Below are 1,153,433 nucleotides of genomic sequence, written 5' to 3' on the forward strand. Positions count from 1 at the left end.
GCAAAGTTACAAAGATATTTATAATTGAGTTTCAGGCAAATATTGTTCCAACACCAGTCCCTTCATCAGTGCCCAATACACCAGAACAGTGTCTCCAGTTTCTCTTCCACACTGCAGCCTGCCTCTCTGCCAAGCACTTTTCCCTTCTCCCAGTGACTGTTTTGTATTCTTGTGTATATGTACCATAGTTACTTTGTTTAGTCATCTGCTCATAGGCATTTTTGTTGTTTCCATATCTTGGCTATTGCATATTGTACTGATATGCATATAGAAATTCAGCTGTCTTTTCTGCTTTGTGCTTTTTGACCCTTGGGGTATATTCCCAGGAGTGGAATTGTTGGGTCATATGAAAGTTCAATTCCTAGTTTTTTAAAGAATGTGCATGTTGTCTCCCATAAAGACTGGACATTCCTACCAGCAGTGAATTGTGGGTCTCTTTTTCACCATATCCTCTCCAACATTGGTTGTTGGTCTTTTTGATGTGTGTCAGTCTCTGTGTTGTGAGGTGGTATCTCATTGTTCTTTCGATTTTCATCTCCCTGATGATTAGTGATGCAGAGCATTTTTTCATGTACTTCTTGGTCATTTGTATTTCTTCGAAGAGGTTCCTGTTCATCTCTTCTCAAATTTTGACAGTGTTTGATGAATTTTTTCTTGTAGAGTTCTACCAGTGCTTTTTATATCTTGGCTATTAACCCTTTGTTGAAGAGTGGTGGGCAAATAATTTCTCCCAGTCTGTGGGTTGTCTTTGTATTCTGTTCATCATTTCCTTTTAGGTGCAGAAGCTTCTCAGCTTAATGTAGCAACATTTGTTTATCTCTGTTTCTACTTCATTGGTCAGTAGCATTTTATTCTTAAAGATGCCTCTAGCTTCAATGACACAGAGAGTTCTGCCTATATTTTCCTCTATGTACCTTATGGATTCAGATCTGAGATCTCGGTCTTTAAACCATTTTGATTTGACTTTTGTGCATGGCATTAGAAAGAGTACTAAGTTCATTTGTCATATGTGGCCAACTAGGTTTTCCAACATATTTTGTTATAAAGGTGTTTCTTGCACTATGTCATATTTTTCCTCTTTTATCAAAGATGAACTGACTGTACACCTAAGGGTCTTTAAACTGGGTTTTCTATTTTATTCCATTGAGCTGAGGGACAGTATATATTTAAAATTATTTTTATGTCATAAAAAAGGGTAAAAACTTTGCTCTTCTGGTTTAGTTCTTCTATTAAGTGCTAATATGACCATAGTTTCAGTATATAGATGATACATACAATAATATGACAAAATATGGTTTTCCCTAGCTAAAACTCTTAAATAACTATAGAATTTGTGACCTCTAAAATATGTTGTTTTAAGGGGAATGCCCTGCCATGGAGGCAGGGTGAGATGGGGGGGATGATGAGGGGTGGGAGGGATACTGGGATCCGTGGTGGTGGGAAATGGGCTCTGGTGGAGGGATGGGTATTTGATCATTGTATAATTGAGACCCAAGCACAAAATTTGTAAGTCTACAACTGTACCTCATGGTGTCTCACTAATAAAAATTTTTTAAAAATTTATTTATTTATTTATTTATTTTTTTATGTAGGAGTACTGCTATTTATTTAGCCACCGATTAGGCTGACTGACTGAATTGGGCATGAACTACACATTACTATTTTTTTTCATTTTTTATAATTTTATTTATGGAATCACTGTGAGAGCAGTTACAAAGCTTTTGGGTTTAAGTCTCGGTCATACAATGAAACAACCGTAACTTCACCAGTGCCCATTCTCCACCACCGAAAACCCTAGTATACCCCCATCCCACACCCTCCCCCTACCTGTGAGTCAGATGACCTCCACATTACTCTCTACTTTGATCACATTCAATATTTTGACACCAGACCCACCATTATTATTTGGGATTTTACCCCAACACTTAGATCTGCTGAAAAGGCAACCATGGACAGTTTTCTATTGCTGGTTATGGATAGCATATGATGTCACGCAGCTGCAGTAGTGGCTGCATGATTTTGAAATTCTGAAATTTTAACAACTGAATCTGGAGCAATTTCTGCCAAAACCTGCTGGGTTCTGATATTTGTTCCAGAGTCTCTGGGATCATGGCTGTTAAGCAGCTTGATCGGGAGCCAGAGAGGCCGTTTGTGCGCGGCAACTTGGGGACTTGTTGGGACAGGGAGGAAAGGGCCGGCTCCACCCCCATCCCGTGAGGCCCCACGTGTCTCGTCACTGTGGACCCAAACCTGACTGTCCAGTGGCCTCTGGAGGATGACGGCCACTGGATCACCAGGGGGAACAGGCCTAGGCAAGAAACCTTTTCCCACCTGGGGTGGCCTGGTGCTGGTAACCTACTGCAGGGACTGAACGCATTTCTGACAAAAGCTTTTTTCTGACAAAACACTTTTTCTGCCAAAAGATTTCGAGATTTGTTTCTGAGTCTCTGGGATCATGACCATTAAGCAGTTCAATCAGGTACTAGAGAGGCCATGCCTTCAATTATATAGCTGAGCCGGACGTGGTTCGTGGGTGTGTCTCCCACATACCTAACTTTTTACTGTTTACTTTCTGGTAAACTTTGCCCCAAGTTTTTGGGGTTTGGCCAAAGGCACAGCAGCATTTTGGGGGTATCTGGAAGTCTGAAGGCACCATCAGGCTGCTGATGCACTCGCCTCACAGGTACAGATTGACCAGCTGGCAGCACCATATTCCACTAAAATGTGTTTTTTAAACACTTATTTATTCAATTTATTTATTTATAAATTCAATGAGATTTCAGGTAAAGAAGTCAATGTATGTTTGACAATGTGTTTGATTTTCTTATACATTTTAGATCATCTGTAATAATCACTTCTCAGTAAGTCCTATACTTCTTATTTTGGGGGACAAAACTAGTGTGGTTCTGTGTAATTTATCCTTTTCTTATTCATATGATGGGATCTTTTAAATTTATTTTTAAATGTAAAACCAGTCTTTCGTTTCTAGTGATGTAAAAGTCCTGAAAGTTTCCTCAAATGATGTTGATGGAATAAGTGGGGAGGAAGGGAGTTGCCTCTGGACAAGAGTGCTATTGCCCTCAAGACAACTTAACCTTGGTAATTCCTGGGGAAGTACAGGAGCTGGGTGTTAGGATGGGTAAATTCTATCAGGAGCATCAGCTCCACCACAGGGAGATGTGGGTGGCCTCAGGCTGCAACAAGGGATGGTTATTTGACAGAAAAGGAAAATGAGTCCCACCCTGTTCAGATTCCAAGGTCTGTCCTTTACTATCACAGAAATGTATCAGGAAGACACAAAAGTAAAGTAAAAGATATATATATATATTTTTTTTTTAATATTCCTTTTTATTTATTTATTTTTTTGTTTCTTTCTTGTAAAAGATATTTTTTAGGGGAGAAGATAAAGGGGGAGAGATCCCCATTGGTGATCAAAAAGTGAAAAAACGGGCGTGCTTGAAACTTGCCTTGGATTTTGTAGGTTTTCCCTCACACTGCTCCTACTTGGGGCATTCTATGTAGAGATGAGTCTGTTGCTAGATGTTGTCAAGATGAAGAGCTAGAAACCTTTTTTTTCAAATGGAATCACCATGAGATACAGTTACAAAGCTTTCATGATTGAATTTCAGTCATAAAATAATTGAACACCCATCCCTCCACTACTGTGCATTTTCCACAAGCAATGTCCCAAGTAGCCCTCCCACCACCCTCACCCCATCCCACCCTCTGCCTGTATGGCAGGCAATTTCTTTCTTACCATCTCTCCACTTTTGGTCATCATGCTTTGCAATACAGATACTGAGAGGCCATCATGTTTGGTCCTTCATCTACTATCAGTACACATCTCCCATCCGGAGCAATCCTTCTAATCATCATTGACTTAGTGATCTCTTCTCTATCGCAATTGCCTTCTCCCCTAAGAGCTAGAAACTTTTGATGTTCTTTTATGTATGTGTGTGTGTGTGTGTGTGTGTAAGTATATATTACACACATATAAACACACACATATATATACACTCACATACAAACATACCTTTTTTTCAGTAAAGCAAAATAGGTTTTATTTATTTATTTATTTATTTACTCTTTGGTTTTTGGGTCGCAGCCGGCAATACACAGGGGTTAAACCTGGTTCTGAACTCAGGAATTACTCCTGGCGGTGCTCAGGGGACCATATGGGATGCTGAGAATCGAACCTGGGTTGGCCGCATGCAAGGCAACACCCTACCCACTGTGCTATTGCTCCAGCACCCAAAATAGGTTTTATTTAAAGAAATTTAGTTAGGGAAGTGTGAGACAGAAATATAAAAAAATACATACTCAAGAGAGAATATAGCCTTCCCCAGAGTGGAAATAATATATACATATTTCAGCACCCTCCCTTTCTTCTCTGGAAGGGATCCAGCCTTCACAATTTTGGGCTGGCACCAGAAGTATTTTCTTTATTCCACATCTTGGTCTGAGGAACTCATTGCCAAGGGCCCTCTGTCTATTTTCCTGTTATATAGAGATAAATTATTTCTGGTCATGATATATTATCCTTTTTATATATTAGTAGATTTTACTTGATATTATCTTATTAGACTCCCTCTTCTTTCCCCCATATTTTCATGTGTCTGTGATTTCCTTGTAGCTCTGTTATCACTGTAATATTAGCCTCCTGAAGTGTTGGCCACTTGCCCTTAATTTTCAGAACTTTCAATAGGATTGCTATTATCTCTTCTTTAAATGCTGGGCATATGGTGCTAGTTAAGCCATTGACTTGGAGATTTTTATATCACAAACTTTTTTTTGTGTGTGTGTCTTTTTACTTTGACATAGGAGATCTGGTGTCATAAACTGAAATATGCAAGTTCTTTTATGATAATGCAATGACTCCCATAGACTTCCTTCTTTTATTTTACTTTTATAAATATTTTAAGAGTACAGGATACTATGAAGCTACAGCATCCATTTTTTTCTCACTTTAAAATATATTATGAAGGCACTGTGATTTATAAAATGGATTTGTATTGGATTTCCATAATAATCAGTGATGGTGATTATTTCTTCCTTGTGTCTTTTGGCCATTCTCAGGGAATTGTGCATTTCCTCTCCCTATTTTTTTTTTTTTTTTTGCTTTTTGGGTCACACCTGGCGATGCACAGGGGTTACTCCTGGCTCTGCACTCAGGAATTATCCCTGGTGGTGCTCAGGGGACCATATGGGATACTGGGAATCGAATCCGGGTCGGCTGCATGCAAGGCAAATGCCCTACCCACTGTGCTATCACTCCAGTCCCTCCTCTCCCTATTTTTGATGGGGTATTTAGTTTTTTGGTTTTGTAAATCTATATCCTGCATATTATTATAACCCTGTATCTGATGGGTTAAGTGCAACTATTTTCTCAAACTCAATTGTCTATTAGTTTTAGCTCATATTTTTTTGTTGTTGTTGTTGTCGACAGGCACAATTTAAATTTTGGTTATTGTAGTTTTGGTCTCCCGCCTGCAGTGTTTTTGACTCTGTGGCTTAGATATATACACATTTCTACAGCGCCCGTATGTCCCCTGCTCCTGTAACCTCCCATTTGCCTGTTCTCCCAACTCGCCTTGATTTTTTCCCATTTCTGTCTTTATTTCTACAATCTGAGTTCCAGGATAATCTGGATACCACCACCCTGCTCCTTTGATACTTTGCATTCCCTTGTCTTGTCATTCTATATACCACAGATAAATAATATCCTTGGGTAAAGGTAAAGATAAAGGTAAACGCCCTCCCGTTGATCATCGATTTGCTCGAGAGGGCCCAGTAACGTCTCCATTGGAGATTTTTGTTGTTACTGTGTCTGGCATATCGAAATGTCGATATCCTTGGGTATTTTTCTTTTTACTGGTTATACTTTTGTAGCCAGGGGAATACCATGATCATATGCCAAAAAACTTAAGAGTATGAATTACAGTTTCTTTATTACATACAGGGCCATTCAGACCCTTTGGTTTTGATAACCCTGGTGATCACTCCTGGTGGTTCTTGGGGGACCATATAGGATGCCAGGGATTGAATCTGGGTTTGCCACATTAGTGCCTTACCCACTATACAATCTCTTCATACTATACTATCTATTTCATGAGTACACTTTAGTAATATATCTGTTAAGGAATTTTCTTTTTTTAAATTTTCTTTTTTTATTAAGAAACTGATTTACAAAGTTATTTGATAGTTAAGTTTTAGGCATATAATATTTCAACACCTATCCCAACATCAGCATCAACTTCCCTCCACCAGTATTTCCTTATTCACTTTATAGCCCTAACCCCTATCTGAAGGATAACACTGTTTTGTCCTTCCTTAGGTAGCTTAGGTGTATCTGGTCACACCCATCCCAGTGCTCCAAGTCACTCCCATTCTTTTGTTTATTTGTAAGTACTTCTCTATGCTTTTTTCCCCAAACAGTTAATCAGCTTATTCTCCTAATCAGATTCTGTTAATTTGTAAGGTCAGATCTTCTAGGATTCTGTTAATTTGTAAGGTCAGATCTCTAAGTATAGTATCATATCATCTGTGCTGAACTTGTCAGCACAATTTGTTGAAGAGGCTTTCCTTGCTGCACTTCACATTTCTTGCCCCCTTATCGAAGATTAGATGCTTGTATGCTTGGGGGAGATTTCAGTATATTCGACCCTGTTCCATAGGTCTGCAGCTCTGCCTTTGTTCCAGTACCATGCTGTTTTAATTATGACTGCTTTGTAGTAGAGTTTGAAGTTAGGGAGGTTGATTCCTCCCATTTTCTTTTTCCCCAGAATTGTTTTAGCTATTCGTGGGATCTTATTGTTCCATATAAATTTCATGAGTGTTTGCTCCATTTCTTTGAAGAATGTCATGGGTATCATAATAGGGATTGCATTGAATTTGTACAGTGCTTTGGGAAGTATTGCCATTTTGACAATGTTAATTCACCCGATCCATGAACAGGGGATATTTTTCCATTTCTTCAAGTCCTCTTTTATTTCCTGAAGTAGCATTTTGCAGTTCTCTTTGTACAGGTCCTTTACTTCCTTAGTTAAGCTGATTCCTAGGTACTTGATTTTCTGGGGCACAATTGTGAACAGGATTGTTTTCTTCATGACACTTTCTTCTCTTTCACTATTTGTATAGGAAAGCCATGGACTTTTGGGTATTGATTTTATAGCATGCAACTTTACTATACAAGTCCATTGTTTCTAGGAGTTTCTTGGTAGAGTTTTAGGGTTCTCTAAGTATAGTATCATATCATCTGTGTATAGTGAAAGCTTGATTTCTTCCTTTCCTACCTGGATGCCCTTAATATCTTTTTCTTGCCTAATCACTATTGCAAGTACTTCCAGTACTATATTGAACAGCAGTGGAGAGAGTGGGCATCCTTGTCTCGTCCCTGATCTTAGAGGGAAGGCTCTCAGTTTTTCCCCATTGAGGATGATGCTTGCTATAGGCTTGTGGTAGATGCCTGTGTAAACTCAATAAAGGGGCATGGCACACAGTGGCGGTGGCTCTATCTAACCCACCGCCCGCGTTCGGTAGTCTCACCCTTCTTCCCCCACCCCTGGGAGGTCGATGGCGATGGGCAGGCAAAGGAAGGAACGAGGGTAAGACTGGTTGGTCTCAGTCGTAGTTTATTCCAATCCTCTCTCTGTCCACACCAGTCTCCCTTCTTTGCCTCTGCCTCCGCTTCTTCCTCCCCCATGCAACTTCATTCTCCTTCTCCATCCCCCTTCATCCTCTTTCTCTTCCTTCTCATCCCTTAGCCTACTCTTACAGTCCAGTTAAGCCCCAAAGCATGAGGGGTTGGGGTACTAATTACACATAGGTGTGGTCACAATCAATAGGGGTAGAAATCTTAGCCTCAGGGAAAGCTGCTCCTAGGACAGATCCTTTCTCAGCAGGACGACCCACCTTAGAGCACGATCCTATGGGTCTGTCTCTCCTCTCCTTGTCCGACAAGCATATAAGCATATATAATATAAATCATTTTGTATGGATACAGTAAGAAATATCTTAAACTTATAGAATTGCTCTCCTAGGGCCATCTCGATCTCAGACTACAGTGCTCAGGCCAGATAGTCTTTCCCACCCCTAGCAGGATCCTAGTCTCGTCGTTACTTTTGGATCATGACAGCATTTGTCTATGATCAAGCTCTTAACTTATAGTTAAGAAATGTGGCACTTTGTCCTGGCCCATTTTGATGCCAAGGTAGCTTACCACTTACCCTGAGTCCATTCAGTCCCTCGTTGGGACCCTGCTTTTGGGGTGTTAAGAACTAAGGGCAACTGAGGCTTAAATTGAGAAAGCAGATGCCCAGGAGTGAATAATATTCAAAGCCAATCAAATCCTAAGTTACAAAGCATAATGTTAATGGTCTTCCTGTATCTATACAAAAAGGATATTGCTTTAAAGTAAACTGTTCATAAGGCATAAGGAGAGGAGAAAGGCAATATTTCACTCATACATATAAAATCATAGATTTCTGAGGAATCTGACCTTACAAATTAACAGAGTCTGATTAGGGGGAAAGCTGATTAACTGGGTGGGTAGGAGAGCATAGGGAAGACCTTTTACAGATAAACACAATGGAATGGAAGTGCCTCAGGAGCACTGTGATGGGTGTAACCAGATAAACCTAAGCTTTTTGTGGAGGAAGGACAAAGCAATGTCATCCTACAGATGGCTTTAACTATATTGAGGAAAGTCCCCTCTATCCCCATTTTGGCAAGGGTTTTCACCATAAACGGGTCCTGGATCTTGTCAAATGCTTTCTCTGCATCTATTGATATGATCATTTGATTTTTATCTTTTCTTTTGCTGATATGATGGATTATGTTGATTGATTTCCAAGTGTTAACCATCCTTGCATCTCTGGGATGAATCCCACTTGGTCATAGTGTATGATCTTTTTGATGAGTAGTTGAATTCTATTTGCTAGTATTTTGTTAAGAATCTTTGCATCAGTGTTCATCAGGGATATAGGCCTGTAGTTTTCTTTTCTTGTGGTGTTTTTGTCTCCTTTTGGAATTAGAGAGATATGGGCTTCATAGAAACTATTTGGGAGAGTTTCTGTTTTTTCAATTTCCTGGAAAATCTTGAGAAGGACTGGCAGTAGGTTCTCTTTAAATGTTTGGAAAAATTCACTTAGTGAATTCATCTGTACCTCGGCTCTTGTTTTTGGGAAGAACTTTGATTACAGTTTCAATTTCCTTGATATTAATTGGTTTATTCAGGTACTCTAGATCTTCTTGATTCAGCTTTGGGAGATGATAGGAATCCAAGAATTTATCCATTTCTTCTAAGTTCTCTTGTTTCATGGCATACAGACTTTCAAAGTAGTCTCTGATGATCTTTTGAATTTTTTGGTTTCTGTTGTGATATCCCCCTTCTCATTTCTGATTCCGTTTATTAGGGTTCTCTCTCTGTTTCTTTGTGAATGTTGCTAGTGGTTTATCTATCTTGTTTATTTTCTCGAAGAACCAGCTCTTGGTTTCATTGATCTTTTGGATTGTTTCTTTGGTTTTCATGTTGTTGATTTCTGCTCTAAGTTTTATGATCTCTTTCCTTCTGTCTGATTTGGGCTCTTTCTGTTGATCCTTTTTCTAAGGTCTTGAGCAGTGAAGTCAAGTTGTTTATGTGCATCCTTTCTTCCGTCCTGAGAAAATTGCAGAGCTATAAATTTTCCCATTAATATGGCTTTTGCTGAATCCCATAAGTTCTGGTAGCTCGTGTTTTCATTCTCATTTGTTTCCAGGTATCTTTTGATTTCCTCCTTGACTTCATTCCTGACCCACTCGTTGTTCAGCATTGAGTTGTTTAATTTTCAGGTGTTTGATTTGGTTCTCCGTGTCTGTGTGTGATTCAATTCTATCCTCAGTGCATCGTGGTCTGAAAAGATGGTTGATACTCTTTCTATCTTCCTGATTCTATTGAGGTATGTTTTGTGGCCTAGCACACGATCTATTTTGGAAAATGTTACATGCGCACTGGAGAAGAATGTGTATTCTTTCTTTTTGGGGTGTAAAGCTCTGTATAGGTCTTTAAGCCCTTTCTCTTCTATTTCTTCTTTCAAAGCCAATGTTTCCTTGTTGAATTTTGTTCATGTTGATCTATCCAGAGGTGACAAGGTGATGTTGAAGTCTCTGGCTACTATTGTGTTGTTAGTAATGTCCTCCTTAAAATTTGTTGGTAGTTGTTTTAAATATTTAGCTGTTCCCTCATTAGGTGCGTATACATTTAAGAGTGTGATTTCTTCCTGTTGTACGTATCCCTTGATGAATAGAAAATGGCCATCACTGTCCCTTCTAATCTTTTTCAACCTGAAATTGATGTTGTCGGATACTAGTATGGCTACCCCAGCTTTTTTGAGGGAGCTGTTTGCTTGCAGGATTGTTTTCCATCCTTTGACTTTGAATCTGTGTTTGCTCCGACTGTTGAGATGAGTTTCTTGTAGGCAGCAGAATGTTGGGTTCTATTTCTGAATCCATTTTGCTACTCTGTGTCTCTTAATTGGTCAATTTTTAGACTATTGACATTGAGAGATATTATTGTTATGGGGTTTTGTGTCATCTTTCTGTAAAGGTCTGTTGTGCTTGTAGGGTTTGTCTTATCTTATAGTAGCCCCTTTAGCCCTTGTTTTTGGTTTGGTTTTGAGTCTTTGAAGTTCCTGAGCTGCTGTTTATCTAGAAGATAGTGTACCGTTCCTTTGAGTTTGAGCGAGAGTTTAACTGGATAGAGTATTCTTGGTGAAGCATTCATTTCAGTGAGTTTTTTAAACTATATCCCACCATTGCTTTCGGTCTTGAAGGGTTTCCTCTGATAGGTCTGCTGTGATTCTAAGGGGTGCTCCTTTGTATGTTATTTCCTTCTTTGACCTTGCTGCTTGCAGTTTTGTGTCTCTATCGGTGGCATCCATCATTCTAACTATGATATGTCTTGGAGTGTTTTTGTTAGGGTCTCTTTTAGCTGGCACCCTTTGGGCTTCTTGAATCTGAATGGCTGCATTGTTGAATTCTGGGAATTTTTCAACAGTGATTTGTTTGACCATGGGTTTTTCATTGGGATTGTTTCCCTGAGCTTCTGGGACTGCTATGATTCTAATGTTGTTTCTCTTGGAATCATCTCCTACGACTCTGATTCACTCATGTACTATTTTGAGGTCTCTTGCCATTGTTTGTTGTTGCCTGTTGGCTTGATGCAGCTGATCTTCCAGCTCACTGATTCTTTCTTCAGCTGTGGTTATTCTACTTTTGAGGGCACAGACTGAGTTTTTTATTTCATCTACTGAATCTTTGATTCGTGCTTTTTCTGTGCGTAGCTTTCCAATTTCTGCTCTCATTTCTTCCTGTATTTTTTCGATTGTGTGATCCGTTGTTTCTCTCATATCCTCTTTCAATTTACTGGATATCTGTTTGACTGTTTCATTGAGTTCATTGAACATCCTCATGACTTCATATCTGAATTGTTCATCAGAGAGGTCCCTTAGGTGAATAGCACCTACTGAGGCTTCTGGACTCTTTACAACGTCCTCTCATGTGGTGGGGATTTGCGTTGTTTCTTCATATTGGTGTGGAGGTATGTGAACTGTGATGTCACACTAGATGTGTTGATATAGTAAAATACCTGCAGCGACCTGTCTAAAATTAAGCCACGCCCATTTCTACCAAAGCCACGCCCCTTCTTAAGAGTCCACGCCCCCACAGGAACCAGGTGTGAGTGAGGGTTGAAGGCTGGGTTGGGGAGAAGACTGGCGGAGCAGCCTTGGGGGCGGCGGAGGAGGAAGGAGCTCAGGTTCGCTTTTGTCCCAGGGTCCGAGAGGACCCCTGGGCCTTTGCAGGGTGAGAGGCAAGTCCTGCAATCGAATGCTGGTGGGCGGAATGACCTGGGTGAGGAGAAGACTGGCAGAGCACCCTTGGGGCGGGCGAGGAGGAAGGGGCTCAGGTTCGCTTTTGTCCCAGGGTCTGAGAGAATGCCTTGGCCTTTGCAGGGCGAGAGCCAAGTCCTGGATTCGAATGTTGGCGGGCGGACTGACCTGGGTGGGGAGGATGGAATTTTCTTGTTTTACTTAAATTATCACATTTCTGTACAAAAAGTTATTTGTACCAATTTCTTATTTTCACTACTGTATTGTTCTACAGTTTTATCAATTTTAATAGATTTTCCCACCTAAAGTTACTTTTTGGTTCCATTGATCACTCTGTATTTTTTTTTTTCCTTTTCTTTTCCTATTGTTTTAATTTATACTGTTAAAATTTCTTTTGGTCTACTTGCTCTGGTCTTATTTGTTGCTATTTTTTATTTTCTAAAGAAGAAAAATTATTGTTTGGGGTCTTGTCAGGTGGAAGTGTTTTATTGTGTAACTTTTCCCACACAAAACTACTTTAATTGCATTCCACAAATTTTGTTATTGAATGTTAATTTTTATTAAATCAAAATATTTTCTAATTTCCTTTAAAACTTCATTTTTGATGCATATAATAATTGGAAGTGAATTTTTTAATTTTCAAATATTTGAGGATTTTCCAGCTATTCATGAAATAGAAGATAGTCTATTTTGGTGTGATCTAGTCTATTTATTGTGGATTTGAAAATAATGTATAGTTCCCTGTTCTGGGGAGAGTTCTATATGTGCCAATTACATAAAATTAATTGAAGATCTTGTTGAGGTTGTCTGTATCCCAGTTGATTTCTTATCAATTTGTTTTATTGACTGCTAAGTAAAAAAGTCTCCAAATATGATGTTCTTTTTTGTTCCTCTTATTTCAGCTTTGTGTTATATATTTTGCAGTTCTACTTATAGGTGTAGTCATCTCTTCTTGGAGATTGACCCTTCTATTATTTGTAATGTGCCTCTTTATTCTTGTTTATGTTCTTGAGAATATTGTTTATGTTTTGCTTTAGGTATGTTCTAAACTTTTTTATTTTTGCTTTATTTTATTTTTTAATGTAGGAGTACTGTTATTTATTCAGCCACTGATTAATCTAATTGAATTGGGCATGAACTCCACATTACTTTTTTTTAATTAAAAAATTTTAATTGAATATCTGTGAGATAGGCCATTACAAAGATGTTCAAAATTGGATTTCAGTCATACATGATCCAGCACCCATCCCTCCACCAGTGTACATTTCTCACCATCAATGTCCCCATTTCCCACCATCCCCCAACACCCCATGCCCCCAACCCGCAGCTTTTATCTATGGGAGGCACTTTCCTTCTCTCTCTCTCTCTCTCTCTCTCTCTCTCTCTCTCTCTCTCTCTCTTTCTTTCTCTCCTTTTCCTTTCGTGTATTATGGCTTGCAATACAGATGCTAAGAGGTCATGGTGTATATTCAGTGCATTCAATATTTTTTATCGGGATGGTAAGGCTGGAGTAGCTTTTCAACTGGGTGGCCACTTTGAGATGTGGATGTGACTGCTGAGGCTTCCAGAAGTACAGGGAGGTGTGTGTGTGTGTGTGTGGGGGGAAGGTAGCCCATCCCAAACCCAAGAAATCCTGGAGATTTCAGTCACAAAAACCACATACCTGAATTTTTAGCAGATTATATCTTGGTGAGAAATATCCTAAGATGGTGGAGTCAGGCCAGGGGTATGGTGGCAATTTTGGACTGTGGAAGCAAGTGGCTGCTGGGGGATCTGCTTGGGCAGGCACCAGGATAATCCATGCCCCCTCCAGTTTACCCCTGTATGTTCAGCCATGTGTGGGTCCGAGATTAACTGCGTCTTTTGATCTCTTCCAGATTTACTTATGGGTCTCTGAAACAAGGCTAATAAATGAGCTTGTATAGCTGAGCCAGAAGTGGTTTGTGGACATGGCTCCTAAACACCTAACTTTTGGCCATTTTATTTCTTGGTAAACTGGGCCCCAAGTTGTTGAGGTCCGGCCAAAGCACAGTGGCAATTTTGGGGTATCAGGAAGCCTGAAGGCATCATCAGGCTGCTGCTGCACTTGCCCCACAGGTACTGGCCCCCTCAATGATTTCATTTTTAAATCACTAGTCTTCTTTTACTTTTTGTGGAAAGGGCTTCTAATTTCATGTCTTAGTATGATTCTCTTGGTCTGTCTCACACATGCACACCTGAATCAGTTCTAATATGAATTGTAGAGAATGTGGTTTGAATTTTAGTTTCATTCCTTTTTTACTTTGTGTGTGTGTGTGTGTGTGTGTGTGTGTGTGTGTGTGTGTATGTGGGGGGAGGGGTGGTGACATCACCCAGCAATGCTCAGGGCTTACTCCTGGCTCTGTGCTCAGGAATCCCTCCTGGCATTGCTTGGGGGATCATATGTGTTTCCAGGGATCAAACCCAGGCTGTATACATGTGGGGTACTGCCCTACCCGCTGTACTATTATCACTCCAGTTTATTAGTTCCATTCTTTTAGAAAATATTTTTAAATCATGGCACCATGATTTACAAAGTTATTTGTAGTTGAATTTCAGGCATATGATGTTCCAACATTAAATCTACCATCAGGGTCAAAGAATCTCTACTTCTTGTCGCCTAATTCCAATTTTAGACTCAAATCCTTCCACACTGCAGATATATTTCCTGCATGAGTAACTCAAGTCTTAGTGTATAAGATTCTTCTTTATTTTTTTATTATTACTTGTTCCATTCTTAAAACCATTTTTATTCCATAATTTTTTTAAATTTTAATTTAATTTTTAATTTAATTTTTATTAGTGAAACACCATGAGGTACAGTTGTAGACTTACAAACATTTTTGCTTGGGTTTCAATTATACAATGATCAAATACCCATTCCTCCACCAGTGCCCATTTTCCACCACCATGGGTCCCAGTATCCCTCCCACTCCCCATCCCTTCCATCCCACCCTGCCTCTGTGGCAGGGCTTTACACCTCAAAAAGAAAGAATACACATTCTTCTCCAGTGCACATGTAACATTTTCCAAAATAGACCATGTTCTAGGCCACAAAGCATACCTCAATAGAATCAGGAAGATAGAAATAGTATCAACAATCTTTTCAGACCATGATGCACTGAGAATAGAAGTTAATCACACACAGACATGGAGAACCAAATCTTAAAACCATTTTTAAGAATGTAGACTCCTTCTCACACATGTAGACTCAGGGGTGAACCTTAAGTTTGTGTATTTATCTTTATTATAAGAACATCCTCTACTTCAGCCTTTTCCCCTCTTAATGCTTCCCTTTCTCATCTCCTCCCTCTAACCTGTATATAGAAATTTTTCAAGCTGACAACCCCTTTATTCCAGTCCTGTTGCCAAAGATATAGTTCACTGTTCACTGTTCTCCCGTTCTTCATTGATTTGCTCAAGCGGGCCCAGTAACATCTCCATTTTGACTTGTTACTGTGTTTGGCAGTGTGAGCGAGATACTCTCGGTAGCTTGTTGGGCTCTCCGAGAGGGGCAGAGGAATCGAACCCTGCTCAGCCGGGCTGGCTGTGCACAAGGCAAACACCCTACTGCTGTGTAATGCTCCAGAGCACTGGATATATAGCGCATCTAACTTTTTGCTTTAAGCACCACTACTTAATGCTCTTGGTTCCACCCCTCAATTCTGACTTTCCCCTACAGTTCACCACCTTTTGTTCATTTTTAAGCCTTCAAGAAGCTTCATTCTTTATTTTGTTAAGTAGTTTTACATGTAATCAGAAGCATACAATAGGTTATAGTGGAGCTTTCTGACCATGCAGAAGAGAAACATTATTATTTTAAAAATGCATCAGAGGCAGGCTGAAAACACTTATTATTATGGAATCATCAAAAAAATGGAGAAGCTTTTGTGATTGGGAGAGCATGGAGAAGAATAATGGAAAACCTTAGAAGCAAAGGAATATAAAAGTTTCAGGCAGTGTTTTCTCCTTTAACTACATGTTTCTTTTCCCCAGACTGCTCCAAGGAAATTTACTTATTTTTGCCTGTGAAACTCTATGAAGAAACTATGAGTTCCATATTTTCACAAAAGCTATAAATCTATTCTTCAAAAAAGTCTGCTGCCCAAATTTGAAATTGTTCATTCAGTTGGTATATTGCCCCTGCAGGACCACTCTTTCATTCTTAGGGTGGGAATTGATTTTTCTTCTCTTATTTTGTCATAGGAGAGTACTAAGTATATTACAACCTCTGAATTTTCACACATTATTTAAAAACCTGTTCACAATGTGAGAAGGTCTTGCATAGGCTTGTCTATACCAATGTGTAAAAATCTCCAGCTGCCTTTGAAATTGTAAAGACAAGCTATGTTCCTCATTAAGTGTGCACATTAATAGCTGAGGAAAGAGGAAGCTTTCTATAGATACTTTTCAAAATTCAAAATTTTAATTTAAAGTGACTGTATTCTAACTTGATTGTATTCTAACTTCTAAGTTTATGTCATGTGAATAGGTAAATTTTTTCTATCTATAATGGCATTACTTTTATAAAAATTAGAAGTCACTTAAAATTATTCAAAAGCTTCATGACATTTTAATTTATATAAATACTCTTTGTTTTTTTTTTTGTTTTTTTTTTTTTACGGTTGGCCATGTTGGCTGCGTGCAAGGCAAACGCCCTACCGCTGTGCTATCGCTCCAGCCCCGGCAAGCTACCGAGAGTATTCAATATGCCAGACACAGTAACAACAAAGTCTCCAATGGAGATGTTACTGGGCCCGCTCGAGCAAATCGACGATCAATGGGAGGGCCTTTACCTTACCTTTTTTTTACGGTTCACATTGTGTTTATTGTTTGAACACTGTAAGTATTTGAGTCTACATTGATTTGCTAGTCCTGAGGTTGTCTTGCAGAAAATCTGGAGAAGTTATTTATCTTTAAAAAACTCAAATATAAATACTCTTTGAATAAAAAAATAAATATTTACACTCAGAAAATTTGTTTGCACAAACCTTCCATATATTAAAATTAGAATGAGAATGTAAAGACAGATATTCAAGTTTGTATTCTGTATGAACTCCTTCCCTTCATACTTTCTTTGATGATCAATTTTAAAAGTTAGACTGTTCAAATGTTTCATTTTGTATTAGTGAAATAAATTGAAACGTTTGAGAAGGAAAGAAAAAAATATGTTGGCATTTTTATGTTATCTGTGAAATGGGCTTATGGGAACATAATACAAACTGGATTGTGGTTTGCAGTAGAGGTATTGAGACAATACCACTTTTAAAAGATTTGTTTACCCAATTCCGGGTTTTGATCTGAGCTATTCGAGTCCAGGGATTTACCTTTATAGCATCCATTTTACTAAGTACACTGCCTGTATACCAAAGGCACACAGACATGGTATGAAATGAATGAACAAATTAGGGTCACTCCCTGAGGTTTACTTATCATAACCTTGCCTAATGTTCTAGCACAGCAGTACCACATAATTTTTCAGAGTTCAGATGCTGGCCTGATGAGTTTTTTCTTTCACAGTAATAGAAATTCCAATAGGAAAAAAATGGAAAATAGCCTAGTCTGGCTTTCTTCAAAAGCAAAACCAATCAGTAAAATTGTAATGACCCATGGTTTACATAAAATATGAATTCGACTAGACATTACCATTTATCTCACTTACCTTCCTATTTTTCTCTTTTAAAGAAAAAATAATTTATTTAGTGAGATTTTCAAGAAGTTTTGCTTGGCCTGTCTGCTTAAATCAATGAGGTTTGTTTATCAGTTTCCAACTAAGTCAAGTTATATTGGAAAGAATTGATAGATGAACTAAGCTGATGCGATTGAAAGGAATCCTGAAATTATATATATATATATATATATATATATATATGCATATGATATATGTGTGTATGTGTGTGTTGCATATATATATATGTGTGTGTGTGTGTGTGTGTGTGTGTGTGTGTATGTATGCATTGTCCACTGTCTGTAGCACTGTCCTCCCATTGTTTATCAATTTTCTCAATACCAGTAACATCTCCATTGTGAGACTTATTGTTACATTTTTGGCATATTGAATACGTCAGGGGGAACTTGCCAGGCTCTGCCGTGTGGGTTGGATACTCTCAGTAGCTTGCTGGGCTCTCTGAGAGGGATGGAGCAATCAAACCTGGGGCGGGCACATGCAAGGCAAATGCTGCTGCGCTATCGCTCTAGCCCACAGTGGCTTATTTGTTTGAAGAGGAAATGATGAAACTCCAGAAGAACAGAAATATTTAAGAAATAGGAAATACTGAAACTATGGTACAGCAATGATCTTTTGAGGGGAATGAGATCCATTGTTTTTACTGTTTGGCATACTGAATACGCCACGGGTAGCTTGCCAGGCTCTGCGGTGTGGGTGAGATATTCTCGGTAGCTTGCCAGGGTCTCCAAGAGGGATGAAGGCTTTTAGGGTGGCCTTTAGTCACCCTTATAGGTGTTCCCATGGTTCACACCATATTTGAACCCCATCAAATATGGTGTGGTAATCTTAGCACAGCAGTAGGGCGTTTGCCTTGCACACAGCCAACATGGCTGACCCGAGTTCAATTCCTCCGCCCCTTTCTGAGAGCCCGGCAAGCTACCGAGAGTATCTCGCCTGCATGGCAGAGCCTGGCAAGCTCCCCATGACGTATTCGATATGCCAGACACAGTAACAACAAAGTCTCCAATGGAGACGTTACTGGGCCCGCTCGAGCAAATCGACGATCAACGGGAGGGCCTTTACCTTTACCTTTTAATCTTAAAAGATGGGTATTAAGTGTCTTATGATGTGTCTGGAAAGTGGCCTGGAGCATGGCGGTGGCTGGGTAGTAGAGGTAATGGAGGTAGTGGATGTCGGCTGATAAGGTATTTATCTGGCACCAGCAGGGTGGGGCTTCTAGGTGTGATCTGTTGGGGCTAGACTCAGCAACAGTGATCCCTGGGTTGCTGGAAATTGGTGGAAGCAGACAGAGGATCTCTGTTTCCAGGTTCCACTGAGTCTGGAGTCCAAGGTCACAAAGTTCCGCTGACCTGGTTCTGTGGGGCTTCTCTCATGTGTGAGGGTTGGCCCAAGTGTCTGGGAAAGAGGCCTGAAGCGTGGCAGCGGCTGGGTAGTGGAGATAGTGGAGGTCAGCCAATGAGGTATTTATCTGGCACTGGCAGGGTGGGTCTTCTGGATATGGAAAAATATATATATATATATATATTTGCTGAAAGGTATGTAATTGGTTAATGGTGATGCTGACCCTGCTCTAACACAGACCTGAAATTAATTTGTTAATATGTTTTGAGCAAAAACTCTCCTGTGATAAGAGGAAGACAAGGCAATGATCCCACTAGAAAATGTATTTCTAATATAGGAGTCACCAGCACATGCAACTATTTTAATTTAAATGGACTCAAATGTAATTTTTTAAAAGTCCAGTTCTTGCACTACCTCACCCACATTTCAAACATTTATCAGTCACTTATGACTAGTTCCTTTATTGAACAACAAGAACATTTCATTACCACAGAAATTTATATTGGTCTGGAGTCTATTTAAAGTTATTTGTGGCATTTGGTGCTATTGCCATTGATTCTAAAACCAATCAGATTTGGATCATTTGATGAATTTTAAATTTTTTCTTTAATTTTACTTAGGTTCAATCTAAGTCAATTAGAATGAATTGATTAGTAATAATCAATGTGAATTACTCTAACCGGCATTTTATCTTGAGTTGTAGAATATTTTCATTTGCAAGGCCAGCTGCAAATGGACAGATTTCCAGTAGAGCGCTAATGTCCTGTACATGATTTTTTTTTTATTTGATGCTCTAGTCTAGTCATCTGTGTCTGTTGTAATCTTTGGGGTTTCTTTGAACTACATAATGTGCTTCAGTCCTACTTACCAGTTTATGTTGAGCTTGGGTCTTTGGGAGCAGGAACATGAGTCACATTTTTATTCCTGGGAAAGAGTGTGCTCTGTATGGCCCCGCATGGTAAAGAGATGGCATGAGAAACCTAAATGTGTTCCCCAAGGTGCTGCCTGCACATTGGATTGCCCTTACAATCCAATATTTATTCTTTGTACTTTTTCTGTAATAAAAATAAGTCCATGAGCACTCCTCTGACTGAATCCTGTGAATTGTTCTAGTGAACATCCAAACACAGGGTAGGCCTGGAGGATCCTGACACATCATCTTTTTTGTTTGTTTGTTTTGTTTTGAGGCAAACTTGGAGGTATTCAGGGGCTACCCTGGGATTTGAGTCTGGGTGTTGCTCCAGGCAGTGCTCGGGGAACCATGCAGAACTGGACATCAAACTAGGCCTCCTGAATGCGAAATATGCACAAAAACCCTTAAGCTACCTCTCTAGCCTGGCACAACATCTTTTTAGTTTCATTTTAGGATCAAAGCCAGCAGTGCTCAGGGTTTACTCTTGGTTCTGCAATCAGGAGTTAATGCTGGTTCAGTCAGGGGATGATAGGGAGTGCTGGGGATTGAGTCGGTTAGCTGTGTACAAGACAAGTGATTTACCTATTGTATTGTCTCTTTGGCCCAAGACACATCATCATTAACAAGATTTCTGTTTTGTTGTTAGAAATATGATAAAAAAGTCTTTCTCTGTGGACAGCTAGGAAATCTCGATGCTGAAATTAGAACAGACTTTATTATTATTATTATTATTATTATTATTTGGCTTTTTGGGTCACACCCAGCGATGCTCAGGGGTTACTCCTGGATCATGCACTCAGGAATTACTCCTGGCAGTGCTTGGGGGACCATATGGGATGCTGGGAATCGAACCCGGGTTGGCCGTATGCAAGGCAAAATACCCTACCCACTGTGCTATTGCCAGCCCCAGAAAAGACTTGATTTCACACAAACTGAAAATATTTTCCTGAGGGACATAGAGAAAATTAATTAATTAACTTCTAGATCAAGGTACCCAGCATATAGTAGGCATTCATATAGGGTTGGATTGTAGCCCAATGTTAAAGCAGTTTCTCAGCATGTGAGGCCCTTGTCCTCCACCCTCAGCAACAAATACTATTATTTGTATTTTGATTTCTCATTTTTCTACCCTTCTAAGTCCTGTGGGCATTGTGACACAACACATTTATGTCTTTGTGACACATTATGCCTGTTTTCCTTCTACTATTTTCTTTGCTAGAAAGCACACAGTATATTTTAAAGTTAGATAATTAATCAGGTTTGTTCTTTGGGCATATGGTGTTTAAGAGAGTTTCAGATTTCACTACAATTTTTCCATCTCCATGTTCCTACCAATGAATTACCTTGCTCTTTATAAAAGGAAATATATGAAACACAGAGAGGGGTAATTTTGTGATTTCAAAGCCATGATGGGCAAGCAGGAGAGCCTGTAATTGAAATCAAACAAGTGTGCTTTTTTTTTCTTCTTCTTTTTTTAAAGCAAAAGAGAATAAAAGAAACAATGACTCAAACACCAGCACTTTTATTCATGAAACAGGATAGACATTGAGCCATATTAAATTTTAGAGGAGAGGTTAGATTTTGAGTCTGGGCTATGTAGAAAGGCACATAGACACCACAGAAGAAAATGTTATTTGGGACATTTTCTTTTTCCCAAACTGTAGTCTTAGTGATTTAATATTTTAACTGCTTACTTATTCTGAAATGTAGACAAATACATGTGGTCTATAGTTGGGTTATTGTTCAACCAATGATCAAAATGTAACTTACATGGTTAAGGATGAGCAAGGTGAAGCCCAGTCCTGAGAAAAAAAGATTTTGACCTTCAAATATACAGTTATCAGCAGTCCATTTCTATTTCCTCCCCTTTCTACTTTTACAAACCTATCCTACAACAAAATAAAAACAAAACCATGTCTTCAGTCATTTTTTACTGAATTCTCCATGTCATATTCCTTTGGGTATCTCAGGTTTACTATATGCCAAAACAAATTTGATCCCAGTAAGACCTCAACATTCACTTGCTGTGCTGATGATGTTACATATATGTTCTCATTTGACCTAGTTTCATATTTGAAATATAAATCCATGTCCCTCTAGAAGCACTGACTTTGGCAGAAACATCTATGGAATAAGAAAGCCTCAGTCAGGCATGTTGGAATATTCCTTCAGTGATCTGCAGCTTGCATAAGTGAAAACTGACTAATGACCATCTTCTACTTTCATGAGGCCATTCCATAGAGAAAGTAAGGGCTTTCATCTCTGTCTGTCTCTGTGTCATCCCTGGAAAATTGTAAGTACCTTGCAGTCAGTGGGAAAATCACTCAGTGTAGCTGACCATTTCTAGTGTGGCATCTTTGAGAAATGACACAATTATAAAAGGGTCAGAAATACTAAAACTCTGTGCTACAGATCCCAGTTCAGCAAATACCCAGAGGCCATCTCCGAAGTCTGGGGTGTTGTTTGATGCTTAGTACTCCTTATCTATTTTCCTGCTGCTGTTTCTTCTGGCTTCTGCCATACTTGTTGATCACATATTGAGTTTCCCTCCCTGCCCTGACCAGGGCTTCGGCAGCCAAAGACCTCCACAACCAGCCACCACCATGCTGAGACCACTTTCCACGCACATGAAGGTACCGGCCGAGGAACAAAGGCATGCGGGTCCCGGGGCTGAGCTCTCTAAGCCTGCTCAGATCGGGGCTGAGCATCCTCCACCCAGATCCTCCAAATTCCAGTAGGCAGGGGGTCACACCCACCAACTGGGCCCCTGGTGCCTTGTAATCCCATCAACGGCCAACACTCAGAGACTATAAAACCCAGCTCCCGGAAGCGTGCAGCCACATTTGCGGCCGCGCAACATCTTTTTTTTTTTTTAATTTATTTATTTATTGAATCACTGTGGGAAAAGTTACAAAGCTTTCAGGTTTAGGTCTCAGTCATGCAAATATCAAACACATTTCCCTTTACCAATACTTATTTTTTACCACGAAGAACCCCAATAAAACCTCACCCCCCACCCCTCCCAGTCCCTGTGAGGCAGATGAATTCTAGTTAGCACTCTATCTGCTTTGATTAGATTCATTGTTTCAATAAAAGTTTCACCACTATTATTTAGAGTTTACCGCCCCCCAAATCAGACATGCTGAAAAAGCATTGTGAAGTGATTTGCTTTCTACAGCTGGGTTCAAGAATTTAATGTTGGTTTTGGATTTCTGCTATTTTACTTATTAACCCTGGAAGTATTTCTACTGAAAGTCAGATAATTAAGAAATTGGTTTCTGTGCTCTGGAGTCGTGGCCGTGCTGGAGAGCCGCTCCTGGGGGGCAACTGGTGATCTTGGTGGGGCGTGAAGGACGGACCGGAATGCCCCCCTTCCCATGAGGTTTTAGTCACCCCCACACCCCCGGCTCATACCTGCTGTCCACAAGGCTCCCATGCAGCCGCCATCCTTCTTTCCAGAGAAGAGAGGGCGAATGGGGCAACACCCTTTCCCCTCCGGGTGGACATGATGGCCTGGATTAACGCATAATCATTCACTTTACTGCTCCAAGCTGCTGGGTTCTGCATTAAGTCCTTGTGCTTCTGGGGCTGTGGCCGTGCTGGAGAGCCGCTCGTGGGGGGCAACTGGTGACCTCGGTGGGGCATGAAGGACGGACCGGAACGCCCCCCTTCCCATGAGGTTTTAGTCGCCTCCACACCCCCGGCTCATACCTGCTGTCCACAAGGCTCCCATGCAGCCGCCATCCTTCTTTCCAGAGAAGAGAGGGCAAATGGGGCAACACCTTTTCCCCTCCGGGCAGACATGATGGCCTGGATTAACGCATAGTCATTCACTTTTCTGCTCCAAGCTACTGGGTTCTGCATTAAGTCCTTGTGCTTCTGGGGCTTTGGCCTTGCTCCAAACTTAACTCTGATTTTCAGGGAGAAACGTTGGGTGATTTACTTCCCATTGGTCACTTTGTGTATAGAGAGATGTTGCGCGGCCGCATAAGCGGCCGCACGGTTTGGAGGAAAAGGCCTAGTTCCCGCATACTCGAGCTATGCTTGTAGAGGCTTCTGGTTACCGGGGTTCCATCTGGGGGAGGCAGGATGCGGCACCTACCCCATCTGGGACTTCCCGATGATCTCGGCTCTTTTTGGAACCTGGTTTTTTCTCCGGGGGCTGTGGAGCTAGCCCTCCATGTGGCCCTTCTCTTTGGCTGTATGCTGTAAAGATGGCGCTGGGGGGTGGGTTGTGGGCGTGACTTCCGGAATCAGAGGTTACCTGGGAGCCGTAGTCCTGGCAGTTTGGAGGAAAAGTCCTAGTTCCCGCATACTCGAGCTATGCTTGTAGAGGCTTCTGGTCACTGGGGTTCCATCTGGGGGAGGCGGGATGCGGCACCTACCCCATCTGGGACTTCCCGATGATCTTGGCTCTTTTTGGAACCTGGTTTTTTTCTCCAGGGGCTGTGGAGCCAGCCCTCCATGTGGCCCTTCTCTTCGGTTGTATCCGCGCGACATCTTATTGTGACATCTTATTATCTCATTCCTACTTCGGACAAACTGGCAGGCTACCGAATGTAACCTGCCCACACGGCAGAGTCTGGCAAACTCCCCGTGGCATACCAATATGCCAAATACCAGTAACAATGATGGGTCTCATTCTCCTAACCCTGAAAGAGCCTTGAATATGGCACTTTTTAAAAAATCTCAGGGCTCGCCCTCTCCTCTCTGGAAAGAAAGATGGCGGCCACATGGGAGCCTTGTGGACAGCAGGTATGAGCCGGGAGTGTGGGGGCAACTAAAACCTCATGGGAAGGGGGGCGTTCCGGTCCGTCCTTCACGCCCTACCGAGGTCACCAGTTGCCCCCCACGAGCGGCTCTCCAGCACGGCCACAGCCCCAGAAGCACAAGGGCTTAATGCAGAACCCAGCAGCTTGGAGCAGAAAAGTGAACGGACTATGCATTGATCCAGGCCATCAAGTCTGCCGGAGGGGAAAGGGTGTTGCCCCATTCGCCCTCTCCTCTCTGGAAAGAAAGATGGCGGCCACCTGGGAGCCTTGTGGACAGCAGGTATGAGCCGGGAGTGTGGGGGCGACTAAAACCTCATGGGAAGGGGGGCGTTTCGGTCCGCCCTTCATGCCCTACCGAGGCCACCAGGTGCCCCCACGAGCGGCTCTCCAGCACGGCCACAGCCCCAGAAGCACAATGACCTAATGCAGAATCCAGCAGCTTGGAGCAGGAAAGTGAAAGGACTATGCGTTAATCCAGGCAATCATTTCTGCCCAGAGGGGAAAGGGTGTTGCTCCCTTCCGCCCTCATCCCTCTGGAAAGAAAGATGGCGGCCACATGGGAGCCTTGTGGACAGCAGGTATGAGCCGGGGGTGTGGGGGCGACTAAAACCTCATGGGAAGGGGGGCGTTCTGGTCCGTCCTTCACGCCCTACCGAGGTCACCAGTTGCCCCCCACGAGCGGCTCTCCAGCACGGCCACGGCCCCAGAAGCACAAGGACTTAATGCAGAACCCAGCAGCTTGGAGCAGAAAAGTGAACGGACTCTGCATTGATCCAGGCCATCAAGTCTGCCGGAGGGGAAAGGGTGTTGCCCCATTCGCCCTCTCCTCTCTGGAAAGAAAGATGGCGGCCACATGGGAGCCTTGTGGACAGCAGGTATGAGCCGGGAGTGTGGGGGCGACTAAAACCTCATGGGAAGGGGGGCGTTTCGGTCCGCCCTTCACGCCCTACCGAGGCCACCGGTTGCCCCCCGCGAGCGGCTCTCCAGCACGGCCAGGACTCCAGAACACAGAAACCAATTTCTTAACTATCTGACTTTCAGTAGAAATACTTCCAGGGTCAATAGGTAAAAGAGCAGAAATCCAAAACCAACATTTAATTCTTGAACCCAGCCGTAGAAAGCAAATCACTTCACAATGCTTTTTCAGCATGTCTGATTTGGGGGGGGGGGTAAACTCTAAATAATAGTGGTGAATCTTTTATTGAAACAATGAATCTAATCAAAGCAGATAGAGTGTTAACTAGAATTCATCTGCTTCACAGGGACGGGGAGGGGTGGGGGGTGGGGTTTTATTGGGGTTCTTCATGGTAAAAAATAAGTATTGGTAAAGGGAAATGTGTTTGATATTTGCATGACTGAGACATAAACCTGAAAGCTTTGTAACCTTTCCCACAGTGATTCAATAAATAAATTAAAAAAAAAAAAATCTCAGGGCTAGGACAAAGGAGACGTTACTGGGGCCTGCTCAAGGTAATCGACAAACAACAGGATGGTTGTGATCGTGATTGTTTCTTCTGGCTTCTGCCATACCTGTTGATCACATATTGACCTTTCTGATGCTAGGAACTTCTAAGCCAGGAGTTAACTTCAGGTGTTATTATCCTTCTCTGAATGCAAAGTCGCAGAATGTTCTACTTCAAAAAAAATTTGAAAAAAGACACTGGCCAGGAGTCCATCTGGTTATCTTCCACTTGCTTATACATGCAGCTTGTAGCACGTCCATTCTCCTCAACGTGTACCTTTATTTAACACATTATGATCCACTGTCTTGAAGAAAAGAGGAAGCTAGATACAGGTGCAGAATTTAAAAGAGAGAAGAAAAGGATGGTTACATAATTTTTTTATACTCCAGAGCACATTTACCACCAAGATTAAATTATACAATTATAGTATTGCTAGAGTTTTTATAAACTAGAAGCACCACAGTTCTCCAGTATACTATTCCACAGTCATCTCATATGTAGCTGAGGTTACATAGAGATAGAAGGAATGGCACAGAATACAATTTACTGAGCATCTATCATAGCTCAAATCTTTCCAAAGTAAAGTAGTTTTGTTTAAACAAACTTACTTAGATAAATGTCAGAGGAGAAAAAGAAGAGACACATTCAAGAGAGAACATGGGATTCTCTAGAGGGGAATAAAACCTGTAACTCAATCATTTCTTAGGCTATATTTCAAGCTGCATACTTGGTGAGAGTGCTTTTTTAACCTGAAATTAATGTCTGAATTTCTAAGAAAAATGAGTTCTGATGACTCGAAAAGATGATACTTTGGCTGTTATTTATTTATGTTGATAAGAACTATACAAACATTTCTAAGTAAGTTGGATTTCCCCCGTTATTATTACAAAAATAATAATTACAAAATTTTTCCTGGACATATTCTGGACAATTTTGGAATAAAGAAATTGCTGTAATATAATTTTTCCTCTATTCTTAAAGAGTCTTTTTTTTGCTTTTTTTTTTTGGGTCACACCTGGCAATGCGCAGGGGTTACTCCTGGCTCTGCACTCAGGAACCACTTCAGGCAGTGCTCAGGGGACCATATGGGATGCTGGGAATCTAACCCGTGTTGGCTGCTTGCAAGGCAAACACCCTACCCGCTGTGCTATCACTCCAGCCCTAATTCTTAGAGTCTTAAGATAACACTTCTATAATACTTTAGTACCCTGAGGTTTCAATGACTATATGGGAGAATACACACATGCACACACACACACACACACACACACACACACACACACACGTACATATATATGTAATGGAAAATAAAACAATTCTTGAGACAGATGGACTGGGAATTTGAATCTAAGTTCTGCTGATTCTATCTCTTGATCTCAGCAATTTATTTCATTTCACTGAACATCAATTTTCTCAACTTCACAAAACAGCAGGGTGGGGAATTTATATTTTAAGAAATATTGTAAGGAATTAATATAATCTGAGAGCTATTTAGATAGGTGAGGCTTAGAAGAGGAAGATTGCCAACAATTGTAGTATAACAATGGTTTGTCCTTTCTGCCTTGCCACAGGGAACTTAGGTTTATTGGGTTACTCCCATCACAGTGCTCACAATTCCTCTGTGTTTACTTGTAACTTCTTTCTCTGTGCTCTACTTCCTCAACCAGTGAGTCACCTTTATTTCTTAATCAGACTCTATTGACTTGTAAATATTGTTTTTCTCTTCTCCTTAAGTCCTTTGCATAGTTAATTCAGAACAGTATCCTCTTTGTATAGACACAGGAAGACAGTTAATGCTATGCTTTTGTAACTTGGGAGTTAATTGACTCTGAATGATATTCACTTCTGGGCATCTATTCTCTCAATTTAAGCCTCAGTTGCCCTTACTTCCTAGCACCCCAAAAGCAAGTTCCTACTGAGGGACTGGGTGGACCCAGGGCAAGCAGTGAGCTACCCTGGCATCACAATGGGTCAGGCCAAAGTGCCATAATACTTAGCTATAAGTTAAGAGCATGGTCATGGACAAATTTTGTCATGATCCAAAAAGTAACATCTAGATTAGGACCTTGCTAGGGTTAGGAAAGATTAATCTGGCATAAGCACTGTACTCTGAGATTTATAGCGAGATGTCCCCAGGAGAGCCACCCTACAAGCTCAATGTATCTCTTACAGTGTCCATACAAAATAATTAATATTATGAAGTAGAATTAAGATGTTGATTAAGATCTTACTTAAGTTATTGGAATAAGGAAAGGAGAAACATCCCTAGATGATATTTCCCTTTGATTGTGCTATTGGACGGGTTGTGGTGGCTACCCTGAATGATGGGGAGTTGGAGAGAGATAAGAGAGAGACCAAGGCAGCAAGATGGACAGAGAGACTAACAAGGGCAGAGGGAGAAGAATGTAGGGGAAGAATGCAGAAGCAGGTGCCTGGAGAGACGAGAGACGTGGGTATGCGAGGAAGAGCAGCAAAATGAGTGGGAGAGACAGGAGGAGGTGAAACTGAGGGGCAGTGTGAGACTAGAATGAGGAGCTTGGTGAGACTGGTACAGGTGCATGGGGAGAATGGAATAAACGGCAACAATCACCAACCAACCTGGCAACCATATTTCCTTCTTTATCTGCCCATGGCATTGACCATTCAGGCGGGGCAAGAGACCCGAGTCCACTGAAAGCAGGCGGCAACAGGGAGAACTGCTGGGGCTTTCCCTAGTCACCAGGAGATTGCATAAACAATGAAGGTAGGGGAAAGAGAGAAGGAGAGACAGAGACAGAGACAGAGACAGAGAGAGACCACTAAAGGGGATGAACTGAAACTTAGTCTGGTGGGTGAGGATTTTCTTATATTGCTAGATTTGGAGTAGAGTGAAGAGTGGTCTCACTAGGAATATCATGGGTTGACGTCCAAGGGAATACCAGTACTGTCTTCCAGTTGTTCATCAATTTGCTTGAGCAGGCCCAGTAACGTCTCCATTGTGAGACTTGTTGTTACAGTGTTTGGCATATGGAATACGTCATGGGTAGCTTTCTAGGTTTTGCCGTGTGGGCAAGATACTCTTGTAGCTTGCCAGGCTCTCCAAGAGGGGTGGAGGAATCGAACCCATGTTGGCTGAGTCAGCCGCATGCAAGGCAAACATCCTACCACTGTGTTAGAGCTCCAGCCCAAGGGATGTCCAAGGGAAGGGATCTTTATTATATTATAAATTGCATATTTCCAAGATAAAAGTCTCACAACTTGGAATTGGATATGGAGGGGCTAGTCTGACTATGCCACAGAATTACAGAACTTCTGAGATGGAAGGGAATTTATCCTTATGGTTTACCTCCTTGGTTTATAAATGAAGGAACAGGGGCTGCGAGAGGTTAAGTGGCCTGCAGAGGCTTTCAGTAAGTTTGTAACAGGATTACAGTCTAGTATATGTCCTCTGTAATAAATCGCCTACTCCTCTAGACTTTTCTCTTATTTCCAGGTCAGACTGCATGTGGTTCCATAGTCTCCCTTAGCAACCAGATATAATGTTCCTGCTCCATAATAGAATTCTAAAGTAAGAAATTTTGTTCTATACATACTTAAATCTTAGCCAGTAAACATTTTGGTTCTTTTCTAAAAGGCACCTTACCTGAAGTAAATCTACCTTAGATAAATTAGTAGTGTGTTAAAAGAAAAACCCCTTATATCTGAGCAGTATTATCCCTGCTTATCATAGATAAAAGAGAGAGATTTTATAATGATTAGAATTATATTTCAAACCTCTTGTCAAAGAGGACTCATTGCAGTTTGATCAGGAGTAGGTACTTTAAAATATCTCCCCAAATTTAAATAGAATTAAATTATCATTAAGGAGCATATTCTAAATCAATGCAGAAAAAGCACAGAGACTTGTTCATTACTTCATAAAGGATTTTAGAAGACATATGAAATTGAATGTCAAACGAAATGATTACTTTGGCATTAAAAAGCACAGGTTTAAAAATCATGTCTGTTGGAATTTGAGGAAACAATAAATTTCTGGAGAATGGTGATATAATTTATATGATTGCAGGTTCTAGTACAGATTACATAGCTTTGGGGAATAAATATACAATAAAGTTCATAAGACACCAAAAAGTCAGATATAACTTTATTAAATAAAAATGTGTAAGAGCCAGAGAGATAGTATAAGGGTTAAGGAACTTGCCTTGCATATGGCTGACCCTGGTTCAATACAAAGCAACATCTCCAGAACTGATCCTTGAGCACATATCCAGGGGTAAGCCCTGAACACCATTGGGTATTATCCAAAAGCAAAAACACAAAACTAAAATGTAAATATACAGGACATGAAAGTTTAATCTTATATGATACATGATATCCTCAGTGTGGACAATCTCCAGTTTATAGATCTCTATATTTAAAAAACCCAAACCAACCTAGAAAGTGGTTTGTAGAGTTAACTAAAGTCAACACAACAAAAAAATATTTGGATAGTTTTAGTGACCTGTGTCATTAAGTTATAACAATGTTGGGCCTGGGAGGTAGTACAAGGGTTAGTCATCACTGGGAGGTAGTACAAGGGTTAGTCATTGTAGGGTAACATTGCTTTGCCCTTCTTCCACAAGAAACTTAGGTTTATCTGGTTACACCCATTAATCTGGTTACACCCATCACAGTGCTCTTGAGGCACTTCCACTTCCATTGTGTTTATCTGTAAATAGTCTTCCCTATGCTCTCCTTCCTACCCAGTTAATCAGCTTTCCCCTTAATCAGACTGTTAACTTGTAAGATCAGTTTCCCAGAAATCTATGATTTTATATGTTTGAGTGAAATATTGCCTTTCTCCTCTCCTTATGCCTTATGAACAGTTTATTTTAAAACAATGTTTTTTGTATAGATACAGGAAGACCATTAACATTATGCTTTGTAATTTAGGATTTGATTGGCTTTGAATATTATTCACTCCCAGGCATCTGCTTTCTTGACCTAAGCCTCAGTTGCCCTTAGTTCCTAACACCCCAAAAGCAGGTCCCGACGAGGGACTGAATGGACCCAGGGCAAGCAGTGAGCTACCCTGACAGCGAAATGGGCCAGGCCAAAGTGCCACGATTCTTAACTATAAGTTAAGAGTTTGATCATAAACAAATGCTGTCATGATCCAAAGGTAAGGACGAGACTAGGATCCTGCTAGGGGTGGGAAAGACTATCTGGCCTGAGCACTGTAGTCTGAGATCGAGATGGCCCTAGGAGAGCAATTCTATAAGTTTAAGATATTTCTTACTGTATCCATACAAAATGATTTATATTATATATGCTTATATGCTTTTCGGACAAGGAGAGGAGAGACACACCCTTGGGATTCCGCTCTAGGGTGGATCCTCCTGCTGAGAAAGGATCTGTCTTAGGAGTGGCTTTCCCTGAGGCTAAGATTTCTACCCCTATTGATTTCTACCCCTATTTATTGTGACTGCACCTATGTGCAGTCTTCTGCCCCCACGCCTGGCTGTTCCTCGCCGAGGCCCCTTGGAGGGGAGCGGGTTGAGCTTTCCTCCCCCCCCCCCCCCCACCAGGGTTCTGGCAGCCGAAGACCTCCAGGACCAGCCACCACCATGCTGAGACCACTCTCCGCACACATGAAGGTACTGGCAGAGGGACAAAGCCACGCGGGTTCCGGGGCCGAGATCTCCAAGCCTACTCGGACTGGAGTCGAGCATCTTCCACCCAGATCCTCCAAATCCCAGTAGGCGGGGGTCACACACACCACCTGGCCCCCTGGCGCCACCGTGTAATCCCATCAACGGCCAAGACTCAGAGACTATAAAATCCAGCTCCCGGAACCTGGGACATCTTTTTATGACATCTTATTATCTCATTCCTACTTCGGACAAACTTGCAGGCTATCGAATATAGCCTGCCCACAGGGCAGAGTCTGGCAAACTCCCCGTGGCTTACCAAATATGCCAAATACCAGTAACAATGATGGGTCTCATTCTCCTAAAGAGCCTTGAATATAATCTCAGGGCTAGGATGAAAGAGACGTTACTGGGGCCTGCTCGAGGCAATTGACGAATAACAGGATGATGAAATGAAAAAATGAAAATGTGTAATTGTTCCCCCAATTCCTCATGGAGAGAGGATTTAACTGTACTGTAGGAGTGGGCTAGGGAGTAAGAAGGAAGAAGCAGAGGTGAGAAGGGATCAGAAGGGGATCAGAAGGAAGAGAAAGAGGGATCAGAACCCAGACTCCAGAGAAGGAGGATGAAGGGGAATGGAGAAGGAGAATGAAGTAGCATGGGGGAGGAAGAAGAGAGGAGCAGAGACAGAAGCAGAGACAGACAAGAGAGACTGGTGTAGATGGAGAGAGGAATGAAATAAACTGCTACTAATACCAGCCAGCCTGGCCCTCGTTCCTTCCTCTGCCTGACCATTGCCATCGACCTCCCCGGGACAGGAGAAGGGTGAGACTACCGAACACGGGCGGCGGGAGAGATAGAGCCACCGCCACTGTGTGCCGTGCCCCCTTTTGTGTGAGTTTACACAAGTCATCACTGGGAGGTAGTACAAGGGTTAGTCGTCACTGGGTGCAGCCCTGGAGAATGTGGTACCACTGGGAGGCCCAGACATCCCAGCCCTGGGCCTGAGCAGCACCACCTCTCAGGTCCTAGTCTTAAACCATCTGCCTTAATGACTGAAAATCGCTGCTGGGGTCCCCTGGGCCTCCTGAGTACTACCTGGGAGACCTGGGTGGGGATGACCACCCCCAACCATACACACACACACACACACACACACACACACACACATACATCCTCACAAAGAGAAGATGCTTCTGAGTAATGAAGATGCTTCTGAGTAATAAAAGTAATAAAAGCATCTACCGTTATATAACCCCACAAATAGCATATAAGAGATCCAGTTTCTTGTATCCTTACCTGCATTAACTACCACACTCTTGACATCCATAGTCAATTATGTCAACCATAGCAAACTGTATCTTAATATCAGAGTTCCTGCACTTACTTCTTTTTTAGTGCCTCTACACCCAGTTGTGATCAGGGCTTACTCCTTGTTCTGCACTCAGAGATTAATACTGGAAATGACTGAGTGACCATAAAGACTGCATGGGTTTGAACAAGTGCTCTACCCATTGTATTATCACTCTGGGCCTCCTACACTAGCATTCTATAGAAGCTATTTTAGTTCTTCTATTTATTTATGTTTTTTTACTTTTCATATATAGTTCACAATTATCTTGTCTACATTTGCAAAGTTCTTTTCTGGGAAGAAATATGATGGTAGTGACTTTTTTCCCCCACTATGGAGAAACTTATGTTCTCTCTTGAACACATATGTCTCTTTTTTCTATCCTCTCACATTTCTCTGAGTAAAGTTTTAAAATAAAACTGCTTTGCTTCACTAGAAAAAAAAAAGAAATTTGATAATAATCATTTAAGACTGTACCAATCTAGAGAAAATTGATGTCTTGATTATGTTGACTCTATTGATCTATGGACCCAATGTATTGTTACATATTTTTGTGAATAAAACTTTATTGGAAAACAATTATATCTATTAATTTATATATATCATTTACATATATTTGCTGCCTCTCTATAACAGCAGAGCTAAACTGTTGTGACAAGAACTATATGTTAAAGACTGAAATATTTACTGTATGGTTCTTATAGAAAAACTTGCCAACCATGCTATATTATTTTGTGAAAAAGGCATATTATAAAGCAACATATATAGTAGGATACCATTTTCATTAAAATTTCAAAAATACATAGTAATATCACTGTAAGAAAAAATAATAACTTTGGTTCTTTTATGACAGGAATTATTTTCCTCTATACCTTTTTACTTTCTGTACTAATTAAGTAAAGGGGACTTAGCAAATAAGAATTTTCCTTTCAAATATCTTTAATCAATACGCAATTTAAAAATGTAGATGAATCCTTGCTGGTTCATAATTTAAACATACCACTGGTTAGTATACATAGATTAAAAAGCATCATGAGAGATGGAAAGATGTATGCTGACAAGCTGGGTGAGATTTTTCATTTCATTTCATCATCCTGTTAATCGTCGATTGCCTCAAGCAGGCCCCAGTAACGTCTCTTTCATCCTAGCCCTGAGATTATATTCACGGCTCTTTAGGAGAATGAGACCCATCATTGTTACTGGTATTTGGCATATTTGGTAGGCCACGGGGAGTTTGCCAGACTCTGCCCTGTGGGCAGGCTACATTCGGTAGCCTGCAAGTTTGTCCAAAGTAGGAATGAGATAATAAGATGTCATAAAAAGATGTCCTGATAAGATGTTCCGGGAGCTGGATTTTATAGTCTCTGAGTCTTGGCCGCTGATGGGATTACAGGGCGCCAGGGGGCCAGGTGGTGGGTGTGACCCCCGCCTACTGGAATTTGGAGGATCTGGGTGGAAGATGCTCGACTCCAATTCGAGTAGGCTTGGAGGTCTCGGCCCCGGAACCCGCGTGGCTTTGTCCCTCTGCCAGTACCTTCATGTGTGCGGAGAGTGGTCTCAGCATGGTGGTGGCTGGTCCTGGAGGTCTTCGGCTGCCGTAGCCCTGGTCGTCAACATTTCATCAATATTTTGTCAACAAAGGATCAGTTCCTGGCACCATATTTTATCAACAAGGGAGTGATCCCTGAGTGCAGAGCCAGAAGTAAGCCTTGAGAACTTGCAGATGTGAACCTACCTCACCCCTCTCCCAACTAAAATACAAACAAAAAAGATATCATTATTAAGAATCTTAATTCTTGGTTTATTCTTGCAACAACTGAATAATCCACACTTAGTTATTTCCACTAACCACTTGAAAAATGCAATATAATGCTTGAACTTCAAGAGAAGCAATTTGGTTACTGCTGAATGACCATTTCAAATTATGTATAGTGTTAAAATGAACACTTGTATTTTTGCTGTTCTAACCCTCTATTAACTATTCAGAGTGACAGGCTCTTTTTCCAGTTCTAATGGTGGATCAACATAGACACAGATAGATCAAATAGCAAAAGTAACCTGCTATTTGAGAATCTGAGTGCATGGCATAAAACATAGTGATTATAGCTATGCTTTCATCTGGAACGGGCTTTGATAGGGTCATGAAAGACCAAAGAGGTGCTTTGACGGGACATAGGTACCTGACAGGTTAATAATGTACTTCACAAAGTCACAATGCACCTCAAATGACTCCATTCTATCCTTGGAGTGATTATTTCTTAAACCTTAATCTTGATTTTAACCTTACTCTAAATCCATCCTGTAAGTAACTAATTCATATGACATGATTTAAAACAAATTAAAATTATTTTAATAACTCTATGAATTGTGCACTAATAGTTTCCTCACCAGAATCTATGTAAGTTTATATGGGGAAAAATACAAAATTCTAAAAGGTTCTGATTCTGTTCAGAAACAGCAAAAATTTCTCAAATGAAAACATGTTTATTACATAAAGTCTGCAGATGCTCTGAACAGCTTGTCATCTTTGTTTTTTAGGTGGTGCCCACACAGCACTAAGAACAGCAGAGATCTGGCAATTTTTTAATTAAACATGATCAATATTGACAACCAAACGGCATCATTCTGACTTTGGAGTAGATTTCTGGGATATAGTTATTCTATTTGTCTGTGTACATTGCTCACATTAGCTGGTAAATTGGTTGACCAAATCTCTACTTCTGTAATATCAGCCTGAAGGAGAGAGGTTTAGGGATTTGCACAAAGGTGTTCATTTGTTTATCCATTATTTTAGCAAATAAAGGTTGACATCTGCTCATTTCTACTGTACTTGGTGTATGGGGATTAAAATAATGAATAAGACATAGATCCAATCAGCAAGAAGCTTGGAAATTAAAGTGAAAAATAAAGTGTATTGGATAATGTATCAGAACTTTCAGCATCACTACTGTGAAGAAAAAAAATATCAGATTATTGATATGATAGTAGTTAGTTGGAATGTATTTAAGCAGTTTATTTTAAAAATGTCCTATTGGAAAAATAGAGTGAAGGGAAAGGAGAGCAAAAGTATAGGAGAAGCAACGGTTACAGGGATCAAGGGGACTCAGGTACATGGATGGGGTCAAGAAATGACAGAGCTAAATATTCAAACCACAGGGTCAACAGCAGTGAAATCACGAGACCCAAATTTTAATAACCATATTCAAAAGGTGCTGTCAAAATGGCTAACAGGCTGTGGCATGGGGGTTAGGAGAGAGAATCTGGGAAGAGTGGTAGAGGAAAGTTTTTTAAAATTTTATTTTATTAAATCACCATGATATAGTTACAAACTTTCATGTTTGACTTACAATCACACAATGATCAAACACCCATCCCTCCACCAGTGCACATTCCCACCACCGGCATCCCTGGTATATAGGTATACAACCCCTTTTTCACCCTCCCCCTGCATCCAGGGCAGACAATATTCCCCCATACACTCTCTCTACTTGTGGGCATTATGGTTTGCAATACAGATACTGAGAAGTTGTCATGTATGGTCCATTGTCTACTTTCAGCACATATCTCCCATCCTGACCAATTCCTCCAACCATCATTTTCTAAGTGATCCCTTCACTATTACAGCTGCCTTCTCCCATCTGCTCATGAGGCAGGCTTACAACTATGGAGAATCTTCCTGGCCCTTGTATCTACTGTCCTTGTGTGTTATTTTATACTCCACAAATAAGTGCAATCTTTCTCTGTCTGTCCCTCTCTTTCTGACTCATTTCATTTAGCATGATAATATCCATGTCTATCCACTTATAAGCAAATTTCATGACTTCACTGCTCCTAACAGCTGCATAGTATTCTATTGTGTAGATGTACCAAAGTTTCTTTAACCAGGGGAAGTTGACACTGGAAGTAAGATTGATGATGGGACATTATATATCAAAAACCAATTGTAAATAACTTTGTAATTCACAAAATAAAAATTTGGAAAGGAAAAAATTAAAATGTATAAATATAAAAATATGCTCTATGGCAGATATTTTATAAGACATATATAATATGATATGGTAGGAATTCATACGATGAAGACATTGCTTCTGTCTAGAGGGAAACAGAAAGAGCTTTCTGCAGAAAGATACCTTAAGCAGAGACTTGAAGGCAATCTATAGGAAAAGGAAAAGGCAGGGAAAAGGACATAGATTAATTAGTAAATCAGAGAAGAGTAGAATTTGCGTGTGCTTTAGGGGAACCCAAAGGCATATATGATGCCAGGGATCATAAACAAACTGGAATCAGGGTTGAAAAGTAATCAGGAATCCAGTGAAGTTCACTCTACTTCTGTGTCAGTCTCTCCACAGACTTGTTTTTTCAGCTTACCTATCCATATAGTGGACCTTGGCTGCTTCCAACATTTAAATTGAAAGTTAGAAAAACAAATCTTCTTGTCCTATATTAAGCTAATTTCATAAACTACTGCAGGAAGTATGAAGTCACAAATAAGTATTGCTTGCAGAGAAAGATCAAGAAGTTCCTGGATACAGGAAGATGAGTCATACATATTCCCTAATGAGTTTCTATGTACCGTGTGTAGAGAAATACAGAACCATGTAATTGGAATATAGGTTGGATAAATAGTAGAGGAACAATAATAAAGGTCATTGGGGGAACAATTGAGGAGAAAATTAATACAGAATGAACTAAGCTCTGGACAATTTAATTTGAAAGCATTAAGTATGAGATGAAGTAATTTTTACACTTAAAATATTTTTAGCATGATACTCTTCATATCCATCCACTTATAAGAAAATTTCATAACTTCATCTTTTCTAATAGCTGCATAGTATTCCATGGTTCCACATGGAACTGTAGATGTTCCACAGTTTCTTTAACCAGTCATCTGTTCTCAGGCACTTGGGTTGTTTCCAGATTCTGGCTATTGTGAACAGTGAAATGAATTAGAAACAGAGAGACAGACATAGAATGACTGCACCCATTTGTGGAACATAAAATAACATAATATGAGACTAACACCCAAGGACAGTAGAGACAAAGGCCAGTAAGATTGCTCCACAGTTTGGAAGCCTGCCTCATGTGCTGGGTAGAAGGCAGTTGGGATGGAGAATGGACCACTAAGACAATGACGGTTGGAAGAATTTCTCTGGATGGGAGATATGTGCTGAAAGTAGACTAAGGACCAATCATAATGGTCTCTCAGTATCTGTATTACAAACCATGATGCCTCAAAGTAGAGAGAGAATATGAAGGAAGGCGCCTGCCACAGAGGCAGGGGTTAGGGTGGGGTGGGGGTGGCAGGAAGGATACTGGGGACATTGGTGGTGGAAAATGTGTACTCGTGGAGGGATGGGTGTTTGATCATTGTATGACTGAAATTCAACCATGAAAATTTTGTAACTGTATCTCATGGTGATTCAATTAAAGATTAAAAATAATTTTAAAAATATATATATTTTTATGTATTTGGTCACACCTAGCATTGCTCAGGATTTTCTCCTGGATCTGCACTCAGGGATCACTCATGGTGGTACTCAGGGGACCATATGGGGTGCCAGGGATTAAACCTGCATCAGCCTCTATCATGGCAAGTGCCCTACCTGTTATACTATATCTCTGGTCCATAGTTGGACTTACTTTTGTATTTATTGGTCTCAATGTGTGATATGAATTTTATGTCACGTCAGCTTATTTTGGGAAGAAAATGGAAGATTTATAGTAATTGTCAGGTTTTTTTAAAAGGGGTGAGCTATTTTAGATTGAGCTGTCAATTTTTTAAAAAGGATTGAACTACTGAAGGAAACTGCCAGTGTTACTTCAATCAAAAATTCATATGTAGGTTATAAGAAAAATCTACAACTACTGAAATTTTTATGTAAGTCTCAAATTATTTAAAATTGATTTTTCAAAAATGATTTTAGTTTTACAAACCAAATGTTTCTTTTAAAACATTCATGTCTATAACCAGAAAAAAATGAGTATAGATGATAGGTAATAAAACATGTGACAGAATTTATCTTATCTACTAATTTTCTCGAAGCCATTATATGCCATGAATTTACTTTGGTTCAAGTTTTCTAAGTTTACAAAAATGGAAGTTTCAATTAGAACAAACATGGCTTTTGTGTGCCCTTTGTCTTCAACCAGTGATAAATTTCTCTGGCCTCAGACTGGGGCCTTAGAAGTCTCCATTCTCAAGACAGGTCATAAACATGAAGCCATTGTAGGTATCATTTGATGCCAACATGTTCAGTATACCTTGTCTATGCGTCTAAATTGTGAGGTTTTTCTCCTATACCAGGATAAAAAAACTTTTTTCTCTACTCTCTTATTTTACACATGAGACAACTTCGGTCATGAAAGCGTAAGTGTAATCATACTGTCACATAAGCCAGTAAGCTATATCCCTATCTTCTTTTTTAATACTTTTAAAGAAACAGTTGTCTGTGCTGTTATAATTCTACCTCTATGTGATCATTGAACTTTGGTTTGGAATTGCTTCTCTAAATAGATGCAATTGAACTTTCTGAATATTTCTGAATTTAATATTTTCAACAAATGATACTTCATAACTTCTTGGATGTATACTTTATGGTTAATTATATCTGAATTTTAGTAGATTACCACTGACAGTGGAATTTAGCAATTAGGGGAAAATAATTTTCTTAAATTTTGTGAAATAGGCCTTTAAGGTGATAAAAAATATACTTAAAACTTATAAATAGAATAAATAAGTTATTTTTTGGTGGTAGATTTTAAAAATGGTCTTTTATTTTGGTGCATATTGTCTGCTTAGCAAATATATTTTTTAAAATTTTATGTCGTGTACTTGGTGTCTGTAACTCATTATTTTTTCCTTTTTGTCAGTGTGCCCTCAGCTGCCATGGAGTGTAGAATCAACATCTTAGAACTACTAGGTTTCTCCTGAGGTCACCTGATCTTGTCCTTGGAGTTGAGAGAAGGAAAATTTTAGCTAACCAAAACAGAAGAATTACTAAACAATCTCAGTGGATTCTATAGATGTAGACAAAATCAGGAGTTTATATGCTCCTTTGGTAGGTTTATACACAAATATTCCTCTGGTATGCTTAGGCACAAATATAAGCATACTAAATGTTTGAAACACACAAATGTTTGGTACAAACAATAAATTACTTTTCATTGGTACTCACTGTATCAAAATTATTATTTTTTTTCTCTCTCTTTGTGTGTGGGGGAGGGTGTGATAAGGTTGAAAGTGTACTCACACATTAATTCTTGTGTTATCTTTTATATTACTTGTGTTTAAATATTTAAGATGTTTTTCTATATAAACTTGTTTATACCCGATTGAACTACAAATATTAAATTAGAGGATAAAATAGACAAAGAATCCCAGTAAATAATTAAATCATTACTTCTTACACTGGAGTCATTTCTTTTGTATACTGCCAATTAAATTTGGCAAGAAATTTTGAGCATCAGCTGTGGTCAGGCCTTACTCCTGGCTCTGTTCTCAGGAATCACTCCTAACAGGGATTGGACTACCGCATGAGGTGTCAGGGATTGAGTCCATGTTGGCCACATGCAAGGAAAACTCCATACATACTGTACTATTGCTCCAGCTCTGTTAACTCTTATCACCACTTGTAGGCCATAAAGGACTATATGCCAGTCATCTGAGAACAGCATATAGATATGCCATGAATGTCTGTTCATTGCCTGATATGGGTGTTCAATTAAAGTCCACTTCACTATTAAAAAAAAAAGCACAGTGAGAATGTGTTCCCCCCACCATTTTTTTTAACCTGTTCAAAGAGGCCCATATTTTCAGTACCTTAGTATAGGGACAAATATAAGTGACCAATAAGAAAATGTTGAGTAAATGGAAGAAAAATGATATCACACATTTTGAAGGTCTACTCACACATTAATTCTTGTGTTATCTTTTATTTTCTTTACTTGTGTTTAAATATTTAAGATGTGTTTTCCCATATAAACTTGTTTATACCCTGTTGAACTTCAAATATTAAACTAGAGGATAAAGTAGACAAAGAATCCCAGTAAATAATTACATAATTACTACTTATGCTGTAGTCTTTTCTTTTGCATACAGGCAATTAAATTTGTCAAGAGATTTTGAGCATCTCTATGTGCAAGTTATATAGAATGGAGCAGATATTTAAGGAATTTAAATAAAACAAAGACTTAACCTTACCCATATCCCCTCAAATGACCAACCTTTTCTGATTTCTCTCCTTCCTTGTCCTGTTTATTTAAGCAATAGAACCTCAGGTTATTTGACCATACTTCCTTGGTTTTAATCAAGATCACTGCAATCCAGTTGTGCATCCTTAGGCAAGTTATTTAATATATCCAAATCTCATTTCTCATCTGTAAAATAGGTGCAATTAATACTTGGGGAGTCATATAAAATAATTTAAGTAAGGTGCTTAAGTGAGCATTACTTATTTTTATTCTAAGTTTGAAAATTGCTTCCACACATTTCCTACCCCTGTCTTCAAGGCCCGGCTTACATTGTTTTCTCTATGAAGTTTTCTCTCATGACAAATGGATCTTTTCCTTTTCAAATATCTTTTGTATTTTCTTGTATTCCTTTGTTATGTGACTTTATGCTATTCTGTAGTGGCCCATGGTTCACAATATAGCACCTGGGTACAAAATAATCAATGATAAGGGGCTGGAATGATAGTATAGTGGGAAGGCACTTGTCTTGCAAGCAACTGAGCTGTTTGATTCTCTACATTCCACATGGACCTCCTGAGGACTTTTAGGGGTAATTCCTGAGCACAGACCAAGGAGTAACCTCTGAGCATTGCAATGTGTGGCTCCCAAACCACGCAAAAAACCCAAACATAAAAAAATTTAATAGTAAACCACTGTATTCATAATGTAATTAATTACTTGAAATTGTCTTCTCAAATGAGGCTTAACTAGTATTTCAACAGGGGCTATGTAAGGTAAAATGCTCCTGGTTCCAAAAAAAAAAAAAGGCTTTCTAATGACTAAAGGGGTCAGAAGATGCTTCAGCTTTCTCTCCAGTTTTCATCTCTGTTAACCCCTCTGCTTTCAGTTAGCTTTCTGATTTAAATAAGCCCATCTTTCTTTAAAAGAGGCTGTCACAGTCAATTTCTAGGCATAAACACTGTGGCAGTCACTGGTTTGTGAAGGTTTTCTCTGCCAAATTCACATTTCCTCAGTGAGAATGCTCAGCATTCCACACAGCTGTATGGAATTGGCAATTCTCTATCAGCCAATGAAGTCAATTTGAGAACTATTCAAATTCAAGGATTTTATCTATGAATTCAAACAGTTCTAGGAAAATAGCCATAGGATCAGCAGCCATTATGTGTCCTGCAGGACAGAGAGCTTGCTTTCACAATGTAAGGGGAACTTCATTCATTGCTTCACCCACAGTTACCTAAACTGCAGCTAAATGTGTTTTGTTAAGCCATGAAGAGAATTAGACACAGTTGCTCCAGCTGGTGGATAACTTTTGGGGTGGAGGCTGGGAGAAATAAGAGAGGTGGGAAGACAGCAAACGGACTCTCAGATACAGTGCTAATGTTCCCTTACTTTAACATGTTAGTGGTTACTTTGATATGGGTTGTATTATTTTTCATTTCACTTCCCAGAATTTTACCATTTTGCACATTTTTTTAAAGTAGAAGAACTGCAATTTTTAACCTACTGATATTATTCTTCCCTTTGCCGTCATAGCACTCCACAAAAGCTGAGTCATACATGGATTCTAAAACTTTATATTGGAAAGATCATCTTATGGTGTCAAACCAATTAGCTTAGCTTTCTGTCAAGTATGATTCTGATAGAAGTGTCTTAAGTCTCCTCCTACAGGTCTGACAGAAGCCTGCAGGGAGAGTTTGGGCTTAGCACTCCTTGCAACCATATTCAATTGTGTTTTAAGATCCTGTTTTACAGATAAAGAAACAAGGAGGTCAGAACAGTGACTTTCTAATTTCCAAGAATATAAAATAAAATTAGATTGGTGTTTAGAGCTTCAGTGAAAGAATGAAAGTAAACATTCTTAGGAGATAGCTTCTATTCACTACAAGTCAGGGGCAAATACATTGTATTTGCCTTGAGGCAACCGGAGTTTATGCCTTTATGCCTGATGTCTGTTGGTAATTACTAATAGTAGTATCTCTTTTCATGCTCAAATTATACCAGTTTGGGTGATAAACTGTATGATTGCCCTAGCTATAATGAACACTTTTCAAACAATTTTATCTAGAATTACCAAAAACTAGTTTCCAAAGCTGAAGAAATGAAATAAGTGAAAAGGACCAAAGGACCAATTTGGGAGATTTCTGTATTGGTTATTTTAAAAACTTTTTCCCTAAGCATGATCTCCCTCCCCTCTTCTTCCCCGAGGAGGTTCTTTAACCAGATCTCTTGAGGCATTTATTATTTGAAGAATCCTTAACCCATTGGTTCTTTTGCTCATGATAGGTTATCAATCTTTGTTCCAGTATCTCTGGAAATGAAACTATTTCAGATGTGATCTAATCACAGTGGGTCGAAGAGCCTTTCAGGATTATGGAATGATTGTATAAAATAAAAGATTCATCCTAAAAGAAAAACAGTACTTTAACTGTTGGGCATGCCATAAGAATCAATAAAGTAAAGTAAAGTAAAGGCCCTCCCGTTGTTCATTGATTTTCTCGAGTGGGCCCAGTAACGTCTCCATTGGAGACTTTGTTGTTACTGTGTTTGGCATATCGAATACGTCACAGGGAGTTTGCCAGGCCCTGCCGTGGGGGCGAGATACTCTCAGTAGCTTGCCGGGCTTTCCGAGAGGGGCAGAGGAATCGAACTCGGGTCGGCCATGTTGGCTGCATGCAAGGCAAACGCCCTTCTTGTTCGGTTGCTCTGGTATATAATATAAGCAGCTGGAATTTAACCATATGTCCAAACATTCTGTTGTTTGGCTACGTGGATTGTTCAGGAAGTCTACTCATTACAAAATTGTGGACCATGACTCCAAATATGAGTGATATAGATAATTATTTTAGTTATTTTGAAATCCTCATTTTTCATATTGAATAATTATAATGTATCCTTTTCTCCTTAAATTATATTTAATATTTTTCAAGTCTATAGATGCAATTTTGATAATGTTTGAAGTCATTCAAGTGCTAATAGCCCTAGTCATTTTTTCTCAACAAACAAGGAATATTACTGAGAATGCAGACTTTATTATGATATGTATGCTGCCTAGTTCTCATTTATACTTCAATTCTTATACTCTAAAGATGAAAACATAATACAGTTCATTTAATTAATCCCTCACCAGGTCTCCACTTTGGTGAGGGTCAACCCACTTAACTAGGTTTTAAAGATCTAACAGAACTGGTTTTGCAATGCGGTGTCTTTGATGAGCAGTATTAATATCAACTCTATAAACTTAAAAAAAACAGCTTTACTTAATACAGTGGTTTCTAAAGTAAATTTAAAAAAATGATGTTCTGTAAAGATGTTCAGTGAAGGAAAGGGCTTCATGGTCAAATATGAATAGAAAAATTGGCTGTTATACAGCTGTTACCTATAGATCCTTTGAAGGATCAGGTCATATTCATGAGTTCTTGAGAAAGAAATATACTTACTATGGTCTGACATTGCTTTGACAAAATTTATCCAAGCATGAACCTTCATCACTCTTTAAATCCTATGGAATGTATTTTGAGAATTACTGTATTAACCATTTGCAGCAGTCATCCATCTATCTTATGGCATTTTAAAAATCCATATTTTAGGTGAGATTACTTTTTAGCTTCCCATATTGGAATGGTTTCTTTCCTTGTATCATTTCACATGTAGCTAGAAAAGTACTGATATATTCTGACATGAATGTTTGGTTTAGCTATTCAGACTTCTATCTTCCAGAGTCCTTACTCTTTTCTTGGATATCTTACTCTGTTATGATTGAATACCCTTTTTAATACAAAAAAGCCTTTTTTCTAGTACAGAAAAATCACCAGATATTATATTTTTTAAAAAAATTAAGGCATTTTTATTAGAATGGGTGACATAAAATGTGGGATAACAATGAGGATAAAGAAGCTTTGGTATAGGGAATTAGGACTGCTGTTAATCAGAGGAACTTTTTTCTAGTGGCGGCACCCATAGATCTTAGGAACTACTACCAGCTCTGTTCTCAAGGTATACTCTCAGCATCATTTGGGGGAACTATTCAATGTGAGCAATTGAACCCAGACCTCTTGATTAAAAGCATCAACCCCCCAAGTATTCTCCTGTCCTTGAGTGTGAGGATATTACTAGGAAATGAGGGTCATGGAATGTGATTCAAGTAGTAGAGCACATGCCTTACATATGTGAAGCTCTAGTTTTGATCCCAGTTACTACATGGTCCCTGAACACTGCTCAATGAGACTTTAGTCCCTTTGGCTCCCTGTATCCACAATCACAATGGCAACAAAAAGTTTATAACACCAAAGGAGACTACATAGCGCTCTCAATTTCTTTTGATCTTTGTGGATTTTGACTCTTGGAAATTATCTCTGGCTTATGAACTCCTCTTTTTGGTTCTATAACTAAATTCAGGTTTTTCTAATCTTATGAACACTGCCAGAAGTCAGCATCCTCTGCCCACTGGGAGGGAGACATACTGGGCAGCACATGATTCCATACTAATAGCTCAGGCGTATCTACTTATAGTGTGTATTATCTCACACTGAACCAGTCTGAATTCTAGACTAGAATGGGTGCCCTTTCTTCCGTTCTTGAGCAGCTTCTTAAAATAGTGACTTTATTGAAATAATAATTATTATAATCCATTCCTTTGCTTTACTTAGATTACTGCATGGCTTTGAATATGAGTAGAAACACCTAATGTGCACATGTGGCTACTGTAAACTTCTTACTACTATTATACCTTTGCTTGATAACCCTTCGCCTTTTACCTCTTTCTCCCAGGGTGTCCCTTTACTAGATTTACTGCAGCTGTGCCAATGTTCAACTGGGTTTCCAAGTCTTTTCCTTATTGAACAGGGTGATATCCTTGGAGAATAAATACTGCCCTTGTAGAAGAGTAGAGAAGCTATTATTTTTTTTTCATAAGTGCTCAATGGAATCTCGCTACTTTAAATTTTTTGATAAAACTTCTTGTCTTCAGGGCATATCTATACTTTAATTGATTAGATCTGTATCTGCAGACAATAGAAATACTTTACCACCCGTGACTACTCTCTCTATTTTTCTGTCCTTTGAGATAAATCTGGGATCTTTTAATAATACTGTCTTCTTTCACTGCCATAGTGACCCATCTCTGCCTTGAAGAAATACTTCCTGACAGGAGTGCCCAGCCTGCCTCCTCTGCCAACCTGGTATCATATCAATGATTGCCAAACACTTCGGTTCTAGCCTGCTCACTGCTTCTCTTCTTATTCTAACTCCCAAAGCTTCTAGTGTCAAACCACGTTCCCTTCAGTGCTCTTGCAGTGTAGGAGATTCTCAGTTTATTCACCATTTTCATGGGAATTCCTAGAAGTTTGTTAAAATCTAACAGTACAATAATTATTTTCTTGGGTGGGAAACTCCTAGCTCTGTACTCAGGGCTTGCTTCTGGTATAGCTCAGGGTCATATGTGGTGCCAGAGACTGAACCCAGTTTGGCTGTGTGCAGGTGAATGCCCTGTTCGTTGTACTATCCCAGCCCCAGCACACTTACCTTTTTTTTTTTTTACAATAATATCCAGTAATTTAAGACTAAATGTTGAAATCCGATAGCACAGCGGTAGGGCGTTTGCCTTGCACGCAGTCAACATGGCCAACCCAAGTTCGATTCCTCTGCCCCCTCAGAGAGCCCGGCAAGATACCGAAAGTATTGAGCCCGCATGGCAGAGCCTGGCAAGCTCCCCGTGATGTATTTGATATGCCAAACACAGTAACAACAAAGTCTCCAGTGGAGACGTTACTGGGCCCGCTCGAGCAAATCGATGAACAACGGGAGGGCCTTTACCTTTACCTTTACCTTTAAATGTTGAAATCATCTTATTTTTTTTGGGGGGGGTGAATGTACCCCATGATTTAGCTGTTTGTTATATCTCCCAAGAGATCTTTAAGGGAACCATTGTTAGGAATGTTAGATGATTTTACAAACTGTTACATCTGGTATTCCCAAGTGACTATCTGAGCTAGGCACAAAGATATACTTGGTAGACTGAGCACACTGATGTTTTTTTAGACTATAATCCTTCCCAGGTTTTTCCCATCCACCTTCTTATCACTGGTCCTATATTAGAGCTGGCATGCTGACCCAAAGCCCATCTGGAGCACAATGGAGACTGGATGGGGACGACCAGGAAGAACTATTCACAGTAAGAGCTCAAAGTCCCTTTCAATTTATATTGTCCCTACTGCTTTTTGTTCAATTTCCCGATACTTTGATCTCTGACTTTGTTTCTTAGCACTCTCAATTTCTTTTGATCTTTGTGGATTTTGACTGTTTGGAATCATTACTGGCTTATGAACTCTTTTTGGTTCTACATCTAAATTCAGGTTTTTTAATCTTATGAACACTACCAGAAGTCAGCATCCTCTGTTCAGTGGGGCGTGGGACTGGGCAGTACATGATTCCCTGCTAATATCCCAGGCGTATCCATTTATTGTGTGTTTTATCATACACTTTCCAGTCTGAATTTTAGTCTGTCTGATCTGTCTGAGTGCAAGGCTCAAATGGTGAGCTTAACCAGCTGAAGGGGTAGAAGATTGACTTTCCTTTTGTAAGCATTTGTTATTTTAACTGTTCTTCTGCTCAACATCTTTTATTCTTCATTTTAGGACAGGACCATCTGCTGTCAGGCTGTATTCTTTTTTGGCTTGAAGTATTTTTATAGGCCTCTTTAGTGACTGGATTATAAATAATCACCTGTTTGTCATGTGGGGTGTATGTAAATTTGGAGTTCATTTTTTGATATATGGATGCTGGGCAACGGGGAGGACACATTTGACTTTAAGTGATAACCATGATGCTGGGATAGCTGAAGCATGGGGTCCATCTGGAGGCATTTAAATTGCTAATTGACAGATGCTTTGCATCGCATGATGATGAACTCTGGAGAAGGTGTGAATATAAGAGTACCCTCATTTTAGAAACATCAAATTCTTCTGCTCTGACTTCCTTGATAGGTTCTTTAAATTATAGGGTAATGAGAAAAGCAAGAAGGTAAATTGAAAGAGGCTTGTAAAAGAAATTTTTTCAATTGAAGTTTTTATTTATGGAGATAATTGTAGACTTATACGCAATTGTAAGAAATAATACAAAGAGCTCTCTTGTTTGCTTGTCCCGGTACCGTACCCTGCAATGAAACTGCTTTGCAAAATAAAGGAATAATGTCACAACCAAAATATTGACATTGCTAAAACCTGCGGTGTATTGATTGCTCCAGTTTTCACTTATAGTCCGTCATTTGTGTGGGCTTGTCTCAGTGTGTATGAATTCTGTAGAGTCTTATTACCTGTGCAGGTCTGTGCATATACTGTTATAGTCAAGACTCCGAGGGGTTCTCGCACTATATATATATATATATATATATATATATATATATATATATTGTGCTACACTCTAGTCCCACATATGGCTGCTCCAAATCTTTGGCAACTAATCTGGTTTCTATTTCAGAATTTTGTCAATTAAAATGCTATGAAATTAAATCAAACAGTATGTAATCTTTGAAACTTGGCTTTTTGTCTAATTCTTTGAGAGTCATCAAGTTTTCATGTCTATTGTGACTAGTTCATTCCTTTTGCAATTGAGTGGTATTTCATAGTATGTATGTACCCCAGTTTATTTATTTAAACACTTGACCCTTGAGTATGTCTGGACTGCTGCCCCTTCTGCCTATTAGGAGTAAAAATTCTACAAATATTAATGTATATATTTTTGTATGAAGGTTAACTTTTGTCTTTCTGGTACAGATGCACATAAATACCTTTGTTGAATCAAATAGTGTTGCATGTTTAGCTATTAATAAATTGCCAAATATTTTCCCAGAATGGCGCCATTGCACTTACAACTTCATTTTGTGGGCCCTAATGTTGTCAACTTTCTCACTGTAGGTTTCCTTTTGATAGGTGGGTAGTGATATCTCACTGTGGTTGTTTTGTGTGTATTTTTTTGCTTATTTTATTGTTTTTGTTTCTTGTTGTTTTTTGGACCATAACAGAACTATGCTTAGAAATCGCTTCTGGCTCTGTGCTCTGGGGTCATACCTGGTGGTGCTCACAGACCAACTGTATCAAACCACTGATATCAAACCTAGGTCAACTGAGTGCAAGTCATGTGTCTTACATTCCGGCCCTCTGCTTATTTTCGGTGTTTAGTGTTAGGACTCTTTTTGCATCTTTTATATATTTTATCAGTTGGGGTGGAGCAATAGCACAGCAGGTAAGGTGTTTGCCTTGCATGCAGCTGACATGGCCAACCTGGGTTTGATTCCTCTGTCTCTCTTGGAGAGCCCGGCAAGCTATGGAGAGTATCTCACCTGCAAGGCAAAGCCTGGCAAGCTCCCTGTGACATATTCAATATGCCAAAAATAGTAACAACAAGTCTCGCAATGGAGACATTACTGGCGTCCACTTGAGCAAATCGATGAACAATGGGAGAACAGTGCTACGGTTTTTACTGTTGAGTAATTTGTGTGTGTGTGTTAATATTTTAGTTGCTAGTTCTTTGTTGCATGTGGTTTACAAGCATTTTGTCCCCTCAGATTGTTAACTTCATGTAAAATTTCATGGAATAGAAAAGTTTATCTCAGTGAGGTTCAATTGATTGGAACTTTTTGAAAAACACCATAATTTTAGTATGCTAAGTGTAAGAATTGAATAAACTTTTAAAAGTTTAAGAACATTTTGCAAAGGTTACAACAATTTTCCTGTTTACAAGTGAACTTAAATTCCCTTTGTAGACATATTTCTATATGATCCAATATAAAAAATAGCTAAAATAGCATCAGGAAAACGTTACCTTCAATCTGAGCTCTTTTAGTTTGTGCCCATCTTTGAGGCTTTAAAGATCTGTAAGCTTCTGGGATGGAAGATTCTGGTTTACTGTAGCACCATATAGAGGACATTACTTCTAAAAGTTTCTGGGTAAGTTGAAGCTCAAGCAGGGGTGGCTTAGTAACCAGTTTCTGTAAAATATTATCTTTAAATCATAAAATTGAGTAGAATGACGTGAGTAACTAGTACCGATTCAGAAAGATAGGCCTTCAAGTTTACTGCCAGGTCAATTGCACATGCAATGAGACCTCTAGCTTTTTCTAAACAATTTAGTAACTATTTTTTTAACTGAATAACCATGAGATATAGTTACAAAACTTTCAGGATTGAGTTTGCCATACAATGGCCCAACATTCATCCCTCCACCAGTGTACATTGGAGACCTCCAGCTTTAGGGCCCATGTAGGCAGGCACATAGACAAGGAAGGGCTCCATGTCAATGAACTTGTTGGGTAATAAAGTCACCTGGGATTACAGTGAAACTTCTGGGAAGTAAAGTTGTAAGGCTGACCCACCTTCGGATACAGAAAGCAAAACTTGAGGGGACTGGACCCCTCCCCATGGAAAGGACCTGAAGAAAAATCCATGAGAACCCTCAACCCCTTCTCTTAATCTGAGTAATCTTTGCAGTTCAGTCCAAAGAAGACTACAGAATATTCCAAACCAAGGCAACCTGAGACATCCATGTAAAAGCCAGTCTGAAAGCTCATTCAAGGCTCTCTCTTCCTGCTGTTTTCTCTTGAGCACTTTCTCACAATCCCTTCCTCCTTCCCTTCCTGAAACCCTCCAAATAAAATCTATTGTACTTCATGGCTCATCTACTAAAATTCTTTTCTGCAAGTAAAGACAAGAATGTGGTAACCCTGGATGAAGCCTAGGACTGATTTTCCTGCGAAGAGCAATTACTCATCCCAACCTTAGTCTCTGGCTCCCTGAGAAATCAGGTGGTAGAGATCAACTCCTGTGAAGACCAAGCAGATGTGCCGTGGCTTGATTGTCATCTTGTGGGCCTGACAGGGCACTGACCCCACACAGGGGCTCATCACAGACCTTATCAGTCCTGGCCTTACCAGATGGACTTGGGGTGGCAGAGGCAGATAGGGAGAAAGTGACCTTCTCTCTATCTGCCTCACATATGCCATCCGTGGGGATATCTACTTCACAAACAGTTCCCAAGGTTCAAAGGGACAGAACCATTGAACAGTATGGTCAATTTGGCCAGTCAATAGAATGAAAAGTCTCTCCAGAATTCTGCTTATGCTCTGGGAGTTTGGGATGTTATTACACTAACATATCCTATTTTAAATGAGCCTGCCTCCTCTACCACTTCCAATTTTAAGATCTTTCTTCTTACTCAACTGTCACAGAAAAGGGTGGCAGGAATGTATTTTTCACTCTAATGCTAAAAAAAAAAACACATTTTCTTGGAAAGATCTTAATTTAATTGTCAGTTGGACAATTGCAATCCAGCAAAGAGTACCAGGGAGTTATAAGCCATGTGTGAAGTAATGCTAGATTATAGCTCACAGGTAAGGAATCCAGTCCTCATTGAATGGAGAACCTGACCTCTTTTGTACTTCAGTTTCCCTTTCCTCAAAATGGCAATGATATTTGTCACATTAATTTCCATTATGAGGCTCAGATTGAATAATAAATGTGAAAAAATCTTTGCATATGTTGTTTTTCCCAAGTGAAAAGAGCCCTAATACACATATAGCATGCACGCGTGTGTGCGCGCGCAACCCCCCCCCCCCCCGACACACACACACACACACACTCACACATCAGATTTATCAGATTTCCATTACTGCTCAAGAAACTGAGGATGGGCTGTCATGTGGTTCAGCAGTTTGGGTTTAATCTCTGGCGCGCGCACGCACGCGTACACACATGCACACACACACACACACACACACACACACACATTATTTTGAGTGAAAGTGCTACTTTTTTGCCTGAACTACTCCTAGTCCGGGAGTAGTTCTCCTGATGCAATCTACTGATATGATGATTCTTGAAGAGGCCTTAGAAGGAGCGTAGAGGAAGTTTCCCACCTGAAAGAGCAGATTTTCTTTTAACTTCTCCCCCAATTCCTAAATACATAAACCCAGTGGGTGTGCTCTGCAAAACCATTTAACTGACCAGTAAAAAAATGGAGCATTGAATGCAATTATATTGTGTTTGAATCTGTATTGTGGGAGGCTAGGTCTTCCATGCAGTAATTAAAAGGCCCAGGACCCTCCTGGAAATTCTCTAACAATAGGTCCAGGGGTTCAGTACAAGGTTCAGTACAAGTAGAATGTGTCATGGGTTACTCAGACTACCTGGTGGTGTGGAGGGGGCTCTAGTGCAGCACCTAGAAGTGCTTACAAAGCTGTATGGTAGTAGGGATTAAACCCAGTCAAGTATGAACTAGGTTCATTTGCTAACCACTGTGATACCTCCTGGCCTATTAACTTTTCTTCCTTTTAATGTCTTTGCAGTTAATCTATCCTAGAGAAGGGACAGCTCACTGTCATTTCCCATTGAACATGTTCTGGGCATGCTGGAGATACTAGACATGTAGTGCCTTTTTCTCAATTTTTTTTTTATTTTCCCCTTATTTTCTCTTATTTTTTCATCATAATCTGAGAAAAATCAAATTATAATAGTGCCTAAAAATCTCTAGTTCAAGCAAATAAATCAAATAGCTTTTAAAAATACAGTCTTGGGGCTGGAGTGATAGTATAGTGGTTGGGGCATTTGTCTTGCAAGCGGCCAACCCAGGTTCAAATCCCGGCATCCCATATCATCCTCTGACCACCACCAGGAGTAATTCCTGAGTGCAGAGCCAGGAGTAACACCTGGCTTTGGGTCACAGCACTGGGTGTGACCCTAAATGTATAAAAAAAAAGTCTTTAAAGAGTACTAATCTTTTTAAATTGGTTTTTTTTTGTTTTTAGGGCGACCCCCAGTCATACTTACAGATTACTCCTGTCTTTCCACTCAGGATTACTTCTGGTGGTGCCAGACTGGATGCTGTGGATTAAACCTGGGTTAGCCACATGCAAGGAAAGAGCCCTACCCATTGTATTTTCACTCAAGCCCCAGAGTCACTGTCACTGTCACTGTCCTCCCATTGTTCATCCATTTGCTCGAGCGGATCCAGTAACGTCTCCATTGGAGACTTTGTTGTTACTGTGTTTGGCATATCGAATACATCACGGGTAGCTTGCCAGGCTCTGCCGTGCAGGCGAGATACTCTTGGTAGCTTGCTGGGCTCTCCAGAGAGGCGGAGGAATCGAACTTGGGTTGGCAACGTTGGCTGTGTGCAAGGCAAACGCCCTAATGCTGTGCTATAGCTTCAGTCCAAGCCCCAGAGTACATTTTAAAATTTTTTTTAAAAAATTGAATCACCGTGAAATATGTAGTCACAAAGCTGTTCATGATTTGGTTTCAATCATGCAGTACTTTATCGCCCATTGCTCCACTTCTACCAGTGTACATTTCCCACCATTAATGTCCCCAGTATCCCTTTCAGCACCCTAACCCCTCCAGCCTGTCTCTATGGTAGTCATCTTTCTGTCTCTGTCTCTCTTTCTTTTGGGTATTATTTATTTTGTTAAATAAAGTGAGAGTAAACTACAGATATTAGGCATGCCTGCTTTTGAGATATATTTGATAAAAGGGCTTATTTCTACACAAGAGGTATTAACAAATCAAATTTTCTTCATTTGTTTTTCCCTTATTTGTTGTAGTCACAAAAAATAATAAGCTTTATCTTTACTTTTCATTCCTCCCTGAGTTTTTCAAAGCTTGCAGCCACTGGCCTGAAAATCAAGATTTTAGAAAACTTGATTTGAACAAACACAACCTCCAGACCGAAATGCTAAATATCATAGGTATATTTCAGTGGTTGTCACCCCAGCCCCTGAAACAAAAGGAGTCGAGACTTTAGCTCCAGCTTAACCCTTCACAGATCAGTCACAGTCCTTGAAATTGACCTATTGACATGGTTTCCTTGAATAAAGCAGAAGTAATAGTTCCCACATTTGTGAGAAATACATGGAATTTTAGATTGCGCAGATAAATCTACCTGCGTATAAAGCCAGATGTTTCTTTCAAAAGTCCTCCTTGCTAATAATTTCTCTGAAGGAAATTTAAAATACTTTTACCTCTTTGTTAAACCATTTGTCTTCAAGTGCCATTATAACACCATCCATAAACACTTCTGGAAAGATGCCTGAAGAGAGACCAATAGTATATGTAATCTTATGTGTGTTAAAGAGAAACAATAAAGCTGCATATGGAGACAATGGAAAGACATAACTAAGGTACCAAAAGGTAAAAACAACCCTCAAACCAAATTCTATGTCCACTGATAACTTTTAATATCTTTTTGTAGATCCAAGTTTTTGTCTAGTATCACATTCCTGCGGCTTGAGGAACTGAACCGTCATGCATAACAGGTATTTTTTAGATGTTTCCTCAAACTGAAAGAGTCCTGGTGTTAATTTTTAGACAGTGCAGCTACACTAATAACTCCATCTCTTGTAGCAGGAAAAGTTTGTATCACTAACAGGTGCCTCAATATATGCTGCTGTATATATTACTTAATATTTTTTGCCTGTGTCCTAGAATGTTAGTCCTTTCTCAGGACTAACATTCTAAAATGGGAATTTCTCAGCACTTAATGAAGAATGTTTTCTCTGGAAGCCACCAAATCTTTCTTGGCAGAAGTCAGAGACTGGTATTCTGTTGACATATTTGGCTGCTCTACCATTATTTCCATGACATTTACCACATGTCCCTCACCCCTGCTGCAGTCTTGTTAGTGGAATGTTGAGGTGAAAAGGATCTTCTACATATAACTTTCCTGGTAATAGCACAGCAGCATCTGTAAGAAAGAAGCCAACCTCTTGTGAAGAGGAATAAATGGAGTAGTGACAGTATAGAGATGACTCAGGAATGGACAAGAGGAGGGAGATGACAGAGCTAAGGATATCTGAATCACTGGGAGCAGTAAATGCTCTTCAGAAGTAGGTAGTGAGCAGAAGGAGATGGTGTTGAAAGCATTAAGAACGTGGCAGGCTCCCAGGATGGGAGAGGCATGGTGAAATTAGACTTTAGACCAAACATGATTGCCACTCAATGTCTCTTTTGCAAACCACAGCACCCAAAAGAAGAGAGAGAACAAAAGGGAATGCCCTGCCACAGAGTCAGGGTGGAATAGGGGGGATGAGGGGGTGGGAGGGATACTGGGATCTGTGGTGGTGAAAAATGTGCACTGGTGGAGGGATGGGTGCTTAATCATAGTATAATTGAAACCCAAGCACAAAAATTTGTAAGTCTACAACTGCACCTCATGGTTTTTCACTAATAAAAATTAAATAAAAAAAAAAAAAAGAACCTGGCAGAAAGGAGTAGGTGAATGGTCAAAGGTGGTAAGGATAAGAGTGTGTGTATGTGTGTGTGTGTGTGTGTGTGTGTGTGTGTGTACGCACGCGCACGCACTTGTGGGCTTAATGGATTTTGTGGAGAACTGGATGAATGAAAGAAAAAAAATCATATTAATTTATCAGGAAAAAGTAAGAACATCTAGTCTAGTAGGAAGGTATTAGAGAAATTAAGTTGTGTGAAGATCGTGACGGGCACTGCAGCAGGTAAGACCCGACCTTGCAAAGTAGGACAGAAGCGAAGCCTCGCAAGAGGGAGTTTCTGGACAAAGTTGGCAAGAATAGGGTGTCAGCCAGCACTGGATGTTTGGCCTGGACCTCATAGTCACATGAGCCTAAGACACAGAAACTATTGCGTATGCTTAGCAAGTTATCCTAACTGCAACGTTTAGCCTTGATTGGGATTAGACTGGGGTAAATCAAAGTTGGAAAGGTGATAGGCCAATAACGCTAACCTTTCTGTGATTGGACCTTTCTGTAAGCCAAGACCCTCTATAAAAAATGTATGTATTTGGCAATAAAGTGAAAGGCCATCAGCTGCTCCCAGAGGGTGTTTCTCTGTCTGTCCATCATCCTTCATCCTATGTCTGCTCGAACTGGGTGCACAACGTGCCTGGGCACATTGGGGGGAAACTGTTTCCCAACAAAGTTGGGGTCATAGTTTTGTCAGTTATGGATTGTTTAAGCTCTCTAAGGACTAGTTAAATCATCTGAAAGGTGGAAAAGAACATCATCTTTGGTGCTGTTTAATTTTATGTGGAAAATTTACTGTATTACATGATGCCCTGGCCATGTTGGCTGCGTGCAAGGCAAACACCCTACCGCTGTGCTATCACTCCAGCCCTGGATGCCCTGGGCTCGAGCGATAGCACAGTGGTAGGACGTTTGCCTTGCACGCAGCCAACATGACTGAACCAAGTTTGATTCCTCCGCTCCTCTCAGAGAGGCCAGCAAGCTACCGAGAGTATCTCGCCCGCACGACAGAGCCTGGCAAGCCACCCGTGATGTATTTGATATGCCAAACACAGTAACAACAAAGTCTCCAATGGAGACGTTACTGGGCCCACTCGAGCAAGAGGGCCTTTACTTACTTTTACTTTTACTTTTACTTACACGATGCCCAAATACCTATGCTGAACATTATTTCTGGTCACATATATGAAGTTTATTTTCAGAAGAGATAGCATTTGAATTTCTAAACTGGATAAAGCAGATGATCTTTATTATCTGGCCATCATGTACCTTATTGAGGGCCCAATAAAACTAAAAGTTGAAAGGAGGTTGAATTATTTTTACCTGACTGCTTGAGCTGAGACATGAGTCTTTTGTCCTTGAACTGGAAATTAGATGTCAAAACTCCTGGTTTTCAGGGCTTCAGACCTAACTGGATGGATCTTAGCCAGAATCTCTCCAGCTTTGGAACTTTGCCACTGCCTTTCCTAGGTTTCTATCTTACAAAGGTATCATGGGGCATCTCAGCTTTCATAACTGCTTTGAACCATTTAAAATATGCATTAATTTATGTATGAACACAAATATATAATTTGGAATAGTGTACCCATATACACATTCCATATATTTACGTATGTATGCATGCATGTATGTATGCATGTGATACTGTACATTTTTATATCTATATAATGTGTGCATGTATATATGTGCATACATACACTTTTTTCTCTAGATAATCCATAATGTTACAAATAATATACATAAGTGCTATTACTAGCTGTATATACTTGGAAATCACAAAGACTTTTGTCAAAATGATTCATTTGGCGTTTTCTTTCTGATTTTATACTAGTTCCAATAGTGACTGGCTAGCTCAGTTGATAGAGCATGAGGCTCTTAATTTTACTAGATCTATATACTGATGACCTCTCTGGTTCTTTGGGGGCTCATCTACTCTATGTTAACTCCATGTCATCATGTACTGAATTTTGGACATAATTTGCATGCCACCCAGACATAGATAAATGCATGTATAGAAAAGGCTTGAATAGTCTAAAGGATATTTTGATTATTCATCTTGGTGATTTTGTTTCACAGAATTTCCTAGAAGAATTGAGGATCATCATCATTTGTCTAAATCAAGTAAACTCAGAATGTTTGGTAGGCTATTTTACCAGTGTAAATAAAACTACTCAACCGTTACAGAAATAACAGAAAGAATAACTTAGCTCATATTAAGTTGCCTCTCTGCTCCATATTTTCCCTTTCACATTCAGCTTTTATGCCTTACTAAACTCCTACTTCTAAAGCACAATTTGAACATGTCTTTTCTCCAGTCTGGATCTCTAGGGATTCCCTGTTGCCAAATGACTGGGCTTGACATGCCTGACACAGCTTTTTAGCCTTACTCTAATATTTCCCCTCAAAGATCTATGTCCTGGAGAAACTGGGACACACTATATTCCATATCCCATACTTTTCCAGTGAGCATGTTTAAATTCTACCTATACTTAAGGAACAGATAAAATTATACTTCTTATTTATAGCATTCTCTAATATCCATTCCCAGATCTAGGGTAACAAGTCCTGTTTTTAAATATCAAAGCACTTAATTTCACATGAGTTTTTATATATAGAGATATATAATATGTATATGTGTGTTTTATGATGCGTTGCATCATATTTGATGATTTGAACCATGGGAACACTTGCAAGGGCAATTAGAGGCCTCCTTAAAAGTCTCCATCCCTCTCAGAGAGCCTGACAAGCTACCAAGAGTATATCGCCTGCATGGCAGAGCCTGGCAAGCTATCTATGGTGTATTCAATATGCCAAAACCAGTAAATACAATGGGTCTCATTCCCCTGCCCCTGAAAGAGCCACCAATATGGCAGCATTAAGAAGGATGAGGAAGGAGAGGCTGATAAAATCTCAGGGCCGAACTAGGCTGCCAAAACGAAGAACAAAAATGACTGTCTGTACTTTCAATGCACATACGCTGGCATCAGATGCATCCATCAAGGACCTGATGGTGCAAGTGTGAAAGATCAAGTATGACAACATTGTCTGACAGAGACGAGAAGGCATCAATCACATCACGCTGTTTTCAACACTGGAGAAGAACTGTTCCTCGGAACATGCGACAAAAGAGGCGTCGGTGGTGTCGGTGTCCTTCCTTGTCAACATGAACTTGGCCATAAGCATTGATTCATTTGAAAGCAGATTATGCTTGAATAGATGTGACTCACTGCCAGAAGTTTCTACCTTTGTTGTCGACACACCGACATCCAATTATGATGGAGAAATTGAGAAGTTCTACATGGAGCTAGAGAAGTTCTATAAAGAAGACCACACCTCTACAAGATCATTGTTGGTGATTTTAATGTCAAGATAGGTCCAAGAAGATCAGCCGAAGAATTCCACACCAGAACCCATGGCCTAGAATGGAATGAACAGGGTGAGAGACTATCTGAGTTCATCATGTCGACCAAGACCATCCATGGTAAATCACAATTCCAGAGGGCCAAATCTAAATGTCGAACACGGGAGTCTCCTGGTGGATGGTTCCACAATGAAATTGACCACATCCTATTCAATTGACAGTCTTGCTTGACTGATGTCGCTGTTGTCCCAAAATTCTAAACGGGATTGGATTACCATGTCCTTCATGTAAAATTTTACTTCACAGAACAGGCAGAAAGGGCTGCAAAGTTTAAGAAGAGAACTCCCAGAACGACCACCGACTGGGAACTCTTTGGCACTATTGCAGCAACATGGGAAGATGCTGTCGTTGACAATATTGATGAGGAATATGATGAACTGGTTCAGCTCCTCCATGATTGTGCAAAGAATGCCAAGAGAGAGATAGCCACATAAAGATGCCTGTCTTCGAAAACTCTCGAGCTCATTCACCAAAGTGGCTTGGCACAATGAACGTCTGAGCTGGCAAAGCAATGCAGAGAAGCAATGAAGGAAAACCTCAAAAAGAGAAGAGCAGCAATGCTGGCAGATGTAGCAGAAGCTGGGACAAGCATTCACAACGCCTGCCTGCCCTTCGCTAACTATAAGACCAAGATGACTTCCCTCCAATGTCCTGATGAATCTATCACATCTTCCAGAAGGGCAATGGAGAAGATTATCCATGACTTCTACTTGGATCTCTTTAACAGCCATGTTCACCTGCCCACATACCAAATTCCTCAGAATGAATATATTGTTCGCAATGTTCTCCCTTGTTAAATCCCACACGCCATTTCATCGGTAAAGAAGTGTGCAGCACCCAGCCCAGACAAGATCAGACCCGAATACCTGGAGAACCTGCTGTCAGTACTCATCAATACACTGTCTTGGCTCTTCACATGCTACCTGTCTGAATTCAAGATTCCATCCCAATGGAAAACCAGCAGGACTGTACTACTGTGCAAGAAGGGAGAAAACCATGACATTGGCAATTATCACCCTGTTGTCTGTCATCTACAAGCTGTTAACTTGAGTCATCCTGAATAGGATTGTCAGAACACTACATGAAGAACAACCATGTGAGCAAGCCAGTTTCTGAAAAGGATTCAGCACAATCAACCACATCTACATGATAACCAAGCTCATTGAGGTTTCTTGGGAGTTCAAAATTCCGCTCTAACATTCATTGATTTAAAGAAGGCCTTTGATTCTGTTGAGACTGAGGAGATCATCGAGTCCTCGCCAAACAGGGTATTCAAACTCGGTACATGAGGATCATCCGTGAGCTGTATTATGGATTCACTACCAGGATCTCACCATTCTACAGGGAGGTGATCATTGACATCAAGTGTGGGGTTCGGCAGGGTGATACCATTTCACCAAAACTCTTCAGTGGCACACTCGAAAATGTCATGTGACGACTGGAATGGGAAGGAATGGGAGTGAAGATAGATAGTCGTCAACTACACCACCTCTGCTTTGCTGATGACATCATTCTAATAACACCAAACATCAGCTAAGTGGCACAAATGCTGACAGACTTTGACCGTGAGTGTGGAAAGGTCGGACTATAGCTAAATCTCATGAAGACAATGTTTATGAGAAATGGTCTCATTACTGACGTTCTATTCACTCTCAGCAGGACAAACATCTCTGAATGCAACAGTTTGTGTACCTAAGAAATCAATATGACAAATTACCTGGCACCTGAGTTGCGCAGGAGGAAGAGAGTGGCTTGGAATGCCTTCAAGAGCATTGAAGAAATAGCTGAGGGGACAAAGAACCTCCAGCTCCGGGCACATCTCTTTGATTCCACTGTCATTTCTACATTAACATACGCCTCAGAGACCTGGGCCTTACGAAAACAGGATGAGAATGCCGCTCGGGTCTCCCAAAGAAGAATTGAAAGAGCTATGCTTGGAGTATCATGCTTCACTCAAATGAGAAAAAGAATTCGGAGTTCCAACCTCCATCGACAGTTAAGAATAAGGCGTGCTGTCTCATTTGCCAAGGCGTTGAAAATCAGATGGGCTGAACACGTAACGAGATTTGGAGACAACTGCTGGACTAGAGCCATTGTTGACTGGATTCCACAGGAAGTCAGAAGATCGTGTGGGCCACCCACCTATATTGTCAGATTTCTTCGTCAAGACCCTAAACGATTGGTTTGTGGCTGTTCATATTCTTAGAACGAGTTGCTATCATTGAGCTACACTAGCATGTGACGGGGACAAATGGAGACATTACTGGCACCTGCTCAAGTAAATTGATGAGCAATGGGATGTCAAGTGATCAAATGATGTGTGTGTGTGTTTGTGTGTGTGTGTGTGTGTATAGCATATTGTGTCTACCTATGTTATTCTAACTTCTATCTACTTATAAATGCTGTGTGGCATATGGTGTGCTGTCTCCTGAGTTTGCAGCAAAGTATAAAGCAGTAAAGATCCATAGTCTTCCTGGATCTGAAAGTCCAGTTGAGGACAAGAGCTATTAATCAGCCAAGTAGTAAATTCTGCATAATGCATTGAGGAGAAAGAAGGAAAGAACAGTTTACAATAAGGCAGCATAATAAAGGACTGCATTTAGATTTCTAAGAGAAAAAAAAGGTAACTTGATCAGAAAGTGGTGCAGAGTATATAAGGGTGCTAACAAATAAAAATCAAATAACTTTAAAATTGTTTATATTCTAATATCCTAGGCCCTAGTCTACAGCTATCTAGTCCAGCTTTCTGGAGAACTCATTAACAGCTTGTGTGATTTTCTTCAGTGTTCATCCATCAGCCTGATGCTCTCTTTTCTTTGTTGTTGCTTATATTGTTTTTCTAAAACTCATTGTTTCGGGGGTATGGTGCCACCAACAGGTCAATCTATACCTGTGAGGCGAGTGCATCAGCAGCCTGATGGTGCCTTCAGATTTCCAGGTACTCCCAAATTGCTGTTGTGCCTTTGGCCAGACCCCAAAAACTTGGGGCAAAATTTATCAAGAAAGTAAATGGCCAAAAGTTAGGTATGTGGGAAAAACACCCACAAACCACCTCCAGCTCAGGTATGTAATTGGAGGCATGGTCTCTCTGGCTCCTAATCAAGCTTCCTAATGGCAATGATCCCAGAGACTCAGAAACAAATCTCGAAAACCAAAGGCTTTTGGCAGAAATGCATCCAGTCCCTGCAGTAGGTTACGGGCGCTGGGCCACCCCACACCCCAGGTGGGAATAGGTTTCGTGTCTAGGCCTGTTCCCCTGGCGGCACAGTGACCATCATCCTCCAGAGGCCACTGGACAGTCAGGTTTGGGCTCACAGTGACGAAACACGCATCCTCACAGGATGGGGTTGGAGCCGGCCCTTTTCTCCCCACCCCAATGAGACCCCTAGTCTCCACCCACGATCTGCCGCTCTGGCTCCTGATCAAACTGATTAACGGCCATGATCCCAGAGACTCAGAAACAAATCTCGAAACCCAGCGGCTTTTGACAGAAATGTGTCTGGACCCGCAGTAGGTTACTGTCACTGGGCCACTCCAGGGGGAAAGGGTGCTGTTTCTCCGCCTGCTCTCCCTTGGTGGCTCGGTGGCTGCTATCAATCAGAGGCCACTGGACAGTCAGGTTTGGACCTGCAGTGACGAGACACATGGGGCCTCACGGTATGGGGGTGGAGCTGGCCCTTTCCTTCCCACCCCAACAAGACCCTGAGTTGTCACCCACGAATGGCATCTCTGGATCCTGATCAAACTGCTTAATGGCCATCATCCCAGAGACTCAGAAACAAATCTCGGAACCCAGTGGCTTTTGGCAGAAATGTATCTGGACTGTGCAGTAGGTTACTGTCACTGGGCCACTGGGGGGAAAGGGTGCTATCCCTCTGCCTGCTCCCCCTGTGCGGCTTCGTGGCTGCCATCCACCAGAGACCATTGGACAGTCAGGTTTGGGCCCTCAGTGATGAGACATGTGGGGTCTAATGAGATGGGGGTGGAGCCAGCCCTTTCCTCCCCATCCCAATGAGACCCTGAGTCGCCACCCACAAATGGCCTTTCTGATTCCTGATTAAGCTGCTTAAGGACCATGATCAAAAAGACTCAAGAACAAATCTTGGAACCCAGCAGGTTTTGGTAGAAATCCCTCAAGATTTAATTGTTAAAATTTTGGAATTTCAAAATTGTGTGGCCACTACTGCAGCCAGGCGAAATCCTATGTTATTCATAACCAGCAATAGAAAACAACTTGTCTACTGTTGCCTTTTCAGCAGATCTGAGTGTTGGGGTAAAAACCAAAATAATAATGGTGGGTCTGGTGCCAAATTATTGAATGTAATCAAAGTAGAGAGAGTAATGTGGAAATCATCTGTCCTGCAGGTAGGGGAAGGGTGTGAGATGGGAGTTTTTTTTTTTTTTGTGGTGGAAAAGAGGCACTGGTGAAGGGACTGGTGTTTCATTGTATGACTGAGACTTAAACCCAAAAGCTTTGTAACTGCCCTCATGGTGATTCAATAAATAAAATTATAAAAATGAAAAAAAAATAAGGTGGAATTCATGCCCAATACAATCAGCTAATCAGTGGCTGAATAAATAGCAGTACTCCTACATAAAAAAAAAAATCTGAAAACATGAAAAAAATAAAATTCACTGCTTCAAATTGTAGTTTTGCCTTTTCCTTTCTTTCAAGACATCCTGATTCTTTTTTTCTGAATGAAATCTGTTAACAATAAATATTTTTTCTTCTGTGTATAAGTTAAGGATTGTATGCCTTCCAATTATATTTAATCAAGTTACTAGTCTCTGAGCTACGATACATAGCTTTATGTGCTTCATATGGTAGTAGGAATGAAGAATATTCTTATTTATCACAATGAAACTCAAAGACAAACATTATTTTATAAAAATTAAAACTAGAACAGATAGATATAGATCCAGATATTGATACTATCTTGATTGTTCTTATCTCTAAAAACTATTTAGATCAAGTCTTATCTGAATTGTAAATATTAGAAAATTTTATGCCATAATATTTCTAACTGTAAAACTTTTTTGGGGGGAAGCACACCTGGTAGTGCTCAGGGATTACTCCTGGCAGGCTTTGGGGACCATAGGGAATGCTGGGGTTGAACCCAGGTCAGCTGCATGCAGGGCAAGTGCCTTACTAACTAATGTACTATCTCCCCAGTCCCGTATAATTTTCTTGAAGGATGAAAATAATTCCATCCATAGTAAATCTTGATATTTAAAATAAAAAATCAGATAGAACAATCATGTGCATATATGTAGCATATACATATACATGTATATGCTATATATATGCATTACTATATTCTATAAATACAGAGGATCAGGTTGGTCTTTTTAAAATTTAACTTTCATTTCTGGGCTAGAGCAATAGCACAGCGGTAGGGCATTTGCCTTGCACGCAGCCAACATGGCTGACTCGAGTTCGATTCCTCCGCCCCTCTCGGAGAGTCCAGCAAGCTACTGAGAGTATCTTGCCCGCATGGCAGAGCCTGGCAAGCTACCCATGACGTAGTCAATATGCCAAACACAGTAACAACAAGTCTCATGATGGAGACGTTACTGGGCCCACTCGAGCAAATTGATGAATAACGGGAGGACCGTGACCGTGAACTTTCATTTCAGAGAACCCAAATCAGTTCAAATTTTGTTTTCTACAGTTCTAAAAGAATCTACTTCACAAATAATTATATGTGACTTTTAAAGAGAACTGTTCAATCATATTGTGAATGTATTGTTTGTTTTGTTGTCTCTCAGCACTTTTTTCCCTAGTAGATTTTAATATAATTGTCTATTCATGGCCCTTCCTTTCTTTGTATTTTTCATTAAAAAAATTAACACTGACTTACAGAGTTTTTTCATAATACAGTTGGCTTAGCTATTCAGTGTTGCAACACCAATCCCACCACAAATGTCCTCTTTACCAATGTCCCCAGTTCCAACAGTAATCCCACGACCAATGTCCTTTTCTCCACCAATGTCCCCAGTTTCCTACCTGTACCTCCTCCCCAACCCCCGCCCATCCCACAAGCCTGCTCCCTGAATGAGCACAAACAAATTTACTTCATTTCACTCTTACAAAAAAAATGGTAAATGGAATTATCAGAGAATAGGTCAATAAGTCAATTTTTTTTTTATATCTCACAGTGGTGTTGTAGCGATAGCACAGTGGGTAGGGCGTTTGCCTTGTACACAGTTGACCTGGGTTCGATTCCTCTGTCCCTCTTGGAGAGCCTGGCAAGCTACAAGAGTATCTCACCTGCATGGCAAAGCCTGGCAAGTTTCCAGCGACATATTCCATATGCCAAAAAAAAAAGTAACAAGTCTCACAATTTGTTGAGAGGTTACTGGTGCCTGCTCAAGCAAATCGATGAACAATGAGAGGGCAGTGCTACAGTGCTACAATAGTGTTATTAAAGTCATTGAGAATTGAGTTGCTTAGTACTAATTGAAGCTTATATGTTACTGTTTTCACCCATTGAACTTTGTGTAATTCTACAAAACTTTCCCATCAAATTATCAAATTTGCTTTGGCTTTTCTGGATTGTTAGTATTATGAAATTTAGAGGTATCTGACTGGCTGCATGCTCCAGGACCTGTGGATCTAGACTGTTTCTCTGCCAGAAGATGCTGGGTATGGGGCTGCTGAGACTACCTGGAAGAAAGGGGAATCTGTCTGCCTCCATTTTGAGAGAGTCACAGTGTTTTCAGCCTAGAGACTTATCTTCCTGTGACAATTCGGCTGTTCAGTGGCTTGATGAACCTTCCTATCTAGTTATCCTTTTTTCTCATTTAATACACGGAGCAAGGCATAACAGAATAGTAGAAATTTCCAGAAATTCTAAACACTCTTATATCCAAGTATGAATCTTTGTTCATAAGTATTCCCACAAACAAGTTCAGGAATTGGAGTATGAAATAGCTTAGCTGGATACTTTAAGCATCTCTTATTGAAGGTAACATAACTTTATTTGGGAAGGATTTTTGCTTTCTAAAGAAAATAAAGTTCCTGCTTGCCCCACCCCCCACTAGAGATAATTCCTAAGTCTTCAGAAATCACCCCAGCATGGATGAAAAATGAGACCCTATAGTAAATGGTGCACCTGCAAAATTTGAACATTAAGATGCCTATCTGATGCCAGACTTCTACCTCAATAGAATGATAAAATTAACTCCCCAGGTTTGAAATTCCCTTTCTCTGATTAATCCGGAAGATTACCAAGGAGTAGTCATTTAGCTCTTATGTTGGTGCTGTTCTTCAAAAAATAAAAATAGTACAAATGTAATTCTGAACATTTTTGTGGGTTAAGTGTATACATGAATTTGCACGAAGGAGATGGTGGTTCGATCCCGTTTGGAATTTTGTGACAAAGCAACATCGGTCAGGCAAAACCACATATTGAATATGATGTGGTCAATTTTGTTGTGGAACCGTCCACTAGGAGACTACCATGTCCAAAGTTTAGATTTGACCTTTTGAAACTGTGAGTTACTATGGATGGTCTTGGTCGACATGATGAACTCAGATAGTCTCTCACCCTGTTTGTTCCATTTTAGGTCATGGGTCCTGGTGTGGAGTTTTTCGGCTGATCTCAGTCATAGTTTGCACTAAAATCACTGAAAATGATCTTGTAGAAGATGTGGATTTCTTTGTAGAACTTTTCCAGCTTCATATGTAACTTCTCAATTTCTTCTTCATCATAATTGTATGTTGGTGCATAGACAACAAAGATAGAAACTGTCGGCAGTGAGCCACATTATTCAAGTGTAATGGTCTGATTCGGGTTGTTAGGCATTCGAATGAATCAATGCTTATTTGTGTTAACAAGGACACTGACACTGCTTCTTTTGTCGCATTTTCTGAGGAACAGTTCTCCAGTGTTGAACCTGGTGTGATGTGATTCATGCCTTTTGTTCTCAGTTAGGCCAATGATGTCATACTTGATCTTTCATGCTTGCACCATCAGATCCTCCATGGATGCATCCAATGCCAGCATACGTGCATTGAAAATACAGGCAGTCATTTTTGTCCTTCTTTGTTTTGGCAGCCTAGTTTGGCCTTGAGATTTTATCAGCCTCTCCTTCCTCATCCTTCTTAATGCTGCCATGTTAGTGGCTCTTTCAGGGTCAGGGGAATGAGAGCCCTTGCATTTACTGGTTTTGGCATATTGAATACACCACAGATAGCTTGCCAGGCTCTGCCATGTGGGTGGGACACTCTCTGTAGCTTGCCAGGCTCTAGAGAGGGATAGAGGCTTTTAGGGCAGCATCTAATCGCCCTTGCAGGTGTTACCATGGTTCAAACGATATTTGAACCCCATCAAATATGGTGCAGTAATCTTGGAAGATGGATATTAAGTGTCTTATGATGTGTCCTGAAAGTGACCTGGAGCATTGTGGTGGCTGGGTAGTGGAGGTAGTGGAGGTAGTGGAAGTCTGTCAATGAGGTATTTATCTGGCACCAGTAGGGTGAAGCTTCTGGGTGTAATCCCTGGGTCACTGGAGATTTGTGGGAGCAGGCAGAGGATCTCTGTTCAATCGGATCCTATTGAGCCTAGAGTCTGAGGTCACAGAGTTCCTCTTATCTGGTTCTGTGGGGCTTCACTGGTGAGTGAGTCTTGGCCCAAGCATCCCAAAAGCAGCCTGGAGCATGGCGGCAGCTGGGTAGTCAAGGTAGTGAAGGTACGATTGACGGGCTCACCACCTCCATGATTTTGCGAAGAACGCCAAGAGACAGAAAGCCACAAAAAGATGCCAAGAGACAGAAAGCCACAAAAAGACGTCTTCAAAAACTCTTGAGCTCATTTACCAACGTGGCTTGGCGCAAGTCTCAGGCAACCACAAGCAAACGTCTGAGCTTGCAAAGCAGTGCAGAGAAGCGATAAATGAAGACCTCAAAGAGAGAAGAGCAGCAGTACTGGCAGATGTGGCAGTAGCTGGGAAAAGCATTTGCAATGCCCAGCTTGTCCTTCTCCAACTACAAGACCAAGATGACTTCCCTCCGACATCCTGATGAATCTCTCACATCTTCCAGAAGGGCAATGGAGAAGATTATTCATGACTTCTACTTGGATCTCTTCGATAGCCATGTCCACCTGCCCACATGCCAAATTCTGCAGGATGGGTATGTTGTTCCCAGTGTTTTCCCTTCTGAAATCCAACATGCCATTTCATCGGCAAAGAAGAGAATAGCACCTGGCCCAGACAAGGTCAGATCCAAACACCCGAAGGACCTGCTGTCAGTACTCATCAATACATTGTCTCGACTCTTCACACACTCCCTGTATGAATGCAAGGTTCCACCCCAATGGAAAACCAGCTGGACTGTTCTATTGTACAAGAAGGGAGACATCCACCACATTGGCAATTATCGCCCAATCTGCCTGTTGTCTGTCATCTATAAGCTGTTCACTTGAGTCATCCTGAATAGGATTAGCAGAACACTAGATGAAGGACAACCATGCAAGCAAGCCGTGTTCCAAAAAGGATACAGCATGATTGACCATATCCACATGGTAACCAAGCTCATTGAGGTTTCTTGGGAGTTCAAGATGCCACTCTAATATTCATTGATTTAAAGAAGGCCTTTGAGTCTGTTGAGACTGAAGCATTCATCGAAGCCCTAGCCAAATAGGGCATTCAAACTCAATGTATCAGAATCCTCTGTGAGCTGTACTACGGATTCACTAACAGGATCTCACCATTCTATGAAGAAGTGGTCATCGACATCAAGAGAGGGGTTCAGCAGGGTAATACCATTTCACCAAAACTCTTCAGTGCCACCCTCAAGAACATCATGCTATGCCTGGAATGGGAAGGAATGGGAGTGAAGATAGACAGTCAGCAACCACACCACCTCTGTTTCCCTGATGACATTGTTCTAATAAGAAAACATTCGACCGTGAGTGCGGAAATGTTGGACTACAGTTGAATCTCATGAAGACAATGATTATGAGAAACGGTCTCATTCCTGACTTTCCATTTGGTCTCAACAGAATGAACATCTCCAAATGCAACAGTTATGTGTACCTAGGTCAAGAAGTCAACATGACAAATGACCTGGCACCTGAGATGCAGCGTAGGAGAAAGAGTGACTTGGAATGCCTTCATGAGCATTGAAGAAATAGCTAAGAGGATGAAGATCCTACAACTCCAGTCACATGTCTTCGATTCCACCATTCTTCCTGCATTAACATATACTTCAGAGACCTGGGCCCTACGAAAACAGGATGAGTATGCTATTCGGGTCTCCCAAAGTGGATTCAAAAGTGCTATGTTTGGAGTATCGTGCTTCACTGAACTGAGAGAAAGAATCCGGAGTTCCGACCTCCATCAATGATCAAGAATCAGGGATGCTGTCTCATTTGCTAAGGTGTTGAAAATCAGATGGGCTGCATGCATAATGTGATTTGGAGACAACCGCTGGTCTAGAGCCATTACCGACTGGATTCTACGTGATGTCAAAAGATCACATGGCTGCCCACCTACGAGATGGTCAGACTTCTTTGTCAATACCCTGAATGATTGATTTGACGCTCTTCATGTTCCTGGAGCGAGCAGACACCATTGGGCTACACTAGCACGAGACAGGGACCAGTGGAGATGTTACTGGTGCCTGCTTGAGCAAATTGATGACTAAGGGGATGTCAAGTGATCAGGTGATCAAGTGAAATATATATATGCAGGATGGTGGGGTAAAGTATACATGCCAGATTAAAGACATTCTCATAAGTCTTATGAGAATCCAACGATTTGGCACCACTATACAGCACCATTCTCTAGGTAGCTTTTTCACTCCTATTTTGCAGTATAGGGGAGTATCACACTTTCTATTTGTGAAAATTTCTCTCTTTTAAGGTAAAGATCTTCTTACACTATACAAGCATAATTTTAAATATTTTATAGCTGAATTTTCTATGGTTTTTAGTCATTGTTTGTTAATCATTTATAATGTTGACTATTTTGTATTCACTAAGGATAGAAACAGCTTACACATATATGGTTAATGTTTGGTTAAAGTGCTGAGTCTAACAGTGTTTTTTCTTCTTTTTCTTTCTCTTCCCTACCCTTAGATGTTATTGTGATGACTGAAGGTCACACAAATGCTTAAGCATGGTACTTACATACTTGGTCATGGTGCTCATGAGCAGTCTCCTGCTTTAGTCATGTTGCTCGCATATGTGTCCACCTAGAGACACCTTTTTGACTGCAGTGTTAATACACCCAGATGTGGCATGCTCTATTGTGGTGTTTGGGGTCCCAGGCACAAGTGAAACCAGGATTATGTTAGGTACATGTGTATAAATGAATCACTGGGGATTGCATTCACTGTGGCCTCAACTTGCAAGGCAGCACTAAGTGGCACTGAGCCATCCCTTGGGGTCCCTCAAAGAGATTTTGCTTTTATGTTGGTTTCATGTTGACTAAATATTGCCAATTTTAACATTTCACTGCAGCATGTAGTGCATCATGCTTTTTCATCTCTCATTTTTCTTTGATTTTTCTTTTGCTTTCAACTGACTGCTGTCTGTTGACAGCTTGATTTCATGTGAGTAGAAAAGATTTTTATTCCTCTAGATTTACAGCAAATAACACATTTCTTCCCAGTTCTCTAGCTCTTCATTTTCCAGTAATTCAAAGTAATTTGAGTTGGTTTTGCCAGAGATCAAATGTTCATGTATTTCCCCCTCGCACTGCAAAGATGTTTTCAGACCTACAAATTTATTCAAAGAAATTAAATCTGGCAGGATCCTCAGATTATGTGTTCCAGGAAAAGTCCAAATCAGACAGGTAATGAGTTTTCCAACCCCCTCATAATTTCCTCTATTGTAGATGAAGACTGTGTTATGGTCCTTTTTAATTTCTCCTATTTCCGTGCTTCAATACAGCAAGGAGGTTTTTGAACTAGGGAGATCTATGGTTTGAATATCTTTGTTTTTTTCTTAATTCTTTTTTTTACTGGGAGGAGGTTGGGCTACACCCGGAGATGTTCAGGGGTTACTCCTGCCTCTGTGCTCAGGAATTACTCCCGATTTTGCTCTGGGGACCATATGGGATTTTGGATCAAACCTGGGTTGCCATGCACAAGGCAAAACACCCTATCCACCTTACTATCTTACTAGGTCCTTTGGTCTTAATTCTAATGAGGCATCTATACTCAGTATAGGAGTGATATGTGGGAGGAAGAATTGTTAAATGGTTTTGTAAATACATACATACAAATGTTGTAGATATGTGCAAGTGTGGTGTTGAAGGTACATATAAAATATTGAGAGACTGGAACAGGTAGAGCGATTGCCTTGCATACAGCTGACCCAAGTATACTCCCAATATCCCACATAGTCCCTTGAGCACTGCCAGGAATAATTACTGAGTGCAAAATCAGGATTTAGCAATCAATATTTTTCTATAAACAAAACACTATTATGAGTTTCTATAATCTTTCTGTAATATTAAAATGATAATATATTAGGCATTATATTATTGTCATATGACTATAAGAATTCTAAATGAGATTAATGAAATAAAACATCTAAACTTCCTCAACCAGTGCTCAACACACAGTAAACGGTCACAATAGTTGGCTATTCTAGCACTGTGCAAACTATAATACATGATTAAATGTATCACAATACCTTTGATCGCCAATGCTTACTTATAATACTCACTACTTCTGCCAACAATAATATTATTATAGTTGGATAAAAATCAGAAAATCTTTGTATCCATCTTTATCTTTGTTCTTTCTTAGGGACTAGAATTATCCAAGAAATTCCAGATATAGTTTGGCCTTAAGGTTCTAAAGAATTTTAGAAATCTAAATCTTCCTATTTAAGACTAGAGGTCGGGTAATACTTAAAATGATAATGGGGTCTCAAGAAAAAGGAAGCATAATTTTAAGGGACTGGGCTGGAGCGATAGCACAGTGAGTAGGGCACTTGCCTTGCATGTGGCCGACATGGCCGACCTGGGTTCGATTCCTCCTCCCCTCTTGGAGAGCCTGACAAGCTACCAAGAGTATCTCTCCTGCATGGCAAAGCCTGGCAAGCTCCCTGTGACAGATTCGATATGCCAAAAACAGTAACAACAACTCTCACAATTTGTTGTGAGACATTACTGGTGACCGCTCGAGCAAATCGAACAATGGGAGGACAGTGCTACAGTTACCTTTAGGATTATGATAGCATGACATTTATCATTTTTAGTGATCCTTGGGATTCAGATCCTTCCTTAAGCTATTAAATAATAATGTAAGATGGGTGAAGAAACAATGTGTTATTCTAAAATCAGCAGAAGAAGAGTATTATCAACAGCCACACATTTTCTTTCTGTGAATTAGTAGCTTTTAATTGTCAATTTTTCCCTCTTTTTTTGTATCACTAAGTCATTTGCATTTTCTAGCCATCCTTAAAAGATATTAAAAAAATCTAACATGAGATTATGTGGACTATGAGGTTATCTGTAAAATAAAGTCAATCATTTCTAGAGTAAAGACTGTCCTTTCCACTGCTCACATTCAACCTCATTTCCCACACATAAGATAGGATTAGTCACATTTGTTGTTACAATTTTATAACATTTAAATTTTTCGATTATTTTAAAAGTTAACAAAATATACATCAGTATATTTTATTCTCACTATAGCCTTTTCCAATATTTGGTTAAGGAAACTTAGAGACCATAAGCATTTAATTGTCCAAATTCATACTGCGGATTTAGTGACAGAGTAACTCCTAGGTTTGCTCTCCAAATAGAACAAACATTTTTGAACTAGAAGTCAAGGAGTGGTGGAGGTAGGATGGAGAGGGGTGGCCGAGTATGAGAAGAACCAGGGGACAGCAGTGGAAGGACACAAGCACTCTCATGATAGGTATGGTGTGCTGACATTATTAAGAATACTGAACTTATGGGACTGGAGCGATAGCACAGTGGGTAGGGCGTTTGCCTTGCCCGCGGACAACCCGAGTTCGATTCCCAGCATCCCATATGGTCCCCTGAGCACCACCAGGAGTAACTCCTGAGTGCAGATCCAGGAGTAACTCCTGTGTATTGCTGGGTGTGACCCAAAAAGCAAAATAATACTGTACTTGTACATCATTGTCCTAATCATTGTTGTGAATCACAATACTTCAATAAAAAATTCTAGGGTAAAGAATGCAGACTCCATGGGTAAAGAATGCAGTCTCCATGAAACCATTGAATTTTAAGTCTTTTTTAGGGGGAGGGGCTTTGTTTTGAAAATTTGTACAAGAAAACAAGAGCACACATTTTAAAGTAGAAAGATTAGTAGAACAAAAGAAACCATCTTTCACCAGTGTGTCACGGAGGCTCTCAGTGAATGTGAATTTAGTTCCAATGGTTAGGACATCTTCAGAGGCCAGGCAAAAGGATCTCTCTGCTGAGTAACCAACTGACTTCTAGAGAGAAAAGTTAGGGGAGGTGTGACTTGGCCTTTCTTCTAAGATACCCCTTCTACACCTGGTAATTCCCCAGAGAGCTAGAGAACTAGAAAACTTTCCCCAGTCTTTGAAACTCTCCAGACCTGTTAGCAAAAGAGCCCAACCATTTCCTATTTCAGGCAGACATTGACAAGTTGCTAATGATTCCCATAGGACCCCTCACTGCAGGCACTTTAAAAATTGTTTTACTAGAACTTGAATCAGGGCATCTTTTTAAGAAAATCCAGCTTGCTTTTACCAACCTCCTTTGGGATTAAGTTAAGGAAACTAAAGCTATTATCTGCTGTGGCTTTGCTGAATCAATGAATTTTACTCACTATAAACACACGTGAAGGAGTTCTTTTTTCATGAAAAGATGGCATAGGCACTTTTGAGCCTTGAGTTTTGAAGAATACACAGAAGGATCTCATGCTGATAATTAGACCAGACATCAAGGCGGCACATGGAGAGTGTGAGGATTTTCCATCTCTGCCATACTAAAAGACAGAGGCACTGATTCCTTTAAAGTAAAATAATGAAAAGAAGGACTAGATTAAAAATAGATTGATAACATTTGGAAATCACAAACCTGATTTGTCTTTTGGAGAATGCTGTTCTAACTGAACTCCCCCTCAATTTCTTGAGACATCTTTTGTTAGAAGTGTACCAAACACTAAAAAACTTTGATTTCAGAGGGTAAGATTCAGTTTAGGTTCATCAGTCACAGCTAGGAAAAACAACAACATTTTCTTCTAAGGCATAGTCCTTTGTGAGACCCATTCTGTTGGATCTTCCTCACTAAGAAATTAAAGGCCAAACCTGTTAGGAGCTGGTTACACCACACTCTTGTGACTTGGACATGTATCTCTCTCTCTCTCTCTCTCTCTCTCTCTCTCTCTCTCTCTCTCTCTCCTTCTCTTTCTCTCTCTCTCTCTCTCTCTTTTCTGATGGGTTGAATAGTTTCTCTTTTCTTTATTGGATGAAAGACACAAATAATAGCAAAACAATAATAATGTTCCAATAATAGCAAAATATAACACAAGACCCTTTACACATCTTGATTGTGGATGCCTCCATCTAGCAAATTTGTTGCCTGAAAAGAGAATAGTTTCAGTCATTACCTTCACAGTCTGTATTTACCTCACCAAAACTATCAAATTTTCATGCAGTGACTCACTTCAATAAACTATCTTTCATCACAGTGAAACAACATTATGTAGGCTTTTGTGAATTTCAAGAGAAAACCTGAATGTTCTTTATTGAGGCTTATAAATGGCTTATAACATTATACAAATTTCAGGTGTACAACCTTTTAAATATTTGGATGTATAGTCTTATGTTGGCCATGACAATGGTAGTATACTACTGATAGCTGTGAGGTGCCCTGGTGACTTATGTGAAGTGGGAAGAAGAGAGGCAGCAGCTTCAAGAACAGAATCTGCCATTTTCTGTCTATTCACCTCTACCACCTGGGGATCAGCTGTGAGCATTGCTCCTTGCTGGAAAGAAAGTCAGTCCTAGACCATTTGCAAACCTTTTTGGTCCCTGCCTTTCCCATACAGAAAAGAATTTCATAAGGAGACAAGCTGCAAAGTAAAAACATTTTATTTGGAAGATTTTGGGGAGGGAAGGGAGAAAGGGGGAGAGGCGGGGGAAGAGAGAGTAATGCACTTAAGAGAACAAGGTCTTCTCCAGAGTGAACAGAAAGCCCCAGTGTACACCCCAGCTTTAGATATGAAACTACACATCTCAACAGGAGATGGAGGTGACATATGTGCTCGGGTACCACATGCACTCAGTACCAACACATGAACATAGGCAACACATGGATCCAGGCAGCACATGTGCATGTGTCTTTGTTCAAATTGGCTTGTATAGGGTTTCTCACAAGCTGCTCCACTTGGGACTTTCTACCTAGGTTGCTAGGGTGGTTGCCAAGGGTGTAGAATTGGGAATAATTGATGGTCTTTTTTGATTTTCTTTTTCTGTCCTTTGTTCCTGCTGGAGCTTCTCACAAAATGGGGTCCACTATTCTCTGGGTCTGTGCTCGGGCTAGATAATGGTCTTATCAGGCCTTACTTAGTTCCTGTATTGACAGGTGGGTCCTTGTAAGTACCAGTTAGCTTTATAACTTCCCAGGAATTTGTTGCTACAGGGTCTCTTCCATATCTGCTCGTCTTCATGCTTCACAACAATCACTATACAGATGATCTTTTACTTCCAATTTAGTGAAGTCTTTTTGAAGACCGAAAAGTTATGCCACTTGCTATGGTCATCACTGCAACCTGAAACAAAGTGCTTGTAAGACACCATTGATAATATGATACCCTCCTCTCCCAAATAGGAAAAATAAAAGTTGTGGCACAAAAGTGTGGTGTTAAATTCATGACATAATGCTTTGTCAACCTAAGCAGTCATGAGATGAAGGAAGAATTCAACTCAAAGAATTTCAGGTTTCATGACAAGAAAGAATAGAAACAGTTAAAATAGTGAAGAGGGTATTGTCACTTCAACTCAACTAAAGTTTAATTTTATAGGTCCCTGACCTTCTTTCTCTTTTCTTGCATTTGTTGTAGAAAACTGGCTTCTTGAGTTCTTTCTGCTTTTCCTTTGAGACGTAAATGCTACAATTCCCAAAGTGTCTTCTGTAGAATCATACCTTTGAAGGAAGTGTCCCTCCATCTCTCAGTCTCTGTGGGAGGGTGGGAGCCTAGCTTCTGCAGAAACCAATGAATAAACACATAAGGCCTGATTGAATGGATCCTACCAAAGTTCTCCAGTACTTTTCCAGTTCATTCAGTTTTTAAAACTCATTTATTTATCATTTATTTCAGAGAAGTTGAGTTTGTTTTATTTCCTCACAGAAGTCTTTGCCTATTTTTCTGGTTTAGTGATATTTTTCCTCTTTGTATAGCTCAGTTTTGAAGAAATATTCAGCATTAATTAAATTTATTCTTGGTACCAGACCCATCCTACTTTGAATTGTGATTTTTCTATGTTAATGCATATGTTTTGCTATCCCACATAGCTTGCATAGCTTTTGGTGCCCTTTTTGAGAATAACATTGCAGTAGTATATTTTTTCCCTGCTATATTTATCTTTTGTCAATGAGTATGTATTGAGAATGGTTAGTCCTGTTTGTTTTCATTGTTTAAAATCATAGTACTTTAGAGGTAAAGGAAATTTCTAATTCATATATCTAACATTTTTAGACTAATATTGTGGCCCAGAGAGATTAATGTTTTTCTCTGCATCACATAGCTACTTAATGGTTGACCAAGAACAATCCAGTGTTGTTCTACTTGGCCATTGATACATTGAACTATTTATTAGATACCAGGGGAGCTTGGGATAATGTTGATGCACTTCTTAAAATCAGGATCAATTGATGCATAGTCACTGGTATAGACTGAGGCTTTTGTGGTTTGTAAAAGCTTACTAGATCTTTTGAAGCTCATTTAAAATGTAGCCAGATATGAATATCACCAGCAGATGCTTTCTCCCTGGGTGTATGTATAATATACCAGTACCTCATAAGGAACATATTGTTATTTATGTCCTACACAGAGGGGCAGAAGGATGAATTTTGAATATTGATGTTTTGGGAGGTTTTTTGGTTTCTTTCTATAAACATTTATGAGTGAATTCTTATTCCCTTTAAAATTTTATTTTATTACACCTGGTAGTACTCAGGGATTGGAGCAACAGCACAGCAGGTAGGACGTTTGCCTTGCACGCAGCTGACCAGGGTTTGAGTCCTCCACCCCTCTCAGAGAGACCGACAAGCTACAGAGAGTATCCCACCCACCCGGCACAGCCTGGCATGCTACCCGTGATGTATTCGATATGCCAAAAACAGTAACAACAAGTCTTACAGTGGAGAAGTTACTGGGCCCGCTCAAGCAAATCGATGACCAACATGAGGACAGTGCTGCAGTGCTACAGTGGTAGTACTCAGGGGCTGTGCTAGCTCTTGTGCTCAGAGGACCATGTGGGGCAGGGAATCATACTGGGTATCCTGTATACAAAGTATCTGCTCTATCCCATTGAACTGTCTCTCCAGCCTAAATAGGTGTTCTTAAAGCACCCGGTACTTCTTAGTTATTCCTTCCATTGTGCTCTTGCTTTGAAAGTTGAATGTGGCACAGCTATTTGGTTAAGATAGTTGCCAGAATTTGGGAAGTTGACCTTTGTACCAAAGCAAATATGCAGATTTTCCTGCTGGACACAGAGGAAAAATATCTTCAATGAGCACTTCTATTATGTTACCAGTCACTAGATTGTGGGTATACAAATCTATATAGGCAATAACATGTTCTATTAAAGCGAAGATATATTTCACGAGCTTCTAGTAAGATATTTATTATGCAAATTCAATTAATATTGCCAGAACTGTAATTATAAAAAAAGCTAGGCTCTTATGCCCCAGAGAGTAACATCTTTGTAAAGAAATTTAATAAGACCTTTATAACTATTATTATATGCTATAACTGCAAGGCTTTAAGTGAGAACCAAAGTTTGAGGTTTTTTTTTTAAGAGATCCATTAGACATAAATTAAACCAAACCAGGATACTGAAGTGTCTCCTCCCTCTTCCTCCCACATTACTGTGGGCCTAACCTTAATTTGCTGATGTTTGCAGTATTTGTACAAGCACAGCTATCTTCTGGAGCAAAAGCAACGTGACTGTGATGAATCAGGGAAAGAATTAGAAACTATGTATTTTAAAATTTTCCCTTTTATGAGCAATTTAAATTGGCAGGAAAAACACAATTAAGCAATTTCAAAGGTGTAATTTTATGGAGATTTTAACACTCCATCTCTAAACACTGTTTTTTAAAAAAAACTAAATTTGTAATTAAGGTTTTCTATTATTTATAGTTCTAATCTTTGGGAGACAGTGGTGAAGAAAATTGCTAAGAAAGTGATTTTTACAAAGTACAGTTTGAAAATTTCTAGCTTAAACTGTTGAAAGAGAAAATGGTGAGAATGGCTAGATATTTCAGAGTTGGGGAAATGTAAAGGTCCTCTTGGCATCATTTTTGAGATCATTAAAGGTGTCCTGTGGATTGTATTCCTTAACCACTGATAGGAAAATGTCTTACCTGAAAGTTAAAATGATCTTTCAATAGATACTATAGGAGGTACAGAAAATTACCAGATGTCTTTAACCCTTCCATTTTTATAGACTATCCTTGTAACCTTTCATTGCAAGGTTTCATTTTACAGTTACCTCTGACAGCATCCAGATCTGCTTCAATTCCCTGAGTGTGGAGAAACCCAGTTTTTGAATTGGTTTCATTTCACCGCTTTGCTCATCGTAGATCCTTTTTAATTAATAATAGTTTGAATTTGTTTTTCTTTACCCCCTGAAGTTTCCCATCTTCCAAAGTCTGAATTCAGTGACATTATGTTGGAACCTTAAAAATGCTTTTATAGGCTGGAGAGGTAGCTCAAATAAAAAAGCACATGCTTTACCAAATGAGTATCACCTAGAGTGACTCAGGCCCAACTCCCTCAGTAACAACTCTGCTGAATTTACCCTCTATTTAAAATCCCACAAAAAATAGCTTTGGCCTTTCCCCATATTTTTTTCATCTGGTTAAAATCTATATTGTTCTGACTAGACACTGAAGTTAGGAATACATTTATTTGTAACTTCAAGTTGCATCCATTATCCTGTTAGGATACTTGGTCAACAGACGATAACAAATTCTCTTTTTCTTTCTAAAGAGAGCGCCATTCAATTTCTTTGAAGATGTCTGTTCCAATGCATGTCTCATGATAACACTCTGGTCTGAGAAGAGACAAGGATAAGTAGTAATATTCTATTCTCTTTACCTCTGGTTAGTCTATGTCTCTCATAAATGGTTAAGCCCTTTGGTTCTCTTTCCATGATTATCCAGCCTTCCTCTCCTAAAGTTCTGAAACTTCATATCACTCTCCACATAAAATAAAGAATACAACTGTGGTTTATGACATGCTGTAATGGCCTGCAGTTTCCCTCTTCCTAATTACATGTTCTATAGAATCCTCTCCCTTAGAATGTTTGTTGGTGGGAGTGTGAATATGATGGCATAGCCCTCTCATAAGTAAGTTGTGTTATATGCACAGTTGACTTTAAGAAATGTCACACTTTATGTACCTTCTTAATCAAGTTTACCCTTAAAGAGACTGGATACTTCTTGAAGAGATTTGAAACATGAAGCTGATTCCATGTTAGTGAAATTTTGTGATGCCAGCTTTAAGTGGGCACAACTATAAATTTTAAGGTCCCAAGAGTCACCACTGTGATCTCAAAGGACTTCTAGTCTGTGACCAGTAAGGAACTATACATATGGCCTCAAGAAAATGATTTGTCAACAAGCAGAATTAACATAGATGTAGATTCTTCTGCAGAACCTCAAAAGAGGAACTTAACCAGGATGATCTTTTCAGTATAAGAACTTGAGTAAAGAATAGGCAGAATAGTAAAAAAAAATAGTAATTTTAATTTTAAAAATAAAAGTATTTTTTAAAGTAATTTTAAAAATAGAAAAAAAAGTAAAAAATAAAAAATAGTAAAGAGTATCCAGAATGAACTTTTGATTTAAAGGACTGTGATATAATTGTGACTCTTTAAAAAATTAAAAATAATTTTTTATATTGTTTTTCTTAGCCACGCCTGACTGTGTTCAGTGGTTACTCCTGACTTCTGCACTCAGTATCACTCAGAGGACCATACCTAGTGCTGGGGATCGAACCCAGGTTAGCTGTTTGCAAGGCAAATGCTCTATCTGTTGTACTATAGCTCTGGCCCAAAATTGTTCCTTTTTTAAACTGCTAAGCTTATGATGATTTGCTATGCAACAAAAGAAAAACTACTACAATGACTTTCACATGCCTTTAAAGTATTATTTTTAATCTAATAGCCCCCAATCTTTTCATTATATTGCCAGGTATTCTTATCTGATACGGATTCTTTCTTCTGTATTGTTCCTAATTCCCCAGTGTTGCTCCTTAACAACTCAATTTCTTCTGCCTTCGATCCAATGATCAGTCTATGAACAGAAAATGTGCACTAAAATGATCCAAGGGATATTCCAAAATGCAGTAAAAACAAATAGATAAAAGCATGAGGAAACATGCACAAAATACACTAACATGAAAAAAGAAATATTTTCTGGAACAAAAAATAATAGAATAAGAAATCTTCTGGCTGAAAGTTATTCCTTCCTTCTGTCATTTCTTTGCAGCGTACTATGAAATTCTCCATGTTTATCACTTTGGTGATCATCCTGAGGGGAAGGGACTATGCTCTGTTCATCTTGAAATTCCAACTGTAGCAACACATCTTAAACTTGTTCTATTCATGATCCATTTTCACTCCAGAAATGGAATATGAGTGAGTGATTTCAGAAACACCTTGGATTTCATTTTGTTTTTTCAAATAATTTTTGGCTGTAGCATGTTCAGATATCATTTATGGTGGACGTGTGTGTGTATGTGTTTGTGTGTATGTGTGTGTGTGTGTGTGTGTGACCATTACATTCAGTTACATAATCCCATACGAGATTCTGACCCAGTTTAAGAAGCTAGGAACTTTATTAATAATATCATTTGTGCCCAAATGCCTTCCACATTTACATGAAACAGAAACATTTGAAAATGAAGAAAATATATACAGCTTGCTGAGATAGAACTATTTTTCTCTAATGTTGGAAAGCACATGTAAACTATCTATTTGGAAAGATGTGAAGGACCGAGGAATAGACCAGAGAGTAAATGCTTTTCAGAATCAGAAAGCAATTTTTCAGAAGCAGGAGGTGTTGGTGAGCTCTTACCGGGTGGGAGATGAAGAATTGAACAAAAGTAAAAATGAGACACCTTAGGATTTGCCACAGAATAAGCAAGACAGGAGGTGATAACACTGATAGTTGAGTGTCTCTCAAAGCATATTTTCTCTTGTTGGGGAAGGGTAATGTCTGTTGAGAAAGATGGGGTTAGACACTCAGATATAACCAGCGGGGCTTGTCCAAAGTACAATAGCCAAACTAATATTAAGAGACACTCCCTCTCTTCCCCCACCCTCAAATCCACTCACAGTTGAAAGATAAATAGAACAAAGAGAAAGAATCTGAAGAGCTCTAGGCAAGAGGAGGCTCCCCTACAGGGAATCCAATTAGTGCTTTCCTAACTCAGGCTGTCAGTTTCTCTGAGTACAATTTAGGGAACTTCTGAAGGGAGTGCACAAGTGAGGAATAATTACCCAAACTAAAATTGATGTCATTATTTCTGAAGAATATACTGCTAGCCTGTTTATAATGTCAGTAAGTGTCCACTAGTTCTTAGTTAGGGAAATTTAAGTTCAGAAGATAAGTAACAAGCCAAAGGTTATAGAGCAGATAACGGGTCTGGAAACTTGTACAGGATTTACATGGCAGTCTTGTGCTCTTTCAGGCACAAAAGAGTCTCTTCAAGGAGAAACAGAATGCAAGAAGATATATTTTGGAAGTTACACCTAAATTTTTCAGGTTGTTGTAGAATCTGAAGTTTTTTGTTCTTGAGAAGTCATTTAATTTCTCTGAAAATAAGCCCAATATTAAATTCATTTCTGACAACCGTTGACTACCTGACTCTAGCACTTTTTGAGTTATCTAAAATGGATGGAGTTGCAGAACTGAGTCCTTAAAGGAAATACAGAAAAATTGAGACTGTGCATGCATACTCATTTATTTAACAGACATTAATTAAACACCTTATTTGTGTCAGAGAGACACTAAGAAATATTTTACAAGATTCTAGGACATTTTTAATTTTTCTTCAACCATTTATGCAAAGGTTTTTATTTATACAAAGGTTTTTTTTTTATTTGACTTCTCTCATGTCATCCTTCAACAGTGATGTCCTATATATAAACCAGATGTTTTCGATTTATAAATTTCTTTCTAAAAATAAGTGCTTTTTTTGTTTGATGTTAAACCATTATATTTAATGTGAAACTGAAGACCATATTTTTCAATAGCTGTTAATTAAACTTCTGGCTACCACATTGCATTACTAAAAAGATCTCTGAACTTGAGATATTTATATATACATACACATACATACACACATGTATATGTAGCACTGTAGCACTGTCTTCCAGTTGTTCATCAATTTGCTCGAGCAGGCACCAGTAACATCTCACAACAGATTGTCAGACTTGTTGTTACTGTTTTTGACATATTGTCATGGGTAGCTTACCAGGCTTTGCCATGCGGGCGAGATATTCTCAGTAGCTTGCCGGGCTCTCCAAGAGGGGCAGAGGAATCGAACTCAGGTCAGCCATGTTGGCTGCATGCAAGGCAAATGCCCTACTCGCTGTGCTATCATTCCAGCCCACATGTATATGTATAAATATATATCCACCTTTGGGGTGTATTGGGTTACACCCTATGGTGGTCAGTGGATTCTCCTGGCATGGTGATTAGGGGTTTCTCCAAACATTCTTCAGGATATCATCCTGTGTTGGAAATTGAACCCAGGGTTTTTGCATGCAAAGCTTATGCTCCAGTGCTGGTCCTCTTTTATATGTATTTTTGAAAATAAAAATTGCATGATTTATCTTTGAAGTCTATTATTTTAAAAAGGATACATAAGTATTTCCCAGGTTATAGTGAATATCTGTGTGGTAGAAAAAGGTTGCTATGACAATTATTCACTAAATTATTAAAAAGTGTTGTACATGTAGGGATGCTTTTGGGTTACTCCCAGATTTGTATGTCATAGTCATTTCTAGTGATACTCATGGGACCATGTGGTGCTAGGGATTGAATTCTGGCCTAAAATGTACAAAACATGAACTCCAGTCCTTTAAGCTATCTCTCCACCCCTATTACTAGCACTGTCCTCCCGTTGTTCATCGATTTGCTCAAGCGGGCACCAGTAACATCTCACAACGAATTGTGAGACTTCTTGTTACTGTGTTTGGCATATCGAGTATGGCACGGGGAGCTTGCCAGGCTTTGCTGTGCAGGCGAGATACTCTCGGTAGCTTGCCAGGCTCTCCCAGAGGGGTGGAGGAATTGAACTCGGGTCGGCCATGTTGGCCGCATGCAAGGCAAACGCCCTACCCGCTGTGCTATCGCTCCAGCCCCCACCCCTATTTTTTTTTTAATGTTTGAGGAATTGCCATACTATTTCCCATAATGGTTATACAAATTTACATTCTCACCTATGTGTGCAAGAGTTTCCCCCTCTATATCCTTTCTGCATTTGTTCCTTGTCTTTGGGATGATAGTTATTCTTATTTGGGTATAAGATAAACTATATTTTAAGAACTTATTTTATATTTGTTATATTAAAATAACATTTATCTAGCTATTTCATTAAATTCTCATTACATCTAGTACATATTCTAGTGTGTATGTATTACTGGCATTTCTGGAGTTTTCCAGGTATACGGTAAAAGAACCAATATTTATCCCCAATATTTAAACAAATTCGTTCTTTGTAGCTTCTCCAGACCCTTCAGTAAAAAAAAAACAAATAAGGTATATTTAGTGATTATAGTACAACTATATTTCCAAATCTGTCAGTATCCATTGGATTTAATTCTGCATTTATCTAGGTATAGAAACTGCTATGTCCTCTACTTTTCATTGTCTCCTATTTTGACGTTCCTATTTGGTGTTTGTTTGGTTTTATGTTGTTGATTTTAATGCAGTTTTAAGTGAAAAGATTCATGTGAAGCTTAACATAGTAAAAGGATTTGTATCATTTTATTCTTTAAGTGATACTGGACAGGAAGCAGAAAGTAAAAAAAGAAAGAAAAAAATAAGTTTGAAGTAATATCAGCAAGAAGAACCATTTAAAAACCATTTATAAACCATTTAAATATACTTTTATGGTTTAAATTCATTCACTTTTGTTCAGTAAAGCAAGATATAAATGTTGAATATAAGTAAACTTCTCTAACTGAATCATTGATGGTTTCTGAGTCATTGATAATTATGAAGTTTCTAGTGTGTTCTTTACATTTTGACCCCTTTATCAAGCAAAAAGAAATGTATATAAACCCATGACATTGTCAAAGGCAAAGTAATAGACGTGACAATAATAATAGTTCTCAAGCATGAACCTCATACGTGTATATAAGGAATATTAGCAGATAACTTTTAATATGTATGAACTGACTTTGGTACCTATCTCAGTCTACTTTTGTCCATATGATGATTTTGCTATGTTCATTCCTTTTCCTCTATTAATGGAAACAATATGAAAAAGCATTGTTTTGCTCTCATTATCTGGTCTCTGTAAGTAACTTAACAGGAAATTTAGAATATGTCAAGAGTAAGAGTATCTGATTATCTCAATGTTTAGGACTTATAAAGGGCTGAATCAATATTTTCAGAGTCAAAATATTGTTTTTTGCTGCTAAACCGTTTATTTCATTTGCTTGTGCTTCTAGTTATGGAATTGAAAAGATGATTATATCACTTCCTAAGTCACCAACCATTTGCTTTTCCATTGACATAATTCTTTGTATTGTCTCGGTCACGGTCACGGTCCTCCCATTGTTCATCGATTTGCTCGAGCAGGCCCAGTAACATTGTGAGACTTGTTACTGTGTTCGGCATACCCAATACACGGGTAGCTTGCCAGGCTCTGCCGTGCAGGCGAGATACTCTTGGTAGCTTGTATTGTCTAGAAAGTCTTTATGATCTGTGGAAGTCTAGATTTAGCATCATAACTTTGATATACTGTTTTATATGAAAATCCATGATATTGTCAAAGGCAAAGTAATAGACGTGATATGTGCAGTTAATTTTAATATTAATGTGAAACTATTTTTGTTTCTCTGTCCATAAATGACAAAAACTTCCACAAACCCCCATTTTACTCTCAAAAATGTACTCTTCATTTTTTAGCACTTGTTTCTATGATTGGATATCCTCTTCCCCAATCTACTCATTGCCCTGAAACTTTTGAAAGTTAGTTGCCATAATTAGTCCTTTGTATATACTTCAGATATACCATTTAAAAGGAAATATATACAACAGTATAAAAACTAAAAAAACTAGTTTTAACATGGTTTTAAGAGCAGAGATCTGAATTCTAAGTGACTCTTATTTGAATTTTTATAGTATTTGTATAAAGATATGCATATGTTGAAATAAAATGCAGATTGAATGGAATTTATTATTTCTGGCTTAGCTAAATTTTTCCATTATTTTATTTAGACATTAAAATATGAAGTATTCTCAGTCTATGACTTTATCATCTTTATAAATCACTGTAGCACTGTCCTTCCAATGTTCATCAATTTGCTCGAGTGGGCACCATTAACATCTCCATTGTGAGACTTGTTGTTACTGTTTTTGGCATATCAGGTATATCATGGGTAGCTTGCGAGGCTTTACCGTGCAGGCGGGATACTCTCGGTAGCTTGCCAGGCTCTCTGAGAAGAAATAAAACCCAGGTTGGCCACATGCAAGGCAAACGCTTTACCCACTGTTCTATCACTACAGCTTTATAAAGAGTAATAAAAATTATAAAAATTAATAAATGAATAAAAAAATTGTGAGACAGCACCCAAAAGAAGAGAGAGAACAAGAGGGAATGCCGTGCCACAGAGGCAGGGAGGGACAAGGGGATCGGGGGTGGGAGAGATACTGGGATCCGTGGTGGTGGAAAATAGGCACTGTTGGAGGGATGGGTACTTGATAGTTGTATAATTGAAACACAAGCACAAAAATTTGTAAGTCTACAACTGTACCTCATGGTGTTTCACTAATAAATATTAAAAAATTTAAAAAATTGTGAGAAAAGTCTTGGCTATATACAATAAAATACAAGCATTAGACTTATTCCCTCTTGCCAACCACCATTCAGTTGAACATCCAAATTTCCCAGCTTGATCAAAATAGTAGATTCTTCCACTTTGTGAGTACACATGGTTTTCTGAACAAAGAGATTAAAATAAATTTTCTCAAAGAGATGTATATTAGAACATTATATGACTGAAAGCCAAATATGACCAACTTTAAAACTGTGCATCTCACTATGATTTAATAAAAATTAAATATGTGGATGAAAATTTACTATATCATAGGTGTGTTGTGAGAAGCCAACAGAGCCAGTCCCCTGTGCCAACTTTTGCCCCGGTAGACATCTTACCCCCACTGCTTCAAAATCTAATGGTCACATTGCTAGGAGCCTCCACAGAGGCACCTTTTTTCAAGTTCATATAGAGTTATAAAGAAAAATAAGTCCCAGTAAGAGATACCTCTGAATACATCAGTGATGATAACCACATACTAAAAATTGCATAGGCAGATTGCAAGGGGATTCAACCCTTCTCCAACCCGAGGAGTGAGACACATCCCACCAACAAGAGTTTGGAGTAATGAGTGGTCAGGTGGTCAGGAAACCCTTCACTCCTGTCCCCTATACCTCTGCAGAAGAGAGATCATTAGGAAAATGAAAAGACAAAGAAAATTAGTATTAGTAGATACTTGTTACAAAAGTAAAAGAAGATTTCCAACTACATCAGGATTCTTTTTACCTGCCTGAAGAAGACTTTGAAATAATTCTCTCAATGTTTAATGATCTGAAAAAAAAAATAACTCAACAGAAAATCAATAAACTTGGTGAGTATCTGATGAAAAAATGAAATAAATGAAATAACTTATTCCAGTAGAAATAAAGGAGCTAAAAAATATAGTATCAAGTCTCAGCAGAAGAATGGATCAAGCTGAAATTCAAATAACTGCCCATAAAGATAAAGTATGCAACTTCTTCAGTAAAGAAAAGATAATAGAAAAGAGACTGAGAAAAATGTTGAGAATTAAGGATATTGTTGACAATACCATGAGGAACAACTTCAGAGTCATAGGAGTCTTAGAAGGAGAGGATAAAAGTAAAGGGGAAAAATAGCTGATTGAGAATAAATCTGAGAATTAATTAACTTGAAAAGGAGATTAGAACATGATCCAGGAGGTCAAAAGAGTGCCAATCAAAGTAACTCTAAACAGAACACCACCAGTACACATTGTAATCAAAATGGCAAGAACCAAAGGCAGAGATAGACTTCTTACAGAGACAAGAGGAAGATAAAACCTCATTCATGCAAAAACAAAACAAAATACTCCCTCCCACCTCTTCTGATTCACATCAGATTTCTTAAGTGAAACTTGACATACATGAAATGATACATTCAAAGTACTTCATAAAATGAACCTTCAACCAAGAATTCTCTACCATACAAGGTTATTACTTAGAATTAAATGGTAAAATTATTCTTAGACTGAAAATGAGCCAAGGGCTTTTGCAGCATCTAAACCCACTGTTATCCATACCAAGTAGCCTCATTTAAAAAATAGCGAAAGTTAAATGTCAAATAAAAACCATCCCAAATCCTATAAATAAATGCAATAAATTACTTTATATCAATTTTCAGTATCTTGAACTTTTTCATTAATAGGCACAGAATGACTGACTATTCATGAAATAAAATTAAGCTTTCTTCTGCTTTTAAAAGACACTTGAACTCTCAAAGCATACAATAAGCCTGACAAAAAATTAGCTATTTATGAAGGAGTACAGAAAACCCCAAATAAATTAAATCAGAAATGAAAGGGGAGAAATTGCCATGAACAATTTCATGCCACTAAGCTAGAGAACCTAAAGGAGGTGAACACATTTTTTTAGAATATCACAACCTAGAGAGAGTGAATCTGGAGGAAGGAGAATACTTGAATGGACCAGTCATAAGTAAGAAATGTGACAGTAATTTAAAATCATCCCAAGAACATACTCAAGTTCTGATGAATTCAATAATAAGTTTTACCAAGCTTCAAATAAAACTTAGAACTTGTTCTTCCAAAATATTGAAGAAATAGGTAGCATTTATGAAGTCAACTTTACCCTAAATACTGGAAGCAGACAGATATTACTATGAAAGATGTAAATAGCCTCAACAAAATCTAAGCAAACTGAATTCAACTGCACATCAAAAGGATAATAATCCAAAATTAAAATTCATTCCAGGTATGCAAGAATGGTTCAGTATATGTGACTTAATTAAGTTAATTTGCCACAATAGGTAAAAAAGGTAAAGGCCCTCCTGTTGATCGTCGATTTGCTCGAGCGGGCCCAGTAACGTCTCCATTGGAGACTTTGTTGTTACTGTGTCTGGCATATCGAATACTCTCAGTAGCTTGCCGGGCTCTCCGAGAGGGGCGGAGGAATCGAACTCGGGTCGGCCATGTTGGCCGCTTGTAAGGCGAACGCCCTACCCGCTGTGCTATCGCTCCAGCCCTTGCCACAATAACAAAAATGAATATAAGAAAATCATATGATTGCATCAATTGGTGGAGAGAGTTTTGACAAGATTAAATACTATTTCATGAAAAAAAAACCTTAACAAAATAGGGATAAAAGGAATACATTTCAGGATAATAATGGAAACCATTTCCATATGGAAATCCAGAGCCAGCATCATACTCAGTAACAAAAAATTGAAAGTCTTCATTCTGCGGTCAGGCACACACAAGGATGTCTACTTTATCCACTATTATTCAGTATAGTTTTTGAAACTCTTGAAACAACAGGGCTGGAGCGATAGCACAGCGGGTAGGGCGTTTGCCTTGCATGCAGCCAACATGGCCAACCCGAGTTTGATTCCTCCACCCCACTCAAAGAGCCCAGCAAGCTACCGAGAGTATTTCGCCCACAGGGCAGAGCCTGGCAAGCTACCGGTGATGTACTCGATATGCCAAACACAGTAAGAACAAAGTCTCAAAATGGAGACATTACTGGGCCCACTCAAGAAAATCAATGAACAACGGGAGGACAGGGACAGTGACAGTTGAAACAACAAACAGGTGAATAAAAGAATATTTTCAGTTCATGAGTTGGAGGGTTGGAGCGATAGCACAGCGGTAGGGTGTTTGCCTTACAAGCAGCCAACATGGCCGATCCGAGTTCGATTCCTCTGCCCCTCTCGGAGAGCCTGGCAAGCTACCAAGAGTATCTCGCCCGCTGAGCAGAGCCTGGCAAGCTCCCCGTGATGTATTCAATATGCCAAACACAGTAACAACAAGTCTCATGATGGAGACGTTACTGGGCCCGCTCGAGCCAATTGATGAACAATGGGAGAACCGTGATATATTTGAGTTCATGGATTGGAAGGAATGGCATTGTAAAAATACCATTCTAGCAAAGCATTATACAAATTTAGTGCAACCCCATTAAAATAATGATTCTATTCTTCAAGGACTTAGAACAAAATGCCACTAAAATTTGTATGTGGTTATAAACCCCACAAATAGTGAAAGCAGTTCTGAAAAGATAGGAAGTATTGCATTCCCTGGTTATCAGTCATAACTACAGAGCTATAACTAAAGCTAAAATATTGCAAGTAATCAAAATGAAGTGGTACCGGAATAAGTACAGACTCTCATACCAGTGAAATAGGATTGAGAGCCTAGAGATAAACATTCAAATATATAGAGTTAATTTATAATCTGGGTATTGAAGTGGAACACAGAAAGCTTCATTAACAGATGTCAATGGGAACAGTGGATCAGTGGATAGCCACTTGCAAAAAAATGAAATTGAATCCAAATTCCACATCATACAGCAAAGTTAATTGAAAGGCACTTAAAGATCTCAATATTAGACTGGAATCAATAAAATACATTGAAGACATAGTTCCAGAATATAGACCTCAGAGGCACCTTTATTTGATTGACTGTGTTGTAAAACACAACAAAATTTAAAAAAGTGAAATGACATCAAATTTTAAAAAGTTTCATGGCAAAAGAAAGGCTAAAACAGCCTACAAAAAAGAATATATTTGCATATCATGCATCAGACAAAAGACTGATATCCAATATATATAAAATAGCCCAGAGCTCTATGAGTAAAAAATTCAATAATTTAATCAAACAGCAGGGAAAGGAGATGAACATATGCTATCCTGAAGAACATATATGGCCAACCATTAAGCATGTGAAAATCTACTTATGAGGAAAATGTAAGTCAAAATAATAATGGGTCAACTAATTTCACTGAATGGTATATACCGAAACAACTGGAAACCACCAGTATTAGCAAGGATGTGATGTCAGGGATTGTCTGCCCTACCTTGATGGTGCTAGGGAGTCTCCAGGGTTGAACCCAGCAATGCTTATGGTGTCATGTTTTGCTAGGGATTGAACCAATATCAGCTGTGTTCAAGTACTTTGATCCCTGTAATCTCCAGTACTCTATACTTTTCTATACCTTTTTTCTACAAAGTTTAATTTGAAGCTTATGAAATTTAGTTTTCTAATTCCTAATTGCAACATTTCTAAATAATTTAAATGGTTTGTAGAAATATTAACAGCTCCTGTAGTTGGCAACTGTTCCCAGATCACTCTAGTAAGGCATTATAACCATGTGGTGGGTTGTAATCTTTGTTACAGTTGTTGTAAGAATATAAACAGAACAATTCACAGCTTTTCCTAGTGTGGATCCTCAAAGAAACTTAGATAAAAGGGATAAGACAGACATGAAACTAATAATGCAAGCTATCTTCCAGTTATTACCCATGTACTATGCAGAAATGTTTACAAAATTTCACTAGTTTGTGTTTCCCTTACAAGCCAGTTAAGATCAGAGAATAATGAATAACCACAGATTATTATAAACTACATGCTTGTTTATCTTTGAAATGCAGTTCTCGGGTTTGTGTGGGTTCAGGCCACCTTCCTGTGCTTAGCACATCCAAACATGTTCTAACATTTTTGATAAAGCCATCTTACCCTCTCACGTATTCAAAGGCAATTCTCCCTCTCAAGTCAGTAGTGAATAATTTAATCAGGCAAACAATTTATTACGGTGTCTTAGAGAAACTGGATACTAGGAATTTGAGGATTTCCACCCTGTTTCAAAATTCCTAGTGTGCATGATCCATAGTTTAAAGTTCACACTTCAGAGGTCTATATAATCAGCAAAAATAGACCTAGATAATAGATTTTCTCTTGACTATTTACTGGCCAGTCATGGCGAATGTGTACAAGTCCCAAATATTTTGCTGTGCTTGGGTACTACTTTATGAAAAGAAGAAACTGTCATCAACTTAGAGAATGGTTATCTAAACATTTACAGTTAAATGCCGTTATCTATGGGATTGAATCCTTTAGTTTGGTTCAAGCAAAAGAGAAACTACATTTAAACTGGGTTTCCAGTATTTGAATGAGGTTTTTAAAATTGCTCTTTTTATTTCTCACTTCCTCCTCCATCTAATGATGGTTGCTTATCTGTTACCATGCAGCCATGTCCCAAGTGCGCATTCAGTTGATGAGAACTAAATTGAAAACAGAGGCAAGTCCCTATGATCCTGTCAGCTCGGGTCATGTCATATCTGAGGTGAACTTAAAGGGGAAGAGGAATCTTGAGGAAATGGAGTTGCTTAAACTTTCTGGGGGAGGTCATGAGCAGCCAGAGGCCAGAGACTAATGCATTGCCTTCTTGAAATAGCCAGTATTTAACGCTTCAAATAATGGAAATTTTTTTCCTTGACAACTCCATCTACTGTTCAAGAGAAAACTGTCCTCTTTGGTGGATTTCAGCCAGTCAGCCATGCCAAAAGAGTGTGTTCTACAGGCCTTCTGCAATGTTTGCTTGCAAATCTTTACTTTTGTTGCATAAGACAGGTAGGAATTGTCAGGCTTTACCTCTCTCATTTAAGAATCAGTTTTAGTAATAATCTCAATCAACACTGTGAATATTCTAAGCTTTTAAGGTCATAATATATGTTGCAAACACTTGACTTAAATATTGTTGGCAAAAGCAGTCATAGAAGCTATGAATAAACATGTTTTCTAGAAAAATATGAAATGACTTTTAAAATCAATATTAACTCATTAATATTTAGTGGACTATAGCACAGGACCTCTAGCATCATAAATATATGCTTAAGATATAGAACATGACAATATAAATGTGGATTGAATGGTTGTCACAATAAACTTAGTTAACATTCATTAAATCATATAGAAAAGAAAAGTAAAGGTCTTGTGAGGAAAAATGTCAGGATTATCTTAACTTTCACATATGTTATATAATAGTGTTAACTATAGTGATTGCTACACACTACAACTGCAGCATTTAGAGCTTTATTAATATGCTTCTAAATTGTTAGAGTCATATATGGCAGTGCCTAGAGGCTACCAGGGTCACCACCAGTTGGCCTCAGGAAGCTATGCTGTGCTGGGATTAAGCCCAAGACCTTGCATTTATAACTTGTGTTCACCACACGAGACACATTTCTAGCTGCATTATTTTATAACTGGAAGTTAGATCTTTTGATCAACCATTTCTTCCTCTAGTAGGTGGTTAATTCCTACCCCTAGTAACTACAAATCTGACTTAAAAAAATAAATTTAGTTGGTTCAGATATTCCGTGTATAAGATGAGGTCCTTTATCGTGTTTATTTTGACAAACACAATACTGTCAACAATGTTCGCACATGTTATTGTAAATGTTAGAATTAATTTTCATATCTTAACAGTATTCCTTATATATAAATTTAAAAAATTGTGATATTTTTATACGTTGATAGACTTTTCCCCATCTCTTGGCTATTAAAAAAATTTAACAAAATGGGATATATATGTATTTTTGATATAGTATTTTATTTCCTTGAGATATATTACAATATAAATAAGAATATATTTCATGGATGACATGGTGGGCCTACTTTTAATTTTTTGAGGAACCACCATATTACTTCCTATAATAGCTATAGCAATTTGTGACACCACCGGCAGTACACAGAACTTTCTTTTTTTTTTACATCACTAGTATCTTCACCTCCTCGTTGCGGGAGATCAATCCCAGGTTTCAAACATGTAAAGCAAGTGCTCTACCACCAAGCAGAAATCATCTGTTGATTTCATTCTAACAAGCCTACATGATAGACTCATTGTAGTTTTAATTTGCGTTTTTTAGATAATTTGTGGTGTTGGGTACTTTTTTATGTGATTGTTAATCTTCATAAACCTTATTTAAAAATCTTGATATCCAGGTCCTTTGATATTTTTAAAAATATGACTAAAGACATTTAAAATAGAATGGAATTATTAAAGAAAGGAAGTAGAAAAAGTAGGGAGACAACAGAGGAAGGGGTCTTTGAGACATTGTTAGTGTAGAACTGTGGAATAACTCCATGTCTATGGTATATCTACATATCTGAACCACAGAACAAACCAAATGATGTATGAGATCTACACTACTACAACCGAATTTAAGAATATGCCTGTCAAGGAGGCAATTTGGGGGGTGGGAGGATCACTGGGGACCTTGGTAGAGGAAAGGTGACACTGGTGATGAAATTGGTATTTGAACATTATCTTCCTAAAACTTAGCTGTGAGTAACTTTGTAAATCATGGTGTCAATAAAAATATTAAAGGTTTACTGAGTATATTGATCTCAGAAGACCTATAGGATCCTACCAGTGTGCCCAGCCAATACGGACCTGAGAACAGAACAGAACGCGAGAACCTGCTGCACAGGCCCAGTGAAGGGGTTTGATAATGCACCTGATGGTGTTGGGGGCAGGGACCATGTGTACCAGGTATCTAACTAGAGTCAGTAACTCCTGTTACTGTCTCTCCTGCCCTCTAAATATTTTGGATACTAAGTCCTTGTCAGATTGTTGGTTTACAGATATTTTTCCCTTTCTGTTGTTATTTTAATTTTGTTGACCATTTGTTTTACTGTTTAGAAGTTTTTTGGTTTGGTACAATTACATTTATTTATTGTTCTGGCTTTCGGATCACACTTGGCAGTACTCAGGGTTTTCTTTTAGCTCAGTGCTCAGAGATCACTCCTGGTGGGCTTGAGAGGTGATATGGGATAGAGGGCATCAACCCTTGTCATTGAATGCAAAGGCAAGTACCTTAAAATAACCACTGTACTATCTGTCTGCTCCAAAGTTTATTTATTGTTTTGTTACTTTGGGGGCAAGCTGGCTGTTCTTGGGGCTTATTCCTGACTCTGCACAAAGAAATTATCTCTGGTGGAACTCAGGGGACCCTTTGTGGTGCCAAGATTTGAAAACAGGTCAGGTCCATGCAAAGAAAGCAGCTTATTTGCTATATTATTGTCCCCTGATAATTTATTTGATTATTTTTGTTTGTTTGTTTTGGTCACAGCTGGTGGTGCTCAGGGTTTACTCCTGGCCCTGCACTCAGGGATCATTCCTGACTCGCTTGGAGGAACATCTGGGGTGTGAGGAATTAAAACTGGCTCAGTTGTGTGGCAAGTCCCTTACCTGCTGTACTGTCTCTCTGGCTCCAACACTGGTTTATTTTTTATTTTGTTACTTTAGCTCTAGTTTTGATACATAAAAATTATTTCCTGGAGCCAGAGACATAGTATAGAGTTTCAGGTACTCCCCATCACATGACTGACTCCAGTTTTATCCCTAGCATCACATATGGCCTTTGAGGTTTCACCAGGAATGAGCCCTGAACACAAAGCCAAGAGTAAGCCATGACCACCATTGGGTATAGCCAAAAAACAAAACCAAAAGTCATTGCCACAACTCATGAATCAAGAATTTTTTTCCATATATCCATTTTTTTTTCTTTTTGGATCACACCTGGCGATGCACAGGGGTTACTCCTGGCTCTGCACTCAGGAATTACTCCTAGCGATGGTCAGGGAACCATATGGGATGCTGGGGATCGAACCCAGGTTGGCCGCGTGCAAGGCAAATACCCTACCCACTGTGCTATCCCTCCAGCCCCTATATATTTTATTTATATAAGTTTTATGACTCCTGGACTTAATGTTTATGTCTTTAATCCATCTGGGTTAATTTTGTAGATATCAGTTTTTCCCAGAACCATTTGTTGAAGAGACCTTTAGTTTTCCTATATTGACTATTGACTTCCTTATGAAATACTAGCTAATGTATATGCCTGGTTTTATTTATGGGCTTTTGCTTCTCCTGTTCTACTGGTTTGTGCATCTGCTTTAATATTTTTGTATTGTTTTGGTAGCTATATAATATGGTTTGGAATCAGGGACTATCTACTTGCTTTGTTTTATTATAGAATTCTTTTGTTGTTTGGGGGCTGGAGCAATAGCACAGCGGTAGGGCATTTGCCTTGCACGCAGCCAACATGGCCAACCCGAGTTCAATTCCTCCGCCCCTCTCGGAGAGCCCGGCAAGCTACCGAGAGTATCTCGCCCACACAGCAGAGCATGGCAAGCTACCCATGATGTATTTGATATGCCAAACACAGTAACAACAAAGTCTCCAATGGAGACGTAACTGGGCCCGCTCGAGCAAATCAATGAACAACAGGAGGACAGTGGGACAGTGATACAGTGATTTGTTGTTTGGGGGACTTTCATAGTGTCATAGATTTTTGGTTTATTTTTCTACTTCTGTTAAAATTACCTTTGGTATCTTGGAGGGATTGCTTTAATTCTGTAGGTGGCTTTGGATTGTATAGACATTTTAACCAACTTGATTTTTCTAATCCATGAGTAAGGAATATCTTCCAATTTATTTGAATTTTTGATTCTTTTCTTCCATGTATTTAACTTTACCTTATAGGTTTATTTCATCTCAGTTGAATTTGGTCTATGTATTTTATTGTTTTTGATGTTACTGGTAATAACTATTAGGACGACCATTTTATTTTGTTTTCAGAAATTGTTTTCTTTATTTTATTTTATTTTTTAGTTTTGGGGCCGTACCTGGTGCTGCTCAGGGTTTACTACTGAGTCTTCACACAGGGATCACTCCTGGTGGTGCTATAGGGACTATATGGATAAAACTCAGAATGATTGCATGAAAACAAGCTGTTAACTACTATATTACCTCTCCAACCTAACTTGATCACTGCACATCCCATTACTCATCGATTTGCTTGAATGGGTGCCAGTAATGTCTACATTCATCCCTGACGTGCACCAGTGTAGCCCATTGCCATCTGCTAGGAACACGAACAGCCTCAAACCATTCAGAGTTTTGATGAAGAAGTCTGGCAATCTCATAGGTGGGCGGCCACGCGATCATTGGACGTCCTGTGAAATCCAATTGGTAATGGCTCTAATCCAGCAGTCATCTCCAATCTCATTACATGTCCAGCCCATCTGATTTTCAACGCCTTGGTAAACGAGACAGTGTCCCTGATTCTTGACCGTTGTCTGAGGTCAGAACTCTGGATTCTTTCTCTCATTTGAGTGAAGCATGATACTCCAAGCATAGCTCTTTTGATTCTTCTTTGGGAGACTTGAATAGCGTTCTCATCCTGTTTTCATAGGGCCCAGGTCTCTGATGCATGTGTTAATGCAGGAAGAACAGTGGAATCAAAGAGATGTACCTAGAGCTGAAGGTTCTTTGTCCTCTCAGCTATTTCTTTGATGCTCTTGAAGGCGATCCAAGCTGCTTTCTTCCTCTTGCACAAACTCAGGTGCCAGATCATTCATCATTTTGACTTCTCGACCTAGGTACACATAACTGTTGCATTTGGAGATGTTTATCCAGTTGAGAGTGAATGGACATCAGGTACAAGATCATTTCTTATAAACATTGTCTTGTGAGATTTAGCTGTAGTCTGACCTTTCCACACTCAAGGTAGAAGTCAGCCAGCATTTGTGCCACTTGGCTGATGTTTGGTGTTATTAGAACGATGTCATCAGCGAAGTGGAGGTGATGTAGATGCTGACCGTCTATCTTCACTCCCATTCCTTCTCATTCCAGTCATCACATGACGTTTTCGAGGGTGGCACTGAAGAGTTTTGGTGAAATTGTGTCACCCTGCTGAACCCCTCTCTTGAAGTCAATGATCACCTCCCTGTAGAATGGTGAGATCCTGGTAGTGAATCCAGAATACAGCTCACAGATGATTCTGATGTACTGAGTTCGAACACCCTGTTTGGCTAGGGCTTCGATGATCACTTCAGTCTCAACAGAATCAAAGACCTTCTTTAAATCAATGAACGTTAGACAGAGCGGCATCTTGAACTCCCGAGAAACCTCAATGAGCTTGGTTATCGTGTGGATATGGTCGATGGTGCTGAATCCTTTGTGGAAGTCGGCTTGCTTGCATGGTTGTCCTTCATTTAGTGTTCTGCCAATCCAATTCAGGATGACTCCACTGAACAGCTTGTAGATGATAGACAACAGACAGATCGGGTGATAGTTGCTAATGTCATGGATGCCTCCCTTCTTGTACAGTAGTACAGTCCTGCTGGTTTTCCACTGGGATGGAACCTTGCATTCAGACAGGTAGCATGTGAAGAGCCAAGACAGTGTATTGATGAGTACCGAGAGCAGGTTCTTCAGGTGTTCAAGTCTGACCTTGTCAGGGCCAGATGCTGTTCGCTTCTTTACCAATGAAATGGCATGTCCGATTTCGGAAGGGAGAACATTGGGAATGACATATTCATCCTGCGGGATGTGGGCAGGTGGATGTGGCTGTCGAAGAGATCCGAGTAGAAGTCATGGATAATCTTCTCATTGCCCTTCTAGAAGATGTGATAGATCCATCAGGACATAGGCGGGCAGTTATCTTGGTCTTGTAGTTGGCAAAGGACAGGTGGGCATTGTGAATGCTTTTTCAAGCTTCTGCCACATCTGCCAGCACTGCTCTCTTCTCTCTTTGATGTCTTTCTTTATTGCTTTTCTGCACTGCTTTGCAAGCTTGGATGTTCGCTTGTGGTTGCCTGAGGCTTGCACCAAGCCATGTTGGCGACATGAGCTTGAGAGTTTTCCAAGATAGGCATCTTTTTGTGGCTATTTCTCTCTCGGCATTCTTCGCACAATCATGGAGGTGCTGAACCAGTCAATCTTATTCCTCTTCAATGTTGTCAATGACAGCATCTTCTCATGTTGCTGCAATAATGCCAAAGAGCTCCCAGTTGGTGGTCATTCTGGGAGTTCTCTTCTTAAATTTTGCAGCCCTTTCTGCCTGCTCTGTGAAGTAGAATTTTGCACGAAGGAGATTGTGGTCTGATCCCATTTGGAATTCTGGGACAGTATCGACATCGGTCAGGCAAGACTGTCGATTGAATATGGATGTGGTCAATTTCATTGTTGGACCATCCACCGGGAGACTCCCATGTCCAACATTTATATTCAGCCTTCAGGAATTGTGAGTTACCATGATGGTCTTGGTCATTGTGATGAACTCAGACAGTCTCTCACCCTATTTGTTCCATTCTAAGCCATGGGTCCCAATGTGGAGTTCTTTAGCTGACCTTCTTGGTCTTATCTTGGCATTAAAATCACCGACAATGAGGTTGTAAAAAGTTTGGTCTTCTTTATAGAACTTCTCCAGCTCCATGTAGAACTTCTCAATTTCTCCTTCATGATAAATGGATGTTTGTGCATATATAACAAAGATAGAAACTGCTGGCAGTGAGCCACACCTATTCAAGTATAATTGTCTAATTGTCAGATTCGGGTTGTTAGGTTTTTGAATGAATCAATGTTTATGGCCAAGTTCATGTTGACAAGTACAACGACACTACTGATGCCTCCTTTGTTGCATGATCTGAGGAACAGTTCTTCTCCAGTGTTGAAAACAGCGTGATCTGATTGATGCCTTCTTGTCTCAGTCAGACCAATGATGTCGTACTTAATCTTTCACGCTTGCACCATCAGGTCCTCAATGGATGCATCTGATGCCTTCGTACGTGTGTTGAAAATACAGTCATTTTTGTCCTTCTTCATTTTGGCAGTCTAGTTCGGCCCTGAGATTTTATCAGCCTCTCTTTCCTCATCCTTTTTAACACTGCTGTTTTGGTGGCTCTTTCAGGGTCAGGGTAATGAGACCCATTGTATTTACTGGTTTTCGCATATCGAATATCAGACCTGGGAACAGAGATCTGCTGCCTGCTCCCAGCAGCCCGGTGGACTTCCAGTACCTCCACTACCTCCACTACCCAGCTGCTGCCACACTCCAGAACGTTTTCCATTCTGTACACTCAGGCCTAGACTCACGCACAAGTAAAGCCCCGCAGAACCAGGAAAGCGGAACTCTGTGACCTTTGATTCCATGCTCACCAGTCCCAGGAACAGAGGTCCTCTGCCTGCTCCCAGAAGCCCGGCAGACCTCCACCACCTCCACTACCTCCATTACCCAGCTGCTGCCACGCTCCAGGATGCTTTCTGGACTGCGTGACATATCATAGAACACTTAATACAAGATTACTCTACCATATTTGATGGGGTTCAAATATGGTTTGAACCATGGGAACACCTGCAAGGACGATTAGAGGCTGCCCTAAAAGTCTCTATCCCACTCGGAGAGCCTGGCAAGCTACCAGGAGTGTTCCACCCGCACAGCAGAGCCTGAAAAGCTATCCGTGGTGTATTCAATATGCTCCAACCTCAATTCTTTATTTTTATATTGAAGTTTTATTGAGTTTTTAATGTTGAGTTTGTATTATGAAAATTTACTATATTCAATGGTTAGATCTAATAGTCTAAGGTAGAATTCTTTAGGGTTTTCTATACCTAAAATAATGTAATCAAAAAATAAAGATAATTTTACTCCTTTTTTCCCAAATTTTGAAGATTTTTATTTCTTTTTCTTGCCTAATTTCTCTGGGTAGGACTTCTAGTAATATATTCTATAAGAATAATAAAAGTAATGCACCCTGTCTTGTTCCTAATCTTAGAGGAAAAACATAAACCTTGACTGTTAAATATAATGGTAGTTGTGACTTATGTATAGTTTTTATGTTAAGGCATATTACTTTTATTCCTAGTAAGAGGTATTTCTTCTTTTTATCATGAACAGGTGTTGCATTTTATCAAAGTTTTTTCTGTAAGTTGATTATATTATTTTCCTTTTATTCTATTACTGTGATATATCACTTTATGTGGAAAACCATGAAATTATGAATAATTCATTGGATTCTTGCATCCAATGGACATATTACATTTGAACACAGAAGCAATCCTTTTAATGAGTTGATTAAACTTGGTTCACTCATATCTTATTGAGAAATTTTGTATGTCCATTTAATATTTTACATAATTAGTAAGTTGTAGCATTGGTATAAACTTTCAAATATTTGCTAATCTTTGTTTTAATTTTAGTGCAGACATTTAACATGGAAGTTGCCCACCTAAAAATATTTAAGTATATAGTAGAACACTGTCAAATATAAACACAATATTGGAGACTCTTGAAATAAATCATTTTAAATAGCTGGAATATTAGACCACTTGAATAACGATTCAGAAATCTGAAGACAAACTTTTTATGTGAGTAAATCTACTGAATTTGAAGTACATTAGAATTAGATTTACTGCTATCTAAAACAAAGTATAGTCTGTATGGGTCACAAATGTTTTTTTTTTAGTGCAGCAATATAGTTTTTAATGGAAGAAATTTGGAGAAGTGTGAGGGGAGAGAAAGATGACATACAAATTCTAGAGAACATGGGATTTGGAAAAATGTCATACATCTTTTTTCCCAAATTATCTTGGCTTGGAGTTTGCAGGCAACAATTTTAATGTGAAGTTGTCCCTTGATGTGCTGCTATGATCATATTCAAGGAATTGAAGAATAATTCATTAGCAAGTAAGGGAGAGTGAACTTCTTGACTCAGAATAGATGGTACTGTTAGGAGATTAGCAATAGCATGACCAGAGTTATGATCAGCTAAATAATTGCTGACACTTAACACAAGAATTTTGCTAAGAGAAATTCTGTTGTTGTTCATATAATTAGATTTTTTTTTACCTCATTTTTCTAGGGTCATTTTCTGGCCTAGAAATAGGGGTAACGCTAGCCTCATTTAGAAATCTTTGGTAATGCTCTTTCTTCTTAAATATTTTTGGATGTGTTTTAGAAGGAAATATTGGTAAAATTCACCAAAGGAAACATTCTGTCTTGGAATTTTCATTATATATATATATATATATATATATATATAAGTTCATTTTTCTTACAAAGAAATTAAAAAAATAAAATAAAAATTCTTATTGTAATTTAGGTAACAATATTACCTTACTGTTTGTTTATGGTTTTGTTGTGCCTTTATTGTACTTTCACCTCTTTTTTGGGAGATTTTTGATTATTGAATCTTACTAGTAGTTTGTTTATATTTTCAAGTTCTTCCTTGTTTAATATTGGTATATTATGGATTTCTAAGAATTTTCTTAAAACTAAAGAATTGTTATTTTGTCTTCTAACATCAAATTATTAATAGTAGTCATTTTTTATTCCTGTCATATTACAGAATGTTGTTGTAACATTTTCTCCTTCACTTACAGTCTTGTTGATTTGGTCATATCTCTTTGATCTTTAATTAGTCTTGCTAAAAGTGTCAATCTTATTTTTAATAAAAGAAACTGTCAGTTTTGTTCATTTTTATTATTTTTCTGTTACAGATTTATGCTATAATCTTTGTTTCCTTCCCTCTGCCAACTTTGACTCAGTTTGTTCTTGTTTCAGTTGCTTAAGGCAGACAGGTTGTTTGAAATCTTTCTTGTTTCTTAATGTAGATGTTTACTGCTATAACCTGCCTCCTCTGAATTGCTTTCATTGTCTACTGTTAGTTTGGGCATACTGTCTTTCCATCTTCATTTGTTTCAAATTGCTTTCTAATTTACTGTTAAATGTCTTCATTGCTTACTTTAGAAAGTTCTGTAATTTCCATTTATTCATGAGTTTTCCTTTTGTTATTGACTTCAAATTTCATCCTGCTGTGGTCAGAGAAATTTGTTTTTTAAAAAATATTTGTAACACTTTTTGGGGGTGCCTAAAACATGATCTATCTGAGAAAATGTTTTCTATATGTGTGAGTAAAATGCTTATTCCAATAAATGTTCTGTAGCTGCCTGTAGATTCCATTTGATCTATAGTGTTCAAATCTCTTTCTTTACTGATTCTCTATCATGACTATCTATCTATTTTTGGCAGTGCTTTGATAAAGCAGTTTTCCCAGCTGAAAAGGCTATTTGGCTATTGTCTTGACTTGTGCTAACTGTTTTCCAAGTTTTCTGGACAGTACACTGGTTTTTCTCTTCCCTCATGCAGTATTTTCTAGTGAAAGAGTAAACTAGAGTAATTGACTTTCAAGTGTTCTGTCCAGTCCATCTGTTTATGCATGCCAGGAAATATACTCAGCAATGAGCCAGGCTATCCTTCCGCTCACCTATGTCGGTGAAGATAGAAGAGTCAGCAGTTCTGACTTGGTTACTCTTTGAGGATCTGAGTCATGCAGACCTGTACCATGGCCCATTTCCTTGTCATATTGCATACCATCTTCACTCTCCACAAGAACGAAGATACTGGTTGGAAATACTATTTGTATATTGCTACCTTACAAATAGGAAATTAGTCTGCCAAGGTCAAAGTGCTGATGTTTGCAAGTCCCTTACCCCCACAACATCCTGTGGTCTTGCACAGTCAGCTTCCAATGGTCAAGCTACAGATATTTATCCAAGATTAAATGGGGTAAGAGCTTCTAATAAGACACCTAAGATTTGGTGGGGAAGGGAACTCTGTGTCTTCTAGGGACTCTCTCTTCCCATTGGAGTACCATAGACTCGGGAGAATGCTTAGTATGCTACAACGTGAGCCTGGAGGATGGACAGTGCAGTAAGCATGTGACTAGTCCTCTTCCACTTCTAGTGCAGTTCATCTTGACCTTTGTTCTCACCTCTGTTGTTAGGGTTTTCTTTTTTCTTTTTTTAAATTTATTTATTTATTTATTGAATCACCATGGGAAAGGTTACAAAGCTTTCAGGTTTAGGTCTCAGTCATGCAAATATCAAGCACATTTCCCTTTACCAAAACTTATTTTTTACCATGAAGAACCCCAATAAAACCCCACCCCCCACCCCTCCCAGTCCCTGTGGGGCAGATGAATTCTAGTTAACACTCTATCTGCTTTGATTAGATTCATTGTTTCAATAAAAGATTCACCACTATTATTTAGAGTTTAACCCCCCCCCCCCCAAATCAGACATGCTGACAAAGCATTGTGAAGTGATTTGCTTTCTACAGCTGGGTTCAGAATTATATGTTGGTTTTGGATTTCTGCTATTTTACTTATTGACCCTGGAAGTATTTCTACTGAAAGTCAGATAGTTAAGAAATTGGTTTCTGTGCTCTGGAGTCGTGGCTGTGCTGGAGAGCCGCTAGTGGGGGGCAACTGGTGGCCTCGGTAGGGCGTGAAGGGCGGACCGGAACGCCCCCCTTCCCATGAGGTTTTAGTCGCTCCCACACTCCCGGCTCATACCTGCTGTCCACAAGGCTCCCATGCGGCCGCCATCTTTCTTTCCAGAGAGGAGAAGGCGACTGGGGCAACACCCTTTCCCCTCCGGACAGACCTGATGGCCTGGATTAACGCATAGTCCGATCACTTTTCTGCTCCAAGCTGCCAGGTTCTGCATTAAGTCCTTGTGCTTCTGGGGCCGTGGCCGTGCTGGAGAGCCGCTCGTGGGGGGCGACTGGTGACCTCGGTAGGGCGTGAAGGACGGACCGGAACGCCCCCCTTCCCATGAGGTTTTAGTCGCCCCCACACCCCCGGCTCATACCTGCTGTCCACAAGGCTCCCATGTGGCCGCCATCTTTCTTTCCAGAGGGAGGAGGGCGGAAAGGACCAACACCCTTTCCTTTCACTTTTCTGCTCCAAGCTGCTGGGTTCTGCATTAAGTCCTTGTGCTTCTGGGGCTGTGGCCGTGCTGGAGAGCCGCTCATGGGGGGCAACTGGTGACCTCGGTAGGGCGTGAAGGGTGGACCAGAACGCCCCCCTTCCAATGAGGTTTTAGTCGCCCCCACTCCCCCGGCTCATACCTGCTGTCCACAAGGTTCCCATGCGGACGCCATCTTTCTTTCCAGAGAGGAGAAGGCGACTGGGGCAACATCCTTTCCCTTCCGGACAGACCTGATGGCCTGGATTAACGCATAGTCCGTTCACTTTTCTGCTCCAAGCTGCCGGGTTCTGCATTAAGTCCTTGTGCTTCTGGGGCCGTGGCCGTGCTGGAGAGCCGCTCGTGGGGGACAACTGGTGACCTCGGTAGGGCGTGAAGGACGGACCAGAACGCCCCCCTTCCCATGAGGTTTTAGTTGCCCCCACACCCCCGGCTCATACCTGCTGTCCACAAGGCTCCCATGTGGCCGCCATCTTTCTTTCCAGGGGAGGAGGGTGGAAGGGACCAACACCCTTTCCCCTCCGGGCAGACATGTTGGCCTGGATTAATGCATAGTCCTTTCACTTTTCTGCTCCAAGCTGCTGGGTTCTGCATTAAGTCCTTGTGCTTCTGGGGTCGTGGCTGTGCTGGAGAGCCGCTCGTGGGGGGCAACTGGTGACCTCGGTAGGGCGTGAAGGACGGACCGGAACGCCCCCTTTCCCATGAGGTTTTAGTCGCCCCCACACCCCCGGCTCATACCTGCTGTCCACAAGGCTCCCATGTGGCCGCCATCTTTCTTTCCAGAGAGGAGAGGGCGAATGGGGCAACACCCTTTCCCCTCCGACAGTCATGATGGCCTGGATTAACGCATAGCCCATTCACTTTTCTGCTCCAAGCTGCTGGGTTATGCATTAAGTCCTTGTGTTTCTGGGGCTGTGGCCGTGCTCCAAACTTAACTATGATTTTCAGAGAGAAACGTTGGGTGGTTTACTTCCCATGGATCACTTTGTATATAGAGAGATGTCGCGCGGCCACACGGTTTTGAGGAAAAGTCCTAGTTCCCGCATACTCGAGCTCTGCTTGTAGAGGCTTCTGGTCACCAGGGTTCCATCTGGGGGAGGCAGGATGCGGTACCTACCCCATCTGGGGCTTCCCGATGATCTCGGCTCTTTTTGGAACCTGTTTTTTTTTTTTTTCCTTCGGGATCTGTGGATCCCGCCCTCCATGTTGTCCTTCTCTTCGGCTGAATGCTGTAAATATGGCGCTGGGGGGCGGGCTGTGGGCGTGACTTCCGGAATCTGAGGTTACCTGGGAGTTGTAGTCCCGGCAGATTTGAGGAAAAGTCCTAGTTCCCGCATACTCGAGCTCTGCTTGTAGAGGCTTCTGGTCACCAGGGTTCCATCTGGGGGAGGCAGGATGTGGTACCTACCCCATCTTGGGCTTCCCGATGATCTCGGCTCTTTTTGGAACCTGGTTTTTTTTTTTTTTTCCTTCAGGATCTGTGGATCCCACCCTCCATATTGTCCTTCTCTTCGGCTGAATGCTGTAAATATGGCCTGTTGTTAGGGTTTTCTTGTTCTGGTATAATTGTTGTCTTATTCATGTACTTGTGAGAGGGGAGTAAAAATACCTTTGTTGCCATTTGTTGAAATTGTGTTATTTAAATTCAGTTGCATCTGTGCTTAGAATGCTCTGTTATGATATATTCCTTTTTAATTTTTAGCACTATAGCACTGTCCTCCAGTTGTTAATCGATTTGCTCGAACAGGCACTAGTAACGTCTCCATTGTGAGACTTGTTACTATTTTTGGCATATCTAAAACGCCATGGGGAGCTTGCCAGGCTCTGCTCTGTGGGTGTGATACTCTCTGTAGCTTGCTGGGTTCTCTGAGAGGAATGGAGGAATTGAACCTGGGTCAGCTGTGTGCAAGGCAAATGCCCTACCCGCTGTGCTATCACTCCAATGGATTTTTAATTTTTAACTATTAAAAATGTAAAACAAGCAAAACAAAAGGAGCAACAACAAAGATTTCTTAGCTTGTAGACCATAGAAAAGTAGGCAAAGACTGAATTTGGCTTTTGGGCTGTAGTTTGTCAAGCCATGCTCCATCTGAGGATTTCTGAGTTGTTCTTTGACAGGGTGAGACATGTAAGGAAACAAGAGAAACTTAAGGGGAAAATCTCCAAAATAAGCTGATTGTGTGAAAAGAGGGATTGCCTGCTGAGAAATGTTAACCCTGAGGACATTCTCAGTAAAAACCAAGAAATGGCAAGGAAATGAACTGCGAGATGGGTTAGATATTTTTCTCATTTCTCCTTTTATTATTTTTTTATTTGATGGATTTCAAGCTTCACAACAGAAACAGCTACTGGCCTTCTTATTTCATAAATAGACTGCAAAAGAAAGAGTTAGAAATATTGTTTTGAAGTCATCTAACTCTCTGGTATACATGCACTGTAATATATTTATATCTTCCTGATGGGCTTTTCACCTCTCATGTTAATAGTGAATTGGATTTTTGTCTCAAAGAAGCAAAGCAGCATAAGCTTTCCTGAAAAATTGAGATAAACACTGACAGTGTCATGTGAGTGATTTGTTCAGAGAGCTTGTAGGAAGAGGAAGAAATAAATGAACATTGTTAAGTAGATGCAATGAACAGAGCATAACATCAACTTCAGTAGTCTCATATTATATTTAGCACAGAGACAACATTGAATACTTAGGTATATCGTAGTGGTTATAATTATTTTAATATCGTCTTTAATTTTAACAAAGCAACATGACACTGATGTGTTATTATATGTGCTTTGCATTTAGAGCTGACAAGGACTTGTGAGGTATATGTTCCTTGTGCTAGTCATTGCAATTTTATAATATTGGTGGGGGTAGGAGTGTCTATGGAGCAGTGCTTGGGAGATTGTGCCACTCCCAGTGAGAAATGGCGTAGTTTAAAGCTAGATCCAAAGATGCTGCAAGGTGCTTGGACATTCAGTATCAAAGACCACTTGAGACACCCTGGCGGTACTCATGGGCTTCTTAGGAAACCTCTAGTGCCTTGTGGTGTCCTAGACTGAACAGGGAACCACTGCATGCAGAGCATGTGCCTTAACCCCTGTAATAGCTCTACAGTCCCAGGTTAAAATCTTTTAAAAATTAGTAAATTTGGGGCATTGGAAACATATCTACTCAATAAGTAGTTGCTATATTTTTTTATTATGTAAAATCAAAATGAGAACTACACAGTTAAAAAATTAAATGTAAATATATTTCTGTTACTTAGGCACAATTTTGTAGAACAGCTATGTAGAAATGGAACATCCTGAAGAGCTGAACTTTTATAACCATTGAGCATTAATTCACAAATGGGAAGACTTAAAATTTTTATATGAGTGAATCTATTGGATTTAAAATAAGATCTTTAATTATTTTTTGCTGCTTTTTAAAAGCAAACATAGTATATACAGGTGACAATTTTAATGTAAAGTTGCCCCATGATGTGCTGCTTTGGTCCTATCTGATGATTTTAAGGAAAGAAATTCATTACCATCTAAGGGAGAGTGAACTTCTTGACCTAGAATAGATGATGCTGTTAAGGGATTAGCCATGGCATGCACAGAGTTATGATTAGTTAAATAATTGGTGACATTTAACACAGGGTTTTTTCCAAGAGGGGAAAAAAATAACACTATTTGTTGGTCATATAATTAGGTTTTTTTTTTACCTCAAGTGAAAACATAAATTGAGCACAAGCTGCAGACAGATCTGAAGTGGCTACTCAAAGGTTATGTGGGTCTTTAATTACAGGACTCATCAGATGTACTACTCCAGACTCACTAGGCGGTGCTGATTTGAATTAAAAAATGTTAAAACCTCCGAGACAAGAGATTACTGGTCAGCTCTGCAACCACTCTCGTGGCCAGGAAATGCGAATCATTTATACTGGCACTTCATGAGGATGTGCAATCAAATTCCACTTGAGATGCCTTTAAATAATTCGACTGCTCTGCCCTGGAAACTTTTGTCAATCAGTAATCGTGGCTGCCCTTCCTTCCCCTATTGCTCACTCCAGTTTGGCAGTTGCTGAACCTCTGTGGTCAGAGATTTGCTAATGTATTGACTCAAAGACACACATTTCATGTTTCCTGTGCCCTTTCATTTTCTGCCTCTCAAGACTCTGCCTCTCGGAGGATCCATTTCAGTGTTCCTAATAATTACCCTACTCCTGAGACAGTGACTCTGAGACAGACTTCAGTGTGACTGGCCTCTCATTTTCCAAAATATGATCTTCTATTGCCTTGTCTGAGTGTTCTGGAAAATCATATCTTTCCTCTGCCATACAATACTATGACCCACACTAAGAGGAATGAAAGACTAGCAGAGAGAACAATTTTGTACTTGTAGAATGAGGTGAGAGGATTAGGAGTGTTTCATCTTTCTTTAAAATATAACTTTAATAATGACCAATCTTGGGTATAGTTTTCTATAGTTTCTAAGTATAACTGAATTTTCAGATAGAACAATTTAATTCCAACCAGCCACCAACTTCAAGTCTCATAAGTAGAAACAAAAGAATAAATTCTTTTGTTGAAATGATATTCTTGTGCTGTTTCCAAATTTATTTTTGTAGGTCTTTTGTTGTTGTTGTTTTATAACTTAGAATCAGAAACTAGAGAGATAATATAGCGGGTGAGGCACTTGCCTTACATACAGCAGAACCATGTTAGTGTCCTGGTATCACATGTGGTCCCCTCAGCCCCACTAGGAGTGATCACTGAGTCAAGGGACAGAAATAACCCCTGAAGATTGCCAGGTGTCCCACCCCCACCTACCCTGTGTTAAAAAAGTGTCTCAGTCTAAAATGCACTGTAGCACTGTCATCCCATTGTTCATTGATTTGCTTAAGCGGGCACCAATAACGTCTCCATTTGTCCTTGTCACGTGCTAGTGTAGCCCAATGGTGTTTGCTCGCACCAGGAACACAAAGTGAGAATTGTTACTGTTTTTGACATATCGAATATTCCACTGGCTTGCCAGCTTTGCCATGCAGGCAGGATACTCTCGATAGCTTGGCAGACTCTCAGAGAGGGACGGAGGAATCGAACTTGGGTTGACCACATGCAAGGCAAACACTCTACTCACTGTGCTATCACTCCAGCTCCCTCAGTCTAAAATAATAGGATAAACAATTAATGGCCCAAGGTGATAGATAGAATCCAAGAGTAAACCTACTTGAGGGAGGTAGAACTGGGATCTCCTTCATCTTTCTTTAAAATATAACTTGAATAATGACAAATCTTGAGTATAGTTCTTAGAACATTGGTGGAGGGAAGCAGACACTGTGGTAGGTATGGTTTTAAGACATTGCATACATGAAACTATCATTGACAGTAATGTGAATGGTGGTACTTGAATAAAAATTGGGGAAAATGAAAGTAAGATATTAAACTTTAAAAATATTTAAAATTTTCTATGGTTCTTATTTAATTCTATTTTCATTGTTATTAGGGGGCTGGAGCGATAGCACAGCGGGTAGGGCGTTCGCTTTACACGCGACCAACATGGCCGACCCGAGTTCGATTCCTCCGCCCCTCTCGGAGAGCTCGGCAAGCTACTGAGAGTATTCGATATGCCAGACACAGTAACAACAAAGTCTCCAGTGGAGACGTTACTGGGCCCGCTCGAGCAAATCGATGATCAACGGGAGGGCCTTTACCTTTACCTTTACCTTTACCTTCATTGTTATTGTACAATTGTTATATTTGACAAAATTATTATATTTAATGGACTGGAGTGATAGCACAGCAAGTAGGCGTTTGCCTTGCACACAGCCAACCTGAGTTCGATTTCTCCGCCCCTCTCGGAGAGCCTGGCAAGCTACCGAGAGTATCTCACCGCACGGCAAAGCCTAACAAGGTACCCGTGACATATTCAATATGCCAAACACAGTAACAACAAGTCTCATGATGGAGAAGTTACTGGGCCCACTCAAGCAAATAGATGAACAACGGGAGGACCGTGACCGTGACCATTATATTTAATAACAGGTGAACACACCATAACTTGTCTTTCATTACCATGTATTTATTAAAAACTTTGTGATTTACCAGTGTTAACATTGAGGTGATTTGGCTAGATAGGGATTTTCATGAGGAAAAGGGAGTTTTTGTTGTTTCGGGACCATATGCAAAGGTGCTCAGGATTCATTATTGACTCTGCACTCAAGGATCACTCCTTGCAAGGGTTCGGGGTCCATATATGATGCCAGAGATCGAATCCTGGATTGGCTGCATGAAAAGTGCCTTATCCACTGTACTATGTCTCTGCCTCAGGCTAGAAAGTTGTGGGTTTTTTTTTTTTTTTTTTTTTTGGTTTATGGGTCACACCCAGTGCTGCTAGAACTTATTCCTGGCTCTGTGCTCAGGGATCACTTCTGGAAGAACTTGGGATTACATAGGGAAGTTGTGAAGACATATACAACTATACTCAAGATTATTATAGGGAATAAGTAGAAAGGCCACTAAGTTATTCAGATTTCTCTTAAAGAAGTCTCCTGGGTAGTGGCTGACCTACCATTTCCCTATGGATGATGAAATAATATGGATAATACTTTTGTAGCTAAATTTTCATTACATTGTCGTTGCCACACTTGGGGCCCCAAGAGCAGGGGTGTTTACTTTTAGGGGGGATTGATTGATATGAATCAGCAGATCTTAGGAGGATAAAAGGAGATTTTCTAATTAAAAATATATACACCTGGGTTTCCCCCTTGATTTTTATCTTCCAGCTTTTCCTTTTATTTCATCTTGGTATCATAAAAATTGAGTATATTTTGAGTATATATAAATAGAGTATATAAATAAATTGAGACTATTTTCTTTTGGGTTTGCTTAGGGAGGGTACTCTTTAATATTGTTGTCCTAGAATAATTATAAATAGCATTTTTATAATTGCTTTTTCACTTTCAAAAGTATTTTAGTTTGGACAACAAATCATACATACACTCACATATAAGGTAAACATTAGTGATGCACAGATTTTTTTCCTCCCCATAAGAAGAGAAGGAAGCTAGAATGCACAGAGGCACTGCTTGGGCCAAGGCTTAGGCCAGAGACAGTCAGATGAGAAAATTGAAAGCCTATAGAGAGCAAGTTTTTCCCCATGGTGCTGGGTAAATGCAAGAGGGTAGGAATTCATCCTCAGGACAATTGGGGGACTCTGCAGTTTGGGGATCTAACCAGGGTTAACCTCATGCAAGGCAAGTGCCTTAATCTCTCTACCATTATCATTTGTAGTAGTTCTCTGTTACATAACATTGTTTTGTTCTTGCTCCTCCCACAGGGAGTTTAGGTTTATTGAGTTACTCCCACAATAGTGCTCTCAAGATGCACCCAGTTACATCAGGCATGAATAATCCTATATTGTTTTGCTCTTTACATAAAGAGCAAAACTATGTCTTTTGCATAGTTTAGCAGTGTCCATTTTATGTAGACATAGGAGAACAGTTGATGCAATGTTTTTGTAACCGAGGAGTTAATTGAATTTAGATAATATTTACTTCTGGGCATCCCTCATATTTACCTAACTTAAACCTCAGTTGTCCTTACTTCCTAACACCCCCAAAAGGAGGGTGACAATGTGGGACAAGGATGGACCCAGAGCAAGCTGTAAGTTACTCTGGCATCGAATAGGGACAGACTAAACACCATAAGAAGTATAATAATTAAAGAGCACAATCATAAACAAACTCTCATCACCCAAAAAGAAGTTATCGAATAAGGACCCAGCTGGGGTTAGGAAAGACTAACCTGGACTGATGACTGTGATCTGGGATGTATAGCGAGATGTCCCTAGGAAGAACCAACCTTTAAGCTTAATATATCTCTTATTGTGTCCATACAAAATGACTAGAAGTATTAGTATTCATTATGATTGTTTAAATGGATTACTAGCTGAGGAAAGGATAAAGCAATATGCCTTTAGATAGGATCCCTCCCTTGACCAGATTTCCTAGTAATCTAGAGTGCTAAACCCCCAGATGAGACTTTGAGTTAATCTTAGAACTTCCTCTGAAAGAGGAGCTTTCACTTGTATCAGTTGTCATCCCATTGCTCATCAGTTCGCTCGAGTGGGATCCAGTAACATCTCCATTTGTCCCTGTCATGTGCTAGTGTAGCCCAATAGTGTCTGCTCACTCCAAGAACACAAAGAGCCTCAAACCATTCCTTCAGGGTCTTGACGAAGAAGTCTGACCATCTTGTAGGTGGGTGGCCACGGTTTCTTTTGATATCCTATGGAATTCAGTTGGTAATGGCTCTAGTTCAGCAGACTTCTCTAAATTGCACTACGTGTCCGGCCCATCTGATTTTCGATGCCTTGGGAAACGAGGCAGCATCCCTGATCCTCGATCATCGATGAAGGACAGAACTCCGGATTCCTTCTCTCACTTGAGTGAAGTGTGGTACACCAAGCATAGCTCTTTTGATTCCTCTTTGGGAGACCTGAATAGTGTTCTCATCCTATTTTCAGAAGGCGCAGTCTCTGAGGTTTATGTTAGTACAGGAAGAACGGTGGAGTCAAAAAGATGTGCCTGGTGCCAGATGTCCTTCATCCTCTTAACAATTTCTTCAATGCTCTTGAAGGCACTCCATGCCACTCTCTTCCTCCTGCACAGTTCTGGTGCCAAGGCATTCGTCATGTTGAGTTTTCGACCCAGGTACACATAACTCCTGCATTTGGAGATGTTCTTTCCTAATATGACTAACATGACTAGAAATATTAGTATTCAGTATGATTGTTTAAATGAACTTCTAGCTGAGGAAAAGAGAAAGCAAAATATGCCTTTACATGTGATCCCACCCTTGAGCAGATCTCCTAGTAATCTAGAGTGCTAACCCCCCAGATGAGACTTTGAGTTAATCTCCTAGAACTTTCCCTGAAGGAGAGGCTTTACATCTGTTTATTTTTATGATAATGTTCAACTCCACCTCTGTGTTTCTATATAACTATGCTGTAAGAGAAGAAGGAGAAAAGCAAAATAACTATATTCTAAGAGAAAAGTAGGGAGAAGAGAGAAAGAAAAACAAACATCCCTGACTGCCAAAAAACCTGGGGCCTTGTTCTTCCTTTCCCTGTTCCTTTGTTTGTCTGTCGCTGTTGGTGGGCCTGTGAAGGTGGTTCTGGCCATTGAATGCATGCGTAACACGCGCCCATCCTTTTTGAACTTACAGTGAAACAGAATTCTTCAACATCTCTACATTAGTTTTTATTTTTGTGTCACACCCAACAATGCTTCTAACAAGTTCATAGACATTTGCTTCCCCACTCAGTGAATGCAAAAATAAAGCTAGGTTTATGCGAAACCTGTGCAGTTAGCATGCCTCAATTCCTCCTCTTTCTCATTACCTTAGAAAGCCACAACGGAAGCTTCTTTCTACCCACACAAGTTACACAACTCTGTACCCCTTATGCTGCTCTGAGATTTTCAGTCTGTCTCTCACTTGCTGCCTGTGGAGATTTTTGTCATGGGGAAGTGTTCATTGAACTTCCCATAATTTGGCCATCATTTACAAAATTTAATTGTAAATTTTCCTTGCTATGATTCTTAAAGGAAATGTTTTTCTCTTTATACTTGTTTAGTAGGGCACAATGTTGACCACTGTATTTTGTTAAAAGAACATGTGGTGTGAAAGTTTGGCATTCACCTTCTTTATTTAAGAATATTGATACAACGTAATAAAATTCAACTACTTTTTTTATGACCAGCATTGTGTTGTGTGTGTGTAAAGCACAACATAAATGAAGAATTTGTTGACAATTTAATATTTTAATTACTCTTCAGGCATTTATTTATTTTTATTCCTGTGTATCTCTTTAGATGACCCCAGAGACTTTGAAGACTTGGCATCTCACTCAGAGAATATATGTCTATTTTGCTTCTCCAGTTTTATTTTTTAGTGGCTAGGATGAATATTACATGAGAAAATTCATCAAATTATTTTTGTTACTTATAAATTCTGAATTAAAATATTTATACAACTGTACTTCAGCTACCAAAGAAGAAAAAGTATAATTTTGCATTCTGGGTTAAAGTAAAAGCTACAACAATGCATTTTCAATATTCATGGCAAGATTTTTTTTCATGGATAATGATTATGCCACCAATTTTGTATCATTTAAAAAATTGTGTTGGTCTGAAATATGATATGTTGACTGAAATACAGAAGCGGATGTCTACAACTTTTTGAGTTGCTGATTTATGCAATAAAAGCAACAATTCATATATAAATATCTAAGAACAGGGGGAGAAAAAGGCTACAAGACGCATATCAAGAGGAATGCTTACTAATGGAAATCAGGTCTAAAATGGAGGCATTTTAATCTTTTAAATGTCAAATAATGAGAAAACTAACTCATGACAGACATGACTAAATAACAAGTATAATTTAGAACTTATTGTCTAAACGTGTATTTGAATACTAAGTAGTACAGTTTGGTCCAATGTAAAATATATGAAACATGTGGGACATTGTAAGTGAATAAGTTCTCTATGGGGAGGACATTATCATATAGTACTTTGAGCATCTATATTTTTAAGGCAATGCAGTGTTGGTGAAAGCCTATAAATAGGGCATAAAAGAAATATCAGTTCATAAACAGAACTTCAGGAAAATTAGAGACTAGAAAGACATGAGGTAGAGACATTACTACTATGCCAGTCCTACATTGGTATAGGTTTCTAAGACAGAGAATCCCAAAGCAGCACTGTGAATTGAAAGGGTTTGGTGGGAGATACAAGAGACATTGAGAGATGCAATTTTCAGTGTGCAGTGACAAAGATGATAACAACAAGGATAACTCTAAGGGTGATATGGTGCTGCCAGCAAGTCAACCTATACCTTTGGGATTAGTGCATCAGCAGCCTGATAGTGCCTTCAGGCTTCCTGATTCCCCAAAATTGCCACTGTGCCTTTGGCCAGACCCAACAATTCGGGTCTAAGTTTACCACGGAATTAAACGGCCAAAAGTTAGGTGTATGGGGGAAATGCCCACAAACCACCCCTGGCTCAGCTATAGAAGCTCATTACTGGCCTTACTTCAGAGACCCATAAATAAATTTTGAAGGAGATCAAAAACTTCAGTTAATCTCTGACCCGCACATGGCTGAACAGACTGGGATAAATCAGAGGGGAGGAGGGAGGCAGATTGGCCAGGAGCTCTCCCAAGCAGAGCCCCCAGCAGCCACTTGCTTCCACAGTCCAAAATTGCCACTGAACCCCGGCCTGGCTTCATTATTTCAGGACAGACCTCACCAAGATATAATTTGCTGAAAGTTTGGGTATGCAGGTATTGTGACTGAAGTCTTTAGGCTTTCTCAGGGTCGGGTTGGGCTATCTCCCCCCTCCTCCCTATACTTACAGAAACCTCGACAGTCACATCCACACCCCAAAGCGGCCACCCATTTAAAAAGCTACTTCAGCCTTACTATCTCAATAAAAATACCTAATGGGCTGGAGTGTTAACACAGTGGGTAGGGCATTTGCCTTGCACGCAGCCAACACAACCAACTGAAGTTCGATTCGTGTGCCCCTCTTGGAGAACCCAGGAAGCTACTGAGAGTATCTGGCCTGCACAGCAAAGCTTGGCAAGCTACCCATGATGTATTCGATATGCCAAACACAGTAATAAGTCTCACAGTGTTACTGGGCCTGCTCGAGCAAATCGATAAACAACGGGAGGACAGTGACAGCCCTGAACAAACACCATCTTCTCTTAGACCCTATATTGCAAACCATAATGCACAAAAGGAAAAGGAGAGAGAGAGAGAGCGAGAAGGAAAGTGACTCCCATAGAGGGAGACTGGGCGTGTTGATAGGGAAATAGGACATTGGTGGTGGGAAATGTACACTGATGGAGGGATGGGTGCAGGATCATTGTATTACTGAAACCCAGTTATGAAACAGCTTTGTAATGGTTTAGCTCATAGATATTCAATTAATTTTTTAATTAAAAAAGTATTGTGGAGTTCATGCCCAATTCAATCAGATTAATCAAAGTCTGAATAAATAGCAGTACTCCTACATTAATAAGATTTCCAGTACATGATCTAGGAATATACTGAGTATATTATCAAAGGAGAGGTCAAAGGAGAAAGCATTGGGAGGTCCAGTACATGATCTAGGAATATACTGAGTATATTATCAAAGGAGAGGTCAAAGGAGAAAGCACTGGGAGGTTGGGAGGTGCTGTGAATATTTTCATAGTTTCCTAATGAGTGAGTAATTTTCTTTTTCATGCATTAAGTGAATAAGATGGGGCATTAGAATAATATTTTAGTCATTTATTACATCTATATTGTGGGAAAAAACAGCCCTGTACAGTGTCAGAGTTTAACGGTTTGCAAACTGGGTTAGAGAGACCATATAGCCAGTAAGGCACTTGCCTTGTATTTAGCTGACCTGATTTTAATCTTAAGCATTTCCAGAAGTGGTTTGAGTGTAGATTTAGGAGTAAGCTATGAACACAGTTGGATGTGTTCAAACAAAAATCACCAAAATAGTTCACAAGCTGTCACTTTCTTTAAGGGCAAGTGGCAACATCTGTCTGAGTGTCCCATATAAAATAAATAATATGGGAGTAATAAAATATTTTTGTTTTCATTGGGGCTGGAAATCTTACTCAATGGGCTGGAATATCTGTGTGCAGTTTGCATGCAGGTGGACCCAATTTAATCTCTACCACCACATGGTCTCCTGAGTATATCTAGGAGCAATCTCTGAGCAGCGAATTGAAAGTAGCCCCTGAGAACTCCTGAATGTGCTCCTTCTACCTTCAAACAAACAAACAAACAAACAAACAAAAGGCTATGCATATTTTGTAGGATTGTGTGCAAATATAAGACTTAGTTACATGAAGGCAGCCAGTGGTGAATTTGTGAGAGGAGAGCTAATGAGATTGTCAGTAGAGTGAATGTAAGTAGAGAATAAAAGATTCTTTGGGAATGATTGCACAAAGGCCTGGGTGGGGGGGCAGGGAAAGTCACTGGCAATGGAAATAAGAGAGACTGGTCAAAGGTGGAAAATCACCTCAGTGACATTCAAGATAGTTTTAATAGTAGGAGGAAGTCAGTAATAACAAATAGAATCAGAGAGTCTAAGGAGTCTACTGCAAGGAACCTGAAACTGTGATAATTTGATGTCACCAGTGACTTTTTGAATAGTAGTTCTAATGAAGGTGTGACAGCAGAAATCAGAATAAGTGGGATGGAGATCTCTATTAGTACACTTTTGATGTTCATCAGTAGCATACTTAATGCACATCTGGAGATAGAGGTGTTTCTTTGTTTCATACTTCCTTTTTGCTGTGGTACCCTCAGCAGTGAGGTACACGGCATAGATACTGGAAGCAGCAACACAACATGCATTTTTATAACTGTTTTTCTGGTAAACAAATAAATTGAAGTTTTCTTCACTGTTGCTTTCATGATTATGGAAACATTCCATTTACTTCTTCATGAAAGTATTCACATCAAACGCAAAGGGCAAGGCACATTAATATAGTCATTTGTTTCATTCTGATTCTTCACCATTCACCTGTTTTCTCTATGACAATAGCTCTTCATATTCAGGATACTCATTCTAAGAAAGTTTGCAAGTCCGAATGACCTTTATTCTTACTCTTTCTGGTTCTTAGTAAGATTGAATATTTTGTGGTGTTTTGATTGCATATGTTTCAATGTACTTCTAATTTCTTTCATGGAGCAATTTCCTTTTTTAAAGCCATCGTTTTTGATGAACTCAATCAAGTAGTCACCCTTCTCCTTAACCAAATTACACCTAATAGAAGAAAATAAGCTATGGTTTTCAAACTTGTCATAAGTGAAGATTTAAAAAATTTCCTGCTAAGTTAATGTAATTTCTAGAACTGCTTATTAAGAATCAAATTCAAAGTCATTGTTCTTTCTATTTTGTTCATGATAAATAAAATATTTGGGATTTAGGATTTAAGAACCATATGAATAAATCTTCATGTGAGGAAAAATTTGAATTTCTCTTAAGTTTGTCTCTACCCTTCATAATGGATAAATCCAAGATGAAATTAGGAGGGTAAAATAACCTGTATTAGGTGTATTAGATGTATTGAATTACAGTAACCCAATATTTAATCTACTATGTACATTGATAATCTATACCAAGGTTAAGTATCTTATTGAAAAAGCTATTAAAATGTCTATTTTGCAGAAAAAGTCACATGCAAACAAACTGCTTGGCATATAGTATATGTAACTTTCTACATGTATTATAACTAATTGTTTATATTAGTTCTTTGCAGATGTTGACTTTTTGAAGTGATCAGATGCATCTCCATAAAGGTCATCTATGATAGTACATTTTCTCCACTTACCAGGTTTTTATATTTATAGTTATTAGATGAATTTTTAACACATATCAAAATGGATATGTCTTACAAAGAATATTAGACTAGTAGAGGTGACTAGAAGAGGACTAACATTCTAGATCTGTCATGAACTAACCATGTGTGTGACCTTGGGTAAATCACTCCCCCTTTCAATCCTAATTCTCCTTCTTCAAGTGTATAATGAAAGCTTGACTAGAATATCTCTAAGAGCTCTCCCAGCTATTTAAGGTTTCTTTCTAACTGAACACATGATAGGTTGAGGGAATATATTAACGCCGAGATAGAAAAACATGATTTTGTGCCACCTGTCTCTCTAAAAGAGATTACAGTTTGAGATGCAGGCCTTGTCACCTTGACACACTGGTGCTTGAGCTGGATTTCAGGTGCTTTTGTCAGTCCTGAGCTTTTCTTCTCACTCTCTTTTTTTTCCTTAAAAAGTGCCTATAGGCTGGAGTACTGTCATCTCTACTGCCTGAACACCACATGCATTTTTTAAAAAATTTTTATTAGTGAAACACCATGAGGTACAGTTGCAGACTTACAAATTTTTGTGCTTGGGTTTCAGTTATACAATGATCGAGTACCCATCCCTCCACCAGTGCCCATTCTCCACTACCACTGATGCCAGTATCCCTCCCACCCCCCATCCCCTCCATCCCACCCTGCCTATGTGGCAGGGCATTCCCTTTTGCTTTCTCTCTCCTTTTGGGTGCTGTGGTTTGCAAAAGAGGCATTGAGTGGAAATCATGAGAACACCACATACATTTTTAATCAACATTTTTACTAGTTCTCATTACATGGATTATATCCACTCGAGAGTCTGTGCACCATATATTTCCCTATGAATCCAGTGATCCCCCATGTAGCTATTCAGAGTACTTCAATTCCTGTACAGCTGAAAATTGATCCACTTTATTCTTTAGTTTTTGTTTTTTCCATAAATAGTTTTGAATCTTGTCAAAATCTTTTTTTGCATCTTTTGATATGACGCATGGCAAAGCCTGGCAAGCTACCCATGACATATTCAATATGCCAAAACACAATAACAGCAAGTCTCAAAATGGAGATGTTACTGGGCCTGCTTGAGCAAATCGATGAACAACTGGAGGACAGTGACAGGACAGCGATATGATTACATTATTTTTATCTTTTCTGTATGGATGCAATATGCTAAGTCAATCAAAGTGGTATTTGAACTATCCCTGCATCCCTGGAATGAATCTCACTTGATAGTAGTGTATGATCTTCTGATATATTGTTGGATTTGATTTGCTAAGGTTTTATTGATCTGTACTTTAATGTTTTAATATTTGTGTCTGCTTTTGGTATTAGGGTAAAACCAGCTCCAGGAAGAAGAACAGTGCAGTCTCCTGGCCCCGCGCCTGACTGTCCTCGCCACCGGGGCCCCTTGGAGGGGAGCGGGTTGAGCTTTCCTCCCCGCCCCGACCAGGGCTTCGGCAGCCAAAGACCTCCAGGACGAGCCACCTCCATGCTGAGACTGCTCTCCACACACATGAAGGTACTGGCAGAGGGACAAAGTCACGCGGGTTCTGGGGCCAAGATCTCCAAGCCTACTCGGATTTGGGCCGAGCATCCTCCACCCAGATCCTCCAAATTCCAGTAGGCGGGGGTCACACCCACCAATGGCCCCCTGGCGCCGTGTAATCCCATCAGTGGCCAAGACTCAGAGACTATAAAAACCAGCTCCCGGAACCGCGCGGCCGCATTTGCGGCCACGCGACATCTTATTATGACATCTTATTATTTCATTCCTACTTTGGACAAACTGGCAGGCTACCGAATGTAGCCTGCCCACACGGCAGAGTCTGGCAAACTCCCTGTGGCGTACCCAATATGCCAAATACCAGTAACAATGATGGGTCTCATTCTCCTAAAGAGCCTTGGATATAATCTCAGGGCTAGGATGAAAGAGACGTTACTGGGGCCTGCTCGAGGCAATCGACAATTAACAGGATGATTTCATTTGATTTGATTTTTATTTGGTATTAGGGTAACATTGGCTTCATAAACTGTTAGGAATTATTTCTATTTTTATTTGTGATTCTAGTTAAATATTTGTCAATTTTATTTATTCTTCCTTTCATTGGCACTTTGTTTGGTTTTCTTGGTTTTTGTGATTAACGTTGACTTTGTTTTTTTATTATTTCTACTGTTCTATTTTCTTTGAGATTCTCTTGTTCTTTTTATGGTTTTCACATTGTGAGTTTAGACCATTTTTATTTTTTGGCTTTTTGGGTCACACCTGACGATGCTCAGAGGTTACTCCTGCCTTCACACTTCTGCCTTCAAGAATCCCTCCCGGAGGTGCTCAGGGAACTATATGGGATGCTGGGGATTAAACCAGGGTTGGTTGTGTGCAAGGCAAGCACCCTGCCAGCTGTACTGGCAATTTATGTGCCATTTTTAGTCTACCTATACGATTGTTTTCCAATTTTTCACTCTGAATTGTTGTTTATCTTGAGAGGCTAAATGTGTCTTTTATAGGCAACAGTGATTTGGATTTTTTTTATCCTGTTTCATCCAGATCTCCATACTTTTTAGTAGGAGAATTCAGTTCACTCACATTTTTATTGATAAAGATTCCATCACTATTTTTTATGATTTTCTTGCCATTTATTATTTCTTGGGTTGGAGCGATAGCACAGCAGGTAGGGCATTTGCCTTGCAAGCGGCCAACAGGACCCACCTGAGTTTGATTCCTCTGTCCCTTTCAGAGAATCTGGCAAGCTACTGAGAGTATCTCGCCTGTACGGCAAAGCCAGGCAAGCTACCCGTGACGTATTTGATATGCCAAACACAGTAACAGAAGTCTCACAATGGAGACGTTACTGGGTCCGCTCAAGCAAATCGATGAACAACGGGAGGACAGTGACCACAATTACTATTTCTTAAAAAAATAGGAGGCCATTCAGTATTCCATGGCAAAGTTGGTTTAAATGCCACAACTGAGGATATATCTTTATTGCTCTCTGAAATTTGATAACATTATAAAACAGAGTATTCTTGCTGCTTTGAATATGTCATTCCACTCTCTTCATGCTTATAGAGATATTTTTTAAGAAATCTAATTTTATGTTTTATGTTTATGTTTCCCTTAGATTTAAAGTTTCCTTCGACCTCCTGTCCTCCTCCTCTCCCTCTGCTTCTATACCTCCCTCCTTCCCTTCCTCTTTCTTCTCTTTTCTTGTTCACTTACACTTTATTTTATATAAAATATTGATAACAATTTGTCGTTGTTTTCATAACAAATACTTGTGCTTTATCAGTTTATTTTAATGATATTTGTCAAAAAATAAGTTTTTATCCTTTCATTCTTTCATATAGATAATACACCCCCGCCCCCCGGCATTTGTAGAAACATTCTGTACAGACATTGTACACTTTGGGTCCAAATTGTACATAGAATAACTCTGAGTTAAAGTATTAAAAAAATTGGTATTTTCTTCTTAAGGTTGTTTTAAATATTATCAAAAATCTAATTTTCACCTGTATTCTTTTTTTACTAACCTTAGTATTTTGTTGTTGGAGAGATCTGCCACTGCTTTCTGTCTTTTCTCATTCTTGCCATTAAGACCTATATCTTTTCTCGGACAGGCCTAGTCCACTTCTCTGTAATATTGTATTAAGCTAGGTGGTTTCTGTCCTTCAAAGTAAAATTACTAGAGATGGGCACATATTGAGGGATATGGTTTTATATATCTGTGGTTACTCTAAGAAATAAAAGGAAGAAAATTAACATTCATTGGATCTACATTTATTCTGTTATCATCTGTCATCAACATCTGATTAATCCTTTGTCAGCTAAAATGTGTATTACCCATATACTATTAATGATAAATGCTGAGACTTGAGAAGTTGCTCTGATCCCAAAGCTAACATGTTTATTCTATTACACTTTGTTGCCTTAAAAATAATTTGCAACTGAATAAGTAAGTTTGGAAATGGGGTGGGGGGGAAGTCTCTGAGGGCCCTAATGGGAGAAAAATGTAACAGGAGATAAGTGTTAACAATGCTAGAAAGTCTGAAGAACATAATAAAACAGCATAAAAGATAAAATGAGCTTAAATACTAAATTGTATGGAGTTCGTGGTTCTCAATCTTTGATGTGAAAGAGTGTAAACTGTAGGGTGTGATCAAATATAAATTCCTGGCACTGACTCTAACCCTCATAAATCAGAAACTATTGGGTCTGGTGATGACGACCTAAATGATATATTTAAAAATCATTGCAAAGACAAAAAGAAAGAAACAGAGGAAGGTACACTAGGTTAAAAATGTTTAATTAATTATCCATTTTATCCAAATGCTGAGTAAATTACTGAATGGTCCCCTCCTGCATGTGCCATTGCTTGCCCTAATACTTTCCCCCTGTGCTTTTTTGGTCAACAAGATAAGGAAGTTCAGGGTCTTCTTTCAATGTACATGATCACAGTAACTCCCACAAACATCTCACTCTAGGCTTCTTCTTACCACCTTCTTATGGTCAGTTGTAGTACTGTTAACATATGACTCCACATGGAATTGGAAGTTGTGAGTAAAATTTAGCTGTGAAAACTTGGAACAGAACAAAAGAGAAAAAGTTGAAATTAAAATTTCATTTTACTTTATAGAGATAACAAAAGATAATATGCTCACTGTTGGACTGGAACTATAACACAGCAGGTAGGGTATCTGCCTTGCACATGGTCAACCCAGGTTCGATTCCTCCATCCCTCTCGGAGAGGCTGGCAAGCTACCAAGAGTATCTCACCCACAGGAGAAAGCCTGGCAAGCTACCCATGACATATTCGATATGCCAAACACAGTAAAAACAAATCTCACAACGGAGATGATACTGGTGCCTGCTCAAGCAAATCGATGAACAATGGGAGGACAGTGCTATCGTGCTATGCTCACTGTTAGGGAATGGTAACATCATAGTAACAATATGGTGAAATGAAGTCCTTGTTCCTTAAACCCTAGATCTTTGAGGTACCCCATTAAAGATGCACTATAAGGACTGAATGTCAATGGCAAAGCACATAACTTTATCCCCTGAAACCAACAAATGAACTGCAGATTAGAGATCATTTAATTAACATTATTAAGGATAGAAAGTAAACTAGAACGAACCCCAAAGGGGTTAAATTTGGAATCAGAGTGATGGTAGAACTGGGACCAGAGTAATGGTAGAACAGTGGGTAGGACACTTACCTTAGATGCAACTCAATACCCATCACCCAATATGGTTCCCTGAATACTGCCAGAAGTAATTACTGAGTACAGAGCCAGGAGTAACTCCTAAAACCTCTGATTGTTGTCCCCAAACAAAAACAAAATAACTTTTTAAAAATTTTTTAAATTTTTATAAGGTGGTTCACAATATTTGATTATAGTTAATATTCAAACACCAATCCTACCACCATTATACCCTCCCACCACCAAATTTGGGATTTTTCCATCCCAAGCCCCAATACCTGTCCCAGAGCATAACCGAAATAATATATTTTATATTGTCTGTTATGGAAAAACTGTCTTATGATGTGTTGTGTGGCTGCAAATGCAGCCACATGGTCTAAGAATATGTTCACTTGTACTTGAGGCTCGGCTCGAGTGTGTGGGGGAATGGCCTTGAGCATGGTGGTGGTTGGATTCTGGAGATTTTTGGCTGCCAAAAATAACTTTTTTTAAAAAAAGAACCCACAGGGGTTAAAATTTCTTGATCAATATCAAATAACCCCTGAGCAATGATTGAGCTTTTAGGAGAGATTCCTAAACAATGCTGTTAATCCTGAAAATAGGTAAAATATTGGGGAAATTAGAAGTAAAGATGGGAACATGTCATCTGATTTTCTAAGATAGGAATACAGAGGACTCTGAAATATGACCCAGTAATGCAGATCAAGTTGCTAATAAGACCCTTGATGTGATTCTTCATATTAGTTGTCCATAAAACACTAAGGAAGGAGATGATGATCATAACTGTGAGTTTTACAGGAACAAAGTAGGTCAGATCTAAGTGTACTTCTTTTATAGAACCTCTAGTGATTCCAGGGAAGAATAAATTCAGGACATGTCATATGTAACAGTGTATTTGAATTAAAGTCATTAAAGCCACAGGCAATAAAAATTTGGTCATATTTCTTTCCTGGATTATTTAATTCCCCAATCTTATGTCCATTTCCAGTTAGACCTTCAGTTGCAATATTGAGAAAGATGGGTATTTACAGGGGCAGGGATAATTGTGACTTTGCTAGACTGAGTGTCAGAGAACAAATGATTGTATAAATACAAAGTCAACTTTGGCATCTTGGTAAGAAATATGAACAAGATTCCCATTAAATAAAAACCATTTCCACTCACAGTATTCTTCTTTAAGACTGGAAATATGCAACATTCAATTAAAAAGTTAACTTATTTTATAGAGGTATACAAATACAGGAAATATGTCACAGGCACTAATCTCTGACTCTTCAAGAAGAATTGCTATTGTACTCAGGATTTCCTGAAGAAAATTTATATAAACAGTTATACATTATGTAACCTTTTCTATCTTTTTGAATTAAATTTTTATGTTTGAGGGGCTAAAAAATTTGTACAGGGGGCAAGGTCCTTGCTTTGCATGCGGCTAACTTTGTTTTATTTTTATTTTATTTTATTTTATTTTATTTTATTTTTATTAGTGAAACTCCCTGAGGTACAGTTGTAGATTTACATATATATATTTTTAATTTTTATTAGTGAAACACCATGAGGTACAGTTGTAGACTTACAAATTTTTGTGCTTGGGTTTCAATTATACAATGATCAAATGCACATCCCTCCACCAGTGCCCATTTTCCGCCACCACGGGTCCCAGTATCTCTCCCACCCCCCATCCCACCCTGCCTCTCTGGCAGGGCATTCCCTTTTGTTCTCTATCTCCTTTTGGGTGTTGTGGTTGCAAAAGAGGCATTTTGCAAATGATTGACAATCATGTTTGGTCTATAACACATAGTACTTCATTGTTTCTTTAACCATAGACTTACGTATTTTTGTGTTTGTGTTTCAGTTATACAATGATCAAGTAACCATCCCTCCACCAGTGCCCATTCTCCATCACCAATGAACCCAATAGTTCTTCACTCTTCACCCCCTACCCCGCCCCACCTCTATGGTAGGGCATTCCCTTTTGCTCTCTTTCCTTTAGGGTGTTTTGGTTTGCAATAGAGGTATCGAGTGGCCATCATGTTCAGTCTATGATCTACTTTCAGCACGCATCTCACATCCTGAGCAAGTCCTCCGAACACCCTTTACTTGGTGTTCCCTTCTCTATCTAAGCTGCGTTTTCCCCCAGCATGTGCTGCCAGATTCCAAGCCGTGGAGCAGACCTCCTGGTAATTATATCACCTATTCTTAGGTGTTCATCTCCCATTCTATTAGTTTATATTCCCCAGATGAGTGCAGTCTTTCTATGTCTGTCCCTCTCTTTCTGACTCATTTCATTTATCATGATATTTTCCATGTAGAACCACTTGTTTGCAAATTTCATGACTTCATCCTTTCTAACTGCTGCATAGTATTTCATTATGTAGGTACCAAAGTTTCTTTAACCAGTCATCTGTTCTTAGGCACTCGGGTTATTTCCAGATTTTGTCTATTGTGAACAGTGCAGCAATGAACATACAAGTGCAGCTGTCATTTTTACTATACCTTTTTGCCTCTGTGGGATATATTCCCAGGAGTGGTATTGCTGGGTCAAATGGGAGCTCAATTTATAATTTTTGGAGAATCATCCATACTGTTTTTCTATGGGCTGAACCAGTCGGCATTACCACCAGCAGTGAAGGAGGGTCCCTTTCTTGTCATATCCATGTCTACACTGGTTGCTTTTCTTGTTTTAGATGTGGGCCAGTCTCTGTGGTATGAGATGATAGCTCATTGTTGTTTTAATCTGCATCTACCTGATTATTATTGATGTAGAACATTTTCTCATGTGCCTTTTTGCCATTCATATTTCTTCTTTGAGAAAGTTTCTGTTCATTTTGTTACCTGTAGGATAACTCTCTTTTGTCCTTCCTCAGGTAGCTTAGGTTTGTCAGGTCACACCCATCTAAGAACACTGAAATTGTATTGTAAGCAATGTCCTTTCTGTGTGGACACAGGAAGACAGTTAATATTATGCTTTGTAACTTGGGAGTTGATTGACTCCGAATAATATTTACTCCTGTGCATCTGATTTTTTGACTCAGTTGCCCTTAGTTCCTAGCACCCCAAAAGCAGAGTCCCGACAAGGGACTGAATGGACCCAGGGCAAGCAGTGAGCTACCCTGGCATCGAAATGGGCCAGGCCAAAGAGCCACGATACTCAACTATAAGTTGAGGGCATGATCATGGACAAATGCTGTCATGATCCAAAAGTAAGTAATGACGAGACTAGGACCTGCTGGAGCTAGGAAGATTAACCTGGCCTGAGGACTGCGAAATGTATAGTGAGATGTTCTCAGGAAGAACCAAACTAAATTTATATCTCTTACTGTGCTCAGACAGAATGACGTTGCTAGAAATATTAGAAGTAGATTTATTACAACTTAATCACTTAAATTAATCACTTAACTTCCCATTAGTCGTCGATTTGCTCGAGCGGGCGCCAGTAACGTCTCCATTTGTCCCTGTCGCGTGCTAATGTAGCCCAATGGCATCTGTTCACTCCGGGAACATGAAGGGCCTCAAACCGATCGTTCATAATCTTGACGAAGAAGTCTGACCATCTGGTAGGTGGGCGGCCACGCGGTCTCTTGACATCCCGTGGAATCCAATCAGTAACAGCTCTAGTGCAACGGTCGTCTTTAAATCTCATTACGTGACCAGCCCATCTGATTTTCGACACCTTGGCAAATGAGACAGCGTCCCTGATCCTTGATCATTGACGGATGTCAGAACTCCGGATTCGTTCTCTCATTTGAGTGAAGCGTGATATTTCAAGCATAGCTCTTTCTATTCTTCTTTGGGAGATCTGAATGGCGTTCTCATCTTGTTTGCGTAGGGCCCAGGTCTCTGAGGCATATGTTAATGCAGGAAGAACAGTGGAATCAAAGAGCTGTGCCCGGAGCCGGAGGTTCTTCGTCCTCTTAGCTATTTCTTTGACGTTCTTGAAGGCGTTCCAAGCTGCTCTCTTCCTCCTGCGCAGCTCAGGTGCCAGGTCATTTGTCATGTTGACCTCTTGACCTAGGTACACATAGCTGTTGCATTCGGAGATGGTCATTCCATTGAGAGCGAATGGGGCGTCAGGAACAAGGCTGTTTCTCATAAACATTGTCTTCGTAAGATTCAGCTGTAGTCCTACCTTTCCACACTCACGGTCAAAGTCGGCCAGCATTTGTGCCGCTTGGCTGATGTTTGGTGTTATTAAAACAATGTCATCAGCAAAGCGGAGGTGGTGTAGTTGCCGACCATCTATCTTCACTCCCATTCCTTCCCATTCCAGTCGTCGCATGATGTTCTCGAGGGTGGCACTGAAGAGTTTCGGTGAAATGGTATCACCCTGCCGCACCCCTCTCTTGACATCAACGATCACTTCTTTGTAGAATGGTGAGATCCTGGTAGTGAATCCGCAATACAGCTCACGGAGGATCCTGATGTATTGGGCTTGAATGCCCTGATTGGCTAGGGCTTCAATGACCGCTTCCGTCTCAACAGAATCAAAGGCCTTCTTTAAATCAATGAACGTTAAGCAGAGTGGCATCTTGAACTCCCGAGAAACCTCAATGAGCTTCGTTATCATGTGGATATGGTCGATGGTGCTGAATCCTTTGCGGAACCCTGCTTGCTCGCATGGTTGTCCTTCATCTAATGTTCTGCCAATCCTATTCAGGATGACTCGAGTGAACACTCGAGTTATTACAACTATTTAAGTAGATTACTAACTGAAGGAAGAACATACCCTTGTTGGGATCCCACCCTTGGGTGGATCTCCTAGTAATCTGAAGTAATCCCTGTAGATGAGATTTTATCCTTGAGTTAATCTCCTGGAGGAGTGGTCTTACCTCTCTTTGTTGATTCATCAGTATTCAACCCACCTTTATGTCACTGCCTTATGTGACTACTATATAAACTAAGAAGTAAGCTCGGAAAAGGGGTCAGAGGTGAGAGAGCTTGGGCGTCAGAGATCCAGAGTCAGAGCCAGAAGGAGAGAGCTTCCAAGACTGGGGCCCAGGAGAGAAGGAGGCAGAGAAAGACAAGAGTGAAGAGGATTGGAGTAAACTACTATTGATATAGACAGGCCTGGCCCCCGTTTTTTCTTCCGTCTGCCCTTGGCCAACAGCCGTTCCGATCCAGGCCACACACAGTGGCTCAAGAACACCGAACGCAGGCGGTGAAACAGTGCCGTCCAGTGAGCCCGTGAACATACAACCTTTGGCGTGATAAGATTTTACAGTTACCTCATTTTTTGATGGAGTTGGATGTTTTCTTCTTGTGGAGTTCAACCAATGCTTTGTATATCCTTGATATCAACCCCTTATCAGATGGGTATTGGGTGAATATCCTTTCCCATTCTGTAGATTGTCTTTGTATTTTGGCCACTGTATCTTTTGCAGTGCAGAAGCTTCTTAGTTTAATATAGTCCCATTTGTTTATCTCTGTTTCCACTTGGTTGGTCAGTGGCATGTCATTTTTGAAGAAGCCATTAGCCTCAATATCGTGGAGGGTTTTGCTGACCTTGTCTTCAATGTACCTTATGGATTATGGTCTGATGTTGAGGTCTTTAATCCATTTTGATCTGACTTTTTTGCATGGTGTTAAGTCGATGTCTAAGCCCATTTTTTGCATGTGGTTGTCCAGTTATGGGGAAAAACTAAGGGCCTTCCCTCTAAGATCAGGGACAAGGATGCCCACTCTCACCACGTCTGTTCAATATAGTACTGCATGTACTTGCAATAGCAGCTAGGGAAGTAAAAGATATCAAGGGAATCCAGATAGGAAAGAAAGAAATCAAGCTCTCATTATTTGCATATCATGATACTATATCTAGAGAATCCTAAAGTCTCTAATAAGAAACTCCTAGAAACAATAGATTTGTACAATAAAGTCACAGGCTATAAAATCAATACCCAAAAATCCATGGCCTTCCTATACACCTCATTATTTTAATGAAACAGAAGAAAGAGACATGAAAAAAGCAATCCCCTTCACAATCGTGCCCCAGAAAATCAAGTACCTGGGAATCAAACTAACTAAGGAGGTCAAGGACCTCTACAAAGAAAACTACAAAATGCTACTCCATGAAATAAAAGAGGATACGAGGAAATGGAAATAAATTCCCTGCTCATGGATAGGAAGAATTAACATTGTCAAAATGGCAATACTCTCCAAGGCACTATACAGATTCAATGCGATCCCTATAAGGATACCCATGAAATTTTTCAAAGAAATGTATTAAGTACTCCTTAAATTCATTTGTAACAACAAACGCTCATGAATAGCTAAAGCAATTCTTGGGAAAAAGAGGATGGAAGGCATCTCCCTCCCCAGCCTCAAACTCTACTACAAAGAGGTAACGATTAAAACAGCATGGTACTGGAACAAAGGCAGAGCTGCAGACCAGTGGAACAGGGTAGAATATCCCTACACACAACCCCAATAGTATGAACATCTAATCTTTGGTAAGAGAGCAAGAAATGTGAAGTGGAGCAAGGAAAGCCTCTCTAACTTCGTTTTAACCCCCAGCACTGTATGGTCCTCTGAGCACTGCCAAGAGCACCCCCTGAAACAATAGTAACATATAAGCATTGTTGGGTGCAGCCACTCCCAAATTTTTGAGAGTTTTTTTCCTTGTCCTTTCATATGAAAATTTCAGTTCTTTTATCATTTAAATATATGAAATTTTCTGTCTACACAGCAGCTTTCAGTACCTTAGCCATTAGCTACATTAGATATTTGAAATGTGGCTAGTTTGGTACTGTGTAATGAAATACACACCATGCTTTGAAGACCATACAAAAATATATAAAATGTTTCTTAAATAGTTTAGGCATATTGATGATATTGAAATGATTTTTGAATACATCAAGTCAAACAACATATTAAAAAATTAGTCACATCTGTCCTATTTTTAAAAAGATGACTAATAGAAAATTAAAAATTATGCAGGCAGCTCACATTTTTGGCTTGCATGGAATATTATTGAGGCATGCTATTACATATAAACAAAAATGTAATGTATGCTTTATGTGACAAAAATTAAAAGGACACTCCTATTTCCAGGACTATTTGTTATTCAGGTAGTCGGCACTACTGTGACTGTGATGATTATTGAAATGTGTCCTTACTGGTTGGCAAGTTGCTACTAGTCTAAATTACCACAAAATAATGCCTGAGCAGAATTCATTATTTGTGCCCTGATAGATTATGATAGCAGTTGTCTTCTTAGATGTGTTAGTATTTCAGACTGCTCAGATTATAATATACTTTAAATATCAATCCTGTTTATACCTCCTGCCCAGTTTACTAACCAATTAGTGTTGCTATTTCTGAAACACTTTAATTTTCCCCTGGGTATTTTCATTTTGCTCCTTTATCCCTTTGCATATGGTTAGCAATTTTTATTTATAAATTTATGTAATAATTACATTTACAAGTGATAAATTATTCAGCTCCATTGGTTTCAGTATGATATATAAGTACAGTTTCAATGCAAGTATTTTTCTTTTTATTTTCTCCATTTAACATGTTTGTGAAATTCAAATATGCTGATGTATAGAAGAATTATGGTTCATTCTTTTATTATGCTGAATAACATTTCAATTTACAAAAGTACTGGTTTTGTTTTTGTACTGGTGGACATCTGGGATGTTTACAAAGTTTTGTTTTCTATTTTGGTTTTTGGGCCACACCTGGTGGTGCTCAGTGGTTACTCTTGACTATGCTCAGGGATCATTCTTGGTAGAGCTCAGGACACCATATGGGGTACTGGGAGTCAAACTCTGGTTTGCTGTTGCAAGACAAGTGCTGTACCCACTGTACTTTCACTCTGGCCCTAGGAGCTTACACTGACTCTGTGTTCATTGTCATATGCAGAATTAGATATTGAACCAGTATTGGCCGTGCAAAGTGTCTTATCCCAGGTAATATCTTTCTCACCCCAGTATCAGTAATTCTTAATCACTTACTGCTTACTATTCCATATAAATCTCATAGTATGTTTGTCAACTTCCATAAAAGTCCTTGTTAGGACTTTGATTGGAATTGAGACTGTAGATGAAAAACTGAGAAGTTTCTATTTATATCCTTCAGAAAATTCTCGAGTTTAGTAGGTTTTCCCCAGATGATCAACTCTTGATTTTATTGATTATCCTGATCATGCCTCATCTTTTATTAGCTTCTTATCTTAATATCAGCTCTCTCAGTCTGCTATCCAGAGTGCTTCAACAAAAGGCCATACTTGAGTATTTTCCTTACTATACTAAGGAAATATGTATAGTACACAATGGGGTTGTTTTCTAATCTACCTTTTGCCTTCCAACTTTAATTTTAGGCTTAGAAATGTTTGGCAATTACTTATACACTAGAAATCTTAAATGCACATTTTGTCATTTTAATGCAGTACCAAGGTTATTTTTAATGTAATAAATGTATCTTTCATATCAAAGTACATTTTTTCTGAAAAAGAATAACATGCCAACCAAAGTTTTTGGTTATCTTGCTTTCAAAGCAGTATGCTTCTGACAAAAGACTCTCAAATATATAGCAGAGTGGTGTGCTTTTGAAGTGTCCCCCTATTTCATTGACTTTGGTGAGATAATCCCTTTTAAAACTGAGGTTGTTTAAATCTGAATGTTGTCAATCTGGGAGAAAAAGAGCGCCTCTTAACATCTTTTTTTTTGGCTGGGGTGGGGGGGGGAAGTATCTAGAAACTGATCACTTGATTCATTGCAGGAACATCTCTTAATACTCAGATAAATTTTTCTGAGAAGGCTGTTTGGAATTTATTTTAAAAGTTTTGAAATTCTGTATCAATTTGACTCAATATGGATAAAATTTAGTCCCCTGTTTGATTTTTTTTTTACTTTTTTGGGTCACACTCAGTGCTGTTCAGGGGTTACTCCTGGCTCTGCACTCAGGAATTACGCCTGGCAGTGCTTGGGGGCCTATATGAGATACTGGAGATCGAACCTGGGTTGGCTGTGTGCAAAGCAAACTCCCTACCCACTGTATTATCACTCCGGCTCTGCCGCCGGTTTGATTTTTGACTACATTGTGATTGAACTTGATGATTTAATATTGTTTTCACTTGGTGGCATGCAGAAGATGAGTTTTTTAAATAAAAAAGATGAGTAACAAGATTTTGCTGACTAGTCTTATGTCCAGTATCAGGACTTGTGAATGGCTTAAGTTGTCTCCTTTCTCTTGAAATTTTGTGTGAATTTCTATTTTTATTGCCACCGTCTTGAAATTAATAGCATAGTTAGAGGCTATTGTTTCCTTTAAGTTTTTTCTTGCCTAAGGAAAAAACATCCCTTTATTAGTAGTTACGTCAAAGCTTAGATACTTATTTATCTAAGGCTTATCTAAAAGCTAGGTAATAACAGAAGAGAAGAAAAATGGCGATTATTATATAGAGGGTAAGTCTTACCTTGCATGGCTAACCCTGGTTCAATCCCCAGGTTTGTATTGTTCAATTCCTAGTGGAGGACAGAGTCAAGAATAAGCCCCAAGCAGCATTAGGTGCCACCCGAAAACAAAGGAAAAAGACTAAGTCTTAAATAAGATTACAGTGTAGAGGTTACTTCACTATAAGATGCAAATGAAGAGATGATTGGTTTTTATGGTCAGATCATCTGAATTTCAAATATGGGAAATGAAGGCATTAGAGAGGAGGAAAAATTATCTCAGACAATCATTGACCTTCCCAGAAAATTGATGGCAGTCTCCATGTATTCCTACAATGATAGGTAAATACACAGGTACCATAGATTGTATGCATTAACTTAAGTCATGAAATTTTTTCTGTCCTTGAATATTGGTCTTTTAATATGTTTTTTTTTCCTTGCTTTTTATTGGGTCACACCTGGTGATGCACAGGGGTTACTCCAGGCTCATGCACTCAGGAATTACTCTTGGTGGTGCTCAGGGGACCATATGGGATGCTGGGAATTGAACCCAGGTCGGCCACGTGCAAAGCAAATGCCCTACCTGCTGCACTATCGCTCCAGCCCCTCATACTATGCTTTTTTTCATATATCCCACAAATGAGTGCAGACATAAAACTCTGCCTCTCAGTTAGAAGCTTGCTACAAGTAAGTGGGGAGGGGGGAAGAGCAGTTAGGCTAGAGAAGGGACCACTATGATAGAAATAGTTGGAAATGATCACTCTGAAAGTAGGCAAAGGAATATATATGATAACCTTTTAGTATCTGTATTGCAAGCCATATGCCCAAAAGGAGAGAGAGGGAGGGAAAGAGAGGGAGGGAGAGAGAAGAAGAGAGAGGGAGGGAGACTGAGGGAGAGGGAGGGAGAGGAGAGAGGAGAAAGAGGAGAGAGGGAGGGGGAAGGGGGAGAGAGGGAGGGGAGAGAGGGAGGGGAGAGGAGGAGAGAGAGAAGAAAAGTGTCATAGAGGAAGACTGTGGGAGGGGGGAGGGGAGTAAGGGGAGGGTAACTGGGGACATTGGTGGTGGGAAATGTACACTTGTGAAGAAATGGGTGTTGGAACATTGTATGACTGAAACCCAATCACGAAAAACTTTGTAACTGTATCTCATGGTGATTCAATTAAGATTTTTTTTTAAAAGTTACTAAATTTTAGAGCTCTCTGCATCTCCTTGTGTTGTTTACATCTGCTCTTGATCATTAGTGAGACTAAGAAGTTGTAGTGTGTTGGTTATACTACTTACAAAAGTTTCAGAGATGATATCAATGCAAAAATAATAAGAATTAGCAATATGTTTGGGAAAATATGTTTGGGTTGTACAGTGCCCTAAAGTGAGCAAAGAACATATAACAGGAAGTAAATGTGTGAAGAGAATCTCTCTGCATGTTTGTGAACTTTATCCTTCTCCCCCTTCCTTCCTTCCTTCCTTCCTTCCTTCCTTCCTTCCTTCCTTCCTTCCTTCCTTCCTTCCTCTCCCCTCCCTCTCTCCCTCCCTCTCCCCTCCCTCCCTCCTTCTCTCCCTCCTTTCCTCCCTCCCTCCCTCCTTTCCTCCCTCTCCTCTTTTTTTTTTTTTGTGCTACACCAGACTACTGACTCTGCACTCAGGGACTGCTTCTGGAGGGTCTAAAGTTCATATGGAACACAAGGAATTGGGAATCAGGAACAAAGTTGCAGTACCTGGATAGAAGACTGAGTAGATAGGTTGTTTGAAAGATAAAGACACTATTGCCACAGATTTAGTGTTTTCTTTCTTCTGAATTTTATCTGGACACAAACTTTTATGAAAGAGCTGTGGAATTCTGAATAAAATCTGACGAATATTCTGACCTTTAAATGAGAGACTGAAGAGATAGTATAGTGTGTAGAAACCTTATCCTGCTCATTACCGACTCAGGTTCAATCCCTGGCATCACATATGGCTCAATCCTTGAGCATCACCAGCAGTGATTCCTGAGCACAAAACCAGGAGTAAGCCCAGAACACTGCTATATGTAATCTCAAACAAACAAAACAGTAAAATTAAGTAAGATACTTACAATGGATTTTCTTTTTCTTTTCATTTTGGGTCACACCCAGCGATGCATGGGGATTACTCCTGGTTCATGCACTCAGGTATTACTCCTGGTGATGCTTGGGGGACCATATGGGATGCTGAGAATCAAAACCTGGGTTGGCCACGTGCAAGGTAAATGCCCTACCCACTGTGCTATCACTCCAGCCCCTTACAATAGATTTTCTTACCAGAATAAGGTTGGTTTTACTTCCTCTCTATGAAAGCACAGTACCTAAGAAACCCTGATAAGCATTGATCTTGCTGCCCAGATAAACTGTATCACCATTTGGTTCTTTCTCAATGGGTTAGCTCTGGTAAAAAGAAAATGTAAATAAAATTACTGCCCTATATTCTATTTTCTTTAGTATCTAATTAAATGATACCTTTAAATAATAGGTATCAACTTTCTCAATAAAGAATTAGAGATATCTAGAAAAGACAAGGCAATGATAGTGAAGGGCTTGCTTTCATATCAGATGAAAATAGTATTAAGAATATTTAGATTAGAAATGGAAACAGTGAAATCTGTAAGGAAACGAAACCAGATGGCTGGCTTCACTCATAAATGGAACATGAGCTACTAAACCATAAAGATTGCAAAACAACAGCATGATGAATTGCTAGAGTCATGAGAAGTAAGGTGGTTGCAATAGTGAAGAGGTGGGGAGGTGTGAGTAGAGGCATATTTTTTTGTGGTGAGATGGTACTAGAACTTTAGCTGTGGGAGTAGTGAGAATTACACATATATAGTAGTGTGAAGTTAATTCCTTAAAATGCCATGAGTATAAATGACAAATTTACCGTCCGTCCGTCCTCCCATTGTTCATCGATTTGTTCGAGCGGGCCCAGTAACGTCTCCATTGGAGACTTTGTTGTTACTGTGCTTGGCATATCGAGTATGTCACGGTGAGCTTGCCAGGCTCTGCCGTGCGGACGAGATACTCTCGGTAGCTTGCCGGGCTCTCTGAGAGGGGCGGAGGAATTGAACTCGGGTCAGCCATGTTGGCTGCGTGCAAGGCAAATGCCCTACCGCTGTGCTATTGCTCCAGCCCAATGACAAATTAATAAAAAAATTTAAAAATAATAAACGAGAAATATAGACTGGAACTCATTATATAAGAGATGAAACTTTTTCAAGTGAAATTGGATTTTTCTCTGTATGTGTTCCACATTTAGCCTCTCTACCCTTGCCTTCATGGTAAAATTTAAACATTTATAGATAACTCTGCACAAAAGAAACAGACAACTTTGTTGCTATGTGAAACTAGCCAATGTACTTATTAAGATAAAAAGTGTAGGCTTTTGTACCTCTGCTACTTAATTCAATGATAACAGTAACTGATAAATTATTTGGTTACTATTGATTATCAATGCTTGTGATGTGAGAGGTCAGTAGTGAACATAGTGGCCATAGTTCCGTTTTTATCCTTTGACAAAACCCAGAACATGTTGAACTATTGCCTTCAGAATCAACTATTGGGTGATCCTACTCATTTCTATTAGTTTTTGGAATCATATATACTTTCTGTTGTTGTTGTCTTTGGGTTACACCTGCTGGTACTGCTGGTACTCAGGGCTTACTACTGGGTCTGTGTTCAAGGTTCACTCCTGGTTGGGTTCCAGGGACTATTTATGGTCAGCTGCATTCAAGGCAGACATCCTATCTACTATACTATTTCGATTCCATATACACAGTTTTTCCTTTTTTCATTTTTGGCCAACTTGGCAGTGCTCAAGATATATGTATGTATTTGTGTGTGTATATTTCTTATACACACTTAAGAATAAGTAAAATAAAACTCATTTTTTTAAGTTTTAGTCTTAGTTCCAGACATATATCAGGGGTTTTATAAGTGTTAATGAATGAGTGATATCACAAATGAACTTTTATGTCCTAATATTTTTCACTGTCCTCCCATTCATCGATTTGCTCGAGTGGGCACCAGTGACGTCTCCATTGTGAGACTTGTTGTTACTGTTTTTGGGATATCAAATATGCCATGGGGAGCTTGCCAGGCTCTTCTGTGTGGGTGGGATACTCTCCGTAGCTTGCCAGGCTCTCCAAGAGGAATGGAGGAATGAAACCCAGGTCAGCTGAGTGCAAAGCAAACGCCCTACCTGCTGTGCTATTGCTCCAGCCCTATGTCCCAATATACTAGTGTTATTTAAGTGGAATTGCTAATGCTTAGGTCAAAATAAGTAATTTATTTATTTACTTCCTCCAGTGCTTTTTGAGGTCAATAAAAATTGTTTCAATGTCAATACTCTATACTAGAGATATAAGGATTTTAGTGAGAGGAAGTAAACTAAGATCTCACTTGACCTGATGTTAAAGTTGTCTTTATCTGTACTTAAACTTATACTTCATACACTTTATATACTTCATATACTTCATTCCCCAACAAGTTAAATAGTAGCTTTATATACTATGTCCTATGTAATTTAATTCTCACAGCAGCCTATAATTTGGCCCAATACTGAGATGTTGAAGCAAATTCTAAACTATTTTTTCCATTTCCATTCTTGATATGGCTTTTAGAGTCAAAAATTATGGCGTATCATAGAACTGGCATATGTAAGCATATCTTTTAAACTCAGATCATGAAAGCTTCTAAATGGGAACATCAAATAACTCTATCACTTTATGCCTGTTGAACTTTAGTGGAGGTATAAACATTTTTTATAAACCCAGGTATAAACATTTATTATTTAAATTTTTGGAGATGCATCTTTTAATATAATGGAGTGACATTTTTGTTTCAGATTAACTCCTGTATTGATGTCAAATGAAATAAGAATAAATGTAATTTTTTTTCTATTTTTATAGTTGTCTCAGAATTAGTATTTCCTGAAACCTAGATGGGAAAGAAAGCACTTTTTATTATATCAGTGTCACTTTAAATTCTTATTGAGATTGAAATGTGAAAAAAATAACATAATGATTCACTTGATCACTTGACATCTCGTTACTCATCGATTTGCTCGAGCAGGTGCCAGTAATGCCTCCATTCATCCCTGTCGCAAACTAGTGTAGCCCAATGGCGTCCAGGAACACAAAGCCTCAAATCAATCGTTCAGGGTCTTGATGAAAGTCTGACCATCTAATAGGTGGTCAGCCACAGGATCTTTTGACATCCTGTGGAATCCAGTCAGTAACGGCTCTAGTCCAGCAGTCTTCTCCAAATTGAATTAAATGTCCAGCCCATCTGATATTCGATTCCTTGGAAAACGACACAGCATCCCTGATTTTGATCGTCGATGGAGGTCAGAACTCCTGATTCCTTCTGTCACTTGAGTGAAGCGTGATACTCCAAACATATCTCTTTTGATTCCTCTTTGGGAGACCCGAGTAGCATTTTCCTCCTGTTTTCATAGGGCTCAGGTCTCTGAGGTGTATGTTAATGCAGAAGAACAGAAGATGCCATCGTTGACAACATTGGTGAAGAATACTAGCGACTGATTCAGCATCTCCATGATTGTGAAAGGAACGCCAAGAGAGAAATAGCCAAAAAAAGATGCCTGTCTTCAAAAACTCTTGAGCTAATTCGCCTATGTGGCTTGGCGCAAGCCTCAGGCAACCACAAGCAAAAGTCCAAGCTTGCAAAGCAGTGCAGAGAAGCAATGAAGGAAAACCTCAAAGAGAGAAGAGCAGCAGTGCTGGCAGATGTGACAGAAGCCGGAAAAAGTATTCACAACATCTACCTGTCCTTTGCCAACTACAAGACCAAGATGACTGCCCTCCAACATCCTGATGGATCTATCACATCTTCCAGAAGGGCAATGGAGAAGATTATCCATGACTTCTACTTGGATCTCTTCAATAGCCACGTCCACCTGCCCACATACCAAATTCCAAAGGATGGATATGTCATTCCTAATGTTCTCTCTTCTGAAATCTGACATGCCATTTCATTGGTAAAGAAGCAAATAGCACCTGGCCCAGACAAGGTCAGATCCAAACACCTGAAGAACATGCTGTTCTCATCAATACACTGGCTCAGCTCTTCAGATGCTACCTGTCTGAATGCAAGGTTCCATCCCAATGGAAAATTAGCAGGACTGTACTACTGTACAAGAAGGGAGACATTCACAACATTGGCAACTATTGACCATTCTCCCTGTTGTCTGTTGTCTACAAGCTGTTCACTCAAGTCAACCTGAATAGGATTGACAGAACACTAGATAAAGGACAACCATGCGAGTAAGCCAGGTTCCACAAATGATTCAGCACGATTGATCATATCTGCACGGTAACCAAGCTCATTGAGGTTTCTCAGAAATTCCAGATGCCGTTCTGTCTAATGTTCATTGGTTTAAAGAAGGCCTTTGATCCTGTTGAGACTGAAGAGGTCATCGAAGCCCTAGCCAAACAGGGCGTTCAAACTCAATACATCAGAATCCTCTGTGAGCTATATTATGGATTCACTACCAGGATCTCACCATTCTACAAGGAAATGATCATCCATGTCAAGAGAGGTGATACCAGCAGGGTGATACCATTTCACTGAAACTCTTCAGTGCCACCTTAAAAAACATCATGCTATGACTGGAATGGGAAGGAATGAGAGTGAAGCTAGACAGTTGGCAACTATACCACCTCTGCTTTGCTGATGACATCGTTCTAATAACACCAAAAATTAGTCAAGCGGCACACATGCTGGCCAACTTTGACCATGAGTGTGGAAAGGTCAGACTACTGCTGAATCTCATGAAGACAATTTCTTTATGAGAAATTATCTGATTCCTGATGTTCCATTTTATCTCAAGGGAATATAATAATTAATCTTCAAAAATACCTTCTTGCTTTTGGTTTGGGGCCTATATCCAGCAGTACTCAGGACTTACTTACCTACTCAGGAATCCCTCTGGGGGGCAGGGGGGAGCTTAGAGAACTAGATGAGGTGCCAGGGACCAAAACCAGGTCTGTCATATGGAAGGCAAGCCTTCCACCTACTGTACTATTTCTTTGACCCATCAAAAAATACTTCAGTATGAACAGTTGTCAACTGTTAAATTCCTCAAGTCTACCTTAAAGCTAATTAGCAACTCATTGGATTATAAAATCAATAAAATACATGCAATCATTAGATTACTTTTACTAAGACTAATATCAATATTTAAATGATTTTTTTTGTAACAGTGGAGAATTGGGGCAATAAAAGAGTAAAAATAGTGATGGGTGAGACAAAACTTTTATCAACCTTTCCCCCACTTACCTCTTTCCACTGTTGCTGCTATTGTAATATCCAAATTTCCTACACTAGGTTGTGGTGCTAGAAAGCTTGAGCTTGTGGTTCTGGTGTCACCTGGAAGTGTATGTCAAATCACACTGGATTCTACTCCTTGATGTTGGGTGGTATGGTTCCAGAAGTTATATCCATAACACATGCAAGGCAGGCACTGTGCTGCTGAGAAATATCCATGGGTCTTTTAGTTTTTGACCTAATGTTTCTCTTATGTTTCTAAATATGAAGATCAGTATACTTTTCTTATTTTATAAAATATAAGTGAATTTTTCATTCTTTATACCAGTGTTTCTCAACGTTTTTTTCTGACTCTATCCACCCTTTTTTTGTGGGAGGCGGAGGGGAGGGGAACCATCCCAGTGGTGCTAAAGGCTTCCTTTTGGCTCTACACTCAGATCACTTTTGCAGAAGTGATCCCTAAGTGCGGGGATCACATGGAGCACTGGGATCAAAGCTGGTTGACTGTGTATAAAGCAAGTGCCTTATCCACTGTACTATTTTGCTCCCCCCTTCTCCATTCTGATATTGCTTTCTTCCTTTAATTTCCCTATCCTACAAGTTGGCCTCCTAGTCTTATGCCAGGGATCCCATTAATAAGATTTTCACCTGTCACTTCCTTGGAATATTCTGGGTATCCACAAGAGGCCATATGATCCCAGATTGAGAATCACTGCAATAATAATAATAATAATAATAATAATAATAATATAATTCAGTAATTTGCAGTTATAACTGATGAACTTAAGTCTGACATGGATTGATAACCTTACCCAAGAGTATGTGGAGTCCAGCATTAGGATTCCAATCACAATAATTACAAAACAATCAATAATCACAAAATTACTATGATGAAATCTTGATATATACCACATTTTTATGTGGAATGTAAGTCAGTGGTAAAATCAAATCTCCTTGGGGAGAAAATGGACCCAAGTTAGATTGAGTGTCAAAAGCCCAACTACTTAAGGGTTTAAGAGGGAAGGAATATATGACTTAGTGTAGGGACAGAACACTAGGGAGAAATTGTGCCAGAAACTCAGTTTTAGAGGTAGAATAATAGAGTAATAATTCTCTAAGTCTAGGTTTTATTCTTTCTCTGTGTAGCATGTTATACAGTAGAAGCATGTTATACAGTAAACCTACAGAATGGAATGATAAAGATTCCTATATAGTGAATTTCTTCAATGTTAAGAAGGATTATGAAGATTGGGGTTATTTAAGATTAATATACGTGTGGAAGGATTAGTAGCATTCAGACTATACTATTGATGGTGACCAACTTCCTAATAAACTATTAATATTACTCAGACTCGGCCTCAGTTCTGGCAGAGGACATGAGGTCCCGTGGAGGTAAATAAAAAGCATTCTAAAATGAAAGCTTGGCTGTGTCATATACTCCATTTTTATCCCTAGTGTCTCTCAATGCAAAGCTGCTCCTGACTACAAACTGGTCAACGGCTATAACTGCCCTAGTTTTGTAGGACTGCAGTAGTGAAAGATGAGGCACCATGTGGTTTAAGTAACAGATAAATGTTTCCTCATGTTTCTGATATGTAATTTCTATTCCCAAATTCTCTCTTTTTTGGAATCTGTTATATTGGATTAGGTCCCAACCTAGTGACTTAATCTTCTCTATAAAGATCCTATTTCCAAACAAGGTAATATTCACAGATCCTGAGAAATAGGTCATTATGTTGGAGAAGATACAATTCTTACTCAGAGCACTGGTAAACAACGAAGTAAGATTTAGTTAAATCTTAGAAGATGTGAAAGCTCCTATTGTTTCCCCTTGATAGTGGAAGAAGTCAAGTTCGGAACTAAAAGTAAGCCAATATTTGTCACTTACTATCTATATAGTTCCAAGAGATCCTTCAGTTGACTTGATTTATATTTTATCTTCTATTGTGGGAAGTATACTTCATATACTTCATATATCAAAATATAATACATGAGAATATATCAGTAATATTTTAAAACTTTTATACAGGTGATATATAATTATAACTTGTAGTAATGCATTTAATTTATGCTTATTACTTCTAGATTATTCTAAGGAAACAAAAAATTAGTCTAAAGTTACTAAAAAATAAGATTTATCAGGGCTCATTATCGATACAACTAATTCATTAATTAGCAAGTCAGTGAGTTTTATTGTATTAACATGACTTAATAGCTATTTGTTATGAATATAAACTAATATGTTTTTTATGTTCAGCTAGTCATTATAAATATAAACTAAGATGTTTTTCATGCTCATATATTAATTTTTAAATTATTATAATAGTAAGAATAAAAAAAATTTTTAAAATATTGCAGTCCCTTAGAAGAAAGACATTACATTGAACTTCTTGGGGGCCATAAATATGCTGCATTAAAGAATTTATGTATATATAAATTTATATAATTTAATTTATATAAGATATGCATATAATTATATATATAATTTTCTCTGTCTAAAAAATATTGGTACAAGACTACCCAGGGTCAAACTGGGTATTAATTGTCATGAGTTAAACTTTTATGGTTGACTAAATGAGTTTTCTTAACCTTTTATTTTTCATGCCTGGTAAAGGCTTTACTTGCTGATATATTGCCATCGTGACCATTGTAGACACTGAAAAATGAGTTAGGAAAAATAGTCTGCTAGGGAAAGACAAATAGCTTCCCAGGAGAGAGATTCATGCAAAGGGTCATTAGTAAATATTCAAACAATTGAACCTCAAATGTGTGTAGACAATTCAGTATGTGACAGAATAAGTACAGAAGTTGCCTTTCAATGTTTCCTCTTTCTAACCTCTTTTCATCCCATTCACATGTTCTCATACAAATGCCTACTGAACTAGGCACCAACAAAAATTAATAAAGTATCATCTCAGCATTTCTTTCCTCTATATTATAGTACAGGAAACCATATGCAAGACTAAGACCACATGATATGTATGTGTCAACTATATAAACTAGTTAGATTCAGTAAATATTAAGGTATAAACACTAAAACCACAGTTTTGATTCAGAATGGAATTTAAAATCTATATTAATTCTTCTTAATAGTCTAAAAGTTTATTTTTGTTTTATTTAATTTGATTGGTTTCTTGATATAGCATTTATGAATGAGGTTATGTGATGTTTGTCTTTCTCCTGACTTATTTTATTAAGGGTGCTACCCTCTGGATTTATTATATTGTTGCAGATAAAAGTATTTCAACTTTATCTTTGTCTTTTACTTGACCCATAAATTAGTGTGCCCCATCTTCCTTGTCCAATCATCACTTATTAATGGGTATTTGGATTGTTTCCATCTCTTATATATTGTCAATAATGTTGAGATCAACTTGGGATGCATAATCTCTTCAGAAAAGAGGTTAGGTCTACTAAGAGGGTACATGAACCAGTCAATTATAATATAATGTTAAAATTGCAATGACTAGGGCTGTATATGGTGCTCTGGAGTATTCTGAGGCATGCCTGGTGGGCATGATGATGGGTAACAAAGAGTTTCTAAGAAAGCATTTTTATGTTCACATTGAATTGAAGGTGAGAGTGTGAAGGCTTATTATTTTGCTCATTATAATATACAAGGAAAGAAGCATTTGGTTTCTTGATGCAACTGGGAAAAAATTTTAGGTTTAATTTAGTTATAAATAGAATATGTTCTTAAGAGAACTGCAATTTGGTTCTATCAATCTGTTTACTTTAGCAGATTTAAATTGAGGTATAAGCTGTACATGTATGGTGGGTGTCTTTTCAACAACTAGAATTTTTTTTGTATGGTTTTCATATGATTCTTGACTTACTTTTACCTAAGAATAATCTTTCAACAGAAAGCCTAATAAGCCCATCGCATCACAAGTACATCACAACTCATGACAAGTACACAGGATCTAAAGTGTGAGATATGTTGCCTACTTAAATATAAAAATAAATACCTATATCAAGGAATATTGACTGTTATTTTTTATGGTTTTTTGGGTCACACCTAGTAAACCCCTGAATCTGTGCTCAGAGGTCACTCCTTGTGGGACTTGGGAACTATATGGGAGGCTGAGGATAACACCTGGGTCAGCCTTGTGCAAGATAAGCAGCTGCCCAATGTACCATCACTTCATCCTTGAAATATTGACCTTTAATAAGCCAAAGACCTGCAGGGCATCATGATTCTACGTTGACGAAAGCCTGAAGTACCTTGCCATCCCAAGCCAATATATTTTCTTAATGTGACATTTTGCTAGAAGGAGTACCCCAATAAAATGAACTGCATTTTCATTTTTCTGGAAGGATACTTTCTCAGGGATCAGCAGTGCCTGTCTACCTCTTATCATCTGTAATCTATATCACATATTCCAGAAAAAAATATAGAGCTCAACATATGTAATATCTATCATTTATTTCATGCAATTGTAGAGTGCATTTTTTTCTTTGCTCTTTCTTCCACTGTCCTTTCTACAGCATGACTTAAATGAAGGAATATTGATAACCAACTTGAACGACTTAGATTTATAGCGATTTATAGCAGAGAGATACTAAGAGGTAGTCAGAGTGGCTTGGGTAAACTTTTTTTCTTATTTGGCATGCTTCTTTTATATTAAAAATTTTTTAAGTGAGCATATCTATCTAGCTTTTCAATGAATGTTCATTGATTGGTTTATATTAAAATACTGAACCACTGAACTGTTTCGATGATTGCAATTTTGTCATATGTACATATTCAAATTTAAAGTACATTAAAATTGTTTTTCAGAGAGTATATATTAACATACACCATAATTTAATATAAAACTCCTATTTATAAGTATATTTCCTAACAGTTATACTTTTGTTTCTTGGGGGGGGAGGTTATTTTCAACCTGATGAATGAAAACTGACATTCATCATTTCATTTAAGTGTCTTCCATATTAGTGAAGTGTAAAAGTTTTTTTTAATCTGTTTACTGTTTACTTCATCTGTTTACTTTCAATTTATATTTTACTTTGTGAGTTGTCTTTCCTATTCTGACCTTAATAAATATATCTTTATGTGCTTTAAAATTATTGTATATACATTTTGATTAAATCATTTATATTTTAAGCATAATATCATAACTTGTAACTTTTATTTTTTAGTCTTTTGGGGAGCCACACCTTATGGTACGTATGGCTTACTTCAGTCTCTACGTTCAGAGATCACTTCTGGCAGACTTGGGGAACAATATGATGTATGGGCAATCGAACCCAGGTCAGTCACATGCAAGGCAAGTGTCTTGCACACTGAACTTCACTCAGGTTCCTGTGGCTTGCTTTTGAATTTGTTTGTGGCTCTTAGGATAAATGTTTTTAGTTTTAATGTGGTCAAATTTAGGAGCATCCCCCCATAATGTACTTTTGTGATTTTTCATCATATTTAATTTAATTTAACCCTTCCAAAGATATTCTCTTAAATATTGTTCCAATTAAATTTTTTTCCCCCGGAGGAAGAGTCTTTTCCTGTGTTGGTCTTTCTCTCTTTCAAGATTGGCTATATTGTAAACTGAAAAGCTTATATAATTATGACTATTTTGTAAACTGAAATGCTTACATATTATGACTTCACATCTCTCCTTATAAGAATAAACTCTGGAACTCATATAAATGTATGTATATCTATATGAAAAATTATGAGTTCAGTGACTTTATTAGTAAAGTAATGAGATGGTGAGAAATGTTAGATTCAGTGCCTTTAAAAAGAAAATAATATAACCTAATTAAAAAAAAGGTGAAGTGTGACAAAATGATATGATGAATAGAATACAAAAATTATAAGAAAATACACAAATGCAGGTATTATTTAAAATCATAGGGCAAAACTCATAGATTTTAGAAAGTATACAAGGGTAACATTATATCTTCTTATATGGATAAATATCTACATAGGAGTATTTTAGTGTCCTGGAAAACTATAGGTAAAATTAATGATGGCAAAGGCAATATAAAAATCCCAGAAGCTTTGTGAACTCAAAGGAAGTTGAGCTGAAAATGATCCGCATGGAGGTACAGTTGTATACCTAAGACAAAGAATCTTGAAAGTAGTATGAATGAGGTGACTCATTACATACAAGATATTCTCATTAGGTATGTTAGCAGATTTTTTATCAGAAATTTTAATGGTTAGAATTAATTGTCTGCCATATTGAATATATTGAAAGAAAAATATGTTGCCAACAATGCCAGATCTTTAAAACTGTTCTTTAAAAGTGAAAAAGAAACCAATTCATCCCGATAGGAAAACAAAACAAAACAAAACAAAACAAAACAAACAAAACCCAGAAAATACTGAAGGTATTTCAGGTTTCTTCATGACCGGTCATGATAATTAAAACTTAGAGAGTGAGAGTGTAAATAAATGAACAGCTTCTTGGATTTATAACTTCACTTTTTGTCTTCTACATGACTTAGGAAACTAATACATTTAAAACATTAACCTAGGATCTGAGTTAGTACAGTGGTTAAGTTCTTGTCTTGCTTGCATCAGGCACAGATTCAATTTCTGGCACAGCCTATGTTCCCCAAACTCACCAGGACTGATCCCTGAGCACAGAGCCAGGACTATGCCCTGAGCACTGCTGGGTGACTTCCTTTACAAAAACAAAAGACAAAAAACAAACCCCACTTATATAAGATATTATAAAACTGTTACCATAACTTTGCTTTGTGACTGTATCTTTTAAAAATAATTTAGAAATTTATATATAAAACTTATATTTTTGTTTTTTTCCCTTTTTTGTATTTTATATGTATAATGTACAAAGATGTAATTCTGTGACATTAATAACTAAAGGAGGTGGAGACAGAATTACATGGAATTAGAATTTTTGTATGCCATTAAACTTTTAAAATTCAAGTTAGTGTTAAAACTTTGTTCTAAATGTAATTCTCATGGCAACCACAGTGAAAATATAGATAGAATCTACACAAAAAATTAAAGTTTTTGTTGCATAAGAAAAATAACCAAAAATGAAAGCATAAAGCAATGTATGATAAAAGTCTCAGTTTGAGTCTTAAGGCCTAGAATGAAGCAGGGAACTCTGCTCATGAGAGCCCAGGATGTCAGAAGTCCCTAGAGAGCATTCTGTTGTTGCCCTCAGTGGATTGGATAATTCTTCTTTTTTTATTGCTTTCTCCTCTCCTTTACTGGTAATCCATTTAAATGATAATATTAAATTTACTTCTTAATAATATTTCTGGGCTGGAGCAATAGCGCAATGGGTAGGGTGATTGCTTTGCACGTGGCCAACCAGGGTTTGATTCCTCCATCCCTCTCGGAGAGCCTGGCAAGCTACCAAGAGTATTCCACCTACACAGCAGAGCCTGGCAAGCTTCCTGTGGTGTATTCGATATGCCAAAAACAGTAACAACAAATCTCATAATGGAGATGCTACTGGTGTCCCCTCGAGCAAATTGATGAACAACAGGATGACAGTACTACAGTGCTATAATAATATTTCTAGCCATTTTGTATGAACACAGTAAGAGATGCAGACTTTTATCTGTATCCCAGATTAAGCTTGAATGGTTTCTTTGGACTCATGGTAAAGGGTGGCTTTCCTGGGGACATCTTGCTATATTTCCCAGACTACAATTCTCAGGCCAGGTTAGTTTTTCCTAAAAATGAACCCAATAGGATTGTTACACAGTTACTCCTTTTTGGGTCATGTCAGAGTTTATTCCACGACTGTGGTCTCAATTTACTCTTCTTCTATAGACACTCCTATGTCAAAACCAGGGTAGCCTAGCGCTTGCCCCAGGTCCAACCAAGTTCCTTGGAGGAATCGAGGAATCTACCTTTTTAGAGTGTAAGGAAGTAAGGTCAATCTAAGTGCAACAGAGGTTTAAGTCAGGTAAGTATAACAAATGCCCAGGAGTAAATATTGTTTGGAATCAATTAACTACCCTATTATAAAAGTATAGCATTAACTGTTTTCCTGTGTCTATAAAAAAGTGACATTATTGTAGAACAAAAATATGGAACATAAAGGAAAGAGAAAAGCAATATTTCACTTACATATACAAAATCCAGGGTCACCAGAAGGTTTGAGTTTATAAATTACCATGTCTGATTTGGAGATTCTTGTGACTAACAGATAGGGAAAGAAGAGCACAAAGGATGGGTTAAAGATAAACAAGGAGATTGGGAGTGCCCTGATGGAATTGGTTGTACCTCAGGAGTACTGTGGTGGGTGTAACTCAATTAACCTAAGATCCCTAAGGGAGGAGAAAGGACAACCCAATGTTAAACTTAAAATGCTTGGAACTATAATCCAACAATTAAAATAAGCCTTTGGGTTCCAAGTATGACCATATTGATTTAGTAATTTCAGGCTAGCTTGAGATAAAAAGCTTTCTGTCAGAAAGTTGTTTATAACTCCAAGTTACTAGTACTGAGGAATACTTGTACTAACTTTGATCTGCCAGAATAGATGGTGAATGCGAGGGCCAGAGGAGGGAACTGTGAATATTAGAGAACGTGTCTTTTGCAGTGCTTATAAATGGAACTTACTCAATGAACAGCAAAGGCAAATGCAGTTGTGGAATTTCCTGGTGCTTTTCTGCTTTCATAACATCACAGTCTTCAAGGTAGAATCCAGCTGGCATTTGTGTGAAAAAAAATCAATTGCCTAGAAATTCAGCAAAAATGCTCCCAGCAAAAGAAAAAAAAAGAAAACAAACAAAAAACCAGTAAACATACAAAGCATAAATCCAAATGTTCTTAGAAAACTTTTATTTCCCATTCCAGACATGGTTGATAGAAGGCCAGGCATGTTTTGCATCATAAATGTTTTTCCATACAAATCTATGGATTAAACACCTTTTATATTTCAAGTGCCATTTAAATTATTTTAGAAATACCTGCTTTGCTAACCTGTAGTTATTTTTTTAAATAGGGATAAGGCCATTCTTTTTAGATAGAACTTTTTATAGTAGTGGTCGTTTTCTTTTTGAAATAGTTTATAATTCCTGCCTTAGAAATTGTGACTCCTTGTAAGAGAATACGCACTGGTGGAAGGATGGATATATGATCATTATATGACTGTAATGCAAATAAGAAATTTCATAAGTTTGTAATTGTACCACAAGGTGATTCACTAATAAAAATTAAAATAAAAAATAAATTGTGATTCTTGAGAGCTGGCATTTGGCTGGTAACCAAAGAAGGAGGAGGAGTGAAGGGGTTACTCATATTGTTTAGAGTTACAGTCATATGTTAATGAAAATTATTCCATCATCTACGAGTCTGGAAATCGAATTCAAGTAGGAGAAAAGGAGTTAATAGAAGTGTTTCAGGGCATTTTACTCAGTTACTTGGTTATGGACCGAGCATTACTGAATTTGTGTATGTATTTGTTTTTTATGATACACATGAAGGAATTTTGATAGATACCACTAAGTCTATGATATACTCTTTCAAATATTCCATTTACTCCATGGAAACCTGGCAATCAAAACACAAACTTTTAAGATTAAGCAATTTCTCTAAAAACTTTAACATGTCAATGTTCCAGTATGTACCACTGGTAGCTCACACTTGACTGTAGCTCAGTTAACACAACTTGTAGGGCCAGTGTCAACATCGTAAAGTAGACTATAGAAAATATTGCTGTATGAACCAGAACAATGGTGCAGTGGTTAGGGTTTTTACATTGTATGTGGCCAACCTGGGGTTCTATCCCCAGCATCCCATATGGTTCCCCAAGAACTACCAGGAGTAATTCTGAGTGCAGAGCCAGAAGTAAACCCTGAGCATTCCAGGTGTGACCTCTAAACCAAATATATGTATATATATATATGTGTGTGTGTGTGTGTGTGTGTATATATATATGTGTATATATATATATATATATATATATATATATATATATATATATATGTAGCACTGAGCTTGCCAGGCTTTGCCGTGTGGGTGAGATACTCTCAGTAGCTTTGCCGGGCTCTCCGAGAGGGACAGAGGAATTGAACCAGGGTTGGACATGTCGGCCACATGCAAGGTAAACACCTTACCTGCTGTGCTATTGCTCCAGCCCATAAAAATATATAAATATGTATATTGCTGGAGCGATAGCACAGCAGGAAGGGCGTTTGCTTTGCATGCTGCTGACCCAGGTTGATTCCTTTGTCCTTCTCAGAGAGCATGGCAAGCTACCGAGAGAGTATCCCAGAGAGTATCCCACCTGCATGGCAGAGCCTGGCAAGCTCCCCGTGGAGTATTTGATATGCTAAAAACAGTAACAACAAGTCTCACAACAGTTACTGGTGCCCACTCCAACAAATCAATGAACAACTGGGAGGACAGTGCTACAGTGCTATATATTTATATATTTATACATATAGCTATACCTGATTAAAGATATCGGAGATATCATTGTATAAAAATGATGAAATCACTTGCCCCTATTTGCTTGGATGAGTAAGCCATATTAGAAGACTCATTCACTTCAGAGTTGGCCCACAGCACATAATATTCAAAGAACTATCTTTTCCTAAGAGGGAAAAAGCAAACCCTAAAACACACATCAAAACCACTAAAAGAAATAAAAATAGGAGAGAGAGGAGAGAGAAAGAGTGAGTTAGAGAAAGAGAGAGAGAGAACAGAGACAGAGAGGCAGAGAGGCAGAGAGGCAGAGAGGCAGACAGACAGACAGACAGACAGACAGACAGACGGAGACAGAAACAGAGACAGAAACATAGTGCAGATTGATTACACAGATCTGAAAAGTAGACTTGTTCCCTGGGATACATCATTTTTGCAGGAAAAATGTTGATTCGGGAGATACTTTGGAGAGTGCAGGAGGCAAAGTCTGCGGCATACAATGAAATCAGTTGAATATTCAGGCTCAAAAGGTTTAATGAGATCTTTAGAATGCCTTTCTTTGCTTTGGGTACAGTGTTTCTGAAAATTATCTTCAGCTGTTTGCTGATATATGCAGGTCTTTGTTAATTCTGGGTAGCTGGCATCATGGCAAATTGGAAAACTGAATAACTCTGGTAATTTAACATTTTGGCCAACAGACACACCTGCTTTCTCCCAACACTAGAAACTAGAGTCTTCTCCTCCTTCTCCTTCTTCTCCTTCTTCTCCTTCTCCTTCCTCTCCTTATTCTCCTCCTCCTCCTTCTTCTTCTTCTTTTTTCTTGCAAGTTTTCTTCTGCGGTATACATTGAAACAGATACTTTGGAAAGATAAAGTTTGCTTGATTTGAACTTAAAGGACTTCTGGGCAAAAAGGTATATTTTTTATTGATATTTCAGAGCCCAACCATAGACCAAGGAAAAGGAATAGATCAAGCAGAGTTGCTCAGCAATGGGACAGACTATCCTGGTGAGTGTGAGTTTCTCTCATTGTTGGAGCTAGAACAGATAAGTGAAGCATTGCTGGCAGCTTGTAGTTGGGAGATAGGCCACCCTGGTTTAGAATCCTGGCTCCACACCATCACAGCTGTATTACTTGGGTAAGATCTTCACCTCAGGAAAATCACACAAATTATTATAAAATTGGGCTTCTCTTTTTTTCACGAGATAATTGTAGACATTGAATAAAATAAATTAAAATTTCTTTAATGTGACACTTTCTAGGAATGTGACAAACTTTAATCACCTGTTTTTCATTTTCATTTCATTTCATCATCCTGTTAATCGTCGATTGCCTCGAGCAGGCCCCAGTAACGTCTCTTTCATCCTAGCCCTGAGATTATATTCAAGGCTCTTTAGGAGAATGAGACCCATCATTGTTACTGGTATTTGGCATATTTGGTAGGCCACGGGGAGTTTGCCAGACTCTGCCCTGTGGGCAGGCTACATTCGATAGCCTGCAAGTTTGTCCAAAGTAGGACAAAGTAATCACCTGTACCCCTTATTAAAACACTGCCTAAAGAATATACTTCAAGTGACTGTAATATTCTCAAGTGACTATAATATTCTGCTAATCTATTAAGTAAAAATATCGTTCTGGTAATATTTTCATCATTCTATCATGAGAGTTGCCTCTAAGAAGCTGAGATGGTGATTTATTAGAATTTACTAATAAGGGCTGGAGCAATAGCACAGCGAGTAGGGTGTTTGCCTTGCATGCGGCTGACCCGGCCAACCTGAGTTCAATTCCTCCATCCCTCTCGGAGAGCCTGGCAAGCTACCGAGAGTATCTTGCCCACACAGAAAAGCCTGGCAAGCTGCCCATGTTGTATTAGATATGCCAAACACAGTAACAACAAAATCTCACAATGGAGATGTTACTGGGCCCGCTCAAGTAAATCAATGAACAATGTGAGGACAGTGCTACAGTACCACTAATAAACTTATTAGTAGGAGAATGTCAAGAACTGAGATAGTTAGAGCATGTTGAATTTGTCTAGTATTTTGGTATTGACTGAAGGTTCTCACATGCATTTCCCCATTCCCAATATTTTACTTTAGATGATTTCAGACATAAATGTGCAGTATTCTGTGACTTTTGATGAATGCATTCACCTGTGTGGCCCAAACCAGAGTCAACACAGAACATTGCTATCATCCTAGGAAAAGGGTGATTTTAACACACACACAAAATTCTGTCACAATCAGACATGCTTTTCTGGGAACATTCTATGATAGGAAGGGAGTGTTAAATTTTGTTAAATGGTTTTACTCTGTTGTTTGAGATGATCATATGATTTAATCCATACTATATTAATGTTGAAATTTACAGGATTGTTATTTTTTTGGCCTCTGAAGTAGTGTTCAGATGACCTGGGGACCCTGTAAGTCATTTTCAGCCACTGGGTAAGGTTCTTTGGATGCTATTTATGGAGCTGTGGTGGCAGGAATATCTAGGACAACCCAGCAGTGCTAGGGGTGTTCGACCTATACCTGGGAATTCTTGGAGGACCATATGATGCTGGGAATTGAATCTGGGTCTGGCATATGCTTAGCATGCACCATAACTTAACTATTGTGCTACTCTCCAGCACTGCAGAAAAATCATTTTAAAATCTCTAATATTGCTGGGGATAGATTTGATTCAGTAATGATGTAATACTTTTATATATTTCTAAAGTTCATTTGAAAATATTTTATCAACTTATCCTGTAGTATAAACATAGAAAATACATGCTTTACTTAAGTGCCTTTACCTTTTTATTGCTTGATTATCCTTTTTTGAAAAAATATTAAAGACCCACAATTTACAATGTTATTCATAGTTGATTTTTAGACATACAGTGTTCCAGCACTTGATCCTCTCACAGGTGTCAACTTTCTTCCACTAGTGTTTCAAGACTTTCCCCACAACACCCCACAGCTTAACATCTTGGAAACATATTTTAAAGTTTATTGTTAAAGCTTGTATCTAATGATTTCTGTATTGTTGACTCTGTGGTTTGGATCTTTAGCTATACCTCTCCTTTTTCAAATTTTTATTTTTTTTAATTTTTATTAGTGAAACACCATGAGGTACAGTTGTAGATTTACAAATTTTTGTGCTTGGGTTTTGATTATACAATGATCAAGTACCCATCCCTCCACCAGTGCCCATTTTCCACCACCTGGATCCCAGTATCCCTCCCATCCCCATCCCCCCCATCCCATCCTGTCTCTGTGGCAGGGCATTCCCTTTTGTTCTCTCTCTCCTTTTGGGTGTTATGGTCTGCAAAAGAGGCATTGAATGGCAATCATGTTAAGTCCATAGTCTACTTTCAACAAGCAACTTCCCTCCTGGGAGGATCCTCCAAAAACCCTTTATTTGGTGCTACCTTCTCTATCTGAGCTGCCCTTTCCCCTAGAATACCCAGCTGGCCTCGAAGCCAAGGAGTAATCCTCCTGGTACTGATCTCGGCTATTCTTGGGTATTAATCTCCTATTTTGTTACTTTGGGCTGGAGCGATAGCACAGTGGTAGGGCGTTTGCCTTGCACACAGCCAACATGGCCAACCCGAGTTCAATTCCTCTGCCCCTCTCGGAGAGCCCGGCAAGCTACCGAGAGTATCTCGCCCACATGGCAGAGACTTTAAGCTCCCTGTGACGTATTTGATATGCCAAACACAGTAACGACAAAGTCTCCAATGGAGACGTTACTGAGCCCGCTCGAGCAAATCAATGATCATCGGGAGGGCCTTTTACTTTGTTACTTTATGTCCCCCAGATGAATGCAATATTTTTATGTCTATCCCTCTCTTTCTGACTCATTTTGCTTAGCACGATACTTTCCATGTAGTACCACTTGTATGTAAATTTCATGACTTTATCTTTTCTAACAGCTGCATAGTACTCCATTGTGTAGATGAACCAAAGTTTCTTTAACCAGTCATCTGTTCTCGGACACTCAGGTTTTTTCTAGATTCTGGCTCTTGTAAACAGTGCTGCAATGAACAAACAAGTGCAGATGTCACTTTGACTATACTTTTTTGCCTCTCTGGGTTATATTCCCAGGAGTGGTATTGCTGGGTCAAATGGGAGCTCAATTTCTAATTTTTGGAGAATCGTCCATAGTGTTTTCCGAAAGGGCTGAACCAGTCGGCATTCCCACCAGCAGTGAAGGAGGGTCCCTTTCTAGCCAAATCCGTGCCAACACTGGTTGCTTTTGTTCTTTTGGATGTGGGCCAGTATCTGTGCTGTGAGATGATATCTCATTGTTGTTTTTATCTGCATCTCCCTAATGATTAATGATGTAGAGCATTTTCTCATGTGCCTTTTTGCTGTTGAGATTTCTTCTTTGAGAAAGCTTCTGTTCATTTTGTTGCACCATTTTTTGATGGTGCTGGATGTTTTCTTCTTGTGGAGTTCAACCAGTACTTTGTATATCCTTGATATCAACTCCTTATTGGATGTGTATTGGGCTAATATCCTTTCCCATTCTGTAGACTGTCTTTGTATTTCAGTCACTGCTTAGTTTGAGGTGCAGAAGCTTCTTAGTTTAAGATAGTCCCATTTGTCTATCTCTGTTTTCACTTGCTTAGTCAGTGGTGTGACAGCTTTGAAAATACAATTAGTTTCAATGTCATGAAGGGTTTTGCCAACTTTGTCTTCATGTACCTTATGGATTCCGGTCTGATGTTGAGATCTTTAATCCATTTTGATCTTACTTTTGTACATGGTGTTAGGCAGAGTTCTGAGCCCATTTTTTTCCATGTAGCCGTCCTGTGATGCCAGCACAATTTGTTAGAAGCTTTCCTTACTCCACTTCACATTTCTTGCACCTCTATCAAAGATTAGATGATCATATGATTGAGGGGAGATGTCAGTGTATTCAACTCTATTCCATTGGTCTGCAGTTCTGCCTTTGTTCCAGTACCATGCTGTTTTAATTATTACTGCTTTGTAGTAGAGTTTGAAGTTAGAAAGGTTGATTCCTCCCATTTTCTTTTTCCCAAGAATTGCTTTAGCTATTAGTGGGGGGCTTATTGTTCCATATAAATTTCAGGAGTGTTTGCTCCATTTCTTTGAAGAATGTCATGGGTATCCTTATAGGGATTGCATTGAATTTATACAATGCTTTCGGTAGTATTGCCATTTTGACAATGTTAAGTCTCCTGCCCATGAGCAGGGGATATCTTTCCATTTCCTCATGTCCTCTTTTATTCCTGAAGTAGCGTTTTGTAGTTTTCTTTATACAGGTCCTTTACTTCCTTAGTTAAGCTGATTCCTAGGTACTTGATTTTCTGGGGCACAATTGTGAACGGGATTGTTTTTTTCATGTAGCTTTCTTCTCTCTCACTGTTTGCATATAGGAAAGCCATGGACTTTTGGGTATTGATTTTATAGCCTGCAACTTTATTATACAAGTCTATTGTTTCTAGCAATTTTTTGGTGGAGGTTATTGGGTTCTTTAAGCATAGTATCATATTATCTGCGAATAATGAGAGCTTGATTTCTTCCATTCCTACCTGAATGCCCTTAATATCTTTTTCTTGCCTAATAGCTATTGAAAGTACTTCCAGTACTATATTGAACAGCAGTGGAGAGAGTGGGTATCCTTGTCTCATCCCTGATCTTAGAGGGAAGGCTCTCAGTTTTTCCCCATTGAGGATGATGCTTGCTGTAGGTTTGTGGTAGATGGCTTTAACTATGTTGAGGAAAGTCCTCTCTATCCCCATTTTGGTGAGTGTTTTCATCATAAACGGGTGCTGGATCTTGTCAAATGCTTTCTTTGCATCTATTGATATGTCACTATCACTGTCCTCCCTTTGTTCATTGATTTGCTTGAGCGGGCCCAGTAACATCTCCAGTGTGACAATTGCTACTGTGTTTGGCATATCTAATACATCACGGGTAGCTTGCCAGGTTTTGCCATGCAGGTGAGATACTCTCGGTAGCTCACTTGACTCTCCAACAGGGTGAAGAAATTGAACTCTGGTCGGCCATGTTGGCTGCATGCAAGGCAATCACCCTACATCCTGTGCTATCGCTCCAACCTTTTGATATAATTATATGGTTTTTATCTTTTCTTTTGTTGATATTTGTATTATTTTGATTGATTTCCGAAAGTTAAACCATCCTTGCATCCCCGGGATGAATCCCACTTGGTCATGGTGTATGATCTTTTTGATGAGTTGTTGAATTCTCTTTGCTAGTAATTTGTTGAGAATCTTTGTGTTCATCAGGGATATTGGCCTGTAGTTTTCTTTTCTTGTGTCTTTGTTTCCTTTTGGTATTAGAGAGATATGAGCCTCATAGAAACTTTTTGGTATAGTTTCTGTTTCTTCAATTTCCTGGAAAAGCTTGAAAAGAACTGTCAATTGGTGCTCTTTAAATGTTTGGAAATTTTTGCTAGTGAATCCATCTGGACCTGGGCTTTTGTTTTTTGGAAGACTTTTCATTGCAGTTTCAATTTCCTTGATTTTAATAGGTCTATTCAGGTACTCTAGATCTATTCAGCCTTGGGGGATTATAGGAATCCAGGAATTTATCCATTTCTTCTGGGTTCTCTTGTTTCATGGCATACAGACTTTCAAATTAGTCTCTTATGGTCTTTTGAATTTCTTTGGTTTCTCTTGTGATATCTCCTTTCTCATTTCTGATTTGGTTTATCAGAACAAGCTCTTGGTTTCATTAATTTTTCGGATTGTTTTTTTGGTTTCCATGTCATTGGTTTCTGCTCTAAGTTTTATAATCTCTTTTTATCTGCCCGATTTGGGCTCCTTTTGTTGATCCTTTCTTAAGCCCTTGAGCTGGAAAGTCAAGTTGTTTATGTGGGACCTTTATTCCTTCCTGAGAAACGCTTACAGAGCTATAAATTTTCCCCTTAACATGGCTTTAGCTCCATCCTATAGGTTCTGGGTAGCTCGTGTTTTCATTCTCATTTGTTTTTAGGTATCTTTTAATTTTGTCCTTGATGTCCCTCCTGACCCATTAGTTGTTCAACATTGAGTTGTTTAATTTCCAGGTTTTTGATTTGGTTCTCCATGTCTTTATGTGATTTACTTCTGTTTTCAGTGCATAGTGGTCTGAAAAGATCGTTTGTACTATTTCTATCTTCCTGATTCTGTTGAGGTATGTTTTGTGTACTAGCACGTGGTCTATTTTTGAAAATGTTCCTTGTGCACTGGAAAAGAATGTGTATTCTTTCTTTTGGGGGTGTAAAGCCCTGTATAGATCTATTATATTTCTTCCTTCAAATCCAATGTTTCCTTGCTGAGTTTTGTTCTTGTAGATCTATCCAGATGTGATAAAGCGATGTTGAAGTCTCCGGCTACTATTGTCTTACTAGCAATATCCTCCTTAGAATTTTTTAGTAGTTTTAAATATTTAGCTGTTCTCTCATTAGGTGCATATACACTTAAGAGTGTGACATCTTCCTGTTGTACATATCCCTTGATGAATAGAAAAAGGCCTTCTCTGTCCCTTCTAATCTTTTTCAACCTGAAATTCATGTTGTTGGATACTAGTATGGCCACCCCAGCTTTATGAGGGAGATGTTTGCTTGCAGGATTGTTTTTCATCCTTTAACTTTGAGTCTGTGTTTGCTCTGACTGTTGAGATGAGTTTCTTGTTGGCAGCAGAATGTTGAGTTCTGTCTCTGAATCCATTTTGCCACTCTGTGCCTCTTAATTGGTGAATATTGACTGTTGACACTGAGGGAGATTATTATGGGGTTTTGTGTCATATTTCTGTAAGGGTCTGTTGTGCTTGTAGGGTTTGTCTTGTCTTATAGTAGCCCCTTTGACCCTTCTTTTAGATTTGGTTTTGAGTCTATGAAGTTCCTGACCTGCTGTTTATCCACAAAATAGTGTACCGTTCCTTCAAGTTTGAGTGAGAGTTCAGCCGGAAAGAGTATTCTTGGTGAAGGAGTCATTTCAGTGAGTTTTTTCACTATATCCCACCATTGCCTTTGGGCTTGGAGGGTTTCCTCTGATAGGTATGCTGGGATTCTAAGGGGTGCTCCTTTGTATGTGATTTCCTTCTTTGACCTTGCTGCTTGCAGTATTGTGTCTCTATCGGCAGCATCCATCATTCTAACTATGATATGTCTTGGAGTGTTTTTGTTAGGGTCTCTTTTATCTGGCACCCTTTTATCTGGCTCCTTGAATTTGAATGTCTGCATTTTCCAGCTCTGGGAATTTTTCAGCAATGATTTGTTTAACCATAGCTTTTTCATTGGGATTTTTTCCCTGACCTTCTGGTGCTCCAATGATTCCAAAGTTGTTCCTCTTGAAATCATCTCCTAGGACTCTGTTTTGCTCTCGAAATATTTTGAGGTCTCTTTCCATTGTTTGTTGTTGCCCATTGGCTTGGTGCAGCTGATCTTCCATCTCATTTATTGTGTCTTCAGCTGTGGCCATTCTACCGTTGAGGGCACAGACTGAGTTTTTTTATTTCATCTCATCTGTGGAATCTTTTATTCATGACATTTCTGTGCGTAGCTTTCCAATTTCTGCTCTCATATGTTCCTGTAATTTCTTGATTGTTTCTCTCATGTTACTAGATATCTGACTGATTGTTTCATTGAGTTCATTGAACATCTTGATTACTTCATATCTGAATTCTTTCTCAAAGAGGTCTTTTAGGTGAATAGCAGCTACTGAGGCTTCTGGACTCTTTTAATCATCCTCCCCCGTTGGTGGGGATTTCCATTGTTTCTCATGTTGGTGTGGAGGTACGGGAACTGAGAGGTTACACTGGATTTCTTGTTATGACTAAACTACCTGCAGCCACATGAGCAGCCGCCTGCCTAAACTTAGGCCCCACCCATTTCTACAGAAGCCACGCCCACTTTGAAAAAGCCACACCTCCTCAGGTACCTGGTATGTGTGGCTGGAGTGATAGCACAGAGGTAGGGCATTTGCCTTGCGCTCAGCCAACATGGCCGGCCCGAGTTCGATTCCTCCGCCCCTCTCGGAGAGCCCGGCAAGCTACTGAGAGTATCTCACCCGCACGGCAGAGCCTGGCAAGCCCCCCGTGATGTATTCAATATGCCAAACACAGTAACAACAAAGTCTCCAATGGAGATGTTACTGGGCCCGCTCGAGCAAATCGATGAACAACGGGAGGGCCTTTACTTTTTACTTTACTAGTGAAACACGATGAGGTACAGTTGTAGACTTACAAGTTGTTGTGCTTGGGTTTCAGTTATGCAATGATCAAGTACCCATCCCACCACCACTGCCCATTACCCACCCCCACCAAACCCAGTATCCCTCCCACCCCCCATCCCCCATCCCACCCTGCCTCTGTGTCAGTGCACTCTCCTTTTGGGTGCTGTGGTCTGCAGAAGAGACATTGGGTGGCAATCATATTAGGTCCATAGATTACTTTCAGCAGGCATCTCCCATCCTGGGCAGATCCTCCCAGCCTTTATTTGGTTCTTCCTTTTCTATCTGAGCTGCCTTTACCCCTGGAGTGTGCGGCTGGTCTCTAAGCCATGGAGTGAACAACCTGGTATTTATCACAGCTGTTCTCGGGTGTTAGTCTCTTATTTTGTTACTTTATGTTACCCAGATGAATGCAATCTTTCTATGTCTGTCCCTCTCTTTCTGACTCATTTCACTTAGCATAATATTTCCCATGTAGTACCACTTGTATGTAAATTTCATGACTTCATTTTTTCTAACTGCTACATAGTACTCCATTGTGTAGATGAACCAAACTTTCTTTAACCAATCATCTGTTCTCAGGCACTCAGGTTTTTTCCATATTCTAACTATAATAAACAGTGCTGCAATGAACAAACAAGTGCAGATGTCACTTTGACTATACTTTTTGGCCTCTCCGAGGTATATTCCCAGGAGTGGTATTGCTGGGTCAAATGGGAGCTCAATTTCTAATTTTTTGAGAGTTGTCCATACAGTTTTCCAAAAGGGTTGAACCAGTCGGCATTCCCACCAGCAGTGAAGGAGGGTCCCTTTCTCGCCACATCCACTCCAACACAGGTTGCTTTTGTTCTTTTGAATGTGGGCCAAAAAATATCCCCTGCTCATGGATGGGGAGAATTAATATTGTCAAAATGGCAATACTTCCCAAAGCACTGTACAAATTCAATGCGATCCCTATTAGGATACCCATGGCTTTCTTCAAAGGAATGGAGCAAACACTCTTGAAATTTATATGGAGCAATAAGACCCCTCGAATAGCTAAAGCAATTCTTGGGAAAAAGAAAATGGGAGGAATCAACCATATGTATTTTGAATAAAGTAAGGGGGGTGGAAATCATTTCTCCTGATTGCATGTTACTAATTTTAGTGCAGTTAACACGGGTTTTTTTTTTGTTTTTATTTTATCTGTGCTCTGTTGAAGAAATATTTGCTTCTGTGCAAATGGAATAATATATTAGAACAGAAGTCATATTTATGATTTTAAGTCCAGTTATATTGTTCCTATATTATGTCAAAATTCTTTTTTTTTTTTTTTTTTTGCTTTTTGGGTCATAGCTAGTGATGCACAGGGGTTACTCCTGGCTTTTCACTCCAGAATTACCCCTGGTGGTGCTCAGGAGACCATATGGGATACTGGGAATCAAACCCAGGTGAACCTTGTGCAAAGTAAACACTCTACCCGCTGTGCTATTGTTCCAGCCCCTATGTCAAAATTCTTAATATGCAAATGCTATGTTTGCTCTTAAGCACCATGTAAATAAATATAGCATGCAGTTATTTTTTAGAGTATTTGAAACAGTACTCTAAAGTACTGTTTATAAGAAGACATTTACTGGTATGGCTATCACTATGGTAGGAGTTGTGCCCTCAGATGCTGGATGGCCCTGCTATGGGAGATTTCCAGTACAGGTGTCTGGCTCTTGTGACTGCTGTTATTTTTGCCTGCCAGAGGATTCTCCAATTGCAGCTGTTCAAAGATAACCCATTGGCTCTCTCTTCATTCTAGTTCAATTCCCTAGCTTTTACCACTTTGGCAAATAAATGGCAAAGTATACTCTATGTATAAGTATGATTGATTTGTATACTCATCTCACAGCACAGATTGATTTGTATACTCATCTCCACAAGGGAAATGAATATTAGCAGAACTTGGAAGTGGGGACTAGAAAGGACTGGGACAAGGAAGAACATGCTCCAGTGTACTCTAAGTTCAATTTAATTTTATAGTGCATTGGAGGTCTTAATATATGGTTTTCTAAGTAATAAGATGACATTTCATCTCCCTCACCCCCCTCCATTTAGCAGAATTCACTTTCTTAAATGAATTTTATCCAGAATACTATGATTAGAATAGATAAAATCTAAACTACTTTGAACAACTGAGTTAATGGCTGTGAAGTATACTTATCTTCTGTGGATGCTCTGAACACAGTCTAAAAGGATAGCAAAGATTTGCTCTCAGGTTTGGGAAAGAAATATTGTTACATATACACTCTGCTGCATTCACGTAGCTGAATGAGCCATGATAAAGTACATAGTATGTTTCTATAAACATAACAGAAAAATTGATAAATTTTCTTACCTAAAATTTTGATGTTGCATAATGACAAATATTTATGAGAATAACAATTTAGACAAACAAAAATTTTACACGTAAGATAAGTGACTAACTCCCTTAGATCATTAAGTGCTAATAAGAATCATTAGTAAAGCGATGACAGTTTTTAAAAATAAAGCAAAGCACATAAATATTTCTTAGAAAAATGAAGATAGTAAAAAAACTGCAGCAAAATATGAAATTTAATTTTATTCAGACTTAAGATAATGCAAATTAAAGCATCAATGAGCTATATTTGATTCTCCTACCAAATGTGAAAAATAAAAATGTTTTATGGTAGCTGGAGATAACAATGAGAAGCTAGACAGAAACTTTTAAGTTACATTTTCCAGCTTTATAGTGGTTAAAGGAGTATTTTGATCTCTAGTCTTTTCTTGTCTCTTATTTGTTTGAGAAGTGTGGGGGATAAAAGAGATAAGTATTTAGAAATGTGAAATGCACAGAATTCCAAGAGCCAGAGGAACCAGAAAGATTTTACCTTGGCAGTTTGATGTAATTTTGTACAAATATGGGTTGTTTTCCACAATTCCACCTAGTTTCTAATGGCTGCAAATGGAATCCACAAGCTTTAATAATTATTTCACATCGTATTTTAATTTTAACAAGATGAACCATCTGTAGCATCTTTGTCCTTTAGCTAATAGTTATTTTTATATGTGCCACCTCTGCATTATGCAAGCACTCACAGGTATCAGGGAAGATGTGGGCCACAGAAAATAGCCAACCTCAGCAAATATGCATGCCACTATGCCCACTGTTCTCTAGAGAGCTAGTTTTATGCAGAGGGATCATCTTTTAAAAATCCTTGAATTTCATTCAGCCAACATCAGCTGTGAATCTGTCTGAATATTAGTGGTCTTAAAAAGGACTATAGAGTAAGAATATGGTAGTTTTAATTGCTAAACAGGTGATGAATGAGCACATACTAGAAACCCTCATTCATTCTGTTATTTGTATATCTGAGGTAAACTTAGATGAACTCTCTTCTCTACCATTCCCTAAGATCTCTTGTGGTCAGTATATTTTTTCTTCTCCTATTAGCTGACATATGCCTTTTCAGGATAAAACAGTGATGCAATAATTCTTCTTTCTTTGTTGTTTGGGCAACTGCCATGCCTTATTGGTTCCCTTCTCTCAAGCCTATCAGTTCAGATACCTAGAATTCTTCAATAATGTTCTACCCTACGCTGAAGTAATTTTTATTGTTTATATTGTTGTATTCTTTAAGTTTAGAATTTCATAACAAAGGGTTCTGTGTTGGTCACTAATGAGAATAATATTATGCACCCCAAGTACCACAAGAGCAGTATTTCACTTATATTTCCTATCCTATCTTTCTCCAACTGCAGTTCCATGCTTTGTAGCTCTGGCAGTGTTCTGTGTTGAGGTTGAAGAGATAGTACAATGGGTAAGAAATTCCAATCTGATTTTGATCCTGAGCATCCCATATGGTTCCCCAAGCTTTCCAGAAGTGATCCCTGAGTACAAAGCCAAGAGTAAGCATGGAGAACTATAGAGGGTGGCCCCCAAATAAACACAGTGCTCAGTGTTAACTGAGTAATTTATAACTTTATAATTGAACAGACTCTCACTGTCCTCCCATTGTTCATCAATTTGCTCGAGCGGACCCCGTAACATCTCCATTTTTGAGACTTGTTGTTACTGTGTTTGGCATATTGAATACATCATGGATGGCTTGCCAGGCTTTGCTGTGCAGGTGAAATACTGTTAGTAGCTTGCTGGGCTGGGCTGGAGTGATAGCACAGCAGGTAGGGCATTTGCCTTGCATGCAGCCAACATGGCCGAACCGAGTTCGATCCCCTCTTGAAAGCCCGGCAAGCTCCTGAGAAGCAATTTTCACAATGGAGTCATTACTGGACCCGCTTGAGAGAATGGATGAACAATGGGAGGACAGTGACAGCTTGCTGGGCTCTCTGAGAGGGGCGGGAACAGACTATGAATCAACGGATTTAATTAGTGTTTGTAAAGTGAAAATTTTTGTTTCACCAGCCCTCACAAAAACTAATTTTACTTCCTATATCATTTTCTTTGTCTTTCTTTGGTACTAATATCGTAACAGAGGCCTATTGCATACAGTACTCTGAATCCTGCTTTCTTCCTCTTATGTCATTAGTCCTCGTATCATAGTCCTCGTATCTATGAAATCTACAATATATAATTTTTGGGGTTGACAGTGTTCTAGCAGTTTGGTAGATTATTTATTGGTAGTGACATTCCCTTATTCTTGGGTATAAAGATTATTTTTGGTTTCTTGCTAGAGTATACAACTAACATTTTCATATGCAGATTTTTGGTCTTGTTACAATCTGAAGATAAATCCTCAGAGTGTCATATGATTCATAATCAGTATTTAATAAGTGAATGTCACTGCTTTTATACCCACCAAAACTTGAGAATGTTTTATAGATACTCCATCCATATTTCATCCAGTTAACAAAGTATACAGAGAATATTTAATCTTCTGAAAGAATTTTTCCATCTGCTTCCATATCCAACTTGGGAAATGTAGAGGAACTGGAATCAGATTTTGGCAGGATGTGATTATTTTTGTCCCTTTGGAACTTCAGTAATGGTATAAACACCATTTACATTTTAGCTTGTGAAGATAAATTATTTTTATTTAATCAAAAATTTAAATTAATCCATCCTTGCTTTACAATTTTGTACAATTTCAGGGGTTTAGCATCATTCCTCTATATGTGTGAAACTGTTTCCATGTCCACCAAAGTTCTAGTGTTACGCACCACTAAAAATATATCTTTTTTTCTTTCACCCACCCTACTCACTGTCCCATTTCTCTCTAGTAACCACCATAGTTTTCATTGAGACCAGGAGAGCTTTTTATTGGGTTTTGCAAATTTGTTTGCTTTAGAAGTAATATTCCACCTAGAGCTGAAACTGATAATTGTCTTTCACTTCATTATTTTTTCACCTAGCATAACCATCTCAAATTCCATTTACTTTTTTCCCAAAAAAGACATTATTTCACCATTTTTTGTGTGTGAAAGAAATATTTATTCATAGCATATTTTCTGCAACTTTTTTTATCCAATCATCTGTGAGCATTTAGTTGGATTCTCTGTTTGGCCGTTGTACATAATACCAAGAACATAGACTTTCAAATATCCTTTTGAATTAATGTTTTCATATATGTCAGTTAAAGGGCTAGGGGTGACATGCTGGATCATATGTCATTTCCATTTTTTTATTTTTAAAGGCTTCTCTTTATGATTTAAAGATAACTTTAAAACTTTCATGCAGAAAATCTTGGAATCCAAATGCACTGTCTCTAGACACATGGTGAACATAGAAGCATTTTCAGTGAAATGTTCATTTTTCATGTCTTCATCAGTATTTAAGATTCTGCTGTCTATTAAACATTCAAGAAATTTTATTGGAATTTATCATGGGCTTACCATTATACCTTTCTTTACAGGAACAATCACAAACTATAAAACATGCATTGATTGAAACAGAGTATACGACACTCATATAAAGATGGTTGTGATTTAAGAGACAGGGAATGTAATTATGTGCTGCAAAAGTTCTTGTCCTTGCTCATGCAAGGGCACAGTAAATATAAAGTTTCCATCTACTAGACAGTGTGAAATATTGCTGTAACTTTTTGGAGAATTCTCAGGACTCAGTCTGAAACCAACCTTTTCTGACATAACACTTTGTGAATAGCCATAAGTATATTTGTATTTATTTCAGGTATGAATACTCAGACAAATGAATAAACAAACAGGTGTTTAAAGTGTCCACCAACTCAAGTCAAGCAGAGGTAATATGGTGTCTGTTCTTTGTGCTAAGGATCTCTAAGTAATGCCTCTTTGCATAGCACAATGGGTAGGGCGTTTGTCTTGCACGCAGCCAACATGGCTGACCTGAGTTCGATTCCTCCACCCCTTTCAAAGAGCCCGGCAAGCTACCAAGAGTATTTCATCCTCACAGCAAAGCCTGGCAAGCTACCTGTGATGTATTCTATATGCCAAACACAGTAACAAGTCTCACAATGTTACTGGGCCCGCTTGAGCAAATTGATGAACAACGGGAGGACTGTGACCGTGACTTCATTTCCAAAATTCACTTTTATTAAACACTATGATTTACAAATTTATTCATGCTTGGTCTTTTGACATATGGTGTTCTATCACTAGTGCCACCACCAGTGTCAACTTCCCTCCACCAGCGTTCCTTGATTCCCTCTCCTATCTCCCCTCCCAAGTTCCAGCCTGCATCTTGACAGACACCTTTAAATCTGATTATTAAAATTTGGGTCTCATAGTTTCTCAGTGTTATTGACTCTTTGGTTGGATATTGAGCTCTATCATTCCTCAACATCACCATGAGCCCCCTTAAGTCTCCCCCCTTTGCTTGTAATCACTCTCTTTGCCCTTCTTCACTATTTCTTTTCTTCTCCCAAGGGAGAAGGGGCCAAGGATGATCTAGGCATCCCCTTCCCTTTCAAACATTGCATTTCCTCATCTAGTTACTCTAAATATCGCATATAAGTGATATCATACTATATTTGTCCTTCTTCTTCTTGCTTATTTAGATTAACATGCTATTTTTCAATTCCATCCATGTTGCAGCAATTTTCATGATTTAATCATTCCTTACAGCTGCATGGAATTCCATTTTGAATATATACCTCACTTCATGATCCTCTGATCTATTGTTGGACATCTAGGTTGATTCAAAATGTTAGCTATTATAGTGAATGCTACAATGAATAATGGTGTGCCTATGTCCTTTTGAATGAATGTTTCACTGTTTTGGGCAGATACCCAAAAAGTGGAATTGCTGGGTCATATGACAGTTCAATTTTTAGTTTAATAAGAACTCTCTATATTGTTTTCAATGGTGGTCAAACCAGACAACATTCTCACCAGCAGTCAGTGAGAGTTCATTTTTCACCACATCCCCGCCAAAAGAAATTGTTCTCATTGTTTTTGATATATGCCTTTCTCACTGGTGTGAGATGGTATATCACTGTTGTCTTAATTTGGATTTTTCCTAAGAATAAGTGACAATGAGAATTTTTTCTTGTGCCTGTTGGCCATCTGTTGGTCTTCCTCAGAGAAGTGCCTGTTCAATTTAACTCTCCGTTTTTTGATGGAGGTTTTTTTTTGTGTGACTGATCTGTGAGTATTTTATATATTTTAGATATCAACCCTTTATCTGTTGTGTTGAACGCAAATCTTTTCTCCCGTTCGTTGTCATTTAGTTTTAGATCATGTTCTTTTGCTATGCAGAAACTCTCTGATTTGATGTAGTTCTATATGTTTATTTTTGATAGTGTCACCTTTGCCAGTTCCATTATATTATTAAAGACACCTTTGAGGTCCAGATCTTGGAACATTCTGCCTATATTTTCCTTGATGTATTTTATATATTTTAGTCTGATCTCAAAGTCTTTGATCCACTTTGAATTGACTTTTGTGTAAGGTGTGAGATGCAGACCCAGTTTTCATTTTTCACACATGGTTATCTAGTTTTGCCAGCACTATTTGGTAAAGAGGCTGTTTTTACTCCATTTTATGTTCTTAGCACCTTTGTCAAATATTAGCTGACCATGCGTGTGGGTTTTTTTCTTGAATATTCTATTATGATCCATTGGTAAGAAGGTCTGTCCTTATTCCAGTATTATACATTTTGATAACTATGCTTTATAGTGTAACTAATGTTAGGTGGTAAGATACCATCCCTAAGTTTTTCATTTTTCATTATGGTTTTGGATATTCTGTGTCTTTTATGATTCCATAAAAATTGATTATGGATTATTCTCAGTCCTTGAAGAATGTCACCTGCATTTGCATAGGGATTGCATTGAAACTATATAGTAGTTTATAAAGGTAAGCTTCATTAGGATGACCTGAGCTTTATGCCCACTATCTTTGTAAGCTCTCCTTTTCCCTGGTCATTTAACTATAAGTCATTTTGCTTCTCTCCCAAGAAAGAAAAATTCAGAAACAAGAGATCACTGTTTTCTGAACCTTTAGTTCAGTTCATACATAGGGAAGTGTTCACACTAAAGAAGTGGCTGAGGAACCAATGATGAATAGTCCTTTCTTTTACCTTGGGCAAGAGAGGGAGTAAGATCATGGTTGCTACAGATGTTGCATCAGGTAGCATTTGCCCTACTTGGAGTCACTGAATCAGCAGACTATTGGTGCAGTAACCTTTCACTATTTTATATTTCAATGGTTAATTTTAACTTTGTTATTTTACATAAAATTATATATGCATATACCTGCCCATTTGTCCATCAACATATACATGCATCTATACACACACGTGCTCACATTTGCATTTTCTCTTTTCTTAGCTTCTACTTCTATCTGTTCCATCTGCCTCAGATTTCTTATGGGAGTCATGGTTGTTTTCACACTCTTAAGATTCATCTTGATCTCTTTCCCCTTATAAATACGTTCCCCATATTCACTCCTCTGGGCCTTTTGCCCTTTCATTTTGTCTTTTATTTTTGCTTCTTCTTTCCAAGCTGCTTAAAGTGCCTCCCAACAGACTTTCAATAGGAAAAGGAGGCTCACTTTCGCTGTACAGATGTTATACAAAGGCAGAGTTCAGTGCTTTTTTTTTCCTTTTTCTTCCTACAGGGACTAGATGCATACAGTGTTTCACTGCTCATTCTTTGTAATTGTACGGCACAGGCAAAATGTTAATCAATTACAGCAGCAGAACTAATTAAAAGGCATGCATTATACATCTTGTGGACACGTTCTTTATTAGCATAGACTCTCAACATTACACATTCATGTCAGAGGGAATTAAAAGGAAACACTTAAAAATAAAAAGACATACAGAGAATCAGACACCTTGGCCCTTCTGAATTCAAAAGTCTTTTAATTTTGGCATACAATTTTAAAAGAAAGAGGGGGAGGAAGGAAAACACTATATCTTATTTTTCTATATCAAAATTTTCCAATAATTCTAAAGATGACAAAATCCCCTCTAGCTATTTTACTTCTCCCTTAGGAGGATATATTGACTTAGGTAGTCATTGTGTGACCTCTTGGATGTAACAATACAGACTGTATAACAACATAGACATTATCTGTGTTGACATTTTTCTGTGTTTTATTATTTCTCATAATTTTAACGTGGAAATCAATCTGAATGACAGTACAAGTAATGACACAGTTGAGCAGGCATTCAATCATTGAGTCAAAATAACGATTGGATTCTGATCTTAATCATGAGTAGCACTTTAAAAATTCTTGCCTCCTTAAAAGGCACATGAGAAAATGCTCTACATCACTAATAATCAGGGAGCTGCAGATCAAAAGAACAATGAGATATAATCTCACACTACAGAGACTGGCCCACATCCAAAAGAACAAAAGCAACCAGTATTGGCACAGATGTGGCGAGAAAAGGACCCTCCATTGCTGGTGGGAATGCTGACTGGTTCAGCCCTTTTGGAAAACAGTATGGGCGATTCTCAAAAAATTAGAAATTGAGCTCCCATTTGACCCAGCAATACCACTCCTGGGAATATATCCCAGAGAGGCAAAAAAGTATAGTCGAACATCTGCATATAGTGACATCTGCACTTGTATGATCATTGCTGAACTGTTCACAATAGCCAAAACCTGGAAAATACCCACGTGCCTGAGAACAGATGAGTGGTTAAAGAAATTTTTGTACATCTACACAATGGAATACTATGCAGCTGTTAGAAACGATGAAGTCATGAAATTTATATACAAGTGGTCCTACATGGAAAATGTCATGATAAGTGAAATGAGCCAGAAAGAGAGGGACAGACATAGAAAGACTGCACTCCTCTGGGGATTATAAAGTAATAGAATGGGAGTCGAACGCTCAAGAATAGTTGAGATAACTACCAGGAGGTCTGCTCCATGGCTTGGAAACTTGCAGCACATGCTTGGGGGGAAAGGCAGCTCAGATAGAGAAGGGAATACCAAGTAAAGGATGTTTGGAGGACTCGATTGGCACACGAGATATGTGCTGAAAGTAGACTATAAACCGAACACAATGACCACTCAATACCTCTATTGCAAACTACAATACCCTAAAGGAAAGAATGAGCAAAAAGGAATGCCCTGCCACAGATGCGTGGTGGGGTTGGGGGGATGGGGTGGGGGTGGGAGGGCTACTGGGATCATTGGTGGTGGAGAATGGGTACTGGTGGAGGAATGAGTACTCAGTCATTGTATAACTGAAACCCAAGCATGAAAGTTTGTAAGTCTACAACTGTACCTCATAGTGTTTCACTAATAAAAAAAAAATAGGAAAAAATTTGTGCCTACTTTCAAAATAAGATCCAAGAGCTTGAAATACCTGGTTGTCTACTCCATTATAAAAGCTTTTTAGTATGCCATCTTACATTTTCTTGGATCTTTAGTTTGTTGTCCACTCAGTAACCCAAGATAACAAAAATATAAGTCAGATACTGCTGTAGCCCTGGAATAAAACTATCAAATTCTTTCCATCATTTTAAAGAAAATATAAATTCTTTTTTTTTTTTTTGGTAACCTACCCAGTTACCTTTTGATTTTGTTTCTTTGACTACCTTATCCAGAATATCAAATAATATGTTTACAAGCTGGTATTGTGTATTTATTTGAATCCTTTCTTTTCTATCAAAAAATAGGTTCTTGTGGATAGGAGATGTATCTCTCTGTTTTGCTGTTTTTATAGCACAGTATTGAAGTATTTGGTGCACTAAAAGTATTCTCAGGATATTTATTGCTTAAATAAAGAAATGAATCTTTTTACCTTCAGTTGAGTGAATAGTGGTATTTATATTTGACCACTAATATACTCAAAGGGACTTATTAGACCCTTAGTACTTAATATAAAAACTTGAGAGGGAATTATGAAAGAATCCATATTAGGGCATCAAATTTTTGCGTGCTTCAGCTAACTTGCAACATTGCTTTCTGTAAAACTGCTTGGCTGCTTTGCACCTGGGGGAGAGGGGACTTGGAAAGTGAACAGGGCATAACTTCTTTTTAAACCAAGTGTGACAGGATTCAGGTGTATTTACTGTTCCTGAAATGTATTGTCTCAGTAAAGCACCCTGCAGACTTGGGTAAAGGATAACTCAGGATGCGGTGGTTGGGGGAAATTGCCCTTTCCTGGAATGTATTGTCTCACTAAAGCACCCTGCACACTTGGGTAACTCAAAATGTGGATGGTCAAGGGAGATTACCTAAGGCTTAATGATTCCAGCTATAACCTTGTTTGTGCTGACACTCGATGTACGTAAATGCTGATCTTTGAATCTATAGGCTAAGGACTGAGGTACTTTTAAATGGATTGGTTAGGAAAGTATATGTTGTTACAAATCTATTGGCTATGAAATGTGCGGGCCTTGCTGTAATGACCAGTGAAGGCCTATATAAGATCCCCTTTGAAGAAGCTTGGGGCTCTCAGCCACTGCCCACTCTGGGCTATGCTGTGGAGCCCCAGCATGCTGGTCTAAATAAACCCCGTTCTTACTCCTGCAGGAATTGTGTCTATCTGGTCTCTCCGCGCCTCCCAGAGCTAGGGAACTCCTGATCCCAACAATTATAGGTTGACAAAAACTTTTGTAAAGTGTCTGGTATTAGTGCAGGACAATGATATAAAGTCAGGTGGGAGTTATGTCTTCACATAAGGGACACTGCCACTCTATTATTTAATTAAAATATTTTTTTTTTACCTGGGCCATTTTTGGTAGTTCTTAGAGACCTTGTGTTTTTGGGGATAGAGCAAAAGATCTTCTATGAGTGTATAAAACTCTGGGGGCGAACAGGGAGAGGACCCAATGGCTCTTCCCCTCACTGCCCACGTTTGGGTGGGCCCAGGCCATTCGCCCAGACAGGGGAACCCTGGCCATGAGGTAGACAGTGTAGGAAACGAGGGCCAAGCTGGTTGGTTGATCAGCTACCATTTATTCCATTCTCCCCACAGGTCTGCTCCATTCTCTCTGAGCTCCCCATTCTAGTCTCACATTGCCCCTCATTCCATCTCCACTGTCTCTCCCGCTCATCTCTCTGCACTCCATCTCACAGTCTGGGCTCTCTCTCTCTCTCTCTCTCTCTCTCTCTCTCTCTCCATGTGCCTGCTCCTGTACTCTTCTACATCTTTCTCTCTCTGTCCCTCTTGCGAGTCTCTCTGTGCTTCATCTCACAGCCCTGCCTCTCTCATTTCTCCAACTCTCTAGTCTCTCCAACCTCCCCCCCCCCCCCCAACCTGCCCCAAAACACACACTGGGATGATACTGCACCCAGTCAGGAAGCAAAATTAACATAAGAAAGCCCTTCCTGACTGCTAGGCTCAAGGGCAGAAACACCACCTAGGTGTATTCCAAAGCACTTCCTGACTGCCCAGTGGCAAAATACCTCTTAAGGTGTTTTTCTCTTCTCCTCAGTCCAATAACTCTATCAACATCTTAATATTTATTTTTGTATGGACACAGTAAGAGATACATTGAGGCTTGTAGGGCAGCTCTCCTGGGAACATTTTGCCACAGACTCAGACTACAAAGCTCAGGCCACATTAATCATTCCTCACCCTAGCAGGGTTCAAATCTAGTTATTATTTTTTGGATCATGACAGCATTTGTCTATGACCAAGCTCTTAACTTATAGTTAAGCATTATGACACTTTGGCCAGGCCCATCTCAATGCCAGGGAAGCACCTAGCTTACCGCTTGTCCTGGTTCCATCCAGTCCCTGATCGGGACCCTGCCTTTGGGGGTGCTAGGAAGTAAAGGCAGCTGAGGTTAAAGTCCAGAGAACAAATGCCCAGGAGGAAAATATCACTGAGAGACAATAAACTCCCATGTTACAAAAGCATAGCATTTACTGTCTTCTTGTGTCCATACAAAAAGGACATTGCTCTGAATAAACTATGCATAGGACTTAAGGAGTAGAGAAAAACAATACAAGTCAACAGAGCACAAAGAAAGAAGTTACAAATTAACACAGAGGAATGGGAGCAACCCAATAAACCTTAACTACCTGAAGTTATGCAAGAAGGACAAAACAATGTTATCCTACTCACGGGCTTGACTTGTGCTCTACTAAAGAAATTGTTTTGTGAATGATGTCATCAGTATTAGAGTAGGTCGTGAGGGTTCAGGATAAGTGGCCCTTTCTCACCCTATTACTCAAATGTACATTGGTACCTCTGCTATCACTGCTTATCAAACGTTTCAATGCATTGTACTAATTTTTACTCCACACAGATAAAGGCCCTCCCGTTGATCATCGATTTGCTGGAGCGGGCCCAGTAACGTCTCCATTGGAGACTTTGTTGTTACTGTGTTTGGCATATCGAATACGTCACGGGGAGCTTGCCAGGCTCTGCCGTGTGGGCGAGATACTCTCAGTAGCTTGCCAGATTCTCTGAAAGGGGCTGAGGAATCAAACTCAGGTGGGTCCTGGGCAAGGCAAATGCCCTACCTGCTGTGCTATCCTTCCTTCTTCCTTCCTTCCTTCCTTCCTTCCTTCCTTCCTTCCTTCCTTCCTTCCTTCCTTCCTTCCTTCCTTCCTCCCTTCCCTTCTTCCCCCCTTTTCTCCTTCCCCCTTCCCTCTCCTCCCCTTTACACTTTTCTCCTCCCTACTCTCTCCCTCCCTCTCTTCCTTACTCCAAATCAGTTTTTGGAAGAGGTCTTCTCACTCTGCCACTGGACTATATGTCCGATCCAATTTCCCATGAGGTTCTTGTTCTACCTTACAAGGTTGACAAAGGCTGAGATATTAAGCTACCTGATAAATGATGTCCAGACACAATTGTAGTGAAACAACTGATAGTGAATTTGATTTCTTATATTTCAGTGTCTTGTTTAATGCAAGATATATGAAATTAATAGTATCTGACACAGAGAAGAAACTCAGTACATGTTTGAGTGAATGATATTTAAAGAGGCCAGGTATCAGCTAACTTGTTTCTAAGCCACTGAAATTGCCAAGAGAGGAAATTTCTTTTCAGATTTCTCCATGTAACAACCCAGGGACTTGTGAAAATAAAACCATCTGAGAAGAATACCATGTATGTAATAACTCTGGCAAATAAAAGCATACTACGTCAAAGTGACAGACATGAAAATGCACATAAATAATCCATGTTGCATTGTAAATGTTGTTAAATATCACACAAATAATTGACCTTGCTTAACAATAGAATCTAATTGGAAAACCTAAATAATGTAGAAAGATCTTTTATTGAACCATCACTGTCATTTTGCATTACTGTTTATGAATGAATCAATTCCTACTTAGACTTCTTTAGTCAATCCAGATGATAGCCATTGTCATTGATCTTTACTGCTCCGGTGGTTGGAAGGGAGTTTGTGTACTAAGAAAGTGGCAGTGATGTTGAGACTGGAGTTGCCACATGGTGGCAACATGCATCATTAACCACGAGAAAAAAGAAAGCAGTCTTTGCCTCTCACTTTTTTTCCAATAAGCAGAACTTCCAACTTTTTCCAACCCCCAGTATGCTCAAATTAGACAAATATGCTTCTGTTCAGTTTACCTTTTTTTCTATTAAAAAGTAAAGTTCTGCAGAACAGAAAGATGATTTCCTATAAACAGGAGATGTGGCAAAATCTAGTTTTAACTTCTGTTTTACTTAAATTCCAGAAAAAGTCTATTTTCATCAAGTAAAAGGTAAATGCAATGAGGATATCACTCTTGGATTTAGGTTCATACAACAAATATCCCCAAACTAACTAATAAAAGGGAATTATATTAACATGAAGATAGGAGATTTTTGAAGGTGGGAAAAGCAACAACTTTTTTCCTAGGGGTGGCTGTGATCACAATCATAAAATGCTTAAATTCAGAGAGGAAAAGTGCTCCTTTGCCCTTTAAGGCAGTCAATAAGCTTTTACAAGCAGGCAGCAAATAGAGTACACTATCATTTAGGTTCTAATTAATGCCGAATTAAAGTTGCATTTTCAGAGCATCCTTCTTTAGATGCACATTAGCACTAAAGAGTTCATCTGGATGGATGTTATTGCAAGCATCACCAAGAGAATGAATAAGTATTTAGTACAGTTGTGCATGTGTCTTAGTGTGCTTGTGTGCATGTGTGTGTGTGTGTGTGTCTGTGTGTGTGTGTGTGTGCATGCGCATGGCAGGAAGGAAAGGGATAAGGGAGAAGCGCAGAAAAGAATGTTCAACTAGAGGCAAAAAAAAAAAAAGAGGGCTCTGGAGGATGAACTTTAAAAAACACTGTGACGTGAACGGGAAAGAATGGAAGGTTTTATTCTGTTTAGGAAACTCAGAGTTGAGGGCCATGGGGTTTGGAAGTAGACAACATGAAGGAAAATTCTATCAAATGTAAAAGTGTCAACCACTTACGGTCTCTAAGATTGATGATATTATTTATATAAAATTGCAGGTAAAAGTGATGCCTTATCATTGGTAGCTATTATTCTTGTAGTTTGATTCTGAAAGTTTTACAGAGGTATAATGATGGGCCTGGATAATGGTTTTGTTTTTGTTTTAAGGGATGGAGCTTCCAAGGCTGTGTTACCCTTAACATTACCGCAAAGGATTGTCTCATAAGATTTTTTTAAATTTCTAAATGAGAGATGGTACAGATCATTTCTGCTTTGGGCATAGTTTCCTTAGCACTTCGAAAGAGGTGCTAGATAGTAATGGAGAGGAGCAGAAAGAAGTGCAAGGGGAGGGAAAGAAGGAAGGAAGAGAAAAATCAGTGCAGAAAAAAATTACGGTGGTAGCAGAGACACACTTTCCCTTTAAAAATCCAGTTTATTATTTTGAAAAGCCCAAAAGGAAGTGTACCATAATAATTATTGTGATTGTGTTTGAAGTATGGGAGTAAAACCTTTTTTTTTTAAGAGTAGTATTCAAGCTTAACTAACAAATGGTCTGATGTATGTAAATGAAATGTGAATGTTTAGAAATCCTGCCTGGTATCACTAGAGTCAGTATGTATTTTGACCACTGTTGAGATCATAAAAGGCAAAGGACCTTTGCTTGTGCCAAGTGAATATAACATGGTAAACATAAACCTGATATTTTCAGTTCACATCTGTCTGTGCTCAGGGAACAGTCCTGAGTGCTCAGAGGACCATTTTCAGTGTCAGAGATTGAAACAGGGTCCACTGCATGCAAGGCAAATGCTTTACCCCTTTATTATCTCTTTCGCCTGATTTAAAAAAAATAAATTCTGCTGTGGTACAGAGTCTTTAAGTTTCTGTAACAGCATTTTGGTTGTCTAAGAACCTCAGTGAGCCTAAGTACCTTGGACAAATGCTGACACTTTGTACGTCGAAATTGATACCTTGGTTCTGAATTATTTGTAAATCCAATAGGAATAATTTCAGTGGAACTTGTAGTATATTGAACATGTTCTAATTTAGACAGTTATCTTCTCCAAACAGTTTGAATCTCTACATTTTATTCACCAAGACTCTTTAATAAAGAAAATGCTCCCAGCACATATTTTAGTGCTTGTTAAGAACCTTTAAATGAATGTGTCTATATGAAAATGACTCTGGAGGACAGGCACATAGCCCATTACTTGACTCACATGGGTGATCCAATCTGTATATGAATATGGTACCACTGGTCTGGGATGTGACTAGATTTGGATTAAGAGGAGGATATCATTGTATATTTGTCTTTGAAGTGGTCTCCATATAATTTTTAGTGGGTGGGGAAGGAAACAGAATTCCAAAAAACAAACCAAAACAAAAACTTCTAAATGCCTAATGGGATTATCAAATGACAGATAGGTATTCCAGGAAACAAACAGAAAATAAAAACTAAGGTAAGCAGTAATATTGAAAAAGAGACCAAGAAATTCACGATGTTAAGATTTTGTCTTGATTTATTCTGGGACCATTGCTGGAAGTGTCTGTGTGCTTACCTCTGGCTCTGTGCTAAGGGATCACTCCTAGTGGTGCTAGGGGCACCATGTACCTAGTTCCTGGTCTACTACATGGGAGGCAAATACCTTACTCATCACATTATCTCTCTGGCATAAGATATTTTGAGAAATCATAGCATGGATCCCAGGATATGTTGTGAGAAATCAGAAATCAGAAAGCATGTCTCTTTAAGGATGTTGAGAATATAGAATGGAAAGTTTTATGTAGTTGCAAAAAATAAATAAATAAAAAGGAAAAAAGAAAAAGAAAATAGTGACAGCTTTTCCAAACTCTTAAATAATCAAGTAGTAAAGCAGTAGTCCAGTGAGGAAAATTTGCTAGTTTCTGAATTTTTTAAAAAAGACATATTTATTGTTTTTATTTATTTCCCAATTTTCCTTCTTAGCTTAGCTCATGCTCATGGTAAATAAAGGCACTGTGTGAATAAAGACTTTAATGTGCAGAAGTCAACTGCCAAGGACTAAATTCTGTCTCTTTCAATACCCAGGTATCTACAAATATGTTGAAGTAATAACTCCAACTATGATTCTATTTGGAGAGGTGGCTTTTAGGAGGAAAGGCGGTTCACTGAAAACAGAAGGGTGGTTGTCCTAAATTGATAGAATTAGTGGGGTTTTTAAAAACTTTTGATCACTGTGAGATAGACCCTTACAAGGCCTTTTATGATTGAATTTCAGTCATACATATTCCAACACCCATCCCTCCATCAATGTACATTTACCAGCACCAGTGTCCCTAGGTTCACCCCCATCATCTCCAGGCCCCTCCCCCTGCCTGCCTCTTCGGCAGGTGTTTTTCCTCTCTCTGTCTCTGTCTCTGTCTCTGTCTCTCTCTCCACTTCCCCCCTCCTTTTGGGCATTGTGGTGTGCAATATTGACACTGAAAGGTTATCAACAATATCCCATACCTACTTTTAGCACTCAGATCTTGTGGGCTTTTTAAGAAGAAGAAATTCTTCTCTTCCATTATGAGTGTGGATGCACCAAGGCATGGTCGTGTAAGGACACAGTGAGAAAGGAGCTGCCTACTAACCTATGTGGGGACATCTCACCAGACATTGGCCCCTGCTTTGACATTGAACTTCACAGCTTCCTGAACTGTGCAGCTTCCAGAACAGTGAGATTTAAATTTCTGTGGTTCAAATCAATGGGTAGTCAATAGGTAATTTTTGTTTTTTTGTTTCTTATGGCAGTGTGACTTAAATGACATTTGATTCTTTTGGGTAAAGATTCTCTCAAGGACCATATCAACATATTGGCCTAAAGCTCTATAAATACTAATTTATCTCATTGTTTTGAAAACTGGACAGCTGCATAGCTGAGGAGAAGTGAAGGGAGGATATGTGTGTGTGTCTCTGTGTGTGTGTGTCTGTGTGTGTAAGAAAGGGAGAGTGAGTGAGAAAGATTGTATCTACATTTTCTACCATCAACAAAAGTTAATTAATTGTAGATCAAAGACTTTGAGATTAGACCAGAATCTATACAGCATGTGAAAGAAAAACTACAAACAGGATCTTTAGTTATTTCCCCTTACTGTGACATTTTATGCTGGAAAAAATTCAAGTAGCCTATTTATTTACTTTTCTGTCTGTCCTGGTAATTCCATTGTTAGCTTTGGATGTAGATTTCTCAGATGTCCTTTGTTTTTCTAATTATAAATATTGAAGAATTTTATATTACTCTTTCTCAAGTTTGTATAATAGAGAATTAAGCTATATCAATGGATGTGGAAAGCTAAACTTCTATTATAATACATGATTATAATATACCACTATTAATAAACTGTTTAAGAGATTTTTAAAAAACTTGTTTTTAGAGCATTCCAAAACCAAGCACAATTTTCTTTAGGAAAGTATTTTATTTTTGTGTCTCAACAGATGAAATTCATAACCTTGTTTTCTGATAAGACAATTTAGACATACAAATCAGTTACAACAATGTGCTTATCAGCGCTCCCCCCTCCCCCCTGAATTTTAAAGTAACTGGCAATTTTGAAGGACAACAAGACAATAGGGCTTAGCTAAACAATATGGCAATTAAAAATGGCCCTCTAAGAAATAATTACAATAGTTGTTGAAAGAGCTTGTCCTCTGAGCAAAACATTCTGCATGAAAAGAATCATCATGAAATGAGGAGGGTTTTAACTTCCCTTCCAGTAAGGGAGAGAAGGGGATGTATGTGAAAACAATGGCACAGAAAGCTGGGGAGTCAGACTAAATACAACAGAAAGCCCTAGGCAATAAATTTCTCCAGTAAAATGCATCCCCTTGAAGATACTGATTTATACTTTTGTTTCATATTGAAATCACTTTCCCTGACCCCCATCACCTGAAAGTGAATCAATTTATTATCCTTTGTTAAAATTAATAATTTTTCCAAATCGTTTCTCTCTCAGAGAGAGGGGCCTGTTCAAAATCACGTAGAGGTCGTATTGAAGCTAACTGACGGTCAAAGTCATTTTAGATTCTTTTTGTAAAGGGAGTAGACATATTCTGGCAGGTCTGGGACTTACACGGGAAGTAGTTTTCATCTTCATTGACTCTATCAAGCTACTCTAAATCCTGTAGCACCTTTGTAACAGGCCCCCAATTCGACATACCATTCCCTTATGTTTTCACAGTAAGCCTCACAGCACCCTTGTGAGGTAGATAGTGTTATGGTTGTTCTGAGAGATAGGGATGCAGAGATATTAAGTAGCTTGCCCATGAAAAATCACGAATGCAGAGACAGAGTCCAGAGGGCTCTTACTCCAGATCATTGTCTTTTCAGTACTTAACTATTCTGACTGACTCCCTGAGAGTGAATCATTAAAGCAGGTAGGTCCTGTGAGCCAATTAGTGCCTGGTCAGTTGGACACTGAGGCCCATCTCTAAGCCACATAATTTTGATGATAGAATGAGAAATTGGTTGTGATCAGGATGGAAGCCAAAGAAGTTGATTTGGAGAAATGCAAGATTAATAATGTACAATGTACACAGTTCAATAATGTACTTACTGAAGTCCTGTTAGCTTACTATGATAATGGATGTAGCATGATTAGATGAGTAAATGAAGCAAAGGAGACTGCTTTGATGACTAAAATATTAATCGTCTTTTTGCAAACAAAATGTGGGGAAATTTAGATCTAATCCCTAATCAAGAATGAAGAGTAAGTATATTTCTAAATTTTCTGTATGTATTTGAAATAGTACTGACAGCATTTTAAACAGAAAGACAGACATTTTGAATAATTTTTATGTGTACTTAATGCTTGAAGTTCAAACTATGAAGAAAATTATTAGAGGCAATGTCACATATATTTGATCATCATCCATCAATACTATCCACTTTCCATCAGTTTGAAATTTTCTTGTGTATGCCTGTTTTCGCATTTGAAAAATTTGTATTTGTATTCTCATCAAAGATATTCTGAAAACACCTTGTACTGAAACAAAGTACTCTTATCTTGGCTCACAAGTCAGGTACTTTCTATTTTTATAACTTCTTTTTCATTTCAGAAAACTAAGGAAAGAAAACTGCTGCTGTGTGTAGGAACCATCTCTACATTAACATCAGTAAATTTCTTATAGTAGGGCCATAGAAGGCTCTTGAGACCACTGGAAGCAGAGACAAGAAAATTCTCCAGTATTGCTGAAATAAAAGAGCTTATATAATTCTAGATGGTGGCGCTGACTTGAAATGTCTTTGAATTTTTCATTTTTCCATGTTCAGTGAAACTGATTCTCAGTAGGACATTTGAACTGATAAACAGCGCTGATAAAAGAAACTGGAAGTAATGTTATGAATGTGTGTGTGCGTGCATGTGTGTGTTTAAATAAGTGTTTAAATTTCATGAGAGCCCTGAATGTATGCAATAGAAATAACCTATTAGTCTTTTGTACATTCAGCTAATAGCCCATGGCTAAAGGAATAGATCAAATTGAGCAAGTTAGAACTGTGCTATGGTTCTTGCATATTTGATTTTCTATCCTTCAAAGTCTATGATTAGTGATGCTGTAGTTAGAAAATTTTGTGTAAATGTTACTTGATATTATTTTTCTTTTAGAGCAGAATCTGGTAAGTAGACTTATCTCGAGTATAACAATGAGCAGAATCATTCAATTTAGCCAATATAAATCCTTTGCAATCACATATGCTTGAGTCTTCCATGCAAAGAGAGAGGAGTGTGTTAGTCTTTGTAGTTTCTCCTATAGGTTTTTACCTCTCAGACCCTAAGTCCTTTGTGATTGAGTTCTGGTCTTAGTTTTACTTATGCAACTAAGCAGACTACTAAGAATTTTTATGTCATATATTTTTCATCTGCCTTTTCTTTCCCTTATCTTTATCCAGGTGGTTGTTATTTATAGACATAATACTATTCATATTTATTATATCTATAAATATATTAAAATACATGAACTAGTTTAAAAGCATTACTGTATAGAAAAATTTATTGACATTTCTCAACATTGATTTAAACAGTTAAGAGTACTGTGGAATGGAACAAGGTATAGCTCTAACAAGGAATTTTTCCTCTCAATCTAAGTTTTTTGATTGAGGGTCATCATTTTTGCATTTACTTATGAGATAATATAAGGCACTAGAGTTGCAAGCCCTAGAAGCCAGTGTTTTTAAATTTTCTACAATGACAGAATTCTTAGGTTAATTTCCCTTCCAGAATTCCATTAAGGTTTCTCAATTTCCTCCCTAATTTGGTCTTATTCCACAATGATCATCACATCCCATTCTTATGTCTGACAATGAGGTAATTAGGAAAAGAATATTGGGTTCTATAATAAACTTATCTGCCTTAAAGGGAGTAGCAGAACATATAACTTTATTTCAACTATATTAAATGATAGAGAAACATTAAGAGTCAGATAGAACAGTATGCCCAGGGAAAAATGGGAATAAAAACCAACAATTCTCCAATACCTGTACTCTTGATATCCAAAGCTATGAGGAATTTCTAAATTTATGAATCATTGCATGTCCAAAATGGCTTTATAAGTACAGAACCATGAACTTATAAATGGCTTTATAAGTACAGAAGCCAGGCTCATGAACTAAAAGTTTGTTTAGTTTTCTCATGAAAATTTCACTCCATTGTATTATCTTCTTCCCACTGGTTAAGAACTTGTGTAAAAGCAAGACTTAAGCTATTGATTCTATTTTCTCCCTGATTAGTGAGCTTATTCAACTACCTAACTTGTGACATGTTATTTGGCAGAGATATTTTCCCACCATAGTAAAAACTATATTGGAAAACTTTTGTTTCAGTCATTCTAGTTAAGTAATACTACATGGAAGTTCAGTATCAGAGATCTGGCTTATTTCTTTGAGAAATACTCAATGAAAAAAGTTCAGTGTCAGAGTTGGCATTCCCCCAGTCTTCATGGAGAAGGAAATTGCTCTCTGATAGAAAGTTTCAGAAGTTTCAGAAATCAAGGATTGTAAATGGGTCTTTAATAAATTTCTTGCTAACATCTCATAATTTTTGAGTGTTTGCTGTGTCCAGGAAGTGAATCTCAAGCACTCATCTATCAATATGGTTTTCAGGTACAATTCCTGTCAACTTTTGGCTTTCTCCTCTACTTACTCCCTCTTTACTGGAAGGCATATCCAATACTTGCTTCTGTGACCAATACAAATGAATTTGAGATAATTTTGCAAGTGATATATTTATCGTCACTGGCGTATCTTTGTAGTATGCTTAATATTACCTGGATTTGGGAATCCAGCAGGTCATTATGGTTGCTTGGTCATTTTTGTGTAAGAAGATCCAGTGAGCTTGGTTTCTGAACCCTCCGAGAGGTCTCTACTCACCCTGGCGTCAGAATCAGATTTCACCAACTTTTCTTTGAATGGAAATTATTTGTTGATTATATTTGATCTAATAACAGTGCTAAAGCAACTTAAGCAATGTGATATTCCTAAGACTCATATAACCTACCTCTTCCAATAAGAAATATCTTCTAATATATGACTTTTTGTTTAATTTGTTTAATTATATTTTAATTATACGCCAATGGATTTCATGGAAATGTCCAATGCTTAAGCCCTTTACATCAATAAGGAACACATGATTTCTTAACTTATTTTACATGTTAAAAAAATAAGTTAACTTGTTTTTAAAAACATGCCCATAACAATAATAGTAAATGAGACACAAGTATAAACTTATGCTTTTGTCATTAGTACTAATTTTTTGAAAACACACACACAAAAAAAATCAGGCATTTAAAAATTTTTGTTGGTTATTTGTTAGTTGTTTCCAATTATGGAATATTCCCAGACTATTTTGATATAAGACGTTAAACAACACAGACACACATTCCCCCCCACCTCCTGCTTAGGCTTATCGACTTTTAAAACAGTTACATTTAGCCACATAAAAAAAATCAAACCACCCTCCCCACATATTTATATATGTATATATAAACAATAGCTTTTAAATTATAATTTGGAGCATTCCACATTAAGTGAAAAAAATAAGGAAATGATTCTCTTTTTATAAAGGAACTTATGTGTGGTACATCCGATTTTACATCTGAGGAGGATATTTATTTCTACCAAATAGTCTCTGAAAAGCCTTTTTCATGACTTCATTCTTATCTGATAATCACATAGATGTGTATGTATATAGATCAATTTGTTTCTGGATATACATTGTCATAAAGATCGGAAGAAATTTTTAAGTAAAATTATTTTGGGAGAATTTCTTTCTACAATATTATCAATCTACTAATGAGTCTCCATAATTAAGTGGTATTGTAGATTATATTGTACTGGTAATTAAATATACTAAAACAATTTAGAATAGGAGGTGTGCAACAAAAAAGAAGAAAACTTACATGGAAAGCATACTTCTTTTCCCCCCACTTGGAACAGAAAACTCAGATTTTTACTCTGACCTAATTTTACTATGGAAACTTATCTTTCAAACTTCATTTGAATTAATACACTTAACCAATTTAGTAGAATTTAAATTTGCATTTTTGTTGTCTTCTAATGGCTATTTTGCATATTAAAGGTAAAGCCTTCCTTAAAATATGCAGTACCCTCTTGATTATGCCAGCTCTCTGCTCATTCTGCTAAGGCTATAAATAAAGCTTCTATTTAAGGCTGGCATTATATCAACCCACCTGCTTTTAGAAGGGAGAAAAAAACAGAATCACTCAACCTGCGGATTGCTGTCAGCTTGTGACTATGTGAATGGTAAGTCTTAACTTTTAAAGTCTTAAGGGAGAAAGGATTTTTTTAAAAGCAATTTTCAGATAAACAATTGCCCACAAATTTCTGAGTACCAATGAAACAAGACATTCCTGAAGGTATCATTCATTGGTGAGATATGGTGTATCTGGGAGATGGCAGTGGTAAAATAAACTGGACAAAGGAAAGCCATTTCAATTGTGATTTCAGGAAAGGGAGAAGGAATGTGGAAGAATATGGACATGTTCTTCTCTGTGGGCTATCTTTAGGGAATTGGCAGTTTCTGATTTTGCACTCCTTTGTCTTTCCATATTCCAGGGCTGTAATTCATATGTAGTCCCAGAATATGGGGGTAAGGGAGAGAGAAGAGACTTTGCAATTGAAGGGAAATCTGGGTGCACAGATAATTTTCTCTTGCTCAGATTTCCATATTTTGGAAGAGAAATTCCATGAGCTCCAGATTTATTACAGAAAAATTAACATTTAAAAATTTGTTACTAAGTTATCTTTTCCCTGTAAATGTTTTATTCTAAGCAACCTGTTGAAGAGCTCACATCAGATGAGCAGTTTCCATTTTTTACCATTTTTTAACATTTTTGGCTGCGTGCAAGGCAAACGCCCTACCCGCTGTGCTAGCGCTCCAGCCCCTTGCACGCAGCCAACATGGCCGACCTGAGTTCGATTCCTCCGCCCCTCTCGGAGAGCCCGGCAAGCTACCGAGAGTATTAGATATGCCAGACACAGTAACAACAAAGTCTCCAATGGAGACGTTACTGGGCCCGCTCGAGCAAATCGATGATCAACGGGAGGGGCTTTACTTACTTACTTACTAACATTTTTAATTGAAAACTTGCAGTTACATTCACTGCTCCCTAGACAAATGAATAAGCTTTGAAAACTTGCCATTAATGGTTGATTGAAAATTCAGTCAAGGTAGTAAAATTTTGCAAGTCAGGATGTCCTTTTGTCCTAGTTTTCATTAGGCAATTCAGATAACTATCATCACAAGTCAGCTGTCATTTAGATCTTGAAAACTTGTGCTATAAAACTGTCCCTTCCATATGTTCATACTTTTGCTGGAGTGAGAATGAGAAAAGTCTCTTGGGGAATGTCTTTTAAAGATGTAAAGGGGAGTGGTTTTGAGTGTATGTGAATGTATGCCAAAGAAAGTCCCCTCTGTTGCCTAACTGAATCATATAGTTCTAAAATTAACATGTGAATACAGGTTACTTCACTACAGGTTTTCCACACAGAACAAACAGAATAACTCCAAAACTCCTCAGTCTGAAATTAATGTGGATTTCATTTGAAATGCGTTTATAAAACCAATAGTCAAAAGTCATTGAACTAAACAGGCACATGATGTACTATGATTCTAGGACCCAAGTTTCAGTGATAAAGATGTTACATCTTTTAGAAACTAAGTACAACTAAGAATGAATGGCTTTGGCCAAAAGGCTTTATTACTAGGTTTATGTGCCACAAAATCCATTTGGAATTGTTTATGTATGCTATATAAAGGTGTCAGGACATAGGGAATAGGAATTAAAAAGGATGCTCATGATGATTAAAGAAGAGCATAATTTCTCATTTTTCCTCAGAATGACTGTAAAACTCAGTAATAAAAAGATGTGATTAAAATGAATCCAAGGTCTTCTTCCAACCATCCTTTAAACTTTTGATATGTATTTTTGTTGTATACCAGCTCTCTAAACTGAAAATGTTTATACTTCCCTAGAAAATGGCAAGAAATATTCAGTGTTGTTGGATAGCTTCTACACACAATCCCTGAAGTGAAACAGATGTCTCAACATAGAGATGAAGGGAGACACTAGAAGGGTAAATTAATCTACATGGGACCCTGTTTAGTCATTATACTTCAAGATCACATACTTATTTTTGTATCTTCTAATACATAAATATATTTGTTCCTACTCGAGTTATAGAAAAAAATATCAGACTTCCTTGAAGGTGGGAATATTCTTTCTTTTATTTTTAAAGTAATGAGTGTAACTTCTAGGCCCTGAAAACTGGGTAAAATATAATATTTGACAGAAAATAAACTATCCAACTTAAGAACTGTAGGGCAAATCCTGAATGCCTCTATATTTCTAGAGTTGTTGGTAATCAGAAAAATTTCTGGAGAATAACCAAAATTGAATTTCTGACAAAAGTCCTTGGAAATTTTCAGGTACATGTTCAATTTTTGAGACTACTAATAAAACTCTTAATTATAAACTCAATGCAAACCAAGATTTACGAAGTGAGTAGTAAAAGAATTTGGAAAAGTTGAAATCCTTGCCAGTAACATATTAGGCTATATCTTATGATGAGTTATACTCTAACAATATACAATTCAGGTATTTACAGAAATGGATGAACTGAGATCATTAGCATTCTAGTCAACTGAAATCTTTGCAAGATTTAGTGCATTGAAAGAATAAATGTTTATCTAAAAAGTCTTAATATACACATTCAGTGACCTGATCAACACACAATTCTTGACCAAAAAATTGTATTTTCTTTTAGGATAATTTGAGAAAAATCATTTTGGAAAAAGATGACTCAGAGATGACTAGTAAGGGTAGATTTGGCCTATGTGCTGGTATAAGTTGTTATTCTCTACCATTATCTAGCTTGATCTAATCAAGAGTTAAACTGAAACCATAAATTAAAAATTCCATTATGAAAAATGAAAGTATAGTTCCAGAGATATAGTGAAACACAGGATCTGTACTGATAGTGAAAATATAAAAAAAAATAATGGCCATTCAATTACCAATAAGTCCATTACTCCGCTATTTTCCATAAAAAGGTGAAAATTCTCCCAAAATACTTGATCACTATATTTTAAATGTATTCATTTAAAATGGTGGGTAAATATCTTGTAACCTATAGGATTCCAAGTGAAATAGTAGCTTTACTATTTCTTATTAGGTACATTGAGTTTAGTATGTTTCAGAAGAATCATGAATCTCTTCTCAAAACACTGAGTCTTAGAAGAGTGCTATTTTATATTATTTTGACTAAATTGGTCTATGGAACACTGGTTTTTAAAGCTATAAGCAGTAACATTATGAAAAGACATGCTACATGCTCAAATAAGAGAAACAAGCAAAAATGTAAGAGAAACACCAAGGTAAACATTAAAAAGGGGTTTTGCTTACAGGAATTTTCTGATTTATTAGGCTCAGATAGATTGTGAACTTCAAGACCTGGTTATGAAAAGCAGCATTTTGTTTAACTTTCTACTTTATGGGACTCCATTCCTATTTGAGATGAGTGCTTAAATAGCTATTGCTTTGTGAACCAGGATATGGCAACCCCTTAAGTATTATCTGTTAATGGAATAAAAACTGAAATTCATAAGTAAAACTTTTCATGGATGGGACAACTTTAATTTCATATAATTGATTTGTTTTTGGTCAATTTTTATTTTGAAAGAAATTAGTAGTTGGAAACACAAAGCCCTTTAATTATTGCTCTATTTTTCCCTTCTTATTTGTGTTAGATAATCCTACCTGTTTATGATGACGCAAAATTAAGACTATCTACTGTAAACTTTCTGGAGACTCCTTTTTAACTTTCTTCTTCTTTAAATTAGAAGGACCTGGTGTTATTTTTGAAATTTTAAAGACTCCATTGCTTTTGTGCACAAATTGGAATTGTGATAGAATGTATATAAAGCAGGTCTTGATTTGTATTGTTAGATATAAATAAGGTGAAGGCTATACATAAGAAATTAATTTCTAAAACATCTATGAAATCACAGGGAGAGTCAAATAGACAGCTCTACAACCTTTAAATTTCATTTTCAATTCCCTATTAATGGGTTATTATTATGCTGCTAGTTAATTTTAAGAAAAATTCTGGACCACCCATTTTTTTATTGGGGTAAATTAAATTTTATTGAAGTTCTTAAAATTTTCAAAGAGTAAATGAAATGTCAGCTTTATGCATATCTTGTCAAAAAACAAATGCTTGAATCCTTCTGTTCCAGCATTCATGTCCTCCAAACGAGAGGGCTTATTTCAGATATCACTTGAAATGTGGAAATTACTGAAACTTCTGTTTGTATGCTGATTAAATATATCACAGTAAGACTGAATATGGGTGTAGAGTAAATATGCTCTATAGTCAATCAATGCTTTATATGCTTCGAAAACAATTCCTTTAACATTTACTTAAGTGAAATTATTTCATTTGAACAGCTCAGTGGTAGGAAGAGCATGATGCCACTTTTTAAAACTATAATTATTTTTTGGCTCACACCTAGCTGTGCTCAAGTTTTTCTCTTGGCTCTGTGCTTAGGGGACCTTACGTGATGGTGGATAGTGAACCCTGTAGGCCATATGCGAGGCAACTGCCCTAAGGGCTGCACACTCTCTTTGGCCCATAAAATCTTTTGAATAACAATAATTAGTATAAGTTGAATTGGGAAAATATTCTAGGTTCAGAAGGATAAAATGTCCGCACAATTTGCAAATTATAGGGGATAATCTTTTTCCTTGCTGGAGAGAAAAAAATCTCAGCCTTTTCCACTTTGTTTCTCTTCAGCTCTTTAAAAGCAAGACAGATGCAGGTTGTCTAAACAAGATAAATGAACAAAAACAGCCAATGTTTATTTGGTAAGGAAATCGGGAGAAACTCTAAAGCTGCCCCTTCAGGCTGATACTGTGTGTACAGTACTGAACAGACAACATCAGAGTGGCAGTAGCTGGATCTTTCCTTTGGCAACAATTCAGCCATCAAGTTTTATCAAATTTTAAACAGGTCCTTAGTTACATTAACATCATGTTGTGCATGGGTCACCCTGGTTTGTGTTGGCATCTAAGAAGAATTTTTTTTTTATCCAGAAAATGTTCAAATATCTGGCTTCTTGATCTTGACTACAAGGTGAATATTATCCTATCTGAATTTATAACAAGTATAGCTTCTTCCATTTTCTATGAAACCATTATTCACAACTGGTGAAAGGAAAATCAAGCTCTTGACAAATGAACCGTTTTCATTATTTAACACCTACCTTGCATTTTTCAGGTACTACCAGTGCACACCACCTTTTGGAGAAACCAAGGGCTTTGTTACAGTAAACTGGTCCAATGTGATATCACAAGTATAAAAAATATTCCATTCTGTATCAAAACTAGGCACATGCCTTTATTTATAGTAACAGAAGTTAACAGAGTAGAGCAGTTTTGCCTTGGGTCCTTTTTCTTGACATCCTACATCAGACAATTGCATCTTTCAACATGTCTCTGCCCAAAACTCCAGGGATCTAGACTCAAGGGTATCGTACGTAAAGGAAAGTGAAATCACACTTGGATCTATATTGGTGAGTAACTAAAAGCACAACCTCTCATTCATATTGCTTTAAAACATATACAGCATATATGTTTTAAAAAAAGGAAAGAATATATTTTTTTTGGTGTGTGATACTGAATCAACATAGTATGATGCAAGGCTTTTAACAAATGATAATCATAGATACAAATTTTTCTGAAGAGTATGTTTTAGACAAATGTGTCTTTTTAAACATGTAAATCCTACATTGTAGGTTGTTCTTTTTATATTTTCTTTTGTTTTTGCAGTGGTAGAAAATGTTGAGTAATTGTTCATGAGTATGAGCCAAAGGTTCAGGTTCATTACTGAGATCCCCAGAATGCCAATATTTGCAATGCAAACAATTAGTATCCCACTGTGTGGAGCACTCTGACACATGTCTGCTTGCCTCTAGGTGAAGAGTCTCCATAAGAATTCCTCCTGCTTCCAAGGACCCTGCTTTGACATAAGGGCAGCTTCTCCAAGCTGCCTTTTCATTGTAATTTACTGTGCCAGACTGTCTTACTGGTTACCAACAGTGACACAGAAACCATCATCTAAGATGGTTAGATCATTTTCTGATTGATCTGAGGTTAGATCAACCCTCAGATCATTTTCATGTTGAATCTCCTGGGTCCAGCCACCTCCCCTTCCACAACAGCACCGTTGTTTTTTCGGGGCACGTACTCAAGGTCAATGCTGTTTTTGTGCTTGCCTTTTCCTCGGCTCCACACAAAAAGGAGGAGAAAACAAAATAAAACCACTCCCAGGAATGTGAAACAGCCCATGGCTGTAGACACCAGTATTGTTTTAAGGTCCAGGGAAAAGGTATTGGCATTCGTGCCATTGGAAGTGGTGTCATTGGAGTCGGTCATGTACATAGGGGTCCTGTTGGCGTAAAGGAAGCGGTCTGAAGTGAATCCTTTCACAGTTAAGGAGGCCGTGTAGGTGTCGTTTCCAGCAGCGTTGCTCGCGATGCAAATATACATCCCACTGTCTTGGTCTTGAACAAAGCGGATTTCCAAGGTGCCATCGCCCAGCACCGTAGCTCTTCCGTTGGACTTGGTGGTGATAAAACGCCTCCGAGGTGTCACCCAGGAAATCACAGGTTGGGGATCTCCGTCAGCATTGCATTCCAGCTGGACTGTTTGACCTTCATCCACTAGCAGATGCTGCAGTTTCTTTTCACGGATCTTGGGCTTTTTGCAGGTAAAGTAAAAAGAGAGGGCGGTGCTATGGAAATCCTTGAACGATCTTTCACGGATGGTGTCTGGGCCGGCACACATGGGTTGTTGGCCCCCGAACTGCAGAGTGGGGTGCCGCTGCAGGATCCAGAGGAGACGGCAGTCACAGGCCAGAGGGTTGTTATTGATGCTCAGGACCTCCAAAGCCCTAGGGGAGGAGAAGACGTTCTCTTCCAAAGTTTCCAGTAGGTTCTGAGACACATTGAGCACTCGAAGGAAACGGAGCCCTTGGAAGGAGTGAGGCTCAATGGTACGGAGCTGGGCCCCCACGATATGAAGCTCCTGAAGGCGGATCAGGTCAGAGAACATGCCTGCTTCGATAGTACTGATGGGGTTGTAGGAGAGGTTAAGGTGGGTTAGATACACCAGGTGTTTAAAGGCAAGGAAGGGTACGGTGGACAGGTTGGTATTGGTGATTGAGAGAGATGTTAGGTTGAGACCGTAAAGGCTATTGGCAGGCATCATATCTAGTAAAGGCCAATAGTCAATCTCTAGGTGTTTCAGGTGGAACAATCTCTTAAAGGCATACACGGGCATATTGTTGATGTTGAGATGCTTCAGATGCAGGCTGATGAGGCTGCGGAGGTGAGAGAGCGCTTCTGTTGGTACTGCTGTTAGGTTGCATTTCTCCAGAGTGAGCTGCTCCAAGCTTAGCAGCCCACTGAAGGCCCTGTGTGATATATAAACCAAATCATTGTCCCCCACTTCTAGAGACTTTAGGTTATGCAGATCCTGGAACATGTAGTCCAGCAATATGACAATCTTATTCTCACTAATATCAAGCTTTGTGAGGTTGGATAGCCCCGTGAATACCCCCAAGGGGACCAACTTCAGGCGATTGCCCTTTAGTCGTAGGGACCGAAGATTAAAGAGATTGTTAAATGCTCCTGGTTCCACATTGGCGATGATGTTGTCACTCAGGTCTATCTCCTCGAGTAGAGGATAGGATATGAATTCTTCAGGGTTCACACTCTTCAGTCTGTTTTTGCTGAGGTCCAATATTTTGGTCTCTATAGGAATGCCCTCTGGGATAGCAATCAACCGCCTTCTATGGCAGCTAACGGATTTGTTCTGGGCAGAACATTCACAGCGAGCAGGGCAGCCAATGGTGGATCCCATGAAGACTAACACCACAGCCAGACCCAGGTATGGCTGCCAACATGATATGGCCGTGTGAAGCATGACTCCACCTCTTAGTCTATATCTAGGTCAGGAGCCTGCAGAAGAAGGGGCAAAAGGAGGAAGAAGAGATGTTTAGTTAGGATATTTTGGTAAAGGGAATAAATAGTACAAGGAGTACATTGAAGAGACACTGGATTTTCAATTATACTGATGCACACATAAACCTGTGAGCTGCATTATTAGCTTATATGATCTTGATAAGTAATTTTACCTTCCTTCACTTCAGTTTTCTTGGCTATAAAGTGGGGTATTTTGACAATTACAAAGAGACTAATGCAATATCTTGGAATAGCCTATCAGGTCAAACAACATATACTCCACACAGTACTTTATTTTGAACCCAGATGACAGTAACAAAGGTCAGTAGCTAAGAAGAAAACTATCAAGTTTGAATCAGTGTCTGTATCATTAATATTTGGAAAATCCTCTGTCTAAAATGGAGCTCAATCATGTTTCATTCAACATCAGGTACTTAGGTTAACATTATATATATATATATATATATATATATATATATATATATTCAACGCAAAGTATTGGAATGTTTTTTCCATGTATTTTTTTAATTGAAATTTTAATTTTAAGGTATGTCTCTTTAGAGTTCAGTACATCTTGATAAACAGGTTTTATTCATGGTAAGTTACATTATATACCACATTCCTTTTTATTATAGAAATGAGCAAAATAAAGACATATAAGAGTTGTGATGATGTTTTACATATAGAAAAAAACTATACTACTATATCCCCATTCCTCTAAATCTATTAATTCTGTGAAGATTATTTTAAGATCAACTTAAAACAGACATGTTTAGTTATGGTGGTCTGTAAAGGTCATTCTTAAACATTCTTTCCATCATTGAGAGCTATGAGTTAAAATCTTATTAGCAACGTGGAGTTTTAAAATTAGCATCAGTACCACTTCTTTTTAATTTATTTTATCTTTTGGTTTTGGTGGCCATATTTTGGTTTCAGTTATCTGTATAACTCCATTGGAAAAAATCTATCTAAATTCTTTGCTGATTTTAGGTTAGATTTATTTCACTATCAACATATTTATATATATCTTTGCTCCTCTAGGGATTACAATCTCCATTTTATAGATCCCAGTTGATTAGATTGATAATATTGATAGTACTTACGTGCAGCAAGTTATCAATTGCTTTTTAGCAATACATTCTGATTTAACACTTTGCTTCTACTCCTACCCTCAACCATCCATATTAGAGGTTTTAGGGAAGGCATGGAAACAATGGAGGACACAGTGATTTAGGTATAAAGTAGTTTAGGATGGTTGAATCAAAGCCAGGAGGGAAACAGAGAAAAGATTTTGAAGAGGTAATTAGGGGAGCGATTTTCAAGAGGCTTGTAAACTGTGATAAGCTGTTTGTACTTTATCCGGAGGGCAATGGCACACTATTAAACTGTTTTATGCAAAAGAGTGATATGATCAGATTTATATTTTGGGAAGATTAATCTGTCTGCAGCACAAAATATAGAATTGCAGGAGAGAGATGGATGTTACTGCATTAACTCAAACCTAGAGTAAAACTGATCTCAGTCAGGGACATGGTTAAACAGATAGCCAATCTGCCTCATAATACCTCTTAAACCTATCAATTATAGATTGGTTATGAGGAGAGGAAGAAGCAAAGATGATTTTTAACCTTTTATCCATTGGGTACATTCTGACACCATTCAGTCATATGACAAATTTAAAAGCACTAACAGGATGAGCAATTCCTAGTTCTCTTAACTGTCTGTAACAGGGCTAAGATGTCTGATTTTCTTGAGCAAATTAATGATTTTCCATTCCTTGAAAATATTTTTCAAATGCTTTTTTGTATTTCTGTAGGATAGGAATTATTATTCATGACTATGTTTAAAGGAGACCCATTGTATTTACTGTTTTTGGCAGTGTGGAAAGGTCAGACTGCAGCTGAAACTCATGAAGACAATGTTTATGAGAAACTGACTTATTCCTGACGTTTCTTTTGCTCTCAACAGAATGAATATCTCCGAATGCAGCAGTTATGTGTACCTAAGTCGAGAACTCAACATGACGAATGACCTGGAACATGAGTTGTGCAGGAGGAAGAGAGTGTCTTGGAACGCCTTCAAGAGGGTCAAAAAAATAGCTAAGAGGACGAAGAACACATCTGGGCACATCTCTTCAACTCCACCATTCTCCCTGCACTAACATATGCCTCAGAGACTTGGGCCCTATGAAAACAGGATAAGACTGCTATTTGGGTCTCCCAAAGAGGAATCAAAAGAGCTATGCTTGGAGTTTCACGCTTCACTCAAGTGACATAAGGAATCAGGGGTTCCAACCTCTGTCAACAATCGAGAATCAGGGATGCTGTCTCATTTGGCAAGGCGTCGGAAATCAGATGGGCTGGACACGTAATGTGATTTGGAGACAACTGCTGGATTAGAGCGGTTACTGACTGGATTCCACAGGACGTCAAAAGATTGTGTGACCACCCACCTAACGAGATGGTCAGATGGTTTGAGGCTCTTCATGTTCCTGGAGCTAGCAGATGCCATTGGGCTACAGTAGCATGCAACAGGGACGAATGGAGGGAGACATTACTGGTGCCTGTTTGAGCAAATCAATGAGTAACGGGATGTCAAGTGATCAAGTGATTTTTTAAATTAGTTTTTGAGATACCTTTGGCTGTACTCAGGGATTAGTCCTACTATTTGCTAAGGGATCACTCCAGGTGGTTCTCAGAGAACCATATATTGGGTTCCAAGAATCAAACTGGAGTCAAACATTTCTAAGGTTGATGCCCCATCCTCTGGGCTATCTCTCTGGCCTCACACTTTTAATTTGGAATTGATGGTAAAAAAATAAAAACGTTATCTTTATACATATCACTGGAGAGAACTGCATTTTAGGACAAAGTTTATCTCATCAACATATTTTTCATTAGATAAGAAGATGACTGGCATCCAATTTCTGACTGATTTCAAGAATAGTTTAGGGAAAGATTATTAATCTTGTTTTAAATGTATATTACATGAAATTGACAATATCTAATTCGGTGATGACTGCAATTTATAAAGACAAAGAAGTCAACTAAGATTGTACCTAGGGGTAGGTAGTACCTAACAATTTTTTTTCTTAAAAATTGGTTAGTTTGGTTCCAATCAAAGTAAAGAAGCTTTACAAAGGATGGATGACTGCTTAGCAAGAAGCAGCTGGCAAGATGACTTCAAATCTGGAACGCCTCTCCCATTCTACCGCTGCCTTTCCAACCAGTCATTTGGGCTACATCTCATCAAAGTTCATTGATGTGGTTTAGAAACTGTGTAGGAACACTGTTTTATTATTCTCATCACAGATATTTCTCAGTTTTCGTTTAGAAGGACAAATTGCTGACTCCATTTAGCTCTCACTGTCAGCAGAAGTCTTATAATCAAAGTGTTCTTATAATATCCGACTGTGACCAAGGTTTGACAAGATGAACTCCATTAAGAATAAAGCAGAAAAGTAAAATCTGTAGGGAGCTGACTTGGACCTTTCCATTAGTTCTGATCAAAGAGACGCTCAGTCATAATGATTAGTACCCTTTTAAATAGAGCATATGAAATTGGGTATTTTCATACTTTTGTATACTGGGTATTTATTTTACAGCTCATTTTATTGTTGTTGTTACTGTTTCTGGCATATTGAATACTCTCGGTAGCTTGCCGGGCTCTCCGAGAGGGGCGGAGGAATCGAACTCGGGTCGGCCATGTTGGCTGCTTGTAAGGCGAACGCCCTACCTGCTGTGCTATCGCTCCAGCCCTCATTTTGTTACTGAAAGAAAAACCCCGAGAAACAACAGGGAGTGGACTTAAGGAAAAAATGTGGAAAAATAGAAACAGCAAAAAGGCTAGACAGAGTTACCTGGGTTAAAGTTTGAGTTTGATATAGACATTTCTTTAAAAATAAAAATACCCTAACATCCCTAAGCAATACCACTTCAAGGCATTTATTCCCAAACAAGGAAATACATTCAAAAAGATATTTACATCCCTAAAATCACAAAATTATTATTCACAATAGCCAAAACATCATATCCACTTCCATGCCCATTAATAAATGACTGGATAAAGAAGCTATGGTATTTCTACTTAGAGGAATACTACTCTGCTTTTAAAAGATAAAATTGTGCCTTTTAGGATGAAATGGATATTATGCTATGTTAAATAAGGAAAAGAAAATCATTTGTCAGATGTTCTCATAAAGCTGTGGAAGATAAATAAGAAAATTAGCTGGATAAAGACAACAAAACTAACTCCAATATTCACGAAAAATTATGATGTTACCCTGAGGCATTTGCTAGTATTACATGTGTAGATGGTATTTATCTTAACCCTTGAAATTCTATAGTATTAAACACATAAAGTAAAAGACCTGGGCTGGAGCAATAGCACAGCGGTAGGGCGTTTGCCTTGCACGCAGCCAATATGGCCGACCCGAGTTCGATTCCTCCGCCCCTCTCGGAGAGCCCGGCAAGCTACTGAGAGTATTTCGCCCGCACGGCAGATCCTGGCAAGCTACCCGTGACGTATTCAATATGCCAAACACAGTAACAACAAAGTCTCCAATGGAGACGTTACTGGGCCCGCTCGAGAAAATTAAACACATAAATTTTTAAAATTTCTGTATCTGATGTTTGTGATTTGTTAGCTGTGATACAGGTATTGCTGATAATGTCTGTGAGCCTCGTTATCTCTTATATTAATTTATGATAACAAAGCAGAATAGATACAAGGATGGCCTATGTAAGATGTTCGGCACAAACATGCTAGCTGTCATAATATTTTATGGGGTAATGGTTTAATTTATTGAGATAGTATCTGTCAGGAAAGAGAGGGTGCCTAATAAAAAAACATGGATTTCCGCTAAGGATGATGTGGAGGATTCTGGAGAAGATCCTCAAAATGATGATATAACAATAAGGAGAAATAGAGGGATTTGTAGAATGGAGATTTTTTAACTAGATATAAAGAGCACAAAAATAAAAAAATTATGACTATAGATTGTTTAAAATAATAACAGTTGCTTTGATGGATGATAAGGTAATGATATGTAATTTGTCCTGGAAATTCTTTGATTAATTTAGTTTTCTGGCAAACAAATAAGGCACAAAAGAATGAGTGACACAGATATCTCTTTAATCTTGTAGGATATTTTTTCCCCAGTAATGCTTTTTTTTATTGGAGAAAAATGGGTTTGAAGGAAGTGGGAAAGAAGACAAAGAATTTAATGAACAAAGTCACCCAAAATATTTCCAGAAATTTAAATTTTGAGTGTTAAAAAACTGTGAATTCAAATATTGGTCTATGCCAAAATCAGATTCTAGAATTGTGAAAATTGTAGAAGACTTGAAAACCAAAATAAATTAACTGAAGAACAAGCAAGTCTTTAAAGTCACCAGGGTTACCTATATTCTTTGAATTATGTTCAGGGTTAGCTAAATTAACCTGTGATTAAACCTGAAAGTCCCTAAAACAGCAGGAAATAATTGGATTTGCGCTGTATTTCTATTGAATTTTTTTTATCTATGTGATCAATTACATTTCTAAAAGCACTGCATTTTCACCTTTTTCTCTCCTTACTGTTTACTCAGGAGGAAATATAAATTGTTAATATTGACACTTGAGGTAGGCAACATAAAAGTTAGATTTGGAGAACATCAAACACATTTTATATTGTAAAATAATGTTTTAGAAGAAATTACAAATACAATGATAAAATTGCTTGGATTATGCAGGTAAGCTGTTTCCATTTTATATAACTCTCAATCATTACAGATGATTAATTCTGTAAATAACTGAAGATAACATTTTGAACTTTAGTTACTTCAATAGAAACAGTTAGATACTTACAATTGTCATTTAGTTTAAAATCTACTTATACTAAAAACTTTCATCTGTATGAAACTCAATGATAGGTCTAAAATGGTCATATAAAAGACAAACTGGACTTACTATAGTCAGGCTATATCTTTGCACAATTTTTTTATCTATTGTTAATTTAGTTTTTCATGAATAAGGCAGACATGGAGAAATTTACTTTCAGAAGAGATGTCTGTTCTCTGGGACAGGCATATTTTAAATCTCATTTCTTTAATATGACAATATCTCGGGGTGCCTTTTGGTACCAACCATCAAGAAATATTTCAATTGCATATTCACTTGAGTTGGATGTGTGAATCTATTCTGTCTTGACTAGTAATTCCATAGTTTCTAGGAGTATTCATCTCCAGCTAGACTTTGGGGAAGCCCTGTACTTTTCCCAGTAACGTTATTTATAAAGGACCTAAGACTTCTGCTGTATTGTTTCATGTTATTACCTTCATTTGGCATAGCAAAAATTCAGTTAGGTAAACCCTCCCAGTTCAGAATGATACCAATACAATAGTAAATTCTCATTTACAAAAGAGACTATACAGATAACATTTGTTCTCTAGATTTTCTGGTAGCTGTCAGACAGAAATCATTATACACACACACTATGGTAGAAGTATTTCTTAATCACAGTGGAAGATTATAAAAAAATCCACAAGTCCTGCTAGAGTATTTATTTCTTGACTCCAGGAGAAGGAAAAGAACCGCTTGTACTTGTTTAGTTATTTGCCTATGGTTATATATACCTTTAGTAATGAAGCCCATATTTCTGTGCAATGTTTTTACTTAAAGGAAGAACATTTAACCTTTACCCTTTACTTCTTCCACTAATTCTCATTACCACCAAAGTATAATTCATCTCAGATAACTACTACTATTTAAAATGGACTTATATAGCAATACTCCCTTTTAAAAATAAAGAAATATATAATTTTCTCATCTTTCCTCTGGGATTTCTTTGGAATTTTTCTTCACACTTTTAAATCAGCTTTCCGCTGGACTGCATCTATGTCAAAACATGAGTTCATTTGTATTAAAGGGAGTAGAAAACAATTAGCAAAGCTTGTCCTAAGTCATTAATTAATAGTTGCTATTTAATCTTTCCTGTGACTGGAGAGACTTCTGTTTTTAGATTTATTTATGATGTCTTTGAAATGCAAATTATATGCTCTTCTCCTACAGTTCTGTGTCTCCTTTTGGCCTTCATAGAAATACTTGGACAAATAGAATATGTCTATTCTACTAATTTTTTTAAAGATGAAAGTGGTTTTTTCCCACTTCGAGATATAACATTTTGAAATTAATATTGTTAAAGGGTAGAGGGATAGGATTCCTCTGACCTCACAAATATGAGACAAGATGCTTCAAATCTGTAAGGAGGTATAAAAAAAAGGCTAAGAACTAGGGATGAAACAGTGAAAATGCGTTTTAATATTTTGATTCTCAGTTTATTTACAACTAAAAATAACATGCTTGTGGCTGGAGCCATCGTATAGGAGGTAGGGCACTTGTCTTGCATGCATCCAATCTGGGATTGATCCCAGACCCACATATGGTCCCCGAGCCTGCCTAGAGTCACTCCTGAGTGCAGAGCCAAGAGTAAATCCTGAACACTGCTGGTGTGACTGCAAAACCAAATAAACATAATACTTTTTGATATGTGCCAGTTTCACTGGTTGAGATGATAGCTCACTGTTTTTGTTTGCATTTCCCTGATGAGTAAAAGGTGAGGAGGAACATTTTTTTTTTCATATTCCCCTTGGCCAGCTGTATGTTTTCTGTGAGGAAATGTATGTCCATTTCTCCAGTTTTGATGGGGTTGTTTCCTTTTGTATTGTTAAGTTTTGCAAGAGTTCTCTATATCCTTTGTTAGATATGTATCGAGTGATTATTTTCTCCTAGTCAGTAAGATGTCTTTTAAATCTAAGCCATCATTTCTTCTGCAGTACAGATACTTAACGTGATGCAATCCCTTTTATTTTTGTTTGGCTAAGGGCAGTGAATGTGCCTTTTGAACGATGTAGACATCTGCTTATGTTTTTCTCAATGTAATTTATGGATTTAGGTATAATATTGAGGTCTTTGACCAAATTTGAACTAACTTGTATGTATCATGTGAGACAGAGACCCAAATAGAAGTAATCAGTGCTGGTGGGACTAACATAATCTCCATTAATGATTGGTTGGAATGTCATTTAGTTCTACAACTCTGTAGAATAAACTGTATAGAAACTTCTTTAAAAAATTAAGAATTAAGGGTTGATATGCTCAGCAATTTCCTCCTTGGGATCTACCCAAAGAGTCCAAAACTGCTATTTTGAGAAGACATTTGCTCTTCTATACACACTACAACACTATTCATAGTAAACAAGACTTAGAAACAACCTAAGTGCCCATGAACTGATGAGTAGATAGTGTGATATATATGATTTAATATTCCTCAGCTGTCAGTAAAGATGAAATCATGTAGTTTGCTGCTATGTGGATTGAACTAAGAGGTATCATCCTAGGCGAAGTCAGTAAAAGAGAGAGACAAACAGAATGCTCTGTCCCCTATGTAAAATATAAAGAAACATAGTGAGAGAATAATAAATGATCAATGGTAACAGATGTTTAAAGTTAACCTAATAACTGAGTATGCCATGGGAATGAGATTGCAAGATATTGGTGGAGGAATGGTGAAGCTCTATTAATACTAATATAAATGAGAATACTTAAATAAAAACCAAAACACAAAATAATAATGGTCTAAGAAAAAAATTAAAAACAGCTTGATTTTAAAAGTGAGCATAAGTGATCTATCCTAAAAGATCACTTGGATAACAAAACATAATATCTACACTTTTTTACATGTGAATATTATTTGAAATATTTCTATTAATATCTTTAGGGGTAAGTAATCTTTTACATCAAAGCACTAGTAAAATGTTTTCTGATATAATCATTTCTGGTTATATAATCAATCTGGTGGCCTTGGATTAGTCTATTGAAGTAGAGACCAACATCTGTCATGTGTCAAGTATCTTATACTATTTATGATAAAAATAAGGTAATCAAAACCTATGGGAACAAGACTCCAGCTAATAGTTTATTTAAATCACACTGAAGAAAAATTATGAAAACTTATCAGTGTGTCTCTCACTTTAAAGTGAAACAAAGATTGGTACCTACCCAATTTTTAAGCCAATCGCTAAAAAATGCATGTTGGAAGACCTCTACTACTTCAGGTTGTTAAATTTGACTGTAGGGAACAAGAGCAAGTGAAAAACAATTAGGTTAATCACTTTTCCTGAATTTTATCTGTTATTGGAAAAAAGGACCCTGAAATGTAAATATTGATGAATGTAGATTTTTCTCCGGATATTTCTTGGTTAGTTAGGGCGGAAGGCATAGAGATATTTTAACTTTGTTGATACTATTTAGAAAGAGAACTATCTTAAATTCTACGTGAAACATTCAAAGTCAACAAATTTAAATGTATATTAGCTCTTGTAGCAAATAAACCCTGACATTTCAGTTGGTTTAAACTAGCAGTTTATTAATTCTGCTCCATGGATGCACTGCCAAACTTGCCTGTGTGTTTTGCAGGCCCTCCCTCTTCAAGATCTTAAAAGTCCTTTTTCTTACATGTGGAGAAAAAGAGAGTAATGCATAAGAGATTTTAATGAACCAGTTCTGATAGCAGTACTCATAATTTCTGCTCATAGTTCATTAGCTAGAATTTAGTCATATGGGCAAACCTATCTGTGAATGAGAACTTTAATTTTGCTAGATGCCTGTGAAAAAGAAAAAAAATAGATTTGGAAGAAATATTTAGCCATTTTCTACCAAAATAAAGATCAATTGATACTAAATGTCAGTATAATATATTTAGATATGCTTAAACTTCAATTATTTGTTCATAAATTATTCAAAAAAGGATTAGCAATCTGTCAGTTATCTAAAATACCAATGATACAAGTTCACATGAAATTATTTTTCCCCACACTTAAACAAAAATAATCATATATTGTAACACAGTTCCAACTTTGGTGATGATTGATGTAAGTACTTTTGTCAGATAGAGAATTGCACCTAAAATTCCCACTTAAATACCTAATCTTGTTTCATATTATGTTATTGTTAGTATTCTAGATTATAGAATTTTAACATTTCCAGGCTACTTTATAGGTGAGAAAAATAGACACAAAATCACTTTTTGAATACCTATTTAGAAAACAAACTAATTCAATACTGTGTAACTTTTTATATTCCAAAATATTCATAATATATCTTTGCTTCTAATTTTAGTAACTATTTAAAGGCATTTTGCTTAATTTTAGGAACTTATGTGTATCAACTAATTATTTAGATCCCTTTAACAAACTTGGAAACTATCTCAAAGAAAGTATACTCAGTTCAATGAGAACATACTGGGTAACTTTTTTTTTTTTTTGGAGCAAATCACAACAGGCAGTGCTCAGGGATCACTCCTCACAGACTCTGGAGACTACGTGGGATGATCACTCTAGCCCTCAGCTAACTTCTTTGTGTAAAGCAGAGATCAAGAAACACAAATGATGGGGGTACGGCGCCACCAGCAGGTTAATCTGTACCTGTGAGGCGAGTGCATCAGCAGCCTAATAGCACCATCAGACTTTTAGATACCCCCAAATTGCTGCTGTGCCTTTGGTCAGACCCCAAAAATTTGAGGCAAAGTTTACCAAGAAAGTAAACAGCCAAAAGTTAGGTATGTGGGAGACAAACCCACAAACCACCTCTGGCTCAGCTATATAATTGGAGGCATGGCCTCTCTGGTTCTTAATTGAACTGCTTAACGGCCATGATCCCAGAGACTCAGAAACGAATCCCGGAACCCAAAGGCTTTTGACAGAAATGCATCCTGTTCCTGCAGGAGGTTACTGGGACTGGGCCACTCCAGGTGGGAATAGGTTTCGTGCCTTGACCTGTTCCTCTTAGCAGCTCGGTGACCGCCATCCTCAAGAGGCCACTGGACAGTCTGGTTTGGGCCTGCAGTGACGAGACACGTGGGGCCTCACCAGATGGGGGTGGATCCGGCCCTTTCCTCCCCATCCCAGCGAGACCCCAAGTTGCCACCTACAAATGGCCTCTCTGGCTCCTGATCAAGCTGATTAACAGCCATGATCCCAGACATTCAGAAACAAATCTCGAAACCCAGCGGCTTTTGGCAGAAATACATACAAGGTGGCTGCCGCCTCAGAGCTTATTGGAAAGTTAGGTATGAGCCAGCGGTGACGGGGCAAGTGCAGCCTCACGGGAAGGGGGGCGGTACCAGCTCGTCCTTCATGCCCTACCGAGGTCACAAGTTGCCCCCCAAAGTGGCTCTTCGGCATGGCCATGGTTCCAGAGGCAAAAGAACTTAATCCAGAGCCCGGCAGCTTGCGGCAGAAAAGTGAATGGACCAGGTGTTAAACTATGGTGCCATGCCTCCCCGGGAGGGAAAGGGTGTTGCTCCCTTCCACCTCCACCCCCCACCCCCAGTAGCAAGGTGGCCGCACCTCAGAGCTTATAGGAAAGCTGGGTATGAGCCAGCAGTGATGGGGCAACTGCAGTCTCATGGGAAGGGGGGGGGTGGTACCGGCTCGTCCTTCACGCCCTGCTGAGGTCACGAGTTGCCCCCATGAGTGGCTCTCTGGCACAGCCATAACACCAGACGCACAGATAGCAATCTCGTAATTATCTTGCTCTTTGCAGAAATCCAAAATAATTATATGATTCTCATAACCAGCTATAGAAAACAAAGTATTTCACAATGCCTTTTCAACAATTCTGATTGTTGGGAGGGAAATTCTAAACAATAATGGTGCATCTCTTATTAAAATAATGAATGTAATCAATGTAGAGAAGAGTTAAGTAGAGATCATCTGCCTCACATGCATTGGGAGGGGTGGGAGGGAGGTATATTGGGGTTCTTAGTGGTGAAAAATAAGTACTGGTGAAGGGAGAGGTGTTTGATCATTGTATGATCGAGACTTAAACCTGAAAGCTTAGTAACTTTTCCCACAGTGATTCAGTAAATACATATAAGAAGAAAAGTAAATAAATAAAACTATGAAAAAAAAACCTAAGGTGGAGTTCATGTCCAAATCAATCAGCTAATCAGTGGCTGAATAAATAGCAGTACTCCTACATAAAAAAAAAAAAAGAAACACAAATGAGTAGTGAAATTCTTTTTTGTTTTTGGAACACACCTGGCAGTGCTCAGGGCTTATTCCTAGTGGCACTCAGGGAACCATATCAGATGCCTGTTATCAATTTTGGGTTGTCCCAGGTGCAAGGCAAGTGCCCTACCCACTGTACTATTACTCTGACTTCCAGTAGTGAAATTCTTGTACTCAATTTAATACCATTTTCCACAGAACTGAATTATTGCAATATATAGTCCTAGACAATTCAATATATATCATGGCGGGGGGGGGGGCATGTGATGCTGGAGATCAAACCCAGGTCTCCAGTATGCAAAGTCTGCACACTAGCTCTTCAAATTATGTCCTACCCCCCACCCACGGAGGAATAATTACATATAGATTTATCTCCTTATATGTACTATTACTCATGAAATAAAATCATGGTTATATGAAATAGTTAATAAATTGGAAAATTCTTACATGAAATTTTAAAGTAAAAATCTAGCATACTCTGCTATATCTTTACCTCGAGCTATATCTTTAGTAAGGAAAATATCTTTAGTAAGGGGAATACTCCCTATACATAACAGGAAAGACCATAAGAAAAATACAAAATTGTTAAGATTAGAATAGCCATTTTTATAGCATAACATCTGTTCTACTTTTTGTTTTAGTTGTGGGCACACCAGGTTATGCTCTGAGGATCATGGGGGATGCTGAGGATTAAGCCCTGGTCAGCTATGTGCAAGGCAACTGACCTACCCTCTGTACTCGTCTCTCTCTGGTTTCTGTTCTGCTTTTGTCTTAAAGTGTTATCACCATGCATTTTATTACACTAGAATGAAATTACAGAAAAACCAAATGTATAATGAGAACCTTTGAAATTCAATTACATAAAACCTCTGTTCTAATGGATAATTACACAGACATGACCTGTTCTTTCATCGGTTATTTAATCAGTGCTATTACAAAATTAGTGCAGAATATAAGTTCCTTTTTAATTTGCTGTTTCTTATTTTCCCCGTTAATGTTACAATAGTGATTCACCCTATATTTTATATATGCACATGTATTACTAGTTCAATTAGAATTTATGCTTTTAGAATTGATATGTATGGGTCTTCTTGAAATAGTATTTCTAAACTGTGAATACTCCAAACACAACTGTAGAACAAGTAAATGAAAGGGCTCCAGAAAGAGGTTAAAAAGGAGGACTACTCATAAACCCCAGTATGTATAATCTGTACAGTAACTATTTTCTTATATGAACCTGTTTTTATTGCCAATTTATATCCTTAGAGAACAGAGGACAGTGTACCTTGCACAAAGTGGTTACTTCTTATTTATAATTGACATGGTGGCACATGAAATACTTAATAAATTGGAAAATTATTACATGAAATTTTAAAGTAAAAATCTAGCATACTATGAAGGTACCAGCAGAGGAACAAAGGCATGTGGGTCCTGGGGCTGAGATCTCCAAGCCTGCTCGGATGGGGGCAAAGAATCCTCCACCCAGACCCATCTTCCAGTAGGCAGGGGTCACACCCACCAACTTCCCCCCAGCGCCGTGTTATCACATCAATGGCCAAGACCCAGTAGGTAGGGCATTTGCCTTGCACCCAGCCAACATGGATGACCGGAGTTCTATTCCTCCGTCCCTCTCTGAGAGCCTGGCAAGCTACCGAGAGTATCTATCCCCCATGGCAAAGCCTGGCAAGATACCCATGATGTATCCGATATGCCAAACACAGTAACAAGTCTCACAATGTTACTGTGCCCACTCAAGCAAATTGATGAACAATGGGAGGACTATATATATATATATATATATATATATATATATATATATGCATACAGTATGGAGATAAAATGTCTTATTGTTAAGTATTGGAGAGGCACTTAAATTTAGTTTGCTCTTTATTATAATCAAAGGACTGACAGCAAAAAGAAAGAAATTAGTTTTCAAAATAATCTAGGATTACAATATATTTTGTAGCTCTTAAGAAAAGATTATTACATTAGGATGCCTCTCATACTTGGGGAAATTCATTAAAAGTATAGGCTTTAAAATTCATTAAAAGTATAGGATTTTCACTTTTGTTATTCCATTTATATGAATTCTACAAGAACCATCTGACAGAAAGTGTGCGTTTTTTAGAAACAAATGTCTGACAACAGCAGGAATGGGAATTATACTAAAGCCTTCTGCTCTCAACATCTCCCACTTCTCTTTTATGCTCTTTGCTTCCAATGCAATTTTGGGTCCTATTTTCATCTTAGTGCTTGGCACCAATTACCACAGAAGTCATAATATTCTATCTTTGAAGTTACTTCTATGAAGGAATAGATAGGTCAATTTATTTCATTCTTTCCCTTTTAGTTGAAAGTACAGATAGATGTATGCTGTTACTTATATGTCTTATTGGAGATAATATATATGCACAACTATATACATACACTCTGATCTATATATAAATATATATATCACGTATATACACATAAACATACTAGAGAAATCTATATATTTGTCATTATTTGTCATCTGTATCTTTTAAACATATCTAGAATGATAGGGAATCATTATCTCAAATTGTATGTTTGTTTTCATGTAATTCATATGCTAATTATCTTCATCTGGATAAATTATATTGAATAAAAGCCAAAATAAGTCATAGCAAGTTGAGACTTTTCGCAACTAAATATAAGGTAAAAATAGATGAAATATAAAGAAATTCAGACTGTGAACAACAAAAGATGAAATTTAACAATTCTATCTTGTTTTATGAAAACCAATGTCATTTGAAGTTTTAATTCAACTATGTCAGGTCTACAATTCATAGGCATCATTCACATGAATTCCTCTCTAGAGCTTTTAGGAATAGGCAAAATCTTATCTGGAAAGCAAGTTAAGAAAAATATATATATTTTTTGTCAATCATTATTTGATAAGAGAGCAAAGAATACTCAACAAAGAAAAGACATTCTCCTCAATAAATGATGCTGCTTGGATATTTAGCTTTTTTTGTGTACAAAGAATAAAATTGAATCCATCCCTCACCATTTACAAAAGACTAAAACCATGAAACTCTTTGGAGAAAATTTCAGTCTTGTTAATCCTATGTGACCCTGATAACTCAAGCAATAATAACAACAAAATCAGTGGGACTACATCAAACTAAAAAAATTCTTTTTTTTTTTTGCTTTTTGGGTCACACCTGGCATTGCACAGGGGTTACTCCTGGCTCTGCACTCAGAAATTACTCCTGGTAGTGCTCAGGGGACCTTATGGGTTGCTGGGAATCAAACCCTGGTTGACCGCGTGTAAGGCAAACGCCCTACCCACTGTGCTATCACTCCAGGCCCTAAAAAAATTCTTTGCAGCCAAAGAAATAATAAGCAGAGAATAGAATGGGGAACATTTTTCAAAATTTGTCTTACAGGGTGTTAATATTCAGATTATACAAAGAACTCAATGAACAAAATGAATCAAGTAACCCAACTTTAAATGGGCAAATAGAAATGAAAAATACACTGATTTTAAACTAGGCCTGTTAACACCTAATATGGCCAGAAAATAAAGATAAACTCCCGTTTTCTGATAGATTATTTATAGGTTGGATTATCTTCCTATGTTACATTTCAAGATAATAAAAATCATGAGCTGCTTTATGCACATTGTATTGTTAAGTATGCAAAACAACCTCCTTTGAAATAAGAATGAGTTTTCTTACTGCTTTATAGATGGGGAAACTGAGTCACTAGATTAAATGCATAAGTCCAAGGTGATGCAGCTAAAAATGGAATTTAAACTATGAACTTGCTGACTAACTAGTCCTAATTCACTAATTAAAAAAAAAAGGAAGAAGAAGCGGTATAGGTAATTAAGCCTTAGGCATATTGGAGCAACTAGATCATGGGTAGTCAGTGGCAGACCTAGCTACAATTCTACCCAGGCCTGCAAGCACTCCACAGACTGGCTGAGCTTCCCCTTTAAAAACTAAATCTCAGTCACAGTACTGAAACAAACAGCAGTCTCCTCAGATAGCTTGATGTTGAACTGAGATTGCATATTCTCTGAATGTCAGTATGCATGGTGAGGGAGGTACGTTTCTGTCTGCCATGGTGTTCTGGGTTTCTTCAGAGTGACCATAGAACATACTGTCAAAAATGACTTTTCCTTTGAAGAGATGGTGCACTCTTCATAATACAGTTGGGCAGTACCAGAAAAGTACAGACTGTCCTTGGTGAAGGAGGAAGCATGGCCTAAGTGGGCATTTCTCCTTCTGATGTGCACAGTCTGTTGTTTCCCTTGCATTCAGTTTTTCTGTTATAACTTTTCTTCTCCTGGGAGCTGCTCTTAAAACAAATTGAATAATTTCAATGCAAAGCTAAAGAAAAGTATATTTCTTTGATCTAGATTAATCTAGTTTTAGGAAAAAGTTGTCTGAATTCAAGACGTCTTTGGGCTAGAATTGAGCAAATTCTCCTGCCTTTTCAGGGCTATGCTATCATTACAGCCGAAAGACTATAACAGTTTCCACTTTAGCTCTGAGGGAATAACATTGATTTTTGTGTTTATTTTTTGGTATGGGAAGATGGATACTTAGGAATTCTATTAACTCCTAAGTAACTATGCTGCCTCTCTCAGTTCTTGTTCTGAACTTCAAGAACTTTTTGTAGAGAGAACTGCAGTCTTTCCAGATCTATAGTGTTAGAATTGGGTACTTGATTTCATGTTCAAAGTCTTGTAATCAACAGCAATTATACACAACTAAGAGGTCTAATTTGTGCCATGGAAACTAATAAAAATAAAAGTAGATACCATAGAAAGGGAATAGGAAAATTTGGACAATCACATTAGTTCATTACATGGTATTTTGCAATTGGCAATATTTTAAATATGGCATACAAATTCAGAGGGCTTCAATTTCTTAATGTTAAGATAATATCGAGACGTGCCGCCCGCCCAGCGAGCCCCGCCAGAGGACAGCGCGTACGCCAGCCCCCAGCGCGTGTCCAGCTCCGGGACCGGCGCGCCCAGCAGCCCACCGGCCCCCCCCCCATCCAGGATCCTGGGAGGGAGTGGCCTGGGACTGGCTAGGCGCATGGCCTCTAAGAAGGGGGCGTGGCCTCCTCAAAGTGGGCGTGGCCTGCTTCCGGGCGGGCGGCCGCCTACGCGGCTGCAGGTATATCACTCACTCCAAGCAATTTGGACCTTCATCCTTTCATCCTTTTCATCAACTTGTTACCTAATACCAACCAAAAATTTCTCACCTCTTCTACTACAATTCAACAAAATCCCACTCGCCTACTCCATTTCCAACAAATTTTCTGTTTGAAAATAGCTATACAAGCTCAGTAGTAAATAGCAACTCCTCCAAAAGTTTCACTCAATGTCAGTTATAAAACAAAGAATAACGCCTGATTGAGAAGAAGGTCAGACTCAGAAAGGTAGAAGAGGCGCATCTAGCAGCAACAAAGCTGAACGGCTCCTGGCAGTATCTCCTCACTCAACCAGAGCAGTAGCAGTGAGTGTGAAGGACCAAACCAAACTGGTCACAATGGTAAAGCAACGCAAAAGCCAACCAAACTTTCTTATTCACGAGGCTAGCCCAGAAGACACCAACAGTACTATAGCGTTAGACAACCTCTCTGACAAGGAATTCAGAATGGAGCTACTCAGGATGCTTAGGGAACTAAAAGAAACAATGGAAACCAATGCCAATAAAAGACAAGAGGATTTGAAGGCAGAAATGAGGAAAATGCAATCGGAAATGTCGGACCTGAAAAACCTGGTAGCCGAATTGAAAACCTCAGTGGAAGGCCTCAGCAGCAGAGTAACTGCGGCTGAGAACAGAATCAGTGAGCTCGAAGATCAAGTTCAGAGTCTTGTCAGAAAAGAGCAGAAAATAGAAAAGAGACTCACAGTTGGAGAACAGATGGCAAGAGAAGATCGTTATGAAGCCAAGAGGGGTAACATAAGAATTATTGGAGTCCCAGAGGGACAGGAAGAAAACCTTGATGAAGAAGAAACTGTCAAAGAAATCATTGCTACAACGTTTCCAGAGCTGAAGAAAACTTGTGACCACATCCAGGAGGCCCGAAGGGTACTGGCTAGAAGAAATCCGAATAAAAATACCCCAAGACACATCCTGATCAAAATGACCAAAACCTTAGACAGAGACAAAATTCTGAAAGCAGCAAGATCGAAGAAAGAAATCTCTTACAAAGGAGCATCCTTAAAATTCACAGCTGATTTTTCTGATGAAACCCTCAGGGCCCGAAAACAGTGGTGGGACATAGTGAAAAAACTCAATGAAATAAATGCCTCTCCAAAAATACTTTACCCAGCGAGACTCTCATTCATAATAGAAGGAACAACACACAGTTTCACAGACAAACAACAGCTCAGGAACTTCATAGACTCAAAACCATGTTTACAAGTACAACTAAATGGGCTATTTTAAGGCAAGACAGGCCTCTCAAATACACCAAATTTCAACAGAACAATGGGACAAAATCCCATAACAATAATCTCTCTCAATGTCAATGGGCTAAACGCACCAATTAAAAGACATAGAGTGGGAGGATGGATTAGAAAATTGAACCCAACATTCTGCTGCCTGCAAGAAACACATCTCAATAGTCAAAGCAAACACAGACTCAGAGTCAAAGGCTGGCAAACAATCCTACAGGCAAACAGCTCCCATAAAAAAGCTGGGGTAGCCATCCTAATATCAGACCACATCGATTTCAGAGTGAAGAAGGTCATAAGAGACAGTGAAGGCCATTTCCTTTTGATCAAAGGATCCGTACAACAGGAAGAACTTACAATAATAAATGTATATGCACCTAATGAGAGACCAGCAAAGTACTTAAAACAACTACTCATAGATTTGGAAAAAGACATCGATAGCAAAACAATACTAGTGGGAGACTTCAACACTGCTTTGTCACCTCTTGATAGATCAACCAGACTCAAGCTTAGCAAGGACATACTTCATCTGAGGGAAACAATGGAAGAAAGGGACTTAGTAGATATATACAGGACACTTCATCCACAAAAAGCTGAATATACATTCATCTCAACCGTACATGGAACATTCTCCAAGATAGACCACATGCTGAGCCACAAAACATGCCTCCAAAAAATTAAGAAGATAGAGATTGTATCGACAATCTTCTCAGACCATAATGCGCTGAAATTAGAAGTAAATCACACACAAAAACAGAAAACTAAATCAAACACCTGGAAATTAAACAGTGCGCTATTAAACAACGAGTGGCTTAGACAGGAAATTAAAGAGGAAATCAATAGATTCCTAGAAACGAATGAAAATGAGGACACGAGTTACCAAAACTTATGGGACACAGCAAAAGCAGTCTTAAGAGGAAAGTTTATAGCTCTACAGGCATTCCTCAGAAAGGAGGAGCGAGCCCACATAAATAAACTAACCTCACAGCTTAAGAACTTGGAGAAGGACCAACAAAAGGAGCACAACCCTAACAGGAGGAAGGAAATAATAAAACTCAGAGCAGAGATTAACAGGATGGAAACCCAGAAAACAATCCGAAAGATCAATGAAACCAAGAGCTGGTTCTTTGAGAAAATTAACAAAATCGATAAGCCCCTAGCAAAACTCACAAGGAAAGGGAAAGAGAAAACCCTAATAAACCAAATCATAAATGAAAAGGGGGTCATTACAAAAGAAACTACAGAAATTCAAAGGATCCTCAGGGAGTACTTTGAAAAGCTTTATGCCATGGAACATCAAAACCTCGAGGAAATGGATAAATTCCTAGACTCCTACAGACTCCCAAGGCAGAACCAAGAAAACCTGGAATACCTGAACAGACCTATCACCATCAAGGAAATTGAAATGGTAAGAAAAAGTCTCCCCAAGCACAAAAGCCCTGGCCCGGATGGATTCACCAGTGAATTCTTCCAAATCTTTAAAGAAGACTTACTCCCAATCCTCTTTAAGCTTTTCCATGAAATTGAAATATCAAATACACTTCCGAACAGTTTCTATGAAGCAAATATCACACTGATACCAAAAGCAGACAGAGATAACACAAAGAAAAAGAACTACAGGCCGATATCCCTGATGAATACAGATGCAAAGATCCTCAACAAACTACTAGCAAATAGAATCCAACTACTCATCAAAAAGATCATACACCATGACCAAGTAGGATTCATCCCAGGGATGCAAGGATGGTTTACCATTCGGAAATCAATCAACATAATCCATCATATCAACAAAAGAAAAGATAAAAAGCATATGATCATATCAATAGATGCAGAGAAAGCATTTGACAAGATCCAGCACCACTTTATGATGAAAACACTAGCCAAAATGGGTATAGAGGGGACTTTCCTCAACATAGTTAAAGCCATCTACCACAAGCCTACAGCAAGCATTATCCTCAATGGGGAAAAACTGAGAGCCTTCCCTCTAAGATCAGGGACGAGACAAGGATGCCCACTCTCTCCACTGCTGTTCAATATAGTACTGGAAGTACTTGCAATAGCAATTAGGCAAGAAAAAGATATTAAGGGCATTCAGGTAGGAAAGGAAGAAATCAAGCTCTCACTATTCGCAGATGATATGATACTATACTTAGAGAACCCAATATCCTCCACCAAAAAACTCCTAGAAACAATAAACTTGTATAGTAAAGTTGCAGGCTATAAAATCAATACCCAAAAGTCCATGGCTTTCCTATATGCAAACAGTGAGAGAGAGGAAAGCTATATGAAAAAATCAATCCCATTCACAATTGTGCCCCAGAAAATCAAGTACCTAGGAATGAACTTAACTAAGGAAGTAAAGGACCTGTACAAAGAAAACTACAAAATGCTACTTCAGGAAATAAAAGAGGACATGAGGAAATGGAAAGATATCCCCTGCTCATGGGTCGGGAGACTCAACATTGTCAAAATGGCAATACTACCGAAAGCACTGTATAAATTCAATGCAATTCCTATAAGGATACCCATGACATTCTTCAAAGAAATGGAGCAAACACTCCTGAAATTTATATGGAACAATAAGCCCCCACGAATAGCTAAAGCAATTCTTGGGAAAAAGAAAATGGGAGGAATCAACCTCTCTAACTTCAAATTTTACTACAAAGCGGTAATAATTAAAACAGCATGGTACTGGAACAAAGACAGACCTGCAGACCAACGGAACAGAGTTGAATACACTGACATCTCCCCTCAATCATATGATCATCTAATCTTTGATAAAGGTGCAAGAAATGTGAAGTGGAGTAAGGAAAGCCTCTTTAACAAATTGTGCTGGCATCACTGGACGGCTACATGCAAAAAAATGGGCTCAGAACTCTGCCTAACACCATGTACAAAGGTAAGATCAAAATGGATTAAAGACCTCAACATCAGACCAGAAACCATAAGGTACATCGAAGACAAAGTTGGCAAAACCCTCCATGACATTGAGGTTAATGGTATTTTCAAAGATGACACGCCTCTGGCTGAGTAAGTGAAAACAGAGATAGATAAATGGGACTATCTTAAACTAAGAAGCTTCTGTACCTCCAAAGAAACAGTGACCAAAATAGAAAGACAGTCTACAGAATGGGAAAGAATATTCGCCGAATACACATCTTACAAGGGGTTGGTATCAAGGATATACAAAATACTGGTTGAACTCCACAAGAAGAAAACATCCAACCCCATAAAAAATGGGGCAATGAAATGAACAGACACTTTCTCAAAGAAGAAATCCGAATGGCAAAAAAGCACATGAGGAAATGCTCTACATCATTAATCATCAGGGACATGCAGATCAAAACCACAATGAGATACCATCTCACACCTCAGAGACTGGCCCACATTCAAAAGAACAAAAGCAACCGATGCTGGCACGGATGTGGCGAGAAAGGGACACTCCTTCACTGTTGGTGGGAATGCCGACTGGTTCAGCCCTTTTGGAAAACAGTATGGACGTTCCTCAAAAAATTAGAAATTGAGCTCCCATTTGACCCAGCGATACCACTCCTGGGAATATATCCCAGAGAGGCAAAAATATGTAGCCGAAGTGACATCTTCACTTGTTTGTTCATTGCAGCACTCTTTACAGTAGCCAGAAACTGGAAGAGACCTGAGTGCCCAAGAACAGATGACTGGTTAAAGAAACTTTGGTACACCTATACAATGGAGTACTATGTAGCTCTTAGAAAAGATGAAGTCATGAACTTTACATACAAGTGGTACAATATGGAAAGTTTCATGCTAAGCGAAATGAGTCAGAAAGAGAGGGATAGACATAGAAAGATTGAATTCATCTGAGGGATATAAAATAACAAAATATGAGATTAATACCCAAGAATAGCTGAGATTAACACCAGGAGGATTACTCCATAGCTTAGAGGCCAGCCGGGTATTCTAGGGGAAAGGAAAGTTCAGATAGAAAAGGGAACACCAAATGGAGGGTGTTTGGAGGATCCTCCCAGGAGGGGAGATGCAGGTTGAAAGTAGACTGGACTGAACATGTTCGCCACCCAATGCCTCTTTTGCTGATCACAACACCCAAAATGGAGAGAGAGAACAAAAGGGAATGCCCTGCCACAGTGGCAGGGGGGGGATGGGGGGATGGGCTGGAAGGGGTGTGGGTGGAGGGATATTATCCTGGTGGTGGAAAATGGGCACTGGTGGAGGGATGGGTATTTGATCGTGGTATAACCGAGATCCAAGCACAAAAATTTGTAAATCTACAACTGTACCTCATGGTGTTTCACTAATAATAAAAAAAATTTTTAAAAAAAGATAATAAATATCAGTTATGTGTTGAAATTTTTCAAGGGGTTGAAGCACATAAATTAGTTATGATTACAGTTATATAAATTTATTACAAAGTTCATTATATTTATTAAAATTATAATTAAAATTGGGCTGGAGTGATAGCCAATGGGTAGGGCACTTGCCTTGCATGCGGCCGACCCGTTGTTTGATTCCTCCACCCCTCTTGGAAAGCCCGGCAGGCTACTGGAAGTATCTCGCCCACATGGCAAAGCCTGGCAAGATACTCGTGACATATTTGATATGCCAAAAACAGTAACAAGAAGTCTTACAATTTGTTGTGAGACATTACTGGTTCCCGCTCGAGCAAATTGATGAACAACAGAACAACAGGAGGACAGTGCAGTGTGCTATAATTAAAAATTTTATTAAACTAACATAATTTTATTTGTATTGAAAGTATTATAAAATTTATATTATCAGCTGAGAGTGATCATGCTGAACAAGAACTGAGAGTTAAAAGTAGGTACAGGGATATGCTTGATAACCTTTCACTATCAATAGTCCAAACCACAGTGCTCCAAATGGGGTGGGATGAGAGAGAGAGAAGAGAGAGGGAGAGGGAGAGGGAGAGGGAGAGGGAGAGGGAGAGGGAGAGAGAGAGAGAGAGAGAGAGAGAGAGAGAGAGAGAGAAAGCACCTGCCGTTGAGGCAGGGGATGGGGGGGTGGGAAGTGATGGAAGGGAACCTCGGGACACTGGTGCTGGGAATGTACATTGGTGAAGGGATGGGTGTTAGAATACTGTAGTACTGAAATCCAATCATGGACAGCTTTGTAATGGTCTATCTCACAGTGATTCAATAAAAAAGTTAAAAATAAATTAATTTTAAGAAGTTTATTATAATTACAGTGTAAAACTATCTTCCATATTACTAATATAAAATTTCACAATACAATTCCTTTTACTACTCTGTCTCTCCATTTCCTTTCTTGGTCTTATATATTTTCTTATTCCATCTTTATCTCTTAAGCAAATAATTGTACTGAAAGCATTAGACAATAGACCTCTGGGGAAGGATTTCAGTGATCATATCACTTGCAACAAACAGTTAACAAATGACAGTTAACAAAAGACTAATGGCAACATTTTCTTTTAGAGAATAAGTTTCTCTAGCAAATAGACACATAATTATTGGATAAAATGTTCTCATATTAGCTTGATTCCTTAAAACCAAATAAAACATAACTTATAGCTGATGCTCTTATTCTCCTTAAATGTAAGATGATACATCTATTAGTGTTTATAATTGTTCATATACTGTCTTTTGTTACTCTATTTTTTTCAGTCTTGGAATGGAACCAAAATCACAAAAGAATTTATAAAATGGAATGAAAGATATGTAGATGAAATGGAGGGGGAAATCGAGGCGTCACACTCCTCTCTCTTGGTTTAGGAGATGGTGAGGGCATCTAAGGATTTATTGTATGAAATTTATTTTTCAGTACTTTTTAGCATCAGCAGCTGGGTTCTGGTAATTAAATGCTGATTGCTGTGTAAAGAAGTGAAAAATAGATGTTAATTAGATAAAATTGTCTGAAAAGAACAGCAACATTTGAGAAACCTGGGGCATAAGACTCTGAAAGTGTGTTCAATGAGGGAAAGTTTCTCCTCCATATTTCAATCCTCTTTTCAAACACCTCTCAAACAATCTTCCCCCTAATTGTTAAACCACTTCTACCTATGTGAACAAGTCATTATTCCATAGAACAGAATGTAGGGCAACATGGACCTGCATGCACAGCGATCAAAGCATGATCTGAACTTGCTTACTTCCACTATTGACAGCAACCCCGTCACTGTCACTGTCACTGTCCTGCCATTGTTCATTGATTTGCTTGAGGAGGAACCAGTAATATCTCCATTGTGAGACTTGTTACTGTTTTTGGCATATCAAATACGTCACGGGAGCTTGCCAGGCTCTGCCGTGAGGGTAGAATACTCTCAGTAACTTGCCAGGTTTTCCGAGAGGGGTGGAGGAATCAAACTTGGTTGGCCACGTGCAAGGCAAATACCCTACCCACTATGCTATCGTTCTGGCCCTAGTTTTTGAAATGTAATAAAAGGCTACTGTCTTTTTCATATAAGGAAAAACTCCTAAGATAGTGCATATAAGGTTGTATTGAGGCTTAGGGCAGCAGAAAAAGCAGTTTTTATTTTTTTCAACCTGAAACGGTGTTCATCATTTACCTGCTCAGTTCATTTCCTTCTATCAGCAGTATGAAATACACTGGAGCCAAGATTCACAAGTGGTAGTTTAAAGCACTGAGTTATCCTGGTAAATCATAGTTTGCCAAATAATTGTTTGGGGAGAGTGAGTGGGAAGTATGTACTTTTTTCCGATTCACTATGTCAAAGAAGTAGTCATGAGTTCTTTTAATTTTATCTTATTTTTGCAAATAGGGATCAGCCCAGAGGTGCTTGGAGAGTCATGTGATGACATGGATTGAACTCAGGGCCTCCTATCTTTCAGGTATCTATTATACCAGTTGAACTATCTCCCCACACTAGGTCTTACTTTTGAGAAAGTACCTGCTGATGACTGATTCAGGTGATGAATGGCAATTCTTCCAAATGAAGAGAATAGATTAGAAAATTTATACTAAGAAATTCACACTTCATAGCAACAGGCAGAATTCTCCCTGACATGATGACTGCTATGACAGTGGCATTCTTCAGAACTGAAGAAAAGACATGTATCCATGACAAAGGTCAGTGTAGTAGTTGGGAAGAACTCACTGCATATGAAGATAATCACTACTACCTGCTTAACCCAGCTTAACCCAGGTTCTCAAAGGTAAATTCTACCATCCTGGAATAAAGGAAGGGGGTACTTGTTGTCCTCAAAAATAGACCTTAATGTTGTTTCTGGAATGAATATTCCTTTAATAATAACTAAAAGACACGACAGTTTATTCATCATTTTTCTAGATTTTCATTTTGTCAATGGTTAGACGAATAGCAACTGCATGGTATCTTACCTAGAACGTTTACATGTCTGATGGCCCAATTCCTATGGCATTCCCAGACTTTTGGTCTATAAAATAAATACATTAAAGTAGATCTGTACTTTCTCACTTCTACTCAAGAATTCAAGTGGACCCAAAACTAAGTAAAAATGATCCCATTTTACAGTGATTCATTTTGCTTGTTCATATGGTTAAGCATTTACAAATTTTACATTTTTTGCTTTTATTAGTGAAAAATCTTTTGCTACACCCATCACAACTGCTATATTAATATATTATTGGGACTTTGACAAAAGAGTTGTCTTTGTTGTTTCTGCACACCTGTGAGACTACAGGTCCCAGGATACCACAGTAGGGGGTGGGGGGGAGTTCAGAGCGAGGCTGCCCTGAGTGACAGTCCTTAAAACACCCTCTTTGAATTCCTCTCTGCTTTTACTGAAACTAAAGAAAACAGCTCCATTTTAAGACGCTTATTTATATGCACACTTATTAGGAGTCATGACATGTTTATAGAAAAAGCTTTGGGGTAGCTTTTAATGCTGGGAGAAATGGTGTTATCTTGTAGAATGATGTGAAAATAAGGAAATCACCTTCCTTTTGAGCCACTAATGTGACAATCTTTGAAATACATGCAACATCATCCATATAATGTGAGTTGCCATTACTTTGTTCATTGACATATAATATTGCATATTCACTGTATCACTGTCATGCTGTTGTTCATCGATTTCCTCGAAAAGGCACCAGTGATGTCTCCTTTGTCCTAGCCCTCAGATCTTAGAAAATGCCACATTTGAGTCTCTTTCAGGATCAGGAGAATGAGACCCATCATTGTTACTGATTTTTGGCATATTGAATATGCCATGGGGAGTTTGCCAGACTCTGCTATGTGGGTATGATACTTTTTGGTAGCCTGGCAGGTTCTGCAGAGTAAGAACTAGATAATAAGATGTCCCAGCTTCTGGGAGCTGGGTTTTATAGTCTCTGGGTCTCGGCCATTGACGGGATTATACAGTGCTGGGGGTGGTTGGTGGTTGTAATGCCTACACATTGGAAGATGGGGGATCTGGGTAGAGGAGGCCCAGTCCTAATCCAAGCAGGCTTGGAGGTCTACGCCCCCCCCCACACACACCTGGGTTTCATATTTCATATTGTTATTCAGAGATCAACCTAACACTAAGTTTTCAGGGTAAAAAGACTATTGTAATTAATGAACAAAATTTTTGTTCATTACATCTACTACTGAGTTTGTCAGAGAGGAAGTTAGTTACTAAAACATTGAAGGCATTTGATTTATTAAGAAGTTAATAAATCACGAGTTGAGTTAATAAATCACTTCAACCATGAGTAAAGTGAAGGAAGGTAAATTTTTCTTTGTTTTGCAACCTCGCCCAGTGATGCTCAGGGTTATTCCTCAGGGATCATTCCTGGTGGTGCTCAGGGGAAGATACAGGATGCTAGGGATTGAACTTGGGTTGGCCACTTGCAAGGCAAAACACCCTACCAGCTATACTATCTCTGAGGCCTGTGAGAAGATAGTATTTCTAACATAATTATAGGGAAAGAAGGGCCCAATAAAACAGAAGTATTAATAGTAAAATTTATAGAAGTTCTAGCCTATTTGATGTTAGAACATTCTAAAATGCTACTTGGTTTCAGAAAATGCTTGCTAGAACAGCCAACTACAGGTTTAGAAACTATGCTCAAGGATCAAACCTGCTCCAAATGCACTGCACATTGTCCATTCTGTTGCCAGAGGAATTATTCAAAGTCTAATCTTCTGATTTGTATCTGAGGCCTATCAGACTAGGGTCTAAGGACATTCTTTCTTCATCATGTGTTTGACTTTAGGGACTCTGAAGAAATATTTAGATAGTTCATAGCAAAGAGATGGATGATAAATTCTATGTGAATCATTGTCTTTTGATTGCTGGCAAGAATGCAGTGATTAAAGTTAAGAAATAAATACTGTGATTAACATACTGTTCAGTGTGTCAGTTTTACTAATGTACTATTTAAGAAAAGATTTTTATTTTTTAAATTCCCTATTTAGGAAAACGTCTAATTTAGTTTGGGACTAAGGTATTGCTATGGTGTTATACTGGTAAATGTTTAACAACTAGTTTTTCAAAAAGAAAGAGGCTCTGTTTTCTTATTTGCATAGTGTAAATACCTCCACATTGACCTTTCTATTTATTTTTAACTTATAATAAATAGGAAAGTTTTAAATATTTGAAAGTTGGTAAGTGACTTTGGCAGAGCCGGCTAAAGTTGAACCAATATAGAATAAAGCCTCGATTGCTTTGAATTATATAGTTTTACCATAGTTACTAAAGAAGTGTTAATATACTGTATAAATTTTTATTTATAAACTATTAATATCTACCTACAATAAAAAATTGGGTTGTATTTTTTGGGAGGGCTACATACAGCATTGCTCAGAGCTTACTCATGGTTCTGCGCTCAGGGATCACTTCTGGCAGGCTCAGGGATCCCTATGGGTTGCTAAAGATTGACTTGGATTAGCTATGTGCAAGAAAAATCTCCTATTTTCAGTAATACTGCTATACATTACAATATTTGTTATGGAGAAGTACAAAGTATCTTAAGAGATATCTATGAAGACTTGTCATTAAACTGAAAAATTTAGAAGAAATGAATACATTTACAGAATTTTACCATCTCTCAAGACTGAATCTAGAGGAAACAGAAAGTTTGAAGAGTCCAATTACAAACAAGAACACTGTGACAGTAATAAAATGACTACCCTCCTTCAACAAAACCCAGATACAGATGGATTAGTGAATTTTATCAATTCTTTAAAGATGATTTATTACCTTTACTTCACAAGCTCTTCCAAAATATTGAAGGAACAGTAATTCTTCCAGATAGGGTTTTTATTTTTGTTTTGGGGGGCTACACCTGGTGGTACTCAGGTCTTACTTCTGGCACTATGCTCGGGGATTAGTCCTGTTTGGCTCAGGGGACTTTATTGGGGTTCTGGGATCAAACCCTGATTGAACACACGCAAGTCAAACACCTCATCCACTGTACTATCACTCTGGCCCACTCTCTCAGATAGTTTCTCTGAGACCATATTGGCCAAATACCAAAAACAGATATAGAGAAATCTCACACAAAATTACTTAGACTGGAAAGATAACTTCAAAAATATAGATAATATTAGTTAACTATAGGAGTAAAAACTGGGTAGACTAGAGACAGAGGTAAAAGAAAAATATTGTTATTATTTGCTCTCATTGCTTTATATATGACATTCAATTTAAAAATGTTAGTATGTATAGTGTGGTAATATATTTTTGAATAGGGGTAAATTGTACCCCAAAAGCATGGAGGTGAGTTTTTGTAAAGCAATATTACCCTAATAAAAGAACAAATATTAGAATATTAGAATTACTGTATCACTGTCATCCCGTTGTTCACTGATTTACTTGAGTGGGCACTAGTAATGTCTATATTCATCCCAGGCCTGAGATTTTAGCAGCTTCTCCTTACTTTTCTTTCCCAATGATTGGAGATATTTTCAGGGTCAGGGGAATGAGACCTTTTGTAGTTACTGGTTTTGGCACATCGAATACACCACGGGGAGTTTGCCAGGCTCTGCCTGTGCAAGCGGGATTCTCTCAGTAGCTTGCCGGGTTCTCCTAAATATATATATATATATATATATATATATATATATATACATATATATATCACTTAATCACTTAATCCCCGTTATTCATCGATTTACTCGAGCGGGTGCCAGTAACGTCTCCATTCATCCCGGTTGCGTGCTAACGTAGCCCAATGGTATCTGTCCGTTCTAGGAACATACAGATCCTCAAACCGATCATTCAGGGTCTTGATGAAGAAGTCTGACCATCTTGTAGGTGGGCGTCCACGTGATCTTTTGATGTCCCGTGGAATCCAGTCAGTAATGGCTCTAGTCCAGCGGTTGTCTGTAAACCTCATTACGTGTCCAGCCCATCTGATTTTTGATGTCTTGGCAAATGAGACAGCGTCCCTGATTCTTGAGCGTTGACGAAGATCAGAACTCCGGATTCTATCTCTCATTTGAGTGAATCGTGATATTCCAAGCATAGCTCTTTCGATTCCTCTTTGAGAGACCTGAATAGCGTTCTCATCCTGTTTTCGTATATTTTTTTATATATACCTTTAAAATATATATATACATATATATATATTATATATATATATATCCTACTGGTACCAGATAAATACCTCACCGGCAGATCTCCACTACCTCCACCACCTCCACTACCCAGCTGCCGCCATGCTCCAGGAAGGTTTCCAGACGCTCAGGCCAAGATTCACGCACAACTGAAGCCCCACAGAACAAGATAAGTGGAACTCTGAGACCTTGGACTCCCTTCCAAAATCCAACACGCCATTTTGTCTGTAAAGAAACAAACAGCACCTGGCACAGACAAGGTCAGACCTGAACACCTGAAAAACCTGCCATCGGTACTCATCAATATGCTGTCTCTGCTCTTCACATGCTACCTGTCTGAATGCAAGGTTCCATCCCAATGGAAAACCAGCAGGACTGTACTACTGTACAAGAAGGGAGACATCCACGACATTGGCAACTATCGCCCGATCTGCTTATTGTCTGTCATCTACAAGCTGTTCACTCGAGTCATCCTGAATAGGACTGGCAGAACACTAGATGAAGGACAACCATGTGAGCAAGCCAGGTTCTGCAAAGGATTCAGCACCATCGACCATATCCACACAATAACCAAGCTCATTGAGGTTTCTCGGGAGTTCAAGATGCCACTCTGTCTAACGTTCATTGATTTAAAGAAGGCCTTTGATTCTGTTGAGACAGAAGTGGTCATTGAAGCTCTAGCCAATCAGGGCATTCAAACTCAATACATCGGAATACTCTGTGAGCTGTATTACAAATTCACTACCAGGATCTCACCATTCTACAAAGAAGTAATCATCGATGTCAAGAGAGGGGTTCGGCAGGGTGATACCATTTCACCAAAACTCTTCAGTGCCACCCTCGAGAACATCATGGAACAACTAGAATGAGAAGGAATGGGAGTCAAGACAGATGATCGGCAACTACATCACCTCCGCTTTGCTGATGACATTGTTCTAATAACACCAAACATCAGCCAAGCTGCACAAATGCTGGCTGACTTTGACCATGAGTGTGGAAAGGTTGGACTACAGCTGAATCATACAAAGGCAATGTTTATGAGAAACATCCTCATTCCTGATGCTCAATTTGCTCTCAATAGAATAATCACCTCTGAACGCAACAGTTTTGTGTACCTAGGTCAAGAAATCAACATGATGAATGACCTGGCACCTGAGCTGCGCAGGAGGAAGAGAGCAGCTTGGAACGCCTTCAAGAGCATCAAAAAAAAAAAATAGCTAAGAGGATGAAGAACCTCTAGCTCCAGGAACATATCTTTGATTCCACTGTTCTTCCTGCATTAACATATGCCTCAGAGACCTGGGTCCTACGCAAACAGGATGAGAATGCTATTCGGGTCTCCCAAAGAGGAATCAAAAGTGCTGTGCTTGGAGTATCATGTCTCACTCAAATGAGAGAAAGAAACCAGAGTTCCGACCTCTGTCGAAGATCAAGAATCAGGGAAGCTGTCTCGTTTGCCAAGGCATCAAAAATCAGATGGGCTGGACACATAATGAGATTTGGAGACAACTGCTGGACTAGAACCGTTATCAACTGGATTCCACGGGACGTCAATAGACCGCGTGGCTGCCTACCTACCAGATGGTCAGACTTCTTCATCAAGATCCTGAATGATCTGTTTGAGGCTCTTCATGTTCCTAGAACAAACAGATGCCATTGGGCTACACTAGCACGCGACAGGGACAAATGGAGACATTACTGGTACCTGCTCGAGCAAATCTATGATTAACGGGAAGTCAAGTGATCAAGTGATTATTTTTATATATGTATATATATGTGTATATTATATATATATCACTATCACCTCGTTGTTCATCGATTCGCTCAAGCGGGCCCAGTAACGTCTCTATTTGTCCTTGTCATGTGCTAATGTAGCCTGATGACATATTGGGGGCTCCTTCAGGATTGGGGTATTGAGGATCATTCATTGTTACTGTTTTTGACATATCGAGTATGCCATGGTTAGGTTGTCAGGCTCTGCCATGCGGGTGGAATACTCTCGATAGCTTGCTGGGCTCTCCGAGAGGGATGGAAGCTTTTGGGGCAGCCTCTAATCTCCTTTACAGGTGTTCCTAGTAAGGCATATAGACGGGTATGATACTCTCAGTAGCCTTCCAGGTTCTCTGAGAGTGAGAACTAGAGAATAGAATAAGAGGCGCGCTTCCGGGAGCTTGGTTTTAGAGTCTCTGGATCCTGGCTGTTGATGGGATTACACAGCAGCTGGTGGGTGTAACTGTCTAGCTACTGGAAGGTGGGGAGCTTGGTGGAGGAGGCCCAGTCCCAAACCAAGCAGTCTTGGAGAGCTCAGCCCCAGGTCCCGCACACCTGGGTTCCTCTGCTGGTTCCTCGTCCAAGCATGGAGAATAGTCTCAGCATGGCTTTGGCTGGGTCCCAGAGGTCTTCAGCTGATGAAACCTTGCTCAGGGTGGAGAGGGAAACTCAACCCGCCCTCCTCCACGGGGCCCTGGTGAGGACAGCCAGGAGCGGGGGCAGAAGACTCTGCCTTGTTCTCTTCCGAGAAATATATATATATCTCTCTGATTTGTTGCCTACTATGTGTACTCCATCAAACATGGTGCAGTAATTATGGAAAACAGATAGAAAGTGTCCTATGAGTGTCTGGAAAGCGGCCTGGAGTGTGGCAGCAATTGGGTAGTGGAGGTCGGCTGCTGGGGCTGGGTCCCCCTGGGTGAGAAGGGCTCCCATCGGCGCCACTCTGGGATGCCCTGATTGAAAACAGCCTGGTGAGGGTCCACATATTTCTGGATATTATTCAAAGCATACCAAATATAAGCCTAAAATAGAAACTTTAAGATCAAAAAATAGTTTATACTCAGTCTTTCTATAATTGCCTTGATTATCATGATGGCACCTAAGCAGCACCTATATATTGCTCATGTCTATAGGGTAAACAATACTATCATGAATACTTTCTGGTAGTTTTTTGTTGCATGTATTACTCTTTTTACTGGTCTAGCAGAAGAAAAAGATAGACATCCCCATGTATGAATAGATGGAAAGCATAGTTATGACTTTTATAATTTGAAGCAACATCATGTATGGTGCAATATTACTGAGAAAATGATTGAATTTTTATTTGTTTCTGTCACTAACTGGAGTATTTGATAAGTCCTTTAAGTTTTACATCCTCCATCTCCCTTATTTATCAAATGGGGACATTAATAACTATCCTACTTACATCACTGTCACTGTCACTGTCCTCCCATTGTTCATCGATTTGCTCAAGTGGGCCCAGTAACATCATTAGGTTAAATTAGATTTGATGCCATTTAAAAATATAAAGTTCATATAAAAGGTAATTTGATCTGTCTCTGATGGATTTAGTACACAGGTATGATCACTTGATCACTTGACATCCCGTTACTCATTGATTTGCTTGAGTGGGCGGCAGGTATGATATTTTAATAAAATTTTAAGTTAGTTTGAAATAAAATCTATGATACAAGCAATTCAACACAAATTTCTTAACAATTTAAAAATTGCACAAATCTAAATGTAAAATCAATTTCCATATATAAGAAAATTCAGAAAGTTTAATTGCCTGTATTTAACTTTATTCATATTTATGAAATATATAGTTCTTCAATACGCAGAGTCGAGAAGGATATGGAAGGAGAGGCTGATCAAATACCAAGACAGAAATAGGCTGCCAAAACGCAGAAAAACAAAAATGATTGTCTGTACTTTTAATGCTCGTACACTGGCATCTACTGCATCCATTGAAGACCTTATGGTACAAGTGCGAAAGATCAAGTACGACATCATTGGTCTGACCTAAACGAGAAGACACCAATCACATCATGCCGTTTTCGACACTGGAGAAGAACTGTTCCTTGGAACATGTGATAAAAGAGGCGTCGGTGGTGTTGGTATCCTTGTCAACACAAACTTAGCCACGAGCATTGATTCATTCGAATGGCTAACAACCCAAATCGGATGATTACACTTGAATAGATGTGGCTCACTACCGGCAGTTTCTATCTTTGTTGTCTATGCACCAACATCCAGTTATGGTGAAAGAGAAACTGAGAAGTTCTACATGGAGCTGGAGAAGTTCTATAAAGAAAATCACACCTTCTACAAGATCATTGTCGGTGATTTTAATGCCAAGATAGGACCAAGAAGATCAGTCGATGAACTCCACATCGGGACCCATGGCCTGGAATGGAACAAACAGGGTGACAGACTGTCTGAGTTCATCATGTCAACCAAAACCTTCCATGGTAACTCACAGTTCCAAAAGGCTGAATCTAAACGTTGGACATGGGAGTCTCCCGATGGACGGTTCCACAATGAAATAGACCACATCATATTCAATCGGCGTTTTTGCCTAACCGATGTTGCTGTTGTCCCAAAATTCCAAACGGGATCAGACTACCGTCTTCTTCATGCAAAATTTTACCTCACAGAACGAGGGGAAAAGAATGCAAGGTTTAAGAAGAGGACTCCCAGAACGACCACCAACTGGGAGCTCTTTGGCTCTGTTGCGGCAACATGGGAAGATGCCTTCATTGACAACATTGATGAGGAATATGATCGAATGATTCAGCACCTCCATGATTGTGTGAGGAATGCCAAGAGAGAGATAACCAAAAAAAAAAACGCCTTTCTTCAAACACTCTTGAACTTATTCGCCAACATGGCTTGGCACATGCCTCAGGCAACCACAATCAAACACCCGAACTGGCAAAACAGTGCAGAGAAGCCATCAAGGATGACCTCAAAAATAGGAGAGCAGCAGTACTGGTAGATGCGGCAGAAGCTGGGAAAAGCATTCGTAATGCCCGCCTGTCCTTCACCAACTACAAAACCAAGATGACTGCCCTCTGACATCATGATGGATCTATCACATCTTCCAGAAGGGCAATGGAGAAGATTATTCATGACTTCTACTCAGATCTCTTTAATAGCCACATCCACTTGCCCACATACCACATACCACATACCACATGATGGTTATGTCGTTCCCAATGTTCTCCCTTCCAAAATCCAACATGCCATCTCGTCGGTAAAGAAACAAAGAGCACCTGGCCCAGACAAGATCAGACCTGAACACCTGAAGCACTTACCATCAGTACTCATCAATACATTGGCTTGGCTCTTCACACGCTACATGTTTGAATGCAAGGTTCCATCCCAATGGAAAAACAGCAGGACTGTACTACTATACAAGAAGGGAGACATCCACAACATTGGCAACTATCGCCCAATCTGCCTATTGTCTGTCATCTACAAACTGTAGATGAAGCAACAGAGTCATCCTGAATAGGATTAGCAGAACACTAGATGAAGGACAACCATGTGAACAAGCTGGATTCCGAAAAGGATTCAGTACCATCGACCATATCCACACGATTACTAAGCTCATTGAGGTTTCACGGGAGTTCAAGATGCCGCTCTGTCTAACGTTCATTGATTTAAAGAAGGCCTTTGATTCTGTTGAGACGGAAGCGGTCATGGAAGCCCTAGCCAATCAGGGCATACAAACTCAATACATCAGGATCCTTCGTGAGCTCTATTGTGGATTCACTACCAAGATCTCACCATTCTACAAAGAAGTAATCATCCATATCAAGAGAGGGGTTCGGCAGCGTGATACCATTTCACCAAAACTCTTCAGTGCCACCCTCGAGAACATCATGCGACGACTGGAATGGGAAAGCATGGGAGTGAAGGTAGATGGTCGGCAACTACACCACCTCCACTTTGCTGATGACATCGTTGTAATAACACCAAACATTAGCCAAGCGGCACAAATGCTGAACGACTTTGACCGTGAATGTGGAAAGGTCGGACTACAGCTGAATCTTACGAAGACAATGTTTATGAGAAACAGCCTTGTTCCTGACGCTCCATTCGCTCTCAATGGAACCACCATCTCCTAATGCAACAGTTATATATACCTAGGTCGAGAAATCAACATGATAAATGACCTGGCACCTGAGTTGCACAGGAGGAAGAGAGCAGCTTGGAATGCCTTCAAGAACGTTGAAGAAATAACTAAAAGGACAAAGAACCTCCAGCTACGAGCACATCTCTTTGATTCCACTGTTCTTCCTGCATTAACATATGCCTCAGAGACCTGGACCCTATGAAAACAGGGTGAGAACGCTATTCGGGTCTCTCAAAGAGGAATCTAAAGAGCTATGCTTAGAATATCACGATTCACTCAAATGAGAGATAGAATCCGGAGTTCTGATCTTCGTCAACGCTCAAGAATCAGGGACACTGTCTCATTTGCCAAGACATCAAAAAATCAGATGGGCTGGACACGTAATGAGGTTTACAGACAACCGCTGGACTAGAGCCATTACTGATTGGATTCCATGGGACATCAAAAGATCACGTGGACGCCCACCTACATGATGGTCAGACTTCTTCGTCAAGACCCTGAATGATCGGTTTGAGGCTCTGCATGTTCCTAGAACGAACAGATACCATTGGGCTACGCTAGCACACAACTGGGATGAATGGAGACGTTACTGGCATCCGCTCAAGTAAATCGATGAATAACAGGGATTAAGGGATTAAGTGATAGTTTTTGTAGTATCTCTAACTCTGTGAAATAGTTTATTATTTCAACAATAGTGGACACATTGAACATAAATTGGTCTACAAAGCTCTTGACTAAAAAAAATCATTCACTTCAAATTATTATTAACTTCACACAGATTTCAGAATTACCACATTTGAACCTTCCCAGATATAAGAAGGTGAAGATTTGAGAAAAGTGATCATACAGAAAAGGTGCTTCTCCTTTCTGACATACTGCTTGCCTTACTGCTCCTTTTGTTGGTGTTAACATTTTAAAAATTGTTGAGTCACTATGAATTACAAAGTAATTCATGATTGAATGATAATAATAATAATTTTCTTCAGCTGTAGAATGATCAATCACCAATCCCTTCACCAGTATTCTATTCCCTCCGTCAATATTCCCAATTTTCCTCCTTCTCCTAGCCTGCCTCTATGGTCTTCCTAATACCAGCGGAGTCCTTATGCAGTTGCTTCTTTTTTGGGTCATTACAGAGTTTTTCCATGACCATAAAACTTACTGTAATTTTTATGGTACTTAGCCTGTCCTATTTCAATGCCAGGGTAGCTTAGAGCTTGCCCTGGGTTCATCTAAGTCCCTTCATCAGGGTTCTCCTTTTGGGGTGGTAGTACCTAAGGTAAATGAGGCTTAATAGAGTAAATATGACAGACGCTCAGGAGTAAATATTATTTGGAGTCAACTAACTCCCAAGTTACAAAAGCATAGCATTAACTGTCTTCCTGTGTCTATACAAAAAGGACATCGCTTTTAAGTAAACTATACATAGGACATAAGGGAAATATGAAAGCAATATTTCACTTATAAATACAAAATCCAGATTCCTGAGAAGAATCTAACTTTACAAATCACAGGGTCTGATTTGGGGATATAGGTGATTAACAGAGAAAGTGGAGCATAAAAGAGAAGTTAAAGATAAACACAGAAGAATCGTAGTACCTCAGGAGCACTGTGATGGGTGTAACCCAATAAATCTAAACTCCTTGCAGCAAGTAGGAAAGGACGGAGGAGAAGGGATGAATTAATTTTATCCTACACACACATACAGTATATGTATATCTATCTATCTATCTATCTATCTATCTATCTATCTATCTATCTATCTATCATCTATTTTTTTAATTCAGGTGGGGGTATTTGACCACAGCCAGCTGTGCTCAGTGATCACTCCTGGCAGTGCTGGGTGGTTTATATGTGGTTCTGAGGATTGAATCTGATAGGTGCATAAAGAGCAAGCAACCTAACCATGTACTATCTCAGTGGCACCAGTGCACGATATTTCCTAAAATATAAATTAAAGGGATGAAGAGATAATACAGTGGGTAATATTTTGTCTTGTCCATGGCCATCTGGGTTTGATCTCTAGTACTGCATATGGCTCCTGAGCACTTCTAGAAGTGATCCCTGAGCAAGACCAGGATATATGAGCATCACCAAAAAAAATTATGGGAAATACAAAAAGAGTAACAAAAACAGAGATATATGTACCTGCATGTTAATTTTAACATTATCCTTAAGAGTTAAGAATTGGAGACAGCCTAAGCGATTACTGATAAAATGATTAGGTAAAGAAGACATGGTATGTGTGCTTAACATATACACAATGTACACATACATACATACATACATATACCGTGGAATACTTCCCAGCTATGAATAAAGAAGGGTACATGCATTTGCAACATAGAACTAGAGAGTATTATATGTTGTGAGGTCAGACAAGGAAAAATATCATGATTTGTTCATGTAGAAAAATAAAACAACATGAATAAACACATAAAAATAAACCCATGGGCTATAAACTCAAAAGTGGTTACCAGAAGGGGAAAGGGAACTGGAAAATAGAATAAAACAGGCTAATGATATGGTAAAAGACAGAAACCAAACTTTTGGTGATGAACATAGTATATATAGATGCTTATTTATAATTCTTTATTCCTGTAACCTATATTATGCTATAAACTGTTACTCCCATATTTGTTTAAAAAGGAAAAAAAACTTAATATCTATAATCTGAATCAGACACTTTTCAGGATTTTTTCTTTATAATATGTTATCTATTGCTCTATCTATTGCTCACATCTCTATAATGGTATTACTGCTATTATCTTTATTGAAAAATGCGCCCTTATTGAACCTGAAGAAATGGGCCTGATATTATATGAGTAGGCCCTAACATTGATATTCTATACACTGCATTAAATGGTCCCATATTTCAAAGTCTTTAGACAATTCAAATTGTTTTACTCCTTTCAAAAATTGCTTCCACCGGTGTGTTCACAGAGTCAGCAGTGATCCAGGTGGTGATCAGCACTGAAATCTAGGCCCCATCTACGTAAAACATAGCCTTTACCTTAATGTTTTAAAAGGTTAAGTGTGGGAAGGAGACTTAGTAGATTGTCAGAATGTACAGATATAAATACTGGGCCCTTTCTATAGTTAGTACCTTATAATTAGATACTAGAATAGGAGTCAGCCCAGCTGGAAAAGAAATATTTTTGTGACAGGAATATACAGTGAGTTGAACCACCCCAATAATATTTTGTGAAATCTTCTGTATTGTTTTTATTCAAGCTTGGTACCAAACACATAAATCTCTGTAATAAATCCCATAAGAAATTTCTGCTATAACAAAGATTCCTTGCAGTAATTTTTTATGTACATTGAAAATAAAAGAGAAAAATCAGAAGTAAACACCTGAACATTCATACGATGCTATCTCTGTATAATTATACAGTATTCAAAGACGTCGACTCCAAACAACCAATACACATTGGACAGTGTCTTCAATTTTCCTCTTTCACAAAATTAAAAGGCATGGGAGAAAGAATGCTTAGAGTTACACCAAAGAGACAGAGAATGGCTTTTCAGAGTCACTCTTAATGGTAAGGATCTGAGAATTAATCTTCCCTGACAACTAGGAAAGCTTTGACTCCAGGAATCTGTGTGTCCTCCTGGATGACTAATTTATTGCTCCAAAAGATAGAGAACTTGAAGGGCACCCAAGAGTTTTTCCCCCTATATCTTACACTTATCTTCTCAATACAAAACTATTTTTTGCTTTTGCACTTTCCCGAGTTACCATTATCTTTATGACTACAAGTATAAATAAAAATAAACTATTCAGAAATGTTTCTTACAAATAATAATATTCCAGGGAGAATTCTTAGCTGTATATCCTCAGAAGACAAGTCTTATTGGAAATAAAGCAATGTGAGTATGAAAAACAGCAGCACTCTCACGATACACTTTTTAAATATTTTACTACTGTGTTAGTAAAATATTTAAAGTGATTATCTGAACTGCTCCTATGTCACATGGGAACCAGAATATGTCACCATGCAATACAACTGTCTGACAATCTCATGCTGGCACAATGTTTTCCAGAAAACAACTCATGCCAAAGAGTGACTGCAACTGTTTTTATTTTTAATAGAAAAGAAATAGATCTCAAATAAGTGCTGAGACTAAGCATTAAGAGATGTGGCAAGCTGTGTGCCCCAGATTCAGGCTCTGCAAACAAGCCCCAGTAGACTTGGATGAAAACATCATTTTCAGTTCAGCAGTGTGTGCTTGACTACTTTTAGCTCCCTCTTTCTTGATAGTGTCTTTGGAAAGGACATCTAATAAAAGAGCTTCTCCAACCTGGCTGCACTGTGTGCATTATTTGTCTTTGTACTTCTGCTCTTGGGATGGGATGTAAGATTTAGCTGTGGCCTTGATTCCATCTTGAATTCTAAAAACTTGTCAGGTCTCTTTAGACTCGAAAGGAGGCTCTTTAGCTGAGCTGAATTCAATGTAAAAGACCGCTTGGAGGGACACTGAGCTTAAATTGGCCATACAGGTCCCTAACAGCTGATTTTTTTCCCTGGAGTATCTTCTGGACCAATTTACAATGAAGTTTAATATAGAATCGAATACCTGTGTGAGATACCATTATGTTGTTCTAGAAAACTCTTAGATGTTTGGCTAAACAATGCTATAAAGTTGAAAATTGAAAAGTGCAGTTGAATCATTTGGATTAGAAATCAATACAATTTATTGGAGCTTATCTGTGCCATATACTGTGCTAAGCCCTTCATTTCTGAGAAGAAAATAACATTACTTCTATTTAATAAAAGATCTAAATAACTCAGAGAAATTAAGTCACATTAAACATATGACTTAATTTCTCTGAGTTATTAATATCCAAATTCTATTCTAGATGTGTATAGTAGTAGAATAGAATTTGGATATTATCTTATTATCTTATTCTAAACCGTGTGCTGGATAGATATTACAGAAAGTAAAGTGCTTGACTTGTTCATGGTCCACCTTGATTCCATCCCCATCACTGCATATAGTCCCTTGAGCACTGCCAGGAATGATCACTGAACACAGTGCCAGGAGTAAGTTCTGAGCACTGCTGGTTATTGCACAAAACAAACAAAAACAAAAGAAGGAAAATAGGATATATGTTTCACATTGTGCACCAACTCAGACCTCTAATAGTAGTTACCTAACACTGGATAGAAATCACTTCTGAGACTGAGTATGCGTGGACTGATCCAGTAAAAGGATGAGATCAACTAGCAGTGCAGTCTGAATGACTCCCTCCATCCTTCTACTTTACTACCACCAATATCTCACCAATATCTAATTTATACTTCAGTTTTGTGTAAATTTAATGTGTGGGAAGAAAATGAAGCAAAGTAGACTGACTTGAGGTTAGAAGGGTTCCTGGTCACTATTTTTTTGGTGATCTTGGGATAATCTCTTTAGCTGTTTTTCACAAATGAGAAGAAGAAATTAAATTTGATGATCTTTGGGATTAAAGATTGCATATGTGAATATGTATTTAAATCATTGTACCTACCTGGATTTAAAATCATCTTCTACATTTTTAAGTGGTTTTATATTCTCCTACTGCTAATAATTCAGTTAATTGAAAAATAAAAGAGCATGATAAACTATGTAATCTTTACAGAAAGCAGAGTCATGCATGCTTGTCCCCTCTCACCCACCTCTGCAATGTTTTCACTCTTTGGAAGATAATTCTACTGCAACCCGTGAAATTAGTGATACAGTGATACACATTATAAATAAAACGTTCTGCTTTTACATAAATAGCAATGACTTACAAAAAGCAAAACTAAAATGAACAGAATTTAGTTTAACTCAGAATTAATTTCACAGAATTAAGCAAATCCAAACTTTGATGTGAATAAGAACTTTAGAGAGCTTCTGGTTTTATGCCTATGAATATGCCTAGGAATGAAAAGATAATATAGTAGATAAACCTGATTTGTGCCCAAATCCTGTATTAATATATGAAGGAGTAAAGTCCTGAGGTATAAAGTCACTATTTACTACATCAGTCATTCAAGTTGTCAGCCTGTACTTCAGCTAGTGGTAAGGATTTTGACTTGACACTGCGAGACAAAGGGCCAAGAAAGTTTTTCTGTTTAAAAGGAGAAAAAATAGTGGTTAGAATGAAGCTAACTTGAAATGGAAGGTCAGGAATCAGTGACCAACTGGAAAGTCTGGCACTTGTAGGATTCCACATGTCTTTAATTGCCGTTAATTCACTTGCTTATTTTCCTGGCAAGAAACTATTATGTTAATAAGTATTTTTTAGGTTAAATCTCAGGTCTTCATAGGGAACTGCCTTCTAGAAAAATCTGACAATATGTAGGCATTAGAGAAACATCATTCAGGATTCTATGCATTTATTATAATTTTTTATGTAGGAGACATAATGTCAATTATGTAATACATTACAATACAATGATATTGAAATGTTACTGAGAAGAATATTTGGCATTTTGACCACCATTGACAATATGATCAGCATGCATTTAGCAATCTTTATGAAACAACAGATGTTGGCTTTGGCAATTTCCCAGCTCTCCTACTGTCATTAAGTCTAATACAATATTCCTTTTTCATTGATTGGTGTGCTGTTCACTTCTGTCCTCAGTGATGGATCTTCTTGACTCAGCCATAGAAGATGCTTTGATTTTAATATAAGAACTTAACCTACCTGGGATAAGTGAAGATAATCCCTGAATGCTAGCACTTGAATAGGTTATCTTTGAGGATACTCAGTCATCTTGGGGCAATAGGAAGGTTGTGGGAGAAGTGCTCAATAGCGGTATTTGATGAGAACCCTGTGTTCATGTTTAATATGACATAATGAATTATGAACAAACAATAATTGGAAGATATGTGCCCTCTGTACAGAACAGAAGTTTAATGCATAAAAGCAAACCATAGGCCAATTAAAGGAGGTGATCAATATTTATATTTCTCTTTAATGAAAGGAAATAAGCCTGATAGATTTTGCTTGGGGGCGTTGATGAGTATGTATTTGTAGTCAACACATAGGGTTTTCATTGATCTTGGTCAAATTAAAATTTTGTTAACAAGTCAGACTCCCATCTGTATTTTTCCAGAAGTCCTCTTTCTACAAACCAGTTTGCATGCCTGCCTTCTTTTTCCCTCTTCCTCTTCCAGAACAAATATTTAAATACATGGTATGTGCTGAACACTTATTCTGGTAGTATCTTATTTAATCCAAACAATATTTTAAGATAAATTACTTTTACTGGAGTGATAGCACAGCGATAGCTGGAGTGATAGCACAGCAGTAGGGTGTTTGCCTTACAAGTGGCCAACATGGCCAACCCGAGTTCGATTCCTCCGCCCCTCTCGGAGAACCCGGCAAGCTACCGAGAGTATCTCGCCCGCACGGCAGAGCCTGGCAAGCTCCCCATGACGTATTCGATATGCCAAACACAGTAACAACAAAGTCTCCAATGGAGGCGTTACTGGGCCCGCTCGAGCAAATCGATGATCAACGAGAGGGCCTTTACTTTACTTACTTTACCTTTATTTACAAATAAGAGAATTGGGCAGAGAGTGGCTAATGTGCCCATAATTCATCCCATCTCACAGGGGATGAAAAGAAGACAAGGACTTAAGAGACCTGTTTGGTTTTCTGATTCTGATATGTTTTTTGTTTGTTTTGCCGTTGTTGTTGTTGTTGTTGTGTGTGTGTGTGGGGGGGGTGTATGTTTATGAATATTTCTGTTGTCTCCCAGAAGTAGAATGAGGGTTTTTTGTAGATGCCTTTATTTGAATGAAGATGATGAGGAGAAAGCTAAACAATGACATAGAAGTGCAACGGAAACAATAAATAAACTCAGGCTATTGCTTAACATACCCAGGAGGGCACTGGGTCTGCTGGGCCTGCCTTGCTCAGAGAATGTAGCTTCATGTCCATTTATATTATCAAAAGGCCAGCAAGTCAAACATGGCAACCCCAAGTCCAATGATAGAATTAACACCTGTGACCCTGAAGCCTTTGAAGCTCAGTTTGGTTCTTTGGGTCTTAGTGACTATAAAGCAAATACAACAGTAGTGCTACTCCCTAACTGTTTGGATTGAGTTCCCCTCCTTTAATTCAAAGGCAGGTTTTAGACATCCAAGCAACATGAGGCATGTTAGATAGTTTGAGGTTTAATCAATAAAATTGACTAGGAAAGAACTCAAAAGTCATACTGCCTGCTTCCATGCTTGATACACTGGGAGGACATTTAGTTCTCATCTTATGTTTGATCTATAAACTGCTTCTGAAAACTCTAACTTTTTTTTCCTGCATGAAATTTTAAATTACAACTTGCATTGTGTTCTGTGGGCTGCATGGTTACTGTGGCAATCAGCTTCTGAAGCATAGGGATTTTATCTGAGAAACCCATTAATGAAGATTACATTAGAGGTCAGAGTTTTGTCTCTGTTTTCCTTTTACACATTGGGAGGTTATTCCCAAATGGATGGTCTGATGCATACGTAGAATCTTCCCATAAATAAATTACACATAACTTATAATCAGTCTGCCTCTAGGAATCATCTCTTTTGTAAAATGGAAATCAAATATAGTTCAAGAACTAGTGTGAGAGATTTTTCAAATGCAAGAAGTATTTCAGTGCTGTGAAAACATACACAGGCATGCAAAGGAATACACATAAACATCACAGGTACAAGTAGTTCAAGAACACACACATTTATCAAGTGTTTTTCATATACTGCATTTGTTTTAAGAACATTAACTTGATTCCTCTAATACTTGAGACTTCAGATTGTATTTCGTTTCATTCTGAGAATAGGAAACCAAAAGCACACACACATACAAACACACAAACACACCAAGATAAAGTAATTCACCTTTACCTTACACAGCTCATAAGTAGCACTGTGACTTTATACAAAGAATTCCCGTTTAAAGAGATGTGCCCTTAACTACTGCTACACTCAGGATTTGTTTTGGTGTGAACCCCTGCCTTTCCAGATTTGTAAACTTGGATAAATTACATAAATGACATTCAGTCTCAATTTACTGACTGTTAACTGTGGTTAACAATAATTTCTACCCCATATCATAGTTGTGTTAAGTTAATGACAAGATATGTATAAAGCTGTTTTATAAACTGTGAAGTGCAATGCGGATGCTCAGTTGGGATACTGCACATAATATACACTGAATTTGATCACGTTTATCTCACAACAGACTCCCTAACTTTATCTTGCTATAGACTGAACACTTAGAAAACACATAACACTTAAAATTTTTAATTAACTTCAAGCAACCTCTGGAATATTTTCATGAATCATGATACTAATCATTCGTAAGTGCTTGAATACATCATCTTCCGCCTCAGAGAAAATGGAGAACTAATTTCAGTGCAATGCATAAAATGCTACCTAGTTATAAAAAATGCATTAGACATAGAGGCTCTATAAATATCAATGCCAAATAAAAAATTATTAGCTGGTGGAGAGATTATCATCTAAACAATAGAATAAAGACTGATACTGTGTTACTTAAGTGCAGAATTTAGAAAAATTTGGCAGTCTTGAAGAGGGACCTTAACAGAGACAAAGACAGTGAGTAATGAAAACCCAGATCCAAGGTAAAATTTTTGAATGAAACCATAGTTATTGAATGCTTACTATGTGTATGGCCCTGTCAGGAATGTACCAGAGACACAAAAATGTAAAAAGACAAGGCTCTTGCAGGGGGGGGGTGTTCTATTTTAGACCTACTAGTTTTGTAGTGCTCTGTCAGTAAGGCCATCTTACTAAGAAAAGTCTTGATTTACATATCAATAGAAGGGAGCAAGGAAGAATTAAAGATGTCACAAAGTCACCTTTTAAAGTTCACACAGATAACTGGTGGCATAACAAAGGTTGGAATGAAAACCTTAGAGTTCTAGTTCAGTGCCCTCTTTGACTACATCTCATTATTTCTTTTGAAATTTGCAGCACACTTTGTTGTATTTTATTTCAGTCTGGTTATAATATGCCAAGTGATTTTTCTTTCCAAGGATGAATTTTTATTGTCATGTTACTTTTTTTCCTAAGATAAAAATTTATTGTTCTTTATTCCAGAGAAAAAGAGATAAGACATAGATTAATTCCACATATATATAAGTATGCATATATAATGTATTGTAATAGATAATATGTATGCAAAATTTAAAAAAATAGATTTCATAAACTTATAAAGAACTATAAATGCTTAATATTTGAGTTTTTACAGATTTTTAAAATTAACCTACTAGTTATTTGCAATACTCAGCTGGACACTAGCTGGAAACAGCATCAAATACTTCATTTTAGGGATTCAGTCCATCCTATGAGATGCACCCCTTAATTAAGCCTGGTTTATTTTCTAAATTTCTAAGCAAATGACTGTATATTGGAAGTTTTACAGCAGAGCTTCACCTTCATTTCCCTCCAAGAAAAATGAAGTTTTGGATAATTCTTAGACTGTTCATTAGAAAAATGACAAAAGAGGGGACTGAAGAGAGGAGAGGGTGTAGGAAACAAAAACAAGAGCTATGAGTATTTTTCCCTGGAAGAGAGAAACTGCACTGTGTAGAGTAGAGACTTGGGAAAACTTCAAGAAGGGATTTTGAAATTTATTGCTGGTGAATTTCTGTTCCCGTTCATAATATTGAGTAATGTTAGAATTGTCTTAATATTATTCTTGGTGGCTGGGTCTGTGTCCATTTAAGTACAATATACACCTGATATTGATCTAAGAGGGTCATAGGTTTTTAAGCCTTACAGCCACCATAATTTCTTATTAGCAATAAAGGAGTACATGTAAACCCTGCCAATGCATTTCAAATGTGAGAGCAAGCAGACTTTAATAGGTGAGCACTGAACTGTAGCACAACTGGCTGAAAAATACCATGGTAAATGGTAGCAGCAAATGGAATTGGGTCTTCTGAACATTTGTCTATTTAAATACAAACACCTACTTCATAATGTCCTTCAAACTTCTGTGTTAGCAGGACCTTAGCTATACTGCATCCTTAACATTGAAGCGTCCGATCTAGTTGTCCAAGAATTGCTGGGAGTTTAGGATAGTTAGGGCTGGAGTGATAGCACAGCAGTAGGGTGTTCGCCTTACAAGCGGCCAACATGGCCAACCTGAGTTTGATTCCTCTGCCCCTCTCAGAGAGTCCGGCAAGCTACCGAGAGTATTCAATATGCCAAACACAGTAACAACAAAGTCTCCAATGGAGACGTTACTGGGCCCGCTCGAGCAAATCGACGATCAATGGGAGGGCCTTCACCTTTACCTTACCTTAGTACAACAGACAAGGTGTTTGCCTTACTTGTGATTGAATCAAGTATAATCCTCAGTAATACATCTGGTCTCCTGAGAACCCCTGGGAATAATCCTTGATCATAGAGCAAGGAGTACGTCCTGAGTATTGCCAGATGTAGCCCTCAAACAAACAGAAAGCTAAAAGAATTGCTAGGATTGGCCACCTGTTGGGGGTCCCTTGAGTACTTCTCGCCACCATCAACACCATCACTCCAACTCCAAGAAAACAGTAACAACAGCAACAACAAACAATAACAGCAGTGCTAGTGGCATTGGGGGAACAGAACCTTCATCCACTATTTGTGGGAACACTGGGGGAACAGAACCTTCATCCACTGTTTGTCTGTTTAAGTCTTTAGGGAAAAAAGTATAGAAACATCCTCAAAGTATTAAGAATTGAGCTTCCATATGATACAGCTATTCTATTTCTTGGCACATAACCCAAGAACACAAAAATGTTAATTTAAAAAATATATTTGCATGCTTATGTTTGTTGCAATGCTAGTCACAATAGCCAAGATATATAAACAACCTATGTGTCCAAGAACAGATGAATGAAAAAAATATTGTAGCATATATACGCAATGGAATACTACTCAGCTATATGGAAATATTAAATCTTGCAATTCACTCTTCAGTATCAAAGGAATTGGTGAGTATCATGCTAAGTGATATGAGTCAAGGCAAGGGAAAAGGACAAGTAGCAATGGATTCTCTCATATGTAGATCATAAACAAATACAGCAAGAGAATAAACAATGGCAAATGATAAAAGACATTGAAAATTTGTTAAGGATGGTAGGTAAGGAGATATAAAAGGAATTTGAAACATTGGTGAACAGATATTAATGCTTTGGTTGTGAGTATGGGGTAACAACATTGAACACTTGAACTATTACCATTAGCAATATTGTCAACCATGTTTCTGAAATAGTTTTTAAAGTTCTGTATTGGAAAATATGGTCATTATCATACTATATCAGCTTCTTTGCTACTGAAATTGTAAACCAAAGTACTAGTAAACCTATACTTTGGGCTATGGGTTAATGCCTGGGAGGAGTATAGGAAATTTTTGGGGGGGGAGACTAGGAGATGAAACTTTAATATAGGGCACTTAAAAATTAGCATAATATTTAATCCACTTTCTCTGATTGCAGTACAGAAATAAAGGTTATAGGTAGCTCTTGACCTTTAAACTAGGAGTAGGATGAGATTGACCTTTACTAAGATCTAATACAAGTGAACTAGCATACAGCCATTTTTAAATTTTTTTAATTTTTATTTTTTGCTTTTTGGGTGACACTGAGCAATTCTTGGGGGTTACTCTTGGCTCTGCACTCGGGAATTACACCTGGTGATGCTATGGAGACTGTATGGGATACTGGGGATCGAACTGAGGTTGGATACATGCAAGGCAAATGCCCTGCCCACTGTGCTATTGCTCCAGCCCCCATAAAGCCATTTTTAAAACTATTTTTAAATATCCTTATAACACCTTATGAAGTTATACTACAATGATTATCATTTCAAAAGTGTGAGAAAACATGAGTTTAAATTATTTGGCAAAGTTTTAGTTGTCATAGTTATTGATAAAGCAAACAGTATGATATATAAAATAAAAGTTGTAAGCAATGACATTTTGCTGGGATGGCTTAAAATGAAGTAGTATTTCCATTTAATAAATAAATTAGGCACATATGTCTCTTTCACTCTGAATTATTTTAGCTTGAAAGTTTAGGTGTGATATAAATAGAGGGAAATAAGACAGCAGAACTGTTATGACATTCTTCCTTCTGAATGAGAAGAGAGGGTGTGTCTACCAGTAGCTTCTCACTCCTCAAGATGAGTGTCATAACACATCAGCTATGTGGATCATGTATATACAACATGTAGTTATTTTTTTCTCCCACTTCTTTTTGGTTTTGAATTTGCTTTGATGTGAAAGTGAAGGATATGGAAGGAAAGGCTGATAAAATACCAAGGCAGAAATAGGCTGCCAAAACGAAGAATAACAAAAATGATTGTCTGTACTTTTAATGCTCATACGCTGGCATCTGCTGCATCCATTGAAGACCTTATGGTACAAGTGCGAAAGATCAAGTACGACATCATTGGTCTGACCGAAACGAGAAGACATCAATCACATCATGCCGTTTTCGACACTGGAGAAGAACTGTTCCTTGGAACATGTGATAAAAGAGGCATCGGTGGTGTCGGTATCCTTGTCAACACAAACTTAGCCACGAGCATTGATTCATTCGAATGGCTAACAACCCAAATAGATGATTACACTTGAATAGATGTGGCTCACTACTGGCAGTTTCTATCTTTGTTGTCTATGCACCAACATCCAGTTATGGTGAAAGAGAAACTGAGAAGTTCTACATGGAGCTGGAGAAGTTCTATAAAGAAAATCACACCTTCTACAAGATCATTGTCGGTGATTTTAATACCAAGATAGGACCAAGAAGATCAGTCGATGAACTCCACATCGGGACCCATGGCCTAGAATGGAACGAACAGGGTGACAGACTGTCTGAGTTCATCATGTCAACCAAAACCTTCCATGGTAACTCACAGTTCCAAAAGGCTGAATCTAAACGTTGGACATGGGAGTCTCCCGATGGACGGTTCCACAATGAAATAGACCACATCATATTCAATCGGCGTTTTTGCGTAACCGATGTTGCTATTCTCCCAAAATTCCAAACGGGATCAGACCACCGTCTTCTTCATGCAAAATTCTACCTCACAGAACGAGGAGAAAAGAATGCAAGGTTTAAGAAGAGGACTCCCAGAACGACCACCAACTGGGAGCTCTTTGGCTCTGTTGCGGCAACATGGGAAGATGCCGTCATTGACAACATTGATGAGGAATACGATCGAATGATTCAGCAACTCCATGATTGTGCGAGGAATGCCAAGAGAGAGATAACCACAAAAAACCGGCTTTCTTCGAACAGTCTTGAACTTATTCGCCAACGTGGTGTGGCACATGCCTCAGGCAACCACAAGCGAACACCCGAACTGGCAAAACAGTGCAGAGAAGCTATCAAGGATGACCTCAAAAACAGGAGAGCAGCAGTACTGGTAGATGCGACAGAAGTTGGGGAAAGCATTCGTAATGCCTGCCTGTTCTTCACCAACTACAAAACCAAGATGACTGCCCTCCGACATCATGATGGATCTATCACATCTTCCAGAAGGGCAATGGAGAAGATTATTCATGACTTCTACTCAGATCTCTTTAATAGCCACGTCCACTTGCTCACATACCACATACCACATGATGGATATGTCGTTCCCAATGTTCTCCCTTCCGAAATCCAACATGCCATCTCATCGGTAAAGAAACAAAGAGCACCTGGCCCAGACAAGATCAGACCTGAACACCTGAAGCACTTACCATCAGTACTCATCAATACATTGGCTCGGCTCTTCACACGCTACCTGTCTGAATGCAAGGTTCCATCCCAATGGAAAAACAGCAGGACTGTACTACTATACAAGAAGGGAGACATCCACAACATTGGCAACTATCGCCCAATCTGCCTATTGTCTGTCATCTACAAACTGTTCACTGGAGTCATCCTGAATAGGATTAGCAGAACACTAGATGAAGGACAACCATGTGAACAAGCCGGATTCCGAAAAGGATTCAGTACCATCGACCATATCCACACGATTACTAAGCTCATTGAAGTTTCTCGGGAGTTGAGGATGCTGCTCTCTCTAACGTTCATTGATTTGAAGAAGGCCTTTGATTTGGTTGAGACGGAAGCGGTCATGGAAGTCTAGCCAATCAGGGCATACAAACTCAATACATCAGGATCCTTCGTGAGCTCTATTGCGGATTCACTACCAAGATCTCACCATTCTACAAAGAAGTAATCATCCATATCAATAGAGGGGTTTGGCAGGGTGATACCGTTTCACCAAAACTCTTGAATGCCACCCTCGAGAACATCATGCGACGACTGGAATGCATGGGAGTGAAGATAGATGGTCAACAGCTACACCACCTCCGCTTTGCTGATGACATCGTTCTAATACCACCAAACATCAGCCAAGCGGCACAAATGCTGAATGACTTTGACCATGAATGTGGAAAGTTCGGACTACCGCTAAATCTTACGAAGACAATGTTTATGAGAAACAGCCTTGTTTCTGACACTTCATTCGCTCTCAACGGAACTACCATCTCCGAATGCAACAGTTATATATACCTAGGTCGCGAAATCAACATGATGAATGACCTGGCACCTGAGTTGTGCAGGAGGAAGAGAGCGGCTTGGATTGCCTTCAAGAACGTTGAAGAAATAACTAAAAGGACAAAGAACCTCCAGCTACGAGCACATCTCTTTGATTCCACTGTTCTTCCTGCATTAACATATGCCTCAGAGACCTGGACCCTACGAAAACAGGATGAGAATGCTATTCAGGTCTCTCAAAGAGGAATCGAAAGAGCTATGTTTGGAATATCACGATTCACTCAAATGAGAGATAGAATCCGGAGTTCTGATCTTCGTCAATGCTCAAGAATCAGGGACGCTGTCTCATTTGCAAAGGCATCAAAAATCAGATGGGCTGGACACGTAATGAGGTTTACAGACAACTGCTGGACTAGAGCCATTACTGATTGGATTCCACGGGACATCAAAAGATCACGTGGACGCCCACCTACAAGATGGTCAGACTTCTTCGTCAAGACCCTGAATGATCGGTTTGAGGCTCTGCATGTTCCTAGAACGAACAGATACCATTGGGCTGTGCTAGCATGCAACTGGGATGAATGGGGACGTTACTGGCACCCGCTCGAGTAAATCGATTAATAACGGGGATTAAGTGATTAAGTGATTAGTGAAAGTATGATAAGTTCAGGCAGTCAAAATAGTTTTTCAAAATTTACAGTTATGTTAGATAGGTAAATTCCATATATTCGATGTACAAGATTGTTAGTTGTAGGTTAACATTCGTTTGTCCTTTCTGCCTTGCCACAGGGAGCTTAGGTTTATTGAGTTACTCCCATCACAGTGCTCCCATTCCTCTGTGTTTATTTGTAACCTCTTTCTTTGTGCTCTGCTTCCCCAATTGGTCAGTTACTTTTATCTCCTAATCGGACTCTGTTAACTTGTAAATATTGGTCTTTCTCTTCCCTTAAGTCATTTGCATAGTTAATTCAGAGTTACATACTTTTTGTATAGACACAAGAAGGCAGTTAATGCTATGCTTTTGTAACTTGGGAGTTAATTGACTTCGAATGATATTCACTCCTGGGCATCTGTTCTCTTGACTTAAGCCTCATTTGCCTTTAGTTCTTAGCATCCCAAAAGCAGGGTCCCGATGAGGGACTGGATGGATGCAGGGCAAGCTGTACGTTATCCTGGCATTGAAATGGGTCAGCCCAAAGCATCCTAATACTTAACTATAAGGTAAGAGGTCATGGACAAATTCTGTCATGATTCTAAAAGTAACAGCTGGATAGGACCCTGCTAGGATTAGGAAAGATTAATCTGGCCTGAGCACTGTAGTCAGAGAACAATAGCAAGATGTCCCAGGAGAGCCACCCTACAAGCTCAATGTATCTCTTACTATGTCATGCAAAATAACTAATATTAAGAAGTAGAATTAAGATGTTCTCCCCTCAATCATATGATCATCTAATCTTTGATAAAGGTGCAAGTAATGTGAAGTGGAGTAAGGAAAGCCTCTTTAATAAATTGTGTTGGCATCACTGGACGGCTACATTCAAAAAAATAGGCTCAGAACTCTGCCTAACACCATGTACAAAAGTAAGATCAAAATGGATTAAAGACCTCAACATCAGACCAGAAACCATAAGGTACATTGAAGATAAAGTTGGCAAAACCCTCCATGACATTGAAGCTAATGGTATCTTCAAAGATGCCACGCCACTGGCCGAGCAAGTGAAAACAGAGATAGATAAATGGGACTATCCTAAACTAAGAAGCTTCTGCACCTCCAAAGAAACAGTGACCAAAATACAAAGACAGTCTACAGAATGGGAAAGGATATTCGCCGAATACACATCTGAAAAGGGGTTGATATCCAGGATATACAAAATACTGGTTAAAGTCCACAAGAAGAAAACATCCAACCCCATCCAAAAATGGGGCAATGAAATGAACAGAAACTTTCTCAAAGAAGAAATCCGAATGGCAAAAAAGCACATGAGAAAATGCTCTACATCACTAATCATCAGGGAGATGCAGATCAAAACCACAATGAGATACCATCTCACACCTCAGAGACTGGCCCACATTCAAAAGAGCAAAAGCAACCGATGCTGGCGTGGATGTGGCGAGAAAGGGACACTCCTTCGCTGTTGGTGGGAATGTCGACTGGTTCAGCCCTTCTGGAAAACAGTATGGACGATTCTCAAAAAATTAGAAATTGAGCTCCCATTTGACCCAGCAATAACACTCCTGGGAATATATCCCAGAGAGGCAAAAATGTATAATCAAAGTGACATCTGCACTTGTTTGTTCATTGCAGCACTCTTTACAATAGCCAGAAACTGGAAGAAACCTGAATGCCCAAGAACAGATGACTGGTTAAAGAAACTTTGGTACATCTACACAATGGAGTACTATGTAGCTCTTAGAAAAGATGAAGTCATGAAATTTACATACAAGTGGTACAATATGGAAAGTATCATGCTAAGCGAAATGAGTCAGAAAGAGAGGGATAGACATAGAAAGATTGCATTCATCTGGGGGATATAAAGTAACAAAGTATGAGATTAATACCCAAGAATAGCTGAGATCAGCACCAGGAGGATTACTCCATAACTTAGAGGCCAGCCGGGTATCCTAGAGGAAAGGGCAGTTCAGATAGAGAAGGGAGCACCAAATAAAGGGTGTTTGAAGGATCCTCCCAGGAGGGCGATGCATGTCGAAAGTAGACTATGGACTGAACATGTTTGCCACTCAATGCCTCTTTTGCAGACCACAACACCCAAAAGAAGAGAGAGAACACAGGGGGATTGCCCTGCCACAGAGGCAGGGGAGGATGGGGGGATGGGGGTGGGGGGATATTATCCATGGTGGTGGAAAATGGGCACTGGTGGAGGGATGGGTATCTGATCATTGTATAATCGAAACCCAAGCACAAAAAATTGTAAATCTACAACTGTAAAAAAAAAAACAAACAAACAAACAAAAAAAGACAGAAAAAAAATAAATAAATTGTGTGAGTTCCTTTGAAAAAAAAAAAGAAGTAGAATTAAGATGTTAATTAAGTTATTGGATTAAGGAGAGGAGAAACACCCCAAAGTGGTATTTTGCCCTTGAGTAGAAGGGTTTTTATATGTCGATTGTGCTACTAGGAGAAGTGTGGTGGCTACTCCCAATGAGGGGAGTTGGAGAAAGACTAGAGAGAGACCAGACAGTGAGTGGGAGCGGGAAGAGGTTAGCATAGGGCACAGGAGGAGACAGGAATGGGGTAGTGTGAGACTAGAATGAGGACCTTACTGAGACTTGAACGGGTACGTGGGGATAATGGAATAAATGGCATCTGATCACCAACCAGCCTGGACCTTGTTTCCTCCTCTGTCCACAGCATCAGCCATCCTGGGTGGGAAAGTGGCCCGAGACCACCAAATCAAGAGAGGAGGCAAGAGAGAGTCACAGGCTTCTCAGTCGTCTGGAGATAACACAGTCAGTGATAAATAATGATAATTATTGTCATAGTGATAACTATCATTAGTGATAAAATATAATAACAATGTTAAGAGGACTGATTCTATTCAAAGTGTTCTTTATATAAAACAAACAAAAGTATAGCAGAAAATTTGGGAGGATTGTGATTATGTGTATTACCTTGATTGTTATGATGGTAATACAACTATACATATATCCAAACTAATCCAATCATATACCTTAATTATGTGTAGGGTAGTTTAGCATATTAGTCATACCCCAATAAAGCCAATAAATAAATGAGATTCAGACTCGCTTTTTAAAAACATTTGGAGATTCATAGGAAGGCAAGAGTCAAACAGTTCACTGAAGTATCTAACATCAAGAGCTACCATACATCAATTTTCTTTCTGGATCTTATAAATAAGCCACTGCACTTAGATTCTGAAAGTCCTTGACTTGAATCATTATGTGGAAAGTTAGTTGCACATTTTTTTTATATAATTGATATAACCTTTTGGAGTTGTGTCTCCTTATCTGCAAATTGAGAATAAAGATAAAAATAAAGATAAAGGCCCTCCCGTTGATCGTCGATTTGCTCGAGCGGGCCCAGTAACGTCTCCATTGGAGACTTTGTTGTTACTGTGTCTGGCATATCAGATACTCTCGGCAGCTTGCCAGGGTCTCCGAGAGGGGCGGAGGAATTGAACTTGGGTCAGCCATGTTGGCCGCTTGTAAGGCGAATGCCCTACCCGCTCTGCTATCGCTCCAGCCTGCAAATTGCGAATAATAATACTTAATTTACAAGGGTCTAATTGATGTTATTGAAAAATTCTCACAAAACTCAATGCACTGTAAGGAATATGGTCTGTCACTGTCACTGTCCTCCCATTATTCATCGATTTGCTTGAGCGGGCGCAATGACGTCTCTATTGTGAGACTTTTTATTGTGTTTGGCATATCGAATACCATGGGTAGCTTGCCAGGCTTTGCCGCGTGGGCGAGATGCTCTCGGTAGCTTGCCGGGCTCTCTGAGAGGGGCAGAGGAATCGAACTCGGGTTGGTGATGTTGACTGTGTGCAAGGCAAACGCCCTACCACTGTGCTATCACTCCAGCCCCAGTGTCTACTATTTTACCACTATGCTAATTGCTATTTTTATGATTGAGTTGACAGACAAAATTGTATTTTTTATATGAAAAAGTATCTAAAATTTCTCCATGCCAATCTAACTATTCCAGTAAACAAACAGAAGAGGAACAGAAAAGATATCAGGTACAAATAGACTTTAATGAGGTAAAAACTACATTGGTGAGAATTGGTGTAAAAATTAAACATGTCTTTTTTTGTCATCCTGACTAGTATTGAATATTTACAGCGGTAGGGCATTCGCCTTACAAGCGGCCAACATGGCCGACCCGAGTTCGATTCCTCCGCCCCTCTCGGAGAGCCCGGCAAGCTACCGAGAGTATTCGATATGCCAAACACAGTAACAACAAAGTCTCCAATGGAGATGTTATTGGGCCCGCTCGAGCAAATCGACGATCAACGGGAGGGCCTCTACCTTTACCTTTTACCATCTCTAACATGAGAATCTTCCTTGCATAAGAAAACTTTCACAACCATATTTATAATAGAGGAGAGACAGTGTTGTTTTCAGCTTTTCCTCTTAGAAAAGAAATTGCAATTTGGAGGAAATCAATTTGCTGGAAAGTAGATGCTAATACACCCAGGAACTTGGTTTATATGCAATTATTAATATAAAACTTGGGGTGGAATTGACATCCTGAGAGAAAAAGAAGACAGTACTAGAAAACCAAGGGACAAGACATTGTATATTGACCATTACTAAGTGTCACGGGCTGGAGCGTTAGCACAGCGGGTAGGGCGTTTGCCTTACATGTGGCCAACATGGCCGACCCGAGTTCGATTCCTCCACCCCTCTCGGAGAGCCCGGCAAGCTACCGAGAGTATTCGATATGCCAGACACAGTAACAACAAAGTCTCCAATGGAGACGTTACTGGGCCCGCTCGAGCAAATCGACGACTAAGTGTCACGTTTTCCAATGATATCTCCTCCTAATATACTACATTCAGTTATTCAGTATGTGGTGTGTGTGTATGTGTGTGTGTGTGAGTGTGTGTGTGAGAGAGAGGGAGAAAGAGAAAGAGAGAGAGAATACAAGAGAGGGAATAGAGAGAACAGAGAGAGAATTGGTGGAGCAAGGGAGCTGAATACTTCTTATATCATTCTTCATGAACCATGGAAACAGATGGAGAAGAATGAGGAACAATGAATAAGAAACTCATTGAAAGAAATTATGGAAGTTGTTACAGCAGGGCTGGAGTGATAGCACAGCAGGTACAGCATTTGCCTTGCATGCAGCCAACCCGGTCAGCCCAAGTTTGATTCCTCTGCCCTTCTCGGAGAGCTCAGCAAGCTACCGAGAGTATCGCACCTGCACGGCAAAGCCTGGCAAGCTACCCGTGAGGTATTCGATATACCAAACACAGTAACAAGAAGTCTCACACTGGAGATGTTACTGGGTCTGCTCGAGCACAGTGATGAAAAAAGGGAGGATAGTACATTGCTACAGTGTAGTGCAGTTACAGCAGGTATGGTGTTTACCTTGCATGCGGCCGACCTGGGTTCGATATCACCATCTCTCTTGGAGACCCCGGCAAGCTACCAAGAGTATCTCATCTGCATGGCAGACTCTGGCAAGCTCCACGTGGCATATTTATTATGCTAAAAACAGTAACAACAGGTATCATAATGGAGACATTACTGGTGGTCGCTGGAGCAAATGGATGAACAATGGGAGGACAGTGCTACAGTGTTACTCATATACAGGGTATTAGGGCCCAATTTAAGCAATGTTTTTTGGGAAGGATTCCTGGCTGATTCCTTCATTCATTGAATAATATTTACAAGGAGCATGAAATGCTGATAGGAAAGAGTGCAAAGAATTAAAAAGGGGACACAGAGACTGATGGGGGCACAGAGATTGATGGGGCTGAGGAAGTAGAAGTGAGCCATAGCTGGAACACAGATAAGGTTTCCTCCTTGAGCATGTCATCCCAAACTAACTTATTTAGAATTGTAGTTCTAAACTATTCTTCCCATCATATAAAGTCATGGATTCTAAATCCAATATTTTAAAGCTAAGAAGTGGCATGATGAGTTTAAAGACTATAATGAAAGCAACTAGAGAATTGTGATATATATACAATGATAGAGAATGTGTGTCTATGGGCAATGTCTCCCACCATTCAAAAGGATAAAGGGCAAAAAAGGAGGACTTCCTGTAATTTTCTCTACTCAGTCAGGATCTGCTCTTGGGACCAGTTTCAACGGGATGGAGACAAGTGAGCTGTCATTTCTACTCTTGTCACTCAATATCCATGACAAACTTGTTTTGTAAAATAGAGATGTCATTAAACTTTCTAAGGCTGTCTCCTATTTAATAAAAACAGTTCAGAATCTCACCTAAAATGATATTTATGGGAGACAGTGAAGTCATTGTGTATGAATCATTTCTTTAACATACTAGATCTTAGGGAATAGTTTTAGTTTTCAATCTAAGTGATTAAACATTTCCAGGGTACCTAAGTATATCTACATTTGGAAAGTTCCTCTCTTTAGTTAAAGTATGAACTAGAGGAGCTGGAAAGATAACTCAAGGGTCAGGAGGACATAAGTTTACTTCTTACCACCTTGTAACACCCCATGCTCCTGAGCACTGCTGGGTGTGGCATTGGTTTCCACAGCCCCACTGGACATGGTCAGCACCTCACTACATGTCCATAGCTTTAAAATATTGGGCCCAGTTGAACAAGTATTACTTGGATTATTACTTACTGATCCAGTGTGATTTGCTGGGGATGTCCCCCAAAATGATAATACAATTTTTAAAAAATAAGGATTAAACATTTTTAAAATTTTTTTTTAATGTAGGAGTACTGCTATTTATTCAGCCACTGTTTAGCTGATTGAATTGTGCATGAACTCCACCTTACTTTTTTTCCCCATTTTTTATAATTTTATTTATTGAATCACCGTGAGAGCAGTTACAAAGCTTTTGGGTCTAAGTCTTGGTCATACAATGAAACACCCATACCTTCACCAGTGCCCATTCTCCACCCCCAACAACCCCAGTATACCCCCATCCCACACCTTCCCCCTACCTGTGGGGCAGATGATTTCCACATTACTCTCTACTTTGATCACATTTAATATTTTGACACCAGACCCACCATTATTATTTGAGATTTTACCCCAACACTCAGATCTGCTGAAAAGGCAACAGTAGACAATTTGTTTTCTATTGCTGGTTATGAATAACATTTGATGTTGTGTGGCTGCAGTAGTGGCCATGCGATTTTGAAATTCCGAAATTTTAACACTTAAATCTGGAGGGATTTCTGCCAAAACCTGCTGGGTTCTAAGATTTGCTCCTGAGTCTGGGATCTGGCCGTTAAGCAGCTTGATCAGGAGCCAGAAAGGCCGTTCGTGGATGATGACTTGGGGATTCGCTGGGGTGGGGAGGACAGAACCAGCTCCACTCCCATCCTGTGAGGCCCAAAATGTCTCGTCACTGGGGGCCCAAACCTGACTGTCCAGTAGCCTCTGGAGGCCACTGGACAGTCAGGTTTGGGCCTGCAGTGATGAGACACGGGACCTCATGGGATGGGGATGGAGCTGGTCCTATCCTCCCCACCCAAACGAGACCCCAAGTCATCGCCCACGAATGGCGTCTCTGGTTCCTGATCAAGCTGCTTAACGGCCATGATCCCAGAGACTCAGAAACAAATCTCGAAACCCAGCGGCTTTTGGCAGAAATGTGTCCAGACCCTGCAGTAGGTTACTGTTGCCGGGCCACCCCAGGGGGAAAAGGGTGCTGTCCCTCCGCCTGTTTCCCCCTGGCGGCTCGGTGGCCACCATCCTCCAAAGGCCATTGGACAGTCAGGCTTGGGCCCGCAGTGACGAGACATTTTGGGCTTCAGGGGATGGGATGGACCCCGCAGTAGGTTACTGTCGCCAGGCCACCACAGGGGAAAAAGCGTGTCATCCCTCCGCCTGCTTCCCCCTGGTAGCTCGGACATATATTTTTTACTCTTCTGCATGACTTTATATTTTATATTTATTTATTAAATCTACCGAGAGTATTCGATATGCCAGACACACTCCAATGGAGTGTTACTGGGCCCGCTCGAGCAAATCGATGATCAATGGGAGGGCCTTTACTTAAGGGCTGGAACAATAGCACAGCGGTAGGGCGTTCGTCTTACAAGTGGCCAACATGGCTGACCCGAGTTCGATTCCTCCACCCCTCTCGGAGAGCCTGGCAAGCTACCGAGAGTATTCGATATGCCAAACACAGTAACAACAAAAGTCTCCAATGGAGACGTTACTGGGCCCGCTCGAGCAAATCGACGATCAACGGGAGGGCCTTTACCTTTACCTATTAAATCACTGTGGGAAAAGTTACAAAGCTTTTTGGTTTATGTGTCAGTTATGTAATGATCAAACACATTTCCCTTCACCAGTACTTATTTTTCACCACCAAGAACCCCAATATACTCCCTTGCTACCCCTCCCAATGCCTGTGAGGCAGATGAATTCTACCTAACACGCTATCTACTTTGATTACATTCATAATTTCGACAAAAGATGCACCATTATTGTTTAGAGTTTACACCCAGCAATCAGAACTGCTGAAAAAGCATTGTGAAATAATCTTTTTTCTACAGTTAGTTATGAGAACCATATAATGTCGTGTGGCCACAATTGCAGCCACGTGGATTTGGATTTCTGATATTTTACTTATTAAGCCTAGAGGTATTTCTGTCACGAGCCAGATAATTACAATATTGGTATCTGTGACTCTGGAGCCATGGCCATGCCGGAGAGCTACTCGTTGGGGGCAACTCATGACCTCGGTAGGGCATGAAGGATGAGCTGGGAATGCCCCCCTTCCCATGAGGTTTCAGTTGCCCTGTCACCGCTGGCTCATACCTGGCTTTCCAAAAAGCTCCGATGAGACCACTATCTTGCTGTCCAGGGGGAAAAGAGTGGAAGGGAGTCACACCCCTTCCCTTCTGGGTAGGCTTGGTACCGTGGATTAACGTATAGTCCATTCACTTTTCTGAACAAGCTGCTAGACTCGGCATTAAGTCCTTGTGCTTCTAAAGCCATGGCCGTGCCGGAGAGCTGCTCGTTGGGGGAAACTTGTGACCTCGTTCGGATTGGACATATTTTTAACTTCAGTTTATATGTACTGGGTCTCAAACAACTTGTAGTATGTGAAGAATATGTTTGATTTAAAATTGTGAACTATTAATGTCCCAAACAACAGCAATAAATACATACTATGAGAGAAATAATATTATATGTGTTGATAATCCCTTGATTTTATGCAAGAATGATGTTATCTGTTGACTACGCTAAGGCCTTGCAAAACTTCAATAAAATATGTAGAGCAGGCTAGAGAATGGTACAGAACATAGAGTCCTTGCCTTGCATGCAGCCAACACTGGCTAAGTCCTGGCTCAGCATATGGTCACCAAATCACTGCAAGGAGTGATAAAGAGTGCAGAATCAGGAGTAAACCCTGAGCCTACTCGGATGTGGCCCAATCTCCCTCCATAAAATAATTATGTTGAGCTTAAAAATTCTACTTAGAATGGAATGAGATACATCAATTCAGTTATGGTTCTTTAAATATGTAAGTTAAAAAACTCTGACCCAATTGAGCTCCCAGCAAAATATGTTCTTTCTATATTCTTCTGATTTCTATACCAAAGTATTTCCCATTTATGGGGCAAGGCTCTTTCCATTCCTATGCCAAGTTCACTCTATTATTCTTATTTCTATACCAAGTTTAGCACCAACATACTCAAAGAAAATACCTAGCTATTCTGTATTTCACTGTGCCAACCCCCAATCTCTGATCATATATCTCAACTAGTGGACCTTGCAGATGAGGTGTTTATTCTATCCATTGCCTCATTATCAAAAAATCAATACATTTTAGAAAGTACTTGCTTAATGAAAGACAGAATTAACATGCATGTATATAAAGGAGTTATAGACTAACATGCATTGTGGGAAAATCCTGGCAGTCTGAGCAATGAAATACTATGAATGGTCTTGATGCCATTCTAGAGATCAGCATAAACCTTTATGAAGCCAAGACAGCATCAGTACATGAGCAGAATCCAAAGCCCATGGCCAAAACACGAAAGGGTAATTATGGGAAAATATTATATTAGATATTTTCATATATATGATCTTTCTTACTTCTCACCCGACTAAGACTGATTTTTCTTATTTAGACCTGACAAGGGAATAAAATTCTGGAAAGGTAAAATCACTTGACTAAGTTCATCTGAGAAAGTGATAGACTCATAATGTGAACCAAGGTTTTATGATTTCAAGACTATTGTCCCCTTCTTCACCATATCTGCTATTTCTATGATATTACCAAAGTTAGAAAAACTCAATAGAATGAAAGAGAAGAGAGATGAGAGAGGTGTAATCAAGATCCCTTTATAGGCCTTAATCAAACCCCATTTCTACAGAAATGCACTCTTTTGCTCCAGAATCTATTATTCTTTTGAGGGAGTTTCCAGTACTCCTCATTTACCAAATAGCATGTGTTTCCTTCTACTCTTACTGAGCTACATAGGGTTTTTTTTTTGTATAGTTATTAGGTTGATTTTTAGGAAGTTTATGATGTTCTACTATTTTGATGAATAAAAATATAAAATTCTCTGACCATGCAAAATTCCTACTCTGGGTATTAGACCTAACATATAAGCATTCCTTGAAGGTAGGGATCATGTTTAATGTTTCTTTCTCTCTTACTACTATCTGATTTGCTTATGATAAATGATAGTGGGTATTCAATGGTTCTCATGGAAACAGATTCTGGCAGACAACATGGTCTCTTTACTATTTATTTCACAAGTGTTACTGGAGTACAGAACCTTTGCAAAGTTACTAATGTCAAATACATCAGTCTACTCATAGCACAGCGGGTAGGGCATTTACCTTGCACATGGCCAACCTGGGTTTGATTCCTCTGTCCCTCTTGGAGAGCCCGGCAAGCTACTGAGAGTTTCCTGCCCATGCGCCAGAGTCTGGCAAGCTCCCCGTGGCATATTGGATATGCTGAAAACAGTAAAAATAAGTCTCACAATGAAGACGGTACTGGTGCCTGCTTGAGCAAATTGATGAACAACGGGAGGACAGTGCTACTCATTATTCATTTCTTTAACTTCAGCAGAGAATATTACCCACTGAAGCTCCCAGAAATATATATATATATATATATATATATATATATATATAATTTCAGGGACAGGCAAGAGAGAGTACAGCAGATCATATGCTCTCCTTATTTTTGGTTGACCCGTGTCCAGTCATTAGCACTGTATATGATCTCCTGATCATCACTAGGAGAGATCTCTGAATACAGAGCCAGGAGAAATCACTGAAAGTAGTGACACAGGTCAAGACCATCACAGACAAACCTCATGCTACCAAAGAAAAGTGTTTAAAACATCAAAATTGGGGTGAGGGAGAGAGAGAGAAAGAGAGAGAGAGAGAAGAGCAGACAGGATGATTGCCTTCTGTGCAATAGATCTGGCAACCTCTTATGGTTCCCAAAGCCTGCCTAGCATGTTCCCTGAATAGAGAGCAAGGAGTAAGCCCCAAGATATGCTTTCATCCCCACAAACAAAAATTGTTTTTCCTTTTCAATGTTCTTATATTCAGGCATTCACACCAGTATATAAGGCCATTGGTTAAACACAATAACAGATAGAAGTGTTTCTCTTTTGTTGAGGTGAGTAGTTGTGGGTATTTGTGGGTTTCTTAGATAAGCTTAGAAAGAAAGTAATTTTTCTCTTTGGGATAATTCACCTGTGGCTTTAGTCTTTTTACCTCAAAGCAAGCAAATGAACTGAGTGACCTCCAAGGTCACCTCTAGATCCTGTACCTAGATGAATGATAAATCAAAACAAAGAGTTTTACCTGTGCTCCTTATCCACAACCATAATTAGTGATGTTTTTCTAAGGCTGGACAGATAAAACATCCTTATTTTTGGACATTGGGGTTGATTACCCATGAAAAGGATACAGACAGAAAGAGAGAAATGAATAATGTGAATGGGGAGTTATGGACACAGGAACACAACTAAAACATTGATAATTTAAACATAGGGATCATGTCATTTCCATTTGGCAGACGTTACACTTCCTCTTTCCACCTGCAGGACTACTTGGACATTTGAGCACTGTTGAAGGGAAAAAATGAGTAGCAAACTATTTTTTTTGTCAGAGGAAGTCCTAATGGGTATTTGCATTATTTTTGTGGAAAACAGGCAGTCCTGTAAAATTATATTAGGTGTGTCAAAGCCTGTTACTAGTCATTTAAGCTATCTTCCATTCTAAAAATGTCCTTATTTTTTTTTATCTTCCACCTGCCTTTCAGTTTCCATAAGCTTCCAAATTCATACACTCATTTACATGACTATATTGAGTTAAACCCACACACTGACCATGGAAAATTCCTGCCCTGGGTATTCAGATTGATTCTCTACTTTTGTAAACTTGCTGACAAAGGTGATATTTATAGCACAGTTGGCTGTTGTCACAAATAACTCAACACAAGTTTGATGAGTTTTAACTAAAACATACGTCTAGTCCTTTGCCCTAAACTTGAACTGACAGATGCAATTTCTTTGTGTACTTTTCAATTTTATGTATTCTAGCATTTGTATACTAAACACAGGGACTGTAGATAGATGAATAAAAGGGGAAAACATTTACATATTCTTCTTAGAAATGATGACACAAAAGGTGATAAGATATTTGTTAGGATATATTTGTTGAATGTCATATATACATTTTCAGTGACATATTCAACAACTATTTATTGGAATCTAAGTGTCATACCCTGTGAAAATTGCTGGGAAAGCAGCAAAGGGAATATGGTGTTTACAGTCTGGTTAGCAGGGAAAAAAAATAAGGAAAGCAGTTATACAATATGAAAAAATCTAACATGTAGAGAACTAAAGATTACAAAGAGAATAGAAGAGTGTGTAAATCAATGTGGTTATAAAAGGACCAATTATATAGTTTGGATAGCAACTAGGGAAGAGATTAATAATGTAAAGTGAAATGATAAATAAAATTGTATTGCCACTATAGACATTTTACAAGTGCAGTTGGACAAGTATTAAAGGAATGATGATGGCAAAATGAGTTAAAGTGGTGGATTTCTGTTTTTTTTTATGTTTTGCTTTCTTTTGTTAATCAAATAAATGAAGCCTTGTATGAAGAATCACTTTCTAGACTGTATCTTGCCTAAATAAGAGGAAGAACCAAATAAAATGACAGGTTTTTCACCCCTTTTAACATATGCCTTTTCAAGCCTATGTTAATGAATGTTCATGTCTTAAGAATCTATATGTGTTTAAGTTTACTAAATTTTAAACTTCCATAAAAGAGACAACTTTGTTTTTTCTACTTTCCCCTAGTATCTAACTTAGAGTTGAAAATGTATAAAGAGATCCAGAAAAAAAACATTTAAAAATATAAGGACTTAGTTAAAAAATTAGTTAAAAAACCCCAAGTTATTTTTGACACATAATAGTTCTGTTGGTTTTTCCAAGATTTAATAAAAGTTAGGACAGCTTTCTGCAACATCTGGAACTGGGTGAACTGGATAGGCTAGACAAGGTCAGGGCTAATTATCCACATTTGCACTCACCTGGCAAATGTAAAAGACTTAAGATGTGCATGTGCTCATTAATTGAGGGTCAAGCTGTTCTCTGCAGAATTCAGCAAAATTCCAGCTGAAATATAATGGCCCTCATTTTGAGGTAAAATTCCCAGGTCATTAAACACTTTGAGATATGTATTTTCTGTGGTGAGAGTATTTGAGTCCAGATGAGTTCCAATCTGGCTCTTTTCCTAAAACTTATGTGACCTATGGCGTATCTTTTTCCCTTGCTGACCCCAGGACTCCATATGTCCTTTCACTAATGGATAACCAAATTCCTACTTATACTATAATCCTCTATTACTTAGCACAGCGGTAGGGCATTTGCCTTGCATGCAGTCAACAAGGTTGACCCGAGTTCGATTCCTCTGCCCCTCTCGGAGAGCCCGGCAAGCTACCGAGAGTATCTCGCCTGCACAGCAGAGCCTGGCAAGCTACCTGTGATGTATTCGATATGCCAAACACAGTAACAACAAAGTCTCCAATGGAGACGTTACTGGGCCCGCTTGAGCAAATCAATGAACAACGGGAGGACAGTGACAGTGACAGTGACAGTGACTTAATTGATTAGCACTAGTTTTTATTGTGGAGTTGGTGTGTGCTAAGCAACATGCTTGTGTTACTTTGCCTTATCTATCAGGATAAAAATAAGCCTTCTTAATCAGTTTCAGCGCAATCAAGATATATTTTGAGGGAAGAGTTGGTATTTTTGGGGAGGAAGGGCCTATACTTGGCATTACTTAGTAGATTTTCCTGAGTCTGTGCTCAGGAATGACTTCTGACAGTGCTCAGTAACCACATACAGTGCCAACGATTCAAACTGGGGTCGGTGGCATACAAGGCTAGTGCCTAGCCACCTGTCCTAGCTTTCTGACTCCAATGATGATATTTTTTGCTAAAATGTGTATTTTTGCTTTTGATGCTATAGACAGACTCCTTCAAATAATTACAGTGCTAATTATGAGAGAGTATGTATATGTACAGGTGCTCACACAAATGACTGCATGTATGTACATTCACATAACTGAATGGCTAGGTCATACATGAAAAGACTCATGGATTTTTGCTATGGAGCCACTATACTACAGTAAGTGAACAATACAGTAAGTATTATTTCCTCTACTGAGCACCTGGTAGAGATTGTCAACCCAAGCTTCTGGGTACTTTACTAGAAATCTTTCTTCAAAATGTGAGGGGACTCCTGACCCTGCACCAAGTTATCTCATCTGGGGCAACTTGGAGGTGGGTGGGTGAGTCCCCCCAACCACTCTAACAAAGCCCTGGCAGCAAAAAACCTCTAGAACTTGATCACCACCATGCTCATGGCCGATCTCCACAGTTTCGGATGAACTTTATCCATGAATGATTCTGCTGAAAAGTCCAGGAATGCAGGACACGTAACTGAAATATGCAGGCTCTCATGGAGTCAGGAATGGGTGAATTTTCCTTATCTTCCTGTGCTTGTAGTAGCCTGGAAGTCATGCCCATGAACTGTCTCTGGCACCATATACGCTCATTAATGGTCATGATCCAGAGATTCACAGATAAATCTCTTGGAAAAGTGGAACATTAGAGTGACACATTGCTGAGATACCTCCAAACCCCAAAGTTACCATCCAGTTAAAAACAATTAACCTTACCTGTAAAAAAATGAGGGGAATAAAAGCCTGTCTAATGGGATGCTTCATTAATGTCTATACATGTTTATGTATACATGTTTATGTATGTACATATGTACATATGTGTAACTGTATAAATATAAAAGAGAGGTAAAGGCTGACTTCCAGGGCCGAGGAACTCTCAAACACAAGTTATTTAGCACAGATATAACGCAAATTATACATAGAGTATAAGAATGATTTCAAATGACAAAGTCTCTCAGTCAATATTAGATCTATAAATTATGCCAACTAGTTGTTGTTAAGGTACTTGAAATGAGCCTTTGAGGGAATTGAATTATTTTCAAACACTGTCTCAGATATGCAACAATGATGTGATATTGATTTTATGTACTTAACAGGATAAGCACAATGAAGAGAGATGTGAGATAAAGAGAACCTGAAAACTATATTCCCTGAAGAAGTGCTGTTGAGGAAAAAATAAAAATAAGAGGTGGGAACAATACTAACTTTTAAGACGTTTTTAAAACTTGAAATATGCTTCTTACTTATACAATTTTTATGCTGGTTTAGTGAGTAGCTTTTAAAAAAAGACTAAACATGTTAGGCATCCAAACTAAACATATCAGTAAGCCTGATTAAAGGAGAAGAATAATGGAAAGAAAAAGAGGGGGAAGATTGGGTGCTATTTTCTTTCCCAGTTCTTCTTAGTAAATTTTAAAAATTGGAGTCAATGGAGTTTGTTTGATATTTTTAATTAAGATATGTTAGAAAACTTATATGTAGACACAGGACTTGCAGATGGTTCTGTGCTTATCAAATGGGTAAATTATTCATTGCAACAAGGCCTCTGCATTCTTGACAAACTATTCAATCAGACAAGCATATATTGAGTAGGACCTGAATGCCCAGCATGGTGGTAAGGGCAGTAAAGCACTTTTACGACATTTTGTCAATTTGTAGGATTTTTTAAAAAGTGGGGAAAGTACCATAATGTCAAGTCTTTTCTATTTTCCAAGAACACACATGTAAGAGGAAAAAAACTGCCATCTTGTCTCACAATTATTTGTCACAAAGTCTAGTAGAAGCTTTACGCAAACCCTCAGTTGGGAATCATTGCAAAGTACTTAGAATTAATACAAAACATATTCCCACTTGCTTGGTCTCCTCCTTTTGATGTGTTAGATTAATTCCTTTTTGAACAGTGAATAAATCTGATTTTTCATTCAAGATTACTTTTACAAGATGTTTTAGATGATTTGATCTTCACATTCAACCTTTCTATTTCTAGATTTTATGTATTTCAGCTCCATAATCACCATAAATATATTTTTGAAAAATTTTTAAGGAACTTTCTTAATCTGGTATAGAGGCTCTCAAAACTTTTTAAAAACATAGACTTCTTTCTTCAAACGAAATCTTAATCAGGAAGACCAATATCTAAAATAGATCAAAGCGAGTTGTTCAGATTGAAGCAGGCTACTTGGTTCCCGTTTCCTTTCTTCCTTATGCCACTATAGCCCCTGAGGGCTCTACAAAACTCCCACGGCTCCACAGAACTGTCTTAAACAGCTACAGATCTAACGGACTCTTAGACTTAGAGAATTTCTAAGTCAGAAGTTATCTTAGAGACAATCACAAATCCCAGAATAGGAAGAACCTTAAATCTCATCTGGTTTACTTCTCTCAACTAACATACAGACAAACCGAGACTCTAAAAAGTCACAGAATCTCTCCTATCACCATGATTTTCACATTCATGCTATCAGACTCATGACTAAAAATCAGGGCCCCTTCATTGTAGTAGCATGTTTTTCTTATGCTGTTGTAACTCAGATATTATGGGAAAATTGCAGAGCCACTTGGAAAAGATTTATTAGAAGCAAAGAAAGTGGCAATTAGAGAAAAGGAAATATAAGACAAGAATAACTAGAAATGAAAACCATATGTTATTCATTACTAGTTCTTGACTTTGAAGAAGCATATGCTAAATTATTATTATTTATTAGAGACTTAGAATCTAGCAAAGAAAAAGAAAGAGCAAAGCACCTAACAAACATTTACAAATTTGAGGTTGGTTTAAGAATACAACTCTAAGTGATGACAAGAAGTTGTAAAAAATTTTCATAATAAATTGGAAATTTCACAGATCTATGAGAAAGTTGCTCCTCATAATTACACTGATTTCACACAAATACTAAAATTAGACAATGTATAATACAGCCAATTAAACTGAGTTAAAATATCAGTTTTTTAATTTAAACTTAATTTAAAAAATTTAAATCAGAATTCCTATGACATTATTCAAGTAAATAAAACAAAGATTACTAAAATCTTAATTAAACCACAAAACCTATGAATAGTCAAGGCAATCTTAAGGGAAGGTTCGATATGTGAGGTATACATTTTCAACTTAAAACAATATTATAATCAATCGTATTCAAAGCAGTATGGTATTAATGGGCTGGCGCAATAGCACAGCAGTAGGGCATTTGCCTTGCACATGGCCAGCCTGGCCAACCCGGGTTCGATTCCTCCACCCCTCTCAGAGAGTCTGGCAAGCTACCGAAAGTATCTCGCTCACACGGGAAAGCCTGGCAAGCTACCCGTGACATATTCAATATGCCAAACACAGTAACAACAAGTCTCACAATGGAGACGTTACTGGGTCCACTCAAGCAAATCAATGAACAATGGGAAGACAGTGCTACAGGACAGTGCTACAGTGTTACATGGTATTAACATTGAAGCAAATAAAAATAAACATAGAGACCAGTGGGATAGAATTGAGAGACCAGAAATAAATTCGCACATATATGGGCACTTAATTTATGACAAAGGAGCCAAGAGCATATAATTATAAAGAAACGTATCATCAACAAATTGTGTTGAACTGGATATTCATCTTCAAAAAACTAGACACTAGTGTACGTATTAATAAAAATTAATTCATGCAAGTTTTTACTTATGGTATGTATTAATAAATAAAAGGTACTAGGTAAATATTAATTCAATGTTCATCAAATACTTGGATGTAATGCATGAAAGCCAAAAATGCATAGACAAAAAACTGGCAAAGAACTCTACAATTTTAGCATCAATAATACTTTTGGGAACTCAATTCCATGTTCTGTTTAGGGGAAACAAAATAATTAACACCCTAGATTGCTCAAATTAAAAATATATTGTGCACAATGAAAGAAAACATAAGTTAAAAGATACTCTTTGAAATAGAAGAAAATATTTGCACATAATCAATAACAAAGCGAATAATTGCATCAAAAATGGGCATAAGTCATTAACACTTTGACACCACTCCCGTCATGCATACACACACACACACATACACATATAATGTTTATCATGGGCCATAGAGAAGACAGGAGTTAAAGTGCTTTGTCTTGCACACAACTTTTCAGTATAGTCTCTCAAGCACTAGTTGGAGTGATTCCTGAGCACACAGCTAGTTGCAGCCCCGAGCACTGATAGCAATGGCCCAAGAGGAAAAATAGTGTTCTTAGTTATTCAGTACAGACAAGCCTTTATGACTGAAGCAGGACTATCTCTTTCTATCAAAATGGCTTATAGCATGAAGACCAGAAAGAAGTGTTAGTAAGGCAGAGAAGAAAAAAGGAACCTTTACGGGTATAGGCCTTTTGCAAATTAGTCTGGAGATTTGACACAAATATTAAAATTAGACAATGTATAATACAACCAATTATACTTTTGATTTTCTATCAGAATAAAATAAAAAGCACACTAAATTTTGAAGATCTATGTAACCAAAGAAGAATAAATAAATGGGACTGTATGGAATTAAAGTTTTTACACAGTGAATGAAAATGTCTCCAAAAATGTAATTTACAAATTGTGAGAAGATACTTGAACATATATCCAGCAGAACAAGGAATAAACTTTGAGCATAGTTGGTTATAACCCCAAACCAAATATACTTATTTGCACCCGTATGTTCATATAAGCATGTTCACAATAGTGAAACGTGGAATCAACATACATGGTAATTAATGATGACTGAATAAAGAAGTTTATATATATATATATACAGACATATAATTGTAAATATAAGTAGAATACTAGTCTGTTAAAAAATGAAATTGTGCTAGTTGAGAAAAATAGACAAAATAAGGTGATTATTCTAAGTGAAATCATGTAGCAAATTACAATTACCTTTATAAAGGTAAAGGTAAAGGCCCTCCCGTTGATCGTCGATTTGCTCGAGCGGGCCCAGTAACGTCTCCATTGGAGACTTTGTTGTTACTGTGTTTGGCATATCAAATACTCTCAGTAGCTTGCCGGGCTCGCTGAGAGGGGCGGAGGAATCGAACTCGGCTGGGCCATGTTGGCCACTTGTAAGGCGAATGCCCTACCGCTGTTGCAGTGAATATAAATAAAGTGAATGGGCTAGCAAAACTCAACCAAACTAATGCCTAGAATTGGCAACTCTTTGATGGTCACTGGGAGAAAAAGAATGGTGAGTAGAGAGCTATTTTTGATGTTGAATCAAACTAAATATTTTGTAGGTACATTGAATTATATAAACATATAGGGTGGCTAAGACATATTATGAAATTTTATATTATAAACTAGTGATCCCAGTTAAATGGAAAACCTCAAAAGTAAAGGAACAAGCACCCCTCTGTTCACTGCAAAAGCATTTACAATAGCCGAGAAGGAAAAAGACTCAAGTCTCTGATGATTGCAGATTCAACAAAAATGTGATATAGTCACACAATAGACTACTCAGTATACCCATATAAATGGGTATAATGTAAATGAAATAAGTCAGAAAGAGAAATATCAGATGATATCATAAAGACCAAATGTGAGGTATAAAGAAACAAAGCAAGGAGATAGACAATGTTGATCATTGAACTTGGACTCAACTGAATTGCTGGAGGAAGAGGGTGGATGGGGAACAAAGGTGGAGGGAATCCAACAAAGAGATGTGAAATGATTCCAACCTTTAGTGGTGGTCAGGGTATGATAAAATTACTTTTGAAAAGATGTGATAAAATATTTTTGAAACTTATGTAATATCATCTCAACTAAAAAAACCTTCAAAAACCTTACATCAAAAGCTGATAATCAAGTTGTTAAAAAAAACTTGATATTTTTGTTTTATAGTAAAACTTTCATACATACGTGAAAGGGGATGCTTAATAAGAAAAAAATACCAAATAGGGAGATGATTTGAAATATAGGTGTTGTTGGTTTGAAATAATAGGGAGAAACCATAAAGAATTATATACAATATAGTAGAAGAAACTGTGTTTGGTAGAAAGTACACAATACACAGTACATATTTTTCCATAAACAGGTTTATATTTTATCACATGATTTCTAAAATCAACAAGAAACTCAATCAAAGATATCAGATATAGGAGGGTTTTTTTTTTATATGCTACAATTAAGTTGCCTGGGCTGGAGCCATAGCACAGCAGGTAGGGCATTTGCCTTGCACATGACCAACCTGGTCGACCTGAGTTCAATTCCTCCACCTCTCTCAGAGAGCCTGGCAAGCTACCGAGATTATCTTGCCCACATGGCAAAGCCTGGCAAGCTACTTGTGACGTAATCGATATGCCAAACACAGTAACAACAAGTCTCACAATGGAGACATTTCTGGGCCCGCTCGAGCAGATCGATGAACAACGGAAGGACAGTGCTACAAAGCATGGAGAAAATTTTCATGATGCATATATGGATAGTATTTTTGAGAGTGGCAGGCTACTACAACTGGAGATTATATGGAAGAATGATAGGGCATAAGCCCTACTTTGTAAGGAGGAAAATTTCAAAATAACTCTAACTGTGTTCACTTTTTGTTTAGCTCTGATTAACCAAGATTATACAAGTTCAGGTCCCTCATAAAAAATAGACTTTATCCACTCTCTGTGTGGTTCTTTGTTCATGTGGACTAACTCAAAATATCTGTAGTCATGTATAACAGTAAGTGATTGGGTTAACATGTTTCTTGTTATAATCTTGTAAAAGAATAATAATTTTAGTAACTCCTAACTCCTCTGAGATTATGTGAAAATAAATAAAATTCCAAATATTTCCTTTGGGAGAGAGGGGACTTTATCCCTTTCTTCTTTTGTTCAGTTCTTCTCTACCTTCAGTCTTGCCTATAGTTTATAGCCAATTTTCTTCATAGTCTATATTTGACAGTGTCAAATGTCCCAAATAGATAAAGATATAATGTACAAGATATGTTAATTTAGTTTAGTTTTTATTTCTTGGTCAAGCCTGGAAATGCTCAGGGGCTACTATTATCTGTGTGCCCACCCATTGATACTCAGTATGTCAGGGAAACGTGCAGTGCTGGGGAATCAAACCCAGGCATCTCACGTGCAAAACACACATGTGCTCAGATCTTTAAAGCATCACTTTAGCCTTCAAGCTCTGTTATTCCCCAGCCCCAAAGTTTTATTCAAACAGTATAAGTGTTCTCAAGTTCGGTTGTGTTATAGACCTATTTCTTTTGAGTGTATTGTATTTGGGTGGTTTCTTAGATCCTTTCAGGGATATGAGAAAAGTAAAACTGGTAGTGAGTTTGCATGCATTTTTAATGTATATAATCTCTTTTTATTGTTACCTTGACAGAAAAAATGTTTTGCAAATCCTTACCTCTCCAGGGCAGACAAGTGAGAACAGAGATGGACAAAAATCTTTATGAGAAAACTTCTAAAATGCATAGATGGTCTTATCAATTTGAGATAGTCTGGCCTGGTATTCTTTCTTTGTCTGTTTTTTATTAAAGCTATTAAGAATGGATTCAGTAGACTTCACTTCCTGTCTATCTTCCTGGAGATGAAAACCCCAATGGCATCTGCATTATATGAATAGGTCTGCATGTACTGATAAGCAATCATCACTGAGGTAAAAGGAAAAATGATAAGGTCTAGGCCTATCAGAGGGCAAAAACATTAAGATTTATTTCCACTGTTATCAGGAGAGCTTTGCTACCTATGTGGAGCTCTTTCTGGGATAAAAAGAAAAGAGGAGGAATAGAAAAGCATAAGGGAGAGATTATATTTTTTGTAAACATTTTTCAATCAAAGCAAACTTGAAACACAAAGTCAATTTTAAATGGGGGGAAAGGCCACAGAAAACATGTGCCTTCTGAGGATTAAAAGGAAGTAATCCTTACCTAAGATTAAAATATAAAATCAACCTTTAGCAGAAATCAAAAGGGAGAGGTTATGTAGAGGAGGAGTCATAAGAAAACTGCTTTTACAAAGATTTGGGTTGAAATAAGTTGTAAAACCGTATTTTGTCATTGAGAACAAGATGAAAAATAGAAATGTATAAAATGGCTTGCATTAGATCAGATCTGTAACGAAGAGCACAAATTCAAAGTATATATGTGTGTGTGTGTGTGTGTGTGTGTGTGTGTGTGTGTGTGTGTGTGTAGCACTGTAGCACTGTTGTCTGGTTGTTCATCAATTTGCTTAAGTGGGCACCAGTAATGTCTCCATTGTGAGACTTGTTGTTATTGTTTTGGGCATATCCAATATGCCACTGGTAGCTAGCCAGGCTCTGCCATGCAGGCGGGATACTCTCGGTAGCTTGTCATGCTTTCTGAGAGGAATGGAGAAATTGAACTCAGGTCGGCTGCATGCAAGGCAAACACTCTACCTGCTGTGCTAATGCTCTACTCTGTATAGTAGCACTGTAGTAGCACTGTCCTCCTATTGTTCATCTATTTGCTCCAGCAGGCTCCATTGTGAGACTTGTTGTTACTGTGTTTAGCATATCAAATACATCACAGGGTAGCTTGCCAGGCTTTGCTGTGCAGGCAAGATACTCTCAGTAGCTTGCTGGGCTCTCTGACTGGCGTGGAGCAATCAAACTCGGGTCAGCCGGGTTGGCTGCATGCAAGGCAAATGCCCTATGTGCTGTTTTATCACTCCAGACCTGTATGTATATGTATAAATAATATGTACATATATATCTTGCTGATTATACATATATATTATATATCACAACATCTTTGACTCTATATGTCTGCTTTGATATCTCAAGGAAAGATTAAAGCTCTACTAAGAAAAATTTTCTACTGTGTTTGTTCGTCTGTCTTCCCTCCCTTCCTCCCTCCTTTCCTTCCTTCCTCCCTTCCCCCCTTTCTTCCTTCTTTCTTTTCTTTTTTTTTGTTTTAAGACTATATCTGTCTCTGCTTCAAGTATAGTCTTGGCTCTATGCTTAGGGATCACACTGGTAGTGCTCATTGGACCATATGGGATGCTGAGGATCAAGACCATGTCTGCCATGTGCAAGGCAAGAGTAATTGCTGTACTCTTGTTCCAGCTCCTCATATGTTTTTTCATAAGAGCATCTTATCTGAAATGAAAATGTCAAGAAATCAACCTGTTTAGAAATAATTTGTGAGATCAGGAATGTTAAAAATGACTTATCACATTTAACTCCATCTTTTCACATTTCAGAAATATCTTCCATTTAGTTGAAAAGCAATGCCCAGCAAATATTTCTGATTGATCAAATTTAGGGAGCAGTTAATTCATATGTACTGAGATAATTTAATTTTATTAACTCACTAATTCATTTGTGCAATAATTATTTAATGAGCTTATACGATGTATTAGGCACTGAACTAACTACTGGGAATACTGAAGCTAACAAAACTCATTGGTTCCTGTGAGTCTTGAAATTCAGCAAAACTTGTGTTTTTTTTGATAGCTAGATTAAATTTTTGTTATTATTTAAAGCCAAACTGTTATTTTCAAACAAAGTATCCTATGGTGCTATAATAACAAAATTTTATAGGTAAGAACTAAGGTAGAGAGCGCTTCCCCTTCCCTACTCCCACCTCCCCCAATAAAAAACACTTCATAACCACAGAGGCAGATCATTTAACCCAACTTCTTAATTAAGAAGTTAAAATTGGTTCATATGTCCAAATCCTCACACTGCATTACAAAGAGACTTCAGAGTCATAAGATGATATGAATAATGATATTCCAAACCTAAGAGAATGCTTTAAAAAGCAATTGCTTTAGTATATAAGGAGGTGACAAAAGGTAGAGCTATACATGATAAAAGTAAAGACATTTCACTGAAGAACCTCTGAATTAGTGCTTAAGACAAGTACCAAACCTGACTGTGCAAGTGCACTTTTAATTGTTTATTTTTCATAAAAATATCCCCACTGTTTTAATTTGTGGAAGCACTTCAATGGCCCCAATGAGAAATCAAATCAAGTGCCCTCATGGACCTCTCTTAGACATTAAATGCTCTTATAAATTGAACAAAATCTTGGAAAAATGAAGGCCCTCCCGTTGATCGTCGATTTGCTCGAGCGGGCCCAGTAACGTCTCCATTGGAGACTTTGTTGTTACTGTGTCTGGCATATTGAATATTGTCATATTATGTCATAAATATGGCATATTGTCAATATGGAAAAATGAAATGGTTTCCTTATTGTTGTTATGGCCAACAAATTAATTCCTAACTATTACAAGCCTGTAGAAGTGAAATAAAGTTGCAGAGCACACTGTCTGAAAATTACCCCATTTTATTTTCACAGTAACCCTCTGAAGGCTGGGTAGACAGCAGCATCATCTATTAATGAGAACACATAAGCAACAAGGTTAAAATCAAAAGAAAGCAAGCTTGGGAACTAAGATTTTCAGACTCCTTGTTTGGTCTCCTTTCCAGTGTTTCATGGAACCATTCAAAAATAGCCTAACATACAGAAATTTCATCAGGGAGGCTCTTCTCTGATAATCACATCCACACAGCCACATTCACAGAGGGCAGTGTGTATGCTCAATGCTTGTTTTCCAAATGACCTTTTGTGTTGAAATCAGGGGTGTTATTATATGTTCTAATACTGCCCCAAGCTTATAACGCCTGTTGACAGAATTATTCTGCTCTAATTTCAAGAGAGGACTGCAAAGGTGACAAGCATTCTGTGAAAAGTGCTAGGTAAGAAACCCCAAGAAAGATTATTTTGTAAATTGCAAACTGATAGAAAATGAGCCTAACCTAATTCCCTTATGAGGTTTTTCAGAGTTCTCATACCTAGCCTGCAACTACAATATTTGTTCTTAAAAATATAGAACCCTCTAACTAATGCATATAATGTAATAGTAAGTAATATGTATAATATATAACCAATGCAAATATAGTCAGGAAGGCATAATGATACCCCTACCAAACCACAGAAAACTGCATACGATTCTTCTCTCATATTAAAAATTTTACCAGAGGGCTAGAACAATAACTCAGCAGTTAGGTTGTTTGCCTTTCACCGGACTACCTGGGTTCAAATCCTGGTATCCCGTATTGGCATACTGAAAGTAGTAATTCCTGAGTGCAGAGCCAGGAGTAACCCCTGAGAATTTTAGGTATGGCCCAAAAACAAAAGAAATTATGCTAGAGTTTCCACCCAGGAGAAATAGGCAAGAAAAAGATAGAATCACATTCAGATTGTAAAAGTTAGTTCTTTGTCAATTATATAACATCTATATAGAAAATTAAAAAAATAAACAAGAATTGTTCAAATAATAAATGATATGCTGGAAAGACAGAACAGGGTTTAAGGTACTTGCTTTGCATGTAACTGACACTGTTTCAATACCAATTTTGCATCTGGTTCTCTGAATACCTCTAGGAATGACCCTTAGCACAGAGTCAAAAATACCCCTTGAGCAACACTGGGTATTGTGCCCTCACCCAAGAATGAGAAATAATAAATGAGTTCAGCAAAAATTCAGGATTTATGGTCTATAAGCATAGAAACATCAAGATGATGTTAAGAAATAGGCAACAGAAAAGTATCAAAGATAATATTCATGAAAAGTAGGAGTTCCAAAAAGAGTCATTCTTTTCTGAGTAGAATAAGGGGGTCAGAGTGATAGTACAGGAGATATAACACTTGCCTTGCACACAGCCAACCCAGTTTCAATATCCAGCACCATATATATATATATAGTCCCCCAAACCCTGCCAAATGTTATCACTATGCACAAAACCAAAACCATCTCCCCCTGAAAATACAAAGCAAAACAGCATTAAAGTAATTACAGATAAACAAAATAAGAAATAAGAATGTATGTTTGCTTTAAGTATGGAAATGAATTTTTATTTACAGTAATATTGAGAATAAAATAATAAAATAAAATACTTTCTATTTACAAGAGAAATTCAAAACCATAAAGAATTATTGAAATAAATTAATGACAAGCCAAATGAACATAAACACCATAATCATCTACATTCATGAGTTGGAAGATTTAATATTGTTAAGATGGCCGTACTCTGCAAAGTGATCTACATACTCAATTCAATCTCTGTCAAATTTCCAGTTGCCCATTTGTAGAAATGAAGATAGTGATCTTAAAATTTGTATGTAATGAAAAGGTACACAAATAGCCGAAACTACCTGAAAAATAAGTTAGAAGACTTGTTTTTCTCAATTTCAAATGTTCAGAAAGGAACTGTAGGCAAGACAGTGTGATAGTATTACTAGACTAGATAGACAGGTGAAATAGAAATAAGGGCTCCAGAATAAATCCTTATGTTTACAGTGATTGATTTTTTTGATGGAGTGTTGAAACAATTTAAAGGAAAAACAACAATTTTTTTAAAAAATTATCATGAGAAAATGTGATATCCGCAAGTAAAAGAATGAAGTTGAACCACTATTTCACAGTAAATGCAAAAGTGAAATTTAAATGTTTTATACACCTACTTTAATTACTAAAGTTTTCTTTGAAGAAAACATCAGTAAGTCTTCATGATCAAGTCTTTTTAGATATAATACCAAAATCAGAAGGAGGGGGAAAATGATGCTGAACTCTGTCAAAATGAAAAGTTCTTACAATGCAAACAAAATCTCAAAGAAATTCAATTCCAATAGCTAAAAAATACACTAGAAATCATATATATCTAATAATGGATTTTAGATTATATAAAAAAACTCTTACAACACAATAATAGATAAATAACCTCATTTAAAATAGCTAACACATTTGAAGATACTTCTCCAAGAGAGATAGAAAAATAACTATGATTCTATAAACCAATGTTACTCAAGAAAATGTATTTTACAAAGTGACTGCTACATACGTAAAAATATGCTCGACATTAGCATCAGAAAAGGCAAAATTAAACACAATGAAATTCCGCAGCACACTCATTACGATAGTGTATAATTTTTACCATAATTTAAAAAAAGACATATGATAAAATTACTGTCAATGATGTGTTCACATTGGAATTCTTGTAAGTCATTGGTAAGAATGTAAAACAGTATAGCCTCTTTGTAAAGCAAGTTGGCATTTCCTCAAAAAGTTACTCTGGAAACACTGATTAATAATGTGATGCAAAATTCCATTCCTAGTTATACACCCAAGAGAAATGACAATATATAGCCCAGCAAAAATCTGTGTATGAATTACATAGTACAGTTATTCTGTAGAAAATTGTAAAAATACCTAAATAACCATAAAATGATTATGAAGGAAAAAATATACCTGTAAAATTGGTTTACAATGAAAATAGATGAAAATAGAAAACATATCATTGCATGTATCTATTTAGATACCTATATCAAAATAGATATGTATTATATCTAGACATATATACATAGCACTATCTGTAGCACTGTCCTCCCATTGTTCATCGATTTGCTAGAGTGGGAACCAGTAATGTCTCCATTGTGAGACTTGCTGTTACTATTTTTGGCATTTTGAATACATCAAGGGGAGTTTGTGCGAAGATCTGCCCTGTGGGCAGGATACTCTCTGTAGCTTGCTGAGAGAGATGGAAGAATAGAACCCAAGTAGGCTGTGTGCAAGGCAAATGCCCTATCTGCTGTGCTATTGCTCCAGCCCATATATACACAGATATTTCTAAATATATATTGAGACATGTTGAGACATGATATGGCTTAATCTTGTAAACATAATAACAGAAGAAAGAAATCAGTCACAAAGACCAAAACATGTTATCGGTCCATCTACATAAAATTCTACAGTGGTAGAAACTGGATTGATTAATGGTTGCTCGAGTTGGAGGGATGGATTGATTGGACAGTACGAGTTTTGTTGGGGGCAGGGTGACAACAATTTTTTTTTGGTTTTTTGGGTCACATCTGGCGATGCACAGGGGCTACTCCTGGCTCATGCACTCAGGAATTACTCCTGGCAGTGCTCAGGGGACCATACGGGATGCTGGGAATTGAACCCAGGTCTGCCGCATGCAAGGCAAATGCCCTACCTGCTGTGCTACTGCTCCAGCCCCAATATTTTTAAAAATTAGTGTGGTGATAACTACTTATCTTCATGCATAATCTAAAACTGTTGGTAAAGGTAAAGGTAAAGGCCCTCCCGTTGATCATCGATTTGCTCGAGCGGGCCCAGTAACATCTCCATTGGAGATTTTGTTGTTACTGTGTTTGGCATATCGAATACGTCATGGGGAGCTTGCCAGGCTCTCCTAAAACTGTTGATGACACTTTAATAAAATTTGCTAAAACATCGTTCTAAAATGTTCAAAGTTAGGTCTAATTGCTCTATAGGGAATTAATTTGTTTTGTAAGAGGAAGGAGGTAGTACGACTGCCTCCTGTAACGTGGATCTCACTCTTCTACATCTCAATTTTCTCACCAACATTATAGCAAATGGTGTTCTTTTCCTTATAGCACAGCGGTAGGGTGTTTGCCTTGCACGCAGCCAACATGACCGACCTGAGTTCGATTCCTCCGCCCCTCTTGGAGAGCCCAGCAAGCTACCGAGAGTATCTCGCCCGCATGGCAGAGCCTGGCAAGCTACCCGTGATGTATTCTATATGCCAAACACAGTAAAAACAAAGTCTCCAATGGAGACGTTACTGGGCCCGCTCGAGCAAATCGATGACCAACGGGAGGGCTTTTACTTTACTTTACTTTACTTTAAGTAAAATCTTACATGGATCTCAATCAATGTGTAATGCAGAACAAAGAGCCCGGTTCCTTGTCTCAAATAGGGGTGGAGATTCTAGATTCATTTAGGAGGTTTATTCCTAAATTGGTCCTAGTGGTGACCTCTTGGAGTCAAGAACACCTTGAGCTTTTTTGGTGTTTTCTAGAGTACTTTAATAAAAGTAATCAAAATGATCTCAAAGGTTTTTTTTTTCTGACATTAACAATATAGTAGCCACTGATTCCTGAAGCAACTGTGAACAATGCTTCTGGGAAGAGATCGATGAAGACCAGTATTATTCAAATGATCTGGGAACTGGGGTTTGATAAGAAATCCTGAAATAAAATAACAAATAAAAGAATAAGGTTGATTCTTATTTTAGGCAAACAATGTGGGGAGTTTTGTAACATGGAACAACAACAACAACACCAAAAACTACTATCAGCACCAGAATTCACTTGATGATTGGATATAGATTGGTTTGGAAGATTCCTTTGTAGGTCATTTGGGAGTAGAAGGTGGGGCTCTTAAGGGATGGTGAACCAGAGGAAAATTACCTAATACTGGGTAAATTGTTCTGAGATGCTGAGTAGCAGGAACTGGGGTGCATGGATTTATAGGCAACTGTAAGAATTCATGACATGGGAATGGATAACTAAATTGCTTTTAAGAGTAAGAAGTTGTTGCACTGAAAAACCTTCTACACACCCAAATCTTAAGATTGCTGCATTTGTACAAATATCTTATGATTTAATAGTAAAAGATGAGGCTTATGGCTGAGGATATAAAAGTTATTTCCTCTTTATTTTGTATTAGAAGTCATAGAAATTTCTGTATATATTGATTAGGATCTTTATAAACAGGGATTGTGGCAGTCTGTGTCCATTGGTTTTCTAGAGAGCTTAACTAGTATTCCTTGTATCACAAAATCTGAGGAAAATTTTGACTAAGCATTTCTGATTAGTTACACCCTCCAACTGCCATGTAACCCCAACAACGGCCAGGATCCAGAGATTATCACAACAAGCTCCTGGGAGAGCACAAGGCAGAGTCTCCTACCCTGTGCCTGACTATCCTCGCCAGGGCCCAACAGCTGAAGACCTCCAGGCCCCAGCCAAGGCCATACTGAGGCCACTCTCCACACACTTGGATAAGCCTCAGGCATAACAGAACTGACAGAGGATCCCAGGTGTGTGGGACCCGGGGTTGAGACCTACAAGCCTGCACGGTTTGGGACTGGACCTGTCAGTAACTAGGCAGTTACACCCTCCAACTGCCGTGTAACCCCAACAATGGCCAGGATCCAGAGATTATCACAACAAGCTCCCAGGAGTGCACGGCCGCATTTGCGGCCACGCGACTATTTATTTGCTTTTCTCTAAGTTTTCAGGGTACCTTTAAATATCCCACCCGCACGGCAGAGCCTGGCAAGCTACCCATGGTCTATGCCAAATAGACCAAATTGATATGCCAAATCCAGTAATAAATGGATCTCATTCCCCTAACCGTGAATATGGCAGAGTCGAGAAGGATATGGAAGGAAAGGCTGATCAAATACCAAGACAGAAATAGGCTGCCAAAATGAAGAATAACAAAAATGATTGTCTGTATTTTTAATGCTCGTACGCTGGCATCTGCTGCATCCATTGAAGACCTTATGGTACAAGTGTGAAAGATCAAGTATGACATCATTGGTCTGACCGAAACGAGAAGACATCAATCACATCATGCCGTTTTCGACACTGGAGAAGAACTGTTCCTTGGAACATGTGATAAAAGGGGCGTCGGTGGTGTCGGTATCCTTGTCAACACAAACTTAGCCACGAGCATTGATTCATTCGAATGGCTAACAACCCGAATCGGATGATTACACTTGAATAGATGTGGCTTACTACCGGCAGTTTCTATCTTTGTTGTCTATGCACCAACATCCAGTTATGGTGAAAGAGAAACTGAGAAGTTCTACATGGAGCTGGAGAAGTTCTATAAAGAAGATCAAACCTTCTACAAGATCATTGTCGGTGATTTTAATGCCAAGATAGGACCAAGAAGATCAGTCGATGAACTCCACATCGGGACCCATGGCCTAGAATGGAACGAACAGGGTAACAGACTGTCTGAGTTCATCATGTCAACCAAAACCTTCCATGGTAACACACAGTTCCAAAAGGCTGAATCTAAACGTTGGACATGGGAGTCTCCCGATGGACGGTTCCACAATGAAATAGACCACATCATATTCAATCGGCGTTTTTGCCTAACCGATGTTGCTGTTGTCCCAAAATTCCAAATGGGATCAGACCACCGTCTTCTTCGTGCAAAATTCTACCTCACAGAACGAGGAGAAAAGAATGCAAGGTTTAAGAAGAGGACTCCCAGAACAACCACCAACTGGGAGCTCTTTGGCTCTGTTGCGGCAACATGGGAAGATGCCGTCATTGACAACATTGATGAGGAATACGATCGAATGATTCAGCACCTCCATGATTGTGCGAGGAATGCCAAGAGAGAGATAACCACAAAAAATCGCCTTTCTTTGAACACTCTTGAACTTATTCGCCAACGTGGCTTGGCACATGCCTCAGGCAACCACAAGCGAACACCTGAACTGGCAAAACAGTGCAGAGAAGCCATCAAGGATGACCTCAAAAACAGGAGAGCAGCAGTACTGGTAGATGCGGCAGAAGCTGGGAAAAGCATTCGTAATGCCCGCCTGTCCTTCACCAACTACAAAACCAAGATGACTGCCCTCCGACATCATGATGGATCTATCACATCTTCGAGAAGGGCAATGGAGAAGATTATTCATGACTTCAACTCAGATCTCTTTAATAGCCACGTCCACTTGCCCACATACCACATACCACATGATGGATATGTCGTTCCCAATGTTCTCCCTTCCGAAATCCAACATGCCATCTCGTCGGTAAAGAAACAAAGAGCACCTGGCCCAGACAAGATCAGACCTGAACACCTGAAGCACTTACCATCAGTACTCATCAATACATTGGCTCGGCTCTTCACATGCTACTTGTCTGAATGCAAGTTTCCATCCCAATGGAAAACCAGCAGGACTGTACTACTATACAAGAAGGGAGACATCCACGACATTGGCAACTATCGCCCAATCTGCCTATTGTCTGTCATCTACAAACTGTTCACTCGAGTCATCCTGAATAGGATTAGCAGAACACTAGATGAAGGACAACCATGTGAACAAGCTGGATTCCGAAAAGGATTCAGTACCATCGACCATATCCACACGATTACTAAGCTCATTAAGGTTTCTCGGGAGTTCAAGATGCCGCTCTGTCTAATGTTCATTGATTTAAAGAAGGCCTTTGATTCTGTTGAGACAGAAGCGGTCATGGAAGCCCTAGCCAATCAGGGCGTACAAACTCAATACATCAGGATCCTTCGTGAGCTCTATTGCGGATTCACTACCAAGATCTCACCATTCTACAAGAAGTAATCATTCTTATCAAGAGAGGGGTTCAGCAGGGTGATACCATTTCACCAAAACTCTTCAGTGCCACCCTCAAGAACATCATGCGACGACTGGAATGGGAAAGCATGGAAGTGAAGGTAGATGGTCAACAACTACTCCACCTCCACTTTGCTGATGACATCGTTCTAATAACACCAAACATCAGACAAGCGGCACAAATGCTGAACGACGTTAACCATGAATGTGGAAAGATCGGACTACAGCTGAATCTTACGAAGACAATGTTTATGAGAAACAGCCTTGTTCCTGACGCTCCATTCGCTCTCAACGGAACCACCATCTCCGAATGCAACAGTTATATATACCTAGGTCGAGAAATCAACATGATGAATGACCTGGCACCTGATTTGCACGGGAGGAAGAGAGCGGCTTGGAATGCCTTCAAGAACGTTGAAGAAATAACTAAAAGGACAAAGAACCTCCAGCTACGAGCACATCTCTTTGATTCCACTGTTCTTCCAGCATTAACATATGCCTCAGAGACCTGGACCCTATGAAAACAGGATGAGAACGCTATTCAGGTCTCTCAAAGAGGAATCGAAAGAGCTATGCTTGGAATATCATGATTCACTCAAATGAGAGATAGAATCCGGAGTTCTGATCTTTGTCAATGCTCAAGAATCAGGGACGCTGTCTCATTTGCTAAGACATCAAAAATCAGATGGGCTGGACACGTAATGAGGTTTACAGACAACCGCTGGACTAGAGCCATTACTGATTGGATTCCACGGGACATCAAAAGATCACATGGACGCCCACCTACAAGATGGTCAGACTTCTTCATCAAGACCCTGAATGATTGGTTTGAGGCTCTGCATGTTCCTAGAATGAACAGATACCATTGGGGTACGCTAGCACGCAACTGGGATGAATGGAGATGTTACTGGCACCTGCTCGAGTAAATCGATGAATAACGGGGATTAAGTGATTAAGTGATTTCTGATTATCACCAGGACTGAATCTTAGGAGAATGTATGTTGCAGTGGATATCCAATAAGAAACTGAGGCCATGAACTCAGATCCAAAGCAGCTCATATCTATCACTAACTATTCCCATGTCTAGAGGAACATAGGTTTTATTTGTCAAACTGTCCCTCTTCAGAAGTACCTCAATTTTGATCAGAGTAATATGATGCAGATTTCATCTTTTTGGTGCCAGTGTAAACTGGTGATTATTTCCTTTAAATCAGCCTTATGTCCTGTACTTGTATGTTCATTACTCCACTGTTTACAATAGCCATAATCTGGAAAAAGTCCGAGTGTCCAAGAACAGATGACTGGTTAATGAAACTCTGGTATATCTACACAAGGAAATACTATGCAGCTATTAGAAAAGCTAAAGTCATGAAATTTGCATGTCAGTGGATCAACATGGAAAGTATCACGTGAAGTGAAGTGAGTCAGAAAGAGAGGGACAGATTTCACTCATCTGTGGAATGTAAAGTAACAGAATAGTAGACTAACACCCAAAAATAGTAGAAATAAGTGCCAGGAGGTTTGCTCCACAGATTGGAAGATGGCCTCAAACCCTGGGGAAAAAGGCAGCTCAGATAGAGAAGACACCACCAAGTAAAGGGTGCTTGAAGGGCCCACTAGGGATGTGAGATGTGTGTCGAAAGTAGAATATAGACATAACAGGATGACCACTCAATATGTCTATTACAAACAACAACACCCAAAAGAAGGGAGAGAACAAAAAGCTATGCCCTGCCACAGAGGCGGGGTGGGGTATGGGGGGTGGGGAATGGGATGGGTGGTGGGAGGGATACTGGGATCATTGTGGTGGAGAATGGACAATGGTGGAGGGATGGGTACTTGATCATTGTATGACTGAAACGCAAGTACGAAAGTGTGTAAGTCTATAACTGTACCTCACCGTGATTCATTAAAAAAAAATCAGCCTCATGTCAAACAGCTCTGTTCCCAGTGAATTGAGTAGAAACATCACTAAAGGGAACTGTGTTTCTTTGACAAAGTGCAAAATAAAGTATGCTTCCTTCTCTGCGTTTTGGGTAATGGTGGGAGAAGACAAAGAGGAAAGAAAACTTTGAGATGTGTGTTTGAACACCCAGGTAAGTGAATTCATTCATGGGGAGGGTGCTGAGGGAGAAAGGTGTTGGTCTCGTGTTGATATAATGCTCTTCCTACTTAGGAAAATTTGAGAATGTTTTCCCCATGATAGCCTATCTTGCTTTTTTAAGTATGGAAAAATGATTTACCATCCATTTGTTAAAAAAAAAACACTGATTCTTTGTTAATCAGGAAGGATTTTCTAGATTCTATTTCTATACTATTATATTTCTATACTTTTTATTTTTTAATATGGTCCACTTAGCAGTAAGAGTCAGGAGATAATTGTCATATGATCTCCCATGACCTACTTGACCTCATTCTTATGAAGTCATGCCTCAAAGGCGCTCCAGTCCCCCATGTTCTATCTTCCAACACCTTAGACTGCCTAAGTCAGTGTTTTTTTAAATTTTTCTTGACTACACCCCCTTTTGATTTTGTTTCCTTCCTGTGGACTCCCCTATCCTGTCCCCGTTCAACCAGTTGGTCCCCAATCTTATCACATGTTCTCCATGGGTTTATTATGTGATGTTCACGCCTAATGTCCTTTGAATATCCTGGGAAATGTGTGTCTTAAAATGATGATTTAAGCCACATTTTTTATTTTATTGAATCACTGTGAGATAGTTACTTTTTTCAATGAGAATCACTGGTCTAAGTCACTTTAGTTTTTAATGGCAAGTGCAAAGTTATTTTAGTAGGGTTCACAGCTTTTCTAAGATGATCATTATTCATAAGATTTAATATCCTTGAGCAATGCCCAAATATTCTACTGCTGAATAATATCCCCAAGAATTTACTTTATTGGCAGTTATTACTTCCATTCAAAAAACTGTCAATCTGAAAGTGCTTGCTAAAGGAAACATCACATTCCCTGTTTTTGTTGTCTTCTTATTTTGCTTGGAAAACATTAGAATTATCAATAGGGATTGATAAAATTCATATTTTGAGATTCCCTCCTAATTTTGATAGTGGGACCTGCCTGAGCATGTACTTTAATGACAATATTGATATTGTTCATTTTGAGGTTAACACATTAGAACTACTGATTTATGGATTTTGTTTTGTTTTGTATTGTTTTTTGTGGTAGTACCCAGCAGTGTTCAAGGCTTACTCCTGGCTCTGCATTCAGAGATCATACCTGGCAGGGCCCAGTGGACCATAACAGATGATGGGGGATAGAAACCAGGTTGATTGCATGCAAGGGAAGCTCCCTTCCTGCTGTACTGTCTTTATTTTTGGCTTTATGGATCTTAAACATATAAAATTTTGCAATTCCATTTCTGTTTAGGATACTTTGGTACATTTACTAGGCACTGGGTCACTAGTCACCATCATATTTTTAGTGATAGATATTTGAAATATGGTCTGCCTTATCTTCTAGTTCCAAACTTATTCTACATCCTTAAAATTTCTTTTATCCTATTAATTTTCTTTCTGTTCCAATTCTGAATCAGGAGAGGTAATATTCTTTAGAAAACACACCCAGTGATTAAAATGAAGAAAGAAGCACTGAAACAAAGCTAACCTACTTGTCTGTGATGTTCAGAGAAATCTTTGTTGTTATTAAGATTAGTCACTCATTTCTACTGTCTAGTCATTAAAGACTCATGCAAACAGTTATTTTACCAATTATGTTCTACAATCATTTGGCTTGATTTTTTATCACTATTTTAACAACTATTAAGTACAGCTGTCCAGGAGTGAAGATTGGTAAATGTAAACAAAAAAGTTCTGAAAGTTGCTCTCCTTTTAGCATTCAATTTTTATTTATTTGGGGGGGCCTTCTCAAATGACGTTCAGGGGACCTTAGGACCCTTTACTCAAATTCTCAGTCGACTGAGCAATGCAAGGGACTGAGGCTGTGGTATGCTCAAATCTGTGTTTACTGGGAATTATCTGAGGTTACTACAGCAATATTTAGGGGCTCCAGGGACACACTTGGGGAGCATGTAGTGCCAAGGGTTGAACTGGTATTGGCCACATGGAAGTCATGGTCCTTAATACAGTAGTATTATCATCAAAGCTCCTATATTTAATTTTTTAATGAGTATGTTGGTTTTCCATCTCAAAGACTACCATATATCTTTGGTTTGTGGTAGGGTATTAACATATTAATAGGAAGAAGCATCTGGAATTGTAAAGCCATTTGTTACATTTAAAGATATATATATATATATATATATATATATATATATATATATATCACCACCGTTGTTCATCAATTTGCTCAAGCAGGTGCCGGTAATGTCTCCATTCATCCCTGTCACGTGCTAGTGTAGCCAGATGGCATATTGGGGGCTCTTTCAGGGTCAGGGGAATGAGAACAATCATTGTTATTGTTTTTGGCATATCGAGTATGTCATGGATAGCTGAAATGAAATGGAATAAAGGATATATTCATTTAATTTATTCCTTTATTATCTTAGGTTATAAGTGTTCATGTCATTTTTAGATAAAACTAATCAACATTTTTAGATAATGAATGGGGCATTCATTATTTATAGTTTTCTTTCAATTCCTAGAAAGAACAGAACTTAAACTGCTCAAGTGCAAGGGTTTATACCCTGACATCTTCCTGATATCTCTGCAATATAATTTTTCATACCTTAACATCTTGAAATCCCACATGTCAATAATAATTTTTGAAGACATGAAAACCTTCTTACTTCAATTGTGTAGGATGTAGTTACCACCCATAAATTATTACAACTTATTTTCTAGGCTTTGTTTAATCATTCTTAGAAACACATGAGCATAGTTGGTATTCTTGAGCACTTGAAAAATTAAATTATTCTTAAAATTAGGCTACTGAGCTAGAAGAAAATAAGGGACATTCACCAAAGTGTAAAAATGTGACAATTTCTAATGACTAATGGGCACTTAATTATAATTGCTTTATAGTCTTTTGATAGAAGTACAAGTTAGTGTTTTGATAATTCATGCCACAGATGCTTTCAGTAAAAAAGATGCTTTCATACTTCATACATATGCAGACACCTAGAATAGAGCATCAAAATATTATCCAACTTCACTGAAGTGCCTTGAGTAAGATAAAATAAATGGCAGTTTCACCATCATATTCTTAGCAAATGCTGGGAGTATAAAAAAATGATAAGCAGATTGTAATCTGCATACCGATATGTAATTAGAGAATTATATGATTGAAAACTCAAAAGTAATAAGATAACACTAAATTTATGATAGTGTTTAATTTTAAAAGTTTCTGATGATTATGAATCATGCTGCTACAAATATTAATGGCAGTTGGGATAGAGAAGGTACCACTAAGGAATGATGCTTGAAGGGCTTGCTCAGGATGGGAGAAGCATGCTGAAAGTAGATTACAGACCAAACATGACAGCCACTTACTACCTGTACACCCCAAAGGAGAGAGAGAATAAAAGGGAAAGAGCCTGCTACTCTTGTTAGTTGGGGAAGTCTAAATTGTCATATAGTTCAAATTGATTAGTGGTGTGTTACTTGAGCCAAAAATATCCTCACAGATTTTCTGCCTAGTTCATCTATTACTTATTGAAAGGGACTGTAAAAATTTCTAGTTGTAATGTTGAATCGGTCTAATTTTTCTTATAGTTTGATCAGCTTTCCCCTAATGTATTTCGATATCTGTGGTTAGCTGTAATCACATATTGGATTTTTGTGTATCAGAGAACTGATTCTTTTGCTATTAGTATTCTTCTTTATCATTGACAATTTTCTATCTCCTAAAGTCTGACTTATCTAAAATTATAATTTTGCTTTATTTTTAAATTATTCGGCTAAGTATGAACAAAGAATATTTTCCTATTCCTTTACAGAGCTGTCCTTTTTAATCCAGTTCAATAATCTGTTTTATAATTAGTATATTCACCTATTAACATACAAAGTGCTTATTTGATATGACTGGATTAATAATTATCATATTTATAGCTTTTTAAAAATTTGTTGATCTTATTTTTGTTGGACTTAATTTAACATTTTATATACATTATTTTTCCCCTCCAGTATTTTTTATATTCCTTTTTTAAAAAATTAATTTTGGGGGGCATACTCAGTAACACTCAGAGATTACTCCTGGCTCTGTGCTCAGAGATCACTCCTGGTGGGCTTGGGGAACCCTATGGGATACTGGAGATCAAATCCAGGTTGGATATATTCAAGGCAAACACCCTACCTACTGTACTGTCACTCAGGCCCCCTCTATTATATTTTTTATTAAATTTTTAAAAATTGAATCACTATGAATTACTAAAGTTGTTCATGACTTAGTTTCAGGCATACAATTTTTCAACACCAACCCCTTCACCATTGTCCATTTCCTTCCACCAGTATCTGTAGCTTCAATCCAGCTCCGCAACCATTTTTTCTTTTTAACTTTTTCTCTCTTTTACACACTGGGATTTACAATACTACTACTGTAGGGTATCATGCATATTATTTTAACTCTTTTTAACACCTAGACCTAAGTGGAAAATAGGAGCCTCATCCACTGCTGGTGGGATTATAGACTAATTCAGCCTCTTTGAAAGACAATATGAACATTCCTTGGCAACACTTCTGGGGATATACTCCAAGGGCCACAAAAAAACAAACTATCTGCACTTCTATGTTTATTGAAGCACTACTCCTCACAATAGCCAAAATCTGAAAGCAACTCAATTTCATAAGAATAGATGTCTTGTGGGAAAAAAAAAGAAAAGATGTCTGGATAAAGAAACTATGGTATGGAACAATGTGATATTACTCAGTTATAAGAAAAGATGAGGTAATGTTATTTGCTGATATGTGAATGTATTTGGAAAGTATCATGTTGAACAAAATTAGTCAGAGGAAGAGGGACAAACATTGAGTGGCCTTACTCATCTGTAGGAGACCAAGAAATATAATAAGGGAAAAACTAATGCCTAAAGGTAAAAAAAATAAAGAGCAAGAGAACTGTTCCCAGGTAGGAAGCTTGTCCTTTGGGACTGTGGGCAGGGATAGGTTAAGGATAGGACCACTTTGACAATAATGGAGAGAAGTGGTCTTATTTCTTTTAAAATATTTTATGAAACGCTAAACTTTGCAACATATGATTTTATTTTATCTAAATCCACTTATAGATAGTACTCATTTAGTTTATAGTGCGGGTATGTAAAATTAATTTTATATGGACATAAGCTGTGTCTAATGTTTACTATAGAAACAGATACCAGAGACTTCACTTGTCTATAATATACTTGTTTTTTTCTTGCTCATAAAAATCCTATACATAGTAGCTCTTATAATTCTGACCAAATGTACTATAATCATACTGTTAGTGTGTGTTAAGGTGAATGGAGGGCAAATGTTTTATAATGTTATTAAAAATCTTAGTTTTTTAATGGGCCAGTATTTTTGGCAATGACCGATCATGTAAGTTTTAGTTTCTCTCTTTCCATCCCAGGTTAAAAACGAAACTAGAGGATGTTAGAAACAGGTAAAAGTCTTCCCTAAATGGGACAGTCTTTTCCTCTACGAAAGAGTACTTTTGTTATGGAGAACATAGTATATTTCACAATGGTTGTGCTTTCTCCTCTCTCTAGATCTTAGAGATGTTTCATGGCTTTTAACTGCAAGAACTCAGTGAGGTTCCTGGAAATAAAACCCACAAAAGATTGGCATTTTATTTAAGAGTACAGTTTCTGGATTTCCTTTAGCTAGCCTATGAAAATGCCATTTAATTTTTCCTACTAGTTTATGCCTTCAAAATTGTCTGACCAGCTAAGTAAACTTGTTATTACACTTGATTTACTTGTATTATAGTTTGTATGCCCTAAAATTTGGATGATGAGAAATGTTCGAGTGGCAACAGTATAGGTAGACCTTTGGGAGGTAATTTGGTTTAGATGTCATGGAGATTAAATTCTTATGAGGGAATCAAAGTAAGGCATTTTTTCCACCATACTAGGCTACAACATAAAAAGCAGCAGTTTTTAAATTGAAAAGCTGTTCTCACCAACTCCTGAATTGACCACCATCTTGCTCTTAGTCTTCCAGACTTCAGAACTATGAGCAACAACAGCTTTTGTTTTTGTCATTTAGTCTAAGATATTTATTATAGTCAAATGAGTGGAGACGACATGTCTCTCCTGATTTCAGGGGTGCAGTTTGCCCTGCATCCTAACTTTTCTGATGGGTCTAAGAAACAATATTGGTTTTCAGTTTATGATGATTTTTCTAGTTGTTTCTAGGTAGTTTCTAGCTAGTTTCTAGCTTGGAATGACTACTTCCAACCTCTTAAATGTTGCAAATGAAGCTAAAATAAAAATCTATTTTTCTAGATTTTAGGACCCATTCAAACTTACCAATAAAATTCTCTACTCTCTTGGAGGAAACAGGGTGGCAAAGAGCCCTTTGAGTGTCTTCACTTAACTCCTGTATCCTGGTTGACAGCTAATAACTGAAAACAGTAAATGAGTCTCTATGTTCCATAGTCACTTCCATAATGAACATTGTCACTGTTCATGGAAATCAAGTGGTGAATATGAACATGAGATCGGGAAAGGAGACTGTGCCAGGTGGCCAACTTCCCCAATGCAGATCCAAAGGCCGCAGCCAAGGGGGGGGGGGGGGGGTTAAACAGCATTCCCTGCTGTCCTTAGCTCCAAAAATTAAATCACACCCTTACTAGAGGGTTGAGCTTGATGATTCTGGAGTCTGGTAATGATTCTGGCACTGTACCAGCAGCAGGCAGGCCTCATTTGTTTTGCTGCCTAGCACTAGGGCAAGATCATTGTTTATTATGGCTCAAAGGCAGTAATCATTTCACATAATGTGAGGATTTTTTTCACTCAATTACTTTCATGCTTTGGGCTGATGAGAATAATAATCACGTGTTGATTGCTGATACCTTGACAGATGATGCTCAGAAATGCAGGTTGCAGCTCTGCTCCTTCCTACCCTCCCGCTTCAACACTGAAGGTAGTGATAGGGAATCTCATTCAGTCACCTCTTTTCCATCTTAAAGTTTCTGATGCTGAGAAGACCAAGACACAATATTCTTTTCAGGGGCCCCCAATTCCTGCAGCCTGCCCTATGGGATAATTTATGCTGATTTGTTTTAAGGAGACAGACATACATAATTCATGTCCTGTGCATTGCGAGTTTTTAGCCATTGAAAATACTATCTCTCTTTTGGCAGTGCTTGCAGTAACTTGCTACAATAAACATTTCATACCTCAGTGGACACTTTTCTCAGCTAATAGGAGTTTGACTTAAATGTAGACTCCATCAAGAGAGTATATTTAATGGTGAATTCAGCTGAGCTCTTTTTTTTCCTTCCAAAGCATAAAATGAACTTATTATCAGTATCAATAGTTGGCTTTTCTTAAAAGGAATGAAGGTGTGAATGGGCATGAAAGGGAAATTAAATTGAAACTTGGTGGTTTCATGGTTGGAAGTCAGTTTAAAACACAGACATAATAACTGTTTCTGAACTAGCTAGGGAAATTTGGGGGTCAGAAAACATGCAGGTTTGAAGGGAAGCAACAGAGGTACATTGCCCACCCAGGAGGCAGAGAGGTCAGAAAACTGGAGACATCTGGGGTATTGGGGGCACTGTTAAAGATGGTGAATGCTTAACTCAGTAGACTGCAGTGGTATTAAGTATAAGCTCTACAGGTAAAGTCAAAGAGGTCTTTTGAAAGTACAAATCTGATCAAGCTGCTCCTCTCCTCAAAACCTTTCAATAGTGTTTACTTTCATATGAAAAAAGCAGCCAAGGCACTTACAGGATCATTTCTCTTTTTTCTCTTTATCATCCAGCCCCATCTTAGCTTTCCTGGTGCTCAGACTTTTACAGGGGATGCATCCCACCTTCCTCCCCTCTCCTATAACTGCATGGTAGATCTAACTTTGCCATTTTCCAGAGATCCTAGGATGGACATAATGGGAAGGTATAGTCTAACTGGACATAAGGGGCATGAACCCCTCCTTCTGGATCTCAACTCTTTGACATGTAAGAATTATGGGAACTGCAGAAACTGGAAGAAATGCCAGAAGGATGTAAGATATTTTGTCACCTCAAAAGATGCCTGTACTTTTAGGATAGAGGAAACAGAACCTGATTTAAATCAATAAGAACCTCTTACTCAATTGATTATAAGGTGAGTAAAACCTTGATTTGGTTTTAAAAATTCTTATACATTTCGTGACAAGTTTGGGGATCAAGAGCACATTAAGTTGAGGCACTAATAGTGATTCACATTATGCCAATTAAAAGTTTATCTTTGAAATAAATATACAACAAGGAAAAAAATAAAGGTCCATCAGAGTTGGGAGATAGTACAGTGGTTAGGACACATACTTACCATGTATCTGATCTGGGTTTAATTTTCAGTATCACTTGACAATATGGTCATCAAGCACTGCCAGGGTGCCTGGGGTAATCCCTTTCACAGAGGATCTAAGCAGAATCACATCTTAGGGCCTTTGCATTGAATCACTGTCCCAGATATCCTAAGCCCACTCGGGAATCTTCTCCAATTTTTGCTCTTTTTAAAGTCCTGCTTTCCTATACTTTGCAAAAATGGCTTGACTTCTTTCCTTAGCCCTGCCATCTTCCCACCGTCTGCATATTCCCTCACAATAAAACCTTTTAATTCCAGAGCACATATGCTTCAGTTCATTCGTAACAAAAGTTAGACTCAGAATTTTACCACCTTTGGATTTGGGGAGGGATCTCCCCCCTCTAACACAGCCACTAAGACATTTAAATTACTGTAATCAATCCTAATGGTTGTGAGGGGTATGTATGTTTGTGTGTGTGTGTGCCTGTGTGTGTTTCTGGAGGATGGATGGGCCTCATTCTGTGCTTTGACTTCTTCATTTACTTTATTTTTAGTTTCAAGTGTCCCAGTACCTTGTGCTTCCTTACATAATAAGGATATGCTAAAACACTAATTTTAAAAAGTCATTTGTGAGATTCACAAATCTTGGAAGAGAGCAACATGCTGCAGAGATGCTGCCTCACCCTGCGCCAGGCTGACTTCATCAGGGTCTCAGAGGGGGGTGAGTGAGTGCCTCCATCTGCCCCAACAGGAACTTGGCAGATACAAACTCCAGAACCTAATCTCCACCATGTTCACAGATGATCTACACAAGCTTGGGATGAGCCCCTCATGCAAGAGAATAAATCCACTGAAAAACGCAGGATGTTAATCATCAGGGAGATACAAATCAAAACAATGAGATATCATCTCACACCACCATGACAGTCCCTCAATCAAAAAGAACAAGAACAACCAGTGCTGGTGCAGATGTGGGGAGAAAGGAACTCTTTCATTGTTGGTGGGAATGCTGACTGATGCAGCCTTTTTTGGAAAACAATATGGGCAATGACAGTAGAGACAAAAGCCAGGAAGATTACTTCAGATTTGGAAGCCTTCCTATGAGCTGGGAGAGGGGAGGAGATGGGAGAAGGTAGCTCAAATAGATAAGGAATCACTAAATCAATGATGATTGGAGAAATTGCTAGGAATGGGAGATGTGTACTTAAGTAGATAAAGGACCAAACATAATGGCCTCCCATTGTCTGTATTGCAAATCCAATGCCCATAAGTAGAAAGAGGGAAATTGTCTGCCATAGAGGCAGGGGTAGGTGTGAGATGTGTGTTTGTGTGTGTGTGTGTGGGGGGGGGAACTTGGGACATTGGTGGTGGAAAATGTACACTGGTGGAAGGATGAGTGTTTGATCATTATATGATGGAAACTCAAACATGAAAACTTTGTAGCTCATGGTGATTTCATTATATATATATATATATATATATATATATATATATATATTTAAAAAAACCAGGACGCCAATTTTGTGACTGAAACCTCCAGACACACAGGGAGTCGGGAATGGGCTCTATTACCCATCTCCCTGTGCTTCCAGGTGTCTTAGAGTCATGCCCATGAACTGCCTCTGGGTGCCATATAAGTTCACTAATGGCCATGATTCAGAGACTCACACATAAATCTCGGAAGGCAGCAACACTCTGCAGAGATGCTTCTGGACCCCCAAATCACCATCCAGTTAAAAATTTATCTTCAGCTCTAGCACCCTACTTAAAATTTTATAATTTCTTGAGACATCTCATACTATATGCCATTGATGCACCAAGAGTAGTACACCACATTTGATGTAGAAGGCAACCAATACTGATCAAAATATATATTAGCACACAAGGCTCAACTTGTAATAACAAATTAGTGATCTCTTATACAGGAGCTTAATGACTCCACGGTGAGATACAACAATTTTCACACACTTTACAGGAACCTTTATGGATCATTTTTAGTGGATTATTCATAACAATACAAAGTAAATTATTTAGCATCGGTCTTTGGGGCAGACTTGGGTGGTGGTGGAAAAATTCAAAATAATGGTGGTGGGAAGGTGTAATGGTGGTGGGATTGGTATTGAAATAATGAATGTATAAATTATTGTAAACAATTTTATAAAAATAAGCACTGCACTGTAGAACTGTCCTCCCATCGTTCATTGATTTGCTCGAGTGGGCACCAGTAACGTCTCCATTGTGAGACTTGTTGTTACTGTTTTTGGCATATTAAATATGCCCTGGGGAGCTTGCCAGGCTCTTCTGGGTGGGCGGGTTACTCTTAGTAGCTTGCTGGGCTCTCCAAGAGGGGTGGAGGAATCAAACCCGGGTTGGCCGCATGCAAAGCAAACACCCTACCCACTGTGCTATTGCTCCAGCCCTATACAAATAAAATTTTAAAAAAGAAAACAAGATATTTGCTCATATAGCATTATTCAAAATAGCCTAAACATGGAATCAACTTAAATGCCCATCAATAGATAACTGAATTAAAGGAGCCGTGGTTTATATATTCATGAACTATTGCTCTTTCATTAATAAAGATAAAATCAGGCCATTTGGGATAAAACGAATGAAATTTGAGATGATTATGGTGAGTACTAAGGAATAATAATAAGGAAATACAAGCCATTGTTTTATAGTTTCACTCGTTCGTGAATTATAAATATAGCAAAGAACTGACCAAAAACTTCTAGACAGTGAAAAAACTATGGTGAGTATGAGGGGAAATTGGGGCAATGGGGATGGCCAGGAGGAATTTTTAGATGCTCTTTTCCTGATGGGGTGGTGCTGGAACTGTGATACATCCCATACACATAGGTTAAACTTAATATAGCTTTCAAGAATGAGGCAGATGCAATCCAACTATATAAAAACTATACTTCCATTCTTCTATTATTTTTTCACTTTTTCAAGCTTCTTTGCTTGGCACTGTAACAGAGTTATATTCTGATGAGTTGATAGGACACGATGACAATTAAGGCTAGAAAAGGTGGAACAAGATTTGGTGTTTGATAGATTCTATATTTTATTATATATGTGTACATATACCATAGCATGATGGTTTTTGACACGATTATCAAAAATAGCAAATGGACATAGACATTCTCAGCATATACTTGTAATAATTCAAAATTTATCTCTTCTGGGCCTATGGGACCAATTTAACATTGTTGCACTGGGTCCAAGGCAACCATCAAAAATGCTTCACTGACAAGTACTTATTAGATGTATATTAGAAGGGCTCACAGGAGCTTTCATAAATAAACTTGGCAGAACTAGAAAGAATATGTAAAACGCCCCCTATAATACTGGATACATTTTAGTATTGTCTTTCTTCACCTGCAAATAAATATTTAATTATTATTATGTTTCAGAATTTTAAAACCTCAAAACAAATAAGATACCTCTGAAAGTCAAATGCTAAGACAACATTCCATCTGTAAAATGATTTACAAATGTCGATTCATGTTACTTTACTAGAGACAGTTATAAAAATGCAAGGTCAGACACACTGAATCATCATTTCTTGAGGGTAGGATCTAGGAATCTGAATTTTAACAAGCAGACCAACTGTTCTGCTGTCTTTGATCTGTAGCCAACACATGGAGAATCACTAAAGTGTAAATTAAAAACAGGCAGGGTACTCCTCGGAGCTACTTAAAAGATAGATAGAAGATGCAAGGGTTGTTGATTTTGTTTGGCAGGAGAAATGGTTAAGCCACCTTGAAACTGAGAGACCAGTAGGAAAATTTAGCACTCAGAGTGCCAGCAGCAGAGAGAGTTAGGAAAGGAATCACACTTATATAAGAAACAACAGTCAAAGTATGATGAAGGAAAATATGTCGGGACATATGAAAAATGACCTGAGGTAGGCAATAGCAAAAGATACATTTCATTTTATTTTTAATTTATTTATTTAGTTTTGGGCTATACCCCATGGTGCTCAAGGCTTATTTCTGATGTGGCTCAGGAGAATACATGCAGTGCCAACATTGGTTGGCCTCGTGCAAGGCAGGAGCCCTATCTGCTGTATTATATAGCTCAGACCTATCTAAAGATAAAATTTAAAAATCAGCTACTCAGGCTTATATTAATTTGTAAAGAAGCACTAGACTGTTCTTTATATTTTTTGTTTCTATTGAAAACATACTTCTCTGCTTATTTTCTAACTTAGAAGTAAAACATAATATTCCTTTTAGCTAATTAAACATTTTTACATATACTTCAACCCACATATGAATGCCTATATACTCTTCACATCCTTTTTATCACTGCTACTAGGAATTGTTAGCTGTTTAAGAGAGGTTAAGGATAAGTTTGCAGGGTGCTGTGAATATTAAATACAATGATGTATGGGAAAATTATCGAATAATTTCAGTAGGTTGATAGTATTCAAAATTTGTATTTTTATTACTTATTGTTAATGTGCAGTTACATGATTTTGAGAGCCCTGCTTGTTGATTGAAATAAGGTTTTATGTCAGAGAGCAAAGTTGAAAAGCATAATAGTTCAACAATCCCTTGAGAAGTTGCAAGTCTACTGAAAGAGAGCACAAATCTCTAGTGATGAGGTCAAGAAAATGAATCTGGAATCCCAGAAATCAGAGGATGATGCAAGGCCACTAGAGATCAGAAGACAGAAGTAAACTTGATCTCTAAGGAGAAGGTATTCTGACCTGTAAGATCTTCCATACTTCATTCCCAACTGTCATTGTATGTAGGTGTGGATAAAGCCAAAAATATGTGGATTGAGTGGTAGTATTAAATTGGCACAAATAACATGTTTAACACAAATTGGCTGAGAAAACACTTTCCTTGGGTAATTCCACTTTGGAGATAGAGAAGTACAACAAGAAATGCAGTTTTATGTTTCCCCCCCCTTAATTTCCTTCTGATATATGAATTTTAATAAGATAAATTCTATATTATACTGAATTATACTAGTAACTACAATACTCAAGTTAATAGACTCTCAGATATGTAGAGAATAATTTAGAAAAAAAATTACAAAACTCTGAGACATGAATTTACTATTGCACTCAAGTACAGACTATCATTAGAGCTACCACTTCACTTCCTTCAAGTTTGTTTAAATGTCATTTCATACCAAGACCTCCATAGCCTCCTGCCTCAAAGTTTCCCCAGAAACTCCATTTTCTCCTTCTTTAATTAATTTTCCTGTGGTTCTTATAACTAGCCCAACACATATGTACACAGTATAGATTAATTGGTAGCAATGTCATTCAGAGCATATGAAATATTGTCTGATTATTCTTTCATCCTTTATCCCACCTCAGTGCTTCCCATGTGGTCTTAAACCTAAATGATAACTTATGAATTCTTGAGAAGGAAGAAATTAAGATTCCAGCTTTTTATGAATAGGAATTTAGTCTTACTCAACTCTATCAAAACTTTCTACCAGACAGGATTATGTGACAACATTTATCACAAGTTCCTTGCATGAAGGATGACTTTGGTATGATTTTTGGTTAAGTATTTGATTTGGCTTTGGGAGTAGGAATATTACATGTATGTGTGAGCCAAAGAAATATGGAAGAAAAGTTTGTTTTCCTAAAAAAGACAGTGTTCTACATTCAGGAAGTTATGGAATAACATTATAGCTACTGGAAAATTTCAGCAAGAGGACCTTGATGAAAAGCAAGGATAACTTTCAGCATTTCTGCATGTGAATAAAGCACTCATTCTTTTAAGTTGCTTAAATATTCAATTGCTAGAGTGCTTATACTATTAATTTCTTTGGAGACTTTGACTTAGTGCAAAGCTAAATTTTAGTTCACCCTTCTGGTCTTATTTGATTAACAGGAAGTTTTGAATCATGTACTTATTAAGACAAACTGCTGAACCCCTCAGGGAATGGGGGAAGGTAGAGGGAGAGTGAGGAGGAGCAAAGAGGATAACAGGAAGACAAAAATCAGTTTCAAATCTTACTATTTAATACTTTATTTTCCATCCCTCTCAGAGTGCCCAACAAGCTTCCAAGAGTATCACGCCTGCATAGCAGAGCCTGGAAAGCTCCCTGTGGCATATTCAATATGCCAAAAACAGTAACTATAACGGGTATCATTCCCCGGACCCTGAAAGAGCCTCCAATAAGACACTATTGGGAAGGACAAGTAAGGAGACGCTTCTAAAATCTCAGGGCAGGGATGAATGGAGACATTACTGGTGCCCACTCGAGCTAATCAATGAACAACGGGATGACAGTGATACAGTGATTTCATACTTTGAAAATTCTGATGTAGGATTCTATAGCAGTGCTTATTGGACTCCAGTTTGTTGAAACTTTATACAGTTAAAGTAAGTTCTTAACATATACAAACTTCTTGACTACAAATGACTCTTTAAAATGAAGAAAGTGAGATCAGGGCAATAGTACAGTAGGTAGGACACAACCTTGCACATGATCAACCATGGTTTAATCTCCAGCACCCCTTATGGTGCCCTGAGCTCTAAAAAGACTGATCCCTGAGCATAGAACTAGGAGTAAACCCTGAGCACCACCAGAGGCAGTAAACCAAAATAAATAGAATGGAGGAGTAACTTCCTGAAGACATGTGGCACTGTAGCACTGTCCTACCCACTGTGCTATTGGTCCAGCCCCTAAAGACATGTAAAGGAAATAATTTACTCAAAATACTAACTTAGTTTGTCATTATTTTTAATACCCTCACAAGATAGATTCATCTCACAAGTTTGGATTTGCATGAAATGAGCAGCCTATCTGTGCTTCTACTCAATGAACAGCAGTGGAGAAATTCTGAGGTGCCCTCCTGACTTTTCCTGAATCCTGATGCCTGACAGGTGCTTGTCCTGTGGCCAGTTTTATGAAATCTCTCAAAACTCAGTTTCTTTGTCTATGTAATGGAGGCAACAAAATAAGAACCTCATACCACTGATATAGAACTGAGATTAGCTGAGAAGATTATGACCTGTTCTGGATCGGCCATGATTACTGATCATTGTAGGCCAGTTGGATACATTTGGGAGAACTCTCAGCCACTCTCAGTACAGGACTGCAGCAAGTGGCCCAGAACACACAACCATCTATCAAAGGAAAACACATCATTACAGGGAGATATTCATGATCCAGTGCTAAAACTTTGGGGCAAATACCAAATTTCACCACAAACCAGGGAATACTCCTTAAAATACTTGCAATCTGGTGTGTTACCTGGGCAGCCAACTGCTTGGAAGGCAGGAAGAGTCTATTAAAAGTTGCTTGGAGATTAGAACTCAGAGAACAGCTGGGTACCTTTGTTATCAGCAGGCTGCTGACTCAAAATGATGAGGGGGAAGGGGGAAGCTGCACAGGGATGAAGAGGAGAGAAAAACAGCAGAGCTGCAGAAGGGAGGAGCTGGCATGGAACAGATTTAAACTTTGAAAACAGATTGCTCTGCTGTCCTGTCATGAAGTAGGTATACAGGCATTCAGAATTCCACACAGGGTCTGATCCAATGCTTTGACGAAAGGTAAAGGTAAAGGCCCTCCCGTTGATCGTCGATTTGCTCGAGCGGGCCCAGTAACGTCTCCATTGGAGACTTTGTTGTTACTGTGTCTGGCATATCAGATACTCTCGGTAGCTTGCTGGGCTCTCCGAGAGGGGCGGAGGAATCGAACTCGGGTCGGCCATGTTGGCCGCATGTAAGGCGAACGCCCTACCCACTATGCTATCTCTCAAACAACATGATGAAACCCAGGGACAGGTGAATATGTTTTATCTAGTTTCTCTGCTTGAGGAGACTTTTGTGGCTGTTTATATTATGAGAGTGCACATACTGCCCTCTCACTCGCATACTACCTGTTCGTCACCAGAACTGTGGGAATGCAGGCCACAGAGAGAGAAGCCAAGGGAGAACTGACCTTGTCAACAATTAAATATGATTCACAATTAAATATGATTCAACAATTAAATATAACCCACTCTCATGCCTCATTATTCTGGGTGCTCAATTCCTGGTGGATTTGGTGATGATCTATAGAGTCGGCTAACAGAACTACCCTCCATCTTTCTTAGCTTTCTGTCACACTCATTTAGTTCTCCAAGTTGGTTGCTCAGGCAGGCAGATAGATTTTCTTTTCTTTGCTTTTTTTTTTGAAGTAGATGAAAGCACTGAGAGGCAGGGAATGTCAAACAAAGTTGCCAAAGTCATAGAACTACTTGATGACAAATCTGGAATCCTGAAATGAGAACCCATTACCCACTATTAAATATACACTGACATAGGTAGCTCCTCTAAGAAATACTCTCCAGGTTCATCTGATGTAACAATGAACATGGTACTACATATGTGTTTTACTTTGATATCAACCAACTCATAACAGATCCAGTTAGTGGTACCAGTGACAATCAGAGAATAGTACACAGCAAAAGAAACACAATTTAAAAACGGGGTTATATAATTTTGGCTTGGGAAAAATTTGAGATTGAAAGTTTTGAAAGAGATATCCTTATTTGCCTCAACTGTTCTCTGATTATTTTATCTAAATGGCACTCCTAAAGCTACTAATTGTGAGAAGCAAGTGCTAAACATCAAGGAAATCTTAAAAAGGTAGGTATATGTAGAAAACAATATTATTGCAACTATTAACATATAGCCTATGCTATTCTCATTTAATTCCTCTTTGTTATTTATGTTAGTGGTTTCCTGTCTTGTCACTATCCATGGAATAGTGGTTAAAAACCACTGTCTTATTTTGTGTCAGTTGTGTATGTAAGGGTAGATGTATATAAGATTCATATATGTGTACTGAGCCTGGCATAGTGTGTTTCACAAAATAGACCATGATTTCTTTTACCACATACTTATTGAATTCCTAGCATATCTTCAGAACTAAATATACTGAATTTAAAAACATTTTTCTTGCTATCTGAAAGTAAAGCATTCCTATTTAGTATGATTTGGTAGACTATTTTAGAGACCTAAGCAAGCTGTTATCATTAATTTAATTGGGGAAAAAGTAAATATCTTCTGATCTCAAAAAAAACCCCGCCTAGATCAATCATATAAAATAGAAATAATCTACTTTTAGATGGCAGGCTAAAAGATCTTAGTGATAATAGAAAAGTAGACATTGGTCAGAAGTAAGTTTTATTTCTTCTTGTAAGGGAAGAATTTTGAAGAGACTAAATTCCTTGAGGATGGTCTTTTATTAGCAATCAAATTTTCTTGTTCATCTGAAAAATAGCTATAAGATATGTTAACACTCTACCATTCTTAAAAACCCAGTTAGACAGCTTTAGTTGGTGGTTGAAGAGACATATCTGCAAAGGTATACATTGTCCTGTTATAGGTTTTAAAAGGCTCCTGGAAAATAACTATAAAATATTAAGCAGACCATTTCAATCATAAACTGATTTTAGTTTTTCATCTTTTATTGGTTGGGGGGCACATATGGCAATACTCATGGCTCTGCACTCAAAAACTATTCCTGGTGGTACTCAGGGACCACATGGGATGCCAGGGATTGAACATGGGTTAACCACATACAAGGCAAAGACCCTACCCCCTATACTATCAGTCCAGTTCTAGTTTTCAATCTTTTTAAAGCATATTTTGAAGTGGGTTATTTTCCCATTGGCAAAATCTCAGTGATTACCTAAACATTTTGAAGCATATTTGTTCTCTTCAGGATTAATACTATCCTAAATAGGCTTTTGTCATCTCTAAAATATTAAGAAATCACCATAATAAAGTGATAAATGTTGGAAGAGAACAGACTACTTGGAGTTCAGTTAGTTGGAGCTTAATATAAATTCAGCTACTCTTTAGTCCCCTTGAAGGACATTTGTTCGTTAAGTATTTTTATCTTTGTCCCAGTACATCACTTTTGTTTAGTGCCTTATGAATTCTTTTCTTCTAAACATGACTTCGGGCATCCCTTTCCCTAAGAAGCGATAGTTCATTTCGAAGAATCTCTGTAGTAGGTATTCCAAGATATAACTTGGAAAAGTATCATTTGCTCTAGAGGTCATGAGCCCCTCGAGCCTGGGAAGCACCTTCTAAGTCAATCGGCTTTGGTTCCCCCTTGTTCTCTATCTCAAAGTTGTGAGGTGTCTGTTTCCTGGCGCCTGGGCTTGCCAGAGCATTGAGCAGCCTGCACACCAGCTGCTACTCTGCTCCCTAGTGCACATCTTGGAATAACACAGCTCCTTTGCTGTTATTGAATAGGGAGAGGGGCAGCTGTGAAGGACAGAAGAAAGCTGATTATTCATTTTCTTTCTTTTAGAATTTCTGCTTTGAGATCTGGTTCCTACTTAAAATCTTTCCCCAGAAGCCCATTCCATTTAGCGCTCTTTCTTGGGAACATTTTCTGTCAATTTTCCAATATGTATATATTTCAAATTGTTGGATATTTTACATATATCTGAATCAGGAGAGCTTAACGTGACTCTTCTTTATGTCCCAGGAGCCTAGAATGTTAGCAACTCACAAAGAACTCAAGTATCCTTATGTGTAGTGTTAGGATAGGGATTTGCAAGTTAACTAAGAATAGCAATGATGTTTTCTCTTGAACACAGAACAAACTATGAAAATTCTTCCTATGGTCAATTGAAAAACAGATATTTAAGCACCCAGCACAAGTTCTTATGGGAGATAATTAGTGATCTGTTATTTTTCTTATTATTGAAAAATGATATTGAATCAGTGTGATCTTTTGAGATCCTTCTGTTTCCTCTTGTTTTGCTTCAATCTGTAGAAAAACTAAACTATCATTTCAGGTGTATCAATTAAGAAATGCAAATAAGCATTAGTCGCAGCTTTTGAGTATATAAAGCAACTGTGGCTAGTTATGAGCACTGAGTCCCTTATCACTTCAAAGCTATTGCAAATCACAGGACAAATAACAGTGTGTGATTCCTTAACTACTGTTCCTATTTTGAAATGAAAATTTCTACAAAAAAGCAAAAATTATTTATTAGCTTGCAGCACCTGCAATCTAGAAATTCAGCCCTCAGAATCTTTGGGTACAATGGTGTAAGCTTGTTTTTATTTTCCTATTTCTTTTAATACACTGTTACTAAGTTGATACATGCACTTTTTCTGTTTTGTGATTTATGCTTCAGAGGTATTTGTATAGGCAAATGGAGAAAGCCATAAATTCCTTGTAGAATGTTTTAATGGTATTACTGTGAATTCACAACTTGTGTTCTTAGTGTGGATCTCAATGCCTTTCTCAAAATGATGCAATAAATAATTTCAAGGGCAGTGTCTCATTCATGGCCTCTCACAGTTATTATGCCTAATTCTGACAATTACAAGGATTATTCTGGTATGGTGCCATATATTTTAGAATCCAGTGTTAATAACTAGAAACTTGGATCAGAAGGTTTCTGTTAAATTTAACAAAATTTAACTACACATACTATCATCGATCTTTCATTCACATAATTAGAATTACATAGATGTGTTTTCAATAAAAATAATACAATATCTTGTCTTTCCCATTAATAATCATATATGCTTCAGTAACATCATCACTAAAATTATAAGAACATATTAAGGCATTAAAATGGAATGAAATCAATATTTCAAAAATATAGAGCTGATGTCACAGTAAAGGTCTGCATTCTGAAATGTATTTTATTAGTTGGAAGGGTTTGAATGATTAAGCTTTATATATAAATATAAATTAGGTTACATATATTTTTATATATATGTACATGTATTGGGGTCATATATGGTGGTAATAAGTCCTTACTCCTGGCTTTGTGCTCAGGAATCATTCCATCTTTCCTGGTGGAGCTTGGGGAACATGTGCAATGAGGATAGACCCCAGGTAGTCTGTGTGTGAGAAAGCATCTTGCCCACTGTACTATATAAGATTTTTTTATAATCTTTTGAGGTTAATTACTTAAGGAGGAAATGGAAACAACAAAGATTAAATAATACATATATAAAGCACTAACTTAATGCTTATTACTCCTCCATTATTTGAGCTGATGGGGTCATTAAATACTTATTCTTCAATTTTGATAATTGATTGCTGCTGGAACAGTGTCAGAGTTGACAGTTTATTTGATAGAATTCTTGTAGATTTAGCAAACTATCTGCATAATCAAGGAAAGAGTTAAAGAGTTTAAGTACAACTCCCAAGACTTTTTGGTAAAGAAAACATTATAATAGAAGTCAAAGCATCATGAATTAAACAGAACTCTGTTTTTATTCTGTCTTACCATTTATAGATAGAGTTGTATGGGGAATGGAAACAAAGATCACATAAAAGTGCTGTGCTTTTTTTCCTAGACAAATTTCATACCAGCACACAGATAATTACCTATTCCTTCCTACCTAAAGCAAATATTAAATAAGGGCTCCACATACTGGGAGACAGAGGAGAGCCATCAAACAACCTGAAGACCTGAACACCCAGGCAGGGCAAGCTTTAGTTAGATGACCAGCTTCTTTATTGGTGTTGCTGGTTAGCCAAAGCACAGTTGTCAGGAAAACCAGAAAGATTGAAGTTATCAATCTAGTTCTGCTAGACCTATGGCTGAGGGTATTACTCTCTCTAGAGTACAGGGTTTGTAATCGATGAAGGCAATAATCTTTTGGTGAAAAAATGGTTTTCATTAGAAAAGTGTCCAAAGAAAAAGTGCTGCTTTGGGAAAGCTAAAAAGAATGACAATTGAAAAGAGCAAACTTATTCTCAAAGTCTCAAACTAAACTAAACCAAGTTCTCACTTTAACCTAATTAGATGGAAGAAAGGTTTTCCTTCAGGTGCAAACTCAAATATCATGACTGGGAAATATGCAGATAGATGTGTGTGTAAGATGAAAGCCACATTAGGAGAAAAGACTCCTAAGCCACATTTTAATAATGCAGAAAAATAAGAAGCCAGACTATTTCCTGCTAAAGGAAATGGTGTTTTCTTAGCCTGGACAAGAGGTACTAAAGAAACCTTAAATCTGAATAACAGAAAACTTTCAGTCTCCTCAACTGTGGGATTGGTGTTACAGTGAAAACAGTAATGTTCATAACAAGTATTTATATGTTTCTCTGCATATGTCCGAATAATTCTTGTGTAATTTATTTATGTTGCTTCTTTGCTTACTTTGGATGAATTTCTGTTTCCAAGATTCCAAATCTACTTAAATAATACTGATATAGGAACACAGCAGTTGGGTGGAGCCAAATTACTACCTTATCATAACCTAAGTGGGCTAGGATAAGGATGAAGCAACTATGAGTTGGATTCCTGGTTGAATTACACTATGTAACACTAAGTACACAATAAACAGAATTCTCTGACTTAGCTTTATCTTTATACATTGTCAACAATTTCTTTTTTCATGTCTCTTGCCATCCTTGACTAAAATTTCATATATTTACTAACACTAATTTACCTCCTGTCTCACAAGTTTGTATACTACTTACTCTGCCTGAAATTGATGAGTACCTCAGCAAAGCCTGGCAAGCTACCTGTGGCAGATTAGAAATGACAAAAAAAAAGTCTTACAATGGAGATGTTACTGGTGCCCATCAAGCAAATTGATGAACAATGGGATGGCAGTGCTACAGTTCAGTGCTACAGAAAGTACCTATTTACTAAGTACCATCAAAAACTTAATTGTCTTTCATTTCTTTTAGGAAATCTTCCTTGAGCCTTAGGCAGTCTTAAGCATTGGTTTTATACCTTTATAGACTTAAAAAAAATTTTTTTTTTGCTTTTTGGGTCACACCCAGCGATGCAAAGGGGTTACTCCTGGCTCTGCACTCAGGAGTTACTCCTGGTGGTGGTCAGGGGACCATATGGGATGCTGGGAATCGAACCCGGGTCAACCGCGTGCAAGGCAAATGCCCTACCCGCTGTGCTATCCCTCCAGCCCCCTTAAAAATTCTTGTACTCTCCTACTACAGTTGAATTTTTTTATTGGTAGTTTAATCTAAAGTCTGTGAACTCTTTCGTGGCAACAACTGTGTGGACTCTCTTTGTACTGTGATGGATGGCATAATGTCTGATTTGCCATGGCAAGAGCTCAATGTGTCACCTTGTAAAGAGTGAATGATATATGAAGATGTAGTAATTCAAATGTGAACTAACAACTATGATAGTTTTCAGTTCTACCAAATTTTTCAGCAAAATATATTAGATTTATTAAAATACCTTTGTATCGGATTAAGGTATTATGTTGGGTGCCAGTTATGCTATGTATTCTTACCTGAGCTATCTCCTGTGTAGTCAGCATTATTACTATTTTTTAAGGTGAGGAAAGTGAGGCACAACATTTTGCTTTGATAGGCAAAGCAACATTTCCAAGATTTTACAGACAGTAGTAGACAAACCAGGACTGAACCATGATAATGAGTTTCAGAGCTGAATTCTTAACCACTAGCCCACATTGCTTTAACAATAAGATTTATGAATGTGGGCTCTTTTTAGCTACTTCTGAAAAATGAGTCTGTAATTTCATTTTCTGGGATGATAAGAGGCATTTTATGCCAAGCAACCAACATTTATGATTTAATTTGAGACCATGCCAGGACAGACATTTATCATGGTTCATTTAAGTAACTGTTCATTAAGTGGCTGAGGAAAAGGAAAAGGAAACCACAATGAGACCAGAAGGGGCCTCTAATGCGAAAAGGACAAGAATGTGGGAAACCAAGAACCTGAGGGATTGGAAACATATATTACAGACAATCATAGAGATATGTATACACTCAGAGAGTAATAAATTTAAAAGGCATTGTTTCTGAAATTATGATGCATAGTAGACCAGAACAGTATTAAAATCACCGAAATGCCACTCCAACAATCTAAAGGCATTTTTTAAAAAATGGGTTTTTAACTTGCACATTTCAAGCATTATGGATAGCCACTACAACTATACATCATGTTGTTTCACTAACAAAAATGAAAGAAAAAGTAAATGATGGAGAATGGGCATTGGTGGAGGGATCGGTACTGGATCATTGTATAACTGAAACCCAAACACAAAAATTTGTAAGTCTACACCTGTACCTCATGGTGTTTCACTAATAAAAATTTTTTAAAAAATTCCTATTTGTTTTCTATATTCATATTCCTTAGATCCCATGATTGCTTGCTCCATACCATTTTTATTTAAATAATCCCTTCTGAAGGAATTTTCTGAATTTTCTTTTTCTAGTAAGTATTATTTTTTATTGTCTTGGGGCCACACTGGCAATGTTCAGGGATTACTCCTGGCTCTGCACTTAGAAATTTCCCCTGGCATTGCTTGGGGAACCATATGAGATGCTGGGAATTGAACCTGGGTCAGCTGCATGCAAGAAAAGTGCTTGATATGCTGTACTACCTCTTGCCCATTCTAGCCAGTAATCTTAATTTTATTGCATGAAATTCTGAAGAAGGAGCTTGATATGGATAGATCATTCTCATAGAGAATTTCAGAGAGAAATTCAGAGAGAATTCTCAGAATGAATTTCAGGACAAAAGAATTTCAAAACAAAGTCAAAATTTTCTTAATAGTCTACTAGAAGAGGACATCATTATATTAATCATTGTTCCTTTACTACACAGCATTGAAAAACAAATACAAGCCTGTGGGGTTCCACATTCATGAAGTAGAATTTTCTATAAATTTTTCTCAAAGGAATAAAACTGTGCCCTTAATTTCAAGAAATTATGCTAAAACAAAGAACAAGATCAACAGAAATGAATATGTAATTTAAACAGTTAAACAATGTTATCTCTATAGAATTTGAATGCAAAGACAATCAGAAATTTTGATTTAGGCAAAATGCAAGAAAACTACGTACACAATGTAAGTTATCTAACAAGCGTAGCTAGTTAAGAGACGGGGAAGGAGGAATAAAAAAAAACTAATCAGAAAATGCCATCTAGGCAGTCTTAAAGTGCAGAAGTGTGTGTGTTTGTGTGTGTGTGTGTTTGCGCACACGCGCACATGCAGCACTTACACACTTGGGAGTATAGTTTAGGGCTGGAGTTCATGCGTTGCATGTGGGAGCACCAAGTTGAATCTCTTGCACTGTATGAGCCTCCAAACAAAAACAGGAGTAATTTCTGAGTAATGAGCTGATAGTAGCCCCAAGCACGGCCAAGTATGACCTAGCACCCACCCCTTTCAAGGAAAAAATGAATAACATTTTAATGTTATTAAATGGGAAAGTACTTTTTGAAATATTTATGGCAATTTTTCTATTATCACAATTTATAATCTAGCTTTTTAAAATTCTTTTGTTCCAAAATTTAGAGCTACTTACCTCAAATAAAGTTAATTGCTATTAAACATCGAGTACCTTCTTATCAATAGATTTTTTTTTTTACCTATACTTCACAAACCTTTAAACAATATTCTAAGGAAGTTTTACCATCCCATTTTCTATGTAAGGACCTAAACTTCGGACTACTTAACTATGTTTTTCCAAAACACACAGAATAATTGGTAGAGTTAGAATTTTGCTTTAAAATTCATGTTTATTTGCTTTTGTTCTACCGAAGTTATACTTTGTATTTTGAGGCACTTCCCTCTACATAATTAGATACTGAACTGGGTTCTGTAGCAATAACAGAAGCCTAAACTACATGTTCTGTCCATTTATCAATTTGTTGGGAGAAATAGTTACATACTGACAGCTTATATGGCAGGAAGACTTTATCCAGCCCACAGTCTTTTATTAAACATAATCAGACTAAAGCACAGTTGGTAACATGTTCTCCATAGACTCAAATTCTAAATGTAGTGAAATGTCAAAAGTTATCACTATGGACTGCTAACAAAGTGTCTTCTCAAAAAAGATCTAATGTCTAAATCAAGTATTGTTCCCCTTTCTACTGCACGTTTCTCAGAATTTAGAGGTAGAAGAGGTCAACACACGCTCATACCAAAGTAGGCAGAATTCTATATTTGAATTCAAATCAAAACCCCTCTTTATGATTTTACAGAGGTTATGGAGAACAATGGGATGAACATATGGGCCATTTTAATACTCAGATTTTGTTGATCAGGTGAACTGCCTGAAACTATGCTTTCATATATGTAGTTCACTCTGAGTTGGACATTATTTGAATAAAATAGTAGCTCTTTTACAGAGAATATTCTGGGGAATAGTGATAGTAGAGCTGGTAGGTAATTTGCCTTGCATGTGACTGACCTGGTTTGATCCCTGGCACCCCATTTGATCCCCTGAGTACTACTAAGGGGTTAATCTCTGATCACAGAGTTAGGTATAAACCCGAAGAACCACTGGGGTAGCCAAAATATAAAACAAAACAAAAAGAAAATGTGGAGGATGTTCTGAATATCTGTAAATAGGCACATATCTGGGAGGGGGAGAAAAAATTGATGAAAATTTAAGAAGGATTCAAAATTAAATTCAAACAGACCTTCAATTAAAAACAACATCTGTTATTACCGAGGCTTTCAGTCATCACCCAGGAAGATCATTTAGACTTGTTGCAATCATATTATGTTATATTTAACAAAAATGATATGGACCTGGAGAACTTAGACATTTATCCCAGACAAGATAAATAAATAGTGGCATAAAATTATTTATATATGGATATTTTAATTTCTTATGGCACCTTGTAGTATACATGTTTGGAGTTAATTGACTCATTCAAAAATTTGAAAAAATATTTTCAAATAATTTCAAACTATAAATCCAATATCTGATGTAAGCAATATAGACATAGACATCAACGACAATTAAATTTTTTCCCCAAAATCCACAAAATACTGAAGTACCATTCACCATCTCTGCTATAAGAAGTGTTATTGTGCTTTTATGTTTATTTGGAGTCATTATTTGGCAGTGCTCTGGACTGCTAAGGACTCGGGATTGGTGCCTGGAGAATCAGGCAGTGCCAGAGATCAAACCTGGGCTTTTTCACATGACAAACATCTCCTCAGCCAATTGAGCGAAATCTGGCCCAGAAAATTGACACTAAGAGTTTAGAACTTTGATTTTCTTGATGTGTAAGTTACTAAACTCTAAAATTTCAGGTTTTCTTACATGTAACACAAGAATAAAATGGACTTATTTGCATAAATTAACTTTAACCTATTTACTTAAATGAAATCCTTCTAAGGATTTAACTAAATAAATGGTATCAGGTATTCAACTTAGTACTGAATTGGCGATGTAGTGCCTGTCCACAGGTACTCAAAATGGATGATACAAATGAGTCAGGATTTGCATATTTCATAATTATTTTGAATAATTATCATAATTATATTGCATTTGATTTCTGGAGGAATGTTTAAAAGAAGTAAGGTACTTGTTTTCCAGCAACTAAGCCTGTTTGATTCCTGATTCTTCTATTGTCCTTCAAATACCACCAAGTGTTATTCCTGAGCACAGAGCCAGGATTAAGCCCTGAGAACCACTTGGTTTGAATTCAAAACTGAAAAAAAACTCAAAAACTCCCAATCATTCCTGATAATATCTATTTTAAAAAGCAGAGCAAAAAATCTAACTCATTAATTAACATCTAATTTCTGCCATAATCATCGTCTGCACTTGGCACATTTTTGCTCTTTTCTGTAGAAATCAAGCAGCTACATGCTGAATTGTCCACTGCAAAGCCAATGATAGGGTTTAGGAAGAAAAAAGGTAAAATGTCAGTTTCATCTTTTGAAAGGGAGTATGATGATGATGCGATGTGTTTAAATTATGTGATTATTTTTAATGGCATGCTCCTGGTTTCTTTCATTTTTGTGCAGAAGCTATGGCAGATAAAGTAACATAACCCAAGACCACCATGTTTTATCTGCATTCTGTCATTAGCTTGTATGAGATATGAGAGACAGCTCTAAAACTTAAGGGAAAAATTCCTACACATCTAATTTTATCATATACCTTATGAAAAAATCCACACCATTAATCTATTTTTCAGGGTTTCTTCTCATTTCAGAATCCTACTAAGAGTTTCAAAATGATAATGTACTGGCTTCATTTATATTCTGTAATAAGAAACATCTTATCTTTATGCTTCTTCTCCTTATCCCCCAAGTATATTATCTCTTCTCCTTTCCTTCCTCTTTCCTTTAACAAAGTTAATAATTATATGAATAGCAATTCTGATTACTACTGAGAGCGGGAGAGAAATGAATAAAGGTTGCTTCCTCTTATGTATTAGAGCAGGAATAGCCAGATACATGAAGTTTAGTAGTGTTGGGTGGGAATGCAGAGATGAAATTGTGTAAATATTTTACAAAAAACTTGCCCCAAAACATTCTTTAGAGTTCCAATGCAATGCAATTTTAACACATTTCATGTTTTGCACAAAAACTGCCCATATAGGATGCATGCTCAGTTGGGGCACCCTGCCTGACCAAACCCCGAGTGTTAATGAGACACTCCACAGGACAGCCTGGCTTCACCAACTAGACAAGCAGAAGATGTCAGTATGTGCCTCCTGGGCAGTTGAAGCTGGCACTATTTTCAAATTTCCTTCCTGCCTGGCAGGGGAAACACTTCCTCTAGCATGTCATAAAACTCTAATCAGAAGGGGATAACAAGGCTTAGGCAAGGCCCTTTCAGAAAATCATTGTTCTTACTAACGGCATTGATAGTATTCCCTCAACAACACTCACATCATTTTATTCAAAGGCATCTATCCCTCTCTTCACTCCACACTGAGAGGAAGAGTTTTCATCTGATGAGACTCATCTGAAAGGAATTTATCAAGTGAGATGTACGTAAAAGAAATATGGATAGAAGACTGGGGCCTGAAACCACATTCACATTTATGTGCGTTTGCCTAGTATTATTAGAAAAAAGCACTTCTTTGCTTAAAATGCACAAGGTTTAAGGGATGCTATTCAATTATCCTTTTAAAAAAATTTTATGGGAATTTTCAAACACCAGGATATCATTTAGGGAACTTCCATGCTCTCATTACTCAGTCAAAAATGATGAAATTAGGCCCAATGTGTTTCATCCATCTTTCTTTTTTTTTTTTAATTTTTTTATTAGTAAAACACCATGAGGTACAGTTGTAGATTTACAATTTTTTGTGCTTGGGTTTGATTATACAATGATCAGATACCCATCCCTCCACCAGTGCGCATTTTCCACCACCATGGATAATATCCCACCCACCCCCATCCCCCCATCCCCTCCTGCCTCTGTGGCAGGGCAATCCCCTGTGTTCTCTCTCTCCTTTTGGGTGTTGTGGTCTGCAAAAGAGTCATTGAGTGGCAAACATGTTCAGTCCATAGTCCACTTTCGACATGCATCTCTCCTCCTTGGAGGGTTCTCCAAACACCCTTTATTTGGTGTTCCCTTCTCTATCTGAGCTGCCCTTTCCTCTAGAATGCCCGACTGGCCAAGAAGCTATGGAGTAATCCTCCTGGTGCTGATCTCAGCTATTCTTGGGTATCAATCTCATATTTTGTTACTTTATATACCCCAGATGAATCCAATCTTTCTATGTCTATCCCTCTCTTTCTGACTCATTTCGCTTAGAATGATACTTTCCATGTTGTACCACTTGTATGTAAATTTCATGACTTCATCTTTTCTAAGAGCTACATAGTACTCCATTGTGTAGATGTACCAAAGTTTCTTTAACCAGTCATCTGTTCTTGAGCATTCAGGTTTCTTCCAGTTTCTGGCTATTGTAAAGAGTGCTGCAATGAACAAACAAGTGCAGATGTCACTTCGACTATACATTTTTGCCTCTCTGGGATATATTCCCAGGAGTGGTATTGCTGGGTCAAATGGGAGCTCAATTTCTAATTTTTTGAGAATCGTCCATACTGTTTTCCAGAAGGGCTGAACCAGTCGACATTCCCACCAACAGTGAAGGAGTGTCCCTTTCTCGCCACATCCGCGCCAGCATCGGTTCCTTTTGTTCTTTTGAATGTGGGCCAGTCTCTGAGGTGTGAGATGGTATCTCATTGTGGTTTTGATCTGCATCTCCCTGATGATTAATGATGTAGAGCATTTTCTCATGTGCTTTTTTGCCATTCGGATTTCTTCTTTGAGAAAGTTTCTGTTCATTTAATTGCCCCATTTTTGGATGGGGTTGGATGTTTTCTTCTTGTGGACTTTAACCAGTATTTTGTATATCCTGGATATCAACCCCTTTTCAGTTGTGTATTCGGCGAATATCCTTTCCCATTCTGTAGACTGTCTTTGTATTTTGGTCACTGTTTCTTTGTAGGTGCAGAAGCTTCTCAGTTTAAGATAGTCCCATTTATCTACCTCTGTTTTCACTTGCTCAGACAGTGGCGTGGCATCTTTGAAGATACCATTAGCTTCAATGTCATGGAGGGTTTTGCCAACTTTGTCTTCAATGTACCTTATGGTTTCTGGTCTGATGTTGAGGTCTTTAATCCATTTTGATCTTACTTTTGTACACGGTGTTAGGCAGAGTTCTGAGCACATTTTTTTGCATGTAGCCATCCAGTGATGCCAGCACAATTTGTTAAAGAAGCTTTCCTTACTCCACTTCACATTACTTGCACCTTTATCAAAGATTAGATGATCATATGATTGAGGTGAGATGTCAGTGTATTCAACCCTGTTCCATTGGTCTGCAGTTCTGCCTTTGTTCCAGTACCATGCTGTTTTAATTATTACTGCTTTGTAGTAGACTTTGAGGTTCGGGAGTTTGATTCCTCCCATTTTCTTTTTCCCAAGAATTGCTTTAGCTATTCGTGGGAGCTTATATTTCCATATAAATTTCAGGAGTGTTTGCTCCATTTCTTTGAAGAATGTCATGGGTATCCTTATAGGGATTGCATTGAATTTATACAATGCTTTCGGTAGTATTGCCATTTTGACAATGTTAATTCTCCCGACCCATGAGCAGGGGATATCTTTCCATTTCCTCATGTCCTCTTTTATTTCCTGAAGTAGCGTTTTGTAGTTTTCTTTGTACAGGTCCTTTACTTCCTTAGTTAAGCTGATTCCTAAGTACTTGATTTTCTGGGGCACAATTGTGAACGGGATTGTTTTTTCATGTTGCTTTTTTCTCTCTCACTGTTTGCATATAGGAAAGCTATGGACTTTGGGTATTGATTTTATAGCCTGCAACTTTACTATATGAGTCTATTGTTTCTAGGAGTTTTTTGGTGGAGGTTATTGGGTTCTCTAAGTATAGTATCATATTATCTGCGAATAGTGAGAGCTTGATTTCTTCCTTTCCTTCCTGAATGTCCTTAATATCTTTTTCTTGCCTAATCGCTATTGCAAGTACTTCCAGTACTATATTGAACAGCAGTGGAGAGAGTGGGCATCCTTGTCTCGTCCCTGATCTTAGAGGGAAGGCTCTCAGTTTTTCCCCATTGAGGATGATGCTTGCTGTAGGCTTGTGGTAGATGGCTTTAACGATGTTGAGGAAGGTCCCCTCTATACCCATTTTGGCTAGGGTTTTCATCATAAAGGGGTGCTGGATCTTGTCAAATGCTTTCTCTGCATCTATTGATATAATCATATGCTTTTTATCTTTTCTTTTGTTGATATGATGGATTATGTTGATTGATTTCCGAATGTTGAACCATCCTTGCATCACTGGGATGAATCGTACTTGGTCATGGTGTATGATCTTTTTGATGAGTAGTTGGATTCTATTTGCTAGTAGTTTGTTGAGGATCTTTGCATCTGTGTTCATCAGGGATATCGGTCTGTAATTCTCTTTCTTTGTGGTATCTCTGTCTGCTTTTAGTATCAGTGTGATATTTGCTTCTTAGAAACTGTTCGGAAGTGTTTTTGATATTTCAATTTCGTGGAAAAGCTTAAAGAGTATTGGGAGTAAGTCCTCTTTAAAGATTTGGAAGAATTCACTAGTGAATCCATCCAGGCCAGGACTTTTGTGCTTGGGGAGACTTTTTATTACCATTTCAATTTCCTTGATGGTGATAGGTCTGTTCAGGTATTCCAGGTCTTCTTGGTTCAGCCTTGGGAGTCTGTAGGATTCTAGGAATTTATCCATTTCCTCGAGGTTTTGATGTTCCGTGGCATACAGTTTCTCAAAGTACTCCCTGAGGATCCTTTGAATTTCTGTAGTTTCTGTTGTAATGACCCCCTTTTCATTTCTGATTCAGTTTATTAGGGTTTTCTCTCTCCCTTTCTTTGTGAGTTTTGCTAGAGGCTTATCAATCTTGTTAATTTTCTCGAAGAACCAGCTCTTGGTTTCATTGATCTTTCGGATTGTTTTTTGGGTTTCCATCTCGTTAATCTCTGCTCTGAGTTTTATTTTTTCCTTTCTCCTGTTCGGGTTGTGCTCCCTTTTTTGGTCCCTCTCCAAGCTCTTAAGCTGTGAGGTTAGGTTACTTATGTGTGCTTGAGCATTCCTTCCTGAGGAATGCTTGTAGAGCTATAAACTTTCCTCTTAACACAGCTTTTGCTGTGTCCCATAAGTTTTGGTAACTCGTGTTCTCATTTTCATTCATTTCTAGGAATCCTTTGATTTCCTCTTTGATTTCCTGTCTAAGCCACTCGTTGTTCAATAGAGCACTGTTTAATTTCCAGGTGTTTGATTTAGTTTTCTGTTTTTGTGTGTGATTTACTTCTAATTTCAGCGCATTATGGTCTGAGAAGATTGTCGATACAATCTCTATCTTCTTAATTTTTTGGAGGCATGTTTTGTGGCTCAGCATGTGGTCTATCTTGGAGAATGTTCCATGTATGGTTGAGATGAATGTGTATTCAGCTTTTTGTGGATGAAATGCCCTGTATATATCTACTAAGTCCCTTTCTTCCATTGTTTCCCTCAGATGAAGTATGTCCTTGCTAAGCTTGAGTCTGGTTGATCTATCAAGAGGTGACAAAGCAGTGTTGAAGTCTCCCACTAGTATTGTGTTGCTATCGATGTCATTTTCCAAATCTATGAGTAGTTGTTTTAAGTACTTTGCTGGTCTCTCATTAGGTGCATATACATTTATTATTGTAAGTTCTTCCTGTTGTACGGATCCTTTGATCAATAGGAAATGGCCTTCACTGTCTCTTATGACCTTCTTCACTCTGAAATCCATGTGGTCTGATATTAGGATGGCTACCCCAGCTTTTTTATGGGAGCTGTTTGCCTGTAGGATTGTTTGCCAGCCTTTGACTCTGAGTCTGTGTTTGATTTGACTATTGAGATTTGTTTCTTGCAGGCAGCAGAATGTTGGGTTCAATTTTCTAATCCATCCTGCCACTCTATGTCTTTTACTTGGTGCGTTTAGCCCATTGACATTGAGAGAGATTATTGTTATGGGATTTTGTCCCATTGTTCTGTTGAAATTTGGTGTATTTGAGGGGCCTTTCTTGCCTTAAAGGAGCCCATTTAGTTGTTCTTGTAACCACGGTTTTGAGTCTATGAAGTTCCTGAGCTGTTGTTTGTCTGTGAAACTGTGTGTTGTTCCTTCTACTATGAATGAGAGTCTCGCTGGGTAAAATATTTTTGGGGAGGCATTTATTTCATTGAGTTTTTTCACTATGTCCCACCACTGTTTTCGGGCCATGAGGGTTTCATCAGAAAAATCAGCTGTGAATTTTAAGGATGCTCCTTTGTAAGAGATTTCTTTCTTCGATCTTGCTGCTTTCAGAATTTTGTCTCTGTCTAAGTTTTGGTCATTTTGATCAGAATGTGTCTTGCGGTATTTTTATTCGGATTTCTTCTAGCTGGTACCCTTCGGGCCTCCTGAATATGGTCACAAGTTTTTTTCAGCTCTGGAAACGTTGTAGCAATGATGTCTTTGACAGTTTCTTCTTCATCAAGGTTTTCTTCCTGTCCCTCTGGGACTCCAATAATTCTTATGTTACCCCTCTTGGCTTCAGCACGATCTTCTCTTGCCATCTGTTCCCAAATTGTGAGTCTCTTTTCCATTTTCTGCTCTTTTCTGGAGAGTCTCTGAACTTCATCTTCGAGCTCACTGATTCAGTTCTCAGCAGCTGTTACTCTGCTGCTGAGGCCTTAAACTGAGAACTCTAAATTTAATATCAGGTAAAGCTTTAGACTTACAGTTTGGTTTAGTACTTTTAAATTATTAATAAAATTATATCTTTATATTTTTAAATATGAAGATAATATCATTTTAATAATTATGTACAACTAAAATTGTAAAATTAGACAATTTGTGTTAACAAAATTAAAGATTTGCCTCCAAGTTACAATTTGAACTCATTTGTCTTTCTCTTTGCATTAAAAAATCTAGTTGTACCAAATGACCAACAATTCCCTAGGATTTACCATTATCACTTGAATTTTTGCTTATTATTTTCCTACCTGAAAAACTCTAACTGCTTGTCATTTTTCTACATTTTCCAGTATTAAGTGTAGATATCATTTGCTTGTCTAAACCCTTCTTCATACTAGTAGTGTTAGGAAAACTTCCTATAATTCCCATTACACCTGTTTCCCCCCCTGCCCCCCATGGATATCACAGGATCTTACCAATTTGTTGATCTATTTTTCTCTGGACTACATATTTCATTATAATAGAAAACATATATTCATTGGTTGCCATTTTAATCTGTATTCTATACTATTTCCAAGTATATAGTTGATGCTCATTAAATGACTGCTGAATTTAAATAATTTGAGTAGAGTTTTAAATCCAAACTCAAATGAACTGTATTAGTGATTAGTGATCTAGCTCTTACAAGTACAAATAACTTTTATATAAAATTTCTAAATTTTCCTTTAAGGAAACCCTTTTATGCCAAATTTTATACATTTGAACATTTGAAAATGTACTTCTCTCTTACTTATCTTTGATCTCCTTGGAATTTAATTCATTTGTAGTTTCTAAATCCTTGCTATCAGAAAGCACAAGTTCTCTTTGGTTTTGTTTGTTTGTTTGTTTGTTGTGTGTGTGTGTGTGTGTGCTATAATTTCTCAGTTTCATCCTTGAAGATCCATGCTAGCAATTCACAGGACATGATCATGCTACAGAATGTGTCTACTCCCCATTGGTAAAGCACTATCTGAACTGTATCAATCCTACTCTGGTACACAATGATAGTCCTGTGCATCTCTGGGAAACAGTGTGCCCAGATGTCTTATAATTATGTTCTTCAGCTTCTTGAAGCCCCGAAATTCTCCACACTGGATACTATCTTCCAAGCATGAGGTGTGAGCAATGTGCTTTGTGTTGAAGCTGAAATAATATTATTCAAATGATAGCCCAATAAACTTGTAATTACCCCTAAGTGCTGGTATTAGTACTTTAACTTTCCATTTTCCAGGATTATTGTTGTTTTCATTATTAAGCAGTTCTCAAACTTGCAGCACTTTTTTACTTTGTCAAAGATCAAGTTGCCTTAGGAATATATTTGGGCTGTCTTTTTAGAATTCATAATTTTGTTGCTGAATTCACTACAGAGAACTGTGTGCTTCTTTAATGAATTAAAATTTAAGTCTGGAACACTGGCTGGGCCAATTCACCCACTGCTGATTCGAAGCTCCTTAGCATATCAAAATGATAAGAGCACAAAAAGCACAGTGCAAAAGACAATCCAAACTGCATAATGAGAAATAGCACACAATGAATTTGAAGCAATAGAGCCAGAGTGCCCAGAGCAGTTGTGGTTTTGAATATTCTATGTTTATTTTTATTGGTTGTTACAAGCAATTCAGATGTTTCACTGTGTAGAAATTCACTGTCCTAAACTTCATGTATACTCTTAGACTATGTATGTTATTTATAAATGTTTAATATGTATTCTATGAAATATATTCTTTGCCTTTATTGGTTCAACTGGTAAATTCTTCAGATACAAATGATGCTGAGTCATTGGAAAGAAGGACATTATAGAAGAATAGTGAGTGCTTTGGAATTTGAAGAACAATAGTTCTGATGCAGCCTAAAACACCAGATTTGAAATCACACCTAACTTTCCTGGCATGTTGTTGTGAGACTGATTGAATTCATAAGGGATATAGTTAGTATGTAATCACCTTCAAAAGGAATTTTGTTCCCTGCTATATCCCTAGTGCCTGGTACGGTGCCTGACATTTGCTTAATATATTTTGGATAAAGAGATATAATTTAGATAGAGTATTAGCCATTATGTTTAGTGTACAAGACTAATCAATATAGTTATTTTCTTTTAGGATTTTTTCCATAATTGAGAGATAGGGAAAAAATTACTCAGAAGGCAATATATGAGAATGTAGAATACTGAAGAAATATGCTTTGAAAAGAATTAACTTTATAAGATAGTGGATTTTTCATTTATCTTAATAAATTTTTCCTTGCAATATATCTTGGAGTAACCTTTCTTGGGCTGGAGTGATAGGGTAGGGCATTCGCCTTACAATCGGCCAACATGGCCGACCCGAGTTCGATTCATTCCTCTGCCCCTCTCGGAGAGCCCTGCAAGCTACCGAGAGTATTCAATATGCCAAACACAGTAACAACAAAGTCTCCAATGGAGACGTTACTGGGCCCGCTCGAGCAAATCGACGATCAATGGGAGGGCCTTTACCTTTACCTTACCTTTAACCTTTCTTGTGGACTCATCCTTCCCATTATAGAATATAGAGTTGAACCCAGCTAATTATTATGAGTTATGACATTTTCCGGAGCCGTAGCGGCCGCGAAATATTTTCCCACTACATATGCCATAGGAACCATAAACTACCTTCTTTGATGGAAACTTCTCTAGTTTAATTCAGTCACTAGAAACACAGTAGCCAATAACTCATAAGCCTATCTTAACTCACACTGCATATGAAGCAGAATAGTAACAGTGAATGTTAAGGACTAAACCACAGTTTTCACAATGGTAAAGCAAAGCAAAAGCCCAGCAAACTTTCTTATTGAAGAGTCTAGCCCAGATGACACCAACAGTACTGCAGTGTTAGACAACCTCTCTGACAAGGAATTCAGGAGGGAGCTACTTAGGATGCTTAGGGAACTAAAAGAAACAATGGAAAGCAATGCCAATAGAAGACAAGAGGATTTGAAGGCAGAAATGAGGAAAATGCAATCAGAAATGTCAGACCTGAAAAATCTCATAGGCGAATTGAAAACCTCAGTGGAAGGCCTCAGCAGCAGAGTAACAGCTGCTGAGAACTGAATCAGTGAGCTCGAAGATGAAGTTCAGAGACTCTCCAGAAAAGAGCAGAAAATGGAAAAGAGACTCACAATTTGGGAACAGATGGCAAGAGAAGATCGTGCTGAAGCCAAGAGGGGTAACATAAGAATTATTGGAGTCCCAGAGGGACAGGAAGAAAACCTTGATGAAGAAGAAACTGTCAAAGACATCATTGCTACAACGTTTCCAGAGCTGAAAAAAACTTGTGACCATATTCAGGAGGCCCGAAGGGTACCAGCTAGAAGAAATCCGAATAAAAATACCGCAAGACACATTCTGATCAAAATGACCAAAACTTAGACAGAGACAAAATTCTGAAAGCAGCAAGATCGAAGAAAGAAATCTCTTACAAAGGAGCATCCTTAAAATTCACAGCTGATTTTTCTGATGAAACCCTCATGGCCCGAAAACAGTGGTGGGACATAGTGAAAAAACTCAATGAAATAAATGCCTCCCCAAAAATATTTTACCCAGCGAGACTCTCATTCATAGTAGAAGGAACAACACACAGTTTCACAGACAAACAACAGCTCAGGAACTTCATAGACTCAAAACCGTGGTTACAAGAACAACTAAATGGGCTCCTTTAAGGCAAGAAAGGCCCCTCAAATACACCAAATTTCAACAGAACAATGGGACAAAATCCCATAACAATAATCTCTCTCAATGTCAATGGGCTAAACGCACCAAGTAAAAGACATAGAGTGGCAGGATGGATTAGAAAATTGAACCCAACATTCTGCTGCCTGCAAGAAACAAATCTCAATAGTCAAATCAAACACAGACTCAGAGTCAAAGGCTGGCAAACAATCCTACAGGCAAACAGCTCCCATAAAAAAGCTGGGGTAGCCATCCTAATATCAGACCACATGGATTTCAGAGTGAAGAAGGTCATAAGAGACAGTGAAGGCCATTTCCTATTGATCAAAGGATCCGTACAACAGGAAGAACTTACAATAATAAATGTATATGCACCTAATGAGAGACCAGCAAAGTACTTAAAACAACTACTCATAGATTTGGAAAATGACATCGATAGCAACACAATACTAGTGGGAGACTTCAACACTGCTTTGTCACCTCTTGATAGATCAACCAGACTCAAGCTTAGCAAGGACATACTTCATCTGAGGGAAACAATGGAAGAAAGGGACTTAGTAGATATATACAGGGCATTTCATCCACAAAAAGCTGAATACACATTCATCTCAACCATACATGGAACATTCTCCAAGATAGACCACATGCTGAGCCACAAAACATGCCTCCAAAAAATTAAGAAGATAGAGATTGTATCGACAATCTTCTCAGACCATAATGCGCTGAAATTAGAAGTAAATCACACACAAAAACAGAAAACTAAATCAAACACCTGGAAATTAAACAGTGCTCTATTGAACAACGAGTGGCTTAGACAGGAAATCAAAGAGGAAATCAAAGGATTCCTAGAAATGAATGAAAATGAGAACACGAGTTACCAAAACTTATGGGACACAGCAAAAGCTGTGTTAAGAGGAAAGTTTATAGCTCTACAAGCATTCCTCAGGAAGGAATGCTCAAGCACACATAAGTAACCTAACCTCACAGCTTAAGAGCTTGGAGAGGGACCAAAAAAGGGAGCACAACCCGAACAGGAGAAAGGAAAAAATAAAACTCAGAGCAGAGATTAACGAGATGGAAACCCAAAAAACAATCCGAAAGATCAATGAAACCAAGAGCTGGTTCTTCGAGAAAATTAACAAGATTGATAAGCCTCTAGCAAAACTCACAAAGAAAGGGAGAGAGAAAACCCTAATAAACTGAATCAGAAATGAAAAGGGGGTCATTACAACAGAAACTACAGAAATTCAAAGGATCCTCAGGGAGTACTTTGAGAAACTGTATGCCACGGAACATCAAAACCTCGAGGAAATGGATAAATTCCTAGAATCCTACAGACTCCCAAGGCTGAACCAAGAAGACCTGGAATACCTGAACAGACCTATCACCATCAAGGAAATTGAAATGGTAATAAAAAGTCTCCCCAAGCACAAAAGTCCTGGCCTGGATGGATTCACTAGTGAATTCTTCCAAATCTTTAAAGAGGACTTACTCCCAATACTCTTTAAGCTTTTCCACGAAATTGAAATATCAAAAACACTTCCGAACAGTTTCTAAGAAGCAAATATCACACTGATACTAAAAGCAGACAGAGATACCATAAAGAAAGAGAATTACAGACCGATATCCCTGATGAACACAGATGCAAAGATCCTCAACAAACTACTAGCAAATAGAATCCAACTACTCATCAAAAAGATCATACACCATGACCAAGTACGATTCATCCCAGTGATGCAAGGATGGTTCAACATTCGGAAATCAATCAACATAATCCATCATATCAACAAAAGAAAAGATAAAAAGCATATGATTATATCAATAGATGCAGAGAAAGCATTTGACAAGATCCAGCACCCCTTTATGATGAAAACCCTAGCCAAAATGGGTATAGAGGGGACCTTCCTCAACATCGTTAAAGCCATCTACCACAAGCCTACAGCAAGCATCATCCTCAATGGGGAAAAACTGAGAGCCTTCCCTCTAAGATCAGGGACGAGACAAGGATGCCCACTCTCTCCACTGCTGTTCAATATAGTACTGGAAGTACTTGCAATAGCGATTAGGCAAGAAAAAGATATTAAGGACATTCAGGAAGGAAAGGAAGAAATCAAGCTCTCACTATTCGCAGATAATATGATACTATACTTAGAGAACCCAATAACCTCCACCAAAAAACTCCTAGAAACAATAGACTCATATAGTAAAGTTGCAGGCTATAAAATCAATACCCAAAGTCCATAGCTTTCCTATATGCAAACAGTGAGAGAGAAAAAAGCAACATGAAAAAACAATCCCGTTCACAATTGTGCCCCAGAAAATCAAGTACTTAGGAATCAGCTTAACTAAGGAAGTAAAGGACCTGTACAAAGAAAACTACAAAACGCTACTTCAGGAAATAAAAGAGGACATGAGGAAATGGAAAGATATCCCCTGCTCATGGGTCGGGAGAATTAACATTGTCAAAATGGCAATACTACCGAAAGCATTGTATAAATTCAATGCAATCCCTATAAGGATACCCATGACATTCTTCAAAGAAATGGAGCAAACACTCCTGAAATTTATATGGAAATATAAGCTCCCACGAATAGCTAAAGCAATTCTTGGGAAAAAGAAAATGGGAGGAATCAAACTCCCGAACCTCAAAGTCTACTACAAAGCAGTAATAATTAAAACAGCATGGTACTGGAACAAAGGCAGAACTGCAGACCAATGGAACAGGGTTGAATACACTGACATCTCACCTCAATCATATGATCATCTAATCTTTGATAAAGGTGCTAGTAATGTGAAGTGGAGTAAGGAAAGCTTCTTTAACAAATTGTGCTGGCATCACTGGATGGCTACATGCAAAAAAATGTGCTCAGAACTCTGCCTAACACCTTGTACAAAAGTAAGATCAAAATGGATTAAAGACCTCAACATCAGACCAGAAACCATAAGGTACATTGAAGACAAAGTTGGCAAAACCCTCCATGACATTGAAGCTAATGGTATCTTCAAAGATGCCACGCCACTGTCTGAGCAAGTGAAAACAGAGGTAGATAAATGGGACTATCTTAAACTGAGAAGCTTCTGCACCTACAAAGAAACAGTGACCAAAATACAAAGACAGTCTACAGAATGGGAAAGGATATTTGCCGAATACACATCTGACAAGGGGTTGATATCCAGGATATACAAAATACTGGTTAAACTCCACAAGAAGAAAACATCCAACCCCATCCAAAAATGGGGCAATGAAATGAACAGAAACTTTCTCAAAGAAGAAATCCGAATGGCAAAAAAGCACATGAGAAAATGCTCTACATCATTAGTCATCAAGGAGATGCAGATCAAAACCACAATGAGATACCATCTCACACCTCAGAGACTGGCCCACATTCAAAAGAACAAAAGCAACTGATGCTGGCGCGGATGTGGCGAGAAAGGGACACTCCTTCACTGTTGGTGGGAATGTCGACTGGTTCAGCCCTTCTGGAAAACAGTATGGACGATTCTCAAAAAATTAGAAATTGAGCTCCCATTTGACCCAGCAATACCACTCCTGGGAATATATCCCAGAGAGGCAAAAATGTATAGTCGAAGTGACATCTGCACTTGTTTGTTCATTGCAGCACTCTTTACAATAGCCAGAAACTGGAAGAAACCTGAATGCTCAAGAACAGATGACTGGTTAAAGAAACTTTGGTACATCTACACAATGGAGTACTATGTAGCTCTTAGAAAAGATGAAGTCATGAAATTTACATACAAGTGGTACAACATGGAAAGTATCATTCTAAGCGAAATGAGTCAGAAAGAGAGGGATAGACATAGAAAGATTGCATTCATCTGGGGGATATAAAGAAACAAAATATGAGATTGATACCCAAGAATAGCTGAGATCAGCACCAGGAGGATTACTCCATAGCTTAGTGGGCATTCTAGAGGAAAGGGCAGCTCAGATGGAGAAGGGAACACCAAATAAAGTGTGTTTGGAGTATCCTCCCAGGAGGGGAGATGCATGTCGAAAGTGGACTATGGACTGAACATGTTTGCCACTCAATGCCTCTTTTGCAGACCACAACACCCAAAAGGAGAGAGAGAACACAGGGGATTGCCCTGCCACAGAGGCAGGGGGGGATGGGGGGATGGCGGTGGGGGGGGCGGATATTATCCATGGTGGTGGAAAGTGGGCACTGGTGGAGGGATGGGTATCTGATCATTGTATAATCAAGCCCAAGCACAAAAAATTGTAAATCTACAACTGTACCTCATGGTGTTTTACTAATAAAAAAAATTTAGAGTTCTTTTCTGAGAGATTGCTATTTGCTACATGTGAGTAATAGTTACAATGAGGCATTGTGGCCAATCAAACTTAAACTACTAATTTTAAACTCCAACTGTAGATTAGGATCACTGAAATATCTTGAAAATAGACTAATGGACAGGCTGCAACCTTGAATCTAATTTAACAGGTCTTTGTTAAAATTGAACATTTGTGTTTATAAAAATCAAGGATATAAATGCTAAAGATTAAAAGAATCCAAGCTATTTTTTTCTGAGTTATCTTCTAAGTTGCTTGCAATAGGTGTCTAGAGTTCCTGTTTCATTATTAATTGCATTTTATTAGCATTAATAATATCATTATTGATATTATTTTCTTCAGTAGTCACAGAGCTACTGACTCAACAAGATACAGAAAACTATGAATTAACAATAGTCAATTATGGAAGGAAAAAAACCCCAAGTACTACATATATTGCTTTAAATACAAGTTAGTAGTTGTCTAGGGGTTAATAATTATGTATATTTATTAACTTGTTTATATTTTGTTTAAGGATGACACCTGCTTAAGATTTAAACCTAGTGGGATCAGAGTGGTAGTAGTACAGTGGGTAGAATAATTGCTTGCAGACACCCAACACAGTTTTGATTCTTGGCATCCTATATGATCTGCCCTGGCTTAATTTCTTACATTCCTGCAAACTTAATTCCTTATACATGAAAGACCTTACTTTGTATTCTTTTCCCTGAAGTTTTAAGAACATCTTCTGTGTTTAAGACACCTTGTAGTGTCTTGGTAGACTAGATATAGGTAGTGGAGAAAGGACTGCTCATATGGACAAGTTCCAACCATGGATTCTGAATTGGCATGACCATTGTAGGCAATACTCATCTTTGTCATATTTGATATATCACAGTTGAATATTGACATAAAGCAAAAGAACATAAAAGAATAATGTGACCCAACATCAATTAGGAGACTCTGTTCTGTTCTCTTCTGGGGGCTGGGTTCTATAATTTCTGAGTCTTGGCCGTTGATGGGACCAACCTGGCACCAGTGGCAGCTGGTGGGTGTGACGCTTACCTACTGGACCATGGGGGATCTGGGTGGAGAAGGCCCAGTCCCAATCTGAGCAGGCTTGGAGATCTCAGCCCCGGGACCCGCATGCCTGGATGCCTATGCCGGTTCCTTCATACATGAGGCTTGTCAGGACATGTGGAGAGTGGTCTCAGCATGGCTGTGGCTGGTTCTGGAGGTCTTCGGCTGCTGGGGCTCTGCTCAGGGGGTGGTGGGGAGGGAAACTCAACTTGCCCCCCTCCAAGGGGCCCCGGTGAGGACAGCCAGGCGTGGGGGCAGGAGACTCTCCACATGTCTGAACAAGATTCATGCATGAAGGTACTGGCAGAGGAATCCAGGCATGCGGATCCTGGGGCTGAGATCTCCAAGCCTGCTCGGATTGGGACTGGGCCTTCTCCACCCAGATCCCCCATCTTCCAGTAGGTAGGCGTCACACCCACCAGCTGCCGCTGGCTCCAGGTTGGTCCTATCAATGGCCAAGACGCAGAGACTATAAAACCCAGCCCCGTGAAGTGCATGTAGCCACATTTGTGACCTTATTATCTTATTATCTCATTTTTCCTTTGGAGAACCCAGCAGGCTACCGAAAGTATCCTGCCCACACGGCAGAGTCTGGCAAACTTCCCGTGTCATACTCAATATGCCAAATACCAGTAACAATGATGGGTCTCATTCTCCTAAACCTGAAAGAGCATTGAATATGGCTCTTTTAAAAAATCTCAGGGCTGGGAAGAAGGAGATATTACTGATGCCTGCTCGAGGCAATAGACGAACAATAGGATGATCGTGATGGTGAACATCAATTATTTATGACATGAGTTTCTGGCTTCCATATTGAATCAGATTCCTCTTTGGAATGTTGCTTTTACAATATTTTTCTTTCACAACTTTTCATCTCTATTATGATCTTATATAAACAAATAGACTTGTTTATGAGCTTTAGTTAGGTTTTCATGGAAGGAACAGAATAAGGACATTATATACCATATCCTATGTTACATAAAAATCTTTTTTTTTGATGATGTACACAGAAAATTACACTTCTTCTAAAAATTGAAAAGTTTCCTTTAGTTCTAATTGAATTCAATAGGTGTAGTTTGATTTAGAAGATCATAAGATTATGAATTTTAGAGACAGTATGGGCTTATGGTGCTTGCCTTGCATGCTGCGGAGGGCTTCTTAAGAGTAAGACTTGCCTTAGATTATGTGATTACAAAGAGTATTGGTTTCTGAGTAAGTAAATGGCCAATGTTAAGAATATAAATATTTTGCCTGATTGAGAATTTGTTTTTTGGGAAAGATATTCTTCTTAGAATGTTTATGTGGTTCATCTATTCTACATCTTCATTCACATTCCACTGATGCTTCAGTGATTTATATCCAGTTTAGTTCTGACTGAAAACATTCCACTCCTTCAAATATTCTGACCAATTAGCCAGTTTCAGGTACCATCAAAGAAAATGCAAACTGGAATATGCAACTTTAATAATGACATTGGAGAGCTATCACCTATCAGTATTGGAGCAGATAAACTAGGACTATCACTTAAGCTTATTAGGTTTATCTTGTCAATTAATACTAATACAATTCAGATATATTCCAGTATGAAGTACTGGAATTTCTTTCATAAAAAAAGTCATACCACATTTGAATGGAAAAATATTACTAATTTTATTATTTTTTGTTATAATTACAGGAGTGATTATGAAGTTAAATTAAAGTGCAGAAACCTTTATGAAATATTACAATTTAAAAAACTATCTTAATTTTAGGTTGACCTCAGAAATGTTTTCCATAGATATTCTATAGAAAATTACTGAAGAGAACCATGGAATAAAATAAAAAAGATACATGATGATAGGCTTGTTTTTTTAATTTTGAAGTTATAGTTTTTAATGCTCAAAAATCATTACAGTTAGAATAGGATAACTGATAACATATTACCAGAAAACCCAAGCTAACTTAAATCAACTTGTCTTTGTCTTGATGAGGTATTGACAATAATAATTACCTCCAAGTTTTTCAAGTCTTCAAATTTATTTGGGCTAATATATATTCCATTATATATATATTATATATATATAATATATATATAATATAGATAATATAATATATATTCCAACGCACCAACATCCAGTTATGGTGAAAAAGAAACTGAGAAATTCTACATGGAGCTGGAGAAATTCTATAAAGAAGATCACACCTTCTACAAGATCATTGTCGGTGATTTTAATACCAAGATAGGACCAAGAAGATCAGTCGATGAACTCCACATCGGAACCCATGGCCTGGAATGGAACGAACAAGGTGACAGACTGTCTGAGTTCATCATGTCAACCAAAACCTTCCATGGTAACTCACAATTCCAAAAGGCTGAATCTAAACGTTGGACATGGGAGTCTCCCGATGGACGGTTCCACAATGAAATAGACCACATCATATACAATCGGCGGTTTTGCCTAACCGATGTTGCTGTTGTCCCAAAATTCCAAACGGGATCAGACCACCGTCTTCGTCGTGCAAAATTCTACCTCACAGAACGAGGAGAAAAGAATGCAAGGTTTAAGAAGAAGACTCCCAGAACAACCACCAACTGGGAACTCTTTGGCTCTGTTGCAGCAACATGGGAAGATGCCGTCATTGACAACATTGATGAGGAATACGATCGAATGATTCAGCACCTCCATGATTGTGCAAGGAATGCCAAGAGAGAGATAACCACAAAAAAACGTCTTTCTTCGAACAGTCTTGAACTTATTCGCCAACGTGGTGTGGCACGTGCCTCAGGCAACCACAAGCAAACGTCCGAACTGGCAAAACAGTGCAGAAAAGCCATCAAGGATGACCTCAAAAACAGGAGAGCAGCAGTACTGGTAGATGCAGCAGAAGCTGGGAAAAACATTCGTAATGCCCGCCTGTCCTTCACCAACTACAAAACCAAGATGACTGCCCTCCGACATCATGATGGATCTATCACATCTTCCAGAAGGGCAATGGAGAAGATTATTCATGAATTCTACTCAGATCTCTTTAATAGCCACATCCACTTGCCCACATACCACATACCACATGATGGATATGTCGTTCCCAATGTTCTCCCTTCCGAAATCCAACATGCCATCTCGTCGGTAAAGAAACAAAAAGCACCTGGCCCAGACAAGATCAGACCTGAACACCTGAAGAACTTACCATCAGTACTCATCAATACATTAGCTCGACTCTTCACACGCTACCTGTCTGAATGCAAGGTTCCATCCCAATGGAAAACCAGCAAGACTGTACTACTATACAAGAAAGGAGACATCCACGACATTGGCAACTATCGCCCAATCTGCCTATTGTCTGTCATCTACAAACTATTCACTCGAGTCATCCTGAATAGGATTAGCAGAACACTAGATGAAGGACAACCATGTGAACAAGCTGGATTCCGAAAAGGATTCAGTACCATCGACCATATCCACACAATAACCAAGCTCATTGAGGTATCTCGGGAGTTCAAGATGCCGCTCTGTCTAACGTTCATTGATTTAAAGAAGGCCTTTGATTCTGTTGAGACGGAAGCGGTCATGGAAGCCCTAGCCAATCAGGGCGTACAAACTCAATACATCAGGATCCTTCGTGAGCTCTATTGCGGATTCACTACCAAGATCTCACCATTCTACAAAGAAGTAATCATCCATATCAAGAGAGGGGTTCGGCAGGGTGATACCATTTCACCAAAACTCTTCAGTGCCACCCTCGAGAACATCATGCGCCGACTAGAATGGGAAAACATGGGAGTGAAGATAGATGGTCGGCAACTACACCACCTCCGCTTTGCTGATGACATCGTTCTAATAACACCAAACATCAGCCAAGCGGCACAAATGCTTGCGGACTTTGACCGTGAGTGTGGAAAGGTTGGACTACAGCTGAATCTTACGAAGACAATGTTTATGAGAAACAGCCTTGTTCCTGACGCTCCATTCGCTCTCAACGGAACCACCATCTCCGAATGCAACAGTTATATATACTTAGGTCGAGAAATCAACATGATGAATGACCTGGCACCTGAGTTACGCAGGAGGAAGAGAGCGGCTTGGAATGCCTTCAAGAGCATTGAAGAAATAACTAAAAGGACAAAGAACCTCCAACTACGAGCACATCTCTTTGATTCCACTATTCTTCCTGCATTAACATATGCCTCAGAGACCTGGACCCTACGAAAACAGGATGAGAACACTATTCGGGTCTCTCAAAGAGGAATCGAAAGAACTATGCTTGGAATATCACGATTCACTCAAATGAGAGATAGAATCCGGAGTTCTGATCTTCGTCAACGCTCAAGAATCAGAGACGCTGTCTCATTTGCCAAGACATCAAAAATCAGATGGGCTGGACATGTAATGAGGTTTACAGACAACCGCTGAACTAGAGCCATTACTGATTGGATTCCACGAGACATCAAAAGATCACGTGGACGCCCACCTATAAGATGGTCAGACTTCTTCGTCAAGACCCTAAATGATCGGTTTGAGGCTCTACATGTTCCTAAAACGAACAGATACCATTGGGCTACGCTAGCACGCAACTGGGATGAATGGAGACGTTACTGGCACCCGCTCGAATAAATCGATGAATAACGGGGATTAAGTGATTAAGTGATAAGTGAATATATATTCCATACCTAACTTATTTTTAATCCCTAAATTAATAATTTTAAAGTTAAAAACGTTTCTTATTGCATAATTTCTCAGAATTAGTATTTTTCTTTATATCTATCATAAATCTATAAATGGAAAACAGTATTTCACTTTTCTTAGCTTATTTAACCATGGAAATCTTTGTCACAAAATATTTTCAGAGACTAGTGTTCACTGAGTTACAATTTAAAAATTCTATGTTAAAATGAATTTTGCATATAATGTTTATTTGTTGCTAATGCATGCTGAAGAACTGTCAAGAAGAAATCGTTCTTCTTTATGCATTTTGTAGAGCATTAGGTAAAGGTAAAGGTAAAGGTAAAGGCCCTCCCGCTGATCGTCGATTTGCTTGAGCGGGCCCAGTAACGTCTCCATTGGAGACTTTGTTGTTACTGTGTTTGGCATATCAAATACTCTCGGTAGCTTGCCGGGTTCTCCGAGAGGGGTGGAGGAATCGAACCTGGGTCGGCCATGTTGGCCACTTGTAAGGCGAACGCCCTACCGCTGTGCTATCGCTCCAGCCCTGTAGAGCATTAGAGCATTAGAGTACCAAGAATACATGGATTATTGTACTAGTTCTTTCACTTATTTTTAAGTTAGTTTCCTCATGGATATTTGATGAAAATGAAAACCAACCCTCGTTTTGTTTAGATTGCCTTTCCTCTCCCTCTAGGTATAATCAACTAATTTAAAAATCATCTCAGTTTTGTCACTTTCATCAATATTCTCTTTATTCTCATAATTGTTAATCATTGCTTATATAATACAGCACCATAACGATTGTTATTTACTCTTTTTCTCATTAAACCTTCAACTACTTTAAGCAAAACGTTATGATCTGATCATTTTTCTTTCTCTGGAGACAAACATAGTGTCTAGCATGTAGTAAGTTCTCAATAAATTGTTATACCAAGTGGAAAGTTATCCTTTGTACCTACTTATGCTTGATAAAGAAAACTTCAACTGTTGAGAGTGAAAGGATTAGTAGGACAAAATATTGGATGTTATCATCACTAATATCTATTCCAATAATTTCCAAAATGGGATACTCTCATTAGGTTAGGAAGAGGGGTTGCAATATGATCACTGCCAGGTCAAAATAAAATGGAATTTCTATTTATTTTATCACTAATTAAATTTTAGTTTTTATCACCATATACCATCCATACTCATAGTTAGCCATATATGATCTGTATTGTGAAAGACACCTAAGTGTTTTAAGGCACATTAATGAGTGATATTGTATGTAGGTATAAAAATGCTAACTTTCCTCATTTCTTGCTTTTCAACTAAGGTTGCATAAGTAAGTTTATAGTTTCTGTTATTGGACATAAACCATATAAGTTGACAAATGGGCTTTAAAAGTCCCAAACAAGCAAACCACATTTTGAAGATAAAGCAACGATGCAAATTATATAAGTGCAAATGAGCTACAAAAAATTGCAGAATTGCCTTTCTTCCATTTCTTAGTATAAACTTTTAGTCAATTTATAAGACAAATACAGTAAGAATATAATTGGAAAAAACTCATAAAATTCAGAACATATAAAAATTTTGAAATAAATTAAACCTACCCATGTATGTAGTAGACAGGGCAATTGGTAAAATATTAAATATAGCTCGTTAAAATGTAATGTAATCTGCCAGTAAACATTTTATGTTGTGGTGGTGCTGCTCAGGGATTCACATCCACATGAGAGTATATGGAGACACTGCAGCATTGGGGATTGAACCAATACCTCACATGTGTGAGTCACATAAGTATCATTTGAACCATATCTCCAATCCTACTAAACATTATATTTTCCTCACCTATGCAACAATTATACATATTAAACATTATATTCTTCTCTTGATACAATAACTTGTATATATTTTATGATTATATCTTTCCCTTAATGATGGGAACTGTTTAGTATGCCCCTAGGGTATAAAATATATTCTATTCCACTTCCAGAAAGTCTTTAGAACAAGTACTTTGTATGACCTTCCCAGAGGGACAGACCTGATAGAAAATAGATATTTAGCTACTATAGAAACAGTTTTAAAAAGGGGAAAAAAACCCAAAGGCGTAGAAAAGAGAAGTGATTTTCAAATCTAAAGTTGATATACTTGTCAGATTTCCATGGAATGTGCTTCTCACCAGAATTACTCTATATTGCTATAGAACTGGTAACTACATTTGGCTCTCTTCATTTTTTTACTGACACATCACATTAAGGAATAAATATTTTCTATTTCAGAGACATATGTCCATCAAAATATAACTAATTACAGTACTATATCTGCATATATCTAATTGACATAATTCACATGTAATGTAATCTGCTTATTTAAAATATTACTGTCCAATGAATTTTAGTGTATTTATCCACACCTAGGCAACCATCGATCAACTTTATTTAGCTATTCTCGACAGTTCACATACTTAATGTAGTGTTTTTCTTATGTTAAACCACAAAATTTAGCCAGATTTGAGAAAGTTGTAAGATCATTGCTTGCACATTTTCCTTGGAACACAGTAAAATTACTTTAGTGTCAGTTAAGCTGTTAAAACAATCCAAATTTGTGGGAAATAGCTAGAAACAAGGCAAGCTACCCGTGGCATACTTGATATGCCAAGCACAGTAACAACGAGTCTCACAATGGGGACATTACTGGGCCCGCTCGAGCAACTTGATGAACAACGGGAGGACAGTGCTACGGTGCATATTTACTATATATATACTGTGTTTAGATAGGAATAAGAAACTACAATAATGTCATTCATTTCTGTATTTTAATGTTCATAATGCATTACCTCCAGAACATGTTTTTTTAAAATTTTTTAAAAAGTTTTATTAGTGAAACAGTATGAGGTACAGTCGTAGACTTACAAATTTTTGTGCTTGGGTTTCAGTTATACAATGATTGAGTACCCATACCTCCACCAGTGCCCATTCTCTACCACCACTAATCCCAGTATCCCTCCCACCCCCCAACCCCCCATCCCACCCTGCCTCTGTGGCAGGGCATTCCCTTTTCTTCTCTCTCTCCAGAGAACAGATGACTGGTTAAAGAAACTTTGGTACATTTACACAATGGAGTACTATGTAGCTATTAGAAAGGATGAAGTCATGAAATTTACATACAAGGGGTACTACATGGAAAGTATCATGCTAAGCGAAATGAGTCAGAAAGAGAGGGACAGACATAGAAAGACTGCATTCATCTGGGGAACATAAAGTAACAAAATAGGAGACTAACCCCCAAGAATAGCTGAGATAAATACCAGGAGGTTTACTCCATGGCTTGGAGGCCAGCCGCACACTCTAGGGTTAAAGGCAGCTCAGATAGAGAAGGGAGCACCAAATAAAGGGTGTTGGGAAGATCTGCCAAGGATGGGAGATGCATGCTAAAAGCAGTCTATAGACCAAACATGATTGCCACCTCAATTCCTCTTTTCCAAACCACAGCACCCAGAACATATTTCTGAAATATTTATTTAAAAATAATTTTTAATAACAAGTAAACCATTATATACCTGATGCTATGCTTGATTTTTAAACCTATCCTATGGCAGATAATGGGTTAATACCTGGGCTATGATTTGCATTTTAAAGATAAGAAATTAAAGATAAGCACGTTAAAAGAAGTCATTTGCTCCCAATCATACAAATGCACACATGGAATATATTGAATTGGAGTTGTTACTCTATCAACTGAACTGTTGTGCTACATTTTCTGCCTCAAACAACTGATCATGAACTTTCTAACTAAAGACTATGGAAGAGCTATCTCCGTTTAAAAAAATTATATGCCCCCAAGAACATTTCCTAAATTATTTATGATTACTTTTCAGACACCTCTACATGCAATAGAAATTCTTCACTATAATTGTTATTGTGGAAATGGGTAAATTGCCCCAGAAAAAAAAAACTTCCACTTTTCCTCCATCCTCAATGGCCCGAAATGCCTGTGGGCATAGATATTCAAGCTCAAGAATTTACTGTTCTCTTCATTCATACCTCAATACACAATACTCTCTCTTGGTTATTAAATCCCAATGGGCTTACTGCATATAAAATAACAGTAAGACAAAAGTATAATATGTCATTATTTTATACAAATAAACTTGAGTTAGAAATTAAGCAGGCCGGTAGGGAAAGGGAGACAAAACAAGAGGAAAAAGCTGTTAGATTACAAGGTCAACCTCCATTGGCAGTAGCAGTAGCATAACAACATCAGATAAATGTCTAAACGTCTTACCAATCATTGTGGTGGCTTGCTGTATTTAGTACACTGTAATGCGGGATATACTGCCGATTTTCTGGCTTTTAAGTTGTTTTGGCTTGAAGGCACCGACATTTTTTCATGAGGTGCACACACTTAACCTGGGGCAGGAATCATCTTCTGCAGAAAACCAGACTGTCTAAATGCAGGTTGAATTTCCAGAGTTCACAAGCACAAATCCTCTGTGTGAGCAGGAAAGGGGCCAAGCCAGGCAGGACTGCATTGATGGATCAACCGGGCTTGTCTTGGTACAGTAACCTAATAAACTCCAACTGAGAAAGGCACCACTGGTGCTGAGAAACCCCAATGTTCATAGTAACAGGACTTTCTCCAATGAGCTTGGTGAGAAATTCAAGTGGTCCTCTCTGCTAGTAATATCCGGGGCACTACCTCATCCATTTAATTAACCTCCAGAGAGCTAGCCAAGGAGCTGCTCTGATTACAAAATAATGGGTCCATCAGGCACAATTAGTACCCTAGTGAAACTTGGTGGTTTGCATTAAAACCCTTGATGTAAACAATTCCAGGCCCAGTAAGGGGCTCAGTTACTAATTAACCCTTAGAGGGCTAATTCTGTTTGCCTGAACAAAACCTAACCGTACCTCTGCCAATTGGCATGTAGAGAAAATGGTTTTTGCATCAGATCTTGCTAGGCATGGCGCTGACAATTGGAAATGACTAACCTCTGAAGACCCGCACTATAGAACACCACACACAGAAAAGCACACAAGATTGATTCTGTGGAAGTATTAAACAGTAGCTTGCTATACATTGTTGGAGATATTATGGAGAATGTAGTAGAATCTAAGTAGAATCTTAGAAAAAATATTCAAATTCTTGTAATCACATCCAAGAATTGTCCAATACACATAGGACATTTACAACTTGAACTGTAGGTTTAGTTTGCTTTAGTTTAAGATGAGGAGAAATCAGTTATTGGTTTTCTGACTCTAAGGAAAAGAAAACACTGTTGCATCAACATCAGTTTTCATAATCATATTTTTGTTCTGTATTCTGGTGAGATTTTTTTCCTTTCATTTTATTTCTATCACCAAAAAAAATACCTGGAAAAAAGCAAGTACTTTTCCCTAAAACTGTTATATCTATGAATGATAGAGACAACTATAATGTGAGAGTAAGAAGATGAACAAATATTTAGAAGCATATACTTATAACATGTATGATACAGGGCAATAAAATATTTTTGATGTATTATGGCTTTGTATTTACTATCTTTAATTGATAAATTATTAATATTTAAAAACATATATTACTAAAATTATTTCAGCATATACATCTTCCAAAAGTCTAAGATGATTAAATTCAAGATATTGGCTACTAAGTAAGAATAAAAAAATTCCTTTACTAATTATCAGACTTTAAGCTTGGGTATATGTTGAATTTAATATGATATGGTGGTAAAATGTGGCACCCTTGCAAACACATACATTGATTCTAAATATCATGTTTGCTAAAATTTTACAATATGAACTTAGCTTTCCTGAACCACAGTTTCCTAAACTATAAAATGATGTGAAGGCCACCTACCTAAAACTCCATATAAAGGGCTCAGAATTGTTAATGATGAGATGCTGATGATTACTGATGATGATGATGAGTTGATGATGGTGATAATAAAGTTTAGGTTCTGATGAAAAAGTAAATTACAGCAGCAATTCATGAATTAAATTCAGGAACATCCAATCAGTTGTACATAGGAGCACATGTACACATAGATGCAGATGATGTTCTTAGCAAAGATCTTGACAACATAAATCACACTAAAATTTAGCCAAAGAGATTCTTTTGTGACTTCTGTGGTGTTCTAAATAGCATGCCAGAGAGGTGTGTTCTGTGTAAGATGCAGCAGTCTGATTCACTCAAAGTCTCTGGAAATCTTCAGTGTAGCCAGAATCATCATCCTTGTTACAGTAATTAACTTTATCTTTAAGCAAATAAAATTTACTGACAGAGAGCCTGGATTTTCTCCACAATTTAATTGTCAAATCATCAGGCATAGAGCATATTCTCAATATTCTGGTCATTCATAGAAGAAAACAAAGTGTAGGAAATGTCAATGGATGGCTTATGTTTTCTTTGGGCAAAGAAAAGCTGAGATCTTGGCTTTTATTCACCTGCTTAGCATGACTATTTAAATCTATGTTCAGGAGTGGCACCATGGCAATCACAGTAAGAAGCCATGAGCTCATGCTGCGAGGAAAAGATTCTCAGCTGAGCTCCTTGTGATCCTGAAATTGTATCATGACCTCAGCCCCTTTGGGGCTTCCTAGGCGGAAATCTTAGCTAAGAGAATAGGAATGCTCCTGAGAACTAAGCTAAGTCCCTTTCCACAGGAGGCTCAAAGTCCTGGGCTTAGTCTGCCCTTATTGAATAGCTATTGAATAAGATTCAGTGGGTGAGCATTTTATTTAAGTCCAGAAAAAAATATATATATACTCTGCTCTTCTTCCAAGGTTGATTTAACAAGATACTTAAAATATAGAAGAGGTCTTTAAGAATTTCATCTGGTTTCTGAATACCAAATTCGCTTTAAATTCCTAGAAGTCAAGCTAGGCTGTCAATATAATCTGAGCCATAATGTGTTATTCATGTTCTCTAAGGTCATCAATGTCTTTGCTTGCTATTCTTACTATTTTTCAGAATAATGGTGCTTTATGAAGCAATTTCTATTCCTCAACTTCTATCATGTACCTAGTTATGACTATATTCAAAAGTCCATTTTAAAATTCTGTACCTCACTGCCATCCTTCCTCACAATCTAAGACTCTTTATCCATTTCTTTATTTGTTTAGTAGGCAATATCTGTGCTGGAGATATAGCTCAAAGGGTTGAACTCATGTGTTGTATGTAGGAGGGCTAGGTTTTAACTCAGCGAATGCCTTTCTGAGCACCGATCATGGAGTAACCCCTAAGCACTGCCAGGAACGTTTCTCTATCCACTAGAAAGTATTATTTGCAGATGTGCAATATGAACTGTGATCCTCTTATGCCAGCTCTCAGTTTCAAAATATTCATGAGTTTCTTTTTCTGTTTTGGACTACACCTGGCATTACTCAGGGCTTACTCCAACCTCTATACTCAGAAATCACCCTGGTAAGGCTCAGGAGACAATATGGGATGTTTGGGATCATACATGAGTTGCTATGTATAAGGCAAGCACAAAATATTTTTCCATTCAAGGGATATTTAAAAATCTTTTTGAGAAATAAAATGTCAGCAACATTGACATATTATTGATCCTTTATCTCTAGTGATTTTAAATTGTAAAATTGCACCTTGGAATTAAGTTGTTAGGGAGCTGGAGCAATAGAACATCAAATAGGGTGCATACCTTGCACACTGCTAGACTGGGCTTAATCCCCAGCACCCCAAATAGTCCCTAAGCACTGTCAGGAGCTATTCCTGAATAAAGAATCAGAAGTAGCCCTGAACACTGCATTAGGTGGCCCCCAAACAAAACCAAAGGGAAAAAAGTCATTAAACCATTCAGCTACATAAATGGCCATGTGAAAGGTCTATTCAACAAAATACATGCTGCATAAAGCTACTCTTCTTGTCATTTGGTGAATGCAGGCAGAGAAGAGAGCAACCCCTGCTTAATCTCTTAGCATCTTCCATAAGGTCTGACTATAAAGACTCATTTGAGTACAGCTAGAGCACTAGAAAACCAATGGCAAAAAATACATAGAAGCCTATGAAGTTTAGTGAGTGGAAACGTCATTGAAGTATAAACAACACCAATAAATCCTCAGGCAGTGCCTTTGTGACTCCATTGTGAGCATGTTAATCAAGCTCATAGAAATTATGGCACAGGTAGCCAGCAAAGCACAAGAAAGTATGAGAAAAAAATGTAACAATTACTACAATGGCAGAAATTAATAACATGGGAAGTGTTGTTACTACTTCTCAGAATTATAGAATCTGAGGAAACGATCAAGGAGCTGCAAGATGAGAAGGAAGAAACTGCTAGGAAAAAGCAAAATGTGAAAAATAGTCTAAAAAGAAACAAATAGTGTACCAGAGAACTATGGGATGAGTTCAAGAGGAGCAATATAAGAATGATCAAAGTCCCTGAAGAGAAAGGCAAATGTAATGAAGAAATGGTAGTTAATTATTGATAAAAAAAATCCTAATTGAGGATCACAGGTACCAAGATCCCAGAGGTCCAGAGGATCCCAGAAAAATTAGACTCATCTAGGAAAATTCCAAATGACACTACTCGAAAATGACAAAAGCCAATGATACAGACAGAAAACTGAAAGCAGCAAGATCAAAAAAGGAACTGAAGTATAAAGAAAAGCCCATATGATGTATAGCAGATCTGTCAAATGAAATTCTGGAAGCAGAAGAGTATGGAGTGATATAATACAAAAGCTCAAGGAAATTAATATCTAACCAAGAACACTCTTGGTTATCCAAGAGTAACCATTATCTTGGTAATCCAGATAGATTACCATTCAGATTTGAAAGGACAATACAGAAGGCAAAAGTTTAGGAAATCCATATCCTTGAAACCAGCTTTGTAAGAAGCCTTAAAAAAACTTCTCCCATTCAAATACTAACTGGCCCAGCCATTGTGTGACTGAAACCTAATCATAAACAGCTTTGTAACTGGATATCTCACAGTGATTCAATTTAAAAATAGGAAATAAATGAACAAAAATTTCTCAAATTAAAAAAAAGAGCTTTTCAGGGGACCAGAGAGATAGCACAGTGGGTAAGGTACTTGACGTGCATGTAGCTGACTCAGGTTCAATTCTCAGAATCCTATATGGTCTTTGAGCATTGCCAGGAGTCAATATTGAGGGCAGAGATAGGAGTAAACCCTGACTATTGACTGGTATGGCCCAATCACTTCCCTCCTACCCCCTTCAAATAAAAACCTTCTCTAACAGACTTATCAATATGACCTTGAGTATGGCACTCACTAATGGTGCATATAGCTGCCCTTCACTAGATTAAGGTATGTTTATTCCTAGCTTGCTAAGTAATTTTATGCATTATCAATAATGAATTAATGTTTTATTTATATTGTTAAAATTACTTCACAACCAATAATCACAGATTGACTTTTATTTATTTTTATATTTTCCATTCCTTTTAAGTTTTGTTGGAGCAAGTAACATGCAATGAATTTGACATATGTCTACCAAGGGGGCAGTCTGGTGAGTAGGAAGGACACTGGGGACATTGGTGGAGGGAGTGGGGTACCGATGGTGGGACTGTTGTTGGAAAATTATACATCTAAAACTGCTATATTATGACAAAAACTCATTAATAGGAATACTATGCAGTTACCAAGACATAAAGATAGAAAATATAACAAAATCTCAGGTCAACTTTGTTTTTTCTGTTTTTTTGGAGTAGGGGGAGACATCTGTCTGTGCTCAGGCTTACTTCTTGTTTGTGCCTGGGATCACTCATGGTGGTACTCAAGGAACCCTATGCAGTGCAGGGGATTGAATGAAATCAGCAGCTGCATGTAAGGCCAAAGCTTTAACCCATGTAGTCTCTCTCAAGCCCTCAGCTTGTATTTTTACTGGATCTACTGTGATAATAGAACTTCATGAAAACAAATTATTCTCTTTGAAAACAAGAAAGATTCTATATTCATGCTTCAATAAAAATAAATATATGTCTGGACCTTAGACTTATTGAACAAGTGCTATGAACTTAGTTGTGCTTACAGCTAGTTATGTGACTCTGGACAGTAACTTTGCCTCATGGGATGAATCTTCCCTGGAAACTATGGTTCACAGTATCATATGAATTAAAAATAATATCATTAACTTCCAGGTAATAATTAACTCAGGTTAGAGTGTTAATTTTGAGAAGCAAATGATATAGCACAAACCATGAATCTTTAATGGCATGAAATTAGTGCCATTATGTAGCAAATTAAAAATTTATAAATCATGTAGCACTATATAAACTTCTTTGATCGTTAAACAATTCTAGGAGGTAGATAAGTTGGCTATTCCAATCTTTGTTTTATAGATAAGGAAATAGCGGATCAGGAATTAAAGTGACTTGCCCATAGACAGACACTGAGATTTCAGTCTTACAAATACACAGTTAAAATCTTTTTATTATGAACTTAAGAGTAAACCTGATCTTGGGAAATATACATAGCAAAACTGCAGCATGTTGCTTTTAAGCCTTGATTATATCTCTGAGGTTGGAGCGATAGCACAGCGGGTAGGGCGTTCGCCTTACAAGCGGCCAACATGGCCGACCCGAGTTCGATTCCTCCGCCTCTCTCGGAGAGCCCGGCAAGCTACCGAGAGTATTTGATATGCCAAACACAGTAACAACAAAGTCTCCAACGGAGACGTTACTGGGCCCGCTTGAGCAAATCGACGATCAACGGGACGGCCTTTACTTTTACCTTTTATATCTCTGAGAAGATGAAAACCTTTGGTACTTCAAGAGTGTGTTTATTTATATGTGTTTGAATTTCTAAATTGTCCAGATTTCAAGGAGCCACAGTTTTTTCCTTCTCATTTATTCATTAATGCAAATATGCTGTCTTAATTTAGCCTGCATAGAGCGATAGCACAGTAGTAGGGCATTTGCCTTGCACACAGCCAACATGGATGACCCAAGTTCAATTCCTCTGCCCCTCTCGGAGAGCTCGGCAAGCTACCAAGAGTATCTTGCCTGCCCGGCAGAGCCTGGCAAGCCACCCGTGATGTATTCGATATGCCAAGCACAGTAACAACAAGTCTCATGATGGAGACGTTACTGGGCCCGCTCGAGCAAATAGATGAACAACGGGAGGACAATGGTAACCGTGGTATAACAAAATACACTGGTAAACTGGGTGGTTTAAGCAACACAAAATTTTCAGTTATTGATGCAAAAAGTCTAGATTAAGTACCAACAAGGTAGCTTTCAATCTGGGTCCTTTTCTCTTGGCTTCTATGTGGCTCCCATCTCACAGTGTTTCTCATGACATAAAAAATAGAGCTTTTTATTGAATAGCCATGAAATACAGTTACAAAACTTTCATGATTGAGTTTCAATCATACAATTATTGAACACCCATTCCCTCCACCAGTGTACATTTTCCACAACCAATGTTCCCAGTGTCCATCTAGCCAACCCCCACCACATCCCACAGCTTCCCTTTGAGTCAGGCACCTTCCTTCTTTCTTTCTCTCTACTTTTGGGCATTAGGGTTTTCCAATATAGATACTGAGAGGCCATCATGTTTGGGCCTTAGCCTACTTTCAGCAAACGTCTCCCATTCCAGGTGATCCCTCCAACCATCATTGACTTAGTAGTCGCTTCTCCATCCCAACTGCCATTTTCCCCAGCATGTAAGGCAGGCTTCCAAACTGCAGAGTGATCCTTCTGGTCCTTGTCTCTACTGTCCTTAGATGTTAGTCGTATATTATGTTATTTTATATTCACAAATGTTTCAGTCTCATGACTTATTTGTGCCCAGCTCCAGGGCAATAAATGATCATATCATCCAGTAAAGAATATAGGTTATAAATCTAGAATATGTGATTGAAAACTGAACTCTCTCTTAGAAATAAATAAATATGTAGGTATATATAAATTTATTATATAAAATATATTTATGAATTTTATGTTATTCCAAAGTGAAAAAAATTTAAAAAACCTCCCCAAACACAGATGAATCAAATGACTATCTGAGCTTAAGACTTTCAAATTTTAATGTGTTTATGTCCTGTTATGTGCTAAGTATATCCTCAGAAAATTTACAAAAATATCTGGGGTGCACAGGTTTTGTTGAAATAAGAAATACTAATCCAATCTATATCGTTTTCTTGCACATAAGTACTTACCTACAAAGATCCTTTCCTTTTGTCACCAAGCACAAAGCATGATTTGTTCCAAATGAAAAATAAAGAATGTTGAATTTCTTCTATTTTTCTATGTATGTGATTTCTGGAAGACCAACACATTTGTATTTACTGACGTTTGCAATTGATATGCTGTCTGCATTGTAAGCAATCTGGAAGTTATAATGCTCTAGTCTGCATTTTGAGTTCCATCTATTCCTTAAAATATGACTGAAGGCATACCTTTACAACTTTCCACTTCAGGAGTGTTCCCAGGAAATGGTCATAAAGAAGAATGTTAAGTAGAATTTGCTCTTCTTTGCCCCAGAACATCCCTCCAAAAATGAGTTTCACCTGAAACAAAAGCTTTCAATATCCCACCCCCATAGCTTAAATTTTGAAGTGAATGCTCAGAAAAGTAATCAGTCTTGACAACATACAGTAATACTTCAACTAGACTACACCTGTCAGGCCATAAGGTTTTAGTACAATTTCTGTGGCCTGAAGAATCATATATGCTTTCTCAGTAGGACATCAAAATATTCCATTTCATGGCTTGAGCTTTTAATTAACAGCTATTTGGTAAATGAAGCCAAAACAGAAACTCTCACTCTGGATTTTTTTCCTTTAAATTGCTAGGAAGTGAGGTAGGAACACAGAAAATACATTTCATCTTTTTCACTTATAACTGTCTCAGTACAAAATACTCATTTCTATTCTAAATCCAATATTCTTCCAGGAGAGCTAGTAGACTTCTCAATGTATCTGAGACAACACTTCTTAAAGATCACTTTATCCTTATTCAGCACATACTTTGGTTCGCTGGGCTTAGCTGATACAAGATGTCTTAAAGTCTCCAGACAATGAGACTTCTCAAAGAGTCCAGCAGCATTTGATGGGAAAAAAATGAACGTTAATAACAGATCTCAGTTCAAGACCAGAGATTGGCCCTTTTGCCAAGCCACTTCAGTGTCACTTGATTTTTATAATTCTTGGTTTCCTTGATTGATAAATACTGATAGAAATAACTGCCTAACCCAGTTATGTGGTGAAGATGCCATAGTTTTACACATGCGATAGAGCTTAAAATTACAGAAGTTCCCCTTTTATGGGAACTTCAAAATGAAATTCTCTGGGTTAAGTCTCTGCTGCCCTCTCCTGGCTCCCAGTCTCTGTATCTACTTTATGGAAAGAAGTTTATTAAGGCATGGTAGCAACTGTGACGTATCCTATCAGTGATAGGAGAAACTGTACATGGGGGATGGGAATTCCTCATTGATGCTTAGGAGCACTGGGTGATCTCATTAGGTGCTCAGACTTATCTGACTGGTATTCTACTCAGCAATGTGATGTCCCTTGCTCTACTGGAACTCAGAATATTTGGCATACATGTTATGAACTACAACCCTTCATGCCATTGCCTTAGCTTTTTTTAGAAAAAAAGACATTAAAAACAAAACAAAAAACTCATAAATCTCTGCTCTGCTACACATGATCAGGTGAGGTTACTTTCCAGACTCCAAACCTGAGATTTAGTCATTTCCGTCATATCTCCTGAAGCTCAAAAGCACGGACAGCTCCTCATGAAATTGCACACTGCTCAAAGTTACACTTTTATCACTGGGTGAAGACTAGAAGGGAAAGAAAAGAACAATTCCCAGCCAAATTCCTTAGAGAGTCCCAGGAGTCTTACTACAAAGATTCACCCTCAGTATACCAGGAGCATCACAAAATCAATGTGGAAAACACAATGAGCAAAGACAGTAACATAGAAGGTATAGCCAGTACCAACCAACTCAGTAAATCCTCTATGACTTTAGTGACACCATGGTGAAAATATTTAATGAGCTCAAAGAAATGATGGCACAGGTAATCAGCACAGCACACACACACACACACACACACACACACACACACACACACACAAATGAGAGCCAAAATGAGAAAACTACAATCAGAAATGAAGAGAATATTAGGTGATGAAGGAGGGGGGACCTCAATAGAAGCTTTGAGCAGCAGAATAACAGCATTTGAGAAGATTGAGGATTGTTGGGGAACAGTGTTTCCCCAAATGTGCCCAGACACATTGCTCACTGGGTTTGGGCAGACATGGGCTGAAGGATGACGGGTGTGTGAAGAAACCACTCTAGGAGACAGTTGAGGGCCGCTCACTTTATTGCCAAATCACACATATTTTATAGAGGGTCTTGGATTCAGAGGATGGTCCTATCACATTAAGTTTAGCATTACTGACCTATCACCTTTCTGAATCTGCTTTGCCCCGACCCAATCCAAATTAGGGATAGATGCTGCAGTTAGGAATGACTCTTGAGCAGAAGGTGACAATTCTTGGGAGGTTGGGTGAGACTAAAAGCCAGATACCTGGTGCTTGTAAAATGCACCCAGACACTCACTACTGGACACTATGCAAGGGCAGGTCTTAAATGCTATGGAGGGACAGATATTTTCTGCTCTGGTGCCTGTTATTATGCTCCACAGAGGATCTCTAAGATGAGATGGAAGAAGCTGCTAGAAAACAAAGGTGAAATGAAGTCTAAGGAGAAGTGAGAAGCACATCAGAAAATCATGGGATGAGTTCAAGAGTAATCGCATAAGTTAATAAGAGTCCCTGATGAACAGGGAGGCAATTCAATGAAAAAACAATAAAGAAGTCATCGATAAGAATCTCCATAGTTGAAAAATACCAGCGCCCATATCCAAAAGGTCTGAAAGATCCCAGTAAAAATAGACTTAAATAGGAAGTATCTGAGACATACTGTACTCAGAATGACAAAGTCCAAATATAGAGGCAAAAAATAGAAAGCAGCAAGATAAAAGAAAAAGAAACTTTTATACAAAGGAAAGCCCATAAGAATCACAGCAGATCTATCAAATGTGACTCTACAAGTCACAAGAGAATGGAAGGTTATATGTGGTACACAACTCTGTCTCACTAAATTATTCAATCATTCTGATTTGAAGAAGGACTTCAGGGACATTTTCAAGGAGAGAGAAAGCTGAGGGAATTAATAGACTTGAAATCTGTCTTATAAGATGCATTAAATGAGCTTCTTTAAAAGGCAAGAAAAACTTTACAGCACTTGTCATTAAGTATGGTATTCACTCATGGTGTTTATGGTTGCCCTCTACTAGATTGTAAATGTAAATGTAAATGTAAAGGCCCTCCCGTTGATTGCCGATTTGCTCGAGCGGGCCCAGTAACGTCTCCATTGGAGACTTTGTTGTTACTGTGTCTGGCATATCGAATACTCTCGGTAGCTTGCCGGGCTCTCCAAGAGGGGTGGAGGAATCGAAATCGGGTCGGCCATATTGGCCGCGTGTAAGGCGAACGCCCTACCCGCTGTGCTATCGCTCCAGCCTAGATTAAAAAACTTTTAATTCAGCTAAGAGATTGCATACATTCACAATAATGAAGCAATGTTCCACTTATAATGAATGTTACATATCTGATAAGGTGGACATAATTTTTATATCCATAGAGATATTACAATCTATTATTAATGCAGACCCTCACGCAGTATCTATCATAGTTTCTACCATAAATCTAATATTCCCTTAGGATAAAACACACTTTCTACTTCTAAAGTTCTATTCAGATTTTCTCTTATATTTTCCTTAACTCTCCTCATTCTTACAAATTATACATTTGTCAAATTTATGCTTTTTATGTATTTCATTTATTTTTTGGTTGTTTGTTCTGGGGTAACACTTGGTGGTACTTAGGAATTATTCCCAGTTTAGTGCTTAGGGAGCACCTCTGCAGAACTCAGGGGACCATATGTGGTGCTAGTGTACTACAAAGGGGATCTGGTGTGTAGTACACTATCTGCTGTACTATCTCTCTGGACCCTATTTCACATAAAAATATATAGTTTTTGAAAAAAAGTAAATTTTTCAATTTATCATTGACTTACAGCCGGTAGGGCGTTTGCCCTGCACGCAGCCAACATGGCCGACCCGAGTTCGATTCCTCCGCCCCTCTCGGAGAGCCCGGCAAGCTACCGAGAGTATTCGATATGCCAGACACAGTAACAACAAAGTCTCCAATGGAGACGTTACTGGGCCCGCTCGAGCAAATCGATGATCAACGGGAGGGCCTTTACTTTACTTTTACTTACAATTTTGTAGAATTCCAGGAGATTAGCTACATTCACCTATATGTGTAGGTGTCACCACCTACACAATAAATGAGAAAAAAACTATATCAAGAATGAGATGGTAAAAAAGAGAAAAACAGCAAAGGAAAAAAAGTAGTCAAAGTCATCAGAAGTGGAAATTTTGTCTATAGTTAAAGAATTGAGCTTACATGGAGATGGGGGAGTGGGAGGGGAACTTGGGACACTTGAAGAAGGGAATGGCTTCCTCTTGTGAGGGGTGTGCTGTTGAAAATGCATGAAAAGTATAATTATATGTATCCATGAAAAGCATAATTAATCACTTGTGTCACTTGTAATCCTGTTGATTGTTGATTTGCTTGAGTGTGCACCAATCATGTCTCCGTTCATCCCTGTCATGTGTTAGTGTAGCCCAATGGCATCTGCTCGCTCCAGGAACACAAGAGCCTCAAACCTTTTGTTTAGGGTTTTGACAAAGAAGTCTGAGTAACTCGTAGGTGGTTGGCCACGTGTCCTTTGATGTCCCGGTGGAATCCGGTTGTTAACATCTCTAGTCCAGTGGTCGTCTCTAAATCACATTACATGACCAGCCCATCTGCTTTACAATGCCTTGGCAAACAAGACAGTGTCCCTGATTTTTGGTCATTGATGGAGGTTAGAACTCCGCATTCCTTCTTTCACTTGAGTGAAGCGTGATAATCTAAGCATAGCTCTTTTGATTCCTCTTTGGGATACTTGAATAACATTCTTGTCATGTTTTTATAGGGCCCAGGTCTCTGAGGCTTATGTTAGTGCAAGAAGAATGGTAGAGTCGAAAAAATGTGCCTGGAGCCGCAGCCTCTTCATCCTCTTAACAATTTCTTTGATGCTCATGAAGGCGCTCTACACTACTCTCTTCCTCCTGCGTAGTTCTGGCATCAAGTTGTTCCTCATGTTGAGTTCTCCACACGCAGCTGCTGCATTTGGAGATGTTCATTCAGCTGAGAGCAAATGGAATGTCAGAAACTAGTTCATTTTTCGTAAACATTGTCTTCATGAGATTCAGCTGCATTCAGACCTTTCCACACTCACGGTCGAAGTTGTCCAGCATTTGTGCCACTTGGTTAATGTTTGGTGTTATTAGAATGATGTCATCAGCAAAACGGAGGGGGTGTAGTTGCCAACTGTCTATCTTCACCGCCATTCCTTCCCATTCCAGTCGTCGCATGATGTTCTCAAGGATGACACTGAAGAGTTTCAGTGAAATGGTATCACCCTGCCAAACCCCTCTTTTGATGTCAATGATCACTTCCTTGTAGAATGTTGTGATCCTGGTGGTGAATCTGTAATACAGCTAGCGGAGAGTCCTGATGAGTTTGAATGCCGTTTGGTTAGGGCTTTGATGACAGCTTCAATCTCAACAGAATCAAAGGCCTTCTTTAAATCAATGAATGTTAGACAGAGCGGCATTTTGAAATCTCGCAGAAACCTCAATGAGCTTGGCCACCATGTGGATATGGTCAATCATGCTGAATCCTTTTCAGAACCCAGCTTGCTTACATGGCTGTCCTTTATATAACATATTAATTAATGGTACTATAAATCCCTGTACATCACTACTTTTTTTTGGTCAAGCAACATACTGTAAATTGAAATTTACTTAGAAATGAAGTATGTGTTCAAGAGAGAACGGAGGCTTCTCCAGAGTGGAGAAAGCAAGCAAAAATATAAGCAAATATATGTATTTGTGAGAGAACACAAGTTTGAAGAGCAAGACTCAACAAGAATGTTTTATAAAGGATTTTTGTAAAACAATACTCATATCCCAAAACATATACACATATATATGTGTAAGCATATATACATAATTTTAATCACATTTTCCTTAAATCAACTCACATTTAGTATCCAACTCACATGAGTTATTTTTCAGCTCAGATTTGTGGTTTTCTAATGACTCTTCAAATAAATTTTTAAAGGAAATGTGTATTTTAACACTTATTAGCATTTCTAATAAAAAGGCATTAAATTACTTTCTCCAACATAGTTTAAAATACTTGTATTTTGGTAGTTTTGAATTTGTATTTTCTTGTTAGTTTAAGCTTTTCAAAGAGTATAAATAGAACTCATTCTTTCCTTAAATGATTCTCTGAAGTCTCAAGAGAAATCTGTTGTGAGTCATAGCAAAGGTGATAATAAATTTTTGGTTTTATTTTTTTAATCAGGCAATGACAAGTGCTGACCAATTACAACTGCTGACCACAGGTGTAAGAAAGGTGACATTTACTGAAAAGCCCATGTTAATTTCAGAGAGAACAAAATGTGAAATGTATTCTAGAAATGGTAAATGCTTTATCTTTCTTAATACCTTAATATCCAATGATATTAATGCCTTTCTTAATACCTTAATATTGCAATGATGATATAGAGCCATCCCATTTGTTTAATACTGACTTGATAAAATCTGTTGAGATTCTAGAGCATACTCAGAATGCACTAGCATTTATAATGCCAATCATTCACCTATAGATTCTTATTTTAACCATCTACCATATACCAACAATTTACCTAGTCACTACGCTTATGGGAACAAAAAACATGGCACCTGCTTTACAAAACACCACAACTTATAATGTGTGCTCCTCACCAACCAAGAAAGCACTTAACTTATATGATACATAGAAACCTAATGTAAGAAAAACTATTGTAAGTTGTTTCAAGCATCTCAGTTTTTCAATGAAGAAACTGAGGATTGGAGAGATTATTACATTAATCAGGGATATTCACATGCACTCAATGATAGTGCTACATATTGCATGTTTTTTTATTTATCTGGGATAATCTAAGAAAATATTTTAATTAAAAAATGCTGCCAATTTTAATAAATTCAGATTTGTGATGTTAATTTTATTTGAATAATTTTATTTTACATTAATGTAAGTGATAAGGGTGAGAAATGAGCAATGAAGTTTTGGTTCTATTTTATATTTTAAAACTTATATTTATCATGTATTTTAATTACAATTAATTATAATTATAATAATGTCACCACCCCTCTCGGAGACTTCAGCAAGCTACCAAGAATATCTTGCCTGCACAGCAAAACCTAGCAAGCTACCCGTGACATATTCGATATGTCAAACACAGTAACAACAAGTCTCACAATGGAGACATTACTGGGTCCGCTCAAGCAAATCAATGAACAACAGGAGGATAGTGCAGTGCATAATTATAATTATAAATATGATTTATGAAGTGTATAAAAAGATACCATATTAAGAAGTAGGATATTTCATATATCATTGAAGTCTCTTATAGACCATTCCTGTCTCTTCTTTTCAGAGGTCATCTGCATTCAGAACATTTTATTATTCACTGCGAGTTATTCATAGTTATAATGCATATGTATGTAGGCTGGGATATTGTTTAGTTTTGCATATTTTTAAATTTTATATAAGAAGCGTCAAAGTATATTCGTTGTTCTCATGATTATTTTTCTGATTTTTTTCTGTTCAACTTCATGTTTTATGAGATTCATGCTGTTATAAGTAGATGCTTTGCTGATTCTACTGATTTACTTAACACTGGACTAAAATGTATCTGCTCATGCTAGGGTTGATGGACATTGTGTTGTTTCCAGTTACACTATAATACAATGATCCTATTGTACATATGTAGGAGTTTTTCAGAGCACATACATGAATATACAAAGAGATTTTCGGCCATTAAAGATGCACATAAATTAGCTTACTAGAAATCTTACATGTATACCAGAAATAGATGAAGATCCTCCATTACTATGGCTTGTTATCTTGTTATTATTTCACTATATAATTATATCTTATGGTAGTATTAATTTGCAATCCCTTAATTAAAAATAAAAATGCCTATCCGTAGTCACACCTCACTGTGTTTAGGGCTTATTTCAGGCACTGTGCCCAGGAATCTCTCTTGGCAGTGCTCAGGGGGGAATAATATGTGGTACTGGGGATCTAACCTGGGTCAGCTGCCTGTGAGGCAAGCACCTTACCTTCTGTATAATAAAGTCTAATCAGCACTTACCTAGAATTCAAAAGTTTAAAACAAAAACTTTAGTCTTTAATTCTGAACCCCTTCTGACGTAAAAATTAGTACTGAAAACCAGATAACATGTTTACTTGAATTTCAACGTAAACTGGTTAAATCTCCAACATATACCACTTTCTTTGCTTACTTTCATCTTTTCATCTTAGATTTTCTTGTGCTATGTATTCTTTCTGAAATACATTCTGTAAAAGTGAAGATCTTTTGTTGGCAAATCTGAATTTTAAATTTTTTCTATTATTGAATTTATTTTAGCTTATTATTTCAAATACAGTTACATTCATTTCAAAGTTTTTATATTGATAGCTAGCTTTTATAGCACATTAAAGATCCTTTCTTATAGCATTCGGATTCCACAATTTTGTTGAAAAGTTACCTGTAAATATTCATTGCTGATGCTTGTAGCCAAGTCATCTTTTCCTTCTTCATTGCTTTTAAGGACTAAATCAAAAGTTTATTATTAAATTCTAAAACCTGTTCTTCATTGTATCTTTTTGTCTTTAGCAAAAGACACTGTAAGTTTTGTAGTGAAGTTGAAAATAATAAATGCATAATGAGGGAAGCACCTGTTAATACTTTTCATGAACATTTTTACAAAATTGAGTTTACTATATCCTTACTACTTGTTTAGAGAGTATATGAGTGAGAATTCAACCTACAAGTTAACAAAAAATGTTCAATGGAAAATAAAAATTTAATTACGGATGATAAAGGGATGGAGAATATTGAACATGATTAATTTATTTCCCAAAAAAACCCACATAAAATATATTTTCATCTACTCAAGTCAGTCTTACTAAAATGTCTTTATAATATGCATACTATTCTATAATAAAGGATCAGAATTCAATATTTATGAAAATATAGGTTAGTATATTATTTATCTTATTTTATCAGCCACATTTATTCACTTGTGAATTTAATTCCTTCACTTAAAATTTTATGATGTTCTATGTTCTGAGACCCATGTTTCTATCTAATTAAATATATCAGGGCTATCCCCTTATTTTTTTATACAGAGAATAAAAATAGCCTATGAAGAAATCAGTAGTATACTATCTAATCACCACTGGGAAAGAATTTTTTCATTAGAATGTCAGTTTTACTGAGTACAAAAGTTGCAAAACTTAATAATCAAAACTCATTCCGATGTTACTCAGAGATTTTTTATGTCACTTTATTTTCTGATATGGTTGCTGGAAAAGAAAATGAAGGAGAAAAGGGAGAAAAGGGAGAACTCTCAGTCTGATTAATAAATGCAGACTGACATTTCAGCTACTCCAATTTATCAGAATTAACATATCTGACTACTCTTTTGTAAGAAAATAATTGATCTGATGATTAAGTCTTAATCTAGATAAATACAGTTACCTCATAATTGTCACATCTTTTTTTAAATAATACAGGTAAGTATTTTGTAAAACCTCAAATAATATTTATACTGCAATATTTTGCAAAAAATTATCATCATTAAATCTGCAACAGTTATGCAGAAAATAGTTTGTAATTTATCTGCCACATATTTTATGGTTAAGTGGTGATTATAATTATTTTTAAATAAAAGCATAAAAGCAAAACAAATAAAATGTGGCTTTTACCCTATAAAATTCTGGTGATGTACCAACAGAGAAAACTCAACTTGTTACTCTTACTTTTAGTCTATCTATGCCAAAAAGAAGGATTATTAGGCTAACAAAAGACTTGTGAGAGGACATTGAATTCAACAATGATGAACTATCTCTCAGGAAATAAGTGTCTTCATCCCAGATGATACTTTAACTGAGAACAAGGGTCACAGAATTGTTTTTAGAAATATTGGAGGAAGATGGTTAGTAGGACAGATATTAAGAATTGATTGCAATACTAACTTGAGTTTCAAAATTTGTTAACTGAGCTTAAAGAGAATCCTAACAGATTTTAAAAGACTACTTAAAATATTATTGAGAATGAGAGAAAGAATAGCATTCTTAGTAGTCGTCATATTTCCTAGTAATTTATATTATGCTGACCTATCTTAATTTAGAATTAAAGTTCATGTATTTCAGCAAGACAGTTTGTAATATATTAGAGTAAAAAAGTGGTTCAATGCTTCTGAACCCATATATGACGAATGCATACTTGATAGTTCTCAGCCTTAGTTTTGGTATATAACAAGAGGATTTGAGCAAGTGCACTGGCCAAACTGTGAGGTCATTCATGTCATTGGCTCCCAACTGACCAACATTTTTAAATTAAGACTTAGGTTAAGGCATATTGTAGGTGATAAACAACTGGAAAGGTGATAAGACAAGTTGTAGGTGATAAACAACTGGAAAGAATACTGATATGTTTCATAGCATATAGGTGATAAACAACTGGAAAGGTGATAAGACAAGTTGTAGGTGATAAACAACTGGAAAGAATACTGATATGTTTCATAGCAGAGTCAGGTTTCAGAAAAAAATCTCAGTTTAGAAAAGATGAAATTTTAGAAAGATAATTGAAAAGTCTAACATTTGAACATAAGCATGACATATTGAGTAAAAATTAACAAATTAGCTGATTAAAAACACAAGGACTCTAGTAGAGTATCCAAGAAAGTGAAAATTTAAAACTATTATTTAACTGCCTATATTAAAAAAGATCCCAAGAAAGATTTGGTATGCAGAATTTAACCTCTCCAAAGATGATATGTGCTATTTTGGGATTCCTTTCTTCTTTCAATTACCTAAAATAACTCAAAAAGCTACTTTAGATTTATCATATTATTTTATGATTTTAACATGTGTCTTAAACATATACATGCACGCATGCACACATGCTTTTGGTTTCACTTAGAGTACACACATAATGATTTCTCAGAACTTTGCTCCATGTATTAACTCTTACGTACTTTTTAAGACTTTCTATTCTTTTCCAGGATGCCAAAATGTAAGATTGAATTGTCCCAAGATTCTTCATGTCTTTTTGTATAAGTACATATACCTCAGGTGATTTCATTCATTAAAGGTTTATATTCATTTTGCAAGATGACAACATCAACATTTACATTTTAAACTTTGATCTTCTAGCTTCTCTCCAGATTTATGTATTGTGAACATTGACAATTTCACTTGACTGTCCCATAAAACATAATAGAATTCCAAACAGGCCTTGTGATATTCTAACTTATCTATCCAGTTGTCAGGATGACACATATCGGTAAATAGCATTGTCCACTCATTTACTCAAGATAAAAACTCAGGTTTTACGTTTGAAATGTCATTTATTTATGCTCTGCTGATCATCAAGTCTGTCAGATCTACCTTCAAAGTAATTCCTGATAACAACCAAGTCATCCCATGTCTATTGTTATACTCACAATCTAGGCTGCAACATTCCCCACTATTTCTAAAACCTTCTACATGGTTCCACCATTCCATATGTACCTCTGTAGTAAATTATACCAAAAAGTAGCCAAAGCTATCTTTCAGAGAAACAGAAGTTTTTCCTCATATCCTGGTTCAAAGATTTTTAATAGCTTTCATTCCAGTAAAAAGAATATTTAAATTACTGTCATGTTACAAGAGTCTATAACTGCTTTGGCCTTATATAATATTTCAAACTTATTGTTTCAATTTACCCTTAGTCACCTAAAACTCAAGTCACTCTGTTTTACTTTCTATTGTTTGAACATTTAAATGAGTTTATTCCTCTTTTAGAGACTAAATGTTACTAGACCCCATGTCTGGATTTTTTTTTTTTTGCTTTCCAGACTTTTTTTTTCTCTCTGATATTTCTATATTAGTTCAAATGTTACCTCCTACATGATTGCTCCTACCTCCCCTAATTACCATCAGATTATCCTATTCCAACTTTAAATAAGTAATCCTATATAATTATTCCTTTATATCCTATTTGTCTCATGAGTGTCTACAGAGCAAGGATATCCTATGATTGCTATTACTACAATCCTATAATAAAGCTTGGAATATGATAAACAGTAAAAATTCAAATAAATGGATTCTAGAATTATTAAGAAAGATTTAAAGTGTGAGTCTAAGATTTAGCAGGAGGATAATGTTAATCAAAAAACTATGCTTGCTAACTAGGTATTCAAAATATTTTCAATGTTAAAGGAAGAGGTCATAAAGAGAACAATTTTGGCCCATTTGATATGGAAAAGACAGAATTGACAGCGATGAGTAAAGTATGTGTAGCTAAGCAGGACACCTGGAGAAGACAAATTATACTTTCATTTGTGTCAAGAAATTTCTATAGGATTCACTAATTGAGAATGACTCTTATTAGGGTTTTTTTTTTTTGGTTTTGTGCCATGCCCATCTGTGCTCATGGCTTACTCCTGGATCTGCAGTCAATGGGACTCTTATTGGGTCCCTGGTGTTGAATCTGTGTTGCCTGCTTGCAGAACAAATTGCCCTATATACTGTACTATATGGCCTGAGAATAATTCTAATCCATACTTTTCAATTCAGTCCTATTGACATTTTGTATAATTCTTTGTTATAGGGATTATTCTTGGCATTCTAAGATATTCTGTGTTAATCCTTTAGATAAGATTGTACTTTTTCAACTGTTTAAACTAAAAAAATCCCTTAGATAATATAAAAGGTACACAGAGGAAAAGATATGAAAATAACCTCTAATGGACATGAATAATTGAAAAATAATTGGGGGCATTTATATTTTATTTACCTCTAAAGATAAAACCAGAAGAAATGATCTATGCCTATGTATAGCAAAACCTGCAAAAAAGCAATAAGAAATATGCCTGATATTAGAGTTGACAATAGCTTAATGTGGTGAGCAATATGGGAATGTTTACTTGGGACCAACTATAATGTTCAGAATGTAAGAGAACAAGTCAGGTAACAGTTAAGGTACTGCTTTCTGATTACACATTGGACTTCTTGATCATGAAAATCTCTTAATTGGATCTGATTTTTATGCTTTATGTAAGCTCTCATGCTCTGAACTGACTTCATTTTGTTGTAATTCATTTTCTTGATGTATACTCTCTGTAAGATGTAGGTGGGATGCTCCTATATCATCTTGGTTTTATAAACAAACTGAAGGTGAATAGAAGAGAAAATATACATGATTTACATGTACATTTACAAGTTTGTCAATTTCAATTGCTGATTTAGAAATGTCTTAAATTGGCAATGGAAATTGATGTCATATCAGTATAGTATCATAAGAACTCTATTCAAAACTTAGTATGACTTCAATATGATTATAAAGTATCAGTTAAAAAATATCTTGTGGGGGTATGGTGCTGCTAGCAGTTCAACCTCTACCTTCAGGGTTACTGTATCAACAGCCTGATGGTACCTTCAGGCTTCCTGATACCCCAAAATTGCTGCTGTGCCTTTGGCCAGACCCCAACAACTTGGGGCCAAGTCTACCAAGAAATTAAATGGTCAAAAGTTATGTATGTGGGAGCCATGACATAAACTATCTCTGTCTCAGCTATACAAGCTAATTTATTGGTCTTAGTTCCATAAATAAAGAGATCAAAAGCAGAAGCTAATATTGGACCTGGGCATGGCTGTACAGACTGGGGAAAATCAGAGGGGGCATGGGTTAGTCTGGAATCTGCCCAAGCAGAGTCCCCGGCAACCACTTGCTTCTACAATCCAAAATTGTTGGCCTTACTCCACAGTCTCAGGACGGACCTAACCATGATATAATTTGCTGAAAATTCAGTTATAAGTGTTTTGTGACTAAAATCTCCAGGCTTTCTCAGAGTCGGGATGGGCTACCTCACCCCACTTCCCAATACTCCTGGAAGACCTGGCAGTCACCCCCACATACAAACTCCAGCTCCAGCATCACCATAAAAGCTCTACTATTGGCCTTGCTTCAGAGACCCATAAATAAATCTCAGAGAAGATCAAAAGACATAGAAAATCTCCAACCTGAGCACGGCTGAACAGACTGGGTTAAATTGAAGGAGGGAGGATTAGCCTGGAGTTTGCAGCACCGCTTGCTTCCACAATCCAACATCACCACTATACAGCTGGCCTGACTCCAATGTCTCAGGATGAACCTCATCAAAGCATAATCTGTTGGAAATTCTGGTATGCGAGTTTTGTGACTGAAATCTCCAGGCTTTCTCAGAGCCAAGATGCCCCACCTCCCTGTACTCCCGGAAGCCTCAGCAGTCACATCTACAATCCAAAAATAACAATCGAATTGAAAATCTACCCCAGCCTTACCATTCCAATAAAAATACCAAATGCCCTGAACAAACCATGACCTCATAGCACCTGTATTGCAAACCATAATGAACAAAAGGAAAAGAAGAGAGAGAACAAGAAGAAAAGTGCCTCCCATAGAGGCTGGGGTGTGAAGGGTGCTGTTTGGGGGGATGGTGGTAGGGAAACAGAGGACATTGATGTTGCAGATGTAGATTGGTGGAGAGACAGATTCTGGATCATTGCATCACTGAAACCCAATTATGAACAGCATCGTAATGGTCTATCTCATGAATATTCAATTAAAAAATTTAAAAAAAATAATGTGGAGTTCATGCCCAATTCAATCAGCTTAATCAATGAATAAGTAGTAGTACTTCTACATTAAAAAATAAATACATAAATTAAAAATTCTTGCTACTTCTTGTTTGATTTAGGGGAAAACCTTTACTACTGTCTTAACATGGAAATTAATCACATCTTACTAAACCTTTGTCATTCTTAACATATTTAAACATGACTATACAATATGGGTTTATCATATGAGTTAGGCTTTGCAATGCATTTTTTAAAATAGAAGTTGAAAAAAATAGAGTCTTCAAAAGATTTAAACTGCACTTTTCAAAGACTTCTTTATCTCAGTCTTATTATTTAATTTATTTAAGCTAAATTTGGTTTCACTCTTCCCTTGAGGGAATATTCTTATTAAGGTAAAGGTAAAGGTAAAGGCCCTCCCGTTGATCATCGATTTGCTCGAGCGGGCCCAGTAACGTCTCCATTGGAGACTTTGTTGTTACTGTGTTTGGCATATCGAATACTCTCGGTAGCTTGCCGGGCTCTCCGAGAGGGGCGGAGGAATTGAACTCGGTTCGGCCATGTTTGCCGCTTGTAAGGCGAACACCCTACCGCTGTGCTATCGCTCCAGACAAGAAAAATTCTTATTCTCTCTCTCTCCCTCTCTCTTTGTATCAATTGATCATGTTCACTTTTTTTCTATTATAGTTTTATACTTGTCTGGATTGGTCTTACCATATCATTCTTCATTGAGTAAAATGAGTCAAAATTTTAGAAATTACCTTTTAGCAATTGTGCACTCTTACAGCGTCGAAATTAATGGGTTTTAGTTTTCCTGCTAGCATCATCTAAATGACATACAGGTGTCTCTACCTCCTGTCAACTTCGGTGTTCCTATAGCAGCAGGTGCTTACCTGTTTTAGTTCTCATATTAGAGTAGAAGGGAAGTGGTTGGGCCTTGCCTAGTAGTTCCCAGGGGTCACTCCTGACAGTGCTTGAGGAACCATATGAGATACAAGGGATTAAAGCAGGCTCAGTCTTATGTAAGGTAAGTGTCTTATCTCTGACTCTCTGGTTTAGTTCTAATACATGAGTTATACTTATTTTTGTTTGGTTTGGTTGGGTTTTTTGGGGTGCAGCATCCTTGGTATGCTTGGGATTTACTCCTGGCTCTATGCAAAAAGATCAATGCTAGCAGGGCTCAGGCAACCATATGTGGTGCTGGAGATCAAACCTAGGCCTACTATGTGCAAGACAAGCACCTTGCCTGATTTACTATTGCTGTGTCCTTAAGAAGTTACAATTATTTTTATTGCTTCACCACTAAATTGAAAGAATTCAATTTAGTGGTGAAGGAAGAAAAAATTCAACTCCTAGGTTTTAGGTTTTCCAGAGTATGACTATATTCTGAAACTCACATGTTCTGATAAACAAGATTGTGAGACTGGGTACATTGTGAGTGAACTCATGAGATCTCTTCGAGGAAGAAATCTGTGTCCTTTCTCTAGGATATCCTGTGGAGCTCTGTAATTCCTTGTTTTCATACCAACTTCCTTTTGACCTCTACAGAACAAGGTACGGTTGGTCTTCTCAGATGATTGAATAATGGAGTTATGATAGAAACCTACTTAAGATGTTTTTGATCTAATTATAAAAAGAGTCCAGTTTTTTTAAAATGATGCCACTTACTCTTCATATGTTCAGATTATTTTGCTCTTAGTGCAACCTATTCTAAAATTTCTTTAGGATCACAAAGGGAAAGATAACAATTTTTAGATTCAGCGTTGAGTAGATCATTAGGATTAAATAAAATACTGTAGGTTAAGAAAAGTGAGGCACAATATCTGACATGAAATAAACTTAAGGCATTTTTCTCTTTCTCAATTTTGCATACTGATGTGATATTATGAGCATATATTCAAATTTCATAAATGTAATAAACCTAGAGACAATCATCAGATATATTCATTTGTCAATAGTGATTACTTTTTCTTGAGAAGTGTCAAATGTAATAACAGCAAAACCAGGAATTGACCTGAAATAAATCGAAGTAGGAAAGAATAAAGAACAGGTAATATGGATGTGTGTTGGAAAATTTATGCAATCAAAAATTGTATGTCACACCAAGACTAGGATACATTTTAAAATTAATAAGTATTATCCTGTCATTTTTTCTTTAAATTTTATTGAATCACTATGAGATAGTTACAAGCTTTTATGTTTGTGCTACAATCACACTATGATCAAACACCCATCCCTTCACCAGTGCACATTCCCTACCACCTATCTCTCCGGTATCCCCCCAACCCCCTTTTTCCACCCTCCCCCTGTCTCCATGGCAGACAATATTCCCCATACTCTCTACTTTGGGGCATTATGGTTTGCAATACAGACATTGAGAGGTTATCATTTTTGGACTTTGATCTACTTTCAGCACACACCTCCCATCCTGACCAGTTCCTCAAGCCATCATTTTCTTAATGATCCCTTCTCTATTCCAGCTGCCTTCTCCCCTTTGCTCCTGAGGCAGGCTTCCAGTCCCATGTATCCACAAATGAGTGGAGTCCTTCTATGTCTGTTTCTCTCTGACTTATTTCACTTAGCATGATACTCTCCATGTCTATTCATTTATAAGCAAATTTCATGACTTCATCTCTTCTTATCTTGTCATTTAAATTGTGTTGTGTATAACCTCCACGTCCTTCTTGGACCCTAAAGTACAATTAAATGAAATGTAATTAAAAGTGAATTGGAATAATCTTTAAACCAAGAGTAGGGGAGGAAATAACTATGTAGACAGAATATTGTCTTAAAGAATTTGTCATTTTCTTATTTTGTAACAATAACAACTTTATCGTTACCAGATTCTGTCTAATTAGACCCAGTGTTCATATTTTTTGGAAAGGATTTTAAAGTGTCATTTAGTTAGCATCTATTTTACACCTTTAACTGCTAATTCCTCAAAAAAAAAACACATGAAAGTAAATTTTTAAAAAGCGGGATATAAGTTTATTAAATAACTAGCTATTATATGTGTTAAAGTAAGGAAGTAATCAATTAAAAGATACCTATATGCCAACTACTGACCAGTATTAATTCCTATAATTAGATTCATGATAGCTTACTAAGGTCCTATGGGGCAGTATTTTTATTCCCATTTAACATAAAAATGATTCAGGGCCTTAATAAACATTATTATGTAGTAATAGGCATAAAAGCTTGAATCCAAGGCCTCTGGAATCAATTTCAGCAGATTTATAACAAGCTATTTTGTGTTTGGAAAAAAACAAAATCAGATAGCAAAAGTGCCTAGCAGCTATGTGGGAAACCCAACTTGGATCCCTGGGAACAACTGCAGGATCCTGCCTTAGACCCAAGAACCAAACACTGACAGATGTTGGCCATATTAGAAAGCATTAAACTGTCTTTAATTATGTAATACTAGATACTTCTTTGCAAATCAGAGATGCTTTCATCAGCATTACTGGAAGTTTTTCGGGCCCACATACAAGAGTCTCTGTAAAATAACCCCCCCTTGGCATAAAGAGATCCTGGGTGAATCTGACTTAATTGAGTCACGAGATCCTGGGTGAATCTGACTTAATTGAGAACCCTGGAAAATTAAGACATAAGAGAAGTTTTTTGCAAGAGATGCTACACTGGCTCTTTATTCAATGTTTTAGTTACTTTTGGCAGCTGTGTCAGACACTCTGAGAGTTTTACATATGATACCAAATCTTCAAAAGAGTCTTTAAGCTCTGAAGTGATATCTCATTTTATGTGAGGACATTTTATATGAATATTTAGAGAGGAAAAATAAGTTTCCCAAGGTTACATAGCATCTAGGTGACTCTGAAGTTCATGTTTATGAACATTATACTGTATGCAACAAATATATTGTATTCTTCACCACATGTTTACTAAACACATTGTATTACATTGGTGAATAATAAAAAATATTTTCTTATGTTTTAAATTTATTATTCCCAGAACATGGTAATTATAAAAGGAGAAGGACATCATCAAGCTAACCCATGCCAACTATCATTAAAATTTTTGGAATGTATAAGAATGGATGAGGTATGACTTTAATAAATCAAATTTAAATAGATCTTTCTGGTATCTTGATGATTTTCCTGGATAACTATAATTGTCAGGGTCTGGTTTTATTCTGCTGATTAAAGTCAACAGAATAAGATTAATATCATGCGACTCATGAAATACATTTCTTATGTATTTAAAAAGTACTACTGAGTCAGACACTGGATAACAAGGTTGTTGTCTAAGACAATTGATTCCTGCATTACTGGAACCAGTGCTGGTCCATTTCAGATCAAACCTGTACAGGAGAGGCAAAAAGTCCTTAGGAACAAAGCACTGAATAAACCTGGCTGGCAGGCACCACAACACCTGAAGAATTCTCCGGCCCGGTACCAAGCCAATATCACTGGGCAGTCCCAGATGGGGTTGGTGCAGTCTCCCCGCCTTCTTCACATGGAATCCCAGCAACCATGAACTTCTACAAACATGGCTCTGGTATGTGGGCACCAGGACTATTCTTCCAAAGAATGCAGCCGCTTATGTGACCACGCAACCTTTCCTGATATGCAAAGTGAGCAATGGAAAGTAAATGATCTAGTGTCTGTCCCTCGAAGGCAGGCTTGAATGGTGGTGGAAAAATTTGAGTAAAATATAATGTTCAACCAAAATACATCTGGACTGTGCATTGAACTAAGGCGCTATGCTGCCCTGGGAGGGGAAGGGTGTTTGTCCCTCTGCCTTTCTCCCCTGGTGGTGGTGGCATCTTTTAGAGTCTAATGGACAGCCAGATATGAGACTGCAGTGACGAGGCACACGGGGGCTCATGGGATGGGGGAGTGGAACCGGCCCTGCTCCCTGCCCTGACAAGGACCTGAGTTGCCACTCACGAACACCTCCTCTGGATCCTGAATGACCATTATCCCAGAAGTACACAAACCAATCCCAGAACCCAGCAGCTTTTGGCAGTAGTCCCTCTAGATTTATTACTAAAATATCAGAAATCCAAAATCACATGGCCACAATAGCACAACATCATATGCTCTTCACAATGAGCAATAGAAAACAAATTATCTAATGATGTCTTTTTGGCAGGTCTGAATGTTGGGGAAATTTCCAAATAATAATGGTGGGTCTTTTGTTGTAATATTGAATGTGACCAATGTAGAGAGAGAGTCAAGTGGAAATCTGCCACATGGGCAGGGGGAGAGGTGAAGGGGGTTATGCTGGGGTTCTTGGTGGTAGAAAATGTGCACTGGGGGAAGGGATGGGTGTTTGATCATTGTATGACTGACCAAGACTTAAACTGAAAGGCTTTGTGACTGTTCTCACGGTGAATCAATAAATAAAAATTAAAAAAAGAAAAATAAATTTATTAGCATCATTCTGTTACCAACTGGGAAAAGAAACCTATCAACTTCTATTTTCAGAATTCATCAATATGTTTAAAGAAAATTAGTGAGTTCCTAATAATCACAAATGAACACATGTACTTTCCTAAAAGATCCATAGACTTTCTAAAAGAGATATTAAAGCCTCTATATTAAAATTGTGTTACAGATAAAATATGAAGCAACAAACACTTTGAGATTTATACCATTTTGCATAGGAGGGTGGTACATACTATTGTGGTGCTCCTGAACTATTCCTTGCTCTCTGAACAGGATAAACCCCTGGGGTACTTAGGGAACCATATATGTTGCCAGGAATTGGAACTGGAATCGACAGGATGCAAGACAATCACCCTAACTGCCATTCTCTTTTTCTGGCAAGAATAATTTTATACTTTAAGATGAATCTATACAATATCTAAAGCTTACATAATAGTGATAAAACTTTTCATTCTGAACAATGATAACTACTTAGTTATCCAGTTGGTTTTGGCTTTGTATTTTCCATGCAGCCACATGGATAAGCATATTAATGGGTAATTGTAACTGAACACATCACATCACACCTCACTCGTTTTTCTACATGTTTTAAAAGGTGGTTCTGTCCAGCCTTTCTGGAAAACAACATGGACAGTCCTTCAAAAACTAGAAATTCAGTTTCCATATGACCTTGCAATACCACTTCTGGAAATATATCCCAAGGATGAAAAAAGGACAGTAGAAATGACATCTGTAACTATATGTTCATTGCAGCACTGTTAACAATAGCCAAAATCTGGAAACAACTCAAATGCCCTAGAATACATGACTGGTTAAAGAAACTTTGGTACATCTACACAATGGAATATTATGCAGCTGTCAGGAGAGATGAAGCCATGAACATTGCTTATAAATGGTAGACATGGAGAGTTATCATGCTGAGTGAAATGAGTCAGAAAGAGAGGGACAGACATTGAAGGACTGCACTCATTTGTGGAGTATAAAACAACATAACATGAAGCTGACACCTAAGGATAGTAGATACACGGGACAGGAAGATTGCTCCATAGCTGAAAGCCTGTCTCATGAGTGGAAGAGAGAAGGCAGCTGGAATAATGAAAGGATCACTAAGAAAACGATGGCTTGAGGACTCAGTCAGGATGCGAGGTGTGTGCTGAAAGTAGATAAAAGTCCAAAAATGATAACTTCTCAGCATCTGTATTGCAAACCACAATGCCCAAAAATAAAGGGAGAGTATGGGGAATATTGTTTGCCACAAAGGGAGGGGGAGGGTGGGAAAGGGTGGGTATATCAGGGACATTAGTGGTGGGGAATCTGCACTGGTGGAGGGATGGGTGTTTGATCACTGTATGATTGTAACCCAAACATGAAAACTTGTAACTATCTCACGGTGATTCAATAAAATTTAAAAAATAAAATAAAAAAGTTCTTAGGACATGGAAAGCATTATAGCTCTTAGCCAGAGAAATAATAGAAAGTTTAAAGAACTTGCCTTGTTTATTGTTGTACTGGGGACAATTGCTCAAATCCTGGCACTGTACATGGTCCCCCAAGCCTCTCCAGGTGTGAGCCCTCCACCAAATCCAAACAATACCGTAAACATTCCAATTCTTCCAGAAAGTGCAACATGAAAAGAAGAATGGACCTTTGTCACATAAATGTGATCAAGATAGCCGATCCCGGCCGCCCAAGCTGAGCCGCTCCCTTGTCCCCCACCCCCCAGGTTAGTCTTCCCGCCGCTCCTCTGACCCGGGAGTGGGACCCCACGGCGCAAGTGTCTGCAGGTGTCCCCCAGACACTGGGAGGAAAAGGGGATCTGCGCCTGCCTGCCTGTCCCTTTGGGCCGGCCGCCCAAGCTGAGCCTCTCCCTTGTCCCCCACCCAGTCTTTACTTCCTGGACAGAAACCAGGTATCCGTGGGGACGTGGCCACTTCAGAGGTGGGCGTGGCTTCAAAAGTGGGCGTGGCCTAAATTTCAGTGGGTGGCTGCTAATGTGGCCACAGGTAGTTCTCTCAAACCAAGAAATATTACCCCTCCACATATACAACAACATGAAGAACCAACACAAATCCCCACCACAGGGAGACCATGAGGAAATAAGTCTAGAAGCCTCAGTAGGTGCTAGCCACCTTAGGGACCTCTCTGACAAGGAATTCAGATATGAAGCCATCAAGATGTTCAATCAACTCGATGAAACAGTCACACAGATATCCGCTAAACTGAAAGAGGACATGAACGAAACAATCAATCACACAATTGACAAAATACAGCAAGAAATGAGAGCCAAAAATTGGAAAGCTTTGCACAGAAATGGCACGCATCACAGATTCCATAGATGAAGTCAAATCCTCACTCACTGCCCTCAAAAATAGAATGACCACAGCTGAGGAAAGAATCAGTGACTTTGAAGATCAGCTGCACCAAGCCAACAGACAACAACAAACAATGGCAAGAGACCTCAAAATAGCTCAAGAGCGAATCAGAGTCCTATGAGATGATTCCAGAAGAAACAACATTAGAATTATTGGACTACCAGAAGCTCAGGGAAACAATCCCAATGAAAAAACCATGCTTAAACAAATTATCGCCGAAAAATTCCCAGAGCTCCATAATACAGCCATCCAGATTCAAGAAGCCCGAAGGGTGCCAGCTAAAAGAGACCCCAACAGAAACACCCCAAGACATATTATAGTTAGAATGATCGATGCTGCCGATAGAGACACAATACTGCAAGCAGCAAGGGCAAAAAAGGAAATCACATACAAAGGAGCACCCCTGAGATTCACAGCAGACCTGTCAGAGGAAACCCTACAAGCCAGAAGACAGTGGCGAGATATAGTCAAAAAACTCACTGAAATGAATGCTTCACCAAGAATACTCTATCCGGCTAAGCTCTCACTCAAAATAGATGGAACACTACACTATTTTCTAGATAAACAGCAGCTCAGGAACTTCATAGACTCAAAACCAAACCTAAAACAAGGACTAAAGGGGCTAGTATAAGACAAGACAAAATCTACAACCACAACACACCCGCACAGAAACATGACACAAAACCCCATAACTATACTCTCTCTCAATGTCAACGGTCCCAATTCACCATTGAAGAGACACAGAGTGGCAAAATGGATACAGAGACAGAACCCAACATTCTGCTGCCTACAAGAAACTCATCTCAACCCTCAGAGCAAACACAGACTCAAAGTCAAAGGATGGAAAACAATTCTGCAAGCAAACAGCTCCTGTAAAAAAGCTGGGGTGGCCATACTAGTATCCGACAACATTAATTTCACCTTAAAAAAGGCTAGAAGGGACAGTGAAGGCCATTTTCTATTCATCAAGGAATACGTACAACAGGAAGAAATCACACTCTTAAATGTATACGCACCTAATGAGGGAACAGCTAAATATTTAAAACAACTGCTAACAGATTTTAAGGAAGACATTGCAAGCAACACAATAGTACTTGGAGACTTCAACATTGCCCTATCACCTCTGGACAGATCAACAAGAATAAAACCCAACAAGGAATCATTGACTTTGAAAGAAGAAATAGAAGAGAGAGGGCTTATAGACCTATACAGGGCTTTACACCCCAAAAAGAAAGAATACACATTCTTCTCCAGTGCACACGGAACATTTTCCAAAATAGACCATGTGCTAGGACACAAAACATACCTCAACAAAATAAGGAAGATAGAAATAGTATCAACCGTCTTTTCAGACCATGATGCACTGAGGATAGACGTGAATCACACACAAACACGGAGAACCAAATCAAACACCTGGAAGTTAAACAACTCGATGCTGAACAATGAGTGGGTCAGGAACGAAGTCAAGGATGAAATCAAAAGATACTTGGAAACAAATGAGAATGAAGACACAAGCTACCAGAACCTATGGGATGCAGCGAAGGCTGTATTAAGGGGAAAATTTATAGCTCTGCAAGCATATCTTAGGTCTGTAGAAATGGTGCATATAAACTACTTGACCTCACAGCTCAAGTCCTTAGAAAAGGATCAACAGAAAGAGCCTAAATCAGGCAGAAGGAAAGAGATCATAAAACTTAGAGCAGAAATCAACGACATGGAAACCAAAGAAACAATCCGAGAGATCAATCAAACCAAGAGCTGGTTCTTTGAGAGAATAAACAAGATAGATAAACCACTCGCAACACTCACAAAGAAACAGAGAGAGAGAACCCTAATAAACCGAATCAGAAATGAGAAGGGGGATATCACAACAGAAACCAAAGAAATCCAAAAGATCATCAGAGACTACTTTGAAAGTCTGTATGTCACAAAACAAGAGAACCTAGAAGAAATGGACAAATTCCTGGACTCCTATAATCTCCCAAAGCTGAATCAAGAAGACCTGGAGTATCTGAATAGACCTATTAACATCAACGAAATAGAAGCTGCAATCAAAAGCCTTCCCAAAAACAAAAGCCCGGGCCCAGATGGATTCACTAGCGAATTTTTCCAAACATTTAAAGAGGACCTGCTGCCAGTCCTTCTCAAGCTCTTTCAGGAAATTGAAAAAACGGAAACTCTCCCAAACAGTTACTATGAAGCCCATATCTCTCTAATACCAAAAGGAAACAAAGATACCATGAGAAAAGAAAACTACAGCCGATATCCCTGATGAACACGGATGCGAAGATTCTCAACAAAATTCTAGCAAAGAGAATTCAACTACTCATCAAAAAGATCATATACCACGACCAAGTAGGATTCATCCCAGGGATGCAAGGCTGGTTTCACACTAGGAAATCAATCAACATAACCCACCATATCAACAAAAGAAAAGATAAAAATCATATGATCATATCAATAGATGTAGAGAAAGCATTTAACAAGATCCAACACTCTTTTATGATGAAAACCCTAGCCAAAATGGGGATAGAGGGGACTTTTCTCAATATAGTTAAAGCCATCTACACAAGCCTACAGCAAGCATCGTCCTCAATAGCGAAAAACAGAGAGCCTTCCCTCTAAGATCAGGGACGAGACAAGGATGTCCACTCTCTCCACTGCTGTTCAATATAGTACTGGAAGTACTTGCAAAGGCGATTAGGCAAGAAAAAGATATTAGGAGCATCCAGGTAGGAAAGGAAGAAATTAAGCTCTCACTATTCACAGATGATATGATACTATACTTAGAAAACCCTAAAACCTCTATCAAGAAACTTCTAGAAACAATAGGCTTGTATAGTAAAGTGGCAGGCTATAAAATCAATACCCAAAAGTCCATGGCTTTCCTATATGCAAATAGTGAAAGAGAAGAAAAAGACATGAAGAAAACAATCCCATTCACAATTGTGCCCCAGAAAATAAAGTACCTAGGAATCACCTTAACTAAGGAAGTAAAGGACCTGTACAAAGAAAACTACAAAACGCTACTTCAGGAAATAAAAGAGGATACAAGGAAATGGAAAAATATCCCCTGTTCATGGATCGGGAGAATTAACATTGTCAAAATGGCAATACTTCCCAAAGCATTGTATAAATTCAACGCAATTCCTATTAGGATACCCATGACATTCTTGAAAGAATTGGAGCAAATACTCCTGAAATTTATATGGAACAGAAAGTCCCCACGAATAGCTAAAGCAATTCTTGGGAAAAAGAAAATGGGAGGAATCAACCTCCCTAACTTCAAACTCTACAACAAGGCAGTAATAATTAAAACAGCATGGTACTGGGACAAAGGCAGAGCTGTAGACCAATGGAACAGGGTTGAATATACTGACATTCCCCCCCCCCCCCCCCCAAGCATACGAACATCTTATCTTCGATAAGGGGACAAGAAAAGTGAAGTGGAGCAGGGAAAGCCTCTTTAACAAATTATGCTGGCAAAACTGGACGGCTACATGCAAAAAAATGGGCTCAGATCTCTGTCTAACTCCATGTACAAAAGTAAAATCTAAGTGGATTAAAGATCTCAATATCAGACCGGAATCTATAAGATACATTGAGGAAAATGTTGGCAAAACCCTTCATGACATAAAAACTAATAGTGTCTTCAAAGATGTCACACCGCTGGCCAAGCAAGTGAAAACAGAGATAGACAAATGGGACTATCTTAAACTAAGAAGCTTCTGCACCTCAAAAGAAATAGTGACCAAAATACAAAGACAGTCTACAGAATGGGAAAGGATATTTGCCAACTACACATCTGATAAGGGGTTAATTTCAAGGATATACAAAATACTGGTTCAACTCCACAAAAAGAAAACATTCAATCCTATCTAAAAATGGGGAGATGAAATGAATAGAAACTTTGACAAAGAAGAAATCCTAATGGCTAAAAGACACATGAGAAAATGTTCCACATCATTAATCATCAGGGAGATGCAGATCAAAACCACAACGAGATATCACCTCACACCACAGAGACTGGCCCACATCCACAAGAACAAAAGCAACCAGTGCTGGCGCGGATGTGGTGAGAAAGGGACACTCTTTCACTGCTGGTGGGAATGCCGACTGGTTCAGCCCTTCTGGAAAACAGTATGGAGGATTCTCAAAAAACTAGAAATTGAGCTCCCATTTGACCCAGCAATACCACTCCTGGGAATATATTCCAGAGAGGCAAAAATGTATAATCAAAGTGACATCTGCACTTGTTTGTTCATTGCAGCACTCTTTACAATAGCCAGAAACTGGAAGAAACCTGAATGCCCAAGAACAGATGACTGGTTAAAGAAACTTTGGTACATTTACACAATGGAGTACTATGTAGCTCTTAGAAAAGATGAAGTCATGAAATTTACATACAAGTGGTACTACATGGAAAGTATCATGCTAAGCGAAATGACTCAGAAAGAAAGGGATAGACATAGAAAGATTGCATTCATCTGGGGAACATAAAATAACAAAATGGGAAACTAACACCCAAGAATGGCAGAGATTAGTACCAGGAATTTTATTGAATGACCTGGAGGCCAACCACACATGTTAGGGGGAAAGGGAGCTCAGAAAGAGAAGGGAACACCAAATAAAGGGTGTTGGGATGATTCGCCCGCGATGGGAGAGTATGCTGAAAGTAGACTATCAACCAAACATAATTGCCACTCAATGCCTCTTTTGCAAACCACAGCACTCAAAAGGAGAGAGAGGGAAATGCCCTGCCACAGAGGCAGGGTGGGATGGGGGCTGGGGGGGTGGAAGGGATACTGGGATCAGTGGTGGTGGGAAATGCGCACTGGTGGAGGGATGGGTGTTTGTTCATTGTATAATTGAAACCCAAGCACAAAAATGTGTAAATCTGCAACTGTACCTCATGATGTCTCACTATTAAAAAAATAAATTAATTAAATTTTTTTAAAAAAGATAGCAGATCCCCTTGAAGACAAAGTACACAGGATGAAAAAATTCAAACAAATGGCATGCAACCAAAAAATGAAAATGAAGACAAAAATAAATAATACCTGGAGTTCTGGTTTTTTTTAAATTTATTTATTCTTTGGTGCCACAACTGGTGGTACTCAAGACTTACTCTCAGCTCTGCACTCTAGGATCACTTCTGACAAGGCTCAAGGGACCTCAGGGGACCAGGTGAGGTTCAGTTGGTCATCAACCCCCGTTGGCCATGAACAAGACAAGAGTCCTACCTTCTGTAATATCTCTGCTACTCCAACCTAGGGATATTTCATTGAGAAAAAGAAAATACTTGAAGTATATGATGGTTTGTAAGTAAAATAATGTAACTTCGTGTGTACTGATATGGGGAACTCTCTAATTGAAAGAAAGTAAAGACAAAACCCAATCATGGAAAACTTTATAACTGTTTGCTCGAATGGGCCCAGTAACATCTCCATCATGAGACTTGTTGTTACTGTATTTGGCATATCAAATATATCACGAGTAGCTTGCCAGGCTTTGCCGTGCGGGCGCAATACTCTCAGTAGCTTGCCAGGCTCTCAGAGAGGGGCGGAGAACTCAAACTCGGGTTGGCCCGGCCAACATGGGTTTGATTCCTCTGCCCCTCTATGAGAGCCCAGCAAGCTACCAAGAGTATTTTGTCCGCACAGCAAAGCCTGGCAAACTACCCGTGATGCATTCGATATGCCAAACACAGTAACAAGTCTCACAATGGAGACATTACTGGGCCCGCTCAAACAAATTATAATTGTTTATCTCACAAAAATATACTTTTTTAAAAAAATTAATGTGCATTATAGTATCCTCATATTTTTATGTTAAAATAAATGTTATAAGAACTTATAAAAGATATTTATATCTCAGTTTTACATAGGGAAACTCTTATAGAATTAATTCTATTTGAATCTGGAAAAGAAGTTGGAAGATAGTGAGAGTCATGAAATATAACATAAATGAAATTTGTTTTTCACAGAAATACTGTTATACCACAAACATACATTACCTAACTGAAAGTAAATATTTTTAATAATGAAAGAAAACATCTGTGTGTGTGGGCACAGATGTTTGCGCCTGGAAAAATCCACGCTTGGGAAATGCTGCACTATTTTCAGAATAAAAATGATGATAGTTCAGATTCAAGAAAGTGTATAGAATTAGAAACTTTAAAGAATAGCAGCAACCTGAATACCCTTCCTCTCTACTCAAAGTCATGAATCCAGAGAAGCAATCTTTGTAAGACCAAGAACTTATATAACTACAAAATGCTGATTTTTTTTCTCTAAAACCATTCTTTGTTTTTCTCATTTGAAGCAAAGAATGCATTTATGAACATTCTAATATGTGCAGGTTGAGCTTCATGCAGTCTAAACCTCATTTAGTATAATAAAATGTAAAGAGATTTTAGAAATTTTTACGCACACTTTGTCTCAATGTTACAAACTATAAAGTTATATATGTGAAAATTGAAGTTGATGATCATTGTTTAAATAAAAAAAAAAATCTGAGTCGTACCTTGCACTGCTCAACAAACATTGCACAATGGAAAGGATGAAATCTGGAGTTCTGACCCAACTACATTCTTTTGTGGAGTCAAAATATTGGGTTTTCAGATAATTTATTTCAAGTTTATCATCTTATAAAGGGTTTTTTTTCAGCTCATGGAAAATTAAATAATCTGAGCTAGACTGATAATAGCAGTTTCAAGTATTTTGTAACACTGCATTATGAGTTATAAATTATTTTCATAATAAGAGTATATTTTCCCAATCTTTGATTGGGCTGATTCTTTAGTAAATAGGATGCGGGAAGATGACACTTGTGTCACTTTCATGGCCTTGTGTGTATGCTCACTCTCTCTCTTGGACTTCTGCCAACAGAACAAGTTCAGGCTAGCCTTTCTAAGAACCTATGAGCAGAAAAGTCAGTCTTCAAGTTGAGGTCTTCTTAAATGAGTTAGTTTCTTGCCTAAGTGCTGACTGCATATGTATATTTCACCCTAGCTGTGTTAACCTGAGATTACTGAACCCAGGCCAGATGATCAGAGCTGCCCTATTGCTTGAGACCCACAAACAATTACTTGCTCTTATTTGAAGTCATTTAATTTGAGGCAGCACTATTGCAATAGGACAAGTGGTATGAGAATAAAACAAGCCAGATTCAAAGCTTGTGCTTTGGGCCAGGCAGATAGTGTACATACTTTGTATTGCAGGCAGTCTTAGCAGGATCTCTGGCATTACCAGGAGAGACCCTGAGCAAAATGTTGGGTGTAACCCCTGAATATCATTAAGTGTGGTACAGAACCCAAAACCCAAAACAACACCAAGAACATGTGCTTAGTATTTGTTGTAATCTTCACATTTATGACCCAGGAGGTGGGGGTCACACCCACCAACTGGCCCCCTGGCGCCGTGTAATCCCATCAATGGCCAAGACTCAGAGACTATAAAAACCAGCTCCTGGAACATCTTATTATGACATCTTATTATCTCATTCCTACTTTGGAAAAACTGGCAGGCTACCGAATGTAACCTGCCCACACGGCAGAGTCTGGCAAACTCCCTGTGGCGTACCCAATATGCCAAATACCAGTAACAATGATGGGTCTCATTCTCCTAAAGAGCCTTGAATATAGCACTTTCTTAAAAATCTCAGGGCTAGTATGAAGGAGACATTACTGGGGCCTGTTCGAAGCAATCGACAAATAACAGGATGGTCGTGGTTGTGGTCACATTTATGAACACTTCTGAAGGAAGAAACAGAGCTTCTAAGTTAGATAATTAAGTGAGATCATTTATGAGAAAATGCCTTTTTTCTCATGCATTCTCTAAGTTAGAAAGGTAATTAGAGCAATGTTACCAAACTCATGGTCCAAATGATCATCACCCAGAAGCCAATTTAAGAAATAAAGTTTGGTGTAAGTGAAAAGGATGTATTTACGTGCCAGCAAACTGAGAGGAAGGTCGGTTTATTGCCAGTCCATCTCAGGCTGAAATTTCAGATTTATAAAGAGTTAATGGGGAAAAGAAAAAAGGTCAAAGCCTGGTTTGGGAGAAGTCCAGTTTGCAGCTTTTTGCATAAGTTATTAAAAGAAAATATTTTTTACCTAGGGTTAAACAGATATGCTTGGCACATATGCTGCTCACGCCCATGTGGCAGAACACATGTGGTGCCCGCATCTCCCCTCTTGATATCTGTACTTTCATGCTTCCATGTCTAATGCTGGGATATGTTTAGGGGCTCTCTTGTACTTGGAGAAACCCAGATTCTCTCTTGAGCACATTACTCTCCAATCTCTCCCACTTTCTCTTCCTCCCTTCCTTCAAAAAACTCCATATCTCTAAATAAAATCTGTTTTACTTCAAAAACACAAAAGAAAGCAAAAACAGATATACTTAAATATATAAATACTGTATACTTATAAGATATCAATATTGAATATGGTTAAATTAAAGCTTACTTTAGATAAATATCATTCATAATATAAATACAGATAATATGAATTTACATATGAAAGTATTTTATAATACATATAATTATGTTTATTTTATCTGGATTAGCACAATTTGGGTTAAGGTTAAATCAATGGCAACTGTGCAGATATCTAAAATATACCAACAATATATATTAGACTTGCTTCTAGGGTACCTACTCTAGCCCTAGTTAGAATTACTGTCACTGTCCTCCCGTTGTTCATTGATTTTCTCAAGCGAGCCCAGTAACGTCTCCATTGTGAGACTTCGCTGTTACTGTGTTTGGCATACATCTCCATCGTGAGACTTTGTTGTTAATGTGTTTAGCATATCAAATATGTCACAGGTAGCTCGCCAGGTTTTGCTGTGGGGGCGAGATACTCTCAGTAGCTTGCCGGGCTCTCCGAGAGGAGTGGAGGAATCGAACTCAGGTCGGCCATGTTGGCTGCATGCAAGGCAAACACCCTACCCACTGTGCTAACTTCTAGCACTCAGGGTCAAGCTACCTTGGTAAAACTCATGTGTCAATACCAAATTTTATATTTACAAACACTATATGTATTAGTATGTGGTTTGGCTAAGGCTTCCCTCCCACACCCTATGACCCTCCCCGAACCTGTGTTCTACAAAGTTCTGGAATAGCTCAAGTTTAAGTTTGAGTATTCACAAACACATATTGAGCTTAGTATTGACCACAGAAATATAACCATAAGTGTGGAAATAAGATCAAACCTAAAGAAAATTAAAACCATTTTTATTTTTCTGGGTTCAGCAGTTTATTTGTGTAAACAATAACCAAACTGTCACACTCTTAATGAGGGTGATGCTTTTATAACATAGGGTCATAAAAATAGTTTATTTGCAGTCTTCAGAGCTCTCATGCACATATTATGAGTCTAAGTGACTATGCTTTTTAATTTTTTTCACAAGTTTTGATTTAAGGGCCATTACCTACCTTTTCCATTTAATAAAAAGGATAAATGATGCATCAAGGATATTAGTAAGTTGTTTAGGGTCACTAAGTTAGTCAGTGATAGAGGTAAAATTTAAACCCACATAGTTACACTTCCAAGCATATTCTCTTTATTTGTCTGCAAGATACAGTACCAGCTGCAGTGTGCATTGGGGCCTCAGGTATCCTTTTACATGAATTCTGAGACCAGTTCTAAGGCTCTGCTGCCTACCAGATAGGAATATAAGAGGCAATTTATATAGTACATTTTCTTCTAAATGAAAGGACTCATTTCCTTGTCACAGTGCTGCAGACACCTCTGTGAAAAAAAATCCGTGGTCATTACCAGAGCATTAGTGGCAATCTCAGAAAAGAAGCAAAGGTTTCTTTGTTCTGATAATGACAGAGATGGGCGTTTGGGTGAGGCAGGCTATGACACTGCAATGTAGCTTGCTTTCAGCATACTAACATCTTAGGGTCATTGTGAGACTTAAAAGAAGTCCTCCACAGGCTGCAATTATTGCAGCAATTAGCACACAGTAAGTACTCATTGACCATCAATTTCCTTCAACTGTCACCTTTGCCACACTTTTAATATTTTCCTATTAAATATTAATATCAGTCACATTGTGACACTTTCAACATCTAAGAAACCCTTTTGTTCCTGAAAAATGGCATTTTGAAAGCCCCAGCATCTACTCAGAAAATGCAGTGTGCTGCTCTCCTAAATAATCCCATCCCATTAGAGCATCCATTTTATACCTCAACCAGGAGCATTAGGAAGAGAACACTGAGGCATGAGAAAACAGGGCTGCTAACAATATCCTGGGGAACCTACATGAGTGCCTTTCCCAAAAGCACAAAAATACAAAAATTTTGTATTCAAACATCTTTAATATCATGCATAACTTTGAGATCATGCCAGGAACAACTTTTTTTTTTTTTGTGAGCATCCATCTGTGAAATGCATGCTTGAGAAAGAAATTCTACTATGTTGCTTTTCCCATTATTGAAAATTCTGAGTCCTCCAAAATATCTTGACTCATATCTAGCAGATAGCCTGGCACATAGTAGACACTCAGTATATACTAATTGAACAAGTATCACTTTGAAAAGGTCAAACAGATGAATATTATTTATAAATAGTGTGAAATATCTTCTCAGAGCCAGAATTATTTTCTCAAAATTTGATATTGTGGTTGTGACCTATTTGGGAGAGAAAAATACTATGAGAAAAAATCGCCAGTAGAAAAGTCAATTAATTTTAAGTGAATTTAAGTAACTAGATACAATTGCTGGGAAGAATGTCAACTCTTGCCAAATGAATAAATTTCTTCTGTAGCTCACAGTTTAGCAAAGTGGTAAAAGTATCAGAAGGACTTTCCCAAACTTACATGAGCTAGAAAGTTCCTAAGTGAAATTAATGCATTCCAGGCCTATGTTACAAGAATGAACATCTAAGTTTGGTTAAAATCTATTAAAACCATATCTTGCATGATGAAGCAAAGAAAATGAGAAAAGTGTCACATTGTATTTATGTGTCTCAGTCTAGGAAAAATCCATATGACAATGGTTTCAGGCATTTAGCAATCTGTGGGAAGTGTGCTAAAAGTGGGCATCAGTAAGTTTTTTTCTAGTGTGCTTCTGACTATATTTTAAAGCTACACATTAGACTAATGCTCAATTTTCACATCTTCTATTAACACTTGAGTTAAAACCATGTTGCTCATCTGAAGAGCACACTGTGTCTTCCATGCTATCAGGCCATCATAATCAATTATGAATTTTCCTTTTATATAATTTTATTTGGGGGATGCTAATATATTTATATTTTTCTAATTTTTATTGAGAGTCTATAATTTACAATCTTATTAATGATAATTTCACACATATACCATTCCAACACCACACACAGATACCCACCAGGGTATCTGCTTTCTCTACCTAATATCTCAAGGATCCCACACATCCACCCATCCTCCTCTCCCAGGTAAACTCAGTCTATAAACCAACTCTCTAGTTCTGAACTCTTTGGCTATTTGTTGCTCCCTATTTGGCTATTTGTTGATCCCTTTCATTTAAAGTTGTTTAGAAACAGGCAATACATTGAATGGTTTCTTAGTAGGACTAGGAGATAGAATATAGGTAGACACTAATTACGTATAATATAGTTCAGAAGAATCAATTTAGTAGTCTACAGTAAATACTCAGCATTTATACTATGTTTGTACTCCAGTGATACTTTGTTCATCTTCTGCAAGAAATTAGATATCTTATTTTTTTTCCTGGGCTGGAGTGATAGCACAGTGGTAGGGCATTTGCCTTACACATGGCTTGCTCGGCTAAACCAGGTTCGATTCTTCCACCCCTCTCAGGGCACCAGGAAAGATACCGAGAGTATCTAGCCCACACGCCAAAGCCTGGCAAGCTACCTGTGACGTATTCAATATGCCAAACTCAATATGCCAAACACAGTAACAACAAGTCTCACAATGGAGATGTTACTGGGCCCGCTCGAGCAAATCGATGAACTATGGGAGGACAGTGCAGTGCAGTGTTTTTTTTTTCCTATTGGAAGATAGAGTAAAACCTTCTTAAGTGTGACCTATAAAAGCCATTAAAAAATACGTATCATTAGATTAAAAATACAACTGACCTTTAGTAGGACCCACAACCAATGATATATTCTATCATTAGCACTGAATTAATGTCAATTAGTTAATTCATTATGCTGAAAATCTACTTAAAGCATCTCTACAGACAGGCTTTGGTTGATGTTCACTTGTATTCTAAAAACTGCATTTTTCCTCCACAAAGCATGTTATATTTATTTTAATTTTTATTTGGGAAGGGCTTCCTGTCTGGAGGCACCAAAAAGAGATCACAAAAAGATCACTCATGAGGGCAGGATGGGGGCTGGCACCCTTGACACACTTGAATGATAAAAGAGGCCAGCATCAGGAGATGCTTTGGGAGATGGCCTGGGTACAAAAGGGTTTGGGCGGGGCCTCCTTTGATAGGGCACCAAGGAAGAGATCATAGATAAGCACAGAAAATATGGATTGAGATCTATTTATCTCTTCTTATGGTACTGTAATTTACAAAGTTGTTCATAGCAGAGTTTCAGGAATGCAATCCCATCACCAGCATCAACTTCCTTCCACTACTACCTCCAGTTTTCTTTCTATCCCCAATCTGCCTGTTTGGAAGATACATTTCTTTTTTAACTTTGATTTTTGTAGATTGGATCTCATGCTGACAGTGTTGTTGTCTCTTTGCTTTAGAGATATATATATGCCACACCTGTATACCACTGATATGCCCCAGGTTCCTGTTGTATCCTCTTAACCTTTTCTTATGCTTCCTTTGATTTCTTTCCTTCCTTGTCCTCATTTCTATAATAGAGAAGCAAGGGTAATCTGATATCCCTCCTTTGAAAAAATCTGTAATTTCACACATTTGGTCACTTTATTTCTGAAACCTAGCCAACTGGTGTGATGCTCATCCTGTTGACATTTACTCTTCTGAATAGTGCTTTGTGCCAAATTTTATATACATATATATATAAACCAACTTATTACGTATAATATAGTTCAGAAGAATCAATTTAGTAGTCTACAGTAAATACTCAGCATTTATACTATGTTTGTACTCCAGTGATACTTTGAATATCTGGCATATCCAATACTCTCAGTAGCTTGCCGGGCTCTCCTAGAGGGGCGGAGGAATCGAACTCTGGTCGGCCATGTTGGCTGCGTGCAAGGCAGACGCCCTACCAGCTGTGCTAGCCTTTTTATATAAAGCAGGTATGTTCTTAGAATATAGACCATTATTTCTTCTAAAAGTCATATAATTTTGGTATTTTATATGGAGAGCTGGTCACAAGCAAAAGCATATAAGGATTAAAAATAGACCTAATAATGGCTCCATATGAAGTCACTAAGAGTACCAATTAGTAGGTGTTGATGTATGTTGAGTTCACAAGATTTTTTAAAAATTATGAGATACACAGCAGATGAAGAAACCAAAATTTGGAAACATCTTGACAAACTTTACTGGGGATATGAAGTATTTTGACAACAATGGGGGCGGGAGAAATAAATTAGCATATAGGGTGCTTGTCAGCCTGGGTTCAATCCTTGTCACCTTATATTATCCCTTGACCATGGGCCAGGAATAAGCTCTAAGCACCACCAGATGTGGCCCCCAATCAAACAAATAAAAAGAGGACACTCTAATGAGAGAAAATGATGAATATGTTTGTATACGTACTGAATTGGATAAAATATTTCACAGTGGGACCAGAGAGATAGTACAGGGCTTAAGGTACTTATTGTTAGTGTGACTAGCCATAGTTTCTTCCCTGTGACTGCATATGGTCACCTGAGCATCACATGGTACGATTCCTGAGCAGAAAGCCAGAAACAAACCCTGAGCCCCCAAGAGAAACCAATTTCACCTACATTTAAAGTTAATGTTACTCTGTTAGTTTGGCTTTACACCATATTTCATATAAGGTTGGTGCAAATTATGACTGAAATTTTTTTAAAAACCCTATAAATAACAAATTATATTGACTTTGAATTCATAATGTTGTACTCCAACAACAGAAAGATTACATGTACTAGGCAAGGCAATAACAACAATAATAGCATAAATGGTCAGATTAGCAGAATATCAAGGATTTCTCAAGGTAATTTTTTTAAAACTAAAGGTGATACTTCTATTTTTCATCTCTACATAGCAGGAGCCTAATCTATTACATGTTCTGAGATAAAGAATAGCACTGGGGCAAAGTATCAACTACTGATTTTTAAACAGACCCTGAGTCATTACAACAAGGTAAACCAAAATATTTATTTTTGAAAAGTACTTATATAATTTTTCTGACTTTCTTGGGTTTTATTTTATTTTATCATGTATGGTATTCATTCCATGAAGTAGGCCTAAATATTATGATGTGAATAAGAATAGACGCAGCATATTTTTTACCCTCTCCCTCACATTTTATCTATAATCAATGGATAAGTTTTTGTGATTTAGTCCATAGTTATTTCTTATTTATTCTTTGCATCTTAACAATTACCACGCTGTCCCAAGATACCACTGTTTTACCTAGACCACTACATATTTACTTTTGCTACATTTTCCATGTCAAATTTAGACGATATAAACATGTAAATATGATGACGTTAATCTTATTTAGCACTCTTGAAACCACAATTGTGCTCTTGGGGTTCCTTCTTATGTTGAACTTTAAAAAAATTACTAAATTACTATTTTTGGCTTAAAATATTATTTATAACAGTTTCTCATGTTGACTTTTCTATTATTTTTTAGCTTTTTGGGTGGCAGCAGCAATGTTAATGGGTTACTTCTGGCTCTGTACTTAGGAATTTCCTGGTCATGCTCCGGAGACTACATGGGGTGCTGTGGATTGAACATGGGTTGATCAAGTGCAAGGCAAACAACCTACCTACTGCACTGTTGCTCCAACCCCTTTCATGTTGAACTTTTAAGACCAGGAATAAACTTTTCCTAGAAAAATTTTTAAAAATTAATCTTCTACCATCATCTCTCCAAATTCCTCCAAATTCCAGTAGGAGGGGGTCACACCCACCAACTGGCCCCCTGGCGCCGTGTAATCCCATCAACGGCCAAGACTCAGAGACTATAAAAACCAGCTCCCGGAGGAGAACAGTGCAGTCTCCTGCCCCCGCGCCTGGCTATTCTTCGCCAGGGCCCCTTGGAGGTGAGCGGGTTGAGCTTTCCTCCCCGCCCTGACCAGGGCCCCGGCAGCCGAAGACCTCCAAGACCAGCCACCACCATGCTGAGACCACTCTCCGCACACCTGAAGGTACCGGCAGAGGAACAAAGCCACTTGGGTTCCGGGGCCGAGATCTCCAAGCCTACTTGGATTGGAGTCGAGCACCCTCCACCCAGATCCTCCAAATTCCAGTAGGCGGGGGTCACACCCACCAACTGGCCCCCTGGTGCCATGTAATCCCATCAGCGGCCAAGACTCAGAGACTATAAAAACCAGCTTCCGGAACCGCGCGGCTGCATTTTGCGGCCGCGCAACATCTTATTATGACATCTCATTCCTACTTTGACAAACTGGCAGGCTACCAAATGTAGCCTGCCCACAGGGCAGAGTCTGGCAAACTCCCCATGGCGTACCCAACATGCCAAATACCAGTAACAATGATGGGTCTCATTCTCCTAAAGAGCCTTGAATATAATCTCAGGTCTAGGATGAAAGAGACGTTACTGGGTCCTGCTCGAGTCAATCGACGAATAACAGGATGATTTGTGATTTGTGATTTGTGACCATCATCTCTCAAAGTCATATATTATAGTCTCTCCTACCCAATTTAGGACCCTCCATAATTATGGCCCCTCTGTCTGGAAAGCACTTTTTATTCTTTTATTTAAAATAATTATTGCACATTCTCCAAATGTGACCGTCATTTCTACAAAGAATATATTGTTGACCCAGAAGCTACTATATCTCCTACTCTCATTGATCTCTACATTTCCTGTAGAACATAACAAATTCAAAATATTAATTGTGGAGTAAATAGTTTCATATTCGTTTTCACTAGTTTGTAAGCTCTAAGGATAAAGGACTGTTTTCCTATTATATGTTTAGTACCTAGCATTACACCTGATGAAATAAAATGAAATGCCCATAAAAGCATATTAGGAGTAAAGTGATGATTTGAAAACTGAAGTAAGGAATTAAATGAATAAAGATTTCATTATGAGGAACTCTCACTAATACCAGGAGGAACACCCATTTTAAAACTATAAGACATTCTTTTTAGTAGCATGGTAGGTGTTTCAAAGACAAAGAAAATACAATGTAACCTGAAACAAAGAGCTATCCTACCTAGGGCTGGGTAACAGGAAGAGGAAACAGTGAACAGATTAATAGAAGTGTAAAGTTCTACCACACAAAAAAATGGAAAATGTATGAATTATAGAGAAATGAACAAATTGTTGGTAAAGAATTAAAGCCCTGGTTATTAATATGTATATATAATGTAATTAATACATATTAGCCCTCTCTTCATTCTACTACTGACTTCACTCCCCCACTCCCGCCCCAAACTAATTCCCTCTACAGTTAGACTTTACAGTGATGGGGTAATTCTCCTAGATCTAAACCTTGAATATAGATCCACAGTTTTCAGTTTTTGATTAATAAGTCTAGAGTTTGCTGAAGGCTATATATTTCTACTAACAGAGAAGCCAAATGTTAGTCTACAAAATTTAAGTAAGAGAGCAATTTAAAATAAGCAATAAACATGATTTTAAGTAGGTCACTTCAGGGCTATTGCTAAGGGGAGAAAAAGGTTTCTAATTGCTTGCTATTGTAAATGCTGCATGGCCTAATACCTCACAGTGTGAAAAGTAAATTAGACTTTTCATTGACAAAGATTAAACTATTTTTTTTAATCTTTCCTAAATTCCTGGGGATTTCCCCCACTGCTTCTATGTGTTTTAAGTTTTTCAATTAAATCTCCTGGGTTGTGGCTGCAAGAATGTCCACTGTCAAGGGAATATTTTTCTCTGGGAGAATTAAACTAACCCAATAGCAGTTTGTCTTGGTTCCTCTGTGTATGTTGAATCTCTCAGTGATGCTGCTTTATGAGCACAAACTGCTAAAGCAAAGTGCAGGTGATGTTACCCTGCCATCAGAACTGAAGTCATGATAAATTTATTTTGGGAGAACAAAGAGTTTTTGAAAAGTCATGAAGTCAAGAATAGTCAGCCTTGATAACTCACTTGTTTTCTCAAAGATAATTTATTTCGACATTTAGGAATATGCTCTAGGAATAACAAACCCTGGTGAACATGCCACCATAGATTGGTGTGACACATATGAGTGTCTGCCTTCCAATTTTCCATCAGTGTCGCTTCTGGCTCACTTTGATCCCACCCTTGAGTGTTTTGAATGCTTTAGTGGCTGCCACAGAGGCAATGCTGCAATCAGACCTGTTTTGGTCTGTCCCTGGGCTGAAGCAGTCAATTAAAATAAGCTTAGAAGAAACCCTGGGAAAGGTTCTATTTTTTTTTCCTCGTAAAATATTTCTGATGGGACTCAGGGAAAAGACAGATTTCAGTTTTAAACAGTATGTGTGCTTGAAAGACAGACCAAAATAGCCACCTGGGAAATGGGCTGCATGGAAGAAATAATAGTATTTTAAATGTGTTTATTAATTCCGGTTTGAAAAGCAAAACCAAAGAGGGGATCCCTAGCTGCAAGAATGAGGTATAGGGGAAATTTATTTAAGAGATCTTTATTTGTAAAACTCAAAGTTGCCTCAAGCAAGAGAGCATTTGCAAGATATTACAGATGGGAAGAGAGGGCAAACAGATCAGTAATTTTATTTTAAATATGCTGTATGTTTTTAATTAGTTTCAAAATAAGGATTAGTGTGAGAGGCAGCAGCTGGGAATGCAGAGCTTTTTTTTTTTTATAATTGAGCAGCTTAAAAATAAGCTCAATTCTAATTTGACAGACACTTAAAATCCATAGCATCCATGATAAATTTGGCATCTCAAATTATATAACCAAACTTTGATCCTTTCTCATCACTAATATGCATGAATTTTTTCACTAGCATGTTTGCTTCCTATGCTTTTACTACAAAAGTTTGTATCTACAGTCAGTATTTTATAAATAGAATATAGAAAAAGAATTGACAGCTTTCCATGGAAGTTTGGCTGTCGCTCCTTACCTAAGAACTAAGATTTGGAAACTGAAGAGCTGAAGAAGCAGCTTGTTTCTGCATGATCATTTTGTGAAACTCTTTTGAGAACTCAAGCTGACATGTTAACTCCAAAGGATCTCTAGAGTGAGTTCAATATGCTGCTTCGTTTGCCTTTTAATCTTTCCCATCAAGTTCAATTTAAAATATGTGTATATCTAGACTACTAGAATTCTTACTATATATTATTCATGAGTTAAGGATAACTTATTGGCATAGATTTTCATTAATTTAAAGGTGTTTAAAAGTGAAGAAATGTGCTCTAAAAAACTATAACTTAAGATGTCTAAAATAATTATGGATTGTTGAAACATAATTGAATTAAAAAGTCAATAAGGAGGGTCAGAGTGATAGTTCAGCAGGTAGGGCATTTGCCTTGTATGTGACCAACCCGGGTTTAAACCCTGGTACCCCATAAGGTCCCCCAGTACCACTAGGAGTAGTTCCTGAATGCAGAGACAGGAGTAACTCCTGAGCATTGCCGGATATCAGCCAAAAAGGAAAAAAAGAAGCTAATAACAATACACTTGCTTTATTTGCTTGTATGTACCATGTAGCACTATAGCACTGTCCTCCTGTTGTTCCTCCATTTGCTTCAGCGGGCACCAGTAATGTCTCACAACAAATTGTGAGACTTGTTGTTACTGTTTTTGGCATCTAGAATACACCATGGGGAGCTTGCCAGGCTTTGCTGTGCAGGCGAGATACTCTCAGTAGCTTGTCGGGCTCTCTGAGAGGGATGAAGGAATCGAACCCGGGTCTGCCAGGTGCAAGGCAAACACCCTACTCACTGTGCTATTAGATGACAAATATAGTCAAGAATTTTTAAGCATATCTTTCAGAAGATAGTTCTAGCTCTATTTCTTAATTAGGGTGTCCTGTGGTTTGTTTTGGTCAATGGAATGTAGTGAAAATGAGTTTTTCCCAGTCCCCAATGTAGGCCTCCACAGGCAGGGCATAACAAATGCCCAAATGCAACAAAAACTGTGAACTGGTCTTTTGTAGGAAGCTTATGGAGTGGGCACCTGGGAGAATTAGGATGGGGGAGCACTGTGATAATGGTGGAGGAAAGTGGCCCTCTGGGGGAGAGGGTGGGGCTAGGCTGTGTTATGCATGAAACACTATAATTAACAATATTATAAACCACGGTACCTAATGTTAAACAAAAAATGTTTTTTAAAAAGAGGTCTGGAGAGATAATACAACAGGTAAGGCACTTGCCTTATATTTGGTTGACTTGGACTCTAGCCTCAGTATCCCATATGGTCCCCTGAGCCCACCAGGTGTGATCCCTGAGTGCAGATCATGAAAAAGCTCTGAACACTGTTGGTTGTAGCCCCAAATAAACAAACAAAATTAAATAATAAAGCATTGACACATTGTGAGGATAAAAGAGCATTGTATACCTATTTTCACTCTTAAAACTCTGAGTTATCATGTAAATAAGCCCTGATTAGACCAGTTGTTCACACTCTCTCCATGGCCAACAGTAAGTAATCACAAGAAGCAGTGATGTTAAATTGATGAGCAGATCTTAGACACATGAGTGAACAACTAAGCTTATCTGATGAATCACACTGTTGAGCATTAACAAAGTTTCTGGCCAAAAGAGTCAAACTAAATAGTTACTAACTTGAAAGTTAGATTTACATACAATAAAAATGATGCACATACATACACATTGAGATTAGATATTTAAAACTATTAATGTTTTAGCTTTCTTGGATATAAAACTAGTTAACTTAAGATTTAATAGTTTTGTTGTTGTTCTAGCAAAATAGTAAGAACACTGACCTACGCTGGCAGTATATTGAATTGCTTCATGCAATTTTGATACTAGTTACCTTTCCTTTTAATTCTATGTAATAATGCTTTAAAACAATAGAATGACATCAAATTTAAAAAATAAACACTTTTATCACATTAAAAGTACCATTAAAAACAAACAAACAAACAAACAAACAAACAAAACCCTTCCTGAATGGGAGGAAATGTTTACACATCATACATTGCAAAAATATTGTAAAAAGAACCAACATACTTAAAGAACTTCTAAAACTCAACAGCAAAAATAACTCAAAAATATAAAAATAACAAAACTTCCCTATCAAAAACTGCAGAGAAAAGTTGAATGGCCATTTCTCCTAAGAAGATATATAGTTAGCAGAAGGCAGTTGGAAAAATTATTTATAACTTTATAATCATATAAATGCAAATAAAGAAGCAAAGAGATATCACTTCATAGCTGTGGGAATAGCCTGTATCAGAAACACCAGAAACAATGGTGCTGACAGGGATCTGGAAAAGAAATAATTCACATTCAACATCAGTGGGAATGTAAACTGGTGCAGTCTTTAGGAAAAACTCACCAAAAATTTCTCCAAAAGTTAAGAGTAGCAATGGAAAATATAATTCAGAAACTCCATGCCTAGTTGTCTGCCCCCCCCACACACAAGAAACTAGTTGTAAAAAGATATATGCATGCATATGTTATGTTCAGTGCAGCTCTATCTGTAATAGCCATGGGATAGAAACAACCTACAAGCCTAGTGACAGATAATGGATGAAGAAAATGTGGAATATATGTGTGTATATGTCTGTATATATATTTATATATCTCACATATGTGTGTACATATATATTAGAAGGATTATCCAGCCGTTAGGAAAAATAATTCTTACCTTGTGATACAAATATGAATGAAACTGAATGGGGTCATGCAAACAAAGTCAGAAGGGAAAAGATAAATATCAGATGATCTAACTTGAATGTGACATATAAAGAAAAACAACAAAGGAATGGGAGTAAATATTTTAAGAGTTCAATGAAAACAACATCTTATATTCTGACTACAGAAATAAGTTTACTACAGTCTAGAGTGGGAAGAATGGGCTGGGGTCAAATGTTCTAATAAACTGCAGTGGAGATATTTTGGTATTTTCATCGCGTGGGAACACTGTATCCTAAAACAAAGTTTTATTCCCTTGTCAACCTGTTGCCTCAATAAAAATAAATGATGAAAACTAAAATAAGTTTGCCAGAGGGGGAATACTTTTAATAGCAGTAAAAGCACACTAATCCCCTCATATTATGACCACTATCATAAGAGGGAATAACTGCCATAAAAATAATTCTGTTGGACACAAAAAACATCCTGAATGTTTTAGGAGCAGTAAAAGCAAATGAAGCACTAACTCCCTTTTCTACACTCCTCTTTGTTCTTTCTGAAGTATAATAAAAGAAAAAAAGAAACGTGAAAAGTTTCCAAAGTAAACTGAATGGAAGTTAATTTTTGTGCTATCTCAATCAATCCAAGTGCTTCTTCCTCCCCCAAATAATGATAACAACAAACATTGTTTACAAACTTAACAGTTATGATCTATCTTATCTTGACCAAGAGATAAGGTATGGGTCTGGTGAGAAGTAGCTTGAAACTACTTTCTGTACAGAGATTCAAGTTAACTTATTTTTAAAAAAACATTCTTGTTATTTAAATGACAATAATTCTATATCCTTTTTTTCTATATGAATTTTACATTTTCTCCTATTTCAGTTCAGTTTCATCCTTTTCAACAGTGATACTTGTTCCTTTGGTAATGCTAACCTGACCAATGCTTCCCAGTCAAATAAATGAGAACACTTTTACATTGAAAATTTTATAAATATATTAATTATTTAAATATAAAATATATTATAAAATAACAATATAAATTAATTATTTTATAAAATTCACATGTGAGTGAACATATTCTTGGACATATTCCTGGACTACTCAGCTGCTTTTGCAGCCACATGACATATCATAAGACACTCTACCTACCCATTTTCCATAATTACCACACCATACTGATGGAGTTCAAACAGTAGGCAACAAATCATAGCAGAGCTGGCAAGCTACCGAGAATATCCCGCCCACATGGCAGAGCTTGGCAAGCTACCTGTGGTGTATTCGATACACCAAAAACAGTAACAATAACAGGTCTCATTCCCCTGACCCTGAAAGAGCCTCCAATATGGCAGCATTGAGAAAGACAAAGAGAGGCGGCTAAAATCTCAGGGTTGGGACAAATGGAGACATTACTGGCTCCCACTCGAGTAAATCAATGAACGGGATGACAGTGATACAGTGGTACAGTCATTTTAAAATAAAAGATTATATCTCTTGCACCCCAAAAAAGTGCTAAGATTTTAACTGCTGAACTTACACCTTAAGTAAAAATATTTATATGATTAAGCATAGATCAACCCTCCATATATTCATCTTTAAAATGCTGAAACCTAGAATCTCTCATTATTTAAACTTAATTGCAGTTAGAGTTAGGAAGTCAGACTGGCAAACTTTATTCTCTGGAATGAAGTAATGGATATCAAGGGAGAAGGTGAGAAAATGCATGAACAGCTGATGACAAAAACATTTCACTTCTGTTTTCCCTTTCAAGAACTTTTATAAAACACCAGGGGGTACTTGTTTCTAAGCTTATGAGAGAGTACATTACCAATAAGTGCTCAGAAAATGTGCTCTCCAGTGAAGTTCTCATAGAATATAAATTATTTTCCTCACCAACAAATATTCTCTGGTGTACTACTTGTAGTCGTGCTAGTCTAGGCTCTGACACTACCAATTTATTGCTGGAATCTGGTTATTTATTCAGTATCTCTTCCCAAGTCTCTTTCTCTTGCTCCGCCCACAACCCCCACAACAACCTACCTCTGATCATCACTTATCTGCCTCTTTATCTCTAGAAGGTACACAATATACTCGAAATTCCACCACATAATACTTCTGTTCAAGTTATTTAAGCTAAAAAAAGAACTTTTGCTGTGAGTGGTACATGTCGGGCAGCTTGCTTGCTCTATGTGTGGAATCAATATCAAGAGACTGCAGAGGATAAGTTTTTGGCAGTAGGGCATCTGATAATCGTTGGTCCTGGCAACCCAAGGTGGGGAGAAAGTTATTTAAACTATACAGATCTCAGATTCCTTTCAACAAATGGGAAAAGAATAGCTACATCACTGAACTATTTGAAGGATCAAGTAACACAAGAAGTGGCTTGTCTTTATTTACGTTTTCTTTGTACTATCTTAGTCCTTTCATGTGTATACACATACCACATAACTAAAAATTTCTGAACTTTCTCAGGAAATTTCCATGGAGTTTCTATGTCTGAAATGCCCTAGGTACCTTTCCCTGCATTATGTAATTCTGTCTCTGGTTAATTCTTCTCTCTTTGTTCTTTGTTCTCACTTTTCTTCTTCTGACAGTACTCTAATTTTGCAACTCTACTTTCTATGTCTCATAGTAGCATGTACCTCTTACACATAGACCACAACTGTGTCTTTACACTTTATGATTTCTATGGTTGTATGATCATATAAATGATTGCTTTCCCTAATCAAATCTCGGCAGAGGAAGGCATCATATTTGCTTTGTACAATATTATATTCCTGGCATGCTTAGTGCATGAAAGGTATAAAATATGTGATGTTTTTAAAACACTTCATTTTATCATTTTTCTCAGAATCACCATTTAAAATGTCATATTTTGGTGTATGTTGTGATTTTGGAAAATTTACTTTGTATCTCAATTTTTTCCTGTTATATATGTTGGTTTCTTCTACATATAAAAATATGTGACTCTCTGAGAGTTATATCAACTTCAGTAGATCATACTACTATATTTTCAATGATTACCCATACACCCCCCCAAAGAAAGATACATAGAGAGGGATTTTTAAGAGTAATTCAAAGAATCAAACTATTTCTCAAACACACTGAGCACAAAGCAAGGGAGCCTAATGAAAATTCACCAATTTTATATGTAAATTTCAGCCAATTAGTTTGCTTCACCTCATTCATGCCTTATTTCCAGGAGCAGCTTTATGTAGTTGCTTTCAGATATAAAATATGCGGTATATTTTTCATACTTTGAAAATAGGCGATTCTTCAAAATGAAAAACCAAAGCTGCTGAAATCTCACATTTGTCACTTCTTTTTTCAAAAAAGGAGTAATTTTAGAGATTCATGCATCAGAATGTAGAATTCAGAGTCCTAATGTCTAGTATGTAAGAGGTCTTCTGAAAGGAGCACGGATACAAGCATAACAGCAGTGCAAGCTCAAGTACAAATGCGAGCAAAAAGTAACATTTCCCAAACCTTGTTCAAATGGGTGTAGAGTGGTCTCAGAGAATTTCCTGAATGAGCTTTTTCTTTGTGCTCAATTCTGAAAGCTCTCTTACAGTTATAATACTCAGTGACTCAGTACCAATAGCCATCTTCGAAAGGGAACATGATTTCTGAGGTCTCTTTAAAGTTGTAATTAGGTTGCTTCCCCCATGAAAAACTAGAAGAAAGGGGTACAAGGCAGCACTCTCCTCAAAGTTGCTTTTGAAGAGTCTCCAGGCAGTCAAGTGTGCTAGAACTATTAAAAAGCATGTCACACTTGATGCAGTATTTGATGCTCTAGGTCTATTCCATGTAAGGAGAATAAAATGGAAAATTGCTTTCTCTTCTACACTGAACATTGACTTTGTACATGCACTCCATGTAACCTGTATTGCACTTAGAAAGATATGTGTGACATGAAACAGCATGAAAACAGAGAAGAGAATGAAGAATTAGACTGTCACTTAGAAATATAATTTCTGGAACTGAAAAGAGTTCAGGGCTTAAAGTATATGAAAAGTCTTAGCCCAGTTTAATCATTGGTACTAGATAATCCCACTGCGTGCATCTCTGCAGGCCTCTGAGCACTACTGGAATAACCCCAGGTAATCCCTGGTACCACATGGCCGGAGAAGCACCATTCTTCAGCACATGCATTGAACTATCAGCCAGGAATCATAAAGAGAGTCTCCCAGGCCTCAGAGCACTGTGAGGATGGGGGGTAGAAGGGAGAAGAGGAGGAGGAAGAGTAGGAGGAGGCGGGGGAGGAAGATTAAAGCCAGATACCCCTTAATGCAGCTCATATTAATTATACTGTTCTCATTGTCAGGAATAGAAAAATGTAATGGATAGTATAGAATGAAAATAGCAATAAAGATCTCAAAGGATGCAAACTAATAATCTTTGATTACTACAAATTGTCAAGCACCATTTTGAAAACATTTCTTGATTTTTTTCTTTAATAAATCAATTATGTACCATAATTATTTTAACCACTGTTTAAATGCAAGAAAACTGAGACATACTATAACAGCATACTGAGCTCATGCATAGTTATCAGCCTCAAAGCCATACTAAGTTTGACATCTAAGTCTAAGCTTTGTCTTCTACTCTATGCAATAAAAAGTTTTTAAAAAATGACAGACAATACATTTCTCATTATGTGAACTTGATGTGGTTGCACAGGGAAAAATGACTCTAGGGAACTTTCAACTCTTACCAGCTACCTCATTAACTTATAATCATATTTCAGACAGGGAATAATCAGAGTGAATATATCTAGTTTACAGCCATTATTATTCTACTTATTCATTTATTCACCAAAAACTATTAGGTAAACCTTTCCTCAAGGAGATGAAAATCCACTAGACTTGGTGGAAATTGGGAAAAGAAGGTAATTATAATGTAACCAACATATAAACATAACAGAAAATGTAAAGGACTTATCACATTAATTTATCACATTTCTCACTGCTGGGTTAGAAGTGATATAGGGTCAATGATGGAGTGTCTTTGGGCACTTTGATGATAGTAAGGTGCAGAAATTGGGTATTAATATCATTAACATTACACTTTTGTAACTATGCCACCTAATCTATAATAAAATTAAAATAAAAAACAATCACCTGTTTATATCCCTCAAAATAAGAATAAATGAACTATGAAAAAGAAAAAACTCCAGATCTCTTACCAAAGTCAAAACATTCTAATCTTAATTTGTTTATTACATAGGTCAGATCATAATTTAAAATGTTTTTCTTCCCATATATGTGTTGTAGAAAAGACAGGTAAAACAAATAATAGTGTAACTTAATTCTGAAAGCTTTGAAAGATACTTAAATTTCTACTGAAAGTGGCTTCTTAAGAGATAATATGGCAACTTAAAAAAGTGAATTCCCCTTCAAACAAACTGGAAAGTAATAGGACTGATGCTAATGGAACTACAGAGGAAACTAAATAGACTATAAAAGGTAGACTGCTATCCCAAGCACAAAAAGATGTGGAAAACCAATCTAAGGTAATTCAGTTCATCACAAAAACACATTGTCCAATTGGAGGTACTGTGAATAATACCTTAGCACTCATCACAATAGATGGGGATGGTCTTTCTTTTATTCCTTTATTCTGCAGCAATCTCTTTTGGAACTTTATTTGTATAGCTAACAATCTGAATGAAGAAGCTCCTCTGTAGAGCTGTGCTCCTTTATTGTTGCCAGGGAAACGGGATCTTAATTTCTAGCGACTGAATGCCAAAGAAAACAGACTATAGAGAAGAGGGAAAACTTGGTAGCACTGCATTTGCTGGGTATTTTTTTTGTGTTAACAATTCTTCTTTTGGTGTTCACAATTTAAAGTTGAACTGCAAGTTCTTTCTCCCTCACTTCGCTCTACTTGATTCAATTTTTTTTAACCAAATAGCAGTTTGATTTTCAGTTGATGCTGCAATGTAGTTATTATCATTCACAGCAATTTCATATTCAAATGTAAAAAAATTAATGAGTGTAGGTCCTCTTCAATTCCAACAGAGACAACACAAAATCATCCTTCTGACTGGTAGCTCAAATCAGCATAAGGAAGAAAGCCTACAGTTTCAATTTACAAAATTCTTCTTTTACCAGACCAAAGTGATTTATGTATGTGCTTTTGTGAAGTACTGTTTAATGGTTCACAACAGTGAGTATTTGAGTATTGTACTTGGAATGAAATAGAAGTAAAGTCAGATGCAAACCTGCTTGAGCTTAAAAGGGAAAAAAAGATAAGAAATTTACATCATCATTCTAAAATAAAAAAGTCTGTGCCAGAGAAATTGATTTAGAATCTGCCTCCTCAACTTGAAGGGTATTTCTAAAATGTCCTTCAAAAATATTTTTAGGGACATTAATATATGACTTTTGAGTCCCAGTCAAATTCTAGACCATAAATTTATGACAAAAAATTTTTTTAAAACAAATCAGAAAGAAATCAGAATAATGTTTTAAGAAAAAGAGACGAAAACTCTATAAAGAAAGGCAGTGTACAGAGGATCTCAGTACAGAGGTTTTTTTTTTTAACAATATATGGATTCTTTGAAATTTTTTTTTTTGCTATAAATAAATGGAACATGGTGCCTTTTAATATTGTCTTTGGTTTTGTTTCATCCACAGGATTGAGGCATAACCCAAACATGCTCTTTAAGACCTTAGTTCTTGTTCTTACAAAGGAATTTAACCTCTTTAAAATTTAAATCTTCATCTTTGAGTAGCCTTAGTTCCTTTGCCTTTTTTTTTTTTTTTTGGACTTGGTAGCACTCCCATGGAACCTTCAGGAAAACAAAAGAACCTAGTCTTTTCTTGTATTTGGAGCTACTGTAGCTAGTAGATAGGTAATCTAAATGAAATCAGCTGGGTCTCCTGGCAAAAATCCACAAAAGACAATAGGACAATAGAGTCTAAAATGCATTCCTTACAAGCAGGCTCCTCAGAGAAATACTAAAAGATTTATGAAATTTATCTTATGTTTGAGAAGACTGTTTTACTTAAGGAGAAAAAAGCTTCTCTGGAGGCCAGTGAAATAAGAAAAAGTGTGCACTTAAAAGTCTGACTTCCTCTCATTACTCCACTAGAATATGAATCAGTGAAAAGAAACATGTATACTTCAGAAATCTGAAGGCTGTAGGTGTGCTATTAAAAATAAATAGCTTGAAAAAAGTCACTAATTCTCTCTTAAATTTCTAAGAACTGAAAAACTTACATTGCCAAAAATAAATATCATGATTTTCATTGTATATTTGGCAGCAGATAAAATTTGAATTAATTTAAGACAGAGAGATTGTACAAGAGGTAAGGTGCCTCTCTTGCTAGCAGCAGATATTGTTCAATCCTCTGCACCATCAGGAGTGGTCCCTGAGCACAGAGCTAGTAGTAACTCCTGAGTACAGTGGAGTGTGGCTCAAAACAAAATACTTCACCCCCACCCTCCCATGCCTCAGAAATGAATCGACAGACCTGGAAAAATCAGAGCTGTCAAATATTTAGCTTAACTTCCAAAATTCAGTATCTTCACCTGTCTTTATTAATTTTGTTTTATTTTATTAATTTATTAATTTTGTTTGGTTGGAAAGATCTGGCAATGCTCAGGGGCTTTTCCTGGCTCTGTGCTCAGGAGTGATCCCTCGTGGTGCTTTTGGGGAACCATCTCTGGCAAAGGAACTGAACGAGGTTCTGCGGCACTCAGGTAAGTGCCTTGCCTCTTCCCCATATTTTGTTTCTTCACTATAGACCATACATGATTGCCACTCAATGCCTCTTTTGCAAACCACAACACCCAAAAGGAGATAGAGAGAGAACAAAAGGGAATGCCCTGCCACAGAGGCAGGGTGGGATGGGGAGGATGGAGGTGGGAGGGATACTGGGACCCGTGGTGGTGGAAAATGGGCACTGGTGGAGGGATGGGTATTTGATCATTGTATAACTGAAACCAAAGCACAAAAATTTGTAAATATAAAAAAAAAGGTGATGCTTGGGGGAAAAAAAGAGTAAATAAGGAAGCTGAAAGTGGAATCATCAATAGTGAATGTTTTCTTAGAGCCCAGTTTTGGGGATAGATAACTAGTTTGAAAGCCATCAAAATAAATTGGTGGGAAAGATAGACTCAGGGTATACAATAACAGCAGTATAACCATGTTTAGTATTTTTAAATGTTAAGAATTTGGGACTGGAGATACAATAAAAATGTTAAGGTTCTGGCCTTGTGTGTAGCAGATTTAGCACCAGATACAATTCCCCAAGCACTCCCAGGAATGACTACTGAGCACAGAGTCAGAGAGATAGTACAGAAAATCTTAAGCACCCCAAGTGTGCCTCCACTTCCTCCAGAGTAGGTTCTGGCTTTATAGTGAAACAAGAATACACAAATACATGAGTCAAGAGAAGGGGTGTGTTTAGTATTTACTATGTGCTAGATAAATATCAAATCTTACTGAATTTCACATACTGTAGGGTTGCTTTCAGCATTATTTGGTATCTGAAAAAACATGGAATCAGGGAGCCTCTCTGACCTTTGCAGAGTCACATAAGCATAGCTGGAATTAAAACTAGACATGTTTAATTTTCTAATCCCTCATTTTCCCCACCATGCTTACAAAAGTGTGATTTATAAATTTCAACAAGAACACCGTGCATTCATTCTTTCTGGACTTCTTCCTGGGAGTAAAAAGGCAAACCATTTCAAAGTGACACTGACTTAGGTTTTTCCTCAACTTTTTCATTCCACTCTGCCATGGTAGTGTTAGCAATGTCATGAGTTATATCATGTAATTTTACGTTATTTCATGTACTTTTGAGGGTTCTATTATGTTTCTAACTACTGTAATTTTTTATTCCCATGAGATTTGTTAGGTGGTTTGGAGACCATATGCCTACCAGTGATTTTTCTTCTAATGGCAGGATTAGAATTATCCAATCTGTCACATAAATAATTTCTTTACTATTCTTTCAGTACTTTTACAAACCTTGGGGCCAAATTCTTAATATTTAAAAAATACCAAGTAACTTGTCAGTATGTTACTTTCATTCTTGCACTCATTTATTTCTTGTTAGAACCAAAGTTGAACCAAACAGTTCAAAAGTTTGAATAATGCAGAATAAAGGAACCATTTCCAATTTTTAGGCTTTTGAAAAATAAAACTTATAGAATTATTTCTTCTATCCTCAAGAAATGATTTCCTAGATTCATTATGTTCTTTCAAAAAGAACATAAACTGAGCAAAATATGAAAAAGTAAACTCATGAAAATAAACCGTAAACTTCAATTTTTATTGCAATATTATTAACAATGGCCAAAATATGAAATAAATGATGTGCCTATCAATACACAAATGAACAAGAAAGATATGGAATAAAATAGAATGCTTTTTGCAATAAAATATATTTATGTATGAGCAGGAAATATTGCACTTACTTTTAGAATCTTTAAACAAAAGAAGTTAGATCAAATAGTTCAATGGACTGAATATATGCTTCGCCTAAAGGAGGCCAGAGTTGGATCCCATCACCTCAGAATCCCCCAACCACTGCCAGGATCCTGAGTACAAATTCAACAACAAACTGTAAACAACACTTTGTATGATTCCCACAAACCCAACAAATGATGAAAAGTCAAAATTCAGGCTCACTGAAATAAAAAAAGTAGTTGCTAGAGGCTTGGAGGAGGGTGTGGTTGGTGCAAGTATAGACTTTAAGCTGTAGGATGAATAAAATTCAAGGATCTAAAGAATAGATTTACTTCAATTATTTACTTTCATTTTCAAGATTAAAATGAAATAGTTGAACAGAAAGGAAGGTTTCTTGAGAATAGATATTTATAATGGTGCCTTTTACACCATTTGCACAATATTGTTAAAAGACAACTAGAGAGGGATCTCGGGGAAAAACTCTTTATCTTGTTCTTTCCTTTCCTTTTTTTTTTCAAAATTTCACATGTATAATCCAGATAAGATTTGTTGTTGCTCTTGTTTACCTCTGATTTAGCAGAATTAGACTATTTTCCATAGTGAGTTAAAATTCTGACCTCATTGGTAATATCCCAGTGACCACCTAAGAAAAGGGATCACTGCTGAGGGAACTGCTAGCTTTCATAAGCAATGAGCAAGGACAGACCAGCTGTTTAAAGGAGGTGGAGCAAATGCTGGCTGGAAAGAAAATAGGAACAAAGTGGAGGCTTTTCTTCTAGTCAGTGCCAGGACAGTTTATTGACTTCAAGAAATCTGAAGCAAATATAAAGAATAGCAGTAACACTAAAGAGGAAGATTGCTCAAAAGACGACACGTTGTAGCATAAAGCAAGATTGTACATTCTTCATGCTAAACATCTAAGATAGATGACCAGGTAAAAGAAGATTGGCAGCCAGCCATCTACTGAATGACATTTTGAATGTCTTAGTGTGAAGAGGAAGTTATACTTCTGGTGGAACACAATTTTGATGCCATAAAATACAAAGTATATATACATATATATAATATGTGTATATATATGCTTTATATATATACACACTTTATATATGTATACACACACTCACACACATATACATGCATATATATAGATAGAGAGGAAAAATAAACACTGGAGTAGAAAAAGAGGTAAACGTGCCAATGCATAGGCCATTTGGCTATTTAAATTTCTCATTACCAGAAAGAAACTGGGACAAAAAAGTTTAAGATCTATCAAAATCTCATGATGCATGACAACTCATTGATTTAGAAGGAAATAATCATTTGGTTTGCTCCACAACTAAATATAATTATTGATTTTTCATTTGCTTCATGGAGTACTATAAACAGACTAGGTCATATATAGGTTTATATATGCATACATGTAAAACTCTTTTAGCCCAGTTTTGTTTCTTGAATAATTTAGTGTCATTCTGGAAATAATCTGTGGTATAGATGCCTGATCAAATGCTGTGGTTGGGCTGCTATGGTTCCCCTAGACTTATTATGAAGCCAAATTAGACACAACCTTATAAACATTCTGGCGACAGCTTTTCTTTCTTAGTCTCGTTCCTGGGATAAAAGATGCTTCAGTTCCAGATCATTAAGGTACACTTAGATTCAGGATTTGGGGAAAATAAAAAAGAAATGTGGGAGGAAGAAATTGAGTTACTTCTTTTTTTTTTTTTGGCTGAAACAAAGAGAGCATAGGCCTAACCTACAAAAATAAACCATGACATTAATGAAATACTTTAACGGTGTCTAAGTCTGATAAATTATTGAGGACAGAGCAGTTACATCCAAATATAATTCCAGAAGTTCAGTTTTTATATTCCTCATATGTCTATAATGGCTAAATAAAATGATTTATCCCATCATTTGTGATAAATACTCTGGTGAAAATTGACTACTGACCAAAATGTACCTCTATTCCATACCATTTAGATATCAAATTCAAACCATTCAAAGTAATCTTAACATGTCTGAATTAAATAAAGATCCTTAAATATTAAACAGCTCTGTAACATCCAAAAAGAGGAATTTGATGAAAGGCTGGAAAATTTCTCTTTTCTGAAAGTCTGATGTTATTCATTCTATATCATCTGTATAGCCATGGTATATGGATGTCATATTTTTTATGTATCTTAATAAAGTGGATATCAACAAAAATTTGTTTCTAAAGGTTGAAAATTTCAGATACCAATATGCTGTGGGATGTGGCTAACATAAAAATATAAAGCCTATAATAACCACTGAATAATTCCATCTGTCAGGAATTTTGAAAGAGGTATAATCAGAGGCATACAGCCAAAAAGGATACTGTAAGGGGAGCAAAAACTCATCTGACAGATCACCAAGACTCTCAGTGCAGTAAGAGTTGTGGATGGACTTTATTATAGTAAATCTCCCTGAATGAAATAAAATTAATGTTCCTCTTTTACTGCAAACAAGTACAACCTGCTCATGATAGTTCTAAAGAAAAATGATACATCTGAATTTAATTTAGACTAGGAGGAAAAGATTGGGTTTACCTGGGAGAGTATATCTATGGTACCTAGAATAGTTCCATAATTAGATGTTTGTGACCCAGTTGGTACAAGTCTACTTGCTGCATGTAGTGGTAAGCCACAGAACATACATAAAATTTAAATCATGTGTCAAGTCATAGATCATAAATGTGATGCTAATTTTTCAACTATTACATTTGTTTTAAGGTCAATAGATTAACAGATTTATTTAAGATGAGAACCTATAAGAGTCCCTTAGAAATTAGAAGAAATTAAATTGGAGTTTAGCTCTATATAATTCTGTCTAAAAAAAGAACCACTACGAATTGCATCCTTCACTGTATGGACATGCCACTGTTCCTATCTAGAAGTGGAAAGTAATCTCCCTTTCCTGAATCTAGGGTGACATTGTAATACCTTTAGCCAAAAGATCACACACACACACACACACACACATACACACACACATATATAGTGATGCTCTGGAACCTTGGAGTTGCCTTGTACTCTCTATTTTCAGTCTTTGAGGACACTGTAAGTACATTTTCTGTAAAATACACATGACACATTCTTTTTTGGCTTTTTTTGGGTCGTACCCAGGGGTGTCTCAGGGGCTACTCCTGGCTCTTCACTGAAGAATTACTCCTGGTGGTACTCAGGGGACCATGTGGGATGCTGGGGATTGAACCCAGGTTGGCCATGTAGAAGGCAAGTGCCGACCCCCTCCCCCTACTATTGCTCCGGCCCCAATAACACATGATACTGAAGAGAGGGCTTACAGAATGACAAACTGTACTCATTCTAGACAAGCTGCCAAAGTTAATGTACAGGTAACATTGATAAACTATTTCCATCAACCAAACCCAACTTTCAGAATTAAGGACAGAAAAATGAATGTTGCCATTTTCAGACACTAAGTTGGGGAGAGATTTTTAGGTAATACTTAGGTAATAAAGATTCCGTTTGTCAGAGTCCCAAACCCTGATTATTTCTACTTGTGGTGGTAGCTTACTTGGTTAGATTTCTTTAAAAAAAGTTCAGTAAGGAAACATATTGCTGAGATAAAGAGGTATCTAGAATCCTTCAAGGAAAATGAGCAATTCTATGGGTTCTTGTTATGTTTAGTAAAAGTAAATTGAATAATTACATAGTGCCTGACACTGTTTTAAGACATGTGCCTTCCAGCAAGTCTATGAGGTAGATACTATTTTTAAAACTGCTTTACAAGTAAAGCAGTGAAATGATAAGAACTTGGCAGCTAGAGAGCTATAGAACCACGATTAAAATTTAACCACGATTAAAATGAGTGTTCAGAGTCATACTCTTAGCTTGCAAGCAATATTACCTGACTTTACCATCATTGATATTTGAATACTGCAATCTTAAAAAAATAGCTGGGATAAGTCATTTTTAATAAATGAAAATGCTTATATTTTATTTTCAGAACCTGAATGATAAAGAACTCTTTCTGGAAAGCATGTGGAAAGAGTGCAGAAAAAGATATCTCTTAGTTTAAATATGACAAGAAAAATTTAAGAGATAAAGGATGCTTCATGTAATCAGACACAGCATCTAAGAACAGGGAAACAAAACCTGGCACCTGAATATCATTTTCATGATGAGCTCTTTCCATTTTCCTTGAGCATATCTAAGAACAATTCCCAGTGTGTAAATTAAATGCATATACACATTTTATGCAACTTTTGCCATAATTTTTCTGATTCAGTGCCATATTTTTGTGTAAGATTTGGATTGGAGTTGCTATTGATAAACTCTGCAACCTATAAACATTCCTTTGCCTCTCTGATTTGTATTGACAAAATGGAAAGCTTAGACAAAATAGAAAAAGGAGGTATAATGCTTGAACTTCTTGTAAGGATTAAATAAAACTACATATAAGAGAATATGTCTGCATTTTTGTATTATTATTATTACAGATTGCGTATTTCCCATGCTCCTGTTTATCTGAACCATTCTTATAAGGAAAGACTAAAAGAAAGAGTATCAGACCAAAAGAAGTGAAGGAAATTAGAACTGGAAAAACATCAAGAATTATGAACTTCTTGACACCTCAGGAAGAAATATAGCAAATTTGAGTCTTCAAAAGTCAAATGATGAAAGTAAGTCTTTTTATTAGGGATCTTTATTAAAAATGTGTTCTAATTCTTTTGTCCCAAATCTCCACATCTGGGATCTAACAGTCAGTGCATTAGTAAATGTTCTGAGCACTTGTAAGTTTTGCTTAGTAGAGCCCAACAATGCCAGATGTACTCAGGGAGATCATCTAGCTCAATCTCACTATTTCCAGGTGAAAAAAGGTTCAGAAAGTGACTGTATAATGAGCCCATGCTATGAGTGATAGTATAAGTACCATGTCCAAGATTCCTGATTACATATTAAGGGCTCTTTCTGTCAAAAACTGGTTTCTCTTGAATAAAGAAAACAATTTGAAATAGCACTGATAATTACTGTGATAATTACTGTGCCTAAACTAAAATTTGTCACAAAACACTGACCCAGTATGAATAAATCAAACATTTCTCTTATTTATATAGGAGATAACTATAAGCTTCACCAAATTTCACTTGCATCTATTTTTCATTAGTTTCCTCCTTACTACAGTCGATAGTGTAAGGACAAGATCTGACTTAGAGAAAATATTGATAGAAGACAGAGAGATAGTATAGCAGGTAGGGTACTTGCCTTGCATGTCACTGATCTGGATTCGATCCCAAACACCCCATTTTAATCATTGAGTAAACCTTGAGCTTACCAGGAGTGATCCCTGACTTCAGAGACAGGAGAAAGCACTGAGTATAGCCAGGTGTAACTGAAAGGGGTGTGTGTGTGTGAGAGAGAGAGAAAGAGAAAGAGAGAGAGAGAGAGAGAGAGAGAGAGAGAGAGAGAGAGAGAGAGAGAGAGAGAAAGAGAGAGAGAGAGAGAGAGATGGGGGAGGGCAAGGAGAGAGAAATCAGTCTCAGTGAAGAATTAAAGGACTATTCTTTGAATCACCTTAAGATATAGTTAGAAAGCTTTCATGACTGAGTTTTAGTCAAACAATGACCTATCCCTTCATCAGTGTACATTTTTCACCACCAACATTCCTAATATCCCTCCTGCTACCCCTACCCCACCTCACACCCTGCCTCTACTGAAATTTCCTTTTTACACTTTCTCTACTTTGGGAAATTATGATTTGCAATACAGATACTGAGAGGCCATCATGTTTGGTCCTTTATCTACTTTCAGCACACACCCCCCATCTCAAACGATCCCTGCAACTATCATTGACTTAGTGACCCCTTGTCTATCCAGCTGCCTTCTCCTCCAGCTCATGAGTTAGGCTTCCAACCATGAAGCAGTATTCCTTGCCCTTGTCACTATTCTCCTTGACTGCACTCATTTCTGGAATGTAAAATAACATAATATGAAACTAAAGGACTTTTCTTAATAGCAAGTAATTATCTCAAGGGTGTGTTGTTTCAGAGCTACCATGGTCTCTTGAATTTGCCCTCCCTACTGTTCTGGTCTGGGGCAAGACTAGTACTGACAATGACCGCTGGTGAAGAAAGATCCCACTATTCATAAGAAAAACCACATGGCTGAGTTCTCTATGGTACCCCTCACAATGAATTCTTATTCTAATGTTTAACTAAAAAGCTTAACAGCACCTAAGACTTTGGAGCCCTATCTTGTTCTTCACATTTTCATGACTTCTAGTATGGTATCTAGGTATTCATCCACTAAAGAGAGCATCCCATGATTTTTGACAAGTCCAAAGCCTCATCACTGATACACCCTACTCAATAATTTCTCTCCAACTAGTCACCAGAAAAAGCCAGATCCTCCTACAAAAAGCAATTCAGGGCTATTTCTCTGATACTTCTTAGATTCACTTGACTTGCCTTATTGTAATTAGTTACAACTTATTAATTACCTAAAGTAGGGCAATATTGGACAAATAAAAGCAAACCTGAAAAATAGCTAATCCGTTTTTATTTCAGTACTATTGGAAATCAGGATACTTTGGTCAAATTTATAGATGTTTTGGGCAGACTTTGCACTGGTGACTAATAAAGCAATAACATAGTCATATACATGTTACGGGCTGGAGCGATAGCACAACAGGTAGGGCGTTTGCCTTGCACAGGGAGGACCCAGGTTTGATTCCTCTATCCCTCTTGGATAGCTTGGCAAGCTACCGAGAGTATACCGCCCTCAAGACAGAGCCTGGAAAGCTCCCTGTGGCATATTCAATATGACAAAAATAGTAATAACAAGTCTCACAATGGAGACTTTACTGGTGCCTGCTCAAGCAAATCGATGAACAACAGAAGGACAGTGCTACAGTGCTTGTTTATAAAATTGAAAAGTTCATAGTAGTTGAAAAATAAAAGCAAAACAGAGAAAAATATGTTTTATAAAATGAGAAAGAAACAACTATATCTTTGATATGATCCAGAATATATTAATCTTTGTGTCAAAACATTTTCAATAAACTTCTATTTTACTTGACTTTTTCCCTTAAAATTCAAGAAATCACTGAGTAACCTCTTCAGACTATTTCATATGTTTCTGGGTCCCATAAGTATATTTATTGATCTTCAAGTAAATGATTGGGGATTTTGTCAATTCTGACATTGATTCTGTGTGCAATAGAGGATTTTTCCAACTTTACAGTTCTGCTTCAATTTCAACCACTACTCTGAACTCCAGACTCTCTAAAATAGATCTTAAGACTCCTCATCAGATTTTTGAAACTTGCTGCTTATTTTCTAATTCAAGTGTATTTGTTCTGCTACGACTGTATTACACTTGGATCCAAAAAGGTCAGCCACCTATAAGTCTGTTATTCAACTATCCCTTTAGGTATGAAACTGGAATGTATTTAAGCTTTCACATGTAGAGGGTGTATTAGGGAATAGCGGCAGATGTACTAAAGTGTAACTTCTTTAACTTCAATTGAACTAATTTTAACTGCAATTGAATTAATTTCTGATAATGATACTGATAGCCATTTCATCTGTTAAGTGAAAAAACAGGATATTTTTCCTAAACCTAGAAAAATAAGTAAAACTTTATGATTATATATTCCTATGCAGCCATTTGGGAATTTCCAAACTAAGCCCCAAGTCTATGTTTTCTTCTCTAGTTTTCTCTAATTTTTTCCTCTAGTTTTTGTTCTAAGACTGGAGAGAATAGCCAAGTTGTCAAACTGGTACTGCTGGAATTCCCCAAACGGGTCTTGGCTTTCTCATTTCTGCCTCTGCCAGCTAACATTTATCTTCTGCTGTCTTCACATCCCTCAAATTCTCCTTATCTTCTTATTGTAAAGATTTAAAAATAAGTTTGTTCTGAATTGCTCAATATGATAAACTGACAGAATTGCCAGGGATTATATGTAAGAATTTTAGAGCCACTTTAAATTCCAAGGGAAAACGAGGAGTGGTAATGTAAGCCACAATATAATTTAGGGAGTGTGTGTTTTCAGAAGGCCCAGCAGCACTCTATCTCTCCTGCCACCCGCATTTGGTAGTCTGGAGCCATTTCCCCCACCCCAGGGAGGTCTATGGTGATGGACAAGTGAAGGAACGAATGAGGGCCAGGCTGGTCGGTATCAATTGTGGTTTATTCCAATCTTCACTCTCATCTCTTACTCTGCCCTCTGGAGCCGGAGCTCCCAAGCCCGAGCCTCAGCCTGAGCCTCAGTCTCTGCTCTCTTGAGCCCCAAGCCCCCTCCGAGCTTACAGTCTTAGTTTATATAGCAATCACGTAGGGTGGTGACAAAAAGGTGAGTTGAACATTAACAAATCAGCAAAGAGAGAGGAGATTAACTCAAGGATAAAATCTCATCTAAAGAGATTATTCCAGATGACCAGGAGATCTGCTCAAGGGTGGGATCCCAACAAGGGTGTGTTCATTCCTCAGATAGTAATCTACTTAAATAGTTGTGTGTGTGTGGGTGTGTATTTATTTATATATATACATATACATATATATATATATATATATATATATATATATATATATATCTCAGTCCTTAGGCCAGGTTAGTCTTCCTAGCCTCAGCAGGGTCCTAGTCTTTTTGTTACTTTTGGATCATGACAACATTTGTCCATGATCATGCCCTCAACTTATAGTTGAGTATTGTGGTGCTTTGGCCTGGTCCATTTTGATGCCAGGGTAGCTCACAGCTTGTCCTGTGTCCATTCAGTCCCTTGTCGGGACCCTGCTTTTGGGGTGCTAGGAACTAAGGGCGACTGAGTCAAGAAAGCAGATGCCCAGGAGTAAATATTATTCGGAGTCAATCAACTCCCAAGTTACAAAGCATAATGTTAACTGTCTTCCTGTGTCCGTACAGAAAGGACATTGCTTTAAGGTGAACTATGCAAAGGACATAATTTACAAGTTCAGTGTCCTTAGAAGTATCTGATCTTACAAGCTGACAGAATCTGATTAGGGAGAAAAGGTGATTAACTGGCTGGGGAGGAGAGCACAGAGAAGAGTTTACAGATAAACAGAGAAATGGGAGTGACTAGGGAGCACTGTGATGGGTGTAATCCAATAAACCTAAGCTCCCTGTGGCAATGTTATTCTACAGTAGTGGTACAAATAACTCTGCCAATATTGTCCAAGATATGGAACAAGTGCCCATATAGGTAACCAGTCATCATGAGCTCCTCTTGATCAATTGGAAATTTCCTTTCTTAAACTTCCCACTGCATCATTCTATTTATTTTATATCAATTAACAGTTCTGCCCCATACATTTGTATTTGGTTTATTACTGGCAATAGATTTAAAATTCTTAAAAGCAACAGCTGTATTTTTTAAATCTCACAAAAATGCCAAGAATAACTGCATTTAAGAAATATTTCATGAACTAAATATTATATAAAAGGAATGGAGGATCTGAAGCTATAAAATTAAATTGCAGGTGGATTGTAAAAGCATAAATAATAGGGCTCAAATGGTAATAGTTTTGTAGTGGTTTCATGTACGTTGGTTTTATACTTATAGTAAGTGAACTGAAGGGCAGAGGCTCTTAATTCATTTTCACTACAGACTTAAATAATAGTAGGTTGCTGACTATCATCTAGAGATTGATGTTTCAGTTGGAAAGAATCAAAGGCAATAAATAAATTTGCATCATACCACTAAAGCAAGAAATTTCAGGGAAATTCATATTTTTATGAACAAAGGAGGAAAGATATATTAAGGATAAAAATACTGACTTAAAAATTTTTGAATACTCATCAGCACATCATAATAATTGCATTTTAAGAAACTTAAAATATCATATGAACTTATCAGAACGTATCTTAATGTTTATATTTTAAAAACTTCTGTTAACCAGATTAAAATTTCAGCTATCCCACTCAGATCTTAATTCTTGAACTCAAATGAATTTCAATCTGATCCATTGCAAATTTACTATCTATGTACTTAGTAGAAAAGATTCAAAACCAGATATAAAGCTTAATGACATAACTTGTTTTATTTAACTTATTCATAATGCTTCTCTATGCAAACATGCAATTCTCCTATATTGCACCTCTAACCCATCTATATTCCACTCACCTGAATTTATTTCTAATTATCCTGTTCATTTAATTATTGAAAATCATTTTACATTTTATAATTTATTTAAATTTATTGAAAAATTATTTCATAATTTATAATCCATCTATGGGTTATAGTTAAATTTATAAAGCATCTATAGATTATAAAGCAATAGATTTATACTCATATGTAGACCTAGTGGAGGAGAAAGCGAGATGTCAAAAAAGAACTTTCATATAGACTAACAAATATGATTTCACTGACTCTATTACGTTTTCTCAGAAAAATGTGATTCAAAGGGACTCTTTAAGGTAGGTAAGCTGATGTCCTGGGCAACAGATGTCAAATTTATATCCATTTGAGGTTCTTCAACCAGACAACTTAATTTCTGAGGTCTGTTATTTAGATTTTTCTGAGGTTACATAGTTTGAAAATAAATATTTTTGAGTAGAGCTTAAAATAAATAATCCAGTATATCATTTATACATATATACTCCATGTCAAAGACCATCATTTTAATAAATCAGGCTTTACATATATACTACAATTACAGATGTACCTGGTGTTCATATTTTGGCTCAATGAAAAAAACTAAGTTTAAGTCATTTCCATGAAGTGGGATGTATGTTGTGCCACTAAAGTCCCAGAGAATGTCATGCTCTTCTGGATGAGACACTTTTCAAGGAAAGAACAAAACTAACCTCGACCTGTCTGCTTTCAGAGGGCACTTACGTGAAGCAAAGGCAAACGCTTGTTCCAAACTGAGACACAGCATCAATGTGAGCAGACGCCCCTGTCCATCAAAAGGTAATCTCCACATTCATGAAGTAAACTCAGTGATCTATGGGGAAGGCTTTCATTCCATATATTTTAAGATATAAATAACATAAAATAAGCAACTAAAAGCATAGATGTCTCAAAATACAAAGCAATGCAGAAAAATTTCCTCACTACAGCACAAAGTAGCTGACAATTATGGATGAGGATTATTTAAATCAAATTGTCCCAGAGAGCTAAGATTGTCTCATTAATATGTAACCTTTGGAAAGATTAATAAGGTAAAATGAGAAATTAAATATTTAATGATGTTAATTTTTAAAAAAATGTTATCTCTTATATATTCATATTAAGGAAGTATCAGATATACCAATAGTACATTTTATATTATACAACTATAATTTATCATATATTTGAATTTTGGGATGGAATGTATATTTGGTTTGTCACTAAAATCTTGAAAATAACTACCAGTTTTTCTATATTAAATCTATATTTCATGATTATATTATGTACATGAATATTTGAAACTTATTAGTCATTCAAGAAGAAATGTCAGTTAAAAGGGTTACATATGAGCTCTTGAGATAAGCCTTTGGACAATATACATAAAATTAAAATTAATCACAGTTTTAAAATTAAAGATATAAGCATTATTTGCCAAATAAACCTACACACAAAAAATGAGTTTTTGAAGATTTAATTGTCTTAGATCACTGAGTTGAAGAACAGTTAAGAGGCAAGCATAGGGAACATTAATGGACAATGTTGGGGCTCAGATTCTTCTTATCTGATTCTCACAATGCTATTGTTCCCATATTTCTTTAATGGCTCATATACTATAGCTTAGTAGGTTCAGGCAATGTTTAGGAGTCACCAAGGTTATTCTAGGTGGTACTCAGGGGTCATTTAGTCTAAGGACCAAGACCAGAGCCTGCACAGTCTGAGTTCTACCACTTGAGACCCAAAACTAGCTGTACATTATTTTATTTAATTTGTGTCTTATGGACATACCCTGCTGTGTTCAAGGCTTATTCCTGGCTCTGCACTGAGGGATCACCCCTGGTAGGCATCAGGAGACTACAGGTGTTGCCAGGGATTGAATCTGAGTTAGGTATCTCTAAGGCAAGCATCTTACCCTCTGTACTATCTCTTTTGCCCCATATTTTAAATATTGATGCCCCTAAGGGTCTTAGTAATGAAATCTAAGAAAAGTGAGGCAGAAGCCCTTGAACTTAAAAGACTGCAAGGCTATCCATGCTAGTAGTTTTATAACTTATTGTTGAGTAGATAGTTTTTAACAATTCAACTACAAGTAGCATAAAAGTACCATATGTACATCAGTATAGTTACTATAAAATATATGGGAAGAAACCATCTAACATACCAGTGACTAATGAAAATTATAAAGAATTATCAAAGAGCAAACATTATGGCACAAATTTATAATATATATGGAGTAATTGCCATGAAATAATATTTTAAATAAGAACTATAGGAACTCAAGGAAAAGATTTATACAAAGAATGAAATGAAATGAAATATAAACTGGTAAAATTCAAGAAAAAAGTGGAAGAACTTTGCAAAGGAAAAGAAAATCAAAGAAGTAAAATAAGATTAAAGTGAACTCATGGGAAAACAGACCAAATGGAAAAGAGATAAAGATATCTTCTGATGCTTCACATTTGTGAATTCCATGACTATTTTTTATTCAAAAATTTAAAAAATGATATTATATTACATCTCTCTATTTAAACAATTAAATGACCACTTGTGGGATAATATTGGTATGTCCTTTCTCCTTTACCACAGAGTTTAGGTTTACTGAGTAATACCCAACACAATGTTCCTGAGACACTCAAATTCCTCTGTTTATTGGAATATAGCTCTAAACATTTTAGGTTTAACATTGGTATGTCCTGTCTCCCTGACCACAGGGAGCTTAAGTTTATTGGGTTACACCCATCACAGTGCTCCTGAAGCACTCCCATTCCTCTCTGTTTATCTATAACCTCTTTCTCTGTGCTCTACTTCCCCAACCAGTCTATCACCTCTATCCCCCAATCAGACTCTGTCGACTTGTAAGGTCAGATCCTTTGAAGGACACTGGATTTATATTTGTAAGTATTGCTTTTCTCTTCTCTTCTCTTCATGTCCTTTGCATAATTACTTTAGAGGAATGTCCTTTTTGTATAGACATAAGAAGACAGTTAATGCTATGCTTTTGTAACTTGGGAATTAAAGGACTTCAAATAATATTCATTCCTGGGAATTTTTTTTCTTGATTTAAGCCTCCGTTGTTCTTAGTTCCTACTACCCAAAAAGCAGGGTACCAAAGATGGACTGGATAGACCCAGGGCAAGCTGTGAGCTACTCTGGCATCAAAATGGGCCAGGCTAAGCACCATAATACTTAATTATAAGTTAAGCATGGTCATGGACAAATTCTGTCATGAACCAAAAAATAATAACTGGATTAGGGTCCTGCTAGAGTTAGGAAAGACTAATATGGCCTTAGCACTGTAGTTTAGGATCTATAGCAAGATGTACCCAGGAGAGCCATCCTACAACCTTTAATGTATCTCTATAACCTTAATGTATCTCTTACTGTGTCCATACAAAATGACTAATATTATTAAAAAATACAATTAAGATGAATGTTTAAATGCTTGTTGGACCAAGGAAAGGAGAAATGCACCCATAGATGTTATTCCACCCTTAGGTGGGTCTTCTTGCTGAATGAGAGTTTGTCCAGGAAGGAGCTTCCCCTGAGCTCCTTCTTGGACAAACCTTACATCCACTGTATATAAGACTACACTTATGTGTAATTGCTATCCCAACCCCCTCATGATTGGAGAGATAACTAAGGATGTTAAAGGGGAAGAGGGAGGAGGAAAGAGGAGTGGGTAAGGGGAGAAGGAGGAGGAGCAGGATCCGAGGAGGACTGGAGAGAATCGAGGGAAGGACAATCAGAAGAGAATGGAGATAAGACTGGAATAAATTGCAATTGATACCAACCAGCCTGGCCCTCGTTTCCTCCTTTGTATACCCATTGCCATCGGCTGTCCTGGGTGGGGGAAGCAGCCCGAGACCACTGAAGGCAGGCCTCGAGAGAGTGCCATGGGTTTCATATTCACTTTTTTGAATACACAGCCACTGGTCGATTTTAGGGGGGAATACTCAAATTTTGTTGGATAGGCTTTCTTGAATTTTTGGTTCACGCTTTCTTACCAGTAGCGACACTTTATGTTCCCTCTCTCAGGAATATGAATCTCACTCATTAAGTTCAGTTCCACAATACTTCCTATACTTTGGCCTCAACACACTGTCACACACACAAAATTTTTTATGTTTTGGTATTTCAAGTTTAGCAATCATATCAATAACATTAACATTCCATCTTTCCTCTTACCCCATTTATTTGCCTATCAATAGCATCTTATTGATTCATCCATTGTTTGATATATTTAGTGAGATTTGTCAAATTATAGCTTTGGTACTGAAAATTCTAAAGAAATGATGTTAACAGTGTATTTACTGAATTTATTCTCTGTTCTGAGACTGGCTTTCTAATACAGTTTCAAAGAAGTTGACTACATCCAACAAAATTTAGCAATAAAAAGATGCAAAATATTTCTATTGAATATTTGTAAGTAACTACTTTTGAGAAAAAAGCAGCTGAATGACTATAATAAATATGAACACTTTTGAGAAACTAGTGACTTTAATGAGATAAATCGATCTAACATTATGGACAAAGTATGAAAGATAAGGGTGAAAGGATTCAAATTCCCAGTTCAAGTTCTGCATAAATGACATGTAACCTTCCATGTATACATTGAAGGAGACCCTTATTTCCCACATGGCTGAGCTTGTCAAAAATCAAAAGCAAAGTCTTATTCTGTGACTGGGTGAATTATAAGACAATTTAAATTTCCAGCTGTGCAGGGTGTCTACTATAAAAGTGAAACACTAGTCGGAAAAAGAATACGATACTGTAAATTGGATTAAAAGTGTGGAAAGACAATGATAAAAATGAAAAAAAAAATATCTCCTAAATTCTAGCTAATATGATATGCCAGTCAAAGGGCCCTTTCCATTCCCGAATGGAAGAAGTCTCTCTAAATCCATTTTAAGCATAATCTCTAATTATGATGGCAGCATCCTCTCATTCCCATGTTATGAGCTTCACTCTGCATTCGTTCAGGAAACTATAATTGATCCCTTGTGAGACAGCTGCATTGCCAGATAAACATTAATCTATCTCAAACCCTTATCTACTACAAATTTTTTTCTTCTAAATCTAGAACTAGAAACAAGTCCCATCTCACCTTTTCATCTTCTTTGTATCTTATGCACAAAGTACTACTTTATAAGTCTGATGAAGTACTCTGGATAACAAAGGAATTACTTGAAATTTGTAATGCTTATAGAATGAAATCTGGGAAACATGTTGGCCATGATGATTGTATGATAAAAAACAGGCTAAATTTCTTGATATGGGTTCATTAAGCAGATGTGTTGAATTTAATGCTTCAATTCAAGAAGATGGTCTGATCTTTAAAAATGTGGTAGATCAGTTGAAATATGGTTCAAAAGGTAACCCATAAAGAGTTAGCTTAAAATGCCAGAGTTGATTTAATGCAGAATATATTAAAAGATTTATAGAAATCAGAATACTAGCACTGTAACACCAGGCAGTTCTCAGGACTTACCTCTGGCTTTGTGCTTGGGCATCATTCCTGTTGGTGTTCTGGAGACAATAATTGGGTGCCAGAAATTAAACCCAGGTCAGCTGCGAACAAGAGCCTCACCCACTGTATTTTCTCACTGCCCCAAGCTGAAAATTTTTAACTTAAGTGAACAAACATATTGTTTAAATCACAGAAAACAGGGATTAGTAAACCTCAATCAATTCCCAGATTATACGGGTTTACATACCCAGACCACAAAGGGGGGGATAAGTTCTGTCAATGGAAGGAATTCCCTATACTCCTCAAATGCATTCTGTCAGTCTTTTGCCTTACCTTTTCCCCTCAAGAAACCTTGGCTTTTTACCAAGGAAAATGTACACTGGGGGGAAAGAAATAATTAGACTGTTGGGTACTAAAGAACACTGACTCTGAACTGATATTAATTTCAGAAGATCCAAAACATCATTGTACTTTACTAAAGGGTTTTAGAAAGTCAAATTACCATTAGGGTTTTAGCATAGAGATATATGCCCAGTGGGCACCTTAACCCATTCTGTGGTTGTTTACCGGGTTATGATAGATAGAGTTAGAATAGATATAATCAGCTGTTAGTAGAATTCCTTTATTGATTTCCTAATCTGTGGAGAATGCATCATTTCATTCCCTTGTCTGTGGACTAAGTAGATGCATCAAAACTGTCTTTACCTAGAGAAAAGGTAAATCAAAAGAAATCTACTTTTGGAAGGATTTCCAAGCTCAGTGCTTCTACCAAGGTCCTGAATTATGTAGGGCTGGTGATTTCTGTAATATCCTCATTCAGTCACCATTTAATATGTAGGATACAGATGAATCTTGGAGAATGACAGTGGATTATCATGAATTTAATCAGGTGGTGAATATAACTGCAGCTTTGCTAGACTAGATTGGGTTTCATAGCTTGAGCAAATTAACTTATGATCCAAGTGCTTGTTATGAAGCTACTAGTCTGGCAAATGTTTTTTACTCATCACTTGTCATGAGGCCCCATCAGAATCAATTTGATTTCAGTTGGCAAGACAAATAGTATATTTCATTGTCTTACTATAAGAATATGTCCAGTCCTATGTAAAAATTTAGTGTCATAAGACATCAATGACACATTATGTTGTTTGTATATAGCAAAAAAATAGCAATTACTGGATTTACTGATAAGATATCTGTCAGGCAGTGGGACATAAAAGTGAAAAAAATTCACTGCTTTAATGACTGTAAAATTTTGAGGGGGGGTGAAATATGTTGTGATACCCTTCTAATGATAACTTGGTTGCATCTAGTCTCACACATGTTAAACTACATGTATGTATATATTGCATATATGTGATAAAATATGTGTATATATCCATATATCTATACCTGGTTTATATATATGTGCATATTACATGTATATTACATACACAGAGGCATAAAAACACAGAAGCATAATACTAAGAAGTCTTTTTGAATTTTTTGGGTGATACACAGTTGAATGTGTTACTCCAGCCATTTACCAAAACAAGTAAGACTCTTCAAAAGATCCAGGTTGAAACTCTACAAAAGACCCAAGTTGCTATGTAATATGTTCTGGCAATTGGATCATAGAATTCAGCTTGAAGAAATAATGTTTGAACCCTTTTACAGATCTATAAAACTGAATTACTGTGCAGGCCTTAGTATTTTGGAACAAAGTCTTGTTATCTTATGTAGAATACTATTTTCCTGTCAACAGATACTGCTGTTAAGACTTACTACTAGCCTAAACAGAAACTGAATATTTCACCATAGGCCACTAAGTTGGTATGTCATCTGAGTCATCCTTCATGAACTTTGTGTATTCTTATCCAATGAACTATGAACTTGAGTTTACAAAGCAATATTTAATTAATAAATAGAAGTGGTATATACATTATCAGGCCAAATATATACCTAACAAACAAATATGCCATATGAAAATGTGATCCAAATGCTCATGTTCCCAGTCAGCTTCTCTGACTTTTTCCTCCCATCTTAACCTACAAGAGGAAGAGTTTCCAGAGACTTTATGCAAAGTAAATCACTCTGCAAATGGATAATTACCCAAGTTCAACGTGGAGAATCCATGTGATAGAATTTTCATATTTATTTAAAAATTATATATTTTTGGTAAACAGCAATGAAATTCCTCTAAAATATGTAACTACCATTAACTAGTATGTGCCAATTCTTTGCTACTGCTTTATGCACATTAAGTGCATCTGTATAAAAGCTCTGGAAGATAGCTATAGCCCCAATTTACAGATAAATTAAGTTTTAGAAAATTCAGTAATTGTGCTTAAGATCAATTTGATACTACTTATCAAAGCAACCAAATAGACTAAAGAGATCTTAGTCTCATCTGGTTCTAGACTATTGGTCTCACTGTTAAACTTTAATGATTTTCTCCAAAGAAAAAGAGCAAAGCAACCTTCAACCACTAATTAACCCGAACCACAGCTCAGTATTTATCATTAAATTCTTATTTAATGCTTACTTTAGTGTAATGTAATCTATAATAATGTATAACCTCATGTATATATTAAAATCCATACCTAAAGAAGATAAAATGCTTTGTCTACATATATACTCTTTTTATATATATAATTTTATTTATTGAATCACCGTGAGAGCAGTTACAAAGCTTTCAGGTCTAAGTCTCGGTCATACAATGAAACAGCCATACCTTCACCAGTGCCCATTCTCCACCCCCAACAACCCCAGAATACCCCCATCCCTCACCCTCCCACTACCTGTGGGGTAGATGATTTCCACATTACTCTCTATTTTGATCACATTCAATATTTTGACACCAGACCCACCATTATTATTTGAGATTTTATGCCAACACTCAGATCTGCTGAAAAGGCCATTTGTTTTCTATTGCTGATTATGAATAACACATGATGTCGCATGGCTACAGTAGTGGCTGAGCGATTTTGAAATTCCAAAATTTTAACACTTAAATCTGGAGAGATTTCTGCCAAAACCTGATGGGGTCTAAGGTTTGCTTGGACCCCATCCTGTGAGGCCCAAAATGTCTCGTCACTGTGGGCCCAAATCTGACTGTCCAATGGCCTCTGAAGGATGACGGCCAACGAGTCGCCAGGGGGAAGCAGGTGGAGGGACAACACCCTTTCCCTCCTGGGGTGGCCTGGCGACAATAACCTACTGCAGGGTCCGGATGCATTTCTGCCAAAAACCGCTGGGTTTTGAGATTTGCTTCTGAGTCTCTGGGATCATGGCCGTTAAGCAGCTTGATCAGGAACCAGAGAGGCCATTCGTGGGCGATGACTTGGGGTCTCGTTGGGGTGGGGAGGACAAGCCCGGCTCCACCCACATCCCGTGAGGCCCTGTGTGTCTCGTCACTGGGGGCCCAAATGTGACTATCAAGTGGCCTCAGACGGATGGCGGCCACTGGGCCGCCAAGGGGAACAGGCCAAGGCACGAAACCTATTCCCACCTGGGTTGGCCCAGCACCGGTAGCCTACTGCAGAGACCAGACGCATTTCTACCTAAAACCACTGGGTTCTGAGATTCGTTTTTGAGTCTCTGGGATCATGTCCATTAAGCAGTTCAATCAGGAACCAAAGAGGCCTTGCCTCCAATTATATAGCTGAGCCGGAGGTGGTTTGTGGGTGTGTTTCCCACATACCTAACTTTTAGCCATTTACTTTCTTGGTAAACTTTGCCCCAAGTTTTTGGGGTCTGACCAAAGGCACAGGAGCAATTTTGGGGTATCTGGAAGTCTGAAGGCGCCATCAGGCTGCTGATGCACTCAGCTCACAGGTACAGATTGACCTGCTGGCAGCACCATACCCCCTCTACATATATACTCTTTGAGAGATTAAGAAAACTGCCTAACATAATTACTTTAAAAGAATTGGAGATTTTTTTAACTTCTATTCTTTATTAAATATGGAATTTATATTTTTACATTCAAATATAAAATAGGTGATATAGTGAGATCATATAATTTTTCTTTAGTTTTCTCAGCCTTTGATTAAAGAATTATAAACTTTCTTATAAAAACAGGCATTTTTCAGTAACTAAAATACTCAAAAACTTTTATATTCCTTTTGTAGGGCCCCATTTAAACCTTATTAAAAGGTTAAAGATATTAATATCAACAAAAATATGCATTATTATATCAACCCTAAATAATTTATATGACATGAAAAACTGGTTATTTTTCAAAGAAAATAAATCAATAAGTCTGCAATATGTATATGTGTGTGTATATATATATGTATATATATATATATAATTTACCCTGTACCTTACACATGAAAAATCAAGGGACAAGGAAATTGACAAAAGTAGCATCCCTCATCTCTAGTTAAGGAGTGTTATTTTTCCAAAAAGAAAGGATGGGTTCTTTCTCCACAACTAGTCAATTTTACTGAAAGTTTCTCCAGTTACTATCTGTGATCCATAAAATGACCTGATTTCTTAAAGGGAGTGGTCTGTTCAATCATGCCTAAAGCTATTTTTCAGGTTAGTTAAGTATCAAAAAACTTTGAGCAGTTCTGTTGAGTGCATCATTATCTGCCACTAAAGAGTAAGTCACAATTGTACAATTCAGTGATGCAAGGTGTGGACTTTAGCAGTGACTATATTGGCATCTCAGTTACTGCTGAAAAAGCTACCAGTCATAACTTTGGCCTTTGGAAATTTGCTCTTAAAGACAATTTGCCTCTGAAACCACAGCTTTTCTGGAACAACAGCTTTTCTGGAGCTGTTATAAAACAGACTAAAGAACCCTTATTTTTATAGTATATACATATGGTAGATACAAATACATGTAACAAGCTTTCACTATATAATATGTGAATGAATATATTCTTTTGAATTTATTTCCTGTTATGCAATGATATATTCTGGCATACAGCAACATTATTGGATATAAAGGGCTACACATACAGATAATAAAGCTTGATAAAAAGAAACTAGATTAAAGAACAGAAAGCAAAATATATTCTATGATTAAGAACAGACATGCTTAGATTCTTTTTGTGGCCATTTTCACAAAATTTATTTCTTCTTACTGTAATTTTTAACTTAAGGAAATTTTATTTAACATAAAAAGTTACAGAAATTGCTTATAAAGTACACTGAAAAATTCATATTGGAATTTAAGTAAGGTACCACAAAATAAAAATAAATGAGAGACAATTTAATGAACATGTAAATATGATCAAAGAAAACTGTGTTTCCATTTTGTAGGAAAAAAGTAAAATTGATTCTACTGTGACAAAGTTAAAGACCTTGCATTACTAACAGATATGGCCAATGATAAGGTATTTCTAGAAATTGCTAATCAGTTTACCCTGAAAAACTTAAAGTAAAGCAAACACTTGAAAACAGATCTATGCAGTACTTCCCTAAGGAATTTTGAATAAAGAATAAATTTAGTCATGGTTTTTGAGTTTGCTATATCAATTCCAGTTTCAGGTTGTAAGGATTGAACAAATAACTTAATCATAATTATTTTTCATTGGATTAAATAGCAGTCACATAATAGTCACCTGGTTCATAGATGCTAGAAAAAGTGATCAATATAAGAATGTGAAAACCTTATTAATAGTATTTACATATCTGGAGACAGAAAAGGATAATAAGAGGAGACAATGGGAATCTCTATAATCAAGCAGCTCATATTTGCAAGAAGAGAATTCTGACTCTCCTTCCTAGAGAATTTTGATTTTATTAGCAGATACATCTCAGAGTGCTAGAAGATTCCATAATATGTTAATGGCAGTGCCTCTTTAGGTAACAAAAAAAATTCCACTTATCTGGTTTCCCCTTTTTCATCCTTTTTATCCTGGTTTTCCTAATTGGAGTGGATATACTGACAAGATCACTTAAGAATTGTTCAGTTGATACTCTTCTTTCATTATGAATTAATCACATACTATCTGGTTTATATTGAGTTTTGCTACTGGGGAAATTTTTTTCTAGAGGCTTTCTTTTGATCAATTTCTGATGCACTGGCAAAAGTGAGATTTTCATTTACTTTTTTTGTCCAGATACAGCTGAAGGGACCCTAACCAAATGGCAAGTGAGTTTTAACTAAGCAGAAATCACTCATTTTTTGCAACTGCAGCAAGCAGTCATAAATTGAGCAAAACTCAAATTTGAGAATATACAGTACTGATCCTTTAGTTTTTAGTGCCCCAATGCAATATTGGGGGAAAAAAAAAAGCAAAACTATTAAGCAAAACTGTCAAATGTATATTTTAATGACTGAAACATGAAAGGCCAGCCAAACACTTAAGATGGAGTATAGACAATGCTAATTTGGCTTTGCATTGATAATTTACATGATAATAAGATAATAATTTGGTTTTGAATTGATAATTTACATGATAATAAGATAGCAAGTCTTCAGTTTCAAGTAGGAGGGTAACAGAGCAGTAAATATAGTGAGAGATACTGGTAAATGAACAAATTGGCAAGTGAACAAATTGGTTAAGTAAATAGAGAAATGAATCAGTGAATTAAATTGTTGAACATTTTTCAAAATGGATTAAATAATGACTAAGAAAAAATGTTTTCATTTTTTCATAGAAAAGATAAATATCATGGGTAAAGAGAAAGTATTTAGTATAAAACAAAAGCACATAAATAGAAGGTCTTATGATAAAGATAAAAATGAAGCCTTGGAATCAAAAGGAAACACACTTCTAATTGTATGAAAGATAAAGCAGAAAACAATTACTTGAAAATGGCAACAAATGACTCAAATTTCCAACAAATATCTTAATGTATATATTAAGCAAAAATCTCAGTGAAATAAGTAATTCTTAAAACATAGTAAAAAATTTCTGATTACAACTTCTTACTGTAGCAACTGCTTATTTTATAACATAAATAAGTTGTGTGTGCTTTAAAATAGTAAGATTAGTAATCTATGTGTAGAGTCCATAAATAAAATGATTAGTAGAAGGTAAATGTCTAGAGAGAGATGGATGAGTGGTTGATGGAAAGATAGAAACAAAGACAAAATATTTGAAATATTAATCAGTTTGACTTTGTGATCCTTTAATATTTGCATAATGTTTTTTTCCTGGCTGGAGCAGTAGCACAGCAGTAGGGTGTTTTTGCCTTACAAGTGGCCAACATGGCCAACCCAAGTTGGATTCCTCAGCCAATCTCGGAGAGCCCGGCAAGCTACCGAGAGTATCTCACCCGCACGGCAGAGCCTGGCAAGCTCCCCGTGACATATTCAATATGCCAAACACAGTAACAACAAGTCTCATGATGGAGATGTTACTGGGCCCGCTCGAGCAAATCGATGAACAACGGGAGGACTGTGACTATGACTGTGACCTGTTCTTTGCCTATAGGACAATTCATTTCCTTTGAGCTTAAAAGCAAATTGCATATATGATTTTGAATAAGTGAAATATATAGTATTTTCAGGACTCTCAGTTATAGGTTTATTTTGTGTAGTATAGAATTTCTCAAATTTGGTTACAAATTAAAATTCTCTTAATGATTACAAATTCCAGAATCTTTATCAACCCAGTAAAATAAACTTCTAGTGTGGTTGACACAGAAATGTAAGTGTTGAAAAGTCCTAATGAGATTCTTAAAATTCTAGAACTTAAGGATATTCATATTCCTGGAATGAGTTTCAATCTGCACTTTTTTTTCAAAGAGATAATTCAGTCTGATGAAGATTGGAAAAATAAAGAAGTCTTCATTTGATTGTGTGCATATTCAGTTCAGTTTCCTGACAAAGGCCAAAAGCCTATTGACATTATTAAAGACTCCACTCAATACTGGAGGATTGGGGGACAAGTAAGGAAAAAAAGTAAAGGTAAAGGTAAAGGCCCTCCCGTTGATCGTCGATTTGCTCGAGCGGGCCCAGTAACGTCTCCATTGGAGACTTTGTTGTTACTGTGTCTGGCATATCGAATACTCTCAGTAGCTTGCCGGGCTCTCCGAGAGGGGCGGAGGAATCGAACTCGGGTCGGCCATGTTGGCCGCTTGTAAGGCGAACGCCCTACCCGCTGTGCTATCAAAAGCTAATACTTTTGTTTGCAAAGAGGTTACAGCTTGGTTTGGCCAATACAAATAAGAAAAGTTCAAGATTATGAAAGATGACATATTATTAACATTCAGTGATAGAGGAACCACAGGAACTATGGTAATGAATGGAACAAGCACAAGCTTGGGATAAATGACAGTCCTGAAACTAGGTGAAATCTTGAAGATACTTTATCTCAGTGGGGAGTGTATTCCTTCATAAAATTCCTTTCAGGGATTTCACTTCATATAGTATATAGAGAAAATAAGCACAAGGTTGGATTAAATAAAAATTATTTTTCAGATTATAGAATCAATTACTACCCAGGCATGGCCCTGCTTAGCTTCCAAGATCAGACGAGATGGGGCGCGTTCAGGGTGGCATGGCCATATTCAATATGCCAAACACAGTAACAACAGCTCTCACGATGGAGACGTTCCTAGGCTCACTTGAGCAAACTGATGAACAATAGGAGGACAGTGGACAGAATTAATTAATGGTTAACAAAAAGGAAAGGGAGTGAAATGGATGTAAATCAGATAACAGGTGACAATTGTAAGGTAAAGGATAACTTGGCCTTACAGTGGTAAACCTCACCATGCTAAACTTCAGTAATGCATACCTATAGCATATACAATGTTATGATATACAGCTTCTTAAAATTAAAAAATAGACAAGAACTTTCAGAGGTGAGATATCTATACTGAGGTATAGACACACTCCGAAAGAAATGAATAGGTTAAGAATTGAGGTGGGAAGAAATGTAAAGGAGAACTAAAGGAGAACTTCTGGTACCTTCATTGTGTTATTAGAGTGGTTTCAGAAGGATTTTTAAGCTGTGGAATGAAATTATCTGCTTTCTAGAGAAAGCAGATTTTCTCTTCTCTAGAAACCTGGTTTCTGGAAACTGAGGCAATTAGGAACATGGGATATGGAGGATGATGAAGAGTGTTTAGAGAAAAGTAAAATATGTCATAATTTCAGGTTGGTATTTTTATATATATACTGTAGTTTAAATAATAAACTGCAATAAACATATTTGCATAATTCATTATTTTGTTTGGGGTCATACCCAACAATGATCAGTTGTTCTTAGTGATGCTCATGGGACCATGTGCTTCTGGAGTGAACGTGGCCTCTCATATTGGAAATGTATGTTTCAGCCCTTCTGCTATCTCCCTGGTCCCTAAGTATTTAAAGCAAGTCTCTCTAATGTTTCAAGATATATGTAGCTTATAAAATATTTATATGGATTGTCTAAGAACATTAAATTGCTTTCTTAAGATAACTAATTATTTCTTTTTAAAATGAGGAGCAAATTTTGATATAAAATTAGAGTTCAGAACTGGGTGTCTGCCTTTTAATTCAGTTCTGAGAGGTGATTCTCATCATTATGAGAATTATTTGGGAAACCTTTCCTTTAAAGTTAAGCAAATCATGTGCTAATTTTCTTTTCTTCTTTACTTTTTTTAAATTATTTTGTTTTGTTTTTGTTTTTGACCACCCAAGGTGGTCTCTCTCTTGCCTCTCTGAATATAACATTTGAACAGAGGTTCTTGCGATTTCCAGGCTTATGAATCTTTTAAACATTTTTATACAACTTAATTTTTTTTTAAAAGTTCCTCCCCACCTCACTAAGACATAATTTGCTGAAAATTCTGATGTGTGGGTTTTGTGACTTAAATCTCCAGGCTTTCTCAGAGTTGGGGTGGGTTACCTCCCCCCACTTCCCAATACTCAGGGAAGCATTGGCAGCCATCCCCATGTACCAATCATGTGCCACCCTGTAAACTCTACTAATGGCCTTGCCTCAGAGACCCCTAAATAAATCTTGAAAGAGATCAAAAGCAGTTAATCTCGGACCCATGCATAGCTAAACGGACTGGGTTAAATTGGATGGGGGCAGGTTGGCCTGTGCCGCCCAAGCAGAGCCCCTAGCAGCTAATTGCTTCTACAATCCAAAATCACCACCACACCCCTGGCCTGACTCCACCATCTCAGGATGGACCTCACCAAGATATAATCTGCTGAAAATTTTGGTATGTGGGTTTTGTGACTGAAATCTCCAGGCTTTCTTGGGTTTGGGATGGGCTACTTCCTCCCACTTCCCTGTACTTTCAGAAGCCTAGGCAGTCACATCCACACCCCAAAGCTGCCACCCAATTGAAAACCTACTCCAGCCTTACTGTTCCAATAAAAATACCGAATGCCCTGAACCATAAACTCTTAGCATCTGTGTTGCAAACCATTATACTGTCACTATCACTGTCCTCCCATTGTTCATTGATTTGCTCAAGCAGGCCCAGTAATGTCTCCACTGTGACAATTGTTATACTGTGTTTGGCATATTGAATATGAAGCTTGCCAGGCTTTACCGTGCGGGTGAGATACTCTCAGTAGCTTGCCAGGCTCTCTGAAAGGGGCGGAGTTATCGAACTCAAGTTGGCCATGTTGGCCACTTGCAAGGCAAACACCCTACCTGCTGTGCTATCGCTCTAGCCATAATGAATAAAAGGAAAAGGAGAGAGAGAGAGCTAGAAGGAAAGTGCCTCCCATCAAAGAAGGCTGGGGTTAGGGGGTGAGTATTTGGGGATGGTGTTGGGAAAATGGGGGACATTGGTGATAGAAAGTGTGCACTGTTGGAGGGATGGGTGCTGGATCATTGTATGACTGAAACCCAATTATGAACAAGTTTGTAATGGTCTATCTCACAGATATCCAATTAAAAAAATTTTTTAAAGTAAAAAAAAAGTTCCTCCCCACCATTTTTTCTTCCATATACTCTAGCCCACTTATATAACCAAAGTAGCACATATTTGTTTGATTTTTAACATACTTACTTGTATTCTCTTATATACAGGCTTAAATTGCTCCATAATGAAATACAACAACATATACAACAACCTTCACACACTTCTCTCTTATTGTGGTGGGAAGATGCTCAGTGGTGGGATTGGTGTTTGAATATTATCTTCTATTAACTATTGTAAACTACTTTATGAAAATAAAATATAAAAATAAAATTTAAATAAAAAACAAAATATAAAAAATTGCAAAAAACAAAAACAAACAAACAAACAAACAAAAAACAGGAGAAATGCTTGGGATAGCTCCCTGGCTAGATACTCCTCAACACCTTGATCAGAATTCTCCTAATAAGTCTCTGTTCACTCAATAAATCTGGGTTTCAGGCCGTTGGCCGATTTACTCTGTGATAAGGTTTGCCTTCATCTGTCTATTTTTTGGGGGGGGGCAGTCAGATAGGAAGGGACAAAGATGTCTGGCAATGAAAAAAAACTGATTTAATAAAGTTACGGTTTTTCTTTTCAAACACAATCTTGAGAAGTCTTTTCTACACAGAACTTTGTTGAGTTTCAATACAGCAGTATCACAGATATTTTATTAGTTCTTAAGATAGTTCTACCAACTATCATCTCCATTCAGATATGACTGTCTATAGATTAAGAGACAACATTCATCTTAAATTTCCTGGATAAGCAACAGAGAATTTGTTACCTCTGTTCCTCTTTCCCTAACAACTCTGACTTCAGGACCTGTCATAATTTGGACAGGACAATAGATACAACTCTTGTGTAATCATCCTAACTATATTCTCATATACAGCGATTGAGACCTCTGTAATTAACATAAACATAGTGTTTGCTATGTGACACAGTTTGCTAGTCCTTTTCAATATTACTAATATTGAATTTTCTTTTTCTTTCCACCTTTTAATAAGATACATAACAGTATTTCATAAAATTATTTCCAATTTTTAAGAAAATATATCAATAAATAATTAGATCCTACCCACATAGCTATAAGGTAAGGTAAGGTAAAGGCCCTCCCGTTGATCGTCGATTTGCTCGAGCGGGCCCAGTAACGTCTCCATTGGAGACTTTGTTGTTACTGTGTCTGGCATATCGAATACTCTCGGTAGCTTGCCGGGCTCTCCGAGAGGGGCGGAGGAATCGAACTCGGGTCGGCCATGTTGGCCGCTTGTAAGGCGAACGCCCTACCGGCTGTGCTATTGCTCCAGCTTGCAAAAAGATGAAAACAGGTCTTCGCCCAGAATGACAGAAACATTTGATTTCCAAAAGTGCCACTTGAGTAAAACTAAATTAATACACTTCTGAAGATTTTTCTTTTCTATACTTCTATTTACTTACTCCTAGAAAGGTCAAGTAAGGAGAAAACTGAAAGACTCTTTAATAGAAAATGCTAAATGTGGCTGCCAAAGAGGCAGGTGGGGGGTTGGGGTGGGGGTGGTGGGAGGGATTCCCAGAATATTGGTGGTGGAAAATGTTCACTGGTAGAGGTATGAGTACTTGATCATTTTATGACTGAAATATAATCACGAACGTTTGTAAGTCTGTAACTGCACATCATGGTGATTCATTAAAAAATAAAAAATAACAACTGATAATAAAGTATGAGCTAAAAATCAAAAAAAATTTCCTTGACATTCTTTTAGTAATGTAACAGGTAGAAGACTGGGGTAGGGGGTATGGCAGTTGGTACTGTATATTGGTACTATATATTAGGAAGATTGTTTAGAACCCAAATAGCTAAACATGCCCAAAGGTAAGGAAGCTAGGGAAGAAGATCCATCTCAGAATCCAGGAAAACAATTCAGATGCTGAATTCCAGGTCAGGTACACAGATGACTTCCACTAAGGACTGGTGGCTAGAGGCTATGGGAAGAAATACTCCCCTGCTGGAACAAAGGTCATGCAAAACAGTATCAAAAGACTGTCAACTGCTCAAAGCATTTCCCCTTGGCAATTACTCCAGCAAGGAACTGTAATGGCACAGTTTGTGAAAATCTCTTTCTAAATTGATGTGGTGGTTACGCTGAGCCTTGCTATTCTGGACATTAATGGGCCTTGTGTGTTTGGTCAACCTGTGCCTGAGATGTCTTGAGAAGCCCATGTTTTCCTCTCTCCTTCTCTCTCTCTGACAGGGGAAGCCTGTGTTCCATGTCCGTCCTTCCTTCCCTTTCTCCTTTCCTCCCTCCCTCTCTTCTTCCCTCCCTTCCTTCCTCCCTCCCTTTCTTTGCTCCTTTCTCTCTCTCTCTCTCTCTCTCCCTCCCTCCCTCCCTCCCTCCCTTTCTCTCTCCTTTCTCAAATACACTTGGTTTACACATTATTTGTTATTTGTTTCCTAAAATTCTTTTGTGTGGGGGAAAACAGTGGACCTGGGAAGCTCGGGTAAAAACTTAGGACCAAATGACAGTCCTGCAAAGATCAATTCCTTGCTCCAGCCTAGGTTCCATAGCTCCCTGAGAAACCAGGAGCAGGGATCATTTCCCACTGAAAGCCATCCCAGACTCTCATCAGTCCTAGACTTCCCCAGGCACTTAACCAGCTGACCTGGGAGGGTAGTGGGGAAATCAGATTTCTGTCACAATGCAGCATCCTCTCCACACTCACTTAAGCCACCCCTGGAACCAACCCTATGTCTTCATTGGAGGGAGTCATATCTTCTGTGGCAATAATTAGGTGACAGTTTTGTCTATTAATAGTTTGATTCCCCTGGCTAATTATTTGTAGTCTCTAGAAAAGTCCAACTAAAGGTTGACTTTAAAAAAATTCAAAAAGTTTGTAGCCTCTCGAAAAATCAAACTAGTCTCTAGAAAAGTCAACTTTAAAAACTCCCTCACCCCCAATATGATGAACTATTGCTCTATTAGAACAATAAGAAATCCAAAACTTATGTTGTTTTTCACCCACTGTCAGATGGAAAATTTGAGAAACACTACCAGAAACTTCATCAAAAGAAAAGAAAAAATAATAAATTAGGGACACAACTATTGAGCTAAGAAACTAATAAATACCACAAGAATAATCTAATCTAGCAACTAATCTAATCTAGTGAAGGCAGACAAAGCACAAACACTGATTAGTTTAAAAAACTAAAAAGAATTGTAGCTATAAAGGAAATAAAATGTTTGAAAACCTAGATAAAATGATTTCCTAGGAAAACATAAGTGCTAAAATTGACTTAAAAAGTAGTAAAAATCCTAAACAGGTCAATAATCAGAAGGAATGCTGCCAAAGAGCTACTGTCTAAAGTAGAGAAAAATACCGGTTCACATTTTAATGATATTATATTTAAAGAATTAACAAGTAATTCATAGATTTAAGGTATTTTAGGATAAAGGTAAAGGTAAAGGCCCTCCCGTTGATCGTCGATTTGCTCGAGCGGGCCCAGTAACGTCTCCATTGGAGACTTTGTTGTTACTGTGTCTGGCATATCGAATACTCTCGGTAGCTTGCCGGGCTCTCCGAGAGGGGCGGAGGAATCGAACTCGGGTCGGCCAGGTTGGCCGCGTGTAAGGCGAACGCCCTACCCGCTGTGCTATTGCTTAGGATAAAAAAAATAAAAATTAATATTAATTATTTTATAAATACATACCAAATCATAAGAATGCAAACAAACAAATGAAAAATACCAAAGGCAAAAATATTTCAGTATTAGGCAAAAAAATATTTCAGTATTAGGCAAAAATATTTCAGTATTAGGATATCAATAACAATAGTTACTATTCTATTTTATTTCCTTCTTATAATTCTTTATAAAATTGAACCCCAGTAAGACATACAGTTACAAAGTTGTTCATGATTGAGTCTCAGTCCTATAATGTTACAATACCTGTCCCTTCACCAGTGTATATTTCCCACCAACAATGTATAGTAGCTATTTTGTAAAAATTTCAGAAAATATAATGTAATTTTTTAATAAAGACTTATGACGCATTTGATAAGGTCCAATACTTTTTTATAAAATTATTTAATAAATGATGGTTATGCAATAGTTTTAATTTAAATTTGAATTTATAGTTATAGATGCATAGGATAACACTGTTTTGTCCTTCCTGCATAGCCTCAGGTAGTTTAAGGGTTGCTCCCATCACACTGCTCCCATTCCTCTGTATTTATTTGTAACTTTCTTTGTGCTCTGTTGACTTGTAAATATTGCTTTTCTCTTCTCCCTAAATCCTTTGCATAGTCTATTCAGAGCAATGTCCTTTTTGTATGGCCACAAGAAGACATGCTTTTGTAATGTGACTCTCAGTAATATTTCTCTCCTGGGTAACTGTTCTCTCACCTAAGCCTCAGCTGCCTTTACTTCCTAGCGCCCCCAAAAGCAGGGTCCCAAGGAGGGACTGATTGGAACCAGGGCAAGCGTTAATCTATGAGCTACTCTGGCAGCGAGTTGGGCCTGGCCAAAGCTCCATAATGCTTAACTATAAGTTAAGAGCTTGGTCATGGACAAATGCTGTCATGATCCAAAAAGTAATCACTAGATTTGGACCCTGCTAGGGTTAGGAAAGATTAATCTGGCCTGAGTGCTGTAGTCTGAGTCTGTGGCAAGATGTTCCCAGGAGAGCTGCCCTACAAGTCTCAATATTATCTCTTACTGTGTCCATACAAAAATAGCTAGTATTGATATGTTGATAGTTATTGGACTGAGGAAAAGAGAAAAACACCTTAGGAGGTATTTTGCCCTTGGGCAGTCAGGAATGGCTTTAGAATACCTTTTAGGTGGCCCCTCAGAAAGGGCTTTCTTATGTTGATTTTGCCACCTGACTGGGTGCAGTGTCATCCCAGAGTGCAGGGGAGTTGGAGAGGCAAAAGAGCTGGGGAGAGAAGAGAGAGAGAGAGCAGGGCTGCAAGATGGACCTTGGAGAGACTAGCAAGGGAAAATGTGCTTGAGAGAACCTAGGCCCTCCATAACATAAATTTCTTCTATGGGATAAATAAATAAACTTCCTTATAATAAACTGCTACTAGACCAACCAGCCAGACCCTCATCTCTTTCTTCATCTGCCCTTGGCCAACAGACGTCCCAATCCAGACCACACACAGCAGCTGAAGATCACCGAACTAGAGAGCCCGTGAACACACAACCTCCAGTGTGTTTAGTTTTTTACAGATGCAGACATATACTTAAATATTCACAAAATATACTTTTAATACTCAAGCTCAATATAATACTTAGACTTAATAGTGATTTCCTAGAAGCACTGAAAGTATTATTGTTAAGGTAAACTTGACGCTATCTTTTATGACAAGTGTCAGCTGATGTTATTTTGGGTAGCTGACAAATATAATTAGGTAATAATTTGATTACTATATTAAGAAGAAAAAGATATAAAATAAAATCTGAACATAGAAATTAAAGATTTTTATATTCTAACCAATAGCACAGTGGTAGGGTGTTTGCCTTGCATGCAGTCAACATGGCTGACCCGAGTTCGATTCCTCCACCCCTCTCGGAGAGCCTGGCAAGCTACTGAGAGTATCTCGCCCACACGGCAGAGCCTGGCAAGCTCCCCGAGATGTATTCGATATGCCAAACACAGTAACAACAAAGTCTCCAATGGAGACGTCACTGGGCCCGCTGGAGCTCGATTCTAACCAATAACTTAAAATATTGAGAGCTGGAGAGATAGCAGAGGAGTTAAAGTATTTGCCATGCACATGGTCAACGCTGATTTGGTTGCAAGTACTGCATGTAGTCTCCTAAGCACAGTGCAGGAGTAATTCCCGAGCACTGGATATAGAAATGCATATAGAAATGCCATTTAAGAGCTCAAAGTAGGTGAGAGGTGCGGAAGCGGGGCAGGCAGGGGAGGGGGGGAAGGGGGGCAGGCTGCTCCCGCCTGCTCCCCGCAACTGGTGCTGGTGGGCAACAGCGGCATTGGACAAGATCACCTTTGCGAAGCGCCACCTGACGGTTGAGTTTGAGAAGTATGTCGTCACCCTAGGCGTAGAAGTGCACCCTCTCGCCTTCCACACCATCCCCGGCCCCATAAAGTTCACCGTGTAGGACACGGCCAGCCAGGAGAAGTTCTGCGGCCTGAAGGACGGCTGCAACATCCCAGCCCAGTGTGCAATTATAATGTTTGATGTAACATCAAGAGTTACTTAAAAGAATGTGCCTAACTGGCATAGAGATCTTGTTGGAGTATGTGAAAATATCCCCATCGTATTTTTGGCAACAAAGTGGATATTAAGGACAGGAAAGTGAAGGCAAAGTCTATTGTCTTCCACCAAAAGCAGAATCTTCAGTACTATGACATTTCTGCCAAAAGTAACTACAACTTTGAAAAGCCCTTCCTCTGGCTTGTTAGAAAATTAATCGGAGATCCAAATTTAGAGTTTGTTGCCATGGCTGCTCTTGCTCCCCCAGAGGTGATCATGGACCCAGCCTTGGCAGCACAGTATGAGCATGATTTAGAGGTTGCTCAAGACACCTGCTCTCCTGGATGAGGATGATGACTTGTGAGGAGATGAAACTGGAGCCCAGCATCAGAAGTCTAGTTTTATGGGCAACTGTCCTGTGATGTCAGTAGTGCAGCATGTTGGCCACTTTATTATATAGCTAAAACAGAACACGTGCTTCATCTTTGGGATGCTGAAAGAGATGAATGGGCTTCGAGTGAATGTGGCAGTTTAAACAAAAACCTTTTTTTTTTGGACCTCATATTTAGCTGTTTTGGAACTACAGTTTTCTTCTTTGAGTTTCAGATCTATAAAACTGCTGCAATCACATCACAATATTCAGTGGTGAAATCTTGTTTGTTACTGCTATTCCCATTACTTCTCGTTTAGAATCAGAATAAAGTTGTATTTCAAATATATATATATATATATATATATATAAGAAACGGCATTTAAAAGTAGTAGAAAAAGCATTGTCTATGGATAGTTAACTATTACATGCCAATGGGAAATTAAAATTTATCTGAAATAAGGTAGAGATTTATTTCATTTTCAATTCAAAAATTACTCAAAAATAACTAAAAAAAGAGATTAAAATACAAAAGTATTAGAGGAAAATACAGAAGGATGTAATTTGAGGGTAGGAAACAGATCAAAAATCTAAAAGTTCTAAAAAATATGAAATATTTAAATAATTAAATTCAATTAACACTTATTGGCTTACCTTAAAGTAATGTAAAAAAGGCAGGTGACAACATTGGAAGAAAGAAATTTCTATATCATTAGTCACCAAAGGACTAAAGTCTAAAGTATATAAAAGTCCTACATTTCAATAAAAAAGAACTTCAAATGATGCTCAAAATTAATAATATTATGAAAATTTAATCAGAGAACTCACTGTTCATTTATCAGAGAAACAAAATGTTCAGTATGATAATACATTATTCTTGGAATTTAAATTAGCCCTACTTCATAAAAGGCAATTCAGAAACATCTAGCAAAATAAAAGAATTGTTAATATTTTTGGCCTAGTGATTTCACTTAATGAATATTTGCATCTGTAGAAAAATGTACAAACTAAGATCTGAGGCATGCATTATTTACAGTGCATCTATATCTATAAAATTACATATGTATGTGTGAAATGGTGATAATTATAATATACTTATACCTTGTCCATATTATTGTTAACCTATGAACATAAAAATCACCTGGATCATATCAATATTCAATAAGTGTTTTCAAGTTAAAAAACACATGTATTATTTGTATTGTGGCCATACTCAGCAGTGCCCCAGGGCTGGCTTGTTGGGCCACCTGGTCATCTTCTAGCAGTGCTCTGGGGTCACCTGAACTAAATCCAGTTGTGTTCGTGGAAGCATATGCTCTACTACTTGAGTCCAACAAATGTATTTTTTTCTCCTTTTTTTAATTTGTCGCTGTGAAATTGCAAAGTTATGCATGATTGGGTTTCAGGCATACATTGTTTGAGCACCAATTCTTTGACCAGTGAACAATTCCCTTCATCAATTTTCCCCTCATGCTGTCTCATTTGCCTCCCAGCCATCAATCTGCCTTTACAAGAGACACTTTCTAAAAACTGTGTTTTTGCTTTGTGGTTTACTGTACTATAGCTGATCAGGTTTCATACAAATCATTTCGCCACCTTTCAGCTCTACAACCTCCTCCCATTTAATCTTCCCTCCACTTCAGTTTTTGCCCCATGCCTGTTCTATCTCCCAGGCCCCTCTGGTGTTTCCTACCAGCTACCACTTCTCATGTTATTTTTTCTATTGTTTTTGGACATAATAATAAACCCTTTTAATTCATATATGAGAGGGATTATCTGTTGTCAGTTTTTCCCTCTAACTAACTTTACCATGCATGATACTTCCTAGGTTTCTCCATGTTGCGTCAAAATACATTACTTTGTTTCTTATGGCTGAGTAGTATTCCATTGTGTATGTGAACCATTGTCTCTTTATCCAGCCATCTTTTCTTGAACATTTTTGCTGTTTTCAGATTTTGGTTATAGTGGATAATACTGAAAGGAAACATGGGTGCAATTTTTTTCCATTTTTTGGGTCCTTAGGGTATGTTCTGAGAAGTGAGGTTGCTAAGCCAAATGTAAGTTTAATTCTTAGATTTTTTTAGGAATGTCCCCATTGTTTTCAAAAAAGGCTGAAATGGTCATTATTCCCACCAACAGGAAATGAGAGTCCCTTTCTCCCTGCATCCACACCATCAGTGAATGCTCTTGGTTTTTTTTTTTTAATTTGTGCCAGTCTCTGTGACATGAGATGATACCTCATTGTTTTGATTCAGATCTTCTTGATAATTAGCAATGTAGAACATTTCTTTATGTGTCTTTTGGCTATTTCTATTTCTTCTATGAGGTAGTTTATGTTCATTTCTTCTTCCCATTTTTTTTTCATGTGATTGGATGTTTCCTTTTGCGAAGGTCAATCAGCGCCTTGTATATCTTGGTGGATTCTTGGTTAAACAGTTTCTCCCATTCCATGGGTTGTCTTTATTTGTTATTATTTCAGGTGTCAAAGCTTCATAATTGACCCCAATTGTTTATCTTTGCTTCCACTTGCTTGATCAGTGGTGTTTTATTCTTGAGGATGAAAATGAAGATGAACTTTTAGCTTCATGTCATGGAGAGTTCTGCCTATATTTTCCTTTATGTAGAATGGGGCTTGGGCCTGATATCATGATCTTTAATCCACTTTGATTTGCCTTTTGTATGTGGCATTAGAAGTTAAATTCAGGAGGTTTTGCATGTAGTTTCTCCAGCACTATTTGTTGAAAAGGCTTTCTTTGCTCCACTTTGTGATTTTTGCTCCTTTATTGGAGATTAACTGGTTTTACACTTGAGGGTCTATCTCAGTATATATTCAACTCTATTCCATTGATCTGAGGGTCTGTCTTTATTCCACTATTATTATGTTCTAGTTTTACTGCTTTGTAGTAGTTTGAAATTGGGAAAAGTGATGCCTTTCATCTTTTTCCCCCTAAGCGTTTCTTTGTCACTTCCAGTGGGTTATTGTCCTATGTGAATAATTTCAGCAATGTCTGATCCATTTTTTTTTAACAATGTCATGGGTATCCTCATAGGGACTGCACTGTAGTCCTTATAGGGACTACAACTATACAGGGATTTGGGGAATATTGCCATTTTGGTGATATTAATCCTCCCAATCCTCCCAATCCGTGAGCAAGGAATGCATTTCCTATTTCCTTATGTCCTATTTTATTTCTCAGTATTTCTTAGTTTTCTTTGTAAATATCCTTTACCTCTTTAGCTGATTTTAAAGTACTTGATTTTCTGAGGTACCATTGTGAGTGGGATATTTTTTAAATCTCTCTTTCCTTTAATTGTAAAAAGTTAGGTCATGGGCTTTAGTGTATTAATTTTGTAGCCTGACACTTTACAATACAAATATATAGTTTCTAGGAGCTTTGTAGTCTTCAGGATTTTCTTAATATAGTATCATATCAACTGAAAAAAGTGAGAGCTTGACTTCTTCCTTTCATATTTGGATGCCCTTAATCTTCTTTTATTCCTAATTGTTATGGTGAGTACTTCCAATACTATATTGAATTGAGTTGGCAAGAGCAGTCAACCTTGTCTGGTGCCTGACCTTAGAAGAAAGACTTTCAAAATTTCCTCACTGAGCATAATGTTTGCTTTGGATTTGTGGTAAGTAGATTTGACTATGTTGAGGAAAGTGCCTTTAATTCCTATTTTGCTGACAGCTTTTATCATAAATGGGTATTGGATCTTATCAAATGCGTTCTCTATGTCTCTTGATAACTTTTCTATTTTTCTTTTATTGATGTGGTAAATTAAGTTGACTGACTTGCTTATGTTAAACATTCTTACATTTCCAGGATGAATTTCATTTGTACATAGTGTATAATTTTTTTTGATGAGTTGTTGGATTCTGGTTTCTAGTATTTTGTTGAGAATTTTTGCATCTTTGTTCATCAGGGATATTGGCCTATAATTCATATTCTCTCTCTCTCTCTCTCTCTCTCTCTCTCTGGTATCAGAATAATGTTTGCTTTGTAGAAGATGTTTGGGAATGTTTCTATCTCTTCAATATTCTGGGTGAGACTGTATTGGACCGGCAGTAGATCCTCTTAAAAAGTTTGAAAGAATTCACTAGTGAATCCATCCGGGCTTGGGCTTTTGTTTTTGGGAAGACTTTTGATTAACTTCTCAATTTCCTCGATAGTGATAAGTCTGTTCATGTATTTCAAACCACATTCAAATACCTTCAAACCAAGGTATTGCTTCCTTGGTATATATTATAGGAGTCCAAAAATTTATCCATTTCTTCTGAGATCGTCCATTTTGTGTCACAAAGTTTCTCAAAGTAATCTCTGATGATCTTTGGGATTTCTGTGTTTCTGTTGTGACTTCCTCTTTTCACTTCTGATTCAGTTTATTTGGGCTCTTCATTTGTGACCCTTGCTAGTGGATATATATATATATATAAATATATATGTGCATATATATGTATATATGCACATATATATTTATATATATAAGTGCATACATACATATATATACACACACACAATCACTGTCACTATCCTCCCATTGTGTATCGATTTGCTCAAGTGGCCCCAGTAACAACTAGTTTCACAATGGAGACGTTACTGGGCCCACACAAATATCTATCTATCTATCTATCTATCTATCTATCTATCTATATATATTTGCATCACACCTGGCAATGCTCGGGGGTTATTCCTGGCTCTGCACTCAGGAATTACTCCCGGTGGTGCTCAGGGAACCATATGGGATGCTAGAGATCTAACCTGGCTCAGTCACATGCAAAACAAATGCTCTACCCACTGTGCTATTACTCCAGGCCCAATTGCTAGTGGTTTATAGATCTTGTTTACTTTTTCAAAGAACAAACTCTTGGTTTTGTTAGTCTTTTGGATTATTTTGGGAGTTTCAATTCATTAATTTCTTCTTGAGTGTTGTTATTTCTTTCATTCTGCATGCTTTGAGCTCCTTTTGTTAGTCATTTTCCAGTGTCTTATGTTGTACAGTCAAGTTATTTATGTGGACCCTTTCATCCTTCCTGATGAATACTTGCATAGCTATGAACTTTGCTCTTAACACGACTTTTGCTGTGTCCCACGGTTTTGTAGCTTGTGGTCTCATTTTTATTTCCATGAATTTTTTAATTGCCTCTTTGATTTTCTCTCTGATGCACTAGTTGTTCAGTAACAAGCTATTTCATTTTCAGGCTTTTGAAATACTTCTCTATTTCTGTTTATGGCTAGCTTCTATTTTCAGTGCATCATGATCTGAGAAGATTGTATAATTTCCATCCCCTTGACCTTATGGAGGTATGTTTTATGTCCCAGAATGCAATACAGTCTAGCCTAGAGAATGTCTGATGTGCCCTGGAGAAGAATGTGTATTTGACTTTTTGGAGATAAAAGCCCCCAAGGTACACACACACACACACACACACACACACACACACACACACACACACACACACACACACACACCTCTTTTCCATTACTTCCTTCGAGGCAAATATTTCTTTGCATAGCCTTAGTCTAGTTGATTTATTGAGGGGTGATAGAGCAAGGTTAAAGTCTCCAATGACTATTGTGCTGTTATCAGTATCTTTTCCCTGCAAGTCTATTAGTTGTTTTAAGTACTTTGCTGGTGCCTCATTAGGTGTATATGTTTGTGAATTGAGTCCTTCCTGCTGCTGTGAATTCTATCTCCTGATCATTAAGAAATGACCCTCTGTCTCTTATAACCTTTAGAGCCTAAAGTCTATGTCATCTGGTACCAACCTGACCCCTGCATACATTTTTGTGGGGTTGTTATATAATAATTTATTTTTGCCAACATATAATATGCAAAAATACCTTATAACACAAGATCAAATGTTTATGAAAAGTATCTCTGAAAGTTTTCCCACGATTTTTACTTCAAAAGATTTTTGCTTTCTATTTTTATCACCTTTTATATTCTAATTATTATAGCTATTTATAATAAAATACTAAAAAAAAGAAAAAGAGTTAAGCCTTTATTCCTTCATTCAGTATCTAGGCAGTTTGGTTCCACTTAAATTTCTTCTGATTTAATTCTTAGGCAATGGGATATCCAAGAATAGGCAGAACAAAGTTTCATCCCAGCAGAAAAACGGAAAAGTTTAGCAGATGGATGGAAAAATACAAATTTACAAAATACCAAAAAAAAAAAATACAAAAAGATGAATATATAGTCTTTCAGTAACATTAATGAGATTTTCCTCTTATAATATTTTCTAAACATCAGAAAAATTGATACCTTAAATCAAATTAGTATGAAAGTATTTTTTTCTAATTAAAATAAGGTCACACCCACAAACTGGCCCCCTGGCGCCGTGTAATCCCATCAATGGCCAAGACTAAGAGACTATAAAAACCAGCTCCTAGAAGAGAACAGTGCAGCCTCCTGCCCCCACACCTGACTGTCCTCGCCGCCGGGGCCCCTTGGAGGGGAGCGGGTTGAGCTTTCCTCCCCGCCTCAACCAGGGCTCCTGCAGCCAAAGACCTCCAGGACCAGCCACTACCATGCTGAGACCACTCTCCGCACACATGAAGGTACTGGCAGAGGGACAAAGTCACGTGGGTTCCAGGGCCGAGATCTCCAAGCCTACTCGGATTTGGGCTGAGCATCCTCCACCCAGATCCTCCAAATTCCAGTAGGCGGGGGTCATACCCACCAACTGGCACCCTGGCACTGTGTAATCCCATCAACGGCCAAGACTAAGAGACTATAAAAACCAGCTCCCGGAACATCTTATTATGACATCTTATTATCTCATTCCTACTTTGGACAAACTGGCAGGCTACCGAATGTAGCCTGCCCACATGGCAGAGTCTGGCAAACTCCCCGTGGCGTACCCAATATGCCAAATACCAGTAACAATGATGGGTCTCATTCTCCTAAAGAGCCCTGAATATAATCTTAGGGCTAGGGTGAAGGAGACGTTACTGGGGCCTGCTCGAGGCAATCGACGATTAACACGATGCTTTGTGATTGTGATTGTGAAAATAAGGATACCTTTGGATCACTTCCTTCCTAATTGGAGCAAATTTCAATTTATAATGGTAATAAACTGAAGATAACTACATAATCCAAAATCAAAGAGATTTTAAGATAAATAGGGTATTTTAATTTCTTATCCTCTCAATTTAGACACATAACTATGGGCATAATTTTATAAGGATACAGAACATATTATAAGTTCACTTGATCACTTGGCATCCTGTTACTCATAAATTTGCTCAAGCGGGTGCCAGTAACATCTCCATTCGTCCCTGTCAATTATAAGTTATAATAGCCTCCAGGCTATTATAAGCTATCTTTCTATTATAAGAAAAAAACAGCTTTATTTGCAGAATATATTTCTGGAAAACAAAATTGATTTTTATCTTTTTTACATTCCTGTGTTTCCATAGAAACTAGACAGTTACACCCTCCAACTGCCGTGTAACACCAACAAAGGCCAGGATCCAGAGATTATCACAACAAGCTCCCGGGAGAGCACAAGGCAGAGTCTCCTACCCTGTGTCTGACTATCCTCGCCAGGGCCCAACAGCTGAAGACCTGCAGGCCCCAACCAAGGCCTTACTGGGGCCACTCTCCACACACTTGGATAAGCCTCAGACATAACAGAACTGGCAGAGGAACCCAGGTGTGTGGGACCCGGGGCTGAGATCTCCAAGCCTGCACGGTTTGGGACTGGACCTGTCAGTAACTAGACAGTTACACCCTCCAACTGCCGTGTAACCCCAACAAAGGCCAGGATCCAGAGATTATCACAACAAGCTCCCGGGAGAGCACAAGGCAGAGTCTCCTACCCTGTGTCTGACTATCCTCGCCAGGGCCCAACATCTGAAGACCTGCAGGCCCCAACCAAGGCCTTACTGGGGCCACTCTCCACACACTTGGATAAGCCTCAGACATAACAGAACTGGCAGAGGAACCCAGGTGTGTGGGACCCGGGGCTGAGATCTCCAAGCCTGCACGGTTTGGGACTGGACCTGTCAGTAACTAGACAGTTACACCCTCCAACTGCCGTGTAACCCCAACAAAGGCCAGGATCCAGAGATTATCACAACAAGCTCCCGGGAGAGCACAAGACAGAGTCTCCTACCCTGTGTCTGACTATCCTCGCCAGGGCCCAACAGTTGAAGACCTGCAGGCCCCAACCAAGGCCTTACTGGGGCCACTCTCCACACACTTGGATAAGCCTCAGACATAACAGAACTGGCAGAGGAACCCAGGTGTGTGGGACCCGGGGCTGAGATCTCCAAGCCTGCACGGTTTGGGACTGGACCTGTCAGTAACTAGACAGTTACACCCTCCAACTGCCGTGTAACCCCAACAAAGGCCAGGATCCAGAGAGTATCACAACAAGCTCCCGGGAGAGCACAAGGCAGAGTCTCCTACCCTGTGTCTGACTATCCTCGCCAGGGCCCAACAGCTGAAGACCTGCAGGCCCCAACCAAGGCCTTACTGGGGCCACTCTCCACACACTTGGATAAGCCTCAGACATAACAGAACTGGCAGAGGAACCCAGGTGTGTGGGACCCGGGGCTGAGATCTCCAAGCCTGCACGGTTTGGGACTGGACCTGTCAGTAACTAGACAGTTACACCCTCCAACTGCCGTGTAACCCCAACAAAGGCCAGGATCCAGAGAGTATCACAACAAGCTCCCGGGAGAGCACAAGGCAGAGTCTCCTACCCTGTGTCTGACTATCCTCGCCAGGGCCCAACAGCTGAAGACCTGCAGGCCCCAACCAAGGCCTTACTGGGGCCACTCTCCACACACTTGGATAAGCCTCAGACATAACAGAACTGGCAGAGGAACCCAGGTGTGTGGGACCCGGGGCTGAGATCTCCAAGCCTGCACGGTTTGGGACTGGACCTGTCAGTAACTAGACAGTTACACCCTCCAACTGCCGTGTAACCCCAACAAAGGCCAGGATCCAGAGAGTATCACAACAAGCTCCCGGGAGAGCACAAGGCAGAGTCTCCTACCCTGTGTCTGACTATCCTCGCCAGGGCCCAACAGCTGAAGACCTGCAGGCCCCAACCAAGGCCTTACTGGGGCCACTCTCCACACACTTGGATAAGCCTCAGACATAACAGAACTGGCAGAGGAACCCAGGTGTGTGGGACCCGGGGCTGAGATCTCCAAGCCTGCACGGTTTGGGACTGGACCTGTCAGTAACTAGACAGTTACACCCTCCAACTGCCGTGTAACCCCAACAAAGGCCAGGATCCAGAGAGTATCACAACAAGCTCCCGGGAGAGCACAAGGCAGAGTCTCCTACCCTGTGTCTGACTATCCTCGCCAGGGCCCAACAGCTGAAGACCTGCAGGCCCCAACCAAGGCCTTACTGGGGCCACTCTCCACACACTTGGATAAGCCTCAGACATAACAGAACTGGCAGAGGAACCCAGGTGTGTGGGACCCGGGGCTGAGATCTCCAAGCCTGCACGGTTTGGGACTGGACCTGTCAGTAACTAGACAGTTACACCCTCCAACTGCCGTGTAACCCCAACAAAGGCCAGGATCCAGAGATTATCACAACAAGCTCCTGGGAGCGCGCGGCCACAGGCCGCGCGACTATTTATTTACTTTTCTCTAAATTTTCAGGGTACCTTAAATATCCTTAAATATCCAACCCGCACGGCAGAGCCTGGCAAGCTATCCGTGTTCTATGCCAAATAGACCAAATTGATATGCCAAATCCAGTAATAAATGGATCTCATTTCCCTAACCCTGAATATGCAGAATCGAGAAGGATATGGAAGGAGAGGCTGATAAAACACCAAGGCAGACATAGGCTACCAAAACGCAGAAAAACAAAAATGATTGTCTGTACTTTTAATGTTCGTACCCTGGCATCTGCTGCATCCATTGAAGACCTTATGGCACAAGCACGAAAGATCAAGTACGACATCATTGGTCTGACCGAAACAAGAAGACATCAATTCCATCATGCTGTTTTCGACACTGGAGAAGAACTGTTCCTTGGAACATGTGATAAAAGAGGCGTCGGTGGTGTCGGTATCCTTGTCAACACAAACTTAGTCACGAGCATTGATTCATTTGAATGCCTAACAACCCGAATCGGACGATTACACTTGAATAAATGTGGCTCACTACCGGCAGTTTCTATCTTTGTTGTCTATGCACCAACATCCAGTTATGGTGAAAGATAAACTGAGAAATTCTACATGGAGCTGGAGAAATTCTATAAAGAAGATCACACCTTCTACAAGATCATTGTCGGTGATTTTAATGCCAAGATAGGACCAAGATGATCAGTCGATGAACTCCACATCGGAACCCATGGCCTGGAATGGAACGAACAGGGTGACAGACTGTCTGAGTTCATCATGTCAACCAAAACCTTCCATGGTAACACACAATTCCAAAAGGCTGAATCTAAACGTTGGATATGGGAGTCTCCCGATGGACGGTTCCACAATGAAATAGACCACATCATATTCAATCGGCGGTTTAGCCTAACCGATGTTGCTGTTGTCCCAAAATTCCAAACGGGATCAGAGCACCGTCTTCTTCGTGCAAAATTCTATCTCACAGAACGAGGAGAAAAGAATGCAAGGTTTAAGAAGAGGACTCCCAGAACAACCACCAACAGGGAACTCTTTGGCTCTGTTGCGGCAACATGGGAAGATGCCGTCATTGACAACATTGATGAGGAATACGATCGAATGATTCAGCACCTCCATGATTGTGCAAGGAATGCCGAGAGAGATAACCACAAAAAACCGTCTTTCTTCGAACACTCTTGAACTTATTCGCCAACGTGGCTTGGCACGTGCCTCAGGCAACCACAAGCAAACGTCCGAACTGGCAAAACAGTGCAGAGAAGCCATCAAGGATGACCTCAAAAACAGGAGAGCAGCAGTACTGGTAGATGCAGCAGAAGCTGGGAAAAACATTCGTAATGCCCGCCTGTCCTTCACCAACTACAAAACCAAGATGACTGCCCTCCAACATCATGATGGATCTATCACATCTTCCAGAAGGGCAATGGAGATTATTCATGACTTCTACTCAGATCTCTTTAATAGCCACATCCACTTGCCCACATACCACATACCACATGATGGATATGTCGTTCCCAATGTTCTCCCTTCCGAAATCCAACATGCCATCTCGTCGGTAAAGAAACAAAGAGCACCTGGCCCAGACAAGATCAGACCTGAACACCTGAAGAACTTACCATCAGTACTCATCAATACATTGGCTCGACTCTTCACACGCTACCTGTCTGAATGCAAGGTTCCATCCCAATGGAAAACCAGCAAGACTGTACTACTATACAAGAAAGGAGACATCCACGACATTGGCAACTATCGCCCAATCTGCCTATTGTCTGTCATCTACAAACTATTCACTCGAGTCATCCTGAATAGGATTAGCAGAACACTAGATGAAGGACAACCATGTGAACAAGCTGGATTCTGAAAAGGATTCAGTACCATCGACCATATCCACACAGTAACCAAGCTCACTGAGGTATCTCGGGAGTTCAAGATGCCACTCTGTCTAACGTTCATTGATTTAAAGAAGGCCTTTGATTCTGTTGAGACGGAAGCGGTCATAGAAGCCCTAGCCAATCAGGGCGTACAAACTCAATACATCAGGATCCTTCGTGAGCTCTATTGCGGATTCACTACCAAGATCTCACCATTCTACAAAGAAGTAATCATCCATATCAAGAGAGGGGTTCGGCAGGGTGATACCATTTCACCAAAACTCTTCACTGCCACCCTCGAGAACATCATGCGACGGCTGGAATGGGAAAACATGGGAGTGAAGATAGATGGTCGGCAACTACACCACCTCCGCTTTGCTGATGACATCGTTCTAATAACACCAAACATCAACCAAGCGGCACAAATGCTGAACGACTTTGACCGTGAATGTGGAAAGGTCGGACTACAGCTGAATCTTGCGAAGACAATGTTTATGAGAAACAGCCTTGCTCCTGACACTCCATTCGCTCTCAACGGAACCACCATCTCCGAATGCAACAGTTATATATACCTAGGTCGAGAAATCAACATGATGAATGACCTGGCACCTGAGTTGCGCAGGAGGAAGAGAGCGGCTTGGAATGCCTTCAAGAGCATTGAAGAAATAACTAAAAGGACAAAGAACCTCCAGCTACGAGCACATCTCTTTGATTCCACTATTCTTCCTGCATTAACATATGCCTCAGAGACCTGGACCCTACGAAAACAAGATGAGAACACTATTCGGGTCTCTCAAAGAGGAATCGAAAGAACTATGCTTGGAATATCACGATTCACTCAAATGAGAGATAGAATCCGGAGTTCTGATCTTCGTCAACGCTCAAGAATCAGGGACGCTGTCTCATTTGCCAAGACATCAAAAATCAGATGGGCTGGACACGTAATGAGGTTTACAGACAACCGCTGGACTAGAGCCATTACTGATTGGATTCCACGAGACATCAAAAGATCACGTGGACGCCCACCTATAAGATGGTCAGACTTCTTCGTCAAGACCCTAAATGATCGGTTTGAGGCTCTACATTTTCCTAAAACGAACAGATACCATTGGGCTACGCTAGCACGCAACCGGGATGAATGGAGACGTTACTGGCACCCGCTCGAATAAATCGATGAATAACGGGGATTAAGTGATTAAGTGATTAAGTGTTTCCATAATGAAAAGAAAACTTTTCTGTTCCAATGAAAAATACTGTGCAATTTATAATTAAAGCTTATGAGTTTCCACTTTATAGCATTCTCATTCAAACAGTACAGACTTTTAGTATATAATGTGACTATGTTTTACAGAGGTAAAACGTCACCCTAATATAGTGCCCCAATATTGGATTACAAAAAAAGGACAATGTTAGGTTAGAATAAAAGACAGTCTTTTCCCAATGAAGAAAATGAATTAGGAGGGAAAAAGTTGCTTAATTTCTTTTAGGAATTTTAAAGATTAAAAATTCTTTGCTTTTTAATCATTTAATCCTTTACTTAGGAAGATGTGAAAAATATATTGCAATAGCTATTGTATTTTAATTCTTCTCTGTGAATCCCATCTGGATTTTTTTGTTAATATTTATTTATTGATAATTTACTTGTGATTTGGGCTGGAGAGACAGCACAGCAGGTAGGGCATTTGCCTTGCACACAGCCAACCAGAGTTCAATTCCTCTGCTCCTCCCGGAGAGCCCACTGAGCTACTGAGAGTATCCTGCCTGCATGGCAGAGCCTGGCAAGCTCCCCATGGAGTATTTGATATGCCAAAAACAGTAACAAGTCTCACAATGGAGACATTACTGGTACCCACTTGAGCAAATTGATGAACAATGGGAGGGCAGTGCTACAGTGCTACTTGTGATTTCTTTGGAAGTATTAACTCAAAATGTTATGAAAATATGTAGATATTGAAACATTGTTTCCCAATGAGAAATGAGTTTTTTCTAATAAGAACAATGATTAGATTCTACAACATGGAGCATTTGCAAAGCAGACTATGGGTGACACAGAGATATTGGGTTAAAAAAGGGGCATTTTTGTGATAGTGGAAGTACAGAAATTTTCTTCATCAAAACCATAAAAGTAAAACTACTGCAACAATTTTATCTAGATAGCAATAAGAAAATTAATATTCATTAAAATATCAAAAATAAAAGTTCTTTAAGCTTTCAAAAACCAAACTAGCTTGAAATAAGTTCCATACTACATACAATTTATGTTTTTTATATTCAGCCAACAAAGAATGTCTTTTCATAAAAGCAAAAACAAGATATGCAGGGGCAATTCTATCAGGAACATACCCTTACTCTCTAACTTCCCTTCTCTTGTGATGCAGATTCCATATATCATTTTTGGTTTTTATTAGTTCAGCTTATCTTCATCTCCTAACCTTGCTTAACCATATGGCTGCTAGTTCCCATATACCTCTCTCCTATCTGTGGTGCGAAGGAGATAGTCTTTCATTTCACAGTTTGAAAAATGACAGAAAAGGCATGATTCCTTTGTTTCATGCACACACTGGATTAACGGACTGGAGGTAAGGGTAATATGGAAACTCTTTTAGAACCATACGGTTTTAGTAAAGGAAAGCCTTTCTTCATTGAGAAAACCCGGGAGATCCTTCCACCAGTAGCCATAAAGTTTACTACATTCTTTAATTTATGCAGTAATTGTCCTAGAGATGGTTTTATAGTGACAGTCTTAGTGTATCCAGGGTCACAGTTTGTGACAGAAGGAGCTTTTTGCTTTCATGCTTCTTTGTAGGATAACACTGTTTTATCCTTCCTGCATAGCCTCAGGTGTTTGATTCAATAACCACTCAATAAATCTGCATCATACATACATGACACTAGGATTTGATCCCAGGGCTTAATATATGCAAGACAAGTGCCCTGTCACTAAGTTATATTGTCTGCTTTTATCCCTGGCTTATACAATTGATCAAGATGAGAATCATTTCAGAAAATTATTATGTCTATATTTATATCTAAAGTGAAAATAAAAGGGAAAGTAGAAATAATTAGGAAATAAACTGTTCTAATATTGGAAATTATTCCCTGATGATGAACAATAAAATATAAAGTCATATTTCATTAGCTTTATCATAGGTTAGATATGTCACTTAGCACCCAATAACTTTTTGAGTAGCAGTTGGTGCCTTTATACAGTTTTTATTTTCTTCCCAACTAGAGTTGTCTTTTTTCAATTTTTGAGGATGTTTTACAAGTTTAAATGCCTGATTTTCATTTACCAATTCAGGATATTTACTGATCATTGCCAACGAGTCAGGCATTGCACAGAATACTCACAATGTACAGTAATAGAATATAATTTAAAATGTTCTATTTAAAAAAAAACGCAAAAAACAAACCCTTGACAATCTGCATTTGCTCAATTTTCTAAAAATGTTATAAAGCATGTAAATTGTTATTTTTATATTTTTATTCATGAAACTACACACAGAGAGAGATTGAATAATTTACCTAAGGACATATAAGTTAGTTTCTAAAATACTGAATTGGGGCCAGAGCAATAGTACAGCAGGTAGGGCATTGCCTTGCATGCGACCAAGCCAGGTTAAATCCCCAGCATCACATATGGTTCCCAAGCACCACCAGGAGAAATTTCTGAGTGCAGTCAGGAGCAACCCCTGAGCACTGCCAGGTGTGAAATAAAGATGAAAAAATGAAATATTGAATTATATTGGATCATTACAAATAATATCCTGAGTACAAAGAAATCAAAGACTACCTTAACATCCAACAACCAAAAGGTCAACAGGGAAGATAACTACCACCACATCTGTAGACACTTTATGCAGATTCACTCCCTATCTTGGCGGTTAGCACTACATCCTGACATCCTTAAGGTAAGCTGTTGGCATGCCTTGACCTATTCCCTCAACCCCCTGGCATTCTACTCTCAACCCCTTGGCATTCCCCCTTTGTCTCCTGTCTCTTTCCTTACATAGTGATCAAGAACTTCAATTCATCACATTAAATTACTGCCGAGTATTTCTCTTCCATTAAGAGGTTTGGTTTTGAACTTGAGTATGGTTCCCCCAGGGCTCCTGAATAAGATTTACCATGAATTTAAGTCTCTTTCCTGTAGGAAAGCTCCGTCCTTCTCTGGATAACTTGATTGTCTCCTTTTTCCTGCCAGTGAGTCTCAGTCAAGAAACTAAAGAAAATTCACCTGCCCCATCCCCCACCTTTCTTTTAATTGCTAAGAGTTTCTAATTTTGAAAAACACCTTAAATGCAAATCCGTGTTTCTAAAGTAAGGACACGTGCAGTAGCAAAATTTACAATTTCTCTAAAGAACAATGCTTTTTAAGTGGTTCATTGTATAACATTTGTTCAAACCCAGTGGATCAATAGTGTTTTATTGGTGTCTTTCATGCAAAACCTTTGTTAATGGCACACTAAATTTTGTTACTTTGCTGCATTTTACAGAGAGTATGTAACAATATGGGGAGATTTGGGATCTAAAAATTACCGTGGATAAGGTAAGATAAAATAAATGTGAAATAATTCATTTTTCCTTCCACCATTCTCATGTTTTACAGAAAAGCACATTGATTTCCTCTGTTCAAACAATTTAGCGGTCGAATAAAAAAATAAAATCACAATTTCAGATTCATATTATTCCCCATTCATTTTAGCTTTAAGGGAAGAAAAAATAAATTCCAGAAAACATTTTTTTTTCAAATAAAATTATTGAACCAGTTAAACTTGTGATTTTACCTATAATTGTTTTCCCTTTTTGTCTTTATTCCACTTCAAATGATATTTTTCTTTCTAAAAAACTAAGGGTGGCTTCCTTTCAAAGACTTTATTTTTCTCTTTCAATTACCAAATCTTTTGTTATTAAAATAATTCATTTTAATGATGATAATATTGATCACTAAATTTCCCAACCTTGAAAGCATAATCTTTTATGTTTTCTAAAAGCATTTTTTGCTTCAAAAATCATAGCATAATGGGAACACAGCACACACATAAAGGGAAATTATCTTAAAAAGCACAGCTATTTGATAAAATTTATTTACCAGATATGAAACCATAAATACACCAATGAACACCCAAACCTGTAGCTTTTACATATTGCTCTAACAACATCATCTTTTAAAAGGTAGTTGTGATTTTCATGCTAGTTGCAGTGCATATGAAAATGAAAAGGACACAACCTTTGTTTATAAGGACTTCTAATAAGAAAGAAGAAACAAAATACTCACAACATGTTATGAGTGAAGCTGAAGATCTTGGTTATTGCAGTAGTTAGCTCTGCTAATCTGACATTACATCAGTTTCCTAAGGCAGTATTTTCAACTAGTTCACTAAATTAGCATTTCATATGGCTCCCTGAGAGCCCCCAGATTATTGATTATTGCAACGTGGTCACCATTGAAAATCACCTAAAGGGGGTGCTGTGGCATGAGACAAGAGTTCAACCAATGGAACAGGAAGGAAATAAGAAGGAGACACGGGGTGGGGGGTGGGGGGGGTCAAGAAAACACTGTACCAAGCTATCTGTTTTTCAGCAGAGAAATGGCTACTAATAATTCCCATCCGGTGTGTTTGTTTTTTAGGTTAATAAGGTACACATGTGCTTGAAGGAGTGCCTGTTTTACATTAGCACCCAAATATGACTACTGTTGACAACTTACAATTGTGTGTACAAAACCAGTCTGCTATTGGTTTACAAAGTTTGGCAGCCATGGGGCATTCAAATAGAGGGATTATCCTTTTTATAGTTAGAATGTTGCTCAAAACATTGGCATTTATCAAAACATTGGCAATTATTAAATATAGGTAAAGGTAAAGGTAAAGGCCCTCCTGTTGATCGTCGATTTGCTCGAGCGGGCCCAGTAACGTCTCCATTGGAGACTTTGTTGTTACTGTGTCTGGCATATCGAATACTCTCGGTAGCTTGCCGGGCTCTCCGAGAGGGGCGGAGGAATCGAACTCGGGTCGGCCATGTTGGCCGCTTGTAAGGCGAACGCCCTACCCGCTGTGCTATCACTCCAGCCCTTTAGCGATAGTACAGCGGGTAGGGCGTCTGCCTTATTAAATATAGCAAAAGAAAATGATTCCAACTTATTTACATAGTACAGAGGGAAGGAAAGTAAACATGCCAAGTGAATAGAGAAAAAAGATTTCAAACCTAAAGACTAGCACTTAGAAAGAATGTACAGGGATTAATTTTCATGTTTTGCATGCTGTTGACCCTGGTTCAAATCCCAGTATCACATTACTGAGCATCAGCAGGTATAGCCCTAGAGGTCCCAAAGCTCATCAGGGTCTGACCATGCAAGTGCATTGGGGTGGTCTGGGTAATCTTTGCTTCTACAAATTCTGAGCAGCCAGCTTGGCCAAGTATAATTATGATGGGTCCCTGGGTCTCCTGAGCACCATTCAGGAACACTCAATTTATTCTCAAATCTACTGAATTTATTCTCAAATCTACTAAAAGAAGTCTGGTAAGACTATAGAAAGTGACAGCAAAAGCGTGTAATATGTTTACCTCCAGTAGTATCATAAAATATTTTCTTCCTTACAGGTTTAAAGTTGGGTTCCTGTATTTTGAGAATAAGACAGGCATTTGAATTTTATCAAATAGTTTAAAATCATTTAAGAGAAACTATAGGAGTAATTAAACTATTCTCTGGTAATTTAATTACCTACAGATGAGATTCTTTTGGGATCCCTACTAAGATGTAAATAAGGTCAGGGAAGTAGCTTTGGGGTAGAGCATTTGCTTTGCATGTGTGAGGCACTGGTTCAAACTCTGGCACCAAAATGAGAAAAAAAAAGAAAGAAAAGAAAATAAAGGAAATAAGGAAGATACGAATGCCATAGTCAATGAGAACTCATCCCTGTACAACAGAAATTCATTTTCTTTATTTTAGTGAACAAATTTGTTCTTTTTTAAATTATTTGTATGTGTGTGAAGCAAAATAGTTTTATTGAAACTTATTTAGAGAGATGTGAGGGGAAAGCAACAGAGAAATGAGAGAGCAGAGTTTTCTTCGGAGTGGAAATAAGTAAGCAAATAAACATCGAGGCAAGCAAGCAAAATTTATGTTCAAGGGAGAAAATGGGATTAAGAACAAGTTTCAAAATGGTTTTTGTTGATAGAAATTTAGAGAAGTGTGAAGGGAGGGAAAAAGAGCGATGCATATTCAAGAAAGAATGTTGGGTGCATTCAGAATTCAAACTTCCCATTTTTTGTGAGTCTAGAAAGCTTAAACATAAATCTTCATTGAAATTTTTCCAGTCTGTGGACTTTCAAGCTATATGTACACTTTATCATTCAGAAAGAGAAACTCATATGCAAATACCCTAAGAGAGTTTTATTCAAACAAATTTTTTTTCTCCCTATTTTTTTGTGCTAAAATTTCCAAACCCCTTCACTGTTTCAACTTCTGATTCCTATCTATCTCACTTTAGGATTTCAAGTTCCTCCAGCTCACTCTACTAGAATTTCCAAATTCTACAGCATGATGTATGAAACTCCTCTAAACATAAATTATAGATGATCAGATGACTTACCTCAGTGTTTCCATTCTCTAAATGAGCCGTATTTATCTGTTGTATAAAACCGTCTTTATCGGTTGTTTAAAAACAACCATTTGTATTTGTCCAGTTTTCTGGTTGACTGTAGTGAGAAGACAATCTGTTTCTAGTTGAATTCATTATGATTGAAGCACAGCGTTGCTCAAATGGGCAAACTATGGCTGCTAAAGCATCACAGATGATTCTAATAGAAAGCTACATTTGCAAACTAGCTTGGGAATAATAGTCATCCTGGTCTGTTTATAACTATTAGGCAGCTTCCACACAGGAATCAAGAGCTAATTTTGCAAGTAACATCTTTCCAGCATATATATATATATATATATATATATATATATATATATATATAATACTCTATTTTCCCTTGCGAGATTCTGGTTATCACATTAGATCCTGGGCATAGTATTTCTCTGGACACTGTTGCTTGATTCTGTCATGGTGATACTTGAACTGCTAAAATAGAGCTTTCCACTTCCTTTTTGAGTGGAATCGAGTGTGCAGTGGATAGGGTCTTGATGACATCATATGTGTCCTAACTCCAGCTAAGCATAAAGCCCCACCTATACCTGAACTTTAAAGTTCATTAGCCAATGCATTTATTTTTAATCTATATGCTTAGATTATCATTTGCATTTAAAACAAGAGCAGAGAATATGCTTCCTTTCAAAAATCTAAAGTCCTAATCCTTACAGCAGAATTAAGTTTTACTTACTTGAAAAAGTAGAGAAAGCAGCAATGTGAAACTTTTTCCCAAAAACAGTAAGGACTGAAGAGATATTAGAGTGGTTAAGGCTCTTGCCTTACATGTCATAAACACCCAATTTGATTTTCAGCACCACATATGTTCTCTTGAACAGTGCCAGGAGTGACCCCTGAGCTGAGTCAGGAATAAGCTCTGAGCACCACCAGGTGTGTCAATCCCCCAAATATTAAAAATTGGTAACATAGAAACCAGTAAACATTGCTTCTTTTGTCCTCAATCTTCATATTTATTTATTAATTTAGATTTTCAAGGCCACTCCCAGTGTTTGTTTTTATTAAATTTCTCAGTCACACAACAATGAAAACGTTATTCAAACATCCAAGCATTCTTTTCTGTTATGTTCACTGCTAAAACATTAGTGCCAGGAAGAGTTTCAGACATAAATGGTATTCAGCACACATGTTTTTTAAAAGACATTTAGGTGAATGCATGACTGAGTCAGGAGAGGATTGTGCATACATTTGAGGTTGCTTGGGGGTGAACATAAAGAACACTGTGATGATACATACAATATACAGTTCCTGAACTAGCAACATACATTCTAGTGCTAAAATGAACAGGCAATCCCAATCTGAAGTGATGAGAGAGTTCTGGATGTTCTGGAAACAGGAGTTTCCCCCCTGTAGTGGAATCAAGGAAAATTCTCTGAAAGGAATTATTTCTAAGTGCAGAATCAAATGTAGGTCAATTCCACTGAAGGATTGTTTGTAGAAGTCCTTTTAGACAGAGGGAACAGAGTGAGAAAAGAATTAATGATAAGAATGAAGCTTTCCACCTGCTAGGAATGTAAATATTTTAGTATAGGTGAAACTTACAGGGTCTTTTATACTTTTGTAGATGCTGAGACTGATGCATTGTGTATGGGAGTGTCACTGCAAGGTTTTATACAGGAAGTCATAAGATCATGTCTGTATTGTAGGTAAGGTTGAATGGGATGCAGATACAATACCTTACATACACATTAGTGGATTCGCAGCAGACTTTGGTATTAGATGGTGGTACACAAAATATACATAACACAATTAGGGGCTAGGAGAACTAGTCAATGGCTGGAATCAACTACAAGTGTGTGTGAGGCGAGGGCAGGTAACATAGAGAAGAGACCAGTATGACGATAACAGCTGGGAATGATCACTCTGGACAAGAACTGAGTGTTAAAAATAGGTAACGGGATATTCTTGGTAACATTTCAGTATCAACATTGCAAACCACAATGCCCAAAAGAGGGGAGAGGGGAAAGAGAAAGAGAGAGAGAGAGAGAGAGAGAGAGAGAGAGAGAGAGAGAGAGAGAGAAGAAAAGTCCATGTCATAGAGGCTGGAGGGTCAGGAGGTGGGGAGTGGGAGGAAATCTGGGGACACTGGTGCTGGGAATTGTACACTGGTGGAAGGATAAGTGTTGAAGTTCTGTATGAAAGAAATCTAATCATGAACAGCTTTGTAAGGGTCTATCTCACAGTGATTCAATAAAAAAATGAAAAAGAAAAACAAAATTATGGATAATCAGTGCATGATCTTCCTGAGATTAAGATTATACGGACTGGAGCGATAGCACAGTGGGTAGGGTGTTTGCCTTGCAAGCAGCCAACATGGCCGACTCGAATTCGATTCCTCTGCCCCTCTCGGAGAGCCCGGCAAGCTACCGAGAGTATCTTGCCCGCACGGCAGAGCCTGGCAAGCTACCAGTGACGTATTCGATATGCCAAACACAGTAACAACAAAGTCTCTAATGGATACATTACTGGGCCCGCTCAAGCAAATCGATGAACAATGGGAGGACAGTGACAGACAGTGAAGATTATATACTACCTTGATAGATCATGATAGATAGATGCACTACACATAGAACAAAACCATGCAATGATCTACTGTTCTAAAAAGAAAGAGCAAAGGATATACTATTGTCTTTCAACATAAAATATCATTTGCAAAGATTAATGTCTAAAAGTATCTACCAGTGAATCTTAACCTTTCTATCTATTCACCATGGAGTAGAAACAATTCAACTCTGCTTAACTTCTCAGTGTTTATACACTGGCTAAACAGCATAGCTAGGAAGAGACCTTAGTTCTTTATCAACTGTCCAAAACACCAGAATAAATACAGAAGTATATTTTGCAGCAGACCGTTAAAATATCAGATTAATAAGGAACTTGTCTAAAAGAGCAGAAAATATTCTTATGGATATTTTTCTTACTTATCTGAAGCCCCTGTGCTATGCTGTGGGGCTGGAGCGATAGTACAGTGGTAGGGCATTTGCCTTACAAGTGGCCAACGTGACCGACCCGAGTTTGATTCCTCCGCCCCTCTTGGAGAGCCCAGCGAGCTACCGAGAGTATCTTGCCCGCACAGCAAAGCCTGGCAAGCTACCCGTGACGTATTCGATATGCCAAACACAGTTAACAACAAGTCTCACGATGGAGACGTTACTGGGCCCGCTCGAGCAAATTGATGAACAATGGGAGGACCGTAAATTATATCTGAAGCCCCTATTTCACAGTATATTTTTCTCTGTGCCTTCACTCAAGAATACTTTTTTTAAGACAAAAAGTATCAGATTATCTTGTATTCTGTTCAATATGTAATATCAATTCTTGTACTTTTGTAGTTCTTCTCTCTTCATGTCTTGACTATGAATCTCACACATATGCAAATATAAACATACAAGGACCTAAGCACAATTACATAGCTTCTTTCTTTATTTTTTTTGCTTCTTTTTTTTAAATTTTTTTTTTTTATTTTTAGTGAAACACCATGAGGTACAGTTGTAGATTTACAATTTTTTGTGCTTGGGTTTCGATTATACAATGATCAAATACCCATCCGTCCACCAGTGCCCATTTTCCACCACCATGGATAATATCCCTCCAACCCCCATTGCTCCCATCTCACCCTGCTTCTGTGGCAGGGCTTTCCCTTGTGTTCTCTCTCTCCTTTTGAGTGTTGTGGTCTGCAAAAGAGGCTTTGAGTGGCAAACATGTTCAGTTCATAGTCTACTTTCAACACGCATCACCCCTCCTGGGAGGATCCTCCAAACACCCTTTATTTGGTGCTCCCTTCTCTATCTGAGCTGCCTTTTCCCCTAGAATGCCTGGCTGGCCTCTGAGCTATAGAGTAATCCTCCTGGTGATGATCTAAGCTATTCTTGGGTATTAATCTCATATTTTGTTACTTTTTATCCCCCAGATGAATGCAATCTTTCTATGTCTATCCCTCTCTTTCTGACTCATTTCGCTTAGCATGATACTTTCCATGTTGTAACACTTGTATATAAATTTCATGACTTCATCTTTTCTAACAGCTACATAGTACTCCATTGTGTAGATGTACCAAAGTTTCTTTAACCAGTCATCTGTTCTTGGGCATTCAGGTTTCTTCCAGGTTCTGGCTATTGTAAAGAGTGCTGCAATGAACTAACAAGTGCAGATATCACTTTGACTATACATTTTTGCCTCCCTGGGATATAATCCCAGGAGTGGTATGCTGGGTCAAATGGGAGCTCAATTTCTAATTTTTTGACAATCGTCCATACTGTTTTCCAGAAGGGCTGAACCAGTGGACATTCACACCAACAGTGAAGGAGTGTCCCTTTCTCGCCACATCCACGCCAGCATCGGTTGCTTTTGTTCTTTTGGATGTGGGCCAGTCGCTGAGGTGTGAGATGGTATCTCATTGTGGTTTTGATCTGCATCTCCCTGATAATTAATGATGTAGAACATTTTCTCATGTGCTTTTTTGCCATTTGGATTTCTTCTTTGAGAAAGTTTCTGTTCATTTCATTGCCCCATTTTTGGATGGGGTTGGATGTTTTCTTCTTGTGGAGTTCAACCAGTATTTTGTATATCTTTGATATCAACCTCTTGTCAGATATGTGTTCGGCGAATATCCTTTCCCATTCTGTAGACTGTCTTTGTATTTTGGTCACTGTTTCTTTGGAGGAGCAGAAGCTTCTTAGTTTAAGATAGTCCCATTTATCTATCTCTGTTTTCACTTGCTCGGCCAGTAGCGTGGCGTCTTTGAAGATACCCTTAGCTTCAATGTCATGGAGGATTTTTCCAGCTTTGTCTTCAATGTGCCTTATGGTTTCTGGTCTGATGTTGAGGTCTTTAATCCATTTTGATCTTACTTTTGTACATGGTGTTAGGCAGAGTTCTGAGCCCACTTTTTTGCATGTAGCCTTCCAGTGATGCCAGCACAATTTGTTAAAGAGACTTTCCTTTCTCCACTTCACATTACTTGCACCTTTATCAAAGATTAGATGATCATATGATTGAGGGGAGACGTCAGTGTATTCAACCCTGTTCCATTGGTCTGCAGTTCTGCCTTTGTTCAAATACCACGCTGTTTTAATTATTACTGCTTTGTAGTACAGTTTGAAGTGACGGAGGTTGAATCCTCCCATTTTCTTTTTCCCAAGAATTGCTTTAGCTATTCGTGGGGGCTTATTGTTCCATATAAATTTCAGGAGTGTTTGCTCCATTTCTTTGAAGAATGTCATGGGTATCCTTATAGGGATTGCATTGAATTTATACAATGCTTTCGGTAGTGTTGCCATTTTGACAATGTTAAGTCTCCCGACCCATGAGCAGGGGATATCTTTCCATTTCCTCATGTCATCTTTTATTTCCTGAAGTAGCGTTTTGTAGTTTTCTTTGTACAGGTCCTTTACTTCCTTAGTTAAGCTGATTCCTAGGTACTTGATTTTCTGGGGCACAATTGTGAACGGGAATGTTTTTTTCATGTTGCTTTCTTCTCTCTCACTGTTTGCGTATAGGAAAGCCATGGACTTTCGGGTATTGATTTTATAGCCTGCAACTTTACTATACAAGTCTATTGTTTCTAGGAGTTTTTTGGTGGAGGTTATTGGGTTCTCTAAGTATAGTATCATATCACTTGTGAATAGTGAGAGCTTGATTTCTTCCTTTCCTACCTGAATGCCCTTAATATCTTTTTCTTGCCTAATCTCTATTGCAAGTACTTCCAGTACTATATTGAACAGCAGTGGAGATAGTGGGCATCCTTGCCTCATTCCTGATCTTAGAGGGAAGGCTCTCAGTTTTTCCCCATTGAGGATGATGCTTGCTGTAGGCTTGTGGTACATGGCTTTAACTATGTTGAAGAAAGTCCCATCTATACCCATTTTGGCTAGGGTTTTCATCATAAAGGGGTGCTGGATCTTGTCAAATGCTTTCTCTGCATCTATTGATATGATCATGTGCTTTTTATCTTTTGTTGATATGATGGATTATGTTGATTGATTTCCGAATGTTAAACCATCCTTGCATCACTGAGATGAATCCTACTTGGATATGGTGTATGATCTTTTGATGAGTAGTTGGATTCTATTTGCTAGTAGTTTGTTGAGGATCTTCACATCTGTATTCATCAGGGATATCGGCCTGTAATTCTCTTTCTTTGTGGTATCTCTGTCTGCTTTTGGAATCAGTGTGATATTTGCTTCGGAGTAACTGTTTGGAAGTGTTTTTGACATTTCAATTTTGTGGAAAAGCTTAAAGAGGATTGGGAGTAAGTCCTCTTTAAAGAGTTGGAAGAATTCACTAGTGAATCCATCTGGGCCAGGACTTTTGTGCTTGGGGAGACTTTTTATTACCATTTCAATTTCCTTAATGGTGATAGGTCTGTTCAGGTATTCCAGGTCTTCTTGGTTCAGCCTTGGGAGTCTGTAGGAGTCTAGGAATTTATCCATTTCCTCGAGATTTTGATGTTCTGTGGCATAAAGCTTCTCAAAGTACTCCCTGAGGATCCTTTGAATTTCTGTAGTTTCTGTTGTAATGACCCCCTTTTCATTTCTGATTCGGTTTATTAGGGTTTTCTCTCTCCCTTTTTTTGTGAGTTTTGCTAAAGGCTTATCAATCTTGTTAATTTTCTCGAAGAACCAGCTCTTGGTTTCATTGATCTTTCAGATTGTTTTTTGGGTTTCCATCTCGTTAATCTCTGCTCTGAGTTTTATTATTTCCTTTCTCCTGTTTGGGTTGTGCTCCTTTTTTTGGTCCTTCTCCAATCTCTTAAGCTGTGAGGTTAGGTTACTTATGTGTGCTTGAGCATTCCTTCCTGAGGAATGCTTGTAGAGCTATAAACTTTCCTCTTAACACAGCTTTTGCTGTGTCCCATAAGTTTTGGTAACTCGTGTTCTCATTTTCATTCATTTCTAGGAATCTTTTGATTTCCTCTTTGATTTCTTTTCTAAGCCACTCATTGTTCAATAGAGCACTGTTTAATTTCCAGGTGTTTGATTTAGTTTTCTGTTTTTGTGTGTGATTTACTTCTAATTTCAGCGCATTGTGGTCTGAGAAGATTGTTGATAAAATCTCTATCTTCTTAATTTTATGGAGGCATGTTTTGTGGCTCAGCATGTGGTCTATCTTGGAGAATGTTCCATGTAAGCTTGAGAAGAATGTGTATTCAGCTTTTTGAGGATGAAGTGTCCTGTATATATCTACTAAGTCCCTTTCTTCCATTGTTTTCCTCAGATGAAGTATGTCCTTGGTAAGCTTGAGTCTGGTTGATCCATCAAGAGATGACAAAGCGGTGTTGAAGTCTCCCACTAGTATTGTGTTGCTATTGATGTCTTTTTCCAAATCTATGAGTAGTTGTTTTAAGTACTTTGCTGGTCTCTCATTAGGTGCATATACATTTATTATTGTAAGTTCTTCCTGTTGTACAGAGCCTTTGATCAATAAGAAATGGCCTTCACTGTCTCTTATGACCTTCTTCACTCTGAAATCGATGTGGTCTGATATTAGGATGGCTACCCCAGCTTTTTTCTGGGAGCTGTTTGCCTGTAGGATTGTTTTCCAGCCTTTGACTCTGAGTCTGTGTTTGCTTTGACTATTGAGATGTGTTACTTGCAGGCAGCAGAATGTTGGGTTCAATTTTCTAATCTATCCTGCCACTCTATGTCTTTTAATTCGTGTGTTTAGCCCATTGACATTGAGAGAGATTATTGTTATGGATTTTGCCCCATTGTTCTGTTGAAATTTGGTGTATTTGAGGGGCCCGTCTTGCCTTAAAGTAGACCATTTAGTTGTTCTTGTAACCATGGTTTTGAGTCTATGAAGTTCCTGAGCTGTTGTTTGTCTGTGAAACTGTGTGTTGTTCCTTCTATTATGAATGAGAGTCTCGCTGGTAAAGTATTTTTGGAGAGGCATTTATTTCATTGAGTTTTTTCACTATGTCCCACCACTGTTTTTGGGCCATGACAGTTTCATCAGAAAAATCAGCTGTGAATTTTAAGGATGCTCCTTTGTATGAGATTTCTTTCTTCGATCTTGCTGCTTTCAGAATTTTGTCTCTGTCTAAGGTTTTGGTCATTTTGATCAGAATGTGTCTTGGGGTATTTTTATTCGGATTTCTTCTAACTGGTACCCTTCGGGCCTCCTGAATGTGGTCACAAGTTTTCTTCAGCTCTGGAAGCATTGTAGCAATGATGTCTTTGACAGTTTCTTCTTCATCAAGGTTTTCTTCCTTTCCCTCTGGGACTCCAATAATTCTTATGTTACCCCTCTTGGCTTCGTCACGATCTTCTCTTGCCATCTGTTCCCGAATTGTGAGTCTCTTTTCTATTTTCTGCTCTTTCCTGGAGAGTCTCTGAACTTGATCTTCGAGCTTACTGATTCTTTTCTCAGCGGCTGTTACTCTGCTGCTGAGGCCTTCCATTCGCCTACCAGGTTTTTTAGGTCTGACATATCCGATTGCATTTTCCTCATTTCTGCCTTCAAATCCTCTTGTCTTCTATTGGCATTGCTTTCCATTGTTTCTTTTAGTTCCCTAAGCATCCTAAGTAGCTCCCTTCTGAATTCCTTGTCAGAGAGGTTGTCTAACACTACAGTACTGTTGATGTCTTCTGGGTTAGCCTCTTCAATAATAAAGTTTGGTGGGCTTTTGCGTTGCTTCACCATTGTGACAAGTATGGTTTAGTCCTTCACGTTTACTGTTACTATTCTGCTTGATATGTAGTGTGAGTTGAGATAGGCTTATGAGTTATTGGCTACTGTATTTCTAGTGGCTGAGCTAAAATAGAGAAGATTACATCTAAGAAGGTAGCTTATGGTTCCTTTGGCATATGTAGTGAGAGAATATTTCTAATGCGGCCACGGCTCCGGAAAGTGTCCCTGCGCTTGTACCTGATTGGAAGTTGGAGAGGGGTCCGCTTCAGCTTTGTTGCCGAGCTGTGGGGCTCAGTTCCTGTCCCGCGCAGATCAGGGGAAAAAACAGGCTGTGCTATGAGATCAAGTTAGCTGCACGTGCCCAGAGAGTCCCAGGCCCTGGAGGCGAGCTGTACCTGATTGGAAGGAGGAGAGGGGTCCCCTTCAGCTTTGTTGCCAAGCCGTGGGTCTCAGTTCCCATCCCGCGCAGATCAGGAGAAAAAAACGGCCGTCAGCTTCTTTATTTTTAATGCCCGAAGTTCCATCACTATATATGCTCCTTCTCGGTTTTGTGTCTGCATCATGCAAGACAGGTTCTAAACAAACATAATGGTGGAATACTTAATTGTATCTTAGACATGAAATAAACACTTCACATTTATAGGACCCTACACTGAAACACTTGGAGTTGGAAATAAAATCTAAGAATAGCTATAGCAAGAGGAAATAGGAGATATTATATATGAGTGTAATGTTTTAGGACAGTATATTACACAAAGTTAAAACTGAAGGACTATAACAATATGATTTTTTTTTTCGCATAGGTAAGAAGACAATTGAGAAAACTAAGATCAAGGAACAGAACAATTTAGTGTCTGGTAATGATTTCCTTCCTAGTTTTTAGGCAGGTGGCTGCCTTCTTAATGTGCCCTCATATGCTGGGGAGTTATGCTGAAATCTCTTCATCTTTTAGTAAAGACATTATTCCTAGAAGATTTGGTACTAATTCTTTGATCTTATTTAGTCTGCATTATCCCCTCAGAGAGCCCCATCTCTGTACATAGTTACAATAGGTGTTTGGGTTTCAGCCTAAGCATTTTATGGGGACATTATTCAGCCCATATCAGTACGTACCCTTACTGGATTCTTGTCAATGTTTGCAATCCATTGCTTTTATGTTAATTTGTCACAGCTCTTTCATATCCATTAGCAGTTTTTTAAAATAAATATCATGCATTAGATATGGGTGCAGTGCTCTCGAACCTAGTGATTTGTTTATTTGAGTTTGCACAATGTACTAGAAAGAGACTATTAAAGACAAATGGCCTACATTTGAGTTCTTTTTGACACTCCAAATTTGTGCAAGATAGTTACATTCTCCAAGACTCAGTTTTTGCATCTATAAGATAGAAAAAATACATTCTTATTATGCTTTTGAGAATTTTCTATTTGTGACACTTGTGGGCTGGAGCAATAGCACAGCGGGTAGGGTGTTTGCCTTGCATGCGGCCTATCTGAGTTCGATTCCTCTGCCCTTTTTAGAGAACCCAGCAAGCTACTGAGAGTATCCTGCCCGCATGGCAGAGCCTGGCAAACTCCTCGTTGGAGTATTTGATATGCAAAAAACAGTAACAACAAGTCTCACAGTGGAGACGTTACTGGTGCCCGCTCGAGCAAATTGATGAACAATGGGAGAACAGAGCTACAGTGCTACAGTGACGCGTGTAAAATTATTGAGGACTGGAGTCATATTGCAGCATGTAGGGTGCTTATCTTGCAGGTGGGTGATGGGTTAGATCCCAGGGACTTTATGGTTTTGTGAGTCTCACTAGGAGTGATCTCTGAGCACACAACCTAAGTTCTGCTGGGTGTGACACCCCACAAAAAATTATTTAAACCATGAATCATGTTCATAAATAGTTGGTTTTTGGAATTTTGCAGAAGAGGGCTCCACAGTGGTAGTTAGGAACCTAGGGGCTACTCCTACAATACTTGTTTCAGACCTGATGGTTCAGTGCTTAGGCCTAGAGATACAGTGCTGCTTGGGTGTGAGGGACTGAAGGTAACCTCAGCAGTCCTGACAGTTCTAGGCTGAATTGCTTAGAAATCTGAGGTACAAGGGATTGCGCTTAAGGCTCTGCAAAAGCACATTAGGGATGTGTTTTCAGTTTCTTGAGCTGTCTACCCAGTCCCGGCCTTTTATATGGTGTAGTTTTGTCTCAGTGACAGGCACGGCGGTTGCACATTTTGTTGGTAGGTTTCATAATGACTGGAAAATTTCTGTATGCCAGTAACTTTCTATCTATTAAATGAATATAAAAAATTTCCACAAACTAACCATTAGTCCACTCATGTGACAGAATTAAAGGAGCGGTTAACGAACTAGCAGTTGTTCATGACACTTCTTCGAGTCAGAATAAAACTAGAAAATATAAGGATTTTACCCCAATCCCATTTTGATAAATTACTTTAGATATTTTATGGTTTGGTTACTAGCAGTAATATCCCTATTTCTGGAGGGTTTGTACATTATTTTGTGCTATTGCTGCTGCAACAAATTAGGTCAAATTTACGAACTTAAACACATTTATTTTTCTCTTAGAGTTTTAGAGACCAGAAGTCTAAAATAGGTTTGGGGATTTCACTCCTTTTTGAGACATAAGGTAAGAATTCATATTATTGGATTCATATAAAAATTCATACCAAGAATTCATATAAAAATTCAAGAGAAATTGCATTCCTTGACTGATAACAAGAATTAAGTTGTCTATTTCAAGACAATAATTTTAGTGAAATATAGTAGTCTCTTTTTCTGTACAAGGGAACCTATCCAGAGGTTCTGTGGGTTGGGATGTGTAATTTTGTGGAGGTATTGCTCTGACTCTTGTGGATGACTCAGCTTCATCATCACCCTCACAGCACAAACTTTTGAACCTATGAAGAGGTTTGCATTTACTATCTGCTGACTCATCAGCTTTATTTTTCCCCCAGTGTTTTAAATTAACATTTGTTAATTAGGGAACAAGTAGTCTTATAGAACCAGTGTCATAATCACAGTAAATCAAATCCAAGACCAACTTAAAATAGAAGAGAGGGATAGAGGCAGAAACAGGGAAACAGAAAACATGTACAGGAAGGGAGAAAAGTAAACCAAGCTTGTAGAGGGAAGCAATTTTAAGATATCCTTTATTAACAATATTTTTTTATCTGTTATTAAATCTAATTTTAAAAAAATCCTGTTCCTTGTTACTGGAACTTTAATTGGAGTTTTAATTGGAGACATACATGCATAGGACTGGGGTTATATTTGTGAGATCCTTTATCTAGACTAAACCACTACAAGCTGTAAAGCATTATTGCAGGAATCACAGCAGGAGAGTGCCTTGATGAGCACCCAGATCACTAAAGTGATAACGCAGTTTAGAGCATGGGCAGAATTCCCCAAATTCAAGTCTTCAAGCTACATCTAATCTATTACCTAATTCTACACTGAGATTTTCACTAACCAATAATTTCTTATGCCTTTCCTCTCAATTCCAAAAGTACACCATGAGCAGAGGAATGGACATCTGGATTCTATAAAGCTGTCATGTTTTATAGGAGAGTTATTTTACATTATTTCTAGAACCCCTGAAGCTAGATCTGATATTACTAAGGATTCACTAGCTATCATGCTAAGCACTTCCCATGCATTATCTCACTGGGTCCATATAAAGTAGAAAAGTGTCATTATCTTCATTTTAAACATTTTCAAACCAATGTACTCTTAACCTCCGTGTTGTTATTTTTGTGATAATTCTTCAATTGTAAATCCAAAGTCACTCATAGTTTTACATATGAAAATAAAACTTTTGAAGGGAAATTTCCAGGAAAGGGAGAAAAGAATTTTATGAGTTCACAGTGCTGAGAATATGATTTGGCTTTAATTCATTGTCTTTATGCCGGACTTTCTGGGAAAAAAAAGAGTTTTTTGTTTTTTGGGGTTTTTTGAGCTGTCATTTTTCTCAAAGATTTCAAATATTAAAGTAGATGTATGTAAGTATATGCGTATATGTGTGTGTGTATGTGTATGTGTCTAAGTATGTGTGTGTATGAGATAGTTTGGGATTACTAGAATGTATTCAGTAAATTCGAAGTGGAAAACAACAATTAAGCATTCAGTAATACTTCACCTAAATTACTACTTTATTTTCCTCACATTATTCACCTCCATTTCCAAAAGAAAAAAAAACAAGGAAGATCATTCTCCTTAAAATGCATTAATACTTCCATTTTCTCTCTCATATGGTCGGATTTGATACTGTGAGGAAGATAGCTAAACTCTAGGGGAGTGGAAAATTGGAAAGTGAGATGTAGCAGGAGAAAATATCAAAGGAAAAATTCTTCCTTTTACTGAGACTTAAAGGGATAGAACCAACTTCTGGATTGTATGTAGAAATCAATAGACCTTGAGACAGGTATCTCATTTAACATCAGGTAAAGAGGGGACATTTCTAAGGGAGCACATGCCATAATAGGATCAGTACCACCATATTTTCTTTGGGGAAGACACACCCAACAGTGCTAAGGGACTATTTCTGACTCTATGCATGGGGCTAGGTGTCAGTGATGCTCACAAGTGCCATGGAGCTGCAGAACAGTCTTTCTTCATGTCAAGATTGTACTTAGACATTTGAGCTTTCTCTAAACCCCTCCATTTGAACTTCTTATAAATGTTATTATTTATTACTGTTTTTACTAATTTGATTTTAGGGCTATTCCTAACTGTTCTCAGGGCTTACTTCTGGCTCTGCGTTAAATACAACCAACAGCAGGTTCATGGGACTCTATGGGGTGCTAGGAATCGAACCCAGTTCAGTAGTATGCAAGGAAAGCACTCTGCCCACTGTACTATCTCTCCCTTCCTGAATACTATTTTATAGAGAAGCCATATACTATTATGTAGATACAGATACACCAGACAATACACATGGTTGGATATAGAGATCCTTTACCCACAGAATAATCCAAGGACCTCTCTGTTGGGAAGCTGGCCATCTAACTGACCAAGGGTCTACGTCACCCATGGCAGGCCAAGTCCCAACTTGCCCAAACTCTGTGCTATGCATGGTTATCTTGAGGAAACATCCCTCACAGAAACATCTGTCATGGCTGTCTGCAAAAACAAGGAGTAACTGACAATGATTAACCATGTATGTGAAACGTATAGACCTGTAACTTTCCTAACCATATATGGACATGACCCTTTTGTGTAACTGCCTTATGCTTTGTATGCATAGTTTCCTGTACTGATAGGTATATTTACCCTGACTGCCCCCAATAAAGGTCTGTCCCTTTTTCTCTCTGTTTCTAAACTACACTCTGTCTCTTGTGCCTTGTGTTCATTCGGTCGGTCTCTCCTTGCACTCATGGACCCGAGGCGACCTCCGCGGGCCAGAGGAGTGGTCTGGCGGGACCCCCCCCCCCCCGCACCTCTCTTATTGTATATAATTAGTGAGGACATATTTTTCGGTGATTTAGTCAAACTACTATATAGGGCTATAGTAAGTAATAGCACAGCAGGTAGGGTGTTTGCCTTGCATGCAGCCAACATGGCTGACCTGAGTTCGATTGCTCTGCCACTCTCTGAGAGCGGCAAGCTACTGAGAGTATCTCGCCCACACGGCAAAGCCTGACAAGCTACCCGTGACATATTCGATATGCCAAACACAGTAACAATTGTCACAATGGAGAAGTTACCGAGCCCACTCGAGCAAATCGATGAACAACGGGAAGACAGTGACAGTAATGCATATATCACTTGATCAGTTGATCCCCCGTTATTCATCGATTTACTCGAGCGGGCGCCAGTAACGTCTCCATTCATCCCTGCTGTGTGCTAGCGTAGCCCAATGGCATCTGTTCATTCTAGGAACATGCAGAGCCTCAAACCAATCATTCAGGGTCTTGACGAAGAAGTTTGACCATCTTGTAGGTGGGCGTCCATGTGATCTTTTGATGTCCTTTGGAATCCAGTCAGTAATGGCTCTAGTCCAGAGGTTTTCTATAAACCTCATTATGTGTCCAGCCAATCTGATTTTTGATGCCTTGGCAAATGAGACAGCGTCCCTGATTCTTGAGTGTTGACGGAGATCAGAACTCCGGATTCTATCTCTCATTTGAGTGAAGCGTGATATTCCAAGCATAGCTCTTTCGATTCCTCTTTGAGAGACCCGAATAGCGTTCTCATCCTGTTTTCATAGGGCCCAGGTTTCTGAGGCATATGATAATGTAGGAAGAACAGTGGAGTCAAAGAGTTGTGCTTGTAGCTGGAGGTTCTTTGTCCTCTTAGTTATTTCTTCAATGCTCTTGAAGGCATTGCAAACCACTCTCTTCCTCCTGCGTAACTCAGGTGCCAGGTCATACATCATGTTGATTTCACATCTATTCAAATGTAAACGTCCAATTCTGGTTGTTAGGCATTTGAATGAATCAATGCTCATGGCTAAGTTTGTGTTGACAAGTACACCGACACTACCGACGCCTCTTTTGTCACATGTTCCGAGGAACAGTTCTTCTCCAGTGTCGAAAACGCGTAATGTGATTGATGTCTTCTCCTTTCGATCAGACCAATGATGTCGTACCTGATCTTTCGCCCTTGTACCATCAGGTCCTTGATAGATGCATATATATTTATCTATTTTATGAGTATGATACATAATGTGTATTATTTTATATAGTATAGCAAAACATTTTTTTATATTTTTTCCAGGTATCCCACCCACATAGCAGAGACTGGCAAGCTCCCCATGGCATATCTGATATGGCAAAAACAGTAACAACAAGTCTCACAATGGAGACATTACTGGTGTTCATGCGAGCAAATTGATGAACAATGGGACAACAATGCTACAGTGCTACAGTTTCCAGGTCTAAAATACTTAAATTCAGAAAATATTAACTTAGGTATCCACCTGTTTTTTTCAATGATTAAAATATGGTATTAGATATGTCTTATTATTGAAAAATTATACTAAAGTATTTTTGGTGGCTGTGGGTCACACCTAGAATTACTCAGGGTTTTCTTATGACTTTGTGCTCATGAATCACTCCTGGTGGTACTTGGAATACCATATGTACTGCTGGGTATCAAGCTTGAGTTGCCCTTGTGCAAGGCAAGTGTCTTAACCCTGGTAGTCTCTCTCAGGGCCTCTACTTGAGTACTTCTTTTATTTCTTGTGATCTACCAAGTTTGTAAAAATTGTACTCAAGTTGCCAAACATCACTTATCACTTAATCACTTAACTTCCCGTTAGTCATCGATTTGCTCGAGCAGATGCCAGTAACGTCTCCATTTGTCCCTGTCGCGTGCTAGTGTAGCCCAATGGCATCTGTTCGCTCCGGGAACACGAAGAGCCTCAAACCAATCGTTCATGATCTTCACGAAGAAGTCTGACCATCTGGTAGGTGGGCGGCCACGCGGTCTTTTGACATCCCGTGAAATCCAGTCGGTAACCGCTCTAGTCCAGCGGTCGTCTTTAAATCTCATTACGTGATCAGCCCATCTGATTTTCGACACCTTGGCAAATGAGACAGCGTCCCTGATTCTTGATCGTCAACGGATGTCAGAACTCCGGATTCTTTCTCTTATTTGAGTGAAACGTGATATTCCAAGCATAGCTCTTTCTATTCTTCTTTGGGAGACCTGAATAGCGTTCTCATCTTGTTTGCGTAGGGCCCAGGTCTCTGAGGCATATGTTAATGCAGGAAGAAGAGTGGAATCAAAGAGATGTGCCTGGAGCCCGAGGTTCTTCGTCCTCTTAGCTATTTCTTCGACGTTCTTGAAGGCGTTCTAAGCCGCTCTCTTCCTCCTGCGCAGCTCAGGTGCCAGGTCATTTGTCATGTTGACTTCTCGACCTAGGTACACATAGCTGTTGCATTCGGAGATGGTCGTTCCGTTGAGAGCGAATGGGGTGTCAGGAACGAGGCTGTTTCTCATAAACATTGTCTTCGTAAGATTCAGCTGTAGTCCTACCTTTCCACACTCACGGTCAAAGTCGGCCAGCATTTGTGCCGCTTGGCTGATGTTTGGTGTTATTAAAACAATGTCATCAGCAAAGCGGAGGTGGTGTAGTTGCTTGTAGCTTGGTTATCGTGTGGATATGGTCGATGGTGCTGAATCCTTTGAGGAACCCGGCTTGCTCACATGGTTGTCCTTCATCTAGTGTTCTGCCAATCCTATTTAGGATGACTCGAGTGAACAACTTGTAGATGACAGACAATAGGCACATCGGGCGATAGTTGCCAATGTCATGGATGTCTCCCTTCTTGAACAGTAGTACGGTCCTGCTGATTTTCCATTGGGACGGAACCTTGCATTCAGACAGGTAGTGAGTGAAGAGCCGAGCCAGTGTATTGATGAGTACTGACAGCAGGTTCTTCAGGTGTTCAGGTCTGACCTTGTCTGGGCCGGGTGCTGTTTGTTTCTTTACCGACAAAATGGCGTGTCGGATTTCGGAAGGGAGAACGTTGGGAATGACATATCCATCCTGTGGAATTTGGTATGTCGGCAAGTGGACATGGCTATCGAAGAGATTTGAGTAGAAGTCATGGATAATCTTCTCCATTGCCGTTCTGGAGGATGTGATGGATCCATCAGGACGTCGGAGGGCAGTCATCTTGGTCTTGTAGTTGGCGAAGGACAGGCGGGCGTTACGAATACTTTTCCCCAGCTTCTGCCGCATCTACCAGTACTTCTGCTCTTCTCTCTTTGAGGTCTTCCTTGATCGCATCTCTGCACTGCTTTGCGAGCTCGACGTTAGCTTGCGGTTGCCTGAGGCATACGCCAAACCACGCTGGCAAATTAGCTCAAGAGTTTTCGAAGATAGGCGATTTTTTGTGGCTATCTCTCTCTTGGCGTTCCTCGCACATTCATGGAGGTGCTGAACCAGTCGATCGTATTCCTCGTCAATGTTGTCAACAATGGCATTTTCCCATGTTGCCGCAATAGTACCAAAGAGTTCCCAGTTGGTGGTCATTCTGGGAGTTCTCTTTTTGAACTTTGCAGCCCTTTCTCTCCGCTCTGTGTAGTAGAATTTTGCACAAAGGAGACGGTGGTCCGATCCCATTCGAAATTTTGGGACAACAGTGACATCAGTCAGGCAAAACCATCGATTGAATATGATGTGGTCTATTTCGTTGTGGAATCGTCCACCGGGAGACTCCCATGTCCAGCGTTTAGATTCTGCCTTCTGGAACTGTGAGTTACCATGAATGGTCTTGGTCGACATGATGAACTCAGACAGTCTCTCACCCTGTTCGTTCCACTCTAGGCCATGGGTCCCGATGTGAAGTTCTTCAGCTGATCTTCTCGGTCCTATCTTGGCATTAAAATCACCCACAATGATCTTGTAGAAGGTGTGGTCTTCTTTATAGAACTTCTCTAGCTCCATTTAAAACTTCTCGATTTCTCTTTCATCACAATGAGATGTTGGTGCGTAGACAATGAAGATAGAAACTGCAGGCAGTGAGCCACATCTATTCAAATGTAAACGTTCGATTCGGTTTTTTAGGCATTCAAATGAATCAATGCTTTTGGCCAAGTTTGTGTTGACAAGGACACCGACGCCTCCAACACCTCTTTTATCGCATGTTCGACACTACTTCCACTACCCAGCCATCGCCACACTCCAGGACGCTTTCCGGACCCGCGAGGCCGCGAAGCGAAGCGGCCGCATGGCACATTATAAGACACTAAATACTCCTCTTCCGGAATTGTTGTACCATATTTGATAGGGTTCAAATATGGTAACACCTACAAGGGGGATTAGAGGTCACCCCAAAAGCCTCTATCCCTCTCGGAAAGACTGGCAAGCTACCGAGAGTATTCCGCCCGCACGGAAGAGCCTGGCAAGCTATCCGTTGTGTATTCGATATACCAAAACCAGTAACTACAACTGGTCTCATTCACCTGACCCTGAAGGCTTCACTGACATGGCAGCACTGAGAAGGATGAGAAAGGAGAGGCCGACAAAATCTCAAGGCCGACCTAGGCTGCCACAACGAAGGAAGACAAAAATGATTGTCTGTACTTTCAATGCACGTACGCTAGCATCAGATGCATCCATCGAAGACCTGATGGTACAAGCGCGAATGATCAAGTACGACATCATTGGTCTGACCAAGACAAGAAGGCACAAATCTCACCATGCCGTTTTCGACACTGGAGAAGAATTGCCAAACATATCCAGTATAAAATCTTGGGATTAATTTTTTTAAGTTTAATTTTTATTAGTGAAACACCATGGGGTACAGTTGTATACTTCCAAACTTTCGTGCTTGGGTTTCAGTTATACAATGATCGAGTACCTATCCTTCCACCAGTGCCCATTCTCCACCACCAGTGACCCAGTAATCCTCCCACTCCCCCAACCCATCCCTCCCACACAGCCTCTGTGGCAGGGCACTTTGGGAATAATTTTGACCCCCCAATTTGGTGCTCAGTTGGCCCAGGGAACTATTCGGGCAACTCAGCCAATTGTACTGGTGGTTCAGTTTGAGGTATCAGAATATGGTACTGCTGACCCTCTGGGGCTGGAATTCCTTGAATAATCAAAGCTTAGGAGTCTCAAGATCAACACTTTTCAAAACTTTGCAATATTTAGAAAAACATGTGGTAAGTAGGTAAACCAGGGGTCAGATGCATGCAAGCCACATACCTTAGCCCCTCTATCATGTCTCTACTCCCAAACTGAGATTTCTAACTTAGTATTCAACAATACTTGTAAAGGGACTTTATATATATATATATATATATGTATATATATATATTTTTTTTTAAGAGTCTCTAAGGTTGGCTTACAGAAGAGAACAGAATAATGAGAAAATGAGCACACCATGTTTGTGTTAAGCCATTCTAATGGATGCTTTCTTGGTAAAGATTTGGTTTTATGAGGGTGACAGCTGCTTGGTGTGACCTGCAGCATTTCTGAAAGAGAACCTACTCCAAATTATAAGGTTTCATTCCTGCATTAATCGTAAATGGCAATAAAAGAAATTGGTTCATTCGTGAAGATTGAGGAGTAAAGTATGAATCAACACACACATAATGGGTCTTGCTTGCCCTACTTGTTTTCATTCTACTAAATGCCATTTGTTCATCAGTCTTAGAATATGGTGTTCCTTCTTTTTCTCTTTGACTAAGCCTTTATTCTTCCCAAACCTCTCATCTCCATCTCTCTCACACACAGAGACATGCACACAGCTTCTTTCTTTGGACCCTGCTTTCTTATATACACGTATACACACATATTCCATAAACCTATGCATTTCTTCCAAATTATTCTTACTTAGATGTCATAGCCATAACAACATAGAGGAAGATCACTTCAATTCGAATCTATTAGTATATGTTTCATAAGTTTCTCTTAGCTTCTCATTGCATTTCATGCTACTTCACAACTCACATCAGACTGTAAGATGACCTCTGGAACACCTGTTTACATTCCCTAGTAAACCACAAATGTGACAGTAGGGACTATATCTATTATACACCTGTCCCAGTTTCTATAAGAAGAGCTCAAAAAATATTTTACAAATTCACACTTCAATAAAATACATCTACTTATTTTTCTCAATGCTCCAGTCTCTGTGCTCAGGGATTACTCCTGGAAGGCACAGGGGACCAGATGGGGTCCTTTAGATTGGACACATGCAGGTAGCATACAAAGCAAGTTCTCAGCTTACTGTACCGTCTCACTAGCCTTCAATAAAAGAACTTGAATTATTTGTAGAATTATTTGTAGTATTGGGGCTGGAGCAATATTATAGCAGGTATGGCATTTGCCCTGAACTTAGCCAACCTGGGTTGATCCCTGGCATCACATATGGTTCCTTGAACACCACCAGGACTAACTCCTGAGTGCAGAGTCAGGACTAACTTCAAAGCATCACTGGGTATGCCCCCCCCCAAACAGACAAATAAACAAAAACCCAAATAAACAAAAAGAACTATGTATAGTCTAGGAGCAAGAGAGATAGAACATATGGTAATGTGGTTGCCTAGATTATGGCAGACCCAGGTTCTATCCCTGGCACCCCATATGGTCCCCCTAGCATCTCCAAAAGTGTTTCCTGACTATAGAGCTAAGAATAAGCCCTGCACACTACTAAATGTGGTACCCCCAAGAAAAACCAAAAAATGATTTGTAGTCTATAATTTAGCTTACTGTATACATAACTTTGTTTAATGAAAAAGATTGCCTTACAACTGAGATGAAAGAAGAATAGATTTGTTAATAACAGACAGAAAAAATGAATATCATAGAATCAAGAGATAATCGTGTCTTTCCAGATTATTTTTGGGAGAAGAGAATCCTTCAGTCCAGCTGATTTTGCCTATAGATTGCCTCTGTTGAAATCAGTATGCTTAAGCTGAGTATTCTTAGATAAATGAATCAAACAACAAATAATTCTGGATGTAGATATTAAGCAAAATTTGACTGTGAATTATTTTTATTGTACTAGAGCACTCTGAGTAATAGTTTCATATCAGAGAGAGAGTCTCCCTCTCACTATCTCTGCATTCATTAAACATATCCTGGTTGGATTCTGTTTAAGGAATAAAGACAAACCCTAGACTAGGGAGAATTTATGAAATCAGAGCCAATCATGGTTTGCTTAACTATACAGCCAAGTTCTCCCAAAGGCATCCTATGTCTTATCAAGTCATTCGGACTTTATATTGAAATCTAGATTTCAAAACGACCCTTCAAATATGTCTTTGAAGTTAAAACTAAGTATAAATTCTAAAATTTCTATTTTTCTACATGCCCTGTTATTACTAGCAATCTTAATTATTTTATTGAAAATGAAATAGGCCCTTTAATTATGCCTTATAAGTAATATTGTATATTAAATAGAATTTGCCTAATGAAGATCTTTTTATCCAGTGAAGGCTATTTTTGGAGAATAATTGCCATGTGAGTCAGACAGATATTGCATTGGGTATGGCCTCGCACATGGTTTACCTGTCTTTCATCTCCAGCACCACAGATGGTCCCCAAGTACTGCCAGGAGTGATCCCTTATACAAAGACTGAAGTTAACCTCAAATACTACTGGGCGTAGCTGCAACATTCCCCCTTGCCAAAAAAATACCATGCAATTAGAATTAACAAATATAATATCAATTTATACAACTACTTTTACAGATACAAATTTTAGTGCTTGGGGCAGGAGCTATAATATAGCAAGAAGGGTACTTGCCTTGCATGTGGCCAACCTGAGTTGGATACCTGGCATCCCAGATGGTGCCCTGAGCACCAATTACTGAGTGCAGAGTCAGGAATAACCTGTAAGTATTGCAGGGTATGGCCCAAAAGTAATCAAAAAATACTAGTATATAAATTTCTTATATAACTATTAAAGATTAATTAATTTATTAATTAATTTAAAATTAAATATAAATAGGATTGAAAACCCTATAAATATTCATAAAATATTTATAATTAATGACATGGCTTTAAGCAAAGCCACCATTGTTAACTAAAGTTCAGAACTCATTGCTAAGGAAAATTATTTATCATTTCACAAGCATATATTATATCTTATGAAATGATATATATATATATATATCAGAAAGAGAGTCAGAGTGGGAGCATGTACAAGAAAATAAGAGAGAAGACAGAGAAAATTGATCCTTTGACTATTTATTAATCACTCTATCTTGGTTCATAGTAAAGTATTTCCATATGATAAGTGCTTAACAAGAATTTGTTAACAAGAATTCTTAACAAGAATTAAAGCAATTTTCTTGTTTAAGTATGCAAATTTCTATGAAGCTATTATTGAGGCAGTGACATCTCATTATAATTATGGAATTTACTTAATGATAATGCTTTATTTTTTTGTCAGTAACTTTCTATTCAGGGGTATAAAATTAGTATTATTTAGCAATATTATAAACCTTAACATGGTATTCAAAACCAAGTGCCAAGACTATTTTCTAATATGATTATCAAGATGATCTAAAGTATATTTATATTCTTATATTCAAACCATAAATTCTAAAAGCATAACTCAGGGTTTGACCCTATAACAGAAAATGGTCAGTACTGAAAAAAATGGTAAAATGGAAAGCTGGAGTGAAACAAGATTGATTATTTGGTTTTTTTTTGGGGGGGAGGGGCACTGGAGCTATAGCACAGCAGGTAGGGTGTTTGCCTTACACAAGGCTGACCTGAATTTGATCCCTCTGCCCCTCTTGGAGAGCCCAGCAAGCTACAGAGAGTATCTCGCCCACATGGGTAAGCCTGGCAAGCTACCCATGAGATATTCGATATGCCAAAAACGGTAACAACAAGTCTCACAATTTGTTTTGAGATCTTACTGGTGACCCACTGGAGCAAATGGATGAACAGGAGGACAGTGCTAGAGTGCTACAAATGTAGCATTATAAATATAGCATTGAGCCAGAAACTGCTTTAAAAACATGCAGGAAATCTTTCTGCTCATTAATGAAAGTAAGAGTTGTTGGTTAGACTGAGGATATATATATGAGAAAAAACACACATCAACAAGTTTCTACCAACCAAATCTCTTATGGGTGTGGGGCGACTGGTCACATCTGTGTTACTCAGTATTTAGTAAGAATAAGAAATCAATCCACTTTATGCATTCAGTTAAAAGAAGGTTGTAGCAAAAAAAAAAAAAACAATGGAATTTTATATAATTATAGGAAGGACTAGAAGGAAAAGTTCAGGAAAATTGCTATCCCAAATCTCTGCCTGCAGTAACAAAACCTATGGTTTTCAGTAGTTCTCTCTTAAGGCACTGGGTATCTCAAAGCACTCTAGAGGTAACCACCAAACATCTCAGTTTGGAAGAATCATACAAAAGTGGCTTTGAACTCAGGGCTTATACGTGTGTCTAACAGCAACTGCCTGAGAGAATAGGAGCCTCTCCCCACCTCTTGCCCTTTTGCCCTCAGCTTCCTCCTCAGAGTTTCTTTCATTGGAAGACACTGACTTACACCATAGAAGGTGCTCAGGAATGTTTTGCCTCTCTGTGATTCAGGAAATACAATCGCATGTCTTTAATGAAAGACTGATTTAATGTGTGGCATTTACTTTTGTAGGGCTGGAGTGATAGCACAGTAGGTAGGGCATCTGCCTTGCAGGTGGCCGACCCAGATTCGATTCCTCTGCCCCTCTCAGAAGCCCTGCAAGCTACGGAGATTATCTCAGCTGCACAACAAAGCCTGGCAAGCTACCCATGGCATATTTGATATACCAAACATAGTAACAAGTGTCACAGTGGAGATGTTACTGGGCCCACTCAAGCAAATTGATGAACAATGAATGGGAGGACAGTGACAGTGACAGGATTCCAAAAAAATTAGTATAATGCATGTTTAATGCCAAGTATTTGGAACTCAGTTTTAGGATTCTTTGACTGAAAGAATGCAAAGATATCACTGTTTCAAAGGAATAGACAGATTCCTGGAACTCCAGTTCAGGGATATATTCCTGAATAACACATGGAAGCCATTAGGAAAAAATAAGGAAGCAAATAGGAAAATAAGGAAGAGATTTTAGGTCTAGTTTACCTTTATTAAGGTGCTAGTTCTGTGACCTCTCTACTCCCGTTATCTAAATATGTATTTAGATAAACTGCATTAGCTCTAATAATTTTAGTCTTTACTGGATGCAGATTGAACTCTGGTATGGTTCAGTTTCTACACTTGGTGGTAGAGACTAAAGAGAGAAAATACCTGTGTATACAGTGACATGATCTCAGCACAAACATAAATATCTTAAAGGTAGAAATGACATCAATTTTACTCTGACTTCTCCCTTCCAAAAAGCCTCAAGAACAAAGATATCTATCACTTTCTTGCTGAAAAGATATTTGCTATATATATGCAAGATAAAACTCTCAAGTATCACATTAAAAAATCTTCCCACACAACCTTCAGTACTATCTTTCAAATTAATTCTGTACTAGTTCCTCATATGCCTCCACAACCAGCCATAAAAGACTACTTTGTTATGATCTGAGGCTAACACAATACCTCTATCTGGGATACTCATACTCAGAATATATTCTTGCTGAGAACTTCCATCACAGCTGTAAGATAAAGCTCAATATATCACTCACACCTGAAATTTCCTTAACAAATGGCTTTTTTCCCCTCTGACAAATGGGCTTTTCGCTATGTAATAACTATGTTTCTCATTTATACAGCATCAGAGAAGTTTATATGCATTTATATACATCCAAAATAGCAGTACTTACAATGAATTTTAATTGCTTGGATAGGGTATAAATATTATTCATTAGATATCTGTATCCCTGAGGGCTTAAAGGTATACATTTTAGTGTTTCAATTTCTATCACCAAGTGGATTGTGTTTAATAAGCTGTCTGAATTTAAGGAGATATCTGACATTTGGATAACTGTCACTGTCACTGTCCTCCCATTGTTAATCAATTTGCTCCAGCGGGCCCAGGAACACTTAAGCTTAAAAATGCTTTACAGGTACTCTTTCACTTAATCCTTATAGGAGCACAATGAGGCATATATTTTTATTATTTCTATATTGCAGATGACAAAAATCAAAGTTCAAGAGTACTTAGGATCTACTCAGCACGATAGACTTACCATAAATACTTTTTGATTGATGGCTTGATAGAGGCAATTGGCCATGGCTCTCTGAGCATTTATAGAAAACATAAACACATGCAATCTTCTTTCCTGGACTTGTTGTCAGCAGTCTGGGTTCCATGTATGTGATTCAATAATTTAAAACCCAAGAATTCCATTTTTAGTCTTTCTTTACAACTCCCTAATCAATATTACATAAGATCTCATTCTGATATCATCTTATTTAACTTTCTTATAAAATTAGGACCATGATATTTACATAATTCTTAAGTTTTCTCAACTTCAACTTGATCAATGTAGGATTTACCACATCTTAACCAAACACCCCTTAAATTTAGTATTATTATGGAAATATGAGGATGCACTATAAAATGTATGTTTCTTATTTTAACATGAAGGATCCCCTCTGTTATTTTGGGATAGAATTTCCTGTGGTGTTTTGCATTTAGATAAAATTATATACAGCCAATGTAGAAAAAAGACTTCTTTATACATACATTTTTTTAAAAAAAGGATATAAAACTTTGTGTATAATTATCTTGTTGAAATGGGAACTTAGCAAAAAGGGTTCTAAGTTAGGACTTGAAAAATAAAATATTTTTCTCACTGAAGATCAGATATTTCCAGAACCGACCCAGTAAATCAAATTTTTGCCTTCTAGTTTCCCAAAGTTATAAAATAATAATATTTCAGGAACCACTGGTTACAAAATATAGGACAAAATCACCAATTCACAATAAGACTTTAAGTACATTTTTGAGCTTCACATCATATTCTGCAAAGTTGAAATATAAGATCTCCTGCCTACCCATCTCATGCTGAAGACACAGGATGGTTTTAGAATACATTCTTTTTCTGTGCAGCAGACCTGTTTTACCTACTCAGCACCACATGATGTCGGGGACACAGTCCTGGAGGTTCCCCAAGCACCACTGACTATGGGTCTGGAGTTCCAGGAGTACTGTCAGTGGGCCAAGTATTTCTTTTTTTTCCTTTTTTTTGTATGGAAAACCTTTTTATTTTTATTTTATTTTAATTTTTATTAGTGAAACACCATGAGGTACAGTTGTAGACTTACAAATTTTTGTGCTTGGGTTTCAGTTATACAATGATCAAATATTTCTTGTGCTTCCAGAGTACCACTTGGGATCTCCTATACCATGACAAATAACAAAAAAAGAAGTACAAAAGTACCTACCTCATAGCATTGTTTTGTAAATTATGTATTACGTAAATGTAAATGTTGGTGTAATGTCTAAAACTTATTAACTGTCCTATAAGCACTATTATGCATTACTGTGGTGGAAAAGAAAGAGTAGGTACAATGATAAAAGAATAGATTCAGAATTTCAGCAGACCAGGTATCTTTCAGTAAAAGACATCTTAACTTACATAAACTCTTTACTAATATCCCAACTTTATAAATAAGAAAACTCCAATGGTAATTGTTGGTAATTTGAAGACCTTGTTCATGACCTATTTGTCTTGAAAAATGCTGCCAATCACTTACTATTCTATAGTCACCCACTACTCTATGATTTCTCATTCTTCTGAAAAAAGGGGATCTATTTCAGTCCTCCTAATTTTACCAGGTGTCTGGAAGGTACTAAGAAACTATTCAAATGGGTATTTCTTTCTTTTACTGCCCTAATCCTAAGTACTAAGGGTCATGAAACTCACTTATAAATTACTGTCAGCTATTTGCCTTCCATCACTATATCTCTGTTTTGCTCCTTGAGCTTAAACAGGCTAAAATTGATTGGTACGGATTTGTCTGTCTGACACTTTAGGGCATAATCTTTGGGGGTGAAAAATAAGGTGAAGATACTAGCAGTTCCCACAATGTTGTGTTAGAAATAAAATTTCAACTCAGAAAAGGCACTGTACACATGATAGTAAAATGCCTAGATCATATATATGTGTATATATATATATGTATGAAATGACAGAGGTATTGAAACCATAATGTGTAGATTCACTGAACTCAGAGAATTTAATGCATTGTATAAATGTAATGTGCATTCAAAATATATAACAAGATGGCAATAATGCTTCTGCAAAAACTTGCTAAATATTTAATATGGATAAAGGATCTCAGTTAATTTGAACACCAGAGGTGTCCTGGTTTTAAGACATTATAAGCATTAATATTCATAACAGAAATAAGATTTGATAACCAGAAAAGGAAAAAGCACAAAGCTTTGGTGATAAAAGGAAATTATCCTCTTAATGTTCAGAGAACATTTTGCTCTCCATCTTCAAAAGTTAAAGTTGACACTGATACTTATGTTTTCTTTATACTGCAAGTTTTCTTCTCTAAGTGTACTCTTTTCATGGATAAATTCTTGTGTTTTATTCTAGCAGTTACAGTACAATTGATTCTAGTCAAATGCATATCATAGACATTATTATTGATAGCTGGATGGTTTCTGATCCAAGAAACTTTCCAATGGGAAAAAGAGAATTAAGTGAACAGATTAGTGCAGCAAAATAACTTGTGTTAGTTTCCTTCTAAGTTGGAAAGAATACATACACCATTTTCAATATTTTTGAATCTGTGCTCCATTGGACTTCATCAGTTTTCACCTTTAACATCAATCAAAAATTTGAAAGAAGCTAAAGGATAATATAGTTTTGGAATATATAATAAAGCCCACTAAAATGAATACCTGCTTGGAGAAAGTGTTACACTTTTAAATGCATGGAATTGACATCTACTAGAGCTACTTATTTAAGGATACTCCCATTATTTTATTTGAAACATACTTGAAAGAATTGATGGCATAGTCAATAGATTCTCTTAGGATAGACAGTGTACTGTGTGTATGGAAACATTTTGTTTTAATTCATTTTTCTTTAAATCATGAAATGGATTTAGAGAATTTCCCTTTAAATAGCCACTTAGAGAAATATGCAGAATACTACGTTTACAATATCCTACCCATTTTGTTTTCTTGTCCATACCTGGCAAGCTACTGAGAGTATCTCGCCCGCACAGAGGAGCCTGACTAGCTACTCGTGATGTATGCAATATGCCAAACACAGTAACAATTGTCACAATGGAGACGTTACTGGGCCCGCTCGAGCAAATCGATGAACAACGAGAGGACTGTGACTGTGACCTTTTTGCTTGGGCTGGAGCTATAGCACAGCAGTAGGGAGTTCACCTTGCATGCGGCCAACTTGGCTGACCCGAGTTTGATTCTTCCACCCCTCTCTGAGAACCTGGCAAGCTACCGAGAGTATCTTGCCCGCACTGTGAGGCCTGGCAAACTACCCGTGACATATTCGATATGTCAAACACAGTAACAACAAGTCTCACAATAGAGACGTTACTGGGCCTGCTCGAGCAAATCGATGAACAACGGGAGGACAGTGCAGGACAGTACTGCAGTGCTACCTTTTTGCTTAGTAGGAAAACTGCATTTTCTGAGTGCCTAAAATTTTTTGGCATATTAAAATGAGTAGGGGAGGGGGAAGGTAAGAATTGGCTGGTTGCTAAGATAAAATCCTTAGGAATAAGTCAACTATTTTCTTTTTTGAGTGTAATTGTAAGTAAAAGTTAGGTCATCACTGTCTCAAAAGTCTTCAATAAAAGACCTCCCATGGCTGTATTTTCTGTTCCTGACACAGTTGTGAGCCAAAATCAATCTTATGGTGTTTCGGTATGGACTAGGAAAGTAAAACCTAGTTTTACTTTTCTATAATCACACAACTTTTCATAATCACAGATGGCATATCAAAACAGGTCTGGAAAAGCAGGACAGTGTCAGTTTTATCAGCTGCCATGGGCTGCTTCCATTCCACAAGGTGACTCCCTAAGGTAAACTTTTTGTGACTATACGGCCAGGTGTATCTTCAGAGATAAAACAGATCCTCTGTGACTGCAATACCACTATGCGGGAGCATCTGTTCTATTAATTAATGTAAAATTCTCTATTTTTCAGATTTAAAAAATATCCATGCATTCATTATATATGTGTGTATAAAGTCATGTGTGTGGAAAACACTTACATATTCTACAGTCAGTTTAAAATTAGAGTACTTATCACTAGGGTTAGTCTTTGACCAAACTAAACAAACACAAACCAGTTTGTTCGCTTTTCCTCCCTATTCTGTTTGCTTCACCTTCCTCACTCCTATTCTCTATTCTCTCTCTCATTTTATCTTCTCAAGTATAAATGATTGCTGGCAGCTTAAAAGGTCAGCTTTTCTAGACAAAGGAAGTTCAAAACTTTGAATTCAGGCAAGAGATAATGAGAAGGAGGTTTTTGGAGGAAAGAGGGTGACAGTCCTCTACCACTTATTTAATAAATATCAGTTTTTTTCTTTTCTCTTTCAAGAAAGAGAACCTCAGGAGTTTTAGCCCCATTCATATTTCTCTCTCTCTCTCTCTCTCTCTCTCTCTCTCTCTCTCTCTCTCTCTCCACACATTTGCAGAAGAGAAGGATAGAAAGTGTACTGATCACTAGTTAAGTTAATGTGGTTAGATGGGTAGCAGCTGCCCAAAGAGAATATCAGTGCAATCATCTTTATAATTTCACAGAAATAAAACCATGTGTGTGGATAGTATCAAAAGTAGGTAAAGGGATATACATAATAACCTTTCAATATCTGTATTGCAAACCATAATGCCCAAAAAATGGGTGAGGGAGAGAAGAGAGGAGAAAGGAGAAAGGAGAGAGGAGAGAGAGAGAGAAAGAAAGAAAGAAAGAAAGAAAGAAAGAAAGAAAGAAAGAAAGAAAGAAAGAAAGAAAGAAGAGAAAGAGAAAAAGAGAAAGAGAAAGAGCCTACCACAGAGGCACGCTGGGGCAGGGGGAGATAGAGAGTGATGGGAGGAGAATTGGTTTACTGGTACTAGGAAATGTACACTGTTGGAGGGGTGGGTGTTTTACGTGTTGGAACACTATGACTGAAACCTAATCATTAACAGCTTTGTAAGGGTCTATCTCACTGTGATTCAATAAAAAAAACTATTAAAAATCATGTGGGAAATTGAGGTCAAATTATTATGGAAGGAAATTCACTGTTTGATTCTTATTAGAGTTCAGTTGTGACTAATTTCTCTGATGCTTTGCCCTGGCAGACCAGTAACTTGTTATGGTTGTTCAAGCAACATAGACCTGCAGGAAGAGATGAAATCAGTTGATCTGGGTATATTTTTCAATGTATATCTTCCCAACTATCAGTACAGTTCTTGATTTCAGGTTATACATTCTGAGCCATCTGCAATCAGTTCTAAATTACCAGTAGAAGGGAAATAATAGTTGACCGAGGAGAAAAGTTGTATGAGAAATTTTTGAAGAGCAGTGTTTTGAGAGCTAACCAATACCACGCACTGTTGTCTGAACAAGGGCTAATTTTTCAGTACCTCAGATTTTCTGGCAAAATAGATAGCTTAGGCCAGTGACTCTCAAAGTTCATCTCCAGATCAGCAGTACCTAAATCCCTGGCAAAGTTGTTAGAAATGTAAACTCTCTGGACTAGAGATAGTACAGGGTTTAAGGCACCTGCCTTGTGCAGAGTCAACCCTGGTTTAGTCCCTGGCATTATATATCATCCTCCAAACCTGCCAGGAGTGATCCTGATCACAGAGCCAGGAATAATCCCTGAGTACAACAGCACATATCGTCTTTTACAATTGAAAATAAAAGAAAGAATTTAAACTCTCTGGCTTCACATCAGAACTGTAGAATTAGATATTGATGGGAGTTCAGCAATGTGTATATTAATAAGCCCTCAGATGAGTCTGATGAGCATTCCCAATTGAGAACTACCAGCACAAAAAGTTTTGTGAAACTCAATAGAAGGGTTTTCAAATTGATAATGAACAAGTGCCTAAATGTCACAGAATATGAAATTTGTTCAGATATTTCTTTTTGACAGCATCTGTAACACAGTTGGTTCTTGTGTTCTGAACTCAGGAAAACTGGTGAGTTAACGTATGTTCATATGTTTATTTAACAGGGAGGCAGCATCTATGTATGTAAGTAAAGTCTACATATGAAGAGGCCCAATGATTTCTCACATTCACAAAAAGTTTTATCGGAATACAGACACATTCATTCATTTATCTAGTATCTGTCCTTCCACACAGCAAAGGCAGAGTTGAATAGTTGTGGTGGAGCAGGTGATGAGATAATACCGAATGACTAGGGAAATGTGTTGGGAAGATATTGTCTGAAATTCTACCATATTATTTGTATTTTATATGTATGAGCCCAGCAAGCTACCGAGAGTATCTCGCCCACATGGCAAAGCCTGGCAAGCTACCTGTGATGTATTCGATATGCCAAACACAGTAACAACAAAAGTCTCCAATGGAGATGTTATTGGGCCCACTCGAGAAAATTGATGAACAATGGGAGGACAGTGACCAGTGACCAGTGTCCCTAAAATGAATTATATAAGGTACTATCAACTCAGACTTTTTTCTTGTTGGAATGAGTTTGTATAAAAATATGCTGTTTGGAAGGACACAGTTGGAGTTCAGGAAGATAATAAAGTGTGCTTGAGTAAGGGAAAGAAGCAAAATGTGTATGGAGTTGACCTGGGAAATTTGTGTTTCAATGTCCTCATAATGCAGAAGATAGATATTGGTAACTAGTCATGATGTTCCTCTTCTATATAGCCCACAAAAAAATCTGAGTCTCACAAATCTTTTTAGTATAACTCCCTGTAGCTATTAGTAATATTTTGTATTTGTTGCTTTAAAGGACACTTATTGACATTCTGTTCTGGACTGGAGAGAGAGAGAGAGAGAGAGAGAGAGATAGACAAAGAGAGAGAGAGAGAAGAAAAATATAGAAATATAAATAGACAACTAGGAGTATATTTTACAAAGTATGAAAAATTCCTCAAAAGGGGGAAATAAATCAATAAAAAATAGTAAAATTTTAGTACAAAAACAAAATTCAGATATCTAAAATAACTGTACCCCTCCACATAGCACACAAAAGCATCTGCTGTTTTTTTCTGACCCAATGGGCAAATATTCATGTACAAATTTCCAGTTCTCTGGAGAGAATACTGATGATGCAATATATTACAAAAGAAAAGTTGAACAAACAAGCACAACTAAAACACCCCCATTTATTAAACTTCAAGAGATCAAAACAGAGCTATATTTGTGGGGAGATGAAGAAGGCAACGGCTTTGAGAACAGTGAGAAAAACTCAGTTACACTGAAATAATACCCACCTTATGTGCTTTTATTTTTTAACTAAAAAGATATCTTTAAAAAGATCATTCCATTGATGCAAATATTCTCCTATTCTTTTAAGAGTAAATAAATTTGGTCCTTACAGTGCATTTAATCAGAATTCATCATTGTGGACAGTAATATTTTGCCATGTAAATTATAATTCTTCAGTGCTATACATGGTACAAAGTATCTGAAGCACAGTTCATACCTTTATAGTCTTGTAAAGACCATAACACTGTGGCAGTGTTAATAAAAATTTGCCTTCTAGAATATTAATTTTGTAAAATTCTCCTTGATTACAGGGTACAATAGGAAAAAAGATAGAGAAAAAGACTTGCTTTAACCCTACCACAATATATCACAATCAATGCAGAACATCAATGAAATTGAGAAGCCCCACAGTAATAGTATTTGACCTATTTTTTATTCAAAGGTATTTGTTTACAACAGTCCTCCCTCCTACATTGCTAAAATTTACTAAAATAATGGACATGGTTTTAGAAATTGAACTGTCATGGTTCTTTTATTATTACTTTTATTCATACATAATATTTTTAGTCACATCTGTAGTTTAATGGCTAAAGCACTATGATTTTATACTATAGTGTAATTGGGGCTGGAGCAATAGCACAGTGGTAGGGCATTTGCCTTGCATGCAGCAGGCCCGGCCGAGCCGAGTTCGATTCCTCCGCTCCTCTCGGAGAGCCTGGCAAGCTACCGAGAGTACCTCATTCGCACAGCAAAGCCTGGCAAGCTACCCGTGATGTATTCGATATGCCAAACACAGTAACAAGAAGTCTCACGATGGAGACGTTAGTGGGCCCGCTTGAGCAAATCGATGAATAGTGGGAGGACCGTGATCGTGATGAAGTGTTTTAAAAGGTATTTTAAATCTGTTATTCTAAGCAATGATAAATAATCTGTAATTTTATATCTTACACATAAATATAAGATAAGTAACATGCAAGAAACATTTCTGAGATTGTATTTTGAGATAAAGAGCTGATTTTTTAAAAAAGAAAATCTAAGGTTTTATGACTAAATTAAATTAAAAAAGATAAGACGTTCACATGTGTTATATTTTGGGGACTTATTAATGACTTCCTAGCTTTTCCAATCTACTTCCATCCTCTAATTCTATGCTCCATCATAATCCAATGTCCCTTGGATTATGTTTTGCCTTATTGACCTTATTATATGGTTAGACTTTCAAAATGAGCCAATCTGACATACATACCTGACCCTGAGATTCACAATACATCCTATCTGTTCCAAACTACCACTTCTGGTAGCTAAAATCACAGGTTAGATGCCCAGAGTCCACAAAAAAAAGAGTGTGTGGGCTTCAGGATCAGCCTCAGGATCCTTTTCTGCTTATTCTAGAGATGGAAGGAATAATGACTGTATAGCATCTGAGGACTGTAAGAAGTCTTGTGAAACATAAAGGTGATTTGTCCCTTGTACAGGCATTATATCCTTTCTGATTTTCATCTAATAGAGGGATTGAAGAACTCTGGAGTGAGAGAGACTCTCAGGCAAACTGAGATTAATTTAAATGAAAGTAGACTCTGTGATATGTAATACAATGCCCATAGATGTTTTCTTTAAAATATTATTCTATGGTTTTATAAGGAAGAATTAGAACTATTATTTCATTGTCGGTTATGTTTTCTTTTGTTGTATATCCTGCTGTGCTGAGGGCTTACTCCTGACTCTGCTCTCGGGGATCTCTCCTGACAGGGTTTGTGGGACCACAGGAGATGCCAGGGTTCAAACCTGAGTTGATCATGTATAAGGCAAGTGCCTTACCTTGAGTACACTGCTCTGGCTCAATTGTCTGTTTGTGTTATTTTAATAATAAATTGGAGAAAGACGTTTATTTACTACATTCAAAGGTCTATTGTATACCTCTGAACCAGGTACTGCTTTAGCTTTTAGGTTATTCTGCTGTAAATTATTTTTAAAAGGTGAAAAGTGAGAGAGACAATTTAGGATGCAGGCATAAATTGCTTGAGACAAGTAAAAATGAGGCAGACAATGAGAAAAATAAAATATAAAGCATGCATAATAAATTATATAGGAGATGACCTCTATGGAGAAAAATAAAACATGAAGATAAGTAGGAAATGTTTGGGGTGGTGAGAAAATACAGAGAGCTAAATTTATATATATATATATATATATACATATATATATATATCTCAACTGTGGAATATTTAAATGGTAAAAGAATTGAAAAAGGTAGAGCCACCTGGATAACTGTGAATTCAGACAGATAAAACAGCAGGTGAAAAGGCACAGCGGTGGGAGCAGCCCTGATGTTTGAGAAACAGCAAAGGAGCTATGCTGCTAGAGATGATGAACTGGTAGAACTGTAGAAGAAGATTATGTCAATGAAATATCCATGGCCAGATTCTCAGGACTTTATAAGTCATTGTGTGATTATTTTTGTCTTTTACGTATAAAGAGATATGAAGTCATTAGAGATTTGGAGCAATGGAAAGGCATGATATTGCATCCATTTAGCAGGATCCCACTGGCTAATGTATTAAAATAGATTTATGTTGTTGATGGTACACATAGGTAGATCATTTGGAAGACTATAGTAATATTTTGCAAATCTTTCAGGAACTATAGGTGGTGGCTGAGATAAAGAAAAATACAGAGCAAGCATTTATGAATATATTTCAATGATTAATTTTTTTGAAGAACAGAAGATTCAAAGAAGTTTCAGAGATGATTCAAAAGTTTTGAGCTTGTACTACATGACAGAGAATGGTGTTGTTGATTAAGAGAGAAATATTTTAGGAAATTAAATTTTGAGATAAAAATAAGGAGATTAAATTTGACGTTGCATTTACAGTGATTATTTCCAGTCTAGACATCAGTAAAGAGTGGAAAAAATGAGAGGTTGTGGTCTGGGACATAAATACTTTAAAACAAACAAGCAAAACTGTTTTTTTTTGTATGCTATACAAATGCATGCATAGTTGCTAATTTAGACAATGTCATGGTATAATTTATTACTTCTCAACATAAATGACAGTATTATTTCTAAGGCTTTTTAAAAAATAATTTTATGCTGCAACTATAAAAAAATGTACCAATCTCCTAAAATTTGAGGTAATTGCCTTATAATTCCAAATTATGATTTGCTGCTTAATCTTTATCCCTTTCACAAGGTACCTTAGATACTTCTGTAACTTTTAGTTTCTGCTATCGGAGCTTGTAATTAGTCCTTCTTTAGAACTGGTTCGTTAAAACTTTATAATCTGTCCCTGCTATTTGCTCTGGAATCTAAATGCTTCTGCTTGGTTCTTCTTTAAGTTAAATCGTTTATTTTGATGTCCAAAACAGTTACATAAAACTAAATTGCAAAAGGACTTTTAAAATATTATGTTCTGAGGCTAAGCAGTTGCTTTTCACTTTTTCTCTTTGAATTTCTTCTTCCCTATGACTAAACATTATATTTGTCTTTAAAAATTATGTGTATTTCCTTATGATAAAAGGATACTGTATTTTGAAAAAGCTATTTTTTTCATCTCTCAGATACAGCACAATTGACATGTCAATGTTAAATTGATTTGCTACCTGTCTTGGCACCAACCTTAACACAGAGGTACTATTGTGGTAAGAAATATGGGGAGGGGAGGAGTAATGCATTTGTTTGAAATTGTAAAACCTAAACTGTCCAGAGGTTTGGAGGCCTTTGACAAAGGACCAATGTCAAGAGACCAGAAAACCACTGAGATGTACAATTCCAGCCCAGGTAAGGCTGTATCCTTGGCTGGACCCTCTGGGAGGAGACACTCCACCAGTGGAACAAAGGCCATGCAAAAAATATCAAAAGAAGACCATCACCCAGTTAGCAACTAACCTAGTAATGGACTGGTGAAACTTTTTGAGTTCTTATCTTCTAATTAAACACTGATCTTATTCCTGCATCACAATTTTGGTACACACCCTTATCCCTCACCCTCCATCTTCTCAGATGATAGAATTCCATTATGCCCTGTTCTGACTGTGGGTGACATATCATTGGTTACTGTAAATTAATCTAAAGTTGGTCAGTTTCCATGTACTTTAAAATATTGTCATTGTAAGACTCTATGAATGCAACATTTCAAGGCATTGGTTATACAAAATAGCAGTCTTAGTTATGTTTATCCAGTGTACCCACATGATCAACATAGATTGTCTCTGGATAGTTTATGCACAGTACAAATTATTTGTAATATACTTTAAGATTTATTTTTGAGACATATTTTCCCCATGTTAACTTTTTTTGCTTTAAAAAAATGGGGCACACCTAGAAGTGCTCAGAGCTTACTCCTGGCTGTCCTCAAGGATCACTCTTGGCAACTCAGGGTACTAGATGTGTCCAAGGCAAGTGCATGATCCACTGAACTCTCTCTCCATTTCCTCAAAAGTCTTGCCTCACCCCTACCTCCTTTTTTTTTGGGGGGGGGGGGAATCACACTTCTTTGTGCTTAGAGCTTATGGTTCTTTTCTTAGGGATGACTCCTGGTGGTGGCTCAAGGCAGTTAGGGGAATTTGAACCAACACCTTCCACATGTAACACAAGTGCCTTATCATTTGTACTATCTCTCTGGTTCCTTATTTTAAACTTTTATCTAAAAAATCTGCTGCTTCTTTCCAGGAAGCACAAGAAAGACTTCTTTCTATTGTTGTGATATTTTAATGCAAAAGATAATTTATGAGCAACTTCTGGCTCAAACTCATAAATGTTGCCTTTTGCCTTTCTGAAGTTATTTGAAATTTATGAAAAAATAAAATTAATGTCTTCTATGGGTCACACCATAGTTCTCAGGGATTAGTCCAGGCTCTATGCACAGTTTCTCTCCTGACATTGCTCAGGGCATGATTTGTAGTGCTGGAAATCTAATCAGAGTTGGTTGTGGGGAAGGCAAACACCTGAACCCCTGTGTAATCTCTCCATTTATTTTTTATGGCTTTAAATGTTCAGAACATTAATGGAGAAAAAATGACAATATTTGAACAATTAATACTTAAATTTCAATACAGTTCAGTGTCAATGTTGACTACTGTCAGTAGACACTTTAGTTAAGGTATCTCTCCTTTTCAACCATTTTCAAAAGTGAAGCAGTGTGTTAATACATATGTTAGTACATTAATACATGTGTTACTGTATATGTTAATACATGTTAACACACATATATATGTATACTATGAACAAGTCGCTAAAGTACCATAATTTAGCCAGAAAATGTAGTTTCACAATCTTGTAAGCATTATCATAAGGGTCAAGAAATCATTAAGAAAACAAAAAAGGAAAAATTAAAGGTACTTGATAGGCATAAGCATTAACACTAAGTAAAATTTATTATGTACTAAAATTAGACAGTAAAGTAGTTTTGTGTGTAAACTGGAAATATAAGATACCATATACTTTCTCAAGAAATAAAAATATGCATGTACTATATAAGATTAGTAATATAAATGTAACCATACATTATAAGGTTAATGACCCAAGAATCACTCCTGGCAGTATTTGGGGATCAAATGGAATGCCGGGGGTTGAGCCCGGGTCAGCTGTGTGCAAGCCCAAGATTCGAGGCAAGATGGTGACAACACCGCCAGAACCCCTTGTGCTCTCCTGAACCTGGCTCACCATCTTGCCTTAGACAGCCCGTGGCTCGGCATGCCAGGCATGGAACTCCATGCGTGATCCCTGCTAGAATTCTGCGCGTGATTTCTGTTGGACATCACTGGATGTTTTGCAAGATTCAGACAGAATGGCATCAGCAGAGCATGGAGAAGCTGCAATGGCGGTTGCAGCATCGCCACCTGCCCGGCCAGGCCCAGTCATAGTGCCATCAGACTTAGAGTCGTGGCGGCAGTGTCGAGGTGGCTAATCCACTGCGGGGTGCTGTCAGCCAACTACGGGGTGACCTGGGACTCGGCGCAGGTGTTCAACCTGGCACAGACCCTCCACAATAGGGCCCTGCTCTGCCAGCTGCTCAAAAACCTCAGGGATCACTCCATCAACCTCAAGGAGATCAACCTGAAGTCTCCATATGTCCCAGGTGCTGCCCAGAGATGCAGGCAGGTGCACATTTGTCAGCGTGCAGATCATTACAACATGCCAGTTGACCAAAAGCTTGCATTTGGTAGACTGGGAACACCTGTAAAGGTAATTAAAGACTGCCCCCAAAGCCTCCATCCCTCTTGGAGAGCCTGACAAGCTACCAAGAGTATACCTCCCACACAACAGAGCCTGGCAAGCTACTCATGGCCGTACTCCATATACCAAAAACAGTAACAATGACAGTCCTCATTCCCCTGACCCTGAAAGAGCCCCCAATATGCCATCAGGGTACACTAGCACATGACACGGACATCTGGAGATGTTACTGGTACCTGCTCTAGCAAATGCATGAACAGCAAGATGACAGTGACACAGTGATACAGTGATTATAAGGTTTAATAATATAAACATATGAAACAGCAAAATGCTCTGGTGAGCTTAATGTTAGCAAATCATATAAAATACATTTGTTTGAACAGTAATAATCATTCTACTATCTGCAATTCATTCTGTAGGTCATAGATTAGGATATGACTTCCAAATGAAAGCGCATCTTACATTTGTCCTATCATGTGATTACCTTTATGCTACTAAGCTACTTTGCTGTCAATTAGTGTGGTAGCATCAGTGAAACCAGATTGCTTATGTGGAAGCTGGACTTTTTCCCAAAGTGAATAGATCAAGAAAGGAAAGTGGAAGTAAGTTGAATTTTTATAATATTGTCCTGGAAAAAAATTTTTTTAAAGAGCACCTGGCTGTGATCAAGGCTTATTCCTGGTTCTGCACCTGGTGGAGGCATCAGGTTGGGGTCACTTCTGAAGGGTTTCGGGGATCATATGAGTTTTTGGGAATCAAACCAGGGTCAGCCACATACAAGGCAAGCACCTTACTAGCTGAGCTATCTCTCTAGATAGTCTTGGAAATCTAATGCTATTGCTCTACCACTGTACAAGATAGATAAAGGGCAGTTTTATGTTGAATGGAAAAAGATATAGATCCCATTTTTCCAAAAGAAGGCTCTCAAGGCCAAACAGAAATATAAAATGGGTGATTGTCTGACCATTCTCAGGAAATAAATACACCTAAATACTCATAATATGAAAGACATCACAAAAAAACTAAACATAAATCATGAATATCAACATAAAAGATAATATCAAATATATGTGTCAAAGGGCTGGAGTGATAGCACAGCAGGTAGGGCGTTTGCCTTGCACACAGCCAACATGGCTGACCTGAGTTCAATTCCTCCACGCTTCTCAGAGAACCCGGCAAGCTACCGAGAGTATCTCACCCGCACAGCAAAGCCTGCAAGCTACCCGTGATGTATTCAATATGTCAAAGACAGTAACAAGTCTCATAATGTTACTGGGTCCGCTCAAGCAAATTAATGAACAACGAAAGGACAGTGACAGTGAAATATGTTGAAACTTTTCTAAACCCCTTATAATTTTTAATCCAATTGATACACATAGTTATTCTGAGAGAAATACTTGATAGAAAAACTGAGGAAAGATTGCAAATACATTGCTCAAGACTTGACAGCTAATGGATTGGTTCATTGAGATTTGAAGACAGAAGACTGGCTCTAGAGCACATTTTCTCAATCACCTCCTCATAATTCTCTCCTCAAGAAATTTAAGATCTAATCTATGTATTCTAACATACTGAAAAGTGACTAAATCCACTAATTAAATAGAAAAGCTCTCAAAATCAATAAGGAAGAAACTGAAGTTAGGAAAGACATGCAAAGCTAAGTGAAACAGAAAATACAAAAAAAAATTTAAAGAATGCCTTGGGGTAAAATATAGTTGCCTGCACAAACATCTGAAAAACTCTTTTTTTAAAATTTTTTTTTTATTAGTGAAACACCATGAGGTACAGTTGTAGATTTACAATTTTTGTGCTTGGGTTTGATTATACAATGATCAGATACCCATCCCTCCACCAGTGCCCATTTTCCACCACCATGGATAATATCCCCCCATCCCCCATCCCCCATCCCCCCTGCCTCTGTGGCAGGGCAATCCCCTGTGTTCTCTCTCTCCTTTTGGGTATTGTGGTCTGCAAAAGAGGCATTGAGTGGCAAACATGTTCAGTCCATAGTCCACTTTCGACATGCATCTCCCCTCCTGGGAGGATCCTCCAAACACCATTTATTTGGTGTTCCCTTCTCTATCTGAGCTGCCCTTTGCTCTAGAATGCCCGACTGGCCACTAAGCTATGGTGCTGATCTCAGCTATTCTTGGGTATTAATCTCATATTTTGTTACTTTATATCCCCCAGATGAATGCAATCTTTCTATGTCTATCCCTCTCTTTCTGACTCATTTCGCTTAGCATGATACTTTCCATGTTGTACCGCTTGTTTGTAAATTTCATGACTTCATCTTTTCTAAAGCAACATAGTACTCCATTGTGTAGGTGTACCAAAGTTTCTTTAACCAGTCATCAGTTCATGGGCATTCAGGTTTCTTCCAGTTTCTGGCTATTGTAAAGAGTGCTGCAATGAACAAACAAGTGCAGATGTCACTTTGATTATACATTTTTGCCTCTCTGGGATATATTCCCAGGAGTGGTATTGCTGGGTCAAATGGGAGCTCAATTTCTAATTTTTTGAGAATCGTCCATACTGTTTTCCAGAAGGGCTGAACCAGTCGACATTCCCACCAACAGTGAAGGAGTGTCCCTTTCTCGCCACATCCGCGCCAGCATCGGTTGCTTTTGTTCTTTTGAATGTGGGCCAGTCTCTGAGGTGTGAGATGGTATCTCATTGTGGTTTTGATCTGCATCTCCCTGATGATTAATGATGTAGAGCATTTTCTCATGTGCTTTTTTGCCATTCGGATTTCTTCTTTGAGAAAGTTTCTGCTCATTTCATTGCCCCATTTTTGGATGGGGTTGGATGTTTTCTCCTTGTGGAGTTTAACTAGTATTTTGTATATCCTGAATATTAACCCCTTGTCAGATGTGTATTCGGCGAATATCCTTTTCCATTCTATAGACTGTCTTTGTATTTTGGTCACTGTTTCTTTGTAGGTGCAGAAGCTTCTTAGTTTAAGATAGTCCCACTTATCTAACTCTGTTTTCACTTGCTCAGACAGTGGCGTGTCATCTTTGAAGATACCATTAGCTTAAATGTCATGGAGGGTTTTGCCAAATTTGTCTTCAATGTACCTTATGGTTTCTGGTCTGATGTTGAGGTCTTTAATCCATTTTGATCTTACTTTTGTACACGGTGTTAGGCAGAGTTCTGAGCCCATTTTTTTGCATGTAGCCGTCCAGTGATGCCAGCACAATTTGTTAAAGAGGCTTTCCTTACTCCACTTCACATTACTTGCACCTTATCAAGATTAGATTATCATATGATTGAGGGGAGATGTCAGTGTATTCAACCCTGTTCCATTGGTCTGCAGTTCTGCCTTTGTTCCAGTACCATGCTGTTTTAATTATTACTGCTTTGTAGTACAGTTTGAAGTTCGGGAGGTTGATTCCTCCCATTTTCTTTTTCACAAGAATTGCTTTAGCTATTTGTGGGGGCTTATTATTCCATATAAATTTCAGGAGTGTTTGCTCCATTTCTTTGAATAATGTCGTGGGTATCCTTATAGGGATTGCATTGAATTTATACAATGCTTTCGGTAGTATTGCCATTTTGACAATGTTAAGTCTCCCGACCCATGAGCAGGGGATATCTTTCCATTTCCTCATGTCCTCTTTTATTTCCTGAAGTAGCGTTTTGTAGTTTTCTTTGTACAGGTCCTTTACTTCCTTAGTTAAGCTGATTCCTAGGTACTTGATTTTCTGGGGCACAATTGTGAACAGGATTGTTTTTTTCATGTTGCTTTCTTCTCTCTCACTATTTGCATATAGGAAAGCCATGGACTTTTGGGTATTGATTTTATAGCCTGCAAATTTACTATACGAGTTTATTGTTACTAGGAGTTTTTTGGTGGAGGTTATTGGGTTCTCTAAGTATAGTATCATATCATCTGCGAATAGTGAGAGCTTGATTTCTTCCTTTCCTACCTGAATGCCCTTAATATATTTTTCTTGACTAATTGCTATTGCAAGTACTTCCAGTACTATATTGAATAGCAGTGGAGAGAGTGGGCATCCTTGTCTCATCCCTGATCTCAGAGGGAAGGCTCTCAGTTTTTCCCCATTGAGGATGATGCTTGCTGTAGGCTTGTGGTAGATGGCTTTAATTATGTTGAGGAAGGTCCCCTCTAAACCCATTTTGGGTAGGGTTTTCATCATAAAGGGGTGCTGGGTCTTGTCAAATGCTTTCTCTGCATCTATTGATATAATCATATGCTTTTTATCTTTTCTTTTGTTGATATGATGGATTATGTTGATTGATTTCCGAATGTTGAATCATCGTTGCATCCCTGGGATGAATCGTACTTGGTCATGGTGTATGATCTTTTTGATGAGTAGTTGGATTCTGTTTGCTAGTAGTTTGTTGAGGATCTTTGCATCTGTGTTCATCAGGGATATCGGCCTGTAGTTCTCTTTCTTTGTGTTATCTCTGTCTGCTTTTGGTATCAGTGTGATATTTGCTTCGTAGAAACTGTTTGGAAGTGTTTTTGATATTTTAATTTTGTGGAAAGCTTAAAGAGGATTGGGAGTAAGTCCTCTTTAAAGATTTGGAAGAATTCACTAGTGAATCCATCCTGGCCAGGACTTTTGTGCTTGGGGAGAATTTTTATTACCATTTCAATTTCCTTGATGGTGATAGGTCTGTCAGGTATTCCAGGTCTTCTTGGTTCAGCCTTGGGAGTCTGTAGGAGTCTAGAAATTTATCCATTTCCTTGAGGTTTTGATGTTCCGTGGCATACAGTTTCTCAAAGTACTCCCTGAGGATCCTTTGAATTTCTGTAGTTTCTGTTGTAATGACCCCCTTTTCATTTCTGATTCGGTTTATTAGGGTTTTCTCTCTCCCTTTCTTTGTGAGTTTTGCTAGAGGATTATGAATATTGTTAATTTTCTCAAAGAACCAGCTCTTGGTTTCATTGATCTTTCAGATTGTTTTTTGGGTTTCCATCTCGTTAATCTCTGCTCTGAGTTTTATTATTTCCTTTCTCCTGTTCGGGTTGTGCTCCTATTTTTGGTCCTTCTCCAAGCTCTTAAGCTGTGAGGTTAGGTTACTTATGTGTGCTCGCTCCTCCTTCCTGAGGAATGCTTGTAGAGCTATAAACTTTCCTCTTAACACAGCTTTTGCTGTGTCCCATAAGTTTTGGTATCTCGTGTCCTCATTTTCATTCGTTTCTAGGAATCTTTTAATTTCCTCTTTGATTTCCTGTCTAAGCCACTCGTTGTTCAGTAGAGTACTGTTTATTTTCCAGGTGTTTGGTTTAGTTTTCTGTTTTTGTCATGTGATTTACTTCTAATTTCAGCGCATTATGGTCTGAGAAGATTGTCGATACAATCTCTACCTTCTTCATTTTTTGGAGGCATGTTTTGTGGCTCAGCATGTAGTCTATCTTGGAGAATGTTCCTTGTACGCTTGAGAAGAATGTGTATTCAACTTTTTGTGGATGAAGTGTCCTGTATATATCTACTAAGTCCCTTTCTTCCATTGTTCCCCTCAGATGAAGTATGTCCTTGCTAAGTTTGAGTCTATTTGATCTATGAAGAGGTTACAAAGCAGTGTTGAAGTCTCCCACTAGTATTGTGTTGCTGTTGATGTCTTTTTCCAAATCTATGAGTAGTTGTTTTAAGTACTTTGCTGGTCTCTCATTAGGTGCATATACATTTATTATTGTAAGTTCTTCCTGTTGTACAGATCCTTTGATCAATAAGAAATGGCCTTCACTGTCTCTTATGACCTTCTTCACTCTGAAATCGATGTGGTCTGATATTAGGATGGCTACCCCAGCTTTTTTCTGGGAGCTGTTTGCCTGTAGGATTGTTTTCCAGCCTTTGACTCTGAGTCTGTGTTTGCTTTGACTATTGAGATGTGTTTCTTGCAGGCAGCAGAATGTTGGGTTCAATTTTCTAATCCATCCTGCCACTCTATGTCTTTTAATTGGTGCGTTTAGCCCATTGACATTGAGAGAGATTATTGTTATGGGATTTTGTCCCATTGTTCTGTTGAAATTTGGTGTATTTGAGGGGCCTTTCTTGCCTTAAAGTAGCCCATTTAGTTGTTCTTATAACCCCGGTTTTGAATCTATGAAGTTCCTGAGCTGTTGTTTGTTTGTGAAACTGTGTGTTGTTCCTTCTATTATGAATGAGAGTCTCACTGGGTAAAGTATTTTTGGGGAGGCATTTATTTCATTGAGTTTTTTCACTATGTCCCACCACTGTTTAGGGGCCATAAGGGTTTCATCAGAAAAATCAGCTGTGAATTTTAAGGATGCTCCTTTGTAAGAGATTTCTTTCTTAGATCTTGCTGCTTTCAGAATTTTGTCTCTGTCTAAGGTTTTGGTCATTTTGATCAGAATGTGTCTTGGGGTATTTTTATTCGGATTTCTTTTAGCTGGTACCCTTCGGGCCTCCTGAATATGGTCACAAGTTTTCTTCAGCTCTGGAAACATTGTAGCAATGATGTCTTTGACAGTTTCTTCTTCATCAAGGTTTTCTTCCTGTACCTCTGGGACTCCAATAATTCTTATGTTACCCCTCTTGGCTTCATCACGATCTTCTCTTGCCATCTGTTCCCGAATTGTGAGTCTTCCATTTTCTGCTCTTTTCTGGAGAGTCTCTGAACTTCATCTTCGAGCTCACTGATTCTGTTCTCAGCTGCTGTTACTCTGCCGCTGAGGCCTTCCACTTAGTTTTTCAATTCACCTACGAGATTTTTCAGGTCTGACATTTCTGATTGCATTTTCCTCATTTCTGCTTTCAAATCCTCTTGTCTTCTATTGGCATTGCTTTCCATTGTTTCTTTTAGTTCCCTAATCATCCTAAGTAGCTCCCTCCTGAATTCCTTGTCAGAGAGGTTGTCTAACACTGCAGTACTGTTGGTGTCATCTGGGCTAGACTCTTCAATAAGAAAGTTTGCTGGGCTTTTGCTTTGCTTTACCATTGTGAAAACTGTGGTTTAGTCCTTAACATTCACTGTTACTATTCTGCTTGATATGCAGTGTGAGTTAAGATAGGCTTATGAGTTATTGGCTACTGTGTTTCTAGTGACTGAGCTAAACTAGAGAAGTTTCCATCGAAGAAGGTAGCTTATGGTTCCTATGGCATATGCATTGGGAAAATATTTCGCGGCCGCGTTAGCAGCTGCAGCTCCGGAAAGAGTCCCTGACACTGAGCGAGGAGTTGGGAACGTCGATGGAGCTAGCTGTGCAGGCGCAGAGAGGGATCCAGGCCCTTGGGGGCAGGCTGTACCTGGTTGAAATAGGAGCCGTTCAGCTTTGTTGCCCAGAGCTGGGCCTCCGTGCCCATCCCGCGCAGACCAGGGGTGAAAAACCTGAAAAACTCTTTAAAGTAAGGTTTAACTTGCAACAAAATTAACTATCACAGGATAAAATACCTTGTCATGATAACGGTGAAATTCATAAATGTTAACAGTTATCTTTGCCTATGTACCACTTATGGTACATAGACCAATTACCATGTCTATGTACCATAAATATATCATCAATATTCACAAAGCAAAACTACAGAAAATATACGCAGTAATTAACTGAAACACATCAATAGTAAAATATCTAATTTATCTTTTAGGTTTTCAGAATTTTTACTGGGTACATTAATACCTATGCTAAAATTGAGAAAATATTTTTGATTTTCAACTCATTTTTATTCTGTTGTTTTACAATTTCACTATGTCATCATTTTTTACACATAGAAATAAATATCTTGAAGAACTTTTAGCTGCCAAAATGTGCAGAACATTATTAAAAATTGCCATAATTTTTAAAAATTTGCTTCTTGGTTTCTTATTTTTTTGAAAGATATCGTTAGGGAGAGACTTGCATGCTTAAAAGACAAGGCATAAGGAAATAAAATTCATCATATAGTGAATCTTCATTGTATAGTAAGTTTAGAAAAATTTATCATCCTGTTCATTGGCATGGTTTTATGATTCATAGGGCCTCAGCATGAAAGTGAATCCTAAATATCAATTTAATGACATTCTAAAGATTGTCTAGGTCTAGGTGAGCTTCTGCTGAAAGATGTGCAATTTTGTCCAATTTCTTTATTGTACTTTCTTTGACTAAGACATTAACAATTTTCTTGGATTTTTATTAAGATTTCCAATATATTTTATTTTTCCATAAGGTAAAGGTAAAGGTAAAGGCCCTCCCGTTGATCGTCGATTTGCTCGAGCGGGCCCAGTAACGTCTCCATTGGAGACTTTTGTTGTTACTGTGTCTGGCATATCGAATACTCTCGGTAGCTTGCCGGGCTCTCCGAGAGGGGCGGAGGAATCGAACTCGGGTCGGCCATGTTGGCCGCTTGTAAGGCGAATGCCCTACCCGCCGTGCTATCGCTCCAGCCCAAGCTACCGAGAGTTTTTGATATGCCAGACACAGTAACAACAAAGTCTCCAATGGAGACGTTACTGGGCCCGCTCGAGCAAATATTTTTCCATAAAATTGAAAATACTTTAAATAACACATTATTTGAAGGTACATATACCTTATACCTTGTACGGTACTTATATGTGACATAGTTCTTATTATACAAAATAAAAATATTCCACTGATTTGTCTTATTATCTTTATAAGGAGCTCACTGTCTGGCACCTAATGGCTAATTAATAAGTACTTTGTGTTCACAGCATATATTTTATTGTATATGAGAAAATATTTTTCTAATATGTTCAGTTGTTTGGAAGTTTATGGAATACTTTATTCATTTTGAGAAAATTTAGTGTGAATCTCCCATTTCAAATCAACATTTTTCTTTCTCATTCAATATATTTTCTGCTATTCTGAATGAACAAATGCTTACAAACATTCCATTCTCAAATTTGTATTACATGGAAAATACATGAGCCAGGAGAGTAGAGCACATTGCTTGCATGTATGAATCTCTGTGTTTTATTTCTGGTACTGAAAACAAAACAAAATATGCAAAAGCAAGAAATAGAAACATTATATATCACCTGTCATAGTAGAGCAGTACATTAAAAAAGATCAGATCCTAAAGTGGCTACTAGAGGATGAAGAAGAGAAGAAGGAGGATGTTGATAATGATAATGATGATGAAGATAATACATTATTGGGGGATTAAAAGCTATAGGTCATAAACAACAACAAATAATGCACCTATGGTTACTTCGTATGAGCTGAAACTTACACAAGTTTAAAATATCAAACTTAAAACTAGGTGAAAAAAATGAGGTTTTCTGTGTTGAATCAAATCTAAACAGAAAATACTTTAACACTGATCACAAAGCATTCTCTCCACAGCAAAGATTTTTTTCAAAACTATAAAGCATATCTTAAAAAACAATAACAGTGATGTTAAGGAATATATGATTCAATGAACATTTAAGTTAATGTAATCCTAATAATAAAGGCTTTAAGTTATAAAATAGTGACTAAGTCGGGTATCTTTGTCTAAAGTTATTTTAAATTAAAAAAAATGATAGCACTGGTTAGATTTGGACTTAATGACTTCTAAAATGTCCTTCCAGGTTATCTATTATATTCCTTTAAAAAAAGAAAAAAATGGTTTCCAAATTTGGACGAAATAAGACCACATTTCTAAGATGAATCACATAGAATTTATCTGGGGTAGTATCCTCATTGTATCAAAAAACTAGGTCATGTAGGCTAAAGCAATGATTTTATCAATGCAGGGAGTTCTCTGAAGGAAGAAAATCATAATATATACCTGTTTCAAAGACCAATTACTTCTTCTTTGCGGGGCAGGGCATACCTTGTGCCCTGGTTTTATGCTCAGAGATCACTCCTGGTGGGAGTCTGATGACCACATGAGATGCTGGGGATTGAAGCTGGGTCAGCTGTGTGCAGGGCAAGCATTTTACCCACTGTGTTGTCTCTCTTGTCCCCTAATTACTTTAATTCAATATTTAATATATGTTTTCTTCAAAGATATAATATATATTGTACAGAATATACCTGGTAAATATTTATGCATATTCTATAAAATTACATATTATGAATATAATAGAGTTAATATGGAGAGATCAAAAATGATACATGGTAAATACCCACTCAAGGCATCTTTTATTGTAAATTTGTATATATAAAAGAATATCAGCATTTAAAAATTTCCCTCATTCTATCAGAAAATGAAGCAAATTTTATCCAAAGTGATTGCTTTGTAACCTAAGGATATTTTATTTTTCTATGTATTTGAACACTAAGATGATCCTACAGAGAAAAATACTTCTTTTTTAATTAGGTAAGATAGGTTGGAGAGATAGTAAAGAGGGTAAGGTGCTTGCCTTTCCTGCAGACGATGTTAGTCCAATCCCCTATACCACATATATCTCCTGAGCACTGCCAGGAGGAATCTCTAAGCAGATTTAGGATTAAACCTTGAGCATTGCTGTATGTGACCCAATTTCCCGCACTTTTCCAGAAAACTGAATCGAAATCACTTTATGAGAACCCTGTCCTCGTTTATGGCCTTAAGTACAAGTTGGAAGATCCAATTGCTTTTCGTTTATGTGTATACTTATAGTCTCTTCAATTCCACAGCTTGCTGTCATCTTTGATACCCAGAGTTTTGTGTTGTCTTTTTTAAAATAGCTCCTACAGTTTGAGAGGCTAGAACTCCCTAAATCCTTTCTTCTGGTGAAAATTGTGATTATTGAGCTAGTTTGACTTGTGATTTTCAACTCCTCCACCTACCCCTTTTCTCTACATATTCCTTCTTTAAATATCTATCCTCCTTTTTAAGTGGCCAGAGAATCTGGTCTTTGGGTATATGGCTATACCTCTCACTCATATCACCTGTATAACTGAAGCCCTGATGCCTGTTGACCCATTACTTCTTATTCTTTTCTTTCTCCCATGATTTCTTCCCTTCTGACTTCTCTCTAAATACTGGGGTCCAGGATAATCTTGGCATTTCCCTTTTATTACAACACATTTCTTCATCGAGTAGTCTATATTCCACAGATAGGTGAGATCATCCTGTGTTTGTCTTTGTTCTTCTGACTTTACTCAACATTATATCTTCCATTCCCAGCCCTGTTGCAGCAAATTGCATGATTTCATCATTTCCTGCAACTGTATAGTATTCCATTGTGTAGATTCAGCAGAACTGAAAACATGAAAACATGAGATCTAAGCAGCAACCATGAAAACATTGTAATGTGCCTGCCATGTTGACAGGCAGGGTTGGGGGTGAGAATGTGGAGGGATTCTGGGAACACTGGTGGAGGGAAGTTGACACTGATAAAGTTCACACTTTATTTTAAAGCAAAAAAAAAATGTGCCACTACTCTAGTAGTTAGTACTATATCTGTGGTCTTCCTAAGCAAATGATCATGAGTATATTCTAGTTGACTGTTTTTCTTCAATATTGATTAAAATTACGGGATTACTTTAAAATGCCAACAATTTTATATTGTTTATTAGTGCTACTACAACAAAGTAGCAACAAAGAGAAGGATCAGACAATTCCTACAGTTTGGGACCCTAGAATTCCCTAAATCAACATGTTGGCAAGGGTGTACTTTTCTGAGACCTTTGAGAGGGATTCTCTACCATGTTCTTCAGTTACCTTCTTTACTTTGCTGGTAACCATAGACATTCTTTTACTTGTATATGCCTTCATTTTTACATACATTGGGCAGGGACACTCCTTGCGGTGCTCATGTCTTATTCCTGGCTCTGCGCTCAGATATCAGTTTTGATGGGCTTAGGGGACAAAATGGGGTGCTGGAGATGAATCTGGGTCAGACGTATGCAGAGCAAGCAACTCAGGAATTACTTCTGGTGCTGTTCATAGGACTGTGTGTGTGGTACTAGAGATCAAACCCAGGTTGTTTTTGTGTAAAACCAACACTTTGCTTACTGTACTACCTCTCCAATCTTTGTTTCAAGATTTTTATTCCAGAATAAGGGAATAGAATAGAAATTATAGAAATCTACATAGAGATATAATCTTTGACAAAAAAGCCAAATCCATACAATGGGTGTTTTGGGTTTTAAGTGGTACTGGTAGGGAAGAAGAAACCTGACAACAGTGCCAAAATAACACCACAGTTGGTGTGGCGCAGTAGCATTATATGACTACACTATAACTGTAAAATCATGCATATAAATTGTAAATCATGACACCTCAACTGAAAAAGGAAAATAAATCATATTTAATATCACACAAAATATTAAATTAACATGAAAGAAAGACTTAAATATTAGATTACAACCATGAAACACCCAGAGGAGAACTTAGATTTTACTTCAGTTTCTTGACCTAGAGATAGGTTTGGACATCAACCCCTATTGTAAAATAAAAGTAAGAATAAACAAATGAGAACATATAAAAATATTTTTCAGTGAAAAAGCTTCCCTAAAGACATAAAGAAATCTAGTATTAAGGAGAAATCGTTAGTAATTGTACATCTAAAAAGTGGTTGATGTGATCTTGAGGATAACATATAGTCACAACAGTCGTAGAAGTCATCCCTAGGTGCAGAGTCAGGAGTAGTCCTGACCACAGCTGAATGTCACCGAATATCCAAAATACATGCATACATTCCTAAACTGGTTGATATTCAAAACATATAAAAAGTCCCATAATTCAATACAAAGTAAAAGGTAAAGGAAAAGGCCCTCCCGTTGTTCGTCGATTTGCTCGAGCGGGCCCAGTAACGTCTCCATTGGAGACTTTGTTGTTACTGTGTCTGGCATATCGAATACATCACGGGGAGCTTGCCATGCTCTGCTGTGCGGGTGAGATACTCTCAGTAGCTTGCCGGGCTCTCCGAGAGGGGCAGAGGAATCAAACTTGGGTCGGCCATGTTGGCTGTGTGCAAGGCAAATGCCCTACCACTGTGCTATCGCTCAGATCACTAAATATAAAACTGGGCAAAAGACCTGGATATATATATATATATATATATATGTATATATATATCCTCAGAGACATAATCAGCGCACAGATACATAAAAAATATTTAATTTCACTTACTAGGGAAATGCACATCAAAACTGAAATGAGATAGTACCTCACCATGGGGAGAATTGGGAGTAATTAGTATTGGCACGAATATGAAAATAAAAGAAATCTAGTACATTGTTGTTGGGAATGCAAATTTCTGCAACCTCTATTGAAAAAGTTGGAAAAATTTAAGCAACAAATATTATATAACATTACAATATTTAAAACTGGTAAAAAACAATAACATTAACTCATAGATTTTGTGTAATTTATGGCAAGTACTGAAAAGAAATTGGTTGTAAGGAATAAGTGCAGAGATATTGTAAGTTTTGGGATGGCACTTGAAATTTGGTGTAGGTGTGTTGAATTTTACAAATAGGAATAACTATATACTTGAAATTTTATAACACTGTTAAAAATGATAAATAAATTTAAGTATGTTAAGAACAAGGAGGATATAATACTAGTGATCCTGTAGCTTTCTTACAATGTATCTTCTAACAGTTTAAACATATTTATGAAATGTACAGATTACAAGTCACTGTGACTTTTAATTTCTGTCAACATAATCATGCAAATATAATAATTATATGTATGTATGTATTTATGTGTATATGTATAATTTTTGTTCATATAAGATCCATCAATACAATTAAATATTTATCTGTGGATAGCTATCAAGTTCAGAAACATTATTTGCATCTGAAACTTCCTTTGTTTTCACTGATAGAGATATGAACCATTTAAAAATATGACATTGAAAATTAAATGTTTAATTACAGGGTTTCAATTGTGTCATATAGTCTATATTTATTAATGATGACTCTTCTATGGTAATTTTTTTACTCTATTTAAATACAGTTTTTTAAAATATGACTAGTTGTAAATGACATCTATTCAAAGAGAAGTACTCCAGGTTATTACTGAAATTCACATAAAATCTAATTTTCCACTGTAAATAAAGCCAACTCAAGCACTTACAGCCTGTTAGGTTAAGACTACTTAATATCATTTGGGTTGTTAAAAGATTGATTTCAAAAATTTTAGTGCCATCATACAAATTGTAAAGGATTTTATAAGGATTTTAGACAAGATCATTTATATCTTAAATTATTTTCTCAAATCTTAAGTGCCTTCCTTATTTTGTTTTCACTTTGGTTTGTCACTTTTTGGTCTATAATTAAACCCAGCAGTTCTTAAATGCTACTGCCAGTTAAGCATACAAGGGTCATTGTAAATGGTTCTTGCGGGGGGGGGGGGGGCGCTCAAGGTGCTGGGGATCTTGGAAATTTGGAACTCCTATATACGCAGTCTGCATACCACTGAGCTACCTCCCTGAGTCTGGCTTGATTTCTAATTATGAGGAAGCATATTCCTTAATTAAATATGTAACTAATCAATAAATTTACTATAGTAGAAAAAAAACTCTCCTTTAATTTTCAATAACTAACAACAAAATTATACTTCCATTCTAAATTGTCTCTTTTTCTCAGCCCCATCCAGACTCATTAAAAGTTAATAAAAGCATATGCATGTATCTCAGCTCTGTATATAAGGTATAGGGACCCAAGAGAAAAGTTCAGGACTGCAATTTTAGGAACTGCTGATCTGAAGACATAAACTTTTGGTGCCATGCCTAAAAATAATTAGCTATGTTTAATTCCAAAAATAGAATGTCAGAGACTGCCAATATTTAAACAGCTGAAGGAAAAACATGAGTTTATAAAAATGAAAATTGGCTGGTCTGTGTATCCTCATGGAGTTAGGGTAATATATACTTCCTCTCTGCTAAACCCATAGCAATTGTTCATTATGTTCTTTCATCATTTAATTGATAATGCTTCTCTTCTATAAACACTCTTTTTATCATTTTTTGCCTTGTTCCTGTATAGGAAAAAGTATAAATAAATATATCCATGTTTTTTCTTACTTAGAGGTAAAAAGTCTTTTAATAAGCTTATGAAATTTTTAAAACAGTCAAAACACAATTTTGCCCATTCTATATTCTTATTTTGTTAAAGCATCCTCTCTTGGATCTTATTTTGCACACTCTCAAAAATACTTTATGATGATATTGACTTTGTTTTAAATTTATTAGAAATTTTATATATCAAATATATATATATCTTGAACATATTATTGCATGTATGTGTGTATATATATGTATATATATGTATATATATAAAATACTGGGGTTGGGTGTACATTCTGTAAGACACATTGTACATTTAATTCTTTCTGTCTCACAATGTTGGAGTCATATGTCCTGAGAATATAAATCTTAAGAACATTTTTCAATAGTGTGTGGCATTGGTTAATTCCTCTGGGAATGTCTGTTCATATTGCAATAGGTCTCATGACCATGTTGTTACATGCTGGTTACAGTGACCTTATTTTCTGGAATAAAAATCAGAACCTATTGTCTGTGATGTTGCTGTCCTTTGGTTTCCTGACTTGGTGGATTTATTGTAACTAAAGTATATAAATCACCTTAGAAATTGTTCAAGTTTAATAAAGTTCCTTGACCCTGAATAAACATTAAACTGGAATGAAAAGATGAAGGCATTTCTTTCCTGGAGGGGTTTATATTATAAATATATGTCAATGAATTGTTCATTTTTAAAGAGCACATTTATATTGTTAGAATTTTTAGAGAATCTTAGGCATTGGGTAGAATGAGGTAAAGGTACAATATGGTAAAGCAGTTAACAAAAATATTTCAGTAAATAGATTTTTCAGTAAATAGGATTTTACATTTTATTTCAGTGTATAAGATAACAGATTCAAGGTCTGGAGAGAGTGTACAGTGGCAGGTAGAACACTTGCCTTGCACGCAACTGACCTGGGTTCAATTCCCAGAACCCCATATAATTCACAGATCTCACCAGGAGTGACCACTGAGCACAGAGCCCAAAGTAATCCCTGGGCATGCTGGGTGTAGTTCAAAAACAATACTTAGAAAATAAAATCACTAAAAAATAAAAATATAAAGCATGTTCAACTCCACAGGTTTATAAACATGAAAAGACAAATTTTAAAATGACTTACATAAAAGTAAATTCTACAAATGAACTTATCTTCTTAGTTTTATGTTTATAGGCATTAATCTAAAAAAATCCTGTTGACTTACTTTATTACCATTTTAACATAAGCAAACCAAAACAAGCAAGCAAGCAAACAAAAACCTGGAATCAATTGCCTCAGTTTTGCTCACAGATACAGGAGTAAATCACATTGATTTTGTTCTGTTAAATACAAGCCCACTCACTTATTTAAATGTTTCTTCAATATCTGATGGCTTCATATCCAGGGTGGTCAAATACAACTCTAGCAATATTTTCCAATTACATAAGGCAGTGTAAATTTTAAAATGTATTAATTAAATTAAAATTAATTAAATTAAAAACATATCCTAAAAGAAGAATTGAAATTCCATTATTTTCTATCCTTAAATTCCACCAATGTAATGTGGCAATATTTATAAAAAACATTAAGAATAAAAAATAAACAATCGTTTTTAATGAGCAAGAAGAAAGATAAAAGACATTATAGTTAATCAAGTTTTATTATAAACATTTAGAACATGACTATGCTACTTCAAATAAAAGAGGTACATATGTATTCTCAGTGATTGAATAATAAGCTTTCACAGATATAAAATTGGCATGAATTATGTAATCAATATATATGTATAATCATAATTATATAATCACCAATTATAAAGTATAAATTATGACTTCTATATATCTTAAACTCATGCCTGTGTTTTGGGGACACTCTTTTGTTTTTGTGAACACTTTGTGGTATTTAGATACCACAAAGTATGTTTTTTTTAGTTGATGTCTTTGTGAGACTTCTTTCCAGTTCAAGAATAAATGTCATATCACTGAAAAATAAGATTAGCTGCAGAAAGTCTATCAGAAAGCCCATAATACAGAACTGCCTAGAAGCCTATTAATAATACCTACTAGTAATACCTAAATACTAATAAGCTCTGAATGAGGAAAATTTCTTTTTGATGCTCTTGTTTATAGTTTTTAAAATATGTTAACTGAGAAAAATGCAATGAGCATTTTACAAGCACTCTAAATTGCCTGTCTCAAAGTCAATTTCTATCCTTATCATAATATGTCTGGAAGTTTTTGTTAAAAAATTAACAGATACATGTTGGATAAATTATTCTGTCCACATACTGGACTTGGCATATTTAGATTACTTTAAATTCTTTTAATTAATTACTATAGCTCATCACAAATCAGTGATTTACCAGTGAGAAATCATGACCTATATTACTTGGATTTACAAAGAAAAATGTGAATTCCTTCATTGTTCTTTTATTTATTTATTTTTTTTAGTTTGAAGTAACTATTTCCTACCATTGAGTTACAACATAAATCACTCGTATCTCGTGAGAGAACCTGTCAAAGGTTTACTGCTCAGGTAGTGGAGTCTGTATAATCATTCTGAAGGTATATTTTCAAGGTCTTTCTGGCATTGTCAAATGTAGAAGAGACTTGTTGGTCCCTCTTGTGACTAAACTATTTTTTTTCCTCTCCAACGGAAAAAAAAGTTGTTGATTTGATATAATGATGGCAATGAATAAATGCAGGCAAAGATATGTGTTTGTGAGTATGTGTGTCTCTGTGTGTGTGTTTGTCTGTGTGTGTGTTTAAGGTAGGAACTCACAATTATAACCCTTTTTTCTCAAATATCTTGCTTGAGAGCGATAAGAAGACTTGAACACCGAGGACATAATTTAGTATTCTTGTAATGCATATTTTCTCTCTTTCACTTCTATACATTCCCCTTTCCTTCTTTTATAGACAAACAATTTATACTACTTATAAGTAAGTTTTGAATTAGCAAACTGACCTTCAAAATAATAACTCTGAGTTTCAGTTCTCCCATCTGGGGAATGGAGATAATATTTTTAATAGAAGTGGTAGGAATATTAAAGGAGTCAAGGGTACAAAGTTAACATTACTTTCCTATGTCAAGTGATAAGCCTGTTATAATGTGATTTTATTATCGTTAACCACAATTATAATTTAGAGAATTTAAGACTCAAAGACATTTAAATGCTGCCCAAAAGGTAGCTTGGCAAATGAAGAAAGACAGAATCTGAACCTAAGTGTCATTTCTAAAGACTATATTCTGAAATACTACTTAGTACAGCCTGCATGTTTCTTTTATTAATACAATTAGTTTCCATATCTGTTCATGTACAGGAGCTAGATTTAGGAAAATAATTATATATCTCTTCTTTTAATATTCTGTCCCTGGAGATATTAGACTACATGTATACACTTAAAATATTGATTTTAATAATGTTACGTTTGTATATCAACTAGATCTATATTACAAAGTGTAAGTCACCAGTTACAAATAGCTATTAACATTAAACTTAATAAAGTTTGAAGAAATAAACTAAAGGGGAGGAGGACAAGCCTTGCATGTGTGACACCCTAAATTTGATGCCTAAAAATACCGTGCTAGCACCTGAACAATACCAGATGTGACCCTCAGGGTCTTTCACCTACAAAGACCCCTTGAAGCACCACATTGAACCCTCAAACCTGAAATGTTCAGCAGAGTCCTCAGGCCCCAGAGCAGCACAGGAGTTTGCCCAACAAAAAATAAAGAAATCCAGTGGCTTAGAACACTTGCCTTGTAAGTATAAGGTCATGATCTGTACTGCCACCACACATGCCAAGCAGGATTCTGACAGCTCACTAGCCCGGCAGCTCTGCCTGTGATTCCCGGTATTATAAGTAATTTCTGTACACACTGCAGCTGGAAGTGTGTTAGCACCCTAACAATGGCATGGGATTCCCAGCACTCACCACACCAAAAGATATGGGGGCACCCCTGCCAGGAAGTACTATCCTAAGGGTGCTGGGAAGTTCCGCCCAGGATGGGAGATGCATGCTGAAAGTAAACTATAGACCAAACATGATTGCCACCCAATGCTTCTTTTGCAAACCACAACACTCAAAAGGAGAGAGAGAACAAAAGGGTGTGCCCTGCCACAGAGACAGGGTGGGATGGGGGGGATGGTGGGGTGGGAGGGTTACTGGCATTGGTGGGGGTATAGAATGGGCACTGGTGGTGGATGGGTACTTGATCATTCTATAACTGAAACCCAAGCACAAAAATTTGTAAGTCTACAACTGTACCTCATGGTGTTTCACTAATAAAAAAAAATCATGAGAGTAAGAACTCTAGTGACCCCTAGTGAGCATTACAACCAGAATATTCTTGGGTATAGCACAGCGGGTAGGGCGTTCGCCTTACAAGCGGCCAACATGGCCGACCCGAGTTCGATTCCTCCGCCCCTCTCGAGAGCCCGGCAAGCTACTGAGAGTATTCGATATGCCAGACACAGTAACAACAAAGTCTCCAATGGAGACGTTACTGGGCCCGCTCGAGCAAATCGACGATCAACGGGAGGGCCTTTATGACAACTGCAACTGGACTCCTGACAGGAGTGGGTGCAATCAACACAACTAAAGGAGTCGCAGCCTGTAATCACCATAGCCTGATGTGTGACCTTCCAAGGACTACATATAACATCTAAGTGTGCAAGCACCAGCCATGTCTATGTGTGACTAAAACTCCATTGTACAAAAACAATATCAGCAAGCAACAAATGAAGGGATAGTGGTAAGTAATTTTAAAATATTGGGTTTATGAAATTAAAATTTAAAATGTGTATTCTAACCTCACTAATCACATTTCGAATGAAAAAAAAACACAAGTAGCTCTTTCTCTCTTTTACTCTCTGTCTGTCTCTATATGTGTGTACAGATATATATATATATATATGTATATATATATATGTATATATATATATATCTTCCCAGGTATGTTTTACCAAAATAGGGTGAATCTGAATGGTAATGTAAAAATTTGTTTTTTTCAGATATTTGAAAAGACCTGAAGATATTTTTCTTCAGTATTTGAAAAGATCCCCCCTCTGAGAGCCCAGCAAACTACCGAGAGTATCCCTCCTGCACAGCAGATACTTGATACCCTTGATATGCCCCAAAGAGTAAAAGTAACGGGTCTCATTACCCTGAACCTTAAAGAGCCTCCAATATAGCAGCGTTGGGAAGGACGAGTAAGGAGAGACTGCTAAAATCTCAAGGGCTGGGATGAATGGAGACGTTACTGGCACCTACTTGAACAAATTGATGAACAACGGGATGACAGTGATACAGTGATACAATGATTTGAAAAGATATTTATAATCTAAAAGTTAGCATGCATAATAGGAAACTTAAAAAAACACATTGAACAAAAGCAAAGTCATACACATACTGCATGCAGTTTGGTCTACTATGTTCTTATAGGTCCTCTTTATATACAACCAAATATCCATTAGTTATGTTGTCAAGGTCACATAGTAATAAGTCTTATGCTTCTTTACATATCCTGGATATGTAATATCATAAAAGTCCCAAAGCTATACAAGTATTTGGTAATGAAGAGTATATGACACCAACTCAATCTGGAAAAAAAATACAATCCAGGCTTTCTTCAAAGAAAATTTTCTAAGAGACAAAAATCACAACAGACATCAAGATAAAGATTTTTGTCAAAGTTACAGTTCATATCCCTTTAGTTTTTGATTAAAAAAATGAGCCAAAGCAGCAGAGTGACCAAGTATAATGCTTCCCAGTGGAATCATTATCTGGTCTCTATTAGGAAAATGCTACAAAAAGAAGAACAGCTAATTGAAGTAGTATCATCGAGTTTCTTCAGTGTAGTCAGAGATACACACACACTTCAAATGTGACCAGACGCAGCCCTTTCCTCTGTACATCCTTTAGCGCCTCCACTACCAACTGAAGGAACAAGTTCTGAAGTCTCAATTCCCTGACATGGTTTAGAGACTGTTTGTTTGTGATAGACATCAGCTTCTATCTGTTCTAAGTCATACATTTTAATGAAATATTTGTGATGTTTACAAAATGTTCAATTTACTATCTTGGCTTTTTATCATAAACTGTCACCTCAGAACATCTAAAAGAGCTTACTAAGGACATTACAGAACAACCCATGATCCTTGCCCACAATAAATATATGTGTAAATTAAGGAATTAAGTTATAAAATTCCATTTACAGAAATAAAATACTTAATTTAAAAATTGTATTAGAACCTACCAAGTCAGGCATACACACACAAATATAAATATGGGTACATAGATATATAAACTTCAAGTCCATGCTGTAATATTTGTTACTAGAGTTACCCTGAAAGAAATCTGATGCTTCATGCAAAACATTGTCCTGTACAATAACATTCTTAGAGCACAATAGATCAATTTCCATGCTACTGTTTACACCACAGATTATAATCATGGGCATTTCTATATATATGTAAGCCTGTGATGCTGTATAAACATTAGTTATGCTCTTTTTGGGAAAGAGTTTAGGATTCAATTCATGGAGAAGCTTCAATAAAGAAGTAAGGGAGTTATATAAGAATGTCTATTTTTATAGAGGAAATTTAAGACAGGTGAATTGGCATTCAGTGACAACAAGTCAATCTTCAGAAACATTCCAAGTAGCCATTAAGCTATGACAAATGGAAATTCATTGTGATCAAACAACTTCAGCAATATATATATATAATATATATCCAGCATATGTGTATATATATATATATATATATATATATATATCCAGCATGGTTTTCTCTTGTCTAGTTTCTAGAGCATCTGTATATAGTAATTTCTTAAATAATGATGAATTATAAGAAAACATATCCATTATTTTTTTCTGAATCTGTGTTTCATGGCTTTTGTTTTGATTTTTGAAACAGAGAACTTTTTCTAACAAATAGTTGTTTCCTCATGTTTTCTGTTGCCAAGTCACTGTCACTCTCCTCCCGTTGTTCATCAATTTGCTCAAGTGGGCCCAGTACGTCGCCTTTGTGAGTAACATGTTGTTACTATGTTTGGCAAGTACAAAATAAATTTTTATATAGTTCACTTTCCCCCTCTTGGAGAGCCTGGCAAGCTACCGAGAGTATCTCGCCCGCACGGCAGAGCCTGGCAAGCTACCCGTGATATATTCGATATGCCAAACACAGTAACAACAAGTCTCATGATGGAGATGTTACTGGGCCCGCTCGAGCAAATCGATGAACAATGGGAGGACAGTGACAGTGACAGTGATAGTTCACTTTATATAAAGTAGTTAAATATCAAATACTTAATGCAAATAATTATGTATTTATAAGAATCACAAGTCATTATTAATATATTCTATATTTATATGCTTATTTTAAACACCTTTTTTAGTTTCTACTTGTTTAGTACTGAGTTTACTTACTGCTGGAAAACTGACTTTTAAATCTTTCCATTAAGACTGTAGGGTGTATTTGTTTAATGGAATTTATTTAATGAAACTATGGCTTCATTGTAAATTGAATTTTGTAAGCATTAATTGCAGTTAAAGTGTACAATACGATTTCCTAGCTCAAGCTTCAAAGTCTACATTTTAAAAAAACTGGCCATAACTTTGTGAGATGTGCACTTAAAAAATCTAGTAATAGATTATGCTTGATACTGACACTCAGAAGAAATACAGAAACTGATAAAGAAAAAATATTTTCCTAAATCCAACACTATTTTGAGATATTAGGAGAACAACATTTAAATTTTTAAAGCAACAGCTAAAGGTAAAAGTTAAAATATATATGTGTATATATTTTAGAGAGCACAAGGCAGAGTCTCCTACCCTGTGCCTGACTATCCTCGCCAGGGCCCAACAGCTGAAGACCTCCAGGCCCCAGCCAAGGCCTTACTGGGGCCACTCTCCACACACTTGGATAAGCCTCAGGCATAACAGAACTGGCAGAGGAACCCAGGTGTGTGGGACCCGGGGCTGAGATCTCCAAGCCTGCACGGTTTGGGACTGGACCTGTCAGTAGCTAGACAGTTACACCCTCCAACTGCCGTGTTACCCCAACAACGGCCAGGATCCAGAGATTATCACAACAAGCTCCCGGGAGAGCTTGTTTGGGCCGCATTCATGGCCACGCGACTATTTATTTACTTTTCTCTAAGTTTTTAGGGTACCTTAAATATTCAACCAACACAGCAGAGCCTGGCAAGCTATCCGTGGTCTATGCCAAATAGACCAAATTGATAGGCCAAATCCAGTAATAAATGGATCTCATTTCCCTAACCCTGAATATGCAGAGTCGAGAAGGATATGGAAGGAGAGGCTGATAAAATACCAAGGCAGAAATAGGCTGCCAAAACACAGAAAAACAAAAATGATTGTCTGTACTTTTAATGCTCGTACGCTGGCATCTGCTGCATCCATTGAAGACCTTATGGTACAAGCGCGAAAGATCAAGTACGACATCATTGGTCTGACTGAAACAGACATCAATCACATCATGCCGTTTTCGACACTGGAGAAGAACTGTTCCTTGGAACATGTGATAAAAGAGGCGTCGGTGATGTCGGTATCCTTGTCAACACAAACTTAGTCACGAGCATTGATTCATTTGAATGCCTAACAACCCGAATCGGACGATTACACTTGAATAAAGGTGGCTCACTACCGGCAGTTTCTATATTTGTTGCCTATGCACCAACATCCAGTTATGGAGAAAGAGAAACTGAGAAATTCTACATGGAGCTGGAGAAGTTCTATAAAGAAGATCACACCTTCTACAAGATCATTGTCAGTGATTTTAATGCCAAGATAGGACCAAGAAGATCAGTCGATGAACTCCACATCAGGACCCATGGCATGGAATGGAACGAACAGGGTGACAGACTGTCTGAGTTCATCATGTCAACCAAAACCTTCCATGGTAACTCACAATTCCAAAAGGCTGAATCTAAACGTTGGACATGGGAGTCTCCCGATGGACGTTTCCATAATGAAATAGACCACATCATATTCAATCGGCAGTTTTGCCAAACCGATGTTGCTGTTGTCCCAAAATTCCAAACGGGATCAGACCACCGTCTTCTTCGTGCAAAATTCTACCTCACAGAACAAGAAAAGAATGCAAGGTTTAAGAAGAGGACTCCCAAAACAACCACCAACTGGGAGCTCTTTGGCTCTGTTGCGGCAACATGGGAAGATGCCGTCATTGACAACATTGATGAGGAATACGATCAAATGATTCAGCACCTCCATGATTGTGCAAGGAATGCAAAGAGAGAGATAACCACAAAAAACCGCCTTTCTTTGAACACTCTTGAACTTATTCACCAACATGGCTTGGCACATGCCTCAGGCAACCACAAGCGAACATCCGAACTGGCAAAACAGTGCAGAGAAGCCATCAAGGATGACCTCAAAAACAGGAGAGCAGCAGTACTGGTAGATGCGGCAGAAGCTGGGAAAAGTATTCGTAATGCCCGCCTGTCCTTCACCAACTACAAAACCAAGATGACTGCCCTCCGACATCATGATGGATCTATCACATCTTCCAGAAGGGCAATGGAGAAGATTATTCATGACTTCTACTCAGATCTCTTTAATAGCCACGTCCACTTGCCCACATACCACATACCACATGATGGATATGTCGTTCCCAATGTTCTCCCTTCCGAAATCCAACATGCCATCTCGTCGTTAAAGAAACAAAGAGCACCTGGCCCAGACAAGATCAGACCTGAACACCTGAAGAACTTACCATCAGTACTCATCAATACACTGGCTCGGCTCTTCACACGCTACCTGTCTGAATGCAAGGTTCCATCCCAATGGAAAACCAGCAGGACTGTACTACTATACAAGAAGGGAGACATCCACGACATTGGCAACTATCGCCCAATCTGCCTATTGTCTGTCATCTACAAACTGTTCACTCGAGTCATCCTGAATAGGATTAGCAGAACACTAGATGAAGGATAACCATGTGAACAAGCTGGATTCCGAAAAGGATTCAGTACCATCGACCATATCCACACGATTACTAAGCTCATTAAGGTTTCTCGGGAGTTCAAGGTGCCGCTCTGTCTAACGTTCATTGATTTAAAGAAGGCCTTTGATTCTGTTGAGACGGAAGCGGTCATGGAAGCCCTAGCCAATCAGGGCGTACAAACTCAATACATCAGGATCCTTCGTGAACTCTATTGCGGATTCACTACCAAGATCTCACCATTCTACAAAGAAGTAGTCATCCATATCAAGAGAGGGGTTCGGCAGGGTGATACCATTTCACCGAAACTCTTCAGTGCCACCCTTGAGAACATCATGCGACGACTGGAATGGGAAAGCATGGGAGTGAAGATAGATGGTCGGCAACTACACCACCTCCACTTTGCTGATGACATCGTTCTAATAACACCAAACATCAGTCAAGCAGCACAAATGCTGAACGACTTTGACCGTGAATGTGGAAAGGTCGGACTACAGCTGAATCTTACGAAGACAATATTTATGAGAAACAGCCTTGTTCCTGACGCTCCATTCGCTCTCAACGGAACCACCATCTCCGAATGCAACAGTTATATATACCTAGGTCGAGAAATCAACATGATGAATGACCTGGCACCTGAGTTGTGCAGGAGGAAGAGAGCGGCTTGGAATGCCTTCAAGAGAATTGAAGACATAACTAAAAGGACAAAGAACCTCCAGCTACGAGCACATCTCTTTGATTCCACTGTTCTTCCTGCATTAACATATGCCTCAGAGACCTGGACCCTACGAAAACGGGATGAGAACGCTATTCAGGTATCTCAAAGAGGAATCGAAAGAACTATGCTTGGAATATCACGATTCACTCAAATGAGAGATAGAATCCGGAGTTCTGATCTTTGTCAACGCTCAAGAATCAGGGACACTGTCTCATTTGCCAAGACATCAAAAATCAGATGGGCTGGACATGTAATGAGGTTTACAGACAACCGCTGGACTAGAGCCATTACTGATTGGATTTCACAGGACATCAAAAGATCACGTGGACGCCCACCTAGAAGATGGTCAAACTTCTTCGTCAAGACCCTAAATGATCGGTTTGAGGCTCTGCATGTTCCTAAAATGAACAGATACCCTTGGGCTACGCTAGCATGCAACCGGGATGAATGGAGACGTTACTGGCACCCGCTCGAATAAATTGATGAATAACGGGGATTCAGTGATTAAGTGATGTGTTGTGTGTTTGTGTGTGTGTTACGTGTGTGTTGGGGGGCACACCCAGCTATAATCAGGGCTTAATTCTGACTCTGTATTCAGGGATTACTGTTGAAGGTACTCAGGGGCCACATGAGGTGTGAGAAATCAAACCCCGTTCAACTGCATGCAAGGCAAGTTCCTTACATGTTGTACTATCTCCCCAGCTCTAAAAGTATATTATGGAATGAAGAGAGAGAACAGGGCAAAAGAAGTTTTCCTTGCATGCATCCAACACCCTGGTTCAATCTCCAGAACCATGTGTGGTTCCCTGGGCATTACCAAGATGATTTCTGAGGATCCCTGAACACAGAACCAGGAGTAAACACTGAGCACCACAGCTTGCAATCCCAAAACAACAGTAAAATAATATTAAAGGACCAGAGGGCTAGTACAAGCTTATGGCACATGTCTTGCATGAAGCAGAACTTGGTTTGATCTTTCATCATTAGTCCCCAGGTGCACCCCAGGTGGCATCAAAGCACATTTAGATGTCTGTAGTTAATCCTCAGCACCACAAAGCCCAAGCCATACCACATTCTTAGGCCTTTGCATTGAACCGCTGGCCTGTGTAGCTAAAAAATCACTGCAAAAACTCTAAGCTTCCTAAACACTGCTTAGGTAACTCTGTCCCAAAGACACTATATGGATATCTTTACTAGTACACAGAATAAGTCCTTTTTGGTTAAGTATTCCACATGCATGCATGCATAAAAGTAGCACTGTAGTACTGTCCTCCCATTGTTCATTGATTTGCTCGAGTGGGCCCAGTAACGTCTCCATTGTGAGACTTGTTGTTACTGTGTTTGGCATATCAAATATGTCATGAGTAGCCTGCAGGCTTTGCCATGCGGGTGAGATATTCTCAGTAGCTTTCCAGGCTTTCCGAGAGGGACAGAGGAATTGAACCCGAGTTGGTCGGGCTGGCCAAATGTAAGGCAAAATGCCCTACCACTGTGCTATCGCTCCAGTCCATGCATAAAAGTAATGGAACAAAAATGTTGATGGACTTTGACATCTCTTTGTCTGGATAGCTACATACCTGATAGCTGGCAGTTGCTGAAGTCTTAAAGATATTTAATGTTGTAATTTATAATCATTCATAAACTTTTTATCTAAGAATTTTACATTAATCTGCAGAAAATCTTATTTATATTTTAAAAGACACTAAAGGAGTCCAGTGACTCACCAAAGAAAATTTCTTTTTATCCCAATTACTAAATTCTGTCTTCCCCAGAGAAAAATGTATGCTGAAATATATTTTATAAATGTTCCTCTGGAAACTTTTAATTGAATAAAAATATGAAGATGATACTATAGGCCTCTCTAGTCAATTTCTTTTCCCATAAGCCTATACTGGAAACCTACAGAGATCATCTTAGATTAAGAAAATTGGAGAATACTCAAAAAAATGATGACAGATATGAATAAAGCTGCTGAATGTGCTCTTAATCAGGAAAGCTATGGGTCATAGCTGACAAAAAAAATTCTTTGTAGTACTAGTGGTGAGCATAGATTTCATGCTGTTTTAGAAATCTGGGAGTACACTGAAAAATATATAATATCACAACACAGACAAACTAAATTTCTCCAACTTTTTAAAAAATTATAACAATTATAACCACACATTAATCATACATTCCAATATTAAAACTTAAACAATGTACATGTGAGGAGTATGGGAACTAAGCAAGTAGCAAGTTCTGTATATTTCTATTGTGCTTGTAACAACATGAAGAATATTGAAAACAAAATGTCCCTTGTTTCTATAATGAGATTACACAATTCCCTTTGTTGGTTCCTAGGTTTCAAGCACAGATATGTTTAGGTGTTAGTTGCTCTTCTAGTACCAAGGCCAGGAAACACTGATTTGAAAGATTTGATCAGTGAAGCACTGATTTGAAAGACAATACCAAAACTAGGTGTTCAAGTCTGATCCTAGTAATTAATAGCTAAAAAAGTCTTTATAATACATTTAGTACAATAAAATAAGACAGAAAGAGGCTTCATTGCCCTACCTCATCTCACATTTGTGAGGTTTCAAACCCTGTGCTTTTTAGGGGATCAGGGCACGGCAGAAAGGAGAACCAGGAAAATTTCACCAAATGAACTAGTGTGAAAATTATGGGATAAAATATAATGACTGGGGACAGAATGATAGTACAGCAGGTAGAGTGTTTGTTTTGCACGCAGCTGACCCGGGTTCAATCTCCAGCATCCTATATGGTCCCCCAAGCACCATCAGGAGTAATTCCTGAGTGCAGAGCCAAGAGTAACCCTGAGAATCGCTGGGTGTGACCCAAAAAGAAAAATAGAAGAAAAGAAATATAATCATGGTGAATATTCCAAGAAACAATGATTCAAAATACAATATAAAATATTAAACTAAAAGTAATAAATTGAAATTCATCCTTACTTGTACTAGAATGAGAACCTATACTTTTAACAGTAAAAAACTGGGTTTTTTTAACAGTAAAAAAAACAGCAAAAACCAAATCAAATCACACTTTAATTGTACAGTTCTAATCACTTGGATTTTTGGAGGGGTGGGACACACCCAGCTGTGCTTAGGGCTTATTCCTGGCTCTGAACTCTGGAATCACTTCTGGCAGGTTCAGGGGAGAGATTTATGGGATGCTTGAAATCAAACCAGAGTTGGCCACATGCAAGACAAGCACCCTCCCCACTGCACTACCTCTTCAGCCTTGAATCACATTTTTGACCTGAAGACAAAGTACGTACGTTTTTTTTCAGGTATTGAATTCACTCTAATCAAGAAGCTATCAGGCCAAAGGATTAAACAATAAATTTGTTTTAAAAGAAATGTTAGTGGAGTATTGTATATGTGTATGTGAACTGAATTGATGGGAGAGTCTAATCCATTACATCAACATGACTATGGCAGCATATAAAATACACAGGACTAGAGCTCATCATAGAAACACTCTTCAAAGTCATGGCATTGATTTCAATTATGATATCTTTCTTGCTAATGTGTTCTGTGCAACTGTCAGTAGACAGAGAAAGCAGGATTAACTCGAACCAAAAGCCATACCAATGGGGGGAAAGGAAGATTCATGAAGCCCAAATAAAGAGAAAAGACGAAAATTCCGTGAGCACAGAGAGTCATCCAGAGAAATGTGTTCAATGGCATGAAGTTTAAAAACACCCATAAAAATGAATACATTATCCATCTTTTTCTCTCAGCACTTCCACAGTTGACATTACCACTGTCTGCTGTGTTAAGATTGGGAGAACTAAGCTGGAAAATGTGATAGCAAATCCTTAACTCATGCAGCAGTATATGAAGCAGGCTGTTAAACTGCCATGTTAGTGGAATGCATAAATGTCAACATTATTTTAGAATGATTTATTGCATCCATAAAAGTCAAAATAAATAATGTGGCCCCATAGTCCATAACCTACAGATGGTTTTTCGAATTTAGGCTTCCAATGATGACATTTTCTATCAGGATCTTTCAAACCTTTAAAAATAAATATTGGACATTTGTGGGGGACCTCTAAAGCACTTTGTGTATTATTTCAATTACTCTGTAGAGAGGTAGTTAGTAGAAAAATGTTATCAAGGAATTGAATGAAAGAAGGAAGAAAAACTGATATGTGACTTAATTCCCTTAGACAAGCCTTACCACAGAAAGGGCAACAATAAAGGCAATTGTCTTATGCAATGCCGTTTTTCAATCCAATTGCTGTGTTGATAACATAAATATTCCCACAGATGAAGTCCTACTAATCAGACACTGCAGCGGGGGAGAATAACTATGTAGGTTCACAATGAAAACCCAAAAATGTGTGTGTGTGTGTGTGTGTGTGTGTGTGTGTGTGTGTGTGTGCACGTGCGCTTGTGTGTGTATTTATTTAAATGTATTGTTTTAACATTTATAGGATTTATTAAGATTTTATCTATTGAGATTTTAACTCTATATGCCAAATGCATTAACAAAAAAAATATTAGATTGGAGATATAGTCCAACAAGGACGGTGTTTTCATTGCACGCAGCTGAGCTGAATTCAGTCCTGGTAAACCGCCTGAGTTTAATAGGAGTAATCCTGGAGCCTGAGTCAATGATAAAACTTTAACTCTCCTAAATTGTGGTCCCAAAGTTTCAAAATTAGCATTTTTGTTAATGAGTCCTCAATAAAAGTAATATAACTTAAATATAATATGAAGAGCTGGGGATGTAATTCAATGGTAGAGTACCTGTCTTGCATGTGGGGGGCCCTGAGTTCAATTCCTGGTACCTCAAAAAAATACAATAAGAACATCTATTGAAAGCAAATCATTTTTGAAACAATTCCATTATGTCAGTTCTAAGTAACACATTCATCTAAGAAATGAATCAATAAAATATAAATTACCCATAATATGAAAAATAAATTTAAACATATTTTGATAATATTTTAAGGTAAAGGCCCTCCCGTTGATCGTCGATTTGCTCGAGCGGGCCCAGTAACGTCTCCATTGGAGACTTTGTTGTTACTGTGTTTGGCATATCGAATACTCTCGGTAGCTTGCCGGGCTCTCCGAGAGGGGCAGAGGAATCGAACTCGGGTCGGCCATGTTGGCCGCTTGTAAGGCGAACACCCTACCGCTGTGCTATCGCTCCAGCTTTTGTGTTCTTTGCACATATAAAAGTCAATTTTACCAACACTGTTTTATTTTATAGGCAAAAAATGTATATAAAGCTGAAGTACACTAGAAGGGCAAAATAAGTAGTCATTTATTAAAATTGCTACACAAATCATTGATGCAAATGCTTTCACTAAACTTATGATAACAGTATATATAATATATATTATGATATATTTCATTATTATATATAATATTACTATATTATATATTGGGCTGGAGCGATAGCACAGCAGGTTGGGTATCTGCCATGCATGTGGCCAACCTGGGTTCAATTCCTTCTCTCCTCTTGGAGAGCCCAGCAAGCTACCGAGAGTATATCGCCCGCATAGCAAAGCCTTGCAAGCTACCCATGACGTATTTGATGTGCCAAACATAGTAACAAGTCTCACAATTTGTTGTGAGATGTTACTGGTGCCCGTTCGAGCAAATCAATGAACAATGGGAGGACAGTGACAGTGACAGTGATATTATATATTGTGGATAGATTACATTTTTGTAATTTTTTTAAAAATTTAGTGAAATTTCTTTTAAAAATTTCTTTTAAATACCTGATTTAAGGTAAACTTTTGAAAAGGAATCCTTGTAAAACTTATTAGATAATTTAGGTTTTTAACAAGTGCCAAACATGAATAAAACAGTTATACTGCTCTGCTTGAGTAATATGATATTAATAGATATTAATAGAAATTTTCAAGTTCAGAACAAAAAGATTAATAATTAGAATGAGAGCAAAAAAATTTGATAAGGCTGCACTGTTTCTCAAACAGAGATTTTTTTCTCTGTGTGAGTAAACACCATTATAGAAAGATCACTTTTTAAGTCTAAAAAACTGTTTTTCTTGAAATATTTTCTTCATATTTTTCTTCTAATATCTGTATTTTTCCAAACTTTATTCATATTGTCGGGCTGGAGCGATAGCACAGTGGTAAGGCATTTGCCTTACAAACGGCCAACATAGCCGACCTGAGTTCGATTCCTCCGCCACTCTCGGAGAGCCCGGCCAGCTACCGAGAGTATGTCGCCCGCACGGCAGAGCCTGGCAAGCTCCCCGTGACGTATTCAATATGCCAAACACAGTAATAAGAAGTCTCATGATGGAGACGTTACTGGACCCGCTCGAGCAAATCGATGAACAATGGGAGGACCGTGATATTCATATTGTCACGTTTATTGTTCTTATGTCTAACACACACTTCATATTTTGAGTCCAATAACATATTTTAATTATTTTTAAAGAAATCTTTGTTCAGAATATAACTTTTGCTTCCAAGTATTGAGATGAATGACTATAGGAATGAAGCACTGTTTTAATGTATGATTATCAAGAAAACAATATATTCACATTATCAAGGAAAAAATGTACACACAAAAGATGGGGTATACCATTTTATGACATTCTTTTTGTGCTATAAATAATGTACAAAGATTTTAAAAAGTAGAATAATTACTGTAAGAATTGTTATGATAAGTAAATTATATACTCAAGTGGAGAAACTTGAGGAAAAGAGAAAAAGATAAATGTTTAAAATTCTCTAAAACAGAGCTAGAGACAGTACAATGGATACGATGCTTGTCTTGTATGCAGTTGGTCTGGGTACAACCCTGGGTATCCTAGATAGTTTAGCAGTGATCTTTGAGAACAGAGCTAGAAATAATATATTCTTTAAAAATATTTAACAGTCAGAAGGACCATTTTCTTACTCCACATGCACTGTCTCTAAACCACATAAAGAATGGATATTTAACTTGGAATTCCCTATTTTATCACATTCCCTTATATTTCAAAATTACATGCTTTTCTTTATTCCTTATTTTAGAGGTTCATGTTTAAGGTCTCATAAATAGGAAAAATGTCAAGTAAAATTTCATATTAGCACCATAAAATTGTCAATATATTTATTTCTATTGTTTGCAGCAATGTGACTACATATTCCTTAAATTATAATTTTCCCACAGGATGCCAGTCACATAAAATTTTTATAAGATTCATATTAAGATTCTGCCATGGTAAATCAGTTTAAGTTCCTTTAAAATGTCATCATGAAACATCATCTAGGTATTTTCTTATTGTGAATGCATGTTGTAGATAAGCACTGTACAAATTGTACTCAAGACTACTGGAGCTACTAGAAGCATGTGCAAAGAAGTTTCAATATGTTATAATACTATAAAATGCTACATTCTTCTCGTTTCCCTCTCAGAGTTTCATAATGAAGGTTAAAATGTGTAGAATTTACAAATGCCATGATGAGAAAAATTTCTGATAAGCTTTTTGTAATATATTTTCAAAACTATTTAATTATGAAAAATTTTTATTAAAAATTATGTTGCTTTTCAGAATAGGCTAACCATTCAAGTCATTGATGGTTCCTTTTGACTTCTATAATACAAAAGCATATTTCATGAAAAAGGAAATTTTAGCACCAGTGCACATAGAAGTCAGTCATCTAAATAGCTTAAAATGAGCAAAGAAAACTTCTGCATATTTTTAAAAGATTATTGGGAATTTTATTGAGAAACAGTTATGCCTAAAATACCTAAAAATGGCTAAAATAAGTAGAACTTTTCGAGTAACCTAGGAAAAGGTTTTGTTTATTAACTCATTTATTTAATTTTTTTATTATTAAGTTTAATATTCATGGTGGGTTGGTTGAGGTTACAAAACAACAAAACCTTGGAATTTTGACCTATAAAATTATCAATAAATAATATAAGGGCTTTTAAATTAATTGCCAGGAAAACAAAGTAAAGTTACTGCTGATTCTTATATCATACTTGTATCTTTATTATAAAAAAATACAAACAAATGGAAACTTACCTCAAGGGGAAAAAAAGACAAAAATAAAAATTCTCCATGAAACTATATTTAATACTCATAGTTGAGGGTGGGTCTAGAGATGGAGAGATTAGTATAATCCACCACAAAGAAAATATATCATGTTTCATAGTCATGTGAGAAATAATAAGTATCTCATGATTACTAAAATAGTATTAAACTTTTTCAATTTTTTATATCCAAATATAAAATACAGAAAATGTGAATTGAAATTACTTTTAGAAAAAGGATAAATCTGATAATCAATGTTTCATGCTGTAACATAAAAAATATAAAGAAGCGCAATAAGTAAATACCCAATTATTCTTAGGAGTTGCTTTGATCATTTCAACTTTAGCTCCTATTGATAATATATTCATAATGTACACATTTATTATTTGAACATGTACAACTCATTTTTTCATACCAAAAATTATAATAAGATCTTGTTTGAATTTCCAGTAGGGTACATAAACATTTTAGACAAGGCACTTTTACCTCTGAATACTCCATTCTAAATTCATTTTAGAGAAATAGCCCTCACAGCATTCATCAGAAAATTGTATATATATTACCTTTTTTATAAGAAACATGCTATAACTTTACTTTTGATATATATTATGAATCCTACTTCAACAGAGGAAATTCAGCTGCATGAATATATTCATTTTTAAAATAAAAATGAAATTCACAGAACAAAGGAAGACAAAAATAAATACCTGAGCTTACTTCTTGTTTGATTAATTATTCAGAAGTCACATTTTTTTTGGTGGCAGAAGCATTTCCCATTCAGTAATTTGAATTCAGTTCTACTTAGATAAAAAATGTGGCAAATGTAAGGAAGCATTGAATATTACTCTTAAATATTGCTGTAACTTGGTGTAATTTAAATAGTGCATGAAAATAAATGGCATTTTTAGTTATCATATGACATTGTTCCTATAAAATTCCAGTCAAAGTCATAAATCATAGCGTTTGAATCAAACACCTAGGTACAGTGATGCCTTTCAAACAAATGACTCATTTTAACTTTAAAAACCTCATTGACATGTGGGATTTGGTAATCAGAGGTTCTAGCTGCTTACCTTAAATTAAAATAAATTCAGTATGGGCCAAACAAAGAAATAAGCAGTACCTTAGGTTTTCCTTTAACCATGTCATCTTCTGAATCCAATCAAATTTAAGTATTTATTTCTTAGGATGAAGCACAGATTATTTTATAGTAATTAGGCCTTTTTCGTTTGGCCTAATAAATATTCAGAGGACTCCAAGTATGCACAAAACATTAAGTAGAATGAGAAATAAATAAGATAAATCTTTGTTGTGAAGATTAAAAATAAATGCATTACATACATGGGGGTTGGAGTGATAGAACAGCAGGAAGGGCGTTTGCCTTGCACGCAGTCGACCGGGGTTCAATTCTTCCACCTCTCTTGGAGAGCCCGGCAAGCTACCGAGAGTATCCTGCCTACACGGCAAAGCCTGGAATGCTACCTGTGGCGTATTTGATATGCCCAAAACAGTAACAAGTCTCACAATGGAGACGTTGCTGGTGCTCGCTCGAGCAAATCGATGAACAACGGGAGCACAGTGACAGTGACATGGATATAAATAGCATTATATTTAACTCATATCAGGACATATTTTCAAAATTAAGGTAGGAAAATCATACAGTTCTAAAGAAGTTTGGATTTACTAATTAAGGATAAGCAAAGAGAGCTTTGAGAAGTAGTGAATGGCCAAGATGAGCAAAATAAGTTATTAGCTATTTCTAGAAAATAGAGATATTCCAAATGAATATAAGACTAGTGTTAGAGCTTATTGTAACAGCTTAAAGAGACTCACTAGATAAGAACGGAGAATAAGCACATAAGGTCTTGAATTCTAAATAGGGAAACTTGTATTCAATTAGGGCAAGCAGTCGCAGTGAACCATGAAGAATTCAGAAAAGAGAGACTGAACCTCAGTCATGTCATAAACAGATTAATAATAAGAATCTAGAAAGACCATTCAAAGGCTGGGGATACATGCCTGGTGTGCTCCAGGTTCAAAGTATGAGAGCACTACTACATGACCCTAGCACCACTGGGTATAGAACTGGTAAACCTGAGCATTTCCTCTGCAGTCACCATGGCCCCAGTCCCTTTAGGCTGGAGCAGTACCATGTCATTGGGCTGAGCATGGAGCTGTCTAGCCTGCATAGCTGAGTCTGAGTATCATTAGGAGTGATCCCGGAACTTCTGGACATGAAGTTGGGTGGCCCTGCCACATACAAAAAAATTAAAGATCAGTGAGATGCTTATCAAAATGGTTGGAATGGAAATGGTGAAAACAAGACTGAATTAATGTAAGGATGGAGAAGTATGTAGGGCTCAGGTTTCATACTGGCACTGCCAAAAGCAATTATTGAACACAGAGCCACAAATAGCTCCTGAGCACTGCCCAGCGTGACTCAAAACTAAAATAATGATAATTATAATAACGTAAATCTATTTTAAACATTCACTGTATCACTGTCATCCCGTTGTTCATCGATTTACTCGAGCAGGCACCAGTAATGTCTCTATTCCTCCTAGCCCTGAGATTTTAGCAGCCTCTCCTTACTCGTCTTTCCCAATGATTAGAGGCTCTTTCAGGGTCAGGGGAATGAAACCTGTTATTGTTACTGTTTTTGGCATATCAAATATGGGACTGGGAGCTTGCCAGGCTCTGCCCGTATGGGTGGGATACTCTTGGTTCCTTGCTGGGTTCTCTGATATCTATCTATCTATCTATCTATCTATCTATCTATCTATCTATCTATATAATTTGTTGCCTAATGTCTGAACTCCAAATATGGTGGTGTGGTAATTATGGAAAATGGGTAGGAAGGGTCTTATGTCTTATGTTTGGAAAGTGGCCTGGACTGTGGTGGCAGTTGGATAGTGGAGGTTGGCTGCCAGGGCTGAGTCCCTTGGGGTGGGGAGGGCTCTCACCCACCCCACTCTGCGGTGCCCTGAGTGAAAACAGCCTGATGCGGAGTCCAGTGACATGGTTATGGGAGCCTCATTTTATGCTCCCCTCCAGGAGAAGCAGCCAATGAGTTCTGGAGGGTGGCCGATCAGGAGATTATCTGGCAAGGAGATTATCTGGCAATGGCAAGGAGTGGCTTATGGGTGTGACCCCTGGGTCACTGGAGACAGGGAAGCAGGGAGAGGATCTCTGCTCCCAGGTCCCATTGAGCCCAGAGTAAAATTATATTAATTTCAAACATTAATATAATTAAAATTACCATATGATATTATTAATAATATATTATTATTGCATAATGGTATAAATATCATTATAGAATATATTTAAATCTAGGTGTACTAGGATATATTACCTGGGTGGTAAGACTGAATATTTATTTATTTGCTTTTTGGATCACACTCAGCAATGCTCAGGAATTATTCCTGGCTCCACACTCAGGAATCACTCCTGGCCGTGCTCGGGGGACCATAGGGGATGCTGGGGATCCCAGGTAGGCTGCATGCAAGGCAAACACCCTACCTGCTGTGCTATTGCTCTGGCCCCAGACTGAATATTTAATGTATACTTTAGAGGTGTTAATTTTCTCAAATTATTACTTTGCTGCTATGATGATCAAAATACCAGCACAACTTTTCTAAAAATTAAAAAAAAAATGAAAAGGTAAACTTTCTATACAGCACATCAATTAAAAAACTTAAAGTTAGAAGTGTGTAAAATTTGACGTTTTTTTCCATTAAAAATCACAGAAATAGGTGTGTTGGAAGATTCCATAAGTTATTTAATATTAAAAGCATATAGCAAGTCACCAGAAAAGCATTGTAAACTTATCAATATTTTTATTAAAAACATAAAATAAAATGCAATTTAATATTGCTAAACCAATTTTCATGAAATCTTTTAGAACTAGCTAGGGTTTTTAAAAAATATTATATTCAGTAATATCATTTTCCTGTTTGACAGACCAAGTTGCAAACAAATTATTAGGGCTGTAGCACTGTCCTCCCATTGTGCATCGATTTGCTTGAGAAGGCCCACTAACATCTCCATTGTGAGACTTGTTGTTACTGTGTTTGGCATATTGAATACGTCACAGTAGCTTTCCAGGCTTTTCCATGCAGGCGAGATACTCTCGGTAGCTTGCGAGGCTCTCCGAGAGGGGCAAAGGAATCAAACCTGGCTCGGCTGGGCCAGTCTCACGCAAGCTAAATGCCCTACTGCTGTGCTATCTTTCCAGCCCTAAACAAATTATTAATTGGGTAAAATCTCTATTTCATTTTTATTTCCTATAAAAATTAAAGTGAGGGGCTGAACAGTGGGTAGGGTATTTGTTTTGCATGTGGCCAACCCGGGTTTGACTCCCAGCATCCCATATGGTCCCCTAAGCAATGCCGGGAGTCATTCCTGTTTGCAGAGCCAGGAGTAACCCCTGTGCATCTCCAAGTGTGACCCGAAAGAACAAAATTAATTAATTAATTAATTAATTAAGTGATAGCACAGCGGTAGGGCATTTGCCTTGCACGCAGCCGACTTGGCCAACCCAAGTTCGATTCCTCCACCCCTCTGAGAGAGCCCGGCAAGCTACCGAGAGTATCTCGCCCTCACGGTGAAGCCTGGCAGTCCCTGTGACATATTCGATATGCCAAACACAGTAACAAGTCTCACGATGGAGATGTTACTGGGCCTACTGGAGCAAATCGATGAACAACGGGAGGACCGTGAAGTGGAATAACAGATGTAAAGTGGTTAGCACAGTCCTTGGCACAGTGTAAGAACTCTAGACACTCTACATATCAATCTAATACATCTAACGTCCTCATCCTTAATGGAATCTAAAAGACACAATCCCACGTGGACGTAGTGAAACTTTTTATATCTATATAATGGTTTTTTGGGGCTCCTTGAAAAGTTCTATTATTTCATATAATAGCATATCCCTGTTAAAGAAGTAAGTCCATTATCTCCATTTGCAGATGAAATCATTAAGAAAGACAATCTCAATGCTTGGTAGACACTAATAATAAAATTTGATTCTGATTACCAAGAAAAATCTTGTTTACTACTATCCCTTATATTTATTTATCGAATATTTTAATGATACTATTTAGAGTTTATATTTCAACAAAAGTGAATAAAATAAGCTTATTACATTATCTTTGCTGTCTCGAAATCAAATCTCATTCAACATATGATTGTACAAAATTAATTTTTCTATATGTGGCATCTTTTCCATGGAACTTAACATGGAGAAATCTTATAGCAATGTAGCATTGTTGTCCCATTGTTTATAGATTTGCTTGAGCGGGCACCAGTAACGTCTCCATTGTGAGACTTGTTGTTACTGTTTTTGGCATTCCGAATATGTCACGATTGAATGGGAAAGAATCTAAATCTGAAAGGGTTTCTTTAGTTTTTTTTTATGATTAAATAACCAGGGTAATAAGTGAAGGACTATTCTTCTTAAAATAAAGACAGTATAATATTTAAAAAATATATATATATATATGCATGCCATGCTACATCTATCTAATACACCATGTATCTTCTTTCAACTTGGTCCTTTAACAAAGAGAAAAGATACAGGATCTAATTAATTGAGTAAACTTGGGTTATAGTGAATGTGGGTGGCTAATCATATTACCTGGTCTTACTTGAAATAATTTTACATTACCAAGATCATTATAGTACTTAGTCAAATAATCAGAAACTACTTAGATATGACATGATGACACTACCATTAGGAAGATATTTAGATAGAGGAGGTATACTCCTAAACATCTAACATAAGATCCCATGAGAAGTCATGTAATCTACACAGATATAAATGTTTTACTTGCTTAAGAAGAAAACAAAAGTAGCTATCATTATACATAATGGAATATGAGTCTGATCTAAAAGTTCATTTTCATTTAGCTGTTATTGAAAGTTACTCCAAAACATCTCTTGAGGTAGATTTCTCATCTAAAACACTACTGTAAAAAATCTAAAATTTTACAAATAAGTCACACTTATCAATTAGGCCACAATTTTCGAAACTCAAGGTGGGAGAGAATCATTATTAAACTAAATTATTCATCAACAGATAGTTTACACCATAAGCTTTCTGAAACTCCTAACTGATAATTTTATCATTTAGAATAGCTTCTACTTCCAAATATATATAAACACGAATGTAGACACTCATATATTTTTACCCACATTGTTTGTGGAAAAATATTTTTGAAGGAAAGCAAGCAACACTGCATATTTTACCTGGGAAATGCATTCTCAATGTTATGTAGCCTAAGTTCACTATGGTTCATATGGCTATTCTCAGAGCAAAGTCTTAAAGTTTTATACCAAACTCTCCACAGTAATTAAAGTTACAAATGTACATTTCTAAAGCATACTTTTTAAGGTGAAAAGGGGTTTAATATAGTTAATATGCTCTAAGATCAGTAATTGAGTTAATCAGCATATTAATCTCATTTATTCAAATTTCTCCAGTAAAGATGAATAGAAATGTGTTGAATTAGTTTATGGCAAGTGAATTGTAAAAGTTACTTAAAACAAAGAATAAAAGTAAAAGATGGAAAGTAATAAATACAGGTTATTTTTTTCCCTTTTCCTTCTTTTGGTTTTTATTGTTTTACAATCACATACTCTTACAAAGACAGTTCCTCAGATTAGTGGGCTATACAGAAGCTTGACCAAATAATCAAATTCCACAGCCAGAAACTTCTTCCATTATTAGTACATTCCTTCCACTATTAGTATATTAAAAACCAGGTAGAATTTATACTCAATAAACAAGAGAAAATTATAAAAAGATGAAAATAATAAACCTCCGAAAGTTCAATCTTGCAAAAAATAACCCCAGAAAACAACAAAAACTGAGTTTTTCTGAGAGAATTCTGTATCAGGTAAGATGGCAAGCATTCATGGATAATGAATTTTACTCTTTCCATTAAAGAAAAAATTAGTTATTGTTCTTTTAGTTGTAAGTAAAAAATTATTTCCTTCTTATTATCATTAACTTAACTTTCATTATATGTTGTTTTAAAGATTTTTTAATTGTCCCTTGAATACAAGAAAAAAAACTATTTTAAACAAAAGTGAGCTAAATTTTTAGATCAATTCACTTCTTGCAGAAATGCCAAAAATATTCTAATGGCAGGTGCAATATTTGGCTGCTATTAATTATTCCTTGCTTTGAATATGTCTTACATAGCATTCACTTTCTTATATATAAAAAAATGTGACTGTAAAAATAAGAAAATGTTTTGTTTTCTCAATAATGGCAAAGGACTGAAAGTTTTCCAAGAATGATTAAAAGTCAGTGCTGGCTCTTTACAATAGCCAGAATCTGGAATAAACCTGAGTGCCCGAGAACAGATGACTGGTTAAAGAAACTTTGGTACATTTACACAATGGAGTACTATGCAGCTGTTAGAAAAGATGAAGTTATGAAATTTACATACAAGTGGTACTACATGGAAAGTATTATGTTAAGCGAAATGAGTCAGAAAGAGCGGGATAGACACAGAAAGATTGCATTTATCTGGGGAACATAAAGCAACAAAATGGGAGACTAACACCCAGGAATGGCTGAGATTAGTACCAGGAATTTTGCTCCATGACTTGAAGGCCAGCCCCATGTGCTAGGTGAAAAGGAAGCTCAGATAGAGAAGAGAGCACCAAATAAAGGGTGTTGTGAAGACCCTTCCAGGGTGGGAGAGACATGCTAAAAGCAGTCTATAGACCAAACATTATTGCCACTCAATGCCTCTCTGGCAAAACACAGTACCCAAAAGAAGAGAGAGAGAACAAGGGGGAATGCCCTGCTACAGCGGCAGGGTGGGACCTGGGGGGGGGGGTGGGGGGAATGGGGGGTGGGAGGGATGCTAGGACCCGTGGTGGGGGAGGATGGGCACTGGTGGAGGGATGGGTACTTGATCATTGTATAACTGAAACCCAAGCACAAAAATTTATAAGTCTATAACTGTACCTCATGGTGTTTCACTAATAAAAAAATGATTAAAAAATAAAAAAAAAAGTCAGTGCTGGAGCGATAGCACAGCAGTAGGGTGTTTGCCGCAGCCAGTCCAGTCGAGCCAGGTTCGATTCCTCCGCCCCTCTCAGAGAGCCTGCAAGCTATGAGAGTATCTTGCCAGCACAGCAAAGCCTGGCAAGCTACCTGTGATGTATTCAATATGCCAAACACAGTAACAACAAGTCTCAAAATGGAGACATTACTGGACCTGCTCGAGCAAATTGATGAAAAAATGGGAGGACAATTTTTTTTTGTTGTTGTTGTTGTTGATTAAAAGTAATGGTCGCTGTCATTATGGACTTTACAGTTTTTAGTAGTTAGAAGTCCACAGATTTTGCGATTTCTTTATGTGAGCAACTTTCCTTTGATTTCTCATAATACACATAACCACCATATAAATGTTCTTAAAATATGCAGACTTCTCCTTCAAGGAGGTAGGGTGTAAGTACTTTTACTTCTTCCTTCCATTACTAGTATCTTAAACACCAGGTAGAATTTATACTAAATAAACAAGAGAAAACTCTAAAAAAATGAAAATTTGTCAGTTGGCTAAGGAATTTAATGCTATTATGAGTTATCTGGGTTTTCCTTCTCTTTTGATATGCAGATTTGGGAGACAGATGTCCAGTGAGAAAGTCCATCAACATACATTTGTCTATCACTTAACTCTGCAGGAAACTGTAGTAAACACAATGAGTTGTCACAGAAGAAATGGGAGGCATGGCACTTTGTCATAGAAATTAAAAGACTACAGCATACCAATTATTTAGGCATTTAAGATAATCTACTTGAGTATGTGAGCAAAGAAATCTTTTTTTTTCTCTCAATCAAGAAGTCAGTACATTTCTAGGCATCCTCAGCAGCAAGCAAGACAATTACATGAAAATAGTTATGACAGTAGATGATGTATAAACCTCAGGATAATTGATCCCTTTGTTTTGTGTTGGTGTTAGCACTTTAAATGAGCTATTTCTAAGCAACTATACAAACATTATAGTCTCTGTCACTAAGACCACCTATTTTCCTCTTCTCTTTTGTCTTTTGATAGAACAACAATACACACACACAATAAGAAAGAAACACTGAGCCTTACCATATATCAGCTTAGTATTTTGAGATATTACAGTGAGCCTATCTAATTCTGTTATATTTTCTTATAAATTAACATTATTTTGAAAATTTCTAAAAGATGATATATGTAAGTCTCTTAGTAGAGTGCCCAGTCCTTGGAAGAGTCTCAATATGCACCTGTTATTATTTTACTATTATGGTTATTCAAAACAGAGTTTCAAATACTATCTCTTCTGATAAACTTTTTCACCTACTACAGTGGAATAAACATCCTTGACTTAGCTTCACATGAAAATTATATGCTGGTTCTCTAACTTATCAAATTACTTAATTTTGTAATTTCATTTCCTTGTCAGTAGATAAAAATAACTAAATGTGATCTTATATGTAATGCGCTGTTTCATAAGAGGCTAAAGTAGAACTTTAGATTGTATACTTAATTTCAACTTTGCCAAGAAAATTTTTAACTTAATGCAATCCAAACTCATCATGTCTGACAGGACAGAGCAGGAGTTTATATTGTGTAATCCATAAACCCTTAGGATGGTCTCTGAATCTATTAAAACTGTTAGAAAAAAAAATCATCTTCTTGACTGGATATGCATCATATTTATCTGAGAGAAGTTTTCAGATATTTTATTTGCTCTACAAATGGGTCTTTACCCTAATTAAAAAAGATACATCCATGGAATTTAGAGACAGATAACTGACCCTAATTCAGCATCTAAAGAGAACTTATCTTTTGTTTTACATATTTTTCCTACTACTGATTTCATTTTCTATTTTAACTTTAAAATTTCTTAATTTTCCTTTTTTTCACTCTTGTGTTTTAGGGTCACACTTGGCAATGCTCAGACTTTACTCCCAGCTCTGTGCTTAGGAATCACTGCCGGTGGTGCTCAGGAGACTTTAGGGTTCTGGGCACTGAACCACATTTGGTCATGTACAAGGCAAGCACCTTAACTATTATAAATCTCTTTCATCCCAATTTCATACATTTTTAAAGGCAAAATCCATTTCACCCTGCTAATTGCTGAAACATATATTTGTGAATGTTGATAACTTCTCAGAGTAGTTGATAGCCAAGTTGATATACAGTCAAGTTTTTACTCAATATTTAAGAACACATCATTTTATTGAACAAAAGTACATTTTGTTCAATGTTTTATACCAGAAAGGGCTTGGGAATTAGAATTGAACAAGGTGCTAAATTTTCTGCTGCCATGTACTTGTTCACTAATATGATAGAAAATAAAATAATAATATATACTAATAACTACTTAATATAATAATTTTAGAAATGCCAAGTATAGTAGAAATGACATCTGTACTTATATATTCATTGCTGCACTGTTTACAGTAGCCAAAATCTGGAAAAAATCAGAGTGCCCAAGAATAGATGACTGGTTAAAGAAACACAATGGAATACTATGTAGCTGTTATAAAAGTTGAAGTCATGAAATTTGCATATAAGTGCGTCAACATGGAAAGTATCATGTTAAGTGAAATGAGTCAGAAAAAGAGGGACAGACATAGAAAGATTGCACTCATCTGTGGAATATAAAGTAACAGAATAGAAGACTAATACCCAAGAATAGGAGAGATAAGTATCAGGAGGTTTGCCCTACAGCTTGGAAGCTGGCCTCACATGTTGGGGGAAAAGGCAGCTCAGACATTGAAGGGAACACCAAATAAAGTATGCTGGGAGGACCGCTCGGGGTGGGAGCTGTCGAAAATAAACTATAGACCAAACATGATGGCCACTCAATACCTCTGTTGCAAACCACAACACCCAAAAGGAGAGAGAGAGAACAAAAGGGAATGCCCTGGACAGAGGTGAGGTGGGGAGGGGGACAGCGTGGGAGGAGTGGGAGGGATACTGGGATCATTGGTGGTGGAGAATGGGCACTGGTGGAGGAATAGGTACCTGATAATTGTATGACTGAAATGCAAATACGAAAGTTTGTAAGTATGTAACAGTACCTCATGGTGATTCACTAGAAAGAAAGAAAGAAAGAAAGAAAGAAAGAAAGAAAGAAAGAAAGAAAGAAAGAAAGAAAATATTCAAGATAATGAGATGAGTAATGTTGGTGCTACCCAGCCATAGGCTAGAGCGATAGCACAGCGGGTAGGGCGTTCGCCTTACAAGCGGCCAACATGGCCGACCCGAGTTCGATTCCTCTGCCCCTCTCGGAGAGCCCGGCAAGCTACCGAGAGTATTCGATATGCCAGACACAGTAACAACAAAGTCTCCAATGGAGACATTACTGGCCAGCTGGAGCAAATCGAGGATCAACGGGAGGGCCTTTACCTTTACCTTTACCTTTACCCAGCCATAGGACACTTTTGCAAAGTTTTACTGATAAAGTGATTTTTTTTCTCTTTTTTTGTAGGAGTACTGCTATTTATTCAGCCACTGATTAGCTGATTGAATTATGCATGAACTCCACCTTACTTTTTTTTTCTTTTTCCATTTTTTATAATTTTATTTATTGAATCACCATGAGAGCAGTTACAAAGCTTTTGGGTCTAAGTCTCAGTCATACAATGAAACACCCGTACCTTCACCAGTGCCCATTCTCCACCACCAAAAATCCCAGTATACCCTATCCCACACCCTCCCCCTGTCTGTGGGGCAGATGATTTCTACATTACTCTCTCTCTACTTCGATCACATTCACTATTTCAACACCAGACCCACCATTATTTGAAATTTTACCCCAACACTCAGATCTGCTGAAAAGGCAACAATAGACAATTTGTGTTCTATTGCTGGTTATGGGCTGGAGCGATAACACAACGGGTAGGGCGTTCGCCTTACAAGCGGCCAACATGGCCGACCCGAGTTCGATTCCTCCGCCCCTCTCGGAGAACCCGGCAAGCTACCGAGAGTATTCGATATGCCAGACACAGTAACAACAAAGTCTCCAATGGAGACGTTACTGGGCCCGCTCGAGCAAATCGACGATCAACGGGAGGGCCTTTACCTTTACCTTTACCTATTGCTGGTTATGAATAACATATGATGTCGTGTGGCTGCAGTAGGGCCATGTGGTTTTGAAATTCTGAAATTTTAACACTTAAATCTGGAGGGATTTCTGCCAAAAGCCACTGGGTTTAGAGATCTGCTCCTGAGTCTCTGGGATCATGGCCGTTGAGCAGCTTGATGAGGAGCCAAAGAGGCCATTCGTGGGTGACGACTTGGGGTCTCAAAGGGGTGGGGAAGACAGGCCCGGCTCCACCTCCCCCCTCATCCCGTGAGACCCAACAAGTTTCGTCGCTGCGGACCCAAGCCTGACTGTCCAATGGCCTCTGGAGGATGACAGCCACCAAGTTGCCAAGAGGGAGCAGGCGGAGGGACAGCACCCATTCCCCCCTGGGGTGGCCCGGCGACAGTAACGTACTGCGGGGTCCGGACACATTTCTGACAAAAGCCACTGGGTTTCGAGGTTTGTTTCTGAGTCTCTGGGATCAAGGCCGTTGAGCAGCTTGATCAGGAGCCAGAGAGACCATTCGTGGGCGATGACTTGGGGTCTCGTTGGGGTGGGGAGGACAAGCCCGGCTCCACCCTCATCCCGTGAGGCCCTGTGTGTCTCATCACTGGGGGCCCAAATGTGACTATCCAGTGGCCTCAGACGGATGGCGGCCACTGGGCTGCCAGGGGGAACAGGCCAAGGCACAAAACCTATTCCCACCTGGGTTGGCCCAGCACCGGTAGCCTACTGCAGAGACCAGACGCATTTCTACCTAAAGCCACTGGGTTCTGAGATTCGTTTCTGAGTCTCTGGGATCATGTCCATTAAGCAGTTCAATCAAGAACCAAAGAGGCCTTGCCTTCAATTATATAGCTGAGCCGGAGGTGGTTTGTGGGTGTGTTTCCCACATACCTAACTTTTAGCCGTTTACTTTCTTGGTAAACTTTGCCCCAAGATTTTAGGGTCTGACCAAAGGCACAGCAGCGATTTTGGGGTATCTGGAAGTCTGAATGCGCCATGAGGCTGCTGATGCACTCGCCTCACAGGTACAGTTGGACCTGCTGGCGGCATCATACCCCCAATAAAGTGATTTTTAAGCCTGGACATAAAACATCATCAATCCATTCAGTCATGAGTATAGAATAACATTAAAATGCTAACAACAATAAAAATACATTTCTCTAAGCTGACAAAGGCAAGATTTTATTCTTGTTGTAGAAAATACAGAATATGCAGGATAATATAACAATATTTAAAAAATAATATCCTTTGCAAGTCTTTAATTTTTTATTCAATTTTATTACAGAGTCTCCTGCCCCCGCGTCTGGCTGTCCTTGCTGGGGTCCCTTGGAGGGGAGCAGATTGAGTTTCGCTCCCTGCCCCGACCAGGGCTTCAGCAGCCGAAGACCTCCAGAACCAGCCACCACCATGCTGAGACCACTCTCCACACGCATGAAGGTACCAGCAGAGGAACAAAGGCATGCGGGTCCCAGGGCTGAGATCTCCAAGCCTGCTCAGATCAGGACTGAGCATCCTATCCCAGATCCTCCATATTCTAGTTGGCAGGGGTCACACCTACCAACTGGCCCCCTGGTGCCGTGTAATCCCATCAATGGCCAAGACCCAGAGACTATAAAACACAGCGGCTGTGTGACATCTTATTATCTCATTCTTACTTTGGACAAACTGGCAGGCTACCGAATGTAACCTGCTCACAGGGCAGAGTCTGGCAAACTTCCCATGGCGTACCCAATATGCCAAATACCAGTAACAATGATGGGTCTCATTCTCCTAACCCTGAAAGAGCCTTCAATATGGCACTTTTTAAAAAAATCTCAGGGCTAGGATGAAGGAGATGTTACTGGGGCCTGCTCATGGCAATCGAGGAACAACACGATGGTCATGATCATGAATTTATATACATATGCAAAACATATAGAAAATGGAAAGGTATATTAAAACAATTGTTAAAATTTTTTATCCCTCTCTTCTAACTTGATTCTGAGAGCATATTCTTTGGTAACCAAAATTATCAATGAGCATAATTTTCAATTAATTAGTAAAGTAAAAGGCCCTCCCGTTGATCATCGATTTGCTCGAGCGGGTCCAGTAACGTCTCCATTGGAGACTTTGGTGTTACTGTGTCTGGCATATCAAATACTCTCAGTAGCTTGCCGGGCTCTCCGAGAGGGGCGGAGGAATCGAACTCGGGTCGGCCATGTTGGCTGCGTGCAAGGCAGACGCCCTACCCGCTGTGCTATTGCTCCAGCATTAAACTGCATATTATTTCATTATACAAAATATAATTTTATTAGGCTTTTTATTTGGATTATTTCCCTTTAAAACATTATATGACTAGTTTATGAAAATATTTTTGCCATTTCTATTGTAACATGGAAGTAGGATTCATTTTTAACTTAAATTTTTGAATAATATAGATCTCTCCTTAGACTTAGAACAATTCACATTTAAAATAAAACAGTATTTATAGACCAAACATGATTGCCACTCAATGCCTCTTTTGCAAACCACAGCACTCAAAAGGGGAGAGAGAACAAAAGGGAATGCTCTGCCACAGAGGCAGAGTGGGATGGGGGGATGGGGGATGGGAGGGATACTGGGATCAGTGGTGGTGGAGAATGGGCACTGGTGGAGGGATGGGTACTTGATCATTGTATAACGGAAACCCAAGGACAAAAATTTGTAAGTCTACAACTGTACCTCATAGTGTTTCACTAATAAAAATTAAAAATAAAATAAAATAAAATAAACAGTATTTAATGAGCTTTTCTTGGTGTGTTTCTTTTTCTATGTTAGTTGTTATACATTTATAAGTATACTGACCCTTTAAAATAATTTAACAAGACAGATCTTTAAAGTTTAAAAGAGAGTGGTCATTAAAATAGAAGTAAAACTTTCAGATTTAAAAGGTGTTTTTAGTGAAAATTGCCTCTCACAGAATCACTGCAAGTATGACTACCAGAAATCACTGATTTAAACTTCAGAAAAAAATTATCTTTGGATCTTTACAGTTCAGTAACAACAAATATTTCTGAAGGCAAGGGATGATTTTTTGCAATAACGGGTACAGTAAAACTTGTACTTATAACTTTATTTTGAGTACCTTAATCTCCACATGTGTTTCAATGATTCTCTCTGACTTTTATGCTCATTTATTGTCTTTCTGTCTTATCCTAGAGCTATTTTTGTCTCAGTGGAGGAGTAACATCAATAAACTACAAGATTTTATTAGGTTTATCCAACAAATGCTGATCTCTCCTGTTGGGCTTAATTTGTTGGCCTGTTATCACGGTTGTTCTAATACATCATTTAGTGACCTTTCCTTCTCTATATTTTAGAGCACATGTAACATTAATCCTTTTATACACTTACGTTGGGGGATGAATTACTGATATATAATTGTCATTCCTGATAATTATAGTCTTAATGATTAATGCATGAAAGACAGATACATAGCAAAGTAGTCAAGGCAATATACTAGAAAGTACAAAATAAGTTTTATTTCCATGTCTTCTGCTAAATTGGAAGACCAACTTGAACAGACTATTCAACCTTTTTGAAAGAAATACACCCTTATGATATTGTATCTGTGTTATCTGTCAGTTGAAAATGATGCACTACATTGATTTTTTTCCCCTTCATGATGGAGTGTGTGACTAATCAAGCTTATTTTAAAGCACTTCACAAATACAAAGGTTATAAAGATACTGAATAAGCCTTCCAGGTTCACTGAGGTAAAAATGCTTATTGAAAAATAATATTTCTAAATAAGTGTTTAGGGAAGGAAAAATATCACTTACATCTTACCAGAAAAATTACCTTATATTCTTCCCTCATATTTTTACCTCAGTGAAGATTGAAGTACAATAAAGGACTATATAAATAAGTACATATAAAATAATATTAAACACATTTTTGTCATAACAAATATATTTTAGGGCCATTACAGAAAACTTCACTTGCTAAAAATCATTTAAATTATACACTCTCCAGACCATTGGATTTGTGATTTTCTTCAATATTCTTTAAAACTTTGGCTTTTTAATGTATCCTCTATTAAAATAAAAAATCAGGGTATTTTCTCCAGTATTTTCAGATTAACAGCTATCTCAGTAGAAAGCACTTTTTTTCCCATAGAGGTTTAGAAATAAATAAGAATTCCACAGCCCAGTGGAATTGTGAACTGCAACACAGAACATCTTTGACAGTCATTGGGGTATTAATTCTCCCCTTCTCATTTTTATGTTCACTGACTTGCCAACCATACGAAAGCTTAGACAATGTGTATGTCATTTCCAAGGGGAATTGCCTTTTCCTTTCTAGTCTGGAAGCCTAGGCATGCCTGATTTTTACTTTTCAAAGAGTGAGGTGAATATTTCATAAGTTAGGGAGTTTCGGTTTGAAAGCTAGAGAAGCAGTGTAGCATGTAGGGTGCTTGCCTGGCATATGTCTAATCTGAGTTCAATTCCCTGCAACTATTATGAACCTCCAAACTCCAAAAGTAATTCCTAGCCAGGAGTAACTCCTCAGCAATGCCAGGTGTAGACCACCAAAAAGACAACAAAAAAAAAGTCTTAAGGCAAGAAATCACAGAGAATTAGAATCATATCACCTTTGTCTTTTGAATAGATGTGTTGGGACTTTTATTATGTCAAAATTTCGTCTTTCAAGAATTCTGTATTCATAAAAAACAAAAGAATTCTGTATTCATAGGCAATGCAAGTCATCCTGATGAAAAAGTCACCCTGAATGTACTGATCAGGGTACATTCAGAAAGGAGTGCTAGTCTTATGGGATGTCCTCAGCCCAACCCCCCACCTCCAGTCTTCATACCATAATTGTAACCAAATTTACCAGCTAGACTAAATACTAGGTTTTGAAGGAAAAATAAAAGGGAGGAATTGATGCTAAATCAGGACATAGGGGAAGCACATGCTGATTTTTAATGTTGTACACCTGAAATCCATGATTTTTCTAAGAACTGTGTTTTTACCCTAGTTGCACAGGATGTTCAGTTTAGTGAGATAGAATTATTGAAGGTTAAAGTGTTTTGCTATCCTTAGTTATGCTACCTCATATTGGGGTATGGGCCTGAGAGAGGCACACAAGTTTACCTGTCAGTGTTAAAAACATTCAAGTATGTCTGTGCCAGAAGCCTCTTTCTCTCTAGGCAGTTCTACCTTCAAATTTTGGTATGTAGAGGTTGTTTTCTGGACTTTATCTAGTAAATCCTCTGAAATGAACAGATTCCTTACCTTAGAGCTGACTCTACCTTTCTCACGTTCTGATATCTCTTCAATATGGCAGGTTTTAAAAACCAGCTAGATTTTCAAATGTCTGAAAATAATTTCCATATTGAATGCTATTTGTGCAGAAGTTAGTAATATTTCTTAAGGCATTGTCAAAAATTCTGTCACTATCATAAAGACTAAGTTTGGAGTGTCTTATGATTTATATTAAGTCGTATGTTCAAAGTACATATAAATGTACAATGAGATCCCCTAGAATTGATTGTTTTATTTTTGGCACTGGTTTCATAATGACCTATTATGTAAAGTTCTAAAATTATAAGAGATTAGTTTATTCTATGAAAATGACAGTTTCGTACAATTGTATCCTTATGTAGTAGTTTATAAAATGAAAGTACACTTACAGTGTACTTTACAATGATAAGAATGATAAGAATCTACGATATGTACAAATCAAGACTAACAAAAAATATATGAAATAAAAAGTATTTAAGGATTTTTGGGGGTGGTCGGGGCCACACCTGCTGTGATCATAACTTACATTTGGTTCTACACTCAAAGATCACTCCTGGCAGACTCAGGGGAACATAAGAGCTGTGCCAGGAATTGAAGCCAGGTGAGTGCCTTGCAAGGTAAGCATCCTATCTATTGTACTAATACTTAGATCCTTAAAAAATTTTTAAGGTAGGGCCGAAGCAATAGTAGAGTGGGTAGAGCTTTTGCTTTGCAACTGACCCAGGTTCAATCCCCAGCATCCCATATGATCCCCTGAGCACCGCCAGGAGTAATTGCAGAGTTCAGAGCCAGGAGGAACTCCTGAACATCGCAGGGTGTGACACAAGAAGAAAAAAAATTAAGGTAAAGTTGAACTCATTTTGCACACTTTTTCCCCAATAATGCTTAAATCCAACAAGAATTTGGATTTAATTTGGAGTGGCATTACACGCTACTAAAAAAATTCATAGCATTTCCATCATATGCACAAAAGTGTTCTATAGTACCGCTATCTTTACATTTGAATCCATTAGAAATCATCTTCTACATATGTATCTATAACCATAATCTTTCCAAGATTTTACTATAATGGCATATATATGCATACATATATATGGAATATATAGAGAGAGATATTGAGAGAGAGAGAGGGAGAGAGAGAGCTCTTCTCTAAAAATATATGCCACTAAAAATATTTCTTTATGCCTTGGGTTTTTAATTAGACTAAAGAGTTATCTTTTTAAATTCTAACAGGTGAAATAACAACACTAAAGGAAATGTAACTAGCTTAAGACTAGATGACAACATCTTACTCCAACAAAGAACTATGAAATCACCTGGAGCTTATAATTATAGAGTGTAATATAGAGTATTAATATTTGCTAAACGATGGAAAATTTCATGTTAAACTGACATAACAGTGGATTTTATTACTAAAAGTCAAATTATTTAAAAGGGTAAACTTTGAACTTGCTCATTAATTAAACTTTGTTCGATTTTTTGTTTAGGGCTACACTTGGAAGTGCTCAGTGCTTACTCCTGGCTCTTTGCTCAGGAATCATTCTGTTGGTGATCAGGGGACCAAACTGGCAGCTGGATGTTTATCCCAGGTTTGCCACAAGCGAGGCAAGCACCTTGTCCCTGTCCTACATCTCTAGTTCCTCCACAAGTTCATTTTCTAATCGGTAAGCAACTTACTATTAAGATTATGGACAAGGATTCACCTATTTCCCTTCATCATCTGTTTACTGGTAAACACTGTTATTTTAAATAAAAGTTTGACTGTCTAGAATGTAAATTCATTAATTTTGTTACTATGCAAAATGTAGTAATAAAAATATTCACTTGCACATTGCTTGAGGCAGATTAATTTAAGATTAATTTGTCTTCCTGTGCCTTCTTATTTTTTAATTTTTTTTAAATGGAAACAATAGAGTACTGACTTCTTAGTTTTTCTGAGGAATAAGATGATTGTTATAATTCTTAGCAAAGAAATGAATGGTACTTGAATGTAAATGCTTAGTCAATGTTACTTTGATGATTCTTATTAATTACTGAATATACCCTACAAAGGATAAAACATTTCTAACACTGAGAATAGTGATTAAGATAAACCATAGCACAACTCTAGATCTATGGTGAAGTAAAAAGAGAAAAAATGAGCCTTATATTCATTCTTTGAAAAAGGTTATTAGGATACAAAAATTTGATATGGATGTGTAAAGTTTAATATTTAAATAAGCACAATTTACATATGAGTTTTGAGCTAAACAGATATTTATCCTAAATTTTCATAGTTTTTCCTGTGTGACAGCTTATTAAAGAATTGCAAAATCTTTCCAGAGGAAAAAGTTATAATTTACCTATTTATTCATATCTAATTACTAATTGAAGAAATGTGAAGGTATTTGTGCATAAACCATTTTCTAATAATTAAAAATAACCCTCAAACACATTTTAAAAAAAATAGTTATTCATAAATATGATGAAAACTACCTAGCACAAGCTTTTATTTAAGGCTTGAAATCATTTTGAGAATGTTTTTGCTAGCTGGTCATTTATTAGTAACTGAAATCTTCCTAAATCATCTCCGGCTAAAGTTGGGTGATAGAAGAGTCATAGAAGAAACATGGGTTTTTAAAGAGGGTTATATTGGGTGATTTAGATAAGCCTAGTGAGCATCCTTTAAAACACTCTTAGTCTTTTCTTTACCTAATTGTGTGATTTTCTTATTTACTTCTGATATTTTTTTTCCTTTTTGGGTCATACCCAGCAATGCTCAGGGGTTACTCCTGGCTCTGCACTCAGGAATTACTCCTGGCGGTGCTCAGGGGACCATATGGGATGCTGAAAATCGAACTTGGGTCGACAGTGTGCAAGGCAAATGCCCTACCCGCTGTGCTACCTACTTCTGATAATTTTCTGAGTGGGCTGGAGCAATAGCACAGCGGGTAGGGCGATTGCTTGCTCGCAGCCGACCCGGTCAACCGGAGTTCGATTCCTCTGACCCTTTTGGAGAGCATGGCAAGTTGGCAATCTACCTGTGACTTATTCAATATGCCAAACAGAGTAACAACAAGTCTCACAATGTTACTGGGCCCGCTCAAGGAAATCAATGAACAACGGGAGGACAGTGAATTTTCTGAGTTAAGTTGGCTTGGTTAGTTTTTTAATTAACCACTCATCCAAGTGTTGATGTGAAGATGCTTTGTAGGTGTAGCTAACACCTATATAGTAAAGTGATGTTAAGTACATGGTCCTAGATAATGTGAAGGGGTAACATTCAAAGAGTTAGATGATTTTTTCGAGCAAACACATATTTCCTGGGTGAGAAGGATTTCACTTCAGATTACAGTGTCAGCTTGCAATGAGATCAAGCCTATTGGTATGTCCTATAGATTTTAATCTCAAAACTATTTTTTGATCAAAAACTTTATTTTTGAAAACAAAGATTTCAAAACGGTATGAACGATTCTCAAAAATTAGAAATTGAGCTCCCATTTGACCCAGCAATACCACTCCTGGGAATATATCCCAGAGAAGCAAAAAAGTATCGTCGAAGTGACATCTGCACTTGTTTGTTCATTGCAGCACTCTTTACAATAGCCAGAATCTGGAAAAAACCTGAGTGCCTGAGAACATATGACTAGTTAAAAAAACTTTGGTACATTTACACAATGGAGTACTATGTAACTATTAGAAAAGAGAAGTCATGAAATTTACATACAAGTGGTACTACATGGAAAGTATCATGTTAAGCGAAATGACTCAGAAAGAAAGGGATAGACATAGAAAGATTGCATTCATCTGGGGAACATAAAGTAACAAAAGGGAGACTAACACCCAGGAATGGCTGAGATTAGTACCAGGAATTTTACTCCATGGCTTGGAGGCCAGCCACACATGCTAGGGGAAAAGGGAGCTCATATAGAGAAGGGAACACCAAATAAAAGGTGTTGGGAGGATCCACCCAGGATGGGAGAATCATGCTGAAAGTAGACTACAGACCAAACATGATTGCCACCCATTGCCTCTTTTGCAAACCACAACACCCAATAGGAGAGAGAGAACAAAAGGGAATGCCCTGCCACAGAGGCAGGGTAGGATGGGGGGGATTGGGGTGGGAGGGATATTATCCATGGTGGTGGGAAATGGGCACTGGTGGAGGGATGGGTATTTGATCATTGTATAATTGAAACCCAAGCCCCCAAATTTGTAAGTCTACAACTGTACCTCATGGTGTCTCACTAAAAATAAATAAATAAATAAATAAATAAATAGGGGGAAAATGCTGTGAATTAAAAAGAGCAGTAACAGTCTAGAGTTCCTACAGTTTACTTTCTTGAATGAGCATCAGACTGAGAGCTGTGGTTCACTGCTACTGTCTAGCAAAATGTGAAAGTTTTATTCTGCATATATCTTAAATCTAGGAAAAAAGTAAAATTAAAATATGGCTTCTACTGAAACAATCCCCAGTTTTCACACTATCACAAAGAAAAAAATTATTAGTCTATTATAAACTGGCGACATCTGAATTTTTCAGTATTTGTGTTATTTCTGACTATCCCTTTTATAAACATATAAACACATAATGCTTTGCATCAGTCTCTTTAAAAATACAGGTAAAATGAATATCAAGCATAAACAGGCAGCACTGGATGACTTCAGAAATTCTTCTAATCCTGTAACAAATATGAGAGAAATTTTTTTCAAGGAAGGATGATGTCTGTTTAACTACTCATTTGATAAAATATAGCAATTTTAAATGAAATTACAAAAAGGTCACAATCTGTGAAGTTATCTGGGCTAAAAATAGAAAAATTTATATACTTATATTTTAGACAATTAGTGACATACAGTCTTGGGCTGGAGTGATAGCACAGCGGGTAGGGCGTTTGCCTTGCACATGACTGGTCAGCCGAACTGTGTTTGATTCCTCCGCCCCTCTCGGAGAGCCGAGCAAGCTATTGAGAGTATCTTTCCCGCATGGCAAAAGTCTGGCAAGCCACCCATGACGTATTTGATATGTCAAACACAGTAACAACAAGTCTCACAATGTTACTGGGCCCACTTGAGCAAACCGATGAACAACAGGAGGACAGCGCTACAGTGCTACCATAATCCACTGAGCTGGAGTTTTTTTACCTCCAAATTTTATTAGTATAACCATCTATTCACCATTTTGCCAATCTGCCCATCCATGTAACCGGTATTTTCTATTCAAACACTTGTATTCTAGGAACTGGGCACAGAGCTGATTATCCAATAATAAAAAGACAGCAAACCTGCTCTCACAGAACACACAATCCATTTAAAACAGAGGCCACCAGCATCCACCAAAAAAGAGAACAGAAGAGTTAAGTGCTATTAGAGAATGTGCAAAATGCAATGGATAAATCCAGAAAAGCAGGGCATCTGATCATTTGTAAAGACAGATTTGAAAGCACTTCAATTGCCGTACCTCTAAGGATCTGAAGATACACTGATGTTCCCCCAGATCTTTCCACTGACTTCAGCAAAGGAACAGGAAAACCGTCCTACCCGTCTCCACGATATCTCAGTGGTTACCAATTATCGTCGGGAAGCACTTTATTTGAAAACCAAAGAGCCCTTTCCCCTTCAGCCAGCCGGTGGGGTGATGAAAACATGGGAGTGGAGCCTATCAGTGCTTGTAACAAGCAGCTGAAAAAGTTGTAGCTCATGAGTCATGGCTCTTTTCATGTGTTTCCAGGTCTGTGGGAGGAGAGGCCTTTGGCTAGCAGCACAGGCATTCTCTCACCTATGCTGATCACTTGGGGAAAGAAAGACTTGGGAGCCACCAGGACAACTACACGGTCCTCCCACCTCCCTCAAGCGTGCTTCTCTCCAATGCCACAGCAAGGTCAGGTCTCAAAATAGTGAGAGCCAGAGCCCACATTTTTTACAAAAAGGGACAAATAAATTAAGCTTTGCCACCCACCTCCCTTATGCGCAGTTAAGGAAAATCAAATGAAATAAACAAGCAAATTAGCAGCTGGTCTGTGAGTTTCAGATCACGAATATATTTTGTAGGCTCTGCCAATCATTTCATCCAGAATCGGATCATTATTTTTCTTATTGGGAAAATAAATAGTAATCGCACTACTAGTATTAATGTCCAACTTCTATTGAAAGCTCATGATGTGCCAAATACCATGTTTACAGTTTACATGCAATTTCTATTCAACTGGTATAAACCTCATGACGTAATACTATAATCTAGACTTTAAATATGAGGTACTTGAGGCTCAGAAAAGTTAAACAACTTGCCAGAGTTGGCGGAAGTAGATAACAGGCCAGACTCTATGCCCATTAATATTGTAAACTCGATTGTCTAAGAGTGTGCTGTTAATTAAATGAAGGAAAATATTAGGAAGAATCTTTAAAAGTATGGGCATTGCTTCTTCCCTATCACCAATTATTAAGCAACCTGTAAATTCACATGGTGATCAGGTAATACTACAACAGAGTCCTTCTGACTTTGAGTCTTTTCCCTGCTTCTAATTTATAGGAACTAGAAGTATTTAGGACTTCTAAACTAATTAATCACAGAGGGAAAAAATTATCTTTGATGCTAGTTTGCTTAGGTAATGTTTTAGCCAAAATTACTTCCTTTACATATGCACTTACATATGTAGGTGTCACGGTCACGGTCACGATCCTCCCGTTGTTCACTGATTTGCTCCAGCGGGCCCAGTAACATCTTCAACGTGAGACTTGTTACTGTGTTTGGCATATTGAATACATCACGGGTAGCTTGCCAGGCTTTTCCATGCGGGCTAGATACTCTGGGTAGCTTGCCGGGCTCTCCGGGAGGGGCAGAGGAATCGAATTCAGCTCGGCTGGGCCGGCTTTGCCAAAGCAAACACCCTACCACTGTGCTATCGCTCCAGCTGAGATATTTTTCTGCTATGAATTTAGTTTTAAATTAGCACAGCTGGTAGGGCGTTTGTCCTGCACGTGGCCGATCCAGGTTCAATTCCTCCACCCCTCTCGGAGAGCCTGGCAAGCTACTGAGAGTATACCACCCACATGGCAAAGCCTGACAAGCTACCTGTGACATATTTGATATGGCAAAAACAGTACAAGTCTCACAATGGAACAAATGGATGAACAATGGGAAGATAGTGCCACAGTGCAATAGAATTTCCAATACTGTAGCACAGCAAATGCTTTGTGTCTGTTATTCTACAATTTAAATTACTACAACGAAGATAACTGTAGTTCTGTGTCAATACTGGAGCAGAACAGATCGGGGAATGGATATATTAGAGATTTAAAATGGAATTACAATTATTATATACTGTAGATGATAGTATAGATAAATTTATAATTTAGGACTCATGATGCTATATGAACATTGTGTCTAAAACATAAAACTAGGTTTGATCAAATGTATCAAAATAATGCTTATTAATGACTAGCTTATTTACAGTCACACTGTCTTCTGTTTACACCTCTGTGCCTTATACAGTTACCATGTTACGCCATGGCATATTCTGAGTGTACATTAAAGAAAACAATTAAAGTCCTGGAAATTTGAAAATGTTTGAGTTAAAATGACATCATGATATGTTTGATAGAAAATTCTAGTTTTTTCACTAAGTGTACAAATCACTGAACTATTTCCCCATTTAAGTCAGAGAAGTACAATATGCATACCATTTCTGAATTGCTGAAACTGAGTATTTACTTTCATTTATCTCTTAAAATTTCATGTGTCAACCAATTATTTTAATCCTCTAAGACAAGTTCATAGACATTTTTTATTAGAATGTGATTTATTTGTAGTGCATTCTTGCTATGTCAAATGAATTCAGTTAAGTGAAGTGTCGTTAAATGAGTTTTACATGAAGCAATCACAGGTGGCTTGCTATCTTCTTGATGGCTCCTTTTAATAACAAGTAACATGGTAGGTTATTTTTGCTTTTAAACAGCTTCAGGAGCTAGATTTTCCAGTGATTATGAATATCTGTCTTCATGATGGGTCATCATAACAGTAGCTTGTGTTTTTGGTGTTTCTCAAGTATTTAGAGAAAAGTTAATGTAATTCCTGGAACTAATTAAGTTGACAGCGCAGTTACTTAGGGTATAGAAGGTTTCTCCTCATTCAGCAGAAGAGAAAGCCTTCATTGATTTCCTGTCAGCCGGCATCTTCATCTATATGCCCCAGGTCATGTCTGTTTCCAGTCCGGATTGCTGGATTTGTCTCCACTGAAGTCAATTTTCAAAGGACACTAAGTTAATTCAAATTGCTCCACCCTGATAGTGGGTTTCTAAAATTCAGTCCCATCTATCTTTAATACTACTTTTGCTGGCCTCATTCTTTTCAAAAAAAAAAAAAAGACTTCCTTTCTCCCTTATTTTCTTTAAATCTTAAATCCTATCTCTAGATTACTGAGGTAAAGAAATGTGTCTTCCATCAAAATATTGGACACTTATCTCCTAGAGTATTGACATGCAAAAGTCAACCAGTCAAGTATATGCAGTGTTGGGAGACTCACTGCAAGGAAGAAAATAGGGTCAAAATGGAACGTTTGAAGACTATGCTTTAGGGGCTAGAGCAATAGCACAGTGCAGTGGATAGGGCATTTGGTTGAACACTGCTGACCCAGGTACAATTCCTAGCATCCCATATGGTTTCCTGAGCACCACCAGGGGTAATTCCTGAGTACAGAGCCAGGAGTAACCCCTGTGCTACTTACTGTTACTGTTTTTGGCAAATCGAATGTGAACCCAAAAGCAAAAATAAATAAATAAAATAAATAAATAAAGAATATGCTTTAAAATTACTAGGTAGAAAGAATATAATTGGATTATTTTAAGAGGTGAGAGATTTACTATTAATACTTCTCCTTTATTTCATATGAAACTACCATTTTTCATCCAATGTAACAGAACAGACTATGGAAAACTCAACACCAGCCTAATTCTTTTGATATCAGAGCATTGAGTAGTGAAATAATAGAAAATGATGGCAAATGAATTCAGTTAAAATAAAGTGTAGTTATATAAGTTTTTGTTCAGTGTATAAAAAAATTACTTAAATATGATCATGAACCTGTCAGCCAGTGTCTTCATCTATATTCCCCAAGTCATGTCTGGTTCCAGTCCAGATTGTTTGGATTTGTCTCCTCTGAAGTCAATTTTCTAAGGACACTAAGTTAATTCAAATTTGCAGTATTTGCAACATTGCAGTAATTACAAGAATTACTTTGCCATATTGGGTTGCAAACTTAAGTTCCATGGACATTAATTTTACCTAAAATATAGAGATTTCATTTTTTCTAGATTTTATTGTATTGAATCACAGTAAGATAGACCCTTATGCTGCTGTTCATGATTAGGCTTCAGTCATACAGTGTTCTAGCACCATCCTTCCACAGTGTACATTTCATAGAAATTTCTAAAGTAAAAAGTAAAATACAGAAAGTTCTTCCAGCAGGATTGGTTATGGGATAAGGGGGTTATTATATTGAAATTCTTAATTTTTAACATCAAGAGCTTTCTACTCTTTTGAATGTGATGAAGCTATAAGATTCTTTAATTTAGTATAGATATACATATATATGTATAGATATATATTTTTAAATCCATTTGTACATCATACATTCAGAATGTTCACAGATCTAGAATCTTCCACAATGCCATGCTCCTGATCTACCACACAGGTCACAAATACTTCTTCATCTTTGTTCATCTAAATCTTTCTGTACAACCTCTTCATACTGCCTCAAACTAGAAAGACCTCAAACGAATTCTTCTGAATCATGCATATTTCTGGATTGCTCCATAACTCAGTTTACCTTATCACTCTCAAACTATCGATTATCAAGTAATTTGTCTTGATAGTATCACAGTTAACACTCTAGTATGAATCTTGTTTCTATAGTTTAAGGTATCACTAAAAGAATACAACATCGATTCAAAACTGTGTCTAATACTGCTATATTACTGTTACTTCCTTCTTTGTTGCAGTGCTGATATTTCAGTTAGTTACTACTTCTTCTTTCCAGGCAAGCTACCCATTGTTGTATTTGATATGCCAAAAACAATAACAATAATGGGTCTCATTCCTCTGATCCTGACAGTGCCTCCAATACCGCAGTGTTGGTAAAGACGAGTATGGAGAGACTGCTATAATCTCAGGGCTGGGACAAATGAAGATGTTACTGGTGCCCACTCAATAAATTGATGAACAACGAGATGACAGTGATAATGTGATTACTTCTTCCTTTAGGTATTCATACAGATACATGTGATGCTTCTAGACAGTACTTGTTTAGGTATCATGTTATTTATTAATTAATCACACCTACCGACAGCTAGACTATACTCCTGAAGCAAATGGGAGATAATGCTTCCATCCCTTTTAGTTATTTTCTACAGTTGGATTAAAAGCTTTGTGTCCAATATCTTATTGATATAAGTAGTATCTCTGAAATTGAGTATCTTACACAGAATTTCTGTTCTATCACACAGTTCTTTTTTCTCACTAAATTTCTCTTATGACTCAGTTGTGAAGGAAATGCTATGTTAGGGACACATTCAATCAGCTCATCACATCATTCCTCCCCTCTGATGACTAAGGCTTGGTTATCAGGACAGGTTTGTCTACTGATTCTCTTCATTAGATTGCATTGTTCCAGGAAACTCCATAGCCCATCAAATGTACCAACTCTGGCAGTTGATTTCAAAAAGCTTCAGATTTTTCTAAATCTCCAAAATGGATCTATTTCTGACATGATACTAGAAGATACTACATTCATTTCATTTATGACATGCATTTCACTCTGAATCATTTCCTCTATTTTTAATTTTTAAATATTCTGTCATATAATGCTAACGCTGTACGATTTCTCTGTATATAGATTGTTAAGATCCTTCTGGACAATGAATAAAAAGCACTAAAAGCAAAGCATATGTTAGGATATGGTAAACATTGATAAATATTTTCTTATGATATCTGAGAAAATTCCAAATACAGCTATAAATAGAATTTCAATGATATTTGAAAATGTGGGTGGAAGGCAAAAATTACTACCTAAAGATGATACAAAAGTGATGAGAACAAAGTGTTCCATGACTCAGAAAATATTCTGGGGGAGCTACTTAGTGCTTAATACTTAATTAGGTGGTCGACTATCATGTAAATTAAACACAGCAGTGCCCTAAGGTGCTTTCAGTTTAACAAAGGAGTTCGGTATGTCTAAAAGTATATTACTTTAATGAAAATAAAAAGAACAAGTGTACTTTTTAAAAAGTAATATGAGAATACAACATACAAATAAATGCAGGAATTTTAGAAGGCGGTAAATTATTTCTTGCAGATAAATGCTGATAAAATTATTAGATCATCTGAAGACACTTTGTTTACTTCACTTATATATAGTCACTTTCAAGTTTAATTCAGATTAAGAGAATCTCCCTTCAACACTTGAATGTTGTTTAAATATCAGAGTGGACTGAATATTTACTGAAGCTTTGTGCGTGTTCTTGTCTATATAATAAAAAATGAAAGAACTAAACAGTTCTTCTTGTACAAGACAAGCAAAGCTAAGTGGAAAGATGCTATGTGCCCAATTTTCCACAGTATTTTTTTTTCTACTGGAAAACTGCAGAATACTTATTTTCATAAAAGTCACTTGTCTAGTGGAAGGAGTATATAAAGCTTAAAAAAAAACTCAGATCAGACTATTAGAATGCAGTGATTATTTTCTTACATATAAAAAATATAGCAATTATTTCTCTTTATTTCTATTAGTAAAATATTTTTTTAAATTACTGTTACAATTTTAAAATCTCTTTAAAATGGTTTAATCAAATAAAAATTTTTTAAGGGCTGGAGCAATAGCACAGTGGTAGGGCATTTGCCTTGCATGCAGCTGGCCTGGCTGAGCCAGGTTCGATTCCTCCACCCCTCACGGAGAGCCCGGGAAGCTACTGAGAGTATCTCGCCCGCCTGGCAAAGCCTGGCAAGCTCCCTGTGATGAATTCAATATGCCAAAAATAGTAACAAGTCTCACGATGGAGACATAACTGGGCCCGCTCAAGCAAATCGATGAACAGCAGGAGGACAGTGCTATAACAGTGCTATAAATTTTTTAACTTGAACAGCAATCTCTGAAAAGTAATTGCATTAATTTCTTTTTAAAATGTGGTGGAGTTACTAAAAAAATCAGGCGAATGCCATACTGTAGGTAGTACAAGCTGAAGTTTACAAACATGTAAGCTGCACAGCTAGCTGGGAGATAATATTATTTTATAAAATTATAGAGTACACAATTTGAAAATGCTAGTAAGACTTACTTCCAGTATTTTAAATTTATATTCAAATTTTCAATTTTGAATATTTGGTCAAATATTAGAGTATGCTTTTAATTTAATCATTAAAATTCTTACTAAATTTAAAGATTTTCTCTATTTTAAAATATCCCAGGTACAGTCTTCATTTCATTAATTCACTTATTCATAAATATATACATATTAGGTACCTGGCATTGTCTAGATCTCCCACTTATCATACACTGTTCATGTGCATTGCAATAGAAAAAATCAGGGCTCATCTTAAAAAGCTTACAGTCTGTTGCATGAGAGAAATAGAGATAGGGTTAGCAGTTGCCATGAAGGAGTGATATCAAAAATATATTCTATTACTGAATTTATCATACTATCTTTATGTAAATGTGGTGGATATGCACATTCATTTCTAGAAAGATAGAATTATTTTATTCCTATTTGTGACGGACTTTCTTCTAAAATAAAATCACAAAGTTATTCCTGGAGTGTTCAAACTACAATTATCAAGCAATGGCAATTTCACACAAAATGTTTCCTTGAACATGCGTCTGTTTCCAAACATGAAAAAAAAAAGTCACATCCACATCCTAAAGGAGAACAAAATTGTTATTGATCTTATAAACTAAACATTTGAAAGAGTTTTTCAAACAATGTCCCAATGTCAAGTGACAACGCCTCACTTAAACTCTTTTGATAAATCCCACAAAGCATACCAGCTAGAGAGGCTAACTACCAATTTACCAGTATGGAATGTAATTAGACTTGGCAACAGTAAAGGAATTTAATAAAATTACCTTTTTGATTAATTGGAGACCACAGTTGAAAGAGTCCAGTTATTTTCAAGATATGAATCTTTCAGTAGTAAATATATCATATTGACTAGACTGAGTTATGGGGTGTATCGCACAAGGGTGAAACAACTATAACCCATGGGTGAATGATGTGCAGAATTTAGGACAAATGAGATCAAACTGCAATTTATTTTCCTTCAGGACATTTTTTAGGAAAGTTTCCCAAATCATGTTATTTCAGAAGATTCTGTTTTAATAGAGAATTCTATTGATAAAAGAACAGATAAAGCAAACACTACTCTTTCTACTCATGCTGGTGAAGCCTGATTTTCTTCTGTACAAAACTCATACCAGAAAACAAACATTATTTCTCAAAAAAATAATGTAAAAAGTAAAGTTAGCTACTATGCTATAACTATACTCTTGGTTATAGCAGATAACTTGATGATCAAATGTGTGGCAACTATGTCCTAAAGATTTCAGAAAGAGCATAATAGATTTTTGCTATGTACAAATATAAGCTAAGGTTCTTGTCCAAAAAATTCATGGATGTGTCTTTCAGGGCCTCAAATTTTTAAGAAATAAGTTTTTAAAAAACTATATACTATTTTAATTGTATATCCATAAATATGACATTTTCAGTCACAATCTAATATTCAATTACTGAAAACATATTTATTTCCACCTAAATTATATATAGTTACTTTTATTACTTATGATTCTATTTATTATATATCATTACTTTAATTGTAGAAGAAAATTACATGGTAAGGCAAAGAATGTCCCAGTAAAACATTGGCATACTTTATTTGTCATAGACTACGGAAATAAACTTACTGGTATATTTATCAACATTATGAGGAGTTAGTTTTTACTTGTTCTTAAAACGTGTTATAAGAGGTTTCTTAGATTGGATATCTAGAATGAAATGTCACATATGTGACTCTGATTATCATTTAATCCAAGTAAGATATAGTGGAGGAAATTTACTGAGCTTGAGTGTTTAATTAAATTCCAAGTAATATGAAAAAAAGTAAAGATATATTTAGACTCTTAAAACTTTTCTATCAGAATTAGTTTTCAATCTACTTTAAATTGCTCATATAACTTTGATAAACTCATGAAATTACATTTTTGAGTCATATTTCATACCATCTGCAATATTTCAAGTGCTAGAAATACGATTTTTATTTTCAATACTGATAATTTATTTCATATCTGTCAGCCCACAGCATTTTTACTAGACATTCTAGAACTCACTGTTCTTTTTTATCCACTCTATAATGGCATTTCAACTAAAGTAAAGATAAAGAGGAAAACATGATTTGAATTTCAGTGAACAGAATAGAAAACGAATTACATGACTTAGTCTTGGTATATAATTAACAAGAAAAGGCATATGTTCATTTATACAAGCCAGCTCATTGAGATACAAATGATCTGGGAAAATAAAGATGAATAAGAACTGGCTCTTGACTTAGAAATCTCACATTCTAATGAGAGAAACAATTGAGATGAAGGATCACTCACAGTTTCAAGAATGACTCAGATATACGCAGCAGGGGAAGACAAAACTTATTAAAAAAAGACCCTATCTCCCTCTCTCCTCTCTTTCCCTTTCTCTCTCTTCCTCTTCCTCTCTCTCTCTCTCTCTCTCTCTTCCTCTTCCTCTCTCTCTCTCTCTGTCCCCCTCTCTCTGTCTCTCCCACCCCCTCCACACACAAACATACACACACACACACACACACGCACGCACACACATACACACGGGATTTTGGGGATTCAAGACACATGAGTAGTTTGGTAGTGAGAAATTTCCTCTGACACAACACTGAGTAAAATATTGTTAATACAAGGAAATGACGTGTTGAGATTTGCTTGTAGCAATGATTTTGAAAGAAAAGGAAACACTAAAAACAGGGGTACTTAGTTCAAGATGACTGGAGCAAGTCCTTTTAAAAAAGAAAAAGAAATCAAAGAGGGAAAAACATCAAGCCCCATTTACAAGTGTGGTGCTGTAGCTAGAGAGACCCAAACAGGCTGAAAAGTACTCAAAAATCAGGATACAGTTGGTGATTATTATTATTATTAATTATTGATTATTATTAATAAGAACTATTATTAATAGTAATAGAAAAAAGAGAGACAAATTCTAACTGAAGGGACTCTTTCCATGATGCTGACACAGATTTGTAAAAATAGATACTTCACTCTTCTAGTTAATTCTGGGACACTTATATGGCATCATTGTAAAATCAATAATGAATTTCAGCACATTTTAATTCCTAAGTAAATAGAACTACATGGTTGTCACTACAACCTGTTTTGTTTATCATGTTCCTTATAAACTCATGGAAATTAAATTTAATTCTGAGGATTAGAGATTGTATTTAATCTATGTGAAAGTGTAAGCAGAAAGAACATAAGATGAGATTGTTTTTAAGGTACTCAGTCCCCCTGTATAAAGGAGTTTTACTAAAAATTTAATAACAGTGCTAATATTATAACTGAATAATAACTAGCTTTAGCTTAGAAATCAGTACTTTGAATGTGTGAAACTCAGATTGTCTACAGAACTCTACTACAAGAATGTGAACTTTACATTACGCTTTGAAAAGCAATTTCTCATAACAGGTAATTTATAGGAGTGCATTAAGCTGACACTGTCTTCTTGGTCAAAGCAGAGAGCTCAAAAATTGTATCCGGAACTTCCTTTTATACAAAAAAATTCTAACCTGCTGATAGTATAAAAAAAACATGTTAAGTAGAGGTAAAAATCTCTTTGAACTGAAATACAAGGAAACAAACAAAAACAAACAAACACTGTCTTCCCGTTGTTCATCGATTTGCTCGAGTGGGCCCAGTAACGTCTCCATTTTGAGACTTGTTGTTACTGTGTTTGGCATATGGAATACGTCACGGGGAGTTTGCCAGGCTTTTTGCTGTGCGGGCGAGATACTCTCAGTAGCTTGACAGGCTCTTCGTGAGGGGCAGAGGAATCGAACCTGGGTTGGCTGGTCTGGCTGCGTGCAAAGTAAACGCCCTGCCTCTGTGTTATTGCTCCTTCTTGAAACACAAGGAAATCCAAATAAAAATATGTTAGCGTGTTCATAATTTTTAGAGTAGAAAAAGGAGAAAAGGGAGAAGAAGGAAGGGGAAAACAAGACAGGGAACCTGTCTAACTGAGGTCTATATTTTTAATGTCCAAGTTCTGGTCTATGGGAAAAGGTGACTCAAAACTATGTATTTCCCCTGACTCTCAATTATATCCTAATTATTCTGGGAAAGTGTAGCCCATATAAGGAAAACCTAACTTTTTGTTTTGAGCTCATCCTTACCACAGATTATTATACCAATAAATTTGACTACAAAACTCTTTGAGGATAGAATTTATATCTCCAGATATGTGTTTTGTAGAACATACATTTGCAAACAATGCATTAAAATACTGGAGTGTTCTCTGTTAGGGAAAAAGAAGTATAGATAAATAAATTGTATTTTCAAATTAGTCTTAATTTTCCATTTATGTAGTCAATATATTATAAAGATATATGCTCACAAAAATTATCATTATGCCAAGATTATATATGATATTTTAACATAGTGTTCATGTGGCAGTAGAGAAAGAAAATTGGTTCATTATTCACATTATCACCAGAAAATATTTGTCCAGGATTAATCATACCATAATATTAGCAGTGATGGGTTCTTCATTAAAAAAAAGTTGGTGGGTTCTACCTCAAACTACCTTAAAGTCCTCGAAGAAGCAAATTGCAAATACATAAATGTACATACACAATATTGTAAAATAATTATAAAAGAGAGTAAATGTTCACACATGTAATGACTTAGAGGTTAAACTAAGTGCTTAAAAATTAAAATCAGGGTAATACAATAGAAAAGTCAAAATTGCTATAAAGAGGAAGTACTGGGAGTAAAACTAACTCTGACACATTTCATTATATGAGCTTGTGAAAAAAATAGCTCTCTGTTTCTTCATTTTAATTACATTTATAGCTTTCATAGCAATTAATATAAAGAGTGCTGATCCTGATACTCAAATTAGGGTGCTAATTATTATTTGATTTCTTTCATGTTGAGTTCAGTAGAAAGAGACATGGTATAATCAGGTATTGGTTACATTTGGTACATTTTGGTAGAAGTGACTTTTGTAAAGACTGCGCGAAGTAGTACTTGCATGCAAATGTTATCTTCAGAATGAATAAAACCTTTCAAATAAAATGTTCCATTTTCTCAATGAGGAATTTCTTTTCCCTTGTCCAAAATACATTGCAAACATTTTATCAACTATTAGTTGGTTGGCTTGTCTCTACTTGATTTTCCATTAAAATCCTTAGAAAAGCACCTCGGTGCTACTACATCTCTATTCATGGTACAGCCCTAAAATCCTGTCGATTATTCTATTTTTATCTTCCTCCTTTACTTCACTGAGGATAACGATAAGCCACGAAATGAAGATGAGCAGCTTTCCAATTTTGGTTTATTGCAAAAATCCAAAGTCCACTCTCAGACAGTTCTTTGCAAAGGCCTAGAATCCTTTTACTTATCCAATTTGATTCACTGTATAACCCGCATTATGGTTTTCTAGACTATACTGTCTCCCCTGACATCTCAGCTCAGGATATAGATTCTTTCCTCATTTAGAAAACTGGGGTGACCCAAAAATGATGCTGACAAACACTTATAAGAAATTTATCTAAGTGTGTTTGATGTACCCCTAGTTTTCTCCTTGTATGACTTTATACAGCATGCTTTGGGATTAATTGTGGTTAATATATAACTCATATGTAAATTTAAAAATCAATAAAAGAATAAAATACAGTCATTGATATAGATCCTGAGAATCTGCCTATAGAAATGAGTTTGCTAAATGAGATGGGGCGAGGCTAAAAATAAGGGACATAAAAGACTGTGGTGGAGGAACCGGCAATCTAATGAGGGGTGTGATATGGCAACATTGTATTCTTAATAGATTAATATTGAACTATTAGAAATGATGGTACTTAAAATAATTCTCAAATAAGTATTAATTTATTATCCTAAATGTAGTCTTATTTCTAAATACTCATTTCAAAATTAATAACAGTCCTTCATATAAAATACACATAAAAATAAAAGGCTAAAGACATATTTATAATACTACTTGATTAATGGTAGAGACCTCTCTGAGATAGTTGCTCAGACAAAATATTAAAATATTTACATATTAGAGAACTATGTCAACAGATCAAGATGATTTGTTTACTACATAAGACAAATAAATGTCAAAGTTTCTTTTAGTGGGCTTTAATGTATTTTATTGATTATGAAGACTATAATTTGGTATGAAAAAATTCTTTGTAATAGTTATAAGCAAAATGTTTCTACATCAATATTAAGGCCTCCAGCAACATGATTATAACATGAACGATGATAGATATTATAAAAAAATATTGCAACTCTAGCTAAAACACATAGACCTGCCAGTGTCTTACAGAATAATTGTTGGTATAAATAAATGAGATAAAGTTCTTTTCAAATAAACTGAAAAATAAAGACCTTATTTGAGTTCATAACAATTGTAAAATGGTTACCACCACAACATTTTTTTGAGTGTATAAAGAATCAGGTATACTGCTAAATATATTTTATTAAGAGATGTTACTGGGCCCGCTCGAGCAAATCGATGAACAACGGGAGGACAGTGACAGTGTGACAGTGAGAAACAGAAATAAAATGTTCTGCCATTTGGCTAAAACAGGTAGACAAGATAAAAGAACTCTATAGAGACTATAAATAATGATAGCAATAACTTTCTTTTTATAATACATCAGATGTTCTGTGTTGTGTATATCTATGACCTCAGTTGATAATCTTCACCAAGGTATTTTCATGTTTCTATTGTGGAATTATAGCTGAGTTGACAAATAACTTTCCAATATAAAATAATCTGCAAGTGTCAGAACTGGGATTCAAACATACTTCTTCATTGACACTAGTGCCTAAAAATGTGATAGTATTTGTTGAGCCACAGTTTTTTGTAACTTGCCTCCTCAAAGTAGAAGAGTGTACTTTGCTTAGATGGCAACCTCCTAGTGCTTTCTTCCCAGAAAAGTCCACACCTAGTAGTATTGAAACATTAGAAACCTTATGTCTTTCTCCAGGGCATTTGAGAACGATGAAAATAAAAATTCAAAATTTGAAACAAATTATAAAACAGAATCATCGCTTATGGAAACATTAAGATATTAATTGACTATTTCACACTTGTCTTTCTCTTAGATTTTTATCTTCCATATACCAGGTCACTGATGCTATTATCTGTGAAAATGCGATTTATAAAAACTTGTTTTATATAGTGTTAGTATTTAAAACTATGATAGGATAGAAAAATAGGCCCAATGATCGTCAATTTGAATCAAATATCATTTGGCACAACTGTGAGAGATATGATTCAACCTGTTAAAAATATGTAAGTAGGGGACTGAAGGGAGAGGATAAAAGGTAAGGTACTGCCTTTCATGCAGCTAACCCAGTTTCAATCCCTAACAACACATACAATCTGTTCTCTGAGAAGTGCCAGGAGTGATATCTTGAGCACAGAACCAGGAACAAGACCTGAGCACAGCCATATGACCCCCAAACCTAAGCCTATACATATATAGAGAGGCTTATATATAAAAAGTAGCAATTTTAGTTTTAAGCATAGGTTTCAATATTCATTGCAAGTATTCAAGTTCATATCATTTAATGGTCATTAGTCATGTTCATTGAATATGATTATGGCTTTGGAATTGTGCTCAGAGAAAACTTCAAATACCAATGCATCAAGAATATTATTTAATACCTCTTATGCAAACCACAACACCCAAAAGGAGAGAGAGGGCAAAAGGGAATGCCCTGCCACAGAGGTGGGATGGGGTGGGGAGGATGAGGTGGGGATGGTGGGAGGAATACTGGGATCATTGGTGGTGGAGAATGGGCATTGGTGGAGGGATGGGTACTCGATTATTGTATGACTGAAATGCTAGCACAAAAGTTTGTAACTCAGTAACTACCTCATGGTGATTCATTAATAAAGAATTATTTAAAAAAGAATATTACATCTTAATGAATCATACCTACTTTTCTGTTTATCTTTTCCCAAACTATAAGAAGTTCTATGAGGTTATGATACACTGAGTCTGCTATTCAACCAAGGAGTTTTAAGATATTGGTGATTTTCAATAAACAATTTGGACTGAAGGTGATATTCGGTGCTTCTAGATTTTACTTTTCCTAGTAGAGGTATGAATATGCTTTGGTTAATTAAAGGATACATCAAAATGTTGGGTTGAAATTCACTTTCATTTGTTTGGCATCCTTATATTCCAATCTCTATTAATTTTCCAAATCTTTAAAGGGTTCCCTGTTACTTTGACCAAATATACATTGTGAAGGAAAGAACATGATGCTTTCAGCAGTATAACTTAATTAGGTCTAAGTAAGCAATATGTGCAAAGTAGGATAGGTTTGCTTTCTAGCCATAAAAATGTGCCTGCAATGCATGCGGCATTCCCGAGGAGTGAAACATAGTGATTGATGTGATGATAAAATGATGAACGGAAGGATAAAGCCTGAGAGATAAAAGTCTCAAAAGGGAAATAAAGTAGGGTAGCAGCTGCCACCATTTTAATTGAAGCATAAATTTCAGGGTAGGAGCTGAGATTTAGTTTCAAAGACACATTGGGAAAGAGTTGGATGTCTTCATTGGAGTGTGTGTGCGTGCGCGTGTGCGTGTGTGTGTGTGTGTGTGTGTGTGATGACAAGCATGTAAGCTAAATTCTTTTGATGCTTTGTATGAAGAGTGTCAAGTCACTTATTAAAAATATCTAAAAAATGTGCAAAATGTGATTATCACTGACAAGCATTCTTTCAATTAGCATTTAAGAGAAACAAACAGAATCAATAATGGGCAGAAACTGTTCTTCCTAGAATTTGTGTTGCATTTATCTGAAAACCTTACCTTCTGTGCTCAAGAACAGAATGTTCTTAACATAGTTTTCTTCCACACAAATACCTTCAGTGACCCATCTTCACCATCTACCAGAAATTAACATACGTATGCCAAATACCAGTAACAATGATGGGTCTCATTATCCTAACTCTGAAAGAGCCTTGAATATGGCACTTTTTAAAAAAAATCTCAGGGCTTGGAGGAAGGAGACGTTACTGGGGCCTGCTCGAGGCAATCGACGAACAACAGGATGGTTGTGATCGTGATGCTATGTATGTTATTTTAATATTTTTAACATGACAGCTGTGCTCACAAAACACTTCATTCCAGTCCTACGAATAAACCCAACCTTCCTGCATTTCTCTCTACAATCCAGTGCCTGGTTTCCAAATGACATTTATTTTTATACCATGGTGACTTTGCCAATCTCTTTCCTGAGCTCAGAATATTATCATCCCTATTTCCCATCATTGGAATCTTCTACCATTCTCATCATTTAGCTAAAACACCTCTTAATCCTCAAAGACTATCTAATACTCCTTTATGTTCCTGGGTCAGTTTGCTTTTTATTTTTGTTTTTTGCTGCACAAAGAGTGCTAAGGTTTACCTCTAGCCCTGTGCTCAAGGATCACTCCTAATGATGTTCAGGCACTATATACGGTGCCAGAAATCAAACTATGTCAGTCACATGCAAAGCTATGCTTAACCTGCCTGTTCTAGCTCTCTAAGCCCCTCCAGTCAATTTTAACACTTCATCTTAATTTCTAGAGAAATTTGCTTAAAACCTTTCACTAAAGTCTTAGTTTCTTTTTTGAAATGGTCTGTTTATATGTCATATTTATTTAGTGTGTTTAAACTACATGAGATCACAAAAGGGTGGACTGTTTATTTGTTTCTGACTACACAGTATTTTATATTTCATTAACATCTTAAAAATATTCAGAGAAAAAATAACTATGTGCAGACATAGTCAACATCCATATGTGACATTGCATGACTTTTTAAAGCTGTATCACTAAATTTTAAATATTCCATTTTCAGACTTCAGAATAAGAATAGTTCATAGGTGAGAATGAGCATTTCTCTTTGCAGAGAATATGAGACACATCGAATACATAGGTGCTACTTAAATGTTTTTATAAACCATCTCAGATACTCCATATTCCATTATAAGGGGTATGTTATTATCAGAAGTGCTTTGAAAAAAATCTCACCATTTATATCCTGTCTTTATAGCTTAATATCATTTCTATGTACAAGCATACAGAAATGTAATCCTGAGTGAGGAAAACCTTTACTTCAAAAATGCCTTAAGGAAGAAAAATTGCTTTTAAGGTAGAAAACAGTACAAATTTTTCATAGCTTTGTTATAAAATTCTGAGAAACAGAATTGAAAAACCCTGACACTTTAACTTTATGAAGACAATAACATGCCTAACTATAAAAAATGCAACTGTCATTCTTATAACAGAGAACACAAATAAATTTAAAATGTGTAATTTATAGATTTTATGTTCATATTTTAAAAGTTAACCTTTGACTGGGAAAATATGTGAATTCACTGGCAAATCTTTTATACCCAGAGGACCCTGTTAAATCATGTGTTTTATAAAGAGTAGTGAAATATGCCTCCTGTACGTTCTAATCAGTAGATTCACTTCAAAACTATGTGAAGAAGCTATTGATTTTTAGTGCTTGGATCAAAAGTATTTATAAGTTTTATTCTATATAGTTTATTTTCACAGTTTGGAAAGATAAAAATATCCTAAATGATTAGAGACAGAGAAATAGTATAGCAGGTAAGCACAGCAAGGTATGATCCCAGAAATAGATCAAAAAACATATCCTTAAAAATAAAAATGTATTTTAGAAATATGGAAGTTTTAATTTATGATAAAAAAATTGCCAAGGAATTGCCTCTCTCACAATTATTTCCCTTTTACCCTTCCTATAACATTTTTAAGTTTGATGTTTTAACATAAAAGCACAATTTTGTTGGAGAAATCACATGGCAGAGACTGGCAAACTCCCCGTGCTGTATTCAATATGCCAACAACCAGTAACAATGATGGGTCTCATTCTGACCCTGAAACAGCCTCAAATGTGGCACTTTTTAAAATCTCAGGGCTAGGACGAAGGAGACATTACTGGCGCCTGCTCAAGGCAATCAACAGGATGACAGTGATACAGTGATATTGAAATAGACATAATAAAGATAAAATTGATTTTGGATCACAAATTAATACATAAAAATATTAATACTTAGATGCAGCTACTAGAAAGCCGGTTTTCAACCCCTGATCTGAGCGGGATGGGCGCTGAGGCCCAGCTCTGGACAACAAAGCTGAACGGCTCAAATTCCAAACAGGTAAGCCCACCCCCAAGGGCCTGGGACCCTCTCTGGGCCTGCGCAGCTAGATCCAGCTCCTAGAAAGCCGGTTTTCAACCCCTGATCTGCGCGGGACAGGCACAGAGGCCCAGCTGTGGGCAACAAAGCTGAACGGCTCCAATTCCAAACAGGAGACATTCCCAACTCCTCACCCAGTGCCAGGGACTCTTTCCGGAGCCGTGGCCGCTAATGCGGCCGTGAAATATTTTCCCACTGCGTATGCCATAGGAACCATAGCCTACCTTCTTAGATGGAAACTTCTCTATTTTATCTCAGCACCAAGAAACACAGTAGCCAATAACTCATAAGCCTATCTTAACTCACACTGCATATCAAGCAGAAGAGTAACAGAGAACATGAAGGACTAAACCACACCTTTCACAATGGTAAAGCAACGCAAAAGCCCACCAAACTTTCATATTGAAGAGTCTAGCCCAGATGACACCAAGAGTACTGTAGTGTTAGACAACCTCTCTGACAAGGAATTCAGAAGGGAGCTACTTAGGATGCTTAGGGAATTAAAAGAAACAATGGAAAGCAATGCCAATAGAAGACAAGAGGATCTGAAGGCAGAAATGAGGAAAATGCAATCAGAAATGTCAGACCTGAAAAATCTCGTAGGCGAATTGAAAAGCTCAGTGGAAGGCCTCAGTAGCAGAGTAAGAGCTGCTGAGAACAGAATCAGTGAGCTCGAAGATGAAGTTCAGAGACTCTCCAGAAAAGAGCAGAAAATGGAAAAGAGACTCACAATTCGGGAACAGATGGCAAGAGAAGATCATGACGAAGCCAAGAGGGGTAACATAAGAATTATTGGAGTCCCAGAGGTACAGGAAGAAAACCTTGATGAAGAAGAAACTGTCAAAGACATCATTGCTACAACGTTTCCAGAGCTGAAGAAAACTTGTGACCATATTCAGGAGGCCCGAAGGGTACCAGCTAGAAGAAATCCGAATAAAAATACCCCAAGACACATTCTGATCAAAATGACCAAAACCTTAGACAGAGACAAAATTCTGAAAGCAGCAAGACCGAAGAAAGAAATCTCTTACAAAGGAGCATCCTTAAAATTCACAGCTGATTTTTCTGATGAAACCCTCATGGCCCGAAAACAGTGGTGGGACATAGTGAAAAAACTCAATGAAATAAATGCCTCCCCAAAAATACATTTCCCAGAAAGACTCTCATTCATAATAGAAGGAACAACACACAGTTTCACAGACAAATAACAGCTCAGGAACTTCATAGACTCAAAACCATGGTTACAATAACAACTAAATGGGCTACTTTAAGGCAAGAAAGGCCCCTCAAATACACCAAACTTTAACAGAAGAATGGGACAAAATCCCATAACAATAATCTCTCTCAATGTCAATGGGCTAAATGCACCAATTAAAAGACATAGAGTGGCAGGATGGATTAGAAAATTGAACCCAACATTCTGCTGCCTGCAAGAAACTCACCTCAATAGTCAAAGCAAACACAGACTCAGAGTCAAAGGCTGGAAAACAATCCTGCAGGCAAACAGCTCCCATAAAAAAGCTTGGGTAGCCATCCTTATATCAGAACACATCGATTTCAGAGTGAGGATGGTCATAAGAGACAGTGAAGGGCATTTCTTATTGATCAAAGGATCTGTACAACAGGGAGAACTTACAATAATAAATGTATATGCACCTAATGCGAGACCAGCAAAGTACTTAAAACAACTACTCATAGATTTGGAAAAAGACATCAATAGCAACACAATACTAGTGGGAGACTTCAACACTGCTTTGTCACCTCTTGATAGATCAACCAGACTCAAGCTTAGCAAGGACATACTTCATTTGAGGGAAACAATGGAATAAAGGGACTTAGTAGATATATTCAGGACACTTCATCCACAAAATCTGAATACACATTCTTCTCAAGCATACATGGAACATTCTCCAAGATAGACCACATGCTGAGCCACAAAACATGCCTCCATAAAATTAAGAAGATAGAGATTGTATCAACAATCTTCTCAGACCATAATGCACTGAAATTAGAAGTAAATCACACACAAAAACAGAAAACTAAATCAAACAACTGGAAATTAAACAGTGCACTATTGAACAACGAGTGGATTAGACAGGAAATCAAAGAGGAAATCAAAAGATTCCTAGAAACGAATGAAAATGAGGACACGAGTTACCAAAACTTATGGGACACAGCCAAGGCTGTGTTAAGTGGCAAGTTTATAGCTCTACAAGCATTCCTCAGGAAGGAGGAGCAAGCACACATAAGTAACCTAACCTCACAGCTTAAGAGCTTGGAGAAGGACCAAAAAAAGGAGCACAACCCAAACAGGAGAAAGGAAATAATAAAACTCAGAGCAGAGATTAACGAGATGGCAACCCAAAAAACAATCCGAAAGATCAATGAAACCAAAAGCTGGTTCTTTGAGAAAATTAACAAGATCGATAAGCCTCTAGCAAAACTCACAAAGAAAGGGAGAGAGAAAACCCTAATAAACCGAATCAGAAATGAAAAGGGGGTCATTAGAACAGAAACCACAGAAATTCAGAGGATCCTCAGGGAGTACTTTGAGAAGCTTTATGCCACGGAACATTAAAACCTCGAGGAAATGGATAAATTCCTAGACTCCTACAGACTCCCAATGTTGAACCAAGAAGACCTGGAATACCTGAACAGACCTATCACCATCAAGGAAATTGAAATGGTAATAAAAATTCTCCCCAAGCACAAAAGTCCTGGCCAGGATGGATTCACTAGTGAATTCTTCCAAATCTTTAAAGAGGAATTACTCCCAATGCTCTTTAAGCTTTTCCACGAAATTGAAATATCAAAAACACTTCCTAACAGTTTCTACAATGCAAATATCACACTGATACCAAAAGCAGACAGAGATACCACAAAGAAAGTGAATTACAGGCCGATATCCCTGATGAACACAGATGCAAAGATCCTCAACAAACTACTAGCAAATAGTATCCAACTACTCATCAAAAAGATCATACACCATGATCAAGTAGGATTCATCCCAGGGATGCAAGGATGGTTTAACATTAGAAAATCAATCAACATTATCCATCATATCAACAAAAGAAAAGATAAAAAGCATATGATTATATCAATAGATGCAGAGAAAGCATTTGACAAGATCCAGCACCCCTTTATGATGAAAACCCTAGCCAAAATGGGTATAGAGGGGACCTTCCTCAACATAATTAAAGCCATCTACCACAAGCCTACAGCAAGCATCATCCTCAATGGGGAAAAACTGAGAGCCTTCCCTCTAAGATCAGGGATGAGACAGGGATGCCCACTCTCTCCACTGCTGTTCAATATAGTACTGGAAACACTTGCAATAGCGATTAGGCAAGAAAAAGATATTAAGGGCATTCAGGTAGGAAAGGAAGAAATCAAGCTCTCACTATTCGCAGATGATATGATACTCTACTTAGAGAACCCAATAACCTCCACCAAAAAAATCCTAGAAACAATAGACTCGTATAGTAAAGTTGCAGGTTATAAAATCAATACCCAAAAGTCCATGGCTTTCCTATACGCAAACAGTGATAGAGAAGAAAGCAACATGAAAAAAACAATTCCGTTCACAATTGTGCCCCAGAAAATCAAGTACCTAGGAATCAGCTTAACTAAGGAAGTAAAGGACCTGTACAAAGAAAACTACAAAACGCTACTTCAGGAAATAAAAGAGGACATGAGGAAATGGAAAAATATCCCCTGCTCATGGGTCAGGAGACTTAACATTGTCAAAATGGCAATACTACCGAAAGCATTGTATAAATTCAATGCCATCCCTATAAGGATACCCATGACATTTTTCAAAGAAATGGAGCAAACACTCCTGAAATTTATATGGAACAATAAGCCCCCACAAATAGCTAAAGCAATTCTTGGGAAAAAGAAAATGGGAGGAATCAACCTCCCAAACTTCAAACTGCACTACAAAGCAGTAATAATTAAAACAGCATGGTACTGGCACAAAGGCAGAACTGCAGACCAATGGAACAGGGTTGAATACACTGATATCTCCCCTCAATCATATGATCATCTAATCTTTGATAAAGGTGCAAGTAATGTGAAGTGGAGTAAGGAAAGCCTCTTTAACAAATTGTGCTGGCATCACTGGACGGCTACATGCAAAAAAAATAGGCTCAGAACTCTGCCTAACGCCGTGTACAAAAGATCAAAATGGATTAAAGACCTCAACATCAGACCAGAAACCATAAGGTACATTGAAGATAAAGTTGGCAAAACCCTCCATGACATTGAAGCTAATGGTATCTTCAAGGATGACAAACCACTGGCCAAGCAAGTGAAAACAGAGATAGATAAATGGGACTATCTTAAACTAAGAAGCTTCTGCACCTCCAAAGAAACAGTGACCAAAATGCAAAGACAGTCTATAGAATGGGAAAGGATATTCACCGAATACACATCTGACAAGGGGTTGATATCCAGGATGTATAAAATACTGGTTAAACTCCACAAGAAGAAAACATCCAACCCCATCCAAAAATGGGGCAATGAAATGAACAGAAACTTTCTCAAAGATGAAATCCGAATGGCAAAAAAGCACATGAGAAAATGCTCTACATCATTAATCATCAGGGAGATGCAGATCAAAACCACAATGAGATACCATCTCACACCTCAGAGACTGACCCACATTCAAAAGAACAAAAGCCACCGATGCTGGCATGGATGTGGCGAGAAAGGGACACTCCTTCCCCGTTGGTGGGAATGTCGACTGGTTCAGCCCTTCTGGAAAACAGTATGGACGATTCTCAAAAAGTTAGAAATTGAGCTCCCATTTGACCCAGCAATACCACTCCAGGGAATATATCCCAGAGAGGCAAAAATGTATAATCGAAGTGGCATCTGCACTTGTTTGTTCATTGCAGCACTCTTTACAATAGCCAGAAACTGGAAGAAACCTGAATGCCCAAGAACAGATGACTGGTTAAAGAAACTTTGGTACATCTACACAATGGAGTACTATGTAGCTGTTAGAAAAGATGAAGTCATGAAATTTACATACAAGTGGTACAATATGGAAAGTATCATGCTAAGCGAAATGAGTCAGAAAGAGAGGGATAGATATAGAAAGATTGCATTCATCTGGGGGATATAAAGTAACAAAGTATGAGATTAATACCCAAGAATAGCTGAGATCAGCACCAGGAGTATTACTCCATAACTTAGAGGCCAGCCGGGTATCCTAGAGGCAAGGGCAGTTCAGATAGAGAAGGGAACACCAAATAAAAGATGTTTGGAGGATCCTCCCAGGAGGGGAGATGCATGTTGAAAGTAGACTATGGACTGAACATGTTTGCCACTCAATGCCTCTTTTGCAGACCACAACACCCAAAAGGAGAGAGAGAACACAGGGGATTGCCCTGCCACAGAGACAGGGGGGATGGGGGGATGGGGATGGGAGGGATATTATCCATGGTGGTGGAAAATGGGCACTGGTGGAGGGATGGGTATCTGATCATTGTAGAATCGAAACCCAAGCACAAAAAATTGTAAATCTACAACTGTACCTCATGGTGTTTCACTAAAAAAAAAAATAGTAAAAAAAATCTTATTACTTGGATCTTCATCTCTCTCTTCTTTTGGGGGATGGCACACCTGGAAGTGCTCAGGGCTTATTCCTAGCTCTGTGTTCAGGAATTGCTCCTGGAGGGCTCAGGGGATCATGTGTGGTGCCAGGTATCAAATTCGGGTCAGTTGTGTGCAAGGCAAATCACATACTCAAAGTACTATCATTCAAGTCGCTGGTTATTCTTAATACCAATTACAACCTCTTATGAAACTACATTGAATTTTTATCCAACAAAAGTATCTTGAATTTTGATGACATTTATTTATTTACAGATGGGCAAAACTCTTCTACATTTGGGTAATTCATATGCCCAATTAAAAAGGACAAACAATATTGTTTAATAATATCCTTCTAAATGGATAAATTTTACTTATATTTTTTGTTCTGTAATTTCACTTAAAATATTTCCCTTGGGAGAAATAAAATTTAAGAAAAAACTATAAAAGCTTTAACAATCCTAACATCAGTGAACAAGAATAACTAATGAGTTCTCTCCAAAATTGTTGATAACACATTTAAATTATGTTTTAGAGGATAATCAAAGAGAGATATATAAAGAACTAACCAAACTATGTCTGATAGTTAAGAACTTCTTTAGAATGCAATAGAAAGTGAAAAATGATACTTAAAATGTATGTATTGTTCTAAAACCTAGGACCCATTGTAATTGAACATGCCATTGTACATCATTTTAAATAACATAAGAACAAAATTTAAGGTACTTTAAAATAAATTAAGAGGTAGTATAATGCTATAATCTTCTAACTTGAAGTAATTTCAAGTGTATTTGTAAGTTTATGTGTTATGAATAAATATATTCTATATAACATAAAATACACATACTGAAAGTCAATGCTTTTTTATTGCACCTGCAAAAGTAACATTATTACTTTATACTTCATAATGGTTATTTTTAAAAACTATTCCCTGTACTTTTAACCCATGGTATTCTTGTGTAGGATAACATTGGTTTGTCCTTTCTACCTGGTTGCAGGGAGCTTAAATTTATTGGGTTAGACCTATCACAGTGCTCCCAAAGCACTCCCATTTCTCTGTGTTTACTTTTAACCTTTTCTCTGTACTCTCTTTCCCAATTGGTTAATCACCCATTTCCTCTAAGCAGTACCTGTAACTTGTAAAGTCAAATTCCTCAGAAATCTCTAATTTTGTGATTGTAAGTGAAATATTGCTTTCCTCCTTCCCTTATGTCCTTTTGCATAGTTTACTTTAGAGCAATGTCCTTTTCCTATACACACAGGAAAAAAGGCAATGTCATGCTTTTGTAACCTGGGAGTTAATTGACTCCGGATAATATTCACTCCTGGACTTTTGTTTTCTCAACTTAAGCCTTAGTTACCCTTACTTCCTAACACCCCATAAGCAGACTGGATGGATCCAGGGTAAGCTGTGAGCTACCCTGGCATAGAAACACGCCAGGTGAAGCAACATAAGACGTGACTATAAGTTAAGAGCATGGTCATAGACAAATTCTGTCCTGACTCAAAGAGTAACAAACTGGATCAGGACCTTGCTAGGGTTAGGAAAGACTAATTTGGTTTTAATACTGTAATCTGGGATCTATAGTGAGATAGCCATACTACAAACTTAATACATCTCTTACTGTGTCCATACAAAATGACTAGAAAGATTATTTAGAAGTAAGTAAATCTAAGATGGTTGTTGGACTAAGGAAAGGAGAAACACACTCCTAAATGGTATTTCATCCTTGAGATCTCTTAGCTGCAGGATATCTTTGACTTATCTTAAAAGACCTTCCCTCTGAAGGAAGGGGCTTTCATATGTTGATTGTGCTACTTCACCTAGGTATAGTTACTGTCCCCAGTGCTTGGAGATAGTGAGGGCTAGACTAAGGCTGCAAGATGGAACATAGAGAGACTAGCATGGGGGCAGGAGGAGACTGGCAGGAGGGCCAGTGTGAGACTGGAATGGGGCGCTTACTGAGACTGAAACAGGTGCATGGGTAGAATGGAATAAATGACATCTGATCACCAACCAGCCTGGCGGCCCTGTTTCCACCTTTATATATCTGTTGGCTGTGGTCATTGTAGGCCAAGGTGGGATAGCAGCACATTGCCACAGAATGCATATGTCAGGCAAGAAACCTCCACTGCCACGACTGCTCACTTATTTATTTTGTGGTTACATATTCTTATATATACTTTATGTATAGCCTGACTCCTCTCTCTTCTTGAGAGAAAAGGGGAGTCAGTATTATCATGTACATTCTCCTGAATCCATAGGAACATAGCTCTTCATTAAGGCATTCTTTGAACTTAGAAAACAAATATAAAAGTTACACATTATTTCTTTGTAACATCTGAACCTTTGGAGCAATTGATAAATGATCAGATGTCTTCTCAAGTCTTACCTGGTTTACTCTGTTTAAAAATCCAACTCTTGATGTCTACCATGCAAAGCTCTTGACCATTGGGTGGAATCCAAACTGGGTAGTTGATCATGATAATTCCAAAATGTCATGGACAACAGCATCTCTCAGACTCCCACAAGCCAACAGCTTGAAATAAACCTGCAAAGCACAATGTATTTATTCAATAAGAGAATCATAAAGGAGTGTGTAAGCAGCTCTAAATGCTTCTGAACATGCTGATAAACATTAAAGTCAGAAAATGAAGTTTATGTGTAACAGAAAGTGTTTTTGCAGAGTGCATGATTCCCTTACTATTATTATTATTTTAAAATGCCAGTATAAATAAACAGTACTGATACTAAGATTCACATATTTTATACTTATCACTTTTATGTAAGTAACCCACATAATTATTCATAATCTTCTCTTATTATCAAGATAATTGGATTTTGAGGTTCAACAGAGCAAAACCCACCAACAGTTATAGGAAAATCAATGTGATGATCTAGATCAAGAACAGTTCCTTCATGAGTTCTGATATTAGAGTCAGTATTAACGTTCCCATTATAAAAAATAGTAGCATCCTAGTATAGTGTACTAGATAATCAATCACTTTAGTGAGTCCTATGTTAAGTGTTACAAATTCAGCCACCATCATTACCATATCACATGAAGATAATAAGATAGTAACCCACACAAGCATGGTGTAGTCTAGCACAGATAGGAGATAACTAGTTTTGCAACCTATCACATATTTAATATTCAGTTATTTACACTCCTGTGAGAAAATACTGCGTTTAAAGCATTTAAAGGTAAGCATGTTTGATTTCTATTCAAAAAGAAAAATGCATAATTAACAAATATTATTGTCCTAATACAACATAAACAACTCTGTTTCATGGAGATATAGAAATACACATGGGACAGGAGAGATAGGACAGCAGGTAAGACACTTGTCTTATGTGCAGCTGACCCTGGTTTATTACATAGCACCACATACAGTCCCCAAAGACCCACCAGCAGTGACCCCTAAGCATAGAGCCAGGAAAAAAGCCCTACGTGCAGCTGGGCATCAACAAAAAAACAAATAAAAATATACCAATGAACCAAATTGTTTATTGATAATCCCAGAATAGACTTTATGACTGTTATCCATATTTTAACTAAAACAGTCATATTTAGGCATTAATATACAAAACACATTTATTTTCATTATTTTCTAAATATTGTGAAAAATGACTCAATGATTATTCTAACTCTGAAGAAATTCATGTGAGTGATTATGTGCTACAGACTGATGGGCACAGGTGCAAAAACAAGACACAAAATGATATATCCTCATACACCTGTGACTGCAGTTTTAAAAATTCAAAGAAGTCTATGTGGCAACATTGTTAGAAAGATAGTGAGATATACAAGTGTGTCATTTTAGTAAGAATGTAAGATGACAAGAGTGGATATTGAGGACAAACCTTAAACTCAAAAGAAACATCTGAAGTCAAAATTTTAAAAGCATAATGATAATTTTTCCCTAAAAAACAGATGATGAAAAAGTAAATGATTGGAAACTATGAAAAATATGATCATCCTAAAGTTCAAGAAACAAGAATTATGTTGGTGGTAATAGAGACACATAAATAATTTTACACTAAGTATATTGTGTGTACATAGCACATACACAAATGCGCTAATCTATTGATTCATATTTTTGTATTCACTAAGCTAAAACTTTAGTCAACTTCTGTATTCTGGAATTTAGGCATGCCAAGAGTGATTCTACGTCCTTAACTCATTAAGGGTATTCTTAAAAATATCAGATTAAACCTCTTATAAACAAATCTGTTTTCGTGAGTGGTACTCATATTTGGTCCCTATGTGATCACACAGATTATTTTAAGAAATCGTAAAATAGTGAAATAAATGGCAGGTACGTGTTTATAACCTTCAAGCTAACAATTGATTTTGAAGTGAGGAATTCTTGAAAGTTATTTGCTTTAGAAATACCTATGTGTACCCTAGTACAACTTCTCAAACTAAAATTTTGCAACTTATTACAGTCACAGTCAGTCACAGTCCTCCCGTTGTTCATCGATTTGCTCAAGCAGGCCCAGTAATGTTTCCATCATGAGACTTGTTGTTACTGTGTTTGGCATATTGAATACATCACGGGTAGCTTGCCAGGCTCTGCCCTGCGGGCGAAATACTCTCAGTAGCTGATGGTAAGTATATCAGTATTACTACCTGCTTCCTTAAATAAAAAGCTTTATCTCATGATAAAAAATTAAACTATTGAGGGACTGGAGAGATAGTACAGGGATTTAAATGCATTTTTTGCATGTACCACATATGGTCCCCTGAGCACTGCCAGGAGTGATGTCTGAATAGAGCCAAATATTAAGCCCTGAGTATAGCTGAGACTAGCTCCCCCTAAAAAAAAATCAAACCAAAAAAAAATGTGATACTATTGATTCATTCTTTTAATTGGTATATATTTGTACTTTCTTTTAGTGGTGAAGGCTTTTTATTGACTGTTGGTCAATAATTTATCCATGATCTGATTTAGTTATTCACAAATTTTAGCTACATATTATATATATATAGTTCTGTATTGATATGATACATACATATATATCAGATATAGGTTTAGGCACTCTACAAAATGAAAAGATATATAATTCCCCCATAAAAGTATTATTACTTATTCTATTCTAATACATTGACATATATCTATAACCAATAAAATTAGAAATAAATTAAATCAAAGTAATTAAGCTTATTGTATAATCAAACTTATATATGACCACAGTGAATACAGAACTATAGCCAAGGATGAAGCTATAACAAAAAATGAACCTATTCATATATTCAAATAACATAAAAATTTTACTGGATATTATGTTTTTTATAACTCTTAAGGTTTTTTCCATAAGTTCATTTAACTTACGAGTCAAAACAGTTAATAAAAAATAATTAGGTCCTAGTCACTGTCACTGTCCTCCCATTGTTCATTGATTTTGCTCAAGTTGGCCCAGTAACACCTCCATCGTGAGACTTGTTGTTACTGTTTTTGGCATATTGAATACATCACAGGTAGCTTTCTAGGCTTTGCCAAGCAGGCGGGGGACTCTAGGTAGCTTGTCGGGCTCGCCAAGAGGAGCAGAGGAATGGAACCCGGCTCTGCTGGACCGGCTGCGCACAAGGCAAACACCCTACCGCTGTGCTATCCCTCCAGCCCCAATTAGTACATAAATATTTCTGGCATCCTACATAGAGGATAACAAAAATGTAATTTAGGCATAACTGCATCTTGTGCAAAGTATATTACAAGTTAAAAGATATTTGAGGGAACAAAGAGAAAACGACTGTGTTATATAAGTTACTTCATATATTTCCCACTATTAGCTAATTTGTTGTTAATTGGGCTGGAGCAATAGTATAGTGGTAGGATGTTTGCCTTGCAAGCTGCCGGCCTGGCTGAGCCGGGTTCGATTCCTCCACCCCTCTCAAAAAGCCCGGGAAGCTACCGAGAGTATTTCGCCCTCACGGCAAATCCTGACAAGCCAAAGCCTGGCAAGCTACCCATGACATATTCTATATGCCAAACACAGTAACAACAAGTCTCACAATGGAGACGTTACTGGGCCCGCTCGAGCAAAACAATGAACAACTGGGGGACAGTGCTACAGTGCTATTAGCTAATTTATTTTCGCCAAATAGGGCATATAAAATTAATTATATGCAATCTTCTTCTAAGAGAAGTTCATGAAGTTCTGAGAATGACTAATTAGATGCCTTTTTAAAAACTTTATTCTAATGACAATTTTCAAAATTATAAAGTTAAAATTAAAATTTCACTTATTTCTATTTGAAGACACTATTAAATAGGAACATATGAAAGAAAGGTACAGATACAGTCTTTAAAAAATACTCTTCAAATTATGTGATTAAAAAAATAAAATAACCCTTGTTTCTAAAGTTAATTTTCTTTTCTCATTTTACATTTTTAGATACACAGATTATCACTAAGATAACTAGTCTTAAAACAAGCCTTTGTAAAATAAATTCAATTCTTACTTTTGTGAAACATATGTTTTTAAAGAAATCTTGAATGAATAAATACATGTCATTGTACCTAAACTACCCCTGGCTAAAAATTTGAGTGAATAGCTAATGGTGCTGAAAAAATTAGTTTATGAAATGACATAGAAAAATATTAAAAACATAATAAAATTTTTTATTGAATCATCGTGAGATACACACTTAAAAATTTGATATGACTGATTGTGTTTCAGTCATAGGATGCTCTGATACCATCCTTTCACCAGTGTACATGTCTCACCACCAATGTCCCCAGCTTTTCTCCCATCACCGCCCCCATCTTCCACCCCTACACAAGCCTGCCTCTATGGCAGGCAGTTCTCTCTCTTTCTCTCTCTCTTTCTCTCTCTCTTTCTCTCTCTCTCTCTCTTTCTCTCTCTCTCTCTCTCTTTCTGTCTCTCCTCTCTGGATACACACACACACACACAAAGACACACACACACACACACACACACACACACACACACACACACACACCTGTACCTACTCTCAGCACTCAATTCTTGTCCAGAGTGATCATTTAACTATCATTGTCACAGGGTCCCTTCATTATACTAACTGTTCTGCCCCCACTACTTGTGCCAAAATCCCAATATTGGACCAGTCCATCTGGTTCTTGTTTCTACTGTTCTTGGATATTATTAGTTTCATACAAAAATATATTGTAACCAAAACCAAAATGAGATGCGAAAAAGTAGGAAAAATTAAAATATTCACAAATCTTGTTTGCTTTATTTTAAAAAAATTCTTATATGGCTTTATGTGCTCTGCAATCGAATTTTTTTCTTTGTCCTTTTATACACATACCACTACTATCCTTCTAGTTTATCTTATTGCTTAGAAAGCTTTCTGAAGAAGCTGGTCAGTACTTGGTCATTCTTTTTTATAAGCTATTGATTTGTACTTATTGATATATTGCTCTTTAAGTTCTATATCAGGAATATTTTTCTTCCCCATGGAGGCATATTAATGCTCCTTTGGGTATCCAACAAATCTTGAAAATATTCAATATTTTGTGGGCTCAAATTGTTTAACAAATGACTACTTGCTACTTTTCCAAGCTTTGCATCTAAGTGACAAATTTTTCTATGTACATATTGGAAATAAAGGAAGAGATGTTTTCAATAAATGAAATTATGATACTTCCTAACTTATAAATGTCAGCTCTGTCCCATTTTATCTGTGATATTGGTTTTAAAAAGGGGAGGGGTACACTATGTTTAGTCACTAAATTACTTTTTCTTTAATAATTTTTCTTCATTTAGTGAGATGGAAAAGTTAAAAAATAATTCCTAACAGGAAAATATCAAAATATACACACACAAAATTTATTTCTATGTGCCAGCTATGTGCCAGTTTGCTACATGTTTCATAAGTAGTTTTTCATTTAATTTTCTGGAAAAAAAACCCCACATACTGTAGGCATTTTAATGATTGTCTTTTACGGTGATGAAAATTAGGATCAGAGAGTTTTTAAGTTACTTGCTCAGAGATACATAAGCTTTAAAAAATAGAGAGGGGATATAAACTTAATTGAAAATGTTGCACTATCAATTAGCTACGTTGTTACACACTGAATGTGAACAATTTGGTCAAGCCATAAATGAAAATAAGTATCAGAGAAATTAAGAGGCATACCAGACATCATTAAAATCACAGTAGGGGCTGGATGAGTCCCTAAATCCATGATGCATGTTTTTATCTGCTTATTAAATAATTATCTTATCTACTCACTTGACATGGGACCTAAACAACTTTTACTAAAAGACCTTTTAGAAAAGACAAAGAAATGCTACTTGAACGTACAAAGATACAGAGCCAGAGAGACAACAGATAAGGCACTTACTTTGCATATGGCTGAACTGGGTTTGATCCCCAGCATCCCAAACCCAGCCAGGAGTAATCCAAGTACAGAGCCAGGAGTGAGCCCAGAGCACTACTGGGTATCCTTCTCTTGCCCCCCCCCCACACCCAGTTATAAAATGTGGAAAAGGCGAGCAATAACAATGTATCTTAGAGGAAATTCAAGAGAGTTTTAAATTTAAAAGGATGTATAAATTCAGAACTTCTGATGCAATCTTCAGAGTACACTCAAGACCGAATATTTAGAAGGGGCCAGAGAAGGTACAGTGGGCAAGGTGCTTGTCTTGCATGATCATAGCCAGGTGTGTCCTCTGATATGCCCCCCAAAAGGGCGGAGGGGAAAGAAAGAAAGAAAAAAAAAGGAAGGAAGGAAGGAAGAAGAAAGAAAGAGAAAGAAAGAAAGAAAGAAAGAAAGAAAGAAAGAAAGAAAGAAAGAAAGAAAGAAAGACAAAACCCACACAAATGGAATCTGATGATTAAAAAAAGGCAGTGATAGCACAGCGGTAGGGCGTTTGCCTTGCACGCAGCCAACATGGCCGACCCGAGTTCGATTCCTCCGCCCCTCTCGGAGAGCCCGGCAAGCTACCGAGAGTATCTCACCTGCACGGCAGAGCCTGGCAAGCTCCCCGTGATGTATTCGATATGCCAAACACAGTAACAACAAAGTCTCCAATGGAGACATTACTGGGCCTGCTTGAGCAGATCGATGATCAACAGGAGGGCCTTTACTTTTTAACTTTACTTTAAAGAAAGGCAGATAATAAATTACCTGAAGGAGAAAATCAGAGAACAGTAATAAACAAAAGCAGGGCCAGAGAGTTAGTACAATAGATAGGGAGGACTTGCCTTGCATGTGGCTGTCTCCAATTCAATCCCGTCCATCATATATGTTTCCCTGAGTTCAAAAAGTGATCCATGGGCACAGAGCCAAGAGTAACTCCAAAGCACTGCTGGTGTGCTGGTCTCCCCCACTCAAATACCAAACCAAACCCAAACAAAAAATACATGAAATAAAACCTCCTAGAATTAATATTGAAAATAACGATATATTCCTTTGTATAAAAAATTCCACTAAATACCAAAGACCTCAATTCAACCAATTTTCAGTAAAGAAAAGACAACTTTCTGTGTTTTCTAGGAGGTCCACTTGAACTTCAATTATAGTCACAGCTTAAAGTAAAAGACGAGAAACAATCATAGGTATATTGGAATAGGTATAAAGGTATATTCTCATATTCTCATAAAAGGCAGATAAGCATATTTATATAAGAAATAATATAAAAGGCAATAAGAGAAGTAAGTGACCATTATATTGTGATTAAGAGAGCAATACATCAAGAAGACTGAACAGTCACTATCATATATGAAGGGACATCAAAATATATAAAGCAAGTGCTAACTAATATATAAAGCCTGAAAAAGAGATATCGACAGCAGCAGAATAGTAGTAGTTTTAACAGATAGAAAATCAATAAAGAATCAACAGTCTTAAATGAGGAATTGGAAGAGCTGAGTCTAATAGACATTTATAGACCTCTTCATCCTCCAAAAGCAAAATGATCATTTCTTCTCCAGAACATATGGGGCATTCTTCAAATGAACCCATTTTAGAAAACAAAATAAATGTCAATCAAATTATAAAAATTTAAATCAAATCAAGCATATTTTAAGATCACAAAGTTATAGACACAAAAGTTAATCATAAAAAGAAAGCTATTCCTAGCTCAAACATCTTGAAACTAAAATACAAAAAATACTTGCACACCATTTGTCTCATACAGAGGGCTAATATCCAAAATAAATTAAGCACTCTCAGAAATCTCAAAATACAAAATATATCCCATTGATAAATAAGGATCTTAACAGACTCTTCAACAAAGACGTACGGATGGGCAATAAGCAGTTGCCCATTAAGTGTTTCTTACTACATTTTATTTGTATTTTCTTGTTTACCAGGAAAATACAAATAAAATGATAATAAAATATTCATCTTATATGACTGAAAATGATCTCTACCAAAAACTCCAGAAACAGCAATTGTTGACAGAAATATGGAGAATAGGAATTCTCATTTACTGCTGATGGCATTTTAAACTGGTTCAGTCTCTATGAAACATCATAAACCTCCTCAAAATATCAAAAATAGATTAATATGTAATTCAAAATTTCCATTCCTATGTATCTATTCCAAGAACAGAAAAACACTAATTTGAAAAAATCATGTACATACACAGATATGTACAGAAGAGCACTATGAACTGTAGCAAATAGCAGAAAGCAATTCAGGTTTATGATGAGAGCCTTATGCAGAAAGTTGTGTCTCTATCTTCAGAGGAATGCTACTCAGCTCTAGAAAAAGAAGGATTTGCCTTTTTATATAACATGAATAGAATAGTAGAGTATCATGTTAAACAAAATAAGTCAGGGGAAAAAAGAGAAATAACAAATGGCTCATATGTTATATATACAGAGACGAAGGGAGAAACTAGGTAACGTCCAGTGAAAACAAAACTTCTAGACCCTGATAACTGAACCCAAATTATCATAGAGGTGCAGAGAGTAGAAAGAAAAAGTTCTATGGATAATGTCAGAAAGATGCTGCTACTTTGGAGGTAGGAATAGTGTAGAAATATTGAGCATCAAAACATAAACATTTAATATTCTTGTAAAACAATGTTATAAAATATTGTAAACTTTTTATATAAAAATAAAGCTAGATTTCTTAATAAGACCTCTTTCTAGCTGATTTCATTTAACATAAAAAAATGGGATCTACCAATCAGCATTTTTAAAAAGATTTTCAATTTACTTAAATTTTAAAACCATATATTTGTAATAGAATTTTTCTAAATATTCAATTTTAACTGAACTTAATTTTCTGAAAGCAATATATTACACCTTCACCTCCGAATTATGCCCTGTTTATAGGCACAGAGAGAAAACTTGTGATAAATTGTGACAGAGATCATTGTTATATTAAAATGTGAAAACATATCGATGTTTTATTGATGCCCATTTGATATGTGTAGCAATGTTATTAGTAATTACAAGCTTGAATGAAAGATATTCATTTACTATTTTCATTTCAAAGACCCAGCAGGAAGTCCCTTTAGTGAAGTAAGTAAATTGCCTGCTCAAACACAAACAATTTTCTATTTTCATCTTTGCTCAAAGATGCCTAATTTTCAATATGATTATTATACAAAACTTCACCAATTAAAATAAGCCATATATTTGTTTGCATTTTCTTAAAATAAGGGAAATAATAAGTTATATAACCTAACATTTTTTACTGTGATAAACTGAAACAAACAAAAAGAAAGTACATGAGAATAAGATGAAAATAAAACAATTTGTACAACATGCTGATTTTAATGAAAATGAATTAAAAAGTGTATTTTAAAGCATTATTTACATTCTTTATGCTCATATTCCTATTTGATAATAGAGCTGAGATGATTGACACTTAGAACACTTGACATCCTGATTGCACAATTCATGACTTTTGTGTATGCTGTGCCTGTTGTTCGGCCTTCTTTCCCCATCTTAACCAAGTCAATAATTTCTCTTCTCTTTTTTTCTAGTGTTTCTCTTCCCCTAACCATTACATTCTATTTTATTTGAATATTAGCCATGTAGAGATAAATAAAAGAAAAAAACATACTGGTATTTATTTAGAGTTTTTGATTTTTTTTGACTATCTAGAAATTAGGACATGTTGATTTTTCTCCACATTTTAGCTGGAGAAACAGTTGTTATTTGCATTATTCATAATTATTGCATATTGCATTATTAACATAGAATAGTATCAGAAAGAACTGAAGGCATTCTTCTTATTACTGCTTGAGAATGAAGAGGGATTGGATATGAGCTAAAATCACTAATCTGATCTAAACTTGGGGTTTGAGGAGCTAAACATAAAATATGCAATATATTTCATATAGTTTTAGATTATTCTCATAAAGTAGTTATTAAAGACAATAGGTTTCCTGCAATATGACCTTATTTACTTTCAAGCACTTACCATTCTACCATCCCATACTTCTGTTCTTGTCCATTTGCCTATTTTATGAGGGCTGGATATGTTTCTAATAAATTCTATTTTCTTTCTTCTTTTATTTTTTGCTTTAAAGAGTGTCATCTTCCTATATCGTAACTAATTTTTTTTTCATTTTTTATAATTTTATTTACTGAATCACCGTGAAAGCAGCTACAAAGTTTTCAGGTTTAAGTCTTGGTCATACAATGAAACAGCCGTACCTTTACCAGTGTCCATTCTCCACCCCCAAAATCCTCAGTATATCCCCCATCCCAACCCTCCCCCTACCTGTGGGGCAGATGATTTCCACATTACTCTCTCTCTACTTTTATTACATTCAATATTTTGACACTAGACCCACCATTATTATTTGGGATTTTACCCCAACACTCAGATCTGCTGAAAAGGCAACACTAGACAATTTGTTTTCTATTGCTGATTATGAATAACGTATTGTGTCGCGTGGCTACAGTAGTGGCTGCATGATTTTGGAATTCTGAAGTTTAACAATTAAATCTGGAGGGATTTCTGCCAAAACCTGCTGGGTTCTGAGATTTGTTCCTGAGTCTCTGGGATCATGGCTGTTAAGCAGTTTGATCGGGAGCCAGAAAGGCCGTTCATGGGTGGCAACTCGAGGTCTTGTTGGGACAAGGAGCAAAGGGCTGGCTCAACCCTCATACCATGAGGCCCCTCGTGTCTCATTACTAAGGGTCCAAACGTGACTGCCTGATAGTCTCTGGAGGATGGCAGCCACCAAGCCACCTAGGGGGAGCAGGTGAAAGGACTACACCCTTTCCCCCCTGGGTTGGCCTGGAGACAGTAACCTTTTGCAGGGTCTGGATGCATTTCTGCCCAAAGCCACTGAGTTCTGAGATTTGTTTCTGAGTCTCTGGGATCATGACTGTTAAGCAGCTTGATCATGAGCTAAAGAGGCCGTTCGTGGATGATGACTCGGGGTCTTGTTGGGGTGGGGAGGAAAGGACCAGCTCCACCTCCATCCCGTGAGGCCCCACGTGTCTCATCACTGAGAGCCCAAACCTGACCGGTCAATGGCCTCTGGAGGATGGCAGCCACTGATCCGCCTAGGCGGAGCAGGTCAAGGCACAAAACCTATTCCCACCTGGGGTGTCTCAGTGCCAGTAACCTGCTGCAGGAACAGGATGCATTTCTGCCAAAAGCCATTGGGTCTGGGATTTGTTTCTGAGTCTCTGGGATCATGGCCATTAAGTGGCTTTATTAGGAGCCAGAGAGGTCATTCATAGGGGATGACTTGGGATGTCGTTGCAGTGGGGAAGAAAGGGCCGGCTCAACCCCCATCCCTTGAGGCCCCATGTATCTCATCACTGAGAGCGCAAACCTGACTGTCCAATGACCTCTGGAAGATGGCGGCCACCAAGCCATCTAGGGGGAGCAGGCAGAGGGACAGCACCCTTTCCCCCCTGGGTTGGCCTGGTGACAGTAACCTACTGTGTGGTCTGGACACATTGCTGCCAAAAGCCGCTGTGTTTTCAAGGTTTGTTTCTGAGACTCCTCACGCTGTGCCCATCTCGTCCCAAACCCAAGTCAGTTCAGCAGCCAGTTCTTGAACCCAGGACTTGCATCTCTCCCTTCAAGACCCCAGGCGTCCCCCCAAAACGCCTGGAGAAAAGCAGTTCTGAGTGTCTGCCCTCCCCTCTTCACTCCTCATACTGTGCCCATGTCATCCCAAACCCACATTTCCGTAGAGTCGTGGCCTTTTCACAAGTGGGCGTGGCTTCTGCAGAAGTGGGCATGGCCAATTTTTCAGCAGGCCAACGCTTACATGGCTACAGGTAGTTTACCCATACTAAGGAACCTAGTCCCCAAGGAATCTACTCCCCAACCTACACAGCAATATGAAGAAACAACGCAAATCCCCACCACAAGGAAAGGACAACGAAAACAATCTAGAAGATTCTGTCGATACTGCTCACCTAAGGGATGTCTCTGACATAGAATTCAGATACAAAGTCATGAAGATCTTTAATAAACTCAATTAAACAGTCAGATAGACATCCAGTAACACCACAGAAAAAATCGACAAATTACAAGAAGAAATGAGAACAGAAATGTCACGATTAAAAGATTCTGTAGATGAAATGAGAAACGCAGTCTCTTCTCTTAATAGAATGATCACAGCTGAAGAGAAAATCAGTGAGCTGGAAGATCAGCTGCACCAAGCCAAAAGGCAACAACAAACAGTGGTCAGGGACTTCAAAATAGCTCTACATAGAATCAGAGTCCTAGCAGATGATTCCAAGAGGAACAACATTAGAATCATGGGACTACCAGAAGCTCAGGGAAACAATCCCAACGAACAAAACACGGTCAAACAAATCATTGCTGAAAAATTCCCAGAGCTCCACAATGTAGCCATTCAGGTTCAAGGAGCCCGAAGGGTGCCAGCTAAAAGAGACCCTAACAAAAACACTCCAAGACATATCATAGTTAGAATGATCGATGCTGCCGATAGATATACAGTACTCCAAGCAGCAAGGGCAAAGAAGGAAATTACATAAAAAGGGCACCCCTTAGATTCACAGCAGATCTATCAGAGGAAACCCTCCAAGCCCGAAGGCAGTGGCGAGATATAGTGAAAGAACTCACTGAAATGAATGCTTCAACAAGAATACTCTATACGACTAAACTCTCACTCAAAATTGAAGGAACGGTACACTATTTTCTAGACAAACAGCAGCTCAGGAACTTCATAGATTCAAAACCAAACCTAAATCAAGGGCTAAAGGGGCTACTATAAGACAAGACACACCCTGCAACTACAACACACCCTCACAGAAAGATGACACAAAACCCCATAACAATAATCTCTCTCAATGTCAACAGTCTAAATTCACCAATTAAGAGATACAGAGTGGCAAAATGGATTCAGAGACAGAATCCAACATTCTGCTGCCTACAAGAAACCCATCTCAACAGTCAGAGCAAACACAGACTCATAGTCAAAGGATGGAAAACAATCCTACAAGCAAACAGCTTCCTCAAAAAAAGATGGGGTGGCCATACTAGTATCTGACAGCATTAATTTCAGGTTAAAAAAGATTAGAAGGGACAGCAAAGGCTATTTTCTCTTCATCAAGGGCTACGTATAACAGGAAGAAATCACACTCTTAAATGTATACACACCTAATGAGGGAACAGCTAAATATTTAAAACAACTGCTAACAAATTTTAAGGAAGACATTGCTAGCAACACAATAGTAGCTGGAGATTTCAACATCACCTTATCACCCCTGGATAGATCAACAAGAACAAAACTCAGCAAGGAAACATTGGCTTTGAAAGATGAAATATAAGAGAAAGGGCTTATAGACCTATACAGGGCTTTACACCACCAAAAGAAAGAATACACATTCTTCTCCAGTGGCACAGAACATTTTCCAAAATAGACCATGTCCTAGGCCACAAAACATACCTAAATAGAATCAGGAAGATAGAAATAGTATCAACAATCTTTTCAGACCATGACACACTGAGAATAGAAGTGAATCACACACAGACACGGAGAACCAAATCAAACACCTGGAAATTAAACAACTCAATGATTAACAATGAGTGGATAAGGAAGGAAGTCAAGGACGAAATCAAAAGATACTTGGAAACAAATGAGAATGAAGACATGAGCTACCAGAACTCATGGGATGCAGCAAAAGCCATTATAAGAAGAAAATTTATAGCTCTGCATGCATATCTCAAGACAGAAGAAAGGATGCACACAAGCAACTTGACTTCACAGCTCAAGATCTTAGAAAAGGAACAACAGAAAGAGCCCAAATTGGGCAGAAGAAAAGAGACCATAAAACTTAGAGCAGAAATCAACGACATGGAAAACAAAGAAACAATCCGAAAGATCAATGAAACCAAGAGCTGGTTCTTCAAGAAAATAAACAAGATAGATAAATCACTAGGAACACTCACAAAAAAAACAGAGAGAGACAGCCCTAATAAATCGAATCAGAAATAAGAATGGGGATATCACAACAGAAACTAAAGAAATTCAAGAGATCATCAGGGACTACTTTGAAAGTCTGTATGCCACAAAACAAGAGAACCGAGAAGAAATGGATAAATTCCTGGATGCCTATCATCTCCCAAAGTTGAATCAAGAAGATATAGAGTACCTGAATAGACCTATTCACATCAAGGAAATTGAAACTGTAATCAAAAGTCTTCCCAAAAACAAAAGCCCGGGTCCAAATGGATTTACTAGCAAATTTTTTCAAACATTTAAAGAGGACCTATTGCCAGTTCTACTCAGGCTTTTCCAGGAAATTGAAAAAAAAAACCCAGAAACTCTCCCAAACAGTTTCTATGAAGGCCATATCTCTCTAATACCTAACGGAAACAAAGACACCACAAGAAAAGAAAACAACAGGCCTATATCCCTGATGAACACGGATGCAAAGATTCTCAACAAAATACTAGCCAATAGAATTCAACAACTCATTAAAAGATCATACATCATGACCAAGTGGGATTCATCCCAGGGATGCAAGGATGGTTCAACATTCAGAAATCAATCAACATAATCCATCATATCAATGAAAGAAAAGATAAAAATCATATGATCATATCAATAGATGCAGAGAAAGCATTTGACAAGAGCCAGCACCCATTCATGATGAAAACGCTTGCCAAAATGGGGATAGATGGGACTTTCCTCAGTATAGTTAAAGCTATCTACCACAAACCTACAGCAAACATCATCCTCAATAGGGAAAAACTGAAAGCCTTCCCCCTAAGTTCAGGGACGAGACAAGGATGCCTACTCTCTCCACTACTGTTCAATATAGTACTGGAAGTACTTGCAATAGTGATTAGGCAAGAAATAGATATTAAGGGCATCCAGGTAAGGAAAGAAGAAATTAAGCTCTCACTATTCACAGATGATATGATACTATACTTAAAGAACCGTAAAACCTCTACCAAGAAACTCCTAGAAACAATAGGCTTGTATAGTAAAGTGGCAGGCTATAAAATCAGTACCCCAAAATCCATGGCTTTCCTATATGCAAATAGTGAAAGAGAAGAAAGTACGTGAAGAAAATAATCCCATTCACAATGTGCCCCAGAAAATCAAGTACCTGGGAATCAGCTTAACTAAGGAGGTAAAGGACCTGTACAAAGAAAACTACAAAACACTACTTCAGGAAATAATAGAGGATATGAGGAAATGGAAAAATTTCCCCTGATCATGGATCGGGAGAATCAACGTTGTCAAAATGGCAATACTTCCCAAAGCACTGTGCAAATTCAATGTGATCCATATAAGGACACCCATGACATTCTTCAAAGAAATGGAGCAAACACTCCTGAAATTTATATGGAACAATAAGCCCCCACGAATAGCTAAAGCAATTCTTGGGAAAAAAAATATGGGAGAAATCAACCTACCTAACTTCAAGCTATACTACAAAGGAGTAATAATTAAAACAGCATGGTACTGAAACAAAGGTAGAGCTGCAGACCAATGAAACAGAGTTGAATAAACTGACATCTCCTCCCAAGCATATGATCATCTAATCTTCGATAAGGGGGCAGGAAAAGTGAAATGGAGCAGGAAAAGCCTCTTTAATAAATTCTGCTGGCAAAACTGGACGGCTACATGCAAAAAAGTGGGCTCAGATCTCTGCCTAACGCTATGCACAAAAGTAAGATCAAAATGGATTTATGACCTCAACATCAGAATGGAATCCATAATGTTTATTGAAGACAAAGTTGGCAAAACCCTCCATGATATTGAAGCTAATCTTCAAAGATGTCATGCCACTGCCCAAGCAAGTGAAAACAGAGATAGACAAATGGGACTATCTTAAACTAAGAAGCTTCTGCACCTCAAAAGAAACAGTGACCAAAATACAAAGACAGTCTACAGAATGGGAAAGGATATTCACCAAATACACATCCGACAAGGGGTGGATATCAAGGATATACAAGGTACTGGTTGAACTCCACAAGAACAAAGCACCCAACCCCATAAAAAATGGGCGAGGAAATGAACAGAAACTTTCGCAAAGAAGAAATCCGAATGGCAAAAAGGCACATGAGAAAATGCTCTACATCACTAATCACCAGAGAGATGCAGATCAAAACCACAATGAGATATCATTTCACACCACAGAGACTGGCCCACCTCCATAAGAACAAAAGCAACCGGTGCTGGCGTGGATGTGGCGAGAATGGGACCCTCCTTCAATGCTCTTGGGAATACCTGCTGGTTCAACCCTTTAAAAAAACAGTATGGACGATTCTCAAAAAATTAGAATTTGATTTCCCATTTGAACCAGCAATAGCACTCCTGGGAATATATCCCAGAGAGGCAAAAAAGTATAGTCGAAGTGACATCTGCAATTGTTTGTTCATTGCAGCACTCTTTACAATAGACAGAATCTGGAAAAAACCTGAGTGCCCGAGAACAGATGACTGGTTAAAGAAACTTTGGTACATTTACACAATGGAGTGCTATGTAGCTGTTAGAAAAGATGAAGTTATGAAATTTACATAAAAGTGGTACTACATGGAAAGTATCATGTTAAGCAAAATGAGTCAGAAAGAACAGGATAGACACAGAAAGATTGTATTCATCTGTGGAACATAAAGCAGCTAAATGGGAGACTAACACCCAGGAGTGGCTGAGATTAGTACCAGGAATTTTGCTCCAAAACTTGGAGGCCAGCCACACGTGCTAGGGGAAAAGGAAGCTCAGATAGAGAAGAGAGCACCAAATAAAGGGTGTTGTGAGGATCCTCCCAGGGTGGGAGAAGCATGCTGAAAATAGACTATAGGCCAAACATGATTGCCACTCAATGCCTCTCTTGCAAAACACAGTACCCAAAATAAGAGAGAGAGAACAAGGGGGAATGCCCTGCCACAGAGGCAGGGTGGGATGGGGTGGGGGATGGGAGGTGGGAGGGATGCTTGGACCCGTGGTGGTGGAGGATGGGCACTGGTGGAGGGATGGGTACTTGATCATTGTATAACTGAAACCTACGCACAAAAATCTATAAGTCTATAACTATACTTCATGGTGTTTCACTAATAAAAAAAAGAGAAAAATTAAAGAAAAAGAAAAAAAAGATTTGTTTCTGAGTCTCTGTGATCATATCCATTAAGCAGCTTGGTCAGGTGCCAGAGAGGCCGTTGGTGGGCGCGACTCGGGGTCTCGTTGGGATGGGATGTAAGGGCCATCTCCACTCCCATCCCGTGAGACCCCATCTGTTTCATTGCTGTGGGATCAAACCTGATGTCCAGTGGCCTCTGGAGGATGACAGCCATCGAGCCACCAGGTGGAACAGGCCAAGGCACAAAACCTGTTCCCACCTGGGGTGGCCTGGCGCCGGTAACCTACTGCAGGGACCAAACACATTTTTTGCCAAAACCTGTTGGGTTCCGAGATTTGTTTCTGACTCTCCAAGATCATGTCTGTTAAGCAGTTCGATCAGAAACCAGAGAGGCCATGCCTCCAATTATATATCAGAGCTGGAGGTGGTTTGTGGATGTGTCTCCCATATACCTAACTTTTGGCCGTTTACTTTCTTGGTAAACTTTGTCCCAAGTTTTTGGGGTGTGGCCAAAGGCACAGCAGCAATTTTGGGGTATCTGGAAGTCTGAAGGCGCCATGAGGCTGCTGATGCACTCTCCTCACAGGTACAGATTGACCTGCTGGCGGCACCATACCCCCTATAAATAAAATTTTTGACTCAGAAATTTCCATTCATTTTTAATGATAGTCTAACTTATGTATTATTTCATAGTTTCCAAGTTTTCACTAGTAATTATATTCATATAAGAAAAAAAAAGTAAGGCATAACAAATTCCAAATTCTTGTTCCTGCTTTTTCTGCTTTCTTTTGCTTTTTGAAATAGACTGAGAATCGCTAAAATCCAAGTAGGAGGCTACTTTTAAGAGACATGGAGTATGTAAAAGATAACTAAAAAAAGAGACAGGAAATCTGGTATAATCAAAATTTGAATAGAGGAACTATGGCTGAAGTTCCTGATATGTCTAGTAAGGTTGACAATAAAATGCAAGACTTTGCATGTAAGTTTTAAGTCAGATTATTTAGCAAAAGTCTTGATTATGATGCTTATAAAAGTTTTAAAGGATATGTGAAGAGTATAATTGAAGGTATAATGAAGTAACTAGAGCAATTTTATAATAATATATAAAATTTAAAGTGATGTGTTTTGGGCCTGGAGAAGGTTTGGCACTGCATATGTCATCCCCCACCCCTGTCCCCAGCACTATCAGGAGTGAGCCCAGAGAGAAGAGCCAGGGTTAAGCTTTGAGCACAGCTGGATGTGACCCAAAAATAAAACAAGAAACAGAAACCAACAAAATTGATAATGATTTACAGCTACATGCATAATTGCTTAACATCAGATTCAAGTCTATAGGTTGGCAGACAGTTTTCTACCTTTGGAGCAAGATTTTATTGGCACAAAGGTCAATGAAAACATTTAGGAGTGTGTGTGTGTGTGTGTGTGTGTGTGTGTGTGTGTGCGCGCATGCATGTGTGTGCATGCATATATATGTATATTTATGTAAATATAAACACATACAAGTTTTTGTGTATGTGTGTATATATGCTATATAGGTTTATCTATGTCTATATAACTTGTATATGTATATATACACTATACACATGTAATTTGTAACATGTATATATATATAAAACTTGATCGTTGCTTTCATAATTCATGCTATTTTCAAATTGTTCCATAAAATAATGCTAGATTTACATTCAACCTCACACCTCACCACACCCACCACAGCTTTTGAGCCACACCCAGGGTTGCTTAGGGTTTACTTCTGGCTCATCAATAACTCCTGGTGATGCTCAGGTGACCATATGGGATACAGGGATTAAACCTGGGCCAGCCACATGCAAGGGAAGCACCCTACCTCTTCTACTATCTCTTCACTTCCTGAATTCAACTAAGTTTGAGGGTCCTAGGATAGAAATCTGGATCTCTCCTTACATTTTCTCTCTGAGCCACATCCTTCAATTTTAATATGATCTTTTATTTTTAAGTTTCATAGGACTTAGTTAGCAGGTTTAAAATTACTGAAATTTAGGAAAATTCCAAAAGCTCCAATGCTTTTTGCAAATGAAAACAGAAAGTCATATTACAAATCATTCATCCATTACTGACTGCTTTATTATTCTATTTCAGATACCATGCCAGGTGCTGGGATTAAATAGTACTGAAAACACACTATCTTAGATTTCACTGAGCTTACGATGCCTGGTAATTTATCTCTATTTATTTTATATATTTTATAAAAATTCAGTTTCTACTTATAATTTGAACCTCTTGTCACTAACAGAAATTTTAAATAAAAATGTTTAAAAATAAGCTGTCAACATGTCTCAAGCTTGAATAAAATATTTATATTTTCAGACCCATTTATTGCAACTGACAGCTAAAAAATAACCCCAAACAAGTTAATTAATTCATCCATTTTTACTACACTTAATACATATTCATCAATACAAATATGTGCTAGGTTTTGTTTATCACATTACAGACCAAGACAAATTTTCTGATTTATGACAGCTTACTTTCTAGTAGAGAAAGGCAGAGAGAAAATATAACGTGATGCGAGAGAGCAATACATACTATTGTAAATAGAAAATAAGACAAATGTTAACAATACAAAGGACTAGATAGCAGGATCTTAGTCGCTTTGGTAATGAGTAACTCCTGGAATTCAGTGTTTATGTTGTTTACTTAGATATTAACTATGACATTAAAAAATTAGAGGAAGACTAAATGTTAATTAATTATGTAGCTGGTATTGGTCTTATCCTGCAACAATAATAACAAATAACATAATAATTATTGAGGCAAAAGTTCCTGAGATTGTTATCTCATTTATCTTTTTTTTAACCAAAAACATTAAAAAGAAAGCAAAAGAGAGTTACCAGGTAGTTTTATTTATTTGTGGAATATACATAACTAAAGCAAGTTATGTATATACACAACAATGGGACCCAAAGAGTCTGTGAAAACCTTGATGATTACTGGAAGGAAAGGAATAGGAAGGAGGTAGAATGTTTAAAAAAGATCAGTTTGATGGTGTGATAGTATTAGCAATTTGGGTCAATGTAGTGATAATGATATATCAATATATATTTAAATCACTACTCTAAAATTGTACAGTATAATAAAGCAATGCTAAAACAATAAAATGAATTTTAAAATAAATAATTAGCTAATGATTAAAGGTTTAAAACTATAAATTTCTTACTTATTGTAGTTAAACAACAATATTTGGTGGATTCAGTAAGGAATTCTTCTGTGACCCAAATGTTAACTTTAAAAAATAGTTTTTAACAATTTAATAAAGACATTATAGTTTACAACAAATCAGTTTAAATATTTATAATATATATTGCACAGTTGATAAGTTTTTATAGCACATATATCATTACTTGATACCTTTTTATATGGCATCAAAACCATTATCTAATTCAATAACAAAAAAAATGAAACCTCTTTTACACAACTGCATTTGAGTTCACACAAATGACCTGTATGACTTCTAAAATATTTGTATATTTTCTATTAATTCCAACATAAAATGAAAAATGTAACTTGTATATAACTTCTTATCAGTATGAGATATCTTTTCTGGGCCATAAGAAAGAGTTCGGCAATATAAGTTGCCCACCTTATACTTGTCCTGCTTCTATCACTAGCACCACACATGATACTTGACCCACTAGAACTGTTTCCTGAGTATAGAGACAAGAGTAAGCCTCGTGAACCACCAGTTTTGGCCACAAACACATACCTGTAACAAGGTATCTTGTCTAAAATTCTGACGTTTGCCCACATTTTTTTTTTTGTTCTGTGCAATAGACACATTAATTAACAGCTGGTGACTGATGCATAAATCTACAATGCTTTAGCATGAAAAATAATTTTCTTCAAAAATATTTTATAAACTGTGGGAAGAGCCTGTGCACAGACTTCAATATGAAAAATATAGAAATAACTTTTGAAACTCAACAAAAGGAATAAAAGCAATGCTCATGGCTTCCAGCAAAGGGGAGGATTATTTAGTGCCTCATAGATCCAACACAGGTCCTCTTGCCCTCCTCCCAGCTTGTTGAGATATCTCTTGAGCCCCTAAAATATAAAAGTTCATTTTCAGAGTGATGGTATTAAGAGAAAGAAAAAAAATCCAAGGCACAAGTCAGGTTCAGTTGTAAATTACATAAATGATTTGCATCTAAACTATATAAAGAACTTTCAAAACTTACAAAAACAACTCAACTTCAAAGAAAAGAAATAGCAAAAGACTTGAATTATTGCTCACAAAACAACCATATGGATGGTAAAAAAGACCATAAAATGATGCTCAACACAATCCTTAGGCAGAGGCAAATAAATAAAAACCAAATAAGACATGAAATACCATATATAACTTTTAGATTAGCTAAAATTTAAAAGGCAGTCTACTCATACCAACTGTTGGCAGTAGGCATATATATGAATAGACAAGACTCTTGTACAATGCTGCTAATAAGGTAAAACAATATAATTATTTTTATAAATTTAGTGAAGTATAATTGTCAAATCAAACTGTCATATATTTAAAGCTTATAATATAATGATATGATACTGTGTAACAATTCTCATCTAAAATGGAACTGGTATATAAAATGAAAATCTCATGCATGTGCCATTAGGAAAATACACCTTTATAGTCTAATAAGCACAGAAATTGGTTTTCTGTAAATTCCTGATGTAGGGAATACTGAATTCTACCTTGAAGATTTTTTACTCTGACTTTAGGAGACATAACAAAAGCCAACACAAAGTTAGGTTAGTAAAATAAATTAGTTGTCTTATTTTAACTAACCAATTAAGCTAAACTCATTAGGATTGTCTGGATAAACTGGTTTGGTCCATAGAATTTTGGAGGCTAGTCTCAAATACTGGATTATTTTTGGTCATTTGTTCAGTTAATTGGTGGGTTGCAGGAGACTGGGAAAAGGAGCAGTGGGGATTTAGTGAATTTCTCTTTTGTTTGATTTTCTAATTTATGGTTCCAGGAAGCAAATCTAGGACCTCACATATATAAGGCATGAACTCTGCTTTCAAGACCTATCTCAAACTCACAGTTTTTTTATTTTTTAAACCACACTTTAACAGAACTTCCTTTTTTTCCAACCCCTACCCATAAATATAGACTGCTTCAAATAATCAACAAATCCCCCTCTTTCTTGCTCTAATTTTGTTTCACAAATTGTAATTTCTCTAGTATCCCAAACAAACTCATCTTTCCAACAATTTTGAGTTTTCCCAAGCTACTAATTTATATCAATCATTGATGGTCATAATGCCAAAGAATTTTTCCTATTAATTTAATTAAAACCATTCATCACTTCATATATTCACATTTTTCATTTTTGGTGATGAAATTTTAAACCACTTTTCAATTACGCAGTGCAGTGCCATATATATCTTACTATATATACTTATTAAACATTAGATATACAAATCACATTCAACTTTTTATTCACCAGATTTTACTTTTGCTTTGTAAAATTTGATGCCATGATTTAGTTGTTGACAATAGGTTTTCAGGCATACAATATTTCCTCTCCATTCCCACCGCTAGTGTCTAAAATCCTCCAACAATAACCCTAGGTCTCTTCCCCACTTTCAATACTACCTCCTCGGCAGTCATCAAGCACATCCAAACAGTGATATATGCACTGCACTAATATATAATGTTCAGTGATATATTCCTATAGAAATTATCTAAAGCAATCCAAATTTTATTTGGAGAGCTGGAGAAAAGAGCTAGAGCTCATCTTTTGCATGCAGAAAGCCCAAGTTCTATCCTTGGAATTGCATGGTTCTCCGACCACTATTGTCAGTTACATCTGAATACTTAGCTGAGAGTTGCTTATATGCACCAATGAATGTAATTGGTAAAAAATTAATTTTTGAGTATACTTATTCACTAATCTATCATAGAAACTAATCTCTCATAACTCAGCACAGCGGGTAGGGCATTCGCCTTACACGCGGCCAACATGGCCGACCCGAGTTCGATTCCGCCACCCCTCTCGGAAAGCCCGGCAAGCTACCAAGAGTATTCGATATGCCAGACACAGTAACAACAAAGTCTCCAATGGAGACATTACTGGGCCCGCTTGAGCAAATCGACGATCAACGGGAGGGCCTTTACCTTTTACCTTTACATGGTATAAAGGTACCAAAAGTTGGAGCGATAGCACAGCGGTAGGGCGTTTGCCTTGCATGCAGCCAACATGGCCGACCGGAGTTCGATTCCTCTGCCCCTCTCGGAGAGGCCGCCAAGCTACCGAGAGTATCTCGCCCGCAGGGCAGAGCCTGGAAAGCCACCCGTGATGTATTCGATATGCCAAACACAGTAACAACAAAGTCTCCAATGGAGATGTTACTGGGCCCGCTCGAGCAAATCGAAGATCAACGGGAGGGCCTTTACCAGTATGATTAAAATGGAAATTCAGGTAATTTCCAGTTTTCACTAAAATAGTGGACTGAAAACTGAAATTCTTGGTAGGAGATACAGTATAGTGATTAAGGCATGTGCCTTGCATATGATTGACCTCAGTTCATTTCCCAGCATGGCATATGATCTCCTCAACCACTGCCAAAAATTATTCTTAACTTCTAAACATAGAAAGGTGTAACTCCCAAATAAAACTAAATATCTCTTTTTTGGTTGTTTTGGTTTTGGGGGTAGCATACAGAGCTGTTTATAGGGTTTACTCCTCACTTTGTGCTCCTAACTAGGATTACGGGAACAATATGGGGTGCTGGGGATCAAGCCGTGGTCAGTCACATGTAAGGCAAGTGTCATAGTTGTTGGGCCCCAAATCTCTTTTTTAAAAAATTACCTTTCCCCTGCCTATAACACTAACCCTGACAACTATTGGAAAGCTGTTTGAAGATTCATAAAAGGATTCATTAGATTTAGATTTACTATATGATTTACTCATTTAAATTCTAGTTATTTATTCACAAGAAATAAACTATCTACAAATACTTTCACACAGGGCAGGTTAGGGGAGTTAGTTGGAAATCATTGAAATGTCCGCCAACAATAATATGAAAGCATAAATGTTATCATACCCATATAATGAAACTATATTCTGCTATAAAAATAATGAACTAGTATTACACACAAAACACTGATGAATCACTAAGCTGACTATAATAAATCCAGCTCATTCAAAAACAAAATTATCAACTTTTGTAGACATTAATCTTAAAGTCTAGAAAATAAAAAAAAAATACTGTTAGAGAAAAAAATCAGTTTTTTTGATAAGGAACAGAAAAAGGAGTGATGGAAAGTTCATATAAGGAGATAGAGAGACCACCATGAGAAGGAGAATTGCCTACATGCAGCCAGTCTTGTTTTGAACCCTATAACTCTATATTGCCCCCTGATCCGAGAAGTGATCCTTGTGCACAGACAGAGCTTAAACCCACATTAAGATATAACCTCACACCAGTGAGAATGAGATATCAAAAAGATCAGAAAAAACGTGTTGCAAGAATGTGATGAAAAGGGAGATCTCATCACTGTTAGTGGTACTGTTGCATGATTTAGGCTCTTTCAAAACTGTTTGGAGACTTCTCAAAACGTTATAAAGAAAATGTCGATATGATCCAGCAATTCCATTAATAAGCATCTCCCCAAGAACACAAAAACAATCACCTGAAAGATAAATGCACACCTATGTTGGCAACAACCAAGATCTTGAAACAATCCAAATGCTTATCAAGAGATGAATAGATAAATAAATTGTGGCATATATATACAATGAAATATTATTCAGCTATGAGAAAAGGTGAAATTATGCAGTGTGTGAAACTTGGATGGAATTGGAGTTGTGTCATGCTAAGTGATTCAGAAACTAAAAGGCGAACATCATATAATCTCCCTCATATGCAGAATATATGAAATTTAAAATAGCAAAAAAAATAGATAAATGAACTGCAAATCTACAAATAAATCTTGAGATGTGGTCAATGAAAATGGGAACTGAGGAGACTAAGAAGGAAGGGAATCTGGGAGAACTGCAGAAGAGTCTGAGCACACTAAGGAAGGGACTGGTGTAGCAACACTACAAAAATAAAACAACAACTTCAATACGATTGTATGAACTATGATATGTCAATTAAAAATACATTAAAGAAGGGCTGTGTGGGTGATGAATATGCTCATTTTCTTATCTATCAAGATGATTTCACCAGTGGACAGATATTTGATAATCTGATAATCTGAAGATTATCTCTTTTCACTGTTGTAGTAAATAATAAAAGTTGTCCAAAATCTGAGAGTCTGAAATTTCTTGAGAAGGAAACTATATTTATTCTAGAATTAAATTTATAGATGCAATTTAAAAAATAAACTCTTTGGTGTGAAATGATATTTCATTGTTGTTTTGATCTGCATCTCTCTGATGATTAGTGATGTAGAGCATTTTCTCATGTGCCTTTTTGCCAATCGGATTTCTTCTTTGCGAAAGTTTCTGTTCATTTCCTCACCTGGTCACTGTTTCTTTTGAGGTGCAGAAGCTTCTTAGTTTAAGATAGTCCCATTTGTCTATCTCTGTTTTCACTTGCTTGGCCAGTGGCATGACATCTTTGAAGATACCATTAGCTTCAATATCATGGAGGGTTTTGCCAACTTTGTCTTCAATGAACTTTATGGATTCCGGTCTGATGTTGAGGTCATAAATCCATTTTGATCTTACTTTTGTGCATAGCATTAGGCAGAGATCTGAGCCCACTTTTTTGCATGTAGCCGTCCAGTTTTGCCAGCAGAATTTATTAAAGAGGTTTTCCCTGCTCCATTTCACTTTTCTTGCCCCCTGATCGAGATTAGATGATCATATGCTTGGGAGATGTCAGTATATTCCACCCTGTTCCATTGGTCTGCAGCTCTGCCTTTGTTCCAATACCATGCTGTTTTTATTATTACTGCTTTGTAGTAGAGCTTGAAGTTAGGTAGGTTGATTTCTCCCACTTTCTTTTTCCCAAGAATTGCTTTAGCTATTTGTGGGGGCTTATTGTTCCATATAAATTTCAGGAGTGTTTGCTCCCTTTTTGGAAAACAGTATGGAAGATTCTCAAAAAATTAGAATTTGATCTCCCATTTGACCCAGCAATACCACTCCTGGGAATATATCTCAGAGAGGCAAAAAAGTATAGTCGAAGTGACATCTGCAATTGTTTGTTCATTGCAGCACTCTTTACAATAGCCAGAATCTGGAAAAAACCTGAGTGCCCGAGAACAGATGACTGGTTAAAGAAACTTTGGTACATTTACACAATGGAGTGCTATGTAGCTGTTAGAAAAGATTAAGTTATGAAATTTACATACAAGTGGTACTACATGGAAAGTATCATATTAAGTGAAATGAGTCAGAAAGAACAGGATAGACACAGAAAGATTGCATTCATCTGGGGAACATAAAGCAATTAAATGGGAGACTAACACCCAGGAGTAGCTGAGATTAGTACCAGGAATTTTGCTCCATGATTTGGAGGCCAGCCACACGTGCTAGGGGAAAAGGAAGCTCAGATAGAGAAGAGAGCACCAACTAAAGGGTGTTGTGAGGATCCTCCCAGGGTGGGAGAAGCCTGCTGAAAGTAGACTACAGACCAAACATGATTGCCACTCAATGCCTATCTTGCAAAACGCAGGACCCAAAAGAAGAGAGAGAGAACAAGGGGGAATGCCCTGCCACAGAGGCGGGGAGGGGGTGGGGGGGATGGTGGGTGGAGGGATGCTGGGACCCGTGGTGGTGGAGGATGGGTGCTGGTGGAGGGTTGGGTACTTGATCATTGTATAACTGAAACCCAAGCACGAAAGTTTGCAAGCTTATAATTGTGCCTCATGGTGTTTCACTAATAAAAAAATAAATTAATTTAAAAAATAAATAAAAAATAAACTTTTGTCATTTCCAAATTCCCCCAAAAAATAAATCTAATTTTAAATTTTAATAGTGATAAGGCCTCTTTGAAAAGAAGTGCCTTTCATTGACTAAAAATTATTTACTTATTGTGCTTTAGATAGCTTTTATTATTTTTATGTAGTAGTAGCAAGCGGAGTACAGTGGGAACACATGGTTGATCCAGGTTAAATTCCTGAGTGCAAAGCAAAGATTAATGCTTGAATATCACTGGGTGTGGCCAATTAAAAACAAAAAACAAACAAAATATTGTAATAGAGACTCTTAACTAATTTGCTTAAATTTTTAAACTTCGTCATGTAAGTAAAACGAAGAAGGAGCGAAGAAAGTAGATGGCTTAAAGAAATGAGGAAATGTTTTGAGAATGTTCAATGAAATTTTAAAGAACGAAAAGCAGCATTTAAATTTATTTTTGATTTTAACGGAATTATTATGAATTTAGTTTTGAAATAAAGAAGTTTAATAAGATAACTGTATCACTGTCATCCTGTTGTTCATTGATTTACTCAAGTGGGCGCTGGTAATATCTCCATTAGTCCCAGCCCTGAGATTTTAGCAGCCTCTTCTTACTCGTCCTTCCTAACATTGCCATATTGGAGGCTCTTTCAGGGTCAGGAGAATGAGTCCCATTATTGTTACTGTTATTGGTATATCAAATATGTCATGGTTAGCTTGCCAGGCTCTGTCATGCAGGCGGGCTACTCTCGGTAGCTTGCTGGGCTCCCAGAAGGCAAATATATATATATATATATATATATATATATATATATATATATATATATATATAGCGATAGCACAGTGGTAGGGCATTTGCCTTGTGTACAGCCAGCCCAAATGATATATATAATATATTATATATAATATATATATAATAATATATAGAGTCTCCTACCCTGTGCCTGACTCTCTCCACCAGGGCCCAACAGCTGAAGACCACCGGGGCCCAGCCAAGACCATGCTGGGACCACTCTCCACACACTTGGATGAGCCTCACACATAAAAGAACTGGCAGAGGAACCCAGGTGTGTGGGACCCGGAGCTGAGATCTCCATGCCTGCACGGTTTGGGACTGGACCTGCCAGTAACTAGACAGTTACACTCACCAACTGCCGTGTAATTCCAACAACGGCCAGGATCCAGAGATTATCACACTCAGGTCCCGGAAGCGTGCGGCCGCAAATGCGGCCACGCGACATCTTATCATCTCATTCCTACTTTGGACAAACTGGCAGGCTACCAAATGTAACCTGCCCACATGGCAGAGTCTGGAAAACTCCCCGTGGTATACCCAATATGCCAAATACCAGTAACAATGATGGGTCTCATTCTCCTAACCCTGAAAAAGCCTTGAATATGGCACTTTTAAAAAAAATCTCAGGGCTAGGACGAAGAAGACGTTACTGGCACCTGCTCGAGGCAATCAATGAACAACAGGGTGGTCGTGATCGTGATATATATATATATATACACACATACATATATATACATATATATGTATATATATGTATATATATATATCCCTAAATGCCTAAATGATTTGGTACTTACTATCTGAACCCCATCAAACATGGTGTGGTAACTATGGAGAATGGGTAGGGAGTGTCTTATGGTATATTATGCGCAGCCTAGGAATATGTTCACTCATGCCTGAGGCTTGATCTGAGCATGTGGAATGTGGCCTGGAGTGTGGCAGCAGTTGGGTAGTTGAGGTCAGCTGCTGGGGCTGGGTCTCCCTGTTACGTAAGCTCTCCATCCTCAGAAGTACTTTCTCAGTACAGATTGAAAAAGATTCTGCCCATCCACTGAAGCTATCATTAAGAACCAATAGATATTTATACCTTGAGCATTTGATCATTTGCCTGAGGTCAAGCTGCCAATCCTCCCCTGGATGGAGAACAGGTGTTAGAAAAGGAGGCCCAAAATTTGCACTAGGTTAATTAATGACACAAAAAGCACAGTTCTGAGTTACTTCCCTTACTGTCTCATTTCAATCCTTTCACTAATATTTCATTGCATCAGTCCAGTGTACAGTAATTTTCAACTTGAAAATTGAAAAATAAGATAACTACATAAAATTATTAAAATATATAATACTTTCTAATATTGTAATATTTTCTTTTGATTAAGGGACTTTGTAATATTTACAAAATTATTAGTTTCATTTCACAAAAATCCCTTCCTTATGTAACAAAAAAGCTGTGTCTTACCCCTTGTACTTTCTCTCCATCCCCTGTGTTACCCAAAATGCATTTACACACCTTTGCATAAGACAAAGCATGATTAACAAAATATGAAAAAGGAAATTCAATAGTTTTACTCACGATCACAACCATCCTGTTGTTCGTCAATTGCCTCGAGCAGGCCCCAGTAACGTCTCCTTTGTCCTAGCCCTGAGATTTTTTAAAATGTGCCATATTCAAGGCTCTTTCAGGGTTAGAAGAATGAGACCCATCATTGTTACTGGTATTTGGCATATTGGGTATGCCATGGGGAGTTTACCAGACTCTGCCGTGTGCGCAGGTTACATTCGGTAGCCTGCCAGTTTGTCCAAAATAAGAATGAGATAATAAGATAATAAGATAATAATAAGATAATAAGTTCGCATTTGCGGCCACGCGCTTTTGGGAGCTGGGTTTTATAGTCTCTGGGTATTGTCCGTTGATGGGATTACACGGCGCCAGTGGGCCAGTTGGTGGGTGTGACCCCTGCCTACTAGAATATGGAGGATCTGGGTGGAGGATGCTCAGCCCTGGTCCAAGCAGGCTTGGAGATCTCAGCCCCGGGACCCACAAGCCTTTGTTCCTCTGCCGGTACCTTCATGCACGTGGAGAGTGGTCTCAGCATGGTGGTGGCTGTTCAGGAGGTCTTCCGCAGCCGGAGCCCTGGTCGGGGTGGGGACGGAAACTCAACCTGCTCCCCTCCAAGGGGCCCCGGCGAGGACAGCCAGACGCGGGGGCAGGAGACTCTGCGCTGTTCTCTTCTGGGAGCTGGGTTTTATAGTCTCTGGGTCTTGTCCGTTGATGGGATTACATTAGCATGTAATAATGTGAAAGAAACTCACAAGTGACTTATTGTAATTGCTTCTTTCATTTGAAACAATCATGTATATTACTTTCATTCTCTTGATTTCACAGTGTAAAAATCGCCTTATGTATTTACACTTAATCAAAGCTCTGCTGTGTCAGGAAAAAAGAAACACATGACCTTCTCACTTTTAATGAAACAAAGGGAGTTATCTATTACATTAAATGCCATGACAAATCAAATAATATAAAGGATTTAAGGCAGAGACAATATATCATCCTGACTTTTCATACAAACTGATTAATAGTCTAGGTACCAAACAAAATACCAATAGAGAATAATCCTGACACCTGTTCCAAGGACTGATGAAGAAACTATGCTGAATGAAAGTTTAATCACTGATTTCCTACGACACAGCCAGTTTCCTAATGAGATCTCATAATTAAAAGTGAGAGGCTTCATATCCTTGGCTAATACATAATTATATCTGGAAGCATAACTACTAAGCTAGGAAATTGAATCATTTCAAGAGGATGCTTTTCACACACAAAATAGAGATATTTTTTAACAAGGGGAGTCTAGGTTCCTGTTTACATCTTTAAAAACTAGGTAGAATTCGTGAAAGATTAAAACGTTTTCTAAACGGGTTTAGTATATTGTGAAACAATAGCTATCAAAAATGCAGTATGTAACATTTCATGAAAAAAGATTTTGCTAGCTTCGACTTTAAACGGTTCATTAGAATTTATAATTTGTTAGAAGCATACATTTTTAGAAAGATTCAGGTTCCTGAAGTTGTACATTTAAAAATTAGAAGAAATTGAAATCTAACAATCATTGTTATGGTCATCTTAAAGCAGTCTATTCTTAGATTATTCAGCAGAAAAGTTTTGTACTCTCAGAAACACTTTCAAACTAAAAAAAAATAAAAGAATCATCCCAAGCCTGGTATGCAGAATATTGTTTCTAGAGCTTAAGTTTTTAAATATAATTGGTGTCAATGAATGAATGCTTTCCCTAATATAAACTGAGAACTAAGCAAATTTGAGAATTGTCAGCAGAGACTAACAAGAAGTCCTAACCATATTAACACTTGGCTGATGTTACTTCTTATGTGCTTAGGAATGGTTCTTGTTTGATGAGGACTTTAACATACGGACAGACAAGACTTACTAAGAACTTCAAACATCATGAAAATTAGCTTTCAATCTTGTTAAGACTTAAAATATTATTGTAGCATGGAACTCTACACATGAATGTAGCTGAATCTACAGTAACCATGAGCAAAATTCTGAAAACTAAATCCCTAAGATTTCCCCTCTGAAATGTAAATCATTTTTAAAATATAGAGTTTGACGTATAGAGTGGTCAAGAAAACAAAAATAAATACTAATACCTCCCTTAGATCTTTAGCTTGTCCCTTCTTCAATAAATCACTGAATGATTTTTATGTTCAAGGAACTGAGCTTATTCTACAGATAAAGAAACTGCTATCTAAAAAGATTAAATGGTTTCTCAATGGTTTCATCTAAGCTGAAATTTTCTTTATGAGCATCACAAAATCAACTTCTTCTGTCCACTATTATAGGCGCTGTAATTTTATCACTGTCACTGTCACTGTCCTCCCTTTTTTCATCAATTTACTCGAGTGGTCACCAGTAACGTCTCATTTGTCCCAGCCCTCAAATTTTAACAGTTTCTCCTTACTCGTTTTTCCCAGCACTGCTGTATTGGAGGCTCTTTCAGGGTCAGGGGAATGAGGCCCCTTATTGTTACTGTATTTGGCATATCGGATATGCCATGAGTAGCTTGCCAGTCTCTACTCTGCAGACGGGATGCTCTGGATAGTGTGCCAGGCTCTCCGAGAGGGATGGAGAATACAAGTATATTAAAACCAAACACATGTGTACTGCTTTAGGTACATCAGTGGGCTAGACGATAAGAGGTTGTGCAGCTGCAAATGTGGCCACACTCCAGGAAATACTGTGTTGCTCTTTTTGGGGAGCTTTGTTTTATAGTCTCTGGATCTTGGCCATTGATGAGATTACATGGCGCTGGGGGCAGTTTGTGGGCGTGACTCAAAAATGGGGGACCTGGGTGAAGGAGACCCAGTCCTGATCCAAGCCGACTTGGAGATCTCAGGCATGGGTCCCGCATACATGGGTTCCTCTACTGGTTTCTTCATGCATGAGGCTCATCTGAGCATGTGGAGAGTGGCCTTGAGCAAGGCTGTGGTTGGGTTCTGGAGGTTTTGGGCTGCCGGGGTTCTGCTTGGGGTGGGGGAGGGAAACTTAACCCGCCCCTCCCCTCCAAGGGACCCTGGTGAAAACATCCTGGCTTGGGATCAGGGGATTCTGTGTTGCTCTCTTCTGGGAGATTTGTTGTAATCTCATCAATGGCCAAGATCCAGAGACTATAAAACAAAGCTGTTATTTTATAACAAATTAAAGTAGAAATTTATGAATTCAAGCAAGAAACAATGGCAAAGACTAAAATGTGAAAATTTTTAAGCACTGTTTTATGTAATTACATCATATTGCTCAAATGCAATGTGATACTTCCAAGAATGCACAAAATATTCACTGGGGAGCAGCAGGAAATCTACCATATAATATTATATACTATATGTGTGTGAATGTGTTTTATTAATTTATTATTTTATTTTGGAATTTTTTAGTAAATATATGAAGTCAGTTTTGAAGTTTCAAGTCTTCGTACAAATTATCTAAGTTTACTGCATTTAGTGAAGTAATTGGCACATCATAAGCATCTAATTAATGTTAATTATTAGAACAACAATTACTGCTTTATTTAAGATAGTACTTTAATACACTATAGGGACTTTAGGATTGGGATAGTACATGGGTAGAATGTTTGCCTCAAAGCAGCTGACCAGGGTTCAATACCTGGAACCCTGAATGTGGAACCAGGAGTTAACCTTGATCACAGCTAGGAAGGGCTCAAAATCAAGCAAACAAAAAGACTATAGGAACTTAAAAAGTTCATATAAGAGTGCATAATAAAACAATTTAGAGAAGCATAATGTATTTATACAATAATTAAACAAGTGTTGTATGCAAGCTTTGCATTAGAATTTGAAGGAATTCAAAACTAGGAGAACATCTGTGCTATCTTGTAGGAGTCAAGGAAGAGAGAAAATAAAGTACACTTTAGAGAAGTACAGATATAATTTGAGAGACTGAAAAGTATGATCCAGTTACAAAGAAAATACAAAATGAACTAGATGACAAAGTTAATGGGTTATTCTAGAATCTGCAGAAAAGCCATCATAGAGAGAAGAGTATTTGACTTGAACTAAGATAAGTTATATTTAAAAACCCAATATACACACACACTGTCCCTATAATATGTCAGACTATATTCATGTGCTAACGACAATAATGACCCAAACAGAGGAGATCAAAGAGACATTAACATATATTTTACTTATCAGGTATTGTGCATATAGAGGAAGGTGTACCATTGATTTTGAGAAGTCAAAGAAGACTTTCTAGATCAACATTGTAATCTAATACTGACTGTTAAGTGAGTATTAGTAAGAAAACTCTTGTCATCCAAAGCAGGAAAAGGGCTCTCTACTTAGTTTTATTTCATTTATCAACAAATCAACTTTAGATTTATCAAGCAAATGCTATATGACAAACATTATGCTAGTTAAGTATTTCACATCTGTGAGAGCATACATTCCACATCATAACCATCTGTGAATATTACTATTTTAGAAGCATAAAACTTAGATAGATATATACTTTTTATTATTAGCACTGTAGCACTGTCCTCCCGTTGTTCATCTATTTGCTCGAGTGGGCCCAGTAATGTCTCCATTGTGAGACTTGTTACTGGATTTGGCATATTGAATATGTCACAGGTAGCTTGCCAGACTTTGCAGTGTGGGCAAAATACTCTCAGTATCTTGCCGGACTCTCTTAGAGGGGTGGATGAATCGAACCCAGCTTGGCAAGGCCGGCAGCTAGCAAGGCAAATGCCCTACCGCTGTGCTATCACTCTATGTATTATTACTTTTAAAAATGTTATATGACCAAAGCAAAATTTTGAACTCTGAGATGCAACTTATTGATCTTAAGACATGTATTCACTGTGCATTTTTTCAAGGTTGCAATATGCATTTCCATTATAGAGAAGGGTATGACTATCTTCAAGGAATAAAAATTCTTGACTGAACTTTCCTTATTTATTTGAATTTGGAGAACTAAAAGCACAGTTTTAGTAGATGATGAGGATTTAACAATAATTAGTGTCAGCCAATATTGTGCTAAAAAGTCTTAATACAAAAATTATGAAAAAGTGGCTGCAAAATGTTTTTATAACGAATTAAGCATGTTGCTTTGTTTTCTGTGAACCCTATTCAGATCATCATTAGAAATAAGTTGTAAAATAAATCAAAGTGCTACATAACATGAAATAAGGTTGAGAGAGAGCATGCAAGATCTGTGTAACATAATTTAACACATGAATATTGTGAGTTTGAAATTTTAATGGAATGAACAAAATTTAATTACTCTGAAAAACAGAGCATTTAAAGATTATTTTCAACAGGCATTTGCTTCGCCTCCTCCCCTGTCTGCTGTCCTTGTTCACATAATAGTGGGTTGATAATAGAAGTGAAATATTGTATTAATTCATACACTGTACAAGAACAGCTAGCTGTGTTAGCAGTTACTAACTTTCAAAGGCTCCCAGTGTGCTAATTTAAGTCACACTTTTGTCTACCATATAGAGTAAGGGCCAATTTTTAGAGTCTCAATAATGCAGGCCAGTCAAATCTAACTTATCCTTTGTTGGAACTAAGCATATCAAAATAAGAAGAGATAAAGAAGTAACTCAATGGCCAGTCTCTCAGACATCTGTGCAGTGAGTCACATCAAAAACTATTACAAGTAAAACACATGCTGCAGTCATATAAGAAGCAACTGAGTTGAAACAGGTATCTGGTCCTTCATCCCACCAGGATTCCCAGGTGCTTTCAAGGTTCACTGAGTTAATAGGAAGCTACAACCAGACTAATTTGTTTCACAATTGGAACAATAAAATCAAAAAAACTTTCTATCCACAAAAATATACAAGAGATGCAAAGGAAAACATTCCTTTAATTTTATTTTTTCTCAGGGCAACATAAATTGAGTCATATCTCTGTGTTACAGATTAGCACTTGAAAGTCAGTTGCAGAGCAAGAGCAGAAAGTGATACATATATTTCTACTTACATTGTTTTATATTATTAATTTAGTTATAAGTATGTTTCCTGGTGTTTATTTATAAATTTTCTTTGTTTGAACAATGTTTGCAAAGAATGTAGTATGTTCTGGGTGTAACTTTTCCAATAATATTAGGAATTGGTAGCACTGTAGCACTGTAGCACTGTAGCACTATTCTCCTGTTCATCGATTTGCTCGAGCAGGAACCAGTAACATCTCACCACAAATTGTGAGGCTTGTTTATGTGTTTGGCATATTGAATACATCACCGGGAACTTGTCAGGGTTTGCTGTGCGGGCAAGATACTCTAGGTAGCTTGCCGGGTTCTCCAAGAGAAGCGGAGGAATCAAACCTGGGTCGGCCGCATGCAAGGCAAATGCCCTACCCACTGTAATATTGCTTCAGTCATAGGAATTGGTGAGGATTGATATTATCATTATTTTATATAAAATTATGAAAAGTTAAATGGCATGCTCAAAATCATAGGATATAAAATCTGTTTGACTAGAGAGAAAGCTTATACTTTTTAAGATTTTAATTAGAATGATCTCAGTAAAACAATAAGCTCAAAAGAACAGAAAGTTGACTGTTCTGTTGACAGGACCTTTTCTTACAGTTTTTGTCATGTGATGTTTACTGAGAAAATGTGTCCTGCAAAAAAGACTCCACATTTGAAATGATCAAATCATAAAATGCTATATTGGGGAATATTCATGGGAACAAAAAATATGATTATAAAATCATTACTTAATGATTATTTTCTGAACCACTATTCCAAATACTTAACAAACCAATCAATTAAATATTCATAAGAACATATATTAACATGCTATTTTTATCTTTTACAAATTAAAACTGAGCGAAGTCTAGCTACTTGCCATAGCCACGTGGTCAGGGAATGCCAGAAGCAGTCTTAAAACTAAGTGTAGTTCTAAAATATTGTTCCTTTAGTAAATAATTAAATTCATTACAGTGAGTGAACTTTACTATTGTGTTTATCAAGAAAGTTATGAAACAGAAATTACTGGTCCATTGGAATTAGAATACTTAGACCAAGCATCCAGATATTCAGATTAAATCAGGTTTAACATAAGACAATGTATAATAGAAAAATGACTACTTAAGTATTTATTTCCAAACTAATAAATATGGCTACTACATTCCTTGACTAGCAGTACTTTCCTCCTTCATTCTTAAAGTCAATGATGATAGGTTGCTGGTGTTCATGACTTCAAATATTTCCTTCTATCTCATTTCTCTTTCTAGATTCTAAAATCAGAAAAATCATCTTCTTTTAAGAATTTTCATGATTAAATTGACTTACCCAGAGAGACCCATGACCATTTCTTCAAGGGTTATAACTTAATCATCATTGCAAAATTATTTTATTATGTTATCTAAAGTACTCGACGTTTTAGGGATTAGATTGTGGCAAACTAAAGACAGTACAACATAAAAATGTCTCTAATTTATTATGATAAAAAATATTGCTACGTGGAGCCAGAGCAATAGTATAGGACGTAGGAAGTTTACCTTGCACATGGTCAACCCAGGTTTGATCTCTGGCATCCCATATGGAACCCCTAAGCTTGCCAGAAGTGATTCCTGAGTGCAGACATGAGTAACCCCTGAGCATCGCTGGGTATGACCCAAAATATTTTTAATATTTATTCATTTATATGTTACATATGGCACAATTCCATTTATATGATCATTTTAAAAGTCCATTCAGAGAGAAAAAGATTAGAGACTATAGAGAAAGGGAAGGACTTGACTCAAGGGACTCTGAGGTGACTTTCGGAATGATAACATTTTATATATTTATTGCAGTTATGGTCATATGACTATAAAGATTTTTCAAAATTTATAGACTGTACCCTAAAAGAAATAAATTTTATTATGTATAAAATATACTGCAATAAAAATGATTATAAAAATGCATTAGTGGATTACTGTCACCTTGAATCTCGAGATACTAAATATTTAGGATTTGAGGATGGCTTTATTAATATGGTGATAATATGCCCCACATTTTCTGAGAATTTCATGATTGCAAGCTTTCTCCTTGATGTTTCCATATTTCAAATAATTTTCCTGATTTTAAATTATACCTGTGAAACTTTAAATACATCAATATTTTAGTGCAAATAATGTTTTTATACTCAAGAAAAATCCCATCCATCATAAGTCAGTTCTTGCAGTTTTTCATTAAAAACATTAATGGTTTTCATTCTCTAAGGTCACACAAAGAAATAATTGAGGAAGCACCTGGGCTGGAGGGTAATCCCCTGAGCCTTAGGCCAAGTAAACTACTGGTCGATGATCCCTCTCTGTACAGGGCCCCCTTGGCTTCCCTCTTTGTGGCAGCAACTCCTCCCTCCCTCCTCAGACAACCATCTTAAGGACCATTGAACAAGCTAATTGCCAGCCAGCCAGGGAGACCGAGGAACCAGAACACCGTGTTTGACTCTATGTGGGCTTATGGGAAATTTCTTCCCCCACTCACCCCTCCATGTGTTCATCCATTCTTTCCCCCTTAGGGCATATAACCTAATCCTGATTACAATAAAGTGAATTTTCACCCTGCAGAGGTTCCTGGAGCACATGTCTTGTCTTTTCATAAGTCTCCAAGTCCTCATCCTCCCTCTAGGGGCTGTCCTCCTTCCCTCTCAGGGTATATACAAGGAGAGGGCTTGGGCGAACTTCCTTGGCTGGCTCTCCCACCTGTCCTGTGGACCCAAGGCATACTACAATTTCCATATGTATAAAGAAGAAACCATTGAAAGAGCAATTTGCTTGAGTTCACATATTTCATTAGTATGACAGCTCAACATAGAACTTGGTCTTTCTAGCTTTAGTAGAATACTGTATAACTAAACTATTTAAAAAAATTTGAGAACTATAATTATGGCTGTCAACCTTATCTTTAAACATTAATTAGACACCTGTGCAAGCACACAAAATGTGAATGGAGTTGGAGTTAGTACATATAATCGGAATCAACAGTTGCATTTACATTTCTAGAATTCTGTATTGGTCTTGGACCTTGAATGAATAAAATTAGTGTAGCATAAGATTTATGAGTTGGCAAAACAAATGAACAAAAAATCCACCAAATATCTTTTGGTGCTGGCTATTGGTATGTTCTAAAAATAGGTTGGGAAAGGCTCAGGGAACATTAATGAAAAAATCCAAAATGGTTGCTTCATTGCATAGTTTAATGAGGACAGCCAGATCACTTTCTGTGAATGGCAGCTTTATTCGCTTCAAAAGACCTCTTCTCAAAGATGCAATTCAACAGAGGACTCTCAATCTAGACTGAGAATAGGGTTTGTTTACCTGCCAAGTTCTTCTCACATCTGTTCCCCTTCTGTTTCTTTCTTGGTAAAAAGCCCTGTTTCATCATAGCAGGATATTGAAACTCAGGGAACACTTTTAGTTATCTTCAAGTAATAAACTGATTTTCATAGTACAGAATAATAGCATGATCTGATTGACAGCATCAATAATGAAATGTACTTTGTCTTGCAGCTGCCAATCCATGCAAAAGAAAAGATAACTCATTCTATTACATTATTTTTAAGGATGAATGAGTTTCGGTTACTTTTATTTTTGTTACTTTAAAACAATTTTAATAATAAAGATTTTGCATTTCTATCATTCACACCCTTCTCCCACTTCTCCCACTCAAATTAAAGTACTCTGAATACACTAATGTTTCTCAAAGTGTTGAAAATAAACTACTCCATGTGTTTGTTTATATGCAATCTGAGAAAATATTCAAACAAATTGCCTACTGATATTAAGATTCGAGTAGTATGAAATTGCTTGATAAGTAAAACATTTGGCAATCAAGTTGCTACAGTAATTTATAAAGATAATTTGAGTCCAAAGTTCTAATATGTATAGTTAGAGAAAACTATTGCTGCTAGGTGAATAGAAACTACCTAAATGACATTCAAAATCTTATTTGATTCGTATGGAAGTTTGGAAGTCTGAGTTCTAGCTTAATCACAGCAGATACTGAAGTTTTACTCTAAAAACAAACAAAAAAATTAAAAAAAACCTAAATGTTAGATTAGTTGAAGTTTTGCTTAAAAGAAAGAAAAACTACTTCTAGCTAAAGAGAATATATACAAAACTATGTTGGAACTTCTAACTATGAGAAGGATGGAAAAACAGATTTTTGAAAGATGTAAGATATATGAATATGACTAAGGAGCAGAAATTACAGGGAGTATCTATTCAATATGAACACAACCAAAATATTTCTATGTCATTATCAACATGCATAATACTCAAACAGATTTTTGAAAGATGTAAGATATATGAATAGGACTAAGGAGCATAATACTCAAACAGATTTTTGAAAGATATAAGATATATGAATAGGACTAAGGAGTAGAAATTACAGTGAGTATATATTCAATATGAACACAACCAAAACATTTCTATGTCATTATCAACATGCATAATACTCAAACATTACATTGGAAGTATGTGCTAAATTTAGTACAGAATATGTTCTGGGCTGAGAGAAGATCAGAACCCATCAAAGTACATCCATGAAAGAGAAGGAAATTTCCTCTAAGAAATTTTAGTTGTTAACATTAAAAATGAAATTTAAGGTTGGAGTTAAAGAGAATAGTGCAGAGTCTCCTGCCTCCATGTCTGGCTGTCCTCACCGGGGCCCCTTGGAGGAGGGTGGGTTGAGTTTCCCTCCCCACCCCGAGCAGAGCCCCTGGCAGCTGAAGACCTCCGATTCCAGCCACAGACATGCTTAATACCACTCTCCACACGTTTGGACGAGCCTCATGCATGAGAAACCAGCAGAGAAACCCAGGTGTGCAGGACCCAGGGCTGAGATCTCCAAGCCTGCCCGGATTGGGACTGGGGCCTCCTCCACCCAAATCTGCCATCTTCCAGTATGTAGGCGTTACACCCACCAGCTGCCCCCAGTGCCGTCTAATTCCATCAACGGCCAAGACCTAGAGACTATAAAACCCAGTTCCAGGAAGCTGGGGCATCTTATTTTCTAGTTCTTACTCTGGAAAACCTGGCAGGCTACCAAAAGTATCCTGCCCACATGGCAGAGTCTGGCAAATTCCCCATGGCGTATTCAATACGCCAAAAACTAGTAACAATGATGGGTCTCATTCTCCTGATCCTGAAAGAGCCTCAAATGTGGCAATTTTTAAAAATCTCAGGGCTAGAATGAAGGAGATGTTACTGGGGCCTGCTCAAGGAAATTGATGAACAACAGGATGGCAGTCATACAGTGAAGGTTGGGGTTGGTGGTGAAGAGTTTGATAAAATCACAATGACTAAATCTAATCATCTACTTATTCATTAATGATGTATTTTATAAATAAAACTTACTGAAGCATTCCAACAGCTTCTCTTGTGCTTAGAATTATACAATTCATTTAGCTCATTTCCATGAGCTCCCCTTAACTTTGTTTTATAGTATTCCTTTATACACTAAATTTGAGACATGATGGACTATTTCATCCTTAATCAAAGTAGGATCAGCCTAAACTTATACTGAACTATTCCATTTGCCTTTAAAGTTTATTTCAATCAGTTTTCAAAGATGAATCTATTGTGTCATTTAGACATGATATTATGTCAATTGCTCAAAATAACTTTCATTACCCAGTCTAAAATTAACTAATAACTTTCTGTAACTTCACAGTATAACTATTTACTACATACATAAAATACATAAAAATATATACATACATAAGCATATATAAATAGAATGTGTGTAAATACACACATATATATGCATTTTATATATATGTATGTATGTACATATATACATATATGTGTTCCGTTTACTTCCATTGAATTGCAAATTTATATTAAAATCACAGAGAAACTTTTACTCTCTGTACATTGGATAGTCTCTGGACCTACTGGGAACTCATATTGATTGGATAAATCATTCCACAAATAAGTTCAGCTAATAAACATTTATACCTTTATTTTATAAAAGACTACATTTAAGTTAAAAAAGTTAAGAAGTTTACATATCATAAGTTTATGTAGGACATAATTCGAGCTTAATCTGTTTATTTGAATTCAAGGCCAGACTCTTAATGATGGCATATATTGATTTTCACTATTAGCTCTGAGCTTTGAGGTGAGTCAATGACAACAGCTTTTCCAATATTTTAGCATTGAATGTTTTTCCTCCTGTCTTCAAATAAAAGCATAGGTAGAATCTTACTAAGCTGCTTTTCCCTATGTTTAAAGACATAATATTTACTTATTATAAAATCAATCAATAAAAGTAGTAAGATTTTCTCGACATTCAAAAAAGTTATTTTTATTTCACATGTTAAACAAAATTTAAAATTATTTAAATGTTGAGTTTTTAAAAACTCTCCTCCTTGAATTCTCAATAATTTTATTAATTGAAGGTAGAAAATCTTTATTCCAATTCTACCCAAAGGGAGTTAGCTTGAAGCATGTGCTCATTTATTTTTGGTCTTCAACACATTAAAGAGGATTTATAAGAATATTCAGAGAACAGTTAATTAGTAGTTCCTATAAAATACAACTTCCACATGCTAAATATGTAAAGAAAAATATTGCTCATTCACAAAATATTTACAACTTAAAATTGGTGAGTCTAATGCTGTGCAGGATTACCTATCATTGCCATTCTCAGGCTTTCTTTTATTTATATAACTATATTCATACTAATAAATAATGACAAAATCAAAAGAGATACAAAAACCATCTTAAATAAGCTATAAATTCTCTACAGCAGCATCAAAGGAGACATGCTTTTCAGAGTTTTATGGCAGGAAAATGGACAGAGGGCAGTAGCCATTTTTAATTAATCAGCATTATCTGCTTTAGAAAACAGAAAGCTAATAGCATCATACATCAGAATAAGGGGGCAAGAAGAAATAATAACACATAAAATATATTAAGATAGTGGTTGAAATTATGCATGGAAGCATGAAAAATAGATCAAAACTACTTCTGAATGGCTAATAGGTGATGAAAGCATACAGGTTAAAACAAAGTGAAAAGTTGAATGAAGCATCTTTCTTAGTATCTTCCTCTATTTGAAAATTCTGTAGGAAAAAATAATATCTCATATAATAAAAATCATTGATAAAATATGCTGGGGAAAATAGTTTTCTAAAAAGAACATGTTAGATGTGTAAGTCTAATAATATGAGGTAGTAGAAAATTAACCACAAAACTTAGGTAACTAGCTTACCTGAGTAAAAAAAAAATCTCTATACTTTAGTTCTATAAATGTTAGCAAGTGTTTATTTTAAACACAATTGGTAGTGACTTTCTTGCTTATCTTTTCATTTTTTTTTATTTTTATATGGGGGCGTATGCTCCACAAGATTAGAATATATATTTGGTTCTTCATTGATTTTTTACTCTTCCAAATCTAGCAAAGTGCCCTAGTTATATTGATATGTTTTATGTAATTAAATAACATATAAATATTATTTTCCTAACCTTTAATTCTTTCTCTATGAGTTTCAAATATTTGAAATTTTCAGTAGCCATTGGGAATCACACTAACAAGAGAATTGGAACAATATATAACATTTTGATAACTTTGCCATGTAGGTTGAATGGTTCAGTCCTAGATACGTCATCATGAGAAAAGCATTAGGGAACCCTAAGAATACTATTCAATATTTCATATTTATAATCTGTCTGTATTAAGTATACAGGAAGAAAGCTTGGGAACTATAGGCTACGCAGTTCTGCTAGACCTGAAGAAGGACTGCTTCTTCAAATTCATTCTGTGAGTTAAGATGGAAAATATTTCATTTACATTTCCTTCCAACTATGGTCCAACCTCATTATCTCTCAGGGAAAGTTCTCAAGTACAGAGGATTCTTTTGTTCCTGAGTTGAATAGTCCATAATTCATTTTAGAGTCAAACTAAAAAGTTTTCTCCATAAATTTATGCTTGCTTTTAAAAAACATCAGAAATAAACATTGTTACTTCTGTCACCTTCATAGGAAATCTGTGCTAATATTAGACATATTGTAGTAAAACACTGTATTCATATTGTAATACAACAATCATAAATTGATAAATGATTACCATATAATTAAAAATACACTAGCAGCTGATTTTATAAAGCCATGATGATGTAACAGTCAGTATCCCAGATATTTCTTTGAAATTTTCTGTCTCTGACTATGTTAATCTAAAATTTTTTAGAAGACAAGGCACTTTAAACAAAAAGAATCACAATGAAGGGTCTTGAAATGAAAAAACAAAATTGCATAGGGAAACCAGAGAATATCCTTAGGAAAAATGTGCAAGAGACATAAGACTCAGGTAAGAATGATGAGGACAATTGGGAGGAAGAAAACAAAATGAAAATAGTACTTGTGATTTGGTTGGTCAGAGACTGGATATTAGCAGCAAACTATCAAGAAAGGGAAACCAATTTATTCTGATAACTAGATCAGAGGTAGCTATGAAACAAGAATAAAACCAAATAAGTAGCAAAAAATAAAAGATTTTTTTTTTACAAACACAGGTTTCCAAAATCCTTCTGGAATATGTGCTTCTTATGAATGAGGATTTGACTATTATTTTGAAAACCATGTGAATGAGAATCAAACTGCTGTTCTAATGAGATTTAAAAAAGATACAAAAACCCATTGTTAGAAATTGAAAAAAATGAGAGAATGAATGAATGAATGAGAGAGAGAGGTATTGAGAATAATTTAGAATGTAACCTAATTTCAATCATGGAAATGACACTGAAACAAAATCATTAAGAGCCTTCAGGCACTAAGCACATTAAGAAAACCATATTATGCCAGATTGTTTTAGTTTTCTTCATTAAAGAAGTAATACAATATACATCAAACACCATATACATCTATCAGAGATAAAAATAACTCATAGGTTTCTGTACATAAATGTTTTAGCAAGCCAAGAATATCTTCTTAATATACATTGATCAAGTAACTGATAGCCACTCAAAGGTCTAAAATATCAATTGTTTGCCAAAATTCCTGAAAAAAGTCCCTGTGGGATTAATACTGGTCTCATCTGACAAAACAAAATAAAAGAAAAACTTACTTCATTAATCTAGGTAGTTTGATGTGGACTATTATTTCATAGTAATTGAATAAAAATATGGCTGGGTCAGACAGACAGTACAGAGGGCAGGGCTATTGCCTTGAAGCAACCAGTGCAAGTTCGACTTTAGGCATCCCATATTATTTCCTGAACCCTACCAGAAGTTATTCCTAATTGCAGATCCAGGAGTAATCTCTGAGCAACATGGAATGTGGCTCAGAAACAAAAAATAATAAATGCTCCTGACACAAACTTCTCAGCCTTTCATTCCCATTTCTATCAACCTGGCCTTATTCCTTATGAAATCACTCCCCAACTATTTATTTAACGTCTCGCTTATGCTCATGGACATTTTACCATCTTCATTTTGTTTTAATCACTTGCTTTGTCATTTAAGGGATTCACAAAGCTTACATACACTCTCCACCTACTAAAGGAGCCCAGATTCTTCCAGTTTGATTCAAGGTTGTTTGTTTTTGTTTTTGTTTTAGCTATGTTCAAAGTAGTGACGCTAGCCTTCTCTTCCTCTTGTCAACAATCTCCCTCAAGGCTATAAAAAACCAGAATTGCTTATTTCCCATTATCTTCTAAAATGCTTTTGAACCTTCTTTTGTTTCTTACTAAACTCTCTTCTCTCACTGGACTTTGAGTTGAGGTTATTAGACTGAATTCGGAATATATAACATTGTATCTCTTCAGCCAATTATTTAGGGCACCTGTGTAAAGTTTTGTCTCTTATACAGACCCCAATTTTAAAGCTAATCAAAGCCTAGTACAATATCTGTATTCAGACAAGCTAAATCAGAACTTGGGTTCAACACATAACATCCCTAGCAGAGAGGCACAAAAGCTCTCATCCTTTATTGCTCTATAGTGATTAGCTTCCTTTATTTCTTTTCTGCTGCTCTTATCACTTATTCTCCCTCCTGTATAATTTATCTTGCTAACTTTACCTTAGTTTTTAAGACTCTGTAGAGGATATCAAGAATTAGATATTGCTCTTTCGTACTGCTATAATATCATTATATAGTATAGTCTTAAAGAACCCGCTATTTATTTCTGAATATAGTTCTGACACCAGAAAACCATATAGATCAAATAGATACAGATATAATGCAGATGTAGATTTTCTTGGGGTTTCATTGGCTATTCCTGCTTTTTCATGTTCATGGCTTACTCCTTGTGGTGCTCCTTGTGGGACCATAAGCAGGGATGGGGATTAAAGTGGCATTGGCCTCAAGCAAAACCAGCACCTTACTATTCCTTACTATTGTGATTTTTGTCTGTCTGCCGCCCCCCCACCCCCCCTCCCAGTGCTCAGGGCTGACTCCTGGCTCTGTACTCTGGAATTCCTCTTGCAGAAACTTGGATGATCATATAGAGTTTCAGAGATTGAACTGGTATCAACCACGTTGTCTCTCTGACAAAAAAAGTCACATTTAAAAACATTTTATATATTTAACTGACTCTAACACTTTTTAGCATAATATGTACTGAATGATACTTCTTGCTTCAAATTTATTTACTGAAGTTATAACACCATATATTACTTCCTATGTTTACCTATTAGAAAATGTTGTCATAGGAAGGTAATTAGGGCTAGATAAATTCTTGCAAATGAGCCTTTTTGATAAAATGTGATCTCATTAAGTTGCATGTCTCTCTCTCTCTCTCTCTCTCTCTCTCTCTCTCTCCCATCCCCCCACCAACAGGAAAATAACAGCCACCTACAAACCAGGCAAAGAAAGGAGAAAAATATTGACATTTCCTTCACCTTGAACTTGCCAGTTTCCAGAACTGTGAAAAAAAACATTATTTTGTTTAAGTCACCCAGTCTATGATGGTTTGTTATGACAAGATTGATAAACTAAGAAGAAGTAGTTTTAGGTTTACAGGTACAATGTGTAGAAAATTCAGTGAATTTCCAAATATCCACCTTGTTATTCCTGAACAAGTTTTCTTATATATATGTTACATCTATGAACTAAAATGGAGAGTTAATAGTCTTTAAAAAACAAACAAACAAACAAAAAACAACTCTATCTCCCATCACTGGAGCAAAGCAAGCTAGGTATATTGCAGTTACTCATTTTTTTAAATTAAAAGAAAGGAAAAATTATTTGTTTTAATTTAATAACTGTATTTTAGATTAAAATACAGAAATAAACAATAGTTCTGAAACATATCAAACCCAACATAGGATGTATTATTAGGAATTCTGACTTCTTTGTCAGTACCATATATGAATTATCATACTGGTAGAAAGATAAGCTATGACTTTACAATATCTGTAGCTTAATCCCTCCCTCCTTATCTACCTCTTTCCTTCCCTTCCTTCCTTCCTTCCTTCCTTCCTTCCTTCCTTCCTTCCTTTCTTCCTCTGTGTGTTTTATGTATATGGTTAACCTACAAAGAAAAATGGTGTTAAACCCAAAATGAGATAAAGAGTAAAAGAGAATGTGTCCACCACAGAGGCAGGGGTAGTGGGGGGAAAGGAAGGGGGGTTGGCAGGAAGGATACTGGAAATATTGGTGGTGAAGAATGGGTATTGGTGGAGGAACAGATATTCAATCATTGTATGACTGAAATGTAATCATGAAAGTTTGTAAGTCTATAACTGTATCTCACAGTGATTCATTAAAAAAAGTGTTAAAATTTTAATTAATCATAAAGACATGATATAGCTTAGTGATAAAGCTCATGTTTTGCATTGTATGAGGCTCTGGAGGTAATCCTTAGCACCAAAAAAAAGGTAAAATAACTGCGAAATGTTAAAATTTATTACAAAATTTACAGCAAATTTGAGACATGAAAAACCACTTAGATAAGTTTTACATATGAATAGATTTTCTTAGTGTTTAAACAATTTCTGGAAGAGTGACACCAAAGCCAAATTTACAGTGAAGATAAATTTGGATTAAAGTTTTATGTTCCCCTGCAATATCTCTTGTTTCAGCCTGGGGGAACAAAGGTCAGTTCCTAGTGACTGTTGAATGAATTCTACTTTATCAAATACTCATTACATTCTATCAAAATAATGTCCTCTGGCACCAAAACAACTTGTAATTAGCAGAGCAACACATAAAAATGGCCAAACATGGTACTAGATAAATAATACAGTACGTAGGATGCTTGCCTTGCATGTAGCCAACACAGGTTCAATCCTAAGCACCACTATGGTCACCCTAGCCCCACTAGGAGTGATCTTTGAGTGCAGAACCAGAAGTAATCCCTGAAAAATGAAGCATATTGGCCAGTTGTCCCCCGCAAGCTCAAAAGGCTAAATATGGTTATCAGGGCCAACCATCTGAGTAGAAAAGACGGGAATAGAAACATGCCAGAAGTCTAAAACAAAATTAACAAAACATAGACAGTTGAAGTGTTCTGTTTCGGTCCTCCCAAAAGCTGGTGCCATCTTCCTGAGTATGCCTTTGTACTTTCTCTTTCCTTAAATAAACACTTCATTTGAACCTAGGTTGGAACTGAGTTTTCATTACCTTTCTAAAAGGATGGCTGTGTTGATATTTTATGCTTCTGTGACATCTTTCTTGGGAGAATAAGAGATTCAGGGCTGGGTATATGACTGAACATGTCTATATGGCAGGCCCTACAATCATCATTAATGATTTGGATGAATAAAGTATTCCTCATGCAGGGGGCTGAAGCAATAGTACAATCACTGTCACTGTCCTCCCATTGTTCATCAATTTGCTCGAGCTGCCCAGTAATGTCTCCATTGTGAGATTTGTTGTTACTATTTTGGGCATATTTAATATATTACGGGTAGTTTGCCAGGCTTTGCCTAGACGGCGAGATACTCTTGGTAGCTTGCTGGACTCTCCGAGAGGGACGGAGAAATCAAACCCAGGTTGGCCAGGTCAGTCATGTGCAAGGCAAACGCCCTACCTACTATGGTATTTCTCCAAACAAGTTCTCAATAGTACAATAGGTAGGACATTTGCCTTGCACAAGACTGACCCAGGTTCGATACCTACTAGCCTGTTCAGACCCCAGACCACTACTAAGAGTAACTCCTGGGTTCAGAGCAAGGAGTAACCCCTGAGTATTGTATGGGTGTGGCCCCCAACAAAGGAAGAAAGAAAGAAAGAAAGAAAGAAAGAAAGAAAGAAAGAAAGAAAGAAAGAAAGAAAGAAAGAAAGAAAGAGCGAGCCCAGATCTGCTTGGGACGGGCACAGAGGCCCAGCTCTGGGCAACAAAGTTGAACGGCTCCAATTCCAACAGGTAGAGCCCGCCCCCACGGGCCTGGGTCCCTCTCTGGGCATGCGCAGCTAGAACCAGCCCCTAGAAAGCTGGTTTTCAACCCCTGATCTGCGTGGGACGGGCACAGAGGCCCAGCTCTGGGCAACAAAGCTGAACGGCTCCAATTCCAAACAAGAGACATTCCCAACTCCTCGCCCAGTGCCAGGGACCCTTTCCGGAGCCGCGGCCGCTAACGTGGCCGCGAAATATTTTCCCACTGCGTATGCCATAGGAACCATAAGCTACCTTCTTAGATGGAAACTTCTCTATTTTAGCTCAGCCACTAGAAACACAGTAACCAATAACTCATAAGCCTATCTTAACTCACACTGCATATCAAGCAGAATAGTAACAGTGAACGTGAAGGACTAAACCACACCTCTCACAATGGTAAAGCAACGCAAAAGCCCACCAAACTTTCATATTGAAGAGTCTAGCCCAGATGACACCAAGAGTACTGTAGTGTTAGACAACCTCTCTGAGAAGGAATTCAGAAGGGAGCTACTTAGGATGCTTAGGGAATTAAAAGAAACAATGGAAAGCAATGCCAATAGAAGACAAGAGTATCTGAAGGCAGAAATGAGGAAAATGCAATCAGAAATGTCAGACCTGAAAAATCTCCTAGGCGAATTGAAAAGCTCAGTGGAAGGCCTCAGCAGCAGAGTAAGAGCGGCTGAGAACAGAATCAGTGAGCTCGAAGATGAAGTTCAGAGACTCTCCAGAAAAGAGCAGAAAATGGAAAAGAGACTCACAATTCGGGAACAGATGGCAAGAGAAGATCGTGATGAAGCCAAGAGGGGTATCATAAGAATTATTGGAGTCCCAGAGGGACAGGAAGAAAACCTTGATGAAGAAGCAACTGTCAAAGACATCATTGCTACAACATTACCAGAGCTGAAGAAAACTTGTGACCACATTCAGGAGGCCCAAAGGGTACCAGCTAGAAGAAATCCGAATAAAAATACTCTAAGACACATTCTGATCAAAATGACCAAAACCTTAGACAGAGACAAAATTCTGAAAGCAGCAAGATAGAAGAAAGAAATCTCTTACAAAGGAGCATCCTTAAAATTCACAGCTGATCTTTCTGATGAAACCTTCATGGCCCGAAAACAGTGGTGGGACATAGTAAAAACACTCAATGAAATAAATGCCTCCCCAAAAATACTTTTCCCAGCAAGACTCTCATTCATAATAGAAGGAACAACACACAGGTTCACAGACAAACAACAGCTCATGAACTTCATAGACTCAAAACCATGGTTACGAGAACAACTAAATGGGCTACTTTAAGGCACGAAAGGCCCCTCAAATACACCAAATTTTAACAGAACAATGGGACAAAATCCCATAACAATAATCTCTCTCAATGTCAATGGGCTAAACGCACCAATTAAAAGACATAGAGTGACAGGATGGATTAGAAAATTGAACCCAACATTCTGCTGCCTGCAAGAAACGCATCTCAATAGTCAAAGCAAACACAGACTCAGAGTCAAAGGCTGGAAAACAATCCTACAGGCAAACAGCTCCCATAAAAAGCTGGGGTAGCCATCCTTATATCAGACCACATCGATATCACTTAAGAGACAGTGAAGGCCATTTCTTTTTGATCAAAGGATCTGTACAACAGGAAGAACTTACAATAATAAATGTATATGCACCTAATGAGAGACCAGCAAAGTACTTAAAACAACTACTCATAGATTTGGAAAAAGACATCAATAGCAACACAATACTAGTGGGAGACTTCAACACTGCTTTCTCACCTCTTGATAGATCAACCAGACTCAAGCTTACCAAGGACATACTTCATCTGAGGGAAACAATGGAAGAAAGGGACTTAGTAGATATATACAGGACACTTAATCTACAAAAAGCTGAATACACATTCTTCTCAAGCGTACATGGAACATTCTCCAAGAGAGACCACATGCTGAGCCACAAAACATGCCTCCATAAAATTAAGAAGATAGAGATTGTATCAACAATCTTCTCAGACCATAATGCACTGAAATTAGAAGTAAATCACACACAAAAACAGAAAACTAAATCAAACACCTGGAAATTAAACAGTGCACTATTGAACAACGAGTGGATTAGACAGGAAATCAAAGAGGAAATCAAAAGATTCCTAGAAACGAATGAAAATGAGAAAACAAGTTAGCAAAACTTATGGGACACAGCAAAGGCTGTGTTAAGAGGAAAGTTTATAGCTCTACAAGCATTCCTCAGGAAGGAGGACCGAGCACACATAAGTAACCTAACCTCACAGCTTAAGAGCTTGGAGAAGGACCAAAAAAATGAGAACAACCCGAACAGGAGAAAGGAAATAATAAAACTCAGAGCAGAGATTAACGAGATGGAAACCCAAAAAACAATCCGAAAGATCAATGAAACCAAAAGCTGGTTCTTTGAGAAAATTAGCAAGATCGATAAGCCTCTAGAAAAACTCACAAAGAAAGGGAGAGAGAAAACCCTAATAAACCGAATCAGAAATTAAAAGGGGATCATTACAACTGAAACCACAGAAATTCAAAGGATCCTCAGGGAGTACTTTGAGAAGCTTTATGCCACGGAACATCAAAACCTCGAGGAAATGGATAAATTACTAGACTCCTACAGACTCCCAAGCTGAACCAAGAAGACCTGGAATACCTGAACAGATCTATCACCATCAAGGAAATTGAAATGGTAATAAAAAGTCTCCCCAAGCACAAAAGTCCTGGCCCGGATGGATTCACTAGTGAATTCTTCCAACTCTTTAAAGAGGACTTACTCCCAATGCTCTTTAAGCTTTTCCAGGAAATTGAAATATCAAAAACACTTCCGAACAGTTTGTACGAAGCAAATGTCACACTGATACCAAAAGCAGACAGAGATAACACAAAGAAAGAGAACTACAGGCCGATATCCCTGATGAACACAGATGCAAAGATCCTCAACAAACTACTAGCAAATAGAATCCAACTACTCATCAAAAAGATCATACACCATGACCAAGTAGGATTCATCCCAGGGATGCAAGGATGGTTCAACATTCGGAAATCAATCAACATAATCCATCATATCAACAAAAGAAAAGATAAAAAGAATATGATCATATCAATAGATGCAGAGAAAGCATTTGACAAGATCCAGCACCCCTTTATGATGAAAACCATAGCCAAAATGGGTATAGAGGGGACTTTCCTCAACATAATGAAAGCCACCTACCACAAGCCTACAGCAAGCATCATCCGCAATGGGGAAATCTGATAGCCTTTCCTCTAAGATGAGGGACGAGACAGGGATACCCACTCTCTCCACTGCTGTTCAATATAGTACTGGAAGTACTTGCAATAGCGATTAGGCAGGAAAAAGATATTAAGGGCATTCAGGTAGGAAAGGAAGAAATCAAGCTCTCACTATTCGCAGATGATATGATACTCTACTTAGAGAACCCAATAACCTCAACCAAAAAAACTCCTAGAAACAATAGACTTGTATAGTAAAGTTGCAGGTTATAAAATCAATACCCAAAAGTCCATGGCTTTCCTATACGCAAACAGTGATAGAGAAGAAAGCAACATGAAAAAAACAATCCCTTTCACAATTGTGCCCCAGAAAATCAAGTACCTAGGAATTAGCTGAACTAAGGAAGTAAAGGACCTGTACAAAGAAAACTACAAAACGCTACTTCAGGAAATAAAAGAGGACATGAGGAAATGGAAAGACATCCCTTGCTCATGGGTCGGGAGACTTAACATTGTCAAAATGGCAATACTACCGAAAGCATTGTATAAATTCAATGCCATCCCTATAAGGACACCCATGACATTCTTCAAATAAATGGAGCAAACACTCCTGAAATTTATATGGAACAATAAGCCCCCACGAATAGCTAAAGCAATTCTTGGGAAAAATAAAATGGGAGGAATCAACCTCTCAAACTTCAAACTGTACTACAAAGCAGTAATAATTAAAACAGCATGGTACTGGAACAAAGGCAGAACTGCAGACCAATGGAACAGAGTTGAATACACTGACATCTCCCCTCAATCATATGCTCATCTTATCTTTGATAAAGGTGCAAGTAATGTGAAGTGGAGTAAGGAAATCCTCTTTAACAAATTGTGCTGGCATCACTGGACGGCTACATGCAAATAAATAGGCTCAGAACTCTGCCTAACACCATGTACAAAAGTAAGATCAAAATGGATTAAAGACCTCAACATCAGACCAGAAACCATAAGGTACATTGAAGATAAAGTTGGCAAAACCTTCCATGACATTGAAGCAAATGGTATCTTCAAAGATGCCACGCCACTGGCCAAGCAAGTTAAAACAGAGATAGATAAAGGGGACTATCTTAAACTAAGAAGCTTCTGCACCTCCAAAGAAACAGTGACCAAAATACAAAGACAGTCTACAGAATGGGAAAGGATATTCGCCGAATACACATCTGACAAGGGGTTGATATCCAGGATATACAAAATACTGGTTAAACTCCACAAGAAGAAAACATCCAACCCCATCCAAAAATGGGGCAATGAAATGAACAGAAACTTTCTCAAAGAAGAAATCCGAATGGCAAAAAAGCACATGAGAAAATGCTCTACATCATTAATCATCAGGGAGATGCAGATCAAAACCACAATGAGATACCATCTCACACCTCAGAGACTGGCCCACATTCAAAAGAACAAAAGCCACCGATGCTGGCGCGGATGTGGCGAGAAAGGGACACTCCTTCACTGTTGGTGGGAATGTCGACTGGTTCAGCCCTTCTGGAAAACAGTATGGACGTTCCTCAAAAAATTAGAAATTGAGCTCCCATTTGACCCAGCAATACCATTCCTGGGAATATATCCCAGAGAGGCAAAAATGTATAGTCGAAGTGACATCTGCACTTGTTTGTTCATTGCAGCACTCTTTACAATAGCCAGAAACTGGAAGAAACCTGAATGCCCAAGAACAGATGACTGGTTAAAGAAACTTTGGTACATCTACACAATGGAGTACTATGTAGCTCTTAGAAAAGATGAAGTCATTAAATTTAAATACAAGTGGTACAACATGGAAAGTATCATGCTAAGCGAAATGAGTCAGAAAGAGAGGGATAGACATAGAAAGATTGCATTCATCTGGGGCATATAAAGTAACAAATATGAGATTCATACCCAAGAATAGCTGAGATCAGCACCAGGAGAATTACTCCATAACTTAGAGGCCAGCCGCGTATCCTAGAGGAAAGGGCATTTCAGATAGAGAAGGGAGCACCAAATAAAGGATGTTTGGAGGATCCTCCCAGGAGGGGAGATGCATGTTGAAAGTAGACTATGGACTGAACATGTTTGCCACTCAATGCCTCTTTTGCAGACCACAACACCCAAAAGGAGAGAGAGAACACAGGGGATTGCCCTGCCACAGAGACGGGGGGGTGGGGGGATGGGGGTGGGAGGGATATTATCCATGGTGGTGGAAAATGGGCACTGGTGGAGGGATGGGTATCTGATCATTGTATAATTGAAACCAAAGCACAAAAAATTATAAATTTACAAATGTAAAAAAATAAAATAAAATAAAGGGGAAAAAATAAAAAAAGAAAAAAGAAAGAAAGAAGAAAGAAAGAAAGAAAGAAAGAAAGAAAGAAAGAAAGAAAGATTTTTGTGGTACTAATATGCTACTCTTTTTAATGATAGGCCCTTTTTTTGGGATTTGGAGGAATGGTTGAGGGGTAAGGAAACAAGATGTACAATAACCCCACTGTTTAGTAATTATAATAATTTTTACTGTACTGTTGATAATATTCCTGAAATTTAAGAAACCACCAAACATTGATGGACTTTTAGAATCATATCTAGCTGTTTGGAATTTCAATTTAACTATATTTCATAAGTATTAACAAAACAATTCTGGAAGATTGCAGAAATAGGTCTTGCTATATTATCTTTCTTCAAATAAACATTAGAATTCCTGATAATTTCTTTTTGTTTTCTGGGTTTTGGACCACACCTGGTAGTGCTCAGAGATTATTAGTTTCTGTGCTCACGAGTGACTCCTGGTGGTGCTCAGCAGACTGTGTGTGGTAACAAGGATATTTTCTGCCTGGAAAGGAGTATTTTGTTGTTGTTGTTGTTTGTTTTTTGAGGGGAGTTTAGGGGGGAGGGGGCTTTGGGTTACATCTAGTGTTTTTTTTAACTTTTGTTTCTTGGATCACACCATGATGCTCAGAAGTTACTCCTGACTCTGCACTCCAGAATTAGTCCTGGTGGTGCTCAGGGACCATATAAGATGCCGGAGATTGTTCTTGGGTTGGCTAGCTGCAAGGCAAACGCCTTCCCCACTGTACTATTACCCCAATCTGGTAGTTCATAACGTATGTCAGGGTCATCTGAATGTAAGGCAAGCATCCTAACTGCTGTTTTCTCACTCCAGCCCATTCACTTACTATCTTTTCCTAAGGTCAGGTTTCAAGAGTGAATTTTTACAGCTTTTATTAAAAATTAAAAGGGTGAGAGAAAAAACAGAAACTATTAGGTTAAATAAGATTAAATGTAGTATTTTAGGTCTTCTCAGTGTTTAGAGTATACTAGAGTGAAATTATATATTTAAAGGGGACATATACATTATAAACATATGTTGACTGTAAAACTGTATTTTAACATATACATATTATCATATAGAGGGACAGGGGTCATAGTGCACTGACTTGGAAAGCATGACATAAAATTAAACACATCGAAGCAGCTTAATTCTTCATTCTTCCCCAGTTTTCTAAAACAATTCTGGAACTAAGGTTAAGTCACAATGGAAAAGCAACGCAGAAGCCCACCAAGCTTACTTATTGAAAAGACTAGTCTCAGAAGACCCCAAAAGTAATGAAGTACTAGACAACCTCTCTGACAAAGAATTTAGAAGGGAGCTACTGAGGCTGCTTAGGGAGCTAAAAGAAACAATGGAAAGCAATGCCGATAAAAGACAAGAGGATTTGAAGGTAGAAATGAGGAAAATGCAGCAAAATTACAAATGGAAATGTCAGACCTGAAAAACCTGGTAGGCGAATTGAAAAACTCAGTGGAAGGCCTCAGCAGCAGAGTAACAACTGCTGAGGACAGAATCAGTAAGCTCGAAGATGAAGTCCAGAGACTCTCCAGAAAAGAGCAGAAAATGGAAAAGAGACTCACAATCCGGGAACAGATGACAAGAGATGATTGAGATGAAGCCACGAGGAGTAACATAAGAATTATTGGAGTCCTCACAGTTCGAGAACAGATGGCAAGAGAAGATCGTGACGAAGCCAAGAGGGGTAACATAAGAATTATTGGAGTCCCAGAGGGACGGGAAGAAAACCTTGATGAAGAAGAAACTGTCAAAGAAATCATTACTACAACGTTTCCAGAGTTGAAGAAAACCTGTGACCACATCCAGGAGGCCCAAAGGGTACCGGCTAGAAGAAATCCGAATAAAAATACCCAAAGACACATCCTGATCAAAATGACCAAAACTTTAGACAGAGACAAAATTCTGAAAGCAGCAAGATCGAAGAAAGAAATCTCTTACAAAGGAGCATCCTTAAAATTCACTGCTGATTTTTCTGATGAAACCCTCAAAGCCCGAAAACAGTGGTGGGACATAGTGAAAAAACTCAATGAAATAAACGCTTCTCCAAAAATACTTTACCCAGCGAGACTCTCATTCATAATAGAAGGAACAACACACAGGTTCACTGACAAACAACAGCTCAGGAACTTCATAGACTCAAAACCATGGTTACAAGTACAACTAAATGGGCTACTTTAAGGCAAGACAGGCCTCTCAAATACACCAAATTTCAACAGAACAATGGGACAAAATCCCATAACAATAATCTCTCTCAATGTCAATGGGCTAAACGCACCAATTAAAAGACATAGAGTGGCAGGATGGATTAGAAAATTGAACCCAACATTCTGCTGCCTGCAAGAAACGCATCTCAATAGTCAAAGCAAACACAGACTCAGAGTTAAAGGCTGGAATACAATCCTACAGGCAAACAGCTCCCAGAAAAAAGCTGGGGTAGCTATCCTAATATCAGACCACATCGATTTCAGAGTGAAAAAGGTCATAAGAGACAGTGAAGGCCATTTCCTATTGACCAAAGGATCTGTACAACAGGAAGAACTTACAATAATAAATGCATATGCACCTAATGAGAGACCAGCAAAGTACTTAAAACAATTACTCATAGATTTGGAAAAAGACATCAATAGCAACACAATACTAGTGGGAGACCTCAACACCGCTTTGTCACCTCTTGATAGATCAACCAGACTCAAGCTTAGCAAGGACATACTTCATCTGAGGGAAACAATGGAAGAAAGGGGCTTAGTAGATATATACAGGACACTTCATCCACAAAAAGCTCAATACACATTCTTCTCAAGCGTACATGGAACGTTCTCCAAGATAGACCACATGCTGAGCCACAAAACATGCCTCCATAAAATTAAGAAGATAGAGATTATATCAACAATCTTCTCAGACCATAATGCGCTGAAATTATAAGTAAATCACACACAAAAACAGAAAACTAAATTAAACACTTGGAAATTAAACAGTGCGCTATTAAACAAAGAGTGGCTTAGATAGGAAATTAAAGAGGAAATCAAAAGATTCCTAGAAACGAATGAAAATGAGAACACGAGTTACCAAAACGTATGGGACACAGCAAAAGCAGTCGTAAGAGGAAAGTTTATAGCTCTACAAGCATTCCTCAGAAAGGAGGAGCGAGCCCACATAAATAAACTAACATCACAGCTTAAGAACTTGGAGAAGGACCAACAAAAGGAGCACAACCCTAACAGGAGGAAGGAAATAATAAAACTCAGAGCAGAGATTAACGAGATGGAAACCCAGAAAACAATCCGAAAGATCAATGAAACCAAGAGCTGGTTCTTTGAGAAAATTAACAAAATCGATAAGCCCCTAGCAAAACTCACAAAGAAAGGGAGAGAGAAAACCCTAATAAACCGAATCAGAAATGAAAAGGGGGTCATTACAACAGAAACTACAAAAATTCAAAGAATCCTCAGGGAGTACTTTGAAAAGCTTTATGCCACAGAACATCAAAACCTCGAGGAAATGGATAAATTACTAGACTCCTACAGACTCCCAAGGCTGAACCAAGTAGACCTGGAATACCTGAACAGACCTATCACTATCAAGGAAATTGAAATGGTAATAAAAAGTCTCCCCAAGCACAAAAGCCCTGGCCCGGATGGATTCACCAGTGAATTCTTCCAAATCTTTAAAGAAGACTTACTCCCAATCCTCTTTAAGCTTTTCCATGAAATTGAAATATCAAATACACTTCCGAACAGTTTCTATGAAGCAAATATCACACTGATACCAAAAGCAGACAGAGATAACACAAAGAAAGAGAACTACAGGCCGATATCCCTGATGAACACAGATGCAAAGATCCTCAACAAACTACTAGCAAATAGAATCCAACTACTCATCAAAAAGATCATACACCACGACCAAGTAGGATTCATCCCAGGGATGCAAGGATGGTTCAACTTTCGGAAATCAATCAACATAATCCATCATATCAACAAAAGAAAAGATAAAAAGAATATGATCATATCAATAGATGCAGAGAAAGCATTTGACAAGATCCAGCACCCCTTTATGATGAAAACCCTAGCCAAAATGGGTATAGAGGGGACTTTCCTCAGTATAGTTAAAGCCATCTACCACAAGCCTACAGCAAGCATCATCCTCAATGGGGAAAAACTGAGAGCCTTCCCTCTAAGATCAGGGACGAGACAAGGATGCCCACTCTCTCCACTGCTGTTCAATATAGTACTGGAAGTACTTGTAATAGCAATTAGGCAAGAAAAAGACATTAAGGGCATTCAGGTAGGAAAGGAAGAAATAAAGCTCTCACTATTCGCAGATGATATGATACTCTACTTATAGAACCCAATAACCTCCACCAAAAAACTCCTAGAAACAATAGACTTGTATAGTAAAGTTACAGGTTATAAAATCAATACCCAAAAGTCCGTGGCTATCCTATACGCAAACAGTGAGAGAGAGGAAAGCTATATGAAAAAATCAATCCCGTTCACAATTGTGACCCAGAAAATCAAGTATCTAGGAATCAGCTTAACTAAGGAAGTAAAGGACCTGTACAAAGAAAACTACAAAACGCTACTTCAGGAAATAAAAGAGGACATGAGGAAATGGAAAGACATCCCTTGCTCATGGGTCGGAAGACTTAACATTGTCAAAATGGCAATACTACCGAAAGCACTGTACAAATTCAATGCAATTCCTATAAGGATACCCATGACATTCTTCAAAGAAATGGAGCAAACACTCCTGAAATTTATATGGAACAATAAACCCCCAAGAATAGCTAAAGCAATTCTGGGGAAAAAGAAAATGGGAGGAATCAACCTCCCTAAATTCAAACTTTACTACAAAGCGGTAATAATGAAAACATCATGGTACTGGAACAAAGGCAGAACTGCAGACCAATGGAACAGAGTTGAATACACTGACATCTCCCCCCAATCATATGATCATCTAATCTTTGATAAAGGTGCAAGAAATGTGAAGTAGAGTAAGGAAAGCCTCTTTAACAAATTGTGCTGGCATAACTGGACGGCTACATGCAAAAAAATAGGCTCAGAACTCTGTGTAACACCATGTACAAAGGTAAGATCAAAATGGATTAAAGACCTCAACATCAGACCAGAAACCATAAGATACATTGAAGACAAAGTTGGCAAAACCCTCCATGACATTGAGGCTAATGGTATGTTCAAAGATGACACGCCACTGGCTGAGCAAGTGAAAACAGAGATAGATAAATGGGACTTATCTTAAACTAAGAAGCTTCTGTACCTCCAAAGAAACAGTGACCAAAATACAAAGACAGTCTACAGAATGGGAAAGAATATTCGCCGAATACACATCTGACAAGGGGTTGATATCAAGGATATACAAAATACTGGTTGAACTCCACAAGAAGAAAACATCCAATCCCACCAAAAAATGGGGCAATGAAATGAACAGAAACTTTCTCAAAGAAGAAATCCGAATGGCAAAAAAGCACATGAGAAAATGCTCTACATCATTAATCATCAGGGAGATGCAGATCAAAACCACAATGAGATACCATCTCACATCTCAGAGACTGGCCCACATTCAAAAGAAAAAAAGTCACCGTTGCTGGCGCAGATGTGGCGAGAAAGGGACACTCCTTCACTGTTGGTGGGAATGCCGACTGGTTCAGCCCTTTTGGAAAACAGTATGGACGTTCCTCAAAAAATTAGAAATTGAGCTCCCATTTGACCCAGCGATACCACTCCTGGGAATATATCCCAGAGAGGCAAAAATGTGTAGCCGAAGTGACATCTGCACTTGTTTGTTCATTGCAGCACTCTTTACAGTAGCCAGAAACTGGAAGAGACCTGAGTGCCCAAGAACAGATGACTGGTTAAAGAAACTTTGGTACATCTACACAATGGAGTACTATGTGGCTCTTAGAAAAGATGAAGTCATGAACTTTACATACAAGTGGTACAATATGGAAAGTATCATGCTAAGCGAAATGAGTCAGAAAGAGAGGGATAGACATAGAAAGATAGCATTCATCTGGGGGATATAAAATAATAAAATATGAGATTAATACCCAAGAATAGCTGAGAGCAACACCAGGAGAATTACTCCATAACTTAGAGGCCAGCTGGGTATTCTAGGGGAAAGGACAATTCAGATAGAAAGGGGAACACCAAGTGGAGGGTGTTTGGAGGATCCTCCCAGGAGGGGAGATGCAGGTTGAAAGTAGACTGGACTGAACATGTTCGCCACTCAATGCCTCTTTGGCTGATCACAACACCCAGGAGGAGAGAGAAAACAAAAGGGAATGCCCTGCCACAGTGGCAGGGGGGGGGTGGGGGGATGGGAGGATGGGGGGGAGGGATATTATCCTGGTGGTGGAAAATGGGCACTGGTGGAGGGATGGGTATTTGATCGTGGTATGACCTAGATCCAAGCACAAAAATTTGTAAATCTACAACTGTACCTCATGGTGTTTCACTAATAAAAAAAAAAAGAATTATTGGAGTCCCTAGAGAGACAGGAAGGAAACCCTGATGATGTTGAAACTGTCAAAGATATCATTACTACAACGTTTCCAGAGCTGAAGAGAACATTCGACCATTCAGGAGGCCTGAAGGGTACCAGCTGAAAGAAATCCAAATAAAAATACCCCAAGACATATTCTGATCAAAATGACCTTAGATAGAGACAAAATTCTGAAAGCAGCAAGATCAAAGAAATAAATAAAGGAGCATTCTTAAGATTCACAGCCGATTTGTCTGGTGAAATCCTCATGGCCAGAAAACAGTGGTGGGACAAGGTGAAAAAACTCAATGAAATAAATGCCTCACCAAAAAATATTTTTATCCAGTGAGACTCTCATTCATAACAGAAGGAACAAGACACAGTTTCACAGGCAAACAACAGCTCAGGAACTTCATAGACTCAGAACCATGGTTACAAGAATAACTAAATGGACTACTTTAAGATAGGAACCTCAAATATACCAAATTTCAACAGAAAAATGGGACAAAACCCCATAACAATAATCTCTCTCAATGTCAATGGGCTAAATGCACCAATTAAAAGACCAGAGTGGCAGGATGGATTAGAAAATTGAACCCAACTTTCTGCTGCCTGAAAGAAACAAACACATCTCAGTAGTCAAACCAAACACAGGTCCAGAGTCAAAGGCTGGAAAACAACCTACAGGCAAAAAATTCCCATAAGTTCGATAAGCCTCTAGAAAGACTCCCAAGGAAAGGGAAGAGAAAACCCTAATAAACTGAATTAGAAATGAAAAGGGGGTCATTACAACAGAAACAACAGAAATTCGAAGGATCCTCAGGGAGTACTTTGAAAAGCTTTATGCCACGGACACGAAAACCTCGAGGAAATGTAAAAATTTCTAGTTTCTGATAGCCTCCCAAGGCTGAACCAAGAAGACCTGGAGTACCTGAACAGACCTATCACCATCAAGGAAATTGAAACAGTAATAAAAAGTCTCCCCAAGTACAAAAGTCCTGGCCCAGATGGATTCACTAATGAATTCTTCCAAATCTTTAAAGAGAGCTTACTCCCAATCCTCTTTAAGCTTTTCCACAAAACTGAAGTTTCAAAAACACTTCCAAACAGTTTCTATGAAGCAAATATCACCATGATACCAAAAGCAGACAGAGATACCACAAAGAAAGAGAATGACAGGCCAATATCCCTGACGAACAAAGGCACCAAGATCTTCAAGAAACTATTAGAAAATAGAATCCAACGGCTCTTCAAAAAGATCATATACCATAACCAATTAGGATATATCCCAGGGATGCAAGGATGGTTTGACATTCGGAATTTGATCAACATAATCCATTATATCAAAAAAAGAAAAGATAAAATCCATAGGATCATATCAATAGATGCAGAGGAAGCATTTGACAAGATCCAGCACTCGTTTATTATGAAAACTCTCAGCAAAATAGGCATCAAAGGAACTTTCCTCAATATAGTCAAAGCCATCTACCACAAGCCCACAGCAAGTATCATTCCTAATGGGGAGAAACTAAAAACCTTTCCTCTATGATAGAGAATAAGACAAGGTTGCCCACTTTCGCCACTCCTATTCAATATATTACTGGAATTCCTGGCCATTGTAGTTAGGCAAGAGAAAGTTATCAAGGGAATACAGATAGGAAAGGAAGAGGTCAAACTATCACTATTTACAGATGATATGACACTATACTTAGAAAACCCTAAAGACTCTACAGAAAAGCTCCTAAAAACAATAGGTCGGTATAGTAAAGTGGCAGGCTACAAAATCAACACCCCAAAGTCCATGGCTTTCTTATATACAAATAATGAAAGAGAAGAAAGAGACATAAAAAAAACAATACCATTCACAATAGTACCTCAGAAAATCAAGTACCTCGGGATCAGCTCAACCAAAGAGGTGAAAGACCTATACAAAGAAAATTACAAAAACTGCTCCAAGAAATAAAAGAGGACACTAGGAACTAGAGACACATCCCCTGCTCATGGATAAGGAGGGTTAACATTATCAAAATGGCAATACTGCCCAAAGCACTATACAGAGTCAATGCAGTTCCCATCAGGATACCCATGAATTTTTCAAAGAAATAGATAAAACAATCCTAAAATTCATATGAGACAATAAACCCCCACAAATAGCTAAAGCAATCCTTGGGGAAAAGAAAATGGGTGGCATCACCCTCCCCAACTTCAAACTGTACTACAAAGCAGTAGTAATTAAGACAGTATGGTACTGGGCTAGAATCAGACCTGCAGACCAATGGAACAGAGTTGAATATTCAGTCACAGACCCCCCAAATATATGACCACTTAATTTTTGACAAAGGATAAGAAATGTGAATTGGAACAAGGAAAGACTCTTCAACAAGTGTTGCTGGGAAAACTGGATAGCTACCTGCAATAAAGTGAACTCTGACCTCTATCTAATGCCAGGCACAAAGGTCAGATTAAAGTGGATTAAAGACCTCAATATCAGACATGAATGCATAAGGTACAGAGAGGAAAATGTAGGCAGAACTCTCCACGACATTGAAGCTAAAAAATTTAAGGATGAAACAGCACTGACTATGCAAGTGGAAACAAATAAAAACAAATGGGACTACATCAAACTAAGAAGCTTCTGCACTTCAAAGAAACAGCGACCAAAATACAGACAAAGCCCTCAGAATGGGAAAGACTATTTACTCAATATCCATCTGATAATGGATTAATATCCAGGATATACAAGATACTAATAGAATTGTACAAGAAAAAAAAAACCAACGGTATCAAAAAATGAGAAGAAATGAATAGTAGTTTCCTCAAAAAAGAAATACAAATGGCCAAAAGGTACATGAAAAAATGCTCCACATCACTAGCTATCAGGGAGATGCAAATCAAAACAACAATAAGATATCATCTCGTACCACAGAGACTGGCAGGCATTCAAAAGAACAAAAGCAACCATTGCTGGCGTGGATGTGGGGAAAAAGAGACACTCACTGTTTGTGGGAATGCCCACTAGTCCAGCCTTTCTGATAAACAATATGGACAGTCCTTCAAAAACTAGAAATTGAGCTTCCATATGACTCTGCAATACCACTTCTGGGAATATATCCCGAGGATGCATAAAAGCACAGTAGAACTGACACCTGTACCTATATGTTTATTGCAGAACTGTTCACAATAGCCAAAATCTAGAAACAAGCCAAGTGCCCTAGAATAAATGACTGGTTAAAGAAACTTTGGTACAACTACACAATGGAATACTATGCAGCTATCAGGAGAGATGAAGTCATGAACTTTGCTTATAAATGGATAGACATGGAGAGTATCATGCTCAGTGAAATGAGTCAGAAAGAGAGGAACAGACATAGAAGGACTGGACTCATTTGTGAAGTATAAAACAACATAACATGAGGCTGACACCTAAGGATAGTAGATACACGGGAAAGACAGATTGTTCCACAGCTGGAAGCCTCCCTATAAGCAAAGGGGAGAAGGCAGCTGGAATAGAGAAGGAATCACTAAGAAAATGATGGCTGGAGGAATCGGTTAAGATGGGAGATGTGTGCAGAAAGTAGATAAAGGACCAAACATGATAACCTCTCAGTGTCTGTATTGCAAACCATAATGCCCAAAAGTAGAGAGAGATTATGGGGAATAATGTCTGCCATGGAGGCAGTGGGAAGGTGGGAAAGGGGGGTGTACCAGGGATGTTGGTGCTTGGGAATGTGCACTGGTGGAGGAATGGGTGTTTGATCATTGTGTAATTATAACCCAAACATGAAAGCTTGTACTATCTCATGGTGATTCAATAAAATTAAGAAAAAAACTGCATAAAAATATTTTTCAACTTTCACATTAAATATTTTACATATATAGCATATGTAAAATCCCTCCCAGAAAACCTTCCAGAGAACCTCCACAAAGAATACCAAAGACTATGTATACATAAGCAAGACAGAGAGGGGCAGATGCAGAGGTGTTGTAGAAACCAATGAAAAAAGAAACTCTTGATCTCAAATGGAGTGATATATCTCAGACCATTAAGACTTAAAATCTAACTTAATAGCATATTTAGTCTATCCCTATTATAGTAGAGTTTTAAACCAATCACTTTGGAATTTTCTGGTCAGCAGTTGGGAAGTAATATAATATGCATGATAAGATCCACCCTTGGCCCCCAGGCCCCAGGCACATGCATACACATCTGAAAGGAAGGTGACTTTGCCTTAAACAATGTCTTTTGCTGATAAACTTACTCTACCCTCTTTTTGACTAAAAAATAATTCATTTTGTATGTCTCCTTGAAGGCCTTTTTGCCTTAGTTGGGATGTTGCCTAATTCATGAACTGTTTAACAAAGCCAATTATATCTTCACATCTATTCACAACAATTTTTTTAAACACACATATATTTCTATGTTGAAGTCAATGTAAAAAAAAACCTTAATATTGTATGATTATGTACGTATATGACATTTTGGGAAAGGCAAAATATAGAGTCAATGGAAAGATCAGTAGTTTCCAGTGGGAAAAAGAGATGAATAGACAGAGCCCAGAGGATTATCAGGGCAAAGAAATTAATCTAGGTTATAGTATAACAGTGGATATAGATGCTATACATCTGCCCAAACACATACAATGACAATAAATTCCACCAAAAGTGAGATCTAAAGTAAACCATGAACTTAGGGTCATTTATGTTAGTGTAGGTTTGTTACAGGCAGACAGATGGGGAAGTGTCTGGTAGATAATTTTTTCAGGAAGTAATAAAACTAGAAAGAACTTGTCTAACCCTGAAGTAAACCAAAGATATGAGAATCACATTCCATTGAAATGCATATACAGACTCTTTGGGATTGGAAAGCAGGAAGCAGACAGATAGGAAGGGCCCCAGGAAGAGGGAAGGCACCCCCCCACCCCCCCACCCCCGCCCACTGCTCATGGCAATGAATTCCTGAGAAGTAATAAAAACAATAGACCCTAAGTCTGAAAAAAAAAACACCTTGTGAGCATAGGAACTAAGGCAAGCTTGATAAAACCTTTACTAGGCTCCAGCTCAGACCTATAGAAAGCTGGATCCCAGAGAACTTCCACAGGGAGTGAAGTACAGGAAAGGAATACCAAAGACCACCGACTGCTCTCAACTCTACCCCATCGCAACTACCCAAGCTATAGTCTCTTACCAAGGTAGAAAGGCCCAGGTGGGACAGCTTGGAAGAAACCCTATAAAAGCCAACTGGAACAAAGGAAGTATGTGCATATGCAGCCTGAACTTGTGTTCTCCCTGTGCCCATGTGTTGCTGCCTACTGCATGTGGTTCCCCAGCACATGTGATCCCCGCATCTTCTCTCTTGAGATGTGTACTTGTTGGCTTAGAGTTCCAAGCAGTTTAGGCTTAAATTAGGATTGTCCATTCTCCTCCCACAGGGAGTTTAGGTAAATTGAATTAGGCCCACTAGTGCTCCTGAGAGCACATCCTCTCTCTCCAGGGCACTCCCCATCCTCTGTGTTTAGCTTTAATCCATCCTTTGTGTTCTTCCCCTTACCTGTTAGTCACTGTCACTGTCATTGTCCTCCTGCTGTTCATTGATTTGCTTGAGTGGACCCAGTAACATCTCCATTGTGACAATTCATTGATTTGCTCGAGTGGATCCAGTAACATCTCCATTGTGACAATTGTTACTGTGTTTGGCATATTGAATGCATCACGGGTAGCTTGCTAGGCTTTGCCGTGTGGACAAGATACTCCTCTCAGTAGCTTGCCTGGCTCTCCGAGAGAGGCGGAGGAATCGAACTTGGGTAGGCTATGTTGGCCGCTTGCAAGGCAAATGCCCTACAGATGTGTTATCGCTCTAGCCCATCTGTTAGTCACAAATACCTCCAATTCAGACGTGGTATCTTGTAAAGTGAAATCTTATGGCTCTGGGTTTTGTATATATAAGTGAAATATTGTCTTTCTCTTTCCTTTATGTCCTTTGAGCATTTTTAAAATTATTTTTATTGAGTCACTATGAGATATACAGTTACAAAACTTTTCATGATCCATTTCAATCATGCAACATTCCAACACTCATCTCTCCACAAGTGTACATTTCTCACCACAAATGACCACAGTTTTCCTCCTGCCACCCACCCCCACCCCCATCCCGAGTCTGCCGAAAAGGCAGGCACTTTTCTTCTTTCTCTCTCTCTCTCTCTCTCTCTCTCTCTCTCTCTCTCTCTCTCTCTCTCTCTCTCTCTCTCTCTCCCCCTCCCTCTCTCTCTCTCTTCCCTCTCTCTCTTCCCTCCCTTTTCTTTCCTCCCTCCAGTTTTCTCTTTTGGACATTATGGTTTTCAATACAGATACTGAGAGGTTATCATGTTTGTTCCTTTACCTACTTTCAGCAAGTAGTACTTATAGAGTGATCATTCCCAACTATCTTTGTCATATGTGGTTCCTTCACTATCCCAATTGCCTTTTTTCTGAGCACTTGAAGTAGACTTTCAACCTTAAACCAATCCTCCTGGCCCTTGTTTCTACTTTCCTTGGATATTAGTCTCATACTATGTTTACTCACATCCCATAAATGAGTGCAATTGATTTGATATAGGCAGCTAAAAAAGGAAGACCCCTCCCACAACATGGCAATAAAATTCCTGAGAAGAAATGTAGCCACAAGTTCTAAGGCTGTCCCACCTTGTGGATACAGAAAGCAAGATCTGATAAGACCTCCAGCAGCTAACTCTGAGGAGAGTAGAACCTTCCCTACAGAAAAGGCCTGAAGGAAAGTTTCCTGAGAACCCTCAATTCCTTCCTTTCATCTGACTAACCATTCAGGTTCAGCTAGCTCTGACCAGAGAAGGCTGGACCCCCACCCTCCAAGAGAAGATGCAGAAGGAACAAAGATCTAAAGAAGTTTTCAAAGAAGATCATCAACCAGTCCTAACTCTACCTCCTTGGCAACTACATTGGCAACAGTCTTACCTAGCAAGAAAGCTCCACATGGGGCACTTTGGAAAAACTATATAAAAAGTGACCTTGAAGAAAGGAAGGGCATGCATATGCTGTCTGAGACCATGCGCTGCTTGTGCTCACGTGGCTGAGCACATGTGGTACCTGAGTATATGTGTCATCTACATTTCCTCTCTTGAGATGTGTACTTTTATATTTTCATATTTAGTGCTGGGATGTGTGTAGGGGCTTACTCCACCTTTGGAGAAGCCCATGCTCTCTCAAGTCTCTCTCTTTCTCTCTCTCATTTTCTATCCACCTTCCCATTCTTAAAACCTCCAATAAAGTCTGTTTTACTTCACTGCTGATATACTTCTGAAATTCTTTTCTGCAAAGCAACACAAGAACCCAGTAAATTCTGGGTAAGGCCTAGGACTGACTTTCCTTTCCTGCAAAGAGCAATTCCTCATTCCAAATTGAGTCCATTGGATCTCAAGAAATAGGGTGGCAAGGATCAATTCCCATGCTGAGAAAACAAGGTGACATCAGATATGGCTTGATGGCTGCCTCATGGGGCTAGTAGGGTTCTAGCACATGTTCCACAGGGGCTCATAACAGACATCATCAGGCCTAGACTTCCCAGACAGCCTTGTGATGGTAGAGGTGGATGGATAGAAGGTGAACATCTCTCTCCTCTCCTCACATAAGCCACCTGGTGGGGGAGGGTCACTTACTTCACAATCATTCTATATCTATCCTTCTCCTTTTGATTCATTTCACTCAGCATAACACTCCATTTCCATCCATTTAGAATCAAATTTCATGACTTCATTTTTCCTAACAGCTGCAAAGTATTCCTTTGTATAGATGTACCATAGTTTTTTTTTAAACCCAGTTGTCTGTTTGCTGTTCCTAAAAATCTAAAATCAGTATTAGATTTCCCCAGCTGTCCCCAGGGTGACAGAGGTGGATAAAGAGAAAACTGGAAATTCTCTTCTCAAAGCTGCCATTTCTCTCCTCCCCAATTAACATAAGTTCCCTGGGGACCCCACTGGCTTCAGTTGGAAAAAGTGAGGCATAATACAGAGAAGAGTGACCGCTCAGAAAAGAAGAGTGACAGGAGAATCTTTACATCATGATAAGAATATGAAAGCACTTTTCCCTGTATGGACACACAGCTTAAGTTTCATATATTCATAGAATGCCAAGCCAAGACAACTTGGAGAAATTACATATCACACTAAATCCATTCTCTGCTTTTTCTCCACTTGGGAGAAGCCTCTCTCTCCCTCTTTCTGTCTCTCTCTGTGTCTCTCTCTGTCTCTTTCTCTCTCTGTCTCTGACTCTGATTTTTTGGTCATACTCAGTGATGCTCAGGGATCATTCCTGGCTCTGCATGCAGAAATTACTCCTAGCAGTGCTCAGGGAACCTCCCGGGAATCAAACCCAGATCAGCCACATGTAAAGCAAATACCCTAGTAATGAATTCCTGCTCGGATCCCAAATGTGTTTTGTTCAGGCTTTTTGCCTTCCTGTATCCTCCATATATCTGGACTCTGAGGTATTGACCATATTTGATCACTGTCATGGTTGTCACTGTAACAATATATAAACTATCAAGGCACAAACAGGCATGGTTTGATGTATTAAAGTATTATAAGGACTGCATCATGAGCTAGACTATTCTCAGTCCAACCTGCACTTGTTCCCTGCTTAGTTATAACAAAGGTTAGTCACAACACCTGTCAGTTGTCATAAAATTCTGGTAACCATTCTTTACCCCTATAAATGAGATCTGATGACAACCTGAAGACTTGTTCCTGAGTAGACTATCAACTACTAACATTGCTTGCCATTCTTAGCACTCTCATTGCTCACATACCATTTACTATCTACCTCCCTAATACCATGAATATAAAATGATGTTAAAAAATAAATTGTAGGTCACATGTGGCAGTCGTGTACCTGAGTTAGCTTTTAGATGAACTTGTGATTTGTTAAAAGTAAATGTTTGATTTATATATCTAATTTGTATACCCAAGTTTATATAAATTTTTCTCACGTGAAAAAGGATCACAATTTGTAAAAGCATAAGATTTCAAAACATGCTAATCAATTTTAAAAGATGATTTAAAAAATTACATTTTATAAAGTAATGGATTGGATAGACAGTACAGTGGGTAAGGCAGGTGCCCGGCAAGGGCCTGGCCAGATTTGATCTCCAACAATGTACCTGGGTCCTTGCCAGGATCTCTGAGCACAGAGGCACAATTATGCCACAATTATGCAACTAACATTGCCACGAGTGGCCCCTACATAGCAAGAAAAAAAGATTATGGATAATTCAGATCATACTTGTTTGGTTAATATGGTCAAAATGATTGCTGTCTTCTTTGCTTGGTTTGTCTGTTTAGGGGCAAAACCCCATAGTGTCCATGGGCCACTTCCAATCAACACTCTACTACTGAAAAGCCATGTGCTGGGCAAGAATCATGAGGTATCAGGCAGGAGTCAAACCTGTACCTTTTTCATTCAAAGCATGTGGTCCAGCCATTGAGCTGTTTCTCCAAGTTTCCGATTTATATTCAAAATCTGCACATAGCTAGAAGTAGGTTGCTATCTGGCATGTGTAATTCTCCAGATTAGAACACTACATTGAGCTCCATCTTCAAACTTTACCTGATGTGTAACTTATGTGTGAAGTAAAACCAGAATGTTCACTACTGAAAGTCTCTCTAAAAGGTGCTTCTAAAATCATCCTATCAAGTTACTATCTAAATCGACCCTACGGGATTTATTTCTTCAATAATATTAATTAAAACTGTACTCACCATACTGAGACCACTCTCCGCACACATGAAGGTACTGGCAGAGGAACAGACGCATGCGGGTCCTGGGGCTGAGATCTCCAAGCCTGCTCAAATTGGGGCTGAGCATCCTCCACCCAGATCCTCCAAATTTCAGTAGGCGGGGGTCACACCCACCAACTGGCCCCCTGGCACCGTGTAATTCCATCAGTAGCCAAGACCCAGAGACTATAAAACAAATCACCCGGAAGAGAACAGCACAGTCTCCCACCCCTGCGCCTGGGTCTCCTGTCCTGGGCCCCTTGGGGGGGAGTTGAGTTTCCCTTCCTGCCCCAAGCAGAACTCCAGCATCCGAAGATCTCCAGAACCAGCCACCACCATGCTGAGACCACTCTCCATACGCATGAAGGTACCAGCATTGGAACAAAGGCATGTGGGTCCCAGTGCTGAGATCTCCAAGCCTGCTTGGATCGGGGCTGAGATCCTCCACTCAGATCCTCTATCTTCCAGTAGACTGGGGTCACACCCACCAACTGGCCCCTTGGCGCTATGTAATGCCATCAATGGCCAAGACCCAGAGACTACAAAACCCAAATCCCGGAAGTGTGCGGCAGCCAATGTGGCCGCAGGACATCTTATTATCTCATTCCTACTTTGGACAAACTGGCAGGCTACCGAATGTAACCTGCCCACACAGCAGAGTCTGGAAAACTCCCCGTGGCATACACAATATGCAAAATACCAGTAACAATGATGGGTCTCATTCTCCTAACTCTGAAAGAGCCTTGAATATGGCACTTTTTAAAAAATCTCAGGGCTAGAACGAAGTAGACCTTACTGGGGCCTGCTTGAGGCAATCGTACTCAATATGCCCAGTAAATCTTGCTATGGTATGAGATGGTAAGTTTACTTGCTTAGCCTCATGCAAGAGTGAAGTCCCAATAAAACCAGGTAATGTGAAACTTTGTGACCTTGGACTCTGGGCTCAACGGGACTGGGAGCAGAGATTCTTTGCCTGCTTCCCCCAGTTTCTGAAAGTCCAAGGGTCACACCTATAAGCCACCTCCTGCCAGAGTCAGTAATCTCCTCATCTGCCACCATCCAGAACTCATGACTGCTTCTCCCAGAAGGGAGTATAAAATGAACATAGTGCTAAACCGTGCGGCCCTTTTGCAGCCACATGACACATCATTAAACACTTCTTACTAATTTCCTATAATTACCACACCATATTTGATGGGATTCAAACAGTAGGCAACAAATCATGGAGGGAAACATACATATGTATATATATTATGTATATAGGCATATATATAAATATACCTGTATACATATTTTTCACCCCTCTCAGAGAGCCCTGCAAGCTACCGAGAGTATCCCACCCACATGGTAGAGCTTGGCAAGCTACCTGTAGCATATTTGATATGACAAAAACGGTAACAATAACGGGTCTCATTCCCCTGACCCTTAAAGAGCCTCCATCATGGCAGAGTTGGAAATGACAAGAGGAGAGGCTGTTAAAATCTCAGGGCTGGGATAAATGGAGATGTTACTGACACCTGCTCGAGCAAATTGTTAACAAGGGGATGATAGTGACAGTTATAGTGACAGTGACAGTTTATTTTGTTTTATTTTGGGTTCATACCTGTCTGTGGTCAGGATTTAACTCCTAGAGGGGTTTAAGGCACCATATGCAGTGCTTGGTGAGCTTCTTGTAAGACACTAAGGCACTTAACCACTGTTCAGGTCTAAGAATGTAGTTTCTTTTGCCATTCACCCAACTCTAGAGGCAATTACCACAAACACCACACCCTCCATCATTTTAATGGCATAGAAAAATTCAGTTTGTGGGGCATCAACTAAGTGTAGGTCTGTCGGATAATTTTTAATATTTTGATAATTTTATCGAATCATCTTGAGAAACACAGTTACAAAACTTTTATGATGGGGTTTCGGTCATACAATGTTTCAACACCTATTCCTTAACCAGTATACATTTCCCACCATCAATGTCCCTAGTATCTCTCCCAGCATTCCCCACCCCTCACTCCTCACTTCCAACCTGTCTCTATGGCACTTTTCTACTCTCTCTCTCTCTCTCTCTCTCTCTCTCTCTCTCTCTCTCTCTCTCTCTCTCCTTTTGGGCAACTGTGAATTGCAATATAGATACTGAGAGGCCATCATGTTTTGTCCTTTATCTACTTTCAGCACACATCTCCCATCCAGAGTGATCCCTTCCAACCAACACTGTCATAGTTTTCCCTTCTAGTCTAACCGCCCTTTCCCCCAGCACTTGAGGCAGATTTCCAACCATGGATCAATCAATCCTCGTGGCACTTGTTTCTACTGTCCTTGTATGTTAGTCTCATATTATAAAAGATAATTTTATCTGTATTACTGTCAGAATGAAAGGTGAACTCATTCCCTCTATCATAGTTAAGCCCCACCCCTATTTCTTGACACCCAGATCTCTTAACAAAGGTTATATCACAGTTAGTCCCATTCTACTTTAGAAGTCACAACCTTGTAACTTCTTCATATGCATACTGTTAAATTTATCTTTACTTTGCTAATCCATTCAATGCTGGTTTTGATGACTCATTTACCCTAAAAAGAAATCTTTTGACTCATTACCCCTGATGAAATGAGATAAAAATCAAGTACTGAAAGGAGAGGAGATTGAGATAGTATTTAGAAATTAGAGCCTGCAAATAGATATACATTTTTATAAAAATCTAACTGCTTTCTCCAATTTGAAGAGTATAAAACAAAAGGAATGGATTTTGGAAAAAGAAGTCTATTTAATTTCAAGAACTGTAATGTGCCTGAGGAATATTTAAAATCCAGCATAAGATTCTAAAGGAAAACCTGTAAAACTCTCACCCAGCTAATGTTCATCAGAAGTAAGTTTTAAAGGCTCATTCTGGCCTGGGCAGGAATAACTCAAGGGTTTCGAGTTATTTTCTATCTGTGTTCTAATAATCAAATATAGTCAGAAGGAGAAAATAAGGTGCATGTTGATGTCCTCGCCCTTAAGGTTTAAAGCTAGCTGTTCTAACAGGAAAATAAAAATGTTATGATTCAGATATATTTATCTTTAATTTGTGTCACTTTTCTGATGAGAATCCACATCTGGTCTCTTCAAAAATCAGAGAAAAGTGGAGAGAGGTCCAATGTACAGGAAGAGTCATAGTATAAGCTTTTTTGACAAGTCATGAGTCATAAAAACAAAGATGAGTGATTCAGTAAGGCAAAAATCATGCCCATGTTTTAGTGTTTCATCAATGAAAGGCAGATGCTAGTATTTTAGACTATATGCGATTAGAGAGGAAGAAGCCCTGGCTCCACAGAAACTAATCGTAACCTCTGTAAAGCTTTAAAAGTGACCTGGAGATGGTTGACCTTAGTCAACAACAGCTTTACAATGACAGAAGGGAGGATTTTAGAGGGATATTTGTTTAAGGTTCCTTTAGGTGGGAGGCTAAGGAACATTCAAACATAAAATATTTAACTTTGAGGGTAACTGCCTGATAAAGTCAAGCCACAAACGACTTAACGGAGCTAAGAGACTTTTTTCTTCAAATTCAAATTCAAAAATTCTATTTTTTTTAAATTTTCTTCCATTTTCATTGAGGTATCTTGACTCACAATACCCATAATGACAGGTTCATAAGTGGTCTTTCCAATGCCCCATCGATCATCAAAGTGCCTGTCCCGTCCACCAATGTCCAAGGATCCTCTCCTCCTTCCTTTCCTTTTTCTCCCACTACGACCAGGTAAACTCAGGTCTTTTGACCCACTCTCCAGTTCTACTGCCTTTGGATATTTCTTGTCCTTTTACTATGTTTCTTTATATCTCATATAGAGACCAGTCTCTATTTGTCTCCCTCCTTCTGACTAGCTTCACTCAGCAGTTTTCAAAACATCAGATGAAAAAAATAAATTACATTACTACTCAGGAAATTAAGCTAAATAAAAAACCAACCAATTCTTAAGTGTGCATATGAAGACTAAGATGTACTCTTAAGGATATTGTTAATGAAATTTCAAAATGTAATCATGTCAGGGCCTCCCCTTAATTCTTTAGTTTGTGCATCCATTTTTCTTCAAAACCCACACAAATGCCATGTAAGACATTCTAAAAGGGCATCATCCTTATTCCAAATCATTTAAAAACTGTATATGAGTAGATATTTTCTCAGTACATTAAACCTAACATTATATCCATTTGAAAAGAGCAGAGGAAATGAAAATATTGCTTACAAATGACCTTGTTGCATAATTTTGTCAGATCACTGTTTTATACAAGAAAGAGAATTATAAAGTTGGAGCACAGTAACATTAGCAAAATTACCAAGAATATATCTAACGTTGATTTATATTTCAGATTTGAAGATATGATTACAGGCTTCTCCTCAAGCTGTAGGATTTGCTTCTTTGCAAAAGCAGGAGCTGATTGTGCCCTGAGCTATGTTTGAACACAAAGTAACATTTCTGGCAGATAGCTGTTTCATACTGTAACACATACACACATACACACACAACACACATGCATACCCGGATATCATGCTGAGTAAAAATTGTGTGCAGAATCCTACGTTGTCTATCAAGTCCTTTGTCTTTCTCAGAAGATTAAAGATAGGGTCAATTTTAGCAACCAAGGACCTAAGGTTTCTCTTTCCAAAATCAAGACAAGCAACTGAGCATCAGAACCATTAACCTGAAAAAAATCCTAAGGACTACAAAGATAGAAAACTCTCTGAAAATATTCAGATAACTATGGAAGGAAAATTCGGTTGTGCACAAAGATAAATCAGATGTTTGTGTTCAAAGCCTGGCATTTCTAGGCCAAAATTTTACGTCAAAACTTTGAAATAAAAACTAGGAATAGTAACTAAGTTCAGCGATAATAAAGAAATATTCTATAACCTTCCTATCAGTGTTGGGGAAGTGAGCTCCATATTTGCTACATTTATTATTTATCTTCTAATTAAGAATGAGAAGTTCCTCTAACCAAACCATAAACTCTAATGTGATTAGGGTTTCTTAGATGAAGAATGCAGAGATAGTATCTTCACAATAAATTCCAAACAGAAAAAATGCACAAGAGTGAAGCATTTAACACACTCTTAAGTTTAGTGTATATCAGGTGCAAGAGAATAAATTTTTTCTCATGTTTTCTCATTTAAGAGAAGAAGCAACATCAATAAAAGTACACATAATCCCTTAATTTTGTTACTTTATGTTACCCAGATAAATGCAATCTTTCTATGTCTGTCCCTCTCTTTCTGACTCATTTCGCTTAGCATAATATTTTCCATGTAGTACCACTTGTATGTAAATTTCATGACTTCATTTTTTCTAACTGCTATATTTTACTCCATTGTGTAGATGTACCAGTTTCTTTAGCCAGTCATCTGTTCAAGACTAACACCCGAGAACAGCTGTGATAAATACCAGGTTGTTCACTCCATGGCTTAGAGGCCAGCCGCACACTCTAGGGGTAAAGGCAGCTCAGATAGAAAAGGGAGCACCAAATAAAGGGTGCTGGGAAGATCTGCCCAGGATGGGAGATGCCTGCTGAAAGTAATCTATGGACCGAACATGATTGCCACCCAGTGTCTCTTCTGCAGACCAGAGCACCCAAAAGGAGAGATAGAACAAAAGGGGGTGCCCTGACACAAAGGCAGGCTGGAATGGGGGATGGGGTGGTGGGAGGGATACTGGGATTGGTCGGGGTGGAGAATGGGCACTGGTGGTGGGATGGGTATTCAATCGTTGCATAACTGAAACCCAAGCACAACAACTTGTAAGTCTACAACTGTACCTCATGGTGTTTCACTAATAAAAAAATAAATAAAAAAAAAACAGTACACATAATCCTCAGGTATCTGGGTATGTAGCCCATTTGCACTTATGGGAAGTAAGATATTTTCTTCTATCAATGTTATGTTTTAAAAATACATATACATTTTGCATTCAAGTGCTCAAAATATCTATGCTTGCATAATGTTAAAAAAATTTCTCTCATTTACTTAATATCCCAGGGTTTTTTATTAAACAAAACTCATATTTCATGTAACTGTTATGCTAAGAGTTCCTGCCTGGCACAACACTATGAGGTTTCCTTAAGTTTTATCTTACCTTTCTTTAAGAAACATTTTGGTCCCCGTAAAATTACTTGTTATGGACCAGAGTGATAGCATAGCAAGTAGGAAGTTTGCCTTGCAAGGATGGATTCCTCTTATGGTCCTACCACTTCAGAGTCTGAAGTAAGTAGAGCCAGATGTAGGCCCTGTGACTGTTGGATGTGGTTCGCAAAGAGAACAAACAAAACCTTTCATTAATTATTTTAAATGTTTGATTATCGAAGTAATATTTACAAGATAAAAACTATAAAAGTACAAAAATATAAAACTCTGTCATGATACAAGAAAAATCAGGATTATTATCTTTGTACTTACTCATTTCTTAAAAATGTCTATGTATGTAATTTTAGAATACTCCCCAAGATTCCTATAACACCACAATGAATCAATCTGTTCCATCACCACAAAGAATTCCTTATATTGCCCCTAAAGATAGCTAAAGAGCTATCTCTTCCTCCCATTCTCCATTAAACTAGATCCTAAACAATCTTTTTCCTCATGATTCAGTGATTTTTTAATATCATATAGTATGAAATTTTATGATTTATTTTATTTAATATAATGTCCCAACAATCATTCAAGTTTTATTAAAACTTTGTTCATTTATTTTTTAATTGATGAGCAGTCATAGCATGGACATACAAGTTATTTTACTATTGATCAACTGAATATAATTAAAGCCATTTATCCAGTGACTAATAGTACTTAGTAATTTTCATGTGCTTATTTGCTTTTTTATATATTACTTAGTGAAATGCCTAAATCTTTTAGACTTTTTCTCAACTGAATTCTTTGTTTTTTGTAAGTGTTGGATGTAGAGAGTTTTTCATATGTTGTGGAGATGAACTTTTAGAAGGATAAAATTATGAATTTTTTTCGTTCCAATGAGTTACTTTCCTTTCATCCTCTTAACAGAGTCAATTGCAGAGAAAACACTTTTTATTTTGTTGAAATCCAACATACCCAATTTTCCTTGTTTTAGGTGTGTTTCTGATGTTTTGTATAAGAAATCTTTACCTAAATATGGGCTAAAGTGTTCCCTTTTTCTGATCTCTCATCAAAATTTATTAAATAATAACTACCATTCTAGGAGAGCCCGGCAAGCTACCGAGAGTATTCGATATGCCAGACACAGTAACAGTAACAGTAACCATTCTAGATTCTTTGGAAGAAATTATAAGAAATTATATCTATGAAAAAGTGCAAACTACAAGACTCAAAGCATTGAAGGACATGTGGATACTAGTTTTATATGTAGCTATTAAATACTAAATGTGATTATTAGAGGAAAGCATTTAAAATAAAATAAACAATATTTTATTTCTGTCCAATATCTAGTAATTAATATCTCTAAAATGTTTGAAAGTTTCCTGTTACCTAGTAATTATAATATTTACATTCTTTGAAATAATAAAACTCTTAATTATATTAATGCTGATTAAATTGTAATTGGTAACTAATCTAATCTAGTAATATTTTCCATGTATAAGTGTCACAATTTAATTATACACTGTAAAATTCTACCTTTTGTTATGTGACTTTCCCCATATACACAAACAAAACTAAAACATATTAAAGTGGATAAATGAGTATCTTACAGTCTTGGAACATGAAACATATTCAATCAGTATGAAATGCCTCTTAAGTCTCTAATTTTTACCAAATTCAAATGAGATTCCATTTACTCCCTGGATATAGCAAGATAGCACTGCATGACCTCTTGTTATCTTTCATAACTCCTTTTTAGAATACATATATTTTACAGCATCAAATATTTTTGTAAATAAAATGAATAAATTTGGCTTTAATTGTACTAATATTATTGACAAATCACCACTTAAAATAATGGGCCAGCACTATAACGCATAACCTGAGTCTGTCCAGATTTTATTATCCATTTTAATATTTATAAAACATTGTAATAGTATTTAGAACTTAAATATTGAGATTCAGTTTCTATATCAGAAAAATACAATGCTACTAGAATTTACTACATGGATTATTGTGAGATCAAAGCATATTTTGTATTTAAACCTCTCATTTGAATCACTAGCAAAATAGAAAGCATTATAATAAAAATTGAAAGCTAGATCATAATAACTATTCAGGGCTGCATAAGTCAGCAGTGCCGTGAATCCTCCATTTTTGACTGTGAGAACATATTTTAATGTCAACACATTTCTTAATCTAATTTTAAAAAAACATATCATCAATTAATTTCAGCATCTTTCAACTGAGAATACATTTAAAGGTAAATAATTCAGTAACAGATTTTTTAAAAATCTATAATAAAATACAAATTTTTGCGTTCATCAAAAATAATAGGGAACGTTATTTGCTATTTTCAAATAATGGTTGGAACAATGCAAGAATCCCACTTTAAGAGTTTCATCTTCCTATTTCTGAGGTGCAAAACTGTTCCATGAAGCGAAAAGTCAGATCAGTCAACTGCATTGTTTGGGACCTACTTACCCAAGCTTTTCTATCTATTTCTGTAGTCCTTTTAGCCACTGGCGAGAAAAAGCTTGAAAACTTTTAAAATAAGCCCTACCTTGCCTCAAACACCTTTACAAAGTCTAGACTCTATCTGCTGTCTGCCTCTTTCTTTGTTATATTATGCTTTAAACAAAGAGAAATGATTTGCAGTTCTGCAGTCAAGAAACAAGAAAATGTTGATTCTTCAATCACACATAATAGAATGCAAGTAAAGACCATGAATTCTGTTTTCAGTAAACCTAAAGTTTATTTCTTTTGTGCTTTGTTTTGCTTTGGAATTAGATCCAGTAGAGGTCAGAATTTACTCTTGACTTAGGGCAAGATAGATAAACCACTAACTAGACTCACAAAGAAAAGGAGAGGGAGAGCCCTAATAAACTGAATAAGAAATGAGAAGGGGGATATCACAACAGACACCAAAGAAATTCAAAAGATCATCAGAGACTTTTTTGAAAGTCTGTATACCACGAAACAAGAGAACCTAGAAGAAATGGATAAATTCCTGGATTCCTATAATCTCCTAAGGCTGAATCAAGAAGATCTAGAGTACCTGAATAGACCTATTAACATCAAGGAAATTGAAACTGTAATCAAAAGTCTTCCCAAAAACAAAAGCCCAGGTCCAGATGGACTCACTAAAGAATTTTTCCAAACATTTAAAGAGGACCTATTGCCAGTACTTCTCAAGCTTTTCCAGGAATTCGAAGAAGCAGAAACTCTCCCAAACAGTTTCTATGAAGCCCATATCTCTCTAATACCAAAAGAAAACAAAGACACCACAAAAAAGAAAACTACAGGCCAATATCCCTGATGAACATGGATGCGAAGATTCTTAACAAAATACTAGCAAATAGAATTCAACAACTCATGAAAAAGATCATACACCATGACCAAGTGGGATTCATCCCGGGAATGCAAGTATGGTTTAACATTCGTAAATCAATCAACATGGTCCATAATATCAATAAGAAAAGATAAAAACCATATGATCATATCAATAGATGCAGAGAAAGCATTTGACAAGATCCAGCACCCATTTATGATGAAAACCCTTACAAAAATCGGTATAGAACGGGACTTTCCTCAATATAGTTAAAGCCATCTACCACAAGCCTACAGCAAACATCATCCTCAACGGGAAAGAGAGCCTTCCCTCTAAGATCAGGGACGAGACAAGGATGCCCACTCTCTCCACTGCTGTTCAATATAGTACCGGAAGTACTTGCAATAGCAGTTAGGCGAGAGAAAGATATTAAGGGCCTTCAGGTAGAAAAGGAAGAAATCAAGCTCTCACTATTCGCAGATGATATGACACTATACTTAGAAACCCTAAAAACTCTACCCAGAAACTCTTAGAAACAATAGACTTATAAAGTTGTAGGCTGTAAAATCAATACACAAAAGTCTATGACTTTCCTATACACAAATAGGGAGAGAGAAGAAAGTGACATAAAAAATCCCATTGACAATTGTGCCCCAGAAAATCAAGTACCTAGGAATCAGCTTACTAAGGAAGTAAAAGACTTGTACAAAGAAAACTACAAACCACAACTTCATTAAATATAAGGGGACACGAGTAAATGGAAAGATATCCACTGCTCATGGATCGGGAGAATTAACATTGTCAAAATGGCAATGCTTCCCAAAGCATTGTACAAATTTAATGTGTTCCCTATAATGATACCCATGACATTCTTCAAAGAAATGGAGCAAACACTCCTGAAATTCATATGGAACAATAAGGGCTGGAGCAATAGCACAGTGGTAGGTCGTTTGTCTTGTGCATGACTGGCCTGGCAGAGCTGGGTTGGATTTACCCGCCCCTCTCGGAGAGCCCAGCAAGCTACTGAGAGTGCCTCGCCTGCATGGCAAAGCCTGGAAAACTACCCATGACATATTCGATATGCCAAAACCAGTAACAACAAGTCTCACAATGGAGACGTTCCTGGGCCTGCTCGAGCAAATTGATGAACAATGGAGGACAGTGCTACAGGACAGTGCTTTGTGCCCAGGAATCATTCTTGGTCATACTTGGGGAGCTCTATGTGGTGCTGGGAATTGAACTTGTGTTGGACATATCCAAGTCAAACAACTTACCTTCTGTTACTATCTCTCCTTAAATTAAAACTTTGACACTCCCTTTGTGATCTCATTTATTTTGCCTTCAATTTTCTTATAGAGGTAATATAAGTCCTCAACAGGTTACAGTATTCCTCTTCATTCAATTTTCTTTTCAGTTATTATATAATTATTATATAATTTCAATTATTCAGTGTCAACCACGGTTCAAAAATTATTGTCTATGGTATTTTGACACATTCATGTACTTTAATTGTTATATTTTATTTGTAGTTGTTATTAATCAAAACTCTGCCTAAGAAATTTTAATCTTCATCGTAGATATATATTTCAAGGACACTTGAGAGCCTATGTGGAGTTTAGGAATATTTGCACTTCCAGGAAATCTGAGGGGAGGGAGGTTCCAGGATATTCTCTATCGATAAGAAGGAATTTCTAAAGATGACTTTATTTAGAGAATTATTCATAGAACATACTCTTCATAAAATGAATGATAATTGTGAACACATAATATGTTCCTAAATTGGCTCTAAAGTAATTATAAATATTCAATGTTGATATGAAGTCAAAATAGTACTATTGTAGCATATATAACACTGAAATAAATAGAACAACTGTTATATGTTGTTGTTTTGGAACTCTAATAAAAGAAAAGTGGCAGTCTATGCGTGAAATATGTCTGTGGCTTTTTATTTTCTGAATATAAACATTCTAAACAAGAGTGACCAATAAGGGAATCTTCTTTGTTAGGTTATTTAAACATCAAGAGTGAATATAACTAAGAAGAATTCAACTGACTTTTAAGCATCACAAAGCAATTTAAGAAAAATTACTCCACTAAATATAAGTTCTTGTCTTTAGAACACAAGGAAGAATCATGAGTTGCTTAGAAAAAATATATACTGAGAACATTTAATATAACAATGTTATATTAGGTCACTCAGGATTGAAATAGATGAAGAGCATAGAAATAGATGAAGTAACCAGGGAGGTATTTTTATGAAAGTATCATTCCTTTATGATATTGTTGTCTCAGAAAATCTTATGAGTTCAAGAACAAAATGCAGCCTTTTCACATTCTCCTTAAAGAACAAATATAAGGTATAGTAGTAAAATTATCTAGTGAATCCTTAAGTAAGAATGCACTAGTATACAAAAAATTCATATAAAACAAGGAACAATATCCCAATACATACTATTATTTAGACGTGTGCTGCATAAAGCAAGTTCACATGAGTAGAAAAACCAAGTTGGAATAAATTTTTCAGCATTACGATATATGCCTGTAAAAGCTTAAAATATATCTAAATCACATAAAAAAAACCCTGAAATTTGTAACCTTATTTTTTAAAAAATACAACAACAACAGAGACAGCTAGAAAAGATGCTTTGGCAATCTAATAAAAGACTACAAATAGAGATTTTTTCCCCTCTCATATGTTACCTACAGTTTCAGTCATATGTTACTGCTGTATATGTTACCAATCATTTCAGCCATATGTTATTGCTGTAATTTACTAGTAAGACACATGTAAATCAATTCTTTATTGCCTTAGTAATATTGTTTTTTGAAATACAACTCCATCGATGTTGACTTTAAAAACAATGCAGATAGAACATTAACCAAGAAAAGGCACGTCATAGTGATGAGGACTATTTTCTCTATAAAAAAAAAAAAGCTAATAAAATACTTGAAAAAATATAGCAACATACAGTGTTGAAATAAATATATTCAGGAAATATGAGTAGTATAGAATTTGCAATTTTTGAAAAGAATATTCAATAGTTAAAAAGATAATAATTATTAATTATATAATTCTTTACAGTTCACAAAACTTTTTTTCTGTATTGCCACAATACTCTACAACTATAAAATTACTTCATAGTTTACTTCATATCATAAACTATAAATTATATTTTTAATTTAAATTAATTTTTAAAACAATATTTAACCAGGGCTGGAGCGATAGCACAGCGGTAGGGCATTTGCCTTGCAAGTGGCCATCATGGCCAACTCGAGTTCGATTCCTCCGCCCCTCTTGGAGAGTTCGGCAAGCTACCTAGAGTATCCCGCACGTGAGGCAAAGCCTGGCAAGCTACCTGTGATGTATTTGATATGCCAAACACAGTTACAAAAGTCTCACAATGGAGACGTTACTGGTCCTGCTTGAGCAAATCAATGAACAACGGGAGGACTGTGACAGTAATATTTAACCACTGTGTGAATCATACAGTTTGTGTAGCTTCTCCTAAGTCTTATATAGTAGGCAAGTTTCCCAGACTATCTTTCTAACTGTAGCTCCTTACCTTTTCCCGATTTATAAGAAAGTTTATATAACCAGATAATCTTGAGCATACCATTCTGAATGGAAAATTTGTGAATATTATCACATACAATAACATGTCTTTGTTTTATTAAGCCGTGTTAATTAAATCTACTTAGAAATTGCTGCTCCTCATAAGTGTCAGCATGAACACTCAACAAGTTCTCTAGAAGACTCGAATCTGGATTAAAACATTAATTCCTATACACAAATAGTGAGAGAGAAGAAAATGACATGAAGAAAACAATCCCATTCACAATTGTACACTAGAAAATCAACTACCTAGAAATTAGTTTAACTAAGGAAGTAAAGGACCTGTACAAAGAAAACTACAAAACACTCCTTCTTGAAATAAAAGAGGATGCGAGGAAATGGAAAAATATCCCCTGCTCATGGATGGGGAGAATTAATATTGTGAAAATGGCAATACTTCCCAAAGCACTGTACAAATTCAATGCGATCCCTATTAGGATACCCATGACATTCTTCAAAGAAATGGCGCAAACACTCCTGGAATTTATATGGAACAATAAGACCCCTCAAATAGCTAAAGCAATTCTTGGGAAAAAGAAAATGGGAGAAATTAACCTCCCAAACCTCAAACTCTATTACAAAGCAGTAATAATTAAAACAGCATGGTACTGGAACAAAGGCAGAGCTGTAGACCTATGGAACAGGGTTGAATATACTGACATCTCCCCTCAAACATATGATCATCTAATCTTTGATAAAGGGACAAGAAATGCAAAGTGGAGTAAGGAAAGCCTTTTTAACAAATGGTTCTGGGAAAACTGGACGACTACCTGCAAAATACTGGGCTTAGATCTCTGCCTAACACCATGTACAAAAGTAAGATCAAAATAGATTTATGACCTCAACATCATACCAGAATCCATAAGGTGCATTGAAGACAAAGTTGGCAAAACCCTCCATGACATTGACGCTAGTGGTATCTTCAAAGATGTCACGCCACTGGCCAAGCAAGTGAAAACAGAGATAGACAAATGGGACTATCTTAAACTAAGAAGCTTCTGCACCTGTAAAGAAGCAGTGACCAAAATACAAAGACAGTCTACAGAATGGGAAAGGATATTCTCCAAATACATATCCGACAAGGGGTTGATATCAAGGATATACAAATTACTGGTTGAACTCCACAAGAAGAAAACATCCAACCCCATCAAAAAGTGGGGCAATGAAATGAACAGAGACTTTCTCAAAGAAGAAATCCGAATGGCTAAAAGGCACATGAGAAAATGCTCTACATCATTAATCATCAGAGAGATGCAGATCAAAACAACAATGAGATATCATTTCACACCACAGAGACTGGCCCACATTCAAAAGAACAAAAGCAACCTGTGTTGGCATGGATCTGGCGAGAAAGGGATGCTACTTCACTGCTGGTGGGAATACCGACTGGTTCAACCCTTTTGGAAAACTGTATGGAAGACTCTCAAAAAATTAGAAATTGAGCTCCCATTTGACCTAGCAATACCACTCCTGGGAATATACCCCGGAGAGGCCAAAAAGTAAAGTCGAAGTGACACCTGCACTGGTTTGTTCATTGCAGCACTGTTTACAATAGCTAGAATATGGAAAAAACCTGAGTGCCCGAGAACAGATGACTAGTTAAAGAAACTTTGGGACATCTACACAATGGAGTACTATGTAGCAGTTAGAAAAAATGAAGTCATGAAATTTACATACAAGTGGTACTGCATGGAAAATATGCTAAGCAAAATGAGTCAGAAAGAGAGGGACAGACATAGAGAGATGGCATTCATCTGGGTAACATAAAGTAACAAAATAAGAGACTAACACCCGAGAACAGCTGTGATAAATACCAGGTTTTACACTCCATGGCTTAGAAGCCAGTCGCACACTCTAGGGGTAAAGGCAGCTCAGATAGAAAAGGGAGCACCAAGTAAAGGCCGCTGAGAAGATCTGCCCAGGATGGGAGATGCCTGCTGAAAGCAATCTATGGACCGAACATGATTGCCACCCAATGTCTCTTCTGCAGACCACAGCACCCAAAATGAGAGATAGAACAAAAGGTAGTGCCCTGACACAGAGGCAGGGTGGGATGGAGGATGGGATGGTGGGAGGGATACTGGGATTGGTGGGGGTGGAGAATGGGTACCGGTGGTGGGATGGGTACTCGATCGTTGCATAACTGAAACCCAAGCACAATGACTTGTAAGTCTACAACTGTACCTCATGGTGCTTCACTAATAAAAAAATAAAAACATTAATTCCAGCAACACAAAAGAAGAAGGGAAATATTTCTAAAAAGTTATAATCAGAAAATGCTCTTTTTCCTGTGATATGGCATTGTAACTTCCTTTTCTCAAAAATACGTCAATTATAGAAATGATTAATCTCCTATTGCCCAAATTTAAGGAAGACTAAGGCAAAATCTGTTATAAAACAATGACTATAACTTGCCCATAAGTGCTTTCTACTAGTGGTTCTTTAAACTTGTCAAATCCCTATCTTTGCTTGTCTCCTAGATATTAATTTCTACATTTCACTGTCAAATAATTTTAGAACAAGGTATTTCAAAGTGCATATATATTATATATCCATATTTCTGTAAATATTCTCATATAGAGCATGAAACATGAAAACTTCATCCCGTCCACTCTTCCAGGCACCGTTGTAGAATTCTGGTCTCTGTGATATAGCTGCTGAATACTCTTAAGCTTCTCCTTGCCACCGCTCTGTCCCCAACTCCACTGCCCACCACAATTCAGTGCAGCTGTTAGCAAGTATCTTGTTACTTTTTAGCTTTAGATTTTTGGTGAAATTCTTTTAACATTCTCTGCTTGGTTTCTCATTGAAATTATTGAGCTTAAATTATATAATATAAAGAACGTTACTCTAGCAGACAAGTCTAGATAAACAGTAGAGATGGGGAAATTGTAATTAATTAAAGTATATCTTAGAGGAGGTTGTATGCATAAAGAACTCTTTAGCTCAAAGATATTTTAATATTGTTTGCAAATTATCCTACATGGCTAAAGCAATCTTCCTTTTTTCTTCATCAATCAAAGGAACAATCAAAAAGAAGACTCAGTGAGTAATTGATGTTTCTTCATTTATATACAACCACAAGAAGTGTCCAATGAAACAAAACCATCTAGAATTGGTTTTGCTGTTCCAGTTAATCAAATCCTTCCATTTTTTTTCAGTCTAGAATATGTGGAGAAACATCAGTGTAGAAAACAGCTTCCTCTGGGTGGATGGTGATTAACCAGAGATTGCAAAGATGGTGTTATAGCCTTGTTTTTCTACTCATAAGACAGAATTTCCAAATACTCATTTTTATAACCTATATGGATCATTTTCCATTAATGTCTCTCGCAGAAGACATGGGAGGTAGAAAGGCATGAGGTTCAACACTTATTATCTATTTGAAAATCTGAAATACCACTTAGGGTAGTCTGAGTAACAAACCATATGATGCAGATTCATGATGAGATAATGAACTGTTAAACTTTTTACTTGCACTTTTTGGCTAAACTGAAAATAAAAACGAATGGAAATACACACACAAATGATTTCACATTTCATATGTTTCTTGATCTGCAGAGCTCTAATTCTGCTTATGCAATAGAACAATCAGAGTTGGCAAGAAAGCTTGAGATGAAAACTAGGATTCTGGCAAATTAACAAAGCGGAGGGGCCTTAAACTGTTATGTACCAGGTAAGTATAGTGGTAAAAATAGTGGGAATGACATGAGTCATTTGAAGGGTGGGGTATCATTAGTCCTATCAAATTTCTTACTACAATGTTTGAAGGAACTAGTAGAGGAAAAAGTCCATATTCGTGTTAAAAACTAGAAAAGGAAGTTACTTACATATCTTAATTCTTGATATCCAGCTAATAAAAGGCACATATGAAAAACCAGGGAGGCGTTTTAACTATTGCTTCTTGTTGCATATGAGAATAACATTTTAACCCCCCTGCAGGGTTTAATGAATCATAAAAATGTTCATCTGTTGAAAAATTCAGGTACATGTTTTTGTGACTGAAATCTCCAGGGTCTCTCAGAATCAGGGATGGGCTTCCCGCTTCTATCTACTTGTTCTTTAGGGAGCCTTACAGGCGTTCCCATGAACTGCCTCTGGTGCTAAATAAGATCATGAACTGGTCTTAATCCAGAGACTCAGAAATAAATCTTGAAAGCGATCAACAAGATACAGAGATACTGCTAGACCCAAAATTCACCATCCAGTTAAAAATTTAACTCCAGCTCTATCACACCACTAAAATTTTAGAGTTCCTGGGCTGTGTGACTGTGATAGCTCAACCTCTACACCACTTATATACCAGGAGTAGCACATCACTTTGGATTTGATGTAAAGTAGAAGGCAACCAACCTCAATTAAGAAAATATTAGCACACAGGCTTAACCTGTACTAACATGTTAGTAATCTCTTATACAATGGTGAGACACAACAATCTTCACATAATTTCTTTTAAGGAAAACTGTTTTGATCATGTTTAGCAAATTATTCATAATAGCACTGTAGCCCTGTCCTCCCCTTGTTCATCAATTTGCTCAAATGGGCACCAGTAACATCTCCATTATGAGACTTTTTGTTACTGTGTTTGGCATATCAAATACGTCACGGGTAGCTTGCCAGGCTTTGCCGTGAGGGTGAGATATTCTCGGTAGGTTGCTGGGCACTCTGAGAGAGGCAGAGGAATCGAACCTGGATTGACCGCATGCAAGGCAAATACCCTACCTACTGTGCTATCCCTTCAGCCCATTCATAAGAAATATAAAATAAATTAGGGCCTGCTTTTTGGGCAGGTTTTAAGGGTGGCAGGGAGAATCAGAAATAATGGTGTTAGGAAAGTGCAATGATGGTGGGATTGGTATTTAAATAGTGAGTGTAACAAATCATCATGAACAACTTTATAAAAATAAACTAATTAATTAAAAATTTGTTCATACGCAACATTTATGCCACAAGAAAATTCTCAGGTAAACTAGTAAACTATCCAGGAAATGTTGTAAATTAAATTGCTTGATAGCGTAGCTGTGGTATGTACATTAAATCTTTTATTTGGGACAAAGTGAGTGGAACTTAAGGTGATGTTGCTAAATAAACTAAGCAAGCATGCTGAAGAAAATTATCTGACTCATTTGGAATAAAAATACCTAAAGAAAATATATGGCAAAAAGCAGCAAACCTAACTTCCAGTCTTGATAGAAAGAATGGTGTTTCTAGATGAGTGGGTGAGGGAGTCGCCTGTAACAAAACCACACTGGAGCTTGGTGGCTGTGTGATGAATATGTACGAACATTACAATACTATAATGGATAAGACAATACTATAATCATAAAATAATGATAAATTAATTAAAAAGTATATCTTCATTAAAACAAAAGATGAACAAATATTTATAGCTTCATTATCTCAAAGCAATTAAGCTGGAAAATTTCAAGTAAAAATCTTAGTATTTTTTAAAATATAAAAGATAAATTTCCTAGACAAAAATAAGTTTTCTACACCTAGTAATATTTTTCTCTGCCTATATTCCAGTTTCTAGCTTACTCTCTATGTTCTCAGAAAACCCAAAATACATATAAGCACTAAATTCATCAATTTCCTTAAAATATATAAAAGTAGTATATTAAAAATTCCTTGGGATTTTATTTCCTATCTAAAGAACTGCTTCACTCTTTTCATAAGAAAGAAATAGGTCAGTGAGATAACATAGGGGTCAAAGGTGAACCTTTTGCAAGTATGGGATTTTAGTTCCATTCCAGGAATCACATAGTCCCACTATGTCAGGTATTGGAGGAAACAGAGTACCCGAGGGTGAGCTTGGTGGTACTCAGAATCACAGGGCCTGAACAGTATCACTTTCCTGGGTTTTTAACATTGCACTATCTCATTTGATTGGCTAAATATCACTAGAAGTGTTTCCTGGTTCCTCTTAGCATTGCTTAGGAGGATAGAAAGATAATAATTTGGGTTTTCTTTTTTTTTTTTTGCAGAGAGGGGGACTTTGGGGTCATACCCAGTGATTTCCAGGAGTTATTTCTGACAATGCACTCAGGAATTACTCCTGGTAGTGCTCAGAGGACCATATGGTATGCCAGGACAGAACCCAGGTAGGTCTCATGCAAGACAAACAAATGCCCTATCCTTTGTACTATCATTCTGGCTCTGATAATAATTTTTGTTTGGGTCCACATCCAGCAGTGCTCAGGGCTTATTCTAGGCTCTTCACTCAGGGATCACTCCTGGTAGGGCTTATGGGATCATACAGGGTGCAGGAATTGAATCTTGGTTGACTAAGTGCAAGACCAGTCTCCTACCCGCTGTTCTATCTCTCTGGCTACAAGAAGATACTTTTTTTAAAAGAATGAGCAAACAGAGAAACTACAAGAAAATAAAGTCTCAGTATTTAACAAGACAAATAAGATCATTAGTAGAAAGGTGTCTTAATGAAACAAGATAAAGGAGAGAAACTTATAACCACTCTGAATAGTAAAATCTAAATAGTTTATACATAATACAGTTAATAATAATCTGTGCACACTAGAAGGAATCTGAAAATAGTGTAAAGCAATGAAATTATTCTACCTGTATTTATAAAGATGCAAAAGTAGAGGAAGTTACTGGAAGACGAGGAGTTTTCTTTACTAATTCATCACAAAAACACATCGGTTGGCTGTGTGCACGACAAACATCTTACCTGCAGTATCATAACTCCAGCCCAATTATTCTTATTTAAAAAAGTAAAGAAGTAAATATAATCTTTACTGATATTCCCAACATTTGCTGGAGAGGGCCCAGTAACGTCTCCATTGGAGACTTTGTTGTTACTGTGTCTGGCATATCGAATACTCTCGGTAGCTTGCCGGGCTCTGAACATATATTCAATAAAATGGTTTGCTTAAAAACATTAAAGTATACTTGTTCATAAGATTATTATACCCAGACACATATATTTTGCAATACATTTGAAAATTTAGTTTGTAAAACCTAAATTTTTGTTTAAATATGGGAAATATATAAAATTTTATAGGAGCAGAAATAGTAGAAAGTTATATAAAAACTCTGAGGAAAACACTAGTTCTGTACAGCTGTTTCTCCTAAAATTAATTCATAAATGATATTCAGTTGCCACTAAAATTCTGAAGGGTAGCTTAATGAGGGGAGAAGAAGAAAAAAAATAACTTTAGACATCAAATATATGAGAATAGATGAGATTAATCAAGATCATATTAATGAAATGAGTTGGGGAAGTAGTTGAGCCTACATTATCATAAATTTAAATCAGTTATAAAGGAAATAATTAAATAATTCTAGCATTGAAGCTAATAGAATAAAAGAGATTCACAGAAATAAGTAAAATATATAAAGACCTAACTAGACATAATTTGTTATATGGTAAAAGCTATAGTGCAAACACGTGAGATAAAACTGATTTGTTACAAAGGACTTAACATCTGCTTCATATATGGGAGGCTCGGGTTAAATCCCTGGAACCAAATGTTTTTTAGCACTACCTCTCAGTGTAACCTCTGAGCACAGAGCTGGGCAGAACCACTGAGTATCATTAGATGTGGGTCAAAAACAGACAAAATTAATACTATAGGAATTACCTATTTATCAATTTTATAAAATGTACCTGAGAAAAGATTGGCACTCTCTAGAGAGTTTCTAATATGTATAATTTCACAATTATTTGAAATCCAGGAGATTACTCAGAAGCTAAAGCCTTGCCTTGCAAGAACGAGGTCAAATTCTATATCTATTACCACTTCAGCTGGATCTGGGCAGCTCCGCTGTTTGTTTTTGTCAGTTATGTTGGCTGAAATCCCTGGTACCGCAGACAGTTTTCAGCCACACCTTAGTTTATATGCATGAGCATCTCTACAATAGAGTAAAATTCCCAGTGAGCACCACAACCAAAAAAATAAAAGGGGGTGTGCAAGCACTGTAACCAGGAGTGCAACCCCTTGTAAGTACATGTGTAAGCACTCTAGTGCTACCCCATTCTAATAGAATCTGAGGAGCTAAAGGAGTCTAACCACAGTTAAATGTGTGAGCACTACAAATAAATACTTTGAAATCCAATCATCACAGCAGAGGACGGAAGTGAGAAGAGAAATTATCTTAAAAATCAATAAATAGAGCCAGGGATATAGGGTACAGGGGATAGGGTATAAGTGCCTGACTTGCGTTCAATCCATGGTACTATGTGACTTCCTAGTATTGACGGTTATAGCCGTAGAGACCCCTAAACACCATAGTGGTTGTGTTATTTCTGATCCTGGCGGGAGCAAACAACACCACATCCTTGGATTCTAGTATTGAACCCTACTCTCAACTGGGAGTGTATGACAGAGTCACTTCCTGGTCCCCTGAACCCTTCCCCAAATATGAACAAATAAATAGTATTCACTAAGATAGTTTTAAAAGCAAAGCGCATTTTGTTGTTTTAAAAAATGAATTTGAGAATGCATACCAGGGAAATAACCATGTAATTGCTTTATCACATTGACTTCTATTACATCTTAAATTGAAGTAGAGAAAATTTAAAATAATCTAAATGTCCAATATTAAAATTAACAGTGAAACTAATTAAATGAAATATTGTATACTTCAAAGTGAATACCACTCAGTAAAGTTCTTAATATGTATATGCATGTACATGTTGTTATAAAGATATATTGACATATCTAAAATAAATGCAGATGTGTATCTATCACAATCACAAATCACAAATCATCCTGTTATTCGTCGATTGCCTCGAGCATGCCCCAGTAACGTCTCTTTCATCCTAGCCCTGAGATTATATTCAAGGCTCTTTAGGAGAATGAGACCCATCATTGTTACTGGTATTTGGCATATTGGGTACGCCACGGGGAGTGTATATATATATCCATATCCATATAATATATCCATATTATATATGGATGCAAATTCATATAAACACCCAATGTACATAGATCTACATTTTCATGATATACTCATATATCTGTATATGTGTACATGACATGTATCCTAATCCCACATACATAACCACATACACTTAAAACACATCTAAAATATGATTATATGATTAAATGAATAAAGCAAACTATGAAATGCTTTAAAGTCAATATACATGAACATTAAATTAACCTATGATTAGGGAAAGTATTGTCTGGATATATGTACTAATAATAATGCTATGTATTCCTGAATTGCATTTGAGATATTTTTTCATTTTCTTTTATGAACTGTCCTGTCCTCCCATTGTTCATGGATTTGCTCGAGTGAGCAAATTGATGCTACTGTTTTTGGCATATCGAATATGTGACAGGTAGCTTGCCAGGCTTTGCCATGTGGGTAAGATACTCTTAGTAGCTTGCCGGGCTCTTGAGAGGGACTGAGGAATTGAACCTAGGTAGGTGGCATGATAGTCAGACACCCTACCCACTGTGCTATACCTCCAGCCCTTCTTTTATGCATTGAATAAGATTTATTACATTGAGCTCTATTCTTTTTTTTTTAGTGAAACACCATGAGGTACAGTTGTAGATTTACAAATTTTTTGTGCTTGGGTTTCGATTACACAATGATCAAATACCCATCCCTCCACCAGTGCCCATTTTCCACCACCATGGATAATATCCCTCCCACCCCCATCCCTCCCATCTCACCCTGCCTCTGTGGCAGGGCAATCCCTTGTGTTCTCTCTCTCCTTTTGAGTGTTGTGGTCTGCAAAAGAGGCTTTGAGTGGCAAACATGTTCAGTCCATAGTCTACTTTCAACATGCATCTCCCCTCCTGGGAGGATCCTCCAAACACCCTTTATTTGGTGCTCCCTTCTCTATCTGAGCTGCCCTTTCCCCTAGAATGCCTGGCTGGCCTCTGAGCTATGGAGTAATCCTCCTGGTGTTGATCTCAGCTATTCTTGGGTATTAATCTCATATTTTGTTTCTTTATATTCCCCAGATGAATGCATTCTTTCTATGTCTATCCCTCTCTTTCTGACTCATTTCGCTTAGCATGATATTTTTCATGTTGTACCACTTGTATATAAATTTCATGACTTCATATTTTCTAACATGAGCTCTATTTTTAAGGGGAAAAATTTTCAAATTAACATTTTCACTTAATATAGGCTATGTCAGCTAATAAAGTAATAATAAAGTTAATATAAAATAATCAAGCTATGCTCATAGTCCTTGTTTGTTGAGATTTCATTGCCTGATTCATGACATGGATAACTCCAAAACATAGCATGCTTTATTTAGAAATGCTTTACTTCACATTTACTAAATTATATCAAACATTTCAAAGTCTTACAATATAGTTACGAAAGTATCACTTGAGAATCAGTTTGGTGAATCAGTTTGAGGAAGAATGTTAGAATAATGGAATGTGATAGTGATTATAAAGTTTGAGAAGTGCATTGACCAAAAGGCACATATACATAGTAAGTGTAATAATTTAAGAAAAAGATTTTCAATTTATTATTCTTTCAAGCAGCTGCCAAGTTGTTAGGACAGTGATATTTATAATGTATCTGCACCTATTTGGTAAATGGAATACTTAAAAATTATTTTAGTTTGTTACTAAGATACTAAGAATATTACAAATGTAGAACATTTAGAAACCTCCATCTAATTTCATTAACTGGTACTTATAACAACAGTAGGACAGAGGACTTATTAAATATACAGTAACTCACAGAAACCTACTATTAAACTTTCAATTTTATGTAAAATTATAATTGAACCTAATTATTTATAATGTTATGTTGAGATGTATGTTTTTATTCCTCCAAAAATTTTATTACAAATCTGGGGCATTTTGAGGTTAAAGCCTTCTGAGATTTTGCATTTCTGAGGGGTGCAGAAGGAAGCAGTGAAAATGGTCAGTATCAGGAATTGAGCCCAGGGCTTCACTATGGTAATTGCTCTGTCACTAAATCACATTCAGCCTAAATCTGCGGATTTTGAAGGACGTCTTTCCAAAGGAAATAAGGCTTAAATCATGCCTTAATTTGCACTGAACTCAGCTTTGAAATGTGTAAAAAAATGTGTTACCAAAGAGTACAAATCCTCATGACTTTAAATGTTGAAATATAATCTCTCTACTGCATACACATGAGTTTCTGAGCAAGGCTTGTTAAATGTAAATTTTCAGAACTTTTGTGATTCTTGATATCTTGTAAATGAATCACTGGTGACAATTAATTATAATGAACATTTACTAAACAAAAGTATAAAAGAACTCTCATAGAAAATCTTTCATATTACATGTACAAGACAACAATATACAAGCATATATCACAATCTCGATCACTACCATCTTGTTATTCCTCGATTGCCTCGAGCAGACCCCATTAATGTCTCCTTCATTCTAGCCCTGAGATTTTCTTTTAAAAAGGGCATATTCAAGGCTCTTTCAGAGTTAGGAGAATGAGACCCTTCATTGTTACTGGTATTCGGCATATTGGGTACGCCACGAGGAGTTTGCTAGACTCTGCCTACAAGCATATATACAAATACAAATATATACAAATGTATACAAATAAATATAAATATATACAATATACAAATATGCACAAGCAATATAATACATTCAATAAAAATAAATACTGAAAGAAGATAGCTTCTTTACATATATAAAATAATCACAAAATAACTTGAATAAATGAAGTTATTTACAGTGTTTTAAAAGTAAATTCTAGATATTAAAACCATAACTATTTCCAGTAGCTTGGCAGTCACACCCACAAACTGCCCCTGGTGCCATGTAATCCCATCAACGGCCAAGATAGAGAGTCTATAAAATAAAGCTCCCAGAAGAGAGTGACACAGAATCTCCTGCCCCTGTGCCAGACTGTCTTCACCGGGGCCCCTTAGAGGGGGCAGGTTGAGCTTCCCTCCCCACCCCTAGCAGAGCCCCGGCAGCCAAAACCCTCCAGAAGCCGGTCACAGCTATGCTCAAGGCCACTCACCGCACACGTGGATGAGCCTCATGCATGAAGGAACCGGCAGAGGAACCCAGGTATGCAGGACCCGGGGCTGAGATCTCCAGTCCTGTTTGGATTGGGACTGGGCCTCCTCCACCCAGATCCCCAATTTTCCAGTAGCATTTGTGGACCCGTGACCTGTTATAGTCTGCCCACTGATGTACCTAAAGCAACATACATGTGTTTGGTTTTAACATACTTGCTTGTATTCTCTTATACACATTCTCCTTGGGTTGTAGCAATAGCACAGAGGGTAGGACATTTGCCTTGCACGCAGCCAACCCGGGACACCCAGGTTCGATTCCTCTGCCCCTCTACTGAGAGTATCTTGCCCACATGACAAAGCCTGGCAAGCTATCCATGAGGTATTCTATATGCCAAACACACTAACAACAAGTCTCACAATGGAGACGTTACTGTGCCCACCTGGGCAAATCAATAAACAATGGGAGGACAGTGCCACAGTGCTACAGTGCTACATTTTTCATCCCCCTCAGAGAGCCCGGCAAGCTACTGAGAGTATCCTTCCTGCACAGCAGAGCCTGGCAAGCTCCCTGTGGTGTATTCAATATGCCAAAAACTGTAACAATAATGAGCCTCATTCCCCTGACTCTGAAAGAGCCTCCAATACAGCATCACTGGGAAGGACAAGTAAGGAGAGGCTGCTAAAAATCTCAGGACTGAAACAAATGAAGATGTTACTGGTGTCCACTTGAGCAAATTGGTGAACAACGGGATGACAGTGACAGTGATACAGTGAAATATTTTACAAAAGCAGACATATTACCTCAGGATGCATTAAACTAACCCCACTGATAATTTAAAAATTTAAAAATCCTACAAGGAATTTTATATAATGCACAACAGTAATATAATTCAGCAAAAATAAACTTTTTTGTAGATTTGGGAATTAATAAATTCCTAGTTTCTGCCAGTAAGTTTATTTAAATTTAGGGAAAAAATCATTATATATAGATACTATGGGTGTTATAATGTATAATAATAACTATATAGGAATGTTAGTATGGATTTTAGGTAAGTAATTTGGGTGTAAGGAAGAGGTACATAGTTAAATCTTCCTTGTTTACAGTTTAAAAATCAAAATTTTCATTCTCAAACACACTGAAGCTATAAAGTAAGTTTACGCAGGATAATTCATCTACCCAACTATTCACTCATCTGCTATTAGATTCTACTCTGTATCAACATTAACTAATTTATTAAAGACCAGTTCTCTTACTCAAATTAAGTGAATTGTTTTCAAATTCAAGGGCTTTGAATATCTCTATATACAGACCCTACTCTGGGATTAATGCTAAACTCTGTTATGTAATCTAGGCAACATTAATGTCTTATTGACAACATGAATTAATTCTGATAAAGATACAAGGTTGAAAATCATTAGTGGGAAGATAGATACTGATCAAGTAATTATATATATATATATATATATATATATATATATATATCCCAAGGACTGAGAGTTTCTACTAAGAAATGTGAACTATCTTGTTTCACTCAATGTTTTCCCAATGCATTACTCCTTTTTTGTGGTAGAAGAACTTTTATGTAACTCTCCTATCAAATATATTTAAATAAAAATCATTTACAGATACAATGTTCTCAACACATAATAATATTTTATGCTTAAAATTATAACAGTTTTAGGCAAAGAGATAATATAGGAAAACAGCTATGGTGCTTGCCTTGCATATATAGCTGACCTCATTTTGATTCCTAGATTATGGTTCCCTGAGTCCTGTGAGGTGTGATCCCTGAACAGAGAGCCAGGAGTAAATCCTGAGTACAGTTGGGTATGGCCAAAACTAAAACAAAACCAAAAATAAAACCCGTTTTTCAGGTTTTAAATAAATAAATCACATATAGTGAATAGTAAGTAATTAGGAACTGTAATTTGAGAAATACTTTTTTTTCACAAGAAGGTAAATACTAGATTTCCTCTGTCATAAAGTGCTTATTCAACTCAAAAGTGTCATGTTTGCTATCACTCTTTTTAACTTTTAGTCTTCTTAATAACACAATACCTGAAAGTAATGGTGCGTTTCTTTCAGGAATTGTATATTTATTTCTGGAGCTATAGTACTCATATGAATAGTTTTCAAAAATATATAGATGTCCCATATTGATATTATTATTAATTTTACCTTATTTAAGGGATAACATTAATGTGAGTTTAATTTCATGACACAGAAACTTAAAGCAAGTTTGACAGACACAAAACATGTCACAAATGTTAAGTGTGGCTCTGAAGTTAAACATAAAAATGATTGCACTTTGGATTTTGAGGTTCTAGAACTTCATATATCTAAATACAATTTTACTTTTAAATTGTTTTCAATCATAAAGTCATTTTTAAATGGTAGCACTTATAGTAAAATTTCAGATCTGTCAAAACACATAAAGCAGCAATAATTTTTAAAACAATATTTTGAAAACTATTTTTAACACTTTAAGTACTTGTAACCCCTAGATAGACAAAAATATACTATACAAAAATCATCCCTGGGGTTGAGCAAGCACTGTAGCACTGTCCTTCCATTGTTCATCAATTTGCTTGAGCAGGCTCAGTAACATCTCCATTGGGAGACTTGTTGTTACTGTGTTTGGCATATCATATATGTCACAGGTAGCTTGTCAGGCTATGCCATGTGGGCGAGATACTCTCAGTAGCCTGCAGGACTCTCCGAGAGGAGTGGAGAATTCGAACCTGGGCCAACCAGGTCGGCTGCGTGCAAGGCAAATGCCCTACCTGCTGTGCTATCACTCCAGCAAATAGTAAAAAAAAATATGCATTTCAAAAATAGAAGTCTCTTGTACTTTTTTCTTCTAAATATTCTATACTCTCCTATATAAATGCACATTGGAAACTCTTTTACTTCACATCTATGATCTTCTAATTCACAATAAATTCAATACAAGGTACTTTGCTGTCAGTAGCTAAAAGCAGCCAAATAGAATCTAATGATATCATGTAGAAAATGAAATGCCAAGTGAAACTTGAGCAGCTTTCTATTTTGCATTGCTGAATTTGTACTATAAACGAAAGCCAAGTTTTAAGTCATATCTTTAAAAAATGTGCTCCCTTGTCAGTGATGCCAAAAGGCCTGTGCAAGAAATTCTGAGGCATCTCTGGTAGAGAAATGCATTCTAATTTTAGTTCAGATGACAGTCATCTTCTCTGAACAGAAATGCCTCAAGAATAATCATCTGTTTCTTATTGTCTCTCATGTATTTATCTTGCATCTTTTTTCTTACTGCTCCAGAAGTTATTTCAAATCACAGACCTCCAAAATTACCTATGTGTGCCTATGTCTACAGATATACAATATTTTGGAAGTGTCTTTCCTGAAAACAACTGGTTAGCCTCTAAATAAATTTTCAACATTTTATATTATCTGCCATTATCTATTAATCCTAACATGTATTTCTATTTCTGAGATAATGAAAGGTTTTTTGATGAAAACAAATGAATATGGGGCTGAAAAATATCAAGAGCTTTTTTCTCTTTTGGATGGAGTTCCCTAGAGATCTCTGTGTGCTTCTGTGAAATTCAGTTCAGCATGTTGATCAGTGGACTCCAGGAGGGCTCTCAGTGAAGGATCGAAACTCTTAGATAAGAAAAATTGGTTTTGTGTAGTTTCAGCACGAAATACACTGTACTCTTCACAAAACGTGGCTTGAATAAAGACATGTATATATTTGGACAAAGATGAAACTTCCAACACTTCAGTTTTAATTTATTGCCATAAACATGCATTTGTGAAATACGAATGTGCAAAGAAAATCTTTACTGGTCAGGTGAATTTGTCATGCAGAGAGTGATAGATATGACTTGAGAAATGATGTGACAAAAGCAGATTTTCAGGAAACTACAATGGTATTTATTTCATTTTGTTAGCTGCTTAATCACTTCAAGCATTTGTGAAGCGCTATTGGTCTAGCAATAGATTATGGAATTATCTCTGAAAGAAATAAATCAATCATAATTGTCTCATTAATATAGCAGATAGAATGTCTTCATGGTTATACATCTGTTACAAAGATATTTTTCTGACTTTATGATACAAAATATACATGGCCTAATGGCACTAAGTATTTATAGTTAAAATAAATGGTGGAATAGCATCATTACTTTCCTCATTGCAACCAGAGTTCATTTATCTATCATTTTTCTCTAAGTCCATTGAAAAGTGTCTCCAGATCCCTAGACTTAGACCCAGTTCACATTGTGAACATCTTATAAACATGAAATACTTGTACAAGTATAGATTGAATACATGTATTTTATTATTATTATTATTATTATTATTATTATTATTTTAGATAAAAGGTGAGAGAGTTGCATGAATGCCTTATGATCATTCATTTGGTTGGTGACAACAAGAAATTGAATCAATGGGTAAAGAAAAAAAGGACAGGGAAAAAAGTATTTGCGTGAATACAACTAAACTCAGTTCAATTTTGGTACCAGACTTTTCCCTGAGAACCACGAGGTGTGTCACTGGCAAATCCTGAAGACCTGCAGAGTGGCCCAGGTAATTTCTAGCATCTCAAGGTCTGAGTAACACCACTTCTTGGGCCCAACCACTGAACCAGAAGTACAGTCACCTGGGAATTGCTGGAAGGAAAACCCATGCAGTGTCCCACTGAATGCAAAACAAAGAGAAAAAAAAGCAGAATCTGATTGTTTTATGAAAATTAGTACTTTTAGCCACTATACAACACAACTGTTCTAGGATAGGCTAGAACTTCAATGATCAAAGCAAAATGTTTAACATATAAAGAAATTTAGAAAAAAATAATTAAAAGTCCTATTAATAGAGTTATCTTTTGGACTTTACCTATAGGCAATACAAAATTCCTTCTTCCCAAATAATCTCCATGGTAGATCACCAGTATTCCACAATTAGTTTTTTTCCCTTTGGTTTCTACATCTGAAAGCTCATTTTATAGTAAAATGTTTTGAGCAATGTGATCAAAGTGAATACAAACAAAAACAAACAAAAAAGAAACACACAAACACTACTTAATAGTAAGCCATTATTTAGAGCAAACTTTTCTAAGTAAAAATCCATACTTCTATTACATTATGTGATAGTTTTTTCCCTAGTAATTTTACTATTGTATCATACTTTTATAGTCTCTGAATCTTGGCCGTTGATGGGATTACACGGTGCCAGGGGGCCAGTTGGTGGGTGTGACCCCTGCCTACTGGAAGGTAGAGGATCTGGGTGGAGGATGCTCAGCCCCGATCCGAGCACGCTTGGAGATCTCAGCTCTAGGACCCGCATGCCTTTGTTCCTCTGCCAGTACCTTCATGCGTGTAGAGAGTGGTCTCAGCATGGTTGTGGTTGGTTCTGGAGGTTCCCATCAACGGCCAAGATCCAGAGACTATAAAACCCAGCTCCCAGAAGAGAACAGCTCACAGAGTCTCCTGCCCCCGTGCCTGGCTGTCCTCACTGGGACCCCTTGGAGGGGGGCAGGTTGAGTTTCCCTCCCCACCCCGACCAGCGCTCCGGCAGCCAAAGACCTCCAGAACCAGCCACAACCATGCTGAGACCACTCTCCACACGCATGAAGGTACTGGCAGAGGAACAAAGGCATATCGGTCCCGGGGCTGAGATCTCCAAGCCTGCTCGGATTGGGGCTGAGCATCCTCCACCCAGATCCTCCACCTTCCAGTAGGCAGGGCTCACACCCACCAACTGGCCCCCGGCGCTGTGTAGTCCCATCAACAGCCAAGATCCAGAGACTATAAAACCCAGCTCCCAGAAGCCTGCAGCCACAAATGCAAATGTGGCTTCGGGACATCTTATTATCTCATTTTTACTTTGGACAAACCGGCAGGCTACGAAATGTAACCTGCCCTCACAGCAGAGTCTGGCAAACTCCCCGTGGCATACCCAATATGGCAAATACCAGTAACAATGATGGGTCTCATTCCCCTAAGCCTGAAAGAGCCTTGAATATGGCACTTTTTAAAAATCTCAGGGGTAGAACGAAGGAGTCATTACTGGGGCCTGCTCGAGGCAATCGATGAACAATAGGATGGTCATGATCGTGATCATACTTTTAATTTAGGAACAGTGGATATGCTTACTTACTTTTCCTTTAAGTGAGGACATTAGTTCTTTAGATAAAAATGTAGAGTATAAGTTAACTATCTTATCAATAATTCATAAAATGTTATAAACTAACTTTCAAGTAAAATCGCACATTTATAGTTAGAATAAACATTTTAAGGGTACTATATTATCAATTTCCTTAAATGAATAGGACATTAACACAGTCCAGATGATTACATTATTTGTTGACATCATTTAAAGACTTAAAAGAGTGGTAGTTTAAGCAGATAAATTACATCATGTTTTGTAGTGCACGGCATTTTTAGTTTTGCAAAGTAAATTTAGCTTACTTATTCTCAAGGTTATAAATAAACTATCTGTGAAATAGAGATATAAAATGCAATGTTTTACTGGTTAAACCTATAGATGTCTTCAGATAGAGAAGTAAAGTCCCCAAGACAAAAAAAGAAAAGAGAAAAAGAGTAAAAGGGTATTAATTTACTTGAGCTCAGATACTTCTTGGTCTTCTCATGGATTTGACTTTATGATATATGTTTGTATTATGCAGAAGTAGAGTTAAAACAAAGTGTCATAAGCACTGTCTAACACTTATCATGGATATCTTCGTTATCCATATTGATAAACAGTGATCCTCAAATGTATTCATGAATGAGTTATTTTAAAACTGAGATATGGGGTTGGGAAGAATGTTCCAAAAAGAAGCACTTGTCTTGCAGGCATGTGGTCCCACAGCTAATGCATCCTTGGAATGCAGGGTCTCTGAGCACCACTTGGTGCATATTTGGTAACCCCTGGACATTCTCAGGTGATCTGGTGGTCCATAGCACTACTGGGCCTGTGCAGTCCCATATCACAGACCCAAAAACTTTAACACATGGCCAGTTCACTGAGTTTTAGAGAAAGTGGCACTAGGTCACCTGGACATATGTTTGTAGATTCCAAAAGCTAGATATATATTCAATTGTAAATAGTTATTACCATCTAATATAAATCAGAACTGAATTATAGAAAATCATATAGCACATATAGCAGTCTTTTTACTTCTTATAATGACATTTTTACCCCAAGCAAATTAAGAGCAGAAATTCAATTAATGATATTTTAATCAGTAATGGGGTATTATTTTCACATACTTTATAGCACCAATTAACAGCAGTGTTAATTATAATTTCAAGTTAATGTTTTCTAAAATATATCCAAAGGAAAATAATGGGCGGCCTCACGTTCTACAATTTTGTAGAAGAGTTGACATAAACAGGTTCTGCAAATTTTGTGCAAGATTTTTTCATCAAGTTCTGATCACCTAATAGGAATAATTTTTATATCAGCTATGTGTACTACCTAAATTAAATAAATAAATTAATTAAAATGTATATATGCGGTTTTGTCAGATACAGAGTACTAAGAAAGTATTTAAAATTTGTGGATTTTTAGGGCTGGAGCGATAGCACAGCGGGTAGGGCGTCTGCCTTGCACGCAGCCAACATGGCCGACCCGAGTTCGATTCCTCCGCCCCTCTCGGAGAGCCCGGCAAGCTACCGAGAGTATTCGATATGCCAGACACAGTAACAACAAAGTCTCCAATGGAGACGTTACTGGGCCCGCTCGAGCAAATCGACGATCAACGGGAGGGCCTTTACTTCACTTTACTTTTTAAAGGTTTAAGGAATCACAGCCAGAAAAGTGCCTGCCACGGAGGTAGAATGGGTGTGTGTGGGGGAAGCAGGAGGGAAACTGGGAACAGTGGCTATAGGGATATACACTGGTGATGGGAAGAGTATTTTAACATTGTATGAAGTCAAACTCAACCATGGATAACTTTATAACTGTGTATCTCAAGGTAATTCAATTTAAAAGACTAAATAAATAACTTTGAAAGAAAGAAAGAAAAAAGGAAAAAGAGAAAGAAAGAAAGAAAGAAAGAAAGAAAGAAGAAAGAATCTCAACCAATTTCTCTCATAAAATATATTGGAGTAATTCATTTCTCTCTCCGTCTAGACTATTACTATTACATTGAAATCATTTTATTCCTTTTTAGCTTAAAAATTGGGACAATAACCATAACAAAAGAAGATATTCTGTTTTCTGTCAACACTATTTGAATTTATTTGAATAATTAAAGCATCCCATAGTAACCCAATAGAAGTAGTGTTATTATTATCTTAAATTTTATGTAAGAGGAACACAAATTATTTCTCTGGGGTCACAATTATAAAATAAATTAGTTTTGGGATGAGAAGTTTGGGCCACACCTCGAAATATTCAGGAGTTACTCAGATCTCTGTGCCCAGGATCATTCTCTGCTGTTGGAGGTCAATCCAAGTTTGCCTGTATATAAGGCAATTAAGTACCTTAAATCTTCTACTATCTTTTTAACCTCTACAAAATAAATTCTAATCCACTGGTAGAAGCAGACACTGATTAAGGGGTTGGTGTTAGAAAATTGTACTCCTGAAACACACCAGTAAATAACTCTGTAACTTTGTAATTCATGGTGAGATTAACATCCAAGGAAACTAGAGACAAGGGCCAGGAAGATTGCTCCACAGTGGGAAGCCTGCCTCATGAGCTGGGGGAAAAAGCACTTAGAGATCACTAATTCAGTGATGATTGGAGAGATCGCTCAGGATGGGAGATGTGTGTGCCGAAAGTAGATAAAGGACAAAACATGATGGCCTCTCAGTATCTGTATTGCAAACCATAATGTCCCAAAGTAGAGTGAAAGTAAAAAGGAAGATGCATGCCATAGATGCAGGGGGTGGTGAGGTGGAGTGGCAGGAGAGATACAGGGAACATTGGTGGTGAAAAATGTACACTGGTGGAGCAATGGGTGTTTGATCATTGTATGACTGAAATTCAATCATGAAAGCTTTGTAATTGTAACCCATGGTGATTCAATAATTTTTAAAAATTGAGTAATTTTTAAAAATAAATTCTAATCCAGGAATCCAGACCTTATAGTTCACCTCAACCAGGAAGTAATATCTTTTTTCTCACACACTACAGTACATACTAAACCATGCTAAATGACAATTTTTCAACTCATAAGTGAAAACAATAGGCATAATCTAAAGATGTGACAAATTATAAACCAGCTTTTTTATAGGATTCAGAATAAGAACACTTTATAAGAGTAACTCTGAATTCAAAAATCGTATCTTATAGTACTTATTCTGTCCGAGGAGAAAGGTATATAATAGTTGAGCTCATAACAACAGGAACAGTCATATGTGTCACAGGCAAAAGTTGTAGCCTCCCTGTGCACCAGATTTCTCATTTATAAAATGGGGGAGATACAGATAAAGATGATGGTGGAAGAATCCATTCCAGAAGTCTGAAGTGAAGACTACAAATATAGCATATTATTCAGTCCTCTCTCTAGGTCACAGCTATTATTGGCATGATTACAGCTCATTTCTTTATCTGACTCTCTTAACAGCACAGGAATGCTCAAGGCCAGAAAATCCTTTCATTCATTCAAAGAAGAGATTATTGGTGCTGATTTGCCAGCCTTGTAAATGTTGAATCCAATTGCCACAAAAGGGGAATCTGAAAGAATCTGCTCATTCTCATTAGCTGTTGTCAAGGACCGCTAATTCCAGATTGTTCTTAGACCCTAGGGAGAATGCGTAGAATCATTGAATGCAATTGTTCAGGAGCTGGATGCCCTTGAAAATCAGTAATTCTATTCCTATTTCCTCTACCTAACCCAAACTCTTCATCCAAAAGTATCTAAAGCAGAAATGGAATTGAACTGTCTCAGAATTTTAGATGAGGCAAACAATGTTATCTGCTGCACACTCAGAAAGATCTGAGGAACAAGTTCCCCACCTCAATTTTTCTAGTTTTCTAAGTCAGTCACAGCTGCCTTGTTCTTCAATCTCAGTCCTGATTTAATACACACAGCAAGTAGGTTCTGAAGATAAGTTATCTATAATATAGTGCACTTTCGCCAAGGGATACTTCTTGCACAGAGCATAGTTTTGAGATCAAATTAACATCAACCACCATGGCAGCCAAGTTCAAAACAAAATAGAAATAAAATATTGATCCAAGAGTAATGCCTCCTTATCCCCCCATACCTCCTCATATACACTTGCCTAACCCTGGACAGAAATTATAAAATGACCAGAAAGAGATTATGTAGAGAATAAGACACATCTTGCCCCACTGCCAGCACTATTTTGATTCTTGGCTTTCAGATGGTCCCTCAAGAACTCCAGAAGTGATCCCTGAGTGTAGATTGAGGAGTAAACTCCATGTAAGAACCAAATGTGGCCACCTCCCAAAAAAACAAAGCACAAAGATAAAAGAAACAATTTCTTGTCTAATAATGTTCTGTAACATCACACACACTTGAATGATCAAGTATGACATCATTGGTCTGACCGAGACAAGAAGGCATGAATCTCACCATGCCGTTTTCGACACTGGAGAATTGTTCCTCGGAACATGTGATAAAAAAGGTGTCGGAGGCGTTGGTGTCCTTGTCAACACAAACTTGGCCATGAGCATTTATTCATTCGAATGCCTAACAACCGGAATCGGACGTTTATATTTGAATAGATGTGGCTCACTACCGGCAGTTTCTATCTTTGTTGTCTACGCACCAACATCTCATTATGATGAAAGAGAAATTGAGAAGTTCTACATGGAGCTGGAGAAGTTCTATAAAGAAGACCACACCTTCTACATGATCATTGTGGGTGATTTTAATGCCAAGATAGGACCGAGAAGATCAACTGAAGAACTTCACATTGGGACCCATGGCCTAGAATGGAACAAACAGGGTGAGAGACTGTCTGAGTTCATCATGTCGACCAAGACCATCCATGGTAACTTACAGTTCCAGAAGGCAGAATCTAAACGTTGGACATGGGAGTCTCCCGGTGGATGATTCCACAACGAAATAGACCACATCATATTCAATGGACAGTTTTGCCTGACTGATGTCGCTGTTGTCCCAAAATTCCAAACGGGATCGGACCACCGTCCCCTTCGTGCAAAATTCTACTTCACAGAGCAGGGAGAAAGGGCTGCAAAGTTTAAAAAGAGAACTCCCAGAACGACCACCAACTGGGAGCTCTTTGGCACTATTGTGACAACATGGGAAGATGCCATTGTTCAAAACATTGACGAGGAATACCATCGACTGGTACAGCACCTCAATGAATGTGCGAGGAATGCCAAGAGAGAGATAGCCACAAAAAAACGCCTGTCTTCGAAAACTCTTGAGCTTATTCGCCAGTGTGGTTTGACGCATGCCTCAGGCAAACGCAAGCTAACGTCCGAGCTCGCAAAGCAGTGCAGAGATGCGATCAAGGAAGACCTCAAAGAGAGAAGAGCAGAAGTGCTGGTAGATGCGGCAGAAGCCGGGAAAAGTAGTTGCAACGCGCACCTGTCCTTTGCCAACTACAAGACCAAGATGACTGCCCTCCAACGTCCTGTTGGAATCATCACATCCTCCAGAATGGCAATGGAGAAGATTATCCATGACTTCTACTCAAATCTCTTCGATAGCCATATCCACTTGCTGACATACCAAATTCCACAGGATGGATATGTCGTTCCCAACGTTCTCCCTTCTGAAATCCGACACGCCATTTTGTCGGTAAAGACATGAACAGCACCCGGCCCAGACAACGTCAGACCTGAACAACTGAAGAACCTGCCGTCAGTACTCATCAATACACTGGCTCGGCTCTTCACACGCTACCTGTCTGAATGCAGGGTTCCGTCCCAATGGAAAACCAGCAGGACCGTACTACTGTTCAAGAAGGGAGACATCCATGACATTGGCAACTATCGCCCGATCTGCATATTGTCTGCCATCTACAAGTTGTTCGCTCGAGTCATCCTAAATAGGAATGGCAGAACACTAGATGAAGGACAACCATGCGAGCAAGCCAGGTTCCGAAAGGATTCAGCACCATTGACCATATCCACACAATAACCAAGGTCATTGAGGTTACTCGGGAGTTCAAGATGCTGCTCTGTTTAACGTTCATTGATTTAAAGAAGGCCTTTGATTCTGTTGAGATGGAAGAGGTCATTGAAGCCCTAGCCAATCAGGGCATTCAAGCCCAATACATCAGGATCCTCCATGAGCTGTATTAGAGATTCACTACCAGGAACTCACCATTCTACAAAGAATTAATCATTGATGTCAAGAGAGGGGTTCTGCAGGGTGATATCATTTCACGAAATTCTTCAGTGCCACCCTCGAGAACATCATGCAAAGACTGGAATGGGAAGGAATGGGAGTGAAGATAGATGGTCGTCAACTACACCACCTCCGCTTTGATGATGACATTGTTTTATTAACACCAAACATCAGTCAAGCGGCACAAATGCTGGCCGACTTTGACCGTGAGTGTGGAAAGGTAGGACTACAGCTGAATCTTACGAAGACAATGTTTATGAGACACAGCCTCGTTCTTGATGCCCCATTTGCTCTCAATGGAATGACCATCTCCGAATGCAACAGCTATGTGTACCTAGGTCGAGAAGTCAACATGACAAATGATCTGGCACCTGAGCTGCGCAGGAGGAAGAGAGCGACTTGGAACACCTTCAAGAATGTCGAAGAAATAGTTAAGAGGACGAAAAACCTCTGGCTCCGGGCACATCTCTTTGATTCCACTCTTCTTCCTGCATTAACATATGCCTCAGAGACCTGGGCCCTACGCAAACAGGATGAGAACACTATTCAGGTCTCCCAAAGAAGAATAGAAAGAGCTATGCTTGGAATATCACGTTTCACTCAAATGAGAGAAAGAATCTGGAGTTCCGACATCCGTCGATGATCAAGAATCAGTGACGCTGTCTCATTTGCCAAGGTGTCAAAAATCAGATGGGCTGGTCACGTAATGAGATTTAAAGACGACCGCTGGACTAGAGCTGTTACTGACTGGATTCCACGGGATGTCAAAAGACCGCGTGGCCGCCCACCTACCAGATGGTCAGACTTCTTTGTCAAGATCATGAACGATCGGTTTGAGGCTCTTCATGTTCCCAGAGCAAACAGATGCCATTGGGCTACACTAGCACGGGACAGGACAAATGGAGACGTTACTGGCGCCCGCTCGAGCAAATCGACGACTAACGGGAAGTTAAGTGATTAAAATCACACACACATACACATACACACGCATACCTATATATATATATACATATATATAGCACAATACCAGTAAGTCATTTAATTTCAGTATCTTCCATTTGCGTGCAGAATGAGTAGAGTCATATATTGAATATGACACCAAATTAATATTTAAACAGAACAAAAAGGAGGTATTTTTCCCTATTTTTAGAAGCCATAGGAAAAGGTATATTATATCTTGCTCGATAGCTCAGCGGTAGGGCATTTGCCTTGCACGCAGCCAACATGGTCAACGCGAGTTCGATTCCTCTGCCCCTCTCAGAGAGCCCGGCAAGCTACCGAGAGTATTCGATATGCCAGACACAGTAACAACAAAGTCTCCAATGGAGACGTTACTGGGCCCGCTCGAGCAAATATTATATCTTAATGCTTATAAAATTAGAGCTATTGGCATATTCAGGCTTTTCTAGAAAAGCTGATGTGGAAATGCATAACTATTTTTATGCTGTTTAGCCTCATTACCTGATTTTGCAGGTAAATTTTGTACATGATGACAGCTTTATAAAAATAGTTTATAGGCACTGATGTACTTTAGAAACTGAGGCAACGAGGTGTAGTTGTAAGTGTAAAACTAGAGACATCTTGGTGAATTTTTCTATCATTTGCTACTCCTCTAGACTAATGTTTAGTTCTTTAATCTCTAAAATACAGTAAGATAATCTATGGAACATTCACACTCAAATTATTCCACTTGGGCTCTGGAAAATAAGAGATTATAGTTGTAATATACATAGCAGAGAAGGCTAGAACTCAGGATATAAGGGATCATTATTATAGCCATCACATAGTTTATATTGATTATTACTTTATCTATATGTAGCTACTACTTTGGTCATCATTTTTGTTAAAATGTCACTGTCACTGTCCTCCCATTGTTCATCGCTTTGCTCAAGCAGGCCCAGTAATGTGTCCATTGTGACACTTGTTACTGTGTTTGGCATATCGAATACATCACGAGGAGCTTGCCAGGCTTTGCCGTGCAGGCAAGATACTCTCAGTAGCTTGCCGGGCTCTCCAAGAGGGGTGGAGGAATCGAACCTGTGTTGGCCAAGTCAGACCCGTGCACAGCAAACACCCTACCGCTGTGCTATCATTCCAGCCTTGTTAAAATGAGAAAACAATAATTGTTAAAATGACAAAACATTAGAGACACATTATATGTTTGAAATGCTGAATAGTAAAACAAAAAAAAAATCTCTTTTATTAGAAACCCTAGACTTCTGATCCAGTAGAGATCGTTGGAGATAGACTTGAAACAATATACCAGGGAATGAGTAATTGCAAAGTACTCTATTTCTTTTGAGTGTGTTTTATAGTTCATAAAAAAAGAAATCAAATTTGAGGCCTTCAGTCAGTGTTTTCCCTGTGAGCTGCCAAGTTAGAAATCAGATTAATTGCTTGAGGTTACATGTCCCTTCTGAGTGATTAGGGGGAGTCGGTAGAAGAAAAGAGCAGAAAGCAGAATAAGAGATTTACCTCACTGTGGTAAAATCTCCAAGAGATTTATCTCCGAGTCAAAGCTGCAACAAGGAAAGAGGATGTGTACGGACCAGGGCATAGGAAATAAGTCTCAGTTGCATGCTTCTCAGCTAACCAACACTGCCCAAGAAAATGAGGATTGTGCCAAGTCCTGATTTTCCATCTCTAGAATTCTATTTTCACAACATATGAACAGGTGGCAAGAGACTGAAATGAGCACAGGTGTTGAAGTTAGCAGTAGGAATTACTATAGCTTCCAGAAATCTGACAGGGAGACCCCATTGCTAAAACAAGCCCCATCCATTCCAGGTCAATAGCAAAGCCAACTGCAGTTGAGTCACACTTTTCTAGACAACCTCTCCTGGCTAGCAAGGGAGCCTTGCCTTCTGTGTTATTCAAATCCAGAAGGCAGGGTACTTGTTGGGACCCCAGCTGTCTCCTCACAAGCCTTCTCCACAGGTCATTATCCATGACACAAAACCCAGAGTCACCACAGTATGACAGCCAGCAGGACCATCAAAGGAAAGTCAAAGTCTAGGACCCATTCAAAATGGAGGCAATGAATAGACACTTCCCCAAAAAAGTAATACAGATGGCTAATAGGCATATGAATAAACTGTTCAATACTACCTGATATGACAGGAATGCAAATCTAAACAATTCTCACCACTGAGGAAAGCATATTAAAAGAAAAGAGGGATCAGAAGATAGTACAGATGATAAGTGTTTGCTTCATATGGAGCTGACCTCGGTTTGAATTCTGTAACAACATATGACACTTCAAGTCCTGTCTGCAATGATCTCTGAGAACAGAGCCAGAAATAAACCCTGAACACAGATGGTTGCAGCCACAAAAATAAAACTAAATAAAAAAGAACACAAGCAATAAATGTCCTCAGTTAAGTGGCTTAAAAATAAAAGAAAGGTACCTTCATTCACTATTGGTGGGAATATCTTCTGATTAAGCCCCTATGGAAAACAAACAAAAAATTAAGATGGAAATTCCATACTGTCCAGTAACTCCAGTCTTTGGTATTTATTCCGAGAGTATTTAGTTATCAATACAAAAGCTATATATATATGTATCTATGTTCACTACAGTGCTACTTACAATAAAAAGATTTAAAATTAACCAAATATTTAGTGGCTGATGAGTTAATAAAGAAAATGTAGTATAAACATAATTAAATATGACTCAATTATAAGACAAGGTAACTATCGCATTTTTCTATATAGATGGAGGTACAGGCTGTTATGTTTAGAGAAAAAAGAGGGAAATTTAGAAATACCAGAATATCTCTTATATGTGAATATTAAGCTACAAAGTACAGAAATGCATTTCATGCAATGCTGACAAGCTCATGCACTTTGACTAGATTATCAAGCAGTGGAGGTAGTTGGATAGAGGGATGTGAAAGGAAGCTGTGAAATAAAGTGATATAAGGTCAGTGATGGAAGGTCTCTGGCATGTTGAAAGTGGTAATAATATAGTAATTTTGTATATGATAAACACTATTATAACTATGCTACCTCAAATATAATAAAATATGTAAAAATGTTATTCAGACAAATAGATGGAGGCATTCAGTGCCGCTAAACTGTTACTGAGAGAAATACTGAAGGGTCTTCTATAAAGACAAAGAAACTTCTATAAAGCAAAAGACACATAAAAAAATAAAGTGTGAGAATGGAGATTAGTGACTGGATCTCCCTTAATGAGTTATAAGCTTACTCTTTTAAATTAAAAAATGAAAAATAAGCTGAGGGCTTTAGTTTTTCTTAATGGCAATATCTGTTAGAGATTTATAACTAAAAAAGAAAATTACTGGAACTAGACCAATAGTACAGCAGGTAGGGCACTAGCATTGCATGTGACTAACTTGAATTTAATTACCAGAATCCACATATGGTTTCTAGAGTACCACCAGGAGTGAGCCCTTAGCACAGAGCCAGGAGTATGATGACCTGAGTATTGCTGGTGTGGCCTCACCCAGCTATAAATTTATAGGGCAATAATTCTTGATGATCATAGATGGAAGGAATCTCAGTTTAATCTTAGGAAACTGAATTCAACAATACATTAAATGGACCAAACACCATGATCAAATCAATCATACCATGTGATTAATATGATGGTACAGCATACACAAAACACTTATACAATATAATACTGCACTGCACTGCAGTACTGTCCTCCCATCGTTCATCGATTTGCTCAAGCGGGCACCAGTAGCATCTCCACTGTGAGACTAGTTGTTATTGTTTTTGGCATATTGAATACGTCACAGGTAGCTTGCCAGGCTTTGCCATGCTGGTGGAATACTCTCAGTAGCTTGCCAGGCTCTCTGAGAGGGGAGGAAGAACCAAACCTTAATGCAATATAATACACTAAAATAAAAAATAAAAGTTACATAACTCTATCAATAAAATAGAAGAAGACCTTTGACAGGATTCAATGTATATTTATAATTTAAAAAAATCACTGAAAGGGCAATTGAAGGAATTTGCTAATTCCATATTCAATGATGAACAATTGAAAATTTTCTAAGATCAGGTATAAGACAAAGTTTTCTAATTTCATTATTATCATTCAAAATGGTATTGAAAATAAAGCCACAGCAATTAAGAAAGAAATAGAAAATATGGAATTAAAAAGGAAAAAGAACAACTTAAAACATCGCATTTGCAAGTCACATGTTTATGCACATAGAATTTTTTTTAATTTTACAATTGTGTCCAAAAACATAAAGTATCTATGTTTTGAATAGGTATATACTTAAGACAGAAATTGAAAACTTAAATAATTGGGATAAACTTAATACAGAAATTGAAAACGTAAATAATAGAACTATGGGTAAAGAAATAGATAAAATAAAAAAAATGGAAAAATGTTACCTATTCATAAACTAGAATTAGCATTTTTAAAAGAAATGTTTATCTAAGCCAAAGAATTACATAGATTGAATTCAATACCTAATAAAATTTAGATGAAATATTTCAAGTTTATAAAACAAAGTTTATTAAAATTTCTTTGGAATTATAAAATCTCTAGAATAGTAAAACAACCATAATAAAAAAGTAGGGACTTTGCATTCTCTGACCTTGAGTTATACTATAAAGCTATAGTAATCAAAACAGTTTAACTCTTTATTAAAAACCTACAGATATCAATGAAATAGATTTGAGATTCCAGAAGTTAATCCTCTGATAATAGAAAGTATATTAAGGCAAAGAAGTCAAGAGCACTAAGTAAATAAATAAAAGCCTTTTTCAACAATGGTGTTGTGAAACTGGTTAGCCATATAGAGAAAGAAGAGAAAAGAAGGATGGAAGGATGAAAGAAGGGAAAGAAGGAAAGAACAAAGAACAAAGGAAGGAAAAAGTTACACCATTAGCTATACCATATACACAAATAACTCAAAATAGATAAAAGAACCTGATGTTACACTTCAGTTTAGAAAATTCATTGAAAACAACATAAACAGAACACACCAATTGTTTTAATGGTTTAAGTGCTTTGGCAAAGAATTTTTTCCACTGGCAAAGAAAATAGAAAAGAAACAATAAACAAGCAGGACTACATCAAACTAAGGAAACTATTGGACTGTGAAAAAATTATCATTTTATAAATATATACCACTGAATGAAAGAAAATACATGTTTTTCAACTGATAAATTTATAAAGAATTTTCAAAACTCAACAATAAAAACCAACAACTCCATCCAAATAAACAGACTCTGGGTGTTGTGCTGCCAGTAGGTCAACCTGTACCCACTGGGCATACATCAGCAGTCTGATAGAGCCTTCTGGCTTTTTAATAACCCAAAACTTCCATTGTGTCTCTGGCCAGACCCCCAACAATCCAGGACGAAATTTCCCCCCAAAATTAAATGGCCAAAAGTTAGGTATGGGGGAACCATGCCCACACAACACCTCCAGCTCAGCTATACAAACTAATTTACCCACCTTGCTTCAGAGACCCATAAATAAATTTTGAAAGATATCAAAAGCTGTAGTTAATCTTGGACCCACGCAAGGCTGAACAGACCAGGGTAAATCAGAGGGGAGTGTGTCAGCCTGATGTCCACCCAAGCAGAGCCCCCCTCTGTCTCAGATTGCTTTAACAATCCAAAATCACTGCCATGCCCCAGTCTGGACTCCACTGTCTTGGGATGGAACTCACTGGATATAATATGCTGAAAATCTGAGTACGCTAATTTTGTGATTGAAATCCACAGGCTTTCTCACAGTTGTGGTGGGCTACCTCCCTATACCCCCTTGTAATTCTGGAAGACTTGGCAGTCACATCCATACCTCAAAACTTCCACCCAATTAAAAAAAAAAAAGCTACTTCAGCCTTACCTTCCCAGTGAAAATACTGAATGCCCTGAAAAAAACATGAGACTTTTTAGTACCTGTATTGCAAACCATAATGCACAAAAGTAAACAGAGAGAGAGAGAGAGAGAGAGAGAGAGAGAGAGAGAGAGAGAGAGAAGTGCCTGCCATAGAGATAGGCTGTGGTTGGGAGACTGTTGGAAGATGGTGGAGACATGTTGTGGTAGATATTGTACACTGGCGGAGAGATGGGCATTGGATCATTGTATAATTGAAGCACAATCACAAAGTTTTGTGAACAGATATTCTTTTTTTTAAATAAAAATGCTGTTTAAAAAACAAAACACTAAAAACAAAAATACAGATTATAGCTGGACAGATTTCTCCATAGAAGACATATAGGAGGCCAACATACATATAAAAAACTGATGTTATTTTTGAGAAAATACAAATAACAATAAGATAACATCACATACTAATAAGAACAAACTTTTTAGGATTTAACACAAATTCTGTTGAGGGAAATAAGAAGTTATATAATATTATTGTACAATTACATGTGAGGCAAGAAAAAAATACTAGCAGTTGAATACACAAATTAACAGAAGAACCAGAATCATAGAAGACTTCAGGCTCAAAAAATGCCATTTTAATTTGCATTGATCTCTCTTTCTTCTAATAGATAAGAAATGTTTTGTAAGAGTTCTAATTTTTTTTAATTTTTATAATACCATTTTTTTTCTAATTCTCTCAGGATCTGAGCAAATAAAAACATGTCGGTTTTCTTATAATTTCTGAATCAAAACTCAAGGAGACTCATACTATAGTAAAAATGTAGGAAAGTCTATAAATTTGGAAGTCATTACTACACATTTTTTCTTTTCCCAGCATCTGTAGCACTGTAGCACTGCTCTCCCAATGTTCATCAATTTGCTCCAGCAGACACCAGTAATGTCTCCATTGCGAGACTTGTTGTTACTGTTTTCCTAGCATAAAACTATACAATTATAGTAATAATGTCAACTGAGTATCTATTGTACACCAAGAATGATAAACAGACAATCCCGTATAATACTCGTGAAACTTTAGAATTCAGCCTTCATTTTGTAGACAAGGGAAATCAAATCAAGAGATTTTAAGAAATTCACTCTATCTCTTTGTCTCCAATGTTGTGCTGCTCTGCTTCCCCTCCCAGGTCAGTTAACCCACCAGTATTCAAACCCGGGACTTGGCTTTCTCCTTGCAAGCGCCCCAGGCATCCTCTAGGACACTGGGACAACAGCAGCCCTAAGCCTCTTCCTGTTCATCCCCAAAGCTGTGTCGGTCTTCTTCCCCTCCCAGCTTGTACCCCCTCATACATCAGGTTCCCGAGGGGGCATGGCCACTTCAGAAATGGGTGTGCCTTTTGCAGAAGTGGGCATGGGCTAATTCAGGGCCTCAAGTAGTTTAGTCATACCAAGAAATCTAGTGTAACATTTCATTTCCCATGCCTACAAACCATCATGAAGAAACAACGCAAATCCTCACAACGTGGGGAGGATGATGAAAAGAGTCCAGTAGCCTCAGCAGGTGCTACTCACCTAAAGGACCTCTCTGAGAAAGAATTCAGATACGAAGTCATGAAGATGTTCAAAGAACAAAATAAAACAGTCAGACAGATATCCAGTAATATGACAGAAATAATCGAGAAATTATGGGAAGAAATGAGAGCAGAAATTTCACAAATAAAAGATTCCGCAGATGAAATAAAAAACTCAGTCTGTGCCCTCACCAGTAGAATGTTGAAGACACAGCTGAAAACAGAATCAGTGAGCTAGAAGATCAGCTGCAACAAGCCAATCGGCAACAACAAACAATGGCAAGAGACATCAAAATAGCTCTAGAGCAAATCAGAGTCCTAGGAGATGATTCCAAGAGGAGCAACATTAGAATCATTGGAGTACCAGAAGCTCTGGGAAACAATCCCAATGAAAAAACCACGGTTAAAAAAATCATTGCTGAAAAATTTCCACAGCTGGACAATGCAGCCATTCAGATTCAAGAAGCCCAAAGGGTGCCAGCTAAAAGAGACCCTAACAAAACCACTTCAAGACATATTATAGAATGGGTGCTGCAGATAGAGACACAATACTGCAAGCAGCAAGGTCAAAGAAGGAAGTCACATACAAAGGAGCACCTCATAGATTCACAGCAGATCTATCAGAGGAAACCCTCCAAGCCCAAAGGCAATGGTGGGATATAGTGAAAAAACTCATCTCAACTGTCAGAGCAAACACAGACTCAAAGTTAAAGGATGGAAAAAATTCCTGCAAGCAAACAGCTCCCTCACAAAATCTGGGGTGGCCATACTAGTATCCAAAAAATAAATTTTAGGTTGAAAAAGATTATAAGGGACAGCGAAGGCTATTTTCTATTCATCAAGGGATAGGTACAACAGGAAGAAATCACACTCTTAAATATATACACACCTAATGAGGGAACAGTTAAATATTTAAAACAACTGCTAACAGATCTTAAGGAGGACATTGGTAGCAACACAATGGTAGCCGGAGACTTAAACTTTGCGTTATCACCTCATGATAGATCAACAAGAACAAAAGTTAACAAGGTGTCCAATTTCACCACCTATGTCCCCCAATTCCCTCCCAACATCCCATGCTTGCCTCTATGTCAAGCAATTTTCTTTGTTCTCTATCTCTTCTTTTGTCCTTTTGTTATTTATAATTTGCAATGCAGGTACTAAGAGGCCATCTTGTTTGTTCAGGGCATTTGGTATTTTTATCAGGAAGGTAAGATTGGATTAGCTTTTTTAACTGGGTTGCAGTTTTGCAGCGTAGATGTGACTGCTGAGACTTCTGAAAGGACAGGGAGGTGGGGAAAGGCAGCAAGCCTGGAGATTTCAGTCACTAAACCAGCATACCCGAATTTTCAGCAGATTATATTGCAGTATATCAGTAATGAGATGGCAAAATATGAACTGGGGCATGGAAGCGATTTTGGATTATGAAAGCAAGACTCTGAGGGGGGCTCTACTTGGGCAGGCACCTCTCTGATTTACCCTGGTCTCTTCAGCCTTGTGTGGGTCCAAGAAATGAGCCTGTATAGCTGAGTCAGATGTGGTTTATGGGCATGGCTGCCACATACCTAACTTCCGGCCATTCAATTTCTTGGGAAATTTGTTGGGGTTTGGTCAGAGGTACAGTGGCAATTTGGGGTTGTCAGGAAGCCTGAAAGTGCCATCAGGCCCTAATGCACTCACCCTGTGGGTAAAGGGTGACCTGCTGGAGGCACTATACTACCATCATCACCATTTTCTGAGGCATTCTTTCTTAGATATTCATTTGATTTCCTTGAAGAAAGGAAATTTCAGATTTAGCTTTATGTGGACTTAAGCAAGTATATACATTACACATTTTGTAATATTCAGCATATTAAACATATAGAAAAGAACGTCTATATTCATTAAAGACAAGGAGTTTTTCAGCCCTTCCTCTGGTGTAGAATATATTCAGTCCTGAATTTGTCTCTTATTTCTAAGACCAAACAGTTAAGTTCAGAATTATGGTGTCCTCCTTCATTTATTTTTATGAAAAGTTTTATGAAAAGTGATGATCTCTTAGTAACAAGTCTCAAAATGGAGACGTTACTGGGCCCGCTCAAGAAAATCGATGAACAATGGGAGGACAGTGGACAGTGAACTGTGGATAATCTCTTATATACATATTATTAATAGCTTGCATAGAAGATCAAACTTATTTAAAATAATGTTTTATTTTTTGCATATTTGTAATTTAATAACTTTAGTGTTGTTCTTATTGATTAAAGCCATGTAATTATCAATTCTTTTATAAATACTAAGGACAATGATAGCACTTTGTCCATGCGAAGCAATTCTCTCCTTTCCTTTCCACACCCAGATCATTCCCTTTTCTATAACCTCTGCCAGTCTCTTAGCTCAGTGCCTCCATTCTAACTCATATGCACACTTCTAGCATTGCCACTTTTGCATAGGAGACAATTTTGCTATTTTGCAGAGGGGGGAACGTCACATCGGCAATGCACAGGGTATGCACTCAGGAATTTCCCCTGAAGGTGCTCAAGGGACCATATGGGATGCTGGAATCGTGCCTGGGTCAGCCGCATGCAAGGAAAATGTCCTATCTGCTGTACTATCACTCCAGCCCCAGGAAATAATTTTGAAGTTGTCTTTGTGCACAAGAAAGATTAAATGAAGAAATTATTTGCAACAATTTTGTTCATCAAGTACAAATATGTAAAATAATTTTTTCTTTTTTTTGTTAAAGATGGCTGCTATCTTTGGTGGTCACCTGAGTCACCAAAGAAAATGTCACGCAATTCTCTTTTCATCTGAAAGTAATTGCAAACATTGAACATAAGAGACTGAGATTATTAGTGGTCTGTAAATTCAGATTCCCTGTGCAGGTGATTCTGAGATGCTTTACATGATTAGATATTATAGTATATGCTGTGAGAGCAAAGGTTGCATTGTAACTGATTGACTAGAAAGATGCTTTTATTCTTTCTTGCAAGATTTTTTTTCAGATGCTGTCTGTTCTAAGCAACAACTACTGCTGTTTGCTTTATTTTTGTCCCCGTGTTGTTTTCTAACAGGAATACGAGGTAAGATGAACACCACAGTCAAAACGACACCATGCTGATGATGCTGTCCATCAAGCACTTTTGGTGGTCCTGGGGAAACAGCATCCCTCTATTCTGTGTATAATGTTTAAGATGTGGAATGTGCGGACGCACCTGCCATTTTATACAACTCTCTAATCTTCCTCTTTATTAGCTGTCTGGCAACATCATCACACTGGCTGCTTGGTTTAAATCTTGTTCACTTTAGTAATATAAAAAGACAAGAGAATGTCCCTGAAGACATAAATGTAGTCTCATATTGTAGAGGTTTTTTTTTTTTCAATGTAATTTTCCTTGAAACAAAAAAAATCTTTTATATTTCCACAGGAAAAGAGCCGATCTCTTTGCCTCCTAAGTAAATATTTTGCATTACAATTGTCCAGATGTGGAAGATGCCTACAGAATCTTTCTCTGTTTACTAACCAATCCTTTAGAACAATTGCTTAAAAAGACATGCTATAGTATATTTTTCTGTTCTTTTACTTGTTTTATTCACTAAAGTAAAATGTATTGGATTTTTCTATTAATCATGCACTATGTTATGCATTGTGTGTAACAAAATAATAGGCCATTTTAAATTGAAAGTGCAAGTAAAAAAAGATAAATGCACAAAGACATAAATTCTAATATATAATTGGTATAGAAATATGAACCAAATATCCTCGAAGCAAATATCCTATGACTTAATAGGGAAGTGTAAGAAGATTTCAATGAGAAGCAGGAGATATTTAAGTTCAACTTGCAAATGTATGCCCGAGAGTAGACAAGAAGGAAGGCTATTCTCAACAAGGGGAATACAAAAACTCTAGTAAGACAGGAATGAAGAGAACTTCATAAGGTAAGTTTAGAATAGAATATTGCAAATTTCACTTGGATCAGAACAAAAGAAATTTGATTTAACTAACTGCAATTAATACCTAGGTTTGGGGTAGCATTAGAGATGTGGCTAAAAGTTAGACACTGGTTCTAGATTTCAGAGGCACTTCATTCTTCAAATGGCTTTTGAACCAAGGACCATTACCAGGAGATAAGTTGTTTCAGATTCATCTTCTCAAATATGGTAGAGAAGCCACATCCATACAAAGGGGCTAAAGTTATCTAGTATGAGGATTGATTGTAGAAATAACAAGTAAGAAGAAGGAAAGCAACTGATGGAGTCTAGAAAAACCAAGGAAGGGAGGGAGAAGACAAGGTCACAGAAAATGAAGGTACTTTGGCACAATTTTTTTCCAACTTTCTTGGGCTTTAACCTTCCCTTTTAGGGAAATTATTTAAGCTCTCACCTATCATGAATCTCATTTGGTGTCTTCTTATCTTCCTATGAGACATGTACCTTGCTAGTTTCAGACTAGTCTAAAGATTTTAGGGACAGAGGGGGTGGAAAAATGAGGGAGGATGTTTCTGGCCAGGTTTCTAAAGGAGTTCAGTTGGCTTAGATTGATATAATTATACTTTAATTTTTAATTTTTATTTATTTATTTGCTAATAAAAACAGCCAAGCAGTTAAAGCCTGCTGCTTTCTCTTATCACCTTCTGTAACTACCATACTTATCTGTTACCACTTCTCTGAAAGTCTTTGCATTTCTGGAGGAAAGCAGGGCACAGAACTGGTAAGACCATAATAAAGAGAAACTTGGACATTACTTTGCTTGATCTTTTACTGTTAGTGTATCCTATCTCATCCTTGAAATTTGAAATTCAGACTATGTTGCTAGATTGGAATTCACAAATTAACTGTAACCAGAGATGGAAAGATTTTACATATTGTCTTTTCTTATATGGAGCTAGATATGTTTCTTTGAGTTGGCTGGTTTCTATTAGTATCACTTGGAAACACAGGTTTAATTATCTCTTCTACAAAAGACTACTTCAGTTATGTAAAAATATTTCACACATTTCTCAGCTTCTTAGAGAAATAAAAATGAATGGTGGAAAATTCATTACTTGTGTCAACCATTAAGCAGAGACTATTGACTTGAATTTGCTTCTTTATGAGAAAAATAAAAATAAAATCCAATAAGTGAAAAAGACAAGAAAAACCATAATTTTCTTCACATAACTGGTAAAACTCAAAATTAATGTCAGAGTAAATTATAAAATTGTTAAGATATACATTCACTTTTAGTTTATTTTCTTTTCAGTTTAATACATCTTCATTTTTTAAGAAGTTGGGTCATGTTGCTAAGATACAGTAATAAATGCACTAATAACCATCTGCTTACTGTATTTCTAAGTAGAAGTAAATTCTTTGGTCTTTTCACTGTACATGCTACCTCTAACTTATCTATTTATTGTGTAACTTTTTGTTGTTACTGTGTTTGGCATATCGAATACATCACGGGTGGCTTGCCAGGCTCTGTCTGCCATGCGGGCAAGATACTCTCATAAGCTTGCTGGGCTCTCCAAGAGGGGCGGAGGAATCGAACTCGGGTTGGCCATGTTGGCTGCGTGCAAGGCAAACACCCTACCGCTGTGCTATCGCTCCAGCCCAAATCTATCATATGCCTCATTGCTCGCTACAGACTATATATAGTTGGATGAGATACACTGACATTTGAGTGTACCTAGATTTGTAAATCTGCCACAATTTTTAATCTCTCATATAAAAATTAGAGAGTATGCAAAACTAAAATCAGAGAGAGAGATGGAAGGGACAAGATAGTAGAGGCTTAGTAGAGGCTTCAGGTAGGAGGCAAGATTGAATTAATTACATCAAAAAATGTTGGGGGAAGAGGATATATATATACATATATATAAATATATACACACACACACACATATGGTATGAAGAGCCAAGCCAGCGAATCGATGAGTACTGACGGCAGGTTCTTCAGGTGTTCAGGTCTGACCTTGTTTGGGCCAGGTGCTGTTTGTTTCTTTACCAATGAGAAGCTGTGTTGGATTTCGGAAGGGAGAACGTTGGGAATGACATCTCCATCCTGCAGAATTTGGTATGTGGGCAGGTGGATGTGGTTATTGAAGAGTCTGAGTAGAAGTCATGGTTAATCTTCTCCATTGCCCTTCTGGAAGATGTGAGAGAACCATCAGGATGTCGAAAGACAGTCATCTTGGTCTTGTCATTGGCGAAGGACAGGTGGGCATTACAAATGCATTTGCCGGCTTCTGCCACATCTACAAGCACTTCTGCTCTTCTCTCTTTGAGGTATTCCTTTATTGCATTTCTGCACTGCTTTGCGAGCTCAAATGTTCGCTTGCGGTTGCCTGAGGCATGCGCCAAACCACATTGGTGAATAAACTCAAGAGTTTCCAAAAACAGGCGTTTATTTTTTTTTATTTTTATTTTTTGTGGTTATTTCTCTCTAGGCATTCCTCGAACAATCATGGAGGTGCTGAACCAGTAAATCATATTCCTGGTTAATGTTGTCAACAACGGCATCTTCCCATGTTGCAGCAATAGTGCCAAAGAGCTCCCAGTTGGTGGTCATTCTGGGAGTTCTCTTCTTAAACTTTGCATTCCTTTCTCCCCACTCTATGAAGTAGAATTTTGCATAAAGGAGATGGTGGTCTGATCCCATTTGGAATTTTGGGACAACAGTGACATCAGTCAGGCAAAACAGTCAATTGAATATGATGTGGTAAATTTTGTTGTGGAACCATCCACTGGGACACTCCCATGTCCAACATTTAGATTCGGTCTTCTGGAACTGTGAGTTACCATGGATGTTCTTGGTTGACGTGATGAACTCAGAGAGTCTCTCATCCTGTTTGTTCCATTCTAGGCCATGGGTCCCGATGTGGAGTTCTTCAGTTGATCTTCTCGGTCCTATCTTGGCATTAAAATCACCAACAATACTCTTGTAGAAGGAGTGGTCTTCTTTATAGAACTTCTCCAGCTCCATGTAGAACTTCTCAATTTCTCCTTCATCATAATTGGACGTTGCTGTACACTGGCTCAGCTCTTCACACGCTAACTGTCTGAATGCAAGGTTCCATCCCAGTGGAAAACCAGCAGGACTGTACTACTGTACAAGAAGGGAGACATCCACGACATTGGCAACTATTGCCCGATCTGCCTATTGTCTGTCATCTACAAGCTATTCACTCGAGTCATCCTGAATAGGATTGGCAGAACAATAGATGAAGGACAACTTTGCGAGCAAGTCGGTTTCCAAAAAGGATTCAGCATGATTGACCATATCCACAGGATAACCAAACTTATTGAGGTTTCTCGGAAGTTCAAGATGCCACTCTGTCTAATGTTCATTGATTTAAAGAAGGCCTTTGATTCTGTTGAGACAGAAGCAGTCATCGAAGCCCTAGCCAATCAAGGCACTCAAACTCAATATATCAAGATCCTCTGTGAGCTGTATTATAGATTCACTACCAGCATCTCACCATTCTATGAAGAAGTGATCATCAATATCAAGAGAGGGGTTCAGCAGGATGATACCATTTCACCGAAACACTTCAGTGCTACCCTAGAGAATATCATGCGACGACTGGAATGGGAAGGAATGGGCGTGAAGATAGACGGTCAGCAACTACACCACCTCCGCTTTGCTGATGACATCCTTCTAATAACACCAAACATTAGCCAAGTGGCACGAATGCTGGCCAACTTCAACCATGAGTTTGGAAAGTTCGGACTCCAGCTGAATCTCACGAAGACAATGTTTATGATAAACAGTCTCATTTCTGATGTTCTATTCGCTCTCAATGGAACGACCATCTCTGAATGCAACAGTTATGTGTACCTAGGTCGAGAAGTCAACATGATAAATGACTAGGCACCTGAGTTGCACAGGAGGAAGAAAGCTGCTTGGAACTCCTTTAAGAGCGTTGAAGAAAGAGCTAAGAGGATGAAGAACCTCCAGCTCCAGGCACATCTCTTCGATTCCACTGCTCTTCCTGCATTAAAATATACCTCAGAGACCTGGGCCCTACGAAAACAGGATGAGAATGCTATTCGAGTCTCTGAAAGAGGAATCAAAAGAGCTATACTTGGAGTATCAAATTTCACTCAAATGAGCGAAAGAATCCAGTGTTCCAACCTTCTTCAATGGTCAAGAATCAGGGACCCTGTCTCGTTTGCCAAGGGGTCGAAAATCAGATGGGCTGGACACGTAATGAGATTTGGAGACAATCTCTGGACTAGAGCCATTACCCACAGGATTCCACGGGATGTCAATAGACCGCATGTCTGCCCACCTACGAGATGGTCAAATTTCTTCATCAAGACCCTGAATGATCAGTTTGAGGCTCTTCGTGTTCCTAGAAGGAACAGACGCCATTGAGCTACACTAGCACGCGGCAGGGACAAATGGAGACGTTACTGGTGCCCGGTCAAGCAAATTGAAGATTAACTGGAAGTCAAGTGATCAAGTGATATACACATATATGTATATATGTATATTATATTTGTTACAACAACTAATAATTAAGGCCCTTAGAATATTTTGTAATATTAAAAAGATCAGAAACATACAGTGAAGATAACTTAATTATGAAAAAAGTAATTTTTGCAAAGGATGACTGACGCTGATCAAAGTTGTAAATATGACAATATTAAAATTATTTTGTAAATTATGGGGTCAGATAGATAACATAGTGGACAAGGCTCTTGCCTTTCACATGACCAACTTGACTTTTATCACCAGCACCCCAGATAGTTTCCAGAGTCTCATCAGGAGTAATCCCTGAGGGCAGAAATAAGGAGAAAATCCTGAGTACAGCAGGATTAGACTTGAGGACAAACAGAATTATTTTGAAAAGCCAAGTGAATATTAGAATTTTCTTTAATAATTGGTGTTTAATATTCAATTCTTTGAATGGAACTTTATGCAGTAGAAGGGAAAGTAGGTAATTTGTAACTTACAAAATATTTGATGCTCAAATATAAACACAATGCTTCCAGTGTGAAAATACTAAATAGCTCTGACATGGAAATGAGAACTACATCCTATTTTCAAATACACAGGAAGGACAAAAGGAAATTAGATTTAGAAACTGTAACAAAAAGGAAATTAGTTTTCTTATTTATAACCTTCCTTCTGTACCTAAAAAATTGAGTCCTTTCATTCTGATGTTTAGCTTCTGAACTCTTTTTGCTATCTGCCCAAATTTATATTCATGTATTCAATAAGCATTTTCTAACCTCATAGTGTCTAACTATGTCTCTAATGGTTTGTATGTCATTAGTCCACGTAATCCTAGTTAAATAAAAATGCCTAAAATTTTCCTTTTAACAACTGTTCTTATTCTCATTTTAAAAATATATGCATATGTAACATTTCATGTAAGAATTAATTTTTCACATATTCATTATTTCCATAATATGGTACCAAAGTTGGTAGATTTCAGGAAGGAAGGAAGGAAGAAAGGGTGGGAGGGTGGGAGGGAGGGTGAGAGGAGAGTGAGAGGGAGAGAGGAAGGAGGGAAGGAAGGAGAAAAAGAAGGAAGGAGGGAAGAAAGGAGGGAAGGATGAAAGAAAGGACGGAAGGAAGGAAGGAAGGAAGGAAGGAAGGAAGGAAGGAAGGAAGGAAGGAAGGAAGGAAGGAAGGGAGGGAGGGAGGGAGGGAGGGAGGAAGGAAGGAAGGAAGGAAGAAGGGAGGGAGGGTAAAAGAGAGAGGAAGGAGGGAAGGAAGGGGAAGGAAGGAATGAAGGTTGGAAGGAAAGAAGGAAGAAAGGGAGGGAGGGAGGGTAAGAGAGAGAGGAAAGAGGGAAGGAAGGAGGGAAGGAAGGAGAAGGAAGGAAGGAAGGAAGGAAGGAAGGAAGGAGCAAAGGAAGGAGGGAAGAAAGGATGGATGGAGGGAGGGAGGGAGGGAGGAAGGAAGGAAGGAAGGAAGGAAGGAAGGAGGGAAGGAAGGAAGGAAGGAGCAAAGGAAGGAGGGAAGAATGGATGGAGGGAGGGAGGGAGGGAGGGAGGAAGGAAGGAAGGAAGGAAGGAAGGAAGGAAGGAAGGAAGGAGGGAGGGAGGGAGAACAACTATATTAATTTTCTTCCTGGTCACTTCTGCTATTTTTTTTCTTTTCCTTTGTTTCTGGATATTCCGCAAAGACACTCAAATCAGTGCTCTTGACAAAGGGACTTAACAAAGGGGCTTGACAAAGGGGCTCAGTGTTCCTGACAAAGATTGGAACAAAAATAAGTTCTACATTTACTTACAAATTTATAGATGTGGCAAAATACAAATAAATAATAACCATGAGCTTAAATCTTGCTGGAACTCAGAAAGTAGTTAAGAGTATGAGACAGAGGGGACTGGAGCAATTTCCCTAGGTTCAATCCTGACATCCCATATGGTCCCCTGACCACTAACAGAAATAATTCCTGAGTGTCATGCATCAAGTCAGAACCAGTTGTAATCTCTGAACATTGCTGATTGTGACTCAAAACAAGAAAAAAAAAGAAAAGTGAGACAGAGGACAGAGAGAAACACTTAACAAGAAAAGCTATATATATATATATATATACATATATATATAATTTTAGGTACCGCAATGACATTGAATTTAGGACCCAAGCTTTAGGAGAGTTTACTTAATTTTTGAGATTCTGAAGTTCTTTACTTTTTTTAAAAAAGGCTAAAATCAGTAAGAGTCAATGGATTTTTTTCAGCCTAAAAATCTGTAACTCATTCCCTTCCATGAGATAGGCAGGAGTATAGCTGCTACAATGAGTAGTTTAGAAATTAAGCTCAGTAGATATTAATGAGTTTCTGAGGCAAACCATCAAAAACATTTATTTAGAGTATATGAGCATAGAAATGTTCATGAGTTCTTGTATTACTGGGCTGGAAATGATAGACAGATTCAATATAGGACAACATCAATAAAATATTTACACATTTCCTGGTTTTGTGTCTGGAGCCATGAAAATTTTTTTTCCTTATTAATTCCACTCCTGGGAATATACCCGGGAGAGGCAAAAGAATAGTCAAAGTGACATCTGCAATTGTCTGTTCATTGCAGCACTGTTTACAATAGCTAGAATATGGAAAAAACCTGAGTGCCCAAGAACAGATGACTGGTTAAAGAAGCTTTGGTATATCTACACAATGGAATACTATGTAGCAGTCAGAAAGGATGAAGTCATGAAATTTACATACAAGTGGTACTAAATGGAAAGTATCATGCTAAGTGAAATGAGTCAGAAAGAGAGGGATAGACATAGAAAGATTGCATTCATCTGGGTAACATAAAGTAACAAAATAGGAGACTAACACTCAACAATAGCCGAGATAAGGACCAGGCGGATTACTCAATGGCTTTAAGGACAACCGCACACGCTAGGGGAAAAGGCAGCTCAGACAGAGAAGGAAGCACCAAATAAAGGGTGTTGGGAGGTTCCTCTCAGGATGGGGAATGCGTGAGGAGAGTAGACTATAGTACAAACAAGATTGCCACTCAATATCTCTTTCACAAACCACAGCACTCAAAAGGAGAGAGATAATAAAAGGGAATGCCCTACCACAGTGGTAGAGTGGGATGGGAGATGGGGGGAAGGGTAGTGGGAGGAATACTGGGATCAGTGGTGGTGGAGAATGGGCACTGGTGGAGGGATGGGTATTCGATCATTGTATAACTGAAACCCAGACACAAAAATTTGTAAGTCTACAACTGTACCTCATGTGTTTCACTAATAAAAATTTAAGGAAAAAAATTACTGAATTTACCCAATACTGAGAAATAACCTGCTTTCCTTGCTTCTAAATAAAGTACTATTTGTGGTATCCAATATAAAATACATAATACCATTTCAACCCACTAATGTTTTAGACATTTAGTCATTGAATTCTTTGCAATTGAAGGATTACACTAATGCTCCACCCAAGTTATAACACATAAATTCAATTTTGGGTTCAGATGAGAGATTATGTATTTTCAGTTCTTAAAATAATTTATTGAATTATAATATTGCTGAAAATTTCTATTATATCAGATTTGAGTGTTATTTTCTTAAGAGAATAAGAGCAGTTTTCCTACCCTATAGAAACTGTGATAATTTACACATCTGCCAGAATATATGTCAAAATGAATACAGTGGCTTATGTGTGAGACTAGCAAATCTCCTTCTTCACATCATCTTTCAAGTGGATATGGAGTTTTGCTTACTCAGAGAGGCAAAGAAAAGTGGAGTATTTTCGCTTATCAGTTATCCTCACATCACTATGAAGGAAATGACTTTATACACATAAGACATCCCATAATAATAGTTTCTGACTAAGGAAGATTTAAAAGGTGACATAAAAAAACCTCCCTTATTGACTCCCTCCTTTCTACCACGGTTTTCCCTTCCTACCCTAAAACAAAACAGAGGAAAAACAAAACTCAAATCCTTCCCATTGGGGATATTTGACATTTCCTTACATTTAAAAAAATGGCAAATGTAATTTGCTACCACATCACGGTCACGGTCCTCCCGTTGTTCATCGATTTGCTCAAGCGGGCCCAGTAACGTCTCCATCATGAGACTTCTTGTTACTGTGTTTGGCATATCGAATAGTCACGGGTAGCTTGCCAGGCTCTGCCGTGCGGGCAAGATACTCTCAGTAGCTTGCTGGGCTCTCCGAGAGGGGTGGAGGAATCGAACGTGGGTCGGCCATGTTGGCTACATGCAAGGCAAACACCCTATCACTGTGCTATCCCTCCAGCCCTGCTGGATTACCACATAATGGTAATCAATATGGTAGTCAATTAATTAATGTACATTTTTAAATGATATAACACTTATATAACCCCAACAACGGCCAGGATCAAGAGATTATCACACCAAGCTCCTGGGAAAGAACAAGGCAGAGTCTCCTAACCTGTGCCTGACTGTACTCACCAGGGCCCGACAGCTGAAGACCTCCAGGCCCCAGCCAAGGTCATGCCTCACGCATAAAAGAACTGGCAGAGGAACCCAGGTGTGTGGGACCTGGGGCTGAGGTCTCCAAGCCTGCACAGTTTGTGACTGGACCTACCAGTAGGTAGACAGTTACACCCACCAACTGCCGTGTAACCCCAACAATGGCCAGGATCCAGAAATTATCACACCAAGCTCCCGGGAGCATGTGGCCGCATTTGTGGCTGCACAACTTTTTATTTACATTTATTTAATTTTTCAGGGTACCTTAAATACCCCACCCACACGGCAGAGCCTGGCAAGCTATCCGTGGTCTATTCGATTTGCCAAATCCAGTAAAAAAAAATGGATCTCATTCCCCTGACCCTGAATACTGCAGAGTCGACAAGGATGTGGAAGGAGAGGGTGATAAAATCCCAAAGCAGAAATAGGCTGCCAAAACAAAGAAAGACAAAAATGATTGTCTGTACTTTCAATGCACGTACGGTTGCATCTGATGCATCCATCGAGGACCTGATGGCACAAGCACCAAAGAATAGGTACGACATCATTGGTCTGACCAAAATGAGAAGACATCAATCACATCACGCCGTTTTCAACACTGGAGAAGAACTGTTCCTTGGAACAGTGACAAAAGAGGCGTTGGTGGTGTCAGTATCCTTGTCAACACGAACTTAGCCATGAGCATTGACTCAATTGAATGCCTAACAACCCAAATAGGATGATTACACTTGAATAGATGTGGCTCACTGCCGGCAGTTTCTATCTTTGTTGTCTATGCACCAACATCCAATTATGGTGAAAGAGAAATTGAGAAGTTCTACATGGAACTAAAGAAGTTCTATAAAGAAGATCACACATTCTACAAAATCATTGTCGGTGATTTTAATGCCAAGATAGGACCAAGAAAATCAGCCAATGAACTCCACATCGGGACCCATGGCCTAGAATGGAACGAACAGGGTGACAGACTGAGTTCATCGGGTCAACCAAGATCTTCCATGGTAACTCACAGTTCCAAAAGGCTGAATCTAAACATTGGACATGGGAGTCTCTCGGTGGACGGTTCCACAATGAAATAGACCACATCATATTCAATCGGTGGTTTTGCCTAACTGATGTTGCTGTTGTCCCAAAATTCCAAACGGGATTGGACCACCATCTCCTTCGTGCAAAATTCTACTTCACAGAACGGGGAGGAAAGAATTCAAAGTTTAAGAAGAGAACTCCCAGAATGACCACCAACTGGGAGCTCTTTGGCTCTGTTGTGGCAACATGAAAAGATGCCGTCATTGACAACATTGATGAGGAATACGATCGAATGATTCAGCACCTCCATGATTGTGCGAGGAATGCCAAGAGAGAGATAACCACAAAAAAAACGCCTTTGTTCGAACACTCTTGAACTTATTCCCCGACTGGCTTGGCATATGCCTCAGGCAACCGCAAGCGAACATCCGAGCTGGCAAAAGAATGCAGAGAAGCCATCGAGGATGACCTCAAAGACAGGAGAACAGTGGTGCTGGTAGACGCAGCAGAAGCCGGGAAAAGCATTTGTAACGCCCGCCTGTCCTTCACTAACTACAAGACCAAGATGACTGTCCTCTGACATCTTCATGGATCTAGCACATCTTCCAGAAGGGCAATAGAGAAGATTATTCATGACTTCTACCCAGATCTCTTTAATAGCCATGTCCACTTGCCCACATACCACATTCTGCAAGGTGGATATATCATTCCCAATGTTCTCCCTTCTGAAATTCAACATGCCGTCTCGTCGGTAAAGAAACAAAGAGCACCTGGCCCAGACAAAATCAGACCTGAACACCTGAAGACTTATCATCAGTACTCATCAATACACTGGCTTGGCTCTTCACATGCTACCTGTCTTAATGCAAGGTTCCATTCCATTGGAAAACCAGTAAGACTGTACTACTATACAAGAAGGGAGACATCCATGACATTAGCAACTATCGCCCAATCTGCTTATTGTCTGTCATCTACAAACTCTTTACTTGAGTCATCCTGAATAGAATTAGCAGAACTCTAGATGAATGACAACCATGTGAACAACCCGGGTTCTGAAAAGGATTCAGTACCATCGACCATATCCACATGATTACTAAGCTCACTGAGGTTTCTCAGGAGTTCAAGTTGCCACTCTGTCCAACATTCATTGATTTAAAGAAGGCTTTTGATTCTGTTGAGATGGAAGCGGTCATAGAAGCCCTAGCCAATCAGGGAGTACAGACTCAACACATCAGGCTCCTCTGTGAGCTCTATTATGGATTCTACCAGGATCTCACCATTCTACAAAGAACTAATCATCCATGTCAAGAGAGGGGTTCAGCAGGGTGATACCATTTCACCAAAACTCTTCAGTGCCACCCTCGAGAACATCATGTGACGACTGGAATGAGAAGAAATGGGAGTGAAGATAGATGGTCGGCAACTACACCACCTCTGTTTTGCTGATGACATTGTTCTAATAACACCAAACATCAGCCAAGCAGCACAAATGCTGACTGACTTCGACCATGAGTGTGGAAAGGTCGGACTACAGCTGAATCTTACTTCCGAAGACAATGTTTATGAGAAACAGCCTCTTTCCTTACACTCCATTTGCTCTCAACAGAACCACCATCTCTGAATGTAACAGTTATATATACCTAGGTCGAGAAATCAACATGATGAATGACCTTGCACCTGAGTTATGCAGGAGGAAGAGAGCGGCTTGGAATGCCTTCAAGAGCATTGACGAAATAACTAAGAGTACAAAGAACCTCCACCTATGAGCATATCTCTTCGATTCCACTGTTCTTCCTGCATTAACATATGCCTCAGAGACCTGGGCCCTATGAAAACAGGATGAGAATGCTATTGGGGTCTCTCAAAGAGGAATTTAAAGAGCTGTGCTTGGAATATCATGCTTCACTCAAATGAGAGATAGAATCCAGAGTTCTGATCTCCATCAACGCTCAAGAATCAGGGACGCTGTCTCATTTGCCAAGGCATCAAAAATCAAATGGGCTGGACACGTACTGAGGTTTACAGACAACCGCTGGACTGGAGCCATTACTGACTGGATTCCATGGGACATCAAAAGATCACGTGGACGCCCACCTACAAGATGGTCAGACTTTTTCATCAAGACCCTGAATGATCGGTTTGAGGCTATGCATGTTCCTAAAATGAATAGTTGCCATTGGGCTACGCTAGCATGCAACAACATTGAATGGAGACGTTACTGGTACCCGCTCGAGTAAATCGATGAATAACAGAGGATCAAGTGATCAAGTGATCAAACTTTATCATACTCATGAAAGCATCACTGATGGCAAAACATTAAAGATCATGTTCATGAAATTATTTTATTTCAGAGAAGTAAAGGTGCTTCTTGTCACTAATAAAAATGTCTGACAGGGACCTGAGAAATGAAAGTTTATGCTTTGTACATAGGAAGTCCTGTACATACTACACAATCCCCCAGCACTGCCAGGGTGGATCCTTGAGTGAAGAACAAAAAGTAGCTCTGAGCACCAAGGATGGTCCAACTTCCAACCACCTTAAATGTTTGACATGAACATAAAACTAATAATAGCAAAACAAAGTTAGAATGTCAATTATAATATGTTGCACCCTTAACAATGTGACTAAGTGATTTGCAAATATACTTCTTTCCTAACAATCATATAAGGTAATTACTCTTATTTCCCTGAATTTACAGCCAAAGATTAGAGTAGTGATGTTTATGTAGTTCTGATATACAGGAAATACATAGGAAAAGGGAATTCCAACTTAGGCTATCTTATTTCAGAGCACAAATTCTCCACCACTATTCATTGCCTCACAGCATTAGAATGAAAGGGATTGAAAGGTGGGGTCATTTAGGCCACTTTAGTTTACATCCATTAAATTAAATTAGATTGTCATACAGCAACAGAATCCCTTATAATTAGAATAGCTTTGTTTCTGAATGTTTCTCTAGTAGCAGAATTTTCTGTAAGGATATCAAGACTCTTATGTTTTAATTAAGGAGAATCAATGAAGGTAATATTTTTGGAGAAAACTTTTTGAAAGTTGATTAAATTATTCTTTAAAATTAAATTGTATCACCTCCCTTTACATTAAAGCAGTATTTATACATCTTAAACAATGGAGCTTTCTATTAATTTCCCTTTTCTATTCCTGGTTAAGTAGAAAATTTTAGTATCTGTCTTCATGATATTTACTTTAATAGATCATTGCCTTTCTTGCCAATAGCTATTGATTAAGTATCTGGGATGCTTACTTATCTTAAAATTTTACATTACTTAGCCAAAATCTGGAAAAAACTGAGTGCCGAGAACAGATGACTGGTTAAAGAAACTTTGATATATATACACGATGGAATACTATGCAGCTGTTAGAAATGATGAACTCATGAAATTTGCAAACAAGTGGTTCTACATGGAAAGTATCATACTAAGTGAAACGAGTCAGAAAGAGAGGGACGGGTATAGAACAACTGCACTCATTTGGGGAATATAAGTAACAGAACAGGAAATGAATACCCAAGAATAGTTGAGATAATTACCAGGTCTGCTCCATGGCTTGGAAGCCAGCAGCACATACTGGGGGAAAAGGCAGCTCAGATAGAGAAGAGAACACAAGCAAAGGGTATTTGGAGGATTCACTAGGGATGTGAGATGTATGCTGAAAGTAGACTATAGACTGAACACTATGGCCACTTAATAACTTCACTGCAAACCACAATACCCTACAGGAAAGAGAGAGCAAAAGGGAATTCCCTGCCACAGAGGTGGGGTGGGTGGTGGGGGGAGGGCTACTGGGTTCATCGGTGGTAGAGAATGGGCACTGGTGGAGGGATGGGTACTTGATCATTGTAGAACTGAAACCCAAGCACAGAAGTTTGTAAGTCTACAACTGTACCTCATGGTGTTTCACCAATAAAATTTTTTTAAAATTTACATTAGTAACCTACCTATTTTTTTTGCTTTCCTTTGTGTTTGGGGTGACAGTTTTGCAGAGAGGCTACTCTTGGTGTAATGCTTGAAAGTTGCTCAAGGCAGAATTGGTTGGGAGAACTGTAATGCTGGGGGTTGAACACAGACTTTCCATGTGAAAAGTAGATACACAATACTTTGAGCTGTCTCCTAAGGACAATATACCCATTTTTTTGGTCAAAAGTCTTAAAACTACTTAAAAAAGTTATACAAAGCAAAGATGGTTATATAAGAATTTTGTGGCTGGTGCTATAGATTACTTTATATTGATTATTATGATGTACTCTTCGTCAAAATCCTGAACAAACTATTTGAGTCTTTTCGTGTTCCTGGAGTGAGAAGATGCCATTGTGTTACACTAGCATATGACAGGGATGAATGGAGATGCTACTGGTGCCTGGTCGAGCAAATCAAAGATCAACAGGATGACAAGTGACAAGTGACAAGTGATTATGTACTCATAGATTACTATGGCATATTTATAGCAATCTATATTAGCAACAGCTATAATACAACAGCTCATTGTAGAGAGCTTCCTTACTATGACACTTTGCCAAGTACTTGTCATATGTCAAGTCAGATCTGAGCATATATTAGATAAGCAAAAGTGAGTGGAAACTGCTTATCTATCAGAAATGGTAAATCAAATACTTTTAAATAATAGATGAAAGTTTAAGTTGATGTTAGCAAGAAATATTGGGGAAAATGTGAGATTGGGAATACAGTGAAGACCAATGGAAAAGTTAGAATAAAATTAGATAACAGGGTCTTGTTTAAACTACGTATATATTGTGTGTTTACTGAAAAATAAATATGCAGGGCTGTGGACAGAATGGTAAGTGGATAAACAAAACAGTGGATGGATAGATGGATGAATGGATGAATAGATGAATTGGGTGGATAAGGTGAAAAAATGCATTATTTCCAAATTCACAATTTTGACCAGAATTAAGTCAGACTTAATTTTAGCAAAATTTCCACAAATTTTATTGTTGTATTGTAATCATTTATAATCTATCTTATGTTCTTCTATCCATCATTGAGAAAAATAAAACTTAAAACTTTCTAATTACTTTCTTAAAAGAGTGCATAATATTCTCTGTGTCTTAGTACTGTTTCATAATAATCAGAAATGCTTTAACATCTTGAAAAGTACCAACCTTGAAAGCTGCATTCTGTTCTGCTGATCACACCTAAAGCAAAACAAAACAAAGTAACAAAAAAGGGGAAAAATAAAATAATTTAAGTGAAAGCCACTTATAGCAACACAACAGTTAAAAGAACATTGAAAAATCCCACAAATTTTACTTACTTACTTAACAAAGAATACATATTTTGTCATGGAAAAATATTCTATGAAAAAGTTCTTCCTCACTCACATTGAATGCCTGGAACCTGACCATGAACAGCTTTGTAATTGTGTATCTCATGGTGATTCAATTGAAAAATAAAAAAAAGTTCTTCTATTTTTAAATACTTTGTTTGTCTTTAATTTTGTGATGGTCTTTTTAAAAGTGTCTTTGGTATACAACTTTGACAATGAGTTAGAAATACAAACAGGAAATTTCAGAAAACTGATAAAGCTAAAGTATATATAAATGTGTATACAGCACCCATGAATACTTGTCATCAACACATGAATATTTGTCATCATTGTGAGATATTTTGATAATTTTAGACAAGAGTATTTTAAGAGACGATTATAATTTATTCAGGTTCTATACCTCTTCTCTTGAATACTGATTAAATCATACATTTTTTGCTTCTTCTCCCTCCTCACTTCCCCAATAATCTCCTCTCCCTTATGGACCAAGTGATTATTGTGTTGTTTATAATAACGGTTCTACATTCCTTATGGAAATTGTAATTATGATGCTGAATATTCAAACTGCAAGCCACTTTTCTCAAGGAAATTGTAATTATGATAATGTAGTATTTACCCAACCAGTGTTTTCTAGTCATTGTTCTCTTTGAGAAATGAGGAGGTGTGAGGAAACCCTTGAAATAAAACATCCTGTTGGGATATCAAATATCTCTTCTGAGAAATTTTAATAATCATACCTGATATTTTGTATTTGCTATGTACAACACAATAAGGCTGACAGGACATATAAATGTATCACATACAAATATATGTGGATTACATGTTTCTAATTTGACCTACATACCAACACCATGATGCAATATTATTTACTCCAGTTTTATGAGATTAAAAAAATCTGAGTAAACTGGTACCATCCAGTTAGTATAAAGGAGAGCTAATGTTTAAATCTAATTCTGCTTTATTTAAATATCTATTTATGAGCTTATTGTCAAAGGACTACATTGTATTCACTTGCAACAATGTAAATTGATTTAATTACAATCTTTCTCTTCTAAAACCAGTGTTTCCCAATTTCTCTGTAGTTATGGTTTGTTCCCTGAGAGACAAATAATTGGTCATTATCCTTACCTCTGACTATGGAATCCCTAACCTTATCCTATTAGTATTACGTTTTCATGACTCCTGACCCAAAATTTCCATTTCTAGAGTGTATGCAAGAAGTATAAGGAAAATTTACTCTAGCATTATTTAAACTAGTAAAAACTATCAAACAGGTAAATGTCCACCACATGTTTTTGTGGTACAATAGAATAAAATGGTACACTTGGGTTAGTAAACACCACAGGTTTACATGTGTTTTTTGAAAAAAAAAAAAGACCCATTTTAAAATACCAAGCCAGAGCAATAGTTTAGCAGGTAGGGCATTTGCCTTGCATGCGGCTAACCTGAGTTCGATTCCCAGCATCCCATATGGTCCCTGAGCACCTCCAGGGGTAATTTCTGAGTGCATGAACCAGGCGTAACCCCTGTGCATTGCCAGGTGTGACCCAAAAAGCAATAAATAAATAAATAAATAAATAAATAAATAAATAACATACTAAACTATCAGACAGTATTATTATACTTCTTTTTAAAAAATATTATACTTTGTATAATATTTAGAATCATACTTCTTTTTTAAAAAATATGTACATAATATCTAGTAAGTAATACATATAAGTAAAACAACTAGAAACTACTTTAAAAAAAAGTAACATCAAATAAAATGCAGAGTAAATTTCTACCAAAAACAAACAAACAACCTTGGTGAGTTCTTTGGTAGGATGTGAAGTAGATCTTTACTAATTCATCTTCTGTAAGTGCTTGTTCTGACTCTGTCAGATCTTCCAATAAGCACACAAGCAGGCATAGAAGGCCTATCCATCTCTCCTTAGCTTATCTTTGATTGATTAAGAAGCAATAAAATTTGGTAGCTATCAAATATACTTTATTAATATGTTATAAAATCCTATCACTCTGCAAGATATGCATTTTATTATAATTTTTAAAATGAGATAAACAAAACTCCAGTATAGTGACCCCTTCTCTCAATTTTGATTGGTTTACATTCTTTTAGTGTGCCAATTAGGCTGAGGATATTTTTTAGTGGTAGAGTACAAGCTTTGCATGTTTAGTGTCTGGGTATGATCCATGGTAATGCCAAAAACAAAGACAAAAAGGGGATGGGGTAATAAACAAGGATTCTTAACTTGGCGAACTAATTTGTCTTTATTTAAAAAAAAAAGATGCTAAAATTGAAAAGAAACTCAGAAGGTAGGGGATAAATGGAGTGTGGAGGGAAGACAAGAAAATAAATAGACAAATTATGACATTTTAATAGACAACTTTCTATTATCATCACTGGCTGACCATCTTATGTAGCTTGAGTACTTCTAGAACCTGTTCTTAATCTTTCAATTTACAACACTTCTAGTAACCTATTCAAAACATTTCATTTTGAAGCATTAAAACACCTTTATTTTGTTCTAGTAGAATTCATCTGTTTTTATAATGATCACACAATTTATATTTGTTTCCTGACCTATGGAAACATTGAGGAGAGGTCCAATCTAACAGAAAAAAAGACCAATGCTGAACATCTTTCGGTTTCAGCACTATTCCTCAGCAAGATTAACTAGTCATTTCATGGAAAGCTGATTATGACATATTGGGCCTTTTCTATTCTAGAAGTAGCAGATTCATTTCAACTAAAATTGTAAAAAAATTCAAATAAAGGTTGCTTACACCATTCAGAAGCCCCTGGTTTAACATCTAACTGTTTAATGAAACAATCCTTTGAAGGAGCAACTACCCAACCAATGCAGAGATGATATTTTGTGATTATACAGTTCCACCTATGGGATATGATAAATACTGAAAGTAAATGACCATTCTTTAGTACTGCTTAATAGGTGCAGTATTACCATTCAATAGAACACAAGAATGAGGGAACCAAAGGAAGGGATAGTATTCATTAAAATTAACACCATGAGTGGAAAAAGGCAGAAATTCATGTTCCCTGTTTCCAGAAATCTAGGTTCTATGGCCTGAGATATACTGTTTTACGAAAGGACAATGCTTCCATGTGGGAATATAGGGGGAACATTTTTTTAAATTTTTATTAGTGAAACACCATGAGGTACAGTTGTAGACTTACAAATTTTTGTGCTTGCGTTTCAGTTATACAATGATTGAGTTCCCATCCCTCCACCAGTGCCCATTCTCCACCACCAATGATCCCAGTATCCCTCTCACCCCTTCAGCCCCCCATCCCACCCCGCCTCTGTGACAGGCAATCCCTTTTGTTCTCTCTCTGTTGGATGCTGTGGTTTGCAAAAGAGACATTGAGTGGCAATCATGTTTGGTCTGTAGTCTACTTTCAGCATGCATCTCCCATCCTGGGAGGATTCTCACAACACCCTTTACTTGGTGGTCCCTTCTCTATCAGAGCTGCCTTTCCCCCTATCTGGCCTCCAAGCCATGGAGTGAACCTCCTGGTACTTATCTCGGCTATTCTTGGGTGTTAGTCTCCTATTTTGTTACTTTATATTCTCCAGATGAATGCAATCTTTCTATGTCTGTCCCTCTCTTTCTGACTCATTTCACTTACCGTGATACTTTCCATGTAGTATCACTTGTATGTAAATTTAATGACTTCATCTTTTCTAACAGCTACATAGTACACCATTGTGTAGATGTACCAAAGTTTCTTTAACCACTCATCTGTTCTCAGGCACTCGGGTTTTTTCCAGATTTTGACTCTGGAAATTAGAATTCGCCCATACTGTTTTCCAAAAGGGCTGAACCACTCGGCATTCCCACCAGCAATGAAGGAGGGTCTCTTTCTCGCAACATCTGTGCCAACAACGGTTGCTTTTTTTCTTTGGATGTGGGCCAGTCTCTGTGGTGTGAGGTAATATCTCATTGTTGTTTTGATCTGCATCTCCCTAATGATTAATGATGTAGAGCATTTTCTCATGTGCTTTTAAGTCATTCAGATTTCTTTTTGAGATAGTTTTTGTTCGTTTCGCTTCTCCACTTTTTTATGGGGTTAGAAGTTTTCTTCTTGTGGAGTTCAGGCAGTACTTTGTATATCCTTGATATCAACCTCTTGTTGGATGAGTATTGGGTGAATATCTTTTCCCATTCTGTAGACTGTCTTTGTATTTTGGTCACTGTTTCTTTTGAGGTGCAAAAGCTTCTTAGTTTAATATAGTCCCATTTGTCTATTTCTGTTTTCACTTGCTTGACCCGTGGTGTGTCATCTTTGAAGATACTGTTAGCATCAATGTTGTTGAGCGTCTTGCCAACCTTGTCTTCAATGCACCTTATACATTCTGGTCTGATGTTGAGGTCTTTAATACATTTTAATCTTATTTTTGTACATGGTGTTAGGCAGAGAACTAAGCCCAGTTTTTTGTAGCTGTCCAGTTTTGCCAGAAAATTTGTCTATGAGGCTTTCTTTCTTTACTTCACATGTCTTGTTCCCTTATCAAAGATTAGATGATCATATGTTTTGGGGGAGATGTCAGTATATTCAACCTTGTTCCATTGGTCTGCAGCTCTTTGTTCCAGTACCATGCTGTTTTAATTATTACTGCTTTGTAGAAGACTTTGAAGTTGGGGAGGTTGATTTTTCCCATTTTCTTTACCCCAAGAATTCCTTTAGCTATTTGTGGGGGCTTATTGTTTCATTTGAATTTCAGGAATGTTTCCTCCATTTCTTTGAAGAATGTTATGGGTATCATTATAGGGATCGCAGAGAATTTGTACAATGCTTTGGGGAATATTGCCATTTTGACAATTTTAATTCTGCTGATCCATGAGCAGGCAATATCTTTCCATTTTCTGGTGTCTTCTTTTATTTCCTGAAGTAGTATTTTGTAGTTTTTTTTTTTGTACAGGTCCTTTACTTCCTTAGTTAAGCTGATTCCTAGGTACCTGATTTTCTGGAGCACAACTGTGAATGGGATTCTTTTTTTCATGTCACTTTCTTCTCTCTCACTACTTGCGTATAGGAAAGCCATGGACTTTTGAGTATTTATTTTATAGCCTGTAACTTTACTATTCAAGTCTATTGCTTCTAGTAGTTTCTTGGTAGAGGTTTTAGGGTTCTCTAAGTATAGTATCATATCATCTGAGAATAGTGAGAGATTAATTTCTTCCTTTCCTACCTGAATACTCTTAATATCTTTTTCTTGCCTAATCCCTATTGCAAATACTTCCAGTAGTATATTGAACAGCAGTGGAGAGAGTGGTTATACTTTTCTCATCCCTGATCTTAGAGGAAAGGCTCTCCATTTTTCCCCATAGGTTTGGTTTTGAGTCTATGAAATTCCTGATGTATTGTTTCTCCACAAAATAGTATACTGTTCCATAAAGTTTGAGTGAAAATTTAGTCGGATAGAGTATTCTTGGTGAAGCATTCCTTTCAGTGAGTTTTTTCACTATATCCTACCATTGCTTTGGGGCTTGGAGTGTTTCCTCTGATAGGTCTGCTGTGACTCTAAGGGGTGCTCCTTTGTATGTGATTTCCTTCTTTGACCTTGCTCTTGCAGTATTGTGTTTCTATCCAGGGCATCCATCATTCTAACTATGATATGTCTTGGAGTGTTTTTGTTAGGTTCTCTTTTAGCTGGCACCCTTGGGCTCCTTGAATCTGAATGGCTGCATTGTCCAGCTCTGGGAACTTTTTAGCAATGATTTGCTTAACTGTGGCTTTTTTATTGGGATTGTTTCCCTGACCTACTGGTACTGCAATTATTCTAATGTTGTTCTTCTGGAATAATCTCCTAGGACTCTGATTCATTCTAGAGCTATTTTGAGGTCTCTCGCTATTGTTTATTGTTGCCTGTTGGCTTGGTACAGCTGATCTTCCAGCTCACTGATTCTGTCTTCTGCTGTGGCCATTCTACTGTTGAGGGCACAGACTGAGTTTTTTATTTCATCTACGGAATCTTTTATTCGTGACATTTCTATGCATAGCTTTCCAATTTCTGCTCTTATTTCTGCCCGTAATTTCTTGATTGTTTTACACATGAACCCCTTTAATTTATTAAATATCTGTCTCACTGTTTTATTGAGTTCATTGAACATTTTCATTACTTCATATCTGAATTCTTTCTCAGAGAGGCCCCTTATGTGAGTAGCACCTACTGAGCCTTCTGGACTCTTTTCATCGTCCTCCCCTCGTGGTGGGGATTTGCATTGTTTCTTCATATTGGTGTGGAGGTAGGGAGATTGAGATGTTACATGAGATTGCTGGGTATGTGTAAACTACATGCAGCAGCATGAGCATTGGTCAGCTCATAATAAGGCCATGCCCACATCTGAAGGTGCCACCCCCACTTCTACAAAGGCCACGTCCCCTACGGGTACTTTGTGTCTTTGGGGTTACAACCTGGGGGAGGAAGAAAACCGGGCACAGCGTTGGGGATGAATAGGAAGAGGCTCAGGGATGGTGAGCATCCCAGGGTCTTGGAGGATGCCTGGGGTGTGTACGTGGAGAAACCCAAGTTCTGGGTTTGAGCACTGACTGACATGGGGTTGGAAGAAGACCGAGCATCGTGTTGGGGATGAAGCAGAAGAGACTCAGGGATGGTGAGCTTCTCAGGGTCCTAGAGGATGCCTAGCTGGGTTCGAGCACTGACTGACCTGGGGGAGGAAGAAGACCAAGAACCCATAGGGTGAATTTTCTTAAACTCTATGTCTTATATCCAATGACAATTGGACTTTATGTGCGAGAATACTATAGGTAAGGAGAGGAGTCAACCATATAGGCAGAGGTAATATACTGACCATGAGGAAACTTAAAATGAAGAGTTTCATACAGATAAGATTGGCTTTAAAGTCCTTATCCAAAACATAAGCATATCTCACATATAATTTTAATATATAGGTCTAGACAGTATGGAGTACATAGCAATATGTTTAAACATTTTATTTCTAAAACTTTATTCTTGTTTGACATATATAATTATACTGTTAATATTAAATTTTATAGCAATGACTCTTACAATTGATACTGAGATAAATTTTACCACTATAATTAATAAATCAATATGATAAATTATTAAATTTGTTAACTAAAATTCTTTAGCCAGAAAACTGAGAAAGAAAAATTCCAAGAAAAATATATATCTGGTCAGAGTGAGGCCTAATACTGTTGTTACACATAGAAAAATTGGCTAGATGTAGTTTTTAGCTTTTTTTATTTAGAGACAAAGACTACTGATTATTTTGGAAGCAAAATTTTCTTCAGAAATTCTCAACTTCAGAAGGATATAAATGTTATGGCATCTATGATAATAAGTTCCCCCACAAAACTGCATTATATATTACTTCAAAAAATAAGAAACATAGGAAATGCTTCAAATGAAGCATGAAGTTATTGGGTGGTACTTTCCAACAATTCCCAACAGTTTTATTTTGACTATGTCTTATTCAATTCAATAAGCTTTAAGTTATCAGGTCTTACGATATTCAGAACTGCCCTCAGTATACTAATATTGAGTTTGATCAGACTGCAGAAACATACAGTTAGAATTTGAAATTTATTTTTGGTTTAGTCTATATTGTTTATTTTGAGGTGAGGAAATCCCAAATAGTGCTTAGGAAGCCCAGGGACCCATTTGTGATGGGTCCACCAACCAGGAATGCAGTTCAATGCAAGGTTCTGGGAATGTAATGATTCTAAATATATGTGGTGCCAAGAATATCTGGGCAACCTGAGCAGCTCTAGAGGCAATCTAAGTCTGTATTTTGTGAAGTTTGTTGATCCTGTGATGCCAAGAATCTAACCTGGGTATGCTAGGCATATGCCCTAATGCTGTACTAATCCCAAACCAATCACATTCTTAAGCAGAATTATTAATACATAAACCTGGAAATTTCTGAAAATATAGCAATACTGATTTATACAAAACTAATCTTCATCATAATTGGGGTTGTAAATATTACAAATATTTTTACACAGCCAAGTTTCAAGGAGCATGCTTTCACTAAAACTAGTTTTCTGACTTCAACATACCATTTTTGCTATGGCACCCAGACTTGCTATAATCAACTGACCATCAGAATAATGACATGAATACTATATTTCTCATAATCACTGTTCATATCATTAAGTAAGCCAACAGATGAAGACATATGTGAAGGCAAGCGGCCAACTTTGTAACATAAGGATATCTCTAGGCAGGACTTATCCAAGTGGAAAATGTAAGAATTTTAAGTTGGACTCTTATTTTAAAATTTTTATATGAATACCTAAAGGAGCTAGGACAATCCTATAATTTATAGGAAAATTTTTGAAGAAAACAGTGTCATCAGGCAGCCAGGGCAGTAGTTTGGAGTTGAGGAAACAATAAGAGTTGTTGAATTAGAACATCCAAGAGGATAAAGACAAATTTGTTGGTTTATACCTGTTGACAGGACTAGCACATGCAATCTAAATTAACTAGTTTGAAACCATGCTTTTTTTTTACCATTACACGAATTCATAGTGATGTGGTTAAAAGTTAAATATGAGGAATGAAGAGGCAAGAGTTCAGTCTATTTTCTGGTTTGCCTATTTTTGTTTGCTTATTTCATGTCGACAATTTTCTTTGAATCGATTTATAAGTTGAGCCTCCAGAGGTGAGATAAGACAGGGAGAATGTACAACATGAGGTAATCCAAATCAGAGGCAAGTGACGGTGAATTCAAGCTAGTTTTCTAAAGGGGGATTTAAAGAAATATGTGAGAATATAAGATAGAATTGGATGAAAGAACAAAAGATATAATCATAAATTTTAGTTATATACAAATGATGAGAAATGTATAAGATAGTAAACTGTGTCAGTATTACGTTTGGATAAGCAAAGAAGATCCTAGAGACCACATGGAACTTGGAACAACAGAAATCAGAATCTGTTGATTGTTTAAGAATAACATAATTCATTTGTGGCCTGATTTTAATGAAGAATGAAAACTGTTTAGAGGTATGTGTACCTTTATTCTCCATAGTGATTCTAAACTGCCATATACTAACAGGAATCTGGTAAGAACTTAGTAAATATATTACAATAATTGAGTACTTGTGTAGAGAGTGAGATGAATAAAAGGAATAGAACAAAATAGAACATATTTCACAAGAAACTGGATAGCAAACTAAAATTAACATGATGATTTGATAATATAAATAGGGGTTGTACTACTTTTGAACCAATACTTAATATCATTCAGTATTTTGGAGGGAAGTGGTTCTAAGCAGTGTTCAGGGAGTCTAGATATTATGCTCAGTACTATACTTTCATTGGGCTTGTTGGTTCAATGCTTCAACCTAGTGATACAGCGCTGCTAGGACCTGGTGGATGTGTGGACCAACTTCATCTGCAATCTGAGGCTTACAGAGAAACATTTGTGGTTCTCGGAGGCCATTTTGTAGATACTAGATATCAAACTTGGGTTCTTGAGTATGCAAAATATATGCCTTGATTCCTTCACTCTACCTCTAGCTTCTCATTTAGTCATATAAAATGAAGTTACATAATAGAGAATATTACAATCTATACTTGTTTTCCATCCCTTGTTCTTCTAAAGCCCCCAAAGCTATTTAACATAGAATGGTTTATACAGGATTATAGAACTGAAGCACAATTTAAGAATCAACTGAAAATATCATGGAAATGTCTCACCCCTACTCATTAATGGTAGCTTAGGCTTTTGTATTATCATATCTATATTATACACAGATTTCAAAAGAACAGAAGGAATACCAATCTGATTTGAGTTTAAGTCAAGGAATTCAATGGTCGAGGTAGGTCGTAGTGAAATTCAGAACAGAATACCTATCAGCAATTATACCTACATTAAAAGACTTGGATTTTAAGAGAGGAAACCATCACCTTTTTCAGGATTCTAATTAATTACAGCAATTGAGAAAATGGGTTGCATGATGTCTGGAAGGAAACTTTCAGTGAAGCAACTAGAAATTTAACCACACAATCTGTTTAACATGAGAATCAATAGGAAAATAGTAAAAAATTGTAAATGTGCTAATATTTCTAGTTCATGAGTAACAAGAATAATTTCAAGCCTCTTTGTTTGGTGATTTTGATATTGGTACTAACCTGTGTAAATTAGAAATGGGTAAGGCTCTATATGCCGGTGGAAGATATCAGGGAACACAAAGATTAACTATAACCATTTTTGTGGGGAACTGAAGTGTATCTTTAGTTATTTGTGCTGGAGTGCAGATAACGATGTTCTCACATGGAATGATTTAAATGAAAAGACTCACATGAAAAATTTGCATTAGAAGTTGTAGTAAAACAATTGCATCAATAATTTGTGTATTAAGTGAGTTTACCTAACTACATACAGCACATTATATACTATCGATGGGCATTTATTTATATTCAGAACAGAAATAATATCCACTGAGGAAATTAGCTGATCTCTGAGTAAACACATCTGACATTTTCTACCCTTTACATTCAGCAGTATTCACAGCAAATCTTGATTCTCATAGGGGTCATTCACATACAATCTACAGTTCATCAATACCTGAAATTCTTATTCAGGTATGTTATAATTGAGTTCCATAAGCCACCATGTACAGCATGGAATATTCTAAAGCAGAATGGTTAAGGATACTTGCTCTGTTTTTTTGACAGCACAACATGTCTCTATAACTTGTGTGTGACCATTGCCAGCCCCTAACTCCTATGTTTCACATTCATGATCTATAAGATACAAACTAAATATCATTTACATAACTGTGGGGATAACATGAGAAATTATGGAAAATTGTCATATTTAATTCAAATAACAACATACTTTAAACATCTTTTTTCATATAGGATATCAAACATTCAAGACATGCTTTAGAGCTGGAACAAAAGGCCAAAATGAATAGGAATTTTGTAGTAAGAGGTGGCAGTACTAAAGGTGGAATCTTTTACTCTTTCTTTAGGCCCAAACAAAAATTAACTTACTTGGCTAAACTCTTTAATTTGGACCTCATCACCTATATGATTAAGGTCATTCACTGCACCATTCTTTGTGGGGTATTGTCTGCACATCTTTCACACACCACTGAACTTTTTATTTCTATTTTTTGTCTGTTGTTATTTTGTGGGTCACATCCAGTGCTGGCCAGGGTTTATCCCTGACTCTCTGCTCTGGGAACACTCCAGATCATATTTGGGGGTCAATCTGTGGTGCTAGGATAGAACCCAAGTCAACAACGTGTAAGACAGGCACTCTATCAACTGAAGTATTTTTCTAGGCCTCCGATTTTATAAATTTTCAATAATTTTGAGCATAACACGCCAGATTTCTGCTCTTCCTCTTGTCTTTGTATATTTCCCCTTCTCAGTCTGGGACATTTTCTGTTCCTTTCTTTAAACTCCCATCAACAACTACACAGTACGAGAAGGATAAAAAGGCTGTACATAATAAAGTTTGTATTTTTAATTTATTATTTCTCCTTTTCGTTGATCTTTATAGGTTTTTATTTTTATTTTGAGGATTAGGTGAGGGTCACACATGGCAAATGTTTTGGAGCTATTTCCACCTCTCCATTATCTTTGTGATAATAAAATCACCATTTAAGTCCAAAATGTTTAATGGAACAAGTTCTAATGGGAAGGCCTGCGATATCAGACAGTGGAAAGTTATCCTCTGCAGGAGATTCTAAGCCAGAAATATGGTAGATAACAGTAGCATCTAGTATATGAATCATTAACATAGACAGGAATTTTGAGGTGAGTTACAAAATTATGGGTTTGTCACCTTCAAGTCCCAACCCTCAAAATTAATGTTAAGTGTTTGTATGTGCTAATGACAGTAATATAATTCTCTATAAGAGCATCTGTACAATATTTTAGATATCCCAAGATGTATTTAGAGAGAGGGAATAAGTCAACCAGATAATTTTGTGTGAAATTAATTAAACAGGGACTTTAATATAAGGGAGAAACTCTGAATTGGAAAATAAATCTGTTTTGCAAAACCACTTTCTTCCACCTTACCTGTCATATTTAAGTTCTCCTACAGTTCTGGTAGGAAAATATATGGTCTTATTCTGATGAATAAGGTTAGAATTTTATGAGTATAATATTGTACTATGAAACAATTTATATTCTATATTTATTATATAACATGCCTTATAGAAAATGTGGAAATTCATAAATATTGTTAATACCAAATACTACTATACCACAGACTTCTAATATAAATTATTAGATTAAGAGCTGTATTTAGTAATTAATAATTTCTCATAATATAATAATCAAAACCATCAAAACAAAAAATAGAAAATTCATAGTATGTGCTTCTTCAACTCCAAAAATATGAATTAAAATAATTCAATAGTTAGCATTTCCTTTTTTTCTCTCTATTTCCCATAGTCTTGTATAAAAAATAATTTATATTAAGTTACATAAACATATGGACACATGCATCTGTATGAATTATCTTTTAACTTAAAATGATCATATACTTGTTTTAAGTAGAATTATTATTGCAGTTATTGACATGTTTTAATTTATTCTACATCTTTATTTTAACTTTATATTTTTTCTTATATCTTTTCAAATAATAATCTTCTACCTTTATGTTTTACACTACTGAATGTATATGGCACATATCAGATAAATCATATCCATTGATTTTTTTTAAATTTATATTAGTGATACAGCATGAGGTACAGTTGTAGACTTACAGATTTTTGTGCTTGGGTTTCAGCTATACAATGATCGAGTATCCATCCCTCCACCAGTGCCCATTATCCACCATTACTAATACCAGTATTCCTCCTACCCCCCATCTCCCCATCCGACCCTGCCTCTGTGGCAGGGCAGTCCCATTTGTTCTCTCTCTCCTTTTGGGTGCTGTGGTTTGCAAAAGAGAATTGAGTGACAATCATGTTCTGTCTATAGTCTACTTTCAGCATGCATCTCCCATCCTGGGAGGATCCTCCCAACACCCTTGGTGCTCCCTTCTCTATCTGAGCTGCCTTTTCCCCTAGCATGTGTGGCTGGCCTCCAAGCCGTGGAGTAAACCTCCTGTTATTTATCTCGGCTATTCTTGGGTGTTAGTCTCCTATTTTGTTACGTTATATATCCATTGAATTTTATTCCTTAAAACATCTTATTATAATGCTCAAACATCTATCTTTTATTGTCACTATTTAGATTTAGATTTTTTCTCTTCTTCATTGCTCTTTATAGGTATTTTTTTAGGGTTTTGGGAAGTAACACATGGTAAATACTTGGGAACTATTTTCTTCTATAAGCTGTACAGAGGTCACTCCAGGTAGTGCTCAGGGAACCATGCAATGGTGATAATCAGATATGGATTTTTCATGGGTCTGCAAAGATCATACAAGGGTTTTGGTACTTGCCTTGCATGTTACCAAGCCAGAGTTTTTGAGACCCAGCACCATATACTGTCCCTGAGTACCTTTAACAGTGATTAATGAGCATAGAGACAGAAGTAGAACCTAAGGGGAAAGCAGGGTGTCACTCCCCAAAAATTAAACATTAAAATATCTATAACAAAAAAGAGAACAAAAGAAAATAATCACTGTCACTGTCCCTTTCACTGTCCTCCCATTGTTCATCGATTTGCTCGAGCAGGCCCAGTAACATTGTGAGACTTGTTACTGTGTTTGGCATATCGAATAAAACAAAATAATAAGAATATAAATTATTTTAAAAATCACATTGTATTTTACAGCATCTACTAAGATTTTTCTATCATCTAAATAATTTACGCAAACTCTTCCTTGTGTGAATATTTGGAAAATTTTTAAATGTGTAGCAGGACAAAAATACTATGTGCTCACATTTAATTAACTAAATTCTACATTTTATGTGCCTTTAATACTTCAAAAATTGCACTCCTTTTTTCTTATATACAATGTACAGTTGAACATTTTATGTTAATTTATTCTTGTCTGTTTTCTGTCATCTACTTCCCTCTACTAATTTTTTTCTGCTTGAATTCAGCAGAATTTTTACTAAATTCTGACTGAATGATACAATGAGGTATAGGTGTTTAGTACAAGGTCTTATTCTGAAAATGTGTTCTTATTGGTTGCCCTCTCGTGGCTTGTATTTATTAATTTTTTAAGTCCTGTTCTGGAGGAAGCATTTGCCTTTCATTCCCTTTATTATTCAGTGCTCAAAAACCTTAACAACTACAAAAACAAGAAGCCTTCAAAAATAGGAGGAAGTGCTTAATAGATATATCATCAAAGAAGACATGAAAATGTGTCCAGCATCACTAATTATCAAGAAACTGATAAATTCAATCAACAGTAAGTGATAACTATACAATAATAATAAGAACTTACATAAAAAGTGCAAGAAATTGCAAGTACTGTCTGCGAAGTGGAGAAAATAGAGCCATCATTCACTAGTGGCAGAATGGAAATGTGAGCTGGTTCAGTCTCAATAAAAACCAGTATGGAGAATTCTAAAAAAAATTAAAATAGGTATTGGAGGAATAGTACAGTGGTAAGGCATTGGTCTTGCATATGGTTAACCTGGGTTTGATCTCTGGCATCCTATACGGTCCCTGAACCATCGCCAGGAATAATTCCTGACTGCAGAGACAGGAGAAACCCTAAACATTGCTGGACATGGTCCCGCCCCAAAAAAAAAATTAAATTAGGGCTATCATATAATATAGCAATTTTATTCCTCTTTATCTATCTGGAGGACACAAAAATAAAATTTTTAAATATTTATGCATTTTTATATACTTTCATTGCAACACTATTTTCAATAGCCACAATCTGGGAACAATCCAAATGCCCAAGGATAGGTGAGTGGATAAAGAAGATGTGACATAAGAACCAGAGAGATAGTCCAGTAGGTAAGACCAAAAAAAGATATGACATATATACACAATGGCATCCTGCTCAACTAAAGAAAAAACATACTGCAGTTTGTGATAATACGGTTACTAGAGGGTATCAGGTTAAGTGAAATAATTCAGAAGGAAAAAGACAAACATGGAATTATCTCACACATATGTGATATTAAAAAAACATGCGAAGGTGTACACTATATGCACATGCAATGAAAACAAGCCCTTGTCAACAGAGAAGGAGTGGACGGGAAGGATTCTACAGACTATGATGGAAGCACACTGACATTTTGATGGCGTGTGTGGTTGGAACATTGTACCATATAACAAATTTTACACCTTCCCAAACTAGTATCACCTCAATAAATTAAAAAAGTAAATTACATTTGTTGTTAAAGTTTCAAAATATTAAATATTACTATTTAAAAGGAAGCTTGGAGTTGGGGTGGGGAGGAAGCTATTCAGAATCTTCATACCTGTACAATATACTTATTTTGTTAGTCCTGCTCCATTTCTTTACTCACCTACAGTGATTTAAAACTGACTATACTAGTATGGTTAGATTTTCAAATATCTATAGAAAAGTTAGAGAGAAGTAAATCTCATAGGAATTAATTTTATATCAGGATATAACTCATAATTAAGGGTTGGGAGTGGGAGAGATTGCTATAACTATTTTATACTCCTACTCTGAATTAAGATATACAGAAAAATATATAGATACTGTTAAGTCTTAGCATGCTGTGTTTCTCTGTCAAGAAACAGTAGTCTTTGTGACTTAAGAAAATTATGAAGCAGGGGAAATGAAGTAAACAGGAGACAAATATTCAAAATATAATAATATTTCGGAAGTCTCAAAGGCACTAAATCCTCTATGAATTGTGCTCCTTTTAATTAAAAAACACACACAGAATATTATCATACACAAATGTATTTGTCTGTGTTTCACTAGTGTATGTTTCTGGAAAACCACAGCAAATCTTGACCAAAGATTCCAAAAAGACAAGAGAAAATGGAGCCAAGGAAAGGAGTCAGCAGTGTGGAATTCTTGGGGAAACCTCTATATCCTTCATAATTGTTTGGCCTTCATTTTTAAGGAAACAAAAACAATTCAATATATATATATCTTATAAGGAGATATACCCTACTAAGATTTATAATCTTATAATTTATAATTATTTTAATTATTAATTTATACTTCTTACCCTACTAAGGCTCAAAGCCGTCTGGGAACACAAACATGTTAGCAGTATATAGTTATATTTGAGAGGATTATCAATAAGCATGGAGTGTCTTTTCTTCCAAATAAGCTAGACTTTAATATTGGAAACTTTACTCCCCATTGCTGACACATCCCTCTGCCTGCCTAGAAGCACATGTTAGCAAAGACTTTATGAGACACATTAATAAGAAAGTACAAAAAATGCTCTCATAGAGATTAAGGTCTGACATGCTTATTCTACTGTGTTTGCTTATGCCCCATGACGTTGCTGTGTACATAGCAGAGGCCAGTTGTCTGGTAAGTACCTCCACTGGCTTCTAAAATACACTACCAGAGAAACTAGGCCTTGTCTTGAGTCTGTTTACACCATTTTTTTATGGCTTCATATTTCCCTTTTACAGACGATAACCTCTATTCACTGACAGTCACTGAAAATGGAAAAATTAGGAAGGAGAATTAGATAACTATGTAACTCACTGAATAATTCTAAAGCTTAAAGAAACTTTCATTGGTGTATGCCATTTAAATAACAGATGAGAATGTTTTTCAACTAACAATAACTTGTACTCAACCAATTAAAAGGAAATACTTTGATAGACTTTGGAATAGTCAATTCAATTAACGGAGTAGAACCTGTGATGGCAAATGACAATATTTATCACTGTCTTTAATATGGAAATTCCAATTTAAAAATAAAACAAACTATTCTACATAGTCATTTTATAAAGTTGGGACTTAGAATGTGCTGGAGCGATAGCAGAGTGGGTAGGTCTTTTGCCTTGCATGTGGCTGTCCCGGGTTTGATTCCTGCGCCCTTCTGGAGAGCCCGGAAAGCTACCCAGAGTATCTCGCCTGCACAGCAAAGCCTGGCAAGCTGCCCACAATGTATTCGATATGGCAAAAACAGTAACAAGTCTCACAATTTGTTGTGAGATGTTACTGGTGCCCTGTCTAACTATATTTGTTTTATTTTAGCAGCATTAGGCCTCTTAAGCAATGCATGTTGTTTTGTGCAACTACAAGGTTTTTGGGTTTTGTTTTGGGGTCACACCTGCCAATGCTCAGGGCTTAGTCCTGGCTATGAACTCAGGAATTACTCCTGACCTTGCTTAAGCGAACTATGGAATTCTGGGGATCAAACCTGGATCAGGTGCCTTCACGGCAAGAACTCTACCCTCTGTCTTATAACTCTGCCAGCTTTAGGTACAGTTTGTGCACTCATTGTTGCCTTCTATCCACCACTGATGGGCATTTGGAATTGACCCAGAATCTTGCTACCCCAAACAATGTTATTCTTTTTGCTTTTGTTTTGGTGCCACAACCTGATATTTTTGGTAATCTTAGAAGAGACCCCTGGTTGTACTCACGGGACATATGTGTTGGGGATTTGATGCAGGTCACCATAACCACAGTCAAGACAAGTGTGTTACCCCTTTTACTATCCTAATTTTAAGAAAGAAGCTATTATTAAGATTCATGCATGAGTTTTCTGACTCAAGATTACTAAAACACGTGAATAATTATTTTCCTTAGGTATATAATTGGGGTGGAATTTATGAAAATATATTAAATATTAAATATAATATACTCGGATTGGAGTTGAGCATCCTCCACCCAGATCCTCCAAATTCCAGTAGGCGGGGGTCACACCCACCACCTGGCCCCCTGGCGCCGTGTAATCCCATCAGCAGCCAAGACTCAGAGACTATAAAATCCAGCTCCCGGACGAGACCAGTGCAGTCTCCTGCCCCTGCGCCTGGCTGTTCCTCTCCAGGGTCCCTTGGAGGGGAGCGGGTTGAGCTTTCCTCCCCGCCCCGACCAGGGCTCCGGCAGCGGAAGACCTCCACGATCAGCCACCACCATGCCGAGACCACTCTCCGCACACGTGAAGGTACTGGCAGAGGGACAAAGCCACGCGGATTCTGGGGCCGAGATTTCCAAGCCTACTAGGATTGGAGTTGAGCATCCTCCACCCAGATCCTCCAAATTCCAGTAGGTGGGGGCCAAACCCACCACCTGGCCCCCTGGTGCCGTGTAATCCCATCAACGGCCAAGACTCAGAGACTATAAAATCCAGGTCCCGGAACTGCGCGGCCACAGGACATTTTTTAATGACATCTTAGTATCTCATTCCTACTTTGGACAAACTTGCAGGCTATCGATTGTAGCCTGCCCACACGGAAGAGTCTGGCAAACTTCCCGTGGCGTACCAAATATGCCAAATACCAGTAACAATGATGGGTCTCATTCTCCTAAAGAGCCTTGAATATAATCTCAGGGCTAGGATGAAAGAGACGTTACTGGGGCCTGCTCGAGGCAATCGACGAATAACAGGATGATGAATGAATGAATGAATGAATGAATATTAAATAATCAGGAATATATCACTGTATCACTGTCCTCCCATTGTTCATTGATTTGCTCCAGCAGGCCCAGTAACGTCTCCATCATGAGACTTGTTGTCACTGTGTTTGGCATATCAAATATGTCATGGGTATCTTGCCAGGCTTTTCCATGCAGGCGAGATACTCTTAGTAGCTTGCCAGGCTCTCCAAGAGGGGCAGAGGAATCGAACTTGGGTCGGCCATGTTGGCTGTGTGCAAGGCAAATGCCCTACCCGCTGTGCTATCGCTCCAGCCTTCAGGAATATATATATATATATATATATATATATATATATATATATATTCAAATTTACTATAATATGATGTTATAGTCCATATTTGTTTGAAACATGGTAAATTCTTTGCTAAATTTAAACATGATAAGCTCTGAGTTTTTCCAGTCTTGTGTCTCTATCTTGATTCAAAAAATATCCATCCATTAACAATAAGGTTGATGATATTTGGCTTTTTATTGATGGCAGGACTATTTCAAGATATTTTCCTGTAAATTTTGTTATTTCTGATTTTTAAGGTCATATTTTTAATTTTTCCACCTAATATTTTGCATAATACTCAGGTTTTAATTTTGGGTCTGCACTCAGGTATCACTGCTGGATGTGCTCAAGGAACCCTATGTTGTGCGGAGGCTCAAACTAGGTACATTTGTGTGCAAGGTTAGTGACTGTATCTCTGGCCAAATCAAATCTTTATCTGCAAGATTTCTTGGGTACCTGCATCAAATGTGAATTCTTCCATAGATAATTTTGTTTTTTTCTCTTAGGACTCTTTTATTAGCTTTATGAAGTTGCAATACATTTAAGCTTCAACAACTTTAAACTATGCATTTATTTTAAGGGTTTGTTGGATCCCTCAGGTAAAATGAATTCAGGATGAAAATATATAAATGGCTATTTGTGGTTACTAAGATTCTTGAGGACTCTTTTTTTTCAACTTAAGGTCAAAAGTAAAGAAAGGCAATTAATTATTCTTCTTATTCCATAGAGTGTAGATGGTGTACTTGTAATTTATTTAACTTAAAATAAAAGTACAGTGCAAAAGTTCCCAAATTTCTGAGTATGTCTAGCATGGCACAGAAGCATCATTCACACTTACCCATGGCTTTTGGAAATTAACATTACAAATTTTCCCCTGTATTCTACAGGATTTCACAGTCTCACTGAGATACATCATTCAGCAGGAAGCCTATAAGCAAATAGAATCTCAGCTTTCCACAAGAAAAAGGAAAGAAAGAGAGAGAGAGAGAAAGAGAGAGAGAGAGAGAGAGAGAGAGAGAGAGAGAGAGAGAGAGAGAGAGAGAGAAAGCACTAAGCACTCCTGGATAAATGCATCCAGAACTCTATTCATCAAAAAAATTCTGGAAAACATTTTAAATTCAGCACAAATACATGACTGTATTCTAAATGGAATACTACTTTTATTTATTTTGTGTGGAAGATATATGCATATAATATATACACAAATATATGTATAAATATACATATATATCTGAGTTTGGAAGAAACAAAATTTTATTTTATGTTTAGCACGATGTTTCATAATTTATAGCATACTTCATCGCATTCAGGAATTGAACTATGATTAAATTGTCCTTAGTTAATTTGATTAAGCAGATAGAAAATATATTTGTCATTTGGAAAATGATTTTGTCTTTTACTATATAGTACTTTGTTCTATTTTAGTTAAATAAAATTAATTAAATTTTAGTTAAATAAAATTAATTTTATTTAATTTACTTATTAGTAAAATACTTATTAGTAATAATTTTTGTGAATCTATTGTCTTTCAGACAATATAGCATATTGTGTTCTGCCTACATTTATCAATCCCTATAATGTATTAACTGAAGAATGTCTAGCTAGTAAGTGGTTGAACTGCAATCTACCTAAGGTCACTGTTCCACAACCTCTGTCTTACAATTACTATGTTGCCACATATTGTGAGTAAATAGTCTTGCCATTGATCAAATTCAGCAGGTGATTACAGAATTAAACTATTTATTGAAACACAAACAAGCTTAAAATGAATTGAAAATAATAATGTAAAATTTTTTAAAGTGAGCTTCTAATTCATATTCATGTGAATATTCATAACAATTGTTTATTCTGAAATCTTGAATTATTTAATAATTATCTGGTTAATTCGAGTAGGCTTGGAGATCTCGACCCCGGAACCCGTGTGACTTTGTCCCTCTGCCAGTACCTTCATGTGTGCGGAGAGTGGTCTTAGCATGGTGGTGGCTGGTCCTGGAAGTCTTTGGCTGCTGGAGCCCTGGTCGGGTCGTGGAGGAAAGCTCAACCCGCTCCCCTCCAAGGGGCCCCAGCAGTGAGGACAGTCAGGCGCGGGGGCAGGAGACTCCAAATTCCAGTAGGCGGGGGTCACACCCACCAACTGGCCCCCTGGTGCCGTGTAATACCATCAACAGCCAAGACTCAGAGACTATAAAAACCAGCTCCCAGAAGAAGAACAGTGCAGTCTCCTGCCCCCGCGCCTGACTGTCCTTGCCGCTGGGGCCCCTTGGAGGGAGCGGGTTGAGCTTTCCTCCCTGCCCCGACCAGGGCTCCAGCAGCCAAAGACATCCTATTATGACATCTTATTATCTCATTCCTACTTTGGACAAACTGTCAGGCTACCGAATGTAGCCTGCCCACACGGCAGAGTCTGGCAAACTCCCTGTGTCGTACCCAATATGCCAAATACCAGTAACAATGATGGGTCTCATTCTCCTAAAGAGCCTTGAATATAATCTCAGGAATAGGATGAAGGAGACGTTACTGGGGCCTGCTCGAGGCAATTGACGATTAACAGGATGATTTGTGATTTGTGATTTGTGTGAATTCACTTTATGTATCTATCAAGAATGGAATAATGAAATGGCATATTTGCTATTTCAAACTTTATTTTGGGGGGCAGCTTTCTACTTTCGTGACATGTGCACAAAGAGAAGAAAAAGGTCTTTCTCTGAATGTATATATATATATATATATATATATATATATATATATATATATATGGGCTGGATCGATAGAACAGTGTTAGGGTGTTTGCCTTGTACTTGGTCAACCTGGCCAACCAGGGTTTGATTCCTCTGCTCCTCTCAGAGAGCCTGGCAAGCTACTGAGAGTATCTTGCTCGCATGGCAAAGTCTGGCAAGCTACCCGTGATGTATTCGATATGCCAAACATAGGAACAACAAGTCTTACAATGGTGGCATTACTGGGTCTGCTCGAGCAAATTGATAAACAATGGGAGGACAGTGATATTGACAGTATATGTATATATACACAGATATATGTATGTATATACGTGTATATATTTTTCATTCATGGCTGTAATCATAAACTTTATTGAGAAGGTATACAGTCCTCCAAACCTGCCTGTGTTCTGTTTCCTTTCTATAAAATGGGGATAATACCCAGTTAACTTCTCTTTGATAGACTTGATTTAATGAAGTCATGAATGTAAAAGCAATTTTGTTTTTTTGGAGCTAAAATTATATAAACAAAAGTTATTATCGTAATGCTCTTGTTATTGTTCACTTGTGCTATAAAAACCATCCCAATTATAGCCTAAGTATGAAAAAAGTTTCAACTAGCACATCATTGAAAAAGCTTTTATCTTCTTTGCACTTCTATCTTAGCAGCATTAGTTTAAAAACGTCTGAGACACTTCACAAGTCAGAAAGGACTATTGTTACAGATGGATAAGTAATCTACATGCTGGTACTGATCCAAAATTATATGACTCCCATACATGTAAAACCACTAAAACAAATGCATATGATTGTGAAAATACTTAGAACTCATCTTAAGCTTGCTTGCATATTGATTGACCTATTAACTTAAAATTAGTTTTATTTTCAGATTAATTTATCATTCACAAGTTCAACAGCAAAAATCAATCAGCTGTGGCAAATTTATAAATATAAGTAATTACATCGTTGATGAAGACAGGATATTTTTATCTTACCAGAAATACTCATTTTTTTTGCCTAGGTGGGGGATTGGAAAAGCAGTTAGGCATGGAGCCCCATCTGCTATTCTCAGTCAGCCAAAGTAGAGGGTCAACGAATGTAACAGTGATTAGACAGTGGTGAGGATTACCCAGCCACCAAGGAGAAGCTGGGGACTATGAGGTGGAGAGAATTAAACCGGAATCTTAGATCTGAATCGAACCTAACTGCTGTACTTTTCCCCCAGCCTCTATGAGTCCAATTTGAACTTATTAAAATTAGACCTCACATTTACATAGCATTATCTTAGAATCAGAAATCCGGAATCTTTGTTCTTGTCTCTGGGATGGGTGGACAGTTTTTCATCGTTTGTTGTTCCACTATTTGCAATATCCTGAGAAGAGGATATATTATTCTCTTCCTCATTGCATTCTTTACCTTTATTCTTCTTATTATACTTTGTTATTGTATATTTATTTACATGAGTATCTGTGTATGTGTGTGTGTGCATGTGTGTATAGGCAAATGTGTGTTTATCTAATGATTATTGCACTTGATCAAGATTTTCCAGAACTAGTAATTATGAAGCTTTTTATATTGGATATTAACATAAGCCTGACACATTCTGAACATCTAAAGTGTTCAATAACTTTTTTGGGTTTTTTTGGGTGGGTTATGCTGTCATTCCAGGAAATGATAGAAGACTATGCAGTAACCAGGATCAAACCTGGTTAAATAACAATTTTTTAAAGCATAATTGTATACTTTATCATTTTTAAAACACCTAACCAAGTACCCTCCATAGGCAGTTGGACCTCATTGTACTGGACTAATAAGGAAGTCACATTTATGTCGACTTATATAGGGAGTTAGAAATTCTGTTTCTTAACTAGGAAGCCCTACCCATGGTAAATCATCAAAGTTGTGCATATCATAAAACAACACGTCAGCTAATATTATCTTTAGTCAATTAAGATCATCTTCCCTATGAATTGAGATATGGTTGTCAATTTGTATGTAAGAAGGAGGGTGACACTTGCAGAGAAAATTATGCTTTACATTTAAGACATCTTATAGAAAACAGACTGGTCATAGAGGCAGGGATCCTGCTGTGTTATTCACTGCTTCTTTGTCTATATATATAAAGTATATAATCTCCCTGAGCTGAGATTACTACTTGTGTAGAGTGGAGATAAGTGTTTTGTAAATGTGGGTTTATATTATGAGAAGAATATCATTGACAGCCAGTGTGTTGGATTAAGTATTAACTGTAGCATTAAAAATAAACCTATACAAAAACAAATAACATTTTAAATCTAAACCTACTATAGGCAAGATCTGTGACACTAGCTAAAGGTAATTATCTTTTTGAGTGTGTGAGGAGTGGGATGGGGTGGGGTGGTGTTGGGTGAGGTATGAGGAGGCCTCCTAAGCAGTGCTCATGGCAGTGAGAGCAATTTCTAGCAACACTTCGATAAATGGATGGTTGACTTCAATGAGAGAGGAATGGGGTGATGAGCACGAGGGACACCCTCACAGAGCTCAAGGGTCACTAAAGTAATGGTGTCTGAGAGCCATATGGTGCTGGGGACAGAACCAGGGTTGAGGACTTGCCAAACATACACTCCCGACCCCTCAGCTATCTCTTCAGGCAAAACGTAACAAATTTATGATTCAATTACCTAGTTTCCAAATTAGGAATAATCACAGTTATGTATATGACTAATCTGAAATGACTTAACAACTGTAAAATGCCTAGCTAGGAAATGCCGTTTGGCCCAATAAATAGCGTTATCACAGTTCCTAGCATCAATATTATTACACTCCAACCTGGTATGTGTAGTAGTAAGGGTGATATTTGCCATGTAATAATTTGAGAATATTCATAAATGATGCACAGAGATGTTTAATCCAATGACATTTCATTATTTAAAGCTGTGTTAGAAAAAAAATGCCAATTTGGGAGTTGAAAGCAAAAGCCTACGGTCGGTTAATTTCTGTCAACCCAGAGGATAATGTCAATACAACAGAACAATTACAACTATGGCCAAAGGAAAAAACATATGCATTTGACTATTTGCATGTCCTTGAGAGATTTAACAAGTTATCATTTATTTCAACTCTAGATAAATGTAACACACCAAGGGTAAGACTAACAATAGTGATGAGACTATATCATGAGGGGGAGAGGGTGGGATGTTGGGTCACACCTTGTGATGCTCAGGGGTTACTCTTGGCTCAGTTTTCAGGAATTACTCCTGGTGTTGGTGAAGGGACCATATGGATTGCCAGGAATTGAACCTGTCAGCCATGTGCAAGGGAAATGCCCAATCTGCTATACTATTGCTCCAGCTCTGAGAAAAAATTTTTTATTTGTTTTGTGGTGGTAAGGATCAACCCATGGCCCTGGTGAAAAGGGTTTCATTCTGCCAAATTTTCCCACCAAGATGTAGCTCACAGTTATCAAAGGGGCTCAGTTGATTGATTTCACATCCTTTTATCTTCTCCCATTTCTCTCTCTACTAATGACTTGCGATTAACACTCACATAAATGTTTATACATCAGAATGAATATATCAGTCTGTGTATGTGTTGGGTGTGTGTGGGGGGGGAGGGTATGATACCAATTGCTTTGCCAAAATAAAAATGCCAAGACAGTAGCTTGGAATAAATGAGTCAATATCAAAGCTACATCATCAATGCATACAAAAATTCCTTGTCAACAGAATTTCACTGTAAAAGATTATAAGCTGCATCTCTGGCCTTTCACTTTGAAGACTTTAGGATCAGTATTCACATGTATGAATGCTCTCAGGAATATAAAACAGATATTCTGCTTAGAAACCAAATGGGAATTGTTTCTTCCATCATCAAAACAGAATTAGATAATAGTAAAATACAAGGTCTCTGCTGCCTTCTTTCCATTAGTGCACATCCTTATTTCCTATATTTGTTTCTTCCTTTCATATCTTTCTGCATAGCTCCGTCTCCTTTATATCTCCCTCCTTCCGTTCCCTCTTTTCCCCTTCTTCCCGCAGCACAATAACTTAACTAAAATCATAACCTCTTGAAAGATGATATTTCTTTAGTTAAGAAAGTAGGCAGATACAAGAGTGCTGATTAATATCATCTTTTCCTCCCTTGGTGCCTTTTGTTTTCTCAAACTCTCCAAAGATTTATGGAGATAGGTAAAGGTAACAAGTAAGAAAAAATTATTAGTATTGAGCTGTACCTAGAGCTCTTTTTTATTACCCAATACTACGCACATAGATTCTTATTAAGAATGAAAATCCTCTGTGAAGGAAATAATCCATTTCATTTTCCAAATGAACACAATATAGCAAAAAGAAAGAACAGAATTAACAATAGAATTCTCAAGCCAAACTCCTTGTCATTTCTTTCTTTCGATAAAGAAATACAGATGGAGAATGTATTAATTTTATTATCAGGCAGAAAAACTAAACTTTGAATATCTTTTTCTATGTAATTCCCATTTGGAATGAATTTATGCTATCTCTTTCATTAGATTATTGAAGCTCAAACAACTTCCTAATACTGAAACTGGGGAATAAAACTTAGATTCCTGATTTTTTTTTAAATATGTAAATCATTAGAAGCAACATTATCATGCACTTTATAAAGTTTCTTTTGGTCAGTCCAGCTAATCATCATAACAAATAACTCCATATTTGAAGCAAACAGATGAAATTTCGTTCAACCTATTTCTTGAAGTAAATTTTATCATGGCAAAATAAAACAGGTCAATTATGTGCTCAAAAGATAAAAAAGAGATGACACTAGTCAAATTCACAAATGATTAATTGCTAATTCAAAATTAGGGATGATGGAAAATGTTGATCACTTGATCACTTGACTTCCCGTTAATCGTCAATTGCTCGAGCTGGCGCCAGTAACGTCTCCATTTGTCCCTGCCGCGTACTAGTGTAGCCCAATGGCGTCTGTTCGTTCTAGGAACACAAAGAGCCTCAAACTGATCGTTCATGATCTTGATGAAGTCTAACCATCTGGTAGGTGGACGGCCACATGGTCTTTTGACATCCCGTGGAATCTAGTCAGTAACATCTCTAGTTCAGCGGTCATCTTTAAATCTCATTATGTGACCAGCCCATCTGATTTTTGACACCTTGGCAAATGAGACAGCGTCCATGATTCTTGATTGTCGACAGAGGTCGGAACTCCGGATTCTTTCACTCATTTGAGTGAAACATGATATTCCAAGCATAGCTCTTTCAATTCCTCTTTGGGAGACCCAAATAACGTTCTCATTCTGTATGCGTAGGGCCCAGGTCTCTGAGGCGTATATTAATGCAGGAAGAACAGTGGAATCAAAGAAATGTGCCCGGAGCTGGGGGTTCTTCGTCCTGTTAGCTATTTCTTCGACACTCTTGAAGGCGTTCCAAGCTGCTCTCTTCCTTCTGCACAGATCGCGTGCCAGGTCATTTGCCATGTTGACTTCTCGACCTAGGTACTCATAGCTGTTGCATTCAGAGATGGCCGTTCCATTGAGAGCGAATGGGGCATCAAGAACAAGGCTGTTTCTCATAAACATTGTCTTCGTAAGATTCAGTTGCAGTCCAACCTTTCCAGACTCACGGTCAAAGTCGGCCAGCATTTGTGCCAATTGGTTAATGTTTGGTGTTATTAAAATAATGTCATAAGCAAAGCGGAGGTTGTAATTGCCAACTATCTATCTTCACTCCCATTTCTTTCCATTCCAGTTGTCGCATGATGTTCTCGAGGGTGGCATTGAAGAGTTTCTGTGAAATGGTATCACCCTGCCAAACCCCTCTCTTGACATCAATGATTACTTCTTTGTAGAATGGTGAGATCCTGGTAGTGAATCTGTAATACAGCTCACGGAGGATCTTGATGTATTGATCTTGAATGCCCTGATTGGCTAGGGCTTCAATGACCATTTCCGTCTCATCAGAATGAAAGGCTTTCTTTAAACAATGAACGTTAGACAGAATGGCATCTTGAACTTCTGAGAAACCTCAATGAGCTTGGTTATGGTGTGGATAGGGCCGATGGTGCTGAATCCTTTGCAGAACCCGGCTTGTTCACATGGTTGTCCTTCATCTAGTGTTCTGCCAATCCTATTTAGGATGACTCGAGTGAACAACTTGTAGATGACAGACAATAGGCAGATCGGGCGATAGTTGCCAATGTCATGGATGTCTCCCTTCTTGTACAGTACTACAGTCCTGCTGGTTTTCCATTGGGACGAAACCTTGCATTCAGACAGGTAGCGTGTGAAGAGCAGAGCTAGCATATTGATGAGTACTGATGGCAGATTCTTCAGGTGTTCAGGTCTGACCTTGTCTGGGCCGGGTGGTGTTCGTTTCTTTACTGACAAAATGGTGTGTCGGATTTCGGAAAGGAGAACATTGGGAATGACATATCCATCCTGTGGAATTTGGTATGTCAGCAAGTGTCATGGCTATTGAAGAGATTTGATTAGAAGTCATGGATAATCTTCTCCATTGCAGTTCTGGAAGATGTGATAGATCCATCAGGATGTCGGAGGGCAGTCATCTTGGTCTTGTAGTTGGCAAAGGACAGGCGGGCGTTACGAATACTTTTCCCGACTTCTGCCGCATCTACCGGCACTTCTACTCTTCTCTCTTTGAGGTCTTCCTTGATCACATCTCTGCACTGCTTTGCGAGCTCAGATGTTCGCTTGCGGTTGCCTGAGGCATGCGCCAAACCACGTTGACGAATAACCTCAAGAGTTTTCAAAGACAAGCGGTTTTTTTGTGGCTATCTCTCTCTTGGCGTACCTTGCACAATCATGGAGGTACTGAACTAGTCGATCATATTCTTCGTCAATGTTGTCAACAATGGCATCTTGCCATGTTGCCACAATAGTGCCAAAGAGCTCCCAGATGGTGGTCGTTCAGGAAGTTCTCTTTTTAAACTTTGCAGCTCTTTCTCCCCACTCTGTGAAGTAGAATTTTGCATCAAGGAGACGGTGGTCCGATCCCGTTTGAAATTTTGGGACAAAAGTGACATGTCAGGCAAAACTGTCGGTTGAATATGATGTGTTCTATTTTGTTGTGGAATCGTCCACTGGGAGATTCCCATGTCCAACATTTAGATTCGGCCTTCTGGAACTGTGAGTTACCATGGATGGTCTTGGTCGACGTGATGAACTCAGACAGTCTTTCACCCTGTTCGTTCCATTCTAGGCCATGAGTCCCGATGTGAAGTTCTTTAGCCGATCTTCTCGGTCCTATCTTGGCATTAAAATCACCCACAATGATCTTGTAGAAGGTGTGGTCTTCTTTATAGAACTTCTCCAGCTCCATGTAGTACTTCGCAATTTCTCCTTCATCATAATTAGATGTTGGTGCTTAGACAACGAAGATAGAAACTGCAGGCAGTGAGCCACATCTATTCAAATGTAAACGTCCAATTTGGGTTGTTAGGCCTTCAAATGAATCAATGCTCATGGCCAAGTTTGTGCTGACAAGGACACCGATTACTCTGACACCTCTTTTATGACATGTTCTGAGGAACAATTCTTCTCCAGTGTCGAAAATGGCATGATGAGATCGATGCCTTCTTGTCTTGGTCAGACCAATGATGTTGTACTTGATCTTTCGCGCTCGTACCATCAGGTCCTCGATGGATGCATCTGATGCTAGCGTATGTGCATTGAAAGTACAGATCATTTTTGTATTCCTACGTTGTGGCAACCTAGTTTGGTCTTGAGATTTTATTGGCCTCTCCTTTCTCATCCTTCTCAATGCTGCCATATTGGTGAAGCCTTCAGGGTCAGGTGGATGAGACCCATTGTAATTACTGGTTTTGGCATAGCGAATACCCAACGAATAGGGAAATATTACTTGTTCTAATATTACTCCTCCTATTGGGAAGTCTCCTTTTAAATATCAATGAGTTAAAAGAAATATTATATATTCATTGCTCAAAAGTTGGTTATTATCATATAAATATACTTCAAATACTTTAACCACAATACTAAACAAAGCAAATATATGGGATCTTTATAAGAAGAGAAGTAAAACAACATTTAGATGTGGTAGTCAAAATGTCATGTAATCTGCCAAAGTGGTCTCTATATGGTAGATTACATGACAAGTCAATGAACAAAACTAATACATGCCCTGGAATGCCAAAATTATTCAGTGGTATCTAACTTTGAATATCACCAACTGAAGAAGGTATTTCACCCACAGGGCCTGGATCAAATTGGACTCTATACTTTCTATGCAAGCACTTTAATCATTTTAACCACTGAACCTCTCCCAAATAGAAAGAAAACCACCTTAAACACAATTATTGACACAGAGATGTTTTATGATTTCAATTGTTCCGTTTTGTTCCTTTTTAGAGTAGGAGCCCCTCCAGCAATGCTTAAGAGGCCTAGAGGTCACCACTGGCAATTCTACAAGGTCATCAATTCAATGTAAGGTCCGGTGATAACGTGTCATAAATGCATAAGCCACCAATTTGATGCTTGTGGGCCTCAACTGTGCATCTTGTGATTATATGATGCCAGGAATCAAACCAAGGGTTGAGTACATGCTAGATATATGACGTAACTACTATACTATCTCATGGCCTTTGGCTTGTCCTTTTTTGACTGCTGCCTAGAACAGGGATTGATTTTTTAAGTCTAAACAGCAATTATTAATAATTAATTATTGTAGGCATACTATTTTTAGCAAACTCTTTTTTGAAAAACAATACTAGACCTTAAATTTTATTTTCTATTTAATAATTAGATTTGTTTGATAAAGTTGAAAAATGCATGGTGCATCAGATTCCTATTCAGTTGTTTCACTTAACAATATTTTTGTTGTTTCAAAAAATTAATTAAATTTTATTGAGCTAAGTTTAGTTCACATGTTTATTAAATATAGATGATAGGTGCTTTAGGGATATGATCTTATACATTTTCTAATATATTTATCTCATTATACCTCTACCATTATACCACAGTCATTAATATTACACCACCCATTTGACTCCTACCTTTCTTTAACCTTCCACTCCCCCTCTTAAAATCATTTTAACCAATTCCTTTTTTTTATTGTTGTTATTGTTGTTGTTATCTTGTTTGTTATACATGTGAATGATATCATCTGGTAGTTTTCATACTCCCTATGACATTTTTATTTATTTATTTGTTTTATTTTTATTAGTGAGACATCATGAAGTATACAGTTGTAGACTTACAAATTTTTGTGCTTGGGTTTCAATTATAGAATGATCAATTTCCCATCCCTCCACCAGTGCCCATTACCCACCACCACGGATTCCAGTATCCCTCCCACCCCCCATCCCCACCATCCCACCCCGCCTCTGTGGCAGGGCATTCCTTTTTTTTCTCTCTCTCTTATTGGGTGTTGTGGCTTGCAAAAGAGGCAATGGGTGACAATCATGTTTGGTCTATAGTCTACTTTCAGCATGCTTCTCCCATCCTGGGAGGATCCTCCCAACACCCTTATTTGGTGCTCCCTTCTCTATCTGAGCTCCCTTTTCCCCTAGCATGTGTGGTTGGCCTCCAAGCCATGGAGTAAAATTCCTGGTACTAATCTCCGCCATTCTTGGGTGTTAGTCTCCTATTTTATTACTTTATGTTCCCCAGGTGAATGCATTCTATGTCTATCCCTTTCTCTCTGAGTCATTTCACTTAACGTGATACTTTCCAGGTAGTAACACTTGTATGTAAATTTCATGACTTCGTCTTTTCTAACAGCTACATAGTACTCCACTGTGTAAAATGTACCAAAGTTTCTTTAACCAGTCATCTGTTCTCAGGCACTCAGGTGTTTTCCAGATTCTGGCTATTGTAAAGAGTGCTGCAATGAACAAACAATTTAAGATGGTCCCTATGACATATTTTGCTTAACAATCACACCTCTAGTTAAGGCCATGATTCCAAAAAGGCAGTAGTTCTTATATTTTTAAACAACCCAATACCTGGTACTGGTGGTAATGATGATAATAGTGATGATGATAATGATGATGATTTTCTATGTCTGTTTCAACTATATTTGCCTTAGTATTCCCATAAAAGCTTTCATTGCATCAAACTCTGTGACCGTTGTACCCCTTCATTGCATGCTGTGCCTTTACACGTGTACTCACTCCAATAAGCTCTAGTAAATGTTATTCAAATTGAGTGGTAAAAGTCATAAATTGAGAATAATAAAACTGATCCTGATATTAAATTTGCATGTTAAAAGAAAGCTGCCACCTTGTCTGTTTGGAAGCTGTGATAGAAAAGATCAGTGAGTGTGATGACTATTCACAAATGCTGATCAGGTGCTAGATGGAGATTATTAGAAAGGTCCCTGTAATGTAGATATCATGTTATTTAATCTACAACTTGTTATAGGATCAACATATTCAGGGACAGAATTACCTGGTTCAGATTCTGAATGTAAAAGTTTTTAATACGAGTTGATTTATTAGTTACAGATGTTCATGTAATTTACTACTCCACTCATCTTACTTAATGTAAATCCACTCATCTTACATACTTTCTAGTGTAAGGTTAAAATAAATCATTTATCTTAATTTTTATTATGAATAACTACTTATGTTGTAATTTTCTTTGTTTTATTTCATAAATCTAATTTAGATAACCGGTTTTGAAGTAAAGTCCAGTTTAGGCACAATTTGTCTAAAATATAGCAGAAAGTAAGTTGTTAGCAGAGATTAACCCTATTTAGAAAAATATATATTACAAAAAGTATAAAAAGGGAGTATTTTAAATACATAATTTATGTCTATATATTAATAATAAAAGTTTTATCGTAATAAAAACATACAGATCCATAACAAGGAACAGAAATTTTGAATTTGTTTAGAATATATAAATGAAGTTCAGAGTAAGAGAAAGAGAAGACCTAAGGAAAGGGTAAACCTCTGACTTAACTCTTTGCTTCTACAATCTGAGATTAGTATATGTTTATTTATTTACAGAAGTCCACGTATGAAAAATCGTGTACAGATAGAATTTAGGATACCAGATAAGTATCTAAAGCCTGTCATTTTCAATGTCCTGATGATCAGGCCACAGAAATATTGCTTATAAAAAATCTCTCTTTGTCAGGTATATGAACAGTTAACCAAATAAAGCCTCAGAAATGGTACTGGGAAAATTTGTGAGCTATATGTAAAAAATTGAACTCAGACCCTTATCTCACACTTACACAAAAGTCAATTCAAGATGGATCAAAGACTTTAATATCATACCTCTATTCATAAATTACATTGAGTAGAACATAGGCAGAATCTTTCATAACTTTGAGCCTAGAGCCATTGTTAATGAATCAATGTTATTAGCCAAGCAAATAGAAGCAAAAATAAACAATGGGACTATATAAATTTAAAAAATATTATGTATTACTAAAGAAATGATGACTAATATAAAAAGAGTTCCTAAAGACTGGAGAAAATATTTATTCATGAATCATCTCACAAGAGGATAATAATTACAATATAGATATAGAAAACAATTGTAAAAATTATCAACAAAAATCAACCCCATTAAAAAATGGGGGAGAGAGATGAGTAGTCATTTCTTAAACAAAAGCATGTAATAGGTATATAAAAATGCTCTTGATCACTTATTTTCAGGGAAATGCAAATCTAAACAACAATGAGACATATCCATACACCAAACAATCGGTGTTGGTGTGGATGTGCATCAAAGGATGCTCATCTACTGTTGAGACAGTTAACTGGTCCATGCATTTTGGTAAATAAAATGGAGACTCCAGAGAAACTAAGAACTGAGTTTTCATATGGCAAGGCAATTACTCTTTATACTTCTTGATGTCTACCTAAAGCCTCAAAACACTATATTTTTTACATTCATATTTTTGGGGAAATAGGCACACATTTTAATGTTCAGGGCTTACCTGTGGCTCTGCAATTAGAAATCTCACTACTGGAAGGGGGATTGGGAGACCATCTGGGATTTAACCAGGCAACACCATGTCAGCTGTACTATTTCTTTAGCCCCATTTAAGAGTCATATTTAATCAAAGTGAAATCCTAGAAATTTACCCTAGAGAGAAAAATGAATACAAATATATTTCAGAAACCTCAAACTTGCCTTTCCTTTTTCTTGTCACTGCTTAGTGGGTGCATGCACTATTAATGAGTATTAATGAAAATAGAATATTAAGGGTTATTTCTGGAAGGTAGAGTGGGAAAGTATATTAAGTATCATATTATGCTAATTTATAGAATTTGACTTAAGGTCTACATTGCTTAATAATTGAGTCTCATAGTTGCAAGTCGATCATTTGAAGATTCATTTTTTTAACTGGGCTGGAGTGATAGCACAGTGGTAGAGCATTTGCTTTGCACGCAACGCTGCGGGGGTGAGCCGGCTTTGATTCCTCCGCCCCTCTCTGAGGGCCCAGCTAGCTACTGAGAGTATCTCGCCTACATGGCAAAGCCTGGCAAGCTCCCCGTGATGTATTCAGTTTGCCAAAAACAGTAACAACAAGTCTCAAAATGAAGATGTTACTGGGTCTGCTCAAGCAAATCAATGAACAATGGGAGGACAGTGCTACATTAGTTATAAAAGTGATATCTTAGAAATTATGCTAATATAAATAATAATGGACTGCTTAGAGAGACTATTGCTCCATATAGACCTCAACTATGAAATATGATGTAATCAATAAAAGAAAAAAACAATTGCTGAAAAATATTTTTAAAAATGTAGAAAAAAACATGATTAGAGGATTTATTACAAAAGATATAAATGATCAAAAATCAGTATATTCAGATATAGGGTATTCAATAAATTCATATTTAAACCATCAATTATCATTCTGATCTATGAAATTATATATTTCTACAAAATAATAGAAGGTTAAATCTTCCTGTGGTGGTCAACAGAGGTTTTTTAATTGAAAATAGAATATTAAGGGTTATTTCTGGAAGGTAGAGTGGGAAAGTATATTAAGTATCATATTATGTTAATTTATAGAATTTGATTTAAGGTCTACATTAGTATATTGCCTTGAAATGCTAATATTTAGATACTTAGCTAAAGGAAAAAATTTTTTAGATTATCTCCATAATGAACATATGGAAGGTATCTATTGAAGAATCATTTATATGATTTAACCAATACTTTTAGATTTAAAAATTAATTTATACCAATGATAAAAATGTCTTCGTTGTTCTCTGGATAAAAAGAAATAATATAAAAGCAGTTAGCTTAATTATACAGACTTATTTTATTTGAAGCAAAAAGCAATAGCATGTCCCCCTAAAAGGACACAAAGCATTAGGACTATAGAGAGTGATGAGGGTAGCTAAAACATAGTAGCTCTGTTGTAACCATCTGGCACCAGAAAGACCAGCCTAAGACACAATCATATCTTTGAAAAACTGTCTATTTTGTAAATTTATTTAAAGTGCAAGAGTTCATATAACTCATAAAATTTCCTGAGTTTTTGTTTCTAGGGTATGTAAAAATTGACTCAATCTGGCGAAAACAGCTCAATCGTGATCATCTCTTACCAATGTCACATTCAGCAATGCTAAATCAGTAACTTAAAATTAGGCACGGTATGGTTATTCAAGTCAGAGAAACTAGGAAACCAGCATGATGACATTGTAATGCTCTGAGCATTTAAATCAGTGATCTGTCCACTCAATGGAGTCAGTGGTAAAATACCACTGTCTTAAGCAATGGGTTGTTAAAAAAATGAGAGCAACATAATGAATTTACAGTGCCTCTAAAACATATATATATGAAAAATTGTTAAAATAACATCGTAAGTCATTCTACATATACTGTCCTGGTAGCTAGACTTTTTTGTTCTTTCTTGCCTCTACCCTGCAAAAATTATCACTGATTTTACAATTTTTTCTATGACTAATCTCATTACCACATCATTAAATTCTTAATATTTACTCCATAACTTATATAATTGTAACTAATGATAAACTAATTTTCAAAGACAAAATGTGTAGCAGAAAATGCAGTTTTGATAAAGATACGTATCTAGTTTCCACCACTTAGCAGTTGCTTACAGAGAAGTTTAAAATTTCTGAGCAATTTAAAATTTCTGAGTTTAAAATTCTGCATGCTAAATACTGCCAAGCATGTCCCCAGAAACAACAAAACAATAAAATTTTCAATGTCTCAGATTCTATGAAGCAAACTCCCACTCCCACCACACCTTTTAGCCGCATCTGGCAATGTTCAGGGGTGACTCCCGACTCTGCACACTGAGGTGCTAAAGGGACCATCCTGGCATTGCTCAGGAAATTATACATGGTGCTGGGGATCAATGTTAGGGTAAGAGAAATGCAAGATATGTGCCTGACCCCCTGTACTATCTCTCCAGTCTGGATCTGATTTTAAATGTGTATAATACAGATCACACCTTATTAATATTATTGTCAGAAATATATGAGGCAATGCATTTCTTTGTCCACTAAGGTATCTCTGACCTTTCTGTAAACTTTAGTGATGATAGAGATTGTGATGACTCTGCTGAATTTCCCCTGGCCTCTTCAGATCTTTTCCTTCCTCCCTCTTTCTATATCCCCAAGGCTGAGATTTATTAATCTGATAAATGTTGTCTTCTCCCTCTGGCTCTTGTTCAAACCCAAGAGAGGTTTTGGAGGGTGACATACAATAGAGAGAGAGAGACTGGGTGTGTGTATCCCCAGAGCTTTCACTCCACAACCCTGCAGGTTAACAGATTGCATTAGGTCATCAAAAGTCACCAAACCTAAACACTCTCCTCACTCTCTCTGCTTAATTTATGCCTGTTGTGATGTGAATGGTAAATCCATCCGAATATCCTGTTTTGCCAGATATCTGACAGATTGAGTAATGATGGTTTTATATTTACCTAAAATGCCTTTCACTAACTTCATCTAAATCTGGGAATGTCCTATTTTGTCTTGAAACAATAATTCAAATGCCATTACTTAGAAGAACTATTCTCCAAAGTTCACGTCCCATTAAAAATAATTTGAACATATTTTGATCCTGAACACCTTAAATAATGCTCTCAAATTACAAATCCACTTTGGCATGTAGCATAATAATATAATTATATTATTATAATCATGTATAGCATAACAATTATAATCTTGTTATTGCCTATAAGAAAGGTGAACCTATTACGGACCTGGCACCATGTCTTACTCACTTTATACTCTCTGAACATTAGCATAAAGACTCACATATCAAGTCCTCTAAATATTAGTTTTTAATAATACTATAATACTAAATATTAGTTTTAAAACTGAGAGTATTTTTTCTTGGGGCATATTATTTATTCCCAGTAGGTTTTTTTAATAATAGAAATTAATTTAGCTTCTCTGCTTCTTTCTATTCTAGCAACAAATTCCCACAATGAATCATTGTGTGATCATAACAAAAATTAGTAAAAGGGCAGAGGTGGTGGCAAGGTGTCTATCGCCCACCACGTGCATTCACTGGTCACGTGCTGCTTCCCTACCCCAGCCTGCCATAGCTGCAAACAGATGCATGAAGGAGGGAACAGGGTCACCAGGCTGGTAGGTGATCAGTTGCCCTTTATTCCCATCATGTCTCCCTCTGACTCCTTCTAGTCTCATCCATTCCCATATTTCACTCCCATATTTCCCCCCACCCCTGCTAATCTCTTCACACTCCACCTCAATGTCAGGATAGCTCACAGCTTGCCCTGGGTCCATCCAGTACCTCATTGGGACCCTGCTTTTGAGGTGCTAGGAAATAAGGGCAATGGAGGTTTAAAATGAGAAAAAAGATGCCCAGGAGTGAATATTATTCAGAGTCAGTTAAGTCCCAAGTTACAAAATCCTAGCATTAACTGTTTTCCTGTGTTTATTCAAAAAGGACATTGCTCTGAAGTTCTTATGCAAAGAACATAAGGGAAGGAGAAAAACAATATTTCATTTACAGAGATCCAAATCCAGAGATCTCTAAGGATTTTGACTTTACAAGTCACAGATACTGCTTAGGGGAAATAGATGATTAACTTGTTGGGAAAGCAGAGCAGAGAGGAGAGGTTAAAGATAAACACAGAGGAATGGAAGTGCTTAGAGAGCACTGTGATGGGTGTAACCCAATAAAACTAAGTTCCCTGTGGCCAGGGAGAAATGATAAACCAATGATATTCTGGAGATTATATCTATCATATTAAAATGAACATGACTATATTTCAAAAGAACAATGTGTATGAGACTACTACTAACACTACAGTGTTGAGTTATTTCAAATTTTGCTGACATAAATGTTGGTATATGTTATTTAAAATGAAATGACATTCCAAAAATAATTCAGGGGCATTTATATCTGTGGGTGCTTTATTCAGCCTCATTTTAACAATCAGGTCAGCTCTTTGTCATAACCTTGCTTTGTCTAATGACATTTGCCACTAGAAAGGCAAAAAGACCAAATAACTTTATCCATATGCAACTTGTGTTGACCTCTAAAGTAGAAAGGAATAGCTGCAGCACTGTTCAGAAGAACAGAACTGTCAGAACAAGAGACAGACTTGGCATTGTTTAAAATTTTAGTGAAAAGTCCCAGAAGAACGCTACCTTTGAACTTAGCATACAAACCTCTGAACTGAGGCATTTTATATGGAGAAGGTGAGGTGAGATTTCTCAATGAAACGAAAACTCTTCTAAATCAGTGAGGAGAAATACACCTTTTTTTCTTCAGGAGATTAGAAACAAATCCCTGCCTATGAAGCTCTTCCAAAAAGTTGTTAATTAGGTTTATTGTTATCTTAGTATTCTGCAAACTGAAAATTTTCTCAGAGCACTGATTAAAACAGCTTGCATATTTACTTTATACATTACTATACTAAGATATACTTCTTAATTTTATTTCAATTTTCCCTTAGGCTTTGAAAACATTGCATTTCCGTTGTTCTATATTGGGGTCACATTCTGTGGTGCTCAGGGACTAACCCAGCTGTACTGCTCAGGATCTTCACCCAGAGTTCGGGGACTATACCAAACAGGTTATTAAACCCGGACCTCCCACAAGTGAATCATGCATACTAGCTCTTAGAGCTAATTCTTAAACCCCAATAAGGCATTTTCAACAGCACTATTTAACATGCATCTTCTTGGTTGAAATTGAATTGGATCCTTCCAAATAAACCTGATTCTTCTGAAATTTATATTTCTCAAATGCACACACATTTGAGGAATAAAAGTATAAAAAATATTGAGTGAAGTTATAGAACAAATGACTTATGATAGAGAAAAATTTACTCCTTTGTCACTTAGTAACATGAATATATGTTAACCAATAGTGCATAAGGCTGTGAATCCAGAGGTTATTGCATACACAGATAAAAGGGTAGATTCAGGTTTTATGGCTCAGCTGGCATGAGATACATGTTGTGCTTGGTTCAATTACCACTTGAAAACAATTTTTCTACTTTAATATACAAGGCATTTCTCTTTCTGGCAGGTTTCAAAACAATAATTTTAGAGTATCCTAGATACCTCCTCCTCATTTTTTACATCCATATTATTTAAACTACTTCATCTGTCACTTATTATACAATCATTCTTTTATTGTGACATTTTATTTTATTTACACCCACTATGTATAGATTAAAAGTCAAATCTTTTTTAACCCAAAAGCATTTATTAAATTATTGCTACTGACAAGGCTTGTGATAGTACTATTTCTAGCTATGCCAATGGCCTTCTTAATGACAAACCATAACTCTTCCTTCCTCCAGTATTTCCCTTTTAATCTTTATTATTTGTTTCAAAATTTAAATCAGTAACGCTGTTTCCTTGGATTTTCATTCAAGATTTCAGTGTATGCATACAAATCTACTAGGAAAATTTTCCTTTCCAAAATTTTCAAATGTATTTAACTTTTTTAACTGAGCATCCTCCACCCAGATCCTCCGAATTCCAGTAGGCAGGGGTCACACCCACCAACTGGCCCCCTGGCGCCATGTAATCCCATCAACAGCCAAGACTCAGAGACTATAAAAACCAGCTCCCGGAACCGCGTGGCCGCGAATGCCATCTTATTATGACATCTTATTATCTCATTCCTACTTTGGACAAACTGGCAGACTACCAAATGTAGCCTGCCCACACGGCAGAGTCTGGCAAACTCCCTTTGGCGTACCCAAGATGCCAAATACCAGTAACAATGATGGGTCTCATTCTCCTAAAGAGCCTTGAATATAGCACTTTCTTAAAAATCTCAGGGCTAGGATGAAGGAGACGTTACTGGGGCCTGCTCGAGGCAATCGACGAATAACAGGATGGTTGTGATTCGTGATTCGTGATTTAACTTATGAGATCTCTTAGCTTAGTATTTTCTCTACTCATTCTCTAGTTTTTATGTTTGAAGAGTGCAGTCAGATTTTACATTACAAAAATGATGGAAACAATACTCCTTAATCTAGCATCACCCATATTCTGACTACATATATTTAGATTTGTTTTGGCTTTTCTCAATAGTGAAGGTTGTCATTTGTCTAGACAAACAGGACAAATTCCAGCAACAACCTCAAATTACTGCTTCACCATTACAGAGGATTCAGGTTACTCAATTAATTTCCAGTTGTAGAAGCTAAGTTTAAAAACAAGAGAATATCATATTTTCAACAATTTTTTGAGGAATATATGTGTATGTGTGCTATATATTTACTTAAGTATATACCCATATATATTTTCCTTTTAGCCTTAAACTCATTTATACTGGACTACAGTGGTATGTACACTTTCAAGATCAGCTAACCAAGAAAAAATATAAAGATTTAAGCAAATAAATTAAAAAGAAAAAAGAAATAAAAACAAAAAAGTTAAAAATAAGGCAAAGAGGAGAAAAAAATAGTGCAACTGTAAGATGGAGTTTGAGCCAGAGTGAGGTTATAGAATACATCACGTAAGATACAGAAAATTAACTTCCTTTAACTTAAAAGGTGGGGCAAAAAACACTGCAGATGGGTTCTATTTAGAGGTTATTATTGCTTCTGAATGAATTATTTCAGTTGACAGAAAATGGTTATATAAAATTAAAGGCAAGGCTTCAAGTTTTATAGCTCACTTGGTTCCCCATGCCAACTTGCTACTCATCCAAGAGCCTGTCTTCTAAGGCCATAGTAGAGCAAACAATTTGAAAAACAAAGCCTAGATCTGGTGCCAACACTTGCAAATTTTCTTAAGGGTTGTGGCTAATTTGCAGCAGAAAGAAAAACCAAGTGTGAAAGTGTGAAAGACACATGCTGAAGGGAAGTTTGGAAGCTGGGAGAGAGGAAGCAGGGGAAGATTCTATTTTAAGAGAATGCTTAATTTCATTACAAGTAACTGCTAGCCTTTTTCTTACATTGATGCTCACAGAAAGACCATAGTTTTCCAACCAAACATATGTTTGCATTTCACCCATAACCCCTTGTGGAAACAAGCAGACCATAAGATTAACTCTAATGAAAACTTAGTTTGCCAGGTTGCACTCTAACAGAACAAAAACTTGCAATCAATGTACATTTGCAATAGTGGACAAGCAGTTTAATTTCTGATAAGTCAAATATTAATGGAATAGTGAGAGATCTGGGGTAATAACACAGAATGACAGAGAAGAAACATTCTGATTATTTCCTTGTTTAACATGCTTTTGATAGTCTCAAGAGCAAGAATATATAGTATATATAGGTCTACATAGAAAGGTGATGCTGAAAATCAACTTTAACTATGAAAATAGTCATAAGGGGGTGACTTGAGCACATATTTTATCTTCTTTAAATTTCACTTTCTTGATACATAAAGAAAATGCAATATGGGTTTTATAAAGAAAATGTAATATGACTATTTTATAGAGAATGCTTTATAGAGCAATTAGAATAGTATATGACAAATAAGAAATACTCAAAAATTGTGAGCATTTATTTGGAAAATTAATTAAAGAATAAACTAATACTTTTGAAAAGGAATTATGAAGATTACATTTGTATTTATAGACTCAAGAACTTAGGTTCTGAATCGGTATCTAACTTTTCCCATCACCAAAGAGGAAAATGATCTTTTGTTCCAGCAGCTACATTCTTGTATACAACAACTTTGGTGAAGAAAGATTTTGCCTTTTGGATGGTACATGAGCTGCTAAAATTTCATCTGAAAAATTTTATAAGTATTACTGAAAGTTAACTTTAATTTCATATTTACTATATTACTGAATATATGAGAACACCAAAAATATTTCCAATACATATGGTCTTCATATGGTCTTAACTCCATGTAATCTGGATGCTGGCCAACAAAATTATTTTCAATTACAAGTTTTTATAGAAATTAAGCCTTATGTTTTAAAATTAGCATTTTATGAGAAAATCAGAAAAACTTCATGTTGAATAATTACTGGTAGTTATTTTTTGTGCATTTGTAGATACTTTCATATCATTTGCCATGACATAATTTACTTGTCTAATTCATCATTTAAATGCTACTTTAGTCAATCTTTCACAAATACAAGTAAGCATCAGTTAGCCTGAAATGAAACCATGAATAACTTCTATTCCTGATGATTCAGTAAATGTTTTTTAAAAACTTAGTATTATTATTATTTAAAATAATATTATTATCAATACTTAGTATTAGCAACTTTATTATTATTATTATTATTATTATTATTATTATGGCAATAGGGTTTGCAATAGTGTCAATGCTTAGGCTTTTCACATACTAAACTATTGCAACTTCCTCATTGTCTTTATGGCTACTTAGTCACTTATGTCACTTCCAGCCCACTTCCATCCCCCCTTTCGAAATTATATTGTTATAAACAAATAAAAGGTTTGATTTAATTTGCCATTGTCCATTTCTTTGCTTTTACAAGTGCTTCTGAAGCAATGCTAAGTGATTAAATATATTCCCAATTATAATTCTTATATATTTAGATTTTGCTTTATTTATTTTTGCTTTCTCACAGCATCCAAGATTTACTCCTGGGTCTGTGCTCAAGGATTACTCCTAGAATGCCTCAGGGGATATTATGGAGTTCCTGGAATCAAACCTGGGTCAGTCATGTGCAAGGGAAGTGCCATGGTCATGGTCCCACTGTAATTTCAGATAAAAAAAAAAGCACCATTAAGTTTCTAATTACAAAGCTGATAACATAAACACCCAAATATGTGTGTGTCTACATAGGCCTGTCCATGTTCATGTGCCTGTGTGATGTTTTAAAGTCACTGTCAAAGGCCAAAGAAGTAGCGCAGAGTTTAATGCATTTAGTTTCCTTGGGGGTCTGGAGTGATAGCAAAGCGGGTAGGGCATTTGCCTTGCACGCAGCCGACATGGTCGACCCAAGTTCGATACCTCTGCCCCTCTTGGAGAGCCTGGCCAGCTACTGAGAGCATCTCGCCCTGACAGCAAAGCCTGGCAAGCTACCCATGACGTATTCGATATGCCAAACACAGTAACAACAAATCTCACGATGGAGAGGTTACTGCGCCTGCTCAAGCAAATAGATGAACAACGGGAGGACAGTGACAATGACAGTGACAGTTTCCTTGGGAACAAAGCAGGTTTGATTTCTGGTACTAATGTAGTCCTGAACTCCTCCAGGAATGACTCCTGAGTCCAGAGCAGGAGTAAACCCTGAGCATTACCCAGAATTCCAAACCCCAGTGCCACAACAGAGTGTGCAATACATGAATGCAGTACAACTATGTGAAAGGCTACAGCTAAAGCATGTGACTCCTGCCAAACTATCACTGAAAATATGCAATCCCTGATGATCACAGGCGTGAACAATGTAATAAAGTATGTGACCCTTGGGGAGTAGTACAACCAAAGTGTCTGCAAGCACACAACTGAAGTATACAACCCTTTGCAAACACATCATCAAAAGAAAAAAGAAAAGTAAAGAAATACACCACCCCACTCTAAATAGCAGCAAAGAGAAGGGAAGGAGGTGAATTTTAAGAGTGCCTAGGATACCATGAACAAGAAGAGATGATGGTAGAGTCATTATCCTTCTGAGTCACTAGGGAAGAGGATAGGGCACTAGAGGAAGAGGGAAAGGGAGAGAAGAGCTCAGAGATGGTGAGGGAGTAGAAGAAGTGCAAAAAAGAAGGGAAGGAATACCTAACAGAAATATAGTTCACATGTGATTCAACTATCTTAAAAAGTTCTCTATTTTTTATCTGTATAAAAATAAATAACTGAAAATAAGTTATAAATCACACACAAATACTGAAGTCATTTATTTATGACTTTTTTTTCCTGCCAGGATATAGCAAGACTCTTCTCAAATTAAAATAAAAATTCTGAGACTCCCTGACAGAATGAAACAGAATATAGGAATATTAATAATAAAATTAGTGAAAGTGTAAGATTTCCATGAGATTTCCTGACGTAAGCCATATTACCAACTAGAGAGTTTGACTGCTTTGTGATTGCTAATGGCTTGTTATTTCTACAATAAAGATCAGCACAATTTAGGTAAGGGAAAGTTTGTTCTCAATTAGAAGTTATAATTCAAAAATTGCAAACAGCAACCATAGCATCAACTACAGATTTCTGTTTGCACTTTATTAGAAATATTTCAAATTTTCCAAAGAACAAATGCAGCAGAAAATATTTGTTTTATCTTTTACTTGTTGCTCATTACAATGTAAACTCTGAAAACATATTCAGACATCTTGGAATGTCAAATTACTTACTTTCTGATAAAAACATGAAAATTCAATCCATGAACCACAATTTCTAGAGAAAGCTTTTGGAAATGAGGTAAATGTCTACAGAGGAATAGTAATTAATTGGTAAGAGGAGAGTCTGCTTCTTTTATCATTTTTCCCCTCAGATGATCATGTGCCCTCGGGACAACCCATATTTACAGATTCAAGATGCTCAAAGTTCACAGCATCAGACCACTGAAGGCTGCTAGCTATAAAATTGCATTCCAGTGCAAGATCCTCATCTAAAAAAACATTTTTCCTTTAAATATGACAAATATATCATTAAAGTCATGTATTAAAAAAGAATATAATTTAAGGGAAATGATGAAGTGTGATATAGAGAACCATACAAAAATGATGAAGCATGGAAGAAAAATTTTATTCTATAAAATACTTGCCATAGTTTGGAGTTTTAATTTAAAATCTTTCAAGGCTCTAGAGTTATAAAAGAATTTTATCTCTACTCGCCTTCCCCCTCCCTTTTGCTCTCCCTCTCCCTTTCTCTTTCCTCCCTTCCTTCCTTCATCCCGCCCTCCCTGCCTCCTTCCCTCCCTCCCTCCCTCCCTCCGTCCCTCCCTCCTTTCCTTCCTTCCTTCCTTCCTTCCTTCCTTCCTTCCTTCCTTCCTTCCTTCCTTCCTTCCTTCCTCTATTTCCACTTTTTATCATATAAAACAAAACTTTATATCCATTGATCAATAACCCCCTTCTCCATACCCACACCCAAATAGCTACCATTCTACTTCTGTCTCCATGATTTTGAGCATTCTAAACACCTCAATTAATGAGAATATTATAATATTTGTGCTACTCACTTATTTTACTCAACATAATCTCAAAGCACATATATGTTCTAACACAGGAAAAATTGCCTTCTCTCATAAAGTTGATCACTATTCTATTAGAGTGTATATAGATACTTGCTTATCTATTGGAAATGGAAAGTGTAAAATGTAAAATTTACTGTTTACAATTATAAATTGTAATATAATCATGGTGTCCTAGGAACTCTTAAAATTTCCTCCCTTACCTTTCCTTTGCTGTGCTTTAATAAAAGTGTCAATGGGCACACTTGTGTTCCTTCCATATTTAGCTACTATCAATAATGCTATAAGTATGAGTATTCATATACCTCTTTGAACCCTAGTTTTTTACACATTTGAGTATAAATCTTTCATATTATGAGAAACACTGTTTTCAACAACTGCTTTACCATTCTTATTTCACTGTCAGTAGATTTCTATTTCACCACATTCTCAACAGCACATGTTATTTATTTTTCTTTGATAGATTCATCCGAATGTTTAGGTATTGGTATAACACTGTGGATTTGATTTACACTTCCCTTAGGATTAGTATCATTTCTTTTCTTTTCTTTCATGTTCTTCTTTACCATTTACTAATCTGATTAAAAAAATCTACAAAAGTCTGCCTGTATTTTGTTTTTGTTTTTCTTTATTTCTTTGTTATGTTTTGAAAACTGCTGCCAGCAGCACCAGTTCTCCCAGCTCTGTACCATTCCTGGATGTGTCTGGGGTTGCTTCCAAGAGAGCTCAAGACACCATGCAGTGCTATGAATTGAAACCAGGCCCTTTGGTATATCTCGCTAAACCCTTCCTCACATTGGAATTACGTTTTTCATTTCATATTGTTGTTTTAGGAGTAAACTTATATTGTGGTTATCAATCTATTATCAGAAAATAATTTACAAATATTGTTTCCATTCTGTGATTGTTTTTATGGTCTATTTATAGGGACTCTGCACGTTTTTAGGGGCTGGGGTGGTTGGGCCACACCTCACTATATTCAGGGCTTACCCATGGTTCTGCACTTGGAGATCACACCTGGAGGGACTATAAGGTGCTAGGGATTGAAGTTTGGTTAGCTACATGCACAGCAAGCACCTTGCCCAATACTATTTTCCTGGCACCTGACTTCATGCTTTTTAAAATGTCACATAAATTTTCTTTTTTCCTTTTTGATTTTTGTTAATTGTGCCTTTGATGTGATATCTAAGAGATCATTGCCAAATTTATATGGTAAAATCCTTCTCTTAAGCTTTTTAAAACTTCTGCTTGCTTCTAATAAAATCCAAGAATTGTATTGGTTAAGTGCCTTGATCAGTTTTGAGCTCATATTTGTTATGTGGTGATAGATGAAAATCTAACTGGATTATTTTTTCCATGAATATTTAATATTCCTAATATCATTTGTTGAAGCACCTCCTTTCGCACATTTAATTTGTTTATTAATTTTTGTATTTTTATTAAAATAATGCATAGGATAAATTAATTTTATAGTTATTGGGGGGTCTGTCTAAAATTTAAGCCTACACTTTAATGGCTGAAAATTTGGCTAAACCAAGCTTGCATAATTAGGTCCTTTTTCATATCCAAACTATCTTCTTCTTTCACCCACGAACACACAGGCATAATTACATGTAAATGTAACTGAACAGTGCCTAAAAGACCCTATTAGGCATAAATACTTTGTCCTTTTAACACTTCTCAGCAGCTTTGTGGGAATGACCAGATCATTTTTCTCTCTGAATTTAAATGGGACTCTACTAATGACAAAGGCCCACGCAGTTTGTTTTTAAGCCTTGCAATACTGTGAAGAATTATTCAGTAGATTGCTGGTGATGTCTTATTTATTTATTTATTTATTTATTTATTTATTTATTTATTCTTCCCCGGAGGCCTCTCAACAGGTTTCCAGGGAGCTCCCAACAATACTAGACTAACTGAACTAGTCATCCATTCAAGGGCTGAAGGATGCTGTGTTGTTCAGGCCCCAAGGGGCTCAGGATTACCCCAGTCATTAAAATGAGGTTTCCAGGGTTACCCCCAGTGATGCTCCAGAGGCCATATGGTACTGGATTAGAATCCTAGGACCCGAGGAAGAGCATGCCCTAACTGCTATACCATCTCCCCACCTCCAGTGCTGGGACCTTCATCTGGGTATGTGTGAGGCATCAGTTACCAAACAGGAGACTCTCATATTGCATACCTCTTCATATTGCTGCTGCTCTCAATTAGAGGCTAATCTTATGACTATGATTATACCTTGATAGACAATTATTAAGATTCATTTGTAGTCAGAATACTGCCATTACTGTTGATTAATATGATGATCGAAAGGACTGGTACTTTAAAATGAGATTTTAAAAAGGTAAGTGGTATCAATATTATAATTTAATCAGCTTTAATTTAATAATGATTATTTAATTCCAATATTAAATGTGTTTCTTAATAAACTGCATAAAAATCGGCTTCCTCCAAGACATATATTAGCAGTGAATCAGAGTTGTACATAAGCAAAGCAGCAGCTTGTCCCTTTTTACAAAATATTTTTGACAAGTGAGGAGGACTGACTCCATAAAACTTCCACCCCAGGGTTTCTTTTTCTAGGCCTTAAGCTATCTGAATTAATAAGAGTTTCAAAACTGCTCTGTGAATGTGCTTTGAGGAGAGAGAGTCCTTTGATGTTTTTAGGATTTCATTTCTTTCCAAAGTCTGTAAGACTGTCTAGTTCAGCCCTATATATCTTGATTCATCCCTTGAAGCAGGTGGAGACTCATAAAATTACTGATGCGTTAATACACCATATGTGTTCTATGTATATGTGATATACTCTACATATGTCTGTTTAAACATATGCTTAGAGGTGGTTCAAAATAGTTTCCATGTGCTTGCTAATCTCTAAAATCTATTGAAAAAAGAAAGGGCTATTGTCTTTTTCAGGTTGGCTTCTGTAACTATACACTAAAGATGGGGTGACTTATTTCTCACCATTCAAGAAGCTGAATCTTCAAGATCTGGGTGCTGAATGCTCATGTTTTTAGTGGGTGCACTCTGATTCATATTTTTCCATATTCTTAAACTATGGAAACAGAACTGGATTCTTTCTGTTGTTGTTTTTATAGATACTGTCCTGTTGTTGCAGTATGAGTGCTTGGAGCCCAGCAGGAAGGGTGTCAGGCCTTTGTCTAGTGATACTCTGGAGCCACCAGTGCAGTGGACAGATTCCAGCACTTCACACATACCAAAAAAGCACCTCATCACTTGAGCCTGCCACTAATACCAGTCCTAAAGATTTAAATAACTTACCTAATAGCTAATGTCTCCTTATCTCCCAGTGTTACTATATTGGGATCATTGTTTCGACATACGAATGTCAGTGGGGCAAGAGAGGCAGCTGGTTTTGAGCACAAACATTCAGTCCATTGTAGCAGTGAAACTTTTGGTGCTTGACAATGGTTTTCTAATCCATAAACTGGTTTAGAGTGATTTAGATAGGAAAAGATAAACTTTAGCAATAGTGGACTTATAACTTATGATTTAATTCCACATGTTTATAAAATCTTTCGGGCACTTAATTTATGAAGGATGGATCTGAATTCCCATCTGATGAGAATGGAGGGAAAAATGGTTTGGGAATGCCCCTGTGTGTGACGATGAGTCATTTATTGATGAGTAAACACAACTGACTGAGCTACAACTTCCTTGACACATAATTTCACTGTTCTATGGTTTTGCCACAGAAAAATGAATGTTTATTTCTGAGAAAGGAATGACTTTACACCAATAAGATATCCTTCAGAAATCATTAGGGACATACATTAAAATTTTCTGAGCAGAAAATTACTAAAAAGTTATTTATTGTACTAAAGCATTGAAAATAACCTGAGCTTGGAAAATAAGAGACAACTAATATAAACATGTATCTAAACATTGAAATTTTGTGTTTAAAAATTTGTAAATTTTTAAACAGTGTAAAAAATACTTAATGGCAAGGCAGAGTTAGTCAACAATACAGAATCATGCTGCACATAACAGGAGAAACAGACAAATAAAAGAGACCAGACAACCTCGTTTATGCACCAAAATTCTCCATAATAGCAAATTCTTCAAAACATATTGAGTCTAAATCAATTTGCATGCTGGTTCCTCCTGTTTTTAGCCTTCAGCCTGTTGTTTCCATTTTTTTTTATTAGTGAAACACCATGAGGTACAGTTGTAGATTTACAATTTTTTGTGCTTGGGTTTGATTATACAATGATCAGATACCCATCCCTCCACCAGTGCCCATTTTCCACCACCATGGATAATATCCCCCCACCCCCATCCCCCATCTCCCCCGGCCTCTGTGGCAGGGCAATCCCCTGTGTTCTCTCTCTCCTTTTGGGTGTTGTGGTCTGCAAAAGAGGCATTGAGTGGCAAACATGTTCAGTCCATAGTCCACTTTCGACATGCATCTCCCCTCCCTCCTGGGAGGGACCACCAAACACCCTTTATATGGTGTTCCCCTCTCTATCTGAGCTGCCTTTTCCTCTAGAATGCCCAACTGGCCACTAAGCTATGGAGTAATCCTCCTGGTGCTGATCTCAGCTATTCTTGGGTATTAATCTCATATTTTGTTACTTTATATCCCCCAGATGAATGCAATCTTTCTATGTCTATCCCTCTCTTTCTGACTCATTTCGCTTAGCATGATACTTTCCATATTGTACCACTTGTATGTAAATTTCATGACTTCATCTTTTCTAAGAGCTACATAGTACTCCATTGTGTAGATGTACAAAAGTTTCTTTAACCAGTCATCTGTTCTTGGGCACTCAGGTTTCTTCCAGTTTCTGGCTATTGTAAAGAGTGCTGCAATGAACAAACAAGTGCAGATGTCACTTCGACTATACATTTTTGCCTCTCTGGGATATATTCCCAGGAGTGGTATTGCTGGGTCAAATGGGAGCTCAATTTCTAATTTTTTCAGAATCGTCCATACTGTTTTCCAGAAGTGCTGAACCAGTGGACATTCCCACCAACAGTGAAGGAGTGTCCCTTTCTCGCCACATCCACACCAGCATCGGTTGCTTTTGTTCTTTTGAATGTGGGCCAGCCTCTGAGGTGTGAGATGGTATCTCATTGTGGTTTTGATCTGCATCTCCCTGATGATTAATGATGTAGAGCATTTTCTCATGTGCTTTTTTGCCATTCGGATTTCTTCTTTGAGAAAGTTTCTGTTCATTTCATTGCCCCATTTTTGGATGGGGTTGGATGTTTTCTTCTTGTGGAGTTTAACCAGTATTTTGTATATCCTGGATATCAACCCCTTGTCAGATGTGTATTCGGCGAATATCCTTTCCCATTCTGTAGACTGTCTTTGTATTTTGGTCACTGTTTCTTTGGAGGTGCAGAAGCTTCTTAGTTTAAGATAGTCCCATTTATCTATCTCTGTTTTCCCTTCCTCGGCCAGTGGCATGGCATCTTTGAAGATACCATTAGCTTCAATGTCATGGAGGATTTTGCCAACTTTGTCTTCAATGTACCTTATGGTTTCTGGTCTGATGTTGAGGTCTTTAATCCATTTTGATCTTACTTTTGTACACGGTGTTAGGCAGAGTTCTGAGCCCATTTTTTTGCATGTAGCCCTCCAGTGATGCCAGCACAATTTGTTAAAGAGGCTTTCCTTACTCCACTTCACATTACTTGCACCTTTATCAAAGATTAGATGATCATATGATTGAGGGGAGATGTCAGTGTATTCAACCCTGTTCCATTGGTCTTCAGTTCTGCCTTTGTTCCAGTACCATGCTGTTTTAATTATTACTGCTTTGTAGTACAGTTTGAAGTTCGGGAGGTTGATTCCTCATATTTTCTTTTTCCCAAGAATTGCTTTAGCTATTCGTGGGGGCTTATTGTTCCATATAAATTTCAGGAGTGTTTGCTCCATTTCTTTGAAGAATGTCTTGGGTATCCTTATAGGGATTGCATTGAATTTATACAATGTTTTCGGTAGTATTGCCATTTTGACAATGTTAAGTCTCCCGACCCATGAGCAGGAGATATCTTTCCATTTCCTCATGTCCTCTTTTATTTCCTGAAGTAGCGTTTTGTAGTTTTCTTTGTACAGGTCCTTTACTTCCTTAGTTAAGCTGATTCCTAGGTACTTGATTTTCTGGGGCACAATTGTGAACGGGATTGTTTTTTTCATGTTGCTTTCTTCTCTCTCACTGTTTGCGTATAGGAAAGCCATGGACTTTTGGGTATTGATTTTATAACCTGCATTTACTATACGAGTCTATTGTTTCTAGGAGTTTTTTGGTGGAGGTTATTGGGTTCTCTAAGTATAGTATCATATCATCTGCGAATAGTGAGAGCTTGATTTCTTCCTTTCCTACCTGAATGCCCTTAATATCTTTTTCTTGCCTAATCGCTATTGCAAGTACTTCCAGTACTATATTGAACAGCAGTGGAGAGAGTGGGCATCCTTGTCTTGTCCCTGACCTTAGGGGGAAGACTCTCAGTTTTTCCCCATTGAGGATGATGCTTTTTGTAGGCTTGTGGTAGATGGCTTTAATTATGTTGAGGAAGGTCCCCTGTATACCCATTTTGGCTAGGGTTTTCATCATAAAGGGGTGCTGGATCTTGTCAAATGCTTTCTCTGCATCTATTGGTATAATCATATGCTTTTTATCTTTTCTTTTGTTGATATGATGGATTATGTTGATTGATTTCCGAATGTTGAACCATCCTTGCATCCCTGGGATGAATCCTACTTGGTCATGGTGTATGATCTTTTTGATGAGTAGTTGGATTCTATTTGCTAGTAGTTTGTTGAGGATCTTTGCATCTGTGTTCATCAGGGATATCGGTCTGTAATTCTCTTTCTTTGTGGTATCTCTGTCTGCTTTTGGTATCCGTGTGATATTTGCTTCATAGAAACTGTTTGGAAGTGTTTTTGATATTTCAGTTTCGTGGAAAAGCTTAAAGAAGATTGGGAGTAAGTCCTCTTTAAAGATTTGGAAGAATTCACTAGTGAATCCATCCGGACCAGGACTCTTGTGCTTGGGGAGACTTTTTATTACCATTTCAATTTCCTTGATGGTGATAGGTCTGTTCAGGTATTCCAGGTCTTCTTGGTTCAGCCTTGGGAGTCTGTAGGAGTCTAGGAATTTATCCATTTCCTCGAGGTTTTGATGTTGCGTGGCATACAGTTTCTCAAAGTACTCCCTGAGGTTCCTTTGAATTTCTGTAGTTTCTGTTGTAATGACCCCCTTTTCATTTCTAATTCGGTTTATTAGGGTTTCTCTCTCCCTTTCTTTGTGAGTTTTGCTAGAGGCTTATCAATCTTGTTAATTTTCTCGAAGAACCAGCTCTTGGTTTCATTGATCTTTCAGATTGTTTTTTGGGTTTCCATCTCGTTAATCTCTGCTCTGAGTTTTATTATTTCCTTTCTCCTGTTCGGGTAGTGCTCCTTTTTTTGGTCCTTCTCCAAGCTCTTAAGCTGTGAGGTTAGGTTACTTATGTCTGCTCGCTCCCCCTTCCTGAAGAATGCTTGTAGAGCTATAAACTTTCCTCTTAACACAGCTTTTGCTGTGTCCCATACGTTTTGGTAACTCGTGTCCTCATTTTCATTCGTTTCTAGGAATCTTTTGATTTCCTCTTTGATTTCCTGTCTAAGCCACTCGTTGTTCAGTAGAGCACTGTTTAATTTCCAGGTGTTTGATTTAGTTTTCTGTTTTTGTATGTGATTTACTTGTAATTTCAGCGCATTATGGTCTGAGAAGTTTGTCGATACAATGTCTGTCTCCTTAATTTTTTGGAGGCATGTTTTGTGGCTCAGCATGTGGCCTATCTTGGAGAATGTTCCATGTACGCTTGAGAAGAATGTATATTCAGCTTTTTGTGGATGAAGTGTCCTGTATATATCTACTAAGTACCTTTCTTCCATTGTTTCTCTCAGATGAAGTATGTTCTTGCTAAGCTTGAGTCTGGTTGATCTATCAAGAGGTGACAAAGCAGTGTTGAAGTCTCCCACTAGTATTGTGTTGCTATTGATGTCTTTTTCCAAATCTATGAGTAGCTGTTTTAAGTACTTTGCTGGTCTCTCATTAGGTGCATATACATTTATTATTGTAAGTTCTTCCTGTTGTACAGATCCTTTGATCAATAAGAAATGACCTTCACTGTCTCTTATGACCTTCCTCACTCTGAAATCGATGTGGTCTGATATTAGGATGGCTACCCCAGCTTTCTTATGGGAGCTGTTTGCCTGTAGGATTGTTTTCCAGCCTTTGACTCTGAGTCTGTGTTTGCTTTGACTATTGAGATGTGTTTCTTGCAGGCAGCAGAATGTTGGGTTCAATTTTTGAATCCATCCTGCCACTCTATGTCTTTTAATTGGTGCGTTTAGCCCATTGACATTGAGAGAGATTATTGTTATGGGATTTTGTCCCATTGTTCTGTTGAAATTTGGTGTATTTGAGGGGCCTTTCTTGCCTTAAAGTAGCCCATTTAGTTGTTCTTGTAACCACGGTTTTGAGTCTATGAAGTTCCTGAGCTGTTGTTTGTCTGTGAAACTGTGTGTTGTTCCTTCTATTATGAATGAGAGTCTCGCTGGGTAGAGTATTTTTGGGGAGGCATTTATTTCATTGAGTTTTTTCACTATGTCCCACCACTGTTTTCGGGCCATAAGGGTTTCATCAGAAAAATCAGCTGTGAATTTTAAGGATGCTCCTTTGTAAGAGATTTCTTTCTTTGATCTTGCTGCTTTCAGAATTTTGTCTCTGTCTAAGGTTTTGGTCATTTTTGTTTCCATTTTTTACATAAAAAAAAAATTTCTTTCTTGAAGACAACAGCCTGAATGATGTATTAGGATGTTAGCACTTTCCAAAACCTTCAATGGCATTCCATTACCTCAACAATAAATCCCCAACTCTTTAGCATAGCCTGGAAAGCCATTTGTGAAATAGCCCTACCTAGATTTTCAGCTCACTGCTTGATACTCATAGGACTCCTGTCACGCTAATACCCACCCAATTTTTCCCAGTTCAGGGATTCTTGATGCATTGTCCTCTCTTCCTGAATTATCCTCTGGTTGCTTACTCTTCAGGTCCCAGATGAAATGTTTTATTCTCAAATAAATTTACAATTTTATCACAAGTAGGCTATGCTATGCTCTACCTAAATGTTTTAAAACATATGAATCAGTTTTAAATATTCTGTCTATCCCTTTTTGAAGTAGTTTACATAATAAAATTTTACTCACTACTTGACACTGTCTGGCACACATTAGGTGCAGAAATAATTATTACATGAAGAATGCATCTTTTATGACATCCTAAGTTTAACTGTACTTGTTACCGCTATCATAATAAAAAAAATTAATAATGGGGCTGGAGCGATAATACACTGGGTAGGGCATTCACCTTCCACGCAGTCAACCCAGGTTCAATCTTCAGCACAGAGAATCACAGGTAAGCTCTGAGCAGTGCCTGGTATGCAACCACTACCACCCCCGAAAAAAGCACATAAATAATTTAATTTAATTAAAGAAAAGAAATCAACAATAGTTTAATATACTATTCAGGTTTTAAATTTTTCAGAATACAGTATACACTGTTAAATGAAAAGCTTGAACAAAATTTGTTTCATTTATCTCCATATAATTTAATTTATCAAAAATGTGATTTTAAATATGATAATTTCTTGTGTTAGTCAATGAATTTTCTTGGGCAAAGATTTACTCATGCCACTCTTGTGTAATAGAAGTAGCCATACCAAATATGTAAACCACTGGCTTCTTTGTTCACACAAATACAGCTATGAAATTATATCCTTTAGTAAATTTAATCATTTTCTGTTAAATAAACACACTTCACAATTATCTACTTTAATTAAAGATTTTTAGATTAATAAACTTGGATTGGAGTTATCATTATAATCAACAGCATTCTAAAAAAGGATGATTGCTATGGTTTCTTTTTCTTTTCTGCTGGATCTTGAATTTAAAATATGCACACACACAGACTTTTTCTTAGAATATTTTGAACATTCAAAGTTTATTAAAGTAGATCATCACCTTGCTATCACTTAAAGTAGATTTTTAAATTAAATTTACTTCCAGATATTACCTTTTTAAAAATAATTAATGATTTTTAGCGACAGATAGGCATATCCAAGCTTACAAAGTGTTCTGATTGAATTACAACAAGTGGATGTCTTCTATCCCAATATAAGCAGCTCCAAATCCCAAATCCCATATGAGAGACTCTAAAATTGTCTACCAGAAAAAAAAAATCTTGACATATTATCTCTTCACTTAAGTGTCTTAGAAAAGGTCAGAACCTTTCCAGAAAGCAATGAACAGCAGTGTTATTTGGCCAGAGCGTTGGGTCTGAGAAGTTATTTTTATCACTCAATTTAAGTTGTGAGTGTTAAGATACAGGCTTCTGCTATGGCACAAAGCTTCTTATGCTATATTCTCTAATCTAATGTACACACATTCTTACTATGCTTTCAGCAGAAGGGATTATATGCATATACTCAATTCTTTGTACCAAAGAAACACTTGATGGTACACATATGAACTCAACATCTTTTACAAATACAAACTTACTGCAATTATCAAGAACATAAGTGTATAGATTGCAACTCTAACTCCAGTCCACTGGGGAATATGTTGACAGACAATTTTTCTAGCAATGTAGTAAAATTAGCACACATTTTCAATTAGATATTGATGTGAAATTTATAAATGAAGCCGTTTGGGAAATAGTCTTAAGGGGCTTTGGCAAAACAAAATTTTCCTTGATTTTCTAGGGAAAGAAAGAGTAAGAGACAGAAATTTCAACTCATTGTACTACTTTAGATCAACCTCTATCAGGAATAACTAAATACAGTTTAGTGGAGTTCAGCTCATTCCATTAAAAGACAAAATTATTTAAGACAATAAAGTCCCAGACTTTGATTATATGGAGACAAATAAGACTCCAACCCTCATCTATACAAGTTTTCAGTCTCACAGGGAGAGATGCAAATATAAAAAGTTAATTACAGTGCAGTATTTCACATAATGAGAGAGTCAGAATCTCAAATTAGTTCTAAAAAGACAAATTTTAAATTCAGGTATAAACTTATAAGAAGTAGTTATCAATAATGAAGGAGGAAAATGTTAATATGCCCCTATGGGTTTTTTTGCACAAATTAGTTTATCTAAAATTCTTAAAGAATCATATGATATTAGTGGAAGAGTTAGCAAGCATGTCCATGTAATTGCATAGATGACTTTAAAATGCTGCAATTTTCTCTGTATTCATCTCAAGCAAAAAGTTAGAGAAGGGTTACCAAACACTCCTAATATTCCATTTCAATGGCTTCAAAAATACTTAAAACAAAAGGACTTAAAATTATATTTTCTTCAGTAAGAAGATTCTAAAATAAAAATGAAACCAAATTAGATTTCCTTCTAGCTAGATATTATGATCATGGATCTCACAAAGTTGTCTTTCTTTTTGGGGCCACCTCTGGCTGTACTCAGGAATCACTCTTGGCAGGATTGAGATGATGCTATGTAGCAGTGAGGTTCAAAACTGGGAGAGCCATTGTGTGAAAGGCATCACACCTATTTCATTCTCTTTAAAGTATTGTGATTTACAAATCTGTTCATAGTTGAATATTAAACATACAGAGTTCCAGACTGATGTCACCACCAGTGTCAACTTCCATCTACCAGTTTTCCAAATTGCCTTCCTCCACCCCCACTACCAAGACTACATCTTGACAGGCACCTTTTAAATTTTGGTTGTTATAATTTAGGTCTCTTGGTTCCAGTGTTGCTGAGTCTATGAGTTAGCTACTTAACTATACTATTCTTTTAGACCACTGATGCAACTGAATCCCCTTGACTCCTACCCTTCTCTCCTCCCTCTTTTCTTCTCCTGTGTATCTGCTTCCCTTGCCTTGATATATTTTCTTCTCTGTCTTTCTACCCCCTATACTCTGGGGCCAAGGGTGATCTAGGCCTCCCCTTTAAAACATTGCACTCCCCCAATCAGTTATTCTAAATACCTTTGTGAGATCATACAAGTGAGATCATTCTGTGTTTGTCCTTCTTATTTCTGGCTTACTTAATTTTTAGTTTATCTTTATTTCTGTTCATTAATAAATTTCAGTGTTTATAAGAAAGAAAGATGATGCAGAATGTTGAGATTATTTATATTCGTTGCTAGGACTGGACTTGGACAGGGATTGCTATGGGGCTACAGGGCTCATGATTTGACTGATGCTTTCTGTAAAGAAAATATGGGAAGGTGGGTACACTGGTATGGTACTGGAATTATGTGCATGAGAAACTATTATTAACATTTAAATCATATGATCTCAATCAATAAAATAATTCTAAAAAAAGAAAATAGGAGTCACATTTAAAGAGAATAAAATTAAACCCTAAATGTTCGGGAAAATTTAGCCTCAATTTTTATCTGTGTCAAACATATATGTTTTCACAATTAAAAGAGACCTAAAATATTCATGGATCACTGATTAAAATTCAGTACCCTGTATTCATCATCATTTAATAGTTATATTGAAAGGGTCTAAATTTTCCATTTTGCACACGAATTTTTCATTACTCAATTTTTGTTGCATAAATGCTAGAGAATTAACTAATACTAACATTTCAAAGATCTGAAATGACTTATAATGATTTATTATTATTATTTTTATATATTATCAAGTTACAACTTGAGATTTCTTATGAAAGATAGCAAATAACCTTTTTTGTAATAATTTTTCTGATCACTATAATGCTAGAACTACAATGATATAGAAAAGCGAATTTGCAGAAAATTTGGAGATGAATTTTGAATCTATAAAATCGTTGCATACATTTCCTTCTCTGTGAAAATGGAGTGAACCATGCACTCCTAAGAAAATACTCATAGCATGTGAAAATTATAGCAAATCTTTGGCTAAATTATCATGAGACACTACAAACATAAGTCAATATCCAAGTTAATAGTCCAAAGCCTAAAAAAAACTTAAAGAGTGAAGCTATTTAATGAAATTGAATTCACAGTGACAGTGGGCTGGAGCCATAGCACAGTAGGTAGGGCGTTTGCCTTGCATGCTGCCGACCTGAGTTCAATTCCTCCATCCCTCTTGGAGAGCCTGGCAAGCTACTGAGAGTATCCATCTGCCTCCATGGTAGAGCCTCACAAGCTCCCTGTGCATATTTGATATATCAAAAAACAGTAACAAGTCTCACAATGGAGACGTTACCAGTGCCTGCTAGAGCAAATTGATGAACAATGGTGAGGACAGTGCTACAGTGCTCTTTCGATTCTTCACTGTTTCAAAAATTACATATGCAACTTTGATGATTAAGCTTGTACAATATAGTTACTTATCACTAAATTAGCTGATCTTTTTTTTAATACAATATTTAGGATCACTTGACCACTTGACTTCCAGTTAATCATCGATTTGCTTGAGCAGGAGCCAGTAACATCTCCATTTGTCCCGGTTGTGTGCTAGTGTAGCCCAATGGTGTCTGTTCACTCTGGGAATTCGAAGAGCTCAGGGTCTTGACAAAGAAATCTGATCATCTTGTAGGTGGGCAGCCACACGGTCTTTTGAGGTCCCATGGAATCTTGTCAGTAATGGCTCTAGTTACTAGTCCAGCGGTCATCTCCAAATCTCATTACGTGTCAGCCAATCTGATTTTCAATGCCTTGGCAAACGAGACAGCATCCCTGATTCTTGACCATCGACGGAGGTCGGAACTCCGAATTCTTTCTCTCATTTGAATGAACCATGATACTCCAAGCATAGCTCTTTCGATCCCTCTTTGGGAAAAACAAATAGCGTTCTTATCCTGTTTGTGTAGGGCCCAGGTCTATGAGGTGTATGTTAATGCAGGAAGAACAGTGGAATCGAAGAGATGTGCCTGGAGCCAGAGGTTCTTCATCCTCTTAGCTATTTCTTCGACGTTCTTGAAGGTGTTCCAAGCCACTCTCTTCCTCCTGCGCAACTCAGGTGCCAGGTCATTTGTCATGTTGACTTCTTGACCTAGGTACACATAACTGTTGCATTCAGAGATGGCCATTCCATTGAGAGCGAATGGAGCATCAGGAACAAGGCTGTTTCTCATAAACATTGTCTTCGTGAGATTCAGCTGTAGTCTGACCTTTCCACACTTACAGTCTAAGTCGGCCAGCATTTGTGCCGCTTGGATAATGTTTGATGTTATTAGAAGGATGTCATCAGCAAAGCGGAGGTGGTTTAGTTGCCGACCATCTATCTTCACTCCCATTCCTTCCCATCCAGTCATCGCATGATGTTCTCGAGGGTGGCACTGAACAGTTTCGGTGAAATGGTATCACCCTACCGAACCCCTCTCTTGAAGTAGATGATCACTTCTTTATTCTTTATTCTTCTTTCACTCAATCACTTAATATCTTAATCCCCATTATTCATCTGTTCGTTCTAGGAACATGCAGAGCCTCAAACCAATCATTCAGGGTCTTGAAGAAGAAATCTGACCATCTTGTAGCTGGGCGTCCACATGATCTTTTGATGTCCCGTGGAATCCAATCAGTAATGGCTCTAGTCCACCGGTTGTCTGTAAACCTCATTACATGCCCAGCCCATCTGATTTTTGATGTCTTGGCAAATGAGACAGCGTCCCTGATTCTTGAGCGTTGACGAAGATCAGAACTCCGGATTCTATCTCTCATTTGAGTGAATCGTGATATTCCAAGCATAGCTCTTTCGATTCCTCTTTGAGAGACCCGAATAGTGTTCTCATCCTGTTTTCGTAGGGTCCAGGTCTCTGAGGCATATGTTAATGCAGGAAAACAGTGGAATCAAAGAGATGTGCTCATAGCTGGAGGTTCTTTGTCCTTTTAGTTATTTCTTCAACATTCTTGAAGGCATTCCAAGCTGCTCTCTTCCTCCTGTGCAACTGAGGTGCCAGGTCATTCATCATGTTGATTTCTCGACCTAGGTATATATAACAGTTGCATTTGGAGATGATGGTTCCATTGAGAGCGAATGGAGCGTCAGGAACAAGGCTGTTTCTCATAAACATTGTCTTCGTAAGATTCAGCTGTAGTCCGACCTTTCCACATTCACGGCCAAAGTCGTTCAGCATTTGTGCCGCTCGGTTGATGTTTGGTGTTAGAACGATTAGAACGATGTCATCAGCAAAGCGGAGGTGGTGTAGTTGCCGTCCATCTATCTTCACTCCCATGCTTTCCCATTCCAGTCGTCGCATGATGTTCTCGAGGGTGGCACTGAAGAGTTTTGGTGAAATGGTATCATCCTGCCGAACCCCTCTCTTGATATGGATGATTACTTCTTTGTAGAATGGTGAGTTCTTGGTAGTGAATCTGCAATAGAGCTCATGAAGGATCCTGATGTATTGAGTTTGTATGCCCTGATTGGCTAGGGCTTTCATAACCGCTTCCCTCTCAACAGAATCAAAGGCCTTCTTTAAATCAATGAACGTTAGACAGAGCGGCATCTTGAACTCCCGAGAAACCTCAATGAACTTAGTAATCGTGTGGATATGGTCGATGGTACTGAATCCTTTTCAGAATCCGGCTTGTTCACATGGTTGTTCTTCATCTAGTGTTCTGCTAATCCTATTCAGGATGACTCGAGTGAACAGTTTATAGATGACAGACAATAGGCAGATTGGGCGATAGTTGCCAATGTCGTGGATGTCTCCCTTCTTGTATAGTAGTACAGTCCTGCTGGTTTTCCATTGGGATGGAACCTTGCATTCAGACAGGTAGCGTGTGAAGAGCCGAGCCAATATATTGATGAGTACTGATGGTAAGTTCTTCAGGTGTTCAGGTCTGATCTTGTCTGGGCCCAGTGCTCTTTGTTTCTTTACCGACAAGATGGCATGTTGGATTTCGGAAGGGATAATATTGGGAACGACATATCCATTATGTGGTATGTGGTATGTGGGCATGAGATTATCACAACAAGCTCCCGGGAGAGCACAAGACAGAGTCTCCTACCCTGTGTCTGACTATCCTCGCCAGGGCCCAACAGCTGAAGATCTCCAGGCCCCAGCCAAGACCATACTGAGGCCACTCTCCACACACTTGGATAAGCCTCAGGCATAACAGAACTGGCAGAGGAACCCAGGTGTGTGGGACCCGGGGCTGAGATCTCCAAGCCTGCACGGTTTGGGACTGGACCTGGCAGTAGCTAGACAGTTACACCCTCCAACTGCCGTGTAACCCCAACAACGGCCAGGATCCAGAGATTATCACAACAAGCTCCCGGGAGAGCACAAGGCAAAGTCTCCTACCCTGTGCCTGACTATCCTCGCCAGGGCCCAACAGCTGAAGACCTCCAGGCCCCAGTCAAGGCCATACTGAGGCCACTCTCCACACACTTGGATAAGCTTCAGGCATAACAGAACTGGCAGAGGAACCCAGGTGTGTGGGACCCGGGACTGAGATCTCCAAGTCTGCACGGTTTGGGACTGGACCTGTCAGTAGCTTGACAGTTACACCCTCCAACTGTCGTGTAACCGCAACAACGGCCAGGATCCAGAGATTATCACAACAAGCTCCCGACTATTTACTTCTCTCTAAGTTTTCAGGATACCTTTAAATATCCCACCTGCATGGCACAGCATGGCAAGCTCTCCGTGGTCTATGCCAAATAGACCAAATTGATATGCCAAATCCAGTAATAAATGGATCTCATTCCCCTATCCCTGAATATGGCAGAGTCAAGAAGGATATGGAAGGAAAGGCTGATAAAATACCAAGGCAGAAATAGGCTGCCAAAACAAAGAATAACAAAAATGATTGTCTGTACTGTTAATGCTCGTACGCTGGCATCTGCTGCATCCATTGAAGACCTTATGGTACAAGCGCGAAATATTAAGTATGACATGATTGGTCTGACCAAAACGAGAAGACATCAATCACATCATGCCGTTTTCGACACTGGAGAAGAACTGTTCCTTGGAACATGTGATAAAAGAGGCGTCGTTGGTGTCGGTATCCTTGTCAACACAAACTTAGACAGGAGCATTGATTCATTCGAATGCCTAACAATCCGAATCGGACGATTACACTTGAATAGATGTGGCTCACTACCGGCAGTTTCTATCTTTGTTGTCTATGCACCAACATGCAGTTATGATGAAAGAGAAACTGAGAAGTTCTACATGGAGCTGGAGAAGTTCTATAAAGAATATCACACCTTCTACAAGATCATTGTCGGTGATTTTAATGCCAAGATAGGACCAAGAAGATCAGTCGATGAACTCCACATCGGGACCCATGGCCTAGAATGGAACGAGCAGGGTGACAAACTGTCTGAGTTCATCATGTCAACCAAAACCTTCCATGGTAACTCACAATTCCAAAAGGCTGAATCTAAACGTTGGACATGGGAGTCTCCCGATGGATGGTTCCACAATGAAATAGACCACATCATATTCAATCGGCAGTTTTGCCTAACCGATGTTGCTGTTGTCCCAAAATTCCAAATGTGATCAGACCACCATCTTCTTCGTGCAAAATTCTACCTCACAGAACGAGGAGAAAAGAATGCAAGGTTTAAGAAGAGGACTCCCAGAACGACCACCTACTGGGAGCTCTTTGTCTCTGTTGCGGCAACATGGGAAGATGCCATCATTGACAACATTGATGAGGAATACGATCGAATGATTCAGCACCTCCATGATTGTGCGAGGAATGCCAAGAGAGAGATAACCACAAAAAACCACCTTTCTTCGAACACTCTTGAACTTATTCACCAACGTGGCTTGGCACATGCCTCAGGCAACCACAAGCGAACATCTAAACTAGCAAAACAGTGCAGAGAAGCCATCAAGGATGACCTCAAAAACAGGAGAGCAGCAGTACTGATAGATGCGGCAGAAGCTGGGAAAAGCATTCGTAATGCCCGCCTGTCCTTCACCAACTACAAAACCAAGATGACTGCCCTCCGACATCATGATGGATCTATCACATCTTCCAGAAGGGCAATGGAGAAGATTATTCATGACTTCTATTCTTCTTTATTCTTTGAAAATCATTAAAAAAAACTTTCTCCATTTCTCCTACCAAAAGTTGGTAATAAAGATAATACCAACTTTTAAGAGCTATAGTGAGGAGAAAAATCCTAACATTTTAAATGTTTCATATCCAGTAGGTCTTCAATGGCTTTTTATTTTTAAATTTTCTGGCACACTGCAGTGGCCGATGCATTTGGTTAATATATAATTTCAACACCTTTAACTCCCACAGTCCTTTTATTTAAATATTATTGTATTCTATAAGTTTATAATGGGGAAAATAAAGGAATTCATACAGAATTTACTGCATAAAAGAAACTTTTGCACATACTCTCAATAGTGTGTCACACTGTATCTTTTTTCCTTTTATCATAAGAAAATTTTTATCATGTGATCATATTGGTAAGGGTGACAAGTCTTTGTATTTTTATTTTTACATTTGGAATAGAGGTATAGTAATAATTTCTAGTTAGAATCAAGTCAAAAGTATTGTGTTTAATTACTTAGGATAATAAAATCAGAAATCTTAATCTATGCTCTTCTGCAAGAAATAATGTCTTAGTATGCCTGCTACTTAAAATTTGTGCTAATCAGACTTATTTTCACAAGAGGACTATACAGAGAATTCAATATGAGAACTCGCTCAACAAAAATTTTCTTTAGACTTTGGGTTTTTTGTTATTGTCAAATACAGATAAATTACTTTCTTTTTAAAATGACTATTCTGTTTTTCTTTTTTTGATCCACTTCAGTAGTAGTTTTATTTCAAGATTAAATTCATCAATAACTATAATTTTCTTTGCCTCAGAGGAGATAGAGTCATTTGTTTTGAAGTTGAACACATTTAAGATTATACTACTGAAATAAAATTCTACTTTATTTTTCAGAGTTGTTTTTCGTTTTTGATTTCTGACTTGGGTTTTACACTCAGCAGTATTCAGGGTCTACTCCAGGTTCTTTTCACAGGGCTTACTTCTTTTGGGGTTTCATGGACAATATGCAGTAACTAGGATTAATCCCATATCACCTAACTTCAAGGCAGTGTCTTACCTATTATACTATCTCTCCATCCCCTGAAATAAAATTCTTAAAGCTAAATTGTTTTTTCATTATGTAGATCAGACAATGTTAATCAGTTTAACAATAGGTCACACTTGTTAAAATACAGTAACAGTCATTTATGTGACCAATGATTACTTTTACATAAGATAAAACTAAACATCTTCTTTTTCTGATATATGTTCTTACATTTATCTGACTAACATTTGAATATATGATATGTTTGAAAACTATGATGACAACTCTGAAGCCAAAAAAACATTGCCTGAATCTCATTGACATATACTTAGCATAAAATTTCACATTCTTACATAGGCAGCAGCTGTTCACTTTTGTCAGCATAAAGAAGATACAGAAAACAGACCTTCACCCTTGTGCACCTTAAATATTTAAGAGGTAAAATCCTTGGGCAGGAAAAGTTGCAGGCAGAGGAGGAAAGCTGGCAATTAGCTTTTTGGAATTAATAAAACTTATGAAGAAATTGCCCAGGCCTGAAATAGCCAAAAGACATGAAGAATAAAACCCTTTGAGATGTAAATCCTGAGCTGTTTGGAGTTGGAGAAGTTGAGGAACCACCCAGAGTTAGAAAGTGAGTCTCCACCAAAAGAAGGGTAGAACCATCAGTAAAGGAGAAGATACTACAGACTCTAAAGCAATGATAACAATATGGAAGGAACACTAATAGTGCAAGCATTCCCCTGCCTCATATGCTGGGGGAAAAGGCAGTTGGGATGGAGGAGAGACCAGGTGAATGATGGTTGGAGGGATGGCTTGGGATGGGAGATGCATGCTGAAAGTAGACTAAGGTCCAAACATGATAGCCTCACAGAATCTGCATTGCAAACCATAATGCTCCAAAGTAGAGAGAGAGTGAGAAGGAAGATGCCTTCCACAGAGGCAGGGAGTGGGTTAGGGTGGGGGTGGTGGGAGGAACACTGGGAACATTGGTAGTGGAAATTCACACTGGTGGAGGGATGGGTGCTCCATAATTGTATGATTGAAACTCAATCATGGAAGTTTGTAACTGTATGTCATAGTGAATCAATCAGAAAACAAACAAACAAAAAAAGAGTGCAAGTCTTCCCCTATGACAACATCCAGATTAACTTTTATGTATGCAGAGAACTCCAGGATAAGCCAGTTTGGAGAAATTGCAGATTGCATTCTCCTAAAAGTCATTCGCTGTATATTCCTCTCTGGAAAAGCCCATGTTCTCTTGGTAATTTTCTTTCTCTCTCTTTTCCCTCACATCTCTCAAAATTTCTTTCAATACAAACTATTTGCTTTATGGACCTGATAAAATACCGGAAGTAAGGAGCTTGCTTTGCACACAGCCAACCAGGGCTCAATTCCAGGAACCTCACAGGCATCCTATATATCCCTTCAAGCCCCACCGGAAAGTGATCCCTAAACTCAGAGCTAGGGATCTGAGTACTGAGTGTGGCCCAAAACCAAACAAACAAAAACAAACCTCTTCCCTTCACTAAATAAAATAAGTGATGAGGGTCAAAGGCTGTTCTTGAGAGGTATAAGACTTAGCTGAAAGTTTATGATATATTTGACAGGATAAAGCTCAGTAAATCTGGTCTAGCAATGCTGGAATGAAGGAAAATCTCACCAAGCACACTTTTATTGATTTCACATATGGAGTATTTCTGTTTTCCTTAGCAATAAGGAAAGCAAAGAACACCTCCTTATTAAATAACCAGCTTAGATTTTTCTTCTGCACTCCTCTTTGCCCTATTAGCATGAGAATCAGGTTTTTATTAGAACTCTTAATATTTTTGTCTTCCATTTGTATTTTGGAAGACCACACCCGGCAGTGCTTAAGAACTTACTACTGACTCTGAGCTCAGGGATCAGTTCTGGTGGTGCTCAGGGAACCAAATGGGATGCAGGAGATTTAACCTGAGTCAATGAGTGCAAACAAGTGTCGTTGATGTAGGCAGGAATCATTAGGGAAGAACACTTCCCTCAAGACAATGCTAATAAATTTTCCTGGGAAATAATAATATCAGTAACCCTGACGTTGTAAAAACCAACTTTGCAGAAAATAGGAACTAAAGCCTGATAAGAGTTTCACTTAACCAGCAACAGACCCAGAAAAGGCCTGAACCCCCACTGACAGAAGCTCCAACAGAAACAAAAGGGCATGAAAGGAATTTCAAAGAAGATCATCTCCACTCCCAACCCTACCTAGTTTGGCAACCTCCCTAGCTTTTACCTAGGTAGAAGATCTACACGGGGGCATGTTGGGAAACAAAACTATAAAGTGCCCTGAGCAATAGCACAGCAGGTAGGGCATGTCTCGCACGAGGCAGACCCAGTTCAATCTCTGGCATCCCATATGGTCCCCTATGCACCGCTGGGAGTAATTCCTCAGTACAGAGCCAGGAGTAACTCCTGAACATTGTGACCCAAAAATCAAAAGAGAAAAGGAAAAGAAAAACCCCTTAAAAGCCACCTTGAACAAAGGAAGGGCACACAAATGCTGCCTGAGATCATGTGTTGCTTGTGCCCATGTGGCCAGGCACATGTGGCGTCTGAGCACTTATGTTGTCCTCATCTTCCCTCTTGAGATGTGTACTTTCATGCTTTAATATCTAATGCTGGTGTGTGTGTAGAGGCTCTCTTTATACCCTTGAGGAAGCTCAGGTTCTCTCTTGAGTGTGTTACTCTCTTTCACATTCTTTTGTACCTTCCTGGTTTTTAAAAAATCCAGACAAAATCTGTTTTCACTTCACTGCTCATGGACTTCTGAAATTATTTTCTGGAATCAAGACAAGAACCCACTGACCCTGCGTCTTGGATGGCAGAGGCGGATTGGGAGAAAGTAACCATCTTTCTCCTCCTGCCTCCCATAAGTCACCCATGGGGCCCACTGACATCACCCTAACAAATGTACTATCTCTTAAACTCCAGTCTTAGAATTTTTTTTTCTTTTTGGGTCATACCTGGTGATGCACACGAATTACTCCTGGTTCATGCACTCAGGAATCACTCCTGGTGGTGCTTGGGGGACCATATTGGATGCTGGGAATCGAACCTTGGTGCAAGGCAAACACCCTACATGCTGTGCTATTGCTCCAAACCCCATCTTAGAATTTCTGTAAGGTTCTCTTTCACTTAAATGTCTAGAAATATTACTATCCTTTAAAGGGCAAGGACACTTAATTTCATATCATTTGTTCACATGTTTATTCAACAAACTTTTATTGAACTCTTACTGAAAGTCATATGCTATGTGACTCAATGTTAAAACAAACATTCTTAGGGAATTTCCACGAAAAAACCATGTCTAGATAAAAAAAAAGTAGCATTTTTATGTTACAGCATTGCCACATATCAAATGTAGGCTATATAAAACAAAATATAATGGGATTACATATGGAAAACCCTTAACATAAAATTAGATGGTTTAAGAAAGGCTTCGTAGAATGAGGTATATTTTATGTGAGGCTTGAAGGACCAATTGTATGTGTAAAAGATCAAAGTATGTGTAAGGGGTTGGTAGTAAGAGGTAAGTAGAATGATTGGAAAATAGGATATAAATTCAGTATTATTGAATACAGGGAGGAGGGAATGCATATGATTTTAACAGAGGTGCCATTGTAGTATGACTTTAATAATATTGAATAAAGGCTGTGTAAAACTCTCAGAAAAATGCTGCATGGTTAACATGTCGACCAAGGAAACAGAAAAAAACAAAAAAAGGAGCATCCTTTTATTTAATTCTAGACTTTTGAACAAAGGATATCAGCAAGGGAGTTCAGTCTTCTTCCTGCCATCATTCAAACCAACAATATTAACCAACAAAAACTATCAGTGATATGTCAAAGTATGCTCTGTCATAAGAGGACAAGTCAAAAATAGCCTTGTCTGTCAGCAGTATTTTGGCTGCCAAATACTGTGATAAATAAAGACTGGCATTTAGCACACAGGTGGCATTTTAGAAAACTTGCTCTCTGGTTTCTTATCTCTCACTGCTTCCTATTTCAAAGGAATCTTTTCTTTTCTATTTATTCCTGTTCCATTTTAGAAGGACACTTGAGTACTTCCTGTATGCCAAGATAGATATACAAAAGGATTAAAAACAAACACAAACAAAAATATATCAGAGGAACTTAGCCAAAGGAGATGACAAAACTCTCTCTTTTCTCAGGCTATGATATAGGTTTATAATAGGAAGCTTGAGGGTTTTCCCATAATTTACCAAGCTTACAAGTAAAATTCCTTTACCACTCAATCACATAGTCACTAATATTTGTTGGGGGTGGCCACCAAATTCATACAAGTGATAAGTGACACCTGTGAATATTATGGACATTTTTCATATTTTTAACCTGTTTTAAATGATTATTCAAAAATTTCCTTTCAGAGGAGCATATCACAATCCTGTTCCGTATATTGTTTTTGTTTTTTTGCCATACCAAGCACTGCTCATGGGTTTCTCCTATCTGGCTCTGCCCTCAGGAATCACTCCTGGTGGGGCTAAGGGCTCAGGCAACCACACTGGACACTGGAAATTGAATTCTAATTGGCTGCATGCAAGGTAAACACTCTACCATCTGTACTGTATCTTCAGCACCTCCCACAGATTTTTATGTGAGTATCAAGTAAGTCTGAGATAAGTACCATGATCTTATATTCCAAGCCTTCCCCATATAATATCAATTTTGCATTTTCCTTGCACTAGCTCTGAATTCACCCAAGACAGGAGCATCATGAAACATACACGATCATTTCCCCAGGATTTTTTAGCATGGCAAAATGTTCCTAATAATAAAAGTAACAGGTTGAAACCAGTTATAGCCATGCATCACTTCCTAATTTAAAATGATGCCTCTCCTAATAATGTAATTTCACAGAACAATAAAACAGTCATCTATTCGGTTTTTATATTTCATCTCAGGATCGGGAACAAGGGTTTATGATATTTGAGAGGCTTCTTTGGGCAATCGTTGAGAAAAGTGTTTAAGAAAATCACAGTATGAATAATAAGCAAAGGAACAATGGGAATCTTGTCTGTCTTCACCTCTGATTGATAAAGCAGAACAGCTGCTTCTTAGAGGAACAGAACTACAAGGATTGTGCAAACCAACTGTGTTTCCATTTTCCAAAAGTAGGTTATTTTCATATCTAATCAATTCTCTGGTTCATCACAATAGTTAATTGCTGAGAAAGTCATCTGATCAAACAACTGGACCTTATCCACTATTTGGCAATGCAGTGGGGTTTTTAGTCATCAACCTCAATTGACTCAAAGATGGGTGAGATATTTGGCTTTAATCAGAGCAGTGAGTCTATTATAAAGCATGACTGTTTTTCATCAGGGTTATGGTAGACTCAAATGCAGTTGCCACTGGTTGAAGTAGAAGAAAAACGTGCATTAGAATAAGACTTTAAAACCATCTCTGTCTTTGATGAATTAATTTTGACAACTTGAATTTTTCAAGATGTACCGATTCATCTGTATAACATCAGCATAATTCTTCATTTGTGTAATTTATTGAAATTATTATCTATTGAAAACAGGGAGAATATACAGTAGAAATAAGTAGCAAATTATTAGTTTTTGCTCATTTTGCTCTGTTATATTTGTTACCCAAAGGCAATCATACTAATATGAACAGGTATCTGGAGAGACCAAGATTCTTTATCTCACTCTACCTTAGCCATTTGTCTAATTTAGTTAAATAACTTTGGTTTAAAATAAAGCATCCTACATGTACACTTTTTTGACAACTGTATCACAGCAGTTGAAAATGGAAACAGTACTATTCTAATAAATCATCTTAGCAGCTCTGCAAGTCTTTAATGTTGGCTTAGCACTTTTATCTGTTTAAAGAAAATGAAATAAAAATAAAGAATACTCTGTTATTATCCTGCCTCTGCAAGATTGTAGAACATATTGCAGAGGCAATGTGCATTAAGAATATACTGCATGTCCTGTACTTTTGTTTTGTTTTGTTTTTTGGGTCACACCGGCGATGCACAGGGGTTATTCCTGGTTCATGCACTCAGGAATCACTCCTGGAGGTTCTCGGTGGACCATATGGGATGCTGGGGATCAAACCTAGGTTGGCTGCCTGCAAGGCAAGCACCCTACCCACTGTGTTACCACTCCTGGCCCCTGTCCTGTACTTTTTTCTTCCCAAAATCTCATAGGACATCTAAATTTTAGATCAAAATATGATAGAGAAATAATAATGTCATTTCGTCACTTAAGGTCAATGTGTTGATTCCAAAGACAACTATTGTTTCTGAATTTATGGAAAAATCCATCAAGAAAAATCATTTTCTTTTTGTGGATGAGTCATACTTCTTCTAAAATTATATTTTAATAAGAAGTGACAAACTAACAATATATTAGAGTGAATAATAACATGGAGCCCAAATAATTGATGACACTATATGGAAACATTCAAAAGGGCCAAACTCCTTAGCCTTTTCAACAAAGAACACTGAAATTCTAGACATTTCTAATAACTAAAGGAGTCATCTAAAACAAACTGTATTCTAGTTTTAGGTGTTAATTCTAGATTTAGATGTTAGGTTACAAGTAGCTTGGAGCCGGAGCAATAGTACAGCAGGTAAAGCATTTGCCTTGCATGTGGTTCGGTTCAATCCCTGCCATCCCACACTGTTCCTCGAGGATAGCCATGAAAATTCCTGAATGCAGTGCCAGGAGTAACCCATGAGCAACAACCGGTGTAATCCAAAAAAGCAAAAAAAAAAGTAGTCTTTAATCTTTTGTCCACGAAAATAGACAGTTACTACAACATCTCCATTAAAGTACTTTCACTTTTTATTTATCAATATATTCTTTAGTGACATCTTTACCTTAAAATAGATGCTGCCTATAATTTCCACTGAACTTAAATTTATGCATTTAAATTAATAAGTAAAGAAAGTGGGACAGAAATTAAAGATAACCTTGAGTTTCAGAAGATTTACAGTTCACTCAACAAATATGCATTCACTCACTGCTTTCTCAACCAGCTGGCACATCTACCAAGACTAAATAGAAGTATCTTCAACTTTTTCACAGTTGAAATGCATATCAGAGTCCCAGAAATAAATAGAAATGTCCTTAAGTAATCCCCAAGGTAAGGATGTATTTGTAGATGTGATTTTACAGGATTTGGCTAATTTGTTACAATACTCAATGTGTATATGCATAAGCTCCATTTGATACATAAATGATTTATGGATTAATAACATTTGTTACATAGTATATACAAAGACTCTGATGATACTTACTTTTCATGGGGCACACAGGACTATATTCAGGACTTATTATTGGCTCTGTGTTCACAGATCATTGCTGTGGTGCCTGAGAGCTCACATGTGGTGATACAAGAAATCTGGGTAGGCTGCATACAAGGCAAATACCTTATCTCTGAAGCCTCTCTCTCTAGACTTGATAGGGCCCTGAACATTGTCAGTTATGTGACGGAGGTGGGAGACAGATACGTGTGTTTTCAGTTATCAGTTCAGAGTCCACAGGAATATAAAAGGATGACAGACAAGTAAAATATTGATGTAAAATAATTCACAAGAATTGCAAAGTGGGGTGGAGTGATAGTACAGCGGGTAGGGCATTTGCCTTGCATGCAACTGACCCGGGTTTGATTCTCAGCATCTCATATGATCCCCTGAGTACCACCAGAAGTAATTTCTAAGTGCAAAGACAGAAGTAACCCCTGTGCATCGCCAGGTAAAACCCAAAAGAAAAAAAATCACAAAGTGTTTAATGTTTATCTAACCTGCCACATTTAACATATCTGAGCCTCTATTTACATTTTCCCCCTTTCCTGAAATAATTTACCTTTCACAGCATCATTTTCCAGGAGAAAATCCTTTACACATTTAAATTTAAAGCCTCTCTGGGGCAGGCTAGAATGTTGATCATGTGGCAGAGGGGATGCAGTGCATGCTTGACCTCCAGCTCCTAGAGGCCCTCAAAAAGAACTAGGTATGGTCCAAATAACACAACAATAAGACTTCTGATGTCATTACATCCTGAATATATCTGATTTCTTTTTTTCCCCCATTTACATACTATTTTACCAAATGATTTTCCTTAAATTAAAAATGTCATATTAATGATTCTTTTTAAACTATCCAAAACTTAATGGCTTCAAACAATAAATCTTATTTCTTAAAATTTCTTTTCTTTTCCTTCTTTTCTTTTGTCTTTCTTTCTTTCTTTCTTTCTTTCTTTCTTTCTTTCTTTCTTTCTTTTTTTTTTTTTGATAGCAGCAGTGATGCTCACAGGATACTCCTGATTTTACAAGCAGAAATTGGTGGAGGGATGGGTGTTCGATCATTGTATAACTGAAACCCAAGCACAAAATTTTGTAAGTCTACAACTGTACCTCATGGTCTTTCACTAATAAAAATTTAAGAAAAAAAAAAGAACTCTGGCAGTTCTATGGGGAATTTATGGGATTGCCTGGGATCCAACCAGGGTCGGCTACTAAAAGGTAAGTACCTTACAAGCTGCATTTTCTCTCAGGCCCTCTATTTCTGAAATTTTCTATATGTGAAGAATTCATACAAGACGGGTTCAATTAGTTTTGGTGTTAGATCTCAGTTTTTCTCTATTGCAGAGCATTTTTTTCACTTGACTTCTTATAACAAGGCGATTCAATAACAGTACAAGTGATCCAAGAAAATCTAGAAAATCCAAGCCATAATCTTTGATAACCTAACCTCAGAAGTGATATCCCATCACATCTTCTAATTCATATTCATTTGAAACATATCAGAAAACTTTAGTGCATACATGTATGGTATCGATTAAATCAGGACAAGAACAATAAGAGTCAGGATTAAATGCAATATCATCTAAGAGTTGGCCTTCTACAATTTCTTCCTACCATTGCTCAACCAAATAGTAACTGCTCTGTATTTTGTTTTGACTAGTGTTTGGTCTTTTAAAATACTGAAGAAAGGAGAAGATAAAAGTCATCAAAACCAAATTGTAAATTAAATTATTTAAACAATTGGAAATAAGTAATCTAAAAAGCTATTATTTGAAAGAAATAAACACAATTTTAATATCCTAGTCAAGATTGAAATTACATAGAATTTCGAGCAATATGGTCCTTGATTATGGCATTTAACAGAAAAACAATTTGTAACTTAACAACTGTTATATAGGTCTGGAAAAGAAATGTTAATGTTAGAAATAAAATGGCCAATTATGTTCATTCTCCCTGTTCATGGAGGCTCCTTGCAGTATATTTTGTGACTCTTCCAAAGTGCCCTGTAGCAGAAATACTGAGATTTATGTCTACAGTTTTATGTAATAACCAGAAGTTCAATTATCTTAAATGGTTTATCTTAAATGCTTTATCCAAAGTTGATTCTAATTTAGGCTGATTTTTCCTCAAAGAAATACTGGAATTGTCCAATCTCTGTATTCAAAATTCTCAATATGGTGTTTACCTTTGAAATAGAGCCCTATCCTCAGAAACATAGGTGACAAGAAAACATGGTGATTAAAATTTCATCAATGTTTTTATAATCTAGTGCATAAGAGACATGTAATCAAAGAACATTAACAATTTGAAGGTACCAACATGTAAAATAGTATTGTTAATATATTATAATATGAATGTAATAGACAAATATTAGAGGTTCATGATCAAAACTCATCAGCTTTGCCTATGAGAGTTCAGAAGTTCACAGAGATAAGATACAAAATAGATAGAACATCAGTATAAGGGAGAGGGCAGAAGAAGGGTTTGCTATCTTTTTTATAAGAATCAGACTAAGGAGGAAAGTGATTAAATTATGTGTCAAACTTATTAAAACATAATTCTTATTTTACTTAAAAGCCCACTGATATTAAAAGACATTATTTGAACTGGTTGGCTGGATTTCAACAAATATTCTTTCCTAATCAACACTAATTTAATTTTTAAAATAAAAATTATTTACTATTACACAGACAATAGAAGCTATTTAACTATGATTTCAATAACAAGGAAAGGGAACCAAGGAAGGAAGAATCACAAAGCAAAATGTTTCCTGTCATTGCTCAGAGAAGCAACTATAATAGTTTCCAGTTCAGCTTAGCTGCGATTGATTTTGTGGCAATTTAAATGTACAAACAAAAAATTTATTCACTAGAGTTAATTTGATTATGACTTCAGACCTAATAGAGGACATTTTGAATGCTTTCAAACCTGAATTCTGTATCTATTTTCTTTGCATTTATGAGCATATTAATCATGAAATTAGAATTTTAAAATGTTATTGTAATATTCACTTTAACTATATTAATTGCACCTTTAAAATACAAGATCTTGATGTTTGTATTTAATTTTGATTAATTTCCATAATAAAATTTTGCAGATAAAAGAGGTGTTAACTAGAGCTTAACTACATTTTGAGTTTATTATCATCCAAACATATTGAAGATTAATCACAATTCCTTTTATACAAAACAAATGGGGTGTGAATTTTTATTTTAATTTCTAGAGAAAGTAGGAACAGGTCTTAAACTAAACTATATAACCCAATAAGAAATTGCATTTTTTTATTTCAATCTTCTCTCAGAAAAAAAATCTGTTTTCAGAAAGGCAAAACAATTTAATCATCATTTTTAGTACTTAAGATGACTATCTCTGGAAGTGCAATAGAGATACAATGAGGTGGAACAGATGAAAGGTACAATTTTGCAGGAAAACATCATTGCATACAATTAAGAGTTAAAGAAAAAACAATCACTATCTGACCTTTCTGAATCCCTAGATTAAAAATAATACAAAAAATAACCTTTGTCCTCCCTCTCAGTTGACACCCTTCATACATAAATGAATGTAAAATTTGAGGTCACTGAATCTAGAAACTTGTCTCTAAATCTCTTTCCTTTGCTGTTCATTCCGCAGATAGCATTTTTAAATCTGTGTGTAGGTACTGTGCAGAAAGCTGATGAATAAAAAATGGCTCCTGTATTAAAGGTCTTATGACCGAGCAACAGGAGACAGACCTCATTAAGCCCAGAATTGCACTGATGAAAAAGAAGGAATAGATTTGAGTTATATTCCTGAAAGTGAACAGAGTAATTTTGATTAGAAACTGGATATGGGACTTGAGAAATCTCCTTTTTCTCCATTTTGCATTTAACTTATAACTGGAGGTCTTCTGTTGAATATTCTTCATAAATGCCCTATTCTTTTCAGCTCCATGATCCAAAACTATCAGCATACATTATTTAAATAAAAAATTAAAGTGATTATATATTCATGCTTCTGTTTTCTTCTATTTTCTTCCTTTTTATCATTTCTCCTAGTTTTAGTTTATCTTATTTTGCTCACTATATTTTTAATTTTATTCTTTTCTCATCCATTATTTAGATACCCATTCTTCTTTATAAAACGTTGATTGGTCTTTTTGCTCTAATATCCCCTGTTTCTAAAAATATTATATTGGACATTAGAAAGTTATTGAAAATAGATCTTAAATTTTTAAAAAACAAGACACAAAGAAAGAGTGTAGGGCAAGGGACCATCTTCCGTGCAGCCAACCCTGTTTTAATCCTGTTTTAATCATTTGGTTCCTGGAGCACCACCAGGAGTAATCCCTCAGCAAAGAGCCAGGGGTAAGTCTTATAAACTGTCCAGTGTGACTTTGAAACAAAGGAAGTGCATGAATAAAGAAAAAAAGGATATTTCTATAACATTGTATAGAGACAGATACTAAGTAGACTTTTTATGGTCATGTTTTTACAAAATACACAATATTGAAACATTATAATACATAACTGAAACTAATTAATGTTTATGCAGATAGTACTTAAGTAAAAACTAAATATTTATACAATAACAAATAGAAATTTGAAAAAAATTCCTGCACAAATATATACTTAACTATTCTCTGATGGCTCTACTTTATGCTCTCTCTTGAGCCAATATAACCTCTATACTTCACTTTCATTTACTTTTAAAAAATCATTGCTCATTATAAATGACCACATTTCCTCTTGTAGACCTTCAAAAAAAGGTGAATATCACTGGTAGATTATAATAAAGAACATGAGTGCACATTTACAACATAAATATTACAACAAAACCACAGAAGAAAAGTACCACACGCCAATTTCTATAAGGCTTAAGTACAAAATTCAGTGAATTTCAGGAAAAACAGTTCAAATTTTATTGTATTGAAATTCAATAGCTGTTTATCGTCCCATTTCAAGAACAGTTCATATGCTGATAAGCTAGGAGTTTTAGAACTTTATAACCTAAAAATATCACAAAAATCTAATCTCTGATATGGATGCCATAATGTGTAAGAAAGGGCATTGTGCAGTGCTGCAAGAAAACTGCTAAATTGGTTAAAGTTCCGTTGTCTCATCTTGTTAGGCTAAAGTATTCAATGGGATAATGGATTAAAAATATGGAGTTGAGTGCGAAAGGTCTAATTCATTTGACCATAAAATGTGATGAACAATTTCATTCTATCTCACTTGAAGATGTCTGCAAAGGGCTAACTAATTTAACGTTAAATTAGAATGAAATAGAAGACAAACAATGTATATTAAATGCAGGAATGCCATCTTATACGTCAGTCCTTTGATCTTCACTTCTGATTTATAGTTATATATTTTCTACTATTTTGCATCAAATATCTTTCCTTGGAGAATCATGGATCAGATTAATGAGGACAGAGCGATAGCACAGCGGTAGGGCGTTTGCCTTGCAGGCAGCCAACATGGCTGACCCGAGTTCGATTCCTCCCCCCCTCTCGGAGAGCCCGGTAAGCTACCGAAAGTATCTCACCTGCACTGCAGAGCCTGGCAAGCTCCCCGTGACGTACTCGATATGCCAAACACAGTAACAACAAAGTCTCCAATGGAGACGTTACTGGGCCCTCTTGAGCAAATCAATGATCAACGGGAGGGCCTTTACTTACTTACTTATATACATACATATGTATATATATACACACACATATATATAAAACAAAGGTCAAGCAATAGTGTAGCAATTTGCAATAGGGTGTAAATAGAGTAGTGAAAATTAATATTAAAGATAATTAAAGAAACAAAACTTTTAAAAGTCTTAGATAGACTCAGAAAAACATCAAATAGAACATGTGAGGTTTGAAATGAATTAATGTCCACTCACTAACTGACAGATGGGTTTACATGCTAGACACTTATGCTGTTGTTAGGATTCCTACTTGTGTCTGCCAGCAGTGATTCACAATATAGAGAAGATATTTATTACGAAGATTTTTATTACAAAGATTTTTAACTTAGAGTCTTATAAAACTTAATCACTTATCACTTAACTTCCCATTAGTCGTCGATTTGCTCGAGCGGGCGCCAGTAACGTCTCCATTTGTCCATGTCACGTGCTAGTGTAGCCCAATGGCATCTGTTCGCTCCGGGAACATGAAGGGCCTCAAACTGATCGTTCATGATCTTGACAAAGAAGTCTGACCATCTGGAAGGTGGGTGGCCACGCGGTCATTTGACATCCCGTGGAATCCAGTCGGTAACAGCTCTAGTCCAGCGGTCGTCTTTAAATCTCATTACGTGACCAGCCCATCTGATTTTCGACATCTTGGCAAATTATAAAACTTAGATCCTATTTATGCTCAGCATTAAAAATAATACATATATTTTCCATTCTAATATAAAGACTTTTAAACGAATTATAACAACAATATGAGTACAAGAACTTCAGTTTATTTTGATTTAACTTAAATAAAGTAGGGACATAAATGAATTCTTTGCATAATAACTAATTTTCAGAATCTAAACAAGTGGTTTATTTTTTATCGAGGCACTATGATTCAACTTATTCATGATTGAGCTTCAGGAATACGAGCTTATAACACTAATTCCATCACTAGTGTCCATTCCTCTCCACCAATGTCCCCAGTTTCCCTCCCACTCCCAATACTGCATACACCAGGCCTAGAATGCTTCTACTGCCTCAGATACTTTTGGGGGGGGGGCTAGGAAGCATACTGGTTTACACTACTGCTACCTATAGGATTTCATTCATAACACTCTACCACCTTCCAATATCCCCTTAACCAGAGTGACTATTTCCCTCCAACACTTTCCACAACTGTAGTGTTGCTCTTCCCATACTATCCTGCCTAATGCCCAGCCCACCCTTAATAGCAAGCTTCCTATTAAAGACCAGTTATTATATAATATAATAATTTCAATTATTAACCAATTATTATATAAGCATTTGCTATCCCATTACTATGTTTCTTTACATCCTACACATGAAAGTGATCATTCTGTATCTATTCCTATCTTTCTGATTAATTTCACTCAACAAGAAACACTACAGATCCATCTATGTAGCAGCCAATTGCATGATTTCATCATTTCTTACGACCGAGAAGTATTTCACAAAACTAAACAGGAATAATTTAAGCTTAGGAATGTTCACTAATGACACTGAAGACTGCCAAAGTCTTAGACCTTCATTTATATTTCAGGAAATTATGTAAGAAAGACAATTTTTATATCGGGAAAGACTGAAGAAAAGAAAATATCATATAAATGTCTAGTAATCCAAGATCTTTGTAGAAGTCATAATGATTGTCATCAGATATTTATGGTGCTAAGGGCTTATGGTAACAATGAACTTTCCTGCCCTCTGTGGTTAGATATAACCAGGCTATGTGATTATGTGATTTTCTTTGTCCATTGCTGTGTTATGCTGAAAGGAAGCTTGAATAGATAATAATTTCAGTGAATATTTTTGATTCCTGAATATATGTATACATATGTATATGTATGTATCATATATGTATATTATGTATATCACTTGATCACTTGATACCCCGTTACTCATCGATTTACTCGAACGGGTGCCAGTAGTGTCTCCATTCATCCCTGTTGCGTGTTAGTGTAGCCCAATGGCATCTGCTCGTTCTAGGAATGGAACATGCAGAGCCTCAAACTGATCATTCAGGGTCTTGACGAAGAAGTCTGACCATCTTGTAGATGGGCGTCCATGTGATCTTTTGACGTCCCGTGCATCCAGTCAGTAATGGCTCTAGTTAAGCGGTCATCTCTAAACCTCATTACGTGTCCAGCCCATCTGATTTTTGATGCCTGACAAATGACACAGCATCCCTGATTCTTGAGTGTTGACAGAGATCGGAACTCCGGATTCTATCTCTCATTTGAGTGAAGCATGGTACTCCAAGCATAGCTCTTTCGATTCTTCTTTGAGAGACCCGAATAGTGTTCTCATCCTGTTTTCGTAGGGCCCAGCTCTCTGAGGGATATGTTAATGCAGAAAGAACAGTGGAATGGAAGAGATGTTCTCAGAGCTGGATATTCTTTGTCCTCTTAGTTATTTCTTCAATGCTCTTGAAGGCATTCCAAGCCACTGTCCTCTTCCTGCGTAACTCAGGTGCCAGGTCATTCATCATGTTGATTTCTCGACCTAGATATATATATATGTATATATATATATATATATATATATATATATATATATATATATAACTGTTGCATTCGGAGACGGTGGTTCCGTTGAGAGTGAATGGAACATCAGGAACAAGACTGTTTCTCATGAACATTGTCTTTGTGAGATTCAGCTGTAATCCGACCTTTCCACACTCACGGTTTAAGTTGGTCAACATTTGTGCCACTTGGCTGATGTTTGGTGTTATTAGAACGATGTCATCAGCATCGTCAGATACATATTATTGTGTATATATAAATAATATATATATGATTTAGTATCTGTCCTTTTTCTTTGTCTGATTTCAATGAAAATATCTTCCATTTTCAGCCAAGTTGTTACAAACTACATGCTTTGGTATGTCCGTGAAGCTGCCTGATATTTCACTGTGTGTATGTGTGTGTGTGTATATATAGTGATCATGCTTAGTGCTGCAATGAATATTGGTGTGCATATGTTCTTTTACATGAATGTTTTTGTGTCTTGGAGCTAAATACCAAGAAGTGGAATTGCTGACTCATATGGAAGTTCTATTCTTAATTTCCTGAAAAATTTCTAAATTGTTTTTCACAGGGGGGATCCAGACAACATCCCATCCATTACTTGATAAGATTTCCTTTTTTGTCACATCCCAACCCACACAGATTGTTCCCAATTTGTTTGATATTTCTTTTGTCCCTGGTATAAGATGGCATCTCATTGTCATCTTGACTTGGATGTCCCTGATAATAAGTGATAATGAGTACTTTTTCATCTTTTTTCCTGTATTTATTGGCTGTCTATCTTTTTTCAAAGAACTGTGTGTTAAATTCCCCTCCCCATTTTTGGTTAGGATTTTTTGTCCCTTTATTTTATTTTATATTTTTTTACAGTTGTAGATTTACAATTTTATGTGCTTTGGTTTCAATTATACAATGATCACATACCCATCCCTCCACCAGTGCCAATTTTCCACCACCATGGATAATATCCCTCCCACCCCCATCCCCTCATCCCCCCTGTCTCTGTGGCAGGGCAATCCCCTGTGTTCTCTCTCTCCTTTTGGGTGTTGTGGTCTGCAAAAGAGGCATTGAGTGGCAAACATGTTCAGTCCATAGTCTACCTCCGACATGCATCTCCCCTCCTGGGAGGATCCTCCAAACATCCTTTATTTGGTGCTCCCTTCTCTATCTGAACTGCCCTTTCCTCTAGGATACCCGGCTGGCCTCTAAGTTATGGAGTAATCCTCCTGGTGCTGATCTCAGCTATTCTTGGGTATTAATCTCATACTTTGTTACTTTATATCCCCCAGATGAATGCAATCTTTCTATGTCTATCCCTCTCTTTCTGACTCATTTCGCGTAGCATGATAGTTTCCATATTGTACCACTTGTATGTAAATTTCATGACTTCATCTTTTCTAACAGCTACATAGTACTCCATTGTGTAGATGTACCAAAGTTTCTTTAACCAGTCATCTGTTCTTAGGCATTCAGGTTTCTTCCAGTTTCTGGCTATTGTAAAGAGTGCTGCAATGAACAAACAAGTGCAGATGTCACTTCGACTATACATTTTTGCCTCTCTGGGATATATTCCCAGGAGTGGTATTGCTGGGTCAAATGGGAGCTCAATTTCTAATTTTTTGAGAATCGTCCATACTGTTTTCCAGAAGGGCTGAACCAGTGGACATTCCCACCAACAGTGAAGGAGTGTCCCTTTCTCGCCACATCCATGCCAGCATCGGTTGCTTTTGTTCTTTTGAATGTGGGCCAGTCTCTGAGGTGTGAGATGGTATCTCATTGTGGTTTTGATCTGCATCTCCCTGATGATTAATGATGTAGAGCATTTTCTTATGTGCTTTTTTGCCATTCGGATTTCTTCTTTGAGAAAGTTTCTGTTCATTTCATTGCCCCATTTTTGGATGGGGTTGGATGTTTTCTTCTTGTGGAGTTTAACCAGTATTTTGTATATCCTGGATATCAACCCCTTGTCAGATGTGTATTCGGTGAATATCCTTTCCCATTCTGTAGACTGTCTTTGTATTTTGGTCACTGTTTCTTTGGAGGTGCAGAAGCTTCTTACTTTAAGATAGTCCCATTTATCTACCTCTCTTTTCACTTGCTTGGCCAGTGGCGTGGCATCTTTGAAGATACCATTAGCTTCAATGTCATGGAGGGTTTTGCCAACTTTATCTTCAATGTACCTTATGGTTTCTGATCTGATGTTGAGGTCTTTAATCCATTTTGATCTTACTTTTGTACATGGTGTTAGGCAGAGATCTGAGCCTATTTCTTTGCATGTAGCCGTCCAGTGATGCCAACACAATTTATTAAAGAGGCTTTCCTTACTCCACTTTACATTACTTGCACCTTTATCAAAGAATAGATGAGCATATGATTGAGGGGAGATGTCAGTGTATTCAACCCTGTTCCATTGGTCTGCAGTTCTGCTTTTGTTCCAGTACCATGCTGTTTTAATTATTACTGCTTTGTAGTACAGTTTGAAGTTCGGGAGGTTGATTCCTCCCATTTTCTTTTTCCCAAGAATTGCTTTAGCTATTCGTGGGGGCTTATTGTTCCATATAAATTTCAGGACTGTTTGCTCCATTTCTTTGAAGAATGTCATGGGTGTCCTTATAGGGATTGCATTGAATTTATACAATGCTTTCAGTAGTATTGCCATTTTGACAATGTTAAGTCTCCCGACCCATGAGCAGGGGATATCTTTCCATTTCCTCATGTCTTCTTTTATTTCCTGAAGTAGCGTTTTGTAGTTTGCTTTGTACAGGTCCTTTACTTCCTTAGTTAAGCTGATTCCTAGGTACTTGATTTTCTGGGGCACAATTGTGAACGGGATTGTTTTTTTCATGTTGCTTTCTTCTCTCTCACTGTTTGCGTATAGGAAAGCCATGGACTTTTGGGTATTGATTTTATAACCTGCAACTTTACTATACGAGTCTATTGTTTCTAGGAGTTTTTTGGTGGAGGTTATTGGGTTCTCTAAGTAGAGTATCATATCATCAGCGAATAGTGAGAGCTTGATTTCTTCCTTTCCTACCTGAATGCCCTTAATATCTTTTTCCTGCCTAATCGCTATTGCAAGTACTTCCAGTACTATATTGAACAGCAGTGGAGAGAGTGGGCATCCCTGTCTCGTCCCTGATCTTAGAGGGAAGGCTCTCAGTTTTTCCCCATTGAGGATGATGCTTGCTGTAGGCTTGTGGTAGATGGCTTTAATTATGTTGAGGAAAGTCCCCTCTATACCCATTTTGGCTAGGGTTTTCATCATAAATGGGTGCTGGATCTTATCAAATGCTTTCTCTGCATCTATTGATATGATCATATGCTTTTTATCTTTTCTTTTGTTGATATGGTGGATTATGTTGATTGATTTCCGAATGTTAAACCATCCTTGCATCCCTGGGATGAATCCTACTTGGTCATGGTGCATGATCTTTTTGATGAGTAGTTGGATTCTTTTTGCTAGTAGTTTGTTGAGGATCTTTGCATCTGTGTTCTTCAGGGATATCGGCCTGTAATTCTCTTTCTTTGTGGTATCTCTGTCTGCTTTTGGTATCAGTGTGATATTTGCTTCATAGAAACTGTTTGGAAGTGTTTTTGATATTTCAATTTCGTGGAAAAGCTTAAAGAGCATTGGGAGTAAGTCCTCTTTACAGATTTGGAAGAATTCACTAGTGAATCCATCCGGGCCAGGACTTTTGTGCTTGGGGAGACTTTTTATAACCATTTCAATTTCCTTGATGGTGATAGGTCTGTTCAGGTATTCCAGGTCTTCTTGGTTCAACCTTGGGAGACTGTAGGAGTCTAGGAATTTATCCATTTCCTCGAGGTTTTGCTGTTCCGTGGCATAAAGCTTCTCAAATTACTCCCTGAGGATCCTCTGGATTTCTGTGGTTTCTGTTGTAATGACCCCCTTTTCATTTCTGATTCGGTTTCTTAGGGTTTTCTCTCTCCCTTTCTTTGTGAGTTTTGCTAGAGGCTTATCGATCTTGTTAATTTTCTCAAAGAACCAGCTTTTGGTTTCATTGATCTTTCGGATTGTTTATTGGGTTTCCATCTCGTTAATCTCTGCTCTGAGTTTTATTATTTCCTTTCTCCTGTTCGGGTTGTGCTCCTTTTTTTGGTCCTTCTCCAAGCTCTTAAGCTGTGAGGTTAGGTTACTTATGTGTGCTCGCTCCTCCTTCCTGAGGAATGCTTGTAGAGCTATAAACCTTCCTCTTAACACAGCCTTTGCTGTCTCCCATAAGTTTTGGTAACTCGTGTTCTCATTTTCATTCATTTCTAGGAATCTTTTGATTTCCTCTTTGATTTCCTGTCTAATCCACTCGTTGTTCAATAGTGCACTGTTTAATTTCCAGGTGTTTGATTTAGTTTTCTGTTTTTGTGTGTGATTTACTTCTAATTTCAGCGCATTATGGTCTGAGAAGATTGTTGATACAATCTCTACCTTCTTAATTTTATGGAAGCATGTTTTGTGGCTCTGCATGTGGTCTATCCTGGAGAATGTTCCATGTACGCTTGAGAAGAATGTGTATTCAGCTTTTTGTGGATGAAGTGTCCTGTATATATCTACTAAGTCCCTTTCTTCCATTGTTTCCCTCAAATGAAGTATGTCCTTGCTAAGCTTGAGTCTGGTTGATCTATCAAGAGGTGACAAAGCAGTGTTGAAGTCTCCCACTAGTATTGTGTTGCTATTGATGTCTTTTTCCAAATCTATGAGTAGTTGTTTTAAGTACTTTGCTGGTCTCTCATTAGGTGCATATACATTTATTATTGTAAGTTCTTCCTGTTGTACAGATCCTTTGATCAATAAGAAATGGCCTTCATTGTCTCTTATGACCTTCCTCACTCTGAAATCGATGTGGTCTGATATAAGGATGGCTACCCCAGCTTTTTTATGGGAGCTGTTTGCCTGTAGGATTGTTTTCCAGCCTTTGACTCTGAGTCTGTGTTTGCTTTGACTATTGAGATGTGTTTCTTGCAGGCAGCAGAATGTTGGGTTCAATTTTCTAATCCATCCTGCCACTCTATGTCTTTTTATTGGTGCGTTTAGCCCATTGACATTGAGAGAGATTATTGTTATGGGATTTTGTCCCATTGTTCTGTTGAAATTTGGTGTATTTGAGGGGCCTTTCTTGTCTTAAAGTAATCCATTTAGTTGTTCTTGTAACCATGGTTTTGAGTCTATGAAGTTCCTGAGCTGTTGTTTGTCTGTGAGACTGTGTGTTGTTCCTTCTATTATGAATGAGAGTCTTGCTGGGAAAAGTATTTTTGGGAAGGCATTTTTTTCATTGAGTTTTTTTACTATGTCCTACCACTGTTTTCGGGCCATGAGGGTTTCATCAGAAAAATCAGCTGTGAATTTTAAGGATGCTCCTTTGTAAGAGATTTCTTTCTTCGATCTTGCTGCTTTCAGAATTTTGTCTCTGTCTAAGGTATTGGTCATTTTGATCAGAATGTGTCTTGGGGTATTTTTATTCGGATTTCTTCTAGCTGGTACCCTTCGGGCCTCCTGAATGTGGTCACAAGTTTTCTTCAGCTCTGGGAATTTTGTAGCAATGATGTCTTTGACAGTTTCTTCTTCATTGAGGTTTTCTTCCTGTCCCTCTGGGACTCCAATAATTCTTATGTTACCCCTCTTGGCTTCATCACGATCTTCTCTTGCCATCTGTTCCCGAAATGTGAGTCTCTTTTCCATTTTCTGCTCTTTTCTGGAGAGTCTCTGAACTTCATCTTCGAGCTCACTGATTCTGTTCTCAGCCGCACTTACTCTGCTGCTGAGGCCTTCCACTGAGCTTTTCAATTCGCCTACGAGATTTTTCAGGTCTGACATTTCTGATTGCATTTTCCTCATTTCTGCCTTCAGATCCTCTTGTCTTCTATTGGCATTGCTTTCCATTGTTTCTTTTAATTCCCTAAGCATCCTAAGTATCTCCCTTCTGAATTCCTTGTCAGAGAGGTTGTCTAACACTACAGTACTGTTGGTGTCATCTGGGCTAGACTCTTCAATATGAAAGTTTGGTGGGCTTTTGCGTTGCTTTACCATTGTGAGAGGTGTGGTTTAGTCCTTCACGTTCACTGTTACTATTCTGCTTGATATGCAGTGTGAGTTAAGATAGACTTATGAGTTATTGGCTACTGTGTTTCTAGTGGCTGAGCTAAAATAGAGAAGTTTCCATCTAAGAAGGTAGCTTATGGTTCTTATGGCATATGTAGTGGGAAAATATTTCGCGGCCGCTGACGCGGCCGTGGCTCCAGAAAGGGTCCCTGGCACTGGGCGAGGAGTTGGGAACGTCTCCTGTTTGGAATTGGAGCCGTTCAGCTTTGTTGCCCAGAGCTGGGCCTCTGTGCCCGTCCCACGCAGATCAGGGGTTGAAAACCGGCTTTTTAGGAGCTGGTTCTAGCTGCGCGTGCCCAGAGAGGGACCCAGGCCCTTGGGGGCGGGCTGTACCTGTTGGAATTGGAGCCGTTCAGCTTTGTTGCCCATAGATGGGCCTCTGTGCCCATTCCACGCAGATCAGGGGTTGAAAACTGGCTTTCTAGGGGCTGGTTCTAGCTGCGCGTGCCCAGTGAGGGACCCAGGCCTTTGGGGGCAGGCTGGATAGGATTTTTATGTCTGTGAGTACACTATATAAAACCCTTTATCTGGTGCATTGAGTGCAAATATTTTTTCAAACTCAGTTGGGTAATATTTTGTTTTTAAAGATAAAAATATATCCAGGAGTATTTTATAACCTGATATATCTATAATGTAGAAGACTGGGAACATTTCTTAAATACTAAATATGCAAATGCAAGTGATTTTTATTATGCTACTCAAAGATATACACACAAATATAAAAGAACATGTGGCTGGTGAAACTGAATCAATGAACAGAAATGATTTCAATGAAATATACAAGTATACTTTCAAGTGTGGATGTAGAAAACAAATATGATCACTTTCTAAAAGCTTTTGGACATATTCCCTTCTGGAAAAGAAGCAGAATATTGAGGTTAGAAGGTCTCTTCTAATATTCCTAAATTATTAATCCTTTACTTTGAAGGGGATAGTTTTCTTAATAGTCCTAAAGATTTTTATGTTCAAATTTTACCATTGATATTTGCCAAAAAAATGAAACAAGAAAAAATAAAGATATTTTGGATATAAAGACTAGAGAAACATAAAAACTCACAGAAAGCTTTTCTATTTCAGCCATGAATGCTCCACAGGGTTGAAAAGAAAATTAAAAAAAAAACAAGGATCACATTAAATGAATTTAATCAGCTGAAATATACTATATGTGCCTCTGTGATTAACAAGAATATTTTATTTCTATTAGTTATGCTAATGAGAACTAGGTATTTTAAGGTTTTCCCAGTTCCCAAATTAATTCAGAATATATAAAACAATTTGAATGAAAATGACCTAGAGGCATATATCAAAATGTCTATGTACAAGGCATAACACAAAACTCATTGAACTCTTTTTTAGCATGTTGTCAATCCTTCTTACCCAAAAGTTTCATTTAAGGGGGCTGGAGGATAGTATAGGAGTTAAAGCACCTGGTTTTATGCTTTCTAAGCCCAATTCTATCCCCAGAATCCTATACAGTCCACCAGGAGTGTTCCCTGATCAAAAAGCCAGGAGAAAACCATGAGTACTGCTGGGTGTGACTCTCAAAACAAAACAGAGTTAAGTAATTTTCAGTTAGATCATACTTAAAAGTAAGTGTGAAATCAGTTACTTGTTAATGTTTAATGTTTTTAGCCCTTAGGTCACATACCGATTCTCTCACACTTCAGAAAACATGAGATTTATTTATTGGTATTGCAGATCTCACCATAATTTCAGAGTTTGATTTACTAGTGAAAGGTCAAGTTTCCTAGGTTATTTCTGATGCGTGTGGTCAAGTCACTACCTACTGAGTATCAGTGCCAATACAGGGACTTATACCTCTAAGTCAAATATTGACTTTTTTCCACTGCACATTTATAGTTTCTATGCTTTTTATAAACATCATCTGTAACAACAAAGGAGAAAAGAATATAGTCTACTGATATGTTTTTTTTGATGAAAAATAGACTGTTTTTATTAAGTATGAATCCATTTATTATTTAATTCACTTATTACTTGAGAAGATGTTAATCAGTTTAACAAAAACTCACATCCTTCTGACCAACTGGGGCTGGAGCAATAGCACAGCGGGTAGGGCATTCACCTTGCATGCTGCCGACCCGGGTTTAATTCCTCTGCCCCTCTCAGAGAACCTAGCAAGTTACCGAGAGTATCCTGCCTTCACAGCAGAGCCTGGCAAGCTCCCCGTGGTATATTCGATGTGACAAAAACAGTAACAACAAATCTCACAATGGAGACGTTACTGGTGCCCACTCAAGCAAATCAATGAACAATGGGAGGACAGTGCTACTTACAGTGGTATTACTTGAGATATTAGAGAAGTGACTACGGTTTAAAAAATTTGATCATTGTAACTTAACTGTGTTTAAGATTCTGTTGCCTCTGACTTCCTTGAATTCAGGTTAAACCCCAAACTCCCTGATTCTTTTCTACCGAAAGTATTCTTTGAAATTTAATTGACCATTCCATTTTGTTACTGTTATGTAATTTACATGATGTTAAAATTGTTAATAGCAATAATTTTATTCTTTTATTTTTAAACTGATTAACATTGTCTCAAGTAATAAAATTATTCATTCAATAATTTTAACAAACCGAAGATTTCTATGGGAAAGGCCCTGACATGTATGTCATGACAAACATTAAATAATTACCAAAGTTGTAACTTTGCAAAGGCCATGTTTTATACACAAGTAGGTGATAAAAGAGTAGTATACTGATATATCAAATAGACAATGGGTATATGTGTAAGAACAGACAAGTATATACTAAGTATATATCAACTGTGATTATCAAGGGTCCGATTGGTTAAGTCGCAACATCTTATTTGTTACAGGTATTCAATATTCCAACCCCAAGCCCACCACTACTGTCACTTTCCCTCCACCATTGTCTCCATTTCCTCAACCACTCCATAGGTCTGCCCCCATGGTGACCCACAATATTTTATTTTATATTGCTTTTTACCAATAAATGGCTAATGGAATGATAAAAAATATTTCCTTAGAATAAAATGAATGAAAATTATATTTCATCATAGGGTCATTACATCCTTGTCTGAGGGCTTAGTAAGATTTTGTTACAAAATAAGCCTTCTCTGTTAATGTTTTTAATTAATCAAGATTCGTTGGCTTCTATGCTACATCCTATACAATCTGGTGTGCTACTACTGGATTGTTAATGTTGTAAAGTTTGGAAATATTGGTCCAGACTATCCAGAATTTTCTACCAGTCAATCCAGCTGGAGTTAAATTTTTAACTGTGTCCTAGAAATTTTTATGGCTACTTAGTCTCTTTTGAAATTTATTTATGAGACTCTGGAGCAAGGCCAGGAGATGAGCCTACATGGTGGCTGAAGTGGATTGTGGGCTTGATTGCCAGGGATTTCTGAAGCATAGGGATATGGGGCGAGGTATCCCATCCTGACTTTGAAAAGGCTTGGAGTTTTCACCCACATGAGTTTTTCTTGCAGGACCTGTGCACAAGAGTTTTCCTAGCAGGATTAGTTCTTCATGAGATTCAGTCTTGAGGTGATGTTGGTCTTGATTCCACCCAATTCCATGCCCTTTGTCTAGAGGTGAACAGAATTTCTGTTTTGCAAAAACTATTACTTCTCTCTTGACATTCACTACTTGCCTCCCCTTATATTCCAGGGAAAATATACAAGGTCTTAGTCTGCATGTTGATCTCCTTAAGGATTGCAATTAAAGCCACATTTCAAGTTCACTTTCTACAAATCTTTCTACAAATAAACTACATTATTTTTATTTACCTCTGTTGGAAAAGGAATACATTGGCACTATAACTAAGCACGCAGTACTAAGCTTGTAAAGGAGACCTAACTATATCTCCATCTGTTGTGCCTCATATGCATTCAAATAATCACACATATTTTATTACACACTTTTATTGATTTCAATAAAGTAAAGAGGTCTATGCATAAACATATATGATCTAATATATTACAAAGGAAACACTATTTAGATCTATTAAATAAATTTGAAATTATACATCTAAAATTGTTTTTTTAAGCAAGAATTTAAGAAATATGGGAAAAAATTGTGCCAGCTTCTACCTGGCAATAGCTACGTATTGTGGCAGTGTTTTTTTTAATAACTATTGTGCTATAATATTCTTCACAATAATCTCCTAACCAAAAATGAAAAAAAGTGATAGTTATGATTTACTACTTCACTTTAGTAAAAGTATCCACATTCAAAAGAGATGTTAGCAACTTTAAGGTGAAATTACTTTTCATCTATACAAATGGTCAAACATTATTTGAGCCTATGCAACAAAGTTTCAATGATTTTCAATAATAGTAGAGTGATATATATATACATATATATATATAATTTTGTGATACAGGAAACCGTTGTCTTTCATTCAAGGATTCAAGGAAATATTTACCTTTTCACTCCACCTTAACATCATCATCACGGTCCTCCCGTTGTTCATCGATTTGCTCGAGCAGGTCCAGTAACGTCTCCATTGGAGACTTTGTTGTTACTGTGTTTGGCATATCGAATACATCACGGGTAGCTTGCCAGGCTCTGCTGTGCAGGCAAGATACTCTCGCCGGGCGCTCCGAGAGGGGCGGAGGAATCGAACTCAGGTCAGCCATGTTGGCTGCGTGCAAGGCAAACGCCCTACCGCAGTGCTATCACTCCAGCCCTTGAAAAACCATTATCATTGCTACCATGAAGCTACAAAATAAAATTCACATAAAAGAAGTTCTCATTTTGCAGCTATTGTAACGAGTCACTTGAGCAAATATGCAATTATAGAACCTTAATCTATTTTATTGTCCCTGTTTATAGTACATATGTCGTCCCAATATGGAGTCACCAAATCAAACATTTGTAGAGCATAATTACAAATGCTAGAATTCTTCAGCATGAAAAACATTATAATTTATGTGACACGGTGCAATATGATTAATGATTATGATTTTGTTGTGCTACTATATCTCACTACCACCATAGTACCCAAGATCTTGCAACACGAACCTTCCGCCACTTCTAGTCCACCTTTTCTTTCCCTATGATCTTCCATGCCCACTGCTAAAGAACATGAATTTTATAATCCAAGGCCAAGAATTTGTCATCATTTAATACTGTTTTATCCTTTGTTCTGTTTCTCTATCTATCTCAGATGAGAGCCTCATCAGGATGTTTGTCCTTCTTCCATGTTTGACATTTTAAACTGAGAAACATACTGTTAAGATCACAAATTATGAACATGGCATAAATCCCTAGTATTAATTTTTCTCCTTGGGGTATTAGTTAATATCTAACTAGTTGGACATACCTTGCTTTCACTTATTTTTAAGATTATATTCAACAAATCATTGTCTTGCCAATTCTGTTTCTTAAATTTCTGCTGACTCCTATCTTTTTAGTGATTGCCTGCTCTGAGGCACTTTTATCTTTCTCTTCCATCCCTACCAAAATCTCCAGACTGATATTTCTTCATGATCTTGTGTTGTTCACTAGTCAATTCACTAAAAAGCAGCCAGAATGATCTTACTTTTTAATAAGTCAAATTTTTTATAGTACATGCTGAATTGAAAGAGGAAACAAAATAATAAAAATAAAAAATTCTTCCCAATTCCTTTAGACTAAAATCCAAAACTAATATCTAGTGTTAGAAATTTCATGCAAGGTCCAAAGTCTCCTTTATAACACTCTCCCATTCTGCACTCCAATCGCCTAGCCTTCCTTTTTTTCTTTTTGTAGTGTCAGAATTTTTCATATCAAGACAACTTTGATATCTTTCTGTTCTCACACTTCCCACCTCATCTCAAACTGGCATCTAGATCTTAACTTTATTATTATTATTATATTGTTGTTACTGTGTTTGGCATATTGAATACATCACAGGTAGCTTGCCAGGCTTTGCCGAGCGAGCGAGATACTCTCAGTAGCTTGCTGGGCTCTCTGAGAGGGGCGGAGGAATCGAACTCAGGTTGGCCATGTTGGCTGCGTGCAAGGCAAACGTCCCACCCACTGTATTATTATTATATTATTATTATTATTACTATCACTATGATTGCTACAGTGCTGGGGATTAATCTAAAGGCCTCACAATGCAAAAAAAAAAATCCAAACTGAGCCACATTTCAGCCTACAGGCATCAATTCTTTTTCTTATGATGCATGTACCTTCCTAACCCTCCAGACTGAATCATGTTTGTCAATTATACAATCCATATCTCTTTGGAGTTATCTGTAGTAGTTTTCATAGTGGCAGCTGACTAATTTGTTCCCTAATTCATTGCTTACTTTTTCTCTATCGTAAATTAGACTAGTTGTAAATTTCAAATTCCATCAATATATAAATTCAAACAGATTAAATATATGTATGTGAAAGGAATATATATTTAATATAGGTTTTAAATGAATATATTAAATAATACATATTATAAAGTGTAAATAGGTGGAAGAGCGATCACAGGCAATTGATAAATAATTTGTGAATCAGTAAGTTCCATTTGTTTTCTGTAGGATGGTATGATAGCAATGTTTGCTTTTATGTTGTGCTATATTGAAAATTTCTGATACACCTAAAGGATTGAGAAGAGAACTTTTTATATAGTAGACATTCTAAATTGTCATCCTTTTAAATATTACTTTGAGAATAAATGAATTTTGTTATGGTGTAATTTATATTAACTTAATAAGTTAATTGTTCATCATGCTTACTTTTTAAAGGTAATATTAACAAAGTAGATATAGGTTTTAGGGCCAGAGAGATAGGAAAGCAAGTAAGGTACTTGCCCTTATACACACTCCACCTATCTTCAAAACTCTGCATTCTATATGGTCCCCTGAACACTGCCAGAAATGATATCTGATCACAGAGCAAAGGGTAAGCCCTGAGCACATTCAGGTTTGACCTGAAAGTTAAAAAAAATTTTAAAAAAAAAGTAAGTTGCTATTTGTTTGTTTGTTTTTATTTGGGGCACACATAGCAATGTTTAAGGGTTTTTCCTAGCTTTGCACATAGAAAGCAATTCTCACAGTGCTCAGGGACAATATAGTAAGATACAAATCAAACAGGTCATATGCATGCAAGATAAGTGCCCTACCCACTGTATTATCTCTCCTGCCTAAGTTGCTTTCTTTTATCCAGTGTTTTTTTTTTGTCTGTGTGTGTGTAAATCTACCATATCAGATTTTTCATTACTTTACCAGTATTAATAGCATCCTGCATATCAGTGTTGATTAGAACACATAGCTAGCAATAGGGAAATAAAAAACCTCCTAAAAGTTTAAATTGGTTTATAATAGAGATGAAGTTATTTGATGTAGAAAATCTCTTCTTGTAATAAACTGAGCATAGGGGTGGAATGGGGAAAATAAAAAGAACATCTGTTTATTACATTAAGACAGAGAAATGTCTCTCATGATATCTTCATGAATAAATAAGGGATTATGGTTGTACCAGATTCTTTATTGTGTGCTAATTTCTAGTAATACAAAACAGAGGAGAGTTCTTGCTTTTGTCCTTGTCCTATTCATTTTCATAAATGATTGTTTAAGTACATAAAAGCTAAACTTTTCCAATTAGTATATTACTAAAAGCTGAGAATGAAAGAATGGGTTAAAATTAAGGATAACTAGTCTTTTACTGACCAAAGGGCTAGAGCAATGGTACAGCGGTAGGGCGTTTACCCTGCATGCAGCCAGCCTGGCCAAGCCGGGTTTGATTCCTCCACCCCTCTTGGAGTGCCCAGCAAGCTACCGAGAGTATCTCGCCCACACAGCAAAGCCTGGCAAGCTACCTGTGACGTATTCAATATTCCAAACACAGTAACAACAAGTCTCAAAAAATGGAGACGTTACTGGGCCTGCTCGAGCAAATCGATGAACAACAGGAGGACTGTGTTTATTTTGTTTACTGACAAAATTAAGGTTCAAAAATGTCTCGAAAGAATAGAATAAAAGACAGAAATTACACAGCACAGAAATATTGCACAGGTCTAAAAATCATACAAATAAAAAACAAGGAAGAATTTCCAGGGTAAATTGAAGGCGCTATTATAAAGAACTACAGTCTTTAATGGTTAGTAATATGTGTGGTAGTAAAGTTAAATAGAAGCCCATAACTCACCTTTTAAAAGTTACTATGATGAAATTTTACATTTTGTTAACAAACATACAGACAGGTCTATAGTCTGATTCATTTTTCCTGTTAATTTAAAGTCTCAGTTTACAAAGTTTTGGTAAAGTAAAATGTATGCAGAAATAGGAATGCATCCATTCAAAGTTCATTACATAGCATGCAACTTACACCTATGTGATAAGAGAAATTTCATGAAAGAAAAATCAAGTTCAAGAAACATATCATTTCAAAAAGAGAAGATTAGAATTCTGATAACTCTAATATAAATGAGAATATTGACAAGATCGGGGGAAAAAGGTTAAGCTGAAAAAGCTGTAAAATTTAAAACAAGATTTACTTCATTCTGAACATAAAGAACAGATGATTTCCAGGTAAAAAATGTCATTTAAATTCAGTTTTGAATGATGGGTAAGATTAAGCATATGGGTAAATAGATTATCAGAAAGGCAGAAAAGGGTAAAAAGTGTAAGACCACAAAAATTGGGGTTTACATGGAAACGACTTATCCATTTTGACTGAAACCAGCTCAAATCAAAAAGAGCAGCAACCAGGCAAAGAAAAGCAATCTTACCAGTGATAAAGATCATAAATGAGAGAATAAATGAGAGAATAAACTTTTTATTGTGATTATATTTTTCTAAGTATTAAAAACTACATATTTGATTGAAAAAGTATCAAGGATGAGACTAATTTTAGAAAATCCACAAGCTATCCAATAGGTCAGAAGTTAAGTTATAAAAGCAGGTTGCAATATATAATTATCAGTTTTCATTTGTCTAAAAAAGTTAACTACTGGTGAATTCTTTTATTTACCCTTTGGTTCATGATTTGAAGGCAAGAAGAAAGGATTTTTCTTGAATCCTAAGAGACAAGTTGTTTCATTCCACATTAAACATGAAAAAAACTGTCACCTTTTTTTCTTTTTTTGTTTTGTTTTGTTTTTACCAAGTCTACATTCTGAATTGAAATATAGCCCTTTTCAGAATTGCCTGAAATACATATAAACTCACAATGTCCATAGGGCATTGTTCCTTCACTGTCATTCTATCCTGATATGTTGCTGAAATAGGATATATAATCATGTAGAATAGATTAATCTGTGAAACAGATTGCTAAATCAAAATGAGGACATACAAATCAAATCATTGGCATTGTATACTACAAATCTGCATTCTAGCTAACTTTTCTAAGTAAACCTGAAGTTCATCAAAGTGTAAGAACCAGTACTTTATTGGTAGTTGTCTATTTACTAAATCAGAACAAGTTTTAAAAAATCAAAATAAAATAAGTAGGGTCATTTACTTGAATAGAATACTAAGATTTGAACATTTTGTTTTTAACGTTTATGGTATAGTTTAGGTAACATGGTTACAGTAGTGATAACATCGATGATATTGATGTAAAAAGTTATGGCATTTTCCCCACCCCCACCAAAGTGCCTAAATCCATCAATAGCTGTCTCTATATCACATCTCAATCTTCATTACTTCCAATTTACATATTTGGTCCCTACAGCCTCCCTATCTGCTTGGTAATTCATACTCTAAAACAAGACAAGTGGTTTGTAATTTTTAGATACTATCTATTCCCTAATTTTCTTTTTCTATATTCCAGAATGAATAAGATCACCTGCTGTTTGTCCTTCTCCCTCTGACTTATTTTGCCTAACTTGATACCTTCCCCCAATCCCAGTTTCAACCACAGAGCAGGAAACTGAAATATTTCATCTTTGTGTACTGCTGAGTATTATTCCATTGTACAATAAATACATGTTTCTCCCTATTCACTTGTCACTGAACATTTGGGCTTCCATAGCTTGGCTGATTGTACTGATGTAATTTGTGATGTGATGTATATAGATATGCATGCATATTTTTGAATAAGTCATTGATATTTTGTGTTAAACAACTAGAATGCTACTTTTTTTAAAAAAAAAAATGTTTCTTTGCTTTTTAGCTTTTTGAGTCTCACCTGCAATGCTCTGAAGTCAGGAATTACTCCTGCAGGTGCTCAGAGAACCATATGGAATGCTGGGAATCGAACCAGGTCCCCTGAGAGCAAGGCAAATGTCCTACCTGCTGTACATCACTCAAACCACAAAAAATGATGTTAATACCTAAATTGATTAGATTAGATTAGATTAAATTAGATCAGGTCCAATTAGAACCCTTGTTGTTATTTAAATTTCAATATCTAAACAGTTAAAAAGGCAAGATAAAGACTTTCGTACCAAACGTGTTCACTTATGAAGTTAACCTAACCCAAGTAACAAAATGAATGGGCTGGAGAGAAAGCATGACAGGAAGGGTACTTGCTCTGCAGTTGGTCAAACTTGTTCTATCCCTCACCAGGATTTATCCTGGAGTGCAGAGCCAGCAGTAAGCCCTGAGAAAAGCAGCATATGCCCTCAAAGGACAAAACAAAATAATTTAAAAATATAGAATGGAAATTAGCAGGCTAAAAAAAATACAGAACGAAATCAGACTTAAAAAATTGGAAGTAGAAAATTACGGATCTTACATGCCACATTTAATACACAGCTTTTAAAATTTTAGTATGGGGCGCTTTGAAACTTAAATATAATCTAAACACATAAAATTGGAAGAGCTTATCATTTCATTTAGAAACAATAATTCTTATGAATATTTTAAAAATAGCTTAAAGAGAACAATATTGGAAAAACTAAAAAGGAAATATACAATGTAACACAAACTTTTTGTTTTGTTTTGTTTTTGATCACACCCAGTGGTAATCAGGGCTTACTCTTGATTTTGCTCTCAGTGATCACTTCTGGTGAGTGATGTATAGGGGACCATATAGGGAGCTTGGATTGAATACAGGTTGGGTCAATCACATGCAAAGCCAAGGCCCATTTCACTGCTTTGGCCCCAAAACACAAACTTTATGTAAATGTTATTATTGACTTAAATTATTCAGCTTTCAGTCTTTTATTTCTCTAGCAGAATTCTTACCATTATTGATATGGCAGTAAATTAAGAACTTCTGATCTAAAGAAATAAAAGAAGTTATTAGAAATATTTAGAGGCTGGAGTGATAGTACAGTGCTTAGGCTGTTTATCTTGAATGAGGAAGACCCAGGTTTGATGCACAGCACCAAATTTCCTTGAGCACTTTCAGGAATGATCCCTGAGTGTAAAGAAATCCATGAGCACTGCTTGATGTTTGTTCAAAAACAAACAAAAATTTACAAGAAATATCTATATTATAGAAAAATATAAAAACAAGGACATACATATTCATAATTGAATTTTTTTTTGCTCTTTGGGTCACACCTGGTTATGCACAGGGGTAACTCTTGGCTCTGCACTCAGGAGTTACTCCTTGCGGTGTTCAGGGGACCATACTGGATGCTGGGAATAGAACCCGGATCAGCCGCATGCAAGACAAATGCCCTACCCACTGTGCTATCTCTCCAGCCCTTATTTTGTACTTGTTAAAGGTATTGAGATATATTTTTTGACATGTAGAATGAAGAATGGAAAGATATCTAAATATCAAAGTGTCAAACAGCAAGTAGCACCATTTTGTCTGAACTGAGCACTGAATTATCAGGTTTACATTGTATAGCAGAATAACACACATGCCCTAGAGCACCCCTGTGTGTGGCACATACTTAAAACAGAGAAAGAGGGACAGAGATGGCTCAAAGGACTGGAAATCACATTTTGCATATGGAAGCCCAGGTTTAATTTCTGGTTGTATAGTTCCCTGATAGCACTGCACTGAATAACTCTGAACATGAAGTTGGAAGAAAGGATAAAATGGAGATAGTAAGGAAGGTAGTAAGAAAGGCAGAAAGGCAGGAAGGCAAGAAGACAAGAAGGCAGAGAGGCCAGAGGGAAGGAGACAAGGAAAGCAGGGAGGGAGGGAGGAAGGAAGGAGGGAGGGAGGAGTGAGGAAGGGAGGGAGGAAGGGAAGGAGGGAGGGAGGGAGGGAGGGAGGGAGGAAGGAAGGAAGGAAGGAAGGAAGGAAGGAAGGAAGGAAGGAAGGAAGGAAGGAAGGAAGGAAGGGTTCAAAATTATAAGGATCTTCATAGATTATAGAGTTTCTCTAAAATATTTTTTTGAGATTGTGTTTCTCAAACAGTGAAAACGAACTGACAATAGACCTGGCTGTGTGGCTTGAAGTTTTAGTGCTGGGCCAGTGATACAGTACTGCTCAGGTACAAAAGTGCTGGGAGTCACTAATACTAATACTAATCTGTTGGGGGCAAGAGATGGCTAGAATCTGATTCAGGCTGTCAAGTATATAAGGCACATACTCCAACTCAGTCCCCAACCCTCACCAAGCTTTCTCTAATGAACACTGTTCATTTCACATTTCTAGAACACATACTAGCCTTTTTGCTAACACTAAAATATGTACATCTAAACTATGTTGATTCCTTTATTTCAGTACCACTGCTGTTGCTCAAGATATTTTGGAACACTCTTTTAAAAATGCCTTCAGTGTGGTTTTGATCTGCATCTCCCTGATGATTAATGATGTAGAGCATTTTCTCATGTGCTTTTTTGCCATTCGGATTTCTTCTTTGAGAAAGTTTCTGTTCATTTCATTGCCCCATTTTTGGATGGGGTTGGATGTTTTCTTCCTGTGGAGTTCCACCAGTATTTTGTATATCCTGGATATCAACCCCTTGTCAGATGTGTATTCGGTGAATATCCTTTCCCATTCTGTAGACTGTCTTTGTATTTTGGTCACTGTTTCTTTGGAGGTGCAGAAGCTTCTTAGTTTAAGATAGTCCCATTTCTCTATCTCTGTTTTCACTTGCTCGGCCAGTGGCATGGCATCTTTGAAGATACCATTACCACAATGAGATACCATCTCACACCTCAGAGACTGGCCCACATTCAAAAGAACAAAAGCAACCGATGCTGGCGTGGATGTGGCGAGAAAGGGACACTCCTTCACTGTTGGTGGGAATGTCCACTGGTTCAGCCCTTCTGGAAAACAGTATGGACGATTCTCAAAAAATTAGAAATTGAGCTCCCATTTGACCCAGCAATACCACTCCTGGGAATATATCCCAGAGAGGCAAAAATGTATAGTCGAAGTGACATCTGCACTTGTTTGTTCATTGCAGCACTCTTTACAATAGCCAGAAACTGGAAGAAACCTGAATGCCCAAGAACAGATGACTGGTTAAAGAAACTTTGGTACATCTACACAATGGAGTACTATGTAGCTGTTAGAAAAGATGAAGTCATGAAATTTACATACAAGTGGTACAATATGGAAAGTATAATGCTAAGCGAAATGAGTCAGAAAGAGAGGGATAGACATAGAAAGATTGCATTCATCTGGGGGATATAAAGTAACAAAGTATGAGATTAATACCCAAGAATAGCTGAGATCAGCACCAGGAGGATTACTCCATAACTTAGAGGCCAGCCGGGTATCCTAGAGGAAAGGGCAGTTCAGATAGAGAAGGGAGCACCAAATAAAGGATGTTTGGAGGATCCTCCCAGGAGGGGAGATGCATGTCGAAAGTAGACTATGGACTGAACATGTTTGCCACTCAATGCCTCTTTTGCAGACCACAACACCCAAAACGAGAGAGAGAACACAGGGGATTGCCCTGCCACAGAGACAGGGGGGATGGGGGGATGGGGATGGGAGGGATATTATCCATGGTGGTGGAAAATGGGCACTGGTGGAGGGATGGGTATCTGATCATTGTATAATTGAAACCGAAGCACAAAAAATTGTAAATCTACAACTGTAAAAAAAAATAAATTAAAATAAAGGGAAAAAATGCCTTCAGAACCCATGGGATTTAAAAATAACAAGTTATGCAAAGAGTCAGTGCCTTTAGAGATATTTTTTGATTAGTGCAATTTCTCTTTTGTAGAAGACAGTACATCAAGAGTAATGTATTTATTATCGTTTTAACCACATAAATATTGATTATTGACCAGGTCTTTAATGTTGGCTATAGTTGCCCATCTGCATTCATAGCCGACTGGTGAAATCAGAAAACTAAAAAGACTAAAGTAAGCCCAGAGCTTAGAATTAGATTTTTAACAATAAAACTTGTCAAAATCATTCTTAAGTAACAGGGGTGTCACTAGCTGTAAAAAGCAACCTCTTAAAGAGTTATTTATAAGAGCACAATTTAGAGATACAACAATTTCCAATACATTAATCTTATCATTTAAACTTAATAATGTAGTCCCCTATTCAGAAAAAATAAATCTTGATAGATAAAAACACAAGTTAAGTATCTTTTCTTTCTATTTGTCAGTATCCTTCTGTGACACTTTGCTATTATTACTTTCAACTCTTGTACTTAAATTTAAGCAGTATCTGTTACTCCTTCTGAAACACACACACACACACACACACACACACACACCATCACCACCACTACTACTATCATCATTTTTAAACAGTAAATTTAATTATTTGGCAAGGATTGATGCAATTTTAGAGCCAATAAAAATAAGTAAGTAACAAATTATTTTGGTATTTTGCATATATATTTTATTACTTGTCTCACTATATACATATCTATATCTATAACATACACATATAAACTTTGCATAGATTCTTGCAATTTCAAGATAAAGACTCAAAATAAAATGAAAGTGTGGAAATCAGTACTGCAGAAGGAATCAATTCAAAGTAGTAAATTATTACAGCTAATTCCTTTAAATAGGTTTGCTGCACTTGACAGAAATAATAGAAATTGGATTTCCCCTAAAAATAAAAGATAACAAACATTTTTGAAACTTCATTTTTTCCTTTGGGACAATTTTAATACAGATGGAAAAGCTTTAGATGAGTTAGTTACAGAAAGAAATACTACTTAACCATCTTCCAGATCACAATGTGAAACATTTCAACACCTCTCAGCTTCCTCAGCTGAATTTCAGAATACAAGCATTAGTATTTAAAAGAAGCATTAAGTATCTCCCCCAATTATGTTTTTTACCCTTGATTATGTTTTTGTATTTTTCAGACCCCTTTTCTAATGTTTTATTGCTTTTCATATTCCAGAAACTCAAGATTAAATTTCCCTACTATCTTATAAAAATATTTTTTCACAAAGAACAAATATAACTCTAGCAGACTTCGAGGAGAATAATGGACGTATGTGTTGTTTTAGGGACAAATGACTGACATCTGAAAAAAGTTATGATTTTAAATTTTCTATATTGCATCTATTGCATATATGTTACTGCATATTAGACTACTGAAATAGTACTACCTTTGTGCAACTTTATAAATACTATTGTTAATAGTATTTATGAACATAATTTAATTAATTGCTTTTGTTTTTCATTTCGGGATACACTGGGTGAAAAACAGTACTTAATCCTACCTCTAAACTCAGGGATCACTCTTGGGGGCTTGGGACACTATATGGTTACCGGGAATTGAACATGAGTGAGCTGTATGCAAGGTAAGCATGATACTTGCTATACTATCACTCTAGCTCAGTCAAATGCATATAAAGTAGAAATTCAATATATTGAATTTGATTCGTAACATTTTCTAAATATTAGAATGATTTCCTATTTAAATGCATGTATAAAGACAAAGAGAACAAAGTCCCCTCTTTCTATTGTGATAAGAAGGAATTTAAGGGACCCAAACAGGTTTGTTGTTAAACATAAATCACCAATACACAAAATCTAAAATGATAAATGAACTAGATAGAATTTGATGTTGGAGCCAGTGTATAAACACTGGAGTTAATATGAATACATAAATGCATAAAATCACGAAAGGTTTCAAGAAGTTTATACCAAGAATAGTGTATTTATCATTTAAATTTTTACTTTCATAATAATCTGAAAAATGGGTCATGCGAAACTCTTGATTGAAACTCACAGTGGCATTCTTTTGTTCATAGGGATAGGTTAAAAATCACAATCACAAATCATCCTGTTATTCGTCGATTGCCTTGAGCAGGCCCCAGTAACGTCTCCTTCATCCTAACCCTGAGATTATATTCAAGGTTCTTTAGGAGAATGAGACCCATCATTATTACTGGTACTTGGCATACTGGGTACTCCACAGGGAGTTTGCCAGACTCTGCCGTGTGGGCAGGCTACATTCGGTAATCTGCCAGTTTGTCCAAAGTAGGAATGAGATAATAATATGTCATAATAAGATGTTGTGTGGCCGCAAATGCGGCCACGTGGTTCCGGGAGCTGGTTTTTATAGTCTCTGAGTCTTGGCCGTTGATGGGATTACACGGCACCAGGTGGCCAGTTGGTGGGTGTGACCCCCGCCTACTGGAATTTGGAGGATCTGGGTGGAGGATGCTCAGCCCAAATCTGAGTAGGTTTGGAGATCTCGTTCCCGGAACCCGCGTGACTTTGTCCCTCTGCCAGTACCTTCATGTGTGCAGAGAGTGGTCTCAGCATGGTCTCAGGGATAGGTACAAACTACAAAAAATGTCAGGGCTTAGGCTGGGGATGTAGCTCAATGGTATGTACTTATATATCAATGGTATACATGTATAATTATTTATACGTGTAAAACTCTGAATTTATTTCCCAGTACCTCAAAAAATATATTTATTAAAATCACATACTTCATGCCATAGCCTTTAAATATTTCTGAAATCAGATTTCCCCCCAACCCCTGTCTTCTACCACACAATCCAGCAGTAACGACCATGTCTTAGTTCCATATCGAAATTCTGTGACTTTTAATATTAAATTGAAGCTTATGCTCACCCCTGCTTTGGGAATGCCCTATATTGTCAATTTGCCGGATGAACACACTCATCTTTAAAGACATAGGCCAAGGTGTCAGTTTTTCCAATTCCATATCCTATACCTGTTTCCAATTTTTATATGGCTCACTGTTTATTGATTTTAAAATAACTGGAAGGTGTTTTCTTTGATAATTGATCAATTTGAATATTTATTTTATACTAGATATGTCACAAGCATAATAATATTTGCCCAATGTTAAAATGACACGAAATGTTTTATTATCATTTTCCATTTGATAAGCCTATAAATAATTTGCTAAAATTTACATGCTGGTTTGTTTTGAAACCAAGACTCAATGCACATGTAATCACATAGGCCTGGCTGACCACTCAGACTGTTCGGTTACTGTCAGCTCTAAATCTAGAGTTACTTCTGTACTGGACTATCTCTCTTACAGACTTGTAAGCTTTTTCCTGGGAGTCTTCATGTCTCCATTTCTTCTTCCTCACAGGCATGACAGTATATTTCTTCCACATGAAAAATACTCCATTAAGAGGAAAATGAATGCCTATCAGTTTTTATATTGCTTTTTTATAAATGAACTCTATTTTAAATGCTCATTTTCCAGCATACAGACAGATGAGTTTCAGAAATTATTTGTGATTCTTCTCAATGATACATTGTCATTAGTACCATGTCTGTCCAGGCAATCACTTTGGAGACACACAGAAATTCATTTTTTCTCATATGTATAGAATATTTTTTAATCTAAACCTTCTAATTCAATGAATTCTTGTGAAGGATAAAAATGATTTTTAAAAATAATTGTAGCACTGCCCTGCCATTGTTTATCGATTTGCTCAAGCAGGCATCAGTAATGTCTCCATTGTGAGACTTGTTGTTAGTGTTTTTGGCATATCGAATATGCCACAGGGAGCTTGCCAGGCTCTGCCATGCGGGCAGGACATTCTCGGTAGCTTGCTGAGCTCTCCAAGAGGGATGGAGGAATCAACCCTGGTTGGCCACGTGCAAGGCAAATGCCCTACCCATTGTGCTATTGCTCCAACCCAAAATTTAGTAAGAGTGAGGAGAATTAAGAAAAATTTAAGGGAACAATCTGAATATCAAATACATATATATATATATACATACACATACATATATATTTATATATATGTATACATACATACCTATCACTGTATCACTGTATCACTGTCATCCCAGTGGTCATCGAATTACTCAAGCAGGCACTGGTAACATCTCTATTCCTCCCAGCCCTGAGATTTTATCAGCCTGTTCTTATTCATCTTTTCCCAACAATTGGAGGCTCTTTCAGGGTCAGGGGAATGAGACCTGTTGTCTTTATTGTATTTGGCATGTCGAATAAGAGTATAAAAGTATGTTTTATCTTAAGAAAATATATTATAGGTGCTTCTTAAATATCTGCATTAATAAGAAAGCGATAATAATAAAGAAAAGCTCTATTGGGCTGGAAAGAGTAAATGAGTAAATGGGTAGGACACTTGCCTAGCATGCAGCCAATCCAAGGTGATTCCTGGTATCCCATATGGTTTCCTGAGCCCTGACAGAAGTGATTCCCGAGTATAGTCAAGAATAAGGCTTGCCCACTGCTGGGAATGGTCCCAAAACAAAACAGAACACTCTACAAATGTAAAGAAATGAAACACCTGATCAGCTGAACATTCAGTATAAATGGAATATTTAATGTTATTGAAAATGTATACGATTATTAAGCAGGATAGAAGTAAACAAACATTTCTTTTTTTTCTTAAAGAACTTTTTAATAGTGAGACATCATGAGGTACAGTTGCAGACTTACACATTTTTGTGCTTGGGTTTCAATTATACAATGATCAAATACCCATCCCTCCACCAGTACCCATTTCCCACCACCACGGATCTCAGTATCCCTCCCACCCCCATCCCACCTTGCCTCTGTGGCAGGGCATTCCCCTCTGTTCTCTCTCTCCTTTTGGGTGTTGTGGTTTGCAAAAGAAACATTGAGTGGCAATCATGTTTGGTCTATAGTCTACTTTCAGCATGCTTCTCCCATCCTGGGAGGATCCTCCCAACACCTTTATTTGGTGTTCCCCTCTTTATCTGAGCTCCCTTTTCCCCTCGTATGTGTGGTTGGCCTCCAAGTCATGGAGTAAAATTCCTGGTACTAATCTCGGGCATACCTGGGTGTTAGTTTCATATTTTGTTACTTTATGTTCCACAGATGAATGCAATCTTTCTATGTCTATCCCTTTTTTCTGAGTCATTTTGCTTAACATGATACTTTCCATGTAGTATCACTTGTATGTAAATTTCGTGACTTAGTCTTTTCTAACAGCTACATAGTACTCCATTGTGTAAATGTAGCAAAGTTTCTTTACCAGTCATCTGTTCTCAGGCACTCAGGTTTTTTCCAGATTCTGGCGATTGTAAAGATTGCTGCAATAAACAGACAATTGCAGATGTCACTTCGACTATACTTTTTTGCCTCTCTGGGACATATTCCCAGGAGTGGTATTGCTGGATCAAATAGGAGCTCAATTTCTAATTTTTTGAGATTCGCCCATACTGTTTTCCAAAAGGGCTGAACCAGTTGGCATTCCCACCAACAGTGAAGGAGTGTCCCTTTCTCACCACATATGCGCCAGCACCAATGGCTTTTGTTCTTGTGGACATGGGCTAGTCTCTGTTGTGTGAAGTGATATCTCATTGTGGTTTTGATCTGCATCTCCCTGATGATTAATGATGTGGAGCATTTTCTCATGTGTCTTTTAGCCATTCGGATTTCTTCTTTGTGAAAGTTTCTATTCATTTCATCTCCCCATTTTTTTATGTGGTTGAATGTTTTCTTTTTGTGGAGTTCAACCAGTACTTTGTATATCCTTGAAATTAACCCCTTATCAGATGTGCAGTTGGCAAATATCCTTTCCCATTCTGTAGACTGTATTTGTATTTTGGTCACTATTTCTTTTGAGGTGCAGAAGCTTCTTAGTTTAAGATAGTCCCATTTGTCTATCTCTATTTTCACTTGCTTGGCCAGCGGTGTGACATCTTTGAAGACATCATTAGCTTCTATGTCATGGAGGGTTTTGCCAACCTTTTCCTCAATGTACCTTATTGATTCCGGTCTGATATTGAGGTCTTTAATCCACTTAGATCTTACTGTTGTACATGGAGTTAGGCAGAGATCTGAGCCTATTTTTTTGCATGTAGCCATCCAGTTTTGCCAGCATAATTTGTTAAAGAGACTTTCCCTGCTCCACTTCACTTTTCTTGCCCTCTTATCGAAGATTAGATGCTCGTATGCTTGGGGGGAGATGTCAGTATATTGAATCCTGTTCCATTTGTCTACAGCTCTGCCTTTGTTCCAGTACCATGCTGTTTTGATTATTACTTCCTTGTAGTAGAGTTTGAAGTTAGGGAGGTTGATTCTTCCCATTTTCTTTTTTCCAAGAATTGCTTTAGCTATTTGTGGGGGCTTATTGTTCCATATACACTTCAGGAAAGTTTGCTCCACTTCTTTGAAGAATGTCATGCATTTCCTAATAGGGATTGCATTTAATTTATACAGTGCTTTGGGAAGTATTGCCATTTTGACAATGTTAATTCTCCCGATCCATGAACAGGGGATATTTTTCCATTTCCTCGTATCCTCTTGTATTTCCTGAAGTAGCGTTTTGTAGTTTTCTTTGTACAGGTCCTTTACTTCCTTAGTTAAGGTGATTCCTAGGTACTTGATTTTCTGGGGCACAATTGTGAATGGGCTTGTTTTCTTCATGTCACTTTCTTCTTTTTCACTATTTGCATATAGGAAAGCAATGGACTTTTGGGTATTGATTTTATAGCCTGCCACTCTACTATACAAGCCTATTATTTCTAGAAGTTTCTTGGTAGAGGTTTTAGGATTCTCTAAGTATTGTATCATATCATCTGCGAATAGTGAGAGCTTGATTTTTTCCTTTCCTACCTGGATGCCCCTAATATCTTTTTCTTGCCTAATCACTATTGCAAGTACTTCCAGTACTATATTGAACAGCAGAGGAGAGAGTGGACATCCTTGTCTCATCCCTGATCTTAGAGGGAAGGCTCTCAGTTTTTTGCCATTGAGGACGATGCGTGCTGTAAGCTTGTGGTAGATGGATTTAACTATATTGAGGAAAGTCCCCTCTATCCCCATTTTGGCTAGGGTTTTCATCATAAATGGGTGCTGGATCTTGTCAAATGCTTTCTCTGCATCTATTGATATGATCATATGATTTTATCTATTCTTTTGTTGATATGGTAGATTATGTTGATTTATTTTGTTAAACCAGCCTTGCATCCCTGGGATGAATCCTACTTGGTCATGGTGTAAGATCTTTATGATGAGTAGTTGAATTCTATTTGCTAGTATTTTGTTGGGAATCTTCGCATCCGTGTTCATCAGGGATATTGGCCTGTAGTTTTCTTTTCTCGTGCTGTCTTTGTTTCCTTTTGGTGTTAGAGAGATATGGGCTTCATAGAACCTGTTTGGGAGAGTTTCCGTTTTTTCAATTTCCTGGAAAAGCTTGAGAAGTACTAGCAGCAGGTCCTCTTTAAATGTTTGGAAAAATTCGCTAGTGAATCCATCTGGGCCCGGGCTTTTGTTTTTGGGGAGACTTTTGATTGCAGTTTCTATTTCGTTGATGTTAAAAGGTCTATTCAGATACTCCAGGTCTTCTTGATTCAGCTTTGGGAGATAATAGGAGTCCAGGAATTTGTCCATTTCTCCTAGGTTCTCTTGTTTTGTGCATACAGACTTTCAAAGTAGTCTCTGATGATCTTTTGGATTTCTTTGGTTTCTGTTGTGATATCCCCCTTCTCATTTCTGATTCAGTTTATTAGGGTTCTCTCTCTCTGTTTCTTTGTGAGTGTTGCTAGTGATTTATCTATCTTGTTTATTTTCTCGAAGAACCAGTTCTTGGTTTCATTGATCTTTTGGATTTTTTCTTTGGTTTCCATGTCATTGATTTCTGCTCTAAGTTTTATGATCTCTTTCCTTCTGCCTGGTTTAGGCTATTTCTGTTGATCGTTTTCTAAGGTCTTGAGCTGTGAGATCAAGTTGTTTATGTGCATCATTTCTACAGACCTAAGATATGCTTGCATAGCTATAAATTTTCCCCTTAATGTGGCTTTCGCTGCATCCCATAGGTTCTGGTAGCTCGTGTCTTCATTCTCATTTGTTTCCAAGTATCTTTTGATTTCGTCCTTGACTTCATTCCTGACCCACTAGTTGTTCAGCATTGAGTTGTTTAATTTCCAGGTGTTTGATTTGGTTCTCCGTGTCTGTGTGTGATTCACTTCTATCCTCAGTGCATCATGGTCTGAAAAGATAGCTGATACTATTTCTATCTTCCTGATTCTGTTGAGGTATGTTTTGTATCCTAGCACATGGTCTATTTTGGAAGATGTTCCGTGTGCACTGGAGAAGATTGTGTATTCTTTCTTTTTGGTGTGTAAAGCCCTGTATAGTTCTATAAGCCCTGTTTCTTCTTTCAACGCCAATGATTCCTTGCTGGGTTTTGCTCTTGTTGATCTGTCCAGAGATGATAGGGCAATGTTGAAGTCTCCAAGTACTATTGTGTTGTTTGCAATGTCCTCCTTAAAATCTGTTAGCAGTTGTTTTAAATATTTAGCTGTTCCCTCATTAGGTGACATACATTTAAGAGTGTGATTTCTTCCTGTTGTATGTATCCCTTGATGAAGAGAAAATAGCCTTCACTGTCCCTTCTAGTCTTTTTCAAGGTGAAATTAATGTTGTCAGATACTAGCTTTTTTGCAGGAGCTGTTTGCTTGCAGGATTGTTTTCCATCCTTTGACTTTGAGTCTGTGAACAAACATTTCTTTATCAGTTTATGTTATACTTTAAGCTTAAATTCTACTTGTTTTATTTTGTTTTTTAAATAATTATTTCGGGTCAGGGGAATGAGACCCATTATTTTTACTGGTTTTGGCATATTGAATACAACACAGATAGCTTGCCAGGCTCTGCCGTGCCGTGTGTTTATAAGAAACCGTCTCATGCTTGATGTTCCATTCACTCTCAAAGGAATGAACATCTTCTAATGCAACAGTTATGTGTACCTAGGTCTTCTATGACAAATGACCTGGCAACTGAATTGCGCAAGAGGAAGAGAGCAGCTTGGAATGCCTTCAAGAGCGTGGAAGAAATAGCTAAGAGGACGAAGAACCTCCGGCCTCAGGCACATCTCTTCGATCCCACTGTTCTTCTGCATTAACATACGCCTCAGAGACCTGTGCCCTACAAAAACAGAATGATAACGCTATTCGAGTCTCCAAAAGAGGAATCGGAAGAGCCATGCTTGGAGTATCGCGCTTCACTCAAATGAGAGAAAGAATCCGGAGTTCTAACCTGAGTCAACAATAAGAATCAGGGATGCTGTGTCATTTGCCAAGGTGTGAAACATCAGATGGGCTGGACACATAATGCGATTTGAAGATGATCGCTGGGTTAGAGTCATTACCAACTAGATTCCAGGGGACGTGAAAAGATTGCTTGGGCACCCACCTACGAGATGATCATACTTCTTCGGTCAAGACCCTGAATGATCGGTTTGAGGTTCTTCATGTTCCTAGAACAAGCCGACACTATTGGGCTACACTAGCATGCGACAGGGACAAATGGAGACGTTTCTGGTGCCCGCTTGAGCAAATCGTTGAGTAACGGGATGTCAAGTGATCAAGTGATCAATTATTTGGGGGAAACCATTTCCAATTTGAAGAATTATTGTTCTCACCCACGCAAACACATCTGGTGAATCTTTTTATATTCCTTACTTAAAGGCATTTATTCAAAATAGAGTGTGAATCACCTTAATCTACATGTTGCCTTTTAGTCACCATTTCCTTAGTTTGACAGTTTCTGGAACTATGGAAGAACTGTTTTCTAAAATCTATAAGGAGAAGGATTTTTCTGACATTATTGCAGTGTTAAGTAGCCCCTTAAATTGTAAAGAAATGTGATCTATCACAGAATTAATTTCACAAGCAAAACAACTGAGAAATTTTATGGAAATGCGAAAAGCTAGGAAGGTGAGGGGAAAACCCTGATCTGTCACAAGAGTTAACAAAAGTCTTCCTGGACTCCATGTTTGACAGTCCCTTTTTTCTTTCTTTTTTTTTTTTATTAGTGAAGCACCATGAGGTACAGTTGTAGCTTTACAAATCTTTGTGCTTGGGTTTTGGTCATACAATAATCAAATACCCATCCCTCCACCAGTGCCCATTTCCCCCCACCCCCCCTCCCACCCTGCCTCTGTGGCAGGGCATTCCCCTTTGTTCTCTCTCTCCTTTTGGGTGTTGTGGTCTGCAAAAGAGGCATTGAGTGGCAATCATGTTCAGTCCATAGTCTACTTTCACCATGCATTTCCCCTCCTGGGAGGATCCTCCGAACACCCTTTATTTGGCGTTCCCTTCTCTATCTGAACTGCCCTTTCCTCTAGAATACCCGGCTGGCCTCTAAGCTATGGAGTAATCCTCCTGGTGTTGATCTCAGCTATTCTTAGGTATTGATCTCATACTTTGTTGCTTTATATCCCCCAGATGAATGCAATTTTTCTATGTCTATCCCTCTCTTTCTGACTCATTTCGCTTAGCATGATACTTTCCATATTGTACCACTTGTATGTAAATTTCATGACTTCATCTTTTCTAAGAGCTACATAGTACTCCATTGTGTAGATGTACAAAAGTTTCTTTAACCAGTCATCTGTTCTTGGGCACTCAGGTTTCTTCCAGTTACTGGCTATTGTAAAGAGTGCTGCAATGAACAAACAAGTGCAGATGTCACTTCGACTACACATTTTTGCCTCTCTGGGGTATATTCCCAGGAGTGGTATCGCTGGGTCAAATGGGAGCTCAATTTCTAATTTTTTGAGAAACGTCCATACTGTTTTCCAAAAGGGCTGAACTAGTCGGCATTCCCACCAACAGTGAAGGAGTGTCCCTTTCTCGCCACATCCGCGCCAGCATCAGTTGCTTTTGTTCTTTTGAATGTGGGCCAGTCTCTGAGATGTGAGATGGTATCTCATTGTGGTTTTGATCTGCATCTCCCTGATGATTAATGATGTAGAGCATTTTCTCATGTGCTTTTTTGCCATTCGGATTTCTTCTTTGAGAAAGTTTCTGTTCATTTCATTGCCCCATTTTTGGATGGGGTTGGATGTTTTCTTCCTGTGGAGTTCCACCAGTATTTTGTATATCCTGGATATCAACCCCTTGTCAGACGTGTATTCGGTGAATATCCTTTCCCATTCTGTAGGCTGTCTTTGTATTTTGGTCACTGTTTCTTTGGAGGTGCAGAAGCTTCTTAGTTTAAGATAGTCCCATTTCTCTATCTCTGTTTTCACTTGCTCGGCCAGTGGTATGGCATCTTTGAAAGTACCATTAGTCTCAATGTCATGGAGGGTTTTCCTAACTTTGTCTACAATGTACCTTATGGTGTCTGGTCTGATGTTGAGGTCTTTAATCCATTTTGATCTTATTTTTGTACTTGGTGTTAGGCAGAGTTCTGGGCCCATTTTTTTGCATGTAGATGTCCAGTGATGCCAGCACAATTTGTTAAAGAGGCTTTCCTTACTCCACTTCACATTTCTTTCCTCAACATAGTTAAAGCCATCTACCACAAGCCTACAGCAAGCATCATCCTCAGTGGGGAAAAACTGAGAGCCTTTCCTCTAAGATCAGGGACGAGACAAGGATGCCCACTCTCTCCACTGATGTTCAATATAGTAGTATAAGTACTTGCAATAGCGATTAGGCAAGAAAAAGATATTAAGGGCATTCAGGTAGGAAAGGAAGAAATCAAGCTCTCACTATCCGCAGATGATATGTTACTCTACTTAGAGAACCCAATAACCTCCACCAAAAAACTCCTAGAAACAAGTTGCAGGCTATAAAATCAATACCCAAAAGTCCATGGCTTTCCTATACGCAAACAGTGAGAGAGAAGAAAGCAACATGAAAAAAACAATCCCGTTCACAATTGTGCCCCACAAAATCAAGTACCTAGGAATCAGCTTAACTAAGGAAGTAAAGGACCTGTACAAAGAAAACTACAAAACGCTACTTCAGGAAATAAAAGAGGACATGAGGAAATGGAAAGATATTCCCTGCTCATGGGTCGGGAGACTTAACATTGTCAAAATGGCAATACTACCGAAAGCATTGTATAAATTCAATGCAATCCCTATAAGGATACCCATGACATTCTTCAAAGAAATGGAGCAAACAGTCCTGAAATTTATATGGAACAATAAGCCCCCACGAATAGCTAAAACAATTCTTGGGAAAAAGAAAATGGGAGGAATCAACCTCCCTAACTTCAAACTCTACTACAAAGCAGTAATAATTAAAACAGCGTGGTACTGGAACAAAAGCAGAACTGCAGACCAATGGAACAGGATTGAATACACTGACATCTCCCCTCAATCATATGCTCATCTAATCTTTGATAAAAGTGCAAGAAATATGACAGTCCCTTTTATCTAACTCAGTGACCATAGCTCATCACATAGTAAAATAAAGAAAGCTTTTCAAAGTGGTCTGAAAGGCTGGCAAAGCACACAGCGAAGCCTTAGGTATATTAATGAGACTAAATTAGACACCACAATCCAATCCTCAAGAGTGTCACGAAGTCAGAAAGTTTCAATGTGAATAACCAGTTCCGGGAACATAGAACCACCTTTCCCATTGAGAATAAAAAAGAACAATGTTATGTACGTATTTCACTTTTCACGCTTTCCTTTTTCTAATGTTGGTGAACACTACTTTCTTTTCCCATTGTAGATAAAGTTGCTTGGAATACTTTGTTTTGATTAATAATACAACTTAGTCAAAGTATTTTTGTTGAAAGATTAGCAATTCAGACAATGTGCCACAAAGTGAATTCCAATGAGAATATTTTTATAAGGAAATTTAGAAAGAAACGTATAAATTATCAATTTTTTATCAACTCTCTTCAGGTTTTAGTATCTAAGGAGGAGACTATTTGGAAAAACAAAATATAAACTGATGAACTGAAAGGGTTATATAGAAGAAATGAACAAAAAATTACCACTTTTTGGTTTACAAAACACACTAGATGCCATATGTCTCAGGAGTAAGCAAATTATCTGTCACAAAGATTTCTTTTCTCCACAAATAATTATTTTCAATTTAATTTTATCTTTAAGAAGAATAAATATAATGCATAAGAGATTATGAAATTATTGTTCAATAAATATTCATATATAATATTATACCTCTCCAGGCCTTATGTAATGTGAGATACAGGTTCAGAGTAAAAGACTGCTTGCTGATTTACTGAACATCGTATTGTTTTTATTTCAGCTTTTTTATTGTCCCTATATGTGGAACCCGGGGCTGAGATCTCTAAGCCTGCACGGTTTGGGACTGGACCTGTCAGTAGCTAGACAGTTACACCCTCCAACTGCCGTGTAACCCCAACAAAGGCCAGGATCCAAAGATTATCAAAACAAGCTCCCGGGAGAGCACAAGGCAGAGTCTCCTACCCTGTGTCTGACTATCCTCGCCAGGGCCCAACAGCTGAAGACTTCCAGGCCCCAACCAAGGCCTTACTGGAGCCACTCTCCACACACTTGGATAAGCCTCAGACATAACCGAACTGGCAGAGGAACCCAGGTGTGTGGGACCCGGGGCTGAGATCTCTAAGCCTGCACGGTTTGGGACTGGACCTGTCAGTAGCTAGACAGTTACACCCTCCAACTGCCGTGTAACCCCAACAAAGGCCAGGATCCAAAGATTATCACAACAAGCTCCCGGGAGCGCGCGGCCGCATTCGCGGCGCGCGACTATTTATTTAATTTTCTCTAAATTTTCAGGGTACCTTAAATATACTTAAATATCCAACCCACACGGCAGAGCCTGGCAAGCTATCCGTGGTCTATGCCAAATAGACCAAATTGATATGCCAAATCCAGTAATAAATGGATCTCATTTCCCTAACCCTGATTATGCAGAGTCGAGAAGGATATGGAAGGAGAAGCTGATAAAACACCAAGGCAGACATAGGCTGCCAAAACGCAGAAAAACAAAAATGATTGTCTGTACTTTTAATGCTCGTATGCTGGCATCTGCTGCATCCATTGAAGACCTTATGGTACAAGCACGAAAGATCAAGTACGACATCATTGGTCTGACCGAAACGAGAAGACATCAATCCCATCATGCTGTTTTCGACACTGGAGAAGAACTGTTCCTTGGAACATGTGATAAAAGAGGCGTCGGTGGTGTCGGTATCCTTGTCAACACAAACTTAGTCACAAGCATTGATTCATTTGAATGTCTAACAACCCGAATCGGACGATTACACTTGAATAAATGTGGCTCACTACCGGCAGTTTATATCTTTGTTGTCTATGCATCCACATCCAGTTATGGTGAAAAAGAAACGAGAAATTCTACATGGAGCTGGATAAAATCTATAAAGAAGATCACACCTTCTACAAGATCATTGTCGGTGATTTTAATGCCAAGATAGGACCAAGAAGATCAGTCGATGAACTCCACATCGGAACCCATGGCCTGGAATGGAACGAACAGGGTGACAGACTGTCTGAGTTCATCATGTCAACCAAAACCTTCCATGGTAACTCACAATTCCAAAAGGCTGAATCTAAACGTTGGACATGGGAGTCTCCCGATGGACGGTTCCACAATGAAATAGACCACATCATATTCAATCGGCAGTTTTGCCTAACCGATGTTGCTGTTGTCCCAAAATTCCAAACGGGATCAGACCACCGACTTCTTCGTGCAAAATTCTACCTCACAGAACGAGGAGAAAAGAATGCAAGGTTTAAGAAGAGGACTCCCAGAACAACCACCAACTGGGAACTCTTTGGCTCTGTTGCAGCAACATGGGAAGATGCCGTCATTGACAACATTGATGAGGAATACGATCGAATGATTCAGCACCTCCATGATTGTGCAAGGAATGCCAAGAGAGAGATAACCACAAAAAACCGTCTTTCTTCGAACACTCTTGAACTTATTCGCCAACGTGGCGTGGCACGTGCCTCAGGCAACCACAAGCAAACGTCCGAACTGGCAAAACAGTGCAGAAAAGCCATCAAGGATGACCTCAAAAACAGGAGAGCAGCAGTACTGGTAGATGCAGCAGAAGCTGGGAAAAACATTCGTAATGCCCGCCTGTCCTTCACCAACTACAAAACCAAGACGACTGCCCTCCGACATCATGATGGATCTATCACATCTTCCAGAAGGGCAATGGAGAAGATTATTCATGACTTCTACTCAGATCTCTTTAATAGCCACATCCATTTGCCCACATACCACATACCACATGATGGATATGTCATTCCCAATGTTCTCCCTTCCGAAATCCAACATGCCATCTCGTCGGTAAAGAAACAAAAAGCACCTGGCCCAGACAAGATCAGACCTGAACACCTGAAGAACTTACCATCAGTACTCATCAATACATTAGCTTGACTCTTCACACGCTACCTGTCTGAATGCAAGGTTCCATCCCAATGGAAAACCAGCAAGACTGTACTACTATACAAGAAAGGAGACATCCACGACATTGGCAACTATCGCCCAATCTGCCTATTGTCTGTCATCTACAAACTATTCACTCGAGTCATCCTGAATAGGATTAGCAGAACACTAGATGAAGGACAACCATGTGAACAAGCTGGATTCCGAAAAGGATTCAGTACCATTGACCATATCCACACAATAACCAAGCTCATTGAGGTATCTCGGGAGTTCAAGATGCCGCTCTGTCTAACGTTCATTGATTTAAAGAAGGCCTTTGATTCTGTTGAGACAGAAGCAGTCATGGAAGCCCTAGCCAATCAGGGCGTACAAACTCAATACATCAGGATCCTTCGTGAGCTCTATTGTGGATTCACTACCAAGATCTCACCATTCTACAAATGGTGAGATCCATATCAAGAGAGGGGTTCGGCAGGGTGATACCATTTCACCAAAACTCTTCAGTGCCACCCTCGAGAACATCATGCGACGACTAGAATGGGAAAACATGGGAGTGAAGATAGATGGTCGGCAACTACACCACCTCCGCTTTGCTGATGACATCGTTCTAATAACACCAAACATCAGCCAAGCGGCACAAATGCTGGCGGACTTTGACCGTGAGTGTGGAAAGGTCGGACTACAGCTGAATCTTACGAAGACAATGTTTATGAGAAACAGCCTTGTTCCTGATGCTCCATTCGCTCTCAACGGAACCACCATCTCCGAATGCAACAGTTATATATACTAAGGTCGAGAAATCAACATGATGAATGACCTGGCACCTGAGTTACGCAGGAGGAAGAGAGCGGCTTGGAATGCCTTCAAGAGCATTGAAGAAATAACTAAAAGGACAAAGAACCTCCAGCTACGAGCACATCTCTTTGATTCCACTGTTTTCCTGCATTAACATATGCCTCAGAGACCTGGACCCTACGAAAACAGGATGAGAACACTATTCGGGTCTCTCAAAGAGGAATCGAAAGAACTATGCTTGGAATATCACGATTCACTCAAATGAGAGATAGAATCCGGAGTTCTGTTCTTCGTCAACGCTCAAGAATCAGGGACTCTGTCTCATTTGCCAAGACATCCAAAATCAGATTGGCTGGACACGTAATGAGGTTTACAGACAACCGCTGGACTAGAGCCATTACTGATTGGATTCCACGAGACATCAAAAGATCACGTGGACGCCCACCTATAAGATGGTCAGACTTCTTCGTCAAGTCCCTAAATGATCGGTTTGAGGCTCTACATGTTCCTAAAACGAACAGATACCATTGGGCTACACTAGCACGCAACCGGGATGAATGGAGACATTACTGGCACCCGCTCGAATAAATCGATGAATAACGGGGATTAAGTGATTAAGTGATTAAGTGATTATTGTCCCTATGCCAATTTCATCTCTGCATCTCCAAAGAAATTAGTCATACTCATTAAAAACAATGGCCTGTAGGGATGGACCCATGATAGCACAGCAGGTAGGGTGTTTGCCTTGCACACAGCCCACCCGGGTTTCGATTCCCAGCACCTTGTATGGTCCCCCGAGCACCGTCAGGATAACTCCTGAGTACATGAGCCAGAGTAACCCCTAAACATCGCTGAATATTACCCAAAAAGCAAAAAAAAAGTGGCCTGTAGTTTCGTTATATTAGTCAAAACATTTTTAACATATTTTAGTCATTTAATTGTACCTAGAAAAAATGCAAAGAATTCAAGAGTCCTCTATCTTAACCCTGTGATTTGCTTAATACCTAGAGTTCCCTCTCCAAAATCCCTGTGACATATGGATCCTGTTACTCGTTCCCTAATCCTTACTTTACCTGTCAGATGACAAGTGAAAGGCTCACATAACATTTTATAGAAAAATTCCCCAAATTTCCTCTCATTCCTGACCTTTCTAGGTAATCTTGTGAAGCTATGTACTGGCTACACATACTAACAGAATTTACTTGCACTTTGACTCAATCAGTTACTCAGAAAAGTACTTGAAGCCAAGACATGTTTAAAATGGTGAATGTTGAACATTAGGCAATTTAACTTGTAGATAGAAACTGTTAACAATATGTGGAGCTCAAATGTAAATTATAATTATGCACTGTAGAATTACAATTTAAAAAATGACTTTATTTAATAGTGAGTTAATAAAATAATATCCTGACACCACATAGATTTGTTCTATTCCAACTCTTCCAGTGGTACACTACATAATTTACATTAATTTTTTAAAAATTGCTAAAATTATGACAATAATAATGTCACTAAAAAACTCCAGACTACGTGGAATCTGGAGTGCTTATTAACATAAAGTGCTTATTCTTGGAAATCTTCTGTTAAAATTACATGAAGAGAAGCATGTGATGAAAATACATATTATATACAGCTACCGAGAGTATTACGTCCACACGGCAAAGCCTGGCAAGCTAACTGTGGCATATTCTATACGCCAAAAACAGTAAAAAGTCTCACAATGGAGAAGTTATTGTTGCCCGCTCAAGCAAATCCTTGAACAATGGGAGGAGAGTGCTACAGTGCAGTGATACTTTACATGAAAAAAAATTTGAATATTCATAGTACTCCTATAAGTTTGGTATCATATAATTTTGCCCATTTACTTACTGTACTGTGCTGGAGCGATAACACAGCAGGTAGGCTTGCAAACGGCCAACATGGTCGACCCGAGTTTGATTCCTCTGACCCTCTCAGAGAGCCCGGCAAGTTACCGAGAGTATCTCACCCGCACAGTAAAGCCTGGCAAGCTACCTGTGACATATTTGATATGCCAAACACAGTAACAATTGTCACAATGGAGACGTTACTGGGCCCGCTCGAGCAAATCAATGAACAATGAACAACGGGAGGACAGTGCTATACTGCTACTGTTATTCTGAATTAAAGATAGTAATACGTTGAATGTTAATAGGATGGCAGTTACTTTTGCCTCACTGGGCTGTTCTCAGTAATAAACTGAGCAATGAGTCGAATCAAACACTACTGCACTGCTCTTGTGTGCCCAAATGACTATCTCTGTTGCTTCATTTACTATCTAATGTGGGGATGAGGCACTCAGTATGAATAGTAGCACAGATCTTGGAGGTGAAGATATAGCACAGGAATAGTGAGCTTGCCTTCAAGAAGCTAACATGGGTTTAATCTCCAGTACTTTATATGCTCTCCAAACCCCACCTAAAGTAAACCCTGAGGGCAAAGCCAGGTACTCAAACTGCACTGCCTGGTGCAGTTCAAAACAAACAAAACAAACAAACAAAAAAGGCAAAACATTGGTATAGATCCTGCGTTATATATGTATGTTTTTCATTTTCTGCAGCCTGGAAATAATATCTGGTTCATTTTTACTTTATTAGCACCAAGATTCTTGGTCCAAAAAGATTTTCAGGTTAAACTTTATAACATTATATCTACAATAAATAAATGATTAGCTATCATTTTAAATTTAAATTTTTATTGTATTATAGTGAGATACACAGTTACAAAGTTGTTCATGATTGTGTTTCAGTCACAAACATGCCAACATCCATCCCTTCACCGGTGAACTTTTCCCATCACCAATGTCCAGTTTCCCTTCTCTCCATGCCCACCTGCCTCGGTGGCAGGTACGTTTCTCTCTCTGTGTCTCTGTCTCTGTTTCTGTCTATGTCTCTCTCTCTCTCTCTCTCTCTCTCTCTCTCTCTCTACTTTAGGTCTCACGGTTTGCAATACAAAATATACTGAAAGGTTATCATATATATGTATATATGTATATATACATATATATATGGGGCTGAAGTGATAGCACAGTGGTAGGGCATTTGCCTTGCACACAGCCAACATGGCTGTCCCGAGTTCGATTCCTCTGCCCCTCTCGGAGAGCCTGGCAAGCTACCGAGAGTATCTCGCCCACATGGCAGAGCCTGGCAAGCTACCCGTGATGTATTCAATATGCCAAACACAGTAACAACAAAGTCTCCAATGGAGACGTTACTGGGCCCGCTCGAGCAAATCGATGAACAACGGGAGGACATGATATATATATATATATATACATATATATATACGTATATATATCCCTTCAGCTACTTTCAATGCTCAGATATCATTTAAAAAATAAATCTACCTTGAAATATTCAAAGGTTTATAGTTTCAGTAGACAAAGCTATTTTATGTGCTTTGAAAGTTTCAGTGACACGAGTATGTTTGCATCTGAAGTTACAAAGAAACCATAAACGTGAAGAAAAATGTTCACTCCAATCCATCAGCTCCTGTAGCTGTCGCATGTTTGCATCTCCATTAAACTCAATAACCTGTATATATACAGTTATCTTTCTTGTCTAAGGAATTTAATTTCAAATCACAATTATTTTATTTTTGTATAATTTTTGAACTGTACATTTGATTATGGCTTTGGTTTTATACAGAGCTATTCTGTAAGTCTATCTTTTTGAAAGTACCAGTACATCATCTGATTTTAATAGCCTTTTTTTTTTTTTTTTGCTTTTTTGGGTCACACCCGGTGATGCACAGGGGTTATTCCTGGCTCATGTGCTCAGCAGTTACTCCTGGTGGTGTTCGGGGGACCATATGGTATGCTGGGAATTGAACCCGGGTCAGCCGCGTGTAAGGCAAACGCCTTAGCCACTGTACTATCACTCTAACCCCTGGTTGTAATAGACTCTTAACGTCTGTTGTTAAGTAGTTTGGAAAACCTGATAGTGCAACTTTGGAATTCATTTTGATATATGGGGAAAATATGCGAGGTATGATGTCATTTGTTAAATTTTATAATTCTTTAGGATATGAGTAATATTCTTGGTAGTTATGGTTACAAAATTTATAACCTATGGATAACTGAAAGTTTGTTGAGTTTATAAAACTACTTGAGAACTTTTAGAAAGATACAAACACTGACTTAAATACTTTCACATACTTAAAACACACTGCAATGCAAAAACAGTTTAAAGTTTAGACTTTAGACCACTTGCTAATAAGCGGATGTTATTAGAATAGTAATAATAGAGTGCATTAAGGAGAAAGAAAGCATAAAAGAACTCTGCTCATTGTAATGGTGTATTGGAAAATTGAGACTCTTTCTTCCATGTAGTTATAAAATTGTTCTTTCCCTGAATAGACTATCAGTGAAATCATGAATTTATGACAGGAAATTTTACTTCTCCGTTTGGGAATTTATTTCTTTAGCCTGGTTGGTTGACCTTTTGTTTTGCTAGGGAACATTTGGTTATTTATACATCACTGATGGTCACAAGGCAGCTTATGAAGAGCATACATGCCTGTCCCATTCTGTTTGTGGGTCAGGTTGTAAGACTTTTCAGATCTTATATGGCCATGGACTTAAATTTCCCAACCTCTTTACATATACCTGGGATGGGGTTTTAAAATCAATAATATTTTACAGTAATATTTTTCTCTCAGTTTGGAAAAAAATTTGGGGAAGTTAAGAAAAAAAAAACAACTTCATAATACAAAGAGAAGAAAAAGTGTTTAAAGCCCTTGTCCTTTTGTTCTTTTTAATTTTATTTTAGGTATATATTTGAAATAATGATTTAAAATAATGTCCAATGGTAAAAATGTTTTAAAACCATTTCAATTATATCAGGGCCTAAACATTTAGGCACCAATTTTCTCCTTTATCTTCATCTTGTTTTTTTTTTAGTTTTATCTTCCACCATCAAGAAAAAATCTCCAGTCTGCTACAAACAATTGATTTAAATTTATAACCATATAAATCATAGAAGGTAGTACTGGAAATAGATATTGATTCTAAAAGAATATGCATACAGATGTTTCAGATAGACATTTGGAACTATATTATACAATATTGAGATAATAAGAGAATTCATGATCTGTATCAGTAATAACTTGAAATGCAATCTTTTCCCCACCTTCATTTTCTCCTCACTGTCAATTATTTGGAAGATTTCTAAGAAATACTTTGTTCCAGTTTTGTAGGGCATCTTCTATTTTTATTGATTCCATCAAAGAAAACATATATTATCAAATAAAATACTCACGACTTTTACTTGGAACACATGTCCCATTTAAAGTTTTAAATGAATAAAAACTAAACCTGACCAAGAATGAATGGCAATCCTTACTATATGAAAAATGTCTAATAAGTTAAAAGTCTGACACTGGGATCACTTTTATACAAACTGATAGATTATTTGTTATAACAGCACAGCTGCTGAATAAGTGTGTTTTTTATTTGGGGTTGAGGCAAAAGAAGGTGTAAGAATACTTTATAAAAATCTGTACAGAATTAGGAACAATAAAATAATTCAAAGATAAGTGATTCAAGAGGTTCTTCCTGATTATACCTGTTTAAAATTCTCTGGTAATAAAAAATATTTTAAAAAATAAAGCAATAAAACATAAAAAAGGAAAAGCAAATGGTTTGGCTTGAGTTCTGTGATACTGTTAATGACTATGAATTAAGGACTGTAATGACTGTGAATGTTCTTAATTTAGTTATTTGACTTAATTTTCTTAATTGTTTTGTGAATTTAATTTTAGCAATAATACATTTTAAATGTAAAAAATCTGAAGATCAAATAAAACACACAACTTGATCTAAGGACACACAGCCAGTAATATGTAGATCTAAATGGATCTAAAGTATGGTTTGTATGCTACAAAACATGATTTATATCTCTTCCAAAGATATTCTTTATCTTGATACCAACCTTCACATTTATCTTTGCCTAACATTAATCATAACATATTCTGCCTCATCATAGAGTAATACTGAACAGATTTCCTAGAAAACCAAATCCTATCGGCTTTTGAATAAGTGAACAAGAAACAAAGGCATAACTGCAATTGCAATTACCAGGAACCAAACCAGAATCCCATGGATGACAGTCTTCCTTCAGCATCAATAACATAGAATTTATGCACATACTATGTATCTTAGAATAATAGAGAATGTAGGTTCTCTTTTCTCTTTCCCTCTATTTTATACATAAAAATTAAAAATATGTAATGATATGTAATTTATAGGTAACATGGGCTTAAATAATGTGTTAAGAATCAATAAAAGAAGCCAGTGACATTATTTTCTTTCATGATATATAAAAGAGGTCAGATGCTACACTAAAACTTGTCATTCTCCAACAAAGTATATTATACCTGTGTTTTCAGTGGTATCTCATTTCAAAGTGTAGTTAAGAACTCTTGGTGCATGCACAGAGGCAGAATTCATCAAGGTAAAACATTTGGGGAAGGCATATAGTGTGCATTTGTCAGTGTCATACTTGGAATGTATTAGATATTTTCATATAGTGAGGACTGCCATTCATTCTTGGTCACATTTAGTTTTTATTCATTTTTACCTTTAAAAGGGACATATCTAAAAATCATGAGTATTTTATTTTTCCCTTATACTTGGAGGAGGGAGAAGTTGATGTTCTGTCCAAAGAAAATTAATTTATGTCATAATTGCAGTAGCTAGTTCCATGAAATTTGATCTTACAATATAACATATCTATCTACCTATCTGGCAGAGTCTCCTGCCCCCCGTGCCTGGCTGTCCTCGCCAGGGCCCCTTGGAGGGGAGTGGGTTGAGTTTCCCTCCCCGCTCCGACCAGGGCTCCAGCAGTTGAAGACCTCCAGAACCAGCCACCACCATGCTGAGACCACTCTCCACAGGCATGAAGGTACCAGCAGAGGAACAAAGGCATGCGGGTCCCTGGGCTGATATCTCCAAGCCTGCTCGGATCTGGGCTGAGCATCCTCCACCCAGATCCTCCACATTCCAGTAGGCAAGGGTCACACCCACCAACTGGCCCCATGTCACCGTGTAATCCCATCAACGGCTAAAACCCAGAAACTATAAAACCCAGCTCCCGGAAGTGTGCGGCTGCATTTGCGGCCATGCGACACCTTATTATTTTATTCTTACTTTGGACAAACTGGCAGGCCACCAAATGTAATCTGCCCACACGGCAGAGTCTGGCAAACTCCCCGTGGCGTACCCAATATGCCAAATACCAGTAACAATGATGGGTCTCATTCTCCTAACCCTCAAAGAGCCTTGAATATGGCACTTTTTAAAATATTCTCAGGGCTAGGACAAAGATGTTACTGGGGCCTGCTCGAGGCAATCGACGAACAACAGGATGGTCGTGATCTATCTATCTATCTATCTATCTATCTATCTATCTATCTATCTATCTATCTATATCTGTGTGTATATATGTTGGAAAATACACACACAACATATTTAGATTTTATATTTGGGGCCACACTTGGCTGTGTTCAAGGTTAATTTCTGGCTTGGCATCCAGGAATCACTCTTTGCAATGCTTGGAGAATGATACAAGATCCGGGGATTGAACCAAGGCCAGCCACATGCAAGAAAGGCCCCATATCCACTGTACTAACTTAATGGTCCTAATACTTAAATAGTTTTGTTTTAAATAAAAAGAGCAAAGATTGGGATATATCAAAGCAGATGCTGTGCATCCCTAGTATATGTTCTGACCTGGGTTCAAATCCAAGTAACATATGGTCCCCCAAGCACCACCAGATTTGGCTCTGAACCCGCAGCAGCAGCAATTTAGCCCAATCATCCCTGTCATCACAGGATTTGAACAGAATCACATTCTCCAGCACTTATATTGAGCCCAATTGCTAGAGAATCACTGGCAGGGTATCTGGGGCCACATTATTCCACTTGGGAGTCCCCAGGGAATAAATAAATAAATAAATAAATAAATAAATAAATAAATAAATAGGTTATATTCCACTTATCACATATCTTAAGCTTTATAGTGATTGACATAATTTCTAACCCAAAATAGCATAAAGACTTCTCTATATTTATCCAAAAACTATGAATAATAAAATTACGACTTTCTCACATTTAGTTTCCTCAAAGAAAAAAGCTCTATAAAATATTAATATATGATATAATATAAAAATACATATTTTTGAAATATTTCTTCTTATAAACTCATATAGCTGCTTTAAATTATTTCCTATAGCTATTATACTCACTGTTTCTTGTCTCTGAAGCATATGTTAAACATAGTTTGTATTATGTAAAACTAATTTTAAACATTCTTGTTTTGTAAGCCATGTTTGTAACTGAAATTTATGGATGACATCTGGAGACCTTGAGACAAGTAAATACATCTGAGATCATAACTCTGTTTATTCTCAATTATTTTTACTCTGTTAAAAAATAGCTGGTTTAGACTAATACCAGCTTTTATTTAAGGATGAAGGGTTTAGATTAATAAACAACTCACTACCTCAAGATTTTCTTTAGATTATTGATTGCTCTATAATTGTTACTTCAATTTTAAGTTTGATTTTTATAATAAACTAACATAAATATAATTATAAAAATACTTCTGGATCACATGAATGCTATTTAACTATGGAAATAGTGCTGCACATTGATTAAAATTATTGCTTTTCCTAAATTAATTCCAAACTAACTCTAGTGCTAAGAAACATAGACAAAATAGATGAATCAAATTTACTGATAAAAATAACTACAAACTTAATCTCAGTGATTTCCCCTTCAATTATATGTTGGAAGCCCAAACTTACTTAATTTACTACCCCCTAGAAATAAGTGTCTCTCTAAAATATACCTTCCTAAATGAACAAATAGAAAATGCTTCCAATTGCACCATAAGCTACTATTATCCCCTTGACTAATTCCAGTGTACTCCAGAAGGGATTTTTCATTAACTCTGGTAAATAATAATATTGTATAAATAATAAAGAAAGAAAAATAGTGATATGATAGCACTGATTTCTGCCTTCCTGTTGATGAAAGACTATTAAATATTTTATTTATTTTTTATTTTATTTTTTTTAGTTCACTGCAATTCATCTGTGTCTGTGCTGAAGTTAAGACAGAAGAGAGTCTAGGGAAATCTCACCCTCATAAAAATATATTCATGGAGAAAGTGACATCCTGTTATTCTAGCACATACTGCTTTGCTTATTACTAGAGTCCTATTACAACAAATAGACCTGGAAAATGAGTACAAGATTACTTCCCTTCTCATTCTTATCCAGGAACTTCCCCAAAGCCAATCGCAAACAAATTCTAGAAATGTCAATGGAGATATCTCATTCTGACTGTGTGTCATAACTTACTGCCTCAAAACACGCAGGGCTGTGTGTAGTAGCACTGCTAAAGCACTCTACACAAAGAATAAGGAACACCTGACTGGACAAAATATGTTGTTCCAAAAAAAATAACCATATTGACTGGAAAACATAGTCTTTAAGAAGGCTATCAAGTAGGAGGACACTTGGTTGTACATAACAGAAAACTGTAAGATATGAAACACTTGTAAAGACAAGATGTAATCTGAAAATCCTGCTTCCAACTCAGGATGAAGGTGAGACCCTGTAAGAGTTAATTTGGGCAGACACAAATGCATGAAGAAGACTAATAAGAAGAAAGAATTAAGAGGATATTAGAGCAAAAAGTCCTTCCTTCTCTTTAACATGTCCTTAGAAATAACCCTTGGATTAATCTGACACATGTATAAAAAAACAGAAAATCAATTATTCAAAACAACTCAGGGCTTTCCATCTTAGACATGCTCACATCATTATTTTAGGTTCATAGTAACTTTCTTTACTAAAATTGCACTTTTCTTAATTCAAATTCTCTCTCTGGAGAAGACTGCATTCTACTTTGAACATGTGGCACTCCTTAATAAAACTCTCAAACTTTATTGTTTATCTCCCCCTGAAATTCTTTTCTGAGAAAACAAACTAAGAAATGAATTTCAGAAGGAGATTTTCTTAGATTTATTCTTTCCCTGTAAGAAACACAATCTCTCTTCAGCAGAGCTCTCTGAAAGTCCCACAGCAGGTATTAACTTCTGGGTTATGCCAGAAAGCCCAGAAGATCAAGGTTAATATGGCATGACTATTGCTTAGTAACACTGACAGCACTTAGTGTTCATTCTGTGAAAGAAACTTAGAGACTTCACCATTCCTGGTCTCTCTAGGATCACAGTTTCCAGGTAGTCATCCAGGAGTAAGGTGACTGTGTAGTAAATATCCCCTCTGGCTCTATGAATGTCCTTTCCAATTCTCATTGGACATCATTGCATTAGCAGTCTGGAAACGCACCCATCCACAAAATTCTACCCTCCAAAACACATTGCTCTGATTCCTCTCATAGAACTCTCCCTATGCCGCTTTCCTTATGCTCAGCATAAGTTTCTTTCTGTAATATATTTTTGTCGTGAGAAAAGCTTTTTTGTCTTATATAAATATCTATTTCCAATAATCATAGAAATCGAGGTCTATAACAAATTAATACCTGTGTTAGGGTCACAAAGATGTTAAAGCAAAGATAAATTGGAGAAAATTATTATTGTCATATGTTATTAGTGATATATGGAAGCGATAGCACAGCGGGTAGGGCGTTTGCCTTGCATGCAAACATGGCCGACCAGAGTTAGATTCCTTCACCACTCTCGGAGAGTCTGGCAAGCTACCGAGAGTATTTTGCCTGCACGGCAAAGACTGGCAAGCTACCCAAGACGTAGTCGATATGCTAAACACAGTAACAAGTCTCACAATGTTACTTGGCCCACTCGAGCAAATCGATAAACAATGGGAGAGCAGTGACAGTGATTAATAATACATAATTTTTAGTGAGTAGAAATTAACTAATCTAGGAACATTTTATAAGGCCAATCATCAGAGTACTAATTGCCATACAATACAATAAAATATCAATCATAAAATACTGTATGCCATTGAGAAATTATATGTATCAAAACTTAAAAATATTAAGAAGATGGTGATCTAAGAAACTGCAAACTTTTACTTTCCCATTGGAGAAAGTTTCTCTGAAAACTAACTAGTAACCTACAGGAACCAAGGAAAAAAATAGTATAAAGAATATTCAACAATAGGAATTTTGTTTTTCTTTAAGAACTCCCTTGTACAGTGCTGTTCAACATAAAAAACTGCCTAATTTCAAGCTACCACTCTCAGACCAGAAAGAATACAGCAGAACATATTTGTAATGACCAAGTCAGTCCTTGTGCTGACAAGTACCTAGTTTTTATTTCATCTAACTTTGAGCTAAGACAGGGGGAACACAGTATACTGTAAATATACTCTATCTTTTACAGTAAGGATGGAAGCAAAACAGAAATAGGAAAAGTGAAGGGCACAGATGCCTGGAGATAAGAGATAATGATCAAAGGAATACAATGGGATGTCTGAATGCAGGAGAGTTGAAGATATCTTCTGGTTTAAGATACTTTTGAAAAATATTTTAAAAGCCTCCATGAAATATATCTTTAAAATAGAGTGGAAAGTTTCTGACTATATTTCCTCCACAGAAATATTAAGTGAATAACTAAAAATGGACTATACTAATCATTTTGTTTGTGTTTGCTTTTTATTTTCTTTTCATTTTTTTTGTGGTAGAGGTGGGGCAGTCCCAGTCCCAGCAGATTTTAGGGGTTACTGGCTCTGCACTCAGGAATCACTCCTGACATGGCTCAGGGCACCATATGTGGTGCAGGTTCAGCAAGTCAAGTGCAAGATAAGTGCTCTACTTGCCATACTATCCCTTTGGCCCAGACAGTGATAGTGTTTCTGGGAGCTCTGAAAACAATTAAAGATCTATATCCTTTATCAGTTAGAGTGGGGTGAGAATACCTATACAATTGCACAGAGAAGACTCATGTCCAGGTAATGTCTGAAATATTTTAAGCATTTACATTGACCTCATTAGTGATGATCATCCCTGAAACTGTTATAGAAACTCAGGTTCTCTGTCTTGGGATGTCATTCAAAATGTTGGAGCACATTCTCAACATGTGGAATCCTAGATCTACCCCAGCACTACATGATTCTCCTGGAAATATGAAGGGAGCAACACTGAGCATCACATCAGGAGAAATATAGAGCTTGCTAACAGTGGCTCCAAAATAAAAAGATAATTCAGATTCTTTGGTTTCTAAATACCATAAATTACAAAAGACAAAAACGTTAATATATATTTCTATATAACTGCTACTGAAACAATATAGTTATAACAATTCTAATCTTTTTGTGCCCAAAGTTACTGCTTCTCCATCATCTCTTAAGTACCAAGACACTTCATCACTGCTTTTATGGCATTACGAGTCTGACCCTTCCTTCTCCATCCCATAAACTCCTCTCCACTACTGGGTAAGCTCAGTTCTTTTTCTCTCAAGTGCAAGTTCTCAATGGACACTGATTTCTTGTTTTTCCCACATTTTAAAAACTTAAAGCACTTTAATTTACAAATTTACTCATAGTTGAGTTATAAGCATATAATATCACAGCACTGATCCCATCACTAGTGTCGACTTCCCTCCATCCATGTTTTCAAGTTCCCTTCTAGATTTCCATCCAATCCTTCTTCAGTCTTCCCTCTTAACCAAAGACAGTTTGGGTGTTTAAGGTTGGGTCTCTTGATTGCTGTGTTGTTAATACTCTGGTTGTATATGTGGCTCTATCATTCTTTAACAACATCTCTGTACCTGACTCCCCTGAGTGGACTATCCTTGCTTGCATCTCATCTGTCTCTTTTCCTGCTCTCTCTCCCTCCCGCTTCTTTCTCTGTTTCTCCTCCCAATATTCTGGGGCCAAAGTTGATCAGGGTATTCCCTCTTTGAAACATTGCATTCCCTCATCCAGTATTCTAAAACATAAGTGATATCATCATGTGCTTCTAAGCCTTCTGGCTTATTTCACTTAACATGATGTCTTCCAGTTTCATCCATATTGTAACAGATTGCATGATTTCACTATTTCTTACAGCGGTGTATTAAATCATTGTGAATACATCATCTTAATCATCCATTTACCTGTCATTAGGCATCCTGGCTGATTCCAAATCTTAGTTATTGTATTGAGTGCTCCAATATATAATGGTGTGCCTATATTCAAAATGTTTATTCAAAAAATTCACTAAAATTATCTGGGATAGCTACCCAAAAGTGGAATTTATAGACCATATGGAAGCGCAATTCTTTGTTTGTTGAGTACCTTCCATACTGGTTATCATAAGAGTTGGAACAGACAACATTTCCACCACCTGTGGATGAGGGTTCCCTTTTCACAGAAGTTCTCAACAACCGAGATTTCTCCCAGTATTTTTGATATGTGTCAGTTTCATTGGTATATGATATCACATTCTTGCTTTGATTTGGATTTCCCTAATAATAACTGATGATGAGCATTTTTTCATGTGCATATTGGGCACCTGTTGGTCTTTTTTAGAGAAGTATGTTTTTTTCCTCTCTATTTTTTAATATGACTTTTAGACTTTTGTTGTTGTTGCTCTTGGTTCTCATGAGTACTTTGTAGACCTTAGATATAAATTATTTATCTAATAATTATAGTTATATTTATAATATTTATCTGATGTATTGAGTGCAAGTATTTTCTCACACTCAGCTGTCATTTCGTATTGTCCCGTGTTTCTTTCTCCATATAGAAACTTTTAAGTTTGATGTAATCAGACCTCTTCTAATTTTTAAGACTACTATTTCACTATATGAACTTTTCATAACCTTTTCTTTACCCTAGTGATATTATTGGTATATAAAACTGTGCATATTTTAGGAGTATACTTTTACCACACTTCTAAGCATATTTTACAATCCTTTCTCCAAAACATAAGTTGCCCTCTGCCATAGTCCAATGAACTCATTTACTTTTTAAATTTACTTTAAATTTAAATTTTCTCCCTGCCTAGAAACTTCGATTCTGTGATTAGAGCTCAGGGTTTGTATGATTTTGACTTTATCTATTCAATTACTTGCTTTTCTATGAGTGATATTATACAATATTTGCTTTTTTATCCCTTGTAATTTATTTGGCTTAATATGAAACCCTTCCCAGTTTTACATTCATCCTGCTAAAATGACAAGCACAATTTCTTAACTGTTAATATATTTGAGTATATATAAAATATATAAATTTTATTTCACATATATAAATTTATCAGATATATTTGAGATATATATCAAATAAAATTTGTTTCACTCAATTTTTATTGAGCATTTGGGTCATTTCCATAACTTGGCTATTATAACTAGCAATAATTAAGTATTCAATATATACTTTTTTGTTTTCAAGTGCAATTGCTGCATAATGTGGTAGTTATATTTATAATATCATAGAATGTCTCAAACCGTTTTATATAGAAGTTCATATGTCCACTTTTTAAAAAAGATCAAAAGATATTTTAAAAAGTGTTAGTTTGGCCCACTACGAAGAGAAAAATAATTATTCGGAAACTGTTCTTAAAATTCACAAGCAACAAAATCACTAGATGAATGTTTTTATCTTTATTTTTTTAACCTTTTTTAAAATAAATTTTGGACCGCCCCACCTCTGTTCACAGTATCTGGAGGCCACTCCCAGAAATAGTCAGTCAAGTGGAATGGTTCATTACCAGCACAAGAGGATCGAGCCCTGTGGTGGTGGGGCCTACAGGTCATTGTGGTAGTGTTTGTTGCCTCCAGGGTCACACTGAAAGTGCTCAGGGGTTTATGTGGGACCACTGTTTTGAACATGTCTTGCATATGCCCCTGACTCTGAACTGTCTCTCCAAAACTTAGATAAAGCTTTAAAGTAAATGCCTCATTGAGAAATCAAGAATAGAGTTCACAAAAGAAGCAGAGATTCCATCTTGTGGCATCTACTTCATAAATAGAAAAATATTAATTCAAAAGGATATGTGCATTACGTGTATTTATTGAAAAGCTTAGTACAATAGCCAGAATATGGGGGAAAATGAACACATTTTCAGATGCATCAGGAAGCTGTGTTGTACACGCACAGTGGAATACTACAGCCACTATGGAACTAGAGTGTAGTATGCTTAGTGAAATCAGAAAAAATACAGACAGAATGACATCTCTCATATGCAGAATATAAAGATATAATAAGGGAGCAACAAATAGTATTCAGTTGCTTTCCATTATATATTTCACAATATCCCGTTGTATATATCTGTTGCCAAAGGCAACTGATTTGGAAAGTTAACCAGTGGATCCACCAAACTGAACTTACCTGAGGCCTGGAGGAAATGGATGGGAACAACCTCTGGATCACTGGTAGAGGGGAATAGAGACTCTTGTGGTGGGTGTGATGGTGGAATGGTGCATTGTATGGAACTATCATTTTATAGTATTGTAATTCATGGTGCCTCAGTAAAAATGGGAAAATATTTAAAACATTAGAGGTAAATATCTTAGGACCATAGAGGTGGTTCAAGGAATTAAGGCACTTGCCTTTCCTGGGTGTGGCTCTAGTTCATTCTCCAAAATTACATATGGTTCCCTAAGCACAAATAGCAGTGATTCCTGAACACAGAGCAAGGAGCAGCCCCTAAACAATTTTGGACATAGACCCAACCCTCCCATTAAAATTATTTTAAGATAAAAATTCAAATAACTCAAAAACAATAAAACAAACACATTAAATATATTCAAGGAACCATAAGACAAAATGGGACTAACCTGAAAAAAATTAAAATTATATGTAAATATAGTAGAATAAGAAAAATATGGAACTTGATTAAAGATCTGAAGAAAAGTTCTGTTTGAAAAATGAAATAGCTCATTTTAAAAGTTACTAGTGGTATTTAATTGGAAATGTAAGAAAGCCAAGGAAAGAAGCAGTGAAGTTAAAGATTGATTATTTGAAATTATTAAGTCTGAGGAGCAAAATAAATAAGAGAGGCTGGAACCATCATACAGTGGGTAGAGGATTTGCCTTGATGGTGTGGTGAACTTGGATTTAATCCCTGGCACTATATATAGTCCCAGGTAATCCAGAGTAATCCCAGAGCACAAAGCCAGAAGGAAACCCTGAGTAGTAGTAGTACCAGTTGAGTCTCCTCAAAAGTAACATGGAGCTGGAGCAATAGCACAGCAGGTAGGGCATTAGCCTTGCATGCATCCGACCTGGGTTCGATTCCCAGAATCCCATATGGTCCCCTAAGCACCGCAGGTAGTAACTCCTGAGTCCATGTACCAGGAGTAACCCCTGTGCTATGTGTGAACCAAAAAGCAAAATAAATATATAAATAACAAAGAAGAATGAATATAACTTGAAAATCTTTTTGATACTATTAAGTCAACTAAACCCAATACTTTGAGAAAGACAGAAAAGGACAAATAGATTATTTTTTTAAAAAAAAGAATGTAAACCTTCTAAATACTTGGAAATTCATGGTTCTATACATCTAAGAAATTCAATAAATTCCACATTATAACAAAAGAGTTTCTTTTATTTTATTATTATTTTTTGTCAGGGTTTGGAGTTTTGTGTCCACACCCAGTGTTGCTCAAATCATATGGTATGATAGAACCTGGGCTCTGACATGCAAAGCAAGAATTAAACCTGCTCAGTTATCTCCTTAGTTCTAATTAAACAGTATAAAGAAAAAAAAAAGATTTGAGAGAAGGTTAAAATCAACAAGAAGAAAAGAACTTAGCATCTACATCAAATCTATCAGTATTCTTAAAACACAAATGGTGTAAGGCAGAGGCAGTACTTACAGTGCTTAAAAGAAGGGGGGATAAATCATTTGACCTAAAATCCCATGTTTGGCAAAGCTATAAGACATTACCAAACAAAATCTGAGTATATTACCACTCAATTCTTTCTACCAAAATTATGTTTAAAGGACATTTTAGATTCAAAAGCAAAAATCATATACAGTATCTCAAAGTCATGAAAATACAAATTTATCCAATAGAGTAAACCTACAAAAATATATAAATAACAGTGTTGTTAAAATTTGGATTTTAGCTTCAATTTCCACTTACCACAGTATTTAACTTGTAAAACATATGTAAATCTGTTTTAACTATAAAAAAATTAATAAAGAGTATGTAAACAAATCATGTGATTGAAGAAAAAATATGGAAAAATTAGAGATGATGGTGATAACTGTACCACAATCAGAAGGTATTTATTTACCTTAGAACTATATACTTAAAATAGCTAAAATTATAAATTACATATGTGTAAAACTATAATAAAAAGGAACAATTATTGTATTGATTAATTTTAAAACTTATGACTTCAAAAATCACATCACTTAACAAGTTAGTGTCAGACTGTACCCATCTACAGTGTCTCAACATTTCAGCCAAGCTCTTACACTATTTGGAAATTAATAGTGTGGAAGCAAATGAACCATTACACAGCCCACCAGAGGAAATGCCTGGGAAATTGATGGAGCTGTCATACTTGCTGCATGGGTGAGAGACCTAGGGCCTTTGTCAAATTCATGTTACACTTCTGGATCATTTTCATGCCTATTGCCCTTGTGCTATTCCTAGTTTCAAATGGATACACAAATAATTTTCTAACAAGAAAATGAAGGGTGTATTCACATGCACACAACAAACTCTAATAATTAACTTTCAATTATTATTTTAGTATCATAAGATTGGTTGGCAGCCAATGAATCAAGACCAAATTATAAAGTGTATTATATTAATCAGCTAATGAGAAAATTAGACAAAATTGGTTAGTTGACTTTCAAGTTGGTTGATATTGCTAGTTTACACATAATTTTTATGTAAATGAAATTATCAAAATTAGTTTATGAAAACCAACAAATCTGAGTAGAACAAGGTATGAAGAAGTCCAAATTATCAGATTCAAAATAATCTTTTGTGTTGACTTTTGTCTTGATTTACCATTATGTTTTACTGACTTTTTTTCCCTCTTTTGTTTTAAATTATTAGTGAAACACCATGAGGTACAGTTGTAGACTTACAAATTTTTGTGCTTGGGTTTCAGTTATTCAATGATTGAGCACCCATCCCTCTACCAGTGCCCATTCTCCGCCACCACTAATCCCAGTATCCCTCCCACCCCCCCATCCCCCTATCCCACCCTGCCTCTGTGGCAGGGCACTCTCTTTTGTTCTCTCTTTTTTGGGTGCTTGCTGTGGTTTGCAAAAAAGGAATTGAGTGATAATCATATTCGGTCTATAGTCTACTTTTCACTGACTTTAAAGTTTATAAAAACCATGAACTACAATGAACAAAACCAAACTAATATCTTATCACATAAATCCTAGATGGTAAAAAATATTTTCTATTTTATTCATCCTATTTTTGGGACATCCTGGGAAACTCATTACATTTTTTATTTTCCAATATTATTTTCTAATATGATATATCTATGTGTATATATATATTTATATATATGCTTTGGGACCACACTTGGCTGTGCTCAGGGCTTACTCTTGGGTTTGTACTCAGGAATCACCACTGGTTCTCACTGGAAAACATTGGTGTTGTACTGCCTGGCCCCTTCTTTTCTATTATTTTCTCTTTTTTATGAACAATTACTTTACACTTTATTTTATTTTATTTTATTTTATTTTTGCTTTTTGGGTCATACCAGCAATGCTCAGGGCTGACTCCTGTCTCTACACTCAGGAATCACTCATGGCAGTGCTCAGAAAACCATATGGGATTCTGGAAATGAAACCCGGGTCTGCCGCGTGCAAGGCAGCTATCCACTGTGCTATCGCTCCAGCCCCTATATGCTTTATTTTTTATTTCCATATCAGACATTATTTTCTCTAGCAATTTCATCAGTCTTCTTTGTCCTCTGCATTCTTATGGTGTTGTTAAGCTTGCTTTCTGATTTTATTATTTTTTGGTCCCCCCAAACAAATTTAATTATTTGATTACATTTTAGTTTCACATCAACACTTTGTTGATGATTTTAACATCTACAATGCTTATGGCTTCTAATTCTGGTTGATATAGATAGATAGATAGATAGATAGATAGATAGATATAGATATATAGATAGATAATAGATATAGATATATATGGATTTCAACCAATTTCATAAATTATTATGTATTGACTTATTATTCTTATAGATTAGTATTTTTGAGGGATTGCACTTTATTGTCAAATAATAATTATCCTAATCTTGTTAAGATTTGAGAAAGTTGATGTTGTTTTACCACTGACATGAGAACATATATACATACATACACAAATATATATACATACATAGAAGGGTAATGTTCTTCAACAGAGCATACAGATTGATCATTAATATTTTGGTCACGTTGATCACTTGGAAATATGTCTAAACTTCAAATTCAAGAAGAGATTCAGATTCAAAACCAGATTGTGACATTATAAGGCCCAAATTCCAATTACATTCTAATTCATGTAAGCAAATAAGGCAACTCCACCACAAGAATACCAATAAATCATCTTGTTTGTGTATTCTTCTCTTAATCTGATAGAGTATTATGCATAACATTCTCACTGTGAGTAGGTACTCACACACACGCTCATGCACACACATAGTGGGTATCATCATTATTTCCATCATTATGGTCATAACTATATAACTCCTTTCGGGATTATATTTTTTCTCTTTGAATATAATGTATTTCTCTGAATTACCATTCATTTCTGACATTTTTTGTAGAGTATAGTGGAGATAGCAATTGGAATGAAGGCATTGATTGAAAAAACTGTAGTCAAAGATGACTGCACAACTACCTAATACAAATTCTGGATCTCTGGCTGGGAAATAGTACAGTGGGTAGAGAATTTGACTTTATGACTGACCTACATTTAATTCCCAGCACTCCATATGGTCCCTCCAAGCCCACCAGGAGTGATCCCTGAGGTTAGAACCAAGAGTAAGCCTTCAGTAAGCACTTTGTTTCTACCACAAATAAAGAAACAAAGAAAAATCTAGGATCTCTATATAAGGAGGTGCACACTCAGAGTGAAAACTTATTTTTATACTATTAAGTATCACAGTTATGTTCTATTTTAAATTGCAAATTTCAATCTAGGAAATCAAAGTCTCTCAATCTAGGAAAACAATATACTGGCAGAAAATCTCACTATTGAATATTATTACAAATGGTTTGTCTTACTCATATTTTCATTATTTTACACTACATCAAACAATCTCAAACTTGCCTAACTTTAAAACAACTGCAACTATATTTAATATTTTAAAACTATAAGAAAATTCTATTGTCATCATTTAGGGGGAAATTCAATCTTTCTTTAATATTTACTCACAACCAAAACTTATTCTAGAACATCTGTGCAATATTGCTTTGACGCAAATGGCCAAATAGTTATTAATAAAATAACACAGGTAAATATTTGGATCAATTTCAGAAGAATTGAGAAATCCATAAAACTATCTTACAAAGTAAATTTTCATTGCTGACTCAATGTTAATTTTATGCTTTGTACCAAAAGTGAGGCAACTTTCTTTGGCAGTTTTTGAAATAAATAAGTAACATTTATTTCCAGGAACCTTCAATTTATAGGGAGCGGAGACCATTTTAAAGTCCTAGCTTGCCAACATCTACTTTTATCTCTTTTAATTATACACACTTTCTGTATTGCTTGGAAACTGACAAGACCCACTTGTCTATATAAAACTTAACTTCTCCTTACAAATAAAAATCACAATGAAAAGAGACGGCAGAAACAAGATATATCCTGAGAGAATCTTTCAACAACAAATTACAAATCAATCATTCTTAAAACTTTCAATCAATTTTTCACTTTTGATTTTGATTCGTTTATATAAATATTTGCATATATTTTGCTGTAAAATAGTTTTTGAAGCACTATGCATGAGATAGACCCTTACAAAGCTGTTCATGATTAGGTTTCAGTCATACGGTGTTCCAACACCCATCCCCCACCAGTGACCATTTCCCAACACCAGTATCCCCAGTTTCCCTCCCATCTCCCCACCCCTGCCTGCCTCTATGACAGACACTTTTCTTTTTTTTTTTGCTTTTTGGGTCAGACCTGATGATGCTGAGGGGTTACTCCTGGCTCCTGCGTTCAGGAATTACTCCTGGTGGTGCTTGGGGGACCATATAGGAAACTGGGAATCAAACCCGGGTCGTCCGCGTGCAAAGCAAACACCGTACCTGCTGTGCTATTGCTCCAGCCCCAGGTAGGCACTTTTCTTCTTACCCTCCCTCTCTTCTTCTCTCCCTCTCTTTTCTTTTGGGCATTGTGGTTTGCAATACAGATATTGAAAGCTATGAAGAGTATCCCGCCCGCAGGGCAGGTCTTGGCAAGCTACCCGTGGCGTATTGGATATGCCAAACACAGTAACAATAATGGGTCTCATTTCCCTGACCCTGACCGTGAAAGAGCCTCCAATACATTGGGAAGGTCAAGTAAGGAGAGGCTGCTAAAACCTCAGGGCTGGGATGAATGAAGACTTTACTGGTGCCTGCTCGAGTAAATCGATGAACAACGGGATGACAGTGAAAAAGTGATACAGTGATGTATTAATGCAAAGAGATCTGTATTAGAGCAGTAAATGATATATTGGATATTGAATTTGCTCCATATCAACTCTTAGTATTATATAGTTGGTTTACTGTTTAATTCATAGGTTAAGGTCATATATGCTAGCTATTCTATACTGAGAAGAAGCATGGAGAGTAACACCAAGGTAGAAACTTTTATTGTCACTTTATAAAATATACAATGGTTGAAAATAATAAAATGTGAACTTATATATATTTGTATATAAATTTAATAATTTTCCAGTAATACTTTATAGTAATTAAAATATAAAACTTTATGGGGCTGGAGCAATAGCACAGAGGGTAGGGCATTTGCCTTGCATGCAGCTGAACGGAGTTTGATTCCCAGCATCCTATATGGTCCCTCGAGTACCCCCAGTAATAATTTCTGAGAACAAAGCCAGGAATAACCCCTGTGCATTGCCAGGTGTGACCCAAAATGCAATATATATATATGCATTATGTTTATGTTTAATCCACTACATACTAAAGCTTAGCTTAGCTTTAGTATGTAGTGGATTAAACATAAACTAATCCTTAATTGATTTCTAGAACCTCTACAGTATGACTTCCAATGAGCCAGTTAACCTATCAGGATCGCAATTATTCCACTTGTGAAAACTTAAGTAATGACCCCTATACTATATTCCAAAATAATAAGAAAATGAAATTATTTATAAATAGTCAGTAAACTGTAAAATCTCATATATACATATATTTATAATAGTTTGAATCATAATCATTTGGGAAATAGCATTAGCTCTCAGGTAAAGGAAGCTTGGTGTTTATTAGAAAGCCAGTACGTATTCGTGCACTTTATAAATATAAGAACAAAAATTGACATCAGACAGAACTGCACTCAAATGACTCAGGGAGCTACGTAAGCTACAAGTCAAGTCATATTTTCTTATTATGAGAGTAAGCTTCTAAACTTAAAGGGGTTTGTGAGTATTCAAAGAAATAATACACTAAACACTTAGTATTTAGTACTAGGCATAAGGAAATTATTCACTAAATATTAGAGTAAAGGTAAAGGTAAAGGCCCTCCCGTTGATCGTCGATTTGCTCGAGCGGGCCCAGTAACGTCTCCATTGGAGACTTTGTTGTTACTGTGTCTGGCATATCGAATACTCTCGGTAGCTTGCCGGGCTCTCCGAGAGGGGCGGAGGAATCGAACTCGCGTCGGCCATGTAGGCCGCTTGTAAGGCGAACGCCCTACCCGCTGTGCTATCGCTCCAGCCCTAATATTAGAGTAGATGTTTAAGTATTTCTATATACAATTTTATTGTTTCTATGCATTTTCTTAGGAAACATAACACAATAGCTACCATTATTAGTTTGAAGCAAGGAAACAGACTTAAATAATTAAGCAATATTCACAAAATAATGTAGTCGCTTTAAATTTATGTCTACCCATAGTAAAATTGTTGACTATTCATACAAAATAACAACTACATAGTTTTCAAAATATTAAAAAAATAATTTTAGAAGCTATATTTAGAAGCATTCTCATTTTTAAACTATAAAGGATTTTGGCATAATAAATAATAACATGTTTAATTATAAATGGAAAAAATATTCACGAATCCTTTGTCACTTACCTGCTTGACTTGTTGGGTTCATGCTTATGGAAATCACTTCAATTGTTCTCTTCTGAGTCTCTTCTCATAACCCATTTCAAGGCTGCAAAAAATATATATATATATGTACAAAAGAAACAGTAAACAGGACCAGAGTGATAATACAGTTCATAAGGATCTTACCAGGCATTCAGCCAACCCAGGTGAGATCTTTGGCACCCCATATTGTCTTCAGAGCCCTGTCAAGAATGATCCTTGAGTTCAGAGCCAGAAGGAATCCCTGAGCACCTCTGGGTATGGCCCCAAACCAAACCGAACCAAACCAAACCAAAACCATGATACTTTCTTCTACAAGAATCTCCATAGATTATGGGACACAAATTAATTCAAATTTACATAGCACCTTTTTCCAAAGGCTTAAACAGATCTCAATAATGTTCTAAGTTCATGTTTCAGTTTTACATCTGAAACATTTGCATAGTGACAAACTTATCTTGAATTTCTCAGGGTACGACAAATTATCTATCACCAGGCATTTATTATGTTGCTATTGTTTATGAGATAAGTGAATGAATGTAATATTCAAACACATCATCTACAAAAATATTTCCAATCTCTTACTGAGGGACAAATTTTATGATGTGGCTATTGGCAGAGGAGAAACACAAACTAAAGAAAATTATTTCTGCTATATCAATAAATCTGACACTTCCAAGGCTACAATCTTGGTGAGGGAATCTACACGCAAAAGCAGAGATATCCCTCATTATCTCAATATTAAATAATTATCGAATGAACCATAAATCTATTCTTAAAAGTCTTTTTGTGTAGAAAAATACATATGCAGGAAATTTATTTTTCATTTGCTTTGATTTTTAATCTAAAGAAAAAAAGCAACTTATATAAAAAAAAGAGATAATATTTGTGATTAACAGAAATGGGAATGAAGAGGGAGGGTTTTGGATGAAGTTATCAAGAGGCACAAACTTTCCAGTATCATTTTCTCATTTTTTTTAAAGCTGGTGAGTGGATTCTAAGGGACTCACACTTACAAAGCAACTCTTTTACCACTAAGTTACATCCCTATCTACAATTTCCTTATCAAATAAATATGTATTAGGGATATAATGTCAATCATGACTATAATTATCAAAGCAAATAGATGAAAACAAATAAATCTCATTAAAAACTTGAACCTGCCCTTAGATTAATTATGAAGTTGAAAAGGTGAAACAAAAATTTTAGAATTGGAGTATGGCTATCTTATTGTCCTGATGACTCTTTTCCTACAAAATCTGCAAGCCACAAAAAATGAAAGATGCAAGAGAAAGAGAAGACAAACTGATAAAAGTAAAAGCTATTCTAGAATTTTTTCATTAATGTAAAATAAGCGTACTGACCTAAGTTGCTTTCTTAAAATAATTGGCACCTTTTCCATCAATTGGTAACTTTCCATCAACTTTCTTACTTGTTTTCCTACTTGTCGTGGCTACATGTGTAACCAATCTAAGCAGAAATAATTTTCAATTGCTGCTTACAAGGTACAAAGAATTGTTCTCTTTATTTGACAGAAATTACATAATTTGATGCCTGCATACCCCGTAATGTATTACTATCATTCTATATTTATAGACGAGAAAGCTGGAGTATATTTAAAATGTTCAAAATGCTGGTAATTGAGTAGAATTTGAATCTTCCTAAAATTGTTTATTTACTCTCTAAGGAACCGATTTCAAACTCCAAATGAAACTGAAACTCTTGATTTTATCTTCCATGCCCCCCACCATTTTCTAAAAAATAATGTTTCTGTTTGTATTCAAGCTAGAATATTTGTAGGAATATTCTTTAATTTTTCTTTTCCAAGATGATAATACAATCTAAAAATAGCTAGGATACATACCAGTCTCTTCTTACCAGTTTTTTAAAAAAATATCATTATCATGACAATATGACAAAAGCCTTTTACCTAGTCTCACTGATCTCATTTATGATTCCTTTGACAATGCACTGCTAATACTCTAGATAGGGTGGAAATTTTATATCATGCATCCTCATTTTACTGCCCTACTTAAAATTCTTCAATGGTTTTCTACAGCACTTGAAATAAAATCCAATTATCTTACTGAGACTACATGTTCTGATATGAACTATTCCCAGCCTACTTTTCAAATATTATCTTACAAGGTTTCTTCCTCATTTTTATGAACTCCTGAAGACACATTCCCTAATAAATCACTGTCTTCAACATTCAAGAATTTGCTACTCAGCAAATCAAGTTTGAAACATTTACAGTTGGGTCCTGTATATCCTTCAGGTCCCAGTTCAAAATTATTTCTCAAAGAGCTTTCATTTGACGCCATAAAGTGTCCCCCCTCCCATCATAACTTAATAACACACAAATTCATTTATTTTAACTATTATCTTTCTTCATTGGATGTTGGATCTATGTGGGAACTAATCCAGCTACTATTAGACAGCACTTAAGACACTGAGCTTAATAAATACATGGATTAATGAATATATTAAGAATCAGTAAAGTGAAATCATTGAAAGTATTTTCATAAATTTTTGCATACCTGCTCTTTAAAATATTGGAACAATTTCTAAGCCAGCAACACTTGAAAATCCCCAAGGGAACTTCAGTTTTGAATGAACTAAAATGCCTTGAATTTTCCTCTAGTGTGTTCCGACTTGATCAGAGGCACAAAGAAGAAAATCTGAAAGTGAAATGACCCATTTGGATGCCAACCAAGATTCTGAGAATCAGTATAAGGAAAATCCCATATGGTAAAGGTTCTAAAATGTGGGATCACTTCCAGATGAGTATCCACAAATGACAATCTTGCACAGTGCTTTTGCGATTGTTAAAAAGGCTACTCTCAATGAAGTGAGTCAGGAGTGAGGTTGAACTAAACAGGCAGATACTTAATCAATCTTGAATAAAACTGATCAGCATTTGTTAAAAAAATGAAAACAGAGGCAGAGTGATAGCATAGTGGGGGGAGCTTTTGATTTGCATGCAGTCCACGTGGATTGGATCAATGACATTCCATATAGTTCCCCCCCCCCCCGCCCCCACCAAAGCAACACAGAGAATAATTCCTGAGTGCAGAGGCAGGAGTAACATCTGAGCACTGCCGGGTGTGCCCCATTCCCCCCAAAAAAGAAAAAAAAACACTTAAAAATTTAAACAAAACAAGTTCTTTCGATCAGGAATATAGATATTATATATTATGTAGATATCGCAACATAATATCTATATTATAATATATTATATTACAAAATATATGTAGGATATATATTATATAATCCAGATTGAATATATATTTTCAGGAATATATATTATATGTTCCGATAAAAATAACTTGTTTTTAACTTTTTATATACATGTACATACACACATATGCATGTCGCATTTCCTTATGTTTTATTTCCCTAAAATGTAAACTAATAGAGACTGAAGAGATAGTACAGAGGGTCAGGCACTTGACTTGCATGGGCCCTACTCCTGTTCAATCTTGTCACTGCATGTATCCCTTAAACACCACCAAGGTGACCCTGAGAACCAATCAGAATATTTCCTTAGCATAGCATGGGGGTCTGAAAAACAAGCAAAAAACCAAAAACGTACAATAAGAACAGAACTATATGAATTAATCTATATTATTTTCAGAAAGTGTCCTAAATGTAATACCCTGCATATGGCATTCAGTGGCAATGATTCCTATATATACATTAGTAATTCCGGATTTAAATATGAACTTCTGTGAGAATTCAAAATCCAGGGATAAATGCTTAGAAATGTTTAAATCATGCGTGCCCTCGCTGTACCTCAGACCAATAACAGGCTAATGGGAAATCAATAATTGCATTGACAAATGCAGAATAATATTATAAATACATTTTGTCTTCCATATGTTTCATCAATGTTTTTTCTAGCCTACATTATCGTATTAATATAACAAAATGCATCTATAGTATATCTGAAGGACTGTTCAAGCTATTGGTGAGGCTTCTGGTTAATAAAAGGCTATAAGGCTATATAAGGCTATATAATAAAATTCTGGGGAAATACAGACCATCTTGAGTGGTCTGGAAAATCATTTGTAAGCTAAAGTGCATGTGTTGCATGTGGGAACCCTGAGTTTGTGACTGGCACCATACATCCCTTGAATGCCACTGGGGATGGGCTTCCAAGAACCACTGGAGCTGGCCTCCTGAAAAATCTATCCGCATAATTTCAACTATGAACAGGTCTGCACTCCACATTATTTAAGAGTAAACTACAACTAAATACCAGAATTCTCAATATAGAATATGTGATTTGGTTATGTGAATACATAAAATATTTCTTTCCCCTTTCCTTACCCAAAACACTCTGCTAGTGCATTGGCAACCACTGTTTTGAGTTGTTCAACTTAAAACAAAAATAGAATGTATTAAAATAAATTTGTCTTTAGAATATATAAAATTCAATTATTTTAATGAACAACTAATCCACTGAAGATATTTTATTCAATGGATATTTGAACACAACACTCAGAAGTTTATACTTATAAAAAAAGTTTAGGTCATTTTTACCCACTGCCCATACATTGGGTAGAAATCTGATGATAGATATCATTTTTGAATATTTTCCAAAATGATGTGTAATTCGAAGTTAATGTACAATTTCCACATGATAAAATATTATTATAACTATTATTATGAGACCAACAAAAATAAATATACAAGTAGTTATTAAGACTTATATACATTTTACTTACCTGTTAATTTATAAAATATTCTAAATAAATATTTTCTTTGTTTTGAAAACTGTTGTATATCTGTCTTACTGTGTTTCTTTAATAATAATAAAATAAATGAAATATTGAATTTTTATAATTGAATGAGGTTTTTAGTAACCTTTGCTTTATTTTGCACTTCTTTTCCAATTTCCAATGTATTTTACCTTAACTACCATATACTAAATCTTATAATACATCAGGGTATTAAGAGTATTTTTTTAATTTTTATATTTGGATGAAAATACTTCATTTAATTTAAACATGCATAAAATTTGCTAACAATAATTATTATATTTAGGTATTTACCAATAGTAGCTACTAGTTAAATGTTTCAAATATTTTATTCATTTGAATTCCGACTAAAAATTAAGTCATTAAAATGCTGCATTTTAATGGAGGAATTAGTTCAATTCTAATGGTTTACAAAAGAAAACCCTGAGATTCACTTATGTTAATAATTTTTATAGTCAAGATAAAATTAACATTTTTAAAAGAGATGAATATATTCTCTGGTAGAAGATATTTGGACAGATATAAAATTACCAGAGAAAATATATAGGACTCAAATTCTATGCTGCATAGTTTATTAAAGGAAAACATGTCAAAATAAAATTACTAACACCACAGAAAAATCATTATACATTCTAGATAATACTTATTGTAATCTTTGTTTCTAAGGCTTATTTAAAGATTATTTTTATTGCTGCATGTTGTTCGATTTATCACAAATAAAGATACTCATGAAAACTTTATGAAGGTTATGAAGGTTCACTCACGAGGGACCTGCCCTGTGGCAGAGCCCCTTTCCCGGGCCTGCGCGTCTAACTAGACCCTCATAGAGTGACTGGTTTTAATCCTTGTTCTGTGGGGGACGGGAATTGAGGCACACCACGTGCCACCAAAGCTGAACCATTCATGCACCCTCTTCTCACTCACCCAGGTACCAGCCCGCAGCAGGGCCTCTTCTCAGAGCCACGCTCACATTAGTGGAGTTATTCTCCCCCTTCATATCCCATAGGAATAAAAAGTTATCCTCTTAGATGACACTTTCTCTAGGTTAGCTTAACCACCAGAAACACATTAGCCAATAATTTATTAAGCCCACCTCAATTAATTCTGCATCATAAGCAGAATAGTAACAGTGAGCATGAAGAACTAAACCACACAGGTCACAATGGTAAAGCAACGCAGAAGCCCACCAAGCTTACTTATTGAAGAGGCTAGCCCAGAAGACCCCAATAGTAATGAAGTGCTAGACAATCTCTGTGACAAGGAATTTAGAAAGGATCTACTGAAGTTGCTTATGAAGCTAAAAGAAACAATGGAAAGCAATGCCAATAAGAGACAAGAGGATTTGAAGGTAGAAATGAGGAAAACGCAAGTAAAATTACAAATGGAAATGTCAGATCTGAAAAACCTGGTAGGCGAATTGAAAAACTCAGTGGAAGGCCTCAGCAGCAGAGTAACAACTTCTGAGGACAGAATCAGTAAGCTCGAAGATGAAGTCCAGAGACTCTCCAGAAAAGAGCAGAAATTGGAAAAGAGACTCACAGTCTGGGAACAGATGGCAAGAGAAGATTGAGATGAAGCCAAGAGGAGTAATATAAGAATAACTGGAGTCTCAGAGGGACAGGAAGGAAACTCTGATGAAGAAGAAACTATCAAAGACATCATTGCTACAACATTTCCAGAGCTGAAGAAAAAATGTGACCACATGTTTTCAGGAGGCCCGAAGGGTACCAGCTAGAATAAATTCAAATAAAAATACCCCAAGTCACATTCTGATCAAAATGACCAAAACCTTAGATAGAGACAAAATTCTGAAAGCAGCAGGATCAAAAAAGTAAATTTCCTATTATGGAGCATCCTTGAGATTCACAGCTGACTTGTCTGATAAAACCTTCATGACCCCAAAACAGTGGTGGGATAGAGTGATAAAAACTCAATGAAATAAATGCCTCACCAAAAATACTTTACCCAGCGAGACTCTCATTCATAACAGAAGGAACAACACACAGTTTCACAGACAAACAACAGCTCAGGAACTTCATAGACCCAAATCCATGGTTACAAGAGCAACTAAATGGGCTCCTTTAAGACAAGACAGGCTTCTCAAATACAACAAGTTTCAACAGAAAAATGGGACAAAACCCCATAACAATAATCTCTCTCGATGTCAATGATCTAAACAAACCAATGAAAAGACACAGAGTGGCGAATGGCAGGATGGATTAGAAAATTGAACCCAATTTTCTGCTGACTGAAAGAAACACATCTCAATAGACAGAAAACACAGGCTCAAAGTCAAAGGCTGGAAAACAATTCTACAGGCAAATAACTCCCATAAACATACTGGGGTCACCATCCTCGTATCAGACAAAATTGATTTCAGACTGAAGAAAGTCATAAGAGACAGTGAAGGCTATTTCTTATTGATCAAGGGACCTGTACAACAGGAAGAATTTGCAATACTAAATGTATATGCATCTAATGAGAGACCAGTGAAGTACTTAAAACAACTACTCATAGACTTGGAGAAAGACATCAATAGCAACACAATACTAGTGGGAGACTTCAACACCGCTTTGCCACCTCTTGATACATCAACCAGACTCAAGCTTAGCAAGAACATACTTCATCTGAGGGAAACAATGGAAGAAAGGGACTTAGTAGATATATACAGGACACTTCATCCTCAAAAAGCTGAGTACACATTCTTCTCAAGTGTGCATGGAACATTCTCCAAGACAGACCATATACTGAGTCACAAAACATACCTCCATAAAATTAAGAAGATAGAGATTGAATCAACAATCTTCTCAGACCACAATGCACTGAAATTAGAAGTAAATCACACACACAAACAGAAAATTTAATCAAACACCTGGAAATTAAACAGCTCACTATTTGGATGAGTCACTTAGAAAGGAAATCAAAGAGGAAATTAAAAGATTCCTGGAAACAAACAAAAATGAGGACATGGGTTACCAAAACTTATGGGACACAGCAAAAGCTATGTTAAGAGGAACGTTTATAGCTCTACAAGCATTCCTCAGGAAGGAGGAGCAAGACCACATAAGTAACCTAACCTCCCAGTTTAAGAGGTGAAGAATGACCAACAAAAGAAGCCCAATCAGAACAGGAGGTAGGAAATAATAAAAGCCAGAGCAGAAATTAATGATATGTACACCCAAAAAACAATCTGAAAGATCAATGAAACCAAGAGGTGGTTCTTGGAGAAAATAAACAAGATCGACAAACCTCTAGCAAGACTCACAAAGAAAGGGAGAGAGAAAAACTTAATAAACCGAATTATAAATGAAAAGGGGTCATTACAACAGAAACTACAGAAAGTCAAAGGATCCTCAGGGAGAACTTTGAGAAGCTTTATGTCATGGTACACAAAAACCTCGAGGAAATGTATAAATTCCTAGTTTCCTATAGCCTCCCAAGACTGAACCAAGAAGACCTGGAACACCTATTAGCATCAAGGAAATTGAAACGGTAATAAAAAGTCTCCCTAAGCACAAAAGTCCTGGCCAGATGGATTCATTAGTGAATTCTTCCAAATCTTTAAAGAGTATTTATTCCAAATTCTCTTTAAGCTTTTCCATGAAACTGAAGTATCAAAAACAGTTCTGAGACGCTGGAGCAATAGCACAGCAGGTAGGACGTTTGCCTTGCAAGGGCCTACTCGGGTTCAATTCCTGGCATCCCATATGGTACCTCGAGCACCGCCAGTAGTAATTCCTGAGTGAAGAGCCAGGAGTAACCCCTGTGCATCGCAGGGTGTGATGCAAAAAGAAAAAAAAAAAACTCTTATGAACAGTTTCTATGAAGCAAGTATCACCTTGATACTAAAAGCAGACAGAGATACCACAAAGAAAGAGAATTACAGGTCAATATCCCTGCTGAACACAGACGCAAAGATTCTCAACAAACTATTATCAAATAGACTCAAACAACTCATCACAAAGATCATACACCATGAACAAGTAGGGTTCATCCCAGGGATGCAAGAATGGACTGACATTTAGAAATCAATCAACATAATCCATCATATCAACAAAAGAAAAGATAAAAACCATATGATCATATCAATAGATGCAGAGAAAGCATTCGACAAGTTCCAGCACCAGTTTCTGATGAAAACTCTCAGCAAAATAAGCATCAAAGGAACTTTCCTCAATATAATCAAAGCCATCTACCACAAGCCCACAGCAAGTATTGCTCTCAATGGGGAAAAAACTAAAAGCCTTCCCTCTAAGATGGGGCACAAGACAAGGTTACCCACTTTTGCCACTCCTATTCAATATAGTACTGGAAGTCCTAGCCATTGCAGTTAGGCAAGAGAAAGGTATGAACGGAATACAGATAGGAAAGAAATGGGTCAAACTGTCACTATTTGCAGATGATATGATACTATACTTAGAAAATCCTAAAGACTCTACAGAAAAGCTACTAGAAACAGTAGGTCGGTTTAGTAAAATGGCAGGCTACAAAATCATCACCCAAAAGTCCAAGACTTTCTTATACAAATAATGAAAAAGAAGAAATAGACAATAAAAAACAATCCCTTTCACAATAATACCTCAGAAAATCAAGTACTGGGCTGGAGCAATAGCACAGCGGGTAGGGTGATTGCCTTTAATGTGGCCGACCCGGGTTCGATTCCCAGCATCCCATATGGACCCCCGAACACAGCCAAGGAATGATTCCTAAATGCAAAGCCAGGGGTAACCCCTGTGCTGTGTTCGACACAAAAACCAAAAAAAAAAAAAGAAAGAAAGAAAGAAAAGAAAATCAAGTACCTCAGAATCAGCTTAACCAAAGAAGTGAAGGACCTATACAAGGAAAATTACAAAACACTACTTCAAGAAATAAAAGAGGACACTAGGAACTAGAGGCACATCTCCTGTTCATGGATAAGAAGGGTTACCATTATCAAAATGGCAGTGCTGACCAAATTCAAATTGACACTATACAAATTCAATGTGATACCTATCAGGATACCCATGACATTTTTCAAACAAATAGACAAAACACCCCTGAAATTCATATGGAACAATAAAGCCCCACAAATAGCTAAAGCAATCCTTGGGAAAAAGAAGATGAGTGGCATCACCCTCTCCAACTTCAAACTGTACTACACCATTTCTCCCATCATTAGTATCACTACTATAGCATATTTCACTCTTGGTATCCTAACATTCTCTCATAAACTTGCATTTAAGTAAAACTTTGTTTTTAATTAATAACTGACTACATTGCAAAATAAAAATTTGACACATCCAGCAGTACATCACTAGTACATCACTGTTATAAATTTTTATGAGGTGTGCTTAAATTTCCAAAGAGTTGGTGTAATAATTGCTTCAGATTACTAAAAGTTTTTTTCAGGGCTGGAGCGATAGCACAGCGGTAGGGCATTTGCCTTGCATGCAGCCAACATGGCCGACCCGAGTTCGATTTCTCAGCCCCTCTCGGAGAGCCCGGCAAACTACCGAGAGTATCTCGCCCGCACGGCAGAGCCTGGCAAGCTCCCCATGACGTATTCGATATGCCAAACACAGTAACAACAAAGTCTCCAACAGAGACGTTACTGGGCCCGCTCGAGCAAATCGATGATCAACGGGAGGGCCTTTACCTTTACCTTACCTTTACTAAAAGTTTTATATTACAACAAAGAAATGATCTTTCTGATGGGTTAGTGCAATTTCTTTCAGAAAAGAAAATTATGAATAATAGCTTCTCAAATTTTTATTTTGTTATTTACATTATTAATAGACAAAATAATTAAAAATTATTAACAATAGCTGTTCAAGTTTTTATTCTGTTACTTTGAAAAAGACTTATTGTCTTTTTAAATTTTATATCCAACCATTCTTAGCTTATTGGAAAGAAACACTTAAATGGTTCCATATTACAAAGGGTATTAACTAGGACCATGTTTTTTAATGACTTTATCACTTATCTCTCGTCCTGTTTCCAAATTGTCAGAAAAGTGTATTCTTTTCAAAAACAAATGAAAACATTTGATAGTAATTCCTGGTATCATATCAAATTACAGGGCAAAAATATTAGTTTATTTGTTTATTTTCTTTGTTTTGGGGTCATACCCTGAAGTAATCAAGGCTTACTCTTGGTTCTGAATGCAGAGACGCTTAGAGACAACTCAGGTTGCCAGGGATGAAATCTGTGTCAGCTGCATGCAAGGAAGGTGTCCTACCTGCTGTACTTTAGACAAAACTTTATTTTTTAATTATATATATATTAATTTTTATTAGTGAAACACCATGAGGTACAGTTGTAGACTTACAGATTTTTGTGCTTGGGTTTCAGTTATACAATGATTGAGTACCCATCCCTCCACCAGTGCCCATTCTCCACCACCACTGATTCCAGTATCCCTCCCACCCCCATCCCCCCTCCCACCCTGCCTCTGTGGCAGGGCATTCCCTTTTGTTCTCTCTCTCCCCTTTTGGGTGCTATAGTTTTCAAAAGAGGCACTGAGTGGCAATCATGTTCATAGACCAAACTTTAAATTGTGGCTTCTGACTCCTCTGAGCATCACATATAGGGAAGTGTAGGATGTGGAAAATTTGGCAATGCAACAACCAAAAATTGATTAAAAATCAAATGTCTAATGCATCCCAGGTATTTCTAGCAATGCTGACTTATATTGTACAATAGGACAAAACTGCAGTCTCAATTTTGAGCATACAATATCCACACTTTGCATTGCACATACTGTCAAGGACTAGACCAAAGCATTCTAGAAATGCCTTGGATCAGATTCTGTTAAAAATGCAATGTTTTTACTATATACGCAAAGTTTTCTGTACTTACAGAAACTTAGTTTAGTTTTTAAAAGAAAGACTTAATGTTATTTTTCTAATGTGAAAGTTCTCAATGTTTATCTAATCAATCTATTTTCAGCACTATAGCACCATACTCCCGTTGTTCATTTATTTGCTCGAGCAGGCACCAGAAACATCTCCATTGTGAGACTTGTTGTTACTGTTTTTGCCATATCAAATATGCCACGGGGTGGTTGCCAGGCTCTGCCGTGCAGGCGGGATACTTTCGGTTGCTTGCCAGGCTCTCCGAGAGGGACAGAGGAATCAAACCTGGATTAGCCACATGCAAGGCAAACGCCCTACCCGCTGTGCTATTGCTCCAGACTGTACCGTGTCAAAATGTTTGATTTTTAAAAAACAATTGAATATCTGTGAATTACAAAGTTATAAAGTTTTTTATGATTGAGATTCAGGTGTAAAACGTTCCAACAGCAATCTCTTCATCAGTGTCCATTTCCCTCTCCCAATGTCCTTAGTTTCCTTCCTACTGCCCACCCCTAACCTGACCCTGTGGCAGACACTGTTTTCTTTTTTCCTTTGCCTTCCTGTTAGAAACTGGTTCACAACACTGTTACTGATAGAGTATAATGCATGTCACCTCGCTTATGCATTTCAACACCTAGTCCTCATCCAGAGTGACCAGAATGCTTGATTTCAAAACTTGCTGTTACCTCCTTTAATATATATATATATATATATATATATATATATATATATATATATCTAGAGTTTTTTTTAAATTGCATCACTGTGAGATAGACCATTACAAAGCTATTCATGATTGGGTTTCAGTCATACAACGCTCCAACAACCATCCTTCCACCAGTGTACATTTTCCACCACCAATGTTCCCAGTTTTTCTCCTACCACCCCCCATCACCTCCTCCCCATTCTGCCTCTATGGCAGGCATCTTTCTTCTTTTTCTATCTCTCGCTTTCTCCTTTTGTGCATTGTGTTTGAAATCAGGTACTAAGATACCATGGTGTTTGTTCAGGGCGTTCGGTATTTTTATCAGGAAGGCACAGTTGGAATAGCTGGTATTGGCTTTATGGAGTGGACATAACTGCTGGTTCTTCTGGAGCCACAGTTGCTTCTGGAGGTACAGAGTGGTGAGGTGACTATGGCAGCAAGTGGCTGCCAAGGGCTCTGAGCAGGCACCAACCTAACCCATTCTTTCCAATCTACCCCTGGTCTGTTCAGCCTAGCATGGGGTCAAGATTACATGCAGCTTTTAATCTCTTTCAGGATTTCTTTATGGGTCTCTGGAGTGATTCCAGTAGAAGAACTTGCATGGTGGTGTTGGAGTTGTTTTATGGGCGTGACTTCCAGTGCTTCCAGGAGTATAGGTGAGTGGGGAAGGTAGCCCATCCCAAGCACAAGAAAGCCTGAAGATTTGAGTCACAAAATCCACATAATCCACACACCCGAATCTTCTTTTTTTTTTTTATCTTTTTTTAAATTTTTTTTTTACCATGAGGTACAGTTGTAGATTTACAAATTTTTGTGCTTGGATTTCAATTATACAATGATCAAGTACACATCCCTCTACCAGAGCCCATTTTCACCACCATGGATCCCAGTATCCCTCCCACCCCCATCCCCCCATCCCCCCTGTCTCTGTGGCAGAGCAATCCCCTGTGTTCTCTCTCTCCTTTTGGGTGTTGTGGTCTGCAAAAGAGGCATTGAGTGGCAATCATGTTCAGTCCATAGTCTACTTTCAACATGCATCTCTCCTCTTGGGAGGATCCTCCAAACACCCATTATTTGGTGCTCCCTTCTCTATCAGAGCTGCCCTTTCCCCTAGAATGTCCGACCGGCCTGTAAGCTATGAAGTAATCCTGGTACTGATCTCAGCTATTCTCGGGTATTAATCTCTTATTTTGTTACTTTATATCCCCCAGATGAATGCAATCTTTCTATGTCTATCCCTCTCTTTCTGACTCATTTCGCTTAGCATGATACTTTCCATGTAGTACCACTTGTATGTAAATTTCATGACTTTATCTTTTCTAACAGCTACATAGTACTCCATTGTGTATATGTACCAAAGTTTCTTTAACCAGTCATCTGTTCTCGGACACTCAGGTTTTTTCCAGATTCTGGCTATTGTAAAGAGTGCTGCAATGAACAAACAATTGCAGATGTCACTTCGACTATACCTTTTTGCCTCTCTGGGATATATTCCCAGGAGTGGTATTGCTGGGTCAAATGGGAGCTCAATTTCTAATTTTTTGAGAATCATCCATACTGTTTTCCAAAAGGGCTGAACTAGTCGGCATTCCCACCAACAGTGAAGTAGTGTCCCTTTCTTGCCACATCCGCGCCAGCATTGGTTGCTTTTGTTCTATTGGATGTGGGCCAGTCTCTGAGGTGTGAGATGGTATCTCATTGTGGTTTTGATATGCATCTCCCTGATAATTAATGATGTAGAGCATTTTCTCATGTGCTTTTTTTGCCATTCGGATTTCTTCTTTAAGAAAGTTTCTGTTCATTTCATTGCCCCATTTTATATGGGGTTGGATGTTTTCTTCTTGTGGAGTTCAACCAGTACTTTATATATCCTTGATATCAACCCCTTGTCAGATGTGTATTCGGTGAATATCCTTTCCCATTCTATAGACTGTCTTTGTATTTTGGTCACTGTTTCTTTGGAGGTGCAGAAGCTTCTAAGTTTAAGAAAGTCCCATTTATCTATTTCTGTTTTCACTTGCTTGACCAGTGGCGTGACATATTTGAAGATACCATTAGCTTCAATGTCATGGAGGGTTTTGTCAACTTTGTCTTCAATATACCTTATGGTTTCTGGTCTAATCTTGAGGTCTTTAATCCATTTTGATCTTACTTTTGAACATGGTGTTAGGCAGAGTTCTGAGCCCAATTTTTTGCATGTAGCCATCCAGTTTTGCCAGCACAATTTGTTAAGGAGGCTTTCCTTACTCCATTTCACATTTCTTGCACCTTTATCAAAGATGAGATGATCATATGATTGAGGGGAGATATAAGTGTATTCAACCCTGTTCCTTTGGTCTGCAGCTCTGCCTTTGTTCCATTTGTAGGTAAACTATGGGGATGGCATAATTTTTAGTCCTTTTTTTAAAACTTTTTATTGAATCACTGGGAGACAGACCATTACAAAGCTGTTCATGATTGGATTTCAGTCATATAATATCCCAACACTCATCCCTCCACCAGTTTGCAATATTGATACTGAAAGCTCATCAAGAATATCCTTTACCTACTTTTAACCCTCAGATCTGGCCCAGCATGATCATTCTCAGCTGTTATTGTCATAGCAGTCTCTTTTCTCTTTTACCTATCTTCAGCTCCACACACACTTGTGGTTAGGTCCAACCATTCAGCAGCTTGGCTTCTGGGCCCAGAGCGTGACTGGCTGTGATTTTCTGAAGCCACCCAGTCACTCAAGCCATTCACTCATGGCAAAAACCTGTGGCAGTTCCAGGCGCAGTTTGGCCTTGAATAGTACCCTTTCTAAAGAATTGACATTTACAGTTATTCCAGCAAAATTGTGGACAGTTTCCAAGCTGTCGTGTCCCGTGGTTCAGAGTTCCAACAGGCACCACTTCTTCTGGCTTCCCCTCTGTTATCTACTTCTTTTACAGAAACTTGTGTTTCATTGTGACATACAAATAAAAATTCTCTAATATTTCTCCACTGTCACAGGACTGGATTGATATCACAGTGGGTAGGGTGTTTGCCTTGCACGGGGCCGACCTGGGTTCAATTCCTCCATCCCTCTCGGAGAGCCTGGCAAGCTGCAGACCTTGCAAGCTCCCTGTAGCATATTCAGTATGCCAAAAACAATAGCAACAAATCTCACAATGGAGGTGTTACCGGTGCCCACTTGAGCAAATTGATGAACAAAATAAGAACAGTTTTACAGTGTTAACAGTGTCACTGCGATATGTATATGTGTGTGAACTTACATAGTTTTTTGGCAACAGGAACTGTCAGGAGAAAACTGCACAATTGCTAGGGCTTGAGCTGTCATGCCTCAGGCTCCTGCAGAGGCTGTGTTTTCTGCAAATCTTGTGTGTTTTAGTGTGTAACCAGCATTTTTTTTTACAATAAAGAATCCACAAATACAATTTCATAAGCTAAATATAGTATTTATGGGAGTGACAGTGTGCAATACGTCTTTGAATTTTAGAACAAAGTATATTTGCATTTTTGATAAGAGGCTAAATTTAAACAGGAGTACAAATACTTGTAATAATGCTGCTGTCTTCGCTATTAGGTTATAGTATACCTAAGTTAGCAAGGCTAAAAAAATGCTGAGTAAGCTTTTTAATCCAGATTTATTTCTTATATTCTTGGTGGTGTGGAGAATCTTCTTTCCTTAGTTTGTAATGAATATTTGACTGTGAAGAGCATGAAACCAGTGATCACTAACAAACATCTCAATCCCCAATAGGCAGTATACCACAATGAACCTCAGGAATATCTTAACACTTTTTAAAGTCTAGGTGTTTGCCTTGCAAACATCATGCAACCGGGATGAATGGAGACGTTACTGGCACCTGCTCGAGTAAATCGATGAATAACGGGGATTAAGTGATTAAGTGATAATATCTTTTAAAATTTTACTGTCAGATTTTTATAAAGCTTAATGATTTAAATGCATCATTTCAAAAAATAGTGAAAACTTTATGTTAAAATATAAAAATAGAAAATTATACTAAAAATTGACATATGGAAATATCATGAAAAATGGTTCTTTAGAAGTGTGTACAGCTACTAATGAACTTATAATTGGAAAAAAAAAACTCTTATCTAGTTAACTGCCAGAATTACAAACATCTACAAACAAACATCTACAATTACAAATAGCTTAAAAAACATTTAAGAAATACTTAATTTTCTTTAAATCTTCATTCTAGCATATGAGTTGGATTTATAAGCAATTCACAGCTAAAAGAAAAGTGTGAGCTGTCTGCCACTGATTGTTCAAGAATTTGTTGATCTATCAAACAACATAGGTTTAAAACTTGAATTCACTAACATTGATAAATAAATTTTGCTTTTTGATTAGGACAGAATTTCCAACAATTCCTAAAATGGAACTAAATTTAATTCTGCCATTTTGTTTTATGTATTTATGTGAAGCAGCATTCTCAGCATTGATGTTTACAAAATCCAAATATTGATGAACTCAAAAATATTTCAAAGACACCCCACCTTTTGTAGTATCAAATTTTCACCCAAATTTTATTCTTTATGTAAAAGTAAACCATTGCATCCAACTTATCAGTAAGCAAACACTCTTTCATCTCTAGCTAAGTATATAATAAGGGCTGGAGAGCTAGTGGAGTAGGTAAGGCACCTACCATTCAAGCTGCTGACCCAAGTTTGATCCCTGGCACCGTATCTGGTCTTCTGAGCACTCTCACTAGAGATCCCTGAGTACAGAGTCAACAGCAAGCCCATGAACACCACTGGGTGTGGCTCCCAAATCAATTTATAAATGAACAATATATACATAGTTATAGGTATACCAAGGAATTATTTTAAAATATATTTCTTTCTGATTTCCAGTAAATATTTGATTTGTATTTCTACTTTTTATAAAACTATAAGTGTTATATTAAAATTTCTCAAGTAAAGGGGGATTTTCAGTTGAGAAATTTTAAAAAGTCCTGGTTTATATGAACTACATATAAGAATTAAGAACGAGGGTAGTTTGATAGTTTGATGCTGATAACTGTACTTCAACATCAAAAGTGTTAATACTATTGTCAACATGTTGTCTAAACAATAACAAAACAATAAAAAGAATTAATTAAAATATGTACAAATGTCTCTCTCTCTGTATGTGTGCAACATAGTTCATTGTTAAAGGTAAAACCATTGTAAGATAGTGAATTCAGAATTGTAATATCTCTGGGTTAATGCTACATTAGAATATCTGACTATCTTCTAGCTTGGATTTCATCTTATTCAATCTAGCGTTTAAATACTTTCATGCACTGTAGTGTTTGCCTTGCACATAGGCCGACCTGGTTCAATTCCTCGGTCCCTCTCGGAGAGTGCAGCAAGCTACTGAGAGTATCCTACCCACACAGCAGAGCCTTGCAAGCTCCCTGTGAGGTATTGATATGCCAAAAACAGTAACAAGTCTCACATGGAGACATTACTGGCACCCACTTAAGCAAATCCCATGAACAAGGGGGGGGGCAGGGAAGGACAGTATTACACTGTTACTCTCGGGCCTTGTTCTTCTACAAGCTACATTTGGAAATAATGTAGTTAAAGTTTCTAAGAAAAAAAGAATAGTGGTACACTTCTATACTTGTGATAGGTTCCATTCCTCTGTCCCTCTCAGAGAGCCCACAAGCTACTAAGAGTATCTCGCCCACACGGCAAAGCCTGGCAAGCTACCGTGGCGTATTTGATATGCCAAACACAGTAACAAATAGTCTCACAGTGGAGATGTCACTAGGCCCGCTCGAGCAAATTGATGAACAATGGGAGGACAGTGCTACAGTGCCTTCTTTACTGCAATATATTCTAAACTGAGTCATCTGCGTCACCAGCAGTTTTACCTGCTTTCCTTTCCACCTCGAAAGCCTTCTTCAATTTGACAGAATAAATTATCAAAAAAAAAAAACCCCGCAAGTTCTTTCTAACCTCGTTCAACATGTTTCTAAGTCTTCTCTTCATTCCCTGTGCAATATGAGAGCACCGGGGGCAGAATGAAGTCCGATTTTTAATTCTGTGATCTAAACTCAAAGACTTCAATCTGTTCTTAGTTCTTTCAAACTCATTTCCTCTGGTGCCAATGCACAATGCAAAAGTGTATTACGAACTACAGAGATTTAAATGCAGTGAGGAAACTCACTTTTAGAATAAATCCATGAAATGATTGAAATATAGTTGTAACCACCCCCAAATTTTTAGTTTAGTAAATAGAAAACAAAATCACACTTTAATCTTTACTTTTGAGTCAATACCTTCCTGCACTCAAAAATATTTATCCTTCAAACTGTAAGACAATTCTGTTTTGAATATTTTTCTCTAAATTCAGTTTTGTCTTTTTATTTTTGCTAGAATAAAATTCTCAGTTTCTTTATTTTCATACATTTATTATATTCTAAATTTCAAATCAAATGCTAACTTTGCTTATTGTTGTTAAAAAAGATGATCTTCCCCTGCCCTGTAAAAGTCAGTGGTGTAAGTTTTTTTTCTCCATTATTCTCCACAGCTGCCATCTTAAAAGTAACTCATTCTGACTATGTCTCCTGTTCATTTATAAACACTTCCTGGCCTAGGTTTATATTTTATTTCTTCACTGTCATTTCATCACCTTATCTCCAGCATAAGCAGGTGTGAAATAAAAGGGGAAAAGAGATTTCTCTGATTTTTTTTTTTTCCCTGAAAAGTAGTTTGTCTGAGAGTGCAAGCTAGGTTATAAAGTTCAGTCAGACATAGTATAAGAAAGCTAGTTTTTCTACTTAGACAAAACTCTTCTATCTAAAATGACTTACCATCTTATGGTAGATAACTAAATTACCATAATTCTCTACTAATAATAAATAATCTTAAAATACTGACTTCGCATTTCAAAACCTAGACATTGTAAATCATTCCAATCTTATTTGAGGAATTCAAGGTTAAGACAAACAAATCCATGTAATTTGACACAATTTTTCTTAGAATTAAAATTGTTTCTCCTTAAGCCTATTGCCATGTGTTGAGATCTTCATAACCATAGATAATCTTGCTGATATTCCTATGTCCAAAGCAATAGTCTTTGTGTTGATAAAGTGCTTTTTTATGTACTGCAGGCATTTTGGAAATAGCTCTCAGATCAAACTAAATGAGTTCTAGTATAAATAAAGAACCAGAGACACTGCAAACGGCACTCAGCAAGATATTGGTGTGACAGCTAGGAAGATGCAGCATGACCCTCTGCAATTGATGTTTTGTATTGCGTGCAGGGTCTAATAAAATTCTTTCATGGAACTTGTGAGTTGAATGAAATCTGAATTAAACCTAAATATGAGCTTGACTGCTGTTTTACTGGAAGAAAAAATAGAGACACTATAACAAGAAAGATAGTTTGAATCACATTCAGACATCAAAATAACTATTAAATATGTACTTTCTATTATAATCAAGGTGAGAAGTGAAAAAATATTCATATTATATATGTTGGTTCACTGAGAACATTATTTCAAGTGTACTGAACCATGACTGACTTTATTTATTTTTAAACCCCTGGCACTTTTAACAGTTTGATTCATTTTCTAACACTTTCAAAGCTGTAGTTCATTAAATTACATTTGTTTTATATAAGCCGCCCTGAATATCTATTCTAACCTAAAAAGACGGGGAGCAAGGATTTACTTTAAATACATTCCTTCATGTAGATCAATGGAGACAGCTTCCTTTGGAGCTATTTTGTTTTATTGCTGTAGGGAAAGCTTCAGATAATGGTAAGTTAAGTACGGAGGAAGAGACCCTTTCTTCAGTCTATAGCCAGGCAATCAATTAGAGTTCTCGGCATCAGCAGTGAAGTTTAATAGCACTATTTTTCTGGAAACTCTCTTTACCTTAGTGAGAAATGCTGAGTGATGTTCAGTTGTCATTATTTGGGTATAATTCAGAGACTGAAAATGCACAATAGTTAAGTCACAAGCAACCAATGTCATACAGACAATGTTCTACTCAATGGGAGATACTTCTTTTAGTTGACAAGAAGCTCAACAATGCAGATCCATAGGTAGAAACAGGAGAAGAGCAAACTTCAGACAACAAAGAAGACTTTATATTTAGCAAAAACTAGTTTTGTACCTGTCACTTACTGATCCAAATTTTGCCTTCTAGAACTGTTTAGAATACATAGAATTCTAGTTTCACATGGCAGCTCTTCAAATAACTGAAAGATGTTCCATATCCCCATATTGCCCTACAGGGATATGGAACATCTTTCAGGTCAAAATCACCACTTTCTTGAACATGAAATGACAGACACATTCCTCACATGACATGTTTCTAGACATTGCACTATTCTGGCCACTTTTTGGGTGGGGTGTGGGTGTGTTTCAATTTGTCAATGTCTCCTTGTCAAATATATTGCACATTCCATAACATTTCTGAGACTGTAGCAGAAATAGAATACTCTAAGAACAACAGTAAAGTTTTATTGTTTGTGAAATTTTATCTTAAAATACTTCTCAAAAGTGCTATGTTGAAAAAAAACTAATCTTTAGAATATTCACGAATCAAAAATTAAGTCCATGCCTACCTAAGTCAGAGGTAGCTAGGAGAAAGCACTATAACACATTTCTTGCAACCCTGTGTTGTCTCAATTCTATCAATTTTTCTTCATTGAATCAGCAAACTAATGGAATATATATGAAGCATAGAGAGAACATCTGTCAGATAAAGGAACTGGCATGAGACTCTCCATTCTACCATCCTTGCACAGGCAGTGGAATATGAATAACCTTATGTCACTAACGTGCATTTCCATTTGTTTGTAGATAGCTAATTTTATGTCAAATTAACTAGATTGTGAGTGTCCTATGGGTAATACTAACTATGGGTGACAATAATACAAAGAGAACTCAGAGACAGGACTTTACGATGGTGCAATAAGTTATAAAAATGAAGCTTTATTAAGGGGATGGAAGGATACAAGGATGCTGATAAGGTAAGAACTTTGTGGGTTGAAGTATTTATATATTGGCTAGTCGTCAATATTTTAGATAAGGAATCCTTTATAGCTCAAAAACAATTAAGCGAGTGGGCACAATTGTCCTGAAATATATAATCACTATACAAAAAAACCCATCCAAGTGTAGCTTATACATATGTCACACCTTTCTTAGTTAAGAAACACAACAAAATAAAACTATCTACCTTGATGTTTTACAAAGACTGGCCACATACCACACTGTAAGTAAAAATATTAAGAGACTGGAGAACAGTACGGGATCTCATAGTCTTTGATTTGAGTCAAAATCTACTCAGAAGCTGTAATATGTGAAAGGAAATAAGCAACTTGACTTGGAGGGATTATGCTTTCTGAAAAAAAAAGTTCTATTACTGCCATATCTTTGTTATTGGCTGTGGTTTCATAACAAGGTCTCCAAATCTAAACTAGGCAAAGCAAAGGAGTATGTATAGTGTCAGATCTTTGTGTCTCTTATCCTAGAATTATCTCCCTAGTCATATGATAATTCTTATTTACTATTTCTAAATAAATGTCTGTAAAATATTTGAGAGCTAAATTTAAGAGAAATGATTTAGTATAATCAATCCTTCACAAAATATCTTCTGCTCTTTTACAACTTACTAATATAGTGGGAAATAACAAATAGCCCAGTACAAGATGGAGTAAATTCTATATAAATATCTTTAATATGCACACAAAAAATCTAATGTAAGCAGCAACATAAATCTTAGTCTTTTATTTACTGTGACAACACCGGTCTCCCAACCCAATTAGCTACTTTCAGACTTGATCTTATTTCTTGCTGATAAAGCATAAATGTAGCAGCCATTAACCCAAATCTATTAATTGAAGAAGAAAAGTATGAATTTTTTCATATTATTTACAAAGAATATCTCGATCAACAGCTAAATTTGATGAGGCTTCTCAGTTTATATGATTAATAATTTATACATTAAAAATAATAAATGAAAAGTAAATAAATGAAAAAAATAAAAATAATAATAACTGTACTTAAAAAGAATCCAATTAAAAATAATAATAACTGTACTTAAAAGGAATCCAAAACATACTCAAATACATGCTCTGAAAGGATGTTTTTTAGTATGCCTCTATGGACTATATTCAGATTTATTTTTAATAACGGGCTGGAGTGATAGCACAATGAGTGTGCGTTTGCCTTGCACTGGGCTGACACAGCAGACCCGAGTTCGATTCCTCTGCCTCTCTCAGAGAGACTGGCAAACTACCGAGAGTATCTCGCCCACACAGCAAAGCCTGGCAAGCTACCCATGACATATTCGATATGCCAAACACAGTAACAGGTCTCACAATGTTACTGGGCCCGCTCAAGCAAAATCGCTGAACAATGGGAGAACAGTGACAGTGATTTTTAATAAGCCAAATATAGTAATTTTACTAGGATAAAACTATCCAAATGCTATGGTTTTGAGTACTAAAAAATTACGTCAGTATGGATTTCTGAAGTCTTTGCACTTTTTTTTTGCTTTTTGGGTCACACCCAGCAATGCTCAGGGGTTACTCCTGGCTTTGCACTCAGAAATTACTCCTGGCGGTGCTTGGGGGACCATATGGGATGCCGGGGATCGAACCCTGGTCGGCCGCGTGCAAGGCAAATGCCCTCCCCGCTGTACTATCACTCCGGCCCCAAGTCTTTGCATTTTTTGAAACATAATAGATGCTGGAAAATATTGCTGGAATCTTGGAATCGCATCAATAAAAGAATTTTAAAAATGTGTAATGACAATCAGTTATTTCTGGAAAAAATACCTCATTAAGACAATGCTATTGGTGATCAAGTTCAACATGAAGATACAAAATGCCTTAACTGAATTAATTCACTAATTTCATGAATCAAAAGCATAAATAGATCAGAGAATATTTTTAAATCGAAATTTATGGAATAGACTGCTAACAAAAATAGGAAATAGATCACTAGCAAAAATGCTATTTTTTAAAGGAGTTTCTTTCAAAGTTCCACTTTGCCTGAAAATATCGATAGATATTAATTATGCTCTATGTTGGAGAAGATGCATGAAATGACTTCAACTAGAGTAACAAGAGTCATCGAGTCTCTGAACACCAAAAAGGGTCTAGAGCACACCTTAAACTGTACTACCACAAAGAATGCTGGCCAGAAACCTCCTCGCTACTCCCGTTCTCCAGTTCTGGATGGTTAAGAGTAAGGGAATGCTAAAGTGTAAAGCACACTTTAAAATAATTATTGTGAATTATCTCAACATTAATTGTCCCCTAAATAATTGCAGCTTATTTGGTCTTATAAACTAACATAAATATTAGATAAATATTAGACATGGCAGAGACTAGCAAGCTTTCTGTAGTGTATTCGATATGCCAAAAACAGTAATTAACAAGTCTCACAATGGATACATTATGGTGCCTGCTCAAGCAAATCTATGAACAATGGGAGGACAGTGCTACAGTGCTACGAATAATAGAAACTTGAATAATTCTGAGGGAGGCTTCAATTTCTGGGCCAGCGGAGATGATCAAAGATGAATACCTTTAAGCATACATGTATCCCCTGGGCTACTGACCGTGATTTTTACTTAACTTTGATTATATTACCAGGTAATATCTAAATTCCACACTGGTAAAGAGAATAATATTAGGGAGAAGGGGGGAAAGGGGATTTTTTGTTTATGAGCTCTGGCTTTTAATTATAAAAGAAAATTCCTTTATATGTATTGCCACCTTCACTTTTCACCAGAACATGGTAAATATCCAAACAATATTACCAGAGAATCTAGAAATATTCATAACTTATGCATTGCATCCATGGTAAATATCAAATTCTGTTAGTAAATACGGCAAATGGAAAAAGATTTTGTGAAAGCCTCTAGCCAGGCACAACACAGTAATCTAGTAAATACATAATAATAAATTATTAAAAATATATTAGTAAAAGCAATATGCATTATTTTCTCTCTTCCCAGGATTTCCCAAGGAGTTTCAATGAAAGTAGTTATAGTTTATATGAGGCATTTAAAAAATAAAATATATTATAATATATAATAAAGCCCAGAATTACATATTTGGAATGGATATTAAAGACAGGATAATCTAAATACCTTGTAGGAAGGCAACCAATACATAAGAAATGTAAGAATGTATAAAAATATAATAAAAATACTAGCAAAAAGTTTACTAAATTATGAAATATGTAGTTAAAAAACTATATATTTTACTAGTATCAAATAAAAATATTTTAAAAAAAACCTAAATAATGCTTAAGGATCCTAGGATTCAAATTCTTCAGTGAAAACAACTTTTGCTTTTATTTGTCTTTAAATTTAAAAAATAAGACTAACCTGTGTAGACTTTACCTATATTTACTATGCATTTTGCCAAAAAAAATTGCTGTTGGCTCACTTATTCTAAATACCCTGAAGATATAATCATCCATTTTCAGCATTATACACTTTCTATACTTTTTACTTTGTTTTCTAAGATGGGAGTATGAAATAAGAGGTCAGTAAGAAATGTATACAAAGGCTTAAGTATGACATTTTTTATGTATACTGTGAAAAACAAGATGATGTGTTTGTTTTCTAAGTAGTACTCAAAGCTGAGCGTTAAGAATCAGAACAATAAAAAAACAATAAAAAAATAAAATCTCAGGCAGTCCTAACTAGGGAGTTTGGACAACATTTTCATTTTATTATTCAAAATCTACTCAGAGATAGATGAACCTGACAAAGTCTATATGATCAGATACTTAGGAAAGTCTAACAATCTGTGATCATTATGATCTTAGCTTTTAGTCATAAGCAAATGAGAGGTAAATTTCTTTTTTTATTGCCTGACTTCAATTCAGATAACTGGTAATAGTTATACATATTTTATTCTGACATTAAAAATTCAACTCAGATTTGCTATTTACCAGCTGAACAGGTTTGGATACATAACTTTACCAGTCCTAGCTTTCATTTGTTGTGTACTAATGAGGAAATGCATTTCTGAAAACTAAAGGCATGTATTAAAGTATGAAGAAATAACATCAAGCAAATGGTATTCTTTCCTATCATCCTCACTGAAGAACCATAACTCTACAGGTGGAACATTTCCACACTTGCTAATAGCTGGTCTCCAACAATCCTATTTATTTCATGAAGTGATAGCAGAGATATTTTCGGCATTGCTTTCCACTTAAGCATAACCTCTCAGGAACCATCTGTTCCTCTTCCTATTTAGTTGTTGCACCATCCATACTATTTTAATCCTGGGATTAAACTCTGAGAAAACAAATTCTGTGACTATATGATGTGGAAGGCTTGCAAAGCTGGAACTTTAATTAATAAAAGGAGCTGTTTCTCAGCTAACTTTTAGGTTTGAGTAGAGCTCGAAGCCTCTTGGATCCACTACTAACACAATCATCTTTTCACATTCTTCCTAATCCTTTCAAATGATTGAATGCCTACTCTGTAATGATAACCTTCATTTCCTCCATGGTTAAAAAATACCCTCTCCAGATAGTTGAGAGAGACCAAAATTATTAGTTCTGATTAAAATTCCTAAAGACAAAAGATACTATCCTTCATGAAAATAATTTTTAAAACTATACTTTTGAAGGAAATTAAGGTACTACAATTTCCAATGTCATGATAGAACAATAGATAAAATATCATATCAAGACAGTTACAAGACCAGGAAAGATATTTCTGTACTATAAAAAATAATGGAATAAAAAGTAAGATAAATTTTGATAGCAGAATCTTTCAATATTCATTTCATAGATTTTCTAGCTGTTAGGAAGATATTAGAATGTTACTTTTTAAATAAAATAGAGGACATTTAAAAAGCAGAAATAATAAAATAAAAAAATCCTAAAATTAAATTGGGGTCTGGAGCGATAGCACAGCTGGTAGGGCGTTTGCCTTGCACGCAGCCAACATGGCTGACCTGAGTTCGATTCCTCCGCCCCTCTCGGAGAGCCCGGCAAGCTACTGAGAGTATCTTGCCCGCACGGCAGAGCCTGGCAAGCTACCCGTGATGTACTCAATATGCCAAACACAGTAACAACAAGTCTCACGAAGGAGACGTTACTGGGCCCACTCGAGCAAATCGATGAACAACGGGAGGACTGTGACTGTGAAAATTAAATTAATTAAAGCTATGGTTGCAAGTAGAAAGGTTATCATTTATTTGCTTTTGGTTTTATTTACTTTTTTTTGGGGGGGGCGACACCTGGAGATGCACAGGGGTTACTCCTGGCTCTGCACTCAGAAATTAAACTTGGTGGTGCTCAGAGGACCATATGGGATGCTGGGAATCGAACCCGGGTCAGCCGTGTGCAAGGCACATGCCCTACCAGCTGTGCTATTGCTCCAGCCCCCAGAAAGTTTATCATTTATTTATATGTGTAAATAACAAAAAAACTTTAAACATGGTTATATTTTAGAAACCAGATTGTAAGTAAATAAAAGGGAAGTTTAGGTGCTGGGGAATTAGAACAGATTTTGAGGGGTTTTCCATGCATGTGGTCCAATCTAATTTGATCCCTGGTATCACATATGGTCCCTGAAGCATGACCTGGAGTAATCCCAGAGCACAGAGCCAGTATTTTGCCCTGAACATCACATTATCAGATGTTGCACAACCAGTCCCTCCCATATCCCCTGCCACCCCAATACCATCCTCTCCACCAACTAAAGAAAACAGGTTATGTTTAAAAGAATGAGAATAAAATTAGCCTGTGATAGTTCAAAATTACATTGAAAGAAGTTAATATAGTGTCTGAAAATGCTCATACCGCATAACAAGCTAAATGTATATAAGTAGAAGAATCTATATTGAATAAAATCCTATTTAGCAGCTAAAAATGCTAAAAGAATATAGTCTAATGAAATAAAACACTGCAGAAGGTCGATGGGAGCCCGGGAAATCACACCAGGTTGCTCTGGGCTGCCCAGCATTGTGTGGGTCTTTCCTACTCCTGTGGGCCCATAGGCAAGCACGCTGGCATTCTACCCTTCCAGCAAGTGCCTGAGGATGGGCTGCACCGATCCTGCATAGATGTCCTGCTGAGAACTCCTCTCCCTGTAGAAAGTGTCAAAGTGGTATTTGAGAGTCTCCTGGTGATTCCTCCAGTTGGCAACCTCTAAGGAACAGCTGTCCAGGCCCAGTACACAAGGTGGCTCACTTGTTCCTGCTGGCCCATCCACAAACGGCCGCAGTCGAACAGCCACCCTGACTCGAGCTGGTGGTGGGCGGCGGCCGGCTCCAGCCTTGCTTAGCCGACAGCGACCCGCTCCTGAAGCCGCAGCTGCCATCTCACGCCTTGCCGACCTCACAGGAACCCAGCGTCCATTCGCAAACACTGCCCTACCCAATCAGGGCATTCAAGCCCAATACATCAAGATCCTCCGTGAGCTATATTGCGGATTCACTACCAGGATCTCACCATTCTACAAAGAAGTGATCGTTGATGTCAAGAGAGGGGTGCGGCAGGGTGATACCATTTCACCGAAACTCTTCAGTGCCACCCTTGAGAACATCATGCGAAGACTGGAATGGGAAGGAATGGGAGTGAAGATAGATGGTCGGCGATTACACCACCTCTGCTTTGCTGATGACATTGTTTTAATAACACCAAACATCAGCCAAGCGGCACAAATGCTGGCCGACTTTAACCATGAGTGTGGAAAGGTAGGACTACAGCTGAATCTTACGAAGACAATGTTTATGAGAAACAGCCTCATTCCTGATGCCCCATTCGCTCTCAACGGAACGACCATCTCCGAATGCAACAGCTATGTGTACCTAGGTCGAGAAGTCAACATGACAAATGACCTGGCACCCGAGCTGCGCAGGAGGAAGAGAGTGGCTTGGAACGCCTTCAAGAACGTCGAAGAAATAGCTAAGAGGACGAAGAACCTCCGGCTCCGGGCACATCTCTTTGATTCCACTGTTCTTCCTGCATTAACATATGCCTCAGAGACCTGGGCCCTAAGCAAACAGGATGAGAATGCTATTTGGGTCTCCCAAAGAAGAATAGAAAGAGCTATGCTTGGAATATCACGTTTCACTCAAATGAGAGAAAAAAGTCCGGAGTTCCGACATGCGTTGATGATCAAGAATCAGGGACGCTGTCTCATTTGCCAAGGTGTCAAAAATCAGATGGGCTGGTCACGTAATGAGATTTAAAGACGACCGCTGGACTAGAGCTATTACTGACTGGATTCCACGGGATGTCAAAAGACCGCGTGGCCGCCCACCTACCAGATGGTCAGACTTCTTTGTCAAGATCATGAATGATCGGTTTGAGGCTCTTCATGATCCCAGAGCGAACAGATGCCATTGGGCTACACTAGCATGTGACAGGGACAAATGGAGACGTTACTGGCGCCCACTCGAGCAAATCGATGACTAACGTGAAGTTAAGTGATTAAGTGATTAAGTGAAACAAAACACTACTTCAAAATATAGAATTATATACGTTCCAAGCATTACTTGGGAATTTTTTTTACATACACTTCAATGAAAGTATACTTGAAGCATCATGCAAAAAATTGTAGCAATCACAAACTATTTTAACTAAGGATAAGGCAGGTGAAAGAGAAAGCATGTTGAGTTTCTTCATTTGTTTGTATGTGAATTTAGATACTAATCAAGTCCAGATGTTTGAAGAGGAATGAAAATCTTGAACTTTAATAAAATCTTAAGAACACTAATAAGGAGTGGAGCTAAAATGAAGGCATTTTGGAACAATGAAATGAATTATAAGAACCAAAAAAAAATCCCATAAATGAAAAACAAAGCAAAACAGAAGTTAAAAGAGAAACTAAATGTGAGTAAGTAAAGCTGAGTTAAGAGCTGACCTTGTGCTTGCTGCTCCACCATCCCAGCTGAGGCTCACCTCTGGCTTATGTCACTTGGCCTATTCCAACGGGAGGCAGAGCTAGAGTGGGAGGGAAATTCCCTTCACTCTCAGTTGGGTTTCAGCCAGCCTGTGTTATATTAAGGGCCCACACCACAGCTTATGCAGCTACATGATAGGTCTATGCAACAAATTATATGCTTTCAGTTATTCTTCCTGTCAACCTTTGACGACAGGCAGAGAAGATGAGAAACCTCTAGCGAATCCCTCTCTATCTTCCTGGGGGGAGAACTACAAAAACTCACCCCAGCACAAGAACACTAGAAAACCCATGGGGAAAACACAAACACATAAAATCCCACCAAGCTTAATGAATGAAATCAACATGCTACTGGAGACATAAACAATGGCAGTAAATCCTCAGACAGTGTCTTTAACAGCACTCTAATAAAGATGTAGAATGAAGTTGAAAGAAACAATAGCACAGGTAATCAACAAAGCACAAGAAAGTATGAAAGTTGAAATGAAAAAGCTATTACAGTAAAAAATCAAGAACATAGTAGGTAAAAGATAATTTAAAAAAAAGTCAAAAGAAGCTCTAAACAGTAGAAAAAAAAAAGAAGCTGAGCACAAGATTCAGGAGGTTCAAGAAGATACCATTAGAAAACAACAGAAAGTAGAAAATAGTCTGAAAAAAAGATTTTGCTTTTTGGGTCACTCTGGTGATACACAAGGGGTTACTCCTGGCTGAAAAAACAGCTATGTGATGAACGTAAAAGGAACTAAATTCAAGTTATTGGAGGAACAATAGGAAGACAAATGTGAAGAAACAAGATTTAAAGAAATCATTGATATGAACTTCCCAGAGTTGAGGATAGCAGGTACTGAGATCCAAGAAGCTCAACGGGTCCCAGAAGGATAAGGCAGGTGAAAGAACACAGAAAAACTGCAAAATAAATTATACTCATTAAGCTATGGTTGCAAGTAGAAAGGCTATCATTTATTTAATTTCTGTTTTTTTTTTTCTTTTCGGGATATAGAGTTAGCTATAAAAACTGCAAAATAAATGATACTCTAAAATGAGAAAATCTAAAGATAGATTATTGAAAGCAGCAAGATTATAAGAGGAACTTAAATACGAAGGAAAGCACGTAACATGTATAGCAGATCTATCAAATGGGACTCTACAAGTCAGAAACATACAAAAGATACAGTACAAAAACTCAACAAGCTGAACATATCACTGAGAATACCCCATCCAGCTATATTATAATTCATATTTTAAGGACCTACACAGAACTTCATGGATGGTAATAGCTCAGAGAATTCAAAGTCTTGAAACCAATTTTGTAAGAAGTGTTAAAAGAGCTCTTCTACCACAAGTGTGTGTAAGATGGCAGATAGGTAAGATAGAGAAGGGACTGATATGACAACAATAATTGGAGATGATCACGCTAGATAAGAACTGAGTGGTAAAAGTAGATACAGGGATATACAGGAAAAGAGTTCAGTAGCACTGTCCTCCCGTTGTTCATAGATTTGCTCGAGCGGTCCCAGTAATGTCTCCATTGTGAGACTTGTTGTTACTGTGATTGGCATATTGAGTACGTCACAGGGAGCTTCCCAGGCTTTTCCATCTGGGCAAGATACTCTCGGTAGCTTGCCAGACTCTTCGAGAGGGGCAGAAGATTCGAACTCGGGTCAACCGGGTTGACCACGTGCAAGGCAAATGCCCTACTGCTGTGCTATCGCTCCAGCCAAAGATTTCAGTAATATATTAAAAAATCACAACGCCCAAAAAGGGGAATGGGGGGGGAGAGGAAGAGAGAGAGAGAGAGAGAGAGAGAGAGAGAGAGAGAGAAGTGGAAGGAGGCAGAAAGGGAGGGAGAGAACAGAAGATAGAGAGAGAAAGGGAGAAAGAGGGAGAAAGAGAGGCATCTTCTGTAGAGGCAGGCTTGGGGTGGGGGTGCTGTGATGAGAGATAAACTGGGGACATTGGTGCTAGGAAATGTACACTGGTAGAGTGATGGGTGTTGGAACACTGTATGACTGAAACCTGATCGTGAATATCTTTGTAAGGGTCTATCTCACAGTGACTCAACAAAAAATCATTTAAAAAAAGAGCTTACTTTAAAGACAGGAGAGGCTTTGTATCTTGTGATACTGAGTATAATACTCACTAATGTTGCTGGTTATGGTTTTCCTTTACTAGATTAAGAAATATTAAAAACTTATAGTGATTAATAATCACAAATCGACTTTATTGATTTATTTTCTGTTATTCTATTTGTCATTCTTTTAAGTTTTTTGGACTATATAATATGACATAAATTTGTTATATGCCTGCCAAGGGGGCAAAAAAATAAGCGTCATTTATGATAGGAAAGAGGCTGATCACTACAGTAAGGCTAAAGTACAAAATAAAATTTAATATATGTTTTAGATACCATAAAACTCAAATAAGTAAGAGTAGGCATGATACTATATTGTATAAAATGATTTGAATTATCTTATTTACTTGGGTTATATTCATATAACAATAAATAATTGCAAATTGACTTTTGTTGATTTGTCTTCTAATGATTTCATTTGCCACTTCTTTAAGTTTTGTTGGAGCAAACAATATCAACTAAATTTTTTATATGGCTGTGTAGGAGGAAGGCTGGGAGAAGAAAGGGACCCTGGAGACATGGCTGGTGGGGTTGGTGTTGCAACATTTTATACCTGAAACAATTCCATTGTGAACAGCTTTGTAAATCACGGTGTCTTAAGAAAAAAAAACAATTAAAAACCTATTAAAATTCAATACAAAAACTCTTTTAAAATATTAGTAGCCATTATAAAGAAAATGTAAATTTTCTTTCGCCCTATGAAAAGTTAGACATAACCTATTTAGGGGAAAAATAGCATAGAACATAATACCCAATGGGGTGCTTGTATCCTGTTTGTTAGATGTGTAATTAAGAGGCATTTTATAACATACCACATACATTTAATATTCTCATTAGCTGATATTTGAAAAACATTAATTAGAAATAAACGTCAAATATTGTTTCACAATCCACACCTTTCATATATTTTGTCCTAATTTTAGACTTTCATGGTTTCAAAAGCTTGAAAATTCAAGGAAAATCAAATAGCTAGTAAATATAGGATATGTAAACATGAAAATGCAAATTAAAGTGATGTATATGTTGTCAAGTGGCCTAATCAGGAAGGAAGGAAAGAAGAAATAGAGGAAGGAAGGAAAATAAAAGAGAAAAAAGAAAGATGCAAGGAAAGGCTAATAACACACATTCCTACTTTGATTTCCAGCCTTAATGATGAGAAAAGAACAAAAACATCAAGCATAACATTGTTTTGACAATTGCTTAAATATAATTTTTTAAAATTTTCATATATAATTTATTTTTTACCAAATCATCATATAAATGATCTCATTTATCCTCCTAGTTTCTAGTTTCAATAAATGAAAATATATGCACTATTACCAGCTCAGATATTTCTAATGAAATTTTAGGTTTTGAATCCAAATATTCAATACTCCTTATTTGAGAGTCACTGAAGTAAACTCAGCATGCAAAACATATATGAAATATATACTTTATGCATCGTTATCACCAAACCTACAAAATACCTTTTCATCTCTCTCTCTTTTGTTTTTCTGTTCTGTTTGTTTTAAGGAGCCACACCCTGTGGTGCTTAGGGCTTCTTCCTAACTCTGCTCTCAAGGTTCACTCCTGATGGTGCTCATGCAATGCCTGGAATCAAACAAGGGCTGACCACATGCGATCCAAGTGCTATTCAGAAATTTTAAATTAACAAAATGAATTTTAAAATCAAAAATTAATTAAAAAACCAATACTACCACCCAACTTTAGTATGTTTTATAATTTTATACAGAGCAGCAAGCCAATAAATGTAGCAGTAAAAACAGCTCTTGATACACAAGTATTGCCTTTTAGTGCCATAAAAATGTACTTTCGGGAGAGTAGCACATTATAGTTTAAGTGAAGCTCTTCATTAGATAGTATGAGAAAATGAGGCATGAAAGGAAGATGGAAAAGCCTCCTTAATAGTTCCTGTGCAGATAATGTAGACCAAAGACAATCAATAGCCACGCCTCATTTATTTTATGTCCGTGAGCACTTAGAAGCAAAATGTTAGTGTTTGCTATCCTGTTGGTTTTCTTTGCTCTGCATCAGTAATGAAAAAATGGATTTGCATGTAAAGGCGTAATTTTTACAAATTTGACTTAAACCACAGGCTGTTATTGTTAACCAATAAGAAAAGAAATACCTTCCCTATTGCTTTAGGCCCATTAAAATCACTTCTAAGAAGTTCTGATTAGATATTTGGTATGCCTGCAAAATGAATCAATACCAGAAGTTTCTCAAATACATTGTAAAATACATTAAATGTACATGTAAACGGAGTAATATCTACCTTACAACAAATTTTAAATATGACAGCATAATTATGGCAATACTATAAAACAATTTGCAGAATGTATAATGAGTTTTAAAGTATCAGGGCTGGAGCGACAGCACAGTGGATAGGGAATTTGCCTTGCATGCGGCTGACCCGGGTTCAAATCCCAGCATCCCATATGGTCCCCTGAGTACCGCCAGAGGTAATTCCTGAGTGCATCAGCCAGGAGTAACCCCTTGTGTATCACCAGAGTGACCCAAAAAGCAAAAAATAAAAAGAAGTATCTATTGAAGGTCTCATCACATGGAATACACCTGTGAAGATCATGATATCATCTAAGAGTGAGGTAATATAAGAATATAATATCATTGTACTAAAGTCAAAATAAATTATTTAATTACAACTGTCATCTTTCTTGTGTATGTAGAGCTTGTGTATGAAAATCTTCTATATAAAAAATGTTTTCCACTGAGACAGTTAAACTTAAAAACTATAAAAAGGATTATTGTTTGTTTTTATATAGGAAAACTGAAAATTAGAGATTGGTGGTTGAAATCAGTGATCATTTGTATTAGTAAAGAATACATTGAGAAATAGTCAATAAAATTCTTCAAGAAAATGTCCACCTGGCCCATCTGCCATAGTCTACTGCCTGTAGGCTCTCCTGGCTCTCGTTAGCAAGAGGACAGATGGCACACAAGGATGATGGTAGAAGGGGGGAAAAAAAGGGAATATGCATCAATGAAAGTCACAAATATTGACCAATGGGCAAGGAATTTTCTTATTTTAGGGCATTGCCTTGAAATTCATTGAGTACTCTTATGTTCAACATTTCAAAAGTGATTTCTGGAAGCTCCAGCAGCCACACCCACATCCCACAGATGCCACCATGTAAACTCATCTAGTGGCCCAGTTCCACAGATCCTGGAGTTGCTGGAGTGTGTGACAACTTCAAATTCCACAATACTGGCATCCCAGTAGGAGCACACTAAATTAGATGGGAAAGTATCATAGTAGCTGTCTAAACTCAATAAATAAAAACAGTAACACAGAAGTCTCATCTAGCAACAAACAACTTAGTAAACCCTAACACAAGCACTTGATGACCCCATAGTGAGATATTTACAAATTTTTATTGAAGTATAAGGCTTGGGGACTGTTTGGGAAAATAGGCACGATGGTATAGGGAAGGTCACACCATAGTGAAATTGGTGTTGTATCATTGAATATCTGTAAGAATTGTGTTATTGACAATATTGTAAACCATGTTGGTTAAATAAAGTTTAAAAACTTAAAAGGGAAAAACATGTGGTCTCCATACAATGGAAAAATTATCATAAAAGACTGGATCAATGGTATGTATGATCCATTAATTTGTTTGATTTTAACAAATTGCAATAACACAGTGGTAGGGCGTTTGCCTTGCACGCAGCCAACATGGCTGACCCGAATTCGATTCCTCCGCCCCTCTCGGAGAGCCCGGCAAGCTACCGAGAGTATCTCGCCCGCACGGCAGAGCCTGGCAAGCTCACTGTGACATATTCGATATGCCAAGCACAGTAACAACAAAGTCTCCAATGGAGACGTTACTGGGCCCGCTCGAGCAAATCAATGATCAACGGGAGGGCCTTTACTTACTTTACTTTACTTACTTCAAGACATGTTTAAAAGAAAAATGCTGATTTCTTAATGACTCAATTTCAAGAAGCTCAAAATATTCTGAATAAAATAGTGAAAACAAAACCTTTTCTTATATTTCTCTATGAATTTTCTTTACATTTTCCTTATATAAATATAACTTGTATAGTAAATTTTAAGTCTAAAACAGTTTTAGATTTCTATTTAGCATTTCTATTTCCACTATTATTTCAAGTTTAGATACATTTATGTTGCTACATCCAAAAATACAATAGCACAGCAAAAACATGCATCCTGCCATGATATATAAGACATGATGTGATATAACACTTCCCTGAAGTTCTATTTGAAAATAACTGTTGAAGTAACCAGAACACACATAAAGCTTCTAAACTGAGAAAATAAAAAATAATCTACTATGCCATATTTACACTGGCATGGTTCAAATGTGGTTCTATTATCTGTTTTTAGTCACACAGCACTTTTGCTTCTATATTCTTGACTACTACTGTTTTTCCCAAAAAGTGCTGGCAGAAGATTAGATTCTTCAGAATAACTGAGAAGTCTGAAAGATGGTATTTCTGGCTGCCTGAAATCTCTCATCCTAGAGTACAGCTGGGATGGACAATAGTTCTTACTGCAACTTGAAATATATTAAACAATTTTAATTGTTTTTTATTTTTCTAAAAATGTTTGACCCTTTGCAGCAAGAAATTCTTTTTCACACCAGGCTTTGTTTCTATGCCAAGTCATTTGGGAGAGCAAAAATTATTCTATAGTCTGTTATTAGAAACTTCAAGAGCAAACCTATCTGAGATGGTGAAGAACCCCATTCCCAAATGTTCAAACCCAGAAGATCTCTCTTGAGCTCAATAATGTTATATCCTCAACATTCCACTTTCATGTCTAATAGATGTCTCAGTTTTTCATGTATTGAATGGTATTCTTGATCTTCCTCTATTCTAATTAATTAATTAATTAATTAAGGCCCTCCCGTTGATCGTCGATTTGCTCGAGCGGGCCCAGTAACGTCTCCATTGGAGACTTTGTTGTTACTGTGTCTGGCATATCGAATACTCTCGGTAGCTTAATGTTTAAATATGTACTGCCAACTAAACATTTTCTTTCAGAATTCAGGGAAATATTTAAGTTGTGCTACAAACATTGCTTAAAAAATACACACATAAGGGCTCAAGAGATAATTCAGTGATGAGGACACTTGCCTTGCTCAGGTTTAACCCTAATTTGGCTCATATGGTCCCCAAAATATTGCTAGTGATCCCTGAGCACAGAGCCAGGGGCAAGCCACAAGCACTGTTGGCTGTGGCCCAAGGCTTCTCCCAATACTTATAGCACTATAGCACTGTCCTCCCATTGCTCATCGATTTACTTGAGCGGGCCCAGTAATGTCTCCATTGTGAGACTTGTTGTTACTGTGTTTGGTGTATCTAATAGGTCACGGGGAGCTTGCCAGCCTTTGCTGTGCAGGCAAAATACTCTTGGTAGCTTGCTGGGCTCTCTGAGAGGGGTGGAGGGATCGAATCCGGCTCAGCCGGGCTGGCCATGCACAAGGCAAACACCCTGCCACTGTGCTATCATTCCACCCAATACTTCTACATACTTATATCTATGTTATCATATGATTTTTTAAAAACAGCTGAAAGAGTATACTTTTAAGTTATAACAGTGGCCATATTCAGAGAAAACACACAAAAAAGGTTTCCATGTAATATGAGACCTTTCTTTCCAACATAAGATAATATTAGTGAGAATGTCTATTATGAGCATCTAATAATATTATAATTAAGGAAAATAAATAAAAACTTTTAATAATGGTTGGATTACTTTTTCTAATAAATTTTGCTCAAGCATTTTTAATTTGTAACTTAAAGTGAAGAGTTCAGTGAAGGAAATAACAAAGAGCTCATTTAAAACCAGTCTTTCAAACAATTAATTTTATTATATTTAAAATAAAAGTAATGAATATTTTTTGCTTAGTGAAGAGGTTAAGTGCATGTGGGGCATTGGGGCTCATTCTAATCCACTAAACTATTTAATACCTCCAAAAGTACAGACAATAATTTTACTCAGGTAAAAATTGTTTACAGGAGGGTAAATGTTTTTAAGCTTTAGGGGTAAAATATTACCACACATACCAATATTCTTTCACAACTATATATAGGACCTTTACATCTGTTGTCTTCACCTCAGTTTTTTCATCTGAATTGAAGTGTTCTAACTGACAAGTTCATTCTTTTGCTTTATTTCTATATCCTATATGAGTGAGATCATCTGACATTTGAACATACTTTTTGAGGTAGAAAAGTTAGAGGGACCACACCTGACTATATTCAGACTTACTTCTGAATGCACTGAGGGATCATTATTAGTGAGGGTTTTGGAGCCATATGGGACAGCAGGGCTTAAGTCCATGTAGGCTGGGTATAATGGGGTAGCTCCCCCACTTCCTACCGTACTATCTCTCCAGCACAAGAACATGACTTTTTTGGTTGTTGTTTTCATTTGGGGAACACACCCAGCAATACTCAGGACTTACTTCTGGCTCTGAACCAGGAGTCACTCCTGATGGTGCTTGGTGGAACATATGAGGTTCCTTGAATCAAACTCAGGTTGATCATGTGAAGGTAAGTACCCTGCCCACAGTACTATCTCTCTGGCCCCAGGAATATGACTTTTCAAAGGCACTCATTTATTATCTGATATTACTAACCTGCAACTCTAACTTTACATAGTTTTCCTTGTTATTTTAGTCTCTGAATTTCTACATTTATTAAAATGTCAATAATCTTATTTAATCTATTTTCATACCCACAGATTTTACACAGAGATCAGAAAATAATATTTACAAAATAATATTTGCTTATTTCCATGTGTTTCATACTTAGGGATCAGTAATTAAAAATATTTTACTCAGATAATTAATACAATATAGCACTGCACTGTCCTCCCATTCTTCATCAATTTGCTTGAGTGGGCACCAGTAACATCTCCATTGCGACACTTGTTACTGTTTTTGGCATATGGAATATGCCATGGGGAACTTGGCAGACCCTACTGTGCAGGTGGATTACTCTCGGTAGCTTCCCAAGCTCTCCGAGAGGGATGGAAGAATCGAACCCAGGTTGGCTGCGTGCAAAGCAAACATCCTACCCACTGTGCTATCGCTCTGCCCAATACAATACATGAACTAAAAATAAATAAATAAATGGAAACTTTCGTATCTCTATATTGTCTCCTTTTTATCTTTCTCTTCCTTTGTATTCCTTCAATCATTTCTTATGCATTCTATCATTCAGTCTAGCATTTATGTAAAATTACCTGCAATATCTTTGTACTCAGATTTATCTAATCAGTGAGTGAGGTTTTTAGTAAATCTTCAATTGTTTATTGAACTGCAGAATACATCCTCTGCATTGTTTTACTAGACAGTATAAAATTGGTGATTATCTTTTTGGGAACCTGACAGCTTAGATGCCATAAGAGACTTCATGATTTTCTGCATAGATTTAATGCAGAACATCCTATTTGTAGAGTAGGAAGATTATGAACTTAATAGGCAGGAACCAAGGTTTGCTTTCTACCTTTACAGACTTTATGCTCTTTGAATTACTTTCATATCTTACCTGAATATAGATGTCATTCTATGCAATATGTGAATTATAACTTTATGGATTAGTAGTGAGTCATATTAAATAATGTGCCAAGAGTCTAGCACAGAGTTTACGATACTTTACTTTCACTTTTTCCAATCTATAACTCACTGCTCTGTGCTAAATCAGTCTTAACGTGGCCCTAGTTTCTTTAGTTTATTTCTTGCTCCCCTATGAATAAGACTCCATTTTGCACAACAAATACTGAACACAGTTTCATTTCTCCATGTTGCACTGCCATCAAAATCACGATCACGATCATCCTGTTGTTCGTCGATTGCCTCGAGCAGGCATCCCAATAATGTCTCCTTCACTCTAGCCCTGAGATTTTAAAAAGTGCCATATTCAAGGCTCTTTCAGGGTTAGGAGAATGAGACCCATCATTGTTACTGATATTTGCCATATTGGGTACGTCCCGAGGAGTTTGCCAGACTCTGCTGTGTGGGTAGGTTACATTCAGTAGCCTGCCAGGTTGTCCAAAGTAAGAATGAGATAATAAGATGTCACGAGGCTGGACAGGAGTTGGATATATAGTTTCTGGGTCTTGGCCATTGATGGAATTACACAGCACTGGGGGACAGTTGGTGGGTGTGACCCCTGTCTACTGGAAGATGGAGGATCTGAGTGAAGGATGCTCAGCCTCGATCCGAGCAGGCTTGGAGATCTCAGCCCCGGGACCCTCATGACTTTGTTCCTCTGCCAGTACCTTCATGTGTGTAGATAGTGGTCTCAGCATGGTTGTGGCTGGTTCTGGAGGTCTTCAGCTGCCGGAGCTCTGCTTGGGACGGGAAGGGAAACTCAACTCGACCCCCATTCAAGGGGCCCCAAAGAAGACAGCCAGGCATGGGGACAGGACACTCTGCCCTGTTCTCTTCTGAGAGCTGGGTTTTATAGTCTCTGGGTCACGCCGCGGGGGATGGGGGGGCAGTTGGTGGGTGTGACCCCTACTTACTGGAAATTTAGGGATACTGGAATATTAGGGATAATATGGCCTCAGATCCTCCCATACCTAAGTTTTTATAGTGAAAATATTTCTCAGGCTGATGAATATAGTGCCATGTCCAGTGCATCAGATGAAAGTGATGTGGATTATGAGTCGAGAGTAGCTCAGCAAAGCAGCCTCCAAGCTGCTCGGGACATGTTCCCAATCGCCTAGTCCAGGATGAGAAGAAGCAGCCTACATCTTATTGCAGGTTAAGAATGGATTCTCTCAGTCGTTTTAAAAAGGCCTGTGCCTCACACGGGCCTACATCTCTGTACTGTAAGGAGTATCTTACAGACTGGAGTAATAAGGCTTAATGGGTACCTCAAGATTTTCACATGGTTGCTAAAATGTGCTTAAGCCCTTCTCAGCACCTGCAGTGGAGAATGTGGCTCAGTGATGAGGTCAAGGCAAAGCTTCATGGCCTAGGCCATGCTGGACAAAAATTTTAAAGAATTAAATTGACTTATGAGATGTTAATAGGTGAAGGGAAATGGCAGGGCCCAAAAAGGCAAATCACCTTGCCTCATGCTGATTTTCTCATGTCCTTGACATAGTCCTGTATGCATGGGAGAAGACTGATGCAGATGCAGAATTTAAGGGAAGTTTACTAAGATTATTCAGAGGGCCTCAGAACCTTATGCACATTTCATAGGAAGGTTGATGGAAGCCATTGAAAGGCAGGGTAAGCTTAAGGAATCTCAGGAACTGTTGACTAAACAATTGGCCTTTGAAAATGCTAATGAGGATTGCCAGGCCATCTTGGGCCATATCAAAGAGAAGCAAGATATAATGGGTTATTTGAAAGCATGCAGGAATGTTGGTTCTGTTAAATATAAGGTGCAGATGAAGGCTTTGGAGGCCTATACTATACAGAGACAAGCTCAGAAAAGATGTTCTCATTGTGGAAAACCAGGCCACTTTTGTAAGGACTGCAGGGCACCTCCCAAATGTACTACTGTGAGAGCACATCCTTTCCCAGGTGTAAGAAGGGAAATCACTGGGTCAAGGATTGCAGAGCCAGACTTGCACCTCCCAGACTCTGTTCCAGATGTTAGAGGGGAAATCATTGGGCCAGAGATTGTCGCTTCAATTTTGATGCAGCTGTTGACCCCAATTTGGGAAACCTGCAAGGGCACCAGCCCCAGGGGATGTTCCTAGCTGCAGCCCCTCTACCCAGTGAAATCTCTCTAAATCTGGCACAGATGTTTTTCATTATTTCCTACAGAAGAATTTCAGGGCATAAAACCCAGCCATTCTATTACAATCATTTTGCCCATGGCCCTCCAGGACTGTTCTTAAGTCACCTTTTGTCTGATCTCCTTCCCCCACAATTTGTTGATCAGTTTTATAATCCCAAGATTAGAGTTTGCCATTGTTTGATACTATTGATTATGTTGTTTGTCTCTATATTCCACAGGTGAGAAAAGATGAGCTAGATGATCACATTGTATTTGTTCTCTCCTTTTGACTTATTTCACTTTTCCATCTATGTCGGGGCAAACTTTGTAATTTCCTCATAACATTGTTTCTTGCTATTATCTCTCCTATAGCCTTGATACTTTATGGCTGAAGTTCTGACTACTAACCAACTTTTGAATTTCTGCCAAAAATATTTTCCTGAAAGAACATTTCTCAAGTTCCTGTCTTGCCAATATCATCTCCACTGAAGCTGTTACAACTGCATAGGCCAGAAAGTTAGTAAATGAGCTAATGGTGTAAATGTTACATGCTAGACTATCCTGGTTTCATTCTTAGTGACTGCAGTACAGGGCCCAAGAAACATTGCATCTTTTGGTTCCTGTATTGTTCCCTGGACACAGAGGTTCACCAGTAGTGGCCCTGGGCCCTCCTGAGCACAGCTTATGAGGCACCTGCAAAAATACCTAAGTTTTCAGCTATTCATTATTATTTGAAATTGTGGAAATTCCTTAAGATATTTATGGAAATTGAGAAATGCTAACAAAGTTCACTGCAAGAATTTTCTAAATAGAGTTATATACATGTGTGCACACTCACGGAATTTTCTGTTTTTAATCCCTATTGCAATGATAAAATGGATGTATAAAATATAGATATTCCTATATTTTCTGCCACTTAATAAATCAGTATAATTTGTATTTGTAAAATAACAATTATATGTCAGCTACAGTTTAAATTCTTACAATGTTACCAAATAAAATTTATTTAAAAGTAAACTACACCTGCAATCTTCAGTGTTTCACCAAGGATGGCAGAGCACATAATTTTGCATATGTTGTCATAAAATTTTTGTAAATGGATCTGTCTGTGATATTTCTGTTCATAATTAGATATTTCTGTTTAACTGAGATGCATACAAAAGACAACTATAAAAATGCACTTCACTACAATTTGCATTTTGATTAAGCATAAAGAAATATCTGAGCATTTTCTAGCATTAATATTTTGCTGTCACTGACATAGTTGCTCTTGCTATCATTATTATAAAATATTCTATCCCAAGAAGTAAGATCACAGCTTTACCTCTGTTAGCTCTAGAGCTTAAATTATTGGTACCTCAATGAATACTTTATTTTTCTGTCAGATTCCGGTAAGCATTTAAATTAAAAATAGAATGAAGTATTTCTAAGCAATTTTTTTTCCTTTTTCAAGTTTTAGTAGTAATGTCTCTGGAGTAATTTTAATATAAGCATGGAGTAATATAAGTATGTTAGAAGCATATGTTGTCATTCTGAAGTTGTTGCAATATGTACAACTTCATTATCAAGGTATTTTAACAACTTTTCAATGTCACTTAGACCCTTCATGCCTAGTACATAGAGTAACTACCTCATTTTTCAAGGTGATTAAGCTGATTAAGTAAGAACACTGTGATTCTTCATTCATTCATCTTCACTTAATCAGATGAAATGGCCTTTCTTACAGACAAATGGATTAAAGTGGGGAATTTAATCCTACATTTTTTGTCCCCCTTTCCACATGGACACTTGCTCTTCTTAAAGAGCAGGTATTTAATATAGCACCAATTTTAGGATCCCAAATTCATAATTGCGGAGAGCACATCCTTTTTAAGAATTGAAAATGTTCAACAGACATTTTAGGAAATACACTAACCTCCAGAGAATGCCATTTAAGCACTTCTTTCAATCAATTCACATATTTATTTATGAGAATCACTGTACCTGTTAAACGGAAGAATTTAGAGGGGAAGAAGACACTATTAGGAAAAAAAAAACAGAAATTGCTTCGACCTGAAATTTCCATTGCAAACACTCATTAAAACTGTTAAATTGCACTTTAATTACTTTGTAAATGTATCAAAATTAAAGAGAATTTGGAAAGCAGTCATCTAGAGTTGAGGAGATATGGATTAATCACGTGGTTTTGTTGAACAATCAGATATCCAGAGATTCTTAATGGAGCAATAATTTACAAGACACATTAGAACTTCTTGGCACAAGCACAGACCTACTTGGAGCATATTTTTCACATGATGGAAACATTTACTCTACCCACCTACCTATTTCCTCCAACAGAAACACAATGAAAATTCAAACACAATAAATCATTCCCCAGACACAGAGATTCAAATGCCAGGAGTGCTTTGATTCACTTTGCTTCAGGGTTAGAATTTATAAATTGAAGAACTGTTAAATTTGTTATAACATAGCACTCTGTAAATGAGAAAACCAAAGCCAATTGAACTCTGGAATCTTATTTGTGTGTCACTCTGCATTACCCTTGGTAGTGAGTTGCTGGCATAATCGATAGGATCCCAAAGTGTGATGCACAAGGCAGAGAGTCCTTTCAGTTTCAGCACTACCTCTAACTGAAAGACCTCAAAAGAGATTCCAACCTGGACAGAATCCAAAGGAGATTCCAACTCTGACAGGAACCCCTGCTTTCACCTCATTCAAAACATAAAACTAAATTTGAGACCAGTTGAATTAAACCAGAAAATTTCTGGTTTTCTTATGCTTAAATCAAGTAAAAACAAAACAAAACAAAATAAAACAAAACAAAAAACAAGTCAGGTTTCCTGATTTTTAGCCCAGTTTCTCTTTCCACCACTTGATAAAATAATTCACATATAAAAAATAGTATGTAGAATACTCACCTTCACTCCGTGAATGCAGGGCTTATATGTACAAGCTTAATTTGGGATTTAATTTTAATTTTTACTATGATACTAAAGGCCCTAAACACGTCTTGGTAATTTTTAAATGTAGTTCATGTAATATGGTTACAATACTATTAAAACATATGGAATTGATAGACAAAGTTATTGCACCTGACCACCAGCAGCATGATAATGATCCACACCTCTGTCCCTCTGTCACCTAGCCAAAGGATACTTATATTTATTTCCTAATAACTTCATGAGTACTTTAAGTACATAAAGGTCAGTAGCACTGACAGATTATAATTAAGTTTGTACTCTCATTTTTGGAATTGCTGCATTATATATAGCTTATAAATTATTAAATCATTTTACAATATTATGTGCTCTGCTTAAAAATTGTTACCTACTCATATATTACAGTTTCTACAGTAAAAATATTTTGAGTCATGTTTATAAAAACTCAAAAATATTTTATTGTGGATGAACTAAGTTTCAGTCTATAAATGAAGTTATACAATAATGAAACAGACAGATAAGAAATACTTCTTGCATAATATATCCTTTGTCACCTCTCAGATCATCATGTAGAAAAAATATCTTTAAGTCAAGTTTGAAGCTCAAATTTCACCCCCTTTTTACAAAATCTTGTTTTTTTTTTTCAATTTTGATGGTGTCAAATTTATGAAGTTTTCCTTCATGGAACATGCGCTTCGTTTTTGGTTTTGGTTTGAGGGTCACATTCAGTCATGCTCAAGGCATGTTCCTGGCTCTGTGCTCAGTGATCACTCCTGGAAATGCACAGGTGATCCTAGGCAGAGGTACAGATCAAATTTTGGTCAGCTCCATGCAAAGAACTTTACCTTCTATACTATCTATACTATCTGAACACATCAGGTAAGTGACTTTTACCTAATTCTAGGTCCGTAACATTTTCTCTTTTTGATAAAATGTGAAATAGGACTATTGGAAAGGTCTGTGGAGAATATTTATTAGAACGCCAAAATATAAGATGATTAATTATTGAACTTAAAATATATATAAAAAGATTTTGGGGGCAATAAGCTAGAAATACCATCTGACCTACAATTTATCACCTACCATTATCTTTATACTAGAAATAGATTTCACACAAGTAGTATTCTGTGCCACAAAGAATGAATAGAACATAAGGCTTTCAGAGAGAACAGCTTCTACTCTCCATTGATAAGCTTCAGAATATTTATGAAACTTTCTGCATCTAATTCTCTCAAAATGGACATGATAAATTTCAATGACTCTAAGGACTTTCTGCAATGTTGAGCTAATATGGGTACATCATACCTGTGCTTCTAAAAGCAGATACTTTGATCACAAGGTTACATTCCACTGTGTATAGATATTTCTGTGTTTCCTGAAACTATCACTTGATGAAGGTGACATGTGACAATATCTAAGGTTCATTATAAATTTTTGGTAGTTCTATTGTTGTTGTATAATGTAATAAGTACATTTGACTTACTGTTCTATCTACAAATGAGTCGCGTATTATTCTCAATGATTATAGCAGGGCTGGAGCGATAGCACAGTGGGTAGGGCATTTGCCTTGCACGCAGCCAACATGACCGACCCGAGTTTGATTCCTCCACCCCTCTCGGAGAGCCCAGCAAGCTACCAAGAGTATCTCACCCGCATGGCAGAGCCTGGCAAGCTACCCGTGACGTATTCGATATGCCAAACACAGTAACAACAGTCTCCAATGGAAACGTTACTGGGCCCGCTTGAGAAAATCGATGAACAACAGGAGGACAGTGACAGTGACAGTGATTATAGCAACTTTCTTGACAGTTTAAATGAACTTTTCTCTTCTAGGAATATTTAAAATCTACACTATATTACATTTTGAATAATAACCAACCTTACTTTTAAATTATGTGAACTATTTTATAAATGCATTATGAAATAAATCAAGTATTATTGCAAATTATATTAATGCAAAATTATTTTAACATAATTTATAAAAGCATAACAATAGTATCCTCTCATGTTTCTTTATTTTTGTACAGTTAGACAAAGGAAACTTACGGGACTATGTAGTTCTTATATGACTTTCTTCTACTAATTAGCAAATCTGACTCCAGGAGAACTAAAGACAATTGGAAATTATTGGGCTGATACCTTGGTTTAGAGCTTCAATTGTTTGTTTTAATTCTTATTTACAATCCCCAATAATCTTCTCTTTTCCACTCTTTATGTCTCTAAATATTTAATTCTCTCATTCATTCCAAGAATATTGATTCATTGTCATCTATGCGCCAACTAATCTTTAGGAGCAGAATTTAAAGGTCAAAGAAGATGATAGACAAGTTCCTGTCCTCGAAGATATTTTTTCCTGTAATATACTTTTTTTCAGTTTTAGTAAAAGATTCAGTTGCCCAGTTCTTTACTTTTTCCTCTTCTTTTAACAAACTACACCTTCTTCTGGCACATAAATACTCGTGTGAAGCATACTGGTTTGAAAACTGAGAACAGATTTCCTCAGAGGCACTGTTCTGAAGGCCTAGAGAAGATTCTCCAGAAAGCCTTCTCCAAGCCCCTCACAACTCCAGTCTCAGTCCATATGATTTCACAGGCAGGCTGGTAGGTGGCCTCATGGGCGATGAATGTCAGCTGACATTTGAACAGAACCAGCTCATCAAGAAGTAAAGGACTAAACAGCAGTCAGTATGAAAAAACCCTGTAAGATTAGCTTTGAAGAAGAGAGGGGAGCACACTATTCATAATGTCTCAGAGTTGCCTGCTCCTGTCAATTTTGGGTGTGCAATTGCTTTCTCACTCTATGTCTTGGAAGTTGCCTACAGACTACACATTGATGTACATGATATTCCTTTAAGTTTATAGGTAAACTTCATTACTGGGAGTCCCTGCATCCCTATTTGGGGTGTGTTATTCCTTTACATTGCAAGCTCTCACCTCTCTGGAGAAATCTACAATATTCCAGAACAGTTTACACTCTTTCTCTGTCTCTCTGTCTCTGTCTCTGTCTCTGTCTCTGTCTCTGTCTCTGTCTCTCTCTCTCTCTCTCTCTCTCTCTCTCCTTTCATCTATCCTACATAAAAATGTCTTTGGTTTTCTATGTCATTTTATGAATGCCTTTTCTGTGAAAATTGATGGTGTGTCTGAGATCCCTGGGTGGATGTCAGATTTTTGATGTCCACACCCTGTGGGAGCCCCTGTAGGCTTTTGTGAGTCCTGACCTCTCCTGCACCTCACTATTGAGGTTGTGGACAGCTCAGCAGGAGACTGGCAGCAATGCACACTCTGTCTCTCTGGTCATCAAATTCCCCATTTGTGGCTACCCCATACAGCCAAAGACAAGAGTTACATAATTTTGCTCTGTAAGTATATAATACATAATACCATATACTTACCTCTAACACAGCACTAATATTTGGAAAGGTACTTATCTTCTTGTTTTTTTTCTTCTTAAACAGTGACCATCTTGAGTACATGGACGAGTGTCTTGTTTGTTTTACTAAACTATGTGAATATTACCTCGAACAAAATCAGTGCCTGCTATTATATAGTCTTGACTAAATTGAGAATATTTGCATAAATATGACCTACATATGATATTTATGTCCTATTATGAAGGTTTAAGTAAATGGATTTTTATTCATAGAGTAATGTGTGTCTCATTAGTTCTAAATTAATCATTAGTAATGATATCAAGAATATCCAATTAATTGCTATGACTCATGTCTTCTCCACATTGATGTCAGGTATACTTTATGCAATGTCATGGCAATGCACATCTGTGTGTCTGGAGAAACACAAACCTATTCTCTACTCAACCTCGAACATGCTGATGATAAGGTGTTGACCATTCCAAGAGAGGTTCTGTTGAATTTCTGATAAAAAATACATTGGTTTTTGTGAAACACCAATTTTATTTGAAAATTGCCACATAATAATTTGCAACATTAGAAAAAAGTCATGATTTAGAAAGTTGGTCATTTGCCAGAAGCTATATTTCAAACCTGGGCTCCTGTCTGAAATTTATTAAAGGTATACATTATACTTTCAGAAACAGAAAACAGTTACAAAAATTCCTCAGTGTCAATATAAAAAATCCACACATTACAGTCTAGTTATAACACAGACTAATTTATAATTCGTTCTCAACTGGAATCTAAAATGATAGTCAATAGGTTCATTCAAATCTAAAGTTTTATCTTTTCTCTGGGACATGATCTCTAATCGCACTCTATTTATACTTACTGGGAATATGAAAACACTCCAGGAAATCTTTACATTAAAGGGAATTACAGGAATTATACTACATAGCTGTCTTGGAATCACATTAAATATAACTCCACAGGACACTAAAATTTGATTCTGCTGTCTACTAAACGCTAAGAAAAATATCACTGCTCAATCTCTAATTTGAGGTAGAGAGGGGGTGAGAAGAAAGTATGATATTATTTGTTTTTTCCATTAAAAATTTCCTTATTCTCCCAAACTAATGAATACAATGTTTGAAATGCAACAGGATTTTTCACACTCTCAATAACAGGATGAAATGGTGTTCCAATTAATTATTATCAAGAATAACCCATTGCATTTTGGTAGGGTTAGCCTGAGTATCATGGAGTGTAAGTCTAAATGTTTTTTGAAGTTTTTAGTTCTTTCTCCAATCCAGGTTGGAAATATGCCATCCATCAGTCATTTAAGGAGAACCTAAACATTGTAATAAATATACTTGTTCTGAATTCTGCCCAAGATCCATTAAAAACTGAGTAACAGTAACTCTTCTAGGTAGGCTCAGTTTTCTTCATCCTGCTCTTAACCCCAAAGGCTAACTTGCATGGTGCTTAGGTTTTCAAAAGCAATACAAGACAGAGTATGTTCTCATGACCAGTGAGTTCTAGAATGCACTCTTTGTGCATTCTAGAACTCACTGATATGCATCATATCTTTCTAAAAAACGTATTTACCTATTCTCTTTCTGTATAGCGTTACTAGTTTTGGTCTTGCATATAAGGTGGTTGTTCTGAGGACAGAAATCCAACATCTTCCCATACATTCTCTTGTGGCCAATAGACTATTTCTCAACCTGGCACTATGTCTCTTGGTAAACTGGCTCTCGAGCAATGGAAATGGGTTTTTTGGTTACACTTCCAAATGAAACTGGGAGAAGGAATAAAAAATAAAATATTTTATTATATACAAGTCTACTTTATTACTTAATACTCAATGACCTAGAATATGAATTAGCATTATAGAAAATAGTATTAAATCCTATTCTTCCAGCCATTAGTTGAATTAGTATCCTAAGGCCCAGTTTACACATTATTAAGAGGTCTTGAATTTTAAATGTGAGCCATATCAAGAGTCTAAGACACTTTTTCATATATTTATTCATTCCAAGAGTATATCTTTATACCTTTTATTCATTCTTTTAAACCCACAATATACAACTGCCTCAGTTTATTACTGATAAGGTATACATTGCCAACTGGAAATGAGAGTTTTTCCTGATGTTTCAAATGTCTATCTAAGCCAGGCCCCAGGCAACCATTAAGATCACTTTTAAATAAATATACATGCCATCCTTGTTCTAGCTAATTAGTTTACTGATCTAGTATACATACAATAGTTTGAACAAAAATATTTGCTGGGGAAAAAGAATCTGGTCTGCTAGATAAATAATATAAAAGCAAGTTTACAAATGAGCAGTTTACTCAATGGACTGGAATAGCATGGAAGGTTAGAACTGGGTCTAAACTTAAAAGCACCTTCAAAATATCAAACTCTTCAATTCTTTTTCTATTTCTTCAGTCTTCACTCTTTGTTCTCTCTCAGAACACATTTTTTGACTTAAAATAAGGGACCTGCACTTGACACAGTATGTTATATGTTTAACTTTCTATTATAGGGTTGGGATATCAGCAAGGATTGATCCTTAAGATTTGGAAAGTGAATAAGGGTGTACAGAGTACTCTAAATGACAATAAAAACATGAAAAGTCAGTCTAGTAAAAGTAGTCAAAGATGTATTCCTAATTTTAAAATGTTATGAGATAAAAAGCAATACAAAACAAATTGTCTAACATTGCCTTTTTGGTAGTGGTGGGACTGGTGTCGAAATATCGAATGTAACCAAACTAGAGAGAGAGAATGGGAGAAATTGTCTGCCAGCCAGACAGGGGAAGGGTTGGAACTGGTTGGGAGGAGGAATACTGGGGATTTTGGTGGTGGAAAATGTGTACTGGTGAAGGGATGGGTTTTTGATGATTGTATGACTGAACCTCAAAACATAAAGCTTTGTAATTGTATCTCACGGTGAATCAATAAAAAGGGTAAAAAAATAAAATAAAATAAAATAAATATTCTGAATTAAAAAAGGTAATGTGGAGTTCATGCCGAATTCAATCAGCTTAATCAATGGCTGAATAAATAGCGGTACTTCTATATTATCTATATGTATATATATGTATATACATATATATAATGAAAAATGGTTCTGAATCAATTTCTGACATACTTAAAAACACAATAAGGGTGATAAGGAGGATGAGGAGAATAATGCAAAATATTTTAGATTGCAGCAATATATCACAATATACCATCTGTCATTCCATTTTAAGTAAATCACCCCTAAGGCAATAACTGCACTTGCCAGATTTTACACAAAATACACAATACAGTTATGTTCAAATACAAAAACATCTAAAATTGGAATGTCTTTGCCCCAACAAAACAACAAGAGTGTGATGTCTTCATTAATATGTTAATTTTCCCATTTCTAAGCCAAGTAAACAATAAACTTGCCATGCACAGGTTGACCCAATTAACACAATACAGTTGTTCCTTTGAACTAAGTACCTTCCTAAAACAACTTTGAGAAAGGCCTATAGGAATTTATAACTTTATGGACTAAAGGGATAGACCTATAAATGGGCCTAGTAATGTTTTCAATGACTAAAATAAAAATCAGCATCACAATATATAAAGGGAATAAAAATGACACATTACACATTCAAAATAATTTTAAATCATTGCCTAGTTGATTTATTTCAGCACTTTTCTACTTAGGATAAACTTGAGATTTCCCTTCTTCAAAATTACAATTCTACATATGTGTATTTGTAATATATAAACTACATATTAAGTGACACCTTTATTTGCCCTGGTAATGCTTCCTAACATCTCATAATTTCATTATTCTCATTTGTTCATTCTGCCATGTTTCCAGAGACCCACAGTGACTAGGGTGGTAAGGTTTGGCAAAGAAAAGCAGAGGAGGTAAAGTTAGATTAACTAAAAGAATAAAATATTTTAGATAAACATATCACAAAGAACATTTACAATATTCTTATGTACTATTTATCTGAAATCTATGTAATAATATATCTTCCATTTTATTTGAAACCCTAGTGACTGAAATTATAAAGAAAAGATTTCTGAGAAAATGTTGAGGTCTCACCCAAATAACATTGATATTCTCCTCACAATAATATTTTATCAAAATGCAAACACAAAGTTTATTTTATAAATAACCTTAGAATTTATGGGGGCTGGAGTGATAGCACAGTGGGTAGGATGCTTGCCTTGCACGTGGCTGACCTGGGTTCGATTCCCACCATCCCATATGGTCCTCCAAGCACTGCCAGGAGTAATTCCTGAATGCAGACCCAGGAGTAACCCCTGAGCATCGCTAGGTGTGACCCAAAAAGAAAACAAGAAGTTATAAGACTTTGTATTTTTCTAAATTTTCCCCTAATATCTCCCAAGCTTTGAGAGCAAATTCTCCAATATGGTTTATCTACTTTTCCCTTTTCCAAACACTGGTATCCCTTTTCCTCATTATATCTAACGATTTGCACCATCTGATTTCATATTCTTGTTTAAATATAGACAAAAAATTTGCAAGTTCATTACCAGAGTTTTGAATAAGGAGCACTTGTGTTTTGAAAGAGGCATCATATTTAATTATCTAACTTTCTCTGAAAGTCAAAATACAAAGAAAGAAAATACAATTATCAGAAAAACAACCAATAGTATGCATATTCAATTTAAAATTTGTTATTAACTTTATTTATAGTAACATCTCTGCTGAAGTAATTTTTATTTTGTATTATACTGAGTAAGCACTTCAAATTTGGAGGATGGGAAAAAGGAAAGAGTACATGCCCTCAGAATTAAAACAACTTTTTTATGGGTTTTTTTTTTCTTTTTGGGTCACACCCGCCAATGCTCAGGGGTTACTCCTGGCTCATGCACTCAGGAATTGCTCCTGGCGGTACTCGGGGGACCATATGGGATGCTGAGAATCAAACCTGTTTTGGCCATGTTGGCTGCATGCAAGGCAAACACCCTACCCGCTGTGCTATCGCTCCAGCCCTAAAACAATTTTTGTGTACTTTTTAAGTACACATTTACAATTTTAAGAAGCAACACATCATTTTTATTTAGAAAATATTATGGGAAAACAACTGAACAAATAAAATAGCATGTTCAAATTGGAGCTATTGGTATATAACTGTACAAAGATGGCTTCAATACTGTTATGAGAGCTTTTAACATTATATTAAAAACCAGTAATATTCCAATCATAGTCATTAAGGTTTTTGAGTAAGAAAATGTTAGTGACTAGATACTGAACTGAAAGCAAAGACGAATTACACTTTTCTTACTCTAACAAATAGCCTGTGATTTTCTTTTCAGGACCTTCCAAGTAGTTTGGAAAGAGCCAGAGGCTACTTCCAGGGTCACTTGGCTAATCTGGATACAATGGTGGCATAAAGGATACAAGGATGCTCCCACTAGAGTACTGGGAGCTGTTGAGCTATAGAGGATACACATCTTGAGCTACTTAGGGATTTCCAGTGCTATTCCCAGCAGTAGTTAGGGGAACACTTGATGTGCGATGGATAGAACTTGGGGCCTTGTGCATATGAAAAGTGCACTCAATCTCTACACTATTTATCTTACCCAGCTATATTAATTTGAACAGAGGTATGTGCTCTCTGTTTTCTACTCTGTAAAATAGTCATATTAGCTTTTCAGAGTGATTGAAGTGAGGAATAAAAATTTAAAAAAGTAATAAATATATTTCATTTGCATAATCCCTCTACCCTGTTTGCTCGGATTTCACCTAAGGCACATGACTTAACAGTAATAATTATTTCAGAAATGGAGACTTGTAGAATATAACATAGGATGAGAGAAAAGGACATAGTGAAAAAAAGGAAAAGGACATAGTGAAAAAGTGGAGAAATTAGTAAACTCAATTTCAGCAAACAAAAAAAATCAGATGCTATTTAATTTAGTCATTTTCTCACGGTCACGGTCCTCCCATTGTTCATCGATTTGCTCAAGCGGGCCCAGTAATGTCTCCATCCTGAGACTTGTTGTACTGCGTTTGGCATATTGAATACGTCACGGGTAGCTTGCCAGGCTCTGCTGTGCGGGTGAGATACTCTCGGTAGCTTGCCGGGCTCTCTGAGAGGGGCAGAGGAATCGAACTCCGGTCGGCCATGTTGGCTGCGTGTAAGGAAAACTCCCTACCCACTGTGCTATCACTCCAGCCCTAGTCATTTTCTCATGTGAAGTTAAAGAATATGCTAGTTGAAAATTTCAAAACAAGTTTTTTCCTCAGATGTTTTTCTACCCATAAGATATTTTCTCAGAGTTTTTTCTAAATCCATTTTTTTTCCATGAAGAAAGGAGGTTTGGCTGTTTTTTGTCTTAAATTTGGGGAGGGGTCTCATTTTGATTAAGGTTTATGCCATAGTTCTTAGACATTCATTAGTTTTTTTGATTCACAATCAGTGTAAAATGAAAAACTTTAAAATAAAATTTAAAAAAGGGGGGAAATACCCCAAAGACAATATGAAATTTCTTCTTTACATGTCCAAAATATTTTGTTTCAGAATTCATCTGAACAAAGGGAAGTTAACAAGAATGTATATCACCAAAAGCCTTTTAAAAATATCTCTGAATTTGGAAGTTAGGAAGTTGGGTATCAAAGAAGTTCTACAATTATATGTTTTCTTTTGAAGCATTCCTAAAATAGTTTTCTTTATAAATTATACTGATCTTCAGTGCCTCATATAGTCTGACAGGTAGTATGCCTGTTGTCAGAGTTGGCCGAACAATGCACTGGACTCCATTCATGACACGGTAAGTGAGGAAGGAGCTGATGAATACTGAATATGAAATAGAGAGTCAAAACAAGGGTCTAGGCAGTATAGAGTTATGGCAAACCTTTGGTGTTGGATCACAAAACCACTTGCCTAGCACAAGGGGAAGGGTACAGGTGAATGATGACCAGACTTGAGGTGATATAAGAGCATTTGTGGAGGGCTGTTGACACTATTGTGGTGGTGAGTGCAGACATTTTGTACATAAATACTGCACATTTTAACCTTCTTATAAATATCAACACTTAAATAAAAGATGTAAAAATTATAAATATGACATATAAGTCCCCGTGATTCAGAATTACCAAACATAGATTGATGATTTATTTAATTATCTATTTATTTGCTTTTAGGGTCATACCCAGCGATTAATAGGGGTTGCTCCTGACTCTGCACTCAAGAATTACTCCCATCGGTGTTCAGGGAACCATCTGGATGCTGGGGATTGAACCTGGGTCAGCCTTGTGTATAGTAATACCCACTGTACTATAGCTCCAGCCCTAGATTAAAGAATTGAAATTAGTGTTACTTAGATTATTTGGCAATGATGAAATCTGAAAGTGATTATTGTCTGTGTGTGTGCATATAAATATGTGTGTATATATATATATATACTCTTAATTTAATTTTTTATAGAGAAACACTGTAATTTACAAAATGGCTCATAAGAAAGTTTGAGGCAATACAATATTTTAACAACAATACCACCAGTAGTGTCAATTTCTCTTAACCAATGTTGAGAATCAGGGATATTATTTATAAAAGAAGTCATTTAAATAATGGAAATATATTAAAAGTTAGCTATTATTCACCACCATATTTCTTGTGATTAGAACAACAGCTAAATTAGGAGACAGTCATAAAATAAAGAAATGAAAGTCAAGTAAATTAATTTATATGTGAGTTTTTTCTATTAGAGAATTCCACTATTTTGTGTTTAAATATCCATATTGATAGGTCATGATACACATGAATTTCCACTGTGACCAATAAACTATTAAAATATTTAATAGATTAGTGCCAATAGGCTCTTTCAAATTAGCAGAGTGGTCGAACCAATGGATATAAGTAAAAGTATAATTATGAATCTATTTTTTCTTATCAAATTATCCAAGATGGTAAAGGCCCTCCCGTTGATCGTCGATTTGCTCGAGGGGGCCCAGTAACGTCTCCATTGGAGACTTTGTTGTTACTGTGTCTGGCATATCGAATACTCTCGGTAGCTTGCCGGGCTCTCCGAGAAGGGCGGAGGAATCAAACTCGGGTCGGCCATGTTGGCCGCGTGTAAGGCGAACGCCCTACCCGCTGTGCTATCGCTCCAGCTCCTCAAGTAATAATTAAATCTAACCTAGTATTCAAGAAATCTCACTCTGTTCTTTAGATAGTTGCAAAAATGACTACATAGATGCAATTCATATTCAGAGAAAATTTGAAGGATACACTATCATTCATTAAAATTTAGTCATGAGAGACATATGTAAATAGCCACTATTAAGTGACAGTAGTTAATTAATATGTAATATATAAGATACCACTAATGAGAACCTACCTTTCTCTAGACATCTTTGACAGGTATATTATTTTCATTTTAATAAAATTATATAAAGTTCACAGTCTTATAGTCATTTAAAAGGAAATTAAATGCAGATAAAGTGCTTGGTGAGGGATGGGGTAAACAGGAATGGTAGGATCCTACCTGGAGAAGGTAATTTCTATATAATTTGAACCAACTCTTTCACTGAAGTATAATATTCTGGGATGTCTTTGAAATTCCTTAAGTTGTTAGTAATTAAAATAATAAAAAAATAATGACATTGAACAATTGAAGTAAAACACAACTGAGGTCTCTATCTTTTCACAATGTCATCTTGTTTCTGTTGTGCTAATTTTATTTCCATAATGCTGCACTGAATCTAACACTTCTTTTACTTGAAGATCCATTTCTTGTTTATCTCTGATTTAGTTGAAGCCACAGGAAATGATAACTTACTAACTTCAGCTCAGTTAAATATGAGTATACTAATTAGATATTGTTACCATAGCTCTGTAGCACTGTTATTCATCGATTTGTTCGAGCAGGCACCAGTAACGTCTCCATTCGTCCCTGTTGTGTGCTAGTGCTAGTGAAGCCCAATGGCGTCTGCTCCTCTCAGAACAAGAAGTGAGACTTGCTGTTACTGTTTTTGGAATATTGAATACACCATGGGGAGCTTGCTAGGCTCTGACATGCAGGTGGGATATTCTTGATAGCTTGCCAGCCTCTCCGAGAGGGATGGAGCAATTGAACCCGGGTTGGCAGCATGCAAGGTAAATACCCTACCCGCTGTGCTATTGTTGTAGCCTCTGCACATGGAGGAGCATTGGTAATTGAATGTTTTACTGTAGACTTGCAAGACACATTTTCTTTCCTTTTTTTAAAATTTTTATTAGTGAAACACCATGAGGTACAGTTGTAGACTTACAAATTTTTGTGCTTGGGTTTCAATTATAAAATGATCAAGTACCCATCCCTCCACCAGTGCCCATTTTCCACCATTACAGATCCCAGTATCCCTCCCCCCCCCCCCCCCCCCCCCCCCCCCCCCCCCCCCCCGCCTCTGTGGCAGGTCATTCCCTTTTGTTCTCTCTCTCCTTTTGGGTGCAGTGGTTTGCAAAAGAGGCATTGAGCAGCAATCATATTTGGTCTATAATCTACTTTCAGCATGCTTCTCCCATCCTGGGAGGATCCTCCTAAGACCCTTTATTTGTAAGACACATTTTCTAAGGCACTCAGCTATTCCTAGTCACATATCTGGTTCCAGTGCTTTTATATTCAGTCACATATTTTAGTTGTGGCACTTGCAGACATCTGGCTGTGCATTGGTAATCACACAGTGATGAAGCACTGTCAGTGCCAGTAAGCTGAGAAGACATGAAGGGTCCTAGGGATCAAACTCATAAACTGAGGTTTATAAGGCAGGCATCTATTGAGTTTACAAGGCAGGCACCTGTTGTCCCAATACTCAACTCAACACGTGATGATACATAAAAAATGAGAAACGCTGGGCTGCGGGGAAGGCAGGTCCGAGCTCAGGCTGGGTACAGGCAGGATGCAGAGGTGGCATTCAGAGGACCCGAAGCGGCCACCCGAGGCTCTTCCGGGATGCCGAGTGGAGGATGGACGATGGAAGTACCAACTCTCCCACATGGTGGCATGGTCTGATCTCTCCCTTTATGGTGAGAGATCATGTTGCAGGCTGCATACCTCCTCAATACGACAGTAGTCTCGGTTATCAGAGTTCCATGATCCTGGTTCTGTGAGGACTTCAAAGTCTCCAAAGTCTAAGTTTTCCTCCTCATCTTGTCCTCTCTCTTTGTTGCTGTGCTCTCTTTCTATCTTCTCCCTTTTGTCCTTTGCTCCTATGTGTGCTCTTGTGCTCTTTTATGCCTCTGTCTTCTGTCCATGATGACCTTTTAATCTTCCGACCTCTCTCTCTCACTCTTCTACTCTCTCTCACTCTTCTCTCTCGTCTGCTCCTGTGGTTTTCTCCTTTCTTCTTCCAACCTCTTCTACTCTGTGACCATGTAATTTCCTGATAGCAACCTTCTGACCATCTGATCTCTCTTGCCTTCAGAGATAAACATTTCTTGTTTATCTCTGATTTAGTTGAAACCACAGGAAATGAGAACTTACTAACTTCAGTTCAGTTAAATATGAGTATACTAATTAGATATTGCTACCATAAAACTATAAAACAAACATCTACAAAGTACAAGTACACAACAAACAAGTAAACATTTCTTCCCCATGAGTTTGTGACTCAGCTTGGATATCCATGTTGCAGGCTGCATTATTTGAGGAAGCTCTGGTTTATGTTGCCTATTAACTAGCCTTTATGTCTGTTATAAGTTCCCTAAATTGATAGATTAGCAGGAGTATTTTTGCTTCATGTAATTTCACTGACCAGAGGAAAAAAATTGGTACCACGCTCAATTTCTTAAGTACTATATTTGAGGGTTGCAAGCTATGGAGTCTATCCATATATCATTGGCTACACAAATCACATACCTAAACTTAATGATTTTTCTAACATAGAAGAAGATTGTGGTGGCTGAGAGGAGAAAAATCTTAGGGTCAAAACATTAATTCTACAATAGTTACTTGTCTTTGCACTGGAGGTAAGCTCATGATTTTTCTAAAATATATTAGGATCATGTCAGCAAATATTTTCAGTGTTCACTGAATTTTTTTGTTTTCCTATTTTGTAACTATTTATGTTACCTATTTATGTCTCTGTATGAGAATCTACAAAGTTTCTGCTTGATTTTTTTAATTTCTCAGTAACACTGAATAATAATCTTTTATTTATGCTCTTTCTAAGAAAACTGATATAATTCCCTTATCTATTTTTATACAATGCCATACAGTTTGCTTATCATGTTTGCTTCCTTTTAAAAAATTAGAAAACTAGGAAAAAACTATATTAAATATTAGAAACGAATATTAAACGTTCTGAATTGTTCATATATAATTCTGGTGTTTTGTTAAAAAAAACTTAAAAGTTGTACCGTTGATTTTTAGAGAAAAAACAAAATAAAAATTAAATTCACAGTCCTCATAAAAGCATAGATGCGACAACAATAGCATTATGTCTCTGATGTTTTTCAATGATGTTACCATCTCACCTAACAAATATTCCATCTAAACAAATTACTACAAGCAAGGCTTAGATATGGGCTCATTTGTTTTAAAATATACTATTTTTTATTTTTTCACAAAAATATAGAACCCAACGATTGACAAATCTAGTGAGAATTTATCATATATACACATCAGAATACAAGGCTTCTTTCAAAAGGATGTCTTATGACAGCATTTAATTAAATAGGCAAGGGAATAATCAAACTTAAATCAGGATTAAACACTTTCAAATTGACAATGTTTCTTACACTTTTATAGGGTCTATATGTTATTTACTAATTTGTGATAAAATTATAAATCTATGCCATGAAAATTGCACTCAAGTGTACAAATAATACTGATATAAATCAGGGAGTCAGGTTTGGAAAAAAGATTCAAGGAACAATTTTTAAGATTTCTGGTAAGCTTAATATATAACAATCACAATTTCTTAGATATACTGGGCATCTATTGCTTTCTTTTTTTTAAATTTTGATCAACACCAAACTTACTCTTAGCTTTGTGCTCAGGAACCACTTCTGGTGGTGCTAAGGGGACCATACATGTTTCTAGGGACTCAATACAAGTTGGCCACATGGAAGCAAACAGACCTCCTTTCTGTCAAAAAATCTATAAATTCTAAATAACATACTGATCATAGGCACCTATGCATGCACTGAGATAAACTAGAAAACTGTACTTAATGGAAGATGGAGAAACAAAAGGAGAAGTCAAATAGTGAAGGAGTAAGTTACTGATATGACTTTCTGTTTAAATTTCAAAAAGGATTTAAGCTATGGTTTTGATTGTTAATGTAATAGGTGATAGAAGATACAATCTATGAACTCATCAATTTAAGGGTGTTGGATCTGAGACTCCTGCAACAAGGGAGTTACCCTTGGCAAAATAATTGAATGTAATTTCATGATTTTTGTTTCCAATAATAAGGTAATTTTTATCTTTTGATGTGGTGACTCAGGATTGAGATGTTTGGGGTGTTTTGAAGTAAAAAGACTGGATTTTGTTCTGAAACAAGAAAACGTCTGAGTTAAAAAAATACATTGCCTGTGACTTATCTTTTTAACTTTCTGTGTCTAAGAAAAGTGAGGGAATTTAGAGAGGAAAAAAATCAAATATACATGATGCATACTTTTCATTAGAATTGTGTTCTATCCTTTCTTCCTCTAAATAAGTCCGATGGTCACAGATCTTTACTTCTTAGGGATTCTTACTCCTAACAACACCACCAAGTAGAGACACGGCAGTGAATCCTGGAAGAAAGCAGCTCTCCAGAAATCTCTCTGGACTTTGTACTAAGCCAGTTCCACGGAGGCACCTCAGATAGAGTGGGTGTGCCCCCTCCACCCGCTCCAGATGAAACCCCAGTGGCCACAAACTTCCAGAAGCAAAACCCAAGTATGCAGGTTCCAGGACTAAGACTCCAGGCCACATGGCAGCAGAGACAGGCAGTCCCTCCCCATCTCCCCACCCACTTGGGGTCCTGACTGTCATGCCCATGATCTACTCCAGGCACCATCTCAGCACATCAACAATCTTGATCCAGAGATTCCCAAATGGATCTCAAAATGGATTAGCTCCCTACAGAGATGTCTCTGGATCCCAACCATTTGCAATTTTAGAATTCCAGATGCGCTCCCACACTTTCGCAGCTGGGTGACCTCTCATGATATTCATAATAAGTAATAGGAAATAAATTATCTAGCATCTGCCCCTGGCAGGTAGGCTTGAGTGGTGGTGGGAAAATTAGAGCAAATTGTAATGCCCAAAAGTAGAGGGAGACAGAGTATGTGGAAAATTGTCTGCCATAGAAGCAGAGAGAGGGAGGGGAAGGGAGAGAGATACTGGGGACATTGGTGGTGGAAAATGTGCATTGGTGGAGGGAGGGGTGCTAGTTCATCGTATGACTGAAACTTAAACATGAAAGCTTTGTTACTGTATCTCAGGGTAATTCAATTAAAAAAACACATTTCCTTAAGAAAATATTTTGAACATGGACTTAGTTTTATCCATGCAATCTTTCATTTTTCAGTTAAATTAAAAGTTAACTCAGATTCCTGCATACGCATTACTGCCCATATATATCTAATATAGATAAGCATTAATGTATAAGTAACTTTTTTCCTTGTCTATAGCCAGTAATTTGAGAGAACCATGAATAAGCAAATCATTCACAAGTGACAGAGGTAGATACAAGGTGGTTTTTTTGGTTACTGTAGAGTTCACTGACTGACTTAGCCATTAAATATTCTCAACATTTAGTAAAAAAAATTAAAAAAAAAATTATACATGTAAATTCTAAGTCAAAATCCAGTCAGATCCCATCTAACAAGCAATCAACTTGACAGAATTTGAATAAACCATGAAATGTGTACAAATTCTGAAGACCAAATTATGAATTTTAAAACAAATCATTTGGTACAATGTTCATTTAAGGGGCAAAATGTTGAATAAGGTTACAGATTTGCAAACTACTATGATACAGAAACATTAGGAAGCTAAAGATATGTGAAGAATAATAAAAATATCTCAAGAATACTTATGCTCATGTGTGGTTTAGAATTTGAATACTCATGTGAGTGAGTGTGTATATGTGCCTGTGTGTGTTGATGTGCAAATGCAAGCACACATACATGTATGATCCCCAGGATCAAATACAAATTTATGCATGCAAGGTACATACTTTACCACTGAGTCATATTCTTGCCCTCCTTCCAAATACCCTTATTCTATAGCCAAAATACTATGGTTTTAGACTAAAAGATTATTTTTTAATCTATTAATTTATAGCAGCAGTATAACTTTGTACAAATAACTTTTCTTCTTGAGTCTCAATTTCCTTATAGTATAAGAAGTAACCATCTTTTTGTCTTGGGGAAATTTTGATGACTTGAAAAGCAGTACATATTGCAGACTGCATTATTTGAGGAAGCTCTGCTTCATGTTGCCTAGTAACTAGTCTTTTCTCTATATGTATATTATAAGTTCCCTACATCAATGCCAATTCCCTGTTCAACCCTAGTTTTAATGCTATATTGGATATACTAATAACTCAATAAGGTGATCTATCTCTGAGTGAGTTATCTGAATCTCCTTTATATTGCATTCTGAACTCTGTCATTACTTAATGTTACTTATTTTGTTCCCGTGTTCAATTTGCATTTATAGGAATTTTAATGTGAGAAGACAGAATTAAAAGAGAAATATTAAAACTTCAAATATGCATGTTTCTCAATTGGAAATGATACTCATACCTATAAATTGACTGAAGAAATAATTTATGGCTTGCAACATTTTACTTCATGTATGTTGGGCTAATTCTCATACTATTTTTTCTTCATATGTATGATAAGGGAGAGGAAATCATTGAATCTAAGAAACAGTTGACCCAAACTACAAACTGAGACTTTTCAGAATCTAAATTCAAGGTTCTTTTTATTTCCAACAGTAAATCTGTTTCATATTAACTTGGGCTGACGCTACCAATCCCCTACCCAATCAATAGATTAAAGTCTTAACTCTAAGTATGAAATAATATGGACTTATCTGGAAACAAGGTCTTGAAAAAAAATTAAGATGAAGTCACACTGAAAGGAAATAATTTCAAACCCAAGATAGCTAATGTGTTTACGAAAAGAGAAAATTTGGACACACAAATTGGACACTCTGAATAGAGAATTCCATATAAAATTGAAAGCAGAAATCAAAATGATACAAGAGAAGAAGATAAGCAATGCCATATATTTCCAGCAAAAACCCAGAGTCTGGGAAAGCAGCATGGGACAGATTGCACCTCACAGCCATCAGAAATAACCAAATCTACTGATAACACAATTTTAAACTTCCAGTTTCTGAGTATACTAATATTTTCCTTCAAAAGCCATAAACCTTCTTTTCTTGACTTTTTATAAGTATTGTCTTGATAATTATTATAAGCAATATTGAAAACATTTTTAAATTTTTTTGGCTTTTCATGAACAAGTTTAAATGATTATAGAAATATTCAAAATCTGTCTAGAATTTTAGTAGATTACTGAGATCGACCTCATTCTGCAAACAGATAATTGTGGATAAAGAAAATTAAAAGACGTTTTGTGATAGCACAGCGGCTGCCCCAGTTGAGCCAGGTTCAATTCCTCTGTCCCTTTCAGGGAGCATCTCGCCCACACCACAAAGCCTAGAAAGCTACCTATGAGGTACTCAATATGCCAAACACAGTAACAACAAGTCTCACAATAGAGACATTACCTGGCTCACTTGAGCAAATCTATGAATAATGGGAGGACAGTGCTACAGACAGTGCTTACATATAAATAGTTGATTTAAAAGTAAATCTGTAAGAGGTAAAGAGAAGTATACTAAAATAAAACTCAGGGAATTTTCCATAATTCATCTCAAAGAAACATTTGAAGATAACTATATTTAAACAAGAAACATAGCTCAATGGTCCAGAGAACATGCTTTGAATATTGAAGGCTCAGGTTTAATCCTTGGCACCACACGGTCTGGTCTTATGAACACTTCGCAGAGCAACCACCAGGAGCTGAACCAGGAGTAACTTCTGAGCACCATAGGTTGGGACCAAATACACAATACAAAAAAAAAAAAGATGAATTGAATATAAGACGTGAAGGGTATGCTGAGAATTCATGATAGGAGCGAGAGTATCATGCTGAGGGAACTAAGAAGAAAAGGAACAGATAGAAAAGACTGTTCTCTCTAATATGTGAGATCACAGTGTAATAACAAATTTCCAAATGCAACAGAAACTGAGAACTGACCTTCAGAAGAAGTTTATCGGGGTGGGGGGGGGGGGATGAAGGAGAAGATAGGATGAGGGAACACTGGGTCAGTGTTGGAGGGAAGATAACACTCTGGTGTACAGTGTAGTGCTGCAATGTTTTACATGTAAAAGCCTACCATTAACAGCATTGTAAACTAGTGTGTCTAATGTTTTTTAAATAATCATAAAAATATATATTAAAATACCTTAGTGTTTCTTGAAATTCAACAAATAATGAATATGTATATATTCATAATTATATATTATATATGCATTATAATATGCATATGTGTATATGCATATATACATATACATACATACACACACATACACATATATATGTATATATACTGGAGGCCTTGATGGAAGATTCTCAGGACTTACTCCTGGCTCTGCTTGGTGCCAGGGATCAAACTCAAATCACATTTATTCAAGGGAAGCATTTTACCTGCTGCATTATTTCTCTGAATCTGGAAAATAACTTACAGGAAAAAAGTAGGAACTGCAGATACAGCTCAAAGATTGGAGTGTTCGCTTCAAACGTGAGTGCAGGTTTGATCCCTGATGCCATATAGTATGCTGAGTATTGCCAGTGTAATCCCTGTTGCAATCCCAGATATAAAACAGGAATAGCCCTTTATTAGTACCTGGTATGGTCCAAAAATAAACAAATAAGCCATAGTACAGGTTAAAATATTCACACATTCTAAGGGCAGTATTATTGAGTCTCAAATATATGTATATGGCTACTTGAATATATAAGTGAATAAGACTTTATTACATAGTGATCTTCAAATTTTACTTTTAAAATTTAAAACCTACTTACATTGTACTTGCTGAAAGTTTTCTTCATTAAAATTGAAATTGAAGATACCAAAAACAATATAGATGACAGCAATCTAAATAGGTTATATAGAGACACCAAAATCAGACATCAATTTAAGTAAAACGTATTTAGAAATTCCTCACCGGGGCCCCTTGGAGCGGTGCGGGTTGAGTTACCCTCCCCACCCAGACCAGAGCCCTGGTAGCCAAAGACTTCCAGCACCAGCCACAAACATGCTTAAGACCACTATCCACACGTTCGGACGAGCCTCACGCATGAAGGAACTGTCAGAGGAACCAAGGCATGTGGGACCCGGGGCTGAGATCTCCAAGCCTGTTCAGATCGGGACTGGGCCTCCTCCACTCAGATCCCACATCTTCTAGTATGTAAGTGTTACACCCACCAACTGCTCCCGGTGCTGTGCTATCCCATTAACAACCAAGACCAATAGACTATAAAACCCAGGTCCCGAAGCTTACTCTTGGAGAACCTGGCAGGCTACCGAGAGTATCCTGCCTGCATGGCAGTCTGGCAAACTCCCCATGGTGTATTTGACATGCCAAAACTCAGTAACAATGATGGGTCTCATTCCCCTGATCCTAAAAGAGCCTCAAATGTGGCACTTTCTAAAATTTCAGGGCTAGGACGGAGGAGACGTTACTGGTGCCTGCTGGAAGAAATCAATGAACAACAGGATGACAGTGATACAATGATTTAGAAAGTGGGTCATGAGTAGTGTTTAAGCTAAATAATGGTGATTTTTTTATTTTCCTGTATAACTTAAGAGTTAGAATAGTATCTGAATCAAGGTAAAAAGAAATATTTGTTGAAAATTTTCATAATTATCAATCTATACAAACTTCAATAATTAACATTAAAAACATTAAAAAGCTCACACCTCATTATATGGATTAATATGGAATAATTGTAAATGAACACACACACAAAGTCTCATATAGTTTTAGAAAAAATGTTATTTTCATGAAATTGTGAATTTGATAAAAAGAAATATTCACACTCACTACACTTACCAGTCTATGAAACCTGTTTGAGCTAGACAATATGACTACTAAATTACAGGTTCTGTGACTTATACAAATACTGATGTGCAATATCATGCTTGTGTTCTTGTCTTTGTTTATTTAATAATGGCATAAAGTATATAGATAAATCAGTGATTGTGGTTAGCTTATTTATGATGCTAAAAGGACGAGGTGATCTTCAAATTCTGCTTTCAATGTGATTATGCTGCTGTCACCTCCACATTCTTCAATAGCATCTGGCGAGGATGCAATGTGAATTGTTAATTCAACTCTAGCTGTAAAATTAGTCCAGGTTCAACAGAGAGTATAGGAACAGCTGGTAAACAATGCAAAATCCCAGAGGCTCCACTAGTAGAATATACTCCAGCAGGATGCTTGATTCATTTTATTTCCCCTTATACTAATCTCTTATCCACTGAGTGACAGTATAAAATTTGGCAAATATTTTTAGACAGAAAGGTAAAGTTACTATGTGTATTGGTATATAGCTGAGTTGTAACTAGTTTATTTCATGTTTCAGGTAAAAATATATCCTCAGTTGGGGCTGGAGCGATAGTACAGCAGGCAAGGTGTTTGCCTTGCACGCGGCCAACCTAGGTTCAATTCCCAGCATCCCATATGGTTCCCTGAGCACAGCCACGAGTAACTTCTGTGCATCACTGGGTGTGACCCAAAAAACTATATATCTATATCTACACCTATATATATCCTCAGTGTCATTATTTTCCTACTTCTATATCTATATATCTATATCTATATCTATATCTATATCTATATCTATATCTATCCTCAGTGTCATTGTTTTCCTACTTATGGGCCTATCCGCATCAATATATTTGTCAAAACGTATTACATATATATTTTATTGATAGTATTTAAACGACTATAAAGAGTATAAAACCCAACTCCTGGAAGAGAACAGCGCAGAGTCTCCTGCCCCCTGGCTGTCCTTTCCAGGGCCCCTTGGGGGGGGTTGAGTTTTCCTCCCCACCCTGAGCAGAGCACGGGCAGCCAAAGACCTCCAGAACCAGCCACAACCATGCTGAGACCACTCTCCACATACTTGAAGGAACCATCTAAGGAACACAGGCATGCGGGTCCTGGGGCTGAGATCGCCAAGCCTGCTCGGATCGGGGCTGAGCATCCTTCACCAAGATCCTCCAGCTTCCAGTAGGCAGGAGTAACACCCACTAACTGCCCCTGGTGCCAGGTAATCCTATCAACGGCCAAGGCCCAGAGACTATAAAACCCAGCTCCTGGAAGCGCGTGGCCGCATTCGCGGCCGCGCAACATCTTATTATCTCATTCTTACTTTGGACAACCTGGCAGGCTACCGAATGTAACCTGCCCACATGGCAGAGTCTGGCAAACTCCCCATGGTGTACCCAATATGCCAAATACCAATTACTGGTGCCTGCTTGAGGCAATTGACGAACAACAGGATGATCGTGATTGTAATTTATACGATTAAGCAAAGGAATCACAAGGAAATGACAAAATGAGAAAAAAATGATTAATAAAAGTTTGGTTGCTAATATTGAATATTGACATGGTATGATGTGAAGATAAAAACAACTGAACTATGCATAGTTTCTCAACAAAAACGTTTAATTCAAGTTTTATAATAATCATGGTGAGAACAATTAGAAAAAATATAGTTTGTCACATTTCCAACCAGGGAAGATAACTTTAGATGTTTGGTTATGCAGTTGTCTTCAATGGAGAGATGGAGTCTCTACAAAATTACCCATATAAGCAGGCTGCTACTGGTTTAGTTCTTTGAAAGCAGGTAAGACATTCCAGGATAAAGTAAAAAGTAAAGTAAAGGCCCTCCCATTGATCATCGATTTGCTCGAGCGGGCCCAGTAACGTCTCCATTGGAGACTTTGTTGTTACTGTGTCTGGCATATCGAATACTCTCGGTAGCTTGCCGGGCTCTCCGAGAGGGGCGGAGGAATCGAACTCGGGTCGGCCATGTTGGCTGCATGCAAGGCAGACTCCCTACCCGCTGTGCTATCGCTCCAGCCCATTTCAGGATACAACTAGTTAATTTGGGTTCAACACTTAGTGAAAAAAGTACTAGAAGCAAGAGGCAAGGGAAAAAGGTAAACTTCTTTTGGCAACAAAGTCTCAGCAAAATATTATGGAGTGATGCTTGAATGCTGTTACAAGGAACTCAAATGGCCATTCCCACAGGTAGAGCAAAGCTGTCCACCCCAGGTAGATGACCACTGACCTAGATGCTTCAAGCTATCTCCTACTGAAACACATTGCAGCCAATAGCAAGACTTTTCAAATAGCGTTTGGGCAGCAGATCCCCACACTTATCATAATGCTTGCAGAGAAAATGGTTCTGAATGATTTTTCTGTAATAGACATGCAGAAAACACCAAGCTGATAATGGCTAATAGTAAAATTTAAGATTTTTCCTTTTTATGCTAATGTACGTAGCTGATCTATTTCCCCAGTATCATTAATAAACCCCAGAGTTAGATTCAGAATAATTAAGAATCATTTAAGAGAGCAGCCTGGAGCTGACTGGGCCCAGACAATTCTTCATTGGCACCTGGGGGCTGGCTTGAGCTGTGAGTTTCCTAGATTATTGGGCCAGATTATTGACCTCGATGCAGATGGACCAGATTATTGACCTTGATGAAGATAACTGTGTCACATGTTCGTTTCTCTTTTTCTGTTTTTGCCATTTGGCCAGAGTGATAGCATAGCAGGTAAGGCGTTGGCCTTGAATGTGGCCAACCTGAGTTCAATTTCTCCACCCCTCTCGAAGAGTCAGCAAGATATGGAGAGCATTCTGCCTGCACAACAAAGCCTGGCAAGCTACCCGTGACGTATTCAATATGCCAAAAACAGTAACAAGTCTCACAAGGAATATATTACTGGTGCCGGCTCAAGCAAATTGATGATCAAAGGGAGGACAGTGCTACAGTGATACAATGCTAAGAGGTAGAGTGAAATAGTAGGTTCCCTATGAATTCTGCTTCACAGGACCAGTAAAATGTTCAGGGGTAAGCATTTTTTTTCTCTCTCTCAGAAGTATTGATCTGAACAACACTTGGAATAAAATATCATCATTTCTTTTGTGAAACCAGATACGTACAACATGTCTGTGCTTCAGAATCTGAAAGAATGGGGCATTATCAGGAAAAACTACAAAGAAGCAGAAGGAAAACAGGATGTACATAGCACCACCATCAACAGCTGGAGGCAAATATTAGAGGAAAAGAGAGACCTAAGGTCAAATATAGAAAAATCTGCCATAACTCTTTTGGAAGAAGGGAGTAGACACTTCTAAAAAATAAGGAAAAGACCAAATGATATATTTATTATCAGGAAAATAAAATTGCATATAAAGAACAGAATGGAAATATGTGATATCAAAGTATCAAAGTTATTCAAGTGTATTTAGCAGATTCAACAAGCTGCTGAATTGTGCTGAATTTCCCATTTACAACTTGATCAGTCGAATAAATGTCTCTTTAAAATTATGTTTTACTTAATTTATAACTGGATTCTTATAAATCTTGTGTCTAAGTGCAGAAATACAGTTCTGGAACCAACAGAAAGTTTTAAGGGTAACTTGTAACTCTTCTTTCAGTGCCTTTAAAATATTTTATTCATTATTAAAAAGACAGTTCTGGATTATCAAGCAGTAGAGATCTTCATTTATGCTCTGTGAATAAATTTTACACATTTATGTAGAGCACTGAATAATTTAGAGAACTGAGGCCACTTGGGAGTGAGCAACATTCATATTTGGAACACCTCAAAATTTTATGGATTTTTTTTAGCTTAAACCCAGAATCAGTGGCAAAAAATATATTAAAATGTGTAGATATATGAATATATAAAATTAACTTTTTCATACTTAGCATAAATCTACAATCTTTTTATATAACTGCACACATGACATTAAAAATTCTTGAAAGAATGCAGAACATTCATTTTCAATAAAATGTTTTCCTGCTCTTGATAAATAATGCAAAATAAATGCTACTTTATTAACTTCTACTGGTCATTCTGATATAGGAATGTGAGTGAAGAAGCTCCGAAGGCACCTGATAGTATGTCTAATTTTGATACAGTATAAAATATTTTGTGTATTGTCATACAGTAATTATGATTCTAACAAAAGAAATTTTAATAATTGGTGATAATAACATGATTTTGGTAAACTCATTTTTTTCAAGTTCAGTTAACTTCTCTGTTATCTGGAAACTTCACAAATTAAAAATAACCACATATCAAAATCTTAGATCTAACATAACAACAGCTCTCATGAATGGATTTCACTTAACTGGTACTAGGTTAACAGAATGTCTGTACTGGTCTTTGTAAATTTCATTGACTTATGTCTCAAATACTTTGGATTCTCTGTGCATTTGGACACCCAACTTGCATACTGGTGCATTTGTGCTATATCAATGAGCCATGTTTGCAAAATTTCTAGGAGAGAACATGCAGGTTATTTCCAGTCATTTTAGCCTATTTATGTCTTTCATTCTCCATAAATAAAAGTGAAGACAACAAGAAGAGGCACAAACTCTATTGTAAATATATTACATAAGTTATAGGGTTATCTAGAGTAATTCATTAAATACATAAAAATCCAAATATCAAGAAACAAAGAGACATATTTTATTAGAATTAAAACACAATATAGCACTGTGGCACTGTAGCACTGTCCTCCCATTGTTCATCGATTTCCTTGAGTGGGCACCAGTAACATCTCTATTGTGATACTTCTTGTTACTGTTTTTGGCATATCGAATATGTCATGGGTAGCTTGCCAGGCTCTGCCGTGCAGGCACGATACTCTCGGTAGCTTGCCGGGCTCTCCAAGAGGGGCAAAGGAATCGAACTTGGGTCGGCCCGGGTTGGCTGCATGAAAGGCAAACACCCTACCCACTGTGAATGATAAGAAATAGAACACAGTGAATTTTACTATTTTTGAGCAGAAAGGAGAATATGATGAATTTAATCTCAATGTGCTTTCTTGCCAGTTATAAAATATACTCAAAGGGCTGTATCAATAGACTACTCTGGATCAAACACTGTGTCAATTATATTTTCTCTTATGTCATTACTGAAAGTAACTAAAATAACTACAATTTGCATATGATAATTATTTTCTGTATTTAGTTGAGGAATGAGGGAGTTTTGCTAAAAAGTAATCTGTTATTAAATGCAGAGATTGATATAAATTCTGTCTTACCCATAAACTAACCTTTTCTGCCCTATACCAGATGCTATAAAGAGAAATAATATACATTCGAACTGAATTGAGGTGGAAGTGCAAGATATACTGATTCATTTTGCTAACTTTAATTAAAAATTGGAGTCTCAGTGATAAACCCAATGACTTCAGGGGCCAGTCAAGAGCTCTAAATATGTAAAGGAACGATGTTTATTGCTGTGCATCATGGATTTCTTCCCTTACCAAAATGCATTCCCATTTAACTATAAAAGAAGGACCTGCCCAATAAAACATATCTGTGTGGAGATTATCAATTTATAACTTCTAAGAAACAAAGTCTATAACTCAGCAATGTAAGCAATGGTAAATCTGTATTATAGGTTCACAATGAACTAGAATGTTGGGATTACAATGAAAAATAAATTAGAATTAAAATCTCAAAGGTATGGGCAGTTCAACTATGTCAAAGAAATACTGACATAAGTAGGTTAAGCAGAGTGAGTAACAATGTTTAGGAAAACAGAAAAAGAAAGTTTTGGTGATCTTCAAATGGCACACTGAATATTTAAATTTTATCAAAATTAAAAAAAGACACTTAGAGATGTGCCAAAGATGTTTCATCTCTGTGGTACCAATATTAACTATATCATAAACTTCTGTGCATTTTATAATGTTTTGTGAAGTGATTAACTAAAATTTATTGAAGATAAATATTTTTCCTAGTTTCATTGGATAGAAAACAATGTAGAAAAAAAACTCAGCCTGTGTCTACCTAATTTTAAAATAAATAAATAAAAGTATACACTAAATGGTTGCATAAGAATCACTTGAACCAGATTTTTAACTAAAATTTTCTTGTATTGTTAATAAGTTTTGCAACTGCTGCAGGGACAAGGAGAGACATTTGATTAATTTCTCAAATATATTTGCACAAAAAAAAGTGCACTTGGTTAAAAATAATATAAATTACAAGTCTCACAGGCTGGAGTGATAGCACAATGGGTGGGGCATTTGCCTTGCACGTGGCTGACCCGGGTTTGATTCCTTTGCCCCACTAGGAGAGCCAGGCAAGCTACTGAGAGTATCCCACCTTCATGGCAGAGCCTGGAAAGCTCACCATGGTGTATTTATATGCCAAAAGCAGTAACAACAAATCTCACAATGGAAACATTACAGGTGCCCACTCGAGCAAATTGATGAACAATGGGAAGACAGTGCTACAGTGCTACAAGTTTCACAGTGGAGACATTACTGGTGCCCGCTCCAGCAAATCGTGAACAATGGGAAGACAGTGCTACAGTGCTACAATAATCAATTATAGCAGTTGATGCTATAATTATTACTATACATTAATATTACTTTTTATTTTTATCTTCATAAAATGCTATATGATAAGAACTAGAACTAGAATTGTATGTGCCTACAATGGTTTGATTATAAGTATCATACTGTATCATACTGTTCCTGGAGCATTATTAGGTGTAGTCTAAACCACCTAGTCTATCTGGTTTCTCTAGCACCAAAATCTCAAACCACAGAGAAACACAAGGCCCCAGAGTTTCCAGATCACCTCCTAGGATGCGAACCCACCCCCTCAAAAATCAATTAGTATTATATACTAATAACTACTTAATTAGCTCAAAGTAAAACCAATATAAATGGTGAAATATATAAAATTAAAATGAAACTGAAGGGGTATGGTGCCGCCAGAAAGTCAATCTGTATCTGTGAGGCAAGTGCATCAACAACCTGATGGCACCGTCAGACTTTCAGATACCCCAAAATTGCTGCTGTGCCTTTGGCCAGACCCTAAAAACTTGGGGCAAAGTTTACCAAGAAAGATAACAGGCAAGATCTAGGTATGTGGGAAACACAACCACAAACCACCTCCAGCTCAGCTATATAATTGGAGGCATGGCCTCTCTGGTTCCTTATCGAACTGCTTAACCATGATCCGAGAGACTCAGAAACGAATCTCAGAACCCAAAGGCTTTTGGCAGAAATGTGTCCTGTTCCTGCAGTAGCTTACTGGCACTGGGCCACTCCAGGTAGGAATAGGTTTCGTGCCTTGGCCTGTTCCCCCTGGCGACCTGGTGACGGCCTTCCTCCAGAGGCCACTGGACAGTCCTTTATGGGCCTGCAGTGACGAGACACGTGGGGCCTCAACAGATCGGGTTGGAACCGGCCCTTTTCCTCTCCATCCCAACGAGACCCCGAGTTGCCGCCTACAAACGGCCTCTCTGGTTCCTGATCAAGCTGATTAGTGGCCATGATCCCAGAGACTCAGAAACAAATCTCGAAACTCAGTGGCTTTTGGCAAAAAAATGCATCTGGACCGCATACAACGTGGCCGCCGCCTCAGAGCTTATTGGAAAGCCAGGTATGAGCTGGCGGTAACAGAGCAACTGCAGTCTCATGGGAAAGAGGGTGGTTCCGGCTCTTCCTTCACGCCCTACCAAGGTCACAAGTTGCCCCTCATGAGTGGCTCTCTGGCACGGCCATGGCTCCAGAGGCGAAAGGACTTGATCCAGAGCCCGGCAGCTTGCAGCAGAAAAGTGAATGGACTATGCGTTAAACTATGGTGCCATGCCTCCTTGGGTGGGAAAGGGTGTTGCTCCCTTCTGCCGCCCCCCCCCGCCCCCTGCAGCAAGGTGACCACTGTCTCAGAGCTTATAGGAAAGCCAGGTATGAGCCGGTGATGATGAGTCAACTGCAGTCTCATGGAAGGGGGGCTGTACAGGCTCATCCTTCATGCCCTACCAGGGGCACACGTTGTCCCCTACTAGTGGCTCTCCGGCACAGCCATAACACCAGATGCACAGAAACCAATCTCATAATTATCTGGTTCTTTGCAGAAATTCAAAATCACATTATAGCAGCTGCGCAACATATGATTCTCATTACCAGCTATATAAAACAAAGTATTTCACAATGCCTTTTCAGCAATTCTGATTTGGGGGGGAGGGATTCTAAACAATAATGGCGCATCTTTTGTCGAAATAATGAATGTAATCAGTGTAGAGAAGAGTTAAGTAGAAATCATGTTCCTCACAGGCATTGGGAGGGGTGGGAGGAGGGTATATTGGGGTTCTTGGTGGTGAAAAATGAGTACTTGTGAAGGGAAACGTGTTCATTATATAACCGAGATGTAAACCTGAAAGCTTTGTAACTTTTCCCACAGTGATTCAATAAATAAATATAAGAATAAAAAAATAAATAAATAAATAAAATTATAAAAAAAAAAAGTAAGGTGGAGTTCATGCCCAATTCAATCAGCTACTCAGTGGCTGAATAAATAGCAGTACTCCTACATTAAAAAAATAAAAATAAAATAAAATTGAACAATTTTGCTCTGAGTAGTAGCGACATACATTGCTGGATTTGGGAATGTAAAAAAATAGATCTTTAGACCTATTAATTTTCATTTAACATAAATATAGTTTCAGTAGAGTCATTCAGTTAGGTAAGCAGAATGATAATGTGGTCAATTCTCTGCATTGGGACTCTCAAGGACATACATCTTTTCCTCAAATTGCATTTAGAATACTACTAAATCCCCATCAAGTATGTCAGACTGCAAGGAAAATTGACTTAGGAAAGTTGGTGGAGCAAACTGAATCCGTCAAATGACTCTAGTGAAATCTTGTTAAAAACTAAAAAGAAGAAAAGAAACTCTTTCTTTAATTTTATGTATTCCCATTTTTAAATTATTTCATTGCCTTTGCCAGTGGTAGCATAAAACTAAAACATGTCTGCATGGCAAAAGAAGCATTGTCTAAAATAAAAAGAAAGCTAACTGAATGGGAGAAAATATTTGCACTTAATACATCAGATAAAGGTTTGATATCCAGGATATATAAAGTAATCATAAAGATCAGCAAAAACTTCAAAAATCAAAACCCCTATCAAAAAAAAGTGGAAAAAGGAAGTGAATGGCTCCTTCTCCTAGGAAGAGAGGCAGATGGCCAGTAGGCACATGAAAACATGATCAGCTTCACTTATCATTAGAGAAATCCAAATCAACATGACAATAAAATACCATCTCACTCCATTATGAATGGCACATATTAAAAATTGTAGAAACAATCTATATTGCTGGAATGTGATGAAAAAGGAACTCTCATCCACACTGGTGGAAATGTTTGGTACAAGCCCAGTGGAAAACAGTATGGGGAGTTCTCAGTAAACATAGAATTGAACTGCCATATGATTCAGAAATTCCACTTTTTCTCATCTACATTCAAGACAAAAAAACCCACTCCTTTAAGAGGGCAATCACACTATTATTTATTGCCTCACTCAGAATGATACCTAAGATAGGGAGTCACCTAGGTGTCTGATGAGAGATGAGAGGATTATAAAGATGAGGTATTATATACACAATGGAACAGTGTGCAGTTCAAAGAATGATGAAAGAAAAATCAAGGGGGTGAAGAAGAGACAGGGAAATAATGGGTGAACAGGCATCAGGGCTTCGGTTATATTAATGGGTTAGTGGTATGGCCATATATCCAAAACACACGTTCAACAACACTGAGCCATGAAATCTAAGCTGGGACCACTGGAACTTTATAATGTGCCTGTCGTTTAATAGGCAGGGGATGGGGTGGGGACTGGAAGTCGAGATGGAATATAGAAACACTGATCAGAGGCTAGGAAGGTGGGATTGGTTTGAAACATCATATGCCTAAAATGCAACTATCATTAACATTGTAAATAAAAATTCTTTAATTAAAATTCTTTTCAATGAGTAAAGGAAGATTAATAGTGTTAACCAGATATAAAACATGCTCAATTTTCTCTATATAATCCATTCCTTGTTAATGTATGGAGTTAAATGGCAAACTGTTGCATAACTTTGGTTAGTCCTTTTTTCTCCTAGAAAGAAGTTTAGGTTTACTGAGCAAAAGAAAGGAGCTTAGGCTTATGAACACCCCTCACAATGCTCCCAAAGCTCTCCCGTTTCCTCAGTGTTCATCTTTTTTTAAAATTTTTTTTTATTAGTGAAACACCATGAGTTACAGTTATAGATTTACAAACTTTTGTGCTTGGGTTTCAGTTATACAATGATGAAGTACCCATCCCTCCACCAGCACCAATCCTCCACCACCACGGGTCCCAGCATCCCTCCCAGACCCCAGCCCCCCAACCCCCACTGCCTCTGTGGCAGGGAATTCCCCCTTGTTCTCTCTCTCTTCTTTTGGGTACTGTGTTTTGCAAAAGAGGCATTGAGAGGCAGTCATGTTTGGTCTATAGTCTACTTTCAGCATGCTTCTCCCACCCTGAGGGGATCCTCACAACACCCTTTAGTTTGTGCTCTCTTCTCTATCTGAGCTTCCTTTTCCCTTAGCACGTGTGGCTGGCCTCCAAGTCATGGAGCAAAATTCCTGGTACTAATCTCAGCCACTCCTGGGTGTTAGTTTCCCATTTTGTTGCTTTATGTTCCCCAGATGAATGCAATCTTTCTGTGTCTATCCCGCTCTTTCCGACTCATTTCGCTTAACATGATACTTTCCATGTAGTACCACTTGTATGTAAATTTCATAACTTCATCTTATCTAACAGCTACATAGTACTTCATTGTGTAAATGTACCAAAGTTTCTTTAACCAGTCATCTGTTCTCAGGCACTCAGGTTTTTTCCAGATTCTAGCTATTGTAAAGAGTGCTGCAATGAACAAACAATTGCAGATGTCACTTTGACTATACTTTTCTATACTTTTTTACCTCTCTGAGATATATTCCCATGAGTGGTATTGCTGGGTCAAATGGAAGATCAAATTCTAACTTTTTGAGAATCGTCCATACTGTTTTTCAAAAGGATTGGACCAGTCAGCATTCCCACCAGCAGTGAAGGAGTGTCCCGTTCTTGCCACATCTGTGACAGCACTGGTTGCTTTTGTTCTTGTGGATGTGGGCCAGTCTCTGTGGTGTGAAATGATATCTCATTGTGGTTTTGATCTGCATCTCTCTGATGGTTAGTGATGTAGAGCATTTTCTCATGTGGCTTTTTGTCATTTGGATTTCTTCTTTGCAAAAGTTTCTGTTCATTTCCTTGCCCTGTTTTTTGATGGGGTTGGGTGATTTGTTCTTGTGGAGTTCAACCAGTACCTTGTATATCCTTGATATCAACCCCTTGTTGGATGTGTATTTGGCGAATATTCTTTCTCATTCTGTAGACTGTCTTTGTATTTTGGTCACTGTTTCTTTTGAGGTGTAGAAGCTTCTTAGTCCCATTTGTCTATCTCTGTTTTCACTTGCTTGGCCAGTGGCGTGATATCTTTGAAGGTACCATTAGCTTCAATATCATGGAGGGTTTTGCCAACTTTGTCTTCAATGAACATAATCCTCAATGGGGAAAAACTGAGAGCCTTGCCCCTAAGATAAGGGATGAGACAAGGATGCCCACTCTCTCCACTACTGTTCAATATAGTACTGCAAGTACTTGCAATAGTGATTAGTCAAGAAAAAGATACTAAGGGCATCCAGGTAGGGAAGGAAGAAATCAAGCTCTCACTATTTGCAGATGATATGATACTATACTTAGAGAACCCTAAAACCTCTACCAAGAAACTCCTAGAAACAATAGACTTGTATAGTAAAGTGGCAGGCTATAAAATCAATACCCAAAAATCCATGGTTTTTCTATACGCAAATAGTGAAAGAGAAGAAAGTGACATGAAGAAAACAATCCTGTTAACAATTGTGCCCCAGTAAATTAAGTACCTAGGAGTCAGCTTAACTAAGGAAGTAAAGGACCTGTACAAAGAAAACTACAAAACGCTACTTCAGGAAATAAAAGAGGACACGAGGAAATGGAAAAATATCCCCTGCTCACGGATGGGGAGAATCAACATTGTCAAAATGGCAATACTTCCCAAAGCACTGTACAAATTCAATGCGATCCCTATAAGGATACCCATGACATTCTTCAAAGAAATGGAGCAAACACTCCTGAAATTTATATGGAACAATAAGTCCCCACGAATAGCTAAAGCAATTCTTGGGGAAAAGAAAATGGGAGGAATCAACCTCCCTAACTTCAAACTGTACTACAAAGCAGTAATAATCAAAACAGCATGGTACTGGAACAAAGGCAGAACTGCAGACCAGTCGAACAGAGTTGAACATCTCCTCCCAAGCATATGACATCTCCTCCCAAGCATATGATCATCTAATCTTAGATAAGGGGAGCAAGGAAAGTAAAATGGAGCAGGGAAAGCCTCTTTAATAAATTGTGCTGGCAAAACTGGATGGCAACATGCAAAAAAGTGGGCTCAGATCTCTGCCTAACGCCATGCACAAAAGTAAGATCAAAATGGATTAAAGACCTCAACATCAGACCAGAATCCTCAGTGTTCGTCTTTAACTTCTCCTTTGTTTTCCACTGTACCGATCTGTTAATCACTCATTTCACCTAATCAGAATGTGACTTGTAAAGTCATATTTTTCATAGATATCTGGATTTTGTATTTATATTTGCAAATACAAATATAAATACTGTTTTTCTCTTCCCTTTATGTCCTTTGCAGTTTACTTTAGAGCAATGTCCTTTATGTATAGACACAGGAAGACAGTTAATGGCTACGCTTTTATAACTTGATTTAATTGACTCTAAATAATATTTGCTCCTGGACATCTGTCATATTTACTCAACTTAAGCCTCAGTTGCTCTAAGTTTCTAACATCCCCCCAAAAGGGTCCAGGTGAAGGGTCTTGGATGAACCCCGGCAAGCTGAGCTACTCTGGCATCAAAAAAGGGAGTTTAAGTTCCATAAAAGTTATAATAAGAGCAAGGTAGTGGAAAAATTCTTTCATGACCCAACATCACTGGATAGGACCATGCATTGGTTAGGAAGGACTAATCTGGCCTGAGGACTGTAGTCTGGGATATATAACAAGATGTCCCCAGAAAAGTCAAACTTTAAGCTTAATAATCTCTTACTATGTCCATCCAAAATGGCTAGAAAGATTATTAAGAAGTAAATTTAAGATGATTTTTTATGGAATAAAGAAAGGAGAAGTATGCCTTTAGATGGAATTCTGCCTTGAGTGGATCTCCTAGGAGGATGAGATCTTTGTCTTAGAAGAGCTTCCCCAGAAGGAAGGGATTTATGTATGTTGTATTCACTACCCTGAACTTGGCAGGGGTGGGGGGGTTGGTCAATGACTAAGGCTGCCATACTAGACATGGAGAGACAAGCATGGGGGAAAGTAGAAGACAGGAATGAGGGGCAACGTGAGCCTGGAAGGGGACGCTCAGTGAGAATGAAATCAAGCACAAAGGGAGAATGGAATAAATGGCCATTGAACACCAATCAGTTTGGAGGTCCTGTTTCTTCCTTTATGTGTCTGTTGGTGGTGAAGGCGGTAGTCTGTGTTGGGGAAGTGGCTCATGAACACTGAACACATGTGGCGAGAGCTTACACACTTTTGTGAACACACGAGACTATTTTTCAATTAGTTAGAAATTAGTGTTTTTTCCTTTCCAATCATTGTGTGAATAAGAAAGACACAATGATTGGAATATTTCTTCTATAGCCTCTTTTATGTGTTTTGGTAGAGAAAGCTAAAGCAAAGTTTGCATGTGGAAATATTTTAGTAACTTAATGAAAACAATTTGGAAAGAGACCTTTTATAATATTTGATTTCTGTAAGTCTAATATAAAATGTCAAAATCAGAGTTGTATCAACTAGAGGAAAAGTACCCTGTCATTAACTACAGAAAGCAACTTAATGTAAACACTAAATTACTGCTTTTGAATCTAAATCATATAAACAACTATGAGTTTCTTCAAGACAGAATGAGGGTCTTTTATTTTTCAAAGAAACATATGTTATTTTCATTTGCCTTAAGTTGCACAGGGAAATTGAGAAGCGAGTACCCTAAATAGATTACTGCAAGAAATAAAACACAATACCAGCAAAAATCTACACAGAACTTAGTCCCTAGAATATGGAATTCTATATTTAATAAAGAGGAATGTGGAGATATGGGTTTAGTACACAGAATAAGGGAATTATTGATTTGAACAAAAGAATGAACACTTATATAGATGAATGATGAGTAGAGGAAACCAAAATCAGTGCATCTATCCGCATCTATTAGCAAAACTGTGCAGAGAGAGTCAGTAAAGGACTAAGTAGTTACATAAATTTGAGTAAATACACCTCGCAAGTCTACAAGTATTTGTAGTTTACTGGGTCACTAGTAAGAAAATCAGACTTTTGATCACCTTAAGCGAAACAACCTCACCCGAGGAACAGTGTGAGTACATTTCTGAAAACACACTTTTTAAAAATTAAATATTTATTTTGTATGAAATGTAGTATTGTAAAAATATAGCACATTTTACAAGATAAGAATATATATCTAATATGCATGTGTAACACATTTGTAATGCAATATATTAAATTTTGTTCTAGTCATTTAAGATATCGTTTCTCAAAAGTTTAGTTTCAAGTAAAATTAAATCATACAATTGCCCTTTTCTGATTGGGTGTTCACTTTTTTACTAGATATAATTTTGTATATTTTCTGGATACAGAGGTATCTACAGAAAGATATAATTGTTGTGTGTGTAACAATTGTTGCTGTGTGCAGGCATAAATATTAGCATATGGTATCTATCACCAAGTAATTTTTTTGACACTTGAATTCCATTTTAATTTATTTTTTAAAAATTTTTATTTGTGAGACACCATGATGTACAGTTGTAGACTTACAAATTTTATGCTTGGGTCTCAATTATACAAGGATCAAATAGCCATCCCTCCACCAGAGCCCATTTCCCACCACCATGGATCCCAGTATCCCACCCACCCCCCATCCCCCCATCCTACTGTGCCTCTGTGGCAGGGCATTCCCCTTTGTTCTCTCTCTCCTTTGGGGTCTTGTGGTCTGCAAAAGAGGTATTGAGTAGCAATCATGTTTGGTCTATCGTCTACTTTCAGCATGCTTTACCCATCCTGGGAGGATCCTCCCCACACCCTTTATTTGGTGTTCCCTTTTCTATCTGAGCTGCCTTTTCCTCTAGCATGTGTGGCTCGTCTGCAAGCCATGGAGCAAATTCCTGGTACTAATCTCGGTCATTCTTGGGTGTTAGTCTCCTATTTTGCTATCACCAAGTAATTTTTAATCAATAATTAGCATATTTTTGATATGGGAATTATGTTTAAATGTGTACTTTAATATTAACCTAATGTTCACCAAATGAATCAACATCAATTCTGGAAGATTTGAGGTTATATAGTTCCTTACATATTATTTTTCTATGTCAAAGAATGATGGTATGGGTTATTGAAACAATGAGATTCCTTCATGGTTAATTTATGGAATAGAAAAAAAGGAAAGAAATATAGGATAGACCCATGTGTATTTGAGAACTTAAGTTACAAAAGATCACTGGAGATATCTTTAACTCTTTAATGACTGAAAGTTAGGTGAAAATTGACACATTAAAAATGAAGCAGTCTGCTCATGGACAAAAATATCTTTTATTTTACAATGATATAAAATATAATTTTGTTTTATGTTTATAAATTTGGGAATTAATGAAATTTCTTTGAAATACATAAAATAACAGTCTTTAAGGAAAATAATAAGATTTGGAGAATAATGAAACTTTTTTAAAATATGTAAAATAAACTATAAATATAACATCTGCCATGTGTTATATGGCAGAAAATAATCCTCTGTTTATAAAAATGCATTATAAAAACAAACAGCAAAAATGAGAAAGCATTTACAAAACATGAAATATATAAAGAATATGTATTCATCACAAGAGAATCCCTAGTATTTAGAAAAGGACCTATGATTTAAAACAAAAAAGTATACAAAAAGAATGACAATTTTCTGAGAAGTTAACCTGAATAGTTAGTAAGCATATTTGAAAAACAATAACCATCATCTCTAGATATGTATATGGTCCCCTGAACATCCTAAGGAGTGATCCCTGAACCCTGAGTACAGCCAGAAGTGGCCCAATCTTCCTCTGACCAAGAAAAAGTAAACAATAATTAAAAATAAGTGAACATCCAAGCTCGCAAAAGAGTTCAGAGAAGCGATAAAGGAAGACCTCAAAGAGAGAAGAGCAGCAGTGCTGGCATATGTGGCAGAAGCTGGGAAAAGCATTCACAATGCCTGCCTGTCCTTCACCAACTATAAGATCAAGAGGACTGCTCTCTGATGTCCTGATGGATCTATCACATCTTCCAGAAGGGCAATGGAGAAGAATATTCATGACTTCTACTCGCATCTCTTTAATAGCCGCATCCATCTGCCCACATACAAAATTCTGCCGGATGCATATGTCATTCCCATCATTCTCCCTTCCGAAATCCAACACACCATTTCATTGGTAAGAAAGTGAACAGCATCAGGCCCAGACAAGGTCAGACCCAAAAAACTGAAGAACCTGCCACCAATTCTCATCAATACACTGGCTTGGCTTATTACATGCTACCCGTGTGAATGCAAGGTTCCGTCCCAGTGGAAAACCAGTAGGTACCCAGTGGAAAACTACTGTACAAGAAGGGAGACATCCACAACATTGGCAACTAGCACCCGATCTGCCTGTTGTCTACAAGCTGTTCACTCGAGTCATCCTGAATAGGATTGGAAGAATACTAGATGAAGGACATGTATCATGTGAGCAAGCTGAGTACCGCAAAGGATTCAGGACGATCGACCATATCCACACAATAACCAAGCTCATTGAGGTTTCTCAGGCGTTCAAGATGCTGCTCTGTCAAACGTTCATTGATTTAAAGAAAGGCCTTTGATTCTGTTGAGACAGAAGCAGTCATCGAACCCTAACCAAAAAGGGTGTTCAAACTCAATACATTTGGATCCTCCGTAAGCTGAACTACGGATTCACTACCAGGATCTCACCATTCTACAGGGAAGTGATCATTGATGTCAAGTGATGGGTTCAGAGGGCGATACCATTTCACTGAAATTTTTCAGTGCCACCCTCGAGAATGTCATGTGACAACTAGAATGGGAAGGGATGGGAGTGACGATAGAAGGTCGGCAACTACACCACCTCCGGTTTGCTGAAGTTATCGTTCTAATAACATCAAACATTAGTCAAGCAGCACAAATACTGGCCGACTTCGACCATGAGTGTGGAAAGATTGGACTACAGCTGAATCTCATGAAGACAATGTTTATGAGAAACAGTTTAGTTCCTGACATTCCATTCGCTCTCAACAAAACGAACATCTACAAATGCAACAGTTATTAGTACCTAGGTCGAGAAGTCAACATGGTGAATGACCTGGCACCTGAGTTGTGCAGGAGAAAGAGAATAGCTTGGAATGCCTTCAAGAGCTTCGAAGAAATAGCTAAGAGGACGAATAACCTCCGGCTCTGGGCACATCTCTTTGATTTCACCATTCTTCCTGCATTTACATATGCCTCAGAGACCCAGGCCCTATGAAAACAGGATGAGAACACTATCGGATCTTCCAAAGAGGAATCAAAAGATCTATGCTTGGAGTAACCTGTTTCACTCAAATGAGAGAAACAATCCGGTGTTCTGACCTCATCAACGAACAAGAATCAGGACGCTGTCTCATTTGCCAAGGTATCGAAAATCAGATGGGCTGGACACATAATGAGATTTGGAGGTGACTGCTGTACTAGAGCCATTACCGACTGGATTTCTTGGGACATCAAAAGATCGCGTGGCCGCCCACCTATGAGATGGTCAGACTTCTTTGTCAAGACCTTGAACGAAAGGTTTGAGGCTCTTCGTGTTCCTAGAACGAGCAGCTGCCATTGTGCCACACTAGCACATGGCAGGGACAAAAGGAGATGTTACTGGCTCCCGCTTGAGCAAATCAATGAGTAACAGGATGTCAAGTGATCAACTGAATTAAAAATAAGAAAAGTGAAACTAAAGTGAGTGACATTCTATTCCACTTCCCTAAAGAAAAATATAAAAATATATCAGCCATATTTTAATACATATATTAATAGGTGCCATACAATACTGATTGGAATTCAAACTGAAAATAACATGCCATACGTTAACTTGAAGATGCCTGGAAAAGTTATTTACTCCTAATCAAAATTTTGCAAATTATGTGTGAAAAAGTTTATAAAAATTATCACTTATTTCATGTTAAACCAAAAGCAAAATGTCTATTCACTAATAGAATATACTGATCTGGCTTTCATAAATAGTGTAATGTCCACTGGTGAATAATAGTTAAAGTTCAAAGCATCAACAAGAAGTAGAGAGAATGCAAAGATATTAAAAAGAGTTAAGTCATTTGTTTTGCACTTACTGATCCCAGTAAAATTTCAGGCACTGCATTATCCCTTGACCAAGATCCTGAATACAGTCAAAACTACCATAACTGTGTTTGGTCCCACACAAATGACTCAAAAAAAAAGGTAATGAACATTTTTATGAGATTCTTTATGAGATGCACTTAGTATTGGATCAAGTATAAAATTTAAAATATGTGAATTAGTGTTTAATTAATGTGAAATAGTTCTATTGCTTTGGATTACATGCGCATGAGACAAAATTTTAGACACAAAGAATATGAAAATATCCAAATCTGTAATTATCCATGGGGAAGAGCACTAGAACATGAACCAGGATGAACACGAAGGAATCTAATAACACTTTGTAATTATTTTAAATCTTCCAAAGATACTAATATTCAATAACGTTTTATTTATACTTTTATGTATATTGAAAGTTTTTGCTATAACAGGAAGACAATAAAGTCATTGTTAAACTAACCATTCAGGCAAATATAATTTGATATACAGGAAAAGGCATTAAAGTAAGTCCTATATTAATATATTAGGCTTAAAATAGATTAATGAAATTAATTTAGAGTACTTGAAATAAGGCAAACAATTTTCTGTTAGAAGAAAACAAAACGAAACATTATCAGACATTTAAGAAAGAAGGATTTTATGTGATTGTTAATTGCTAACTTTCTACAGAGTAATCAAGTCTTTAAAATTATTTTTGGGTTTTAACAAAATCTATGCACAATTTTAAAAGTTTTATATTTGCATGCAAAAGCAACAGTCTACCACATATTATTTTCTCCTTCCCAGAGGCAACCACTTTTTCTTTTCTTTCTTTTTTTTTTTTGTTTAAGGAAAGCAACGTTTACTTGGAAGATTTTGAAGGTGAGGAGGAAGGGAAAGCAAGAGAGAATACACTCAGGAGAGAACGTGGGCTTCTACAATGGTGGAGAGGTACCTACACACACCCCAGCATTAGATATGGAAACATAAAAGTACACATCTCAAAAGGGAAGATGCAGGTGATACATGTGTTAAGGCACCACATGTGCCTGACCACATGGGCACAAGCAAGAAGCAACCATTTTCAAAAATTTTCTTAGCATTTTTTATTAATCCCGGTATTCACTATAATTGATTTTATTAATGTTGAGATTCCCAAGGTAATTTTTGTTTCCTTTATTCTTTCTGTTAGGGAAGACTCCCAAAGGATTTATTCTTTCTCCTGGTTGAATCATTTTGGTTGCCAGGGTTCTGCCAAGGATCTGAAGAGTGACGAAGAATAAGTTGATGTGATTCATTTAACATGCATAGCCCTTGCTTCCAGTTTCATAATCTCTTTCTTTCCTAGTTTAATCCAGGTTACAGTATTCCTGTTTTATCTTTATAGAATAAAACTCTTCTTACTGTGAGAACATCAACCTTACTTTGAAGCTTATAAAGAAAGGTGAGAAAGTCTAACCTTTTATATGGACTTTTAAATAAGACTTCATTTTAAGTCATAGTATTATCTTTATTGGCAGAAGAAACTGGCCTTTATCCTAAATTTTGCAGAGAGCATAGTGATTAAAAGTCTATTGCTTCTTACCTTTGTTAATTGTTTGATCATTTTAACATGAAAGGAAACCACATCCCACCCCAAAGTAAAGTTTTGACTACCTAATCTCTAACTCAGAACTGATGCAATTATGATTGCCTTCCTTCTCCTTTTCCTTAGAGTTCTGTATACCTTTATACAATGCTATCTTATTGCATTTCTTAAAATGATGTTCTTAATAAAGAACTTTTAAAAGAAAAATTTGAAAATTGTGATGATTTAAATGAGATAAAAATGCTGCAAAAAGAGTTTAAAACTAAATGAGCAATAAGGAGACACACAAAATAAATGCTATTTGTTATTAAATTATTTTTAACTTTTTATAAATATCCTAGGACAACCCCCAGAGATATGGTCAGAGAATTTTTGACAAAGAAACTGCACTGTAGCGCTGTAGCACTGTCCTCCCATTGTTCATGGATTTGCTTGAGCGGGCACCAGTAACATCTCCACGGTGAGACTTGTTGTTACTGTTTTTGACATATCAAATACACCATGGGAAGCTTGCCAGGCTCTGCCGTGTGGGTGGGATACTCTCAGTAGCTTGCTGGGCTCTCCGAGAGGAGCAGAGGTATCAAACCCGGGTCGGCCATGGGCAACGAAAATGCCCTACCTGCTGTGCTATCACTGTGCCCGACAAAGGAACTAAGAACATGAAATTGAGTAACGGTAGCATCTAAAACAAATGGTACTAGGATAAATGGGAAATAGCATATAAAAAATTAAAGCCAAATCTACTTTTCACACTTCAAATGAAAATAATCTTCTATGTGTAAAATAAATTATTTTCTATTATTTTAGCAGACATCTTCTGCTTGATTAAAAGCCTGAATTAAACACAGGACACAAGGACACACCTCCCCTAGATAAGAGGAAATTCTCCCATCTGAAAACCTTAGGATATGATCTTAAATATATGCTCTTTCTTGGACTTCCATCCTGCTTTTGAAATTGCTCTCCTTGTAGGTTTTGGATTTGATGTAGACACATACATATATATAAATTTTATTATATACATATTCCGGGCGGGAGTGATAGCACAGCGGTAGGGCGTTTGCTTTGCACGCAGCCAACATGGCTGACCCGAGTTCGATTCCTCCACCCCTCTCGGAGACCCCGTCAAGCTACCGAGAGTATCTTGCTCGCAGGGCAGAGCCTGGAAAGCTCCCCATGACGTATTCGATATGCCAAACACAGTAACAACAAAGTCTCTAATGGAGACGTTAACTGGGCCCGCTCAAGCAAATTGATGATCAACGAGAGGGCCTTTACCTTTACCTTTACCTTACCTATATACATGTTCAAATAAGTTCTCTTTCTCTGCTTTAAATAATCTTATATAGGAACTAACAAGCATTTATTTCACTTAATCACTTAACTTCCCGTTAGTCGTCGATTTGCTTGAGCGGGCGCCAGTAACGTCTCCATTTGTCCCTGTCGTGTGCTAGTGTAGCCCAATTGCATCTGTTCGCTCCAGGAACATGAAGAGACTCAAACTGATCGTTCATGATCTTGACGAAGAAGTCTGACCATCTGGTAGGTGGGTGGCCACGCGGTCTTTTGACATCCCGTGGAATCCAGTCGGTAACAGCTCTACTCCAGCGGTCGTCTTTAAATCTCATTATGTGACCAGCCCATCTGATTTTCTACACCTTGGCAAATGAGACAGCGTCCCTGATTCTTGATCATCGACGGATGTCAGAACTCCGGATTCTTTCTCTCATTTGAGTGAAACGTGATATTCCAAGCATAGCTCTTTCTATTCTTCTTTGGGAGACCTGAATAGCGTTCTCATCTTGTGTGCGTAGGGCCCAGGTCTCTGAGGCATATGTTAATGCAGGAAGAACAGTGGAATCAGAGAGAAGTGCCCGGAGCCGGAGGTTCTTCATCCTCTTAGCTATTTCTTCGACGTTCTTGAAGGCGTTCCAAGCCGCTCTCTTCCTCCTGCGCAGCTCGGGTGCCAGGTCATTTGTCATGTTGACTTCTCGACCTAGGTACACATAGCTGTTGCATTCTGAGATGGTCGTTCTGTTGAGAGCGAATGGGGCGTCAGGAACTAGGCTGTTTCTCATAACCATTGTCTTCGTAAGATTCAGCTGTAGTCCTACCTTTCCACACTCATGGTCAAAGTCGGCCAGCATTTGTGCCGCTTGGCTGATATTGGGTGTTATTAAAACAATGTCATCAGCAAAGAGGAGGTGGTGTAATTGCCGACCATCTATCTTCACTCCCATTCTTTCCCATTCCAGTCTTCGCATGATGTTCTCGAGGGTGGCACTGAAGAGTTTTGGTGAAATGGTATCACCCTGCCGCACCCTTCTCTTGACATCAACGATCACTTCTTTGTAGAATGGTGAGATCCTGGTAGTGAATCCGCAATACAGCTCACGGAGGATCCTGATGTATTGGGCTTGAATGCCCTGATTGGCTAGGGCTTCAATGACCGCTTCCGTCTCAACAGAATCAAAGGCTTTCTTTAAATCAATGAACGTTAAACAGAGCGGCATCTTGAACTCCTGAGAAACCTCAATGAGCTTGGTTATCGTGTGGATATGGTCAATGGTGCTGAATCCTTTGCACAACCCGGCTTGCTCGCATGGTTGTCCTTCATCTAGTGTTCTGCCAATCCTATTTAGGATGACTCGAGTGAACAACTTGTAGATGACAGACAATAGGCAGATCGGCGATAGTTGCCAATGTCATGGATGTCTCCCTTCTTGAACAGTAGTACGGTCTTGCTGGTTTTCCATTGGGACGGAAACTTGCATTCAGATAGGTAGCGAGTGAAGAGCCGAGCCAGTGTATTGATGAGTACTGACGGCAGGTTCTTCAGTTGTTCAGGTCTGACCTTGTCTGGGTCGGGTGCTGTTTGTTTCTTTACCGACGAAATGGCGTGTCGGATTTCGGAAGGGAGAACGTTGGGAATGACATATCCATCCTGTGGAATTTGGTATGTCGGCAAGTGGACATGGCTATCGAAGAGATTTGAGTAGAAGTCATGGATAATCTTCTCCATTGCCGTTCTGGAGGATGTGATGGATCCATCAGGATGTCGGAGGGCAGTCATCTTGGTCTTGTAGTTGGTGGAGGACAGGCGGGCGTTACGAATACTTTTACTGGCTTCTGCCGCATCTACCAGTACTTCTGCTCTTCTCTCTTTGAGGTCTTCCTTGATCGCATCTCTGCACTGCTTTGCGAGCTCGGACATTAGCTTGCAGTTGCCTGAGGCATGTGCCAAACCACGCTGGTGCATTAGCTCAAGAGTTTTGGAAGATAGGCGATTTTTTGTGCTTATCTCTCTCTTGGCATTCCTCGCACATTCATGGAGGTGCTGAACCAGTAGATCATATTCCTCGTCAATGTTGTCAACAATGGCATCTTCCCATGTTGCCGCACTAGTACCAAAGAGTTCCCAGTTGGTGGTCATTCTGGGAGTTCTCTTTTTGGACTTTGCAGCCCTTTCTCCCTGCTCTGTGAAGTAGAAATTTGCACAAAGGAAACAGTGGTCTGATCCCGTTCGAAATTTTGGGACAACAGCAACATCAGTCAGGCAAAACCGTCGATTTAATATGATGCCGGGGCCGAGATCTCCAAGCCTATTCGAATTGGAGTCGAGCATCCTCCACCTAGATTCTCCAAATTCCAGTAGGCAGGGGTCACACCCACCACCTGGCCCCCTGGCGCCGTGTAATTCCATCAGCGGCCAAGACCCAGAGACTATAAAATTGAGCTCCCGGAACCGCGCGGCCGCAAATGCGGCCGCACGACATCTTATCAGGACATCTTTTTATGACATCTTATCTCATTCCTACTTTGGACAAACTTGCAGGCTATCGAATGTAGCCTGCCCACAGGGCAGAGTCTTGGCAAGCTCCCCGTGGCGTACCAAATATTCAAAATACCAGTAACAATGATGGGTCTCATTCTCCTAAAGAGCCTTGAATATAATCTCAGGGCTAGAATGAAAGAGACGTTACTGGGGCCTGCTCGAGGCAATCGACGAATAACAGGATGATGAATGAAAAAATAATGAATATGATGTGGTCTATTTCATTGTGGAATCGTCCACCGGGAGACTCCCATGTCCATCGTTTAGATTCTGCTTTCTGGAACTGTGAGTTACCATGAATGGTCTTGGTCGACATGATGAACTCAGATAGTCTCTCACCCTGTTCGTTCCATTCTAGACCATGGGTCCCGATGTGAAGTTCTTCAGCTGATCTTCTCGGTCCTATCTTGGCATTAAAATCACCCACAATGATCTTGTAGAAGGTGTGGTCTTCTTTATAGAACTTCTCTGGCTCCATGTAGAACTTCTTGATTTCTCTTTCATCATAATGAGATGTTGGTGCGCAGACAACGAAGATAGAAACTGCAGGCAGTGAGCCACATCTATTCAAATGTAAACGTCTGATTCGGGTTGTTAGGCATTCGAATGAATCAATGCTCATGGCCTAGTTTGTGTTGACAAGGACACCAATGCCTCCAACACCTCTTTTATCGCATGTTCCAAGGAAAAATTTTTCTCCAGTGTCGAAAACGGCATGGTGAGATCCGTGCCTTCTTGTCTCGGTCAGACCAATGATGGTGTACTTGATCATTCGCGCTTGTACCATCAGGTCCTCGATGGATGTATCTGATGCTAGCGTACGTGCATTGAAAGTACAGACGATCATTTTTGTCTTCCTTCGTTGTGGCAGCCTATGTTGGCCTTGAGATTTTGTCGGCCTCTCCTTTCTCATCCTTCTCAGTGCTGCCATGTCAGTGAAGCCTTCAGGGTCAGGTGAATGAGACCAGTTGTAGTTACTGGTTTTGGCATATCGAATACACAACGGATAGCTTGCCAGGCTCTTCCATGCGTGTGTAATTTATTCCGTGTGTGTGTAATTTATTTTAATATGATAAAAAAATGAAAAACAGTGCTGGGAGATAGTACAGCATGTAAGTTACTTTTCTTCACATAGCTAATCTGAGTTCAGTCCTTGGCATCACATATGGTGCCTCAAGCACTGCCAGAAGTGATCCCTGAGTACAGAGCAAGTAAGAAGTACTGCTGGAGTATGAACTAAAAACAAATAAAAATATTGAATCACTACGCAATTTTTCATAAATAAATATACACATATATATATCAGTTAAATTTTCACAACAGTTGAAAACAAAATTTCTCAACCCTTCATCAGAATCCACAGTACCATGTATTTATAAGAACAATTTTCAAACTATCTGATCAAAATAAAATTTGAAAAGTGAAGAAATGAAGGATAGAAGGATAGGTGATTCTAACTATATTCTAATTATAACAACTCCAACTACATAGTTTATTGAAAAAAATTTATTATTGGTACCAGATAAATAGTATAGATAGTATAGCCTGTAAAGCACTTGCCTTGTAAAATGACTGACTTGAATTTCATCACTGGCACCACATTTAGACATGGAGATACACTAAGAGTGATCTCTGAGAGCAGAGCCAGGAATATGTATGACCTGAGTACCTCCAGATGTAATCAAAAAATTAAAAAATGAAAAATTTACTATTGAGAGAGCTAGGGATTTATCTGAGGAACCTGATAAAATTCTTTGGATTCCTTTTCTTTGTTTTAGTTTTGGGGCTTCATGCTCTGGCACTGAATCAGTGCTCCCAATATTGTGCCTGGGAACCATTCCCCAGGGAACTGAAACTGGGGCCTCCTACATGCAAAATATTCACTGCATTCCTTTGATTAATCTTCCTGGCCCCACATAATTATTTTTTTATTTATGTATACTCTGTTCTTCTTATTTCCTAATCTTTGGAACTCTAAACAACAGCTTTTTTCTTTCTTTTTTTTGCCTATAGGAAAAAAGTACAAAATATGACATCAGCAGCCTGATCTAAAAACTGGTAGAGTCATAACAATCATCAATCATCATCATCATCATCATCATCATCATCATCATCATCATCAACATCATCACTATCTCGGTACTCTTCCAGAGTCACTTAAAATGAATTATCTCTTATAACTACAAGTTATTTGCCTCTCCTTCCTCATCCTTCTTAATGCTGCCACATTGGTGGCTCTTTCAGGGTGAGGGGAATAAGAACCATTATATTGGTTTGGGCATAATGAATACGCCATGGATACCTTGCCAGACTCTTTCTGTGTGAGCAGGATATTCTCGGTAGCTTGCCAGGCTCTCCAAGAGGGATACAGGCTTTTAGGGTAGCCTCTAATAGCCCTTGCTGGTGTCCCCATAGTTCAAACCATATTTGGTGCAGTAATCTTGTATTAAGTGTCTTATGATGTGTTGCATGGCCACTTCACGGCCGTGCAGTAAACTTTCCTGGTGTGTGGTGGTGGCTGGGTAGTGGAAGTAGTAGAGGTAGTGGAGGTCTACTGATGAGGTATTTATCTGGTACTGGTAGGGTGGGTCTTCTGTGTGTAATCGCTGGGGGTTGGTGGAAGCAGACAGGGCAGGATAGGGTTTGGACTTCTGGTTTTAATCCCTTGGTTGCCAGAGATTGGTGGGAGCAGGCAGAGGATATTTGTTCCTGGGTCCGTTCAACCTGGAGTCCAAGGCCACAGAGATCAGCTTTCCTGGTTCTGTGGGGCTTCACTCATGCATGAGTCTCAGCCAGAGTGCCCGGAAAGCATCCTGGAGTGTGGCGGCAGCTGGGTAGTAGAGGCATGGGAGGCTGATAAAATCTCAAGGCCAAACTAGGCTTCCAAAATGAAGAAGGACAAAAAATGACTGTATTTTTAATGCATGTATGCTGGCATCAGATGCATCCATTGAGGAACTGATGGTACAAGCATGAAAGACCAAGAATGCCATCACTGGTCTGATCGAGACGGGAAGGCATCAACCACATCACGCCATTTTTGACACTGGAGAAGAACTGTTCCTCAGAACATGTGACAAAAGAGGCATTGGAGGTGTCGGTGTCCTTGTCAACATGAACTTGGCTATGAGCATTGACTCATTTGAACGCCTAACAACCTGAATTGGATGATTACACTTGAATGGATGTGGATTACTGCCAGCAGTTTCTATCTTCGTTGTCTATGCACCAACATCCAATTATGATGAAGGAAAAATTGAAAAGTTCTACATGGAGCTGGAGAAGTTCTATAAAGAAGACCACACCTTCTACAAGATCAATTAATTTTAAGGCCAAGAAAGGACTAAGAAGATCAGCCAAAGAACTCCACATCGGGACCTATGGCCAAGAATGGAACGAACAGGGTGAGAGACTGTATGAGTTCATCATGTCGAACAAGACCATTCATGGTAACTCACGATTCCAGAGGGCCGAATCTAAACATTGAACATGGGAGTCTCCTGGTGGACGGTTCCACAACGAAATAGACCACATCATATTCAATCGATGGTTTTGCCTGACCAATGTCGCTGTTGTCCCACAATTCCAAACAGGAGCAGACTACCATCTCCTTCATGCAATATTCTACTTCATGGAGCAGGGAGAAAGGGCTTGAAAGTTTAAGAAGAAAACTCCCGAAACGACCACCAAATGAGAGCTCTTTGCCACTATTGTGACAATATGGGAAGATGTCATCGTTGACAACATTGACAAGGGATATGATCGACTGGTTCAGCCCCTCCATGATTATACAAGGAATGCCAAGAGAGAGGTAGCCACAAAAAGATGCCTATCTTCAAAAACTCTTTATTTATTCATTTTTTGCTTTTTGGGTCATACCCAGCGATGCACAGGGGTTACTGCTGGATCTGCACTCAGGAATTACTCCGGGTGGTGTTCAGGGGACCTTGAACCCTGCTGGGCCGCATGCAAGGCACATGCCCTACCTGCTGTGCTATCGCTCCAGCCCCATGTCTTCTAAAACTCTTGAGCTCATTCGCCAACGTGGTTTGGCACAAGCCTAATGCAACTGCAAGCGAACATCTGAGCTCATAAAGCAGTGAAGAGAAGCGATCAAGGAACACCTCAAAGAGAGAAGAGCAGCAGTGCTGGCAGATGCGGCAGAAGCCGGGAAAAGCATTCACAATGCCCATCGGTTCTTCACCAACTACAAGATCAAGATGACTGCCCTCTGCTATCCTAATGGATTGCTCACATCCTCCAAAAGGGCAATGGAGATTATCCATGACTTCTACTTGGATCTCTTCAATAGCCATATCCACTTGCCACGTGCCAAATTCTGCAGGATGGATGTGTCATTCTCATTGTTCTCCCTTCCGAAATCCAACACCCATTTCGTCGGTAAAGAAGTGAACAGCACCAGGCCCAGAAAAGGTCAGACCCAAAAGACTGAAGAACCTGCCATCAGTTCTCATCAATACACTGGCTGGGCTAATCACATGCTATCAATGCAAGGTAACATCTCAATGGAAAAACAGCAGGACTGTACTACTGTACAAGATGGGAAACATCCACGACATTTGCAACTATCACCCAATCTGCCTATTGTCTACAAGCTGTTCCCTCGAATCATCCTGAATAGGATTGGAAGAACACTAGATGAAGGACAACCATGCAAGCAGAAGGGTTCCACAAAGGATTCAGCACGATCGACCACATCCACACGGGATGAGGTGTGGATGTGGTCATTGAGGTTTCTCAGGAGTTCAAGATGCCGCTCCGTCTAATGTTCATTGATTTAAAGAAGGTTTTTGATTCTGTTGAGATGGAAGCAGCCATCGAAACCTTAGTCAAGCAGGGTGTTCAAACTCAATACATCAGGATCCTCCATGACCTGTATTACGGATTCACTACCAGGATCTCACCATTCTACAAGGAAATGATCATCCATGTCAAAAGAGGGGTTCAGCAGGGTGATACCATTTCACCGAAACTCTTCAGTGCCACCCTCGAGAACATCATGTGATGACTGGAATGGCAAGGAATGGGAGGGAAGATAAGACAGTTGGCAACTATACCACCTCCACTTTGCTGATGACATCGTTCTAATAACACCAAACATTAGCCAAGTGGCACAAATGCTGTCCAACATTGACCGTGAGTGAGGAAAGGTTAGATTACAGCTGAATCTCATGAAGACAATGTTTATAAGAAACGGTCTTGTTCCTGACACTCCATTCGCTCCCAATGGAACAGCCATCTCTGAATGCAACAGTTATGTATACCTAGGTCGAGAAGTCAACATGGCGAATGACCTGGCACATGACTTGCACAGGAGGAAGAGAGTGGCTAGGAACGACTTCAAGAGCATTGAGGAAACAGCTAAGAGGACAAAAATCCTCTGATTCTGGGCATATCTCTTCGATTCCACTGTTCTTCCTGCATTAACATATGCCTCAGAGACCTGGGTCCTACGAAACAGGATGAGAACGCTATTTGGGTCTCCCAAAAAGAAATCGAAAGAGCTATGCTTGAAGCAACCTGCTTCACTCAAATGAGAGAAAGTATCCGGAGTTCTGACCTCTGTCTACAATCAAGAATCAGGCATGCTGTCTCATTTGCCAAAGCGTCAAAAATCAGATGGGCTGGTCATGTAATGAGATTTGGCAGTGACTGCTAGACTAGAATCATTACCAACTGGATTCCATGAATATCAAAAGATCACGTGACCCCCTACAAGATGGTCAGACTTCTTCATCAAGACCTTGAAGGATCAGTTTGAGGCCCTTCGTGTTCCAATAATGAACATACACCATTGGGCTACACGAACACGTGACAGGTACGAATGAAGATGTTGCTGGTGCCCGCTCGAGCTAATTGATGAGTAAAGGGATGTTAAGTGATCATATGATCAAATGAACTACAAGTTATAAACTCAACACACGGATTTCATGAAATCAACATTTAAAATTGAAAATAAAGTGTTGAGGGGCTGGAGAGATAGCACACCAGGTAGGGCATTTGCCTTGCATGCAGTCGACCCAGGTTCGATTCCCAGCATCCCATATGGTCCCCTGAGCACCGCCAGGAGTGATTTCTGCGTGTAGAGCCAGGAGTAACCCCTGTGCATCGCTGGGTGTAACCCAAAAAGCAAAAAAAAAAAAAAAAGAAAAAAGAATATAAAGTGTTGGGAAGCCTCAAAAATCAATTTAATTTACCTAAGGACATAGTCCTTATTTCTTCACTGGCTTATAGAAAAATAGGTGGATTAAGGAAATTGTTAGCAACCAACTTATAATATATCAAATATGAATATATTGATAGAAATCAACATAGCTACTAGTGGTTAAAAATAGACTGAGAATTTAGATATTCTTTACTTTCAAACAGATCTTCTCAATGAGAAGAGGCACTGCAGACAGTGTTGCAGTCTGGTAATACAAGTAAATATGCAGTTAATGAGACTTCCAGCTGCACTTTTAATTTTTTACTCACTGAATTCATCTAGTCTACTTTTTTTAATCTTTAAACTAATTAAGACACCCTCATTTTATTTTTCCTGGTGGTTAATGCAGAAGCTACTTTGAACTTTTCTGGATCATTAGCAAATGACCTCATCCAGTGGGAAGTTTATATAGATTATAAGAAAAACAAAGGATATATGTAAAATGTTCAGATTAATTGTAAAGTAAGCTGTCCTCATAAAGAACCAAGACAAGCTTGATTAATCTTATTGGTGTAATTTTTGGTTTTGCAGATTATGAAGTCTTTTTAGAAAAAAATGTGTAATGAACATTAAAAAATGATTAAAAGACACTGATCCTAACTCTTTCTTGAATTTTACCAGTAAACTACTCCTAGTTCTCAATGTTTTACAACCATCTCCACCCAAAATTAATTATTTAAACATTTATAACAGTACTTTGAAAGAAATACTCTGCAAGAAGTCAATATTTGAAATGGAGAGGAAATTCAATGACATTAGATCTGGGGTCCTGCTTTTTACTCAGGGTTGCCATTTTATGATACTAACTGGCTTGGGGTCGAGGGGTGGACTGCAGTCAGGATTATACCCCTGAAGATTATGTTCCATGGCCTTACATTTCTTCACCTCTCCATAACTCACCATAATCATATAAAGACAACCTAATTGCAGGCACCCAACTTTACACAACAACACTCAAGAAAAAGCTCCAAACTGCAAAGGTCACAAGAATAAAGCAATACAGAAACCAATCAGGTTTAATGAGTGAAAATGCTAGCCAAGCAGACTCAACCATTTTTAATGAGCTCTATAACCTCTCTGGTAAGGAAATTAGAGAGGAATTTTTGAGGATGTATAAGGGGCTTAAAGAAACAATACAAAACACTACCAATAAAATACAAGAGGATATGAATGTGCAAATGAGGAAAATGTAAACAGAAGGGAAAGATCTTTAAAACATCGTAGAATGATTCCCTATAGGTCTCAGCAGCAGAGTAATAGCTGCTGCAGACAGAATCAGTGAGCTCCATGATGAGGTGCTGAAAATCTCCAGACAAAACCAGAAGATAGAAAAAAAATTCTCAAAATAAGCCCGCGGATGACAAGATAACTTTGGAATGAATTAAAGAGGAACTACATAAGAATCATTGGGATCCAAGGGGAATAGAAAGACAACCATAATGAAATAACAGTCAAAACCATCATTGCTAAGTTCCCAGAGCTTAGATCCAGATCCAGATCCAGGAAGCCTAAAGAGTGCCAGATTTAAAAAAAAAATCAAATCAAAACACTCCAAGACGCACCCTGATCAGAATGTTGAAAACCATAGTTAGAGCAGCTAGATCAAGGAAGGAATTATATACAAAGGAACATTCTTTATATTTACAGCTAATTTATCAGATGAAGCCCTTCAGGTCTGAAGACAGTGGTGGGATATAGTGAAAAAAATGAAATGTATACTTCACCTAGAATACTTTACTGAGTCTGACTCATCCATTTTGTAAGAATGATACACAACTTCACAGATAAAGAACAGATCAGGAACTTCATAGACTGAAAACCAATTTTGAAAGAACAGAAAGGGCTACTTTAAGGGAAATACACATTCAAACCCATCAAATTTCTACAGAAAGATGACAGAAAACCCATGACAATAATCTTTCTCAATGCCAATGGGTTAAATGTATACCAATTAAGAGACAGAGGGCAAGGTTGAATAGAAAATTGAATCCAACAGTCTATTACCTGCAAGAAACATATTTGAACAGTCAAAGCAAACACAGATTCAAAGTCAAGGTTAGAAGACAATTATTCAAGCAAACAATCCCTTCAAAAGGGCCAGGGAGCCATAATAGTACAATTTAACTTAGACTTCAGGCTGAAAAAGGTTATAAACGACAGCAAAGGTCATTTCTTAGTGTACAAAGTATATGCACATCAGGAAGAACCCATACTCCCAGTAAAATACTTAAAACAACTGCTAATAAACTTGAAGAAAGACACTGAGAGGAACACAATAGTATATTGGAGAGTAAAGAGGACCTACTGCCAATCCTTTTCAGGCACTTTGAGGAAACTGAAGAAACAAACACACTCCCAAACAGTTTCTGTGAAGCAAACATCACTATAATACCAAAAGCAGACAGAGACACCATGAAAAAAGAGAATTACCCTCATAAGAACAGATGCAAAGATACCCAATAAAGTACTATCAAACAGATTCCAACAATCAATTTAAAAAATCAAACAACATCACCAAGTTGGATTCATCCCAGGAATGCTTTAACATATGCAAGTCAATCAACATAATACATCATATCAATAAAAGAAAAAAGTTAAAACCAAATGAGCATGTCAATATATGCAGAGTGCTGGAGCAATAGCACAGCAGGTTTGCAGGCAGTTGACCTGGGTTTGGGCCCAGGATCCCATAGGGTCTACAGAGCACTGACAGGAGTAATTCCTGAATTCAGAGTTAGGAGTGAACTGTGAGTATTGCTGGGTTTGGCCTCAAAACCACAACATAGAATATATTTAGAAAAAAAAAGCATTTTACAAGATCCACCACACATTATTGATAAAAACTCTCAACAAAATTAAAGGAATTTTCCTCAATATAGTTAAAGCCATTTACCACAGCCCATAGAAACATATTCAATGGGGAAAAACTAAAAGCCTTCCCTCTAAAATCAGACACATGGCACGGTTGACCAATCTTGCCACTTCTATTTAATATAGCACTGAGAATACTTACCGTAACAATTAGGCAAGAAAACCATATCAAGGGCAACTAGATAGGACAGGAAGAAGACAAGATCTCACTATTTGAAAATGGCATGATAGTATACTTAGAAAGTTCTAAATACTCTACTATTAAAGCCCCTAGCTTATAAAGTGGCAGGGTTCAAAATTACTCTGGGAAAATCCTTCTTTTCTATATACAAATGATGAAATAGAATAAAGGGATATTAAAAAAAATCCATTCACAATTGTGCCTTAGACAATTCCAGTATCTTGGAAGAGGTGAAAGACCTATACAAATAAAATTGTAAATCACTACTTTAAGAAATAAAAGAGCAAAGGAGGAAATGGAAACACATTTTCCTGGTTAAGAATGGGGGGGGGGGGGGCTCATGATCACGATCACAATCATCCTGTTGTTTGTTGATTGCCTCGAGCAGGCACCAGTAACGTCTCCTTCGTCCTAGCCCTGAGATTTTAAAAAGTGCCATATTCAAGGCTCTTTCAGGGAGAATGAGACCCATTAGTGTTACTGGTATTTGCCATATTGGGTACACCACGGGGAGTTTACCAGACTCTACCGTGTGGGCAGGTTATATTCAGCAGCCTGCCAGGTTTCCAAAGTAAGATCACGATCACAATCAAGATCATTCTGTTGTTCATCAATTGCCTCGAGCAGGCACCAGTCACGTCTCCTTCGTCCTATCCCTGAGATTCTACAAAGTACCATATTCAGGGCTCTTTCAGGGTTAGAAGAATGAGACCCATCATTGTTATTGGTATTTGGCATATTGGATACGCCACGGGGAGTTTGCCAGACTCTACCATGTGGGCAGGTTATATTCGGTAGCCTTCCAGGTTGTCCAAAGTAAGATGTCGCTTCTGGGAGCTGGCTTTTATAGTCTCTGGGTCTTGGCCATTGATGGTATTACACAGCACCAGGGGGCCAGTTGGTGGGTGTGACTCCTGCCTACTGGAAGATGGAGAATCTGGATAGAGGATATTCAGCCACGATCCAAACAGGCTTGGAGATCTCGGCCCTGGGACCCGCATGCTTGTGTTCCTGGGCTGGTTCCTTCACGCATGTGGAAAGTGGTCTCAGCATGGTTGTGGCTGGTTCTGGAGGTAGGTCTTCGACTGCCGGGCCTCTGCTCAGGGAGAGGAGGGAAACTCAATCCATCCCCTCCAAGGGGCCCCGGCGAGGACAGCCAGGCACGGGGGCAGGAGACTCTGTGCTGTTCTCTTCCGGACGATTCTCCAAATTCCAGTAGGCAGGGGTCACACCCACCAACTTCCCCTGGCACCAGGTAATCTCATCAATGGCCAAGACCCAGCGACTATAAAACCTGGGTGGGGGGGTTTAATAATATCAAAATAGCAATACTCTCCAAAACACTGATAGATTTAATGCATTCCTGATAAGGATATCTATCTCAGTTTTTAAAGAAACAGATTAAACACTCCTGAATTTCATATGGAACAATACCCCATCCCCCAAATAGCTAAAACAGTCCTTGGAAAATGAAGATGGGTGGTTGGGTGGCACCACTTTCCCCAACTTCAAACTATACTACAAAGCTGTAGTAATTAAACAAGCATGCATTGAAATTAATACAGACCCTCCCTTCAGTGGAAAATAATTGGATATCCTAAGACTGATCTTAAGAGATGTAATCAGTTAATCTTCGATTAAGGAGCAAAAAATATCAAGTGGGTCAAGGAAAGCCTCTTCAACAGGTAGTATTGGGAAAGCTGGATAGTTACATGCAAAATAAATAAATAAATGCCCTCTTTCTAATGTCATGCACAAAAATAAAATAAAGACAGATTAAACACCTCAATATCATACCTGAATCTATAAATTACATAGAGGAAAACATAGGCAGAACTCTTCATGACATAGAAGCTAAAGGCATCATCAAGGATGAACACCACTGACCAAGAAAGTAAGAGGAAAGGTAAACAAATGGGACTACATTCACAGCAAAACTACTTCTGGAAACATACTCTAATGGCTCCCAAAGCATAATGCAGTAAAGCCATCTGCACTCTTGTGTTCATTGTAGCAGTGTAGACAGTAACCAGAATCTGGAAACAATCGAAGCACCCAAGAACAGATGAGTGGATTAAAAAAAAAATCTATGGTGCACCTAGACAATGGAACACTATGCAGCTGTTAGGAAAAGTTAAGTCATGAAGTATGCTTATACATGAGTGGATGGATATAGAAAGTATAATGCTGAGCTAAATGGAATCAGAGGAAGAGGGAGAAACATGGAATGTTTCCACTCATTTGAGAGATATAAAAAAGGCAAAAAAAAAAAAAAGAAAAGAAAAAACAACACAAATATAGTATGTGAATAATAGCCAAAGACAAGGGCCAGGGGAACTCGTCCATGGTAGAAAGATTATCACCACCAGTGAAGGAATAGGAGTGGTGCAGTTAGGACAGAGAAGAGACCAGTATGACAACAACAGTAAGTAGGAAATGATCACTATGGACAAAAATTGAATGCTGAAAGGACGTAAAGTGATATGCATCAGACCCTTTCAGTAACAGTACTTCAAACTACTGTAACTAAAAGGAAAAGAGAAAGAAGAAAAGTGTCTGCTATAGTGGCAGGCTGTGGGGGTTGGGGCGAGGGATGTGAGGGATACAGGCAAAAGGAAAACTGGGGACATTGGTGGCAGGAAAACTGCATTGATGAAGGGATGGTTTTACAAAATTGTATGACAAACTCAGTCATGAACAATTTTGTAACTGTATATCTCATGGTTATTCAATTTAAAAATCAAAATTCTCCCAGAGAAAATTGAAATTATGTATTTGCTTTCTACAAAACTGCAAATTGGTCCCCCCATTAATCAAATTTTACTCAGAAAATGTATCTCTATTTCTCAGAGTTAAACAACAATAAGTATCTGAAACCTTTTCTGTGTCATACTAAAAGGTTATTGATGAGATCATAACATTTACAATGTTAGAGTGGGAAATATTGTGTCTTGAAAATGTGAATATTTTCCTCATATTTTAAAGCTATTTCTTCAATCCTCAACTTTTCATATTGTTATAAGATCGCTGTCGCTATTGTCCTCCCGTTGTTCATCGATTTGCTCGAGCGGGCCCAGTAACGTTTCCATTGTGAGACTTCTTGTTACTGTGATTGGCATACTGAATACTCTTGGTAGCTTGCCAGACTCTCTGAGAGGGGCGGAGAAATCGAACCTGGCTCAGCCAAGCTCGCTGCGCACAAGGCAAACGCCCTACCGCTGTGCTATCACTTCAGCCCATTATGAGATCAAATATTTTAAAACGTTTGTATTTTTAAGACATAGCAGGAACAAACTAGCTTTATTGTATTTTACGTTCAGTTAATGCATTGAACCTTACATTGTAGCGTCTGTATATGTAAGAACTCATTATCATCATCTTATAGACCAAAGAATACTCAGTAAGATTAAATATTTTGAACAAAATCTTATAACTAGTGAGGAAGAGAATTACATATATCACCTTTACTATGGTAATATCAATAAATTGAAACAGGGTGCTTCATGAATATTCAATGGGTAAAAAATTCTATAACGTGAGGATCTCTATACATAGTTACCAGAAGTTATAAGACTTAGTAGTATGCTTGATTCTAGAAGTTATTCCAGACCCCCCCAAAAAATAACAAGCCTTTCTAAAGACAAATTTTGATAAGAAAAAAATGCAATTCAATTCATTTGCACTACAAAAATAGACACATGTAATCTCAAATTAACTTCTTTGTTTTCTGCACTTTCATGCAATTGCAAATATGCAAAAGAACAAATCCTAGAGAAGGAAAAACTGTGCATTTGCAACTTGTTATACTCACAATTCTCTTAATTGATAAGCACTTTCCCTGTATACTTAAGAATGCTCAGAGTCCCTACCACTAGTCCTTATGAAATCTCACCTAAATGATATCTGTGTAGACACCAGGATGCTGAATTTGTCATTCTGGCTAACATACTAGGCAGCTAATCTGACATTCATTGCCCAGAATCACTTTTGTTGAGCCAATCAAACTACATTCTGGGCTTTTTCTGCCTAATTTGTAGTATATCTGCCAATGTGTTTTCGAGAGGACTAGAAGCTTAATTATGAGAGTGAGCAAAAAAAAAAGTGCAAATGTTGAAGAATTTGTGAACGCAATGATATATGTCCAGAAACAAAGTATTTGTAAGCAGAACAAATATTTCTGCATGAAAATTTAAATTACAACAACTAGAAATATTTTACAATAAATCCTTGACTTTTTACAAGTTTATCTTAGGCTTATATCACATGGTAAACATTGTAGGAATGATGATAAGAAATGGGGTATTCATAAAATAAGATGACTGTTGGTTTCATATTATTTTGAATATAGTCTTATACACATGGATAAAATATACCAATTTTATTATTAAACTATCATACATTTAAAAGATAAATGATAGTCTCTTAAAATGAAATATTTATGCACAAAAGTTTTTTTTTAACTGATTGTCACCACTTCTTAACTGGCTTCCTATTGTCACACACTCCTCAATTTGTCATTTACACCTTAATGAAAATAATATACTAGAAACATCATTATTATTAATTTGTGGTATGTTAGTTCTTTGCTTTCTTTCTTAAATAAGATTATTTGGCACTGGGATCTACAAAGTTCTCCATAACAGTTGTAGGTATAGGGTGTTCCAATACCAATCCCACCATCGACTTCAACGTCCCTCCACCAGTGTTCCTGAGGTCCCCTCCCCCTCCCCAACCATCTTGACAGTAAATTTCAAAGATTAATTACTTTACTTTGTCGAGAGAATATGGTTTTCCCAATGTTGATGCTTTCCATTCCTTTGTCATGTTGTTATATACTCACTTATTATATCATCCAATTCCATCCAAGTTGCAAAAGATTCCATGATGTTAAAACAGTGATTTTTATTAGATATCACTATATATACATTCTTTAATTATGCCTGCATATTTTGAAACAAATCATTCCATCCATGTGGAAATGTTCTGACTTTTTTCTTTCTAGTCTTCTAAGTTCACATTCCAAAATCTTATATCCAACCACTTTCAAAGTATTGATAACATCTATATTTTCTAACCTCTCCTCCCACTTTGTATATTTTATATTTTTTTAAAAATGCCTTCCACTTGTTTCAAACTCCTTTGAATGTTTTTTATAACATTCAAATGTTAATAATGACATTTTACTAAAATATACATTAAATGATCATTTTCTTAGCAACATTAGGAGAAGTAGAGAAAAGCAAAGAAAGAAGAGAGAAGAAAGAAAAGAGGAAGAGGAAGGAGTGAGGAAGCGGGAGGAAGGAAATAAACAAGGAAGGAAGGAGGGAGACAAAGCAAATATAAATATATATATATATATATACATATATATAGCTTTATTCTCTTCTGGGGGAGTCTATGCATTCTAGGACACAGTATCTTACTTAAAAATACATTTTTCAAGTAGCAATATAAAACTTATTTTACTTAAATATATACATATATTTAAAATTTTATTGTAGGTATTCATGACTGTAAATAAAGTATTTATTTCTATATAAGGCATTTCCACACTTTAACCTCCACCAGTGTCCTCCTTTCTCTGCTACTGTCGCCGTGTCCCCCATCCTATTTTTCCTGTCTCCTCTCACCCAGTAAAGATCCTAGTAAACACAGGTTCTTAATTTCTGTTGCCTTTGACCGTTTGCCATTACCCATTACGTTTCTTTCTATACTGTACATGAGAGAGCATTTTGTGTCTGTGTCCTCCCTCTAACTTGGCTAGCACAATACTCTTCAGATACATCTAAGTAACAGAAAATTGCATGATTTCAGCTTTCCTTTTTGACAAGTAGTATTCCATTGTACACATGTACCATAATTTCTTTATCCAGTGATCAATTCTTGGATACGTGGGTTGTTTCCATATTTTCACTATTAAGAAAAGTGCCAAAATGAACAAAGCAGTGCAAATGCCTTTTCTAAAGAATACTTTTCTATCCCTTGGGGTGCCAAAAATTGGAATTGCTCGTCATATGGGAGTTCAAAGTCTAGTTTTTTAAAAGTATTCATTTTGTTTTCCCAAAAGGATGGACCAATTGACATCCCCACCAACAGTGAATCAGTGTTCTTTTATCCCACATATATAATGACATTGGCAGGTCATTTACTTTGCTTACTATGATGCCTTTCAGTTCCAAGTTACAGCAAACTGCATAACTGCATTTATTATAGCTTTATATCTATGTAGCAATTTTAATATAGCACTATAGCACTGTCCTCCCATTGTTCATCGATTTGCTCGAGCAGGCACCAGTAACGTCTCCATTGTGAGACTTGTTACTGTTTTTTAGCATATCGAATACATCATGGGGAGATTGCCAGGCTCTGCTGTGCAGGTGGGTTACTCTCGGTAGTTTGCAGAGCTCTCCAAGAGGGACAGAGAATCGAACCCGGGTTGGCCACATGCAAGGCAAATGCCCTATCTGCTGTGCTATTGATCCAGCCTATTGTATAACCATAATAATGGCAAAAATTGTTTTTTTTTCTCCCCTGATCTGCGCAGGATGGGCACGGAGGCCCAGCTCTGGGCAACAAAGCTGAATGGCTCCAATTCCAAACAGGTACAGCCCGCCCCCAAGGGCCTGGGACCCTCTCTTGGCATGCGCACCTAGATCCAGCTCCTAGAAAGCCGTTTTTCACCCCTGATCTGCACAGGACGGGCACGGAGGCCCAGCTCTGGGCAACAAAGCTGAACGGCTCCAATTCCAAACAGGTACAGCCCACCCCCAGGGCCTGGGACCCTCTCTGGGCATGCGCAGCTAGATCCAGCTCCTAGAAAGCCGTTTTTCTCCCCTGATCTGCACAGGATGGGCACGGAGGCCCAGCTATGGGCAGCAAAGCTGAACGGCTCCAATTCCAAACAGGTACAGCCTGCCCCCAAGGGCCTGGGACCCTCTCTGGGCATGCGCAGCTAGATCCAGCTCCTAGAAAGCCGTTTTTCTCCCCTGATCTGCGCGGGACGGGCACGGAGGCCCAGCTCTGGGCAACAAAGCTGAATGGCTCCTCATTCCAAGCAGGAGACGTTCCCAACTCCTCGCCCAGTGCAGGGACTCTTTCCGGAGCCGCAGCCACTAATGCGGCCACGAAATATTTTCGCACTACGTATGCCATAGGAACCATAAGCTACCTTCTTAGATGGAAACTTCTTTATTTTGGCTCAGCCACTAGAAACACAGTAGCCAATAACTCATAAGCCTATCTTAACTCACACTGCATATCAAGCAGAATAGTAACAGTGAACGTGAAGGACTAAACCACACCTCTCACAATGGTAAAGCAACGCAAAAGCCCACCAAACTTTCATATTGAAGAGTCTAGCCCAGATGACACCAACAGTACTGTAGTGTTAGACAACCTCGCTGACAAGGAATTCAGAAGGGAGCTACTTAGGATGCTTAGGGAATTAAAAGAAACAATGGAAAGCAATGCCAATAGAAGACAAGAGGATTTGAAGGCAGAAATGAGGAAAATGCAATCAGAAATGTCAGACCTGAAAAATCTCGTAGGCGAATTGAAAAGCTCAGTGGAAGGCCTCAGCAGCAGAGTAAGAGCGGCTGAGAACAGAATCAGTGAGCTCCAAGATGAAGTTCAGAAACTCTCCAGGAAAGAGCAGGAAATGGAAAAGAGACTCACAATTCGGGAACAGATGGCAAGAGAAGATCGTGATGAAGCCAAGAGGGGTAACATAAGAATTATTGGAGTCCCAGAGGTACAGGAAGAAAACCTTGATGAAGAAGAAACTGTCAAAGACATCATTGCTACAACGTTTCCAGAGCTGAAGAAAACTTGTGACCACATTCAGGAGGCCCGAAGGGTACCAGCTAGAAGAAATCCGAATAAAAATACCCCAAGACACATTCTGATCAAAATGACCAAAACCTTAGACAGAGACAAAATTCTGAAAGCAGCAAGATCGAAGAAAGAAATCTCTTACAAAGGAGCATCCTTAAAATTCACAGCTGATTTTTCTGATGAAACCCTCATGGCCCGAAAACAGTGGTGGGACATAGTGAAAAAACTCAATGAAATAAATGCCTCCCCAAAAATACTTTTCCCAGCAAGACTCTCATTCATAATAGAAGGAACAACACACAGTTTCACAGACAAACAACAGCTCAGGAACTTCATAGACTCAAAACCATGGTTACAAGAACAACTAAATGGGCTACTTTAAGACAAGAAAGGCCCCTCAAATACACCAAATTTTAACAGAACAATGGGACAAAATCCCATACCAATAATCTCTCTCAATGTCAATGGGTTAAACGCACCAATTAAAAGACATAGAGTGGCAGGATGGATTATAAAATTGAACCCAACTTTCTGCTGCCTGCAAGAAACGCATCTCAATAGTCAAAGCAAACACAGACTCAGAGTCAAAGGCTGGAAAACAATCCTACAGGCAAACAGCTCCCAGAAAAAAGCTGGGGTAGCCATCCTTATATCAGACCACATTGATTTTAGAGTGAGGAAGGTCATAAGAGACAGTGATGGCCATTTCTTATTGATCAAAGGATCTGTACAACAGGAAGAACTTACAATAATAAATGAATATGCACCTAATGAGAGACCAGCAAAGTACTTAAAAAAACTACTCATAGATTTGGAAAAAGACATCAATAGCAACACAATACTAGTGGGAGTCTTCAACACTGCTTTGTCACCTCTTGATAGAACAACCAGACTCAAGCTTAGCAAGGATATACTTCTTTTGAGGGAAACAATGGAAGAAAGGGACTTAGTAGATATATACAGGACACTTCATCCACAAAGAGCTGAATACACATTCTTCTCAAGCGTACATGGAACATTCTCCAAGATAGACCACATGCTGAGCCACAAAACATGCCTCCATAAAATGAAAAAGAGAGAGATTGTATCAACAATCTTCTCAGACCATAATGCGCTGAAATTAGAAGTAAATCACACACAAAAACAGAAAACTAAATCAAACACCTGGAAATTAAACAGTGCACTATTGAACAACGAGTGGATTAGACAGGAAATCAAAGAGGAAATCAAAAGATTCCTAGAAACGAATGAAAATGAGAACACGAGTTACCAAAACTTATGGGACACAGCAAAAGCTGTGTTAAGAGGAAAGTTTATAGCTCTACAAGCATTCCTCAGGAAGGAGGAGCGAGCACACATAAGTAACCTAACCTCACAGCTTAAGAGCTTGGAGAAGGACCAAAAAAAGGAGCACAACCCGAACAGGAGAATGGAAATAATAAAACTCAGAGCAGAGATTAACGAGATGGAAACCCAAAAAACAATCCAAAAGATCAATGAAACCAAGAGCTGGTTCTTTGATAAAATTAACAAGATCTATAAGCCTCTAGCAAAACTCACAAAGAAAGGGAGAAAGAAAACCGTAATAAACCGAATCAGAAATGAAAAGGGGGTCATTACAACAGAAACTACTGTGGCTTTATGCCACAGAACATCAAAACCTCGAGGAAATGGATAACTTCCTAGATTCCTACAGACTCCCAAGCTGAACCAAGAAGACCTGGAATACCTGAACAGACCTATCACCATCAAGGAAATCAAAACGGTAATAAAAGTCTCCCCAAGACAAAAGTCCTGGTCCGGATGGATTCACTAGTGCATTCTTCCAAATCTTTAAAGAGGACTTACTCCCAATCCTCTTTAAGTTTTTTTCACTAAATTGAAATAACAAAAACACTTCCGAACAGTTTCTACGAAGCAAATATCACACTGATACCAAAAGCAGACAGAGATACCACAAAGAAAGAGAATTACAGACCGATATCCCTGATGAACACAGATGCAAAGATCCTCAACAAACTACTAGCAAATAGAATCCAACTACTCATCAAAAAGATCATACACCATGACCAAGTAGGATTCATCCCAGGGATGCAAGGATGGCTTAACATTCGGAAATCAATCAACATAATCCATCATATCAACAAAAGAAAAGATAAAAAGCATATGATTATATCAATAGATGCAGAGAAAGCATTTGACAAGATCCAGCACCCCTTTATGATGAAAACCCTAGCCAAAATGGGTATAGAGGGGACCTTCCTCAACATAATTAAAGCCATCTACCACAAGCCTAGAGCAAGCATCATCCTCAATGGGGAAAAACTGAGAGCCTTCCCTCTAAGATCAGGGATGAGACAGGGATGCCCACTATCTCCACTGCTGTTCATTATAGTACTGGAAGTACTTGCAATAGCGATTAGGCAAGAAAAAGTTATTAAGGGCATTCAGGTAGGAAAGGAAGAAATCAAGCTCTCACTATTCGCAGATGATATGATACTCTACTTAGAGAACCCAATAACCTCCACCAAAAAACTCCTAGAAACAATAGACTCATATAGTAAAGTTACAGGTTATAAAAACAATACCCAAAAGTCCATGGCTTTCCTATACGCAAACAGTGAGAGAGAAGAAAGCAACATGAAAAAAACAATCCCGTTCACAATTGTGCCTCAGAAAATCAAGTACCTAGGAATCAGCTTAACTACTTAAGGAAGTAAAGAACCTGTACAAAGAAAACTACAAAACGCTACTTCAGGAAATAAAAGAGGACATGAGGAAATGGAAAGATATCCCCTGCTCATGGGTCGGGAGACTTAACATTGTCAAAATGGCAATACTACCGAAAGCATTGTATAAATTCAATGCAATCCCTATAAGGATACCCATGACATTCTTCAAAGAAATGGAGCAAACACTCCTGAAATTTATATGGAACAATAAACCCCCACGAATAGCTAAAGCAATTCTTGGGAAAAAGAAAATGGGAGGAATCACCCTCCCTAACTTCAAACTGTACTACAAAGCAGTAATAATTAAAACAGCATGGTACTGGAACAAAGGCAGAACTGCAGACCAATGGAACAGGGTTGAATACACTGACACCTCCCCTCAATCATATGATCATCTAATCTTTGATAAGGGTGCACGTAATGTGAAGTGGAGTAAGGAAAGCCTCTTTAATAAATTGTGTTGGCATCACTGGATGTCTACATGCAAAAACATAGGCTCAGAACTCTGCCTAACACCATGTACAAAAGTAAGATCAAAATGGATTAAAGACCTCAACATCAGACCAGAAACCATAAGGTACATTGAAGATAAAGTTAGCAAAACCCTCCATGACATTGAAGCTAATGGTATCTTCAAAGATGCCACGCCACTGGCCGAGCAAGTGAAAACAGAGATAGATAAATGGGACTATCTTAAACTAAGAAGCTTCTTCACCTCCAAAGAAACAGTGACCAAAATACAAAGACAGTCTACAGAATGGGGAAGGAAATTCACCGAATACACATCTGACAAGGGGTTGATATCCAGGATATACAAAATACTGTTTAAACTCCACAAACTTTGGTACATATACACAATGGAGTACTATGTAGCTGTTAGAAAAGATAAAGTCATGAAATTTACATACAAGTGGTACAATATGGAAAGTATCATGCTAAGCGAAATGAGTCAGAAAGAGAGGGATAGACATAGAAAGATTGCATTCATCTGGGGGATAAAAAGTAACAAAATATGAGATTAATACCCAAGAATAGCTGAGATCAGCACCAGGAGGATTACTCCATAACTTAGAGGCCAGCCGGGTATCCTAGAGGAAAGGGCAGTTCAGATAGAGAAGGGAGCACCAAATAAAGGGTGTTTGGAGGATCCTCCCAGGAGGGGAGATGCATGTCGAAAGTAGACTATGGACTGTATATGTTTGCCACCCAATACCTCTTTTGCAGACCACAACACCCAAAAGGAGAGAGAGAGCACAGGGGATTGCCCTGCCACAGAGGCAGGGGGTGATGGGGGGATGGGGGTGGGGGGATATTATCCATGGTGGTGGAAAATGGGCACTGGTGGAGGGATGGGTATTTGATCATTGTATAATCGAAACCCAAGCACAAAAAAATGTAAATCTACAACTGTACCTCATGGTGTTTCACTAATAAAAAAATCTAAAAAAAAAGAAATATAAAAAATATAATGGCAAAAATTAATATACTGGCAAAATTAATGTTGGTAAAGATTTGGAGAATAAAGACCTCTACATTGTGTTTGGGGTGCAAAATGATACTCTTGCTCTGAGGAAAGGAGAAGCATTCTTAATTCTTTCTGTGGATGGTGTCTTTCATTTCACTTGCACAATTACCAACTGCAGGGTGCATGATAAGCATTCCAAGAGAAATGAAGACTATTTACCAAAAGACATGGGAGAATGTTTTAATTACATTTTAATATACAATATATATTATAACATATCATACCAAGTCTCCTACCGTATGCCTGACTGTCTCCACCAGGGCCCAACAGCTGAAGAACACCGAGGCCCAACCAAGGCCTTGCTGGGAGCACTCTCCACACACTTGGATGAGCCTCACGCATAAAAGAACTGACAGAGGAACCCAGGTGTGTGGGACCCGGGGCTGAGATCTCCAAGCCTGTACAGTTTGGGACTGGACCTGCCAGTAACTAGACAGTTACACCCACCAACTGCCGTGTAACTCCAACAACGGCCAGGATCCAGAGATCATCACACTCAGCTCCTGGGAGAGAACAAGACAGAGTCTCCTACCCTATGCCTGACTGTCTCCACCAGGGCCCAACAGCTGAAGAACACCGAGGCCCAACCAAGGCCTTGCTGGGAGCACTCTCCACACACTTGGATGAGCCTCATGCATAAAAGAACTGACAGAGGAACCCAGGTGTGTGGGACCCGGGGCTGAGATCTCCAAGCCTGTACAGTTTGGGACTGGACCTGCCAGTAACTAGACAGTTACACCCACCAACTGCCGTGTAACTCCAACAACGGCCAGGATCCAGAGATTATCACACTCAGCATTCGCGGCCGCGCGACATCTTATCATCTCATTCCTAATTCGGTCAAACTGGCAGGCTACCAAATGTAACATGCCCACACAGCAGAGTCTGGCAAACTCCCCGTGGTATACCCAATATGCCAAATACCAGTAACAATGATGGGTCTCATTCTCCTAACCCTGAAAAAGCCTTGAATATGGCACTTTAAAAAAAAAAAATCTCAGGGCTAGGACGAAGAAGACGTTACTGGCACCTGCTTGAGGCAATCGACGAACAACAGGGTGGTCGTGATCGTGATCGTGATCATACCATATATAATATACTACCTATATACTACTTTATAGTATATAAAGTAAAATATACAAAGCAATAATAGGTATTATATATGGTATATGTATAACTATATATAATAGCTGTATAGATATTGCCACATGAGTATTCAGCATTATATATTCTTTAATAAAGTGTCTACTCATCATATATAATAAGTACTAACCTTTATCTGATCACTGCTGTGCACATATTTTCTCCAACAAATATTCAGTAGAGTGTACATTTTATTTGGGGCTAATTTCTTTCATAGAGCAGAATATTAGAGTTTGACACATCTCTATTAATATTTTTATGATTTTTAGAAAAAAATCACCTTTATAAGTTCTTTCATCTATAAAAAGAAAACCGTAGAGGAGGGAACGTGCTGAAATAGTCAAGCTACTTAGTTAAGTAATGTAGCAGGAACCCATCATAATGGAAGTGACCTTAACACCAGAACTGAGTCCTAAAGTCCCCTGCTCCTTATTTCCTGAATCTTGGGAAGAACCAAGAGTCATGTATATGCCTGGAAAACCAGTAAAATACTGAAGGAATGTATCATTTGAAGCCTAATGTTATAGCTACTTTATCTTAAAAGGATGGAAGGTTCAGTATTTTATCAGTGTGTGTAGCTATTTCTGTGTCTACCATATAGTTCTGGCGATGCAATTGTCCCAGGGTGACACTTTAAGAAATTTCTATAAATCAATTTTAATTGATTTTTCCCAAACATATTCTGTATCATATGAGTTCCTCACCTCCTGGGAAATTGAATTAAAATCTTTCAATGGTTAAATACGTATGTGATATTTATACCATTGATATTTGTGGGCAGATTTCAACATTCAAAAAACTGCTCCCTCAGATGTTATATGCTATATTTGGGGTAATTGAATGCTTTAGGCCTAAAAGTTTTAATTAGCTGGCACTTTTATTTTCAGAAGTGCCTGCAAGGAGTGCAATTCTAAAAAAAAATTACATTCTAACCTGGTTGATTGGGTAATAAAATGAAAGTAGTTTGTAACAAATAAACAAGTAAAGGATATGGCATGCTTTGTACAACTTTTATATAAATGGGTAAAATCACTTCATTTCTTTCAATGAAAACATTTCGGGCCTAAAATAAATCCTCTGATGTTTATAGAGAAATGGCATGTATTCATATAAATACATTTGATAGCGAACAATTAATAATGGCAACTATTATATGTTTCTAATCTTGATAACAGTTTTAAAGGTAATCAACTATAGTTGTACAAAATCAGTAATATATTGATGTATTGATATGTATTGATATATTCATATATATTGACTTACTGACATCGGTTATAATAAGCTATCTTTTTAAAATTTTCATATTACAAATAAATATATTTTTATTTCTTCATTACCTCTTCAGTAAGAAGTAATTTAGTGTACTATATATAAATTAACATACAGTATATCATTATCCTCAAAATCCATCAAAATTCAAAGTATGGTTACAGAATGTATATTGCTTTTACACCATTTGAAATAAAAACATTCACCAGGAGTCATGATAATTTGAAAGTTTGCACAAATTTTTTAAACGTAATTGGATTAAAATTTTCAATAAATATATAAACTAATAAATGGACTGAAAAATAATCACTCTATTGATGTCTATAGAATATTCACTATAGCTTTATAGGAACATAGAAATTGAGAATTATAAGATGTTAAAAATATACCAAGCAAGAAAATATAAAGTAATTAAAATGAATAAATCTAAAGTAAATAAATAAGTAAATAGATAATAAATAAATATGTAAATTAAGAAAGTAAATAAAACTAAAGTAAACAAAGAATACTTGTAGAAAATCCAGCAGTAGATACAGTAGCATTTCAAGATAGAATGAAAACACAGTAGCATTTCAAGATAGAATGAAAACTAAAGAAAAATGTGTCATCCCATAATAATAAATGATACAATTCTTTCAAAATATAAAGAATTTGTAAATATTCATGAACCCAATAGAGGAAATTCTGAAAACATAAAACAAATGCTAACAGAACTAAAAGGAGAAAAGTTGAACATTTTTATAAATTACTCTCAATAGTCACTATACCATCAAATAAGAGATTCAATAATAAATGAACAGATTTGGAAAACATGATCAGTCAACTGAACCTAATTTAACAGGCACATAGAGTACACACTATCAAATGGCAATTGAAACAGAATATATGTTACTCCAGGAAGAAGAAAATTGCCTGACATAGAGATAGGTTGGGGTGGGGAAGGGATGGGGGCAGGTGGGGAGGGTGGCAGGAGGGAAATGGGGGTCATTGTTGGTGGTGGGAAATGTACACTGGTAAAGGAATAGGTATCAATGTTCTGACTGAACATTGTATGATTGAAACTCGATCATGAACAACCTTATAACTGTGTATCTTATGGTGTATCAATTAAAAATAAAAAAACAAATAAAAACAGAATATTCAAAATATATATATATATAAATATTTCTGCACATATATATTTTTTTCTTCCAGAGGGCAAGAAATATATTCTTGGATTGGACATAATATAGGTTATAAGCAATCAACAAATTTAAGAACATAGAAGCTATGTAAGGTAGCTTTTCTAACAAAAATCTGAATACATATAGAAATAAATTATATGAGACAGGCTTAAATGTTTATAAATAGGGGCCAGAGGAATAATACAATTTGTAGAGTAGGCCTTACACTCAGCTGACCTGGGTTAGTTACCCAGCATCCTATATGGTTCTCCAAGACCATCAGGAGTAATTTCTGAGTGCAGAACAAGAAGTAACCCTTGAGAATCTCTGGGTTGTGGCCCCAGAAAACAAAAAAAATAAGTAATCAAGAAAAAAAGTTTCATTCATACATAGAAATCAATAACATTCTTGAATAACCAGTTAATCAAAAAAGTAACCAAAAAGGAAAGAAAAAAAAATAACTTGAGAGAAATTAAATGTAAATACAACTAATAAAATATATGTAATCTAGCTAAAATCTACTCTAATAGTTGTTTATAACTGTAAGATAAAATATAAACAAAATTTTATTTAAAATAATATAACATGAGACTGACAGAACTAGGATAGAAGGTGAAAGAAAAATAGCCTTGACAATCTTGGGAATGAATTTTTGAATATGGTACCATAAATAAAGTTAACAATAATCAATATAAGTGTTACTGCATGAAATTAAAAATCTTCAATGCAGGGGCTGGAGCAATAACACAGCGGGTAGGGCGTTTGCCTTGCACGCGGCGAACCCGGGTTCAATTCCCAGCATCCCATATGGTCCCCTGAGCACCGCCAAGGGTAATTCCTGAGCGCAGAGCCAGGAGTAACCCCTATGCATTGCCCGGTGTGACCTAAAAAGCAAAAAAAAAAATCTTCAATGCAGAAAAAATATCAACAAAAGGAAAAATATTAACAAAATACACCAATTAGCTAGGATAAGTAAAAAGTAAAGGCCCTCCCATTGATCATCGATTTGCTCGAGCAGGCCCAGTAATGTCTCCATTGGAGACTTTGTTGTTACTGTGTCTGGCATATCGAATACGTCATGGGGAGCTTGCCAGGCTCTGCCGTGCAGGCGAGATATTCTTGGTAGCTTGCCGGGCTCTCCGAGAGGGACAGAGGAATCGAACTCGGGTCGGCCATGTTGGCTGCGTGCAAGGCAAACGCCCTACCGCTGTGCTATCACTCCAGCACTAGGGGTGATTAGCTAGGATAGTTTGAAATAAATAGTTTGAAATACTATTTATCTGAAAAGCAATTAATATTAAAAGAATATGAAAACTCACACAATTCAATAGCAAAACAATCTAATTTCAAACTGGGAAAGGGAAGTTTATCTGTCTTTCAAGAAGATACAAAAATAGATAATAGGTACATGAAAAATTGTTCAACTTCACTAATCAGGAAAATGCTAGTCAAAGCTAAAATGAGATATGACTTCACGTTATATGGAATAACTTATCAAACATCAAGAAAATAGTGTTGGCAAGAATGTGAAGAAAGGGGAACCCATAAAATTTAGTGAGAATGAAAACTAGGAAAGCCCTTGTGGAAAGCTATGTGGAGGTTCCTCAAAACATTAAAAATATTGGCATATATCCAGAAGAAATCAAATCACTGTCTGGAAGAGAAATTTACACTTCCAACTTCATCTCAGCATTATTTACTATAGTCAAGACATGAAAAATCATCCATCCAATAAAAAGATAAAGAAGATATGGTATGCAATGAAATTTTCTACAGTCATAAAGGGAAGGTTACCATGCCATCTCTGACAATGGGAATGACATTGAGAGCCTTATTCTAAATGTATTATTCCAGAGAAAAAAATACTGTATGAAAAACTTTAGTATTTATATGAAATCTGAAGAGAAATATAAGGTCGTGGAAATAGCAAATACATTATTATCTGTTGGGTGGGAGAATGAGAGAAATTTCCAATTATATAAATAACTTATTGGAAATATATACTCGTGGTTACTAGTTAGCAATTTGTATTAATTGCTTGAAAGTTAAATGTTTTACACATACAATCAGTAGCAATGTGGAAAGAAAGGGATTAATTACCTTTGTTTTGAGAAAATCATTTAGTAAACAAAATAAGAATGATAAATCATTCCTCTAATGTAAAATAGAACCAACGAAAGTCAATCAACTGATGGAAACATGAAAACAATGATTATCAACTTTTTCTTTTGAGGAATCCATTGTCTAATTGGGGATAAAAAAATGTGAATAGTTTTTTGTTCTGTTGCTATAGGAACACAAAGAAAAAGCAGTTAATTTTAAATGGAGTACCTGATTAAGTTTTCATAGAGGTTACTACCTATGGAAACAAAAGCTTTATTCCTGGAAAATCGGATATTCCTAGTAGTGAAAAAAGCTAATTAAGGAGTAGAAAGATTTTTAATCGTATATGCAGGAGATGATAAAATCTAGATATGACTAGAAATGAACATTAATGTAAACTAATTGTGTGAAATCTGGCCTAAAAGGCTTAACACATGGTTAAGAAGCACTTTGCTTTCAGGCCATAACTTTTGAACCACATTCAAAAAAATATGTTAAAAGCACTGAGTATAAATATCAAGTATTTTCAGGTTAGTACATAAGAGCTGGAGCGATAGCATGGCAGGTAGGGTGTTTTGCTTTGCACACGGCCAACCTGGTTTAGATTTCTCCGTCTCTCTCAGAAAGCCCAGCAAGCTACCGAGAGTATCACGCCTGCACGGCTGAGCCTGGCAAGCCCCCATGGCGTATTTGATATGCCAAAAACAGTAAAAACAAGTCTCACAATGGAGACGTTACTGGAGCCCACTTGAGCAAATTGATAAACAACGGGAGGAAAGTACTACAGACAGTGCTACATAAGGTATTGGGGGAAGGGTTGTAACAAATTCAGAATTGACTTGGACTAGAGAGATAGTACAGCTGGTAGGTTGCCTGTCTTGCACATGGCTGACTCAAGTTTGATCCCCAGCATCTCAAATAGTCCCTGGAACACCACATGGAGAAATTTCTGAGTGCAGAACCAGGAGTAACCCTTGAGAATCTTCAGGTGTTCCTCCCCTGCCACTCCCACCAATTTAAAATTAACTTTATTACAGATTCAGAATCAATATCTCAACAACTTTCATTTACTCTCTAATCTAGTTTGGGATTAATCCTGGCCATTAAATTATTCTTTAATTTTAGAGTGTAAATTTTATATAGTGTCTTTATTCTTAGAGATTAAGCTTCGCTGAATGATATTTAGAAAAAAAATTCTTTTATATTTTAAGCTTCTATTTCTTTTGTATTATGCATTTTTTAAAATCAGAAATAAAACTGTCCATATAAAGTCCAGTTAAAGTCCAGATTGACAGTATGTCAGATAGAGCATTTGTCTTGCTCCCAGACAACCTGGGTTCAATCCCCCGCATCCCATATGGTCCCCAGACCACTGCCAAGGATTATTCCTGAGTGCATAACCCCTAAGCATTGTTGGGTGTGTCCTATGCCAACTACCCCCCACCTTCTGCGCAAAGAGTCACATAAAGTCCAGTTAATAACATGGAATATCTTTGAGTAGGAAAGAACTGGGTAGGGTGGGTCTCCTGTGCACAATTCGATCCCTGGGTGGTTGATGGAAGCAGACAGGGCAGGGTAGGGTGGGGCTCCTGATTAGAATCCCTTTGTCACCTGTGGTGGTGGGAGCAAGCAGAGTAGCTCTGTCCCTGGGTCCGCCGAGCCTGGAGTTCAAGGTCTCAGAGAGTTCCACTTATCTTGTTCTGTGGGTCTTCAGTCGTGCGTCTTCAGTGTAAATACCCCACTGGCAGACTTCCACTCTCAACACTACTTCCACTACCCAGCCGTCGCCACACTCCAGGACGCTTTCCGGACCCGCGCGGCCGCTTGCGGCCGCGCGACACATCATAACACACTAAATACCCATCTTCTGGAATTGTCGCACCATATTTGATAGGGTTCAAATATGGTAACACCTACAAGGGGGATTAGAGGTCACCCCAAAAGCCTCTATCCCTCTCGGAAAGACTGGCAAGCTACCGAGAGTATTCCGCCCGCACGGAAGAGCCTGGCAAGCTATCCGTTGTGTATTCGATATGCCAAAACCAGTAACTACAACTGGTCTCATTCACCTGACCCTGAAGGCTTCACCGACATGGCAGCACTGAGAAGGATGAGAAAGGAGAGGCCAACAAAATCTCAAGGCCGACCTAGGCTGCCACAACGAAGGAAGACAAAAATGATCGTCTGTACTTTCAATGCACGTACGCTAGCATCAGATGCATCCATCGAGGACCTGATGGTACAAGCGCGAATGATCAAGTACGACATCATTGGTCTGACCGAGACAAGAAGGCACGAATCTCACCATGCCGTTTTCGACACTGGAGAAGAATTGTTCCTCGGAACATGCGATAAAAGAGGTGTTGGAGGCGTTGGTGTCCTTGTCAACACAAACTTGGCCAAGAGCATTGATTCATTCGAATGCCTAACAACCCGAATCGGACGTTTACATTTAAATAGATGTGGCTCACTGCCTGCAGTTTCTATCTTCGTTGTCTACGCACCAACATCTCATTATGATGAAAGAGAAATCGAGAAGTTCTACATGGAGCTAGAGAAGTTCTATAAAGAAGACCACACCTTCTACAAGATCATTGTGGGTAATTTTAATGCCAAGATAGGACCGAGAAGATCAGCTGAAGAACTTCACATCGGGACCCATGGCCTAGAATGGAACGAACAGGGTGAGAGACTGTCTGAGTTCATCATGTCGACCAAGACCATTCATGGTAACTCACAGTTCCAGAAGGCAGAATCTAAACGATGGACATGGGAGTCTCCCGGTGGACGATTCCACAACGAAATAGACCACATCATATTCAATCAACGGTTTTGCCTGACCGATGTCGCTGTTGTCCCAAAATTTCGAACGGGATCGGACCACCGTCTCCTTCGTGCAAAATTCTACTTCACAGAGCGGGGAGAAAGGGCTGCAAAGTTCAAAAAGAGAACTCCCAGAATGACCACCAACTGGGAACTCTTTGGTACTATTGCGGCAACATGGGAAGATGCCATTGTTGACAACATTGACGAGGAATACGATCGACTGGTTCAGCACCTCCATGAATGTGCGAGGAACGCCAAGAGAGAGATAGCCACAAAAAGTCGCCTATCTTCGAAAACTCTTGAGCTAATTCGCCAGTGTGGTTTGGCGCATGCCTCAGGCAACCGCAAACTAACGTCCGAGCTTGCAAAGCAGTGCAGAGATGCGATCAAGGAAGACCTCAAAGAGAGAAGAGCAGAAGTACTGGTAGATGCGGCAGAAGCCGGGAAAAGTATTCATAACGCCCGCCTGTCCTTCGCCAACTATAAGACCAAGATGACTGCCCTCCGACGTCCTGATGGATCCATCACATCCTCCAGAACGGCAATGGAGAAGATTATCTATGACTTCTACTCAAATCTCTTCGATAGCCATGTCCACTTGCCGACATACCAAATTCCACAGGATGGGTATGTCATTCCCAATGTTCTCCCTTCCGAAATCCGACACGCCATTTCGTCGGTTAAGAAGCAAACAGCACCTGGCCCAGACAAGGTCAGACCTGAACACCTGAAGAACCTGCCGTCAGTACTCATCAATACACTGGCTCGGCTCTTCACTCGCTACCTGTCTGAATGCAAGGTTCCGTCCCAATGGAAAACCAGCAGGACTGTACTACTGTTCAAGAAGGGAGACATCCATGACATTGGCAACTATCGCCGATCTGCCTATTGTCTGTCATCTACAAGTTGTTCAGTCGAGTCATCCTAAATAGGATTGGCAGAACACTAGATGAAGGACAACCATGCGAGCAAGCAGGGTTCCGCAAAGGATTCAGCACCATCGACCATATCCACACGATAACCAAGCTCATTGAGGTTTCTCGGGAGTTCAAGATGCCGCTCTGTTTAACATTCATTGATTTAAAGAAGGCCTTTGATTCTGTTGAGACGGAAGCGGTCATTGAAGCCCTAGCCAATCAGGGCATTCAAGCCCAATACATCAGAATCCTCCGTGAGCTGTATTGCGGATTCACTACCAGGATCTCACCATTCTACAAAGAAGTGATCGTTGATATCAAGAGAGGGGTGTGGCAGTGTGATACCATTTCACCGAAACTCTTCAGTGCCACCCTCGAGAACATCATGCGACGACTGGAATGGGAAGGAATGGGAGTGAAAATAGATGGTCGGCAATTACACCACCTCCGCTTTGCTGATGACATTGTTTTAATAACACCAAACATCAGCCAAGCAGCACAAATGCTGGCCGACTTTGACCATGAGTGTGGAAAGGTAGGACTACAGCTGAATCTCACGAAGACAATGTTTATGAGAAACAGCCTTGTTCCTGATGCCCCATTCGCTCTCAATGGAACGACCATCTCTGAATGCAACAGCTATGTGTACCTAGGTCGAGAGGTCAACATGAGAAATGACCTGGCACCCGAGCTGCGCAGGAGGAAGAGAGCAGCTTGGAACGCCTTCAAGAACGTTGAAGAAATAGCTAAGAGGACGAAGAACCTCCGGCTCCGGGCACATCTCTTTGATTCCACTGTTCTTCCTGCATTAATATATGCCTCAGAGACCTGGGCCCTACGCAAACAGGATGAGAATGCTATTCAGGTCTCCCAAAGAAGAATCGAAAGAGCTATGCTTGGAATATCACGTTTCACTCAAATGAGAGAACGAATCCGGAGTTCTGACATCCTTCGAGGATCAAGGATCAGGGACGCTGTCTCATTTGCCAAGGTGTCGAAAATCAGATGGGCTGGTCACGTAATGAGATTTAAAGACGACCGTTGGACTAGAGCTGTTACTGATTGGATTTCACGGGATGTCAAAAGACCGCGTGGCCGCCCACCTACCAGATGGTCAGACTTCTTTGTCAAGATCATGAACAATCGGTTTGAGGCCCTTCATGTTCCCGGAGCTAACAGATGCCATTGGGCTACACTAGCACGTGACAGGGACAAATGGAGACGTTACTGGCGCCCGCTCGAGCAAATCGACAACTAATGGGAAGTTAAGTGATTAAGTGATTAAGTGATTAAGGAAAGAACATTTCTTTGCTTTTAAATTAGTACAGGTTCTGACAAAAACAACAACAACAACAACAACAACAACAACATTTCACAATATATTAGAAGACTTTCCTGCTGTTATCACATATTATAGTTGCAAATGCTGGTAAAACCAACCACTCAATTCTACAAAAGGTCTTTGTCTTCCTTATGTATCTTACTGAATGCTAGTAAAGACTGCTCAGTATCACCTTAACTACTGGTCCTCCCTGAAGGTTAATATTCTTTATTTAGAATGATATATACAAATGCAATGCTGCTTTAAATGCAGAAAAAGTTCATTCTAAAAAGTGCACCGAGGGGCTGGAGCGATAGCACAGCGGGTAGGGCATTTGCCTTGCATGCAGCCAACATGGCTGACACAGGTTCAATTCCCAGCATCCCATATGGTCCTCCGAGCAGCACCAGGAGTGATTCCTGAGTGAATGAGCCAGGAGTAACCCCTGAGCATCGCCCGGTATGACCCAAAAAGAAAAAAAAGTGCACTGAGCAGTTTAAGAACTCGCCCAACAATAGCCTTAAATTTAAGGTTTGCTTGTGCCTCCACAATAATATTATATCTAAATAACAGCATCTGAGAACTGTATCACATAGTTACCATGTTCGTGAAATATTTGAGGTCAACTGGAACTCTGAGTATGAGTATTAAATACAGTTTCTCTAAATATGCTAGGATGGTGGAGAGTTAAACCCAATATTTCTGTTCAAATTCCTTTAATAGTTTAGTATTAGCATCTGATAGGAATAGCCACTCTCTTTATAATTATCCTCTATGTAACAGATAAACCAAAAAACTCATTAAATTAGACCTCAATTGAACGTTAGCAAAATTTAAGACTTAGAACTTCTTTAATGCTTCCATTTATAAAAGGTATGCAATTTTCTTACACCAATTGTTAGTTAGCATCACAGTCACCCTACTGAAAGTCTTTTCCCACTGAAAGTTACCTATAAAGCAGAGATGTATATAGAAGGTTCATGCCAGTAAGTATCCTATCCCCCGAGCCTGGCTGTCCTCGCCGGGGCCCCTTGGAGGGGAGCGGGTTGAGCTTTCCTCCGCACCCCGACCAGGGCTCTGGCAGCCAAAGACCTCCAGGACCAACCACCACCATGCTGAGACCACTTTCCGCATACCTGAAGGAACTGGCAGAGGAACAAAGGCAAGCGGGTCCCGGGGCTGAGATTTCCAAGCCTACTCGGATCGGAGCTGAGCATCCTCCACCCAGATCCTCTGAATTCCAGCATTTGCGGCCACACGACATCTTATTATGACATCTTATTATCTCATTCCTACTTTGGACAAACTGGCAGGCTACCGAATGTAACCTGTCCACACGGCAGAGTCTGGCACCCCCCCCCCTCCCCCCCGTGGTGTACCCAATATGCCAAATAACAGTAACAATGATGGGCCTCATTCTCCTAAAGAGCCTTGAATATAGCACTTTCTTAAAAATCTCAGGGCTAGGTTGAAGGAGACGTTTCTGGGGCCTGCTCGAGGCAATCGACGAATAACAGGATGGTCGTGATTCGTCATGATGCCAGTAAGTCTAACTTATCTTTATCGCTTTGTTCTCATATATTATCGATGATATAGAGGAAAGTGTTGACACAGTAAAGAAGCAGAATATAGTATGTCCACTAAATCCTCTGGAATGTCCAAAAGGAATTTAAATAGACTTTTTTGGAGTGAATGGCAAGTATATTCTTATTACATTTTAATGATCGATATTCAGCAAGAAAGTAAAAATGGTTTGGAATTTCAAGATGCAAAGAGAATATTGGCTAACTTTGACATTCAGAGACCTGGTATTTTTCACTCAGCAACAGAGTATAAATATTGTCCTAGAGTGACACTGGAACCTTTTGTAAAGTAAACAATCTTCTCTTAAACAAAATAAATTCTCTCTGCTCTTTAGATATTATAAATAGATGAGTAAATCAATTTAATTGTGGAATCGGGAAAGAATAAGTTAGTAACATAGCTTTGTGTCCTCAAAAATTGGAAGGAGATAATAAGAAAGGTGGCTCATTCTAACTATTAAGATAGTAAGAAGTTGGAAAAAAATTTGGGAACCTGAAATTTCTAACTTCTTGTAACATACACTACTTTTTTAAAATTATTTTCAAGCCCCGAGCATATCTGTGTATTATATGCATATCTGTATAGAATTCTTGCTTTTGAAGTATTAGAGATAGAAGCTGGGCTCACATACAAGCAAGAAAATGTTCTAACCACCTCTCTTCCAGTATTGCTCTCACCATAAAATTCGTACTTCAGCACTGAATTTCTTTACGGAGACAAAAACACCTCTTAATAACAAACATTTTATAGGAGAAGCTTGAACCATTGACAGTACTTTTACTATTTTTCAAAGTATGAACAGAGACTTTTGAGGATCAAAATCATTCCTTATACAGAAAGGAAAACTGAACATTTAAACTCAAGAATCATGTAAATAACAGTAAATGAAATAAACATACATATTGAAAACAACATACAGATAATCCTCTCAGAGATATCTCTAATCATGCATGGTATTTTTATGCTAATCTGCATCTAATTTATATATTTAAAAAGGTATCATGTGAATACATGTTATAAACACATGATTGTAATAAAAAACACACACAATTAAGGGTAAAGGTAAAAGGTAAAGGCCCTCCCGTTGATCATCGATTTGCTCGAGCGGGCCCAGTAACGTCTCCATTGGAGACTTTGTTGTTACTGTGTCTGGCATATCGAATACTCTCGGTAGCTTGCCGGGCTATTTTGTCAATTGAGACAAAGAGGTCAACCATCTGGTAATACCAGTTTACAAATGTTTATTTATTTAAAACATTTTAAAGTTAGGGGTTGGAGCAATAGCACAGCGGGTAGGGCATTGGTCTTGCACGCGACCAACCCAGGTTCGATTCCCAGCATCCCATATGGTCCCCCGAGCACCACCAGGAGTAACTCCTGAGTGCAGAGCCAGGAGTAAACCCTGAGCATCAATAGGTGTGACCCAAAAAGCAAAAAAATATATTTTAAAGTTAAATCTCATAATCTATGTTTATTTTTACTAAATATATTTTATGCCCCTCCCCTCCTCTCACCTCACCTTCCGTTCCCTTCCCTTCCCTTCCAGTCCCTTCCCTTCCCTTCCCTTCCCTTTCCTTCCCTTCCCTTCCCTTCCCTTCCCTTCCCTTCCCTTCCCTGGCAGGAGGCAATCAGGAGCACCGAATCAGGAGCCTCAGCTGAGTTTGGCATCAACACAGAAATAACAATGGTTTAGAGGCTGTAGAGATAGAATAGGGGTTAACGTGCTTTCCTCTTGTCTTGTGTCTAGCTGACTATGACTGACCAGTTTCGGTCTCTGATACTGTACATAGTCTTCCAAGCACCACCAGATATCACTCCTGATCACACATCCAGGTCTAACTCCTGAGACCCATCAGGTGTGGTGGAGTAACTCTCCCCCAAGAAAAAGATATGCATAATTTAAAAAGAAAAACATACTTAACATTTAAGACGCTCTTCAGATCAAAGCAGTTTTTTTTTCTATTCTCGTGTTAAGTAATCAGCTATTTATAGTTAACCAAGTCTTATTTTAACTTAATTTGCTGAGGTATGTAGTTTAGGCTTTATTTTTGCCTAAATCAACCTGATTGAAATATATGGTGTAGTAAATCTGCATTATAGGAATGACTACTTGTAATTTTCATTTATATTTCACCATGTCTTATTCTGAAAATACTATTTTAAAGCAATAGCTATACAGTCTCAGAAATTTGATAAAATGAATCCTTGTTTACTTGTTTACAAAATACAGAATTATCTAAGATAATTTTTCACAAACCTATAATTATGCCCACCAAGGCTAACATTGATGAGTTTCTGAAATGGCTTTAGAAAAGTGATTACATTGTGATAACTATGGATTGAGAGGGATAGAAATTGTTTTGTCTATCAGGGTTTCATCTCAACTATTTCAGATAAAGTTTTATATCCCATTTAAAACAAAAACTGTCCATGAAGAAGATTCCAAGTTAAAGTCTGTATGAAACAATAACCCCCCAAATGGTTCCATTACAGATTTTTCATGTGTGAAATGATAGTGAAGATATGATATATGAATTTAAAATTATGTTTGAACCAGTTATTTTCTTAAAATCTTTATGGTTTCATTTGAAAAGTCTCTATTAAGTAATTTTATAGATAAAGTCAGTCACTATGTGAACTGCTTAATTCCCTCATGATTAGAGCTGCTATGTAGTCAATGCTGGTTATAGAAAATCAATTACTCCCTTGTTACTTACACCAATAGTCTCAGGCTTAATACTGATCCTTTAAAATATTTTGGGGATTAAATTCCATCTCCTGATAAAACACAATAGAAAATAAGTATGGGAAGCTAAAGAGATGTCATAAAATATAGAAGAGATGGACAGGTTTTGAGGAAGAAACTCAGACTATCACTGTATATTTGTATATTTTAAGCTGAGTATATTCCATTTTAAGCTGAGTCTAGTCCATCTTTTGTTTACCTCATCCTTATGTCCTGACTATTTTCTAGGTAACGTTACTCAATAACTTAAATTCGGAGAATTTTTTTTTGTAAATTATTTAAAATATTTTGGTCTGTAGAAAAGAAATTTCTTTCCAACCTTGTCATTCTGTATTCCTTTAGAAGTTGGTAATTTATCAAGTTTTAGAGATTCATCTTCAGTATATATTAGCTCTATTATCCTACTGATACTAGATAGATTTGCAACAATTTCCAAAAGTAGAATATCAGTGACAGTGGGCTGGAGCGATAGCACAGTGGTAGGGTGTTTGCCTTGCACGCAGCCAACATGGCCGACCCGAGTTCGATTCCTCCACCCTTCTCGGAGAGCCCGGCAAGCTACCGAGAGTATCTTGCCCGCAAGGCAGAGCCTGGCAAGCTACCCGTGACGTATTTGATATGTCAAACACAGTAACAACAAAGTCTCCAATGGAGACGCTACTGGGCCCGCTCGAGCAACTCGAACAACGGGAGTACAGTGACAGTGACAGAACATCAGTCATGGATATTCAAGGATTTTTGTTGATTAATTAAATAAGTATGAATAAATCAAACAAGATATCCATTCAGGAAAATAAACAAAAACTTAATTTAAAGAGATAAGATATGAATCAGATAAATAGTACAGCACTTTTTTTTAAGATATTTTTTCTTGGATGTGGTCAACCAAGGTTCAATCTTCAGAATCATATTTGAACCCTGAGCACTACCAGAAGCAATACCTAAGCACACTCAGGAATAAACTCCAAGAACAGTTGGATATACACACAAAAATAAGCCACAATAGCATACTCAACAATCTCACTAATAAGCCATACTTACAAACAGTCATAAGATAAAAGGGAATTTAGGAAGCCTTCAATTGAGTTGTATTATTATATTTACAAGTATGTGTGTTTGAGTAATTTCCTGTAGAATTATGACATTTTCAGGTATGTGAAATATTCAACCTAAAGATGTTTGCTAAAGCATAAAGTACATCAGATAATTTTTAAATAGGAGTTTATATATTTTCTGTTTTTGTTTGTATATCATGACATATACATTTTTCACTGCATACAGTAAACACATACAAATGAATTTATCATTAGACACATATTTCAAAGAAGCAAAAAGTTTTGTGGCAATTTAAAACATGTTGCCAAGATTTTTGGTGAGGACCTACAGATAGATGAAAGGATGCCACAATCAATCCTTTTGAGCATTGCCATTTCTTTTTTTATCTGATTCTAAGGCACAGCAGTTAATATCAAATGCTATGCTTTAATTTCTACACAATTTAAGAGGATACTGAAGTCATTGATTCGGTTGAGTCTCAGTGAGTCTAGTTAAGTGATATATATTTAATAACACTGACTCTAACATTATTTTCAAGAGTTTGGATATTCTATCCATATCTTTATAATAGTGAGATACAATTGAGTTTCACTTATGCCAAATCAGGTCACTGTTTTACATAGATGATTTTTTTAAGAAATGAAAATACTTAACTTTACCCTTAATAATAATATAAGAAAACTAGATACATAAAAATCAACAATGCCTTTCATCTGAATATTATATGAATTTTTAAAAATTATTTAGACTAATTCTAAGTACAATTAAGAAATGTAATTTTAGTAAATATAGAGTGAATGCTATACAATTTTTAAAAATTTATTCTTATGTTTGCCTAGTATCAATGCCCGATATGAAACTAAACTGTTTTATGGGCCAGAGTGATAAACAGAGGGCAGGATGCTTGTCTTTTACTAGGCAGACCTGGATTCAACATTCCATATGGTTCCCCAAGATCCATCAGAAGTGATCCCTAAGCACAGAGCCAGAAGCAAGCCCTGAGCATTGCCAGGCAAATCTCCAGAAACAAAACAAAACAAAACAAACAAACAAAGGAACAAACTAAAACAAAAGCAAACAAAAACTCTGAATTGTTTTCTTTCATGATTATGGAGGGGAGAGGCTTGAGCTTTCCTCCCCGCCTCAACCAGGGCTCCGGCAGCGGAAGATCTCCAGGACCAGCCACCACCATGCTGAGACCACTCTCCGCACACATGAAGGTACTGGCAGAGGGACAAAGCCACGCGGGTTCCGGGGCCGAGATCTCCAAGCCTACTAGGATTGGAGTTGAGCATCCTCCACCCAGATCCTCCAAATTCCAGTAGGCGGGGATCACACCCACCACCTGGCCACCTGGTGCCGTGTAATCCCATCAGCGGCCAAGACTCAGAGACTATAAAATCCAGCTCCCAGAACCACACGACCGCAAATGCGGCCGCGCGACATCTTATCAGGACATCTTTTTATGACATCTTATTATCTCATTCCTACTTTGGACAAACTTGCAGGCTATCTAATGTAGCCTGCCTACAGGGCAGAGTCTGGCAAACTCCCCGTGGCGTACCAAATATGCCAAATACCAGTAACAATGATGGGTCTCATTCTCCTAAAGAGCCTTGTATATAATCTCAGGGCTAGGATGAAAGAGATGTTACTGGGGCCTGCTCGAGGCAATCGACGAATAACAGGATGATGAATGAATGAATGAAAAAATGATTATAAAAATTGTGCTCCTGTTACTTTCTAAATAGATAGACTACCTTTAACCATCTGTTAATTACAACATTTTTTTTTACAAACTAAATACATTCTGCTCTTTCTAGGACAGATAACTGGCCAAAATAAGGGAGTGAGGATATTTGTCCTACTCAGACACCCTGAAATAGCAGACTCCAGTGTGGAACATTTGTGTTCCATAGCACTACAAATCCCTTCTATTTCCTTAAAGTTACAGAAAATGACAATCTTCACTACCATGGCACAAATGCCAGACACAGTAACACATAAAATTATTTATAATAAATATCTATGACTTTTAATTATTTTACATAAAAATTTGTGTAAAGAATATGAGATGAAATTTTAATGCACACATAAGGGAAGAGTATGTAGGCTGACATTAAGTAAGCAAGACTTCCTGGATAAATTTAATTTCTAAGAAAAGGGCAGAGCATCTTCTGGCTTAAGTAAATACAAGTTAATGGGGAAAATGGATAGAAATTAATGATATTAATCCAGTGATGCGACAGTTTGAGAGTCTCCAGAGTCATACATATTTTTTTTGTTATAAATGTTACTGTTAATGCAACCAGAAAGGGCAAGAAAAAGAGTCATTACCATTACAGAATAGTCACTCATAATCTATCTCTTAGTGACCCAAATGCTATTTTGTACAGAAAATTCCTAACTGGCATATGGGATCTCTGCAAAAATGAAACATCAGACCAAGAATTTGTCAAGAACATAAACGGCCTCTCACTGTAAATAAAACTATACACTAAAAGTTATATGAATAGGAGACAGAGTGAAGGTAAAGCAGGTAAAGCAGGATAGAGAGTGTGACTTGCACGCAGCCAACGTGGGTTCAATCCTTAGTATACCACATGGTTCTCCGAGCCAGCTGGAGTGATCCATGAGCACAGAGCCAGAAAGCTATGAGCACAGTTGGGTGTGGTACTCTTCTCCCCCAAATCTAACAACCATAGAGTATTTTACTAATATAATTTTTGAAAATGTTAGCTTCATTATTCATTGGAGATGCAGATATTTATTATAAAACACAGATTCAAAATTTCAGAACAAAAGGACTTTTGTCAAGTCAATGAAATACTGTTTAGTCTAATGTACAAATCCCCAAATTCACTAATTAAAAATCTATTTATGATTTTGAAAGACTCTCTCAAAAACAAAGAAAAAGGTAGCTTAAATATGTCTATGAGGAAAATTCAATTCAGAACTTTCCTGGGAATTTTCACATTTAACTCTTAAAGGAAGTCTCCAGTACAAGTTTTATTCAGTGAGGAAATTGAAAAAAAACAATGCAAACAAAATGTATCACAAAAAGATTACAAACAATGCTACATTTTCCCTACCCCTCTGAGAACAAAAATAATCTTTATTCACCAATTTACACATAGAAAAGAGAATCAGTTGAACTCGAACTTGGACGTCATTGGTTTAATGGATTCACCTGATTTAACATAACTAATATAAAATGTAAAAAAGAGCAGAATAATTTGGTTTACTTTAAAATATTGTTTCTGGGGCTGGAGTGATAGCACAGTGGGTAGGGTGTTTGCCTTGCACGCAGCCTGACCTGGGTTCAATTTCCAGCATCCCATATGGTCCCCTGAGCACCGCCAGGAGTAATTCCTGAGTGCATGAACCAGGAGTAACCCCTGTGCATCGCTGGGTGTGACCCAAAAAGCAAAAAAAAAAATAAAAATAAAATATTGTTTCTACACTCTGGGAAATAAAAGTGCTAAAGAGCTTACCTTCAACATAGCACTAAGTAAGATTAGCTCAGGACAACCTGCCAGTTCAGAGATGATTAGAACCACATCACACAACTAGTGGTGATGTAGTCAATACTAGTTTTGTGATGTAGATACAGCTATTAAAATTCTCCTGCTCTTGCATATGCTGCAAAAATGTCACTGTTCCCTATAGTCTCTGGCACAGTGAAATTACTGGTCACTCTAGACTTAATTTAGCAAAATATTCTTTCCTAAATCCAGACATTAGACCAGAGTCTTCTACAAAGAATCTACAAAAGATCTTCTACAAAGAATAAGAAGAACCTGTACCCTTCCACCATCCCCAAACATACCATAGGAGTGTCACCAAAAGAGACATGGGAACATCTGAAAAGAGCAGCGCTGTTGATATGAATACAACTTAAGTAGGGTTCTCACTAGCAAAGGCTGAAAAACAAACTGAAGAGAAAGATTTGGCACCTCATCATATACTTAGCAGAGAGAGAGAGAGAGAGAGAGAGAGAGACAGAGACAGAGACAGAGACAGAGACCAAGACAGAGACTGAGACAACAGAAACAGGAAACAGCTTCCACATGTTCTAGCAGTTTTTCCACAAAAATCATCTTATTCATGATTAAGAATTTAGAATAAATTCAACTGAGAACAGAAAATGAGCATGAATCGCTTGTATAGAAAAAAAAAAATAAAACGGAGAAACATGTCCACAGTGTATTTGGTAGTTTTGTGATGGAGAGTAAAACGAGTGGAGTGAAGAAGGATCCACTACATAATCTCCACTGTCAGGTAGAGTCTGCTAAAGGGACAAGGTCTGTTAAGTACAAAAGCATTCTTTAGATGCTGTCTGGACCCAATAAAAACCAAGATTATCTATTGAGAATGTTTGTCTCAGAGAGGAGTTGCCATACTCTTCCAACTGCGGGTGTCAGGCCTGTCTGTTTTACTTTTTTATGACACCAGAGAAAGCTAAGTTTTGGGGGGTGGGGGAATGGGGAGGTTTTGAATAATTCTATCAGGACTGTGCTGAAGCCCAGGGCCACCTTCTAAAAGAGCCGTTTTTCAATTATTTGTGTTGTCAGATGTGTTGATGTAAGAATAGTTTTGTTCACTCTTCTATGCAGAAATTTTATAGTTGATATATCTGAAACTGTTGTAAGATTTTCTCCTTTCTTAGAGAGAAGCTAAGAAATTTTTGATGCAGGATTCCTATATAACTTCGGTTAAGCATACCCAGCAGTGAGCCTGGGTATTACTCCATTATAGATGCAGTACAGAATCTCCCTAAGTATTTCCTACATGACTTCTCTCTATTATATTTTGTATAAAACAGTTATGTAATCTGTGTCTAATACTGACAAGTCTTGCAAACAGCCAAATCATATGTACTAAAGAGTTCGTTAATATTAAATAATTAGGTAATTGGAGTTTTAAAGACTATGAAAGTTATAAAAATCCTTAGTAACTTCTTAAATAGGCGATTTAAAATGCTTTAATCGGATTGCTAAAATATACTACTGGTGTTTTGTATAAAGGGAAAACAAATTATTTTTCACTATTTAAGATGATTAACTAAAGTGTTCTGAAGTAAATTAGACTTGGCTAATAAAGGAGATTCATTGTTTAAGCAGTTTTCTCTTCTGTAAAGAACTTTCTTTTAATAATCTCTTTCCTTTTTTTTCTGTAATTCTACAGTTAGATGGATTTGTTCATTGTTTATTCTATGATTAATCCCTAAAACATTTACTTTGATTAATTATAGAAGGCATATTTAACCAGACCATTAAAGCAAGACTAAGTAATTTGTAGAAATGTTTCTTTCTATGTTAAATGAAGATAACTTCAACAGCTAATCACAGATTAGCTCTGGGGTTATTGTTAGCTAAGGTAAAAGGGGAAGTGAAGTATTTTATACAATTTTTAATCTGTGAGAAAGTTGAAACACAACATCATTGGAAGGGGGAAATTATTTCTTGATATAATACTAATTAAAACAAGATAATTAATATGCAATGTTTTGAAATGGCAAATAATGTTACAAAACTACAAATTATGGTACTTTCTTCAAACACTAAAAATGGAAATAATTTTAAGTCACTTTTTGCTGTGTTTTTCCTTAATAAAATAAGGACAAAGTATGAGGTTATTTTTGACTCTATTATTTTGACAGGGAAAAACTACATTAAAGGAAAGTTGTTAGTTATAAGGTTTTATTCACAGTCATGGTCACCGTCCTCCCGTTGTTTATCGATTTGCTCGAGTGGGCCCAGTAATGTCTCCATCATGAGACTTGTTGTTACTGTATTTGGCATATTGAATACTTCACGGGTAGCTTGCCAGGCTTCGCTGTGCGGGCGAGGTACTCTCAGTAGCTTGTAGGGCTCTCCAAGAGGGGTGGAGGAATTGAACCCATCTCGGCCGGCTGCGCACAAGTCAAACACCCTACCACTGCGCTATATGTTTATTTTAATAAGCCCAAATATTTAATAAAGATCTAATATGAATTTTCTTAGGATCTAAAGAAAGCAACATGTTTATAATCTCAAAAACATCATAAACATGATTACAATAAAGGCAAGCAGCTTTTGTCTCTTGTCATGTGAATGTCATTAAATCATGATAAAACTATTTAAAGAGAAACCCAGTTTGAGTTCCTAAATATAGTCATTAAAATACTGTTTCCTTAAAAACAGAATTTCATTATATTCAAGACTACACAGTAGGTAGAAATGGCTACAAAACAAAGAGCTGTCTAATATGGATCTCTAGGAAAGCTGGATTGATGACTAAAATAATAGCAAGCAGTAGTAAGCATACTAAATATTTGTGGATAAATGTATTCATCTGGAGGACTTAGAAGACTAAGCCAACCTGTTCACCTAATTAAAGTGTGTTTTCACATATATACGCCTTCAAATATATGTGAATGATATATATGAATGATGTATGTATGCATATATACCTATAAGATTATGTATCATATATATCATATATAATATAGCACTGTAGCACTGTCTTCCCATTGTTCATTGATTTGCGCGAGCAGGCCCAGTAACGTCTTCATTGTGAGACTTGTTGTTACTGTGGTTGGCATAATGAATACTTCACAGGTAGCTTGCCAGGCTTTGCTGTGCAGGTGAGATACTCTTGGTAGCTTTCCAGGTTCTCCAAGAGGGGCGGAAGAATTGAACTCAGGTTGGGTAGGCAGGCACACATAAGGCAAACGCCCTACTGCTATGATATCGCTCCAGCCCATATTTATAATATAGCATATATTATATTATATGTTCTATTATATGAATAAATATTATATGTTATATAACATACATCATAATGTCTGCATATATGCATATATCTCTGTGTGTATATAAAGACAGCATGCTCTTGGATCAAAAATTTTGCACAGCAGAACCTAAATCCATGCTTTTTCAGAATGGAAATAGCAGGGACACTTACAAGAATAAAATTTAAATAAAGATGAATAATTTTAGCTACAAAATATCTGTTCTCTGCAAATAGAACCATTGAAGTCAGTTGACTATTGTGGAAAAGGAAAGTACATAGAGCTATCTATCTCCAAGACACATACAGCAGGACATTTTTAGTACATTTTATTTAATAGATATGGTAGAACCTGGAGGTATCTATTTTCATATTTTCTCCTACTACATCAAATGCCAAGTTCTACTGCAGATCTGAGAAAAAGCTTTGACGCTGCGGAAATCCAGAGTATGCTGTAGAATTATGTTTTGACAACACAACATGAAACAATATCCAAAGAAATTTTGCCAAGTATATGTGTGATTAAACTCTTGTATGTAAGCCTATTCCCCAAAGGAAAGATTTCTCAACCTAAACCAGAATGTAGCCAGATGCCCATAAAATCTTAGACTCTAGAAATGTTGGACAGGTTGATTTACTTCTGTGGTACTTTGTAGAAAAATGCTTTGATTCACATTAATGGTTTGATGGATGGACGGATGGAGGAGAGGAGAATCTCAGGGTGAATAGGGTTTGATGTGTTTGCTCACTAATCAGTGTCAATCAGAGTCTGCAGCACAATTAGCATCTTATTATGGTGTTTGCTTTCTTCTCCTTTTGTACTGCATAATTTGGTACTTCATTATACCATCTCATGTTCTTTAGCTGCTTCATGTAGCACTCATTTATTTTGAAGTTATTTCTCTGAAAAGCTCTGAGACTGCAGATGAGATGGAAGTATCTCAAGTTGTTGTCAGAGAAATGGAAGGATCTAGGTGTGTTATATAGGGTAGCAGAAAGGGGTAACTTTAGAGCAGGGAAAAATAGTATCTGACTGTATAGGAAGAGAGAAATAAACTATAAAGCTTGGATGGAAGAAAAAATGCCTAAGATTTTACTCAGATTTCATTCTTAAGGAACAGATTCTAAACTTTGTATTGAAGTGCAAGTAACTTGCTAAGAAAGTTTCCTGTAACCCATCAACATATTTAGCAATAGGAATCAAGCTAAATAGATGATTCCTCTGAAGAAAATATACAGATATCCATTTTAACCATAGCACCTAAGTATGGGGCTGGATAGATGATCCAAAGACTAGGCCACACAATTTTCATAATGGTTCAACATCCAGTACCACCTCGTCTCTTGAGTACTGCCACGAGTGGCTCCTGAGAATAAAGGCAGGAGTATCCCCTGAACATCAACTCTAGGTCTTCACCCAAAACAAACAAACAACAACAACAACAAAAGTAAAATGAGAGAGAAAGAGACAGAGACAGAAACAGACACACACAGAGAGGGAAACAGAGAGAGACGGAGAAAGACAGAGAGAGCACTACTTTCCTAAGCGAAATGAGTAAGGGAGATATGTAAAACTAAAAAGGATGGTAAGAAATGATGCAACAGTAGATTTCAGCCCAGTAAAATTCAGCCTCAATATTACTATGTGTGAAGCTATGAAGTTAGATATACTTCTGGATTTGTCTTTACTCAAGTAAGGAATCTCAGCTTTTGTGTTTCTTTATTATTCTTGGCTCAGGGCCATGAAAGAGGTGGGAGAGATAGTTCAATGGAATATTCTGTGTTCCAGGAGTCCCCAAATGGAACAGCACATGTGAGCCTTTTACAACAGTGCATAGAAGCTGCAGGATGGAATCACAACATCTATAGAAAGGCCCTAATGGGTATGTTTAGCTAGTCTAGCAGTTACAATCCAGACTTATAATTGGGACATTTAATGTCTTTGCAAATCATTGAGGTCAAAGAGGGTTCCTTAATATCTCCAAAATCAGAGATCCTGCTCAATAAAATCACTTAAGATCATAATGATGGATATAAGTTAATTTAACTTGATAAATGTTTAAACATAATCTAGGGATCAGAATTTCAAATTACTTTAGGGGGAAGACATAGGCTTAAAGGATTATAGGTTTCATTCTCTGTGTCTGTTGTCACAGACATAGATAGATAGGTAGTTACCGATATATTGCATCTGATATATTGCATACTAATACAAATAGCTTTAAGGGATAAAGAAAAATTCATTTAAAAAAAGGAACACTTATCAAGACTCTAGTGTATTTTCATATAAATTGTGATGTTTCCATAAACTCCTGTGATTATCCAAAATATAAAAATCAAGTAGAAAGCTTGTAGAATTTTTGTTCCTACATAGTTTGGCTATGCAGAATTTAAAGTGAATAAGAATATTTTCAATTGTCTTAATACTTAAAATGTGACAGTGCTCCGAGTATATGATTTTACAGAAAAGTATAAGTACCGTAAAAGTACATTCAAAATGCTTTATTTTTAGTGTATGGTTTATTTTAATATAGGGGACAAGTTGATACAGAAATTTGCATAAAATAAAAAGATTCTTTTCTAATATGTTTGCATTTATTTTCACATAAACTACATTCAGATTTCTAAAGATAATACTTTATATGCAAACAAGATTATAATGGCAATTTTAAAAATGGCAAGTACTAATCCCAAGTGAGTCTACATCTATGTCACGAAACAATCACATAATCTGTCATGATTAAAAGGTCTACTGATAAAAGTTATATATCTGATAGCCAAAGATGGCAAAGTATGATCTAGTTTTCTTCCTTATAAATGTAAATAAAATCTGGTACACAGACCACACAAAGCAGTTACTCTTACACAGTTTAGATCCAGTACAGTTCTGGCTGGAGTGATAGCACAGCAGGTAGGGCGTTTGCCTTGTACATGGCTGACCTGGGTTTGATGCCTCTGTCCCTCTTGGAGAGCCCTGAAAGCTACTGAGAGTAACCCACCTGCACGGCAGAGCCTGGCAAGCTCCCTGTGGCATATTCGATATGCCAAAAAGAGTAACAACAAGGCTCACTTCCTATTCCTGGAGTGAGCAGATGCCATTGGGCAACACTACCACATGACAGGGATGAATGAAGACGTTACTGGTGCCTGCTCCAGCAAATTGATGAACAATGGAATAACAGTGCTACAGTTCTTATAACAAACTCTAGTAGAAAACAATTCCTTTGAAAGCAAAGCTAGACATCATTTTTTTTTCAGACTAATACCATAAACCTAGCACTGTAACACTGTCCTCCCATTGTTCATCAGTTTGCTCGAGTGGGCCCAGTAACGTCTCCATTGTGAGACTTGTTGTTACTGTGTTTGCATAGTAAATACGTCATGGGTAGCTTGCCAGGCTTTCCCGTGTGGGCGAGATGCTCTTAGTAACTTGCCAGACTCTCCAAGATGGGCAGAGGAATGGAACCTGGGTCGGCCGGGCTGGCAGCATGCAAGGCAAATGGCCTACTGCTGTGCTATCACTACAACCATAAACCTAATGTTTCAAAAATAAAAATATTAGGGGGTATAGTGCCGCCATCAGGTCAATCTGAGGCAAGTGCATCAGCAGCCTGATGGCACTGTCAGGCCTTCAGATACCCCAAAATTGCTGCTGTGCCTTTGGCCAGGCCCCAAAAACATGAGGCAAAGTTTACCAAGAAAGTAAATGAACAAAAGTTAGGTATGTGGGAGACACACCGACAAACCACCTCCGGCTCAGCTATATAATTGGAATCATGGCCTCTCTGGTTCCTGATTGAACTGTTTAACTGACATGATCCCAGAGGCTCAGAAACAAATCTTGGAACCCAAAAGCTTTTGGCAGAAATGTGTCCTGTTCCTGCAGTAGGTTACTAGGGCTGAGCCACTCTAGGTGGGAATAGGTTTTGTGCCCTGACCTGTTCCCCTTGGTGGCCTGGTGACTGTCATCCTCCAGAGGCCAGAAGACAGTCAGGTTTGGGCCTGCAGTGATGAGACACGCAGGGCCTCACCAGATGACGGTGGAACCAGCCCTTTCCTCCCCATCCCAGCGAGACCTCGTGTCACTGCCTACAAATGGCCTCTCTGGCTCCTGATCAAGCTGATTAATGGCCATGATCCAGAGACTCAGAAACAAATCTCGAAACCCAGAAGCTTTTGGCAGAAATGCATCTAGACCACATACATGACCATGGCTCCAGAGGTAAAAGGACTTAATTCAGAGCCAGACAGCTTGAAGCAGAAAAGTGAATGGACTATGCGTTAAACTATGGCACCATGCCTCCCTGGGAGGGAAAGGGTGTTGCTTCCTTCCGCTTCCCTCCACCCCCGTCCCCCCAGCAGCAAGGTGGCCACCTCCTCGGAGCTTATTGGAAAGTCAGGTATGAGCCGGCGGTGATGGGGCAACTGCAGTCTCATGGGAAGAGGGGTGGTACCGGCTCGTCCTTCACACCCTACCGAGGTGACGAGTTGCCCCCTACGAGCATCTCTCTGGCACCGCCATGGCTTGAGAGGCAAAAGGTCTTAACCCAGAGCCCGGCAGCTTGCGGCAGAAAAGTGAATGGAGCATGCGTTAAACTATGGTGCCTTGCCTCCCCGGGAGGGAAAGGGTGTTGCTCCCTTCCGCCTTTTCTCCCAACCCCCAGCAGCAAGGTGGCCACCACCTCATAGCTTATAGGAAAGCCAGGTATGAGCCGGCAGTGATGGGGCAACTGCAGTCTCATGGGAAGGGGGGTGGTACCGGCTCGTCCTTCACGTCCTACCGAGGTCCTGAATTGCCCCCCACGAGCAGCTCACCAGCACAGCCATAACACCAAACGCACAGAAACCAATCTCTAAGTTATCTGGCTCCAATCTCTAAATTATCTGGCTCTTTGCAGAAATCCAAATTGCGTGGCTGTGCTGCCATGCAACATGATATTATTCTCATAACCAGCTATAGAAAACAAAGTATTTCACAATGCCTTTTCAGCAATTCTGATTGTTGGGGGGGAAATTCTAAACAATAATGGTGCATCTTTTGTCGCAAGGATGAATGTAATCAATGTAGAGAAGATTTAAGTAGAAATCATCTGCTTCACAGGCATTGGGTGGGGTGGGAGGGGGTGTATATTGGGGTTAATAAATAAAACTACGAAAAAAAAGTAAGGTGGAGTTCATGCCCAATTCAATCAGCTAATCAATGGCTGAATAAATAGCAGTACTCCTACATAAAAAAAGAAAACACTTTAATTTTATATATAAATATACATATAAACAAATTAAAGACTGTGTTATAATAATATATGCTTTAAGAAATGTGAAATTGTACAATTAAAATGTGCAGTCCTATAAACCAGCATTATTTTATGATAAAAAGATAAAAATGAAATAAAATAAACTCTGTGATCAAACAGTAGAGCAAGTTAGGAGTATGCCTTGCCTGTGGCCATTCTGTATTACATACCTGCTAACACATAAGTTGCCCCAACACTGCCAGAAGTGATCCCTGAGCACTGCCAGCTGTGGCTCAAACTCCTACCGTCCAAAATGTCTGAAAAACAAACACATATATCACATGAAAATAAAACATTACAAAACCAATTATTACTAGTGAGATTCCAAAAAATATAAATACAATATAATATTTTTACTGCAAGTAGCATGATATATACCTATAGATATCAATATATTAAATCATTAGATAAGTAAATTTTTCATTTTTATATATTTGTTACATAAATATATGTATAATACATTAAAAGATTTTTAAACACTATAGTACTCTGTAGTATAATGAAAGCTTAGAGGAAATTAGGGGAAAGGATTACTTCTTATTGAAGTAACTATTCAATAATAATATAAAGATTTTTGCCTGCCTATAGACAGTCTATAGAAAGAAATGTTCTCTTTTTCTTTTTATGTTTGATATCTGCCCCCAGTCCTGGACCCACAGTTGATAATAAATCAATACTTCCACTTGAATGAATGAAATGTTTGAATGGATGTAGGAATATACAAATACAAAACAATTTTTTTTAAAAAAGGCCAGGAACCACTTATTTCTGCACATTTTGAAATACACAAAATTCTAGAAATAACTACCAACTATATATTTATATATAGTTATTGTATAAATAACAGGTGAGCCCGAGAGGAAATAGAGGAAAAATTCTTTACTATGTCAATTATTTTTTGCAGATACAATTCATATTGCCAAATGTGAATTGTATGATTATAATCTTTCATTACTTTCCACAGCTATTTCCTTTGAGATGAAAGAAAGAGCAAAATGCTCTAGTGTCATAGGATTGACTTCTCTAAACCAGGCATTTTCCTGTTTAAACCAGATAATGCAGATGCTTTGGGATCAGGATCAAATAGTGCAGGGCACTGTTACATAATTTTTTTTTTAACTTGGTGGAGTTACTGGTACTTTTTATGTAACTCTGCTCTGTCCCAATAATAGAATTGCAAAGACCTGTCTCTTTATATGGGAATTTTGAATATATTGGAGAAAGATTAGACTCATTCACATCTACTTAGGTTTGGGGTTTAAATTGTTTTAAAATTTTTCTCTGCTTGAAATGATTGTTGCAAGATTCTTTTTCTTGAATTTTATTCTACGAGATTTCATCCCACAGTTTTGATTTCTGAATATTGAACCATTAAAGTTCTGTACGACCTTTTCTAATACAACTTCCTACATAAAAGTAGGTAAATTCTAAGCAAAAGTTGCTTAACAAAGTGACACTCCTATTCACTATAGTTATTGCAAAGCTAACAGTTAAATTTTAATGTCTAGGAACTACAATGTTAAGCAATAATGAGAAACTGAACACTCAAAGGAATATATTAAAAGATGTTGCTGCTCATATAATTCTTAAGTTTAAAAGTACAATCTGAATAAACTATGCTCCAACAACTGTTTTCTCATGAATTAAGGAAACCTAATCTTTGTTCTTCATAGATGCGCCAGCTCAATTTGGATTATTTTTATGAAAAACACAACTCCTGGAAGAGGTCAGAATGGTATTTTATTTTAAAGTAAGATTAGAAACAATGACATTTTATAGCCCTAATCATGCATGATTTAATGGATAATCATAAAGGGTACCATAGTTTTAACATTTAGCTTATTTTTTGCAGACTAAGAAGGGCAAGAAACATTTTATTTTACAACAGTGGGAGATAGAAACAACACATTTTATCTTAAATTTAGCATAATTTGCAATGGTACTTTTTCTATAAAATTAATCTTCAATGAGTAGCCATAAGAATTATTTTGAAAAAGCAGCTCCAAAAGCCCTCCTCTCTATATATGCAAATAGAGAGTGATAGTACATAAAAATATGAGCTCTATTACTTTAAATAAAATTGTATACTTAGTTTCCATTTTCTGTCACACATACACATATAAAAGAGAGAGAATTTGATAACTATGTATAAATATACATGCCTATAATGTTTACAATTTAATAAACCATCAGGTATATAAATCTTATGTGCAAGACTTAGAGGAATAATATATTTTGTTAGTAATGTCATATATCATTTAAATACATTAATTGTACCAGACCAACATTGTGCTAAGTAAGTTTAAATACAGATCTTATTTTTATCCTTGGAATATAATATCAGTATGCTAAATAAACAATAGAAAAAAATACAATTGAGGAACATGTAAATATTAAGTTATGTTCTTATCCACTAAACTTGCACTGTATGCTATAAAGTCATTAAATCCTAAACTCTCTAGAATTCAACTAAGAATATTCACAAGAGCTGCTATACTATTTCTAAAGACAAAAATGTGACTGTGGAGAAAATTAAATTTGCTTATTTTCTGGGGAGAGAACTCTTTAAAGCCACTTTGTTTTATGAAAAAGACTAGGGAATCAATACAGATACAATGCTTTATTAATGTGGACTATCAGCCCAAGGGCATTTTGCATTTTTATTTCATTCACCACCTAGTTGGTCATTTGAAGGCCATAGATAGTGAAGGAAACTCATTTTATTTAAGGACATTGTCTTGATATAATCAATTGACCTCAATTTTCCTTCTTAATGTAGAAGACCAGGTAGAACTGAAGTTAATCTTAAACAAGCCATACTTGTCACCAGTGCCCTATTATTAGAAAGTCCTTATATTCTCCTAGAATAACTGCTACAAATGTAGAGAAAATCAATTTTTTTATTCTGAGGTTCTAAGGAACTATACTATGAAAACTGACTCTCAAAATGGGATAAGCACAAAATTACCCATTTTTGGTGCAAAATTCCAAACTTCTACTTAAAAGAATTAATTTCTTAACTTCAATTTTGAAATACTGACTGACAGTTTGATTCATTCCAACACATAGGTCACTCACTAGAGAGATCATTATGAAGAAAAAGTAACAGGTGTAGAAAGTAGAGGGGTTAAGATTAATACCCTCATTCATTATTTGTCATATTATACTGGAATCTACATGTATTCATCAATATTTTCCTAGAGTATCTACCAGGCTTACAGTGTAGTTCTTAGTTGCAAGTAATAAAAAATGAGCTCTATTAATTTAAATAAAATGGTAGACCTAGTTCACTCACTACATGGTAAATTTATATTTGTAATTGGCTTCAATGTGTAGCATAAAACTTTCACTATCCCAACATTTTCATGTTGCATTTGTAACAGTTAATCTCTTTAAATTGTTTTTATTCTTTCATGTTATAGACAAACTTTTTTAACTCAAGAACCAGAAAAAGTTGATTTTTCAATCAATCTTGTTCCCTAAAGATACTGATTATAAAGAAAAGGGTGCTTCAAAATAATTGACCTTTCATATAGTAAATATAATTTAAAAGTGGCTAACTATATAGGGAGAAATGGAAAAAAGACTTATGGTAAGGAGAACATAGCATATACCAATGTTGATTTATAAAATTGTGCACCCCAAACCTATGAAGTATCATAAATCAATGCCATAATACTAAATGGTATTTTTACAAAAAATTCTTAACACTTGATTTAATTTTAATGCATTGTGGTAATTTTATAAAATAAATCAGAACAACCAATATTTGTCTTGTATTTTGGCAGAAATGGTTTTGATTCCTGACACCACATATGCACCTCCTCCCCAAACTTAAGCCCGGCTAGAAGGAATTCCTAAACACAGAGCCAGGATTATACCCTGAGCACTTTCTGGTATGGTCCAAAACAAAACATACCTTCCCCAATTTAAATAATGGAACTTCTGATAACTGGGAGAAAAAAATAGCAATTGAGTCTCTGTTTTTTGTTCCCATAGAAACATTTCATGTGGAAAGTCAAGGATGATATTTTAAGTTCCACAAACAAAACAGTTCATATAAACTAAATACAATATATATTCAAGACTTTCCAGTTTTGTTTTTGTTTCTCAATCTGAAGCTCCACTGGCAATTTTTGGCCAACCAGAATATCAGTGAGCCACAAGACTCTGCAGGTCTGGGGATTCTCAGACCACCACAGACATTTGGAAACTCCAGGGCCACACCCATTGGTGCTTAGGTAACCGTATATTGTTGGGAACCATAGCACTTCCAGTATAAACTTGACATGTCCTTCACTGCTTCGCATGTGCCCTCACTCCTAGCCCCCATCTATATACCACAAATCGCATACAATATTATGTATAAATATAAAAATGTTATGTATACAAATATAATACATATTTTATTGCAGCTCTAACAAATTACAACTTCACTAGCTTATACAAAACTGACTTATCCTGCAATTTTGTAAGTTAGATGTATGTGTCAATGTTTCATTAAGGTGTTGACAGAAATTTATTTTGCTCTTGTAGAAATCTGTTTCCTTGCCTTTGAGTTTTTGAGGTTTCCCACTTTCTTTGGCATATGGATCCCATCTTCTTTCCTCAGTGCCAGCCATATCACAACTTCTATTTTTATTCCTCACATTTCAATCTTACTGCAGTCAGAAAAGTTATGTAAATCTATTAATCATTCTAATGGAATAGTTATTTTATAAATGCCTCCCAGAGAGATAGGAGGAATGACATCATACACAAGTTGGACAAGACAAGAAGATGAACTTTACAAATTTCATAGTACAGATAGAGACAGGTAATGTTTGTTGGTTAGTACTGTATATCAAAAACTCTTTCAAGCATAAATCTTTTTAAAATCAGGATCTTCACACATGCTCTGTAAGGGGACATAAACTATTTTAGGTATTATGAGCCATACCATTTCTGTTGCAACTATCTAAAGCTGCCTCTTCAGACACAAATACTAAGTAAATGAGTAGGTATAATAGAATTTCTATGAATGCAATGTATATGAACAAAAATTTAAATCTCATAGTTTTATATCATGTATTATTACCCTTTAACTTTTAAATATGGATTATTGATAAAAAAAGAAAAAAATGTACCATATTTGGATTATGGATTGTAGTTTTTAATGCTATGACTAGGTGACTTAAAATGAATAAAAATGTTTCCTTTAACATTATTTCCCTTTTAACATGGCACAGTTAAAGAGATTTTATGATATCTTAAAATATATATACCTTGACTGCTATATATTTCAAAAGGCTGGATCATAATATTTGTCACTTTTGGATACATAAAGTATAAGGATTTTAATAATTAAAAGTTTTTAAGAATTAGTTATTAAAAGAATGCAAACAGCTGTTTTAAATAGATATGGCCCTATTATTCATTTTTAAATTATAAAGTCCATTTTTGACTAGGAAAAATATGGTTAATGTCATAGGTAAAATTTTATAAATGTCTTGTCTTATGGGCTGGAGCTATAACACAGCGGGTAAGGCATTTGCCTTGCACGCGGTCAACCCAGTTGACCCGAGTTCAATTCCTCTGCCCTTCTCAGAGAGCCCGGCAAACTACCGAGAGTATCTTGCCCGCATGGCAAAGCCTGGAAAGCTCCCTGTGGTGTGTTCAATATGTCAAACACAGTAACAGCAAGTCTCACAATGTTACTGGACCCACTCCAGCAAATTGATGAACAATGGGAGGACAGGGATAGTGACAGTGACAATCTAGACTTATGCTATTCTGTGTAAGAAAAATTTCTTAGGATAACAAAGAAACAAAAAATCTTCTGTCTATATACTTCTATTTAAGGTAAATATGATTGTACATTTTGAACTTATTCTAGCAATAACCTTCCAAGTACCTAGTATTTGTCAGAGAGCAAAGTATGATATCTTATCAATATTATAGAATCAGACTCAACTTTCAGTGGCTCCCAAAATTGAATCTTTAACCTTAAAGTAGTATATCGATCATATTTGGGATACACATAAAGGCACATTTTGGTAAAATTAAGTTAAAAGCTGTTAATGTAAATCAGTTGTGGCTAAAATTTGTCAGGTTTTGAACTATGATAGAGATATACAAACAAGATTGTTAAATACAGTCCAAGTTATTTGCTTCTCACCTAATGAAGCTATTGTGATAATTTTCCCGGGGAAATATTTTAATAGTAAAATTAGGGATTAATTAAATTGGCTTTAAAACTACCTTCCCTTACAATAATTATACACACAAATGGAGCAGGGCAATTTATTTCCTTAAATTAGGGTCACAGAACTTTCTACACAAAAGGCACAACCTATTTAAAAAACAGACATTCTACTGAAACAAAACAAAGTGAAAAAGAATATGCCTTAAATAAAGAGACTCAGGGTATGATGTCTAGCCTCTCCCATGCAACACAGCCATTTTTGTTGCTCATGACCCTTGATCATCACCAAGGCCTAAGCACCATCCAGGTCCAATGCCCTAGAGTCATGTGTTACAGTGGGTGGTTCCTGAGCACTGTTGGAGAAGGTGCTCCCCTCCACTAACAAATATATTAGAGTAACCCAAGAAGTGGCTGAAGTGATAGAGGACCTAGTTCAATGCCGAGCAGTACACAACTCCTTTAGAACCACCAGGCTGTCAACAAGCACTGCTGGGGATAGGCCATACAAAAATAAAATTAGACTAGAAATAAACATGTAAAATGGCAGGTTACAAAATTTTATACTCAAAGATTCATTCCATTTCTATTTGCAAAGAGTGAAAATGAAGAGAAATTAAGTAAATTATCACATTTAGATATCTAGAGATTCAGTAATTAAATTTATTCCATAGGCACCTCAAATATTTAATTCATGAATAAACATAATGTTAAAGTAATATCAATCAAAACTCTCCCTTTCATCTTTCTATAGCAAGGGAGATACTGATGTATGATATTTAATTCTCATTTTAAATCTTTCCTCACCAGCTACTCTATACCAGAGGAGTATCCCAGTATAAAGTGAAGGCCTCTAGCTTACTGTGGACTCTTCCTACACAACTAAGCCATCATCTAGGTCTGCCCCTCCACCCTAGCCTAGGGTGATTTCAGAGAGTGTATCATTGGCACCAGAATTTGGTCTCATAACTTTTCTTTTCTTTTCTTTTCTTTTCTTTTCTTTTCTTTTCTTTTCTTTTCTTTCTTTTCCCTTTTTTTGCTCGTTGATCTCTTTCAAGATTTATTTATGAGTCTCTGGAGTAAGACCAGTAGATGAGCTTACATGGTGGTGCCAAAGGCGGTTTGTGAGAATGAATGCTGGGTCTTCCAGCAGTACAGGGAAGTGCGGGGAGGTATCCTATCTCAACTGCACAAATGTCTGGTCATTTCAGTCACAAAGACACAAATACCTAAATTTTTGGCAGGTCACTTTCTCAGTGAGATGTTACTTTCTCAGTCTGAGAAGGTGAAGTCTCATAACTTTTCATTTATCAGGCAAGGGCAAATGCTTTAAGCTATTAAGTCATCTTAGGAACATTTTTTTCATATTTTGTTTCTTAAATTTTACTTTAGGCACAAAAGTTTGCAAAACTGTTAATGACAAGTTTTCAAATAAAAATAATTCAGCCCCCCATTACACCCTCCCCCAGAGTGTCTACTTCTGTCCACCATAACAATTCTTTGCTTACTCTGCAGGGAAAAAAATCAATGTGTCAATTGTTGAATGTCAGATTTGAAGCTTCTGGGTGGAATTCAGGAATGTCTGTCCCCAAAGCACCTCTGTACCCAATTTGGTAGTTTTTTAAGTTTTCACGATTGGATAGCTAATGCTATGAACACTGAGCATTCACGTAGTGTAGTAAACATTATTTAAATGTTGTATCTCAACCTCCTGAGAGACAAGCACTGCACCAATACCCCTCACATCAATGCAATAGTTTTCAAGGTAATAAATCAAAGTATCTATTTAGAACAGTAGAAAGAGTGATACAGTCCCCGTGAGGACAATAATCCAGTTTTTTGTTTGTTTTGTAGCCGTGTTCAGGACATACTCCTGGCTTTGAACTCAATACTCATCTCTGGAGGAACTGGGGACAATATGGGGTGCTATAAATAGAATCACGTGTCAAACACATGCTAAGCAAATAATTTATCCACTGCATTATCTCTCTGGCTCTCTGTTTTTATAATTATTTTATCCTCAATAACCTGCAGACTTTCTGCAATTAATGCATGAATTTTTAGTAAATAATTAAGCATTGAATATGTAATTTTTCAAAACCTATCATATACTATTCATGAAACCCAATAAAAAACATTGAAGTTCATAAACAGGTAATCTATAAAAGTAAAAAATGGTTAATAAAAAAATTAACTAAACATGAAGAATCAAACACATGTTTGAATCAAACACTGGAAATTCCCCTGTGTTGGTTACGCAATTCCTCTGGGCCATTCCTTTCAAAAACATATATTATTTTTAAAATTGAATCACCATGTGCTACAGTTTAAAAACTTTCACGTTTGAATTTCAGTCATACAATGATCAAACATCCATCCCTTCACCAGTTAACATTTTTCACCACCAATATCCCCAGTATCCCTTCCCCTACCCCGTCCTTCCCCTCCCCCTCACCTCCACACTCTCTCTTCTTACGGGTATTACGGTTTGCAATACAGATAACAAGAGGCCATCAAGTTTGGTCCTTTATCTATTTTCAGCACACATCTCCCATCTCAAGTGATCCCTCCAACCACGATTAACTTAGTGATCCCTTCTCTATCCCAGCTGCCTTTTCCCTCAGATCATAAGGCATGTTTCCGAACATAAAGCAATGCTACTGGCCCTTGTCTCTACCATCCTTGAGTGTTAGTCTCATATTATGGTATTTTATATTCCACAAATGAGTGCAGTCCTTCTATGCCTGTTCCTCTGTTTATGACTCATTTCACTTAGCATAACACTAGTCATGACCATCCATTTATAAGTAAATTTCATTACTTTAACTTTCCTAATAGCTGCATAATATTCCACTGTGTAGATATACCAAAGTTTCTTTAACCAGTCATCTGTTCTTGGGTACTTAGGTCGTTTCCAGATTCTAGTGATTGTGAACAGTGCTGCAATGAAACTACAGGTGCAGATGTCATTTCTACTGTGCTTTTTTGCACCCTGGGGCTTATATTCCTGGAGGTGGTACTGCTGGATCAAATGGAAGCTCAATTTTTAGTTTTTCTTGAGAAACGTCCATATTGTTTTCCAAAAAGGCTGGACCAGTCAGCATTTCCCTGTGTTGGTTAGGCAATTTCTTTTGGGGGCAATTCCACTAACAATAATGATAGTCCCTTTCTCCCCACATCCACAGCAATACCAGTTGCTTTTGTTTCTTTGGATGTGTACCAGTCTGTGGTGTGAAATGATATCTCATTGTTCTAATCTGTATCTCCTGATGATTAGTGATAAAGAGAAATTTTTCATGTGCCTTTTGGCTATTCTAATTTCTTCTTTGAGAAAGTTTCTGTTCATTTCATCATCCCATTTTCTGATGGGATTGGATCTTCTTGTCAGAAAAAAAAAGATATTAAGGAAATCCATATAGGAAAGGGATAAATCAAGCTCTATATGCAGATGACATGATACTATATTTAGAGAACCCTAACACCTCTATCTGGGAGCTCCTAGAAACAATAGACTTGCATAGTAAAATCACAGGCTATAAAATAAATACCCAAAATTCCATGGCTTTCCTATATACAAATAATGAGAGAGAAGAACGTGATATGAAAAAACTATCCCGTTCACAATCATGCCTCAGAAAATGAAGTACCTCAGAAACAGCTTATATAAGGAGGTAAAGGAGCTATACAAAGACAACTACAAAATACCACTTAAAGAAATAAAAGAGGACACGAGGAAATGAAAATGAAGACAAAATGAAGACACACCCCCTACTCATGGATTGGAAGAATTAACATTGTCAAAATGGCAATACTCCCCAAAGCATTATAGAGATTACATGTGATTCCTATAAGAAAACCCATGACACTCTTAAAAGATATTGATCAAACACTCCTGAAATTCATAGGGAACAATAAGCCTCCACTAACAGCTAAAGCAATTCTTGTGGGGGAAAGATGTGAGGCCTCGCCCTCCCGAATTTCAAACTGCACTACAAAGTGGTAATAATTAAAACAGCCTGGTATTGGAACAAAGACAGATATGCACACCAATTAAATTAAAATAATAGGGTTGAATATTCTTCAATTAAATAAGGTTGAATATTCTTACATACACCCTCAGATGTATGATCACCTAATCTTTGATAAGATAGCAAGCAATACAAAGTGTAGCAAAGAACATCTCTTTAACAAATGGTGCTGGCAAAACTGAACAGCTGCATGCAAAAAATTGGCTCAGAGCTCTACCTAACACCATGCATGAAAGTCGATTAGAGACCTCAACATCAGACCAGAATCCATTAGGCATATTGAGGAAAAAGTCAGCAAAACCATTCATGACATTGAAGCCAAAGGTGTCTTCAAAGATGAAACACCACTGACCCAGCAAGTAGAAGCAGAGATAAACAAATGGGACTATCTTAAACTAAGAAGCTTCTGCACCTCAAAAAAAAGTGACCAGGATACAAAGCCTATAGAATGGGCCATTCTTTGGGCAATTTTGAAATAATAAATTATTAAAGTTTTACCAGAAGGCACTTTTGCCAATATATCTAATAAAAGTAAAAACAGGAAAAGCTTCTATTTCACTGAGCAGCATGGATAGATCTGAAATAGTGTTGAACAAAAAAGCCAACAAAAACAGTTAAAATTAAGATGATTTTAAGAGTCAGATTTTAAGTTCCACTGAGAAATTAAAATTAATTATTGAATAAGGCCATAAAAAGCTATTGATATTATAGTAATGTTATATTGCATGATCAAAATGTAGTTATACATTATAGTCAATTTTTAAAAGTTCACTGAACTTTTGGCATGAACTACATGGCATACATGTAGTTTCATTTTTTGCTTTATTATCCTTCTATGCTACCCTCAATATTATTTAAATATAAGTCTTTATAAACAATATCCTATTATTTTAAACTGTGGGTAAAATTATAAAATTGCAATCACTGAAATATATGGTTTCAATAAGGGAGAGATAAGCAAAATATGTATACTTAGTCATGTGTGATACAGGTGAGCATATACATAACTCTGCATTATTTTCTGAACAAATTCCTACTCAGTTTCAGTTCTTTTGGCCTTGAGCTACAGATGACCCACATCAACTGTTATCAAAACAGATTGAAATGATGCGTCTCAAGGGGATAGAAGATGGTTAAGGTCATCACTTTACAAAGGCCCTTAAGTAATCAGCCAGCAGAACTGCCACAATGTATTACTGAAATTGCCAGCCAATTCTGTGAGTAGGAGCTCTGAGTATCAGGGCACACAAAAATTAAGCCCCTCTGGTCATAAATATCCTTTGAGCATATAGAAATCCACTGCTCTGCTCTGATTACTAACCCTAAAGTAAAATAGACAGAATTGGAAACAAATGTATACTTTTTAGCAGTAACAATGTATAATCACCTGGACCAGACAAATCCATACTCTGCTATCTAGTGCAGAAACAAATAATGAGACTCAGGTTCAATTCTATATGTTAATATGATGTTTTTCCAATTCACTGATTTTTTTTTAGTATCGTTAACAACTAGATTTTGAGCCAATTAAGTATTTCAAATTTCCTTTTTTGGAACTAGATCCAATAACACTTTCATCATGTTAGCATGAATACCGACTAGGTCACTTATGACATATATTGATTTTTCCTAAGATAGTGACAAATTTCCTTTTAGAGGACATTTTCTATTCATTATGTTAGAAGAACATGGCATTTATAAGGTGCACTTTATTTTATCGTAGCAATATGATAAATATGAAGTGAATAATATGAATATAAAGTGAATAATAAGTCCTTATAATTGTGAAAGGTAGATGAAAGGTTTAACTAATATAATTTTTTATTCATTCACTAAAGATAAAATAGATGCTTTGAAACAATGGAATAAAGTATTATATAAAATAACAATATTATATATGGCTTATGAGCTACCCATTTTTCTACTTGTCTTCATTTTCTGGATTATTCTAAAGTGTATTTCTAAGTAATTGTTCAGAAGTTATTTATAGTCTAGAAACTACTCACACATTTTCTCACTGATAAACTTCTTCCCTATATTTTGACTTGAAAGTACCATTTATGTATTTATCTTTAAATTTTAATATATACATAATTATAACTTTACATAAAACTTTGATAGAATAAGGAAAACACTTTAATATAAAAATCACATTTTCTAAGTACTAGGTTTTGGTAAGACAAAAAATCAATTGACCATTTTATTCTTATATTTTTGATGTTGCTTCTTAGATTTTGCATTCACCAATAAAATTTTGGTGTAAACACTCATATATAAAATGTAAAACTCTTTGAGTAATAAATATATATTGAAGTTTACAATTTTCTCATGTAAAAGTAAATGATAGTTGACTATTGAAGCTTCAAAACTGGTTAAAACCAACTAGGAAATAAATGGTAGTAGCAATCTAATATACTGCCTAAGGACTTAAATATTAGTCTTTCAAACATTGTTAAATAAAACAACATAGATCAAAAACTGAAGTTGAATGATTGGCTCAAACTGATCCTTTAAAAACTGAAGTTGAATGATTGGCTCAAACTGATCCTTTTCTTTTATCATTTTTTTATCCTACTTGACTTTATTAGCAACTAATTTACACAGCCTACATGTTTGGAATAGGAAACAATGGGCAGTTCGTTTTTAAAACAGAAAAAGGTACTTGTTTTTTATAAGAATTACTTGACCCTCAAAAATATTTATCAAGTTATTTATGGGAATTAACTTTCTTTTTTTTCAAATTCACCAGACTATAAACAAAATATTGTAATCTCATATCCAGTCTAATCTCCCCTATGTCAACTAGAGGGGAAGAGGCATTGCAAACCATTCAGTAAGTGAGCCAAAATTCTAAGACTTGTCATACAGGTTTTTTTTTTTTCTGTATCTCATCAAACATTCAAAGGTTAACATCACCAAAGGTGTCTTCCATTTTCTCTTCCATTCTACAATTGTCATCCACATTCAAAATACCATCAAAGTTTTCTTGAATCAATTGCAAGAACTTCCTAATGACGCCATACAATTTGTGCCATAAAAATATCCAGTGTGGCATTTTCCAAATTTAAATCAGTTTATCTGTTCTAGAACTCCATATTACAAGTTGAATCTTCAAGTCAAACCAGTTATTTCTATCAGCAATGTTCTTTGTTATTCTTTAGATTTCACCTTAAATGTCATATTTTCCCCTACACCCCCAAAGAGGTAAAGTTACTCAAAACCATATCACACTTTAGATTTTTCTAATTAATCAATTTTATACTTATGTGCCCCAAAATTAATTCACCTTTTGAATAAATGATTAATTTTACAAAAGTTATTTTGTTACTTATAATAAAGATAAATATATCTATCATGTAAAACAGCAGCTAAATTAAATAAGGTATATCCATAGTTCCTTAGTTCATATTTTCTTGGGACAAAGTAAAACTTCATAACTAGATAGCTGTATGTGTTGTGTCTGTGTAAATAGGAAGTGTAATGTGAACTCAAAATTACCTTCTATATGAACGATAATTTTCTCCTAATTTGAAAAATACAAAATTTTATTTTCAGTGAAAATTACATAGTTTCTATATATGACAAGTGAATAAATATGGCTTAGCCCTTGATAGCGTGCATCAAACACTTTTGTTCTTTTCTTACCGTCTTATGGTTCTAAAAACAGAATTGAGTTTTTCTATGGATTTAATAAATATTAAAAATGTATTAGAATAATTTGTAAAGGTTGAGAAGAGTTTTGGAAGTCATAGCCATAACATAATATTAACACTTGACTTACACTATGTGTTAAGAAAATACTGAGTTCCTAACAACTACTTACTATTCGGAGTCTAAACTTTTCTCATATACTTATTCATAGAATTGTTCAGAAAGATTAAAAAGATACTACATGTAATTGACTGAAAAGAATGACTTGGCATGCAACTGGTACTTAATTAATTATAATTTATCTCCATGATAAAAAATATCTAAGAACAGTGTGTAGATATTTATAAATTAATATATAGGTTGTCCTCCCATTGTTCATCTATTTGCTCAAGCGGGCCCAGTAACGTCTCCATTTAGAGACTTGTTGTTACTGTGTTTGGCATATTGAGTACATCATGGGAAGCTTGCCAGGATTTGCCGTGCCGGCAAGATAGTCTTGGTAACTTGCCAGAGGAATTGAACCCGGCTCGGCCGGGCTGGCAAGGCAAACACCCTACTGCTGTGCTATCGCTCCAGTTGCTTTAATGTTCATGCCGTACTTCTTTACTCTTTCCTCAAGGTGCCAATGAGGCTAAACTGTTGATTAGGCTCTTTCTCATTAAATTATTGTGTTGGTATTATTCGCAAACATAATATCTTTTATGTTGATGCTTATTTAAAAATATAAATAAATAGCAAAGTAAATAATATTGTCTTGTAAAGACTAAGCACTAAAAATAAACACAAATTTATTTTTGCTTATAGTGTGATTTATTGGGTTAAAAAGTTAGTCTTTTCCATAAACATGTGACTAAAATTGGAAAGCAAACTAGACTTTGAATCTTAAGGAATTTGAATCTAAATTATTGCTATGGTCCATTAAGTTTTCTTTAAAAACTTTAATATGTTTCTGCTTCAGAGAGTTGTCTGTGCACAGGCATATAACCACACCATTACAATGCCCAAAGAGCAATTTGTCTGACCGAGATGTAGCAATGTAGCTTTCCAGCTAGAAAGCCTGTAGACTTTACAAAAGCTCTGAGTACAACATTCTCGTAGGCGAGATCAATGTTCTCTTTGCATTGTTTCATGTCCCAGGTCATTGAAGGTAAATGACTAAAGACTCAAATGCCAGAAAACAGAGGACAGTAAACTCTGTCACTTCTCTAAGCTTTTGTCAAAACGTGTCCACCAAAAGCAAAATTAAAATAATATTTCAAATAATAATTTGAAGGGCTGGAGCAACAACACAGCAGTAGGGCGTTTGCCTTGCACGCAGCCAGCCCGGCCAAGCCGGGTTCAATTCCTCCGCCCCTCTTGGAGAATGTGTTTCTGTTTCAGATCCTCTTAAGCCTTGGAATCCATTGGAATCCATTGGAATCAGTAATTTAATTACTAGAACTTTATTTTAAAGAAATACACAGAAATTAAAGCAATGCTCATACAAAAACATGTATTCTAATTGAGTAATATTTTAATTATATGATATAAAATATATGTAATTGTATAAATAAAATAGGAATATATAATGTATTTAGTTATTAACAAAGAGTATAAAATATGAAGTTTAATTATTGTAGTTAAACTTACTGAAGCATGATCAAATAAGGGTACATCTATCCTACATGTTTCTTTCGATTACTATGTCTATATGTATGTCATCATGAAATAAAACATAAACTGTCTTTAAAATGATGGAAACGTTTCAGTATTACACTTCACGAATGCCACCATTTAATAATATCAGACCTTTTCTTGTGAGCATGAAGTAAGGTAGTTTTTACTGAGTGAAACTTGCTCAGAAAGATATGAAAGAGAATAAATGTGTTAAAGAGACAACATAGGCTTCTTCAGAGTGGACATAAGAAAGTAAAGAAATATAGAAACTATTAGGAGAGATAGTGTTTAAAGGAGAACACGGGTTTTAAGAGTATACTTAGGCTTTAAATTTTAACCATTTTAGTTTCAAAGCAGTTTTTCACTAGACTTTAGTTCTTAGGTCTATGAGGACAAATGGTACTGAATAACTTTTCCTATACTTAATGTTAATTTTTGAAGAATTTGTTCAAATAAATACATAATTTTTAATTAGCACATTTTGTTATTTTTGAGGTTGATGAGTCTTAAAAGAGAAAATTCTGATTTCTGTTTTAAATATTGAATAGCATTGCACTACATTATTGAAAAAGTCTCTAGGTGGAAATCTAAGGTTTTTATAGGTCACCTCTTGTTTGCTACCATTTTCTTCTTTATCCTAGTTTTGGGCTGACTACTATTGTCTGGAATTATATTCCATATATTTTGTCATGTATACACATATTTATATAAACTCATATCTTTCTGGTTGTTTGAGTAAGACAAATTAATTTCATTTCCCTAAGATCATCAGAATTAAAATTTCCTTCTTATTTATAACTCTATCACTTCTCAAAAATATGAGTCCCTGAACTAATTCTATAATTAAATGTATGCCTAAAACAAGTCCACATCATTCTCCATCTGACTCAAAGTGATGATACCATAGGTTAATTTTCAGGTAAAATTTCCACACATTTTACATAATTACCATGAGAATTTAGAATATTTGACATTGGAAGCATGCATTCATTTTTAATTTTATACAACTATGATAAGTTAAAAGTGTATTTTAGCCATACTAACTCTTATGATTAAAACCATCATTATCTGCTTTCTGTGACTTCTTGATAATACCATTCCTCATGGTTTTACTACTAGCTTTTATTTGTGGAGTTATGAAAAATGCAGTATAGGCACCCAAGCAGAAAAAGAATGTTGTCTTCAAAACCAAATCCCCAGTGTACAGAGGAATCATCTCAAATCCATACAGCAGGTTTCCGTACAATTCATAGCTACTGACATTTTATAGACTAGGAAGATCCAAGTTTAACTAGCATAGAAAAAGTAATACATTTTCTTCCTTTTATAGAGAGTTGCATATAATACATCTTTGAAGACAGGGTTGAGATTATCACCATGTTCTTCTATGGATAAATATGAGAGTTCAGTTTCTGAGGCTATGGCATAGTTTGCAGACAATAAATTCCCATAATGGTAAGAAAGAAAAAAAAACCTGCTACTTGTACAGATAAAACAAAAAACATTGGCAATGTGTATTTCAGTTCACTACATTGTAGTGTGCTGATTTACAGAGATAGTTTCTCAGTACCTTACATTTTGCAAACTCATATTTCTTGTCCTGTTGTTTTAATTGATATTCCAAGGTGCAGCTTTATTTTTGGAGGGTTAGAGGGGTTGGAGGGTATAAGTGCACAACATATGTATTTGCTTGGAGAGTAACTGGTATTTAATTACAGAGAGATGACCAATGTATCAGGATTTAATGTTATCTACCTAATCCCTTTGGGACCCTGTCTTTGCATTTCCACCTTCATAAATACAGCTTAATATTTTATTTCTGCACAATGAAGTTTATCTCAATAAAATTAGTTCCCGCAATTAGCTTTCTCAGCAATGATGAGCTAGCAATAATGTAGTGGTTACATACTAATAGCTGAAAGTGTGGTATCAGCTAATGCCTCTTTTGAAAGGTGCTAGTGTGTGGAGAACTTAACTAGCTCATAATGTCAGTGAACAATTCCCTGCAGATTTCTGAGCCCAAATATATTCACCACTTATATCAGTACAGATCTTTTCTCAGCTTACATAATAATTGGCCTTTAGCAAACATTTACTGTGGTAAACAAATATTAATATTTTATATGCACCTTATATTTCTACCACAAGTAACATTTTAGCAGTCATAAAACTAAATTGGCAGGAAACCATGAAGGCCAGCATGCACATTTTTGGGAAGGAATATGGATAGCACTGCTGGTATTAGTGACTAGTAGGCCGGTTGTTACAGAGCACATTGGGGGTACACAGAATTCTAATCAATTTTGAAGTCATACTGAAATCATTGGGAGCCACTTGACAACTTTCCAGGGTTCAGGGAAAAATTATAAGTAGTAGAGATAGTTTACAATATTCATTGCTATTGCTTCTGTCACTAAAATAGAACAAATGTCCTTACTCTTGAATTTCCTTTCCTTTCATTTTAACTAAAAGCATAATATAATCTTTTGGTTTTTGCTTGTTTATGGCCTACATCCAGCTGTGCTCACAGTCTACTTTTTGCCTTGTGCTCAGGGAACATTCCTTTTGGACCTTGGGGCAGCAGGTGGAATACCAGGGATGGAACCCAGGTTGGCTATATGTAAAGCAGGTAGCATATTCACTCTACTAACACATTGATTCCCATAATCTAACTTTTAAGATCTTTTTAAGAAAGAAAATGAGTTAATTTGCATTAGTTAATTTGTACATGGGTTACTATATTTTGAAGTTTACATTTTATCCTTTTCTTGATATTTCTACCTGAATAAAACAATAAAATGTGAGAAATTAAAGCTCATGTCATTCATCTATACAGATATCAAATCTAAGAACTGTGACTTCCTGGGTTGGAACATATATAAATAAAATGCAAAATGTGTCCAAGATGCATCTAATTACATAGATTGTTAGAGGCAGATTTCAAAATTACACTAAGTATAATTTAAAGAAAAACACGAGAATTCCAAATACATTGCATCAAAAAAAAAAAAGAGAGAGAGAAGTAAAATAACACAAATCTTCCAGTAGATGAATTTGATGCTTTTCAGAATTGCACTTAAAGTGACCATTACAGTAAATAGTAAGATAACCAATAAAGCAAATAATAGAAAGTATAATCAAATGGAAAGATGGTTGAACAAATACACAGGTATAGGAAATTAGATGTTTTCTACAAAATCTTGTAGCTACTCATATATATGTATGTATATATATAACATGCTTTAACTGTCTTCTGATTATTCGTCTTCCTTCTTATTATTAAGTTTTCTCATTAGTCTTAACTAATCATGGCTTACAATATACATGAAATCATTAAAGTTTTGCCAGAGTATAATTATATCATCAATGTTGAGTTTTATTTGGAATTTTCTTCATACAACATTATACATTTGCTTTATTTATGAATACAAGCATAATATATCAATAACTCTCTACCAGGAAAATCCCAGTAACCAGGGTTAGTATCTATCACAATTGTCAATCCATTGTTGTTCTCTCATAAGTGCAAGGCTTCTAATTGGGCTCAGAAGTAAACCAGAACCACAAAAGAGCAACAACTTATGCAGATGAAGCATGCAAAGACAGCAGAAAGACATTAATTCCTTAAATGCTCTTTAAATGATCATGTTTCAAGGTATAAATTGGTAATCTACTTAAACATTTTAGCATTCTCCAGAACCAATACTTCCTTTATACATATGATTGTAGTGCACATTTAAGAGGTCAACTTTCACAGATAAAGTAAAATACTCTGCCCTTTAGAAAGCATTGTTGGTTTGAACATATAATATGGCTAGAAAAAAATATTTAAAATGGCAAATACTAGGTAAAGTGTATAAACAGCTTTATGGATTTTGTAACACTTTGCAAATCTATAATTATGTCACCCCAAAAGTCTTAAATATATATTTCCTATCCTCCACGGATCAATGTCATTCTTAACTGAAGTACAAAGATTGCACTTAAAGGAAGCCATAGAAACCTATAATGTTCTCTTCTCCTCACCTTTTCGTCTATAAGAAATTGTAGGTTTGGAAAGCAGGATTTAGTTGTGATAGGCGACAGAATACTGATTCTTTTCGTTTCCAGTGGTCGAGTATATTATTTAAACTGCTTACTGCACATCCCAGGGAGAATTATTTCTTGCTAGCTTTATTCTTTTGGCAGCATCTTAAGAACAATGCTTACTTTTCTCCTTCATGAGAATGTGCTGGCTATTCTTCGAAGAGCTTACCCTCTTTGGATGGGCAATGTGATTGGCAAAGGTTAGCTTGCAACCAGCTATATAACTAAACTGGAGAAACATAAAACTTCTTTAAAATGGGCAAGTTACTTCTATAGTCTTAGAGTTCTTATTTTTCGTTAAAGTCCCTTACTCTACCCTCACTCAACAAACCAGTTGTCAAAGTATGTCTTGGAGAATATGGGCTCATATCTAATTCATATTGCAATGATGTAATCATGTATAGATTGCTTCTTGGTTTTTATCACTTGATCCCTGTAAGATAACATTTGTTTTGTCCTTCTTACATAGCCTCAGACAGATAGCATGGGTTTATTGGGTTGCTCCCATCATAGTGCATAGTCCCATCCCATTCCTCTGTGTTTATTTGTAACTTCTTTCTTTGTGCTCTGTTGACTTGTAAATATTGTTTTTCTTTTCTCCCTAAGTCCTTTGCATAGTTTATTCAGAGCAATGTCCTTTTTGTATGGACACAAGAAGACAGTATATACTATGCTTGTGTAATGTCATCCTCAGTGATATTTTCCTCCTGGGCATCTGTTCTCTCACCTAAGCCTCAGCTGCCCTTATTTCCTAGTATCCCAAAAGCAAGGTCCGGATGAGGGACTACATGGAACCAGGGCAAGCAGGAAGTTATGTGCTACCCTGGCATCAAGATGGGCCTAGCCAAAGTGCCATAATGCTTAACTCTAAGTTAAGAGCTTGGTCATGGACAAATGTGTCATGATCCAAAAAGTAATTACTAGATTCAGACCCTGCTAGGGTTAGGAATGATTAATCTGACCTGAGCACTGTAGTCTGAGTCTGTGCCAAGATGTCCCCAGGAGAGCTGTCCTACAAGTCTCAATGTACCTCTTAGTGTGTGCATACAAAAAATAACTGGTATTAAGATGTTGATTGAGTTTTTTGCACTGAGGAAAGGAGAAAAACACCTTAAGAGGTATTTTGCCCTTGGGCAGTCAGGGAGGGCTTTGGAATATCCCAGATGCTGTTTCCACCCTTGAGCCTGGCAGTAAGGAAGGGCTTTATCATGTTGATTTTGCCACCAGACTGAATGCAGTGTCAGCCCAGAGTGCTGGGGAGTTGGAATGAGAGCTGGAGAGATGAGAAAGAGAGTAGGGTGGCAAGATGGAGTGCAGAGAGACTAGCAAGGGAGACAGAGAGAGAATAATATAGAAGAAGAATATAGGAGCAGGCACATGGAGAGAGAGAAAGCCCAGGCTGTGAGATAGAGCACAGAGAGATCAGCGGGAGAGACAGGAGGTGGCGGGAATGAGGAGAAGTGTGAGACTAGAATGGGAGACTCAGAGAGATTGGGGCAGGTGCGTAGGGAGAATGGAATAAAGACAACTGATCAATCAACCGACTTGGCCCTCGTTTCCTCCATCATCTGCCCTATAACCCGGGTCCCCGGCTGGGCAAGCAGCCTGGAGCTCACACTGAACCTGGCCAACCGCAGAGGTATTACACAGATCCCCATCACTAGACAGGAATTAGCAAGATGCCGGAATTGGTATAAACTTCAAAACTCTTTCCAAATTAGTTTTGTAGTAAAGGTCATTCAAGCTGGCCTTGCATACCTCTTTCTCTCTGAATATTTCAGGGAGTAATATCAAGTATGTAGTAGTTAACAGTCACATTTCCATTTATTTCACAAAGCTAAGGAAAATTCTTCACTAAAATCAGAAAAATCCTTAATTCTAGTCAAATTGAATTTTCACAAATGGCATACGGTTTCCCTCATAAATTTACTTCATCTTATTTAAGATCATGAATGACATCTCATTCCTTGAGATGTCACGTAAGGTTAGAAAAAGGGTGAGAGCAAATATTCTAATTTAACCCTCCTTTTCCCCTTATAATTTCTTGGCCATGTCTGCCAACAGTCCAGGCCACTCTTCAGTTAAGACATATAATTCACTCTTGTATGACAGAATATATTAATACCTACCACTGCCAAACTTTCTCAATTACAGATGGGGAGCTGTTCAATTTGTGTCTGGAAAGGATCAGAGGTTAGAAAGAAAAACAATAAACTGGATGTCACCCTCTAAATTTTCAAAAGGTAAGCAAAAGTTTCATAATATCAAAATTAATTTTAAAAACACTGGGGTTATTAAAATTCTGATTTCTAATGGCGCTACTAAACTTTAAATAGCTGTGAAAGCACAAACAAAAATATTAACATTTCTCAAAAGTGTTTATTTTCACGCTTCTATACTACAGTTATGCATATGTTTGTGGATTCATGTGTATGTGTTTTATTAATATCACAAAACCATTTTATCCCTTACCTCTTATTTGTTAAGGAGAGAGTAAGGATTCTGGGCAAGAACAAGATGAAGAAATAGTTAAATAAAAGAGACAGTGGTGAGTACAAGATATGTATTAATAGAACTGCATAAAGAACATCAAAATTCAATTCTAACCCTAAGTAATTACTTTTGTCTCAGCAAACTTATCTAATGGGCATTTAAATTTATTATAGGTTGCAAAATAGAAGCTATTAAGGGTTTAAATACTCAGCATGATCCCTGCTAGTTTTGTTATAAACAAATGTAATATTCTCAGTATCTCCTACAAATCTTAATTTTTCCTTTTGGCTCTATTCCTTCTCCGCATTTAAAGCAGTATTAGTGAAATTAATCCTATTGTATTGACTTGAGAAAAAAAACATGTAGGATGTGCACAATTAAAAAATATACTATTTTATATTTCTGTCTCAATATTTGTATTATAGTATTAAGCAAGGCAGGTTAAGGAGATATATCAAATGATGGATTAAATTGAAACTATTAGAGAGAGGATCCCTGAGCACTTCCAGGAACAACTCCAAGTACAGAACCCCAAGTAGTCCCTATGCACTACCTGGTTTGGTTCATAAAACAAGAGAAGAACACAAAAACTATTATAGAAAATAACCTTAAATACAAGGATATAAACTCAGAAATAACGGAGTGGCTTCAAAAGAGAATCAGTACTAGAAAATCCAAATAAGAAGTGCAAAGAAATGGCATCTTGATGCAACTTTTGTTTATATGGATTTATCTACCATGGAACTTTTCAGTTATATATTCAATGTAAGCATTTTTACTGTTGTAATTTTAATAGCTGTTGGAATTATCTCTCATATATATGTATATGATAATATATATACATATATATATATATTTGCTTTTGGGGTCACATCCGGCGATGCAAAGGGGTTACTCCTGACTCCGCCCTCAGGAATTACCCCTGGCCGTGCTGGGGGACCATATGGGATGCTGGGAATCAAACCCGGGTTGGCCGCATGCAAGGCAAATGCCGTACCTGCTGTGCTATAGCTCCAGCCCCAGAATTATCTCTCCTTTAAACCAAGAGTCTTTTTATTCAATTAATTGTAGTACATGCATAAGGGCAGTGATTAAAATTTGAATGATTAATTGGAATAAAGCACCAAGGATGTAGAACTCTACTCTGTAAGATTGAGAAATCATCATAGAAAAAAAAGATAGCATTTGATTTAAAACTTAATGTTCATTTATGATGAGCTTAGGATAAATTAATCTAACTTAGAAGATACCATGATTAATACCCAAGAATAGCCGAGATAAGTACCAGGAGGATTACTCCATGGCTTAGAGGCCAGCCGGGCATGCTAGGGGAAAAGGCAGCTCAGATAGAGAAGGGAGCACCAAATAAAGGATGTTTGGAGGATCCTCCCAGGATGGGAGATGCATGCTGAAAGTAGACTATAGATCAAACATGATTGCCACTCAATGCCTCTTTTGCAGACCACAACACCCAAAAGGAGAGAGAGAGAACAAAAGGGAATGCCCTGCCACAGAGGCAGGGTGGGGTGGGGGGGATGGGGATGGGAGAGATACTGGGATCCATGGTGATGGAAAATGGGTACTGGTGGAGGGATGGGTATTTGATCATTGTATAATCGAAACCCAAGCACAAAAATTTGTCAGTCTACAACTGTACCTCACAGTGTTTCACTAATAAAAATTAAAAAAAAAAAAGAAGATACCATGATTTTGAAGGAAGTAGAAAAGTTCAGAGCACTAGCTGGCAGAGAGAAAATGACATTTTAAACATGGTATTTTGAAATGAAGAGCATGATATGGTAAAATAGGAACATTAAAACAAAAATGAGTCCCTCAAGACCTGGGACTCATTTTGTAAAATGCACCAACATTGGCTAAGTGAGACTTAGTTTGGTTCAAAACGGTACCTTAAAAATATAAAATATTCTGATAAATATAACTTTTTTATGGATAAACATGACAGAGAAACAGAATAAGTAAACAGAAAGCATACTTTTTATTGCAAAACTATTCAAGATTATTTTCAAGGACATTTTAAGGACTTTATAGGAAGAAAATTTGGCACCTTCTCTGAATAAAACTTATATTAAATTCTAGACATTAAGAAGTGTAAGCAACTGACATCACCTTCTAAAATAAGCCAACCCCCAAAAATGTGACCATGGGAGGAATTGCTACAGCTTACCATACAAGGCAAGATCAATAAGAGTGACTCAGCACAGAGCTTGACTTTTATATCTACTAAAGAACTAGTATTTTGATAATTGTAAAACCATTATATGATGATTTCACATGTATCTGAAGTCATTAATAAAAAGGAACATTTATTAGTGGGGTTGAAAATTCAAGATACTATCAGATAAAGATGAGATCAAAACAGACATAGAGGCTAGGTAATACCACAGAGGAAATCAGGCTATGAAAGAGGTTGTCTCTATGGTTTTCTTTAAGCACAATTTCTATTATTTAGTTAAATTTGGAATTGATTCTTGGACAATAGGAAATATATTTTAAAGACATTTAGAGTGAAATAATTATAGATTTGAAAATTGTTGTAAAAGTTGAGAAGCATTTTGTATCCTTTATCTAGTTTTTTTCAAACTGATACTTGTGTGTGTGTTTATTTTTTCCAAAAGTATTAATGTATCTTGTATCAGGCTGGAGAGATAGCACAGCAGTAGGGCATTTGCTTTGCATGCAGCCAGCACAGCCAAGCTGGGTTGGATTCCTTCTCCCCTCTCAGAGAGCCCGGCAAGCTACCAAGAGTATCTCGCCCACACAGCTAAGCCTGGTAAGCTACCCTTGACGTATTCAATATTCCAAACACAGTAACAACAAGTCTCATGATGGAGACATTACTGGGTCTACTCGAGCAAATCAATGAACAACGGGAGGACAGTGCTACTGATTAATGTATCACTTGATCACTTGACATCCCGTCACTCGTGGATTTGCTCGAGCAGGCATCAGTAACGTTTCCATTTGTCCCTGTCACGTGTTAGTATAGCCCAATGACGTCTGCTCTCTCCAGAAACACAAAGAGCTTCAAACCGATTGTCCAGGGTCTTGACAAAGAAGCCTGACCATCTCGTAGGTGGGTGACCACAAGATCTTTTGACATCCCGTGGACTCCAGTCGGTAACAGTTCTAGTCCAATGGTCACCTTCAAATCAAATTATGTGTTCAGCCCATCTGATTTTCGACACCTTGGCAAACGAGACAGTGTCCCTGATTCTCGATCATCGACGGAGGTAAGAATTCCAGATTCCTTCTCTCACTTGAGTGAAGTGTAATACTCCAAGGATAGCTCTTTTGATTCCTCTTTGGGAGACCCCAATAGCCAGAACTTCTCTCTCTGAGATCTTCCTTTATCACTTCTCTGCACTGCTTTACGAGCTCGGACATTCGCTTACAGTTGCCTGAGGCTTGCTCCTAGCCATGTTGGCGAATGAGCTGGAGAATTTGTATACTTAGGAAAATACAAATCTCTAAAAATCATATTCCGTGAGGTTTCTTTTGTGGGGGAGAACAGCTTCTTAGACGTGCAAGATTATAAAATATATAACAATTTAATTACTGTTGAGGTCAAATTAGAAATTACAGGTAAATTTCCTAGTATTTTGACTGGTTAATGGCAAGAATTTTATAAATCTCATATTTTAGTACTTTTAGGTTTTGTCAGAAAAATCATCAGGATCTCAGAAAAGCATTCTAAATTCCAAACTTAGGAAATTTACGCAAAACGTGAAGTCTATCGGAAGTATGTTCCTCCAGTGACAGCACTTAAAATTCTCTTTTACTAATATTTATGTTGGATCCACTTTTGAAGTTAGAGAAATTATGCAAGGTCTTGAGAATTATTCTCAAGTAGGATACACTGATGTCAATGAAATGAATGAGGTCATCGTGTTTGAAGCAGAGGTTTGCACAATAAAAACTTCAAGGACTCATAAAACTGTACTAATTGAAAAGTAGAAGAGGAAACTGAATCTTGGCCCCCAAAAGCACTCATAAACTAATTCTGATGTAAATTTATCAAAGGTATCCTCAAGTATTCAAAACTGTTAAAGGGAGGATTTAGGGGGATGATGAGTAAGATTCACCATTGTAAAGGAAATACTATATTGAAAGGCAGAAGGAGCTGACTCAAAACGTTGGAGCATATGCATGCATGTTGATATCTGTACTGGCTCCCTAACACTATGTGGTTCTCTGAATATCACTCGGAGCAATACCCTAAGCACTATCAGAAGTAGTAATCACCACAAGTTGGTGTGGCTAAAATTTTTTTCTGCTTTTTGGGTCACACCCAGCAATACACAGGATTTACTCCTGGCTCATGCAGTCAGGAATTACTCCTGATGGTCCTCAGGGGACAATATGGGATGCTGCGATAAAACCCAGGTTGGCCACGTACAAGGAAAACATCCTACTCATTGTGCTATTGTTCCAGCCCCTAAAAATATATATATATATTTTTTATTGAAAAGACAGTCTTTCCCATATTTATTTATTTTGCATTTTTGTCAAATATTAATTGACAATAAATGTAAGGATTTATTTATGAAATCTCAATCTTATTACATTTGTCTACATCTCTATTTTTTTGGCAACAAATTATCTTTATTCCTGTAGCAAGATACTAAGTTTAGAAAAATATGGAACGCTTCATGAATTTGTGGGTCATCCTTGCGCAGGGACCATGCTAATCTTCTCTGTATCGTTCCAATTTTAGTATATGTGCTGCCGAAGAGAGCACCTAAAATATATTTTTTAAATATTACTTTAAATCATTGTAAAATCTTTTTATTCCACCAAAGTAGCTTACTAGTTGGAAATTTAATTTCCCATATTGCTTGTACCTTCGTGTGTGCGGAGAGTGGTCTCAGCATGTGGTGGCTGGTCCTGGAGGTCTTCGGCTGCCGTAGCCCTGGTCGGGGCGGGGAGGAAAGCTCAACCCGCTCCCCTCCAAGGGACTCCGGGAAGGAACACCCAGGCGCGGGGGCAGAGACTGGCAGAGGGACAAAGCCACGCAGGTTCCGGGGCCGAGACCTCCAAGCCTACTCGAATTGGAGTCGAGCATCTTCCACCCAGATCCTCCAAATTCCAGTAGGCGGGAGGTCACACCCACCACCTGGCCCCATGGCGCCGTGTAATCCCATCAGCGGCCAAGACTCGCGGCTGGGCGACATCTTATCAGAACTTTTTTTTATGACATCTTATTGTCTTATTCCTACTTTGGACAAACTTGCAGGCTATCGAATGTAGCCTGCCCACAGGGCAGAGTCTGGCAAACTCCCCGTGGCGTACCAAATATGCCAAATACCAGTAACAATGATGGGTCTCATTCTCCTAAGGAGCCTTGAATATAATCTCAGGGCTAGGATGAAAGAAACGTTACTGGGGCCTGCTCGAGGCAATCGACGATTAACAGGATGATGAAATGAAAATGAAAAAATATTGCTTGTAGCTAGGGGTGAGCAATTTGTTCTTAAACCATGTAACTTTTCCATCCTCACTCCTTCTTTCCCTCTCTCTCTCTCTCTCTCTCTCTCTCTCTTTCTCTTTTTCTCTCTTGCCATACCCAGTGGAGCTTAGGGTCCACTGTAACCTCCTGACTTCATGTTCTGGGGTAACTCTTGGCTGTTCTCAGGGATCATGTGTGAGTTCAGACTATCTATGTTCAAGGCAAGCACTTGAACCCCTGGACTAACTCTCCAGTCTAAACTGTATAATTTTCTGTATGGGAAATAGTTTTCATTCTCCAATTTGTATTTCTGGTTCATGTATAATGTGTCCTTAAGCTTCATAAGCATGATTTAATCAGTTAAGATACACACTATAAACAATTTCTCTTTCTGTTTCTGGGAAATTAAGAGTCATAAATGCAGAGTGTGGTGATTCAACTGAGTCAGGCTTTGCCTATGTTCTTCATTATCACTCCATAACTAAGACATTGCAAGTCTATATTCATCTCCAAGACAGTCTATGTCACTATTGCAGCTGCTATTTCTGCCATTATAGACTCCTAGTATATGAAACTTCCATACCTCTTCAGTTGTTTAATTCTACTCAAATATAATATATGGAGGCGTATGATGGGACAACTTGACTGCTTTACAATCTATCATGCTAAAATATTAGGGGATGGATTCTAACATCTCTTATTTAACATAAGAAATTGTTATGGCGGCTCCATTTGTATAACAGTTTCCTTATATTTATTCTTCATTGAGTAACATCATATATTATTTTATTTCTTGTAATAACCTTTTTGAGCTTTAACAGGTATACTGCCAGTTCTAATATTTGGTAAGGTTTATGGAGGTGACTGACATAATCAGTGTCAATGATTTAGAGTTGTTTCCTGTATCAGAATAGGACATTATAAATAGCACTTTACAACATATTTCATTTCCTACCAGCTCCTTATAGCAAAAAATGGCATATTTTATTCCAAAATCTATAATAATGTATTTATTATAAGAATACTGAATGTCATCTTTGAAGCGTTCAGCCTAAGGATCACATGGAGGGTGCGGGAACCACAGATCCAGGAGGAAAAAAAAAAAAACAGGTTCCAAAAAGAGCCGAGATCACCGGCAAGTTCCAGATGGAGTAGGTGCCGCATCCCGCCTCCCCCAGATGGAACCCCGGTGACCAGAAGCCTCTACAAACACAGCTCGAGTGTGCGGGAACGAGGACTTTTTCTCAAAACCGCGCGGCCGCTTATGCGGCCGCGCGACATCTCTCTATATACAAAGTGATCAATGAGAAGTAAACCACCCAATCTTTCTCCCTGAAAATCAGAGTTAAGTTTGGAGCACAGCCACAGCCCCAGAGACACAAGGACTTAATGCAGAACCCAGCAGTTTAGAGCAGAAAAGTGAACGGACGATGCATTAACCCAGGCCATCATTTCTGCCCAGAAGGGAAAGGGTGTTGCCCCATTCGCCCTCTCTTCTCTGGAAAGAAGGATGGCAGCCGCGTGGGAGCCTTGTGGACAGCAGGTATGAGCTGGGGGTGTGGGGGCGACTAAAACGTCACGAGAAGGGGGGCGTTCCGGTCTGTCCTTCACGCCCTACCGAGGTCAACAGTTGCCCCCCACGAGCGGCTCCCCAGCACGGCCACAGTCCCAGAAGCACAAGGACTTAATGCAGAACCTGGCAGCTTGGAGCAGAAAAGTGAAAGGACTATGCGTTAATCCAGGCCATCAAGTCTGCTGGAGGGGAAAGGGTGTTGCCCCATTCGCCCTCTCTTCTCTGGAAAGAAGGATGGCGGCCGCATGGGAGCCTTGTGGACAGCAGGTATGAGCCGGGGGTGTGGGGGCGACTAAAACCTCATGGGAAGGGGGGCGTTCCGGTCCGTCCTTCACGCCCTACAGAGGTCACCAGTTGTCCCCCACGAGCGGCTCTCCAGCACAGCCACAGCCCCAGAAGCACAAGGACTTAATGCAGAACCCAGCAGCTTGGAGCAGAAAAGTGAAAGGACTATGCGTTAATCCAGGCCATCATGTCTGCCTGGAGGGGAAAGGGTGTTGCTCCCTTCCGCCCTCCTCCCTCTGGAAAGAAAGATGGCGGCCACATGGGAGCCTTGTGGACAGCAGGTATGAGCCGGGGGTGTGGGGGCAACTAAAACCTCATGGGTCGGGGGGTGTTCCGGTCCATCCTTCACGCCCTACCAAGGTCACCAGTTGCCCCCCGCGAGCAGCTCTCCAGCACAGCCACGGCCCCAGAAGCACAAGGACTTAATGCAGAACCCAGCAGCTTGGAGCAGAAAAGTGAAAGGACTATGCGTTGATCCAGGCCATCAAGTCTGCCGGAGGGGAAAGGGTGTTGCCCCATTCGCCCTCTCCTCTCTGGAAAGAAAGATGGCGGCCACATGGGAGCCTTGTGGACAGCAGGTATGAGCCGGGGGTGTGGGGGCGACTAAAACCTCATGGGAAGTGGGGCGTTTCGCTCCGCCCTTCATGCCCTACCGAGGCCACCGGTCCCCCCGCAAGCGGCTCTCCAGCACGGCCACGACTCCAGAACACAGAAACCAATTTCTTAACTATCTGACTTTCAGTAGAAATACTTCCAGGGTCAATAGGTAAAATAGCAGAAATCCAAACCCAACATTTAATTCTTGAACCCAGCTGTAGAAAGCAAATCACTTCACAATGCTTTTTCAGCATGTCTGATTTGGGGGGGGGGTAAACTCTAAATAATAGTGGTGAATCTTTTATTGAAACAACGAATCTAATCAAAGCAGATAGAGTGTTAACTAGAATTCATCTGCCTCAAAGGGACGGGGAGGGGTGGGGGGTGGGGTTTTATTGGGGTTCTTCATGGTAAAAAATAAGTATTGGTAAAGGGAAATGTGTTTGATATTTGCATGACTGAGACATAAACCTGAAAGCTTTGTAACCTTTCCCACAGTGATTCAATAAATAAATAAATAAATAAATTAAAAGAATACTGAATGTTGTAACATCATTACAAAGAAAATCACACAGATACACTAGAATTTCAACTTAGTTTCTCAGTAGGTTACATTTATATAAAGGTTACTTTGCCCTTCAGGAATTTAAAAATAACTACCCTTTCAAAGCTAGGCTTGCATTCCCTAACATCACAATAAACCAAACCATCCATGGAGATTGGGATTATGCTATACATTAACTTGATATATTACACAGTTAACTTTTATTGTTACTTCAGCCTGTGTCACCTTCTATTGATAATTATTCTGTATGAAGTTATTTCTTTTGTCTTTACTTTTACTGTTTATATAGCTGTGGTTAATCAACCACAAAAGAGTATTTAAATAAAGTGAAACCATGATGCAAAAACATGCAAGCTAAACAGAGGGTTTCACAATGCTGGATCTGCACATTTGAAATTCCTGAGCACAGGAAAGAGAGACTGAAAAATATCCTGGATTATGCATAAAGTGACTTCTGAATAATGATCACTGGCACTCTCCAGTGCAAAATATTAAGCTCCCTGTGATTAGTCAAAGTATCTATGTGGCTTCCCCGTCTAGTGCAGAAGAATAAGAAAGAGATAGAAAATTGTAACCACTGGCCTGAGTAGATTAGAAAACAAACAAACTAAGTCAAGATTAGAATGCATCAAAAATGCAAAACAAACAGAAAAGGAAATATTGACTGGAAGGCCAAAAATAGTAAGCTGAAGCCTGCACAGTTACCTTATTTATCAGGCCCAGAAGACCAAAACAGGTTTTCTGGTTTTCTGTTATCTCTGAATTTGATGAGTATGAAAACTGGATAAAGATGTAGATTATTTCCAATAGGAGTGATTTTAAGTAAATTCAGGGGGAAAAAAGAACATGCGAAATCAAACAAACAACTAAGTAGTCTCATTAAAAGCTACAGAAGGGAGCAAAATGATAAATGAGTAAGAGAAAGTTTATGAAGAAACAATAAAAGAGAAAAAAATGAAAGCCTTCAGAATTGACTAGGAAAACTAGGATTGCACGTCTCAAAACAACGTGAATAAATCATTTGAGTTGGCATACTTAATCTCAAAGACTGTAGTCCCATAAATATTTTCCCTTTCCTAATCTCAGAGGGTGTATTAGATTGCCTGCTTGTTACCTCTCATGCAGAGAGCTACACAACAGTACTTTCAAGTTAGTGCCAAGGTGTCATCTTCATGTTTTCAATTACAATATTAGTTGCCCGGCTGGAATATGAGTGGATCCATTGCCATTTTCACCACCTAATATCTGTGAATGTTCCTCCACAGAGTGAAAGCCCCAGGTAGGATAAGGATGAGGTCACAATGTGTTTTAACAAAATTTCAATAAAAATAAAACCACCCTAATAGTTATTGCCCTGTAGGAGAATGAATATTTGTTCAAAAAATGCAAACTTTATTATAATGGGCCAGTATGACAAAGATAGTTGGAAATGCTCACTCTGGATGGGAACTGCATGATGAAAGTAGGTAAAGGAACAAACACGATGACCTTTCAGTATCTGTGTTGCAGACCGTAATGCCCGAGAGAGAGAGAGAGAGAGAGAGAGAGAGAGAGACAGACAGACAGACAGACAGACAGACAGACACACAGACACAGACACAGACACAGACACAGAGAGACAGAGTCCGATAGTAAAGACAGAGTGAGAGAGAAAGTGAGTAAGAGAGAGAGTAAGAGAGAGAGAAGGAGGGAGGGGGAGGAAGAAAGAAAATACTTGCCATAGAGCCATAGAATCAGGTTCATTGTGGTGGGGGTGAAGGAAAATGGGGTAATTGGTGGTAGTATTGAACACTGGTGGAGGGTTGGATGTTAGATTATTGTAAGACTGAAATCTGATCATGAACAACTTTGTAACTACATGTCTCACAGTGACTCAATTAAAAAATCAAAATAAAAAAAAAAACTATTGAAATTTCAGTTGCAGATCAGAGATCCAGCTTTATTTTTAAATGTTTATTTCATTGACCCTCCCTGCTCCCTTACCCAATTAGCTTCTCCTCTCTGAATTTATCTACCTCATATTTATCTATTTAATGTGCTCTTTGGATGCGGGTCCAACCTCAACAAATGTCACCTAGCAAATCTATATGATCTATTCTATTTGATCAATAGAAGTTTCATTTTCCCACCCGTGGTAATCACTGATATATTATTTTCAGTATACTTTGGGGAAAGGAAATTAATAAATGCTTGTTTGTCTACTTATAGTAGATAAACATTGAATCGTTTAAACTATTAACCATTCATTTAGGGATATATCTCATTTCTTTGGTCAGTAGAAAGTGGATAAGAAGAATCACTCTAAATTATTCTTTAACAGGTTTAATATGACATTCTGAGTCATCCATGGACATAACTTTCTAACAGAGGGTACAGTGCTATAACATTTTTTGGTCAAGTATGAACAGATAGTTCAGGCTTAGGTGAAGGGTTCACAAGAGGAGCTTTAACCCACACCCCTTGAGTGTGAGCCATGAGGTGGTAAAATAATTTACCAAGAGCAAGAGAGTTTAGGCTGAGCAAAGCCAGTTTATTAAAAGAAAGTGCAGAGATCAAACTGACACAGCAGAGGCCTCCAAAAGAGAGATGATGTAGCATTCTCAGGGGACATGTTGTATGTAGCTGCATTAGGCAGGAACTTCTGCTTTCTAGAGTATTCCTGGGAGGGGCAAGCAGGAGACTTGGACCAAATAATGGAGAAAAAGTAAATTTTATATAAAATATTGAAAGCCAAAAAAAAAGATAGGAAATACATACAATTATGTGTCCATCATATGAAGAAAATGAAATAATTTTAGCCTATTTTAGGAAGGGGATTGTGTGACCAATTCTAGGAATTTCTGGTGGCAAAAGTATAGGATCTTGCAGGCCGATGTTTATAAAGTGGGTGCTGGGGCCAGTTCTAGGAAATTTGGGGGCAGAATGGAGCAAGGCTCTAAAAGCAAAGGTATTTAGAGCCTCCTAGACACAGCTGGTTATCTTAGCAATGAGATCCCAACCAGTTCTTCTAAAATTGGGGATTTCAAAGTTTCATTGTGTAATACCTGGTACAGTTTTTAATCAAATTAAAAGATAATTTATATTCTTAAAAAATAAATAAAATGGGAATTTCAGCTGGGCATTGTTTTAGGGGGCTTTTTCTAGATCAATTCAGTAAGAATGGACTGCTCAAAGGATTCTGGTAATCAGTAAACAGTAGGTTGGCAAGACGGAGCTCTTAGTTTAACTGCTAACAAGACCCAGTGTAACCATACTGAGACTCTATACTTGCATTACCAACACATAGACAATAAAAGCAAAAAGAAGCTAGTACTTTTATTTTTGTGGAAGCCATCTATTACATTCATTAAAGGCCTCAGAATTTGATATAATTCTCAGATTATATCTTGACACTGGACACTTCCTAGAGCAAAACTTATATTTGTAGAAAGAGTTGAGATCAGTGACAAATTCCACTGTCATATAAATAACTCATTTAAATAAAGTTTATTTTCAAAATTAAATATATTTCTGCATTAAAAAATATTAATTTTTTTAATGGGACTGGAGCAATAGCACAACGGGTAGGGCGTTTGCCTTGCACATGGCTGACCCAGGTTCGATTCCCAGCATCCCATATGGTCCCCTGAGCACCACCAGGGGTGATTCCTGAATACAAAGCCAGGAGTAACCCCTGTGCATCGCCAGGTATGACCCAAAAAGCAAAAAAAAAAAAAAACTATTGGGCGGGAGGAGCTTGGGCCACACCTGGCTGCTCAGGGGCTCCGTGCTAAGGAACAAATCCTGGAAGTACTCCAGGGATCATACCAAGGGCAGTGGCATGCAAGGAACATGCGTTATTCTCGGCATTATCTCTCCAACTCTTAGTTTATTTACTTTATATTTATTCTATATTTTATAAAGGTTGATTTTTAATTCTCACTAAAGAAAATCTATGTATTACATTAGCTTCCAATTTAAATTTCTAATTTTTTTGGTATCCAAAAAAATCATATTTTCTATTACCTAATCTTCTCAATCAGTAAGAATTCACTAACAACAAATACATCCAACACTTTCTGGACTATGTTCTTTACCCACGATGTATTGCTTAGCTTTTTTATTTGTATTAAATCTAATTTTCCAGGATTCCCTAATCAATGCATACATTTCTAGCACTCAATTTCACTCTTAAATTTAAATAACCTCTCGATTTTTCATTTTATGACAAAAATTTATTTAAAGATACTGGCTTACATAATTTCTGCATATGACCATTTCCTAGTTTATAAGTTTAAGGACATGTTTTATAATATACCTTTCTCTTTAAATCTACCTTAAAGAATAAGATAGTATTATTTAGGACACAGGGGATTAGCAATAATTTATAGTGTTATAATAAGACTGTGTTTTTCAACTACTAATTTTTGTGATTCTATTTTCATTTATAAAATAACTAGTATGTTTTCATTTACTAAAAGTTTAAAGATCTTCCCCAAATAAAACTTGATATTGATTATTGATTAAATGTGTGTGTGTGTGTGTATATATATATATATATATATACATATATATATATAGAGAGAGAGAGAGAGAGAGAAGGAGGGAGGGAGGCTGGAGCGATAGCACAGCTGGTATGGTGATTGTCTTGCAAGTGGCCAACATGGCTGACCCGAGTTCGATTCCCTGCCCCTCTTGGAGAGCCCAGCAAGCTACTGAGAGTATAATGCCCTCATGGCAAATCCTGGCAAGCTTCACCGTGACGTATTTGATATGCCAAAAACAGTAACAACAAAGTCTCATGGTGGAGACGTTACTGGGACCACTCGAGCAAATCAATGAACAATAGGAGGATGGTGATATATATGTGTGTGTATATATATATATATATATATATATATATATATATATACTTCTCTTCCCTGACAGTTTATAAAAATTTGGTTTATCGTTTAAGTATTTCTGGGGCCTAACAAATTTGGACTGCTGTTAGAATAGAAGCTCATGCTAGATTCTTATCACTACAGTTTTGTGCTAGGTACTTGAAAACGGAAGGTTCTTCTCAAATGTTAAGAGAATTATTTGAAAAACACGAATTTTTGCTTCTTACAGACATACTAGATTTATTTAACATAAAGTATGTAGTGCTTAGATAAAGAGTTTGTCATTTTCTTTTTATCTAGTGAGAACAGTTCCCAAGTCCCAGGAATAAAAATAGGAAAGCGACAGTTTTTGTAGGCACATTGAAGGTATATGTTTATTAGAAAAGAAAGGCATAGTTGATAATTTACTTACAAATTCTTTGTGAGAGCAACTCTAATGTGTTGGGATTGAATATTTGTAAACTTTTGCTTACAGTGGAGACATCATTCAGAAGAAAAGACATTTGCCTTCCACACAGGTGACCAGAGTTTAATTCTGACACTGTGTGTGTCTTCCTTACATGCCCATTTTCCGAGCACAATCTGAAGTCAGCTCTGAGCACAGAATGGTATGGCACAAAGTAAACAAAAGAGTCAACAACAACAAAAAGATTCATTGTGTGAACAAAAAATCTTTTTTAATTGAGAATGTGGAGCACTGGATTTTGACATATATTCAATTTAGGGGGAAATATATTAATTACATTGATAATAGGCTATAGTGAAACAATAAAATTTTGAAGAATTAGGGTGCTGATGAGATAGTTTAGGAAGTAGTACATTTTCTTTGTATATAGTTTACCTGGTTTTGATCCTCAGCACTCCATATGGCCTTCCAAGTACCACCTTAGTGCAGAACCAGTAATAAGCCCTGAGCACAGCTGGGTGTGTTCCCATACCCAATTTTTTTGGAAGAATTATTTCATTCTCTACAAATTTTAATAAATCTTAAAATTATTCAGATCACTATAAGTAGGCCTTAGGAGAAATGGAAGGTAGTGAACATTTAAAAAATAAGGTAGAATTCCAGAAGAATTTACTTACGAGTAAAGACAAATGAGTTTGTGGAAGAAATTAAATAAGTGAACACTCAGAAAAACCTCTTCTCCCCCAGTCAAGAAACCCAAGGAACTACTGACAATATAGAAAAAATAAACACACAAACAGAACCTAAAGTACTTACATATGGTATTTTGTCTTATGCATCTTTTGGATATGGTCTTAATATTTGATTGAATTTCTTGTTGTATGTAATATACAGTGTTAGCTACTCAGAGTCCCTCAGGTACTTATGCCTTGGCTGACACATTACAAATTCTCAAAAACATATGTTTCATTGAAAAAAATCTTAAGTATTCTATTAGATATTTTAACCAAACTATTGTTAAAGTCAAAGTTCAAATTTCAATGGACTATTAAAACATAAATTTGTTTCTCATTGACATTAAACATTCCAAATGGAAACCCTAGATGGTACAACTTAAAATATCACTTGGTTCTAAACTGATGGAGGCTTCATAATCTGGTGACTCTTACAGCTAGAAAAAGTGGAGTTCCTTTGCTGGAGAGATAATACAGGGGTAAAAGCACTTCCCTAATTGAACCCCTGTTTAAGTCCCAACATTATATATGAATCCCTTGAGCATTGCCAGGATGATCTCTGAATACAGAGGCAGGAGTAGCTCTAAGTACCCTTGGAAGTGGTCTCAATCCCTCTCTTTTAAAAACGAAAAGAATGGGTTTCTCATTCTCCTTAGCAAGAAAAGAAATTTTAGAGGGTCTTTCAGTTAAGTTGGCTTGAATATAGCTCCTATAAGCACTCCCTGTAGATCCCATTATTCATACTACCCAACCCAACAATAAAGCAATAGAGAAATATATAATTCTATCATGTGTGTAAGAAGAGAGCAAGGGACTGATATTGATGCACAGCAATATAATGGGGTACAACAATATAATCAATCTATAAGCAATCATATAGAGCCATAGTATTATATCCTATGCTATGATATACCTCATTTCAAGTATATTTACTCTACTAGGTGGATATATAATAATAAACAAAAAAAAGCTGGGTCAGAGAGATGGTGCAGTGGTTAGAACACTTGCATTGCACAAAGCCAATGAAGTTCAAACATGGCATCCTACATGCTCCTCTGAGTACCCACAGGATTGATTCCAGAGTGCACAGCTAGAACTAACCTCTGAACTGGGTGTGGCCCCAAAACCAAAGTATATAAATAAGTTAATTAATTAATTAATATGATAAAGAAAATGTAACACAATAGTATGAACAGAAAACAAATAAAGGGTACAATGGAAGGGAGTTTTCGCCATAACTTCACAAGCTACACTGGCACTAGAATTAAACTAGTATACAAAGTGTGGCATCTTTTAGGTTAATCTGTGTTAAGTTTCTCTTATGAATCATGATAGATCATGATATGATACTTAAAAATTTTTAGCTGTTTCCATAACTTGAAAAGAAGGCCACTAACTCATTAATTCAATAATTAATTCAAACTCAATCTCTTGAATATTGTCCAAAATATTTGCTCGAGGTAAAGGCCCTCCCGTTGATCGTCGATTTGCTCGAGCAGGCCCAGTAACGTCTCCATTGGAGACTTTGTTGTTACCGTGTCTGGCATATCGAATACTCTCGGTAGCTTGCCGGGCTCTCCGAGAGGGGCGGAGGAATCGAACTCGGGTCGGCCATGTTGGCCGCTTGTAAGGCGAACGCCCTACCCGCTGTGCTATCGCGTCCAAAATATGTATTGTAAAATAATATACATATAATGGAAATTATGGAACACATAGTAAAAGAGTTCTATGGCAAAGTGCAACTTTATAGACAACAATAAATACCTTGAATGTTTATTTCTTTATCTTTTGCATTTTCAGACCACATCCATTATTGCATAGGGCTTTTTCCTGGCTCAGAGTCCAGGAATCACTACTGTTAGAGCTTGGGGAACCCTCATGGGTGCAGGGTGCCAGTGATTGAACCCAGGGCCCTGTGCGCAATACAAATGGCCTACATACTATGCTATCACTTTGGTCCCCAATATCTTTTTTTTTCATTTTGGGTCACACCCGGCAATGCACAGGGTTTATTTCTGGTTCTGCACTCAGGAATTACCCCTGGCAGTGCTCAGGGGACTATATGGGATGCTGGGAATCGAACCCCGGTCGCCCACATGCAAGACAAACACCCTACTTGCTGTGCTATTGCTCCAGCCCCCTCTGCTCCCTGATATCTTGACTGTTGCACTAGATGCATTTAATCTTTATCCTCCATGGTTTAATATCTTACATACCTGATCATTAGAAAATATTATTTCCCGGAGCACATTCAAAAGTTCCATTTACAAATAACACTTTGAGATGGTAAATCATGTCAAATACATCTGCCTAGGACAAGAGAAAAAGTTTAAACTAACCAGATTATCTGTACAAAACTGCATAGGTCATCCAAATCATTTCCCCAAAGCCATTTTACATTCTAAGAAAGCAAGCAAAATCAGTTCATGTTTAATTAATGCATGGCATATCTAGCATAGTTATTTTAGAATTCAGCTTTAAAACTGATGCTGTAGCTTTACAGAGCATCGCCCCTGGTGAAATAATTGAACATACGATATTTATTTTCATTTTACAAGACATTTACGGTGAGATTTGATGGAAAGTGAACTATATTGATTGGGTATCAGGAGACTTAAAATTTTCCTCAACTTTATTCCTAAGTTATAAATAAGCTGTTTTGTCAAACTTCAGATTCTTCAGCTTTGGAAGAAAGAAAATACTTTTTATGTTCTCTTCTAATTCTAGACTCTCTTGCCTTGGAGATTTTACATTTACATAGAGACTCACAAATAACTCATAACTATTCCGGCAGCATCTTCTCCATGACAGTAATACACAATAACAAAAGATATAACTACTGGAGAAAGAGCTACTTGGATTTGACTCATACTTTTACCCTTATTTAGCCAATAAAACAGGGCAAATAATTGTCTCTGGCCCATAGAGATACAGGGAAGATTCACTGAGTTAATACTTGCAAATACACCTAAATACTGAAATATAGAAGGCACTAATTATCATGTTGTTATTAAAATTAGACATTTAAAATATGCGAACATATTTTTGTGAAAAAAAAATCAGCAAATGGGAAAATTTTGGTGAAAAATTTTAAATGGTATACAACTTCATATATAACTATCAAGATAATGGTTGAAAAAAGCAATTTGGAGAACAAAAAGGTGAATATTTAGAGGATAATCCCTTGAGATTTTAAAAAGCAACTAAAATAAAACTGCATAGTCGTTCAAGTATTTTGTTGTTTGATTATCTTCTGATTAGTTTGGTAACAATTATAGAAAGTGGTTATTGACATCTTCTATCATTATACAGTTCTCTATTTATCTCTTCAATTATATCACGATTGCTTTATATATTTAGTACCTCTGAAGTTGTTTGTACTCGGGTTGGCCATGTTGGCTGCGTGCAAGGCAAACGCCCTACCTCTGTGCTATCCTCCAGCCCGAGCAAATTGATGAACAACGGGAGGACAGTAACAGTGACAATGAAGTTGTTTGTACATATTTTCTTAAACATTCCGTCTTCTTGATGAATTTACCCTGTTTTCAGTTTTTCACATTTCATAAATCCCTTCTTTGTCTCCTTTTAAATACTTACATTTAAAAGTATTATATTTGTATACCACATCTTATTACTTGTGCCGGAGCGATATCGCAGTGGTTAAGGCATTTGCCTTGTCCATGGCCAACCTGGGTTTGATTCCTATGACTCTCTTTGATAGCCCAGCAAGCTACTGACAGTATCTCTCCTGCACGTCAAAGCCTGGCAAGCTTCCAGTGACATATTTGATATGCCAAAAAAAAAAAAAACAAGTAACAATAAGTCTCACAATTTATTGTGAGACGTTACTGGTTCCTGCTCAAGCACATCGATGAACAACAGGAGGACAGTGCGGTGCTACAGTGCTTTCTTATTACTTGGTTTACTAAACAAAAATACCTTTCACTTTCAACATACTCATGTCCTTGGATCTAAACTGAATATGTCATAAATTAAAAAAAATGTATCTTGGGCCAGAGAAATAGTACTGCAGGTTGCCGTCTATGCTGCTGAACTGGGTTTGCTCCCTGGCACCACATATGGTCCCCAAAGCCCAACTGGAGAAAACCAGGAGGGCTCTGCCAGGAGTTAGCATTGAGAAATCTGATTATGCCCCAAAAAGAAAGAAAGAAAGAAACAAACAAACAGAAACATTTTTGGATAGTTATTCAACTAAAAAATGCATTTTGACTGTAAATATTTTCTGCTCTTATATAAAAGATTTTGGAAAAATAATCACAGTAATAGATAAATAACATAATATCCATATATCCATCAACAATGTTATAGAAATATTAATATTCTGACTTTTTTAAGTATACACTGGTTATAAAAAAGGAATTCTTATTATAATGGTGGAAAATTCTATGATTTAAAAAGTTTTATATTTAAGTTGTTCTTAAATGTTTCAAAGAGAGATTATAATGCAAATATGGGGAAATATCAGCCAACTTAACCTAAATAAAGGCACATTAAGTTTCTATTGTTGTTACTGTGGTCACTTCTGGTGATATTTAGGGTGTACCCCATCTCTGTAATCACAGGCCATTCCTGGAGGTGAACAGGGACCACATGCCAAGTCTGATGCATGAAAGGGAAGTACCTTACCAATTTTTCTATTTCTCTGGTCCCTACATTAAGAGTTTTTAGTTTCATGCCACTAAATTATATTTCTAAAATTATAGGACATCTTTATAAAAATAAAACAAATTTAAGACCAAAATTTAAGAACATATCAGAACATAAAATACAAACAGATCATTGAAGCAAATATTTTACTTTATGGATTTCCAGAAGACAAAATGCAAGAGAAAAATGAGTATGCATCTATATAAGATGCATCTTATATATATATATATAAGATGCATCTATATAAGTATGCATCTATATATGCATCTATATAAGAATAAAGCATATCAGAACAGGTTAAAGATACCAAAGTAGATATTAAATAAGTTAAGATAAATATATATAGACAAAGAAGTTAATACCAGATCTACCATAGTAAAAGTGAAAGGCACTAAGGACAAAGAAAAAAATTCAATGTAATGGGAAAATCAATAATTGTCACAGAAAGCAATTAGATTTACAACTGACTTTTAAACAGCATAAGTGTAGACAAGAATCAAGTAATGCAATAGAAAGAATGTGCTAAAACAAAATGACCAATAACATAGAATCATACAGTCAAAAAATATATTTCAATACTAAAGAAGAAATAAGGTATGTATTGGCAAAAACTAGCAGTTTCTACTGATAGAATACAAAACAATAATCTAAATGTAATTTTCCAGGCATAAGGAAAATAATTTCAGAGAACAGTCTTAGAAAAAAGAATGCTCAGCAGTGGAATACTTACATATAAATACATGCATATGTATATATGCATGTGTATATATATATATATATATATATGTCTCCCTCTGGTGCTCATTGTTGATTCATTGCTCTGTTCTGTGCTTAGGGATCATTCTGTTGGTATTCAGGGGACCATATACATTCCTGATTATTAAACCCAGGTCGAGCTTGTGCATGGCAACATCCCTACCTACTGTACTATATATTTGGCCTAAAAAGAAAATTCTGATTTGCCTGTATCAAAAATAGTTTAATTTGCATAAAATACTTCACTGTCACTGTCACTGTCCTCCCATTGTTCATCGATTTTCTTGAGCGGGCCCAGTAACATCTCCATTGTTGTTACTGTGTTTGGCATATTGAACATGTCATGGGGAGCTTTCCAGGCTTTGCAGTGCAGGTGAGATACTCTTGGTAGCTTGCTGGGCTTTCCAAGAGGAAGGGGAATCAAACTTGGGTCAGCCATGTTTGCTAAATGCAAGGCAAACGCCCTACCCACTGTGCTATCACTTAAATATTGTTAAATTCATTAAATTACATGAACATTTCTAAAAATGAATGAGGACTTCTTATGTTAGTTAGTTCAAGCTCTTCTATTATTTAGGGAGTAGAGAGTGAAGAATTTCTTGCAAGATAACTATTTTTTCCCCTTTCCTAAATTTTATTTTATTAAAGCTCCATGATTTACAAAGCAATTTATAGTTGGGTTTTTGACATCTAACATTTCATAACCAACCCCACCACCAGTGTCAACTTATCTCCCCTCGTGCTCCCAGGTGATCTCTCCTACCCTTCAATGCAGCCCCAAACCTGCAAACTTGACAGACACATTTTATACTTGTTTATTAAAATCTGGGGCTTGCAATTTCAGTGCTGTTAACTCTGGTTTGGATACTTAGTGTCTATCATTCCTTAACACTACCAATAGATGTAAGAGTTATTTTTATATTGTTTTTGCTTTTCCTGTTTTGTTTTGGCTTTGTTGTTGTTGTTGTTATTGTTGTTTTTGTTTTGGGCAACCCAGGGTTGCTCAGGGCTCACTCCTGTGCTCAGCTATCACTTGTAGTTTTGCTCAGGGCACAATATAACATTCCAGGATTGAATTAGGGTCTACTACAAGCAAAGAAAGTGGTTGGTCCTCTGTATTATCTCTAACCCCAGAAAATAACATTTCTAACTTCAGGAAATAACTTTAAAGTCTAGAAATAGGATATTACATTAACAGAAGGAAAGTAAATAATGGGAGTAACTAATCAAAGTAAAATAGCTAAAAATCAGGGCCAAAAGGTAGGTCTAGTAGAAAAGTTCACCCAATGATGTGTTAATCCCTGCAATTGACCCCAGCACTGCATACCCCACTTCATCACCCACAGTGTGTGACCACTTTGACCTGAGAATGACACGAATCAAAGCAATAATGGGCCCAAGCAGCATTGGGAGTGACTGTTATGTAAAAAAATTAAGATAAAGAGACCAGAAATATAAGACAGGGCTAAAGGTGCTTATCTTGCACAAACAGACCCTGGTTCAATCCCCAGCACTATTCTATGGTATGCTGAGCACTGCCAGGAGTGATACCAAAGCAAAGAGCAAGTACTAAGCTCTTAGTGTGGTACAAAAACACAATGAAGAAATAGAGAAATGACATGAAAGTGAGTATAAAAATAATAAACACAAAATGTTGTAAAGAGATACAATGGAATTATGCCAACATTTGCCATAAATGTAACTATATTAAATATTAAGCTAATATGAAATTTTTGAAACACTAATAAATAAGCAGTTAGTTTCAATTGTATAAAAACTAAAAAATGTTATGTACCAAAAACCAATGTATAGTAGCATAAAGATGCTTCTTAAAAGTAGAATATGATATACAAAATTTAAAAGAGAAGTTATTTCTAAGGTGACAAGGTAAGTGATGAATTGGGGAAACATATACAAGTTACTTCAAAATCTGTTCATATTGTTTCCTTCACTTACTGATAGGCAAAAAGGCAACATCAGAAGTAAAATCTAGATGTAAATGTGTTATATCATAGTTTGAGATTGAGACAGAGAAGTCTATTTGACTTGATAACCAGACTGATCAGGCAACAGCACAGAGAACTAAATGACCATTAACTTTTGCCAGGTAGGTAAATATGGTAAACCATAAAAATTTCCAATTCCTCACTTTATCATGTATTTACACCCTTAGTAAGTTTTCTTTCCAAAAGACAAAGTACATTTTCCCACTCAATATATACGAGTTGGCCTGTGACTTCATTTGATCAACAATATAAAACAAAAATAAAGCTGGGTTATTTCTAAGCGCAAACCTAAGAGTGTAGAATGTTCTTATCTTTTCCTTGAAACTCTGACATTCAATATATGAAGTTATCCAAACAAAAAAAATTCTTCAAAAATGATCTAGTCTGGAGTCTTTTCAGTTTTGGAGATGGCAGTGGCGGGGCACAGAGTGGGGGTAGGGGGGCAGAAGGTTTGAGACACATCCAATAGTTTCCAGGACTAACTCCTGGTGGGTGCCAGGAATTGAATTTAGGATAGCCAAGTGCAATGTAAGCACCCTACTCGCTGTGCTATCATCTCTCCAGACGCGGATACACTATATAGACATTGTGTGTGTGTGTGTGTGTGTGTGTGTGTGGTGTGTGTGTGTAAATGACATAAAATGCCTTAAAGAAAAAATTAAAGAACTCACAGTGATAAAACTGAAATATTCCAAATTCCCTTTTTCTTAAATTATGGTGCTATGAAAACCTTGATGTACTGTGGAGCCACAATATTCATGGGAACTAGGGAACAGGGGTGGCAGAAGGTATTTTTAACAAAGTCATCAAGGCACTCATGAGGATGGCATATTTTCCATGAACAAGCAGCATAACTTAGTGCTCTGCTCTCGTACTACTCACAGCATAATGGAAATGGCACTTTCAGAATACTGATTCTCCCACTGGGAGCTCAACAGTGAACTAGGAAAAGATCACAGGCTGTGACAGATGATTGGTGAATTAATTAGGTGCTGCACTTTTTAAATGCTATTGTAAATTACATGTGGAACAGGAATTCAGAGTCATAAAAAGATTCTAAGAAATACTAGGTGTCACAAAACAGTAGGGCAAAATGTAATCAGAATCCCAAGAGAAGTCCAATGCAAATAGGTTTACCAAGAGACCTGCTGAGTTTAATCTCAGTTTTCTTCATTTCTGGGGGTGGGGGGGGTTAGACTGGGCATCAGAATTATTCACACTCTAAGTGAGAGGAATTGATACCTCCTTATTTCTCTCTCTAAAACTTTCTTGTGACAGACTCTTAACCTCCCTTATTTATAAACATGCCTGTTTCTAAAGCCATCCTGTCTCACATTGCTGTATGGAGTGACAGGAGATGTACAAAGAGCACAGCATAAGGAGCAAGCATTAGAGACTGTATCTCATTCTCCACATATGAATTTCCTAGAATTTTTATTACTATATACGACAAAGAGAAGAAGGCAGGACAAGATTAGAAAAAAAAGCGGTCCCAAAGGGGAAAACTCCTGAGAATGGCCAAAGATGGGCCAAGGATAAGCATTCAGGACATGCATCAAGAATATGCACCCAATTTATACAAGTGATTAGCCTTTCAAATATACTGCTCTTCCCCAGTACCTTTGTCTTACCATCGTGCATATCTTAAGCCCCATGCAGAAAGCTCATCCATCCCCACAGTAAAAAAATATAAGAATAAGACTTCCATTTTTCCAGGGTTTCCTACTTAAGGATCCCAGACCCCTTCTCCAACTTTCTTTCCCGTTATTATTCAGTTTCTACCAAATTGGGCCAACTCATCTTAGGTCCTGTACTTTCAACCATTACTGCTAGAGAACTAGAATCTGAGTGCACTATAACACAACATCTCACTCCTCATTAACCTTCAACCTGACTCTGAAAGTTCTCACTCACCCTGAATTTAATGTTCAATTAAGTCTGTTTGTGGATGGAGGGGAAAGAACAAACTCCAGCCCTTTTGAGAGATTCGCAGATGTAAATTTCTGTATTCTTCGGTCAGCTTCCATTTTTCATGGGGATACTGTTTAAGACTATCAACTCAGAGTTCTACAAGGAATACTCTATTACTCTCTGGGGATTCTATCTGGAGAATAGACATCTTTCTCCCGCTAATCCAATATCTGTTATTTTAACATAGTTTCCCAACTTGCCACATAAACTCCCAGGCTGTGAGTAAAATAGTTTGGGGGACAGGGCCATGATATTTCAGGTTGCTAATGTTACCAGTGGGATATGTGTGTCTGGAGACATCAGAGCTGGTAAAAGAAGTCCCAGTCTCCACCTGTGTTCAGGCTCTTACCTTTATGCTACAAAAAAAATTTCTCAGGAGATAGTGAAACAATCTTATTTAAGAAATACAAGAAAAAATGGGGTCCTGTAATATTGAGGAAAGAAAGCATATACCCCAGGCTGAGATACACATAGCTATATACTGAAGTGACATAAGGCTTAATTTTGTGTAAAGATGATTTTATATGGCTGATTGGAACTGATCCACGTGGGACTTTCTATGCAGATAGTAATCTAACTGCTAGGGGATTGTCACGGAAAGGGCCTTTGAACTTTTGGTATTCTTCCTGTATATTTTCATCATGCCTTTCTGCCTGTAAATCTCTTTCCTAAGGGGTCTTAGCCCCTCCAATCGGGCTGGCTTCATTCTGAGTCTTAGCAGGTCTTTATATCTAAGAATTCTCTAGAAAGGAATCTATCCTTCACATGTTTGGGTGGCAAAGCACTAATCACCTTTCAGATCATATTTTGTTTTAATGACTTGTTAAAATGTGTTGCCAGTGTTCCCCACACCAGGGTACTTACTTTAATAGCACCAGAGTTAAAATTTGAAAAAAAAAAACAAAACACCTGAAACCTGTGCCAACACATGTCTCTTAAGTAACTGCTTTCTATTGCTTTCTAGATGGAATGCTATAACTTGGGATAGTAACTATAAGACCAATTAGGAATAACCAGTTAATTGTATAGAATTCACTTTTGCACTTCTTTGTTGGTAAACATATGCTGCTAGGCAATAAATTGTATTCATCAGTTGTGGGAGTTGGGGAAGTTATTCACCCCCCACCCCACCACCACCTAAATTTTGTCATTAGCCATTGGTGACGTTAAAGATAATGCTCATTCCATAATGTTAACATGAAGATTATTAAATATTAAAATGTTTAAAACAATGTTTTACCTGTGTTACAAATAAAACTTAATACTGACATAAAAAACATGTCTTCCTTTCTCCATTGAAATTTTACCTTAAAATAACTTAGTGTACAAAATTTTGATTTCCAATATTCTAAATAAAAATTATTCTTCAGAAAATGCAGCTTTCACAGATTTTAAGTACAATTATACTACCAGAGATTTATGCATAAAAAGTGTGATTTACCATTCTTCACATTTTTATAAGCAAGATGATAAGGAGATAAATATAGGCCAGAGATTATATATGTCAAATAAAATGGGGCACTTAAATTAATTTTAAATATCTTTTTTGGTAACAACTGGATCATATTGCAAGCATTGCAGAAGTACAATTGTATTTTGACTACTTATTCATCCTCTGTGGAACTAACATGCAAGGAATGCAAACTGGTTCCCAACATGGCTCTATTCTTTCAGCAAAGCACTAGCAATGGCTAAGAAGAAGACACCTACCAAACAGTGCAATAAACATTTTTCTTCTGAAAATTTCAAAATATATATCATATGTGTTTTCACCCGTTTCAATAAAATATAACTTAAAATACATATGGGTATTGTTAAGTAAAATAAAACTTCACTGCTGCATGAATAAAAAAGAGCACTTTATTTTCCAGAGTTTATAGTATAGCAGTGCCCAGAGGAAAAAGCTAACAGAGCTCTCTTAAGTTTCTTTCTCCCTCCCTACAGTGTAAACCTTGACTTTTTTTATACTATTTTGACAAACAGGTCATTCTCAACAGAGGAAATAATTACATTTGAAGTAATAGGAGACAAAGAATTTTTTTTTTGGCAGGCCAATGGAAATTCCAGAATTCTAGCAGAATAACAAAATGTATTTGGACATGAAGATATGTTACCTGAGGCAGGTATGAGGAAATTTAAAGCAAGAGATAAAGATTCATCATAACAAAGGTTGTTAGAAGGACATTGTGCCTAGTGCTATAATTATTGTAGTTCTTCTAATTGACCTAAAATTGACACTCCCATTAGAATGTAGATTTTATTCCACAGAATAAAAAAAAATAAACCACATAAAACATTTTTAAAAAAACTTGTTATTTCCACTTATTTTCTATTCTGCTATCTGCCATGCACCAAAGATAATTGTTAAGTTATAAAATTAACAACTACCATGCTCATGGAATTCATGAGGGTTACGAAAAGTAAAAAATAAAAAAAATAAAAGTACATAATAGTGATCAATATTCCTGGGACTTGAGGTTATGCCTGAAAGTGTAAGAATAAAGAAACCTGAGGTATTTAAGTTCCTATTAATATGGAGATTAAATTCCATCTTAATAAGATGTTCATTGATCATTAAGAACCAACAATGATAGGTAGAAAGATAAATATAAATGAAGAAAGAATTTAAAATGAAATCATAAGCTAAAGCTAACACTTCTACCCAAATGTGCTCAAAATCAATTAATTCATGAGCAGAGGAAATCAGGAGGAATGTGATCTTCTCAGCCCATGATATTAATGGTTTATTACTTCTGAAATGCTGTCTGAAAAACTAGTGACAAAAGGAGAGTTTTATTTTCTTATTAATAACTGTTGGGACTTAAAATTTAGTATGGAGGAAGGTCTTATGTTGATTGTCATGATGAAGGTTGGAAGTCTTCCAAATCTACCCATTTGAAACATAAGTCCAAATCAATGTTTCTCCTTTGATCAGTTCATAGGAAAATTTAAGTCAGAGAGAGCTGACAAATGGTAAGACCTGCTGAGTTTACCATTTGTAGATAATACATAAATAATGTGTTAGGAATGAGAGTAGGCAGTAAGGTAACAGCTGTTAGCAGTACATTTCAGGAAGCCATTAAAACTAGTAAATGTTTGGAGAGGTAAATTGTAATCAGAAAAGAAGTCACCTAGAACTATCTGGAGCTAAGTAGAGAATGCCCTGATGAAAAGAATAAAGAATAAAGAGTTTATTAAGGCTAAGAATCCTTCATGAGGACTCTCTAGCAAGGATATTTATCCCAAGCTGAGTCAATTTATAAAAGACCCTGTAGGATCAGGTATCCAAAGATAGTTGAGCCATTCCAGTTTGGAGATGTCCATGCATTAGTATGTTTATTCTCTTCTTTCACTCTATGAAAACAAAAAAACTCTTTCACTGTGACATGATTCATAATAGGTGCCAGAGATAGTACAGTGTGTAGGGCACTCTCCTTGCATCCCTCTCATAGGGTACTGAAAACACCACCTAGAATGATCCCTGAGCGCAGAGCCAGGAGTAAACTCTGAGCACAGTTAGATGAAACTCCTCCCTCAAATAAAAAAAAAGTGACTTACAATTCTCTTACAATTGACTTACAATTGACTTCCTTTGATTTACTCTTTTGTATTCTCTGAAGTTATTTTCTCTAGGAACTGACTTCTTTTCTTCTGAAGAGTATAACTGCAGCCTGAGAATCATGGTTTTCCAAGCTTCTGGTTGGAAGGGATTAATTAACTCCCAGTTTATATAGACAAAGTAGGTCTCAGGATAGCTTTACAACTATTTTAATGAGGCTGCAAAGACCTATGTCCATGTCATGCAGGAGCTCATGCAATCTTTACTAGTTCTCTCCTCCCTCATCACACACTATGCTGATAACAGCAAGAAAGATGCACGTGAGACTTATACTTCTTGTTGAAATGAAGTGGAGACAAATCTTAGCTAATATTAGTAAGCTTCAACTGAATGACAGTTCCAGAGCACCCTGAAATCTATATCATCAGTTTGTTTTTCTCTTCTTGGGAATTATACTGGTCTTCCTCTCAAAGTTCTATCTGCAAATATTGCACAGATGGTTTCTTCCTATCATTCATACCCCTGCTTTAAATCGTTTCTTTATTATCAGTTCTGATGCTTTCCATTCAAAAGCCAATTACTTAATTGTTTGAAAGGAGAGAGGAAAAAAAAGAGGAGGGGTGAAGAGGGAACAAGGGAACAGAGGGAGAAAGAGGAGGTATAGTAGGAGGAGGAGGGAAAAGAGAAAGGAGAAAAAGAAGAGAAGGGAAAGTAGGAGGAGAAACAAGAAGGGGAAGAAGGAGGATAAATAAGAAGAGGGGAAGAAGGAGCAGGAGAATGAGAAGGAGAATGAGAAGGAGAAGGAATAGAAGGAGCAGAAATAAGGAGGAGGAGGTAGGAGGAGAAAGAAGTTGAGAAGGAGGTGTAGGAGGAGAAATAGAAGGATCAAGAAAAAGGAAGAAGGATGAAGGAGAGAAGAAAGAGGAGAAGGGGAGAGGGAGGGGCACGGGGAAGGAGCAGAGGTTGTAGGAAGAGAATGGGAAGCAGGGAAGGGGAAGGGGAGGAAAAGAAGGAAACAAGAATAGGAGGAGGAGGAAAAAGAGGAGGAGGAAGAGGAAGGGGAGGAAGAAGAAGAAGAGGAAGAAGAAAAAGAAGAGAAAGAAAGAGAAGAAGAGAAAGAAGGAGAAAGAATCAGAGCTATTTTCTTTATTTTTTATATTTTTATTTTTTAATATTTTTATTCAGGTATTAGCAAGTCTTGATTCTAAAAAATCTATTTCTCTTCAAGGTCACAGGAAGGGATTTGTATAGAAAAGAAGAAAGGAAAAAGGGGTTATTTGTAGACTACTTAGTGCTAGCACAGCAGCTGGGCTTTTGCCTTGCATGCGGCTGGCCTGGCCGACCCAGGTTTGATTCCTCTGTCCTTCTCGGAGAGCCTGGCAAGCTACCAAGTATATCTTGCCTGCACGGCAAAGCCTGGCAAGCTATCCGTGATGTATTTGATATGCCAAACACAGTAACAATAAGTCTCACGATGGAGACCTTAGTGGTACCAGCTCAAGAAAATCGATGAACACTGTTACAGTGCTACTAAGTGCTCAGTGTCAGTAAAGTACCCTACTGCACTGCTCCCCTGAGCATATGCCATCTGATTTGCAAACCTAGACAAAGTAACATGTTAGACTTTGGGAGAAGAGTAAAACTAAGGATAAACTCTGTATGTAGGCTTTGGGGAAAGGATTATTGGTCTTTCCTTCAGATTGTTGTTTTTTCCTATAGTTTGAGGCCTACCTTCACAACACAATTTCAAGTAACTAATCTTTCAACTTTCTTTAATTTGAATTTAGCATTAATTTTCACTTAGCATTGAATATTTTTTCACCTATTTTCATTGTTAATGGATTCACACCCTATATCATTGTTATAGCATAAGCTCCGTGACAACAAAATTCTTATCTATATCATTTAACTTTTAACTTTAAAATTCTTATCTATATCATTTATCTTTTAACTTTTAACTGTATATTATTTGTGGAACAAATTAGTGTAATAGGTAGCCAATAATGTTTATTGAATGAATACATGTATGCATAAATATGGAGGAAAAATAATTTCTTCACTGGAACTTTTCATTTTAATATTAGGAATATTAACATGCACTGTAGCACTGTCCTCCCGTTGTTCATTGATTTGCTCAATCGGTCACCAGTAATGTCTGCATCGTGAGACTTGTTACTATTTTTGGCGTATCGAATACACCACGGGGAGCTTGCCAGGTTCTGCTGTGTGGGCAGGATACTCTAGGTAGCTTGCCGGGCTCTCTGAGATAGGCGGAGGAATCGAACCCAGGTTGGCTGTGTACAAGGCAAATGCCCTACCTGCTGTGCTATCATGAATTTGCTTTAAGTAGTATTACTATATTTAACTTTACAAAAGCCATTGTAAAATAAGTACTAAAGAGACAAATAATATCTTAACAGACTCTTCTGTAGTACCAAATAAAAGATATGAGATGCAGGATTAAGTGAAATAAAAATGTCATCTTTCACGACTATATACTGATTAGATTCAGATTACTTGCAAAACACAGGCAATAGTGATTTTGAGTCTACTAATATCTTGCAAACACTTGCAAATAAGTCTATTAAATTTTTCACTGTAATATTAAGCTAAAATGAACAATATATTAAAAGAAATATGACTATTTGGATAGTTCAGGCTATAATATAATACACACGAACTCCTTAATTTAAAAAGTAGATAAAGAATAAATAAAACCACATGATGAATAATATTACTACAGTAAATGCAAGCATAGGTTCCTTGCATCAATTATGGAAAACTGTGTAAGTCAATTTCATTGATTCAAGCTGTGGTTTAGTAAAGGCACATTTGTAGAACGAATACAAACATTTTAATAGCTTCTTACTCCATTGATAAAATGTAATCTTTATGATGAATACAAGAATTCATGTCTGTTAGGTAATCCTCCCCCAATATGTATTATTACCACGATCTAATGAATTGAGACGCACCGAAATTGTGATGTACCAATGATTTTCAAAATTTTCTATACATGAATACCATCAATAGCCTTCAATCATGGAATGTCAAAACACAGGATGAAACAACAGATCATAAATATTAAGAGTTACTAAATAAGGACTATTCAAGGTTGACAGACATTATTAATGTTAGTATCTTCTGAAAAGCTGAGCTGCCTAATATGCTTTATAAATAGGCAATAATATACCTACACAAAGAAGTGGGAAAAAAAGAGAGAAACTCAATCATTAACATCTATATTTTTCCTGGAAAATGTCTTTAACCAAATACCTCAGCAGAAGTCTGATTGAAGAGTCAGATATATATATATATATACATATATATATATATATATATATATTTCCACTACCCAGCCGTCGCCACACTCCAGGACGCTTTCCGGACCCGAGCAGCAGCTCCGGCCGAGACCCACGCACGACTGAAGACCCACAGAACAAAATAAGCGGAACTCTCTGAGACCTTGGACTCCAGGCTCGGAGGACCCAGGGACAGAGCTTCTCTGCTTGCTCCCACCACCACAGGTGACAAAGGGATTCTAATCAGGAGCCCCACCCTACCCTGCGCTGTCTGCTTCCATCAACCACCCAGGGATCGAATTGTGCACAGGAGACCCACCCTACCTAGATAAATACCCCACTGGCAGACTTCCACTCTCAACACTACTTCCACTACCCAGCCGTCACCACACTCCAGGACGCTTTCCGGACCCGCAAACGGCCGCGCGACACATCATAAGACACTAAATACCCATCTTCTGGAATTGTCGTACCATATTTGATAGGGTTCAAATATGGTAACACCTACAAGGGTGATTAGAGGTCACCCCAAAAGCCTCTATCCCTCTCGGAAAGACTGGCAAGCTACCCAGAGTATTCCGCCCGCAAGGAAGAGCCTGGCAAGCTATCCGCTGTGTATTTGATATGCCAAAACCAGTAACTACAACTGGTCTCATTCACCTGACCCTGAAGGCTTCACCGACATGGCAGCACTGAGAAGGATGAGAAAGGGGAGGCCGACAAAATCTCAAGGCCAACCTAGGCTGCCACAACGAAGGAAGACAAAAATGATCGTCTGTACTTTCCATGCACGTATGCTAGCATCAGATGCATCCATCGAGGACCTGATGGTACAAGCACGAATGATCAAGTACGACATCATTGGTCTGACTGAGACAAGTAGGCACGAATCTCACCATGCCGTTTTCGACACTGAAGAAGAATTGTTCCTCAGAACATGCGATAAAAGAGGTGTTGGAGGCGTCGGTGTCCTTCTCAACACAAACTTGGCCAAGAGCATTGATTCATTCGAATGCCTAACAACCCAAATCAGACATTTACATTTGAATAGATGTGGCTCACTGCCTGCAGTTTCTATCTTCGTTGTCTACGCACCAACATCTCATTATGATGAAAGAGAAATCGAGAAGTTCTACATGGAGCTAGAGAAGTTCTATAAAGAAGACCACAACTTCTACAAGATCATTGTGGGTGATTTTAATGCCAAGATAGGACTGAGAAGATAAGCTGAAGAAATTCACATCGGGTCCCATGGCCTAGAATGGAACGAACAGGGTGAGAGACTGTCTGAGTTCATCAGGTGGACCAAGACCATTCATGGTAACTCACAGTTCCAGAAGGCAGAATCTAAACGATGGACATGGGAGTCTCCCGGTGGACGATTCCACAATGAAATAGACCACATAATATTCAATCGATGGTTTTGCCTGACTGATGTCGCTGTTGTCCCAAAATTTTGAACGGGATCCACCACCGTCTCCTTCGTGCAAAATTCTACTTCACAGAGCGGGGAGAAAGGGCTACAAAGTTCAAAAAGAGAACTCCCAGAATGACCACCAACTGGGAACTCTTTGGTACTATTGCGGCAACATGGGAAGATGCCATTGTTGACAACATTGATGAGGAATACGATCGACTGGTTCAGCACCTCCATGAATGTGCGAGGAACGCCAAGAGAGAGATAGCCACAAAAAATCGCCTATCTTCGAAAACTCTTGAGCTAATTCGCCAGCGTGGTTTGGCGCATGCCTCAGGCAACCGCAAGCTAACTTCCGAGCTCGCAAAGCAGTGCAGAGATGGGATCAAGGAAGACCTCAAAGAGAGAAGAGCAGAAGTACTGGCAGATGCGGCAGAAGCCGGGAAAAGTATTCGTAAGGCCCGCCTGTCCTTCGCCAACTATAAGACCAAGATGACTGCCCTCCGACGTCCTGATGGATCCATCACATCCTCCAGAACGGCAATGGAGAAGATTATCCATGACTTCTACTCAAATCTCTTCGATAGCCATGTCCACTTGCCGACATACCAAATTCCACAGGATGGATATGTCGTTCCCAACGTTCTCCCTTCCGAAATCCGACACGCCATTTCGTCGGTAAAGAAACAAACAACACCCGGCCCAGACAAGGTCAGACCTGAACACCTGAAGTACCTGCCGTCAGTACTCATCAATACGCTGGCTCGGCTCTTCACTCGCTACCTGTCTGAATGCAAGGTTCCGTCCCAATGGAAAACCAGCAGGACCGTACTACTGTTCAAGAAGGGAGACATCCATGACATTGGCAACTATCGCCCGATCTGCCTATTGTCTGTCATCTACAAGTTGTTCACTCGAGTCATCCTAAATAGGATTGGCAGAACACTAGATGAAGGACAGCCATGTGAGCAAGCAGGGTTCTGCAAAGGATTCAGCACCATCGACCATATCCACACGATAACCAAGCTCATTGAGGTTTCTCGGGAGTTCAAGATGCCGCTCTGTTTAACGTTCATTGATTTAAAGAAGGCCTTTGATTCTGTTGAGATGGAAGCGGTCATTGAAGCCCTAGCCAATCAGGGCATTCAAGCCCAATACATCAGGATCCTCCGTGAGCTGTATTGCGGATTCACTACCAGGATCTCACCATTCTACAAAGAAGTGATCGTTGATGTCAAGAGAGGGGTGCGGCAGGGTGATACCATTTCACCAAAACTCTTCAGTGCCACCCTCGAGAACATCATGCGACGACTGGAATGGGAAGGAATGGGAGTGAAGATAGATGGTCGGCAACTACACCACCTCCGCTTTGCTGATGACATTGTTTTAATAACACCAAACATCAGCCAAGCGGCACAAATGCTGGCTGACTTTGACCGTGAGTGTGGAAAGGTTGGACTACAGCTGAATCTTACGAAGACAATGTTTATGAGAAACAGCCTTGTTGCTGACGCCCCATTCGCTCTCAATAGAACGACCATCTCCGAATGCAACAGCTATGTGTACCTAGATCGAGAAGTCAACATGACAAATGACCTGGCACCCGAGCTGCGCACGAGGAAGAGAGCGGGGAACGCCTTCAAGAACGTCGAAGAAATAGCTAAGAGGACGAAGAACCTCCAGCTCCGGGCACATCTCTTTGATTCCACTGTTCTTCCTGCATTAACATATGACTCAGAGACCTGGGCCCTACGCACACAAGATGAGAACGCTATTCAGGTCTCCCAAAGAAGAATAGAAAGAGCTATGCTTGGAATATCACGTTTCACTCAAATGAGAGAAAGAATCCGGAGTTCTGACATCCGTGGACGATCAAGGATCAAGGACGCTGTCTCATTTGCCAAGGTGTTGAAAATCAGATGGGCTGGTCACGTAATGAGATTTAAAGATGACCGTTGGACTAGAGCTGTTACTGATTGGATTCCACGGGATGTCAAAAGACCGCGTGGCCGCCCACCTACCAGATGGTCAGACTACTTCGTCAAGATCATGAACGATCGGTTTGAGGCCCTTCATGTTCTCGGAGCGAACAGATGCCATTGGGCTACACTAGCACGCGACAGGGACAAATGGAGACGTTACTGGCGCCCGCTTGAGCAAATCAACGAATAACGGGAAGTTAAGTGATTAAGTGATTAAGTGATATATATATATATATATATAGAGAGAGAGAGAGAGGAGGGAAATTTAGTACTATTACTATATACTCATATATATATATATATATATATATATATATATATATATATATATATATATATACAGGGCCAGAAAGCTAATAGAGTGGATACATACAGCATTTTCCTTGATTGTTTACCCTAATTCAGTCCCCAGCACCACTAGTGGTAGTCCCTGACCACACAGCCAGGAGTTAGCCCAGAGGATTGCATAGTGTGACTTGAACACCAAAATTATCCAACTTAAAAATTATCAAATACCCATGTAACTGAGGTGACCTGAGTTTGGCACTAATTTAAATTTTAAAAAAAGAAGTACATAATCGGTAATGTTTGGTTTTAGAATCGTATATAAATTTAGGCTATTTCTTACCAACATAAGTTAATAACTAGTCAATGGCAACATCTCAGGAGTAATAGCTTTTTTATCCTTTTCCATATACTAGTAAACTAAACCACAGAGACCTCATATAATTAATGAATTTTATAGAATCAGTCTTGAAAACCCAGGAGTTCTCACACTGGGCTGGATCTGTAGCCACTAAAACATTCTGCTCCACAGTTGGCAGCTTACAACATATAGATGAAATTTATAGATTTTTGGAAGTAGAAAAGATAGTAATATCAATTTTATGTTTGTTTCTTTAACAGATAAAGAAAAAGACAGAGTTTATGTGACGTTCATTTTCTAATCAGTGATAGGAATGAGATAGTATTTCCAAGATATTTTTCTAAATATTTTAAGAAGTGATAGTAAATTAAGAGAATGTAGGGGCAAAATAGTATCACTTTGTATTAAATATGATGATCTAATGATATCTGTAAGGAATCTTTCTCCACTTTAACAGCATAAAAATTTTATATAATGTTGAAATAAATGCAATTGTCACCTCTTCAGTTAACAGGCATCAGGCATTAGGACTTCCGTTTAACAGGTGATATGGGTGAGTGGTACCAGAACCATGTAGCCAAAGCACAGACTAAACAACACTGAGAACATGCGATCTAAGTTGCAACCACTGGAACTTATAATATGCCTGTCAAGTTGACATGTGGGGAATGGACAGACTGAGGAGACGATGGCGGGGAGAGAATTTGGGAACAATGGTGGAATTGGCTTTGAAATGTATGCCTTAAATCAACTACCAATAATTTTGTAAATTGGAGTTCCTTAATTAAATAAAAAAATTAAAAATTGTCTTTTCAATATTGGCCAAGATAAGAAACCCACAATGGAAAGCAGTTAACTGTCCAAAGAGGTTCTACCCCAGTTTCTGCAGCAATCCATTCTGCTTTGCAAAATATTCAAATTTTATAATTTATTTGCTTTTCATTACTTGAAACTCATAATGAATGTACTTTATGTACATCTCATATAGAATTATAGTATACTTGTATGCTCCAGGACACCCTCACTGTTATAATTTTAAAACTAATTTCATTATTTGGGTTCAGACTCAGGAATATATCTTAGAAGTCATATAAATTCACAAAGGAAAAAATAGGGTGGTATATAAAAACTACTCAAACTAAGAAACAGCTGAGTGCTCTAAAAACATTCAACAATATGATTATTTTTCAGTGACTTTAGATCACACTTTTTCCTATTTTAAGTGTCTTTAAATGTTCACTTGATTGGAAAAGCCCTGCAAATGGAACGTTTAATACTGTGAAAAAGAACTTTACCATCATCCTTTCTGAGGACTGCCCACATTTCCCTGTTAGCTCATCAAAATTAACAGGACGGAAATCCTCATCAAGTTTGAGGCATATGCCTCATCATGCAGGTCATGATGTAAATTTTATCAAAGCTGATTTTGTTTTTGCAAATACGGTATCAACTCAGAATCTTTATTTTTGAGGTAAAGGATTTTAAGCTCAGTTCTTCATTATATTGATCTTTTGTTTTATCTTTTTCATTATTTTTCATTCCATTATTTGTTCATTTACCTGTGACTTTTTATTTCTTTTTACCAAGTTTATTTTTTATTTAATAGTTTTTAGATTTTTCAGTTGTTAGTTAGATTGTATATTTGAACTTGTTTTTGTATGATTTACTAAAACATAGAAAGCTATAAATGTGAAAAGTTATGTTTTTGGTATTCAAAACTTTATATCCTACCACCCTAGGTGCTCATGATATATATATATATATATATATATATATGCATCACTGTATCATTATCATCCATATATATACATATATATATGCATCACTGTATCATTGTCATCCTGTTGGTCATCAAATTACTTGAGTAGGTGCCAGTAATGTCTCTATTCCTCCCAGCCACGAGGATTTTAGCAGCCTCCTCTTACTTTTCCCAACAATTGGAGGCTCTTTCAAGGTTAGGGGAATTAGACCTATTGTCATTACTGTATTTGGCATATCAAATACTTCACTGGGAGCTTGACAGTCTCTGCCCGTGCAGGCAGGATACTCTCAGTAGCCTGCCTGGCTCTCTGAGAGGCATAAGTGAGTAGGAAGTGTCTAACAAAGAGTCTAATAAAGTGGCTGCATGGTCCAGAACGTGGCCTGGAGCATGGTGGTGGTTGGACAGTGGAGGTCGGTTGCTGGGACTGGATCCCTTGGGGTGGGGAGGGCTCTTATCTGCCCCATAGCCTGGCGCAGAGTCCTGTGACATGGTTCTGGGAGCCTCCTTTTATACTCCTGTCTAGGAGGAGCATCCATGAGTTCTGGAGGGTGGCCCATGAGGAGATTATCTGAAGCTGGTAGGATGTGGCTTATGGGTGTGAACCCTGAGTCACCTGAGACTGGGGAAAGCAGGAAGAGGATCTCTGTTCTGGGTTCTGTTGATTCCAGAGTCCAAGGTCACAAAGTTCAGCATTATCTGCATTCTGTGGAACTTCATTCTTGAGTGAGGCTTGGCTTGTGCATCCAGAAAGCTACCTGGGGCGTGGCAGGCAGTGGTTGGGCAGTGGAGGCCGGTTGCTAAGGCTGGGTTCCTTGAGGTTGCGAGGGCTCTCACCTGCCCCTGGCACTAAATCTGGTGGCATGGTTCCGGGAGCCTCCTTTTATACTCCCATCTGGGAGGAGCATCCCTGTGTCCTGGAGGGTGGCCGATGAGGAGCTTGTTTGTTGACAGCAGGGTGTAGCTTATGGGTGTGATCTCTGAGTTACTGGAGATTGGGGTAAGCAGGCAGAGGATCTGTTCTGGGTCTACCATGAGACAGAGTCACAAGCCTTCATGCTTGAGTTTCAATCACAGAACGATCAAACACCCATACGTCCACCAATGCACACTTTCCACCACTAATGTCCCCAGCATACTCCTCCCTTCCAACCCTCCCCCTGCCTGCATGGCATTTTCCCCTCCACTCTCTCTACTTTTGGGCATCATGTTTTGCAACAGACACTGAGAGGCTATGATGCTTGCTCCCCATTCTACTTTCAGCACACATCTCCCATCCTGTAAGATTCCTCCAACCATCATTGTGTTAGTGATCCTTTCTCTATTTCAGTTGCCCTCTCCCCCAGCTCATGAGACAGGATTCCAACCATGGGGCAATATTTCTGGCCCTGTGTCCATTGTCCTTGGGTGTCAGTCTCACATTATATCATTTTATATTCTACAAATTCCTTCTATCTCTGTCCATCTTTTTCTGACCCATTTCACCTAGCATGATACTCTCCATGTTCATCCACCTACAAGCAATGATGACCCCAAAATATCACTTCTGGAAATGTATACCAAAGATGAAACAAAGCTCGATGGAAATGGCATCTGCACCCGTGTGTTCTTTGTAGCACTGTTCACATAGCCAGAATCTGGAAAGTTCCATAGAACAGATATAGAACAAGTTCCAAAAAACAGATGACTGGTTAAAGAGGTTTTGGTACATCTATACAATGGAATATTATGCAGCTGTTAGGAGAGATGAAGTCAATAAATTTGCTTGTAGGTGGATCCTCAGCATGTTATATACAAATTTCACTTATCTCTCTCATTTTTCTACTATTACTACTTGAAATATACTACTTTTTTTCACTCAAATTTATTTTTTTTTACAGATAAAGTGCCAGTTTCCTTTGGAATTAAAAAAAAAAACTACCCGTGTGTGTGTGTGTGTGTGTGTGTGTGTGTGTGTGGTATTTTACCTCAGGAGGCTATTTATATAAAAGACATCCCTTTATTGCAATATTAGTTTATCTCATGGACATGTGAATTAGTATAAGCAGATATAAAACTCTCTTTCTAGGAAGTCTATTTTTCAAAACAATTTGTTTATTGCTTTATTTTTTGGTATTCATAAGTGATGTGGAGCTTAATGGCTCCACATTTCGATTTTATTAAATTAGAATTTTTTAATATCTTCTAACAAAAATTTATCTCATTGGGAAGCTTTGGCATCTCAATTCATTTTCAGAAAATTTAGGTTGTCAAAAGGAAATAGCAATTGCAAATTGTGTATAAACCAAAGACTGAACATAATAAAGAATGAAAGTAAAATTTGGTGATGGCCAGCAAGTAAAGAAGAGAATGTAGAAAAATAGATAAAACCTTTAAAGTAAAATAAAATCATACAATCACACACATGAAACAACTGAAGTCATAAAATAATTCTAGTTCTATAGATGTATTTTTTAATAATGCATTAGTAGATATTATGCTCTCATGATTACTATGTTTAAAGGTCAAGTAATAACAACTTCCATCTTAAATTTATAATAATATGCCTTTACTTTTACAACTGTTGCTTAAGTATTAGTACAGAAAATATCTTTAACCATTATAATTTATTTAAAATATGTGAACATGTTTAAATTGTCTCAAAGGTGTCAAAATACACAACTATCTTTAATATATCATGATCAAATATATGATTGCTTATAGAGAAAAATGTTTCAGCTCAGTGATAGATTTCCAATATTCCTCAATTACATAGGGCCTAATAAACTAGAATTATAATTAATTAAATGTAAGACTAAATAACAGAAAAAGAATATTACTTTAATAAAAAAATAGATCTTCAGACACATATGTCTCATTTCACTTATGAAAACAAATTAAATATATTCATTATTTACCTTAAATGATTAAAAATCAACTGGACAATTTCGAAGCCCAAAGCAGCTCATGTGTCTTTCCAGTAGAATTTCTCAATTCCTATAAAAAAGAATGATAAATACTAGAGTAAATATATCTTTTGTTAACTGTCGATTATTAGCTATGGAATGCATATTATCACTTCACATTGCCATTTATAAAATACCCCTCTTTATAGGACTGCTATCAATGTTTTCATTAAATACACAATATAACAAGGCACATTATGTCTTCCTGAGTCTTGAAAAGCACTAATGTAGTCCGAGAGTATAAAACATTATAAAAATAAGAAACTAAAGTATATGGTTTTTAATTTGGACAGATATCTGTGCTATAAAAATGGAATCATTTTCACGCGAGAGTTTTTTTTTTCTTTTTTACTTATTTTTTTGTTTTTGTTTTTGTTTTTGGGCCACACCTAAAATGCTCAGAAGTCATTAGTAGCTCTGTGCTCAGAATTCACTCCTGGTGGTGCTTGAGGGACAATATGGGACATCAGGGATCGAACCCAGGTGGGCTGCATGCAAGCAATTGCCCTTCCTGCTGCACTATTGCTTTGACCCCTGAAAGGTTTTATGATGCATCCACATTAATAACATTAACATATATTTATATATAACACATACTCATAAATAAGGGAGTATTAAATTATCATTTTATTTTTGTTACTGACTTTTTCTTAGTGAAGCAGGATAGTTTTTATTGAATGAATTTACTTAGGTAAGAAATATACATGAGGTGAGAAAAAGAGAAAATATGTGTTCACAAGAGAACACAGGCTTCTCCAGAGTAGTGAAAAAGCAAGTGGAAGGACATAGAGACAATAAATCAAGATATATGTTCAAGGTAGAACATAGGCTTGCAAAACAAGTGTATTGCTCCATTTTTTGGTTTTTTGGGGGTGCCACATCCAGCAGCCTCAGTGCTAATTCCTATCTCTGTGCTCAGGACTGGAGGAGAGAGAACAAACCCAGGTTGGCAGTGTGCACGGAATCACCCAGCCTACTACACTATCTCTCCAGCCCTTTTTGACTCTTTGTGTGTTTCAAAAAGTATTCTTAATTTATATTGCAGAATTTTCTTGGAGAATACTCAGAAAATTTTGAAATTATAGTTATCCTTTTGATAAGTTCATATGCAATAAAAAGTGGCTTAAACATCTAGATAGAAAACACTGTATATGAAAAATATTTCAAAATTCTACAACTGTATTTCTTATATACTTTCTAAGAAAGAAATGAAATTTCAGCATGGCTGCACAATCTTACTTCTCTGAATTTCCATAAATGAACATACACTATAACACACTTAGGTCAAATGATTCTCCTATGTTTCCTTACCTAAAGGTTCATGTATATATTGCTAAATTCAAGCACAAATAACGATGGAGTATAACCATGGATATCAATACCCTAAACACATTTAAGAGTTTCTAGTTCATTAAGTGACAAATGGGGTGACAGGAACAGTGATGGTCAGAAGATTTCCACCAATAATTACATATTTTCAAGGACTACGTAACTATTACAACACACACAAAAATAACATCCTCTTTCAATGAGATGAAAGGAGAATTTAGATTTTTGCTTAGAAAACAAAATTACCATAAACTAGAAAAAGAAAGTCTTCTATTGAGTGCAGAGCACAATGCTTTGAATTGTTATGATTCACCTTGATGTAAGTGACATATGATATAATAAACGTATTACAATGTATGCAAGTTACTATAATATAATAAACATATAATAATTTCAATTGTGCTTGGCTTACTCCTGGCTCTATCCTCTGGAATCACTTCTGGCAGTACTTGGGAGACCATATGCAGTGTAAGGATATATTCCTTGATCTGCAGCATGCAAAACAAGCAACTGCCTGCTTTTCACTATCTCTCAGACTCCTCCTTTTTTTTGTTTATTTTTCTGTTTGGAGGCCATGCCTGGAAGTTCTCAGTACTACTCCTGGCTCTGAATTCAGGGATTAGTCCTTGGTGGGCTTGGGGAACTAACAATTTGGGGTGCTGGGAATTGAGTCCAGGTTCAATTGCAAGGACCTACTTGCTGTGCTATCACTCTGGTCCCCATCCTTTTCATGATTCTAAAGATGGAACAGAAGAAGTAGAATAACCTGTCTACTATGTGCTTAGACAAAAAGCTTTTAAAACATAAACTAAGTCATAATAAAATAAAGTATGCCGCTAGACAGTAATGTCCCTTTTTTAAAATATACAATTGAAGCTTATCAAAACCAGAATTGTTTTCTCAGTGTCACTAGGAAGATTACATTACATTGTTCTAAAAATATGGACTAGGGATAACTTCACAATTGTTTTGAACAAATGTTATGAAGTGGTGAATACAATGGCACTTAAAACTTGAAACTACCCTGTTAGTGCAGTTGACCAAAACTTTAAATTTAAGTGTTTTATCAAAACACTTTAGGATTATTAAGTAAATTTCTGAGAAAAAAAGGTCTCCTTTTATTTTGTTGCTGTTTTGACATATGTTTGAAAGGATAGTTATTAAAATGCAAGACAGTCTGCTTTTGTAGCTAATGTTAAATTTAGACTTAACTAGACATTTTATTAAGATTTATAAAAACTAAATATTTCAGAGTATTTTGCATAAAAATGAAAGCTGCTGAAAAAACACATTCAAAACAAATTGACATAACTTGAGAGACCTTTCCAGGTAAGTATTCCTTTTCTAGTAGGATAGCTAACAGAATTTGTCATTCAATCTTAACTCTAATGCAATTAAGTAGCTATATTATTCTTAATTTTCATATAAAAATGACCATGATAATACTTAGAATTAAACTAAAAAATCATAATTTTAGTATGGTAAATTGTCTATTTACTATGGTAATAGTACATATATGGGGAAATAGTTATTGAATAATTCTCTTTCACATTAACTAAATCTTATTTTATTAAAAGTAATTTTTTCAGTACTGAATGAATCATTCTATAGAGATTTCAGTTAAAATATATTGTCTAGATGATGACAAAAAAGACTTTTTTACTTGGAGTACACTAAATCCTACTTTATTATGAAATGCACATTTCTTATTCTTCACTAAAGAAACATAGTGAACATAAAAGAGGAATTTTCTATTTTTAGTTGCCTAGTTTTAAACTGCTTTGCTTCATAGCTCCCAACAGAATGACAAGAACGTCACTCTGGATTGCTTTGGTGGCTTACATTTTCTTTATTCTTAAATTCTTAGAGATGTACATGGTAGAGAGATTGGAAATTTTATTTGCTTCTATCATTAAAAGTCCAAGATTATCTCTCTAATACTAAAAGGAAACAAAGATACCACGAGAAAAGAAAACTACAGGCCGATATCCCTGATGAACATGGATGCGAAGATTCCCAACAAAATACTAGCAAATAGAATTCAACTACTCATCAAAAAGATCATACACCACGACGAAGTAGGATTCATCCCGGGGATGCAAGGCTGGTTTAACACTCGGAAATCAATCAACATAATCCACCATATCAACAAAAGAAAAGATAAATATCATATGATCATATCAATAGTTGCAGAGAAAGCATTTGACAAGATCCAGCACCCATTTATGATGAAAACCCTAGCCAAAATGGGGATAGAGGGGACTTTTCTCAATATAGTTAAAGCCATCTACCACAAGCCTACAGCAAGCATCATCCTCAATGGTGAAAAACTGAAAGCCTTCCCTCTAAGATCAGGGACGACACAAGGATGTCCACTCTGTCCATTGCTGTTCAATATAGTACTGGAAGTACTTGCAATAGCGACTAGGTAAGAAAAAGATATTAGAGGCATCCAGGTAGGAGAGGAAGAAATCAAGCTCTCACTATTCGCAGATGATATGACACTATACTTAGAAAACCCTAAAACCTCTATCAAGAAACTTCTAGAAACAATACGCTTGTATAGTAAAGTGACAGGCTATAAAATCAATACCCAAAAGTCCATGGCTTTCCTATATGCAAATAGTGAAAGAGAAGAAAAAGACATGAAGAAAACAATCCCATTCACAATTGTGCCCCAGAAAATCAAGTACCTAGGAATCACCTTAACTAAGGAAGTAAAGGACTTGTACAAAGAAAACTACAAAACTCTACTTCAGGAAATAAAAGAGGATATGAGGAAATGGAAAAATATCCCCTGTTCAGGGATCGGGAGAATTAACATTGTCAAAATGGCAATACTTCCCAAAGCACTGTATAAATTCAACGCAATTACTATTAGGATACCCATGACATTCTTCAAAGAATTGGAGCAAACACTCCTGAAATTTATATGGAACAATAGCCCCCACGAATAGCTAAAGCAATTCTTGGGAAAAAGAAAATGTGAGGAATCAACCTCCCGAACTTCAAACTCTACTACAAGGCAGTAATAATTAAAACAGCATGGTACTGGAACAAAGGCAGAGCTGTAGACCAATGGAACAGGGTTGAATATAATGACGTGTCCCCCCCCCCCCAAGCATACAAACATCTAATCTTCGATAAGGGGGCAAGAAAAGTGAAGTGGAGCAGGGAAAGCCTCTTTAACAAATTATGCGGGCAAAACTGGACGGCTACATGCAAAAAAATGGGCTCAGATCTCTGCCTAACTCCATGTACAAAAGTAAGATCTAAGTGGATTAAAGACCTCAACATCAGACCGGAATCTATAAGATACATTGAGGAAAATGTTGGCAAAACCCTTCATGACATAGAAGCTAATAGTGTCTTCAAAGATGCCACACCGCTGACCAAACAAATGAAAACAGAGATATATAAATGGGACTATCTTAAACTAAGAAGTTTCTGCACCTCAAAAGAAACAGTGACCAAAATACAAAGACAGTCTACAGAATGGGAAAGGATATTTGCCAACTACATATCTGATAAGGGGTTAATTTCAAGGATATACAAAATACTGGTTCAACTTCACAAAAAGAAAACACTCAACCCCATCAAAAAATGGGGAGATGAAATGAATAGAAACTTTGACAAAGAAGAAATCCGAATGGTTAAAAGACACATGAGAAAATTTTCCACATCATTAATCATCAGGGAGATGCAGATCAAAACCACAATGAGATATCACCTCACAACCACAGAGACTGACCCATATCCACAAAAACAAAAGCAACCGGTGCTGGTGCGGATGTGGCGAGAAAGGGACACTCCTTCACTGTTGGTGGGAATGCCGACTGGTTCAGCCCTTTTGGAAAACAGTATGGATGATTCTCAAAAAACTAGAAATTGAGCTCCCATTTGACCCAGCAATACCACTCCTGGGAATATATGCCAGAGAGACAAAAAAGTATAGCCGAAGTAACATCTGCAATTGTCTGTTTATTGCAGCACTCTTTACAATAGCCAGAATCTGGAAAAAACCTGAGTGCCCGAGAACAGATGACTGGTTAAAGAAACTTTGGTACATTTACACAATGGAGTACTATGTAACTGTTAGAAAAGACGAAGTCATGAAATTTACATACAAGTGGTACTACATGGAAAGTATCATGTTAAGTGAAATGACTCAGAAAGAAAGGGATAGACATAGAAAGATTGCATTCATCTATGGAATATAAAGTAACAAAATAGGAAACTAACACCCCAAAATGGCAGAGATTAGTACCAGGAATTTTACTCAATGACCCAGAGGACAACCACACATGTTAGGGGGAAAGGGAGCTCAGAAAGAGAAGGGAACACCAAATAAAGGGTGTTGGGAGGATCCGCCCACGATGGGAGAGCATGCTGAAAGTAGACTATAGACCAAACATGATTGCCACTCAATGCCTCTTTTGCAAACCACAGCACTCAAAAGGAGAGAGAGGGAAATGTCCTGCCACAGAGGTAGGGTGCGATGGGGGCTGGGGGGTGGAAGGGATACTGGGATCCATGGTGGTGGGAAATGCGCACTGGTGGAGGGATGGGAGTTTGATCATTGTATAATTGAAACCCAAGCACAAAAATATGTAAGTCTGCAACTGTACCTCATGATGTCTCACTATTAACAAAAAAATAAATTAATTAAAAAAAAGTCCAAGAGTATAAGAAAAAAATCCACTTTTTTTTAATAAGTCAATCAAGTTAAAAGTTTGGTTGTACGTTTAAATAATAGGATTTTATGATGTACGCCTTTACCTTTACCTTTACCTTTATGATGTACATAAATCTTTATAAACAAAACATATATTTTCATTTTGTCTTAAAATAAATATTTACAAAATATTTTGTAAGTACATATGCATATACATAAGGCACAACTTTTGTGTCTTGTACACAAAATAACAGTAATGGCAATATAATAAATAATAAGCATTCACCAAATGCTTCCTATATCACAGACATCATCCTAAGAATTAGCATATATTTGCTAAGTTAATTTTAAAATGTTTTTGAAAATTTTCATACCAACCGAAAGATGAAAAATTAAAACATAATATCATCAACTAAGCAATCACATAACAAAATTATGTTTTAAAATGTTTCCAGAACACGGAGCAGTACTAGTTCTGATTAAACTATACTAATGATGTAATTTTAATAAGAGAATATTCAAAAGTATCTTAATCATCATAACCATGTTAATAAAAAATAACAGAGTAGTAGTAGTACATAACAGGGTCTCAGAATGTTTTTTTTTCTTTTCTTTTTTTGTAGGAGTACTGCTATTTTTTCAGCCACTGATTAGCTGATTGAATTGTGCATGAACTCCACCTTACTTTTTTTTTTCTTTTTCCATTTTTTATAATTTTATTTATTGAATCACCGTGAGAGCAGTTACAAAGCTTTTGGGTCTAAGTCTCAGTCATACAATGAAACACCCGTATCTTCACCAGTGCCCATTCTCCACCACCAAAAATCCCAGTATACCCCCATCCCACACCCTCCCCCTGCCTGTGGGGCAGATGATTTCTACATTACTCTCTCTCTACTTTGATCACATTCATTATTTCTACACCAGACCCACCATTATTTAAGATTTTACCCCAACACTCAGATCTGCTGAAAAGGCAACAATACACAATTTGTGTTCTATTGCTGGTTATGATAACATATGATGTCGTGTGGCTGCAGTAGGGCCATGTGGTTTTGAAATTCTGAAATTTTAACACTCAAATCTGGAGGGATTTCTGCCAAAAGCCACTGGGTTTAGAGATCTGCTCCTGAGTCTCTGGGATCATGGCCATTGAGCAGCTTGATGAGGAGCCAAAGAGGCCGTTCGTGGGCGATGACTTGGGGTCTCATTGGGGTGGGGAAGATAGGCCCGGCTCCACCTCCCCCCCCATCCCGTGAGACCCAACAAGTTTCATCACTGCGGGCCCAAGCCTGACTGTCCAATGGCCTCTGGAGGATGACAGCCACCAAGTCGCCAAGAGGGAGCAGGCGGAGGGACAGCACCCGTTTCCCCCTGGGGTGGCCCGGCGACAGTAACCTACTGCAGGGTCCGGAAACATTTCTGACAAAAGCCGCTGGGTTTTGAGATTTGTTTCTGAGTCTCTGGGATCAAAGCCGTTGAGCAGCTTGATGAGGAGCCAGAGAGGCCGTTTGTGGGTGATGACTTGGGTCTCGTTAGGGTGGGGAGGACAGGCCCGGCTCCACCTCCTCCCCCATCCCGTGAGACCCAACAAGTTTCGTCACTGCAGGCCCAAGCCTGACTGTCCAATGGCCTCTGGAAGATGACAGCCACCAAGTCGCCAAGAGGGAGCAGGCGGAGGGACAACGCCCTTTCCTCCCTGGGGCGGCCTGGCGACAGTAACGTACTGTGGAGTCCAGGTGCATTTCTGCCAAACGCCACTGGGTTTTGAGATTTGTTTCTGAGTCTCTGGGATCATGGCCGTTAAGCAGCTTGTTCAGGAGCCAGAGAGGCCATTCGTGGGCGATGACTTGGGGTTTCGTTGGGGTGGGGAGGACAAGCCCGGCTTCACCCTTATCCCATGAGGCCCTGTGTGTCTCGTCACTGGGGGCCCAAATGTGACTATCCAGTGGCCTCAGACGAATGGCGGCCACTGGGCCGCCAGGGGGAGTAGGCCAAGGCACGAAACCTATTCCCACCTGGGTTGGCCCAGAACCAGTAGCCTACTTCAGAGACCAGACGCATTTCTACCTAAAGCCACTGGGTTCTGAGATTCGTTTCTGAGTCTCTGGGATCATGTCCATTAAGCAGTTCAATCAGGAACCAAAGAGGCCTTGCCTCCAATTATATAGCTGAGCCGGAGGTGGTTTGTGGGTGTGTTTCCCACATACCTAACTTGTGGCCGTTTACTTTCTTGGTAAACTTTGCCCCAAGTCTTTGGGGTCTGGCCAAAGGCACAGCAGCAATTTTGGGGTATCTGGAAGTCTGAAGGCGCCATGAGGCTGCTGATGCACTTGCCTCACAGGTACAGATTGACTTGCTGGCGGCACCATACCCCCCTCAGAATGTTTTTATGAGAATAACAGAACTGAGTCTGTCTGAGGGTATATGCCATTTCTGTTTAGATTATCAAATATTTACAGTGGTAAGGTATAAACAATGCACTAAACTATTATCCAATGAGCAGTTGTTTTATAAGGGCACTAAACAAATAAATGTGGAAACTTACATAAGCATTGGCATTTCTACAGTGTGGGGGCTGGGGGTGGGTGTGGAGTGACAGTAGAATGTGACAGCTTCCAAAACACTATCTAAGCAAACTACTCTGGAGTCAGCACTCATCCTCATTGGGTTCATTTCTCCCTTTCCTCACCTTACAACTCCATGATTCAACTTTGTAACATAGTCTCTTTGGCCATAATGACCTATGTTACATTTTTAATTGCCTAAATTAATATTCATTAAAGGCTTGCTCTATGCTACATTTATTAAACTACTCTACTGAAAATCTAATGAAATTGCACCTTTGAAAGAAAATACTGTAATTCAGAATAGTAACTGAAATGGTGAAAATGTTAGGAAATAATACTGCAGACAGGAAATCCTAATCCAATGACAAATATACCTTATGGTTTGGAAATTTTATTTTCCCATGCTCCACAGACACATCCTGAATTCATTCATATACTATCATTTTTACCATTCGCTGGCTCCCAAGTTGAGTTATTATCTGTCTCTATGATTACTCTCATGGATTCCAAAGTACTCTTTTTTGCTTGTGTTTTAACCATTTAATTTGTTCTCTCTATTCAAGTCAAACATAAACTGGATCATGACTTTATTTTTTTAATCTTTGGTGATTGTACATATATCTTAATACTCCTGTCCCCACTCCCTTTCTTCCCTCAGTCTCTTGTTGATCAGTCTTCAGTCCTTATCGTTTACTAATCAGGCGCAGTGTACCAACAGTTTGATTTCATTCCAAGTCCTCTATCTGGTCAACTTGTCTGATAGAGAAGTCCTTTTCCTTCCCCTCTGTTTGCCTTGACATTTACTTCTTATCTTGGGTCAAATATTAAATGTCACTTCCAAATAAATAATTTAATGAAATGGGAGTCTCCTTAAATAATATATTAGGGTTTCATATAATTTTCCCGTCATTTCTCAAAATAACATAATGGTTTCCAGCACAAGATTTATACCTCACTTACTAAATTTGAATCCTGAATTGACCACTTGCCAAACTACAGGGAAATAGAGAAACTTTTTGTAGGCACTAGATTTTTATTACTATTTTCCAAAATATAAGTGAAAACTAAGTAAGCTAATAAAGACATGAAAGCATACGGAACAGTGCCTGGCATTTTAAGTAGCCAATAAATGTGCACTATCATTATTCAAAAAATATGTTTATCTCTGAAACTTCTTGATTATAGTTTGGCTTTACCATAAACTTGCATTTAAGGTAAACAGGGACATAACCATGGTTATAGTTTTTCTTGGAGGGAGTCTCCCAGATGGTAGTCAGGAGGCCTCAGACATTTCCTGATGGTTCTCAATCCATTTGCCCATGCTTCAATGTGAAGGCAACAGGAAATGGTGCTGCTCAGGCCATATGATGCCAGAGATTACCAGACCAATCTGCAATGCTCAAGGGACAAGTTATAGTTTTAAGCACCACAAGTATGGTATTTCTAACAATGCTTAGCTTAAGAATAGCTAAATAATAAACAACTGAATAAACCAGTTACTGTCATGGTCCTCCCATTGTTCATTGATTTGCTCGAGCGGGTCCAGTAAAGTCTCCTTCGTGAGACTTGTTGTTACTGTGTTTTGGCATATTGAATACGTCATGGGTAGCTTGCCAGGCTCTGCCGTGCAGGCGAGATACTCTCGGTAGCTTGTAGGGCTCTCCGAGAGGGGTGGAGGAATCGAACTCGGGTTGGCCATGTTGGCTGCGTGCAAGGCAAACACCCTACCCGCTGTGCTATCGCTCCAGTTAATAAACATATGTGTCTATGTTTTCATTATATATATATATAAGTTAAAAAATAACATGGATCAGCCATCTCTGAATAGTGTTTTCTTTGACTGTCATAAAATTATACAACATAAACTCAGAAATAATGTTATAACCTGTTTCATTTGTTAGAAAACTGACCATATTTAAAAATAAACCTTAATATTGTGTATTTATACAACTGTTTCTCAATTAAAAACTATTTGAGTGATGACAAAACACAATCTAAACATTATCGAGTGGTTGTTTCATTTCTATCATATTTAATCATAAAATGAAAACCTTGATGTTTCTCTGAAAAAATTTTTGATATATTTATTTTTTTAATTATTGATTAATATCAAAGTTCCAAAACAGTTCTTATGCTTAACTAAACTTCACTCCAAGAAAATTTTAAAACCCAGATTTCTATTTTATTAATCTTTTAAATTTCTCTCTGAGCTCCTTAATTGTTTTAAGGATGCCACCTTTAAAATAATAATTAATGGGACTGTCCTCCTGATTCTCCTGTCCCCGCACCTGGCTGTCCTCACCAGGGCCCCTTGGGGGGGAACAGGTTGAGTTTCCCTCCCCGCCCCGGCAGCTGAAGACCTCCAGAACCAGCCACAGCCATGCTGAGACCACTCTCCACACATCTGGACAAGCCTCATGCATGAATGAACCAGCAGAGGAACCCAGGCATGTGGGTCCCGGGGCTGACATCTCCAAGCCTGCTCGGATCAGGATTGGGCCTTCTCCACCCAGATCCTCCATCTTCCAGTAGGTAGGCGTTACACCCACCAGCTGCTGCCAGCACCAGGTGGTCCCATCAACGGCCAAGACCCAGGGACTATAAAACCCTGCTCCCAGAAGTGCACAAACATCTTATTATCTCGTTTTGACTTCGGATTAACACAGCAAGCAACCGAAAGTGTCCTGCCCGCACAGCAGAGTCTGGCAAACTTCCTGTGTCGTACTCAATATGTCAAATACCAGTAACAATGATAGGTCTGATTCTCCTGGCCCTGAAAGAGCATTGGATAGGGCTCTTTAAAAATCTTAGGACTGGAAGAAGGAGACATTACTGGTGCCTGCTTGAGGCAGTTGATGAACAATAGGATGATCATGATCGTGATCATTCTCCTGATTCTTTTCAGTAAATTATTGCTAGTCGACTCCTCAAAAAAATAGCAAAAATACAGCATTAGATATCAAGTATTTATAACCATCATACCATCATCTGAATTTAAACTTGAGGATAACAATATAAGAGCAAAGTCTAATTTCAAGATCAATCAGCAGACTTTTTCTCATGCATTCTTAGAGATATTCATTGGTTCTTTAATATCTTTGACATAGCTCATCTAGCCAACAATCTTTAGACAGTGTGTTTAACCTAGTTTCTTCTTTAATACATAGTAGAACTACACAGGTTTAATTAAAGAACTGGGCCTTGGGAGAAATATGAATCATGAATCAATCCTAGTTTCTTCTAACACAAATATACCCCTCACATGCTACAGAGAAAATATTGAAAAAGTTAACAGGACAAAAATAAGACTGAAGGGTGGATCTAGGTATGTTTCAGCTGATGAAAAATTCACAGATGATAAATTCTGCTATTCCAGGTACACTAGGAAGTCTTCTTTAATTTTTCTTATGATGTTTAAAGAGTAGATAGGAGAATTTATACCATATTCTAATTTACTAGCTCTGTACATATACTCTATGTCATGTGCTGAAAAAGTAAATACCTAGACTTAGAATTTAACAGCTTCCCCATTTTATTTAGCTAATAAGTCTCAAAGCTAGGATTCATAACTCAATGAACCTAAGGTCACATTCTAACATTCTGGACCTCACTGCTTTGTGTTTTGGTATCTAAGGCTGTGCTGCTCATCAGCTGGGTCACCAGGGTCAAATTATATATTTGGCTTTCAGGGATATGTTGGGGTTCTGGTAGTGGTTGGGATCAAACACAGTCTCAAACATGATGGACATCCATCCTATTATCACTGGAGCTAGCTCTCTTTGCAAATCCAATTCAAGCTTTGTATTTGAATGTTTTTAAGAAAGGTTGTATTTCTCTACCCTCTCAATCTTTGCTGAAACAAACTAACATATTCTGGACACCGTTAAGTGACAGTACTTTTCACATCTTATTCAGAGAAAAGCACGAGTGAAACCCCACAGAACCAGGTAAGCGGACCTGTGTGACCTTGGACTCCAAGCTCAATGGACCCGGGAACAGAGATCCTCTGCCTGCTCCCATCAATCTACAGCGACCAAGGGATTAAAACCAGAAGCCCCATCAGCTTCCACCAACTCCTGGGGACCTAGAGATTATACACAGAAGACCCACCCTACCGGTGCCAGATACATACCTCATCAGCAGACCTCCATTACAACTACTACCTCCACTACCCAGCCAACGCCATGCTCCAGGACACTTTCCTGACAGTGTAGCCTCATTATGACACATCATAAGACACTTAACACCCATCTTCCAAGATTACTGCACCATATTTGATCAGGTTCAAATATGGTTTGAACCATGGGAACACCTTCAAGGGCGGTTTGAGGCCAACCTAGAAGCCTCTGTCCCTCTAGGAGAGCCTTGCAAGCTACCAGGAGTATCCTGCCCTCACGACAGAGCCTGACAAGCTATCTGTGGTGTATTTGATATGCCCAAACTAGTAAATACAATGGATCTCATTCCACTTACCCTGAATGGGCCACCAATACAGCAGCATTTAGAAGGATGAGGAAAGAGAGGCTGATAAAATCTCAAGGATGAATTTGGCTGCCAAAACGAAGAAGGACAAAAATGACTGTACTTTCAATGCACATATGCTGGTATCAGATGCATCCATTGAGGACCTAATGGTACAAGTGTGAAAGATCAAGTACAACATCATTGGTCTAACCAAGATAAGAAGGCATCAACCACATCATGTCGCTTTTGACACTGGAGAAGAACTGTTACTTGGAACATGCAGCAAAAGAGGCATCGGTAGTGTTGGTGTCCTTGTGAACATGACTTGGCCATGAGCATTCATTCATTTGAATGCCTAACAACCCAAATAGGATGATTACACTTGATTAGATGTGGCTCACTGCCGACAGTTTCTATCTTAATTGTCTATGCACCAACATCCAATTATGGTGAAAGAGAAATTGAGAAGTTCTACATGGAGCTGGAGAAGTTCTATAAAGAAGACCACACCTTCTACAAGATCATTGTCGGTGATTTTAATGCCAAGATAGGACTGAGAAGATCAGCCGAAGAATTCCACATCAGGATCCATGGCCTAGAATGGAATGAACAGGGTGAGAGACTGCCTGAGTTCATCATGTTGATCAAGACCATCCATGTTAACTCACAATTCCGAAGGCCAAATCTAAACGTTGGACATAGAAATCTCCCGGTGGACAGTTCCGCAATGAAACTGACCACATCATATCCAACTAACAGTTTTGCCTGACCGACGTTGCTGTTGTCCCAAAATTCCATAAGGGATCGTACCACATTCTCCTTCATGCAAAATTCTACTTCACGGAGTGGGAAAAAAGAGCTGCAAAGTGTAAGAAGAGAACTCCCAGAACAACCACCAAATGGGAGCTCTTTGTCACTATTATGGCAACATGGGAAGATGCCGTTGTTGACAACATTGACAAGGAATAAGATTGACTGGTTCAGCATCTCAGTGATTGTGCAAGGAATGCTGAGAGAGAGAAAGCCACAAACAATGCCTGTGTTTAAAAACCCTCGAGCTCATTCACCAACGTGGCTTAGCGCAAGCCTCAGGCAACCACAAGCAAATGTCCAAGCTTGCAAAGCAGTGCAGAGAAGTGATCAAGGATGAACTCAAAAAGAGAAGAGCAGCAGCGCTGGCAGATGTAGCAGAAGCTGAGAAAAGCATTTGCAATGCCCGCCTGTCCTTCACCAACTAAAAGACCAAGATGACTGCCCTAGGACGTCCTGATGGATCTATCACATCTTCCAGAAGGGCAATGGAGAAGATAACCCATGACTTCTACTGGGATCTCTTTGATAGCCATGTCGACCTGCCCACATGCCAAATTACACAGGATGGATTCCCAACATTCTCCCTTCCAAAATCTGACACGCCATTTGGTCAGTAAAGAACCAAACAGCACCCGACGAGGTCAGACTCAAAAAACTGAAGAACCTGCCACCAGTTCCCATCAATGCACTGGCTTGACTCTTCACACATTACCTGTCTGAATGCAAGGTTCTATCCCAATGCAAAACCAGCAGGACCGTTCTACTGTACAAGAAGGGAAATGTCCATCACATTGGCAACTATTGCCCAATCTGTCTGCTGTCTATCATCTACAAGCTGTTCACTCAAGTCATCCTGAATAGGATTGGCAGAACACTGAATGAAGGACAACCATATGAGCAACCCGGGTTCTGAAAAGGATTCAGCATGATCGACCATATCCACATGATAACCAAGCTCATTGAGGGTTCTAGGGAGTTAAAGATGCTTCTCCGTCTAACGTTCATTGATTTAAAGAAGGTCTTTGATTTTGTTGAGACAAAAGCAGTCATCAAAGCCCTAGCCAAACAGGGCGTTCAAACTCAATACATCAGGATCCTCTGTGAGCTGTATTATGGATTCACTACCAGGATCTCACCATTCTACAAGGACGTGATCATCCTTGTCAAGAGAGAGGTTTGGCAGGGTGATACCATTACACCGAAACTCTTTAGTGACACTCTCCAGAATGTCATGCAATGACTGGAGTGGGAAGGGATGTGAGTGAAGATAGACAATGGGCAACTACACCTCCTCCACTTTGCTGATGACATCGTTCTAATAACAACAAACTTTAGCCAAGCAGCACAAATGCTGGCCTACTTTGACTGTGAGTGTGGAAAGGTCAAACTACAGTTGAATCTCAGGAAGACAATGTTTATGAGAAAGGGTCTCATTCCTGACATTCCATTTGCTCTCAATGGAATGAACATCTCCGAATTCAACAGTTATGTGTACCTAGGTCGAGAAGTCAACATGACAAATGACCTGGCACCTGAGTTCCCTAGAAGGAAGTGAGTGGCTTGGAAAACTTTCAAGAGCACGGAAGAAATAGCTAAGAGGTCAATGAACCTCTGGCTCTGAGCACGTCTCTTTAATTCCACTGTTATTCCTGCAATAGCATCCACCTCAGAGACCTGGGCCCTATGAAAACAGGATGAGAACACTATTCAGATCTCCCAAAGAGAAATAGGGCTATGCTTGGAGTATCACACTTCACTCAAATGAGAGAAAAAATCCCGAGTTTCGATCTCTGTTGACGATCAAGAATCAGGGATGCTGTCTTGTTTGCCAACGTGTCAAAAATCAGATGGGCTGGACATGCAATGAGATTTGGAGATGAGTGCTGGATGAGAGCCATTACTGACAGGATTCCATGGGATGTCAAAAGATTGCATGGCCACCCACCTACGAGATAGTCAGACTTCTTCATCAAGACCTGATTGATCAGTTTGAGGCTCTTTGTGCTCCTAGAATGAGCAGATGCCATTGGGCTACACTAGCACACAACAGGGACAAATGGAGACAATACTGTCTCCTGTTTGAGCAAATCGATGAGTAACGGGATGTCAAGTGATCAAGTGATTCTGAGAAAGGGACAAAATAAAGAAATCGTCCTTATCCAATAGTGTTACCACAACAAGCACACCTATGCAGTCTCTGTTTCAGATCACTGTAGTTTAGCGTAGAGTGATAGCATAGCGGTAGGACGTTTGCCTTTGTGTGTGGCCTGCCCGGCCAACCTGGGTTTGATTTCTCCACCCCTCTCAGAGATCCAGGCAAGCTACTGAGAATATCTCGTCTGCAGACAAAGTCTGGCAAGCTAACTGTGACATATTTGATATGCCAAACACAGTAACAAGAAGTCTCACAATGGAGACATTTCTGGGCTCGCTCAAGTAAATCGATGAACAACAGGAGGACAGTGCTACAGTGCTACAGTGGTTTAGTGTTTGCCGCCCAGCTGTTGCAAGGTCCAACCAATACTGGGTGAATCAAATCTTGGGTCAAAACTCTAGAGATACTGCATTATGTTTAGATTCGCTCCTCCAAAGTGTATTCCTTTAACTATAATCATGTAGCTAATGTAGTATCTATATATTTATGAAGGAATAGTCACTAGAGATTAGGTAGGAAAGAGTTTGTGGACTAGAGAAAATAATTTCTTAGTAAGTTTGTGACACAGTCACCTATGATAAAAATAGTACAGATGCACTGGTAAATTAAGCTAATTTAGTGTATGTTGATTACAAAGCTATCTGGCTTCAAATCATATTTTAAGATATCAGAAAGGAGAATGTCTGACTACTGCATGATTTGGTAGAACAAATTGAACTGGGAGCAGAACCTGGTCTTCCAGATCTGATAGTTGCTAACATTTATTGCACCCTCAAAAAACACTATTGAAAAAATTTAACCATTGTGGTTAGGATTCTACTTAACCCAATCCTGAAGTGGATGATCCTTGAGCCTGAATGATGTCCAGCCAAGGAGTGTATAATCCTTTATAATAAATGAATCTCTCAAAGATACTGACTGATCAGTTATCTGAAAATCAAGACATTATAATAGCTGTGGGCATAATTTGTAGCGACATTAAAACAGGTTCATGGAATCAAACCCATTAGTCATTCTTAAACTTGTTCCATATTTTTTAAACTATACCTTAAATGCATACCAGTGGTCTTGTCAACTCTTGGCTTTTAAATTTTAATTTTTTCCAAGTAAACTACTAATAAAAGAACAAAAACTAAAATATGAATTCAAGTTTTGTAGCTTATCTTTTAGGAATTTTACACAGTTCTTAATAATATAAGATATTGCTTAGGGAGTTTGAGGACGTTTCAATTTACTTTGCTGAGACTTTCCCTTATATAATGATTCATTTTGCCAGTTAGCTGTATATAACATTTTCTTGGTTCTGTACCTGTGAGTCCATATTCTGCTTTCTCAGTTATCTAATAATAAAATATTAGAGATGTTTTGCTTGGATATTTTGATGTATATTTTCATTTGGTTAAAATAAATTTCAAAAAGTTATAAAACTATATTCATTATCCATGTTCATATTGATGAGTTTCAGATTATTTTCAATGACAAAATGATAATATTTAATGCATAAAGAAGTCTAAAATGGGATAATTATACAGAAAAATGCATCATTACAGAAAGAACTTCTATAGCTGGTCACTTTATTATTTTGGAAAAATAGAGGTTAAAAATATTCAAAATTTAAACAAAACCTCAGTTGTCTTTGAACTGAGAGTAGGAAAACATAGCCTCTGATTTGAGGCTATGAGCCTACCTAAAGATTTAGCCAGATGATATATTATCCATGTCTTGGTAAATTACATATTTTAGCCACAGGAGGTTAAATCTTTGAAATCATTATAGTCCTCGACTGAGTACTCTCTATAAAAAAAATGCTGTTATTCTTTTTTGGGGGAAGGGAGAGGGAGACGGTGGGGATGATTTGGACCACATCTGGCTGTGTTCAGGGGATACTTCTGGCTTTGTGGCCTGAAGTGATTTCAGGTCACAATATGTGTTGCTGGGATCCAACTCTGTTCAGCAGCATGCAGGACAAGAGCCTTAATGGCTGTACTACCTCTTGTGTCTACCCTTCGGTTGTTCTTTTGAGGAAGTATAATAATCAATTATTTAAAAAATGTTATCATGAACACTTGTTTTGAATCCATGACTTCTAAAAAAAATCCTGGTACTATAAGCAATAAAATGTTGCACATTCTTGGAGCTGGAGAGAGACTACAACAGGAAAGACATTTGCCTTGTATGTGCCCTGACCAGGTTTGATCCCTAATAGCACATGTGATCCTTGATCCCTGCCAAGAGTGGTCCCTAAATTCATAGTTAGGATTAAGCCCTGAGAACAGCGTGTGGCTCAAAAAAATTTTAAAAATTATGTCGAATCACTTCTCAATGTCTTGATGTACCTGAGAACATGATTAAGTTATGTGCTTTTGATCACTTTGTCAACTATTATTAACCCCCTAATCATAAACCACAAACCATTCTGCTTCAGTCCCAGTGTTTACTATATGACCATGGCTTAATAATTCTTTGATAATAAAATAATATACTTTTAATGGATCTATCAGAATTTGCTATAGAATACAATAAATTATTATTAGGGAAGTTCTGTAATTCACTCATTCACCATTCGCTATGCAGTAAGCACTTCTAACTACCTAATGCATTCTGCAGAGTCAACTTCAGAGATTCTAAAGTATCTAGCAGATAGTGTATCATTAAAGAGTAATGTATTCCATTAATGACTCATTAATATTGATATATTAATTTTCCTTTGTGCAGCTGCTTCTCACATAAGATGAAACAACATGTTATGCATGGCTATATTTTAAAAATATATGTATAGTATATATTTACTTCTCTTGCTTCTATATTTTGGTCTCTGTATATAAGACAATATTTGTAACCCTTAGCTATTTTATCACACATGTAGGAATAAATAAAAAATAACTTTTTGTCTATAATCCTTAAAGAATCTCTATTTTCTATTTCTTCATAATTGGTTTTAATGTTGGCTCTTCTTTTCAAGTATCTTCCTTTAGTTTATCCAATTCTCTAAATAAAAGACTGTCATAACATATCTCATTGCAATATGCAATAGAACATAGTTTCTCTCAGGTGCATCTTTGAATCTCTGAATCTTGTATTTATTTGTTATTTTTGTAAACAAAAGAGAAGCTGCTCATGATGAAAAGACTTGAATCCAAGATGAGAAATTTCAGGATTTATAGCATCCAGTAGACAGATGGGCATGGGAGTTAAGAGTGTAACTCCCAACGTGACACAGACCTGAATTCGAATTTAAGCTTCAGTGTCTAAATTTGGGAAAATGCTTAATCTAAATGAGTCATAAAATTGTCATTTTCAAATCAAGACTTGTGCTACAAAATATCCATTAATTTATACAAATTTGAAGCCTAATTTTTAGTTTTAAAAATTAAATTAACGTGCTATCCTCTGAAGAATCTTTAGCTGTCATTAAGTAAATTTCTTTTTAAAATAAGAACTCTAGTGCCTAAAGTAACCCATGGGAAGGGTGAGAAAACTTATACTTCACATTATATTTGGGGATTTTATTCAAAATCTCTTAATTTCTCTGGTTTTTAGTATATATTATAGTTATCATAACTGATATTCAAGTAGACCATTATTATTATCTCAGTTTTGATCAGAGATAGAATATGTGTTAAGGTGCCTGCTTTACATGTGGCAAACCTGATTCAATATCTAGTGCTACACATGGTTCAATCTATGAACACTGCTAGGAGGGACCCTGATGGATAAAATCAGGAATAAGCCCTGAGAATCACTAGATTTGGTCCAAACACAACACTATTTATTTTTTCACAAATTTAGTCATTTTGCCTTTGAGATGACCATAGAAAACCTATTTTCTTTTTTTCCTTCACTTATGTTTTTAGTTAAAGATAAGTGAGAGGCCATATATATTTTGTAATACTTGGTCTAGTATTAATCTTAAATATCATGTGAATATTGTAGGTATATATCTAAACATACACATTTTCTAGACATACACATTTTACACATCACATTGTAGGTATATATCTAGACATACACATTTTCTTATTTATAGACATATTTCCATTCATACAAATTTCCTTCTGTATGAATCAACAAATACATTAACTGTCATCACACACTTGTTCAATTGTCTACAAATTAAGGACCTAAAGGTGTGTCTATGACCTAAAATACTTCATTTTGTGATGATGTGAGGCAATTTTATTTATATAAGTATGAGTGTGATATTTATGGTAGAGGAAGAATCAATAAACAAAATCTTTAGTAGAATACACTGGCCAGTTATATAGCAAGTTAGTTTCCTTTACTTATGCCATTTTGTGACATTGTGTGGAAAAGAAATTGGAAAAATTAATCAGGTTCTGATATCTTGTAATTGGATACCATATGTAAAGATTCCAAGTCTTCGATCTTCTTGATATAATTGATGAAGACATTCTAAGTAAAATGCAAGTTCTATGCTAAGCATAATATAATGCATATGCTTGACCAGATGATTTTGTAAGGGCAATAACCATTTTTCAAAATTAAACAACTGACATTTTAAATACCCAAAGGCTCTGGTACTGCACATATCATTGATTAAACCGACATTTTAAAATTACTATAGTGCAAAAAGCTCATTAAGATAGAAAACTACAAAAATTCTGGATTTTAATAGTATAAAATTGGCCTGAATACTAGTAGTACAAACGTTTAGCTAAAACACCAGGTGAAAAATGTATATCAATATTCAAAGGTTATGAAGTAAGATTTCATTTCATAAAGTACAATCTTGGGAACATTTCAACCATTACCGATATGAAAACAAGCAAAATGCCTATCATAATCTTGAACCATACTTTTTATGTGTAATTAATAGTCAACTTCTGAACTTAACCCTATGCTTTACTGCTCTCTTGAGATAATAACAAGACTCTAAATCCAGCTTCACACCTATTGACTGTAACTGTCTGATAAGTTAAACTTGCCAAATATTCATTTCAGCCATTTGGTTTTTTAGTTTAAATGATACCAGAACGAGTTTTATTAGTATTTTCCAGAGATGATGTAGGCACTGAAACATAATATTTTGAGCGTACAAATTTAAGAGTAAAATTCATAGCTGTGTCTATACCAGTGTTTCCCTGTGATAAGTATTCAACTTAACATGGATGGGTCATTAAACTGCTCTGCATGACAATGCTTTTGTCTATCTTAGGGTAGAAAAATCCATTATCCATTAGGCCACTGAGGGCACAGCCATAGGGCCTTTGCAGTACAAGCGGCCAACATGGCCGACCCAAGTTCGATTCCTCCGCCTCTCTCGGAGAGTTCGGCAAGCTACGGAGAGTATCTCGCCAGCCGAGAGTATCTCAGCAGAGCCTGCAAGCTACCCGTGACGTATTCGATATGCCAAACACAGTAACGAGTCTCATGAAGGAGACATTACTGGGCCCATTCGAGCAAATCAATGAACAACGGGAGGACCGTGATCAGGGTAGAAAAATAATTGGTATAGACAAAACTCCATCTGGACAATAATAACAAATAAAATTTTATTGTAAAGCAAATGTTTTGACCTAGGAATGTGGCTTAAGTGATAGAATATATGTCTTAGTTGTCAGACTTTGCTTTCTGTTCCTGATATCAGATGTAGTGTGCTATAACAGCAAACCCACAGCACCATTAGGCATACTCCTGATTAAAACAAAACAAAACAAAGGAAAAACCCCCAAAGCCTGCAGAATGTAAAAATTAGGTGAATTTTGTTGCTAGGAACCTAATTATGTTTATACGTAAGACAACATGTCAGCTTACATTTATGACTAGCACAGCTCTAATTTGTTCAAAGAGCAGATACGAATGCCATGCTATTAGAAAGAGAGGTACACGTGACCACTGTTACTGCAGAGCTAGGCTGGAGATCAAGCTCTCAGCCCAGATTTGCATGCCTTGCGTTTACCGGGTCTGATATCAGTCCCAGCACTGCGTGACCTCACAATAAAAACCCTTGTGCAACTGGCACCCCCCACCCATTACCAACAGAGTGATCCTGACTCTACAATATGGTGTGCTAGCATTGAATTCACCATCACAATTATTTGAGTATCCTCACATGCAGTGGCCTTAAGGCCCTCCGAGACCTGTTTGGGGAGCCCTCTAAAATGCAATCAAACCAATTTTGCTTGATTTTCACAGAATAAAGTCTATTTTCAGTGTTTTGTATGCGTCTTCAAATCACATTATTAGATGTCTACATCAAAAGGATTTGCTTGGCAATTTTTAAATCCCAATGACAGAAACTATGAGAAACAGAAGTTCTTGTAAATACTATTGCAGGGCCTATTTTTGAAATATGTCTTCTGGGAATAAAAAGAGAGAGTAGTACTCATTCATTAGAGTTGGCTCGCCTCACTCCTTTTTGTGTGAACATATGTAAGTCCTTTATCTCCCACCCCTCTCAACTCCAGTCTTTCTCAGATACATCTTAATATAATATTTGGCTCATTTTATCCCTGTGATTGGTAACTGATCTTTGCAAAAGGACACTCAATAAACAAATGAAAGCTCAAACTAAATTACTGTGTAGTAAATTACCTAAAAATTGTGATATTATTTGGTTTCTTTTGGCTTGTTATAGTAGAAAAGTATGAGTTACATTTATTCAGTATTTTGAAACCAAATCTGTTTTCTATTCAATGAAGAGTTATAAAATAATCTCATTTTATTTTAATAAAATATAATCACGGTGCCAAATTTAAAACGTGCCAATTTCATTATCAGCGTGAACTGAGTGAACGGAAAAGAAGAAAAGTAATCCATAGCTACCCAAGCCATAGCTATAAAACAAAGTAAATAGGGTTTGAAACTTTGCAAAAAAAGTTTCCCTGCGAACAAGCTCTTAGAATTTTACATCTTATCCTGTTGTTGAAATGACAGGGTGTTGCACAGACATCTGTGCTCGTCCTCAGTTTCTTGTCACTGCTCATTCCAGTGCTGACTCACAGCCCCAGTCTCACGGGGGTCACACTCTATATTTAAGTCTACATATGTTCCAAAGATACTGCTCTATAGGAGTGGCGCTGCTGGCTTGGGTGCTTGTTTATCTTTTTTTCTGTTTGTTTTGAGTCGCAATGCTTCTTGGAAGTCATATTCTATTTGGTTTGGTGCTTACACAAATCTGTGGGGCTGGAAATATCTTTCAGCACCTGCGTCACAAGGAACAGATCTGCCAGAATTATGCTCAACACCAGTGATCCAATTTGTGGACACATGTTTGCAAAGCAGGCTCTTTTAGCCTCTGACCCATCTCCCATCCCCAAGCTTTTGAAATTTCAAGTTAAACTTTCACCCCATTAAAAAAAAAGTTGAATGCTCAGTCTTCTGCATACATAAATGATAAAATGGACCCTTCATATACACATGGTTGTAGGCTACCACAATCGCTGTGAGGCAGAAAAACTTTACTTCTGGCAGAGTGTATCACAGTGACCCTATTATACTCCTTTAAGAATTTCTGTTATGATCTCAACTCATTATTCCCCTAAATAGCTTTTGTCGTGACAAAAGGGAGTACTTAAAAGGAAAGATTTCTCAGTCAAACACGCTCTGAGCCAAGAACAAACCCAAAAGTTATCAAAACAAAGCCTCACACATTTGGAATAAATTAGCTTGCTTGAGCACAAACTGAATAATATGCCTGAGTTTCAGTACCTAAACATAATCTATTTGCCTCGGGCCTTTCTAGACCTAAAATCTCATGCCATCAACTTTATCTGTAACTGCTTTCCTTTAAATGGAGTTGTGCCATCCCTTTAGGTGACAGGATTTCACTAAGGGAAATTGCCTGAGGAAGGATGCAGGTGTATCTGCATTTGAAAGTCCAAAAGGTATGTTCCTCATTTGAAAATAAACTCATTTAAACAATGAGAACTAATTACCACATTAATGTATTGTCAACACAACTAAATATTGACAAGCAGTCATAATAACAAATGTGTAAACTACCAAACAAGGAGAATGAAGAGGAATTCTACTGTGAGTCACCTTCCCTGGTAATATGCACAGGTACTCATTAAGCTTTATTTTAGGCTCTCTTTCATACTTTCATTAATGCATTTCTGCAAATGTCTAGGCTGATATACTTCTATCATGATTTATCTGCCTTATTCTAACCTATTAAATCATTTTGGTTTATCCCTGTGTGTGGTGGACAGATTCCAGGTTGTACCTCTCCACCATGATGCTCATCCTTCAAAGCTGTGCAATACCCCCTTCCAAATGAATGAAACTGTGACTTGAAGGCTATGAAAAAAAGATGGTGGAATTTCATGCTTTTCCAAGATTATGTAAGACTGTTTGGTAGACCTTTTCTCTAGTTTGTTCCAGTTCTTGTTTTGATAAAGAAAGTGATTCTACTAAGAAAGTCAACATGGGGGGGGGGCATAGAGATAATACAGTGATCAGGGCACTTGCCATGCATATGGCTGACCTGGGTTCAGCTGCTGGAGCCCCATATGGTCTTCAGAGCCCCTCCAAAAATAATCCATCATCACAGTCAGTGACTCATCCATCATTAAGTCCTGACCAGAGCCAGTGTGACGCCAAAACAAAAAACAAATAAACAATTTGTTAAAGGCCTAAAGAGGTCGGGTGGGGGGAGGTTAAAACTGTGGGTGTTGTTTAAGAAATTTGAAAAATATTTAGGAACTGCAGGAAGCTAATAGTTTAGAATGGTCTATACTTATCAAGAAGCTAGAGCTCTCAGTTCTACAATTTCGTGAAAATTAATTTGCCAACCAATTGAAAGAACTGGGACACATATGCTTCCCAACTGAGATTTCAGATAAGAACACAGTCTAGCCTAACTTCCACTATTGCCTTGGATGACCTTGAGGAAATAAAAGAATGAAGCTGAGTCCAGGAAAAATTAAATGAAAATAGTGTTTTTCTATGTTGCTAAATCTGTGGCAAATTTTATATAGAATTGACAGATATAACACATAGTTTATCATGATAAGATCACTCCCGGCTAGTCATAGCATCATGTACAACATGTTCAAGTGAGACCATTTCTCCCATCCTGAAATTTAAGGTTGTAAAACACCATAACAAATATTACTTGATGATTTTTATACTTTTATCTCTATGCACTGTTACTGCCCAGAATAGGAGTTCATCTTTTCTCACAGGAAGAAAACTTGTGAGAGTCTGTGTATAGAGCTTTTATTTTCACCTTCATAAATTATTTTGATCACATATTTTTAAATTGATTCTAGAAATAGTTTATAAAAACTAAAATTTGAAAACATGGTTTGCCCCTGGAATTTCTCTTCCATATATAATCCCAAACCCATTCAATTCTTTGCCCACCTACTTAGGCTAACTTCTTAGTCTTTTAATCTATTCTTTTTCATTCATTCCTACTATCAATGACTATTTTAGACACTTAAGAATGCTTCACAATTCTTTCATGTCAAGATACTCCCAGGAAATAGAAGGCCATACTGGCTTAATTTTGTTGTTTTTCACCAGAAATTCATACAAGCCTACAACAATCTGACCCTTTTTACAAATATTGATCACTACTACTGCAACCATTATTGTAAATAAAAGTAAGGAGAAATTTAAATATACATAAACCATATAAAAGTGGGTTCAAATGCAGATAATTTTATGGATAGATATGAGTTAATATAGGTTTAAGATCTATCATACCCCTTCACTCATGCAATGTGAGTCCAGGAGTATCCACGGGTTCTGAATATAATTTTTAAAAACATTATTTAACACAAAATCTTTCACTTCTGCAAAAAGACATATTTTAATGATTGTTTCGATGGTAGACATTCTTGATGGAATCAGGTCATTTTGCTAAAGATGAATGTACAAGATGACAGTTCACCATCACGGTTTTCACATTCTCAATTCACATAAAAAGTTAAGTTTATAATTTCACTAAATTTGATTTTTTTATGATAGTTCACCTAGGAGTAAATTTGACTTGCAGAAACAAAAGTATTGATGGAAATTAAGTTTTTTTCATCCTTTCCACATCGCAGCAAATGCACTTGAGGCCATCACTGACCTTTACTGCATTGTATCAAAAATTTACTTTTTTCCCTTTTAATAATTCCTATCATCCATGTGCAAGCAAACTCAAATCTTACTCACAGAATGTTTAATGTTTTGCTTAACCTCTCTATTGTATCCTTAAAAAACAGAGGGAAAAACAGTTTTTTAGAAACCAGTGACAGATCTCTGTACCAAAAAGTTTTAAAGAGTATCTTTTGGGGTTTGGAAAGATAGTTAAAGTGCTAAGTTGCTTGCCTTGCCTGTGACTGACCGGGGACTGATCTATGGCACCCTATATGTTCCTGCTAACTGCCAAACTGTCAAGAGTGATTCCTGAGCACAGAGGCAGGAGTAAGTCTTGAGCACTGTCATGTGAGAACCCCAAACCAAAAAAAAAAAAGATCAACTTCAGTTCTCATTCAGTTCTCAGTTCTAGTTAAACCCAAAGTATATTCTAAATTACTTTGCATTGAGCTTTAATTCTGTAATGGAATATAATAAATTACGAAAAAAATTAAATGAAAGATGTTTTATGCTAATTGATATCTAACTATGATATACTCATATCACATTTTGTATACAAGCATCGAGTCTTTATACTGGTATGGACATTAGTAGGCATAAAATACTCTATTTATATCTCTATCTGAAAATATAACTGGAATTATTGTTAAAGTAATAGTGGCTTCAATTTTGCTTGTTTATTCTTACCCCCATCCCCACTCTATAAGGCATGTTTCATTCTATGTAAGCCTATTTATTTACAAATAAAAGTTTAATTATTTCACAATATCCATATTTTTCATGTTACTCTAAGAATGATTACCAAAATATCATGTTTCAATATGTAACTGCCAATTTTTTAAAGCTTGGTTTATATAGTAACTACTCCATGAAACCATTTCTCATCATAACTACATGATGTTGGTGGTGAAGGCACAGTGATGAAAATGAGGAATTATTCAAAGACTCCAACTTAGTCACATAAAACCCTTTCCTCAGGATTCATAGTGGATCATGGACTTTGAAATAACTATAAAATGTCCACTACAGAGGGGCTGGAGTGATAGCATCGCAGGTAAGGCCTTTGCTTTGCATGCGGCCCACCAGGGTTCAATTTCCAGCTACCCATATGGTCCCCTGCACACTGCCAGGAGTAATTCCTGAGCACAGAGCCAGGAATAACCCCTTTGTATCACCAGGTGTGACCAAAAAAGCAAAAAAAAAAAAGTCCACTACATACTATAGACTACATACTATAGTTTTAGGGTTACTGTTCAGTCCTTGAATATTTTCCCCTAAAAACCAGGTAGCCGTACTATAGCTTGTGTTTAGGTTATGGTGCCATAAATCAAACATACTGATTATATTATGACTTCAAGTTGCATGAGATTTTTATTGTTGCAGTTTTCTTTTATAGTATTTTTAAACAATTAATGTTAGGGAAATAAAAACATAACATTTAAAGCCACTATATTTGGGCATTTAAAACCTGGTATTCTATCTCACCTTTAAATCTATAATAGTAATTCCTTCATTCAATACTTTAGTCATTAAACTTTTACTGAATTTCTACACTCCCTTCTTCGTGTTTTTTAAATTTTTGCTGTTTGTTTTGAGAGTTCTAAAAGTGCTAAAGACATATTCCTGGGTCACTGCACAGGAACTTATCCTGACAGTTTTTAGACAACCATATCATGCTCTGTGGATTGAATTTGTGAACCAGATTGGGCAAGGCAAACATATTAGATTCTAGACTAATATGGCACATGAATTCCTACTCTTTATGATACATATTACTACATTTTAATGGTAGTTCTGTTTTTAAAATACACTAATATAAAGATCAAATTTAGATGTTGACTGTGAAAATATAAAGTAATAACTTCCTACTAGATATATTTACATGGCAAAACAGATCATTGTTACTGTTTTTGGCATACAATTACGCCACGGGTAGCTGCATATGGGCCGGATACTCTCGGTAGCTTGCCAGACTCTCCGAGAGGGATGGAGGCTTTTGGGCCAGTCTCTAATCACCTTTACAGGTGTTCCCAGTCAGACATATATGCGGGCAGGATACTCTTGGTAGCCTGCTGGGATATCTGAGAGTGAGAACTAGACCATAAGAGGTCATTCACGGCTGTGCGCTTCCGAGAGTTTTGTTTTATAGTCTCTGTATGTTGGCCGATGATGGGGTTACATGGCAGTTGGTGGGGGTAACTGTCTATCTACTGGAATATGGGGGATCTGGGTGGAGGAGGCCCAGTCCCATACCGAGCAGGCTTGGAGATCTCAGCCCCGGGTCTCGCACACCTGGGTTCTTCTGCCAGTTCCTTCATGCATGAGGCTTGTCCTAGCATGTGGAGAGTGGTCTCAGCATGGCTGTGGCTGGGTCTCAGTCTTCAGCTGCCAGGTCTCTCCTCAGAGCAGGGAGGGAAACTCAATCCTCCCCATTCCATGGGGCCTCGGTGAGGACACCCAGGCTCGGGGGCAGGAGACTCTGTGTTGTTCTCTTCCAGGAGCTTGGTTTTATGGTCTGTTTTATATTTTATAGGTGAAAGTATAAGGTAATTATAATATCTAACTCTAATTTATTTTACATAGTTAAAATCTCTTATTCAAGATAACTTTTAAACTAAATATCTGGCTTATTCCTAGCGCTGTGCTCAGGGATCACTCCTGGAAGGATTCGGGAGGACAGTATGCAGTGATAGGAAACAAACAAAGGACAGCCCTGTGTGAAAGCATAAAGCCCTATGAGCTGGAGCGATAGCACAGTGGGTAGGGTGTTCGCCTTACAAGCGGCCAACATGGCCGACCTGAGTTCGATTCCTCCGTCCCTCTCGGTGAGCCCGGCAAGCTACCGAGAGTATTCGATATGCCAGACACAGTAACAACAAAGTCTCCAATGGAGACGTTACTGGGCCCGCTCGAGCAAATCAACGATCAACGGGAGGGCCTTTACCTTTACCTTTACCAATAGTGTGTATATTCTAGAGATGTGAGATGAAGGAAAAAGGTAGCCAAGAATTTTGAGTCATGTATGAATTGGGTTATTATCTGCCAAAGACTAAACATATGAGTCTCTTATATTGATATTTTTCAAACCACAGGTCTCCATTAAATAAGATGATCCTGTTTCCTTTCATTGAAGTTTCATGATTTTATTTATTCATTATTTATTATTTATTAATTATTCTTTATGTACAGTACAAAATTTATAGCAAACAATTTATGCAAACAAGGTCTAATGAACCACCGCTGTGCTTAATATACTCCAAATACTGATGTAGATTATCAAGCAATCCCCCAAAAATATAAAACAATGAGAACATATTTAGAATATGTCAAATTTCCTTGATAGTGAACAGTGCTATTTATAGATGACAGGTTTTACTTTGGGCAAACTCTATTGTAATAGATGTCACTGAGTTCTCAAAATAGTTATTACATTCATTCAAATGTTGCTTCATTAAGCAATAAACATATGAAAAATGTTCAAATTATGGAATGTCAACTGAGTGAAACTTTTAATTGACATATATGTCATAGTTGCATAAGATTTAAAGAATATCCAACTTGTACAAAGGGATGGGTAAAGTACTAAAATACACGTGTGATTTTTTAAAAATCTATAATTAAGAACTTGAGAGAGATACTACAGTGATTACAGTACTTGTCTTGCAGACTGTTGACCTGGTCCCCAGCACCCCATATGATCTCCAATCCCCTGCTAGAAGCAGTATTGAGGGCACAGCCAGAAGTAAACCTTCCTGGGTATGGTTCCCCAAACCAATAAATAAACACCCCATAAGTAGATAGTTATATTTTAAATTTACATTTCCATATGCATGAAGTTAGATCTCTTTTAGAAGCCACTTTCTTAAGTTTTTGAACCATTTTATGAAAAATATATATTCAAAATATATTCAAGCACTATATTTAAGGAAACTACAAGCAGAAAGGCATTGAGAATTAGGTAGATGTAGATACTGGGCAAATAATCTTGTTTCAGAAATAAGTGTCTACAGAAAGCACATTGCCTATGTTTATAATAATTATTTTGAAAAATAACTGACAAATATGTCAATAAGCTATCAATTGAATACATTGTAGTAAGTCCATAAAATAATTTTTGTATTACTTTTTTGGGGGAGGAACAATACATATTCGTGCTGAGTGGTTACTCTGGAATCTGCATTCAGGAATCATTTCTGGCAAGCTGAGAAGTCCATATGGGGTGGTACCAGAGATTAAACCAAGTCAGACACATGCAAGGCAAGCACCTTATCAACTGTATTGTATCTTTAGCACATAAAATAAAATGTTTTAAAGTCTCAGTACTATTGACTTAATAGCAAAATACATGATTTATTTAAAAATACATTTTAAAAACACCTTTAAGATGAGAGGATACATTCTATATATTTGAGTCATTTTATTTTTTTGCAATTAGAAAATATAAAAATATAACTGAATAATATATAATGGTTTCTGAAAAGTATATGCTTTAGTTAGATTAATGAAATATTTGTTTCATTTTAATAAAAATACTATTGTACTTTATTAAAATATTGTGATTGGGGTTGGAGAAATAGGATAACAGTTATGGTGCCTGCCTTGCATAATGCCAACCCAGATGCTTGGCTGATCTGGGTTTGATCCTCAGTACCGCATATTGGCCCTAAAACACCACTAGTAATGAGTCTTAAGTGCAGAGCCAGGAATAACCACTGATCATCACTAGGTGTTGAACACTACCTGGTCTACCCCAGCTCCCTTAAAAAAAAAATATATTTATATATATATACACACACACATATATACATACATATGTGTGTAAGAGTAGAAAAAAAATAGACCATAACATTTCTTTATAGCACTGTAGAACTGTCCTCCCATTGTTTATCAATTTGCTCAAGCTGGCACCAGTAACATCTCACAACAAATTGTGAGACTTGTTGTTACTGTATTTGGCATATCAAATACATCATGGGGAGCTTTCCAGGCTTTGCTTTGTGGGCGAGATACTCTTGGTAGCTTGCCAGGATCTCTGAGAGGGGCGAAGAAATCAAAGCCAGGTCGGCCACATGCAAGACAAATGCCTTACCCGCTGTGCTATTGCTCCAGCCCAACATTTCTGTATCACTTAATCACTTAATCACTTAATCCCCGTTATTCATCGATTTATTTGAGCGGGTGCCAGTAACGTCTCCATTCATCCCGGTTGCGTGCTAGCGTAGCCCAATGGTATCTGTTCGTTTTAGGAACATGTAGAGCCTCAAACCAATCATTTAGGGTCTTGACGAAGAAGTCTGACCATCTTATAGGTGGGCGTCCACGTGATCTTTTGATGTCTCGTGGAATCCAATCAGTAATGGCTCTAGTCCAGCGGTTGTCTGTAAACCTCATTACGTGTCCAGCCCATCTGATTTTTGATGTCTTGGCAAATGAGACAGCGTCCCTGATTCTTGAGAGTTGACGAAGATCAGAACTACTGATTCTATCTCTCATTTGAGTGAATCGTGATATTCCAAGCATAGTTCTTTCGATTCCTCTTTGACAGACCCGAATAGTATTCTCATCCTGTTTTCGTAGGGTCCAGGTCTCTGAGGCATATGTTAATGCAGGAAGAATAGTGGAATCAAAGAGATGTGCTCGTAGCTGGAGGTTCTTTGTCCTTTTAGTTATTTCTTCAATGCTCTTGAAGGCATTCCAAGCCGCTCTCTTCCTCCTGCGCAACTCAGGTGCCAGGTCATTCATCATGTTGATTTCTCGACCTAGGTATATATAACTGTTGCATTCGGAGATGGTGGTTCCGTTGAGAACGAATGGAGCATCAGGAACAAGGCTGTTTCTCATAAACATTGTCTTCGTAAGATTCAGCTGTAGTCCTACCTTTCCACATTCACGGTCAAAGTCGTTCAGCATTTGTGCCGCTTGGTTGATGTTTGGTGTTATTAGAACGATGTCATCAGCAAAGCAGAGGTGGTGTAGTTGCCGACTATCTATCTTCACTCCCATGTTTTCCCATTCCAGTCGTCGCATGATGTTCTCGAGGGTGGCACTGAAGAGTTTTGGTGAAATGGTATCACCCTGCCGAACCCCTCTCTTGATATGGATGATAACTTCTTTGTAGAATGGTGAGATCTTGGTAGTGAATCCGCAATAGAGCTCACGAAGGATCCTGATGTATTGAGTTTGTATGCCCTGATTGGCTAGGGCTTCCATGACCGCTTCCGTCTCAACAGAATCAAAGGCCTTCTTTAAATCAATGAATGTTAGACAGAGTGGCATCTTGAACTCCCGAGATACCTCAATGAGCTTGGTTATTGTGTGGATATGGTCGATGGTACTGAATCCTTTTCGGAATCCAGCTTGTTCACATGGTTGTCCTTCGTCTAGTGTTCTGCTAATCCTATTCAGGATGACTCGAGTGAATAGTTTGTAGATGACAGACAATAGGCAGATTGGGCGATAGTTGCCAATGTCGTGGATGTCTCCTTTCTTGTATAGTAGTACAGTCTTGCTGGTTTTCCATTGGGATGGAACCTTGCATTCAGACAGGTAGCGTGTGAAGAGTCGAGCCAATGTATTGATGAGTACTGATGGTAAGTTCTTCAGGTGTTCAGGTCTGATCTTGTCTGGGCCAGGTGCTCTTTGTTTCTTTACCGACGAGATGGCATGTTGGATTTCGGAAGGGAGAACATTGGGAACGACATATCCATCATGTGGTATGTGGTATGTGGGCAAGTGGATGTGGTTATTAAAGAGATCTGAGTAGAAGTCATGAATAATCTTCTCCATTGCCCTTCTGGAAGATGTGATAGATCCATCATGATGTCAGAGGGCAGTCATCTTGGTTTTGTAGTTGGTGAAGGACAGGCGGGCATTACGAATGTTTTTCCCAGCTTCTGCTGCATCTACCAGTACTGCTGCTCTCCTGTTTTTGAGGTCATCCTTGATGGCTTCTCTGCACTGTTTTGCCAGTTTGGACGTTTGTTTGTGGTTGCCTGAGGCACGTGCCAAGCCACGTTGGCGAATAAGTTCAAGAGTGTTCGAAGAAAGACGGTTTTTTGTGGTTATCTCTCTCTTGGCATTCCTTGCACAATCATGGAGGTGCTGAATCATTCGATCATATTCTTCATCAATGTTGTCAATGACGGCATCTTCCCATGTTGCCGCAACAGAGCCAAAGAGTTCCCAGTTGGTGGTTGTTCTGGGAGTCTTCTTCTTAAACCTTGCATTCTTTTCTCCTCGTTCAGTGAGGTAGAATTTTGCACGAAGAAGACGGTGGTCTGATCCCGTTTGGAATTTTGGGACAACAGCAACATCAGTTAGGCAAAACCGCCGATTGAATATGATGTGGTCTATTTCATTGTGGAACCGTCCATCGGGAGACTCCCATGTCCAACGTTTAGATTTAGCCTTTTGGAATTGTGAGTTACCATGGAAGGTTTTGGTTGACATGATGAACTCAGATAGTCTGTCACCCTGTTCGTTCCATTCCAGGCCATTTCTGTATACAATTAATATTTCTTTATATATTTGTTTTCATATATTTCTTTATGTATAATGCAATCTCAAAAATGATTTGAGAAAAATATAACAGGAAAATAGTATTCTTTCTCTATTGTGAACCTATGCCTCTTTTTCTTTATCAAAGGTAAAGGTAAAGATAAAGGCCCTCCCGTTGATCGTTGATTTGCTCGAGTGGGCCCAGTAATGTCTCCATTGGAGACTTTGTTGTTACTGTGTCTGGCATATCGAATACTCTCGGTAGCTTTCCGGGCTCTCCGAGAGGGGCAGAGGAATCGAACTCGGGTCGGCCATGTTGGCCGCTTGTAAGGCGAACGCCCTACCCACTGTGCTACCGTTCCAGCCCTTTATAAAAATCATTAACTAGGGCTGGAGCAATAGCACAGTGGGTAGGGCGTTTGCCTTCCACGCAGCCAACATGGCCGACCCTGGTTCAATTCCCAGCATACCATATGGTCCTCTGAGCACCACCAGGAATAATTCCTGAGTGCATGAGCCAGGAGTAATCCCTGAGCATTGCTGGGTGTGACCCAAAAAGCAAAAAAAAAAAAAATCATTAACTTATTTTAAAATTAGATAGTTCTATGCAAATATATTCAAAATAATGAGAATTCTTTTCCATCATTTTACTCTAAGTCGACTATTAAAGAATATTTTGCCAGAAAAAACACTAAAACAAATTATAAGTTTCTTCACTGGTAATTTTTTATAAGCTGAGCCCACATTTTATTTTTATTTATTTATTTATTTATTTTATTGTTGGGCCACTGTGAGATACAAAGTACAAAACTGATCATGGTCTAGTTTCAGTCATACAGTGTTCCAACATACATCCCTCCAAAAGCGTGTATCTCCATAACCAATGTTCCCAGTTTTCCTTGCATCACCCTCCCTGCAACCTATCTCTATGGCAGGCACTTTGCTTCTTTCTCTCTCTGTCTCTGTCTCTCGTTCTCTGCCTCTTTTCTCTGTCCCTCTGTCTCTCTCTATTTCTCTCTGCCTTTCTCTGTCTCTGTCTATGTCTCTGCCTCTCTCACTCTCCCCTCTTTGAGGTATTATGGTTTGCAATACAGGTACTGAGAGGTCAGCATGTTTATTCCTTTACCCATTTTCAGCACTCAGTTCTTATCCAGAGTGATCATCTCCAATTATCTTTGTCATGGTGGTTCCTTCTCAATATCAACTTCCTTCTCCCACAGCATCTGAGGTAGGCTTTCAACTGTGGACCAAACCTCCTGAATTTTTTTTTTCTAAAGTCCTTGGGTATTGCTCTCAGATCATGGTACCTTTTAATTTATATCCTATAAATGAGTCCAATCATTCTATCATTTTATATCTATTCCTCTCCTTCTGAGTTACTTTACCCAGAAGGATATTCTCCATGTTCATTCATTTATAAGGAAATTTTATAACTTCATTTTTCCTAAAAGCTGCACAGTATTCTGTTGTGTAGATGTACTGTGATTTCTTTAACCAGTCACCTGTTCTCAGGCCCTCAGGTTGTTTCCACATTCTGGCTATTGTGAATAATGCTGCAATAAACAGAAGTGAAGATGGCATTATGCTGTATGTTTTTGTGGGTCCACATTTTAGAAAGCCCTTTCACATAACTTGTAGTACATGGAAGTATGGGGACAACAGGGAGTTGTGCTCTAATTCCATTGTACCAAATGGATTTTTCTGAAATAACACATGAATAAGATTTGTTAAATGAAGAGAACAGTTACTAAATGGGAAGAGGTCTTTTTTATTTATTCTAAACTAGAATTTACTTTTCAAATATTTGTCTCCAACACAACTTCAATTTATCTTACTGTTGTGTATACCTCTCAACAAATAAATTACTCCAGTTTGGAATATCTAAGAGAAGTCCTTTAAAGTTAGGTGATGACACAGCATTACAGTAGTTGTGTTTGTGTTTTGTTTTGCTTTGTTTTTAAGTGAACTTGTCCTCTAATATAAGATAAATAGGAAAGGGCTTATAATGTTAATATAGAAAGATTAGTACATGCATGGTAATAATAAGATGCTATTGGAAGTTAAATTTGGAAGCAATTATAGTATAAGTAGCAGAAAAGTAGGCATATTTTTTGGCTACACAAAAACCACCTTGTCTAACATATGAAGAAGTAGCAAAAATGAACTGTAGCACTGTCTTCCCGTTGTTCATTGATTTGCTCAAGCAGGCACCAGTAATGTCTCCATTGTGAGACTTCTTGTTACTGTTTTTGGCATATCGAACATGCCACCTGGAGCTTGCCAGGCTCTGCCGTGTGGGCGGGATACTCTCAGTAGCTTGCCAGGCTCTCTGAGAGGGACTGAGGAATCAAACCCGGGCTGGCCATGTGCAAAGCAAACACCCTACCTGCTATGCTATCACTCCAGTTCATTGCTTCTCGGCTTTTTAGCTAAGATCAAGTGCAGTGTAAATGAAAGTGTAGTGTAAAAAATGAACTGTAGCACTGCACTGTCACTGTCCTCCCACTGTTCATCAGTTTGCTGGAGTGGGTGGGCCAAGTAATGTCTCCATTATGAGACTTGTTGTTACTGTGTTCAGCATATTGAATTTATCACGGGGAGCTTGCCACGCTTTGCCGTGCTGGTGAGATACTCTCAGTAGCCAGCTGGGCTCTCTGAGAGGGGCAGAGGAATCGAACCCAGGTTGGTCGGGCAGGGTGCATGCAAGGCAAACGTCCTACCGCTGTGGTATCACTAAGGAGGTTAAATTTCATCCAATCATAAGCAACATGTATATTTCAGTGATAAGATCTGAATTTCTATTCATTAAATAGTGAGTTTGCTTCTATAATTCCCTTACCTGAAGGATTCAAAATTTTATTTGTTTACTTAAATTTTCAAGGGAATCCAAAAATTAATCCATATAATCTATACACTTAATCAAATGTGATTCAGAAGTGGGGTGTCATATTCTTTAAATTTTTGTGAAAAAAGTACATGATTTCTATCTATTCAAGTACCCTTTATTCCTGGAGCTATTGGAACTCCCTGTGAACTCACAAGGCAACTAGAGTGGAAATTCAATTTAAAATCAGAGACCTTGATGTAAGATAATGATCCCTAGCTCTGCCCTCATTTCCTTTTTTCCTTGGTGTTATGTCTAGACCTGATTCCTATTTATTCACTTTGTCACAGTACCCCAGCATTTCCAGTTAACATATCTTCTTGAAAGGAGTTAGGCATTTTTCCAGTTTAGAATACTGAAAATTCCTTCTAAAAATGAAATTTTACTTTGCACAATAAAACCTGATTTGGAAAAAAAATTACTTTCCTACTATTTAAAATTGTTTTCAAACTCTGTTATAACAAACCAAAGAGTTATAAGCATTATTAAAAATTGGAACCACCTCTTTCCAAACTATAGTTAATTTTATTTACAAAAGTTCAAATCTTTGTTAAAAATGAAATTAAATCTATTATCTTGGAAAAATGTGCTGTAAAACATATTCTTCCACATTTAATTAAAATAGAAATACCATTAAGGAAAATCATAGTAGCATATCAAAGATATATTGAGGTGTCACCTTTCATCCTCACTGTAACTCCTGAAGCGCTTTGTTAAGTGAGAGCTGTACCATACAGCGAACTGTAAAAAAACAAAACAAAAACTAAAACAAGGGCTCTTCTTATTAAAGGAATACTTTGGGAGATAGAAAAACTTCAAATAGAATATAATATTTCACACAGGAAAGCATACTGCTTTTTATGTAGATAATTTCATAGTTTGCTTTTTAAAACTTGAATTTAAAAAAATAGACACATTCATATAAAATGTAAATGAAAGAGACTTTCAAAATAATTTAATACTTTTTGATGCTTTATTGAATGAAAATTAGTAATTAGTGAAATATCTATATAAAGGAAGCATTGCTATTAAATTATTTACACTCAGGTGCACCTCAGAAGCTGATGTTGGATTTTCAATGCCAAAATAGACATGATATGGTGACCATTGTGTGCCCATTTATCAAGGTTATTCATAGGTAGCTCATTAATTTTAAAGATAAATGATATTCCATTATCTGTATATGCCACAGGTTATCCATTTAGCTATGGGGAGACAATAGAGTTGCTTTTAAGTTTTATTAACTAAACTTAAAAGCCTAAAATTTCTATAAATATCTATGTACCTCTTTTCAGTAGACATACATTCTCTAGGTTAATACTAAGAAACATGATTGCCAGATTACATGTTAAAATACATTTAGTTATATAAGCAGCTATCAAACTTTCCTCAAAGACCTACTATTCTCATGTGAGTATTTTTCAGAGTAGAAATGCTTTTTGTTTTGAATTTAGTGAAATTTTTCTTACCAGTTGCTTGACATGTGGCTCACATCTTTTCATATCAAAGTTAAAATATTCTGATTGTTCTCTAGGAGTCACAAAGTTTAAAATTTTGCATTCACATTTATAATAATATTTTTGTGAAATGCATAGGATCTGTGTCAAATTTATATTTTCTGGGTTGATACTGACCTTGGAGGGTTTTTTTTTTGTTTCCTTGCGTTGTTTTGATGCATTGTCAATGCATTATATGGACCGATTTCTAGAAACTCTACTATGCTGCACTAATATTTGTATATTCTTTCACTAATATCAATTCGTCTAAGGTATTCTAAACAAAGAAAAATCTTGAAGCAAGGTTTGTTAGCCCTCCCCACTTCAACATAATTTTTACTAATTTGAAGTATTTTGTCTTCCCTTATACACTTTAAATCAGTTTGTTAACAGTCACAAAATGCACTGCTAGTATTTTGATTAATTCACATTGGAAAGAATAAATATTTTGTTGAGTACAATTGAAATATGTGTCAACATGTCACTGTTACTGTCCTCCTGTTGTTCATCGATTTGCTCGAGCAGGCCCAGTAACATCTCCATTGTGACAATTGTTACTGTATTTGGCATATTGAATATGTCACGGGTAGCTTGCCAGGCTTTGTTGTGCGGGTGAGATACTCTCTGTAGCTTGCCGGGCTCTCTGGGCGGAGGAATCAGACTCAGGTCGGCCATGTTGGCCGCTTGCAAGGCAAACACCCTACCCGCTGCGCTATGGCTCCAGCCCACAATTGAAATATAAAAATGATTTAAAATATCCATTAGAAAGAAATTTCTTTCAATTCAGTTATTTGGTTTAATTTATCAGAATTTTGTCACTTTCCTCATATAAGTTCTGATCTGTTTTCTAAAATATCTTCATCTGAGCATTTATTTCTAGTGTTACTAGTAATGTACTTAAGTTTTAATTTTTAATTTTATACCAGATCTGCTTTAGTATAGGGAATTTTTTAAATATAATAGCCTGTCATCCTAACTGTAGCTAACAAGAGCTACTTGTTATGATGATTTTTCTTGAGCAGTATTCCATTGAGTATACATAACATGTGTAAAAACATCCATTTGCCTGTTGCTGGACATTTGAGTAATTTTTATGATTTTGGCAAATATATAGTGGCAAATATGAATGTCTTTATGTATCTTTATTTCTTTAGTGTTTTTATATTCTTTGGATAAAATACCTAACAGTGGAATTGCTGGATAAAATGGTACATAAAATTTTAATATTTCAGATCTCTCTACCTACATTTCAAATTTTTTTAAGAAATTGAAAAATATTAGTGAATATTATATTTAACTATGAAATCCTTAGTCAATGGAAAGAAAAATCATGCTTCCTGACTTCAGATTATATTAAATACTCATATTTAACAAAACTGTATGATACTAGAATAATAAAAGGCATACAGATTGGTGGAAGAGAATTGAAATATCAACATTGAATACTCATATACATGTGACATTTAATTTATGACAAAATAGCAAGTTATAAAATGTACAAAGATTTTAAGCATGTGGAGGAATGGGAATTCATATACTTCTATTATTTTATATCACCTTTCAATCAATAAGCAAATGGTGCTGGAAACTTTGACACAAACATATAAGAATCAAAACAGCTTCACAATACCCTAGCATAATCCAAGTTAGACCAAATTCACTATAGGTATATATTATACTATGAATCATAAAATATATCAAATAAGACATGGACAAAATATCCCAGGAAAATAACTTACATTAAAGGTAAAGCTAAAGGCCCTCCCGTTGATCGTCGATTTGCTCGAGCGGGCCCAGTAACGTCTCCATTGGAGACTTTGTTGTTACTGTGTTTGGCATATCGAATACTCTCGGTAGCTTGCCGGGCTCTCTGAGAGGGGCGGAGGAAAGGAAATCAGGTCAGCCATGTTGGCCGCTTGTAAGGCGAACGCCCTACCCACTGTGCTATCGCTCCAGCCCTTACATTATGTGTTTGGAATCTTACTAACAAATGCCAAATGCAGATTTTTTGCATATTAACCAGACTTTTTAAAAATTGAATAACCATAAAATATACAGTTACAAAATCTTTTATGGTTGGGTTTCATTTATACAATGTTTCATCAACTGTCCCTTCATCAATATACCCAGTTTCTCTCTCTCTCTCTCTCTCTCTCTCTCTCTCTCTCTCTCTCTTGCGCTCTCTTTCCTTTTCCACATTATGGTTTGCAATACAGGTTCTGAAAACTTATCATTTTTGCCCCTTTACCTTATTTCAGCACTTAGCTCTTGTCCAGAGTGACAATTTCCAAATATCTTTGGCATAATGTTCCCTTCTCTATCCTAGCTACCATCTCTCTGCTCCTGCATCACTTGTGGCAAGCTTTCAACCATAGACCATTCTTTCTGGCCCATGTTTTCACCGTCCTTGGATATAATTAACCTTATGCTTTTTTTATGTATCCCACAAATAAGTCCAATCATTCTGTCTGTCTGTCTCATTTCATTTATCATGATACTCTCCATGTCCATCCATTTATACGTGAATTTCATGACTTTGTTTTTCCTACTGGTTGCATAGTATTCCATTGTGTGGATGTACCATGGTTTCTTTATCTCAAATCTCCTTTGCCTCAAAAGAAATGGTGCCCAAGATATAATGACATCTCACCGAATGGGAAAAAAATATTTACCCAATACCTATATGATAAAGGATTAATATTCAAGATACACAAGGCAGTGGTAGAACTTTACAAGAAAAAATATCCACCCCCCAAAAAAATGGGGAGAAGAAATTAACAGAAACTTTATCAAAAAAAGAAATACAAATGGCCAGAAGACACATGAAAAAATGCTGTATATCACGAATCACCAGGGAAACGGAAATCAAACCTTAAGTATCATCTCACATCACAGAGACTGGCACACATCAAAAAGAATAAGGACTGATGCTGGCAGGGATGAAGGATAAAGGGACTCTCCTTGATTGTTGGTGGGTATGTTGTCTGGCACAGCCTTTTTGGACAACAACATGGGCATTCTTCAAAAAGCTAAAAATTAAATTTCCATAGTACCACTTCTGGTAATGTACCCAGGGGCCCAAAAACATGCTGAAGAAAAGTCATCTGCACTTTTATATTCATTGCAGCACTATTCATAATAGCCAGAATCTGGAAACAATCATAGACTATTTAATTGCCTTAGTTTGATGATTACAGTTTCAGTCTTACCTGGGGACTGGTTCTGAAGTTTGTTCAGTTTTTGCAAAGTGTGGTTGTTATCTTTTTTACGCAACCTGCAGTTTTCTCTTAATAATTAAATACCCTGTACCGGGGGCGGGGGGGGGGTCAAAAAACTCCAATAATTAGTACTTCATTGAAGTGGTGAAATGCAGGGGTTTTGGAAGAGCTCTATAGTCAAGTGATTGGGTTACTGGCTTTCAATGAGATTGTATCCTTGGACTGTGAATTTTACTAGTGCTTATCAGTTGCATCCAACTACTTTTAAGTGTAATAAAATACCTAGAGTGACTATAGACGGGCATTTCTCTCCCCATAGATGACTTGGGTGCTGATAATATCACAAGGAATAATTGAATAACTTATGAGATTTCTTTATGAGGACATGCCTCTTTCCTATTGGCTACTAATCATTTCCAGTTGCCTAAAGCAATTATGCTCCAGTCTTTGGGGCTGGAGCGATAGCACAGCGGGTAGGGCGTCTGCCTTGCACGCAGCCAACATGGCCAACCCGAGTTCGATTCCTCCGCCCCTCTCGGAGAGCCCGGCAAGCTACCGAGAGTATTCGATATGCCAGACACAGTAACAACAAAGTCTCCAATGGAGACGTTACTGGGCCCGCTCGAGCAAATCGACGATCAACGGGAGGGCCTTCATTGTGAAAATTCGGTAATGTTCAATTCTTTGAGCTCACACTCACAAAACTGAAACCCCTTCATAAATGAGGATTTTTTTAACTCTCAACTATTTCCACTGAACTAACACAGTATTCATCATTCAAGGCTGAAGTTTTCCTGCATCAGTACTGCTTCATGAAGAGCTTTGATTGCTTGTGCTTTCTTTTTTCTTTTTTCTTTTTTTCCTTTTTTTGATAAGGGTGTTGGTCCTTATGTTTTTCAGCTTTTATATAGGTTTTATGCACTTTGGGTATTAGACTTTTATCTGTCGTATGGCTTTAAAAAAACATTCTGCAATTCAGTAGAGTGTATTTTCGTTTCACTCTGAGTATCTTTCAGCATCCAAAAACTTTTTAGTTTGTTGTTGTCCTATTCATTTTCTATTTTGTTTTGCCTTGTTTTCTTTGCCAATGGAGTTAAACCATTGAAGACACATGTCTGAGTTCTCTTTTTTAGATAATTGCACCTATGTTTTCCTCAGTGTATTTTATGGATCCTGGCCTATACCAAGGTCTTTAATTCACTTTAAATTAATTTCCGTCTATGGTACGAGATAGGAATACAGATTTTATTTTCAAGTGACAATCTAGTTGACAATTTACTGAAAAGATTTTCTTTCTCTACTTTATCATTTTATGAACCCAAGTACCTTGTCATAGTTCAAGTGCTCATGCATCTTTTGAGTTTATCTCTGGTGCTCTCAATAACACTGCCATGGTGGGAATATTTAAATTTATTCAAATACCACAGTTTTGAATACTCTAAAGTATAAATTTAAATTTAAGTCAGGGAATGGAGTACCTCCAACCTTTTCTTTTTTATCTCTGAATTGCTTTGACTATTGTGGGAATTTTATGATTTAATAGAAATTTTAGCAACATTTACTTAAGTCCTTCAAGAATACCCTTGCAATTTTTACGGGAATTTCATTGAATCAATATAATGTTTTGGATACAGTGTTCATTTGTTCCAATGAAGATTTTCCATTTTCTATGTGATTTTCTCTTTACTTTAAGAGTTACTATAGTTTTCTATGCATAAATATTTCATATTCATTTTACCTCTTAGTTGTTCTCCAAAGGAAGTTGTTTTGGAACACTATTTTATGAAGTAATATATATTTATTAGCAAATATGAGAGTACAGAGAGTCTCTTAAAGTAAAGTAAGAGATATTATGCACCCCCCATAATGGGATGTGGCAGACTCCAGTGTCAGAGAAAAAAGCACCTTTACTTATGGATCTTTGCTTTTATTTATTCATTTATGGTTTGTGGGGCCAGAGCCAGTGATGTTTAGAGCTATTCCTGCCCTGATTCCTGAGAGTTGCTCCCAGGCTCAGAGAACCATGCCTTGCTGGGGATCAAACCTCCAGTATACAATACATGTAAACTAGCCCTTTGATCTATAACACCAACCCTGAACACTATTTTAAATGGATTTTAAAGGTTTTATTTATTTATGTCTCTTTTTGGCCTGTATATAGAAATGCATTACGCTACATTAACTATTAATTTTTGTTTCTAAAAGTTTAAATTGAATCCTTAGGGTGATTTCTACATATATTTTATAAACATGTACATGATGTTATTTGTAAATGTTAATGATTTAACCTCTTATTTTTGTATTTGCGTTGACTTAGTTTTCTTGTCTCTTTCTTTCTGTGAGAACTTGAAACTACTGAATAACAGTGTAAAAGTGAATTTGAGTATGAATTTAGAGGGTACACTCAGGTCTTTGTCATTAAATATTACACTAGCTGTGGGTTTGCTGGATATGACTGTAACTATCTGGAATTGTGTTCTTTCTATATTTTGAAATTTTTTCTTGTTGGTGAATTTTGAATCTTGTCAAAAGCCTTATTATCATACAATGATCACATTGTAACTTTTACCTTTTCTTTAGCTGAATCATTGCCTTAAGTTTTATATATATAAAATACACTGAAACACTGCTCTCCTGTTGTTCATCAATTTGCTCGAGCGGGCCCAGTAATGTCTCCATTTTGAGACTTGTTGTTACTGTGTTTGGCATATAAAATATGTCACAGGGAGCTTGCCAGCCATTGCCGTGCGGGCGAGATAGTCGAGATAGCTTGCCGAGCTCTCCGAGAGGGGTGGAGGAATTGAACCTGGCTCGGCCAGACTGGCTGTACTCAAGGCAAATGCCCTAGCACTGTGCTATCACTCCATCCCTAAGTTTTATATATATATATCATATATATACATATATAATATCTGAAATGTATATGATATATATATACATATATATAATATCTGAAATGAATTCCACTTGATATCAGTATATGCTTTACCCTATGACCCAGTGAATCTACTTCTGGATATCTAGCTCCCAAATCTCAAAATCATTAACTTGAAAAGACACCTATGTTCATTACACACACACACACACATATACATATATATGTCCATACACATATGGAGATATATATGTATATGTATAAGTGTGTGTATATATATACATATTACACACATATGTTCATTGCAATCCTAAGGATAATAGCCAAGATATGGAAGCATCATAAATGGTTATGACATATAAGTGAATAAGGAAGTTTTGGTATAAATACACAATGAAATATTGTACTGATAGAAGATAAGAAAAAATCTTATGCAACAATGTAGAGGAGTAAAAAGGCATCTTGCTAAGCAAAATATGTCAGGAATAGAAAAAATACAAATAATCTCACTCATATATAGTATATGAAGAAATAAATCAAGGAAATAGATTAATAATGATCAAGTCTTGAAATTTTGATAGTTGAGATTACCAAGTGGTGTAGTGAATGGTGTTTGGAAAAATAATGGGGGCGTGAAGAAATATTAGGACAGTAATGGCGGGTCTTTGACACTCTGGTTGTTGTGGAGGTAGAGTAAATATGTACACCAAGAACATAATGTGACTATCTGTAAACATGTCATCTAAATTAGACAAATTAAAAAAGACTTGCGAAATTCTGGAAAAAAGCATGGGGATTTCTAAAATATTAAAGCTGTTATCATACGGTCTATAAATACCTCCTATATCTCAATTTCAAGAAGTCAAAAACATTAATTTTAAAAAGTCACATGCTTTTCTCCCCTGAACTGCGTGGGACGGGCACGGAGGCCCAGCTCTGGGCAACAAAGCTGAATGGCTCCCATTCCAACCAGGTACAGTCCGCCCCCAAGGGCCTGGGATCCTCTCTGGGCATGCGCAACTAGCTCCATCTCCTAGAAAGCCGGTTTTCTCCCCTGATCTGCACACCACAGGCACGGAGGCCCAGCTCTGGGCAACAAAGCTGAACAGCTCCTCATTCCAACCAGGAGACATTCCCAACTCCTCGCTCAGTGCCAGGGACTCTTTCCAGAGCTGCGGCCGCTAACACGGCCGCGAAATATTTTCCCACTATATATGCCATAGGAACCATATGCTACCTTCTTAGATGGAAACTTCTCTAGTTTAGCTCAGCCACTAGAAACACAGTACCCAATAACTCATAAGCTTACCTTAACTCACACTGCATATCAAGCAGAATAGTAACAGTGAACGTGAAGGACTAAACCACACTTGTCACAATGTTAAAGCAAAGCAAAAGCCCACCAAACTTTCTTATTGAAGAGTCTAGCCCAGATGACACCAACAGTACTGTAGTGTTAGACAACCTCTCTGACAAGGAATTCAGAAGGGAGCTACTTAGGATGCTTAGGGAACTAAAAGAAACAATGGAAAGCAATGCCAATAGAAGACCAGAGGATTTGAAGGCAGAAATGAGGAAAATGCAATCGTAAATGTCAGACCTGAAAAATCTCATAGGCGAATTGAAAAACTCAGTGGAAGGTCTCAGCAGGAGAGTAAGAGAACAGAATCAGTGAACTCGAAGATGAAGTTCAGAGACTCTGCAGAAAAGAGCAGAAAATGGAAAAGAAACTCACAATTCGGGAACAGATGGCAAGAGAAGATCGTGATGAAGCCAAGAGGGGTAACATAAGAATTATTGGAGTTCCAGAGGTACAGGAAGACAACCTTGATGAAGAAGAAACTGTCAAAGACATCATTGCTACAATATTTCCAGAGCTGAAGAAAACTTGTGACCACATTCAGGAGACCCAAAGGGTACCAGCTAGAAGAAATCTGAATAAAAATATCCCAAGACACATTCTGATCAAAATGACCAAAACCTTAGACAGAGACAAAATTCTGAAAGAAGCAAGATTGAAGAAAGAAATCTCTTACAAAGGAGCATCCTTAAAATTCACAGCTCATTTTTCTGATGAAACCCTCAGGGCCCGAAAAGAGTAGTGGGACATAGTAAAAAAACTCAATGAAACAAATGCCTCCCCAAAAATACTTTACCCAGCGGGACTCTCATTCATAATAGAAGGAACAACACACAGTTTCACAGACAAACAACAGCTCAGGAACTTCATAGACTCAAAACCATGGTTACAAGAACAACTAAATGGGCTACTTTAAGGCAAGAAAGGCCCCTCAAATACACCAAATTTTAACAGAACAATGGGACAAAATCCCACAACAATAATCTCTCTCAATGTCAATGGGCTAAATGCACCAATTAAAAGACATAGAGTGGCAGGATGGATTAGAAAATTGAACCCAACATTCTGCTGCCTGCAAGAAACACATCTCAATAGTCAAAGCAAACACAGACTTGGAGTCAAAGGCTGGAAAACAATCCTACAGGCAAACAGCTCCCATAAAAAAGTTGGGGTAGCCATGCTAATATCAGACCACATCGATTTCAGAGTGAAGAAGGTCATAAGAGACAGTGAAGGCCATTTCTTATTGATCAAAGGATCTGTACAACAGGAAGAACTTTCAATAATAAATGTGTATGCACCTAAAGAGAGATCAGCAAAATACTTAAAACAACTACTCATAAACAAGTCCTGGCCCGGAAGGATTCACTAGTGAATTCTTCCAAATCTTGAGAGAGGACTTACTCCCAATCCTCTTTAAGCTTTTCCACAAAATTAAAATATCAAAAACACTTCTGAACAGTTTCTACAAAGCAAATATCACACGGATACCAAAAGCAAACAGAGATACCACAAAGAAAGAGAATTACAGACCGATATCCCTGATGAACACAAATGCAAAGATCCTCAACAAACTACTAGCAAATAGAATCCAACTACTCATCAAAAAGATCATACACTATGACCAAGTAGGATTAATCCCAGGGATGCAAGGATAGTTTAACATTCAGAAATCAATCAACATAATCCATCATATAAACAAAAGTAAAGATAAAAAGCATATGATTAAATCAATAGATGCAGAGAAAGCATTTGACAAGATCCAGCACCCCTTTATGATGAAAACCCTAGCCAAAATGGATATAGAGGGGACCTTCCTCAACATAATCAAAGCCATCTACCACAAGCCTACAGCAAGCATCATCCTCAATGGGGAAAAACTGACAGCCTTCCCTCTAAGATCAGGGAGAAGACAAGGATGCCCACTATCTCCACTGCTGTTCAATATATTACTGGAAGTTTTTGCAATTTCGATTAGGCAAGAAAAAGATATTAAGTGCATTCAGGTAGGAAAGGAAGAAATCAAGCTCTCACTATTCGCAGAGGATATGATACTATACTAAGAGAACCCAATAACCTCCACCAAAAAACTCTGAGAAACAATAGACTCGTACAGTAAAGTTGCAGACTATAAAATCAATACCCAAAAGTCCATGGCTTTCCTATACGCAAACAGTGAGAGAGAAGAAAGCAACATGAAAAAAAAATCCCGTTCACAATTGTGTCCCAGAAAATCAAGTACCTAGGAATCAGCTTAACTAAGGAAGTAAAGGACCTGTACAAAGAAAACTACAAAACGCTACTTCAGGAAATAAAAGAGGACGTGAGGAAATGGAAATATATCCCATGCTCATGGGTCGGGAGACTTAACATTGTCAAAATGGCAATACTACCGAAAGCATTGTATAAATTCAATGCAATTGCTATAAGGAGACCCATGACATTCTTCAAAGAAATGGAGCAAACACTCCTGAAATTTATATGGAACAATAAGCCCCCACGAATAGCTAAAGCAATTCTTGGGAAAAAGAAAATGGGAGGTATCAACCTCCCGAACTTCAAACTGTACTACAAAGCAGTAATAATTAAAACAGCATGGTACTGGCACAAAGGCAGAACTGCAGACCAATGGAACAGGGTTGAATACACTGACATCTCCCCTCAATCATATGATCATCTAATCTTTGATAAAGGTACAAGTAATGTGAAGTGGAGTAAGGAAAGCCTCTTTAACAAATTGTGTTGGCATCACTGGATGGCTACATGCAAAAAAATGGGCTCAGAACTCTGCCTAACACCATGTACAAAAGTAAGATCAAAATGGATTAAAGACCTCAACATCAGACCAGAAACCATAAGGTAGATTGAAGAAAAAGTTGGCAATACCCTCCATGACATTGAAGCTACTGGTATCTTCAAAGATGCCACGCCACTGACCGAGCAAGTGAAAATAGAGATAGATAAATGGGACTATCTTAAACTAAGAAGCTTCTGCACCTCCAAAGAAACAGTGACCAAAATACAAAGACAGTCTACAGAATGGGAAAGGATATTCACCGAATACACATCTGACAAGGGGTTGATATCCAGGATATACAAAATACTGGATGAACTCCACAAGAAGAAAATATCCAACCCCATCCAAAAATGGGGCAATGAAATGAACAGGAACTTTCTCAAAGAAGAAATCCAAATGGCAAAAAAGCACATGAGAAAATGCTCTACATCATTAATCATCAGGGAGATGCAGATCAAAACCACAATGAGATACCATCTCACACCTCAGAGACTGGCCCACATTCAAAAGAACAAAAGCAACCAATGCTGGCATGGATATGGACAGAAAGGGACACTCCTTCACTGTAAGTGGGAATGTCGCCTGGTTCAGCCCTCCTGAAAAACAGTATGGATGATTCACAAAAAATTAGAAACTGAGCTCCCATTTGACCCATTAGTACCACTCCTGGGAATATATCCCAGAGAGGCAAAAGTGTATAGTCGATGTGACATCTGCACTTGTTTGTTCTTTGCAGCACTCTTTACAATAGCCAGAAACTGGAAGAAACCTGAATGCCCAAGAACAGATGACTGGTTAAAGAAACTGTGGTGCATCCACATAATCGAGTACTATGTAGCTTTTAGAAAGATGAAGTCATGAAATTTACATACGAGTGGTACAACATGGAAAGTATCATGCTAAGCGAAATGAGTCAGAAAGAGAGGGATAGACATAGAAATATTGAATTCATCTGGGGGATATAAAGAAACAAAATATGAGATTAATACCCAAGAATAGCTGAGATCAGCACCAGGAGGATTACTCCATAGCTTAGGGACCAGCCGGGCATTCTAGGGGAAAGGGCACTTCAGTTAGAGAAGGGAGTACCAAATAAAGGGTGTTTGGAGGATCCTCCCAGGAGGGGAGATGCATGTCGAAAGTAAACTATGGACTGAACATGTTTGTCACTCAATGCCTCTTTTGCAGACCACAACACCCAAAAGGAGAGAGAGAACACAGGGGATTGCCCTGCCACAGAGACAGGGGGGATGGGGGGATGGGGGTGGAGGGGATATTATCCATGGTGGTGGAAAATGGGCACTGGTGGAGGGATGGGTATCTGATCATTGTATAATCGAAACCCAAGCACAAATAATTGTAAATCTACAACTGTACCTCATGGTGTTTCACTAATAAAAAAAAAAGTCATATGCACAGCTGATTCTTTTTAGTATTTACAATAATAAAATCTGGAAACAATCAAGGGAATTGTGGTATACAATGCAATACTTTTCAGTTATAGAAAGAAATCAAGTCATATCTTTTGTCACAATTAGAGGGCACCATACTAAGTAAAAGAAGAGAAGACAGATAATGGATGATCTCAATCATAGATGGCATATAAAGAAACAGAACAATGAGATAACCAGAGTGAAACAAGGAGGCTGAAGAGCCCTATAGACAGTATTAACAGATAAATATTGGCATTTTGCTGACAAACCTGGTAAGATAAAACTGCAGTCTTAAACATTTACAGTTTTATAAATTAATGTTTACATATTTAATATGTAGTATATTCTTCCTTACATATTCTTCAGCAATAAAAATAACACTTGTAGGACTGGACAGATAGTTCCCTGGAAGGATGTTCATGATTTGTACTCAGGAGGCTCAGGTTCAATCTCTGGCACAACAAGATCCCACAAGCACCACTGGCAATGGAAGCAGTTCTTGAGCCTAGTGCCAGGTGCAGTCCTAAGCACCAAGGCTATGCCCCCCCAAAAGAAAGAAAAATCATAAAGTGTAAAAAAATATAAAACAAGACAAGTACCTAAGTACATTATCAAACATGAGGGATATTTGACAGTTTAATGATGATAAGAGACTTCAAATTCAGGGATGAATAAATAAGCACATATTAAAATTTAATATACTGATATTAGCTTTTATAATATTATTCTCTAAAAATTATTCTAATAAAATCCAGGGACTTATTTTTTAGAATTATCAGGTAAATTGTGTTAAAAAACAAAAAAACTGAAATCAAAGGAAAATGGAAATCAAACTTTTGAAGCCTTAAAATCAGAGATGACTCTTCTTGTTTTGAGAGTACATGTGATGGTTCATGTCTTCTCCCCCACATGTGTATTCTAATATTTTTCCTACTGATGTCTTCTGAGTAGATAATCACTAAGCTTAAAATTCTATGAAGTGTCTTAGGAGACACTGAGTTATTAGTTTTACAACTTTTGCGACCGCACATTCTATGTCAGACATCTATCATATTTAATTGGAATGTAATTTCCCATAAACAGTGATTTCACCTTATTTAACATTTACGGGTTAGCCTATCATTTCTGAAAACAGAGCACATACCAAGACTATTTCTGACGACTATTTCTGACATGAATCTTGTCCTCTATCCAAAATGTTTTCTCTATCCTGAATTGCTGTAGAAACACAGCTAAATCAATTTACTATTCAAACCTCAGGAATAAAAGTACAACTTGGTCACTCCTCCCCATACTAGATTAAAATTTGTTACCATAAATTCTCAAAGAAACTTATACCTCTTAACAGTAATGTCTAACTTGACTGGCAATTATAAATTAATGAAGTCTGATGATATTCTCTGAAAATTTCAGAAGCAAAGCTTTTGCTTGCTTATACTACTCTTAAATCCTTGTCATCTGCCAACAAATGAATGAAGAATTGTTATTTCCTAGCTAATCAAAACAAACATTAATGCTCTTCATGAAATCATTATGTCTGCAAGGCAATTAACGAAGAGGGTTCCTAATAGAATTGCATACATTTATGGGAATAAAGAGAGACACAGCATGCGAGAGCAAAACATGGTGAAGCTTCCTAAATTTTTAGGGTCGAAATCTGTCTATTGTCCATCAGATAAAGGCAGGCATTCTCCCGAATAGAACACATATTCTTTCCTATAATCCATCAACTCTCCTGAAATGTGCATGCTTCTGAGACTCTAGCCAAGGTAATTCATATATTTTTTTGCCTTTCATCCTCTACTCTGGGAAATAAAATAAAAGATTATTCAACTAAACTTTATTGAGTAGTAGACTTGAAATCTGACTCTAGTAAAAGCTGCTGGTTCATTTTTCATCTGACAGTGTCTGTTTCAAATTCCCAAGGGCAGTGTCGAGGATTGCTTGAGTGTCTTGTAATGAACCTGTCCTCCCACTGTCACTCTTTCCAGTCACGAGATTCTGACTGGTCTGTGCAGAGGCCTGAGAGATAAATGAGTACCTCAGGGGACAGTGTCAGTATTTATTGTTGGGGTGGTGAAGAATGGGAGAAAAAAAAACAGAGTAGTAAAACCATTCATGTTGAGAATTACCGAAACAAGAAAGTGACTAATAGGGACTTTTTACAGCTCCCCACTAAAAAGCCAAATTAACATACACATGCACATACGCACATACACAAATGCATGCACCTATACATATTCAGAAAAATCAGACCTTGGCAGAATATTCCCCAATGAGAAATTAAAATCATATTGAATTTATTCACTATTTAAAAGAATATAATAAATGGAATTAATATGGCAGGGAAATAAAAGTCTAGTGTAATATCCTCAGTATATTTTAATTTTTCTTGAAAATAAACAAAATTTACATTTCTAAATCAACCAGAAAAACTCGAATTAAAAAAGATTGACAGAAATGGCAACACTACCGGAAGCATTGTATAAATTCAATGCAATCCCTATAAGGATACCCATGACATTCTTCAAAGAAATGGAGCAATCACTCCTAAAATTTATATGGAACAATAAGCCCCCACGAATAGCTAAAGCAATTCTTGGGAAAAAGAAAATGGGAGGAATCAACCTCCCGAACTTCAAACTGTACTACAAGCAGTAATAATTAAAACAGCATGGTACTGGAACAAAGGCAGAACTGCAGACCAATGGAACAGGGTTGAATACACTGACATCTCCCCTCAATCATATGATCATCTAATCTTTGATAAAGGTGCAAGTAATGTGAAGTGGAGTAAGGAAAGTCTCTTTAATAAATTGTGTTGGCATCACTGGACGGCTACATGCAAAAAAGTGGGCTCAGAACTCTGCCTAACACCATGTACAAAAGTAAGATCAAAATGGATTAAAGACCTCAACATCAGACCTGAAACCATAAGGTACATTGAAGACAAAGCTGGAAAAATCCTCCATGACATTGAAGCTAAGGGTATCTTCAAAGACGCCACGCCACTGACTGAGCAAGTGAAAACAGAGATAGAGAAATGGGACTATCTTAAACTAAGAAGCTTCTGCACCTCCAAAGAAACAGTGACCAAAATACAAAGACAGTCTACAGAATGGGAAAGGATATTCGCCGAACACATATCTTACAAGGGGTTGATATCAAAGATATACAAAATACTGGTTGAACTCCACAAGAAGAAAACATCCAACCCCATCCAAAAATGGGGCAATGAAATGAACAGAAACTTTCTCAAAGAAGAAATCCAAATGGCAAAAAAGCACATGAGAAAATGCTCTACATCATTAATTATCAGGGAGATGCAGATCAAAACCACAATGAGATACCATCTCACACCTCAGAGACTAGCCCACATTCAAAAGAACAAAAGCAACCGATGCTGGCGCGGATGAGGCGAGAAAGGGACACTCCTTCACTGTTGGTGGGAATGTCCACTGGTTCAGCCCTTCTGGAAAACAGTATGGACGATTCTCAAAAAATTAGAAATTGAGCTCCCATTTGACCCAGCAATACCACTCCTGGGAATATATCCCAGAGAGGCAAAAATGTATAGTCGAAGTGACATCTGCACTTGTTTGTTCATTGCAGCACTCTTTACAATAGCCAGAAACTGGAAGAAACCTGAATGCCCAAGAACAGATGACTGGTTAAAGAAACTTTGGTACATCTACACAATGGAGTACTATGTAGCTGTTAGAAAAGATGAAGTCATGAAATTTATATACAAATGGTACAACATGGAAAGTATCATGCTAAGCGAAATGAGTCAGAAAGAGAGGGATAGACATAGAAAGATTGCATTCATCTGGGGAATATACAGACACAAAATATGAGATTAATACCCAAGAATAGATGAGCTCAACACCAGGAGGATTAGTCCATAGCTTAGAGGCCAGCTGGGCATTCTTGGGGAAAGGGCAGCTGAGATAGAGAAGGGAGCACCAAATGAAGGGTGTTTGGAGGATCCTCCCAGGAGGGGAGTTGAATGTTGAAAGTAGACTATGGACTGAACATGTTTGCCACTCAAAGCCTCTTTTTGAGACCACAACACCCAAAAGAAGAGAGAGAACACAAGGGATTGCCCTGCCACAGAGGCAGGGTGAGATGGGAGGGATGAGGGTGGGAGAGATATTATCCATGGTGGTAGAAAATGGGCACTGGTGGAGGGATGGGTATTTGATCATTTTATAATCGAAACCCAAGCACAAAAAATTGTAAATCTACAACTGTACCTCATGGTGTTTCACTAAAAACAATAATAATAAAAAGATTCACAGTTCTTATGATATATGATGTTAAGATTAACTACTCTCCAAAATAAATAATAATATAGCAAATGATTTGAAAGCTATGACAAATGCATTAATCATATTATTGTATCACTGTATCACTGTAATCCCATTGTTCCTTTATTTGCTTGGATGGGCGCCAGTAATGTCTCTATCCATCTCAGCCCTGATATTCTACCAGCCTCTTCTAATTTTTCCTTCCCAACAGTTGGAGGTTCTTTGAGGGTCAGGGAAATGAGACCTGTTATAGTTACTGTTTTTGGCACATTGAACAAGCCACAGGGAGCTTGGCAGTTTCTGTCCATGCAGGCAGGACACTCTCAGTAGCCTATATATTTTTTATGTAGAAATATAAATATGTAGATACATTAATATACTACAAAACCAGAGAAAGTATACAATACTGCTGGAAAATAAGCATACATATTTTCTATGCAGTGTTTCATAGCACTGCACTGCACTGTCCTTCCGTTGTTCATCGATTTGCTCAAGCGGGCACCAGTAACGTCTACATTGTGAGACTGTTACTGTTTTTGGCATATCAAATATGTCACGGATAGCTTACTAGGCTTTGCTGTGTGGATTAAATACTCTCGGTAGTTTGCTGGGCTCTCTGAGAGTGGCGGAGGAATGGAAGCTGTGTCGGCCACGTGCAAGTCAAACACCCTACCCACTATGCTATTGCTTGAGCATTGTTTCATAGGGACTTATAAATAAAGTTCCTTTTCAACAATATTTATTAGTTCATCATTTGATAACCTTTTCATCACAGAAACACCCTTACAGATGCCTTAACATAATGATCACTTTAACTTTTATGTTTTGCTTCAGAGCTTCTTATTCTTTGCACTGCTGTCTGACATTTTAAAGTTGACTAGGTGGTGACTTCCTTGATGCCAAATAAGAATTTCAGTTAGCATATAAAAGTATACTGATTTTAGAAAACAGGTGTAAAAGTTTGCAACATTATTTCATTTTTTGTTTCCCTTTTTCTGAATGTTACTCTGAATCAACAGTGATATCATACTAAATTATTACTAACTATTCAAATGTAAGGTATTTTTATACCAGGAAGTAACAGTATGTACTACAAATGTAGTCATATAGTTTTACCTGAAACAATATATCGATTATCTATAAATTACATACAAATGATTTATTATACCCACACCAATTCTTTGCTATGAACTCAGAAACCTATACTGGACCAGGGAGATTTCTGTATGAATAGCATATCTCTAACTTACAAAGTTTGGTCCCCTGCACCATATTGCCTCAAAACACCATTGGGTGCTAAAAAAAATCCATATATTTGTATAGTTATAATTAAGTTATAAATTCTTAAACAAACATACAATAATATTAAGTATGATAGTCATTCAGGTCAATTAAATAAATGTTAATTAATATGGCAGAGATTAGTATCTCAGTGTGTCTTGAAATGTGAAAAGCTTTATTTCCCTGTAGCACTGTAGCACTGTCCTCCCATTGTTCATCCATTTGTTCGAGCCGGCCTAGTAATCTCTCCAGTGTGAGACTTGTTGTTACTGTGTTTGGCATATCAAATACGTCACGGGGAGCTTGCCAGGCTTTGCTGTGCGGGTGAGATACTCGAGATAGCTTGTCAGGTTCTCAGGGAGAGGCGGAGGAATCAAACCCGGCTTGGCCCGGCTGGCTGCACACAAGGCAGATGCCCTAACGTTGTGCTATATTTCCCTGTTAATAATTAATATAAGGTTTTACTTTTTAAGCTCCAAAGACAATGTTTTATATTTTCAACCACTGAGCCTTCCTAAGTGATAAAAATTTACTTACTATTTTTAATAATTGTAAAGAACACTACTTTAATTGAGGTTGTTGGGTATAGGGACTCTGAAATGTCATGCTTCAAGTTATTAGATTTCTATATACAAATAAAATATATATTAACTAGACCATAAACTTTAAATGGTTTAATTAACTAAATCAAAGTGCCACTAGTTGATGAAAAATTATTGCTCAGCAATTTATCGGAAAACGTCTTCAGGGTACTTGGCAGACATTTTTTCTAATTTCCAGTCTTAAAATTTTGCTCAACTTTTACACCACAGATAAAATGATATTCCTGCTGAAAAAAAATTTTAAATGAGAAACATTTGTGGTTTTTATGTTTATGGTCTATAAAATATTTTTTAGATTAACAGCTGATAACACATACTTCCAGGTCAAACTTACATTTTTATCACAGCCATATAGTTAGGAGCAGAATAACAAAAAAGTTATAAATTTTCCAAAATATTTATCATTCTATTTAAAATTATTTTAATAGTATGGATGCAAGGACTTTTGAGGATGCATAAAATATATTTTAAATAAAGTGCTTGGCTCAGAGCCAGGCTTATGATCCACATCTTTAACAATCCAAATCACTACTATCTTAACTCCCTTAGTTTTACCATATGACTAGGTAATGGACAAAAATTTTGAGATCTGAACTACATTTAAATAAAAAAGAGGAATTGGTTCAGAATAAAGGTAAGATGAGCATTGAATAGCACATTTATCATAGTCATAGTCATAGATGTGGCTAGTGAAGAAATTAAGCCTTGTTTCTAGTGTCAAAATTTTGGAGTTTAAACGTAGGCCCTTTTAACCACCAGAATATTCACTTCTATATCACTGTCACTGTCCTCCCGTTGTTCATCAAATTGCTCGAGCAGGCCCAGTAACGTATTCAGTGTGAGACCTGTTACTGTGTTTGGCATATGGAATACGTTTCCGGGAGCTTGCCAGGCTTTGCCGTGAGGGTGAGATACTCTTGGTAGCTTGCCTGGATCTCCAAGAGAGGTGGACAAATCGATCTTGGTTTGGCCAGGTCAGCCATGTGCAAGGCAAACGCCCTACCCACTATAACCATACATAGAACTATTTTTGTTTGTTTTGGGTTCACACCTGTTAGTGTTCAGAGATTTCTTTTGAAAGTGCTCAGGAGACCATACAGGGTGCCTGAGATCCAACCTGGGTCAGCCTCATGCAAGGCAGCTACCTCCCTGCTCTAGGGTCTACCATTTGGACACCACGAGCTTTGATAAGGAGAACTTGCTTTTTTTCAGAAGGGGGTCACACCTAGCTATGCTCAGGGCTTCATCCTGTCTCTGTACTCAGGAGTTACTCCTGGCAGTGCTCAGGAAGCATATGGGATGCCGAGGATTGAAGCCAGGTTGGCGAGTGCAAGGCAAATGCTCTATCCACTGTACCATTGCTCATGCCTCAAGGAGAAATTGTTTAATGAATGAAAAGTTTTTAGTACAGAGTCTGTCTCAGTGTAAGTACTGAATTGAAATGACAAATATGTGAAAGAGGACTCTGTACAAGACCTCCTGAACTTACAATGTCTCTAGAACACTAGAGAAAGTGTTCTCTTCTTTATTCTTAGGTAACAAAGGTGCCTAGAACAGAAATAACTGACTTTTCGTTAAGTTACAGCAATATAGGTATCTAGTAAGTCCAGTACTTATAAAGTTTTAATAAATGTCTCATCTCAATTCCACAGAAAGAGTTAATAATTTGAACTAATGAAGTGAAGAATGAAACAATGTGACAGGTAGGAGCTAGACATGAAGAAGAGTTTGGCAGTTTATTAGTGATATGTTTGTATCCTTACAATATGATTTAAGTAAAAATAAATGGCCTGCAACCTCAAATTAACAATTGAAACTCACTTGAATTATTTCAATGAGTATGTAGTTAATAATGGACAGGTCTATATAGATCAATAGATAGATAGATAGATAGATAGATAGATAGATAGATAGACAGATAGACTATGTACTGAAGTTTCATTGTATCTTAAACAAAGAAACTCCATTAAAGGTGGTATAATAGGATCCATAGGGGAAGGGTATTTCTGGAATATTTGGCCAGGTGGCAATGCAGTCCTGAAAGTTTAGTGTTATGAAATTAAATGCAGAATACTTAATTTTAATACTTCTAGGAGTCACTAGGCCATACTCAGTGATGTGGGGTTTGAGGGCAGGGATATTATATTCTGAGGACTGAAACTTTTGGCTCTCTTCTTGTATCAAATGCAATATTATCTTTTAAAAATATTAGAGTCTCAACCGTAAAATAATTTGGATTTTATCTCTTCTCTTGTATAAGACCCAAGCTCAAAATTTGAAAACTTAATGCCTGACATTGAATCTCAGATTTAACATCCTACTCATTATTTTACCTAAAATTCTCTGGTCTTCATTTATCCCAGATATGAACATATATAAAAAGCGAGCTACTTTATAAGACTGTAATGAGTATTCAATGTTACATACACTTATCCTTTTTAAATAGAGCCTGGAACATGATATAAGCAGAATGGATGCTAGATATTACCATTGATTCTAAATTTTATTTGTATTTAAATATAGTAAACATTAAATAATTAAGAGAGATTTTATTACACCTCATTTCCCCATATTTATACCACAATAATTATTTTTCAGCTTGAAATATTACTTTTTTCTTAATAAAAAGTGTGGCACCTCTGATTTGGACACATGATTTTATGCAAACATATGACAAAAATCTATAAATATATAATTTGGCCACAATATTCAATTTCTATTGCTAACTTATATGGCAAAGACTTCCTATGACTAACCACCCATAAACTTATCTCTATTCATTGTTACACAACTAGACTTCTATTTTATAGCTTCTAGGCAGTTAGCTGTGCTAATGTCACTAATCTAGTCAATGAAGTATGAGCAAACAGGGTGTTCACATCTTGGAAACTAAGATCCTATAATACTCTAACCTCTTTTCAACCATCAGTGTTTGTGTGTCCATGTTGTGCTCTCCCAACAGGGCTATTGCTTTTGTACTTCTGTTTTATATGAAGTGCCTTTCATTAGAAGGTATGAGTTTTAGATAGGCACTGGTGTTAGTTAAGAGGCTTTTGCAGGCAGTGAAGTATAACAAAAGGGGTACTCCCAGAATAGAGTTACAGCAGTAAAGAGTGCCTGATCACAGTCATACTCGGCATTGATTTGGAACTATTGAGTTATAAAATACTTAAGAAATGATATTACATTATTGTATTATAGGAACTAAAATAGCCAGATCTACAATAATAATGCTTCTCCAAAAATACCCTTCTACCACTTCTATATAACCCTTATTCATAAAATGTATTTAATAATCTTGTGCCACTGGTGGTTTTAATCCCAGCACAATCTGAATCCAGCTCCCAGACGAGAACAGTGCAGTCTTCTGCCCCTGCGCCTGGCTGTTCCTCGCCGAGGCCCGCTGGAGGGGAGCGGGTTGAGCTTTCCTCCCCGCCCCAACCAGGGCTCCGGCAGCCGAAGACCTCCAGGACCAGCCACCACCATGCTGAGACCACTCTCCGCACACATGAAGGTACTGGCAGAGGGACAAATCCACGCGGGTTCCGGGGCCGAGATCTCCCAGCCTACTCGGATTGGAGTCAAGCATCCTCCACCCAGATCCTCCAAATTCCAGTAGGCGGGGGTCACACCCACCACCTGGCCCCCTGGTGCCGTGTAATCTCATCAACGGCCAAGACTCAGAGACTATAAAATTTAGCTCCCAGAACCGCGCGGCCCCAAATGCGGCATCTTATCAGGACATCTTTTTATGACATCTTATTATCTCATTCCTACTTTGGACAAACTTGCAGGCTATCGAATGTAGCCTGCCCACAGGGCAGAGTCTGGCAAACTCCCCGTGGCATACCCAATATGCCAAATACCAGTAACAATGATGGGTCTCATTCTCCTAAAGAGCCTTGAATATAATCTCAGGGTTAGGATGAAAGAGACGTTACTGGGGCCTGCTCGAGGCAATCGACGAATAACAGGATGATGAAATGAAAAATGAAATGAAATCTGAATGATCATCTGAGTTTGGGTTAGTTGCCAAGTACCTCTCAGACTGAGAAGTTTTAAATAGTATTTGTGATTTCAGTATGACAGACCCATAGAATAAAGTATCTTATAAATTCTACAACAGAATATCTTTGCGTAAATGTCGGTGCATATTTTGTTTTTCGTAATTATATGGTCATTGGGGCTGGAATGGTAGCACAATGGGTATATGTTTTCTCTGTTTGTGATCAACCCAAGTTTGAACACCATCACAGTGATTCCCAGAGAAAAGAACCAGGCGTACAAACTGAGCAATCTCTGATGTGTTCCCTAAACAAAACCAAAACAACAACAGCAAACAAATCATTGTTGTTGCTAATATATAATGTTTTATAGCAGAAACTAAAAAATAAATTCTACAGTTATAATTCTTTAACATTATTTACTCAAAAGATATTTTAGATAAATAATACTACACAAGTTAAAGCATGAATTTAAGGAATTCTAAGATTCTCACTTGGTTCAATTAAACTGAATTATGAGTCTGTCACCTCCTTTCTATTTTTATAGATTAAGCTTTTTTAGAATGTTAGTATCCCTCACTAATTCTAAGTTTCAATATTAAATAAAGAATTTAGGATGTTCGCCAAACTACAAACCAAGACTGCAAGAATATTTGGACTAGTGATATATTTTTCCAATTACTGCTTTCAGTGTTCACTGTCTGAACACACTGAAGCCATTTAGGATATATTATTCTAGTAAATGAGCAGACAGTTCACACACATTAAATTCCTGTTCCTGTGTAGATTGTAAAATGCAATTTCTTTATCTGTTTCATGCTAGAATTAAAAATCCATATCACATATTTTCTAAAATAAACAATTATACCTTCTTGGCAAATGTGAATATGAATGAACATATATATTAATAGAAAAGTACTGAATTATAGCCACTATTTTTCTGATTAATGTAGCTAAAATTAACTCATTATGCAACTATACTTGTAATATATGATCCTTAATATTTGAGTTTGTGTACTTATAGAGAACACAAAATAAAATTCCAGTGGAGGAATTGAGAAATTATCATTGAGCTAAAATATCAGGATAAAGTTGATTTTCTGATGAAATTGGGTAATTAAGGGTTTTATGTGAAATATGGAGACCATTCCTCTAGTTTTCTCATTTAATATGTGTATCTGTGAGCCAAGGTGCAATACTTTTTTTTTTTTTTTTTTTTTTTTTGCTTTTTGGGTCACACCCGGCAATGCACAGGGGTTACCTCCTGGCTTTACACTCAGAAATTACTTCTTACAGTGCTCAGGGGGCCAGTTGGTGGGTGTAACCCCTGCCTACTAGAATTTGGAGGATCTGGGTGGAGGATGCTCAGCCCCGATTCAAGCAGGCTTGGAGATCTCAGCTCCAGGATCTGCATGCCTTTGTTCCTCTCCCAGTACCTTGGTACCTTCATGCGCATGGAGAGTGGTCTCAGCATGGTGGTGGCTGGTTCTGGAGGTCTTCGGTGAAGAATGGGCACTGGTGAAGGTACGGGTGTTTCATTGAATAACTGAGACTTAAACCCAAAAGCTTTGTAACTGCTCTCACAGTGATCTAATAAATAAAATTATAAAAAAATGTAAGGTGCAGTTCATGCCCAATTCAATCAGCTAATCAGTGGCTGAATAAATATCAGTACTCCTATATAAAAAAAAGGAATCCTGAAAAAATATATTATGATTACAATTTGAGGGGGAGGGGAATAGGAAAGCAGTATCATTTGACCTCACTGAAATCTGAATGGATTCCAGAGAAATTTAGTTCTCTAAGCATTTATATTTTGGTGCATATGCTGCCCGAGTCCATGTGCTGCTTGTGCACACTTGGCGGAGCACATGTGTCCCACACATCTCTCCTCTTGAGATGCATATTTTCCTAATGCTTGAATGTGTGTGGGTGCTTCTCCGTCTTTGGGAAAGCCCAAGATCTCTTGTGAGCTTATAACTCTTCACTCTCTCCCACTTGCTCTCCCTCTTTCCCTTCGAAAATCTCAAAATGAAATTGATTTATACTTCAAAAAATTATATTTCTTTTTACCATTCTAAACATATGACTTTAATTTTATATGAAAAACTGCAATTTGTTTGGTTGCTTCTGTATAATTGGTGTCTTAACTTCTGTGCATTTTCATATAAAATGTCTCATAAAGCACAGATTTTTAAAATTTATTTATTATTTTTTTTATTAGTGAAACACCATGAGGTACAGTTGTAGATTTACAAATTTTTGTGCTTGGATTTTGGTCATACCATGATCAAATACCCATCCCTCCACCAGAAGCACAGATATTTTTAAACTCTGATTCATTTGATTTGGAATGCCACTCAGCTCTGTTCAGAGGGACCCTATAAAGAGTGATTACTTAGAATATTCCCTGGTCCTTTATTATATGCACATATTAAGTCTTGAGGAGGAGGTATACTGTTTCCTGATAAGATGGCATAGTTTTTCAACAATTTTTAACCTTGAAAGCTTATTTTAAAATACCAGAATAAGCCTGAGAGATAACATAGCTACTTTGAAGCTTGCCTTGTGCACAGCCAACCTGGCTTTGATCTGTTTCATCTCAGATGGTCCCAAGACCCCTCTAGGAGTGATCCCTGAACACAGGGCCAGGAGAAAGTCCTGAACACCACTGGGTGTGGCCAAAAATATCAAAGAAAATAAAAGTTCAAATTTCATTAATTGCATGTAGAACTTCTTTGAAATATTGTGCAATTAATATATTTAAATGAAGACCATATTATAAACAGTTAATTTATCTATCAATAGTTTTCTACATTTAAAAATCTTCATAAGAGAAAAGAATGATAACCAAAGAGGCAAACGCTAGATTTTACATTTTGATGGATTGAAAAATGAGTTTGTGTACAAGGGGAGGTTGCCAATGACTATGTTATGTATTTCTTGTTTCAGAGTTTGTGACAATCATCTTGAAGTATACTCTCCCATTTTGACTATAAAGGGCGGAAATGAAGACGCTCAGTCAGTGGTACTTCTTTTGTTCATGTGACTGAAGACTTTTGTAGAGACATTCTCACAGTTTTATTACTGAAGAAAAAATGACATATCTGTCATACCAGTTAAGATATAGAATTACAAAAGATTTTAAAGTAGAGTAGAAAGAATGGAACAAGCCATTTCTCTGGCTATTGAAGGGCACAAAATACAAACTCTCAGGATACTACTGTGGATCTAAAAAAATCTTTTTGTTCTGGCTGCTCCCTTTTCTAGACAGGAATAATACTTTTTTCTTAAGACCCAGTAGGAGTCCAAAGCTTGGTAGTCTAGAAGTAAGGAGTTCTATCTTTTCTCCGCTCTGGAAGAAGAGGCAATGTTGGCATGCATTAGAAGTAGCTGAGAAGCTTTTGGAAAGATACTGATGCAGCAACCCACTACACAAAAATTATAGTCTTTGATGGTTGGCTTGATCATCATTCTTTAAAAAAAATGTTCTCCAATTGATTCAAGAATCATTAGATAGTCTAATAATATGACTTTTCAAATGATCCAAAGGCCTTGTAAAAATGTATTTTCTGACTCAGGGGACCGTATATAATTTTGGAGATCTAACTGGGGTTGGTTACATGCAGGGCATACACCTAATCTTCTATACAATCTCAACACATCTTCTTTTTAAAAATCAACACAATTAAGGCAGGTATTTAAAAAGCCTGAGTCCTAGACTCCTTTACAAAATTCTAATTCTATCCAGACTTTCTACTAAAAAGTTTAAAGAAATTCAGATGCAACTTATGCAGAACCACCATAGATAGTTACTCAGAAATTGGTCAATCTTTATTATAAGTATTTCAGAATTACTCACAATAAAATAATCCTTTCAGGGCCAGAGATGCAGTTCAGTAGATGGTCACATATCTCGCATGTGAGAGACTCTGGGCTCAATCCTCCTCTTAAATGACTTTTAGATACATGAATAATTTAACATTCCCTTAGGGAAATTATGAAGTAAGACAAAATAATAAGATTAAAATAAAGCTTCAGGGGACAGAGAGATAATACAGGGATCAAGGCATTCTCTTTGCACATGGCTGACCCCAGCTCAATCTCCAGAATAAATGTTCCCTGAGCACCCCCAAGAGAGATCACTGTGCACAGAAAAAGGAATGAGCCCTGAGCAACACCATGTGTGACTCCCCCCCAAAATAAAAACAAAGTTATATATAGGAAAAGGGTAAACATCAAAAAACATCATAAAGTTAAACCTTGAAATACATTTTAAAACAGAGGTTAGTTTTTTTTCTAATAGGAGTATGAACAAAATGCACATAGGATATTCTATTTGCAACATGTGTGTAACTTTATATATAATGTGAATATATGCCAATATAAAAATGCACACACGAAAAATTAGACTACATCACTGTTTAAAATGTAGACCTAAGTGTCAGATACTAGATCTGATTCCAATTATGGGTGTCAACTTCCCATCTGTAAAATAAAAAAAAAATTGGACTGCATAATTATATTAGCAACTTATTTGAGAGTATTTATCATGCCAACTACTGGGTTAAATCCTTAGCAAATCATTAATCCTCATTACACCCCTGTGAGGCATGATATGTTGCACCTGTTTTTGCAGAAGATAAAAGAGTAGGTGCTGAGATATGATGTTTATTGTCCAAGGGTAAAAATGATAAATCACATTTAGTTTCTGACCTAGAGAGATAGTAGTCTCTCACTCAGGAAAATTTATTGTGTCTGCATTCATTCTGAAAATTGAAATTAAGGGTACAAAGCAAGCCTGTAAACTCCAGGAAAGGCACACTTAATGCAGACCTCTCATTTCCTTGTGATAAAACAACACTGAACTGATGAACAAACACAACACTGATTAGTATCAAACTTCCTAATCACTATCACAGAGGAAAACTTAAATACGTAGAAAAGGAAACATGACTGACAGAAATAATTCAGAAAAAATGTTTTTGACAGATCAATATCAGAAAAAAACTGTTACTAAAGACAAATTGGGAGGATAAAGGTTGAAAGGAATTTTTAAATTTATAAGGGAAATGTCTCGCAAACAAAAGCTTTCCTCTAACCCAACCGTAAACAAAGACCATCAGTTCCTCTTAAGAGTGTGAGTTCTCTACAACCAGAAAAATAACCTTAAAAGAGACAGAAAAAAATGTTGAGCCCAGGGTTCTAAAATAAAATGAAAGATAAATATTCACATAAAATTAAAAACTTAAGCCCCAAATAGCAAAGAAAAAAAAACACCCTTATAATTCTGAGAAACAACAGGTAGGGCATTTGCCTTATACGCAGCCGACCAGGGTTCATTTCCCAGCATCCCATATGATCCTTCGAGTACTGCCAGGGGTAGGTAATTCCTGAGTGCAGAGCCAGGAGCAATCCCTGAGCATTGTTGGGTGTGACCCAAAAAGCAAAGAAATAAAATAAAATAAAATAAAATAAAAAATAAAAAAATAAATACACTTCTTTTTAGATGATAAAAATAATATACCCACTTTGTTATATAAAAATAAAATTAACATTTACTTCTGTAATTAAAAGGGCCCTGAAATGATTAGATTAAATTCAGAGAATCATAGTTTTACATCTGGAAAGAAGGATGTTTTCCAAATAAACCCCCGACGGAAGACTAAACATCCTCAAGCTTGTCATGGACATGAGGAATAAATTATTTCTTTTTAACATGTTTTTGCTTTGATGCCAATAGGCCACAACAAACATGGTAAAAGATATGTATGCAAAACCCAGTTTTCTAGAGATGAATGCACCATCATTATGGGTACAAAAAAGAGATACGGGTTTTCAAGGCAGAGTCTGTGACTTGAAGGATACAGCCCAGAATTGCTGGACCAGGAGAGGGAAGGCATACACAGAGAGCTCAGCCCACTAAGGGGCAGCTGGCTGTCCAGAGCGATGGGGCTGGCTGGAAAATGCATCCAAGCAATTAATATTCAAAGGCCAATTCCAGCAAGACAGCTGATTCACATGAAACTTTTAGCTGAGGACACAGGAGGCCTACTTCTGGGGAGAGATCACCCATTCAGAACTCAACTAATCAGGATTCAGCAACAAATCTGGGAGAGGTGGAAGACAGCCCAGAAAAATCTAAATCAGCGTCTCCTTAAGAACGTTACACACACAGGCATAGCTGATGAACCGAATGGGCACAGAGCTGCGGTTTAGGCTCCCTGAAAAAGACACAGGGCAGTACCCGGGGAGAGGTGGCCAGGCAAAGAGCCTGGAGGAATGGGGTGAACTTTTGCGGAGGGGAAAGAAAGACAAAGACTTCCACCAAGGCTCCTTTCTGGCACAGGAGCCTGCAGGCGCTCTTCACCTGTGCTAGAAGATGTGGTCAACCGAGGCCCCTTCCCCAAAGTGCCTGGGATCCTGCAAGCCTGGCGGTGGGAAGCCCCCTCTGGCAGTCATACGTGCCCGGAGGGCCAAGATCCCTCTGGGGACTTTTCGTCACAAGTAGTATATGGTGGAATGGACAGAGAGAAAAGTCCTGGTCCCGAAGCAACATCCTTGGGAGGCACGTTCATCACTTCCCGGTTAGAGGCAGGTGGTCTGGACTGAGAGGCGTCTACTGCCAAACCCAAGGCTGGAACCAAACAGAAGAAAGGGCAGGCACCCGCTTGTTCCTGGAGACCCTACTGGCACTCAAAATTCCTGTCCTCAGGAGTTCCCTGAAAAATCATGTATCAGGATAGAAGGGTACTTGAAGTTTTTTTTTTTTTTTAACCTACTCGCATTAGTGTGCTGCTTTGGAACATCATCATGTGAAAGTTTCCTCTTGGGGATACTCTATTTTTTTTTAATAATTTATTTCTTTATTGAATCACTGTGGGAAAAGTTACAGAGCTTTCGGGTTTAGGTCTCAGTCATGTAAATATCAAACACATTTCCCTTTACCAATACTTATTTTTAACCTCGAACCCCAATAGAACCCCACCTCCCACCCCTCCCAATTCCTGTGAGGCAGATGAGTTCTAGTTAATACTCTATCTACTTTGACTAGATACATTGTTTCGATAGAAGATGCACAATTATTGTTTAGAGTTTACAACCCCCCCCCAATCAGATATGCTGAAACAGCATTGTGAAATGATTTGCTTTCTACAGCCGGATTTAAGAATTTCTGCTATTTTACTTATTAACCCTGGAAGTATTTCTATTAAAAGTTAGATAGTTAAGAGATTGGTTTCTGTGCTCTGGAGTCGTGGCTGTGCCGGAGAGCCGCTCATGGGGGGCAGCTGGTGACCTCGGTCGGGCGCGTGAAAGACGGCCTAGAACACCCCCCTTGCCATGAGGCCCCTGCCGCCCCCCACCCCCGGCTCAAACCTGCTGTCCACAAGGCTCCCGTGCGGCTGCCATCTTTCTTTCCAGAGAGGATTGGGCGAATGGGGCAACACCCTTTCCCCTCCGGGCAGGCATGCTGGCGCGGTTTAACACATAGTCCATTTGCTTTTCTGCTCCAAGCGGGTGGCTTTCTGTGCTAAGTCCTTGTGCCTCTGGGGCCGTGGCCGTGCCAGAGAGCCGCTCGTGGGGGGCAGCTGGTGCCCTCAGTCGGGCGTGAGGGACGGCCCAGAACGCCCCCCTTGCCATGAGGCCCCTTCCACCCCCCACCCTCGGCTCAAACCTGCTGTCCACAAGGCTCCCGTGCGGCTGCCATCTTTCTTTCCAGAGAGGATTGGGCGAATGGGGCAACACCCTTTCCCCTCCGGGCAGGCATGCTGGCGCGGTTTAACACATAGTCCATTTCAAGGGGTCATCCCCCGGCTATCCTCCTACCTAACTCCCCCCAAATCCTCACTAACAAGTCTAGTCCACATTCAGTAGGCTGTAAAGAAGTGACTCTTTTACCAGAACCAGAAGCTATAGCCTAATCCCTCAACCCCAGTACCTATAAGCAATCAAAATGGGAACTGAATATGGAAAATGTTCTATGGTGAAAAGTGTCCAAATTATTGTTGTTATTATTATTTTACTCACCAAGAAAGGCATTTAGTGAAGAGAGCTGAACAGTGAGCATAACAATCCATGCACTGCTTTGCTTTCTCCCATTTCCATTTCTTCCTATATCTGTCAACAAATTTCTTACCAATTTTGGGTGACCTCCCATCCAAGCACTAACCAGGCCCGACCCTGCTTAGCTTCCAAGGTCAGATGAGATCAGGCCTGTTCAGGATGGTAGGGACTGGATCAATAGTACAGTAGGTAGAGCATTTGCCTGCATGCAGCCGGTTCCATCCCCATTATACCATATAGTTCTCCGAGAACTGCCAGAAGAAATTCTTGAGTACAGAAACAGGAGTGACCTATATGCATTACCGGGTGTGGCCCAAAAAGCAAAACACATCAAAAATTGGGGGTGAAGGGTCTTCCCCTGAAAAAGTCAGCATTTAACCATACACCCTCAAGCATTTCTTATGTTGCCACCTTGCACATTTATGGTCCTTGTTGTTTAAATTACACTTAGCCTAATGATTGCAATCTGCAGTAGTGTTCAAACCCTTGATATAAAAGGTGACGTTCTTCACAGAAACTACTTAGCTGTCAATCTCTAGATGCTATTGTGTTAAACAATACACCCAAAAGCATCTTAGATCAGGTTAGACCAGGTTCTAACACTGTTGCTTTTGGGGAAATCAGGCATGGGAGCCACAAAGACCAGTCAGGACTGTAGAAAAGTTAGTCAAGAATATGCAACCCTCTAAGGATTACCATTCATGACAGTGAATCCTAAGATGCCCTTAATATTACACTTCAAATGATAATTACTTAAAATGGTGATTTCATGGTTACCCATATATCTCTCCAAGAGGATAATCTCAGGTTTTGGAAACCTAAACATGTGCTTTCCATTGTTCACTGTCTATAACCCAGTATCTAGAAAAAAAAGATATTTAAAAATTTTGCTTCCTATTTCCAGCTATATTTTCTTCTATCTGTACCCCAGATTATCTAGGGGATATCTAGGTCATGTGTGGAATGACACACGTCATATTTGACTCTAAGGAGATAACATTACACTGGGTTTCTGTAAATTTTCACCAGAATGAAGGTTATATCACGTATATATAAAATATATATCACATATATAATATATATGATAATATATATATTTGTACTCCAAAACTGATCTCTCTTCCTTCTCTTCAGTAAGTTCCACTTCACCCCCACCAGCATCTACTTTCTGTAATTTTCACAACTTAGATTTATTTTGCCTTTTGTAGAATTACATATAAACTGAAAGAAATTGTTTGTGGTCCTCTGTTTAGTTTTACTTAGCAATTCATTGAAGATATTTCACTTTGCTCCATATATCTAAGTATTACTTCATTTTATGAATAGCCTGGTCTATCCATTTCTTTCTGTGGATATCTGAGATGCTTTTGGTGCTTTCTAGTTTTACTCTTTCCAGCTTCACTATACATTGGCAAGCACCATATTCTCTTTCTAGGTCACTTTTATACACTTAAAAAATAGAAACTTAAAAGATATGATGAAGACAAAAGAGAAGGAAGTGGGAGGCAGGATAAAAAGTGGCAAACCTCTTTTCTTCATTAAATGGCTTGTCACTGACAAACTGATTTGAAATTCAAGTAAAATATAGTATTTATTAATATCATTAATTAGTATATATTAAAATTAAAATTGGATATTATTTTCATTAAAAATACATTTGAAAACAATAAAAATAATCTCATGTGTACTGAAATAACAAACATCTAATGAAGCATGCATTAGAATCCTTTTACTCACTTTAATGTGCTTAGTGAATATTTCAAATTATGAATATGCTACTTGTTAGTATAATAAAGTTTTTTTAACTTAAATAAACTTTTAATAATCATTATGAATCATTGTAAAATTATGAGTTAAGAAACTTCCACATTCCTTTCTGACAACTTATATTTTCTAATAACAAACACCCATATACTTAAATATCTTGTAAATCTTTAAAAAGATGAATAATCTTAACACATTGTTTTGAAATCTACATTCTGTAAAAACATTCTTTTAATTATCACATCTGCTTTCTTACTGCTGGCTAAAAAATATATATCATATCTTAAAAAAGAAAAAGTGTCAAAAAGTTTCTAGAGAATATTAAGCAGTCACATATTTTCAGAAGAAATGTAATCAAGTTTCTGTCACAATAACTTTGGGTTTCAGATTATATCTAAGCAGTGTAAGACATTATAAATATAGTAACAAAATGCATGTCATATTTCTATCCATAAATAGCATGAGAAGAGGTAAAGAATTAAAATGCCATTAAAAGAAATTATGAACATAAACAGTGAGTTACTAGTTTGTGACTGCTTAGAATAAGGAACATTCGAAAATTGTCTGGATTTGAATCAGGATAAGACTTTATTTAAAAATTTTAGTTTTTTTTCTGGGCCAAACCTGTGGTACCCAGGGCTTACTTCTGGCTCTGTGCTTAGAAATAAGCCCTGGAAGTTCTCACGAGTACAGAGTGGACATATCAGGTGCCAGGGAATGAATGCATATTGGCCACGTGCAAAGCAAGTGCTCCATTCAATGTGGTCTTTGTCCAATCTATTTTTATTAAACCACTATGGTTTATAAAGTTATTTATAAAGTTAAAAGTTGAGTTTTAGACATGCAATATTGAAGCACGGATTCCACCACCAGTGTCAACTTCCCTCCATCATTGCTCTCAGGTTCTCTCGCATATCCAGCCTAACCTCACACCACACCACCTTCACCCTCCAGCCTGCTCTGTTGACAGATATCTTTCTAAGTTTGGTTGCTGAAGATTGATTTTTCTTATTTCAGTGTTGACTCCACAGTTCAGATATTTGCATCTATCATTCCTTTATACCACCTTTATGCCTTAATTTCCTGGCCCTGGCCCCCATTGCTCTTCCCCTCCCGTCTACTCTCTTTCCCTCTCCTCCTTATATTCCAGTAGCAGTAGGATGACCTGGGAATCCCATTTTTAGAACACTGCATTCCCTCATCCAGCTACTCTAAGTACCACATATAAGTGATATTAACCTGTATTTATCCTTTGTCTTGTGGATTACTTCACTATGTCTTCCAGTTCTAGCCATATTGCTACAAACTGCATGACCGAAAGCAGTATGGTAGGCAATGAGCAAACTCAGAATTAAGTTCCCAAATGACTCAACAATTCCACTTTGGGGATCTATCCCCATCACAGAAAAACACTCACTCAAAAGAGCATCTGCATATCATTATTCATTGCAGCACACAATACTGTAACTAAGGTTTGGAACCAACCTAGATATCCAAAGACAGAGAATTGAATCATAAAGATGCATATATAATAAAATACTAAACAGCTGTAATTAATGATAAAAATCATGAAATTAGCAGCAACATGGATGAAAGTGGAAGATATCATCTTAAATGAAGTAAGCTAGAACAAAGATAAACCCTGTCTTAGATTTTAAATCACAAATATTGTGAGCATTACTGATTTCAAGGATTTCTGCATTTCCAAATTTCTCTTAAATTCCAAAAATGTAATGATTTCACTTAAATATAAATTTACATATATCACCATAAAATTGGGCTGGAGCGATAGTACAACAGTAAGGTGTTTACCTTGCGCGCATCCAGCCCGACCGAGCTGGGTTTGATTCCTCTGCCACTCTCGGAGAGCCTGGCAAGCTACTGAGAGTATCTCGCCTGCATGGCAAAGCCTGGCAAGCTACCCGTGATGTATTCAATATGCCACACACAGTAACAAGTCTCACGATGGAGACGTTACTGGCCTGCTTAAGCAAATCGATGAACAACGGGAGGACCATGATACCATAAAATTAGTATTTAATTTGTTTTTACAGAATTGATAAATCAAACACAATTTTTGATGCAGCTTCATATTTTAAGAATTTTTGAACAATATTTAATTATAGTACTCAGAAATTGCTGCTGTAAATGGGCTTATTCTTATTTCAAGCATCTGAATGCTATGAATTCTGAAGCAAAAAAGTAAAATACAGTTTTCAGGCAAATAAGAATTTACTTAGCACAGCATAACTTTATTTACCATAAATTTCTATGACAAAAATAAACTAAACTTTTCCCCAGTAATTTTGCTTTGCTCCAAGGCACTCAAAAATCCTTTTTACATCGAATGTTACACTATTTCCTCCCCTTAACACACTACAGAGCAAATAATAATAGTGTCTTTAAAGATGGTACAAAAAACAGTTAACATAGATGTAGGTTTGGCCATGCTTATGTTAAAAAAATATTAAATAGAATTCGAAATCTCTAGCACTGTAGCACTGTCCTCCCATTGTTCATCGATTTGCTCGAGTGGGCACCAGTAATATCTCTAGTGTGAGACTTGTTGTTACTGTTTTTGGCATATTGAGTACGTTACAGATAGCTTGCCAGGCTCTGCTCTATGGGTGGAATACTCTCGGTAGTTTGCCAGACTCCGAGAGGGATGGAAGAATCGAATCTCGGTCGGCCACGTGCAAGGCAAATGCACCTACCCACTGTGCTATCACTACAGCCCAGAATTAGAAATACTAACATCAATTCTACAGTTTACAGTCTTATTTGTTTGTTTGGTTTGGTGGCCACAGCCTACCATCCTCAGGGACTATCCTGACTCTGGGATTTTGGGGTCTTTCCCAAAGGGGTTTGGGAAGCCATACTGTATCAGTATCCAATCCAGGCATTCTTCATGAAAAACATGCATTCAGCCAGTTGAGAAACCTCTCTGATCCCTTACCTTAACAAAACTAACTCAGTTCCTTAATGGATTTTGGGCTCAATAAGTTCTAAAATTCACTTGATCATTAATAGGTAAATAATTCACTAGCAAAAATTTTATCTACATTGAACATAAATTCAAAAAGATGCAGACTATCAAGGTAATCAGTCAAACAACATTTTGGACACTTATTATTGACAATCAATAATAGAATATCTCTCTTATATTTATCTAAATGTAAATTATAGATATTGAATTCAGTCACCAATATTGATTTTAATGAAGAATTGAACAACTACATCTCTATATAAAATATAAATATTTTCCTACTTCTTTATAATTCTGTTAAATGAAGTATATAATTTTCCTATAGAAATACTTTTTAGCATTAATTTCATTTTACAATTTTCCCATAGGTGAACACTTTATTAGAATCTTTGTTATATATTTGAGTATTGTTAAATCCACAGACACTATAGGAAAGCTCCTCTGAAGTTCATTTAGATTCAGTTAATACAACTTTTTAAGAAGCATTTGATCATTTATAATGAATTAATAATATTATTTATTAAAGTGGTTAACTTTTAAAGATTATACACAAACTATATATTATGATAATAATGAAGTTAAGAAATCATTCTTTAGGAGAAGAATAGGCTCAATTCAAATATTAAATCCCTAAGGGATTATGTTATCAAGGCCTGTTATTGAGCTTCTACGAGTCTTGTCTTTCTTGTCTATGGAATGAAAATATTAACGAACCTACTTCTTTGATATAAGATCAATGAAATAACACAATAAAAAACCCAAGTATACCCCTGACACGCCCTAGCATGCCTTAAGCACAGAGAGTGCTAGCCATAATGAGGTGAGGTCTGAACTCATCCAGCCTTTGTTTGAGTTCTGATTTAATGATATGCCAGCTTTGTAACCTAAAAAAGTTCTTATACTTTCTCTGCCTCTCTTTTTACCTTTGTAAAATAAAAAAAAATTCATGAGACCTACTTAGGGTTATGATGAGGATTAAAGTGAATTTCTGGGGCCAGAGGGATAGTTGAGCAGGTTCGACACTTGCCTTGCTGGGAGCAGACGAGGTTTGATCCCTGATATTCAATATTATCCACTGAGCACCACCAGGGGTAATTCCTAAGTGCAGAGTCAGAAGTACATGCTGAGCATCACCAGAAAACATAGAAGTAAATTTCTAAATGCTAAGCACCTAAAAATTCTAAATGTTAGCAATTGATAAAAAAAAATTATATTAAAGTTGTAAAAATACAGATAATTAGATGGTGCATATCAGAAGAAAGTAGCCTGATAGGGAATTTAAGTAGAAACTATAAAAATGAAAGCGATTTCTCTCTCAGTATACAACTACTTTTCTTTCAGGGAGAGCAGTTATAAGTATCAATTCACTTATACTTAGTAGTCACTGGCAGCTATCTATGTATCACAAAAGAAAAAGAATCATCATTCTTTAGAATCTTAGCAATGTAATTAAATACTTAATTTGTCTTGATTGTGATGCCTGAACACTTGTTGGGAAAGAAGGTGGTGTTTTTAAACTGGAGCTCTCCCCATTCTTTTTCACTTAATGCTAAACATATTGACATTATCTCCAATGTTACTCTGAGGGGAAAAAGAAGAATAAAGGTATTTGGGGATACTAATTAATTATACACTCTGCTTAAATTAAAGTTTCTCTGCAGATGGTATTTTATGCTACGTATGCTTAGCATTGCCTGCATTTGATATGCACTGTAAATTTTCTGGAAAATGAATAAATTATAAGGATGAAAATGATCATCAGAGAATCATTTTATTAAGATAATTTATGCCAATTATAATTTTTTATCAACAACTTCTCCATATTAAGACTCTAGGTCATTAAAGATGATACTACAAAAAAAAGGGAACAAAAATATGACATATGTCAAAACAACTAACCATTGTTATACAACGATTCAGTACTAAAACACTGTTTTTGGAGACAGGGGAAGCACCCAAATGTTTTCAGCTGTTCATTAGATTACTACCCTGAATATGGTCTTCTTACTAACCTGGAGCTTACGTGAAAAAAAATCACACTGTCTTTTCTATGAATAGTATAAAATTTATTTGTAATCCTTCCTAAAGGGTTTATTGTTATTCTTAAAATGAATCTGTAGAAGATTGGGAAAATTTATAAATGCATTAAGATAACATATGTCTAATTATATTCTTTTTTGAAAACGGTTTTCCTTAAATATTTAGATGAACCATAATCTGAAAGGCATAAATAAAGATGTTATATACTGTATTGCCAGTAAGTCAAATTACTGTATTACAGTAAGTCAAATAGGGGCTGGAGAGATAGTACAGCAGATAGGGCACTTGCCTTGCATGCCGCCAGCCCAGGTTCTGTCAATTCCCAGCAACCCTTATCGTTCCCAAGTACTGCCAGGAGTAATCCTGAGTGCAGAGCCAGGAATAAGGCTTGAATGCCGTTGGACGTATTCCCACCCTACTCCTCCCCTCCAAAAAATAAAAAACAGTAAATCAAATGTGGTATTAATAAAGAAGTAGATATATATAATTATCAACATATGATCATAAAAATTTTAATACAAATTTAATTTTGGGTATGTAATAATTCTAAAAAATAGTTTTATAATTGTTAAATATCTTTGTTCATATCTTATGCATAATAAAAACTATACACTCAAAATATATTTAATGAAGCTTCAGATCACAAATTCAATATGACATTCCAAGCCTCTGTCATATAGTTATCTCTTACTTCATCCTAAATTCTGTATTTTCTATTTCTCAAAATGATCTATTCTTTTGAAGTTCTCAACTACCAACATGCATCAAAATCTGTTCAAAATATCTGTGAAGAAAAAGTTTCCCTTCAAAAAAAAAGTTTCCTTTGTTCTCTCAAGGCCAGGGTCTTACTACTATGCATATGTGTGTGTGTATATATACATATATATATGTATATATACATATGTATATATACATATATATATGTCTTAAACATATGAGTCCCATATATCTTCTTCTGACTTGATCTTTTAAATATTTATTTTACTTAGAATCTATATTGGAAATGTATTGACAGCAATTATAGCATTTTGAGGATTTTATTTTGAAAAATAAATGTGTATATCTAGTTACATAGGTGTCTATATACATCTCAACTGGTTTACTATAAAAAAGTAACTGAATAAAACTCATTAGTTGTGTTTTATTTGGTGTACCTTACCAAAATTCAATCAATTCAAAAAATTTCAACAAAATTTAAATTATACAATTTAATACAATTTAACTTTCATAGCTGCCACTGATTTTATGAATTTATTTTGCTGTTTTATATCTGTTTATTTACTTCAGTTATTTATATTTCACATTATTAAAGTCATTCTATAACTGTTTTCCACTATCTTACTTATTTCATTTAATATAATGATTTTAAATTGTTCTTTATAAGTATAAAATTAAATTAAACTAGACATTTAAATCTAGTCATCAATAGTTCTTATATATTTCCTGCTGAAACATTTTAATTATTGAATTTCTCCTTTCATATGATATTTTTCTTAATCAAAACTTTAAAATATAATAAGTCAAGTGTTTTAAGGAAATTTTGTCTAAAGTATATAAATTAAGAGAAAAAAATATTTTAAAAATATGGTAGGTTCAAACCCATTAATTAATTATATAGAATAAAGGACATTTAGGAAAAAAATCCACAATAGTTTTAGAATTGTGACAGTATGACCACAACTTTGCAGTAGCATACTTTAAAAAGTCTATATGCAAAGAGTTTAGTGTTGTAATCAAATAAAACTCACAATGAAATTAATATGATGTATATTTAATGATGATCAAAAATTTTATTGTGTTGCAGGGTGATTAGTTCTAATTGCCAAGAGGTTCATATGAATTAAATTACTGTAATTGGCATCCTTCTTAACATAGTCAAACTAAGTATTTCGAGGGTTATCAAAAAAAGAGGGAAACAGCATGAAGAAATGAAAAAAATGTGACAGTAACAAATTAGAAGGACCATAGAAATCACTTAGCTTAGCTTTCTCCTTTTACACTAATTGACAAACTGAAGATGAAAGAATGGTGTAATTTATTTGTTATCTAACTACAAAGTACAAATTCTTCGTTTATCTGGCCTTGACACCTAGACTTTAGAACTTAGAACTCAAAAATTTTGCCAAAAAAAGAACTCTCAGGGGAGTTACGTGTAATAAACTTTCACTTTCTACCTTCTCTCTAACAACAAACCCTAATTCCAATATTGCAAAGACAAATTAGTAATATGAATAAAGCAAGGTTCAACATTCTCAGGGTCTTGAACAAAAATTCAGTGAGATAAGAAATAGCAAATCTGGAAGATTGGAAGAAAAGTGCTACAAAGCTACACTGTCTTTCTGATTGGTACAGGATACAGAACACTTTAAGTATTTCTGGCTGAGAACAGCAGTCTAATAATCGTCAATTTCACCATTCGCAAATAACTTTATATATTGTATAATTTTCCAAAAAGGTAAGGCAATGATTTATCTTTTTTTTTCTTTTGGGGTCACACCAATCGATGCTCAGGGGTTCCTCCTGGCTCTGCACTCAGGAATTACTCCTGGCAATGCTTTGGGGACCATATGGGATGCCAGAGATCGAATCTCGGTTGGCCACATGCAAGGCAAATGCCCTATCCTATATAGTATGGCTGAGCCCCCAAGACAATGATTTATACTAAGAAACAACTCTTGGAGTCAGACACACTTGATTCTCTCCTCATTTTGTGCATCCCTCTCAGTCTTCCCCTCTGTCCTTTATCTGTCTCATCTCTTTCACCCCCCTCTCTATTCTTCTCTCTATATTCTTGGAACATAGACCTCTTTGAACCTCAGTTTCTTCATTTTGAGGTAGAATTATTTTTAACTTATAAGATGCTCGATTGAATTAAGTGATATGATATATAGCAAGCATATCTATAGTGTTTGGCATAATTAATAGAGATGTCTTTCATGAATTTATATGTGAGTGTACTAAAATCACAAGCTATCACTGTTTTCTTTAACCAAGAAATGCAAAAAACTGTACTGCAGTAATGCATCAAGAAATTAACAATACAACCAACCCCTCAGAATAAAGAACAAAGGAGCTCACTGCTTGCAATAAAACATCAGAATATTTGGATTGTTTCTACCTAATGTGTTTGTTTACTTGGCTTGCATTTGCATTAAATCTATATGAGTTTGGGGACAAGTGACATATTGACATTTCATTATCTGAAAAGAATATACTTTGGGGCCAGAGAGATAGTCAGTGGGATAAGGCACTTGCTTTGCTGTAGCCAATCCAGGTTCAAATATGTCATCTCATATGCTTCCCCAGAAACACCAGGAATGATGCCTGAAAACAGAACAAGGAGCAATCCTTAAGCACTGCAGGGTTTGCCCCAAAAGCAGAAAGATAAAATGCATTATAAATACTAAGTTTTATTTTTTTAAAATTTAGATCTCAGCAATATCACACATTTTTCAATAAGCAAGCATTGTATAGCTGGCATGTTTATCTCTAAGTATTTTAACATGATGAAATTTTAATATTTGGTTTTTAGACCAGACCTGACATTACTTAGGGTTTTATCTAGACTTGGCTTCTGTGTCCATGGCAAACACCTTACCCACTGTACTATCTTATTTTTCTGGCCCTTACTACTGCCTTTTATTTTTAAAAGAATACACATAAAAATATGCATGCAAATACATGGCAGGGGAGAGAGAAAAAGAGAGAGAGAGAGACAGAGAGACAGAGAGAGACAGAGACAGAGACAGAGACATGGGGGGCACACTTAGGACAGAACTTGCAATCATGAATATTTTTCCAGAGGGGAAATTCCTATTGTTGTTCCAAGAGGTAACTGTTTAATTTTTGTTGACCTATCATTGGATTATAATATGAAATTAATTCTAGTGGTTTTGTTTCATGCCCCCAAATGATGATAGCTGATCTGATATCACTTTCCCCAACAAAAAGTCCCCTCTATTCATTCCACCTGCATCGTCTACTTTTCCTCTGGTACCTTTCATAGCTGCCACTGATTCTATGAATTTTTTTTTGCTGTTTCATACTTGTTCATTTACTTCAGTTATTCATACCCCACGTTATTAAAGTCATCCTATAACTGTCTTTCACTATCTTACTACATTTAGTGTAATGATTTTTAAATTGCTTTTTACTAGTATAAAATTGTGGTAGATTACTTAAACTCGAACTCACAACCTCGGTATTGCGGCTGGAGCGATAGCACAGCGGGTAGGGCGTTCGCCTTACAAGCGGCCAACATGGCCGACCCGAGTTCGATTCCTCCGCCCCTCTCGGAGAGCCCGGCAAGCTACCGAGAGTATTGGATATGCCAGACACAGTAACAACAAAGTCTCCAATGGAGACGTTACTGGGCCCGCTCAAGCAAATCGACGATCAACGGGAGGGCCTTTACCTTACCTTTACCTTTTACCTTTACTTAAACTCACATATGTGGCCGCACACTTCCAGAAGTTTTGCTTTATAGTCTCTGGTTCTTGGCTGTTGATGGAATTTCATGGTGCCAGGGGCAGTTTGCAGGTGTGATTGCCTAGCTACTGGGAAATGGGAGATCTAGGTGGAGGAGGCCCAGTCCCAATCCGAGCAGGCTTAAAGATCTCAGCCCCAGGACCCACACACCTGGGTTCCTCTGCCAGTTCCTTCACATGTGAGGACCTGGCAAACTATCAAGAGTGTTCTGCAGGCACAGCAGAGCCTGGCAAGCTCTCAAGGCATATTCGACATGCCAAAACAGTAACAATGATGTGTCTCATTACCCTGACCCTGAAAGAGCCTCCAATGTGACACTGTAGGGAAGGATGAGTAAGGAGAGGCTGCTAAAATCTCAGGGCTAAGATGAATGCAGATGTTACTGGCGTCCACTTGAGCAAATCAATGAATAATGGTATGACAGTGATATTTAAACTCAGAATCGTTTTTGTTTTTCTAAAAAATGCCCCATTGCCTATGCATATTTTATCTGACCTTCATGTCACCCTGAAACTATGGTACTTGGGGAACTAGTATACTACCTGATGATATTCTTCATATTGCTTCAACATAAATAATACAGTTATTTCTCTCTGACCCAGGAGCCTCGTTTCACTTATAGTATCTGAATAACATTTTAGCTAGTCTTCAGACCATCAAAGTTTTTTTTTATTATTAATTTTATTGAATCACTGTGAGATAGTTATAAGATTTCATGTTTGGGTTACAATCATACAATGATCAAAAACCCATCCCTTCACCAGTGCACATTTCCCACCATCAATATCCCCACTAAAACCCCCCTTGCCCACCGTTCCTCTGCCTCCATGGAAGATATGATTCCCCATAATCTCTCTCTACTTTTGGGCATTATGATTAGCAATACAGACCCTGAGAGGTTATCATGTTCGGTCCTTTATCTACTTTCTGCACACATCTCCTATCCCAACTGATTCCTCCAGCCATCTTTTTCTTAGTGATCCCTTCTCTATTCCAGCTGCTTTCTCCCCTTTGCTCATGAGCGGGCGTCCATCTATGGAGCAATCTATCTGTCCCGTGTATCTGCTGTCCTTAGAAGTCAGCCTCATGTTATGTTGTTTTAAATTCCACAAATGAGTGCAGTCCTTATATGTCTGTCCCTCTCTTTCTGACTCATTTCACTTAGCCTGATACTCTCTATGTCTATCCATTTATAAGCAAAGTTCATGACTTCATCTCTCCTGACATCTGCATAGTATTCCATTGTGTATATGTACCAGTTTATTTAACCACAGACTATCAACGTTTTAAGAAGCATAATTTTTACATTAAAAAAGGATAAAAATTAAGTTGAATGTTTTCATTCATCTGAGTAAAATGCCATGCATCAAAATACTCAGTAAAACAGTCTATCCAACCATAGATAATCGTGCAAAATCTATATGCGTGTAACACTAAATCTCCTTTATAATTGAAATTTTAATGCCTGAAAATATTTTATAAAGATCAGGTTCCCAGTAGCATTAGGATATGAAAATAACAAACATAAGTAGAATAACTCTAAATAACTTATTGTGATAATTTTGCCAAAATTACCTATGATATTTCTAAAGAACAAATGAAGCTAATTCTAATAAAGTGGATTGAGCATAAGAAGGAAACTCTGAGTCCTTATTTAGAAAATATGAAGAAGATGCAGGGGGTATTCGAAATATAGATATTCCACATATCATTATGCCAGGATTAAAAGGACATACATGCAAATAAACAACCTGTATGGAAATTCACACTTAATAAGTAATAGAAATTTATTTTACAAAAAATAATTTTAGTAATACAACTAAATTTAATGTGAAACACTCCATGGAATAGTCAGATAAAAAAGCTATAGGTGTATTAATAATATGTTATACGACAGTCCCTTTTCCATATATGTTACACTGAGTATAAAAGATTCATGGGGCTTAGCAGTTTGGAGACATTTCAGATTCTTAATTGCATATGTTCTAACCACTTATGTTCAAGGTAAGGTACAGGGATTTTTTCTTCACTTTTAATGAGAAGTGATGATTTGGGAGTATGACAACATAATTTCACATTCAGTCTATTTTATCTCTGTGTCCAAGGCAAGTTACTGATCCTCTATGAGCCTCTTTCTAGGTATATATAAAATGGAGATAATAGCAGTTCCTGGGAAATGTTAGAATGTGAGATCCAGTAAGTGCCCAGTAAAGGGAACACATCATTAACATCTTTAAGGTTGAACATCACTTCAGTGGAAAAACAGGTTGTGGTGTGGAGACTTGATATGTCACAGTATAATCAGCTGGAAAGCTTTCTGGTGCCAAAGCTCTGAAGATCACTCACAAAAAAAAAAAAAACCTGAACAATTTGGGAGGGGTTTAGGGAAGTCTTCACAGTACTACACTTGCACTAGAAGAATGACCCTGTGAGAAATAAGTTCAGGGAACAAGGTGCCCTTGATCAGAGCTTCACTGCTGCTTAGCACCTCTGAGCTTCTGTAGTTTTGTGTTTACTTAAAATAGGGCAGTCCTTCTTCTTTTTCTTTTTTTTTTATCTACATAAAATGGTTTTCCATCCATTTAGCTCTACCCTCCTCACTGAGAAAGGACAAAGATAAGACAAATGTTAGGGTGTAATCAGGGAGGCAAATTAGCTACTCTCTTCAGAGCCATTTCACACAGAAAGATTATGTCCTAAGTCAGAGCAGTTAATACCTTCCATGCCAATTAAGCTTGAGCTGCTTATAAGTTCAAGAATATATTGCAACATAGCTGGAAATGAGGGGTCATGGGGAAGAGTTTCAATTTCTGTACTGCTCTTTGAATTTAATTAACCCTAAAGAAGAAAGTAAATGTAGGAACTGGCATGAGAATGGAATAAAGTATACTTGAAAGGTAATATATGTTATAGTTTAGGAATACTTGACTTTGCACTTAAGAAAACAAGACAAAATTCTGTGTCATTCAGGACTAAACTTGAAAGGTAATACAGATTTTTGGACCCCAAACGAATACAAATAGCTAAGAAAAAAAGATTTAATGGTGGTGTAAACTAAGTCAAAATAATGTACATAATGGACATGACACTAATATATATCCATATCAGGAAATTCATGTTATCACAAGTAAATTTTCCACTGTCAAGTAATTTCTAACTTATGCATGCATTTTATTGACTTTCTTAAATTTTATAAGAATAAACACACATAGATATCCTCTTGCCCAGTAACTAGGCAATCATATCCTCAAACTGTCCCTGGCACCATGAAATTGTATCAACAGCCAAGAATATTTCTAACTATTTTAACGCACTCTGAAGAAGTAAAGGGGATATATATCTAACCATCTAGTGTCACTTTGCTCTATATTCTACTAGGCATTTTTATTAGAATCTCACATTCTTTCAAGAGGATATTAGTAGTAACTGAATTTTACAAATGAAGAAATTGATGTTCATCTGGATAGACATCTTGCCAAAAGTCATTCATCCTAGTAAATGCTAGAATACAGACTAGAATGCAAATTTGGCTGATTCAAACACTATGGCTTTTTTATACAGATAGAAATCATTATTCCAAATTTGATAAAGTTCCGACCCGAGTTTGATTCCTCCGCCCCTCTCGGAGAGCCCGGCAAGCTACCGAGAGTATTTGATATGCCAAACACAGTAACAACAAGGTCTCCAATGGAGACGTTACTGGGCCCGCTCGAGCAAATTGCCGATCAACAGGAGGGCCTTTACCTTTTTACCATAAATTTCTATAATGAGAAGTACCCATGAAGTATCGACTTACTGTAAATGTAAATTCTGGATAGTTATTCAAAATAACTAAATCTACTGAACAAGACCCTAGGGAAACTCTAAGTTTGTCACATTCCAACTGACTAGTATCATCAGTAAAGATTGAAACATATTATTACAGAAACATTGGTAAATGTGCTGAATCATTCATTTATTTTCAATAGCCTATTGATTTAGAATAATCAAAAACATACCTACAGGATTAATTTCTAAAGGAAAGAATAAACATAATTGTCATTGAAGAAAAGTGAAGGTAAGCTATTAGAAATATTCACAAAATCTCAACAAAATAAATACTATAAAATATTTAAGACAAATCGTTCCATCCATGTCTAACTGAATTTACACTCTTTAGGAGAAGAGATCTCAAAATTCCAAACACTATGTTGTTTCAAGTATGTTAAAGTTTTTTCTTTTTTCTTTTTAGCTGGGTCACACCCAATGGTGCTCAGAGGTTACTCCTGGCTCTGCACTCAGGAATTACTCCTGGCAATGCCCAGAGGACCATCTGAAATCCTGGGGATTGAATCTTGGTGATCCAGGTGCAAGACAAACACCCTATCTGCTGTACAATATTTCAGGTGCCCTAAGTGTTTTAATGTTTTAAAGTACAAATAAAATGTATTATAAAGGTGCCAAAGAGACAATACAGCAGGTAAGATGCTTGCCTTGCTCACAATCAAGACAGGTTTTATATCTGGTACCACAAATGGATACCCAAGCCCCTCCATGAGTGATCCCAGACCACAGAGCCAGGAGTGAGTTCTGAGCACAGATGAGTGAACTGCTCCAAATTAGAAAAAGAATGAAATAGTGAAAATACCAAGGACTGAGGAATCAAAGAAAAAAATTTAACCAAAGCTTTTCCATTTAATAGTGCTGTGGTTTCGAACAAATCAATTAACCTCTTTGGGGCTTAGACGTTCCATTTAACTAATACAATAAATAATATCTGCCTTGCATAATTAATGCATGAATTAAAATGGGAAGATATAAATGATTTATAAATTAACTTTTATAAAGAGTTATAATGGATGTTATAATCATAATATCAGGAAAATTTATCTATTCTTCTATGCCATCTAAATAAGAGAATATTTCTCTGCCAAGAAAAAAGGGATATTATACAGAAAGAGAGAAAAGATGCTATTTAACTGCAGATGAAATATTTCACTTATCTTCTGAGTGATGCTAAACTAAAATGACTTCTTGTTAGTATGAGCTACATAGAAATAATTTAGAATCCTGTCACGGTCACGGTCCTCCTGTTGTTCATCGATTTGCTCGAGTGGGCCCAGTAACGTCTCCATCATGAGACTTGTTACTGTGTTTTGGCATATTGAATACGTTACGGGTAGCTTGCCAGGCTCTGCCGTGTGGGCGAGATACTCTCGGTAGCTTGCTGGGCTCTCTGAGAGGGGAGGAGGAATCGAACTCGTGTCGGCCATGTTGGCTGCGTGCAAGGCAAACACCCTACCGCTGTGCTATCGGTCCAGCCCTATAAACTATAAAGTTATCATCTGTATAAGTTTTAATTCTAATTATTGTTATTAAAATATGAATCAAATTATGGTTTTGATGTTTCCAATATGATTTTGTCTTTTACTAGTTTAAAATCTCTATAAATTTCAAGCACACATTTTTCAAGATATAAGTCATCTTGATTTATCATACATATATATGTATATGTATGCCACTGAAGACATAATTTCATCATATCCCTAGTCAAAATATAACAGAAAACTAAGTATGACAAAATATACATTTTTTATATTATGTGTTTAGGATGCTTTTAAACCTTCCTTAATTTTTTAAAAATTTCAGTTCACAATTTTTTCTGGGTTTTACTAGACGCTTCCTAGAAATTTCTAAATTCCAATACTTTCACAATTATGGAAGAATAGCTTTGAATTGGAAAACACAGATATTTGAAGTCAAGACTGCATAACATGGAGCATAGGAATTTAAAATAATAAAATGAGGCTATACCACTAAATCAAATTAATCCATAGGACATCACTAAGTCAATGCTTTTCATCTGTAAAATGAAGTGCTACAAAAATCAAATCAAGTGATATAAAGCTAAATAGATATCAGTAAGTTTCTAAATATTTTTTAGTTTTATTTAATGAAAGTCTATGTATTCTCTACGAATCTATTCTCTAAGTATTTCATCTGATACTATCATCCAGAAAGCTACATCCTGTGACATTTCCATTTGATCACACACAGCAAGTAATTAATCTGTTTCTTTTCCTCCAGTCTAGGGGGAAGGCTAGAATTGAATCAAGCTCGACTCACATTTTCAACCATCTCAAAGTAGATGTCACATAAGCTACTGACACTTGGTATACAGGGGAAATCCCAGGCTCTGCCTATATACTATGATATCTAAATCCAGGGTTTTTACACCAAAGTTATATTTTTACCTTGTGTCCCCAATAACAAGGATCATTTGCTTTCCTAAACAAGAAAAGGGCTATAAAAGATAGGGTGCTGAGGAGTGACTCTATGACAGTTACTGTGATTGATTGCTTATTTGAATCTCACTGCTCCCAGCTGCTCCTTAAATGTTGTACCAAAGGAATATGAAAACCATAGAGACATTCTGAATGTAGTAATAGCTGCCCTCTATAATTCTGTAGAAAGTAGGAAAGAGCAAGAGGTAGAGGACAAGCATGGTTGCTCAGAGGATCAATGATAGGAGTGAAACATATACAATATTCCTTGCAAAGTGGTCCATAAAAACAGTGGGTTTTGACCTGAATTTTTACCTACAGCTCAAATGACAATGAATTAAGAGTTCTGCATTTTTCTGGTAGCCTCACATGGTCAAACACTGATAGTCAACAATGCTTTTTCTAATAATCTGAATTATTAGACAATGTAGGAAAAAAATTGAAGGGATGAAAAAGAAAGTTAGATTTTACTATAGTAACTGCTATTCTGCCTAGAAATACCACCATTTATTACATTCTCTGATAAATTCAAGACATTTATTTAGAGTTGGCTATATGTTAAATAAATGTTTTATACATTAACCTTATGAAGTTTACTGACTAGATAATTATAGTGTGCTTTGGATCAGCAATAAAATCCCAATACATATTTTTTTCAAGAAAAAAACTAATCTATGGAGTGATATCACAGCGGGTAGGGCGTTCGCCTTACAAGCGGCCAACATGGCCGACCCGAGTTCGAATCCTCCGCCCCTCTCGGAGAGCCCGGCAAGCTACCGAGAGTATTCGATATGCCAGACACAGTAACAACAAAGTCTCCAATGGAGATGTTACTGGGCCCGCTCGAGCAAATCGACGATCAACGGGAGGGCCTTATGATTAAGATACTGGACACAGTTAGGTCAAAATAGATAATTTAGAACAAAAGATAAATTATGTTTTTATTTGAATGCTATTTCTTTCAAATATATTTACTGTAGAAATATTTAATACGACACTTAAAAATAAGTACAATATTTCTCCTATAGTTGATCAAATGATAGCTACTAAATGGCCATAATGACCTGAAGTTTTTCAATAAACTATTGAATGTATCTGGTGTAAACAAGCCATTGCAGACATTAAATATAACTGAGGATTTTTCTAGGTATCTTTCCTCTACCTGAGGAAGCAAACAAATCATTCTATTAAGAGACTCAATATCAAAGAAAGTGGATGGGTTTTAAGCCCTCCAAAAACTTTGCTAAAATTTTCTTTCCCTTCCCTTTCTTCCTTTCTTCCTTTCTTCCTTTCTTCCTTTCTTCCTTCCTTTCTTTCTTTCTTTCTTTCTTTCTTTCTTTCTTTCTTTCTTTCTTTCTTTCTTTCTTTTTCTCTCTTTCTCTCTTTCTTTCTTTCTTTCTTTCTTTCTTTCTTTCTTTCTTTCTTTCTTTCTTTCTTTCTTTCTCTCTCTCTCTCTCTCTCTCTTTCTTTCTTTCTTTCTTTCTTTCTTTCTTTCTTTCTTTCTTTCTTTGCAGGGGTTCATTTTGGAGTCACTCCCAGTGATGTTCAGGGATTACTGCGGATCTGTAGTGAGGAATCAATCCTTGCAGTGCTCATGGGACCATATAGGATGCTGGGAAATGCAATCTGGGTCAGCCATATGCAAGACAAGCACCCCTACCCATTGTACTACTGCTACAACCCACTTATTAAAGTTTTTATTTAATGTGACAAAATATTAAACAGAATCATTCTTTGATAACAGATAAATCCTTGATGTATTTAGACAAACGAGGAGAAAATAAAATGGACTTTAGAAAATTCACATGCAAAATATCTATATTTATAGCAGCAACCTAGTCTCCAAATACAGAAAACAATGTTTTTCACTACTGGGTTGAATAATACCTATTGAGCTCCTACTGGGGATGAAAGCACTACACTAGATATCCTGATGAAACACAAAGGAAAGGCTCAACATGATTCCTACCCTTCATGTGTTTAAAGTTTAACAGGAAAAAGGGCAGACTCATGTTTAAATGCGTATATATGTGTATAGTGTCACTGTCCTCCTATTGTTCATTGATTTGCTCAAGAGGGCACCAGTAACATCTCACAACAAATTGTGAGATTTGTTGTTACTGTTTTTGGTGTATTGAATATGTCATGAGTAGCTTGCCAGATATCTATATACAGATGAATATCTGCATATACAATATAGATAAAGATAATGCATATAGGTTATATATACTTTGACACATAATATACTTTGACACATAATAAATATACTTTGACACATAATAAATAAATATGTATCTGGCAAGAGTGAACCTACACCAGCTGCATGTAAAGCAATCAGTACCAATATGTATCTGGCAAGATTGAACCTACACCAGCTGCATGTAAAGCAATCAGTACCAATGCTCCAGTCCCAGCATTTTCTGACAACTTCATTCTTTCACCACTTTTGCATCTTGTGATTTTTTTTTCCTAGAATGATGGCCCGCTGCTTCTTAGAGTAGTGTTTTAATCTATTATATTTGTATAGGTTCCAACCATATTACTTTTCTATTGCTTCTTAGCGATAGCACAGCGGGTAGGGCGTTTGCCTTACAAGCGGCCAATATGGCCGACCCGAGTTCGATTCCTCCGCCCCTCTCGGAGAGCCTGGCAAGCTACCCTATTCGATATGCCAGACACAGTAACAACACAGTCTCCAATGGAGACGTTACTGGGCCCGCTCGAGCAAAAAAGCTTATATTAAGTTTAAAACCTCTTCTATACTTTCTGGATATTGTTAAGCACATGGTTACTTGCTTTTGGAAATTTTGTGACTCTATTTTCTATCCCAAATTAATCTGTACCTTCTCCCCCTTTGATACCATTACTTCTCTCTCTCTCTTTCTCTCTCTCTCATATATATGCATATATATGTAAATATTCCTTCAGATATTTATATATGCCTCTTATATTCATTTGTGATTGGATTGGATTTTAGCAGTTAATCTCAATTGACAAATAACGCTTTCCAAGAAATCTGTTCACTCTGGGAGTTTTCTGACAAGAGGTCTAAGTCTTCCCTTTGGATTTCTATACTTTTTGCTCAAGGGATGCTGATTATATTAAGATCAACTTCCTTATTAGTGGTATTTTATCTTTGTCTGCTTCCACTCTCCAATACTTCCACAGAATTCTGTTCTTGCAATAATGTTATTTCGTCATTTCATATGAATGTAAACATATGGGTCAGAGACATAGTTCAAGTCAGGAGGACATACTTTGTATGTGGGAACCCTGATTCAGTCTCTGGCAATATCTGCCACTCTTAGAGTGTCATTGGGAATCACCCCTGAGAATAACCAGGTGTGACTCTAAAGAAAATAAAGGGGGAAAAAACCCAAATGTTTGCACCTACTGTCACTCTTAAGACCTTAAACATTGAAACTTCTTCTTAGTACATTGAAACTATTCATGTATGATTAGATTTTATTAAACAGTGAGGTAAATTATAGTCATGTTCTCTATAAACCTTATGAATACAAATACTAACATAAGCAATGCATTACTGAAGCAGATATGCACATTCTATTCTGAACATAGCAGGTGAAAAAGGAAAAAAAAGTGACAACTGGAGAAAAGATGTAAGTGTGACTATTACGTCTAGTACATATTTTCCATGGAAAAATTGGTAGTAATTGTTGAAAGTTTTTGCTGTTCAGATTAAAGGAGACGATTTCTGCTGCCGTTAACTTCACCCACTTTTCTAGAGTTTTGTATATTCAAAATCATCCTGACTTAATGGAAAATCTCAAAAGTCAAATACACTGATTTCAATATAGACAAAGATCAGCTACCTATAAGTGTTCTCATTAAGCAAGTGCTCAAGACCCTTTGTTATCAAACTGATCTTATCAACAAACTTTACAAATTGCCTTACAATCTACTGGTGTCACCTTAATGGAAAACTTGCTTCTTGGTTTGTATGTTAAGTTCCCCCACCCCCATCTATCTCTATGGTCAGTAATGTAGTTGGGAAGAATTATTCTTACAATGAGCATAAGTTCATTAAAAGATCAGTTTCACAGTAGTTTTTCATTGAAAAACTTTGTAGGAGAAAGTGTCTGCATTAAGAGAGATATGTTAAAAACTCATTGTTGATCCTTTATCTTTCAGTGCTTAATGTTACAGATAGGAAATGCTGGGCTGTTATCTATTTCTGTAACTGAGATCTACACCTCTGTTTTCTTCAAATTATAGGTCTAAAGTGCAGGTCTGGCATCAACTAAAATACTTACTGGCTCAGTGAATTTGCTTACAAATTGTGGTGGATTAGACAGATAATACAGAGATAAAGCAGTTGCCTATATGTGGCTGACCTTAATCTTAATACTGCCTTTCCTCCAAACAATGCCAGGGGTGATTCCTGAGTACAGTGCCAGAAGTAATTTATAAGCACTATAGAGAATCAGGGTTATGGTCACGGTCCTCTCATTATTCATCGATTTGCTCAAGGGAGTCCAGTAACATTTCCATCATGAGACTTATTGTTACTGTGTTTGGCATATGGAATACATCACGGGTAGCTTGACAGGCTTTGCCGTGTGGGTGAGATACTCTCGGTAGCATGTTGGGGTCTCCGAGAGGGGTGGAGGAATCGAACCCTGCTCAGCCGGGCTGGCTACACACAAGGCAAATGCCCTACTGCTGTGCTATCACTCTAGCCCACTATACAGAATAGCCCCAAATTTTTAAAAAAGCTAATTTTGGTAATGAAGAAAATTTACATAATCTATAGTCTTTAATTAACCAATAAAATGGTATGGTAGCACTAGTAATGCATAGATGAGGAAATTTAGTTCTATAGTGTGTTTCAGGTAATACACTGTAGCACTGTCCTCCCATTGTTCATTGATTTGCTCGAGCAGGCACCAGTAACATCTCACAACAAATTGTGAGACTTGTTACTGTTTTGGGCATATCGAAAACGTCACGGGTAGCTTGCCAGGCTTTGCCATGTGGACAAGATACTCTCGGTAGCTTGCCAGGCTCTCCAAGAGGGGCAGAGGAATTGAACTCGGGTTGACCATGTTGGCTGCGTGCAAGGCAAACGCCCTACCTGCTGTGCTATGCTCCAGCCCCAGGTAATACAAGGTTTTGATAGTCTGTTTTTATACTGTTTTATTAGTATCTTTGCTATTAATTTTAATTTTTATAATTCAGCAGCCTAAATCTAAAGGATAACTAGGTGTGGGTATTCTTAATAACCTGAATAACTTAAACTTTAATTTCTATAAGCACCACTCATTTTATATGAATTTTAATTTTCAATTGTACTCATGAAAATAAATAGTGAACTAGGAAGGCAATAAGACCTACTTCAACTACTGCAACAGCTACCAAAGTGTCATTCGGATATTTAAAGAGTGCTAAAAATATTCTTATTTGAATATAGGAACGTTTTATATATTAAAGGATATTAAATAAATATTTTACCATGTTCAAAAAACTAGATACGAGTATGGAGATCCTTTCAATGACAATTAGTAAACCTTAGAGATCATTCACAAAATATTAAATTGGCAGCTGATTCACGTATCCATGAACCTTTTTTTAAGGTTGGTTATTATCAGTAAAGAAACTTGTTTTGGTTTCTTGGATAAAATCCTTGTCATCATAGAAATCCAGTCAGATGCTTGTCTCAGTTAATGTACTCAAATTTCATGCAGAGGATGTAGTGGTGGGAAGTTCTCTCTCTTTTTTTCTTTCCTCTGACATCTCTAGTATTCACTGAACCCACTTGAAATCATTCTATGGCAGAAAACTCTGCAGCTATCCACTGAAGACCAGTTGTATGCATGTAACACCAACACCCCTTTTAGCTACTTCTGAGTACACATGAATAAGCAGTAAAATGAGACCCCAGTTCAGCAATTCTTCAGTCAATGAATGGGAAACCATGCTCTAGGCAGTTATTGATATTACTAAATGGTCCTTGAAAATTGTGCATTGGAGCTGAAAGCATATCCTATTTCTTCTAGGTCCTGTATTTTTTTTGCATTTTCCCTGATTCTCTCCCTCTCTTTCTCTTTCTCCTTCTCTTTTTCTTTATCTCTTCCCACCACCCCACCCTGAGTGTTCTCTTGCATATAAAAGATAGTCTGCAAGAAAGTATCAGCACCCTGCACTCACACAATTCAAGATGATATTTTAAGAAAAATATTAATTTTAAAGTTGCTTGAGCTAGTAACATATTCCAAGAAAAATGAATGGTGTTTTGTTGTTAATGTTGTTTTGGGAACCAAACCAGTAATACTCACGGTTTATTGCTGGCTTTGTGCTAAGGTATCACTCGTGGCAGAGCTCTGAGACTATATATGTGGTACTGGAGATTGAACCCAGGTTGGCCATGTGCAAGGCAAGCATCTTTTTTGCTGTATGTATCTGACCCCCAGGAGTTCTCATTCTCAAATATTAAGAGCTTGTTTGGAGGTTCTATAAGCGGAGCTCAGCTACTCATATACCCTCCACAGAAGACCAATTCATCTCTATTTGGGAAGGCCATCCTCTTCAACCAAGTGTGCAGCTTCGGGAGGTTTGCACATGGAGTGGTGAGGGAGGAAGGGGACACTTGCCTACCCAGCCAGATCAGACGAATCAACCCTGGCGATCAATGGGGTGACAGATGTCACAGTTAGATTGCCTTCACATTTGAGAGATATATGCCTCTCAGAGAGCCCAGCAAGATATTGAGAGCTGGAAGAGCTCCCAGAGGTGTATTTGATATGCCTAAAGTAGTAACTAACTAAAAGTTAGTACTTTTCGATATGTCAAAAGTAGTAACTAAAAGTAATAACAAGTCTCATTCCCCTGACTCTGAAAGAGTTTCCAATTGTTGGTAAAAATGAGTAAAGAGAGGCTGCAGAACTCTCAGGGATGGGACAAATTGAATGTTACTAGCACCTGCTTGAGTAAATCAAAGAACAATAGGATGATAGTGATAGGTGATACAGTGATGCTTTATATGACTACCATCAATCGAATATGTGAATTTAGACTTTTGAATCCAATTTTCAAACAATAAGATATCACTGAGAAGGAGCCAAAGCTCAATCCTCTTGCTGCTAAACTTGTCAAAATGCATCACAGTTAGGGAAAAGTGAAGAAGTTCTCTAAAGAAGCCAAAAAGATATGAAATATTCAGTTATGCAAGATATAAGCATAAGCCAACAAAATTAGCTCAAATACTAAGATATTGTGTTTGAATACTAGTGATTTACATTGCAAGAAGAATATTATGCACTGTTGTATGGGAAAAAATCAGGGTAATGATGATGTCAATTTGCAACAAGTGTGATTGACATTTCATATCTAATATCAATAAATGATGCCTCAATATCTTTTTATATAAAGCTACAGTTACAAGATTTTAGACGTATCTATTAATAATTCAGGGTGCTTTGGGCACAATAATTATAAATATCCATTGCTTCTCCATAGAGTAAGACAGTACTCTATTCTCCATGAAAACTCCTGGCAAATGCTTGGCATAGCAAAATGGAATTATATTAAGAAAAGTTCAGTTGAGGAGAGGGTCAAATATAGAGAATAAAATACAAAGTGCTTTATACAAAACATTGCTGATTTTTCTTCTTTTCAATTATCCAGAATCCTGGGGGATTCAGTTGCATCTTATGCAAGAAGGAAATTCAGTGTCAGAATAATAGGGCACAGAGAAAGGAGAGTGCCTTGAATATGGCCGACACAAAATCAATACTGGACACCCTATATGGTCCCCCAAGCAATACCAGGAGTGATTCCAGGAGGTAGAGTCAGAAGCCAGTCCTGAGCAGACTCAGGTGTAGAAAAAAACACAACAACAGTAAAAAAGAAGATTCAATATTTTATTTAAAACTATCCAATAGCACAATAAGTAAGCAATGGATTCTTTTGTCTAAGCCACTGTGTTGAAGTTTTTGACAGGATAAAAAATGTTTTTGTGTGTGAGCCAAATATCATTTTAAATTTCTGTTTGTTCAACTATTATTCTCCCAGTAGATTAGATAAATAGAAGGCCCTGACTTTTTGTAAAGTCAAGATATAAAGCATTTTTAAGTAGCTGGGCATTAATGTATCTATTTTTATTTTGACAACAGAATACAAGTTTCATAGCAAGAGAAAAGCAAGAAAAACTTCATATTGTCATAAATATAGCCTATGCAATTTAAGACAAATATCTAAACCATATTGAAATACCTTTGCCTCTTTTTCAGGGGAGGACTCCCAAGACCTGCTAAGGATGCCTGGGGCCCATGTGCCAGCGATTCTCCACCAATCATTGGTTTGTGTAAGGGTTAGAGGATGTGGTGCTTCTCAGGTGGTAAGATGCCTCAGAACAAAAGAGCCACCATAGTAGTGTTCAGTGATTCCAAGGACACATTCATTATTGCTATTGGTGATGCTTGGCAGGGCTCAGGTTCCAGTTGGTACTGGGGATCAAATCTGGGTCAGGAACATGCAGGCATGAACCCTAACTGCTTGTCTATAATTCTGGCCTCACCCTAGATTTACATTAACTTTTCAAAACTAGATCTATGAATAGAAAAATATGGTCAACTTCTAAAATAAAACAAACCCACTTTATATTTTATTAATTTAATAGTAAGTATACTCCAGAAGAATCTTATGATTGGTTGTAGAGCAAAAATAAAGTATTCTACATAAACAAGTCATATGTCTATAGCCAGAGAGGTATAGATACACATATATAAATGACACTACTATATTCTCTTGTTTTAATGTTTGTTACAATTAATGCATTGCTTTAAAAAGCAATCAAAGCTGGAGCAATATACAACAGGTAGGATGTTTACCTTGCACATGACTGACCCATGTTCAATTCCCAGTATCCTATATAATCCCCTGAGCACCACTAGGAGTAATTCAAGAGTACAGAGCCAGAACTAACCCCTGAGCATCACTGTGTTACCCAAAAAGACAGATAAAAAGGGGGGGGGGGAACTGAACTAGAACAAAACAAAGCAATTACACTTTATTGGCACTAGAGGTCATTAAAATCAGGTTACACATAGAGTATTTTTTGAAAGTATCTAAATTATGACACATGGGATTATGAAATATAATAAAAATTAGAAGCCTATAAGGCTTTTTAAACCTAATACAAAGGAAATTTATTTCTCTCTTTATAAAAGTAGTGTACATTAATTCAAAATGACACACAAGCTTTAAATGTTGCCACTAATGTGTTTTGCATTTCAATACAATACAACAGTGAAGTGGCAAATATATGAGCTACCTGTAAATTGTTTTTGTTATTTAGGAAGCAGCATACTAAGCTGGGAAAAAAGGAAAAGTTGGAGGAAGAAATAGAGAGGGAGGCAGAGAGACAGACATAGAGATTAGTGAGGGGCACATAGATGCTATTGTAAGCATTGCTTTCTAAGTGGCTATAGGTAACTAGACAGAGTAATGAGCTTGATTTTTTAAAAGAGCAGCTTTTCCTGGCAGTTACATATTGTTGGGTCTAATGTTTGATTCTTTGTTTTTTATCACAGTGTATTCCCTTGAACTGAAAAATGTTACCCATTTTTTATAAATTTATTGTTACTTTTCTATAACGTTGTATACAAAGTAGTGTCATCATTTGATTTGGGAGGGGATTGTTGACTTCAAATTTGGATTGTTTCTCTCGTGAATCTCATTCCAATCTTTACTAAGACTCACTAGATATTTTTCTAAAATTCATACTGACAACTTCATGTGTATGCTTTGGAAGTTGATATGTAGGTTCTTGTTCAGTTATGTTTTAAAGTTCCATAAAGAGGAAGAGTACTCTTCTGATCTCAAGTACCTTGGTCATTAAATGAGATATTTGATCTCATATCACTTGGGGATGGAGGTGGGGATGGCACACCCTTCAGTGCCCAAGGCTTCTGGTTCTACCCTCAGGGATTACTCCTGGTGATGTACAGAGTACCCAGGCCACCTGTGTGTAAGGCAAGTCCCTTACACACTGTGCCATCGCAGTAGCTTTTGGTCTCATGTGTCTTAAGTCTAATTTTCAATGAGCCTAAAAGATTTACATGAGAAGAACTGCATAATCGAGTTCAAGTAAAAATTATAAATAATTCTGAGAAATTTGCATGGCTGTTAGCAACTACTCTTCCTGCTTATTCTATATAGACTTATAGTGATCTTTCCACAATTTTATATCTTTATATTTGAGAAAGTTTTGAGAAAACATTATTTGTTACTTCATTACTCCTATTAATGGTACGATTAATTATCAAAAGAAAAAAAGGTTGAAACTTCCTATATTTCCAATTTGATTTAAAATCAGAATATTTATATTGCTTGAGGACAAAGATCAGCAATTACCCTAATATCATTACCTGCCACCCATTAAGTATTGATAGAATTAATATCTGATGGATAGGGCTGAAGCAATAGTACAGCAGGGAGGGCATTTGCCTTGCACATAGCTGCCCCAGGTTCGATTCCTCTGCCTCTCTTGGAGAGTCCGGAAAGCTACTGAGAGTATCTCGCCTACACAGCAAAGCCTGGCAAGCTACCTGTGACGTATTCGATATGCAAAAAAACAGTAACAATTTGTTGTGAGACATGACTGGTGCCGCTCGAGCAAATTGATGGACAATGGGAGGACAGTGCTATCCAGTGCTAATATCTGATGGATGTAACATATAGTCAACTTGTTTATTAATGGCATGATGACAATCATGATTTGGGAATTCTGAAGAAGTCATGTGGAAGTGGAATCTTTTGGAAGATTTTTTTTAAGTCAAAACATGAGTTCAAATATAACCCATAAGAGATTTCTGTGGAACAATGGAATACTATGCAGCAGTTAGAAAAGATGAAGTCATGAAATTTACATACAAGTGTTACTACATGGAAAGTATCATGCTAAGCAAAATGAGTCAGAAAGAGAGGGACAGAGATAGAAAGATTGCATTTATCTGGGGAATATAAAGTAACAAATTGGGAGACTAACACCCAAGAATAACCGAGATAAGTACCAGGAGGTTCACTCCATGGCGTGAAGGCCAGCCGTACATGGCTGAGGGAGAAGGCAGCTCAGATAGAGGGGGAGCACCAATTTAAGGGTGTTGGGAGGACCCTCCAAGGAAGGATGAGAGATGCATGTTGAAAATAGACTATTGACCAAACATGATAGCCACTCAATGCCTCTTTTGCAAACCACAGCACCCAAAAGGAGAGAGAGAACAAAAGGGAATGTGGTGCCAAAGGGTTGGGGTGGAACGGGGTAGTGGGGGGGCGGGTGGGAGTGATGTTGGGAGCATTGGAGGTGGGGAATGGACACCGGTGGAGGGATGGGTACTCAATCATTATATAACTGAAACCCAAGCACAAAAATTTGTAAGGTCAACAAATGTAACCCATGGAGTTTCACTAATAATTTTTTTTTAAAAAAATAAAATAAAAAAAAGATTTCCATGGAAGACACTTTAGATTTGGATTTTTAAAAATGTTCCTCATATTAGGTAAATATAATGAGTCCTCAATTAATGCTACTACTAGATCCTTGAAAACAAGGATTTTATTTTGGCTCATCACCCAAAAATTAATTCTGGCTGTTTTGGGGAGGATGATATGCAGGTCCAGGGATAAAACCTGGGTTGGTCAAGGCAAGGCAAACTCCTTACCTACTTACCTCCAGGCCTGAAAACTAGAATTTTAAGCAAAATTACATATAACAAAAGTTGGTCCTCAGATAATGGTACTTAATACAACAGCAATGGGAATTCACTTTTTCTCGTGAATGTTGAAACAAAATGATCTTAACTAAACAACATTATTGGAGGATCTGCTATACTTAAATGCTCCCATGTGGAGAAAAGAGAAAGTAGTAAAGAAGTCTATGCTCTTCTTTTTTTTTTTTGCTCTCTTCACCATTTCATTATCTCTTTTGTAGGCTTGTTTCAAAATCAAATAAAATAACTTTGTTTTAGAGAAACTTGCTGTTAAAGCAATTGAACCTAAATTGTAACATCTAGAAGCCATACTTGTTAATAGGGCAGACTTTCCTATATCCTCCGTGAGGGAGTAAAACCCTAAATTACATATGGATGTTTAAAAAATACTGAAAGATTATTTAACTTCAATTTTAAAATAGTACAAAATAGTAGCTGAAAGACTTCCATAGGGTAATACCGCATTTTCAAAAAAAATTGTAATAGGTAAAATAACTGAAACTTCTTGTATGCTTTTTTCCTGCTCTATTCAGTTTAGAAAAAAAAAACATTAAGCTATCAAGGTACACTAAATACCATATTAGATTCAAGAAACACAAAAGTTGGATAAATAGAGCATTTAGCCGAAGAGAAGGACTACATGGAGGGCGGGATCCACAGATCCCGAAGGAAAAAAAAAAAAACAGGTTCCAAAAAGAGCCGAGATCATCGGGAAGTCCCAGATGGGGTAGGTACCGCATCCCGCCTCCCCCAGATGGAACCCCGGTGACCAGAAACCTCCACAAGCACAGCTCGAGTATGCGGGAACTAGGACTTTTCCTCAAAAATGCCGGGACTACACCTCCCAGGTAACCTCAGATTCCGGAAGTCACGCCCACAGCCCGCCCCCCAGCGCCATCTTGACAGCATTTAGCTGAAGAGAAGGACTACATGGAGGGCAGGATCCACAGATCCCGAAGGAAAAAAAAAAAACAGGTTCCAAAAAGAGCCGAGATCATCGGGAAGTCCCAGATGGGGTAGGTACCGCATCCCGCCTCCCCCAGATGGACCCCCGGTGACCAGAAACCTCTACAAGCACAGCTCGAGTATGCGGTAACTAGGACTTTTCCTCAAAACCGCGTGGCCGCGTAAGCGGCTGCGCGACATCTCTCTATATACAAAGTGATCCATGGGAAGTAAACCACCTAACGTTTCTCTCTGAAAATCATAGTTAAGCTTTGAGCATGGCCACAGCCCCAGAAACACAAGTACTTAATGCAGAACCCAGCAGCTTGGAGCAGAAAAGTGAACGGGTTATGTGTTAACCCAGGCCATCAAGTCTGCCAGAGGGGAAAGGGTGTTGGTCCCTTCCGCCCTCCTCCCTCTGGAAAGAAAGGTGGCGGCCACATGGGAGCCTTGTGGACAGCAGGCATGAGCCGGGGGAGCGGGGGCGACTAAAACCTCATGGGAAGGGGGGCGTTCCGGTCCGTCCTTCACGCCCTACCGAGGCCACCAGTTGCCCCCCACGAGCGGCTCTCCAGCACGGCCACAGCCCCAGAAGCACAAGGACTTAATGCAGAACCCAGCAGCTTGGAGCATAAAAGTGAAAGGACTATGCGTTAATCCAGGCCATCATGTCTGCCTGGAGGGGAAAGGGTGTTGGTCCCTTCTGCCCTCCTCCCTCTGGAAAGAAAGGTGGCGGCCACATGGGAACCTTGTGGACAGCAGGTATGAGCCGGGGGTGTGGGGGCGACTAAAACCTCATGGGAAGGGGGGCGTTCCGGTCCGTCCTTCACGCCCTACCGAGGCCACCAGTTGCCCCCCACGAGCGGCTCTCCAGCACAGCCACAGCCCCAGAAACACAAGGATTTAATGCAGAACCCAACAGCTTGGAGCAGAAAAGTGAACGGACTATGCGTTAATCCAGGCCATCAAGTCTGCCAGAGGGGAAAGGGTGTTGCCCCATTCGCCCTCTCCTCTCTGGAAAGAAAGATGGCGACCACATGGGAGCCTTGTGGACAGCAGGCATGAGCCGGGGGAGCGGGGGCGACTAAAACCTCATGGGAAGGGGGGCGTTCCGGTCCGTCCTTCACACCCTACCGAGGCCACCAGTTGCCCCCCGTGAGCGGCTCTCCAGCACGGCCACAGCCCCAGAAGCACAAGGACTTAATGCAGACCCCAGCAGCTTGGAGCAGAAAAGTGAACGGACTATGCGTTAATCCAGGCCATCAAGTCTGCCAGAGGGGAAAGGGTGTTGCCCCATTCGCCCTCTCTTCTCTGGAAAGAAGGATGGCGGCCACATGGGAGCCTTGTGGACAGCAGTTATGAGCCGGGGGTGTGGGGGCGACTAAAACCTCATGGGAAGGGGGGCGTTCCGGTCCGTCCTTCACGCCCTACCGAGGTCACCAGTTGCCCCCCACGAACGGCTCTCCAGCACGGCCACAGCCCCAGAAGCACAAGGACTTAATGCAGAACCCAGCAGCTTGGAGCAGAAAAGTGAAAGGTCTATGCGTTAATCCAGGCCATCATGTCTGTCCGGAGGGGAAAGGGTGTTGGTCCCTTCCGCCCTCCTCCCTCTGGAAAGAAAGGTGGCGGCCACATGGGAGCCTTGTGGACAGCAGGTATGAGCCGGGGGTGTGGGGGCGACTAAAACCTCATGGGAAGGGGGGCGTTCCGGTCCATCCTTCACGCCCTACCGAGGTCACCCGTTGACCCCCGCGAGCGGCTCTCCAGCATGGCCACAGCCCCAGAAGCACAGGGACTTAATGCAGAACCCGGCAGCTTGGAGCAGAAAAGTGAAAGGACTATGCGTTAATCCAGGCCATCATGTCTGTCCGGAGGGGAAAGGGTGTTGCCCCAGTCGCCTTCTCCTCTCTGGAAAGAAAGATGGCGGCCGCATGGGAGCATTGTGGACAGCAGGTATGAGCCGGGGGAGTGGGGGCGACTAAAACCTCATGGGAAGGGGGCGTTTCAGTCCGCCCTTCACGCCCTACCGAGGCCACCAGTTGCCCCCCACTAGCAGCTCTCCAGCACGGCCACGACTCCAGAGCACAGAAGCCAATTTCTTAACTATCTGACTTTCAGTATAAATACTTCCAGGGTCAATAAGTAAAATAGCAGAAATCCAAAACCAACATTTAATTCTTGAACCCAGCTGTAGAAAGCAAATCACGTCACAATGCTTTTTCAGCATGTCTGATTTGGGGGGGGGGGTAAACTCTAAATAATAGTGGTGAATCTTTTATTGAAACAATGAATCTAATCAAAGCAGATAGAGTGTTAACTAGAATTCATCTGCCCCACAGGGACTGGGAGGGGTGGGGGGTGGGGTTTTATTGGGGTTCTTCATGGCAAAAAAAAAAAGTATTGGTAAAGGGAAATGTGTTTGATATTTGCATGACTGAGACCTAAACCTGAAAGCTTTGTAACCTTTCCCAAGGTGATTCAATAAATAAAAAAAAAAAATTAAAAAAAAAAGTTGGATAAATAGAATCTAATGTAGTCTCACAGGAGTTACTGTGAATCAGTCTGCTGATAAAATAAACACATCATAATGATGACATGAAATTCATTCTCATATCAAGTGGTGTAGAGACCATGGAACCCCAGTAACTTCACTAGTGCCTTGTTCCTCTTGTTCCTTTTCTGTCATTTTGTAACACTGAAGTTACTCAATAGATATGCGTTGAATGAAAGATAGTGAGTAATTGGCAGTGAATAAAAACAGTCACCACTAGAGTAGAAATGTACAGAGAGTTTAAATCATGTTTCTAATACTGACTGCTTCCTGCATGGCCAGGAATCATGGACTATATGAACCAGGATTATGTATGATAAAGTGAAACACACATAAACTATAAAATCCCTACCCTTTTGTGAGCTGTTGAAAGACAGAGGAAAAATCAGAATGATAATATTATACAATCAGGTATAAGGAAAAGAATCAAAGCTGCATCTATGTGGTAGTAAACTACTTTTTGATCATAAATTATCACCATAGACAAAAATGATAAAGATTAATTCTATTGTTTCAATATAAAAATATTCTAAGCCAAAAGTGTGCCCTACTTTGAGAATATGTTTACACATGCATAGTATAAACTTGAAAAAATATTTTGGGGTAGGGATGAGTCTAGAATAGAGAATAAAATAGAAAATCTCATGAAATAGCATAAGGGTTTATTGAAAACTTTTCATACATATGAGTTGAGTTGAGTTGCCTTCTTATCAAGTATTGTCCATAACTGCACGTCTGATGATAAACTACCAATACAAGTAGCTTCGACATATAGAAAAATTCATAAATTCAAGGCATCAAGTCCATTTATATTTTATTTTAAAATCCCAATTTATCTCTAATAGCACATTCCACTGTTGCTCTGACTTGATACAGGAGAGCAATCATGAATGTCAGATTTCGATGGGCACCATGAGGATCATTCTCTATAGTCCAAAATCCATGTGATTATTTCTGATATGATTGATTCTGGCAGAGACTTTCTCCATATAGAGATTAATTGCTTCAGTAATTACCAATTACTGACTGTCAACAGTGACTCCACATATTTCACTCCTACTTATGTAGCAGTTTTGGGCCAGATTAACAACTGGCCCTAAACTTAATAGTAGATCTTTATTTTATTTTTATATTTTACAGTTAGCTAAAATACTTCCTCGTGCTAATCTATATGATATTTGATGAAAGCATCCATAAGTAATACAAAAAACAGGATTGAATAAAGAATGCTCTGGCTGGAGAGATAAGAGTAAGGTGCTTGCCTTCCATGAGGCTGACCTGGCTTCAATCCCCGACATCCCATATGTTCCCCTGAGAACAGACAGGAGTAAATCCTGAGAGCAGAGATAGGAATAAACCCTGAACATCACTGAACATGGTCTCCAAACAAACCAAAAGCATTTATATGCATTTTCTTTTTTCTCATAATTATCTCATTATATATGCATACGCATGTGTATACATACATACATAAATACACACACACACACACACACATATATATATATATATATATATATATATACACACATATATGGACTCCCACACATGATGGGGCTTGGGTTTAACTATTATTTCTGTGCTCAGAAGTCACTCCTGGAGGTGCTCAGGGCACCATTATGACAAGGGAGATTTGAGTGCAAGGCAAAGGCAAAGTAGTTTCCCTCTTCTACAGCCTCTCTGGCACCCATGTAAAATATTTTTTGTGGCAGAGCTATAGGACAAAAACAGTGTGGTCAAGGAAACAAGGCACAAGTTGTATGAATTACTATCACCTCTTCTCTAAGGCACACACAATGAGCCCACGATGAGTTCATCAGACCTCTAAGTTTCTTTAGAGAATTTAATTCTTTTAAAAGTGCCATTGAGGCTGACCAGACCTTGGTGAAATGCAAGAAGTTAAGAGAAAGTATAAAACTTCAAAAAAATGAATTATTTTCAGTTCAGTCAGAAAGGCCAGAGCTTAGCACTGGGACAATCTTACATTTGAAAAGTGAGAAGCAGCTTTTACTTGAGATTGCTCTTGATGAAATGCCCTAGGGCCAAGGTTGGAAATTTTCAAGTTGTTCTATAAAAACAAAAGAAAAGAAAAATGCCTTTGTATTCTCTTGGTAAATAACACTTTGGTATCTAAAAAAAGGAATCTTAATTTACCATTTTCATAGGAAGTGGCTTTGTATTAGAATAGATTTCTATTGAGAACATAGGGATATTAATTTAAGTGAATACTATATCCTTTTAGATTTAGAAGATAATAAATATTTTTCATCCGGACAATCTATATGTGTGAATGGAAGAAAAATGAAAGTTATTTTTACCTAAATGCCTTGGAAGAATTGACAAAGTAAAAACAATAACACCCATATCCATTCTCAACTCTAGACACTTGACTTTTTTTTAATTGAATCCCCCTGAGATACAGTTACAAAGCTTGTGATAGGGTTTCAATCATGTTTCAACAGCCATCCCTCTACCAGTTTACATTTTCCATCACCAATATTCCGTGTATCTCTCCTGCCTCTCTCAGCCTGCCTCTATGGCAGACACTTTTCTTCTTTATATCTCTCCCACTCTCTCTACTTTTGGGCATTATTGTTTGCAATGCAGTTACTGAGAGTTCATCCTATTATATTTCTACCCACTTTCAGCACACATTTCCCATCTAGAGCAATCCCTTCCAACCATCTATTGTCATAAGGGTTTCTTCTCTATACAAACTGTCCTCTCCCTGCACCCTTGAGGCAGACTTCCAAATGTGGACTGTTCATCTTGACCCTTGTTTCTACTGTCCTTGTGTATTAGTTTCATGTTTTATTATATAACCCCAAAATGAGTTCAGTCATTCTGTCTGTCCTTTATTCAGACTTATTTCACTCAGCACAATACTCTCTACATCCATCCATTTATAAGTGAATTTCATTTTTTTCTAACAGATGTATAATATCCCATTATGCAGATGTACTATAGTTTCTTTATCCATTCATCTCTTCTTGGCGACTCATTTGTTTCCAGATTCTGGCTATTGAGAATAGTTCTACAATGAACATACAAGTACAGATGTTATTTCTGCAGTGTGTTTTTGCTCTCTGAGGGTATCTTCCAGAAATGACATTACTGAGCCATATGGAAACTCAATTTCTATTATTTTGAGGAACGCCAATGTTGTTTTCCAAAAAAGTCCTGACCAGTTGGCATTCCTCCAACAATGAAGGAGAATCCCTTTCTCCTGGCATCTATACCACCACTGGTTGTTCTTATTCTTTCTGATGTGTGTCAGAATCTGTGGTCTACAGTGATTATCTCATTGCTGCTTTGATCTGCAGCTCCCTGGTGATTCAAGTGATGTAGAATGTTATTTCACATGTCTTTTGGTCATTTGTATTTCTTCTTTGAGAAAATTTATGTTCATTTATAATCCTCATATTTTTATGTGGTTGGAATTTTTTTCTTATTAAGTTCTACCAGTGCCTTATATCTCTTAGAAATTAACACCTTATCAATGGGTATGGGGTAAATAATTTGACCCATTCCTTGGGTTGTCTCTGTATCTTGCTCACCATTTTTTTTGAGGTACAAAAGCTTCTTAGTTTTTCTGTAGTTCCATTTGCTTATCTTTGCTTCCATGATAGTTGACTGTATTTTCTTGGAATTATTCTGAAACTCTAATCCTAACAATAGTTGCCAAGCAAACTGATATGTAATTGTAATTCTTTCACAAAACTAAATCAGTTTACCAAAATGCAGACAAATAAATATCTAGCTAATTTTTTTCTTTTTTAATTTTTATTAGTGAAACACCATGAGGTACTGTTGTAGACTTACAATTTTTTGTGCTTGGGTTTCAGTTATTAATTGTAGTTTATGATTTTTTTTATTTTCACATTTTTTTTAATTTTATTTTTTTTATTAGTGAAACACCATGAGGTACAGTTATAGACTTATAAATTTTTGTGCTTGGGTTTCAGTTATACAATGATCAAGTACCCATCCCTCCACCAGTGCCCATCCTCCACCACCATGGGTTCCAGCATCCCTCCTACCCCCCATAACCCCCCGTCTCACCCTGCCTCTGTGGCAGGGCATTCTCCCTTGTTCTCTCTCTCTTCTTTTGGGTACTGTGTTTTGAGGCATTGAGTGGCAATCATGTTTGGTCTATAGACTACTTTTAGCATGCTTCTCCCACCCTGGTAGGGTCCTCACAACACCCTTTATTTGGTGCTCTCTTCTCTATCTGAGCTAATTTTTGAGTAGAAAAATGTTTTAAAATATGCAGTCAACACAGAACAGGTACAAAGCATGACACCACTAGTTATAATATCTTAGCATTTGCGGGGGAGGGTAGTATCTTACATATTTCTGATAGTGGGGCTACATTTCTTCCTTGCTTCTTCCTGTACTGCCCTCTTTCTTATGTTGCTAAAATTTTATAAGTTATATGTGATTAATTTCAGTTTTTTATTTTTATTGTTACTATTTAGTAAGTATGAGCATGAAAATAATTTTAAGAATCATCCATATTTTTTCCTAAGAAGCTCACACTTTTCGATCCCTGTGTAGTCACTCACTGGACCAATTTCAATGTAGATGAAAAGAACCAAAGTTTATTTGATGTACTACTGTATTATTCAAGTATGACATCTGTAGCACTGTAGCACTGTATTCCCGTCGTTCATCAATTTATTCAAGCGGGCCCAGTAATGTTTCCACTGTGAGACTTGTTACTGTGTTTTGGCATATCGAGCAGCTTGCCAGGCTTTGCTATGCAGGCCAGATAGTCTCAGTAGTTTGCCAGGCTCTCCGAGAGGATCAAAGGAATCAAACCCAGGTCGCTCCAGTTGGCCGCGTGCAAGCCAAACACCTTACCCGCTGTGCTATTGCTCCAGCCCAAGTATGACCTCGTAATCCTTAAATACATTTAGGTCATCTTCGGTGGTAGATCAGTTGCTTACTTAAAATTTTAAAGAAAGTCATGAAAAAATTTATTGGTAATATATTTTAAAATTTAAATTAATAGGATAACAGTGATTAATTTGAAAAGTGATTAAATTGAAAATATATGCACATATATAGACTAGCTGATCTAGAAATGACCTTCTTCTGCTTATATTTCCATTTTCATATTTTACAAATAAGGCCCAAAGACTAGGTTGGCCTTGTTCTAATTTATATCACTATCACTATCATCCCGTTGTTCCCATCGATTTGCTCGAGCGGGCCCAGTAATGTCTCCATCACATGCTAGTCCCTGTCACATGCTAGTGTAACCTGAAGACATATTGGGGGCTCCTTCAGGATCAGGGGAATGAGGACCATTCATTGTTACTGTTTTTGACATATCGAGTACGCCACGGTTAGCTTGTCAGACTCTGCCATGGGCAGGATACTTTCGGTAGCTTGCTGGGCTCTCCGAGAGGGATGGAAGCTTTTGGGGCAGCCTCTAATCACCTTTACAGGTGTTCCTAGTCAGCATATAGGCGATATGATACTCTCAGTAGCCTGCCGGGTTCTCTGAGAGTGAGAACTAGAGAATAAAAGGTCGTGGGGCCGCTAATGCTTGGTTTTAGAGTCTCTGAACCCTGGCTGTTGATGGTGTTACATGGCAGTTGGTGGGTGTAACTGTCTAGCTACTGGAAGGTGGGGCAGCTGGGTGGAGGAGGCCCAGTCCTGAACTGAGCAGGCTTGGAGATCTCAGCCTCGGGTCCCACACACCTGGGTTCCTCTGCTGGTTCCTCGTCCAAGTGTGTGAATAGTGGTCTCAGCATGGCTTTGGCTGGGTCCCAGAGGTTTTCAGCTGTTGGGGCTCTACTCAGGGCGGAGAGGGAAACTCAATCCACCCTCCTCCAATGGGTCCCAGTGAGGACAGCCAGGCGTGGGGGCAGGAGACTCTGCCTTGTTCTCTTCCAGGAGCTTATATATATATATATATATATATATATATATATATATATATATATATATGTATATATATATGAACATATATATGAACTAATTTATATGTGAGCTATAAAGAAAGACATGGCTGAGTCCTATTTATTTCTTTTAGTTCCTATTTCATTCCTGTCTGCAATGAAAATTCATGATTTGAAATTACTATGACAATGGTTAGGAAACCTAATCACAATGTCTTGTAAAACTATAAAACTATTAAAGCAACAGAACATTAAAGAGATTCCAACACAAAATGAATTGTAAGGCTATATCATGTGCAGGTAGACATTCAAATTCCAAGGTTTTACACATGACATTTGGAAATAAATTGTAACATACAGAAAACAAGAAAAAAAGGTCTATAAAGACAGCATACTTGAAATATTTGAGTTTTCCAAATTACAAAAAAATTAAAGTATTAAATTTCCAAATCTATATTAAAACTTTAATAAAATAAATCAGCTTTTCTGTTATCTCATCAAATTATATGTGTTATTAAAATAGTATAAATAATAAGCATGAAGTAGATTCCATTTCACAAGAACCATAGAATAAGAAAAAGTTGTGCAGCCAAAAATCAGTGATATTCAGCTGATGAAGCAAAGGGAAAAGCAGACTTCAAACAAAAGTGGTTAACACCTGGCAGGCATTCAGGGAAATTACTGATAAAAGAGAAAGAAGAAAAAAAGTAAAACATGAATCCTCTGAAACATAAAAACAAGTTTGAAAGCATTCCACTGTAAATGAAGAACTTAGTACTCATTGCATCACTGGAACCATTTTCAATTGCATTTTAAAGCAAATGTAATTGCCAGGCATTTTTAAATACCAAGGCTGAATTATCGCAGAGACAACTTAAATGTTTTGAATATAGCATATTACAGATATTTTAATGTCAGTGATAGAATTGATAATTCTCTACTTGATTTCCAAGTTACCTAGCTACTGTGGGTCAGTCTGCCCCCACCCCTGGGCTGAGCACACCCCCCAAAAAAAGTGTCAGAGACATTTCTCAATACGGCTAAATAATTGTCCTTCAGTAAGAGATCTAGCACTGTTAAGCATGGTTGCAGAGCACTGAGGGTTAGGAGAAGTCCAAGTTAACCTTAGGAGAAACTTTCCATTTTCAAAGGCTTGTGGATTATTTTAAGACAATGATTCCCTTAAAGGCTGAAAAGCATTTGTCCTTGTCTCAGTCTTTTGCCTTTTTCCCAAGGAAAGAAACAATCACTTAATTCATTAAATATCACCTACACTACTGTATGTTGGGGGTATTTTTTGATGTATATCAATGAACATGTCCTCTCTCCTGCTGTGACAAATTCATTTCTTAACTCTCAGAGTAAAGATGAAACTTTTACTTCTCTGTATGGTATACCCTATTTCTCTCTCATCTTGATGCCCAATGTCCCTAAACACAAGATAAATGTCCCAGGCCCACTCTATATTTTTTTATAGAGTGTATGGTCATTCAAGTTATCTATCTATTGATATCTATACTCAAATTGATTTTTCCTTTGTTATCATGTTTTTGTTTTGTTTTTTGTCCAGCCCAAGAAGAACCCAGAGATTTGGGGAGTCTCCTGTCTCTGTCCTGCAATGCTAGCCCACACGACTTTAATTGTAAAAGATTCAGTTTATGAACCAGATTGTACAAAGTAATGCTTTAATGACCTTATGAAGTATTTAATTGTTCTTCAATAGGGTCTTCAAGATTTCCAGGATGCAGGGATTCCCTGTATCCATTAAGAAATGACAGTATCGAAATTTGCACTAGAAATTTATTGTAATAAGGTGGAATGTTAAAGGAAAGAATGAGCTTTTTCATCTCCATGAACTAAAATGCCAATAATTACATTTCTATCTTCATTCAAAACACAGTATTTATTCATATACTCTGAAGAAAAAATTAAGGAATGATTATACTATGAGAGGAACTATATGCCAGTTTAAGAAAAATTAACTCTGTAATGTCAGTTATTCTCATATTATTGTTTACACGAATCATGAATCACGACCATCCTGTTATTTGTCGATTGCCTTCAAGCAGGCCCCAGTAACGTCTCCTTCATCCTAGCCCTGAGATTTTTTAAAAAGTGCTATATTCAAGGCTCTTTAGGAGAATGAGACCCATCATTGTTACTGGTATTTGGCATATTTTGTACACCGCGGGGAATTTGCCAGACTCTGCCGTGTGGGCAGGTTACTTACTTATATCAAAACTTTAAGACACAATTTTAGAGAAGTATTGGACCTTGAATTAGAGTGTATAAAAATAAAGTGTGCAGGCTGGAGAGATAGCACAGCGAGTAGGGCGTTTGCCTTGCACGTGACCGACCCGGGTTCGATTCCCAGCATCCCATATGGTCCACTGAGCACCGCCAGGAGTAACTCCTGAGTGCAGAGCCAGGAGTAACCCCTGTGCATTGCCAGGTGTGACCCAAAAAGCAAAAAAAATAATAATAATAAAAAATAAAAATAAAAATAAAGTGTGCAATGCAAAACTCTCTATTTATCTTAGCCACCATGAAGAACTTGTCTATTTGAGGATGCCAATCAAACATCATGGCTGAAAAATAGCAATTACCAATTCCTCTGCCTGCATCTCTAAAATGTAAAGTGTGGGAGGCTGAGAGATATTTGAAGCCAGTGTCACATACTTTGCCTTTACAAGCCCATGAATTCAGTCCCTAGCACTGCATGGCCGACAGCACCACATGATGTAGCCACAGATGCCCTTGAGCAATGCTGGCATTCCCTTATAATCCCCTGTACTGCTGGTTCCAAGCAGTGCTGCATCTTTGAGCCCTTGTATTGAATGAGCTAGACTGAGAATTTCTGAAAGTCACCCATGGTCCCCCTAAACAATGAAAGTGCACACAGAAATTAAATAAATTATTTTTTATGTGTGAGAAAATTTCATTTATAGTACCAAAGGGCTGGAGCAATAGCACAGCGGTAGGGCATTTGCCTTGCACACAGTCAACATGGCCAACCTGAGTTCGATTCCTCCACCCCTCTCAGAGAGCCGGGCAAGCTACCAAGAGTATCTCGCCCACACGACAGAGCTGGCAAGCTACCCGTGATGTATTCGATATGCCAAACACAGTAACAACAAAGTCTCCAATGGAGATGTTACTGAGCCCGCTCAAGCAACTTGATGAACAACGGGAGGACAGGACAATAGTACCAAAATGAAACTAATATTCCTTGATAGATATTGTTAGAATGTAGTGAAATAAATATAATCTTTGGCTCTAAATAGACAATCGGATGATGGACTGACTAAGCACTGTGGGAACACAACTACCATGACATTTTGCCTTGGGTTTTAGTGAAGTTGCATATAAAATGTGACATTTAAACTTTTTAGTGAAAATTAGGTGGATTTTCCGAAAACATAAAAGACAGCAAAGAACATTCCAAAGAGTGGCAATCACATGTAAAATTTCAATGTGAAGAAGAATGAAATGCACTTTGGAAAATGAATTTGCAATGTGATTTTGCAAAGAAAAATGTTGTTGCTGTGTTCTTATAAAAGAGAGACAGGTTAGCGTTTTTTTATCCCATCTTTCTAAATTATTCATTTCTTCAAATTTGTCAAGTACATATTATTTACAAAGTGTTATGTTAGCTCTTGAAAATATAACAAAATAAATAAGGAACAGATATATCCCACTGAGAAGTAAGCCAACTACATGGTAAATAACATAAGAATATAAAATTTGAACTTCGAAAATATTTCGATTCCCAATTCATCTATTTGGTATATGCCTGTGTTAATTTCAACTAGATGGCAATTCCCTCATCAATACAATAAGAATGATAAACATAGCAGTAGATTTTTAAATATCAAGATAAACATAAAATGCTTCATATGTATTTGGTATCATATGTACATAGTAAATACCAAAGTAACAAATAAAAACAAATGTTATTCCTTATCCATAGAAATGTTTTAGGGCAGAAACGAACTCTAACATGATATAGTCTATAATTTAATACCAAAATATATAGTGACTACATGAATGCCTAGTCCCCGTGGACTAAAGCAATTGTGAAAATGTTCACTGAAAGGGCAAAATGTGATTTGTTCTTCATAAATACATTTAGAAATGAATAGTAAAAATGAAATTTTAGTAGAAAATGAACAATTCAAAACTCACTTTAGAAGGATACTCCATAATGTCTAGAAAGAATTATGCTCTATAGCAGCAAAGAACCAGGGAGAATAATTATATGTTAATAAGTAATGACATACATTAGATAAATCACAACATAGTGTGGAAAGCCCTGACTAAACCTATGCAAAGTTTGTGAATACTAATCAAGGACATTTGGACATTACCAAAAGTCTCTAGACATCTACCAATCCTTAGGGTATGATAAGGACTATATAAAACAGAAGGATGTATGACCAAATCTTTTGATCATTGAGATCTGCCTTCAACCCTTATCTCAGAATGCCCACCCAGATTTCTAAATTTATCAAATATTTTCTCTCTATATGTCACCCCATTTAATCATTTTTTCATATGAAATTTTTTTCCTCCTCACATTAGATTTTAAGATTCATGAAAACATAGACATTGGTTTCCTGTGATGGGACTGATTTGGACTCTTTTCTCCTCGTTCTTCCATCTATTCATCCACCTCTTCTTCCTCTTATTTCCTCTTTATCCTTTCTTTTCATCTCTTCCTTACCCTCCTATTTTTCTCATTCTTAAAACATACACATGTGCATGTGCATACACAAATGCATGTGCGTGTATGTCTATGTGCACACACACAAATACATACACACTCACATTCACCTGTTATGCCTGGAAGAAGAATTAGAATCTCTTGTAGGGCTGGAGTGATAGCACAGCGGTAGGGCATTTGCCTTGTGCGCGGCCAGCATGACTGAGCAGGGTTCGATTCCTCTGCCCGTCTCAGAGAGCCCGACAAGCTACTGAGAGTATCTTGACCCACACGGCAAAGCCTGGCAAGCTACCCATGACGTGTTTGATATGCCAAACACAGTAACAACAAAGTCTCACAATGGAGATGTTACTGGGTCTGCTTGAGCAAATCAATGCACAACAGGAGGACAGTGCTACAGTGTAGTAACACAGATAGGAGTCAATGAAGTCACTACCATGTTAGGACTGTGGCAGAAGAAGATAAAACACAAGAAAAAATATATTTCACCTATTAGAATAGTTTGTCAAAAATAACTTTATATAACAATTATACTAAAATCCATATAATATAATAAGTATCTAAGTTTTCCAAATCATGCCCTTTTGTCACAAACCCATTTATCTGCTCTGAAATATTTTACACTCTCTGTTGAGGGTTCACATATATCACCTCTCTGTACACTCATATGTCTTTCTTTCATAGGATAGCTTCATCTAGATAATCATACCTTTCAAAGCCTGCTGAGTAAGTATACACTAGCTAATACTTAATGACAATTTATTTTTCTACTTGACATTGTAGAGTAAAATTATCACATTATCTTTTCTAGAGGGAAAGTTACTATGTAACCTTACTACCCCACCTCTACTCCCCATAGTATTAATCAAAAACCCTTTCCAATATGGACAGGATAATTACATTTTAGTCCATTGCAATTTCACTTATCTCTAGGGGGCACAGAGAAGGGAAAGAGGGTGTGGAGACAATCACTATTTCTATGTTCAAAAACTGAAGAATTATTTTCTATCTATTATTTGTTGTAGTCTGGATTCTGCAGTTTCCTAGAATATAAATATTGTTTGAGTGTTTTTTTTGTTTTTTTTTTGTTTTTTGCTTTTTGCTTTTTTGGGGTCACACTCAGCGATGCAAAGGGATTACACCTGGCTCATGCACTCAGGAATTACTCCTAGCAGAGCTCGGAGGACCATATGGGATACTGGGAATCGAACCCAGGTAGGCTGGACCCGGGTTGGTCTCATGCAAGGCAAATGCCCTACCTGCTATACTATCACTTCACCTGAGTGATTTTTTAAAATTAAATAGCTACTGCATTTCTATTGGGCTGAAGCGATAGCACAGCAGGTAGAATGTTTGCCTTGCATGCAGCTGACACAGGTTTGATTCCTCCGCCCCTCTCGGAGAGCCCGGTAAGCTACCAAAAGTGTCCCGCCTGCATGGCAGAGCCTCACAAGCTCCCCATGGCGTATTCAACATGCCAAAAACAGTAATGAGTCTCACAATGGAGATGTTACTGGTGCCCGCTCAAGAAAATTGACGAACAGGAGGACAGTTATACAGTGTTACTGCATTTCTATTATGAACATTAAGAAATGGAAGAACAAGTAAAACAATCACAAAAGCTGTAAGTAATAAAATTCTCTTTATTAGGCCAGAAAGTCAAAATTAAAGAGGCAAATTGATATTTATGTATTCCTTTTCATTTGGTTTCCCCCCTGCTTACATGTCCCAAATTCAAATATTAGACTACTTGTTCTCACTTTCCCATTCAAAGTATTAAATATACTTTGAGATTTGAGCCATAATTCCTGAAAAATTAAAAGTAAACGTGTAAAACCATTTGAGGAAGTAAAAAGAAGTATGAAATTATTTGTAAATTGATGGGAAAAGAAGAAAGTAAGGTTAGAAAAGTAAGGCAATTTAGGCACTTCTCTTGGAACAATATTTAGGTAAAAAATGTAGCCTTTCACCCGCGAGCGGCTCTCCAGCACGGCCATGGCCCCAGAAGCACAAGGACTTAATGCAGAACCCGGCAGCTTGGAGCAGAAAAGTGAACGGACTATGCGTTAATCCAGGCCATCAGGTCTGTCCGGACGGGAAAGGGTGTTGCCCCAGTCGCCTTCTCCTCTCTGGAAAGAAAGATGGCGGCCACATGGGAGCCTTGTGGACAGCAGGTATGAGCCGGGGATGTGGGGGCGACTAAAACCTCATGGGAAGGGGGGCGTTCCGGTCCGTCCTTCACGCCCTACCGAGGTCACCAGTTGCCCCCCGCAAGCGGCTCTCCAGCATGGCCACGGCCCCAGAAGCACAAGGACTTAATGCAGAACCCGGCAGTTTGAAGCAGAAAAGTGAACGGACTATGCGTTAATCCAGGCCATCAGGTCTGTCTGGAGGGGAAAGGATGTTGCCCCAGTCGCCTTCTCCTCTCTGGAAAGAAAGATGGCGGCCGCATGGGAGCCTTGTGGACAGCAGGTATGAGCCGGGGCTCTGGGGACGACTAAAACCTCATGGGAAGGGGGGCGTTTCGGTCCGCCCTTCACGCCCTACCGAGGCCACCAGTTGCCCCCCACTAGCGGCTCTCCAGCACGGCCACGACTCCAGAACACAGAAACCAATTTCTTAACTATCTGACTTTCAGTAGAAATACTTCCAGGGTCAATAAGTAAAATAGCAGAAATCCAAAACCAACATTTAATTCTTGAACCCAGCTGTAGAAAGCAAATCACTTCACAATGCTTTGTCAGCATGTCTGATTCGGGGGGGGGGGGGGGGTAAACTCTAAATAATAGTGGTGAATCTTTTACTGAAACAATGAATCTAATCAAAGCAGATAGAATGTTAACTAGAATTCATCTGCCCCACAGGGACTGGGAGGGGTGGGGGGTGGGGTTTTATTGGGGTTCTTCATGGTAAAAAATAAGTTTTGGTAAAGGGAAATGTGCTTGATATTTGCATGACTGAGACCTAAACCTAAAAGCTTTGTAACCTTTCCCATGGTGATTCAATAAATAAATTAATTAATTAAAAAATAAAAGAATGTAAAGAATGTAGCCTTTCAGAGTTCAAGAATTTAGTACTTTTTAAATTCCCCTTACTTGTTTTATAACTGACCTGCCTGGTATGATGTATTACCCTTGCAAAA

The 1,153,433-nt window shown here is 37.5% G+C and overlaps 1 protein-coding gene, 2 non-coding genes and 1 pseudogene across 8 annotated transcripts; 2 read left to right on the forward strand and 2 right to left on the reverse strand.

The window, feature by feature from the left end:
* Positions 1-188,722: 188,722 nt before the first annotated feature.
* Positions 188,723-838,496, reverse strand: LINGO2 (leucine rich repeat and Ig domain containing 2). 6 transcript variants are annotated; one of them, XM_056117327.1, is made up of 5 exons: positions 838,411-838,496; positions 699,221-699,253; positions 675,181-675,220; positions 563,968-564,126; positions 188,723-192,115 (listed from the first exon to the last, which is right to left on the reverse strand). In XM_056117327.1, exon 5 carries the CDS (start codon positions 192,078-192,080, stop codon positions 190,260-190,262), a length of 1,821 nt encoding a protein of 606 aa, XP_055973302.1. In that variant the 5' UTR covers positions 192,081-192,115; positions 563,968-564,126; positions 675,181-675,220; positions 699,221-699,253; positions 838,411-838,496; the 3' UTR covers positions 188,723-190,259. The 6 variants fall into 6 exon arrangements, with proteins under 6 accessions (XP_055973302.1, XP_055973303.1, XP_055973304.1 ...); XM_056117328.1 differs by lacking the exon at positions 699,221-699,253 and having other exon boundaries at positions 838,411-838,468; XM_056117329.1 differs by lacking the exon at positions 838,411-838,496 and having other exon boundaries at positions 699,134-699,227.
* On the forward strand, positions 383,551-383,683 carry LOC130026735 (U11 spliceosomal RNA). The gene has a single exon (XR_008792923.1). It is a non-coding gene; the product is annotated as a U11 spliceosomal RNA (small nuclear RNA).
* Positions 419,049-423,768, forward strand: LOC130026574 (GTP-binding nuclear protein Ran-like; annotated as a pseudogene).
* Positions 838,497-1,004,162: 165,666 nt separating the features above from the next.
* Positions 1,004,163-1,004,269, reverse strand: LOC130026683 (U6 spliceosomal RNA). Its single transcript, XR_008792885.1, has one exon. It is a non-coding gene; the product is annotated as a U6 spliceosomal RNA (small nuclear RNA).
* Between the last annotated feature and the right edge of the window lie 149,164 nt (positions 1,004,270-1,153,433).

This window comes from Sorex fumeus, unplaced genomic scaffold (genome assembly GCF_029834395.1).
Source record: "Sorex fumeus unplaced genomic scaffold, SorFum_2.1 ptg000034l, whole genome shotgun sequence".
Taxonomy (NCBI): domain Eukaryota; kingdom Metazoa; phylum Chordata; class Mammalia; order Eulipotyphla; family Soricidae; genus Sorex; species Sorex fumeus.

What these genes read in the sequence shown, in the direction of transcription:
- LINGO2 (XM_056117327.1), bottom strand. Translation starts at nt 192,080, where the DNA reads ATGCTTCACACGGCCATATCATGTTGGCAGCCATACCTGGGTCTGGCT.